The 1,087,865-nt window shown below is 41.2% G+C and overlaps 139 protein-coding genes and 3 long non-coding RNA genes across 245 annotated transcripts in view; 69 read left to right on the top strand and 73 right to left on the bottom strand.

The window, feature by feature from the left end:
* Positions 1–18,098: 18,098 nt before the first annotated feature.
* Positions 18,099–22,387, bottom strand: ergic53 (protein ERGIC-53). Its single transcript, XM_065496687.1, has 9 exons — positions 22,146–22,387; positions 21,367–21,521; positions 21,143–21,315; positions 20,990–21,089; positions 20,662–20,936; positions 20,082–20,278; positions 19,855–20,020; positions 18,740–19,021; positions 18,099–18,683 (listed from the first exon to the last, which is right to left on the bottom strand). The coding sequence occupies exons 1-9, from the start codon at positions 22,312–22,314 to the stop codon at positions 18,647–18,649; spliced, it is 1,554 nt and encodes a 517-aa protein (XP_065352759.1). The 5' UTR covers positions 22,315–22,387; the 3' UTR covers positions 18,099–18,646.
* A 1,678-nt stretch (positions 22,388–24,065) lies between these two features.
* LOC135934808 (uncharacterized) lies at positions 24,066–27,126 on the top strand. Its single transcript, XM_065476801.1, has 6 exons — positions 24,066–24,494; positions 24,726–24,996; positions 25,318–25,784; positions 25,840–26,243; positions 26,302–26,562; positions 26,618–27,126. The coding sequence occupies exons 1-6, from the start codon at positions 24,268–24,270 to the stop codon at positions 26,836–26,838; spliced, it is 1,851 nt and encodes a 616-aa protein (XP_065332873.1). The 5' UTR covers positions 24,066–24,267; the 3' UTR covers positions 26,839–27,126.
* Positions 27,118–28,159, bottom strand: LOC135934826 (uncharacterized). Its single transcript, XM_065476824.1, has 3 exons — positions 27,910–28,159; positions 27,626–27,808; positions 27,118–27,561 (listed from the first exon to the last, which is right to left on the bottom strand). The coding sequence occupies exons 1-3, from the start codon at positions 27,959–27,961 to the stop codon at positions 27,341–27,343; spliced, it is 456 nt and encodes a 151-aa protein (XP_065332896.1). The 5' UTR covers positions 27,962–28,159; the 3' UTR covers positions 27,118–27,340.
* Positions 28,160–28,348: 189 nt separating this feature from the next.
* Rab2 (RAS oncogene family member Rab2) lies at positions 28,349–31,326 on the top strand. Its single transcript, XM_065476812.1, has 6 exons — positions 28,349–28,509; positions 28,681–28,752; positions 28,846–28,913; positions 28,998–29,173; positions 29,224–29,404; positions 29,691–31,326. The coding sequence occupies exons 1-6, from the start codon at positions 28,464–28,466 to the stop codon at positions 29,784–29,786; spliced, it is 639 nt and encodes a 212-aa protein (XP_065332884.1). The 5' UTR covers positions 28,349–28,463; the 3' UTR covers positions 29,787–31,326.
* A 627-nt stretch (positions 31,327–31,953) lies between these two features.
* On the top strand, positions 31,954–34,803 carry LOC135934629 (neuralized-like protein 2). 2 transcript variants are annotated; one of them, XM_065476527.1, is made up of 5 exons: positions 31,954–32,077; positions 32,798–33,091; positions 33,753–33,926; positions 34,005–34,292; positions 34,448–34,803. In XM_065476527.1, exons 2-5 carry the CDS (start codon positions 32,800–32,802, stop codon positions 34,561–34,563), a joined length of 870 nt encoding a protein of 289 aa, XP_065332599.1. In that variant the 5' UTR covers positions 31,954–32,077; positions 32,798–32,799; the 3' UTR covers positions 34,564–34,803. The 2 variants fall into 2 exon arrangements, with proteins under 2 accessions (XP_065332599.1, XP_065332598.1); XM_065476526.1 differs by having other exon boundaries at positions 31,970–32,137.
* Root (ciliary rootlet coiled-coil, rootletin) lies at positions 34,589–44,668 on the bottom strand. The gene is made up of 29 exons (XM_065476522.1): positions 44,289–44,668; positions 42,818–42,919; positions 42,569–42,763; positions 42,101–42,309; positions 41,905–42,049; positions 41,637–41,846; positions 41,439–41,585; positions 41,186–41,376; positions 40,999–41,116; positions 40,709–40,945; positions 40,346–40,643; positions 40,164–40,294; positions 39,946–40,113; positions 39,697–39,891; positions 39,281–39,640; positions 39,038–39,230; positions 38,803–38,986; positions 38,572–38,747; positions 38,334–38,519; positions 38,039–38,283; positions 37,763–37,978; positions 37,382–37,705; positions 37,143–37,319; positions 36,979–37,086; positions 36,746–36,925; positions 36,474–36,686; positions 36,112–36,420; positions 35,745–36,056; positions 34,589–35,687 (listed from the first exon to the last, which is right to left on the bottom strand). The coding sequence occupies exons 1-29, from the start codon at positions 44,493–44,495 to the stop codon at positions 35,442–35,444; spliced, it is 5,982 nt and encodes a 1,993-aa protein (XP_065332594.1). The 5' UTR covers positions 44,496–44,668; the 3' UTR covers positions 34,589–35,441.
* A 3,538-nt stretch (positions 44,669–48,206) lies between these two features.
* Positions 48,207–52,755, top strand: ABCB7 (ATP binding cassette subfamily B member 7). Its single transcript, XM_065476523.1, has 13 exons — positions 48,207–48,506; positions 50,015–50,251; positions 50,309–50,504; positions 50,558–50,724; positions 50,781–50,882; positions 50,935–51,111; positions 51,173–51,347; positions 51,402–51,559; positions 51,609–51,772; positions 51,825–51,954; positions 52,003–52,146; positions 52,205–52,336; positions 52,386–52,755. The coding sequence occupies exons 1-13, from the start codon at positions 48,327–48,329 to the stop codon at positions 52,599–52,601; spliced, it is 2,178 nt and encodes a 725-aa protein (XP_065332595.1). The 5' UTR covers positions 48,207–48,326; the 3' UTR covers positions 52,602–52,755.
* On the top strand, positions 48,513–49,922 carry LOC135934628 (SET domain-containing protein 4). Its single transcript, XM_065476525.1, has 2 exons — positions 48,513–49,342; positions 49,400–49,922. Exons 1-2 carry the CDS (start codon positions 48,647–48,649, stop codon positions 49,889–49,891), a joined length of 1,188 nt encoding a protein of 395 aa, XP_065332597.1. The 5' UTR covers positions 48,513–48,646; the 3' UTR covers positions 49,892–49,922.
* On the bottom strand, positions 52,694–56,786 carry LOC135934626 (uncharacterized). Its single transcript, XM_065476524.1, has 6 exons — positions 56,553–56,786; positions 55,083–55,517; positions 54,814–55,023; positions 54,095–54,608; positions 53,631–54,043; positions 52,694–53,297 (listed from the first exon to the last, which is right to left on the bottom strand). Exons 2-6 carry the CDS (start codon positions 55,437–55,439, stop codon positions 52,716–52,718), a joined length of 2,076 nt encoding a protein of 691 aa, XP_065332596.1. The 5' UTR covers positions 55,440–55,517; positions 56,553–56,786; the 3' UTR covers positions 52,694–52,715.
* Positions 56,787–56,848: 62 nt separating this feature from the next.
* Positions 56,849–60,151, bottom strand: LOC135934069 (cuticle protein 19.8-like). Its single transcript, XM_065475580.1, has 4 exons — positions 60,020–60,151; positions 57,739–57,843; positions 57,507–57,679; positions 56,849–57,327 (listed from the first exon to the last, which is right to left on the bottom strand). Exons 1-4 carry the CDS (start codon positions 60,032–60,034, stop codon positions 57,054–57,056), a joined length of 567 nt encoding a protein of 188 aa, XP_065331652.1. The 5' UTR covers positions 60,035–60,151; the 3' UTR covers positions 56,849–57,053.
* Positions 60,152–61,164: 1,013 nt separating this feature from the next.
* LOC135948053 (uncharacterized) lies at positions 61,165–64,244 on the bottom strand. Its single transcript, XM_065497119.1, has 7 exons — positions 64,108–64,244; positions 63,886–64,035; positions 63,702–63,832; positions 63,446–63,650; positions 62,867–63,199; positions 62,596–62,814; positions 61,165–61,864 (listed from the first exon to the last, which is right to left on the bottom strand). Exons 1-7 carry the CDS (start codon positions 64,177–64,179, stop codon positions 61,508–61,510), a joined length of 1,467 nt encoding a protein of 488 aa, XP_065353191.1. The 5' UTR covers positions 64,180–64,244; the 3' UTR covers positions 61,165–61,507.
* Positions 64,245–64,498: 254 nt separating this feature from the next.
* On the top strand, positions 64,499–68,215 carry LOC135948044 (uncharacterized). Its single transcript, XM_065497107.1, has 8 exons — positions 64,499–64,619; positions 64,678–64,743; positions 64,799–64,924; positions 65,266–65,390; positions 65,461–65,665; positions 66,272–66,655; positions 66,709–67,055; positions 67,492–68,215. Exons 1-8 carry the CDS (start codon positions 64,557–64,559, stop codon positions 67,664–67,666), a joined length of 1,491 nt encoding a protein of 496 aa, XP_065353179.1. The 5' UTR covers positions 64,499–64,556; the 3' UTR covers positions 67,667–68,215.
* On the bottom strand, positions 67,701–132,006 carry NK7.1. Its single transcript, XM_065497131.1, has 6 exons — positions 131,719–132,006; positions 129,352–129,827; positions 119,364–119,659; positions 70,020–70,342; positions 68,736–68,926; positions 67,701–68,673 (listed from the first exon to the last, which is right to left on the bottom strand). The coding sequence occupies exons 2-6, from the start codon at positions 129,815–129,817 to the stop codon at positions 68,558–68,560; spliced, it is 1,392 nt and encodes a 463-aa protein (XP_065353203.1). The 5' UTR covers positions 129,818–129,827; positions 131,719–132,006; the 3' UTR covers positions 67,701–68,557.
* Positions 82,439–84,292, top strand: LOC135948071 (uncharacterized). Its single transcript, XR_010575755.1, has 3 exons — positions 82,439–83,572; positions 83,627–83,704; positions 83,917–84,292. It is a non-coding gene; the product is annotated as an uncharacterized LOC135948071 (long non-coding RNA).
* A 14,597-nt stretch (positions 132,007–146,603) lies between the features above and the next one.
* On the bottom strand, positions 146,604–148,503 carry Mfap1 (Microfibril-associated protein 1). The gene is made up of 7 exons (XM_065492573.1): positions 148,343–148,503; positions 148,138–148,267; positions 147,900–148,040; positions 147,571–147,845; positions 147,358–147,518; positions 146,971–147,303; positions 146,604–146,916 (listed from the first exon to the last, which is right to left on the bottom strand). Exons 1-7 carry the CDS (start codon positions 148,407–148,409, stop codon positions 146,677–146,679), a joined length of 1,347 nt encoding a protein of 448 aa, XP_065348645.1. The 5' UTR covers positions 148,410–148,503; the 3' UTR covers positions 146,604–146,676.
* Positions 148,504–150,218: 1,715 nt separating this feature from the next.
* LOC135945606 (suppressor APC domain-containing protein 2) lies at positions 150,219–154,079 on the top strand. Its single transcript, XM_065493810.1, has 7 exons — positions 150,219–151,108; positions 152,371–152,866; positions 152,922–152,995; positions 153,055–153,152; positions 153,213–153,362; positions 153,424–153,606; positions 153,661–154,079. Exons 1-7 carry the CDS (start codon positions 151,003–151,005, stop codon positions 153,754–153,756), a joined length of 1,203 nt encoding a protein of 400 aa, XP_065349882.1. The 5' UTR covers positions 150,219–151,002; the 3' UTR covers positions 153,757–154,079.
* Positions 154,080–154,224: 145 nt separating this feature from the next.
* Positions 154,225–155,428, bottom strand: LOC135946418 (probable palmitoyltransferase ZDHHC24). Its single transcript, XM_065495022.1, has 2 exons — positions 154,990–155,428; positions 154,225–154,906 (listed from the first exon to the last, which is right to left on the bottom strand). The coding sequence occupies exons 1-2, from the start codon at positions 155,259–155,261 to the stop codon at positions 154,327–154,329; spliced, it is 852 nt and encodes a 283-aa protein (XP_065351094.1). The 5' UTR covers positions 155,262–155,428; the 3' UTR covers positions 154,225–154,326.
* A 74-nt stretch (positions 155,429–155,502) lies between these two features.
* Positions 155,503–158,768, bottom strand: morula (anaphase promoting complex subunit morula). The gene is made up of 10 exons (XM_065491330.1): positions 158,609–158,768; positions 158,029–158,531; positions 157,830–157,965; positions 157,618–157,780; positions 157,326–157,567; positions 156,785–156,950; positions 156,559–156,733; positions 156,391–156,502; positions 156,210–156,338; positions 155,503–156,153 (listed from the first exon to the last, which is right to left on the bottom strand). The coding sequence occupies exons 1-10, from the start codon at positions 158,684–158,686 to the stop codon at positions 155,569–155,571; spliced, it is 2,289 nt and encodes a 762-aa protein (XP_065347402.1). The 5' UTR covers positions 158,687–158,768; the 3' UTR covers positions 155,503–155,568.
* An 804-nt stretch (positions 158,769–159,572) lies between these two features.
* Phyhd1 (Phytanoyl-CoA dioxygenase domain containing 1) lies at positions 159,573–162,848 on the top strand. Its single transcript, XM_065476116.1, has 6 exons — positions 159,573–159,752; positions 161,628–161,774; positions 161,832–161,945; positions 162,000–162,150; positions 162,284–162,529; positions 162,581–162,848. Exons 1-6 carry the CDS (start codon positions 159,573–159,575, stop codon positions 162,754–162,756), a joined length of 1,014 nt encoding a protein of 337 aa, XP_065332188.1. The 3' UTR covers positions 162,757–162,848.
* Positions 159,584–170,638, bottom strand: LOC135934394 (transcriptional protein SWT1-like). 2 transcript variants are annotated; one of them, XM_065476106.1, is made up of 15 exons: positions 170,481–170,638; positions 168,799–169,238; positions 165,882–166,041; positions 165,653–165,750; positions 165,486–165,603; positions 165,277–165,435; positions 165,116–165,216; positions 164,943–165,063; positions 164,788–164,891; positions 164,535–164,736; positions 164,364–164,482; positions 164,166–164,314; positions 163,999–164,115; positions 163,797–163,943; positions 159,584–163,744 (listed from the first exon to the last, which is right to left on the bottom strand). In XM_065476106.1, the coding sequence occupies exons 2-15, from the start codon at positions 169,216–169,218 to the stop codon at positions 163,639–163,641; spliced, it is 2,121 nt and encodes a 706-aa protein (XP_065332178.1). In that variant the 5' UTR covers positions 169,219–169,238; positions 170,481–170,638; the 3' UTR covers positions 159,584–163,638. The 2 variants fall into 2 exon arrangements, with proteins under 2 accessions (XP_065332178.1, XP_065332179.1); XM_065476107.1 differs by having other exon boundaries at positions 170,490–170,600.
* A 127-nt stretch (positions 170,639–170,765) lies between these two features.
* LOC135934403 (deoxynucleoside kinase-like) lies at positions 170,766–172,223 on the top strand. Its single transcript, XM_065476117.1, has 6 exons — positions 170,766–170,936; positions 171,021–171,202; positions 171,318–171,451; positions 171,512–171,630; positions 171,689–171,846; positions 171,901–172,223. Exons 1-6 carry the CDS (start codon positions 170,897–170,899, stop codon positions 172,027–172,029), a joined length of 762 nt encoding a protein of 253 aa, XP_065332189.1. The 5' UTR covers positions 170,766–170,896; the 3' UTR covers positions 172,030–172,223.
* On the bottom strand, positions 172,148–218,646 carry imd (immune deficiency). Of its 2 annotated transcripts, XM_065476119.1 has the most exons (6): positions 218,636–218,646; positions 173,538–173,575; positions 173,098–173,274; positions 172,906–173,037; positions 172,425–172,582; positions 172,148–172,371 (listed from the first exon to the last, which is right to left on the bottom strand). In XM_065476119.1, exons 3-6 carry the CDS (start codon positions 173,267–173,269, stop codon positions 172,225–172,227), a joined length of 609 nt encoding a protein of 202 aa, XP_065332191.1. In that variant the 5' UTR covers positions 173,270–173,274; positions 173,538–173,575; positions 218,636–218,646; the 3' UTR covers positions 172,148–172,224. The 2 variants fall into 2 exon arrangements, with proteins under 2 accessions (XP_065332191.1, XP_065332190.1); XM_065476118.1 differs by lacking the exons at positions 173,538–173,575; positions 218,636–218,646 and adding an exon at positions 173,590–173,741.
* On the top strand, positions 173,848–181,783 carry LOC135934391 (uncharacterized). 3 transcript variants are annotated; one of them, XM_065476103.1, is made up of 13 exons: positions 173,848–173,997; positions 174,191–174,447; positions 174,505–174,711; positions 174,995–176,970; positions 177,025–177,687; positions 177,742–177,985; positions 178,044–178,221; positions 178,282–178,473; positions 178,530–178,693; positions 178,752–178,917; positions 178,974–179,165; positions 179,218–179,544; positions 179,655–181,783. In XM_065476103.1, exons 2-13 carry the CDS (start codon positions 174,236–174,238, stop codon positions 180,462–180,464), a joined length of 5,331 nt encoding a protein of 1,776 aa, XP_065332175.1. In that variant the 5' UTR covers positions 173,848–173,997; positions 174,191–174,235; the 3' UTR covers positions 180,465–181,783. The 3 variants fall into 3 exon arrangements, with proteins under 3 accessions (XP_065332175.1, XP_065332173.1, XP_065332174.1); XM_065476101.1 differs by having other exon boundaries at positions 178,743–178,917; XM_065476102.1 differs by lacking the exon at positions 173,848–173,997 and adding an exon at positions 174,099–174,122 and having other exon boundaries at positions 178,743–178,917.
* On the top strand, positions 181,962–184,566 carry LOC135934397 (myosin heavy chain, clone 203-like). 2 transcript variants are annotated; one of them, XM_065476110.1, is made up of 10 exons: positions 181,962–182,100; positions 182,172–182,571; positions 182,639–182,732; positions 182,790–182,985; positions 183,037–183,161; positions 183,219–183,533; positions 183,587–183,718; positions 183,782–184,006; positions 184,060–184,361; positions 184,428–184,566. In XM_065476110.1, the coding sequence occupies exons 1-10, from the start codon at positions 182,061–182,063 to the stop codon at positions 184,564–184,566; spliced, it is 1,968 nt and encodes a 655-aa protein (XP_065332182.1). In that variant the 5' UTR covers positions 181,962–182,060. The 2 variants fall into 2 exon arrangements, with proteins under 2 accessions (XP_065332182.1, XP_065332181.1); XM_065476109.1 differs by having other exon boundaries at positions 182,624–182,732.
* On the bottom strand, positions 184,601–187,890 carry LOC135934399 (myotubularin-related protein 9). Its single transcript, XM_065476113.1, has 11 exons — positions 187,747–187,890; positions 187,486–187,657; positions 187,257–187,422; positions 187,044–187,201; positions 186,864–186,989; positions 186,662–186,811; positions 186,495–186,606; positions 186,216–186,444; positions 185,632–185,894; positions 185,258–185,567; positions 184,601–185,202 (listed from the first exon to the last, which is right to left on the bottom strand). Exons 2-11 carry the CDS (start codon positions 187,630–187,632, stop codon positions 185,064–185,066), a joined length of 1,800 nt encoding a protein of 599 aa, XP_065332185.1. The 5' UTR covers positions 187,633–187,657; positions 187,747–187,890; the 3' UTR covers positions 184,601–185,063.
* LOC135934392 (pyruvate dehydrogenase phosphatase regulatory subunit, mitochondrial) lies at positions 188,205–192,130 on the top strand. The gene is made up of 12 exons (XM_065476104.1): positions 188,205–188,557; positions 188,623–188,835; positions 188,895–189,058; positions 189,111–189,347; positions 189,401–189,511; positions 189,565–189,933; positions 190,210–190,386; positions 190,442–190,608; positions 190,662–190,810; positions 190,939–191,416; positions 191,476–191,676; positions 191,729–192,130. The coding sequence occupies exons 1-12, from the start codon at positions 188,322–188,324 to the stop codon at positions 191,939–191,941; spliced, it is 2,715 nt and encodes a 904-aa protein (XP_065332176.1). The 5' UTR covers positions 188,205–188,321; the 3' UTR covers positions 191,942–192,130.
* Positions 192,126–193,792, bottom strand: LOC135934401 (mannan endo-1,4-beta-mannosidase-like). The gene is made up of 8 exons (XM_065476115.1): positions 193,659–193,792; positions 193,381–193,539; positions 193,080–193,321; positions 192,857–193,023; positions 192,684–192,796; positions 192,513–192,634; positions 192,338–192,457; positions 192,126–192,283 (listed from the first exon to the last, which is right to left on the bottom strand). The coding sequence occupies exons 1-8, from the start codon at positions 193,732–193,734 to the stop codon at positions 192,152–192,154; spliced, it is 1,131 nt and encodes a 376-aa protein (XP_065332187.1). The 5' UTR covers positions 193,735–193,792; the 3' UTR covers positions 192,126–192,151.
* On the top strand, positions 194,513–212,637 carry LOC135934395 (sodium-dependent proline transporter-like). The gene is made up of 12 exons (XM_065476108.1): positions 194,513–194,746; positions 202,206–202,541; positions 206,595–206,726; positions 206,783–207,026; positions 207,844–207,976; positions 208,061–208,195; positions 208,271–208,374; positions 208,928–209,165; positions 209,219–209,347; positions 209,640–209,840; positions 209,902–210,196; positions 210,260–212,637. The coding sequence occupies exons 1-12, from the start codon at positions 194,650–194,652 to the stop codon at positions 210,313–210,315; spliced, it is 2,100 nt and encodes a 699-aa protein (XP_065332180.1). The 5' UTR covers positions 194,513–194,649; the 3' UTR covers positions 210,316–212,637.
* LOC135934398 (uncharacterized) lies at positions 213,380–218,626 on the bottom strand. Its single transcript, XM_065476111.1, has 7 exons — positions 218,514–218,626; positions 217,589–217,638; positions 215,713–216,296; positions 215,502–215,670; positions 214,402–214,660; positions 214,032–214,200; positions 213,380–213,906 (listed from the first exon to the last, which is right to left on the bottom strand). Exons 1-7 carry the CDS (start codon positions 218,556–218,558, stop codon positions 213,563–213,565), a joined length of 1,620 nt encoding a protein of 539 aa, XP_065332183.1. The 5' UTR covers positions 218,559–218,626; the 3' UTR covers positions 213,380–213,562.
* A 4,498-nt stretch (positions 218,647–223,144) lies between the features above and the next one.
* On the bottom strand, positions 223,145–228,418 carry LOC135934400 (golgin subfamily A member 6-like protein 6). The gene is made up of 4 exons (XM_065476114.1): positions 228,250–228,418; positions 227,404–227,507; positions 224,702–225,200; positions 223,145–224,603 (listed from the first exon to the last, which is right to left on the bottom strand). The coding sequence occupies exons 1-4, from the start codon at positions 228,265–228,267 to the stop codon at positions 223,551–223,553; spliced, it is 1,674 nt and encodes a 557-aa protein (XP_065332186.1). The 5' UTR covers positions 228,268–228,418; the 3' UTR covers positions 223,145–223,550.
* A 33,047-nt stretch (positions 228,419–261,465) lies between these two features.
* On the bottom strand, positions 261,466–262,807 carry LOC135948320 (uncharacterized). Its single transcript, XM_065497535.1, has one exon. It carries the CDS (start codon positions 262,755–262,757, stop codon positions 261,489–261,491), a length of 1,269 nt encoding a protein of 422 aa, XP_065353607.1. The 5' UTR covers positions 262,758–262,807; the 3' UTR covers positions 261,466–261,488.
* Positions 262,808–266,545: 3,738 nt separating this feature from the next.
* Not10 (CCR4-NOT transcription complex subunit 10) lies at positions 266,546–270,915 on the bottom strand. Its single transcript, XM_065476105.1, has 14 exons — positions 270,691–270,915; positions 270,452–270,634; positions 270,261–270,390; positions 270,017–270,204; positions 269,791–269,970; positions 269,630–269,730; positions 269,433–269,572; positions 269,163–269,341; positions 268,992–269,107; positions 268,759–268,933; positions 267,369–267,589; positions 267,149–267,315; positions 266,916–267,028; positions 266,546–266,852 (listed from the first exon to the last, which is right to left on the bottom strand). Exons 1-14 carry the CDS (start codon positions 270,811–270,813, stop codon positions 266,715–266,717), a joined length of 2,154 nt encoding a protein of 717 aa, XP_065332177.1. The 5' UTR covers positions 270,814–270,915; the 3' UTR covers positions 266,546–266,714.
* A 17,848-nt stretch (positions 270,916–288,763) lies between these two features.
* Positions 288,764–297,893, bottom strand: LOC135948159 (doublesex- and mab-3-related transcription factor A2-like). 2 transcript variants are annotated; one of them, XM_065497277.1, is made up of 4 exons: positions 297,364–297,893; positions 291,295–291,456; positions 290,639–290,898; positions 288,764–289,714 (listed from the first exon to the last, which is right to left on the bottom strand). In XM_065497277.1, the coding sequence occupies exons 1-4, from the start codon at positions 297,845–297,847 to the stop codon at positions 289,148–289,150; spliced, it is 1,473 nt and encodes a 490-aa protein (XP_065353349.1). In that variant the 5' UTR covers positions 297,848–297,893; the 3' UTR covers positions 288,764–289,147. The 2 variants fall into 2 exon arrangements, with proteins under 2 accessions (XP_065353349.1, XP_065353350.1); XM_065497278.1 differs by having other exon boundaries at positions 288,764–289,687.
* A 14,438-nt stretch (positions 297,894–312,331) lies between these two features.
* Positions 312,332–313,739, top strand: LOC135944671 (histidine-rich glycoprotein-like). The gene is made up of 3 exons (XM_065491777.1): positions 312,332–312,480; positions 312,552–312,678; positions 312,984–313,739. The coding sequence occupies exons 1-3, from the start codon at positions 312,442–312,444 to the stop codon at positions 313,592–313,594; spliced, it is 777 nt and encodes a 258-aa protein (XP_065347849.1). The 5' UTR covers positions 312,332–312,441; the 3' UTR covers positions 313,595–313,739.
* Positions 313,740–313,860: 121 nt separating this feature from the next.
* LOC135944116 (glycoprotein-N-acetylgalactosamine 3-beta-galactosyltransferase 1-like) lies at positions 313,861–316,517 on the bottom strand. Its single transcript, XM_065490863.1, has 8 exons — positions 316,262–316,517; positions 316,115–316,212; positions 315,907–316,062; positions 315,718–315,856; positions 315,547–315,662; positions 315,389–315,490; positions 315,167–315,330; positions 313,861–314,824 (listed from the first exon to the last, which is right to left on the bottom strand). Exons 1-8 carry the CDS (start codon positions 316,462–316,464, stop codon positions 314,357–314,359), a joined length of 1,446 nt encoding a protein of 481 aa, XP_065346935.1. The 5' UTR covers positions 316,465–316,517; the 3' UTR covers positions 313,861–314,356.
* A 391-nt stretch (positions 316,518–316,908) lies between these two features.
* On the bottom strand, positions 316,909–318,531 carry LOC135947644 (glycoprotein-N-acetylgalactosamine 3-beta-galactosyltransferase 1-like). The gene is made up of 8 exons (XM_065496523.1): positions 318,243–318,531; positions 318,099–318,193; positions 317,896–318,048; positions 317,712–317,844; positions 317,543–317,661; positions 317,384–317,494; positions 317,181–317,335; positions 316,909–317,130 (listed from the first exon to the last, which is right to left on the bottom strand). Exons 1-8 carry the CDS (start codon positions 318,395–318,397, stop codon positions 316,945–316,947), a joined length of 1,107 nt encoding a protein of 368 aa, XP_065352595.1. The 5' UTR covers positions 318,398–318,531; the 3' UTR covers positions 316,909–316,944.
* A 143-nt stretch (positions 318,532–318,674) lies between these two features.
* Positions 318,675–324,067, bottom strand: LOC135944108 (uncharacterized). Its single transcript, XM_065490896.1, has 17 exons — positions 323,745–324,067; positions 323,609–323,694; positions 323,373–323,528; positions 323,161–323,302; positions 322,986–323,104; positions 322,813–322,926; positions 322,600–322,757; positions 322,290–322,494; positions 320,401–320,622; positions 320,187–320,346; positions 320,021–320,121; positions 319,816–319,971; positions 319,591–319,729; positions 319,418–319,536; positions 319,250–319,360; positions 318,977–319,134; positions 318,675–318,927 (listed from the first exon to the last, which is right to left on the bottom strand). Exons 1-17 carry the CDS (start codon positions 323,945–323,947, stop codon positions 318,748–318,750), a joined length of 2,529 nt encoding a protein of 842 aa, XP_065346968.1. The 5' UTR covers positions 323,948–324,067; the 3' UTR covers positions 318,675–318,747.
* Positions 324,068–324,196: 129 nt separating this feature from the next.
* Positions 324,197–326,143, bottom strand: LOC135947652 (carbonyl reductase [NADPH] 3-like). Its single transcript, XM_065496529.1, has 7 exons — positions 326,029–326,143; positions 325,709–325,767; positions 325,520–325,648; positions 325,305–325,436; positions 324,835–325,088; positions 324,539–324,747; positions 324,197–324,480 (listed from the first exon to the last, which is right to left on the bottom strand). Exons 2-7 carry the CDS (start codon positions 325,730–325,732, stop codon positions 324,356–324,358), a joined length of 873 nt encoding a protein of 290 aa, XP_065352601.1. The 5' UTR covers positions 325,733–325,767; positions 326,029–326,143; the 3' UTR covers positions 324,197–324,355.
* A 58-nt stretch (positions 326,144–326,201) lies between these two features.
* Sgf11 (SAGA associated factor 11kDa) lies at positions 326,202–331,678 on the bottom strand. 4 transcript variants are annotated; one of them, XM_065497013.1, is made up of 6 exons: positions 329,849–330,005; positions 329,027–329,334; positions 328,360–328,559; positions 328,091–328,305; positions 327,937–328,031; positions 326,202–326,940 (listed from the first exon to the last, which is right to left on the bottom strand). In XM_065497013.1, the coding sequence occupies exons 2-6, from the start codon at positions 329,325–329,327 to the stop codon at positions 326,651–326,653; spliced, it is 1,101 nt and encodes a 366-aa protein (XP_065353085.1). In that variant the 5' UTR covers positions 329,328–329,334; positions 329,849–330,005; the 3' UTR covers positions 326,202–326,650. The 4 variants fall into 4 exon arrangements, with proteins under 4 accessions (XP_065353085.1, XP_065353083.1, XP_065353082.1 ...); XM_065497011.1 differs by lacking the exon at positions 329,849–330,005 and adding an exon at positions 331,653–331,678 and having other exon boundaries at positions 328,091–328,559; XM_065497010.1 differs by having other exon boundaries at positions 328,091–328,559.
* Positions 331,679–336,111: 4,433 nt separating this feature from the next.
* LOC135934823 (calcium/calmodulin-dependent protein kinase type II subunit beta-like) lies at positions 336,112–376,617 on the top strand. The gene is made up of 7 exons (XM_065476814.1): positions 336,112–336,453; positions 360,995–361,207; positions 361,666–361,804; positions 373,249–373,375; positions 373,935–373,983; positions 374,078–374,257; positions 374,549–376,617. Exons 1-7 carry the CDS (start codon positions 336,230–336,232, stop codon positions 376,164–376,166), a joined length of 2,550 nt encoding a protein of 849 aa, XP_065332886.1. The 5' UTR covers positions 336,112–336,229; the 3' UTR covers positions 376,167–376,617.
* Positions 338,566–340,905, top strand: LOC135934825 (heparan sulfate 2-O-sulfotransferase pipe-like). The gene is made up of 6 exons (XM_065476820.1): positions 338,566–339,072; positions 339,130–339,244; positions 339,306–339,476; positions 339,562–339,849; positions 339,912–340,066; positions 340,129–340,905. Exons 1-6 carry the CDS (start codon positions 338,856–338,858, stop codon positions 340,269–340,271), a joined length of 1,089 nt encoding a protein of 362 aa, XP_065332892.1. The 5' UTR covers positions 338,566–338,855; the 3' UTR covers positions 340,272–340,905.
* On the bottom strand, positions 375,097–378,229 carry LOC135934827 (coenzyme Q-binding protein COQ10 homolog A, mitochondrial). The gene is made up of 3 exons (XM_065476821.1): positions 377,969–378,229; positions 377,333–377,482; positions 375,097–377,264 (listed from the first exon to the last, which is right to left on the bottom strand). The coding sequence occupies exons 1-3, from the start codon at positions 378,046–378,048 to the stop codon at positions 376,796–376,798; spliced, it is 699 nt and encodes a 232-aa protein (XP_065332893.1). The 5' UTR covers positions 378,049–378,229; the 3' UTR covers positions 375,097–376,795.
* Positions 378,230–378,457: 228 nt separating this feature from the next.
* ATPsynE (ATP synthase, subunit E) lies at positions 378,458–378,870 on the top strand. Its single transcript, XM_065476825.1, has one exon. The coding sequence runs from the start codon at positions 378,506–378,508 to the stop codon at positions 378,764–378,766; it is 261 nt and encodes an 86-aa protein (XP_065332897.1). The 5' UTR covers positions 378,458–378,505; the 3' UTR covers positions 378,767–378,870.
* A 930-nt stretch (positions 378,871–379,800) lies between these two features.
* On the top strand, positions 379,801–384,964 carry LOC135934824 (interferon-inducible double-stranded RNA-dependent protein kinase activator A homolog). Of its 5 annotated transcripts, none has more exons than XM_065476815.1 (8): positions 379,801–380,050; positions 380,598–380,887; positions 380,940–381,114; positions 382,881–383,198; positions 383,253–383,371; positions 383,633–383,782; positions 383,835–383,949; positions 384,218–384,964. In XM_065476815.1, coding segments are annotated over exons 1-8 (1,305 nt in total). In that variant the 5' UTR covers positions 379,801–380,049; the 3' UTR covers positions 384,355–384,964. The 5 variants fall into 5 exon arrangements, with proteins under 5 accessions (XP_065332887.1, XP_065332891.1, XP_065332890.1 ...); XM_065476818.1 differs by having other exon boundaries at positions 379,803–379,964; XM_065476817.1 differs by having other exon boundaries at positions 379,804–380,050; positions 380,598–380,881.
* On the bottom strand, positions 384,956–393,663 carry asp (abnormal spindle). The gene is made up of 22 exons (XM_065476813.1): positions 393,544–393,663; positions 393,297–393,468; positions 392,914–393,099; positions 392,650–392,853; positions 392,388–392,591; positions 391,154–392,333; positions 390,669–391,105; positions 390,463–390,604; positions 390,268–390,409; positions 390,031–390,214; positions 389,799–389,974; positions 389,533–389,749; positions 388,485–389,475; positions 388,079–388,435; positions 387,841–388,026; positions 387,606–387,782; positions 386,205–387,556; positions 386,065–386,148; positions 385,713–385,977; positions 385,482–385,660; positions 385,302–385,424; positions 384,956–385,250 (listed from the first exon to the last, which is right to left on the bottom strand). Exons 2-22 carry the CDS (start codon positions 393,339–393,341, stop codon positions 385,059–385,061), a joined length of 7,023 nt encoding a protein of 2,340 aa, XP_065332885.1. The 5' UTR covers positions 393,342–393,468; positions 393,544–393,663; the 3' UTR covers positions 384,956–385,058.
* A 118-nt stretch (positions 393,664–393,781) lies between these two features.
* RpL27A (ribosomal protein L27A) lies at positions 393,782–395,570 on the top strand. Its single transcript, XM_065476822.1, has 4 exons — positions 393,782–393,893; positions 394,389–394,550; positions 395,182–395,334; positions 395,392–395,570. The coding sequence occupies exons 1-4, from the start codon at positions 393,891–393,893 to the stop codon at positions 395,518–395,520; spliced, it is 447 nt and encodes a 148-aa protein (XP_065332894.1). The 5' UTR covers positions 393,782–393,890; the 3' UTR covers positions 395,521–395,570.
* A 457-nt stretch (positions 395,571–396,027) lies between these two features.
* Positions 396,028–397,259, top strand: LOC135934829 (histone H2A-like). The gene is made up of 3 exons (XM_065476823.1): positions 396,028–396,177; positions 396,412–396,619; positions 396,788–397,259. Exons 1-3 carry the CDS (start codon positions 396,156–396,158, stop codon positions 396,972–396,974), a joined length of 417 nt encoding a protein of 138 aa, XP_065332895.1. The 5' UTR covers positions 396,028–396,155; the 3' UTR covers positions 396,975–397,259.
* Positions 397,260–397,439: 180 nt separating this feature from the next.
* RyR (Ryanodine receptor) lies at positions 397,440–430,210 on the bottom strand. Its single transcript, XM_065476826.1, is given in 92 exon segments — positions 397,440–397,867; positions 397,924–398,089; positions 398,154–398,310; positions 398,365–398,496; positions 398,550–398,696; positions 398,755–398,815; positions 398,867–399,025; positions 399,073–399,203; positions 399,258–399,518; positions 399,672–399,791; positions 399,847–399,973; positions 400,027–400,164; positions 400,219–400,401; positions 400,458–400,658; positions 400,716–400,915; positions 400,972–401,128; positions 401,184–401,345; positions 401,399–401,478; positions 401,533–401,598; positions 401,655–401,725; positions 401,779–401,924; positions 401,983–402,473; positions 402,533–402,712; positions 402,782–402,802; positions 402,866–403,105; positions 403,169–403,262; positions 403,807–403,919; positions 404,060–404,299; positions 404,359–404,517; positions 404,573–404,704; positions 404,754–404,933; positions 404,995–405,152; positions 405,215–405,330; positions 405,391–405,747; positions 405,801–405,882; positions 405,937–406,072; positions 406,125–406,227; positions 406,286–406,396; positions 406,460–406,578; positions 406,637–406,841; positions 406,900–407,023; positions 407,082–407,367; positions 407,423–407,591; positions 407,646–407,956; positions 408,017–408,107; positions 408,163–408,383; positions 408,804–409,082; positions 409,134–409,334; positions 409,386–409,510; positions 409,564–409,718; positions 409,779–409,993; positions 410,093–410,270; positions 410,373–410,555; positions 410,617–410,707; positions 410,770–410,890; positions 410,943–411,092; positions 411,149–411,247; positions 411,302–411,465; positions 411,524–411,686; positions 411,743–411,986; positions 412,041–412,238; positions 412,294–412,505; positions 412,561–412,707; positions 412,854–413,028; positions 413,087–413,575; positions 413,674–413,755; positions 413,815–414,077; positions 414,132–414,356; positions 414,417–414,615; positions 415,311–415,410; positions 416,055–416,175; positions 416,228–416,315; positions 416,367–416,446; positions 416,506–416,729; positions 416,838–416,928; positions 416,986–417,194; positions 417,247–417,457; positions 417,644–418,078; positions 418,134–418,324; positions 418,380–418,549; positions 418,606–418,806; positions 418,863–418,987; positions 419,041–419,210; positions 419,267–419,438; positions 419,493–419,675; positions 419,733–419,932; positions 420,072–420,184; positions 420,236–420,311; positions 420,399–420,476; positions 421,468–421,566; positions 424,781–424,885; positions 429,927–430,210. Coding segments are annotated over 92 exon segments (15,318 nt in total). The 5' UTR covers positions 429,981–430,210; the 3' UTR covers positions 397,440–397,707.
* A 1,321-nt stretch (positions 430,211–431,531) lies between these two features.
* TpnT (Troponin T, skeletal muscle) lies at positions 431,532–437,578 on the bottom strand. 2 transcript variants are annotated; one of them, XM_065479343.1, is made up of 13 exons: positions 437,419–437,578; positions 436,356–436,402; positions 436,082–436,090; positions 434,354–434,387; positions 434,166–434,291; positions 433,899–434,114; positions 433,623–433,841; positions 433,491–433,561; positions 433,418–433,439; positions 433,279–433,359; positions 432,909–432,987; positions 431,795–432,025; positions 431,532–431,737 (listed from the first exon to the last, which is right to left on the bottom strand). In XM_065479343.1, the coding sequence occupies exons 2-12, from the start codon at positions 436,379–436,381 to the stop codon at positions 431,796–431,798; spliced, it is 1,113 nt and encodes a 370-aa protein (XP_065335415.1). In that variant the 5' UTR covers positions 436,382–436,402; positions 437,419–437,578; the 3' UTR covers positions 431,532–431,737; position 431,795. The 2 variants fall into 2 exon arrangements, with proteins under 2 accessions (XP_065335415.1, XP_065335425.1); XM_065479353.1 differs by lacking the exon at positions 432,909–432,987 and adding an exon at positions 432,566–432,644.
* Positions 437,579–440,111: 2,533 nt separating this feature from the next.
* Positions 440,112–443,573, bottom strand: Kr-h2 (Krueppel homolog 2). Its single transcript, XM_065489015.1, has 6 exons — positions 443,427–443,573; positions 442,941–443,160; positions 442,699–442,880; positions 442,402–442,469; positions 442,209–442,342; positions 440,112–440,907 (listed from the first exon to the last, which is right to left on the bottom strand). Exons 2-6 carry the CDS (start codon positions 443,123–443,125, stop codon positions 440,676–440,678), a joined length of 801 nt encoding a protein of 266 aa, XP_065345087.1. The 5' UTR covers positions 443,126–443,160; positions 443,427–443,573; the 3' UTR covers positions 440,112–440,675.
* A 147-nt stretch (positions 443,574–443,720) lies between these two features.
* Syx7 (syntaxin 7) lies at positions 443,721–446,490 on the top strand. 2 transcript variants are annotated; one of them, XM_065489004.1, is made up of 7 exons: positions 443,721–443,861; positions 444,055–444,190; positions 444,247–444,316; positions 444,376–444,623; positions 445,572–445,714; positions 445,770–445,925; positions 445,985–446,490. In XM_065489004.1, the coding sequence occupies exons 2-7, from the start codon at positions 444,079–444,081 to the stop codon at positions 446,078–446,080; spliced, it is 825 nt and encodes a 274-aa protein (XP_065345076.1). In that variant the 5' UTR covers positions 443,721–443,861; positions 444,055–444,078; the 3' UTR covers positions 446,081–446,490. The 2 variants fall into 2 exon arrangements, with proteins under 2 accessions (XP_065345076.1, XP_065345068.1); XM_065488996.1 differs by lacking the exon at positions 443,721–443,861 and adding an exon at positions 443,890–443,979.
* A 981-nt stretch (positions 446,491–447,471) lies between these two features.
* RpS3 (ribosomal protein S3) lies at positions 447,472–448,836 on the bottom strand. The gene is made up of 4 exons (XM_065476159.1): positions 448,695–448,836; positions 447,976–448,295; positions 447,734–447,921; positions 447,472–447,676 (listed from the first exon to the last, which is right to left on the bottom strand). The coding sequence occupies exons 1-4, from the start codon at positions 448,722–448,724 to the stop codon at positions 447,504–447,506; spliced, it is 711 nt and encodes a 236-aa protein (XP_065332231.1). The 5' UTR covers positions 448,725–448,836; the 3' UTR covers positions 447,472–447,503.
* Positions 448,837–448,930: 94 nt separating this feature from the next.
* LOC135934418 (asparagine synthetase domain-containing protein 1) lies at positions 448,931–451,682 on the top strand. Its single transcript, XM_065476140.1, has 7 exons — positions 448,931–449,173; positions 449,487–449,690; positions 449,744–450,373; positions 450,430–450,777; positions 450,837–451,019; positions 451,085–451,256; positions 451,317–451,682. The coding sequence occupies exons 1-7, from the start codon at positions 449,105–449,107 to the stop codon at positions 451,589–451,591; spliced, it is 1,881 nt and encodes a 626-aa protein (XP_065332212.1). The 5' UTR covers positions 448,931–449,104; the 3' UTR covers positions 451,592–451,682.
* Positions 451,683–452,070: 388 nt separating this feature from the next.
* On the top strand, positions 452,071–480,440 carry mbl (muscleblind). 10 transcript variants are annotated; one of them, XM_065476149.1, is made up of 10 exons: positions 452,071–452,432; positions 461,790–462,687; positions 464,524–464,700; positions 464,838–465,035; positions 465,811–465,993; positions 466,642–466,677; positions 466,741–466,882; positions 474,063–474,208; positions 475,120–475,204; positions 477,308–480,440. In XM_065476149.1, exons 2-10 carry the CDS (start codon positions 462,502–462,504, stop codon positions 477,622–477,624), a joined length of 1,470 nt encoding a protein of 489 aa, XP_065332221.1. In that variant the 5' UTR covers positions 452,071–452,432; positions 461,790–462,501; the 3' UTR covers positions 477,625–480,440. The 10 variants fall into 10 exon arrangements, 9 of the variants coding, with proteins under 9 accessions (XP_065332221.1, XP_065332213.1, XP_065332222.1 ...); XR_010574115.1 differs by lacking the exon at positions 474,063–474,208 and having other exon boundaries at positions 452,073–452,432; positions 477,308–477,451; XM_065476141.1 differs by lacking the exons at positions 474,063–474,208; positions 475,120–475,204; positions 477,308–480,440 and having other exon boundaries at positions 466,741–471,972.
* Positions 480,038–509,485, bottom strand: Dh31-R (Diuretic hormone 31 Receptor). Of its 7 annotated transcripts, XM_065476158.1 has the most exons (12): positions 501,553–501,860; positions 499,338–499,615; positions 495,177–495,302; positions 493,537–493,643; positions 493,367–493,458; positions 487,550–487,676; positions 486,651–486,877; positions 485,286–485,583; positions 485,176–485,217; positions 482,948–483,037; positions 482,809–482,828; positions 480,038–481,231 (listed from the first exon to the last, which is right to left on the bottom strand). In XM_065476158.1, the coding sequence occupies exons 2-11, from the start codon at positions 499,429–499,431 to the stop codon at positions 482,814–482,816; spliced, it is 1,218 nt and encodes a 405-aa protein (XP_065332230.1). In that variant the 5' UTR covers positions 499,432–499,615; positions 501,553–501,860; the 3' UTR covers positions 480,038–481,231; positions 482,809–482,813. The 7 variants fall into 7 exon arrangements, with proteins under 7 accessions (XP_065332230.1, XP_065332225.1, XP_065332228.1 ...); XM_065476153.1 differs by lacking the exons at positions 482,809–482,828; positions 501,553–501,860 and adding an exon at positions 509,362–509,485; XM_065476156.1 differs by lacking the exons at positions 482,809–482,828; positions 501,553–501,860 and adding an exon at positions 509,362–509,426 and having other exon boundaries at positions 499,338–499,609.
* Positions 509,486–509,552: 67 nt separating this feature from the next.
* LOC135934421 (uncharacterized) lies at positions 509,553–513,739 on the top strand. Its single transcript, XM_065476151.1, has 9 exons — positions 509,553–509,693; positions 509,747–509,908; positions 509,968–510,028; positions 510,099–510,236; positions 510,292–510,519; positions 510,571–510,876; positions 510,932–511,048; positions 511,111–511,256; positions 512,345–513,739. The coding sequence occupies exons 2-9, from the start codon at positions 509,780–509,782 to the stop codon at positions 512,963–512,965; spliced, it is 1,746 nt and encodes a 581-aa protein (XP_065332223.1). The 5' UTR covers positions 509,553–509,693; positions 509,747–509,779; the 3' UTR covers positions 512,966–513,739.
* Ret (Ret oncogene) lies at positions 513,735–531,268 on the bottom strand. 2 transcript variants are annotated; one of them, XM_065476138.1, is made up of 11 exons: positions 531,049–531,268; positions 522,519–523,157; positions 519,048–519,224; positions 518,608–518,704; positions 516,841–517,015; positions 516,645–516,759; positions 515,293–515,482; positions 515,105–515,231; positions 514,904–515,033; positions 514,005–514,209; positions 513,735–513,953 (listed from the first exon to the last, which is right to left on the bottom strand). In XM_065476138.1, the coding sequence occupies exons 1-11, from the start codon at positions 531,104–531,106 to the stop codon at positions 513,770–513,772; spliced, it is 2,097 nt and encodes a 698-aa protein (XP_065332210.1). In that variant the 5' UTR covers positions 531,107–531,268; the 3' UTR covers positions 513,735–513,769. The 2 variants fall into 2 exon arrangements, with proteins under 2 accessions (XP_065332210.1, XP_065332211.1); XM_065476139.1 differs by lacking the exons at positions 516,645–516,759; positions 516,841–517,015; positions 518,608–518,704 and having other exon boundaries at positions 531,049–531,267.
* Positions 531,269–553,986: 22,718 nt separating this feature from the next.
* Positions 553,987–565,167, top strand: Notum (palmitoleoyl-protein carboxylesterase notum). The gene is made up of 13 exons (XM_065496777.1): positions 553,987–554,342; positions 561,013–561,162; positions 561,371–561,459; positions 561,769–561,821; positions 561,893–561,988; positions 562,220–562,280; positions 562,498–562,710; positions 562,777–563,081; positions 563,200–563,338; positions 563,396–563,596; positions 563,651–563,904; positions 563,955–564,119; positions 564,177–565,167. The coding sequence occupies exons 1-13, from the start codon at positions 554,340–554,342 to the stop codon at positions 564,320–564,322; spliced, it is 1,875 nt and encodes a 624-aa protein (XP_065352849.1). The 5' UTR covers positions 553,987–554,339; the 3' UTR covers positions 564,323–565,167.
* Positions 565,168–565,588: 421 nt separating this feature from the next.
* On the top strand, positions 565,589–568,491 carry bora (aurora kinase A activator-like protein bora). Its single transcript, XM_065497472.1, has 8 exons — positions 565,589–565,746; positions 566,398–566,818; positions 566,875–567,005; positions 567,053–567,150; positions 567,201–567,280; positions 567,331–567,483; positions 567,546–567,657; positions 567,995–568,491. Exons 2-8 carry the CDS (start codon positions 566,408–566,410, stop codon positions 568,282–568,284), a joined length of 1,275 nt encoding a protein of 424 aa, XP_065353544.1. The 5' UTR covers positions 565,589–565,746; positions 566,398–566,407; the 3' UTR covers positions 568,285–568,491.
* Positions 568,492–568,944: 453 nt separating this feature from the next.
* On the bottom strand, positions 568,945–570,066 carry Sod1 (Superoxide dismutase 1). The gene is made up of 3 exons (XM_065497475.1): positions 569,901–570,066; positions 569,526–569,622; positions 568,945–569,458 (listed from the first exon to the last, which is right to left on the bottom strand). Exons 1-3 carry the CDS (start codon positions 569,967–569,969, stop codon positions 569,160–569,162), a joined length of 465 nt encoding a protein of 154 aa, XP_065353547.1. The 5' UTR covers positions 569,970–570,066; the 3' UTR covers positions 568,945–569,159.
* A 61-nt stretch (positions 570,067–570,127) lies between these two features.
* Positions 570,128–571,624, top strand: AIMP1 (aaRS-interacting multifunctional protein 1). Its single transcript, XM_065497473.1, has 4 exons — positions 570,128–570,369; positions 570,486–570,641; positions 570,832–571,042; positions 571,104–571,624. The coding sequence occupies exons 1-4, from the start codon at positions 570,283–570,285 to the stop codon at positions 571,598–571,600; spliced, it is 951 nt and encodes a 316-aa protein (XP_065353545.1). The 5' UTR covers positions 570,128–570,282; the 3' UTR covers positions 571,601–571,624.
* IscU (Iron-sulfur cluster assembly enzyme) lies at positions 571,612–572,716 on the bottom strand. The gene is made up of 4 exons (XM_065497476.1): positions 572,557–572,716; positions 572,148–572,372; positions 572,009–572,087; positions 571,612–571,943 (listed from the first exon to the last, which is right to left on the bottom strand). The coding sequence occupies exons 1-4, from the start codon at positions 572,647–572,649 to the stop codon at positions 571,879–571,881; spliced, it is 462 nt and encodes a 153-aa protein (XP_065353548.1). The 5' UTR covers positions 572,650–572,716; the 3' UTR covers positions 571,612–571,878.
* Positions 572,717–572,792: 76 nt separating this feature from the next.
* Positions 572,793–585,440, top strand: Dmtn (transmembrane and coiled-coil domain 2 protein Dmtn). Of its 4 annotated transcripts, XM_065497467.1 has the most exons (13): positions 572,793–572,945; positions 572,998–573,247; positions 575,448–575,695; positions 579,545–579,758; positions 579,824–580,007; positions 580,066–580,342; positions 580,626–580,670; positions 580,942–581,042; positions 581,105–581,394; positions 581,450–581,545; positions 582,524–582,745; positions 582,803–582,984; positions 583,194–585,440. In XM_065497467.1, the coding sequence occupies exons 3-13, from the start codon at positions 575,484–575,486 to the stop codon at positions 583,318–583,320; spliced, it is 1,950 nt and encodes a 649-aa protein (XP_065353539.1). In that variant the 5' UTR covers positions 572,793–572,945; positions 572,998–573,247; positions 575,448–575,483; the 3' UTR covers positions 583,321–585,440. The 4 variants fall into 4 exon arrangements, with proteins under 4 accessions (XP_065353539.1, XP_065353540.1, XP_065353543.1 ...); XM_065497468.1 differs by lacking the exon at positions 580,626–580,670 and having other exon boundaries at positions 572,793–573,247; XM_065497471.1 differs by lacking the exon at positions 575,448–575,695 and having other exon boundaries at positions 572,795–573,247.
* Positions 585,425–589,225, bottom strand: P5cr-2 (Pyrroline-5-carboxylate reductase-like 2). Its single transcript, XM_065497474.1, has 6 exons — positions 589,069–589,225; positions 588,557–588,627; positions 588,315–588,494; positions 587,796–588,008; positions 585,801–585,966; positions 585,425–585,733 (listed from the first exon to the last, which is right to left on the bottom strand). Exons 1-6 carry the CDS (start codon positions 589,136–589,138, stop codon positions 585,621–585,623), a joined length of 813 nt encoding a protein of 270 aa, XP_065353546.1. The 5' UTR covers positions 589,139–589,225; the 3' UTR covers positions 585,425–585,620.
* A 78-nt stretch (positions 589,226–589,303) lies between these two features.
* DNAlig1 (DNA ligase 1) lies at positions 589,304–594,551 on the top strand. Its single transcript, XM_065497466.1, has 19 exons — positions 589,304–589,419; positions 589,668–589,760; positions 589,886–590,035; positions 590,091–590,173; positions 590,229–590,486; positions 590,536–590,670; positions 590,729–590,890; positions 590,944–591,091; positions 591,909–592,305; positions 592,361–592,489; positions 592,627–592,769; positions 592,826–593,027; positions 593,084–593,293; positions 593,345–593,464; positions 593,517–593,613; positions 593,662–593,897; positions 593,951–594,151; positions 594,206–594,298; positions 594,351–594,551. Exons 1-19 carry the CDS (start codon positions 589,400–589,402, stop codon positions 594,432–594,434), a joined length of 2,961 nt encoding a protein of 986 aa, XP_065353538.1. The 5' UTR covers positions 589,304–589,399; the 3' UTR covers positions 594,435–594,551.
* Positions 594,552–597,160: 2,609 nt separating this feature from the next.
* Positions 597,161–607,568, top strand: P5CS (Delta[1]-pyrroline-5-carboxylate synthase). Of its 4 annotated transcripts, none has more exons than XM_065476591.1 (15): positions 597,161–597,435; positions 603,369–603,575; positions 603,679–603,852; positions 604,357–604,629; positions 604,687–604,905; positions 605,182–605,344; positions 605,407–605,616; positions 605,841–605,929; positions 606,158–606,220; positions 606,341–606,478; positions 606,534–606,729; positions 606,784–606,908; positions 606,961–607,147; positions 607,198–607,293; positions 607,348–607,568. In XM_065476591.1, the coding sequence occupies exons 1-15, from the start codon at positions 597,319–597,321 to the stop codon at positions 607,509–607,511; spliced, it is 2,421 nt and encodes an 806-aa protein (XP_065332663.1). In that variant the 5' UTR covers positions 597,161–597,318; the 3' UTR covers positions 607,512–607,568. The 4 variants fall into 4 exon arrangements, with proteins under 4 accessions (XP_065332663.1, XP_065332662.1, XP_065332665.1 ...); XM_065476590.1 differs by having other exon boundaries at positions 604,684–604,905; XM_065476593.1 differs by having other exon boundaries at positions 597,162–597,435; positions 603,679–603,822.
* Positions 600,112–602,054, bottom strand: LOC135934676 (lactosylceramide 1,3-N-acetyl-beta-D-glucosaminyltransferase-like). The gene is made up of 3 exons (XM_065476594.1): positions 601,868–602,054; positions 600,837–601,165; positions 600,112–600,768 (listed from the first exon to the last, which is right to left on the bottom strand). The coding sequence occupies exons 1-3, from the start codon at positions 601,989–601,991 to the stop codon at positions 600,250–600,252; spliced, it is 972 nt and encodes a 323-aa protein (XP_065332666.1). The 5' UTR covers positions 601,992–602,054; the 3' UTR covers positions 600,112–600,249.
* A 34-nt stretch (positions 607,569–607,602) lies between the features above and the next one.
* LOC135934672 (proteasome adapter and scaffold protein ECM29) lies at positions 607,603–616,368 on the bottom strand. Its single transcript, XM_065476589.1, has 25 exons — positions 616,158–616,368; positions 615,551–615,681; positions 615,378–615,494; positions 615,195–615,313; positions 615,007–615,141; positions 614,538–614,949; positions 614,206–614,475; positions 613,010–613,356; positions 612,842–612,950; positions 612,702–612,788; positions 612,445–612,640; positions 612,166–612,392; positions 611,808–611,946; positions 611,148–611,750; positions 610,910–611,093; positions 610,740–610,857; positions 610,283–610,687; positions 610,113–610,222; positions 609,821–610,055; positions 609,253–609,568; positions 608,756–609,197; positions 608,494–608,695; positions 608,101–608,437; positions 607,969–608,040; positions 607,603–607,911 (listed from the first exon to the last, which is right to left on the bottom strand). Exons 1-25 carry the CDS (start codon positions 616,177–616,179, stop codon positions 607,778–607,780), a joined length of 5,469 nt encoding a protein of 1,822 aa, XP_065332661.1. The 5' UTR covers positions 616,180–616,368; the 3' UTR covers positions 607,603–607,777.
* Positions 616,369–617,284: 916 nt separating this feature from the next.
* Positions 617,285–618,586, bottom strand: LOC135948356 (holocytochrome c-type synthase). Its single transcript, XM_065497580.1, has 4 exons — positions 618,351–618,586; positions 618,229–618,288; positions 617,706–618,061; positions 617,285–617,650 (listed from the first exon to the last, which is right to left on the bottom strand). The coding sequence occupies exons 1-4, from the start codon at positions 618,495–618,497 to the stop codon at positions 617,407–617,409; spliced, it is 807 nt and encodes a 268-aa protein (XP_065353652.1). The 5' UTR covers positions 618,498–618,586; the 3' UTR covers positions 617,285–617,406.
* A 351-nt stretch (positions 618,587–618,937) lies between these two features.
* Positions 618,938–620,521, top strand: MED28 (mediator complex subunit 28). Its single transcript, XM_065482126.1, has 5 exons — positions 618,938–619,097; positions 619,530–619,706; positions 619,763–619,975; positions 620,033–620,137; positions 620,197–620,521. Exons 1-5 carry the CDS (start codon positions 619,038–619,040, stop codon positions 620,380–620,382), a joined length of 741 nt encoding a protein of 246 aa, XP_065338198.1. The 5' UTR covers positions 618,938–619,037; the 3' UTR covers positions 620,383–620,521.
* Positions 620,522–621,483: 962 nt separating this feature from the next.
* On the top strand, positions 621,484–631,839 carry loco (locomotion defects). 10 transcript variants are annotated; one of them, XM_065481516.1, is made up of 17 exons: positions 621,514–621,709; positions 622,914–623,203; positions 623,262–623,441; positions 623,956–624,502; positions 624,703–624,948; positions 628,147–628,308; positions 628,867–629,016; positions 629,160–629,525; positions 629,580–629,798; positions 629,852–630,034; positions 630,086–630,283; positions 630,345–630,432; positions 630,491–630,609; positions 630,670–630,753; positions 630,857–630,965; positions 631,023–631,114; positions 631,306–631,839. In XM_065481516.1, the coding sequence occupies exons 2-17, from the start codon at positions 622,917–622,919 to the stop codon at positions 631,591–631,593; spliced, it is 3,318 nt and encodes a 1,105-aa protein (XP_065337588.1). In that variant the 5' UTR covers positions 621,514–621,709; positions 622,914–622,916; the 3' UTR covers positions 631,594–631,839. The 10 variants fall into 10 exon arrangements, 8 of the variants coding, with proteins under 8 accessions (XP_065337831.1, XP_065337754.1, XP_065337668.1 ...); XR_010574652.1 differs by having other exon boundaries at positions 621,485–621,709; positions 629,160–629,798; positions 630,857–630,947; positions 631,023–631,196; positions 631,306–631,445; XR_010574648.1 differs by having other exon boundaries at positions 621,490–621,709; positions 629,160–629,798; positions 631,023–631,196; positions 631,306–631,445.
* Positions 631,840–632,603: 764 nt separating this feature from the next.
* Gem2 (Gemin 2) lies at positions 632,604–633,927 on the top strand. Its single transcript, XM_065482013.1, has 6 exons — positions 632,604–632,883; positions 632,937–633,036; positions 633,164–633,307; positions 633,371–633,517; positions 633,573–633,752; positions 633,804–633,927. Exons 1-6 carry the CDS (start codon positions 632,759–632,761, stop codon positions 633,897–633,899), a joined length of 792 nt encoding a protein of 263 aa, XP_065338085.1. The 5' UTR covers positions 632,604–632,758; the 3' UTR covers positions 633,900–633,927.
* Positions 633,928–634,979: 1,052 nt separating this feature from the next.
* Positions 634,980–637,451, bottom strand: LOC135945036 (zinc finger protein 501-like). The gene is made up of 10 exons (XM_065492397.1): positions 637,300–637,451; positions 636,589–636,744; positions 636,460–636,526; positions 636,273–636,407; positions 636,138–636,215; positions 635,915–636,081; positions 635,618–635,858; positions 635,405–635,557; positions 635,228–635,353; positions 634,980–635,168 (listed from the first exon to the last, which is right to left on the bottom strand). The coding sequence occupies exons 1-10, from the start codon at positions 637,336–637,338 to the stop codon at positions 635,110–635,112; spliced, it is 1,221 nt and encodes a 406-aa protein (XP_065348469.1). The 5' UTR covers positions 637,339–637,451; the 3' UTR covers positions 634,980–635,109.
* LOC135945058 (uncharacterized) lies at positions 637,154–638,342 on the top strand. Of its 3 annotated transcripts, XR_010575397.1 has the most exons (4): positions 637,154–637,256; positions 637,549–637,693; positions 637,815–637,959; positions 638,085–638,342. It is a non-coding gene; the product is annotated as an uncharacterized LOC135945058 (long non-coding RNA). The 3 variants fall into 3 exon arrangements; XR_010575398.1 differs by lacking the exon at positions 637,154–637,256 and having other exon boundaries at positions 637,439–637,693; positions 637,818–637,959; XR_010575396.1 differs by lacking the exon at positions 637,154–637,256 and having other exon boundaries at positions 637,439–637,693.
* On the bottom strand, positions 638,336–641,763 carry Gp93 (heat shock protein 90 Gp93). Its single transcript, XM_065492375.1, has 11 exons — positions 641,604–641,763; positions 641,148–641,234; positions 640,928–641,088; positions 640,549–640,867; positions 640,056–640,485; positions 639,811–640,000; positions 639,519–639,757; positions 639,247–639,463; positions 638,834–639,190; positions 638,569–638,781; positions 638,336–638,509 (listed from the first exon to the last, which is right to left on the bottom strand). The coding sequence occupies exons 1-11, from the start codon at positions 641,647–641,649 to the stop codon at positions 638,423–638,425; spliced, it is 2,346 nt and encodes a 781-aa protein (XP_065348447.1). The 5' UTR covers positions 641,650–641,763; the 3' UTR covers positions 638,336–638,422.
* Positions 641,764–642,206: 443 nt separating this feature from the next.
* LOC135945029 (sorting nexin-7-like) lies at positions 642,207–644,924 on the bottom strand. The gene is made up of 10 exons (XM_065492387.1): positions 644,784–644,924; positions 644,203–644,342; positions 643,984–644,142; positions 643,817–643,927; positions 643,594–643,758; positions 643,339–643,534; positions 642,994–643,280; positions 642,809–642,940; positions 642,621–642,755; positions 642,207–642,563 (listed from the first exon to the last, which is right to left on the bottom strand). The coding sequence occupies exons 2-10, from the start codon at positions 644,326–644,328 to the stop codon at positions 642,498–642,500; spliced, it is 1,377 nt and encodes a 458-aa protein (XP_065348459.1). The 5' UTR covers positions 644,329–644,342; positions 644,784–644,924; the 3' UTR covers positions 642,207–642,497.
* Positions 644,925–644,980: 56 nt separating this feature from the next.
* Positions 644,981–651,315, top strand: LOC135945013 (constitutive coactivator of PPAR-gamma-like protein 1). Its single transcript, XM_065492363.1, has 15 exons — positions 644,981–645,122; positions 645,352–645,559; positions 645,704–645,990; positions 646,052–646,198; positions 646,249–646,416; positions 646,471–646,672; positions 646,722–646,895; positions 646,949–647,235; positions 647,293–647,501; positions 647,562–647,687; positions 647,740–647,854; positions 648,064–648,252; positions 648,308–648,640; positions 649,234–649,391; positions 649,450–651,315. Exons 2-15 carry the CDS (start codon positions 645,382–645,384, stop codon positions 649,580–649,582), a joined length of 2,706 nt encoding a protein of 901 aa, XP_065348435.1. The 5' UTR covers positions 644,981–645,122; positions 645,352–645,381; the 3' UTR covers positions 649,583–651,315.
* A 22-nt stretch (positions 651,316–651,337) lies between these two features.
* On the bottom strand, positions 651,338–652,482 carry LOC135945051 (protein MANBAL). The gene is made up of 3 exons (XM_065492440.1): positions 652,151–652,482; positions 651,950–652,091; positions 651,338–651,769 (listed from the first exon to the last, which is right to left on the bottom strand). Exons 1-3 carry the CDS (start codon positions 652,159–652,161, stop codon positions 651,665–651,667), a joined length of 258 nt encoding a protein of 85 aa, XP_065348512.1. The 5' UTR covers positions 652,162–652,482; the 3' UTR covers positions 651,338–651,664.
* A 2,722-nt stretch (positions 652,483–655,204) lies between these two features.
* On the top strand, positions 655,205–661,027 carry upSET. Its single transcript, XM_065492350.1, has 14 exons — positions 655,205–655,348; positions 655,636–655,705; positions 655,770–655,922; positions 655,982–656,154; positions 656,214–656,261; positions 656,319–656,522; positions 656,579–656,783; positions 656,853–657,508; positions 657,631–658,131; positions 658,181–658,355; positions 658,656–659,342; positions 659,401–659,530; positions 660,307–660,429; positions 660,483–661,027. The coding sequence occupies exons 1-14, from the start codon at positions 655,338–655,340 to the stop codon at positions 660,758–660,760; spliced, it is 3,414 nt and encodes a 1,137-aa protein (XP_065348422.1). The 5' UTR covers positions 655,205–655,337; the 3' UTR covers positions 660,761–661,027.
* Positions 660,872–662,952, bottom strand: mRpL39 (mitochondrial ribosomal protein L39). The gene is made up of 8 exons (XM_065492414.1): positions 662,759–662,952; positions 662,129–662,317; positions 661,826–662,065; positions 661,710–661,771; positions 661,498–661,657; positions 661,269–661,441; positions 661,164–661,211; positions 660,872–661,108 (listed from the first exon to the last, which is right to left on the bottom strand). The coding sequence occupies exons 1-8, from the start codon at positions 662,847–662,849 to the stop codon at positions 661,073–661,075; spliced, it is 999 nt and encodes a 332-aa protein (XP_065348486.1). The 5' UTR covers positions 662,850–662,952; the 3' UTR covers positions 660,872–661,072.
* A 295-nt stretch (positions 662,953–663,247) lies between these two features.
* On the bottom strand, positions 663,248–668,186 carry LOC135945043 (protein shisa-5-like). The gene is made up of 5 exons (XM_065492428.1): positions 668,007–668,186; positions 667,441–667,627; positions 666,116–666,243; positions 665,826–666,053; positions 663,248–664,585 (listed from the first exon to the last, which is right to left on the bottom strand). Exons 1-5 carry the CDS (start codon positions 668,065–668,067, stop codon positions 664,506–664,508), a joined length of 684 nt encoding a protein of 227 aa, XP_065348500.1. The 5' UTR covers positions 668,068–668,186; the 3' UTR covers positions 663,248–664,505.
* Positions 668,187–671,343: 3,157 nt separating this feature from the next.
* ClpP (Caseinolytic protease proteolytic subunit) lies at positions 671,344–673,558 on the top strand. Its single transcript, XM_065475683.1, has 5 exons — positions 671,344–671,584; positions 671,708–671,799; positions 672,158–672,350; positions 673,156–673,261; positions 673,344–673,558. Exons 1-5 carry the CDS (start codon positions 671,381–671,383, stop codon positions 673,472–673,474), a joined length of 726 nt encoding a protein of 241 aa, XP_065331755.1. The 5' UTR covers positions 671,344–671,380; the 3' UTR covers positions 673,475–673,558.
* Positions 673,559–673,621: 63 nt separating this feature from the next.
* Positions 673,622–696,901, bottom strand: lft (lowfat). Of its 2 annotated transcripts, XM_065475682.1 has the most exons (5): positions 696,680–696,812; positions 683,010–683,118; positions 678,791–678,954; positions 677,787–677,927; positions 673,622–676,516 (listed from the first exon to the last, which is right to left on the bottom strand). In XM_065475682.1, the coding sequence occupies exons 2-5, from the start codon at positions 683,092–683,094 to the stop codon at positions 676,112–676,114; spliced, it is 795 nt and encodes a 264-aa protein (XP_065331754.1). In that variant the 5' UTR covers positions 683,095–683,118; positions 696,680–696,812; the 3' UTR covers positions 673,622–676,111. The 2 variants fall into 2 exon arrangements, with proteins under 2 accessions (XP_065331754.1, XP_065331753.1); XM_065475681.1 differs by lacking the exon at positions 683,010–683,118 and having other exon boundaries at positions 696,680–696,901.
* A 1,734-nt stretch (positions 696,902–698,635) lies between these two features.
* On the bottom strand, positions 698,636–701,525 carry LOC135934140 (trafficking protein particle complex subunit 13). The gene is made up of 10 exons (XM_065475680.1): positions 701,357–701,525; positions 701,131–701,299; positions 700,989–701,073; positions 700,807–700,931; positions 700,594–700,711; positions 699,925–700,021; positions 699,367–699,569; positions 699,217–699,317; positions 699,013–699,166; positions 698,636–698,902 (listed from the first exon to the last, which is right to left on the bottom strand). Exons 1-10 carry the CDS (start codon positions 701,397–701,399, stop codon positions 698,801–698,803), a joined length of 1,197 nt encoding a protein of 398 aa, XP_065331752.1. The 5' UTR covers positions 701,400–701,525; the 3' UTR covers positions 698,636–698,800.
* An 86-nt stretch (positions 701,526–701,611) lies between these two features.
* LOC135934143 (GATA zinc finger domain-containing protein 1-like) lies at positions 701,612–703,417 on the top strand. The gene is made up of 4 exons (XM_065475684.1): positions 701,612–701,963; positions 702,041–702,249; positions 702,309–702,549; positions 703,041–703,417. Exons 1-4 carry the CDS (start codon positions 701,864–701,866, stop codon positions 703,214–703,216), a joined length of 726 nt encoding a protein of 241 aa, XP_065331756.1. The 5' UTR covers positions 701,612–701,863; the 3' UTR covers positions 703,217–703,417.
* On the bottom strand, positions 702,570–706,882 carry casp (Fas associated factor casp). Its single transcript, XM_065475679.1, has 12 exons — positions 706,678–706,882; positions 706,169–706,237; positions 705,894–706,107; positions 705,653–705,836; positions 705,409–705,601; positions 705,128–705,350; positions 704,927–705,072; positions 704,721–704,875; positions 704,400–704,577; positions 703,992–704,348; positions 703,858–703,935; positions 702,570–703,382 (listed from the first exon to the last, which is right to left on the bottom strand). Exons 1-12 carry the CDS (start codon positions 706,714–706,716, stop codon positions 703,302–703,304), a joined length of 1,917 nt encoding a protein of 638 aa, XP_065331751.1. The 5' UTR covers positions 706,717–706,882; the 3' UTR covers positions 702,570–703,301.
* Positions 706,883–707,872: 990 nt separating this feature from the next.
* Positions 707,873–709,225, bottom strand: Prosalpha2 (proteasome alpha2 subunit). Its single transcript, XM_065475556.1, has 5 exons — positions 709,086–709,225; positions 708,830–708,906; positions 708,652–708,765; positions 708,249–708,546; positions 707,873–708,191 (listed from the first exon to the last, which is right to left on the bottom strand). Exons 1-5 carry the CDS (start codon positions 709,124–709,126, stop codon positions 708,017–708,019), a joined length of 705 nt encoding a protein of 234 aa, XP_065331628.1. The 5' UTR covers positions 709,127–709,225; the 3' UTR covers positions 707,873–708,016.
* A 299-nt stretch (positions 709,226–709,524) lies between these two features.
* msi (musashi) lies at positions 709,525–780,999 on the top strand. 6 transcript variants are annotated; one of them, XM_065475551.1, is made up of 6 exons: positions 709,525–709,634; positions 726,772–726,829; positions 773,184–773,465; positions 774,869–775,177; positions 775,247–775,495; positions 775,828–780,999. In XM_065475551.1, exons 2-6 carry the CDS (start codon positions 726,794–726,796, stop codon positions 776,146–776,148), a joined length of 1,197 nt encoding a protein of 398 aa, XP_065331623.1. In that variant the 5' UTR covers positions 709,525–709,634; positions 726,772–726,793; the 3' UTR covers positions 776,149–780,999. The 6 variants fall into 6 exon arrangements, with proteins under 6 accessions (XP_065331623.1, XP_065331624.1, XP_065331627.1 ...); XM_065475552.1 differs by lacking the exons at positions 709,525–709,634; positions 726,772–726,829 and adding an exon at positions 743,564–743,696; XM_065475555.1 differs by lacking the exons at positions 709,525–709,634; positions 726,772–726,829 and adding an exon at positions 757,419–757,446.
* A 3,851-nt stretch (positions 781,000–784,850) lies between these two features.
* Positions 784,851–790,176, bottom strand: LOC135948234 (zinc finger protein 808-like). Its single transcript, XM_065497412.1, has 4 exons — positions 790,078–790,176; positions 787,693–787,749; positions 787,566–787,629; positions 784,851–787,468 (listed from the first exon to the last, which is right to left on the bottom strand). The coding sequence occupies exon 4, from the start codon at positions 787,431–787,433 to the stop codon at positions 784,932–784,934; it is 2,502 nt and encodes an 833-aa protein (XP_065353484.1). The 5' UTR covers positions 787,434–787,468; positions 787,566–787,629; positions 787,693–787,749; positions 790,078–790,176; the 3' UTR covers positions 784,851–784,931.
* A 970-nt stretch (positions 790,177–791,146) lies between these two features.
* On the bottom strand, positions 791,147–831,493 carry Myo10A (Myosin 10A). Of its 7 annotated transcripts, XM_065479087.1 has the most exons (54): positions 831,160–831,493; positions 826,471–826,540; positions 822,084–822,194; positions 820,059–820,147; positions 819,925–819,988; positions 819,438–819,547; positions 819,097–819,372; positions 818,797–819,043; positions 818,529–818,738; positions 818,274–818,465; positions 818,077–818,211; positions 817,737–818,024; positions 817,522–817,679; positions 817,218–817,466; positions 816,860–817,160; positions 816,236–816,395; positions 815,875–816,008; positions 815,643–815,816; positions 815,426–815,586; positions 815,082–815,324; positions 814,829–815,015; positions 814,672–814,770; positions 814,432–814,614; positions 814,131–814,375; positions 813,882–814,067; positions 813,416–813,538; positions 812,977–813,104; positions 812,549–812,786; positions 812,309–812,492; positions 812,119–812,257; positions 811,677–811,841; positions 811,347–811,534; positions 811,036–811,140; positions 810,665–810,811; positions 810,331–810,582; positions 810,126–810,271; positions 809,857–810,071; positions 809,599–809,797; positions 809,398–809,540; positions 809,170–809,339; positions 808,855–809,112; positions 808,654–808,769; positions 808,451–808,595; positions 808,276–808,393; positions 807,890–807,978; positions 797,804–798,027; positions 795,559–795,688; positions 793,946–794,119; positions 793,557–793,770; positions 793,312–793,493; positions 792,932–793,249; positions 792,470–792,674; positions 792,272–792,405; positions 791,147–791,965 (listed from the first exon to the last, which is right to left on the bottom strand). In XM_065479087.1, the coding sequence occupies exons 2-54, from the start codon at positions 826,501–826,503 to the stop codon at positions 791,717–791,719; spliced, it is 9,333 nt and encodes a 3,110-aa protein (XP_065335159.1). In that variant the 5' UTR covers positions 826,504–826,540; positions 831,160–831,493; the 3' UTR covers positions 791,147–791,716. The 7 variants fall into 7 exon arrangements, with proteins under 7 accessions (XP_065335159.1, XP_065335125.1, XP_065335137.1 ...); XM_065479053.1 differs by lacking the exons at positions 822,084–822,194; positions 826,471–826,540; positions 831,160–831,493 and adding an exon at positions 820,854–821,147; XM_065479065.1 differs by lacking the exons at positions 822,084–822,194; positions 826,471–826,540; positions 831,160–831,493 and adding an exon at positions 820,854–821,147 and having other exon boundaries at positions 810,331–810,558.
* mRpL45 (mitochondrial ribosomal protein L45) lies at positions 820,864–850,122 on the top strand. 2 transcript variants are annotated; one of them, XM_065479171.1, is made up of 6 exons: positions 820,864–821,004; positions 848,827–848,952; positions 849,046–849,252; positions 849,310–849,461; positions 849,510–849,714; positions 849,772–850,122. In XM_065479171.1, the coding sequence occupies exons 2-6, from the start codon at positions 848,842–848,844 to the stop codon at positions 850,051–850,053; spliced, it is 957 nt and encodes a 318-aa protein (XP_065335243.1). In that variant the 5' UTR covers positions 820,864–821,004; positions 848,827–848,841; the 3' UTR covers positions 850,054–850,122. The 2 variants fall into 2 exon arrangements, with proteins under 2 accessions (XP_065335243.1, XP_065335235.1); XM_065479163.1 differs by lacking the exon at positions 820,864–821,004 and adding an exon at positions 848,538–848,730.
* Positions 822,250–824,934, bottom strand: LOC135936406 (uncharacterized). Its single transcript, XM_065479208.1, has 2 exons — positions 824,259–824,934; positions 822,250–824,128 (listed from the first exon to the last, which is right to left on the bottom strand). Exons 1-2 carry the CDS (start codon positions 824,407–824,409, stop codon positions 823,551–823,553), a joined length of 729 nt encoding a protein of 242 aa, XP_065335280.1. The 5' UTR covers positions 824,410–824,934; the 3' UTR covers positions 822,250–823,550.
* On the bottom strand, positions 831,945–838,458 carry spd-2 (spindle defective 2). The gene is made up of 24 exons (XM_065486120.1): positions 838,063–838,458; positions 837,725–837,993; positions 837,566–837,648; positions 837,405–837,508; positions 837,297–837,349; positions 837,110–837,230; positions 836,940–837,060; positions 836,752–836,827; positions 836,644–836,697; positions 836,423–836,585; positions 836,044–836,371; positions 835,866–835,985; positions 835,675–835,812; positions 835,403–835,571; positions 834,953–835,346; positions 834,660–834,735; positions 834,446–834,610; positions 834,228–834,386; positions 833,999–834,176; positions 833,756–833,951; positions 833,365–833,679; positions 832,985–833,231; positions 832,604–832,924; positions 831,945–832,552 (listed from the first exon to the last, which is right to left on the bottom strand). The coding sequence occupies exons 1-24, from the start codon at positions 838,215–838,217 to the stop codon at positions 832,355–832,357; spliced, it is 4,203 nt and encodes a 1,400-aa protein (XP_065342192.1). The 5' UTR covers positions 838,218–838,458; the 3' UTR covers positions 831,945–832,354.
* On the top strand, positions 838,855–841,961 carry LOC135936393 (protein FRA10AC1). 2 transcript variants are annotated; one of them, XM_065479197.1, is made up of 5 exons: positions 838,855–838,976; positions 841,030–841,154; positions 841,211–841,379; positions 841,430–841,589; positions 841,638–841,961. In XM_065479197.1, exons 2-5 carry the CDS (start codon positions 841,042–841,044, stop codon positions 841,916–841,918), a joined length of 723 nt encoding a protein of 240 aa, XP_065335269.1. In that variant the 5' UTR covers positions 838,855–838,976; positions 841,030–841,041; the 3' UTR covers positions 841,919–841,961. The 2 variants fall into 2 exon arrangements, with proteins under 2 accessions (XP_065335269.1, XP_065335262.1); XM_065479190.1 differs by lacking the exon at positions 838,855–838,976 and having other exon boundaries at positions 840,914–841,154.
* LOC135936340 (BUD13 homolog) lies at positions 838,899–841,155 on the top strand. Its single transcript, XM_065479118.1, has 2 exons — positions 838,899–840,454; positions 840,514–841,155. The coding sequence occupies exons 1-2, from the start codon at positions 839,018–839,020 to the stop codon at positions 840,916–840,918; spliced, it is 1,842 nt and encodes a 613-aa protein (XP_065335190.1). The 5' UTR covers positions 838,899–839,017; the 3' UTR covers positions 840,919–841,155.
* On the bottom strand, positions 841,964–845,039 carry GlyRS (glycine--tRNA ligase). Its single transcript, XM_065479106.1, has 14 exons — positions 844,809–845,039; positions 844,532–844,736; positions 844,322–844,463; positions 844,096–844,261; positions 843,901–844,046; positions 843,698–843,847; positions 843,478–843,640; positions 843,260–843,424; positions 843,080–843,206; positions 842,889–843,015; positions 842,632–842,827; positions 842,483–842,576; positions 842,241–842,428; positions 841,964–842,182 (listed from the first exon to the last, which is right to left on the bottom strand). The coding sequence occupies exons 1-14, from the start codon at positions 845,022–845,024 to the stop codon at positions 842,069–842,071; spliced, it is 2,199 nt and encodes a 732-aa protein (XP_065335178.1). The 5' UTR covers positions 845,025–845,039; the 3' UTR covers positions 841,964–842,068.
* Positions 845,327–848,433, bottom strand: kra (basic leucine zipper and W2 domain-containing protein kra). Its single transcript, XM_065479150.1, has 9 exons — positions 848,302–848,433; positions 847,843–847,913; positions 847,171–847,347; positions 846,824–847,110; positions 846,616–846,737; positions 846,313–846,556; positions 846,039–846,258; positions 845,800–845,981; positions 845,327–845,740 (listed from the first exon to the last, which is right to left on the bottom strand). The coding sequence occupies exons 2-8, from the start codon at positions 847,901–847,903 to the stop codon at positions 845,830–845,832; spliced, it is 1,263 nt and encodes a 420-aa protein (XP_065335222.1). The 5' UTR covers positions 847,904–847,913; positions 848,302–848,433; the 3' UTR covers positions 845,327–845,740; positions 845,800–845,829.
* grp (serine/threonine-protein kinase grp) lies at positions 850,118–855,041 on the bottom strand. 2 transcript variants are annotated; one of them, XM_065479129.1, is made up of 9 exons: positions 854,894–855,041; positions 853,855–853,943; positions 853,572–853,792; positions 853,455–853,519; positions 853,136–853,391; positions 852,883–853,083; positions 851,025–851,245; positions 850,479–850,610; positions 850,118–850,423 (listed from the first exon to the last, which is right to left on the bottom strand). In XM_065479129.1, the coding sequence occupies exons 2-9, from the start codon at positions 853,917–853,919 to the stop codon at positions 850,205–850,207; spliced, it is 1,380 nt and encodes a 459-aa protein (XP_065335201.1). In that variant the 5' UTR covers positions 853,920–853,943; positions 854,894–855,041; the 3' UTR covers positions 850,118–850,204. The 2 variants fall into 2 exon arrangements, with proteins under 2 accessions (XP_065335201.1, XP_065335210.1); XM_065479138.1 differs by lacking the exon at positions 854,894–855,041 and adding an exon at positions 854,516–854,664.
* Positions 855,042–855,652: 611 nt separating this feature from the next.
* On the top strand, positions 855,653–857,173 carry mRpL4 (mitochondrial ribosomal protein L4). Its single transcript, XM_065479180.1, has 6 exons — positions 855,653–855,992; positions 856,056–856,104; positions 856,168–856,394; positions 856,451–856,785; positions 856,836–856,909; positions 856,963–857,173. Exons 1-6 carry the CDS (start codon positions 855,933–855,935, stop codon positions 857,106–857,108), a joined length of 891 nt encoding a protein of 296 aa, XP_065335252.1. The 5' UTR covers positions 855,653–855,932; the 3' UTR covers positions 857,109–857,173.
* Hyls1 (Hyls1 centriolar and ciliogenesis associated) lies at positions 857,128–858,648 on the bottom strand. The gene is made up of 6 exons (XM_065479221.1): positions 858,493–858,648; positions 858,290–858,435; positions 857,940–858,105; positions 857,594–857,676; positions 857,376–857,530; positions 857,128–857,316 (listed from the first exon to the last, which is right to left on the bottom strand). The coding sequence occupies exons 1-6, from the start codon at positions 858,495–858,497 to the stop codon at positions 857,305–857,307; spliced, it is 567 nt and encodes a 188-aa protein (XP_065335293.1). The 5' UTR covers positions 858,498–858,648; the 3' UTR covers positions 857,128–857,304.
* A 288-nt stretch (positions 858,649–858,936) lies between these two features.
* Positions 858,937–864,114, bottom strand: mor (SWI/SNF- related protein mor). 3 transcript variants are annotated; one of them, XM_065488283.1, is made up of 12 exons: positions 863,887–864,112; positions 862,992–863,111; positions 862,829–862,933; positions 862,171–862,751; positions 861,635–861,935; positions 861,282–861,581; positions 861,045–861,225; positions 860,826–860,989; positions 860,512–860,769; positions 860,274–860,450; positions 859,848–860,195; positions 858,937–859,782 (listed from the first exon to the last, which is right to left on the bottom strand). In XM_065488283.1, exons 1-12 carry the CDS (start codon positions 864,001–864,003, stop codon positions 859,315–859,317), a joined length of 3,120 nt encoding a protein of 1,039 aa, XP_065344355.1. In that variant the 5' UTR covers positions 864,004–864,112; the 3' UTR covers positions 858,937–859,314. The 3 variants fall into 3 exon arrangements, with proteins under 3 accessions (XP_065344355.1, XP_065344362.1, XP_065344347.1); XM_065488290.1 differs by having other exon boundaries at positions 860,826–860,986; XM_065488275.1 differs by having other exon boundaries at positions 859,848–860,450; positions 863,887–864,114.
* A 401-nt stretch (positions 864,115–864,515) lies between these two features.
* Ent1 (Equilibrative nucleoside transporter 1) lies at positions 864,516–867,139 on the top strand. The gene is made up of 12 exons (XM_065477894.1): positions 864,516–864,659; positions 864,768–865,004; positions 865,094–865,175; positions 865,227–865,375; positions 865,432–865,526; positions 865,581–865,631; positions 865,688–865,920; positions 865,980–866,096; positions 866,155–866,269; positions 866,322–866,407; positions 866,459–866,658; positions 866,719–867,139. Exons 2-12 carry the CDS (start codon positions 864,832–864,834, stop codon positions 866,828–866,830), a joined length of 1,413 nt encoding a protein of 470 aa, XP_065333966.1. The 5' UTR covers positions 864,516–864,659; positions 864,768–864,831; the 3' UTR covers positions 866,831–867,139.
* A 454-nt stretch (positions 867,140–867,593) lies between these two features.
* On the bottom strand, positions 867,594–872,339 carry LOC135935517 (uncharacterized). Its single transcript, XR_010574226.1, has 3 exons — positions 872,184–872,339; positions 868,979–869,109; positions 867,594–868,874 (listed from the first exon to the last, which is right to left on the bottom strand). It is a non-coding gene; the product is annotated as an uncharacterized LOC135935517 (long non-coding RNA).
* A 1,375-nt stretch (positions 872,340–873,714) lies between these two features.
* Positions 873,715–877,579, top strand: LOC135935482 (protein arginine N-methyltransferase 9-like). 3 transcript variants are annotated; one of them, XM_065477868.1, is made up of 10 exons: positions 873,715–873,866; positions 873,960–874,141; positions 874,212–874,338; positions 875,331–875,567; positions 875,617–875,784; positions 875,846–876,266; positions 876,318–876,563; positions 876,615–876,955; positions 877,010–877,163; positions 877,219–877,579. In XM_065477868.1, the coding sequence occupies exons 2-10, from the start codon at positions 873,973–873,975 to the stop codon at positions 877,552–877,554; spliced, it is 2,199 nt and encodes a 732-aa protein (XP_065333940.1). In that variant the 5' UTR covers positions 873,715–873,866; positions 873,960–873,972; the 3' UTR covers positions 877,555–877,579. The 3 variants fall into 3 exon arrangements, with proteins under 3 accessions (XP_065333940.1, XP_065333955.1, XP_065333946.1); XM_065477874.1 differs by lacking the exons at positions 873,715–873,866; positions 873,960–874,141; positions 874,212–874,338 and adding exons at positions 874,416–874,648; positions 874,713–875,093; positions 875,152–875,275; XM_065477883.1 differs by lacking the exon at positions 873,715–873,866 and having other exon boundaries at positions 874,024–874,160.
* Positions 877,569–878,297, bottom strand: ND-B14.5B (NADH dehydrogenase (ubiquinone) B14.5 B subunit). The gene is made up of 3 exons (XM_065477907.1): positions 878,086–878,297; positions 877,745–877,888; positions 877,569–877,693 (listed from the first exon to the last, which is right to left on the bottom strand). The coding sequence occupies exons 1-3, from the start codon at positions 878,237–878,239 to the stop codon at positions 877,644–877,646; spliced, it is 348 nt and encodes a 115-aa protein (XP_065333979.1). The 5' UTR covers positions 878,240–878,297; the 3' UTR covers positions 877,569–877,643.
* Positions 878,298–878,649: 352 nt separating this feature from the next.
* On the bottom strand, positions 878,650–880,742 carry Amnionless (amnionless). The gene is made up of 8 exons (XM_065475486.1): positions 880,622–880,742; positions 880,303–880,569; positions 879,886–880,106; positions 879,583–879,826; positions 879,307–879,525; positions 879,094–879,250; positions 878,903–879,035; positions 878,650–878,845 (listed from the first exon to the last, which is right to left on the bottom strand). The coding sequence occupies exons 1-8, from the start codon at positions 880,665–880,667 to the stop codon at positions 878,732–878,734; spliced, it is 1,401 nt and encodes a 466-aa protein (XP_065331558.1). The 5' UTR covers positions 880,668–880,742; the 3' UTR covers positions 878,650–878,731.
* Positions 880,743–881,129: 387 nt separating this feature from the next.
* LOC135946605 (solute carrier family 35 member F3) lies at positions 881,130–886,337 on the top strand. 6 transcript variants are annotated; one of them, XR_010575527.1, is made up of 13 exons: positions 881,130–881,263; positions 881,622–881,853; positions 881,997–882,103; positions 882,162–882,356; positions 882,503–882,674; positions 882,742–882,920; positions 882,979–883,107; positions 883,166–883,358; positions 883,426–883,515; positions 883,578–883,707; positions 883,890–883,919; positions 884,243–884,353; positions 885,196–886,337. XR_010575527.1 is itself a non-coding variant. In XM_065494897.1 (12 exons), exons 2-12 carry the CDS (start codon positions 881,679–881,681, stop codon positions 885,308–885,310), a joined length of 1,515 nt encoding a protein of 504 aa, XP_065350969.1. In that variant the 5' UTR covers positions 881,130–881,263; positions 881,622–881,678; the 3' UTR covers positions 885,311–886,337. The 6 variants fall into 6 exon arrangements, 4 of the variants coding, with proteins under 4 accessions (XP_065350969.1, XP_065350985.1, XP_065350977.1 ...); XR_010575530.1 differs by lacking the exon at positions 883,890–883,919; XM_065494897.1 differs by lacking the exon at positions 884,243–884,353.
* An 885-nt stretch (positions 886,338–887,222) lies between these two features.
* Positions 887,223–888,518, top strand: LOC135943464 (uncharacterized). The gene is made up of 4 exons (XM_065490041.1): positions 887,223–887,509; positions 887,572–887,959; positions 888,212–888,350; positions 888,410–888,518. The coding sequence occupies exons 1-4, from the start codon at positions 887,315–887,317 to the stop codon at positions 888,516–888,518; spliced, it is 831 nt and encodes a 276-aa protein (XP_065346113.1). The 5' UTR covers positions 887,223–887,314.
* A 51-nt stretch (positions 888,519–888,569) lies between these two features.
* Ir92a (Ionotropic receptor 92a) lies at positions 888,570–890,420 on the top strand. Its single transcript, XM_065497351.1, has 3 exons — positions 888,570–888,998; positions 889,044–889,174; positions 889,979–890,420. Exons 1-3 carry the CDS (start codon positions 888,941–888,943, stop codon positions 890,372–890,374), a joined length of 585 nt encoding a protein of 194 aa, XP_065353423.1. The 5' UTR covers positions 888,570–888,940; the 3' UTR covers positions 890,375–890,420.
* Positions 890,421–890,489: 69 nt separating this feature from the next.
* On the bottom strand, positions 890,490–893,517 carry LOC135948204 (dnaJ homolog subfamily B member 12). The gene is made up of 5 exons (XM_065497348.1): positions 893,352–893,517; positions 892,060–892,310; positions 891,594–891,897; positions 891,087–891,539; positions 890,490–891,031 (listed from the first exon to the last, which is right to left on the bottom strand). The coding sequence occupies exons 2-5, from the start codon at positions 892,304–892,306 to the stop codon at positions 890,914–890,916; spliced, it is 1,122 nt and encodes a 373-aa protein (XP_065353420.1). The 5' UTR covers positions 892,307–892,310; positions 893,352–893,517; the 3' UTR covers positions 890,490–890,913.
* A 213-nt stretch (positions 893,518–893,730) lies between these two features.
* On the top strand, positions 893,731–896,150 carry LOC135948205 (ribosome biogenesis protein BRX1 homolog). The gene is made up of 8 exons (XM_065497349.1): positions 893,731–893,949; positions 894,023–894,178; positions 894,237–894,357; positions 894,411–894,671; positions 894,945–895,039; positions 895,099–895,582; positions 895,641–895,738; positions 895,792–896,150. Exons 1-6 carry the CDS (start codon positions 893,800–893,802, stop codon positions 895,411–895,413), a joined length of 1,098 nt encoding a protein of 365 aa, XP_065353421.1. The 5' UTR covers positions 893,731–893,799; the 3' UTR covers positions 895,414–895,582; positions 895,641–895,738; positions 895,792–896,150.
* On the bottom strand, positions 896,148–904,794 carry LOC135948202 (remodeling and spacing factor 1-like). Of its 3 annotated transcripts, none has more exons than XM_065497343.1 (19): positions 904,606–904,794; positions 903,804–903,988; positions 903,553–903,749; positions 903,255–903,498; positions 902,795–903,205; positions 901,066–902,737; positions 900,924–901,010; positions 900,523–900,707; positions 900,284–900,340; positions 900,090–900,199; positions 899,863–900,032; positions 899,480–899,811; positions 898,302–898,565; positions 898,029–898,245; positions 897,711–897,973; positions 897,444–897,655; positions 897,161–897,389; positions 896,968–897,103; positions 896,148–896,911 (listed from the first exon to the last, which is right to left on the bottom strand). In XM_065497343.1, the coding sequence occupies exons 1-19, from the start codon at positions 904,748–904,750 to the stop codon at positions 896,316–896,318; spliced, it is 5,712 nt and encodes a 1,903-aa protein (XP_065353415.1). In that variant the 5' UTR covers positions 904,751–904,794; the 3' UTR covers positions 896,148–896,315. The 3 variants fall into 3 exon arrangements, with proteins under 3 accessions (XP_065353415.1, XP_065353416.1, XP_065353417.1); XM_065497344.1 differs by having other exon boundaries at positions 899,480–899,796; XM_065497345.1 differs by lacking the exon at positions 900,284–900,340.
* Positions 904,795–905,454: 660 nt separating this feature from the next.
* LOC135948203 (exportin-4-like) lies at positions 905,455–911,429 on the top strand. 2 transcript variants are annotated; one of them, XM_065497346.1, is made up of 20 exons: positions 905,455–905,594; positions 905,813–905,918; positions 906,317–906,600; positions 906,659–906,775; positions 906,828–906,987; positions 907,144–907,268; positions 907,317–907,474; positions 907,530–907,704; positions 907,757–907,933; positions 907,982–908,246; positions 908,305–908,485; positions 908,555–908,714; positions 908,831–909,048; positions 909,105–909,219; positions 909,320–909,437; positions 909,491–909,666; positions 909,717–909,906; positions 909,961–910,301; positions 910,364–910,456; positions 910,511–911,429. In XM_065497346.1, the coding sequence occupies exons 1-20, from the start codon at positions 905,541–905,543 to the stop codon at positions 910,703–910,705; spliced, it is 3,408 nt and encodes a 1,135-aa protein (XP_065353418.1). In that variant the 5' UTR covers positions 905,455–905,540; the 3' UTR covers positions 910,706–911,429. The 2 variants fall into 2 exon arrangements, with proteins under 2 accessions (XP_065353418.1, XP_065353419.1); XM_065497347.1 differs by lacking the exon at positions 905,455–905,594 and adding an exon at positions 905,718–905,736.
* A 213-nt stretch (positions 911,430–911,642) lies between these two features.
* LOC135948207 (galectin-8-like) lies at positions 911,643–913,770 on the bottom strand. Its single transcript, XM_065497350.1, has 6 exons — positions 913,583–913,770; positions 913,020–913,108; positions 912,716–912,959; positions 912,429–912,620; positions 912,291–912,379; positions 911,643–912,240 (listed from the first exon to the last, which is right to left on the bottom strand). The coding sequence occupies exons 1-6, from the start codon at positions 913,685–913,687 to the stop codon at positions 911,916–911,918; spliced, it is 1,044 nt and encodes a 347-aa protein (XP_065353422.1). The 5' UTR covers positions 913,688–913,770; the 3' UTR covers positions 911,643–911,915.
* A 1,497-nt stretch (positions 913,771–915,267) lies between these two features.
* Positions 915,268–922,772, top strand: LOC135935984 (PR domain zinc finger protein 10-like). Of its 5 annotated transcripts, none has more exons than XM_065478652.1 (19): positions 915,268–915,398; positions 915,837–915,935; positions 915,993–916,241; positions 916,296–916,530; positions 916,580–916,690; positions 916,743–916,901; positions 916,962–917,153; positions 917,209–917,369; positions 917,417–917,520; positions 917,577–917,639; positions 917,688–917,976; positions 918,031–918,264; positions 919,353–919,477; positions 919,709–919,865; positions 919,924–920,112; positions 920,170–920,424; positions 920,479–920,647; positions 920,700–920,785; positions 921,346–922,772. In XM_065478652.1, the coding sequence occupies exons 2-19, from the start codon at positions 915,858–915,860 to the stop codon at positions 921,571–921,573; spliced, it is 3,084 nt and encodes a 1,027-aa protein (XP_065334724.1). In that variant the 5' UTR covers positions 915,268–915,398; positions 915,837–915,857; the 3' UTR covers positions 921,574–922,772. The 5 variants fall into 5 exon arrangements, with proteins under 5 accessions (XP_065334724.1, XP_065334732.1, XP_065334748.1 ...); XM_065478660.1 differs by lacking the exons at positions 915,268–915,398; positions 919,353–919,477 and adding exons at positions 915,576–915,749; positions 918,974–919,098; XM_065478676.1 differs by lacking the exon at positions 915,268–915,398 and adding an exon at positions 915,577–915,749 and having other exon boundaries at positions 917,212–917,369.
* A 167-nt stretch (positions 922,773–922,939) lies between these two features.
* On the top strand, positions 922,940–923,913 carry LOC135936013 (trehalose-phosphate phosphatase-like). The gene is made up of 2 exons (XM_065478685.1): positions 922,940–923,409; positions 923,473–923,913. Exons 1-2 carry the CDS (start codon positions 923,006–923,008, stop codon positions 923,846–923,848), a joined length of 780 nt encoding a protein of 259 aa, XP_065334757.1. The 5' UTR covers positions 922,940–923,005; the 3' UTR covers positions 923,849–923,913.
* Positions 923,914–924,611: 698 nt separating this feature from the next.
* Positions 924,612–926,913, top strand: PNKP (Polynucleotide kinase 3'-phosphatase). Its single transcript, XM_065476258.1, has 7 exons — positions 924,612–924,935; positions 925,172–925,734; positions 925,795–925,905; positions 925,958–926,122; positions 926,173–926,565; positions 926,622–926,683; positions 926,749–926,913. The coding sequence occupies exons 1-7, from the start codon at positions 924,803–924,805 to the stop codon at positions 926,864–926,866; spliced, it is 1,545 nt and encodes a 514-aa protein (XP_065332330.1). The 5' UTR covers positions 924,612–924,802; the 3' UTR covers positions 926,867–926,913.
* LOC135934484 (HMG box-containing protein 1-like) lies at positions 926,906–932,570 on the bottom strand. Its single transcript, XM_065476259.1, has 6 exons — positions 932,176–932,570; positions 931,111–931,666; positions 928,788–928,920; positions 928,598–928,733; positions 928,329–928,541; positions 926,906–928,266 (listed from the first exon to the last, which is right to left on the bottom strand). The coding sequence occupies exons 2-6, from the start codon at positions 931,654–931,656 to the stop codon at positions 928,113–928,115; spliced, it is 1,182 nt and encodes a 393-aa protein (XP_065332331.1). The 5' UTR covers positions 931,657–931,666; positions 932,176–932,570; the 3' UTR covers positions 926,906–928,112.
* A 250-nt stretch (positions 932,571–932,820) lies between these two features.
* fzy (cell division cycle 20 protein fzy) lies at positions 932,821–935,845 on the top strand. Its single transcript, XM_065476257.1, has 10 exons — positions 932,821–932,969; positions 933,035–933,160; positions 933,237–933,418; positions 933,470–933,546; positions 933,602–933,745; positions 933,795–933,924; positions 933,975–934,198; positions 934,486–934,766; positions 935,143–935,392; positions 935,451–935,845. Exons 1-10 carry the CDS (start codon positions 932,959–932,961, stop codon positions 935,643–935,645), a joined length of 1,620 nt encoding a protein of 539 aa, XP_065332329.1. The 5' UTR covers positions 932,821–932,958; the 3' UTR covers positions 935,646–935,845.
* On the bottom strand, positions 935,788–939,654 carry in (protein inturned). 2 transcript variants are annotated; one of them, XM_065476255.1, is made up of 19 exons: positions 939,485–939,654; positions 939,064–939,225; positions 938,804–938,964; positions 938,611–938,744; positions 938,381–938,555; positions 938,241–938,326; positions 938,113–938,181; positions 937,865–938,061; positions 937,724–937,813; positions 937,592–937,669; positions 937,360–937,537; positions 937,259–937,306; positions 936,999–937,208; positions 936,893–936,942; positions 936,733–936,837; positions 936,574–936,674; positions 936,373–936,523; positions 936,068–936,316; positions 935,788–936,011 (listed from the first exon to the last, which is right to left on the bottom strand). In XM_065476255.1, exons 1-19 carry the CDS (start codon positions 939,490–939,492, stop codon positions 935,897–935,899), a joined length of 2,367 nt encoding a protein of 788 aa, XP_065332327.1. In that variant the 5' UTR covers positions 939,493–939,654; the 3' UTR covers positions 935,788–935,896. The 2 variants fall into 2 exon arrangements, with proteins under 2 accessions (XP_065332327.1, XP_065332326.1); XM_065476254.1 differs by having other exon boundaries at positions 938,804–938,967; positions 939,485–939,651.
* A 131-nt stretch (positions 939,655–939,785) lies between these two features.
* Der-1 (derlin-1) lies at positions 939,786–941,269 on the top strand. The gene is made up of 5 exons (XM_065476260.1): positions 939,786–940,053; positions 940,108–940,219; positions 940,495–940,586; positions 940,651–940,799; positions 940,856–941,269. Exons 1-5 carry the CDS (start codon positions 939,901–939,903, stop codon positions 941,112–941,114), a joined length of 765 nt encoding a protein of 254 aa, XP_065332332.1. The 5' UTR covers positions 939,786–939,900; the 3' UTR covers positions 941,115–941,269.
* Positions 941,270–941,329: 60 nt separating this feature from the next.
* Positions 941,330–947,720, bottom strand: LOC135934480 (organic cation transporter protein). The gene is made up of 8 exons (XM_065476256.1): positions 947,507–947,720; positions 943,979–944,277; positions 943,752–943,855; positions 943,453–943,610; positions 943,163–943,331; positions 942,647–943,107; positions 941,719–941,894; positions 941,330–941,663 (listed from the first exon to the last, which is right to left on the bottom strand). Exons 1-8 carry the CDS (start codon positions 947,541–947,543, stop codon positions 941,412–941,414), a joined length of 1,656 nt encoding a protein of 551 aa, XP_065332328.1. The 5' UTR covers positions 947,544–947,720; the 3' UTR covers positions 941,330–941,411.
* Positions 947,721–950,402: 2,682 nt separating this feature from the next.
* LOC135947740 (ubiquitin-like protein 4A) lies at positions 950,403–951,221 on the top strand. The gene is made up of 4 exons (XM_065496670.1): positions 950,403–950,569; positions 950,628–950,733; positions 950,806–950,987; positions 951,047–951,221. Exons 1-4 carry the CDS (start codon positions 950,522–950,524, stop codon positions 951,137–951,139), a joined length of 429 nt encoding a protein of 142 aa, XP_065352742.1. The 5' UTR covers positions 950,403–950,521; the 3' UTR covers positions 951,140–951,221.
* A 53-nt stretch (positions 951,222–951,274) lies between these two features.
* LOC135947738 (organic cation transporter protein) lies at positions 951,275–955,679 on the bottom strand. The gene is made up of 8 exons (XM_065496669.1): positions 955,542–955,679; positions 955,147–955,454; positions 954,242–954,614; positions 954,086–954,192; positions 952,899–953,222; positions 952,584–952,838; positions 951,732–951,984; positions 951,275–951,678 (listed from the first exon to the last, which is right to left on the bottom strand). Exons 3-8 carry the CDS (start codon positions 954,611–954,613, stop codon positions 951,391–951,393), a joined length of 1,599 nt encoding a protein of 532 aa, XP_065352741.1. The 5' UTR covers position 954,614; positions 955,147–955,454; positions 955,542–955,679; the 3' UTR covers positions 951,275–951,390.
* A 781-nt stretch (positions 955,680–956,460) lies between these two features.
* On the bottom strand, positions 956,461–987,601 carry Tomosyn (syntaxin-binding protein tomosyn). Of its 9 annotated transcripts, none has more exons than XM_065476203.1 (23): positions 987,329–987,601; positions 976,517–976,614; positions 975,821–976,003; positions 974,251–974,385; positions 973,760–974,034; positions 973,585–973,663; positions 973,369–973,523; positions 973,022–973,313; positions 972,714–972,966; positions 972,543–972,656; positions 972,350–972,492; positions 971,718–971,901; positions 971,060–971,540; positions 966,527–966,643; positions 966,336–966,458; positions 966,082–966,207; positions 965,573–965,599; positions 964,928–965,137; positions 963,860–963,968; positions 962,773–962,865; positions 961,479–961,574; positions 961,286–961,410; positions 956,461–960,855 (listed from the first exon to the last, which is right to left on the bottom strand). In XM_065476203.1, the coding sequence occupies exons 1-23, from the start codon at positions 987,446–987,448 to the stop codon at positions 960,599–960,601; spliced, it is 3,795 nt and encodes a 1,264-aa protein (XP_065332275.1). In that variant the 5' UTR covers positions 987,449–987,601; the 3' UTR covers positions 956,461–960,598. The 9 variants fall into 9 exon arrangements, with proteins under 9 accessions (XP_065332275.1, XP_065332282.1, XP_065332277.1 ...); XM_065476210.1 differs by lacking the exon at positions 971,060–971,540 and adding an exon at positions 969,720–970,068; XM_065476205.1 differs by having other exon boundaries at positions 964,928–965,122; positions 987,329–987,600.
* Positions 987,602–989,239: 1,638 nt separating this feature from the next.
* Positions 989,240–991,579, bottom strand: Coprox (oxygen-dependent coproporphyrinogen-III oxidase). Of its 3 annotated transcripts, none has more exons than XM_065476224.1 (7): positions 991,442–991,579; positions 990,715–991,144; positions 990,412–990,659; positions 990,157–990,356; positions 989,979–990,098; positions 989,754–989,923; positions 989,240–989,701 (listed from the first exon to the last, which is right to left on the bottom strand). In XM_065476224.1, exons 2-7 carry the CDS (start codon positions 991,051–991,053, stop codon positions 989,615–989,617), a joined length of 1,164 nt encoding a protein of 387 aa, XP_065332296.1. In that variant the 5' UTR covers positions 991,054–991,144; positions 991,442–991,579; the 3' UTR covers positions 989,240–989,614. The 3 variants fall into 3 exon arrangements, with proteins under 3 accessions (XP_065332296.1, XP_065332298.1, XP_065332297.1); XM_065476226.1 differs by having other exon boundaries at positions 990,715–991,064; positions 991,442–991,457; XM_065476225.1 differs by lacking the exon at positions 991,442–991,579 and having other exon boundaries at positions 990,715–991,324.
* On the top strand, positions 991,453–993,055 carry Coq3 (ubiquinone biosynthesis protein COQ3, mitochondrial). Of its 2 annotated transcripts, none has more exons than XM_065476228.1 (5): positions 991,453–991,544; positions 992,000–992,140; positions 992,199–992,565; positions 992,616–992,775; positions 992,828–993,055. In XM_065476228.1, exons 1-5 carry the CDS (start codon positions 991,504–991,506, stop codon positions 992,974–992,976), a joined length of 858 nt encoding a protein of 285 aa, XP_065332300.1. In that variant the 5' UTR covers positions 991,453–991,503; the 3' UTR covers positions 992,977–993,055. The 2 variants fall into 2 exon arrangements, with proteins under 2 accessions (XP_065332300.1, XP_065332301.1); XM_065476229.1 differs by lacking the exon at positions 991,453–991,544 and adding an exon at positions 991,610–991,786.
* A 36-nt stretch (positions 993,056–993,091) lies between these two features.
* On the bottom strand, positions 993,092–997,163 carry cdm (importin-13-like protein cdm). Its single transcript, XM_065476213.1, has 17 exons — positions 997,084–997,163; positions 996,818–997,023; positions 996,645–996,764; positions 996,439–996,591; positions 996,310–996,382; positions 996,121–996,258; positions 995,895–996,061; positions 995,606–995,839; positions 995,323–995,505; positions 995,018–995,270; positions 994,798–994,934; positions 994,336–994,740; positions 994,140–994,277; positions 993,877–994,087; positions 993,660–993,815; positions 993,428–993,602; positions 993,092–993,371 (listed from the first exon to the last, which is right to left on the bottom strand). Exons 2-17 carry the CDS (start codon positions 997,013–997,015, stop codon positions 993,266–993,268), a joined length of 2,847 nt encoding a protein of 948 aa, XP_065332285.1. The 5' UTR covers positions 997,016–997,023; positions 997,084–997,163; the 3' UTR covers positions 993,092–993,265.
* A 177-nt stretch (positions 997,164–997,340) lies between these two features.
* SdhA (succinate dehydrogenase, subunit A (flavoprotein)) lies at positions 997,341–1,001,065 on the top strand. Its single transcript, XM_065476214.1, has 10 exons — positions 997,341–997,541; positions 997,827–997,925; positions 998,073–998,485; positions 998,784–999,084; positions 999,424–999,623; positions 999,681–999,876; positions 999,931–1,000,128; positions 1,000,269–1,000,460; positions 1,000,523–1,000,780; positions 1,000,834–1,001,065. Exons 1-10 carry the CDS (start codon positions 997,503–997,505, stop codon positions 1,000,918–1,000,920), a joined length of 1,983 nt encoding a protein of 660 aa, XP_065332286.1. The 5' UTR covers positions 997,341–997,502; the 3' UTR covers positions 1,000,921–1,001,065.
* Positions 1,001,066–1,001,203: 138 nt separating this feature from the next.
* LOC135934459 (uncharacterized) lies at positions 1,001,204–1,003,808 on the top strand. 2 transcript variants are annotated; one of them, XM_065476216.1, is made up of 11 exons: positions 1,001,204–1,001,286; positions 1,001,485–1,001,623; positions 1,001,678–1,001,885; positions 1,001,951–1,002,133; positions 1,002,221–1,002,353; positions 1,002,413–1,002,572; positions 1,002,630–1,002,800; positions 1,002,873–1,002,975; positions 1,003,040–1,003,197; positions 1,003,259–1,003,384; positions 1,003,436–1,003,808. In XM_065476216.1, exons 2-11 carry the CDS (start codon positions 1,001,489–1,001,491, stop codon positions 1,003,721–1,003,723), a joined length of 1,665 nt encoding a protein of 554 aa, XP_065332288.1. In that variant the 5' UTR covers positions 1,001,204–1,001,286; positions 1,001,485–1,001,488; the 3' UTR covers positions 1,003,724–1,003,808. The 2 variants fall into 2 exon arrangements, with proteins under 2 accessions (XP_065332288.1, XP_065332287.1); XM_065476215.1 differs by having other exon boundaries at positions 1,001,244–1,001,357.
* Positions 1,003,809–1,003,891: 83 nt separating this feature from the next.
* LOC135934460 (uncharacterized) lies at positions 1,003,892–1,006,895 on the top strand. The gene is made up of 11 exons (XM_065476217.1): positions 1,003,892–1,004,027; positions 1,004,260–1,004,399; positions 1,004,463–1,004,670; positions 1,004,758–1,004,940; positions 1,005,071–1,005,203; positions 1,005,264–1,005,423; positions 1,005,477–1,005,647; positions 1,005,698–1,005,797; positions 1,005,858–1,006,015; positions 1,006,067–1,006,192; positions 1,006,261–1,006,895. Exons 2-11 carry the CDS (start codon positions 1,004,265–1,004,267, stop codon positions 1,006,552–1,006,554), a joined length of 1,668 nt encoding a protein of 555 aa, XP_065332289.1. The 5' UTR covers positions 1,003,892–1,004,027; positions 1,004,260–1,004,264; the 3' UTR covers positions 1,006,555–1,006,895.
* A 449-nt stretch (positions 1,006,896–1,007,344) lies between these two features.
* Positions 1,007,345–1,012,592, bottom strand: LOC135943381 (uncharacterized). Its single transcript, XM_065489920.1, has 21 exons — positions 1,012,254–1,012,592; positions 1,011,748–1,011,994; positions 1,011,574–1,011,690; positions 1,011,441–1,011,517; positions 1,011,175–1,011,376; positions 1,010,960–1,011,122; positions 1,010,717–1,010,889; positions 1,010,574–1,010,652; positions 1,010,294–1,010,524; positions 1,010,130–1,010,235; positions 1,009,947–1,010,023; positions 1,009,592–1,009,790; positions 1,009,053–1,009,299; positions 1,008,874–1,009,008; positions 1,008,740–1,008,816; positions 1,008,471–1,008,672; positions 1,008,245–1,008,407; positions 1,008,005–1,008,177; positions 1,007,875–1,007,953; positions 1,007,588–1,007,818; positions 1,007,345–1,007,528 (listed from the first exon to the last, which is right to left on the bottom strand). Exons 1-21 carry the CDS (start codon positions 1,012,441–1,012,443, stop codon positions 1,007,418–1,007,420), a joined length of 3,279 nt encoding a protein of 1,092 aa, XP_065345992.1. The 5' UTR covers positions 1,012,444–1,012,592; the 3' UTR covers positions 1,007,345–1,007,417.
* Positions 1,012,593–1,012,718: 126 nt separating this feature from the next.
* Positions 1,012,719–1,015,243, bottom strand: LOC135934463 (probable cytochrome P450 49a1). The gene is made up of 10 exons (XM_065476223.1): positions 1,014,910–1,015,243; positions 1,014,390–1,014,636; positions 1,014,215–1,014,331; positions 1,014,081–1,014,157; positions 1,013,822–1,014,023; positions 1,013,599–1,013,761; positions 1,013,351–1,013,523; positions 1,013,223–1,013,301; positions 1,012,945–1,013,169; positions 1,012,719–1,012,894 (listed from the first exon to the last, which is right to left on the bottom strand). The coding sequence occupies exons 1-10, from the start codon at positions 1,015,094–1,015,096 to the stop codon at positions 1,012,781–1,012,783; spliced, it is 1,584 nt and encodes a 527-aa protein (XP_065332295.1). The 5' UTR covers positions 1,015,097–1,015,243; the 3' UTR covers positions 1,012,719–1,012,780.
* Positions 1,015,244–1,015,322: 79 nt separating this feature from the next.
* Positions 1,015,323–1,018,243, top strand: LOC135934461 (uncharacterized). 2 transcript variants are annotated; one of them, XM_065476219.1, is made up of 12 exons: positions 1,015,324–1,015,455; positions 1,015,846–1,015,961; positions 1,016,014–1,016,221; positions 1,016,291–1,016,476; positions 1,016,529–1,016,658; positions 1,016,715–1,016,871; positions 1,016,925–1,017,098; positions 1,017,154–1,017,244; positions 1,017,440–1,017,489; positions 1,017,548–1,017,652; positions 1,017,721–1,017,846; positions 1,017,902–1,018,243. In XM_065476219.1, the coding sequence occupies exons 1-12, from the start codon at positions 1,015,446–1,015,448 to the stop codon at positions 1,018,202–1,018,204; spliced, it is 1,656 nt and encodes a 551-aa protein (XP_065332291.1). In that variant the 5' UTR covers positions 1,015,324–1,015,445; the 3' UTR covers positions 1,018,205–1,018,243. The 2 variants fall into 2 exon arrangements, with proteins under 2 accessions (XP_065332292.1, XP_065332291.1); XM_065476220.1 differs by lacking the exon at positions 1,016,291–1,016,476 and having other exon boundaries at positions 1,015,323–1,015,455.
* Positions 1,018,244–1,019,540: 1,297 nt separating this feature from the next.
* Positions 1,019,541–1,022,067, top strand: LOC135933958 (luciferin 4-monooxygenase-like). Its single transcript, XM_065475440.1, has 12 exons — positions 1,019,541–1,019,599; positions 1,019,656–1,019,738; positions 1,019,873–1,020,080; positions 1,020,138–1,020,320; positions 1,020,442–1,020,574; positions 1,020,632–1,020,788; positions 1,020,855–1,021,031; positions 1,021,082–1,021,169; positions 1,021,229–1,021,278; positions 1,021,343–1,021,447; positions 1,021,503–1,021,625; positions 1,021,683–1,022,067. Exons 1-12 carry the CDS (start codon positions 1,019,590–1,019,592, stop codon positions 1,021,968–1,021,970), a joined length of 1,605 nt encoding a protein of 534 aa, XP_065331512.1. The 5' UTR covers positions 1,019,541–1,019,589; the 3' UTR covers positions 1,021,971–1,022,067.
* Positions 1,022,068–1,024,497: 2,430 nt separating this feature from the next.
* LOC135934462 (uncharacterized) lies at positions 1,024,498–1,027,437 on the top strand. Of its 2 annotated transcripts, XM_065476221.1 has the most exons (12): positions 1,024,498–1,024,648; positions 1,025,028–1,025,143; positions 1,025,196–1,025,403; positions 1,025,470–1,025,658; positions 1,025,711–1,025,840; positions 1,025,897–1,026,053; positions 1,026,107–1,026,280; positions 1,026,336–1,026,426; positions 1,026,627–1,026,676; positions 1,026,736–1,026,840; positions 1,026,906–1,027,031; positions 1,027,087–1,027,437. In XM_065476221.1, exons 1-12 carry the CDS (start codon positions 1,024,639–1,024,641, stop codon positions 1,027,372–1,027,374), a joined length of 1,644 nt encoding a protein of 547 aa, XP_065332293.1. In that variant the 5' UTR covers positions 1,024,498–1,024,638; the 3' UTR covers positions 1,027,375–1,027,437. The 2 variants fall into 2 exon arrangements, with proteins under 2 accessions (XP_065332293.1, XP_065332294.1); XM_065476222.1 differs by lacking the exon at positions 1,025,470–1,025,658.
* A 1,253-nt stretch (positions 1,027,438–1,028,690) lies between these two features.
* LOC135943298 (uncharacterized) lies at positions 1,028,691–1,035,507 on the top strand. Its single transcript, XM_065489800.1, has 24 exons — positions 1,028,691–1,028,736; positions 1,028,795–1,028,889; positions 1,029,023–1,029,230; positions 1,029,289–1,029,471; positions 1,029,593–1,029,725; positions 1,029,783–1,029,939; positions 1,030,007–1,030,183; positions 1,030,231–1,030,318; positions 1,030,378–1,030,427; positions 1,030,492–1,030,596; positions 1,030,652–1,030,774; positions 1,030,833–1,031,117; positions 1,031,868–1,031,904; positions 1,031,966–1,032,063; positions 1,032,124–1,032,331; positions 1,032,387–1,032,566; positions 1,033,892–1,034,027; positions 1,034,102–1,034,261; positions 1,034,318–1,034,494; positions 1,034,545–1,034,629; positions 1,034,688–1,034,737; positions 1,034,803–1,034,913; positions 1,034,974–1,035,099; positions 1,035,158–1,035,507. The coding sequence occupies exons 1-24, from the start codon at positions 1,028,727–1,028,729 to the stop codon at positions 1,035,446–1,035,448; spliced, it is 3,273 nt and encodes a 1,090-aa protein (XP_065345872.1). The 5' UTR covers positions 1,028,691–1,028,726; the 3' UTR covers positions 1,035,449–1,035,507.
* A 606-nt stretch (positions 1,035,508–1,036,113) lies between these two features.
* On the top strand, positions 1,036,114–1,040,696 carry LOC135938982 (traB domain-containing protein-like). Of its 7 annotated transcripts, none has more exons than XM_065483126.1 (7): positions 1,036,114–1,036,311; positions 1,037,585–1,037,787; positions 1,038,171–1,038,422; positions 1,038,482–1,038,740; positions 1,039,057–1,039,195; positions 1,039,253–1,039,376; positions 1,039,443–1,039,562. In XM_065483126.1, the coding sequence occupies exons 1-7, from the start codon at positions 1,036,170–1,036,172 to the stop codon at positions 1,039,515–1,039,517; spliced, it is 1,194 nt and encodes a 397-aa protein (XP_065339198.1). In that variant the 5' UTR covers positions 1,036,114–1,036,169; the 3' UTR covers positions 1,039,518–1,039,562. The 7 variants fall into 7 exon arrangements, with proteins under 7 accessions (XP_065339198.1, XP_065339183.1, XP_065339190.1 ...); XM_065483111.1 differs by having other exon boundaries at positions 1,036,114–1,036,527; XM_065483118.1 differs by lacking the exon at positions 1,039,443–1,039,562 and adding an exon at positions 1,039,738–1,039,878 and having other exon boundaries at positions 1,036,115–1,036,527.
* Positions 1,040,697–1,040,821: 125 nt separating this feature from the next.
* Positions 1,040,822–1,044,079, top strand: LOC135938977 (uncharacterized). The gene is made up of 11 exons (XM_065483074.1): positions 1,040,822–1,041,186; positions 1,041,421–1,041,553; positions 1,041,616–1,041,761; positions 1,041,818–1,042,087; positions 1,042,276–1,042,364; positions 1,042,421–1,042,583; positions 1,042,637–1,042,940; positions 1,042,999–1,043,150; positions 1,043,209–1,043,441; positions 1,043,502–1,043,751; positions 1,043,802–1,044,079. The coding sequence occupies exons 1-11, from the start codon at positions 1,041,120–1,041,122 to the stop codon at positions 1,044,005–1,044,007; spliced, it is 2,013 nt and encodes a 670-aa protein (XP_065339146.1). The 5' UTR covers positions 1,040,822–1,041,119; the 3' UTR covers positions 1,044,008–1,044,079.
* A 1,242-nt stretch (positions 1,044,080–1,045,321) lies between these two features.
* Positions 1,045,322–1,056,901, top strand: LOC135936843 (terminal nucleotidyltransferase 4B-like). 2 transcript variants are annotated; one of them, XM_065479834.1, is made up of 9 exons: positions 1,045,322–1,045,874; positions 1,051,813–1,051,983; positions 1,054,434–1,054,554; positions 1,054,613–1,054,849; positions 1,054,908–1,055,054; positions 1,055,184–1,055,447; positions 1,055,506–1,055,673; positions 1,055,728–1,055,836; positions 1,056,013–1,056,901. In XM_065479834.1, the coding sequence occupies exons 1-9, from the start codon at positions 1,045,522–1,045,524 to the stop codon at positions 1,056,339–1,056,341; spliced, it is 1,899 nt and encodes a 632-aa protein (XP_065335906.1). In that variant the 5' UTR covers positions 1,045,322–1,045,521; the 3' UTR covers positions 1,056,342–1,056,901. The 2 variants fall into 2 exon arrangements, with proteins under 2 accessions (XP_065335906.1, XP_065335897.1); XM_065479825.1 differs by having other exon boundaries at positions 1,055,184–1,055,456; positions 1,055,509–1,055,673.
* Positions 1,056,902–1,057,555: 654 nt separating this feature from the next.
* Positions 1,057,556–1,059,095, bottom strand: MED4 (mediator complex subunit 4). Of its 2 annotated transcripts, none has more exons than XM_065479844.1 (6): positions 1,059,006–1,059,095; positions 1,058,500–1,058,614; positions 1,058,318–1,058,437; positions 1,058,087–1,058,258; positions 1,057,883–1,058,020; positions 1,057,556–1,057,823 (listed from the first exon to the last, which is right to left on the bottom strand). In XM_065479844.1, exons 1-6 carry the CDS (start codon positions 1,059,074–1,059,076, stop codon positions 1,057,618–1,057,620), a joined length of 822 nt encoding a protein of 273 aa, XP_065335916.1. In that variant the 5' UTR covers positions 1,059,077–1,059,095; the 3' UTR covers positions 1,057,556–1,057,617. The 2 variants fall into 2 exon arrangements, with proteins under 2 accessions (XP_065335916.1, XP_065335923.1); XM_065479851.1 differs by lacking the exon at positions 1,059,006–1,059,095 and adding an exon at positions 1,058,890–1,058,995.
* Positions 1,059,096–1,087,269: 28,174 nt separating this feature from the next.
* Positions 1,087,270–1,087,865, top strand: part of LOC135948467 (fork head domain transcription factor slp2-like) — a 1,742-nt gene continuing 1,146 nt past the window's right edge. Inside the window, exon 1 of the mRNA XM_065497764.1 lies at positions 1,087,270–1,087,865. This exon is cut by the window's right edge and continues 221 nt beyond it. Within this exon, the coding sequence (XP_065353836.1) occupies positions 1,087,386–1,087,865 (480 nt within the window). The 5' untranslated portion in view covers positions 1,087,270–1,087,385.

The following is a 1,087,865-nucleotide window of genomic DNA, read 5'->3' as shown; positions in this document are numbered from 1 at the left end:
AAAATTCGATCGATACGCCGACAGTCGAAGCCGACTTTTGAATAGTGGACATAGCGGATGGTATAAAAAGATCTTATGTCAAAAAGCTGGCTCGCTGTATGTGTCTGCCCACAGAGCGAGTACGGTTTGACCCCGTTCAGTGCTCCTTTTATGGTTACACTCGCCGCACCGCAGAGAGGAAAACTGCTTTATTGTGTCTTGCACGACGGCACCATTATAAATATACAAACACACATTATTTAATCCGATGCGTAATCAGCCAGCAAAGTTATAGTAAATTAATTAATCATTCTGAACTTGAATGTTTAAGGCAATATATATAATTTATGGAAAGAGGCTAGAGAGGAGTGAAAGTTGAATCGTGACTTCTTCATATTTGGACCATTTAAATCTCAAAACGACCTTCAAAAGAATTTAAATCAACAGTCAAAAGGGACAAATTTTAATTGAAAATAAAGCAAAGGATGCAAGTCAGCCGGTTAATTTGCAAGATGTCGACGAGCAACAATAAAAGCGAAATGGAACGGGTGTGCGAGCTCATCAAGCTGCAAGTCGGAATTACATCTGGCAGCTGGAGACACTCGCTTGTCTCTCGTCGTGTGCGTATTTTATTTATGTGTCGTCGGTCGGTTGGTCGGCCGGCCGAGGCACCAATAAAGGGCCACTCTAAAATAACAATTGCTGTGTGCGTGTCTTGGGTGTGACGTCACGCTCTCTTGCTCCAGCGGCAGTAGTTAAAAAAGCGAGTCAAGTGGGATGCTGAGTGCTGGCTGGACCAGTTGACATGCGGTCCTGCTCTCATGACCATCTGAGGAAAGGCAACTCGGTGCTCTCTCTTTATTGGTCCCTCCCTGCTCCTTTGCATGGATCTGTATTCGGCTCGCCACTCTTTTGGAATAAACATGCGAGGACAACATTTTTTTCCTGCCGTCTGCTGGATAATTTACTCAAATGTGCAGGCCAGCACCAAGCTCTTGCCTTCTCTGCAATATTCCCCCACTGCATTCCTTTGTCTCATTTCAACATAAGAAAATAAAAATGCCCCAAATGTTGAATGAAATTGTTTGTTTTTATAAAATTTAAACTTGATGTTTATATTGACAGAATACTACATAACCACGTAAAAATAAAAATTGAATACAATTTTTGAACGCTAAAAGGCAAAGTAACATCCGTTTTTATTTAAAAAAAATCAGTTTGGTAATAGTTAATATATATAAACCAGTGACTGTTCCAAATATAGTTTGCAACATAATTGATTTTTTTACACATTAATAAAAAATGCAATTCATCTGATCACTTGCTCTCTATTTGCAAACACGCTTGAAAGATATTGCTAATCCACGGCAACTTCAAACCTTTAATCTTAATTTCATCAATTTGATAAAACGTGAAACATTTTACTAGTTTCAAACCAAATGCAATTATTAGAATTAGTAAAATATGCAAAAAGGAAAATAACGTAATCTTTTAAATCATTTTAACTGATGTGTTTTGTATGCATTTTAAGATCAAATTTTACGTAAAACCAACGAGCAGTTTTCATCTCGTTAAAGTGCATCAAATTCTTACTCTGTAAATAAAATCTCGAATAAATCTGACTTATTATTCGAAATGAGAACCATAGAGAGTTCAACAGGAAAAAGTATCCCAGTAACTCTTGTTAATAAATTATTTCAAATTCGTCAGTTTTTACTTGTGACATTTATCGTATTCCCAACAAAAACTTCTGGATTCAGAATTTGAGGTTTAGTCAAGAAGTAACATTACCACAAGCGTGGTTTTCCTCGCTTGTGACCTGAGAGACACGTGATTTACGTTGCGTAGTGGCGTACGCTTGTCACTCTGCTTGGCTTATGCGGTATCTTATCACGAGCATGTTATCACACAGGGGAGCGAAGGATACCCACCGAGTAAATAATTAATTCCATAACAAAAGTGCCACTCTCACTTTACGACAGCAAGAAATTCATGCCACATTTTTTGTAGAGAATGTTATATTTTAAAGAGGAAACAGAATTGTCTCTCAAAATGGATTCAAATGATTAAGCTAGATTTTATTGAACATGCATTGTTGAATTCCTTAGAGACACATAAGGAATTTCTCTGGTATTGGCACAAAAACTATATGTGTATCTAATAGTTTTTCTAGGGCATTGAATTATGAAATGTGAAAAAAACATCAAACCATTTTCAAATGCATAATAACGTTTCGCATTTTTGTCATCCTGAATTTCGCACAATATGAGTCGTCTAGCTGGGTTAGTGAATTAATAACTTGATTATTTTTAGCTCCAGGAAGTAGAGGATCAATTATTCAGAGTTCTATCTTATATTTTCATTCCTTCAGGAATTCCAATTTGAGAAATTATTATTTTGGCACCAAACTTGTAAAATTCGTCAAATGAAATTCAATCAATTAAACGCGATTTAAATTTGACAACAATAAAATCATTTAGCTTAAACATTAATTTAAAATTCTGAAGGCAATCGTGCAGAAATCTGCGCCGAACTGGCTCAGCGAAAATAATACTTTAGATGTCAGGAAAAATTTGAGGATATCCCTTTCAAGTCCGTTTTAACAAGTCTTTTATAGCCGTCAAGAATAACACCTCATTTCCATTTTTGCCATAAAATTTTCTATCCTAGCTATCATGTGAATAATATTTTATTTCTTAGTTGATGGCTCCACAAAAAGCCATAACTTCCAGAATAGAATTTGTTGTCAAAATAACGTTCTCATTTAGAATATAGGTTCCTTATAATCCCCTAAAGCATCAAAAGCTTCACTTTGCACTTGTGACCGTTCAATTCCTGCTCAATAAGAAGAGGGACCTCTTCTTTTGTTGTCCTGACCTTTTGATCTGCTGTCCATTTAGATTGTATGCGTAACCGTATACGCTAACGAGCTTAGCACAAAATAGACTTTGTTTGCACTCGTGTGTGGTCTGTTTGTCGCGCGAAAAATGGGAATCGCTATAAGGAGAATCTCCCTTGACCAAACCGCACATATAACAGGATTGCTTCTGCAATCTTATCAATTCCCTCTTCCCATTTTATGACATAAAGAGAAAGAATACATTTTCCCATTCGCCGCATGCCGCCGGGACACACACACACACAAAATAAATAAATAAATAGATGCACATAATTTTGGTCCCCGAAAATGCTGGCAGCAGACTTCTTTCATCAGGGGGGAGCACTGGCATGAATGCACACACTCTCATGCGTGCAGGACGCCGGCAATAAATCTTTGCTCTCAATAACTAGATTAGATCGCCTCATCGCCCGCTGACTTTCTAGCCTGTCGCCGAATTTTATGCTGCTCCACCCAAATAACGATCAATGCATGCTTACTCAATTTGCTTCACAAATCTCGACGTTTTTCATCGTGCGAGAGCCGAACGCCACACAATTTTTCTGGACGCGTTGGGGGGTAATGATAAACTAATATTTATGGAACACTTTCTTAAATTTTGAACAAATTCTCTCGGAAAGCTTTTAAACATATCCAATAGCAAATACGCAAAAATTTCCATAAGAATTCGAAACGCATCAGCAGAATACTATCTATTGTGTACTTACCTCAATTTTAAGGGATCACATGGTAATATATGATGCATCTAAAGGCATTTTTAGATGCTTAAAACTCAAATTTTAACCGCGAGGGAGTTTATGGACTAGACTGGTATGTTTAGATAAATATTTGACGAAAACTCTTTTTTGTAGGTTTGATCTTGTTTTTTCTATGTTAAAGAGCAATGTTTAAGCGCAATCTTTGTTCTTCGTTAAGAAAAATACAAGATCAAACCTAGAAATATAAAAACAAGTGTTTTCATCTTAATGCATCGTCGCATCTTGTAAAATCATGAACATGACTTTCTAAAAATGTTGAACTTTTTAAAAGGAAAATATATTTCTCTGTATAATTTTTTTAATTATATGCTGGCTGAACACCCTCGTGGAAAAATTCTCAATCTATCAATAATTTATTTCCTAGTTATTATACTAAAACATTTTATTAATGTTTTACACGCAGAGAGTGCATATGGAGAAACAAAATAGTCTATCTTGAGACATGAAATAGTGAGGTTCTTTCTTTCATAGGTATAGCCACCCTGCAAAAAGTACATTTTTGATTGACAAACAACACCAAACAAGATCTAAATATAGCTTAATGAAATAAAAATTCTCCGATGACATAATTTAATTTAAATGTAAAACACTAACGGGAATGGAATCAAGGCAGCTGAATAATCGTTAAAGCCAGTGCATCTCTTAGCGATTTGTTTTTCGCGACAGCAAAACAAAATTTTTTTAACTAATAATAAAGAAGTAAAAATATGAAAATATCTGGGCTCACTTCGGCTTTCTCCGCCAGGGTCTTAGTCAATTGTTTTCCTGAAGAGTCGTCCATTCTCACATGATTTTAATTTGTAATTGACTTGTGATAAAACATTAATTTATTATGACAAAGTGTCTGAATAAATAATAATTAAAATCAGTGTTGGCCAGATGGGCGTTAAAATTGGTTCCTTCTATGGCAAGATCCGAGATGGCATCGAAATATGGGGAATTTCGTGTTCCTTTTTGCTTTATGTTCAACTGTCACGAGTGTAATATTCCGATCCAAAAAAATATGGAAAGCCATAGCAAAACTGTGTTTTTTTTCAATAGCATAAAAATATATAGCAGTAAAACTGTATAAAAAAAGCACATTGTAAAAGTGCACTCTCAACATGCAATAATGCATAAAAAATATCGTTGCTAGACATTGCGCTCGCAAATATTTATTTTACAAAAAGGCAGGGTAAAAGCCAATCTCCAAAAAAATCTCTGCCAAAATATTTGTCCTGGGAAAGCTGGAGGAGGAAAGACGAATGGCAGCAATCAGACAGTTTGCGGAGATTGGATCTGAAGGCGAAGAAATGGCAGGGCGGCATTGTGTGCGTTGCGGATGAGTTTTGATTCGCTGATACAATCAATCAGAATGGGGTGTGCGAATGTGCCGCGCGCGCTGTTTGACATGCCGGGCGCCTCTAATAGAGCGGAACGCGCGCGCGACATAAAAAGTTTTCATGTTCCTGCAGGGATGTGTCAGCAAGTTAGTTTTGCTCCCCCGCCGTTCTCTTTTGTTGCAACTTTCCTATTTTTCCCTATTCCAGCCCGGCCATCTCGCTCTTCCGCCGCACTGTCGCTCTTCTTTCTTCTTCAGACGACGCTTGCAATATTCTGACTAGTCATCTTTTTTAGTGCCTCGAAATGCTGAGGGGCCGCTAAAATTACTCTTAACGCACAGTCGGTGGGTATTTCTTTTGAAAATGATTTAAAATATGATGTATCATCAGAATTTCTCTTGAAACATAACAGCAATCTAATAAAACAAAAATTCGTAAATTAATTTAATTCAGTTTTTGCTCAATGGGTCCGAGGACGATAAATTAAATTGGGTCCCATAATTTGCTGCGCCACTGTGAAATGGAAACACTGCAGTGCGGGGTTTTCTGCGGCGGCTCTGCCGTCGCGATGTGCGAAATTATTCATTGTTCTTTTGCTACTCTACATTGTATCCAGCAGTTGGAGCCTGAGATGGGAGCAAGAATAGAGCAAGGAAAAACACGAGTAGGCTTTTTGTCCGCCTGCTTTCCTCGGCTCCAGCCTACATGGCACTCGACCAACTTTGCATTGATGTATCATGGAGCGTAAAAAAGACGCATTGGAGCTAGGCAACCTGCACGACTCGTGTGCCCAACAATTTGCCTGATTGGCTACGGCCAGGCGCTCAGCAGTGAAGCTCAATTTGCCACGCCGACTTGCTCATGGTTATTGCGGAACGTGATGATAGATGTGAAGCAATTTAATCGCGAATAATTGTCGAATTCATGTAGTAACTATAAATATGGATCGTAGCCATTTCTATAACATATCTCATCTGGGCTAGGCAAAATTACACTCTGCCGATCTAGAGAAGCGTTTCCATTGATCTAAACAGTTCGATTGAACTATAAGAATGCATTTTTTAATTCGTAACGGATCACTTTTAATTTGCAATTTTGCTTGCAAGAGTATGATTTTAATCACGTCAAATATAAAAAGAGAAAGGAAAACAAGAATAAATTTTAATAAAACATTTGGCTGAATAAAAGTACATAATAGCTGGACTCATATCTTTATACTTCACTAACAACTTCAATTAAATAATATAATATCTATTCCATTGTTTAAGAAAGTAATTTATCGTTTTTGCAATACATATTTTGCTAGATATGTTGCAATTCCCTTTTGAATTTTATTTACTTCATGTATTCACTTTGCAAGAGTAAACAAATATTATAGCAGAGCTTGTTAAATTTCCTAAATTAACCTCATATCATCTGGCACTGTTTCACTTTGTTTTGTCTTTTGATTAAATGTGAGTTTATACATAGAAAAATTTTATATATATTTAACAGAAAAGAAAAAGAAAAAATATATTTTCCCGAATACCCAGGATAGTTTTCAAGAGGCATTGTGTCGTGTCTCACTTCTGGTCGAGACGAAAAAATGAAAGGAAGCAAGCTGCTCCATCTCGAGCACCAATTTTTGCGAGCGAAAACAAAGAGTCGCCATCGAGACTTGGGAATTACTCTCAAGAAGAAGCAATATTTTCAGCGGCGTCCGGGCCGCGCCAGTAAATTCTTCGACAACGCGTGGAGACAAAAACGCTCGCCATGTTCGAGGCTGGCACGGGCGTAGGGCGGCCGGATGCTGTTGGCTTTTTGCATCAACCGTGGGCCCGGCGCAGGGGGGACGGATGAGCGGCACCTGCCCCGGCTCAGCCAGCGGCGGCTTCTTGGGCAAGGGCGGCGCCTCCGGTGGACCGGCAGGGCGCACACTCGGCGCCTCAGGTGCTGGCACTTGTTCATTGGAGCCGCGGATTTGGCAGAGGCGCACCGCACCCAATGGCGCCGATCCATTCATCACTTCCACGCCCTTGGGGCCAACAAGGTAGGCATGTTTACCGCCATGTTTACCCACGGCCCCTTGGCAATTAATCGCGGGGCCATTTTTCATGCGCCCTCCTATCTGCCTGCCCGTCTCTACGCCTGAATTAATTTCATATTTCATGCCGCCTGTCAGCCGTATTTTTTACTTCTCTGCGATTTGCATGAAAAAATAAAATGGAACGGCGTCTTTTTTTATTTCCGCATGATTGCTTCTACGTGTTTCGGTCGATTTGCGATAGGGGATTTTGCTAACCTCAACTGGACATTGAATGCAGTTGGTGGTTAAAATAGAAATTGAACGTTTGCAAAAAGCTGCACAGTGCTTTCGATATACAAACAATAATAAATGAATTTTTCACGCCGGGATTACTCAAAGAATCCACCGAAGAATATTTGTTTTATTGCAGAGCTTAAATTCAGACATTTTCCCTCATTGATTGATAGACAATTTTCAGCAGTACACCATTTGTGCTCAATAAGGTTTCTAATTATTTCGACTAGTTTTGGCTGACACGCTGAAAGACTGATTAAAAAGACATGTGTTTTTGCCAGATCATAAAACCTTAAGCAACATTTGTGGAATGAATTTTACACTTATTGTGATGGTAAAACTTTTAAAATGATTTTTTAAAGGCGCATTGCGATGCCTTCGGTAAAATCAGCTTTGTAGCCTTAACTCATCTCTTGTAACTTAATGACGTGGATGGGAATAAAAAATAATAATATACTTTAAAAATTAAAAAAGGTAAACCTAAATGGGGTGAATTTAATTTATGAAATTGATTTTATAATGGATACTCCCGTAGGAGAACAAAAAGGAATGGATCGTAGGAAAAATAAATTGAAACTCGAAGTTTACATTCAAGAAGGTACGTGCAATTTCTAATGTCCTTTCTAAAATATTTTCGTATTATTAGGAACAGTTTTTCAATCTGTGTAAATATAACTCAAAAAAGAAAGGATCAAATTGTTGGCTTATTTGAATCATATCAAGATGTTTTTCAATCACACGGAGATTTAAATTTCGGGGATCTCAATTTCGTTGCTCATTTCTCTTTTAATTTGCACTCAAGAGATGAGTTTAGGTGGATGTTTTCAACAATCACTGATTCATAATTCTCTTTTAGCAAGTTGATGCTCATTAAGGGAAATGCTAGGATCTCTATTTTTAGAAGTAAGCAATGTTCAATATAAAGAAACGTCACAGGTTTTTGACGGTTGCCACAGTATCAACCTAATAAAATGAACATGCATAACTCCAACAACTTGACTCTTTATTTTGACTAAACAAAGACGAGAACTCAATTGAGTGCGGCTACATCTTGATGCAGTATCAATGTGCAATAAAACACGCGACGCTCTTAATGTATTGTGTACACTCACATCTATAATTCCCCCTTCTGTGGTGCTTTTCTCTCTCGCTATTTATAAGCTCCTCTGTGACAATAACTCCAGACAAGCACCCTCTCCATTCAGCATACAATAACAAAATTGATAACAATAGCACTCAAATAGATGTGGAAGCAATTCACGTTTTTGTACATTTCCACTGCCTCGTAGATCTCATAGATGAATCAAAAGTTGATATCTTCCTTATCTTTTTTTCATCTTTGTGTGCAGCAAACTGACTATTGTTTGTGAGCAATATTTATAATTTTAACTATATAGTTCATATTCAACACAATGAAGAAATTTGATGAAAGGCAAGAGGGGGAGGCGCTTTCTCGTTCTTGTTGGAATTGTCAAAAACCCATCAGCGACTTCAGAATCATAAATATTTGAGCCTGATGTCAAGTTCTCACGACTAATGCTGTGTCACTGCTAATGCACTCGTGCCGGCACTCCAAAGATAAAATATGAAAAGCAAATATTTTCCCGCATCTGTAAGGGTCGGAAAAAGAAGCTAAACGGCGCGACACGCAATTTGAATTAGACGCAGTTATGTTTCTAAAAATATCTGTTCATCAAAATCAATATTGTTGAGGCGAGTTGAGAGTTTTCACAGAATTTGATGAGATAAACAGATCTCTTAACTTTGAATGTACTTTCAGGTAATGTGAACGCGCGAGAAAACTTTCTCCGCCGTTATTTTACGCCATTTTAGTGCGAGTCTTTCGGATAAGTAAGACAAAATCAAAGTTTTTAGTGCACAACGAAGTGTGTTTCTCCCAACTGAAGTGATGTTATATGCATTTAGCTGAAAAGAAGTGGTTTGAATACTACAAAGGATGGCGCACCCACGCTGAAATGTTTCAAGCGGTTGATTTATGAGCGCATGCATACATGACCATAAATTTCCCTGCATCTCCCTATCGCCTGAATTCCCTTTTAAAATACGCAGAAAAACTTGAATTAATGTATATTTCCAGTACGTATACTCAAGTGATTTATTCCTACAGATCAGCGAGACAGATGAAAATGTGTGCTCGTGGACGAGACTAGTTTTCATTTCCGTTTGCGAGTTGTGCCATGTTATATAACGGAATGAAATTTCTGCGCTTGAAATATTTTTGTTAGTAGCGAGAGTGCGTTTCCTATTGTTGATTGAAGTGATGTCGGTCCGCAAATTTAATTGTCGCACTCAGAGAGTGAAACTCTTAATTACAGCACTGCGAGCAAATGTTGTTTGAAATTAATTAATGCCCAGGGGTGTTGATCACTCAGCTGGAAGTGAATGAGTGATATTGCTCTCTCTTGTCGAGGCACTCCCCGAAAATTAAGACATCAGCTATACCACTGAAAAGCTACAATTCATTTAAATTATGACGATGACAATAAAATATTGCGCCAAAGCGCCATAGCTCTAGGGGAGGCATTAATAGCTTTTGTCTCTCAGTTGGCTGTATAATTTCTCACAAAAGCGATTATGTTTTCAGCATTGTGCAGCTCACATGCAATACGGTAGTTCTCCTTTCTATTTATATTAATCAGATGAAAAACGGAAAGTTTAGTTGCCAACTATTTTGGCCATTTTGTAGTTCAAATTTTTGACAAGGTTAATCACTTGAATAATTACAAGTAATTTTAAAATTGTTTCTTTAAGATGATCACTCCGATTATATTAAAAAGTTAAAAGGAAAATTATGAAATGCGTGGAAAGAGGAGAAAAAGAAATAGAAGAAGATATGATACAAAAGAAGAAGTGTGCAGGAAGGCAAAAATAAAACTGGCAAAAGAATATATAATAAAGCATATCGTCATTATAAGGATCGTAGAATAATTATCTATTTCCTTGTCTCACTTTAAAACAAAAATTTAGCTTGAAATTACAAGGAAACGTGTTAATTCAATCTTCATGAAAAACTGCAAAGCTATTAATGGTGCAAAATTATTTAATTTTTTATATTTTAAATCAAAATTTTCTGTGTTAAATTTTGTATTGAATATATATTTATACCCTTTGCGACCGTCTACAAAATCTCTCTCTCTCTCTCTCCCGGGTCTGTCCGAACCATTAATCTTGATGCAGTGAAGATGCAATGCTAGAGTACACATGCATTGCCGACACGCCTCGCTGCCTCGCGCCCGCCACCCCTTCACTCATCCCTCAGCCACCCTCCCTCCCAGCCCGGCCTGACGCGATGGTAATGCAGCCCGGCCGGGACCAGCGCTTTGCTCAGACTATAGCTGCAAAGTGGAGTCATGCACCAAGGGTTTCGCTTCTCTGATTTACTAATTGATTTCTCCATCCTGACGCACGCACCCAGACCTCGCAGCGGTAACAAATGACTCTTTTTGCGAGAAACAGATTCACCAGGAAAACTTTGTCATCGCTGTTTGATATTCCAACGGGGGAGAGTTTCAAGACAAATTTGCATCAATTTCACATTAGGAGCGGTTGGTCGAGGCAAAGGATAAAGTTTCCAATTGAATGCAAATAATGAATGAGATTTTATTTTCATGCTAACAAAATAACTTTTTAAATATAGATATTGCATATGTATTTAAAATTTTTTGATTTATATAGTGACAATGATAATTTTAAAACGTTTTGCAAATAAAAGTAGGTTATCAAAAATCTAACAGCTTGCTAATTTTGGTTTTCATGTAGACTACGAAAAATGCTTACTCTAATTGAACTATCTTTTTCCAATTTTGTTGTTTCATATAGGATATCATTTTTATTCCACCCATCAGCTAATCTCATGTCGGTCTTGTAGCGTGTTAGCGAACATCACTTCAAAAATCAGAAAATGATAAAAGACTCGCCCTAATGGCAAATAAAAAACGGGGCTGAACTTTTACAACTTGGTTCCCTGTGAGTATTTTTTGCCCGTCATTCGGAATAAGACCCATATCGCAGCGAGATAATGTTCGCCGCGCGCGTGCATTTTTATTTCCAGCAGTTTCGCCGGGCGAAAACACTTCCTCTATGCTTTCATTTAGCATTTTACGAGAATTTTTAGAGCCCCACGGCGGAAACTCGTTAGTAATAAAGGCAAGCAATAAACAAGCCGGCCGATTTGCATTGGCTCATAAAGGCGAAACTTTGGGCTGCGCCGCCGTGGCTGCGTGTGTGTGATTATTGCGGCGATATCGCGTTTCATTGCACACAGAGTTCCGCACTCGCCGATGTGCAAACGACAGGCCGCTGGGGACACTTGTGATTTTAGCTAATTCGCCAGCCATTCCATTACTCACCGAATTACCAGCTCCCGCTCCCCAGAGTGGCGTTAGCGCGCCCTTAACTTGCGGGGGTGATCCTCGCCATCCACTTCCAGCGCCGCTCTCGCACGATGAGTTGCGGCCGCGTCGTGACCACGCAAATAAAATCAAGCTATTCACGCTGCGACAAGTTAATCCCTTGTGCCTTCAAACTTTCAACATATTTCACTGCTATATAGAACTACACGAGTGATTCTACCCATTTAAAAATTTGCTTCAAATGACTAAGAAATGTAACCGATATTTCATGTGATGATAATTAGAGATGTAAAATTTAGACCATAGACTATATTTTTTCTGCGCTTCCAATCGTTGCGGGACCTTCAGCCATTTGATGTATGTATTGTATAAGTCTATCGATCAAATCTAAGTCCCATGCAATCCCTCTTCCTCAAGCAGACCGAATCCCCTCGATTCCCGACAAATGAGAACATGCTTTTCAATCTAGCAGATAGATCTGCCGAAGTTATCGTCGGTGTTATTAACTTTTGAAAAATTGCCACGTGACGTAATTTATTGCAAAACTTTCTTCCGAGGGTTTTCACCGGCGAGACGAAAATAATTTCCTCTCCCGAGAACATCCCGGGACTACTACACGCGATTCTGAATCAGACACTCTCTTGCAGAGATTCTTATCTCTCCAACATTTATTTATATCTGGCTGCAAGCATCCATAAAGAGGAAAGAAAACTGTGTAGCTGCTGATATGCATGCAGCAACTTTTGTGTTCGCGCTGCTGGAGGAACGAATTTGAAATTCAATTTTTATTGCCGTCTGCATGAAAAACGGAAAGAAAAAGAGGGAAAGTTTTTGATTTTATTGAGCAGAAACATTATTTTCTCCTTGACAAAATAGAGAGCGAGGGGCAGGGAACGAGCGACAATATCTCTCTTTCTCTGCGCTGCGAAACTTTATATTGCCACCACTACAACAAGACGAGATTACAAAAGAAGAGAAGACGCGGAGGAGTGGAGTAGCACTGTGATTACTTGCGCACTATCATAATGGTGCAGAGGGGAAAATCATTTGGGCAGTCACAGAATGGGCAATGCGAGCGAGCTTCATTCATTCAACCCGCTTTAATATGCTTCGTCTGCAAAAAACGTCAATTGCTTGAAAGGCAGAAGCGAAACTTTCTCAAATAGGGGCTGAATTCTAAAAGGAGAATTATTTTCTTGATATGCTAACTGCGAAAAGAGCTGAAAATATTTAAGTGTTTATTCCCATTGTACATTTTGCTCGTGATATTTGTACTATCACTATTAACTGTTACAAAATTCCTACTATATTTAGGTAACTTGAAAAAATAAAAACTCTCTTACATTTTCAGGTATTTTTTTTAGTTCATAATGTTTTCCATGCCTAAAAATCTGTTCTATGTACGGCTCCAAGAGAAAGAGCCCTGCTTCCACCAGATCTCACGCTATGCCTGCTGTGGTGCCTTTATTTGAAACGATAGCTACATTCTGCGCTTGCCAGCAGAAATTGTTTCTTTGCAGCGAAATAAATAGGCTTCCTTCCGCCCTGTGTCAAAAAAGGAAAAGAGCATCAGTCGCTGCCGCCAACTAAAGAGAGAGTGAGCAAGTGAATCCAAAGAGACGCGCGCGACCAAAAGCACCCTCGCTCCCTTATGCCATTTACAAGGAAAACAGTCGAGGGTGCACAAACAGCTCAGTGTGTTTTGTCTTTTTCCGTAAAAGCGATAGCTAGACTGCTTTGTGCTTCGCCGCTTTTGTTACTCTCTTCGGCAGCGGTATATTTCCAAGATGAAAAACAGTACATAATAAAATACATACAAAATATTCTCAGCTCAGGATATAACAAAAATACCACAATTTTTACTTTGGTTAGCTTGCGCAAATGTCCAAGCAATTTTTTTATCTTTTTGAGCCAGATTTGTTGTTTCATTAAATTAAATCAAAATGCTCTGTTTGCAATATACTGGTATTTCATATAAAATTCAAGATAAGAATAAAATTATTGTTCACGGAAAAACAGCAACTGAGTTTAAGTTGATTTTCACCACATAAAAGTTTATTGGTGCATGCGATATTTATCCAATGTGTTCTTACTAGAGAAATCAAATTGGATTTAAAATTTAAACATACTGTGATTTCTTCCAGCCTATACCCACTGAATATATAAGACTTATTTGATAATTTGCTGCAATTTTTCTCTTCACTAGTCTTCTTTTGTTATAAAATTAAAGTTGGTTAACAGGTGAAACAAAACATCAAAATTACCGGTCTTTGATCCTAAGGGCACGATATGAGACAAAGCGTACGTGACAAAATTGGCTAAGATGTAAAAATCTCATTGAAAAATTGGCACGGACATCGTAGAAAAAGCTAGGCAAAACGACACTTTCCGCTTTCGAGCAACGTAATTACACCCACGGAAAGGCAGCTGCGGAATCTGCTGGAGGAAGAGGAAGCAAACTCGATTTTTCTGCGTGCTGCCGGAGCGGAGATGGGAGGGGGCGGGGGTGGAACAAAACAAACGACTTGCAACATTCGGGGCTGATGAAGTGATTAAACGTAAAATTACAGGTCACAGAGCAGCGTGGAGAGAGAGAGAGAGAGAGAGAGAGAGAGAGAGAGAGAGAGAGAGAGAGAGAGACGTGCCGCGATAAAAAATTCTGCAAGAAAAGGCAATTTGTTTGCCGCTGCCGCTGGTGCAAACGGGGAAGGGAAACATTTCCTCGAGTTAATTTGCAGACCGTGTATATGCGAGCTGCGGGAAAGAGAGAAAGAGAGAGAGAGAGAGAGAGAGAGCTGGCTGGCTGGTGGTGGTGGTGGTGCGCGGCGCAACGCACGGAACAGAAGCTAATCCTTATCTGGCAGGACGGGCTGCCGCTGCAGAAGGCGCCACGGTGGCGCCCAAAGTTTCGCGGAGCAGCGTCATTTATCTCGCACAAAAAGTACGGGCGGTGCACACTCACACACACACACACTCACTCACTTGGACTTTATGGAGCCCCATCCCCCTTGGGTTGGCGCCACCGTGGCGGGCGCCTCCGCCAGCTTCCATGGCCCGGGATTTTGGGCTGCAACGCCAGCCAGCCAGCAGCGGTCGTTCCCTCTCTGTTCGCTCTCCTCCTGCAGAACTACACTCTCACTATTTTTTATTATCCGCCAGCAGTTTGCTTGCTTGCTAGCTCTCTGCTTGGCTTGCTGCTCGGCCCGAATCAATACATGAATTACAACCACCAGCCCCCGCAGCTCCATTGTACGAGCTGATGCCAAAGAATAAATCTCGGTAGATTTTTATACTACTTGCAGATCTGTTTGGGCTAAATTGCTGGATATTTGGCAACCGAGGTGCTGCTTTGGAATGTTTAAGAGTTGATTGGATTTTCTTGCCAACTGCACAAGCTGGTCAAGTGCCTTGAAACAAAACCATGTTAGCAATGTGCCAATCATGCTCATTTTGTTTTCTCTTTTACTTCAATTAAATCTCTCTTGCCAACTCATTTCATTTAAAGCAGATTTAAATTTTTTATAAATGTTTATTCTATGATATCTGGTATTATTATAAGGTAGACAAATGTTTCGTATTTTTCTGCATTTAAGAATGCAAAATTAGCTGTTTATTTTCCCTCCATTTCGTATATCATTGTTTATTATTGCATAGCCGCAATACCTAAAATTCATATAATTGAAAGAAAACGGGTAAACAAAACTTGCAAAATACTGAAAAAATGATTTATTTATCGGCAAACTGAGTCGTAGTTTTAATTTGTAAGTTAATATTTATATTGCATTCTTACTATAAAACTTCAACTTTCTAAATCGCAGAAGCAGATTTTTTTACATCAATATTCTACTATTTTACAATTACATCACGCTATTTTTTACATGAATTTGTAACCAAGGTAAATTAAAACGGACTTCATCTCCATTCATAATCGTTTCAATTCACCTTATTTACTATGGAATTTTCTCCTTGTTTGACTGCACACACCAACAATGAAAGAATATTCTATAGCTGCGAAATCATACAGTATTATGCTAACAATAAGTAGGTGTGCAATCTAAACCGCCTTTTAAAATTTAAAATAAATCCATTGCAATGAGTTTTTAAAAGTCATTTCATTTTATCACAAATTTATCATTTTTAAGTCTAGCAATTTTTAGCTGCAATGTTTTAAAAAATTTAGTTGTGATATTCAGCTAAATGATTATGTTTAATTAACTATGAAAAGTTTGTAAAAATAACTACTTTTGCTTTATTAAACCTAATCTTGCTAGATTGGCTTATATAGAGATTGTCTAGTAGCGTTATTGCTTTCATAGATTATAAAGTGGTAGAATCTAATATTCTTATCACAAAATTGGCAAATTTTGTTGATTATCGCTTCTTAAAGACACTTCTTATTTTCAAACAGTATAGAGTATATGTGAAATGTGTATCTTTGTAAAAATATGTAAACTATCAAACTGAACGCCTTTTTTCAATTTTGGTCGATCTCATGAAACGCCAGGTATTCAGCCAAATAACTATAAGCTGAAAGTTGTAATCAAGTCTAACAGTCTGAAATAAATGCAGTTTATTTATTTTAAATTGCTTTTCTTTATCATTAAAGGTACATGTATTATAAAACACATCAAATAATGCAGCCCGAATTCAAGGCGCGGTCGATGCCGCGATAGCTCAGCCTTGCAAGTCTCAGCTGGAGCAAACGCAGCCCCCGGGGAAAATCTCAGCTTTTTCACCTGCATTGATGTCTCCACCGGTGTAGCAACGGGATCGAACAAGCCGTCGCCCAACTAGAAAATTTGCTCTGGAGAGAGAACGAGAAGCGGTGACCATAACTCACGCGTCTCGGCGAGGTTTGTTAGTTTTGGCTTGCGTTTCTCATGGAATTGATTCGGCATAGCAGTCCCCAGCGCTGGCCTCATCAGCCGAAGAGGTTTTCACTGTTTGCCACTCGATCCGCAGTGCAGTGCAGAGTACTGCCGCCGCCGCACGCGTGTAATTGGATTAAACTGTCATCAGCTAAAGCGCGTGCAGTCGCTGTTAGCCTCCCTAATCAAATTAGCATGGATCACGCAAGCTGCACCCTCGACGCACACAACCAAACCATGCGCCGAATAATGCAATATTTCCATTTATGAGATGAGAGTGAAAGTGCATTTCATTATGCTGCGTGCTGAAATTCCCTCCTCGCCGCACTCTTTTGATAAATATATTATTTCCATCCCTTTCACAATCGAGACGCAACGCAGAAACGAAGGTAGGCAATCCGTTTGGCGTTTGAGTCGAGCAGATTGCATAATTTGATTTGTATTCTTGGCCACTGTTGAAACTACAATTTATAATAAAAAGTCGAGATTTAATTTAAGGTTGTATTGCATTATTTGCATTGGACAAGGTTTTTTATTTTAACATTTTTATTTCTCATATGGTAACTGATTTTTCCTTTTAAATACTTTTTTAAAATCTTAATCAACTTCCTGATTTAGTTTTAATTCCATTCATTCCTTTTCGGGAAAATTTGGAAATTAAACATCATTATTTAAAAAAGTAGTTAGTACTGCCAAAATCACGGAGAGCTAAAAAATTGTAGATTAAGTTAGGTGTGGCTTTTGAGAAATGTAAAAATAATGTACATCGTTTAAAATCAGTTATTTTGTATAATGAAAATTGATCGCGTGGCTTTCGTTTTGATAAGTCTGTGAAGAAAAAGCACGATCAAACTCACACTTCTTAACTCCTGATCGTTAATAAATTGATTGGAAGAATCAATCAAGTAAAATCTGTTTACAGGTTTTAATGACTGTTAAAATATGATTACTTTCTTGATAAAGATTGAAAATAAAACGGAAATGTCTATAATTTTACAACTTTCTAAGTTTAGCCTTCCGTTTCTTGTTGCTCACCCATGAGAGTAGTCATTGCAAAATAAATTATATCAACTAAAAAACTTGGGGCTCTCTGCAAATGGACACGAACTAAAAAGTCTAGGAGAGTCTGATAAAAAACCTGGTTCTAATTACTGGACTATCTTCGACTGAATTAGAGAATTATCTTGGAATCAAGTAAATACAATTAGATGCAAACTTATCATATTTTGAATGTGTACTTAGGCCAAGAAAAATTATATCTTTTACTAAAACCACCAGATTCGCGCGACGCGCAGGTATGGCGTCGGGTGGGGTACAGCACCTAGAAATGGGCACATAGAAATGTGGTTAAAAGAAGCGAGTTTTCAACACAATTATGATATAACTAATTGCATTACATCAATTTATTACGCTTATTGGATCAGAAAAAACACGGGCAAAACTCGCACTGAAAGCAAATGAAGTGCTCAATGTTTCCCACATTCTACATTATCTTGGATCTGACCAGCGGCAACCTATTTCCCCACGTACCTGGTCCTCGGTGACCAAAACTAAAACTGAAGGCTATACATTCTCCATTATTATTAATAAGACCAAAATGTGTATTGAATATATTTATTTTGTTATCCCAAAAGCATATTCACTGAAAACATAATTTTAACCGTTCAAAATCTCATTTATTCAGCAGCTGACATACAAAATCATTTAATACTTAATTGTGTTACACACATACGCCATAGATAAAAAATGACATCAGCACTTTCACACAATAACAACAATACACAATTTACCCATTTCTTTTGTAAAAGTGCACCATAAATAACTTGCTCCCTCCTATAAAGAAGGAATAACTGGCGGCAATGTTATTATGAAAAGAAAAGACTAACTCTCCGTCAGCTTTGATCTCATTTGATGTAAAAACATTGAAATGAAATAGAAAAAATATTTTATGCCAGATGATAGTAGAAAAACGAATAACACAAGTGAAATTTAAAAAAGAAAAAGAAAGAACAACCCTACATGAGAGTATTGAGAGCGGATCGGAATTGACGCAAAGCTAGTGCCATCTCTTCAGCCGGGCAGGAAACTTTCGCAACATGTTCATTCGAGTGGGAATGTTCGAGTTTGCAGGTTTTCATCACTGGTTTATTAGTAAAACTTCTTCGCTTGCGACTCTTTGCTGTCCCTGAGAAAGTTATTTAATCAGATCCTACCGTGAGGTTTTAAATATATATGTCCTACCTGTACAAAGAGTAACCAAGGAGGACGAACAATTGGACAACAGCGACAGTGATGAAAACTGTCGTTGAAACACAGCCTGAGACCGTCGGACAGGGGGGTGGCGGCGCAGAGAGCCTTTGAGCGGCTGCAGCCATGTCCCGCTTGACACTGTTGAGGCCGTCCCTCAACTCAGCAGCCAGCTGCTGCTGGTCGTAGGCGCCACCGACAACGTGCGCCGTACCCTGCTTTTCTTGTGCTTGCTGAATGGCAGATGTTCTTTGATGCAGCTCAACTAAGTACGTTCTGAAATTAAAATAGCATTTTGATAAGGTTGACATAACTTGAGTGTCTTTCCTGAACAAGAAAAAGTTTAAAACATGATTTTCGCGAAGTTACTCTTCCTTCCTGAAAGCCACCACCTTGTTTCATTATTTTTTTTTTCCAAAATTCTTTACGTAATTTTCGAAACACATTTAAAAAGAATTCAATTTTATAAATAATTGATGTGACAAAGTCTTGTGAGGGACTAAAATCGGGTTTAATCTGTTGGAAACTAAGGAAAGCCGTCTTTCAGGTTAACTAGGTTAAAAAACTACTGGAAAAATGATTTTCTTTTTGACAACTTTTTGACTACAACAACAAAAAACATTGATTTTTTTTCCAAAAAATACCAAACAGTATTTTTTATCATTAAAGTTCCAGAAACAATTCCAGGAGAAGACAAACATTTCAGGAAAAATATTATACATTACTGTAGAGGATGCAGAGTTGAGCTACTATTCCTTTTTCATTTTTGGTTCAGGGTATTGCTTTTGTTTGTTGATAAATTGTTATTATGCGCCATTTGTAGGAAAATCGTAGTGCAACAGAGAGATTTTTAATTTGAATTAGTTTTCATCGGACTTCTGACTAGTAAAGTCGCAGTTCTCACAAGTGCCGAGCGATTAATAGCAACAGGCCCGGATCAAGCGGGTCCAAGTGTCCTAGTGTTCCACTTCAATTATAAAAGAAGTTAGGCAGACGTTGTGGAGCAATATTTTAAATTTCTTTCATCAAGCGTATTCTAAGTCACAAGCTTTTTCTATGCCAAGGCTTGAATCAAATTTTCTAGTTGGGAAAAAGTTTAAAACGCTTACTTAAGTTCTCTAGCAGTGTTGACCAGTTCTCTCTGTTGAGTGAGCAGAGCGTCAACTTCATGCCTTGCCATCACAGGTTGTGCGCCTACTTGAGGCGGAACTTGCGCATGCTGGGGTGGCACCGCTTGCCCATTCTGGCCTATTACAGGAATGCCTCCTCCAGACACTGTTTTCATCATGAGTTAATAAATTAACCTTCGCAGCAACAATCTAGACTGAAGACTTACCGACAGTGTGCACCTGGGAGAGCAGGCTGATGGTGCTTTCTTGCCTCCCAACAATTTCACTCAGTTTTCTTCCCATATCACGCAACTCAGCAAACATCTGACTCTGTCCAGAGAAAATCTGGCGAAGTTCACGATCTTGCTCTGTCTCATACTCTTCGCCTTCTCCTTGATGGTCCTCAGGATGCTCGCGTCGGTAGCTGTTGATATTAATTTGGGATGCGTGTTTAGAAAAGCGGGATTTTTTCCCATCAAAATGAAATGGGGCTACATTTAATTTCTTTCACTTCTAAATTGTTTCCAATGATCTGCAATAATATTATGTGCATGAAAAGAAATAGCGAGAAAAATAACAGAAAAAATGAAATTTTTAATAAGGCTCTCTTTCACCGCAAAACAGAATTTGCAATTTACATCAAAGAATACAATGTTAACTTTCTTGCTATTTCTTTTCATGCACATAATATTACTGCAGATCAATGGAAACAATTTAGAAGTGTAAGAAATATTTATCGATCAAGAGAACAAAAATAAAGTTACAATTAGTCGCTATTTAAATTTAATAAATAATAATAATAATTACTCTTCACGTTGCTTATCCAGCTTTTTCTGGTACTCTTCATATTCGTGCGCCAGCTTTTCCTGATCTGCATCGATTGGAAGAGGGATAGTTGGAGGAGATTGGCCAGGCACATGCAGACTGGTAGTGAGGAAAGACAGGGCATCATGGTCATCAGCTAAGCCTCCAGTGGCAGCAGTCAGACCAAAATGGCCGTATTTGGGCAGGACTACATTTTCCGCACGGATGCAAACTTCATAATCCTCATCATTGTTAGTCATGCCACTGTGGAAGTGCACCTGTGAGAGGCTATTAGGATCCTACTTGTAATCATAAGGCATGAACAACTCACAGTGAGAACATGTTGGTAATATTCGATCTTGGCCTTTGTCGGGAACGGCTTGTTACGGAAATCTCGCAGACATCCAGCAAGAAGCTGCGTGGATCCATCACTGAAATTTATTTTCACTGTAGTCCACACTAATTTCTAAACGACGGAACTCACTTCTGGTGGTCAAAGACTTTAGTGCCGTCGTTGTGTATGGCCATGATGTAGGGGTTATTGTGCTTGTTGTCATTGTCAAACGAGTCGAAAATAACGCCAAGACCGTTCCACTGGTCTGCACTGCCGAATACAGGACCGTCATGGCCTCCTGGGGTCTCCGAGTACCAGAAGGCCTGAATAATTTATAGGTAAGCTATGGCTAACGTGGCATTTAAAATAAATACCAATCCATCAGCTCCAACGCGGCCTCTGCCAGTTACCCTAAAAGTAACTTCAGCTTCCCACCAATCAAATGAGGTTTTTTCTTTTGACCATATTCCACCTTTCTGACTTCTTAGGGAAGGTGCTATCCGGACATTCTCTTCACTGGCAATAGCATCTGTGGATGGTAAATAATTTAATTTGATCTGATGACAAAGTAATTCAATTTTAAGTTTTGAGGGCCCAAACATAACGAGAATAACGATAATTTTGGAAGCAATATGAAGTGGATGGAATAACGATTTTTAGCTATCAATTGATTGCACTGATTATAACATGAAGTCTAAGGTCTTATCATATTTGACGAACATCACTCGTCTAAAAGAACACAAAGAACATTTTTTTTTGTTTGACATTAATGATACCAAGTAACAGACAAGGAAATAAAGCAAAACTGACCTAATTTTTCAAGTTACATATTTTTACATATTAGTGTAGCAAAAAATTGTCTTTTAAACACCACTTTCATTGTAATAATTTAATTTAAATATTAGCATAGTCAATTTTTTTATCTCCGTCATTCCTTGGCAATCGTGACAGAAAGTGAATGGTTTTTTGATAAAATTTAATCGCATTGTTTACCCCCTTGTAGAAAGCACGTGGATATTCTAAATAAAAAATGAACTTCCTGAACAAATAATGGTAGATGATGTATCAATTTTTCATTCAAGGCATTGTGGCAAAAACGTGAATTTGAGGGACTGGTCGAAAAGCAGCTGGAGACCGGCTTGACTGGACTTACTTCCTCCGTATTGCCAGAAAGGCACACTGCCGTCCTTCTGCGCCAGATAGGGTGGCTTGAAGCTGTACTTGTACTCGAATCGGCGGTGAGGTGCCGAGCCATCGTTACCGCGAGCAATCGCCAAAATTATTGCCGAAACCAGCAAGAGCCACCTCACCTCCGCTGCCATTTTCAATCCTTGTCCACCTGTGAGTTGGAATTTTACTATTGGCTGACGTGGAACGCCGTCTTTTGTTTTCGATGAAAGTGCGCGATCAAGAAGTGTTTATCGACACTAATGCAAAGCCTGTAAACTGTAAAGCATGGTGTTTGTGTGTTATCTTGCTTTAAACTTGCACTTCGATTATACGGATTATACGACTGGTATTGGTACCATCTTATCTTTAAAGATTTTTCTGCTTATGAATAGCATTCGTATTTGCAGTTAATAATATGTATTATATTTCAAAAGAGTAATACAACACTACAGGAAAACATGACAAAAAATATATCCACACAGCGCAGTTAATAAATTTTCCACCTCACTGTTTACGATAAAAATCTCAGCATTATGAGACCAGGATACTCATTGTAAAAAACGTGCATATTTGATATTTAGCTATGTGAATTATTATGTGTCTAAACATTTTTAGGGGGATATAACACACAATACATGATAATATTTTTTAACTAACAGCGCAGAATTAAAAACGATGAAGCCGATGATGCGTTTTTGGTGTGGGCCCTTTATCGCTCCTACCCATTTTTCGCATATTTCCCCCTGAATGTTATCTCTGCAGGTTGTCATAAATTAATTCTGTTTCCACAATATGTGTGGTTAATCAAATTTGTTTTTTATTTTGTTTGTGGCTTTGTGTGCGCTTCAAAATTTAGCAACTTTTCAATAAATTCATGACGTGAGAACTATATGTACGTGGAAAATTTGTCGAGTACAAGTACATGTAATAAAATACATTTTCATGACGCATATGAACGTATTTAAAATTAATTGAAGTAAAATAACGACGCTGATTAAAAATCACTTTTGAACTAGCGTAACTGAAATAGAGCGTAACCCAAGACAGGAAACCAAAACTGGAAACCGGAATCCGGTCCTTTTCCGGTTTTTCACACGGAACCGGAAATATTTTAACCGGAACAGGACCGGACAGGATTTTCTCCAAATAGTTGAAACAATTAAGAACTGGAAACAACCGGAATAATTTTTTCCGGAACTGGAAAGACAGGATGGGAAAATCTGTTCTTGTATACGCTCTAAACTGAAAACCGGAAACTGGAAATCTGAATTGTTCCTAAAAATCTGCGGGGCGAGACAGGAATTTTTATTTTGTGTTTCCAATCACCTCCAAACGTGATTAATAATAATTTTACAATTGTAAATTTTGATATTGGAACAGTAAAATGCAGGCTTTTTTTCAGAATAAGGCAGTACATCATATAGTAATGGAAAAATATTCCGGAATACTCTCTACTAAAAAAAAGAAGCTTTAAAGTAGTTAAAATAAAAGAAATAAAAAAAATACTTCGTCTTAATTATACAAAGAAGAAAAAAACACCACAACATCCCACATTGCATCTAGACATTTTTCTTCTTAAATTTAAAATATGATCATTAAAGAGTCACCGTTGTGATTATTTATTTTTTCAATTTTAATAATTAATCATTCGCAATCATGCAAATATTTTAGCATTACAGCGCGTATTAAAAATCTTACAAGCAAAAATTCTCAAATTAATTGGTAATACAAAATAACATAATTTTGACAGTTTTATAATTTCATCGGCGCGATGAAACAGTGGTGCATTATTATTTTTTCTTGCTCTTCGCCGTCTTGGGTCTTGGATCTCACCAGATCTCACTCCGGTCGTTTTTAGTGTGCTATCATGCGCAGATCATTCTGCGCACCTGCACATCGAATGGGTTTGGTACTGATGGTATGGTTTCAATATGGCGGAATGTCAACATTAGAGCGTGTTGTTTCTCATTTTCCAGAGGCTATCGTTCGAAATCTTCTGGACAAAAGCGTGTGACCTCGTGTCGGACAGCCGTGGTGAATATTGTCCGTTGATATGAAGCGATTGTCGTTTTCGCTTTAGAGCTAGGAACGACGCCAGGAACATCATGAATGGATCGTTTGAGGGTGCAACGCAAAAGGGTGCCATACCCAAGGCGAAGGTCGCCGCAAACAGGGTTGTAGACCCAAGTACCGACAACAACAACTCGAGGAATTCGCTCTACAGCGAGGATATTGAAGATGAAGAGACAGCGGGCAGGTCTCGGCGGTCGTCGTCACCGCGTCCTTCAACTTCAGCACCCATCCGCCCAGTGACCTTGAACTGCACACCGCGGTATTAAAAGCGATTTACAACGAATTAAAAAATAGACATAATTAAACAGATTCATCCGCGCCGCAGGATTTGAAACCTTAAATATTATTGCTATTAATTATGTACTGCCACAAAATTAACAGTCCAATTTTATCTATATATAGAAATTCATTTGTAAAGTAAATTATCAATACATATACCATTTTGAAAACTTCATGATTGTGGATTTTTTATATTATATTTGCGTTTCAGATGGAGGTTGGAGGAGACGTCTAGTCAAGGGAAGAAGGAAGAGGCGGGGCTCTTGGATTGTGATATGGACTTGAACGTGCTGCCGAAGCAGATGCTGCAAGACTTGTGTACTTTAAATGGTGACTGTGATATTTGTGGGAGAACCACCAATGGCAAGTACAAAACGTGTCATTCAAATGGCGATGAAAGGACTGACGGAGAAGAATCTGACGATGAAGATGAAGGTGACGAGGAAGATGGGGCTGTAGGAGGTGAAGAACTCCTCTTAGAGGTTGGTACTATCCAAAGAGCCAATAAGTAGTTTATATTTTTATTTATGTTTTCAAAAGCAAAAATATAACAGTCGAATGTTTAGAATGAAATCATTAAATTTTGCAGGTTTTCTGCTTTCATCTCTCATCTCATTCACACACTTCCATTATTTTGTTTCACATTGTATTATCTTGAAGCTACTATATTGCCGCATGAAAAGAGCACTGTGTATTTTTCTCACTGAGTTACATGATAATTCAAATTTATGTGAGGAAGTCCTGTGTGCTGTTATAAAACTTTTTTTCAAAATCTTCAAAAGTTATTTTGTTGTTTTTCGTAGGTACTCCCCATTCGTAGCAGCCCTGACTCTGGCGAGGGTGAAATGGAAACCCACAAATCGCGATCTCCTTCATGTTCCTGGGACCAGCAGAGTATTTCGTCAGGTGACGAATGCTTCTACAGGTACCGGGGCGAAGACGACGAGCCGAGATTGGCACCTCCAATTGAAAACTTGCCTCCGAACAATGATGAAAGGCGCCGGTCTTCGTCTCCGGAAATGGACTACCTGGAAATGGACTTTGACCCCAGCTCTGATTGGGGCGGAGACGAAGCATGCCCTGATGAAGATGGGCGACAGCCACAGCAAGAGCAGCAGCATCCACAACAACAACAACCGCCACAGGAAGCAGCTCCACCTGATTTACAAAGACCGACCCCAGAACCAGTTGCCATGCAGCTTGTCCAAGAGGCGCCCCCCACGCCGCCACCCCCAGCACCTATAATAAGACCGGCAGCCAGGGTACCAAGGTAATATTTTTGTCCTGGTTGTAGACTGAGGCACATCTCATATTTCAATATTCAGGGAGGAAAGCTGCAGAGAAATGCTGATCTGGTCACAAATGCAAGCGGCGGAATTGATGCAACCGGCCTCGACGCCACTGTATGCGGCAGCCAACTCAATTTTCTACGCCTTGCACGCCCTTGGATCAAGTACCACTAGGGAAAACATCGTCAGCTATTTGAACGAAGCACACCCGATGCAGTCTGTGCCGCAAACCATAGTCGGTTACCTTAAATACAGAGCCTCTCACACATACCTTCTCCCATTTGCGCAAGCTTATCCGATTTTCACTGGAAACGATTTGGCAAGAGCATTTGGAACCATATCGCAGGATCACATTAAGGCTAGATTTTTCCCGATTCTCTCGAGAAACCTGCTCCATTCTGGCAGGCTTTGCAGACTGATTACACTTTGGTTAAGTAGAGGTGCGTTTTAATTTTAATTTACATCTGGATTCAACACTAATTAAGTTATTTGAATCAGGTGTTATTCCAATTGTCACATTCTCTCTGGCATTGACGGACAATCATCGGCATGAAATGATTTTTGGTGCAAATGGCAACGGTGTGTACACAATGGCAGATCCTAACAATCTGCTGACAGAGCAGGCTCTGAAATCAAGACTGGCTGAGCAAGGCACCACAAGTGTATCTCATTCGGACGTGCTGTCCAGGTATAGCAGAGACCAGAATCTTCAGCCTCTCTTGGATATGTGCTTGCCATGGGTGACCAACAATGTCTTAGGTAAAGAGTGTATGTCTAACAAAATGATCGTGTAAGCCATTTTCTTATTTTCCAGGCACCGTTGTTGGCATTTTGAGATCTAAATCTTTTCACAACCAGTCACCCTCCCCGACGTCTCCAGGTAGCAGTCATCATCATCACCACCACCATCAGCAACCCCCACTGACTTTTCCCCTGCCGCTGCTTAGCGTGTCAGGAGTGACTTTGGTATATCTTGGCTCAGGCATAAACTGCAGCATTATTGAATCCATGCAAAATATGGATGCAACCGAATAGACTTTTTCACACACGCGCGGAAAGCTCTTGATTCAATGAGTGCCTGAATAGTATGCCAATAATGATTTCATCAAATTACGCTTTTATCTTTTCTAGCAGAGTCAATGTCAACTTGTTAACTGATCTTTACATTTGATGTAAACTTTCCTGAGCGTATAATAACTGATTGACTGCGTAATCATTTAAACTTTTTTGTAGATAAATATTTTTGAACTTGACTCTTTCTTTAAGTATATTATACAGTAAAAATTCCATGTAACATCAGAAATAAATCAAAAGTTACTTATATGATGCTCTTTTATTGTTTGTATAAAAATTTATTTTGCGATTGGACGGAATCGTTTCGTTGTGAATCTTGAGTTGCTCAAAGAGATCTTCACTTTAAAGGAAATGTATAATGTATATCAATTTCTAAGAGGTAAAGCTTCAAGTATCATTTGATGTGAATGATATCAATTTAACAGCAACATGTGTCTTATGTCTTGTCTTAACGTCTCTAAAACTACAACCTATGCCAAGCAAAAAATGCAACTAGGGAAATCGACAAAGCAATAATTGCACTTGTGGGGCGAATGTGAGTTGAGCTGTTACAACCATCCTCAGAGCAGTAGCATTCCTCCCAATAAACACCGTTTTCGTGAACGCCCCAGTTGCAGACTCCGGTAACTCCCGTGTCAGAGACAGAAGCGCAGCGCCTAATAACTTGCCGCCACCTGCCATCCCCTGGAAATTGCAAGCGAAATTAAAGAAATCTGAATTGCACGTAATGTAATGTATTTTTGCTTACAAATAAATCCTATTGGTCCCTGCTGAGTAATTTTCATGCAGAAAGTTCCTGGGGTGTGCGACTCATCACTGATGCAGTCAACAGCAATGTGGTTTTCTGGATTGAACTCATCATATGCGCCACAATTATCCACACCTTTTTCTTCTTGAGCAGAAGAACACTGGTAGCATCGGATGGCGTTTCCTAAAATGCGATCAATTATAAAATTCAATTTTTAACTTTTATCAGAGCAAGCGATGTCAAATCAATCATATCAGCAAAAGATTTTTTATATTTATCCTTACCAAATGCAACTGCGCCAAAAAGGATAAAAACGTGCATCAACATCTTTGTCATTTTGCAGTGGGATACAAAATAAGAGCCTCAAAAATAGCAAATAATTTGAGAGCGGTCGGTTTGTTTAGGGCAACGCCTAGATTTCAGTTGTAAACAGGTGTGGGACTGCTGACAATGAGTGCGGAGTGTTCCATGCATTCTCTCCTCCCTCCTTCAATCTTCCTCAGGGCCCCACTTGCAAATCCCAGGGTGATGAAGAGGGGAGTGGTATGAAAACGATTCAAACTGGAACAAAATAACCGGTTACAAACAACTTGTTAAAAATTAGGGTATTATTAAAACCACAAAACCGGTTTTTAACAGTTAGTTAAAAAATCTGATGGGCGCTTTCGTTTCCTCATGCATTGAAATATTAATTGGTTTAACATACGCATGCGCGGAAAAAAGGAGTGGGGTTCTCGAACAGTTCCTACTTGCGCAAGCCGTCACCACGATTGAAATCAGAGAAAAACATTTTACGTCAGGGTTTAGGCGAATATCCAACGAAAACTTTCAGCTCATCATGTCTTACGCATACTTGTTTAAGTACATCATTATTGGAGACACAGGTTAGTGCTGCTTAAATGTTTGGGGGTCATAGACAAACCTGGAAAGGCGTAAATGCCAAGTGCGTCCAATTATTGATTATGTAGGCTGGCTGTTGTCATCGGCCATATGATACAGTCATAGTCGTATGACTGTCTAAATGCGAATTAATTTTTTTTCTTGTCCCTTTTTAGGCGTGGGCAAGTCCTGTCTTCTTTTGCAGTTCACAGACAAACGCTTCCAACCCGTACATGATCTCACAATTGGTATGTAAGCAATTATTCCGTTGAAAAATTAGATACATTATACCTCTAGAGTGTTTTGCTGATATTGCTTTCCTTGTTATCTTTACTACGTAGGCGTTGAGTTCGGTGCCCGCATGATCACCATTGATGGAAAACAAATCAAACTTCAAATATGGGATACCGTAAGTTTAGCAACTTGGCAAAATACATACTCGTGCTATGTTGTCTGCAATGAGATATATTAATTTTTTTTAATTTTCCGGCAGGCTGGTCAGGAGGCCTTCCGCTCAATCACAAGATCGTACTACAGAGGTGCAGCTGGAGCGCTTCTTGTGTATGACATCACCCGCCGAGACACTTTCAACCACCTAACCACTTGGCTAGAGGATGCACGTCAACATTCCAACTCAAACATGGTTATAATGTTGATTGGCAACAAAAGGTAGAAGTTCACTTCCGGGAGTTATGGTCCGCTTATAACTTTAATTTCAGTGATCTCGAAGGCCGCAGAGAGGTAAAACGCGAAGAAGGCGAAGCCTTTGCCAGGGAGCATGGCCTAATTTTCATGGAAACCTCTGCCAAAACCGCCGCCAACGTTGAGGAGGCTTTCATCAACACAGCAAAGGAGGTTTATGAGAAAATTCAGGAGGGTGTTTTTGACATCAATAATGAGGTTTGGAAAAAATTTAATACACCTAGTTACTGTTCCCAATTCATTAAAAAAACATTAGTAATGCCAAAGATGTTTACGATGACATAATTGTTTAATATCAACCACTGGGTCTTCTTTGTTGATATTATTTCAATGGCTATATTAAAAATAATATTGGTGAAAGTATAACATGACTGTGTACAAAGTCAACATAAAAAGTTTATTACACATCACTGAAAGATAAAATTTGACAAAAAATATAAGTTTTTGATAAAATGGCACTCATATGTGAAATATTTTATTCCAGGCGAACGGAATCAAGATTGGACCCCAGCACTCGCCAACAAACCCCTCATTACCTTCTGGGGGTCAAGGGGGCATGCAGGGCGGCGGATGCTGTTAAAAGGCGCGCTCTCCATCTGAGACTGGCGATAATTTTAGTTAATTCTTCAATACCTTTCTATGACATGATTTGTGCAGTTCTCAAGACAGGGCAGGCTGGGTGATAGGTTGCTTAGCACACGTTTTGTTAAACCCATCACAGTGTACCAGGCCGTAGTTAATTCCCTCATTTTTCTTTTCATATGTTGCACTCTTTGTTTATTCCCACAAACCTCCCGGTCACATTTAAAATGCTAGATCCATTTTATCTTTCTTAAATACATGATTGAAGAATTGTTTTCTGAAAAAGGAATTAATCGTAGCATCTTCAGTTGAATTTTATTTAATCTGGCACCATTGAGTGAATTTTAAGTTGTGGGAAGACTATGGTTAAAAGCTGAACTTTTTCAGTGTTGTATTGCTGAATACGTTAACAACTATGAAGGAAGAATGTGAAAATGACAAACTGGGAAAGATGGACGAAAATTTAATGTATTGTAACCCTTATAACATAATTAATTATCTAGACATTGTATTTATTACCCTGCAGGGAACAATGCAGATCCAAAATGCGCACCTTTTAGTTTGATTCATTTTCACGTTCGGAAGAGTCAAAATGAATACCTGGAAATTGTCTAAAGGCTCCTTTTGTTGACAAAACCTTCCGCTGTATGCAAAACGGCTGGATGAGGAACAATTTTTGTACAGCAACCCTGCCTCCACTATTGCTGTTTCTTTATTTCGCCTATGATTCAAATTTATTTCAATGAAACGCCCATGACCCGGAATTGGCAAGTTACTGGCTGGCAGGGTTTGATATAAATAAGGCTGGTGTTTATAATCTAATCTCGCAAATGAAAGTGATTCTGTTCTTGACAATTGCTTGCAGTAGTTGCGTCAGGTGACCATTTAAACACGACAACTCTTTGAAGCCTTTTTTAGCGTAGCATCGTTTTCCCGTGTAGCGCTTAAAATAAACAAAAAAGAAGAAATGTATAATTAAACTATTTCAGACTTTTTATAAACATAATGAAGTACTTCACCAGCATTGATTAGATTGTGCAATCCACCTTTATTGTCAATGTAGAAGAGTGCAAAATGAGTCTATAGGCATTGTGGAGCTCATTACTAGTCTTTGCATTGCGACGAATCGAGATTTTGTGTTGAATTAAAATGGGATTTCTATCAACTGTTTTAACCCCTCACAAACACTCCCTAAAACTGCACCCTTGGTCAGTGGATATACCAATTAATTAATATTTTAAGTAAATCTATGTAATTTTCTTACAGCACTTTTGAAATTGCGTGCAATCTCTTCGTCGCGTTCATGAAGTGTCTGAAAAATGCTTGTGTGCTGTATGATTTAGCGGATCATGACTGTTTTAAATTGTGCTGCATTTTCGTAATCTGATTTTTTTACCAGCGCAGCAGCATCAATTTCAAAATTATATATATTTTCTGTATGTTGTAAACTATTCATCAAATTGTGGAATACAATAACATATTATATTCTCGCGATTATTAAATCAGTACAGCACTGTACACTCATTGTCTGCATCTAATTTTCCTTTTTCATTACTTATTAACCCACTCAACCTCTGATGACTATATCGAAATTATGATAAAACAGTAACATTTTTATTATTATAATATAATATTAATTTAATTTATTTATTTTTTGCTGCAACAAGAGGTATATATTTTTCATAACATGATCTTGTATAGTTTCACTAAACTCCGCGTCAGTTTTACTAATGTCACTTAAGAATGATGTCTTCCTTGGTAAGTGCCAGTTTTTAGATTCGTAAATAATTATATTGATTCAAATTTTCTTAAAATTCAATTTTCAATTATTAATATTTGTTTAATCTTGAATGAATTGGAATAAAAGTTATACATAGCAAAATTTGATTCTTCAAATGTTGAAACAATTTTTGTAAAATCACGAATTAAAAAAGGAAAGGGGTTTTCTCTCTCATTAGTTATAATTATTTCATATCAGATTATTATAAAGATTAATGTGAATAATGTTATTTCTGTGTATTATTAATTTACCAAGTTACTGTATTATCCATGTTTTTGATTAACAACAAACAATAAAATAAATTTTTCCAGCGCGCTGAAAAATATTAAAACGAGCGATCGAAGCCCTCGCACCGTCTAGTGGTGCCTCTCGCGGAATAATCAAACGTTGAAAATATAAACAAGAGCAAGAGCAACATTGCAGTAGTTGCACTACAATCCTTCGTTACAGTCGCAATCAAAGATTATTACATTTTCATTGCAATTCGCTGATTTGGCTGCCGAAATCTTGTGAGTGCTATGGGCTGGATTTGCAAACGTTATCGTTGAAATTGTGAAAAATTACAACAGGTTTGTATAAAATGCTTCTTTTGCAGGCCTTGACAGATGAAAGCAGCATAGCAACCTAGATTATAATATTATACATTTCAGCTTGCTTTGTGCCCCTGCCCAGATATTGAACACAAAGCATTTTTGGTGGTCCGTTTTTCTTTTCATCAATGAGCTTTTTGTGTACGAAAATTGGGACAAACGATTTAAATGTTATTACGATCCCTCTCACTAATTGTTCGACGTTGAACGTGATTGCTCTTTGCCAATTTAAGTTTATTTTTTCATTTTTGGTGAACAAACTAAAATGTTTGTTCACAGTCCTTTATTAATAGAATTTGGGCTCGCAAAATTTTGGACCCAAAAATTTTCTTTGCTTTTCCTAATGGGTGGTTCTGACAATGAGATAGGCTTGCCACCTCATGTGTGTCACCTCAATTTTAATCTGGAACACAAGAAGTATGAGAGTGAGGGTTAGGTGACAAGTAGTCTATCTGAGACCCACCCAATATGATACACGAAGTGGTGGTAAAAATATGTATTCTTTAAATGTCGAGAATTTTGAAAAAATCTTAAATAATTTAATAATATCTCTTTTGACATATATATTCATTAAATGATAAATCAATTAAGTTTTAACTACATTAAAGTGAAAAAATTAATTAATTTTTTCTGTTGCAGAAATGTCTGGAGAAAGCAGCAGTAGCAGCAGCAGTAATAGTGGCAGTGCAGAAGCGCCAAGTTATCAATCCTTGGGCGTGCAGCACAATTGCCGCTTCCACCCAAATCACGGGGAAAATGTGAATCTCATTGAGGATGGAGTGGTCGCGAGGCGGGACAGCAGCTTTGCTAATGCCCTCACCTTCAGCGCTTCTCCCATTCTCCCTGGAGAGCTGTTTCTCGTAGAAATCGAATGCAACGAACAGGGATGGAGTGGATTTCTCAGACTTGGACTCACGCAACTTAATCCAGAGAGTGAGTCAACTGATTGTTACGTTTTATGTTTTTAAACGCTTTTGTATTCATGTCAATTTATTTCTGATTCAGAAATAAAATTGATCTCCAGAGAAAAGTGTTGTGCTTTTTAAAAGAGTTATATTTTTTATCTCTTCATATGGCATTAATTTAAAAATTTATCTTTCATGCTTACGAGGGAAAGGGAAGTTATTCTAAGCAACAAATAATTTTTGAGAAACCTAACATAGATTAGTTTAGGGTTGAGGGACCCAAAATCATAAGGCCGAAGATAGTTTTTTTCAGAAGACCAGGTTTGCAAATTCAAAAGGCCAAATGGTATAAATGGCCCACCTTTGCAGAAGTACAATTTTTTACTATATTTTGCATAAGTCTGAAAATCGATGAGTTACATGTGTTTAATATGTTCAATTATAATTTCAAAATTCAACACATCTTTTAGCCTAAAATGGAGGCTTAACATACAACTTACTCTGGTCTTCTGAATTCAGGAATCTAAAGACGATTCGGGCGTCTGCAAAAAATACTTTCGGCCTTACGATTACGATTTCAGGTACCTTAGACACTCCTTATTTTTTTATTCGTGTACCAACAAAAGTTCAACAATTTTTTCGATTTTGGCTGCCCAAAAAATGACATGGAATATTTCCAAATTTTTCAGCAATCCACCCGCTGCCACAGTATGCACTACCAGATTTGACAAAGATGGGGCAAACTTGGGTATATGGAATCACTAAATATAGAAATTACGTTTATCAGGGTGAGGACGCGCACGCTGAAAACCGAGAAAACGAGAATGACGACAGACAGGAATACTCGCAGTCCTCAGTTTTAGGTATTTATTGGTTTTGATTGCTGTCTCCCTTTTTGAATGAGAATTGAGATCAAAATTTGAATTTCAATATCCTTTTAGGCGTTCGGGGTGACACAGTATTCACCGCCAAAGGCCCTGTTAAGATGAGTATGTTGTTGCCATCGCCAGTGATGTCCCGCGGCCCTTGTCCCACTGACGAGGGCTCCAGAGTTGGTCTGATCTATGTTCCTCGAACCCCTGAATACGCTGACATGCACTTCATCATAAACGGTGAAGACCAGGGGCCTTGCTGCCGGACAATCCCCTACCGGTCAGGGCCGCTCTATGCTGTCATCGACATCTATGGCTCAACCAAACAAGTCCGACTACTACAACTCTATCAAGGAGGTAAGCTCTATTTTGAACTTTATGGTTAATGGAAATTAAAAATATATATTTGAGATGAAGAAATAAAAGTTTGAATGGATTTCAAGGAATGGACAGTTAGAATTGAAATGCAACAAAAATATTTGGTCTGATAAACTTTTGCGTACTTGTTGCAGTGCCAAGTTTGCTGAACATCTGCCGGGAAGTTATATTACAAACTATTTCGAACGTAGCCGTCAACAGGTTGCCGATTCCTCCTGCATTAAAGGATTTCCTCCGCTACAGGATATAATAAGCTAGAAAGGAAAATCTTTACCTGATTTAATCATTGCATTTATTTTTCATTATCTTAAAAACTATTATGCTTCAATGCAATCTGATATGATTTAATATTGTTAATTACCGCCAAGAACAAGGATCGCTGCACGATTTTTATAATTTTAAATTATTTTAAGTATACTATTTTTATAATTGGGTCTGATGGAACGGCCAAACGAAATATATTTGAATAATACCTGAAGTAGCTATGAAATCTTTTGGCGTAATTTTATTACTCAACCTTTATACTTGAAACATCAAAGATTTTTTCATCACAAAACGGAAACTTACAGATCTTTGATATAAACTATGAACCTCTGATTAACATGGACGGCCAGGGGATTTGGTTATGAATTCCAAGTCAGAAGGAGCTGGACATAAGATTGTCATCAAAATGTAATTTCAATCGGCATTGCTCCTTCTTTCCTTACAATAGTTATGACTAGTGTTTGTTCAGAAAGTAGTCTAAAATTGACACAAAGCTCTCTGAAGTGACAAAAAGGCTGTCTGGACATCTGAAAATGATTCTTGTAGCACAAGAATTGATGCAGACTTCTTACAAGTACCAATCAATATCTAAATTAAATTTCTATCGTCTAAACAGATCTTAACATTAAGTTTCAAAATGTCTTAAAAATCAATAGGAATTCACAGTGGTTCCAGTTTCTCAGCACATAATAATTGCAATTCTGCACAAATGAAAATGGAATAAATGCACTTTTGTTCTTAACTAAGAGTTTGGTCTTGAAAAACAAGACCTAACCCAGCTGTAGCAATTGATCAGGAATGTGCGTTTCTATTCTCAGTGAGCTTAGCAACAACCATTAACTCGAACAACAACTATTTTTTGCTCTACTTGTGCGGGGTGGCCGAACGACCTCGGCCCAAATCTGGCACCAGACTTGTGGCCGAGTCTAGCTTCCGTGCTTCGTGCTCAAGCAGCATAGAGTCCAAGCTCGGGTCGTGCGCCACCGTGTGCAGCGAGTCCCCGAGCGCTTGCCGCAGCTGCTGCATCTCCCGCCCGGCCCTAGAGCTGCGCAAAACATACAGCTGCCTCCTCTTCACCTCCTGGCTGAGTTGTTCGCGTAGCAGCTGGATCTGCGCATCGGATTAAAGTATTATTTTTTGCATAGGGGAATCGGTGCAAGGTTTTACCTGATTCTCCAGCTTGATGACCTGCTGCCTGTGCGATTGCTCTCTGTTGTCCAGCATTCGCTCCGCTTGCTGCTGAGAGCTCCTTAGTCGCTCCAATTCCGACGAGTGGTCGAGCATCGAAGCTTGGTGCACTCTACTTCGTGAGAACTCAGCGTCTTTGTCTGAAAGCTGATTCTCTAGGTGCCGAATTCGCATTTTTAGCTCTCTAATTTCGTGCTCGTGCTCCAGATCTGACGATTCATGGCCAGCGGTCCCTTCAAATGTTCTGGACGTTGTTTTTGACCGATCTAGACTCCTCTCCAGTTGACGCACCTGAAACGCACCGAAATTTGAATCTAGTGACAATTTGGACGAGATGGCCACTCACCTTGTCAATCAGAGCATCAGCTTTGGCTTTGTATTCCATCTTTTCCCTCTGCGCGGTCTGCAACTGCCGTAGCGCCTCCTCGTCCCGCTCCGCCACCTCTTTGTTATTTGGCCAGCTGGACAGTCTAAGTTGTGTTTCCAAACTTGAGCGCTTTAACTCGCTGTTCGAGAGCTCAGACTGCAGCCTCTGGATCTGCTCATTAAGCTGTGATTGAGCACGCCGCAAGTCGGTGGCCGCACCCTGCGAGGATTCCAGCTTTTCTACCAGAACTCGCTTTTCATTTTCACTGTTCTGCAAGCTTTTCTGAATCTGGAAATAAAAATAATTTAATTCCAGAGTGATTTTCCGCCATTTATTGTAACCTGTTTAAGCTTTTCGCCGGCGTTTTGAGATGAGCTGGCTGTGTCCATCAACGTCCTCTGCAAATCTTTGATTTCTGTTCTCAAGTCCCTGTCAGTTGTCGCAGCTTGCTCCAAGGAAATATTGAGCTGGTCGATAGTTGTTTTCAGAGAAGCGCATCGCTCTTCAAGACTGGCTATAGTCCTGGATTGCGCTTCTGCTTTATCTTGTAATTTCTGAAGGGGAAAGGTTCAGGTAAATATTTGAATCCCAACCTAACGTGCTGTCTTATTACTTGGCAGTGATTATCCTTCTCTTGGATCATCATTTGCAACCTCTGCAAGTCTCCTTCCATGGACATTCTTTGGAGCTCAAGTTTGGTGCCTCGCGATTCACTTCTGGCCAACTCCTCTTGCAAATTCCGCTTATCCTGATCGAGTCTATTTATAGCTTGACGGAACCTCTCAATTTTTTCCTGATGCCAACAATTTCAGTACTTTTTTCATAATAAAACTAGATAAATATTACATCTGTTTGATTTTTATCCTCCTGTCCACTTTGCAAGTTCAGTTCTAGGGACGTAATTCGCTCCCTCATAACCAACAGCTCTTCTGACTTTTGTTGAAGAGCGTCAGTCTAGTTATTAAAATGTTCATAGATTATTTCCCTCATCACTAATAGCAAAAAAATACCTGGGCTGCGATGGAAATGTCTTTCTGGCCTAGTTTTGACACCAGTTTACTCTTCTCATCCTGGAGACTTCTGATGGTCTGCATTGCGTTTGTAAGCCGAGAGTCGCCCTTACCTTGGGCATCAATTGCGTCCTTCAACTGCTTTTGAGCAGCACTTACCTGCCCCTTGAAGTCATCCTGTAGAGCCCCAAAAAATGTATGATATCCCAGCTACCAAGATGTATCATATGTATGATTACCCTTTCTCTTTCAATTTGGGCGACCTGTTGCATGAGCGAGCGAACTCCTTTCCGCACCACTTCTGGGTCCACGTCGATCATTTCGGTGGCTCCCTTTTCCTCAGCCTCCCTCGACCTGTGGTAACGAGCAGGACTCCATCTTCTGGATGGGCTTGAGAGGCGGTAAGGAAGCGTCACACTTCCATCTAGCTGGATTCCAGCAATCCTTCTCAGTGTAGATCCAACGCTGCTAAGCCTTTGCTCTGTTTCTTTTTTCACAGCTTCCAAGTTGCTTAGTTGCCCTTCCAAAGCCTTCACCCTGCCCTCCGAACCACCAAGCTTGGCCTAATACGTAGACAATAAGTATTAGTTGTATTTATATCAAGAATTATTTCAATTTACCTTGAGCTCCTGAATTTGCTGGGTCGCGTCAGCAAGACAGACCTCAATGTTGTGCTTCTGATCTTCTAGTTTCCGTTCACGCACCCTTCCATCTTCAATTCTGGCCAACAAAGCCTGTTCGTTTCCACGCCACCTCTCTTCCTCCTCTGCTGCTCTGGAACGAATCCTAGACAATTCCTGCCTGCTCATTTCCAGGCCGTTGCCCAGCTCCATCATCTAGATAGTTTTTTAAATTGGATTTTTAGGTCTATATTTTATTTTTAAAGAGTAACTTGCCTGCTTTCGAAGCTGGTGCATTTCTTGCTGGGCTCGCTCCTTTTCTTCAGACTCGTTTGCCAGCCTGGAGGTGAGCTCATTGTGCTCTTGCGTCAATTGTGAATGAGCTGACTCCAACTTTTGTTTTTCTTCTTTAATTGTGGATAACTGTTGACCAGTGAGGAGAGCAGCATTTTCAACGTCTCGCAATTGCAACTGGAGTCTAGTTCTCTCAGTGTCCAAGCCAGTTTTCGAGTCCTCCAAAACTGCAGCAAGTTAAAAATTAAATGATCCCTGAACGTGAAGTTAAACTTACTACTTATCTTCTGGAAGGAATCCTCCAACGCCCTGAGTTGCTCCCGCTTTTCAGTCTCAACGCGTTTCACTTGCTCGCGAAGATCTTTGTTTGTCATACCGTACTTGTCCTTTTCACAATTACTCTCGGCCAATTGACGCCTCACATCATTTAGATCCTTCTTTAAGGAATCGTTCAAGTTTTCCACTGCGTTCAAATGAGAAATTGGTACCTGCTGCGCACATACAATAATTCTTACATTCTTTCAGTTTGAAATTAGTTTCTTGAAGTTCAGATTGCAAATTTTCGGATCGGTCCTCCACCAGGTGCAGTTGAACTCTGATTTCATCGCACTCACTTTGAGCAGAGTCTCTTTCTTTTTTAGTTTCAGAGATGCGTGCCTCCATGTGGTTCTTTTCATCCTCTGTCCGTTGTCTGAGAAAATAATATTTTCACATTTGGCGATTTATGTTTTGTATTTGACTCTCACTTTAAATCTTCAAACTTTGCCTTGATTTTGGCGAGCTCATCCCTCAGCTGGTTCATCACGGCCCTGTCTTGCTCAGCCTTGGAAACTGCTTCTCGTTTGGTCCTTTCCAGAATGCCTGACTCCTCCTCAAGTTCTTTTTTCATGTGGACAAGTCGCTCCTGCAGGGCTTGGATATCATGGTGAGCTAAAATCTAATATGCTAAATCTGCCGATTTAAACAAATGTGGGCTCAAACCAAGCAGTAAAGCTTGCTGCTTGTCGTTCTCAGCCCGCAGGAGACTCTCTTCGTGCTGCTGAATGAGTGCCTCCATGTGCGCCTGCAGCTCTTCAATTCTATTTATCAGCTGGCTTGTTTCGTGCTCCTTCTCGCTCTCCAATTGTTGAATCGCCTGCTGCATTCTCTTCTCTAAAGACTGTTTGACTTGCTCCTGAAATATCCAATTTAGAGGAAAGTGATGGTAGAGAAAAAATCCAGTACCCGCTCCTCTGTGAGCTTTCTTGCAGTTTCTTCGCTGTGCTTCTTGAGATTGGCCATTGTCTCCTTGTACTCGGCGTCTTTTCCACCCATTTGCTGCAGGAGGTTTGACTTGGTTTCACGCAAGTTCCGTTGTGTGTTTTCCAGCTCAGACTGTAGCCTTGCCACCTGCCCTTTGAGACTCTCTTGCGTCACCAGCAGTGCTTGTATTTCTTTCTCCAAAGTCACGCCTCTGACTTCTGAAGCCTCCAGACTGCTTTGAGCGTCGAAAAGCACTGCTTCCAAAGCCTCTTTCTCGCTCCTGAGTGCTGCGTGTTGTTCGTGTAATCTTTGGAGCTCCTTTTCTGTCGCCTCAAGCAATACCTAAAATTTTCAATGTTGAGTTTTGTTGCTTAAAATTAGATAATATTGGAATTAACCTGTGTTTCTTCCTTATCTTTCACCAGCACATTCATTTCTCTGTTCAGCCTAGCATTAGTTTCATTTGCTTGCTCCAGTCGTTGCCTAACTCTCTGAACCTCCTCATTCAGTTCTTCTTTTTGTCGTGCGAGGATTGGTATTTGCTTGGAAAGTTCTGTGCGTTCTCGCGCCACTTGTAAAAGCTCAATGTTTATCTAATAATAAAAGGGAATGAGGAATGCCAGCTGCAATAAGCAAGAATAATCAACCTTTTCTTTCTCCATTTCTCCGTACTTGATTTTCTCGTGCAATGACAATTTTTCTGATTCCAAATCAAGTCGAGTTTGCTCTGCCTGAAGGAGCTCCTTTCGCAGCGACTCAATATCATTTTGATGGTCAGTGCATTGAGTTTTCAGGTTACTGTTCTCGTCCAAAAGCTAAGAAAAGTCTCATGAATTTCGAACATTCCCATTTAATGAAAACCAACCTTTCTGATGTCATCTTGCTGACGTGTCTTGTCCTGCACGTGACTTTTATTTATGTTGTCCAATTTAACAAGGGCTTCGTGAGCATCTGATCTTTCAAGGAGAGCTTGATCCAGTTCCATTTCAAGGGCGCCTGTGGATTGAACGATCAGAAAGTAAAACACTCAGTATTCATAAAAATTACTTTTGCTCTTTTCGAGAAGAGATATGTCACTCTCAGAGTCTAACTTCTGCTGCTCCAGGACATCCTTGGCAAGGTAGAGTTTGTTGAGCTCCTCTCTGGCGTTGATAAGATCCTCGCGTATTCTCCCGCACCTTTCAACCTCTGCTTTCAAGTTTGCCTCCCTGATTTCTGAATCTCGATTCATGCGCTCGACGTCATCCCTCAGGATCATTTTGTCGTTTTCTAGCCTCTCAGCCCACTTTTGTAATTTGGCATTTGCTTTTTGAGCTTTTTCCAGATCTGAATTCAAACTATCCATCTATAATTCAGATTAGTGTGAGGTACAATAATTGTCAATGCGTTTTAGCATTTAAAAATTTGTACCTTCCCCTTGAGCTCAATGAGATTCCGTTCCAGCTTGTTTTTGTCACTTCTGAGATTTTCAACATTCTTTTGAAGCGATTCCTTCTCCTGACCAAGCTGATTAGCTAAAGCCTTTGTCGAGTCCAGCTGCTGAGTCAAATCCATGATGTGGTTCTCCAAAGCTTGTCCATTCTCATCTGAAACTTCACACTGGCGTCGGAACAGGAGCAACTGATCTTGAGCAGATTTTAGCTTATTCTGAAAATAAAAATCCTTTATAACAACCCTCTTTAGTTTATGATTGTAAATACATGTAATTCATGGGCCAGAAGTTGGTGTTTGTGCAAAGCTGCTTGGACTGCTGAAATGGTGCTCTCGGCAAAGGCAGGAGATGTTGGGGCTCGCAAAATTTGACCTTTTGGAGAGGTGCTGGAAATTCCAATAGATATATATTTATATTTGTGCCAAAATTAATTTTATTTATGTAACAAATCTTACCGAGGCGGCATATGCGATACAGAAAGGTGCAGGTGACTTGCTGGTTGAACATTCGCATCTGCATTTTTGTTTTCGGCATCTTGCAAAACAGCATGTGCGATATCTCGCAGAGCGTTTTGCAAAAGAGCAAGCTCCTCTTGAGCCCTTTGGACCAGAGCAGCGCCTTGCTCAGCATTGTCACATTTTTCCTCCTAAAATTCATATATTTTAGATAATCCTAGTAAAATTTTCCTAGCCTTCATTCAATAATTACCAAAATTTTCATGTCGTGTAAAAGTGCCTGGATTTGATCATCCTTACTACAGATTTCTGCTTGCGCTGAATCATACATTGACTGCATTTTCATGATTTCACCACGCAAATGAGCAATTTCCTGCTCTTGCTGACGCTGGGTGCTCTCCTACGAAAATTTTTTAAAATAACTTCAGCGTTTCATAAATAATGTTATTACATCTGAACGAGAGCTCCGGTCGTAGTAATTGGCCAAATTTTGACAAGCAGAGCTCATCTCATGGGTTGAGTTAGTCAGTTCGGCGCGCAATTTTGTCAGATCTTGCTCTGTGGTTGATCTAACTTCAACAAAAGCTCGTTTCATCGACATAACATCACGCCACAAATTCAGAAGTCGGTTATGCTCTGCAGAGTAGTACTCATTGAAAGTCTAAAATATGGAGCCAGAGAGGAAATAAAACATTTTTAGGGAAAAATGGTTTGTTGACCTGTTCCTCTTCTTTCCACTCGTCCTCTTTGATGATTAACTCATCCCTCAAATGCTCCCAATCAGTTGTTAATTTTTGCAGATCAGAAGATAATGTGTCATTTGACAAGTAGCTTTCCTCTAGTTGTTCCCTCAGACGCATATTTCTACGCAAATTCAATTGAAGTTACAGATAGATAATAAAATAAAAAACATACTTTCTCTTCTCTTCCTCCAAACGGCGCAACGCCGAGTCAAGATCGTGGATTGTCTCATCCCTGACATCGCCAGTGCTTGCTGACAAGTAATGCTGTGACGAGTCAAGTGATTTTGGACCTGAATATCCTCTTAGTCCTAGATCGGAATCAGGAACGTTCTCGAGAGCTTGAGTTTCGAGATCCGAGCATTTTTGTTTGTATTGAAGGACCTAAAATAATGGCAACGGTAGGGCACATTAAAATATTATGAATGAAATGTTTGAAAGAAATTAAACTGCGTGAAACTTTTTTAAGAGTAAAAAATGCGCAAAATATTTCAAATAAAAATCTCCCACTCTATTTTCCGAGAGTCATTTATTTATTATATTATTTTTTCTGAATGGAGGGAATTATTTAACCATAGGGTAGATTGTTTTTACTAGCTGTAAACTGATTCTAAGTTGGAATGCTGTCCAAAAGAAGAGTTACCTTAGCTTGGAGCCTGCTGACAAGAGCAGCTTGGTGCTGTTGCGCCTGTTTGTAGGTGTCGAGGCGGCGGCGATAGTTGGCAGACTCTTCGTCAAGTCGTCTCTTCAGGCTTTGATTTTCCCTGTGCAGGGTGTCCACCCCGCCATCCACGCCTTCAGGGTCGGCCCCACCTCTTGGCGGTGGTCTCATAGCGCCCTGCAAAGAGCGGAGATGCAGGCATTCAAATCCCTCGTGTAGATTTACACGCACCTTAGTGGCAGGCCTCAGAGGGTATGAACCGCCTGGTCTGCGCTGATCCATCGTTGGACGATACTGCGAACTCAAATCATGAGGCTCCCGAATCGATACTTGCTGAAAATAGGAGCAACTTTTAACAACCAACCATATTTTAGAGGGCGTCTTATTAGCAAAGTTTTAAAAGCCAATTTGCCGCCAGCGTCAAAGTTCTATTTTTGTTTTCTCAGGTCAACTCTGCGTCGAGCGTACTTTGTGAGAAATGCCAGCCTGTGTTTATAATGAACCCCTTTCCCGTTTCAAAGTTTCATATTTTTCTCACGATCAACCGAAGTCACGAAATTCCGGAATTCGAAAAGCGAGGGCGCAATTAGAGGGTGAGTCGGCAGCGAGGCGAGTTCAATTCGAGGAGGGCAGCGCGAAAACGAGTTCCAGCACGAGAGGAAAATCAAATGGAGCAGAAAACTGATCAGCAAAACTAATCAGCAATTTGCACAATCGAAAAGAAATTGCACTCGGCCGAATTGCCCGGGTGTCGGCGATATACTTCGAAACTATTTTTTGGAGCCTTACCCGGACTGGCACAATCAATAGAAATGCTGAGCGAAATCACTCGTTGGGTTTACTCAGCGGCGGTGAACACGCACAAATACTCCGCACTTCTCGCCCGCCGCTCACTGATGCACCCCGGCCGACCTGGAGCCAGCACATTCCATCCCCCAACTTTATCAGGCAATTTCATCTAAACGATTATGGCTCGGTAACGACGAGCCCGCGCGCAGCCCGGCCATTCGCTGGAGGAACTCGCGAAACGTCGGCGGGCAATAAATTTCAAAATTTAGAACCGTTTGTGTGTGTGTACGCGAGCGCTGTAAAAATATGAAAAATATCGCCGGCGCAGCACGCAATACGCGCGCAGGATGGCCTTTTGACATGCATATTTAATGCTGGAAATTCAGTCATGTATTCACTCCCTTTAGCATCTGAATTTCGGTCCTCTCTTTGCGCACACGCCAACTTTTTTTCAGCAGCGCTTAGCAAATGATGATTGTTAAGTATAACAACTGGAATGAAGTCTGCTCCTCGTTTTTATTTAATATTCTAGACAGGCGGCATGACTCGAAATGAGACTTTTTGCTCGAGTGTATTTTCTCGAGGAGAAACGCGATGTGAAAATAGCGCTTTGGTCACGACACACACTACACCGTTTGCCATTCCTTGACAGCTCACACTGCCTCGTTTAATTTTTGCACAGCTACAAACAGACAGCTCCAACTAATTAAATTCAAGAAAATTGTTTTCACACCTAAAAATTCAATTATTGTGGAACTAAACGAAATAAACAATTAGAAACATTTTCAGCCCAAAGCATTTCATGAAAATAATTTTTTAAATTATTAAATTTATAAATTATTTAAATTTCAATCTTGTATGAAAGCGATATCTGATATGAAGCTAATTAACGCGTTTAACAAGAAGAGCTCACCCTGGCCATTTCCGAGGGCTGGTCAGCGGGGTGGACAAGCGGTTCGTTGTGCAGCTCGAAGATCGGGTTGTGCCCAGCTCGGGGCTCAGCCTGCTTGTGCAGCAGCCAGAGCAGATTCGCGTCGGAACGGGGCGGTTCGCAGAGGGGCGCACGCGACCGGGCGGCCACCCCTGCCAGCAAAACGGACCACTCGCCATGGCAACCCATTTTTGTCAATCCCTTTGTTTTTCAATTTATAGCGTAGTCAACTTTTCCAGCCGAGCAACGTCAACCGACTTTCAAAATTATTATTTTACAACTTTGCCGAGCCAAAACTTTCAAGGACTGTTTATGCTTCTCTCCAAGTCTCGTGCTGTGTGCAGCACAGTTGTAAAAAAGTTGCGAAATTATTTGAAATGATTCCGTTGGATGTAGCACTACTTTCTCGCACGAATTCCGAACACCGACTGACGCTAAAAAGCTTTTCGGACCTCATCCCTGAGGTCCGTTTGAATAGGTGCCAGTTTGGCCGATAGTACAGGAATTTCATTCACGACCCGAACAATGGCTTAGCACACAATGGTCGCGAGTAGTAATGTTGACAGCACGCGCTGCGCCCTCATAGCCCATACTGATTAATTCGGCCGAGTAAAAACTTTGCAGTAATTATGCAAATTGGTTCTTAACTTTGTTAATTTTCATAGATACCGCGGGTTAAAATGTAAATAAAAAGTGATAGCAACATAATATCTCTTGAATTGTTAATGATACCTATATGCAACCCGCATGATCCAAATGTTTAGCACATTGCATAAGCCATTAAAGCATAATTTGGAAATATCCTTATCAAAAGTATGCAACCCGCTTGCTGTTACCGTTTAACACATTGCATACATAAATAACGCCTTAATTGTGAGACATTATTATTTGAGTCTACTCTACGTGGAACATAAAATCAGGATGGTCAACTAATAGCGAAAAAATTTAATAACACATATTCGCACTGTACAGCAGCTATTTCGGTCCCGCAGCCTCATCAGCAGCACTTAACCTCCAAAACAAAATTCATGAACGCAGAATTAGCTGCAGAGAATTCTGCATCAGTGATCGGCAAACATGCTTGGCTTTACTAAATGCTGAATAAAATCGAAAACAGAATTCGAGTGGCGAAATTTCGTCAACCCCACCACTCGCCCTCCTTGTTATTTAACCTTCCCTCACAAAAATTCAAAGCTAGTACTGCGGCTGTGAATTTTGTTTTGGACGCTAATTACCCTCTGTTATCAGAAAAAAGGTTTTGTATTTTTATCTGTTGTGTTCTGAATGTGGGGAGATGTGTAGCATAGTTGCTCTGCTGATCCGCAATAAAATCACTTTGAATTTAATTACTGCTGATGAGGCCTGCGGGGCCGAAACAACTGCTGCTTAGTACCAAAACGTGATATATTAAAAAAAAATTCTCAGAATATTCACTAATAGCAGGCCATCTCGATTTAACTTTCCACGCAGATCCGAGTAGAACCATTCAGTTTACTTAATTCAACGATTAACCTGCGTATTTATTTATTTTTCTTAAACCAGTACATAGATATTTCCGATTTTTCCATTTATAATATTCCCTCATGTCGAAATTCATGTTGTACAACAACAACGACAACTGCAGGTGAGCTAACAAAAAACGAATCAAGACGTGCACGTATTCCTGACGTTTTTATTCCCTTTGCATACATTGCTTAAGCAAGTAAGCAACGGCGGCCCGTCCGAACTAATTTAATGCAGCACGCACTCGTGCACGTTCACATTATTTTCTTCCCTTTAGTTGTTTTATATCACTGATGGATTAAGCCCTGGTTGTTGTTTTATTCGGCCGGCGCGATGCATGTCTCCAGGTTTCACCGTGCCAGCTACGAAAATGAGGCTCGATCACAAAATTTAGCCCGCTCTGCCTCTCCGCAGCTTGTGACAAGCGTTGGAATTTTTGCTTCACTTTCATCGGCGGATGCGTGGATGAGTTATGATGGGAAATTTGACATCAGTAAAGTTGTGGTATTAATCACAATATCTTATTATTTTCTTTTAAGAAAAAACGAGCTTTCACGATCTGTAATAAATTGAATTTTGAAATGTGCGTCGCTGGGTAAAAAACATTAAAGGGAAATTAATTAAAATGTAAATCTACTAACAAAGTAAAATCATAATAATTATGCCTCTCGTAGTATTAAATAGTTTATGGCTCCTCAAATTAAGACTTATTATTCAATTAAGAGTGGTGCATCTCCATTCCAGCCACTATGATGATATTACTATGGTGCAGCATAATTATTTATTTACATACTCACTATTATTTACTTTATTGTAAAAATCGAACGAAACAAAATTGAATTGTTTAATTTTAAAAACTTTAACATTTGTAAGAACAGCTAAATTTTTAATTTTGGCAACCATATAACAATGCCAGTTAGTTTCATCCTCTTTAAAAGCTGCAGGAAATCACGGCAGGTACCAATAAAAGCAGGGAACAGGCCAATTACAAGGAACTCAATTAGGCCGCAATAAAGTGTCGCGAATATTCATCTGGAGCATTGAAGGAAAAAGAAGACGGCAGGGGCCGGTGCTGAGCATTAGTTTATGGCTATGTAGCAGTTCGTGCGGTGATAAATGGGCTGGGTATTTATCCATCAGCACACGGACATTGGTATCGCATGCAGAAGGGCGTTTTTTGACTCGCTCCGTACCAGGCACCGCGCGCAGGACGAGCCTATATTATTTTATACACGGGGTGGATTAGATAACGGAGAGAAAGCGCGCACGGGGGTAGCAATCGGCATCACATGCCTACACACACTTCGCCGCCGAAAAACTGACCACACAAGCAAGCCGGGTGTGAACACAAAAAGTGCACACATTTCCTTTTTTCGCGTCTGCACAAATTTAATATATTTTCAGCACGCAAACCTGATTGAGAGCTCATTCTGTTTCTCTATTTTGGAGTATGCTTTCTGTAATTTGTGCTTGTCTGTTTTGAATATAATTTTTAATACTTTCATCGATTTCAGCAAACAATATCCTAGCCATAAATTATCAAATTCGTGACTCTTTTAATTAAAAACCAAAATGATAACATTATTGTAATTTATACTTTCAGAAAATCCCATTGTATTTTTAGCATAGATAAACAACGGATATTGGATAATTTTTTAAGCAATAGTGCTCGCAAGAAAATCAAGATTTCTCTTTGAGCTTTAACATATGTGTAAATAAATGAATTAAAAAAAATCAATTTAGGCACGTTGTTAAGTCATAATGAATGAGTATACTTAAAGAATGGTATAAATTTTCCGATTTATTTTATCATGTAACGATAATTGCATTAACTCAGAAAGATAAAGGCATGAATGAAATAAAATAAAAGTTTTTCGGGGAAAAGCATTATAATTATTAGTAAAATTCTTCCATTGAATGTATGTTATGTCCTCTACATTTAAATTAAATAATTATATTTCTATGACAAAATGTAAGCCCCTAGCAGCTAAGATTACTTACCAGACGATACATTATAATAATAAGACCCAAAATCAACAGATTTACTTAAAAAATGATTTTTCGGCAGAGTTAAGTAGGGCATAAAATGCTCATCAGAGAAAAATAAAAGCATAAAAATATAAAATTTTTCTTTTTACGATTAATAAATGAAACACTGTATTACCTGCGATAATTCTCAAATAAAGCGTTGTATCTCGACGAAGCAATCACAGTTAAATCAATAAAATTCCTAGAATGGCACGTAATTCCGAGAAGATCAATTAAATCAGTCTGATGGGATCGGCATGCACCTGTTTTGTTTACACTGTTCAAAATTGGCGCTTTTCTATTTCCACATCGACCAATGACGTTACGTTTTGAAACATTTACATACGCCCCTTTTTCACCACCATCTGTCCCGAGGTCGTTTCCGAATCCCGAGGCCCGATCCAGGAGGATAGCTCGTCAAATTTTCGACTTCGACCTAACCATCTTCCAGTTTGGACGGAGTATTGACACCTGGCAAGACATGACATAATGGCTTCTGTCCTCAAGTGCAGTCGACTCCTTTTGTCGACCCAGAATGCCAAATTTCGACCCCTTGGAATTGTTGCCTTGCAGTGTGACAACCAAAGAAGACGGTCTTCGCCTGTCAATCGGGACACTAAACATTTTGCAACGAAACTCCCGACGAATTCCGCATATTTACAATCTCTGGTAATAACCCAACCCACTGTTTAAACTGTACTTTATTATTTTATTGAACTTACATAATATTTTTGCGCAAAATTTATTTAATTTTTCAGTCTTAACAGAAAGTAGATAACAAAAGAGTTAATTTCTTATTATTCATAATTATGAGTATGGGACGAACGTTTCGTGCAAGGAAACGGAGGGACTTGTCTAAAAAATCAAGTGAAACTCGCAATTGTGATATTGAAGAACTGTGTCAATGGATGTCCCGTGAAAACTGGAAAAACACTAGCTCGCTTCGACCGTTTAATTTTGCTGCAACAGGTCGAGGTCTGCAAGCTATGCGTTCCATATCCATTGGAGACGTCTTAGTCAGTATTCCAAGTAACTTGGTTGTTACTTGCAAGAGAGCCCTCCACTTCACAGCGTTATCAAAGCTTTTTGAAGACTTGACAAATCCTCTTTATCCAACGGCACAGCAAATTCTCTCCGCTTTTCTGCTCTTAGAAAAGCGGAATCAAGATTCTCTCTGGAAAACGTACATTCAGGGTTTGCCAAAGTCATTTTCAACCCCACATTTTGTGCTGGACTTAAACCGACTTCCTTGTTATATCAGGGAAAAAGTCATTTCTGAAATAGCTGCATTGAGAAAATCTCTCTGTTGGATCAACGCTCAAATGAAACGGAGCAAGTTGGAAGAATTCTCCTGGAGCGATTTCTTGTGGGCCTGGTTTGCTGTCAACACGAGAGCAGTCTACGTAGAACCGAGCCAGGACAAAATATGCAAGGACAAAGACAACATAGCTTTGGCACCGTTCTTGGACCTGCTCAACCATTCGCCCCACATTGAACCTAACAAGGTAATGAACCTTTGTGAAATAGTGTTTCAAAAGCTAAAAAATACCCTTTGTTTGTAGGTTGGCTGGAATGGCGATTTTTACCAAATCAAAGCTTCCGAGTCATTTAAGAAGCATGACCAGGTTTTCATCAGCTACGGTGCGCATGACAATCTCACTCTCTGCCTGGAGTATGGATTCATCGTGGCAAAGAACCCTCATGATCGTGTAATATTTAGCAGAGAAGAAATTCTGAAAGTGCTGCAACCTGATCGAAAAGTTGACGAGTGTGATGGAATCATTTGGTGCACTAGAGAAGGACTGAATTGGACAGGATTAGTTTATATGGCAAAGTGCCTGAAAATAAGTGCCAGCAATTTTGCTGAGGATGTTATTTTGCGCGAAGCAGCAGAAAAAGTTATCAGAAATAAGATTGAAACGCTTAATTGTGAGGTTGCTAAAATGGCTGGAACATTAGAAGATAGTTTAGCAGTTACGAAGGACCTAATTCAGGAGCATTTGGATCTATTATCCGTTGCTTCAGAAATACATTGCAATTTTACTAATTTGTGAAAGTTTCACAATAAAAATATTTTTTCCAGAATATTTGTCTCTATAATCAATTTGTTTAACATTACTCAATATTTAAAGGAAGCAGCACACATAATTTAAAATTCTTAATACTTTTAATTGCAGAAGTACAGCAGTACAGCCATTTCAAGGGGTGGTATCAAAGCCTGCAAATGCACAACCAGCAGCACCCTCCTCCCTTTGCCAAAGAGAATTGGCTTTCTGAACAAGCCATGCAACGCTCGAAACTGTTTCCACCCTGGTGCCTCACAGCTAGCGTCCATTGCCGGTGAACTCAACATCAACAGGGAAGTGACGGCCCAGGAAATGATCAAGGGGCTCTTTAGCTACATTTGGCCTAAAGTAAATTTCGAAGCTGAAATCTGGTTTAACGTAATTTAACGGTGATTTGAATTCTAGGAAGACTCCTCCATCAGAAAGCGAGTCGTACTGGCTCTGTCAATTCTGGCTGGTGCAAAATCAATTGCTGTTTGCGTTCCGTTTCTCTTCAAATGCGGTCTCGACACCCTAAACAACAACCCTCCAGACATTGTTCTCTCCTTGGCTGGAGGAGCCGAATCGATGGCTTCGGTTGCTGCCACCTTGCTAGTGTGCTGTAAGGTTTAAAACAGAAAGTGAAACGCCTTTTTCAGATCTATGTTTTATTAGATGGTCTGGCTGGTGCCACTGCTGCTGGTTTTAACGAATTGCGCAACGCGGTCTTTGCAAGGGTCGCTCAGCATTCCATCAGGAAAATTGCCAGAAATGTGTTCCTGCATCTCCACAATCTTGACTTGTCGTTTCACTTGGACAGACAAACAGGTGCCTTGTCCAAGGTGGGAAATGCCGTTCTTGAAAAATTTTCGCAAGTATTAATTAATCTTTTTCCCAGACGATCGATAGAGGTAGTCGAGGCATCAACTTTGTGCTAACTGCTATGATTTTCAACATTTTCCCGACTATCTTTGAGTTAACGCTAGTCAGCTCAATTCTGGTAAACTGAACCAATTATTATTTGAAATACAGTCTTAACGGTAACTTTGCAGGGATCAAAATTCGGGTGGCCTTTCGCTAGTGTTGCGCTTGGCTATGTTGGCATTTACGCAACATACACATTGCTGGTCACCCAGTGGCGAACAAAATTCAGAGTTCACATGAACCAGGCCGAGAATGAAGCAGGCAACAAAGCGATTGACTCGCTTATTAACTATGAAACTGTGAAAGTAAGGGGTTCACATTTTTTGTGGTGTCGTTTAGTATATTTTGTATAATATTATATTTCAGTATTTTAATAATGAGAAACACGAGGCTGATAGATATGATGAGGCTCTTAAGAGGTTCCAAACCGCATCTCTGAAAACAAGCACCAGTCTGGCACTGCTGAACTTTGGCCAAAGTGCGATTTTTCAAGCTTCAGTAGCAACCATGATGCTTCTCTCAGCACGTCAAATTTCGCAGGGTACCCAATTTAATATTTGAAAAGACTTGTTATTAATTTATAGCTTTTCTGAAGGAAATATGACGGTCGGTGATCTTGTGCTGGTCAATGGTCTTCTTTTCCAACTCTCAGTACCCCTCGGATTCCTTGGTTCGGTCTACAGAGAAGTGCGGCAAGCCCTCATTGACATGAGGACAATGTTCTCTATAATGGCGACTGATGCCAATATCAAAGTCTGAAATTAGGTGATTGCACTGTTTGATTTTAACTGTTTTCTTTTAGAATAACCCAGGCGCAGCTTTGCTTGCGCTGACTCACAGTTCCGCAAGCATCAAATTCAATAATGTGTCTTTCCAATATGTACCTGGCAAGTCTGTTTTGAGAGATTTGAGCTTTGATATCACACCAGGCAAGAAGTATGCGATTGTGGGCGGCTCAGGCTCTGGGTAAGACTTCAAAATTGTTTCTAACATTTTAGAGAAAAAATTGTGCTTGCAGGAAATCTACAATTATTAGGCTACTTTTCCGCTTTTTTGACCCTAACACTGGGAACATTCAGATAGGAGGACAGGATGTCAGAAATGTTGACTTAGAATCGCTAAGAAAAAGCATTGCTATTGTGCCACAGGTAAGTTCATTTAAAAAATTAATATTATATTAAAGAACCTATTTCCAGGACTCCGTGCTTTTCAATGAAACAATATTTTACAACCTGCAATACGGAAATTTGTCTCGAACTAAGGACGAAGTGATTGCTGCGTCTAAAATGGCTGACCTGCACGATTCAGTCATAAGGTGGCCGCAAGGATATGAAACAAGGGTAAGGTTCTTTATTTTCAGTCTTTATTCCGTGAAACCCAAAAATCAAATTTTCACAGGTTGGTGAGCGTGGTCTGAAATTATCAGGCGGTGAGAAACAAAGAGTGGCAATCGCCAGGGCTATTCTCAAAGACGCGCCGATTTTGGTTTTTGACGAGGCTACTTCATCCTTGGATTCAATCACAGAACACGTAAATAGACAATAATTTCCATGAGTCAAACTTATCATAATTTATCCAGAATATTCTTGAGGCGCTGAGGCGAGCTACAACGGGGAGAACGTCAATTTGCATTGCCCACAGACTGTCGACCATACTTGACGCGGACGAGATTCTAGTTTTGGAAGCTGGCCGCGTTGCAGAGCGAGGTTCGCACCAAGAGCTCCTCCGCAACGCGGACAGCACTTACAGCCGTCTGTGGAAAGCTCAGAGAGGTGGCAGCTTGTCGGGGGCCTGAACGCAATCAAGGGATTAACTTTTAATGTTTTATGAAAAGTGATATTTACTCTTGTTAAACCCTCATGATTGTAGATTAAAGTTCCAATAAAGTCCAGGGAGTTACCAATACAATTTATTCATCATGCAAAGCTACTCCAAGGCCAGAAACATGATCGTTGACCATTTTGCTCCAATCTTTCCAAATCTTGTACAGCTTTCCTGTTCCCTTCCCACTCTCAAACTCTTTCAACTTTTTAGCAGGCACGAATGAACAGAAGAAGTTGAATCCTCCGACAAGTGCTTGTTCGTCAACTTGACGGACTTGGTTTAGCTGCTCATCAACTTCTATTTCTAATGCCAGGTCAGCCAAAGTACACGGAATTTTCTGGGTGGCTGCAGCCTCATCTAAGCTAAAAGGCACGATCCCACATTCTTTGAATGATGTTTTCATCACTGCAGGAGACCTGGTCAGCTTTTCTAACGCTTCCTTGCACACGTTTGAAAATTGCAAAGAGGACAGGTTGTTAGGGTCAAGGTAGTGTCGATTCAACACTTGTGGCCATTCATTCCGGATGACCTCGACAACACGATCAGCAGGCAGTTTGATTGTTTTGTATTTTGGCAGTAGACTCCACAAGATGATCCCTGCATCCTCACAAAACTTGAAGTATTTGTAAGTGATAGAACTGGCTTGTCCATCCAGGAAGAGGAGAACCTAAAACCACAACTGAAATTAATTCAACTAGAAAAAATTCAGTAATTGTAGTTTTGCAAAAAAAGACACCTGAAAAAATTATTCGGTGCTTTCTTTTTGGAAATTTCCATTGTTAACCGACTTTTTCAACCATAGTATTTAATACGATTGAAAATAAGATTCCCCCACTATTCTTCTGTGATGTAAAATACAATGAAAATTTTTTTAATTTGATAAGTACCCGAGTTAACAATTCAGAGAACTCAAATTATCTGCAAAATCAGGACTCCCCTCACTCTGTAAATCTGGCTGCGGTAAAAACCATCCAAGTGTGCAAACCCTGTAAATAAGTACCTTCTGATGGTTGTCATGTGGGTTCAGCAGTTTCATGTCAACCAAGTACTTCCTCAGCTGCTGAATATGGTCAAATTTAGTGTCGGCACTGAACCAGCCAATGGGAGCCACTGTGGTCCACACCCCTTGAGCACCACGGAACCCCTTGTTGCGTTCAGGGAAGGTGATGAACGGAGGAGTCATTTTACCAGCAGCGTTGAAGCAAATGCACGCATGTCGAACAGCTTGTTTGTCTGTGCAATAGTACCATTTGCACTCGTTTCTGCGGTAAATCTTTTTCTCTGTAATTGGCAAGGCGATTTCTTCTATGGTGAACACGCGTTCAGGTTGGGCTAGCAGGGATTCGATGCCCATCCCTTGCAGACGGTTCCAAAGATTTGTGTACCAAGCATGAATGGCCTCATCAGAATTTTCTGAGCAATAAATAGTTAGCAAAATTATAGACTTAAAAAATGATGGTGTACCTTTTTTGTTTTCATCAAGAATTTCTTTGAGCCCTTGGTGCCTGCCAATGAAGCGGTGGCGCCAAGCACCGCTTGGCTTCTTCAAACCTTCAACTTCGCCCAATTCGACGGCAATATCCACAATTGAATCACGCATGCAGCTCTCAGGGACAGAAAAACTGCGATCGAACATGCTAAAGATGAATTCCTTCAAAGAGTTTTCAGCTGCGATTGAGAACTGAGGCTTTGGACCACGGGCCTGGTTTAAAGTTTCAGCGTCTGGCACGTAGCCGAGGTCCCGCGCAATCCTCAATTTTTTGGTCAGAGTCGACCTTGGCACATTGTACAACTTGGCCGCGGCGTTCTGCGTGTACTCATTGTTGAAAATCGCCACAACTGCTTTGTGCACATCTTCGATGGAGTATTCATTGGGAGGGTACTCCATTCGCTTTGTGTTGGAATGAACAAAGACGCTGCTTTGGCCATTTGATGTATTCTTCTTGTTAGAGCCCATAGTGTAGTAGGAGGTTGATGGCTGTCAAAGGAGATAAACATAACATAATATCGTCCTGGTCCCGGCAAAATTGCGCAACGTTCAACAAACACCCAAATTTTCATTGTCGAATTGATTGTTGACCTTTTGTTGCAACAAGGAAATTCGCGTTTGGTTGTTGAAAGTTACGCAATTTTGCCGGGACCAGGACGATATATTTTAAATGTAAATCCTGAATAGGCACTACCTTTGGGGCAACCTCTGGCTCTTTCACATGCCTTGCTGTCAATGGTTTGCTGGGAATTTTCTCTGGCTTCTCTTCTGCACTATTTTCTGTACTTAATTTCCTCTTTTTACGGGGCACCTGCTTCTTTACAGATGCGATTGGTTTTGATATTAACTTTGCCTCCACAGAATTGGTGATAGTGTTAATCAGGTTTCCAAGTTGAGATCCAAGCTGAAAAACAAAAACATATTAGCTCTAAGTATTTATAAGATTTAATTGTAATTGTTTACCGATTCCGAAATCAGCTTCCTCAGTTCGTCTTTATCAAGCACAGGAGTTGCAGCAGGAGCTGCAGTTTCAGGCTTCTGTTTGTCAGCTGCCACACTGGATGCCCCATCAGCACTGGCACCAGCTGGGGATGCAATCGTAGAAAAATCCGCAGTGGAGTCAGCACGACCAGGGTCAGGGACAGTAGGAGTGACGGCACTAGTGACGGTGGTAGTGCCAACAGCATCACTAGTATTGAGGTTCTTGATCATTTTAACTGGGTAGATTTTGATCATGTCCTTCAGTTGTTTATTTGAACTTGATGGTGCAGGGGACACTTTGGCCTTTGGTGATACTCGAATATTAGTATCGGAAGACATGTTGAGATCCTTAACTGCTAGATGTCACAGTTAGGTCCGGTTTCCGCCTATTGCCCTCTAGCTTTTCAGTTTGACACCCTGAAAGTAAAATTTAATTAAATATATTTTTTTGCAAAATTGGATACTTATATGTTTAGAAGTTTTTGAACGATTAGCAACTGACACAGAAAAATATTGGTTGAAGCCCTATGACAATTCACGTGCTTAACTTTTTTGCGATGTTATTTTAATTCCAGCTTAACATATTTGTGTAATAATTTTCACTTGTAAAAATGGTATTTTAAATATTCAACAAATTTGAATGTAAAATTGTAGCCAAAAATTTTCATGTTAAAAAGTTTGTAACATTATGTATTTTAAAAGTTCAACAAAATTGCAGAAAAAAAGAAAATCGTGCCGCGGAAAAATGGCCTATCTCCTACTGTCGCATTTCTAAGATATATGACCTAAGACTGATTTATACCGACGTTAAAATTGGCTCGTCTCAGTTTTCTGTGTGATTTTTTTTCTTGTTGATACTGGATACTGGTAGATGGAGAGAGAGGAAACTGTCGAAAAACAAACGGGCAAATTTTACCGACGGCAAAAATGGCCCTGAGCCATTTCATATAGATGTGACGGTAAGAGATGGACCATTTTCCGCTGCACAAACGAATTTATGTATGTTATTAATTATTAAATAAATGCATTACCCATTATGCAAATGATCAGAAAACTGAGAGAACTCATATTATCATTAATATTCCGTTTCGTAAAATTAAACGATTTAATAATGTACATACATAATTATCATAACTATTATCATATTAATGGTTTTTAAATTACATTCTAGATAGCGACCATAATCTAGAAAATGAGAAGATTTAATATACAAAAACACGCCACTCGAGGAGGAGGCTGAAGAACATAATTACATAATGTAGAAAAATCGAACCTACATTATCAGCCTTCAGGTATCTATAATGTATTGTCAATATTTTTGGCTTCGATGTACGTATAACAGTGATACAAGAAAGTGTACGTACTCCTTTATCGGCTCAAAAAATGATACGGAACCAAATTCGTAAACAGGAGCCCGTTCCATGAAACAAATGGGAAAGGTGAGGAACGTACCGAACTTGTCCAGTATTCTTTCAGCCAACGTCAGAGAAATACAAAAATGTCAGAAATAAAGAAAACACAGCATAAAGTTCTGAAGAGTGCTCTTCTAAGAACAACAAATATGGTCGACGCACAGTTGTGAGCAAGTTCAGATACCAGTCAGGGCTAACAATTTGTGCGCAGTGCGCTTGCGCCCGGGAATGAACGGCGCGAAGCTAAGAGGGGGAATAATTTTGCAGCGTTGTTTCCTATGGTTTCAGTGGGTTGTGGGTTCAGTGCTGCTTAATAACAAATTTAAATTAATCATAGACAGGGCTTGTCAAACATTCAACTATTTATTGGCATATTTAACAAAAAGGATAGACATTGAGTTGAAAATAAGGGTTTTTGGTCATTTTATAAAAATATCATAATTCATGAATGACAAGTTTGGTATTCAGAGGTTGATGCTTCTTGTGTACATGTGCTGTGAACTATTTACAATATCGCTAAAAAAATTCATTACAGTGAATGTCATTTGGATTGGAAATAAGACGGTTGGATGTAATGGTAGTATTGCGTGTGCAAATTCTCCGGGATCACAGTGTAGACAGTCTGGGGTGCAGCTACCGGAGCAGGGGCTGCTACAGTTTCAGGGGCGGTGGGGGCCACTGGTCCAACGACGATCGGCTGTCTCAGCAGTCTTCTGCCGTACTGTCCAACGACAGAATGGTGCACAGATGCCTCGTTGATACTCCTCTGGACAGGGTGGAATTCGTCGGGTTTGGCCGAGTTTTCGATGTGAACTCTGCGAATCAATCAGAGAATTGTTTTTCCACCCACAGTAATAATCATTATTGTAGTTAAAACATCTTATTGCCGTATCTTTTCAATATATTTAAAAAAATTTATGCGCAAGAATGAAAGACGACGATAACAAATAATATATTTTTAAAAGAAAATCAAATAAGGAGATTGGTTTTGCACCTGAAGCCTTTGTCATCAGCAACATAGTGGACAATCTTGACGTTTCCATCGGGCTCAACGAGTCCGTAGCTGCCGCGGACAGTTCCGTCCGGCTTCCGCGTTTCTTCCTTGAACTGGACGTTTCCCGTCAATGGGTCTTGGACGTCGTATCCGTACGCATAGCTGCCTGGACCCTGCGTGAAAAAATCCCGATTAATTTCCCATTTGTTAAATTTGGCAAAATCTTGCTTGCCTTTGGCTCGCGTTCATTGTAAGACTCCCATTCGACCGTGGTGAGGCGGTTGGTCAGCTCCTGAGCGGCGACGCACGCGAAGGCGGCAAAAAGAAAAACCAGCTTCTGTAAAGAGGCGAATTTGGGTTTTGAGACACGCATAATAATTCGTTTGGTCAAGGCATAATGTCAATGTGGTTGAAAAAGAAATATAGCGCCAACGAGTTTGTTCGCCTCGACTTAATTGCACTTGATATTGGTGAGTCCCACACGCGTTCGAGTTTGCCAATTAGAAAATAGTGTAGTGGAACGAAACGAGTGATTTATTGCCACAAGAATGTTGTGTGAAGATTTATTATGTAATAAACCACATTTTTTTCTACTTCTAAATTAGGATTGACTGGAAAATCCTTTTTCTAATTTTTTAGGGTCAATTATCTCGTTGTTTGTGCAGTAAACATTTAAATTCTGGATAATAATGATACAAATGCCATCTTTTGAATTAAAACAATTTTACCAATTTTATTTTTATAGGTTAGTTTGATAATTGTAGGTTCATATTAATTTAAATTTAAGCATGAATAATATCGAAGAAGTCTTTGAAGATTTAGATTATTGTAAATAATAAAAGGAGTTAAATGCTCAAAAAGAGTTCAAGAGGTTTATTATTCTCCTTTTAGGAAGATTTACGTCTGCATGTCGTAATTAGATCAGCTGCCGACAGTGAAGAGCATAATTCAATAAAAATCCTTTTGCCGAACGACTATAAAGCTTTTCGTATCAAATAGAATTCAAAAAATTCACCTGAGTTGCGTAGAACACCTTCTCGCATTTGATAGGTACGAAACGGACGAATAATATAGTAAGATTAAATAAGCAGTCTGCCCACACCAAGCCGCAAAAGCAGAGTAAAAGAGTGAGGATGCAACGCTCTTGCCTTCATCAAAATCGTTAATTGCTTGTCTCGGGTGACAGGTTATCAGACAGCGCAGCAGCTTTTTGCATTTCGGCGCAGCACGCACGCGGACACGAGAGATAAATATCGCGCGTTCGCAACACTTTATGCTAATACGCTGCGGCAAAAGGAATTTTAATTTGCCAGCGTGCAATTGATTTCCCAGCTCTATTCCAACAATGATTGATTGTTGCAGCCCACCGACGCGATTTGCGCGAACAAATTCGTTTTGCGTGGTGGCGGAGGCGAGAAATAAAGTGTGCACACCGATCGCGTCAAGTGGATCCTCGCTCGGAAAAATATGAGAAATAAAACGTGAGGCTTGCGTGCGCTGCTTGTTCTTTCAATTTCATTGCTGTCACTGTAAATAATTCAAGTTACCGTAGAAGGCATTTCTTCCCACAGGGGACATCAAAAAGAGCAGAGCTCAAATGAACGCCAAACATTTGAGCTGCGAAACCAGAATAAATGAGGGGAAATCAAGACTTATATATAACGATTAGCTTTTACGACCACATCATTTAAACACGATCCAGAAAAAAAACACAACACACAGAGATGGTTTCTGGCATTTTAATTGGCGCTGGAACCTAAATGAGTGCCACGAGAGCAGCAGCACTAAAGCAAAATTGCGCTTTTATTGCTTTTGGTGTTTTGCATGCGGGATTGATAAGAAGCAAATTGCTGGATTTGCATCATAATTTGAGCAATGTTAATTAATGTCAATACTAATCATGTGTGTTCGAACAATTTTTAAACTCTATCGTTTAGCCTAAAGGATGAACATCATTTATTTTTTCTCCAAAATATTGTTACTAAAGGCAATTGTAATCCAAAATCGATCAGCATTACTCAGTACTGCAAATTATGAAAATAGTCGATATCTAAAATTGCTTTCGGTTAAAATTAATTTTTTCATCTATAAAAGAGAGGAAGCTCAATTCATTTGTATACTCAAACAAATTTTATAACATGAATGAATTTCTAAATTATAAATGTGATGATAAGATTAATATTTGAATCGTGTATCTTTTTTGACATATTTTGCAAATTTTCGGACAACTCTGGGCGATATTAAAATACGCAAATAAAGAACTTTTCCAATTCCAATATAATCAAGTTTAACAGAGGACTTATTAACCAACGAAAGACGATTCGTGAAATTAAATTTTTATGTAGATTAACACTTGTTATAAGCAGAGCAAAAATGTTGTATTTAAAAACAAAATTTTAAAATACTGATATTTTTCTTTACTAAATATTCAAACCACAATAGTGAAATAACCAGTAATTGAAAATTGAAAGTGTTCAAATGTCAAATAATATAGATGAAGCGGCACACAGTACCTGTGAGGTGAGCATCTCCTCTGCTATGATAGTTGTAGTAATGAGCGTGAGGATGGACGGGCACCGGCACTTATAGCATGCAGAAAACGAGACCACTCCCCTGCAGCTCTCGGCGGCCGAAGCGCCGTGCGGGCCGCTGCTCTTGCAAAATGCGTGCTGCTTGCGTGTGTAAATTGTGTTTTGCGCCCGCCGCCGCCGCCACCGCCGCCGCTGCTTCCACACCCGCGCCGAGTGCAGTGCATCGCATCTTCGCTGCAATCGAGACGCGTGTGAGACGCGAAAACCGACACCTGTGCTTTATTCATTTCCTACATTTGTGCGGTCGCGATTATTATTCAATCGGCACCTTTCTCGCGCCGCGGCGGTTCACCCACGCCTTGCTATTATTCTGCATTTCACTATGCAATATTTTGCTCAACATGATTGTATAACGACGTTCATTAACCTCTATAATGAGCTTGACAGCTTCCAGGACTCAGGCCTTTTTGGTAGCTCGATATTCAGGTTCTATTTCTGGTTTTAGAGTTCTTGACTAATCATTTTCAAATGAAAACCACGGGTTAGGCAATTTTTTTAGTTAGATTGAAATTAAGAAATAAAGAGTGCAGAACAAAATGTTTGTGACCATTTTAACTAATAAACATTTTTGTAAAAATTTGAGTGTTTTTGTGGATAATCCTTAAATCCTGGTTCCGATTCGTTTGATTTGCAATTCAATTCTGGATGAAACGCGCTTTTAATAAGAGAGACTTTAATGACTGCAGGTTGTTGCAGCAGTAAATTATTTGTTACCGCCCTCGCAATTATTATTGTTGTAATCGGTTTCGTTTATAGATTGAACCGTTGCAGCTGCCAGGACGAGCTGCCCTTTTTACTTTATAAATTGCCGCGAAGCGCTGCCTTGATAGAGATTAATTTACACCGATATGCGACGTCGCCAAAGGAAAACTTGTCTTTGCCATTTTTACCTGAGTGCTGCCTGCGAGAAATCATTGTCAAGATCAGTACACATTTATTGAACACGTTTGCACAAACGTAGAGCCGCAAGATAAGAGAGGAGGACGAAATGGTCGGTGTTTTCAGGATTTTGCAACTTGCCTGCGCGGCAAATATGCAAGACGCGAGTTGTCAGAAAATAAAACTGCAGCTCTTCCCCTTTTTACAATAAAAAGACGAGCGTTGCGTACTTCTCTCTTTCCATTTTCTGATATCATCGCCAAAGGAGGATCTTAATAACAATGTTTGAAGACACGGGTTCATAACGCTCTTTTGTTGCAAAAATGTGAGCGATCATGAAAAGAACGGTTGATTTTTAAGTCAATTTACATAAAAAAGTACCTCGGGTACAGTTATGTTTGTGTTGTTCGTCCGCCTCCGCAAGCAACAACTTGCAATTAACGTCCACTGCGTTTGATGTGAGTCAAGGTAGCGGAAAAATTGAATTTTTTTAGGTATGATATTAATAAGTTTTAATTATTATTTCATAGTTTAGCTGCCTCTCGGTTTTGTCGTGACGATCGACGTGATTATTCCACTTCCTTTGGGCGTTCTCAAATTGACCATGGTGTTGCCGTTGAAGAATTTTGGCACGTCCACCTGACTCGAGTGGTCGTAGGCAGGGTACTCTCCGGACCTGTGGAAGACTACTTGCACCTTGAACTGCGAAGAATCACCCTCCAAAGGAACCTCCCTGGGCAGTTTGACCTCCACTTTCGGGGAAATTTTCTTGCACTCGCCCGTCTCAGTAATGGTCACACGTGCGCCGTAAATGATCTTGTTGTCCCTCAATCGGACCACCAAAACCGTGAATTCATCCTTGGGCTGGCAACCGTCCTTCCTTAACACCTGGAGAACATAAATTAAATACATATTTTCAATAAGATGGGCAGAAAAAGAGAAACATTTCAAGAAAATGAAATAAATTAACTAAACTTTTCTATTGCTTTTTTCCTTAGCTTCAGACTTAAAAATAATGCATTTTGCTGAGCGTAATTTTTTTATATCTTATTATATTATTATTTAAAATTATTTAAAATATTCCAAGTATATGGCGATCTAACAAAAATCAATCAATCAATCAGTTTATTAAACACCAGTTTGTGTGCAACAGATTCTATTATGTGACAAAATATTAAGTCAGTCACTTGGCTGGAAATTTTGCAGCCTGGGTCAGACTGATCTGATTTTTCTCACAGCTCAAAAAGTGATAGAATTCCATGCTAACAAAAATGGAATGCAAAATCGAATAGGAGGATCCAAGCATATATATGGGCTCATTCGTATGAAATTTATTAATTTCTTGCGCTTGATAGTTCTCTTCTAAAAATGTTTTGGATGGTGCATCTTGATAAAAAAAAATATGTAGTAATGCAGAACGTAGACGAACAAATTGAGAGTTCGTCGTGATGAGTCAAAAAGGCTGATTTAAATTAAAATGTGACATTTGAACCTTCACTTAAACTAATGCAAATTGACGCATGTACACGTTGAAGGCCCTTGACAGAGATCCCGCCAGGGTTAGTCTGAACAGCGCGCATTGCAATTAAATAGGCGTTATTTTCGCCAAAGTCGGATACCTGCAGGCCGACGAGGCGCGGGTCCCGCATGTTGAGGAAACCAAGTTGCGCCGAGCTGACCAACCAATAAGTCGAGTTCTGTCCGGTGAAGTGGTGCAGCGGCCCGCAGAACTCAGCACCCAACACCTTGCGGATTTGCTGGGCCTCGCTGACCAGGCGGGGGCCCTTGAACTGGCCCACGTCCCCTTCATCCTCCAAGCTGAACACCAAAGACATGATCTGAAAAAATATACAGTGAATATCTGCTCCGTTTAATTGAATAAATCTTCACCTTTCCATAATCAAACTTCTGAGACCCGAACTCGAGCGAGTTGTGGTCCTCAGGGGTGAGGAACAGACCTCTTAGGGGCATTAGCAGCTCAGGACCCAGCACCGTCCGGTAGGAAACCGGGGTCAGCGGCAAACTCTGCCTCTTGGCTTCCGCTTTTGCCCATCTGATCACCGCCTTGAGCAGTTTTAGTTCGAGGTAATGTCGGTGCGCAGATTTGTCTGATAGCGGCACGAAGGACAGTTGCTTTGCGTGCAGGAAATCAGACAGTACGCTTTTCGGCACTGAGGCGAAATCAGATTCTTGCAGTGCTTGTGCCGTGTCTTGTTTTGCCAACTGGAATGAAATATATTTCTAAATATTATAAATAATATCAGCTCAATAATATAATTACTGCGAAGATACTGATAACAATTTTTCTTTTTTTTTAAATAAATGCAAACATATCTCTAAACGAAAGGGAAGCAATGTTATTACTAATCATGTTTCTTTCTCTTCTACAATAATTTTGTATCCATTTTTTATATAATTAATTTCAATTATTGCGTGTTGAAAAAGCCTTAAATTGAAATTTATATTTGCCTCAATTGCAGCTTGAGCGAGTTGTTCGTCGTTGGCGGCGATCGCGCATTGATAAGTGCTCCATATCCTGCCAGGGTACATGGAAGCCCAGAGGAAAGCGCGGCTCTTTTCCGCAACACCGTCAAACTGAAACTTTTCGGCGTATTTCAGCAGGGCGCAAGCTTCATCCACGGACCTAATGCAGTTGCTTCCAGAGTAAATGAATCTGAAAAAAATAAATCAGCACATATAATATAGCTTCCAATTAACTCATTACCTTAGAATGGCTAAGAAATCGTTGTAGTCGACGCTGTTGATGAATACTTTAGAAGGTGCGTCTTCTCTTGAAAAAAGCTTTTCAAAAATCCCGGAGTTCCGAATTAAAATAATCTTGTGCGCTTTGATGATCTTAAATTTATAACCAAATTAAAAATAAATAACGGTCTTTTAAATTAACCAACCCTCTTGTCAGGCCCAACAACGAACATGCAGTCTGAAAAAATTCCGCTTTTCAGCAAGTCCAAGTTGCTATTTATTTCAGCAGTTTCCGCCGCGCCCATCATTGACAGCGGGTTTATCAACTCTTGGACAGACTCCTCAGCAATTCCGATCTAAGAAATAATTAAAAATTCGAACTAAAACACTTGAGCAATAACTGCACTAGCTGTTGCAAAAATACTGACCGTCGTGAATGCGTTTGCTAGAGCGCATTGCACAAGAATGCCAACAAGCAGTCGTGTAATTTTCCCCTTCATTCTTCAGATGCAGAGAGAGTGAAAATAATAATACTCTTCTCCCAAGCTACTCTCGGAGAATGAGAGATATATGGGCGCGACGCGGTGGTCACAAGATAAAATAATAAAGCTCAAAGTCCTTGGACGCATCAATATCCTTTTTGTGTGTCTGGAGCAAATTAAAAGATTTATCACGTGAGAAATTAGACAAAGCGTGTCGAGAGTCACTTAATCTCCCTTTCGACGCGCTGCGCTCTATGATAAGGGAGTGGCTGCGCTTCGGTGACCTATCCGAACGCGACGCTGCGGGTCAAAGAATGAAAATTTTATCAATGTGACACAACACTCAAAGTCTTGTGTCGTGCGGCCAGAATGTGTGTGAGCTGCACGCTAAAGAGATGGGTTTCAAAGTAGTGCTCGCGCTGTGCCTCGTTTTCGGCTGGACCACCACCACTTGCCAGGTAAACGTATAAACGTTTTGCTCGTGCTCCTTCTGAAAAATTCAGTTTTACCTCTCAGGCGAACAGGCGGTCGAGAAATGAAGTTAATTTCGACAAGTTTCTGGCATCCCTCAAAGGAGACGGGGTAATAAGTGCCCGCACGCTGGCCTTATTTTTTAAATTCTTACACGTGTGTTTAGAACTCTTCGGCCAGAATTGAATTAGAAGACTGGAGGTCGGGATTGAGTCTGGTCAAGAAGAATAAATATTTAATGGAAAACGATCTCATGACTGACTGCACTATACTGGTTGGACCTGACAGAGAGGTAAGTTTTTGGTTTCTAAACAATTGAAACTCATCTTTAAAAAAATAATATTATTCATGATTTGTTGCAACACTTAAGCCTCGTTGCCTTTAAAGATATTTTTTTATTTCTCCCTTCAGTTCAAGGTTTGTTTTCAATTTTTCTATACAGGAATAAAACTAATTTCTTCTCCAACGTGCTATTTATTTTACTTTTTGCTTTATATTTTAACTAATCGATTCAATTTTTGTTATACCTTTTTTACCTTTTGCCACATTGTTCTCATTTTTCATCACGCATTCTCTTGTTATTTTTAATCACGTGTGTGTATTATTACCAATTTGAATTTTTATTTGAATAAGCCAATGAAGGCGCATAGGCTGTTCATGTCGCGCGCCAGTCCGATTTTCGCCGCGTATCTGAGGAACAACACCAACACCATCCACCTGGACGACTTGTCTCCTGACGAATTCCACGCCATTCAGAGGTGAGACCTAGCTTATACCGCACGCTCAGCGCTGGTGCTCCGACGGTTGCATAAAACTGCTTTTCCGCAGGTACCTGTACCAAGGATCGTTCTGCACCACGGATGAAGAAGAGGCGTGCCGGCTGCTGAGACACGCGAAAAGGTACCAGATCGGCGCCTTCGAGGAGAAGCTCAAGAGCAGTCTGTGGGTCAACATGTACCCTGACCAGGTGTGGACAACGTACAAGTGCGCAGTCGAGACCAACGATAACTTTTTAATTCAAGCTGCTTTAAATGTGAGTCTTTGTGTTCATTCTCTAATTTTATTTATTATCAAAAGTCTCAATCTACAGACATCATCATAATTAATAAAACTATTTTTAGATGGACCTATCCCAAAAAAGTTAGTTGTTCAAAGACAGAGTTATATCTAGGAGAAAAAATTATATAAATAATATGGCAGAGAAAGAACATTTTTACCAGTTGCATAAAATTTAATTTCTTCTCTAATTGGGGAAATTTTTCTCACAAGAAGATCGTTTTTATTACAAGCAAAAAACTTAAATGAATGCTACATTTTTTACTAATTAACACCATAATAAGAAAATTTACGGAGGACTAGGCTAGTAATACAATTTTAAGACGTCAAAGAGAAAAATGTCTCTACAGTTAGGAATTATAAATTTGTCCATTCCTGTACCATTATTTAATTATGAGTATACTGGCCGTAAAATGATTATTTTTAATTCCTACTAATTGACCTATTTTTCTCTTTAAATATAAAAGAATAGTAATGAATATTGCAACAATGAAGGAAAATAATATTTTCTGTTTACTTTTAAATGGGCTCTTTTATTCCTAGCTGAGATCCTTCTCTTAATTTTGTTAATTATAACATCAAGGTTATATCCTGGCGAACGGAAGAGCTGATATCCGATCCGGAGTTCCTGCAACTTCCACACTCCGCGCTGGCCCAGATCCTGCAGATGCGCACCATGAACCTGACGACGCGCTACGTGGCCCCGATTCCCTCTTCGGGCATTCTGCCCCCGGTGGCCGTGGCTGCGGAGATGAAATTGTTCGACTCGCTCCTGCGCTGGGCCGTGACGGCCGCCGAGAAAAAGGGGCTCGAGCCTTCCAACCCAGAGTCGATACGGGGCGTTTTGGGCCCAGTCTTCAAAAATCTGCAGGCGGTCATGCTCAATTACAACAATTTTAACGCGGGAAGCTCAACGGGCGATCCCACTTACAACGAGGCCCTCGACGTTCTTTACAACACTAATTCTGTAAGAGCAGCAAAAAAATATTGTTCTTTTAACTATCTAAATAAAATTTGCAGGTGTATCAGCCATCGGTTCTGCACAGCCCCACACTGAGCTCGCGGAAACCCGACATTTTGGAGATCCGAGGGACGGGATCGGACTACTTGATGTGCAACCAAACGTCTCAGAGGAATATTTTCGACATCATGACGGCATCGCACATGTCGAAAGGACTGAAGCGACTGGTAGGAGTGCAGATTCCGGCCAGGGTGACCAAAGGAGATGACTGCGTGGCAACCGAGGACATGTCTTTTGTCGTTTATGGAGAGAATAAGTCGGTATTACGCAGCCAGAGAATTGTTATTCCTCAAAATAACGCGTGTGCCATGGACGCGCCAAAAGTGTTGAACTTCAAATTTGACAGGTAATTGAGAATTTCCCTCCTTCTATTTTTAATAAAATTTAAATATTTGTCAGTAAAAATTCCCTTCGTTATCGAAAGTTTTTTTGGAGCCAGGAATTGTAAAGTAAGAGTAAAAATATTTGGGCAGTTCTGCACAGACCCAAATAATATATTTTAAGCAAATTTAAGAGTAAATAATAAAAACCCTTTATATAACTGATCGCTTCTACAGTATATAGCAATTTCTGTTCGCCCATTCTTTACTATAAACTCACTTTTAATATATACTTTTTTATTGTATTTTCCGTTAAAAGTAATAAAAAAACACCAGTTTTTATAAAGAGAAATCAAAAATAAAAATAAATAGCAAGTTTTGTGAGGCCAAGCAAGCGACCACCTGTTTGTGGCGTTTACGAAAATTGCATGTAACCAATACGCTTTTCATTTATGATTTCAGTCCTGTGCCGATTCCGCCAAGTAGCTGGTCAGTAAAAGTGCTATTCCATGCTCCAGGAAAGTATCCAAGCACGTGCTCAATATCAGAAACGCCCTCGTTTTTTGAAGAGCGATCACATGAGTTGGTGAGAAGAACGACGGACTCGTTTATCTGTTCTTTTGTTGTAGAGAAGTAGTAGGCAGTCTTTTAAGAAACGAAAACACCGTCAATTGAATACCAGTTAACTTTTATTTACAAAGTTACTTTTCATTTTAAAGCTCAGCCAGTGTATTTTGATCAGACGCCTTTTTGACAAGAAAAACAACAAATGACTCGTGGTTTTCAACTTAACAAACTATTTTGTAATGCTTTCCCATATGATTAGATTTAAGTAGTGTAATAAGAGACTTTCAATGCACCGTGTAGAAATTCTCTGTCTTGAAGGAATAACATGCAACACTCAAATTAGGTACAAATTTGGCGCCTGACAGAAAACTTTGGATTCGTATAGCATTTGTGGGACAATCATTTCTACTCATGTAGTACAGTTTGCTGTGTGTAGTAATTATGTTAACCATCTTATAATGTACATACTCACATTTGAAAATCTGAACCGGAGAGATTCTCATCGCCATTGACTCAACCACATCAAGAAGATACAAACAGTCAATCGAAGCACACTACCGAAACATTGTCATCTTTTCACAAAAATTTAAATAAAACAATTTCCAATTGGTAACAAAGATCGTCATTGTTTCAGTAGTGCGTAAAACCTGCTTTAAAATACACAAAGTTTTTTCCAATACAGAAATTTCACTTTTTGTTTTACATAAAAATACATTGTATGGATATTGTTTCTCAGATAACCTGTGAGGGTAAACTCGTAAAATCGCCACCGAGTCGCTTCCTCTCGTCGAGAGTCAAATGAATGTCACACACGTTGTAATTGGCACTGCATAAAAACTTTGATCGGTAACACGCGCGCGTAAAAGCAGAGATGCGATCAGCGCCTGGGAGATCTCGTGATTTTGACGATCAGCCTTCCCGACTTGGCCTTGCTCTTCGCCGGCCGGGAGCCGGCCGCTTGTTAGCTGTTGTGATGGCCGCCTGGGGACGCGACCGGGGGCACCCGGGCAACCTCGGCCGCCCGCTCCGCCACCCGGTCCACTTTGATCTTCAAACTGCGCACAGCCTCTCCGTCGCCTGCAACGAAATGCGCTCGTGAGTATTGCGACTGCTGCCCTGGGACTTGAGGTACACGCTACCTGGCGAGCCGGAAATGGGGCCGACTGCCGAGACGGAGGTGATCATGGGCAACGAGGGCGCCACCGGAGTCTTTCCCGGCGCCGGAGATGGCACTGTGGCAGCGCGGTCGCCGCCCAGCTTGCCAGCACCGCCGGCAGTCACGGCCTCCATTTGGCCAACAGGGATGTCCGATGGTCCATCTGCGTCCATCCTGAAAATTTATTTTATTTTAAAACCCTTTCTGACAAAACAACAATGGAAATAACAGTTATTTGTTTTAAAAATTTTTGCTAAAAGACCCGAACAAAAGCAACTCTAAAAGCTTTAATTAAAAAATATCAGTTGAAATGAAGTTTTTTAGAACGAGGAAATGTCGATCCTCCAATTACGCGATTAATTTACATTCGTACAAAACGTTAAATCATTGTTTGTTTACTATATAGGCAGTTTAAATTTCCTCCTAAAACAGGTAATAACTTTCCGTGGCCATTTTTTAATTCATTTTGTGTAAATCTGTTTGAATTTTGCAAAATTAATATAGAACTTGTATTCTGTCTGAACCCTTCTTTCAATCATAGATGAAACAAATATTTCACACAAAAAATATAGAACAAATGGAAAAAAGTTATCCGGTGGTCTCATAAATTGAGTAGCATAATATGTGAGTGTAGAAAATTTTTCCCTATTTATTTTTTAAAAGTTTTATAATTCTAGGAGATAGTTTAATTTCAAAATTTCTTATCGAGTTCCATTATTATTGAATTGATGCGATTGATGTTATTACAATTTTGGGAAATTGGCCTAGGCCGGAAATAAATTTTTAAAATAATGAATAAAAGGAAAAATTAATCTCAAGATGGAATCAAGTATTTCCCGAGATTGGACGTCCAGGAATTTGATATATAATTAGAAAAATTCATTAGAAACGAGCCAAAAAAATTAATCCTGCACTGCAATGTCGGCCAATCCCAGACCTCATTGGCATTATATTCAGCAGCAAATTTAATATGTTAAACGGAGAGCAAAGATTTATAACTTAAGGTCAAAGACTGTAAAAATGATGGGGCCAATTCATTTTAGGCAACGCAAATGCCGTATAGGCTGTAGAAAACATCAACTGTTGATAATATCCGACACATATTTTAAAAATCAGTTTCCAAAACAGTCAATGTTAAATGGTTTCAATTTAAATAAACTGTAAATAAACATATGTTGACATTTGTAGATTTAGGTAAAAAAAACTAATTCATTTAGGGGCATTTTTCAGATGACAAAGATAAAAAGCGGTAAGAAAATCTTCTCACATGTCAGTGTCGATGATGAGTTTGCCAGAAGGACTGCTAGGGTCGTCCATATCGTCATCCTCGCCGTCACCCTCGCGGCCATTGGTGGCCGCGTGGTCAGCCGCGCGCGAACTCTCGCTGTGTCCGGCTACGCTGCGGCTCTCGTGCTCGGAGCTGCTCGAGATGCGCGACAGATCCTCGCCGGCGTCGTTCTTCGGCTTCGACTTCTGCTTGCTCTTCTCCTTGCCGCCCGAGTGCAGGTTTTTGTGCTCGGCAGCTTCGGCGTTGCTGATGTTGTCCTGCTTCTTCCACTTGGTGCGTCGATTTTGGAACCAGATCTTCACCTGCAACAGCATAAAAGAGTGACACTCGTTAAAAAAAGGGGCAAAGAATGCTGGCGGTTCTTTCTTTCCACTCATAACGCTCGGGGTAGACAAAACAAAAGGGGCGGAAAATGAATTTTGTGCGCGAATCGGCATTTAAACGCGCGCGACTCGCGGAAAGGAGCTCTTGCAGCGAGCCAATTAGCAATTTGCTAGCGCGGCCGGGCGGCCGGGCAGATTCAATTAGGCTAAGCACATTGCGCTTAATGACGTGGCACCCCATTAGGGGTTGGCCGGGGTTAATTCCACCCTCGCTTAAGCGCCGAGTGCCATTAAGGATGCTTTGATTGCCTGCTTGCTCGGTCGCTCGCTCACTGCCGGCCTGGCTGCCTGCTCGGCTGGCACATAATTATGTAACTCTCGGCCGCCGACAAACAACACACGCACACATTTTACATTGTTATCTCGTCAGCGTGCTCTCAATGGAATTTGCGTCCAGCCGAGAGGAATTACTTTTATTAGACGGATTAAATTGCAGGCAAAATCGAAACTGGATGTGTGCAGCGCTGCAGCGGCGGGATTTGCGGTCGAATTAGAGCGAGTGCGGTGTCAAAGATCTGCGCCAACGCGAGGGCAAAATACATCACTGCGAGTTTGACGGATAATTAAGTGCGCTGTGATGGCGCTAAACGGATCGCGTGAGTTAATGAACTCTGGCTATTACGGCTGCCTTATCAGGAATATTATATTATATAGTCCTTTCCAAGCTCCATCACCATTTCAGATATGAATCATAAAAATGTCTCGAGTCATAACTGCTGGGTTGTGTGGGTGGAAAATTTCCAAATTTGTGTTAGATTCCAAATTAATGAGCTTTTTGTTCAGTCGAATGATTTATCATTATTAATTATTAAGCGGTGGCAAGAATGATGGTCGGCCGAGTAATGCGAAATTCGGACGGCGAGCGTCAGCTCAATTCCACCAAGAGCGCGCACCGACCTCGGCACTCACTCATACTCGTTTTGAATAGTGCAACAGTGGAATCCCCTCCCGCCCTCCCAGAAAATTAAGGCTGTAATGTGGCGAGTGGTCGGGGTAGAAGCAATATTTTTTTTGTAATTATCGTGTCCAAGAGTTTCAGTGACTTGCTCACTAACACTACCAAAGCCTTTTCTCCTTTATGTAATATACTTGACATTTATATTAAAATGTGATTTGGACTGTTATTGGAGAAATGTTATTACTTTGAAAGAAAAATGAGTTTTTGGAGCTCAATTTTGTTCAAGAATAGAATTAACAATATCTCGAAATTCGCTTCGAAACAAACACATTTGCATCTTTTAATAAAATCATGGAATAAAGTTAGTCAAAATTTAATAAGGCAAGATGAATAACATTTGCATTCAAATTCAAGAACAGATCAAAATAAATATGATGCGCAAGTCACACTAATAGTTGTTAACAACAGTAAGATAAAAATTTTAACATTGAAAGGTGACAATTTTCCCTAATTGTCGCATAAAATTTTTTGTTCGTGTTAATTAATCAGAATTCAGCAACCTGCTGTTTTAAATGTAAACGCTTTTTTCGCGGTAAAAACATTCTTTTTAATACCCCATTTATAGAAGAGCAGATCAATGCAAATTTTAATCCTTTTATAAATTTAAAATTAAATAAGGTTACTGTCAAAAACAAATATCACTTTCTTTGAAGCATAACATGATAAAAGAAACGCTGCTAAGGGTCCAAACGAATAAAAATTATACAATCTTTTCAAATCCCCCATAGCCAAAATCCTGTCAATCGAAACAATTTTCATTGAGTTGAACTAATTTCGCGGTAGACGCCCATTTCCATTTTACTGTCGTTTTTTTGTGCGAACGATCGAGCGAGTGAGCTTGCCAAAGTAAATAAGCGCGCTAAACCGCTGTGCAAAACGAACGACCCGCGCTTTCACCCCTTTTTTAAAAAGCGAGTAATAACCGAGCTCGTCGTGCGAATCAAAATGTAATAATAAGTGGCACAGCAGCAGCAACAGCAGTGGTGGTGGCGGCGGCGCTGAACGCAGCGTTCATCGACATGAAGCCGGTCGGTCGGGCGCGGTTTTTGGCAGCATTTGTCTGCGTTTGGCAAAATGGGTGCATTTTGTATCTGCGCGCGTGTGTTTGTGCAGGCCGTTATTTACATTTTTATCATCGACGGGTGGCGCTGCTCGTAAATTGTCGGTGCGGCGAGAGTCGTAATAGCCGAGAAGCGCGCGGGCACACACACACACACACACACAGTATAATATTGTTACAGCAATAAAGCCATATTATGGGAGTATGTGTGTGTGTGCGCGCGCGAGTGAGTGAGAGAGAGTATAAAGTGGTCGGGTCGATATAATGCCTCTAACTCACAGCCTGCTGCGAATAAGGAAGCAGTAAACAGCACGTATACACCGAAGCAGCGCAGCCCCGTGTGCAGATCAAGGTATTCAGCTCGCCTGCCCGCTTTTGCCCGCTGAATGCTACCGACAAACTCCAACTCAGCAGGTAGCTCCGGCTGGGGTGATGATAATTGCCTCCCCAGGCTAACAACTCCATTTAATCTTGCGCAGCAGCAGCAACAAAGAGCGATTAAAACTCGCACACACACTGCTTGCTGGCAACGACCGACTTGCTGACGCTGCTCGCTGCTTTTTCCGCTAATTTGAATGCGAGCCGAGCGAGGTTCGTAACATGGCTTTCAATTAAAGAGTCAACACGTCCGTAGCTCCGTGTCTTCTCTAATGGTTTCTTCAGACACTCGGCAACGATCCCGATTTCCACCCTCGTGAGCCCAATCGAGTGGCTTACGCGAGCAAGTGTTCCAGTTACTAGATTTCCGAGAGATTATATTCTCTCACCGCCTGGCTGGCTGGCTGGCTCACTCGCTCGCTCGCTCGCTCGCAGCCCGGCCGGCCGCTTTATTTACAGGCTGCGCCGATTTACCGCAGCGGGAATCGGACTTCTTTTCCTTTGCTTGCACTTTTCGATTGATGGAGCGTACGCCAGAGATTGCCCGCGGCGAAAAGGGGGACGCGGCACGGGGACGAGAACAAATAAAATGTTCCGCCGCCTCCGCCGCTGGTGCTGGCCGCTCCTTTTTATCTGCGCACTCTTTTTTGCGGAGGAGGAGGAGGAAAGAGGAAAGGCGCAGGGAGAGTGGCCACACAGTGCATTAGCGCAACTTTTATTGCCTCTTAAAATGTTGCTGGAGACATTTCAAAAAATTAAATAACCCAGAGCGTGTGACCGAATTTAAAGCTCGTAAAACGCAGCCTGCAGTATAAACTTGAAGGAGCCGGCCGTTATTTACGCTATTTCGGGCTCTGCCAGGGACGTAAATCCACTCGAGCGAGACCTCTGATTTCGAGATCAATATTGAGTGAATATTTCATTTCTCTCAGAGCCACTGAAAATGTACCCTTTAAAAAAACACCGACAAACCGAAATACAAATTTTGAGCGCGTGAAAAAGCAAAAACATCAATTAAGTGCCGTGATGCGTGGCTGTTAAACGGCACGTCAGTTCAAACCCCGAGGACGTTTTAGCGGCCCCAACCCCGATGTCAGCAGCTCCTGCTGTTATGGCTCTCCACAGGCAAATTAGCCGAGAGCAGCGCGTGTACGTGCGATCGAGATGCTACGGCCGGAAATTCGGAGCGGAGAGGCCCGAACAACTGTAAGGCTTGGCCGCTTTTATTATTGAAATGACCGTAAAAAGTGGCTGATTTGTATGCGGTGCCTCATGCGCCTGCGAGTTTACATCAGCAACTTCACGTCATTCCGGCTGCCACAAACTGCGAACAGACCCACAAACAAGCAGCGAACCGGGCGAGCGAGCGAGCAAGCCGAGCGGCCGGAGAGAGAGAGAGAGAGAGAGAGAGGAAGAAGAAAAAGGAGCGTGTTCAGCAAAGAGAAAGAAAATCGCCAGCCTCGGGATAAATCGAACGGCAGGCGCGCAGCGGAAAAACGGGAAAATATCTTTGCTGCCTGCCGACGTCAACGTGTGGCTCTCTCTCTCTCTCTCTCTCTCTTGCAGTAGCAGCAGCAGCAGCGGTAGCAAGACTTTGAACAGTTGTAAAGTTAAAGGAGGGTGAGCGTCTCTCCGCTTCGCTTTCAGGCAGCGAGCGATTTTCCTGCTGCATCGTGAAAGGAGAAACGTGGCTTGCGAGACAAATCGCGTTTCAGATTTGCCTACGCATAATATCTTTACAGGCAGTGCACAAGGGGTTTCTTTAACAGGGCTGAAATAAATTTTTTATTGCTAAACGTTTTCAATCTTTAAAATAGCTTATGTTGGCTAGCTATTTATTCTAACTTTTCTTGTGATTTGATTTTTATTTCTAGATACGATTTTGCAAAGGAATTTTTGTAAAATAAAACGTAAAGAACGGTATATTTCTTCAAACAGACCTTCTGAAAATTTTGAGCAGCCCCCACCTCCCCCATTTCAAATTCAATCATTGCCGGAACATATAATTTACGCGACTCAGAATGGACGTTTTGCTGTTCAAGCCCATAGAGCTAACGGTATGCAACCGGTCGGACACTCGCGCAGTGCAGGCTGCATACCACTTTTGACGTGCGAGAGACGGCCGGTGGCGTGGCGTGGCGGGCTCGAAGCGAGCAAGAGACTTTTGATAAGGGATTTGCTAAGTTGTCATGAAAGAGGGTTTATCGGAAATGTGTATAAGCAGTTCAAATGTGAGTGGGTATGTTGTGTGCTGCGCAGCATCCGCTCATGTAAGCGTGTTCTTTCTTCTTCGGCTAGGTTGGCGCGGGCGGGCGAGGGGCGAACAGATTAGAGAGCAAAAGAGAAAGAGAACCTTAATCTTGCGCGTTGCAATCATGTTTTGATTCCGCCGCGCCCGTTCCGCTCTTTTTCTATTTCGTCCAAACCGAGATCACAGAAGAAGTTTTTTTCGTTCGCCGATTTTATTTCTGCGAGCAGAGCTGGATAGGAAGGAGAATGAGGAGGAAGAAAGCCTCGATCCTCGATCAAAGAGCGCGGCGGCAGATATTGTGTTTTCTGCGCTGGATGTCTGCGGTAAATAAAAATTGGCTTTGTTGCCGCGGCCGGCAGATAGATGGTGGATTGCGCGAAATGGGAAAAATGACTGATGATATTTTTCGGCTTCTTCTGCGGATTAAAACGATCCGTATCCTTTCGAGAATATAAATAAATAGATACAGTCCTCCTTTTCCTCTTTTTTTGGCGAACGCCTTTGAGTCGATGAACTCAAGAAAAGAAGTTGGCAGCCGGGCCGAAAACAAATTTCGTATAATCCTCTCACCGAGGTGGAAACATTTTCCTGCCTCCATTTTCCTCGTGCGGAGCACAAATCGGCGTCAAACTGGTCTCGATCATGCTTGTTTGCATAATCCCACCAGAGCCGCCAACTTCTTCGCTTTGGCTGGCGGAAGAGGCGGAATTTGTTTTTGCGGGCTCGAAATCGCGAGAGCCGAGCCGCACCTGGCGCACAAAAATTCAAATGGCTCTCGGCTTTAATTCGCGCAACTTATTTACTATTCATTGCGCTGGGCGTGCTGGGGCGGCAGAGAGGGGCTGCTCGCTCGCCTCTCCTAATGTGGCGCCTAATGGTAATTTAATCACCGCACAGCAATGCAAATACATTAATCTTCATCACTTAATTCAGCCGAGGCAGTAATAATGGAAATAATGATGCAACATGTTCCTCTTTTCTTTCCAGCAGCCCGCCCTGCAGCTCGATATTCATTAGCGCTGCTCGCGTGTTGCAAGCAATTTTGAAATGTTAATTGCAATTTATCAGAGCCACGCAGACGTGGACGTAATGTGCCGGCCTTCTCGGAACTTCTTCGACAACCATGGAGGTGATTCATCTCGCAGCAGCGAAGAGAAATTGCGCCAGGGATTTGAGCGAAAAATTGTCTCAACTCAACAACGCCACATTACGTCCACTTAGCAACTGCACGTTTCTGTTGGGAAAATAAAGTTTCCCATCAACAGAGTAAATAGTTTGTTTTTTGTTTAGTAAACAAACTCGATTCGTATCTCCCGGGACGCGGCGAACATTAAATGACGAGTTGGAAGACGCGATGGTAAACATTTTCATTGAATGAAAGCATTGTTTTATTAATACATTCAACAATGATTGAATTCATAAGTGATTCGCGGACGGCTTGTTTTTGACAGGCTATAAAAATGCAAATCCCGTGTGCTGGCGACCCATATTTTATAGATTAAAATGCGCGCGGTCTCTCGTTGGGTGGTCGGCTAGAGCATCTCTCTTTCTCTCAGTTCCCAGCTTGCAGAGCGATTGATTTTTTCGCCTCTTGTGGAAGTGCGCTGGTGAAAAATTAATTTGATGCACTCTCGCTAAAAGTTCCGGCTTCATTCGTGACCATATTTGACGACTGGAAAAGCTTTTGACACGAGAAGGCGCGCGTGGGTAGAATAATGTGATTCGAAAAATTATAATAATTCGGTGCGCGCTCTCGCCGCTGGGTGGTATTGACTGGCAATGACTCGGCAAGAGCAATAAATAAATAATATATTGTATTCGGCTCGCGGTCCGCCCTGCCGGCACGACGTATTTGTTTTTAATGCGAACTCTTGACTCCCAGCGCCATAAATTACCGGCCAAAATTATGACGAATTCCAGCACGCATACACGCAAGTCGAGCAAGCCGAGAATTAAATTTCACTCCGTAGCTCCTTTACGTCGGGAAAGCACTTTTTTTATTTAAATATGGAGTGGTATTTCCGACCAAAACCCAAATTTAAATAAAAATAACTTTGAAATTCAAATGAATGTGGGTAGAAATTGAGATATTCGCTGTTATATTTTAAGAAGCTAGTGAAACAGTTATAAAAGTTAAAATAAACATTTTTTAAAGTTGTACACCTGTAGAAATTTATCAATATTGAGGATTTGTTGTTATATCCTTTTCGAAACTATGCAACTAGCTTTGTTCACCCATTATTGAGATGAATTTCTTTTTAAAACTTACTGTAAGACTTGCATGGTTAAGGATCAAGAAGTTTTTACATAAATTATCCTTCCGATTAGCTCTTTTATTTTAGACAGCCCAGCATCGATAAAATATTTGTCTCTGAAAATGTATATCAAAAGAGATAACGATTAGCAGCACCGATGTTACAAAATACCAATCCCATATATTGTTATTTATTTCAGGGCTTAGGTACTAATTGCAGCGTCAGTTTTGAAAACCCTTAATCTCCTCTCACAATTCAGAGAAGGGTTAAGCGGCAAACTCAGCAAATCGAAGTGTTAATCACGCCCCTAACAAGCGAATCAAAGCTGCGAGAGGCAATGGCAAAGTCGCGCCGCGCTCGAGTTATGCTATTTTGTGCGTGTGGCAAGTGCGCGCGGCGCAATTACTTGGCAAAAGTTTAAATGGCATGAAAATGCCTCGACGCCGCCGTCGTCGCCACCGCCGCCTCCACATCACTAGCGTGTAAAGTGCTTTTCCTTTATGTGTACAAAAAGTGGCAGCAGCAGCAGCGGCGGCAGAGCGACTGCTGAGGGTGTTATTCGGTGTACATAAAACGCTGCTTGCTGCCTGGCTGGCTCTCCCGCCCGCCCGCCCGCTCGGGGATGATGCGAGAGGGCACATAAATCATGGCGGCGCAGCGAAATTTAGCCCTCTCTCTCTCTCTCTCTCTCTCTCTCTTATACGACCTTACAAATTGTAAAATCGATAGCAAACGTGTCATGATGATGATAACCTTCCTGTGCGAGTGTAGCGAGCTAGCTAGCGGCCCGAGAGTGGAGCGAGAGAGCTAAAACGTTTAACTTCTCCTTTCGCCCCTGAATCGGCTCGTAAAGGGGGATCATTACGCGGAGCGGCGACACAAACGCTGCCGACTACACCGAACGCTTGCTTGAGGGGGATCCAACTTTGGGAAAAGCGTTCCATTATGCAAATTCGTCAAAGGATTTGTGTGTGCCAAGGTGCAGCGCGCGAGCCGCGGTTGTGTTTGAGCTTCTTGTTGGCTAAACATTTTTCCGCAACGTTTAAAAGAATCAATTAAAAACTCACTTTGCGGAAAAAAGAACTTGCACGAGGAAGGGAAAACAAATTTAGGAGGGCTTTGTGAGAACGATTTTTTTTCCTGGAATTTACAGATGGGAGAATTTTTTCTTAAACGTCCATGCAGTAAGCAAATTACTGAAGCTCATTTACAGTAAAAAGTTGGAGCATTAACAGAATTAAAAAAAATCAGACGACAACAACAAACACAATTTTTGCATGAACCACATAATTTTCTTGTAAATGAGAACTACAAATATGTATAAGCGTTTGTTAGATTCAACAGTCAATTGATTGCCACAATAAACGATATTTTAAATCTAGACTTGCAAATGACCTTGCAGACACAGATTAATTTGTCAGCAAACTAATATGATTTTCCTTGCCCAAAAGAGGGAGCCAGTTTAAATTAAGTCACATATAAACAGCTCATTAGTTTCTCTCAGAATATGCCTGAAATTTATAAAACGCCTGCGATTCGCGATGGTCAACCAAACTTTCTGCTATTTATATATAATAATAGACGTATTTTTACAAGATACGCTTGTAACGGCTTCCATCATTATTTTTTTCTGTGTACGAATAAGAAAAAAAGCTTCTGACACTTTTTTATGTATTAAGAACATTATTAGAATTTCTCAAGCCAGAAATATAAATCAGAAATTAAGTTTTACACATTTTTTAAACAATCATCAATTTGAAAAATTAGCGTAGTGGTTTGCCCTGCCGGCGTTTAACTCTTCTCTGCTCGCTTGGCTCTCTCTCTTACTGAATCTCAAGTCGCAGCTCAGCGCAGCCATTGTTTCGATCTCTCGGTCAATTAATTAATTAATCAGGGGAGTGAGGGGCGCGGCTGATAGATGGCATTGGCGCCCATCCATCCACGTAATCGCGCGCCCGCGTCTACTGCCGCGGGGTTAATTCCGCACGGCGTTCGTTCTCTCTGCGCCGCTTAATAAAATTATTGACGTTCAAACAACACTCGGTGGCGATGATATCGGGCCTCTAATGTTTAAATCGATACAGCACATAGCAATAAAACGTTCTTTATGACGGCGGGCAGATGCTGCCTCTCGCTCGCAGCATCGCAGCAGCAGCAGCCGCACCGCCCGCTCTCTCGCCGGCTCGGCGGCGCATCGGCACCGCAAGTCAAATGCTGCGGATGCGGCGTCTGACCCTGCTCAATTAAAATTGAAACGTCCAAAACAGCGCCGCCGACTGCCGGCCGACTGGCTGGCGCGATTTCATTGGATGAGCGACAATCAACCGAAATTAATAAACTGTGCGCCTCGCCGGCTATTGATTTTATTAATAATTGAGAACGCGCTCTCTGCTTCTGCCTCTCTCTTTCTCTTTCTGCTACAACGAATATTCAGGGACGAGGGCGCCCAGAGTCGAATTGTTTTCTCCGCCACTGGTGGAGAGTCGCGTTTGTTTGCGGAGAATGAAGTAGCCCTTCTTTTTGCCGCAAACGGCGTCGAGAAAATTGCTATAGCTGTGACAAGGGGCAAGGAAAAGATTTCACATTAAAAAACTCATTTCTGCTTCGGGTCAAAAGTTCTTTATCTGCGAGAAGACCGCACACACGGAAGAGATTGCTGGCAAACCTCTCGAAGGAAGTGCTGACGTTTAGGGTGATTATTCTCCCCCAATTAGGGGGAGGAGATTGGTCGATGATGCAGTAACGGGGCTCGAGAGTCAGTCTAGCATCAAATCCACGCGAGGCTATTAGTCGAGAGAGCGGGCGATGAGAGAGCAGAGAATGAAATTCCCACGTCCTCGGCTAATTTGAAAGCGTCTCAAGCGCAATAAATCTTTTCGCTAAATGCACCGAGGATAGCTCAAACATCACGTATGGAGCGGCGACGGCGCTTAATCCAGCCCGGCAGAAAGCACCTCTCTCTCTCTCTCTCTTCTCTCGCTTATGTCGTGCGCTATTAGTTTTAGCAGCGAGCGAGCGGCAGCGAGAGGAAATCCCCACTGGAAAGCATTAGGGTTCCATTTCCCCTCGCAGTATTTGTTGTTAATTTGTAAAGTCCCTCGTCCGGCTGATGAGGTGCGCGCCGTCAGCACTTGCAGACATTTCGCATTATTATGCCGACAATGCCCATTATGCGTATTAGAGGGCGTGCAGGAAGTGAGCGCAAAGAGTGTTTGCCTGGGCCTGGCGCCGTGTTTTCGGTGCCACCACCCGAAAGATTTAGCGGGTTTTAAACGAACGTTGTGGAAGGGGACACAACCCTTGTAACAGCTGTATTTATAGAGGCGCGCACGGCGGGCTTTGTCTCGCCCTCTCTCTACACATTTTTGCTGCCCGCAAATTGCGTGCGAGGCAATAAACGAGTTTTCTTTGAAATAATTGTTTCTCGGGGAAATCCAACAGAACGCGTGACAATGTATGAAAACCATTTTTGCTTTCATATTCTTAAAAAATTCGCATATATGTAACAGCTATTTTTATTTCTTTTTATTTTTTCTCTTCGTGCGTATTTTTCCATTTTAATGATTGAATTGTAAAATTTTTCAATAGCGAACTCTGCAGAGTGAATTTTGTGACTGTCCAGTAAGAGCGAAAAAGTAAAAAAAATCACTCTTATCCATCTGTGCAGAGAAAAGAGAGCTATTTTTTCAATTTAGCGCTCATTTGCCTAAATCAACGGCTTTGTCTCACTGCCGCTGTTGACATTTACTTGTTGAAACGGCACAATATATTAATGTTCACACGTTGCAGGTAATAAAGTTTTGACATTTAATTTGTCGCACCGGCACCAAATTCAATTTAAAGTTTGGCCAGGCGTCGATGGAAATGAGACGCATATATACACGCGGTTCATAAAATAAAAGCGGCAGGCGTCGATGTATAAAATTTTGTGCGCCGTGGCAACACCTGTTTTACAAAATACATCGAGACGAGAGCACACTCTGCGGACGTGCTGTCGCTGGCGTAATTGTATCACCTCTGGCTCCATTGTACCCAGCTGAAAAGCGTGATTTTACACTCTCGCTCCGCGTCAGCACTCACTCGTCGTTTATTCAAAGGAGCAGCGTCTGATGGACGTGAATAAATCAACACGATGCGGCGGAATTGAGTTGCGCCTTTTAATTATGTACGCGCCCTCCAGTATTTCCAAACACCGGCAAAAAGCTATTGGTGCCTGCTGCTGCTGCTGTTGGGGATTTATGTGTTGCACACTCACACTCTCTCGTCGCGCACGTGAGTGTTGCGCAAGAAAGTCCGTCGTTTTAGCGAGCAAAGAATGAAACAGCAGACATCTCAATATTGGATCTCGACGCTCGGGCGTTTCAGATTCAGATAAAATTGCGCAATCACGCTGCTCAAATTCGTCCTGGGAGGAGTGCTCGCGAGTCGTTTTGCAACCTCAGTTAAAATAATCTTCGATGTAATCGTGCTTCGTGATTTTATCTTCTAATTTAAATTACATTCGAAATTTCAAAGGCGCAGTTTCGTGTCATCTCCATTTACCACCCGTTCAGTGTATACCGATATGGTAAGTGCAATAATCGTCTATCATGGTGGAGAATAAGGGGGGAAAGAAATCCGAAATGCGCGGCCGAATGAGAGAGCGATTTGGCACCAGGTTACCGAAAAATTCTGTGCCAATTAAAACTGTTTTCGCAAGAGGCTAGATTGGCTGATGAAACGAAAACTTTGCTCCCCCATCCGCCCACCCGCCCGCCCGCCCGTCCATACTAATTAGCAGACGGAAAAAACAGCTGCAGCGTGTTTTCATTCGAGACGACGAGCTGCTCTCTCGCCGAGGCAGCTAGCGACGGGGGTATGGCGATGTATACGCGCAGCAGGCTTGGGGTTGTCTGTCACCCACCCGCATGGCCCCCATTCGAGTGTGCGAGAGAGCGGAGGCAGTTTCGTCGTCTGAGTGAGCTGCTGCCGCTTTTATTGTTTCACACCCAGCCAGTGATTCAGCACGCCGAGATCAATAAATCGAGACACCATCCCTCTCCGCTCGGCTCACGCACTCGGTCCAAAATTTGTGATGCTTGCTCTCAGGCCGCGCGACCGTGCCGTGCAGCCGCTAATGATCTCTGCCTCCTCCTGCTTTCTTTTCTTTTGATGGATCATAATAAATATAATATCCGAACGCAGTTTTAGAGCTGCGCCCGCTATAAATTCCGACCTGCTGTAAAAAACTTGCTCGTCGCGGCGCACTCTTTGGGGGGAGCGTTTTCACTTTTAATTGGATTTTTACAATTGCTGCTCGGCGCGCTCCTCGCTCGCAAAGTGCAGTAGCAGCAGCTCGGCGACCGGCTGCTGATGATGGAGGAAACGAGTCGAGCGGGGAGAAGAATTATCGATCCTTAATTGCGGATTGCTGCCGCGCTGATTGAGTGTTTCTCTTCATTGGATTGAAAGACGCCCGCCGCCGCCACCGCCGCCTCCGCTCTCGGCTCGCCAAGTCAGAGGGGAAATCCGGGAAACAGTTTGCTTTCTGATCACATTTTTCAGCCGTTCAAATGGTATATTACGTGGAAAAGAGGCTGAATTGCAAAAATGTTAAATCGCGTTTCACGCACGAAGGCGAGCAAGCGCGTGCTTTGAGCTCGGCGCAGATGTGTGTTTGCGGCCAATTTCGGCAGCGCGGCTGACTTCCCACTCGAGCTCATGCGCCGGCAAAAGTGGATTTGCGAATAACGAACAATTTGGAGAGACCTCTCCGTTTGTCTCCGTGCCGCAACACCGCAATTCCGTATTTGGTGGCCTCTTTATTACCGCCAAATATTTGGCATATATGTCTTAATCAAAGCACACACAAATTATTGCGGATTGTAATCACGTACGTCAAGAGTTTCCTCATTCCTGCGACCGTTTATCTCGAGTGCCTCCGCTTGTTTTTTTTATAATGCAGCAATCGCAATTTGCCATATCTGTGGTCTTTACGAGCTGCCTGCTTTTCTACTTATTTACCAGCGGTGCTCGTTTGGAAACAAGCGTCTGCTCCCCACCACACACATACACAATCCTGCTCTCCGAGGAAGGAAAAACTATTTTTAAAGCCCCCCATAGAGTTTGCGGTAGGTAAAGAGTTTAGTAATTTGTGTCTGCCTGCGCATTATTCGTCGTCTCTCTTGCCTTTCTCCGCGCTGGCTGCCGGCGGCGCAAAGCACACTCGTCGCGTCGTTTCGTTTGTGCTCTGTGATGATGATATTAAGTAATTTTCTAACGAGGTTCGTGACTGCTAGTTTAGCTTCTTAATGGATTGCAGAGCGACTGACTGAGTGCGAGAAAGAGCCAGGGAACGGCTTGTTATTATTGCCAGTGTTAAAAGCCCCATGACTCGGATGTGAGTGCGCTCTCTGCATACATTACTTCACGTTTTATGTGTGCATGTGTGTGTGTGCGCGCGAGCGTTCTCTCCTCTCTCTTGCTTGCTCGCTCTCGCTCGCCGGCTATTTTATTCGTTTTAGTCGGCGAAATAAACGAGTTGCATTACGCCTCATAAAACAATAACATAAAACACTCTAATGCTCACTTTATAATTTCTTAATTCAACAGCACATGTGTGATGGGTGCGCAAATGCAGGCTAAATGAAACACGGCCGCGATGATACCTACCGAGCCAGTGAGTCACGCGAGCCGCTTGCTTTTTCGTGTTATTTATTCTGCGCTCGCACATAGAGCGAGAGAGGCAGGTAGGCGGTTTGATTTATTATGCTGGCTGCTTAATAGCGAATTTTGTATTTTACGGCAGCCTAATAAAATGAGCGACGATAATCGGCCTGTTTATTCCTGCTGGCTCACGGCATTTATTTATTGTTTGATCAGCATTTTTAATTTATGTCCAGCTCGGCCTAGATCTATCAGAGGCTGAAAGCTCTTGAAATTGATCTTTTAGCGGGGTCGTCCTCCCTTCAATTTATTTGACAGCGTTTTAAAAATGGGATGAAAATTTTGTAAAAATCGAATAGATTGTTATGAACTGGAACATAATTTTAAATTTGGAAAAAAGGGTTGCTGTCTTTAATGGATTCCTTTGATAAAAAAAACAAACATAAAAATGGATGCTGAAATCAAAGCTTTAATTTTATTTTACCAATAATGTGTTGGCAAATACAATAAAATTACTAAATAAAATGAATTTTTGATTCTATGATAGTAGTAATGGACGAATAGAAGAAATAAACTCTAATTACTTATGCTCTGTTTAAATCTCTGCACGTTTATTTTCATAATTATTTCAATACCAGCCGACACTTAAAACTAAATTTTATTTGCGTTTATATTCGATACAACTGTTGCCATTACTTAAATATAGATAAAATTTCCAATATACCATCCAGAAATTTCTTGTCTTTGTTTTACATCTTTAAATGAGAATATACAAATATTATCTTAAAATTTAACAAATGACAGGGAAAAGTGACCAATTTTTGCTCTCAATCATACACAAAGGAAAAGCCATAGTTTTAAAGCATCTATATTACAATAAGATTAAAATATTGTAAGAATATTTATATACCCCTCCCCCTGATCTACTTGAATAAAATAAAACTTCTAGAACTTTTTATATTTTGGCGGTGTCTTTGTCCTCTACTTTAACGATCGAAATTGCGAAACGTCCGGCGAAAGAAGACCTTAATTGCGACACAGCAGAATAGGACTGCTGCCAGTCGCCTTTGTCTCTCACACCTCGCCAATTTTTGACGCTGCGACGCTGGTTGCATACAAATCGAACAACACCTGACTGATTCACCAACTGACATCATCTTTCGGGCGTCACGTAAGCACGAGTCATAGAAAACTGCGCACTTGCTTGACAAATTGAAGGCGCATCGACAGCAATTATCGCTCATCACAGCCGCGGATTTACCAATTAAGCATCACCGAGAGCTTCTGGCTGCGGTTAAACAAACAATCTACATAAATTAGCTCGGCTGGAGCAGAGGGTGTCTATTTCAGTCGTTCTCCTGTGTGGCAGGCATCTCGTGGAGCGGCCACAAAATAAATAAATGTGTTGTCTGCTGGCTCAATTGAATTGAATTAAGGCCTGTTTGTTGTGCCGAGCAAGCATAAAAGCTGCTGGCGGAGAGACGAGAGAGCGAGAGAGAGAGAGCCTGGTCGACGGCGGCGTCTCACTCGCCAAGCCAGCACATAAACCATTCGCTCTTTCTCTCTCACTCAGCTCGAGTTCCGAGATTGATGCGCCGTGGTGGCTGAAAGGGCTTAACTATTGCCCCACATGATGATCTTAAGTGCTTCATCAGAGGCGTGGCCGTCGCTTATATTTTATTCGCCGCACTTTATAGCGCGCGTGAGGCGGAGTCATTTCAATAATGCCCGAGCTGATCTAAGCGAGCTTGTTTGTAAAAGCAGACGCGCTTCAAATTGAAAAAATATATACACTCACGTTCTGATAGCTCGAGTTGGTTCGTCGATCGAGCAGAAATCGCAAATCGACGCGGCTGCGAGAGCGTGTTTACGAATACTTTTGTGCTCCAAGCGGGAGGATGCATTCTGCTTGCTTTCTCGACCAATTCTTTTTTTCCCTACACCGCTATGTTACGACTTTTCGGAAGAGAGAATCGTTTCTGCCAAATTTGTGCGCCCTTTTTATTTCCCGCCGGAGCGCTTTTCCACTCAGCGCTTTTTGTACATCAATTATAAAAGTCAATTTAAAAGGTTTTGTGTGCTGGAACGAAAGCGTGTTTTGGCTCATTCATTTGACCAGCATCCCCGCTGGTATTTTGGTCCAGCACAAAAGGGACGGGTTTCCGCAACAGCCCGTCGAGAAAAAAGAGGAAATAAAACGAAATGCCAGTTTTTTTATGTAATATAATTCTTCGTGAGCACTTTCGGATAAACAAAATGCGCAGGAAAATTTCTTTTTCACCCAGAGGTGCGCGTGTATAGCCGAACGAGCACGTCAAGCGCAGAGAGAGAAGAGAGACCAATTTTCATCTTAATTCACACGCACACAAGCCGACAGATTCCAAAACAAACAATCAGGATTGCATTAAGGAGCCAACATGAAACAGCAGACGTGGAGCGCTTGGTCGTGAACTCGAACCATTAATAAAAGTTCCCTGGGTGGATCAGCGAGGAAGGGTTTCGTTCGAATGAGGCAGGCTCAATTAAGAAGCTTTGGGAAAATTCTGTTGGATTAAGAGCCGCGGAGAGAGAATTCCAGCGCGTAAAAAATTAATAAAAATGTTGAGGTTGACATTAATGTGCGTGTGTGAGGCAGCGAGAGGTGTTCCTCTCTATCTCTGGTTATTTTTTGTTCAATTTCCAACCATCGACTGGCAGCCCCCACCGCGGCGGCGAGAGTCGATAATTACCGGTAACTTTATAAGCCGCGCTGCAACAGAACAAATCCATTAGCGATGAGCCTCGTCGTCAACCTGTGTTATTTAATGCGCTGCTGTTGGCGATGGAATTGGATGGACCGAGCAGCACAGGACGGACGGACGGACGGATGGATGGATGGCGGATCGACCGCACGCCAGAATGGACCCATTTATTATTGATCACCTGGGTAATTAAAATGCCATCCACCCTGGCCGCGCTGCAACCGGGGCGTATTGTGCTCCACTGACTTTGTACGTGTGTATGTGTGTTGTGTATCATTGCTGGCATAAATGCTGCGCTCAATGCTGCGATGGGTATTGTCTTTTTCCAAATGGGAAACAACACCCGAGTGGCGCATAGTGTGTTATTCTGCCTTTCATTTTTTCCCTGTTTGCAATTTATATAGCATGCTGGTAAAACACGAGAGGTACATTATAAATGAAGGTTTTAAAAAAAATTGATGTTAAATTAAGCTCAAACCCGTATTAAAAACTCTGAGATTCTTCTACATTCTTAAGTGATGTGAAACTCATGTTAAAACAGGAAGGTAAGTATATTTTTTTTCAGTTGGTTAAATATCTTTTTGCTCCACTGAGGTCCTTTTTTTCATCAGAGGCTTTTTCGTCTCCTTTAAAGCCGGACAAAGTGTGATAAGAGGTTTGAAATCATCACTAGAAAAAAGCCTGACAATAAACACTGCAGACGAAAAAGAATTGAGATATCGAGGGGTGAGGGGTCAAAGGACAATTTTAGGCCATAATGATGCTTTTACTTTTACAATCATATGAACCAACTTTAAATTTCTTAATAGATATACTAAATAATTTCAAAAAACTGATTTTGCGTAGTTTTGCTTCATGATAATTTCAGTAATGAATTTTGTTTAAGTTTAAAGATATTTTCAAATTTAAATCAATTTGAACAGTTCCTTTCTCTAGGACATAAACCAAGTTTTTTTCTAGAAAAACATTTAAAATATTATTTAATGATTTCATCATCTTGTGTTCCTCGTGCGGTTTGTTTCTTCGCCTTGCAAATTGATTATGCTTCAATAAAATATTTTTCATTTGAGAAAATACCAAAAACTTACAATAAAAATGTTTAACCCAAGCTCTGAAGCAAATTTGCTCTCAAGAATTAATTTAGGCACTTGACACACCGCATCAAGCGTATTATCATTGCTTTTACAAGCCACCGCAGACTGCAATGAAAATTCCCACTCATTCGCTCTCAAAGGCAGGGATATAGTCTGCATGTAAAGCCTAACTGTGTCGAGTGTAAATAGCTGGTGCATCGGGTTCCGCGCGCGCGATCTCTGCAGTGATTGCAGCAGCAAAGCGCATTGATTAATGCAAAACGGGCCGTGTGTTGAGAGAGTGGTTGTTATTGAATCGCTGGGCGCAGCGCAGGCTGCATTGGCTCCGCCGGCAGCAGCAGCAGCAGCAGACAACCAGCCAGCCAGCCAGGGTGGTATAATATAATAGCACACACACAAACACGGACTGTGCTGGAACTGGCTGTAGGTGTGCTGCCGCTTGAGTTACAGTAGCATTGCAATACGTCACAACACAATGCCGCTGCGCTGATCAATAACATACACACACAGTCATCTCAAAGAGCCGCTTCCAATCGGTGCTGCGCTGCTGCATTGCTTGTTGCCGAGCAGAAGCTGCTGGATTTGTAAGGCGCCTTTGCAAACTTTCGCGTGGAAGGTCAATATTGTGGTAAAAGGAGATGACACGCTGTGTGGTTGTGCTTTAATATTTCATATAACGGTGAAAGGGTGAATGCTGAATTGCTCTTTAAGTTAAAAATTAAATACATATTGATCTTGAAGATAGACATTTGTTTTGATGACTTTTAATTGAAAATCTTTCTCAAATAGAAATTAATGAGACCCAATTAAGAATTCAAAGGGTTTTTCTTTGCTGGATTCACGTTCTTATTAACTTATTATTTTGCTTCTTTTACACACAAATTATTTACAGATTTTTGTCTACAGGCACGTCCATTTACAATTAATTATTTGATAAAAATTAAAATATTTCAAAAAAATTGAGAATTCGCCTAATTTCTGAAAACAAGTTTGGCAATTGTCCACTTATATCAGACGATTTTAAGGAGAAGCAGCGAAAATTGGCCTGTTCCTCGATTTAGTACTGTTCACACTTAGCTTGTGTAATAAATGAAAATAGGCATATATTCTGCTTTTGGAGAAACTTCAGCAAATATTGAAACCCTCCCACTTCGTCACGTTGTCTCATCTGCAAATATAGTGCTTCAAGAGCAAAAACAGAAAAGGGAACAGTTTTTGTCGTTTGCGTGAGAAAGAGATCAATTTTGACTTAATGACTGGCGAGAAGATTGTCTCTCGGCACTCGATGCGACTCGCTGACTGACTAACCGCCCGCCTGACTCATCTCTCACTCGAATAATAACAATTAGAGACGAACGCGTCCCGTCGAGCCAGGGGGCTGTTTTAGTAATCAGCATCTGCAGCCGAAAAGCTGCTGAGAAGCGAGACGACGAGGACCTCCTACCAAGAGACGCAATTAATTAATAAAACACACACACACGAGCGCGCGCGAGAAAGCTGCTAGGTGCCTGTAAAGCGCTGCTCTTAGCCGAATCGCTCGCTTCGCTCTGCTCTTAATTCTCCGCCGTTTGATCTGCGAAATTTAGGTGGCATTTCGAGCATTCGGTAAACTTTTTCATCCGCCCTCGGCGCTCGTTATTCACGCTGAAAATCTGGTGCCAACTTTTAAATAATCGCGTGTGCTGTCGGTGCGTCTGCCTCTTTTCTTGCTCGTTTCCCTCCATTCTCAGCTGTGCGGGCGCTTAAACGAATCGCGCCCGGCACTCGTTTAAATTTCGAGAGCTTTTTTTAAACTGCCGTTAAACGACGAGTAGAAATAATTTCCGCCAAATTCCAGCCCTTCAGCAGCCGCACCGCGCGGGCAAGAACAGATTGATAGTTTTTATTTGCAGCACGTGTACGTCTCCCCCGCTGGAAATAATATATTTTATGTGTTTAATCTACGCTATCGTCAGAGGAAACGACTTCGCGTACAGACCAATTAAAATAAATGTCTCTCTCCTCAGCGGTGGCGGCGACGGCGGCGGCAGCAGTGGCCTATCTGCATTGTTTGCTCATACCGAAACAGCGTGGTGGTCATCTTTTTATGTAACATCTGCTGGCCATACTTGGTCCTTTCCGCTGGAGCTGGTCCCCGAAACGTTTAACAAAGCGAAAAGACACAAGAAGCAGCGGGGAACCCCGCTGCAACGCACCATGTGTTTCACCAAGATGGTTTTTTCTCGGCAATTTTCCTAATTTACGAGTGGATTAATCCCCGTGCGGACAATTCCCTGGAATGAATCTCGCGTGCTGCGCCGCGAGGCGGATATTGTGGAACAAAACATGTGCACGCTTGTGTAATGCAAAGCTTATTACACTGCAAATATCGGGTCAGTGCTCCTTCAGCAGGGGCACAGGCAGCGCTAAAGGTGATTGATGAGCAAAAAGAATGTTACTGCCATGCGGCTGGCTATCAACCTCTTTGCTTTGACCAGCTTATCCAACGAGCGCAGCACAAAGTGCTTTGATTGATTTTTAAATAGCTGCTTGCATGTAAAACTGGAATTTTCCCAATGTGTTCACGGCACTAATGCTTTGGAGACTTTTCAACATTCAACTTTTCACGATAACTAGTGGAAAATGAAGAATTGCCACATTTAAATCTACTGGCTAATTTTCTGGTCGGAAAACCATTTCGCCGAGCGTGTTATTGCGACATGTTCGAACATGCCACATTTCAGCCGCGCAAAAAGCCACGAGGTCGTTGAAAAGCGATTATCTGCTCGCTTGCATGATGCTGCGCCGCGAGTTTGATGTATTGTATATACGGCGATGTAGTGCGAACGCCGCTTTGCCTGCGCGCCCACCCGCTGTATCACGAGAGAATCAATTTGGCTGATGAGATGTCTTTTGCGGCGCACGCAAAACTTTTGAAGCGCCACGTACACAGTATGTGGATGTACAGAGCAGCCGAGAGAGGAAATGATGATGAACCTGTTGCGCGGCGAGCACGGCGTGAATTATAATATAATGTGTGCCGTGCGAGTGGAAAACTTGCATGCCATTAGCATAATGCAGGCAGAATGGCCCATCAAACGCGCGCGCCGCATTCCTTTTCCGGCAAGCACCAAAGTACACACTTTAACTCAGTCTGCACACACACTAGTTATTGACACTTAAGAGTCTCTGAAAGAGATTTGCTGTGAAAGCAAGTAAAACAAATGATGTTTGTGCTACTGTAACTAAAGTGCTGTACTAATTGAAACTGGTGAGCGGAAATGTTTTCTTCATTTTAAAGAATAAATTATTGACAAATTGAATCAATTCAATTAGCTTTGTGTTGCCTTTTCTTTGCCTCTGCTTTGTATTTCCTTCTTGGCTGAGAAACAAATGCATGAAGTAAAACACTCGCTTGTGATTCATGTGAAGAGAAAAATGTTGCAAACTGTGTATGCGTGTATAGTTGCCCAAATAATGTGCATGAAGTTAAATAACACTGATTGAGTACTATAATCCACGGATTTTTGTGTTTTTAATTATCTAATTTGTACATTTAAATTTGCTTCAAAACTCGTTGCGTTACTTAAATATCGGTTGATAAAATATACATTTATGAATTAGAATTGAAAATGAATTGTAAAAATTTTTATTCACAATCCATTAAAACCAATATATACTGTATATACACACATATATTGTTGCTCACAATATATTAACTTTTGATATCAAAATATAGTCTTCAATAAAATATGCCTGCTCACGCCTGCTCAATATTTTCATGAATCCTCCCTCTTTCGTGATTTACTAATTGTGAGATGCAGCTATAGAACCAATAGCTTGATTAAAAAAATCAACGACTCTTATAGAACGAACTTGTCAGATTGGCTAGGCAACAAGGTTCGCAAATACTCACATTATTCTGGAAACAACAAATGCGTTGTCAAAAGTTGTTAATTACGAGTTTTTCCGACAAAAATGCATTTTGTGCAGTAGATAATTAATATTTAACTTAAGACGACCAAAAAATGAATTAAAAAAAAAATCAATTCTAGTAACTCTGATTTCACATATTAATGGATTTTTGAATTTTTTTACTATCTTTCTCTCGTTTAACGTAATTTATGATCTTTTCAACACTCAAATTCAGAGAAAGATGGAGATATTGGTGCGTTTTTCGGCTAATTTTTGTACACAAAAAACAGAGGTGCAATTTTGCGCATTGATAAATTAGCGAACTCTGCTCTGCAATCTCGTGATTTGTCCTTTTGACACCAAGAAGCTTGTTGGATCGATGGGAGGGTGGGTATTCGCGAAATCTCCCTCCACCTCAATCGGGTCTGCATTGGACCCCTATTTAGTGGAAATCATTTTATGGAAGCGGCGAGAGGGCATGTACCGCACCTCTGGTCACGTCGATGGAGCTGCTTGCTGCCTTCTAAAACGAGGGGACAGGTAGGCAGAAGCAGGCAGGCGTGTTTCGGAAGCGAGAGAGCAACATCTCGTCGTCTCTAATGCGGATTAGATGGAGTCCAGGGGCACTCCATCATGCATGCGTCCAGCGTTTGAGGCGACTGAGCAGCAATAATCGGAAACCGATATGTAACGAGACGGCGAGGCTGCGCTGCAGCGACGACGACGCCGAGAGAACCAGGGAGATCCACCGCACTGTGTGGCCCATTTATTTCCACCCGGCTGATGGCAAATCGTCGCTCTATTTCATTTTATTACAATATCATCGTAGCTGCACGGCACACTCTGGCGTGGCTCAAGCAGAGAAACTGCCGGGCGATATCGATTATTGGACTCGCCATCGCCGCTAACTCACTTTGTCAGATCAATACACTTTTTGCAGTTTAAATTGAGCGCATTCCTCTAAAGCACCGCGACGAATGTGCCGATCGTCGAAATTACGCGACCTGGCCATACTTGCGTGCAAATTTATTCCTGCTCTCTCCTCGACGCTGCCGGAGCCATACTCGAAAGTGTAATAGCCGTTTCAAAGGCGGCTGTGTGTTAAGGTCCTTCGGCGAAAAGTCATTCTCAAAATTCTCAGAAGTGCTTGAAAATAAGCCATCAAAAAAGTCTCTGCTTAATTTGTCTGCTCGCTTGCGGAGGCTCGTTTCGACGTTAATTATCGCACCCATCAGGTGGTTTTCTGCAAATTCCCGCAGCCCACTCAATTTCTGCTCACGTTCCTCATATCGCCGTAAATGAAGTGAGCGAGTGTGTATTTTGAAATGCTCGTCTATCTGGTGTTGCGGGGTCGATCGTTAATGCTTTCGAATTCAACACGCGCAAATCGTTGATGCAAAAGCTGTGCCGCCACCGCCGCTGCCGCCACCGCTGCTAATTGAAATTGTAATTACGTGGCCGGGGCTAATGCGTCGGTCGCGGTGGACGCACCATTTTTAATGCATGAGTCCTAATCGTGGCGTCCGAGCGCAGAGTAATACGTCGATAGGCAAAAGTCGGAAAACAGACGTTCGGGCTAAATTAATTTATTCGGGTTGGACATTTGACGGTCACAGCTTGACTTCCTGATCAGCTTAATGACGCCAACGAAAACGTTTGCTCGTTAGCAGGCGTTCCTTCCATCTCGGACTCTTTCCGCTTCGAAATTTCTTTTGAAGAGCGACGCAAACCAATCCACTTTTGTGGGGAGGCGACGACAAGAGAGGAGCTGCTGGCAGCTTAACTGGCGTGTGTGTGTGCATGCATTCGTCCGACTGGCTGCTGAAGCGTCCGTCCAAACCGACTACACAGGAGAACGCAGGATGAGCTCTAAAAATAATGCTCCTTTATGCATGTAAATAGATGAATGGTTTGGTGAGTAGTTATTGAAGTGTGCTCATCTCTTTGTGTGGGCTCATTCCGCCCTGCGCCTTCTAAACGGGAGCGGAAAAAACGGCGTGGGCCACACTGGCCGACTCATTCAGCGCGCCGGCAAAAAATCGTCAGCACAGGGCGAACGAACGAGCGAGCGAGAGGCAGGCGCCTTCTTGGACGCTTTTCAAAAATACGTGTCGCGCGAGATTTATCCCAACACCCTCTCCCTTGAAAAATGGTTTTGACAAATTTAGACCATCAGCACGCCGAGGGTCGAATTAATACGCGCGCCGTGTGCTCCAACAAATTGGCTGCTTGCTGCTTTGAAGTGATATTATTTATCTCAATCGAGCCGGTGGTCCCTCTTACATAATGTGTGCACGCCACTGGCTCGTTTAAAAGAAATTTATTTGGCCGCTCGTCTGCGCGGGGACACCGTCGTCGTCGCCTCGCCGATGAATAAAACATGCTTGTCCGAGCCCGAAATTAAAAAGCCGACGGAATTTCATCGCCGCACCAACAACAAGGCCCTCTTTATTTTTAATTAATCTGATTAGATTAATCTGATCGATTATGTGGGGATTGAGAGGCAAGAAGCTGTTTTTCGGACGGCTCGCCTTCAATTAAGTAAAGTCAGCTTCAATTTTTTTTGTGTGCACGACTGCGCGAAGACGCTTAATTAAAACTCGCCTCCGCAGCGCAGCGTGGTGGACCAAATTGCCACATTAATTTCGCGCAAAGAAAATACTTACTGGCCTCATTAAGGCATAATTAACACTTAAATCGCCGGGCTGCTTGCTTTTTGCAGAATTTCTCTGGTGGTCTCAAGCAAACTTGATCGATGCAAAAGATAAGCGAGCTCGGTCCCGAAACAAACTCTCTAACGACCGATACATATACTTGAATCGCGTTGATCAAACTCTCGGCCGCAGACTGCTGGGACGAATAAACAGTATAAACACACTTTCGGTGTGGAAACTTCATAGGAGGCCAATTTAATAACACACGAGAGAGCGTAAAACGCACACGCTCTCGTCATAATTTGAGTTTCAAAATGATGAGACCGGCGAGTGTGTGTGTATTTCGGTGCCTATTTAATGCCTTTCGGTTTCCGCCAATTAAGAGGGGCACACATTCTCTCTCTCTCTCTCTCTCTCTCTCTCTCTCGCTCTCTATATCTCTCTAGTTTGTTGCTTCCATGAATGAGCCGAGAAAAGCAGCAGCGGCGGCGGCGGCGTCATCGTCGCAGGCAGATGGATGAGATTGGCTGAATGTGCGCGTGTTGTGTATATATATGCGCGCACACACACTCATCTTCCTCCAGCAGATGAAGCTCATTTTAAACGCGCAGCAGCCGCAGACAGAGCGAACGCGCTTTATAAAAAATGTTATTTTAATGGGAGGAAATAATATTTGAGTAAACAAGCGCGAGAGAGCGAGAGCGCGGTCGAGGCGTCGGCGATAATATAAATGGCCGACACTTTGCAGCAGTTAATGCGCCGAACCGAGCGGGAAAATGGATTTTAAGCCTCACCCTAAATTTAGGGGCACAAATGGAACTCCGCAATTTAATCCTTCAACGTTCGTTTAATGTTGGGTTTGATTTTGTGTGATACGAGAAACAGGTGATCATGGTTTGTAGTGAATTCCAAATTTTATTTCAGGATAAACCGATACGTCGATGGTTTCATCGAAAATGTAACACGGAATATTAAAGAAAAATATGTCGAAAAATAACCGTTTGATTTGGTCAGCAAACAATGCAGAAATTGCCATTTATAATCGGCAATCGCATCATCCACCAAACGCTGGAAAAAAAGAGCGGCCAATATGTATTTATTGCATCATCATTGTTCAGGGGGACAGAATATTTATAGGAAAAGTCATTTCTTACAGTGATTGCTGTGCTGCTTGTTGGACTTTCTTTGTTTGTCTACGTTATTGCAGTAAGGATCAACAATTAGCCTTGATGGAAGTTGAGATTACAAATTGACATTCTCACTTTTCTTACTGTCGATTGTTATGCATATTCCATTACTTGATTTAAATGCAGAAAAACCCACAAGCAACCTAAAAGTAGCCCAACGATCAAAGGTAAAAATTCCTCTGTATATCAATTATTTTTATTCGAATCTCAACTATCCTTATTCGGAACAGCAATGAAATTCACAATGCATTGTTGGTTGTAGCATGTTGTTGATTCAATTTCTTATTTTTTTAATTGTGCGTAATAAATAAAAGTAGGCTAACTAGGTAAAAACCTAGATTTTCGAATATTTCCCTTTTATCTTGGAAAAAATTGTTTGAGCATTTATAGTTCGATTCCTCTTGTTGCGATTGTGAGCACATGCAATATCCTTTAAATTAAATAAAGATTTCAAGTAGAGGAACGGCTCACCATTTGAAATAATCTTAGAAACCTGTTTTTTTCACACAGCATTACACTGCTTTTTGCCTCAATTTTTAGTGACTAATTAATGAAAAGGCTGCATCTAATCCATTTAAAATATCTGTTACTAGCTCTCTTTGTACACAGCTTATCTGCTAACGCGGTGGCCGGTTCCAAAAATTCCAACGGTACTCTGATTTCCATAATATTTTTTTACTGGCCATTAAATGACTTTTATTTTGGACGTCCTTACTACCTTGAAAGAACAGAAATTAATGTGCTAAAAAAGTTCAACTGCTAAAATCCATTTTCCCGTTTACGCAGAAGCTCGGCCAAATTACAGACACATAAAACTCAGATGAATTTATTCAGAGATGAGGAGAGAGGGCGCTCGGTTAGCATGAAAAGCGGCGTGACACAAGTTAAACATTCATGAATCTCTCTGGCGAGAGGCTATAAAGAAGTCGGGGAGACAACCGCTAAGGGGTTATGCGCGGCGAGAGGTAAAACCCGGCCAGCAAGAGCGAAAGAGAGAGAGAGAGGGTGGAGTGTGTTGAAAATAATTTTGGCCTCGGAAAAAAGGCAGCAGCCGCAGCAGTGCCGGGCGATGAAAACAGCCATTATGAATTATTATCGCGCCACTCATCTCCCTCCAGCGCGCCAACGGCAGCAGCATCAAGATATCACACTTTAATTGCCGCCCGTTTTATTTTCACACTAATGGCTTCATTAATGACGAGTCAGCAGCCCTGGCGCGCGTGTCTGAATTTTTGGCGCGTCTCCTCCCACCGAATTATTAAAATGATTTTTTTCGCTCGGTTAGTTAGTTCGGTCGGTGCGTCAGGTGAGCCTGCGATCCGTCTCTGTCGCCATTTGCGCCGCAGTGCCGCACTCTTTTCGCGAGTCGAATCGAGTAAATCACCCCGCGCAGATTGTTATTTCGAAAAAATGCCGCGTTTCGCCCGACGGATTTACTGCTCTTGCGAATGTTGATGCTGCTCGCACGCCAGCCCCTAGACACTGCTTCCAACTGTGATACTTTATTGCCTGCTAATTGCAGATTAGCGAGTCAGCGCTCAAGGAGGAAAAGTCTGCTTAACAGACGCGTCGATGATGAAGCATCCACGTCATAAAAAAACTAGATGGTAAAAAAAGTTCGCATGACATTCAGACTTGGCTGGAAAGCGTTTGAAGGGTGTCACAAGACATTATCCATGGTAAATTTAATGGTACTTACATATATATTCATTTTATTATTAGAACAGCTGTAAGTTGCAAATAGCTGACTTTCTGTGAGCGGATAAATGAGCAAGGACGCGAAATGAAGCCAACAGATTTATAGCTATTTTTAAAATGTCTTTTTATTGGCCACAGTTTTAATAATTTTTTATGTAAGCGAATTTTGGTTACTTTTGATAGGTTGAAGAAATTTATTCGCAAGAAAGCAGCAGAGCCGACCTGAGCTCAGAATTCTAATGTATTTTTGCTCACGGGATTTTTTTCTTACTTTGGCTCAATTGAAAATATAGCTTGCAATTATAGCAAGTTGTTCAAGCCCCTTTAGTTGTTTTCTTTTTCCATGTCACCATTTTTTATCCCTCTATAAATAGGAATTTCCGTCTGAGTGAGCCATTCCAGGGCTTTTAATGAGAATCACGATCAGAAATTGTTAATAATGAACAAAAAGTAATATTAAATTCAACCGGCAAAATAACTTTTTACGTTTAAAATGATAAGTAGTGTGTTTTCGGAAAATTGGGAAATTGAATTATTGTGTTGCCCAATTAGTGCCATACTTGTTAAAGCCCGTGGATCATTACCAAATTAAAATTAACACACTGAAAATCCACAACATTTCGTTTAAAAACAGTAAAGGTTAGAAAATTCCAGAAAATTCTTAATTTGAACAAAGCTTTTATGGAAAAGTCCAGGTAAAAAAAGCATTATCAGTCCTACCGTTATTGCACCTTAAAGTCCTAAGCCTGCAGCTTGGAAAAAATCCAACTAACCTGAAACAATCAAAAAATTTAAATGAGATTAACCGGGTGAAGTTGTGCGAAGGCAAGCGGAATTCAAGTTTTTGCCTGATGGTGGCAGCAACCATATTTTTGCGCAGAGAATCGAATAAACGTTTTTGCAGCGCGCGCCGGCGAGCTGATTATTATTCTGGCCATTAAACCGGCGCAAAATAAATCTCGGCGTGGTGGGCCGTTTTATTTTATGAATTGGCCTCCACTCTATTTATTCAGCGGCCGGCCGTCGAGAGTTGCTGCCGGGAAATCAAGGAACGAACACACAGAGTGGCCGCAATCTTGTGTTTTACGATTATGGACGCGCAGGCAGGACCCACAAGACGAAGAGAAGAAGAGAAGCAGAGCAGCGAGCCACAGTCTCTCTCACTCTATTAACGCTGGCGGAAACTTTTTCACTTGAGATTCTGAAAGACGACGACGTTATTAGCCGCGGCTATAAACTTCTTCTTTATCGTCGCACCGTGTTTAATTGAATGCTTCTGCTCCTTTTAAACGGCGGCTTCTGCGCGGCTTTTAAGCGGCGGCCGTCATCAAAAAATAATAATTAGGCCCGTTTGTCCATTTGGAGGAATAAGCGAGTGAGCGATCGGCCCCGATCACCTTTCGGCGCGGCGGCAAAGGGACAAGCCGCTGGAATGCACACCTTGATTTCGATCCTTCTTCACTTGGCCGGCCGGCTTTTTCGTCCGGTAGCGGTCTCCGCATCACAGAGTGGTTTCGCCGCGCTTAATTAGCTCGACTTTTTGCCCAGTTTGGCCGCCGAGACTCGCAGGAATTGCCGTTTAAAAGACCCGCCGGCCGTTAATAGACGCGCAAATGTGATAAAAGTTTACGCGTTCTTCTGAATCATCTAAAATTGAGATGTTCTTACCGGGAAAATGCTGAGCGGAATGGTTGGCTGGCGTAAACACGTCTTCTAAATTCACATTTTTTCCTCGAGAATGAAACATTCTTTTACTTAAGCATACATTATGAATACGAATCATGAATAAAAATGTAACCTGCGCACGAAATGGGAATAAAGTTTATTTTTCCACCTTAAAGTACGTTTAAGAAATTCATTAGAATTCTTTTAGCTTTTTATGAGCTGCCAATAAAATTTTCATTCTTCTGCAAACCATAATTCAAACAGCAAAATGTTGTAATTTTGCAGTAGTCATGTGTGTTTATTTCCTAATTTAAAACGCGCAGCAGGATAAAAAGCAATGCTTAATTGGTTTAAGGGTCGTTTTCATCTGTCTAATAGAACGCTCAATCAACAGTCAATCACGAATTCTTGAACGGAATCAGTCGGCCTTTTTGCAACTGCTCGTCAAATAGAAAAGTCGGACCGATTTAATTAGATTCATTCCGGCCTCCCTCTCTTACACTCGGCAGTGCCGGCGAGCAGCGCAGTTATTTGAATAAGAGGTAGAGCAGTGCCCCTCTTACATTTTAATTACCTTGCATGCTGCTCCGGCGAGAAACGACTCTGCTGGCGAGCGTCAAACATCGTCGCCGAGCCACATAGTAGCTAGAGATATTCGTCCTGACTCACTGCTGACACTAAATTCGCGATATCGCGTCTCACTTGCCTGACGCGGCGGGTGAATTAAAATGAACCGGCTTTCCCATCCTCATCGCCGTTAACCTTTTCGCTCTCGGGGTGCAATAAGTAGAGCAGGTTTCCGCTCCACTATGCGGTTCATTCCGCGGAAATTTAAACTGACAGGATTGATTGGAGTTGGAAACATTCAGAAAATCATACAATTATATTGATGTTCGGAAAACTCTACACTGAAAATTATTGAGATATATATCTGCTCGCCGCAACAACTGTATTCGGTGAGCAATTGAAATCCACAAACTTCAAAGATATATTATATATTTAAAACATTTTCAGAAAGAACATAAATAGATATATCTAAATTCAATAACTTTAACGGACGGACTGGTTTCTATGAGCAGGGAATGTTGTGTGACATGAGACTCAATGAACTTCAAAAGTCGATAATACAGCAACATCGGTTATTTCATGGATATAGCAAATACATCACAGCTTTGATTGATGAAACACAAACCTCTAGGGATTGCAACTTTTAGAGCTCGGAAAAATACAAAAATTTAAATTAACATGTTAATTTAAAATATTACGTTTTTAGAAAGTGGTTGAAATTTTCAAGAACTCCGAGACTGACCGGAGATTTTCGCCATCGCTGCTAAAGTCAACAAAAATTTGAAGGGAGCCTATTTTGTTGATAAGACATGTTCATGAGGCACGCTTGTCATTGTTTTCTACACTTTATTAGTAAATAAGTGACTTATCACTCCTACGCAAGTGAGGACTATGAATGCAAATTCTGCGATAAACCAGTTAATTTCAACCATGTCCTAGACTGTGATAAGAATAACAATTTAACTGTGCCTCAAGCTACCAACGCAAAAACGAGTGGTGAACACTGTTCTCTATTTTTATTTGTCTGTTCTACATATTTTGTGACTAACAACTACTTTATTCAGAAAGTTTAGTGGTTCGAATTTACTTGAAAAAGTAATTCACAACTTTACAGCTCAATAACACACTTCCTGAAATTATTATTATTTTTAACTTATTTTCTTTGCTTGTATGAATGTACATTTTGTTGGAAGTGCATGTTTGAATGAATGGATTTGCTGCGGTTGGCAACAGCATTAATACTTTCATGAGTTTTAAAAATATGTGTAGTATAATTGGTATAAAACGTTTGTTTTCACTTAAAACAATTATAGCGTGGTTACTTTTTATGGGAGGCTCTTATCGCATTTGCGCTTCCAATTGTAAACAAGAGCGATTTGATATGCAAACTGGCTAGCTGGCGTGAGACTCAATCATGCATTTTACAAGAGGAAAGCAGTGTGCCGGATTGCAACAACGAAAATTACATCAGCAGTAGAGCCCCTGCCTGCTTTTTTCCGCACTGTGCAACGCTCACTTTATACGCAGACACAGGAAATTTGAATTCGCAGCGAGCGAACGAACGAACGAGAGAGAGAGAAGTGGTTGGTTGGTTGTGAGCCGGCTGCCGGGCGCGTATATGCATGCGAAGTGTGTGCTGTGGGAGCCAATTAATTAATGAATGCCCATCAGTGTGTGTGTGTATATGTATGTACGTGCATTATACGCACGGCACTTGTAAACTCTGTTTTTAGCGCTGCCTGCTCAAGGGGAGAAGAGCGGGCCGCGCGCGCTGTTTGTTCTTTGATCTCGCAATTTGAAGCATGCAATCAAGCCATGAAAGTGCAGATGACTCATGTGCATGGAATAAATGCTACTCATCAAGTTGGCCTGCCACGCCGGCCGGCAAACTGTTTCAGCTTTCCTGCGCGCGTCTTACATGGCTAAATTTACCGCGCGCAAGCGTTTATTCGCAAACGCACATACGCACACACATCACAATTCATAAAAGCCTCTCAAGTCCGGCCGTTCGAGCGGCTAATTGACTCACTCGCTCGCTCGCTGCTTTTGCGACCCTGGCGGCCGCGTTCAATGGGCCTATAAATAATGCTGCTGCTGGCCAGCGGATAAATTGAAGCGACGCCCACGCAATCAGCGAGACAATCAAAAAAGCTTCCATGCGAATTAAACTTTACGACGAGCCGACCTGCAGTTTTATTGCCGTGTGCGCCGAATTCGCCGCGTTCATGCAAATAAGCTGAAATCGATCTCTGGTGCTCCCGATTTTTGGCATTAGCATTGGCGTCGGCGAAAGTTCACTCATGAAATATGTATTTGACTCACGCCGAAAAACTGATCAGAGCTCGCAAAGTCAAGATTAGCATAAAGGTCTGAAATCGCATAAAGTGCTCGTAAAATGCTTTCTTGCCTGTTGAAACTCCCAAACTTTGTGATATGGCTCAAAAGATAATTAAACCAATCCGATGGTTGCTAAAAATAAAAAAAAAAATATCCAACAAGGGATGAAAATTTTCACTATTGTGGCGCCTTCTTGCCACTAATAACTGCTTTGCATTTAACCTGTATCGCCAGGTGGCAGTACAAAGGTGTGCAACAATCAGTGCACCCTTACTGCACCTTCTCCCCCACTGCACCTTAAGCCTCGCACGACAGCAGTCGCAACACAATATATTCTCTCTCCGGCTAGGATGAGTTTTTGTGCGAGAATGTTCTAGAAACTTTGATCTCGAATTAATTAGACCCGAACTACGGGGTAAGTGTCATAATTGTTTGTATTTGAATGTGATGTTTTTATTGTTATAATCATTTATTGTGAATGTGATTTTTGATTATTTATGTAATTTCACAGTCTCAGTCTCGGTCTTGCTTCTGATCTCGGTCTTGATCTTAATTACTAAACCACGAGACATGAATAAAAGACGAATTACTACAATGAGAACGACGCATTTCTGTCACGGCTTCCACGTACCCATACTATGATGGTTTTAGCGAGTTTAATACAAACGAAAAAACCCTTCATCACGGAAATTGTTTCTATATCTAAATTGAAGCCAGTTTTCGTTTAATCATGACTATTCATTTAGGTTGATCAGGTATATTTTAATTGACGAGACGAAACGATTGATGTTTTATTTTTGACCACAAAAACATCCATTTTATATAGCTTTGTAGCAGGCTCGCGAGTATAGCTAAATTGAATAATTTTGGGATAATTCATCCAAATTTTACGAGCTGAATAACAGTAAATCAAGCACCTTATGCTGGGAAAAAACAAAAAGTTTTAATGATATTATATCTTTTACTCAACTCGATTTTAAATTTTAATATTAACTTATTTATTGAAAGAGTAAACACTGCAGGAAAGTTACAATTATTGCTATGAATTAAGTAAACTTTTGTTAGCTTTCTAGTCGATAAAAAGAATATTGAGTCTGGGACAAAGCTAGCCGTATAGCAATCAATTGTTTTTTTTTTAATTGTAAAGATCGACCTATTGATTGCTTCATGCAATCAAAATCTGTTTATTAATATCCATTCATCTAAAATGAACAAAAATTGTGCTTTAAAAACGCTTTTGAATCATAAAACCTAGTAAACCATTTCTTCATTACTTCGTGAATCGCTCAAGATTTCTAACCGAATAACACTAAACTACACAAACTAACTTGCTTCTTGTAAAAAAGTAGAATTCCTCTTAAAAAGTTGTATATAATTCTTCACAGCATCACAAAAATAGTGTTGAAAATGTTTCTTTTGCAAGAAAGAAAATCGTAAATATTATACTCAACGGCATGAAAAACATGCGATGACGCTGCTAAAAATAAAGCACACACCTCCTATTATAATGCTCAGCAAACACATTTTCGGCACTTGAAATCGATTCAGATCCACTCTCTCCTACTTTCTTTGTCAACTTCAAAACATTTAGCTCCCTTTCCCACAGTGAGTATCAACAAAGGCGCGCACGACACTCGATTTGCATTACCATTCGAATGAGCAGAATGCACCCCTTTCAAGCCGATCGGCCACGTTCGTTTGATGCATCGCTTCCACCCTGCGCGGACAATAAAACATTATTTGTCATGGACGCCACTTATCATACTATTCACAACGACATTTAATAATTTAAATAGCCGCTCGCGCACTCGTCCCCCCGCTTTTATAGTACGATGAGAGAGACAGAGACAGAGCTACGCCGCTTTTATCAATAATGTCCTGAGCAGAGCGCAGTTGGCAATCAAAGGGGATGAGAGAGTATGCGCGGAATCCGAGGAATCTTGTAAATGATTCTCTCTCTCTCTCTCTCTCTCTCTCTCTCGCTCTCTCAGCAAGCCGTTCAGTTTTGATATCACTCAATCGAACCATCACGAGTGTAAAGTATGCACACGAAGGGACTTCAGCTGCTTATTGAATTCTCGTGATGGAAGAGAAATATCAGAATAGCTTAATTTGTCGCACGGCATTCCCCCGAGCTAATATCAAGTGATAGAGACTAATATCACGGCAGCTGGAATTCGGAAGCTCTTTAAAATCATACATTACTAATATTATTATATCATTCTGCGTAACGGTATTTGCATGAAGCCGGCTTAATAAAATGCCGAGGAATTCGTCGTCCTTATCTTCGTCCTGCTTTTAAAGGCAGTTGTATACAGCTTGAAGCGATGATGTGGTAATATGTACGTACATATTTACCCTTTCGGCTTGCAAATCAAAGTTTGAAGCATTAGCATGGTATGCAACAAGCGCGGTGCGAAAGTTGTGCAGGGTGCATCATATTGCAAAGTTAATTCCCCGTTGCGAGAAGCAAATCCGACTGTTGGAACTTGGCTGCGAGCTAGAGCATTGCCGCAGAACAAGCGCGCAATTTTTTTCCGACCTGCGAGCGGATCAGATTGCAGCAATAAATGGCGCACCAAACAACCCTGTATACGCGAGCGAGATTAATAAGCTGAATTAATCTACGTCTCGGCTGGCGCAGAAGCAATTTGCGCTCAGAGTGAGAGAGAGAGAGAGAGAGAGAGAAACGTCGGTCGCAAATAGCCTCTCGTGGGAATGCAGAAGCGTCCATGCGCCGTGAGTGCATCCGAGGATGACGCATGCTGCACTTATCGACTGCATCCTGCTCGCTCATCTCGCTTCGTTTTGACGAGTTATTTTTCCGCATGCATAATAAAAGAGAAGCAGAGGGTTGCAAATGAAACGATAATAGCAGCGGCCGGGTGGGTTGGTGGGCGGCGAGCGGGCGGCGGTGGCTGCCTGATGATGAGAGAGGGCGCATGTCAAATAATTTCGCTTTATGGCCGCCCTGCCGTTACAATCACTTGTTAAGTATCGATCTGTTTGCTCGCTAATCTTCTCCCTCTCTCGTCCGCGTGTATTTATGAACACCTTGTCGGAATAATTACCCTGCGCGCTCCGCATTGTGTGCGAGCGCTCCGCTGACGAGCGGCGAGAGCGAAAGAGAGAGAGAGAGAGAGAGAGAGAGAGAGAGAGAGAGAGAGAGAGAGAGGGTAATTCCATCTAGCATAAGCACTATGTATTTAATTCGCACACTGCAGAGGTGATTAAATTGTTGGCCGCTCGCCTCTCTCTCCCCCGCGCCTCCATTATTTTGCACATGCCTTGGTATTATACTCTCGCTCGCTTACGAAGCACCTTTTGTTGGATCTTCCCCCACCTGCCTATGAAATTAATTAATGCCAGCTGTGTGAATCGCATGGATGAATTGTTTAAAATCAGGACATCATTAGTATTGCTATGTAGTCAGAATTGGATGGGCGGCAAGAGTTAAAAATTTATAACACGTTACTGTACAGGAAGGCACCTGTTTCAGACCCTTTTAGGCCTCATTAGCTCAAAGCTGCAAAAATATATACACACAAGCAATCAACGGATTCTGAATTTTTTAGCCTAAGATGCATAAATCTAAAAAGACAAACCCCCCTTGATGCAGCAAGAACGGGCCCAATTTAAACAGTCTTTCTTTAATCCTGGCCAAACAAAACGTTCTCCGACAAGCCTTGCGATTTATTTGACACATTTTTTTATTAATCATAGCACAAGTATTGAGTATGGCATTTTGATTGATTCTGGAACGGAGATCTGTTGCATATTTTTGGTCCTCCGGGCCGGATCGCTTTCTTTTTCAGTGAGAGTGAAACGAGCCAGAATATATATATACGACAGTTAATAATTATTTTTGCAAAAGGTTCTATGAGTGATAAATAAGGTCAAAAAGCCCACAAATTGAACTGTTAAGTTCTTGGGTGGGGAGCTGATTGTGAGCAAATTTCCAGCTCTCGGTCGGCTGAACGCAAGATGCAAAACGAGAATCAAACTCTTGGGCACTAAAGAAGCGGTTGCATTGCGAGAAATTCTGAGCACAAAGAGGTTGGAGCCGGGAGCATCACTTGAGAGATTAATTTTATAATTCATTCTCGGCAGCGCGCGGTTTGCCTGCTCTGCTCGTTTCTCGCAAAAAGCATCTCTCTCGCATCAGAGAGCGGGAGGAAAATCGAGTCGGCCGCGCGCAAAACCGATCAATTCCCCCGGCACAAGCAGCATTCCGCGGGATTTCTCATCGCCGGCTGCAACAAAAGCTGCACACTACGTACAGAAACACTAAGCAGCAGCGGCAAAAGGGCTGCGCGCGCGTTTTACCAGCATCATGTTTTTATTATTAAAAGCGGCGGAGAAAGAGCAAGAGCGGAGAGGCTTTTCATATATAATAATAAGAGAGGCGCGCACATCCAATTGTGTTTTGCGTGCTCTTTTGAGAAATGCGGCTGTTGACTGCTTTTTTATTTTTCGGTATTTTGATTCGCAGCGCGATATATAGAGAGAGAAAGAACGAAAAGCAAGTTTCCTTTTCGGCACCACGGGCCCAATTTAATAACGCCGGCAAATACTATATAAATCGATTATTGCGCGACGCACACAATGCTTTTTGCGGCAACTTTTGTAATTCATTAAATGGCCAGCAGCGCAACGCTCGCTGCTCTGCCGCTGGAAAATTGATTGATGGCCAAAAAAGCGGCACGTCACATGCAATTTACGTGAAACGGCGCCTGCATTATTAATATTATGTCGGTCCAAATCGCGCGCGCATTAATAAAACACATCAATTGCTGATGGCTGCTGGTTGAATGGGATTACTCCTTATGCGCCGCGGCGGCAATATTGCGCCGCCCCGCCGCTGCTCTCTGCATAATTGATGGCGAAACCGATTAAAAACACGCGTGCCTCGACCCGCGCGCTTCAAATTAATGGCCCATAAACTGTGTTTTTGCACACATTACGTGGTTAAAAATAATTCCAAAATGCGTTTTCTAGTGTTTGCGCAGTGAAAAAAAAATTAACAGGATAAAAACAGAGTATCAGCCTTTTTGCAATCAGTCGATGCAGACACGTCAATTGCATAATTTAGTGCTTCTCTCAGTAAAATCAAATCGAGATAGCTCTCCACTGGCAATGTAACATATGTCTCTCCAGCGCTGATTGAAAAGTAACTAATTGGAGTCGAAGCGTAATTGACTTCAATTAGGACAAACACGCGAGAATGATTCAGTCGGCTGCTTTCGCATGCGCACTAACTTTTGATTTTGCCCCTGTGTCAGAGTGCCGGGGTTAATTAAACGCGGCGGCGGTGGCGGCGGGGCGCAATCTGCAGAGCACGGCTTTCTGGGAGCTATTATTGAGCAGATTTGCACAGTTGGGAGGTCCACTGCGAGCTCTGACGAGTGCCGAGTGGGCGAAGCGAGGGTTTGCTCTCTCGGATGCTTTTTGTTCGCTCACACACTGCATTAGTAAGGCCGCCGTGCTCAATCGCTCTTGTATCGTTTTTCTCTCGGGTTGCTTGTGCGTAGAAAGCGTGCCGGCGCTCTGCCCATTTGCTTGCCTTACTGATTCAAACCGGAACACCATCAAGATTCAATTCTATAAAATCATGAATAAAAAAGGGGGCGTTTGAGGCTTTCAACCTAAAGGAAATCCGGTTAAAAAATATTAAAACATCCTGATCTAATTAGCGACAGTCTTAGGGCATTTTTTGAACGCACTATAGAAAATTTAAATAAAAATTCATGTTCCAAGAACTATAGAACTAAAATCTTAACATGACTATCAAAATCAATAATTTGTATGAAGGGAAAGAGAAACCTATATGCATACAATTAATCGCGTTGATGCAAATTCAAAAGTGTTCTAACAATCGGTTTTCTGCAATGTTGGTTTAATTTTAATATGTTAAGTTCTGTTGATGAGTAGTCATGAGGGGTCAAAAAAGCCTCTGTATAGAACAAGATCACACGGAATTCGTTTTGCTTATCAATTCTAGTTCAAAAACGTGAGTGCGATAGCCATTTTAATTTTGAGTTAATAAAAAATCTGTTGGGGGACAAAACAATTCAAAATTGCATGTAACGTTTCAGCAAATTTCTGTAAAAACGGGAAATTGTTATAAAAATTTCTAATAAAAACGATAATGAGAAATTCTCGTTTACGTAACGCATTTTGTAATTGCCCTTTTTAGAATGTTAACCAAAATTGTGAACAGCACCAGTGGAAATTTTGATTTAATCTCGTAGGCGCAGCAAAACATTCTGCTGGTTCGAGTGATTTGCGCTTGTTTGTGAGCGAGCCCGCAAGTGCATTTGTTTCGAAATTCGTGCGATTTGTCGCGTTGAGCCGGCTCAATGATTTGCCCATTTGTCAAATAGCGAACAATGCGGTCTGCTTTTGCCGTGCGACAAATGCGTTTCTGTTTACATTTCATTCGGTTTGCGCTTACCTGCCTGCATGACACAATGGGGCGCACGCTTTGTTTTTCCGCAGCGGAAAATATGCGGACCCATGCACGCGTGCATTCAAACCGCAGCACGAATTTTTCGCTCAGCAAATCAGTTGAAAAGCGTCATTTTTCGGCGATCAGGCGAAAGGGTGGAATTGCCGCCCTTTGATCAGTCGACACATCGAGTTTAGCGAGTGGCTCCGGCGAATTGCGTGTTTGTTCAGCGCTCTTAAATGGGAACGCGCTTTCGCACAATTCGATAATTTCACGCGCGAGTGAATTTCAATACGCACACGCAGTACACACGATAAATAGATCAGCTTTCCATGTATTATTTAATGTTTTTTTGATCGTTTTGAACTAGCGCATAAATTTGAGGTCACAAAACCGCCTGCAGTCTAGCCCATTGTTGATTCCGTTTTAATTTTCAAGCACATGGCTACTTTTCCGTTTGCTAAGGGCACCTATCAATAGCTGGCCAAATTTGCAATGTTCGCTAAAATGGTTATTTGTTGCCGCACGCCCGATTGGAGTGGCATAGAAACTGACGATCGGATGCGTTAGTATTTATATTGGTCGTGGTGCGACGGAAAATGAAATCATTTGCTCTCATGTATGAAAAGGGCGTGCATATACAAACACATGTCATTTAAAAACCTGGGAATTAGCGCCAGTAAAAATATTAATTATACACCTGCTGCTGTCGTCGGTGAAATCGAAAATAAAATAAAGAGCGAACCGCTGACAGCCGAGACCTTTCCGCCGACACCGATAAAATCGAATTACACGCTTCTCAGATAGTGGATTCCGTCAAAATTCGTGCAAAACTCGATTTGATTTTCGCCTCTTTCCGCAGTGCTGCTCTGTTTTGGGTATTGAAGCAGTGCAGATCGACGCGCGTCGCAGCCCATTTAGAAACCCAACAATGGGTGATTCGAATCAACTTCGCTCGCTCTCTCGGCTGGATGTTTGTTTTAGATGTTTTATGGGGCTCTTTGGCGTTGTTCGCTCTCAATCAGAGGCTGCACGAATGACTATATATACTCACTCGCGCGCGCTGCTTTAGAAACGCTCGTCTGGCGCAGCAGCTCTTTAATAGTACACCACTCTTCTCCTAGTTAATCTGGCAGACTGCATCGACCCGCCAGACCCGGAATAAAAGCCACTTAATGGATATTTTCCTTTCCTAAAACTGCCGTCACCCTCAGCTCCCGCTAGAGACGTTACAGAGGCCATGAGGGCTCCGCGCGTTTCTACCCGAATTCCACAAGGAGCAGTCAATTAATTGCCGCCTGTGTTGAACGTTTGAGCCTTAAGTTTTGAAAGGCTATTGATCACTGCAGCATTAGAAGTTACAATTAGTTACTAGAACAATAATGAGAGAATCGAATCGGTGAGTAAAATTGTTTACCAATCAAACTGTCTTAAAGGCTGTTTTAAACACATTAATTTAATGTTTGCCTGCCATTCATGAGCAAAGTGCTGAGGACCAATAGTTATTTATGCTATTTATGGATTTTAGGTGTCAGAATGGTGATCAGCTTCCAAAGTAGAATGAAACTCCTGAATGCAGAAATTCTTGTTGCCTATTCCTAAATTAGAGCTTATTGCAAAAATTTACCCTTGCAGCATTGCAAAATTCCAAAGGGTTCAGACTTTTCTTGCATTTGCAAATAGCGAGCCCTTATGTCTCCCTACTGATATTTTTTTTTATTTCATTATATCACGATTTGATTGCTCGTCATGAGCCAAACACCGTTGGACCCAACTCGAAAAGAGGAATGCAATTTATACATGGTCAACGAGAGCACCAGTGCCATCAAAAGCAAGCTCAAAGACTCTAGTGTGCGTAACTGATTTTTCTGCCTCTTTCTTATTGTAATTCCTACATTTGTATGTTTGCTCTAAATGTTGGGAAGTTCGGGGCACAATTGCCTTGTTAATCAATAAAGTCAATTTAAAACTATACTGAGACAGGACCAAACAACCTAAAATTAAAATTTTGTCAACGAAAATTTAGTATGTATCTTAATTTTTAAGTTAAGTTTAATCGCAATCTTATTTGCAATCGATAACATTATCAAGATTGCTTAAACATTCAACACAATCGACCGCTTGCGGAAGCTAACTATGCAAAATAAAACAAATCTTGTTGACCTATATCACTTTTAAGTAAATTGAAACCTTAAAAAATTAAATTAAAAATCATGTAACTCTCTGATGGTGCACATGATACTATCAGAATTAGCATTGTCTCTAGATTTCACAAGCGGCTTCACAAGAATTAATGAAACACAACCGCAAAGAGGCAAACGATTGCGTCACGCAGTATTTACGAAGCATCAAATGTCCTACAAGAGGAGTGCGCGGCGGCAATCTGCGGATTCGGACGCTGAGCAACGTTTCGGTCGGCGTTTCAGTCTGTGTGTGTGTGTGCGCGGCGGCTTTATCGTCGGGGGCGAATATTAGTGTGATGATGACATAATTCTGGTGCCACCAACATGCTCCACGCCGCGTTCCGAGTGTGTGTGTGTGCTGTGCTGCACATTACCACCGCTCGGCTGGATATCAAACACATGGCCCTTAATAACTCCGCCTGCACGACATGTTACATAATGGTCCAGCGAGCTAGCGGGCGACGCGCGTGTTTGTCCCATCCTGGCAGCCATAATTCATCCACTCCAAGACCTCTTTAGCGTCCAAGTGAGTGTCTCCCTGCTGCATATAACGTGAATTGCCGCTGCCACCGCCGCCGCTGCTGCTGCTGCTGCTGCGGTCACTGCGGCGCTAAATTGGCAGACTCGCCAATTACTTTGTTGTTTTTTCTGCCTGTCAACGGCCAGTGACTCTTCTTGTGATTTTTACTCGCAATAAAACACGCTTGGAATTTTGATCTCTCTCTCTCTCTCGGTTTATTTTGGATTTGGGCCATGATCCAGAGCGAAATGGATTCGACCGTAATCGCTTTCTCGTCGTTTTACGACGGCAGTCGCGGGGGTTTTGTTGTTTTATGGATCGCTCGCTGCGCCTTTTTAAGACGCGTTTTATATCTGAAATTAATAAACGTCCCAGCGTAAATCATTTTATGCTACGGATATTTTAGTTTCCACAATGTTGTAAACTGTTTAGTGATCCGCACAAGGACGCCCCGCGTTTCACGGTTTAGAAAATTCGAATGCAGCGCTTTCCCAGCATTCAAACAATAAGTAAAATTCCACAATTATTCTGGTCGAAAAATAAAACGAGCATTTTAATTTTCCGGCAGAGGCGAATTATAAAATTGAAGCAGCGTGCACAGAGTGATAAGAGGCTTAATTTTGGGCGTTTCGCAGCGGCGAGCAACATGAAATGTTAAACGCACGCGCACGTTAAATACCGAACCTGCACCACACTCGCACGCATTTCATATTTCACATACACGCATATTAGCAGCAACGTGTGTATGTGTGCTACTTCGTTATTAGTGTATTATATGCGCGCGAATAATCATTTTGGAATAGCTGTGTGGCGCTGGTGTGTGTGCCACACTGCGCTGCGCTGGTTGTAATTTAAGGTTTCACTGAATATAATACGCGCACACACACGCGCGCGGACAAGCGCCGAGATATTACAAAAGCAAACGGAGCGTGCACTATAATATCTACTAATAATATTAAAGGGTCAACAAAAAGAGAGCTTTTTGCCCGCTGCCTCTATTGAAATCGTACAAATGAACTTCTCTTTCTCTGGATAAAATTACACTCGTGCCGGCGCGCGCGTTCTCGTGTGTGTGTTGCGCATATTTCCACGCTTTGAATACGCCTGCAGCTTGGGGTGTGCGAAATGGGAACATCATATTTAGAGAGGTTTCGGGTTGTTGTTGTGAGTGTAACGGTCGGTAATGGCTTCTGATCACAAGGTAAAAAGCTGTTTCGCCACAGCCGCTCGACAATCTGCCTCAGTTTCGGCAGTTATGGAAATGGAGTTACCTCAATGCCTAGTTCGCTTTTTCTGCCAATTTAAAAACCACGAAATATTCCAATTAAATCTCGTCTTATTGTTGGCTTCTTACTTTCAATTGATAGGAGAAAAAGTGTATCTAATATAAATTTATTTAATAAAACGCTCAAACGTAACCGCAAATATGGCTGTACATGTTTCTGCTAAAATAATCAAAGAGAGGAATAATATTTACCCCTTTTTCCGTCAACAATACTTTATCCGAACAACCAAATAAACCTTTACCTACCATTGTTCCCCTTAAAAGCCATCCAGCAGAGCCTTTTGAGAAATTCATTCCCTGTGAATTACGATTTATGGCTTTTTAATCGTTGGTTACGATTTTATTTAATTTTATCTGCCCCTCCAAGTGCGCAACAACTTTATTAAAATTAATTAGAGCATCATTACGGCATCGTTAATTTCACTCATTAAAATTTTCTCACGTCAGCGATTATACTGCAACAATTTAAACGACTTTGATAAGCGTCGAACATTGCAAAGAACCTTTCTTTACCAACCCGTCGAGATTGGCATCACACACGTCTATTGTGAATTCTTCCGCTGCCCCTTTGGCCATCGACCGCACACTCCCTGGATTTTTACGGCCGCGCTTGGGCTGGGATTTCTCAATCGGCAGGGCGGTCCATCAATTAATAATCCCCTCGTCTGCAGCGGCGCCCATTACTCCGGTAAAAAACCAGCTGAACACACGCAACCTTAAAATCAGGAAGTCGCTCTTTAAATTCGAACGACGCCATCGATTTTCGGCAGAGACGCTGATTAATTAATCGGAACGAGCGAAGGAAGGTCAGAATAGTGATTTCTCGGTAGTACGATTTCATATGTGGACGCGGTGGATGAATGAATGCGCACGATTCGGTGTTTGTGCTCAGTGATTAATAGGTGCCGGGCTGGGCGAGTGAGTGGATTGCTGCCGCCGCTGCACAGCATGCTAATTCGTACCAACAATAACGATAATAGGCCACGTGAGATTTTTATTCCGTGATGTGTGCAGTTGGAACCACACCCGACGAGACCGGGCAGGCAGGCATCGTTCCGTGCCTGCCTGCCGAGTAAATGGATCTTCGTTTTATTTATTTCTGTTTAAAAGCTTCCCTCTAATAAAGAGATAAATGTGTTTATTTTCCTGCTCGGCGCGAGCCTGTCGGCCACAATTATTTTTCTATTAAGTTGCGTTCCGCTTTTGCAGAGGGAGCGAAGCAGGAAGTTTTGCGATTTACAGGATTTTAAATGCCTCTAGGCGGAAGGAAAATTATATTGTGCCTCGTTGCTGATTTTTTGCGATGCTTTAACCCCTGATTGACTTGCTATTTCGTCGTGAGATTAGGTCTGCTCTTTATTTTATCGCTCCAGGAAAAATCAGCTTCTGCTATTAATGGACCGTAAAAGATTTCGATCAGCGGGCATTTTTAGGATGGGGAAATTTAGTGGCATCGTAACGATTTATCCTCGTGTTCGACGCATATACAAAGAAATTCGCCGGATGACAACATAAAGCCGGCCGGCGTTGGCCGGCGTTCTCGGTCTTATTTTCTCAACATCGCATGCAATTTTACATCTTTATCAATCAAAGCAGCTTTTTGCTTAGCAAGCGTTAAAAATTCCAGGCGTAATAACTGGCGAGTGCATGATAAAAAATGAAATAAATTCGAATTGTCTGTCGCCGCACGATAAGGCACCATAAATTCAGGTTATTTATCACCGCACACGGCGTGCTTTTCCTCTTCCTCCTGCCACCGCGTCTCGGCAGCTAGACCTAAAAATAAGCAGGTTCCGATATATACTCCCCGCGCGTTGGCCGGGGAATAAATGAATTCGTCATTTTTGTCGGCGGAGCGAGCAATAAATGGTCGGGCGATGTGCTCTTATTGACACTTTTCCTTCCATCTCGTCGGTCAACAGTCAACACACACTGCTGCTATCTTATCTCAGCAGGGCTGGGGATCGACGCCGAACACCGAACGAAACCCAGCCTGCTCTCTCATTTCCTCCCAGCATCATCCCGTCGTCGTCGCCGCCGCCGCCGCGCGCGCGAACACTCGAACCGATCAATTAATATTATCCTGACTCATACGGAGCGAGCGTTTATTGCGATAATGCCGCCGGGCGGCCCCCTTTTGTTTAATCGCGCCCGCTTATCGCCTTAATTAACTTTCACCGCTTTGCTGCACTACGTATATCTCTGCAAATAATTAATGGCTCGCTAATTGCGCGCCCGTCCCTGTTAATTATTGCCAGTACTCGATGTTTCTCGTGTTCGATTTCGAGCGAGCGATTAATTACCAATCGACGCGTGCGTTTTTCGCAATTCTTTTATTATTATGGGTGGGAATAAAAAGGCACTCAAAAGCATTTTATGATGACTCGATGAAACGGCGGAAAATATCAATTGCGGTCAGAAACCTCTTTCCATCAATTAATTTTACAACTTTTATCACTAATCCTCTTGTAATGATAAACGTTTAGTTTTGGGATGGTGAGGCAGGCTGTTCAAAATGTTTTAAAAGCAATTTTCGCAATATTTATTATCTCTAGTGCAACATTCAATGAGCTTTCCCCGCCTTCAGGTACATATTGATTTCACGATCGATAAATAACATTGTATGAAATTAAATTACTTAGGAATGCATCACGCTATCAAACTGACAATCGCCACCCTTGCTCACTCAGCGAAATAACTCCATTAAAATTTCGGTTGTATCGAGCGGTTTGGCCGAAAATTCTCATGCATAAAATAGATCACGAGACATTTTTCTCTGCGGACCGGGATATTTAATCCTTCGGATTGATCATAAATGACTTCAACCCTCAACGGGGGTTGGATTAGGGGTGAGGTCTGCTAAATTATTGTTGAGGGTTGAAGATATTTGACGGTGAAATTAGAACATATCAGCAGAAACAGACTCACAGTCAGAAGAGACGTCTGGGGGTTGAAAATAGGGGTTGGGTTTGGTCAAAATAGCTCCAATGGGTTGGCCATTGCAAAATTCATGGTTAATTATGTCTAAAAAAATTAGTTAAAAGAACAAATATTCTACTGATCGTCATTCGGGAGCCATATTTTTGTAATAATAATAAAACACTTCTTTTTTTAAACGAGCACTGTTTTTATTTTAAAATAAAGTAAGGGTTATTTTAGGGCTAAAAAATATACCCATTAATGAGATTAATTTTAATTGCCTTTAGTAGGTTTTTTTAATTAAATACATAGAGTTGCTTCAAAGAGAAGATTATTAAAATTATTGAAAATTCAGGTGCTGAAGCCAACATGCCGGTATTGTGGATAAAACTGTAATTGTACCGAGAACTGTGCGTTTGCGCACGATTTTTATGCAAATTGCAATTAGCTGTGCATTTACGCCTTGCGGTAAGTGTGAAAATGCGCCGACTAAAACATTGACACAATTTACACTCGAGCGGCGCTGCATGTAATTATAATTCGCGGGTAATTGCTTTTTGATCTCTGTCGGGTTGGCGCGCGGGCGTGTTTTGCAATTCGAGGCGAGCAACGAGACCTCCTCTTCGGCGAGTATCGCTCGTGCTATGGCTGTGTGGCTTTTTGCCCTGCTCTCTCTCTGTGTATGTGTGCATACGTTTGCTGGATGTATAAATAAATGTATTCGTTTGACTGCACGAAGAGCGCGCGAGGTGATTAACGATAATTGCTTATTATTATAATTGAGCAACGCGCTCTCTTCTGCAACGGTGACGACGGTGGGAATTTATGCGCCAGATGATGATAACAATAATGGAGAGCGCGCCGTGCGCATGCTGTGAATTTATTTTACGCGATGAAATTTTAATCAAGCGGCTAAGCGCTTTTTACACAGCCACCCTAATTAAATGTTGCAGCGAACACCAACCTTTCACACCCAACGACAGGCTGCAGAGCGCTCTGGTGGCGCAATGGACGACAATCCCTAATTTCATAAAGCTATAAACAGGGAGAAAACGACCAAACAAAACGATTTTAACTTCGATCATATTCTTTTCATCACTGTGATTGGAATAAGGGCACTAACAATGAAGTTGGTTCTCGAATAAATGCTCAGAAAAGATGCTGAACGAAATATTCTAGATGGAGTATAGATTTTCAGTGCAGTTTTGAAGAATTCAATGCATTGGTAACAGATATTAAAAACAGAATTGATGTATCACTGCTTTTGGAAGTGTATTTCACACAAACAATAGCCATGAAATAAAAATTTCAACCCCAAACTCTTTAATAAACCTTTGCTCTGAAAAAATCTTGTATTTTCTCATGCTTAACAATCTAGCGAATGAAAATGAATTTTTAGCTTCAGCAAAAAGTCCGAGGGAAAGAAAATTCGAATTTTGGCTTAAGAAATTTTATTTGCTGCGTGATGATTATAAGTTTCGCGGGTGAAGCCACTTTTCAGCGACTTTTGAAGCCTTTTCGTTGCACCATAATTTGTTTCCAGAGAGAAGCGGCGAAATGGTTTTTCGTTTTCACCCAGCGTCTCAGCGGCGTTATGTTTGTAATTAACGAGTGGAGGGAAAAAATGAATGCGTCGCTCTCGGCGAGCCTTGCGAAGGGCAATTAAAAGAACAGGCGACAACAATGGCATAATGAGAAGACGAAGCGGGGCCTGCCCATCGAGCGCGCATTGTTTGCTAATCGAAACACGCCTCAAAGGCGAGAAAGCGCGGGGCGAACTTTGAATAATTCCAGCTGCCGCGCTGCAGCACAATCCGAAAATCCATTGCGAACTCTTTTCGATTTCATTGTTAGGTGGAAGAAATGTTCGGTCCCGACGTTTTGTGTCACTCACGAGAGGTGCCCGAAATTAAATTTGAGAGCGAAAGCGATTGGCATCACGCACGGCGTGACAAAGTGAGCACAGAATCACGAACGGCCCTGCTTTTTGAATGAGATGTCTTTGACAAAGCTCATTTATAAATAACTCTTTTGGTGCTGCTGTCACTTTTTGGATGCGAAGAGCGCGCCCACACCGCACCGCGCACGGCAGACGACGCGCGAGCAACACATTATGCGGGCCGCAGAACTAAAGAGATGAGCGAGGAAAAGAGATATAGAATGTATACGTAACGTACTCACTCTCCCTGGGCGAGCCGGATGCGTATCTCTATGGTACATACACACGCAATTTTATACGTGTAGCCAACAGGTACCACCATCTCTGAATAATCGTTTCATTCGGGCTCGCTCTTGCTTATTAACGGAAGCAAAACGCGGAAAATGGCAAGGGGCCACGTAATTTCTACCTTTTCATTTTAGAGCCTGCATGACGAACCTCAGAGCAGTAAAAAATACATCACAATCGAGGAGGAGGAGGAGGAAACTGTTAGTTAATCGTTTTAAGTTTTATGGCTTTTGATGTTTTATTTTCTCGCATGAAATCAGTATAACGTATTTTACAACTTAATTAAAAATCGTAAAAGTTAAAACTGCAATTAAAACATTTTTGGTGCAGTAAGGTTCCACGTAATTATATTTCTTTGCTTTAATCAAAATAAGAGTCGTTAATTTCAAGAAGCTTCTAGGTGAACTAAAGATAAATTGTAAATGAACACATACTGCGAAGTTTCTAAATGAATTTTAAGCATGGTTCACGGCAGAATTCACACATATCATTCGATCAGCATTTTCGAGAATGGCAAAGCAGCTGCATTTACAAACGAAGGACGATCATCGTTGTTTCGCCGGCCACGCAGAATTTGAAAGTGTGCGAGCAATGGAATCGCCGCCCAAACCTCTCTATTTACAGGCTGTAAGCGCCGATTAAGTGTTGATTTATTGACTTGGGACATAATGCAGTGTGTGCGTGGCTGATGGATCGTAAGTTGGTTTTATAGGGCCCGAAGATCAGAAAGGGTCGGCGGCGGCGGCGGCGGCGGTGACGAAAAAGGCCGGTCGAAAAGTAATCCGCGCAGCGACACCTGCATGCATTCCTGGCGATGGCACTCGCGCGCGGGTTTGTTAAACGGCCGGAGCGCTGTCAAGCCCACTTAAATAATGGGCGCGGCACCCAATCGCTCATATTCCAACACCTCTTCAATTCAATAAGCCGCGCGCATTTATGAGCACAAATTGACTGCGGGCCTAAATGGCTTGGCAGGCGTTGATTGAAAATTTATTATTCACTCAGCTCAGGCCGGACGGCGGACAGACTCGAAGCTCACCGCCGCCGCTGCCGCAACGCAGTTGCCCGATGCCAATCTTGAAATTCAATTAATGAAAACTGACCGACGAGCCGTCCGGCGTCACTTTGACTGATGGTTTCGCAGGTGTGCAAAAGCAATGCTGAACCACTAGCTGTGTCTATCGCCAAAGTCGCGGTTCCAACTTATGCAACCGGCTCGACGCCACTTCGTTTTAGAAACAACACGTTTCCTGCCGAAATTTCCTTTGGGCACGGTGCGAGTCGAGCCAGCCGCGCTAATTAAGACGTAGAAGAGACGCCAGACATTGAATTGGACTGCTCGCCTTTAATCCCGTTTCGTCCCAGGATCAGAGTGTGCAAATAGTCAGATTTTTTCGTCAATCCTATCTAATTTCTTAAAAATGCAAATGGAACATTTGGAATGGAAGGCAAAGAGGGAAATGGAGGATATAAAATTTTCCACAAAGATACGTAATAATGGAAGACAAAAATGGCAAATTGATAGACGATTATGGGTCGCATATATATAGGCTATTCAGCATTTATGAGAAATATCAAGGCTCCTGAATTTTTTATGTGCAGTAGAGCCAACTCATCCCGTTGCACGAAATATAAATATTTTTCACCAGCTATTGCTATGTGTCTCGATTTCGGGCTCATTCCCTTTCCTGATATTCCTCTGATTTTTTTGAATTAGAGATTAGATATTGCCCGTATCTTTTAAAATCTACCTATTGAAACGTGAGCTTACTTTTAAATTTATTTTGTGAAAATTTTGGGTTTTAACATTCGGAAAAATATGGCAACCGGAAAAAGAGAGTCATTATAGGGCTTTAAACCCTGATCAGGATGATTTTTCGTCGAAAAATCCTCTTCGCAAATCGAATATCGTCTACTTTGACGAAATAAACGCTCCTGGGAATGAAAAAGGAAAAGCAAGCGCATGCCTCCTACCTGTGTTTCAGTGACGTTGAGTAGTTTGGCCATTTCAGCCCTCTCACTGGAGCTCAAGTACTTCTTCAGCTCAAACTGCTTTTCCAGCTCGAAAATTTGTCTGCCGGTGAAAGTGGTGCGCGCCTTTTTCTTCTTGGCCCCCGGGCCCCCAGAGCCGCTATCCTCGCTGGCGCTGCCCCCGTCCTCGCTGTGCACCCCGTCGGGGGTGGTTGCGGGCGCCGGAGGCAGTGCGGGCGGCACCACTCCGTTCGCGGCGGCCACCACCACCTCCTTCTTGCGTTTTTTGTTTGGAACGTCTGCAAAGAGAATGAAAAGGAGAGGAATCAGAGCAGCACATTGTTGAGAAGAGACTTGCTACACCGCGAGTGGAATTTCATGTCACAGAGATATACTCAACAGCACTTTCTCGCTCGACGATTTTTAAATACCGCAGTCGGCTTATTACATACTTTTCGGCATGAATAACGGAATCGATTTGCATAATTACTTCAATTAAATATTCAATTTGGTTGGCTCCAGTCGACGAGAGGCAATTAAAGCGAAGGCGCTTTTCAACTTTTCACGTTATCGCGAATGCGCTCGCTCTTTTGACTCGCGGTGCTCGAGCTTTTAAATCAGGTGCCCACGCAGAAATCAAGTTAGTCTTCTTTGAAATAATGATACATAATATTATTTCAAGAAGGCGCGCTCATAAAAAGTAGGAGCGACAGATTACCGTGAGGGGAATACATATTCAAGAGACGCTTTATAAAACACTGGCTGAGCTACTCGAAAAGCTCGCCAGGTTATAAGTTGTGGTTCAGCTCGTTAACGCTCATAAAAGCTGTCTTAAGTGGTCTCAATAAAAAATACACGTTTATAATTTCACTAATGGATTATATGCCCGCGGGCTTGACTCGAGTTATCATTACTAAATTATTATTATTTTTGAAACCCAATACAGCAGCACAACCAGCAAAGTCGCATTCGCCTTAAAACGCTTCAATTTCTGCTGCTTTTTTATCTTCCTTCCCACCGACACAACATGATTTATGAGGCACTCGAGAAAAGCGATCGCATAAATTTTGCCAATGAACCTTACCGATCTTTTCAAATTAGCGTCGCAGTCAGCGGGAGAAGTGTTTTCTTAATCAATCCGCGCTCGCTGACTAATGAAAAGGTACGGTGCGATTTTATTACAAATTTCCGCAGCGCTGGCTTTCACAATTCGGTCGTTGTTATGGCAACCCGTGCGGTATGGCTCCGTCGAACAGCATCTCCTTATTAGAAGCACGTGACTAGTAAACAAGCGGCTTCCGGGCCCCTTTAACCCTTTGATAATTCAATATTGGAGCAGCCAGCATCACACACACACACACACGAGAGAGGAGCAGCACGCGGCGGCTTGCTTCTAGTTTTATATTGGATACACTGCTCAGTCAGTCGCAGTCAGTATATGTAGGTACCTGCCGCCTCCCCAGAGAGCAGTCGTCAGAAAGTAAAAGAGTTGGTCCAAGAAGCCAGTTCAGAACTGATCGATATAAATGCACCGCGCCTGTTATAATTGTGAAAACGGTTTCGACTTTGTTGGGAAGGAAGCAGCAAATTGATGATATTTGATATTTAATTGCGACTATGCAGCGGCGCGGATGGAAATGTGAGCGATTGGATGGGTTAAAATGAGCTCCGTAGAGAAAAGTGACTCCCTTCATTTTTATCTCTGACATTTCTCAGCACGCAATAGTCTGTGTTAGCGCTTTACTATTCTGCCCCGACCTTTGTTATATAAATTGGAAAAGGAAGAAGATTCCGCTCTACTTTTCTATAGCGTTGTAAATAAGAAGAAGGTTATGAGAAAAAATTCTTTGCTTTGACACTCATAAATTAGAATTTAGCAGCGAGATTTCTCCGCAAGTCTCATCTTGTGCACTTTTGAAGAGCGCATTTCCATACTGCTGCTGGAGTGTGAGAGAGTTTGACTTACACGAGATCATTTACAAGCGCAGAAGAGCGAAGGAAGGCGAGTATTGCAAGTCGTTCTGGCGGTGCGCTAATGAGACAGCGAAATAACAAGCCTGATCGGATAACTCTTGCCGAGTCATTATTCACCGTAATGCCAGCTCCCATGTAAATGAATACAAATTAACTTCAAATACGAAAAGTCAACAATTTTAACAGCCCAGCTTCTCGCTGCGCCATTAACGAGACGACACAGATGGAATTTTCATGCCCTCGGTTATAAATGTATGCATGCGAGTTTGTATTAAAACTCGCGGTGCCTGCTCTCACACGTTGACTGGCTTCACGTGCGAGTGCGTTAACAATATACCCGAGTTTACAAGCTCTTGTGAGTTGGAACTCACAGTCAAAGAGAGTAAGAGAGAACCAATTGCGCCCGCGTTTCCGCGCAATTGCGGCTTGGAGATTGTGAAACCTCGGCATTTTGAAACACTCAAGAGTTTAACGCATTTTCAGCGAACGAACGATAAATTGAATGAAACGCAAACATAAATATCTAGAGTAATTTTGGGAATTACATTAGCAGAAGTAGTAAAACGCAACAACGATTTGTTTGCCGAGCACAAATGGGTCATTTTAGTGGGCCACTCTACGCACAGTGTGCTAAAACGACGTGTTTAAGTCTTTCGGCAGTCTCGCCGCTTGGCAAACACGCAATAAAAGCGAGCTCGCAGAGCCTCAAAAGAGATTATTATTAAATTGTGCCATCAATTGTGACAGCGCCACTTGCGCCGTTTTATTGTTTGCTGCCGAGAGAGAGCGAGAGCGGCGGGCGAGCGAGTGTGTGTTTTTTGATGTGTCCCCCTAATCGCCAAGTTGCCATTAGAAACACGACCCAAAGTGACAAAAGTGTGCGCGCAATGGCATGGGGGTTGCCTTGGTTACTAGGGCCGCGCGGCTGATGGATGCTGGCTGGTTTTGTGTTGTATCTCGAGGATCAAACACATCCATCATTGCCAGCCAGTAGCAGCAGTCTTCGCGCTTGCCTGAGAAATTCGTCCCATTCCGTCTCGGAGACGCCGGCCCCTACAAGTGGCAAAATTTGAGCCTCTCATCCCTTCTAATATGACTGCGACGCTCTCCTTGCAAGAGACGGAAAACTAACTGACTGATGTCTTCTTCCAACCGAGAGCACGCACAAAAAGCAGTTGTTGTTTGCATCTCGCACGCTAGCTCCGTCGCCGCCTATATATCTGCATTATGACGATTTTCGCGCGCTCCGCGGTGTTGCGCCGCGGGCTCAAATCAGTCAAAAGTGAGACGCTCGAGTTTTTTGAACGCAAAATTAATTACTTAGTGGAAATGTGTCAGGCACAGACACCTATAGATATCGCTTCAGAGTGTAATTGAATAGAAATTTCCACGAAATGTAATGGATTTTGCATTATTGGGCTCTATTTGCTTAACTGAATCAATGGAATTTAACGAAACTGCCAAAATGTTCAGTTTTCGCTCTTTAAATTCGCATTTGCTGTGCGATTATGCATGCAAATTATTATAAAATATTAGTTGGTTTATGAATGAAAACGTATTATACAAGTACTTTATAATTTTACAAAAGTTTTATGTAAATGAAACCTACCAACTAAAATCTTTCCTCTTGTGATATTTTCCGGGGAAAAAAGGGTTGGGAATGTTAGGAAATTTTCCTTTTTTTCTGTTCGTCGTCTGAATCGGTCTATGACACTAAATGAGCATGAATTGATTCATGCAATTTGAAATCTGTCGAACAACTCTGTAAATTGTTTATAAATTCGAATTTTTTTCAAGTATTTTACGCGAAATTCACTAAAATTGGCCTGTACATCACAATTATTTTATCGTTGCGTGCTAACGTTTCTAATTTTTTTATCAAGTGGAAACAGATGATTTAGGCGAGTTTAATTGTTAAATTTTGAGCTGCAATTGTGTTTTTTCAGCTGCTCATCCTGTTGAGCTGTGTCATCAGATGCTGACTTCTACAGAGCTTGAGGAAAGATTCGGGCCAGGTATATTTCCAAATATCAGACTTTTCACTGAAACACTGCGAGTGAAATTGACTGGATTTGATGTTAAAAATTCTTTTGGACGCGAAATCCAACTTATTAGATTCGGAAACCCTGGAAAATGATATTATTGGAAAAAGGTGAAGAAAAAAATGGGTCTAATTTAAACTAAAATTTGTCAAAAAATAATTTGTATAAATGGTGATCAAATGGCACTCTAATTTTTTTGTCAAAAAATCGCAACCCTCAATAGGAAGATCTCTGCTATAATATCATCATGAAGCAGTATATTAAATAAATGAGAAAATGAACAATAGAATTTACTGGAACGCACTTATATGGTTTAATAATTGCGTCAAGTCTGTTTAACAAGAAAAAAGAGCCACTTTGGCGCAATGGTTTATGATGCGCGTTGAGTACAGAATGTGCACGCATTTATTGCCTTCCACATAACCCAGTTCGCGGCGGCTTAGCATTAGCACGACACTACTTCATTCCACGAGGAAATGCCGAGCCAATGACTTTGCCCGGCCGGGCCGCGGCAGAAGAGAAATAACGCACGCCACGTCTGCTCAATTATTCAGCAGATTGAGCCTCGTTTATATGATAGTTTGTATCACAGCTGACGTCACCGTGCGCGGCTCTGCGAAAGGCAGCGCGCGTTAATAGACACGAGAGGTTGCTGCTACATTATTATTTGTATTTCTTATGCGGCGCGCGGACAACGCTTACGCTCTTGCAGTGTATTGCTTTGAACACTGCTGGACACTGTTCCGTGCAATTTCGTGTGTAATGGCCTTGCGTGACCGGCTCTCTGATTGCTCACTTCAATTTCGTGTCGTGCCGCTCGCTCTTCGCTGCACCTCCCTTGAATTATTCAATCGCCTTTTTGCGCATCTCGCGACCGCACTCTTATTCTTGATTGTTACCATAATTAATTGAATATTCTTTTCAAAGTGGAATGATAATGCGAAAGCTGGAAAAATCCTTTTGGCCACTGCATAAACTGGAAGATTGAAAAGTTTGCACTGTATATTTTTAAGAATAGATTGCATAGTTAAATTATCTAATCGAGAGGAATCCAAATCTGCCACCATGTATTATTGTTTAGTGTTGCTTCAATTTTTAAAAATAAGAACAAATCTGAAAATTTATTGCAATTTTTTCGTTTTGGAGCCTAAATTTTCAAAAAATCGTCTCTCTTTCCAAACCAATCCTTTTTTATTATTGTCCTAAATGAATCCATTTTATAAGGCCCCTTTAACAGCTATCGAAGCATTACGCAACAGTCAGAGGAAAATCAATTACTTTCAAGGACACGGTCCGGATTTTTACTGTGCATTCCACGTCATTGCGGTATAGAGGAGGAACCAACGCGGTATCAAATTATAGGTTGCACGGAAAGGAGCATCAATTAGCCGTTTTATCACATGCTCATTAAAAATTTTGAGCCATCAGCACTTTGTCCCGTCTCGGGGAGTGACTAAACGAGCAGGTTAGGAAACGGCAGATTTGCAAAGTGAGTTAGTTCATCCACGAGTCGGTTAGTCAGTCACTCAGCGCGGGCAGGGAATTTGGACGCGGCCCAAATCTCTTCTCTCTTTCTCGCCGGTTTTATTTATCTGCCTATGAATGGATCTGGCTTACAATAGAGAGCGAAGCGAGCACGAGAGAAAAAGAGACAGAGAGGCGATCTTAACCGTTTGTTGGCACCGCCAGCGTTGATAATTGAAGACACACCAATAACTCAATTACCATTTGGACGCTCGACGAGAACCAATTAATTTCAGACACTCGAGCCGGAGACCACAAATCATGCACATTGGAACCAACGTGTACAAATAGTTATGCCTGATCAGTCCCTTTTGAAATGCGCGAATTAATCTTGTTCGGAGCTATGGTGAGGTGTGTTGTGCGAAATTGATGCAAAAGCGAGGGGAGGTCATGTTATATTTGACGGCAATCAGCCGGCACGATAGTCATCTGCAATTCAATTAAAGTCTTTGTCTGAGTCACACCACCCAGCAGCAGTCGCGGCAGCAGAGAGCTCCACTCTGCATACACAAAATAACAACTTTGTTATTCCCAGAGCCCTTCAGCCAACCAACCAAGCGAGCGACCAACTGTGTAGCATGCAATCCAATACATCAGTTTGGTTCACAGCCGCAGCGCAGAGCAACAAAGCTTCATGCCAGCGAGCATCACTCTAGTGAGCTTGCACTGCATTTCATTATTATTTATTTTCGCCGGTGCACAGCGCGCACACACAAACTCACGGGTTGTTAGCGACGCGTCGTGAAATTGTATGTGTGTGTTCGTTCACTCCCGCGCTGCTCTTTAGCGTAATTGAGATCTTGTCATTAGATTTCGACTTCACGAGTGGAATTCTCGCGAGATTCGTTACACCGATACCGGCAGGCTAGGTGTCGTGTAGCTTTTTTAGCTTAATTAACTCGTTCTCTAGCGCGAAAACCTTCAAGGAAAGAGCCATGAGCAATTATTGCAGCAACAGCATTGTTTATGAAAGCTAATTTCCAAGAGATTTATTCTAAATATATTATTTTCTTACTGATTGATTAGGAAAATTTTTGGCTCGTGCAATTTTTCGGTGCATTAAATTTCCAGAGCATATATCATTAAAAAAAATGGGTGAAATTCAGAATTATTGCTGACTAGTGCGCTTAATTTTTACAACTATTCTTGCATTAAAAAATGCAGAGAAAATAAAAAATTAAACAGGCATTGAGAGTGTGAAATTTTATCCTTATAATTTAAAGAACTGTACCGCAATCAGCAATTAAATATCAATTAAGACCTCAACTAGCTAATTGCACTTGTAGTTTAGAGCTAACTTAATTTTTATCTTTCCATTCCAAAAAACCAACAAAGCATATATTTAGAATGAGCACGCGGTGAGAGTGTCATCAAGTGCTCGAAATCGTACATATTCCGCATCTGATAGTTGAGCGAAGTGTGAGGTTGACATACAGATTAGTGGCAAAAAAAAGCGGAAATGAGCAACGATCGTAGCGGCAAACACGCTATTTCTGCAGCAATATTCACGCGGCGCAGCAGCTGCATTATTTTCACACACAACAAACAGCATTTTTTGTACTCAGGCAAGGATCGTGTGCACGTTCCGTGCTGTTAGAAGAGCTGTTCTTTACGCCACGAAAACGAGCGCAAAGTATGGAAATTGTATTCACTCATCAGGTATATAAAGTGAGCGTGCTTTGAGATTGTCAAGAAGCAATTTGTTGAGAATTTAAATACTTAGACTCTCAGTAGTTGACGATTTTTCCAGAATAATGCATGTTGCTCAAGACATTCGACAAAAAGCGTAATGAAATTTAGCCATAGAAGATTTTTAAGTTTCATCTTAATTTTTCTTGTGTATTTTTTATACTCTAATACTTTTGTCTGATAGATTTTAAATGAATTATCTACTGTTTATAAAAATTGTCGACCGATTTTTCTGTTCTAATAAGAATATCAAAAATAATAATATTTAGCATCCCACCAATCATGCTCATACTCTTAATCATTAAGTAAACTCTCTACTTTAGGTATATCCTGTAATCAATCATTATCGATATGTATCCTCAATAAAATATCCTGGAACCTATCTGCATTACAGAGAAAATAGAAGCAATTTAACGAAAAGCTTGTTTGCAAATTTTCCAATGAATTTCCCTTTCGTGAAAAAAGAATTTTGTTTTCCTGGTGGAAGGCAACACTTCTTGCGAAACGTTTTAACTGCGGAGTGTGCGTCGCGTCGAGGGAAAACTTGAAAAATTATGTAAATATAAAAAGAGCGAGGCGTTATCCATTAAGTGTGTATAATACAGCGAGCACATCGAAATGCAGAGCCATGCGCGCAGCGAACAATGAAAAACCACCGCCCACCAGCCGAGCCAACTTCCTCAGATTAAATATTTACAAACCAATTTGGTGAATCGGCGCGTCGGTGGGAAATTTTTAAATGCCTTTTAGTGTAACACGAGCAGCGTTTTTAAGCCGCCGCCGCTGGAGGCCGTGATGCGCGAACGAGAGCCGCTTTTTTATTTAATGAAATCAGGTGAAAGGCGTTGATTGCAGCTGTAACTTCGTGGGTGGGACTGTTTTCGGCCTGTCCAAAATAGCATTTAATTGGACAGGTAAATTCCAAGCTATAAATATGGAATATTTTTTCAGAAAAGAGACTTGACTCGACAAAATCGACTTCCCGCCGCATTCGACACGAGACATTATGCATGTGTGCACTTTTCATATTCACTTTGCGTCAATAAAAGCATTGAATCAGCTCATTGGGCGGATATCACAACACCGAGCTAATACGCTGTTCATTAAGTAGGAATGCGCGTCTTGAGCTGGGAGCGCGCGTATCAAATTGCACGCAGGATATGAGAGGTGCAAAACCGCCTCCTCTTACCGGCAACTCCTATTCGCTCAATTATACACTGCTCGCGCGAGCGACTTCCAATGCTCGCGAGTCAGCGAATTTTTTCAAAAGCTCTTTCGATTCTGGCAAGATCAAAAATAATGTGCGAGCTGAATAATAAGCCGAGCGTGAGGCGAATTTCCCTCCGACTCAAAGTACGCGGATTTTAAAATTGCGTGCGGCTTTTTTATTGAAAAATTCCTGTTCTTTATACGGTTAGTGTGTTCGCCCCTCTTTATGATTTTAGTCGTCTGGCATATCGTGCGAGCAGAATATTCACGGAAAGTATTTTATAAGCAGTTAAATTGCGAGAGATCTTTTACATATTTCTTAATGCCCCTGCAGCTAATTTTTATTGGCGGAGTTTTAATTGGCTGCCGGAGTTATTCAATTCATGCAGATTGTTGCGTTTTGCACGTACCATTTAAACCGAAAAAAACTGCGTTCTTTGAACTTCAGCTAATATATTTCAAAAGGAGCTTTGAATTCTTGAATATGAAAAAAATTCCGAATATCGAGCTTAATTGCAATCGTTTTACTCTTTCTAAAAAAAAGATACAAATTTCGTCGAGGACAAGAAGCCAAACAACGGGACCCCTCTGTGGGCCGAGCTCTCACCTTTCGTTATCAATTCTTAGCTTTCAATGGATCAAGCAGCGTGGAAATTTTTTGATACAAAATTTCTATGGGTCTGTTTAAAAAAAAGACCGAAATTAAAAGATTTTTTTGGATCAGACGTGTGTAGGCTTTCATGAAATTGGTAGAAAATGACCAATAAAAGTTTATATCTAGCACCATAGGTGACGAGCTATGGAGCCAACAAACCTTCTATAGCTACTATCAGGCCTTGTGGGTAACAAAAAATGGTTAATTTTTAACCAATCATTGTGAAATTATTTGTTATGCAGACTTTCCTTGACGAATCGATCGAAATGTAATTTTTGTAATTTTGGCTATTTCTCTTGTTTTTTGCGAAGTTAAACAATATTTTACATGTTTGCTTATTAAAAAAGGTATTTTCTATATAGCCAACGGATTGAAATATTAAAATAGAACTGCTGCTAGTAGTTTTTAAGAGATTAGGGTAAATTTCATTATCTGGCTAAAATAGAAAAATAAAATTTTAAATTATTTTGTACTTAAATTAAATTTTCTATGTTACTTTTTAAAATATTTGCAACACCAAAAAATTCAGATGACTACAACATAGAATTTTATGAGCTTTTAAAAATGTTTAACGGTTTCATGAGCCCAAAGTGATAATGAAAAAATTAAGTGGTTTTTCAGAGAGTAAAAAAATGACTCCTAACAGTTTGTCTCACCAATAAGAATTTTTATAAAACCCAAAAATTATCGTGAATGAACAATAATTGCAATTTTAAATCGATTTTTAAGGTATTCTATAAAAATGTCCTGTCCGTAACTCAAAAGCTATGCTAGATACAAAATTTTTGCCTGGTTCATGTCTGCAACAATAATGTGAACAATTGATGCAAAAAAGATATAAGGGGCAGTCGGACCGCGATGTTTACTTGTAAGAAAAAAATCGTAAAAAGCACAGTACCTTTTGTAGGAGTTGCAGACTTAGACTCAAATCTGTGGGCTCCATTGAGCAAGGGTGGCTCTCGGAAGGGGCGAGCGGGCGCTGGAGGCGTCACCTTGGGGGCCGCCGCGTCCCTCGGCTTGGTGGTAAGGTTGAGGGGCTGTTCATCGGTGGCGGCCCCTTCCGCCGCCTTGCCCAAAATGTTGTCGATGAAGTGCGGCGTGGGCCGCTTCGGGGGCCGCGCGTACACGTGAGGATGCCACCAAGTGGGGCAACTGTTGGGCGCGCTGGTCACGCTGACCGTCGTGGCCAGCGAGACGGTTGTGTGCGGCGACGGCGAGGACGACGTCTCGCTGGGCGGCTGCAGGGGCGAGTCTTCGGCGCAGCCCTCAGGGCTGAGGGGCGAGTTGTGGCCCGGACTGGGGGTCGCCAGGGGCAAACGGTGCTCCACCATATGCGCTTGTTGCTGCATCGCCGATGAGTTCATCAACCAGGGGCTGAAACATCACAAGTTCACTTTTTTTCATTTCAAAATAAAAGAAAGGGATCCATTTTCTCAATGGATAAGATGCAATTAAAAAGAGAAATAATTGTTTGGACAATTCCCAATTTCTTGATTATGAAGAAAAAAATGTTTGCATAAAAATTAAGTTACAAATGTTTACAAAAAAATGGTTTTAACAAATTGACATGATGGAAGACACATTTTTCCATTTGCTTGTTCCGTTAGAAGGGAAATTTAAGCATCGTGCAAGGAAGCAGAATCAATAGGACTAACAAAATATTTTAACATCCTTTTTTTATTCTTAATCATAGTGTTGTGACACTCTTTGGCCTGTTACTCGCCTAAGAGGCGCCATGACCAGGCGCCCGTACCAACAAGTCAAGAACCGTTTTGAATTGTGCAAAGGAAAAGAGACAATTAATAGAATCAACTGTAGCACTAGTTTCACCTTCATTAAATTTATTTTCTAAATTTTGATTTTTAAAACCATTATTAATCGGTCCAGGCATCAATCCATTAATTCCCACGCGAACCGGTAAAATTGGATAATTAATTAAACTACGCATTTTTAACTATTTTTTATGAGATAGCGAAATTTTTAAGCCTTTTGAACAAGTCACGTTAAATGCTACAAGTGAGCTAATCGATTAGTCATACATGGAAAAATTTCTCTCACAATCAGAGCAATAATTAATAAATCACACATTTGCGCATATGTAGAAAGCATTGCATAATTTAGCTCAAATACTGCCGATGAGTTAAAACGACTTACGCATGTTTCGAATAAAATGTGGATGATATTAACTTTTACAACCCGCATGCACTCGCTGGCAATTAATTAGACGTAAGCAGGCGCTTAAATCACTCTTTCTTTATAGCACAAATTTCATTCTTGGTGAGGCAGATGACTATCAGTGCTGTTATTATTACTACACGAGAAGGAACAAATGAGTTTATTGCTAACGACTCCATTGATCACTAAAGGGGAAAACAAGGATGTTCTCATATCGGGAGTTTTTATTTTTGTATTGTATGTATGGACATTCAAAATTGACTATTTTCAGCTATATAATTGCTCTCGTACACACAAATATATATTTATTAAAAGGAATCAACCGTATAAGTTACTCCATAAAATCAAGATTTGGCAAAAGAGAAGACTTAATTTAGGTACCGCTTGCTGATATTTTTCTGTGATTATGTATTTTTATCAAATTAAAATATATCCTTGTCAGAAGAAATTGTATGCACCTTCCTCGGTGTGTAGCGGGCAGTTTTTTTCGATATTTCTTCGGAAAGGTCCTGCTCTACTATTGTTTTAAGCCCTAATTCATCAACTTTTGTTTCCCCAATCATACATTTAGCGGTCGAAACACAACTGTACTCTCTCATGGCCTAGAAATTTTCCTAATTTATGATTAATTTTTTTCCTACATAATGGAGAGAGAATGAAGACCTCAACGTCCTGGTCGCGGCAAAATTGCGCAACGTTCAACAAACACCCAAATTTTCATTGTCGAATTGATTGTTGACCTTTTCTTGCAACAAGGAAATTCGCGTTTGGTTGTTGAAAGTTGCGCAATTTTGCCGGGACCAGGACGTCAATTTGTTGATCTCATATCTCAAATGTCACCCTATTTAATTTTTATTATTTTACTAAAGAAAATTGAGCCAAGAAGCCACGCATTTATCGTTTACATAACTGCTTTTTGAAGTATAAATTTACTTTCTCAATTCATAACACACAAAAATCTGAAAAAGGTATCAGTTCCTTGCAAGATTTTTTTTTACCGTAGAGAAAACATTTTTAAAATCAGACCAATCCTAAGTTAAGATAAGCCAGAAGTTTATAATTTCTTTAATATATAAAAATGTGGAGTTACCTCTCAGCAGTGGAAAACCATCGAACCGGGGTCCCGCAATTGGCAATTTGGCGAGGAAGGAAAATCCGAAGCACGCGGGACGAGTGTGCGCGCGCTGCGTTGTGTGCAGAGTGCACGTGCGATCAGCGAGCGAGCGAGGAGCGCGGTGGAGGAGATTCCGCTCGGCTTGCGGGTCCGACACTGACTGCGCCTCTCTCGGCAGCCAGCTATTAGTTGATAGGCGCACTTTGTGATGCTGGCTGGCGCGCCGGGCGGCGCAGTCTCCTCCCAGGCTGATTGCCCAATTATCGGCCACACTCATTTGCCAGCCCCTGAAACCGGCTGTGCCGCCACCACCGCGATGATTTATATCTTTCAGTTTGCCCAGCCGAACGCGGCTCTCAGTTCCGAACGCCTGCCTGGTCGAATCCGCTCTCGCCGATTCGACAAATCCAAGCGCCCCGCCGCACTAGAGCGCTGCATGCGCCCATAATTTCACGCGCTCTCAGAATATGCTTGATTTGTATCATTTACCTGCAATAATTTATAATTATAATTTTATGGTCTGTTAGCAAATTTGAAAGCATAGATTTATATTTAAACATATTAATAAAATATCCATAACAAAGGTTGTTTGCACAAACTTACGTTTAATTTTATTACACACAAAAAAATGTTTTTATTTATGGATAATATTTTTAAAAATTAATTTTTTACAATTGCTGAAACAGATATATGTTTGTGACCAATTACAAAACCACATATTTGGTTTTTTACTTTGTATGTTAAAAATAAGAACAAAATATAAATTTAATATATATATTTTTGTCCTTAACGAAGTTTTTGTAATTGTAGTTGCGGAACAAAGCAGTTTCCCACACTATTAGATTACCTGTTTGTAAAAAAGCATATATCTTTCTGTTCATTTGGTCTTGTGGAGCCGCGATCGTGGCATACTCTTGAAATATTCATCGTGTGTTTTATTTTTGTGACATTGAACATTGGTAAAATTTAATTATTTATATTTTTTTACCTCATGAAATAGGGCCGCCGAAACTGGTCGAGTTAAAAGAAATAACTCTGAAATCAACGAGGATTAAGTCTAATTGTTAATAATTTACCCCATTAAGACGTTAAGAATGACAATTTTTTCTCAAAATAGAAGCAGCTGTGTTTGGAAGATCTGTTCCTACTGGCTGCCCATTGTCAGAGATGGCAAATCTCTGTGGGAGCGGTGATTGCTCGTAACTTCTTTCAATTATGAAATGCAAATTTTAGTGTTGAAAAAGTCGATCAATCAATTAAATAATTAAAATTGAACCCTTTGTCGGAGGTTGCGTGCAATCACCGCTGTCGCAGCGAAATGGTAGTTAGCGGCTATTTGACTCAAAGTTTCTGAGAAAGTTATCAGTGAGACTTGAAAGCGCACCGGCGACGACTCGCCAATTGCTGGTTTGCCACCTTTCCAGTAAATTCAGGACAAATGTCTGGCGTTTCAATCGGTGGTTCAAAGATGGCCCAAGAAGGGGCCCAAGCTCCTCTGCGGCCAATCGGACCCCATGTTATTGGGTACCCCGGTGAGCTCAAAGCCCTCGGGAAGTGATAAGCAGAGGTTCCAGAAAAGTGTTGCCTAAATGTCAAATATTATAAAATAAATATCATTTTCGTTATATAAAAAATTTGAAGAATATTATGCAAATTTTATTCCTCAACTGCACTCGAATGCTGAAAATTGGCCCTAAATTAAAAAGTGATATTTTACTCATTTTTGCCATTTTTTAAGTTTAATTTTGTGTCTATTTTGAAAAAAATGGAATGAGTTAACGCAAGCAAAAAGCTATAATTATGATCAAACAAAAAATCTCTCAGCGTCAACAAACAAAAAATCGCCATTAAATTTAGAACTTTGCTTCGGTTCCTCCACAAGGAAAAAGTACGATGCTGTCGTTGTATCTTAAAATCTCAAGTTTTGCAACATCAAATACCAAAAACTGCCACAAAGGGACAAAGGAAGGATGTTGGGGGTGAATTTGCTCCGTCGCAGACCTCTAACCCGGTGAGCTGCGACGCTGGCCGAAACGCTTGCTGAATTAACATGGGAAGGGAGAAAAGCTCTCAACACATTTAAACTGCACTCAAACGCTTCTGGGGGCTCGTTTAGAAGATCAATGATCCTCCCCCTCATCCGCCAACTACTACACACTGCTGCTGTGTGATGATGAGCAGAAGTAACCGTGTGCGCCGCCGCCGCCGTCGTCGTCGTCGTTGCTCTCTGCTATTTGCGTTCCGCCTCATTTATTGTGCGAGCGGAACGGATTTTATCACATTATCTGCGTCTAATGTGTTTAATTCCAGTGGGCGGATGATTGCTCGGCGCAATTCGCGCGCGGGCGCGCGGCATTTTATGGTGTGGCCCCGTGGAGATTGTCCCGAACACCATTAAGCCCCTGAATCAAACGGAATTGCTCTTGGCAACAGCCTCGGCCTCGGCCACTCTCTGCGCGCACAAAAGCCGAGCATTGAGACGTGCAATTCACTTCTTAAAGAAAATAGCCGCCGGCGTTGGGAAATCAAAGAAAGTGGTGCGCCGCCTCTCGACGCAACGCACCGTTTTGCATTTCTGCCCCGCGTTTCAAATTAATTCATTACCAAAACTGTTCTTCCCAGCCGGATCCCCTTTTGTGCGGCGTGACAAGCACACACTTATTCATTCTCCCTCTTGCGGTGCCGCCGTCGGGTTTTCGCAATTTGCATTTTGTTTTTGAATTTTTAATTTCGCTACAGCAAACCTTGGAAACTTTGGATTAATTCCCGTTTTTCACGCTAATTAATCTCTCATTGCGAGAGTTTCGAATGCAGAAATAATAAAACGGCAGGGAAATTAGCTGCCCCTCTCAAGCTGCAGGCTGCAGAGGTAATTAAGCGAAGAACTTCTTAGTTTTCAGCCCGTTTTGTTTTTGGAGAATTGTGCTGTGCCAAAGTGCAGTTTACGGCTTGCGTATCGGGGCGCCGGGAAATAAAACGAGCAAACCAGAAGTAGCAGGCACGGAGGAAGCCAGCAGTTTAGTGTTTCAAGCCGGCTAATGAGCTTTTTAAAAAGGCCATTAACATTTCACAGAAGGGCACGGCAACTGGGGGCGGCACGTCTCAAAGTGCACACTACCTAGGGGTCTGTCAAAAGTTTCACATCGTTCTTATACACTCATCCGAGCTGTCAGACCTTCTTCTATCTTTTATACACACACCAGCTGGTGCAGACTTCTTCGCCAACAACACCGAGAAATATGGTTTATGTATGTGCCAAGCCAACAAGCATCTCTTCCTGCAGCGTGTTAAAGATCTACTTACCAGATTTTAGCGTGCTGTTCATTTTGGCGGTGTCTTTTTGAGCTGCCGCACAGGGAATTTCGTGCAGGAAGCATGTGTGACTATTAAGTCAGCCGGGATTAAATATTTCTCACCAAATGTGTATTTTCCGAAGTCCTTAAACCCCCCACCTTGGGTTAAAACTATAATTAGACTTTACAAACTCATGTTGTCCTGTCATCCCACTTCGCAAAACTGAAAAATTAAATGGAAGATAAACCCATGCACTCTCTATCAAACATTGTTTGCTTTTTTTGCCCAGCCTAACAAAGTGGTTGACAGTGGAGAGGGATATGGGCCCGTTTTTATGGATTTGTTGATATAAAATATTAATTGGAATTCAAACATCACTCATTTATTTTTATATATAGAAACGAGTGTTGATGTTCCCAAATTTCGAATGGAAATGTCACCTGTGAAAGTAGAAATTATTTTAAAATCAATTTAATAATCATAATACTTGTTACATCATCTTCCGTGTCATTGACTGACTAATCTAAAGTTCTTTGAATCAGCTTACTGTGCTCCCAAATCGCCAACTCGATGCTGAAATAATTGCAATATTAACTAATTTGAGTATAGTTCATTTTTTGCTTTCCTGCTCCAACAATCGTTTCGCCTATCTCTTTATTTTATCTCTTATGCAAAAACACTTGTTTGCTATCAATTCCCGCATATTAATATTCCTGAAATGTTCAAGCCAGTTGCTCGCTAGTAATCTAGATCTACATACGTAAAACAAAAAAAATCCACTTCGGTCTCATGAAAGATAATAGCGTGTCTGGAGTCCATAAGTATAAACATTTTCATCCTGTGACAAATTGGGTCTCATCCATATAACAGGACAGCATGGCAAGCCAAGCCGAGCACCAACTAAATTGCCGTATGTTTTTGCACCCTCTCGTTGGCAAAAGTGGCATTAAAACAAATAAATAGCATCCGACCCGCCTATACCGTGTCGGCGGCGAGCGACGTCAGTTAATTCAGCAGCCACTTTAAACCTTTTCGCGCAAAAGCTGCTGCTGCTGACTGCGATGCCAAAATGAGATCATCACGCTATTTGAGTTTCAGCACACAATAAATTAACAACTTTGCAATCGAGCTGCGCGTGCGGCTGGCTGAATATAAAATCTATTATATCACTCTGAACAGCAACCGTGCGCGCACTATGCAACTAAATGTGTTTGATTGATGATGGCGATCGCGGAAAGTTACGAGAGCCCCTGTTGGAGAGCTAATTGCGCGTTGGTGGAGCTGGAGAGGAGAAACAACTGCGCCGCTGTTGCGAAATAACAAACCGATGAAAAAGTGGAAGAGCAATTTGTTTAGCCGTAAAATGCACTTCCACTTCCAACCATAGCACAATCGCGAGCGACGCGAGCTGTGGATTCATTTTCCACCAACTCAAGAGTGCAGCGAGCTATTTCTTCCAACATGCGGTTGTATTAACTCTACACAGAGATAAATCTAAATCGAGGGCAACTAATCATATAGGAAATCGCAAAACCCCTCATAGCTACCCATTCAACTATTATTTAACGTATTAAACAGAGTCGATTTTCCCGATAGGAACAAAAAATATTTGTAGTTATATTCCGGAAAAAAGGGGAAACACTGTAATCTATAGTATTTACTAGGCAAATAGCTGGTACAACCGTCTCAAATGATCTAAAAAGGTTAATTGTGCTGATATCGTGTGGCTCTCTTCAACAACAGCAGTGTAAAGCAAAAAGCATTTGACTGTTAGAGAGAGTCACATTACATCACAAATTGACTTCCGTTCCTTTTTTATATCATTTTTTACATTTATACCAGGAGTTGCTTTTATAAGAATATACGTTCCATGATGAAAAGTGCAATCACCGAAATGAATGCATTTTCAGCAAATAAATTTTTAAATAGGGAATTCTTTCAAAATTGTATTTCCAGTTGCCAACGACACCGACGACGTTTTCTCGGGTTTGTCGTGTTATAATTACATCTAGTGCTGGGCCGAGTGCATCTCTTTTGGGGTGGCAGTGTGGTTGTTTTCAGTGCCAAGTCGAGATAAATGCCGGCAAGTGTGTTTTTAACGACTGCGTTGCGCCCGCAATAATACGAGGAATTTTTTAAATGCCCGCCGCTGCCGCCGCCACTTCGAGATCAGCAGCCATAATTAGGAGTGTCACAATCACAGCCTGGTGGTTTTACTCAAAGCTCCGAGGTTAGACAACTGTCGACCTTAACATCCCTTCATATTTCAAACGGCACTGCAGCGCCTTAAGATCTGACAGCGTTTCCGAAACACTCGCTAGCTCGTTTGCTCGATGAGCGGGGCAGTGAGAGATCAAAACGGGAGAAAAGAAACCGCGAATTCACTTGGGACTCGAGGCAGAGTGAAGAGCTTTGCCGGCTGTTTCCAAGAGCGCTATATGGAGGTTTAAAAACGAATCCATTGCATTTATCTTTTGCCAGAATTTCCTGTGGAATGGGAAGGCCTTTTTATACTAAAGAATCGTTAAATTCAAGTCCTTTCGTTCCAACAAGGAAATTCTACCCTTAAATTGACAAGTAGTGACCTCATTAAATTCGGGCAGCCTGTCGTAATGTAAACCAAATTTAGTGGTCGAATGTTTTTCGATTTGACTAATTTAGCAATTTACGGAGCTTATTAAAATGCGATTTTTGTTAAAAAAAATATTCTAAAAAGAGCTAATTCAAATTTTTATAACATTATTCCTGAAGAAAAATATGGAGCTAGGTGACTTATTGACAATGAGAATAATTATAGCTATCATCTTTAACTATTATTGAGCTTTTCGCGATTTTCCAGCCAATATCGAAATTGAATAATAATATATTATTTTCTGGAAAGTAAAAAAAGAGTCATCGATCGATTTGTCTCGTCTCATAAAGTTATCCCTTTATAAATCATGTTCACTTAAAAAGTACACCTCACTTGTCAAAACTGACCTCAAGTAATAAGAGCATAAAACATAATTTTGGCCGTATTCAATAAAGGCACATTTGTTTCCCGCTGCTGCATTCGTGCAAGTAATCAGAGTATTGCGATAATAATGCACGGAGAAATGAGCAATCTTAAGTTGAATATTTCATTTTGACAGTCTGAGTACTGGTATCAATTGAGTGCTCGCTCACGACACAGCAGCGAATAATGCCATGGCGTGCTCAGACAGGCTAATTAATGGGGCGCATAATCAGAGAGGGGTTAATTACTTAGAATACTTGCTACCACGTCTCCAATCGCTAGCCACGGAGGGGTTGCGTCGAAAGGGGGTGGGAAGAAGGAGGCAGTGCCCTTGTTTTAGTACCATTTAACAAAAATCCCAGCTGTAGTTATTCTTCCAGGGAGTGAGAGTGTGCATAAATAACAAATTTTAGCCATAAAAAATCCCAATTGAAAGTAATAATATATATATATATATATATATATATATATATATATATATATATAATTCTATTTTTCACTTCTGGTGATTAATTTACACCACGGACGCCTAGAGTCTTGGTGCATAGGCAACCGGGACGGTACACAGAATACACAGGTTGCCTAACTTCAGTCATGATCAAAGGGGATCCCTTCCTCGCTGCAGCAAATTTAATATTCATGGAATAAAATCTGGGCGCATTAAAAAGGAAAAGATTTGCCGGTCGGATGTAAAAATTTTTGAGAGAGAGCAAGTGGCATTTAATAAAGGGCCGAGAAAACGCGTTCAGCTTGAAATATAAGCGGCGCTCTCGCGGAGAAGAGAAAAGAAAGAATCAAAGCCTCGAGGGAGACAGTCGCTAGGAGGGAGGGAACATCATCGCACGCGCAGAATTACAGCTCAACTTTTATAATTTAGCAGAGCTATTGTGACGCAGGAGGAAATTTTCATGCTGCGCGACGAATTATGGATCGCGCTTGCCATAAGACCAGCTCATTCATTGAGCGCGACGCAATTTCCCTGCACACTCAAACGACAACAAATGGCCACGCGAGATAAGCAGACCGCATGAACTCGGCCAACTTTTAATTGGCACTAAACGCTACCCTGGCTTACCTTTCCTCGCAGCTCTCTAAGACTGTAATTTCGAGCTCAAATTTTTTGAGTAATTTTCCACTGCGAGAGTAAAGCTAATTTCTTTCTGGCAATTTTGGAAATAAAGAATATTTCTTAACTATGGGTTTGCAGAGAGAATTTGGATCTTCATTCAACATTTTTCTGTAAATCAAATTATTTCGCCATCTGAACGTGTGGATGAGAAATATTTGTGACTTGTCTTCGTGAATTTGAGAATGTGTGTAAGCAGGCACTTACATTTGCTCAGCCCGGTAGGAAAAATAAAAGATTTCGTTGCTCATCAAGAGCGGGCACGTCTAGTTTGAGGTGGTTTGACCACGATGATTAATTTGCCAAGAAGTCGTTTTATACTAAAATATATCAATTTTAATAGTTATTTTAAATTATGATCATGCCATAAACATTTTCTGATCCAAATCCAGGAGCAAAGACAAAGGTAAGATTTACATTTACTCCAACCCAGATGAGAACAAGTAGTATTCTTTATAGTATATTAATAATAAATTACCCCTTTATCAAAAAGTTAAATGATTTTTACTATACCTCAACAGCGCAGATTTGTTAACCGCAGTCAGTTATTATTATTCCCTCAGCGTCAAGTGCTCAAAGAGCCTGGTAAATCTGCACTTTTCATTCTAGCATCCCACTTTCTAATTAGAAGCATCAGTAAATCCAAAATTGCGCTCTCGTCGGCACCACTTGCTGTTTGCACAGACTGGGAACGCAATTAACACCATCAGTGGTGCGGTGGAAATCACTCTTGGGATTATTCACATGGCGCGAGAGCCTATAGTATGAAAACGCGCCGCCTGTGCTGAAGTCGTATAAATTTGCGCTTGCGTTTGGTTTTTAATAATAACAGCACATCTATATTTTGTCCACTATAATACCGTTCTAAAAAATTTGTTTCGTTTTTATCTATTTTTCTACCGAGCTGACTGGCCCAATGCCCGGTTTTCTGTGAATTCGCCCGCTGCATCGGTCGTTATAAAATTCGCTGTGCGGTCGTTTGTCAGTTGAGTACGGGTACAAAGTTGAGCAGATGAAGCACGAAGTGATGCACAAGGCATGCCAGTAATTACATCGCTGTGGACGAGAGGCAAATATTAAATGCAGCGCACATCCACAGTGCTGCGCAGAGTATTATACTCGCTGTGCCAGCCAGCACAAACATGCACAAAGGTCGTTAATTCATCACTAAAGCCATTATGGGATTGAGTAATTCAGTGTGTTGCAGCCTGCTCATGACAGCCTTCCATGTTGGCCTCAAACAGAAACACAAACTCCAAAGGTACCATAATTATCGCCATACCTACTCGCATTCCGCAGCTTTGGAAACATCACCTACACACCTACTAACATTTGACAATAAGCGAGAAATAAATAATATGTTCTTGTTCGTAAACCCACAAAGACAAGAAATATGGTCAAAGATAAATTAAACCAGGTTGTCAACACTCAAAGAATGCATTTTGTTTGAACAAGATTTAATCTCATTTCCACCAAATTTTGTCACTTATATTAATTTTCCCCAATTTGTTGAGCTGATTCCTCCAGTCGATTAATTCTGCGTATAAGTGATGAATTACGGTGAGATAATATTGTTCTAACTTCAAAAAGAGTGGTGAATAATAAACAAGTCCTGTTAAGTTCCGCGAAATATCCACAACTGTGGCCTGAGCTCTCGTTGTATGAATGTTGATCCGTGCGCTTTGCGGAGGCATATATATAATTGTAATTCATTGTAATTAGCTGCAGCCAATTACACACGTACGTCAAAGCGAGTCAAAATATGAAATGATTTAATTGATTCTGCAGTCAAAGTGACATCGCTTTGAACAAAAGCCAGTCGAGCAAACGCAAGAGAGAGCAGATTGTAATTATATGCGCTGGAGCGGTCGTCAGCGGCTAATTGAAAGATCCGCAAACTAATCAAATTAAATGTGCGCGTATATTCTCGCCTGCGGCGTTGGCGCGACACACACGCACACTTTATGCGCGCAATTCTGATGAATAAATAACGTGCGCGCAACATTTGTGCCGAAAATAAACTCGCCATGGCAGTTTATGCAAATAACGAAACAACAAAAATAAAAGTGACCAGAACGCAGTGCGCGGAATGGTTCTGCCGAATTTGTTATTTCGATCATATTATTTCAATCATTCGTCGCGTTTGTTGTTTTTGCAAGCGGATGTTACTTTTTTAGATCGAACGTGATGGGAAACGTATTTTAATTAAAATCAACCGCGCATTCGTGACAGCAGTTTAATTTTATAATCCATTCTGCCTCAGGTGAGTTTCGATAAAATAATTTTAATCATGCGCTTTTGTTATTGGTGCATTTTTATCGGAAAATATCCAACAAAACTAATTATGATGAATCCCCACGTAGGTCAAGCAGGGAATTTCCGTTAAAACGTTTCCAACTTGCAGCTTCCTAGAAATGATCTCGCGGAGGTGTGTGTTTGCGCAGCTGGTCCACAGTAAATTATTTACCTCACACGTAATTGGTTTCTCGCGAATAATGGCTGATACGTGCTCACTCACTATTGCTCATTTGCTCGGAGCTGTGTGTGTATTCAACAGTGCTGGATTATGCAGCATAATGAATCAATTAATTTATGTGCGTGACAATTGCTAATACCAAAAGGTAATTAATTTCCTCTGGCAACATCAATCAAAACGCTCTAGGATTAAAATATGAATATTAATTGAAATGCATATACGTCTGCGATCTCTGTCCTCTGTCGCTATATTATAGTTTATCGCAACCAAAACACAAAGCGTGCGGATCAGCACTCGCTTCTTGTCGCACGTTAATTACCTCCCGAGCACTGCGCATAATTAATTATTGGCGCGCTTACCTATTCATTTACTGGTCATTGACTTGAAATAATGATCATTGTGTTGTGAGTTAACCTCAGTCCACTGGATGTTAATTGAAATCATTAACAAATATAATTATAATTCACTTTACATACGTTACATTTGGATAAAACGTCCGCGTTATTTAAAAAAATTATGCATATTTGAAGGGAACTAATCAACATCCTTTGTGTTGCTAATCCCTTTGATAGTTGTGCTAATTTAATTCTGGCCAAATACATACTCATTTAGTCTTTGACAAAAGAAAGACAAAAGCTAATTAAAATTTTTAAATTTGGGCAATATTTTGTTTTAAAGCCAATTATGATAGCTTGTTTTAGGAAGAAAACTATTGTTAGTTTCAGACGGTTTCTTTGCTGATTATGGTGTACAGAGAACACATAACAATAATACCAGAATGTTATTATCTGCTACCGTTTGCTAACTAATATTAGATAATAAATATTTCAACAGAACAAATTTAATGTATGTATTTAGTCGAGACTATGGGACGTGTAAACAAGTGAACTTAGAGACCTTATTGATATTGTTAAACAAAAAACCACGAAGTGATTAATGGACAGAGACTGATCTTCATCGCACACCTCAATTTTTCTGTTTAATGTAAATTGCAAATTATATTTCAATAATAAGAGCTGCCTTGTTGCATATAAGTAGCATTATCAGCCTACAATTCTTCGGAATTGGCTATACTTTTAATGTTTTTCAATATTTTTCCCCTAAAAAAGACTGTTTGTCAGTGCAACGTTCAAAGCCTGCTTAACAAGTTAATGTTTCAATTGGCTTAAATAGAGGTCTTTCATTTCATACCATCTTATTTAGAACGGTTTAATTTTCTTGAAGAAAATCGCGTAAGAAGCTACAAAATACTAATAATATGCGGTGAAACCGGGCTATCTGTGTCTTAAGTTCATTTTTTCACGAAAATCGATAATTCAAAATTAGAGACATGAGCAAAATTAATTCCCTATAATGTCTGGCCCTATTTATATTTATACAAAGTGCAGTTTTTATAATCATGAATAGCTGACGTTTTTTCCAAATAGAATATGTGGCAAAGCAAACCCGTGCTCTCTGAAACCAAGGAAATTGTATAGTTGAAACCTTCGTATATATTTCTCTGTATGCGATCTATTTCTGCCGGCTAACTTATATTACAAAGTGTATTTACTCTTTGTTCCAACCACCAATCATTGACATTGAGTCTGTTATTGAAGACAGTATACAAAGCCGCAGGCTAAACTCAGCTCCGTTCATGAAATCAATAAACCCGAGAGTAATTACATTTAACTTGGAATCTAGTTCGGTTTAGCAACCTTTCTCAGAGGCTACGCACGCATCCATTTAAGATTTAAGTATGAGTTTAGGGGCATACATGCATAATTATGATACACGAAGTGCGCGAGTCGGTCTGGGTGGCTTATCAGCAGCTCAGCTCGGCATGATTGGTGCCTACTTAGCTGTGCACAGAGAGCGAGAGCTAACTGCTGGCGCGCCGCCGCCGCTACCGCTGCTTTTAGCTGCAGTGCCGTGTCTAATTAACATGGGGGTATTAATTAAATAGCTTTGTCCTCATCCATCCAATCTGGCTGAAATCTCAGGAGGATGAACGAGCGGCGGTTCCGTGTGCTGCGCTCTGCTCTCTCTGTACACGGCGCGCGGCGGTCTCACTGCAGGATGTAATCAAAATTGCCTCACTCGCATGCACGGGACCTACACACACGTTAATTTGCTTCGATCTGCAAAGCAAACATCTCGCGGGACTTCATTTATACATGTGCGTATGTGTGCTGATTACGCCGACACACACTCTCATCGCTCTAATGTTTGATTAACACCCGCGCGCACGCCGGCGTGTGTGCCTCAATGTGCCGTGTGTTTGAAGTTCGCACCCGCAACAGCGATATTTCTATTTTGATTCGTGTGTCGTACTCCTCGAATCGTGCAAATATTTTTAGCGTGCGGTATTACTGCCATGATTTAATGGTGCGTGAAATCGGTGTGCGGGAACAGCAAGAAAGGCGCATAAATAGCACGTGAATGTGACTGCTCCGTGCATCAACACCTCTTGTGAATTCTATTGCGAAATGCAGACTATTCTAGCGCCGGGAATTTCTCATTTTATATGCATAAAATATTTTTAAAAAGAGGAATTTCTATATATAAGTGATATATTGAGAACTATACCATTTGATTTGCAACCATTCACATTATTTTCTAAATATAGATATTGAATGAATAATGAATATTGTGATCGTGATCCCTATTTTAACGAGAGGTATACTGGAAAAAACCAGCAAGGTCTGAATAACTTTATGACAAATATAGAAATACAAGTCAAAATCACAGAGATGAAAAATTGATTGATATAGACGACACAAAATGGCAAACAAGTTGTACGGCTAGACGAAGAAAATGGGAAGCCTCGGGTGTGTTGAATTATATTATGCCAATTGTGAAAAAAATGGCTTGAGTTTTTGTAGTTATAAAAGTAGATAAAAAATCTGCTTCAAAATTAAAATTTTTTGTTTCTTCCATCGCAGGTTGCATAGCCGACAGGCGGCAACTACAAAATTTATGTTCAAATGGGATTAAAAATATTGATTTTAGGATATTTGAATGTTCAACATGACTTTTGTCCCAACAATCGGTGAACCAAAAACATGACATACAAACGCATTTTAAAAAATCACTTATTCCTCAATAATTTTTGTATTGTAGGTTGCTGTATCGATTATTTACTTTTCCACTATTTGGTAGCATCTCACATGTGAAAAATATATTTTATAATCCAATCGTAGCATGTTATAGTCTTAAAGATAAATGTTACAACAAAAGGGCTGCTATATATATTTCAAGAATGAAACTGACAGAAATAAATTTGAATCATTACGCTCGTCTTATCTTGCTGGGAATTTTTTTGTAAATTTTTCACTCTTTTGTCCTTCTCTGTTCTCGACACACCAACAAAACTTCTGTTCTGCAAAAACATAGCAAGAATTAAGCCAGACACTCTCCATTGATGTGGTGGGTAAACCTTAATAAAATTGGAGTCAATGAATAATCATTTTTATTTTATATTCCAACCTGCAGAGAAATAAAATATTTTAAATCCAGAGATGAGCTCATTTTAGCGTTTTTAGAGATAGTGAGACCCTTTCCCTTTTTTCTGCTCTCGTGACAAATAGTCAGGCGCGGTGGTTTCCCCTCCTCGGCAGAGCTTTCATTATTTGACTTGTTCTCTCACGGTCTCGGAGGTAAATTGAAAATTCTGCAGTAATAATGGTAATTGGTGCTGTCAGACGACCACAGCGGGATATATGTATTTAGTGACTTTTTGCTCCTCTTCAATTCCAGAAGCTGTTTTGTTTGCAGAATGTAAAATGAGCCTGCATGTTTTCTGCTTTTTAATCGCTCGGCTGAGATGCTTATCTAAGTCAGGCAGACCTCACTGCTGGCTGCCCAGCTCAATTAATTGAATATTAATTATCTCCTTGGCGAGCGGTAGCACTCGGAGAAAAGTTGTGGAGATCAAATTTTCGTCCTCTCTCTCTCTCTCTCTCTCTCTCTCTCTCTCTCTCTCTCTCTCTCTCTCTCTTCGCAATTAATGCCATCGCGCGATATATAGCAAAGTTAAGCTTTCGATATTTTCAAAGGCGGTCTCAGCACCAAGTAATTTTATTGGATTGAGTTGGCAGCCCACGCGTGAATAATATTTTAATAAAGCGGCAGCCTCTGAATTTCTTGCTACATTTCTTATTTTTGCCTGTTCCCGTCCGTGCGGTTTATCTGAAGCTGCGATCTCGGGCGAGCCAAATATATGCGGAGGGTCTTGAAAACCTGTTCCCTTACAAGACTCGCACTTTAATAGGATTTATATATTATTTCAAGAGACCACACGGTGAAGAAATTAAGCACCACAAGAGCAGGGTTATTTATTTTGCCGGCTAAATTTATTTTCAAAATCCTGGCATTTATCAAACAAGCGTCAGCGAATATGTATATTTAACAGGAGGAAGTGAATGATTTTAAGCAAAGATCTGAACAGGCTGATAGTTACAACATTCTGCATTATCGGTCCTAGCAATTGGTAAATTGAAACAGTTTTTTAGATGGAATTACTGAGCTAAGATAATTAACCTCTTCAGAGTGGAATTAATAACAAAATAAAACCAAAAGATTATTATTAAATTTCAGATTTGACCAAATTTAACTGTCCATATTTTTTCACTTGATTTGATTTCAATTCATGTCATCGCATTGTATCCAAAGGAAGGACGATGGACAGGTGAGAGGGGGCAAACTGCGCAATAGATTTGAGTGCTGAATGTGGTTAAGAAAATGAATTTTGTTGCCGTGATTTCAAGGAATTTCAGCAAAGAAGGCATTTTCATCAACATTCAAGACAAAAACCACACAGTTGGGATTTTAGATATTATATAACTGCAGCAAGCGCGATTTCACACAAATCTTTGATGATTTTTTAGGTTTGATCTAGATAAAGTCTTGTTAGTTCGTGCCCTTAGCACTTTAGCAGTGCTCGAATGATGTGGTGAATGTTTTGTTGAACTAAAATGATTGCATAAAAATCTGCTGATATTTTAGCAAATTCCTTTATTTTACAAAGATGAACTATTCTATTAATTACACCTGAATTATGAACTAATTTCTGCTAGAACTGCTTCCAGCAGTGGATTTCAATGATCCGAGCCTTGCAGTTGTTTCCTGAGACCAGGGGCTGTCAAATGCAGTGGTATCTTGATCCACAAGATGAGTGTACTTGGTGCGACCGGAGCGACCAAAGTTCTTAACTTGCATGACTTTGGGCAGAACTGATTTGTCAAAGTGATCTTCCAAAGTTGCTCCAGAGAAATCTCGTTTGTACACCTCGTCGTCTTCGTCCTATTGAGGTTTAATTCAGCGAGTGTCTATTTAATTTTAAAAAAGGCATCTTACCAAGTAGAAAACACCACGATGGAAGTACTTCTGCAAGAACTTGTATTTGCCCTTGATGGCTTTGTTGGTGATGAGCTTTGGCCTGTTCCTCAGCTCCTGTCTCCTCTGTTCTTCAGTCATATTTCTCAGTCGCTCGATTTCAATTCGTTCCTTCTCCAACTGTTCCTTTTCATCCTTGTCTCGCTTCACTCTCTTCAGCTCGCGGATCTTCCACGCCTCATACTCCAGCTCGTCATTTTCGTCGTCAGTGCAGACGTCATCAATTTTAGCACCTTCAGTGGCTCCAGTAGACTTTTTGGTGGCGTTTTCTTTTCGAATTTCTTCTTCTACCATCTGAAATTCAAAACATCGCACACTTGTTGGAGCATTTTACTGTTTTATCCATACCTTGATGGACTGGCGCTTTCTCTCCTCAGCTGCTCTCTTGGCTTCAATCTCAGCCAGCCGTTCTTTTTCTTCCATTTTTTCCTTCTCGGCCACGGTAAGTCTGTCTCTTTTCCGCACAAAAACTGGCTTCAAGCGAGGTCCCAAGTCCTCTTCCTCAGAATCTGGCAATGAACAAGTTGGATGGATTTTCTCTCGTAGTCTTGAGCAAATTACCTGTGTACTCTTCATACTCCGAAGTGTCTTCTGACGATTCTTCCTGCTTAATTTCGTCAACGTCCATTATGATTTCAGTTTCCTCTTCCTGTGTCCGCTTGTTCAGCAGCTTCTGTCGAATCAGCGCCCTCCTCCTCTCCATGTCCTCTTCATTGACCTCATCGTCTTCGTCACTCTCCATCGCGTCCCCAGGTATGACAACCTTCCCCATCGACGTCTCCATTTTTTCATCTTCTGACGACGAACCCTCCAATATTTCTGGTTCCACCATGGCTCTACAGATAAATTATGAATCAATCTACAAATATGACAAAGGTTAAATAGCACACCTCCTCCTAAGTCTTCTGGCGGCAATGTCAGCTTCATCGTCCTCTTCATCTTCAGACTTCTCCTGCTCATTCCTCTTCAAACGCTCCAATCTTCTATCCTGGACCACTTCAACAATCTTCTCACTCTCTTCCTCTCTAGACCTAACACAGAAATCAATAAATTGAATTTGACTGCCTCTTAACAAAATACGAAAAGCCCTTTTAAGTTTAAAAATTAAATTAAATTATGCTTGTGCACCTTTTGCCTTTTTGTGTTTGAATGAAATCTTCGTGATCTGATTCCTCTTCAGAACTCGAATCTGGAGCATAGTCGGGTCTTTTTCCAGAAATATAGCGATGGACTTTCACCTTTTGCATAGTCAATTCGCCTGAAATTGACAAAGTTAAAATGAAATAATTATTGAGACATTGGAAGAGTGAAATTTAAAATTTGAGATCCTTACCTTTTTTATTTCGGACAGGGATGGCTCCCGCCGTACTCTGAATACCCCCAATTGCTGGTTCCGTCATTTTGACTAAATTATTTGCAGCGTTTACGAGACAAATTTCTAAATTTCTTCCAATTTTACTAGTAAGACACACTTTGTTTACGTATCTGTGTGCACTGCTGTTTCGAGCAAGAGAGTCAAGAGACAAGAGATCAACACCGCAACAGAGCCGCCATCAAGTGACCGTCGTCGGAACTCTTGGTGAAATTGTTCAAAGATTGTGATTTTAAATTTTTTTCATATTAGTGCAATAAAATGTTTAAAGGAATCCTTAATTGTGGAAAGTTGTGTGTCTCTTATATTTTAAGTTAGTATTGTATTGATTACAAATAATATAATTATATTATTCATTAAATTTCTTTTTTGAAGAGCAGCCATTCCTGTCTTTTGATTGAATGAACAGAAAAGCGGTAATAACGAATACACCAATCAGAAAGAAGCATACACTTAGCATGTGTAACAAAGCACGTGACTTTATCATTCCATAACAAAAACAAATCCAATGGGTCCTGAACTGTCCTGAAGTCGCAGTTTGATTTCTAGTCTCCTTTCAGTTTGGTAAATTTGATATTTTTTCAAGAATTTTATTAATAATTTAGATCATATTTAACCATTTGACATGTGTATTGTATTGTGTCGTTTGACGATGACTCAATTAGATATCTACATGCATATATAATGTAAACGATTTTTTTTATTACTTAGTTTACTGCTTCATAAGTGCTGCTGTATCTGCTGTATGCAGTTACTGTCTTAAATGTTAAAAGTTTCACGCATTATATAATTTCGCTAATTTTGCTACCCATAAATCACGTAAATTCCTGCTATTTAATAAAAAATTTCATTTTTCCAGTTCAAAAAATGGAATCTCGATTCATTTGGGTTCTGCTGACCCTGCTGGCCATAAGTCAGGGCGCGTATGCAATGACCTTTGCCGACTCCCTCGCCCTGGTTTTGATTTTGGGCATCTGTGTGATTGCCATCTTTGCGTGCCTTGGTTACTATGCTAGGAGAAGAGACGAATCTTTCAATACCTTGTAGAATCTCAAGTATCAGCAATTAATTAATTGTTATGTTAAATTTTTCCAAAAAACAATTATTCTAAAAGTTTATTTTGCAACCACATGACATAGGTTAGTTCTTGGATTTCCTAATTAACCATCTTCTGAAAAAAAATACTTGGGAATGAGACTGATTGTGAGCTACTATGTATTAACACATATTTTACTAGCAACTGCTACAGAAGCCTTAAAATAAAAAAAGAATTATTAATTTCCTTTAACTTTTGTTTATAATTATCTGTATTTTTCAACCCACAACCAAGCTCCTAATCAATTGGTTAACAACAATAATTTTGTTTTTAACTTTTAAAAACACCTGTTTTAAGTCCACTTAAATCAATTATTAACTCAAAATATCAGATGATAAAGTTCAAAATTTCTTTAGCAGCCGTTGCATACACATGCCTAGGTTAATTATCGGAACACACACCATAAATATTTTTATTTGTTTAAGTTAAATCAATAGCATATTTTTCAAATTTGACCTTTGGAACAAAAAATAATAGTTTTTTGTCCTGGTCATGGCGGTGAAATTGCGCATCGCTCAACTAACACTCAAATTTTCATTGTTGAAATTATTTTTGCCCTTTTCTTGAAAATAGGAAAATTGAGTTTGGTTGTTGAGTTATGCGCAATTTTACCGCCACCAGGACGTTTTGTTAATTTAAATGCCTTGCAGAAATTCGTTTTAAAATTTGGATTTCATTTTAAAAATACGTTAAACTCGCGCAACATCAAAATCCGTCGTGAGCTTGACCTAGTGCGAGACTGTCGCATATATACGCAGTCATATAATTATTAAATGAATTGTGTGTAGTGAACTTTCAGCTAAATTGCATTTTAATAGCGGAAAGAGGCGTGAGAAACGGTTTTACGAGTGGAATGCGACTGTTCTCATTATCAAGTTAACGAGTGACAAAATTTATGTAAAGAAAGTCGAATTTCCTGGAGATTCAAACGCCAGCAATGGAATGTGGGACAGTCTGTGAATGAGGATAAACAGAAGCTCGCATGATTGCGTGAGGTGAAAAGATCCGACTTCTGGCTTGTGGGTTCATTTTCCCGCGGGTCAAAACAACCTCGCAGTAAAATTGTTCTTAAATGTACTACGTGAGCACGAATAATCAGTTTCGTTTCTGGAGCGGCGTTGTTCGTTTTTCGTAAATTGATAGACGAACAAAAAAAGGTCGGGAGCACAGAGAATTCGGTTAGGCCCGTTCAAGGTGGGAGGGTTCACGGTACGGTTGGCAGCGAAGCCGGAGGTTGTCGTGCCGACAGGTGGTACTACTATCTACACAGCGTTCTCCGGACCCAACCTTGGGAGGCTGTCATCTGCTAAAAACGTTGAGCATCTTATCGACGTAACGGCCAGGGACAGGAAGGAACCGCCGCAACGGGCTCAGGGTGAACTGGAGCAGAGAAATAGCCGGGTGAGCAGCCCTCGAGCGCCCTGAGAGCGCTTGTGGCTCGCCAGACCTGACCTGGGCTCCGTCGGGTGACGACAGGTGTTTGTCGTTGGACTAGAAAACAACCCTTTGGTAGCGGCCGACGACGATGTCTGGGGGACCTTTGGAAGGGTTGCCCAAGCAGTTCGTTCACGCGATGCGCACTCTTTTCGACATTATGGACGACAAGAGAACTGGATTTGTGCGATTCTCGGGTGAGTTTTCTGTTCACCGTTTATTTCATTTTATTGCGGTTTCCTTCTATCGTCAGGTATGTATATTGCCCTAACACGCGCTTGTGGCCTATTGCCCTGTTTTCCGAAAGTTAATAGGATTCACGCGGCTTAAAACAGGATTTTCTAAATACGCTAAATATTTTACATTTTATTCGACCAGAAAAGGATGCAATGGCATGCTTGATATGTGAACCTGTGCCTGAATAAAAATGTTTCGCACACTAGACTGCTTCTTCTTCATTATTCTAAAATTTACGGCCGGAAATGAAGCAAACTCGCAATTAAAACTCTTTGAAACCATGCGTTCAATCGTGCAATTGAGTGCACAAAGAACAACATAGCATCTTCTATCACGAAAAAATATTGTGCTGCAGTGAAGCATCACATTTTGATGGCTCTCAACAACACCGCTAGATTTAAAAAAGCGAATGAAGAAAAATATAAATCGTTTTTATCCCTTTTGTTTTCACATTATTTATACTTTTACGCTGCTCGAACTTGCCACTTGAAGTTATTAAAGGCAGGAAATATTACTATAATTTTTTTAAGATTAACGTTCGCTGAAATTGATTTTGTATTGCGACAATTGTGGCGTTAGATGTTTTTAGAGCTTTAGAGTTTATTCACTCATGACATTGGTACAATTTTGCTAGAATAATCTTTCAGGTCCGATCTAGTGCTTCAAAATTTGAGTCAAGCTTTCATTGAAACACATAACAACTTAAATTAATGGAGCTGGATACAAACTAATTAATTTATTAAATATTTTTATTTTTCATCATTTTCAAATCATTTTTGTTATTTTTACATGTTAACATTTTATGAAATAAAATGCTGACTAATGGCAGTGTCCTTTGCCTTCTTAATTTATAAAGAACAACGTTTCAACCACACAATGAAAAATGAAATTAATAGTTTTTAAAATGAGAAAAATTATTTATTTCATGCATCAGGATTTTTTTAATTTCTGCAGATATTTTTGTTCTTTTATACAATGAATTTATCATGATTTACTGATAGAATAAAGTCTCGCATTGACATGCTTACGATTTCGTAAGATACTAATCGCAGATTGCGTGCATCAAAAATGAATTACAGTTGTTGGTTCGTCATCATATAAATTTTTAATTCAATTCTCTTGTCTTTAAATGCACCGCACCCAAGAAACTGAAGCCACAATGCCTTGTTAAAATTCCAACCTTGAGAAGTAAGCCAATGACACGAATTATTGTTACCAACAGAAATCGAAAACCGTTGGCGCGACGATGGCACCAAGGGATTGCCGAAAGGTGTCATTGAGAGCCTCCGCAAAGTGACTCCGCCTAATGGCCTGCTCTCGTTCGAGCGCTTCTGCACCGGCCTCAAAATATGCCTGCTCAAAAACCAGAAGGTGGAGGGAAAATTGGGCGAGGAGCAGTCGACGCGGCCCTCGAGGCCGCCCTCGGCGCCGTTGCTGGACGTCGAGCCAAAAAGCCCGAAGAAGTCAACGCCGCCGTGGCACCAGCGGCAAAACTACGCCCAACGCACGGTCAGCATGCCCCAACTCGTGCCGAAGGACAACAAAGATGAGCCGCCCGCGCCCAAGCCGGTCACCCAGGGGCCGCCGAAGCCGCCCCGGCTCAGTCTGGGCACAAACCCCGCACCTGGCGCCATTGAGAGGGGCATAGACAAACTGGAGATCAGGACAGCACTGCAGAATTGGCAAATGGGAATTATGCAAGCGGACAACAACAAAAAGTTTGTATTTAAAATACATTTTTCGTCATTTTAATCGAGTTTTTTTACTTTTTAGAAATACGATTATAAATGGTTACTCGTCGCTGGGTAGAAATGTTGGCAGGAGTTTGGGCGATGGAAAACCTTCAGGTAAATTTTAATAGTTTTATGGTTCACGTACAGAAATAAAAATAAGTATGAATCCTCAGGCCAAGTGGAAACCGCATTGCAAACGCACAAAAAACCCGGTGGCAGAAGACGAGACCCAAGGAGACACACCTTACAAAGTGGCATCGATTACAATATGGTATAGTTATAAAATGCATATTATTGGCCTTCATTACAGTAAAATTACAATTTTTTTTAGTTGCGTCGGATGAAACAATTGGAGCAAGAAAAAGAGGTGCTGTTGCAAGGACTGCAGGCAGTCGAGAGGGCGCGAGATTGGTACGTGACACAACTAGCCACTCTCAACGAAAAAATGCACTTCCTTGGTCGAGATTCTACTTATCATTCGGTAAGCCCTTGATGATGAGGACCAAACATGTATACATTTTCATGCATTGGAATCGCAACAGGATCAGTGGTCAGAGGCGCAAATGGAAAGGCTTGGAATGCAAAGGGCCAGGGTGCAAGAAGTGAACCGGCAGCTCGCCGCCCTTACCGACCCTTCGGTGCCGCTGCACATGAACCTGGCAGTCGGAACCGCCACTGAAAGTTACATTTCGCGGCTGAAGCAGCAAAACCATCTTTTGACTGATGTAAGTTTGGAAATTTGTGCTGCCCATTTGAAATTAATTGTTTGATTTTTTCAGGAGGTGCATAAGAAGAGCGAACACATCACTGCGTTGGAACGAGAGAAGGCATCCCTTATTCGGGAACTTTTCCAGGCTCGGGCGCAACAAGAGTAAGGAAGTACTTATCAAAGTAGTTTGATCTCTTTTTCGAGCTTATGCTGCTTTCATTAAGATTAAAAACAATGGAATAAGTGCTGCCACCATTTATGATCTCTCACGCATAAAAGGTATCTTGTCCAAATTTTCCAGTCATCGAGATATTTGTGTGACAAAAATGTTTCGTTTTTATTTGCTCCAATTTTTGTTTTTATGGAATATGACAATATTATTATCTTGGTGCTAACCACAATTAATTATCAAGACGCTTTGTTGTTTGTGAAATTTGCTTTTATTCGAGACATGTTTAACGCTAAATAAAACAAGACTAACTATGCAAACAGCGCATTATCATTCACTCAATCCTCATCAGCAAACATCTTTGGTGCATCCATACAAGTTTCCAGTCTTATTGCAAGTGTGTACAGCTAAGCGCTGCATGACTAAACACCGGTTACACCGCAGTAATCATGATGGTTGTGGCGCAACACAGAATTGGACAGCGGTATTTTGAACTAATACGTTCAACGCAAGGAGTTGGGAAATCCACTCCCAAAACACTTTGTTCTGTCGTTTACTATATTAACCCTATCGGTGTTTTTGTGCTTCGGCCATCCACTGCTCTCTCGTGTGCCACACAATACCGTTGTGTGGAAGTTTTGATTCCAATGTGGGGAAAATCCACGTCAAATACCACCTCTCACCGAGGATCTCTTTCAAGTTCTGTTTCCAGCCGTAGTCGTAAATTCTAACATTGTTAGCACTCTCGTAGGTTACCTGGCCCTTGTACATCATCATCAAATGGTAACCGAGGAGGGCGCCGGCGAACGCTATTCCAGCGATGTTTATGGCATACAGAGTGAGATAAAATTGGTTGATCGAACTGTCAAAGAGGAATACGGCCATGGGGAAAATGAGCTTAAGCAGCGAGTACCACGAGAAAGATTCCCATGAGCGCCACACAAACGAGCCATTAAAGTACGTCGCGTATGAGGTGGCGATGAACAAGTGCGTCAGAAACACCAGAAAATAGCGGTGGTTGTGGTGGCCGATGCAGCACGCTGTGAACAGGCAGTGATGGTCCCTCTTCAGTACGCAAGTGCCGCAGTCTTCGCAGTGCCACGATCGAGGAGGAACAAAAGATTCGCACACAGCACAAAGATGCCATCTGGAACATTAATATTCATGAAAAATAAATAATGCATGGTACACAGATCAAATCAAGCGATTTTAAAGGAATATTTGATCTACCTGTCTGGGGGATTAGGAACTTCAAGCATGCGTCCGCGGATGCTAGGGTCCACTAACACAGCTGCAAGTAAATTGCTAGTAATGTTGACAAGAAGGAAGGTTCCCATAATTGTGTGGAATAAATAGCCGAAAGACCATGGCTCGTGAATTGTGGGAAGGACGATGAATATTTCAAACCAGAAAATGATAGGAATGACTAAGAAGAGAAACCAGAAAGCAACCAAATTGGACAGCTTTCGTGGGAAAATTTTGTTCCGAATCCGGATTTCCATCTTCAAATTTTGTCACTCTCAGAAAAACGTTATCTCAACTCTTGTCATACTGCTTTTGTTATCAGCGCGCACCTTAAAACGAACATGAATAACAACACTAAACACCCATGCAGTAATTTTAAAGCGCCTCTTGTGGGCATCTAGTAAACTAATAACCAGACCACATGGATAAGGTCATTGACTCTGCAGTCTGCAGATTTGTAAATAGCAAAATAATATTTTTGCATATTATGCTTTCGTCTCTTGTTTTGAGTTTTGTATTTTATTTATTTGAAATATAAGCGCATTTATAAGCAAAAATTAAAGGTTAGGGTTTAGGCAACTTGTAAAGACCTCCGCTAAAGAGCAGTTGGTGCTCTCTCACTTTTCTGTCTAAAAAGTGCCTCAGTTCCTGCTGGCTGCACTCGACAGCCGTCGGGCCCTGAGAGGCGAACATTCTGAGCATTTGGTGAATCCTCTCCAAGGGCATTGAGTCCAGATTGGTCAACATACCAACAATGTACGACCAAAACACTTGAAGTTCACCTTCCCGCTGCTCGTGAGCCGAGGCAAGCGCACTCTCCATTTCCTCATCTTCGCAGGCGACATGGTCCGCGGAGCGACCGGTCGACCCAGCCCTGGCCGCGCCTTCTTCCATCAGAACGAACACATCGGGACTCTGCTCCCTCAAAATACCCTGGCTTTGCCAATATGAGATTTTGCGCCGCAGCAGAGTGCCAGAAATCTGCATCACCTGGCTGAGATCCTCTATAGTCCACTGCGGTTTTTCCTGGAAGTGCCAAATAATAGTTGCGTGTATGGGAGACACAGTTAGGTTCAATGTTCTGTCCTTCAGCTCGATATCAAGGTTTACATATCCCAGGTGCGGCTTCCAGGACAAAGTTCGATTACCCTTGAAAAAACAAAGTTAGCAGTTGGCAACAGTCGGTAGAAATCTCAAATCTTTACCTTGAGAGCTTCAAACGCTTTGGTGTAATCATCTAAATGCTCCTTCACAATTGGTGGCACCTCCAAATTTTCCTCTTTGAATGGCGGCCAGAATTGTGCAGACAGTATTATGGCGGTGCAAGGAAAATCCTATGATTTCTATTATAATTCCCAAATCAAAGAAATATTTAATCCCTATTACTTTTGAACACATTGTCACGTCAGGACAGGAATGTAGATGGGAGTTCATTCGTTTTGAATCCTGCACGTCTTTCAGCATCACCTCACAATAATGCAACTGAGAATCTCCAAACCTGAAGCAATTATAGTCTTTAATTAAGGGAGCATTTTCAAGCTTTTAAAATTGTACCTCCGCTTCAACAGTTCCAGATATCTGATTTCTTTGTCAGTGTTGCAATTAAATTGAGAGAGCAAACGATCAGCAAGAAGGATCCTGTACTCGTTAACAAACAACTCTTTGCTGCCGTAAACACTGACCAACATGGAAATGATATCAGATGACCGTTTGCTTTGTCCAGAATCAGCTAAGAGGGACAAGAGTAAAAATGACTTCTATTTAAGTAACATTGATTTACTTGGATCAGCATCAACTGGAGGCGGCTGCCAATATGTCCAGTCCTCCATGTCGTCATCGGAATCGACTGCTTCATCCAATGCATTTCCTTTGGCTAGCTCTTCAGCGAGTTCACTAGGACCCTCCTCAGTTAAATTTGTAACAACGCATCGAACTGTGTCTTCCCTCTGAAATATTGTAATTTATTACTAAGCGCGTATTATTAATTCTAGTCCAAGGAAAAAAATGAATGCCATTTAGACACAAATTATAATAATACAAACATGAAGTTAATGCAGATTGTATCAAAGCTTTCATGTGACAGGCGCTTCTTAGCTAGTAGAAGTATTATGTTGATTAATTATAAAATATAATAGTAATTTTTTGTAGAAAAACGCCAATGTTATTTAAAAAAAGTAATATTTTACATTGTTTGAATTTGGAAAAATTTAACTAGCACTCTTTTCAAAGATTGAAAATTCCTGAAATTGGTACAGAAACAAACCATAAAACACTAAAATGGTTTTGACAAGTGTGAGAGGAAAAAGGAACCTTAACTATACCTGACGCAAGTATTGTCGAATGGGGGTGGTGACTGTGTCAAGCAGAACCCCAGATGGGTCCAAAAGCCGCAGAGCTCGGATAGCAGCCACATAGGTTATCAAAATGTCGACAGTATTGGCGCCTGGATGAAGAAGACGAACCTCTAATGAGTTCTGCAACTTTGTTGTGAGGTACAAGCGCATGTCAGTCTTCTGCAGGCAAATCCGTAAATCAACCAGCGCGGGTTGAGACTCAGGAAATTCTGCACACTTTTGTTAATTAACTTTTAATCTCAGTGCCTCCATGACTTACCAATGATAATGTTGAAGAACTCTTCCACTCTGATTTTTGTGTAGGTTTCATACAGAAAGTGTCGCAGTTTGACAATCGACAATTCCAGAACTAAAGAATGAGCAACATCATCCTGCTCTTCATACACGCTATTCAGCCAAGCCATCACAACAGTTTCCAACCACTGATTTTTTTTTATATAATTGATGGTAAGTATTTTGAAATTATATTACCGATTCTAGCTCTGCCAGGTGAGAGGAAAAGCTTCCTTTGCACAGTTCTTGCACATAACTTTTGATTCGCATTTGCAGGAGTTCTCTGAGCTGTTCCCCAGCAAGCCTTTCCATCAGACCGAGTCTCACCAAATGGCTGCAAATTAAATACATATTTATTACATCAATTATAACTCAATGCACTCATTCAAAAGCATACTTGTTTGCCTCCGAGAATTTCTTCAATATCTCCTTGCACATACACTGCTCGGACTCCTGGCTGCAACCCTGGCATATGAACTCTTCCAATGAATCATCGTGCGTGTTTTCAGAATGACAGAAGACTTTGAAGGACAAGCCAAAGAACATTTTAACTACTCTCTGATGGTTATACGGCGCTTTTGCCAGCAACACTCCTTGGACAATCGATTCAAATTTCCCCCCAGAGTTAGGCTCCAGCAGACTCAGCGTCTTGACTGTGCTCTCAAAAAGCATCAACTTTTTGAACAGGAGTGTGATCGCTGAGTGGAATGCATCGAACGCAGCTTTTTCGCTCTCTGGCACTGCTGTGAATATTTCCCAGAATCTCGGCGCAATCTGGTGAAGGATGATCGCTTCAATTTCAGCCCACACGAGCTTGCAGCACTGGTTGGTTTGTCCGACGGCCTTAAAATAACTCACTGCTTCTGCCACCTCTTCCTCGCTTGCAAGCGTCTTAGGTTTCTATACGAGCAGAAAAAAGCAAGGTTTAAGAAACGCAATTAAAATAAAATTTGGTTTGACTTCTGAATGACACGCACCTCTCCCATCAAAATAGGGAACAACCGGCACAATTTAGTCCATGTCACAAAGCTGGGGTCTTTTTCTTCGGTGTTCATCTTGTTTTGCAACAAAAAAGATTGTCTTTGGAAGACACCGACAGCAAAGTTTAGCTTTATGTATCTACTGTGAAGTTGTAACCTGGTCGGAACACAGCGAGCGACCGCGAGTTAGAAGAAAAAACAAAATAAACAAATAAATTCGCGCTCTCATTGGCCCCTCGGCCTCATAAAAAACTCTCTCACACGATTGGCTCTTTAGAGTTATTCAAACTCATAACCCGCGAAATCAGCAATCGGGACGAACTTGAGTTCTGTTATTAGCTATGGCCATAACTCAAGGCCGAACGACTTTTTAAATATCTTATTATATGTATGTATACATACACAGACAAAATAAGTTTGTTTGTTGAAACACGACATTGTATTTGAACAATATTTTCTTGTTTAACGATTTACAACTGTGAATTAAGTTAATAAAGAGCCTTGGTTTGTATAGCTATTACTCCTATAGTGACTATATTTTATTACCTCACGCAGAACGCAGAATATGAGTGTTGTATGTATTATACGATAAGTTGCTATATAATTTTTGGGTTCATTCCAGCATGCGCTTGCGAATATTTGGTACACTCTCGGAAATAGCACTAATTGTAATGATGACGATGACAAAAGATACATGAAAAATTATAAATTATTATTTTCAATTACCTTGGTGAATTTCTCACAGCGTTTGTCCCTTAACAAATATTTTTCTGTGTTTCATAATGCCGGTTTTTTCTCAAAAGCAAAGCATTAATTTTTTCACAATAATTATATTTCTTTTGATTCCGCGTGAGGCAGATACCAGTTTTTGTTTGGCCTTGCCATAAAAGGCCAGACGCGGCGCATTTTTCAAGTTAGGTGGCGTCTCCTATACAAGAGTCTCTCTCTGTTGAGAAAATATATGTACATGTATTTGTTGCCAAGAGCAGAGAGCGCTAAGGACGGTGGGAGCACCAGCGTAGCACCACCAACAGCTCAGTCGAAAGACAGCGGCCGCGGATCTCATTCGATCGAAACATTTAAATTTGATTTTGCGCAGGACACGCTGGACAGCATGAAAGGATCATCAATTCTTGATCAGGTTTATATACTGTTACTAAAACTCATATTTTTTCTGTTTTTATTATTCTGGTTTATTCTTGCCCTAGTCAAATACAAATTTTTGATTGCATTTTTAAGAAAGTGTTATACACTTATAGTAAAACTATAAATATGGTGTGCTCTAATATCTCCAAACTCGGCAAAAACAATTAAAAAATATAATTTCCACCGAGGAATCAAGAAGTTTTGCAATTTAACATTCCACTTTAGTTATCTCGGTAGCATTTAGCAAGTTTCTGGTCCAGAGTGGAATCATTTTCTAAAAATAAGAGCGGTGGTTCATGCAGTGAATGTTAAATCTTTTGGGCGGGAGCGTGGGAAGTAGTGAAGAATATTGTGTGACGCGTGCAACGCTCTTTAGAACCTTCTACAACGCAACATTCGAGCTTCCCTCTGTTGCACCATTATTGCTTCCACTGACATCTTTGGTCATTATAAGTGATAAAACGCGACAAAAAATTGGGTTCATTATTTTCATTAGGTTATAAAAAAATGAAAAAAAAATCGCGCTTTCCCCCCAGATTTGCAATTAGATTGACGTGTTATATATATCCCTATGCCTTCTAAACAGCTTTTCATTTTTAAACCATTTTATCACAAATCAAGTTCATTGCTCAAGGCGGCTTTGCTTGTAAAGAAAGGCGCTGCACTACAGTTAATCTTCTAAGATATTCCGTTAAGTGGATCAGTTCAGTGATCACAACATCAATTTTAATAAAAAAGAGCAACAATTACAAGGACTATTATGCTATTAAATTTGCCTGCGATGAACATGAGCAGGTTCCAGACTTTGCGATTATTCATTTCGCAGCATTAATTATCGTGGCTTTCTGCTTCCCCATCAAAATATCGCGTCTGCAGCTTCTCGCGGACTCAGTTTTATCGTGCAGTGACCGCGAACTCAAAAGGCTAAAGCGTAAACGGGAAGCCAAGGCCGCAGATGATCGCTCCATAACCGCTCAATTATGAACTCGCAACTATAATTCCTTGATGTTAACTACGATTTTTTTACGCAGCGAATTTTTTAATTTTTTTGGTTAATTTTAAATCCGGAAATTGGATCTAAAGTCCGCTCTCTTGCACTTGGTCTGTACTTTCCTGACAATCGCGTGTATTTTCAAAAGATCTTAAGATCTAATTTAGAAATATTAAGTTCCATTCCTACACCAGCTAGTTTTTCACAATATTAAAAGATATTGCACAATTTTCGGTACTTTAGACGTAGAATTATAAAAATCGCTCTTTTAAGAATTTCCAAGGAACTAGGGAAGTGACAATTTTTATCAAATGCTTTGATCGGGCCTAAACTTTGCATAATATGAATAAAGGGGTACGATTTTTAAGACTAAATTACCTTTAAATCTGTATAGTTATGTTCATTGTTTGTTCTTGATCAACTAAAAAATTGAAGAGTGATTTGAAGGGACAGATTACATTCCGACCTTGAAAACGGCATCCCCTTAAAGATTAACCGTTATATACAGGATCTCTCCCCCATTTAACAGAATTTTATACCTGCGTCTGCAAGAAATAACAGCCATACAAATGTATCACGGTCCTTTTAAAAGAGACACCATTTAAAAATAAAAATATTAATGATTTTCATTCCTAACGTTTCAAAATAACATAACAAAATTGATGCTATTTTTCTAGTTGTACATGAACTAGTTCTTAATCATGCCTTTTACTCAAGCATTCGCCATAATATTTGCTCCTCATTTTATTCAATTTTATTAATATAATTATAATAATTAACACCCATAATAATTAACAAGGGCGATAAATAAAAATGTAGTTGTCTCTTTGATGAATTTTATTCAGGAATTTTTTATATTGCTTTCAATTATTTTCACAGTTTCAAAAGGACGGCTTTGTGGTCTTGGAAAATTTTTTGACAGAAGATGAAGTTAAGGAACTTCGGCAAGCAGGGGAAGCCTTGGCTACTGACATGCCAGACTCTGTGCCCATAGGTCAATTCAGCACTGTGGACAACCTACCGCAGGTTAATGAAATTGAACTTGGTTGTCTCGTCACGAGTTAATTATTTCCACTCCAGTAGAACAAGGATCGTTATTTCCTTGAAAGCGGAGACAAAATAAGGTACTTTCTAGAGACTGGTGCTGTCGGAACCGACGGGAAATTAACCATCGAAAAAAGAAGAGCCTTAAATAAAGTAACTATTAGCTAGATTCGAGGGTATCGTAATTAATTTTCGACTTTATTTAAGGTTGGCCACGCTCTTCATTGGCTTCACCCCAAGTTCAAGGAAATCACGTTTAGCAACAAAATCAAAGAAGTCTGCTTCAAACTGGGCATGGAAGAGCCGGCAATTGCACAGAGCATGTATATTTACAAAAACCCGGGCGTAGGAAGCGAAGGTGAACACTGCTAATTAAGAATCAATTGAAACAATACTATCATATTCAATAAAAAATAAGTTTTCGAGAATTAATTAGAATGATATAAAGTCTACTTAATCGCGGCATAGTAATTTACAAACAAATGTTTCAGTTTGTGCTCATCAAGACGCAACATTCCTGTACACCGAGCCCATGAAACTTGTCGGTTTATGGTTTCCGCTTGACGACGCTACCCTGCAAAATGGGTGCCTGAAATTTGCACCTGGATCGCATGGCAGCGGCGTTCACAGGAGATACGTAAGGAAAAACGATCCCAACTCTGAGGAGCTTGTGGGCTACACATCACCGGCACCCATGTACCCTCAGTCCAACTTTGTGCCAGTTCCGGTAGCGAAAGGCAATTATCCAAATATCGTAAACCGAGTTTTCACTAATCCTTAAAAAACAGGTAGCTGCGTTCTCATCCACGGACAGGTTGTGCATCAGAGCGACCCAAACAGGAGTTCAGAGCCACGTCACGCATACACTTTTCATGTGATTGATAAGAAAAATTCAGTTTACTCTCCAGAAAATTGGTTACAGCCGACAGAGGAGCTTCCATTTCCGTTACTTTTCGACAATTAAAGTTTCTTAAAGGTAACATACAATAAATTTTACTCTCTTGTTCTTTAAACACACTATGCATTTTCAGCTAAATAAAATGTATATTAAGATTTCGTAAGCAGTTATTATTGTGTCAATGAAATGTTTGTTATGAATGTTTCTAACATCAGCCTTTGCCCGAGTTGAGATTAAACCAATAAGAACAGGTAGATTACATAAATAAGTTTTTATTGAATTGATGAACCCACTTAAACTTGCCAAAATTTACAAATTATTGAAATGTTGAAACTGCATGAAAATCTTAACATCAGTTTTTTAAAGGAATAAACTTTAAATCATTATGAATAGAATTGACTAGGTTTCGCTTTCCCATTAGCTAGCAATTGCATCAATCGCGACTTGCACATTGTTTCACACATCCTAGATTATTTGTGTGCCTTTGAAGATGTTAAAAGACCGCAGGTACAAACATGTATGTATTGAGTGCGTGGCTGAATGATGGTACGCCACCAGGCTGTTAAGTACCAATCGCCTTAAAATTTGCTTTAATTACGCACTTTCTTAATACAAAAATAGCTTTCCCCCTTTTAACATTGGTCAATATGGTTCCAAAGCCAATCCAGACCAAGGGTTGCGCAATTTTCTGTCAGTGAAAATATATATTTTAAAAAAAATGAATCGAAAATAATTAATATCTCAAGAGAATTAGTTCAGAAAAATAATTTTAATCTAGAATCCTAAATTTATGTTTTCATCTTCAAAATTCTGCTGCTTGTTTGAAAAACATTGAAAAATTCGTGATACATGAATTATTTATGTATTTTAACCTATCAGTGTTGTACTTTCACTATTTTAGTTTCTTTGAGTTTGAGCTGACTATAAGGCACTCATTGTCAGTTACCTTCAAAAAGAGGTAGAGTCCTGAGAAAATGACATCAGCCTCTTCATTCCTCTTGATACAATGTCGGAAGACTGCAATAATACATCTTGAGCTCGAGTCAGAATTTCCCTGCACAAGATAGTTATTCAGTTTCGATTAAAAATTTAAATCTGATATCTACCTGTTTGACATGTAAAATTCTCTGAGTGCAGTAATGCTAATAGAATCAATGTTTGAATTATGATCTTTAAGCAGGTTCGTTCTTAAGAGCAGTGCTGACATTTCCGTGAGATCCTTGACATCACACTTCTCTTTTGATGAAAGCAATCTATTGGGGAAATTGTTTTTAGGATATATCTAACACACTAGCTACTGCAGCTTACTTTTCATTCAACTGAATCAGGGATTTGATCATCCGGTGGTAAGTCATGATGCTCTGGTCAACTGCATTTACCAGTTGTTTTTCATAAGGGCCGTCGACAAGGCGATTCACTTCACAGCTAATACGGATTCTAAGGTCAATTTGTATTAAATAAAATCGAAGTATTACCAGAATGAATTGATGCTTTCAAAGGTAGAATTGAGGCAGTGATTGATTTTATCATTCTCTATCGATTCGCTCAACCTGCTGCTACTCGGACACAAATCTTCGGTAGGAGATGCGACCACCTTTCCACTTTTAAGTTGTTCCTTCAGAGGCTGAAAAGAAAAAAGATGTAAAGAAACATCAATTTGAGGGGAAACGCACCTTTAACTGTTCTATGGCTTGAAGGCTGTGGGGCGTGTACTTGACTGACTTCAGGGACGAGCATAATTCAATACACATGTCCAAAGCCTCCAGAACTTCTGCTTTCCTGATGAGCTCCCCTATAATTTGATACTTAGGCAAAGCAACAAAGAGATGGATTTCCATATTTACATGTTTGGCTGTATTTGAACGCAGGGGCTTTGATCATCTTTTTGACAACGTCCAGAGCAGGCTTTTGAAACAGACTTGAAAGAGCGGCAATCCAGTGCTTCTCATAACACTTCAAAACGTCTTCAAATGACCAAGGAGGTTTTTTGAGTACAACTTTGGACCACATTTCGTTGTAAATGGACTTCATTTCAGTCTCCAGCACCTGCAATAATTGCATAAACACCACTTGGAAACGATCAATAGATTTACATACCTTTCCAAGAAACTTGACCATTGTCTTTTTGGCACATTTGATAACTACACCCACAGGAACATCATCAGGGAGTTCAGCATCATCATTTTTCACGGCAGCCTCGTCTAGATCACATTAGTTTGAATAATTGTACAATGAAATTTGGTATTATGAACCTTTTTCAACAGCACCATTCAACGCAAAAGTAATCCACTCCTTCAAGCCATTCACAGAATGACATTCCAATTGAGCAGTTGTAGCTTTGTTGCACAGATTTTTATCTTCAGTCAAGAGTATCTACTAAAGAGATTAGTTTGAACTGCATAATGCACTTAGTTCTTTAACTTACCACATTTTTGCCTTCACATTTTAAAGTGAGAGAATACTTGATTATGGAGTCGTCATACGTGATTCTGATTGGCTTGATGTCCTCGTCCAGGGAAAACTGGCCTGCAAATATTTCGTCATTATTAGTAAAAATGCTTATTTTGTAATAAATTACCAAAATACCTATCAATCTTGGGTGGCTCATGGAAAAACTCTTATGTATAAAAGCAATAGCTCTCTTAGCTGGTTCTCGCAGCTTTGGGTTTCTACTCTTCTCTGATTTAAACCTATCCAGTTCTTGCAGTGCAGCCCATGGAATTGCAATCACAATCAGCCTAAATTCTGACACAAATTTCTTAAAATGCGAACAATTCAAAGGCTATGCTAATTACTCTTGTTTTGAAGGTCTCGCAACTGATGAACAAACTCCAGGCTATCTAGCAGAACGTTAGTGTCTACCACGATGTGCCAAGAAAATGACGCCTCAGAGACTTCCATAAATGGAAGAACCTAGTTCTAAGCTATAAAAGTCATAGTAGAGAATTATTTATCAGCTTACGTTAACGTCTGAGGACTCCCAATCCATGCTTTCAACTTGCGCATCCTCCAAGTGGGAATGAAGCCAACTGTTTAGGTTTTCCGGAATTGAGGTGCCAGCTTTATAAAATTTTAGTTGTTTATTGAATTTAAAACTTTAAATATGTTTGATGTCGCAGTTAATATGTAATTTTGTGCGGAATGAAGCAATAGGAACAACACAGCTGAGAATATGGTATCAATTAAATTACCTTCTTCATCTAGAGGTGGCACGTTCTGATACTGAGTGGCGGTTGGTTCTTCAAGCATGGGTTGGTCAAGACACATTTTCTTGAAATGGCCTGACTCTACTGATTCTGTACTCTTTCGCTTTCGCCCAGCTTCCAAGCTCGGAGTCACTTCTTGCTTAACCTGAATCCAAATAGAAATTCAATACAAATGATGAGCTTGCATGATAAATGCTTGAACTGAGACAAGCTGACTAAATAAAAATTTGCAGCGCTAAGCTCTTTTAAAGACACTCAATAAATATGTGCCTAAAAAGGCAGATGCACTCAAAGTTTTCACTATTTTCCAGTTGAAATTAAAAGCAGCTTTCTTGCCGTATTTTTATCTAACCATTATTCTATGGAGACCAAACCTAGCATAGCAAGTTATTTCTTTAGAAACGCGGAAAAAGCTTTATATAACACTGAGGAATTAACTTCTAATTTCAACTATAACATTTGAGGCAACGAGTCTTTATTATCTTATCCTTATTTAAATTTTATATTATTTTGTGTTACTGCTAAAACACGCACCAATCGAAATTGTTATTCAATATAGGTGCGATAAGCTGCGATTATGGAGCTTAAAATAGAAAACACTTATTCCCTATATTGTCTTAAGTATTTTCTGTAGTAATTGAACTTTCACTGATCTGAACAAAATCAAATCAGTTAATTGCACGTTGAACCCAGTGCAAAATGAAATCTGGTGGGCGATTTTGAATTTGTGAGCTATTTAAATTTTGATGTTGACAAGATATGAAAAGATTTAAAAATATGGGGAGCTTCTTCACAACATCGAAAATTACAAATGAATAATTGATAAAATATAGCGACTAATTTTGAAAAGTTTTGGTATTAAAAATAGATGAGGCAGATATTTGACAAAGTTATTCCCCAAAAAGTATTAATAAAAGGTTTAATAAAAAGGTTGCGAGTTGAGTCAACAAACCAACAGTAAATTCCACAAAAGAATAATTCAGAAACTTACATAATATATAAAGTATTAAAAATGTTGTTCCTACTTCTGAGTAATTCCGGTAAGTTTTGCGGCCAACTTAAAATAATTTAAGCAGCATAAAAAATACGGTTATTATTTTTACTAAAAGTTACTTCGCGTGACTTGTGTGAGAGGGGAAACACGTGTGTTGCACACAGCTGATCAGGGTGCCAAGGGGATTTATCCTTGAGCGCATGCGTAATTATTGTGAATGAAAAAGGAGGGTAAAAAACCCACCTGATTTACCTGTCTTTTTAAGTATTTTTTTTTTCTTTCGATCAAACTTTTCTTTTCAGTAAAATTGTTGACAGCAACGAATTGAATTTTTATGAATTAAATTTACTTGCAGAAAACGCTTGACTTTTTGCAAATTAATTATGGGTTTTCTGTATCTAACTAAATTATTCAGAGTAACGGGGTTAAACAGGGTGGTTGTACCCCCCTTTTTGTTTAACTATGCTATTAATGATTTCAATAATTTACTTCTAAACTACCCTGGAGTAAAATGTATCCGCCGGCGATGACAGTGTTCTTTCAAGTGAAAATTTATCCGTAGTCCAGATGTAAAAAGTTATCTAGCAAAAAGGTAACAGCTCAATTGGAACAAATGTCAGATCATTAAATTCAGAAATATGGGTCGAGATCGATTCAGTTAAGCTGAATTAAAATGGGAATCTGAAAATGATTTAAAATTTTGCGCTCAGTTAACTCCATTTCTCAGGTATTTGCTTCACAAACCATGTTGACAAGAGAGTTAAAACCTCACTTTTTGCAACTTCTAAAATAAAAAAAGTTGTCAAAATTTTCTATTAATACAACTATTAAATTATTTAATATAGCTATTTCTCCCATCGCTTCATATGGCATTGAGGCTATCTGGCCATTTTTATCTTTAAATGATCTGAATTCGCTTGAAAGTGCGGAGTCCCGATTTTTCAAACGTGCCCTTTGTGTTGACAAACGGACAAAGTCCAGGTTGGTGTATGAGTTAATTCAGTCAAATTTCTTGATTGGGCGAAGAGCAATTATTTCAAGGACCGTGCTATGTTAATAAGATACTATTTCATGGATACCACTTTCTAATCTGCTCCAACCAATGTTTTCATCTAGAACCTTGTGATAAATGTAAATGTACATACTGCAATTCGAAATTATCTAGCATGTATGTATCACCTATTAGACTGTGACAAAAAACCTATGACTCTTTCCAAGGCCACCGCCTATAAAAAGTTGTAATTTTTCCATGTTTATGCATATTTTTTGCTCTTTTTATCCCTGTCCGAGGACCGGGAATGGCGCGCACTGCACTAACACGAATGCTGAAACCTGGGTCCCAATAACACCGCGAACGGATAACATGGGCGCACCAGGCCGCACAGGGACCCAGTCCACTGAAGGGCCACTTGCCTCCGCACCGAGGACTGCATTGAAACGCTAGACATTCGTCCCGTGAAGCCATATCACGCATGCTGGAAAGGTGCAAACCAGCAAGTAGCGAGTCGGCGACGGTGCGCCTCCCAGCCCGTTGAGCATTTCATCGAGTAACTAAACTAACCACTTTCTGCCATCTCTGACATTGGGTAGCCAGTATTAGATCTCCGAACTGCTCAAATACCTCCCATTGCTTTGACACTCCTGAGAATGCCTTAACAATGCGAGCCAACGGGCATATAGTTGGCGTTTAATAAATAAATCAATCAATAAGTTAAAAGTTTAGATGAATTTAAAATTAGTTACGAATTATTTCCAATTTAAGATGGTATTGCTTGCAGTGTATGTTAAAGATCAGGCAATAAGATTTGGTTAAAATTCAGGGTACATGTAAAATGCTTTAATTGTGAGAATTTTTTTTAAATAGGATATACTTATATGTTAAAAGTTTCACAACTGGTTTAAAAATACCTTAGGGACTGCATGTCGGGCTATTGGAATTTGTTTGTTGAGCTCTTGCTTCACCAAAGGTTTCTCTCGTTTTATGTGCTTGTGCTTCTCCACGATATTCTCTTGTTTGATCTTGTGCCCTCGACTTTCCACGGTTTTATCAGGTTTGATGTGCTCTTGTTTGACTTTTTGGTGACTTGGCCTAGTAGTTAGCTCAGCATTGCTTGAAGTTGGCAGAAACCAGGACTTGACCCCAGATTTTGCATTGAAATAGTACATTTTCCCAGGTTTGCAAGTTTTTGAAACGTAGGCTTTCCAACCAGTAGGCAGCTCATCATCCAGAATAACAACTTCTTGCACGCGATCTTTTCCGCGTTTTACTGGATTTTGCAGCTGGGAGTCAGCCTCTTCCATTTTGATTTTGGGCTTTCTCTCTTCCATTATCTATAGTAATCGACTGCCTGCAAAACAAATCGAGAAATCTTGGATTAACATTGTATTGCTTCAAAATGATTTATGAAGGTTGTGTAAAATATTATATTTGTATTACACGCCTTTTTGCCTGTCGAAATTTTTGGAGGTTCTTAAAGGAAGATTTCTTTCATTGTTTCTAAGAAAAACTATTCACAATCTTTTATTGAATATTGTTTTTTGTACAGTAGTTGTAACAACTACTCTGTTTCTTTTTGAATGAATGGGACTGTATGATTGTATTTTTTTGCAATTGGATGTAATTCTGTACAATTATTGCGATGAGTTATGTGCATGCCGAAAGTCAAATAAAAGATTTTGGGGGTTAGGAGGTGAAAAATAAATCTTTCGGGATCTTGAACAATTCTTCTCTTTAATAAGACACTCTCTTGTCGACTATTGCGACTAACAGAATACAAGGACCTTTAAACACAATTCATAATCGACTTTAGAATTAACAATTTAAGAGAATTGACTTGAAGAATAATTTAAAATTAGAAAATAATTTACCCAAAAGATCTGGGTCCTTCTCAATTAAACTCTCCGAACTCTTTGAGATGCGACTTGTTTGCTCGTGTTTCCGGCAAAAACTAATTTAAATTCAAAACTACTCTGTTGCTTTAACGAATTTCTAACAAATATCGTCTATAACAATCATTAATAACAATACCCTAGACCAAAAGTGAAAAGGGAGTGGGGCCTTGGCTCCGCAACCACTACCGATTATTATTATTAATTAATTGATGATATTTTATAAGACTAACTGCGCCTAAAATTGATGCGAATTTCGAATAAGAGGACAAAAAAACACCTTGCAGCTGCTTGCAACCCCTAATTTCGCACGAAATTCAATAGCTGTCTAAGATGAAATTTTTTATTGTTGCTTATCAATTAAAATTGTCCAAATTAGACATGTCTCCAGCTCCAGCCCCCTGATTCACACCTAATGTAGATGCGTTTCAGCCATTACTTGCACCTAAAGTCAAAATTTCTAACGCCTTAAAATCCCGACCATTTTCCTTATCCATAATCTCACGTGGAATTCCTCACCTTATTTAGGTGCGAATAGATACACATATGAGAATCCCATGTAAAAGTAGGGGTGGCAAAAACTGTAACTCGACGGCGGAAACTGTAATTTTTCCATATATGTATCTACAAAATCAAAAAATCTGATTCATCTTCTGAAACGTATTGTGATAACTTAAAACTCGTCAAAACTATACACAAACCTTGCAAACCTAGTGAAACACCTTCACAATCTCCTTAGGTGACATTCAGACAGGTATGCTGACAATGACAAGGATGGAGAGGAATGTGAAGTTTGCAAACTTGTACTCATGCTACACTGAGCTCAAATCATCAAAGCTGTAGCTGCATTATCAGCTGATGGGGTATGGGGTAAACTCGCTGCACTATGCAGGCAGAAGCTGATCAGCACTACGCAGACGCAGAGTCGCAGACAGACGGGGGGCGTAGACGAGAAAGAGTTAAGATCAAAACAAACACAAACGCCACAAGGCACAAACCGTAGCAGCATGGGGGAGCCAGTGGGCCACTAAAATCATGAACGGTGATGTACCAATTTTGAGCGGCAAACCCGTTGATAATACAGATGTGATAGGGTTTTGGCGGGTTCACTGAAACTATGCAGTCGCTACGAAGATACGGACGCGACGCTGCTATAAGTACGTGCCATTGACACGCTTTGTTCACTAAACTCGCGATTTTCACGGAGACGAGACACAAAATCAATTTTAATTCATTAACAGAACTTGTTGGAGCAGTACGCAGCATGACTTCGAAACCTTCTCGACCTTTTACTGTCATCGTCGAGGGAAATATTGGCAGTGGCAAAACCACCTTCCTCAATCAGTTCAAGAGGATGCCAGAAGTGATTGCCTTGTCTGAGCCGGTGGAAATGTGGCGAAATGCCAATGGACACAATCTCCTGGTACCTATTTAAAATATGTTCATTTCACTCAGTTACAGTACAATATATTAATTATTATTAATATTTTTCGCTTATATTTAACCATTATTGGTATCTAATGTATTTTGTCCTGAAGGACTTGATGTATGAAGACCCGTCCAAGTATTCCATGGCATTCCAGAGCTACGTACAATTGACAATGCTGGAAATGCACCAAGCTAATTTTGACCCACCGATTAAAGTGATGGAACGTTCAATCCACAGTGCCAGGTATACATTGAGTGAAAGGATATTTATGTGATTTTTTTATTAATTAACGCTTGTTTGCAGACATTGCTTTGTTGAAAATTTGTTCAATGCAGGCTTTCTGGCTGGCGTGAACCGTGCTGTGCTTGACGAGTGGTACAAATGGATCTGCGAAACGCAGGATGTCAATGCTGATCTTATAGGTTTGTGTGCTAGATTTAAAACCTAAAACTTACTACAGTTTCCAATTTTTTTTCGCAGTCTATCTATACACTACACCTGAGACTGCTTACGAGAGAATCAAAGAGAGGAACAGAAATGAAGAAAAAAAGATCTCAATGGACTACATTCGGACTTTGCATGATCTGCATGAGAAGTTCATCAGATCCGGACTAACTAAAAGATTCTGCAAAGCTCCGGTACAGAGTTCTATCTTAATAATTCCGTCAAAGACTTAACTGCCATTCTTGTAGGTCATCGAGATTGATGCTAACAAGGACCTGAGCGAACTTGTGCCCAAATTTGATGAGTGCAAGGACATGATCATGAAGAGCTCTACTCACCATGACAACCAGTTGCTGGAGCTTGAGACATTGCAGTGAGGGAGACAACAGATTTAATTAATCTTAATTTTCCTTGAAGTATTTAACTAGACTTCAAGTTCGTAAGGTAATATTCCACTGTGTTTTGTGTTCAATTTGTGTATGTAGTTAGCAATAATGATTTTATGACTGTTTACGAATGTAAAATTTATTAGAAAAATATCTGTACAATATAAGTCATCTTATGGCAAAAATTTAATGAGATTCATTTAGAAAGTACACTTGGCCAAGTCTCTCCAAAGCATCATGTTGGTTCTCCATATACAGTGCTCTGCTGAGCTTATCTAATGTTGCATCAGAACCATTTTTTTCTACCCATGTGCGCAAAAGTTGGTAAATCACCTGCAACGCCACCACTGTTAATCAAATGAATATTATCTATCACATGTTCTTACCTCTTCAATGCCCCCTTTTATGATAAACTCTTCATATTTGTTTTCAATCTCGGGGTTGCTCAGTCCCAAATGTCTCATCACAAAACGCCACGGCTCGCCTATTCTAATGTCTTTGATTTTGCCAGTCGTCACTCGTAAATCTGGCCTTTGCAGTATCGCTGAAAATTTCAAGATTATCTTATTAGTCAACAAATAGCCATTTTTCAAGTTTTTATTTAATTATTACCCTTACAGTTCTACAGATAGTTCATTTTGAATTATTTAACCTAGATTTAAAATTCAAAGCTTAAAAGGTTAATTGTACTGCTTGCAATTCGGAAACACGCAAAATGGTTTTAACTTAATTTAAACAATAACAGTTTTTACTCGTGATATTAATTTTATAAGGGTATTGACAATCCGAAATTCATAGTGAATAAAGAAAAAAAATTTGAATAAGTGCACTTTGATCGTTTGGGGCCAAGAGGGTGGAATTATTTACCTGGTAATCTGGAATTTTCAATTTTCTGCAGTGATTTGATTTTTTGCTTCTTTTTGCCAGGCTTCACGAAGTTGAATGAGAAATTGTTGCCCATTTGAAAATTGGAGGCGTGTTGAATATTGACATAAGAACCTGAAATTAATTTTTTAAGTTAATTTTTGCTGTTGCTATCTCACAGGAGCGGTTTATTACTCTCGGCATTGTTTACAAAGCTAGTTATCACAGATGAATTGCCAGGCGTATTTTCAGACTGATTTTCCAAGAAATTGTTAGGCTGGTTTGTTCTCGCGCCAACCAGGGTTGATAATGTTTCTGGTGTGGGGCCAGCATCGGTAACAATATCACGGTTGAAGTCGTCTGTCATGACCTCTATTGATTAAAAAGCAATTAACCCAATTAAAAACTAATTGAATATATAATCTTGAAATTAAAATTCCAGAGTAAATAGTTATTCGGAATTTTCAAACAGTATTAATTTTATCGAGCAAGATAATTTACGCAGTAATTCAAATAACATCTAGTTGGAAAAATTATAAGTAGGGGGAATAATTGAAATCAGATCTTAATAACGAAGATTAGCTCAATCGTAAAAATATCATGTGGTTATACACTTTTGAAATAAAGACACCCACCGCAAAACCAATGCAATGGCACCGCAGAGGCAGTCACTATAAAATATTATACCTTTTATTCTCTTTCCTGGTGTGCTGCCCAGCAGTGTGCGTCTGACACTTTTTTGTGTCGGCGAACGGGGTTATTTAGGGCGTGGGCGTGAAGAGCACCTGTCTCACTCGGCTGGCGGTGACCTTGCGGCGCTGGAGAGATCGCATTCGAATTGATGACTCACAATCGACCACATCCATTGGTTGCGCTCAGCAAGTGCGTGCTTTGTGCGAAAGCGCTGCGCCTTCGCGATTCGTCCGGTCTGCGCAGGCAGACCATCCCATCGGTGTCGGATGCTCCCCTGCGGTTGCGATTTGCACTTCTGCAATCGGGGATCCTGCAGTCCTGCCGCATTGATGTCAGTGAAAATATTGATGCTATGTAGAGCATGAATGCGAGCGTCGTCTTTGATTTCCGCTTGCAATAGAGGTGAGCCTTTGGTCCTCCGCCGAATTTCTCTCGGCCCACTCTAGAATAGAGCGAGAGTGTGTGTGTGTATGTGCTGGCCATCGAGCAGTTTATTGATCTTTTGAGTGGCTGCCTGTATTATAACTGTATCGCGTTGCTCATTCACAAAAGGACAGGCACTGTTATGTTTGTGTTATTTTTTGCCCAAATGCAGGTGCCGTTTTCAGCAAGCTATGGCTGAGTGATGGCAAAATGACTCATGGCAGGGCGGCCTGGGCCCAAGATTAAGTATCGAGACAGCATTTCACTCCCTCATAATCACACCAAGAAGCAAACGCAGCAAACTCGCACTCTCACACCAACTTTAAAAAACAACGAGGGCCAGCCAGCTACATTCGGTACTCGTTGCGATTCTGAACGTGGAAAACTACGACGTCAATTGGCCAGTCGACTCAAGGATGACTTAAAGAAGTGAGTTTATATTTCAAATTGTTCTTGGGCTTTAGTAATTTGTTTATGCTTGCATAGGGCTTCACTGGATGGTATCTTCTGCGATTTGGAACTGGAAATAAATCACTCAAATACAATCACAACTCATAACTGCATCGTTGAAGCAAGGGCACGCCGATTTTACTTAAGATTTTGCGCAGGGAAAAAGGCCAAGACAGACAAGAACACTTGGAGAGTCACTTTGCCATTTGGAGTGTCGGAAAATCTGATTAGCAAATTTCTTAGGTAAGAGAGTGCAAATGCAGCAAATTAAATGCTGAGGTCGTTTTAAATTGAGTTTCATATATAAACCATGGCAAGTGTTGAAGTGTTTAGTGTCTCAGTGTAACAGTATCCCTCCTCGCAATCAGAGTATCTTCAGCTCCAATTATTTGATTGTATTTTAATTTCTTGTCATTTGTATGTGATCAAGAAGAACGAGTTTGCTTTTTAAGTTAATTCGTTTGACATGTAACAGGCCTCAATTTTTAATTCCATAAATCATAACTATTCAACGATTTTATTTCAGGAATTTGTACAGTGAGGAAGACACTTTCAATGAGGAGAGCTCAATAATCAGCCACATAGACGAATGTTTGGCCACAAGTCCAGAATATGAAGCGTACATCACGCCCCAATTGACGCCAGGAGACATCCGTGACATTTGCCAGGAACAACAAGTGAGTGAGAGCCTACGAAGAAGCAGATCCTACTACTACTCGCTTGTGCCACTTGATGACTTTGACCAGAAGGACCTTTTAGATCAGGAGCTTGAAGAGCAAGACGAACTCATCCGCTCATTTCGGCAAATTAAAGCTGCCAATAAGCCAAACTTTCTCAACCTTGCACCATCTAGTCAGCGAGCCAAAAAAACCAAACAGCTTGAAGCATTTTTGGTGGAGGAAATACCTTTGCCAAAACCAACCAAACCAGCTCAAATCGAGTCCAATTCATCCTCGCCTTGCTCACTATACACGCCAGAGGAAATGGAATCGAGTCGGACTCAGGACTCGGGAATGGAGAGTGGAATGTACACTGCAAACGAGGATAATACGTGCAAGAGTCTGGTTCCAAGTGACACCTCTGGAGTGTCAGATGATCACAAGCTGAACAATTGTGCCACAATGGCCAGTATATCAGACGCGGAGTCGGATAGGGAAGACCTACCTTTGGAAGAGCTTAAGGCTGACGACAAAAAGGGAAAGCCAGTAATGCACGTGGAGCCACTGATAAGTTTGGATTCTCTGCATTCAGTAAAAGTGGAAGAAGCCGACGAACTCCTCATTGACCTTAGTGACAGTCCTGTCAAGAAACCAAATCCCGGCGCCATCTCCAAAATTAAGAATTCTAAATCGAGTGAACGCATATCCAAGTCTCTGTTGGAGATGCAAGACTTGATTTTCTTACCCAACACCAATTCTTCGCTTGAAGCTGGATCCAAAAAAGATGAACCGTTTTGTCTGATAACAAGCATAGAACAAGATTACCTAGAGTTGGGCAGCATGGCCACTCCCAGCAAAAATAGTCACTCCACAATTCCGCAATTTGCAACTTACGACGTGAACAAGTCGTCAAACAGGAGCAGCGGTAATTTCTTCATTGATGCCTCATCCCTCTTGGACGAAACAGAAATCCCTTCGTCCGACTGGTTGCAGAGCAAGAGCGAAGAAAAAATATCGATCACTGGCGTCACCACTACATGCAGCGATGACGCACCTGCCCCAGCTGCTAAAAATCTGGTTACCTTCGCCGCGGCTAACATGGAGAGCCCAATCTTGATAACTCAGGTGCAGCGCGCTCATGACAAAAGAGATCTATCCGAACAAGAGTTAGTTTTGAAAAGCAAACTGGAAGTGATGGCAAAGTACAAGAACGATTCAACGGATACGCCGGCGCGTAAGGATATAGAGAAAAAGCAGGGTGAACTGCTATTTAAAAACTCTATACCGGCGTTTTCAAAACACGTTACAGGCTCCGAGGGACAAATTAGCGGAAACAAGCTGGATGATGCAACTTACCCCAGCTTTGAGTTTCCAACAGTCAATACTGCTCAGGACGTCCAGACGCCGGATTCTCTAAATGGCATTGCGGATGACGACTTTGAAAGCCAAGAAACAATGAATGAGAAGAAAAGCAATACTCAGGCAGCTGAAAGTAATAAATCATCAGAAATCAGACCGCCGACAGAAACACCTACGTCAAGCCCATACTTTGCTAGGAAGTTGGACGCAACTGCGTGGGTCGTTGACATGGGTGAGCCTGTGAATGCTGTCAAGAAACCGAAGAAAAACTTTTTAGCGACGCAGCTAGCTACTATGAAAATAGCTGATGATCAGGAACCAGAAAATATTAAGAGGAAGAACTCAGGCCTTGGATTTTTTGTTGACTTGTCAGATAGCGAATCAACGCAGACCACGCCTCGGCAGCAAAAGGAGACTGACAGTGAAAAAGAAAGTGAGACATCTGAGGAGAAGAAGAAGTCCTCCTTTTTTTACATTGATATTGGTAGGTGATCTAAGAATTTCATGACATTTTGTTATTAAATTTTTCATTTTTCAGGTAACGGCAAATCTAAATCTGAAATTCCAAAGAAGTTAGCCGAGCGAAGAGTATTTTCTAGAGAAGTGTCACGAGAGGATGAAAAGAAAGAAGATGAGACTGTGGTAAGACGGAAACCAGGCTCAAATAGAAACAGTGCCAACCGTCTTTCTTGGCACGAGGCGAAGCAAGCCGAAGAACACAAAAAGCACAAAAGAACACAGAGTTTGTGTGGCGAATTCAAACCAGATGTTTTGCAGAAGTCTGAGTCAATGTCTAAAATCAAGTCGGGATCTCCTCCAGATTCTCTGATTGAGGAAGATAAATCTGAGAAAATGACAAGAAGCTTGGATGAGACTTTCTCTGCCGAGAAAGTGCTTGGAAAGCCTGATTTAGAGCCTGTTGTGGAAGATGCGAAGGCGACCAGAACCTTTGTCAAACTGTCTGACATGGACAATAGACCAACAGTTCGGTCAGAAAGCAAGTTTTCTGATGGAAAGTCGTCCAGCAAGAAGGTTGAAGAAAGCTCTTGGATTGAAAACAAACTGATGGTGAGAGGAGCGAGGAGTGGAATCCGAAGTAAGAGCCCAGGCAAAGGCCTCTTGATGTGCCACAGTCCTAATCAGGACACAGATGACTCTGAAATGAGCAGCATGCAGAGCAGCGTAGACAGATCAGGATTAGGTAAGGATTTGAGTTATGATATTAGATCAAGCTAGGAAAATTTTTATTTGACAGATGCCAGCACAGAGGAAACTGACATTTCCTCGTCATTTCCTCAAAGAGGAGGCCCATGTTCCAGACTAGGGGAAGACTTGTTGCGGATGTTTATTGAAGAAATTAACACTGATGTTGTGGTTGAAATCGCGGGACGCAGGATTAAAGCACACAAGTGCATTTTGGCATCCCGTTGTCAGTACTTTGCTGCCATGTTGAGCGGTGGCTGGGTCGAGAGCGCTGGAAACGTCATTGCTCTACAAGGGTAAATAATACCTCTTACTTATTAGCACAGAGTTAACTCAATCCTCTGAAAATATTAGGTTCAGCTTCCATGCTGTGCACTTTGCATTGAGCCACATATATTCTGGAACAAATAACATCCCTGACAGCTTGAGCATAGTGGAGTTGGCAACATTAACTGACATGTTGGGCCTTGAAGGTCTAAAGGAGGTGATCATGTACACCTTAAAGGTCAAATATTGCCACTTTTTCCACAAGGTTAGTCAGTGTAATCCATTTTGGGGTTGATTCAAATCCAAATATTCGAATTATTTCCAGCCTTGTTCCGTGTGTGCCGTGGGTGTATTGGAATGCCTGCCCCTTGCTGCTGCTTACGGGTTGGATGAAATTTACCACAAAAGCCTGAAGTGGATCACCAAGTACTTTGTGCGCATCTGGCCGAGTAAAGCGTTTGCTAATCTGCCCAGGGAGTTGGTCGACAAATGCTACCTACAGCATGTGGTGCACATGGTAACTAGAGCCTCACTTCCGCACTTAAAATATCAAACTAAAATTGGCAAAAATAGAGCGTAGACAATGTGCTTGATACTGTTATGAGCTGTGATCGCCTGCTAGCCACTTTGCCTAGTGTGCGGTGGGCCGAAGCTGTTTACGCTCTGACCTCGCAATTACTGGACGCTTGCGTTACTTACATGGCAGACCACTTCAGCAGTGTATTGACGAGCGACAGGTTTGACCAATTCAGCTTGTATAATTGCGACTTTTAACAATTTACGCAGATTTGTTAGCTTGGGCAAAGAACTCAGTTGGAATATCAGCAGATTGGAAGACAGTATCATGAGTGCCGTAGACTGTCTTCCGCCTGAGCAGGCTTGCCAAAGTCACACAAAACTGAGCAGAATTTTGACCGTTGCAGCTGCTCCAGATCCTCCACCTGAGATGCAATGGAGTGCGGTATGTTGCAAATTGCAATCAAGGGAGTTAAGCAATCAACAAGGGACACTTTGCAGAGTTTTGTAGAGCTGCTGGAAAGAATCAAGGTTCGTGTTGAGGCTGGACTGATCCGTATGGGCTCCAGAGCTATGAGATGCAAATCATGGGCCATGCTTGCTTCAACCATAAGAACAAAAGTGCAAGAATCCGCTTGTCTTGGACATGACGTCGATGAGTCCAGGAGATCGCGCTCGCTTAGCTTATCAAAGGTACAGGACTCAAGTTTACAGCCTGAACATAGAATAATGTTGATTCATACAGAGTGGTAAACGGTCGAGAGGGGGCAGTGGAGGTAGTGCGTATGGCTCGGCTCCCAGATATCAAGGTGGCAGGTTGATTGGAGCGGCTCCTCCAAACCTGGATCTTCGACAAGTCACCCTGGCGATGACTCGAGGACAGCCGGTGGCAACTGTGCAGCCTATGCCTGTCAGGAAAGCGCCTGAGGCACCAGCCAATCAGCCAGAAGTGATACTACGACACAGGCAAACCAGAGGACGCCCCACAGCCACCTCCAAACTAGAAAGCAGATTGACCAAATCTGACATCAGTTCATCTAGACCCAAATCATGGCCACATAAAATCCTAGAGGCAAGTACATATTTTAGCGAAATGTTTTTTGCTCTCCACTCTTAGAAAATATTCATTACTTAAATAAATTATAAAAAAACCTGTTATATGTTTGTGTTAATTTGTTACAGAACCAAACAAAGTCTACGCAGAAAGGTGGTGCAGCTGCCAGCAACAGTTCTAGCGCTACAGGAACCAGAACCGCTACTCCAGAGAAATCCTCAGTGCCTGCTCGAGTGAAGCAGTCTAGCTCAGAGTCTTCCAGGACATCATCGCCCGCGTTCAAAGAAAAGCAACGCCCGCAGGCAACAGTCAGCCGCAAGCCCATAGAGCCCATGAAGTCCGCATCATCCTCACACATCCCCGTTGCCAAACCGTTCCTCTCTCCTGTGCTTCGCGGCTCGCGGATTGTCGACTCTTCAGCCAGCAAGTCAGTGTCGGAGACGCGAACCAAAAACTCGCCCATCCCAGCACTAAGGTCTCGCATCATGAATCGCTCCTCGCAGCCATGTTTGTCTGACAGGCGGCTCTCCAATGGTTCCTTAGGAGGCAAAAGTTCAACGGCTTCGTCACCAGCCAAGCAGGCCAGCAACCCGTCGATTCCCTCCTCTCCAGCTAGGAAGAAGCCACCAACAATGAAGGATGAGCAGGCAAGACCTCCATTCCGACTTGGTGGTACTTCAGCAGAGCGCAGGCCCAACACATTGATGGAGAAGGCCAAGGCGGCCGCGCCAAAGCGACCCCTCAAAGGACAAGAGAACAAAGTTGTTGTCAAGAAGGCCGAGCCTTTAAAGCGGCGTCAACCGGTGCCTTTGTCGCAGTCGAGCTCGGCGCCTGCGATCAACAAAGGGTTCAAACCGAAGCTGCTGAGCAATTCGTCAAGGTCGGGCACCTTTTTAAAGGATGAACCGACTGTCCTCAAAAAACCAGTCATCAAGTAGGTCACCTAATTGCTGTGTAGCAAAAATTTATTGATTCCAACGTTCTTGTTCCTTCTGGTCCCTAGTCAGCCATGCAAAGGCTATTGTTATTTTTTGTTATTGAGGTTGACCATTCACATTTTAATTCAGATTGATATATTTTTGTTTGTGCAGCACAAACTTCTTATTATTCCTGCTTCACTGCATTTATTCAATGCTAAAGGGTTGGTTGTATTTTGAGCCTTGTACTATTAGAATCTCTAAATTTTAACTTGAGCTTCAATCGTAGCTACTTAACACTTTTCGTTTATTTAAATGGCTGAAAATTCAACTTTTTCTTTGCATCGTGAGCAAATATTCTTAACCGACTACTATGATAAATTATTGGTGATTTTGTTGCATTTCATCATTCTGTGATAGACAATTCTATGATGTGTAGTGTTTCTAATAGATTTTCTTGGTTTGTGTGGCTGACAAGAATGATATGTCTACGGAACCAATCCTCTGATTTGAAAGCCTCTGAGCCGTTCAAGGCGTCATCGCATATAATTATGTTTCTCCTATTACAAATGTATGACAAATTATCGTATATCATAAGATATATAGATTCAAATAATATTACCTATGACAAACACTATTCACCAACAAACAAAAAGTAATATTATCTATCATGCTCTAGTGTATAATACAGAAGCCGGATACAAATTTTGTAGTTTTTAAATAGCGTGGCAATAATTATTTGTGGATTTCTTTACCGTTTCGATAGCCAATATATTAGTAACACCACAAAACACTGCAATCATTGTTGTATGTTCAATTAAATAATTTTTTCCTCACCAAGTTTGAGTCACAAACAAGTTAACTAGAAAATGATGTTATATTTTGCTGCTCGACGTACTTACAATGCTTGTCATTTTGTCTATTGAAATATGCATTTTCTAAACTGCATGACGTGGTTGTGTTTTCTACAACTTTCAAAATGTGACTCGTTGCATTTTCCTTCGCTTAATTCATTCCCGCCGATACTTAAGCTAAATGTATTCCACACGATAAACATGAATATATTATGTAAAGGCACGGTGGATGCAAACATAAAAGTGATAAAATTTATGCAATGGCCAAAACACAACCTTCCACATGATGAGATTGACAAAAAAATTTATTTTGTGAACTGGGCTAAGTGCAAAGTTGTATGAAAATAAGAAATTTAAAAAATAATTTCTTTCCACTTAAATCAATCGGCCTTGCGTATTATATTTTATGTTAAATTGTCTCATAATATCTACTTATGGGCTTAATGTTTATTTAACAAAAATAAAGCACTTAAATGGACTAAATAATTTGAATTTCATTTGCGATGATATCCACACGAGAGAAATTATGTTACGTTATAAAGAGTTGAGGGTGAGGGGTCACACCAAAAACTATTCACGCGTCGGTGATTTCAGCATTAGCACAGGTTATAGTAAAGGTAGCTATGGCAACGGCGTTGTGCACCAACAAAAAACACATGCCTTCAAAGACAGTCATAATATATGGTTTTACAACCCGACAATGAATTTTGCTTGTTATCATTTTTCTAATTGTTACCAAAGAACAAAAGCTTTTTAGAAAAAAATGCTACATTCCGGTAGGCGGCCAAATCAAAAGCAGAGAGGTAAGAATTCATTGAATTCATTTCCATGGGCACCACGCACCATAAATTTTAATGATAAAATGTACGTTCAGTCCTGAGCGCACAAACAAGGAGTGTTTCGGCCAGTCGCCTGTCTGTCCTGGAAAGACCCGAACTTGAGGAAAAATTTGCCAAAGCTCTGGACCAGAATAAGGAGCTCAAAACCAGGAACAACGAACTGCAGGAAGCTTTGAAGCAACTCAAGGCGCGTCTCCGTTGGCCACCCCATATTCAGGAAGCAGTGCTGGGCAAGGAGTCTCAACAGCAGGAACAGAACCTGAAAGTGCTGGAGTCGAGAAATTTACAACTTGCAGAGCAGTGTCAACTTTACGAGCGAACAATAAGACAACTTGAGGGCCGTCTAGAAGTTAACAAAGCCTTTGCGGAAGAAACCAGCAGGAGCTACAAAATGCAGGATGAACATTTTGATCCACAGATGCTGACCAGCAAGAAGTATAGTTTTATTTTAAAGCAAAAGGTATTAAGAATATAATACAAAATTTAGCTCGGCTCGATCAAGTCGGTGTGCGGAAAAACCAAGTCATGGCGCTCAATTTGAAGCAGTCAAGAAGGCTATGGAGGAGTGGAAAAGTCACGCTATAGCTTATAAACAAGTAGGAATTATAAATCACTCGCAAAAATCCATTTGACTATTTAAATTTCAATAACAGCAAGCAGCAGAGGCGGTTTCGAGGCTGAAAGACACAGAAGAGCGACTTGCTCAAATGCTTAGACTGCACACCTTAGACTCTGCGGAGCTGATTCGCACCTCAAGGACCTCAAAGCATGCCGTAGCTCAACTCACGTCAGTCCAAGAGGAAAACAGACAAATGAAGGCAGCAATCGAAAAATTTCAAGAAAAAATTGGTACGTTCAAAATAACATTCACTTTAGTTAAAATTAATTTCAATCTATTAGATGAAATGGTCGGACAGCTTGAAGCTGAAAAATTGAGAAATATTGAGCTCCAAGAAAATGTTTCCCAAGTGCAGCAATTGAGAAGAGCCAATATAGAGCTACTTCAAGAGATTGACGACGTCAAAGTAAAAATTTTCTACTTTTGAATTAACGGAATGTTTTAAAAATACGCTTAAATTCAGAAGGAAAAATCAGCCATTCAAGGACAATTGCAAAATTTGGTGCACGAGGCAGCACAAATTCCTGAGGCACTGGAGACGGAAACTAAGCATCTGAGGAAACAGATTGATGCTTTGCGGAAGGAACATGCCGGAGATATAAAAAAGCTGCACCAGGTCCTTGAGGACAAGGGACAGCAAGTAAAAGATCTGGAAGCACAAGCAGAAGAGCTTAAGTCCCAACTGAGCAATCTCAAGTCGCAACAGGAAGTAAAACCTAAGAAAATTCACATGGATCACAAGAATACGCAGACTATCAGCCTGGAGATCGACCTTAAGGTGAATGGTTTTAACATTTGCCTGGCATAGATTTAACATGCTATATTTTCTAGCCTCCCGAAGCAACGGTTGAGCTTAGCAATGAAGAAAGCGACCAAATGCTGTCACAGATGAATGATGAAGTGGAAATGCACAAGCAAACAATGAGGTCCTTGCAAAGTATGTGTGAGTCATACAAAAAAGAGGTAACATTAATTTTCCTGAAATGTGTCTTGTAAAAATTAATTTCATGTCTAACTCGCTGATAGTTGGAAAGTCTTCACGAGCAATTGCAAACAGAACGGAAAAACTATGCTCGACAGCTGAGCCTTGAAATGGCCCAGTTCAAAGCTCTACAGGAACAGTTAAAGAATTGTTCCAACAATCAGATTGTCGTGCAAGCAGAGATCGAGGCTCCCAAAAAAGCACCTAAACCCAAACCCAGAAAGATAATCAGGCAGGTCAAGGCAGCAAGTGAAAATGAAGAAATAAAAGTAACAATGGCTTGAATTGTTACAAGAAAGTCGTATTGATTTTCATTTTGTAGGAGTTAGTTCTAGAAATTGAAAGCTTGCTCGTGCCAGAGAAGAGCCTTCTGCTAGGAATGAAAGACAATTTCTTCATTGATTTCAAAATCACCCTGCCAAGCGGGGAGGAATCTGAATCCTATGAAACGCCAGCGAATTACCCACTTCCAACTTCGCCCTCGAGCCCTGCTCACATCGGACACAAACACAAGTGGCAAGAACAGAAGATCAAAGCGCTCTTTAGGCAGCCCGACTGCATCATCCAGTTTGATCTCGTCTCCGACAATGACAAGAATCCAGATATGGACTGCACGGAAATTGGGTAATTTACTGATTCACGCATAACGTGCTTAAAATAGTTTTACTTAAACAAACAACTAACTTTCAGGATTGGAAAGTTGCCTTTAACTGAATTACTACGCGTTGCTGAAGCCAACAACACAGTCAACTTGGACGTGCCTATTAGCATTGAGGGAAACAGCACAGCCGTCGCAAGCTTGAAAGTCGCGCTGACTAAAGTTTCTTAGGGTAGAAAGGTTTAAAAATAGAAAGTTTCGTACATTTTTACTGGTTGATTAAATGCATTGCTGCTAAATTTAATGAATCGTTGAATATAATTATTGTTTCTTAAGGATTTACAAAATTTCCACCTCTCCCAACAATTTTTGTGTAAAATGATGCAAACTCTTTTGTTTCAAATTCCCAGACACACAATTATAGCTGTATTATAAAAAGTACTCTGACTCTCAAATAAACTCGCAGTCATAAATTATAATAAAATCTGAACCTGGTACCTTAGATAGATGGAAAAAACACCAAACAAGTGAAAATGTAGAACACTATAGTGCAAGGATATTTAAAGGTCCTTTCCTTGACTATTTGTACAAGAAGCATCTTTGTTTCTTTACTTTGTAATAATTTTAAATTTAAGTATAGTTCCTGTGCAGATCCCACTAGCAAAAGTGTTTACATTCATACTTATCTGTGATATAGGCGTAACAATATAACTAACGCAGGAAATTGACTAGGGATATGAATTATTTTTTGCCACTTCTTCGGTCCCTCCAGTAGTTGCGTCCGCAGATTCAGCTAGCAGTGCTGACGTTGGAGATTCTAGAACACCAATTTCTATTGCTTCTTTCTCGAGCTCCATCAGCTGGCGTCTAAATTAAAAAGTTGGAAAATCGTAAAGGATAAATAGGGGAAAGCGATGATTACCTAAGCTTGGCAGCCTTGCTTCTCAGCTCCTTGTCTTTGACATTAAGGTGAATGGTGTTTTCGGAGGCAGCCTTTAATCTCGTGCTTACTCCATCTGCCAATGCTGACGAGTACCGCAAGAATAGCTCCCTCCATAAGATAAGACTCATCGGCGCCACGGAAGGCCAGATCACTTTTGAGTTTGGCTCATACATTGGGTTCATCAGGGAAGGCAGCACCTCAGGTCGGTTCAGATGTGACCACAAACTAACCGTCTTTTTGGACAGCTCCAACCGCTCCCTGTCAGCTTCACAGTTGCCCAGAAAAGTGCCTTTGGGATTTGAAAGGGAAATGTTTGTCAAGATTTTGAACAAAATTAACCAGTAACTTCATACCAAATTGCGAGCTGTAGGAATGTTCAAACAACAAAATCAGCAAATGCGTGTTGAATTCGAAGGAGCAAGGGAACTGGCAGTGGATTTGGAACACGCAGTCCAAAAAGAGCAGGAATGTACAAGCTTGTTGGCCTTTAATAACACCACTTTTGTTTCCTCCAGGGACAACACTGCTTCCTCCCACTGAATAGCAGCTCTTCTTGTGGCGTAACGAAAACGGATGACCAGCTTGTAGCCACTCCCGCTCCACCAAAGCCTCCAAACTAAATATTCATATTCAAATTAATATTTAATTTTTTGCAGATAGAATTAACATTGAAAATAATTGTTTTTATGACGAAATGGAGTCCTGAGTTGCTCTCCCACGTCTTTTGAAGTCAAAATAAAAACGCACCTAAATTTGAGGCTCCAAGACTAAAAATCGCTGTTGCGTGTGAAACGTATGATTAATATTTTCTATTTTTTGCGAAAAATACGTTACTTAGACTATTGATAGCTTGTTTCACGCATGTCAGAAAATATCTCAACGTTTATTAGCAGTTTGGATTCCATAATGTTGAGAATAATTATGTTGTTTCACTTACCCTCGCACTGTTCGGCAATCAGGGTTAAGAATTATCTGGCAAAGTGAAGTAACCAAAAGCGTCGAGTCAAGACCTTCCGACCCGTGAAGCAAAACTGAAGCGCCTTCTTGGTCGATGCACTGAGCAACAACGCAGGCACAGTTCAGCGAGTCTTTCACGTGGCTCAGCCAGCTGGAGCTCTCAAGACGGGACATCCACTTGTCAATGGAGCAGCTTACGTCATTGCAGGCTGTGCAAGAAATCGGTTTAATGAGATATTAAAGAAAAAAGCGTTTTCACCATCAACTAGCTTGGATAGACTGTCCAAATACACAGCTTGCCGATCAATCGGCCTTTGAACCCTTTTCCACAGCGGATAATGCGCCTCAGGTTCAACTCCTCCACCTCTAGCCTTAAATTAAAAAAACATTAATCCCTGCAAATTTATTTATTTATTAAATACCTACTTTTGCACTTTGTGCGAGGCTCTGAGATCTGGTATCCACAATGTATCCCTTCTTTCCGGGTCCTAGCACCGAGTTCACAAGTTTTTCATCTTCCTTGCACCTTTTAACACCAGGGCCTGCAAGAGGCTGGCTTGCTCTCAGAAGCACAGACTGATTTACAAAGTTAAATTCAATAAATTCTGCCAACGAAAATAAAGCTTACTCCTCCTTCATGCTTGTAGCTCAACACAGGAAATCTTCCACCATGTCTAAATTTGGACGCTGCTATCAAGGTTTCGTCGTCAATATTTTTAGGAACCACAACAGCACTGGGGTAGCTACGACAAATCTATGGAAGTAATTAGGTAAACAAGATGGACACATTTAAATAATGGTAAGTTACAGTAAAATTTTTGTTGACGTAGCTGATTCTCCACTCTTCATTACTTCCAGGTACCAATAACTTTGAAAATTCACTTTCTGTTTTGAATGCACTCCATCCATCTTCGAGCATATTGTAGACAGGACGATAAAAAAATGGGTAGAGCAGAGTCATGTTGTCTAATCATACATATTGCATGTTATGGATTGCTATAAAATATTGTACTATTTTAACCTAGTGTTGAAAGCCACTCAAGCGAGTTAGCGACATTGACAAATTTTTCGTAGCCGCTGTTCAAGTCCAGCTGAATTATTCTGAAGTCTTTGCATTTGACAACGATTGTTCCACCAACCATTCCATTAGGTTTCCTTTCCACTGCATCAATATTTTGGTGTAAAATCTTCCAACATAATAGTTTGAACGTTATTTTCATTGTACTTATAATTTGTTCATGTATACTGACCCAAAGCTCTTCAACTCCTTCTTTCCGAGCAGAGAGAATCAAGTGATGGGAACTAACGCAGAGTGACACCTCCACCGGTTTCCCAATGTGAGTGTGTAAAGTAACATTGTCAACTCTCGAAGTTTTAATGAGCTCGACAAACTCCATTTTTCAAGCGACCACAAATCAACACCTATGGAATGCAATCAAAAGTTAATTATGTACGAGATTTTTCAAGAGTATCTAGGTACATAGAGAGATAAGATGTAGAGCAATATTTACCACATTTGCTTAGTATTAAAAATTCCCTCAGACCCACGCGTCCCTGAAATTGTTTGTTGTTTAAGTCCCCGGTGATTAGCAACCTGTTCTGTGCGTGTTTCCTATGTTAAACTCAGTTAGACTTGGTTAGACTAGACTATTGTTGTCTGTCAGGTGTCAAACATTAAACATATGATTCGATCCATGCTCGTGAGAAGCGTGAGAAGAAGGGGCTGAAGAAGGGGCGTGCCGCAACAGCGGTGAAAACAAAAAGGTCAAAGACGATTCCGAGCTTGGATTGTACGCACACAAATAATCGCACAATTTATTCATATCCATAACAACGCTATTTGTGTTTACTGCCAATTGAACTGTGACTTTTAATTTGTTCGTCAATTACACGTAATGAATGCAATGGAGACCTGGAAAGATCGCACGATTCTGCAAGCCCGCAACTTCTAATTTTGTATTTCACTCTATAAACTTACTGGGCCATTTTATCTTGAACCTTTGCATTCTGAGATTCTAAAAATAGCATTCTGGCTGCGCTTGCTACTATGATATAAAAAGAATACTATAATACATCTAAACACACAATGTCCGCGGCGGGTCCTGTCCGGATATTTGGCGCCATCAGAAAAAGATCACCCCTGATTCACCAGCAGATACGCCTGATCAACCAGAGCCAGGTTGAGTTGACCCTGAGTGATGATTCGTTGCCATCCAAGGCGCGAGTGGTAATTTGCGGAGGAGGTGTCCAAGGAGCAGCTGTTGCCTATGAACTCGCAAAGTTAGGCCTTGGCAATGAGACTGTCCTGCTGGAACAGGGGCGGTATGTTGCACCTTTGTTACTGTTGACTTAAATTTCAATTTACTAAACCCTTAACAAAATTTCAGGTTGGGCGGAGGAAGCACCTGGCACTCAACAGGGCTGGTTACCCACCTGAGGAACACTTACACTGAAACAAGACTGGCAAGAGACAGTGTAGCCCTTTACAAAGAACTCGACTCTCAGGGCCTGAAAACCGGCTGGAGACAATGTGGGAGTCTGTCAGTGGCCAGAACCAAGGATCGTATGACCATGTTCAGGAGAATCAAAGCCAGAGCTCAGTAATAATAGTTACTGGGTAAATTGCGAAAAAGTAATTTTGACAGCAATTTCATTGCAGAGCGTGGAAGATTCCTTGTGAAGTTTTTACCGTCAATGAAGTGGCAGCCAAGTGTCCCATTATTTTGACCTCTGATGTCCTTGGTGGTCTATGGGTTCCAGGAGACGGAGTAGGTGACCCATATGAGATTTGTGTTTCACTGATTTCAGCAGCTAGAAAGAAGGGTACACGAAACAATGCAAAGGAGAAATACATATTTATTATTTTCTCTACTAGGCGTCAAGATTATTGAGAGCTGCTCTATCTATAAAGTCATGGAGGACAAAGGCAAAGTTTCTGCCGTGGAGACCAGCAAGGGAAATATCCAATGTGATATATTTGTTAATTGTGGTGGTCTATGGGCCCGCAAGGTTGGAAAACTAAGTCAAACACCAATCAAAGTTCCTCTTCACCCTTGTGAGCATTATTGCTTGCACACTAAACCCATACCTGGCTTGGACCCAAACACTCCAGGTATTTTTGATAAACCTTCATACCAAGACGCAAAATTATAAGATAAATCGCAGTGGTGAAAGACGAAGATGGCCAGATTTACTTGAGAGAAAATGAAGGCAAGCTTTTAATTGGTGGCTTTGAACTGATCGCAAAACCTGCTTTTGAAGATGGCAAGGTTCCTGGTAATTCTTAAATCAGACTTAAAAATTTTTAGTCTTAAAAAGTTTTTCCTCAGATAACTTTTCCCACCAAAGTCTGATTCCTGACTGGGATCATTTCCACGTGCTGCTTGAGCAAATGCTGCACCGAATCCCAAAATTGACCGATGTAGTCATTGAAAGACTGTGCAATGGACCTGAGGCGTTTTCTCCTGATGGAAAATGGCTTCTTGGAGAAGCTCCAGAAGTCCAGAACTACTTTGTGGCAGCTGGAGCTAATACCATGGGATTGTCTGCAGCTGGTGGTCTAGCAAAAGCAACAGCGGGGCTCATCTTGGGTCGAGGAGGGGGATTGCCTGCTGACTCTTACGAGCTGGAGCTGAGCAGATTTTTGGGGTTGCACAACAACAGAAGATATCTAAGAGACCGTGTCAAGGAAGTTCCTGGTAAGTTATTTGATAAAAATGAAATCCTCAGACATTGGCATAAAAATGTGATTAGAGTTAATTTTCTTATCAGCGATGAGGCATTGATATAGTAATGGTCAAAGCCATCTCTTAGTATTAAATACAAACTTACCAACATGTTGATTTTGTGACTTATTAAACTGCTAGGCACAATTGAGCTGTAAAAACGCAAATAAAGAGATGAAAGCGCTTTTAAGTGCCAAAAGTTAGTTATTAGATTTTTCGAGATATCTAACGCAGCCTTTGTTTCCTCAGGAATGCACTTCAAATTGCCCTACCCTTTCCAAGAATTTACAACTGGAAGGAATTTGCGAATGTCACCGATTTACCCCAGACTCCGTCAAGCTGGAGCTGTTTTTGGCCAAGTTATGGGGTACGAAAGACCCTCATATTTTGATACGTCGATTGACAGTGAAGCAGCGAGTTCTGCTGGTAAGAATATTTTACAATAAATGGGTAAGCAAAATCATCCTTTGTTTTTATACAGACTCTCAAGATTATGAGGAACATTATGGGTTGCGCCCATATAGAATTGCAACCACAAACACGTTTGGGAAACCGCCATGGTTTGATATTGTTGAGTCTGAGTATACGGCTTGTCGAGAAACAGTAGGAATCAGCGACTATTCTTCGTTTACCAAAATGGATCTTTGGGTACACTTTGAGAATTTTGCTTTGCTTCTTGGTACTAGATACAGCTTTTTTAGTCTAAGGGTTCGCAAGTTGTGGATTTTTTGCAAAGAGTCTGTTCAAATGACGTTGACATCCCAATTGGCGGCATCATTCATACTGGAATGCAGAATGAGAAAGGAGGGTATGAAAACGATTGCAGCTTTGCTCGTCTTGCTGAAAATAGGTTGGCAAATATTTTCCTCTTTTCATCTGTCAGAACTGAAATTAAAAACATCCATTCGCGTCACTGCTCACATATTCCATTGATATATTGTAGTAAATCAATTGAATTCTGATTGAAATGTTGAACAGGTACATGATGGTGGCACCCACAATTCAGCAGACCCGCTGCAAGACCTGGATGCAGCGTCACATGCCTTCAGATGGATCAGTCGCAATTTCAGATGTCACTTCCATGTACACAGCGATCTGCGTCATGGGACCACATGCCATTCCCCTGCTCTCGGAGTTGGCCGACGTTGACCTCAATCCATCCTTTTTCCCATTTTTCACCTTCAAAGAACTTGATGTCGGGCTTGCCAGTGGCATTAGAGCCATGAATTTGACCCACACCGGAGAGTTAGGATGCGTCCTCTACATTCCCAATGAGTTTGCCCTCCATGTGTACTCTGGCCTAGTTGAGTTCGGGAAAAAGTACGGCATGCAGCACTGCGGCTACTATGCAATGCGAGCGCTGCGGATTGAAAAGTTCTACGCCTTCTGGGGCCAAGATTTGGACACCAGCACGACCCCTCTGGAGTGCGGAAGGTCTTTCAGAGTCAAATTTGATGTGAGAATTGAGCGAGGTCAGGCATAATTTTTGTTCCTGAATGTGGGATAATTTTACAGAAAAAAGCAAACTTCATTGGAAAAGACGCTTTGCTCAAGCAACGCGAAGAGGGCATTAAAAGGATGTACGTGCAGCTGATCCTGCAGGATCACGATTCTGAGGTTGACCTGTGGCCGTGGGGAGGAGAGCCTATTTTGAAAGACGGCCGCTACGTGGGTGCCACAACCACCACTGGATATGGCTTCACCCTTGGAAGACAGGTTTGATTAAACACAATTAGCCTCAAACAACTCACTTATATCTATGTATCAGGTGTGCCTTGGCTTTGTTGAAAACCGAGATGAGAAAGGCAACACAGGCCTCGTGACGAATGATTTCGTTCTGAGCGGTGACTACCAGGTGGACATTGCTGGCGTACGGTATGAGGCAAAAGTAAATTTGAACTCGCCTGTTCTCCCCACCAAATACACGCCAATTGATCCTGAGAGACTGCGTTACCAAGCGACGCGCCCTCACATTAAATAACCAAATGCATTGAAATACTTACAAACTCACAATAAGACTATTCTTTTAGCTAGATCAATATCATACGTTCAATATTCAATTGTGCCACTATTTACAAGTAGTCAATCCAGAAGTCACGCTTTTGGTTTCTTGATATGTTAAAGCATGATCTGTGATCTGAATGTTGAAATAATACTATCAAAAATTTAACTGCGGAGCTATTTCATTTTATTAGTAGTCAAATTCCACAAGACCTCCATTGTTAGGGTCATTGTAGTTCCTAATGTGCTGGTAGCCATCATTCTGAACCTGCTGGGAATCTCCACAGTCAGTCACAGCAGAGTACATCCAAGTCAGACCCCCCTGTTTGATTTAAGTTAATTTTGACTGAAAAAGGGATCCCTATCTAGTTCTTACGTTGTATCCGTTGTAGTATAGGTGATCAAACAAGTCTGCCATGCTCCAGTTCTCACCACAGATTGACGAGAACTCTCCAATCAGCAATGGTTTATTCAATCCAAATTCTGATCCGGAGTGCTAATTATTTAAAATTATAATATTAAAAAAAAATTAAAATCAGAGAAGTCCTAACCTTGAAAGGGGAAGTGGGGTTGAAGGCTCCATTGTGAGAATAGGTGTGAATTTGGTAAAAATCAACAGTTCCTCCTGGTTTCCCTCCAATCCTCTCAAGACACTCATCAGTATAGTAGTTCTCTGCAATTTATCATGTAATTTCAATTTCGTGGCAAAATGTTTGCCATACTCCTTCCTAGAGTGTCAGAGCCAGAAAGTTCAGACCAAGTGCTGACAGACCTTAAAGCGCTAGGGTCACTATCGCGAATCGCCGCCAGTTGCCAGTTCAAAAATCTCAGCATTCTGTTTATTGAATTATAAGGCGTCAAGTTGTTAACCAGAGAGTTATGCGATGCGATTCACCTCTCCATCGGGATATTAGCGCCTGACCAGCCAGGTCCGTCACCTGCGAGAGCCGAGGTGTCTGCACATGGATCAGGGTGTGAGCCTGGGATGATGGATCCTTCTGGTTCATTCATTACTTCCCAGGCGCCGATCGCAGGGTGGCCAGCCAAGCCGGACACCATCGGCTGTTAGAAACGAGTTTTATTTTCAATTCACAATTTCACGCCACGTAATCACCTACAATGAGAGCATTATCGATGTATGACTGCAGTTTGGCATCGTCCCAGGCCAAATTAATGACGTTTTGATTTCTCATAAGTGCCGCGTTCCACAGCACAGGAATCACCACTATATCGCGCGCTTGGGCCGCATCCAAAAAGCGCTTTAGGTCATTGATCATAGTGCCTGTGTTATCCAGGCCAGTGACGAACCCATCGGAATTCCACTGTGGAGTGTTGTCGCCTTCGACGTGAATCCAGATGCCTTGTTACGCAATGGAAATAGATTTGCAATTTTTCTTATTTGATTTTTATTTCACTCACGGACAGCATTTCCTCCGCTGTCACTGACTGACTGGAGAAGGCTTTCCAAAGTTCCACCGTTCACGTCATACATGCCATTTCCAAAATCATATCCGTACGACTGCCACGCGATGTTAGGTCCAGAGAGGAACACTTTCTGGCCATTTATGCTAAAGTAACCTTAAGAAACGGAATATTATTAGAAAATATATATTGTTAAATGATCATTAATTGAGATTGAGTTGAGACAAAAGTAATTTATTTTACAGCGAAACTTAAATTATTGGTGACTGTTATACCTGAGGTTACTTTTAGAACTCCAGCACTGGAGAACGCGGCGAGGAAGACGAGTCCTGCGATCGGCAGAAGGCGCATTTTGAGTGTCTGTGAAGCTTCGCTGCCAACCACCTTTATCTTGTTATTCAACAGAAGCTCTTGTCGTGCGGTCCGATTATATCACTCATTCTTGATGAGAGCATCTAATCCAGAAAAATCTTGAGAGCTCCACTTTTAGAGCAAATAACAAAAGGAGTGTTATATTTATCTCTATTGGATCAAAAGTTCAATTGCCTACTATTTTAAACAAGTCGTCATTTTTATTGCAGCAATTCAAATTACATTTTATTGACGTATTAATGGGCATTTTTCACAGCGCCTTGAATCTCGACTGTTTATTTTTAAACCTAAACCGTCCGCGTTTCCTTCTTCGCTTGGCTAATATTCAAAGGGATTCGTCTTTGGTTTTGTCGCACATCATTTATGCAGTTCTCTCTGCACAACTTCCAACTCAATTAGCCTTGTCAAAAGCAGAGCCACGTGTGAGCATTCCGCGTGATTCATGTTGCTGGTTTCTTTTTTCTCGTCGTTTTCCTTTCCAGATCCGTGGCTAAAATTGAGCAACTTGCCGGCGTGATTGTTTCCTCAGCAATTTGCTAGTGGAAACGGCTCGAAAGAGATCGCAGATTAGGCAATAACAGTGGCGTCGCGCACCGAGCGGTCCATTTGCGCCGCCGGAGAAAACGAAGGCAGGACAGGAATGAGGAAAGTCAAGAGCAGCTAGGGGCAGTTTGGCCACGCGCGGAGGGAGAGAAAACGGGCTCGAAGTGGGATATATGGTGGTGCCCTCGGCGGCGGCAAAAGCATCGTTTTCTGGCAAGCCGCGCGCTCAGCCGCCAGGCCCTACACAGTTTTCCCGGGACGCTGAGAGGGTGCAGCTCACCCCTTTGTGTGCCGCTCTTTTATCACTCTCTTCGACCAGCTAAATGGAGTGGTAAGGCGGACGGACTGGATATGAAATCGAAGGAAGAGCCCACCACGGCCGTCGGCATGGCCAAAGAGCAGGAGGATGGCCTCAGGGACAAGGTGCCGCCACTCAGGGGAAAGTTAGGTGAGTTGTACAGCATCGTGGTTAGTCACTCTTCCATTCGTTCTAGAGGACAATCGACGATTAATTAACAAACCTTGTTTATATAATGTTTTGATTTTATTCTTGTAATATTTTTGTTTTTGATGTGGGCAGGTGGCAGGTATGGGGTACAGATGCTCTGCTGACCCATAACAATGAACAAAGTTGGACCTAAAAGAACTATCGTTACTTATAGGAGTTAAATAATAAATATAGGTGCTCGTTGCGCTGTCAAATACAAAATAAAAGGGGGCAAGTTTGCTTTGCTGTCATTTCACCTCGACAAGAAGTTGCTCTGTGTCATTTTTTCCTTTCCATTGTTCTATAAATGCCAAGACCCCTTTGTTTCTCGCCTTCAAAAAAACTCACATCTGACTCTCGCGTTCAACCTACTCGAATGATTTCGAGCTTCTGCATTTCAGAACCCGCCGTATTTTACTCAACAGAGAAATGTGGAATTTTTATTTCTTAAATTGCAATACCGCGGAAAATTCTTGTCAACTCTTGTAAACGTCTCATAAATATCATATTGTTGTGCATGAGGAATTTATCCTTTTGTGCAAATATTTATATAAAATAATGGGAAAGAATAAAGGCACTGGCCTATTTTTGTATCCACGTTCTCCACATGCAGACTGTTGAGGATGGAATCAGTAATATTGGAAATTCCTGAAAGACGTGCGTGCCCGCATCCAAATCAACTCTGAGGAAACATCAACAAATAGCGCTTGCTTGCTATATATATTGGAATTCTCTCCTTCCTTGCGTGCGAGCTGGGCGCAGAAATCTTTTCAGCCGGCGAAAACTGCTGGAACAACATCACAGATCTGTCGATACAAAGCTCACTGACGATTTCTGTTTCTTCAAGCAAACGGACAGACTCTTCCCCCTTAACAGGTCTCAAAATAAGTCCCGTGAAATAAATAGCGCAGGCAAACTTTCAGCACGCAATCTCCACTTGGTGATTTAACATATATCCAATAGGATCGAGCTATGAATCGATGCTCGCTGATGACAAAAAGATCCGTATAATATGCGAATGGGGAAAACAATCTGCCTTGTGTGGACGTAACGCAGAAAAAATTGCGCACATATGTTCCAAATTACATATTGCGATTTTTGTCATTCGCCCCTGTGCGGCACGCAACCTGGTATATGTCCTATGTCCAGTCCGTTTTTCCGTTTTTTTTAATTAGATGCGAGAGAAATTAACAATATCAACAATCTCTTCTCACAAGAAATCCATTGCTGGAGTTATATAACGAAAACATTAAAAAGTATTTATAATTATTAAGTCCTTTTTGACATTGATATGATAAAATATTGTTTGCTGATTTAAAAGATAAGAAAACAACAGAGTTCATGGAGTCTGTGACCTTTGGATTTAAGAGAGAATGCGAGGTGTACTCTGATTTTGGGAGTGAACTGATAAGTAGCAGTCGATTGTAATGCGTTATTTTATAACTTAACGAACCTCAACTGGTGTACTCAAATCTGAAGAGAACTTGACAATAATTGCTCCTAAAATAAATATTTAATTGTATCATATTTTACGTAATTCAATCAATAAGTCGGTGGCTCTACAAGTATTTTTTTTATCATAAACTGAGGACCAAGTTTTCTTACTTCTTGAAGTGATCGTTTCATTTAATACTCATTTTAAGAAAATTGGCTACCCCCATAATAGTGTAATCTTTAAAATATCCCGTGAACAAGTATCAAAAATTTATAATTATCACCAATTTTTATTTAGGTTGATTATTTAATAGGCTTGCCTACAATTTTTAACTAATCTCTTTGATGTTGTCTCAACTTGCTTAAAACGGTTAAAAATAAATCAGAGTTAAATATTTCACAGTAAAAAAGTTGAATGTATTAGTGATGATAAACATTGAAATTCCAGTGGACACATTAATTCGTAATCAAAAGGATTCATAATTTCTATTATGTCTTGCTTACAATAAATAAGCGAAATCTGGTGGGGTTTTGTAAATAAACTGCGAGAAAGTGAGGGCTTTTTGCGGTTGCAGCGATATAGCGTGCTCGGGCAGTTTTCAAGTTGTTTGCGTTGAGAAGTCACGCATTCTCCAACCCCACATGGTTAAACACAATGATTACGAAGCTTGTTAAAGCGATTACAGCGAGAGAGCGGCGTGATAACGGCGGACAATAACTGATCGGGTTAATAGTGTGTCTCGCGGTTTGTGCGAGCTCTAATTGACGCAGCCGGCCACACAGCCCAAAATCACTCATTCGGCGGAAAAGCGTGCTCAGCATGTTCTAGAGTCGCGAATATCTGCCCGCCCTCCACCCGCCGCCTCCGCCGCCTCCATACAGTTGCACACATAGGCAAACGGCTGCACGTCGCGCGCGCGGCTATCGATTTTCAATCTCTGCCTGCTGGAAGCTGCTGAATTCAAGACTTTAAGAGGCGAACGGCCAGAAGGCGCATCTCACGCACCCCCATTGTTCGTCGCGATCATCGCACTTGCTGCCGCCCTCGCGCGCTTTTCTTTTGACACACTGACCCGATCGCAATGAGAGCCACTTGCCGCGTTGGCTCCTCCTCGCTTGCTTCACGTGCACGTCCTACTTACTTGCGATCGCTCTTTTTTTGCTCAATGGTTGCAAAAAGTCTGTTGCAGAGAAGAGAGGTAATTAGGAGGCGAAATGTGGCTTTTCTCAACCTTCATCAGTGCAAATTTCAACGAACAAAAACTTGTGCCGAATTAAAAAATAATTTCATTATGTAACGACCCAAAGCAAAGGAAATTAATTTTAATGTTGTCATAACCAAATCAACACTTTATTCACGTGAAGAAAAAATAAATGAAATCTTGGTGATTTATAGGGACTCGAAATCACTTTACTGAAAAGTTTGGAAATTTGGGCACATGATTTTTTAAAGATAAAGTTGTGCAGCAGGGAAGGTTAGTGGCAGAGTTTCTAAAAATTCCAGTGTGGCCCTCTTTTTTATTGTACTCGGCAATCGTTTTCAGCAGCCTTCTGTAATTAATTCAGTGGTATGTATTTACAGTTAAAGTACTGCTGAATGAGCCCTCAGTGGCTGCTTACCAATGCGGATGCGAGTGAAATTAAGTTTATCTTCAGTTTTTAACTTTTACTGCCAGTTCGCGTAAGGATTAGCTATTTCTAATTAATCTAAAGATAACAAATCTTGCCGATTTTATATTTGCTAAAATGACGTCATGGTTGCTTCTATTTTTTTCTTACTGTCAGTTCCTAAATCACATTGTTTAACTTATTTAAAATCGTACAATACAAGCTTTGTAGCATCTAAAATTCAAAACCTGTCAAAATCGTCTATTAGCACTGCTAAAAAGCTATTTAACCTGGCAATTTCTCCTGTAGCTTCGTATTGGAATAGAAGAAATTTGGTCCCATTTATCTCTGAATGATCTCAACAAGTTGGAATGCGCTAAATCTAGATTCTTTAAAAAAGCCCTTAGCGTAGACAAGATAATGAAGTCTAGATTTGTCTATGAATTGATTCAGACTGAATTTTTTGTTAATGACCTTAAATCCAAATACTCTCTTCCCTCTACAACTGCATATGAAAAGTTTTTAAACAATATGAATAGATATTCTTTTCATGGCTATCATTTCCTCGTATGTTCACATAAATGTTTTCATCTCGATGTCACCGCTAATTGTAAATTTAATGTTTTTATTGTGATTCTTTGCTTACTAGTATGTATCATTTACTAGACTGTGTAAAAAATCATTAAACATTATCTCAATAAGCATTCCGTTATAATAAATAAAATTGTAATTGACTGTAGTTGTACACCGATGGTGTCCAATAAAATAAATAATAATAATAAAAGTTTTGTAATACTTTTGAAAGCCAATAATGTATGTCAGATACGTAAGGCACTGTTTGAAATGGAGACATGTTGCAAATTTTATAATCATGTCGTGATGTCAAGCAATGAATTTCGATTCAACACGTTTTACATGCAAGAGAGGCCACTAAATGTGAGGGGAGCCTCTTGTCTGTCGTATTTACCTCGCTTGAGGCCGCGTGCCGCTACCGCCGTCAATTAATTTTGCGGGCCATTCATGGCATGACGAAAAGGTTATATAGAGTTGAGCGCACACGCCTTGAATAAGCAAACTGCTGGTGTGCGTTTCCCATAGTCTGGGTAGCTCCCAAAGGGCACATCGTAATACCCACACAGGGAAGAACAAAAGATATTATAAAACGCTCAGAGCAAACATATTAGAAACCTTTTTACAGGGAACTCTTTCAAGATAATTGCACGCCGTGTTCAAATAGAGTTAAAATAAAACAAAGCTCTTCTTTCCAAGTTGAAGATGTGACTCGCACAACTAGAAAAATTCGTATTGTAACACAAACAGTTTCAATTCAATCGCAAAACTTAATTTTTATTTTTGACAAAGCTTTCAAAAACGTGTCCTAATTAGAAAAAAATTGTGGTGCCATATTCATTGCCAAAAGGGTACAATTCTTCTGCGCTTTTTCCTCGTCAGGAATGAAAAAAAGAAGATTTATTCTAACGTACGTGTGTTGGTTGTGTACTAAAAAATTGCAGGACAAAAACAACTGCTGATTCATATTCATTCCTTTTTCCTCGATCACATCCCCGTCTGAAAAGATACGAGAGCGTAGGCGTTCGCTCATGTTTAGAATGCAGCGAAATTGATAAAATCGGCGGTGCTGCCGCGCTGAAACGCTCGATGACGCGAGAGATAAATTCTCATCATTGGAGAGAGCGGGGAATGTGGCGCAGCAAAAATTGTTAGTGCAGAGATCGTTTTGTATCCATCCAGCCGGGTAGATAAAGCGGCACGGGGGTGCAAAATGTACATGCACGGCATCTGGCGAGGGTGGCACCGAGAGAGGCAGCTCCAGTGACCCACTTTGTCTCGATTATTTGGCCAGCGTCCCGTATATATACATATATGTGTGAATGCATAATGTGGAGCAACGCCTTTGTTATTGCTGCCTGCATTCAGCCCTTTTTGCTTCCCTCACACTTGGTGCCTGCCTTTTCAGGGGCCCTCAACAGCGGCACAATCTCGTTTCAATATTTGCCGAGGAGATGGAGAGAGAGCTGGTACCTTACCGCCGCCGCCGACAAGCGAGAAAAGCGCCGCGCATATCATATTGGTTTTTGTCGCTGCCGACCGGAAAAGTAGTACGAGAGCGGCAGTCCACGCGAATTAACCTGCAAACTTCGCATCCATATGATTTTTGCACCTCGAGGACACGTGCGGCGTCCGTTGATGTGTGCAAATACCCGTCAGTCGCAGCTCGAAGCATTGATTCAATGCCGTCCACTTTTGTGTGCCAGATGCGCATGCAAGCACATATTCGCTGCTTTATTTATTCAAAAATTATATCACCGCGGCGCAGCAATTCCGAACTCAATGCACATGGTCTGTTTGTATGCATCAAGTACGGACGAATAAATTTTTTCCTCCTCTCGCCATTGCAACTTTTCTACTCGCTTTGATGCAAAGTTGCAGGGCACCCGACGATTCAACGGCTGAAATTTCGTCCTCTTTCTTGCGACTGACTTTTTTAATCCAGCGTAAAATGCAACTCTTGCCATGTCGTCATGTAGTCTCGCTAACAAAAGAACCGCCCCCCAGGCGTATGCTGACAAATTATGCAACCTGCTCGTCAAGTCTGCCCCGCGGCACAGCATATTTGCCTCTCCCATTGTGAAAGAGCGGAGGCACAAAGGCGAATTATTATTATTGCGCCCTGTGCAACGAGATGCTCGTCTTTAGGCGAGCAAATCGGAAATAAATGCGCTGCTCAAGCACGAGTTTTTGCACTGAGCAGAAGTGCGCTCGTCTTTAAGCTGGAAACTGGCCAAGTTGGACAGGAAGGAATTCACAGGCGATTTAGCTGGCAAGTGCTTCCACGAGATAAGATCTTATTAGCTTCCTCAAAGTGTTAAACACGTTTTGAAGAAGTCAGCATAAAAAATGCTAAATCGAGCATAAAGTCCCCCTTCATTTCTTCGTGCAATAGCAACTCTAATTGAATGCTAAATTGAGGAGCTTAATAAGGGTGGCGCACCACATGGTTAATAAAACTGCGACACCATAGAGCTTGAAGTTGATTTTGTTTTAAATTGCATGCATAGTAAGCGTCAAATTTAGTCCAATGTGGCCTACTTATTAAAAAAAACTCATTAAACAGTCAGTATTTTTGCCAAAAAAAATGCTTTTCAGCCTCCTCTTTTATAAAATATTAACAAAAAATCAGGACCAGAAGGTTTGTAATTTAATATTTAATTTTACGTGTTCGCATATAAATCTTTCAAGCTGCCGAGATTGTGAAAATTCACTCTACATTTGTATTAATTGTAGGAATTGTAGATTTCCTGGGCCATTATCTATAAAATTCACATTTAACCAGTTTTAACCAGCCCGTTGGCTCGCATTGTTAAGGCATTCTCAGGAGTGTCAAAGCATTGGGAGGTATTTGAGCAGTTCGGAGATCTAATACTGGCTACGCAATGTCAGAGATGGCAAAACAGTGGTTAGTTTAGTGACTCGAAATGCTCAGATTGCTCAACGGGCTGGGAGGCGCACCGGCGCCGACTCGCTACTTGCTGGTTTGCGCACCTTTCCAGCGGCTTTATGGACAAATGTCTGGCGTTTCAATTAAAAGACCTCGGTGCGTGGAGGCGAAAAGATGGCCACATTGGTCCCAAGTTCCTTTGCGGCCACTTGGGCCACTCAAGCATAATGTTATCCGCTCGGCGGTGTTATTGGAGCCTGCTGGGATCCAGTACGCTTAGCCCACGGGAAGTGCTGTGCAGAGGTTCTAAAAAAAAACATAGGGCAAATTTCGATTGCAGGTTAGGTTACAACAATCCACACTGCTACAGAAAATCTCTAGGATATTTTGATGAAATTTACCGGATGGCTCTTGATTCAATATTTAACGATAAAATAAAATGAATCGCACAGAAATGAATGAAGTAGCAAAAATATAATTTCTTTAAATTGAAAACTCGTTCAGAATCAACAGTTTGGTACATGGGAAAAGTTTAAACATGTTTCAATCAAATTTTTAAAGTACACTGGAAATTTTTCGAGATTTAAAAAAAAAACTCAAATTACACTTCTTTATTACCTCCTATAATCATATGGTTTGTACTTTCAGGAAAGTCTGTTTCAGTTTTTAAATCCAAAACGTAACCAATTGGTAACCAATCTCACATGAAATTGCTCTAATTCATTACATTATTAAAATTTTCAATTTTCAACCGAAAAATAAAATCAATAATTTTACATATAAACATATTTGATTTCATGTTTTTGAGAAAAAAAATAGTGGTCCTGTCTTTTTTGACTCCCATGTTAAAAATTATTGAAAATTAAACATCTTGGCCTGAACGCTAACATAATTGGTTCTTGTTAATTTTGTTTTCAGGGCGAAGCAACACCATGTCGCCACCTCCGTCCACGTCCAATGTCCCGCGGGTGCCGAGGGGAGGCTCGTTGCGGGAGCGACATCGCTCCATGGACAGGGACCACCCGGCCCACAGCAGACACCGGCGCTTCTCAGCGCACATCGTGGCGCGACGCGAGTCCATGTTCGAACGGGGCGCCTCTTTGGACGCCTCCATCCGAAGACCCTCATTGGCGTCCGTCGCCGAGCGGGGAAACTGGGGCAACCGGTGGGAGTTTCTGCTCTCCTGCGTCGGCCTCTCCGTCGGCATCGGAAACGTCTGGCGCTTTCCTTACCTCGCCTATCAGAACGGTGGCGGTAAGTTACCTTCTTTTCTTTTCCGGTATTGTTTTGGTATATTCCTGAAGCAAAAGAAATTCACGCTTTTTGCTTTTGTTAAATATTTTTTTTTTATAATATTGCATTATTAATTTTTACAGCCCCGTTTTGATTATATTTTTGAACTGTTCTCTGGATAAATCCTAGAAAACGATTGTAGGAAAGTCTTTTTGTTTATAAGACCGAGACTTTGTCTTGTTGGCCGGTGCCCTTTATTGGAAATGCAGAAGGCACTACCCAAAAATATTTTTAAGTTTTATTCAGTCTTTAATAAAACTTATTAATCAAACCATATTTATATTAGTAATTTTAAAAATCCTCAATCGTGCGTTTGAACACATGAGATCAATACTGTGATAAATTACTTTGAATCTGAATACTATTTTTTTATTTATGCATAAAAAATTAATTAAAAATTTTTTTGAATACGAATACTTTTCATAGAAATATATATAAAATGCTGTTGGTACAGAAAATTATTGGAGTAAGTGGCAAAACATTTTCACTTTTGAGTAAAGTGCTCGAAAGTGCAGAAAAATATCTTCTTTAACTTGGATATATGAGACACCAAAGAATCTTTAGCAGCTGCTGATCGATCGTTTTTCACCCTTAGCTAATTTATTTTTTTTTCGCCTTACTCAGCGTCAGTAATCTGTCATGCCAGAGGCGATAACCTCTCTTAATCTGAGCGAGAAAAGCCTTTTCCTCGCCGAGAAGCTAATTAACAACGCCTGTGATGAAGGGAAATCTCGAGCCAAGATCTTGCGAAGTCAAAAATATAATAAAACATCTTGACTTTGAGAAAGTAAGTGACATTTAATACTTTCTCCGTCTGAAAGGGATATCAATCAGGTCCTTTCATGCTTGATTCCCGCATCCAATGACAAGGTAAACAACCATTTCGGCACGTGCGATAACAGGCGCTCTCGAGCACGATCGTTTGTATATTTGTTTTGCAGCTCTTGAGCTTCCGAAACGCTGTTCTGTCACAATGGGCGATTGAGCACTGTTCGATCGTCGTGTTTATTGCTCGCGGTTGCCGCGGCCGTTTTCAATTTGGTCGATACTAGATCATGCAAATGATACAGTGTGTCTATAAATAATAATAACGAAGCTCCGCATATAGCCTGCAGACGCGCCGTCGGTCCCAACGTGACGTTAAGCCTCTCGAGGGATAGTGTGTACACCCTTTCCCCCATACGTGCGTGATAAAAAAGAAGCAAAAACGTGGCAGAGAGGCGCAAAATGTATCTGCACGAGTCTTTTTATACAATATAATAATGTCCCCATTGCAGAACCAAAATAAAAATAATTTAAGCGAGAAAAAACAGTTTAAAAACATGTTCATGTTTTAAAAGGATTAACAACAATTGAAAATTACTTTTTGCATTGGTTGCTTCAGTAAGTAGTAATTTGATTTGATTGCTTGAACAATTGGGCTTTTCAAATAGTGTAAAGAGGACCAAAGCTGCTATAAAAATGTTGATTTTGAAACTTAACAAAGCTTGCCTGATACACATTTTTTTATGGCTAACTTTGATTTCTCTTCTCGATATGTATCCAACGATATATTCTTTGTGGCGGGGTGCTTCTGATACAAAAACACACATACACAAACTTTGCAGCCACTTAAAAAATAGTTAAAATAATAATAAGGATCAGTTTATAACAAAAACGAGGATTTTTATAAAGGGGTTATTACCTTTAATAAAAATAATAAAGAAAGCTTCTAATATTTATCTGTGCTAAATTTAGCTAATTAGTGCTTTTCTGCACCTCTGGAATGACATCATCAATTATATCCCAGAAGCTTACCTTTATTTTTTGCAATGATTTTAGAGTGGGAAAGTTCGTGTCGTGCATTGCAACGTTAAATGACAAAAGAAAAACAAATGATTTAATTGAAAACATATTATATTAAAATTGCTTCTGCTATTTGCGGAAAATGAGAAATAGGTGCGGCTCTTATACCGTTAATATGGTATTATGTTACTACACCGTGCCAATAATAACTCTTTGCTAATCATACTGACCAACAATGCCACAAAGCATGGAAAATGGTACGGATTGAAGGCTGATTGAAATACACAAATGATGAAATTTAATTTGAATCCTGTCAAGTGCTACTGTGAAAAATTAACCAAATTATATAATCAATTCGTCATCCAGAGCGTGCATGTGACACGATTGTGTCAGATACGAAATAATATAACGAGAGAAAGCTACTAACAATCATCACTGTCATTTTTGAAAAGCAGTTTTTGTGAATTGGAATATATTGTTGAAACGAGACAGAAATAGTCTTTTTTGAAAATTCATGCCTTCAGAATTGAATTATGTCACATAAACAGGCAGCGGACGGCGGATCAAAGCGGCGGCGCGTTGCGAGTCGGTGTAAATCAGTACACACGCGCCGTAGTGCAGGGTATTACGAAATGCATGAATGAAAATGCGGCAGCGGCAGGCAAGGGAGCAGCGGCGGTGCGGGGGCGGCCTTTGCGCCTCTCTCCGTCCGGCACCTCCATGATGATACACATACACACACACACACACACACACACGCATCCACCCCCGCATCCATACAGCGGGCCGCTGACGTAAGCAGCGGCGGAGGCAGCAGCGCGGCGGCGGCACGGGGAAAGAGCCCGTCCGCCCGGGATCAATATTGAGGGATGCGGAGGGCGACAAAGGGACCCCCTTAATGTGTTCCCCAGTGACGTAAGCCTCATAACCCGATTTTTATTTCACTACAATGAGCTAATGATCTTTCGCTCGCGAGCCGGCGTGCTTGGCTGGCTGCGATGCGCGCAGAAGGAGTGACTCAAAGAGGCTCGTGCACTTGTGAAAAGGCAAAAAGCGCGCGGCTCGGGGCCAAATGGGCTTTACTCTCACAATGACCGCGCGCGGATCGAGTCAGTAAGCGCCGGCGCTTGCTTCTTCAATGGGCCACTGCTTTGGATTTTTCCTCTGCCCCCTTCCTCCCAGCCGCAGCCGAATGCGGCGCTGATTGCCAAGAAGGACGTTGGCTATTTTTGCTCACTCGCATTTGGCTGGCGGAAATTCGCATTTGATTAAGCACCTTCAACGCTGTTCTTGCCTCCGCATCTCATTTGCATATTTTTACGCAGCATTTGCGTAAGAAATGTTTTGAAAGGAAACATTTCATTCATTCAAATGAATAACTTTGAATTGCGAAATAAAAATGAATGCGCGGGCCACGTGCTGTCGACTCATTAAGGGAATAAAGACACAAAGCAATTTAAAGCTTCCTCCTTGCACAACTAAATTTGGTTGAGCTGTTGACTAACTAGATTTTACGCTTAGAAAATAAGATGATTAAAAAATAGACGATAACACAGATTCGACTATTAAATTCAACTAAGTACTTTTAATCTCCCCAGAGAAATTCCATTATTTATTTATAAGAAACGAGAGATGTCTGCGACGATAGATAAGGGCAAATTTATATGGCTTGATCACCAAATAAAAGACAGAACTTGGGAAAATAGGCAAAAATCTTGCACTTAAAAACTAAAATACGATCAAAATCTATTATAAATTTAACGTCTTAATAAAAGTGTTTAAAAGCGTCCTCAAGCAGACCATAAATACAGAAAATTCGTGTTAAAAACGATTCCCCGTTTATAGACTAACTGTTATTTTGCACCAACATAGGTTTAAAAACTGACTGTCATACTCTGAAAAATTTATAGTTCACAGCCCTAGGCTGAACTAATTAATCCCTTGAAATGTATCATTAATATTTTAGTAATCCTTTCTCTTCTGCAGTAAAACATTGATTGAGTGTCATAAAATAGATGTTCGCCAAATAAATCTGCTTTGTTCATCCTTTTCGTCTCTTTCTGTGTTTTTTGAGGCGCGAAACATCAGCCGGATATTGTACAGATTAATCTTCCATGAGAAAGCGAACAAAAAATAAGACGTTTCGGCTATCTGTTATGTTTTTATTGTCTCCTCTGGTCTTGGTTACGCAAGAGCACAGCTGACGCGGTCGTGATTTTTTTGTTGCAGGCGCTTTCCTGATCCCTTATATTATAATGCTGGCGCTGGCTGGCAAGCCCATGTACTTTCTCGAGCTGGCCATCGGGCAGTTTGGCGGCGTCGGACCGATCGCCCTCTGGAACTGCTGCCCCGTCATGAAAGGTGCGTTTATTTATGTTGAAAATTCGCCTGCATCGCGTTTTGCAATTTTTGCTCAGGTGTCGGCTGCGCGATGGTGACCGTGTCGCTGATTGTGTGCATCTACTACAACGTGATTATGTCCTACACCCTCCACTATATGGGCGCCTCACTGGCCGCCGAGGTGCCATGGGCAAAGTGCGACCCCGAGTGGGCTAACATGGATACGTGCTATGTGCGCGGCGCCACCAACGTCAACCACTCGGACCCAGAATCTGCACACACGACCGTACACAGGGAAACTGCCAGTCTGCAGTATTGGGAGTGAGTATTCAGCGCATTTTCGGAGGGTTTAACAAAGTGCGGACAACGAATAAAAGACTATATTATAGTGATTTTTTTCTCACAACTTTCAATAACATTACTGCATATATTTATTTCTTTATTGTAGTTATTGCATATCAAATTATGAGCTCATAAATCCTCTTAAATATTAGACTACTAAAAAACGTAAAAATATCGTTTATAAAATGGTATACTATAATTTGCTCCAACATTGCGGTATTTCTAATGAATTCAAAATTGCATAATTAGTTATTGTAATAGCTCTGTGCCATTTCTCACTGCATATGAAAGTAATTTTACAGATTATTTCTGTCAAGATTAACTCAAAATTTTAAATCTACGAGTTCGCAAAATTTGAAATCTTTAAATTATTCACTAAATTCTACATTTTTCTTATTATTGAATATTTGTTGACTTTAATAAGTGTTATTGCCTAACTGTTAATTTAAATCAATTTTAAAGTCTATTTTAAATTTTTTCTCATCAGTCCACTTTTTGATATTCTGTCGCAAATTGGGAACACATTTTATAAAAATCTCTGGAGTGAAACGGACGAAAATTGTGAAAAACCGTGATTTATATGATTTATTATTTGACGTGTAATCGGTTCCGTGGCGCACTAAATGTTCAGAACAGCACGATCTGTCAACGGCAGTTGTAGGAAATTAACGATCACTTTTCGCAAGCCCCTTTGCAATGCCTGATTATGCAACCCCACGACAGCCGTGCTGCGCGTGTTGCCAGTCCGCCTGCTATTTTCGCGCTGAATAATGTGTTGTTAATTTTCATTTCGCAGACGAAAAGTGCTAGCTTTATCTAGCGGAATCGAAGACTTGGGACCCATTAAATGGGACCTAGCGTTGTGCCTATTCATCTCTTGGTGCATTGTGGTGCTGTGTCTCGTGAAAGGCATCAAAACCTCTGGCAAGGTGAGCAGAGTATCGATTTTACGCCTCCGCGCGCCGCCTGCTTTTCTAATCTCCGGAAATGGAAATTCTTTCTCACGCCGACAGGTTGTGTATTTTGCGGCGACTTTCCCGTACGTCATTCTTCTGACTCTGCTGGTGACAGGTCTCATGCAACCTGGTGCCATTGATGGAGTGCTCTTTTTCATCCTGCCCACTTGGAGCAAACTCTTGGACATCCAGGTGAGTGGCAATTAGCCCTGTCTGCCTTGCCGACTCACACACACCCACGTTCACCCCTCGTTTTCTTTCTGGCAGGTCTGGCGTGCAGCGGCCGGCCAAATGTTTTTCTCCCTCAGCGTCTCCATGGGCGGACTCATCATGTACAGCAGCTACAATGACTTCAGGAACAATGTCTACAGGTATTAAAATAGTTTTAAATACACTACCACTGACAAAAAATCATTACCTAGAATATGCGGGGGTCGTAAGTATGGTAGACACCACAATCTTCCTTGGGATGGCAAAACAAACGATTAAATTTCGTCTGTTTACGAATTTTCTTATACCCATGCGTATTAGTTAAAGTAAACAATCGGCAAAGCCAAACATAGGGGTCGTGAACTAAGATTTTACCAGCTATAACACTGAGAACGTCTGATATCACGACGTTTTGGCCACCTCTTTACCAAACGCTTTTTCCCTATTGCTATATAGGGCTGATTAAAAAGTTCCTATGACACTCTAATTTGCAGATTTCTCCCCAAAAAATATAGCGTCATTTTATTTTCAAAGTCCGTTTCCTTTAAGGAAGAAATCGGGTCGCATCGTTAGCATAAATTTTACGACGACTTCTGTTTAGGGGGTGCGGAAAGCGGAAAAGGTTTTTCGATACTTTTTTTAGCCTCTGGGGAAATTTCTTTTTTTATGTTTCTGCGGTTATTACAATCTATAAAATGGAGCGCAATTCCCCAGGGATGCCTTGGTTGTGAGTGTGCTGGACACCGTCACGTCGATCATCTCCGGGATGGTGACCTTTTCGATTTTGGGAGCAATGGCCACGGACCTCGGCGTGCCGATCGACCAGGTGGTGAAAGAAGGCCCTGGCTTGGCGTTTGTTGCTTACCCCGAGGCGCTGTTGCGGCTTCCGTGTCCGCAGTTCTGGTCTGTCCTCTTCTTCCTGATGCTCTTCGTTCTCGGGCTGGACAGCGAGGTAATTTAATCAAAGTTTTGTGCGCAACCGATACTAAATCTATTTGTTCAAAGTTTGCGCTGTTGGAAAACGTGCTAACCAGCATCTCGGATGAGTTCACCTGGCTGCGAAACCACAAGCTCATATTCTGCGTCGTGACTGCCTGCTTCTGCTACCTTGTGGGACTTCCCTGTGTTACCCATGTAAGTACACACGCTCCGTTTTGACTCGCGTTGAGGACAAGGAAACTGGAGACGAATTCTAATTAGGGGGTGCTGCTATTAATTCGGTTGGAAATAAATTTCGCCGCTCGACTTCGTTTCGATGTTTGTCATGCGAACCTCTACCTTACCAGCATATTAATTGCAAACGAGACCAAAATAGCCTGCAAAAAGCAAAATAGCAGAAGAGAGAGCAACCGCTCTTTCAACAAGTAGTAGTCTTTTTGCCGGCAAGAAACTGAGTGCTTTTCTTTAACTAACCGCACTTTTGCAGGGTGGCAACTACGTGCTCACTCTGATGGACGTGTACGGTGGCGGAGTTGGAGTGGTGTTTATCGCGATTGCTGAGTGCATCGGCTTGTTGTGGATCTACGGCCTCGGGCGGATCTCGTCCGATCTCGAGTTTATGCTCGGTAATAGACCAAACGCCTATTGGAGGATCACTTGGTCTTTCCTCGCACCTGTCATCCTAATGGTAAAACGGTCCGTCTATTGCGATTTGAACACTTTTACGCAACAAACCCCATCGTTTCTAGATGATTTTCCTCTACTCACTAGTATTCCACGTTCCTCTGCGGTACGAAGAATATTTGTACCCCAACTGGGCCAACATGATTGGCTGGGCTCTCGCCTGCGTCTCAATGCTCCAAATCCCTATCTGGGCCGTCCTGATGATTTGGAAGCAGCCAGCCGGTTCCTTGAAGGAAAAGTTGCAGATGTCTGCTAGGTCCACAGCCGAGTGGGGCCCCTCTGACACAAGTCTCCGCTCAGAATGGATCGCCTTCACCCAAAAAAATGTGCCGGGAACTTTGCTCTCAGAACAGAGGAAAGGTGAGAAACTGCAGAAAACTGCAGAAAGCGAACCTAAAATAAATATGGTAATTTTTGTTCTAGACTGTAATAATTCAACGCCGATCAACGTTGGTGACAAGCTTGGTGAGGCGTTATGATGCCAGGAAAAAGCCAACGGGGTTACCTCAGTATGAAAGAAGATCAATCAAATGTGATCTGACGAATTTGCGAAAAGGGAATTATATCTGTTGGCTGCGGCTATGTTAATTATTCAATGATCCCAGCTTTGGAGAGTGTGGCTAGTCAAAAAGTGCGGGGATTATTTTGCTAACACGCTGTAAAATGCAAATTAATGTTGATTTCTGTTGTCGTGAATACAAGCAGTTTTATGATTTGTGAAACGGGGTCACGTACATTGGGTTGCAAAGATGCGCAGACGCACTGTAACAAGCACCGCGTATATTTTTGTAAATTTGACACTGGTCGATGTTCTATGTTAACGAAAATGGTGAAGAGCACTTATTCGCAAGCTCCCTGACGCTCATTTCCTTTCTAACTGTGACGAGCGTGAAAGCCCGTTTTAGTCCGTGAAAGTTTCAACGATGCGACTGAATGTAATTTATGCGATCGAGGATTTTAATTGCCATTTTATTGAACAGATTTAGTCAATAGTAATCAAAGCGTTTTAACATCAGAGTCCATATTGACAGATATTAAGTGAGCCCATTTCTATAGGAGGACCAATGCCAAACCGTTTCAATTACTGGTACGAAAGCCTCGAGAAGGCGCGCAAAAGTTGATACATATTACATCATATCAGAATACAGTCAAGTATTTGAACGGAAAAAATGGTTGTTAGTCAGTTTCATCTGCAGGGAGTAAAATCTGAAGAAATTAGACTTTCAAGAGTCAAATTATGTTTCCAGTGAACGGTTGTAATAAGGCAACGTAATGGCCTTGTAATGACTGCTATAGAGACAAAATTATTTATTTAAAATTTTAAAGTTCATCTTTTCAAACTGACTGGGGATAGCATAACAAAAAAATTAGGGCCGTCGGGGGACTTCAATTGTTGCATTATGAATTTAGAAAGGAATGGAATATATTAAGAGAAAAATTATTATACATAAATACGAAACGTGAGAAACTGAGGAACCTAAAATATAGTTGTTGTTAACGCATATTGTAACGTGCTATAGAAGTTGCAATAATGTGTCGCGGAATAGGCGTAGTAAAATTAATTAATGTTGTATGGTTAATAAAAGCAGAAAGTTTAGAGGTAGTGGCATAAAATGTTGCGCGCATTAAAGAAAAAACACACATAAATGCAGGGTTTCCAAATTTAGCGATATATAGCTGTTGATAACTGAATTAAAACTAATATGAAGTTAATTAAATTTGTTACAAGCAATAACAGATCAAGCCGTATATTTATACTGATGTTGTTACTGACGATATACATATATAATTATAGCTATATACAATATACACAATGTATGCCGAAATACGTGGAGGGCGGGAAGTTAATGTTCAATGTATACCTAGCTGAAAATCCGTGAGTGATGGAGCCGGCGAACCGACAACGACCTCACTCACGCGCAAAAGATTCATGTGGCCGATAATAAGTGTTCTTGATGTGTTCGGGCGAATCAATAATTTTATCATAGAATATTGTGTAGCATACATAGTTGCAGAATACTCAAGGCTGCAGACCAAATCTAGGCTCGTTTGTTGATGCGCAATATACAGAATGGAACACGCAGTCGAAAATTTATTTTATACGAGAAAATTTAATCGAAATTGCCAAAGTGTTGCTTTTTTAGATGGGAAAACAGTGAAGCTGACGAGTGCCTTTGAGCTGACAGCAGTCGCAGTTCACGCGCACGTGAACGAATGACGAATTCATTGATTTCCTCGCCTAGATCTGGTTTGGCCTGGCACCGTGCTACGTTAATTATGTGCTGTGCGCACGTTTCTGTACCAAACAACAATATATCCAGACGTCTTGTGAGTGTTCATTGTAAATATCCACTGTGATGTTCCTCTTGGTGGTAACAGGCAAAGCACTCACCAGCTTGTGTATTTAAATACGAATATCAATTCTTTGGAACAATCACAGTAGGAGCGTCGATCCAACAGCAGCTTCGCCCTTTCCAGCGCGAGATCGAAGATGTTCTAGCATTATATGTTTCCGTGAGTTAGCGAATATTTGGCGAAATTCCAATAAATGAGATCACTGTAGGCCATCACAAAGAACACGCAAAATTAGTGATAACTGCTCAAAATGTTCCAGAACAATAAAATGTAGCAATTAAGGACGCGCGCGGCGGTGTGTGTTAAAAAGCATTGAAATTGAACGAATAGAGTATCATAGACACTGATTTGAGAGTCGGTTAGAGATTAAAGTACTGTTGTACGTTGTTATCGCAGCAGAGTAGACTAAATTTTATCATCGGCATCTAGAGGATTAAAAATATACATATACGTTGCGCGGTGTTTAAATCCGAGTTGGTATGCAATAACATGCAGGCGTAGGCGAGCGTGAAACGTGCATATAAAATATCTGTGAAATTTTTGCTCATAGACGAAATTTTACTCGATTTGGTTTACAAGTCTGTTTTGGGGACGGATATGCTCAAGAAAGCGGCGAGCAGAGAAGTTTCCCAGCACTGGGAAAGTACAAATGAAAGCAAGAAGTTGGCGCGCAGGAGATGTCTGTGTCAAATTATAATATGCTACTCTCGTTTTGTCCCTTCCAATGCGCGTTGGAGAACACCAATAATAAGTTGTTGTTGTTGTTGTGCGTGTAATATTGTTAATATGTATGTGTTCGATGTGCCAGCAAATTTGAATTATTACGCAGCGCACACGGGCGGAGGAATTAATTAGCACGTCCTATTTACACAGCGAATTGAATCAGTTTATAGTTGGGCAAACGTTTTAATTAATTGACGTTAAAAATAGTCACTTGAGTGATTATAATTGAAAGTATGATGCGAGAGCGTTTCAAATTAAGGAACATGATTCGCGTGAAATGTATATAAATATTGTGTATCTACAATATGGGGATGAGAGATCACCAGCAACGCGTATATAAATGATAAATAAGTTAGAATCTATTTTAGGTCTGTTATTTTTGATGTGATATAAATAGAGATGGTAAAATATGTCACGTTTCAATTTGAAGAAATAAAGAACGACAGACAACCAGTAAAGAGACCGTTTTCATTTGAGACAATCAGCAATATTTTTATTTGAAAAACCCGTTTTATTCTCGCACAGTATTTACATTTTTCCAGGTTGTTGTCCCGCAAGACAGCTAATAAATTAATAAACACATTCCTCTACAAGACTAATGTTAGTGTTTATAAGTCTTTTGCACTCAAAACCCACTTTCCTGGCAATTCACTGCCAAGACCATGTGGAGATTTTAGGGTCGATCCGCTTGCCCGCTGCGGCAGAGGCTGCGACTTGAGGGAATTTGAATCCCGTCGTCGCTGCTTCTTTGTCGGAGGTGTCTCTCGTCGTACGGTCCTCCGGCCCGGCCAAATCCTCCTGCTGCTGCTGCTGCCCTGATTCAGCGGTCGCCGACGCAGACTTGCGGTCCCAAACCTCCTCGTGTTTTGGGAAAGGCACCCACTCTGATATCCAAACAGGCGTCCAGATTTTCTTCCAGGCGGGCACCTTGATTGGTTTCCAACCGGACACCCACTTCTTGCGCCATGCCGGCTGCCATATCAACTTCTTGCCTGAAATTTTATTTGGTTTAACAATCAGGTAGCCGAGGAAAATTCAATGAAGTCAAAGAGACATTTACTATTAGCCGAAACAGCGTGTATATTTCAATTTTTCTTATATTTTATATTTATGTTACCTTTAATCCAAATTTGCTTCTGGCCTGGTTTCCAGTACTTTTTCCAATAAGGCTTCCAAATCAGCTTCTTCCTCCACAGCTCGTGCGACGTGTATTCCCATCCTTCGTAATCAGTTCCGTGCGTTTTTTCTCCTGGCACCAACTGTTTTACGAGCACTGGCTTGTAAATCTGCAAAATAATTTTACAATAAATTAAAGCAAACCTCATCTTCGCTGTTTAAAATTCGTATAAAAATAGCCTTCACCAAAACGTATTTTTACAAAAGATTTATTGGTAATTTTTGCGACGCTAAATTTTTTAAAAGCTAATCGAATTTTTTTATTTGTCAAATAAATTGTGCAAAAATATGAAACACAACATAAACATTACCTGTTTCCACGCAGGAATCCAAATTTGCTTCCAGTCCGGTTTCCAAGTGGTTTTCCACAATGGCTTGTATGTTTTCTTCCAATGTGGCGTCCAGATCTGCTTCTTGGCATGCTTCCACACCTTCTTCCAGCGGGGCTTCCAAATCAGCCTCTTTTTCCACTTGCCGTCGGCTTTGTGGTTGTGCGGCACTTCGTGGTCGTGCTCTTCGTGCCCGTATCCGTGGGACACGTGGCTGGCAGCTTCTTCGTCGCCGTAGCCTCTGCAAATACGCGTCACGTCATTGCAAACCGTGGTCTAATTTTTGATTTTGGTAATTTGCGGCTTCAAATGAAAGGCACACATGGCCCACTGCTACTTTGAGCTTCAGCGGGTACATTCTGCGCAAATGAACATTTACAATGCGCATCGCGCGTTTTCTCCTAATAGCGAATGACCTACTCACGAGATGATATTAATGCACTCACTCGCTCATCAAAGATTATCTCCCGAGACGAAAAAATTGGATTTGCGGCCAGCATAATTTCGTGAAATCACTCACTATGAAATTTAATTCCCGTTTTGTAGCATTTATGTCAAAACATTTTATAGAAGTTGCACTCAATGAATTAGTCTCGCAAGAATCTTTGGAGAAAGTATAGGAATGTATATTAATTTTTGCTGAAAATCAGCCAGAGCGGTTAACTACAAAAATACTAAAATAGAAATTAAATTCCTTTTTTCAAATGGATTATATTGTTATTTTGGCTGATTTTTGTTAATATAAAAGTTACTATGAACCGATTATTGACACATCAATTCCCTAATTTGCCAAATTTTGCGTACAAACTTTCATTTCATGCTTATATATACCCCAACTTATTGAAATGATTCAACGTTTTAAATATAGCGTATTATGGCTGTAAAATTCATTGGCTACGAAAATGTTTTTAAATGCTAATCTAAGAATTTGGAAACTAAAAATATCAAAGCTTTCAAGAAAAGTTGTGATAAACTGAACGTTAAAATATATTTTGTGAAGTGTGGTTGATCAAAATTTTAAAAACGAATATAAGAAAACCGAATGTGTGCTAAATTTTGGGAAAATGTTGATAATTCCTTACCCCTCATCGTAGCCTCCAACATCATCTTCGTATCCATATCCATGTGGTCCAGCCGAGTAGCCCTCATCGCCATAGTCTTCAGCTCCATCACCTTCACCGCCAAAGCTGCTGCTTCCTCCATAGCCACCATCGCCTCCGAAGCTGCTGCTTCCTCCATAGCCACCAGCACCTCCGCCTCCGAAGCTGCTGCTTCCTCCATAGCCACCAGCACCTCCGCCTCCGAAGCTGCCACCAGCGCCTCCGAAGCTGCTGCTTCCTCCGTAGCCACCAGCACCTCCGCCTCCGAAGCTGCTGGCACCCCCGTAGCTGCTTCCGCCAGCAAAGCTACTGCCGCCTCCATTGCCACCGCCCCCGTAGTAGCCGCCCCCGGAGGTGGAAGCGGCGTCCTCAAATCCGTGGCCGCCGTGGCCACCGTAGCCGCCTTCGTCGAAGTCGTAGCCAAAGTTGACGTTTCTCGTCTCCTTTTTCTCTGAGGCGGCGGCGGCACCATCGTCACCTTTGCCGGGGAACTTCAGGCCCCGCTGCGACCTGAAGGGCTGCGGATCCGCTAGTTTGGACGCCGACGATTCCGTGGGGAAGGTCAGGCTCTTCGACTGGCGCGTGCTGTCGCTCTGCGCCGAGGAGGGAAAGGCGAATCCGCCTGATGACTGGCCTGGCAAGATGGACCTGACAACCTTCACACCCGAGTCGCCGTCTCGTGACGAGTCTTTGGGAAAGGTGAGACTGGAGCCGAGACCACGGCTCGTTCTGGTTACTGACACACCACCATCATTTGGAAAGGAAACGGCTCCGGGGCTGAAACGAATAAAAGTGATGATTTGTCAGACTTGAGAAGGATAATTTTGTATCTGAGCCAAGCCGAGCACGCGACAAGGCGATAATTTTTTGACCTCGGGGGATGGAATCTCCTAGATAAGTGGGATGGACAGAGAAACTTTGTCTGCCTTTAAAATGCGCTGCGTACTCGAGAGAAAAAATTAGGACTCGCTCATAAAATTCGTGCATCTCTCCTTTTTACTCATTCAAAGGCAATTATTTTTGATACAATTTAAATACCGGCCTCTCCGTCTCCGGTGCTCCAAAAATGGAATTTCACTCTTCGCGTGGCTGGTTTTGAGAGGACGGCAGGGAAAAGAAAGCTGTTTGCACCGCTAAATTCTTGAAACAAGATTCCTGTTTGTCCTAAACTATTCGCATTATTTAATTATTTCTATTCGCGGCCGGTAATTATATAATGAGATCTAGCGTGTGGTTGCGAAAAAGAATAATCCGCGACTGGGTTTTAAACAAACACGGATTGGAAAGCAATATGTTAAAAAGAGACGTCTTTGTGTTAACGAGTTGAAACACTTTTACTTGAACTCGTTCTTTCACCGCCCGAAAGGTAGATAAAAGCATAAAACCATTAATTATTAATGCTGTCAAGTCGGCGCGCTCTCGTTTAAAACGCGCATTATTATTGCCATCTGCTTCTATCACACAATCAAAGAAAAATGAACATGAAATGCAGAGAATTTTTGGAGAAATCGACGCGCGTTTCACTCGTGTAATAAATTAAAATGATACTAACCAATTGATATGAAAAGCTTTAAAGAAAATTTCGCTTCCTGCGAGGCTAGTGAAACTAAACCTCACAGATCCAAGAGGATAATATAGACTCTAATCTCTACCAAGGTCACGCAAGGTGTGCGCCAAAACAAAAATAGAAAAATAAATGTATTGGAAAGTCTCAGGGCCAAATTTGTTTACAGAAGAAAACCGAAATGATCAAAATATATTATCGCCAAAAAAAGAGAGAAAAATGTGTGAAGCAACAGTGCAAGTTATAAACATGTAAAAAGTTTCAGGTTGTTTCCTTTTATTGCAAAATTTATTGTCGCTTCCACCGGAACACGAGTGTTTTGTCACTAGACTTCAATAGAGGAAAGAACGAAGTTGCATAATGCACGGATCAGACACTAAGGAAGGATCAAGTTTCGTGCCGCATTCTTCGCGACCCAGTGCCCCTTTTACTTCCTCACGGAGCAACGTCGTTTCCCGGAGATCACATACACGCAATCTCTCAAAGATTGACAAAGCACGCTCACCTGGGTTCGGCCGTCGCTGCCAACGAGAAAAGCGCCAACACCAGCAGAGCCTGTGGAAAAACCGAATGCCAAATTTAGAATCTCGTCGAGACACGGCGAAAGTGCGATGAAATAACCGGCGTTGAAATTCGCGTGGATGCAAAATGAAAGTGTTCAACGGCCAAATACGGACAATTATTCAAGATATGGGCGCCTACGCTGGCAAGTGTTTGTGTGTATATGCTGAACTTTCTTCGCCGGCTGGAAAGTGCGCACACAAGATTATTTAACCTCCGGACGGAGATAGGCCGCGCAGCATCCAGCAACGGTGTCATTTTTGTTAGCACCCAAAGAGAAATGCAAGTGCACGCACCGGGCAAAACGCACGTGGAAAGGTGCGACTCGGACACAGTGTTTGCTCGGCCACACTGACCCACTGCACGCGTAATGAACTCCACAAGAATAGAAATTGGGTCTGATTCTCGGTAAACAACTTTTAGTGGCGCGGACCGCCAAGCAAGTGCGCACTTTGAGGAGTCAACTGCAATTTGGAACCAGTTTTTCATCTTTACAATCACGGCGCGCAGCTCAATTTTGATTTTATGACGATGATCGAGTTATATTTTAAGGAACTGTGTCAGGAGGATGCTAATTTTACTTTCTGCTTCCATGCATAACCTGCGAATTAGTTAAATTTGTATGACGAGCAAGTGGATCAGAAAGATTAGTCTAGAGCGAAATTTAATTGTATATTAAATTAATTGCTTAGTTAATAGGCGTGCGCATTTAGAACGTCAATAATTAAATATTTTCACAAAACTGAAAATAATTAGATTTCAATTTGTATGAAACGTCTTCAATTCAGTTCATGAAAGTTGACATCTTAATCCAAACGAGCGATGCTAGAATTGAAAAACGAGAAGACAAGAATGAGATGTATACGCACCGGTAGGAGAGGAGGGCGTCGGGGCCTCCGCTGTGCTCGCCGCATGATGCCGGAATGAACACCGCTAAGGAGTTCCACTCCGTTATATAGATGTGCATCACCTGGCTGGACTTTCCCTAAGACAATACCTTTTTACGTGGGGTGCGCGAATGTATCTCAACCCTTCCCGTTTTCCTATTGGAAAGCCAGTCCATCTATTTAAGGTGTTTTTTAATTTATTTTGATTGTAAGAACAAACATTAATGACGTTTGATATTTTTTACTATCCATATATAAATTGTGTCATAGGAATTGACTTAACTTGTTTGATTTGGTTAAAAAAATAAAAGAGGCATTGATTGAAAATTCAAACAATGATTAAATATCGTCCACTTTACAATTTTATTTGATTTTCAAACTGCGTAATACTTGTAGGAAGAGAAATAAGTTTTATAAACCAAAAATGCTTTTTTTCTGGGGAAATAAATGATTTTGGGTTTGCGTCATTTTTAAAATAACTCTTTTTGTTGTTGAATTGACGGTATTTTACCGGCGAAAAAATTATGGGCAAGTTTTAATACTTCCTATAGCATCAAGTAAATTAACTTTTAGCAATTTTATTCAAACGTCTTAAGCACGAATAAAACAATTAAACCACAGCTGGAGGGAAATCCAACTATCAGACTGAATAGAAATTTTAAAACAAAGTCAATTTCAATAAAATGTGGTACTTGCAGCAATTAAGAAGCAAAAACATTCAACGAAAGCGAATGCACCGGTGAGTTATTTATTGTTGCCTGACATTGCCAAGGTCCAGAAAGTGTAAATAAACCGGCTGCAGAGTTGTTGCAAGTTCAATGCCTTTTCCGCGTGTCTCATCTCTCTATTGCTTTGAGGCTAGTACTCAGCTGCATTGATTGATTTGTTCGCGGCATAAATGCGTGCAATAAAAACAAACCACACACACACACACACACACACACACACTTCGTAATGCCAATGCGCGGTTTTGATGTTATGCGTGTGAGTGTGCGCGATTACAATTTAATGGATCAATAGCAAATCCAACGCTTTTTGCGTGCACGTAGACCACGAGAATCGCCGTAAGCAGAGAAGTAGGTCCACTGAGTTCTTCTCTCAAATACACTCAGCACAATCGCACAAACTTATCTTCTCTTTGTTGTCCGATGCAAATGTGTGCTGCTTGGAAACTCTCGGTCATGAAAATGCAATCTTCCCGTCACTCTCATGCTGCTTTGTACTTTGTACTGTAGGCGAAAATCATTTGCCGCAGGTCTCCGTGCACCGACCTTTAGCTCTGCATGAGTTGAACTCATCACTCTGCCGGCTCCTTTTCACTTCTCTCTAATTAGAAATGTTTACTTGTTAGAGGTCGTGAGGATAATGGAACTGACGTTTGCCTGAAATAATAGGGCAGTAGTTTTGCCGTGAATTAAATGAAACAGGCACCGCGTATTCCATTTATGGTTCATATAGCACGATGCTTAAAATGAACCTTGCAGGAAGCATCTTACTAATTTGAATATTTTTTTTCTTTAATGGCGTCCTGGCAATTAGTGTTTTTTTAACTATTGTACAAATGAATTGCAACATCGGTTTGCCATAAATTGAATTGAAGATTTAATAATATACAGGACTGTTCGTAGTGCATGATAATATTTTTGCTTTATAGCTGTGTCCCTGATTAAAATTGGCGTTTATATCCAGAAACAGAAATATTATACCTTTCCATATTTTGAGATATCATATAGTTTTTGAAAGTGTGTTGAAATCACATCATGGTGGCGCTGCGCCATTATCAATGCAATAGCCATCTTAATTACCACAAGAACAAATAAAAAAATCGCAACTTTCACAACTGAATAACTGATTAATCTAAACAGCAATCAAAACAGTAATAACTAGACTCATTTTCAGAATTCTAAGATCTTAGAATTAGAGCTTAGAATTAGATTCAAGCCAATGAAATATTCTGAACGAACATTTTTTGTTTAAATAATCACCAAAATCAAATTTAATGCTATTTATACCAAGATAACCACGCTACTTGCTGGTTTGAACCTTTCCAGCATGCGTGATTTGGCTTCACGGGACGAATGTCTAGCGTTTCAATGCAGTCCTCGGTGCGGAGGCAAGTGGCCCTTCAGTGGGCTGGGTCCCTGTGCGGCCTGGTGCGCCCATGTTATCCGTTCGCGGTGTTATTGGGATCCGGGTTTCAGCATTCGTGCCAGTACAGTGCGCGCCCTTCCCGGTCCTTGGACAGGGATAAAAAGAGCAAAAAAAAATATAAAAAACTGATGTAATTTTTTGTCAAATTTATAATTGCCTTCATATGCTTATACCAACAATTTAAACAACTTTTGATGAAAAGGTTTTTGTAAAACAAAATAACTTCAAATTAGCATAAACCCTACTGAAAATACCAACAACTCCAAGTGTAATTCTTTTAGTGATTGTAAAACAAAGTCTCGTTTTAATTGCATCAACAATCCGCCTGAGAGTAAAAATGGCGCTTAGCATAAATCCATATAAGAGGTGATAAGTTGGTGTCGGTTGCTTTGCTTTCCAGGAATACAGATTTCTTTATTAACTTGAGTCTTTATACCTCCATGTATAACTTAATGTATGAATAACATGACTTGGACTCGGACCGGCAATATAAGCATAATCAAGAAATTTCGAAGCAATCCACGCAACCTTAATACATATAATTCAAGTTCGCCATCTCAAATTATTTTGAACTTAAGACCCGGAATTTTTAATGCATGATTAAATTTCATTATGTTCATTTATTGGGTCACATATAGAATCATTTAAGAGATTGGGTATTTAATTACCTTTTTAAAATATTTTAATTAGCAAGGTTTAGAAAGTTTTTCAAAATTAAATGCACTGTTTATGATAAATAAAAAATGCTTTGTTATATTTTTGTTAAGTTCTGGATGTGGATGTATGGGGCACAGTTGCCCTGCTGATCCGTAATAAACCAAAATTTGAATCTAAATACACTCTCGCAGTTTGAACGTAATTCAGGTTACAATTGTTCACATGACATTGAACTTCGAATTGGAGGTAATAGCACAATTCATGGTAGAAAGTGCATTCAGGCATCAATTTTAATATTACCTCCATGATCCGTGACTTTAGGCTTAGGCGAGATGACTATCGCGAACGCATTCATTTTATTGACAATTAATATCCACTGCCAGCGACCTTCATAGCTCAAGAAACGATTATACCGTTCTTATTTAGATTTCTCACGACTAATTCGCTTATAATTTACGTCAGAATAAAGAGTTCTAGAAAAGCATCGTCCAGTAGATATCAGACTTTCAATTTTCTTACGCCTTTGACGCTTGTTTACGTATGCACACGAGAGATTAAAATGATACGATTGTGTATCCGAGCCGAGGAGAAATTGTGTCTCTCTTTTGTGTGTTAACGAATCAAAACTGAAAGGGCAAGCGTAAGCTTAGCTTATACGTTTGGTGAATAATAATTAGGCACGCGCTCTCTATTAAAATGAATCGTCAAAACAGTGCTATTTATGATGTTTTTTTACAATTTTATTCAGAGAGAAACGCCTTTAACCATAAAATATTTCACGTAAATTGCAGAAAAAATGGTTGGCAGTAAAAGGCAGCGACGCGAAAATAAAGAATAACCGCTGGACAGATGCGTGAAAAGTGGGCTGCGATTTTCGCTTGTCAGTGCTCGCATTGTTCCATTCAATTATCTAGCCAAAATTAAAATTGTTATTCATTGTTCAATTTATTTTGAATTTTATACAGAATCCTCTACAACGCTCATCACACAATCCCGGGTGTTAAATGACTTTCCTTTTAATGCTGCACTTGAACGAGTTGTCACAGCGGACAAGTAAATAAACCGCCCTAATTGAACCGGCGTCATGAACTTGGTACATAACCTCCCGTGAAAAGCTGCAGGGCGCGCTGACCGTGGGCATGATCCTGGAGAAAGTAAGTGATGCATAAAATGAAAAGTAGTGAAAGTCCAGGGGGGCGACATTTACTCGCATCTCGTGTGTGAGTCAGATTCTTCTTGCACTTTTATTCTCGCCTCCGATGCCCTTTGAGCTCCAACTCTCTTAACAAGCAACATTCAGTTTTACTTTTCATTGGCAGCGACTGAGAATAAATAAGTTGGCAACTGGAATGTATAGCTGCGCTGACACCGAATAATATTTGATTTAATTGGCGTGGTATTCTCTAGAAGACGAAAGTTAGCGCATCGCATAGGTTTTGGTAAAGGCTAATAAACTCGCATGTGTGTGGTTGTGCGCGGCGACCAAGCTAATTTTTCCTCAACACTGGCCTAATTTTTACGAGTGTGTGTGTAAAAGATGAGCGCGTGCTGGAGGCACTGGATACTTTCACCAGCTCATGGTGCGTGTTTCCTTCGCCAGGTGATGCGTACAGTAAGGAACTGGAGAACCAATTTTGGTAGCAGATTGGAAGAAAGCGCCTCTTTCGGCCGCCAAATTAACTTTCACAAAATATTAACATTTTGCCACTGTTTGGCGGATTAAGCTTTATTGGTTTACGTTTTTCAAGAGCATTATTGAAGAATTATTTCTGTATTTTATAGGGTATTGGTTTAAATAAACAAAATTATTTTTATAAAAAATGTGTTTCACTTTTACTGTACAAGTTATAATACAACTTGACACATACAAATATTTCGTAGAAACAAGTTGCATAAAGGCGTGATTTTAAATGAAAAATATGTTTTACAATAAGTTGGATCAACAGACAACAGGAGTAAAACCCTGAATGCTCGACACACTTCACTTCTCCACTGACACAAACTTTTTGACTTGCTTCAAGCCACGTATCAAGAGCGCCCGGTTATCTTAACATAGCACGTTGAGGTGGATGATAATTCACTTGGAAGAAAGGTTTGTACTCGGAGAAGAAAAAGGAGGAAAATTATTTTTACTAAACTCGTTCGGGGACTGGAATTATTTACAAGGGGTCAGTCAACTGGATTATTTGAAAACTAATTCAGCTGATTGGCTCACCACCAGCCAGACTTGACTGGTTCTGGGTGGTGCACGGGCTCAGGGTGATGGATGGGGATCCAGACCTTCTCCCAAACTGGCTTTGAGACCTTCTTCCAGTCAGGAACCTGAATTTCTTTCCAGATAGGTACCCAGATCTGTTTCCAGTCATCCTTCCACTCCAGCTTCTTTTCCGTCTTCCACTCCTCCTTCTTTTCGGTCTTCCATTCCAGTTTCTTGTCAGTCTTCCACTCCAGTTTCTTCTCTGGCTTCCATACGAGTTTCTTGTCCTGCTTCCAGATGAGCTGCTTGTCGGTCTTCCACTCGAGCTTCTTCTCCAGCTTCCAGATGAGCTGCTTGTCGGTCTTCCATTCCTGCTTCTTCTCCAGTTTCCAGATCAGTTCCTTGTCGGTCTTCCACTCCTGCTTCTTCTCAGTCTTCCATTCCAGCTTCTTCTCGGTCCTCCAGACCAGTTTCTTGTCCACCTTCCAGATCAACTCCTTGTCATGCTTGTACTCGAGTTTCTTCTCGGTCTTGAATTCCTGGACCTTGTCAACCTTCCAGATGAGCTGCTTGTCGACCTTCCATTCCAGTTTCTTCTCGGTCCTCCAGATTTTCTTCCATACGGGCTTCCAGACCAACTTCTTCTTCCAGACGCCCTCGGGTTCGTGGTGCTCATCCCAGCCGTGTCCGGAGCGGTCCCAACCGTGGCCGTGGTGATCATCGTGAACAACTTCGTGGTGTTTGGGCAGAGGCACCCAAACCTTCTGCCACTCAGGAACCCAGATCTTCTTCCAGTCCTCAACCTGAACCTCCTTCCAGATGGGAACCTTGATTTCCTTCCAGATGGGAGTCTTCACCTCCTTCCAGATGGGCACTTGAATCTCCTTCCAGACGGGAGTTTGGATTTCTTTCCACACGGGGACCTTGATCTCCTTCCAATCAGGAACTTGGATCTCCTTCCAAACAGGAACTTGAATTTCTTTCCAGACGGGGACTTGGATTTCCTTCCAAACTGGCACCTTGATCTCCTTCCAAACTGGCACTTGAATTTCCTTCCAGACGGGGACCTGCGAAGCAAGAATGAATTTTAGTTTGCTTACAAAATTAATATAAATAAATAGCACAAAAAAAATATTTTTAAATTTAATAGCCAATGTTTATTTACCTTGATTTCCTTCCAGACGGGGATCTGGATTTCTTTCCAAACTGGGACCTTGATTTCCTTCCAGACAGGAACTTGAATCTCCTTCCAGACGGGGACTTGAATCTCCTTCCAGACTGGAACTTGGATTTCCTTCCAGACAGGGACCTGGACCTCCTTCCAGACTTCCTTCTGGACCTTCTTCCAGTCTGGTTTCCAGATGAGCTTCTTCTCAGTACGCCAAACCTTCACCCATTCGTCCTTCCACACGAGTTTCTTTTTCCAGATGCCTTGGGGCTCTGGCTCGTGGTGGTGATGCTCAACTTCGGGTTTCCATCCACCAGCATCACCACCGCCATAACCACCAACTGCACCACCGCCATAGCCGCCAGCTGCACCATCGCCATAGCCGCCAGCTGCACCATCGCCATAGCCGCCAGCTGCACCATCGCCATAGCCGCCAACCGCTCCGGCACCTAAATCTGCAGCGCCACCTCCATATCCGCCAAAGTCGAGCGATGCGCTGGAAAAGGGAATAAAGTGTGAAAATGGGCGCGTTAAGGCTGTAATTGTTTCCTTTGTTGAGAAAAATATAAAAGAATAGCTACATTGCCCGTGATTATCGCGTAAACAATTAAAACAATGAGCTGCCGTGCTTTCTGATGCAGTTGCCGCGGAGAAAGTTGCACATCAGCGAATAAGACAGAATGCATGAAATGTGTGCAGCTTATCACTCTTTTTCCATTAAACAAAACTAAGCTGCCGTGTCGTTGCTGAGTGTTTGTGTATTTGTGCGCAGTGAAATGTAAATACGCAGGCGAGCAATTACTCATTAATCTCCTTCGCATGATGCCAAAGTAAGAGAAGACGGATGAGTGTGTGCCACTTTTGAAAGAAGTGAAAGAAAAATCGCTAAAAAGCGCAATTAGCGTGCTCTGCAAAATTCGAGCGGGATATGATATTTTGAATGAAATTCTTTTATTAATGCGCTTTCAAATTCCCGCGGTATTGAAAGGCTAACGGTGGAGCGAAACGGGCATAAACAATGGAGGTGATTGTGCGTGTTCGAATTGGCTGCTAAAATGTGAGTTAACATAAAAAATTACAGCGTGCGCGCACGATTAGCCTCTTTGTTTCGTCAAGACCTATGACACACGCGTGTCATGTCGGGAATCCCGCGGCGCTGAGAACTAGATGCCGGCCTTAATGAAGCTTTGTCTAGCTCGGAAGGAAGTGGACTGAGAGTAAAAGGAGACATTTCCGTAGAAAAAATCGCACGTTACTTTCGCACATCCTATATGTGTTACGCTTAATAGAGATATTTAAATTCATAGTTAAATTACTTCTTCCTCTGTCTCACAGCGGCAAATAATTTAGTCGCCACTTTCGCCGCGAAATGCCAAGCTTGGGAAAATATTTGCTAATTATTTTAAGTTTATTGCCTTTCCGTTTTGAGCAATATTCAATTTCACAGTGTGCTCCATCCGTGCAAAAAGAGGTTTACGTGCGTCCGCGAGAGAACGAGACGATCCAGGAGAGTGGCTCGTGATTATGCTAATTTGAAAATTGGAATTCGTATTGAGCGCGCGCGCACACGGCCAATTTGCGGAGATTGCATCTCGGGGAGAAATGCAAGACGAGCGGGGAAAAGGGAGAAAGTGAATTCAATAAAACGATCTGCGCCGGATAATAGATCACCCAACATCTGCGGTGCAAGCGCGACGAGTGTGCTGCGGCAAAAGCATGTGGAAAAGGCGTTTTCTAGAGCACGTTAATGACCTTCAAATCATATCACGCTTTTTAGGCACGCGCCGCCGGCGATTCCAGATTAGCCAAAAGAGAGAAGATCCTTTCCCGCGTAATAAGGATGCGTGAGCACTCGAAATTCGCCGGCCGACCGGCCGGCCACATCCTCGAACCGGAGAGCGATTGTAGGGCAAGGCGGCCACTGCCTTAATTAACACACTTCCTTCCGATGCCGCCAGATTAGAGGCGAATAATGAGAAATCGCTAATTGCGCCGGTGTAACCGCTTCACTTGATATTTAGGGAATGCTGCGTGCGCCTAATTGCGAAAAAATCGCGTGTGCCAGACGGGTGAAAATTTTATTGTTGTTGTCATCGTGACGCGAGTGTGTGTGAGAGACGGTTTTACTTGAGTCGCACCGTCACAGTTGAAAGTTGTTTATTTTTTATGACAACCCAAAGAGCGTGATCTGCTTAAAACAGCAGCCTGTTTCTCACACCGAGGTGTAAAGGTTAGAAAAAGCAAACATTAAACTGGAAAATATGAGTGGTAATTTATGCGGGATTCTTTTACCATACTTGAGTCATTTACACCTATGGAAGCTGGCTGGTAACACTGTGCGTGTTGTTTTAGCTAAATGCGCGCACGCTTGATGGACGAGCATAAAAACATCGCGAGCCTAATCGGATTTAGAGTGTGAAGTTTTTTCTACGTTATTTTTATTCTTCTTAACCGCAAAGCGATTATCAAACAAGAAATAATTTTATCTTGAGCACGAGCGGACCTAGGGCTTTGTATGAAATTTATTTCCGCGTTGTGTAGGAAAAAATATTTTGTAGGTTAAAACGAGGTGAGCGTTTAAAGTACAGTACGCCGCACCTTCTTTGTAAGGTAATTTTGGCATTTTAGGCCAATTAAGAATTAATTACACAAAGCGTCTTTCGGGTCAGAACGGTAATTGCGGACACGATGATACTTACTCTCGCTTGACTTGCTGATTTTCTTTTTCTTTATTTTCTTTAGGTTGTGGGATGGGGTCTGCTGCGGCGATATTTGCCCAGAGCAGTAAGGCGCCTATGGGCACCTGCAACACAAATCAATATTTTAAATAAGCTGCAAAATTGTGCGATCCCGACAGCAGTCGATAAAGCGGCAATATATTTTCATTACTTAGATGGCAAGCTGAGTTAAAAAGAATTGATCCTTCCAGCTATACTCGGGGGTGTTCATAATTAGAAATCGGATGCCAAATCCGGCATCAAAATGTGTCAGTCATTGAATAATTTTTTTTCCGTATTCTCTGGGTGATCACGGAATTTCAATACCGTCAAGTCATGAAAGAAAGTTCCAAATGCAAATGATATAGCAACAACTTTACTGGAAGGCGCAAATATTGCGTGCCACTGAGTAATAAAACGTCCAAGATGAGAAAATTTTGCTCGCTTTGAGAATACTTATCGACTGGTCGTGCGTCAAGATCTCCTCTGCAGAAGCACCGTCGTGAGTTGAATGAGTGAGTCTGGCGTACACTCGACCGACAACGGTTTTCCATCACATGGTCTCAAGGCTGTTTTGAGCGTTTTCGCAGCGAAAATGTGCAACTGGGTGAACTCCGAGGAGTTCAAATTGAAAATGGTTTGTTTTGAAAAGCAAAAGGTGCTTTTCGCGAATAGAATAAAAAATGCATCACTTCGTTGTGGAAAAGCACCGAAAACAGCGAAGATTTGACAGTCCTGTCCGTGGGATGGAGAACACGCGGTCGGTACACCAAATTCACTTCACTAATCACTTGGGCTTGAGTAAATTGCGTAATCCACAGGGCTAACCAAGAACAGGGTCTTCATGTTGCGCGGCGACTACCCTCTGTTCGCCACAGCTCGGAGATGGCTGCTGTTGGGGTGGAAACTCTGCTGGTCGGTTGGCTGGTAGGCTGCAGGCTCTGTGGACCTACACCTACTTTTCTTGACAGACTGATATCAAAATGCGGTATCCGGAGTGCTTTATATACCACAGGTATATCTACAATGCGTATCCCCACTTAGCCGCCGCCGCACAGGGCTGATACTCTCTAATATTTTAGAGAGAGAAAGAAGAAAGAAGCAATCCCCGCCACACATTCGCTCGTTTTTTTTCTCTACCGCCACACGGCCATCACCACTCGCGCGTCCTTCCAATGCTCACACCGTAAAATCGTCCCTCCTGTGTCTTAATGTATAGCAACGTGTGTGTTTTAGTCCCACAAAAGGCGGCGTCGCTTCACTTTCTCTACTTGCCGCGCACCGCTTCGAGAGGGTGGGATCTCTCTCTCCTTCCCGCTGCTCGAATTCGAGCCGTCATTTCACTTGTTCCCGACTGAGTATTGCACGCAACTTTTCTTCGCCGACCCTCATTAGTTGCACAAGCACCCAGCTGATGAACTTGTTGTGTCCCACATGTTTATAAAAAAAATTAATAGACAAATTTACGAAATTTAAACCTCTTTTTAATTGGATGGTGTCTCTGGCTGAGATAGGAAAGCAGCCCTGCTTTGGCCTCAGTTGGCAACGAAGCATTTGCACCCAATAAAATCGCGAACAAATAATATAGGTCAACAGGAACTGAAAGGGTTGAACTTAATTTTTTTAAACAAAACTATTTTTAAAATTTTTTTAATAAAAATTGTATTAACACGTTAAAAAATTAGGAAATATTTTATAAAATTGAGTTTATTAAAATTTTTAAATTAATTAAAAAAATAATTTAAATTTTTTTACTATTTAAAATTATTTTGTTTAATCAATTAATTTATTTTTGTATAAATTTGCATTATATATCATATTTTTTAAAAAAAGTATAAATACTTGAGAGATATACCTAATTATTTACAATGTTTAAAACAACAATAAGGATTTTTTTTCTAAGTCATTACAAATTATTTGACTTATTTGTATCCATTGCAGATGACTTTGCCCTACAAAATTCTTGATTAAATGACTAATGGCGAGAGTCGTTGTTTTCTGGTCCATTTCCGGACTATGGACTTCCTCCAATGAGGCCCGCGCGCCCATGTTATTCGCTCGCGATGTCATTAGGACGCGGAGATTACGCGAGTTGTTCGCAATCAGGGGGACGCCCATCTCGAAATATGTGCACCGATAAAACAATCTCAGAAAACAAATGGAAGATTCTGATGTATGATGAGTGAAAAAAATCGGAGTGTGGAAGATTTATTTATTGAGCGTGTTTTTATCAAAATTGTGCTGTCCTTAAAATTAGCGAACTGATTAATGGTGATGGTTTTAATTTTCACAATGAAGAAACTAACTTTATTTTTCTCCATCCAGCCTTATGTAGAAACTTTTGGTGAATGTAAATATATCTTTTGGTCCATTTAAAATATAGCACGTTACTGAACTGTGGAAAAATTATTGCAATCATATTCCTGATAGCCATTAGCATACTTAAGCAATTATCCGAAACAACCAATACTGCGAGCTTGTATACTTTTGATTATTCCATGAATTGCGTACCGCATACAAATTCGCGTGCGCACGGGGAATCAGGACGTACTTCTTTTATAGGTTTTTGCATTTACACGTCCGCATTTATTTGTTGTGCCTGATAAGCAGTTGCATAACTGGCCGCGCAGATGCGTGCGGAATACGTTTGCCGAAAATCACGCCTGTCGAGTGTTGAACAGCTTTGCCAATACAAACACTCGCCGCCAAGAGCAAAATTTATTGCTAGTCGCGCAAATAATGCACAATTTCGAGTCAATTTTCTTTTATGGTACCGCGTTGAGAATTGACTCGAGCTAGTCATGAAAGCAATTGCGAAGTGAAATTATCGCGCAAAAGCTCATTCGCGCGAATTATCCAGGCGATTATTTCCACGTTCGGGACGTCCAAGGTGCAAATTGGTCCGTCGAAAGTGCGGCACGAATGCGCGTCCGTCGATTTTGAGCATCGCAGACGCTGCCAAATTCTGACACCGGTGTACTTTCGACCAGTTTTGCAATTAGCATAAAAAGAGGAAAGATCGCATGTGTGTGCCCAAAAGTCGACGGATGTTACACAAACACACATTCTTTTGTCACGAGTTGGCCCCTGGACACGGGCGGCTGGCACGTCACTGCGGCGAAAAATGCCGCGGGGCGCTCGCGAATCCATAATCCGCTCTTTAATTTTAGCCGACGTGTCCGATTGGGAGCATTTCGCAACCACCACGGGCCAAATTTTAATATTTCGGTGGACAAAAAAGATCGAACAGATCTATAATTTAACGTAATGACGAGCAAACTCTCTCAGCGTGCATTAATATGAAGAGCCAATTTTTCACCTCAATGAGCAGCACGCTGGTCGCTTTTTTGCGCTACACTCACAATAACCAAAGCAAATGCGCACAGCATGAATGAAGCCCGAACTTCTCGAATATTTTTTTTTAAATCGCCAACGCCGTGGTGGGCTTGATAATTGTTGCAAGTGAACAGCGCGATTTCACTGCACCGCGGAGAATTAAAATTAAATGTCCTCATTACTGCTAATGATGCTCTCCTGCGAAGAAAGTGAATCTAGCATATATCTGCGCAGTCATGGACGCCCGACTATTACGCGCCGCGATGCATAATGCAATTCTCGCCTGCGTGCCGAATGAAACGCGAACATACAATTCGCTTGTCGATCCTTTTGACGAGTCCTTTGTGAGCCGTCAGGCACGAGGAAGTCGCCCACTAGAAGACGCGGGCCAAATCGCCCCGAGGAACATTTTGTGCAAGTGAACGTCATCCACGTTGGTACAGAACATCATAAGTCACCGGTGTCGCTCTCAGAAACAAAAAAAGTATGCCTCGCGCACTTGCGTAATTCTCACTATACAAAGTTAGGTCCCAGCCATGTACATGACATGAGCCGATGAGCCGGCAGGTTTAATGCAAGTTATCAATTGAGCTTAATCAAGTGAGCTTTCGACATATTTGTTCATTCCGCCAGATGTTGGAAAAAATTACATACATTTATCAGTCGAAAGGGCATTATTTTTTTTAAATTCAACTGCTTGAGACATGAACAGTTTTTGTCGGTATTTATTTATTTATTCATTTATTTCACTGATATCAACATTTACAAAAAAGTGAAAAGGCACATGTACAAAGCGAACATGTCGCTGAAACGTCGGCAAATCAAAAGATAGTCGCGCTGGACAGTGCCTATATACTAAACACATCAACAACACGCTAAAATACATTCATCATAACACGCTAAAATTTCTGCCACAAGTGAACTTTGAGATCTGATGGGAAAAATTCATACTGTGTGTCTTATATTGTTGTTTATTCTCACACTACGTCAATACATTCATGTTATTAAAAAAGTCGTCAAAATTATATAAACCACGTGAGAAAAGGCAGCATACCTGGCAAACATGTCTTGGAGGGATTTAAATAAAATAGCAACACTCGCACAGTCATTTCTACTGGAAAATAACTATTCAAAAAATAAGATTTTAAAGCAAAATCATCCAAGATATATGGCCTGTCCATTGTCTTACAAAGTGTCAAAGGATTATAAGAAAATAAGAAAGGTCGAGTAAAAAAGGGGAAACACCTGTTTTAAGTGTTGATTCGGCTTTGCCCTCCTTGTCAGTTATTTAATCCATCCTCTAAACCCTATTTTCCTTTTCCTACTTTCCTGTGTGTGAGTACCAATAAATTGCTTTGCTAATTATTTTCTCTGTACTCCTCGGTTAGTAAATTACATAATACTGACTTTTTAATTCTGAAAAGCAAACTCTTTTTAACCAAAAATGTTGAAAGCAATCCCAAAAACTAATTAAATTTAATTTTAATTATTGAGCGCGATGATATGTGCTTTAGATACATTTTCCCATTATGCGAGATATTTGAAAGGTGTTTATTCATCAGTCATGAGAGTAATAAGGCGAAACGAGTGAATGCAAGCCAAGCGATGTGTACGACGAAGAAGAATGAACAATCAGTGGGGAAAAATAGAAGTCGGGTAAAAAAAAAATGCATGTATGTGATTCTCCTAGGTGCACTTGACGGACACAATATCGAGCCAATTCGCTTTCTCCAAAATATCCATTTCCATGAATTATATTTCTGCAAGTCACCGCATACTCGAAGAAGCGAACCAACACTTATCAGTTTAAGCCGAACCGGAACATCAAAACACTCTGGAGCTGCAGTAAAGCGTGTTAGTAATCTGGCAGCTTTTGAAGGCGAGTTTCAATTAACCGCAGGCACAAAGAGTCAAGCTGGTGTCCGTCCGCGTCTCACTCGATTTCAATAATGCGCGCACTGAGCGTATTCACGTAGAGAGTGAAGCTAGTTATTTATAGATTGGATATATGGAACGCGCGATATCGCTGCAGATGTTACTGCATTTCTTTTCCCTTGAGAAAAGAGGCGCGATGCAGAAATTATAAATCGCCGCCACATCTTGCAGCAACCATTGAAGAAGAGGTATTCTCGCATCTTAGAATTCCACACAATCGCTGATTTCCCGTCGCTCCATATCGGGATGGGCAATTAAACGCTCCTATTTTTCCTTCTTTTAACTGTACGATTTTTGGCGTCCAGAAAGTTGCTACCTTGCCTGCCGGATTTAATTAACAGGCCAAAATTAATTAAGCTAGATGGAGAAATGCATGTCGTCTGCCATTTGAAGAGCTGAAGCGCACCAATAGACCTTTCGCTATTTTTTATAATTTCATTCCGACGCAACTGACAGACAAGAGAAATCATATTCCTCTCATTTAAAAACTAAACGCGCTTGATGCGCTTCATAGCTGAACATCTATCATGACATGACATGGTCAGTGATTTATTTATTGTCTTTAGCAAGACGACGCGGCATTTATGCAAGTGACATCAATGAGATGCACCTGCAGGCCTATTATAAGACGATCAAGAAGCAAAATATTTTCCAAACTGTCAGAATTTCGAGATTGATACGGCGTGTCAAAATGATGATAGCTATAGTTGCATTTCACTGCTCTCACACTCATCTTTCATCGAGATTTGTGGGAAATTTTTGGCCCAATTAAACTTGAAAATCAGCTCTTGGTGAGCACGGATATTATTGACTTTTCTTTATTATGCAGAGGAAGAAGCACTTGCTGCATATCAAGTGAAAGTTGCGTCCACTCGCATCTTGAATTGTAATTTAGCCGAGGAAATTGACGTCCGAGCGCTACACTCACATGCGTGTGCGAGAGAATAGAAGCGGCCGCTCTCCGTCATCATCCAAGCCAACGCATATTCCGCTTTTTGTCCGCGCCGCATTCTCCTTATTACGCACACACACTTTCGATTTTCAACTTTGGTAATAATGACTTCATAATTGAACTGTTGATCGTTGCGTTTTATGTTTTGCTTGGCAACTATGTGAAACGGGCGTGTTTGACTTGGCAATCGCATTGTTTGTTTATCAGAAATAATGTTTGGTTATGCAGTCCAATAAGGGAAAATCTAGCTCTTTTTCTCTCTCCAACCTGTGGTTACATTTAAATCGCTTTCATTTCGGATCTGCCTGACTTAGAAAATTTTCAATTTGTTCCCGATATAAAGAAGCAATTCAATGGTTTTTGCTTTCTAATTTGGATGAGCGTGAAAAGTCTCGCGATGATTTGTAGTATTTTCAACATTGGAATCAATTGCGATTTCCTCGCTAGGCACTTTGCCAGGAATGCAAGAGCCGGAATTCGAGATGCAATTAAGAGATGCTAATAAGCAAAAGTACAGAGATTCCAGCGCACGCTCGTTTCTTGGTGTGTTGCACTGCCCGTTGGTGATTTTTTTTGCAATTTTAATCTTGGGTATTAGCACTTTCGTTGAGCTAAAGTGTCGAGCAATTAAACCCGTTCTTGATTCCGGCTCGTAAAAAGCAAAATTGCGCTGCACGCCGGTTTTTATCGGAGCTGGTGCGCGCGAAGATGATCACCCAAGTACACGAGATAAAAGTTTCTATATTGTAAATTGCTGGTGTGCAATCTGTGCAAGAACAGCGGCTATGCGTTTTACAATTCGGCGGCAGTTGTGGTGTGTGTGTGTTTCTCCTTGCTCTTTCTCCGAACGATTTTATCGGGAGCTGATGCTAAAAGGCGCGTTTTTTGCTCCACATTTCTCTCCAAAACATATACGAGGCCGGACTTTTATGACGCGCAACTTTCAATTTCATAGCATTTATCTGCCTGCTCCTTCGACATAATAATAAACTTTTGAGATGACTTGTCACAAAAGCTTGACCACCGTGCAACTCTAAATTTTGTTTTGCAACGCACTGCAAAGTTTAAAAGGTGATGTCAAGGGAAAGGCAGGTGCAAAAAATTGGCCGACAGTAATCAGATTAAAGACAGCAACAGTTGCATTGTCGTCGGATCTTATAGAAAAGGGTAAAAGTAGCCTGTGCAACCTCAAGGAGAAAATACTTTGCAGTTATTTTTCATGAAGGCCCGTCCAGAATATTCAAATGTATTTTGTAATTCAACGTTGCTCTGTTGGCAGTTTTTGGCGACTTTGATAGAGCAAAAAATCGACGCTGACCGTACAAATAGTTACGTTAGATGTTTAAAAAGCGGCAGGTCTATGGTGCTGATGGAAAGTGACGCGAACTTTCTTCGGAGCAGAATCCAGTGTCCCAGCCAGTGAATTAATAGAGGCCAATTAACAAGAACAGCCGCTCGCATAGGTGGTCGTAAGACGTGCGGTTGTGCAAGGAAGAGGCATTTTTGCCTGCGAACGCATTATAGAGAGCGAAATCTAATAGCTCAAGCTGCCGTGGGCGCTAAACAGGCAATCCTCTCGGCCCGACCGGGCTATCCGGCAAGGATCCGCAGCACCACTTGCCGTGTTTTTCAACTTTCCACCTCATCGCATAAAACGAGAATTGGATCCCAAACATAACCTGGCATGAAGGTGAAATCAGAAATTCCTGATGCTGCTTCATCTACTTTTTAACGTGGTCGGTCCGGTGGCTGTGCCTCTGCTGCTGGCTGCGATGTTGAAGCAATAACTTTTAACACTCATCTCTCACTCTCTCGGCCACTCGGTCTAGGTTGGCTAGTGGTCAAGCCGATGCTAATACGCAAATGTAAAAAAACACACACACACAAATGGGAGTTTCTCCTCTGCGTACCAGTTTTTTTTCAGTAGATAGAAACGAGTTACGCCAAAGGTTTTGGAGAAACGAGATTTTTGCACCTTCGTGACATCATCCTTCCCTACAAATCCCACCTGTGCCTCGTACAGGATTGGCAATAATGCGCGCTTATGAGTTTTATGCGTACGTATAATTGAAGCTACACACGCGAAAGAGGAAGGGAGTGATATTGAAGCCAAATAAATTTGTTTGCGCGTACCATACCCACCGGCTCTGAAGCGACTATTGAAATAAACGGTAACCAGTTTTATAATGCGGCGCTTTCCTGCTGCGAAATTTATTTGTATACGATTTTAAAGCTATCAAGATTGTCCACCTTATTATTAACACTTTGGTGCTAACTGAACGTCGAACTGGGTTATTTGAAAGTGAAATGTTCTGAAGGGTAAAGGTCATCGATGCAGCGAGGATTCCACGCGTAAAATTCAAAAACAAATTATTAATTATGTCTTAGCCAACGCCACGCCATGCCATGCAGGTGTAAAACGCTGAATGTGCGCATTGTGACAAGAAGATGCACGCGAGAAATTAACACACGCTAATCACATTATCTGCTGCGATGACACTAAACAAGCTCATATCTTGCACATGCTCGGAATTCAAACCTTCAAGCTTTCTTTTTTCGGTGATCACCAAACGGTTGTTAAATTCAGAAGCGTGAACCACCGCGCAGCTATTAAACTTTTGCAACTATATTTGCCGACAAGTTGCAGAAGTTAAATGATATCGCGTAGGCGTGTTTCACGTCCTTGTCACTTTCATCCCATATAAACGCAGTGTGATAACGCTTAAGTATGCAAAACAGTCGGTGCGAGCAACAACAACTACTAAGTAATAGAGAGCGATACGTGTGGAATGTGCCGCAGACGCGAACACCTCGAGAGACAACATTAAAGCGTTGGGCGTCACACCTTCTAACGGCGGCCAAGATGCCTAACAATGCCAGTGATTAGCATAACAAGCGCCGCGCGAGCAGATAGATAACCCACCAAGAGAGGTATTATCCTTACAAATGAAATTAAACGTGCAAATTTTGCTGCTGTGTGTGGGCAGTGCGGGCGTGCCATTCGCAGCAATCACGGTGACTCGCCGTTTCGAAAGCCTGATGCATCACATTACGTTCAGAATAAGTACATTAATAATAATAATCTCTTTCGCGCAACTTTTTACAAAAAAGCAGAGGAGGAATGAAGTCAAGAGTTATATAATTTCTGTCTTTCAATGATATGGGAAATATGTATTTCAACTAGGAGAATGTTCAGTAAAATTATATTTAAAAAGTGCAGAAAACCTTGACCAGGAAAAGCTCTTTAAAACTTTTAGGTTTATTTTAGTTTGCAGCGAGAAATAATTGATTATTGAATGAGGCCCAAATCATTGCTAAAATATTTTGGGTTTTAAGATTGTTTATCTCTTATACATAAGACAAAATTTCAAAATACCTCCCTGAATGGCACTATTGTGGAACAAAAAGTTATAAAATTTTTAAATGCCTCTATTTATAACGTGCTGAAGTGCAGAGAAAAACATGCATATATCAAAATGTGCAAGGTGGTCGTTCTTTTATCACATACATTAGCATTTTTGCTGACTCAAAAATTAATTAACCTCAATCTGGATGTTATCAAAAAATTATTTAATTAAAGTTTTGTTTTCAGAGAAACTACCAAAAGGTGTTGGTCTATTTTTTAATTAAAAATAATCCTCTGTGCCAACAAGCAGTTATGCAACTTGCGTTTTAGAAATTCAAACCATCTCATCTAGTCGAACATAATTAATAATTTTCTCTCGGGCGAAATGAGATGGAGACTGACAAACCATCTTTGCCACGGCAGATGGACGTCGAGAGTTTGCTTGCTTTGTTCTCAATTATGCTTTCTGAAGCGCTTTTAATATTATTGTTTTGGTGCCGATTAATTAGCAGATTGTGTTTGTGCAACGATGGAAAGTGCTCTTTAGCTCCGCTCAATTTGCCTATCAACGGAACAATGCGTGGCATCTGATTGGTGATCATTATCTCCCATTTAAATATTGAACTTTTGCCATTAGAAATTCCGCTGCTCGTGCGAATTAATCGAAAGGCGAACCGGCTCGCACACTGATTGTGTATCTCCGCTATAGCTGACACCGTATATATGACGCGGGAATAGCAAACGATAGATTGTTCTTCATGCCATGCTGCTTTAACCTGCGCGGCTCACTAATTCACGCTAGTAAAACCACGCAGCGTGAAATTATGGCAACAAAAGCCACAGATCAACATATTGTACCCTTCCGACGTACTGCGATGTGCATTCAGAGAGAAACTTAAGGCATTTCCACTTTGCTTTGGTCACTTCCTATTTTAGTTTTGTCCCCTGGCAGTTGCTCACAAAAAAGGGAATCGGCACCGCGAGGCGTGAAAAGAATTTGGCGGTCACAAGTATGCTTGGAAATATTACGCCAAATTGCCCTGTGGAAAGTTTTATTTGGGTGTTTGTTATTCGAACAGCACGCATAATGTATGCCGACAATAAAAACACCGCGACCGTGCTTTCCTGCTTGAAAGAGCTGCACACATCATGGTAAAAATGAGCACCTGATTTTTGCCCACGGATCTTTATTTGCGCTGATAGCGTGTGAGACGGCATCTTGTGTGAGAAATTATTCTAAGAAAGCACGAAGTTTGTGTTTTGAGTGAACGACTGGTCGGATCTCTGCTGCGATCAATTTGTGACCTCTTGTGAAAAGAGAGATGACTAGCCCTAAGGCTGGAAGCAACCTTAATCTGTTCGTGATAAAGACCTCTTCACGTTGCAACTAATCTAGTGTTTATGTCCCATTTCAAATCAATTAATATTTCTCTGGAGAAACAACAAAAATGGTGAAACTTGTCAACTCACGCAGAAACTTTTGCAAAATTCCCAAACACGAGAGTCAATAATACCTACAAAGAGCTTAAATGATTAACGCTTGTTAGCACTAGAGGTTGCGGCTAAAACTGAAAGTGAGAGTGAATTGTAATTAACACAATGATCACTGGCTTATCTAAGTGAGCCTGAAACTTTGGCGCAATGCTAAAAGCTTTGGCATTCAAGCAATTGCATACACACACACTCCCCAAAAGAAATGAAAGAAGCCAAAGTTACAGTCGGTGGTCTTGTGGAGCAATTAGCGTGCAGCCTTGAAGACGCTCCACACCGCACTTATACTCTAACAATAAATATATTTTTTGGGGAAAATTAGAGCAAACGAGTTAGTGCAGATTTTCGGTCATTGCACCAATTAAAGAGCCGATCATTACGTTTTATTGTGAGAAAATATAAATTTTGTAAATTAATTCACCGCACCAAACTAAGCCGCTATTTATGTCAATTTTTCTCGAGGTGCTGTGACGAAACTGTTGAGTTTCTAATCCTCATGCTCGAGAAAAGTTAATCTCGAAATTTAGTGCTAAATCGGCATGTGTCCTTTTCTCGCGGCGCTGTCAGAACCGGTGACTCTGAAAATCGAGAGTGACAGACAAAACGAAACGCGAGCACGCACGAATTCAGATTCATAAACTACATCCAGCAGCCGTATGAATGTGAAAAACTTTCCCTCGCACTCTGCGCGTGTGCTCCGCATCTGCTCTCCATCTCCTGGAATCCAGTGCACACGAGTGTTCCTGGTCAATTGAAAAACTGGACGCGTTTATTGACTTTTATGCACTTCCTGCATTCTGTTACAAAAGTGCAGCATTCCCCGAGATCAAATTATATTGTGCGTGGTACTCTGGAGCTTTCTTTTCGACAACTAAACCCTTTTTGATTAGTTAATTACACGGCTTGCTCTGGTTTTAGCCGCGCACATAATGCAATCATACGCAGATGGCCCGCTAAGCACTCCGTGTGTAAAATGTGTGTAGTGCCTGTTTGCACGCATGCAGCTTTATTATTTTGAAACCCGTCTAACAGCCATGAATCGGCGACACATCAGACGTTGCTCAATTCCTGAAACAAACATGAAGGGCGTATCTTGTTACTCGCAGCATCTCCTTATATCTCCTGGTTTTGTTTGCCTAGGTTTTCCCGCTGTCCAAAAATATCCAATGAATCGTAATTTTGTTTCAATGTGGGAGTATGATATATTTAACAGGTCACCCAGCTGTGATGAAAATTTCCTTTTTTCTTTGCCTAAAATGCAGCTGGTCTTTTTAAGCAATCTCAAATTTAATGTTGCTATTAGGAGTTGTTTGTCTGATTGATGAGGGTTTCATTCCTCTGCTTTACTTTTAAATAAACATAACGATTTCTATTGATGAGTAAACGGTTTAGAGGAAGTTAACTTTCAAGCTATATTATGGATTTGCAAGTGTGATATTATTATGTAAACATTATAGCAATAATGTATAAAAAAAATCAAATTTACGTTTGATTTTCCTGAGCTAAGACTGATAATTGAAAATAACGAGTCCAGAGGGAAGGATGTACAGCTATTCGTCCTTGTTCGTTGAATGAAGGTGACAGAAAATTAAAAATAAGATGGGCTTCTCCATCAAGAGAGGCAATAACTAACTCAAAGGAGAAGAGTAAAAAATATAATAGTTCTTTCTTCCAAGGAGTAAAGGCACGTTGGAATTCAAAAGAGGAAAATCAAAGAAGACCAGCGTAATATGTTAGCCCTCACTTTCAACTGATCAATAATGAGAATTAACTTTTTGTGCTGTTTTCAATGGTAAGGTAATGTATTGCTTAGTTTATTCAGATCAGCAAGAGAAAAATACAAATTAACATTTTACAAATCGATGTCATTTTTCTATTTCTTATAGGCAGCTCATTGTTTGAGTCAAGAGCTTGATAGTGGAGAGATTCAATGCCAAATACCAATGTCAATGGTGGGCCCGGTCAGAACATCACTGGAGTGCGTGCACATCTGAGACAGCAGATGATGCGTAGATATTTTCTTCGATTTGCTAACAAACAGTGTGTATTTAGGCTTAAAGCGTATATTATCACAGTGCACGTGCTGCGACCGGTGACCATACAGATTCTGAGTATATTAACCATTCTCCTAGCGCAGATTGCCTGCGGCTGCAGAATAAACCTTTCATTTTAAAGTAAAATAATAATGTTATTATAAATGTGATTTAATTTTTTAACCCAGCAGTATAATAAAAATTTTAAACATAAGTTTTTATAAAAATTAATTAGAACAATTATTTTTTGTTAAAATATTTATAGACATTAAATGACTCTTATTTTATTACATTTAGTGAATGAATCTTTCAGAAATTTAAACGGTGTAGGGATACCTTCATTATGTCAAATAATGACAACCACAACAACCAAACATGCAACAGTCACATCAAAAGCAAAATTTGCGAGCTTTTAGCTAGAAGTAAGCATGGTTAATTTCTTTAGAGCAAAAAGTTTAATTTTTGTATTGCGATGAAATGAAGATGTCTTGTTGTTTAATATTTGTCTGTTAGAAATCTAACCAAAGGTCATAAAATGTTTTTATTATGGACAATAAATCCAATAGTGATTTTATGCAGAAGCCACACGCTAATCAAACGAATTCCTTTAATTCTATTACCTTGTTAACGCCGCAGCAATCGGGAGAGAGCTCATCCAATAAAGTACAATCACTTAGCTTGCGGATTCCAGAGGCAAAAATTTCTCTAGAAACAATTTACTGCCCATAACAGCACTCCTGAGCGGCGCCTGGCTTTAAATTATAATAATATGTATTCAATTCTAGCGCCCACAATAACTATCAACAGTTAAGTCTTTAAGTGTAAAAGAGATTCAGTTGTTGCCGGCACGAGGTGTTGAATGTGTGCATACATATTCATTCGAGAGTTATGACCAAGTTACTCCTCGCAGCTATACAGATTTGAATTATTTGAAGCATGCCATCTAACGCGTGAGTATACGATGTGAAATAAAGCACGCACGCACAATGGCCTAGCAGGTAGCAGTCTAAATGTGCAATAAATAAAGGCAATAGAATCCAGACATGACAGATTAAAGGCCTGGAGCCGGGTGTTTAGAACGCCCGCACCGTCTTGCTCATGCATGCACCTGCTTATTATGCGAGCACAAATTTGTGCGTTTGAACTCCCGATTTATTGGCCTTTCGCGAGTAATTGCAGTATTAGTGTCTCTTTAAAAAGCATTTTTACTCCTTTCAATACAATCGCTATCGCTAACTCAATTTTGTTGCGAATGCGGCGCGGGTCGCCCACGGTTTTACTATAAATGGAAGGTCACGAGCACACACAACGACAGAGGAAAATTATATCACGAAGACTCTTACTTTTGCGCGCTGGCCTTTGCATATCAATTGAGCAGAGCTCGCTTCTTTCTAGCTAACACTTTCTTCGCAGACGTACGGTGAAATTTGCGTCGCGCCAGTCACTAGCAAGCAAGGTGAATCGTATGACTGCAACAGGAAAACCACGCGTATATATACGTATGATGTGAATGAATGTGCTGCAGCTTAATTTCTCGTCTTTCGCAGCTCCTTTTAAGTGACAGACCCAGGTTTCGTAATCCACTCGACATTCCACTAGAGGTGCTGCTTTTCAGCAAATTTCTTTTCCCTTCATCTCTGATATATTACTCATTCATATAGCAGTTACAATAATTATGTTTCTTAACTTATGTTATGTAATACGTAATTTCAAAATTTTCTAATTAGAATTTCCCAATCTTGAGGAAGTATTTTTAGTTACGTTCATAGATCGATTAATCGAAAACGAAAGTTTCCAAAATCGAGATCAAAGCAGCAAAGCAATAGATTATGTTATTATATTCCTCACCAAAACAAATTGTCTGCAGTTTAAGTCATGCGATATCGTGTTTCAACGTTGCAAAAGGAGATAAACTGTTTGCACAGTGACAATCCATCATTTGAGCTGAGAGCAAAAGCAATTTCGCGAGTGCAGCATATAATTTCCGACTCTGAGTGGATAGCAACGCGCAGATACCTGGCGGCTTGTGAGAATGAAATTCACAATCACTCTCGTCAGTTAGTTGCTTGCCGCCTGGATACGTTTTAATCTCGTGCGCGCGCTTTTTAAACTCTTACTTGTCACTTTTGACAAATTTATTTCACTCGACTAGCAATTTTGCTGCTCATAGACGCGCGATTTCTCTCCCCATAGGCTAATTGTCTGCGATAGAGTAAAAACATATTATGGAAAGCAAATAATAATTGCCGCTTAGGCCTAAGCACGAGCGCAAAATTAATTTTCTATTCCAATATTTCCCACCAAACACATAATTCTCTTGCAAACAAGCGGATCTCATCCATAAAATTTAATAGGCTCCTTAACACAAAAAACCAAGCATGGGACCATATTTTAGGAAAAGAAACGTTTTGGTTGATTGCATACTACTCCAAACGGGTTTGATTATTAGTTCTCCAGGATGAGCTAATCTTCGCAGAAATTTTGTTGTGTCCACTGCGACATTGCAACCATCAAACCGTTCGCCTTGACCTCCTTATATGTGGCTTTACGAAGATGAAACGAGTGTCAGTATAAACGCTTTTTTATGACGAAAGATATTTATTGTTTCTTACCTCGCCTTACCTGGTCGAATATGAAAATTTCATCTAATCCTCGGTTGACTGACAGGTTTTAGCTTGTTGGATTACATTTTACGCTTTACTTTAGCATCTAAACACAAATATATGTGGCTCCTCTCGATGAGGTAACGTCATTAAACAGGCATAAAATGCTTGGAACCTTTTGATTTAATTAGCCTAGAGCAAGGCTCAATTTGATCCCAAACCTGCTTGAAGCACAATAATAAAAATAGTGATCTGCTAATGAGCATGTCGAAGAAATTCTCATCTCACGAGCTGGACCGTTTTTGCAAAATGAGACAGTTATTCGACGTGAATTTCGCAATTTTTACTAGGCAATAAAAGCTCGCTAAAATTTCGAAATATACCTGTTTATCAAATCTGCAAGATTTTCATCTAAAAAAAAGCGAATTAGCGTGCCCTGGTCAAACCGGCTCGTCTTCATTTTAATTAATTCAAACGGAACATAAACTAGATTAGTTATCGGTAATATTAGACTTTCGATTTCTAAATAACCACAACAGGGTGAAAGCCAACACATATATTTGCCGAATTTTGTTGACTCCACTCTGCGTCTCAGCAGTTTTCTGTAACAACGCATGTGAGTAACGAAAAGCAGCGTGCAGGTGATAATAATAAATAACCCATATATAGAGAATAAACTTTCCCTACGAGATAAAAAAAATATTACTACAATGAAGACGTAATCCGTCTTTTCCACACATTCCAATTTTCATTTCAACGTGCTACCACTTACGCATTATAATTACCCGGAGGAAGGAAAAGTTCACGCATTTCATTTCAATTTCCCCAGGTGCCGGGCTTTTCACTTTCGTAATGCAACACCACGCGCTCATGATGTGGGTTCCTTTGCCTAATTACATCAAAGAGAGTGACCGCCAACTATTTGAGCATTCATCACAACAGAGCGAGAGAAAAAAGCATCGTGTTCTCCGCAACAAAAGAGGAGATGAACCGACCCTGTCAAGGCCGCGGCCCTCTGGAAGCCTGTGGTTGAGTCCTCGAGGAGAAAGTACGCGCCGAGTACCTGCTGCCGCTGCTCAATTAGATTCGCTCTTGCTCTTTGCGGTCTCTCGCCAGGCACATCCAAAATATGTAGCATCTCGTCCAACAAATCACCTGGCAGGGCGTTTGCTGCTCTCCGAAAAGCGCGTAGGCTTGATTCACCTCTATTTCTATTATAAGTTTTCACTCTTTCGCATTCATCACTGTTGAGTTTATTTTGTTCCTGACGAGATTGTGATTTCTTTCTTTCTTCAAATTGACAAATTGCAGCGAAAGCAAGATCTGATTTTGCTTCTGTTTTGATCGAAAAGCAATAATTGCAGGGCACGGCGCGACAAGTCTTTCCTTTTCCGAACACGTCCGTTCGCGATGGATCCTATCCTCCTTTTGCTAATGCATCTCACTCATTTTAATTACGGAGAGTTATTTTCTATCTTCGAGTCCCGGTCCGTTTCATTACCGCGGCGAATCTCTCTAATGCGGTCACAAAATGAAATAACCATTAAAATAAAGCAGAATAAAATTGGATCCTTTGAGCGGAAAGGAGGTGCGTCTCGAAGCGGATCCTGCGCGCCGTCGTTTGATGGATGTGACAACATCCAATTGGGTTAAAAGCATCATGTTCGCGGAGACACTTGTAACTCACACCTCACAATAATTATATTGACTTCAAATGTGCATTTTTTGCCGACGGTCCAGAAAGTATGAAAGCCAGTTCAAGAGCTTAACTAGTTCATTAATTTCTGTTTATGCTAATGTGTCTAACGCGCAAATCAGAAAGTAAAAATCAGAGCTGCGAGGGACCAAAGAACTTTCTAAATTAAAAAATGATGACCGCACCGGACTCGATCGTTTAGTAGCAGCAGGTGAAATCTCTCAGCGCGTATTGCATGAATGCTGCTAATTGTAAGTACCTCATTTTCGATTAGCTACTAGAAAATGCAAATTAGAAAAAGACCATAACGCTAGGTTAAAAATTAACATTTCGTGTGTATTGGAGGAAACCGTAAATCACCCTATTCGCGTGTTACTTATTATCTGACAGGTGAAACTTCCATAATATGGAAAACACGCTAATTTATCTCCGAAACTAAATGATTTTTGAAAAAAGCAAATTGGCACGGCCGCATCTTCAGACCATTATTTTCTTCGGCCGTCTCGATAATGACACTAATGGAATAAAAACAAGCGTCCAAACATCCAAATATTGTGCGCCAGGGTATATTTATTTGCTGTCGCCCTGCTGAGAGAGTTTTCCATTAGAGTGTCAACACTCTCGGCCGCACACACTGCTTGCTGTGTTAGCTTTTAACGCATTGGCAACGAAACGAGTGCGGACGCTGCGACATGATGTAACTTAATTTCGTTGCAAAAGCAACAAACTTGTCCAATTTATTGCCACCGATTGCAATTTTGATAAAACGAAATCACGTGTGAAAGAAGACCTCTATCTAAATTTTCAGGAAGGGTAATGTGCATTTGCTCATAGTAGAGGCTTATCTCCAGCTTCTCGGAATGAGGAATCTTGACTCGTTTTGAATAACAAGGAGTTATGCAAAAAAAGGTCGTTACTTAACAAAATGTGCGCCGCGTTGTTGGAAGAAATCTTTACACGAATCTTGACATGCCCGAGTCAGAGAGCTATATGAAACAGTTTATTTAAATTTAGCTTTCTTCTTTGTTAATGAATGCAAATTAAAGCGAGCAGCTGTAGCTTCCTCGTTTTCATGCACGAGCGTGTCTAGCCTCCGCTACTTCCATGCACAAGCCGCCTGCCTATTAATTACGCGTGCTGCCTTTGTATGTATTGCGCGCTGCTTCTTTTCAGCATCTCTCTCAACTGTTGCATCCTAGAGAAATTTCGGCGAGATTAAATTGTTTGGAACAATTAAAACGTCCTGTTAGATTTATGATACTTTAATTCCCATCACTTTGCATAATTAGGCAACCGAATTAGCATACTTTTAATTATTCCAGACCTTGCAAATTATCACACGTAGAAAACTCAACACCTCACTCAGTCAAATATTTACTACGCTTTTATGAATTATTTCCCAGTAGTAAACTGAGTGATAAAACAAGCTGCGGCTGGTTTAAGACCAGCTTTTGAACTAAAACTTTTAAATAAAAGTGTGTTAGGGTTTCCTTCTAGGTCTTTTGAGTAGATTATGGGTTACGATACGGTACATTCGGAAGCAGTAAAGCTTTATGGCAACATGCAACTCTCTTAGCCTGTCCAAATTTGCGACTTTCAACTTGACCAAGCGATATAGCAAATATAAAGCTGTAAAAGCAAAACAAAATTAATGTTGCTGTTTTCAATAGAGTTAATTCTGAACGCAAGACATTGACCGTTGAACAAAAGGAGGGGCAGTAACAGGACTTTTTGCAAGCTAAATTTTTTGTACCCAAGGAGGCTGGGCCATTTGTTTCTCGTTTCGAATCGCGGACCTTCTCAAAATTCAGCCCACGGGCAGAGAAGGTTCTGACGCGCAGTGGCTGGCTGATCTGGTTTGAGTGAAAATCGCTGCGGTCCGTGCAGATTTCTTCTCTTGCAAAAGGCTGCTTTTTATCGCAAACGGAATTGTTCGGTTTCTTTTTTTATAACAAGTTCTTTTCGGAGGCTGATGGAGGATACGAGAAGACCCTGCATTAAGCCTCTGTTCAGATTTTAACTGCCACATGAGATCTTTTATAATATTATGCGCAACAATTTGAAAGTGAAAATTCTCCGCGGCGGTGCAGTCCAAAATTTGCAAAATGCTACAAAGTTACTTAATTATCACGGGGTCAGTGGGATTTCTTGTGGGAATGATAAATGTGTTGACGAAAATGAGCTAGTGGCGTGCTGCGGCGTGGTTGCGCGAGAAGAACACTGCTAATTTTATGCATTGTTAACTGAGAAGGTAATTATGTTGTACCTAGCGCGTAATTTCGATTATTGCAATTAAGTGAACTGACTGAACTTTTAGTCTAGCTGAACTTCCGAACTCGATTTGAAAGCTGCGAGTTAATTTCTTTTTTATTAGTTTGTTATTTGGAGAGATTTCTTCCGACCGCATAAAGGCCATAAAGTTGACCCTGCCTGGATACGAAGTGACGAGAGGTTTCGCATCGCGGACGCGCAATTTCGCGAGTTGAGTACTCTCGGGAAATAAATTGCATGGTGGTGATGTCAGGGACAGGAAACCTGATCGAAATTACTTTCAGTACGGCGCACATCATTATTTTAAATTTATAGACAACAATTGAAACGAACACATTATCAGCTCATTGTTATCTGTAATTAAAATTTTATTTTATATTTGATGCCGAAAGTAAAATTATTACCCTACAATATGCGTGCAGAATAATTGGTAGACTTTATAGACTGGCTCACTCTATTTAATTTAATTTACATTGAGATTTTTTTATCAAAATGAAAGTAAACTCACATTTACCTGGAGCTTAAAATAATTTGTAATCTTCTTTTTCCTGATTAAACAGCTTAAAATAGTTATATAATAGAATTTACGAGCCAGAATTCTTTAAAATAACAAGAATGATATACAGGAGACAGGAAAAGATGTCTGTATTTAGGGTTTTATGAGAAATGAAATTAACCTTTCTCTCAAATTGGATGATATGAACTCGCACTTATGCATGCATTTCCGCACAGGCGTGACACATTATGGTGGGCGCACGATAAGAGTGATCGTGGCTTAATTTATCAAAAAAAAAAAAAAAAAATGTTTACATGCTGGCAGAAGGAAAGGCACTCAGTGCACGACGCACGTTTTATTAAACAAGCAAAAGCTTGTCATCCGCGCTCAGGGTGGACACCAGCACGCAATTAGGATGAAAGTGAAAACGCAGCAGCGAGCGACACTCGCAAATGCTGCAAAAGTCTCGCACGTGAAATATTTTCCATGTTTTTAATAATGGCCCGGCTGGAGAAAAAGAGATAGATTGGGGCTAGCTGCCGTCATTTATGAAATATATGCTCGGATTATTTTCACTTTCTGCTGGTTCGCCGACCGACACATAATGAAACGATTTCTAATGGGCAGCGAGAACCGAAAAGAATCTACTGATGTGCAGTGGCCGCCGAAAATCAGCTAACCGGCTCTCGCGGCGTGTTATTAAAAATCTCTCTCGCGGCCAGCAGCTGATAAATTGCACATGCGATGGATGCTTTGCCTCGTTTGAGGTGTTTTCTACTGGGCCGACCACAGCAAGAAGCAAAAAAGTAAATGAAAAGAAGTGTCTGCTGAGCAAATGACGTGGATTTTGAAGATTAAGCACAGCCTCACAGCGAATAAAAAGATGCGACGAGTGCGACGACAAGACAGAATTTGTCACCGCGAATAACGCCACTTATCATTTTTCGCACATGATGGTGCTGCCGACCGTCAAAGCTGTCTCTTGAAACTTTTATTTGGCCACCAGCGTGCGATATAGGCGTAGGAAGGTTCCAAACGTGCCACTCTTTGAATGGAGCTTTCTTTAATGGTTTGTATAGCCGGATTGTGTTATAGATCACGAGCGACGGCAAAAGAGCTTTGAATTGATTCGTCCTGGGAGGGGCTGCTGAATTCACGTCTAGGGAAAAGTTATTCACAGACTTTCAATTCGGCTGACATAAGATCGGTGCACGATTTTGGGAATAACTTCAAGGTAGGGAGTGTGAGAATAGTAAAAGTACACAAATGCGTGCGACTTCCTAGTGAAAAGATGCGCAAGTGAATTTGTCATTAATCACCTGACATGGAAGAAAGACTTTTGTTTGTAGTAATCTAATCCACATTGTGAATTGAGTCTCACGAGAAAATGATGAGCACCTCATGCATGAATGTTTGATTTGAGGATAACAAACGCGCAGCTCCGTTTTTTTTAATTGAGTAGAAATTTGCAACTATTTTCTATTCATGTAAATCAAAGAGCCGTAAATGAGGATAATATTTATGTTGAGACACCCAATACACATTTTAAATAACACCGCAAACTTTATATTATATGAATTCTACATATTCAATTTATTGCTGCTCACCAAAGTTAGTTAACAATGAGTTATCATCAGCCCCTCAATCTAGGAATTGCCAACAAAATGGTTAAATTGATTTAGATTGAAGAGTCAGCCATTTACACCAAGATGGGATCAGGTTAAATGAGAATTTCAAATACTTTGCAATATCTTCACAAATTATATTCCATGCGCAGCAGCTAATTATTGTCACACTCTAAACCGCTATTTCAATAAAATGTACAGACATGATTATATCTTATATACATATATTTCAATTTTTATAGATATAAGCCGCAGTTTTCTTTGGTGTGCTAATCTTCTTTGCGATGAAAAAAGAATTGGTGATACTTTTGCTGAGGGCTGGAAGAGGTCATTCGTGTTCATAAAAAACGACTTGTGAATTTATGGCCACCGAACCTTCAGTAATGGTTTGTACACACAATATTGTTCAATTGAACCCACACACTATACAAAAACCTGTTTGGTTTGGATGCGATCTCTTTGACCTGTGGAAATGTTCAAGTAAATTTCATCCATGCCACCAGAAAATTGCACAAAATTCACATCTTAAAACGTTCGCAATCGAAAGTTGCAAAAGACACACAATGAATATGTTGGGGGTTTTCCCTGCAGAAAAAACCACAAGCAGTTATTTCGACGTCCACTCTTTTCAATTATCAAGCAATGCTCTAACAATAAGATATGTATTGGGAATAAATGAAAACACACTTCATCCTCGTTGTTTTGTTAAATTCGTCGTTTTAATTCTCGTCCATATATTCTTGGCTATTTGGTTTTTGAAGCTAGCCTCAACTGCCTCATGAGTAGGACGTACTGGTTGCCGTCGAAACTGTAGTCGAGAATTAAAACGACGAATTTAATAGAACAACGAGGATGAAGTCTGTTTTCATTTATTCCCAATATGAACACAACCTCGAGTGGTCGCCTATTTTTAAATAAGACATGTTAGTGCGCCAACACTGAATAATAATGCGCCAGCAAGGCAAGTTCAAGTTCTGCGAATTTCCCAGGCAACTCTCTCAATATCGCATTCTTAACTCTCGTCAGGAGGAAAAATGGCCGTTTTTCACACTGACGGAGAATACGTTTTACCGATCGACTCTCGACGGGATTGTTCTAATGGTATGCAAATATTTCTCTCCACTTGCTACTGGAGCATGAAATTTGAGCCACTGTGTAACATAACCTAGGCCTTGACTCGAGCGAGTGAGAGAAAGAGCATTGGAGTGCGAGCGATATCAGAAATAAAATACACTTTCTTCTTCGTCTAACGACTTGCATCTTTACACCATATATAAGCGAGAGCAAGCCAGACATGCAAGGTGCAGCGAGAGGTGAGATAAAAAAAACAGCAACGCTTGGAATTCACTCTCTTCGCTGTTTTATTTTGAGCTCGCGTGTGTCACACTTTTTGTCTGCCACGCTTTGTTGAATTATTTTGTAAGACGCAAAAAGCAGGCTGAATTTTTTTAACTTAATTTCATCAACTGCTCCTGACATGCTGAAACAAATACAATTTAATGTAATTACATTTTTGTGTGTTTTATATTTCTAGTTGATGGAAGTGTTTAATTTGGGGGAGTAAGAGATAAAAGTGCAGATTTTAATCCCTGGGGAGATCAACAGCTGTCAAACAAATATATTTTAAAGACGAGAAAAATCCTCAAAGCTCACAGATAATTTATCCGATTAAGATGCTTCAGCTTATTGTAATCAACTGAATAGAATTTTAGAAATTTCCGCCCTTGAAGCGTTTCACTGATGTAGATATTTATATAGTTAAAATAACTGGTAACCACACATGCAATGAATACAAATGAAATTCTAATAACCCCTTTAATGAAGACAATAATTCAGACAGGAAATTCGAGGTGAAGGTCTTGTAATCGATTGAAAGAGTTACGACTAAACGAAGTAAAAATAAAAGAGAGAATCATCCTCAATCTCAAACCGCTTATTACTTATCGCTCAAGCGTGTGAGGAGACAAAAAGTAAATCGTTATTTTCTTCCATTTTCGAAGGTCGTCATTGAATCTAATTACGGAGCAATTTGACTGTCCGGCCTGGAGAAACTTGCATGGAATTAAAATTAGCCACACTGCCGTGCACCGAGAGTGCATTCGCCCCCTGGGCTATATGCAACTGTCCGGATGCAAGAGATGCGGATGGAGCTAGAGATAGGAACGCCTGCAGCGAGCGTGCATGAGAAAAGTGCACTCTTGTTTTCGAATTGCAGACGCTTGAATGGAACACTCGCTCACTCGGGGAAAATATATACAAACAAAACTAATTGTAAGAGTACATAACGCTCGGTTCACTCTCTCCTGCATTTCCATCCGCGTGCATTGCAGCTCTATTTATATACTGCATAATGTAATTAACATTTAGAACCTGTTTTGCGCTCTTTTGATCTTGGTAATAGTCTTCTACGGTAGAGAGATGCGAGATGCGGCTAGAAGGAAGAGTTGTTTTATTTGTTGATAAAAATCAAGAGTGTTACCGAAAGCAATTAGGCTGCAGAATGGCGAGGATCTTCTTCCGGGAATCATAACGTGTTTTCTAAGAATAAAGTATTGTTTCTCACAGTCGCAGGATGTGTGCTTTAGGCATAATTGTATTTAATGCTCGTCTACCTTCCTAACATCTGCTAAATGAACAATTTTCTCGGTGTGGCAAGGCTTTTACAGGAAAAAAATTCATATAAAAAAGTGTAACAAAAAAAAAACACTATGACCAAAAAGAAGAGTCTGCCCTTTATTTGTTTCAATTAAAAAGCTGCTCAATTCTACAAAAATGCTATCGCATCAGCTGAGGAGGTAACAAAAAATTAACTACTATCGCATTCACAAGCTTTCAACCTTAAATTAACACCTGCAGCATCGTATTCCAGCTCAAGAATGTGGAGTTACGATGTAGACGTTTTCTAATTTGCATACAGATCAGTCCAAAACGTGCCGAATCAGTTATTTAAAGATCCTCGTCAACATCAATTAATTAGTGGCCACTTTTATTAAGTAGGATTCGCTCTCATAAAAAAATTAATTCCCCATCGACGAGTAATCATGGACAGCAGAATAACAAAAAGCAGTTTGAACTCTACAGTTGGCGCTACTTTCATTTTGGAGATCCGCTTTCAAAAGAGCAGATGCAAATCAGTGTTAAAGGCCGTCGATATAGACCTTGCGTATCAAAGAGTTGAGCCGAGTCGCATTCTCCTCTGTACACACAAACACAAAGCTGTCGAGTGACTTTGTTTGCGTATCCAAGCCAAGCGCCACGTAACTCGCAAATTAAAAGGAGGCTGACAGAAATTTCCCTTCGCAGAGATCCGCGTGAAAGAGAAGGTGGAAGGTGGTACATTCTTTTTCCGACGGCGCCATGGGAATAGGACGCGCATCTAGAAATTGTTTGATTATTTATAGTGCATTATTCACGGCTGCTAGGGTTGTAATTACCGAGTCGCCGATGGCCGTTCTCGGGTCCTCGCCTTGTTTTTGCGGCCGCCTGTCTCTCCTACCGGTCATTTGCATATGCATACATCACCACAGTTAACGTTTCATCTCCCAGTCCCAACAGCAGAGAAACCAACGCTCGGCAGAGTGTATAAAAATCGGATTTTGATTTCTCCTTCGGGTTTATTGCTCTCCGTGGCGAAAAGAGGAGTAAGCAGGGCCGCAATTCAATTAAAATATTGCGCGCACTGAAACTCGCGTGCCATCATATTCGCACTTTCTTCGCTATGGGTATCGAGGTGAGTGTCGGTTTTGTGCCTTCTCTTTTGGTTTCGGGCGCCCAAATGCATGTATAAATCCGCGTGCGCGCCGCTGTGCACGCCCTAATTGCTGCAGACGCTCCTCCTAGGCGAGCAAAAGGAAGGCCGTGCGCGCGTTAATTGATGCTCTTTAGATGTCAAAAGGGTTTTTTCTGCTCTTTATTGCGCACCGATAACACGCTGTATCGCTCCAGCCATCGAACACGGGCAATTCCATAGCTTTCATTTTTGCTCCTTTCCAGAGGTGCGTCTTTTTGGAATGAGCAATGAATTTGCAGTTTTCGTGCAGATTCGAAAATCATCTAATTAATCACTGTCCCTCGGCCTCATTTGCGTTGAGCAGGATCCGTGGAGAGAAACTATAGTTTTAATTTTCTATTGCTTGCCTTCTTAATTAATTACACCATTATTAGAGTTATAGATCAAATCCGCTGAGCAGATGTTTATTTTTTGCGAAGGAAAATTTCCTCATTTGAAGAATGGCTGGCCTTAATTTTCGGTGAAATAATTGGTCCTGAGCTTTTCATCGCACACGGCGCGGACAAAAAATGACATCCTCAGGCAAATCGTGATTGCAACTCGCTTCTGATGATTATGTGAGGCAAGCCCCTGAAACCATTGCAATGCAGACTAGAAAATCATATAAAACTCTGTCTCTGTATAGTGAAGATCACCGTGTGTTGCCCGTCATGTAATCCCCGTTTTCACACGTGGGTGCGAGCCGAGCGAGCCAAAGATTGCTCAATTATGCAGGTCGGTGCGAGGCAATAAACACCACTTTCGACGACGCAATGTTTATTCTGATTATTAGATGTGGTGCAGTGCGGCAGCGGCACATACACACACGCTAACCCAATTCATTCGCATAATACACAAACCGCTGGCAACCGCGGTGGTCGTGTGCGCGAGGGTTAACCCTGCTCTGTATGCAGTCTGCGGTCGTGCCGTGGGTATCTATTCGCGACTTTACTGTGCGGTGGATCGGCGGCTAGACGCATCAGCTTTTCTAGGTCTGACGTGGTACTATCTGCTCAAGTTTGATGTTGAGAGAAATTTTTAAGAAGTGAGTCTATTTCTGATTGGAACATTTTAACTTTAGGAGTTTACAAGATGTTTTTTAATAAATAAAATAACGTGTTACAAGTTGAAAAAATTTGACTTAAGAAACAACAAAATAATATAGCTACACAAAATTCTCTACGATAAATTTTAATCTTAAAATCTAAGGGTGGTGAGTATTAAATAGAGCAAAATTTAAAAAGTAGTTACCTTAGTTTAACCTCAAAATAAAAATACTTATAGCAAAGCAATCAAGCAATTTTCATAAAGTTTTTGGTAAAACAAAATATCTAGAGCAAATAGTTGAAATTCCCCAAAAAATTTGTAAAATAATGACGGCAGCTAATAGAAAATGGTAAAAACCAAAGACGCAGGACACCGACTATGAAATTAATGCAGTCCTGGAGGAGTTTAAATCACTAACCGTCAATTCACGTCTATCCGCACTTTGTTTGCTTTTTTCAAATTAATATGAAAACAAGGGGAAAAATATCCCTAACACTCTGCACTTTCTTTAAAAATTCACAAAAAGTATTCCACGTACGTATATGTGGCTTTCTTAGTTTTTGGAGAAAAACATACCTTGAATATTAATGTGAAAAGCGCTGTTTTAAAACACAGGCTCTTAACCTGCCTTCCGCTTGTAAAAATCACGGCATAACCACAGGGATGCCAGATGAAACAGGCCTGTAGATTTCAATGCATGATGTCAGGATCACCCAACGAGTCCTCTTGGAAGCAGTGAAGCACAAAAGAAAACGCTGACCCAATCCGCGTGTGTTTATTCAATCCTCAAATGAAATTTACTCATACGTGCATGCAATACTCATAATTAATTGGATGACAAGCCGATGTTCCATTTGACGCAACGCACTCAGCAGCTTCCTTCATTGCTTAGATAATGACCAGTCGTAAAGAAAACCGCTCAGTGTGTGCATCTCTCGCAGCGTTTCTCTCTGCTGCATCATATACCAGCATGGAGGTCGGCGGGAGGTCACTTTAATAACGAGGGATGGTCACTTACGCGTTCCGTACTTTCTCTGCAGCCAACTGGGTTCATTTTGACAGGGATTGCAAAGCCATAAAAAATTGCGGTCGTTAATGCCGCACGGACACCTCGCCGAGTACGAAAAAATGTTCCGTACTGGATTTCGCGACTTGATTCTAATTGCAGATTGGGAGAGAGGCGGTATATATCATATATATCAATCCATGGATTTTCACCTAGCTCATGCAGATATTTCTGTATTAATACGACTTTCCCTTTGGAACAAATTGTCAGTATCGATCTTGAAGGGCAATCACGTCTAATTCTTCGTGAGCATTTATTTCTTCAGCAGGTTAAACAGAGCTCCTTTTTCTTACAAGAAACATTGAGAGATAAAATTTTATCTCCGTATAGCGCACGTCGTTAAATTCCGAACAAGAAAACTGTAGCATTTTTCCACCTTTTTGCCCAGACAATGAGTGTGGTGGCAGCAACGCAAAGAAAGCGAGCAGGTTAATTAGCAAAAATTTCTATCGCGGTGTAAAAGCAATGCGATGTGCGGGCGTCATGAGAAGCTTACCAATTACCTTGCTCTATTGCATTGTCACCGCTGAAAGAAAGAAGAAACTGATTGTAATAAGAGGGGGGCCGGCAACGCTCACAAAAGCGTAATTAGCATACATATTAATAATGTATGCCCCACGTCCAATGAGGCTGGTGAGTGCTGAGAAGCCGCGACTAACTTTCAATTGCATACGGCGAAAATAATAGCAATAAAATAAAAAGTAACTGCGCTGAGGCGCGGAGAAATTTTCAAACGCACACCTCCATATACTGCGGGTACGTTGCGGAGAACAATTGCAGTAAAAATTCGATCATGACTTCATTAGCCGATTGTTTTACAGCGTAAGAGAGCATTTCGTTGATGAAGAGAAAGAAAACCACCGTCGCTAGAATTTCGCCGGTCAGGGCGGCGGTAGAGCTAATCAGGACGCGGAAATCTCGCCTCGTTTGCTCATCGCGCCACTGCCGCCGAGTAAAATTGCATCGAAAATGGTTTTTTTATGCGCCTTGCCCCGGTGTGCGAAACTAAAACTGTTCAGTGGAAAGTGCTATAAATTTTGTAATATCCCGAGAGTTCTAAAAGGAAAATTTGTGTCAGATTTTATTATAAAAGGATGGCGGCTCAGAAGTGTTGAGATGAAGTTCTGTACAACATGTTTCAAGCACAGCCGCCGGTATTGTTTCATACTTTCATAGCTACCCGCCTCAGGGAAAAGCGCTCGAGGTGAGGTTAAAAGTTCACGCAGGTGCATCAGGCCAGTGAAAAGCAAATGGTTTTTAAGCAATATTTAATAATTAATATTTTACATCCTTTACGTTTATCCCAACACATATCCTTAAAGTAATGCTGCACAGAAAAATTACAAAAAATCCTTCTTACCTTTAATTGAAATGCTTTCTGAAATGTGGGGAAGGAGCTTAAAAAAATTTAGTTTGCCGTTTAAATTTGCGAAAAAGTTGGCACCAAGGTTTGCATGCTAATCAAGTGGCGAGCTCTGTCTCCCTTTTGAATATCAGGATTTATTTCACCATAATTCCACACTGTTGGATTAATCGCGACGAGAGAAATCGGAATCAAGCAAAAAATCATTGAAAAACTAATGAGAGTAAAGATTCTTTTTATCCTTTTGAATTTAACCGTTTAATATTTCAAGAAATTTGGCGAAATCTGAAATTTAACTGTTACTTTGTCCTGATTTAAGTATTGCACATTGTATTGAGATAAACTTTGCTTAGCTATACAAACAATAGAACTTGCTATATAGCCAATAATACAAAATTTTCTGTAAAATGTGACTGTAAAGCTCTACTTTAATCAAATTAAAATGCACATTAAATTTTATTTTTAATTTGAACAATATTTCATTCTTAAATAAATTACAATGCTGCTTCCAAATTTGCAACTAACATTTATTTTTTAAATGTCATCAAGTATCTCTATTTAGTACGACAGTGTGTCGATTTCTACCGTATAATCCAATGTCAGCATTAATTATATGGTAGTATGAAAGATGAAGCAAAGAAGTGTCAAGACAAATTCTACATTATGAAGAAATAAAAAGTGATAACGATCATTATATTGCCTGTTAAACTGGCGTGGTTTGACTGCAAAGCAGTAAATTTCAGTGATTGTTAAAGCAGAATCGACAACCCTACAAAATCATTTTAAGGCTCATTTCTAAATAAAATTTAATCTAAAACCAATTAAAATCCTCCACTCCATACACTGTTTGTATTTCTGCAGGCACTTAAGAGTGCTTGAACAGTCCCACTCATTTAATAGTCAATGCAGTGCTTGCTTCGCGACGCAGCAGTATGTATGTAATATTTCCAAACTGGTTGCCTCTGCCAAGAAGGGCATAAATCAAACCAAGTGCGTCAGTGTTGCAAACAAAAGTGTATAGGTCGGCTGTGTATGATGTAATTCCGTCAGTTCGTACGAGTCGGTCATTGTGCCAGCAACACTTTGAATTCGCGACTGCGGCGGTGTTCTTCTCGCGCAAGGTGTGGTCATTGGCACCACGCATCGCACCCGCCGTGTGTAAATTAATGCTTCCTCCTCCTCCCCCTCACGCACGCACACACAGACGGCCTTGCCATTGCTTCGAGCAAATTCATAACTAACACATGAATATGTTTATAGTTTGGCTTGTAGGTGAATAGAAATTAGCTCTTTGGCCTATTAGCCACTTGGTTACACTATAATTAAGAGCGTGCCAAAAACTTTCGCTCTTACAGAAACGCACTTCGTATGCATGTCCCTTATGCACGCTGCTCAGTGCGTTTAATTGGCGTAAGTGTGTTTTCTGCGTTGCCCAATCATTTGCGTTGCGCTGCTCTGGAAGATTCACGGCGTGCTCGTGTAGTAATGCAACTTTTCTCGCATTTATTGTTGTTGTAAATCTTCCCAAATAGATGAAAACGTTTTGTACAGGTCAATTACAACGTGGGATTTTGTTGTTTTGGTCACAATTATTAAAAGGGATGTTGCAAATCTCGAGGTGACATCTTTTGCATGTTTTCGCACCCCTTGTCACTTAGCCTTATGTTTAACTTGTGTTTTTTGTGCGGCACCAGCCAACCATGGTAAAGAGGCGAAAATTTTCTCACTGAGTCCGAGTGAATCTCACACCATCTGCTCATTACTTTCTCTGCCAAGCAGCTTGGCAATTCGTTATTTGAGCCATTTGCCTCAATTGCAAACAAACACTCCAAAGCCTCGTGTGCGAATTATTCGCGTGATGCTGGGTACGCTTCCAGGAACAATTTAAAATTTTTGCAAATCCGTTGAAAACTAGATTGATATCGTGTCTCTTGACAACATTAATTAAATGAACTTTCCTCTTCGATTGTGAACGCGGTTCCAGTATGTGCATCTCCTTCCGAGAGATGCATGTTTCCTGTCTGTTACTTGTTACGCTCGTTGTCGGCCAGAGGAACTCTTTGAAAGCTTTACACAAATGCGGAAGAGCGTGAATTTACTCAAGTTGCCGTATTTTTTACTAATTGTAAGATGCGTCCGCCTAGAGAAAATTGTACGTATATGTCCTTTCTAGTTGAAATAAGTACTTAATAAGTTTTTAAAATATGTGTTACATGGATCTGCAGGGCAGCTTTACCCCAAACACTCCCACATTCGAGAATTCAATTTATTGAAACAAAATGGTCTTCTATTAAGTAAAAATTTGTGTTGTATTAGTTCTTTATTTTATTATATACTAAACTTCAACACCAAATTGAGCGTTAATTACATAAATTCCATAAATTAAGAGTCAAAATTAAAAGCTTGGCATCGTTTGAGAACGAATGGGACCTTTGTATTAAGCTCATCATAATAAAAAGTACTTGACTGGGATAGTTTATGTTTCATTGACAATGCATTCCGGGACTGGACTTTCGAAAATCTCAGACAATAAATAGCACTGTATTGCGATACGATAAATCGTCCCCAGTGGAAAGGTCAGTGTATTTGCGCAAGAAGACCGAAATAAATGTACAATGCAGTGGTATTTAATAAAAATACCCACGTAGCTGACTCAGACAAAAAAACAGCTCTTGCACGCAGCAAAAGAAAAATAGCGAGCAATCTTTCATTGTGTGGTAATCCAAAGGACCACAATTTTCACGTGCTGCGTAATTAGTAAAAAAACAAGTTCTCTTCCTCACTTCGTGCCTCGTAATTCAAGCTGCGCGCATGAAAAAAACCAGACAAAGTGCAGTGGATTACCTAAGACTGCGTGTGTTTATTTTATTAGAGGCGCGCGCACAATAAAAATGTGAGGCATCATCGTGAACGGAAAAGCACGGTGAATAAATAATTTACGGCGTCGTCATTTTGCTCTGCACACGTTTATTGCGCGAGAAAGTGAATCTTTTACGATAGAGAGGCCTAATAACCCTCTGAGACGAAAAAGAAAACATCTATATCATCGTTTCACAATCGAGGCCAAAGCGACCCCGAGCCGACGCACGAGCCGCCGTCGCGGGGTGCAATTACCCGAATTTATGGACCGATCCATTTCCAGCTACCCCGAAATTACAATCGGGAACGAAGCGTGAGGAGCAATTTGATTCTCACACGCGGTGAAATAATGAGGTGATGGAAGTCGAGATGCTGGTCACTTGAGGTCAGCGATGCGAGGAGAAAGTCGGGCTCCGAATGCTTTTCTTTCACGCCGGGATCGAGTTTTGTGTTATGACCATAGCCTCGTTTATTCTTCTCGGTTTCGAGTGTCTTTTTTTGCGACGCACCGCAACGAGCTTGATAATTACCGCGAGTTGCATCTTTAAGATTGTTTAAGCACGCGGAAATTTCTCTCTGCTTGATTGTACGACCGTGATTCGGAGAAAACGAGAACCAGCAGCGTAATCGCCACGTGCATTTTTCATACGGGCTTTTGGTGCGCTCGGGTACGAAATGTATGTGAACTTCCTCTTCCTTGCAGCCGTTAGCTACCTCCGGAACAAATAAACACCACACGCGCCTGATGCATCTCTCGCTTATCACCGAGTGTGCAATATTTTGTACAAATATATTTTTAACAAGCGCGATGAAAGGGCGATAAAAATCGGCGGGAAAAGCACGTAGTTCTATTGCAAGTGCTAAAATAACTTCTGCGCGCGTCAATGCGATGTGTGCTGTAGAATTAGTCATAAAAATGTAAATTTCAGTGGGTTATAGGTCAGCATCTGCGAGAGGCAATAACTGCTCTCACAATAGCCGTGAGATTCGCTATCACACACTCCGCTGAATTTTTAAACTCCCGTAGCAGAAGGGAAAGGTTGAATGAATAAACTCGGCCGTAAACAGAACCAATATGGCATGAATTAATTAAATCTATTATTATTATTTTGTAACACATAGTGCCGGCTAGAGGATTTCCTTTTTTGTTTACATCATGAATCTCAAATATATCATCAGTATACAAAGCAGTGCATAATGCTTTCTTCTCCGCGGTAGCGATCTTCCCACGCTTAGCGTTGAATGCAATTTTATTATCTGATGAAAATAGCTGCGAATTAAGAGATAATTCACCGTAGCGGCGAGTGTGTGCGGAGAAACCTATATTGAAAGTGCGAGTCAGCAAATAATGCACTCCACGCTGTAAGTGCGAGTACGTATTATTACATTCTCAATAATGAAACGAGATAATATGCATTTTGCTTTCCAAAACAAGCGCTGCGTGTACGACTAAAAGCACATGCAAATGCGTCGCCACCGAGGAGACCCAGGAAGACCTTTCTTATTCCTCTGCTCGCGGGCAGAAAAAATTTGGCAGCTGCTCTTTGTTTATTGGACAAGATTATGCGATGCAGTCCACGCAACCGCCATAATAATAGTGAGACGAGAAAGAAAGTTCGCGCGTCGCCTGTCCATTGTGTATTGTGATTTAGGAAGAGGCCAGAGCGTCTCAATGAAAAATTACCGCTCCAGACTTCTATTACGAAACTAAAATTGTTATTTTATCTTGCACTCGTTTTTGTCACTTGGAATTGACACCTTGAGAAATGTTTTTCTAATATGGTTTTTACCTATTGGCATTTTCTCAATTTATGGTCGGTTTAAGGCTTCTTCTTTGAAATCAAGATTTCAACGATTTGTCAGTATCTAAGTTGTTTCACAGTTCAAATGAAAGTAATCGATATTTGGCTAAAATTTTTAGAAATCTATAACCTTATCGCATTAAACAGAATAGAAACATGTATTTTCATCTCTTATACGCTATCATAACAATGATAAGATTAAGAATCAACTCTATCTTGCAACCGCTCGCAACCTTGCCTTGCCAATTGCTCATTTTTTCAGTGCTCTCAAGTGACAAAAATTTAATTGCTTTTGTGATCAAGCACATAATCTACACGATTTCATTGAGACCATTAAAGAAACACTATAAAACATAACACTTCAATGGCGATTTTTATTACAAGAAGACATACTTGTTCAACACTGACAAAGTATGAGAAATAATATCAGTCACTTCGCGTTTGAATTCTTCGTCAGTTTCAAACGCAGCCATTGCAGTCGCTGCAAATAGGTCGAGCTGATCCGCCTGCGCAAAGAACTCGTCGGTGAGCTCACCCTTGTTGCTCGCTGGCTCGAACGCCGGCATGAACTGCAAAGGTCTGATGGCCATGGCGATGACGACGCCGTAGTACCGCGCCCTTTCGTAGCTCTTCCAGAACTTGTCAAAGTCGATGATGTCCGGGGTGGTGCACACCTCGGCGTTGAAGGCCTCTACGTATGCGCGAACAATGTCCATTTCGTGGTTCTCCCTGAACTCCTTCGTCGCGTTGACGTACAAGAAGTAAATCAAGTCAGTGCAGGCCGGCCCGTGGCGGATGATTTGGAAGTCGATGAAGCGTATGTCGCACGCATTGCCGTCTTTGTCCATTTTGAACATCATGTTGTTCAAGTGGCAGTCGCCGTGCAGAATCACATTAGGTCCGTTTTCCTCGTCGTACTTGAAAAATTGGAGGACGTTGTTGAAGAATTCCGGACTGCCGATGAACTCGACAAACGAGCCGACAGACGGAGTGTCCAAATATATTTTCTTCATGATGGGAATTATCACAGACTGGACCGTTAAATTAAAGAACGCCTTGAACTGCTCCGAACCTTTGCCCTCCAGAAGTGGGTCGGTGTCAAAGAAGTCGGCTGGCATGACCTTTCTCCACTTGATGTTGACCGATGATGCGTGGATTTTCGCCAGCTTCCGTACGCACATTCTCGCGAGCGGAAACGTCAGCTTTTTATTCCTCCCAATGTCCTGCAATGACTTGGCGATGGTGGCGAACCCTGATGCTCGCAGGTCCTCCATGATGATCGCATCCTCGTGAGCCACCAGGGCGCGGACGATGGGCAAATCGGGGCAGTTCTTCTTCATCAGCGGAAAAATGGTGTTGAAAAAGGCACTCTCGCGGGCCATGACATTATTGCCCATGGCCTCGATCATGGCCACGTGGGCAGCCAACACCGGACGCCGCTTGACCATCACCTGGAGTTCTTTCAAGTCACCCAGGTGGGTCTTCACTTTGACCTTCACACTCAGCATCAACGACAAGAACCCTTGCACGGTTTCGGTGCCGTGCGTTACCTCCAGGTCGATTATTCGGCATTGCGGTCCGTAGACTGTCCTCACGGCTGCCAGAAGATCACCCGGATGCACGAGGCTTTTCTTGTCATCGCCCATGACTGCGGCGGATTGAACGCAGCCTCTGATTGTGAGTGCGAGCCAGTTGTGGTGCGTATTTGTTCACCTTATCTGAACGATGAAAAAAATTAATCGCTGTGTAGGAAATGTAGCGGAGCTAAAAATAATTATTATTATTTAACAAATTTTCATCCGTCTTTCAACTTACATGAACTGATAAATGTTTAATAATCAAATGATATTTCTACGTAAATTGAATCTGAAATATACAATTTCCATTTACTTTTACTTTTTTGGTGTGTTTAGTTGTAATTTCTTGGAAAATCATTGATTAAAATGATTTGTAATTGATTAAATAAAGACGATTAGGGAAACTATTTATTAAGTAGAATTCAAGACTTTAAGTTTAATTTGGGTAGAAGCAATGACAAAAAATATTTTCCTGTTTCACAAAGCTCTTTATTTTGTAAGTAATTCCCGTAATTCCTAGGATAGTTTCGATTTTTGATCTCAATTAAATATAATTATAATTTAAGGACTGCTTGTGTGAGAGGTAAAACAAATCAAACAAGAAATAAATGGTAGCACTGTTTTTAAATAAACTGGAGTGAATGAGGAATAAGCCAAAGTACCGAGGTGAGACCAGACAAAATTGCAATTTAAATAGAACCATATATGAAAAAAACATTTTACCATTTCGTACGCCTTGCAGAGGGAAGGAAACTGCGCCGCCGAGCAGTCTTTCAGTGCGGGTGGCATAACGTTCTACTCTTTCCAGACACGATCAAAACTCTGAAAGTCCTTTATTTGTAAATTTATTATTAAAACGTGATCTCATCAACTGTTTTCGGCTCCTCAGACTTGCCTCGACCGCTGAGATCGAAAACTGTGGAGATTAGAATAGCAGCTGCTTGACCATATGAGTGTTGCACGTTTTAGTGAAACTAAAATTGCAGAATCATATGGGCAACAAATGACTCATTCTTTTGTAAATATTCGCTAAAAATTCTATCTTACTTGGGTACTCAAGTTTTTGCCATTCCTCTCTCCTACTAAATAAAGTGTTTTTTAAATATCCCTCATAGTATTGTGAAATCGCTCTCAAGGCTGTGAGCTCTAACAGTGATGTGTAATCTTACAAGAATTAACGTGCAGGAGGCTATGAATTGTTTAATATTTATGTCTAAATAAGGCAATAATATACAGATGTTCTATATCTTATCTGCCACTCTGTTTATCAAACACAAGTTAATCTTCTTGTGCAAAGGTGTAAGCACTTAATAGTGGATAAGCTAAACTGGTCAGTGTCGCTCCACTATTAAATAGGCGCAATCATTGCTTTTATGAATGATGACGGAAAAAATGAGTTCTACAGGCAAATGCATTCTTTCAATTTAATTAATTATTTTAATGTATAAATAAAAATTATTGTGTATACATTCAAATAAGTAAATTTTTAATGAGGGCAAGCATGGGGCAAAAGTTATTTTTCTGGAAGCTCATATATAATTTTGAACCTAAACAACAGAAGATTAGGTGGGCTAAAATTGGAAAGGTGTAATTTTGAGATAAATAATTTAAAAATGCACTCTCTTTAAGTTCGAGTTTTCAGATCTAGTCGAACGATCACCTGCAGCTTGAAACAAAATCGTGCGTTCTTAAAAATTTCATTATGAGGAAGTACAAATTTGGACTGATTTTAATGCTCACGCGCGGAGTCGAGCATAATACTGCACAGGGAATTTATGGCACTCGAACGAACATACTCCATTATATACTCGATGAATATTCAATAAAAATTTACTTTCATTCTGAGCCAATTTATTTTGCGGCAATGCACGCCGCTCTGACATAAATCGCTCGCATCACACTCACAGAAATCATGCACATTCACAGTGATTTGCTAGTCATGAACTTCCTCGATAAGTGTTAGTGCGTCAGGCACAATTGCGCGGCGATGAGCGCGAGCAGCAAACTTTCTTCTCGCTGCGTCTGCCAGAATCGTAGCCGGACAATCGCAGTAAAAAGTTAAAAATCCAGAGTCGCTCGAATGAATAAGTAAATAAACATGTGGACTGCTACTGCGGGCAACTCTTACTTTTATCTATGCTACGTGCTTGGTGGATCAATTCAAACGACTTGCATATGTGTCGTCGCCTACTTGAATTTCCAGAGGCGCTTGGTGGATCGGCAAAAACTCAGCCGAGAGTCTGCGGTTGAAGCCGCTCTCGTATATACGTCCATTGTAAAATCATTGTTGGTGTATTATTTTATGTGTGTGTATACAGTGAGCAAGTTTGTATTTTTTGTTTCAGTTTTTCGCTTCTCGCGACCGGGATCATTGTCATTAACGCCTTGAGGCACAAGTTCAGAGACGAGTGAAAAGCGTCTCTAGAAAGTGATCTCTCGGGTGCCGCGTTATTAATATAGAAACACCTTTTTATGCGGCGTTCCAAGCTATTCAAAATCACGGCGGCGCCAATCAGCGGAAAGAAATCGATTCAGTGGACGATGTTTGCGGGGATTTTTATTTTTCATATTTGGTTAGAAATTTTCTTTCGCAGCACTCTAGGCAATATCCTATTTGTGTAACACTCTTCGAAAACTTCGGAGTGAAACATTAGAGGCAAAAAATTAAAACAAATCTTTTAAAAGATGAATACCAGTCTTTTATAAACAAGGTAAATTTTATTCGAAAAACATTCAATTAGTTCACTCTTTAGGTTTGAAGCTTTTTTGATAAATCATTATTGCCGTGAAATCAACATTTATTTCTAGACTTAATTATTCATTCTGCCAACGATTATAAAGACTCTGCGATTACGCATCAAAATTCCCCTCAGTGTGTGAGAAGATCTTGTGGTGTAATTTTTAAGGTGTTTTTTGTGTTACGTAATTAATTTATTAATCCAGTGCTGCACGTGACTACATTGACTCAATATTTTTGTTTCTGCTTGTCATTTTTCGCCTCTTTCATGTTACTTTCCATAATATTTTTATTTTAATATTTTAAATCACAATTAAAAAAACATATTATATAATTCCTATTATCAGATGAGCACAATTAATCTTACTAACTCTCATTAATCATCATAAAAAAGCCAAAACTATATCTGAATCAGTCGATAGAATCCATTTTTTGCAATGGAATCTCTATTCATTTAGGTAAATCTTATTTGAGGCTGACTTTTTAAGATTTTTAATTCTTGTTTCTTTCAAATCCAATGAGTTTTTCTAATATTTTCAAGTTGATTTTGCTGAAATATGTGGACCATCATGTATTATTTTTAATCAATCTGATAGTTTCAAATTGAATTATATATCTGGTTCAAGATTATGGCCGTACGTGTAAAGCAAGTTTAAGGGCAACAGTATTTTTGCGGTTAAGTTTTGAGGGTGGGAGAAAAGCTCACCATCATCAACTGCGGCTGTGTATGCTTCCTTTCATTTGTTTTCGCTGAACAGTTTAGTCCCCTCTCCATGTGTAATTAACCTGACCCAAGATCAATCATCAGAGCGCATGGTGGCAGCGAACACAAGTTATTTTAATGTGTGCATGTGTGTGGTGCGAGCAGAGAAAGTGTTCTCTGAATTGTCAAGAATGAAAGTAGTAGCCCTATTATTTGACTGCGTAAGTTGACTACCCAGAGAGCGATGGACGCTGCCTGTTGCGCGGCTTCTCTGACTCTAGTTGACTCGTTAGACTGGTTGCAATTTGAAGTAAAAGTAGCAACATCTTTCGCACATCGTTATAAGCCTTTTTACAACTGTAACAGATTAATTTCTTTATTTGTACAAGGTGTTCACAAAAGCATAACACAGAGAAGTAGTGATAATTGTCATCTCTTTTAATGGCCAATACGTAGTGGAAATCAATTTTGCTTCTTTGCAACAGACTCCTCGAGAAGAGAAAAATGAACAGTAAAATTTGGTAGCGGGAATTTAGAAAATCAAATTGATAGGTTATGTTGACAGAGTTCTTCCAGGTAATACATTTCACACCCTCTGAGGAATTCCAAGCAAATTCAAAAGGTTTCTGGCGTTCAGCATGTGGCCCTGTTGCAGTTCGACATAGATGGAGAGCATCATCAGATGAACAGGAACTTTTCCATTTTCACTCTTGCACTTCCAAACCTGAATGGAATATTTTTATTATAAAATATCTAAGGACAGATGAAAGAAATAATGAATACTAACCAAAGAAATTGTGTCTGCAGCCTTGTCAAAGTTCCCTCTAATTGCGTAAGCGACGGCCAAATTATACAAAATTGTTGCCTTTGCAGTTTGCTCCGATGCAGGCTCGAATGGAGCTGTGAATTCAACATTACAATTATATACTATATTGTAACTGACGTCAAGATCAAAAGGGACTCAATCAAAATGCTACATAACAGGATATTTGAGGCCTTTCAAAAACTTGGGTAATTTACCTGTCGGCCTCTTTTCAGGGCTTGGCGACTCCTTATCATGTTCAACCACCTCAGGAATTTCCCAAATCAAGTCTCCCAGCACCGTTTCCGGCTGTAGCAAGTCAATGGCCTCGGAAATCTGATCTAGCTGGATTAATCCCTCGGCCGCGTACAACTGCGCCAGGAATCTAATTTATAAACAACATTGAGGCATGGCTTGAGAGTAAATAGTGAGGCGTACCGCATTCCTTCCGGCACTGTTGGCAACGTGAGCAGTTTCCTGGCGTATTCCACTGCCAGAACGGGCTCGCCCAAACACAGGCTGGTGTACGCGCTCGCAGCCAGAATGGAAATCCTCAAACTGTCGGCTTCCAACTCTGTCAGTGGAATTGAAGGAACGCTCTGTGGAAGATTGGATGGGCCGCTTAGTGTTTCCAGCAGAGTTGACACTCCAGAAACCGTCTGTAAATTTAATGAATTTGATATTATAAAATAAAATATACAGCGTTTGTTTTCTTCTTCAATCTTTGTTTCAAATTCTGATCTGATAAGTAATTTGAATCAACCAATTAATAAAAAAGCTACCAATGCAAGCAATTAATGCAAGGTTGTAAGAGATCAAATAACTGGATAATAACAATGAGAAGGAATATGAATGAACTGTAATAACTTGTAATTAAAATATTACTTTTGGCTTGCTTTGAAGCAATGAATGCATGAGGTTTGCTTCTAAATTTAAAGCTTTTTTATGGGCCCACTTCTGCTTTGCTCTTCACAGAGTAAAGTTTTAACATGGTGTGTGCCAGAAGTGGTGCCCTTTCTCACTTTTTAATCTCTTTTGACAAGTCATTTTTTGTATGTTTTATTTAAGTGAGAATAAACAAACATGAAAATATGACTCAAATTCTTTAACATGATTTACAAAAAATCTTTGAATGATCATGTCAAAATCGCATCATTTCTATAGCAAGCTTACATTTCATGTTTCATATCAATTTTGAAATTCAGCCAGAAATATTCATAAAATCGAGAGTGTGGTGATTATTCCCACTACATAGTGCTAGAAACGTCCAGACGTTTCCCAAGTAAGTTCCACACCATTCCAATTTACTCGTTTCAAATTAAATATTATAATATTAGTATGGTAGAATTAAGTGACAAATCACTTAATTCAATCAATAATTATTCAATGTAATAAAATACTGTAAACTCTGACAACAAAGATTAACCCAATTTCATCCCGATTAATAGCACACAACAGTACATACAGCAATAAAATACAATTAAAATAAACTCCAAATTGTGACAGGAAGGTCCAAAACCAGATTTAAAGTTTCATGTCCCCTTTGTTGATTTTGTAAAATAGCGTTAAGAAGTATTATAGTTGAGTTACTTGTCGTGTTTCAACACCTATTCTACAGGAGTGTTACAGGGAGCCAAAATCACGAGGTCAAATGTGTTTTTATCTTTTTCAGAAGCCCAAATAGTTTTTGGGTTATTATAATAGTTTCATAGACACATTTTGTGAACAGTTAAGGTATGTATTTTGGTCACCCAATATCCTTTAGATAATAATTATTTGTTAAACATTTCTTCCTGAGCATTTAGGAGCAACAAACAAGTGAACTGACCTGATTTTGCTGTGTTGAGGGGCTATCGGATATATCAGAAAGTTTCAGGAAGCCAAAATTGCTAGCTCCGACAAGACCATTTTGGTTTGAGTCGAGTAGAACGAGTGCGTTTTTCAAGCACATGTTCGCAAACTCTAGGCTCAAGCTGGGCTGGCTACTGCTACATTTTTCAACGCTGGAAATGCACAGAAAAATAATCATGCCTTTAATCATCTGGAGGTCTAAAAACCTACCCGACTTTTGGTCCAACCCTGCTGTTAAGTATGATTTTTGTGCTTGATGCCGACGGGATTGTGTTCGCAACAATTTTGTCTGCAGGATTTCTTCGGTCATAGAAATCAGCGTTATTCTGGAAGCAATTGGCATTTTACTCTTCTGCTAATTTCTTGATAAAATTTGTATACCGTGCCAAAATTTTGAATGCAACACTCTGCAATTCGAAGCCACAGTCTTGGGTTTGAATGGAAAACACGCACTGCTTTTAACAAGTGTGGGAACGCTGATTCTGGTTTGTTTGATTGCAAAAGCACTATTCCTAGGTTCATTAGCATCTGGGCATTTGCTATCTTTGCCGAAACTTCAGCTATAAATTAAAATGAGAGAAATATTTATTTTTTAATTCCTATAAAATATTTGCACGCTCGCATTCACAACCATGGGCTTAAAAATAATACCTGCTGGGGTTGTGTGCTTCTTGTTTGATTCCTCTATTGCTCTAGAAATGTAATTTGTGGCCAAAAGATTCCTGCCTCCCATGAAATGGCAGCAACCAAGATTGTTGAACCACATCATTTGAATGTTATCCCCGGATTCTCTGAAAAAGCACCATTTTAATAGCATTTAAAATTTTGTGTCAATTTCAAACACATACAGTCCTTCTGGTGGCGTCACAGAAGACAAAACACGAGCTGCTTTGTTGTACTGTCCTCTGAGAAAATCCAAATAGGACTTTGCCATTAAGGCCGTTGAATTCTGAAAGGAAATTTATCTTTTTGGATCTATCTATAGCTTTGAATTCTGCGCACGACTTACAAACTGCTGCTTGTTAATGGCAAGCAGAGCTTTCACGTCTTTTTTATTTGTCCTCCACAAGCGAGCCTGCAAACTCGCTCTTGCCCTCAGAGCTGCCAGTTTGGCCTTCAACCATTCGGTTTCGAACGCAGGCGGGAGAGGTGGAGTTGTTGGCTCCACAGGCAGCTTAGTGGTTGGTTCCTAAAGGATTTGTTACACCAAGCATTTTGAATTAATTGTTGCTAACCTTTTTATGCTTGATTAAGCTGGCGGTAATGACAGGCGACTTTTCCGATCCGGCACCAGTTTGCGAGAAGTACGAGCTGAGCAGTTGATTTTCCGTGTATGAAAGCAGAGCCAGTGCTTTTTGCGCTTGATTCAAGTTAAGAAAAACTTCGACAAGCAGGATGCACACTCTTTGGGCCAGCCCTTCGTCTGCAGACACAAATTTAAGCACAAATAACTCCCATTGCTAACTTTTTACTGCTCACCTAATGATTCAATACACTGAAATACTTTCAGCAAGTGTTTCTGAGCTTCACTGATTTGGCCTGAATTAAATAGACCAAGGGCAAGGTTGTAGTGGATGTAGCTGGACACATCTTGCTCTTCCTCTTTTACCTGGATTTGAGACAATTTATCAAATTGTCAATTTGAAATTACATAATAGCATTATCCTTACTTGTTCCTCCACAGCCTTCAGAGCCTTTGTGAAGGCATCACATTCTTTTAAATTGGAATTGCAGAAATTCACAATTGCTTTGTCGACGTGCAGTTTCATGTCCTTGGGCCGTATTTGCTCCAGTTTAACGAGGTGATCCGAGCAGCCTGAGAAATTGCCCTTAATGAAATCCTGGAGAGCGGCCTGAAACGAAAGATTTTAAGTCAGACGGAGTACATTTAAATTGTACGGTAGCAAACCTGGGCAATCTCACGTTCTTGCGGCGAAATTGAAGGCAAGTTTACCGTTTCTGGTTTGCTTGTCGTGCCGGCACCCAAAGTCCCAAACGCCTCCAGTTTTTCAGAAAAATTTTTTTCGTTCATTTTTTATTATGTGGCCGTTTTTTAGTGGGTTAAACTTCTCTTGACAGCTCAAACTCTTACAAACAAACAGCGGTTCGAGTCACTTTACACTCATCAGCTTCAGCGCCCATATGATATTATTATTTACGTTTGAATTTTATATTTTGGCATGGCATGGGTAAGACCGTGGCGCCACGTACGGCAGATGGCAAACTAGCGAGACGGTTTTATCCTGTAAAATAGGCAACAAATCCAACCGGGTCCAATTTTCACATTTTTATTGTATTTTATTTTTATGATAAATATAATAAATAATAATTATTATGTTGTGTAAATAATGTTTTACAATTTATTTGTGTAGTTTTCTTCTACGAAATCAATTTAAGTTTCATTTTCATCGGATAAGTAGGAAAATTCTGTTAAATTAGTAAAAACTTTCATATTTTGTAAATATATATATTATATAATTTTTTTGCGCATCCATTCTCTAATAAATGTCTCAAAATAGGATATGTATTGTTTTGAATTTCACGTTGATGATTAAGAGTGAAATAACCATTGAAAAGTTGTTAATAGGCTTCCTTTTGCTCTGTGAAAATGCTAACAAAAAATACTTTAAAATGCCGCTTGTTCATATAGGTAAAAATGCTATATGTATTACAATTAAAAAAAAAACTTTTGACCCTACCTAACTGTTTACCATTGTTTACCAAATACCTCAACCAAAACCCAATAAATTTCAATTTTTGTTGCGAATTTTCTTTGGCTTTTAAAATTTGAAAAATCAGGCAATTTGATTCGTGTATGCCTGCGGACGAAATTTGATCATACTTATTTATGCATATAATTCTACAATTTGTTGGCAGCCTAAATTACAACAGCTCACTCAGATTTATGAGAAGTAATAAATATTAAATTCGAAAACCAACCAACTTTTGTCAGGCATGTTGAATTTAAACCATCCATTATAAATATAATTTTTTGGATCAATTTAAGGTAATTAATTGGCCTTTGCCGCAACCCGGCGAGTGCCTTTTTAAGCCTGATGCACACTTCAGGAATCCCAGTCACTTTAAAAACTTCACGAGGCAAATTGGAAGAATTAAAATGAGCGACACAAACAATTTCTCAACACCGGTTAAATTCGGGGCTCGCAGTCGATTTTGAAGCAAACATAAAAGAGTATGGAAAGTGGTATATCGGTCTCGAACAGGCGCTCACACTGAATAGAGCACTCGATCCGCAATTACCGAAAATTGGAACAGAAATAAAACTGTAGACGATGATGCTTGATTGGATTAAATCCAGCGTCACACGCACGCCGCTGGTGAAATGGATTTGGTGTTGGCCTCACTCGGATTTGCCCGTCGCCGCGGCTTTATTATCTCTGCATCTGCACCGAGGAGAGAGAGGGCGAGGGTGAAATAATATAAATCCGACCCGTTCTCACTCTATTGGCACTCTTCTCACAAATTAAACTGTCACAAACACATTCGGAAGTTGTTGGAATTTCAATTTGGAACGCTGACCTCTTGAAAGCAACACGCTTTTACACAACTCGTGCGCGCACACAACGATAAATGTAATATAGACACTCGCACAAAAACTAATGCTGCGCCCTGTTCAAGTGGCTTCATCACATTACTTTTCTAAACAACGCTCGACACTCGTTTCCCTTTGCTGCACGGCAGACAATATGAGTGACAGCCAGCTAATTGTCTTTTTATAATAGACTCGCGGTGCTGTATACGTTTCCAACGAGACGCCGCGGGTCTTAAATGTTTGATTTCACGCGCAAGTGCGGCCAAATTTCATTTCTACATTTTGCGCCAAATGTCGTCATCATGCACGTGCGCTTTTAAAATTCTTGTTCATTTCCTTCAAAATCAGCCTTTCATTGCACTGCACAGTCATACCGTTTCGCTCCTTTTCAAAATTCCCGAGCGCCGGGAACGACATTATGCATCTTGGTTAATTAGTCATGCTAAATGTCCGCATTGAGAAACTCACTGCTCGCATTTGATAAACAATATATATCAGCAGCGATTTTGTTGCTGAGCTCCGTCATGCATGCACGCTCATGAAATACCTTCAAGTACTTTGATCAAACCACACATATTCACGTGTGTTTCTTAGCACTTTTCGTCTTTCCGATCCACAATATTTAGAGGGAGCAGCGAGTGGCTTTTTGAATTTCTCGAAGCACACCGCTCTTGTTGGCATAATTATTGTATGTATTTTCTTTTCCGCAGATTTTCCACCAGCGATGCGTATATTCAAATGTGTTGTGGAGGAAAATCTCTCTCGCGTTTTTCAACCTTATTTGTTCTTCTGCGCAAATGCACGTGTGCCACACGCATTAAAATTCGAGAGAAAATAATATCGCTTTGTTTGTCGGTGAATAATTGCTCGTTGCTGGATTAACTTGCTATGTGCTGGCAGAGCGAGCCGAGAATTTTGCGTTGCTCGACACAATGAAAACGATTGTGAAGTACTCTGCTGCTGCTACGCTGGGGCGAGTGCGAATTTCAAGGGCTGCAAAGGCGAAACGTGTGCTGCTAATTGGTAACCTAAGGAAACCATTGTTCAAAAGCCACCCCCTGAAATCCTAAGGATCCCATCGCGTGGAGCTTTTCAAGCCGCTAAAATCGTTTTATTTTATACCTGGGAAGCCTCTCAATGATTCAATAAAATCTGCACTTTTATTTACTAGCTTTCACTTTTGTATTGAAGTGTCTAATTAAGTTTGAAATCATTCGGAATATTGAATTTAGTATAGACAAAGATAAAATATTGAAAACAGCTGAAGTGATTTAATCATTCGCGCTGTTAATATAAGGGTTGGGAATAAAACGACTGACTGCATATTTGCTGTGAATCTGATAAACATATTATTTAAACTAAATCTCCACGACCATCCAAGACTTTTAAAGACAACTGCAACAGTCTTAATATCTGGCAAAAATTACTATTGACTTGGGAAGCTCTCAAAATGGTGTTAATTGACAGAGTCAAAATAACTTTTTGCTATCAAAATTTAAACTTTTTTAGGTGGTGTAGGAACATTGTAACTCACTTTTGGTTTTAGAAAGATCAAAATTTTAAGATATAACAATTTGTTATATAGTTTTCATTTCTCAAAGCGAACATACCATTGTAATTTTATACAAGTCCTTTTTCAGATTCGTGATTCATGACTTTCCAGTCTTTATATAATACTCTTAATCATTGGAAATAGATTGTCAAGAAGGGTTTGTGGGAACAAGTCTATCTGCCGCTGAGCAGTTATTCCGTTGAATCCGTTGGCTTCAGCTTGGTTAAATTTTTAACAAATAATGTAATTTAATTTCTCTGCAACCTCTAATTTATATTATTCGTTTACATTATAATTCAAATTGGAGGAAAAATAATCTCGATTGATCTAATTTTGACCTAAGTTTATAATATTACATAAAAAATAATAAAATGCAAAACATGCCTTGAAATTTGGTTTTATTTTGTTAAAGTATAGCTCGGAAAAATTGGGGAAGAAACATCGTAAACTGGTCTCAAAATAGAGTTCAAACAAACCATCCCAAAGTCATTTTTGTGGGGTTAAAATGCGTTCAACACTAAACCTACAATCGCTGTATCAATTTTTACAATAACAAAAAATATATATTGATTAATTTTTTCTTCAAAAAGGCTTAGCTGACATTATGTGTTTTTACGTAGTAATATTTACTGTGATTATTTGTATCATGATTAATTCTATACAGGAGTTGCCAAAGCCTGATCAAGATGAAATTAATTCGACTTTTTGAAAACACAATGAGGCGATGAGTCCAATTCGTCCAGGTCGTGGTAAAATTGCGCATCGTCCAACAAACACCCAAATTTTCACTGTCGAATGTTGGGCAATTTTTCCACGACCAGGACGATTTATTTTCTTCAATATTTGTTTCAACTCAAGAACTCAATTGAGGAAGCTATGCTAGACATTTTTCTTGAAAAAAAAACAAGCAACATTAGTCAGTCCGCTCAGTCCTTTGCGAAAAATCTAACACGTTTGGCACAAATTAAACATAAATAGTTTTTTCTCTGGATAGTAATTTATATTTACAGACCAATCTCATAAAAATTAATTAATTACTGTTCTTTTCATAGAAACATCGGGCTTGAGTGTGTACGCACGTCAACGCAGTCAAAATGAAGTGGGACATTATAAAGTGATTTGCGCAAATCAGTCTGCACGATGCACACAGACAGTAAAAAGGGGCGTGCAGAACGCATAATTTATAATGCGTCTGTGTGACCGTGGGCTGGCGAGCCGCCTCAATGGAGATGAAGCAATAATAATCGTGCAGTATGTGTGTGTACGTAGGACATGAAATGTCAAAAATGGGTACATGCACGCGATTGAGAGAGCAGACAGGCAGCCAGCGTTGGCTCTCATGCTGCTTTTGCTGTGTGTTCGCGCGGCGCGCATAATGTGGGACACAAACGCAGCTTTCCGCTCCGCGCGCGGGCCTTTGTTCGCGCGCAGACAATGCGGCAGAGAATGCTGCTTATCTGGTTCATTTCATTCAATATTTCTTCAAATGACACGTTGACACGTTTCAAGTAAGTTTTAGAATAATTGTTTCATCCCCTGCTTTGTTTCCACTCTTTGTTCGCCGCGCGCTTAATTATTTTCTCTCCCGCCGACGCCGGCCGCCGCCGCCGTGCGCGCACTTTTCACAAAGACAAAAAAGCACGCCAGCTTTTTATCATATTATTTCTTCCATTTAATTTTTCTCTGTTCGCAGCAGTGCGTCGTCTATTTTTCGCTTTTTGTGCGCTGCTGGGAAGCCGAGGGGACAATGATCAAATTACCCCAAGCCGCTCTTTCTTTCTCTCGATCATGATAAATTGGCGAGAAAAATTCGCATTCACATTACAGTTTTTTCTTCCACACTTCCTTTCGAACGGCAAGCTTCCCCATTGTCCCACTTAGAAACCCTCTTTGTCTTTCCTCTTTCGTGTTTAAAGTGTCTTCTGCGGAGTGCACAAAAGGGGTTTCACGCTTTTCGTTCTAGCCACATGCCAAGGAACGCATTGAAGTAGTATATATATATAGGCAAAATTTAATTTTAAAATATTGTCTAAGCCAAAAGGCTAGTTAAATTAAAGATCGGTTGACAAAAAACATCGATAAATTTATCTCTTCTATTATTCCCATTCGAGACGGCTTCTCTTGATTGGATGTGAATGTTTGGAGCGTTTGGAGTGTAAAGATAAGAAATTTAAGAAACAGGAATAATCATTTTGAGGACAATTTGATGATTTTACGTTACTCAATAATTTCCATAGAGCTTTCCCAATTTTTTGTGACAATTTTGTGCTGCCCATTAAATAAAAAAAATAATTGATGGTCCTAATTTTGAATAAATTTAAATCTTGCATACACTATAGTTTTTGCTGATTGAGATGGGAAAATAATTTCCGAGTCTCTAGTAAATAAAAATTTGTGAAGCAAATTGAGAAGCAACCACCTTTTGCCCTGTATATAGGCGATAGGGTGAGAGTTAGAGCGAGTTGTGCACCACCTAAGTGTCACAAAATTACTTTGCGACAAATAATTAGGGGCAAGTATGCGAGAAAATCTTAACCATGTTGTTTTATTATAAAAATTGTTTACTTGTTAAAACTGTGAGGAAACCCTGAAAATTTAAAATTTTCTGAAATTAATGAAAGATCAGAAGTTGAGTAAATTGACGTTAATACAAATATATTTAATGGTTAAAATATATGTGTAAATTTTTCTTTTAAATAAGAGTACAATAATAAGACGCATAATAAAACAAAGTTTAACATTATAATAGCAGATTTTAATTTTTAATTAAAAATATAAATTTTTCAATAATTTCAGTTAATGTAACCATATTAAGTTAGTCATTTTTATCCGGTAATTTAATTTATTACTTATATTATTTACAAAACTTTAAACAACGTACAGGAAACGGATACAATTTAAATTTCGTTCACTGTCATTGACACACACTATTCACAACACTTAATCCTCCTATTGCCCCGCGGCTCGAAATGCTAAACGCCGCGCTTTAATCACCGACGGGGTGCGTCTGTCGCCTGCTAATACGAACACATTCTTGGCGTATATCGCCGCTCCAATTCATTTATTTCATTATCATCTCGCGTGCGTTCAAAGGCCATTAGAAACAGTTTAAGCGCGCGCGCGCGGGGTGAGGAGAGTATAATATAATAAGCGAGGTAATATCGCCCGCCCCAGCTTCCGAGGAGGAAATATTTTTATAGCCGCAAGGAATGTAACCCCTTTTTTAAATTGTCACTCGCACATTAACCGCAGCTAGGCCGGCGCACAGTCACTACGTAATATTGTTCTCACAGCCGTGTTGGGGGATGAATTTCGGTGCGGGGATGAATATTGTGTGCGGTGCTGCGGCGAGGCAATAGAATGCAGACGGGCAATCATAAAATTACACTATTAAACTGGCGCACTTTTAATAATCACACACTATAACCAACCGACTGCGCGGCGGATATTTTTATCGTCTCTGCTTCCAACATAAAATGAAAAATATTTGCACGCCCCCTCTCTGACTTCTGTGTGTTCATCGCGTTTCTTTTTCTCTTTCTCTCTCCGCTGCATCAGATCAGACACTATTGTCCACATTATTATTTGTTAAACGGCCTTATTTGCAATTCCAAACTGCGCGGCCATCATCAGCAGCTGGAAACGCAATATTTATGCGCGAGATAGCGCACCCCATTCTTATTTGATCCACTTTTAATTTTTGAAGATCTTTTCTTTTTTATTGAAGCACGAATAATTGATCTGAAAATTAGATAGCTCCTGTTTAAAATGTACATTTGCATGCAAGCCATATTTTAGCAGTTGACATGTACATGCGGGGGAAATGTGCGCAACTCGTGATGTGCATTGCACGCATGTCGCATACATACATCCTACAATTTCAATATTTTTGCTTCAAATCAATCTTGATCAAATTACTTTGAATCTAAATATTTAACATAGGTCGATTTGTCTCCAATAAAGCTATCAACTACTATCATGATTAAGCGAATACTGCCTTAAATCCGATTTTAAAACGATATCCATGGTAAACCACACATAATAAAATTTCAATTCTTCTCGAGCCTTCAAAACTCGCAAAAACTGCTGTCAATTAAAAAAATCCAATGAAGATAGTTTACTATATCAATTATTTCCATTACTCAAATTTGATAAATTCACCACCAACTAAAACCTCATTGAGGAAATTGAATAAAATTATTATTATTTCTAATTGTATTTAAGCCACTCAAATATTTCACTTTCATTTCTGATATTCCTAATTCACAATCCACAAAATATGAAAGAAAATTCTCCAGCATCCATGGAATGCACTTGACTAGCCCATCTTAAATATCTACTGAGCTGCAGAAAATGCGATTTCCTTACAAATTGGAAAGGATGATTCACTCTCGTGAGTTTGTTTCCTCCTCCCCGTTTGAGTGAAATTACCGCGCGCAGCAAGCCCTTATCAGCGTGGCATGAAATTAAAGGCAGATGCTTGATCGCAGTTCAAAAGTGGAGGGCAGCCGCGTTTAATGGCGGTTTAATTGAAATGCAACATAATAGTCTGTGAGAGAAGTGGCTACAGTTTGGAATGTTGCAACGACAAGACATCTTTTTCCCATTTGAATGAGCGCGGAACGGACTCTCTTTTTTAGCCGCGCGCTCTGCACCCCGCGCACTCGCCCTCTCCTCTGCACACGCATTATGCAGAGAGTTTATATGTGTATGTGTGCATTTATTTTGATGTCCCTGCGGCTGCAAACGATGGGTTCGTTTCGAGTGGCCTCTCATGCCCGTGTAGAACCACAATTATCATTCCGTTTCGCCGCACTTCTACATTTTACTATTCATTTATCTGCACCCGCTATTATCAACTGTATATATGGCCGGCCGGTCCCACGCTTAAATCATGAAATATCAAATGATTAAATTTCCCACGTGGCGAGCCATTCATGAAATTATCACTTGCAAATTCTCTTCTATTACTGATTTTTCTATGGCTACTCCCACAAGCAAAAAAAATCAGGCATGGAAGGCAAACAAGTCGAAAAATGGCTAACGTGTGATATTAATTTTGTTTTACAAATTTTCGACCTTGCCCGATTGTTTGGATGTGTAGCCATTGTAAAATCAGTACATAATTAAATTCATATTTTTCTTTTTAGTTAAGTGTAATCAAATTATTTGTTACTCCTTTTGAATTTGGAGATGTATGGGGTGCCGATCCACATTAAAATTTGAAAAAAGCCTCTTAGAGAAACAAATTAAAAAAATTGTAAACAACTAACCTTCTGCACCATCTGAGCTTTTGCAGTAACGAGCAATGAAAAATATTTTTGTTTAATTGCTTGTGCCTGAAATGTTCTCTATAGATCAAATATTTTCTTCTGTCTTATTAAAAACAAATTCATTTTAATTTCTTTGCTAACAACACACCTGTTCGGTTTTCCCCCAAATAAAATACAGCTAGCTATAAATCCCTTTAAGAATTAATGTAGCGCAAGTAACCCTGTTCCAAACATTTATAAAAGAGCAGTATCATTATCAACGCCACTAGTGAAAATCTACCTGTCCTCGTAGCAAAACTATATAATACACTTTCTGTAACGTGCGGGGGTTTCAATTGGAAACATATACGTATCTAACAGCAGCGATCTCAAACGCAACCCCACCGCAGAGACATGTGGGTACAAAGTGCCGGCCACTTGAGGATAAATCCAACGATCAAGATAACGAGAAGATCGCTTTGGCCCCGCGCCGGGAGTGAATAAAACACTTTGGTAATTGTTGCACTGGCTGAAAACCGCCGCCGACGTCGTCGCAAACATCTCGTTCTGTACGTATTTCTTTGGAAAAAGAGATGTCGGTGCATCGCAATTTAAAAGATCCGCAGAATGTGATCGCGTGGGGGATGCGAGGAGAAAAGACGCTGAAAGGGAGAGCTGGTCTTTTTGACAAGAATATTTTATTATTTGCGACTCAAGTGCACACTCTTGCAAAACCCTCACAGTCCGACTCGCGCAGAGATACACCTCTCAACTTTCCTCTTTCCTCATCATGATCATCCTTCTTTCTTGCAAAAGGCATTCAATGCGAGAAAGAAAGAAAAAAGGAGAGATCGCATTTAAAAATAAAAAATATATATAGTTTTGTGCAATCAACCTGATCGCCGCTTGATGTTTTATTTAAAATATTAGTTGAACGATTATATATCCATTTAAATTGCAAATCCCTCGTTCCACAAGTGACAGTTAATTTTGGATTTATAATTTTTCCAGTTAATGATTGAACTCTCCGTATCAAGAGCAAACTGAATAAGTTAAGTAACACACGATAAAACCTCTGTAACGAGGATAGATGAATATTATTTTTAATTTCCCTTCAAGAAAGCAAACTTTTTTCCCAATTATATATAATGCATGCGAAGAGTATATTAATAAGTTGATTTTTGTTGCTGGGATGATTTCGACGCTTAAATCAAGAATGTATTCATCCTCTCAGTATAACAGCCTAGACGAGAGGAAGTTGCATGTTCAAACATTCGTGTTTTTTACACGCAGACTGTGATTTGACAAATTTAATGATCAAGGCCAGACCGAATGGCATGAAAAGCAGCAGCAGCAGCAGGCAGGCAGGGGATGCTGATCGAATTTCATTGGAGCGAGTACACCACCACCATGTCTGTCTTATTCAAAGCGGACAAAGGACGAGAGAAAGACTCGGTTGTGAGCTATTTAAAATTACTGTTGAAATAATATCGTCAAAACCACACAATAATATCCGTGAGATGTATCTGGTGAAAATAAAGAGTTGCTTTTGGCCTTCGCCGAATTTCCCTCCTCCTGGTTGCTTCAATGGTAACCTTATATTTGTAACTAGCAAATCCAATAAAGTGGAAATTTAATATTATTTATAGCTGCGCGCTGACTGCATTATTCCTAGCACTGCATGCAGGGGATGCGAGCGCAGGTATTAGACCGTGACGCTTTTCTTTCCTGCCGTCGATTGAAAGCAGCTTTGCTGAATCAAATAAAACTGCTCACAAAGAAACACTTATATTAAATTACACACGCTGCAATTGATTTTCCTGGCCGCTTGCGCCCATATTACACAGCACGAACACAAAAAGCAGCGTTACCAGCCCGGGATGTTTGCTTCGCTAGTTTGGATAGGCTTTCTCTCCCGTGTTTTGACAATCGGTGGCTAAACGGTATTTGGCAGCACAACATTATTTTGGCAGGGCACACCGTTAAATAAATCTTTGAGTTTTTACAAGGTATTCGCGTATTTCTCAGCAAGTCTAAATTATTGGCGCTATTTACGGGCATAACTAGAACGATTTCGGCACTCGCAGCATTGAGTAATTTTTAAATAAATTTTTCGCTGGAGGGTTCTTTTCGTGCAAGTAATATTCGTTATTTATTTTTAAATTTAATTCTTGATTATTCTACGAAATTGACCTTATTAGTGAAGTTGTCTATATTTGCTAACGTTCTAGTGACAAACACGGCGATTTCTTTAATTTCCTCAACAACTGTTTCCCCAAATACGCCTCAAGCAGCGAAAGTGAAAACTCTCTGTATAGCCTGCTGGACACTTCTTGTGCTTAATTTTATGCTCTTCAGAAAATTACAGCAGAAAATAATTAGCATCCGCAAGAAGCTCGCGCTTTTTTTCTAGAAAAATCCCACTGCCGCAATTTTTCTTCACTTTTTCGCATTCTTTCTTAAATACACATGCAATTATAGTACAACCATTAACTAATTAGTAATGAGATATTGGACAACCAATAATGGACTTCACAGAATTAATATTGCTTCATCTGATTTCAAAATTTGATATTTTGTTTGAACACTGTCTAATTAGAATGCAAAATATGTATTTTGTAGGGTCAAAGTTTGAAAAACGCTGTTATAGAAAGCAATTTTTTCCACCTGTTGTTTTTGTATTGGCAAATTAGCAAACTCTGCTTTGAACCGTATTAAATTTGTACACATTAAGTAACAGAAGAAATTGTTCAACTTTTGATAGACGAAATTCATTCAGTGAAATTGCGTATCGCCACGCAGCTGTAATTGGCCTTGAAGATCAATCACACTCGCTTCTTTTTGTAGTGACTCTTGAAAACGCACAGTGAATCATCGAGAAACCACGTGAGTTGTCAGTGCTTAATGAAATTGTGATCAGTTGGACAAAAGTATGAAGGATTCCCGGTTGAGTTGCTGCAGGAGAGGCTGCAGATAAATAAAAATTATTTGTATGATGTATACGTGTGTGTGCAGTGCTGCCGCTCGAAGAGTTTCCTCAAGAAGTGTGTGCACGATGCCCTCGATTCAAATGCAAATTCGGGCAAGAGAAACCAACGCGGAGAATTGAAGCCGCGCTCTTTTTCTTTCTGAATCAACTCTTCCGCGCAACAAAAACTTCCATTTCGCTGCTGTGTATAAAAATAATACAGACAAAACGCGGCCATTGTCGGGCTTGACAGCCAAGTGATACGTTTTTTATTCCTGCCTCGAAACAAACATTTACAAAGGCGCGGATGATGGGATGAACAAATAAATAGTTTCAGCAGCATCCGAGAGCGCTCCATTTTTATTTTATTGGTTCGATTGTCGAGCGTCAAAGTGGCGTGAAATATTTTATTTATATCGCCTGGCCTATTCAGTCTCATCTCTCGACAAAAACGAATCATTCCTGCTTGGATGCTATATGATGGACATGTCAGACGAGCTCGGATAAATTAAATTACGCCGTTTTTGTCAGTAATAAATCCGTTTGTTCCTCTGAACCCGGCACATCTGTTTCTCATATATTTCAACTGGCAATAAGGCCGCATGAATATAATATGTTATGCTGTGCAGTTTCGGCACAAAATTTGGAATTAAACTAAATTTATATGTATATAAAGATCTTTTATGATTTTTACTTGAATAAAGCAAAAGCGCAAATAGGTCTTTTGAGATTTTAGAAAAATGAAGGCCTTCTCTATTCCCCATTCCTAGATATTTGGTTAGTTTTTGCGTATAGTGATAAAATCGAATGACTATTTATACATATCTAAATCTATAGTTCTCACAAAATGAAAATCAATTAAAATTTTCACTTACAAATACATAAGTTTATTAAATATAACCATAAACGAATGTTTTCAAAAATTTATTCAATAACCAATGTTCAAATATTAATATACTTTTTCATAACAAAATTTTTTACAGTCGGAGAAATTCCTGATGGAAGGGGAAATTTCTCATTTGCTTTTACGGTCAAACATAAAATTTAAAAATTTTGCAAGGAGAACAATCACAGAATCAATTGAAATACCTTCGGCTAATCCCTAGTCAGCAAATCTGGCTTTTTGAAATACCCACCAGTCGCCTGGCACATGCACACACAGACTGACCTAACAATATTTTCTAAAGGGTGAGTGCGGTTCGGGATTAGCCAAAAATAGCTATTATACAATCCAGGGTGCATCAATTGATTATCTGCATGATTGTTCTCCTTGAGCAAATTCTAAACATCTCTTTCTGGCCGTACAAGCATCAAATGAGAAATTTCCACTTCCATGATGGGATTTTTCAACTTCAAAACAGGTAAAATTGGAATATTGCATTTAATTTTGATCTTAAATCAGTTTCAACTAACAAAAAATAATATACGGGTTATTATAAAAGAAATAGTTAAAAATTTAGAAAGTACAATTAATAGCATTTAATTTCAACTTTAAAGCAATGCAATTTTATTTTTATTTGTATATAAAAATTAAATTACATAGATAAACAGAAGCAATTAAATTAAAAGATGCTGTTTTAATAACTTTAAACTGTTACAATTAAGTATATATATACTCTCCCTGTTAGAAGATTTTGTGCTTGTGGAGAACATGAATTTTTCTTGTAAGTAGAAGATAAACATTTTTTTAAATATTTTTAGTATTGAGGAATCGACTGACACTGACCCAGAAGAATCAAAAATGCTTAATGAACTAGTATAAAAAGTAGTCCCGCGATTTCTCAAATTCGAATCGTCTAGGATCAAAGTCGTGTAGCTGCAAGCTGTAGAGCGATCCGCATGCGAGGTGCCGACGGGGATATATATCGCAGAGGGTGTCTCCGTGTGTGCAATAAGTTTCTATGCTGGCAGAGCATTGTCATGCAAAAGCGTTCTCGAATCGAATGCACGCGCTGCCAGCGTCGCGGCGCAATAATAACACGCCCGACGCGAGCTAGCGAGAGAGCAGAGCAATATCGGCTGCGGGAAGTGCTCCGCTCCGCTCTGCTCGATTCCAGCAACACAATGGCGCACACCATTCCACTCGGCTATTTGTTATCAAGTCTGCGGACGACATGCCAACTTGTTGAGAAGTTATCCACCCAGAGAAGCAATTAACAAACGATGAAGCAACTTTTGCAATAGCAATATCCTTCCCCAGCCCGGCCTCGCGTGCGCGCTCCTCTGCTTTTGCTTTTGCTTCTGCCCTCTCAACCGCCCTCGTGCCGACCTCACAAACAAACTAATTTCGCACACTGATGCTAATTTCCACTTCAGAATGACTTGAAGCCAGAATCAATTTTGTCAGCGCGTCTGAGAAACTTCCGCGTTGTTCGTCAGTTCAATTCAAATGCCGGAATTGAGCTTTTTATATTGTTGAGCAATGCTGTATTTTTTAATTTCTATATCAAGAAGAAATCTTACCCAGATGCCAGAGCATTGTCCCACTCTTTCGAATAAGAAGATTGCAGGTTTTTTCACCAGTCTTTCATTTTAGGTTCAAAATTCGTTTATTTTTTAGCTTAACCCATACATCCCCACATCTAAAAGAGATATCATTTGGAAACTAACTTTTGAACACATACGCATTTATTTGTTTGGTTCAAATTTACATTTATCCCTGTCAGGAAAATATATCATTGAACTCTGCCGGTTGCTATATTAATTAAAATGAGCTATAACAAGTGAATTATTATCGGTTTGACCAAAGACTCTTGATTTTTTGTGCTCAAGGTGCTTGATCACTCTTGTTTGATGAGTAAAACAATGCCTAATGTGACAAAGCGGGGACTGTGAGAAAAAACAGAAACGACCGAGACACTCACGCATGGAACCGAAAATGCTTTTAACTTTGAAACAGTCGTGGCGGACGTCTTCCTTTCAACTGCGTCACGTTTTTTGCCCTCAGAACAAATAGTGCATAAGAGTAAAACACATAGAAATATAAAATCCAAAAAACGCGTCGACTAGTGACGACTTTTGTATTTTATCGATGCGTCGCTCTGCGGGCACGTCTCGGATTTCGGCCAGAGCAAACATAAAATTTCAGATGACGGAACACAAGGTAAATTAAACGGGCTTAATGATGGTGCAACTTTTTTGGATACAGGACAATATCAATATTGAAGCAGATGGGCCATTTCTCGAGTGCCTTGTGAGAGAGGCAAATAAATATCATTTGTGCATCGCCGCGCGGCCGCGCTGCCGATTCTCTCTCCTCAATCCCCGAGCGATATAGCGCTTTGTAGGCTCTCTTGACAAATTTTGGTCCGCTCGAAATCGCTCATTAGTGTGAGCCGACTAACGTGTGTGCGGTATTATTTGCACGAGAAATTTATTCTTCGGTTTCGGCAAACAGCTGAGTCACACACAAATAAAATATACACATTACCTCGTCGGCGCGCAGAAGAAATACTTGGAACATACTTACCCAGGCTCGCATTCCCTCTCTATTATTTTAATCAAATAATCCGACAAGCTGCAAATTTTACTCTTCCCCGATGAGACTGATGCTTTCAAGTCAAATATTTGCCTTTCTTTCAGGTCACTCGCGGCGCGCATTGTCCAAATCCTCTCAAGAGAAGCGGTCATTTTTTTCTCGCGAATCATCCGAAAATCCTTTATTGCTAAACTCATGCTCTCGTCGAAGCAAAGGAAATTAAGTTTCTGTGAAAGTGAGCTCGCGCAGTAGTTAATCAAGGCTGGCTGAGCAAAGATGTTTGTCTCGAAAGAAGTTAATTAAGTGGATATACAGACGCAAGTTATTTGCCGGGAATTTAAGCACAAGAGACGAGACGACGACAGAACAAAACAGAGCCCGCTTTTGCTCTCCTGCGCGCGTCTTATCTAATTGCAGAGATGTGTTCATTGTATAAATGTTCACGGAGACACAGAAATGTCAAGACAATAAAACAATTTTGTATACTGTAGAGATGATGCCGCGCCGACAATGGAATGAATGATGCTCGAGACAAAACTCATCCCTGCGCTAAAAGCTGCTCTTTGATCTTTTCTCTCCTCCAACCCTTGGGCGAAGGGAAGAAGAAGAGCAACCTGCATTGTTAACCGCTCACAACTTCATTTCCTCGAAGCTCAATTAAGCCCAAGGTGAAAACATTTAACCGTTTATTTCTTACTCGCAAAAAGAGCGCTTCAAAACACTAATTTGGGAATTCAAAATATAATTTGAGATTTTCAAAAATGTAATAAAATTTCACTCTTTTTAATAGATTAAAGTCACACACCACACTATAGTGCCAAATCAAATTTTATCTTCCAAATTGCTCGAAAGTAAAAAGGACGGAATTTTGCTGATTGTGAATTTTTAGGAGGGGAAAATGTGTCTCAAAGAGGGCGAGGAACGGCGTTTTACAAAAATTTATTATCTTTAATTAATTTAAGTACTGCTGATGTGGCCTCTAAAAACCTGTCTATGAGAGAAGTACAACAGTTGTATAGAACAACATTGTTAGAATTAATTTTCGCTTAAATTTACAACTTTTTTTTCTTCTCCTGCCAACACATCGAGTAGAGAGCGCATTTAATATTTTTGATTTAACCAAATCGAATCGGTTCAACGAATTTGTTTTTAATAGATCGAAGAGGAAAACAGCGGATATATCTGAATTTGTTTGCTACGATATAATTGCAAAATGAGGGATATAGTTGATCACCAAATTCTCGCCTTAAAACTGACAATTTTGAGTAAATATTCTGTCTTTTTTAATGAGCAAGGAATATTTCTGCATGAATAGTTCTCAACTATACTATAGAAGCTTGAAAATGGATTTGAAAAGAAAAACTAGATTCTTTTTAAATCCAACAAACATTAAAAACCTTCTAATTAGAGAAATTTGTGAAATACAACATAGGAGTTCGTGCCAACGCTAGAAGGTCTGCACAGGTCAGTCGTATACCCTTTGTGCGTTTCTCTATGCGAAAGGAGCATAACGAGCGCAGCATTTTTCATCCCTGGCTTGTTGCCATGTCGTTAGATGCGTTTGTGCTGCAAAAGGTCGAGTGTTAAAAGAGCAGAGATATATTGTTAGATTGTGAAACGCGCGCGCTGCTCTGTGTGCACGTATGCAAAAGTACAAAACATTTCACACAGTGAGCAAAATTAGAGGCGGAGAGAAACTGGCAAAGCAGAAAACGGCCGCGCGCAGTGGAAGCAAGGGTTGGAGCACAACAAAAACATCATACACATTTTGTTGCTCACAGTCAAGTTAGCAACATCATTAAATGTTTCTGGTTTAGTTGCGATTAAAAAACGCGAAAGAGAGCAGCGAGTGATGCCGGGAGAGCGCCGCTCGCCCTTTTAGCCGCCACCCGCGCGGCGCCCACCGCCGTTTACTTCCTCCCTGCTGATACAAAGGCGGCTCTTGCGAAATGTGAAAAATAATAACTCGCCGCCGCACACGCAACCCCTTTTCCACGATCTTTGTTATTTTACCATTTTGTAACGCACAACATTTTCCAGGCCGAGAGATTTCCACTTTTAAGAATTTAAATTCATATATATGGAACGCTAAATTCAAGCCTTATTTGAGCTTCAATTGAAAATTGAAATAATAAAATCCTGTCTTAAGCCACCCATAAAGTTCAAATTCGGAAAAAAACTATATATAATAAACATTTGTTTCAATTTCGGTCATCTCATAATTTCAACTGACGTTAAATTTGAAAACAAAGCAATTTTCGTTGCATCCCATTTCTTTCTCTCCGTTCCTTTGCAGATGTTTCCATTGCAAACTAGTTGTGCAAAATTTGACTTACATTTTTATTAGATTGTTTCTACAACATTCTTAACCAAATTTTCAAAAATTAATTGAACAAACACACAGCGTTTTAAAATGATTAAAAAACGGATGCAGCCACAGCAAAAACATGCTACCGAAAAATACGAACAGAAAACAAACGCCTGCAAAGTGTTTCCCTCATCAGTGTCCAATCTATCTGAAATTTCGAAAGAATGACTATAAATGGCAGGACCATCTCGCTCTGCAGTGACAAACAACAGAGTCACAATGGCTGCGAGTCAGCATTTATATATCTCAATTTGTGTCCTGCAGACACTTTCCAGTGTGCGCGCAAAGGCCTCTTTGAATAGAGTACAGTCAGTGAGTCAGAAGTAATATTCAGCATCAATTGGTCTCCTGCTGGCACGCGAATAAAAATGTCTTTAACCGCGAACAAAGGCCAAGCTGCTTTTTATTGGTAAAGAAGTACTTTTTTATGACATTATATACTTGATTTCGAGTTCACTTATTGGCTTTTGTGCAGTCTGCGAGTGCATTGTGCGGTGGCGATGAATGCTAAATGCTACCCCATTATCCCCAGCCGCCAGGGTACACTTGGTCGTGTGCTAGCGGGGGGCGCATTCTTCCTCGATATCTGGCAATTGTTGAAACACAGCGGCGTGCATCGGAAATTCAAAAGTACACATACTCCATTTGTTATGATGTTTTATTCTGCGTGGACGTTTGAGTGTCAGAATAAATAAAAGTCTGTTTGCACGGCGCAATTGTAAAATTGTGTTGGCCGTTTTTGATATGCGCGCATAATGGTGCAGGAGGGGAGGTTTTCGAGAACACTCTCGTCAAAATAAAACTGCTGCAGTCTCCATTTTGATGTACACTTTATATAGACTTTTTATTTACACAAGTACATAATCGTTCGCTACGCCATTTTTATCATACTAGCAAAAATGACTTCTATAATTCAGCAACTGCGGCTGCGAAATTGAATAATTGGCGAGATTTCATCTCTTTTAAAGACATACATTTTCACATTCACTGATTTTCTGAACATTTATTTTATACATTTAATAATTGTTCATCTAGGACTGCAATTGCTACTCCTAAATGCGAGAAAGGATATTGAGGCCCAAGAAAAACTCACGAGAGTAAATAAATATTTGTGTGTATAAATTAAAGTAAAAAAGACTTGGGCGCTGGCATAATTATCTGTATGGTACACATGCAAAAAATGTTAAAAATGTGCCTAGTCTGAGTAGGAGGTCTTGTCCGAGCCAGCGTTTGAGGCGGGCGAGGCGGCCGCCTTGACGCCGATGGCGTCGACGCCGAAGTAATCGATGACAGAGTGCTGCGGCGAGGGAGCGCTGTTGCTCAGCCCGATGCTGGCCGCGTAGGCCGAAAAGTCGGGCGGCGGCCGGATGATGGTGGGCAGGTAGCCGGTGCCCGAGTAGGGCGCGGCCAGAAAGCGCCGGCCGCCCGAGTTGGCCGCCCCGTACCGGTGGTGGCCGCCGGGCGAGCCGGAGGCCGCGGCCGCGATCGCCGCCAGGCCGGCCGGGAACGCGAGCGGCGAGAAGGCCGACTTGAGGTCCTCGTGGAAGGGCGACGTCGGCGCCACCGCCGGGTGCAGCAGCTCGGCGGCCGTGGCCGCCGGACTGGCGGCGGCGGCGCTGTTGGTCAGCATCTCGATGGCCTGCAGGATGTCACCCTTGCACCGCTGCAGCACCACTTCCACCTCCGAGCGCCTGCGGTTGGGAAACACGCGCAGCAGGATGTCGATCGGCGAGCGCTGCAAGTTGTGCAGAAAAAAAGCAGACTGTTAAAATAATGGCATCTGTTGCGGCCCGAGATGCTTGCAGATTTCACGCGAGTACCATAACATATGTGTGTGGTATGAGGAAAAATGAAATCAACGTGTACCGTATTGATATTAATTTTAAAAATAAGTATAAATTGAAAAAACTCGATATTTGTTTATATTTGCTAAATTAAAAAATAAAGAACTAGTAATTTTTGTAATTTAACTTATATTTATGTAAATGGATTTTTATTTTTTTAAATATAATAATATGATATTTTATATATTGAAAAATATTTTCAAATATAAAATATTTTGTTAAGTATTTTGCAATTTATATTTTAAATAGTTTTATTTAACATTTAAAGCGTTTTTAAATTATTAAAATTTATATTAAGCTTATAAAGTTTCACATTTTAAAAAAAAATTAACTCATGATCAAATTTTTTAAGATATAATTAGTAATAAATTTGATGTAACGACATTTTCTTATCATGGCTCATCCGTTTCATTATGTAATTTACACTACTCTTGAGTTACATAATATCCCAAAATGATTTTATTACTTGCTCCATATGAGCGTTAGAGATTCGTTTAAGTAATTAACCATATAAATCAATCAATATCAGTCTAAACAGTGCGAATTAATATCAAAGTTTGGTTCAACCTAATAAAAAATAGCATCCAGATTTAGCAGTTTGTAATTAATTGTATTGTATCAAATCTAAAAATTGAATGAATTAAATATGCTATTTCTCCACGGAAAGTGCGATCAATCCATTCATTTCATTCTCGTCTCAGTTAATAACAAATTTTTATTTTCATACATCGGTACGCATATTAGCATGTATTTTGCTTTTTTAGGATAAATTTCTCATTCTATATTAGGTACTCGGCAGTTAGTTAGACATAACATAATTGTGTTTTCGTTAACAAACTAACCTGATACTGCTGCTGGTGTTGATGAAACATGGCCGTGAGATGCTGATGCTGGATGGCAGAGGGCGATGGAAAACCTGTGGTTTGAGGGGCGACAGCCTTGCCTGGCGACGAAGGATACTGAGGACTGGCCCCTGGCCCACCGTTTTTAGGCAGACAAAGGTTTTCTGGAGAAGGACTTCTCGATTCCCGGCCGCTCAAGTTGCGCACAGGTGAGGCGCGGTCGACACCGCCTGAGGAGTCCTCTGATTCTCCTCCACTAACTACGCAAAATCCAAACAAACAGAGGTGATCAGTAAAAACGTTTCCTGCAGCTGTTTGGGGGAAGAAGGAACACACTACTGCTCATATTTAAAAATTGCTTTAGATTTTTTTTGTAATTTTCTTGTTTAGACAAGCAAGCAGCAGGGGTATACTCAGCCAGAGAGCTTTAATTCGAGACAAATTACATTTAGTTTCCTACGTATTTCATTTTTGCAATATTATTTGCGGGAAATTAAAATAAAATAAGCCATTCTCCCAAGCAATCAGTGCCATTACAGCGTGTATCGTGAGTTAGCATATGGGATCCGAGTTTTTTTATGCAAAATTTATTTGTGTCTTGGATATTGAAATGATTTGCAGATAATTAACGATTATTAAATTGTCAAAACACTGACCTGGCAGCAATTTGGTCGATTTGCTGCATGGCAAAGGTGACTCGCGGTCACTGGCTGACTTAAGGTTGACGCCGTGCTCCTCGTCCGACTCGTTCTCTTCGAATTTCACCCTTTCAGAGGTGTTCCCTTCGCTTGAGCTTCGCGCCCTTTTCTTTGATCCTCCTGAAAGCAAAATGTTTTGTTTTCAATTCCCAATAAGAAGCAACGGCATAGACGCCGCACGCAGCCAGCAGCAGCTCTAGGTTGCCAAATTAATAAAATTCTGTCAAAGGGATCTTGACAGAAAACATCCGTAAAGAGAGCGCTGAAATAAAATAAAGCTCAAAAGAGTGTGGCGAAAATTTAATAAAATATCTACAAGCGAGCCAACCTTGCACGCAGTCGGAAGCGGCGGCACCTTTATTGCCAAAATATCACTTTACTCCCCGCATTGTCTGAGCTTTATTTGGCGAAAGAATTTTTAATCATGCGACACAAACAATTTGTTATTGCCTCCTTTTGTGTCGCCATCATCATTTTACAGCAGGTTACAATGGAGAGAAAGACGGCGAGGGGTATGAGGGTGGCAGAGTAGACACTCGCACAACGCTCCATTCTCACTCTTTTTATCTCTTCTCGCTCCTATCACTCTCACATTCTTCGGCCCCTGCACATCGCACTTCTTTCATTCGCAAGGAGACTTTTGACACGAACAAAAGGTTTCCTTTTTTTAATAAAAAAACCTCTGCCCTGTGTTTTCAAACAAATAAACAAAAATTAAAAACGCATGCATCGCGGATGAAGTTAGTATCCAAGGTTCACGGCACAAAAGAGAGATATTTATGATTTGCAACTGCGTGAGCCGGCAATTAAACCGAGATTAAGGCCAAAGAAAGGCCGCCAGCGCGGGGGTGGAATCTCTCTCTCTCTCTCATCTCAATGAAGCGCGCCAGCTCTCGTCGTGGGGTTGAGAAAGAGAGCGAGCGTAATAATGAATAGCAAGAGAGCATATCACATGCCCGCGCCGCGTATAATAAGCGGGATAATAAACGGGATTCAAGTATCACGGCGATATGAACAAATAGTCGCAAGTCTGTCAAGAATACGGCACACTGCGTTCAAACAAAGGAATAAATGGTGCGAACGTGAATTAATGACGCAGCCAGCAGACGACAGCAGACATCGTTTTCCCACCCCATTATGCAACCTGCAATGCTCCTCGTCCGCAAACGCTTCCTAATGAAACCAATAATCTTTGCATTTTTCAACAAGACCTGAAAGTTGGAATGAAATTTTTTCTTCAACGCAAAGATTGAATCAAATCGGAGCCGACGAGCGGTCTGAAAACAATTCTACGCGCTGGCGATCTCGGGAACTTTTTAATGGGAAGTGAGGAGTGTGCATGTGAGAGATGAAAAGGAAAGAAAACTATTGTCCCCACTTTTGTCTGGAATTGTCTTTCCTCTTTCATCAGGTTACAATAGTCTGTTCCAGCAGCAGTGGGGGCAGAAACACAGAGAACGAACGAAAGAGAGGAAAAAGGAATATCAAGTTTTTCTTTTCATATATACTTGAAAAAGTTTGTCAAAGAGTTCCTAATGGTTCGTCGAGGATTAATCCTTTCCATTGTTTTTAAACTCATTTTCCAAACACGCACCATGCGCAGATGAAAATTATATCAATAATTCAGCGCTCGTCGGCATCCGCTCTCGCTTGCTCTCGCTCGCGCGGATAAAGTTTGAAATTATTGCTCCGGCGTGAATTATTAAGCAATTTAAAGATTTGGAGACAAAAGAGGGGCCGCACCGGCGCCGAACACTGCGCGTGAGAGATATTATTTTATACAGTGTTGAAAGGCGCGCAAATCGCCGTATTTCATTCGGTGGCCCGCCCATCCCTGCTGCTAACGCCATGCACAGCAGTTAGAACGAAATTCATAGCGCGATTTCATATTGTGTTAATTTTATTTGTGCCAGAGCCCTCCTGCTCGCCCGAATTAAATTATATATTGCAGCACCGCACGTTTCAATAGACACACAGACAAATTATACGGTCTCAACTCACGATCAAAAGCTTCAACATTTTGCATTAATTAATTATTTTTTAGATGAGGTTTTAAATTTATTTTGGTGATGCACTTTTAATTATTATTTAAATAATGATGTGGCATAGAATTAAATGAAAAGTTCCAGTGGACAAATTTATTTGTGGAAGAGACGAAGGATGTAGAAATCATTAATTTGTATTTCATTTTTGAAATTTCTTCCTAGCCCTTTATTTGCACAAATAGACGACGTGCTTTTCGATTTTTACCTTGTAATTTTCTGTTTGAAAGCAAGTTAGTCCATCTTCCCAGCCGCCAAATCAACTCTAATGAATCAACTAGACCTAAAAATCCTTTAGTTTTACCCCCATTTTCAAGTTAAATAGAAAATTTAGTTTTGGGTCCATTCTTCTCCTTTTTCCGAAAACACGCAAACAAATAAATTGATTCTTCCTCCATAGAGTGTTTTTGAGTGTGTAATTGTCAAAGCGACGAGCGGTTTCGCTTCAGGCCACGATTTACTCTGCGACTGAAGTCAAAGCAGCAACAATTATTGCTAAGCAAGGCGTGAGTGAAGGAAATTGAAGTGCAGCTAGCGAAACACACGGGTCGCAGTCGAATAAACAAAGTGTGTCCCACGAGCGAAAACCCTTCAAGCTCAGCAGTGGCAGGGAAATACAAATCCTTTGTAATCCGCGCGCGCAAAACTTTCCAACGTTGCATCAGGCACGCGTGTCTGCGCTTCGCCATGCCATTTATTCGGCATCCTCGTCGATTGGCATTTGTATAATATTTGTATAGATCGAAAGCAGCCTTTAATTGCACACTTGACATGGATACCAACAATATTGCAATTACGAGCCATTAATAGTATTTAAAAAAGCAACGGCGGCGGCGGAGCACTCGAACTTGGGAGAGAGAGAGTGAGCAGAAAAAAAAACAGATTTAATTTGCTGACCACGAGCAGAGAGAGAGAGAGAGAGAGAGAGAGAGAGAGAGAGAGAGAGAGAGAGAGAGAGAGAGAGAGAGAGAGAGAGAGAGTAACCTCCACTTAACTGGCCTTTTACCTCGAGAGCACGCAGGGGTCTCAAATGAAATCATTTTATTCAACAAATATCGCTGCATTGAAAAGAATATTCCGGCGAGTTTCAAACTTGTTCGCTGATTTAATTAAGCCCCTGCCTGCTTTTGCTCTCTCGCTGCCCGTGCACGCAGCTCCCCTTGTTATTTTGTGCGTTTTGAAAAAGCCACCGGTGTTTGGCCAAGATGAATTAAACGAAATTGATGCGCGGATGATTGCGAAGCCTCATAAATTCTGATTTGATAGATGCTGACTTTTTTCCACTGCCGCAACTCTGTTGAAACTTTGCAATCGATTTGTTTTTTCCGAATATGCAAATAAATGGCTTCCATTCAGGGGTATCAGATTTGCTTTTCTGGAAACGGAAAATTATATCAGAGTAAAAGAAGGGCATGGAAAGAAGAAATTTTGTTTTCAGTTACTTTCCGTTTTGATAGCTGAGTGTTCTGAGAAATAATTAAATAAATAATCTCAATACATTTTGCACTTAACAAATCGCTCAGAAATAAAACTAACTATGCAAGATAACGAGAAATTATCACTTCCCACCAATATAATTCAAAAATAAATTTTAAAACACTTGCAACTATAATACGTATTTAAGTTTTGTAACAGTTACTCAAACCATTTTAAGCCATAAATTTCTGGAACATTATTTATTTTTAAAAAAGGTTATTGTTACTTTTAATACTTTAATTTCTTCGTAAATTTAATAAAAAAAAAACAATTAACAAACTGTAACAAATGGAATGAATTGCCACCACATTCGTCATACTTTAGATTTAGTTAGAGTCAGAGGATTATCAGACAGTTTAGCAACCATGCATGTGAGGAGGGAAAAGATTATAATATAGTCGTTAGTTGGCGCGTTCAAAGTCATTAACAAATACTTTTTGAGCCGCAAATGTCAATTAATAACGGGGCGATGGAAAGGATCAAGCGGAGAATTCTGCCTCGATGAATCATTTTCACGGACGAGGGGATCGACTGGTGCAGGCGTGTGTATTATAATTACGAGAATATATGTATAGTGCATTATTGCGCCGGCGAGGCCTCGTCGCATAGTTTGGCTGACTGGCTCGCAAATTATAACACTCGGCGGTAACTGTGGCTGCGGGGTTGGCAAAAGCATTCGTTTGAATGTTCTCTCTCTCTCTCTCTTCTCACTCGAGAATTAATGAAGTGCGCGCGGGTGAAATTGAGAGAAAAACAGCCCTCGTCGGCATCCCTCTCACAGCCACCACCACACACAGTAAGCGGCGTGAGCTTTTTTAATAAAAAAGGCGCGCATTATTTTCACCATAAATATAATTTGCACCGAAAGTGCACGCAAAAGTTAAACTTATTCCACCGCGCACAGAATAAGTGAGTGAGTGAGAGCGCGCGCGCTTTGATCTCATTAAAAACTCTCAAAAAAGTAAACCAACTATACAAAACGCGCACCGGCTTACTTTTGCCGGGCTCGGCACACGCAAATATGTACAAAGAGTTTTTGAAAAGTGCTGGACAAACGTGTACCAGGTTTTTATGCTTTCTCTCGCAAAAGTCACAGCGCAGTCACGTTGTATAATTTATAATTTATCGCGGCAGGAAAGGCAGTTTCACGCAAAAGAGCAAATTACGATGCCATTGAACGCACCGCAGCTCTGCCGTAATTAATGTTTTAATTAATCCAATTCGGACAGCATTTCAGCACGCGTTTCACTTACATGCAGCGCGCAAACACGCATTTTTCAATTCGGCGGGTCGAGGGGAGCGTTGCTGTCAAGTGCCGCGAGGTCAGCCGAGATAAAATGTGGGTGAAAAGAGATCTGTTACAGCAAGATTCAAGGGAGGAATATGTTATCTTTCTTCCGCGAGGGAATGTAGCGATTCTGCTGGTGCAATAGAGCGTGCGTAATTTCAGGGGGAGCCGCTCGTTTTCAATGAACTCGCCCCCGCGAGTAATCAGAGACTGTGTATCAAAAACGTTGGAGCTGTGTGTGAGTCACATCACTCTCGCGCGTCTTTAAATGGATTCAGCGATGACTCGGATTTCGCTTTTTTTAGGTTTTGCCAAGCTGCGATTCATTGTTTGCTTTATCAGCGCTTCGGAAATAAATCAATTTTCTACTCTATAGAGCGCAGTGAATGACATATTACAACATTTCTTTTTACAGTGGAAAGTAAAGAAATATTCACCGTGAGTCTACGACTTTTAAAATTGTATCATTCCCTGTTAGGTAATACAAAATAATCATAAAATTTTGCTTGCCTCAAGAATCTAGTCTCTTAATACTGAAAAATCTGGTTGTATATATACGCACAATTATTTTGTGTTTGAAGAATTTGGTTTTGGCATGAAGGATTCATTATTTTATTTTTGTTTTTATTCTTTTTAGGTAAACAATTTTGCCTTCTGCAGTTTATTTTTTTGTGCGGCTGCATACAGTTGCTTTTTACTATACATTTTTACCTTTCCTCAATATCTACTATTTTTTTTAAAACATTGACATAAAAATATTTAATCACTTGGACCGTAACCAAAGATTTTGTCTTCGCTTTGAAAGAAAATAGAAAAAAGTTTTTACAAAAATTAACACTATGTATGATAATAATAAAAAAACTTATAAATAACAAGGACACGTAGTTCGTGAAAGTGACAAAGAAGACGAAGCAAAAAAATGGCAAGCTCTTGTACGAACTAAAAATGTTCTAAAGGTGGAACGAAAAAGGGCATATAACTCGTCTCCTGTCCAGCAGGCACACGAGGAACGAGAAGAGACACAAAGAAGGAGACACAACGACAGGGAGCCAGCAAAAAGGGGGTGAACCTTTTTCGTCTGGGGGGTGAGAGTGTCTACTTACAAGAGCGAGTACCACTGGGACGGGAGAATGCGAGCGCCGAATGCACGCTGGTTGGAGAACGCCAGCGCGGACGACGGTGCGCAAATCGGTCTCGGCTAAACAGGTGCAAGATACTCACCACTGGAGGAAGAGGCCGGCGGCGAGGGTGGCGAGCGTCTCAGGTCGCCGGGGAACGCGTTGCCGGAGGCGGCGGGGGCGGCCGCTGATGGCTCGCCGGGGCTGGGGGTGCTCGGCGGCTGCGGCTGCTGAGGGTAGAGGAGGCCGAGCTCGCGAGCCTCGTTTTCCTCCTGCGCCTGCTGCCTACGGAGGGCCACCTGGGCCGCCATCACGCGCTGCCGTTCCGCAATCAGCGTGCATTTGGCGCAGACACAGTCCCGCCAGCGGCAGTAGCGCTTGTGGCCCTTGAGGGCCGACACGACCCCGTGGTTGCGGCACCGGGCGCACTTGGGCGTGCGTTGGTACCGCTCGGTCGCCCTGAGGAAGAAGGCGGCCGGCGGCAGCCCGCCCAGCACCGGGTGCTGCGACATCAGGGCCAGGGCGTCACGGTTCGAGTTGAGCTGCTCCATCGTTGCGGAGGCTGTCGTCGTCGTCGGCAGACTCATCTCCGTCCGCACCTCCGTCCGTCGCGTCGGCAACGTGCGGCGTGTGCGAGTGTGTGCCCTTCCGAGGTCGCCTCCCGAGCCAGCCGCACGAGGCGCACCCCACCCCCACCCCCAACCCCGACGACGGCTAGTGTACCTTATTGCGACCTGCGAACCTATGGCGGCCCGCGGTTTGACACATAGTTTAATTTTCAGCCCGTGGATTGGTCGCAATAGGCGGGGCCTCAGTTTCGATTGGGTTTTACGCCGAGTGTCAGAAGAGCAAGCGGGAGAGAGAGAGAGAGAGAGAGAGAGAGCCGCGCAGAGGGCTCCAGCAAGAGAGAGAGACACACAGAATTATAAGTGAATGTTTCTCTCTCTCTCTCTCTCTCTCTCCGCGCGCGAGCGAACGAGCGAGCCGGCTCTTTTCACCGCGCGCTTTCCACACTGACATCTCAATTATCCGGGCAAATTGAATTGCTTGCTTGCGCTCGCTATTCACGGAGCGCGGTTCCCTCTATTATATACTGTTCATAAAGTAATCACTGATATATTTATAAATGCGCGTTTTTATGCTTCTCCAGCGGAATATCGAGCTTTTCCACTGATCCAATGTGAACGCCCTCTTTGATAAAATGAATCTGTATTTCAATTTATCCTATCGACGATGGTCTGGCGGTGCGCCTGAAGCGTCTGCAATCTGTAGCGTGCCATGCACCGACGTCTAGCCGGTTGCATACCTCGTGACTCGTGCAATCAATCCTTTCAGCCGGAACGCATATTGCTTTCCATCGTCTCGACTGCGGGGAAATTTCTTCAATGGAATGAATATCATTTCATAGAAAGAAAAAGCTAATGATTTTAAATTTCCATTTTTTATTCTTGTATCCTTTCAATTTTGATCTAACTGTTTAGTTCAAAACTAAGACTAAATTATATTCCTTTAAGATTATGCCTTGAACAGTTTTAATTGTTTTGGGAGATTGAACTCGTGGTCAATATTTTTCATAGCACAATTTGCACACACACAACCACTCATTTCAGAAAATGATGGTGCTACCTGTCACTAAGTTTCAAATTTTGGTGAAATCCGTGAATTGCAAAGTGTCAGACATGTTTCCGCTGTACATATTAATTCTTTGTTCTAATGGCAGGTGTGTTTCTAATGCTCGTATTTTATTAAGCAACTTATGCATTAATAGAATAACCTAGCTCGGGAGAACCATTTGAGTATGACAGATGATTTAACGATTCTTGAGTATATATCAGGAAGATCAGAAATTTTAGTTTTTCACAATACGCGAGCGGCATTATTTGCATATCATGTGTTTGCCATCCTGTGGGGGAGAAACGCACTCTTTATTTCACGGCAACTCTAGCGTGCTCTGTTCGCATCGATTGCGCTCTAGATTTGCGTTGCTCAAGACACAAATAAAAATGCGCGCCGAGTGTGTTATTATCATTTCTGTTGAGTCGGATATATTATCTTGCGCGTTCGATATTATAATATTGTAGAAAAAGCGCGCGCGGCAGGCAGACTCTCGCCGCTTTTTGTTCCCAGTCTCGCACGCATAAAAGGCTTACAGATGCGTATAATTCAACAGTTATGCAGCAGCACGGAGGTGGGATATTCTCGTTTTTTTGCGCGGCTGGCTCTCCGATCTATTCCCTGCCTAATGTGGCTGCTCAAAATTCACTCACATCGGCAAATCGCCCTTCTGGCCACAGATATTTATGCTGATAAAGCGCACATTCAAATATCGTTATCTCTCGCGCTCGCTCACATTTTGGCGCGGCCGACTGCTTTCATTTTTTACGCCATCATCTGTCTTTTACTGACACGATGACCGCTTGAGAACGATTTCCTATTTTCATACAGTTTTTTCAGTACACCAAACCTATAACTGAATTTTTCGCGATTTTTATCTTAAAAAGGGTGCATGTTGAATTATTGACGGCAGTTTTGCAGGTATTATAGGCAGTAATGAAAGGGATAACTTGATTGAGAGATGGTCGCACCCTTTTCATTAAAAGGTTGTCAAGAATATTTTTAAATTAAACTTTAATCCCTAGAAATTTAATAAGCCTATTCAAATCGTATGCTGAGAAATTAAAATTTTATCACAGCGATTTGGAGTTGTTATATTGACAAAATGTATCTCAAAATCCCTTTATTTTTTGCTTTATCTGTATATATTCAACTATAGAAACTAACCATACACGCCTGTAACTGGATAAAATTTATCTGTTTAAACGCTCAACGTGAAAATAAGTAACGGCGAAATTGCAAAAATTAATTTATTAATCTATTTTAATTTCCACAGGTGTGGAGTGGAGCATAAGTTGTTTGTGCAGCTCTTTTAATTTGAGTTATAATATTAAACATTAAAGATGGGATTCACGGATGAATCCATATGGCTCTTCTTCACCTCTGCTATCCTAATTTTCCATTGATTTTGTTTATAAGTGAGAAATGCCATCACAACCATCTGGAATATCGTTACGAAAATATTCCAATTGTTTTTTTTCTCAACGGAATGGTATATATGTTATATATTCTTACAACATTTAAAACGGAAAGGAATTATTTTATTAGCGGATCTCTAGAATTTAACTTTTCTCTCTCATTTTGCTCTCGTCCAATAAACAGAATATCCAGTTTAAAATTAAAACCTAATCGTTTCACAATGAAAGGGCTTCGGATGCACCAATAGGGCTTCAGCTCGTCTCGGAAAACGCGCTCACGCGTGGTGCTCACTCTGGCGAATGGCGAATTTATTGCTACTCTTGAGCGACGCAGCCAATGGAGAAATTGTTGCAATCGGCGGCGGCTGCGCCGCGCATGTTACAGCCGAAAATGTATCCAATCCTTTGAGCGGCCAGGGCGGGGTTAGAAACTGTGTTTCCATCCTCTGAGTGATGCAGGCGGCCTATCCGGCGGGCGCTCGGCAGCGCGACACAGACACACGGCGCTCGCAGCTACAGTTCCAGCAGAGAGGCACCGGCGCCGATCAATAATGTTACTACATAGCAGGCAGATGAAACACATTCATGCAACTGTGCTCCGGCGCCCAGGCCACCCGAACAGCCCCCACCCCGGTCGCCCTAGCCCCTGGATTTCTGCACTACATACAAGAAGAGCCGAGTTTCGATTGGTATCACGTTTCCCTGTTGAATACAACATTTCCTCCCTCAAATTTTCCTGGAAAGCAGGAAAAAAACGATCACATTCTTGTTCGCAGGAAAAGAGAGAAATAAAGCCATTTTTGACGGAAAATCAAATAATAAGTTAAAAATGAAACAAATATGTTTTGAAAGCATTTTGTAGAATAGATTTTGCTAAAAATTAATCTAAACCAGGAAAGGGTTAGGATTAGGCTTTTTGTTTGTGTGTTCTCATTGTGGTTTTGAGAAACATTAGAAAATAAACTTAATTTTACTTTCTGAGTAATTAACTGAACAGTTTTAGCTAGCGGAAAAGTGCTGGAAAAATGGACTTTATCACTCGTTGCAATCAGGGTGGCAAAGAGTAGAGAGTTATAGCGATTGTTGGATTATGCTTTTTGAATTCTCCTTGGCTGTCCATTTCATTCACGTTATCCATATAAAACAATGAGCAAAAAATCCACCATCAGGACTTATGCACTTGGGACGCCGACCCTCTTTATAATAACGGGAATAAAGTTTGTGAAGAATGCAACACAACACCCCGAGTGCTATATTTTTAAATGCTTCTATCAATTTTGGAATTTTTGGAATCTGCACTTACAGCATCCCTGATTTATTCTGAATATTACGTAAAATCCTTTTTAATGCGTCTTTTAATAATCAATGAAATAGCATTGGTTGATGTAAAAAATGAGGCCTCTTTCACGGCCCTGATCTCCTTTTGCTCTCCCTTTACAGCTAATACGGATAAATAGCACCTTCCAAACAAATCCCTTTTCAGCCATGCAGGGGTCATTGTCGCAAAAGCGTGTATTCCTGTGACACTATATTACCATTATGTATCACTTAAGCACCTAATATCACACTACTCATGCTCCCTTTGTATGCGAGCAGTTGTTTGAAATATGAATCGTGCGCGCTCAAAAGGAATAGAGTATCATAATATGTAATTCTCAGCGATAACAAAGTATACAATAATTCATTTTTGTGAAATGATATGTTGTAACACGAGAAAATATTTCCGCACTTCGCCAGAGGGGCTACTCGTTGTTATTGTTATAGAGGAAATTTTAAAATACGGTTCCCATTTCTTATTCAAACGAGAATAGCCATTCTCACATACATATAAAACTGCAAATAATTTGAACCAAAAACTAGCAGCCGATTTGTTAATATAAAAAACAAGAGCATTAAATTTCAAACTTTTGTATACCATTTGTTATTTTGGAAGCGTTTCCAAATTTATACCTCCGAGAAATTGATGATTTTAATCAAGCACTCTTCAATTTAAAACATCATATGAATAGATCTGAGGGTAAAATTGACTCGAGTTTCACTAACTGAACTTCAATTGCAATTATCCATCCGTTTAAAAAGACCTTTTTTCCCTTTGTGACTTCACTTTTTAAACAGCTCAAACAGATCGGACGGGGCGGTTTCACTGAATAAATGAAATAATAAAAATAAAAGCAAACAGGGTGGAAACACATCCACCCCCTGACGACTGGTTGTGTCGGTCGGTCGGTTGGCTCAGCAGGCATTTGATCTGTGAATGCTCGCGTCAAATATGAATACAATGCGGCAAAACTAGAGAGCGCGCTCAATATCGAACCAGTTGCCAGCGTTCGCTCGCTCGCTCACTAATATACAATAAATAACGCGGAGACACAGCTAAGCTATTGCACAATGGTACATAATATAAATTACACACAATGCTGCTCATAGAAAACTAAGCCACCGAGTCCCACCCCCGTCATCCCCCTCTGGCTGCGCCACGGCTGCTATTGACAGACGGCCGGAGAGAGAGAGAGGCAGAGAGCCCTATTTGGCCGTCTGCAAGTATAATACGTGTGTAATATATTGTTGTGAGCACGTATCGTGCATAGACACCAGTGAGTGTGTTGTCGCTATACCGATTCTATTATTTATCATGCGATTAATTGCGCGCCGCACTCTTTGTCTGCAATTAGAACGAGTCAGTGCGACCGAGGGATGAAAGAGTCATTGCAGCCAACGCCGCAAAAAATTTAGGCCAATCCAGCCGGACAAGGTTTCATGCATTGGCACTTAAAGCTAATCGGCTTCCTTTTTATCACTAATTAGGTCTCATTCACTCCTTCACTTTTTTATACTGCGGCATATAAATTATACAATATATCTCTCATAGAAAAATTACGTGTTTGAGTTTGTTTTAAATGGTTCAATGTTGTGAATGAGATAAAAATTAATAAATAATTTATAGAATTATATTTGATAAAATCTTTGAATATATCATGTTAAATAAGGAATTGTAAACATTATTTAAATTTTGAAATTCAACATTGTCAATGTATAAAAAGCTTTTGCGACATTTTTTTAATATGCGTTAAATAATAAAAGCATTGACAGAAATAGAAGTTGACATGCTTGTACTTACACATAATGAAATGACTAAAATTTTATTTTAAAGTTTGTTATTAGGAAAATTACCTGACATGATTTGGAATGTAGCTTCAACCCTGATTTTTCCATCTTTGAAAGTAAATAAAACAGATTGAAGTGCACAGCTAATGCTATAGTGTGCTAGTTTTTTGTGCGTAATTATGATTGATAAATTTCGATTGTCAGTCAGTTAACTGCTTCCTTCTCTCCATTAATGCAGCCATCCGCCTCTTTTTATCTCGAAATGGTGCGAAATTCTCGGCTGCTTGTATTGAAGGAAAGTTAATAAAGTGAAAGAAGCGTTCGCTCGCCAGCGCCAAATTCGCTCGCCCGCTCTCTATCGTCGTTCGTCCCCAATTCTCACCCTCACTGCGAAGCAACCCTTGTGCCGGCGGCGAGGGCGAGAGGGTGTATTATAGCAGTGTGACATTCCAATCACCCTCAAGATATTTTCACCCTTGCCTGCGGATATTTTCAACAGGGTTACAATAAATTGATCCACATACCAAAGAGGATTCAATTTGCATACACTCGGCAGAGACAGTTTATTAAATTTTCTCTTTCGTCGCCTTTTGTGCGGCGCGGAGCGAGCGCATTTATTGTGAGCGAGAGCGTTCCGCCTCTGAAAAGCCATTTTCGCCGAGAGCTGGCTGAGGCAACGTCTTCCTCTTTCTCGCGCGCGCGTTTCCTCTGCCACACGATTAAATTTTTAATGCCTCCGTGTTAAATATGCACGGCAAACCACGAGCGGAGAGGCTCCGCGGTTGCGAAAATTTCGCTGGTTGCATGACACCTCTGAGTAAGGCAATTCATTTCATTATGGTTGAATATGTAGTTCACGAAAGTCTTTGATGTTCTTATAAACAAAGCATTTTTAGGCATTAAAATTGAGAATCTGGATAAATTGGGAAAACGTAATTTAATTAAGGTTTTGAAATACGATTTTAAACTGAATATAAGATGTTCACAACACTAACTAACGTGCATTAATAATGCTCATATTATCTTCCCTATCATATAACCAGACTTCTAAGAAGGAAATCCTGAGGAGTTTAGGTAAATACAAACTATGAAAAATGGCAACCGGATCGGCAAATAAAATAACAACGTTCGAAGAGGAAAACAACTTAAAAATGCAAGCTCAAAACATATTTAGAGTTTTGTTGCTTTCTTTTTGAAAAAAAGCACTTCTAAACCCTTCAGTAGGTAGCGACGAGTCTGTTTTGCAAATTTTGATTGCTATAACCTGCGATGCTTTTTCGATTTTTGAAGTATATATAGTTTATCGAAATTAAAAAAGAATACCAGCGCTCTGAAATGTTCCCAAATTAACACATGTCATTGTACAACGTTTTTTGTGAATCTTATTCATTATGTCTTAAATCCATCTTTAAATTAAAATCATTCCTTTGGAATTGTGAGCTGATCTTTTCTTTCAAATCAAAATTCAACACAATAAAATCTAAAATAACTGGTAAAAGATACGCCATCTGGAAAGCCGTCATTGAAAATCTTTTAACTGCAATTTATTTTCTCCTCGTCGAACGCGTAGTGGTGAATTCGGACCAGCTGCGAGCGTGATCTGTTATAGGCTCTCTTGAAATACGCGGCGACAGATTAATCGTTGGAGCGGAGCCATTAGCGAGAAAACACGGCAAACTGTTCTTTCGAGAGTGCATGCGGTGTGTCTCGCACCTCTTTACCAAACGGCGCGAAGAATATTTCGCCCTGCCTCCTCAAGGTGTTCTCATTTGGAGACATCATTATTGTGATAACGCCTCTTGATCGCCGCCGCACACGTCGATTATTATTTCAATATTGTGCCAAGAGCACGCGGAAAAACCGAGCCACGCGTTGTTTACCTGCTGCTGTTTTCCAAAGGGTTCTGCCGCTTGTACATGTTCCCAATGGCAATCATTATTTCCTGCTGCCTTTTTAATGAGAGAGATAAAAGTTAGCAGCGCAAGACGCGATCGAGCACGCACATTTCCAAGGAATTTTAGTTCACCTCCGATACGAAGAAAATAATTTAATATTCACTGCGTGCGTTTGTGAAAAGAGGGGTGCTTTTAAAGCTTTCGCTCTTTTCCGCGGAAAATTATGAAATTCTGGCAAACGGGTATAGTAAAAATCAAAGAGGACCATTAAATACGCATGATTTTTAATTTCTACATGCTATAAACACTCTAAAACTACAATTTAAGTTAAACACTCATGAATCAACATTACATTTGTTTTTTCAAGGTTTCGAAGATCATTTTGGAATTGCATTCCGATACACCGTTTCACTTAAAAATTAACAGGCAAAGGCACGGCCGTCTTCTCGGTTGGGAGTTTTCCAGAGCTCTCGACGCATTTCGGCAAGGGCTGTGGGCAAGGGGCGATTAGGCAGTAGCGCGTTTCTTGCTGGCATTCCTGCCCTTCCTGGCACTTCAGGGTGGAGCAATCACGGGCCACCTTGTGGTCACTGCATTGCCGGGTAGACGTCGAGTTTTCTAAACGAAAAATCCGGATGTAAGTAATCAGAGAGCAGGAGACAGGAATATATGCAACCGGCTTGACACGAACGCCAAGAAGTTGCATAACGTACACGATGCATGGTTTGTAACTGATTTTTTTGGTTTCAATTTCACCATAATGACCGCCAGTTTTATAAAAACTCATTGAAATTACAATTTGTTTTTTACATTGCTCTCTTACAGGTTAACTGTTTTCTTTAAATATTATTTTATGAAATTAAACTAGCGGAAAAAATATTTTTACCCACCCAGTGTGATGCACTGATTATCCTCACAACACCCACTGCAGCAATCTGTTGAGTGGTAGCACTAAAAAGGCGATTTATGCGTGTGTAGAAGGGGGCATTTACGCCATAAATTTTGTTCCTACCAGACTTCTTTCTACGCAGTCACCTCGCGGCAGTGTGGAGGCCAAGATTGAGCTCGACACAGCTGCCAAAATCACGACGAGTGCCAAAAAATAAAGTCTTAAAGCCATCGCCTGCAATAAGGAAATGTTTTGTAGATAAACTCCATCGATTCCATTTACTGTCATGCAACACGTGAGCTACATAAATTAATTTCAAAAGTAAGAAAAAAACTCATCACATTTTGCTTTATTATAAAGGAGAAGTAATTTCGATTTCTCTGCAAATTCTGAAAAATCATTGCCTTCAGTTCCTGGGATTAGTTTTGTCCATTTAATAAAGAACATTTTTAATGGTTCATTGCATTATAACAATTCCCTTAGTATCTCAGTCACTAACATCTGTTATTAGACGAGCGAGCCTTATTCAGAAAAACAGAAAAAATTATGAATGCGTTGTTTAGGATTTTTTCTCTGCATCGTTAAGGAGCTTCCAAAGATGTGCTAAAATGCAAAAATATTTTGGCAAGAATGATAATCAACATAATTTCGTCAATAATATGAACATAATTTTATTTGATTGGTTTCTTTAAACACTAGAATTAACTGTTATTTAAAATGAATAAAAATAGAAAGTTTACTCTTGTAGTCAACCTTTCTTGCGGACTTTCCTTAATTTTTTTTTAATATTTTATGCACTTAACCCAATGTATTAATTAATCTTGATAGAAATAAAAAAGCACTAGGATGCACCAGAGTTGCAAATATCAAATATAATGCACGCTTTATGGATAAACACACATATTTACTATTGAAAAGGATCTGTTAAAAACAACACTATGCTTTTCCAAGCTTTGAATATCGTTCCTATAATCTTATAAAAAAATGTGAAGTCTGTGATTAGTAAATTATTAGCTACGTGTAAAACATTTGTGAAGCTCAACAACCTAAATCAAAGGCTGTAATTACAAAATTAATTGTGCGGGCAGGAAAAGTTAAAATTGCTGGAAAGAGCCGGCCATGAACGATTGCTGTGATAATCTGCATGCTGGAGCTCGTGCATGCCTTGACTGAAGCGCGTTTAATGAGGCTGGCGTCACCGCGGCACCTCACGTAATTGCACACTCACACACGCTAATAAAATAATGTGTGCGCGCCGGCCGCCGCTGACTGCGGATACATGCACATGAAAATGAAATATTTATATTTATACACGTCTGTCGAGTAGTAGCTGTGAATTGAGTGAATTTCGCCGCAGGCAATTGCGTGAAATAGGGTCTGCATTCCGTGAATTCCTCCCGCTATACATTATATTGAACGCCTCTCTGTGTACCTGCTGGACACAGAACATGTAAGTGGGAACGCAAGACACTTGAACTGATTTTCGTTTTTATTTTCTGCGCACGGCAGATGAATCCTGACTTAGTTTGATGCTGATGCAGAAAGAAACTGGAGTCCAATTTGCATAAAATAAAAGGGAGAAAAAATTAATTTGATGGATTGAAATTTATCACTAGGAATCTTTTGTTACTCAGAATTATCTAAATGATTGTTGAGTTTATTTTCAAAAATTGCCCTAATTTCGCAAAGGCCTAGTAAAAATTTAATTGAAAATTATCTCAGAAAAAACAAGGGATTGCATTTTTTTAACCCTTGAGTACATGACACTTAAACAATTTGAAATAATTGTTGCGAAACACGGCAGTTTGTCAAAATTGTCAGCTGAAGTAAAAAGCTTGCTACTCAACGAAGCAGCAACTTTTAATGTAAATTGAAAAATAAAAATAAAATAAATTTGAGTATAAAAATTAACTTTTGTACTAATTTAATATTTTTACAATGAGAGAGGGCTTCAGACGTTAAGACGAGACCAGTCAGAAAATAAAAATCCTGCTCTTGACAACGAGGAAACACAATGTCCGGTTTTTATGTCAACAATGGAACATTCGTCGAGTGACTTCTTTGATAGAAAGTTCAAAATAAATTTAACACATCCTCAAAGGTTGATTTTGCACAATAATTAAATTTAAGCAGGTTCAGAATGCAACGAAACAATGGTCTGTAAGCGGGATTTGTACCTTTGTTGTCAGGTTGCGAGTGAGCGCGGCGCAGGAATGCTGCAGGGAGGCTGGGGGACCCTGAGTGGAGTGAGTACGCGCGAGAGAGATGCCTCCTCGGTGCTGTTGCTGGAGCTGGTGTGGGAGCCTGCGGTGACTCACTGCCGCCTTTATATAGCGAGATGGGCTCTAAATAAAAGTGGTGGCCGTCGTCCTTGTGATGTAATCCACTCACACGCTGCTCAAAATCTTTTTGCAAGCATTAAAATTCCACAGGTGAGTGCAACTTTTCTTCTTCACCACTCTGTCCAGTTGCGGAGCGTGTATATTCAGGGCAGAAAACGCAATCGCTGCAATTGCCTTCTCGCTTCTTCTTCTTCTCTCTGTCAGCGAGATTTTTTTTATTTTCGACAGCCGGCTGAGAGATATTCGTTTAAAAGTAGCAAGTTGTGCATTAAAAGCTCTGTACAGCGAGATAATCCGAGGAATGCAGTCTTGATTGATTGTATAACTGTTCATCACCCGCAGAGTGGGTGCCCATGCATCTTGCACTGCGGCTTAAATCATCGTGTATTTCCAGTGCGCTCACTGCTGCTCACAAGATCGCAATTGCGAGAAGAAAAGCTGCTCGCTGACGTTATGATGTTTCTTCCTAAAAATAAATCTGAGATAATAATCTATTATTTCTGATGATTCTCTTGAATTCACATTCCACGTTGCTGCATCAGTGTAAATTATATTGTGTATTATTTTTCGCTTACAGTATTATTCAGGGGCAGTTGAGCAGCGATGCAGTCATGCAGTGCAACAGCCTTACGAAAATGTAAAATTCGAATCAAAGAAAAATTGAGAAAATTCGTTTTTCTCTTTACACATGCAGATAAAAAGGTGGCTCAAATTGAAAATTGATCAATTTTACATTCACCTCATTGTCAAGAGCAGAGAATTCACATCATGCATCCTTTTATGCCATGAAATTTTTTATTTAAATTTTAATTTTTACCAAATGTGCAGATAGACTTAGCAGACCCAAAATAATGTCTTGCCTATAATTGGGAATGAAATATGCAGGCTAATATGTTTCAAACTTAAAATTTTATATCCCTATTTACTAACGGTCTCGATTTTTTTAATGGTGTGCCAAAACTCTTATAGTTTGCAGCTGAATACCTTCACATGTGTTTGCCTATGCTAAAAAAAATAAAGTGCTATTTCTATTTACGATGTTTACTTTTGGTTTTTATTATTACACTTTAAATGAAATACAATATTTTCAAATTTGCATCCATTTAAAGTTAATAAAAGCTATAATTTCTTATACATGTATTTGTATATGTGATACGTAAAAAACATCACAAATATTAAAAAAATCGTTTTTAAACAAACCAAATAGCTCATATTTTATAAAATAATTTTTCTTCCTCATAAATATTAAAATTAGCATATTTTGTTCCGCAAAGAAAATATTTCATCAATGATATCGGTTATACTTAGACAGTTGCATCATATTGTGCTCTACCGGCGGCTGCTTTTGTAAATTTTTTAACCAATCCTATGTGATAAATATAATATATTTAAAATTGGATCGAAACTGAAAATAATTTGTATTGTTTGCTTTTGCAACCGGTTAACTGGGTTGATTTTTCAATTAATCGTTAATTGAAAAATTAATTGAAAAAATTAATCGTTAATTGAAACATTGAAACAATAAATTGCAGAAGAATGTTAGAAGTGGACTTATGCTGTAGGAAAAAAAACGCAAAGCTAATTTTCTCTGACATTGACTGTGCTTTTATCCATATTTCTAAAGATGATTGCAATTCGTCGGCGTCTATCCAGTAGTGTTTGCCTCAACGTTAACGAAATAAAATCTCAAGAAGGGAGACAAAGCATGCAAAATACACCAATGCTAAATTTTGGATTAAAAGCAATAATTCAGGTTTAAGCAATGGTAACAAGGATTCACGGGGCCTCTAGCATCATTGATCTTCTTTTAACAAATGTATTTTAATTTTTCACAATCCGAGTTTTACTGTTTTATGATAAATACCCCTTGTTTGCGGTAAATGCCAATAATTGCCTTACTTAATTACACGCACACGGAAGTTAGCTTGAATAATTTTTCGTCATCCGCATGAGCTGCGTGATGAATATGTTCAATATACGTAAATAATCCGCGCACCTGAATACAAAGTAAGAAACATTTGTCAGGAATATTATCTCGCCTTTCGAGGAGAGTCTTAAATCCAGTGTGATGATGTGCTTGATTGATTTATTGGCGCGGTCCGACGATGGATCCGCGCTGTCGCCTGTAATACGGGAAATTTAAAATATATTAAGGCACAAATTTCGCCGCTTGCGACGTGACCCAACTCGACAATTCATTTTTATGTATTACATATGTGCACGAGTGCCGCTCTGAAAATACTTTATGCGTGGGAACCCGCGAGGGCTTCGCGCGCTGAAAATATTTTTATTTCCATGCACCAAAGAGGCTGCGATTTTTATTGCTGGCTATTGGCCATCAACCCCATCCTGCTACTTGATTTTATCGGAAACCGTCGCTCGTCACTTGCCAAAACGCCTCTCAAACTCGCGGCGACTTTTGATTTATTGACGCCCTCCGGAATTTCGTCCCTTTGACACACAATTCGTTTTTCTCAAACACACCTCTTTTTCTCTTTTTTCTCCTTTTTGGCCATTTTCTGTGCGTGTGTGAATTCGTCCCGTAATCTTGGTGCGCATGCAAAACGCTGCGTTCAATGAATAGCGACTATTAATGTGCAATTCGCGATGCAGATCACGTGCCGAGCGTGGCTTCTTCTCCCGCGCGGTTCTCTCGCACTCTCTGTATGTTTTCTTTTATTCCAATGCACGGACGACCTTGTGAATTATTTTGAGAAATTCCCAATAAAATGTTAAGCGGATCGATGATAGAACGAGATAGTGACTTAGATTCCCATAGGAAAGTTGCATTTCGACTTGGCAAGTGCGAGATGTTTGCACGTCCGCACTTAACGTCAAAGAAAATCTCACACTCAAGCAACAAGGAAACAACTTCAGAAAATAAACCTGTTAATATGCATATAATCTAAATAATATCTTGTTTTTTTCGAATGATATTTGCAAACTTTTTTAAATATGGGATATTCTTCTTTCATTATCCAACCCTTACAGGATGGGTTAAGGTTTGCCTCGTTCTCCTCAGGCCTGATCCCCGCGGATATATATAAATGACTGAAAAGAAAACAAGTCATTTGCTTTGATAATATCAAGACATGTTAACATGACAAATGACTCCCTGCCTTTTAGGTGAATTCATCTTAAGCAATCAAATCAATCAATGTTATCTTTATTAGCTACAATGATGAACATGAACGCGCGCAATCAGAATTGTTATCTTTTGAATTTCGGCCAAACATCAAGAACAGATGAATCACACCTGGAAACTATCAAATAAAAGTCAATGTGGCAAGAATGTAATTAGTGCTTTGTTTTTGTTAGGAAGGTATTCTAAAAACATCCTCTCCATTACTCAAAAGTTCCTCTTTTTCACCCTGAATCATTTTTACCATAGTTTAATTTGTGATTATTTCAGTCGTAATAAATCACATGAATGAATAAGGACATATATCACCAAACAAGATAAGTCTTGGTCTTTTCCTAAAAATTTAAATAGTCAAATAAACCCATTAAAAAAAGCACCAATAATTCTATTAATTTATCTAACTATCTTATCTAGTCATAAAAAAGCATCAATCATCCAAAATGAGAAAAAGAGTTAGTCTGTTAATATTTCAATGAATAAATCAGGTTCAAAAAGCGGAGAGTTAAACATATATTTATGTTCTATATTTATATTTATAAAAAATACTTTATTATTTTCAACATTTTGTAAAAGCTGTCAAGGATTTTCTGTTTAGGTGGCTGTAGGATAGCATTGCACAAACATGACAGCTCTTGGCCCCACACAGAGCAGCCCCTTCCCATAAAAAATATCCCCTCTTTGAACCTATGATCCCCTGAGTGCAGTCTCCTGTCGCATAATTATTCAGTACCCAGCAGGAGAGTCCTGACCAAGACTCTAAAAGCTTCACTGCCACGATGGATCGTCTGGAATTTGTTTTCCTCGCTCTCACAATTGTAATTTTTAATTGATTAACTTGCTGTATGATTTAATTAGATTGATTGGATTTTTGTTTCATTGTTCGTAGGTGAATTACGGCTTTGTCGTCAATGCCTTTCACTTAGGGTTGAATTTTGAACAAGTCCACAGACCGTTTCTAGACCACCCAAGTGATGCCCTGAAAGATACGCTCCTCATGGCAAACGCTCCTCAAGGTAAAGAAAATTAAACCAAGTAAAAACTTTTCTCCTCTAGAGAATCTTTACTTTTAACTGAAATTTGTGGAATTCTGTATATTTTTTCATATCTTACGTGCCTAAAATTTTATGAGAATCTTTCATCAATAAATTCCAGCCTGTGAGTTCTTCAAATTCTCTTATATTTCTTGGTGTTCCAAATATTTTTGCCTATTCTGCCGTAACATGCTAACATTTTTTGTACCTCCATCTACTTTTTAACATATATATCAAGTCCATTTTTCAAGTTTATATTTTTCAAATGCAATTCACTCTACTTTCAGACTTGGATGGCACTTTGTTCTTGGCCACATTAAGGAAAGACTCAATCGAAAAACTAGACCAACTAAATGATCTTGAAGCTACTGGTCAGCCCAAAACGAAAACACCTGAAGCAGGAAATGTGCGTTCGAAAAGGCTGTTGTTGCCAATGATGTACCACGATTTCATCGAGAGCCTCTCCCATGAATTGATGGACCAACACCACGTTCCCGTCGACCCTCATCACGACGTCCACTACCCTCATCACGACGTCCACAACCCTCATCACGGTGTCCACAACCCTCATCACGGCGTCCATGAGAATCCCCACCACTTGGTTCACCGGCGCGAAGCATCGCCGCACTTGGGGGGCCTCCACGTTGACATTCACGACAGATACCCCCACGGTGGGCACCACTACGGAGGACACCATCTCGGCGGAGGACACCACTACGGCGGATACAACTACGGAGGGTATCACGCGGGGAGCCACCACCACGGCCATTACGACCACTACGACCATCATGCTGGCCACTACCCACACGGCCACATGCACCGCCGGGAAGCCCTGCACGCACCGGCGCTGGCCAAACAAACAAAAGAAGCTTTGGCGCTTACGAAACCGCAGGACTAAAGGCCTCATTCTATGTGCAGAGGGACCATTGGGAAATTGGAGTATTTTACCTTCTGTACATTTGCACAAACTTGGTGAATTGTGGGTGACTTGATTTAATTTTATCTTTATGTCTCGGAGACAATAAAACCAACATGCAATGAAATAATAATTTCTCTTTTTGTTTCCAGTTTTTTAAGTTTGGGAAAATATTTACAGCATATAATTTCTTTTAAAATTGTCAGTCAGAATCAGGCACTAATTTGATAATGCAGTTTATTTTATTAACTTCTATTATATGTATCTGCGCTTTGTTTTATACTGACGAAACATTTTATATTTATTGATAAGTGCGACAGCAAAGGCTGAGTGATTTTACAACCTGAAAAAAGGCTCTATAGAATTTGGAGAGAAGTTTTCTAATGTGTAGTTTCTGTTGTGGCCCGTCTAGATAAATATCTTTTCTTTTGAGAGGATATTTTCCAAAGTCTGAAAACGAATAGGGCTAGTAATAATTTTACGTGTGAGGTAGTTTTATCATAAAATAAAAGGGGAAATTGTGATTTAAATTGAGTAAAATTGCTGGAGAAAAACATAATTGGAATAATAGAAGAAGAATTAATAACTGAAGTCTGTTTTTAGTTGCGCTTCTTTTCCAAGCATCAAACACAACACGTCATAATGATAAATAAAAATATCACAAAATATAAATCGCATACATGAACAAAACCTAACAATGAAACGTAGTTTAAAAATTAACTACTTCATATCTGCGCATTTTTCTTATTTTGATTTAGCTGTTGCTGCTACAGAAGAAGTAGCTGAAGTAACATTCGCAACAGACGACGCGCTACTCCCAGTCATGCTCGTATTAGCCGCAGTGGAAGTTGCGGAAGTTGCTGTTCCTTGGTCACTCTTGGGAGTAGTGGGGGCCGGGCTGGAGCCTGCAGGACCAGCTGACGACGGCGGGCTGCTCGCTTTAATAGTGGTTGTTGTTGTTGATGATGGTGGTGAAGAACTAGTTGGTTTTGGGGTAGTTTCAGACGTAGGCTTGACGGTCGACTGTGTTGACGAGCTCTTTGCTGCAGGGGTGGATGCGGAGTCCTTGATCTTTTCTTCCGGCAGCTTGATATTCGTGTGTCTCATCACACTGTTTGGACGGACGTGGTATATCATGTACTCCAGCATGTAGAGGGCGGACACTTGGGTTGGGTGAAATGAAATCGGCTCTGAGGAACAGCAGTTCAGACCCTGTAAAGGTAATATAACATAAGTACGTTTTAACCTACTTTCAAAGTGCGTTTCATAGGACTGATTTGAAGTAAGTAGTGTTTTTCCTATTTTCTACTTTATCCCTTTTTTGTTTTAAAATATAAAAATTGAGTTTCAAATATAGGACTTGCTTTTTATCTTCGTTAATTTACTTAAAACAAAATACGAATCAAATTAAAAAATAATCATGTCAGTTATTCTGATAAAATCGTCCCAATGCTGCTCGTCCTTTTCGTATTTTAGCATAGAAACAAAAACTTCGGAAACATTATAGTTCGTCTCATTAACTAAAAATATGGACCCCGTAAAAACGCACTGTACCGCATTCATGGGCCAGTAGACATAATCATTCTTCCACCATTCGTCACCCTCAAGATTTTGAATATCCTTGAGATCCTCGGCCTGGTGAAATGGGAGGCACCTTCTTCTGTTCAGCTCGTCTCGCGTGCTTTCTTGCTTGAGTTTAAGTGCCTTGAAACAACTGCCTAGAGTTCAAAACATACTCGAATCTAGAATTGAGTCAGATATTTAATGCAGTTTTACCAAGCTGAGTCTTTATATCTTTCCCGCTGCAGTCGGCATGCTTCGACCCATTGTATCCTTCAATCACCAGACGAATAACCGATTCTCTGCTTAGTACGTAGGCTAAAAATTTACGAATTAACGAATTTTTAGCTGCACTACATTATTCTAAATCATACAGGCAGTGTTTGAGCCGGTGGTATTGTCGTTGACACCGTAGCTCAATTCGAAATAAATCGGATCATCTGGCGAGTAGCTAGTCAGCATTGTTCTCAGGTTTTCCACAACGATAAAACTATTAAATTACATATGTGAAAATTTTGGAAATAAATCCACAAGAAAGAAATTACGATTCATGGTCGGTTTTCACGACCCAGTCAAAGTCCTTCAGTCTTGTTTCGTGCAAGTAGTTAAATGCGCCCTCCATTTTTGCCCACTCCAAATTCTTGCCTTCCGCAATTTTAACATTCGTTGTCGGCAGTGCAGCGTCTTTAATTAATTTTATTTTAATTCTTTATTTTGCAAGTACGCGCAATCACCATATTTGGTGCTGATGAAATGAATATTGTTGCAGTGCCTTCCCCAAGTCTCTCGCACGTGTTCAGCTCTGTCCTTGTGGTTCTTAGGCACGGTGATCACAATGCACAAGATGCGCACCTGTTGGGCCAACTTTCGGGCGGCCACCTCCTCGGCACCTACAGCATTTGTTAAAGGTAGGATAATTTCAACTTTCCGTCTTGAACATACTTCTCAGGAGCTCGTGCACAAACGTTGAATTCAGGTCCAAATCCATTTCAAATTTCGCCTGAACACTCTTAAACAAGAATTCAGGGCTGACGTAAGACCTGATAATTCATCTGTTAAATAATTTCGGTTCACTTTTAAAACGCTTACGTTTCCTGCTGGACGAACGCAACTTTGGAAAAAGGGCCTAGGCTTGGGCCACTGCGTGAAGAGTAGGGGGACAATATTAAAGTCGATAAGGTAAAGCCGAACGAGAGGCCGAGGGAAAAGGTGAACACAATCCGCGGCAGACTTGCCCTCTTTGATGGCATCTTGGTTGTTAGCGGCAAAATCATCTTTTTATCCTCGTACATGGTCCGTGGCGATGAGAGCGTGTCGCGATTTAAAATTTAATTTTTTAGCGTGTGTGCCGACTCACATCCTGACAACAGCCAGCTCAGCTGACAGACGTCCCACTTTTCATTTTTACCGACATTGGTGTCATGCGTGACACCGTTCTAACTTGTATTCACTGATTTTCAAATTAATAGAAAAAGTATAAACTGAGCTTCTCGAAGATGTCAGGCAATATTTGTTATTAATATTTTAAAAGGGAAATCAGCAAAATGCTCTCTGAAATGTGACCTAGATGATTAAGAAAAGTGTATTTGAAAGCTTTCCAATACGAAGTATTATATACGCAAAGGTGGTAATTACATATTATGTGACCTTTGCCAGTCTAAAAATCATTCAAAAGTAAAGTCATTGGGCACAACTTGAAACCCCCTAAATTGTAAAAAAAAATCATAAAATTTATTCAAAAAATTGTCTTTATTACAAACAAATAAACAATTTTATTTTTTAGTAGTACTTGACGAGGTCACATTCGGCGGGGGCATGATTGTTGGTGCTGGAGTATTGATTTCTAAAGAGTTGACCACAAACGGCCGCACGTAATAGGCCAAATACTCAAACATGTACATGGCTGCCGGCTTTATGTAATGAAAAGAGACTGGCTTATCTGCGCAGCCTTCGATTCCCTGTGAAAAATAAATTAAATTCTGAATCGCATTTCAAGATATTAGCTCACTATGAAAACCGGCCAGAATGTGTACGACCAAAACCACTTGTACTTAGTTGGCTCCGCGAAGGTGTGCGCCGCGACGTCAAGAGGGAAAAATCGGTGTCTGCCTTCCCAATCTCTAGAGTCGCCGGCCTCCACTTTAACGGCAGCCAAACACAAAGCTAAAATTTAAATTGTCAATTTAGACTACTAAGTTGCCGCACACGAACCTAAATCAACATCGGGTGGAAAATTATCGTCCGATTTCGGACATTCTTTGCTGGCTCCGTCAAAAGCGGATTTAACCAGCCGTTTCACACTCTCTCTGCTGAGGACAGTTCCTGTTTTAAAATATTATAACTTTTTTCGTGTTTAAATCGCCTCACAACCTGCATTTTCGCTCATGTAGCCTTGAGGGAGAACTGGATTGAGTCTGAAGCCGAAATACAAGGGCTCTTTTGGTGAATATGGTAGAAGCATCTCCTGCAAATCCTCTACGAACACAAAACTTTTTAAAGCGTTGAGCCTGTGATTAAAACTGACATTGGAATGCGTTACTTTGAGTCGTCCACTTTGATAACCCAGTCAAAGTGATGGTTTTTGTAAGCGTACTTCAATGCGTTGATAGTTTTTGCCCACCTGCCTTCTCTCTTTGCCTTGTCGACAACTTTTACACTTGGCAGTGATTTGTCTTAACAAAAGTTACAAAAAGTTTCTAATATTGTTAATTTTATTTTAATACCATCTATATCACTCATGAAGATTAAATTGTTACAATGCCGGCCCCAAGTGCGTTTTACATGCTCAGATGCTGCTCTTTGCGTCGCGTTCGTCATCACCATGCACAAAATATTGACTTCCTTTGCTATTAATTTTGCCAGATCCTCCTCGGCTCCTGAAATTTCAGTTTCACCACCCCAGAAAAGCCAAGAATTTCGCACAAACTTTGAAGCAGATCCCGAGGAATGGTCGATTCTGGCCGTAGCTGGTAATTGGCGACCATTGAAAGTGATTTCTGAATTTTATCGCTCTCCGCATATCTGCAAATTTACTAAAATCCAGCCGAATATTCAAAACAACGCATTTTACTTATCATATTCCGATGGCAAAACGAAATTTTTTGACATTGGATTTATCCTGAGGACTGCTGCAACAAAGCCAGCGATAATTCCGGTAAAGAGGCCGACAGTAAAGATGTATTGATAGCTAAATGACGGCGAGTCAAACCGCAATCGCCGCTCCATGATACAATTTCGACTCGCGCTCTGTGCTCTGTATGGTTGGCGCGACGAAAGCAGACTGGGGAAAATGACACTGACACGTCTCCCGGATTTAAATCACACAGCCAATTTGTGTCGTCCACCGCGTTAAGCATTTATTTCAGTCAGCTGTGTGAATTTTTTTTGAAAATTGAATTTTTTCATGGTTATAAGAAACATTGAATAAACCATATTTAATATTAATTTGAACATTGATAAAGAACTTGTAAAGCAAAAACATAATATGTACATAAAATTAATGAAAATGAAATTCTTGTGTCTTGTGGTGCTCTGAGACTTTTATTAGAAAAATTAATTTCGAATTTTTTTCTATTTCAATCACCACTCTCCGTAGTATTTGCCCGTGACGTAGGGGGAATGGTTGGATTTACCCATTTTTGCAAATTATTAACGCTGAATGGTCTCACTTTGTAGGCTAAGAATTCAATCATATACATTTGCGTCGGGGTCACGTAATGAAATGAGACCGGTTGATTGGAGCAGCAATCCAATCCCTAAAATCAACAGTTAATCAAGTAATTTTTTATATGAAATGACGGTTACCCCTTCTATTGGCCAGTAAATGTAGTCCCAATACCACCAGTCCTTAGGCTCTTGGTTTGGATTCACGTGATTGTCCACAGCAAATGGGAAAAATCTGCCCCTTCCATTTGAGTCTCTTGAATCTCCAGGTATAACACCAACTGAATGAAGACATTTGGCTGAAATTTAACATTTTTTTATTACCTTGATAGGACACTTCAGTAAAATCATTTTTCAACTGATAAGGCGCGTCTAATTGTCAATCAAACTTCCTCTTGATAATGCGTTTATTACCAATCAAAATATCTTCAGGCCCGTCATCGCTTGATAAAGGACAATCTGATTGTTTGCCATCAAATGCTTCATTAACCACCTTTTCCACAGCGTCTCTGCTAACCGCATAACCTAATAAATATTTAAAATCAATGAAATATGTAATTTAGTAATTATTATCGAACGAACCTCCACCACCACTCATGTATCCTAGTGGAGTCCCTATTTTAAACCGAGATCCAAAGTAAATCAACTCTTTTGGCGAGTAGGGAATGAGCATCGTCCTCAGATTCTCCACGAAGACGTATCTGTACTCGCCTACATTTCAAATTATCGTCGTATACGTCAAATTAACTCCTCACGTGTCATCATCGGCCTTCATTACCCAGTCGTATTCATCCCTATAATGCTCATAAACATGCTGGAATGCGCCCACAGTTTTGGCCCAAAGAGCTGCACGATTAGCAGCCACGTCCAGTTTTACGGCCGGCAACGAGTGATCTGTTGGAAAAAAATTATTTTATTGCGTTAGCTGGTTCTCTGTCTGTCAAATTAATATACTTTGCACTGTTAACAATTGCCCGTACCTTCAGCGTCACTGATAAAAATCAATCGATTGCAGTGCCGGCCCCAAGTGGATTTGACGTGGAACGCCTTTTCCTTATGGTTTGATTCCGTCGTCATCACCCAGCACAAAATTCTGATTTGTTCGGCAAGCTTCCTCGCGTGCATTTCCTCAGCCTCTTAAAAATACTCGTTGTCAATCAATCATTATTTGTTGAATTTACTTACTATGAAGTAGTTCTAACGTGTACGAATGATTCAATTCCATGTCACGATGTAGCTGTACTATGGATTTAAATGGTTTTTGAAACACACTCTCTGATTCAACCCTAATGAATAAGAGAGAATATTATACAATTAATTGCGGTTTCGTTTTAAAAGTCCGCACACTTACTTAGAATCATTTTGAGAATTTACAAATTTGACGAAGTAATTTTCTTCCAAAAATCGATGGGAAACAAAAAGTGAGGACGCTGCAAAGCCGACTGCGATGCCAACAGCGAAAACGCACAAAGTCTTGGCATTGGAACCTCTATTCCTCAAACCAAGTGCTCCTGCATGAATCCAAATTTTAAAGTTGTAAAATGTATATATTCTTTCACACTAACCTGCATCTAGTTTGATCATCTTTTGCTGCAAAACATGAAGGAGGCGAAATATTTTTGCCGGCAAGAGGTCCGCAGCACGTACTATTGCTAAAAAGAATAACTGAGCTAGGTGATAACAGCGAGACACACCGCGCCATAACCTGCTAATCAGAAGGCAAATACCGGCCGCTTTTTTATCTTGGAAATGAGAGCGCATGATACTGAATTGGCGGAGAGAAAAGACTTAATTTAAATTGAAGCGTCTTTACTGGACACCGCGCACCAGAAATATGCATGCAAAATTTTGAAGCGGCGGTGATTTTATATCATCTTCTATTGATCATTAAGACAAGTGGTTTTGTGATAAGCGTACAACTTAAATAACTTTGTATGATCTTGATATGCGTTAGTAATAAAAAACCTTTCTTGCGGCGTTTCACTTAAAACAATCAATTAAGTATCCACAAAAATCATTCATCAAATACATTCACTTATAAACTTCTTATTGCATAAAATTAGTTAGCCAAGATTGAGTGTACAGTAGTAGGTGCTGATGGAATAATGAATTGCTCCACGGTTTGACACGTGTGGTACACTAAAAAGTCCATCATGGTACATCTTTCTTTTGTCCAAATAGTGAAACGAAACTGGCTCGTCATAGCAGCAATTGATTCACTTAAGACAACTTTGAAGTAATTTGATCAAATAATATCATGGAACTTACAGATCCTTGAGGTCAGTAAATGTGGTTCCACCAGCACTAACTATTTTCTTGAGTTGCGTCCGGGTTTGAGTGTTTCCGCATCAGATGGGAAAAAATCTGTTTCAACCCTTGGCGTCCCGTGAGTGCAGATAAAATCATCGAGTCTTAAAAGTAATAAATATATACACTAATTTTAAAATGTTTTTTGCGCAACATTCTAAAGACCGTTTGTGTTGCTAGTGAAGTGATTGGTTGCAGTGCCTACTGCCTCAAGTGGCTCTCATCTCACATGGATTGCCGTGCGCAGTCTGGTGTTTAGTTCCAGTCGTAATCACAAAAGGCACAAAATTTTAATTATTTCGGCAAGTTTCCTCGCATTCATTTCATTTGTCCCCGAACAATTGTTTAGTAATCGCTAAAAATTAAAAATCTTAATCCACTTTACATCTGAGTAAATCATATGTATACATATGATGAATTTAATTCTAATTGTAAGCGGTCTGTATAGATTCAGAATTGTTTTTATGACTTTGAATCATTAGTGTTACAAGCACGAATCAAGATCAACTGAGCGGTACGTAATAGCAATAGCTGAAATAAAATTATTGTTGTCTATATGATAATTGTGTTACCAGTAAAGTGCACATCACAAAACCAACTGTGACTCCAGGAAAAAACGTACACGCAGGGACCGTGTGGGGGATAAATTGCCTACAATATTTTATACACATATTAATTTTTCTGTCTCTGTAACAATTTGAAGCAACTTAACTTGCTATTTAAATGGACCGTGCTAAATTTAAAGTCTCTCCAATTCAGTCCTCTAGTTATGACCAGAGCTTGTCACACCCAATGATACCCAAAAAATAAAATATTTTTTTAAACGCAATTATAACCTTTTATTATCATAAAACGTGTGTCTCTTGATAACAAACCTGCTTTCAACTAAGTAGCGCATCGCGAAAAGAAGTAAATATCCTGAGAAAACTGGGAATAGGATTTTTTTATTCACTTAACATATATGCTTTGAAACCTTAAAAATCAAAGCGCCTTTATTGATTTGTATGATATAATGCGTAATTATTGTGATTATTAAATTTACTCTCCAGACTTTTTTTTAAGGAAGATGACAAAATCTCTATTATTTTTTACATTATTTAACTAATACTTCTGTATGTCAGAGTACATAAATTATTTAATCGTTTTCATCGAGCAATTTCAATTGGATATCCGATTGGTTCATAAGTGGTTCTCTCCGTTGTTTTTGGAATGCCTCCTTCGGGAACAGTCGCCTTCGCCACGAAAATTACGCTCTCCGGTTGCACATGATAAGAAAGGTAATGCAGCATGTACTGTTTTTCCGGTGAGATATAGTGCCACGCAATTCCATTTTCACCGCAACATGCCAGTCCCTGTAAGGAGGTATTTATATAAAACGCACTACCACTTAATTAAAAAATGTTTGTTTGACATTCTTTTCGCAACACAGACTCAATACGATATATAAATCTCTTTACCCCCTTGACAGGCCACCAAAGGTATTGCCAATACCACCAGTCTCTATTGACAACATTTGGGTTTATGTGCGCCTGATCATCAAAGCAGTGCATTCGGCTGCGACCCAGAAAGTCTCGCGAGTCATCTGGCTCGACCCCAACAGCATACAAGCACTGGGCTTTTATTTTCGGGGTTTTAGAGATGCCAAACCTTTTTATTATTGATAATTTTACCAATCTTCACATCGTCGTCTGTAATAGGTTTCGATGTGTTGGCGCAGTCTCGATTTTTATCATCAAATGCCCTCGTCACCACCCTTTCAACCGCTTCTCTGCTCGTAAGCACACCTAAATTTCATTTTAAACTCTTAGTTTTGATCAAAAATAATAAAACGGTGAAGTCACACCGCCGCCCCCGCTGAAGTACCCGCGCGGAGAATGGGGAATGAATCTGTAGCCGAAAAATCCAGGTTGATCTGGACTGTAAGGTAAAAGCATTTCCCGCATGTTTTCAACTATGGCGAATCTGATTCAAGTATAATTAGAAATCGTTTGAATTTCGTTTAAAATAGAATTGGTTACGTATCGTCATCGGCCCGCAGGACCCAATCATATTCATCTCGGTGGTAATTGTAGACGTGTTTGTAAGCGCCGACCACTTTCGTCCATAGACCGCTCCGATTAGGCGGTACATTTTCTATCTGGATCGTTGGAACTTCGGTGTCTGTGAATTTATTTGCGCACATTCAGTGTAATAATTACTTTACAGATTTTTATTTATTTTAAATCAATACCCTCTGATTCACTAAAGAATAGAATTTTGTCGCAATGACGTCCCCACGTTCTTTTGATTGCCAAAGACCTTGTTTTGTGCGTGTGCTTCGCCGTCATCACCCAACAGAGGATTCGCATTTTCTTTGCCATTGCAATGCCTTGGATTCTGCGTGCGGCTGGTAAAGAAAATTATAATATTCACTTTTAATAAATTCATAAAAGACATTGTGTTTTTTGCTGTCGTAAAAATACATACTGTTCTTTAACTGCCTTGCAAGCGTCAGATTTGAACTGGAGACCTCTCGAATAAATTTTGCGTCAATTTTTAATTTTAGTTCCTCCCTGTTTTTGAAGGAATTAAAGCAAATTTTAGAATGGTAATCCAACCTTACTTGAGATGCTCCTGTTTTTCATTTCCGTGCACTTTTGGAGGCATGTAGTTTTTCAGCATGCTAGATGCCCCAAAAGAAGTTATCATTACCATGGACATACATAACCCAAGCAGAAAACCCAAAAAGAACACGATATAAAAGTTGCACAGACATCGTTCAATCACATTCACACTATTGTTGCTCGTTTTCTTATATTTTGCCATCTCTCCTAATCAACCAAATTAGAGTAATGGTTGGCACTGCACTGTTAAAAAATTAAACATCATCGTGCGCCTCATTCCTGCACTGAGAATACATTTTAAATGAATTCCCACATGGCGCTCTGCGTGGATCCTGTAACGTGGTATATGTGAGGTGATGTCAAACAGAGCGTGACTGTTAGTATTTTTTGCTCTTTGTTGCTAGGCAGTTCAGAGTAAAACTATATAATGTTGAGAATTAAACACAGGATCAATATTTGTGCTTTCATGTTTATTTCACTTTAACGGTTACTTCTAAGAGCCCGTCACAAGAGCTTAAGTGAAAAAATTTTAAAGAATATATTTTTTTAAATTATATGAAAATAATTTGTATGCACTCATTGAAGTATGAATTCCCTGGAATGATTTCTATTAAACTGAAGATGGTGTAGGGCCGTTGACCCAGTCCACGATGGAGCAATCTTTCCAGATGAACTGTCCTCTTGGTTCTTTGACATCGGGAGGCAGAAGCGCGCAATACAGTGGACCAACAGCCCCTGGAAGAAAGATAAATTATTATTTTTTCAAACTTCAAATTTTCTTTGCAACTTGTACCTTCTTCAATGGTCAAAGGCCCTTTGTGGCTGGTCATGTCGGTGTCCACGTAGCCAGGGTGAACGTGGTTTACCACCATATCAACCCTTGAGGTGTCATTATCAAACGTGCGCTGCTGAATTTGCGAGAGGGCGCTGACACCCACCTTGGAAACCACATAGCAGCTGTTGGGGTAGCCCAGCTCGTAGTGGTTGCCAGCATTAGCAGCCCTATTGAAACAAAAAAAACAACATCAAATTCGTTCGTGGAATTAATTTGGTTGTAGAGACATCGATATTTTAAATTCAAAAACGTACTTGACAAAGTTCCTCATGATATCGCAGAGTTCCTCTTCAGTTAAACTGGGTGATGACAGCTTGGTCCGGAGCTCTGCAGCCTGAGGCTCTTGGCCGTTGATCCTAAGAAGATGACCACATGAGCTGGAGACGTTGACCACACGCCCGTGAGAACGCATAAGGGGTAAGAGGGCGCGACAGGTGTTCAAAACACCGAAGAAGTTGATCCTGATTGTGTCCTCTGCTTGCTTGCCAAATGGATCTATGGCATCATTCTGGAAATAGTTATTCAATAATAATTCATTATTCATAAAAAAATTGTTGATTTAAAAAAGCTGCCGTACACGGGAAATTCCAGAAAGAAATATCCCTTAATGTTCAGAATTGTTAACTAGACAAAATCAATTATGTCAAATTATAAGGATCTATAGCCAATAATTATAGACAGTTGTCAAAAAAAATATTTTCTGATGATATCAAGAAAGAATTACCTTGTAGGCAATGGCAGCATTGTTCACCAGAACATCAAGACCTCCATGAGTTTCTTCGATGAACCTTTTAAATCTGTTGATGCTTCCCTGGTCCTCGATGTCCAACTGGTGAAAAAGGGGCTTGAATCCCAGCTGAAATTAATGATGTCATCAGTATTTTGCAACTGTTATGCGTTTAGTAAGAAAGTGCCAAACTGAGAAGATTTAAAACGGACCTTGTTTAACTTGGCAACAGCCTCCCTTCCTCGATTTTCATCCCTCGCTGTCAGATAGACAGTTCCGTTGTACCTGTCACACAAGCCCTGAGTAATAGCATAGCCAATGCCCTTGTTTCCGCCGGTCACCTACAAAATATCGATTAAAATTAGAATGGATTATGTGGTGTCGAACAAATTAACACTCACCACAGCTACTTTAACTGCTGCCATTATTTCTCACTTGAAGTGTAGAATGCTACGCCTGACTAAAGGAAAAATAAATTTAATTTAAGTTTAAAAAGGTGAATTAAAATAAGTTTCATAATCATAAGCTATTGGCATCTTAAGAGATAAAACGCTGTATCAAATTTAAAAACTATTTTAGGAGCAAAAAGCCGGTTGCGCTTTTAACTTGAACGCTGACCACCACTTAAACACTCCAGTCATTTTTCAAGGGTTAATTTGACTTCTGATAAATTTATTCATTATTTTCCTAGCAATAATCTTAATTTGGCTCTGATACTTACTTAAAATTTGTTTACAAATAGTGGCTTGGGGGCTCGATGCTCAATGGCTCTCATCAGCAAAGCTCTCAAATAATGGCCTTGAGCTTGTTGACACAGCTTACCAGTTCTACCACCATAAGCTCGACACTAACAAAGCAAAAAGGAGTTTCAACAATGAATAATTGGCTATGTGATTTTAAATTACACTTGAATTTTATTTTCATACGCACGGACAAAATTATATCTTATTCCTGTCAATTTAAACATTATAGGAGACATCAGTCGCAATGATGAGCATTGTTTTGCTGAATATTCAGACGGCGTGCTCTATAGTAATCATATTTTTTTACACATTTGGAGAGGAAACTGGACATGTTTTCAAAGTATATCACACAATTTAAAAATCCGCGATAAATTATCATTCATTGTATGCACATATTACAATTATTGCCACACTTAAAAGATTCTGAGTCTAGTCGGTAGATTTACATTGTATTTCTTTGTAACAATTAATCAATTGTTGGTTTCGCTTTACACAATAAGTACAAATCGGAGCAGACGTCGGACTTACATGGCTACTATTCACAATGAGCTTTGGCTTAACAGATAATTAAGTACGGAATACTGCTTAACAAAAAAAAAATTAGTGGGAATACAAATCCTCAAGCGCAGCACTACCAGCAATGCTGCTCGGAGGTGTGCTATTTTTAGAGCCTTTTTTCCCTTTCTTGCCACCCTTGGAAGTGGTTGGCTTTTTTGATGAGGAGCTGGTGGTGGACGTTGAGTCTGCTGGCGAGGATGTGCTCGAGTGCTCAGTCGCTTGGTCCCAACTGGCGCCTCTGGTCAGCGCTTCCCTCACCGCTTGACTATCCCCGTCTTCGTACGAATCTACATCAACGTTGCCTACGTTATCACTATCCATCGGCTCAGACTCTGCAATTACAAACAAAACGTAAAATGGTTGAGTAAAGCTAAATTCAAAATTAGAACACACAGTGATTCATTAAATGCGAAAATGTGGTTTTCTTTCTGGCAAACAAGCACTTCAATTGTGTATTTAAAAATGTAGGCCTTTGTGACCAGACCTAATTTCGTTAAAATCATGATCCCAATCAGCTACCAAAAATAACTGAATTTTATTAAATAAATGTAGTTGGGTTAGATTAACTTGAACGTCTTGATAAATCAAATGATTTATTAAAAAAAATAGAAAAAAATATCTTCAAACGAGAAATGCATTGAAATTTATTATATCTTTGGTCAATGCCGTTTTTGCGACAGAAGGTTGCAAAATTAACGACTAGATGAATCCTCAGTAAGAGATTCTGAGTGAGAATAACTTGTGCTGTGTAAATTTATATAGCACTTTGTTTAGGCCTTTGCGTGATGTTTAAAAAAGACAGCTTTATAAAACATGTGTTTCATTTGTACTGGAAACCTCTCACTGTTGCCAATTTTTAATGACCTTTTAATCGCCATTTTGCTTGGGAATTTATGAATTTACGGACTAATTAAGAATGACATTAAAATAAGGTAATTCATAAGATATGCCATCTTATGAATTTCGACTTCCAGGGGGCAAAATTTCCAATTTGTTTGTACGGTTATGAGTTGAAACTGGCTCTGAAAACACTGTCTCACACACTGGCGTTTGGAATGACTTAAAAAAATTTCTAGAGAAAAGCGAAAGTCACAGAAAAACCGCCAGCAGTCTCCTAATTAGTGCCTATTGCCTCTTGGTTATGTTTTCTCTCCGTGTGCAGCAAATTTATTTAAATTTTTTACTCTTGAATGTAATAGAAAAAATATAACTTCCTCAATTTGTTCATTACTTAAGGAAAAAAATTGAATTTTTATCGAATATTTAATCCTAGAATAACAAAAGACGTCCTCTATCCTTTATGTTCATAAGTTGGATTAAATACTTACTAATATAAGTCCCTATAACTTGATTATGCTCATAGTTTTGGCCTAGTAGAGCCAACCTGATGTTCCTCCTTTGCTCTTCAGAGTGTTGAGGGCACCTGTTAGAATAACGACTCATATTAGTCAGATTTAAGGCAGAAAATTAAAGTTGCCATACCTTAAAGTCCTGGTGCACAATTTCCCAGTATGTTCCGAAACTACTCCACAGATTTGCAAAAGAAGCGTCTTTTTTTCTGCTGCTCCAAGGCTATCAAAAGTAGGAGCACCATTGACCACGGGAGCAGCTTGCTCTCCAGAATTGATGTTACCTTCTAAAGAGTTATATGTTGAATCTGAAACCGCAGTTGAAGCGGCAGCACCACCATTCTTGACCTGGACAACACAAAAATTGCAAATTATGAAGAAGGCTGAAAGCAGGATTCTTACTCTAGAGTTTTTCTTCTTTGTGCTGTGTTTGTCCTTCCGCTTCCTTTTCTTCTCACTGCCACCAAACGTCCAGTCAGCGTCATCATCGTCGTCACTCACCCCCGTTCCGGACGCGATGTTGCCATTGCCGTTGCCTTCCTTGCTGCTGTTAGCAATCCTGCGGCTCGCGATGCGAGAGCTATTTCTGCCCATGCCCATGCCTGTCAAGCAGATGGTCAGTTCACATTAGGCAAGCTAAAACTGGAAAAGTGGCAAAAGTTGTTCTGCCACTCCACTTTGGTACAGAGCGAATTAAGGTGGGTGAGCTGTTAATTGATGCGAAATGAGTAGTTTTCGGTTTTTGTTTCCATCATTGTGGTTTCAAATTGAATCACTTATTAATTTATGAGCGCTAAATTCCGTTTTCAAGCATCTATTATCTACATGTATTGTGTGTTGTGCGTCGTAGACACTTTGGTCGAAAATATAATTGGCAGTTTTCCCACCAGCTTTAAATTTGAATTAGGCACACAATCAACAAATAAGCGAATAGTGAATATGTTTTATGCAGTGCCTTCGCCACTAAAAAAGGGCACAGGCAAATAATCCTTCATCTCGGCTGTCCAATTAAATTCTTATCACTGCTTTTTTCCTTTATGTTAATCAAGACGTGCAATGAAAATCTCACATTTCTCAAGATGCGGAGCGAATCTGGACGCAGCAAGGCTCCTGTTGCAGCTAGGACAGACGCACTCGTGCTGCTTGTTCTTCATGGCTACCTGTCCAAAGACGTCCATGTTGGGAGCAATTACGATAGGGTGGCCTTCACTATGCTCGCCATTGTTGCCCTTAAATCCATCCTCGATGGCCAGGTAGCCCAGTTTGTTGGCCCGGTGAACGCCAAAGATGACTCCCAGCGAGGCATCGTCGATCAAATCGTCAAGGATGGTCGCAGACAACTTGTTTATTAACTCGTCCATGTTGATCATCGGGCCCCTGAAATTGTTGTCATTATGTCATCCGTTCATTGTGAAATCAAAATATCACAAGCGATTACAGCGAGCGAAAGTTGCTTACAGACGCGGCAATAATGTCGATCCGTTGGAGGTTTAAAACTTTTGGTGACGTTTTTTTAGACATCTACGCAACTTAAAATAAATTATCTCCGCGCCGGTTGTGTTATTAGACGTGCCCGAGCTCAATCGCGATTCAAAGCTTGTTCACGGCCCTCAACATCCGATTACTGCCGAAATGGGAAATTTCCCACTGCTCGTGCCGACAGGCAAGCACAAGATGGCGAGTTTTTCACCACTTCAATTGGAAAAACTGCAAACGAGCGAGGGTCCCGGTCGAAAAGCAGCCGAAACCCGAAAAATTTTGCGCTTCAGGGGGCCGAGCAAGCGGTCGAAATGACAGCTGGCCGGGTCAATGCTCCGCCAATGCCGTTAGAACGCCGACTTTGTGGGCCCGATATCGGCGCCGCGGCGGCCCCGAGCGTGGTACAAGGTACCTGCGTCTGCTAGAAGGGCGGCGAGCGCGTCCGGCTCGTGTCCATTTCGTCGAGGGCTTCGTCCCGAGCAGTCGCCGTCCACCGTCCGTGCCGCAAACAACCCAACAGCTGACAGTGAGAACGGCTCTTGAGTAGCGGTGACGTCACGCGCCTGTGAAGCAGGCAGCAGCCGAGCCAATCTGATCGTCGCTCTGCGGGCCAGCGTGCCTAGCAGGGGCCAGCTTCACAACCATAGCAACCATATATTATAGCAACAGGCTCTGTGCGTGTGTGAGATAGAGATTTCTCTCACGGCGGCCAGACTTACTGTCAGGCAGTGCCGGGGTAAAATAATAATTAAAGATCTGCCACGGCTGAGAAATGTCTTTTGATCACGGCATAAATGATTTCTGTTTGTGCGTAAAAAATGACCGGGCTGAAATTTTTCGTTCGATGACTTAATTGTTTTGCTCGAGCAAAATTACAAATTCTTCCCAAAGTTTTGAGTTTGCAACCCGTAATTCAGCTCTGAAACTTTGAAAAGAAAATCAATAGGTGTCAAATCGTCGTATTATATATGAATAATTTACTAAACGCAATTATTCGTGCAACACTAATTGAGGGCCTACAATTATCCGTATCAATTTTTACAATTCTTTGCTGCTTCTATTAATTATTTTTGTTGAACATTTCAAAATATGATACTTTTTACACAGCGCACCACAAAATCTACATTACTTACAAATTGTTACATATTCAGCAATTAAAACAATTAAACAATTTCCGCACTGACCAGAGATGGTGTGATCTTGGGGTTCGTAACGATACATTTGATTGACACAGAACAAAATTGTCAGCAGGGCATATTCCTCACGAGTCTGAGCTTTATTCTCTTAGCCATTACTACGGAAAAGGTTCGACTGCGTATTTAGCCAGTCGATAAAGGAAAGAAGGGTCGGTGGTTTGAAATCCATACCTATGGCGGTTTATTGGGATGAGCCAAGGGAGAGCTAGAGCACGTGGCCCGACTTGACCGGTCTGCCGCCAGCAGGAGAAAGACCGAGAGAGCCGTCGCGGGTGTGTGTGCGAGCGCTCCCCTCCGTGAGGGGTGATTGTATAACCTGAGACTCTCCCTCCACGCTCCCCTTTGGGCGCCCGAATATTTTACATTGATTGCCTCGTTACAAATAATATTGATCGTAATATCGTCAGGTAAACCCCTGACAAAAATCTATGGCATGCAAACCGAGTAAATAATTGTTGTTTTATTAAAATTTGCTACTTTTTTCCTACATCGTAATCAAAATTAACTGAGAGCGCTCCATTATGAACAGCTTGCTTCTGAATGATGCAGACGGTTAGCTACAACCTTTTCCAACGGTCATTTTTTAATTTAATATTTTTGCTTTTTGATTTTTTTCCTACCAACATGGTAAGTCTTACAATCAATTTGTCCCTTTCAAGGTATCGTCCCTTCCCCCTTCTCTCAAAATAAGAGCTAAAAAGAAGAGTTTGCCCAACATTGTAACATTGGATAGACACAATACTCTGCTGTTGCTTATTTGTTGCAGCTTAGCTGGATTTTTTGGTTATAAGCAGTTATAAGCTTGCTGTTGCAAATCCACGGCAAAACGCCCATAAAAGTGATTAATCAAGGGCAAAAATATCATATTACGCTCCAAATAAACCATTGTGAAATCTAAAATAATTTAATAATTATTTTGCCTATAGATGAAACGATTGTTTAAAATATCTCAACTGATTTGATATGTTCGCATAAGGCACCCATCCACCAATCAAGCATAAGTAATAAAGAAAAACTAACCGTCAAATAGTAGCAAAATACATCATCAATTCATATAGCGCGCAGCAGTTGTTATGACTGGTACGGTTGGAGTTTCACGTGCGACAGAGACGGTTTTGTAGTAAAAATGTTGCACCACAAAAAATAAATCTGGCAATGACGCACTGAATATAATGCAGGGCAAATTTAAGGGGTGAAGACTAACTTTGGGAGACAGAAAAATGTAAAGCAACGCAGAGCAACAAAAGGATACTGCTGTGGGTACGTGGAGCCTTGACAGAAATGCGTCTTTTATTCAAGTGTCGTGGTTGAAGTATTAGTAAAATCAAGACCGTGAAATTGCATGAATAATCAAAAATCACAAATACAATAAATGATTATAACAATGAAAACATAACATTCGAATATAAACAATTATGACACTTAACCCCGTAGTGCGGGTCTGATTAATTTGAGATCAGGTTTCTAGAATATTCTCGCACCAAATCTCATCCTAGCCGGAGAGAGAACTTATTGTTGTGACTGCTTCCGTGCGAGTCTGATTGTGCAGTGGGGGAGAAGGTGCAGTAAGGGTTCACTGATTGTTGCACACCACCTGGCGATACAGGCTAATCCCTTTGTTGTTCCCTGCGTCTGAGATCTACCTGAGTGTCAAATAGATCGAGGGTAAGAGACACAAGTTAATACAAATATTGTATTTTTGCTTTGAAAAAATAAATATCCACATTTCAAGCTGAGGATCTAACTCACCACGTGGCAGAGATTTGTTGCGCTATGTTGCTCTGCTTGTGGAGGAAAACAATTGACTGCATTCTAATGAATGCACTTAAAGGGAACAAGTAGCTATCAATATATGGAATTAAATATTTGTAATTTAGCAACAGAATTTTCCATGGCAATTTTTCCTTCTATTGTCAGCATTTATTGCACCTGTTCAGCAACATTTAACACATGTTCAACAAGATCACAGAGAATGCACTTTGACACATTTTTAGGGAAATGTAAATAATCAGAAAAATTAGAATGGTTTAGTTGAAGTACTAACAGATTTAATAAATTTGATACTGTAGATAAGTTGAGTTCCAGCGACAATTTTAAGCAGGATAATGTCAGAGATTGTCACTTTTGGGTCAAGTCTGATTATTCATCATCGAAAATAGTCGAAAATTTTCCAGTGAAATCATAATAACGAACTAAAAAAATCAAAGAAGTCGCGCAAATGAATTGAAATTCCTAAAAATATGGCAATATATGCTAAATAATGCGCCTGTAAAAATTCACTTTTGAAAAAAAACAGACTATGAAACAATCATGGGGTTAATTAAATTGCAATTAATTATCTTTATGAATAATTTGTTCAACCTATTTGTGAGCCCGACGATGAAACGTCATAAAAAGCTGGTAAAGCCCAATTTGTTGTCTTATAAATGCGATTTATGTTAAATTTAAAATTTGATAAGGGTTACAAAACAGGAGGAAGTAAAAATGTGAGTGAAAACATCAATGAACCAAACACGCGGTAGTGTTCCGCTTGTCCACTTTGTCATGAAAACAGCGTTGTCTTTGCGATTGCATAATTACGGGAAGTAATGCCGCTTTTTAATGCACAGGTTCCAGCGGTCAAAGTCAGCATAATGACATCGCGGTGCACGAGCACTCATGTGCGCCGCAACATTTTCAACGCGCCGCGCCAAGCGTCGTTGTATCCCGTGCGCAATGACAACATTTTAAATATGTATTATGGGAAAATCAGTCGTTTATGTACACAATGAGTAATTAATTAGTCTGCTGATACACGCGCGTGCACGGTTCTCATTGCAAAAATGGAAAAAATGCGCGCGCGGAAAAGCGGCGCCAGTAAAGAAAACAAGCCTAGCTTTTAGCGACGAGAGAGTGGAATAATTATTTCAAAGTGTCGGCAACACGCACAACCTGCGGTAGGGATAGTTTGTCTGCGATTTTCTTTCTATTAACGCTGACGGCGAGCCTCAAAGGAATGCAACCATTTTAATATTTGATTTGCGTGCTCTTAGCGAGGTGCGTTAGCAATTTATGCTTTATTGACAAGGCCACCCGTGTATGTTCACACATTTGCACACTCCAAGCGCAACAATAAAACATTTATTTGTTTTGCAAAATTCTGGCTTCGGCTGTGTTTGCGAAATACCTGTTTAGCGCTAAGCAGCAACTGTATATTATATTGCGTTGCGAAACTCATAATGAAGCCTTTAACATAAATCAATTCGAATATAGTTTTATGATTTTTTTCATTTACATTCGCCAAAATATCAGTTTCAGAAACATTAATTGAAATCTAGGTAAAAACTTGTGTATTCTCCAGCTCTACATTTATAATTTCCCATTGCATTCTTTATGAATATATGCTTGTACAATTATCCATAAGGTAAAGTTTAATTTGTATTCAACATCACACATACATATATTTTCAAAATACTTTTTAGCAGTAAAATTTTCAAACTGAAGATTTTCTTTGATTGCGGTTGCTTATTGCTAGTTAAAACCTTTGAATATATAATTTTGATCTTTTAGCCAGGTGGCTATCAAACATTATTAAAATTTATGTTATAATCACTGTAAGCTCTTTACTCTTTTACACAGGACATCTTCCAACTTACGTTGAAATAAAAACAGCCAATGCAGATATAGGTCTTATCAAATGCGCCAAAATTTGGATTATTATACACAATTTTGTAGGTTGATTCAAATACTGGAGTGCGTAAAACTTGAGCAATTGAACGAATCGTGTGAATTGATGTTCTTTGAGATTCTGATGATGACATTCGTCTCCGTGGCAGTGGTGATGAGGATACTGGTACTTCACGTGATTCAAATAATTTTGAACAGAGTATTCATGTTGACCCCAGCAAGAGAATGTCTAAAAACAAAATGTTTTTTATATGAATCAATCATTGATTTAAGAATAAATAAAACTATATTATAGTGACATATTAGCTTGTGGCAATCAGGCTATATTCTTACCCTTGTTATTGGAACTTTCAATTTTCTTAAATAATAATTCGGCGGTTAACATCTAGTTAATATTATAATCGAGCATTGTTTGATGTATGCATATAATCTTTCATGTATAATATTATAATTACTCAATACTCTCTTTTCATGCATGAAAAAACACCGAGAGAAAAACCACATAACATGCAGAGCAAAAAAATTAATCTCACCAATAGAGTCAACACTAATAATATGATTTTGAACATGCTGTACATCAAGAATTGCTGTCGAGCGCACTGCTTTAGGTATTCTTCTAAATCTCTTTTTGGTAACGCAGTTAACAGCTACTACTTAATGTTCTTTGCCGCTTCCCCATTTTAGACGCACACATTTCCTGCCTCTCCTGATGCAGGTGCCCCTCTCAAAGGATCTTTATCACCTTCATTGACCCAGCAAGGACGAATAGCTGTAATCCTTTTCACCCTACCATTCCCAGGCCTACCTCAAATGAATGAAATAATAGGTCAACGCTCGGTATGGTTCCTGACACGAAGAGTGCCATTGTAGAAAACAAATCAAAAGAATGCATTTATTTAATTTAAGTAGATTTTAGCCTCTATATTGTTTACAAAAATATACAATACATGTAAATTAGCTATTTTTCTAATAAAATATTTTAAAAGTTGAGAAACTTAAAAATACGCCTAAATTTTATTTTTCAAAGTAAGGCAAAACATTTTTTTAATTTTAAGCGCTTTCTTCCTGAATTGGTACTTATATAAAAATAAATTGGAAATTTTCAATTATAATTTAGAAATAATTTATACGTCTAACAATAAGTCTTATTAAATATGCATTTTGATTTATTCGTTCACCTTTTTTACGAATAAATGAAAGCTTTATTAAATACCAAAGGTTGATCCCGAGTGACTCAAAATGCTCAAATAACTCAACGGGCTGGGAAGCGCACCGACCTGCTATTTTTCGCACCTTTCCAGCGGTTTTAGGGACAAATGTCTGTCGTTTCAATAAGAGACCTCGGTGCGGGGATGCGAAAAGATAGCCACATTGTGCCAAGGTACCCGGTGAGCCCACGGAATGTGCTGACAATGAGCAGAGGTTCTGAGGAAAAATAAACAACAGACGAGATAAATCATTTTTTTTTTGTCATTGTGAATGTTTCAATTAAAATGATATATTTTACAATTAAATAGAGAGCAAGAAAGTATGAAATACAAGTATCATTAAATTTTCAAAGATTATTTTGCCGTATTCAATTCCTGGATTATTAAAAACAAATTAAAGTGATTTTTCTTGTGGGACGAATTAATTAGCAAAATATTGCTTAAGACGGTGGATTTGAGTCGTCTGAATGAAAAGCGCAGCAATTTTGCGTCTGGCTGTGCGCGGCAGGAGCGATTAGGCGGAGCCTGAGTGTGCCACAATATGAAAAAGGCAACAAACAAATCGCGCACGGAGCAAGGTGGGGGCCGTGCGGCTGCCGCGGTGCGTTGGGCCGGCAACTCGGCACTCGCGCTCGAGACCTGAAGCTCCGAGGTTACCCAGGCTAACAGTCGGAGCGTCTTGCTGTCCTTGGTCCGGTGGATGCTGGTCTGCAGGTGCTGACCATGATCTTCCCAACTGGTGGATCCGCCGCCGCCGTCGACGGCCCCGGCCCCTCCGGGGGTGGCAGGGTGCGACGCATGCGGGGCGGCAGCAAGAAGGTGGTGCAGTGGCGGCAGCAGAATGTGCAGCAGGGGTTGGTGATCGTGGACGAAACGCAACTCGCCAAACTCATCAAAAGGGAGCCGATCGAGAAGTACTACGACATGGACCCAGCGCCGTTCGCAACGTGAGTTTTAGTTATTCTTATTTAGCCTCTGAATTCGTCACACGTCGAACCAGGAGACAAAACTATCGTGGGTTTGAGCCGAGCAACTTTCGAAAATCCAGCCGTTCTGAATAATTTCCGTCCGTTAGCTCCAGATTTTACGTACACTGTACTGTGTGCTCTGCTGGGTAATCTGAATTTCTGATAAGATCTTTCCGCCGCTCGCCGAGCGTTTATGTGCGAGTGACTTGAATGATGGGCGCATCGCTTTATACAGAAACGAGCTCTGGAATCTGCGTGTGAAACGTAAATGGAAACACGGCATTATTCATCAATCTGTCACCCTTTTGAACGCGCGGCCGGCAATTTCACTGCACTCTCTCTGCCGTTTAATCAACAGGTGCTTTATGTGCGACCAATGTGGAAGAGTTATAGCTCACAATCGGAGAGCGCCCGCCCTTTATTGAATTATGATTGGTGCGCCTGTTAAATAATATAAATCTCGCACGCGGCGGGGAGTGTTTGTTACAAATAAATTTAGCACTGCCATTACGGGAGAGAAAGAGCCGCGCGCCGCGATTTCAGTTTATCGAGATTTCCACGGGTGTCACTCGGCGGCGTTTCTTATTAATTAGCTCGTCGATTTTGCGCGCAATGTGCGGTCACTGCAATTAATTCCAGGAGCGAAAAATTGCCCGAGCGAGCGGTTCGTAGGCGACCCACACGCGCTCGCGCTTTATTATTTTCGTGAGTCGCTGGCTGGCTGGCTGCTTTTGTGAGTCATGCGTGCCTCCCACATGCCTCTAATCACATAATCCGCACCAGCTATGCTCACGATCACCTTCCTCTCTATCCCAGCATCGCTGCTTTTTATGTATCGCGCCCGTTAAAAAAATATCCTCCGCAAGAACTCCACGAAGGCGCCCCGAATTGGTCACTCTATCTTCACGGGCGTAGTTTGTATACTCACGCATTTCACTCTATTGCTGAGCAGCACGCGGTGATATTTAAAGACATAAAACGCTCTGCAGGTCGGATGTTGCAGAAAAGTCTGGCGCCAAATAAACCCGTCTTTATGTTTCTTGTTTATCTTGGTTGTTGCCATTTTCGGACGCTGATGCGAATCAAAATATTCGCGCTTCTGCTTTTACAGACGTCCCCGCGGCGCTTTCTTTCACGTTTTCTCTGAAAGCGGCCGCGTCTTTTTGCTATATTTGGAAGCTGATAATGCAGCGGTCCGAGCGCTTACGACTTGTTAATCGCTGTTTTAATAATGCTGCCGCCGCGCCGTAGACACACGCTAATACTCGGCTGTGCACACTGAAGAGAATTTTGTCGCCACTTTTATGATAAATGGCGTCAACCACACAGGCGCTTTTTTCATCCAAGCGCTGAATTATGTTTTCACGTGCGTTTGAAAGCAAACGTGTTTGATCCAGAAATCTCGGATTTCAACACCGCGCCAGTGCAGAGGAGTGCGCGAAATGCAAATGCTATACACAGTATCTACTAAGCACTTTTGATTTATCGCCGGACGACGTAATAAATAATGCACAGATGAATAAATAAATACAGCATAAAATCTACGACTCGCTGTTTTTTATTCGTTCTGTGTAATCTACATCATAATAAAGAGTATATTTAAAATGCTTGTGAAGATCAAGTTGTCTGGAAACAGCCAAAATCGTGTTTGAAGCCCACGCGTTTAATAGTGCCCAATAATTAATTTTGAATATTTATGTTTTAACTCGCGTGTTTAAAGGCAGAGGAAATTTGACTCTCAAATGTGTTAATATTTTTTATTAATACCTTGTTCAAACCGACAAATTGGAATAGAGAGCTTATATGGATAATCTAGATTTATTAGTTTGTGCCAAAAATTGACTTTAAGCTCATATTACAATTTTTAGGAATTGTGGAGTGGGAGAGAAGGAAAGAGAGCTTTTTAAATTTATAGTTTGAAATTTAAACAATTAGAATTGATTGAAGCAGAGAATCTTCAAAAACAATGTATACAAAACTAATTTCTTCGCTTTTTCGATTTTATGTGTTCGTTTAACTTTTAGAATTACCTGCTACAGTTAAATAGATGGAATCCGTTGTTGTAAATCTTTTTTAATATCCTTAAATCAATTCAGTCGAAAAAAGAGAAGATAAAAATTCCAATAACGCATAATGGAAACTATGCAATTCTCTATAGTGTGCCACGGAAAATCATATTTGTAACCAACCTTCTTATACCTCTATGTACTTAATCTTCAAAGCCCGATGTGGCTCAAAGATGCCAAAAATGCTTGGCGCCAGCCGCCAGTGGGAACAAAGCAATATGGACTGCGTGTCAGATGACGTTGTAAACAGCCACCAAATCTGCTACACACACATCATAAATAAATTCAATTCGAACGTCACGTGCCTCGACCAGGATGGCGAAACGGAAGGGTTCGGCAGTGCACTCACTCCAAAGCGGAAGCAGCTGTGGAGAGTGCAGGCCGCGCGCGATGAGATGGCCAACGTGGTTCTGGCCGACGACCATAACAATTGCCGTTTACGTCGGCATTCACTTCGGCCTGCGCCCCCGCGTCAATCAACACTTCATCATTTCGGACGACAACGAGGCTTCCACTCAGGACCTCTCGGCCGGTGGGTGTCGCGAAAATAGCGATTTTCGTCTCGCTCATAAATTAATTCTCAAAACAGAATTGGCGGAGCGTGCTCTCGCCCGAAACAGAACGCCCGATTACACGTGGACCCTGATATTTACTTCGGTCCCTCACGGACCCAGAGAAGACAGCGTGAGAGCTCTTCTCAAGCGGTATACGGATTATTTAATTTTGCAGGCGAAAATTAAGAAATGGCATATTTATATTATGCAGCATGTCTGCATTGAATAATTTCACGCTCAAAACGTCGCCAACAACCGAGACTGATGCAATTTTGAACGAGGAAAAAGGCAAGGTTTACGCAGAAGAGATCTCTAAAATAGCCGAGAGGCTAAAAACGCCGCTTGTGCATGACACGTACAAGCCGTTCATTGATTTCGAAAGGCAAGTTTGTAAATACCCAACCAAATTTATTTTAATTGCTTTACGACGGTGTTAAAGTTATAAAATAATTTACATATTCGCATAGAGTGGCATTGATCCCTCGTCCAGCGTATGCCTCTTTTGTCTCCGATCCAATTAATAGATTCGTGAACGAATTCAAAGAAGTACGCACTGTCAAATATTGGCAAGTGCGCGTGGCAAAGATCCCCGAGAAGGACCGGCTGCGGCACATGGAGAAAATCCTGGACGTCAAGTGGGAAAAAAAGGTCTTTAACGACTGCGTCATGACGGACGACCCAGAATGCGTGCCGCTGCGAGGAACTAACAGAACGTCTATGGTATCTCATTTTTGCGGCATTGCTCCCGAGTGCAGGCGAGTTTATTTTTTTACTCCGTGTGCCGAGAAAAATAAGCTTCTCCAATCGCAATCGTCAGGGTCCACCATAGCAGAGTGGCGCTCGAGCAAGCGAAACGCAACATGGAGTCGTTCTTCTCCGTGGTCGGGGTGGTCGGCATGGAAATCGACACGTTGCGCGCCCTTCAGGCGTATCTGCCTCTCTTCATGCAAGGCGCCGTGCACCACAAATCAAGCAAGTTGACTTTTTGGTTTCCCCTGCCAACAATGACATTCTGCTATTCCGCAATCGCGTAGATCTAGGCCTGGATGTGGAGGCGGTGCTTCCACCTAGGGTGCGCAAGAAGCTGATGAAAGTCCTCGCAATGGATATCGAACTCTTCAGATTCACGCAGCAAAGACTCGCAATGCAGATAAACAAATTGAATTCGCAACTGTAGATCGCACACGCCATTTTTACGCTTTTTTAATTCTTTCCCGTTAAAAAAATTACCCGGGTCAATGGTATTAACTTAATTTCACGCCAAATGCGAGCTGCACTGTTAAAGGGATGCAAGAAATGTCAAGTTATATTAATTTACGGTTGCTCTTTTGTCAGATTAGATAATGGTTGGTCAGGTTTGGATTTTTTTGGATTAAAAGTCAATGTTAAATTCTTTGAATTTAATTTTAATATCCTATAGCATTGAGTTTTTAAAACATGGTCATAAGATGCTTTTTAATATAAATAGTTTTTTCTTACAAATGAAAATTGGAAGCCATTACAGGCGAGTGAATACATGTCTGCTGTGAAAAGGCCAATTTCCAGTTTCATAGTCAATCCCTGCTGGGATTTGAAAAAAAACTGAGCAAATTTATCACAGTATCAAATATCAAAAGTCAAAATAATGAAATTTATCAGTTTCTGTGACCTGAAAGGAAAATGAAGAACAAAGATCAATTTATGCAGCTAATTTCCATGTATATCTTAATCTTGCAAAAATTAAACGTGTACTTTTCAAAAATCTTTGATTTTTTTTTTCAATCCCGCACACAGTATTAAAAAAATATATTCTTTGAATTGGCTTGTCAGTCCTTGACCCCTAATTTGGTTTTGGGAGGCTCATATAGAACGAGGTCATCTGAAATTAATATTTTTTTTCATTTTACAGAATGTGGATTTAAACAAAACTTTATCAGAAAATTGGATATAAAACGAGTTTTGCAATCCAGTCGGACGAGAAGCATCTTTCGGAGCTAATCTCTCGCGATCACACGCAGGCAGTAATGAGAGAGAGGAGCTAGTTGTTGTAAAATAATATAAAAGTTGCCATGCATTAGCCCACACTAATTATTATGCGCGAGAGCATGCACTATAGAGGCAGGCGCAGTCGGTGCGCGCCGCGCGCACGAGAGAGAAAGAGCGCGACTCTTTCTAGTTGCATGCACACGGACCGTCAATACCGTGTACATACACGGTGATCGAACGGTGAAAAAATAAAAGAGTGCTGTTCGACACGGGCATAATGAGCTGCACGATAAACAAACAACGAATAATGGCTTTTATTATTTACTCTCTAATGGAAATCCAGTGTGTCGTGTGGGTTGCCGGCGAGCTGTAAAATAATGCCGCCGCGCCATATTCTCTCGAGCCGACGGGTGATTGTGCATTTCTCAGCATGTATCGCAATAATGAGATTAATTGTCTTGAGCCGAATCCCAGCTGTCCGCCGCGGCACGTCTCGCGAATTCAAACAAGAGATGCACCCTCTCGAGTTTGCGTAATGCGCGAAAATCGGCCAATGCGACTTGTCATGCACGCGGCGAGCGGGACAATTGCGTGTATATTATCCCGGCAGCGTAACCTTTTTCAAGCCCCCAACGTCGGCATTGTGCATGCATGCTCTCCACTTTTAATATTCACCACTTCACCTCTGCTCTTGTGAAACAAAAAGTAAAAATTACGCTTGGCACTCGTTACAAAGAGATAAAGAAAGTCTTTTGTGACGCGTCGCTTTTTGAAACCATCCAAGCGGCGGCGGGCACGTCGATTGTGCCAGCCAAGCGCCATTAAGCCGGAATATTTTTCCGATAATCAAGTCATATTCGCGTGCACGTCTCGCGGAGTGGCGATCAATCGATCGGACGTCGTTCAGCAAGCCGCGCGTGGATTACTGTAATTAAAATTAATCATGGCGGGCGGTCCCCGGGATAGTTCAATCGAAGCAGGAAAATCGTTTAATTATCGGTCTCGCACGAGGAAAGTAATTAACTTTTTATGATGCCAGAAGGAATAAAATTCAGCAACCAACGCGCTTACTGCGTATATATGCGCCGATTAATTATTCACATTAATTCATACTGGGTCACGGCGTTTTGTTTGAACTGCGTGGTGCGTTTGTTTGTGGTCACGTATCGAACCATGGTGGTTTCTGAAACCACAGAAGGAAAACGGTACAAATAAAAAGTCGCTTTAAACCAAGATTTGCCTTAATCTGGATTTCGCGAAATCGGCGACCATAATTGCTCATATGAGAAGCACAAGCGACTTTTCCTGTTACCAATTAAGGACAAGGTTCATTTTTAATTCACTCGACAAATTTTTAAAATCTCCCTTTCTTAATTAGATTAGAGATTTTCTCAAACGAAAAAAATTGTTCTGCCTCGACAAAATCCGAATTTTCGCAGATTGAGAAATGACGCGGCACACTTTACGGGCTCTCCCATTTTTTACTGCCATCGCAAAATGACAAATCGCTATTTTTAAAAGAGTGCCGTTTCAACTGTGTACATACATTTCACTTCTCACTCAGGCACTTAATTCGTATTCATCCTGTTTCTTAAAAGTATGGTCATGTTGAAACAATAAGCCGAGCAAGATAACCTGCGCTGCCTGGCAAAATTTGATCCCATTTCAGAAACGAAACGCCGTTAATACGTTGGCTAATCTGACCGTAAATTTGCATCCACTTTATGATTGTGTCCGGCTCTCGCTAATGCACCTTGTTATGTTCGTATATCGGCGAGCAAGAAGCAGTGGAAAAGCAATAAATCGGCGCGTAGAGGCGCGAAAAAGTCGCCCTAAAAGGTGTAGCGGCAATAAAAGCCCTGCTGATTAGCGCATGATTTATGGCTCTTGCTCGCCAAACAAATACTACAAGCCGCTTAATTAAAACATTGAACGCGCCGTAAATCTATTACACATCGCCGCATAAGCCGGGACCAGATTAAAATCGAACAGTTTTTGCGTTCTGAGCCGTAAATCACTCACCGTCTGATACAAACGCGCATTTTTTCCCTCTTAAAAGGCTCAGTGTCCTACATACAAATCAAATCAGCAGCGTGTTTGCATTTTTATATTGCGCTTAATCTGTGAACAAGGATTCAGTTGGTGATTTGTGTGAGTGCACGGTGCAGATAAAATAGTACGCGGCGGCGGATCGATTTACAAAATTACAAAGCGGCGTGCCGTGGGCTCGCCACTTTTTATTATTTTACAATAAGGAACTGGGTGAAGTTCCTGATCATTGCGCAAATTTGCATGTTTGTCCGCAGGCAGTGTATGTTTTACAGAAAAATTTACAACGCCAATTTGCTAATGATGACAAATGGGAAATGACTCCACTGGCATTGAAATGCTAAATTTTGAATCAAAGTTGAACCACTCTTTTCATAAACTTAATAATAAATTTCTCTGTTGTGTGCCATGCACGTTATGGGCTGTCTGACCTTTAAATATTCAAATGAGCCATAAAAGGTATTATTAACAAAAACAGAACAATCCTCTCAAGTTCAAGCGTTGCCCTTTGTAATTTATCGCTGAAACCTGCCGAGCGAAACGCCGCGAATGATAAAGGTCGCACGAGTAATAGAGCGACTACGTTATGTATTTCAGGAATTTTTATTTCCGCTTTCGCCTCTATTCATTTGCATAATTTATTGGCGCACTTGTCACTCCAATTCCGCTAAAACCGCTTTGTTTTAAATTTGCGAGACAAGGAGATCTTGATCTCTTCATGCTGCATACAAATCAGAGGAAGATAAACGCGCGCATGGTGAAAATCGAGAAATTTCTTTGTCGTGTCTGCTGAGTAAACATCAACACATACACACTCGCGCATGTTCACTTTTATTAACAACCGCATTGTCTGTATCGGACGCAGGATGATGATGATGATAATAATAAGCGACCTTTCGCGTTTCCAACAAGCTAAATCGCCAGAGGACGTGTTTGACAGCTTATTAATGAACAATTTAAAAGGCGGCGTAAATTACACGGGAATGAAGCCTAGACGCGCCGCGAGATAACAAGACGCGCGATCGAGATCGAAACCCTATGCCATATCGTTTCCTCTGTCGCAGAAATACATTGTGTAAACAACTTGTTGTCTCCGTGTTGAAAGAGACCTTTAATACAGCAAAGCGCGCCTATGGATCAAATTACTTTTACCCCATAAATTACCAGTGGTGCGCGGCGCAAGACACTTCTTCTAATTAATTGTGCGATAAGTTTCTTTTCTATGTGTACGCTGACTGTTTGTGTTGGCTGCCTGCTCATGAGCTTAATTGCGAATTAATGCAACTCGCGCCCGCTGCCGCGAGGTTAATTTATTGCACGCTCGCATCCCTCGCTATTGCCGATCGGCTATTTGCATAGAGGAAACAAAATGCACTCAGTAAGAGATGGCTCATTATAGCAATCAGCTGCAGAAAGAATCACTTAATCTGTCGCACCGCGCTACTGCTTCCGGGAGTAGATTTTGATCGCACTAAACGAAAGTTGCGCTGATTAATTTTTCAAGACCAATTATTTTTATAACGCCCACTTATAGATAGCAATTCTAAAAAGGAACACGTTAAGGTGACATAATTATACTGAATTAGTACACATTTCAAAGATGTAAACTATGGTGGCTGCCACGCCCGATGTTGAAATTTGAAGCACGTAGAGGGATCACCACAAAACTAAAAGAAAAAAGGTCGAAAATTTTTTAATTTGCTGATCTTTGTGAGTTTTAAAGTTTGATGTATCAAACGAGAAAAATCCTAGCGGGTTTTAATATGAGCAATGTCTTAAGGTTGGATTTTGAGGCCGCAGTTTTCGTGAACTAAGATGTTACTTGATTGGATAATTCTACAGATCAATGCTTACTTTTCCTTTCCAGAAAAAGAGTCACTCTAGCGATTTAAACATTTGACCGAAAATATTCAAAAAAATCTTCGGTTTGATATTTTTTCTGCAATTTTTCTAAGCTGAACATTTGGTATTATAGCTCCATTTTTCACATAAGAATATAAAGATACCTTAATAAATATAATATTTAAAATAACCATATTTCCGAATGAATGCATTTTTGTTTTTCGTTAGGATGAATGATGAAGGAAAATAATTCTTGTTAGCTTTGAGAACAATGAACAGGGTTTTTGCTCTACGTTAAAGTGTAACTAAAACCGAGTTCAGAACAATGGCGAAAGGAAATATTTTTAATTTTCAAAATGTAAAAAAATGAATAGTTGATCGCTTCGTCAAATTTTTCATAAATTGATTTTTCATTTTGCAAAAAAAAAATGATCAACACGATTTAATTTTTTGTAACATGAACACCGAAAAAAAATATTGTTTCCATCTTTCACTGGATAACTGAGGAATCAACAAACCGGTGAAATTTCAGCTTTACAGCAGCATCACCACAAAATGTTTCACAATCTGTACGACAGCCTATATTATTGTTTATGTTTGTGTTGCTGCTTAATTCATGTAGGAATTAACACTCAGGAACAAAATTCCATGCTGGTTTTACGATCTGCGTTCCAAATTTGCGAGTCTTGAAAGTTTTCGCCTCAATTAAGCCGTAATTTCAGTGGCAAAGTAAGCACTTTCAGCCGCTTTAATGTTTCGCCGCCACAGTGGAAATTCTGCGCACGCTGTCATTTTGGAACCTGGCGAGCGAACACAGTTAATGCGAGTCCCTTCTATTTGACGTCGTGCCCGAACGAGGAAGGACAGGGGGCCCCGCACGCGCACTTTATGGCTCCGTGGCGCTTTATAAATATAATTGAGAGAAAACAAAGCAATGAGCACCCCGCGCACGTTGCGAATTCTTGTTGGCCTGGCAGGCAGGCGAAGAATCTCGGCTCTCAAGGTCTGCCCGCGCCTGCCGTGCTCTTTAATTCGCAGAAAAGCAAATAGGAAAATTTCGTATGCCGCGCGTCAACAGCCCGTCTGAAGATGCTGTGCGAGACCGCTGAATGAGAAAGAAAGAAAAATGTTTATGCAGGCAGACCGCAAGAAACGCAACGCCCTGGGCTTTAATAGCTGCAAATTGAACAGAAAATGGTAAATTACTGTCGCGAGACATTGTGTGTGGCAATTGGCGTGGCCGCGGAGAGGTGGCAAAGACGTCACTCAAAATGACTTCTTTTTATTGTTTTCAAATAATGTGCGACAAACACTCGATCATAATTGTGCTCGAGCTCTGTTTTCGTCAGGGCATCCGGGCGTCGGTCTGCACAGCGCACGCGGCCAACCTGCCAATCAGCAGATGGATTTTCATTGTGCATTCTCGCTGACGGCGGCAATTAAAACCTTACAAATTGGAATAAGCCATGAATGGACACTGCGCGCTGTAAAATGTATTATCGCGCCTTTCGCGTGAAGACCGAGTGGGCGAATCTTCGACCAACGCGTGATTAAACAATTAGCAATTACTCTTTTTATTGGCAGGCACCTGATACGCCTTTCTACACTGATTTATCTGCTTTTGCACAGAACAATGCTGAAACTTTAAAGTAGAAAGTACGTAGGCATAGATTATCAAATGCTGATTCAATTTGTCTTGTTATTTTTCTTCAATCAGAACAGATATCTATCTAGAATGTAGTACTCGGTTTTATTTTTAATTTATATTCAACTTCGTTCTTTGTTATGGGCCAGCAGAGCAACTTTGTCCCATAACCTGCTGCCCACATCCTAAACAAAAATATTACAAATAAAATCAAAGCAAGACACTAATTTAGTTTGGTTTCAAATCATGTTTTAGGTCAAGGGAAATTAGGCTGTTAACTTGGATCATTTAAAATGGCTTTCGTTTAAATTATCCAAAAAATTTCAGATTAATGTTTAGCATGACCAACACCGGTTTGTTTGAAACATGAATCAGATGCCATGGTGCAAACCGTGCTAACATGAGTGCATTTCTGTCATCACAATGCAAGAAACAATCTGGCTCTGAGAGTTAGAGGAGCGTGGGCAGCGCACCAAAGCGTAATAATATGCACCTGACCCTTTTGACCAGCACAGCCAGCAAGATTTTATCGTTTCACCATTGTGTCTCGAAACAATTTTATTTTACGAGAGCGCAGCTATAGCTAGCAAAAACGGTTTGGAAACGAAGTCGAACACGCCGCAAGAAGACAAGAGTTTGAAACGATATGAATTTTATAGAAAACGAGAGCGTGCAGGCCGGACCTTTTTCTTTATGATCTCAGAGGACGTGTCACTTCGCGGCAAGTCACAGGGCGTTGTTGCCTCTCAAGAAATTATGTAACTGACCAGTCCTTGTGTAAACAATAAAAAATATTGAGGGAGGAATAATATATACATGTACACACGGTGCGAAGCAACAAGGGGCAACACAGTGGTCTTGATTGAGATCTTATTTGCTTTTAACGAGATGTGAAAACAGGTTAATTGTGGGTGAAAAGGTCAATCTCTGTCTTCTTCGGTCGCTTGTCCATAGCGTGATTAATTTGCGTCGATTAGGTCTGCATATTCAGGAATATAAATTTAAAGAAAAAAACCATGACCTTCGTGAAAAGGAGAAAAAAAGCATTTTTGTGTATATTTGAAATTATAAAATACCATTTTATGAAAGAGTGTTTCCTGGACTCATAAAAATCCAGCATTTTGAGGTAGTGTGTAGAGAATATAAACGAAAGGAAATCCTAACAATGTTTTAATTCCCACCATATTTGGTCAGCGTGTTCCAGCCTACGGATTAATAAAAAAAAACTAGCGCGTATGCTCATAGATTATAATACCGAGAATTTCGGCGCCAACGACTGGTGTTTACAAGCAGGCTCGTCTCATTAGCCATTAATAAAGCCCTACTCCGGCCGGCCGAGCGCATAATTTACGGAAAAAATTACACCGCAGGGGCATTTGAATAATTTTATAAACAATGGAGAGACGCGTATTCATTATCAACTCGTCGCGGTGATTTCAACGCCCGACATTTGCGACTCGCTGCTTTTCTCATGTAACAACAGAAAAAGAAGAGATTGCTGCAGACGTAAAATGCTGAACAAACAAGAAAAGAGCGCGCGGCGTCTTAAGAGAGAAATAAAAAATGCGTTTGCGTTTTCGTAACTTGCATACACGCTAATTTATATCTCGCTGCACGCACTCTCTATTTATAGCTCGAAAATTTATATTTATTATCATTGCGAGAATCCAGACCTTACCTTTTTCGGCAGGTGAACACGAGCTGATATTATGCTCAGCGCGTGCAATTACAATCGTAATGTTGCATTTGTTTTTCATTCGACCGAGCTGGAGGGAAAGAGAAGCGGTGGGTGCAGTGATAACTCCTATTTTAGCCGTCTAATGAGTTTTTTATTCATCGTCACGCTGCAATCTAGTTAATAATTTAATTAATCTGTTTTTCTACACATTGATTGGAAAATGCAACACTTGTAAATTGTGTCTCACTCCTTATGTAACGCATTTTCTCTATTGCAAATTAATACTCACCATTTTAAATCGTTGGCAAGTAACATTAGCAACTTGAATGATTTAAATTGTCTGTCATAGTGGCTCAGTGCCGCGAGATATTACATTTGTAATAAATAATTTTTACAGTGTTTTGCTAGTTCACTATGCCCATATTTGCATTATTTTCTTTTAATTATAATGCATTTAAACTATGCAGGAGGAAGCTTAAAGGCAGATTGGAAAATAATACAACGATTGGAAGTATTGAAAGCTCATCGTAAATTAGCCTCAAGGAAAACGAACGTCTGGCCCGAAATCCGGGCATGTTTCCGTGTGACAGGACGCGTCTCTTTATTTGGCTTGTAGGCTGCCACAAGAGCGAAGTGCGATGCCCACAGAGGAGTGTAAAACTTTGATAAATGGAAGGTAAGCCGGAGGACAGGGGACACCGCACGAGTTTTATTAAATGAGACCATTAGACACACTCTCGTCGGGCTGCAGCACGCCCTCACTAAATAAAAGGAGACAGCAAGAAAAGGGTCGCGCGCGCGCCGAGCCAAAAGCGAGCGAACGACACCTTTTTTTTCGAAAAGTCCTCAACTGGAGGAGCCTTGAGCGATTTGGCGATAAATTAACACTTTTTATGTCTCCGTGAATGACAAAAGTATGGAAAGGTCATTGCTTGCGAGGCGTTCGCGTTTGTTCCTTTTCTTTAATGGAGTGAATATATAATCTTGTTCAAAGAAGACGACGCACCGTTTCAGCTCTCTTGGCAGAGGACGAGTGTGGGTGAACAATATCCACTTACGACAGCGTACGCTGCGGTGACAATTCTGTAATTTCTATTATTGTATTGGTTGGAAACTTTTCCCAGCAACGAAATGAAGTCATAAAATTCTCAGACGACTCTCTTAAGAGAGCCTTCCGAGATGAGGCACAAACAAAGAGAAATGTTGTCAACCGGCAGCAGTGTTTCGAACAACGACACTTAATTACCGCGAGACCGTTTATAGCCTTTAAATGTCAACAGTTTTGAAACGATGGAAAATTAACCTGTTGCATCCGTGAAATTTCAAAAGGAAAGGCGTAAGGCCTAGAATTTAGAAATTTGTTCGTTCCGATTCGGAATCAGAACGACGTATTAGGAACCACGAAACTGATCAAAAAATCTTCGATTTCATAGTTAAGCGACCGCGGTGGCACTCGATTCAACAAGCTCCTTCCTTGTAGGGTCTAATCTGATTTCATATCCTGCTAGTGCCTAAAAATGGCATCGGGTTTTCGCAAAAGGTGAATGAGTTCAGCGAACAGGAAATATGAAAATAATGTGTGCGTACGCGCGCGACGCAAGCGTTTTATCGCATTTTAATTAAAAGCAAAGTGTGGGTCTGCTTCTTTCTCTGTGACTCGAATGCCGTGCACACTTCTCTCCTAGAGACCTGCTTTCCACAAATAGAGCCACTGACCTGTAAGCAAAAAGACGGTCCAAATAAGGCACCCTTTCAGTGCCATTTGGCTCTAGAGCTGCTGATATAACATGCATTCGGACAACGAGCCAAATAACGCCTGTGTAAAACATTTTCAGTCAAATGCTCACGTGCCAAAGCAGTAATGTTCTTCAGGCTACTCGATTCCTCTTAAGCGGTGCGATATAATTTATCGCGGAACGAATAAAATTTTACGAGGCTTCCGAGAATATCGAATCACATACGTTAATGCTGCATTTCTACCGTTCCTGATTCATAAAATACGCCGTGAATACCCTTGACGAGTGCCATTATTTTTACGTGATCTGACGGGCTGATCAGCCGGCCCTGCGAATGAAAATATTTCGTACAAAAAATTGCCGCGCTGCTCACTTTTGGTGGAACAAATCACACGCAGCGGCGAAGTAAGTCACGTCGCTCGTTACTCTGCCTGCAATTTAAGGTGCCTGCAAGACTGCAATTTTAATGACAACCTTACTCGGCGCGACTTATTATTTCTTGCTAAATCGCTTTCGGGGCTGCTTCCTCCGATTGTGAGACGCACACAACGATTATCTCTCTAAACTTGGCCTCTCGTAAATCAGAAATTTCATATTCGGACTTAATATTTCTCAAAACCCACAAATTTTTACGTCAAAGTTCATTGTGTACGAAGACGCCAGTTTCGCAACGATCACCATATACGAGTTTTATTAATTACGTTAGCCACCAAAAGAGACGTGAATATTTTGCGAGAATTATAAATATACAACTTTTTGCAGAGGTCGTCATTTCTGTCGACGGTTCTCGCTTCCCTTGTGAATATTTCATATTTTTGCTCTCACGGAAACATTACTTGCAGAAATGAGGATTTGCCAATCCTCTAATTAGTAGACAAACAATGTGCCGGCGTCGGTTTTAATCCCTTTTCGCAACCTTGAGAGCAAAAACTGCGTTTTAAGGCGTCATAGAAGAGAGGGAGAAAAACAAGCGACCACACCGACTCGTTGATTAATTGCGCTTGTAGTGTTTCCTTGCTTAAACGCGATTAAGTTGGTTATTTAATGTCGCTACACGGGTGTCAGGAAGGGCTGGCGCGACATAAATTTGCGGAGTCGCGCGCATATCTAGCTGGCTAATCGTGCGCGTTTTCGGAGAGTGACACGGGAAAACACCTTGAAGTGTCTGGGGCGAGTGAGCAACGGATGCCGCGAGAATTAAGGCAAATGCCCAGTAATTAAAAACAGTTCTAATTAAATTACCATGAAAATGACTCACCCATGCTAATTCCAATATCAATTCCGCCAAGGAACATCCTTGGCCGCAGGAGAGCCGCGGGGGAAGGGAGCGCGGCTGGAAATTAATGGCGGGTCGGTTTTATTGATTCTTGTCTCTCTTTATTTCATCCATATTAGGCCTCGTGTTGAGCAAATAATGCCAAGTGTAGCGGAATAAGGCGTACAGGCTGCCTACAATTTGCTCAATTTGATCATGATAATTAGGAATGGTAAATAATGATGGACCGTGCTTGCTCCATTACGAACGGTTTGACAAGCAGTTGAATTATCGCTGATGTTTCTTAGTAAAAAGCAATCGCTGTGCTGACTGTAGTGAACGAAAGCAAAAGTTTTTGCTTCTTATACTGATGCAGAGAGAGATTAATTTTGTTTGTCCATTGAAGAAAACCAAATGGAAAAAAAATAAAATTTTCAGCTAAGGTCGTTGGAAGGGATTATCGCACGTGCCAGTAATAATTTTTCAAAAGCCTGTAAATGTCCTACTTGACATTATCAGCTAGAGGCTTTCAAAAGCGGCAATAATAATTTCTCTCTCCTCTTTAGGCTTAACGCGGCGAAATTCACGTTCGCCCCATAAAATCGCTTGCTTTAAGCCGCGCCAACAGCGTAAATTAACTCGCAAATTAATTGTCGTTATCCAGAGATGAAGTTTATTAAGGTTCTTGGTGTGCTTCTGCTGTTGCCGCCGCCGCCGCATTTATCGAGAGCCGCGCTTACAGAGATATGCCTTCCAAATAAGGCAAACGCATTAAAAAATGTGTATTATTGCGCTAAGCCCAAGTGGGTGGCAGGTCGCGGAGAGTAATGAATGTTTGTTGTTCGCGTAAAGTGAGCATTACTGGTCGGTTAGGGCAGGTGCAGCGATTTGTAATAGATTTTCCAGAGAAATAACCGAGAGTGTATTGAAACATCCGTCCCTTTTCAATGTCATCCACCGCGTGAGCACGTAATTCGCTCTGCAAGCGGAGCACTTAAAATGGCACTTAATATGAACGCTCCCCGTCTCATACTTTTTTGTTTTCATTCGCATACGCAATGGGGTAATTTATTAGCTCCGCTGTCGAATCCGTAGCTGAACCTAATGGTGGGACAGTGAAGGGAAAGATAACCGATTCCGCTCAAGGATTCGCTAGTTTTGTATGCAAAATTGGTGAAGGCACGAATCGAAACCGTGCCACTCTCTCCTTTTCGCAAAATTACATAAAACCAAATTCTAAGCACTATGACCGCTTTCTCGTTACGGATTCTGAATTCAAAATCGTCCTTTTGTAATCCCGCTTTGGTCTTTACCTTCTATGGTATCAATTAACGAGCCAATAAAAATGCAGACATTTCAGACACCGTATTTGCCGACCCAAGTTTGGGCTTTTAGGCAATAAGGAAACCGCAAACGACTTAATATATAAAAGTAAATTCACATAAAATCGTGCGCATCCATTAAAATGTTATCAGAAATTAGCGCCACCAATCAGCGGCACACTCCTAATGGAAGATTCCACTACTGATGCCGCTGCTAAAAATAAAAATAAAAAACTCGACGGCGTGGATTTTCGCCCGATCTGCATAATCGATGAAGCCATTACTCTGCGTGTGGCGTGTCAAATTCAGCCAATTTCGAGCTCTGCCGCCATTGAGGGATCGCCGTAATTATATTTCAGCCCACATTGAGAACGGCAGTCAGACTCACTTTGCTTTATAATTGATACAAAAAAACAGTGCGCGGCGGCGTTCTCGCAGCCTGTTTGCGCCGCAGCATGCATGCGCGCACATAAAATCACGCATTACTCACTTCGCCGCAGCAATTACGGCGCGAAGTCTAGTTTACATTCGCTGCACCTGACACAATGATGAGTTAGTTAATAGAATCAAGCCAGCTAATTGCACATTTTTACACCGACTTGGTAGACTTGAGGCCATTTGCACCTTGGTGTACGCGTCGATATGGAAATAATGCGTTTTCCGCACAGTCTTCCTGCTCTTTGTTGTTCCACGTCACTCCGATATGGCAGACGAGCAGTGATGATGGCACTTGAAGTTTATTGAACGACTTGGCGGAGCATAAATTCAATTTTACTAATCCACTCTCAGCAGGCGGCCGTCAGGCTCTCAAGTGCGCGCTGGTTTTTATAATTTGGATTCGCGAGCAGACCGCACAAAGAGGCTGTGTGGTAGGGCTTTGTCACTAGAGTATGAGTTTAATGCGGCTGTAGTGCAAATGCAAAATTCCATTAATGTCCTTCGTCTTCAAGGATAACACAATAACTTTGTTAATTCAACTGTAAATGGTCAAGATTTAAACACTTTTGACGACTGTGCTCGTTGCTGTTATGATTTACGGTGAAGTTTGGAACTCTGAATGACGAGATAAACATGTAAGAAATGAGTCGACAAAAGTAGCCTTCAAGTCGTAATGAAATTAAAGTGTTGCCGCAACTCCTTGTCGAAAATGTTAGCTTTTCCTGAAGCAAAAAAAATAAAAATAATACACCAAAGTGGACAGCACCTGACATAAAGTAATGCCAACATTCTCCACAAAAAAAAATGTATTTTCTTAACCTCTATAAGAGAAAGGGATTACCACACTCAAAAACTAAATAATTGCCCTATCAAAATGTTTTTGTATTCACGTGGCATATCAATATAATTTATTCAAGGATAGGATTTGCGCAATTACTACGATAATATTTAGCAAATTAAGGAATGGGTTGCTTTGAGTAAAATACTTTAATAGAAAATAATGCCATTTATTAATAGTACTGTGTACTTTAAATGTGTTATATTACTGATCCTTTTACACTCACAAAGATTTGGAAAGTACATAATATCAATAGTATTGGACGGAATTTGAGGAAAAATTAGAACTGGAAATGATATTGAAAACAAAAGTTTGAGAAATTATCTCTCACATTTTTTCTCTCTTCAAATGGTAAAATATTTCAAGGTAATTTGTCACGTAAATTTTCCTCCTAATCTTCATTCGATACATGAAGCAGAATTTTACTCTCTGACATAGCATCAAATTAGGGACGGGAATTTTGGGCTAGCAATAAGGAGAAGTTTGATCGCAGGGAGTGGTGAGGTTTCAAAAGAGTTATGCTTCATTTGCCGACTGGTTCAGATCCACATAGATTAGAGCCATTTGTAGTTTTGATTGCTTAGTTTGATTTTCAAAAATTGAAAACACTGATCCAAGAGACCAAGTTGACTTGAGGGAACAAATTAAAAGCTACCAAAATTATTGTAGCTATCCAGTCAGATATTCAATAAATTTATTCTCCTAGCTGTTTTTGTTATCAACAAAAAATATTCCTTTATTGAAATTTAAGCTGGATTGACTCTGTAAGTTCATTCCGTTTTGTCTAACAACAAGATTGTGTCTTGTATAGCACTTTTTTTCTCGCATTGGCCACAGCCAAAAACACAGAAGCAAGTATTGTTTTTCCGCACACCCGACAGATTTTTTACAAGGCAGATTCGTCAGGCGCTATCTGGTTGCAATTCAACAAGACAGGGACAAATATGGATCGGAGATTATCACACACGCGCCAGGCCCGTGCGTGTTTCCTCAATAGTGTTCGTTCGAAAAAGGCCTTTTAGAAATCTCGCGGGACTTTCCTGCGAGCAGAGATGAATAATCAGCCGCGGCAGCGCAGGCCTCTCTTCCTCCAGAGCCATGATACGTACAAGGTTCGCAGGCTGCGAGATCTGGTCGCGGTCGGCGTAGGCCGTCACCTCTCAGCTCCGCAGCGCTGATGACCGAGCCAGCGCGAACGTGGGAGAGCCCAATCTACCTGTTGACGCCCTAAAGCCGCTCATTCTTCACGCAGAATCACAATAATGACGATGGACCGAGAATGAATTACCAGCCTATTTGGATATCGCAAATCGATCGCCGTTGAGAAAGGCTGCGTCCTTGCCTAGTGATTCTGCACCACACGCAAAACAAGGTTGATTCATTTTGGGCCCTTTCCCCCCGCGCGGGAAACCAAGGCGCGGCGGCGATCGTCTAATATTTTCGGATGATTGAGCGTGTCTAATCTCCATTGTTAAGAGCAACATATAGTTAGATTTGGACATCGCAATGGATTTTGAGGGCGCCGCGTGTGCATAACAGTGGAGGCGTTCCGCGAACTGTTCTTTTTATGCATGACGCACAATTCTGCAGAATTTCTATTCTTTTGTGCAATGTTGCGTAATCCTGCAATTCAGACATTCAATTAGCTGGAAATGGACGACCGATGCTTTGGATCAATTAAGGCCTATTTCATTAGGGCAATAAAAACTGGCTCTCCGCGCAACTCCAGAAGCTGCGGTGTATAACGTCTAAATAAACAGGCCTCCAATTTATTCCACACAAACCGGCAGATTATTGCTTGCCAATCCAATAATAAAAGCAAAGTGGACGCGCGGCGCAACGTTAAATGGCTGCGTGTGAGTCGAGCAGAAAATTGCTGACAACCTCGCCGCGCGCTGCTTGCTCTTTTCTAAGTTGCTGCTTCATAAATCGTCAAGAGAGTCAGTCAGTCAGCCAGTCAGTCAGAGAGCAGAAAACGGGTGGAATTGGTGATAAATGAGAAAGGGCTTGGGTTACGTGATTTGAATTGAATCGCTTGCTCTCGGCGCTCGGCTCGCTCCGAGCGTAACATTACTGACTCACTTGCATGTACGTACATAGCGGAGTACACACAGGCGGCCGCGGATAAAGTTTCGTTGTGTGGCGCAGAGCAGCACAACCTTTTTTTAATCTAATCTTCTTTCGACTCCGATTTCACGCGAAAATCCGAGACGAGGCTCCTGTTGCGCAAGTGAAAAAATGAATCGCACTTCACCAGCTGCTGAGAATAAAATTCAGCTGCCCGAAGTGGACTGCTGTAGGTTATATTTTTAGCGATTCGTGAAATAAGGACGGATTTGGTCATCTGAAGTGTCAGTTTGATTTTTATTGCGTTTGATCAGGGAAACACGAACTAACAGGTGTATAAATGCGGATTATACGGTTAGCTGTTCAGTCCAATTAGCAAGAAACTATGGACGTTTCTAGTTTGCTTCGCTCACCGCTTGACCATTACATTTCTGTCCCGAGCGGCACACATATAGACAACGCGAGAGTGGACGTAGTTGTTTGTTAATTAAGGAAATGATGCATGTGTGTTGTCAGCGTATAAATGCGATCGTGTTTAAAGGATTCCAATACAAGTAGATTGGAAAATTGAAATAAAAAAAATCAATAAAGAAAATAATAATGGTTACCACGAAGTCTTAAGTAAAGAAAAATAAATCCCGCAATTTTATTAATTCGAGTTAAAAAAACAAGTCGAAAATGAGATGCCAACTCAAAGGACCAAACATGGTTTTAAATCTTAATTTAACAAGCCTTTTCTTACATAAATCTATTTTATGATCTCCCAGTTTACTTTAAAAAAACCTCTTAAATACAGCAAATACTAAAGAATTACTCAATTAGCTAGCAATTTCATCATAATTTTCGCAAACATTTCCATGCTCTCATTACTTCCTCATTATAATAAAGTTCACTACGCTAATTAACATTTTATTCAGCCGACCATCTTTTCATAGTGCGTGAGGTCAACACTCGGACAGAAGCAAGGAGAGGATTATATGAAGCATTCACGTGATATTGTACAACACGCGTTTTCTGTTCGACCCGCATGCATGACAGTCGCTTTTCAATTAAATCAAGAGAAAGAACGACGAACCCGCGCGCGGCTTGATATATTAATGAAAACATTTCTCTGTGATGTTGATAAATGGGTAAACACACACAAGGAACCAACCTTCTTCTCTTCCAAGCTAGTCGTAAAATGCGTGTTTCAAAGAATACGTTCGCACCTTCCTCGGATTTCAAAATTGTTTCAAGGAAGGCATCGTCACTCTGGACGTAGTCGCAGTCAAGCAGCTTTTATGCTCGTGCGGTTTTAGCATCATGTGCGCGTATGTAGCATAAAATGTCCACTGTGAATCAATACGAGTCTTTTTCCAATGGCAAACATGGAGACGCGCACAGAGCAAAAGCGTCTCTGTTGGCAAATATCAGGTTCACGGCCGTGCTAGCAATTGTCAACTCTGCATGTTTATTGCGCACTTAAACGCGAATACAGCAATTTCTTTTACCGCATTTAAATGCTGTCGCTGGGAGATATTAATTTATTTGCATCTTTTACTCCGGTTGAGAGATTGCATTGTTCGATACACCTGCGGCTCGACAAACACGATTCGCCATCGCTCGAAAATTTCCCACTAGCGGCGTCTCTACAAAGACACAGATCAAATTGTAATGAGTTGCAAAATTGAAGAAGCAGACTACCTGCGAACACGACAGTTTTTGCACTACGGCTTTTATATTATTCACACTCGAGATGATAATTTTCAAATCTGCTTCTCTGGTTTCAACTCGGCGGCTCGGAAATTTGCATACGCCGGGTTTTCTTGCTCCTTCGGCGAATAAGTACAAAACTGGCTGCCGCTGCCTTTTACGCCGGCCTTGCCGAAAAGCTAGTTTCTTTTCTATCGGAACGCATTTCCATATTCATAAGCGTGGATGTTTAAGGCTGAAAGAGATACACACAACACTCGGCCTGCCTGCTGCGAGAGTGCGTGCCTGACTTTAATTGGTTCTGATGTTGAACTAACCAAGCACACTCGCGACAATTTTCGTGTAACGCGGCCGCAAACATTTTGTGCTTACATTCACCGATTGAATATGCTAATGCTATTTGTTTGGCGCTTTAGGGGCCACTGAGCTGTCCTTCTTGCAACCATTATTTGATTAATATTCTCTACTTCTTGTGTGCCCTCGATCCGACTTTTTTTCGAATGATTCATTATTTCGGCTAAGAGAGTCATAATATTTCCTCAAGTTTTGATTTTTTGCTGATTGATATGTCACTGATTGTTACTACGAGCATCATTCAAAGGGTTCCGCGTTGATATGAAAATTGCGCTCAAATCAAGGTTGAATATTTACTCGATCGCTGAAATGGATAGACAGCACTTGATCGAATGTAACAACATATATTATGATGAAATAAATAAGTGCGTTGGAAATATAGAACAGAATTGCATTGGACAAACAAATCACAACGTCACTTTAATGGGGGTAAGAATATTAGATATGGCATCTCTTTCTGCCCTCTAACCTCCCTAAAAAATAAAAAGGTTTTTGGAGATACCAATGAAGGAAAATGCATTCGACAGAGCACTTTTTCGTTACAGATTTGATTAGCAGCTATCCAGACAGATTTCTGCATTTAAATTTAACCGGAAACATTATCAAACAGTTTGTAAAAGATGTTTTTTGCAATTGTTTTTTGTGCGATTTCGGCTATTTTCATCAGCAAACGGGGCTCAAAATGTATACCTATTAGTTCACTCGCCGAATGGGCCTTCATATAATTTATCTCCATAAAATATTTTCAAGAGATTAGAGACCGACAACGCGGCAAGTGAGCGACTGGGGAGGAAATTTCAGCGAGTTTTGCTATTTAGGTTTGGGGTTGGGATTAGCCTAAATTACGTTAAGAAGATTAAGAACCATATTGCTATTGCAAATTATACTGTCAGTCAGGAATTCATTACATACACTTCCTAACGAGAAAATTTGAATTTTGAAATAATTTAACAAATCAGAGAGTTCATTTATGATATTCTCACAGTTAGTCAATAATAATGAATCACGGTTTGATTTCCTTTCACATTTATTTAGTATCTAAAAACGTTAATATTAGTTTTGATCTTAATAGAGTGAAGAAAAATCTTAGTAATAGGAGAGAGATGAAAACTGCCTTGAGCAAATTTCGAAATGATTTTTATAGCCTACTCATTAAGGGATAGTAAATTTAATTTATTAGAACCTGCGAGCTTGTGAATGAACTTGTCCCAATACTTCAAGAAACCCGATTTACTCGCCATATAATTAAATGAATCGCATACATAGCGGTGATTTATGCAGGCGTCTCGCTCGTCAATTTCACACCGTTTGCTGCAAGAGGCGTGCATGCAATGCGTGCATTAATTTTTCCGCTGGCGCACAGAGCTCATCAAAAGTGCGTTCTGGCGCTCGACGTAATATGGGACAGATGCTAATCGCGAGAGGCGTCACGAGTACCAGCCGCCGCCACCGTGCATAGAGTAAAAGTGCAATAAATAAATAAATTATGGCGGCCGAGTCATCGATATTGCTGGGGAAATAAATGCAGCGCAGCCTATAATGATTGATTGGCGCGAGAGCGAGCGCCTCCTTCACCGTGCAAAAGGGGATCAAGGTGGCAAGGACGGCGCCAAGACGGCGCCGCACCACCTTTTCTGCGAGCCCGGCCGAAGGGCCGAGGAAGACGCTGCTGCTGCGCGCGACAATCTAACTCGCGCAGCCATGCCTTTTCGGTCGAGTAAACAAGCAAGCACGCTTTCCAAATTTAGCATCATTTAGCCGATGTTGTGATATTTTCGCGTCGCATCTGTGACGTCTGCATACTGCTACTTGTAATTAATTAGTCAGTCTGACGAGATGCAGGATTAGCGAGACCGCAAAGTGCGTTTTTCTTTCCTCCTCAGCCCGCGTGATTGAAATGTTTTCGCTGCACGGTACGATTATGATTGGACACCAACGTGGAAAATACCTCTAATAAGACGCACATGTCAATCACGCAACCGGAGCGCGTAATGAGCTTTCCCGCAAACCCTCTGTTCTAGACTTTTTTTTATTTCATTGTTTTACAAAGATGTAACATTTGCTTTATCGGGACAATAAATAGTATTGCTGGAAAAAAGTTTTCAAAGTTTCAGCATTTCTTGAATGTCCTAAAAATCTAAAACAACAAACAAAAACAAGCGTAAGCAGGAACATGCTCATCTCGGTCCCTAAATCATCTTAAATTGTTGTGATATTTACTTCGATATGCGGAAGTGTCTGTGCAACTTAAATAAAAGAAACATCTTTCTGCTAATGCAATACTATGTTTGGTTGTATCACAAACCAGATACTGATATAGAAATATAATACATTAAAGACATAAAAATAGCAACTATATTTTATTGTTTTGTAATCGACGCACATGTTGCTTTGAAGCAAAGAGTCCGCGCCTCCTGAGTGTTGCAAAAGTGCCATTAAAGCATCATTACAGACGATCAAATACAGCAATCTGGAATGTTGTACATTGTGCTATTGCATTATTAAGGCATTTCCTCAGCACCAGCACGCGGCCAATGATGAGTTGATAGGTATTATTGTTTCGAAAAGGAGCGAGGATTAATATTCAGCAAGGTCGGCGAGCAATGCATACTTAATTAATCACTCTGTTTCTCTGCGGAGCCGCACGCGTTCCTCCCAGCCTCTCCAACTATCAATTTCAATCATGCGGCAAACGGAGTTGGCACTTCTTAATAAAGCACGCGCCTTGAAACGGCCAGCTAGTTGATTTAATTTGATGGTAAATCTCGAAAAATAGGAAGCGAGCGCGCGACGCTGATTTATTGATCCCACACACTCGACCAACAAGGCGAATTGGTTAACATATATCGCGATGTTCTTGAAAAATAATTGTTTTCACAGACGTGGAGCAAAAAACAGCGTAGTGCAATACAGCGAATTTTTTTTTAGCGGAAGAACATATTCAATTTGCTCTCTTAATTGCAAAAGTTTATTTGTATAGGAATCATGTATAGTCTAATTTATTATTCTTGTGTTTCAGTGGAATGTTTGCGTCAGTCAGACGTTGCCGGTCGAAAGAGACAGGGCATCTGTTTGCTGCCAAATTTTGCTCGAGGGTTCGATATGGAGATGACTGCAGCGCTGAAATCTATCACGAGCTCACCCTGCTCTCTCTATGCGCGCCGTCGCCACGGATAATCAGGCTCCACGACGTTTTTGAAACGGCAAAAGAAGTCATCATTGTCTCTGAATAGTAAGTTCCCGCTGGAGAAAACTACTTCATAGGTCAATTTTCGTATCTTTGGCGAAGATAGTATTTTAATTGTCATTATACAATAAAATAAATTCCGTTGGAAGAACTATGATAGCCAGAGTTATCGAATATCAGTTTAAGTCTTAATGTTACAAATAATACTCTTTGTGTTGCTCCTGGATCAAAACTATTTAAAGTATTCCGTTAAAAACGAACTGTGCTGTGAGTGTTCCTAAAACGGGCACAGACACAAAAATTTTCCTTTGACAAAAAAGTCAAAATAATGATTTGAGAATGTAGAAAATGTTACTTTGTAATACCAAAACGTAAATTTTCGATAGAACTTCTATTAATTTTATTATTATTCCTAGAATAGTTTAAGAGAAGATTATCAATTAAAAACAGAGGGGATTTAATGATATCTATCGAAAGCCTACATCATAAATCATAATTTACAGTGCGCCTGGAGGAGATTTGCAGACAATCATAGATGAAAACATGGTGCCGTTCGAGTCAGATGTACAGCATTTTGTGCGCCAGCTGGTGGAAGGACTCGCCTACATCCACGACCGAAAAATTGTGCACCTCGACATAAAGGTAAGAGCAGTAAAAAATAATTCTTGCCAATTAGTATCGGTGCGCATTGTCTCGGAATGAGCGCCTTGAGGCTTTAGCTCAAAATTTGGTGATCTGATTCGGAAATTAGGAGGCCTTGACTGCAGGGCCAGGAAGAACGAGTTCTCGTCGTTTAATTTATAACGTATCAAAGTGTCTAACCTTGCCTGATTGGTGCGTGCGGGGGTGTGATGAAATATATATGTTTGTAAAAGGCTCGTTTCGTGAATAAAGGTTGTGCGCCGCGCCGTGGCATAGGTTGTCAGATTCGCTGCGAGAGACGCCTGCTCCTTTCTTTCCTCGTTCGGCACGCCGCCGCGCGGAATACAAAAAGCGGGAATAAATTATAAGCGCTCCAGCTCGGCACTTTCCATTTCGAGCATTGCCTGAAAAAAGCCGTTACTTATTTCCTCGGCCCTCTTCATTGTTCTGCACTTTATTAAAATAAAGCCTTGTCCGCGATGACCAGACGATCGAGTTATTCGGCAGTGCCGATGCTGCTTTTTGTCTTACTGTCAAGGTCCGCGGGTCCGGTTTCCTTTTGTGCCTGCGCGCACTCGCGGGCAATTTCAGCGGTAATTAAAAGGAAAAGCACAGCCGGCAGGCCGCGTCCTTGGATGAATCACGGAAACCTGCTGTATTGTGACGATGCTTTTGCTCGGACACGTCGATCAACAATGAAATTTCATCCTGCGCGCTCTCGCAGTTGCAATAAAATTTAATCCAACGGCCGTTTTCGTGGAATGATCGGGCAGTTTTCAGGGCTAATGGCTTTTCTCTGTTTACATTGATAAAATATGCGCAAGCACGCAACTAACGAGCGCGTGTTATATAGAAACACGGCCTGATCGCATTCGCCAGTGTCATCTAATTGGATCGGTCGCGCTTTTCGAACGCGCAGACAAACACACCAACGCCCGGCGACGATACATAACTTACCGGCCGAATTAAATTACTTGGCTTCCCTCTGTTGATGGTCGGTGGAGCAAAATGTTATTTCTGCCGCGTCCGACGCCTTCCCGCTGCTTCGCAGCATCGGAATGACAAATTTTGAGGCAGCGAACAACCTTTAGCCGCGGGTTCATTTCTCACAATGAGTTTGAGACATGGCTAAAAAATGCGGACCCGACGACAACAACGAGTTTTCTAAAAAAGGCACCACAAGGGGATTTTTGACATGCCCATCGGTGCAATTACTTTTTACATCGTGAATGGAACGACATTCGTCCATTATTTTTGCTGAACGCGCACCAATCTAAAAATAGCGGTTCTCAGAATTCTGCTCGGTTGGCGGGCAAAAAACGCACACTCAAAGCATTTTTCATTGATATTATTCCCGTCTGCCCACCTGCACAGCGAGTAGCCGTTGCTGGTGTCGCGCTAAAAAAATTGCACCGAAGCCAAAAGCCGCGTTAATTTTCCGCTTTGTTTTCACTCGCCGGCGAAATCTATTTGGTAGATTTACGTACGTGACTTCTCCGGGCCGCAGGTGGTCGATTATTGGAAAAACTAAACAAACGGTGCTTGCCTGCTTTTTGCCCGACTGCAAAGCACAAAACATAAATCAAACGCGCAGAATTCATAATGCATTATAGAACACGGACCCACGCAAAATGAGTTTGTTTTTTGATATTGAACGAACAGTAACGCCCATCGGTGGACTGATGAGAAAAATCGCATTCGCGTTTTTAATGGGCTACGGACGAAAAAGGAGATGCGAAATCAGCATATTTTGTGCCGCGCGGTATTTGCTAATAGCGACACATTTGGCCGATTCATCATCTTCTCTCCGAAACAAACGCCTCTGCAAAATATATTTAATTTATTCTTGCTTTCGTTTTAATACGAATGGCCCACTTCATTGAAAAATTCTTTATGTGATTTAAATATTAGAACCTGTCACAAGATCTAATTCAAAATGAAGACTTAATAATTAGGGAACAATTGAAAATGATTTGCATTGTTGGCTTCAGGAAGCGGTAGATTCGATGGATTGTTTTAAAAAATATTCCATTTGCACCAGGAAAAATACAAATAAGTCCATTTCATCGTAAATTAAACCACTTTTATTGGTACATTTTGAAGAGAGAAAGTAGATTGCAGGGTATTTTTACCATTGTCATATCCTGGTCTCTAAAATTAATATAAATCTAAATGATTGATTTTTTTTCAACTCCCAATGACGGGGAAACTCCTTGATTTTATGAAAAATGCTATTAAAAGCTTTGAGACAGCGCTCACTTTTTGAACAGCACACCTTCTTTTTGCAGCCTTTTCACAACAATTTTATTTTAGAGTTTACTATTGGATTATGAAACACCAAAATATGGTTTTCCATCTCATCGACAAATATATATGTGGAAAAAGTAAAGAATTTTCAGTGAAACATTTTGTTTCATCCCAGTTGAAATTGTCGATTGTATGTTTGACTACTTGCAACTTTAAGCAACAGAGTTGCACACCGGAAAATCAACATAAAGTTAGAAATCTCGCCATGTTCTGCACGATTGTTTAGTAAAAATCAAAGCATGCCGTGCCAAGTATAAGTTATATCTCTCTCCTGCATCTCTTATTCAGATCAGAATCGCTCAATAAAATTCAACACTCGAGCCAGATTTCTCACCGAAACCAAGATTTATCTCGCCCCGTGGCGTTTCGCTGGCACCGAAAGCACACACAGAATGGTAATTTCCGCGCCTTTTGCCAGGAGCCGTGTTGCACGGATTTCCACGCTCGACGCCGCAGCAGCGGCAGCCACCATCGATGATTTTACATGTTCCATTTTATCACTCCATCAAATCAATTAAGCTGTTAGCGACTAGGGATTTATCTGCGCCGAGACCAAACAATGGCGAGTTGCGTTGCACGCGAAAAATGCCGAGAAATCAGATAGGATCGGCGAGCGTAAAGGTGATGGCCGGCTTCGCAAAAGGCAGCCCATTTTCGGCCGACAAAACGAAAATTCGAGCCGCATAGTGAGAGTGACATTGAGGAAATAATAAAAGTGCACTTTAATCGCATACCGCCGCGGCGTACGCGAGTGGGAAATCGCATCGCCGCTGCTTTTATGGGGCGGAATTCCTCTCGCCGAGCGATGGAGTTGTAAAGCGAGAGCTGTAAGAAGTGATTTTTATGAGCGGTTGTTGCGAACGCAAAACGATTCCTGATTGCCTTAATTGACCATTTGAGTGCGTCGAGCGGGCTTTTTTATGTGCACACTTGCTATTTTTCTATTGCGCACGTGGGTCGACGTACAGCCGGACATGTTGTGTGTAGCACATATAAATGTTTCAGCCCGGCCGGGGAGCGGACGCGTGCAATCTGTATTTGCTGCTTTTTATGCTCCCCGCGCGTACGTATGCAAATCAGACAGAGCACATTCTGCGCTCGCAGCTCTATCTTCCTCGCGAATGGCAGAAGCAGAAAGAAATGTACAGCGCACGGGCAAAGTGTGTTTTTCTCGCAGACGCGTTTCGTACTTTGCGCTGAGTCAACAACAAATGACTCGTGTTTATGTCACAGGAAATGGAAATTGATTAATGCCTTGCCGAGCCGACGGCGTTCAGGTTCAGAGCAACAGAGTCGTTCATTGAAAACTGGAACAACTTTTGAGCCTCTCCTCAAGGGAACAACCGGCCAGATTTTGCATATTTTCATGATTTATTAAATTTTCAATGGATGGTTAATAGGATAATTATTATAATTCATACCTCATATTTTTCCCCGTTGCCAAGTAATAATTAAGGAACAAACCTTAATGCATGGTAAAAGATATGGTTTCTATTAACCTTTTTAGTTTTCTTTTGGGCTTTAAACTTTTATGAACTTCGGATCTCTAGACCGTTGTTTACATACAAATCCAATATAGAGGCGATTATTAAAAATCGGACAATTAAAATAATAAAACGTTATTACTAGAAATGTTCCTTCAATCTGTTTTTATTTTCACGGGTAAAAATAATTATTAAAACGTATGTCTAATTACTTTAACATGTTAAAAAGAAAATATTATTGAAGACCAAAAGTGAAATTAGGTGTACCAAAGAAAATCTGTTTAAAAAAATTATATTAGAGCGGATTTTTTCTATATTATTTTACATTTTTAGTCCGCCGAGGACCTCGTTTCAATACTTTTTTACTCTTGGAGAAAGCTACAATACGAAAAATATCAGTTTTGCGATTAAATTCAACTGGAGTTTCTTACAGCAATAAGTCCAAACCATTTAGATTTTACGTGCGTCCATTATTGCTCTTATTGAATTCCGCAATTTTGCAACCGCGTTTGTCATCAGCAAGCGCGCCGTCAGATTTATGCGTCGCGAAGAGGAAAATGTGTAATACACCCGCAGATCAAAACAGCAGAGAACATTATGCATATTTTATGGAAATATACACAGAGTCATAAAGCATGCACACCCAACTGCTCTCTTTCAGAAAGTACATAAGATCATACATTTATTTATGAATAAACCACAGCAGGCAGCAGCACAATCAGAACGTTAAGAAAAACTCTTTTTTGCATCGCGCGCGTGTGTGTGCTGCGTTGCTCGCGAGAATATGGGAGAAAAAAGTGTTGGAGTCAGCTACTTTATGTGCTCCGATACGCCATAAATACGCAAAGTGCACTTTCTTGTGCTGCGTGTGTGCAAAGTAGGAATAACAACTCAATTATTTTCACAGCCAACCAGTCAAAGAACGTGAAATTTACAACAATGACTGAAATATGTACTTGAGAAATGGAGCGTTTTCGATATGCCGTCGGAAAGACGTGTGTGTGTAATGAGATTAAAGAGAGTCAGCTATTTGAAGCTGCGCCCACGTGGCCCGCAGCGGTTAATTACTTTTTCGTTGGGCAACACCAACTCATTACGGGCGTCTTGTCAAAAGCAGGGCACCTGCGAGAGCACGGGGGCGGTCGAAATTCGCGCCTCGAGATCGCGTTTGCTGATTAAAAAGTGCTGAGAGCAGAGCGGCTCCAATTGTAGAAAGCTGCCAATTGAATTGCTACAATTTGTAGAAAGCTCATGTTTTGTGTTCTCATAATTTTAAAATGGTTAATTAGGACGAATATCCATCATTCCGCCGCTGTGGGTTGGCTTGGTAGGCATATTTCGTGTCTGCTCTACTTATTAAATATCTGTCGTTCGGAATTTATTGAGCAGCAATATACCACGGGGGCGATTCGCTCTGCTCTAACCATGAGCTCGTTTGAATTTGTACCCTTCATCCAGGCACGACGTGGAACAAATTGCTAAATTTACGATCTTTTCTTTAACACACAGCTTTATTGAAATTCAGTGATTCATCATTATTTATGATGATTTCCTTTTTTCAGTCTCAAGGACTAAGAATTTTGACTGAATTTCCAACTCATATAGATAGTGTTATAAAATTAAATTTGCAACTCATTGAAATCAAAGATCATTATTTGGTATTCAATCGTGTTAACAGCCTACCAGCTATAGTTTTGATTGCATTTTATTGTCGTACTCTGTTAGCTCGAGCATAATAAATAATTACGGAATCACAAAAATATGAGAATAAATACACGTGAAAGCAAAATGTCTGAACAAAAGCTTTACTCGGGGCGGATTCTAAAAAAAAAAAAAAAAAAAAAAAATTGAAGGGCACTCTGCTTTATTGAATCCTCTTAACTGGGCCTTCAGTGAGGTACACTCTGAATTTTCCTTCGTTTAATTTCATGATAACAAGAACATTTCTCTTTAAAATTAAGCTTTAAGAGTTTGAATTATGGGCTTGTGAATTTTGAGAGAAGGAATTTCGTCGTAGGGAAAACGAGAGGCAGGTTTTCTAAAGATTTCGTTTTTATAACTCGTACTCCGCAATTGTATTCATCGGTACGATTGGTAATTTAAAACTTTCTTCGGCTATACTGCAGCGTTGCATTTTGTTTTGCTGTGGTGCCTGAAGGGCCGAAACAGCTGGTCCATCCTGGTTTCGATTCCGCGTGGAGAAGAGCCTTTTTTAATTTTCTTTCTTTTAATAACCATTAATGTAAAGCAATAAGATTCAAAGAAAATCTTCCAATGATTAAAATCAGCTATTTTAGAATTTAGAAGTTACCCACAGATATATTTTATGACAGGCTAGGGAAAACCTCCCCGGTAGCACATGGGTTTTATCTACAATCTCGCAATCTGTGAGCAAGTGATAAAAAGCTCTACAAAAATTAAGGATCCAAACGAGCAGAGGCGTTAGAAATTCCCTAAGCAGCAATTTTTCCGCAATTGCCACGCGCGGATAAAATCTGCGCGGATGCGTGCAATAAATTAGCGCAAATGAGCCGAGCATTTTGGCGAGCATCAATAGGTGAGTGGCTAGCAAGACCAAAATGAGAATCCCGAGGGATGTGCCGCGGCGATTAGCATCGGCTTGCATGCCCAAACTTGGTGTCGCCCCCGATTAAATCTCTTTCTCAGCGCGCTAATAAAAATAAATACGCCGGCGTGCCCATAATCAGATTATTGTGCAAAACAAATTAAAAGTTGCAGAGAGCCAAAGAGCGCCGCACGCTGGAGAGACAAAGAAGTAGATTGAGCTTTGATTATCAGTCCTAATAAAGCAGCCGAATGATTTGCATATAAATGGCACCTCTCGTTTAATTTGCTGTAATTTAACGAGAGCCGTCTTTCGCGATTCGACGGCGGATGCGTGCCTATTCCGATCCATCCGCGAGACACCTGTTTGGCTGGGTCGGCGGATTCTGCGTGAGTCACGCGCAAACGCGGCTGCAATCCGTGCGGCCAGAAATTAAAACATAACACCTTTCTCGGACTGGGTGGGTCTCGAGTTTTAATAACATACTAGTGCGGATGTACACATTTTTTACGAGTGTGACGCTTTTTTCCATCGAGCTTCTGCGCTGGTGGGTGTCGGACGGACGTGAAGGGTCGGAGGTCAGCGGCTATGAAATTTATATTTCATTGCTTAATTTACGAGCTTGTTAGCTTTTCGTGTGTCCAAATAATGGCCGAATGCTTTAAAAGCCCGTCACTGATTCGGTCCATTGTGCGCGACTTTTATTTATTTATACTATCAGCAGGAATTCAATTCGCTCGCTTTTATGTGAAAATGGACTTCCTTTGAATCAATCTTTCTTAACATCATAAACCTCAAGGCTGTGGGTTTTAGCTCTCGCACTCTCATATATAAATTTGATATTTTATATAATAAAACGCTCAAAATGTTTCCTCTCTGATGGAATTATAGAATAACACGCCCTCGTGTTTCAAACACGTTTTACAATTAAAACATCACTCGGTCGTTTAGCGAATGCACGCGAACTAGCGTAAGTGCCCGCTTTGCTCATTCATGACCGCATAAACTTCAATATCTCCATCTCGTGTCTGCAAATCGACGTATTTCTTCTGTCGCGGTTGGCGCGACACTTCTGATTGCACTTAATGGTGCCCAGAAATGCACGTGTTAATAAACATAAATCAAGCGTGCAGCGCTAAAAGCGAGACGACTAGTATAAATCTTTCGGAAAGCTTTCGCCGCGTAAAATAATTTAATGTGTGCATGCGTGCCTTTGAAAAGGCGCAAGTTCGGAGTGCGCCTGCAACGCATTATACAGAAGCGTTTGCATGAAATATATGCAAATGGCGTTTCTCAATAATAAAGCCGTAATGTGATTTTATCGTGGCTGGCATTTGATTTAAAATTATACACACGTCTCCCGTGCGTCTGCACCCATTTTATCCGCAGACGTAAAATTTTGCATACTAATGCAGTTGTACGTGCATGTTTTAAAAGAGTAAAAAACTGCGCCGTCCGTCTCACGTGGAGTGAAAAAAAATATTTGTTAACATCTTCGCATTGTTGGCTGGGAAATAAGAGGCGGCGAATTTTCGGTCCAACCGACCTCGATGTGGGAAGTTCATTAATAATTTTCCACCCACCGCGAGACGTGAGAACATATTTTAAAGGCTAACCTCATGTCACTTAATGCTCACTGTGGCGTTATTTTCTCAAATGGGGGAAGTTTTTATGTCTCTCTTTCTGTAAATGGAAAACACGGCGCGCGCTGCTTTCAAGAAACTTGACCACACCTCACTTAATTTGAGGTTTGCCGTTTGCATAAAGAGCACGCCGCTTGTTTTGTTACTACGTTCGTCTCTACCTGCTGTCGATTTCGTCTTTTCTGTTCGCGCGCACACTTTCACATTTCCAAAGCTCAAGGCTGTAGAAATTTGGCCGAGACTTTGAGAATTGCGAAATATTTTTGCTGCTCCAAAGTTTTGCTGGCCGCGTGAGTGAAAAGTGAATGTGCCTCGTCCCCAGGTCACACTAAAAAATGCCTCGCGAATTAACGTGTAATCCCCGATCCGCGTGTGTGGGCGCCTGTGCGGCCTGTGTGTCACCAAAAACATCAATCGGGCCAAGCGGGAATTCTGCTTGTCAGACTGTCTCATTGACTTTTCTGCACAGCTAGGTCACCGAACTCATTAAACGTATGATTGATTTGGTGCTCGCGCATAAATTAATATTTTATGAAACGCCGGCTGACACACTTCTTTCGTATTCCGGTGTGCGCCGAAGAACTCGCAGGCAGCCGAGAGAAGAAGCCTACGCAATTAAAAATAACACTATTGGATTACCAAAGCTCCGTTTGAGAGGTTGAAGCGTGTGGGCCCCGGAGAATATTATCATATTTTCTCGTCAGGCAGCTCGCGGGTGCGACGATATTACAATATGTGCAACGAATTGGAAAGAAACCGCTCGCGTGAGCTGCTTGAAAATGGTGGTACTTGGAAGCAAAAGGAATTTTCCGACTGCAAATCTTAGTTTTAATGTAGCTCGAGAGCAATTTTGGATTTTTTTAAAGGTAAATCGCCAACCGACGGGTAAACAAATCCAACAAAATATATTAATTAGATATGTAAAAATTGGATTGAACGAGTTTTAGAGCAATTTTAATTGCACGATTTACACCTTGACACTGTTACATAGAAGTGTATAGTATAATATGCAATTTTAAACTTTCATACCCGCAATTTTTATTTAAAGTCATGCTTAAATTTGAGTTTCCAGATATTTTTAAAAGAAACACGGGGAATAAACTCTACTAAATTTGTGCAATATCGCCAGCGGGTATTTCTCGGCGAGAGAATCAATAACAGTCTCGTCTCGAAGCAAATCACCGTGTGAATCATGCAATTTAGTTCAGTACTCAATATAATTACATGCATTGTAATAAGCAAGCGATGGCGTCTTTAGCAGGCCATAATGACGTCTAATCCCATCGTTCAAATCACCTAGCAGACACTAATCTCCCGTGAAAAGGGCCCAGCGCCTGCCGGCTGGCCGGCCGGCTTTGTCGTCCCTTTGGTCGAGGGGAATGCGCCGCGCGTACCGCATGAAATAATTGATTCGCGTGTTGCTATTCACGCACGGCGACTTTCATTTGTCTTGAAGGAAAGCCGAAATCCTTTAATGTGACAAGTCTTATATAAGGAGGGAAAATAATACCGACTGAATTGATGGGCACGTTTGACCTCGAGGCTCGCGCGAAGAAGAAAGATCGCACCGCTTGCTTGATACCTGTGTTAGATGGGCTTTAATAATAATCGTGATTGCGTCCGACGAGCAATGATAAATATCGAGAGTGCGGTAGTGAGCCGCTCGAAATTGCGTGTGGGCTGGCGAAACTGGCTTTTATTGTATGTAGTACGCATGCATCATCTCGTAAATTCAGCTTCGACAAATTCGGCCGGCCGCTCGTAAATTTTCCAATTCGCGCTGCGCTCGCTGTTGCATATTGTGTCATTTTTTATTAGCCAACGCCACCGGTCTATCATTATTTCATCTGCGGTTTTTTTAATGGACGCCGGGCCGAAGTTAGACGCGCACTTGGCGCACGACACCCACGCTGTTTGCTTTTATTTTCGTTTTATTTTTAAGCCCGCGTGTATTATTTTTAATGCTCGGCAACTCCTCCCAGCAACATTTCCAAGCCGGTGTGAGTCATTCATTCAGAAACGCGCGTGCAGACGCGGGCAGACCACTGTTTGCATGCGCGCCCAAAAGATCTGGTCCCCGCGATTGGGAGCCGTGTGTTATCCCGCCTAATCGGTTCACCGCACAGACAATGCTGCTTTGCTTTCTCGTCGTGATAATTTTTAATCGCTTTATCCGACGTGCTTGCCCACACCAAAACAAATTGTGGACGAAAACTGTGCGAAAAGGCCGCGCACAGTGCGTTTCACGCAGGGGCGTGTCGGGCCGGTTGCCTAACCTTGGTGATCGGCAGGCGCTCTCTGCATCAAAATTATGAACGGTGAAAGGGCAGCAAAATAAATTTATTGCTTGTCACACTTTATGAATGAATTTATACCGGGATAATATGCAAGGCACACACGCTTATTGCTCGGTCTTTGCGACACGGCGGCCGTGATTTACAAGCGCCGCACAATTGGTTCGTAATAATATTTCGAGACGAGCAGCAGGGGTGCTTTAATTACGTGTCCGTCGGTGGCATAACAGCGATCGCACGCCGGCAGCAAGGTTGGCAGTGAAATTTCTGTTTTCTTTTCCCCGGCCGGCTGACGTCTACACAAAATCGCGACGTGCATGATAAACAAAGGAAACCAGTTCCCGATAAAAATTCTGATCGCCGACTCTGGTCATGTACATTTTGAGCGAGAGCGAAAAGCTGCTTCTTCGCAGCGCGAAAGAGAGAAAGAGAGAGACCAAAAGTACGCTCACATACTTATACACAGCGTCTAATTTTAGAACCTGCACCAGCAACAAACATGGGCACCAGACTCGAAGGAAAATCGCGCGTGTCCGTTATCGCAACTCTGCGTTAGCCTCGTTATTCAATTACTCGCCCATCGCTGGCGTATTTTCAAATTGGAAAATGTGCTGAGTTACGTGAGCGCACGAGCGATGCGTCGTCGCGATAAGCTCAAAAGAGCAAAGTAGGGCGACATTTATAATTTTATTATATGGTCTTGAAGGGAGACGAATTAATGAAGCCGCAATCACAATCTGACACTCAGTGGCTTTAGGTTAAATAAAGATAATTACAATGAGGCGCGCGGCGAATAAAATTAATGGTCATTACTCATTCCGTGCGCCCAACATGGAATAATCAACGCGCGCGCGTGCTAGTTATTGATATTATTTGTCTCGCCTCTCTCAGCTCTCAGTCCAAGGCGATATATGCTCTATTATAATTTTGTAACAGAATTCCATTATTCAAAACAGGTTTCCAAAGTGCAACATAATTATTACGTGTGTGTGTACATATGTGTGCGCCGATTATGATCAGTCTTGCCTGCCCATCCGAGCAAAATGCACCGCTTTAATCAAGCGAAGCGTGTCGCTTTATTGAAATTGAACTGCGTTAGCCAACAACCGCGGGTCATTTGATCTCATTCGTCTCTTTTTTCTCGTTGCAGCCGCAAAACATCGTGATGATGGGCCCGTTTCCCGAGTGCGACATCAAGCTGTGCGACTTTGAGATCTCCAGGGTCCTGCTGGAGGGCGTGGAAGTTCGAGAAATCCTTGGAACTCCGGACTATGTCGGTGAGTTGAGCGCTGGTTTCAATTAAAATTCTCTATTCTAGGGATGACGCAAGTGCGCCGAATTAGCCGCCGTAATGATGACCACCAGCGTGAATCGCCTTATTTGCATGCGGGAATTCGCGTGGTCCTCTGATCGATGCGAGTCCGAGCGCGCGCGAAGCACCTGCGCCAGGGACATTAAATCATCGCAGCTCTCTCGGCACTCAATTATTTCCAAACGGAATGACACGTTCCGCTGTTGTTTCTTGCTTTTCAATTTATGATGTGAATACAAAAGCTGTGGGTGCGATTCCCATTGAGACTTGATACTCTCCTGGGGTCGCTAGTTTCATCACACAAGCTAATCGTTTCCACCCGCCCACTGCGGAAAACGATACTTTTTCTTCAAAATTGATTGTTGCATTGTGTGACTTTTATAATGGCATGTAGCTCTTTTTACGACTGGGAAAAATTGTCCCGTCGCGCCGGTAGCCTTTTTCAGACTCTCTCGAGCGAATGTCAAAATATCAGTCATAAAATTACCTGATGCACATACTAAAAAGGTGGTTTAATGTTGCAGCTCCTGAAATAATTCACTACGAGCCAATCACTTTTGGAGCCGACATGTGGTAAGTCGCCGCGTTTATTATCTATCCTGACCTTACGACGTGTCACAATAAAATTTTGGAAATCGTATCTTGAATCTCGTTCTCGAAATTACAGGTCACTTGGAGTGACGGTCTACGTCCTTCTCACCGGATTCTCGCCGTTTGGTGGTGAAACAGATCAAGAAACATTTACCAATATCTCCCGCTGTGATCTTGACTTCCCCGCGGAGCTTTTCGAGGACGTATCTGCAGAAGCACAAGATTTTGTTGCCCGTCTTTTGGTGCGACAACCAAAGTGAGTTTCAAAGCTTTTTTTAATTAGGCAATTATTTCAATCGCCTGTAAACGCAGCTTTTAAAATGCGCAATGTAGAGGTTTTACAACTCGTTCTTATTTCCTCATTTTACAATTTTTTTTTCTGTAAAATTGTCTTTCTACCCGTATAATAAAATTAGCGCTATCTGCTAATACGCATGAGGTTTTTAGTCAACTTAAAGTTTTTATTTCTCTAAAATTGATGCTAATTAGAGACAAAATTACAATTTTATTGAGTAGGAAATATTTTTACATATATTGTATTTTTCAGCAAGCGGATGACGTCAAAAGAATGCCTGCGACACCCATGGTTGGCCAAGAAGTCGAGGACCCCATTGGGCGGCTCAGTGAAGAATATAGCGACCCGCTCAGAATCGCCAATTACCCCGCAAATTTCGAGTCACGCCTCGCAAAAGAACCTGCGCAAGTACATGTCCAAATCTCGAGAGGCACTGTTCGAGCGCGTCTCCGGCAGCAACCTGCGCAAAAACCTGTCCAAGTCGCGAGAGAGGTTGTGTGAAAGCCAGTTCTCCTTGGTTTCCAAGTCGAGGGAGAAGCTGCTGATGCTAGAGCCGTCATCGCGCTCCATCGAGAAACTGTACGGGCTGCGCAGCCTGTCAAAGTCGCAGGACGCGCTGACAATGAGTGCGAGGGAGCTGTTCGCGCTGAGCCCGGCGCTGGCCAAGCAACACCGGCTGCGCTACCAGAGCGAGTGCGTGGCCCTGAGCCCGCGGGACGCCGAGGCGCCCACCCCAACGCCCGAGATCGTCAGCACGCCTGAGATCACCATCACGACGATCGAGGACGCCGAGCCCAAGGCAGAGTCCGATCAGAGCCCCAAAAAAGGTAGCAAGACGGCGTGCATCGCTCCGGCAAAATTCAACAGCCCCAAGAAGGAGCCGGTTATTGACAGCAGCCTGTTGCTGCAGGAGGAGGACAAGGAGAACAAGCAAATGCCGCATGCGTGTCAGCCGGAGGAGCAAGAGCCTGAGGCGGAGCAGGCACCGAAAGATGAGACTGACAAGGCTCCCGGCAACAAGCCGGCGAGGCGCAAGAGCTACAGTCCGACCAGCAGCGAGGAGGAGGAGCCCAGGTACTCGGTGGCCCAGTTGGTCACCGCTTTCAACACCAACGATCAAATGGCCGCCAACTCAGCCAAAACCTTCGACAAAAGTCTGCCGAGCAAGCTCAAGTTCGTGTCGAGCTTCCCAACGGGACCGAACGCGCTGCGCCTTTTCATCCCTGACATCGTGTTCGAGGACAGCAAGCGGAAACGCAGTCCCATGCCCAGGGTAGCGGGCAGCAACCTGGACCCGCTGGCTGAAATCAAGGAGCAGAGCGCCACCTCACCAGAGAACAGCGTGTCGCCGGTGCCGAGTGTCGACGACGGCAAGGTGTTGCTCGACGACAGGAACAACAACTCGCACGGCCAGTTTCTCAAGGTAGGCAGCAGCGAGGAGGTGCGGCCCAAGGAGGCCAACCGCCTTTTCAACCGCTCTGGCTCCCTGTCCAGCGAGGCCAGCGGCTACGACACGCTCAGCGGCGCGTCTAGTCTTGTGTCCCTAGAGGAGCCGTCTCCGCCCAGCAGTCTCAATCCGGTGGTCGAAATCATTAGCGAGGCCAAGAGTGAGGAGAAGGTCACTCATGAGGAAGAGGAGGAGGAGGAGGAGGACAAGTCGTCCCCAGAGCCGCCGGACTTCAAGCCCAAGACGCCGAGACAGAGGTCCTCCAGTCTGCAGGTGGACTCGCTGCGGCCGCCATGGGGCACTGTCTGCATTGGCTCGTACAGCAGGGCGATGGAGAGGTTCAACAATAAGAGTAACCAGCCGAAAAGCGAACGGCAAAGACGGAAATCCAGCCCTTTAATTAAAACGACAGCAAGAAATTGAGTTTAGCGGACGCTCTCTCTGTAAAATACACACAAAGAAATACTAGTCAGTGAATTCAGTTGACGTAAGAATTCAAAACGCTCACTTGCAAGGTTGATATTTCTGTCTTTGACGGTTTGCTCAAAGAATTTTACCCCAAAACAGCTGTCGGGAATCACGTAATTGAATTTAAATCGCATTCAATTTCAAAGATTTCACCGATGCTCGCAATAAAATGCATTTTTTTCGATTCGGCGAGTCTTTTTGACATTATCCTCGAGATTCTCTTGAGGAAGCCTCTGTTGGCCCACCAATCTATATTTATTTCGAAAAACCTAAAATTACTAATTTTGCCACTAACTTCAATCAAGATCGCAACTTTATCTTTTAACTTAGCGTAAGATAGTATACTAAGCATTAAGGACACGTCTGTAAGTGAAAAATGTTGAATAAAGATTCTTAAACCCTAAAATATGAATTTTCGTTTGTGCCAAAAAAGTCTGAACTAAAACAAATTATGTGATATGACATCTGGTCATAATGTACATTTTATTACAAATACCCGTCAACACGGAGAACAAAAATCTCCATGTCTAATAAAATCTACATTTGATTTAAATAAGCGTATAACAAGTGAACACATAACAGGATCAAGAACCAGCTTGAATAGCATTACTTGTTGATAAAAGCTTTGTCTTTACAGACGCTTTACCAAACCGCCTTTCAGCTTCCTCAACAAACGCCTTTTCCATTTGTCTTACTAGCTCATTGAAAAACAAATGGGCCAATTGCGAGTGCAAAAGCGATCTGAATTCAAAGGAAACGGAAAAGTCGATCACGCACGATCTTTCATTGCCTTTCAACCCAGGGTAAAAGCGCCAGAAGTTTACGAGGTGGTTGAATAGTTTTCCTTCGGTGCACACAGCCCTGACCATAGTAGGCTTTACCAATTTTACATTTGACACGTAGCTCTCACGAACAGGAGGGAAGCCAATGACAAGTTCTGCCCGCAGATTGTCAGGTGTCCTCAAGGTAACCAGGGATCTTTGGCAAAATGGCACGAAATCACGGTAGTGTTCTACGTCAGACACAACTTCAAACATTTGATCCATGGAATAGCTGTAAAGATAAACATATATGCGAAGCAGTCGAGTTATTTTTTCGAGATATAATTCAATTTATTTTACCCAACGAGCTTTTTTCCTTGATATTCTTTCTTTTTGCTTGTGCCTGGAAAGGTAAATAACGTCCTTTGTCCATCTCTTTCTTGGTGGGTTTGCAAACCTGTCCGCAGGCGTCGGGACGTGCAAGAGGAACAAATGAGGCGAATGGAAGGCCTAAAATAATGAACAAGTGTAATATAATAACAAGTTTTAATTAAGATATGAGTCAACGAGGAACGAATTGTTTGATTATAAAAAGTTCAATGGTTTGAAAAGTAAAACGGAACTTTGGATAGAAGCCAAGTTCTTTTGACATTGAACTATAAATCGATCTAACGTTGTCTTATTATCTGGGTCACAAACACAAAAACAAAAGTGGTTTATGGTAATTGAAGAAATGTGGGGTGGGTCTTCTGCGATAGGCTTGTCACCTCAATTGTAAGCTGGAACTTAATTTGAGAGTGAGGGGACAAATGAGGTGACTTTTATTGTTGGTAAGGGGACACAAATGAAGTGGCAAGCCTATCTCAGACCCACCCTTGTAGCTAATCCTAATTGGAGCGTAATTACGTAAATATTAGCACCCAATTATTGTGAAAAGGGGATAAATTAATTTTACAATAGTGCCAATAAATGTCAAATTAGAGCACGTCGTCATACCTGTCATAGCTGTTTGCGTTGAGGGTTGAAATCGATGAACGAAGCAAGTTTGCGTTTTTGCAAATGCCCCATGACGCCATAGGCCCTAAATTACAGATTTACGAGTTGAGAAGAAACTCAGCTGACGTGAAATGCAGAGCGCTCAACTTGTTGGAAGCTTCTCAAGAATACTGACTGTCAAAATCAAAGTCTCTTGAGGGAACCGAAACTTCTCTTCTCCACTCGCCTCGCCTGTTATGAAGGCCCAGCTGATTCAGCTGATGTGCCACCATTTAATATTCGCGCCACACGTGCTTTGCTCAATCACAGACTTTATTTTATTGAAAAATTCGAAAAAAAGATTAATTTCGCATTTTATATGTATTTAATTAATAATCTATCTTAATTAAAATAACATTTAATTCGTAATTAAAATGGAGAAAAATTGCGAGGTTAAATTTTTATTCTTTTTATTCAAATCCGAGTCTCTCCATCTGGTCGTCTGATCCGCCATCTTTTTTCTCAGACAGGCTTAGGCAGACAACAGCAAAAGCAAACATGTCGACCGCTGTGGAACTTCCAGCACCAGTGCGAGTCTCGCCCCTCATCAAATTCGGACGCTGGAGTCTGCTGACCGTGGGCATCCTCTATGGCATGAGCAGACACCGTTCGCTGGCCAAGAAAGAGGCCGCGCTCAGGGAAGTGGAGGCCAAGAGGCAGGCTGAACTCGCCCCCAAGTTGGCTGCCGAGAAGGCCCGTTTGTCCAAACAAGAGCTGGATGACCTGGCTAGAGCTGCTGGAGTCACCGTCACCAACTGAGATGGATGGCTGACCTTTCATTCTGTGTAGATGGAGATCGAGTCCTTGATTCTGTGTATATAAAAGAGTTAATTAATACATAATATTCGTTTAAAATCTAAAAACTGATCACTCACGAGTTGTGGTGGATTTTCTTGATTTTTTATTGATCAAGCGAAAAGAAACCAGGCTCTGACCGTTTCATTTAACAAAGCCTTTCATTGAAACTATGTCAACTTATTTTTATTCTTTTTATTATTCATTTAGTTGACGCTATCGGTGTAAATTCGACTTAATTACGATTTTGTTTCTTACCATAAAAGGCAGTTTGGGATAATAATGTTAAAGGTTTTTGATACAGTCAAGTCATTGACTCACCATAAATACATTAACAGTTTATTTTTCAAATTTGAATGATGATAGGAAAAATAATATATTGAGCAATAATTGTATAAAAATTATAATTATTATTACTTAGCTGACTTCAATCTACAGAAGTGCATGAATATTATTTAAGATATTTAATTATTTCAAAGCGGGTTATTTTCCTTATTTTTCTGTCAACTGTTTTGAAAATCAATCGGATAAATAATTTTCATCCGCGCTTTCTAAATATAAAAAAACTTAAGACACTACTTCAAAAATATAAATACATAATTGAAAAAATGAATGTAGTGCCAGTAAAGCAGTTAAGTTCCAGGTAAAAAAGGAAAGGAAATAAGGAAAAAACTACAATACATATAAAAGCATTATGTCTGAGTTAATGTGTTTGCCTTTATTTGATATAATATGAGGAAGGAAATTGGTGTTCAATCGGTTCAATCGTATTAATTGTCTTGCATTATTGAAATGGAATAACACCAAGAAATGGAAAAATACATACTAGAGAATAATATTTTTCAAATAATTTAATGCAGAGAGTTCTGCTCCCGCTACGATTCTGGTAAGTTGGCATAGCTTTTCCGTTCTGTTTAAAGTTTGCAAATTCACTCAATCAGTGACACCTTGCGGCGAAAACATTTACTAGGTAGAGGACGATAAGAGAAGAAACGAGAGAGGGAGAAGGAAACTGCAGCACGACTCCGACCGGTTGGAGTTGGCAAAATGAGGTGCAAATAGCAGCACCAGCCGCTAGAAACTCGAGCAGCTGACTGAGCTGACAGAGCAGCAAGTTGGAACATTTTATTGATTTAATAGAATTGGTTCCTTTTTTGAAGCGGTAATTTTCTTTTTTAATACTTCTATTCGCAGCCAGGTCCAGGCAGAACAAATATTCGATTATTGATCTTCACCGTTGGAGAACTAGTTAGTAAAGCAAAACTCGTTTTGATTCAGTTCCCTTAGGCGCGTTTAATATGTTTTTTTTCACTCGAGCGCTGAACTGTTTTACTTTTTATAGATTTTGCTCCACTGGTTATGCTCCCGTGTGTGTTATCATTTATTATCTTAAACTCTAGGTCTTTGTGTACACGTAGATTTCTTATTTATCATACAATTTAATTGGACATGATTATGCATCATAATTATGCTTATAGATAGTGACGTTTACATAAGATTCATATAAAAGTTTGATTTCTAACTTGATCATTTTGTTACATACATACATATTATGTAGTATGATTATTTTTCTTAAGTTTGTTTAAATTGTAGCATGCTTGCCTGGTTTTTATTTAATTCTGTGAAGAAATCACCAACCCTCCGTGCTATTTTGTCATTTGAAATCTATCCATTTCTAAAAATTTGTTATTGCAGGTGAACAAAATTAATTATGATTTTACCTTAATGTTATATTAATGTAACCTTATATATGTAGTTACTTTTACTAAGATTTGTACTTCCATGATGTATGTAGTGAAACCGCAACAATCGCGAGGACGAAGCAAAGTCGGCCAGCAACAATTCGTCCATTCTGGCCCGGTCAGTGATGGTGACGTTGGTTCCATTTACCCGCAACCTGGATTAGAGACTTACGCCATGGCCGCTGGTTCTCCAGTCTTAGGCTCCCAGCCACCCATGATGGGGATGAACAATGGAACTCCTCTAGCCTACCAGACCTCTCATATCAGCGCAGATGGAGGAGCACCTTCCCAGCCTATCCAACCTTCGCAGCCACGCCAACCAGTGGGGGCCGTTTCTGTTAGTGTAAAGACACCCTCAAAAGTGTACATCTTGATAAACCTCTGATGTTCCACAGAGACCCCAGAACGGTGCAGGAGCCCTTCCAGCCCTTCCGTCGAAAACGCCTGTGTCTGTCCTGCAGGAGCTCTTGAGCCGTCGTGGAACTACCCCCAAGTATGAGCTGGTGCAGATCGAGGGTGCCATTCATGAGCCAACCTTCCGCTACCGTGTCACTGTTGGAGAAATCATTGGTAAGTTCCGCTTTTTTATTTTACTTATCATTTTACTATGTTTAAATTGAAATTAGAGTTCTAGATAGAAAAATGAATAACAAGAAAAAGACTTCATCCTTGTTGATATGGGATTTTTTATTATGAAATCAAAGAGTTTCATGAGATAAAAAAATCTATACGGCATTAAAAATTTAGTCACAAAAATAAAAAATTCAATAAACACCCATTTCATGAGCTAAATTCCACTGCTACGTCCAGCTCTTAAAGACTCAATGAATATTAAAAAATATGTTTAGTTTACAAACAGGCGCTTAAAGAATATAGCGGACTGCTTTTTCCCAAGAAACAATTTTTACTTTTCAGCGTCTATTTTTTTTCTAAACCCCACTAAGTTACTGAAAATTTGGAGTGAGTTAAAACACGTTATTTAAAGAAATTACTTGGTATTTCAAAGTATAAAAGATGTGTGTATGGACTAGTTGTCAAAGGCTCAAATCTATTATGCTCAACCTATGTAAAAATTTAAATTAAACTCCCTAAGACTGATACTTAGTATGAAAAATTTTTAACTCTAAGATATTGAATTGACAACTAGTTTGTACTGTTATTTATTAGACTGAAACAACGTATAATGTGAATTGGTGATAACCTCATTTTCAAGATTGTTATGTCTTCACTTGATATGCTTGCGTAAAAAGCTTTCTTAAAGAATCTCGCCTTGGCACGTTTGATTATTGTTTAAGTCTTTTAAAGTTAAGTATTTCCAAACAGCTTCAATGCAATTTGAGGCAACAGGAGAAATGGCTAAGTCAAACAATTTTTTGGTCTATCAAATTTTTAAATTTGCTCGTAGCAAAAAATATTGATGCTTTCACTCTTTTATCAATATTATGTTAACTGAAACATAGGCCTGACGCTTGAAAAGTGACCCCAAGATAATTAATACAAGTAGAGAAAGCAATTTTATTGTTTTCCCAGCTTAACACTAATTTACTGTAACAACCGTGACCACCGGCCCTGAATTTCATGACTTGACATTTCTTCTCATTTAATTTGAAACATCTCATAGCTAAGTAGTCTGTGACTCTGGGCAGTAACAAAGTATTATCGTTTAAGTTTTCACTTAAAAGTACATATAATATGTATTGTCTGCATACAAAATACATTTAACTCCAGGGAAATCTTTCAAAATTTTGTTAAAATCACTGATAGCAAAAATGAAGAGGAAGGGTGGTATGCACCCTCCTTGCTTAACCCCATTTGATTGTTAGATTACTTCAGAAACAGAAATACCATCATTATTAATTAATAGAAAATTTACATCTAGAATTTCCGCAAGCAGGTTTAGCACTTCTAAAGAAAAGATTTTCGTGACTATGATATTCTTAAAAATAAATGTTCTACTTATAGAATCGAAAGCCCTAAAAATGTGGCATGCAGGGTTTTTTGTTTACAATTACTGTTGAGGGGATATGTTGAAAAAGTAAATTCACGACTTGCATTTTGTTTAAATCAAATGTTTCGTTTTGAACCAAACACAAAATAAAAAACAAAAAACCATTGTCATTGAGGCGATGGAGTCTCTGCAATACACAAATTTGTTATACCCCAAGTATTCACATAGGTATTTAATTAATGTGTGCACTCAGAGAGTGCGGAGTGTGAAATAAAATTAGTCTATCTCTAGCAGTAAAACAGGCAGTGCTTTCCTTTTCCTATCCGACCATCCCGCAACTATACTACATTTCAAATTTGAAGTAAAATGTTTCACTCTTCTGATTCAGCTGTTGGCACTGGCCGCTCCAAGAAAGAAGCCAAACATGCTGCTGCCAAGGCTATTCTGGACAAACTGGTCGGCATCAGTGACAATCCTCTTCCTGGTGGAGGCCCAGTCCCCAGCAACAACAACATTCCTGACGTCACGAGCCAGATGGTGTCTCCGTTTGACGACACAATCCCAGGAAACCCAATCGGCACTTTGCAGGAAATGTGCATGTCTCGTCGCTGGCCTCCGCCAGTGTACGATCTCAAGTCTGAAAAAGGACTTCCTCATGAGCGCCTCTTCACCATAGCGTGCAGTGTCTTCAAAAACATTGAAACTGGTATTTCCTCTGACACAATTAATATTTTTAAGACTGTGTTAACTTTTCTTTCAGGAACTGGCAAGTCAAAGAAGTTAGCCAAGCGTCAGGCAGCCCACAAGATGTGGCTCAAGTTGAAGGACTTGCCAGTTGAGCAGCCAAATGCAAATCTTGGCTTGGAAGATGATGACGAGGTAGTTAAGATTGTAAAAAGATTTAAATCGTGTGAATAAACCCCAAGAAACCCTGTTATCTTGCCAACATGACAATCATGCTCTGTAGCCCATTAATGAATAAATTACGTGTCTGAAATCTCTGTAAATTAAACAAGCGCTATCTCTTAGTTCAAATTTATGTGGTTCTGGGGAAGAGAATTGGTGGTCTACCCTCTTATTTATTTGTTTTTGGAGTGCTTGCTTTTACGCGTCTTAAAAGTGGTGTGTTGTGTGTTTTAGATTGCCCAAAGATCCTCTTCAGGCTCCCACTATGCTGAACTAAAAGATAGTAAAATTGCCACTTTGACTCCGCCTCATAGTCAAAAGGTGTCCATGTTTCACAAATCTCTCAAATCATCTTCAGGCGCAAAACTGAATGAACTTCAGGTTGTTAGTTGTTTTGAGGCACTCAGTGAATAATGATTTATCCTTTTTCATCCAGAGCACACCTCTTGCCAGCGATGCAAACTTTAACTACGTTAAGTTTCTCCAAGAGATATCCCACGAGCAACAGTTTGAAGTCACCTTTGTGGACGTAGAGGAGAAGGCCAAATCAGGTAAGCCATTGAACACTACACTTGGGTCATTCAGTTTTTTATTCTATTATTGCCAATATTTCTATTTTCAAGATTGAGACATTTTCCCATTTAATCAGTCGTAAAAGAAACGACAATCTTTTAATGAGGAACGCTCAAATATTTCATCCATAAATTAATCCCCTAGTTTGACCTCCAATAAAATAGTGAAAGTTCGCTTTTGCTGAAATTTTAACTTGTATACTCTATGTAAAATTAACCTGTTAATATTTGGTGTTGTTCTTATCAGGAGCAGTCCAGTGCTTGGTTCAACTGTCAACCCTGCCTGTCGCTGTCTGCTATGGATCAGGACCAACTCAGAAGGATGCACAGGCTGCTGCTGCCCGCAATGCGCTCGAATATCTGAAGATCATGACTAAAAAATGAATATTTTACATATTGTTTTTGTGTGTACACTAATGAACAGCAAGCTGTTGACTTGACTTATTGGTCAATTGACACATCGCTGCAATCATGCCAAGTTTGCCACTTCGGCTTAGGTCACTTTTTGACTAATTATTTTCAAAAGATCCCTCTATCTGAGCATAGGGTCTTTTGGAGGAGTCATGGGTGGCCTGGACATAAGTTTTCCTACAAACTATACTTTGCATGGAATTAGTGAATTTTTTCCCTGTTTACTGAAATGTCATAATCTCACACCTAAAAATTCCAAAACAGTTTTACCCTGCAGAAAAACTAATAGATGTTGCTGTGAAAAATTCTATCTTGTCATTGTAACAGCATTTTGGGCATTCTAGAGAAAATCATGTACCACATTAATCAAATGAGTTTCAAGCCATTTTTCTGATGCATTGACAATTCTGCTGGGTTGCCAGTAGGAAAATTAGCATTATTTTAATGCAAAGTATAGATGTTGTAATTTTTAACCTTAAAATATCAAGCTTAAATAGCACGCACTACGCAATATTTAGAGGAAAAAATAGGTTGTTATTTACTAGGACTAGGAATCATGAATAAAATCCTTTTGACTGAATAATCTATTGTGTTATTATATATCTGAGCATTTAAAAAACATTATCATTAAAGACACAGGTCTAGCAGTAATATTCAAAGAGTTGATTAGTATTAGATTAAAGCTTCAACTGTAATTTCTTCAGCACGGATTGAAAAGCGTGCTGCTTGTTTGTGAAACTTCTTGGGTTCTTGTGCATTTTCAAGCTGGGCATCTGCATGTCCTTCACAGCATGCCTGGTTGCAGCCTTTACAACCTTAGGCTTGATTGAAGTCAGCTTGAAGGCAAGATTGGGCAGCGCAAGGATTGCCTGCAGAATTTTATTTAGACAAGATGAAATGACATAGAACAAAATTATTACCTGCTTCATTTCATGGTTGTGTGCAAGAACCCATAGAATGGTACAGCAATTCAAGAATAACTTCTCATTGGCAGAGGCCGAAATATGCAAATTAAACAGGACAGCAGGGATGAACTTGGGAATCTGAATGATCAACCAGATTGAATTATAAATTCATTTTTGCTAGCAACATGCACAAACCTGTTGTAAGTGGGTCAAAGCTTCTGGGTGCTTGGCAACACTAAGTAGAATTTCGGACGCTTGGATGGCCAAATTCATGGCAGGCACAGAGCGATTGTTGCATTGGAATCCATCTACAATGATTGGAATTCCAGGAAGAATCGGCAGGACTAATGCTTCTGACGCATCAAGGCACCGGTCTGCAAGATTAATCATAAAAATGTTGCACATCGGAAATGGATAATAGCTTACTGAAGAGAGTGTAAGCCCCAATTTCAAAATCAAATGTTTTCTGCCAGTTTTTAAGGGCGTGCAAGATTTTGTAGCCCACAGTCTGCTCCTCGGTCACATTCTTGCTGGCCTCCTTGATTTGGTCACACTTTATTACAAGCTTTGACGCAACATTTTTGTCAAGCTTGATATCTTGATTTGCCTGATGATCAGTAATGACCACAGCTTTCTTTGTTGTAGCAGCTTGTCTAATATTTTTGCGACATTTGTATCCTCGCCAAAGAGCCTGAAATTTTAGTTTCAAAATCAAAACATTATGTTCGCATAGATAAAGCGATGCGTAGTATTTTTTGATATATATATTATAAACTACCTGGATTTTAGTGGCAGAACTCAGTTTCATGTTGAAGTACTGCCTCCACTTCTGCTGTATAAACCTGGCGCTGATGTGGTGTTTCTGAAATAAAGGTAAAAATTAACTTTAAGCAAGTTAATAGTTCCAAACTGCCTCACCATTCTGAGCGCATGTTGGCTTCGAAGGACAGAGAGAAGAATCTTGAAACTCAGCAGGGAAGCGTTATCACTCAAGAGAATTCTGCGCCACAGCTGCAACTCAGTCTCGACGCCAAGCAACTCAGTTTGCACGAATCGCATGGTTGCAACAGCTTTTCGCCACAACAGCATGCGGAAGAATGTCTGCAGCCTTAGCGCAGCCTTGTTCTGCAACTCAAAAGTCTGCTTTCTGATGATATTCTCTTTCATTTGAGCGACACGCCGACGAGCCAACTGTCCTCTGAAAATCTTCTGAATGACAACAGCAGCGTGTGTTCTTCTTGCAAAACGATCTTGGCGGAGTTGACGCAAGAGACGCACAGACCTCAGTCGCCTCACTAGACATTGAATTTTTATGACTGCTGCCTCAAGTTTCTGGAAGTTCTGTTGCTTGAGCATGACCAGTGTCTTCCTGGCAGAGTAGCAGCGGAAGGCACACTGAATTCTAATGGCAGCAGCGTTCTTCTTTTCTTCCAACTTCTGCTTCAAATCCAACAACACCAGCTTTGCCATGTGGCACCGCCAATTGCACTGAATGATGATTGCCGCCCTGTTCTCCCTACGGATTTGGTCCTCTTTCAGTTGAGCCAGGGTCCTTCTAGCAAGGAAACACCGCCAGGCACATTGAATGGTAGTTGCAGACTTGTTGGTTAGCGCTATTTTCTCTTCCCTCAGTTGTTTGAGTGCATTTCTTGCAAGGTAGCTTCTCCAGCAGAGCTGGATTCTCAGAGCTGCTGAGTTGTCCCTGTGGAGTTTCAATGAGTGCAGCTGTCGCTGGGCCGCAAACCTCCTCCAGCTGCGCTGAATCGTGTTTGCAGCATGCGTTCTATGCTGGAATCGTTCCTCCCTCAAATGAGCCAGCTGATTCCGAGCAGAATAACTCCTCCAAGCCATTTGAATTCTGAGGGCAGCGTTTGATTGCTTTTCATGCTGCTGCTGTCTGATGATTTTTCTTGTTGCATGTCCTCTCCAGAGTTTTTGAATCACAAGAGCTGCTTTGTTGATTTTAACCACGCGACGTGCTCTCAAATCAGAAAGTGTTCTCTTGGCCAAAGTGCGCCTCCAGAAACACTGGATTCGAAGGGCGGCCCTTTTCCTTCTGTCATTCTCTTCTTTTCGAAGACGACAGAGCTCTTGCCTGGCCATGAAGCATCTCCACGTGGTCTGGATGTGAGTTGCTGCCGCGTTTTTCCTTTCTTCCCAGTCAGCTTTCAAATGTTGAAGCTGAGCGCGGGCAACTTTTCCTCTCCAAGCAGTCTGAATTAAAGTCGCAGCCCTGTTTCGCTGCTTGGTGTTTTCTTCAATCAGATGAGCTAGAGTGGACAGTAAGTTAGAGGCATAATGATTTCTTTTATGACATACCCAACAGTTTTCTGGCCACATAACATCTCCAAGCACACTGAATGGTAGAAGCTGCGTGAAATCTCTTATTTTCCTTCAATCTCCAAAGCAGAGTTCTGGCAACTTTTGACCTCCACGCAGTCTGGATAACAGTTGCAGCTCTATATTTCTTCTTGCGATCCTCCTCCATCAATAGAACTATGGATGTAAAAATATCGAAACACTGCCCAAGGTCAAAAATATGTTTGTGAATTACCCAGCAATCTCTTAGCAATGTAGCTCCTCCAGGCACATTGTATGGTTATCGCTGCAGAGTTTCTCTTCAATTCCAGTTCTTGTTTCAGTGAAGCAAGTTGCTTCCTGGCAACCTTTCCTCTCCAGGCTGTCTGAATCACAGTTGCAGATCTATTCCTTCTCATTTGCTCCTCCTCTACCAGGTGTGCTGAAAATTAGAATGAGCTATTATGGAGATTAAAATAATCCAATTAAAATACCAAGCATTTGCCGTGCTAAGCAACATCTCCAAGCAGACTGGATTTTTATAGCGGCAGCGTTAGCTCTTTCCAATGCAGCGGCTTCCTTTAACTTCTGCAAGGTTTTCCGTGCTTCGTAACATCTCCACGAGCACTGAATTTTGACTGCAGCCGCCTCTTTCTTCAACTGGAGCAAAATCCTGCGCGCAACGAGCACTCTCCAAGCGCATTGCAGAACCAGGCATGCTGCTTCTCTTCTTTGATGGTGGGCCAACTTCAGTTTGTCTAATTCCTTGCGAGCCACCCAGCTTCTCCACAAGCACTGAATTTTAATGGCAGACCAATTTTTCTTAGCAAGATCTTTCTCCAGCAGGTGAGCTGAAATTAATCAATATTGTAGCGGTCAATCCCAATGAGAAAAACTTACCCAGCACTTGCTTAGATTTGAAGCATCTCCAAGCACATTGGATCGTGACGCTGGCTTCATACCTCTTTCGATTCAACTCCTGGATTTTCAGAAATTCCAGCTTTCGCATGGCCAATTGCTGTCTCCAAGCACATTGAATCACGATTGCGGCTTGTTTTCGCTCAGCCAGAAGGCGCAATGTTTTCCTGGCGACAAACCCTTTCCATGCCATCTGAATCAATGTTGCAGCCTGATTTCGTTTCTGCTCGTTTTCCTCGCGCAGCAATTGAAGCTGCTTCCGAGCTAAGAAGCAGCGCCAAGCCCTCTGCACGGTGCACGCTGCCAGGGTCAACTTATGGAGCCGCGCTGTTCTCAAAGCGCCAAGCACCTCTCTAGCCCTCTTCATACGCCAATAATTTTGCAAGACTGTTGCTGCATGATTTCGCTGCATTAGCTGCTCCTTTAGCAACTCAGTCGTCCGCTGAGCAGTACAGCGCCTCCAGAAACACTGGATCTTGGTAGCTGCTACAACTCGTTTCATATGGTCGGCCCTCAGCAGCTTAAGTTGTCTCTGGGCAAGGTATCTTCTAAAGTGGGATTGAATATTGAGGGCAGCAATTTCTCGCAGTGCAGCTTGCTTGATGGCGGCCTCGGTTCTTAACTGTTGCAACAGTGCTTTTGCTTGACAAACTCTGATCCAAGATTGGATGGTGCGGGCAGCCTCATTTTCTCTGTAGTGCTGAGCAAAGGCGGCTACCCGCCGCTTCAGAAAAAACCGCCGGCAAGCTCGCTGTATGACCACAGCACTTGCGGTCTGCAGCTTTTCTTCCTTCAGTTGAGCAGCCAGTTTGGCAATGTTTTTGCGGCAGAGGAAACCTCTTGTGTACTTCTGGAAAACAATCGTGGCTTTAAGGATTTTCTTTTTGTTGATCCTGCGCTCCACGACAGTCCTCAAAGAAGGACGGATCCACCAACTTTGAATCACTCTGGCCGCCTTGTTGAATCTTGGAACCTTGAAGAAAATATAATTTCGCTTAAAACATTTAATATAAATATAGCAAACTTATACCTGGAAGTTGTGAATGATTTGCCAAATTAGCGACAGTGTCTTCTCTCTGTGTCCCATGACAATGTCAGTAGCTGTCAAGTTCTTTACTGTGAAACCTTTGTCTTCAAGGCACTTCAAAGCAACACCAACATTGTGAATCTTTTGAAGGCGAGATATTGCGGGTACTCTCAAATGCACACTCAAACCAGTGGATCCGGTGACCAATTCCACCACTCGTCTGATGGGGAAGTAAGCATGAACTGCCAAAGAGCGAATAAACAACTTACGTAATACGGACACCATCTCTCAAATCAACACCCATGTGTTTTACTGAGTAGTTGAATTCATCCAGGTAGCCTTGGTCATAGGACACTTTGTATCCCATGTAACCCAGATGCTTGGTAATATCTCCCTCACCAGCTAGCACCATACGTGAGAAAGTGATGAGCATCTCCTTGCTGGTCTGGATTCCAGAGGTAAAATTAATATGAAATTGAGACAATGCTGTTGAATGGTTACCTTGATTTTTGAATTTTTCAGAAAGAGACAAGGGTCATGTCGAATCATCTTGCTCATTTTGGCACAGTCCAAGAAATACACAAGCATCAGGAATTTCTTGGCGACAAACTTGTTGTATTTTTCTTTGCACTCTTTATTAAGCAAGAGATGAGACTTTCCCACCACAGCCTCTGGAGCAAGAATCCTACAAATAAAAATTCAATTTAACTATTTATCCTGCAAAAAATTCATTCAGACCTTGAGATAATATAATAGGAAAGGGTTTGTACATCAGTGTTGTTTCTCATTGGAATCAATGTTCCGCAAACGGTTTCCAAACCAATTCTCAGCCATAGTGGATTGTAGCTCATGAAGAGTCCAAGAATTCCATGCTTCAAACCTAAGAACAACGATTTTAATCTTTATTGTAGCATATTTAACTTTCAAAGCAACCTTGATCTATGTGTAGAGCTTTATCTGTTCGAATTTTAAGTTTTCCATTATCAACTCTGGAATTTACACAGCAAAGTACTGTCTTCATTGCTTCTTTGTTGAAAAGGTTGCTCGCAGCATGCCTCAACTGATCTAAACGTGACTGCAAATCGCAAAATGAATTAATTTAATGCTAAAATAAATTAAAATCTTGCTGAAAACTTTACCTTGACAGAGAGGTATTTAGATGAGACCATTTCCTTTGTAGGCGCTAGATTGGTTTCCAAAGATTTGGTGCTGCGGTTCCAGAGTTCAGCAGCATTCACCTGAATGGCATCAGACGACTCAAGCTCCTCAGGTGGAGTCAGAACCGAGTTGAGCCATTTTTTAAAGTCCATGTCATACTTTTCTATAATGGCGTCATTTAGGAGAGGATTCATGAAAAAGGGATCTTCTTGGAGGCCTGGAGTCGACATTTTTGCCATCGCAAATTCCATGAGGATATCATCTACTTTGTTGTTTATTGGAAAATCAAGTTTCTCGTCTTGCTCCTCAGGGACTTCTGCGGCTGGCCTCTGCAAAGTGAGTTTCTTTGTTCCATAGGGCACAAATACTCCACTCTGGGTGGGCATGAGGACATAGGTTTTGTCCACCTTTTCCATTTCTGAAACAAAATATTAGTAGAAAGTATTAGTATGACGAAAAAGCTTACTTTTAGTGTACGTCTCATTGATGAATTTCTCACTTGGCATTGGAGCCGGCAGTTTAAACTTCTTGGGAGGAGAAATATCAATGGAAACTGGGGCCAAGGTTTGAGTCTCCTCTAGCAGCTTGTATTTCTTTGGTGGTGACATGTCCGTAGTGACTGCTACCAAAGTTTGGGTTTCTTCAGCAGTCACTATCTTCCCAGCTGAACGCAAGTTGTATCTGCGGCCGCTTTCGCTTTCATCTTTGCGAAGTGGAGTAAACTGAATGGAATCGAAGTCGAATCCACTAAACTTTCTCTTTTTCTTTGCAGAAAAAGTCTGTGATGGATCTGGATCATCTCTTTCCTTGGCTACAGGAGTTCTGGGGAGAGCTTCGACTGAAATTGTGTCATCCAAGAAATTTTGCAATACAATGCCAGATATTTCCTCTTGAGGCAGAATATCAATAATGGGCTTTTCCACGCATTCAGACCTTTGGGTTGTTTCCTCAGTAATATCTTCCAGCACATCAGGTAAAACCGGAGTAAAAGTTCTGTGGCCCGGAGAACTAATCGCGTTCTGGAGTACAGTTGAATCTCCTGAGGCAGCTTCAAAGCTATGTGAGTTGGAAAGGACGTATGTGTCAGAGCTGAGCCTCTTTTCAGCCACGTAAGTCTCATTGCTGGCTCGTCTATCGGCAATGTAGGTCTCGTTGCTGTCTCTGCGGTCAGCGATGTAAGTAGCACTGCTCAGGCGATCATCTGACACATCAGGATGCATGTCAGCATGAAACAGTTCCCTTGGTGAGACTCCTCTGGGCTTCCTAATAGGATTGTCTGTAAGTTCCTTGAATGCGGTGGAACAGCGCCTGGCATCAAAGGAAGGAGTTTCGATTTCGCAAATGGAAGTCAGGTTTGTCGCAAAGGCAGTTTGAGTCTCCAAGACGGAGTTGTCCTGCGCAACAACCGCATTGGTTACTAGAGGGCTCAGTGTGAATTCCTTGAGGATGTCGTTCAATCTAGCAGGTGTATTGTTGAATGTTCTTTGTCTTCTTGCAGACTGTTTTGTTAATTTGGGTGTTGGCTCTAAGCTGTCAGCAGATATATCTCCTTTACCAGCAGTTTTGGGCAAGGCAGGAGAGCCATCATTTTCTTTACCACACACGATGAAGGTTTCTCTGCGCAGTGGAGTGTCATCATCAATTTTCTGAAATAGCGAAAACAATTAATCACAGCTCCTAGCTAGGAGGAAACAACTTACCAAGGGCACTTCATCTTTACAAGTAGACCATGATGGTTGGATAGATTGGGTTGGAACTGGTTTCAGCACTTGTCTTGGTGACCTGGGAGGCACTGGATCATGCCAAGCTGGCTTTGCTTTTGCTGTAGGTGCGGTTTTGGTAAGTCTTGACTTCACCATTGGAGCTGCTTTGACAGCCACTCGAGCAGCTGCCTTTTTTGGTCCCTTTACAAAGTAATACAAAGTTAATGGTATGGTAGCAAGATACAAATTTAACAACTACTCTCAAAGGCTTCGCAACGATGGCTTCCAAAGACAATGAGACAGTGCCACGCCGACCCTTGCTATCTTTGATCTGGATTGATTCTGAAAAGGTCCCCTGCTCCTGGGGACACCATGTAAGGTCGACATCCACTGAGCTCTTGGCAGGAACAACAAATCGGCATGACGCTGTTTGTAAATTGCATTTTGGTAGAACAATATCGACCTGAGAATTTCATTCATTTAATTAGTCATTATTAGTGACTTAAAAATAATCAAAGTTTACGTAAACATCAGCAGGATCAGGGTTGGTGATTAGAAGGTTTTGAGAGCATGTGTTGCCAACTTTAACGCCCTTGAACACAAGTCTTGGTTTTGCAGCAAATGGCTTTAAAACTAGCTCTGCCTTCTCTTCTTTCTCATCATTGATTAACTTTGCTGGTCCAGATCGTATTTTGTGAACAGGACTTATCTGAGAAAAACAAATACATAAAGATAAAAATAAGTATATCTATATCATGAAAATGTATAAAAAGTGGTATTAAATTCATTTTTTTAAATTTACACGAAAAATATAAATCTGTTTTTCCGCTGACAACATTTTTCACACAAATTTAATTAAAAATTTATATAAATAAATTCCATTCGACAATTTACATGCATTGTTACCTCAAAATAATCTTCTTGGGATGAAATGCGATTCAGTTGGGCCATGGTTTTCCGTTAATTGGTGGACTGACCGTTGAATTGAAAATTTAAATCATGTTTAGGCCATGATATGTATGATACACTTATAACACAGATGACAGTATTAGTGGTTTCTTAACAGCTCCAGGCAGATCTGCATAACATAGAGAGGAATTCGAATTATTTCACGCTAAATTATTCGAATAATGTAACTACATAAAACACATACACACTACACTTCATGCAGGCTGATGTAGGCAAACCTCAATGATATTATGGGTTGCGGAGAGTCCGATATTATGCCGTTGATTTAGAAGTTTGGAAGTATCACACAGGTAACTGATTGTAAGACAGGCAGCAGAGCAGAGAGAACTGTCACATTTTTATAAAAAGGCGCCGATTTACTTTGAGTTTAGTAAATATTCACGTAGCTTCCACGATTGGCCAGCTTATTTTCAAAGGCGGAGCTACTATTTAACTTCCGAGCCTCTTTGGAAACCAGTGCTGCTAGTGCCAGGCGTGCCAGTGGCGTATCTCTGAACTCAGTGTTCTTCATTCTAATCGTAGAGGAACACCATGGTAAGCATTTATAGACTATATTTTATATTCGCTAACATCGACGTAGAAATTGTTGTTAACGCACATTAATTATACAGATTTTCGATCTAAGTGATTGAACTTTGCAATGTTATAAATAATTCTCTTCCACCTACATCATTAGTGTACATTTCTTTAAAAATCGGCATGCGCCGACACGTTCACACATGTCCAGCACTTTAGTCAACATGCCACATTAAATAAACTGTACAACAAAGTTCTTGATTGAATGTGACCAGTTGACATAAAATTATGAGATTTATTATTCAAATATAGAAAAACAAATTTAAATTTTATTTAAAAAAATATTCCTTTAATAGTTCTAGTTAATAACTGAGTTGTATGTAAACATAAGACCTCCGGCTTTGTTATGTTGGGTTGAATACCATACATAAGAGATGTTAATGTTAGTGGATATTTAATTAATTAAGCAGGCAATGAAACGCACGTTTTAATTCGCAAATTAAACCTTTCCAGTCCACACAAAAGAAGAAGACTAGAAAGTTGCGTGGCCATGTCAGCCACGGTCACGGCCGTATCGGCAAGCACAGGAAGCATCCTGGTGGTCGTGGTAATGCTGGTGGCATGCATCACCACAGAATCAACTACGACAAGTACCATCCTGGATACTTTGGAAAGGTTTGTATTGAATTTAGCGTTAAGCCTTCACTTGCATGCGAATTGCGGTACATTTGGAGACTCGCACTTGAGAATGAACAGTTTGTTGTTATGTTAAGGGGAGTACATTGTGGGGGTGAGATGTTAGGCAAATCGTACATCATTATAAATTAAAAAGATGACTTCCATAGTTCAATATCTTGAAAGAGCTTGAACATCATACTCCAAAAGATATAATTATGTGTTATGTGGTGAGCGGTAGTTTCAAGCGAGTCCATAAGTATACGGCGTAAAATATCATAAACTTCCCCCAAAAAATGGTGGATCTTTGGCGTGTATGCGTCAGAGCAACTTTTTTAGTGAAATTTTCTCCAATGTTTAACTGATTCTTAATAATTTATAATGTGAAGTTATCTATATTCACCAATCATTGTCAATCTTTGCATGAACTTCTCTGAAGACAATTATTTATGGTCGATGTTTCGTGAAGTTATTTAAAATGAGATAAATTAGCACCTACACTTCAAAAATGTATCTCAGCAGTTAAATTGTGTGATAAGTTTATTTTCCTCAAAAAACCTCTTTCATCTTTATGTTCACAGTTTAAACATGAATTTAAATATTTTCATTTTAACGTTATGTGTTTCTTTAGGTTGGTATGAGAAACTTCCACGAGAGGAAGAACCAGAAGTTCTGCCCCGCAATCAATCTGGACAAGCTGTGGACACTTGTCAGTGAAGACACCAGGTTGGCATACAAGGACAGCAAAAACAACAAGGCACCAGTTATTGATGTTGTTGGAGCTGTAAGTTGAATTGATATCTGAATTGTGCCAACATGTCTAATAAACTAATTATTGCAGGGCTACTACAAGGTTTTGGGCAAGGGCCGTCTCCCCAAGCAGCCTGTTATTGTCAGAGCCAAGTTCTTCTCCAAAGTGGCTGAAGAAAAAATTAAATCTGTGGGTGGATGCTGTGTCCTTCAGGCGTAATGTGTCACGAATATTTGTATGCATTAAAAATTGGAATTAAGTTCCGTAAATATAGTGTCTATCTTTTACGCTACCAAATGAAACAAAACATTTTTTGTTAATCACCACTGTAAATCCACTTGAAATAATTTTAACTAAATAACTAGTTTTCAAATGTGCAATAATGTCTGTTAAACTGGTAATAGTGGTAACATAATTCTCATCAGCAATGCAGGAAATTAGTTACAATTGGTAACAAATTTAGCTGAAGTTTTTATGAAGAAATTTATTAATTTAAAGTACTGATCTAGTGAGTGCGGATGATCATCTAAAGCTCCATGCTCCAATTAAATACAAATTCGACTTCTCTATTAAAATTCGGTTGTAAACTTCAACTACTCTGTAAGAAGGGGGTTTAACATCTTCGATAAAGGTGATTGAGCATAACCTCCTTGATCGGCGCTCGAGTGTCAACGTTAAACCGCAGTCGGCGCAGTCCGCAGCTGTTCTCTCATTGGTTAATCTTCCCGCCTTTCTTCGCTCCGTTAAAATTTCAACTCTCCGTTTTCTGTTAAGACTGCATTGTTCATCGTTCGTCACAGGCACTTCGTTTCTCTTAATTGCCTTGCATTTTCACTTTTCTGCCCTTATCAATCATGTCTGGACGTGGTAAAGGAGGTGAGTAATTTTGATTCATTCGAATCCTTGGAAGAAATTATTTTGTGCGTATGTACATATTCACATAATTAATATAACTTTTAATAGCAATTTTTTTGACATTATGTTCTTGTTCCTATGATACCGCATGACTCAAACGTATGGAAAATCATTTTTATTAACATGCACTGCACACACTCATTAATTATAATTATACATAACAATTAATCCTCATTTCTACTCTATTCAATTTAGGAAAAGCTCGCTCAAAGGGAAAGACCCGCTCTAGCCGTGCTGGCCTGCAGTTCCCAGTCGGCAGAATCCACAGGTTGCTCCGCAAGGGCAACTATGCTGAACGTGTTGGTGCAGGCGCACCAGTATACCTGGCTGCAGTCATGGAATATTTGGCGGCTGAAGTGCTTGAGTTGGCAGGAAATGCCGCGCGTGACAACAAGAAGAGCAGGTGCGTTTTCAGAATTTTCGACATATATATGTACCAACAATTTTGCTACCTCAGCGCACAGAAATATATCAAATTTCTAACAATCTTTGACTCCTATTAAATCTTTTATTTTAACTCTGTGTTTCTCTAAAACTCTATGAAATAATGTAATTTTCGCGATTGTTTCAGGATCATTCCACGACACTTGCAGTTGGCTATTAGAAACGACGAGGAACTGAACAAGCTGCTCTCTGGTGTAACCATTGCTCAAGGTGGTGTCCTGCCAAACATTCAGGCAGTGCTGTTGCCCAAGAAGACCACCACAGGGCCAGGCACTGGCAAGGTTGGAGGAAAACAGGCATCTCAGGACTTCTAAGAGCAGTGTGTGTTACTAATTTAATTTTATCATAATTCCACACAATTTTCCCCGCCATGGTGTGGCTTTAAATATTTTTATATGTGCGTAGTTGTGGTATTGTCTCCAAGACTAGTTTTATCATGATTCCACTTTCATGTGTATGTTGATCATAATAGCATAATAAGTTTGTTCATTTCAATTTCAAGGATTGCGTTTCTTTTTGTTTCTACTTCTAAAGCCTCATTACATATATGTATCATTATACCTTAAATACAAACAACTGACTACTTGCTAAATCTTGAACACAGATTGTCTCATTTAAATTTATCAGCCTTTACTTAAAAAGCCATGCTAATTAAATTTTTAAAGGTTGAATTTGCACTTCTGGTCAGTGACTGTGAAGCAGGAAATGTTGTAAGTACAGCCCTTTTTAGTGTTTATGCATGCCAATCTTTAGGGAACGTGTATGAAAAAAGTCATGGGTTAAAAGGCTTGTTAATTTATTATCAAGAAGCACAAGAAAACCAGCAACCATTTCCTGCACTGCTTTTGAAGTCGCTTTTATATCAAACGTGATATACTTAACAAGTAAACAAATACCTAATTAGATAGGTTCAAGAGCCACTCGAGATGGACGGGAAGTACTCTAAGGATTAAACATTACAAGGAAAACATGTTTTCAATCAGAACATTTGATTTGAGAAATTTATACAAAAACACAAGGTGACTTGAGTTCTGCTGGGCCCATCAATTATCCTCCGCCTCCGCCCAACTCGTCCTCATACTGCTTCCTGAAGCAGTCACCAACTGGGAAGAAGTCCCAGCACCTTTGTTGGTACATGTTCCACACGTATGTCTCCTGACCTGTGTACTCAGTGTCTGGTTTGTTGATCAAGTGCATCAGGAAGAACCTGGAAGAGGGGAATTTCAATTAAATATAGTGTTAAAATTCGGAAGGTCGTCTCACATGTAATTTGCTAGATTATGCTCTTGAGCAACGTGGGTGTCGAATCCGTGCGGTACTTTATCAAAGTAGTCTTTCCCTATGCCGCAGATGAAGCAGTTGGACTCCATGTCCTCCTTCACGCTCTCAAGCTGGTCACGGAGCTCACCAAAGGCGTCAATGATCAAACCTGTGACAGGGAGGGGGTTAACTTAGATTAGATAACTTAAATTTTTCACGGGAAACAGCTATACCCTGAATGATAGCCAGCAGGATGACAATGACGAAGAAGAAGAAAGTGATGTCGAAAAGGATGCGATAAACCTCGTACTCGTCGCCATCGGGAGATCCGATTTCATCACCAATGCCGCCACCAGCTCGAACTCCTTTGTACAAGTGGAAGACGAAGCACTGAAAAATAATTTATTTTTAAGTTGGGGTAGGAAAACTCAATCAGTAGCTCACAGTAGCCATGTCGTGGCATTTTTTGTCCACCACGTCATCCTCATCTTGGATGTAGAATTTGCGGAAGAAGTTGAACGCGATGACGGTGTAAATGTACACAATGATCGTCAGCAGCATGACAGTAAGGACGAGCTGTTTTAAATTTGGTGGTCACTTGTTAGAGGAATTAAAATTTGGTACCTTACCTGTTTTCCGTTGTGCGTTACTGACTGCAGAATTGTCCTCAGAGTCTTAAAACCAACAGCCACGTCAAGCAAGTGGGCAGCAAAGAAGAAATTGTTGAAGTTGCCGAGAATAGAGAAGGTGAAGTACCACAAGCTGTACAGGAAAGCCTAGAGGGTTGCAAATAGTTTTTCATTGTGTTAGCAAAGGTTTTTTATTTTGTCATACGTTATCTGTGATGGTGACTCCCGCTTTCCAAACCTGGTAGCGCCAGTCAATATTGAGAATCCTAGTGATACGGTATTTTAGTGATTGAACCTTTCCTCACACCAAGTATTACATGTTAAGAATTCCAGTTGGCTTTTCTTCATCAGCCGCAGTAAACGAGGTCTTTTCCATTCCAAGCATGTTGCTAATGGCGTCAAAATCGTATGTCTCGCTGTACTTTGTGCGCACCTTCTTCTTAACAAACTTATCCCAATAGTTGACAGGGAACGACCTAATATTCTTGTTAATGACACATTTCCTTTTAAAAATCGTTATTACTTTGCTGAAATGACGAGCTTGTCCCAGTGTGATTTGATGTCATCGTCCTCGGGCTGTTCAGCAATGTACAATCCGTCAAATTCAAGTCGTCGAGCAATTTCCTTTTCGCGCTTGAAGATGGCCAGAGGAACCTGTTAGAACAGAAGTTAGTTATGAAAAGTAAGGCTTTCATTTTTTGCTCGTGCCTTGAGGTGGTAGTATGCAATGAGCATCGCCAAAGAAACCATGGAGTGAATGAAGGCCATCAGACGCAGCACATGTTCCATGTAGAAGAAGTCCTCATCCACATGCACCAATTCAATCGGGTCTTCTTCGTCCTCGTCGTCGCCATCGTCAAGACCCTCAGTCGAATTCACCGCCTCGCCTGACAATTCATCAAGCAGGTCGTCCATCTGTTGAGAAGCTCCACCGTCGTCGTCTTCATCATCTTCGCCCAGAGTCGTCACCTATAAAGAGGATAGCGTAATCGCCTGGGTACTCAGCAGTTATGCAACCGGCGCCACATGAGCGTCTAGCAGGTTGCGTACTCATTTTTTTAATAAATCAGTTCAATTTTGAATTACTCTAGCGGGATGTCGATCTTATTTTTGTGGTTATACCTTGTAGAAGAGAAGCATGAAGTTGATGCTGAACGCCAAAACGAGAGCAACGTATTTCATGGTGTAGAAGTTCCTGGCCAGGTAGCTAACGAAGCGCTTGGTGTACTCGCCAAAGTTGATCTAATGCAGTTTAGAATTTGTATTGCGATATTTATTTTCACTAATTGGCCTTTACCTGCGAGACAGGAGAAGTTTCTTTGACAGTTTCCTGCTTATGCTCGGCTTCGATAGCTGCCATTGCTGCCTGTTGTTGGGCAGCTGCGTCTGCTGCTGCAGCGGCCGCCAGCTTGGCTTGCTCTCCGCTAAACAAATTTTATAAATCTCAGAGGAATTAACCAAATATATTTCAAAATACCCTAGGAGGTCAGAAATTGAAATAGCGCCGCCTTCACCACCTTCCGCCTTGAGCTCTTCGCCTCCTTCTCCGACAGGGGCCTCGCCTTGTCCCTCCGCAGCTGCCTTTGGAGCAGCGGCATCTCCTTCGCCTCCATCCCTGTATTTTCGACATTCTTTTAAATGCGCCTAAAAGTTAAAATTTAATCCTTACGCAGCATCCTTCTGAGCTTCCGGAAGTGCAAGTTGACCAGGTGGTGGTTCTTCTGCCGCTGGAACCGCAGGTGCTGGCAGCGCGTGTCTTCTCATACCGATCTTTTCTTCCTCCTTAACTTCTGCAACTGGTTCCTCGACCTGTGGTCCTCGCATCAATGACATTAGCATGCCAGTAAAGTACCTGATTAGAGTATATTTTAAAAATTTCATTTTGACTGCGGTGACTTGAAAGTTTACTTAATAATAGTCGCAACGCCAAATCCGAAGTAGTAGAATATATAGAAGAACATCTTGAAGAAGCCAACCACAAGTTCAGGGCCACTCATTTGCTGAATTTCGGCCAACTTAAGTTTCAAATTGGCAGGCGACAGCATGGCAAGACAAGTGTGGATAGCACCCTTTGCGGACTGAACGCCCTTCTGGAGAGGACTTGCTTGCCTGCAAATAATAATAATTTGATCAGTTCAGATTATTTAACATTTAATCAAGAGCTACTTTTCTTCGTCCTCTTCAGAAAGGTAGCTGTAGGAGGTTTCACGTGACTTTCCTGCGCCTCCAGATTCGTCAGTGGACATGAGCCCACTTGCGTGCTGCATTTCAAAGATGGCATCCTCGCAGAAGTTTACAAAGGCCTCCAGTTTTTCTTTATCACCACCTTCGGTGACAATGGAATAGAAGAACGCACGTTTGGATTCCTAAAGTGCAATTTGATGGTGGAACATTAATACACTACACTGTTTTGGTATTTTACCTTAATCTGGGGTTTCTCCCATTGCTCGATATTTGTGTCTTTGATTTCAAAGTAGACACGCTCGATTTTTTTGCTACCACCCAGAATTTCAATCCTTCCAAGGAAAGGCTCAAAATAGTTAAGTACACTGCCAGCAGTCTCCAAGAATCGTGCCAAACTATTAAAATAAGCTGCGTGCTTATCCGGTATTTCAGATAAAATTTTAATTTTACCGAGGTTCGTTTGGCATATGTTCAGAAAGGTTCGTCAACAGCACAGCCAAGTTAAAGCCGATTTCAGTCGCAGGCTCATGGAAGCTCTCGGTAAAGGTAACGTAGTCGATTTTTCCATCATGGTTGGTCTCGCAACAGGCCAGAAGGAAACTGATTTCCTCTCTAAAATCGTTGAAATTTGTTAGTTCAGGAAAACTCAAGTTGAATAAGCTTACTCTGTGTAGTTTTTAGATTGTTCCATTTTTTCCTTAAAGTCTTTGGGGAACACCCATCCGTCTTTGTTCAAATCCACTTCCTAAAATTACGATAAGGTTGGTTAAAAAATAAAAACTTTCCTCTTGATCTTTACCTTGAAACTGGCAGATTCAGTCAGGTCTTTCAGTTTAAGGAACATATCGAAGTATTTCAAAATCAGCTATAAATAAGTTCAGTTGTTATTCATCTGTATCTTTATCTTCTCTTTGATCTTACCTCAACATTGGACGCACTTTCGACTAAAGTGTCCACCATCTGTTTACCAATGGTACCATTCACAACGTTACCTTTAAATATTTGCATTTTAGTTAGTTTTACGATTTTAAAAATGGATCCAAACCTTCAAGCATGGAAAGCATCATTGTAATCATGTCTTTTTGCAAGTTTAGCAGTTCCTTGAGAAGGTCCACTTGACTTGAATGCTTTGATAATTTATCTTGCATATGCGAAAAGAGGAAGAGGAAGCCACCAACAGCATCCCACAATCTAAAATGCACATGATAACCATTTTATTATAAAAAAATTATCAATAAATTGTCATTGCCTTGAATGAGCAAGTGCCTGCTGGTTCTGTGTGCAAGGACCCTGAATAACTTCAGTCAGTGTGTTGAAAACTTGACTAGCGACCCCGATGGCTTTGAAGAAGTTTGCCTTTCCTGCCGGATCGATGAGCTCTTTGCTCGAGTAGTGCCAGTAAAAGTCCATGATTGACTCCTGCAGACGCAGCAGATAATCGACCGTGCAAATAACCACGTTGACAGTAGTAGTGTTGCCGGCCTGCGTCCTCAAGTAGTTCTGCCACTCTAGGTTGTGACCCTCGCAGGTCAGCTGAATGAATCTGAACAGGGCGCAGGTGAATTCAGCGTCGTGCATGTTCTTTTCACCAGCGGCACCGTCGGCACCACAGCCCAGTCCTTCGGCCTTTGTGTTTCGCTCAAAGGCATCCAAGTCTAGCACACTGCAAGAGTTCATCAAGCCGGCGATGGAAGTGAAGAAGCCGACGTCCTTCTTTTCCTTCAGATGGTTCAGCATGCCCTGAATTTGGTTATTTTTAGTTATATCTCCTTCTGCATTTAAATTAAATGGCTTTTTACCATCTGGATGTCCAGATTACCGCCTCGTAGGACTGAAATGCCCAGCTGCAGGGTCTTCATCACCATTTCGCTCTGCTGACCTTTGCTGGCGGAAATGTGAAGGAGCACCATCTCTGCCACTCCTCGGTTGGCGAGGCGCGCTTGGTGGAAGAGCAGCTTTTGCTTTTCCATCTCTTGCTCCTGTAATTATTTTTTTCGAATTAGGCCTCGCTGATCAAATAAGTGAAATAACTTTTAAGCTAGGGTTACCATTAGTTTGTCCATAGCCCTCTTAATTAAAATTAGTACTGTTAGTAGAGGAATAATAATTGTTCGCTCTTAATTCGCTCTTACGTGGATGGATGCTCCTCCCTCTTCTCCTTCGCCGCCCTCATCTCCACCTTCCTCTTCCTCTTCGCCGCAGGACTTGGCCATGATTTCGGCGTAGCTCATATAAAGAGGATCTTCCTGCAGGGCGCCGCTTCGCTCAGTCATAGCTCCTCTACAGAAGTTGGTGACCAACTGGTTCAGAGGATCTGGTTTTCCCTCTTCTTCCTCCTCGCCCTTATTGAGCTCAGAATCTTCAAATGATTGCTAGGAAATTTTAAAATGTTTCAATTTACGTGAATTCTCATCGCAGAGTGAGAACTGTCTTACTGTCAAATCTTCGATCATAATTTCAGTTCCAACATTTTCATCCTCCAACCAGAGCTCGTGATATGAGCGCAGGAAGAAATTGATAGCCCGGTGCCTATTACAGTGTTACATTTAATACATATTTTTTCACTAGAAACGTCGATTGGTACTGCCAGTATTAACGTTATTTGTTAGTAATCTCTACCTGGGAATTGCATACAGAGGTTGTGTTCGCAGACATGCTATCGCTGCCCGTTTCCTGTAGGCTGAAATCGCTCTCCTCCAGCAATTCTTTTTGGGCGCGGGTGGTCTCTGCGCCTGTCGTCAATTAGTTGGGTTATTTTGCCTAAGTGGTTAGTGTCAAGGCGCACGACACATATCATCAACTGAGTGTTAGTGAGTGGGTGCCAAAAGTCTTAATTTTTCACAGTAATAAATGAGTTCATTATTGTGTTAATTATAAAGATATTTTGTTACACAGCAGCACAAGATCTAGAAAACAAGAGTCTGTCAGTCAGAGCTATAGGCCATCAAAAAGCAAGAGAGGGAACCACAGGTTAGAAATGGCAAAATATTTCAAAAGTTGCTACAACACCATGTTTATGAAAACGACAAATAGAGCAAAATCAGTAAACACGTTTTTGGGTCTCATCCTGTACCTGGGAAGTGAATGGAGTGTTGCCTGTCTGAAGCAGGCAATGACGGCTCGTTTGCGTTGTATCGAAACAACAGAGCGATAGACGCCTTTCTGTTGTTGTTGTGGGTGGTCGATCTGAATACCAATTGAGAGAGAACCAAATTATAAATAAACCAAAATCAAGCAGAGAAAGAGAGTGATTTGTGACCAAGAGCGGAAAATGGCACTCTGAGAATAGCTTGGAGAATTATATAAGTGCTCTTTAGAAAACTCACCATGTGCAGACCGTAGAGTACTTTGGCCATCGCCACGATGCGCTCAACCACTTCGTCAATAATTTTGGTCTTTTCGCTCAGGTTTGGTGGTGTTCCAGCAATTTCGCCTTCTGGCTCCTTCTTGTTTCCCAGCTTCGAGTACAGATAGTGCTGCCAAGACATTTCATCCGCAGGGTCGATTTTGTCAGGCAGAGTTAATTGGGTCTTTGCAAAATCAACGATTTCATACTCTGGCAGTTTCTGTAAAACAAGTGGAAATATCAATTTTAAATAATAGCGTCTAATGTTTTAATATGAACCTTCAAATATCTGTCCTTGCAGTGCTGAACTAGCTCCTGCTCTCTTCCAGCAAACAGATTTAACCCAACAGGCAAAAGACGTTTTAAGCACGCCACCATCAGCGACGCCTGCAGCTCTTTGTCTTTGTTTTTCTTCTTTTCGCGGTTCTTTTTCTTTTTCTGAGAATGCGTTACAAAAATCAGTCACCATTTATTTATTTATTTAGAATTTCACCTTTCCACCGCCCTGAACTGCTCCTCCGTCACTCACAACTGCTGACCTTCTTGACGTGGACGTCGGCATTATCAGCACCATGTTGTCAATTTCATTGGCGGAAATAAAGTTTTGCTCTTCTTTCAAGAAGTACTAAATATGGGTGATCAGATTAATCAATTCTAAAAAAATTATTATTTACCTGAGACTTGGACCAAATATTGAAAATTTCTCCAACGTGGTTGTATAAATCCTCAGCCTCGGAAATGTTATTCCTGAGCCAGTGATTTCTTTGCAAGTCGACATACTTGATGAGAAGAGGATAAAATGCATAAATATCACGGACAAGCAGTTGCCAATCTTCCTGGATCTGTGACTCCAGCTGGAAATAGCAATGAATCGATTTATACATATTTTTTAATTTGTCAGCACTCCTTTCAAACCTGAGAGGTATCGTCCGCAGATGATTTGAGGAATCCTCTCATGGACTCCTCTTTGTGGAACATGTTGTCCGTCCTCTTGCGCACCCTTTCAGCCAAAGGCAAGAACACGTCCTTCAGCAACTCTTCGGAAGAGTTGATAATAATCTGCTGTGTGTACGCTAAAACATTTGAACAAGTTCGGCATAAAATTATTATTTTTTTAATCTGATAAAAAATTTACCAGCAATCCTTGTCATCCATGGTGCATTTTCATTGCCTATGTTCTTCTTGATCATTTTCAAAACGTTCTTCAGCAGCTGGTTCATCTGCTCACTCGTCACCATGGTAACATAAGTTCTGCAGAGATTAATTTTATTAGCTTTTGAGGTGTAAAACAAGTCGATAATTTTAACTAACCCTCCAGGGTTGGCACCAACATTATCTGGGCCTTGCGACCACCAGAAGGGAAGATAAGAGCAGAGCATTGGCAAAATTACGTCAATGATGTGAGGGGCTTCAGAGTGCGCGCTCTCAGACTCGACGTACGATTCCACTTGGCCCAACACTGTCTCCAATGTTGGCATTATCTGGTCCATTCTGGCCATCACGTCTTGAGCTTCGAGCGAATGATCAGCCATTCTGAAGTGGATGGAGAAGTGATTCTGTTTGTTGAGATGAGGCTCCAAGAAAGCCACAGGGAAACAAGATGAAAAGGCGCCGAGGCAGCTTCCAAGTGCGGGCCTGTGCCTGCCCAACTCGACTTTCAGGAATTTCCTGTAACGATTCAAATATGAAGTAAACGTTGGGCACCTTTTTTCCATTTTAACCTATCATTTGTTAGCGAGCCGTCAGTTCCGAGCGTGTATAAGCTGGCCAGAATCTTGTAGGCTGCGCACTGAATTTCATCAACTGAAATATTATAAACAGTCGAATCAGCATTCACGTGGCTAAATATATACTAACGCAACAGATCGCAGCCGTATTCACATGCCGCCAAGTGATCAAACATTTCTGTTAGAACTGGCAAAATGACTCCGTCAACGTATTGCAGAGAAGTGGAGGTCTTCAGGTGGGTTCCTCTTAAGTAGCTGTATTTGCCCTTTTACGAAAGATGTTTAGTTTTTACTTAACACGACTTTAAAAACGTTTACCTCCTGCAAGTTGAGAACTGTGTGGCCAAGATCCTCAGCTGTGTTGTTGAAGAAAGTCAACATGGAGGTGCGAATAAACTCAGGGCAGTTCTTCACCAAGGACCTATTCAATTTCAGTGATAAGATAACGTTAAAAATATATCTGATGTACAATTCCTCACTTGGCATCGATGGATTTTACAAGTACTTGCAAGCAGCGCACAGTGATCCTCACGTCAGCGCCAAAGGCAGCTAGTTTGGTTCTTAACAAGTTGGCCAGTTTGCAGAACAGACTTAAAAAGTGAGAAAGTCAAATTGTCAAAATTCAAAAATTCAATTTTTTCATGTTGTTCTACCTTGCGACCATTTCTTTTTCCTTGAGCGACGCTGCGCCTTCAGTGTGAGTAGCGGTTGCTACAGCGATGAAATAGCTTCTGTTAGCGCTGAAATACTTTTCCACCAATGGAAGCACAACCTTGAAAGAAAAAAGTAGTGTTATTTTGAAATGAAAATTTATATTTTAGCTATTAAACCTTTGAGAAAAATTTGATATCTCTCGTGCAGGTTTTGAAACTGTTCCTCCTGCTGAATGTTGTGGAGGGTTTGTACAGTTTCATGCTGATGGAGGCAGTATCCGTGTACTGGATAAGCTTCTCCAGCAGGCTGTAGGCAAAGCGCAACTCAATCGCAGCGTTTGCAGCTCCACCCTCGCTTTCAACCGATCCACCTCGAGTAGGCCTTTAAATGACATGAGTTAAAGCACTTCCAAATTGTATAAATAAAGAAAAATACACACTTGTGCAACTTGAAACCTTGGTATTGTAGGTACTTGAGGAACTCTTGGCAACGTTCGCGGTCCTTCCTCTTCTCCTTGTCGGTCAGGAGGTCGTAAGGCACAAGTTGAGGATGCACAGCACCACCTGGATCAAAATTATTTAATAAAAATTTGTCTACCCATTAGCCATATTATTTAATTACCGCACGCAATGAGCTCCTCCTTCTTCTTCTTGGCCCAGATATCGTGGGCATTTTCGGCCAGGCGCTCAGCCATGTTCTGCATTTCTCTGCTAAGGGTCAAGTTGGTCATGTCCACCGGGCGAGGGTGGTAGTCGAATGGATTGTTCGAGTCCCCAGGACCCTTGGAGGCTCTTCGTCCCGAGTTGCGGCTTGACTCGTCTTCCACCTCAGCGTGCTCTACGCTCCAATTAATTGCCAGCAATGCCTTCATGGACTCCCTGACTGGGTCACGGTAGCGTTCCCGTTCCTAGAGAAAATGGAAAATTGATGGTACGAAATTCATAAAATTTAACTCTTCTTACATATTCAGCCAGCATATTGTACGGCTTGAGCCTTGGGTGTGTCTTTGATGAGTCCGACCATTGTTCTCCATACTGCCAGCTGCTCTCCAGCTTTCTGCTAGCCCACGCATCGTGGTAGTGCTCGCTGAACTTCTGGATGATGTTAGACAGGTCGTTATTCAGTTGGACACTGCAAAATTAATAACGTGTATTGCACTGCCAAAACCTTAACAATATAACTTACACGCTAGTATCGATTGGTTGAGGGTCGTAGGGGCCGTCGGGACTGCAAGACTTGATTCCGTAGCACTCCTCGTCGTTGTTCTTGGACAAGGTGTAGTCAGGGGGCAGGGCGCAGCCAATGGCTGTCAGACAGGGCAGGGCTTTTCCAAACAATTCAGGGTCGTACTCCATCCTAGACAAAGAGTCGAAAATGTTGCTGAACAAAACCATAGTGAGGCGCTTTTCCTCGTCGCTCGAAGCTCCGTAGATGCTCTGAGAAACAGAGGTGGAGCCGTAGTATTTGGCACAGCGCTCGTAATGCAGAGTCAAGAGCTGCAAACAAAAATAATTCATTTAACTTTTGATAAATATATTTATGATAATTTGACTTACTCTGAGGGCAACAGTGGTGTACTCGGACAGCTTTGAAACGTCCACAGTAAGCTTCCGCAGCAGTTTCAGAAGCATGCTTGGCTGCATTTGACTAGAAGCGCAGAAATATGTGAGAAAATATTTTTCTATTTCCAATAGAATTTTACCTGGTCAGTGCTACTAAAAAGTCCGAGACAGATTCTCTCTGTCCCTTGGTGAGCATCCTGTTCTTGGAGAGCCTATACACAGTGTGCAGAGTGGCGTCCAACAGACTGGCATAATTGTCGGCTTCGTTGTAAAAAGCAGAGTGCTGGATCAGCAGCGGCAAAATCGAGTTGCCGATGTAGCGGTTCATCGCGAGACCCATGCTAGATTCGTGGCCGTCATTCTGAGCAGTAATTGGCTAAGTGATTGGTGAACAAGAGAATCAAGTTAGCACAGAGACATCCAAAGCGAGAGCAGCAACGGGGTTATGTGTCTGAGTGAGGCAGCGCCAGAGTCCAAGATCGATGATTTTTTGAAGAGGTTTATTTTCATAGAAAGAAATATTTCCAAAAAATTCTTGACAGCGATAAGTTAAGCCAGACATTGCAGAAAAGTGCGAGAAAATGCATGAGATTCAAATCAGCTTTTAATTTGGAAGTCAGCCATATTTATTAATTTGAGAAATATAGAAGCGTGAATTTCAAATTTCGTTTGAAAACGTTCTAAGTACTACTGAAAATCTGCACTAAAAGGCAGCTAATAACTTAATCTACGAAGCTCTAAAAATGCCTCAAATTTTGGCGGTAGTAGTTTACTGTCTCACCTTGTCCAGCATTGTCGCCGTCCTCAAATCGGGCAGATAAGCATCTTCGAGTAGTCTATAGAAGAGTTCTTGCGTTTCAATACCGTACACACGTTCCAAGAACAGAACCACGCTCTGCTTGTGCCCGGGAATCAATCCGGATGGGATATCGCTCTTCGGTGGCTCCTCGCCGGCAGCAGGCACCTGGAGGGTGAACCTGAGGCTCAACACGCCCTGAAGATCCTCCAAGGGCACCAGGGAACGCAGAATGGCACGAGCTCGCAATGAGTCGTTCTTGCCCTAAATTCATATTTTTAAATTTGCTGCAATTATAATCGAATTTTCGTTTACCTGAGCAATCACAGACGCGTCAGGTGCGCACCTTCCAAGCAGGTCGACCAGTGTGCAGTAGAAGTTGAGGATCGCTGCGCCTGTGTCGATGTAGTCTTCGTCGTCCTCACCCTCCGGTAAGGGGTGGTCGAATTGGCCAGCGGCAATCGTGCCCTCTGCTTCATCCATTAGTTTCCTCTGAATGGTGATCCTCTCCGACATCTGTTTTTCAAATTCAAGCTACTATGGTCCGTTTTGTTCACTTTATTGTACCTTGTTGGCGTCAATGATGGCATTAAGCAAACCTTCTCCCTCGCCTCGAAGGGCAAGACCCAGGCACTCTGGCCGTCTAATCAGCAGACGAATAACCAAATTGGCATTTTCTTCAACGCTCTCGCCTGATGAATACAAATAATGAGATGTGAGACAGATCAAATTTAATAGTTGTTACCGTTGACCCAAACGCAGAAACGCAGGAAGTCGAGGTAACGCTCGCCCTCGACTGGATCCCAGCCAAGGTCAGGGTAGCCCTTCTCAACTAATTCAGAGTTGGACTGCAGACCGCAACGGGAAAGATAAATTGCAATTTTTTCCAAGTAGTGCTCTCTGCAAATGAAAATAAATTTTAGAGTCAGTTGTAAGTAAAATTAAGTATATCTTTTTTACCGGAGAGCGAGTGCAAGCTGCGTGTTCTCCATTAGAGAGGAAATAGCAACGTCCAAAGGCGTGCTGCCTCGCAAAGAAGGTCTAGAGAGCAGGATGTTGCTGTTCTCCAGCAAGAATGCAAGGTGGTCAAACATTGCTTTCTGGTTCTGCCTAGACGTTCGGCAGAAATAGCAGAGGAACCTGCAGCAAGCCACCACCATCTCGTGAGAAGTATCCTGTTGGAACATAAATTTTTGCATGTTAACTTGTTTGTAATGAGGCTAGTAGGAATTCGAATGAGTTAAACATGCGTGTGAAATTAGAAAATAAATTGCCTTCTCTTTGGGTGCAGCCACTTCTCCTTCGCCACCAGCAGCCTGAGCCTGTTGGTCGGACTGGCCCTGAGCACGTCTGGCGAGAGTGTTCATCATCACGGCCATGACGTTTTCGTGGTTTCTGAGGACCCTGATAAGGTCAGGGTGTTGGAAGAAGGTGCGGTTGTTCACCATTTTCCTGTCGGGGAAATTTAAGTGTTAGCGCCTGCATAAATAGGAAGTATGCAATGTGCGTGACACGTGTGCCGCGCGTGCTGCATAACTCTTGTAGCACACGTACCACAGCCTTGTGCGCATGAGGGCCTCTTCTTCCTGGGACATTTGCACAGGCAAAAGGGCTCTAATCTGGCTCAGTCCAACCCACATTTGCTCCACGTCTGACTTTGTTTTCGAAGCAATAACGTAGGTTTTTTGAAGAGCCCTGATCAACTGGCCAACTGTGTCGTACTGTCGCACAAGCAGACTTAAAAGTGGAAATTATCGTTTTAATTTAGGTCCAACTTAAATATACAATTATTGCGTACTCGAACATCTCTGACACGAGTTTTGGAGTCTCGATCATGGCTTCTTCCGCCCACCTTACCATGGTTTTTATTAAGACCTTGCGGAATATTTCTGTAGATGTGATATTTTCGAAATATTACTACAACTCATATAATTTTCATTATTAATAATACCCTCAGGTGTCTTTTTGACAGGCTCAGGCTCCTCCTTCGGTTCCTCCTCAAGCTCTTTCACGGCATTGATCAAGTTGTAAAGTCGCTGGACCGGTCCTGGCTTTACTTTGTCCGCATCACTCTAAACACGTATCACATTGTAAAATGTTATATTTTTTACATACAGATTTTACCTCTTCTTCAGGCTCTTTCAAAGCCTCAAGGGAAACGATAGACATGAGACCCTCATGCTGGCCTTGCAATTTCTCTCGCAGGTCATCGCCAAGAGGGCAATTTTCCTTTTCCTCCTCCTCCAAGTTCTTAAAGCCAAGAATGGCGTTCATCTGTATTTTTTACAAAAGTTAGGAACTGTACGAAAAGCAAATGAATTTTTGGTTGCCTGGTCTCTAGGTGGACAACGGAACTCTTTGGTCTTTTTCGCAGCAATGGCTGATGGCAGATCAGAAGCTTTAATTTCAATGTAGCGTCTCAGTTGATCCTAAAAATTTCATAATTAATTCCTATTCTGTAGCAAAAATTAGAGCGATATTACGGTTTGAATTTCTCCCATGTAGTCGTGGCTGAAAGCAACGATCGATTCTACACGGTGCCTCAGCTGAATGTCGCACAAGTGGTGCAGCAAGTAGCACATTTGCAGCTTGGCTCCTTCAGCCATTTTCATGCTGAGCAAACCTTTACGGTGTTCGTCCTTGCCCTCTGTAAAACAATTAACACATTTTACTCTCGTCGTGTTGCGATCATGTTTCATACATGCCTTTATCATAAGAAGGGTCCCAAGTCTCTGGATCTATCATGATCAGCAGCTTTTCAACGTCTTCGTCGCACAGTGTACCAACAAGCAAAAGCCTGTCAGTGAGTTTCAGCAAGGGCAGGAAAAGATTTTCATTGCTGCCGCCCACTGGATCTCGGTTGTGAACCTTAAAATTTAATTTCATAAATTATTCGTCCAAGAAAAATTATTTTCAATATTTACTTGGTTGATTTTGACGGCCTCTTGCAGTGCAGTCATGGCGAAATCTCTTAGTTCTTCCAGCGGGAAGTAAGGGCTGTACAGATTCATGATATTGTCTATTGTTTCATTGATGTCGGTCATTTTCATCGTAGGCTGCACCGATTCAGCCTTGAGCGAATGCAAGCTGTGGCACATGTCAGAGTCGCTGTAGATTTCTTTCAGATCAGCACTGAGTGGCACAATATATTCGTTCTTGCAAGCGTCCCTAGGTTAAAAAGAGTCAATTCAGTTCTGTATAGGATTCGTGATAAATTATTACATGGTTGTCGCGTGAGATTCAAGATGTAGTGCAATAAGTAGGTCATAAAATCCTCTACGTAACGGTCCGGACATGTACTCAGATCTGATTGCGTACAGAAGCTGATTTTGTCCAACGTGCTGGCACAGTGTGTGTGCAGCGCGGTAGTTAGATTGGAAGCACAAAGCCGCGTACAAAGTCAAACTGTGCGAATGGAAGCTGGAAAGATACAAAATTAGCAATAATTATGAAGAGTCGCAGGATAAGTCTTTACCTGAGAAGACGTTCCATTTCAATGAGCTCGAGAATGTCAATGCATCTGTCTTCTTCAGGAATGTGCAAGGCCAGCATTGAAATGGCATCTTCGCACAACATACTCCAGCCTCTGATGTCGGACAGCTTGAGAGCGTGCACTTGGAGGCTCTGATTTGGCACTCTAGCCCATTGGTGTGGCTTCAGGCACTGCACTTTGAGTCTGGGCGGGAACTACGTCAAAATAAATCATTATGTTGTAGAAATCCAAATCAATTTAATTTTATACCTGAGGGATGACGTGCTTCTCAGAGTTCTGAAGAACAGCAGCCGACAAAGGCAGTGTGGTGGAAGTTCTGCCGAGCTCGATTTGCATAATGTCTTTGCTTGTGGCTTCTACAAAAATGGCAGGGAACAGTTTCGTTCCTGGCTCCATCTGACAAAGGGTAAATGTAATTTAGTCTGCTTTAACAGTTGAATTGAAAACAATATAATATCAAGCACGGATGATTTATATAATGTGAATTTTCTTTCCAAAATTATTTATTTATCATATAAAATATCCGTTTCTGAAATTTTTACCTTGTACTTGTGCTTGGTTTCTTTTCCTTCGCACTGGAAGGTCATGTATCCAGTGGCAGTATCCAAGCAACAGCCAACAAACATGCCCTGGCTGGCTCCTTTGCCTGAGGCGTCGTTCGTAACCTCGTTATAGAGCTCGTCGGCTCTCAACATGTAGCAGCTCTGACGCTCGACGCTGCAAATTATTTTTACAGTTAGGCAAACCACTAGGCTAAATAGAAATAAGGAACTACCTCTCAGCGATTTCTTCATAGTCGTTCACGATATAGACCCCAGCAGTCCTCACTTTGTCCTGATTGAACTCGGTACTGTGCAGGTGGTACTGGGTGGTCACCCAGCCGACATAAACGTGAGTTGGATCTTGACCAGGGAAAATCCGCACTCCATAGAAGTATTCGTTGATCAACTTGAGGCACTCAGCATCATACATCTCGTTGCCGACTGTCTCGATCTTTGATGTAGAAAGTGATCCACTCAGAGCTTTAGGTTGCTGCCTGTCTGGCACTGCTGGTGGTACTAGCTTCAAGTCGGTCTTAAATTAAAATTAAATATAATATTAGTTTTTTAAAATATTGGCTTTGAGCATTACTGATGAAAGCGAAACAGCGGTATTTTTATTCTTCATGTCAATCGGCTTGCTGCGGTCAGAAGGCACTTCTAAGGTGTGTCCTACTTTCTTGCTGCGTTCGTTGCTAGCGTCTCGATTTTTCTTTGAGAAGAACCTGAAAAATTTATCATTAAAGAGAAAAATGAAAAAATAAAATGTATAGTTTTTTGGTTTTTGGTAATTTTTAATTTATAAAAATACATATTATAATACCTAAACGGAGATCTTCCTCTCTTTTTCTTGTCATCTCCTTCTTCCACACCATTTGTTGGATTTTCACTCAAAGCTCTTTTGCCTGCATAAATATCATGTATGATAAGTCTGATCATCATCATTTTTTTCATTATTTTTTACCAGGATCGGCGCTGTCATATCCATTGACTTTGGATACTGATGCCCTACGCGGTGGCCTGTTAGGGAACCCAGGTCTTCCTATCTCATCGGATTCAGGGCCGTCCTCCGACATTCCCCTCTGGAGGCTCTTGATATCATTCATGTTGAAACCTCCAGTTTTCATGATATGCTCGATGTGTCCAGGGTTCACCTGATCTGCCTCTGACAGCAGTCTGTGCTGTCTGATTTTAATTTCCTGCCACCTCATCATCTTCTCATGCTCGCTATAATCAAAAGTTTAATAGGAATCGCGCTAGCGGAAAAATCTTCCACGTTACTCAATGAAAGAAGATTGGCAAATAACTGGGAGAGACAGTCGTAAAAACTCCCAGTTGGCCTTTTCCATGGTCTCGAAAGTATTGTGGCTGATCTTGAGACAAGGCGGCGTGTCAGAGCCAGCGGGGATACGAGTCACGTCGATACGCGTGTCAGCCATGTCGTCAGTGTTCTCGAAGATCGGCTGGTCCTTTGTGTACCAGTATGTAACAGGTCGCATCATATTCCTGTCGCAAAAATTTTAGCTTTATTGCACAATCTGATCTTTTAACGGCCGGCCAACATACACGCAGAACGGTTCGTAGCCCTCCTGCAGACCACACATTGTGAAGAACTTGAGGGCATTGACGTCCTGGCCGTAAGTCAGTTTCGCTCTTTGGCCAACGCCGAGAGTGAAAGCGGGCACGAAGGAGTCGCCCTGCACGTCGGCGAAAGAGGTTTCTCCGCCCAAAGCATCCATCAAGAGCTCGCCATTCAGCGAGAAACCTTATTGGAATTTTAGTTTTAAAAATTGATTCGCACACCTTAAATTTGATTAAACGGATATTGGCTGGGTAGCTTACATGCAGGTCCTCTTTAAAAAGCAACAAAAGGAAGCATTCTGGTTATACAAAAAAGCAAGCAAGGTGGAAGCACAAACATTACAAGTCCATTGGGGGTTCTCCGAGTAAACAAATAAACAAAAGGAAATTATTTGGGGTTGGATGAACACAAATGAAAGTTATGTAGTCTCTTGATGGGTATATAACTTAGGAAACAAATAATAGAGGTGTGAGAGGAAGATATTATCTAAATTTTCTGGAATTGACTGACGTGAACATTTTACTTTATTTTCTGGTGCTTGGATGTTGGCTGTGAGATCTGCGAGCAGCAAGCACTATAAAAAGCACTAAAAATCTGAATAAATAATGAAAGATAAAAAGTGCATTAATGAAGTTTCATCTCCGGGCCTGCTGGTTTCGTAGCTGGAACCAGTGTTAATGCGGGCGGGTGTGCAGGCGGGCGAGCGTTTTACTACTTCTACGTGATTGGCAAATGCTACCATAATTATATCGATTCTCTCCACTACAAAGCTGGTCATGCATGCTGCAGCGGCAATAAAGTGCGAACTTTTCTCCCAGAAGAGTAATAATATGCTGAGCTGGCCATGCGAATTAGCTCTTTTTTCTTTTTTGACTTACTGATCGTGCGATCAATTAGATCGAGGCAGACGCCAACAACATCGCCCACTACCCACTGTTTGCCAAATGTCTCTGCGGCGCCGCCGTGACATTTTTCTTCCTTTAAAACAAAATTTCAAACATATTCAAGCCAGTCTTGCTAGATGTAAAACCAACATCCCTATCAGCCGTTTGCAGAAAGAAAAAAAACTATTCGCCAGTCTACCTAGGCTCTTCTAATGGAGCGTGGTGTGACACAGAAACGGCAGGGATTAACAGAGTATGTACTTGATCTGTTTGCATGGAGGAGCAGTGTTTGATGTTTTATTTACAAATTGGTGGCACGGAAAAACCCCACATCAGGCAAGTAGTCACGTGTGAATTCAAGGGGATGAGATCGAGGTCGACAAAAATCACTTTTAGAACCAAGAGAGTAGATTACGGAGTGGGCACTCAAGACTAAAGTAATTAATTGTGTGTTGCTTGGGATGGGTTCACATTTTATTTAGCCGTCGACGCGTCTCCTTTTTACTTACTGATGGTTCTATCGTGCAAATCTAACATTACGCCAACTACATCGCCCACTTGGTACTTTTTGCCAAAAGATTCATGCGTGCCAAGATGAGCCTTAGTGACCTGTGTGTGTTTTAAATCAACTTGTAGAATATATTATTGCACTAAAATTTCAATTTTCGTGGGTGTTTCCCTCGATCGATTGGTAAAATAAGCGCCCTAGAAATAATTACTCCAATAATTGACACTCACGTTGTAGCCGTCAAACGCCCACGAGTACTCGTCGCTGCCTAATTGGCAGCCAGGGGGACAGTCAGCTCTGGCCCAGCCGACGCGCATGGGACCAGTAGTCAGAACCTCAAACTCAAAATACCTGTAATTTTCTGTTAATAGGTCAATTGTGCTATAGCATAATTGCTGCAAACCATTTTCCACTCGTAACGGCGTAGTTCTTCTCCACTCTGTACGTTCTGAATTCGATCCTCCTAGATCTGGCAGCTTCAGCAAGCAAAGCTAAAGAGAAAATAGTTAGCTATGAGTAAATTTTAAAGTAAAAAAGTCCACCGTCGTTAGCCTCTCCGGTCGGGGGCTCCAGATTGTAGCCGTAAACGAGCAAGGTGCGCACAGTTTCACTGGCAGTGTCCCTAAAATTGCAAATTTTCTTTATTCTAGATGATTTTTATATTAAAATAATTTGTTGGACCTATTGGCCTTCTTGATCAGGTCATCGACCTTGCTGTAAGGTACCAAGTGCGGGCTGCGGCGCATGTCTGGATCCTCGTTCAGGCCATAGGTCCATCCCTGATTGATTCGCTCTTTGGCCCACAGATTGTGCGTATTTTCGGCCAGCGAATCGACCAGTTCCTCCATTTTGGTGGTCAATGTTACTGCACTCAGGTCCAAAGGTGCTGGTTTGTAACTGTTGCTCTGGAAAGGAAATTTCAAAGTTTTATTATTATAAAGTTAGTTTGTTTGTATATTACATCAAAAATTTCAATTGCATAGCATTGTTTTAAACCATTTTAATGCGCTTACTTGCATGAAAGGATCGTTAGGCAGGCGAACATTTTTGATGCGAGATGGAGGTTTATCCATAGTAATGTAATAGCCAAGCGCCAGGATGGTCCTGAAAAATATTCACATTTTATTAGTACCAAAGCGCCGGCTTTTATGTTGAGCTTACTTTAGCGTTTGCACAGCAAGCTGCGAGTCGTATCTTTTCTCGGCGGGCGGCAGATTCGCGAACTGTGTGAGGCAAGGGTGGATGTGGCGAATGTCGTCTCTGCGCTCGCCGTAAGACCAGCCGGCCTCGATTTTGTTCATAGCCCACATCTCGTGAATGTTTTCCGCCAACTTGTCACGAATGCTTTCGATGTAAGAGGGAAGGGTGATCTATATATCGAGAAATCTTGTGGTTTTGTTTAAAATATCATATCTCTCTTACGGTGGTCGTGTCCACTGGCACGGGGACAAAGGCGGTGTCATCCTCGACAGGCCAGGGTCCCGACATTATTCCTTTGACGAGGTTGCCAAAGTAGAAACACGGATCGATTGATAGAATCTGGTTTGGCAGAAGGCTCTCCACCAAAGGAGAGAATTCCTCAGGAGGAGGGTATTTCAGCCTGCCGTGGTCTCCACCAAACAGGAAGCGGCAGCTATATTTTGGAACAGATAATTACTAACCATAAAAGGAAATGATTTTTCAATAACCCTCACTCGATCAAAAATAATTAGCTTCTAAAAAAGATTTAGTTTAAAAATTGATCGTAAAATTTCATTCGTAATTTGTTTTTCCTAACTTCACCATTAAGACAGCTCTGGTTGTACCCTGACTTACGTACCTCAGCTTTGAGGAGCAACTGATCGCAGGGAAGAACATGCCATCAAGGTTGAAATGGCGGAAGGTGCCCTTGACCTTAACGCCGTTGAAGGTGAAAGAAATGCAGGGAATGGTGAGGTCCATGGCGACGCCGATCACGTCGCCCTTTCTGATGAAGGGTTCAGTCATACCGGGGATGGCGGAGGTGCAGCGGCCGCCGGTCCACAGGTTGGCGCCGTCGAAGCTGAACGAGTAAAGGTCATCGCCAACTCCGTTACCGCCCCATTTTTCGCCGCCGCCAGGGTACGGGATGTAGCCGGCCGTGTTGGCCCAGCCGATGCGCAGGTGGGGCATCATGTGGGTCGTCTGCTCCATGTGGTCCAGGGTCACCTCAAAGTACCACTTCTGGTACTGGGCAGAACCCTGGACTCGGCCGAGGAAGATGTTCGGTCGCACGCTGGAAGAATTGCAATTTCAGCACTGAAAATAACGTGTTTTGAAATTTTCTTTACCTGGCCACGTGGTCGACCAGCATTGTTTGAAGAAGAAGATTTTTGCCGGGAAGCAAGAAGTCGCAAATGTTGTTTTGCGAGGAGCGCACAGCCACTCCGTTACCAACACACAGTGAGCACAGAACGTCTAGAACCTTTGGATCACGGCCATGCTTTTCCAGCAGGGAAATAATAACCTTGATGTGCTCATCCTGAAAGGCAAAAAATTGAAAAATACCGGAAATGCGTTGGATATTTTATTGTTACCCTCATCATGTTCAGAGCTTCCGGAGAATCGTGCAGAACGCAATGGAGTACGTCCAGCATTCCTGTTCCTTCTCCAGATGCTTGGGAACCCAGCCTGCTAAAAAGCCAATTTAACCTGTTTGAGTTGGCAAACTGAGCGCAGTTGGTGTGGTTGCCCATGATGATGGCGGCTGCAGATGGACAAATATTTGCATATTAAATTGTATTTTTAGTAAACAGACGTTACCAAGCAGCTGGTAGAGATATCCAGAAATCTTCTCCCAGTTTTGGCCAGACTCATCTCCAGCCAAGGAAACTAGGAAACCCTGTGAGGTGATGACGTTGATTTTGTCAATCGCCTCCAGGATCAGATTCAGGATACCCTCCTCTTGGAACAGATCCTGCCTGTTTCTCAGCGCCCTAAGTTTGTTCTGCTTTTCCTCGTGTTCTGTATAGTTAGATTAGTCACTTTTGTCACTTAGCGTTTTCTTTTAAAATAAATACCCATGTCTTCTTCTGGCTGGGCAAAGTAATTGATCAAGTCCTCCAAGCACATGACCATTTCGCCAAGATTGACACTTTGGAAGAAGAGTGAGGGCCTTCTCTCAACTTGCAAAGTTTCCAACCCACTTAAAACAATGCGTTACTTCTATTTCATCTAAATTTGAAAATTTTCACATACGTAATGAATTTGGTGAAAAGGGAGCTGCATTTCCTGATAACTCGTGCGGTTCTCGATTCCTCTTCCTGGCTCCTGCTGAAATCCAAGCCGTCGTCCATTTTTCCTTCCTCGTGCAGGATCGCCTGCTTCTCTTCCACTTTACCTACACCTTTTTTCTTGGTCTCGTATGACTGCAAAATATTCGATTTTAAGAAATTTTATTTATTATTTATATTTTTTAAAATACCTTGTAAGAGACCCACAGCCCTGATTCAGCGTGCTGCATGATGACTGTGCTGTCACCATACTTGATAATTGGTGCGCCAATAATCTCAAGATCCTTGTCCTCAAGCACCACTTTTTGGTCGTCTTTTTCTTGACGCAGACAGAACGTTGAAGTTGCAATGGTAGCATCCTCCCTTTCAATTTATTTCAACTTTTAAATGAATTCAAATTTAAATTTTTAGAATTACCTCTTCACCAAATACAGTTCGTTGTTTTCGTTAACGCACAGATATCGTCCTGTGGTAATGTGGCGGATTCTCATCGGGTGGTACCAGTTGATGAATCCACCGGACCACTTAGTGCGGGCCAACTCAAGGCGCCAAAGCGAGCGCGCCTGACTCATTACGCTGCCGCCCTCGTAAACCACAATGCTGCAATTTAAAATAGATTAGCAGGCGCTTTGTGTTGCATTTGGTTCGCTCGCTCACTTTTGACCCGACTGGTCGTTCCACGTCGAAGGTATCGTGAGACATTCGTCGCCGCCGTGGAAAAACCTCAACACGTCGCCTCCAAAGACGTAGCCGACGTACTTCATGCGGCTGATGCCAGTGCCGTAAGGCTGCACTGACCAGTGTGTCACGTGGAATGAAGCGTTCACCACAGAGACGTCGTTCTCCTTGGCCGTGTGCTGTTGAAAATGATTTCAAACTTAATCTCTCGTCGTTCTGCTGACTGATTGATAAAATGACAAATCTCATAAAAGAAAATGTCAAAATTAAATTGAAATAAATTTTTTTATTGCTCTAAAAATGAGATTGAAAGCTTACCAAGTATCTCTCAGTGGCGACGGACACCAGGATGAGGTCATCACCGACTCTCACCTTTTCACCCTCAGATCTCTGCTTTGAGGCAGGGTGCACTGTCCACCAGCAAGCCTCACCTGATTGGGGACGATATTTTAATAAAAAAAGAGATAAAAAATGTTGCAAACCTTGTGAGTGTTCTTGCAGACCAACGTCGAAAGAAAGCTTATCGTTCGAAGAGCTTGTCGACAGGCAGGCCAAATACTGGAAGCAAATTGTAATTCGTATAGAGATAAAATTTGGTTGCCGTGCTCAACTGGTTGCATACTAAAGAAAAATACAGGCGCTTACCATATTGCTGTTCTGGTGTCTCAGAAGAATGGCGTTGCCATAGAGTAAAGTTCTGTGACCAGATCCAGTGCCTTTTCCCTAGAAAATTTAAAATTTGAAGCACTCCCACACTCATGAAGAAAATTCGGTTTAGCTTCTAGGTCTAAATTCTATCTTTTGTAATTAATGCCTTGTATATAATGCATTTCAGTAACAAACTGTAGGGTCAGTTGCCTATTTTTAACTTTCATTTACCTCTAAAATAGCATAAAGAGTGCACAGAGATACTTCACGAAGTTTGAATTAAATTTTGAAAATTATGCCAATTAGACGAGATGCAACATAAAATGTTTTATTGAATATACAACGAAAGCACTCTCAAAAATGTCATGAATCGATCTTTGTCCGTATTATTTATATAAGTCAATTAGTTATATAAGTCAATTAGACTTGGATTTTGATTCAAACGCCATGCATTCGAATCCCGAAACCGATTTTTAAAACGAATTTTCCAACACGAGCATTTCCGATTCATGATGCAGGAGAGTTAATAAATGAGTGTTGATCAAGTGAATGATTAAAGCAGCGATGGGGGAAGAAGCCACTTGGATTAATGTTGTTCTCGTTATCCAATGGACCTCTTCCCCGTTTTGATTAATATTTCCAGTACCACAAAGTGAAGAAACAGATGTTGTTTTTGATTAGCGAAGAGCCAAAGAGAAAGCACAAAACTGCAATAATTAGTCGGTTCCAAATTTCGAGCCTGGTCCAAAAGACCGAGGTTATATCAAGAATAATTTCGAAATAAAGCATTCACCGTTGGTACTTACAAGGGCATTACTACTGTGCTGAAAGAGAACAAAATTCAAATGGTAAAAACAGGTTTACACGGCGATAGGCAAATTATTCCCTCCAATGAAAAAGCACATTCGTGAGTCAGAAAAACGTCACGTTTAATTGTATATATAAATTATTTTTAAGGTAAATTTTTATTTACAGCGGACATGTGTGATAGTTGATTAATTTGTTTCGGAGATTAGCAAAAAAATTTAATTGGTGGGAGTTTCGCAAACTAACTTAGATTACTCACTGTTTCAGATCCAGCTGCGGTGACCAGCTCTTGAAGAGCTCTCACGGAAAGAGCTTGCTCAATCACGAACACGCATTGAGACAAGTCAGGAGGGATGTTCTAAAAAAAATTAAAGCAACAGGTAAGACGACATCGCCATTTGATCTATTTTTTCTCTTGTCAAGTATGGGAAATGTACTCATTTCAAATGTCTGAATGACGTCGATTGAGTGTATTTTCCTAAATCGAAAATAAAAATTTGAATTTTACAAAACGTTGTAAGTATTGATTTGAGAAATATTCCAGACACTCTGGCCGACTATAAAACTTTGTTTTTATGCTTGGCAGCGCTTGGCTCTTTTGCAGTTTACATTTTGCGCGAGCCTCTGCGCAATTTCGCGTTGTACCGCGTACTTGCCATCGGTATAGCGTGTAAGGCTGGCTATATCACGGAGAAGAGTTTAAGCCCATCTATACATGTGTATTCTAGTGGAAGTTTGCCAAATACTCCCAACTAGTGCCGTGCGAATTGAATATGCAGACTTGAGCCGTGGATTCAGAGTACGGAGCATGCAATAGAGATCGAGTTAAAAGGTCAAATGTAAGGACAGAATAGCCCTTAAAACTTTTGCAGGCAGTGCTGTTTTGCGGTTTTAAAAGTACAAAACAACCACATGCTTTACGTTCAGAGTTCAGAAGCAACAAATGAATATTATCGCACCTAATTCTCAAGCACGGAGACCATTCTCGAACCGAAATGTAATGAATTATTTCTTCTATAGCTCAAGTTTCTTTGCAAACGTGCGAAATTTATCGTGCAGATAAAAGGCCGTAAATAAACCGTGTTGCCATATACGCAGAGTGAAGGATAGGAAAATAATGTTGATTTTATGCGAAGACGTGGCGTATTTCATGCTGGTTGTATTTACGGGTTGTTACGGCACACGGCTATTATGACAAACAGGATAGATGGTTAGGCCGTTGCTGGCGAGGGTAATGTTCGCCGATGAGAAACATACACACCACCCTATGAAACGCAAAATCGATGGCTCTGTACTCAATAGAAGGCATATCGCGGATGTCGTTTTAACAGACTGCTGTAAAACCTATCAATTTTTGTTCTTGTAAAGGACAAGATGATCGGTACTGTACTACAAAGTTTAACGTCACCTTAGTGTCTATTTTAAAAAAAGGTCACGTCCAAGTTACTGTCTTATAGAGAGTTTTATCAGTCTCCGTCTGTTCTTTCCCAGGAAGCTTTTCGAAATAAAATATTCAACGGCTTTTGTCACAGGAATACTTGATTTTGAGCTTTTAAAGCACATTCGTTATTCCAAATTCTGACGGGAAATGCAAGTTGCAATAAATTAGATTTTTCATATTTCAAACTGCATTGCTTTGAAATCTCATTCGTTTCAATGCAAACGAGAGTGTGGAGGCTAGCTTGAAAGGGGAGGCACCTCTGTGGCAATCCATTTCCAGCGGCATCAATGATTCATGCAAGCAACCCACTTTCTGAAGCGCGCGCTCTAAACAAGGTTTTTCGCACAGGGTAGATTTTGCACCGCACGGCATCTATTTTTCATCCGTTCTATTCGCTTGCAGAGGTATGCATCAATACATTTTCCCGAGACAAAGTTCGACTGAATTCATTAGCTCGAGTGTTAAAAACTCGGCTACGTGGCGCAGCAATTTTCTCCGCGCTCCATCTCTGGTGGCTCTCCAATTGATAATTTATGCAGACCAATTTTGTGCCCTAGCAAATTGGATACCCGCAATAGCGATCCCCTTTGAACGCACTGGAGACGTCAAAACTGAACACCGGCTTAAATACAACAATCTCAGCAGTATCGATTTTAAACTGCCGGCGGACTAAACTCCCCAGCTGCTCATTTTATCAGTGAAAGTTTGCTGATTACACGAACCATAGCACTTACTTTTTCATGACACTGAAATAAAAATCCCGCATAATGTAAAAAGGCGACAACAAATTACCTCGCCACACGCATTTACCAGCCAAAAATTCAATTCACGCGTCTCTTGCTATGCCGAGCAAAACAAACCGAGAGCTGTGTAATAAGCGGCTCATTCCAATGATAATCATGTCTGCGCCAAAATTTCACGGGTCTCGGCAATTTCGGCTCCACGTGTCGGAGACAAAGACGTTGGAGCGCGATAAATCCGGCTGTCAACGCGACCACAAATATTACGCCCAACACGCATTAAGGTGGAGGTGCGCTTTTCCCAGAGGTATCGGGTTGCGGAACTGAGGCAAAGGGCAGGAATTTCTTTGTTCAGCTGTGTGATATGTCTCACACAAAACAAAACAATCATTCGTTCAAATTAACGATTTCCTTAGAATTTGCTGGAGCCAAAAAAATCGAGCTGTAAGTAATTTGCCATCAATTGCCTCTTGATATCAGAAGACTCAACGGAAAATAGTTATTTAATTTAATTCTGATGGGCCAAACATTCATTAATTTCATTTTCAGCAAAAATAAAGCTTTAAATTTTTATTAAAATTTATATATATATATATATCAAATACTGACTAACGGTTCTGACCTTACATATTTTTAAATATTTAGGGTGAAAGCAAACCAGAAATATGAACTTCGATCCAGTTCTTAAATTTATCCAATAAATCATATTTTTTAACGTTGTTCTAAATATTTCAAATTCTAATGGTAAAAAAACTGATTATGACTGCACTCTGCGATGGTTTTTACTGTTCTTAAATTTTAAAATAGAAGAAATAAATGCAATGGATTGATACTGAGCAACTATCATAAGGGGCCATGCTATGCTAATAAAAACTAGAATTTTGCCACATTTCGAGAAAATTTAAAGTGTTTGACCATTTCATCATTGCTGAATTTGATTCGTTTTGTCAACATCTATCAAACGGTGTATGTTTTTTTGCTGGGAAAAACTCCTTGTTGTGATTTAATGAGATAGAAGAGAGACGGTATATATGTACTCGCCATTGCCACTGGAAAGCATTAAAATTGATTCCAATTCCCCTAAAATTTATAGTGCTCCCGAGGTAAATTTTGGCCATAGTCTTCTAGAATATTTCTTGGTAGGATTATTCCTATCTCTAAAATTTCGTTACACTTCGCAAACTCTAACAAGCTTGCCTGGGACTTTGATAAATAAATAAAAAGATCGTAAAAAACAGAGTACAGAAACAAAAACATAGCAATCGGATTAACTCTTAGCGAGCGGCGGAGTAATTGGTCACTCCCCTCGCTTGCGGTTGAAGAGTGCTGTGCCGCACTGCCGGGGGCACGTCGGGGTTGAAAGCAGAGCGGGATGATAAATTGACACTCACCTTGTCTGCGATGTTCTCCAAGAAGCAGTGCCTGTTACCGAAGCCCTCGGCCGCCAGACAAACCCTCTCGCCGGTGGCTGTGCACGAAAGACACACCATGTCTTCCTGAAATATTAATCAAAAGCTCAATTAGCAAACCGCACACCGCCGCCCTTGCATGCCGCCGCGACGACACTTTCCGCGAGCAAAAAATAATCTGTCGTCCGCCTGCGTGCTGCTGCATGTTTTCTCTTTGTTGCGGCAGAAAAGCAAGCCGCATATAAAAGTGCGCAATAAACTGGGTGAGCTCGTAAAATCCTCGCCAATGCTCTTCCTCGTGCATTTCGCTGGATTCAAGGGAAAAAAGGTTGCGCGCCCGCAGAGCTCTAATTTCGGGACTTTTTGTTTGCCCTTGTGGCTTGTGCGACACATAAATTACAGATCGTAGGCTTAGCTGTTAGCTGCCACTTCTTGCCCCAGCTGGTTTTTCGTGAGAAAGAGAAAACGTTTAACTACTTCATGAACCGTAACGATAAATTTTTTATCTGACCTTATTCGTACTTTTTAAATTTATAGCTTCTATTATGTGCCCCATTTTTATTATTAAAAGTTTCAGTTTAGCATAACTTCTAATATTCTACTCGCAGTCCCGTTTATTTTGACCCAAAAAACGTTGAATCAGATCTCTCTTTTTCCGATGAATTTTAAATTTATTCTACAGTTATTAATTATTTTAAGGCTCTTTGCTGAATCATAATGCCTTTGCAGAAAGTGATTTCTGACGCCTTTAACTAATTGTTTTGCCCGCTCTAACAAAACACGAGATCATCCAATTAAGCTTTTTCGAATCCATTCTGTTGGATGGTCGCAGCCTGCGCGTTTATTGTCTAGGGGTGCTCATAGGCGTGACACCACCTTGAAGAGGACCAAAGAATCCCGGCTGACTGTGTGTGTACAGCTTTCATGATCTATTTTAAACCAGACTCACTGCTGTGCGTGTGTGAGTGGTGGCCGCTCCGTGCACTTGGGTCCACGCCGAGAGCATCAAAACGCTCGCCAGTGTCCGTCTCGACACGCGACTTTTCTCGAACTTTGCTCACACCGTGCAATCTGATTTTCCAGGCCTTATCGCAAAATCATTGTAGCCTCATGTACAAGTACGTTTTAACTGCGTGCAGGAAGTAATTGTGACCCCCCCCCCCCCTACTTCTTGTGCGAGTTACTCTGAAATTTAATTTTTGAGTGATGTTTATGGTAATGAAGAGGCCGTGGACACCTATTATTTGAAGAGTTAGCTAAGAATTGAGCATTATTGTAGTCGAATTTACAGTAGAATTTTGAAATACCTTCAAATAGAGGCTGGAGTCTAAAATACAAACATTTGAGGTTCAAAGAACTGGTCGCTCATGACTAACAGAAGCCGAAACTAATGCAAACCAATAATAAAGACCAGGAAAATGTCCGGAATATAATAAATATTCATTAGAAAAGGACCTCGTTAGGATTATTCAATCAAAAGGATGAAATTTTAGGGCTTTAGGGATTTTGTTTCAGGGATTATTCAGTGGCGTGGTTTCGCAAGATTTCGTCACATGTCTTGCTGCTCTACTTTTTAATCATGCGTTATGCTCAGTCAGCTGCGAGTGCTGTCAGTGGTTACAACTATCAGATATTGAAAATTCCCTGAGATGACATTGCAGCGTGATTTTTTGGTTTTGCAGGTATTGCTGATGGCTGATAATTTGCCCTTGTGATTCCAATTTTAAAACATATATGGCAGTAGTTATTTAAAATATAGCTTATTACTAAAGGGAAATATACTCATCCAATTAGGAAGGATTGTACTGAAATTAAAAACTGCAAATTAAAAGAAAAATGGCAATCTCTTTCTTGTATTCAATTCGAAAAATATTTTTTAAATCAAACTTTCGCCCGGTTTTAAATGTTAGCCAATGTTTCTTTTAAAATAACTCTGAAAATTCTAGAAGTTAACTGTGAATAAATTAACAATAAGAGGTAGATAAAACGTGGGGTATTTAATTTGGCTATCGATTGCAAATGACAAAATATTCTAATATTAATTTCATCCCTTGGAAGCAATAACCATTAACTATTCTGAAGTTGTCTAAAAGAGCACTGCGTGAATTTAAGAATTCAGTTTACACATTCTTACAGTCCTCTTAATCCGCAATTCACATTTAGGAGGATTGCGGAAGCTTATAGAGCTTTGTTCTATCACAATGAGAATTTGTGTGCGTTAATATCATAAAACGATTGATCGGAAATTAGGAGTTGAACGCTGATATTTAGCTCCTCTATATATGTAAGCAGAAAAGGAAAAAATTAGTTTTGCATTTTGACTCGCATTTATAGGATGTATTTATTTTCCCCTCCACACGTTCAATATCTTTGAATACAAGTACCTACAAATAAAATAAATGGCCCGAAACGAGCGGTTACAATCCCTGTAAACCTTTCTGTGGTACCGGTTGAACTCACAACAAAACGGCTTTGCAATCAGCTATGTCAGCATGTTCTCTTGTTTGAAAAGAGCGGAAAAGTGGATGCGGTGAGTTTGTGAGTTTGTTAACTCGGAACAAAGCTATTGAGCGCGACTAAATGGCGGGCTAAGCGGCGACAAAAGTGCATTTTAGCCTTGTTTGCGAAAACAACGGCGTGCCGCCTGCGGGTATTTGCATTGCAGATCTGGCGGTGTGAGCCACGAAAGTATGAATACTGCATGATTATCATACACGTTGGCCGATCGATACTGAAATGTGCACGGAAGCAGTCTCGCGGCTAGGCATTTTTCCGCCCGCACGAATGCGGCAAAATGAATTCAGCGTGCCTAATGTAGGGTGCGTTGCGTAATTAGAGCGGCCCAACGCGCATCAGGGAGCAGGCAGGCACGCATGTGTGCGCGGTTATTAATTCGCGTCTTGACCTACCCCATAAAATGCGTGCACCCCGGTGCCTGCCTGCTCTCACCGCTCGTTATTTTTCCGCTCTGATCACGCTTATTTTGGGTGAGCGGCCGCGTTAATGGGATTAGCTAGCTGGCCGTGCGAAGAGAGAAAGCAAGCTGCTCATTAAAGTGCGGAGTGCATGCCGTCAGCCTTCTTGTCGATCTGATCACGCTTCAACTCGCTTGCTTTGTGCTACCTGTGACCCAGCCGCTCATGCTCTTTGTTGATTTTTACCCTTTCATTGGGTGGAGAGGAAATAATTTTAAGATCTTGCTCAGCTATTGCAAGTGACTATAGGTTTTATTCTCTTTGTGCTGTACAAACAAATCGAATTCAGCCAATATATTTAAGAACTGACAAAGTTGCAAGAATTTTAGTAGCCAGGGGTGTGCGTGGAAATGAGAGCATAATTGAAAGCATTTTAAAAATTGATTCAACAACAGATTAGCAGATATTTACAAGCCTTGTCTGCTGGAATTAGAGACAATCTCCATTTTTGTTACAATCAAAGATGTGGTACAGTACCCATCACGAACTAAACAATTAAAATGTGCAAAGGGTTCTTGATTAATTACGATTATTTAAAAAATAATGCCTATCAATTTAAATTCCCAAATAATTTTAATAGTTTATTCATTAGCCGATTTTACCACACGAACCAAAGTTTAATTTTGAATTTATTATATTGCATTGACACAAATATTTACAGTTTTCAGGCTATATTAGTACAATAATTGGCACTCGTCCGCTGCGAACCGTCATATTTGCCGCAGTGCTTGTTTTGGAATTAAAAAGACCAGGCGGCGTCTGTTTCTTTTACGTCAACCGCAAACACATTAAAACGCAGCACTATAATATAACAAGTATTGTGCTCTTTTGCGCCACACACCACCCTTTCACTTATTCTGTCCAGTATTATTATTTTCCTTGTCCACGTGCCAGCCGACCGTGTTTCCCCCCTTTTATAAAAGCGAGCCGTTGTGACGCAAAAATGGGCACATTATTTATTATTAAAATCCAGCGTCATTAATTTCAACAGCTGGCCTGCAAATAATAACGAATCGGATTTGATTTGCGAGCAAAGACAGTCGAGCGAGATCGATTCCGGCGCAAATGTGTTATTGCTTCTCGCGTTTGAAGTGGAAATAAGCGTTGTTAGTGCTGCAAAAAGGAGCGCGACCCGTTGCTGCGCCTGGAATTGCCGCATCCTGCATCGCCTCGGAACGAAACAGCAGCAGCGCCGGGCACGCCAGCCGGCAGGGTGAAATGAAAGCGAGCGAGAGAGGGAGAGTACCCATTCGTCCGTTTGTTCGGCCGCAATAAAAACAAAACCTCTCGAGAACCGGCAGCAACAGATCAACAACTGGTAGCTCTTTATCGGCCAAACTGGCATAGCCGAAATAGAAAAAGCGCGCGCGTCATGCATAATGGGTCAAGCCTTTCCCCAACAGACAAACAGACAGGTCAAACGCCCGCAAATTCGTTCCAAGCGAAACCTTCGCAGATTCATAGGGAAATCCGCATGCGAGAGGCTTGATTTTGAGCTGAGTGATTCCATAATTGAATTGATATGGCTATTCCTGTGCTTTTGTTTCACAGCATTTCTGCTCGAGTCGAACACTGTACCTGCCATTGTTTGTTTATTTTTATCCTGCTATACAGGCAATTTAAATTTTCAAACGATTGTTACATAATAGAAGTTTTATGGAGCAGTTTTTCATTTATTTTATTAAGCAATTGTGTTGCTGCATTAAGTAATGAAAATCGCTCAAAAGTTGAATCGGAATGCAAAGGGAGGAGAAACAAAAAATGTTAAACTGTGACCAATGTTTTTTACGGTCTAAAAGCGCAACTCGCCCGACCGCTTATCTGTATTTTTAGACGGTGGAATTATATATGTATAATTAAATCGGGGAATACACTTACAGCGTTTGTAACGCAATTAAAGGTTTTCCATGAAGATCATGTAGCTGCGTCTATTTACTGTTCGCTTTTTAATGGACCATTTAACCAGCTGGAGGCAAAGTTTACGTTCCTCACATTGCTTCTTCGGGTTTGCATTTACAGAAAAATTGCCTAACAGTTACACGCATTTTAATTTCGATCGCGACTGACTCGTATGTCTATTTTGCTCGCTTACACAATTCGTCCACCCGAAGGGTTTTGGGTATAAATTTTAAAAATAGCCCTTAAGCACTCACCGTCCTAAGGAATGAAACATCATCCTGCTCGGACCCTCCTTCGCTGTCCGCCATGGTGCAGCCGGAGTGTCTTGCTTAATCCTCTGCGGAACTCGCGAAACCCAGGTGCCCTAGCGCGCCTGCAGAATTGACATAGCGAAAAAAGTAGTGGTGCTGAGAAGCGCAAGCAGTGCGGTTGCTGGCTTCAGTGCGCTCCTCGGCAAGCACCTCTTCTTCGAGCTTGCTCTCGGCACCAGGAGCACACTGGTCAAAAATAGTGCCTTCCTCCCGGCCTGTGTTGACTGAGTGAGTGCGAGTGAGCGCCACGATCGCACGTTTTCCGCACGACCCACGCCAAGAGCAGCAGCGGCGGTGGCGGCGGCGGCACAGGCTGGACGCACACCAGCAAAACACCCTCCGTGATAATGATAACTCGCCTCGCTGCCATGCTACCGCCGCGGGCCACGCGGAATTTGCATTCGCCGCCAGCTTTGCGCCAAATTGCCACGTTTCTGTGCCTTGAATTTTAATTAACGGCCCACCCGCCTCAATTGACTTTCTTCTTTATTCCACTTGTTATTCGTTTTCTGACGACACGATGGCTTTTTGCGTTTGTTTCAAAGTTTCTCAATTTTTCTTTAAGCTTTTAGGTACAACTTTGTTTATTATTATGGACCAGCAGAGAAACTTTTCCCGACTTTGAGCTTACTACAAAATTATTATTTACATATTATTTGGCTCAATATTTTACAATGCATTTTATCAACACATCAAACTTTATTCCACCCCTTTTTGTGTGCAGTGAATTACTTAACTGTTGTGTGTAGTATATCGTTTAGCTAGTCACGCAATGGACTAATTTAAAAGAGATTTTGATGGGGGTTGTAGCTAATATATATTATGAAAACAAGTGTAATATTCATATCGTAAAAAGTTCAAGGTTTTTTTCAACGACTTTCAATTTCTTTCTGGAGCTTAATTAATTTTTGTACTAAGAAAAATCATACTTTGGAATATTTTTGGTAAAATTACAGGTTTTTAATCCATCAAAAGAAATTTATTAAGTCCTCTATTGACCACAAGCTACAAAACTGCAACTCTCTTGTGGGAAACCCATATTTTCTTTGAATCAGAAGGGAGAAATAAATCCAGCCAGCATCGATCACTGCTTGCGCACCTGCTCTCACTGTACGCTCTTTTTTCGCCGCAGTTTTATCGCTCAGCCCGGTTAGGAGAGCTTCGCCACCCCCTAGGAGCCCGATAATACTTTGAGCCACCGGACAACATGCAAATGGATTTTGACTCGCACAATCGATAGAGTGCTTACTGCATTGTTCAGCTAAGTCGAATCGAATTGCGAGGGTCGTGCGAGAGAGCAAACTGTGCCGCTGCGTCAAGCTGAATCTCCTTTATTAACGCACCAAAATGCGCTGTACAGTTAGAAAAACCCTCACAGCTGCGTGAGAGCGCAAAAGGAGTTAGTAAACTTTTATGCGGGATTGTTGCACGCGAGCTTGAAATTTAATTAAAACTTTCTACTTTTAATCGCACAGTCTAGCTATTTACATCATTACAGTCACAATATCTCGAGACGGTTGTCAGCTGGAAAAAAGAGAAATGCAAAGATGAATCAAAACTCCTTCGCAATTTTTTATTTGTGTGTTAAATTTATTTGCAGATGATAAATACAGTGAATTTTTGCAGCTGATATCGCAAATCCTAACTGATACTTGAAAGAAACAGAAAGAGATTTGGGTTGCGGACTTAAAAAGTTGTGTTTTTATGTTGTTGGCATTTTCATGTTTGGTGCAGATGAGTTCAGATTCCAGGCGCTGCAACAAGACGCGAAAATTAGCATTTTGGAAGCAGCCACGCCACAAAATGCTTGCCTTATTCCTCTTCCTCCTCCTCTTCTTCCTCTTCCTCTTCCTCCTCCTCTTCCTCTTCTTCTTCTTCCTCTTCTTCCTCCTCAGCTATTTCCTCCTCAGGTTCAGGCTCGAAGGTAGGCTCCTCCAGAATGTCGTCGTCAGCGGCTCCCTTGCCACCTTCCTCCTCCTCAGGGGTTTCGGGGTCACCCTTCTTCTTGCCAGGTCGCTCACCGAACCACTTGGGCAGCTTGGCTGAAATGTGTCCAAGGTTATTCAACCACACCGAAAATTTTAAGTTACAATAACAACAACAACTTTTCAGTCACATAACATATGTGATTTATGTATCTTGTATTAACTGAGTGACTGTGAAAATACAAAATGGAAAGGGTTGCAGCATGCCTATTTGGTGAAGATTTGTAGTTCCTTAAAATTCATGCACGTGCATAATTCAGGACATTTTATTTTATTTTATGGTACAAGGGGTTTGCTTTACAGTGCCAACTCACTCTAAGTTTTACACCGAACGTTGGTTTTAACGACTGCAAAAAACTAATTACACATAATTATGTTTGTTCCATTGATATGATTTTATTGAGTAACATTAGTTTGGAATGTGAAAACTGCTACATTATAAACATACATCACATTAAGAATGTGCTTTGAACTGAACACAAAAATTTACATCTAAACGAATATAAGAAATTGAACGAAACTGATTTGCCAGTAGTTTAATGTATTGTATCTTATTTTTAAAATCTGTTTGACTTTTTTGCGAATCATAAAACTTACCTCTTTGACGTTGGTCAAACTGTTCAGTTCTATCTGTCCATTGACGCTCCATAGTTTCTTTAGTTAGAAGTTCTAAACCCTGCGCAGGTGAATAAAAAATTTGTAACCACACTTGGAAAAACAAGCCACACTCGAATTTTGCATGTGTTTGCCGCTTGATGATTAGTCAGTTTTATGGGGGTCAGCTGGTTGTCGTCCCGTGGCTTTGCAAAAGTTAGTGTAAAAATAATTGATTAGTTGCAGTTGCTCAAATGGGGGGTGGTCGTTGAATGCATCAGCTCATGACAATACCAAAACCAACACCTCTGGCAGCAAGCTGAAATTCGGGTCACGAAATACTTACCCTTGCTTCTCTTATTGAAATTCTCGTACTTTGTTTTCCAAAGTTTCTCAACAGTTTCGCTAGATAGAGTGTTGAAACCCTACAAGATTAATGATGGGGTTAACATAAATGTGAATTTTGCAGCCGCTAGTAAAACTCCATTTATCCTTTGTTAAAATACCATTTAAATTTAGATTTGGAGAAGTTTTACTAGCGGTGCATCATACTGATTAGGCTGCAGCAGCCTGAGCACCTTAAGAGATACACAAGTCGATGGTTAATTCAAATTAGACTAAATATCTAAACAAAAAATATAATCTGTATCGTCTGGACATAATCAGCTGAAATGAGGAAGTGATCATCAAAACACTGATATAGATATTAAACTTACGCCTTCAAAGAGCTTCTTTTTGTCGCTGTACGACCTCGTGTCCACACGACGCTCGTATTTGGAGGCTACTTGAATCATGGGCTGTGAAACAATAAGGATTGTTACGAAAAATCTCGAGAGCAGTGTATTTCCAACGCACAGGGTACTTGCCGGTAAGAGCCCTGAAATAGTCGGAAATTAGATTTTCTCTAGGTTTTACCAAGTATACTTACTCAGGGTCGAGACCCTTCTTCTGGGCTTTGTGTCTCAGCTGCTGCTTTTGACGTTCCTTCAGCTCTTTCAACTAGATGGAAAGAATTTTCATTAATTTCTCATTTCTTTATAAAAGCAAAAAGTTAACTCACGTCGTAGTCCTGTCTCTTCATTCTCTCCTCCAAGTCGTATTTCTCGGTTTCAAGCTTGACAATGGCGTCCCAGAGCTCTCTAGCCTTGTTTTTGAGCTTGATGGAGTTGAGACCGTCCAGCTCCAGAGGCTTGATACGGAAGCTGAGAGAAATCTTCTTCTCCTCCTCGAGCTGCTCCTTGGTCTTGCTGCGCTCGATCTGGGCGTTGGACAGGTTGAACTGGAAATTCAATTGCTTAGGACCACGACTCGTTCAGCCTAATTTCGTTTGGCTTACGGTGTTGTCCTTCTTGGTGATGGTGAAGTTGGGTCCCTTCTGGGCCTGGTTCTTCATGGACTGCATCATGGCCTGCCTCTTGCGCTCAGCCTCTTCCAGACGCTTCCTCTTCTCATCGATCTCACGCTGCTTCTTCTCCTCAGCCTCGCGGACACGACGTTCCTCCTCTTCCTTCTTCTTCAGAGCCAACCTCTTTTCCTCATCAGCGCGAGCGACCTGAAATTCTGCCGTCAGTTAAATATTCTTTTCGCCTTGAATTCGACTTACCTTGCGCTTGGCCTGTTTCTCCTTCAGCCTCTTGAGGTCATCCTCCTCCTTTGAGCGCTGTTTGCGCCATTCAGCGATGTACTCCTTGAGCTGTTCATCAAGGTTAGAGCTCTTCTGCTGCTGGTTCTGCAAGTTCAGGTCGATTTTTTACTCGCACAAATCTAGGTTAAATACGCTCAGATGCGTACCTTGATGAATTCGGGATCTCCTCCCTTCTCCTCCCTGCGGAATTCGTAAGGAATAAGTAAGGGTCCTTACAGTTGGAAAACGGTAAACCGACATTGATGATTAAATTATTATTTTTACTCTTTATTACAAGCTAAACAAAAAATAAAGCACATGGATTGTGTAGCAGTTTTGTGTTCAGTGTGACTGCTAAAATTAATTAGTTTTGGTGTAAATTGCTGTGAGCTGTGTAAAACTGAACGCGAGATTACTATCATCGAGCACAGTGCAACAAAGATGGGCATGCTAACTCTACAGGGAAAAGCTGTATCAAGAAAGATGTTAGACAGTTTTATTTTTTTTTTTTTCGAAGAGATTGGCCTGCTTTTGGCACTCTGGGATTCGATGGGTGAAAACAATGATTGGATTGAACCAGTTCCCCTACAGCCTACAGCCGATGCTACTTGTTGAGAGGAGGGAGGAAAAATGAAAATGTAAAACAAACGATTCGGATCACAGGGAGTGCGCCTGCAGAGAATCATGTATATGCAACCCCAATGCAGATGTACTTAACTTGTTGCCTATAATATATGCAAGTGCTGCACAAAAGAGAAATGTGAAGTAAAAAGCAAAAAGCACAGTACGAAAAATTGCTTCGTGACAAAAACGGACATAATATTAGAATTATTGACAAAAAGCTTATTTTTTCAGAATACGTCATTATTTAGCCAATTTTACGGACGAAGTGTACATGACCAAATAAGATTTGCGACAGTTCAAAAAATCCGAATTATGGAACGAAAAAATACGTTTTAAGTTACTATAAAGCGTGAGAGAGATTTTTGCATGACGATTATATTATTCTTTTTGGTTCTCCTGGGCAGACTTACTCATCAGCTACGCTTTTGTTGGCATGGTGTTCAACTTCAACTTCATCCCTTTTTGGGTCCGAAATCAGATCAGAGGCAGGGCAGGACAGGAAAGAGGGCACACACGTATGGACATTAATAATCGAATGAAAATCTACTGCAATATGAAGGGCTTGGGCATCTACGGTTACTAAAGCATAGAATTATGATTTATCTTTTTATATTTACACAGGGGACCACTATCAGTAATGCGTATTATTTTTTCGGAATTTTCTGGGAACCATATTTACACGGAGGAGGACACTGTGCCAATTTTGTTCTCGCATTATTGCATTCTGTTTTATAAATGTTTATAGGATTTATGGGATTTATGGTTTGTGTTCTTAATGGTTCTGGCAGTCAAGGAAGTCCAGAGAATTTTGAGCGCCATCCAAATGCAACGATATCGACCCCTCAAAATGCTCAGTCTCCCGAGAGCCAAACCTGGCTGCGTTCACGTTTATGAGTTTAATTTATCTGTGTTACCGATTTACTGGTTTGCACACTGTAGAAGCATTTAAATGTATTATTTGTCAAATGTATACAGAGGTGCTTCCAACTTACCAGGGTGCTACTACAACTATTATAATTTGTACAAAAAACCCACACCCATTACTTGTGTCCCAGTGGTCAAACTTGTATTGATAAGTGGGTTGAGAGCCGTATTTACTTACTTTCTGTAAAAAGATAAAATTAAGGTTTTGGAGGCTATCTAGGCAAAACATTGTCATATCAATGTAGTTCTCTAAATTTTGCGCTAAGCACTATTTAAAAATTTTGTGAGATTATATCTCAGTCAAAATGTTCAATTAGAATGTTGGGGCGTCGGTTGCTGATACTCACTCCTCGTCGCTGAAACACAAAGAAAGTTTTTGTTTTAGTATGTGTTTCGATTTTTGGAAATCTGGACCGGATGACGCGGCGCAGGTGATTATGTTAAAAGTGACGTGAGCTTTATTTTTAAACCGAAGCCAGAGTTGGTTGGCGGCCAACCAGACACTGTGGTACACAAATTCGGGGCAGTCAGCAATGAATTTAAATAGCAAAATAAAATGAAACAAACGTTTCAACTCCGGGCTTTCAAAATGATTTAACATGAGAAAGTAAAAATACTTACGAGTACACGCTCTCTTCGTCCGACATGGCTTTGACTCCTCAGGAGGGCTGAAAGAGAAATTGATGAATTTATCGTTTAAATAATCCTTTTGATTTAATTCTTCTTGATCCCTTCTCCAATACTTTGATTGAAAAAATAACATTTTGACAATTGCACACAACCTGCAATTGCGAGTGATTGCGTACAATGCGAAAATAGCGATTAGCAAATAATGCTGATTGGATCTTGTCATGGTTTGGCAGTCGCTCCTAATTGTCCTGTTTTATGGCTATAGTTCCTAATTAATTCAAGGTCTTTCGAAATAGAGCGCTCAAAATTTCAAAACGAGCTTTGGTCCTCTAAAAATATGAACATTTTTTGGGTGATATTTTTTAAATGTGAATTTCGTCTGGACGTGTGTGCGTGGGCTTTGCTTCCAGGGCTATTTTTATGCGCGTCTTGCCAGCGTGAGAAACACATTTGAGAGAAGCGTAAAGCGAGAAGCATAAAGGACCAAAGAGTGCACGATCTATTTTCAGCCAGCAGTTCAAATATAGGAGGGCGGACGGGCGTGCAAGCGGCCTGTTTTCTACTATTGTTTCTTCCTCTCTAAAATCATTTGAAAATTCTTCTTCCAAATTACACAAGCAAATATTTAGTTCAATCACCTAACAAGCGAAATTTGATATCTCCATGCGAAAGAATTCAAAATAAAAAATATTATAAAATTTCGCAGAGTACAAAACTTGTGTGAGAATGGTTGATTAATTACGGTGGCATAAAATGAATTTAACTAATTTATCCTCAACTATCTAAGCACAAATTAGTAAATATAACATATTTAAAAAAAATGTTAATATTTTGTTTGGTAATTTGGAAGTGTTGTGTTTGTGTTAAGGGGCATATGACAATTAATGCTGCCTATAAGAGTTCGTTAAATACTAAAAAAGTCACCAAAAATGTTGTAAAAATCAAATTATCCGGCAAAGTCACAAAAAGAAGCGCACTGATTATCCGGCCGATCACGATTTTCGCACCAAATCACTCACAACTGCGGAGGAACTGAGCGAACGCAGCAACTCACTTGGCTAGGAATAAAAAGGTCTCGCAGTGGACGTGCAAGACCAGAGAACCAAACAGAAAAGCAGCCTGGAATGTGAGTGTCTCGTTTTGGCGCTTCCTTCAGAGCCGTCTCGGCCGAGAACGCCTTTGCGCAGGACACGCGCCGCTCTCGCTCCGTCCACCAGCAAATCGGTCGGTCGGGACCGACGAGAGCGACCGTCCCACCAACCCACCGACATGACGGCTGAATTCCTCGACCAAAGGATTCTCAAACTCACGATTTTATTTCAGAGTGCTTCGCCGTGTTGGCCTCTGATTAAAAAATAATCACAATGTGCTCAATGAATCACTGAGATTTCTTAATTTTTGCTACGACCGTTGCTCCAATCAAGACCAGGGTTTTAATAAAGAGTACACAATGCTTTTTAGCCCACGAAAATTACTATTTTCTTACACTCTCTCTTAAACAGTTAGGTGATTTTTTTCCTTTTTTTAATATTATTTTTAGAATGTTTTAAGTGTTGCTCGTTGTTTCTTTTATGTGTATTTTGAATGGAGAATAAATAAATTACAACCTTCCCGTCTCATAAGATCGAGTAAACGCACAACAGGAAGAGAAATAAAATTAAAAAAATATCCATCTGTTTGAATAATTTATATATGATATATGTATTTCCACTCTGAAAGCAATGCACCATTTTAAGATAATTAGCAAAAAAAAATCCTTTGGCACTCAGTTATAAAATTACGGGATTAGATCTGCACAAAGCCTTGTCGGTCTTTTTGCAATTCAATTTTTCACACTCAGTTTTTTTTAGAGTTTTTATCTTACAAATTTTATTTGGGGCAATCTAAAAGAATTGATTTAAAATTTAAGCTAGTTCAGTTTTCAAGAATTACGAAATCTGTTTAGAAAACTAAAAATAGGGTATAGAATTACTATCCCCGTCAAAAGACAAATTTAAACTTCCTAAAAATGCAGGCACAGCATCTCGGGCATGTGGCTAAGGTCAAGAGCCCCCTAATTTTGTACTTGTAACCTATTAAAAACTATTTATTCAAAATAGTAATATCATTGTAGTACGTTTAATGGCATTACAAAAAGAAGCAATGAATATGAAGAAATTTCTTTCATCTTGGCAATTTGCTGAGTTATTTGAAAAAAAACAGATGCTATAAATTTTATAACATGAAAATTAAATTAAAATGTAACCAATACAATTGGAAAATTATGCTTTAAGCGACGATAAAAATTTAATTAAATTATATTTTCCATACTAAATTATAATAATTTTGGGGGTGTTGTATTAGTTTTTGTGACTCCTCTTAATTAAAAATAATAAACAACATAAAACTTTCACTGTTCTATTTGCGAAAGTCTCATTTTACGCGACACTTGTTTGGAAATGATATCCCAAATCCGATCCGCTTGTGCAGCAGCCGCAGTTGCGCAAGCTGTTAGTTGTGCAATCGAGTGCGCTAATGCGTCTAGCTGGCACGTTTCCCTTTCCCTTCCGTCGCAAAGCACAAACATTTATTTTCCCCATTTTTTCATCTCGCTTCTTCGCAACTTAAGGCTTCCATAATAGTCTCGCTGTGCCCGATTTATCATGTTTAAATGCTTCTTAGGAGAAATTCTTCAATTATTCAAATCGATTTATGAAAACATGATGATGCGTTTTCTCTCGTCTGCTAGTATGTTCTTCAAGTGCTCTGAGAAACGTCTGATGAAATTAGCGCAATTTGGGTCAATACAAATTAAACACCGCCGTCCGCAGCTTTCACACCTCGACGCATGATTTTCAAGCTTTGTGGAACCTGAGCTGCCTCTCCAATAATAGTTTTCTAGACCGGACTCAATTTTTCCCCGATGCGCTAGCAAAGCTCTTTAATTTTTTACATCAACCAGACCCTCACAAAAGCAGCTGGATTTGCACGTCAGTGTCGTACATGTCCACCGATATTTACGATCATTTGGTAATTTGACATTGAACATAACAGGCCGATCGTTTTAGTCTTGTTCAGGGATGCTAACAATAGCAGTCGAAAATATTCTGACTGACGAGTGAAAGAAGCCAGCATTGCCAACAGATTAGTCACTTGAGACAATCGCTTTGGGACGATCCGATCGTCAGGACGGCCTGTCCTGTCGTACTCGCGCCTCGAGATGTTATCTGACGTTTCAAGTCCTCCAGTGCAATTAGCGGCCATTCATCCCGACACTTGCCAAAAATTAAGTGCGCCCGCGACCGAGGCTATCTTAAGCGGGTGGTGAAAATAATTTGTGTGATTGCTGATAATTTCTCGCCCAAGCGGCTGTTCACGCGAGTTTTAATCAGCCTGCTGAGATTTTTAATTTTCATCCGTGGGCACCAACAGTCTTAAAATTCTGCTCTCTATTTTTAGCCGGGGTGGCAGGTAGAGAAAGGAGATTCAAAATCACTCCGCTGCGCGATAAAATGTTTCTCTCCTCCCACGGCGCGAGCGGCGCAGAGTGCGGGTTTAAAACGAACCTGGCAGGCATCCCTTTTAAGGAGGACACTTTCGTAACGCGAGAAGGGCTGGTCTGCGGGTTAAAAATACTTTGCTTGAGCCTCAAAACTTCGCTACTAGAGGCTAGATGTCAGCTTTGGCCGATGCTACCTTGTTAGTTCGCTTGCGTGGTGCAATTTGACTCCAACTTGCGAAAATATCAGCGGAATAATGATATGGAAATATTTGTATTTTGGTCAATTTTATTAATACAAAAGAATACAATTGGACAAACAACATTTTGATGCAGTACACAATCAAGAGAACAACAGTTGATCTATTCTATCGAAAACATGATGGGAACTTAAATTTTCTGTGATGACAATCCAACAATGCTTAGTTTTTTGAGTCAGTATCCATCCCTGCAGGAGTATTAAGGCAGAGGTGTGTCAGCCGAAATATTTAAAGGCTCCAAAATTTGAAAGACGGCTGCAGCTAGCTGTTAAAGTCTTGTGGTCGATTTAAAAGCTTCTTAATTCAAATAATAGACTGAGGACTGCTCAAAAGTTTGACCAGATGTTATAAAACAAGCAAAAGTACCAACAACTGAACTTGATTAAAAGCACGCACGTTAAATCGCAGGAAATAAATAAATAGCAACAAGTTCTACCAAATCGGCAAAACACTTAATTTTGTACGGACACGTCCAAAACATTGAAAATACTCCCTTACGACGGGTTCTGTTCTGATGTGGACTGTAAAAAGTGGAATGTGCATTTACAAGTAGTGGAGAGTCTTGTGGATACGTTAGTTTTGGGCCTGAGCTTCCATCATTCTGGGGGCCAATCGGCTGACCAAGGCGATACCGTTTTGCACCGGGCCCTTGAGGAATGCTGGGAAGCTGGGCTTGTTGGCAGTGGCTTCCAGGTGCACTCTGATTTCGTGGAACATGTTTCTTGTGTATGGATTGCGTCTTGATGCGTAACGGAGCGTGAGGAAGTTGTAGTAGATGAGGGGAGTTAGAAGTCCAGCCTTTCCCCTGAAAAATTCAATTAAAATTTAAAATTTGAAGTCAACATAATATGACCACAAATACTCAAACAGCAGTAAAGTCAATATGGAAAAATCAACCCTATTTACCTTTATATGCAAGTATATTCTTATATTTTGCCGGAATTTTGGCGATATTGGTCAACAATTTTCAGCATTTTTTTAACTTTATCGTAAAATAATTTGAATGGGGAAGAAGTTGAATTGGGTTTGTTAAGTCAAAACAGTAGCTTTTCTTTCTTATCTACTAAATAAATTGCAAAAAAATTAGGATCACAGCAATTGTGCGATTTTTTTCAGAATTTCGCCTTTTATATGTAAGCGTGATTGAGAACTATTTTTAGTATGTCTCTGCCAATTTGTGAATTTGTAATTCATGTAAGCCGGCAGGAGCTTGTGCTCAGCTCGGCAGAAGGAGAATGTGGCTGGCCATGTGAGGCACGTCTCGTCCACTTGAAGGTGGCTTGGGCACGTTGGGCCAAACCACAAAAATGGTCTGCGGATTTAAACCATGGAACTGATTGTCATTCAAATTGAATTTTTAGAAACCTGGCCAAACCGGCTGTAGTCTGCCCATATGACAACTACCTAACTGATAATATAACCGGCGGAAGATTGGAATTTGGATTTAGTATAGACGGACCTGAGCGTTCCAAAACTCCATTCGAAGATAAACGCCTTGATGTATGATTGGATGAGCATGAATGTTGTGTAACTGAGCTAAATTACCATATTTTGATTTATCGTCGTCTTTCAAAATTAATAGACGGATTTTTTTCATATTTTAATTTGAAGCAAGATATTTAATTTATGATTTCATCTCAACGATTAAGAACATTTTAAGAATACTCTCAAATATCTGAGCCAACCTGCAAAGGAAGTTATTCCTGTACTCGCATCTCACCTACTTGTAACATCAAAATTTTCCAAGCAAACTTATAAAATTTAATGATATATCCATAAAATGGTGAAAATATTGAAAAAATTAAGAGCATGTATGTTGCAATAGTTGTAAATTAAGCAATAATTATTATTAATACTTGCTTAAAAAATTTGCACTAATTTTACTATTGTCTTTTGCACCAAAATACCAACTAAAATTCGCAATACTGGAAATAATTTTTCACGATTGTTAGAATTTAAAAAAACCTCATGTACTTTTGGTACAATTAAATAATGCAAATTAAAATTTCCAAAAACATACTAAAACAGTTGATACCAATGGAAAAGTAGATATTGATAATGTTTAGTTCTGCAAATTTCAAGATGGAAAAGATGCAAACAACTTACAAGAAAATCATGATGATAACGAATGGCATGAGGAAAATTTCGGTGAAAGCCACCATTCGCAAGATGTTAACCGACTGGAACTCAACCAAAGAAATAAGCATCCTAGCGCCCCACCACGAGTTCTGACCAAGTTGCTGTTGTAAAAGAATAAATTATTAACTGGTGTAAAACATATTAATAAAACTGAACTCACATCAAGAAGAGTCAGCGAGTAGCTAGCAGAATGCAGAAGTGCGAACAAAAAGACAGGCAGCAGCACAACTGAGAAAAAGTTAAGGAATCCCTTACAAAACAAAAGACAATTCAAGTCAAATAAAAGTGCCGCGAAAATCAACATTAAGCTTTAAAAAATATTTCCTGTTTTGTTAATGAGTTGTTGCTCATGTAAAGCATAATAACTACAATATCAACAACATTGTTTTATGTTGTGTTTCACGGTTAGTTAAGCACTATTATCAAGAATTTTCATATTTTTCAATAAAAAGGATACGGGCCACAGGCGAGACGTAGAGGAAGATGAGCGAGAAAAAGAGGTAGTGGCAGCTGTCCTCAGCGATGAGCTGCGCGAAAAACTGCTGCGAGAGCTGCACTTGCGGTAGTCGGAGGTGCAGACGCAGGGCACTTGTGGCTGCATTCGCCATTAGAGCTTTGTAATAAGAGTTGTACGCGTTCCTGCAGGAAATTCCCAATTTAGTTATAACAGCTTAAAAAACTATACTGACGTTTAATTACCCAGTGAGCGGAATGAAATACATCAACGTGAAGAAAATGGTGCCAACTCGTGTGCACCATAAAGCAAAATCAAGCTTGTGGGATTTGATGTGCTCGACGAATCCGTTCCAGTTCAAGGGATTTCCAGCAGGTCGTTGTTGCTCCTGTTGCGGGCTGTCCTGGCCCGAATTAGCGTCAGAACTCATGTTTGATCCTTTTCCTTCCTGGTACTTGGTCTAGTCTGGAATGCAAGTGTCTTGGAAATTACAAGAGCCGATTTTCTTTACGTGTTTACAAAGTCTAGAAAGTGTGGCAATGATGAGACAGCTGCAGCAAACACCTTTGTGGGGGAGCGATGTGTGAAACGTGTGTGGGTCTGACCGTGGCCAATTTATGGCCGGGCTTTATGACTTGAAATCGAGTGTGCCACTCCCAGTATATGGATTTCTATGAAATATTCAAAACCCACCGATCGATCGGCTTACCCTTTTTAATCACGAAAATTACCTGAGAAAATGAAATGGGGCACGGGGTCGAGCAGCGCAGGACTTTCTCGATTCCGTTCCTTCGGTCTGGACTAGGTGTGCACTGACTTGCTCAAAAACAACGAATAATGTAGTTATTGGCAGTGCTGGCAGCACATGAGAACAAAATATTTACACCTAGGTGCTATGAAAAGATATAAAAAATAACAATCAAATAAAAAATATTTTTGAATTTGAATATTATTTGAACCTGTTAGTTTATTTTACTCTAGATCACAACAGTTTTTAGGAATAATTTGTTGAGTATTTGCTCAAGTTGGCCAGAGTGTAAATCAGATGACCTGCGCTGCAGTTGACAGTTCTTTACTTTGGACTTGCCTATTTCACGTCGCTAATTTAGCTTCTTTCCTTCTTTATCTTATTTGCTCTAGAAGATTGGGATTATTCCGATAATTTGGTAAGATCATCTTGATTCAACACAAATGATGCATGTACATTTTCCGATATGATTTATGATACCTAAATGTTGACAAATTTAGAAACACAAACCTTCGTAACTCACGATGTGGCCCTCGGTATTGTTTGATAAATAATCCGATTAATGTGCCAGTGACGCACTAACTAAGACGACTCTGCTTGTGTTTTCTTAGGCCAGTTACACTCCTCTAGCCACTATGGACGGTGGATACTCACTTTATCAAAACAGCAGCGGCGGCAGAGGCGAACGAGACTTTCATCAGTTGGCCCACTCGATAGGAAGCAGCATCCAGAAAATCTCGAAAAATGGTATGGACGTAAAACAATTATTTCTTGCCGTTATAACATTATCTCGTTCCCTACAGTCACTTCTATGCAGCGAATGGTTCACCAACTGGGCACACCTCAGGAGAGTTCTGACTTGAAGTCTCAACTGTAATTAAAATTGTTTCCTCTGGTTCAACAAAATTGAATCTGTTTAACCAAATTTTTAGGCGACAACTCCAACACTACACCCAGCAGCTGGTGAAAGATACGAACGACAACATCAAGGAACTCTCCAAAATCAACACATCTGTTCCTTCAGAAAAGCAGCAATGGAAAATGCAAAAAGAGCGACTCACAGAGGAGTTTACCACGGCGCTGACGTCCTTCCAAGAGGTCCAGAGGCTAGAGGCCCAAAAAGAAAAGGAGGACATCAAAAGAGCTAAGCAGGCTTCTGGCAGGGTGGCCTTGTCCATGGGTTAGTAAAAAATAAAATTTCCTTTCCATGTTACTTTTATCATGCTTACTTCTCGTCATTTCTTCCTGCTTCTCCTGATTCTATATTATTTATAAAGATTTTTTTTATATTAAGGGAGTTTTAGGTAGTTCTGTTGTTCCTTTGTTAAGGTTTGGCCAGTTGAGTCGTAGTTTTCTCGCTCAAAAACTCAAAATATTTTTGTATTCTATTAAGTCTTCAATTTCTTAAAAATTGTGGCAAGGAATGAAATTAAATTTGAGCTATTCTACCTACTGCAGCTAAGAATTGTCGCCTTTTTAGCATTTTGAATTTAGTATGTTAGGCCCCTGTTTTATTATTTTAGGATAAATGTTAACACTAGGGGTTTGTTGTGTCATATTACATTTCAAACCACCGGGGGCTAGATTCACGCGACGCGCAGGTATGGCGCTAGCTGGGGTAAGGCGCTTTGAAACGGGTAAATAAACAATGCAGTAGAGAGGCGAGTTCCCGACAATACTGTTATATAATTTGTATTACAAAAATAAAGTACGCCTAAAAAATCAGAAAAACACTCGTGACTCTCGTACAGGAAGCAAAAAATGATAGCTCGTGGAATCCAATATTTTGACGCTATGTTAGATCTGATCGGTGGGAACCAATAATTACTACGCACATCCTGCCACTGCTGATTAAAAAAAGACACAGTCCTCGTTTCTTTTAAAACTTCCTTAAAGTATATGAAAATAGTCAATTGGTCAATATTAAAGAAGTACATATGTTTTTACAGCGACAAGAGTGAAGATCTTTTAATTTTCTATACTTATCTAAAACAAAATATAGCGGAACAGGTACACAGCACAAACGTAATGACCAATAGCACAAAGTATAAAGCCTTTTGATAATATCTTATTTGGCAATAATATAACTTAAAACTTAAAAGCCTTCATAACTAAAACATTTTTTTAGATGGATTTGGAGGAGCGAGTACGAGACAGTCCGAGCAGCTGATAGAGCTGAAAGATCAGCAGGAAATGAAGCAGGCCCAGCTGCAAGAAGAGCAAGAGCTGAGAGAACTGGAAGAGCGGGAGCAGGCGATCAGACAATTGGAGGTATTAATTAAATTTTCGTATTTGAAAAGAAAAAATAATCTTAGCAAATCCACAGAGTGACATTGGCGATGTAAACCAGATTTTCAAAGATCTGGGACAAATGGTGTATGAGCAGGGGGAGGTGATCGACAGCATAGAAGCCCATGTTGAGAAAACAGAAATATTTGTGTCTGAAGGTACGGGCCAGTTGAGACAGGCCAGTAACTATCAGGTGAGATTTTAATTCAGCAAACTATGATGCAAAGTAACACTTCCCTTTTTACCCTACAGTCCAAGGCGCGAATGAAGAAGTTCATATTCTTCACCTGTTTGGGTCTTGTTTTGGCTGTGATTCTTGCGTACATCATTTATGAACTATCAAATTAATATTTAAACTGGAAATGATTGATGAGTAACCATGCAAAGTATTTAACTGAAATCTACTGACTAGTTAATTTATGATTCTAATACTCATTAATTTTGTCATTCCAAGTGTTAGAAAATTATATTAATTCAAATCCTATTTTGCCATTAGTCACTGTGACAATATAAATCTATACCATCTTATGTAGGATAAGTTTTATGTTTGTCAACTTAAAATATCACTATAATTTATGAGACTCCTGTGAATTACTGATCATAATTTGGCCCAAAAACCTGAGTCATTTAAAATATAATCTTATTATGCTCTGGGCCATGAAATTGTCAAGTTTTAAAATTGAGTATGTGGTAAGCTGGTTTCAGAGTCATTGTTTAATAAATTTATTTAATAAAGCACTACTTCTTTCTAAGCAAAACTTGTTACCAATTTTCTCAACAAAACCCGCCATTCATGCTAGTTGTTTCTCCAGTAGACAACAGTCGTCAACAGATGTGCCGTAATTTGAGCAGCAATTAATTTATGCTTACGATAAATTTATTTACATAAGAGGTCTTAGCCTTGTAGTTTTAGGCCGCAGCTGACTAAACCCACTTCAGCCAAATTTTTACCCAGCAGCGACGGTTGAGTATTTAGGCCGAGGGCAGGCGCGGCTGTTGAAATTTTAGAAGTGAAGTTAGTGCTTAATGGCCAAAACAAAGTTTGTCCTGCAATATTTTAATTTTTACCGGCTTTTTACAAATTTACGTAAACAGATTCAATCAAAAGCTTGACTCCTCCTAATCTCTATAACGTCAGTAGAATTCAAACCTCAAGAAATTGTTTATTGAAAGAAACCACTCATGCTGTAAAATATTACTCGGTTTAAATGAAGTGCTACTTCTTGGTGAATATCAAACTGTTTGTTTTCCCATAGATATGTCCTGCTCATACACCAGGGAGGCAAAATTGAATAATTTCAAAGAATTATGATGAGCCGATTACCTAGCTTGCTTCTGTCTTCGTTGGCATCAATCTATCAAAAATAAGTAACTATTTATTTCCAATTATTTTGACGCCAATAAAGAGAAAAATTTAATTATGAGTCCTAGAAAGCTGTATCTCTGTGAGCTGACTCTAGGGCTTTGCACTCAATTGGTCAATTAAGTTAACACCGAGTGCTTGAATAGTTCTTAAGTCCTGGTTTAGTGTGAAAACAGAGCAATATCAGAAATAAGACTGAAGAATTATCTTAGATCTTCTAATGCTGATCAATAAAAATATATTATATTATGCGGTTCAATTGAAGACCACTGAAACCAATAAGACTGGGTTATGGCATTTTACACCACACAGCTTTCAGGATCCAAATTCAATAACTTCTAATATATTTACATATGTTGGAAAATAACATGCAAAGCTTTTTAAGTTTTTATATTTAATGTTGCAAACTTATGACATGATAGGACCATCCTTAGCGGGTTTGTGGTCGCTCATTGGTCCTGTGGGCAAAACCTCTTCCTTGGGCTCCACAACGGAAACATTGTCTGGAAGGGGCTTCTTGGGTCCAATCTTGCCATGAGGATCCCATGGCAACATGATTTTCACCTTGATGCCAAGCACACCTGCGTTTGAAAGAATAAATGAATGAATTGGGTTTTGATATATTGTTTAGGCCATACCTTGGCGCAATAACACGTGACGGGTAGCACAGTCAACATACTCGTTGGTGGGCTCTCCAGAGTGGATCATGAGACCGTCGACGAACTTCATGGACTTGGCACGCTGACCACGCAGCTTTCCAGAGACAACGACCTCACAGCCCTTGGCTCCAGACTCCATGATGTACCTCAAAACACCATAGCACGCCCTACATAACAAAGAGTCAGCATCAAAAAGCTTAGGCCAGTAAACAGTTGCCTACCTTCGGACAGCCAAACCACCGATGAGTTTGTAACGAAGAGACTCAGCCTGAGCGATGGCGCACAGACCCCTGGTGGCGACCTTCTCGGCATACAGCTCAAGGGACTGGTCGGCAAAGTTAAATCTCTTCTGCACAACGGAGGTCAATTCACGGATCCTCCTTCCCTTCTCTCCAAGAACGCTCTGTGTTCTTGTGGCCATGATGATGATTTCAGTGCGGGTTGGTGTAACACGCACTTCCACACCTGAGTAGCCATCCTCGGCGAGCTCACGAGTCAGGAACTCGTTGAGTTCAGCCTTGAAGACACCGTCAGCGACGAACTGAAATTTGAATTCGCGTTAGATCAAGTCTTAAGACTTCTCAACAAAAGTGCCGGATTGACATGTGTTGTTTGTTTACATGGAAAGTGACTGAGGCTTCACAATATTCCAAGACTATTGACAACTATTTATGTTTTGGAGACGCCTGATTGAGCTAGAAGTGCAAAACAAAGCGGAATCGACTAAAAATTGGATGAACCGATCTCTCTGACAACGACAAAAGACACAGCATGACTTTATTTCAGGCGGCGTATTTTAGAGGCCAAAATGAAAGTAAACAATCCAATGGAGAGACGATTGGATCATCTACCACGAACAACCATTAATTAAACTACAGTCACATTCCACCAAGACTCAATTAAAGGGTAGGATCACACAAATAAAGACGGATAAACTCACCTTTCGCTTTTTGGATATTTGTGCCGCCATTCTCCAACGTGTTAAGGGTTACTTCCACGGGCTGCAAGAGATCTATGTAAAAGTTCCACGAAGCAGCGTTGTCAGCCAGATGGCAGCACGGTACTGACAAAATAAAGCCTCTGATTGGTCCTTTTTTGTTCAAAGAGGTTGTGTTAAAAATAATGCTCTTTGGTCTTTGGCTCTCTGAAACATGTGATCTTTAAAAACATAAACAAACGAACACGCCGAGTTTACGAAATTTGTTTCTTATTACCGTCCGTTACTGTCATTTTAAAAATATATCTTACATACTATAATCGCAAGATATTTTAAAAGATATTGTGGCAAAAAACACGGACAGGCAAAAATTATACATTAAACAGTTTAATACTAACTTATTAACAGCGAAAATGTGTGGAATATTTTGCCTGTTTTCCAGCGAGAAATGTTGTGAAAAAAATAATAAACTGCAGAGCTTGGTGAGAAAATCATTCTAACATTACAAAAATATGCAAGTTTCTCCATTCTGTCAATATTATGTATCTATCTACATAAATTTACGAAATTTACGTCATGCATATCTCACTTGTGGTAACATTATTTTTTGTCATTTACTTCAAAACAAATCCAAGAGGGGCTGGTCTTTTGAGAGTAATTAAATTTAAAAACTCGAACAGTACTCGAAATTGAAATTTAAAAAAAATGCAAATTGAATTTTTTGTCCTCGAAATAACGTGTCAAAAGAATAAGCTAACTTAAATGCAAATACTATTTTAATTTTTGCTGTTTCAGAAAAGTCATTTTAAAAGTTCCATACTGGAACGCGGCCCGGATTGCAGCAGTGAGCTTGAATTTAATTTAGAGGGGTGGAATGCTTACTTTTTCGCATCTGTGCTGGGACTTCAAGGAGCAGAAATTACAAGTCAGCCAGCAACCGATGAAGAAGGAAATCTGTTGCTATGGAATGGAGACGTCTTTGGAGGACCCACAATTCCTGTAATGATGTTGCCATGCCAAAATGCCATTTCTGACTCAAAATTATTTAACAGCCAGCAACAAGTGACACTACATTTCTGTCTCAGTCTCTACAGTCTACGCAAGGTTCTCAAAAGGATATTGTCAATATCCTGAGCTCTGTGGAAGGTCCCTGGAGCTTTGTCTATTGGAATAGAGCCACTAAGGAGCTTTGGTTTGGCAGAGATCCACTTGGTAGACATAGTCTTTTATGGAATGCCAAGTGCTCAAGCAATTTGGTGCTATCTTCAATTGGGCATCGTCTAACTGAATTTGAAGAGGTTCCCGCTATTGGGATTTTCCTAGCAAAGTTCTCTGAAGAAGCATACTCAGTGACATTGTTTCCATGGCACAACTTAGACATAAATTGTGCAATTGAAAACTTTCAACTCAACAAGATTTTCAACTTTGAAGTTTCCCCCGACATTATGGCCAAATCAAATTACTGCTCAAACAGTCTTCTGCTACCTGAAAGCTGTGATAGTTTCATTCAACTAGTCAAGGATGGAGCCGATGAGCAAGCAGAGACATTTAATATTGAATCCTTCTATGAAAAACTTCTAAGTGATCCTGAGGTCCTTGCAAGGGTTGATAATCTTATTTTAGAGCTGAAGACTGCAGTCGATGTTAGGTGCAAATTGCAACCAGCCAAATGCAAATCTTGTGTAAGTTTAAAGGCAACTTTTGCCAGTTGATTCTTAAATTTTATTTTTTTTTATAGAAAAACGCTGCGGAAGCATTGGCGTGCAGGCACTCTAGGGTAGCTGTGCTTTTTTCTGGAGGGTTGGACTCCACGATCATTGCTCTTCTTGCACATTTTTGTGTCCCTCCAGGATCTAGTATTGACCTCATAAATGTTGCCTTTCCCTGCTCACAAGCTCAAGTTCCACGCACAAAGGGCAAGAAGAAAGGATCAAAATTTGCAGAGGAGCCCGCAATAGTTGACACGATGGAGCAGCAGTTAATACAGAGTGATCCAAGCTACGAAACTCCTGACAGAATAACTGGGAAAGCCTCTTTTTCTGAGCTTGTGAAAATCGCTCCAGATCGTGAATTTAATTTTGTTGAGGTGAGTTCAGGTCATTGTAATATTTTAATCTGATTATTGAATTCACTAAATTTTTGTAGGTGAATGTCACCAAAGACGAGCTGAAGCTGAAGAGAAATGAGTGCATAGCAGATTTGATATTCCCTTTAAATTCGATTTTGGACGATAGTTTAGGTTGTGCACTTTGGTTTGCTGCTAGAGGCCAGGGAATCAAGCACAATACAGCTGGAACCACTGAAAAGGGCTATGAGTCACCAGCAAACGTAGGGTTTCCAGATCAAATTTTGAAGTATTCAAGTTATAATAAATAATGCTTTATTACTTTCAGGTGCTGCTGCTTGGAATGGGAGCTGATGAGCTGCTAGGTGGATATTCCAAATATAGGAAACAGTTCAGTAAAAATGAAGACTGGTCATCAGTAGCGAAATTATTGGCTCACGATTTGGCTGTGATACCTTACAGGAATTTGGGAAGAGATGACAGGGTAGTGAGTAATTCAGGTTGGTTTCATTCAACTTTTTGATAACTTTCATTGTTTAAATTGTTATCCCGCTAAATAGGTCGCCAGCCACGATTCCCGTTTCTAGCAGAAAACTTTGTGCAATTTATTGTCAATCTGCCTGCGCACTTAAGGACTGCACCATTTGGCTTCTTGCCCTCTGGAGCTGGAGAAAAATTGCTTTTGCGGTTGGCTGCATTCCGTTTGGGTCTCAAAGTGGCCTCAACGGCTCCTAAGAGGGCTCTGCAGTTCGGTTCCAAGATAGCCAATCTGGAGTGTAAAAACGAGATAGGCCACAATGTGTGTTCAAGACTGTTACTATCAGAGGATAATTAATTGTCGCTTTTAGAGCTTAAAATAAATGCGACGCAGAAATTAAAAGTTGTCCTGCGTTTGGACGCTGTGATTTCGCGAAGAGCAAAGATGAGAGGCTAATGTGTTTTATTATAAATCGTTCAAAGAGGCATTAAAGTGCTGTTTCCATGCTAATCTACAGGTGGCTGAAACAGCAGCACATAAAACGATAGCGCAACTTGGCTCTGACGCCATGGCGGCAAGGAGGTCACAAGTTAATTGCTTTTCATCTGCAGTGCCCCCGTCATGTTGGCAATGTCCGTCTGAAACGCGGGTGATTAACCCTGCAGGCTGTGTCGCGCCACACGGACGGCCACCCCCACGGGGCGCCGTGAATTCCGGGAATGCTGCGTGCATGTCGGATCGGAAATCGGTGCTCGCCGCCGATTAATCATGAATGCACGTGCCGCCACAAAGTCTGCCACGCGAACGTTGGCAGCACTGCATTCTGCGATGTCACGCCCTATTTTTTACCCCTCTGCATCTTGCGTTCATTTCTTCTGTCGCCTGTCGCGCCCAGCTTTATCCCGGCCCCACCCAATATAACATATTGTTGAAAAACATCTTGAACTGTCTTGTCCACAACCCGCACGCTTTTCTTAATCAGCAGTTCTCCTCCGCCACCTGCCGAAACAACCGCTGTGAGTCGAACCGAGTGCATTCAGTGTCCTCCAGCCGCCCCCGGAAACATAGACCATACCGTCGTAGTGTGCACCCCAAGAGACACCAAGCAGCCACCGCCGCAGACACCCACCCCGAAACGCGTCACCCAGCAGCCCTTGGGCCGAGCAGAGCGAACAACCATGAGTGAATTTGACTGGCAGTAAGTGAGTGCATTTTATAATCCCACTTTAGTTGGCCAACAACCGCCTGCCTGCCCGCCCGTCCGCCTGCCATTACGCAAATTCGCCTCCAGTCCGCTGCAGGCTGGTGTTCGCGCGCGCCCACCGCATTCGATCCCGACTGCCGACGGCCCTAACGCGCACCACGCAGCGTCGAAATCGGCGTGCTAGCGTTTCGCACGTTCGTCATTCCGCAATTCTCGTCCAACGCGGCCCAGCAAGGTAAGGCCCGAATCGCGTTTCTGTTCGCCAGACCGTCTACTGCAGGTATTGATTTGTCGTGCTCAATGGCGTACGTACACACACTCGCTAACTTGCGTACCATAAACAACGCCCTTCTATCGTGTCGGGCCGAATCGCCCCCCGACGGGCCCCCCGAGCGATTGCAGAAGTTCGCGAAACACTTTCCCTGATTTTATTCCGCAGCAGGGAAAGGGGCGAGCGGTCGCTAAGCAAATCGTTCGGCGCGGTTACCAAAATGGCTTGCTCTCGAAGATTCGCCTCGCGCGCGATCTGACCTTTTAACTGGCAAAGTTCAGAGCGTGTTTCCGAAGCAAAATCGGCCGCCAAGCCAAAGCTTATCGGCGGTGTGAGCGCGCTTATCGAGGCGGCTCTCATTATCACGAAATTAATTTAGCGGCGCACCGTGAGAGAGCGAGACGACCGCAAACCGCGCGCGCGTTATGAATTAATTAAATTATTAATTAGGCGTCATCAGGGGCAGGGGCAATTAGCAGCAAGTGCAGGCAGGCATCATCCGAATGCACCTGGGCTGGCGATTCGCGCGAACGGGGAAATTAGTCGGCGCGCGGAAAGTAGGCCAGTGCATTCACCAACTCGGTCGGAGCGGAGAGCAAGAAGCAATAGCACCTTGAGGCGAGCGAGAGCGTTTGTTCGCGGTGCTCATTCTAATCCGCGCTCGCTGGCGTCTTTGTGAAAAAGTCAGTGGAGGTCGGAGGATGCCGTCGTGTATCAAGTGTCGCCGCTTTCAGCACAGCCGAACCCAACCCCTTGCATTTCTCACCGACTGGCTGCTTCCCACGTAATTCAATCTAACACACAGCTTAAGAAAATCAGCGGGCAGCACAGATTTTTCGCGTAGCGCACGACACACGCCGCGTGTCATGCATTATTTTTATTGTGTCTTTCGCGTTGCTCCGCCAGCGTGTACTTTTCCTTCTCCGCCGACCCACCGACCGACCATTGTGGCGCAGTGCAGACTTTTGAATGTGCGATGCCGTGTTTAGTTAGTTGGTCGCCGCCGCCGGCCAGAGACACACACACACACACAGCTAGCCAGCCAGCCAGCCAGCCGCTTCTTGCTTCGCTGCTGCAAATGTCGCGCGCACCGGCACCGCCAGTGCAGCAGTCGCCCGCCGTCCTCACTTCTTGTGAGTTTCTCGCCCTTTTTGCCGCCCCGTAATTAATGGCATGCAAGTGGTCCTTTCGCGACGTGTGCATTTAAAGAGCGCTGCATCCACTAGGGCACGTTCGCTGCCACTCGCTGCACGGTCGGGTAATTGCCAACCACTGCCACGAGCCGAGGGGTGCACCCGACGCCTTTCGGGGGAGCACCCACACCCACGCGCAGACATACGTCGGGGATTTCCTAATTGTTTTCGCACACGCCGCTTTTCCCTCTTATCATGTCGCCTTGCGACGTAACCTTCAATTTGCTCATCGATTTCATTCGAGTTTGCTTCTTTAGATTGCCATTGGAATTGGAATTTTGAATTCGTAAAAAGTGTAAGACAATTATTTTTATTGCAGCACGAATTTGTTTTCGCTCCATGGCGTATTTAACCGCTTTTACTTTCTACGACTATTCGATCGTGAAAATATCTCACCACTTCCGCAACTTTTGGTCGGGATAAAAATTCCGAAAAAATGGCCACACCGCTTTCTTCCTTGTAATATTTTATACATTTCGTTCTGAAATAGTGTCACGCTTTTCTCTCACTCAAACATTTTTCTGAAACGCGCAATTGATTATTATTTAAGCCCCATCAGCTGGAAAATTTTAGGTCGCACGGTTTCAGCTTTCTCCAACTGTGGAAATGACGGACTAGCCGTCAGCCGCGCAGCCGTAAAAGTAAAGCTGTTCGGCATTGGTTTCCAATGAAGGCGGAGAAACGGATGCGTTGATGTTGCAACTGACTGATTGCTCTTGAGGTCTGATGTTTATCACTTAGTTGCAATTTTGAAGTGTCGTTTCTTTTATATAATTCCAAAAATGTTGTACAATTCACGCTCGTTAAAATTACCGCATGAGCCATGAAATAATTTTAAACTCTTCGGGCTTCAGGTGTTCATAATTTATGTGCAGTGGCAGTGGCGTGCAATTCTGAATATTTGCCAAGCTCAAAATGGAGACGTAACCTCCCAATTACAATAAATAACTGGATGACACTTCCAAGCTAACCAACGATCAGGAAAACAACATTTTTCTTCGCAACGTATCGCGCACTCATCGGGTTGCGGTTTCCCCCTGGAAATTCCGCCCTCGGCCGCGACCCTCAGAAAAATTCTGCCGAGTGCATTAAAAGCTGCCGCCACTCTCTTTATATGACTCCAATTTTGCTGCCGCGTGTTTTTGATGTCGGTGCAAGCGCTTATGCGTGACGCAATTATTTTAATGCCAACGACGACGAATGAATTTGTACACCACACACACAGCCTGCTGTATGAGTCGTGTGTGCATTCGTAAATACACACACACGCACACATAAATGTACATTCCGTCCTGCCTCAGCGGCCTGTGGGGTTTGAATTATTTACTCAAATTTCAGGGCGGGTGAGCGCATTTTTATTGCTCACCCGGGTAATGGAAGTTTGTTTTCAGTGTGCGTTCATTGGTTAGTGCTGCCTCCTTATCAGCCGAGGTGGAAAGGTCAAGTGTGCGCTCATTTTCGCAATTTATCTTGCGCTCTTTATTTCTCTAGAAGCAAGCGACAGAGTGCCGTGTCGCCGCAGCCGTAAATTATTAACTCTGGAATTTTTAATGCGCTTTATCATTCCGGCCAGCGATAGGGCGAGCTTAGCATGTGCTCCCTCCTTTGGGACTGATTTTCGAAGATGATTAATTTATATGACCTCGTTTCCTCGCAGACTCGAACAGGAAATTTGACTCAGTGTGCGTGGTACTGCCTTCCAAACGCTAAATGAAAAACGATCACAAGTTATTTCGTATGAACGTCGAGTTTCGAGAAATTTTCGCTCGGACCCACGGTTGCTATGGTCGCAGTAAATTTTTGTTTAGTGAAGATGATAATGCGTCTTGTAAATAAACAGCAAAATAATGACGAGAGCTTTCACGGCTCGCGACTTAATACCATGCTGATTTTCTAACACAAAAATGCTTTAAGTAGGCTACCCAGGGAGCAAGTGGCACGAATATTTCCACACAAAAAACATCAAAAGTTGAAATCCTTTTATAGCTAGTACTGCAGCAGTTGTAAACCTTATCAATAATAAATACAAAACTTTTTATGAGCGCAGTCTCTTGGCTATCTTTTTTGTCATTCTTAATGCTAATTTTGTAGGTTTTGTGTTGTATCCCCTCCTACTATTCGGAATTTGAATTAGTAAACATTTCACTAGCGATCAACTAAACCATGCCGGGATTAACTCATATGTATTTTTCCAGTTTGTTTGCTGGTTAGAATCCATGACGGAAGCTGATTGTTTTTTTATCAAAAGTGCCAGCTGTAGCATTTACGCCCAGATGAAATTGATCGTTTTCCTTTTCAAGATTATGTCATTGGCCACCGAACGAAACAACGTGAACTTATCGCTCTAAAAATACTCCATTTTTCTGTTCGGAAAACCATACGAACCACCACTGATAGTGTGCAAGTTATCGCTTTGTTAGGAAACGGCGCGATTGCCCTTTCCTGTTTCCACTGCCGACGGTGTGGCGGTTAACCAGAAAATTTCGGCGACGTTTGCGCAATCAGAAGCTCGCTAACTCGCTTCATTATACAACAGCGAACATGAGGACGCAGCTCCAAAAGTGCTGTCGTTTGGTTTTATTAATGCAATAAAAAACACGACGTGCTCTTTAACACCTCTGCGGCACATGAGGAATGTTCTGCGTGCACAAATTATAAAGCACGCATGTCTTGATATATATAAAATGGATCAATTTTCCCACAGATTCATTGTCCATTGGCTTCGTTCCGCGGGCATCGAGTACTCGCGGCATTGCGGCATTGCAGGCAACGGATTTCTGCATTATTAATCGTTTAATCCAGATTTTTTGAGAGTGGCATTGTGCTCTGCGTCGAAGAAAAGGCAGCACCACTAGTAGAACACACACATAATGTAGGCGAGCAAAACAGCAACGCGGCGACGACGGTGGATGGAGAGAAAGAAAGAAAGAAAGGAGTCGCGCGCGCATTGTGTATTCTGGCGTCTGAACAAACTATTATGGCTTCCAAGCCGTATTTTTATGCACTGCACACAGGCCGGCCAGCGAGTGAGCGAGCAAGACGAGCGAATATAAAAGTTGTGTAGTATAATTTGAAAAGTTTATGGCGTTTTTGAGCTAGCGACCTGGTGCATGAATGTAAATATCGCGGCTCACACGTCCTCCCTCGCCGCTTCCAGTCCCTGCTCCCTCAAGCCTCAAGCTGGCTGCCACTCGGAATAAAAATAATATTTATGGCTTCATCCCGAGAAAGGGACACGTTTTTGACGCGTCCCCTGAAAGATGATACAATATTTGAGCGCCGCGCCGTCTAATTAGTTAATGGCCGCGCCGCCTGCCGCCCGGAGAGAAATTGAGCGTCGCGCATAACACAATCTGCCAATTAAGTCTCTTAATCTAATCGCGCCCGCTCCCAGGACAGTGTTTGAACGGTTCATATATATGCAGATGCAGATGGGCGCAAGAAGAGGTGCTTGAGTGCGATTGTCGCCTCCTTAAATCAATGGCAATCTGCCTGATCTCGTCGACAGGAAAAACGATCACCACTCGAGAACCTACCCTCCTCTTCTTGCCACGAGGACGGGGCAAAAACTGTTTCGGTCGCGCCAAGAGGGCATTGCGCGAATATGCACGAGGAGCCGTAATTCTTCCCGGTAGAGGGAAAGTAATTGGGTGAAAGCCTTTTTGCCTCCATTTGCTTTTTGCGTTGCTCTAAATGAGAGTTGGCGCTTAGCTTCTTCAGGGATTGTTTATTTTTTGCATGACAGTAAGCTGCTCAAATGGCAATCCTCATTTAGGGGCATCTCTTTGTTTAGCTCCAGAGCTTATTGGCACGTTGATATTTTCACGGGGTTTTTCATCTTGTTCTTGGTAAATGTCCACAGCCATTTTTTCAATAAATTGGAAAATAACGATTATCCAAACCTGCTTCGATCGGAGATTTAAGGCGACCACAAATATCAGGTTTACACTCTTTGTTCGACCGCAAAAGAAAAATAAAAGCAGTAAATTTGACCTGCATTTTTAGCCGTCCATTTACAGAGACACTTCTCCATAGAAAAGGAACTCATTTAAAAAATATCTCTGCTAAACATAACAGCAGACAAATATAGTTCCTGTCCTTGGCGAGCTTTAAGAACTCTTGAAAGTGGCTTGCTTCTCTTATCCCAAAAAGGCGTTTAAAATAAAGAGCAAAATGTCACAAGATAGTAAACGAGCCATCGGTTCTTTCTAATTAAACTGACCGCAACTTTGTCCGAAAATAACCAGCGGAGAGCGTGTATGGTGGGTAAATCAAACATTTCGAGCGGAAATTCACGCCGACAAAAAACGCTGTCAAAACCGCACGCCGTCGGCAATGCGCCGCCGTAAATAGAGGCGAACACGGCCGGAGCAAGTGACAGGCTAGCATGCACGCTTTTACCGCGTCTCGCTTTTTAATTGGATCGGCTTGGTTTTGCTTGGGCCGAAAAATAAGTGTTATCGTCCGTCAAAGCAAGCCGTTCGACACTACAGCCGTTGCTGGTAAACACACTGACAAGCGACGACCCGAAACTTCCGGCGATAATGTGCTAGAAGCTCGGCAGCGCCACTTTGGCGCGCATTGCTTTCCTCGCTCGCCTGCCTAATTCGACCGGAAAAATTATCTACGAGTCTAGCCATAGCCAGCCAGCGCTGCCGGTTGGCCGACAGTCAGCCAGCCAGCCAGCCAGCAGGGTTGGTTCGTAGTTCGCTCTCTCACACATGCACGAGAGCGTCTTGCCAGCCATATTTCCTCGTGTGCTCGGCGCCAGGCTGGCCCCCGCAGTCGGCACCCGGATCGATCGCGTTTTATTGCTTTGAAATCAAATTAATTATTTCGTGTTGTTCGCCGACGGACGAGGACAAAAGGGGGCTGCAGCTCTTTCTCCATTGCGGGTAATTAGAAAAATTGATTTTGCTCTCGTCACGCTGGCTGCTGGCTCGGAAGTCTGCCAGTAAAGTTTTGCGTTCTCCAGCAGCCAACCGGCTTGCGCGCAATCCATCGACACTTTTCGCCGCCGCCGCTGCCGCGCCTCGTGGTTTATTTAACCAGCAGACTCGCGGAGGGGCGTTTTCGGCCGCAGCGGTGCTCACTCACTCGCCCGGTTCGAGTTACTGGCTGACTCTCCCATTTCCTTGCTCGGTTTGCTCGTTACAACTGAAATTGTCCGGTTATTATACAATTTCTGTTTCACGACCCTTTCCTCTATTTTCTATTCTCGGATTGCCTTTTTTATTATTCATTCCCACTGGCTGCCACCATTTTCTACGACGAACACAGTAGAAAATTTCGCCGCAAAACGCGTCACGTAGTTTGGAGATTAAGGGTCGTGGCCGCACCGTACAGAGAACGAATTTAGGGCCACGCGGTTAGCCGCCACCCATCGTTTTGGAAGTGAGATTGAGGCAAATTATTAAATGCGCCGTTGGCCCCAAAAGTGACTCTAAAAACGCTTTTACCGCACTCAGGTTAACAATTCACTTAAATTTTCAACCACTAAAATGTAGCAGTTTATATCGTTTGGAGGAAAAACGAAAAACACCTCAGGGTAAACTTTTTACGTCAAAAATGATATATCTCACAACATAAATACAATTAAACTTTCAATTTGGGAGTTTACAAAATGATATTTGCATTGCAATAGGAAACATTGGCCCGCCTTTAAAGTGGTCTACAAAATAAACAATGACACAAGGCAACGCAAACAATTAGCACTTATTGTTAGCTGTTATTGTGTAATAAAGATCGGCTGCAGGTAAATCCTAAATTTACTGTGGCTGATTTCGATATTCAATTGTCCATTGCTCTTATCACTGCTATCTAAAGAGATGCTTTCTCAATTAATCATTGCCGCACGGGTTGAGTAAAGCAGTGGCGCAATGCATGTCCGCGCACCCAGAATAATGCAGGTGCGCCAAATTTGAATAAGCATTGCCTCGTTAAGACTGCAGTAAAGATGATTATTCAAAAGATTGCGCATGCAAAGTGGAGCACGGTAATGAAGGGAAAATTTAATAACTTGTAATTACTCGTCCATAGAGCTAGCTGTTACCTAACTGCACGAGCTAGAAATGATTCGCAGCGCTCATAAAGCAACCCTGTGAAATTTGTAAAGCAATCTTTCGCGTGACACTTCCATGTTTGGTGTCAAGTGGCCTGACGGGATGGTATCTGATTTTGCCACATCGTGTCTGGTGAATCGATTACCTTTCAGCACTCGCTAATTATTCAGAGCATCTCGCCGCTTTGCTTGCGACTCTTTTGCTCGAGCGAGGAATCCGTGGCATAAATAAATAAATAAAGAATCGCAGCCAATGTTTTTCTGGCGCGACAGCAACAATTTCTCCTCATTTCAATACGAAATCGGATCGACAGAATTTTGAGTGGATTGATTCGCATCGATTGTCCGGCGCCAGTCTGACTGGCGAGCTAACAAACCGAAAAGGGAAATAGGAAGAGAGCTCACGTAACATATGTACTTTTATTAGATATATACATATATATACATGTGCATGTATATGAACACACGTATAGCGTGTACATGAAGTGCGCATATCGATTTGACAGCCAGCCATGGAGGCAAATTGACCATATTCGGGCGAGCACGCCAATACAAATTATTCTGAAAAACCGGCTATTCCGGTGGGCGGAGATTTCGGTCGGGTGCTTTTAGAATCTGCGGCATTAGAGACCCAATTTCGCAGGAAACTTCACATTATCTCACGGAAAGCATGCCCTTCAAACGCTAATTCTTCCCTTGGCCCTTTCGGAATTTGCATCTTAGCATTCATTGAGATTTTTTCTAATCCGTGGTGTTTACATTTAAGAGCAGCTCCCTGCGTTGAATTGTTTTTGCTAGAAAAAACATTGTATTTTAAATAGAGATCTCTTGCTCAGTTCTGAGAGTGATAAATATTCCAGACTACCAGGATGGCGTTGCCCATGCAGCGTCTCTGATGTGCACGAGAATTAAAAATTAATTATGATTCAAAATTATTTTTGATTTTGCATCAAATGATATTTTGAGCAAATTAAATCTCTGAAGAAGCTGAGCAATCACCCACAATTGAAATTTCGAATTCTCTTTTTGCAAAAGTAATGTTTTTGTAACTCAGCGACAAATAAATCCGCCGTGCGTTTAGAAATGTTTCTTACAATTCAGTAGCCATGAATAAAAATCATGAAATAAGACCTCAATGTTTATTTTCCACATGTCAAAACATCCGCTGAGGCGAATCCAAGTGATATTTATCGCCAATTACTAGATTTGCGGCCGAGTGTGCGATCCCACAGTGTCTATTTGCGAGACCATTTTGAAGAAGTCTTCATCGGTATCGCGATGAGTAAGCCGCACGGAGATCTGATGTCAAGTCGCTCATTGAACGCAGGGCGGCCGTTTAAAATTGGGATGAATATTTTTGAAAGTATTAAAAATACGCTCGTGTGCCAAAGATTCCCGACGTAACGTTATGGAAATAGAATATTAATACGCATGAGTCGAAAATAGCGCGCGCCGCTCTCTCACTCTCTCGCGGCGTCTTCCTCGTCTCATTGCTGCCTCGGTCCCGTCGCTCGTTAGGCGGCTCGCGAGCAAAAATTTCACGCCACGCGCCGCACGCCGCGCGCAATTTGTCCCGATCGCGGATCCGCGTGATTTATCGCCCGAGACTCATTTCAATTTGCGCCTTACGACGGGATGCACCGTTTTTATTGTGTCGTTGCCGCTTTATTGGCCGTAAATCGGTGACGAGAGCCGGTGTTGTGACACGCAGGTATATCGTTCGCTCGAAGCGCGGGGCCATCGGTGCGGCAGCCAACGGCCCGTCGCCACCGAAATAACTCAAAACAAACGACGCAGGACCTAATGGAGTGTGGTTTTTGTTTCAGGAAACTTTGGTTGCCGTGCCATGCCACAAATCTGGGTTTGCCCAAGAAGGTCCACAACCACTGAAGAAGCTTCGCCCGCCAGCCAGAAAGCCATCTCAGCGAAATTGCCAGCAGCAGCAGCAGCACCTGTTTTTTGTGATAAGGAAAGGTTGGCCAAATCTTTCTTGTGAGAAGCCATGATTTTTCTTATAAACACATGAAAACTAGTCAATGTCCTCTATGAGGTGGATTTGTGCCTGAATTTGAGCTCCATAAATGGTCAGCGAAAAAGAATGCCCATTCTAAACACTACAGCAATCAGCATCTCGTTTAAATAATAATCGCCAACTACAAGAAGAAGAGAAGAAGTAAAGAAAAGAAGAAAGAAAACCAAGGACACTCACACAACTCAAACCAACTCTGAAACAAGGCGGGAATGTATTTCCACTAGTATTGTGATAATCTTAGTTTTCCCGATATCTATTTTGCATATACAAACAACAATTTTTGTATTGTGATGACTTTTCTGTATAAGCTGCATTTTTTAAATTTTTAAGCAAGCCATGCGAGTTTTTATAAGTATTTGTTACAAACGCTGCAACTCCGAGTCCTAAAAAGCCGGAGCGCGAACCTCAAGAAGACGAACACAATCAGCCGCGCGTGACGAAACTGCTCTGTGCGCGAGAACTCAGTTGTTGTTTGTGTCAAGACAACTTGGACAACCCGAACAAACATGGCGATGGTCAACATGAACAATCTCCTCAACGGTAAAGACTCGAGGTGGCTGCAGCTGGAAGTGTGCCGTGAGTTCCAGCGGAACAAGTGTTCAAGGCCGGACACCGAATGCAAGTTCGCACACCCCCCTGCCAACGTCGAGGTCCAGAACGGGCGCGTCACCGCTTGCTACGATTCAATCAAGGTGAGTCATCCGCCCGCCCGCCCGCGCTCATTAGAGTCATCTCTTTATTGCCGGCCTCCCGCCATCCTCCTCTCTGCAGTCGAACCGTGGAGAGGCCGAGACCACCGCGCGACCGCATAGGTTGCTGATGCTCTTCGGGCGGCCAGAGCAGTAAAACAAAACCAAGCGAGCGCAAGAAACAGGTTGGCTGGACGGCCCGCGAGAACCGGTTCCACTCTCTCACTCTTTTTGTCTCGCGCGCGATGCAAACTCGTACGTGTTCGTTATGGCAGCACCGACGCCGGCCGGTGCATTGCAATTTTGTAGAAAAAAGCCGATTGCCTTACTCGCGGACAACTTTCCTTTTATGTACTCAATACGCCGGGCGGAGGAGAAGTGTCTCTCGCTCTCGTGCACCAGCAGCGGCAGGCAGCTCGCGAGCATTGTCTACTGCCTTGTCGCGGTTTTCGCTCGGCCGCAAAAATTTGTATGCGTACGGTGGAAGGAGCGAGAAAGAGCCGGGGCGGTTTTTCGGGGCCGACTCGTCGTTCCCATCGCGCAAAAATTGCAAAATCGGTTTCCAAGCCATCGACTGCCTGCGATCGCTCCGCTGGATTTTGGCACAAGGAGAGGGACCGCTAACCGCTTTTTGAGGTCGAGTAGCGAAACCTTCGTGACCACAGAGTCGTGTAATCACGTACCAAGAGTGCTTCCATCATTGTTCAAAATCGGAATGAGCTGAAATTGTGTATAGTCGTTCTCACGTCAGCAGCTTTTCTCCTTCAAACTTCCAATCTGGTTTATGCACTCTGGAAGCTAAATTAAATTAGAGGTCGCCGGGGTTGGTCCTAAAACATGCCTAAATTGCCTTCGTACCTTTCTGCGAAAATAAACTGCTCGTTTCGCGACTTTGAAAATAAATGGCGTCGGAAACGTTGAGGAGATAAATTGACTAGCTGGAAAAATTCCTCGAGCCGTTAGCATTCGTTTCCGTAAAATCGGCTCCGGCGTCATCACTGCTGCTATTCCGAGCTCGCATATTAATTTTAACAATGACTTAAGAGCCGTCGCTGTCAAAGGTTTTATCCGCGGTGACACGTGCTGCGAAAAAATTACGCGTTAATCACTGTGTCGGAGCGAGGGCCAAGTCGAAAGTTTGAATGGACCAGTCGGTCGGGAGGAAGCGGACGCCGGCCCCTTAGCGGGCTAAAATTAATTTAGATGTGCGCGGTGGTGGCGGTGTTAGTAAGCTTTTTATTTAATTCACCGGCCACGCACGCACTCTTTCACACATCTCTGGCAGGCAGTCGGTTGCAAAGGACAAGACGAACGGCCTTTTGAAGTGCCTCGGCCTCCTAGAAATGCTGTTTTATTAATTCGCCTTCCACATTCATTACTGCCGAGTACACCTGGCAGGCGAGCGTCGAGCCAGCGGTGGCAGCAGCGAGCTACATTTTATTAAAATACATAAGCCCTCTCTCTCATGTCTAAGGCTTCGCGGCGTACAAAGTTATTCTTGGTGGGACCCTTAGAAATGACACACGGCCATATCGGGAGGCCCGAATAAATACAAAACCCCGTGCGAGAGGAGAGCGGAGCGAAACCCGCTGCGAGGAAAAGTGGGCAAAAGTTGTGCGCCGCGCGTGGGGGAGGGGGCGGCCGCTGTTTGATTTGCGCTATCAGCAGCGATTGCGTTTACACAGCAAACAGAATACGCGGCGTTATTGTTTTGAAAGACTCGAAAGATCGTGGCCCAGTAGCAATCAATAAAATGGTTTTTTCTGTACCCGTTTTACAACAAGCTGATCGATTTTCAACCGCCAGACCTTGTGACCGAACTTGTTCTCTTTGCCGCAGGGCCGATGCAACCGAGAAAAGCCTCCCTGCAAGTATTTCCACCCTCCGCAGCACCTGAAGGACCAACTGCTGATAAACGGGCGCAATCACCTGGCGCTGAAGAACGCCTTGATGCAGCAAATGGGGCTGGCCCCAGGACAGACCCTGGTGCCGGGGCAAATGCCTGCCTCAGCCGTGGTAAGAATCGTTTTGCACTCTCCCTCTCTCAGTACCGACGCTGACATGCTGTTTTTTCATTCTCCTTTTTTCAATTCACCGGAATGGTTTGTGTAGTGCTGACTTTTAATTGAATGTTTTCTTTTTTACTTGTGTAGGCTGGTAATGCTCCCTTCCTGGGTATCCCTGCTCAGGTGGCTGCTGCAGGTTCCTTCTCCCCTTTTTATACACCAGGTTCCTCAGTCCCCACTGGACTACTTCCCGTAATACCTGCTGATAACTCTGCCTCACAGTTGGCAGTCATGCCTCAGGGCGTCACTGGTCATCAAAAAATAGCTCGATCAGATCGTCTTGAGGTAAGATTTTTGCATTCTTCACCGACTAATCGAACGACTAACGCAATCAATGACTAACTTACTTATCAACAAAAGTGAATGCCTGTCTAATGGGATGAGAATATCTTATACTTCTTTTGCATGCGACTTGAACCAACCGTACATATTTAAGTAGGGAAGGGGTCTCTTACATTTGTATGGTTTCCTTATGGTTTCAGTTTGCTCTGACTACTTTATCTGATGATTTCACTTCACAGATGAGCATTTTCTTGGCCCTGATCGCCAGATTTAAATGAGACCCACGTGACAAAATTATGACTTTGCTGGTGCTGGTAAAACGCCCGCCGCATGAAAAATTGAAACGGACTTTATAAACACTCGAATCTAAAAACCAGAATCGCCCTCACCGAATCCGCTGAATGTATTATGTTGTAGCAAGTTTTTCGCAGTCGACGCAAAAACAACAAGCTCAGCACAAAAAGTATCCATTTTACATGCAAAGTAATTCAGGCTCAATGACAAATCGCCCTCCCGCGCCGGAGTGAAAAGTGTGCGTCAGCATCAGAATTTTGGCCGACGGTCTCATTTGAATCGCAGGGCTCTCTCTATTTCTGACCCCGCCGAAATAATAAAGCTTTCTACACCGAGTTCTCTTGTGTTTGTTTGCTTGCGCTGCTTTGTCTGCTGGATGGCTACGGAATGGGACGCTGCTTGAACAAAAAATTGGTGTGCCGCTTGGCTGTGTCGAAAAACTCTGCATGTAACACTCACTCACTCTCACCCCGCCAATTAAAAGACTGCATCAGCTGCTGACATTGCATTGCCCAACTCTGAATCCACCCCAGTAATCCACCAGAGCTCAGATAACGCATTCCAAATGTTGTCTGCTGAAACTAAAGCAAATAGAAAGCGACCTGCACCGCCGTCCGCACCACTCGCAGTTCTTAACGCTGGATTGCCAGAGGATACCCTGCAAATGGTACACAGTCACATTGAGCGATAACGCTGCCTTGCGTGGGGACAGGTCTGGGGCCGGCTCCTGGGGGTGCTGCAAATCACACACGATGGACACCCTCTGGATCCAATCAAACGCCCCCCGTTGGGGATCGGCTCCGAGCTGCCGCCACTCAATATAACTTAATGAGAGCCAGCCTTTCGTGCTAGCACCTCTGTGCTCGCGTATTTTTCTTCCTCTTTTTTTTCGGCTCCGTCACACATTTTGCCATAAAGAATCGAGTCGAGACTTTTTCTCCCTCCAACGCCCCGATTCGATATTCCTGCATAATGAGCGAGCGTTGTCTGCAAAGTTACGTTTCCCCCCTTCCGTGACTCTGTGGTGTTGGGACTGAAATTTTTGCATGGCACTTTTTGCAGTGGTCTAATGCCTCATTATTTTCTTTGCACTCATTTTTCTTTCTCGGAATGAAATTATCGGGTCGCCTGCTCTACTTTCCGGCATTTCGTTTTGCGACTGGCGATAAAAGCCAAGAGTCGTTACAAAATTGAAGTTTTGCCTTTGGGCGGTTCCAAATTTTCACGGAGCATGCAATCGCGCGCGACCCGCCCCTGTGCAAAAATGACGTGTTCACGCAATTTTGATCTAATCCATGCTGTTGACGATTTGTAGGTGGACGTGAAGTCACTGGGCAATTTTTACTACGACGTAAGTAATGCGGTAGCAGGAGAGTGCGTTGAAAACAAAACCAAGTTTGTGCTCTATCCGCAGGCATTTACTGGAATGGCAGTTCCCTACAAGAGAGCAGCCACTGACAAGTCAGGTGTGCCTGTGTACCCGCAACCAAGTGGAAATACACTCCAACAATTGATGACCCTGCAACAGCAACCCGCTTCGTATATTCCTGTAACGTGTGAGTATTCGAGCAGTACCGGTGGTACGACCAACCCGCAGGCCTCTTCCTCCCATGTTACTACAACAAGCACCACTGCTTCTGCCTTGATGATCACAAACTCTATGGCCTCTGTTTCCTCCTCCGCATCCTTAACCCCTTCCGCAAGCACACCTACTACGTTGGCTACTAATTTCCCTCTGGTCAACAATACCGAAGGACCCGAAGAGAGTAAAAACCCCTCACCCTCACTGTTGCCACAGTCTTTCATTGAAAACAGTCTGCAACAACAGCAGTCGCAACAGCAGAAGCCAACGGAGAACGGAAACGACGACGAAAACGAAAAAAACAATAATGTAACCGAGACGCTTGACGTCTCGGCCTACTACCAACAGCCCAAAGTGTCGCAGGCGAGCGCCATCACGAGTGTCGCGCCTTCCATAAGCCCTATGACCGCGTTGAACTATACCGGAGTTGCCCTTAACAAGCAGATGATCAATCAGACTGCCCGACTGCCGTATCAGTCGGTGGCCGCGGCCAATCAGGCCTCTGCGCAGAACGCCTTCTCGCAGCAGCTGCTGATGCGGGCCAACCTAAACGCGGCGGCTGCGGCCGCCGCCGCGGCCGCCCCGTCGGCGGCGGCTAACTCTCAAATGATGCAGTCGGCCATGAACATGTCCTACATGAACCCGTTCATGGCGGCCCAGCAGCAGCCGCGCCTGCTGCTATCGCCGCAGATGCTGAACCAGTTCGGGATGATGCAGCAGATGTCGCAGCCGCACGCGCACCACAGCTTCATGCAGTCGGCCCAGCTGCACCACTACCACCCGTACGCGTTGCCGCTGGCCACCGCCAGCGGCCAGCAGGCGGTCGGCTCTACCCCGCAGAGCGTGGCCGCCGCCGCGCTCTCCTACAAAAAGATGAAGTCCATCTAATGCAGATGCCGACTGACGCTTTCTGTAGTAGTAGTAGTCTCGCATTTTGTGCCATACACGAAACCGGGGGAGGCGGTGCAGGTGGGCCGGCCGCTTTCGCTGCATGCGGCCTTGCAAAATAGCCAGCAATTTCGAAGCCGACCGCACAGTCGCATCAAATTGTATTTTCGTAATTTTACTGACTCGCAAAAAAGTACAAGGGACGCAGTTTTATAAATTTGCCACGGATGCCATATTTTTCCCGACGAAACTCACTCGTTCGTTCGTTATTTCATTCATTCACTTATTGCTTTACAATTAATTAGCCTAATTTTGTGTAGTTTGTTGAGTTCCTGCCACTGGCTTGAATCTACCTACCCCCTTCCCTCCCCCCCAAACTGAATCGAAGAGAACTTGTAGATTTTAGAGAGATGCTTTGAATGTGCGTACGACGACGTTTAACAACTTAACCACTAGCAGTTAGTTGAATTGCGATTCTCTCGTGTACCCTCGCTCTATCCTACTCGTGAAAAATCCTATTGAGATGATCGTCTGCTTCAATTGTAATCCTGCCCGTTTTTGCGCGCGCCCCTCTCATGATCGTCTTATCTTCCTACAGACGCGTAGTTCACAAAATTTAGGTCTCAATATTATCAATTCTCCTTCCCCTTTAGTTCCTCCTACTACTAGTCTATTTAGGGAAGTAATTTAATATTGTGTTTGTTTTTTTAATCATTTTAAATTGTCAATGCGCGCTGGATGACCATCATTCGTTATCCTCCCCTCACCCTTTTGGTAATCGAAACGACCATCAACTAAATTTAACGCGAAAACTTATACCTTGCACAGGGTAGCTGTGATAATAAAATGATTCTACAACAAACTGCAGTCTCAGTTCGTGGAAAAAGAACCTTGGGCGAGAAGCTGTTGTTTAGACTCTCATCATCTGCTTTCAAAACCAGCCGGCTTTAATTGATTTCTGGGCACTCCTGTTCCATCCGTTGATCCTTAACAAGGAAATTAATCATGCAAACGTTCTCAAGTGCTTGTGGAAGGTGGCTTTTGTTGGAGACACACAAACTTGCTTGATCGCTTGATTCCATAGACGGGCAGACATACTTTGTCAAATCGAAATAGTTGTACAAATAATACTGCGGGCATGAAAAACTTGGCTTTCACATTATACTCGGATAAAATGAATGATTAACCCAAGATGCATTTATTGTGACAAATTCCACTGCGCCTTGGCACCGTACACACTACTTTGTTAATATTTTTATCACAAACGCTAATGCTTTTACTGATGGTGTTTGACTCCGCATAATTCACTCTGTTTGATTCATTAATTGCCACGAGAGCGCAGAGCTGCAGAGCTTTTGACCCAATTCACAAATCTCACAAAGAGAGGAACTGCAGACGAAAAAAGCGAAAGCAAAAACAAAAAACCAAACGCAAAGGCAGATCTCGCATATTTTGCCTTGAATGCCAAGTTTGAGCGTTGATGTGAAGTTTTAAGAGACGGTGAAAATTTTATGTACGAATTATTATAATATAATTATTACTGTTGTGTAGTCATTAAAAATTATGTGATAAATTGCGTGAGAAGAAATGATGCCGACGGCGGCATGCTAAAATTATTGATAGCCGAGTTTAACTTTCAAAATTTGTTGTTGGTATAAAGTAATTCTTCAGTTCAATTGTAACGAGTTTGAATTACTTTCCTCTTGAATTTATTCGTGGATAGATTTGTTGCATTTGTTGGTGTTAACATTTACTGATAACTGATTTGTTTTTGATCTGGACGAGTTTTATATAACGAGGAAAAAGTGATTGAACTTAACAATTATATAAGTCACAGCACCGCAAATATATTTTCTAATACTGAAACACACGAAGTAAAAAATAATAATCCATTTTGATACATTAAAAGCGAAAAAAAATTGGTCCGAGAGATGAAAGTATTTCCATACAATGTAGGCCTGAAGCTTTGATTTGTACTGTTCCTACGCGAACTATATTGTATTGTTAAAACATGTCTCCTAGGATTTTAAGTATTTCACTTTACTAGTTTGTAACGAAATGAGTTTCACACTCGCGTCGAGGCTGGTGGACACGCATGTCACTCGGAAATGGGAGCGGCTCGATCGGCAGACTCCAAAATTCGCCTTATATTTTGTGACGTGACAGTTATTTTTGAAGACAATAATGATATCCGAAAATCTGTGAAAGTAAACGCCGTGTCAGCCTGAGGAAGCGGATCGTCCTCGAAAGGGCACCTGTCGCCAGTCTCGCGCGTCCAAGTAGCCATTATCTCTAAACAATCTACACAAAGCGCGGGGTCCTGGAGAGCCCGCGCGATACTCTATGTTCAACAAACAATGATGTGTGTGTATATAATATTGCCGCAGTTAACTAGCGAAAAATGCTGTAGTTTAACGTAGAGCCAGAAAGGGAGAAAAGAAAGTTCGTTAAGTCCGTAGATGAATTATTGCATTGAAGCAACAACATTCGAGTTTAAGAGTAAAGGAATCATGTGCCTCTTGCCTTTTTTCATATTAGTTTTATTTTCACGTGCGTAACATAACACTACCGCATTATATACAGATACGAAATGATGACGACATGATGGTGTAATATTAATATCGTTTTATTTTTAATCGTGTAAGGTAGTACGTAATGGAAATAACCCTAAGGCCGAGTGGCTGTCGTATGGGGCTATCTTGAAAGAATCGATGTGATGCAAGAGGATTTCAATAATTGCGATTTAAATTTTTCAGTTGCTTTCAAACGTTTTTAAGAAAGTTGAACAAAGTCGTATCATTGAGGCACCACGAACGGTTTTTTCGTGTTTGGTCAAGGAATTATTCGTGATTAAAACTTAAAATTGTCCCCCGTTTTCGCCAGGGACGCAAAAAACGCGAACGGTTTGTGTTAAAAATTCGGGCTATAATATATTTATAATTTTGTGACAGTGCCTTTTATTTTTGTGATTGTTGATTCGAATAGGCTGCAAAAGAAAACTTTTGGGTGTGGAAAACAGAACGATTTCTGAAAATTTTGAGGAGAGCAAAGTTCCTCTCGAATTACACACCACACACATCATTTCGTACAACGCAAAGAAACCCAAATTTTTGTGTGAAGATTCGGATTGTGCGGCCGCCCAGAGCCTCTTTTAGGCAAAATTGGACGCGTGCGAAAGCACTCCGGGCGGCCAGTTCAGGACTGTGATATCAGAATGAAATTTTCAAACACTTCTTTTTCATTCCAAGAGGCGGTGCCCGCCGCTGAAACTTAACGTGTGTTTGTTAGTCGTATCGTAACTTATGATTTTTGTCTGACGAAAAGTGGCAACCAATTGTCCCCTCTAGACCTCTCACTACTCGAAAGAAATGAAAAAATTTCCAATACTTATTGTTGATCAATGTACTGCGACATGATTTTATTGATTGATTGATTGATTGATGCTACACTCTGCTACAGCTACCATAGGCCACATAATTACAGTTGTTCATGTATTTGTAGATCACGCTTTGCTAAAAATTGGCACGAGTTCCACTCCTTGAATTAGCTTTTCCCTATTTATATATGATTGCTCTCACTTTGCCCTGATTAATTGCATTCTGACGCACACCAAGGACAGAAAGACTCCTTGTTTGTACAAGACCAAGCTAGACAGTCTCAAGCTTCTTCTGCTCTACCATACATTTATATAAAATCCACGCAACCATCCTGCTGCATTATTATAATTATTATATAGAGAGAGGGAGAAATCAACGTGTTTGTAAAAGCAGATATAAAAATTTATTATACAAGTGCCTATCTTTAATAATTGTGAGAGATCGTACCCGATGCAATTAAGTTGTTGAGGCAAAGTGTTTGATTTGTTTTATTTTCTGAGCTATTGCGTGTTGTTCCTGGTGCTTTAAGCTTTGTTGCAAGTGCATGGGTGAGCCAAAAGGTTCGAGAGAACTGCTTCCTTAGTCGAGAGACAGACAGACAGACGAGAGTCGGCACACAATTTCACACGATGCATTCATAGCAGAGCCGCCGCTTTTCTATGACGCGAAAGCAAGCAAAAGCTAGAGGGCTGCAGGCGCGCGCGACTTTTTGGCTCGTCCGCACTTGACCATGTCTTGTATCTCGTTTTTCCTTTTGGATGGCCCCAGTATTTTGGAAATAATAATTGCCTGATATGCATGAATATTTGTTTTATTAATGCTTCAAACTCCTAGCTCCAATCTCCTTTTTATGACACACAAACCAAGCCGCCCTTGAATTCAAATTTTCAACGTTTTGCCATGCCAACGCCTGGTTGCCAGCCAAAATTGCATGCCACTCTTTCTCTCTTCATAATCCGGCACCTGGCCGGAATTTCTCCCGTCTACTTCACGGCAATTTCATTGGCGTCCTCATTTGTTTTTCACTGTCATACATGCGTACATTCTATATATTAAACAATTTACTCTTAATTAGCAGTAGCTTCGTGTCCAGACGAGACTATGTCTTTGTGTTCGCTGTAAATATGGCGAGTTATGGCGGTGGCATGGCTGAATTTTGAGAACGGCGCACCTTGTTGTTGGACCTTAGCGTGCTAAAACAGTGGCATTGATTTTTAATTAGACTAAACCTCATTGCATAGAAATGAAGCATAATCAGCCACGAGTCTAGTTCTCAGTCCGCTTCTGACGCTTCTTCAAAAGGACAGGCACGGTCGAAAGGGCTCTCATGCGCTTTTATTCTTTCAACTACATTTTAGTCTAGACAAAAACGCTGCTTCGAACTGGTGAAATTAACGCCGCGCAGGCACGCTACAATGTGTTTTGTCTCTCTCCACTCTATTTTAACCGCCGGTGGAAGGAAAGCTTTGTTAAATAAATATATAAATAAAAAAAATCGAACTTTGCGCGATGAATAACCAACCAGTAACATAAAAGACCGCTTTCCGTTCGCCATTGGGCCGGGGTTTCGCCATTTTTCCTGCTGCACAGACCTTAATTTCACCAAACAAAAGCTGTCGCTGGTGCTGCCGCTGATCTTGTCAATGGGTCGATTTAATCGCACACCAACCACACGCTCTCTTTCGCTCACACTCTCAGAACTATGAAACATGCGAGCAAACGCAGCGCTCCCTTTTATTTTTTGCTCAGTCAGAAGGAAAACGGAACAGGAAGGTCCTTGGTGCGCCGCCCTTCGTTGCCAAATTACAATCGAAGAAAAGAGAAAAAGAATGGAAAAGTGAAAAGAGGAAATACACTCAAACTGTCTCTCTCGCTCTCTGGGGAGCAAAGTGCGCAAACTGCCACGAGATCATATATATACTATAGACTATTATTCTGCTGCTGTTGTTGCTGCTGCCGCCGCCGCCGGTGATAATTGCAAGAGCCAATCGTCCCTGGCGAGAGCCGCGGAGTAGCGAAATGCGCTGCCGCCGAGAAAGAAGAGGAAAGACTGCAACGCACCCCTGCAGACTGCTGGCACCCCTCAACCCCTGTCTCTGCGCAAAATCTCATTGCATGCTTTTGATTGTCCCGCTGCTGAATTATTATCTCTAGTTTTTCGTACCACTCGCCACTGGGAGTTTTGCGATCGTCCCTTCTGCTGCTGTTGAGCCTTTTTGCCCCCACGTTTTAACGAGACCCTCTCTCGCTTGTTTGGCCCCCGGGGGCCGACTCTTGAATGCGACAAGTTCTAATTAGAGTCGGCTGGCTTTCCGGTTGGAAACGCACTGAGGCTTGCCCTTCGCACAATTATCCGTTTCCTTTGCCTTTTTTAGTTTTCGTTTACTTTCCAGCAAGATTCAAATTAGGTTCTTGGATTTTAATCTAAGCAGTTGCAAGAGATTTGGTACAATTATCCTAATTTACCCGTTTTTTCTCGGAGATTTGCATAGCTCTTGAAAGAAAGTTACGCCTTTTGGTAGAACATTATTTCCTTCTCCCCCTGCTCGCATTTACAAGTATGAATTTTTATCTCACGCACCCTCTTCTCACACTCATTTGCATAGCAGATTGGCGCACACCGTAGTTAAGCTCAAGTAAAAGTCTCATTTGCCATAGCCGACCTGTTTCGAGGGCCGAAAATCGATTACCCGCGGCACTCGCAGACAAACAGGCCGGCTTGATATATATACATCCATTTTAACAAATCACAAATCACGATTTATTTCTGTTCTCTATGTTTCTGCATGCGAATGCTAAATCTCTCTCATCGTGGACGACGGAATCTGCATGCCGCCTTGCGTTTCTTTGCCTTTTGCCTTGGTTTCGGGCTGCATTTGTCTCGCACAGTGCTTCCAACGGTCACGCAGCAGGCGACCAGCGGGCCCGCGCAGGGTCTCATGGTCCAGTCGGCCCTTAACCAGGCCGAAAAGATCTCCTTCACGCCGCTAATTAGCAATGCCCACTCGGTCGTGTACACAGACGCGGAAGGACAGGTACAAAAACAAACGAGCGTAACTAGAGAGCTGCTTTCTGCCCCTGCAGCCAGAGCCGGCCAACAATAATTATTACATACATATTGCAGTAGTAGAGCCGTCGAGGCCGCGTTCCCCGCATCGCACCCACACACACACGTGTTGCACATACTTCTTGCCAGCAGTACAAACTTGGTTGGAGTTCTCGGCGTGAAAAAGCCGAGGCAAAGTTGCTTTCCGCAGTTCAACAGCTGCTTGTTTTGTTTGGCCATTTTTGAAAAAAAAAAATAACACCGACGTGCCTACCAGCAAAATTTCGATTGCGAAAATTCAAAAGAGTTTCATTTCTGAACATTCGATTGGAAGAAAACAGAAAACGAGAAAAAAACATAAGCGTAGTGTGTAGTAGTGTTTGGCTTGAATCCCAGTTTCGCCACTGCTTTGGGTGCTTTCAACGGGCAATATATCGGCAGCTAATAAAAGTAGGAGTTTGAAGAAGTTTACGTTCTTTCTGTACATACACACACCAACAACAAGAATAAAACAAACCGGACACGGAAAGCGGGCCACACACGAGACACACAAAATTACTCTCTTTTTTTGCCAGACAGACACGATAAATTATATTGCAACGTTTTCCCGCAGTTTTCGCTTCTCAGTGTTAGAAAAGAGTTGCTGACTGTTTGTTATTCATTATCTACAACTTTCCATCTGCATGCGCGTGTTATTCTGCAGCAGTTTTTTAACACCACCACCTCCATTATGAGCTCACTCTAATTGGAAACGCAGTGAATATTAATTAATTTTTGGTTGGAGTGTGTTTGCCGCACTGATCTTGTGTTTGATGCTCTTCTGTCTCTCAGTGGTTCCAAAACCAATGTGCTGCGGCTTGCAAGGGTATTGATGAGGGGGTTTTCATGTTTTGATTGTAGTTGCTGGACACCCTCCCGGTTTGCCAAGATTTTAGTCGAAATTGTTGCAAGAGACCGGCCTGCAAGTTTGTTCATCTCACAGAGAGTAAGTTTAGCGCGAACAACGTTAACAGCAATCAGTGCCCGGCGAAGCGTTCGCCCTCTCTCTTTGTCAATTGTTCGCTCCGATCAGCGTCGCGGGCCGCAAACCGATCCCTTTGATTCGGAGGTATGCAACCCGCACGGTGTTGGTGCTCAACTGGTTGCCTATAATATCGAACCGTCTACAAGTTTGAGCGCCGCATGAAATATTCACCTGGCGTGGGCGTCGTTTTTGCGTTCTCCGCCCGCGTAATCCGTCCAGCTTCTGCTGCTCGTTTTTCCCTCTCGGAACGTTCTCCCTTTCACTCACTTAGTGCCGTTCTAATCCGCTTGGCCCGGGGTCACTTTCAAACTGCCCATGAAAACTTAATTGCCGCTCGAGACAAACTTGAGGCCTCACACACTCTCGCAAAAGACACAGTTTTCTTTGCGGGCTAATTGCCTGGCGCATACGTGTCTCGTTAAAGCTCAAGTGGCAGGTCGCGGAGAGTGAAAAAACAATAAACGCGAAATAAAAAGTTTTCCACCTCACAATCAGCTGACAAATTTACGACCAACGGGACTTCCTCGCCTTAGGCCCCGTTATATGCTTAGATGCTTTACGAACAATCAATATCTTAAATTAAAATTTCATGATTTTTTTTATAATTTAGAATCGACATTCTGATATTAATAAAAAAATGAACAAGAATTTTATCGCATCCTTAAAGTAACGCATTCAGCGACACCTTGGTTAATTTCGATACATGAAAAAATCTGGGATCATAATGTTTCTTTCATTTACCGCAAACAAAGAAAATCCTAAAATAAAAGGAAATATGAATTCAATCTTTTCTGGCCGTTGGCTCGCATTGCAAAAGGTGGTGAGTTTAGTTACTCGAAATGCTTAAAACAGTTCAACGGGCTGGAAGGCGCACCGGTACTGACTCGCCAGTAGCTGGTTTTTGCCCCTTTTCAGCACATTTAGGAATGATTTTCTGACGTTTCAATAAAAGTCACCGGTGTGGGGAGGCGAATAGAAGGCCAAACTCGGGCCCCATGTTATCATCTTGGCGGTGTTATTGGGACCTGGTGAGTTTAGCTTACGGGATGTACTGAGCATAGGTTAGTAAAAGCTCAACCTGAAAGTAATTTTTCTTCTAGAAAAAAATGAAATTTAATTTTATAGGGAGCTTCGTATTTTTTGATAGCCAGATATTAATTTAAGACCTTTCCTAGAAGTTCTCGATTTATATATTTTTTTAGAGATGATCATGCGGTTAGAGAGAAAACTCCAGGAAAACCTTGTTATTGCAGAAACCAATAATCCTCAAAGATTGACTTCGTCCCAAAATTTATCCATGGAACTGCGAAATTTTTTATACAGTAGTTGCAAAGTTAAGATGCATTCCAAATGTCTCCCTACTGGAATTATAATTATATTTTACCAAAAATAATTTCCTTGCGATAAAAAGGTTAGATAGACCTCGTTGAGATCTGCAATGAAAAAATTGCCAAATTGAAGTAAATATTTGGGAAAATCAGCAAAATCTTTTAATAATTATTTGTTGCTTCTTGTTAATTTTGTTTTATGTATTTAAAAAATATAACTGCTCACTTAAGCCAGCATCGTAATCATTTTCAGCAGTCGGCCTGTATTATTCCACTCAAAGTAATGACAGGGGGAGACTTATTTTTCTTTATCATCTGAAAAAACAAAATTCAACCTTATTCTTCTATAAACCGTAAAAGTTAATTAAATAAATTTGGCAGCAAAAGGTTGGAGAGATATTTTAAGACATTCTCCAGAGATTTGAGAAATGAAATCGATTATGTTTTAAATCATTTCTCTGTATATTGATCTGATTATTTCTAGTTCAAACAGAGAGAAACAAACACAGAAAGTTATTTCAGCCTTGTCCGCGCGAGTGCAGGAACGTTACTGAAGGCAATAGAGCAATAACTGGCCTTTGACAGCGAGCGCGGTGCAGGAAAAGCGATATCTAGGTTATCGAGGGCAAAAGGCAAACATATTGACCGAGAGAGTGCGGCGAACGGGAGTCGCGCGGCGCCTTTAACGTATGTCGAGCGGTGACGCGTGCGACTAAGCTTGGCGGTTGGCTTGCAGGTAATGTGGAGGTGGTGGACAACCACGTTACTGTCTGTCGCGATGACGTGAGCGGCCGGTGCACGCGCGCCCTTTGCAAATACTACCACATACCGGTGGAACTGCCGCCGGCGCCGCAAATGGCCCGCCTGCACAGCCTCGTCAGCAAACATTCGGCGGCCAAGTTGGATTCCTCGCAGCAGCTTGAAGCGGCGGTGGTGCACCAGCAGGCCGCCCCCGTCGTCTACGCCGCCGCCCCCGACGCGTGGCCAGCCAACGACAACGACCAGCAGCAGCAGCAGCCGCCCAGCAGCAGCAACAACAACAACAACAACTGACCCCTCCACCGGGGCGAGGCAGGAGTTGGCGCTGGGACGACGGCACCAAACCTTTCATTTTCGAATTCGGTTCCGTTTGACGAGTGAAAACCTGTGCCCAGGGTCGATAGCTTTACTTGAACCGATCGTTTTTGTTTCCAATTTCCCCACCCACACACCTACGAGTTGATCCGGCGCGGAGTTGAGCGGGTTTTGGTGCCGTTTTGCCAGCGGCGGCTCGGAAAGCCTTCTGGGCGGATTATAAAAAAAGCCTTTCGGCTGCGAGCAAAAGTGAGTTGGCGCTCGAAGAGCAAAAAGCACTGTCGCTTCATGTCACTTGATTCAAAAGGGTCTTTCGTCCTGATGCCATTTAATTTTGTACTGTGAACGATTATAGGAGATCAAACAGAAAACAAGTATTAACTAACTTAGGCGCGGAGGCTGAAAGCCTCACACTACACACACTACTACTACTACTAATACTACGATGACAACAACACACACACACTCACACACTTTTTCCCGTCGAGGAAATGAAACTCTTTCAACATGAAATGGATGTAAATTTAATTAATCAATACTGAAACGGTGATGAAAAAGATGTCTGGGCTATAAAGTGCGATTTCTTTTGTACTGCATACACACTAATTTTATAGAAGAAAGAGATTGAACAGAAAAACTTAATGGTCAAATCAACATGAATATTATAAAGTAAAGCTAAATGTTAATATTTCCATCAAATGTAACTATAAATGGAAAAAAGATGAGAAACTTAAACTATGTAGGTAGTTCGTATATATTATATATTTTGTTGACAGCATAGAGATCGTTGCGTGTTTTTGAACATTTTATTTTGCCAGCATTCTTTTTTCGGTCGTCCTCAGAGGAGGCTATTTATATTACTAAATATTACAATTATTATTCTTGCTGCGTATTTCTAATCTCATTTTTAAGAACTAATCACATTAATCCATTGATTTTGCCATTGAAAATTGGTTCCTTTAATTAATTAATTAATAGCATAAGTAGATACTGCGTTTGCGTTTTATAGATCTTAATTAAAACAAACAAGCATCGACTGTTGAGACAAAATCCTCTTAATTTTGAAAGGTTCAATATAAATATACTTTGGGCAGTGTTAATGATAGATTTTAAGTATAATCTTAAAACACAGAGTTGAATTACAATTGTACATGTGATTTCTCTTCATCTCTCAGCATACATATATATCTATTTTGTTTTAAACGAGAAACTGCGTTTTTTAATTAAGAGACAATGAAGATAACTGTCATAAATATATTACATGTGTTACTTTTCTGTGAATCTGTGATAGAAATTTGATGTTATCTGGCATTTATTTGCGAAAATGACCCTAAAGTGATACAAGATAATTATTTTTAGAATAAGTTTATATAATATCGAGGTGTAATAATACTCTTGCTCTTAATTGTTCTCATGCATGTGTCACACACAACTCACACACACACACACTCTCTCACACGACGTCGACGAGGAATAATGTACTAGCAGCATCCGATTCGCAGACGACCTTTCCGTGTAGAAATCATTTCGAAAGTGTAGAACTAATTAACGAGAAACAACTCACTTACACACCGGACTCGAAGGATTGTATAAATTTCTGAACGAAATCATCTCAACATCACAAGCAGCAAGCAGTACTTTAAAGTAAAATAATAGCACACCGTACCTCTTCAAATATGAATAATGGATGTAGAATCTAAAAACACACACACTCACGTACGATGTTTAAAAAAACCTCTTCAGTAAAAGTAGAGTTAACACACAACTCACACAAACACACACACACAAAACACAAAAAGCCAAGCGAGAGGATTCTGTTTTTTATTATCATTTCCAAGATGGAAGGGTGCCTGTTTTACTACGCAGTACTGACTGTCGATTTTGTTTCCTCATTTTTCGTCATTTATTTCGTTCCAAAACCTACAGACGAGTATTATCTCCTATAGTTATACTATATATTTATACCGTGTAAGATGATTGACGAACAGAACGTGACTCACTCAGATCACCGAAATATCTCTATCGTTTCTTTTTCGTAAACACACACAAGACGTTCTCTCAAAGAAAAATCAATGATGATTCTATTGTTGAATGAAATCTCATTTAGTTTTTAAGGTTACGAACTTGTAATGATAATAAAAGAGAAACACTGATGAGAAACACGTTTGCAACTGCAAAGAGAAAATCGAAGCGACGAGAGTGAAACAAAGTTGCCAATGTGCTTCGATTGAGCCTTAAATCAAATTACAAAACTTTAGATCGCGAAGATACCTATATCTCTTGGGCAATTTACTTAGGCATCTTTGAGAACTAAAGTGAAGACACAATGTCAAAATCGCATATGATAATTTTTCTAATTTTTAATATAAATGGCGGATTTTTGTGAAGCAGCAGATTTTTCTAAATGTGAATGACAAGATGACAGAAAAAAATATATTAATAAAACGGTTTAAGTATAAAATAGAGGAAAAAATCAAATAGGGCAGCTCTTTCACACACCACATTAATAATTGTAAGAAGTGCACTAGACGAAAAATTAAGTGAATTAACTAAAAAAAGGAACAAATCGAGACGGGAGGAAAGTAACTAAACCTTATATTCAAGAGTAATTACTTATTACGTATAATTTCAAGTATAGGTGAACACACACACACATGTTAAATTAATAAGGATATTACATTAATTACGACTATTATAACTATAATTTTGCAATGTAGCGAATTACCATACTCTATATTTATGTCACTTGGAAAAACAATAAATAAAAAGAAAATGACGAGTTTTTGTGTTTTCCACTCGAGCTGTTTCATTCTCTCGATTTTTATTTCATCTCTCTGTTTTCCGTTTACACAACACAACATGGCTCTTTTATATTTATTTTTTACAATAATAGTAATACTGTTCGTCATGTATCGGAGATATAGATGCGTGCCGTGTATACAGATAAATACATAAATTATTCTTTCCTGCGGCTCAGCCTGTTGATTTTTGGTACATGGAATAGGAGGAGAGCAGACACATCCATGACACTTAATAGACTCTAAGCACACAACATTCGACCTGGCGCAGGAGCGCGCCTCGTCGCTTTATTTCCGTGTATACATATACTTATTTATTTTACGCGAGCACAACAGCAGCAGCAGCAGTAATCTTGCGTGTATATGGGTTTTGTGCCACACATTTACATGTAATATATATTCATTCTTTTTGCGACAAAAATATACAACGTCGAAAGAGAGTGCTCGCTTGGGGGACGAGAGAGACGTGGAATTCCCGTCAATTCCAGAGGCAGCGAATCTAAACACTACACAATAAGGGTATGCAATATATGCACAACGAAACAAGAACGAGACGAGTGTCTCCTTTGGACTGACAAACGGTCAAATACTTTGTTTGGTCCACTCTCTCCCCGTGTGATTTGTGCATGATGCGGTTTATATATTATATTTAAGGGTACGTTTAGTCTTCTTTTCTTGCTTCCCTGCGTTGTCGCCCTCGCGCTAATTGGCCACCCGATCGCGGCTATTGAGCTTCACGTCTACACCTTTTCCTCGCCAGGCAGCGGTGCGGCGGTCGACCGGATGAACTGCGGGAAAAGTTTTGCCAGCTATACTTCAGCAATAAAAGCAGGCGACGGTGTTTGTGTTTGTGTCATTTTTACAGAGCGGTTTGCTGTGTTGGCATTGTGAGTGTATGTTAGGACAAAAAAAGGAATTGAAATAAAGAACTAAGGGGCTGTTTTGGTTACTTAATTTAGGGATGGAAAAATTATCAACTCCGAAATTTGGAATAATGAAAAAACTCCAAAGGTTTCAATAAAAACTAAAAAAATAACAATCAGCCTTTCTCAATTTATTTATTTTTGAAATCAGAGTGGGCGGCAAAAGTAAATTATTAAAGAGAATTAATATTATAGCACACATAGAGAACAGCAGCTGTTTCAGCCTCTATAGCCTCACCAGCAGTACAGTATAAACAGGCAAGGCACGTACACGATAAATTTTCCCATCTTAAGTTCCACTCTTTGAAATTGCTACTTCAAATAATGGAAGTAGTGAATTTTTAAGGATGAGGTTTTTCGTCTCACGGAGGGTGAAGCGGTAATATTAAAAAAATTCGAAGCTTAAGTTTCCTTGCTCAGCAATATATAATTGCATTTAATATTAGTAAATCATTTTCAGTAACAGGTCTGGGCCCACTTCGGCTTTGTCCTCCTGGACAGGGTCTTAGCTAACTTGTTTGCCTGAAGTGTCGCCCTTTCTCGTTTCTCCTATGTATTTTTATTGACTTTAACAGTGATACATTAATAAAATTACTAATTGTGAGAATATACAATCATACAAAGATTCAGGGTCCTTTGAAGCTAATTTTACGGTTTTGTTTCACAGAAAAGTGGATAATGTGTTAAAATAATCTTTCTCTTATATTTTTCCCTTCTGCCACCCATGCTGATATCAAACCTGGTAGAGTTTAGCTAGCTTAATATATAATTTTGTGAGTTTATAAAAACATTTTCCTTACTTTAGTTAAAAGCCTTGAGATTTGATTAAACGAATTATTGCAAGCAGAACTAATTTACTTCTACGGCTATTGGTTAAAAGCAAATATTTTTCCAATCCCGAATTTTTAATACGTCTGCAGAAAACTGGCAAGCAAGAAGCAAAACGACGATCAGCGCTCGAGACGTCCACTGCTATCTAATACAAAAATTATATATTATCTTGACGTCGCACAAGCGGTGACTGCTTCTTCGAGATTGCTCCTTTCACCACCACTCGCCGCTTTTAATACGGCAAAGGAAAAGTGGAAAGGTATAGAATATATACACAGTGAATGCGTTAGATCTTCGTCTTCAAAGAAAAGCTTTCAAAAGTGCTGCCTCGCAGGAATTTGATTAAAGGAACGAGTGGCAAATCAAAGAAAAGCTTTTTAAAAAAGAAAAATTACGAGTGAAACATGCAAACAGTCTGGTGGTGAAATTAAGAAAAATGTAAGACTCTTCTATCAATGGTATACAAGTTCGAAAGAAAGCTTGCTAAATATAAATGTCATAAAATGAATATGGCAAGGCGGGGGTCGTACTTTTTGGACCGTCCGCCATGAAATGCCTAGTAAATTTCGAGCACACAAAAACTGGTAGAGTTTGTTCATGGAGACACTCACATTTTTCAGAATGTTCTTTCCTTTTATGTTAGTGAACAGTCGGAAGGAGGCGATTAGAGTTTTGTTTTGGACAATTTAGCAGGAGTAGTTGCTGTCCGATAGGATAGAAGAGGAAGAAGTCGGCAGGAAATCGGCTTACCGTGACTGTGGTGGCCGCCGTGAAAGAACTCGCCCTCGGCCTGAACTGCGCCATGTGCAGGTTCCATTTGCGCTTGATTTGGGTGATTACCTGACATTCGGAATCGAATTAGTGGCTGCCGAGGGAGACGCAACGGGTGCGGAAGAAAACAAAGAGTGACAGCGGACAGGAGGCTAGATTGAAGGACCCGGAGCGCTTGATCGGCCAAATTGCGTCGGCGGCAAGTGATTGGCGCCAGGTCAGAGGACGAATGAACGGATGGACGGCCGATTCCCACGTTTATTGTTTGGCAAATTGCACGGCCCACCAGGTTCACGGACTCGTCCGAGATTACTTTGCTTCGGCAAAAGATGCTATCGCTGCTGCTCGGATCGGCCACGTTCCACCGCCCGCAGCCGCGTTTTTTTTCCACAAACATACACACTCGACGCACTCGCGGCGTCGGTAAACTTTGCTACTTGCTCTTTCTCTTTCGTATCGATTGTCTATCGTTCCACGGATGATACGAGCACTGCCTTTTTGAGACATTTTCCATCTCAAGATTATGCAGCAAGACAATGAATTCGGCTCGTATCGATTCAAAGGCGCGCGCGTTTGCTTTTTAACGGCTGCCGCCTGATGGATTTTTGTGTAATTGAAGTGCAGAAAGTAATTGGTTTGCCGGCTTCTTGGTATTCAAAGGATAATCAAACTCGTGACCTGGGAGCAAAGATCAATAAATATCGCAGAAGGCCGACTAATTGGATGTGACCTATTTAAATAGTTAGGTGGGAAAACATTTAAATGTATTTTATCAGAGTTGCAATTTAAGTGGTAGATGGTTTCCATAGTTTAATCGTAGGCAAAGCATTGAATTGCATTGTTTATTTTAGCTCATTCGTATTCCATTTAGCATTTTATTCACGGTTTGATTAGAATTTGATTGGAAATCCGATCAACTGGAAAATTGTAACTTCTCCAAAGCTGAATCAATCGGACAACAGCTTCAAATTTGCCTTTTGCTCAATTTAGGCTCGGCACTATTAATAGATAAAACGGCCTCAACATTTATGATTTATTTCTGGTGTCCGATAGAGACGAGAGAAGCAGACAACGTGCTCATAAACAATGTCTAATGGTGCGTGAAGCTGGGTTTATTTACGAACCCGCATATGCAGGGTGGAATATCGGCAAAATTTAAATTCAGTTAAGAAAAATTAGAATAACAATCTTTCAGGCGCGGCTAACCCCTTGATCATTCTTGACGCGGCTCCCTGGTTTGAAATTATTCATGCGCGTTCGACCGACCACACGCGAGTCCTGAATTTAGATCGAGTTGTTAAAGTTCTTTATTTAATTGCGGAAAGCGAAAGAGGCTATATAATGTTGTCCAGCGCAGACGCTCGTTAATCAAGCGTGGGTTCGCCGCCGCACGACAAGCATTCGGCCCAATGAGGAATTTTGCGCCATAAAAACGGGATAAAACGCCGCACTCTTGCAACTTAAAGGACATGAACGTTGAAAAATAACCTCGCTTTCAAGCCGGGGGGAAAATATGAATAAAAAATGCGTCTCAAGCAACCAAATCGGATCTCGCACGTTGCTGAGTAATTTATTAACGGAGAAAGACAATCTCACCTTGAAAATACATCTTCATAGTGACGTCATCAGTGCGTTAATTCGTATTTTAATCAGATTTTCTTGTGAATACATTTTTATCATCCCCTTCGCAAATCGCAAATCAAAATTTAAATAATTTTTTATGTGTACTTTGGTATCATTGTGCTCGGTCATTTTTAGATTTTTAAATGCTTATTTATTTCAAGCATTTTTAATTAATTTGGCTTTAGCCGGAAAATAAGGGGGAAAACCTAATCACCTCATAAAAATCGTAGTTTTCCAGCCTCTATTTGGTCATCTTCAGATTTTTGTTATGGTGCCTCGTATTTGTCACTAATTGTTAAAGGCAAATAATGCGATCAGCAATAATGACGTCACTAATTGTAAGGTCAAGCGACTGCCCTGTTCCTAATTTAACCTATCAACGTTGAGAAATTGGAATTCAACAATGCTGTTATCTTCTTTCATAATGTGCATGAGAGGGTTACAAGAGGTCTGAGGCCGTTGTCAAACTAAAAGGGCTGGTGTTCGCTCGGTTGGAACGCCTTTTTTCGATTCAGACTTTTGCTCGGCCAATTTTTCACCGTCCATTTCCCCCAAGAGCCACGCTAAACGCCGATTTCCCTTACCTCGCCGTTGCAGAAGCAGAAGAGGAAAGCCACGCAAAGGCCCTGCAACAAAAAAAGGCAAACGGAGTGTGAGGGTTGGGTGGTCATGAATTTGGCGGGGCGCGGCTGACCTGGAAAGAGGTGAAGATAGCAGAGAGAGCTTCGTAGGTCTTAAGCAGTGGGTGCGAAGCGCTTTCCGGACGGAAGGGCGTGATCAGGTAGTGCAGCCCAAGCAGCGGCAGCAGCAGCAGGGTGGCCCTGACGGCCTGCAGGGCTGACGGCGACGGGCCGCTGCCGACGTGCGGCCCGGCGCGCAGTTTCACGATCAGCACGCGCACTATGTTGCACAGAAAGGTGAAGCTGGCGGCCAGCGACAGACACACGGGCACCACCAGCACCCAGTTGAACTTGCTCTCGTGGATCCAGCACCTGGGCATAACGGGTAAAAGCCTCTTAATTCGAAAGTTTTCACACTTCTGCTGAAAGTTACGTTTTTTATATATAGAAAGTGAACGTAAAAAGTTGATCACTACTAAAAATGCAATTTTGTAACTGACTGATAAAATTGTATGCTAAAAACTTTCAAAATAAGTGAAAGTGAATTTTTGAATGTACTTTTATTTGTTATTTAAGTCACGGAAAATTGATTTGAATTTGAAATATTTTTGAACTCTGAAAATCCGCTCAACAAAATATAGATCATTGGCAATGAACGTAGACAGTTGTGCAAAATATAAATAATTTATGTTATTTCGACTATTGATATTTTGGATATTCTTTAACCGTCTGTTATTTTAATTTTATGCGATATGATTATTCGGTCTCTGTGATGTGGAAATGTTTAAAGTGATTTGGGTGGAGATATGTTCGGGGACAGTGAAAATTCAGTCAAATAAGGGGTTATGTTCGTGTGCTTTGATTGTAACGTCGTTAGCTTTACATCATATATTGACTTTAATGTAAAATACGGAGGAAATGAGAAAATTTTAATCTGGAATGTAGGCCCGCCCGGCAGCAGTCGAGTTATAAGTCTTATATCAAGAAAGATATATCTAAGAGACTCGCGACGTGACAAGAAAAATTATGAACAAGCTCCTCCCTCCATCCAACGAGAGCGAAAAGTTCCGGTCTTTGTCTGAGCGCGAGCCCACATGACGGAGCACACCCTGTGGTGCTAAATAAATACGAAAACGCAATTTTTTTGCGAAAGTGGCGCAAGCCGCGCTGAGATATTCGTTTACTGTAATTTCTCGCACAAGATCAAAGGCGGACGGAAAAACGCTCCTTTGTTTGCGAAAAATGGTCTGAAATTGGCGCCAAAGGGACGAAGCACATGAAAAGGGAAATCTGGCATTGATGTTTGCCCTCAAGAAACGCGTCTGGGGAAGAGGGAGCGTTTGGGATAATGTTTTAAACAGAATTGATGCGTTCGAGGAGGGCCTGGAGTGTATATTTCACGGGCGAGTGACGCCAACTTTTCCTATCGATTCTCGTACTCTGAGGTTTCTTGGGGGTCGTTGTCGGTCAGCCGGAGGATGGTGTAGAGGACCACGACGATTGCCGGCAGGCCCCAGCCGCATAGGTAGAGCCACTTTTTGAGCTTGTCCTCGGAGGTGAAAGTGGCGACCAGCAGGATGTGCAAGTAGAAGCCCTCGCAGAACATCCAGAAGTAGTTGGAGAGCAGGAAGTAGTGCAGGCTGACGTGCAGAAGGGCACATCCGACCTGCCAACCAGATTCATGGAGAGCGGCGTCAACGGGATCAATATAACATCAGCGAACAAATTTGAATGCGTGAAAAAAATGGGCTGCGAGGATGTGGAGCGGCTGGGAGAAATTTTGCGGCGCCGAGTGCCGCGGAAGGAAGACAGATTGTGAGGGGTATTCTATCAAAATGCAATTCCGAGGGAGAGAAGAGATGGACGGGGGCTCGGAGCCGTGGGAATAGTGGGAATGCTTCAGCCTTGACAAAGTTGATGGCTTTTTTGCATGATTCGAGGGAGGAAAAAAAGTTTCGACACCAAAGCTCGAATGAAAGCACTCTCACAGCCCAATCTAAAACAATTCGCGAGTGGCAATAGGCATCGGGCGTAACTGCGTGAAATGCTGGCAAATGCATCCCCTTTAACCGAGGGCGAAAAATTTGGTGCTTCTGGGCAAGCGAGAGGACGTGCGCATTAAAGAGATTACACAACTCCAACGCTGCATGGGAGAATCAACGAGAGAGCATGATAATTTACGACTGGTTATAAAATCTTATTTTCCATTTACAAAATGCCAGCGTTTAATTTAGTGTTGTTTGCCTTTGTTTGTGAGAGTTGGCGGGCGAAAACGAGAAGACGCGTCGTCGGTGTGTTTGTACTGCTGCAATAAAAGTATCAATCTCGCGACACTAACCTCATTATCTGATAACACGGATGGTTGCTCGACTACCAGTCGGTACCACAGGATCCACAGCGCGTTGTTGGTTGCGAACGAGACGAACAGATTTATGTGCAGCATGATGCGTGTACATCGCAGCGACCTAGCAAATTAATTGACGAGAAAGAACACAATGTCAGCACTCTTTATTTCATTTTACGGTCGGAACATTAAAAGCGCTCGTTAATTACAATGTCAAGATGCCAGGTGTGTGAGTTTGCATTGCGGCTGACGAGTCGGAGCCCCAAATATCGCTTTTCCCATTTTTAATTAAAAATAATGGCGTGTCTGACGACATCATCATTATATTGCGCCGAGAGCTCGACGGGATTTTGTTTGCTCGCAGGAGGAGCAGGAGATTATTGAGATATTGGTTTTTTCCCTGATATTGCTCGCAGAATTGCGAAAATTCTTTTGTCAAATGACGCATTGGTGTTAACTTGCAGCGCAACCTCGGGTCACTTTTTCAGCGCGTTCGTGTTTCAAACAAAAAATAATTGCCCCTTATCCGGCACTCATCTCTCGAAAGAGAAACGCAAACCCCAGAGGAAGGTAAACATTTTCAAACGCGTGAACTGTGCGAATTGCGAAAATGGCTTCCATTTTCATCAACAATATGCGAGGTAGAAAAGCCGACGGAGAGAATGCCGTCGAGGCAGATGCGTAAATAGAGCTTTTTCGCATGAGCTGCGTAGATTTGCTCACGTCAGGTGTCAGTCAAGCCAGTGCAAAGACGAAATCACCCGGAGCAAGCGCTGGCGCGTACTCCATCAACGCGTGCGGCTTGCAAACAACCGCGCGCGGCTGTCACGCTGGAATACGAGAAAATAACCCTTGGTGGTCGCGAACCAACACGCAGGCAAAAAAACTTTTCATCATTTGCTGCAGCGGGGTGGCGTTGTTTCCGCGGATGTGCAAAAAGGCTGCGCGGCTCATTAACTTGCGCCGTGAAAGGCTTATAAAAGTCGACGAGCGGGCAAACGAGTTCCGAGCCCGCTCTTTTGTCGGCGGCACAGATTATGCACGATGCCGCTGGAAGCCGGGCGGATTTTTAAGGGAAGACCCCCGGCAGGCAATTTCGCAACTTTGACCACTCTTTATGTCATGATGCGAGCTATCAGCGCCCTGCCGCTTCCTTGATATCCGAGATTTATTGAAAAAGCGAATTTTATACGCTTACATCGTTAAACTTGGCCAAAATAAACAGCCAGCAGCACCCTGCGGAGCGTTAAATTTAACTTTACGACGTCTAAAAGGACGTTAGAAATGCTTTATAGTTTTGAGCTGAAGTGAACTGTCAAAGCTCGCCGACGACATTTGACTTTTTACGACGCCCGAGTCTGCTACTCTCTTCAATTTCGCAACGTTTATCAAAATTAAACACACAATTTTCCTTTGTCGTGCCGCAAATAGGTCTTTGAGGCGCATCAAACGATCTTAATTGGCACATAATTAATTCAGCAACTTTGGAAACTTACTTAGAGCGCTCGCTCCCTATTTCGAAGAAGCGGCGGATTAATTGTCGGCGTGCCTCAGAGGCGATCGGAAAATAACGAGGCAGGTTTCGCGCAGTTTTACAAGCGCGAGTGGCCATATCAAAATGATGAAGAGGCTGCCGCGATTTGTTTTTATTGGCTCAGTGGGAGCTGCTCTTTTGTGAGCCGACGTAGCGGCGGCTAATGAAATAATTCCATCGAGCAGCCGGCTGCTGCCGAGCCGACGGCGAAACCCCAGTAGACACTCTCTGAGAGCTTGCTGAACCTTTTAATTACGCACCACTACTACGCGATGCAGAAACAACAGCCAGCCTGCCAGCCAGCCTCATGGTGGCTGTCGAAAGTCTCCAAACTCGCAGAGCACGGACTAATTGGGCTCCGCCTGGCCCGGAATAAAGAGCCAGACACTGTGAAACATGCGCTGACGTGCGTGAGCTTGCACACTTGAGATTTTCAGTCAATTTTTCACTCGTGTTTGCGCCTGAAAAGCTTAATTCCGCCAAAGAGGGACGCTTTCATTACTCCCGTGAGCGAAGAGTAGTCAAAAGAATTAACATCAAAGTGTTTCGGGGGGTTTTGAAAGGGCGGATAATTACGATTTTGTAGAAATAGGCCCTTTTCATACGCGCGGAGCTTTATTTAGCAACGAGCTGGTAAAAATTAGTTTTTGAAACGCAAAATTGGTTTTTGTTTGCTCGGTGGTAGATTAAAAACGGGAAAGCAAGCAAACAAGCATGAGCAAAGTAATAATATTTTTAGTTTTTCCCAATTTATTTAACAGTGTATACAAGAGCGGCGAGAGTTTTTATTGGTTCGAATCTCCTTATTTGATCTAGACTGCCAAAAGCAAAGAGCAACAACAACAAATCCATTGCAGCCCAACGAACCGGTTTCAGCCTATTAAATTGTAATTTTTCGGAGAAGTGCAAAAGCAGATTGGAATCGAGCATGACGGGCATGCACAAACGAAGGCTGGAATCGCTGACAAAGCCTTGTGATTCGCACCCTAAAGGCCAGAGCAAACGACTTTGTCGCAACGGCGGAGCTCATTATGGTAATGAACCTGTAGCCACGGCGAAATCAGTTTAGTAATCAGAATAGCACCGGCGCTCGACACTAAAAAGAGAAAATAACGCGCTCAACTCATGCATAATGTGCGATATTTAGTAATAATGCAACACGATAACGCGACGTGACGACGCTCCATCCTCTCGAAACACCGCGGCGGCTGATATCAATAAGTAACAGGCCCGTGGAGAGATGAAAGCGCGCCTTCTCAGCAATTTGCCAAGGAGCCCGGCTAACAAGCGGCTCGAATCTCATCGCTGAGCGAGCAAGGCTGACAATGAGTGTGAGGCTAATTACTAAATGTGTTCGCGTTCTTGAAGCCTTATTTAGTTTAATTACACGGCCTTGATCTGCCCCGGTCGTAATTATATGTCAACACCAGCGCACACCCTTCAGCCGCTACCCTTGTGTTCAACGAGTCGGCCTGCAGCGTTCTCCGCGCGCGCAAAAGCAGAGGCCGGTCGGCCGGCCGGGCAGGCGGGCGGGCACCGCAAACGAAGCTGTCGGCTCGCTTTCTGGCTGACCTACCCGATTTGTGTGTGAATACCTATCCGCCGCATAAACACGCACCGGCCACCGACCAGATTTTATCAATGAGAGTGCTGCCAGCCAGCCGGCCGGCCGCGCGTACCACTGAGTTATCCGTAGCGGAGTAAAAGTTTTTGATTGCCGTGCTCGAGTTGATACGCAGTCTCATTCAGCGCGGCATAAAACGCCGTCCTTTTCGACGGAATCCAAGTGCGTCGAAAGTCGATTAAAAGGGATTGCTTTATGGCGTGGCACTAAATGTGCGCGCGCGGTAGCTATTTTTTCTAGTGCGTCCGGCGAAATGTCATATCCGATGATTGCAGCGCCGGAATTAGCGTCGCCTGCTTTTCCACTCGTGTGTAGTTCAAAAGTCAGCAGCTTCGCGGAGGTGAATATCAAATATTTACGCGTTAAATTTAGTGCGTTTCAAAATAAGCACTTGCTCCGGTGAGTGCCTCCCTTCATAATATTCTCCACAGATTTTCACACAGCGCCGAAAATAACAGCCTCAATTTCCACGGCTCGGGATTGTGATGAATACTTGATTTTCACTTAGTAGGCCTGTTATACGTGTGTGACGTAAAATCATGAACTTCCTTTGAATTAGTTAAAAAGTTGAGCTAACTACATTGAAAACTAATTTGTTAATCAAGATTTTAATTATATTTTCCCTCAAAAAAATTGGTTATAAAATTAATCAGTACTATTAAAAAATGAAAATTTACGAATAATAATTCTGCGGTGATTAAATTAGATTCATTTAAAAGATTTTAATTAGTTGATAAATTCACCAGCCTTGCAGTGTGAATTCTATTTTGTTCTTGCATTATTTCACCAGCATGATCAAACAAATATTTTTAATTTTAATAGAAGGATACAAAATAATAATAAAAAGATGCAATCAAAACAGGAGAACATATGAGGAAAAGGAACTCTTCAACAAAGCTAAAATGTTGGTTGGTTTAATAATGAAAATCTAAGCAATGTTGTCAAATCTTGCTGTGGGGAAAATACTACCACATTTTTACGTTCGAATAGTACAGCATCATCTTGGACTTGAGCGATTTCTTTAAATTTTTATAATTTATAGCTCTCTACTTTAGCTTTCGCGATTATTCAACGTTTCATCTTGTCAACGGCTTTATATTAAATGCCAATTATGCAATTTATAATGAGCAGAATTCATTATCGTGCCAAGAAACATAATTGAATTCTAATCACATGCATATTCCTCCTGAGAAAACGACACAGATACTTTCGAACAGCACGAAGCTTGTTGGAGTAGCATGAGCATGATAGCGGAAAGGAGGCGAAACAAACTTGAGTATTAAGTACGAAATTTAAATTTCAAAAGGCTGAACCATGGCCTGGAGCCACGCAAGTTTTGCAGTCGCGCTACCTATTAGAAGCCTACTTGCGTATTCTCGCCGGTAGCGAAAAAAATAACCCATTAGCAAGTCATGAGAAGGCATTGTTCGGCGCACTTCTCCATTCCGCACATGTACCTACAATTTTTGTACGTACTCCCATAACTCATTGGTTGTCCATTTTCGGCCCTGAAAATTGACCGGAGTCCAAAAGTGCAGCGCCGCGCGACCACCACTGTGCGCGAGCAACGACGAAGGCGAACGCGGATATTTTGTAAGTTCTGTAGACACGGACCCACACACGCTGTCGCTTTCAACGCTCTAGCCTGTAATTACGATGATGCTCATTATTCAGCTAGCGCAGGTGAAAAGCCGTCGTCTAATTAGGATTCAGCCTCGCGTACATTAGAATGCGCAGCGTGCGCGAGTAATCAAGTACACGGCCGCCGCGTCACTGGCATGCATATCGTTCAGAGAGATCCCCGCGTACACATACTTTAGCAGCGCAGTCAAGTCAGACACACTTTGTTCCACTTAAACTATCGCAACGGCTAACTTATATGTTATAAGAGCGACTCGTGCATTCGGTAATTATTGCCGCATCACAAACTCGCCATTGGCCGCCGGGAGTGCATTAACAGCGTGCTTGCGGATGGAATAATAGTGCGCGAGCACGGCACATTGGCCAACTGGGGCGGCGGCGTCCTGGCGAGGGCACACGTTTCATGGGGTGCCATTATAATGTCCCTAGGATATTTTCCTTACTTTGAAAACAATATTTCTACTTTTTTAACATCTTAAAGTGCATGAACAAAATGTCTACTAAGAATAAGCATTAAATTTGAAAACTCCCTAAACTTAAAAAAAATTACGTAATTTTCGAAGAAAAAAAATAAACTCATTTTAAACAATTTGCTAATACACCTCATGAATCTCACTTCGTTCAAAATTTTCCGAGAGGGCAAGTGCTACAGTATGGCCTGCACGTTTTGTTCTAGTAATTATTATTCTAGTACATATGCCACATAGCCCAATAAAAATAATTGTTTCATTGTTCATGAAATTACAATCTAAATTAGTCAACAGATCGTTAAATACGATCATGCAACCGTCAGAAATTTGAATGAAACCTCTAAAATATAAAAATATGCCAATCTAGAACTAGGAAAATTTATGATTTAGAACAGGAAAATCAGATAAGCTCAAGATATTGTACTTATTGCAATGTATTATAAGAAGGATATTAATTTATGCTATTTCACTGCAAGGTCACTGTATGGCACCCCAATTTTATAAAAACGACACGAAAAAATTTAATAATCGTATTTACTTACTTGAAATAGATAAAAATGAAAAGCGATGCTATTATAGCCGCCAATGACACTGCATAGCCAGTTTCGTAAATTTTAGTAACCTGGCGGCGCCACTGCAAGAAAGAAAACAGAAAAGACATGCGTCACAAATCAGTATAACGCTGCACACAAACGTTAAGGACTGAACTCACCTCGAGGTCTTCTAAATTTATACAAGTGGTGTAATTCGACCACGGTTTGCCCGAGTCTGGATGTATAAACCACGAGCCGTTGGAATTGCAGACTCTGTGCGCGATTCCTGCAACATGGAAGATATACGAGTTGTACAGTGCAATACAGAGGACACTTGTTAGGCACGATCGCAATTCATATACGTCAATGGCGTGTCCTTCTCGCGTGTCACACACACCGCAACGCACTTCTTTGTATCATAAAAGTAATGATCACCCGCTCGCTAGCTATTTCAGTGCTTCACGCGCATAAAGCAAGAGTTGTAAATTATAGAGAGTTGCAATATCTTACAAGATTGTCAATATTCTTTGTGGCTACAGAGCGAATCTCTTTCATCCATGCTGAAACCCTATGTTTGTGCATATTTCAATGAGTTAACTATATTTTATCTTCTAGATGAAAACTTTTAATTTGACGGTGTTAGTGAGCTATAGAGCTTTAAAGGAGAGAAATATCTCCCTGATATTTGATTTGGGAATCGTTCTAAAATTAATTTTGAAAGACCGGTTTTGTTTAATTGTGATGAATTTGCAAGTTTTTATGTGACACTCAATTTTACAAGATATGTCTCATTTTTTGGGAACGCATCCTTAGATTTAAGTTTTTTTCCCGGAAAAAAATATTAATGTTTATGCATTTTCTGGGCTGACTTGCATGTACAGTCTAGCGCAACCATTTCAACCGGTGAGAAAATTTGTAGAATATATTGTTCATTAATACATTTTCTCTTTTAATGATTATTTTAGATTTTAGCGATGGTCAAATAAAAGAGCGCTGCTTGAAAAATTAGATAAAAAAAAATATTAAAATAGGCATTTCCACAGCTTTTTTAATATTTGCATATTGTACTCTATCTTTTATCGAGTTATAAAATTTGCAGAGCCTAGATACTTTTGGGAACAATTTTTCATGACGTCAAATATGGCCTACCAATCAATTCGTCTCGTCAGAAATGGTGCGTGAACCAAATTTCACGGATTGGAAAGAAACCATATTTTTAAATCTTTTTTGGAATGTTTAACCATTTTTCGTAAGCTCTGGAACTTTAAAATACAGCCGAATTGGAAATATTTTAGCACTGAACTTGGTTCACAACACAACAGGCTATACGAATCTAATGCTAACGTAACAGTTAAAAACTTGAAATCCTAGAAGCTTCCTTGTTAGAGACTTTTTGAATGTTTAACGGCTTGCTTACCTCTTGGATGACTGAGTTATGCAAATAAAATTAAAATATTTGCTTAAGACAAACTTTGTGAGTTATATTTCCTCCTCCTTGTTGATAAATATAAAGAATTTAACGTGGAGCTGGTGGAATTCTTGCGTAATCTCATAAATATCGTAACTCTCAATGCTGGCTCATATATTTTTTGAACGAGGAAAACTCTCCGCGCGACGTGTTTATAGGAAACTCGAAGAAATTATGAAAAATGGTAAACTCGTTAGAAGCCCGCGTACGTATTGCGTAAAACGTCAGGCCATAAATCTATATTGTGGCAAATTTTGGCCGGCGGGAACATATTTTTCACAGCGCCGACTGACTTTTAGAACGACACTTTAATTAATATTTGCGGTAAGTTATAGCTTGGCGTAAACTCACTGGAAGGGTCGAATCCTGTTATGAAGTCAGGGCAGGCCAATTCGGCCACGCTGCCGGCCGGCGTGCGCGCCCAGCACGACCAGCCATCGAAAACTTGCGGGCAGAACAGACCTTCTTCATTATCACCTGGAACAAAACAAAGCAAGCGAGACGTGAAAAACAACAAGCACAATAACGCCGTAAGATCTGTCTCCACGCGCGCACATGCACACACGGCGTTCATTCATCCGAGTTTGCTCTAGCAAATACGAAACTTTCGAGTTGACAGGCTATTACAATATTTTGCGGCCTACGCGCAACACCTGCCGGCCCGTAAGCAACACGGCGACTGTTGTAAAAACAGGGAAAATAATGTGGAGCATTCATGCCCGAGTGTGAGTGTGTGCTCGCCGTCGAGGTCGAGTTTAAGCCGCTTTTGTCAGCAAGCGGTCTCTCTCTCTCTCGTTGTTTTCCGCTGGGTTTTTTGTGCACCCATTCTCGCTTTTTTCAGGGGCCATGCATAATGAAGAGCAATCCAGAGAGGTGAGTGCCTGAACCCCAATGCTAAAGCGAACATTGCATCGGCGCCCCCGCAAATTGGACTGGTTTGCGATTTTCTAAAAGAAGGCGAAGCGCCTTCGGGCAACTCTTGATTCAATATCCGCTTCAGCAAAAAGAGCACCAGCCGATTGGAAAAAGAGGCAGGCTACATCGAGGAAGTGGTTGATTTTAAATGTCGTTTGCAGCCTGTAGCTAACAGGTGGTTTTTACTCTGAAAGGGAAATTGTGTGGCCATATCAGCAAAATATTGACTTGATAGCTTTTAATGAAAAAGTCTCGAATCGAAGGGAAAATTATGTATATGGCAGGAAAAGTAGAACGAGCAAAATTAAATTGCTGCAAACAACAAAAGAACAAGTATGCAAATTTAGCGATTTTATTAATTAAAAAACGGTTGCTGCACTGATTCTGATTTAAAAGCTGAAATTATAATGTCTCATCACACTAGTAATAATTACAAACGATTTTACTCTTTAAGTGGTTTTGATTTGCCTGAAAGAAGACAATTGACGTGAGAAATTATCTAGCGCGTACTAAAACTAAATAATAGCTCTTTTGGCATTAGAAGTTCTTAACCAGCAAAACAAAATTCATAACCACATAATTACCTTCAGTGAATTCTGAACAACCGGCAAAAAAATGGACTCATCGCTGGTTAAAAAAAAACAAGAAAAAAACATCGTAGCACCTCTACTCACCCACCCTGCAACACAAATCCTCTTTCAAAAATTCAAAAAAAATCCTTTTTTTTGCTTGAAGCAGTGCCAAAAAGTTAAATTTTACTTTTACACTAGCAAAAATCTGGAAGGAAAACTAACTACGTTAAAATGAACTTTTTGGTGCAGTGTAATTAGAAATATTTTCCTAGTTGAGAATTCAGAAAAAAAACAGAAACATAAATTTCACCTAAGAAAATTCACACAATGACTCACTATCTGATTTTCTGATTGCTACCCATAGGATATTCACTTGATGGCACAAGTAGAAAATCAGCCATCTGGATGCTTTTAATTTTAAAAGGATGAATTTTCGATGATCACTTCCACTCAGTGAATTTGGCAAAAATCGATGACAGCTGTAATTGCGTCATTACCCGAAGGAGAATCTCTTTGTACGTCCCTGACAAAAAGCCGGGCTGGCTTGTTAAAAATGGGGAAAGAGAGGGATTTGCTGCATTAGCTAAAAGGCTCGTCCCAACATAATGGCATCGGCACTGGAGTCAACAAAAAACCGTGCGTTGGCAAATGTCGAGCGCCGAGTCAGCAGCAAAAATAATGTCGAATATATAATTATTGGTGTATGTGTGTTCCAGTCGTGCGCGATTGGATAGCCGAGTAATGATAGCGCGACTCTTTGAAGTCGACCTCGCTAATTTGAATGTCGAAAGTCGGGGGCGCGCGTTCGTGTATAATGAAGTCAACCGTGCGCGCCTGTATGGCGAGCCTCCCGCACAGCACACACACACACTCACATATAGGCAGGCCAGCACGGGACACGCACAAAGGGTCGATACATCATAGCACATGCATGTATTTATTTACACATGGCCGGCCATGTACAAACGGGTACAGCACACAGTGAACGAGAGATAGCCGATCTACATCACATCGGCACTTCATTAGCCATACAGTGCATACACACAACATTGTAGTCAGTTGGGCACAATGCCGCGCGCGTCGTCAAAGGAGTCGCGGAAATTATCAATTTCCTCTCAATCCGTCGGCGTCGGCAGTGCTGATGCTGCTGCTGATTTCTACCGCCCGAAGGAGTCGTTCGTTCGTTCTTTCAAACTCGGTTGGTGCTCATGCAAATTTGAGTGTCTCTCGAAGCACGGAGAACCCTTGCGAAACATCCAGCTGCTGACTGCGAGAGAGAGAGAGAGCGAGAGATATACGGCGGAAGGGAGGTGGGGCAGTGAGGGATGACATTGCACCCGAGGGGATCCCCATTGTTTTGACACAGAAAACTGACGTTAAGTGGAATTTTAAAGAGGCTCAGCTTGAATGAGAGGAGCTGCTGGATGCAGACGGGGCACCTCCGTAGAGATGCTACGGAATAGCACTTGACTCTAGATAGCAAACCGCATTTTTTTTCCTTTTCCTTTCAGACGATGCTCCATAAAAGCACAAAGACTATGGTTTTTACCAGGATATTTATCTTTTGAAGTTAAGTCCGGTGAACCCCTTGATTAAGACAGAAATAACTCTGGGCTTTTGTAGCAGCAGTGTCTAGATGAATGCTTTGAAGCCTTTGGATATACGATTTAATCAACTTGCGCCAGAGATTGTTGCGGCTTCGAAATTAGCTTTGCTCCACGAAGATTTTCAAAACAGAGAGACCACGGTCGCGATACACCAAAATAACAGCCACGAAATTAGTTATGCTCGACCTCAAGCATGCCCATCTAACTCGGCAGCAGCCGCGTTTGTAATTGACACAATAATCAACATCAAAACAACAGTCGCGTCCGCTTATCTGCGGCCGCTCTACGCGGAAACACAGAAACTCTCAGTCCGACGCGCGCGCGCGTGTGTTAAGCGATGGATAGATAATTGGATGCGACATCAAACTAGTGCGTTCGCCGGGACGGGAATGTATCAGGACTCCCGGAATCTCCCGGGAATTCCCGGCGCCAGGCGCCAAATTTTTAGATGGGAACCACGGTCGGGACGGGAGCGGGAAAGTTTTGCCGGGAGCGGGAATTCCCGGTAACCTAGTCAAAATTCAAATTTCACAACTAGCTTTAAATTTTCCTAGAATGTTTAAAAAAAATTGTTAGGAATGTTTTGTATATTAGATATTTTTCACGGTTTGATAACTTTATTAACTGTCCTAATTACATTTTGCGGAGTTCAAGCTGTAATATTTCTTTTCAGTCATCCGATATTACTAAAAATGTTACAGAATTTTCTTTCATTGACGTGTGATGATTCTCGCAACTTAAAAGAGTCGAAAGAGTAGTTCTTGATCAATATAAATTGCATTTTTTAGGTTTTGTTTGAGTAATCTCTGCATTTTTACAAAAATTGAATTTTATTTGCAACGTAGTATTTAACGTGGCCCAGTAAAAATTGCCTCAGTGAATTTTTATATCAACCCAAAGTATAATTTTCAACTTCAACATGGAAAAATAAAAGATCATATGTAGTAAGTTTGTATTTGTAAATATGCGAGCTAAGAATTAAGTTATCAACGCACATGGTGTCTACTTTCGATATTTAAATTTTTGGCGGGAAATCGGGAGCGGGAAAAATCGGGAAATAAGATTCGGGAGCGGGAATTCCCGGGAAAAATATTTGGTAAGGGCACCAGGGAATTCCGGTCACAGGAAACATTTTTTCGGGAGCGGGACTCCCAGGGAGAAAAATTTGCTCCCGAAGAACGCACTACATCAAACACTGATCCAAATTAACTTATTGCGTCTCTCACTGCCCTGCCGTGCCTCCACGTGCGGCGCGGGCCACACAATAGAGCGCACTAATTATTCGCCGAGCGCGCGCGCGTATATTTCGCACCATGCATGCCGGAGTGCGTAGACAAACACGGACGGGCGGGAGCAGAAGGGTTAAAAGGGCCGCGTGCGCGCAGCGTTAATTAATTTCACACGTCTTTTAGCATTACCTGCTCGCACTGATGCTGCTTCTGATGAATTTTTTACGATGCCGAGATGCTCGGTGGCGCACTGCTTCGCCCGCTCCTCGACAATGAGCGCCATAATGGAAAATCAATTTGCGTGCTCGCCGGAGGAGTCGGTCGTCGGCATGAGCGTGCTCGCTGGCCGCGCGCCGCCGATTCAGCAACAACAACAGCGACGGCGGCAGCAGCACAACAGGTGAGGAGATCTAATTTTAGGAGCCGGCCGCCTCATGGTTCCGTTGCCGCCCAGGTTGATGCTGAAACTTTTAAAACAAAACTCATCTCATCGTGCGAGAGCAAGAGAGGAGGATGAATGCGCCGGATAAAAAAGCGCGTGGAAAAGTTGCTCGAGAGCGGAAGAGTAATGATACTGTTATGTTCGACCTGGAGCAATATTAAATAAAAACTCTACTCTCTTGCGTTTATATACTGCTCTATCAGATCGTGCTTGATGAAGGAGATTCACAGACGCACACACACAACAAACCGCGCCTCGCTCTTTCCGTGTGTGTCTACATATTCTGCTTGTCTGCGCTAATCGTGCCGAGGAACCCGATTTTGAACTTGATTGTTCGTAATTGGTTGGCGTGCATTCCTGCCGGCCGGCCGGCAATTTTTTGATATAGCAATTACAGGCTGAATGCTGCGAGATGTAATGGTGCTTGGAATGGTTTTCGGCGATTGCTCTAACACTCCTCGACTCATTTTAGAAGGAGGCCTCGTGGTAGGTGATGGATATGCGAATTTCTAATTTGCCAAGAACAGTATTAATCGAAACGACTTTCCGAACTAATAAAACGTATAACCGAAGGCAGAACTTTAGCGAAGCCTGACATATTACATCAGCTTTCTTCACGTACTCGGGAGGAAATCCCTATTAATCCTCTTCCTCCCTTTGCCTCAATTTTTGTCTCGATCGACGCAGACAAGCGACTGACAGATAGATCTCTTTGCTCCACTCGCCGCCGCAAGAGGCACGGCTAGACTGCATTATTAAATGTCCTTTCAACGCGCGGCAACTTCTTGACGTGGTGCGGCGGTGCGGCGGTGGCCAATTTCTAGGGACAAGACGGTGTTTGCGAAAAATGAAATATCGGCCGAGAAGTACGAAGAAGTAATTTATGCGTTCAGTACCCTCCTTTGTGCGTCGTAAATCATACGCCCCGTGCGTTTCGCTGAACCAACTGGGGTCCTTTCATATACAGTGCACACAAGGCGCGCCCGGCGGGCCGAGATCGAGCGCTGGGCTGCAACATTAGTGATGCTGCGCCTCGGTATACACTGATAAAAACAATCGGATCGTAAAACTTTGGCCAGTCAAATAAAAAAATGCGGTGGTGCGTGTTTTATAGCAGGTCGTACTAAATAAAATTGGCAGCCTAATGTCTGCGAGTAACTTTATACATACGTATACCCGACGAGCAAGGGCGCGCGCGAGATGAGTTAGCGTGGCGCGTTTTCCACCCGCTTTAGAAGCGCAAATTAAATTATAGCCACCTAAGGAATTTTTAATGGCTGGATATTTAGAAGCCATGCGTCTTGTGTGTAATTTATTCATGATATTCGACGAGATGGACGCGCAAAGTTAGTTTCCCCGAAGCGCAGCGAGTGATTTTCGAGAGGCTTGATGGGCTACGCTGCCGCACTTCCATACTCGACGACGCCGCTATTCGAGTGGTTTTGCACAAAGGAATTTTGATTGAATTAATTTCGGGGAGGAAAGTTTTCTTTTTCAATCAGCCGACACCACTGCTCGCAGCAGCACTCGGGCTGTTTTCGAAAGGCCCCTTTTGTGTCGCAGTGTCAATACGGTAACGAACAATGGAAAGTAATTTAATTGTGCGTTGCAATTCTCACGGGAACGGATTAGAATGAGTCTTTCTTGTAAGACAGATTGTGTAACACGCGACGAACGCGCTTTTCAGATAAATTGCGGCACCAATAACGGCTGAGAAATGACTCGACACAGCACCAACTTATTTTCTTTCACCTTGGAAATGACACAGTGTAATGGTATTACTTTTTCCCATTAGCAAGTTTTAAAGCTCACCGAGTCCGGTACTCAGTCGGTTGTACTCGGACTTCAATAACATTTCCTTCGCCGGCACCGGCACCGTGAGCAGCAATCAGCAAATGAAAATTTCGCTGCACGTTCGTTCCTCCGCCGAGGAGATAATCAAAACGAAGAAGAAAAACGTACCCTCTCGGCTGTCGGCACAATGGAAGAGGCGATGAGTGGCTGTCAAACAAACTTTGTTCCACACAAACACACTGGCGGTGGAGGCGAAGAGTTTCCGCGAGCGAATCCTTCAGCACCAGAAAAAGGGAAAACAGATCGAGCAGCCTTGGCGTTGCACTCGACGAATGCAATTCACCGCACACTCCGCTCAACGCGGCGGTCTGCCTGCCTTTCAGGACAACTGTTACACGCAGTACCGGCACCGACTGAGGTGTTCGATGGTATAAAAGTTTGTGTACAGATCACGAGCGTGTGGAAGGGGGGCCTGTGTGTGTGTGTGTGTGTGTGTGTGCGTCCACCGCCGCCACCGCCACCGCCGCCACTCGCCGAGGATCTCTCATAAACAAAAGTGGTGCTTTATTCATTGTGTATCTATGCACACGCGGACAATGGTGCGCATGAAAGCGCCATGAGCGCCATAGCAATGAAGTTGCCGCATGCACTCTCGGCTGCTTTGGTGCGTGCGTGGTGATGTGAAGAGGTCGTGTGCAGATAAAAGCGGTGCGCGTACATATACACACACGCTAACTCATCTTTTAACTTTAGGCGACTCCCCCGGGGTTGAAGCGTTGTTCATCCAAGCACATTAAGCCTTTATGAGAGAGAGCAACGAGAGAGAGAAAGAGAGAGACCGACACAAGAGCGGGGGCTCTTTTTCTTTCCGCCTGACTATTTTGCCTGCCGCTCCAACGCGCGTCCAATTTATCTCCGGCCGGATTTTTGAGTAAATTCATCAGAGCCGCCGCGCATGCATTCGATTTTCGCTCTGGGCCCGGTCTCTCTGTGCGCTTTTCCGGCCCGCCGGCTGACCTCTGCTCTGGCAAAATTCCCGGCTCCTTTCGCGAAACAAAGCGAGACAGACGGCGGTGCGCCCGATTTATCGCGCCAGATAAGCCACGAGGGCCGGGCCGGCCTAGCTCTTTTCGACCGCAACTTTCTTCCTTTTTCCCTGCAGTAAATATCCGCAGATAAACGGAGAACATTACCGAGAGTTGAAGGCATCAACCCCGCAGAGCATGCGAGCCGGGATCAATAGAGGAGCGTGCGTGCGGCGGAAGGACCAACGGTGGCGAGCTGAAAAAACAAACCGATATATGACTGACGGCCGCGGTCATTCGGCGACGACCCTGAGCACCGTCTTCAAATCGCCACCCGACATGACAAAATGGGGTGTGTACGTTTGTGTGTGTGTGTGCGCGAGCAGCCGGCAGTAAAAATTGCAATTTGGAAACACGACGGGCCGCCGCGGTGGCGATGAGCCGAGCCAGATGTAAAATTTTATTTTTGCGGACGCGCTGGCACGCGGGGGTTGAGAACGCGTCTATGATAAATGGTTTAGGGCCGGCTGCGTTACTGACCTTTATAGTGCCGAGTTTATTACACGCAAGACCTGCTGCTCGCAATTTGTCACACGGCACTTTTATCCATCACGCCCGTGAATATAATTTGCGCCGCGGCCGCTTCATTTAATTATTCAGGTGGAAAGTCACATTTTATAGGCCACTTCATTCAGCATTCAGCACCAAAAGGTGAATAAATTATAAGCCAGGCAGCAACCGTAACTTATTTCGCACATAAAAAAGCACTCCGTGAAGCCGAGGATGAGGAAACCCCAGCAGATTTCCCGCCTGCTCCTGTCTTGGCAGCCGGGCGCCTTGGGCGAGAAACTCTCGCGTGCAGTTTGCGATTCTCCTTTTTTTAATACCAAAACACTTGCCTGATGAGAAACCGAATATTCAGCCTCGATGTCGTGGGCATCTCTGAGTGCAGGCAACGGTGACGTCACCGCACCTTCGAACTTTATAATTAAATTCATAGAAGCTAACCCGCTGCGAGCTATTATTTAGACAAGACTTTTCGCAAGCACCGCTTAGTACGAAGATAATTTCCCGCCATCGTTAATTATAATTACTTAATAAACACGTGTTTGAACGTAATCTCAAGTTGGGCAAGAATTTCGCCCGGAGACGCAAATTTCGTGTGTTGCTGTGAAGCCACAATCTCGCCAACACGCTCACGCACAACTCACACTTTCGGCGCGCTCAGGGAAATGCCGCGCGTTATTCTATATTAAGAAAAATTTCACGTCTTATTCTGCTCGGTTATTCCCTTTCCTTTCCTCCCCACAAAGTTGTCATAAACGGAGCGAGACGCAGAAAATAAAAATATAAATCCCCATGCATGTTGCGCGTTAAGAAAAAGTGTAGTGGCGCAATGGCAGCGAGAAAACCGCCCCACGCGATTCACTTCTTTTGTTTTTCTTCTCTGAAGCCGCCGTTGTAAAATACTGACTTTTATTGCTTTCAACGGCGAATATAGATTCTCTCACCATCACCAAGTATAAATTCGAAAGGGGCGGGAAAGCGGAAGAATTCTTCTGGCTCAACAGGCGAGATTGATATCGTCAAATTCTTGCCGATTTTCGCTCAATGGCCTCGGGTGCAGGAGTTCTCCGTGGAATTAGTTGTATGCAAATTTTATTGGCTTTCGACGAAACGTTAACGTTAAACAGCAATATGTCTTCTTCAATCGTGAATGAAGTAATCTAGAGTGTAGGAATTTGGAGCTCAGCCCATTCATATGATGCTTGCAAACACGCCTCAACGAAGAGAACTGCTGTAAAAACGCTTGGCACCGTGCCTTCACCCAGAGAATTATGAAAGCCGAAGGAAAAAATTGGATGGAATTTATTGATCGCGCAAAACAATTAACTTTCCTTGTTTTTGTTTAAAAAGGGTGTAGGGCGGGCTGAAGAACACAGTGTAGTCATTGTTGCAAAGTTTAAAAAGGTCAATTTGCCTCGCTACTGTGTTTATTTTTAGCAGGCACAAAGGAAATCTTTGCGAATTTTATAGGCTCTTACACAAGCGAAAAAAAGCGTTTTTTTTTCGCCTTTGTCATTCTTCCTTTTGTTCAAGTTTATTTTGGACTGCCAAATTCTTTTCTTGGAAAATATTGTTGTTTGAAATTTAGTATAAAATCCTCTGACAATGAGGGCCATGAATTATTCAGTATTCAATGTGAAAGAGAATCTGGTGTTTTTTACCTTCATAAATTCGCTCGACGCGTCTTTTAAAATTGGGTTTCATTGAAATATGGGGAAAGAAGCATCTGGTCTACCAAGCAGCATTGAGGCAATTTGGCACGATGCTGTGAAAGAAGCGCTCGTTTGAAACTTGAAATTAGTATCGATGCCATAGTGCAGAAGAGTCTAGCGAGAAGTGCGTGTGTTTTCCTAGAGCAAAGAGTTTTCAAATAGCAATAGCTTTTTATAAACAAACCACTGCGGTGATTTTATGCAACCCGCAGAGTCTGACTAGATCGATTCGTATTTTCTATGTTTAAACTCGTCGCTCACCCATGCTGACATTCACACTATATTCATTCACTCGGAGGTATCGAGTTCCAGCTGAGTAGTTGTCAGTTCCAATGCATAATTAGATCTGGCATTCATTGTTCAATAGACAAAAATAAAAGTATTTGTTTCCCAGCTCCGAAAATAGGTCGGCTGCCTGTTATAATTGTTATTGACGTATTTAGCAGCATTAGGCGCTTTTGCCACAACAATAATTATTGTACAACGTCAGAGTTACCAGCGCGCATGCTGAAATCTGGACGAATAAAAATTCCATAAAGCCGTGTAGTTTCATCAATATTCAAGTAGCCGTGGGATTGCTCAAAAAGGAGTTTTGCCGCAAACAAGGCACGAACTCAAATGGATAAAACAAAGCCCGGCGAACATGGTCATTAAATAAGCGCGGCCTACATTCAGTGACATTTAAACCGACAATTATAACCCTCGCGGCCAGACTAAATTATTCAACGGCGGCGTCATCAGCGGAAAAGCGGCAGAAAAAATACCATGCGACAAAAATGTGGCTCTCCTGTTGCAGCGTGTGGCTGCGGCGGCGGCGGGATGAAAGTGTGCGCGCGCGATAAATCGGGCCATTCATGTGAAAGAGAGCGCGCCGCGATTCTATTTTAGCGAGCGAGCGAGCACTAGAGGTGCCTGGATACGGGACTAATGGAGCCGACAACAAGTTGTACTCGCGCGCGAGGGTGCGGGGCGAGGGTTATTGCCGTGCGCCTACATCCATACAAATAGTTGGAAATGAACAAACGCCTGGCAAATCGAATGATTCGATCCCGCCGACTGCTGCTCGATAATGCATGTTCTGAGCCGTATGCCGACGTGCTGCTGCTGACAAATAATAAACCACTTACACAACACCCTTCCCGGCCGAGCGAGGTACAACACCCTGCCTCCTCATGACTGTCGGCGCCGATGCCGAGTGGTGCTCGAAAATTAATTCTGCAAGCAGCGCTGAGTGTCACGCAGCAGCGAATCATCTTCGATCTCTTGAAATTTGATGAGCCTCTTTGAGAGAACGCATCAATCATTTCTCTCGCCAAAACCGATTCTTCTTCGTCAGCGTTGCGCGCGTGTCGGATAGACGTGTGTGTGTGTGTGTGTGTGTGTGTGTATGAGCGCTGCGGTACAGTGTGTTTGTTAGCGACTTGATACTTTTAATAAGTGCCAATTAACGCGTTCTTCCCGGAGCGCAGCAAGTGCGAGTGTGAATTAATGATCGGCAAACGAGAGCGAGAGAGGTAATGAATTCACGGGCGGTTTGCTTTGATAATCGTGCTCTATAGCGAATGTTTGCGAACGCTGATTCGCTTTTAATGGTGCGTGCTGGATCATATATCCACACACATATCGAAATTTGTGCCTGCCTGGATCAGGAGTTCGCTGAGAATTTTTGTGCCGTATAATATTCAGTGAGCTTTGCGCACACTCTCGCGAAATGTTGGTTTTCATGTTCCGTGTTTAATGGGGTCTACGGATGCCAATAATAAGTAGGAATCATCAGTGAAAAGAAAACGAATGTTTTCACACACCACACATTGTTAATGCAACTGTATAAATTTCTGAGTTTTGTTGGTCGGTTGTATCATAATTTCAAATTAAAACTTATTAGATTGTATTTTCTATGGTGTGTCTATAACATATTTTAGAAACTCAAAGGAAACTGTAGAAAGGAAGAAAAAATAATATTTGCCACAAGGATTAGGTTAATGGAAGACGAAAAAAATGATAAATACTGCCGAAATGGTTGGGTTGAACATTTGGAAAAAAACGGGAATTACTCTTGGCTTCTCGATTATTGCCACCAAAATTGCTACCACAAAATTTGCTTCACAATAAGCAGCGTACAAAAATTGAATCAATTCAAACTTCTGTAGTTCCTGATTAAAAAAACATTTTGACGTTTTACTGCGTTGCATTGGTTGATCCAACGCGTGTGTGAAAGATAGTTGGTATTTGCACCTGATTCAAAATGTGCAAAAGAATCTGCAGAAATAAGATTTTAGTTAAAAATCTCATATTTTATATTTCGGGGAAATAACATTGGTATAATTAGCAAGCAGTTTAAGAACCAGCGAGCTACTTCAAGTGATAGGTTATACAACCTGTGAGACATCTGTGTCGATTGGTTGCATAGTTACTAATTGGGGGTGACGACCGCGCAACTGTCCAAATTAATTCTCCTTTCGTCGTTTGGTGAGACTAATTAAAACGTGTTTTTGTTCACCCAATATGTATTTTAAATAAATAACCTGTGACGACTTAAGGTGTTTTAAGTACATATTTTAATTACTATAGTATCACTGTCACTGTGACTAGTTTTTTTTAAATCTCCATCGATCATAAGCTCCTAGTTGTAACTCTTTTTCGTGCTTATAATATGGAATATATTAAAAAATATAAACTTATCAAATTAAATAATTTTTGAAAATGAGTAAGTTGCAAGAGAAGGAAATCAATTCGACAGTGAAAATTTGGGTGTTTGTTGAAAGTTGCGCAATTTTGCCGGGACCAGGACGAAAAGTAGTCTTAGTTTAGTAAGTAAAAACAAATCGATTTACTATCGATATTATTTTCTTGAAAACTCTGCAAATCTCATCAAAATCAGTTTAATCGACTGCGCATAAGATTTAGAATGCATTCATAGCATAGTTTCCCAGGAGCCGTTACAATTTAAGATTGCATCGCATTTCACTTCACGGATGTGGGATTTGGTTTGTGCGATAAGCACAGATTAAGAACGAAAATAGACTAAAAATAGTTAAATTTTTCAAATTGCTAGAGGGAGAAGCTCACCTCAATTCAAACTGTTCCAAAATTGCTTGAAACTAAACAAAATAAGAGTTGACTGTCTCTGCGCAGAACCTTCTAAGGGATGGGAAACTTTTTGTGAAAATTTGAGAAGGAAAAATCTCATGCTGTCTCGACCTAACCTCATCAGCAGTGCTTGATCTACAAAACAAAATTCATATATATATATATATAATATTAGCTGCAACAATTTCTGTTCCAAACGGTGGCAGCAGAATAAAAACCATTTTTTAGTGAATTTTCTTCCGCGTGTATTTCTTTCATTTTTCTGTTTTAAGAGAGGACAGTCATCGCTCACAATCGGCCCAGGAAAACCCTACTATGGAAGCAAGCAGCTGGCAATAAAATACAGAATAACAATTATTAATATTACTTCGCACGTTAGCACCAAAAGAAACTTCTCGCTGCGTCATTGTCGTTTAATCCTTTATTCAGAGGAACACGTCACAGGAGGACGTTTTCTGCTTTTTCGCACATCTTTATCTTGGTGCTGGTGAAATTTTCGAACGAGCATACACAATGAGAGGCCCTTCGCGAGTGCCCATCCTGCACGCCCAAGAGGCTTGATTTATGAACGGGATGAGACACAATAATCAATATTAGGCTCTTACTTATGAGGGATGACATCTCGCTGCGTGTGCCCGTGCGTTCACGCAGCCAGCCGCCGCGCGGCTGAGGTCAAACACGCCCACGCTTAAATTTGAAGTATTATATTTATTTGGAAAAAGGATTGATTCAGTTCAGCTGCATGGTGGTTCGAAAGTCAGCAATGAACACAGCCGTTTTCAATGCAATTAGCGGTATGAAAAAAGCCAACAAGCACCGTGGGCGCTTTTGCCTCAAATTGCCCGCCTGCTCTTGCTCCGCGTGTATAGTGTTTGTTTGCCGAAGCAATTAACTGCGCGTGAAAGTGCGGGGGAACACTCGAAACTTGCGATCTGGCTGAATTTTTGCGTTCGCTTGCAATCAGCACAGCATCAAATAATTGAATTGCTCCAGCGGCCCGCGTGCGTCCCGCTATGGCCAACGCGCGCTCATTACGCCACCGGCAATTTTGTATGGTAATCAAGATGTAGAATTTGCACACAATTCGAAGGATGCGGCCAGCCTTACCATGAATTAATCATGAAAAATGCGATTACATCTCCTAGCAGCATTTTTTCTAAATTAATTAATTAATTTTTTATGAGTGAAAACAGAAGGGAAAAATCTTTTCGTCAATAAAATTAGTTGTTGTCTATCAAATGTTGACAAAAATTATAATTATTGACTCTGTGGTTTACAATTATGGAAAAAATGCAGTATCTTTCCTAGTAAATTTATAAACATACATTATTAACTTTTTTTAATTTTCAATTTAAAGCTTTTTACAGTGCTTGAACTTCTTAACGCTGTTATAAATATTACAGTTTAGTAAGCAAATGAGATAAAGTCGATAAAGTCATTTTATTCTGTGTTCAATTCGAAAAGTGCCGAAATGTCACCGTATAGCGTTGAATGTTCACAGTTAAATTGCCTCAATTCAACCGTAAAATAGCTTTGTGCTGAGGAACAAAGCGAGAAAGGTCAACTTGAACTGTTTTGCTCACCTTTGACGTCTATTTTCCAGCGCAGGAGCGAGACCGCTTTTCCTTTTAGCCAGTGTGAAGTGGAATGGTAGATGGTAGTTCAGTCCTGGCATGGCTGGGTATTTCTTTCAACGCGCCTTCCCACTGAGCTTTACGCTGGTTGGTCGCCAGCGCTATCAGCGGCCAATAAGCGCGGTCTGCGCGCACACATGTATGTTGGCTCGTTTGTTGTTGACGCAACGCAGAACAGACGAACACCACTATCACGAACAAGGAAAAGTTGATGAAGGAAGGCGAAAGTCTTACTACTTGGTGGAAATTATGTTGTGACCTGCACCCCGCTTGACCTATAGGTGAGAAACCGTTAATAGTGTTTCAAAATAATATTAAAAAGACTTAATTTTAGCGTGAAATCAAACAGAGAGTTCGCTTCGTGAAGATGGACTTCAAAGTTGTTTGGAAAATCGTGTTGATTTTCTTTCACTACTTCCTTCTTGCACGATCCCATTCGGACAAATACTGCCAAGGACTGACAGAGTACGACTGTACAGAAGAACTATTCGACACAGTAATATTACCCATTCTTTTTACTGGCTATGTTTCATTAACTGATTTATTTTTTGCAAGGAAAACAAAGGGAATTGCATTTTGAAAAAAGTTAACGAATCGGGCGCAACAGATAATAGAGGTAATATTATTCTGATGCTTAATTTCATCTGTTAATTTTGAAAAAAATCTTAATCCATTGTAATTTCCAGATTGTAAAACACTGTCTCTAAGAGGAAACTCCAACGATGCTTTGGGAACCATTAATTTAAAACCATACCATCATGGAACTCAAGATACTTCTCATTTGACTGCATACAACTTAACATTTTCAAACATCAAATGGACCAGTAAGAGGCCATCCATTATTTGCTGCGTTGAGGTTTAAATTGCAAATTACCACAGGCGCAGTCTTACGATTCACCTGGGAATCTAATGGTATAGAAGGGAAGTTTTGTCGAAAGTTTGAGATAGTTGGAGATGTATTGCCGGGCAAGGAGCTCTTCTATGACTGCAACTTTTTTGGAGAACCCATGCAGAATAAAGTTGTGAAATTAGAGGTGATGATGGAGCGAGGCAAACAGCGAAGCTTAAAGAAGTTGACTTTTAAAGTTCAGCCCTATGAAAGTCTAGGTAAGACATAACCAGACATTTACGAAGTAAAATAACCAAAATATCTTGTAGAGCAAGAAATGAGGAGAGACGCTGACACTGCATCGTGGCAAGTTTTCGCATACGTTGACATTTCATCAGAGAAAACCAAAATTGTGAATATTGGCTACAACAATAAGTTTGGTCCATTGCAGTTCAAAGTGACAGCCAATGGATCAAGTGACAACGTTGTAAAAATGAGCGATAACGTCACTGGCTCTACATCGGTCTCGTTTCAATCGTCTGAACTCTATTTGCCAGTCAATTTTATCATCCAACCCATGAATGGCAAATGTAAGGGTGAGTGCCAAAGCGTCACAACACCCATCATTGATAATGGTAAAAGATAATTGGACTATAAAGAAATGTTTGATGAGTCTAAAACAACTTTTAGAGCCACCCTCATATTCGTTTGTGATTTTCTCCGTCATTCCATTCCTCCTGGTTCTTGCGCTGCTTGCTTTCTTGGTGCTTGTGTTCTTGCCAACCAAACGGAAATATCAGCTGATTGGTAATTGCTATTCAGGTCTCATGATGTTTTGAGTCTTTATCTCGTTTTGTGTTGTGAAACAGGTATTCCAAGGCCGACCGTCTTGATCATGTACAAAGCAAACCACGACTTTCACTCTGCACTGGTTGAACAACTAGCCAACTTTTTGACGAAAAAGAATATGGATGTGCTCCTAGATACCCAAGAAATAGCTAAACTCAGTGATCCTGTAAGTAGTGTTAAACTCTGCAAGCATGCTACATAGAAGGTAGATAGAATGTCAAATATTTCACGCACAATGAAGCAAGGAGGTGCACTTGTCTTTAGCAACCACCTTAGAGAAATTGCTGTCATTGCATCCTGTTGGTTAATAATAACAATTGGAGCTGATGGAAGCCCTTAATTTTTATTCAGCTTGCCATCTTCTAATATCGTGTCATTTATTTGCTTTGTGCAATAATAGCAATGTAGAAAACCATTTGGAAATTCAAACCCTGACACAAATAAGATAAAAAAGCTCCTTCTGCACTGCTAAAAGGTGTGGACAAATTAGGCTCCATATTGGTCCGACTAAAAACATTATTTTCTAATTCACCTTCATATATGAATTTTTGGATTTTGCTGACTCTGATGAAAATATTTCATTTCAATAGTACACATATTTGTTTTTACATTAAAAAATTCAATAATTTAACAGTAAATTTTATTTGGTTCATTTTTAGAGCTTTGTTCTTTGCATGGGTGAAACTATCTCATTTTCTCCCAAAAACTCAATTTAAATTTAAATATTATAATCAGCCCGTTGGCTTGCATTGTTAAGGCATTCTCAGGAGTGTCAAAGCAATGGGAGGTATTTGAGCAGTTCGGAGATCTAATGTCAGAGATGGCAAAAAGTGGTTATTTTAGTGACTCGAAATGCTCAAATTGCTCAACGGGCTGAGAGGCGCACCGGCGCCGACTCGCTACTTGCTGGTTTGCACCTTTCCAGCATGCGTGATTTGGCTTCACAGGATGAATGTCTAGCGTCTCAAAAAAAGTCCTCGGTGCGGAAGCAAGTGGCCCTTCAGTGGGCTGGGTCCCTGTGCGACCTGGTCGCCCATGTTATCCGTTCGCGGTGTTATTGGGACCCGGGTTTCAGCATTCGTGCTAGTGCAGTGCGCTCCCTTCCCGGTCCTCGGACAGGGATAAAAAGAGCAAAAAACGAATTAAAATATAGGAAATGCCCCTCTTCAAAAATAGTTTTTCTGCTTTCTTAACAATGATTTACTAGATATTTATCCAATCAATAACAATTTATATATGAATTTTGCTGGCCAGGATCCCTCAAGATGGGCGTCTAATGCAATCGAAGGAGCCGACGTGATTCTCATCGTTAGCAGTCCGTCCTGCTGTCCGAATCGGAAGGATGGTATTTACGGCCGACAAGTGTATGACCTCATGGAAAGAGAAATCCGGAATAATACAACCAAGGAGGGGTGTCGCTTGGCCAGAATACTCTTGCCTTACTGCTCGAAAAATGACTTCTCTGCCGCGATGAATTACCCCATCTTCAGCGTTCCCAATGAAATGACTAAACTCATCAACTTTGTGCACAAACTCAATGACTCGGTGTGCAGGATTGTTCTGCCGTTCACAGCCAGGGAAAATCAAGATTTAATTGATCTGAGCAGAAAAATCTACCTGTGCCAGCAACGCATGGAGGCGCATGAGGTGCTGGATGATGACAAGGGAAGCATGTTCACACTAGATCTGACCCACGATCTATCGCCCGACAAATGTTCGGTGGGAGATAAGTCTGTGGAAACTGTTTGCACTGATGTAAAAGAAGACAGCCTGTATCCTAATATGAGGCTGCTTAATCTGGAAGGAAGACAAGATGATGAGGAAACAACTCGTCTTACTAGCAGACCTGATATTGAAAAACTGCAGCATTTGTAAGAAGGATATTGTGGTTTTTGTTATTGTGGTCTCCTGGCTTTGAAGTGATTTGAGCCTAAATTTCAGTAGCCATGCAAACGCCATGCCAAAAGTACTTATATGTATTTTGTCGAACAATATGATTTTGTAACTACTATTTCGTCTTAAGTAAAAAATTATTAAATATTATTTCAAAGCGTCTCAGCTGAAATGCGTGCTATAATTCATAAAAAAACTTTGAAAAAATCATCAGATCACATTCAATTTACGTGTATTAGCTAATACTTGTTTTATTAAATCTCAAACACTAAAATTATGGAAATGAAACCAATGAATTGTTTTTAAAATAGAGAAAAGTGTTCTTATTTTTTGTGATTTTACACATGACTATTTGCAATATCAGCGCCTAATTTAAACATCCCGCAACCAACTCAATTAAAAATGTCCACGGTTATTGGCAAAGCTATCTGTCCCTTAAAATTATTACACGAAATAAAAAAATGAATAAATATTCATTATATTTTCTCATTTTACATGTATACGCCAATATCCATTCTACAAATCAACAATTCCTCGTTATTATGTGCAATGCTTAGTTGTAAATAAATCTTTTTGTAATGTGAAATGAATATTTTTGTGAATGCTCACAGTCTGTGTCGCATCCTAACTTTTTCAGTGGATCAAACTTATGTGTTGGAGGTACTTTTAAACTGTTTTTATGTTGTCAGTGAGATGTGTCTAATGTTTGAATAATTTGTGTACAGGCAAGAACTAAATATGTATCGAGGTCTTTAAGATTGAGTTTTTTATTACGAGTATATCCATTTAACATTCAATATCAAGACTAGGTGTGTGGACGTGCATATATTCCTGGTTCATCACAATGTCAGAAGTGATGTCCAAATAGTCTGAACCCTCTTGCAATATCCGATTTAAGATTGACGTTATTTGCATAAAACTTGGCCGATCGGTCGGATACGTGGCCCAACAAGCTTGCATCAAGTGATACCTACAATTTAGAAAAATTATTATTCTGTTAATTTGGTTAATCATTTATTACAATTTGCACTGAGAATTTGGCACTGGGTTCTCCATTCTGTACCCTGACAACAGCAAATCATAAAGGTTTTGAATCGCAATGCCTGGGTATGGGGCTAGTCCAAGGGTTAGCAACTCCCAAATTAGAACGCCATAGCTCCAAACGTCTGACTTGCTTGTGTACACTTGGTCGGAGAGCGATTCCAAGGCCATCCATTTTACTGGAACTGGAAAAATAAACACATACTTTCAATTATTTTTAATTTACCTTTTTGCATTTTTTTATTATTTTATTGGGTTTACTATAATTATCTTTTGAAGTGAAAAGTATATATATAGGATTTTAATTTTGTTTCAATAAATTTGGTCCATATTTATTGCCAAAATTCACATTGATTTATGCAAGTGCTATGCGTTTTCTTTTTTGTGGGTGAAGAGAAGCAAAAAGATGGCCAAATTGGGCTCAAGCTCCTCTGCGGCTGTTTGGGCCCCCTTTTTATCCGCTTGACGGTGCTCTTTTGCTACCCAGTGAGCTCACACTCAGCCCACGGGATTCGCTGAGCAGAGATTAAAAAATCTAGATTTTACATGATACTTAAACGATTAGTTGTATTTTCTAAAAATAAAAAAAGCAAATTTTTGAACAAAAAATATAACTAATAACAAATAAATTTAGAATAAACCCGTAATTTAACGTACAACTTTCATCAGTTTTGTCATCTCCTTGTCTAGATTTGATCAAGCACTTAGCGCCGTTTTATTAACAACTATTTTATAAAATATAAAAGATTTACAATAGAACATGCGGTGAGTTATTCCTGAAGTATACATTTTTGTAAACTTTGTTTTAAGATATTTTTATGGATTGATTTTCCAGCAAAAATGTTGATAGAAAAGTTTTTGGGGCGCGCGTATTTATACCTTTGCCTCTGCTCTGTTTCAGGTAAGTATCATCTTCATATACATCCCTCGAGAGACCAAAGTCGGACACTTTACAAACACCTTTAGAAGTGAGCAGGATATTTCTGGCTGCCAAATCCCTGTGCACCATCTGCGGAAAACAAATCATCCAACAACAAAATCATGCAATCCTCTTTTATGTGAACGTCAAGGTGTGCGCACTTTCATTTCGCTGAGATATTCCATGCCTTTGCTGATTTGCCATGCGTATGAGATCAGAGTTTTCAAACTGAGTCGTTCCCTCTCCAATGCCTGCCTGCCGCCTCTCCTGCAGCCTCTCAAGTAACCCCTGCGTGCGAATATAATTTTCAGCTTGGATGGAAAAAGGGAAAACACGCAAGTTTAATCACCTGAGCGACCCTTTGTCTGCGTACTCAATGATGATGAAAATCTGGCCGTCGGAGCAGGTGCACGCGCCCAGCAGACGGATGATGTTTGGGTGCGACACTTCTTTCAGGAGTTCGTACTCGGTGAGCAGGTCGTTGAGTTCTGTGTTGCCGGCGCCGGCCTTCAGTGCCTTCACAGCTACCGTCGTTCGACCTGCCACGAGAGACGCGCAATATATGCCTTTGTTTGTTTTGAATTTTCCAGAGCACACGCAAGTAAAAAACAATTTTCCTAACGACACAAACCCACAGCAAAAGTGAACAGTGATACACTTTGGCGGTGCCCAGATTGATATATGGCCGCCTAGGTATGGGCAAACATCGTGTGTTTGTTCAGGAGCAAACGCAGCTGATTAGCTGGCAAAAATGCGTAGGTGTTGAACCAAACGTAAACGGGGAAATCAATATCTGTCCCTGCGGCACGCTGCGAGTAGTTTAAAAGCTTATGCATCTCGCTCATCCGATGTGACGCGCCGGCTGCATAACTTTCGTAAATTCAAACCTTTTATTGAGAACTCTGATTTTAAAATTTATTTATATTTCTTGTTCATACAATTGGCAAAGCTCTCCTAAAAATGACGAACATGATAGATGTTACAGTGAAAATTCCAGATTTTAACTAGAAATACGTGCGATACGCTAAAACAGTTGTCTAAAACCAAATTAATTTGGCTAGAAAAATATGAGCCCAGAAACAGAAATTAAAATTTATTCAGTTGGAGTTTCATTTGCATTTTTATAATTTGGTTAAGAAAATGTAATTTCGAAAATTCTTGAATGTTTTCAATGCTCCCTGCTTGTTGATTTTCAAGGCCTCAAGTGATTTTTTAATTTTGTTTTGAAATTGATCAGTTTAATATCACTAAAAATACAATTTTCAAGAAGCAATTTATTTAATATTGTTTCGGAAGCTTTTATTTCTCTTTAGAATCCTGTGAAAACCAAAATGAACCACTCAGACAGCATTTAACTTTTAATTGAGTATTTCCATTTACATAAACTCTCCTAGCTGTTAATTGATTTTGTCTCAGTAAATGAACTTCCAGTTTAAAGGTCGTGCGTGGGTGTAACATAGCCAAATAAATTACAGCAAATTACGACTCGCGTGGCAAGTTTTACATTTGCATAAACACATTCTCCACGTTATTTCGCTCACATCACTACTTCAACCCTCTCGGCACATAGTTTAGAATGGCAAAATTTCCGTAGCAGGAGAGCAGTGTGCATAAGCAGGACTTACATACGCGTCGCCCACGCGAGAAGCGCAGTAAGAGACATAAATTGCTTTTTATGTGCTCTGTCGGCTTTGAAATTACCTGGAACACCTGGCAGGTCGATAGCAGACGCTTGCAGAACTTGGCCGAATTCACCCTCACCGAGTACCTTTTCAATGTTGAGCCTCTCCCTCGGGAACTCCCACTTGGGGTCGAGCTGCGTGAAATATTCATAGGGTTTAACTCGCTCTCTTGCAGCGCACGTCACTTGACGTTGTTGTGAATGTAAAAAACGTACCGGCAGGTACTTCAAATTGGGCACGCAGTACAGTTTTGTTTCCTGATCGTCGCGAGAGGATCCGGCCGCCGCGGCTTCCGACGCTTGAGCGGCGCCCCATTCGAACAGAGAAGTTTCCTTCGGCTCCAGCAAAGCTTCTCTCCTCGAGAGAATAATCCGCGCGAAGTGGATGAGTCTGCAATGTAGACGGTTTAAGCGCCGAGCCCAAGTTAAATATTTGCACGGCCTGATTGCAGGCACGGCAGACAGTGGAGGAGTGCAAAGTTGGAGCTCAAACGATTTGTAATTTATTTTAGTCACGTGACATGTGTGGGTTTGCCAAATGTCACTTATTTGTAAAATGTTCTCGAGGAAGAGCGATTTGAAGGTAAAATAATTCACATTTGATCAATTATATGAATGAAGACTGATGAAAATATTATTTAATTTGATTTAAATTGCGTAATTGATTATTTTCCAAATAAATAACTTTTTGAGATGCTACGTTTTATAAGTGAATGTCATTTATTGCTGTAATATTTATGTGTTCTTAAATTGTATGACTTTGGCAAGAATAAAAGAATAATAGTGGAATTCGTAAACCATTCAACAAGTGTTTCGGAACAATTGTTCCTTTTTCTGTTGTGCTGAGGATCACATAATAGCTCACAATTAGTTTCCGCTTGTAATGTACCTATGCTATTTCAGCAAGTATGAAATAAATTTCCGCTATAAATAGGGGAGTGAAATAGTTAATTAAATCGATGAAAAATGAATAATAAACGAAATTCAATAATTGTGCTATGGTAAATGATCCGTGGTAACAAAGGATTTTAAAAAAACACGGCTTTGACAGCTGGTGAGAAGTGGACACTCTCTGTATGATGTGCCAGTGCATCCCTTAAGGGGAAATATTTATTTAGTAAGGTCCATATTTGAGTGAATATTTTGAATTCGAGCTGGGACTAGGACCATCCTAAATAAATATTCTCCCTTAAGGGATGGACTGGCACATCATACAGATAGTGACCGCTTCTCACTAGCTGTCAAAGCTGTATTTTTTATATCTCTGGTTGCCAAGGATAATTTATCATTGCAAAAGTATTGAGTTTCGTTTATTATTCGTTTTCCATCGATTTAATTACCTATTTTATAGCGGAAATTTATTGCTATGCTGAATTAGCATAGGTATATATTACGGGCTGCTTTAATTAAAAATCTTTATAAATGAACATAACTTGATTGTTTTTAATAAACTTCATCCTTTTTTAAGAAAAGGCTGTAAAAAATTTGGTAAGAAAAGCATAGATAATGAAATAACGTAATTCAATTGAAAATTAATAAAATTGATTTTACAATGGTTACTCTTATGGGCGCTCAACAAGAAATGGCAGGATAAAAATTTGTAAAAAGAGCATGTCATTTTATTTATCTTTTTCCATTATTTCAACTTTTTAGCCCACATTACTTGACGTTTGCCAATGGGAGAAGTCAGTGCGAAATCAATTGTCGTAATGTAACTCACCCCATACAGTATTTACTTTTATCGTTAAGTTTCTGATACAAAAAATGTACTAAAATTGTGAGACTAAACAAACAATGCATTTAAAATTGGTATTTTCATGAGAACTGTTTGTGCAGAATGAATAAAATATCAAATTGTTAGCAGAAGGAGAATATTACAAAATGTACTTTGAAACAATTCACATCATGCTTTGCAAGAAAGGGATTAATTTTAAATTGGAAATAATTAATTATGCACGTTTCAATTGAAAGAGAAGTGCTTACCTTTTAATGTAAACGGTGGTTGCAAGCAGGACAACGAGAAGGAGAGCTACGCAACCACTTAAGAAAACCATGCAAGTACTGTCACACCTGCTACTCGCTGTATGACACAAACATGAGAGAATAAAATGTCTGTGTTACCAAGAGAGTTCATGCCGTAAATGATCGAAAGGAGGCAGGAGAGGAAAGGAAAAGGCGCGCCTCGGATTACAGAGTCAAATGTGTTTATGCTCAGAATCGTGGAAAAAGAGATGCGGCGATTGGGAGGGAAGAAAAACAGGAGAATTTGCTCATGCCGCCGAAAGGGTCATTAGTCAGAAGCGATAAAACTCTCTGAGAGTATTTCTGTGAAGGGGTGAACCAACTTCCCGGGGCTGAAAACTTTATCCCAGTCGGCAAAATGTCCCAATTTGGGAAGTTTGCGGCAAAGTGATAATACTCACAATTCGGGTCTTGGGAATCGCGCTTCGAACCGCCGTTCTTGTTCGGGCTGCGCAGCGGATCGGCAGAACTTTTCTCATTAGAGCAAGTGCATTTGAATAATTCGTTGCAGATGCAGACTCCTGATGCAGCGCTGATGCCCTTCTCGCCATTTGGCAGGCCTGAGCCGAAAACGTGTGCTGCGAAGGTAATCGTTTCATCAGCAAAGTTCTACGTATCAGTCTATAAAAGCTGTGCTCATAAACCATCTTTCGCTCAACCTGCTGAACGCTTTCAATTTCATCATCATCTGATAATGCAGATTTACAACCAAGTTAAGAAAGCTATTATGAAGTTTTTTAATTATTGTGAAAGAAAAGAGGGCAGCGCAATTAAATCAAGAGTTAATTTAAAAATAAAAATGCCAATCCATAAAAAAGAACATGGTTCCTATTTTTGCTTTGGGTATTATGTTTTTGTCAGGGTTAGGGAGAAGGCGCGCCGGCAGGGCCGATTGCACCCATTCGGCGGCCCCTGCCCCGCGTCGCTGACAGTTTTGAAGCACGGAAACAGCGCGAGAGAACACTTTTGAAATTTATATTTTTTCGGAAAATAGTCTGGCATTTTCATACCTTTTCTAAAGCAAATTAGTAGGTTTTAGATTGTTTATAAAGCGTCAGAGATTTTTTCAAATTAGAAGCATATATATATATATATATATATATATATATATATATATATATATATAATATTTCGGACTTAACAAAAAGATATTTTAGGGCTGATAATCCACCTTAAAGGGTTGTAAATATTTGAAATTTCCTCAAATTTTGCCAGTTTTAGATTATTTTAAATACAATTGCGTGAATCGTGCTCGTTTATTGTTCACATCACTAGTGGATTTAAAAAAATCGAAAGTTAACTTTTTTTAATATGACCTTGATATTACATGAACCGAAAATTTAATTTGATATACATTATTTGCTTGATTAATCGGTTCACCTCTTTTTGAGATAAGCGACCCCCCTGATAGCGAGCAACTCACGAAAATTCCGCGTCCCAATAACATCGCGAACGAATAACATATAGGCGCAGAAAAGGACCAGCTCGAGTTCTTGCCCGGGGTCTTTTTATTGAAACGCTAGACATTCGTTCCTTAAAATTGATTCGTGAGCATTCTGGAAAGGTGCAAACCAGCAAAGAAATCTATATAAATTCTCCAAAATTCGAATGGACTCGACTGCTATTGCAATGCAAAGGAAGTCAAACACAGGCACAAATTAGCCCGCACTCGACCTCAAAACATCGCTCGAATTCTCACATTGCAATTGTACAGAAAGCATGCGCTCAACAATATTGTCGTAGGCTTGGTTACGGAAGCGGAAAAGTGAAAAATAATTTATTTGGAGGCGATCTGTAAACAAAGTTTTCGTTGAATGTGATAACTTGTAACTGTTTTATTTTTATTTGCATATATTTGCAATGCAAATTTCCAATATCAAATTGCTGTGTTTGTGTTAGAGTTTAAAAGTTCCGTTTTAAATAAACGATGATTATTTTCAATTTAATCAGAATCGATTTCCACTCACAGCTCAGTGGTGCAAATATTTGCACTTCAATTCGCGTTTCAATTAACACGCACTCTCCCCGCGAATTAAAGCAGCTTGAGCATCAACGCGCATCAAGCGCAGACGAGCGAGTAGAATTCCGCCCCTGGGCCGGATTGTGTATATATACGTTACATAGTATATTATGTATCAAGTGCGCTGTGGCACCAGGAGAACCTCACGCGCACCTAATTCCACCGGATGGGGATCTCGTTAGTATCGCTTCGTCGTTATTATGCCATAATTTGCGCTTCCTTTGAGCAGTACGCAATAAAAATTTAATCCCGACACGTCCCGAGCGGGACCATTAGGCATGCTTTGACGCGCAATAAGCCAATAAGATTTTACCTCTCGCAACGAGAGTTATTAGGCACGGCGAGCGTGCCTGGTGCGGTGCGGTGTGTCTGCGTATCATGCAGCGCACGCGGCCCACCAGGCTTGAATCACTCATCCAACTCCTTGCTTTTGCGGTCGAGCAAATAAGCACAATGCAGCGGCTAATTACAAAGGCGTCGAACGATCCAATTCAATCCAGCGCACGTGCTTTTATGGTAATTTCTGGCTGCAGGCGTAATTTGCCCCACTCGCTCTACGAAAAACACACAAAGTAATTGGCTCCCCGGCTGGTATTGAATGTAGTGGTTAAGTCAGGAGCTGCAAGTCAGCTCGCTAAATTTATGCTCGAAATAGTTTCGCCGAAGTTGACGTGATTAGTCCCTGGGTTGCCGCCATCGTCTTGACAAAATAGAAAGTATGCAACCTGCGTGACTCTTGTGTTTAGCGGGCATATCTAACAGGAACCAGGAACTCAGGGTATAAAGAACACCTAAATGCAGCTATACACTTGCAGTTATTTCTCAACTTGACATTCAAATAGCAACTGGGACTGTTTGCAGACTCTCTCCGGCAGTAAATAAATAAAAAGTTAAAGGCACGAATTATATAACCATTTTTTAAACCTCTGCCCAGCACATTCCGTGAGCTCACCAGGTCCCAATAACACCAGCGAGCTGATATCATGGAGCCCGAGCGGCCACAGAGGAGTTTGGGCCCAATGTGGCCATCTTTTCGCCTCCCCGCACCGAGTTATTTTATTGAAACGCAAGAAATTCGTACCAAATGCCTCTGGAAAGGTGCGAAAACTAGCAAGTGGCGAGTCTGTGCCGGTGCGCATCCCAACCCGTGTAGCTATTTGAGCGTTTTGGGTCTCTTATTGTTAGCTAACCACCTTTTGCCATCTCCTAACGTTGAACAGCATGTATTATATCCCTGAAATGTTCAAATATCTTCCATTGCTATGACACTCCTAAGAATGCCTTAACTATATTATTATGCGAGTCAACAGGCTGGTTCTTTGACTTTCGCTTTGTGTGGCATTTTCAAAGCCAAAATTAATTTAAATTTTCTACATCTCAAAATTTGAAATTCATTCTAAGAAAAAACTTATCCTGAAGTCAAAGGTTTGAAAAACTCCACATTTCTCCGGAAATAATCAACATTGCGAATAGCTATTGTTTTTTCAGATTTTACTGGTTTTCCCAGCCAAATCAGTCAATCTAATCGATGAAAAATTACTGTTTTACTACCCTTCTGGTGGCTAAATATTTCTAGGAACAAAAATTCATGGATATCGAATATCTATTTAAAATTTACAATATTTATTTTGGCACCGCTGATTTTTTAATGATAAAGGAAATAGTAAAATAAACATACAAATGCAACAGCCCTATTTTTAGTTTTCTATTCCAGTTTTTGATGTAAAATAATTAATTTTGCATTGAAAATTGATAAGCCCTGTTTGCAAGATGCCTGAAAGCGTCCAATCAAATTGTTTTAAGACTTGTCTGGTTTTGTTTTCATTGTAAAGTTCTGGTTGAAAATATTTACTTGTGCAGTCCTGGGGACAAATGCGGTAATCCTTTTCTTCCAGTTCGTCGCACTTCATGTTTGGACAGTGTGAGGTGTTGGGGGTGCAAGTGGCGTAGTCGTGCGACAGCCTCGATGGGTTGTTCGACAATGGGGCGCGCCACAAGCAAAACGCGTTGGACGCCACGCCGCAGCTTCGTTTGCATTTGCCCTCGGATGCGTACCTAGAGCAATGAGTATCGTTTTCCTCCAGGTAGCCGCAATCGCTCTTGTCGTCGACCAGCTCGACGGCCAGCTGGTGCGAGAAGCTCTCCGACTTGTTGGCCCCGTTGTAAATCTCAATTTTCAGCAGGTCCGCGTGCGGCTCGTGGGACTGCAGCTCTTTTGGGTTGCCCACGTACACGATACCCCAGTTCGGGGTGACCTCCAAGCCCTGCACACCGCCGGCCACCCGGAACATCCACCCTTTGACCGGTTTGAAGCCGATCCGCGGCTCCGTCAGCCGCAGATAAAGCGACGAGTTCCTCGAGACGATCAAGTTATCGGGCGGATAGACCGATTCCTTGAGCCGCTCCTTTGATCTGTTGCTGCGGCCGGCCAATTTCGCTTTGACGGTGGGCTGCGATTCCGACGACGCTTCCTCCGCCGGCTCGCCATAACCTGCGAACAACAAACAACTTTTCTGTTTCATTTGAGCCGCAAACTCGTATTTTATCGATCAAATGGCTAGCCAGTTGTGCCTGGGGCTGGCTGAGGAATGAAAGAATGATGAGTTACAGGTGTCACCTTGCCCGTTTCGTTCTATACTCAGTCGTGTTTTCCCTGGGGCCGCGCGCCGCGTAAAAAAGAGCCGCCGCAAGAGAAGCCAAGTTTTTTAATCACCCACACCAAAAGTTTTACCAGGGAAAATTGCGGATAAATCTCGGGAGGCAAACGAGTGGAATTATTTATGCTGTACAAGTTGGTCGTGCGAAGGAGCCATTAATGCACCGTTCCAGCTTGCTGCCTATCAATCAGCCGCGGTGAAAAAGTTCACCTGTAATTTTTCCTGCGGGCCACAATGATGCGGAAAAGTGCTTAACGAGTCCGCCGTTTATGTAAATGAGCGCGACGGGCGGAGAGTAATTTCAAACTTCTTTGCATAAATCCGGTGTCTTTCTCGGAAAAGAATGAATTCTTGTCTTAATTTGATTATGCAAACCATTGCCGAGAAACTCTTGTCTTTGGCCGCGTTTACAAATAACGACAAAACTCTTCCATGTGTCCATCTGCTAATTTTTTGTTTTAACGGCTGTCATAGCAAAATAAAAGTTTATTGCACTCACCCTACTTGTGGCATAAGAAATGAAATTATTGTAATATTTCTCAGTTTAAATGTTGCTCTCGCTGAATAGATCTTATTAAGGATATTACTGTCAATGAAAATGAAAGAATTTTCTTTATTTACCTGGCTCGCCATAAAATTAATCTTTGGTAGATACCAAAATGAAGACAGAAGCACGCGAACTTGTCATAATTGTCAGAAGAAATTAAAAGGAACTTCCTCGGTGTGTTGCGAGCTGTTTATTTTCCGTATTTCTTTGTAAATGGCCTTACTCTACAAGTTTCGGCTACTAGTTGCAGCCCTAGTCATAAGCTTCCTGTCCCGTCTGGGGGAAGAGCTATCCTAGAGATGACATATCTCTGTAGAAATACAGCTCATCAGCACACACCGAGGAAGTTGCTTTTAATTTCTTCTGAAATCAATTATATTGGAAAACATTGTTATCGCTTAACTAGCGGAATTTTGAAGCCTCAAATCTTTCTGTCAATCAAGATTAATCATTTAATATTTCCGAGAAGTACAAAATCAGCAAATAAATTAATAAATAAAACTTATTGACAATGTTGTCAAATGGATATTTGAAACCTGCCAACGCCAACCGGCACTTTTGACAAATTGTTATCAGCTCTCACAAAACGATTTTTTTTTCAAAATAAAATTGAACTTGTCCGTCGCGCAAGGGTGTCACTCGTGGCTGCTCGTAAAGCGTGATCGAAAGGCTTACAGAGGATTGATAGAGCGCCAAACTGCGCAAAAAACAAACGGCAGGCGTCAGGGGCGGCTGGAGAGTATAGGGAATTCGTCGGTCGGCCAGGCGCGTGCACACATACATTCAGAGCTTTAGCGAATCGCGCGACAAGTAATCAAATTATCCAGAGCGACACAACAAAAAGCGGCGCCAATCCGCGCAGAAAGCAGCGGCCAATTTCATTTCTAGGAAATTGATTTATTTAAATCGGCGCGCACAGCACATTGCATAATGCATGAGCGAGCAAGAGAGTCGGCCGTGGCGAAAAAGGCAGGCCATTGAATTATAATTTGCGAGCGCAGCGCGATAAAAAATATACGACGCGTGTGCTGCCCGGCCAGAAGGCGCGCGGGGGAAACGAGCGGAGTAAAACAATTTTATTTGCGAGCTTGCCAGCAGCGAGAATTAGCGGCCACCGGCGGCGATGGCGATAGCGCCGACGACGACGACGACGGACGGGGGCTGCTATCTCGACCGGCGTGGGCACTTCATCAAGCCGGGCGTGAAAAATGGAGCTCCGAATTCGGGCAACTCATCTCGGCCGCGGCTGGTTAATGGAGAGATTATTTCCCGAGAGCCTGTTGGGAAAGACAAAACAAGCTATATCCGCATGTCGCAATTTGCCTCCTCGCCGGCACATGCACCCACCGCACGCAAAATAATAGCATCAACCGCTATAAATATTAATGCACCCGCGTCTGCTGCGGATTATCTTGTCACCGGGATTTATGCCTCCCTATGACCCCGCCCCGGTGGCGGGCCGACCTTGCCTCGCAAAAGGTGCTCTCTTTCGCCAAAGTCGCGCCCGCCCGCCCGTCTGCCTGCTGGCTCGATCGCCCGCTTATGACTGCGCCCACGCAAACAAACTCTATAAAAACAAAGTGTTGCTGGTGGTTGATCAAGCAGCTCTCGCTGCCGATGACCCTGCCAAATTAATTAACAACACCGCACGGCCGATGTAACGAGGTAGTTTATGTTGCACACTGCGCATTTCGCGCACGTTGCACAGCGCACGAGGCCGGGATTAATATTGCTTTAATTTGAGCACTCCATGCAACGGTTCTTACGGTTTATTTCAATAACTAAGAATTTTATTCTCGCTCCGCTAAATAATACTTCAGGCAACAGTCATTATGCTGCAAATCAACTGGCTAGCAAATCTACAAACGTGAAGCAAAATTTTTAAAATAAAGGCCGAGAGATTGAGAAAGAGAGATAAAGATCAGCAACAGGGGAAATGTTTCTCGAACTTTCTGATGTTATATTTTTTATTAAAAATAAACAGTCTAGCATGCATATACGAATTAAAATAAACGAACATATCCCATGATAGTTCTGCGCATCGTTTGGGGAAATTCTGATTTCGTTTGGGTAAAAAGTCATTTGAGAATTTTCCGGTCAAGATTTGATTCGGGCAAAATTAATTTGGGGGCCACTCCATTTTAAACTAACTAGCACCCCATTCAGTCAGAATAGTTTGAAAACTCCTAATCGTAAATGGAAAAATTGAAATTTAAAATGAGAAAAAAACCAAGTGGTGATTGCAGAGTTTTGATAAAATCAAGAATAAAGTTCGTTTATCCAATTTTAAATATGTTCAAATTTTAAATTGAAAACATAATTCAAGTAAATAATTGTGCAGTTTCTTAAGAGGAAAATGTACTTAGAAAAAACTCCCCTTACCTTAATTCTCAAGTCCAAAATACCATCCTTAAATAATGCTTAATTCAATGAGCAAAAGTCTGCTTCCGATTAAATTTTTGACAGCTTAACCTGCTGTTTTTTATAAAATATGATGTTTATACTGGACCTAGATTTAGCTAACAAAATTCCAACGATTCGTCAAAATAAATTTTAAATTACCATTTTCTTCAACAGGCCTTTAGCACAAGGCTTATTTATAATATTATTAAAAACAGTTATATTTTCTTGCATTTTCACTGTATATTCAATTTCACATGACATTTAACGTTGCGGGTTTTGGAGCTTAATGGCCGCGAGGGGGTATTAACTTTTGAACTGTGCGTGGGCCTGGAATCATGGAAATGACGCTATATGACTGCTAGGGGATGAAGACTAAAAAAGATTCACGCTCGTTCCCCGTTAACTTTCCTGCGGATCTCTTGCGGGAATTCTCTAGCTAATAAAGTCCACGATTAAGGATTTGCAGGAGTTTCTTGGTGATCTAATTTAAATATTTGAGCGGGGACGAAGCCTGCAGCAGCGCAGAATTATGAACTTGTGCCGATTGAAAATCTTCCCTCCTCTTCTCGGAATCACAAAGTTATCTCGCAACTGAAAATTTTATCAAATGCCCCTTCTTGGCACGGATGAAAGTGGGAAAAAGATCTCTCGCGAAAACTTGGATGGAGTTTTCGTAAGCATTTTGCCTCCTCACAAATGCTCTGAAAATTTCTAACAAATTAATGATTTGGCAATTTCCTGAGCATAAACTTCGTTCATCAATGCGATATTTAATATCCCTATGCTGGTAAACATACTATTTCCAAAGGGTAATCTGCGAAGCGAGAACTCCTTAGCTAGAACCTTCAACGCCAGATTTAATATGAAATTCCGGACTGACATGCGTGAAATTACAATTTTGCCCAATGGCATATCGGGGAACTGACAGATCCCCGAGGAACCAAAGTTTCTTGAACTTGAATAAATTAAATTGTGCAATGACAATGATTCACAACACACTTCACTTGCATGTGCTGCTCTGCCTGTTTGAATTACGCTTGAGTTGGCAAATTCGTGCTTGTAGTTATCATCGCACGGTGCAAAACAAATACATAAATAAATCCGCGCTTGCTCCAGTATCTGGGAATTAATGTGCAAACTTCTTTCCACGCTCATTCATCAAACAAAGTGCGCGCTACTGAATCAATACGGGTACGTGTCTGTTTCATCTTCGCCGCGCCATTTAATCCGGCTGGACGTGATTTCTCAGAATGGGACAATAGGCTTGCGTGGTTTGAGATTTGCGGCGGCTAATTGGACGATAATTGGCGGGGGCGGAGGTGGCGCGCCAGCTGCACTAACGATTATACATATTTACCCTCGCCTGGCTCGCGATGACAAAGGGCGGCGTGCGCGTTAATTCCACGTTCGTGGCTCTGTCGTTTTGCGTCAAAACTGAAACAATGCTTCTCTCTGTCCCTTTTGATGCTGCTCCTCCAGCCGTGGATAAAGAGAGGAAATGCGCGCTGAAAATTAGCTCGCTTGCGCGCTGCATTAATCAACCTGACAAAAGCGAAAAAGTTATTTGAAGGCAAAATGGGGCCGCGCGAGTTGAAATAAATGATTTCAGCTCGCCGGCGACGACGTCGTTTCGCTACAGACTTCTTTTCTACCCAGTTTATTATTTTGTAGGATCGTTTCCTTTTGTTCTTTCCAAACTTTTCTTCTTTTATGAATGCAAAATTTTTAACTTGGTCTTTACAGTCGTGCCTCATAACGAGCCGAGAAGAAAATAACAATGTTTACACTAAAGTCTATTGTAAAATCACATTTATGATAGGGTTTGGAATGAATATTTTTCTCTCCGCTTCCCATTAACTTTCTGATTCCCAATTAGCATGCATCACGCAAATTTCCGACTTTTGAGCCACAATTAAAATCGTTTATAACCATCTTTAGAGTCCAAAACTGTCTGCAAATTTAATATAATACACTGGCGGAGCCTCCATAAATATATAAAATCGTTTCTTTCAGAGAAGTTTATAGCCTTAGTTTGACCTGCCACCAACACTCATAGATTGCAGCATGTAAGTTTTTCTTTCACTTTGCAGAGAGCATTCAGGCATGAATATGTTAAGTTATAGAGTAAGTTATATAGTAATTAAGAATTAGAGCGGCGTGAAATGACATTTGCTATCAATCGTGTTTGCCGTAAACTGTCTACTCTGTCCTACGTAGTTAATGTGAAAAGTCCTCAGTCATGAGAAAACATCTTTTATTTTAAAGTGTTGTAATATTTCATTAATGTTTCACTTTATAAAAGAAGAAGAATAAAAAACAAAATATGCATGTATCCTATATAAAAACACTTGTAATCGTATTCTTGATTGTATACTCTGCTTTTTCACGCATTTTTGAGACATTTCAAATTTGCTTTTCAAGAAAATTGATTTCATGCGGAACTAATAATAAAAGTTTTCAGTGAGATATTAAAACGGGTTTTTAGCACAATCTTCTCAAAAGATTTTGAAGAAGATTTAGCCGACCCTGTTCAGCAATGTAGTCAGTTCTCAACTACTAATATCTTGCCAGGAAGATTCCCAAATTTTTCCCATTCTTATATAGAGCTTACCATTCCAATAAAAATATTTGAATTTCACCTAGGAGCTCTTAATTGAAGCAAAAATAAAAAAACGGGGAAGAATTTCAGCCATTGGAAATTTTGGTAGGAAAATCGCATTGAAAAAATGGTAAAAAGAATTTTGAGAACCCATCTATACGAATAAAAAACCATCTGAATATGCTAAAATAATTATGCACAAAATATAGCAATATTCATCCCTGTAAAAACAGCACTTTTGATTGGCAATTAAATTTGTTTGTTGCGGCTGCGGTTCCATGCCAGTGCGGTGAGAGATTTTTCTGTAAACCCATTCTTGCTAGTAAATTTTATTAAAACATATTGGCATACACTTGAGTTCATTAGTATATGAACAATTCTGTTTGACGTTACAGCTCGGCTCTCATAAAATAAAAGCAGGCGAAGGAACTTTGAAATCCCCCAGCGTGCTCATGATACACAAAACTAATCCTCTTTGCTCTCAAAATAATAATCCTTTCAAAGCAAGACAGCTCTTAAAAAGCTGCATTTCGCACGACGGGCCAACGTTTAAGCGTTGGAGGAATACATAATTTCCATCTGGTAAAACGTCCAATCGTGGCAGGCGGCCGGCCGATTTATAATGCGTCGTTTTGGCAATTTTAATTAGCGCGGCGGCGTGCTATTTCGGTCCTCGCAGCAAAAGCTGAAGGGGCTTTTATTGCAGAACAAATGGCGATCCATTGGGGCACAGCAGGTGGATAACCGAAATCCATTCTATCAGAGAGGTCATAAATCGTTCGAAATGCGTTCGCAGAGAAGCGAGCGGGACAGTAACAGCGCGCATCCAGCTTATTTCCTTTACGCCCGATCCCTCCAGAAAATATCCCTTAATAGAACTTCGAGCGCGCGGCGTTTGTTGATATTGCGCCTGTCATTTCCTATGCAGCCAATTGTGTGAAGTGCGCGTGGGCGGCTCGCAAAAGCATATTTGCCGGATGCCTGAATAATTCATTTAAGAATTCGTCTACCGCAGTCTGGCCACCTTTGAATAATTTAATTCTGATCTCCTTCAGCAGATTGTCCACTTGCCTATCACTATCAGCGGATCTCTGCCTGAATAATAAAAAAGAGCAGAAGGGATGATTGAACGCCCGCTAAGCCGAGCCAATTTTGTTTTCGGAGGGAAAGGTCAAAGGCGCAAAGCCAAGACAAAACTGCGCCTTTCGGAACCAAATTGGATTAATTTCATGACGGCTGACTGAATAGAGGCCAGGGCGGATCGCAAAACTGACGAGTGTGTGTGTGTGTGTGTGTGTGTTTTATATCACCGTGCGATAAAAGCAAAGGGCTTGTTGGTTCGCGCTCGTTTGCCGTGCTGCTTGCAGGAATCGATAATTTAGGCGCACCACACTCACCTGCTGTGTGCACTTTTTAAACAATGCACGCGAGCCGTTCTAATAACGATATTTTAAGGCGCAGAAATGAAAAGTTAGTGCCGCACGAACGGCGCCAGCTAATGTAATGAGACGTGGAGTAATGCCTCTGCGTTTTTCCTAAGATAAGAGGCGAAACATGCATGACTATTTCTCGATTGCGTCGATACCTGCTTCGAATGCAAGAAAATGTTTTTGTTTGGATTTTTTCGAGGTTTGTTTACTTTTTGTTGACGTGACACTGAAAATTTTATGATGCCCTGTGGAATAAATCCTGGCAACTATTTGTTTTTAAAGCACTAAATGCTATCAAGATGACGGAGCAATAAAAATTAAAAAAAAGCATTAGCAGCATTTTATTCAATATTTCGCCTTAATCTAGCTCGTTTTACAAATTACTAGATAACAATGAACGTACATTCAGTCAAAAACTCATCAATGAACTGTCTAATTTTTCCCTCTCTCTCCAGTAATTGATATTTTATAATTTTTTGGATATTTTTTTAATGTGTGTTGTAAAATACCCAGCTAACCCACAACAGAAATATTTTGATTCTGATATACAACAAACCGCGGATGGACCTCTAAAAAACCATTTAAAGATTACCATAATCTGAAAATTTCATGAAAATGTCCATAGCACCATTATTGGCTTATGTTAAAAATGACAGTGAAAGGGATAATTTTCCAACAATCATGACAAATTTTGCTATTCAAGTGATTAAATATGCTCCAATTTTGGAGGGAAAATTAGATCTCACCAGTTTGAAACGCTAAGATGAGCGTTAAGCAGATTAGTGACAACCTGAGGATGGACATCAGGCTAGGGTTGAAGTCACTGGTGGGGGCAGAAGTCAACTCGAGGCATGACAGGCAAGCCACCCTCGCTCGAGCCGCCTCCAAAGGCAGCGGCAGCTACAATAGCGGAGAACGAGGCGAGCACACCGCGCTCGCGGACGTACAAAGGAGAGACTGACTGCTAATATCAGAGGCTTAGACGCACGCGTCGTCTAGTTCGCAGCGGAGAGAGAGCGAGAGAGAGAGAGAGAGAGAGAGAGAGAGAGAGAGAGAGCCGGTGGGCCGGGCGTGTTATCAATATTTGAAAAAAGCTCCGACTAAAAGTGCAGGTCAAGCAGAGCTTGTCTGCCTGTAACCGCGCGCAGGGCATCGGACCGACGGTTGTCCTGCGTTCGGGAAGTTTTTCGCGGAATTGAAAACGTGCCGTCGTTCTTTTTCGCAAGAGCAGTAAAAGCCATTCTGGTGACAGCTTGTGCTCCCCTTAAAGGGGGCTTAAGTAGTAAAATCTTTAAACCGCTCTTCTCGGAAGAAAAATAAATTTCCTGGGAGATTGGCGGTGTGACAAAAGGCAGTAAAAAGAGCAACGAGCGGAAAACCAAGAAATTTTGCCGCTGTTCAACTGTCAAACGCTTTTTCTCTCCCTATTTTCACGCACTAAAAGCAAAGTCTAACTTCTTAATGCAAACTGGCGTCGTTAAATTTTTCGCGGTGAGCAGTGCACACAGAAGTGTTAACCATCTCCTTGCTCAACTTCACCAAGGGGCTCGCCTTACAAAGCCAAACAAGCCTTCGCGTCGTCCCATCCCCTATACGCCCGCCACCACAATATGTATAAGTACTGTACACAGCGCACGTTTTCACCTTGATGTGTGGGTTGGGCCCATTTTATTAATTACGCCGCGAGTAGGAAATGCCGCATGTGTTATATTAACGTGGCGCCGCAGGCAAACTTTTCCTCATCCCACGGCCAATTTTCTTTCAATGCGTGTAACCGGCGGGCGGGCGGTAAATTGCAAGCGTTTTCCTTTTCCCAAGATATCCGAGTCTAACCGAGTTAAGGAACGATCCCGTTTGCTGAATCAGAGTCAATAAAGAGGATGAATAGAACGCGCGCGGGCCGCAGTTTTTCGCCGACTGAACGAAACGAAACTTTGCCCTGCTGTGAACATGACCTGAATGAGAGTGCACAATTTGAATGGGAAAGAGACGCGCAGCTCAATTTTTAAGAACGCGACATGTATTATTTATTGTGCTAAACATGTTTGGGGTAAACCAAGTCTGTTCTCAATGTCAGTTGCAATAATTCGTGCCTGATAAATAAACATTACGTAAATTTAATGGTCTTATATTTTAGGTTTTGACAAAGAAAAAAAATGAAGTACAAGTGAAAAAGAATAAATATAGACTTTCAACTTAATTAAAACAATTGCACATGGATGCCAATGTAGGCAGAAACACGCGAGGTACTTTGTCATTATTTTTCAGCCGCAATTAAAGTTCATCTGTGGCAAAAATTTTAAAGTGTTTTTGACAGTATTTTAGCATAGGCCTTGTTTGGCTCGGCTATCTCTTGATTGCCGGGTTTTAACGACCTGATCACTTTTTCAAGTGCATTTTCACTCTTTTTTTAATGTATATTTTGATGTATAATTTGGTGTAAGAGGAATAAATATAAATATAATATCATATAAATGCAGCTTCATCGGTGTATTGCGAGCTGTTTATTTTTCTGATTATCTATAGCAGGGCGTTTCTTTGGAAATAAGGAAAAATAAACAGCTTTATGCACCGAGGAAGCTGCATACGATTTCAACTGAGAAATTATGAAATTTTTGTACTTTTAAATTTTGGGACAAAAAGTCTTTTCATTAGCAAAAAGCGAAGATTGCAAATTTGTTTTTAATCAATAGTTCAAATGTGCTACTTTCATATTTTAAATAATTATTTTAAGCTTATAACACATTTGATATTTTTGATAGATGTTGAAAATTGTTTGAAGTCCTGACTGAGAGTTAAATAATTGAAGTTTAACAAATATTAAGTATTATTTTGCTCGTTGGAATGAAACGACTAATGAATATCATTTAAGACTAACTTTTTTCTTTATAAAAACGACTAATATGTGGGAAAATATAAACCAACTAAACTTCTCAAGTGTGGTACATTTTCCATTTCTTTTACAGTCAATTTAAATAAAACCATTATTTAAATAATAAAATATATCAATTAAATTATAAATTCCTCTAATGTTTCCAATGCATTTTTGTTTAGAGAAAACTTCCCGATGGTGGTTTACCCCCATAATGGCCGATCAATTTATTTTGAAAAGAAATCATGGAGCCGCGCTACGCTCACGCTATAGCAAACACGATTTCTATTGCCATTCATCCCAGGGATCCAATTTTATCAGCTCTTTCAGCTCGAAGGCTCAATTTAGGCGACGTGGGTGAAATTTTTGAATAGTAATTTATATATTTCGCCACTTTGCTTTGCATCAGTCTTATTTGTTGAAAGGTGATTGATGGTCGCGATCTGTTGAATGACGGGATATTAATGTTTTCCTGTGTCACCTTTGTGTCGAGATAACTCCGGTGCTAAAAAAATCCTGCATATGCACAACAGAGGCAGCAACTCGCTATGTTATTTCATCCCAGCGAGCAGCCACATATTTTTCCATTCCTCTTCCGTTGATGACACAATGCGTCGCCGATGAAAATAGAATGAATAAATGAACGATGTTTTATTTTGCATTTAGAGCGATCTGCTCCTTTTGAATTTTATCGCTCCGTTTATTTTTCCGTTTCGAAGAACAACTAATCAATGCCGATGGCCGCGTTTTATGCAGCGAGTTGTCTTCTACAATCACGATTTCCGCGTTTAGTGAGGTAAATAATTAAATATCCACTCGATATGACATTTGCAAAAATTACGCATTCTGCAGGCATTGTTATGCGCAGTTCTTTCTCCGACTGCTGTATTATTAGAACAACGTCCTTGAGTGTAATTGGCTATCTTTTAAAAGCAAACAAACAAAGAACAAAGCACCGATGGCAATCGAGAATCATCTGCCAGACGGCATAGCAATAATGTATTCCAACTGGCAGAGGAGCTTCGCAGCTGCAGCTGGGAAAATCTTGAACTGGCTCTGGAGCGCTGCCGAGGAGATGATTAAATAAATTTCCCTAGAGGCACTCCATGCTGGAAAATTTCTCGTCCACTTCTACATTCATATAATGATCGCTTTTAGTGATCTACCGTGATTTTTGTTCCGTCATTCTCTTAAATTGAAGTTGGCTAGAGGAGGCCGGAATTTCATTACGAAACTCTGGTGCTCACGCTAAAAACTTAATGCATGCGATGCTGTTCATCCATCGCAAAGATCAAAGTTTACGGCGCTCCTCTAGAGAGGGTGGAGGTGTGGGTGGAACACCTTTTCTAAGAAAACATTTTTATGAACTGCTACTTATTTTTCAGTAAGTTATTAAATATGTTTTTCTTATGCATGATTGAAAGCAAAAGTCGCAATTATTGTTTAACATGAACCCTCATGCTGTAAAGAATAGCCAGACAGTAAAGTTAATGCCTGATTTTTGCTTCTGGTAGTATAGCCATTGTAAAATAGGTTTTGGGAACTAAATTGCATGCCCTGAATAAATATTTCCTACTTTAAAAGGTAGCTCAGTCAAGACATATAACACAAATAATAGATGTTGATTCTCTATTAGATACAATATAAATCAAATAAATAAAAGAAATAATTGCGATAAATGAATATAAATTGCTATTAAAACACTACAAAACGATTAATTAGTCTCTCTTGGCGCACTGACAATGAGCCACCGCAATACCACTAGAAAAAACTATATAAACATTTTCTTTATAGGGCTTCGTGATGAAGGTTTATATTTTAGCTGATAATTTCAGAGTATTTGGCTAAGGGTGGCTACTTTTTTGTGTAATCTAACGATTTTTTTAATATTTTTATTGTTTTAGCCACTGCTCAGATTTTATCAGTTTTAAATGTCAGTGATCGTCACAATCGCAGAGGCGTAAAAGGGAGTTCCCTCGCTATAAAGTAATAAATTGATTGAATGATTTGTTTTCGGTGATATTTATGTGTATGGTAATATTTAAAGTGAATTTGATTGCCGCTCAAAATATATTGGTATTTATCGTTCATTTTATTATGAATTTTGATTTTACTGTTATTGTTTCATTTTCCTTGCTGTTCCATTTCTCATTATGATATTTTTTAAAGATTTTTTGTATTCTAACTAGGTCTTTCTTGGTTTTGTGTGATCTGAAAAGTTTATAAAGCAAGGGAGAAATTACGGTCACAAGTATAGCCACAAATAAATCCAATTCCAATGGTAAAAGTTGTTCTGGAACGCTTTCCCACTAAACGAGTGTTTTCAGTTTTTATATATAACTGATTTTCTTTTGCTGAGAAACATCTGGCAACAGGAAAATGAGGATAAAAAATTATCCAATTAATAAAGCCGTAACAGAGATTAAAACTCAATTATCAAAAGCACGTAAGAAATTGTGAATTGAGGGGGTTGATCAAGATTACGCAATTCTTGGAATTACGCCGTCAACTTCCTCGTTCCGCCAATCGCACCGCAAGGAAATAACTCTGCTTGAGAGAGATGAGAAAATCATGTATTGCATCAGTTAAGACGAAAAACCGTAGGCAAGTGCAATTTGACAAATCGCGCAAGGTGATCCGGCCACTTGAGCACAGACACTTGATTGATTGCAAACGCAGGCGGCGGCAGCAGTGACGCGACCGAGAAAATGAATCTCTGCATGCGCGCACGAAGGAGGAAAGCCGAGAAGGGTTGGCCAAAGTGATAAATTAACGCACCTTTCCGCTAATTTAGTGTCCGGTAGAGCGTAAAGGAAGCAAATTCTTACTCGGTGGCTGGACGGTAATTAATTTTTTAGCCCGTCAACTAAATTACACTTGCATGCACGCGGTGGACAAGTATGCAACCCGCTCGACTGCATCGATTTTCTTCGGTGCGGCACGCTATGGCGAAATAAAAAGGCAGCAGTGCTTGCTTTTTACTTTAATGCGCGAAAGAGTTCGTGCGTGTTTTCGTGCATCCATGGCCCCGCGGTGACTAATTTAAGTGCCTTTTCGCTGTTAACATGCGGCATGCAAATTTGATAACGTCCTCTGCCGCCCTTATTTATTTGCCATCACAAGCACAAAGGGTTCTTTTGTTACCATCAGCAATTACGCGATTTGTTCACTTGCACGGTGAGCAAAACAAAACAAAAAAATCCATAAATTGGGATGGACTCGAAAATACGGGCGGTGTTGACGCACGCGGAAAGAGCAATGTGCGCTGCTTTACTTCTGCAACATTGGCGCCGAAGATGTTTTTGTCTGTTCCGGCGAATAGCTGCGTGGAAGAGCATCGAACGCCGATTTTTATGCAGAGAACATAAAATTTCGCATTACTCTCGTCGTTATTTGACTATATATCGCCTGCCCGCAACTGCTTATGGCACGTGGTGCGCGCTAGGACGTCTCCTCTGCGCCTCGGCCAGACAATAAACGATCTGATTAAGATATAAAAAGTTTGAGCTCAGCTCAAGAGTAAAATCAAGCCGAGTAGAAATTCCGCACGCAAACGAAGACGTATAATATGCAGGGCAATTTCCAACGCCGGCTTTATGGAGCGTGATGACGCAAGTATATTAAAAATTGGGCATCCGCAAAGACAATAACTGCTGAGCCACCCCGTTTGGATGTTTGGCTGAATTGTGCTTTTGCGGTAAAAAGTGGATGCGTCTTTCAATACAAAAGACGCCCGGCCCTCCCTTTTCACAGAGGCCCTGCTTTTTGTGTGCCGAATGAAAATATGAAACAATCTCGGCGCGGCGGTGCATAGCCGGCAGAATAGCAGGGAAGATAGCGCGCGCGTTGTCTGTGTGCCATTTTTGGCTCCACTCCAGACCATCTCGACTGAGATTTACGAGCGAAACGTTTCTCTTCAAACAAGGGGTTGCGATCGTGATCTGATTCAATATTAGTGCATTTATACCTCAAATTTAATTTTCGCCGCAGACCACCCATCCATATACCCGTCAAATCCACGCGCGCGAACAGCGCTATTGAGTTATTCGCCGTTGTAATTGCTTTTCGCTGACACGATTTAAATGACATATTGCTAATGGTCCACGTTATCGCGCACGACAGATGAGAGAAACGCACGCACGCTCACGTGTTAATTTATAATCACGACATATTGCAAAGGTTTTAATAATAATTAATTTCTTTCGAAAGAGTCGTTTTAAGTAAACAACCAATTATTGAAACTGGATATTATTATTTAAATCAAAACATTTGTAGTCTAATAGAGACTTCATTTTATATATGGTACACAGTGAGTTTATATCGAATATATTTTATAGTCATAGCAAGGTGGAATAAGAAAAAATTCATTTGGTCAAGCAAGTGGCGAGAGGTGCGCTCTTTCGTAAAATACTGGCAGCTCGTCAGCGCAATGAAACTCCTTGTGTCGGCGAAAGATGTCTCCCTTTCCCAGCTCTGGAAAAAACGATCTGCTTTTTTCGGCCGTGAATTCTAGACTGCTCTATATTGCGCTGCCCCAATATAGCACCTCCGAATTTGAATTGATAACACTAGACAGTTAACTCGGATGTTATTATAATTTTAGATTTTTTATTTATCAACAAAAAAAAAATATGATCGAAAATGCGCTATCAAAAATTAAAAATAGAGTTATTAAACATTTAACTACTACCGTCTTTTATATATGCCCACGAATGTAAAAAACTCAATAATTATTTTGTTATAAAAACCCCTCTTCGCATGACATATGTGTCTTCAGATCTTTAAAAAATTTTGTGGAGGTGTTGCTCTAGTGGATCAATGTTGAACCCTAAATTATTAGGTTGAAATTCCAAGAGATGCCTATTTTACAGGGGTTCAAAAGTTAGCGATTTTTCGGGATTTTTTGAAAAATCAAGTTTTTATCAGACGGTCGTAACTCCAGTTTTGGTTAAAATAAATTGAAACTTTGGTGTCTAAGTTTCATGATATGCAAAGCAATTTGTGATCTTTACCAACTATGAGGTCAAAGTCACGATGATTTTAAAGTAAAAAATCACTACATATCGAAGGAAAAATCTTTTTCATGATTTTATAAATATTAAGTATCAAAATATACCCCATTTTAAGATCAAAAATTATTGTAATATATTTTTTTCTTTTTCGAGTAATTGGACTTAAAGTTGAAAACCTGGGTTTTTCAGTTTTTTGCATCCCGACGAAACATGAAGTACCCGGAAATTTGGATATTGTTCAACAGATTTCGAGAAGATTTGATGTTTTATCACGACTAATTTTGATTTCTCTGAGGTTAGCGGTTATTTAGGGGTTGGATCTTATCTCGTCATGTCTCCGGGGGTTAGTTTTCGGGCCTAAATTAACGTGTTAATACACGTGTTTTTCACCATCCGAAATTCAAATCTGGATTTAGTCATGCTGTGTCTTACATAGTTGTCCCCAAAGCAAATGTTTACAGTAGTAATTCATTTTATTTGGGGTTCTCGGAGCACTATCTTAAGAGTAAAATATATTTGCAATGCAAAGGTTGACGAGCGAGGAAAACGTGACAAAATCGCAAATCATGCACACAAAGCGAAGAAAAAAAATTGAACAATTGTTAAATGTAGAATAGAGGAAATTGCGAATGTTAACAATTTTCTCATATATAATTCCCTGTTTTCTTTCGCCTATGGAGAGTTGTGCATTACATTTTGTAAATTCGGTAAATTTTATCAAAGTTAGGATAGATGCAGATCACCAAACATAAAATTGCGCACAGTGTGTTGACACTTTGCAGTAAAAAATACTTGTGAAAAAAGCTGGTATCTGCACGTTTAATACAAATATAAAAAATGCTAATCACTTATTGCTAGATTTAAATGTTTAATTAGAAAGCAAATAAATGTATGCTAGCAAAGCGCGGTACGCAACGATCGAAATTAAAATAGCTTGATTTCTAAGGGCAGAAATATATTAAAAAAATATACGCAAGGCAAGGATCGCAAGCCCTTGGGGATACGCACTTAAATTTAAGTGCTCACGCTTCAGAGGTAAAAGATTAGACTCGATGATAAAATGAAAATGCGTCTTTTGTGTTGTCAACCCACAAAATGGGGCTCTCTGGGGGATGTGACATTCTGGGGTGGCGAGCGGCAAGATCAAAGGCTCACCACACCAGCGCAGATATAATCTAAACCACAATCCAAGTGCAGTCATTTTTAAACCACACATCACGCGCGCATCGCTCCTCCATCTCCTCCTTCCCTCTATAATAACTGATTTCTGTGACATTTTTCTGACTAACGCCTTGACATGCGGCAAGAAAAAAAATATATTAAAAAAGTGTCATGCTCCGCTGAAATCGATGTATTTCCCTCGCGAGAAAAGCTCCACGCTTCCTTTTTCGGGTCGGATGAGAAACCGCGAGGAAAATAATTCCTGCGTTTGTTTCTAAGAATGGCCGAATAAAAGAAATTGAGGGAAAGCCGCAGACCAGTGTCAACGGTTTTTTCCTTGCCAAACTATCCCGTTCAATTGTGATTTTGAGATTTGTTATTATTATTCTTGTTTATTCTTGCTCTAGTCATGTACAATAAAATACAAAATTGTCGGAATATCACGTCCCCGAAAATCACGCTGGGCGGGAAAAAGAATGCATACTGCGCGCAGTATTTTCTGGACAAAAGGCTTGCCAGCTTTCATTTTTGGGCCGCTTTAGATGAAAGGCGCGCGGATCTTTTTGTAGACACTTTATGAATATTCGAAGGTGTGACACGCTGTGCGCTCGAGGTTGATTGATGACTGTCTGTGACAATATTATGTGCATTAGATGGGACTCTATGATACAGAATAGACAGGCTATTGTGAGATGCTGTGCGCGGCCACACCGCTTGCCTGCTTTCACGAATAATGCTTTTTACCTGCCCGCCAAGGCTTATGAATAAATTTTCACTGGAAACTGCCCTGCTGCTTGTTTTATTTCGTTTTCCGTTTTCAAACGAAGCCGCGTGCATAATCAGCTCGAAACAAACTGGCACGGCCGCGCATTGTCCTTTATACGTTTTCCGGCTCAAAAGCTTTTGAAAATTTGTTTGTTTATTTATGGAGGCGGGCGTTTTCAGACACAAATGAGACCATAAAAGTTGCGCAAAAGAACTCCTGAATGAAAATGTGGTAGAGGAAAAGCAGCTTATCTTAAAATTTGTTTTACTCAGACCTTTTTCATTTTCTTTGACATCTAACTAATGACAAATACAATTATTTCTTACCCCGTATTGGGTTCAGTGATTTTATATAAATCCTTTTGGATTGATTTCGCACTGTCTCTCCAATTCAGGTTGCAGAGACAACATTTAGATGCGACTGCTTCTGTGCGAGTCTAATTATGTAGTGGGGCTGAAGGTGCAGTAAAGGTGAGATTTACCTTTGCATACTGCCACCTATTACAATCACGGGAATTATCCCAACAATGATATTTCAGTTTGTAGTGGCGGAAGCGCCGACAAGTGAATTTTTGTGAGGGAGGGCAAATGGCAGGGTTGACAAGATATCGTTACTCGTTTCCTCTTTTAGATTTTTAATAATGCAAGACGTTTTCAACGGTCGCTATATACTGCGGTATGAATTTTATTTTGGAGATAGAGAACTGCTGATGAGGCCTAAAGGGGCTAAAACAACCGCTGTACAGTGCTATTTAATTTTCCCTAATATCTTATAGCATCCTGAATGGAACCACGCAAAGCTATACCAACCGATAATTTAGAGAATTCAACAGCACGTATACACAAACTTATTGTTATATAGCCGGAATTGTCTTTTCCATATCAAATCAAAATTGTGAAACTAGTTTTGCTCCCCTTTTTTAATTTATCTGAAGTTAATCTTCCACATAGCCTCCTCCTCTAAATACAGATATGCACTGATTGAGTGTGCTGGTTCTTTGGATTACTCTGCAGCCTTGCTGCGGTTCGACTCCTTAGAGAGTTGACAGTGATTTGCTGCCAGCGATGATTTACGTTTGGAGTGTGAAAACAACTTCCGCTACAACTTGGAAATTTAAGGTGTGTCGCAAGCTGGCAGAACCCTTGTACTCAGCCTCTCGCGCAGAGAATATAGAGAGTAAGCAGATCAGAGAAAAATTGGAGCTGCTTGCTACAGGCAGGCCGCGAGAGCGGCTCCCTTTTGAAATTTGAGCTGCCCGCACATTGCAGCCGCAGCACCGTGTATTATTTTTTGAGCCCAGCCACAAAAATGTATTTCTCCTGTCGTTCCTGCTAAAATCGCATTTCTTCGCCGCCGCTTGCGTCTTGCGTGCCGCCACTCACGAGAGCAGTAGCAGCAGCAGCAGCGGAGGCAGATTTTCCCCGCAGCTTCCCTCCTCCCAACATAGTGTGCAAATTGATGCTCCGCCGCATTATCTTATTATCCTGTGTGAAAAGGCTGGCGGAGCGGTGGCGGGGCGCAGGGGCATCAAAGAAACGACGCTGGTAGCTGCTGGAAATTCGGCGGCGGCGATAATTTCTTATAAAACAGGTGTTGCTTGATGTGCGGTGGTAATCAGTTATACGTTCGTTCCTCGCGCACATATACGCGCGGCCTACAAATGCGTTATAGGCGTCTCAAAGTCAGTCAGGGGAGAGGGCCTGCCTCATTTGGCCACAAAATTTATGGCTCCAATGCAGCCTTCACAAAAATTATCTCTCCCTGCAAAGATGATGATGGATTCGGCTTGGAGGAAAGGAAACCTGTTGGCTTCATCAAAGCATCAAATCACTGTCCGACAGAGCAGCAGATGAAGCCTTTTTTAATGCTTTAAACTAATATGCAAAGTGTAATACACGCCGATGGGTTTTCTGGTTTAAAAGGCTTTTTGTTAACGTTGTGCTTCTTTTAGGTATGAATAATTAAAAACTTCTCGCTCTTACAATGAAACAAATATTATTGTAGATACATTTTTTGACGTTACGACTCAAATTTTTATTTGAGATAAATTAATTTTTTTATTCAACCTTATTTGATAGTTTTAAAAAGGTTGATAATTTGGTTAACAATGGTAAAATTGATGAATCAAACATAACCTATCACGAGACAATTTTAAGAAACTTCATTTTGCAAGTATTTTGAAACATGATGGGAGGCCAGAAGTTACAATTTGAAAATATAAATTATTTTGCTCGCTCTCATACAGAACAACATCTGTTTTGGCCTCCCAGGGCTCATCAGCAGCAGGTGCTCCACGACCAAAACAAAATCTTTTCTTCAATATTCAGATTCACGGCATGATGAAAATGAGTTTTTAGAATTAAGAATTGTTGTAAGAGGTAGGGCGAGTGCTGCAGGTTTAATTAAATTCAGTCACTCATCGTCTTTACGGTTTTTGCTCAGAAATGTTTGCTGTCAATCTTTTATAGGACCGGTGAGTCAAACTATCTCCATCTGCATATGGTTTTGAATTTTTATTTAGCCAGTAAAGTATACTGGTCCGAAGCAGTTTCCAGTATACAATAACGTTTAATATTTAGTTATAATTATGCTCTTCAAATTTTCACTTAGAGCTAAACTATCCTTATTACAACACACATTTAGTACTGTTTCGAATAAAAGGAAATCAATAATCAATATTTTTACTTTCTGTAAAAATAGCAATTATATTTTCGTGCTTGTTTTCTCTCATTCATAAAATATCATTCAGCATTAAGGGAACTTTAAAAATAGCACTTGCGAGTGAGTCACATTTTAGGAGCGCCTGATTAAATAAATTATACGTTACTTCGTCACTCGCCCCTGCCCCATGGAGACGAGTGAAATTTTAAAATAGTTCCTAAAATAGAAATACAAGTTCGAGAGTGAGGAAAATTAAACAATAAACATTATGTTTGAATATGAAAATTATTTCTTGCTCTGGCACGTCAAGAGCGGCTTGACTTATCAAGTTGTAAAAAGGGGCACTTCGTCAGCTTTTTCACTGCACAGAATGTGATTCACAGGCACATTCCTATGTGACTCTGAAATATTTAGATACGCCGCCACTCTTCTCCTTTCTCATTATTTCCATTGTCACACAAGGAAGGACCACTACATGCCAAAGGGAGAGAGAAAGAGAAAAAAGGAACACACACACGGCACACAAAGTTTTTTTAAAGAGCCAATTATCCTTTCTTCCTCGCATAGTAAGAAGTGTTACAGACGGCATATTTTCGTTACTTTTAATGAAAAAAAAAAACAAATTGTTTCTCTGCTTCATCTAAAATGGACCTAAAATCTTGCGATATATTGGTTTCGGTTTGTTTGGACATTGTGATTTTCCACGCTTTCTTAGTGCAATATAGAGAGAACAGCTTGGGTCTCTTTTGAAAAAAAGAACAAACAAACAATGAGAGCATAGTGAATGACTTGAAAAGAAATCCATGCGTGCAATGTGCAATACCAGGTTTCCTTTCCAGAATTCCTTTAACTAGAGATTAATGGTGGAATGAACCTTAATTTCATCAATCTGTTGCAATGCGGGAGGGAATAGTGGAGTCAAGAGATATGAGAAGAATATCAAAGGCAGTGCTTACAACAAACGAGGATTATTGTAACCAGCAGAAGAATGGAAAATGCCCTCGAGGGGAATAAAAATAACCTGTGCCTTTGAAGAGTTCCGTTCGTGATGCAAATCGTCGCTCTAGAAAAGAAAACAAACTTATTGATGTTTAGTGCGAGCTCAAAGCACTAGGAGTCAAAAGCTTCATGCAAATATATTTGAAACTCGAAAATCACTGGAGGGAAAAGGCATGCTGATTGTGAGCAATATACAAACCGTTTTGAGAAATAAAGCAAATGAGCTAAATTTTCAATAAAAATGTTAGCAAACGAGAAAATGAACTGAAGAGTAATAAAATCATTCTTTCGCTGCTTGCACTGTTTAGGGTATTATTTGAAACCTAAAATTTAGTATTCAAAGCAACGAGGAAGTTTTGAGTGTGGTCACCTGGGCTGACTATCGAGGAAATCTGGACGTTGCGTTTTTTATGATGGCGCATTAAAAAAGGAAGTTTTCAGTTTTGATCAGCATAAACATAAATGATTACTTCAAAGGGCAGCCAAGATTGTGAACGGTGCGCTCTCGTGTCGGTACCTTTTCTTTTACTAACAAGGTGGATGGGTGGGGAGGCGCGCGGAGTAAAAAACGCTTCATCCAAATTACCCACCGAAATGCGCGCGGCCTCCGCTCGTAAGAAGTTGGCCGCCGCCGCGACTGCAGCGGCGAATTACCATAAAGCGGCGTGCCTTCATTCAAATCTCCAGCGTCTCATCAGCACTCCCCCGACCCGGCAGGCGCGTCATAAATTTTCCTCCAAATCAGCCGCAATAAAACTCGGCCGGCCGGTCGGCACGCCGGAGAATACGATCTTTTAATTAAATTACATGCAGGTATAATAAAAACATTTTAATTCTAACAAGGCGGCCCATTCGGCTTGTGGTACCTGAGCCGGTTAACAAGCCTACACTGTTTCGGCCCAAAAATCGGACCACACACATCGGCTCGGGCGCAAGTCTGTCTTTTATCTCCGTGTTAACAGTGCCAATGAAAAGCGTTCCACGCTTTAATTAAACAGCATTTTCGGCACCCTTCAGTCGCTGCTTTTTCAAAGACAACATAAGTAATATTATGTCAGGTGAGTCCAATGAATTAGTGCACCAAAAAGTTTTCCCAAGATATGACTTCTTCTTTTGTCGGTATTCCGTAAAGGAGGCACACCCAAAGCCCTTCCAATTGTAAAAATACTACTTTGACCCCTGTTGTCTCCTTTTGCTGGAACCCATGGGGATGAAAAATCTCTACATAAAAAAATCAATGGTGGAAACTAGGCAAAGCCGCCGTCACATTCATAAACATAAACACACAACCTATACCACTGAGACAAATGTTTTGCTTTTTTTAAATTTTAGAAGTTATAAAAGTTTCCACTCCGCTTTTTTCTTTTATCATGGTAAATACCGTCGTTTATCATGGAAAATAATGGTCACATCTTTTTCTGGTCGTTTCTCCTGTAGAAAACAGATTTTTTATTGAAAATTTTACGCGCTCAAATTTTACGAGACTCATACATCGCAGTATTGCTGTAATTTTTAACCTCCAGCTAGACCTCTATAGAGTGGCATACAAGCAAGGTGAGTCCCGCTGAGTAGACTTAAAACCTAGCCGAAATCTATAGAAACTAAAAAATTTCTTATTTAACAAAACCATTTAGATAAAGAAGTGTAGTGGTACAGGAGCTGCTCTTTTTTGGGAGCCAACAAATGTCGGCGGTTTTTAAGGATACAATTGTGGCTGTTGCGAGTAAGGCCACCGCAGCAGCCACCATAAAATCTTCTTTTTTGAGGAAGATTTGTTCTGTTTTTCTAACAGAACAGTATTCAATGCCACAAAATTTATGATTTTCACTCGAGACTATCCAAATTTTAAGATCTTTTGTGCAAAATAATTTACACAAATAAGACCAAAACTGATTTAAAATATCCACGTATAACACAATTAAGGTTTTGCCACTTACTTAATCATTCAAACTCACAATTCCTAACAAGAACACAATATTTTTTGTAGAGATCGAATTTATTTATATCGAAATATGTTGCCTGCCACCACCAAAAGAGGATAGAGTTAGCTGTATTTCTTTTTCTTCTATACTTTTCGTGAATTTAATAAGCGTGTGTTCTGCTTTTTTCTCTTCACATAACATCACTCGCTGCTGCTGTCAGAATAAATTGGCACTCACACACACAAAAGACACGGGGAAATATTATAGTAAATTAGTATCGGTTTTTTGTGACACGATTTAGTAATTTTCCTGACCACAAACTAGCGAATTCAAATAGCTTTAAGCAACGCTGCAATTCCAGCTTTGACCAAATTAAGAAAGGTTTGCGAGTTAGGATTACCTGATTATTAAAAAATATGGGGGACATTGTTTCTATTAAGATGTGGATGATACGAGACTGAAACAATTTCAATATTAAATATGAACTGGCGAGAATATATTTTCAAGATCAACATGTCTTCACTCGACGTGCCTGTATTTTCTGCGTATATCAGATATTTCATTATGAACCAAACGATGGTTACAAACGGTATAATTCTGCGGCGAAAAGTATCACATTTAAATCAGTCATGCAAGCAAAATATGACTGTGCAAAACTTAAACTGTATTAATTTTAGTGTTGCCCGCCTATTGCGTTCTATTTCAATTTTTTTCTACATTATTATGAAATAATTGCTCAGGAACATAGATCATCTCAGTCCAGAAAGGTGCCGACCAGACAGAGAGACAAAAGAAAGCGCATTTCGTTATGAGAGCGGCGCACATTTCAAAGGCGGCATCTTTTTCCTCATTCTCCTTAATTGCGGCATTAGAGCGAGTGACATAAACTTTTAGTGCGCTTTTTCGGAAAAGAAATCCCTTTTAAAGTGTGTGTGTGTGGTGTGCCGTCCGCTTGCATCAGTCACAATCAGAGCAGGAAAAACGTGAAGAGCGAGCGCCGATATTGCGTCGTTTAAATCAGTGCATTGTGCGGCGGCGCGCACGAGTAGTAAAATAAATAATACAATAATGCAGCGCGCGAGGGAGTGAAGATACGGCGAAATACAAAATGTGTGCGTGAGTGTATATACCGTGTGCTGTACCACCGGCCATTGTCAGCGCGCAGAAGAGGTTTTCAAAAAGCAAGAGAGCTGCTGTCAAATCCAGCCAAGAAGAAAGGCGCCAAAAGAATGGGGAGCAGCATTATGTAAACATTCCATCTCGGCTGCCGCCCCGCAACAGGAAAAGAGTCCTTTGCAGAATAAAAACTGAGAGGCGACTGGCTTTCCCTCTTTTCCAGACGTTGCTGTGGCTAAAACAGCCTTACGCCAGCTATCTGCCAAAAATGCAAAACGTCGCGCGTTTTACAACTTTGATGTCAGTTCTGCTTTTCTCATTCATATATTCCTTTCGAGGCGAATTTGCTTCAGAGCCCTCGAGAAAAGAAAAGATTACAACTGCCGAATGGCTTGTTTACAATTTTTAATTATAGGCTTTGATCTTAAGAGTTTGAAATGTAAGGGGATTAATGCATGGAAATGAGTAGAATAATTTGCAATCTTGGCTTGAGTGTTCGCACGTTTGGGTTGGTTGTTTTGAATATTTAAAAATTAAAAAGTGCAATAATGAAAAGAGAGTAAGCTTAAATACAATAAAATTTAAGATTTCGGCAATTTTCTCTGTATAAAGTTTTTCATGCCAGTTTTCAATTACTTTCAACGAGATTTCCCTAAATGAGTAACTTCTCTCTGTGAAGTATTATACAATAAGATTTCTATGGTAAAAAATTATTGTTCCGTATTTGAAAAAGCTCAAAAACTTGCAGCGGCTAATATAATTGCCAATGAAATGGATTAGAGTTAATAGATTTAGAGGCTTCCATTTAATATCCTGCTGAATGATCGATTTATTCTCAGATAATAAGTTTTTGTTCTGGGAATTCTTAGCATGCGTTTTCTTTAATGTTGCAACATTTTTCCTATAAGATTGGCATTTAAATGAAGCTGAATTTTTTATCATATTTCACAACAATAAGTAGATTTCGTTGCATATAACAACATTGTGTCAATAGCTGGGCACAAAGAGTTTGTGGAAAGTTTCAGAGAAAAATCGGGACATTGAGAAGCAGAGAAAATTAATGTGTTTTGCGTCCCGAGGGTTAGATCAATGAGGATAAAAAATGAATCCTTGAGAGCGGCGGCTGTCCTTTTGTGTCTTCGTTATCTTGATCACTCTCGCTGTGACCATGATTAATAGCGCAAAAATGTAAAAGAATCTCGATTATTTGTTTCATATTTTCCGCGGCGAAATATTTTGATGACCTGACTTTGGTTTAATTAATGCCCCAGAAGCCCCATAAAATAAATCACACGTGACTTCAGTGCTTTTTCAGGAAATTAATTCCAGCGTCGACGAAAGTGCCTTTTAATATTTATACAGGGAAACTATTTCCTCGCTGCGTCCGGCGGGGGCTTTTGTGGCGTATTATAAATTACGGTGGCTTTGATTGTTTTTATCTATCATCAGCTTAATTTTATGGGGTGATGTAAAAACAGCATTTTTGGGTAGGCGGCACACACAAAGTGCCTTGACAAACGAGGAAATTTTTGATGGACTTGATTTTTGTTGTGCTGCGCCAGATAAAATTTATGCCTCTGTCGTTAAATAAAGCCCCGTCTCCAATTTTCAGAGATTTTTTTCCCAGATAAATGACAGGAACATTTTCGGAGTTTTAGCGCAATACTCGCCATTTTCAATTCAAGGAGCACCAAAGGATGCCAGAAATAAAATAATTTTCAGTTGCCTTTAAATAATTTTCAGTTGCCTTAAAAGGTTGTTGACCGTTGGACAAACCGCGCGGCCCACTAGGGTGCACTTTCATGTTATTTCTCCACACCCTGACTGAGTGACAAATGATATTTGAAGAAATTAAAGGGCATCCATTGCCGTAAATCTTGTACGTTTTCCCCTCAAAGAATCGTTAACCTAAAAAAGAAATGTTCATTTTCACAATTGAGCTACATCCCTATATAGATACTGGCTGTGTTGGGGTACATGCTTCCTCTGTGGTCCGGCTCATTTGTTGTTAGGGGAAACACAGAAAAAACTGGATGGCCAAGGGTTCCCACAGTGTAGGTTCAATATTTTGTAAGTCGGAGATTTAACTCTTCTTTCGATGTCCATTTTTGAAACTCAGTTATAATCTCAGCATCATTGAACAATAGAGCTTATATAAACTAAAATTTCAACAATATTTGAAATCTAAACACAAAAAACCTATCCTTTACCCCTCAAAGATCTGACAACTAGCCGATACCTCAAGTTATTGCACAAAAATATTTTTACGTCTACCAATTTAGAAAATTGTGCAATTTCTTCCGAAATAGGCATTTGAACGAATAAAACTTATTTATTTTAAAAATGAAACGAATAATGTTTTATAATGAATTTTCTGCTTATAATTTTTGCCCCCTCTACAATATGATAAAAAACAACAAATGATTTAATTTCTGTCCATGCTCGGACACGGCTTCCCAGGCAGCAGTCATTTAGAAATTAGATAAAAAAGGAAACTCTTTTTAATTGGACGAGTTTTCTATAACAGTTGGCTCTGCAATTTTTAAATATAGCTTTAACGCATGATGAATGGAAAAAGACGAAAGAAGTGGTCTTTTGAAACGCTGATCCTCCCTCAAGGCGCACGGGTTAAATATCCAAGCGGCGCGACTGCAGTAGAATATCCCTCGCCAGTCAAATATAATGAGAGCCTAGTGGTTGCAATTACATCCAATTCAACAGCAGACCATCAGTCTGTCACAGTGCACGCAGGAAGCAGTTTTATTTTTAGCTAGCAGTCGGAGAAGTGTCGCGTGAATGGCACGGACTGCGTTCAATACGACGACACAATCCTCTTTACAACTCTGCGGTGTAGAAATAGTTTGACAACAAGTACTCTGCAATTTGAATTTCAATTTGGCCCCAATTGCGCGGTTTTGTTGATGCAGGATAGCGAAAATGTGCGGCAACTCGCGAGCTTTTTCTGCTGAAGTGTCGAACGAAAGCATGTGTTTATTTATAATATCTGGTCCAGACGAGGTGTGCAATTTTATTCGACCAGCCCGTGGGTCAACTAGCTGGTCCATGCAGTGTGCGAAAGCGGACGGTCCGCCGTTGTTGCGCCTGAATACATGTATTTAGAGTGAGCACACACGCGGAGTGAGCCAAGAGGCAAATGCCATATCCATCACGATATGACGCCTGCATGGCGCCAAAGCGAAACTTTTCTTGTTAGGAGAAAATTAGGCACACTGAGCTCATTTATTTTTAACGAGATCGCGGCCGCGACTATAAATTTATGCGCTCGGCTCCGGGAGATTTATTGTTGCTATCGCATGAATGTATAATTACCGCGGCGACGGCACTTTTATTCTTTCACTACTCATGTATGCGCCGCCGAGCTAATCAGACACGTGGTTGCTTTGCTCTCTCGCAGCTTTCAGATCGTTTGCTGCTGCATGTTTAATGTATACACGTGAGCATGGAAATGTCTACCCTTCGTCCTTGCTTCAATCAAGAGCAGCGCTCAACTTTCGCACTCTGTGCTCTTTTTCAAGCAAAAATTAAGCGCCGCCAAATCTGTTAATTTTTGTTAAACTTTATTAAAAGAATTACATTTTTCAGCAAATTACATTATTCTTAGATGCAAATTTGTAATATTTGTATTTAATTTTTGTTAATTCGAAACGATCCTCATAAATGACTATAGCTAAAACTTGCTTTGAAACTGCATGACTGTTCGGAAAGTAAAATCGTTTGTTCAGGAAAATGGACTAAAAGATATTTTTTGGCTGAAAAATCAAACTTAAAAAGAATCTCTTGGTTTAAAGGTTTCTAATTTCCTCAATTGAGTAGTTCTCTATACATTTTAAATAGGCAAGATATTTGAAGGTTAGACGACTATATTTATATAGTATGATTTGTGCTCTTTGGATATCTTCACGAGGGTTTGAAGATCAGGTTAGAGTTTTGGCACCTGTTCTATTGCTGCTGGATATAATTTGTACTGTTTAAATTATGATAAAATCACAATTCACCCGCAAGGGAATTGACGGAATAAAAACTAAACCGGAAGCATAATTGCTTTGGAAAAAATATTTGTTCTCTTTTTGAATACAGGTTTTTTTCTAGTGAACTCTGCGACAGTCAAAGGCCATTCAGAAAAGTTTCATCAAAACATCGTTCCAAGTAAAGTCACGGCAAGTTAGCGACATAACACCATTGTTTGATAAAATTCCATTGAAGCCATTCAAGCTGTTTTGATAATATTGGGGGCGCATGCCAGTTACTTTCAAAAAGAAAAACACGACCTCGCATAATAAAGCGTCTTTTATCCTCTTCATTGGGGATTATAATTAGTCTGAAAAACAACTAGAAATTTTTATGACTGCAGTTTTTGAAAGTTTTTCCTAGAAATTCTCTTTATCTTGAGAATTCAAAAGAGGCATTGCAAATTCTCTTTACTTTTTGTCATTTTTTCCTGAACAAACATTGCCGACCATTGTATTGAACAGCTTCGACAAAAATATTATGCACAGAATGCACGCCCCCCAATTTTCCACTTGTAAATTAACGCGCAGCAGCTCCCACATTCTCATTTTTGATCAGCGCGCACACACACACTTGTACATTTTCCTGATGGCGAAGCGAAAGAGCTGTTTTGTATTTTCTTTTTTGTTGTTCATAACCACACTGTGATATCCACAATGCATGATATCAGAATTCAGGACTTCAGAGGAGCCGCCGCCTCCCTATTCTCATTCTCTCCATATAATACATCTCGCTCCTATTCTTTGATGGTTTTATTTTTATTAGCATCACAATGCTGCCGCGCTGCCTGTATTACAACCGCTCGGAATTCAGAACCAAATTTATTCAGAATATGTGTTTAGTTTTAAATTCAGATCCACGCTGCGCATACTTGAATGAACATCACGCGTTCGAGTGTAAAAATGAAAATGCGCGCCGCATGTGCACACGAAATTTTTCAGGAGACCGCCCTCAACCGCCACACGCCACCACAAAAGCGGAGAAAACTTTTTCCTTTCTGCCTGGTAGACGCTTTGCCGCCGAGTACCACTCTTGTTCGCTCTTTGTCGAATGCAGAGTTGGAAAAAAGCAACTAGGAAAATCTGCTGAGCGAAAATACGACGGAAAGGGAGCCACTAAACTTGCCATAATTGTATATATATGGACTGTTGAGTGCGCTTTTGGGGGAAGCAAGAAGTTTTTTAGCCTCTCGCATTTTGACAATTTTTAGCTCTCCCAACAACCAGCAGCAATACTTAATTTTAAAATATTTCTTAAACGTCCTTGCTGCTTGAAATTAAATGACTTTAAAAACTTTAAACTTTGTTTATTGTTACGGGCCAGCAGGGCAACAGAATTTCTCAATTGAATTCGATATGCCAGATGATCTCGAAATTATTATTATTATTTAAATAATTACAGATAAATGAGGCAAATATTTACTTTTGACAGCGAAACCAGAAATTTATTGAAAGCTAATAAATTATTATTTAAAGAGCTCGAAGGATATCAACTTCCGAGAAAACATAATCCATATTGTAATAATGCCGTATGACACTAAACTTAAGATTCTATTCACAATTTTAACGTTCTTTTTTGCTTTGTTATTAATTTGAAAGCCATAACAAACAACACTATAATAAATGTATACTCATAAGTCGTATATCTTTGAGGAATTTGTCTGCGGTGCGTTTAAAAAGGATTTACAAGCCCTGCCGTAATTTGATATGGAAAGACGTAAATTAATTGAGAAATATTAATAGGGTTATATGCTTTTGATGGAGCGGATAGCATTTTTCACGAGAGTGCGTTGGAGTCGGCGGCGCGCAGGTATAGGGTTACAAACGGAACGCACTGAAACACACCGGGAAATATATATATAATATCGTACAAAATCTAGATAAGAGTTTACAAACACAAAGATTCACAAAGCCTGAACATAAATTCAACAGTAATATAGCACGGTTTTTGATGTCACAAAATGTAAAATAAATAAAACACTGCTTTCGGGCTGTTTAAAGGCTTACTAGAATTAATGTATTAAAATGAAAGGACACCGCCGCCAAAGGAAAATCGAAACGATAGTAAAAATATATAATTCATACGAGACGAGTGGCAGGAATGAAATTTAGAGGTGGGTCTTTTGTTTTTCAGGCATGCCGGTGGAGCCGCCGCCTGCGTTGAAACTTGTGCATTCGTTTTGGGATAACTTTTAATTAAATTCCAAATGAGATTTCCACTCCTGCTGCTGTGCACGCTGCAAATGATGAATTATTTATGATGCACGCGCGCAACGAGTTATACACGACGACGCATAGAATGGATTTGCATTCATAAATTCAGGGGATTTGAATGCAAAGTCATTTAATTCGACGGATGCAAATGAACTAATTGATTTGATTCAGGCCAGAAGGATAAAAAAGGCAGGGCGATTTGCTGGCTGAAAAAGCACTTCAAGCGCAGTCCAAACCAAATAAAGCAGTCTTGTGATATTATTATTATTGCATTTTGCCGGTGAAAAGGTCTTTTGATACGAAATTTGCCGCCCGAGCCCTTTGGATGTAAAAGCTTCTGAGGCACATGCTTTCTAAAAGCCATTTACATTTCCAATTCAATTTGGCTCAAAATATAATTCCACAGCAGTAAAATCAATCTCCGTCACAGCAGACGCTGCCTGCCGGCGCCTCTCCTGCCTCCGCCGCCGCCCAAACGCGCCAGCTTGCTCCTTCAACTTGACTTTTTGTCAACAATTTTCCATTTAATGGCGCTCTCGGCAAATTGCTCGTAACACATATTGCAAGTTTCCCTGCCGTGATTCAATTGAGGTGAAAAATCTGTCAAGGGAATGAACCAACTCTTCCTGACGTGGACTGCAGGTACAAGGGGTTTAAGGAGTCACTAGATAGAATAAGGGATGAGCGTTATTGTAAGGACGGAGGATTACAAGACATAAGACACCTTTTCATCCTGTGAGAGCACAAAAGAGAAACCATGCAGCAACCTTTGAGCCACGGCAGCAGCGGCGGCAATAACAAGAGAGCGAGAGAGCGAGAGAGAGAGAGAGAGAGAGAGAGAGAGAGAGAGAGAGAGAGAGAGAGAGAGAGAGAGAGAGAGAGAGAGAGAGAGAGAGAGAAGGGATGCGTGTAGTAGAGTGGCAGGAGCTGCCGTAGTGAAGGAAGGAACGAAGAGGGAATCAGTCAGTCGGTAGTAGAGTTGCGCCGCGCTCGCACGTTGCCCCAGCGAGCGCCTTAGCTAGACAGCCAGCCTGCGTGCGTGAGTTGCGAAGTTCAAATTCGGTCAAATGAGTGTGACACCCTCGGCCCGCGCATGGACACCTGCGAAATGCACAAATAGCGGCCTCGGGACCACTCTACCGGACGATCGCGAGTGAAATTTCGTCTCAACCGCCCTCCAATTGATCGTAATCAGCGCGGTACCACCACAGGTCGCCAACATTTCCCCATCCAGGAGGATCGTGTTTTTTTCGTCCGCGTGCTTGTGTGTGTTGATTTTTGTAATAATGGTGAGTATCTCTCTTAATTCTCTTTCATCTTGACCCGCGATCGCTATTTTGTTTTGTTTTATTTTTGGACGCGCGCGCGGTGACACATGTGGCGAAAACGCAGTTGCTCTCGTCGTTATTCTTCATACTTGTGCAGCATCGCTTGCGTGACTCGCATGCCTTATCCATTTTTGTTGGCCACCACCTTTTAATAAAATCATAAAAAAATCTATGCGGAGAGCTGCTTTTTATCGTGCGCGCACACCACGAGCATATTGCGCGAGCGGGGACATTTTCCAAATTCCGCGGGTGACAACTCATTTAAAATATTTCGACGGCGCGCTAGAATTTTAATCGGCGGTGATTCTGCACGGATGTAAACAAGCGAAGATTCCTAAGATGTCACGTGTGCGCGCGCGAGAGCCGAGCGAAAGAAGAAAGAAAGGAAGAGACGAGAGCGCGAGATAAAGCCGCCGAAAGTCGTGTCGGACGCGTCGTGCACGTACGTGCGTGGCTGCGGCTGTTCCTCGTCGAAATCAAACAAAATTAAAAGGGAGGCCCAATCAAATCTAGTAAAAAGCTATTAGCCGAGGACGATAATGGGCCAAAGTGGCCGTTTATGCGCGCATATTATACACTCGCGCGCCGCCGCCGCAGCCGCGTTTGTGTGTATGATAATACTCGCGCGCGCAGTCAGCGAGGAAAGAATAAAAAAGAATGCCCAGAAATCTGGCCTAGCATATCTGACATTTAGAATAATTTTTATTTTGGAGCTGATCTGACTGAGGGTATCCTTTTGAACTATATAATGTTGCCGTGGGGATAATAAACATATGTCGGCAAACTTCAAACGCACCCAACCACACCTAGCCTCAGGCGATCTGAGATTTTTCCTTTGATCCCTGCCGCCAAGAATAAGAAACGAAAAGAAAGAAAAGGATCTCTTTAGTATGGCTGTGGATGCCGCGCGCGATGCCTCTTCCCTCTCTCACTCGCTCTCTCGCAGGCTCTCTCTCTCTCCTCCTCGATTAGTCACTTGGCACCCCCTGTTTAACCCCAAAACGCAGCCCAATGACACTTATATGGACCCGTGCTGATTGAGCCAAATTTATTGCTCCTCTTCTCGATAAATAGCCGCCTGCCTGCTGCTGGTCGCTCTCGCTGTTCTTTTTTATTTCTTCCTGTGTGCTCCTCGCGCGCTGTAGTTTGTTTTTGTGCGACTGCTGTTAAATAAATAGACTCTTCGTTCCTCCTACCTTTCCAGCAGCGGCAGCAGCAAAGCCGCCACCGCCGTCGCTGCCGCAATTGTACACAATTAGATGAGTTTTGAATAAAATGCGGAGAGCGAGCCAAGGAGTCGCGCTCACCGCAGTGTTTTATGCCCGTCCGAAAGTGGAGCACTCAGCTGCATTTTTTGTTTACCTTGTAAACACTCACGTACACCGGCTTTAAAAGTTTTAAGCTGCTGGAGAACCGTCGCCTTTTGTCGAGGTTTTTTGCCCGCGCTGAGCCTTTGCCACGCCGCAGTGAATTTCGGTTTTGACCGACTCGAGAAAAATAGAAACGGCCGATACTTTTCCGCTCCCGCTCCGAGTGCGGACTACTTTGAGCCAATTATAATTTTTGAAATATCACGGCCCTTAGCAGTTTTATATCTCGACTAAATCCGACGCATTGTTCTGCTCCGCGAGGAATGCCCATTGTGTCTTTGCTGTCGGGGCAGATTTGAGGAAGGCGCCAGCAAGATCGGCCGAGATATTTCCAAAACAATGATTACACCCACGGACCGCGCGGGCACATCATCTGCTGCATGCGTGTCCGGTCGGCGCCAATTCCGGCCGTCGAGCCAATCATATTAGCACGCCATCAGCGGGACACAGTTTTGGCTCATTAAAGTGCAATCAGTCACGTGATCAAAAGGCAATTACGCACAGCACACGGAGCGGGTCAATGGCGCGCAAATAATAACGCGCGCCAGCCCGGCGTGGGCACGCACACATTGATCAACGCCGCCGCCTCTCATCAGAGCGCAAGATTTATGACCATCACTTGCATTCAGCAGATTTCTCTTGTCAACAGTTATCCTCATTTGCATAACAGCCCGGCCTGTGCTGCTGGCCGGCCGGCAGGGAGATGGCTAATTTTGAAATCCACGACCCGCGTGCCTAATGACTTAACAGCCAATTAATAACACACTCTTCGCGCCTCGGTTTCATTTTGCCGTCACGTTGATACGCATTATTTTTTAATGGGCAAAAATTGGGACACTCTGCATTTAAGCCGCGCGTTTAATACTATATTATATGTACGTTACCTGTGGGTTGCAGCCATAAACGCCGTCCTAAATATGAGCGACAAATAGATTAGCGCTCGAACCATGTTTGGAGAATCCAGAAATTGTTATACATCATGCGCTGCACTGCTTGGTGTACTCCCTCGGGTTCAGCATTTCGTGGGCGTTAAGGCGTTCATCAGAAGGAATAACTTAAATGAAAATTAGAAAGTTCAGTGATCCTCAAACAAAGGCAAAGGCGCGGGTTATTCAATCAATCATTTCTGAAGAATAAATTTCATCCGCGATATTGTGTCGCTTGGGAGCGCTCAACAAAATTTGGCTGTGTTTAATTATTTGCTGAATTTTCATAATATTTTGAATATTTTAAAGTAATATAAAAATCGAATTTTACCCGCATGTATATATATGTTGCTGGGAGGTAATAAGGGGCATTAGAAAATGTAAGGCCAGAAAAAGAAGAATTAAAAATTGAGCCAAGATATTATTCTACACAATCAATCTAGCAAACCTTTTTGCTCTTTATTATATTCTTTCATTGATTGTCATACATTATGGCAATTGAATGGGAACAATTCAGATATATCTAAAAAATTTGTTTTTATTTATTAATTATTAATATTTACTCTCACACTTTGTTATAAACACATTAATTTTATTATCACAAGTCAAATACAAATAAAAATCATGTGAGGAAGGGTGACACTTCAGGAAAGCAGGCGAGTTAAGACCCTGCCCTGGAGGACAAAGCCAAAGTGAGCCCAGACTAATAAAAATTTAACATTTTAAAATAAATATTTGTTTAGGCCACCTGTATACTTAAAAAATGAAATAGCCCATGGAAGTGAACACCTGCTGTCAGTATATAAGGTATTGGGCAGCTCGATAAAATCAAATACGGCCAAACTAAACGTAGTGCTCTAAAAAAATTTCATCAGAACTCCTGACAGAAATGCTATAAACACACTTTTGCGGCTGCTGTTGGGATTGTGAGCTCTGCGGTTCCACAGAAGCGCAGCAATCAAAATTATTTCCCAACAACGCCTAGCTCGATCTCGCATTAGAATCAATTTAGGCTTCGCTGCCACGCACACTCACACACATAAATCCGGCGGCGGCAGCCCAGGCCATATAAATAAGAGTATATAATTGGCATCAAGGGTGAGATCGAGAGAATTTGTTAAAAAAATATAAAGCGGATTCGGTCGCGCTCCTTAATTGGAGGGATGCTGTATCAATTGCCTGCGTGAAAAAAAAGTCAGGCGCGCGGCTAGTTTTTTTTCCAAAAAAAAACAATTCAGGTAGCTTTTGGGAGCTGGATGATTATTTTTGAATTATGCATTTTACCTGCAGCGGCGGCAAAAGTAGCGGCGGGCGAGATTCCCATGATTTAACACCTGCATTGGTCATTAGACCCCTCCACCGCGCGCGGTTCTCGCTCTTTCGTGTGTGTGTCATAGTATTATACATATAAATATATGAATGGTGCGCGCGTTAAGACACATTCGAGGCGGCCTTTCTTCAAAGACCGGTAGCCCAAGAGCGAGTGAGCGGTTCGTGGCGCTGCTCCGTGTTCGTGACACAGCCCCTCTCCTTTGCGCTATATTTCATTTCAATTATGGATTACGTCACCTTTTGATCATTACACACACACTCGCCGTACGAAATGCGTGTTCCTCCCATCGCGCCGATTAATTAATTTGGCCCATTGTGCTTTTCGAATGAGGAAACAAAACACGTCGTAGTGGGTCTGGCCGGCTGCTGCCGCTTTTGTCTCGTTCCGCACATTTTTTAACCGAGATGCTTTTCATTGTGATTCGCGCTGCCGCTGCCACCGGCCCAAATTTTGAAGCGTAGCGGCTGCTGCTGACACTTTTCCAACTCCGATGCCTCTCGCCCGCGAATATTGGCCCATTGTCCGCGCGGCTTGTGCGTGCGGGAAATTAATTACGAGCGCGAAAAAATCAAAGGCACCGCACGCCAAATCGTCCTCGAGCGTGTATTCCCTGGTTCTCGTCGATAATTGGAAGCCTCTCCTGCCTTGTTAGGAAGTTTTTTATATTTGATTTTGTTTTTTGAGAAAATTACTTTCGGCGAGAAATTCTAAAATATATGAATTTTGGAAGAGAAGTGCTTATTATTAAACGGCCGATTGTATAGCTTTGTCGTCGAGCGGGACGCATTTCCAATTTCACAGCAATTTCATTTCCTCTCGCCTCCTTTTGCCAAAATAATACCCGCGCAGTGCAAAGGCCTTATTCCTTATTTCTCTCTTGACTGAGCAGAAATCAGTTGAGAGCGAAAGGTAACTCGAGCATCGCGCCTTTAATTAATTTCCATCGCAACAACAAACTTTCCGCTATACCAGAGGAGAGCCGGATTAGATATATATAGCAAAACTTATCAACGCTGCTTTTCCAGCGGAAATGTTGCCCATTAATAAACTCAGAAACGTGCTTTCCAATTTGTTTTGCTCTTCGTCGGCTTGCACTGGCACCGCCGAAGTTTAATTAATTCCGGTGAAGTGGAATGATTGGCCTCGTGCTACACAGCAGCTCTTTACTTACGAGAACATTTAGTTACCAGATTTATTGAAAAGTGCTTTTTAGAATGACTCAGATTCAATATCAATACAGAGGTATTTTCATCTTTAAAAAGGCAAATATGATTGGATAGAAAATTGATTTTCTCGTTCGCAGAGCGAAAATGGTCAAAATGTTGTAGAAACTATTTAGAGCGCTGCAGCGCCCGGCCTGCTGCCGTTGCCGTTGCCGCTGGAAATTGTGTTGCGGCGTGTTTTTATTATGATTGTGGCAATAATTGAGTTCAATGCCATCGAGGTGTCGTACAGGCCATATTAACCAAGAATGTCCTTGATGCCGGCAAAGAACAAAGGCTCTGGTCAAATCAGCTGTCGACCCGCTGCCCACCTAGAGTGAGATCGTGAAATCGCTGATTGCCAACAACATTTCGCGAGTAACTCAAGACGACGACTGATGAAGCAGCGCGTAGGAAAAAATCGCTGCGGCGGCGGCGGCGGAGGCTGCGAAGCAACGGGCAAGCGAGAGAATTTCATGTGTGTAGCACACAAGCCTCTGGTTTCTTTTGAGGCGCCGCACTCCAATCACTCACTTAAATAGCTTTCTTATTACATAAAAACGAGTCCGCGCGCGGCCTGTGCCACGCTGCTCTTGTATAAATATCTGCGCGCTGCGCTCTCGCCGAGAAAAGTTGCTACGCAGTCGGCACCACGTGACCAATTTGTATTCCCCATTAATTGATTTTCTCTTGCCAATTTTATTGCGCTTTTAGTGGCAGCCCGCAATACATACATATCCGTGTATCGGGCGGCGTGCGGGAATGTTTTACATTAGTTTTTATTGGCGGTTTTTGCTATCTGTTTACCATCGCGAGGAAGCTTTTGCGGAAATCGCGTGGTAGCGGCAGCGGATAAAAATGTTGCCGCTTAAACGGCCGTGTCACTGCGCGGCTACGCTATTTTGTATTCACACTTCTGTCGGGCGGCGTTTTTGATCTTTGTGGCACACTTTCTGCTTGATGGAAAATGTTCGTTCGCCTTCGTTCTCCGCGATAAAAGTGCGTGCCTCGGATTTGCTGCTGCTGGAAAATGGCGATTTTACCTGCTGTTAAAATCATAAATGGAATTTGTACCGGCACCTGAAACATTTTTAACTGCGCGCCGGCTCTAGAAGTCGCACTAATGCTTTTTTATCTGCGCGGGCACCGTCGAAATTAAACTCGCTGTGACTCCTTTTACATTCCAGCAGCCGCCTGCTAAGAGCCAAATTGAAATCTAGTTGGCGCACCGTTTGAAAGACCACTGCTTATTTTCTCTTGCACGTGATTTATTATAACGCTCCGTATTTGTCTTAAGCTTTTCTCGGCCGGAACCAACGTCGAGAAGCGCGGTGCGGCACGGATATACATATAAAAGGGTTCATCTTAAGCGGAATTCAATTTACTAATTTTTGGAACAGTATTATCTCAGAGCGGTGCTCGATTTCGAAAAAGGAACCTGTTGTGCCGATCATTATTTTTGTGAGCTATATTAAAAAGATATTATACCCATCATCATTATCTTTTACGTCTTCCTTAATGATCTTCCGCGTATGAGAGTGAGAGACGACTACGTCGAGAGCTTTTTCATTGTAAAAGCTATTAAAAACACAAAAGGATGCGCCTCTCGCGTTTCTCGGTAAAATATAACACTTTCTGAAGGATTTACACGCATGTACGTGCCTATTAATCCCCACCGCTCGTACATATTTGCATCAACGCCTGCGTGTATTGTATGCTCGAAAATTAGCTCATTAGTATTCCGCTCGCTAGTAATTTTCAGTACATGCTCGCAACACCTGTATCTTTTCTATGTTGCAGTGCGTTCGGTTCTATTCCTGGCTGATGGTGGCGTTGGCACTCATGATGTCTTCAGGACAGGCTGAAGACGTATCTGGGTTGAGTACTAACAAGGTGGTCACGGATCCTCTCGACTTTAGTCCCGTTTTCAATGAAAACACATTGCTAAGGGTAAGTGTATAATAAAAATCCATTTGCTTGCATAAGTAAATTTACAAAAATTCTCAGTCAATAGGCTGATTGATGATAAATGAACAAGTATAGTAATGAATCTCTAAAGTTTCCATTGTTTCACTTGACGATAACGAGCACTTCTTTAATGCGAATGAATTCCTTCCTCGCGGCAGGTGCTTTGAAAAGGTCTATGTTTGTTTTTCAGAGCCAGTTCGATCCTGATTATAGTCTAGGAATGCGCCGTGTTAATCTGACTGACCGGAGAGTAACCTGCAATGACGGGTCGCCTGCAGGGTGAGTTAATGCTTTTTGTTATTAATGACAGCGGCGGTAAAAAATAAAGAAACACCCTCTCTGGAGATATTTGTCCTCTTGGTGATAAATATTGTGAAACGCATGAAATTTTTATTGAAAGAGCGGTTTTTCAAAGGGCAGTTGCAGGGTGGTCTTCAAAGGCAAACAAACGAGCTGCCTCCACAAAAAAAATAAATAAAATAAAACGCGTGCGATGATGAAGCAATCAGAAATTGCCACTCTCACGCTATTTTTGGGAAGTTCATTCAAAAGAAGATTGATGACAACGCTCTTTGTTGGTTTTTCTAGCTACTACATCAGAAAAACTCCAGGGAGCAGAAGATGGATCATATTCCTGGAAGGTAATATCAAGACAAATTTTAAATATTAAGATTTCTTTTTCAATAGGGATGTTTGTTCATTTCCTCTTCAGGTGGCTATTATTGCTCCGATTATGCCTCTTGTGTTTACCGGTGGGAGAAGTCACCATACCTCATGAGCTCGAAAAATTGGACTGATATTCGGCATGGTAAAGATATAAATTTTATTGGTACACACACACGCCACATCACGCTCATACATAATATTCATTTCCAAGTGCCGCGTGTCAATATTGACTTGAGCCAGCTACTGAATTTAAATACTCTCCTTGTTTAAAAAGCTGCGCGCGCGGCACTTTGATGTTGGCTCCGCTCTCTTATAGCTGAGAGAGCAGGGATCTGAATTAATGTGGTTCACTTGATCCCTTTTTTTATTGCAGTTGGAGGAATATTGTCGCCAAACTCGGACGAGAATCCCTACTGGTGGAATTCCAATCACGTGTAAGTTCCTGCATCGCTCGTTAATAATAAATCTTTTTCCGTGCATGAACGCTCACAATGTTTTGATTGAAGTTTCCTGCTATGTTCAAAGACCCTTTAAGTCGCTCACGTGCATTGTAATTCAGCAAGAGTTTTTCCTAGTAATTTTTTGCTCGTGAAAATATGCACCTGATAGATGTGTCGTGGCGTAAATAAAATCCACGCTCAAATTTTTTAGGTTGGTTCCCTACTGCTCAAGTGATTCGTGGAGTGGCGCTACAGGTCCTGATCCTGGCGCTTCGGGTTATCCTTGGAAGTTGCGCTTTAACTTCACTTCAGATAACTTCTCCAGATTATCCTTCATGGGTTCCTACATAGTCAGTCAGGTGGTCAGCGACCTCCTTCCTCGGGGGCTCACTAGCGGAACCAAACTCATTTTGGCAGGCAGCAGGTAAAGACACTTTTGATGCTTTTTTTTCTTACAGCGTTATTAATGGTTATTGTGATGTGTGGACAGTGCCGGCGGGATTGGAGTCATGCTTAATTTGGACAGAGTGGCAGATTTTCTGCGCGAATCCGCTCCAAGACTGGATGTGAGGGGCCTGTCTGACTCAGGATGGTTCATCGACAGGGCCCCCTTCCCCAACTCACCCGATTCAGAGTGCAGGGAACAGGGAACATGCAAGGCCGGCCCAGCCACAATGGTCATTCAAAGAGCGATGAACTTCTGGGATGCCCAAGTGCCAGAAAACTGTGCCCTTCAACACCCACACGAAAAATGGAGGTGCTTCTTTGGCCAGTCTGTCTACCCATCGATAAAAAGTAAGTTTCTCAAAGTAATATGATTATTACCAACTGACGTTGGTGATAATAATAAATAACCTGATTTAAAGCAGGAACTTCCCATGAATTGGTGTTAATTGTGCTATTTTGGCGTCAGCGCCACTATTTATTTTCCAGTGGCTCTTTGACGAGGTTCAAATTGCTGCTGATAATGTCGGACCTCCTACCACAAGGAAGCAATGGAATTACATCTATGCGATGGGGCAAAGCCTCCGCAAATCGATGCAAAATGTCACGTAAGCCCATACAGAAAACGTTAATCTGCGACACTTCCTAACTCAAAATCATAACAGGTCTTTCTTTGTGCCACCGTGCATTTCTCACACTGTTCTCACATCCAAAGATTGGAGACACGTGCAAATCAACATGCACAGTCTGCCAGAGGTTCTAGCTTGTTGGGAATTGCAACTGACGGATAAGGTCGCCAACAAGCACTTATTCAGCCCCCTGAAAAACAAGCATCAACCCAGGCACAGACATGGCGTCCCCCGCAAGTAATTTATTTATTTGTGTAAAACCAGCGTGAGCTGCAATATTTCTAATTCCAGCTCAACCTTGCTGTCGTACATGTTGGCTGACCAACCAGCGGAAACTAGGAAGATTGTGACTAGGACCAACGTAGATCTTTCCAATAGGCGTATCAAGGGAAAAAAGAATCGGTGCAAGCGGAATCGAAAAAACAAGGAAAAAGATGAGCAGGACGGAAACGGGAACGGTCGAAAAGGCGAAAGACGGTGTCAAAACAAGAATAAGAAAAATAGGGACAATAAACGTGACAAGCTCAATCAACGAAATAATGGAGGTTTGTGCTAGTCCTATGCATCTGAACGTGTTATTAAATTCAAAATTTAGGAAAAAAGAGAAAGGACCAAGGCAAGAATAGCAAGCGAGACCTTAACTACAATAACAGACGAGGACACAGGTCGCTGAATGGTCAATGCAAGTTTCGAGATTTCCAGAGCTGCAGCTGGCCCCAGTGCAGTCTCACATGTCCAAAGTTGTACAACCCGTACACAGGTAACATTTTATATTGGAGTGGGGAAAATAGATAATCATTTCCACCTGATTTTCTAGGAGAAGGGATTGATTTTCTCGATCTGCTAAAGTCATTCGGCATGAGTATGGACACCATGCTCAATGCGTTTGGAGTCGACGAGGACACCCTTCATAATATGGAACACAAAGACCTTCTCAACATGTTGACCCAAAAGGAAAAATGAGATGCCATAGTTGATTGTTGTCCACCAAATTAAATGAAGTACTTAAAAGTCGTCGAAAAAAACTGGTAAATTAGTCATACGAAATTTAGGATATTTCATTGTATACTCAAAATTACATTAAAAATACTCACTAGGCAATGCGCATATCTAGGCCAGGACATTAGGTATAATTTTTGTAGAAATGAGAAACATCTTGTTCTCTGCAGTCGTAAACATTAGGGCAGCTGTTTCAGTTTTATATTATTTAAACAACCAAAGGTGTGATTATTATTTATTCATCTTCTATTCTCTAGAAATATGGAATTTCATTTATTTTTGTATAAAATTCAATCTTTTTAATTTTAGAAGCGAGTCCCTGAAAAATGTGATACATCAACTCGAGGAAAATTATGGCAGGGCTCTCATTTTTATATCGCAGATATCTGGTGTAGTTTTAAACAACAGCGCTAATTTATGTCCAATGATTGAAGCTGTAAGCCGTATTTAACATAATTTTAAGAATTTCATCACCTACCTCCATGTGTAATCTTTGAGGGATTATGCATCTCAGAGAAGTACAAAAGCTGTTGCAACCCACACATTTAATTTGTAATGTATATGTAAAGTGTGTCTGTAACACAGTGCGAGTTACAATTTCGATACTGTGCGTGTGTGCATTGTTTAGTTTCAAGTTAAAAATAACTTACGACGATGAAAAAATATATATTTGAAAATCACAAGATGTTCAATTATTTCCAAATTCCATTCTATATATCAATTGATCAATAATTGAAGATACTAGCTGTCACCAATTCTTAACTGAGAAGAGATCAAAATCAAAGATGTAATGAATCAGCACACCACAAGAATAAAGAAATGGAAGAAAAAAATGAACTTGTATTGGAAAACCTTAGTTTTAATTTTTCCTAGTTTTTAAAAAACAAAATATTATATTGAAATTATCGAAAGAAATTAAAAAATAAAAATCAAGCTCTTATTTGTTGTCATGATAATCGCTAGGTGAAAGTAATCATTCATTAAATTTTGAAGGTATTTCTTGTGCTTTAAAGATCATTAAATTGAGCCAGAGAACTTGCAAAAAATGGACAAATTGTCCAATTTGATGCCGCACGTCCTTCCAACCATGTAAATTCCATGAATCAACACAAAGCACGAGATGTGATCTTTTCGCGGGCTGTCGAGCCAAAATTGAGTTCGTTACAGGTCTCATCTCCACTCCGCCAATCAGTGATTCGTATCCAGAAACGACCAACAGAACTACTCGCGACTGGGAGTAGTGGGAGGTGTGCTGTGCTGCCTGCTGGTAATGTCAATGTGCCTGCTACTCTGCTAAAGCTATAAAAGCTAAACCGACTCCCAACTGACTGACTAGAACTAAGATAATTTGGTTTTTCGTTTCAGATTTGTGCTTGGCAGTCGTAACGGTAAGAAATGAAAGATTCATGACAGTTCGCAACTTTTGAGGCCCAATTTAAGCCTCCTCCTTTCATGATATCTTCGCAAATTCCTGAATGATCGCCAGATATTATATATTATGTAAACAAACAGCTTCAGTGCTCGGCGCCCAAAGTCAACGGCTATCCGCCGATTTTAAAATTGAAATATGCAATATTTTCTTTCGTCACTTGACTTACTTTTCAAATAATGCATCGTTTTAGTTTGTGAAACTCATTGTTGCATTTTAAACAATCGCTCTCTTTCAAATGCAAGGCTGGAAAAGTTTGGGTTTGATTGGCATTTGAAATATTTTTGGACCAGTTTATTCCACACTACACTCGAATATTTGGAATTTTCTTTCTCTTTCTTGTTAACTTCATTCCATTTCATGCAGGCCCATATATTTTTGCTGTACAAAAGCTTTACATTTTACAATATTATATATTAAAAAGCTAAAAGCATCAAAGCTAAATAAAATAAAGCAATTAATATATATTTAAACAGCGCATTAAGCCTTTTTAATATAAAAAAATATACATAATATCATGAGTGTAAGGTGAAAAATATAAGCGTTATCATTCAATTAATTTTTTGAAAAAATTTGTTCACTTAATTTAAGTGAATAAAAAAAATTTCAGAGGGACAAAGATGCTTAGCTCAGCCTTAGTGAAGAGGACAATGAGTCCTAACAAGCCTGTTGGCATAGTTCGACAGCATAGGGCCTTAGAAGATATAAGCAACTTTGAATGTGTGCTGCCAAAGATTCAAGAGGAAAATGGTTGTGATGAGATGGGAACAAGAGGACGTGCAATGGAAACCACACCTAGCAGTAGAACAACGTATTGTCAGACGCCTACTTCTAAAAACACCAAAACCTCTGATGCTCACAAACCTACCAGTTCAACACCCTTATCATCTCGACGACAGCCCACACCAAAAACCCCCAAGGTCATCCCGCGCAATCCATTTTGCACTGATGCTGATGTATCTAGGTTGCAATTGCCGATCTGGAGTCCTAATGTGTTCAATACCGTTGTAAGTCCAACCAAGAGCCTTGATGTAAGTTCATATTAATAGTGAGAAAGAAAACAAGCCTCACAACTACTCTTTTTAAGGGTGATAATTTTGACTGGCCCATTGAAGATATTTCTCGGATGAAGCCAGTATTAATAGATGAAGACCCTGAGCACCTAATCCCTCGTGAAGACCCAGAAACTGAGTCTAAAATTGAGAATGCTCTGGCCACGTAATTTTCATCTATTCAACCTTTAAGTTTTTACGCTTCAAATTTAGGTTTTGGAACGGAGAGACGCAAATCGTGCCCAGTCCTTGGCAAGAGAATGGGAAAGTAGTCAAATACGCAAAAACTTTCTCTGCTGCATGCAAGGATGGTAAATAGGTGAATAATTTGTTTTGACGTTTCCTAATCATTTTCATTCAGCGGCATCTCAAACAATGCTCACTCTGCCTCCAATTTTGCCTCCTGATTTGGAAAACGCACTGATGCCATATCTTAACAGAGTAAGTGATTTTCTTGATATGACAGAATATTTTCTAATTGCCTCTTCCAGGATTCAGGGATTCTTGTTAGTCCAGAGTCTATGCTGGAAGTACATAATGAGAGTAATGAATCATTTTCTTCGTCTCTTTCTCAATGTGGACTCAGGAGAAAGCTCTCATTCATGATGGAGGATAATACAAATTGCCCCTCAAGCCCGATTGTGGTAAATACATTTTCTGGGATCTTGCGTATTGCCAAAAATGCAACAATCTCTCAAAATTTCAGAGCATGGCAACCTCTAAAGGGCTATTATCTAGAACTGACAAGGACTCCAGTGTCCTTCGATCTCCAACAATGTCTCCAATCAAAAGCTTGTCTGCCAGTCAGGAAGAGAGAGGTATGTTTTTTGTGGCACCTGAGCTGAATGAAATGAAAGTCACTAGTTCACTAAGAAAGCGCCTGAAAAAATGTGGTTGAAAATTTTTTAAATAATATTCTAAACAGCCTCGAAAGTTCTCACAATCATAAAGTTAAGTTTATAATTTGCTTTAAATTGAGAATCTAGAAACTCACTTTCTTTGAAAGGTAACTAGTTGAAAAAAATTGAAGAAAAACGCCTTCAAAATAGAGGCAAACGATGTGCAATCTATTCAGTTTTTGGTACTTTCCAATTGATATTATTACGGCAAAATGCTATTTTTGTGTGGTATCAACTTAGAACTTTAATTTTTTAGATGGTAACATGAGCCTTGATCTCGGCGAACAAGTTGCCAACCATCAGTCATATGGAGTTTCGCATTCTGGAGCGTCATTCCAGCCTCTTGTTGCGTTTGATGACCAAACAATGGATAGTCTCGCGCCAGGGCATCTAGGTTTCCAAGGCCAGTCAACAGACCACGGCTACCTTACAGAGACGAGCAGCATCAACTTTGCCCACCACTTCCATAGCCGTCTGCCTGATTACACTCTGCCTTCAGAGCCATGGGTGCCGCACTTGGGTTCATCAACTCCAAGCAGTCACTGATTTTTGCTTTTTGACCACTGCCGTTTTAAGGTAGAGTTTTCTTGTTTCATATCATTTTGATGCTCAATGCTGGGAAAATTAAGCCCTCTAAAAACAAGAGATATATATTGAGCCCTGATGGTTCAAGTGATTCAACTCTTGTTGGAAATGCAATCGACAACATGTCTGTTTAAGAAATGAAAATTATACACATATAATAATCATGAATGGTTTGTGTTTGAGATCACAGCATCAAATCCACCTAAAATAGAATTCTTCATCTCTCAAGTACCTCTTTGATCTAACCAGAAAATGTGTGCCATGTCATATTAACTAATCTGACTTCCTCAATTTATAAATGCTCAGTTGTCCACAAGCTCAGTCACTTCTAAAGAAGTTTGTGGTAGCCATTGGCATAAGTTTGCCATCAGAGAAAATTTTACCTTTAATTGAATTTTGGCATCATTTTTATGCTTTCAACTCAATTTAAGTTACAGGTAAATTGAAACTGAAAAGCAAATCTGTATCAAGGTTTCTCCTAACCATCATCAAAGTGCAATAAAATATCACAGCTCCTGATAAGTGTCATGCTTTGCTTTATGCCATTAACATATTGTATGAACCTAGTTAAACTGTTGGTAACCCTCATGGCCTCCAAAAAGGAATCATCAAAACAAATAGTTTCCTTTTCATCTTTATTTCAGCACAAGAATAATTTTATGTTCCAGTATGATATAAATGATAAAGAAATGAAAAGGCATTAACTGCCAGAGCCTAAGCACTTGGGAATGGTACAGAGATAAAATCATCAAATTTTACTTGGGCCCAATGTTGCTCTGCAACAGATAAAAACCTTGTATCATTGCCGGTTACACAGGGCATCATTGGCAAGAAATTTACACTTTAGCAATGCCAATGACGCCGCAAGCAACTCGGGCGCCCGCATTGCCGGTGGTTGGGCTGAGCTCGTGGCCTCCCTTGCCGAGGTCATCAGGATCGGCGTGAACAACAACAGTTCTGCCAATGATGCTGTGGGCTCCAGAGAGAGAAATCAGACTGTCTGTCAGGTTAATGGCAGCCTTGCCATCATCACCAGCATCCAGGTTTCCCAGGTCACCAACATGACGCTCTTCGTCAGTCGGTCCACCATGCGTTTTGCCGTGAGGGTTGAAATGAGGTCCAGCACTGATGCACCCTTCATAAGTATAGGATAAGCTTTATTTAGAGACATTTTCCTAAAATATTAGTTAAAATGTGCTGACCATTGGTATTGTCTCCAAATTCATGGACATGGAATCCATGCAATCCCTTTGTTAGTCCTGTGACCTCACCAGAAACTTTAACCGGCGCACCTTCACCCTGAAACAAAAAATACGATTACACAATCGAAAAAGTCATTATTGAATAATTTATGAACCGAAAGCTTCAGTGTAAAATTAGAAAACGATTATGTTGCACGTTGTGTTGACACAATACATGTGAAATGTTTTACAATATATTAAATCATAAATTAATCTATCATACAGCACATTGTGCTTCTGGGCACTTCTTACTCAGGTTTTTGAGTCATTGATTATTTGGGGAGTGACGGCCGGACAACCACTTTGTCGAAGTGATTTTCAACAAAAATGACTTACTGTCTGCTCAAAGAAGACCGTCCCCTTCACAACTTCTCCATTCAGCACACATACAGCCTTTGCAGCCATTTTCGGATGATATCTGGAAGAATTTTTTCTGAAAATATCAATAACGAAGAGACCCGGTAGAGTACAAAAGAGAACGAGAGGATTCTATTCTTTTGCACCCGGCACCCGGCACCGACGAGTGCATGCGCAGGATGAGGTCACGTGATCTTTTCCACATGTTCCCAGTACAATACTCTCGCAAAGCAAAAACAAAGCAAAAGCACTGCGGAATTAACTGCATAAATTATTTGCCCCGAATAATAGTTTTAACCAGTTTAACAAATTACTTCTCAAAATTTTTCCCTCGACTTTTCGTTTGCTTAGTATCCTTAGGATGGCATCTCCATCAGCTAGTGTGGTCCAACTATTGGAAAATCGTGCCATCGCTGCAGAGGGCATGATTGCTCATCTACTTCAGCAGGTTTTTTCTCCATTCTTTTTTTTTAATGAAACAATAAACTTTGTGACTTTTTAATTTTTACTTGGTTTTGTATCAATTCTAGGGGTAAATTGATGACGCAAAATTTATTTTTATAGATTGATGAAATCAAGAGACACTGCTCTAATAACGTTAACAACAAAGGAAACACCCAAGCAGCTGAACTTGAAGCGGAAAACATCGCGCTTGCGAAAAAAATTGAGATCTGCAGGAAATCGCTCATTGATTTAGAAGTAAAAAATGGAAAAAAGCAGGTAAATTAAAATGAATAATGAGTGTAATATATGGTAAAGTTACGGTTTCTGCTGGGTTACACATTTCGCCAGTTCTAATGAGAATCCCATGTAAAAGTAGGAGTGGCGAAAACTGTAACTCTGCGGCGAAAACTGTGACTTTTCCATAGGCATCAAAAGCTCAGCACTTTTTTGTACTCATATTTTTAAGGTCCCAATTCCAACTGTTGGCAACACCTCGATTCTGAAGGTTGAAGCTAAAGACCCTCCAGCTTTGCCTAAAGAAAATGCGCAGGAAACCAAGCAGAAGCCTGAGAAGAAGGAGAAAGGCCCCTCTAATGAGCTAAATGCAGCAGATAAACCAAAAGCACCGAAAAAGGAAAAGGCAAAGAAGCCACAGGCACCAAAACAACCTGAAAAAGGTTGATACCCTATCAGCTATATTGTTGATTAGTTACTAATAAAATTTGATTTGCAATTTAGCTGACGACGATGTAACAAGGCTTGATCTGCGGGTTGGCTTGATCACGAAAGCTGAACGGCACCCTGATGCAGATTCTCTTTACCTGGAGACGATTGATGTTGGTACAGGCACTCCGTTAACTGTCGTCAGTGGCCTCGCTGGAAAAGTACCTCTAGAAGACATGCAAAACCGGCTGGTCATTCTGCTTTGCAACCTAAAGCCAGCAAAGATGAGAGGCATCGTGTCCCAGGCCATGGTCATGTGTGCCAGTGAACCTGGAGGCAAAGTGGAAGTGCTGATCCCTCCAGCAGGCGCCGCACCAGGTGACCAAGTTTCCCTGGAAGGAGAGGAGGCTGGGCAACCAGACACCCAGCTCAAGTCCAAAGTGTGGGAGGCAGTGGCTGCTAAGCTGAGAACCAGGCCAGACTTGGTTGCTGGTTTTGATGGAAAGAAGCTGATCGTTCCTGGAAAAGGGGACATCACAACATCCAGTCTAGCTGGCGTGCCCATAAAATAAAATGCTCTGCATTATGGTTTTCAACAGATATTATTTTATTTTTGTTAACATTTAAGATGCGCAGCTTGCCGCGCGGAGATTTCTACTATATTTACAATTTCTCAGAGTCAAATATAGCTCTGTCTCTCTTAATAATAAACGGATACAAAGTTCTTCTCACTTGCAGATGATAATAGTGTAATGCAGGTTGTTAACTTTGCAATTATTCAAACAGGCTCAGTAGAATTCCCTTCTGAATGGACCGTGTTCGTTTAGTCGATGATGAGATTGAGTTATCTTTAAGCTTTCTTCTGTTTAACCTTGTAATCTGACAAAGCCGCCTTGATAGCATCCTCTGCCAGCACTGGAAAAACAATATTAAATTAGCTTCAATTAAGAGGGCAAAGATTGCAATAATTAAATCATTACTTGAGCAATGCAGCTTAACTGGAGGCAGGCATAATTCCCTTGCGATGTCAGTATTCTTCAATTTGGCAGCCTCTTCGACCTAAAACGCAAAATGAATTAATTGCGAAACTAAATTTCCTCATTTAGCCAATTTGATTACCGATTTCCCTTTCACCCACTCTGTTGCCAAGGAACTAGAAGCGATTGCTGAACCGCAGCCAAATGTTTTGAATTTAGCGTCAATGATTTTGCCATTTTCGTCAACTCTAATCTGCAGCTTCATGACATCACCACAGGCTGGTGCTCCAACTAAGCCGGTGCCCACTTGAGAATCGCTCTTGTCCAGCGAGCCAACGTTCCTCGGATTCTCATAGTGATCAATCACCTGGCAGAAGAGACATATGTATATGCATAAAGTCAGAACGTATTAATTTAAAATATCTAAAATATCTGCAATGCGCAATTACGACGTGTTATGTAACCTATTATGCACTTTGTTGAATTCACGTGACAAAAGCGCTCGCATTATTTGCGGTCATAGACAGCGAAAAATTGTTAAATTATCTTACATTCGGATGGTAGAACAGTTGAGGAGCACTGAACGAGGGATTCTTGGTCAAATTAGCCGACAGAGACCGGGAAACCACACGAACCAAAGCCATTGTTCTGCACGTCTGTTTTCTTGTTGTGATTGAGATCGGTCTAGAATGAATGACTAGAAGCGCAGTATAGTAGAGAAGAGAGCAGAGAGATTGTTGTGAACAAAAATTTGCTAAATCGGCGTATAGGAGGCGTTGCCGTCGAGGCTTGTGGATAGATGCGGCAGCGTTGCCAAAGTGACCGTCTGTGCGTGCAGAAATGCAACTTTATATATCGAATTTCACAGCAATTCAGCCTGGATCAGCCCTAAGCCGTGTGGTTTAAGTCCCCAATTTAGCGTCCGAGCCCTTCTCGACTGGTGCCGAGTGTTTCTTTTAGTGGCTCCGAAATTTTCGAAATTTCGATTGCAGCAGGGCTCCGTGGGCGTGTTTGGCTGGTCGCACACCTACTGAACGAGAATCATGACGTTCCGTGTCACTGAGACCTAAAATGTACAAAAAGTTGTTCTCGCCGGATCGCTAGACGAACAGTAACATGTTAATTCTCTTAATTTGACTTGTTGCGGCGCCGACTTGACGAAATCTGCAGCTTTCCTCGATGATGTGCTTTCCGCAACGACGAGTTTGATGTGTCCCACAGGATTGATTGAACCAGATTCGGGTGAGTTAACAATACGATGATGGTGCAGCGCTATTCGCAACAATTGGTTCCGTCCAATTTCGCCGTACTTGAACACAAATATATTCGTCGATAGGCGCGCGTTGAGCCTTCATTAATTTTTAACCAGCCTCCCCGTACGCCCATTCATCGATTTATTTGTGTGTACAGTATTCAGTCAATAACACAAAGAGACCCATGGCTGTGCATGATTTTTGCGGTTACATACATATCTGTTTTTGGAACCCTGCACAACAATTGAGTAACCATCTCGATCGGGGTTTTGGCTGGTACCTTTGGTAGTTGCACGCTTGGATTTGTTTGAAGCTGTGATTCACGAGTTTATTCTTATCTCACTTTCACACTCATTTAATATTAGTGGATGATATTGAAAGGTGCGACAAATCTTCACGGCAAAAACACTGCTTTTTATCGCCCTTAGCTGATAATAATTGTTAGTGCCCACCTGGTGAATACTTTTCTTGCCTTGATTGGCACCTGACAAATCTTTGCCATTCATCCCAGAAAGAGATACCGCGCACTTCATAGATTACGGATTCACGCGTAACACTTGGAACGTATTATAACTCTCTGCTGTATGTTTCGATTTACCTGGATTAATCATACACATTTTTTAGGTTTGTTATTATTTCCCACCCACTTAAATTACGGCCACACAAGTATACAATTTGTCGATCATGTCTCGGTTTGTGAGTGGAATTTTTTAAACAGTTTGGAATCTAGTTTCATTTTGTTCTAGGCTACGTTTCTGATTCTTTGAAATTTGGGGTTTTCTATTAATATTAAAACAAAGGGTGCACGAGAAGTTCAGCTGTACTCAGAGTAAAGTCTTGTACGGCCTTCATTAATTGTGTTTCGACATTCAAACTCGAGTTTCACCCTCAACGGTGTTGTATTTTATATTTATTTGCGAAAGTAATGTGACACGATTAGCATCATCATTCAAGCGATAACTTTATGTAAGATTCGGAAGGCAAATATTGTAATGCAATTGGATGTTGACGCAGCAATGACATTGCCATTGTAATTCTCTTTTCAAAAGTTTTCTCCCTCCCGCCGTCTTATCAAAATGACAACTTGCGTCTGGTCTTAACAAATTCACAATTCAACCTCGTTCTCGACAAAAACGCCATTTTTATAAGCAGTATTATAATTATATTTTCATGACTTACCGAAGAAGACTTTGGATGGGGTTCTCAGGTAAAAAATCATTTGTAAACAAACTTAATTTATTTGCAATCATTGCAACTGCTTCAAGAATGGTATAACTTACTGATTGTGAGTCATTAGTCAATAAGTCGCAACTCGCATAATAATTATAGAGCCAATAAATCCTATGCTTTGGCGTCTTCATTCTCCTTTCTAAAATTTATCAATCCGTACAAGGAATACCACAAGACATTGTTGTATTTGGTTGTCTCACTGACACACGATGTGACACATACGATGTCAAGATTATTGTATTGTTCTCTCAAGCGAAAGAAAACGATGTTTGTATTTTATTCCTATAACGTTTGGCAGCTATTAAACGGTGGATGTTACTTTTGCTGAGACGCAGTTCGTAAATTAGAATGAATCAGAACATTTAATTTTGAAGTTTTTCTCGCGTGTCGCGGCTGTTGACTCTTTCGAAATCGTGAGTAATTCGATCAAAATTAAATGGAAGTGCTGCTTATATAATAAGGCAATGGGCCAAGCAGCGAATATTTTTTCGCTTAGCGGGTCAGCTTTATTCGTGATGACCAGCCGCAGACTAGGCTTTTTCAATGAGCGTCGTGTCAGATTTTTGCTAATCCCATAAACAGTACACCTAACATTGCTGCAGACGTCATCATCATCATATATCAAACCTGCTTGAGCGTTTCTCGCTAATATTGGATTACTCACTGCTTTTAGAAAAGATTGTGCCTCTGCCGAGATAAGCGCGGGTTAACAGCTCTGTTGCCATGGAATCTAGAGCAACAGGAACAAAGAATCGACTTAACAGTGTTCCTTATACGTTTTCAGCCAGCCGTGTTTTAGAGGCTGAAAAACAGATGCGCCTAAAGAATTTTAAAATTAACCTTGCGGCCGTTTGTTTACACAGTGCAAGGGTCGATGGACAAATTCCACTCACAAATCGGGCGCCCCCTCGCCGGTCGCACGGAAAACGCAAATTGAGATCATGTTTCTCTGTGAACAGCCAGTTTGGCGATGAGGACTTGATTGCGGCGGGACGATGGACACCTTGCAAGTCGCCTCCACTCACTCGAGTTCCAAATCTTCGAGCCGGAGCGCGTCCCCGTCCCGACCCCTCTTGTCCCCCGTGCAGCCCCAGCACTCCTCCAGCTCCGTCTCACCCTCGATATCGCCCTCACCCACCGTCCTCGCCGTCTCACCGTCTCTAAATAAACCGTTTGTGCGTCCCAATCAGCCGCACACGACGGTTCAGTAAGTTCTTCTCATCATCTCTCATTAGCTATACTTCCTCCTCTCTCCTTTGGTTTTGTTTTGCGTTCTTCTCTCGTGTTGTTTTCGTTCCGTTCGCCCCGTTGACTTTCTCTCTCTCTCCATGCAGCGTGTCTGTTTTCTCTTATTTTCTGTCTGCCAGGTTCACTCCATCAGCGCCAATTGATTTCCCTTTTCTTTTTCCTATCTTCATTCCGTAGTCTACTCAAGTACACGTACTAGCTAGCAAGTAGGCTCGTGAAAAGATTTCAATCGAGGCTTTTCGCCTTCTTTTGACTTTGTCAAGTGCAAGGAAAATAGCTAAGGGCCGCAGAGGTTTTTGATCCACCACTTAATAAGAATTACATAATTGATATTTCCACTTTTAAAATTTGAAACCAACTAGTTAACGAAAGTTAAAGTAAAACTGTTGATGAAAACCATGGGAAGGTCTGATTAGCCAACACTTGTTTAAAGGGTTGTCTGTTGTTACTAGGGAATGCCTTTCTTCTTTAAGTTACTTTGTATTTTGTAGAATTACAATCGCTGTGTCTTTCTTTAATCGTAACTTAAAAGTAAATTGGGAGTTAAGTTGATTTAAAATACTATTAAATTTAGATTTTTAACCGTCCAAATTAAAATTGAGTGGCTATATTGATATTCTGATCAGCAATGGCGAATTTATAGCCTCCCTTTAATTAGACTGGCACTAGTAATTAGCGTTTTGCTTGTCCTGTGTTTTTCGACTCGCGTAAGCCCATTTTTAAACCCAAGGGTAAGTGGCCATTTTTGCGCAGCGAATATTGCACGGCCATTTTTCACGAGCCTGTGGCGGTGTTTATGATTTTACCGATGATACTCGTTCGCATTTTGTGCCAGTGCCGCACCGCTCCCTTTATTGTAGCTTTTTGTCCGTCCTGCCGAGTATGCACGCAAATCGATCATTTGTCATGTTATTGTGCTATAGAGAAATTCCCAAGCTGCCACTTAATTCCGAATAATCCTCAGCAGCGACATAAGCTGGAGGTCTTGGCATTCTCATTGAAGCTTCCACGGCATTTCAGAACAGATCAAGTGCATTGAATGAAATGAATATTTGTCTTATAAATTGACAATATTTATATTATTCTCTTGTGCGTCTAGTGTGAGTACACCATGCATTTGTTAACTCATAAGTGTATTTTAACTTTTATCAAAAACGTAAATTATTGTAAAACTTTCAATATGCCACATGCAAGTGGCCATACCATTGGGCAAAATATTAAAAAAAATGTTCTTGCAATTCTAGTGACGCAAATTCGAGCGACGTGTGCTCATGGTGTTGCCTGCGGGCTTTCAATTCCAGCACAAAAGCGGCGTGAATCGCTGAAAAATTTAGCTCACAACAATGCCAGCCCCTTTAAAGGGAGGAAAAATGCTGCGGCAAACGCCAAAAACAGCGATCGCGATAAAAACGCAGAGTGCGCAAAGCGGACGAAACGGAATAAAAACAATGGGTGCGCTTGAATAATCAGTGCCTTTTCTCAATGCCACATTCCGCAGCCGGCCTCCTGCGGTTCTCGCTGGCCCAAAGGGTTGCATAAGTCGGGAAGACGTCTGATTGAGCGAGAGAGGCTCGCTTTTGCTCGCTTGCACCGTGACGAATGCAAACAACAAATCGCAGACCTGCTCGACGGCATTGACTCGGCGCGCGGAGCGAGCAGCGTCGCGTGCGATTATTTGCAGTCGAGTAGTGCACCCATTGTCAGAGTCAACTGTGCATTGGCGGCGCCCGTATCCGTTGCAATCAAAGGACTCAACAGTTTCTGCACTCCCTGTTCGTTTTCCTCGCCGCCTCCCAGTAAAGCACGCTTATTTTCTTTATTCGCATTTCTATAGCGGTTCTTGTCACTCAAGGATTTTGCTTATTTCAAAACTATTAATAATTTGTTTACAATTTGCAGAATTGATTTTTTTAAATAGATTTTAAATTAGGATTGGGATTACAATTATTTTACTTTTTTATCCCGAGTAAATATAAACTGTCAATGTTTTAAAGCATTGTCATTTTCACACTTTCATGGCTTAGGATATAGTAGAGATAGGATCCGACAATATCCTTACCTATATGACCGCAATGAAATGAAGTGAATTCTCCTTTTTGTTGAGTAACAACAATAACATTTCTTTTCCGCCCGATAAACCACCTTGTCAATCAAACTATTACGATGAAGCAACGTGCAGAAATCTGCCGCCAACCTATTTGGCGAATTAAAGAAGTCTTACAAGCAATCAATTCATGCAACCAATCACTAGTGCAAGATCTCGCGTCGTCGGGGTCAAAACTCTAGTGCTACGCCTATTTACGAAAATATTATTTGTTGCTCATCTGTGCATGCGATCGGTGCACTAAGAGGCTGTGTGCATATGCCTCGAGCTGGGATTAAATCGGAACACTGGAGGAGCATCGACTTGAGATTATTTCAATGGTGTCGTTTTCCTGGTTTCCAATGATTATGGTTGCTGTGTAAGTGACTCGTCCGACTCGTTTCTTGGCACACTCTCACTCCTATAATTCGCTCGCTTGCCTCCTCTTATTTTTTATTCCTCTCTGCTCTGTTATTTGGAATCGCACTTGAATAGTACACTTCTTTGTTGTCCTTCAGTCGGTTACTCTGAGCGCAGCCCTTAAACATCTCATCTTCTGTTCAGTAGTTCGCAACAAAGAGCCTGCTTTTTGCGTGATGAGTGTGCTAGCTGCGTTTATTTGTTCTGGCGCGGCTTGCTTTTTATCTGGAAATGATCTAGATTACTCATGTCATTTAATACGCACTGTGCTCTTGTGATTAAATGAATAATAGCACACAGGGTGTCTTAACATTTTACCAATCTACTCGCCCTATATATTTTTTGCACTAAATTTCCTTATTTGTTTGCTATCTTAAACTTAAATGAAATCAAGCTTTTCATTGACTTACTTGGATTAATGAAAAGTCTGCTAATTTCTTGATGAGATGAAAAATATGAGGTTACAGACCGTAAAAAACGGCATAAACGAAAAACGTCTGTATTTTCTGATTTTTCTATATCATAAGAAATAAAAAAGAAATGCCGACTACAAAAGATCCTGGAAGCGAACAATAGTTAAGGAGCCGTTGGAAAAATATAATTATGCCCTTGAATATTTGCGTCTTGTTCACGTTCCTCTCCAAAGCTCGTCCAAAGCAAAAGAACGGAGGACAATTCAAAATCTATAAAATTCACGGCAAATTCATGCAAAGTTTCTGGAATCATGTCTTCGTAATGCTGATATTAAGGTTTCATAATTTTAATTCTTTTTTTCTTGAAGTCGTATGCTTGCATTTGAAAGTATTATTTGCCATGCTATAGTTACATAAAAGTCGATATTAAAAATAGGCTTAATTTGTGTGCTTGTTAAATTGCTTTCAGAAAGTTCAGAATATTTATAATATGTTCTCCTGCTGCGGAAAAATACTTAAAAGTACTTAGGCACTATCGTTTTGGCTGCTAGCGTGTGAGAATACGAGCACCCACATTCCTTGGAGCGGCATTCCGCCTGCTCTAATGGCACGCACCCGTCAGACGATGGAACTCTGTTCGCTGGTTCAAACAATGGGGTACACGCCAGGTCAAAAGGGTTAACTCGCGACTGCCATTATTGCCTCGGACATATATATGTGCATGCATATAATACTAAATGTATAAGCATTTGTGTGCGTCCTCCTAGTATTATTTGGTCAATGTCTGCTTAGATGCGAAAGCTAGATAGCGGGCCATTCAGTCCACCCAACCAACCTCTGTCCTTCCGCTCCACATTTATTTCACAATGGTGAAACTGCTCTTTTGCCACAGGAAACACAGCACTGACTCGAAAATGCATGCCGCTTCTACGCCCAGCAGCAAGGATGCCGGCCACAAGTCAGCCAGTCAGACTCCTCAGACGGGACCGCCTCGCAGGGACACGGCGTCCAACATCATCTACTCCACACCGTCGGCCCGCACGGTCGCCCTGCATGCCACCAGCGTCGGCTCGCAAGAAGCCATTGGTCTGGGCGATGACGAAGTCGTGAGTAGCATTTTTAAACGCCTCAGGTTGCATTTATCAACAATTAAACACGTGTTCTTTGGCAGGATTCTCAGTTGACTCCTGTAGCTGGCGCCGCCAACGGGTCAGCGGAAATATTGGGCACCGGTGGCAGCGACGAAATTAGTGCAACGCCTGATCTTCAGAAGGCAAAGAACGCCATTACCAGGTTAACAGACAAAATCATGCGCATCAAAGATCAAATTACAGAGGAGCAAAATACTAGAGATGGTACTTGATCATTGTCATTGTTTTATCGAGAAGGTCTAACTCTCCCATTTTCACCTAGATAACGTAAACGAGTACCTGAGATTATCTATGAGTGCAGACAAACAGCAGCTAAATAGAATCAAAGGCATGTTTGAGAAAAAGAACCAAAAATCGGCGCAAGTGATAGCTGTGCTGCAGCGCAAATTGGAGGGATACAACCGAAAACTGCGAGACACGGAGAACATGGTGGCCATGGCGAGCCAAGCAGGCTCCAGTCGAGGCTCAGACAGTTCATCTTCTCATCACCACCACCGACAACCTAGGGAAGTCCTCAGAGACATGGGGCAAGGACTGAAGTGAGTTTCTGCCGCATGTCGCATTCATTGAGCACTATTAGAGTCAGCCCCTTGCAATGTTTGAGAATGCTTTTCCTCGTGTGCTTTAAGTGTACCGCTTGTCGATGGAAAAATCAATCAGATGTGCCTGCTGGCTAAATTTTAAACTCTTTAGGCCAGAGAAAACCCGTTTTCCTTCATATGTACCAATTATCCATCAGCATTCTAATTGCTCCAGCCAGTGCATGAAAAACAGATCCCTCTCTCTTTGCTAAAAAGAAAATGTCTGCTTCATTCATTGCAGAAATGTTGGTGGCAACATTAGAGATGGAATTACAGGTTTTTCAGGGTAAGTTTCATTTAGTTGCATTGCATATCATGACAAGCTTTTTTCCTGTGGCTCCTAATGGTGTACTAACTATAGGCTGGCCCCTCGATGTCGCTGCTAAACCACTTCTTCCCTTCTCAAGACGTTTTTAAAAACGCATGTCCTCCCTCGCCTTTGCTAACCTCCAACTATCTAAACAAATTTCAGATAACTTAACGTTGAACAAATCATTCCCCACTAATATTTTTCACTTGAATCGTTCAGTGCTACATCAGATAACCACGTTTTTCAGAACTGTCATGTCCAAACCACGGGAGTTCGCACACCTGATAAAAAACAAATTTGGTAGTGCCGACAACATAAACTCCATAGGGAAATCAGCGTTTTACACAGGTAAGCTGGCACGTTGACGTGCTCTGTGTGCCGATTTTTATTTACACTGAATGTGTGCTCAGGCATCGACGAGTCTGGGGGGAGCGAAGAAGACCAAAACTCACAGCAGAGCCAGCGCATCCACCACGGGTCTGCCACGCTGCCGCCGAACGCTTCATCGCACCAACACTCGAGTGGCTCTGCTGGAGCGCGGTTTCCTCACGGCTCTGAAGAAGGAGCCTCTGAATGTTCCTCAGCCACAAGTGAATCTCTGCCTCCACCACCTCACCAAAATGCATCCAACGTGGGAGACGCTGGACCGACTCCTCAACAGACGCACCATGTAACTAGTCCGAGACACCAGCATTCCGAAGTAAATTTCCCGTTGCTGTTTTAATCGCTAGTTATTAACAAACATTGGTTCGCAGTCTGCCGGATCTATAGATTTAGGAAGAATTTTAGAAGAAGTTCACGCCCTCAGAGATGAACTTGGCACACTACGAGCAGACTTTGATGCACTTAAGGTGAATATTTGACTTAGATTGTGTTAATCCTTCTCTTATTTAATCTAACGTGTAATTAATTAATTTTGTCGTTTCTATGCACACTAAAAGATGTTAGTGCCAAATTACTCAATATATGGGGTGCTTAAGTACAGCAATACTTTTTTGACCAAGGTTCGTACAACATCACTTCTAAGGCTGGAAGCACTATTAGCTTACAACCACATATGGTGATTTCAAACTCCGCAAAGCCTTGTATCATTGTATTGTGCTGATTTGCTAAATATTAAGTTTTCTGAAGGCAACTTTTCTGTCTTTGTATTTTCTCCACTGTGTTCAAAGCAAAATGGTTGCAACCACTGATTCACTTCTTACTCTCACAGTTATTTTGCTATCAAGACACTTATCTGTGTTTTAGATATTTAGCAACGTTATGACCAAGCTATTTTTGCAAATTTTCAGAGCAGGCAAATCATGATTGATTTTTACAAGTTAGCAGGTGCCAAAAGTTTTCATTCTGTATTTTGTTTGAATAGTTTAATATTGGAGTAATTTCAGTAAATCTAGAATGTTATTTAAATCATACTCAAATTGATTTCACTGTTGGTAAAATTTGGTACTTGTGTCATTTTGTAGCTCGTTATGGCAAGTCAAAGCTTTTTCAATTCCAATTGAAAGAGCAGTTGGTTATTTGAGAAAATAATTTCTTAATGTAAGCTCTGTCGCCAAGTAGTATTCACGAGCTTCTGATTTGAGTTCTGTGGCAAAATATTAGTTGAGATTTTCAAAGTCATTACATGAAACTGTTGCTGACGACTTGGGGGAACTAATGATATAGGTGGGATGTTCGGTTCGTTACTAATTAAATTTTGTAACTGGCTAATAATTTTCTTGAATATTGTGCAACGACAATGAATGATTACTTTACTAAGGCCTTTAAATTCTGCTTCAAAAATATTTGTAATTGAAATTGATAACAATTATTTTTACTCATTTCAGAGTAACGTCCTTGCTGAACAGCAGTTTACAAGCCAATCTTTATTAGATGAACGGTTTCGAGTGGAGCGTCTTGAAGAGCAGCTCAACGACCTGACTGAGCTCCACCAGACTGAGGTGGAGAACCTCAAAACGCAGGTGGCAGATTCAGAGGAGAAGGTGCAGTACCAAAGTGAAGAGAGACTAAGAGATATTCACGAGATACTCGAGGCTTGTCAAACCAAGGTAATCAACTGCGCGAAACGCCTGATAATAGGTTCCTAATTATTTTCCTTTTTGCAGATATCAAAAATGGAGCATCAACAGCACCAGCACCAACAGTATGTCACCCTGGAGGGCATCAACAATTCCAACGCGCGGGCTGTTGTCGTCAAATTGATCAACGTTGTCCTCACGGTTCTGCAGGTTGTGCTGTTACTTGTAGCTACAACGGCAGGAATCGTCATGCCATTCCTCAAAACAAGGTAAGCTTTTGAAGACAGTTTTTTTGTACATTTACTTGTGACTACCCGCATTGTAATTTTGCGCAAACTCAATTTCCTATTTTTTGTTTGGAAATCTTTCAATCATATGCTGCGTAAAATTGCATTTTTTTAAGGCTCGGATAGCATTGGGTATTCACAGTTCTAATGTTTGACAAAATTTTAAAAACTAAATGCCATTCTTTTTGCAGGCTCCGTGTCCTTTCAACAGTTTTACTCATCGGAGGGGTGGTGTTTGTAATTAAACAGTGGCCAGAAGTGAGAGACGTTGGCGATCACATTATGCGACACATTAAGCATGCTGTTACTGGAAAATAGGAAAGCAAAAGTGATAATTCAACACTCAGTGAGTGATCGAATATATTATACTTAGTAACTACAGATTCCTGCAAGCTAGCAAAACTTAAACAAACAGGGCTGCAATGATTGGAAACAAATTTTATTTGTGTGGCCTCAAATTAGTTATTCGAATGTCCGGAAATTCTACTAATGGTCGATCATTTTGCTTTTGTCTTCTTGCAGCGTCATTTAACTTTACAAATTGGAATAATGATTCCAAAAATTTTTATCACTCATTGAGGCATTTTTAGATTTATTAGTTTTGATTTCACTTGTTAATTGATTGCATTTTAAACATTCATTTTAAATTTCAATATCAACAGGCTACATACTCAGAAATTTAAAGTTTCTTTTTTGTTAATAATTTATTGAACTAACTATTAGTTTTTTTAAACGGCAACATCACAGAAGCTTACGTTTGAAATGAATGCAAAATGTTACTTGATGGTGATCCACAGCATTCCAGGTTTACATGAGTGGCGCGACTTGAAGTATTTTTATTTAATCTCACAGTATCGAGCTGCTTCATTGCTATCAACACCATCATCTGTTTTTACTTTGGCTAGAAAATGGACAAAAAGAAGTGTTTCATGTGTCATCAAAAATACATTCAACACTTTCACGAATACTACCAATACTGTAAGTGACGCAGTCCCCCGTAAAATATTTTTGTTCCCAAGAGTTTGAAAGAATGTACAATGAAGTGATTTGCTTTGCACAATGTGATTTGATTCGCATAAATTTTTAGAGAAGCTTCAGCTTGCGTATTTAACCTACCAGACACACATGAAAACTTATATCCATCCTCATGTATTGAAAATATAACTGGAGTCTGAAAATGAGCAAATTAGTGTGATAATTTTAGGATTACATTGAAAAAAGTTACAATTATTATGTGCAGTGCTCTAGAAATGGCAGTAGAGAAACACAAGTTTTATCTGGTTATAGCCTTACGACGCTTTTAAAATGGATAATTAAACCAAGCTCTCTATAAACGAATATGTAGTGTCAATTAATCCCGAAAGAAGGAGGAACATGACAGTGCGGCTTTGAACGACCATTCGTAATAGTGTATATTATTTTACGAATTTCAGCTTTGTACATATTTTGGGTGAGGTTAGCACACACGTGGCAGGACATGTCAAGGCACCTAAAGTTCGTTCGGTACGCTTGATCTGAACAAATGAAAATCCCGCAGAAAATTATCATGTAATTTTTGATGTTAGAATTTTGAAGGAAGCTATGCTTTTCACTGTATCGGGCTCTAGTTGGCAGAACACATTTTCTACCACAATCTCGTAATCCCTCTTTCAACTATCTACCTTAAGAATTTCCAGTGTAATATTTCAAGTCGAATGAATAAAAAAATTGTGTTTTTATTACATAGATTGTGCTCACTCTTGCCTCTTGCTGCCATTTTTGGATGGAATTTTAACTATTATGTGATTCTTATATTATATACCGCATGTGTGTAAATAATTGCAAAGCTATTATTGTAATGGAGAAGGGAGAACCCTAGTGCACATTCGAACGAAAGAAAAAAGTCTGCACTGTGGCACCGGCGTCACGTACATATGTCAAATTTATTTATTTTCGACAGCCAAAAAACAAGTGAAGCTGCTGCCACAGTGCGAATACACCTTGGAAGGCGTGAACCTTGTGTGTTCCTTTACGTTTGCTCACTTTTTTGGATTTCATTCTGCTGAAACGCGCCCCCAGAAGTTGTGAATGATTTTTATAGTGCTGTTCTGCAACTAGAGATATATTCAACGACTGAAAAACCAATAATATTGTATTTAAAAGTAAGTGAGAATCGAGATGACGGTGGATTGGTGATTTCACAAAGGCCAGATAGACGAGAAAGAATTGTGGAGAATAGAAATCCATAACTGTCCTACTTAGCCAAAGGTTTTGCAAGTGCGAGTTTCTGTTTTATGCAGTGTTTGACCCACACTCGGAAAATAATATGTCGAATCAGATGAACCGCTGGGTGTGATCACCAAATTGGTGAAAATCTCAGTCGTTACTTAAATACATACATAGCGTTCCCATCATTAAATGAAAATATGTAAATACACTTCGATTTGTCGTTAAGAAAACTAGTTTGTTTTAATCATCCTTGCACCTCTCTAGCTTTATAAAAAGTTATCATCAAGATCTATTTTCAATTAGAACCAAAATCGTTCTTAAATATCATTACTCAATATTTTCAGATTTCTCGCATTAGAGAAGGTAAAAAATATAACATTTTTGCGAATAACATTAACCGTAAAGAATTTTCAGTATTTTGAGCTGACTTGAATGCACCTCTCGGTGGCTGCCTCCACGGCCGAAGCAATGCAGCCTTTAATTCCGCCCTTTTCCAACACGTGCAATCCCGCTGCGGTTGAACCTGTTTGGACAACAACACGCTTCATTACTAAAAATCTGCAAACGAAAAATCAGTGAATTCGTTTCACCTGCAGGGGACGTGACTGCCTCTCGCAGAACAGCCAAGTGCTCTGCCGACGATTTGGCCATAGTCGCCGCCCCTAAAGTTGTTTGAATCGCTAGCTGGGTGGCCAGGTCTCTGGGTAGACCCATTTTTACGCCCCCGTCTGATAAGGCTTCTATCATAGCCAGTATCTACGAAAATTGCATTTTTTTAAGTGTGTGATAAATAATAAAGTAAAACTCTTTGGTTTTTTATCCAGCAGTGAGTGTTATCAATAGTCAAAAAATATTAGTCTACGCCTGTACGTAGACATCTGAGCCGCCCGCATTTTGATCGGCGGCTGGCTTTCCGGCTCCGAGCCGTCAATACAGACATCGGCGGCTGGCTGGCAAAATTTCATCGGCTCGGCTGGCGGCTGGCTTGCAGCCGGCTCATGTGCTTTTTAAGACTGCATAACTCAAAAATCGGAACTAACAACTTACGCGATGCGTGTAACACGCTGTAAACTGCAGCGATCGCAAAAACCCGCATTTACCGGAAAAAAAAACAAACTGCATTGCTAAAAAATATTTTAGAGTTTTTTTTTATGAAATTTTGCGATTTTTTTCTGAATCACATGCATTTTTATAGAACTTCAAAAATGTTCATGATGCTGGATGACCAAAAGTAGGGATACTTAAAAAATCGGTGGGTTAATTCCTCTGAAAGACCGAAAATTTTAACACTCAAGTCATCGTAATTTTCCAAAATTTCTGACTTTTGACACGAAATGTGACCATTTTTGGGTTTTTCGAAAAAATGCAGAAAAACCTAAATCTGGAGGATTTTACCGCTGGTATTATACGCAAAAAATAGTGGTTAATTTTTGCACATTGCAAAATTGGGGAACCCTGGTAAGCTATAAGTATGCTATAAAATGGACGACAAAGTAATGTTAAAATTAAGTTTTTTGAATTACATTTTTGTTTTTCCTTTCAAATGGCCATAATTTAAGTTTATATTTTTTAGGAATGAAGAAGCAATGAAATTTTAAGATGAAAGAAGCGAATTAGGTGGGAATCGGTTTTCATATTGGAAAAACACGTTGCGAACAGGGTTCGCCAATTTCACAATGTGCAAAAAATCAGCTGGCAACAAACCCCCAGTTTTGGGGTCTCGCGTATTTTTCAGATTTTAACCCCTAAAAAGTCATATTTCGCGCCGTAAAAAGCTGAAATTTTGGAAATTTGCGATGATCGAAGAGTTAAAATGTTCAGACTCTTAGTGAAACCATCAGTGGCTTTTATACTGATTTTGTAAAAATCCCTGTTTTTTATTATCCATCATGAGAATTTTCCATAAAAATGCATGTGTTATTTAAAAAATGCTCTAAATTGCAGAAAAAACGCTTAAAACAGTTTTTTGCACATTGGGGGTTTTTCCGAAAAAAATGCGGTTTTGCGGAGGAAAAATGCGGTTGCAAGTTACATAAATTTGCAACTCACAAGAAAAACAGCGTTTTTTAAGACAGTCGACTTACTGAGTACGAACTACTTCGAAAAAAATTCCATGAAACAGAGAACGGTGCAAAGTTTTTTTTTAACTTTGGGGCACGTGAAATGAAAAAATGGAAAAGATAAAAATTATGGGTGGCTGGCTGGCTGGCGCGGCTCAGCTGGCTGAGCCGATTAAAAAGGTCGGCGGCTGGCGGCTCGAGAAAAGGACCGGCTGAGTCGGCTGGCGCGGCGCGGCGCGGCTGGCTCTGATGTCTACCTGTACGGGGTCGTTTTAAATTACCAAATACAAATATTTAGTTTTCAATCTTTTGGAAATTTAATGACTAATATTTTTGAATCACGATTACCCATAGGAAATGAGACAAAAAATAATACATCCGAATGACGATAAGCTGATGACTCTGTTTTCCTTTCACTTAAAAATGTTTATTTTAAGTAAGATGACGCAATAAATTTATTCCATTTATTCTTTAGGTGCAACGAATTTGTAAAAAAATCTAAATGCAAATTTAAGTAATATTTACGTATGCGGGTCCAGAGCCGCTAAGCGCCGTGACTGCATCAAAACTGGACTCGGGCGCTGTTCTACACGTGCCCACGGCAGTCATGAGTCTTTCTGTGACCATCACATCTTCTGGCCTGGCGTGCGAACCTCCGCAAATGACACTGGCGCCCGCTCCAACGGCTGCTGGGGTGTTCGGCATTGCCCGCATAACCCGTGACTTACCAGGAAGACACTAAGAAGATCAAGTTTTGAAATTTTATTTAAAAGGGACTGCACATTTTATAGGATCTCGTTTGCATCAGCGTTCATTTGGATAATCTGAGTGTTAAGTGTGATAAACATAAGCTTAAAAAGAAGGCACTGGAGCTACTGCTGCTGTTGACGCACCGCAACTGGTCTTGAAGGACAAATTAATTAACGCAGTGCTTCTGCTCCGGGAGAGCAAAGCCCTCCTTCCATTTAGCGTGCATCGTTCATTTACGAATTCTATTCTCTATAATATACAATTTAAATCCTTTGTCGTAAATGAGATTATTACTTTTTCCATCGTGTCGATTTTAATTCCCATGGCGATTGAAATCAGCAAATGCGAGTTGCTAAAATTGCTTTTAATGCTGTCCAAAACGGAAGTCACTGCAAACGGTTTCACAGCCAGAATCAATATCTCGGAATTTTCAGCAACTTCTTTGTTGTCGTGGGTAGTTTTTCCACCAAAACTCTGCAATCGAAATCACGCAATTTATTTACAAACCATTTGATCGCTAAAATTAGAAAAATTACCTTAAATTCATTTAGAAATTTTTGGTCCGCTGGCGGAGAGCTAGCAATCAAATGCTCTCCTTTTGTAAGACCTGTGTGATTTTGTTTAATAATTTGAGATTTGTTTATAGTGTGAGATCTTTCACATTTTTTTCTTGTTATCTTAAAAGCACACTATTCCGTGTCATAGGTCGCAACAAAAGCGCGAGGTCATTAGGCAAGACAAAAATAAATGGTGCACAGCTAAGTGCGTGGGTTCAAGAAGAAACGAATTTATGGAATTTATCGAAAATTAATAATGCGACTTTTGCGGGTTATTTTCGAAAAAGTGGATTATTTAGAGCTCATGGCATTCCCTTTACAGTTGGAACTTTTCAATTGTCAAAATGTTTTGTTTTTCATAATTTTAGTGAAGAAAAATGAAGCTGTATTAATTGATTTTGAATAATTTTAGTCAACCCATATTATTGATGTTATTGATCACTAAATGAAACAGTCCCACTAAAATGATGCAATAAATTGAAATCTCTCACCTGATGCAATAAACCCTTTTGCCAAGGCCTGAGCCATTTTTCCAGAGCCTAGAAATCCAATTTTCAGCATGATCGAAAGGACTATATAGACTCCCGCACCACACTAAACTTAAAATTTATCCCTTTGGGAAGCGAGTAGTGTGCTGTGACAGTGAGCACCGCGCCAGCCACAGGCATACCGAGTTAGCGCCACTTCATTTCCAATGGACCAGCGCTAATCTGACACGCCTGCGCAGACAGCTTTATTTACGCGGGCAATTCTCCAGCTGCAGAGCTACTATAGCCTTAGCCTGCTTGGACTGGTGAACTTTGTGATTTTGTGATTGTGAAAATGTCACAGCGCAGTATTACGTGAGTATTTTTTCAAATTTATCGTGTCTTTATGGTATTGCGAGTTTTTCTACTATCAAGGATTATCATTTAAGTGCGTAGTATATCTTAATACATATTAATAACTTCTTTCAAAATTTCCTGATAGTATACGAAGATATCATATTGACAACACATTAACTTTGATCTATTTGTGTTCTCTTTCTGCAAAAAGTATTTTATATATTATTGTTTATCTAATTAATAGAATCTTCTTATTATGCCAATAGGAGTTTCTTCTCTGTCCAAAAAAAGAAGGTCGAAGAGGAAAAGAATGACACCGAAACTACAAAAGTCGACAATGAGCCGAAGAGCAAACAGCGGTGAGAATGATTGGTTTGCCCTTTTTCCGAGGCCTCTTGTCTTCCATCAGCAAGACCTCGCCAGCATTGGCAAAACAAGTCATCAATGCCAAACTGACTATACCAAATTGCTACTTGTTGTTTAGCACAAAATCACCTCTCTCGACCACGCCGGTCAAAAAAGGGAAAAAATCTGCTTGCGTCGACGATGGCTCACCCATAGGAAAAAAGCGAAAGCAAACCAAAAAGCTTGTTTTGAGTTCTGATGAGGATGACTATGAGAACATTACTCCAAAGTATGTTTGTTTTACTTTGGTCACTGAATCTGACATGAAGGTTTCAATCTAACAGGTCAAGCAAATCAGGAGGCTCTGAGGAATCAAGCGGAAACTCTGCAAGTTCTTCATCTGAGGAGGAAGCAGTTAAAGTCTTATGTAAATATATAACTGCATAACAACAACATCATACTTAAAAAAGCTTGATATTTAGCCACAGGAAGAAAGAAACGGGTCAAGGGAGCGACAGCTTTGAAAGAACTGGAGGCAAAGCGAGCGGCTAAACGGGCTCGAGTTGATAATGGACCAGCGCCTGAAAAACCAGCCAAAAAGGAAGAAAACTCTGAGGAAAAGGTTAAAGAAGAATGCAGTGAGGTTGCTGAGGAGAAGGGGGAAAGCAGTGAAGTGTCTGTGGGGAAGGCAGGGGCCAGTGAAGTTGCAGTAGAAAAAGAAGAGGCCATGGAGGTTGAAGGTGATACAAATTTTTTTAGAAAATGGGTTATAAATCCTTTTTAAATTAGAACCTGAAATGAAAAATGAGGCAGTCGAGGACAAAAAGGGAGAAAGCAAAGAAACAGCTGCTGTTGATCCCGATGACAGCGAAACTAAAGAAGTCTTAGAAACCAGTGATTTCAGTGACACTGAAAAGGAAACTGGTTTGTTTTGCATTTTGATTTTCCCGTTCTTGCGAAAATCAGTGATTTAAATTTACAGTTGACATAAATCCTCCCAGTAAAAAGACAAATGCAAAGAAACCCGCCGCCAAAGGCAAGAAAGGCAAATCTGCAGCAAAGAAGAAAAGCCCTGTTGCAGAAAAGAAGAAAAACACCGCACCAGTCGTTGCGCCTGCTAAGAAAACAATGTCAAATTTCTTTGGTGCGTTGAAAATATTAAGAGCTGGAATGACAGTCAATAATTTCTAAAATCAGGCCGCAAAGAGGAATCAAAGGATTCTCCGTCTGATGACAACAAATCCACCTTGGTTAAGCCTAGCGGGTCGTCTAACAGTGCTGAGTACAACCCACTCGCGTCCAAGTACCATCCCATTGATAATGCCAGCTGGCAAAAGGGAAAACCGTAAGTTTCATTTTTAACAAAATCTTTGGTGATATTGTTTTCTAAATAAGCAAGGTTTGCACAGTTGTCCATCGGGTTTTTTCAGGAGAGGGGTAGCAGAAATAAATATTTGTGTTTTCCAGCGATTTTTTTTCTGATATTCTTTACTCTTCTAAGAACTATCGGTCAAAGGCTCAGAGAGAAACAACTCTTTTCAAACTACAATGTTTTTTATTCCATTTCTAGACATGATAATGACTCGTTGAGACCATTGATTGAGTTTTAAAGTGATACTTTTTAAGAGTAATTTTTATCTTGTTAATTAGCTACTTTAAAAACTGAACATGTGCAACAAGACAACAGGAAAATATTGAGCTTAAAAATAAATAAAAAAACAATACACATCTGATTACGCCAAAGTTTTCCTAGGATTTTTGTTAGAGGTAGATTTATTAATATTATACCGTATCATTTGATTAGAGGGTTTCTCAATTATGTCTTTAAAGCAAATGTAGAAAGAGCGTTTTTTTGGAAAAATTTTGAAAACCCCCAGGAGTTTTACCAACTGCTCGCCCTTTTTTCAAACCCTGAGAATGAAAGATCTAACTTAATTGCCACTTACAATCACAGCCTGTGAAATATCTTGTAAAGTTAATGTAGCTTTACAAACACTAGTATTGTTTTTCGATTTGCACTACATAGTTGGGAAAATTAAAAGAAGAAAAATATTAAGATGTTAATTCATTCGCGCGGGAGGTTATGGAATTTTGCCTTGACCGATTAATAATTTATTCCAATTTTTAAATCTTTCATAAAAATATTGTGTCTCTATGCTCAGGGTCCCATATCTGGCACTCGCCCGCACTCTGGAAGCAATTGAAAACACAAGTGCGCGTCTCAAGATTACAGAGATCCTCTCCAACTTCTACCGCTCGGTGATTGTTATGAGTCCTGAAAATCTAATTCAGTGCGTCTACCTGTGCCTCAACAAACTCGCTCCTGCTTTCGAAGGACTAGAGCTGGGCTTGGCAGAGAAGTCTCTGATGAAAGCAGTTTCGCAGAGCTCGGGACGCAGCGACAAGCAGGTTTTGGAGGAGCTTGACAGCACTGGCGACCTCGGCATTGTTGCTCAAAACTCGTGCGGACGACAAACCAAACTCTTCAAACCACCTCCTTTGAATGTGCCTAAAGTTTTCAGCCAGCTTAAAGAAATTGCCGCCATGAAAGGCAGAGATGTAAGAATCATATTTAACCTTAAAGGTTTGAAATTTATGAGATATTTTTGTTAAGTCAATGACCAGGAAACTGGAAAAGGTGTCTGCCATGTACAACGCATGCCAACCCATTGAGGCTCGTTATCTGCTGCGCTCACTGAGTGGAAAACTCCGAATTGGGTTAGCTGAACAAACTGTTCTCCAGGTAAGTGTGTTTTTACACTATAATCTGCTTAGTTGAATTTAATCTTAATGGGATGGAAACTTCCATTCAGATCTATTTTCCCATAAAAAAACAATTTTATTTTATTATATTTATAATAATATATTTTTGTGTTATAGGCGCTTGCTCTTGCTTGTGTGACGACTCCCCCAGAGCAGAAAGAATATCCGCCAGCTGTGCTGAATGCTTCCCAGGGTATTTCTGCTGAAAGTTTCAAATCAAAGCTTGATGAACATGCGCTAATCCTGAAAACTACTTATTGGTAATTTGGTTGGCGACCTCAGCTCAGACGGAAACATAATTTTTGTTTGAAAATAGCGAATGCCCTGTGTATGAAAAAATCATCCCCATCATGCTGGAGCATGGCTTGAAAAAACTACCTGAGAAGTGTCAGATTTCACCTGGCATCCCTCTCCGACCAATGTTGGCCCAGCCAACCAAGGGCGTGGCTGACGTTTTGGCTCGCTTCGACGGCCGCAAGTTCACTTGCGAATTCAAATACGATGGTGAAAGAGCTCAGGTTAGTCAGTATAATTGATGGTTATAAGCTTGTTAATAAAAAAAAGGTGTTGACAGGTCCACATAAGTGACAAAGGCAAAACGGTCAGGATTTTTAGTCGAAACCAAGAGGACAATACTAGCAAATACCCCGACCTTGTGTCCAGAATTGGCTCGCAAATCGAATCTTATGTCGAAGACTGTATCTTGGACTGTGAGGCGGTCGCGTGGGACAGAGAATCGGAGAAGATTCTGCCTTTCCAAGTCTTATCAACTCGCAAGAAGAAGGTATAAAAATCAAATTTCACTTCGGAAATTTACTAAATAATTTTTTTTCAGGATGCGAATGAGTCTGAAATTAAGATTCAAGTGTGCTTGTTTGTTTTCGACTTGCTTTATATTAACGGCGAGCCGTTAGTTCGATCCCCACTGAATGAAAGAAGAAACAAGCTAAAAGAGGTAATTGAGAAATTTCTCGTAGCAACAGCGTAATAATTTCTATTTTGTTCAGATTATCAAAGAAGTGCCAGGGCAACTGAAGCTTGCTGACGGCCTGGACACTGACTCATTGGAGGAAGTTCAAGCATACCTCGAGCTGTCCATCAAAGGTATTCCTTTGTGGTGGGTGCAACATTTTTGCTAATTAAATCCTATAGGTAATTGCGAGGGCTTGATGGTAAAGACCCTAGAGGAAGAAGCCACTTACGAAATTGCTAAACGCTCTCGCAACTGGCTCAAACTGAAGAAGGATTACCTGGATGGCGTTGGCGACACCCTGGACTTGGTTGTGTTGGGTGGCTATTTGGGTCGTGGCAAGAGGACTGGCGTGTACGGAGGATTTTTGCTTGGTTGCTACGACCCTGAGGCTGAGGAGTATCAGTCCATTTGCAAAGTAACTTACTGACTTTTAACTCTCTGGATGAATGTTTTATATCTATTGTCTAGATTGGAACTGGCTTCAGCGACGAAGATTTGCATAAGCATTCCGAATTTTTCAAAGAACACATTCTCTCTGGGGGTGCCCGGCCCTATTACCGATACGATCCCTCGCTTGAACCTGATCACTGGTTTGATGCAGTTCAAGTTTGGGAAGTAAAGTGCGCCGACCTTTCGCTCTCGCCGATCCACAAAGCAGCGATTGGCATTGTAAGCTCTCTAAACTCTCATGTAGAACAGTTCAATAATTTAATTGTTGGACAGGTTGATCCAGAAAAAGGAATTTCCCTTCGTTTCCCTCGTTTCTTGAGGATCAGGGACGACAAGAAGGTCGAAGAGGCTACTGCAGCATCACAGGTAAAAATATGCATGGTTGTTGAGCTTATGTTATTTCACTATATGTTTACAGGTGGCTGAGTTTTACCAGAATCAAGAACAAGTGAAAAATCAAGCAGACAACAACAAGCCCATGAACGAAGAGGACTTTTACTAAAAAGTAAAGCCCGAACGTAGATATTTTCTAATGTGTAATTTTACTCTACAGTAAATATTAATGTGTTTATGAAAAATTAAAAAAAATAAACCGATTTTAGTGGTTTGTTATATAATACACTTCTATTTAAATCAGAAAATTTCCCACCTTCACATGTGCGGTCCATAGTGCAATAGCGAGAAGGATCTGTGTAGGGCAATGATCCCTCAATTCATATTTTGATAGCGCACACCAGACGTGATATCGCACAATCGCGCTGTTGTGTATCAAAACAACCTTCACCAGTTCAAAAAAATTCCCAGAAACCCTGTTTGAACTGCACGCACTTGCCAAAAAGAGAAAAAACGAAAATGCCTTGCTCAGTCATTCGCGTGCTCAATGACGGGCTGCATCATGTTGTCTGTGCAACTGCTGCTCAGTCTTTTTGCCGTGCTGGACGCATACTCGGTAAATTCCATCAGCGCAGAAAAGGTGCAATACGTCTTCCCCGAGAACGACTCCAAGCACATATCGCCGCTGAGGACGTCGCACAAACTGCACAATGTACCGAGCGAACACAAAAAGGTGCTCAAGAAGTTCGACTACCCCCCGATGGCGAGTGTTAACCTTAACCCTCCGGAAAGTTTCGAGGAGGTCGGCTCTGAGGAGGAAGAAGACTCGGACAGTAGCAGCCACCCGCCAATCAAGCATCATGTACAAATTGAGACCCACCCGCAAATCGAGACCTATGCAACTTCGCTTGACCAGAGTGACCAAGTCAAACCTTCCGTCAACGCCATGGATTTTTCGCCGCAGATACATCTACACATGAGCCGCGATGACGACGATGACGATGACGACGATGGTGATGATGATGACGATATCTGCGACGACGACGACTGTGACGATGACGACGTTGACATCGTCCAGATCAACGACGGCTACCGGCGAGCGCCGGCTTTCTTGCAGCTGCGCCGCATCTTGAGGTTTGTCGGCCGCATCATCTACTTTAAGATTTTCTTGAAGATGGCGATCCTGTCCTTCGCCATGCTGTTCCTGCCCAGGATGAACTTGTACCACATATTCCACGCGTTCAGCAGCTACGAAACCGACGCCCAGCGGGAAGAAGACTACGATGAACTACTAAACGAGGACGACGACGGGGATGACGATGATGATGATGATGATGACGATGATGATGATGACAACGACAACGGAGGCGACGTCAATTTAGAGTTGAGCCCAGAGCTTGATGTAAGCGATATTATTGATATCAATTACAACGCTGACGACGACGACGACGATGACGATGACGACGACGGAAACGATTCTGACGACGGCCGCCGACTGGTTGTGCGACGCAGAAGGGTGAGAAACAGGAACCAAATTAGAGGGGTGCGTCGAAGACGTAGACGTCGGAGAAGGAGGAGGAATGGCAACAGGCGCAACGGTGGCCATCAGAACCGGAGGAAGGCGGTTGTGAAAGCAGGGAAAGTGAAACGGAGGAAGTATAAAAGGATTGTTAGAGGTACAATGGTTGCAAAATAAATTTAAATAGTAAAAGACATAAGAGTGAAACAATTTAACTGGAATTGTTATAAAATTTCGACAGCAATTAAATCCCTAATAATCTCACCTAATTAAGTCCTGAACTTTCAATGCTATATGTTCCTGGTTTAAATTGTTTCAAACTTATGTCACGTATAGATCAGTTTCAAATTGGAAACTAATTTCACAACATTGAGAGTGCCATTTGAAACTGATCCAAAATCTATTTCTTAGTATCTGCCGTTTCATTCATATTTGAAAAGGACTCACCGTGTTTTAAAGCAAAATCGTGACAAAATCAGGACATCACCAAAATTATATATATTTTACCGCGCTAAAAATAAATTAACCTTTCAGGAAAATAAATTGCTTCTAATATTATTTACGCTTTAATTTCTTTTTCTGTCCCCTTTTCTTAACTAAAAATGGTATTGTATTCGTTAAACCATTTTTATTGCTGTCGGTTGATTATGTTGTGTAAAGGGGCATAGATCAATATAGCAAGGTCAGCTGTTTGCAAATTGCCTGCAATAATATAGTGATGTGCTCAATGAATGAAGATTACTAGCAGCACAAAGCGTGCGAGTGAATAATGAGCAGGGAGGATGCACGATAGTAGACAATTATTTATGCAGCTGTAGTATTTACTTTGGTTGGAAACTGCGCATATATTTCATTTTATTTTCTTGCTATGAGTTTATAATTGCATAATAAAAAGCGTAAACTAAAACATTCAGCAGAGATTTTAATTTTTCATCGTTTGAACATTTATATTTGAAAACAAGGAAACTCGACGGTCCCATCCCATCACCCCTAAAATACATTTTTTGGCATCAAACGTGTCCTTTTTTGTGAACTAAACATAATGAGGTTTTACTTTGGCTTCATAGCTAGATTGCTTCTAATTTTATGAAAGTCTGCCTGTCTCGGATGCAAAATATTACTTTTAATTTTGGTCGGTATGCGAGGTTTCCTTGTAAATTCTTTGTTTGGCTGGGGACCGACCACGAGTAAATTTATCATCATAAAGATCAACACGAAGGCCAATGACCGAATTGGGCGGCATGACCCTTGGCTTGCAAAGGGTGGCGGCGCGCAGGAGTGACGTAAGCGCCGCTGGGTCGGCCGCGAGCGAGAAAGAGAGGCGGTCACTCGGCCGGCCGGCCGGCCGCGGCTCCTTCGAACACTACTGCGGTGGTGAGGACGCGCGGATCACGGTGCAAGGGTCTGATCCACATTACCACCGATCACGTGTGCCTCTTGTGGCCGCTTAAATAATCGAAATGACACTAGTCCAAGCAGCAGTTCAATTTCACCGCTCAACTCGCCCGCTCGTTGCAGCAGCAGAAGCAGAGCCATGCTCGTGTGCTGCAGGTTGCCTGCCTCGGTCGTCCGCAGGGGCCTCCACCAACCCCTCCTGCTCAGCGCGAGCAAAGCGACCACCTCCCTCAGCTGCAGATACATTACCAGCATAGTAAGTGATCGTTTAGATTTTTTAGCAATTGGAGAAGTAACATTTTTAACCTAACTTATGGCTTGATTTTTCTTGTATTTTCGACGCGAGAGATAACCATAAAGCAATTTTTTGTGGTTAACATTGTCAGTCCATTTGGATTGGAATGAGATGCTGCTTGCTGTCTTGCATATTTCTCGCTCGAATGGATTAATATTTCACAGGATAAATAATTACAGTGTGGGGGAATTTTCGCGAGCTGCCCGCTGTATATCTCATTGTCAGAAGAGAGAAATAAATCATAAACTTCTGGTCTGTTTTCAAAAACCATTAAGCAATAAATACCAATCGTTGGAAACAACTATAAAGGGTCAGCATGGGGTCATTTTTAGACACATGGATGATTATTAAACTCTGCAAAACAAGAAATGGATTTTTATCTGATCTAAACCTCTCGATCAATGTCCATGTTTTTTTATTTTTACTCGGTATAATATGTATTTTCAAATACGTCATTATCTCTATCACATTATGCGCTTTTATTGTGCATCAGTAAATTTAAGTTAAAAACATTTTCAGAGCAATTAAATACATTTTACATGACGAAATCCTTTATCTGAGAGCTAGCACGTGTTAGAAACGAGTCATTGCACCAAAGATAGCAAAGTGACGAAGGGATGCTAATTTGCCTGTCATGCGTGTTGTCGTTATGAATCGTTATGGAGCGCTCGTCGTAATTTCCGTTCGCAGTGGACATAACGATATTGCACCCAGTCTTGCAGTAAACAGGAAAGCGAGAATAAGTAACAGGTGCTCGCTAAATGAGCTTTTTCTGGACGAATGCGCGCGCGACACAAACACAAATAGCGTGATGTTATTCATTCCTTATTCTTGTTACGTCATTGCTTTTAATAAATAAATAAGTAAAATATGTGCTAAAAGGCGAGACGATTCTCCTCTCCTGCTTACTGGAGTGTTTCATTCCTGAGCCTTTTGTGAGATCGGAATGAAAAGCCATATAGGCGCGGAGGAGTAAGCAGAGTCAGACAGAATTTCCAAGTCCAAATTGGATCGAGTAATTTCTTTTACGCTGCGTGAGCTGAATACATTTTTGAGGAATTTTCGAGAAGCGACCACAAATAGTCATTTCACAAGACCGAAAAGACACAAAAATCATGTCATTCCTGATTTATTTTAATTTTATTAAAATTTGATCGAACCAGTTTAAAATTATTCTAATGTTAAGGAAAATTACACTGAATTGAGCCTACAATAGAGCCGAATTCACATTTTTATCTTAAGCTTTAAAACGAAACTAAATAGGAAATGGCTATACTGTGTGTGCTGTAAGTAGGACAGGCGGCGTAGCGTAAACAAATTTAAGAGAAAAAATCTCTTCACTCGCGTTCTCATACTGTGGGTTTTCAGCAGTAGTTAACCTGCAAAACAAGATCTTTGCCACATACAGCATGGGATTTCTAATTTAACTTGTTGTCACTTATCTAGAATAAAAATATACCGGGCAAGAAGAAACAAACGATAGATCGTCAGATTTGTGGATTTTGTGGCTGTACTATTTTTTCTGAGCTTCTAATAATCGTTCTGGGACCATCAAAAAAGCATGAAATACACAATTTCAAGCAATTTGAACCGTACTTAATATCATTTTAAGCAACCAAAACCGTCTAAACTGCTTCTAAAAGCAGTCTAAATCGGCAAATAATATTTCACACGGGGGCAAGTCCACATTTTTGCTGCAAAGGTTTCTCACGGTTTCAACTCAAGCAACTTGAGTCAGAAAATTATTTTTGAACTGTTTTAGTCAAAACACTATTTTTTACCCGGTATAAGAATGAACATTTTAGGTTTATTTTGTTTTTTAGACCTTGTTAAAAACAGGCAAACTGTTGCAATTTTGGGTAAAACAGTAATTTACACCTATGTTAAGACGGGTTTCATTTCCATTTTGATAAATTTCAGCAATGAAAATGTTTTTAAGGTTTTCATACATCTCCCAAATATGAAACATTCACGCCTTTGATCGTTTTTGCTTGAAGCAAGAAGTATCAAAACAGCTAAATTAAGGTTCAGGCATGATTTTTAGTAGTCCTTGAGATAAAAACCGTTCCAAACAAACTAAAAAGACAAGGAAATAAATAAATCATACCACATTTCCTTTAATACTATTTTTTCAGTTTATTGTTGGAAAATTACTAATGATTTGTATTATTTTATAAAACAATATTGTTCATGATTATCCCTTTCCATTCCTAACCGTCATAATATAAATAACTCTAGAGAGTTTTTTTTATATTTTCTGCTAAATCTTAACAGCAAAAACGTGTCAATTGGGGGGTCAGAGCATATTTAAAAAAAAAACAGTCTAAATCGGCTCAGAAACCGTCTAAAGCCGTCTATTTAGCAAGGAAAAATAGTCTTAAAATATTCAAATATTTTCCTAAAAAAACATCTACAGTTCACAGCCCTATTGATTTCATATGATCTCCTGATTTTCGTTCTACTTTTTATTTCACCCTCGTTAAAAGCATTTTTAGGATTTTTCGATGTGGTCCATTTTAAAGATTGAACTCTGAACTGTCACATACTTTTTGAATCTTATAAAATCTGAAGCAACTATAGCCATGTGTTAATTCTCCCTTCTTTTTTAATCCTTTAAGAATTCTTTAGAAAATAAAGCTTCTCTTAAAATGTATTCTAGCTGTTGCAGCTAAAAGGCAATTTTTTCTCAGTAAAAATATTTGGTCCTGTGTTTTTTCGGTCTTATGGGGGAAATTAAATCTTAGCTCTGCAATGCTCCTCGCTGGAGTCGCTGAGTCACCTCCAAAAATAATCGCAAAATTTGGCCAAGATGCTGTTGGACTTCCTGTAGTATTCCAGCAGGATCTGCTCCTCGGGCTGCACGTAATGCAGGGAAACGTAATTCTTTGCCGCGCATAGTCCCGGTTCCTTTCTCATGCTGAAGAACTCCTTCCACTCGAGCAGCGGCACGTTTAATCTCCAGTTGGCCACGATTCCTGTGACGAGAATGTCCTCCATGGCGAGGAACTGCTCTTTGAGGAGGGCTTGGAACAGTGGGGCCAACACGTCGCCCGTTATCAAGTAGGCCGGTCCGGTGGCATAGTCGGGGTACACCTCGGCAGGGAACTCGTTCAGGCCCACGTAGTACTTTTCGCTCTTGTCCCGGAAGGGTTGCCATTCTCGACCGATCTGGCCCGCGATGAAGGGCCACGACTCGCGCGTCACGCCGCGAATCTTCTCCATCAGCAGCGGCACGTTGATGTACGTGTCATCGTCGCACTTAAGCAAATACTTGGGTTTGCAGTGATGCGACACCTGCGAATTAATTTTTTTTTATATAATATATCACAGTTATCTGCGTTAGTCCAAAATTAAACTCTCACCCAATCGAGCATGGCAGTGCTTTTAATAGATAAGTTGCGATAAGAGTCTTTGAAGTTGGCTACTATAATATCGTCCTCCTCCCAGTCGAGGTGCTTGGCGTACTGCCGCCCAACGATGAACAGGACGCGCACCCCGGGCGGCAGGTATGCCTTGGAAGCCCACGACGCCCTGACAGCCTGCCTCAGGGCGATGTGCGAAGGCGCCGAGTGCACCATGATGAGCACCTCCACTTCATTCGTGCAGTCTTCGACCAGCGGCTGTACGAATCCGCCCGGGTACAGTTCCTGTATGGTCTTGGTCGATGGCTTGTGTTGCGATATGTGAAACTCTGCAAATGTGCGTTCGACGGTTCATCAATAAAATTTTAAATAACAGCGGCCGTCAATTGATGATCCCGAATTTTGCTATGAGGATAAAAAGCGTTTTTAAGAAAAGCGATTTTAAGAAAAAAGAACTAGTACGACAAGTATTTGTGAATATTAAGAGATACGCGTTGGTGATTCAGAGGAATTAAGAATATTAACTTTATGACCATCTCGTGCGAACGCCGAAAATTGAGAGAAAAAACCTGTTAAAGCAGTTGGTGAACGAGTGCGCCTAACGGAACCGTGACTCGTTAACAGCATTTCAGTTGCGGTAAAGCAACAAAATGTTTAAATGTGCCAATTTAAAATCAACTAATATAATTTTTTCCTTAATTCCAAAATAAAATTCTATGCAAAAATATTTCATTTTAAAATCTCCTAGAAACTAGAAAAAAGTGAAACTTATTATCTAACAAAAAATAAACTAGAAACTATTGAAAATCCTGTTAAACAATGCTGAAATTTTAAAATCACCATAGGAAAATATTCATAAGTATAATAATTGTTACTTAATTGAAACTCAATAATTGAAAATATCCGTATTTGCTTGAAGCCTCTATAATCTAATTGGCGGCATCGTACTCGGGCTGGTTAAATTCGAGTCAGTTAATTATTCTTCGTCATAATAATGAACAAAATCGTGTTATCATGGGTAATCAACTCACTAGCAGATTTTTCACCCAAACTCTCCATTCCTACTAGGCACAGGAACACGATGGAGCAGCAGACTACGAGTAATAAAAAACGCTTCCATCTCTGGAGGAAGCGTTTGCAGGGAACGTCTCGCATGAAAGGTGGCCTTAAACTGCCCGTCTTTCGCCGGTGCAATTGACTAACTATTGATTCAGGACCCGTCAGCGCGCGGTGTTTGTACTTTTATATATCTTATCTCGATTTCCGACCCACTCTCGCGATTGCGGGATTTTTAATAGAAACAACTGAGAGCTGTACAAATTATTGATTTTATAAAGCAATTTTGGTAAAAAAGAAAAGAGCAATTAAAATATCAACGATATCTTTTGTATTTATTAAACCTTTTTGATATATTATGCAGCGCGCATGACTGTTAGCCTCATCCTATTATTACAACCTTGGCATTTTAATGATAACCGTAATATGAATCCAATAAATTCGAATCTTATTGAGGCAATGTAATATTCGTCGCCGCGCTGAGAAGATTAGCAAACACTATCAAAACATCAAAACACAATCAAAATTTTTGCCACATGTGTTTCTTGAGCAACTCCAGATATAATTTCAAGTGGCAGTGATTTCGAGGTCCTGAAATATCAAAGCCTAACCACTGCGACAGTGATAAAAAACTCATATTTTCTAAGTTTCTCATCATTCAAGTCTTGCAATTTTTCTTAGTCCCTATTTGAAATGAATAGGAATCTTTGTGAAATGAGCGAAATAAAAGAGCGCGCGTGGACCTTATCGGCGAAAGAAAATAAAAGTAGTAAAACTTGACACGCTTTCTTTTGAGGAAAAAACGTTTTCATTTCAAGAAGAGATAAGCTGATAGGTAATAAAATTTCTAGAGCTAGACTTAATGCATTTTATCATGTTTCGGAAAACTATGAAAATTAGTCGATAACATTAGCAACAAACTTTTTAACTTTTCTTGCGAGATTAATCTTTCAACGAGCAAACAGCACTCCATTCATAGAATAGTGATTGTTTAAACATTTTATCAAGTGCTAAATGTATATGCTTTGGAAGGGTAATTTCGAAGCATTGACGGAGAGAGAACAATGGAAACCAAAAATCAATGATAATAGACCATACCACAATAAACGAAGATAATAAGAAATACGAAAGTTTACTCTTGATGATGAACGTCAGAAGTTGAGGAGCTTTTTTGTGTAATCCCAAAAATATGATAAGTGCGGATACTTGGAAAGTTTTAAGACCATATGTTTCAATTTAATTGCATTTGCGTAGCTGTACTAAAGTCCAACTAGTTGTACGATTAGGGTAATCATACAATACTCCGCTCTTAGATTGAATATTGAGATAAATATAAAAATATGAAACATACACTGACAGAGGGTCTATATAAATATATATCCTAAAAAAATTCCTAATGAATTAATGAACTCGTAAAAAAATCTGATTCATCGTTTGCGTAAAGAGTGCTTAAATTTTAAAATTGATCTGTTTTAGAATGAAATCGATGCTAATAATTCGAGTCAATACGAAATTCGTCGGTCTCTGGCCCATTCGATGGAGAGACAGGGTCGAGGCGTCTTTACTGACCGCAGCCAGCTGAAGAAGGCGAAAAGGATTGTTGTGAAAATGGGCAGCGCAGTCATAACCAGAGCTGATGAATGCGGGCTTGCCCTTGGTCGCCTCGCCTCCATCGTTGAACAGGTTATGCATATATATTCCATTTAAAAATTTAAGCAAAATGAAGATTTTATTACTCCTTGCGAATATGCGAATTGCGTCATAATGAAATCAAATTTTGAAACAGGTTGCAGAGTGCCAAATTGAGGGCCGCGAATGCCTCATGGTCACCAGCGGCGCCGTGGCGTTCGGCAAGCAAAAACTTACCCAAGAGCTGCTCATGTCACTTAGCATGAGGGAAACCCTCTCGCCAAAAGATCACACCAGAGACGTGAGCAAAATCTCCAAATTTTTTGGACATGTAGGGAATAAATACATTTTTTGGAATGCGTGGTGGTGGTACAGTATAATTCTTTTAAAGCTTTGTTTGTTCTTCACACGACGAAATCTTTTCATAATTATCAATAAATTTTTAACTAAAAACACTTTGGCTTTGTGTTGATCTTAACCATGACGGTCGGAACAAAAATTTGTCCATTTTTTCATACTAAATAATTTTTATCTTAATAAATTGAATTTAATTGAATCTCAAGCGACAATCGCTTGACAGATTTGCTTGAATTTTGGTGACATGTAACCACATGTCTTGAGGCACCGAAACGACCAATAAAACGTTCCAACCCCCACCCCCATCGGATCTGCTGGGTGGTTTTTGAAAAATGTCACGATTTTTTATAGCGATTAACTTCGTCCCAAAAATTCAGGCAAATCTGCTAACCCCTGCGAAGCAATAGTACACTTGAGAAAATATTTTTCAGTGTGTGATTTTAGTTAAAATAAATACTGGCTTTGATAAACTTTATAGGAAGCAGGCACGTTGCTTGAACCGCGCGCGGCGGCTGCTGTGGGCCAGTCGGGCCTCATGTCGCTGTACGACGCAATGTTCGCACAGTACGGGGTCAAGCTGGCCCAAATTCTTGTCACTACTGCCGACTTCCGCAACGAGGAAACTCGGCGGAACTTGTTCAGCACCCTCACTGAGCTGATCAGCCTCAATGTGGTGCCCATCATCAACACCAACGACGCTGTCACCCCGCCGCCAAAGGATGACGACGATCAACATGGATTAAATAAAAGAGTTTGAAATTGATGAATAATTTACCTTTCTTTTCTTTTCATTTATAATCTGTAGCAGGTTATTCGGATTAAAGACAACGACAGTTTGGCCGCGCGCTTGGCAGCCGAAGTCCAGGCGGACTTGTTGATTCTGATGTCTGACGTGGACGGGATTTATACTTGTCCTCCGTCGCAGGAGGGCGCAAGGCTGATTCGAACGTTTGCTCCGGACATGTCGAGCCACGTCGAGTTCGGCGGAATCAAGTCCAAAGTGGGCACCGGGGGAATGGACTCAAAGGTGTGACGTTCATCGCATTTTATAAGATTATATTTTTTATTTTTCTAAAATATCTTAACGAGGTCCTTTTTCTTCATGTTGAATCGAAAATCCGGACGGAAGTTCTTTATTAAGATAATTTATATTTGGCGTCTACCCGAAGCTCTCATGAGGGTCTATCGTGAGAAAGGCTTCAGATAGAAGCCGAAACTGGTTGAGCTTAATAAAGAACAGCTTCGAGGAAAATTTCCGGAATTTCAATTCATATCACGTATTTTTTATCTTCGAAATTTCAAGGTCGAGGCTGCAACCTGGGCCCTGAATCACGGCGTCGCGGTCGTGATCTGCAACGGCATGCAAGACAACGCGATCAAAACTATACTAGATGGCAGGAAAATCGGTACATTTTTCACTGAGGTCAAAAGCAGCCACTTACCCATAGAAACACTCGCGGAAAATGGTATATTAAAATTAAATTAAGTTACCAAAGGGCTAAACAAAAATATATTCACTACATTTCAGCCAGGGAGGGTGGTCGCCGTCTGTTCCATTTGTCCCCTGAGGAACGAGCTGGTGCTATCAACCTGTTGGCCGACTTGCTTATCTCCAAGCAGTCTACTATTCTTGAGGCAAATTCTGCGGACATCGCTGAAGCAAATAGAAGGGGAACAGAAAAGCCATTAGTCGACAGACTATCGCTCAACCCCTCCAAATTAAAGAGTCTCAGCTCTGGTAAGAATAAAAAATAATTGAAATGTTTGTGGTCTTCTTCAGACCCCCGCCTTGTTAAGTGTAAACTTTCAACTTTATTTTCATTAAGATTTTCCCTGAAGTGCTTTCCAATCTCAAGACCATATCATAAATAAAAATTCGGGGTCCCACATGCTTGTTCTAAATATTCCGATTTTTATAGCGATGATTTGTTAAACAGAGGTTATCTTTATTTTTATTCCCAGGTTTACGTCAAATCGCAGAAACGAGTCACTCCAACCTCGGCAGGGTATTAAAGAAGACCAAGATCGCTGACAGCCTCGAACTTAGACAAGTGCGTACAAAATGAAATTAGTTAGCCGCAAGCGCAGTGGGTTGCGCGCCTGTATTTCGTCAGCAGTATGCAACGTGCTTGACTTGCGTGTCGAGCAGGTTGCATAACGTGCTACTTGCAGGCGGTTGCAAAAGGTAGCTAATTTGAATCGATTCCTATGAGCAAGTTTACAATTAAATTCAAATATTGCTCAATTCAGTTCAATAAATATATCCTATTTGTTTGCAGATAACTGTTCCCATTGGAGTTTTACTGGTGATATTCGAGTCAAGGCCAGACTGCCTGCCGCAGGTAATTAAAATCAACGAACTCAGCTTCTTTATTGCAGCCCGCATATATTATCCTTTCATTGTTATTTATAATCGCACCTGCACTATAAGTGGATAATTAATAATCGTACTTCACCTATAGGTTGCTGCTCTTGCAATGAGTTCTGCCAATGGCCTCTTGCTGAAAGGCGGCAAAGAAGCGTCTTACTCCAATAAAGCCTTGATGAATTTGGTCAGCGAAGCGCTGGACTCGGTCGGCGCAGGCAACGCGATAAATTTGGTAAATGAATTTATTTAGAACTGTCTTGAGCTGATTAACTCATACCATAACAAAGATTTCAACGCGCGAAGAAATTAGCGAGTTGTTGGCGATGGAGCGTCACATCGATCTGATCATCCCGAGAGGGTCAAACGAATTAGTCCGGTCGATACAGGAGCAGAGCCAGAACATTCCTGTCCTGGGCCACGCCGAGGGAGTGTGCCACGTGTACGTGGACAGGCAGGCAGACCTCACGAAAGCACTGAGAATAGGTAACAAGTTTTGCTAACGCGGCCAACACGGGGATCAAAATTTGTTGACTTCAGTTCGGGACTCAAAATGTGACTATCCTGCTGCATGCAACGCAATGGAGACACTCCTGCTCCACGAGGACTTGGTCAAGAACGGGTCATTTTTCCTGGACGTTTGCAACATGCTACGAAGGGAAGGAGTGAGTGGAACTGTTACGTAAAATCACAGTGTTTATTTTAAATTTCCACCAGGTCATCGTTCACGCTGGACCAAATCTATCGAAGTTGCTCACTTTTGGACCAACACCGGCGAAGTCAATGAAAACCGAATACGGCACGCTGGAGTGTGCAATCGAAAGTGTGCCAGACGTCGAAGGTGCCATTGAGCACATCCTCCAGAATGGCAGCGGCCACACAGACGTGATCATCACTGAGGATGGTTAGTTTGAAAATTTTATGAGACATAATTAATGTCGGCCGGCATTCTAGAAACAACGGCAAAATCCTTTTTGAGCCAAGTGGACAGCGCGTGTGTATTCCACAACGCGAGCTCTCGATTTGCTGATGGCTACCGTTTCGGACTGGGTAAGAACAATCAAATTTTTAAAATTTTCCGGGATCACTGAATGTCCAATAAAGGTGCTGAGGTTGGTATCAGCACGGCTAGGATTCACGCACGAGGTCCGGTTGGAGTGGAAGGTCTCATGACAACCAAGTGGGTTTTGGTTGGAAACGGCCACGTTGCGTCTGACTTTGCAGAGGGAGGACCGTGCCAGTATATCCACCAGAATATTCCTGTATGACTAAAGGCATTGAAACATATGCTAAATATTATCAATAAAAATATTTGAAAAACTGGATGCAAAGTGTTTAAAAAGAAGAAAAAACCATTGGTTACGGTTATGTAAATTGAGCTTAGTTTTATTAGACTGCCTAAAAGTTGTGAAACTTAAGTCAAAAAGAAAGGCGGAAAGTCCTCTCTCGATATCAGGACACTGCTGGGCTTGCAAATAGCGTAGAAATTAATGTTAAAATACAGGAGAAAGACAACGTGAAAAATGAATCACATTTACAACCCTTTGAAGAGTTCTCTGATGTCTGCAACTTTAGACTTGATTTCTGGCAAGCTGTCTCGACTTGCCTCCTCCAGGTTTTTCTTCAACTTTTTCTCAATATTTGCAATCTGGCTTTTGCGATCCTCATCTGCAAATATATTTGAATTAAATAAGCCTCCTTGAAATAGTGAAACGTTCATTATACCTTTCAGTCTCTTGACCAACAAGAATAAAACACCGAGAGCCTCTTTCCGGAGCTTTGGATGCTTTGGAACACCTAAAGAGAATAAATAAATAATTTGAAGTCGAGCTACATTATAACAGCGCAAAAACTCACTCAATGCGCAGGAAAGAGCCTTTATGAGTTGTGCTAGGATGGTTTCAAGTTCGTCAGGTTCATCTTCTGACATCGGCTCCTGGGGAAGGTGCAGGTGCTCCATGTACTGCTTCAGGGCAGCCATGATGGCCACCTGGAGGGAGCGGGGGCTCGAAGGAAGCTGCTCAACGCACTCCTGCAGCACCTGAAGCCGAAACTTGGTCTGCGTCTCCACGGTCTTGGGCCAAGCTTTGCCGAGACACTCATAGCACGACTCCTTCAGTCGGATGCGTATTTCTCCACCCTTGTTACCAGGCTTGTCGTCCTCACTATCGGAACTATCTTTCTCATTCAGGCCCTGAATAATTTACAGAATGAGTTTATTCAATAAAAAAAATGAAGCAACGGCATTACCTTTTTCAGGATCGGAGTGACCATCGTGTACACTTCTTCAAAGGAATCAACCTCCAGGGCTTGCAGTGTGTCTCCGAGGGCTACCAGCGCGTGAATTCTGTACTGCGGAGACTCTTTTCTTGCCTCTCTCATCATCGCTTTCAAAATATCATTAGCCTGATTATCATCTACTATTTGGTTAAGCTCTTCTTTCAAGGCAACACTGCAACAGGAATGAATTTAAATCGTTCAGAAGGAAATTGGAAGCTTTTTTGAGGCGCACCTGCAGCTCTTAGTGAAACTCGCGGTTGCTTCCAAAATGGCTTCTTTTCCCGCGAATGTCCTGCCAGTGAGAGCGGCGAGGAGTAGAGTGGCCAGCTCCTTACGCGTCTCGGCCGGAAGGTCACCCTTGAGCTTTGCCGCCACGGCGCAAATCGCTTCGGCCGACTGGGCCTTGAGACTCCAGCTGCGCGACTCGATCGCGTCTTTCAGCATGAGCGTGACGGCGGGCAAGTGCGCTCGGAGGCCGGCCTCGGTCCACGTCACCGACTCGGTCCAAACTTCTGTCCACAATTCCCTCAGGTTGTTTTCTGGACTTGCAGCTGTGTGCATCCCGAGGAAGGCCAGAGGAATGATTTGACTGCGAATGTGATCCTTGATTGCGTCAGAGTAGTTCTGCCCGAGAGTGAGCAGCACTTGTGCTATTGCACCACTCGTCGCATCGTCTGAATCAAGAGAAAATTTACAACCATCCAAAGGCCAGGTCAAAGCCCGCATTACCTTGTTTGTCAAAGTACAGTTTCTGCAGTTTGGCCAGCACTTTCTGTGCGATGTTTTGCTCCGCAATGTGCAGCAAGTGACCTAGAGTCTGTGCGAAAATTGTGCGCACCGCCGCATTGCGGTCCTCCAGTCCTTTCACCATGGCCCAGATCAGCTTGCTCATGTGCGGGCTTAAATCCGCGCCCAACTGCCGAAGAATTAACTCCAGGAAGTGGGCCACTCCCACCCTTGTGCCCAGATGCACCTGCGTTCCGCACAGATCAGCCAAATCGGACACGCAAGTGGACACAACGTCAACGGTCACGTGAAGCATCAGCTAAATCGAAACCAAATTTTAATTTTAATTAAAAAAGTATAAAAACTCCGACTTAAAAAAATTTAAAAAATAAAAAGCTTGCCATTCGATCAAGACAGTTGATTACAGGTAAATTTGATCATTTTTTTATTTTATGATGGATAAAAAAACACTTAAATAATTTGAAAAGGAAGAGTTTGTAAATTTCTTTTGTAAACTGAAAAAAACGCAGTCTAAATTGATAAAAATGCACCAAGGAAAAATATGACTCACTCTATTGATCGTTTGCATGGCTGGATGGCCGCGAATAGAGTGAGCTCTAGCGTGATCTAGGATTTCCTGCTGCTTTTGGGCGCTCGTGCCACCGCCAGAAAGTTGGAGACTTAGCGTGTTCAAAGAGGCTGGATCAGCCTCGCCAACTGCTTGCAAGAGAGCAACGAGAATAACTCGTAGATGCGGTACTAGGAGATCTCCAGAAGTTTTAACCAAGTCACTAATGGTCGACAAACTGGGCACATGGAAGCAGAGATTAGAATGCGAACGAGTCTTAGTTTAAAACACTAACCAAACAGCTCGGATTTCGGATACCTTGCTGTGAAGACCATTGAGAACTGACTCAAGGACCTCGGCAACTACAGCCTTGGCCTGGTCCTCACCACATATCTTGATTAGCGACTGCAACACAGAGAATCAAAATGAAGTAATGCTCATGTGACCCCAAACGAATGTAATTACCTTTGACAGAGTTTCAGCAGCGTGAGTGGCTGCCTGCCTGGTACCTTCATGAACGTCATCCATCACTAACATCAGTGTATCCCAAAGTCTAGAAACCTGGCGCACAAAAGGATACAAGTTTCTGCTACGCAAGAGATCGGAAACAGCGTTGCAGCAGGAAAGACGAACTCGCCACTGGCCGGACGTTAGGTTCGTCAACAGATCTTCCATAATCTCACACTCATAGCGGTCAACTGTTTCTTTCTGCTCTTTTACCAATGCTTGCCAAATGGATGCCATCGAGGCTTGAATTCGTGGATTTGGGTCAAAGCGATAGCGGTAAAGCCTTGGCACCAACTTGGGCATATACGGTTCCAAGTGCTCTCCAGCTTTGGCCATGATGCTTGAGAATCCAAAGGCAGCTCCCTGAAATGGCCCATTCTAATTCTGTTACACTGAAACTATTAATTCAACTCACTAATTTGGAGTTCCAGGCGTTGTTGTGGTTGGCCAAGTGCATGAATTTGTAAATCAAGTCTGGCTGATTGAGCTCTGAAGCCAAGGAACACAGCTCTTTGTAAGTGGACAGATTTCCTCTGTGAAACACGAATTAAAATTTTTACAGTGACAGCTTGATTGTTACAATACCCTGATGGATTTTGTCCCAGCTGTCCTTCTGCAAATACTTTGGTGTCTGCAGTTACTTTTTGGACTGCTTTTTTCCCAGATGAAAGCTGTTCAAGCAAGTTTTGGACAAGCTCTTTCTGCTCTTGCTCGCTGCTAGCTTCATATACAAATCCTAATCCTTTGGAAGCAAGGTCCTGGACCAAATCTGACAAAAAATAAGAAGTTAGAATGAGATGCTCAATTTCCATTGAAAAAATACCATTATTATCAGATAAGAGGTCCATGAAAGCAGATTGGATTTTAGTTCTCTTCAAAGCCACCGGGGTCAAACTGTGGCAGTGCTTGACAATGGCCAGTAGCCAGATACAAGAGGCTTGCCGAGAGGCTGGATGGAGGTCAGGAACCATGCGGCCCAAAAGTTGCTCAAGCAGCCACTCCAGGTGAGTCAGATCAGTCTCAGGCGGCACTCTGAACTCCTCTTCTGTGACACTCCACAAGTCTCTTGAGTTGGGTCCACCTGGTCCAAGTGCACAGGTGACAAGTGTTTCGCTGACCATCAGGTGAGCATCCACCTCTCGACTCTCCTTGGCAGAGTCGAGCAAGCTCTGCATGATCTCGCGCCGGTGCGGGAAGTTCTCCCCGACGCAGAGGAGGCCAGCAGCCTTAGCAGCCTCCTCTTTCACCTTAATCGGCAGTTTGTTGTTGCGCACGATTCCCAATAGCTGATTTGCCACGTCAAGTTTGCCAGGCTCCTCCTTCAAGGATCCCTTTTCTAGGGGTAAACTGGCACGGCGACCAACTTCTCCAAGGGCAAAGCACGCTGAAGACTTCAACATCTGTTGATTGTCATTAACAAGTCCAACTGTTGGGAACGATTTTTTAGTGATTTATGCTGCGATTTAAACAAACAATTTCATACTTATGGATAAAACAGCTTGTTTTAAATTAGGCCAGGATGCCAGCTTTCCAGAAAGCTTGTTCTGTTGTTGCAGGAGAAACAACCTTCTTTCCAGTCCAAAGCCCAAAGTCAGTAAGGCTCCATGTTTGGTCTCAAAATTCTAAAAATAAATTGAAATCAATCAGACATTTCTTACCTTCCTGGTGATGAACTAATCGGACTTGTCCTCGTTGATTGAAAGTTGAGATTTTAACTATCCCACCCTGTTGGAGCCAAAACTTGTCAAGAAAAATCTTAACTTTCAATTAACGAGGACAAGACCGATTATCTCATCACCAAGAATACCTTCGTAGAGTGAAAGCTTCAAGTCATTTCTCACCTTGCTTGATAGAGCTTTGTTGAGCTCACACAAGGAGGATTCAAACTTTGGATCATCTTCGGTGTATGCCAGCATTATTCCATATAATTGAGATCCCATCTCCCTGAGGCCTCTCTTTGTAGATACCGACAGGCCAGTGACCATTTTCAAGCTGGAGCAGAGAGATGGAGCGAATTCTTCAGGTGCACAACCAACAAGCTCCACCAAAAAACACAACGGGTTCACAACTGTCAACACAAAGAATTAATCCTCATACTTGATGAGATTAACAAAATGTACCTGGAGAGGCTGTAAGCAAATCAAGCAACAGCGTAAAGTATTCCTTGAGGCACGCAGCAGTGGATTCATTAGCCAAAACCTGATGAATGTGGTGTCGGAGTGTCGGGGTAGCAGCTAGAGGCTGCGGCCGAGCGACATGGGCAGCCATTTTTGCTCCTGCTTCAGAAGCCAAGCAAAGCCTTGTGAACGTCAACATCTGTGGGTAAATGCAGGGTTGATAAATCCAAATGACTATTTGTGTCTCTCAACTCGCTTACCTGGGTGAAAACCTCTGGAGAAAAGGGTAGAGTGTTCAAGCTTCCAGGCGCTGCGGATTCGGCCCTAAATTCAATTTTCTGTTTGATCTGCGAGACAAATCTCATTATTATTTACTTTAAAAATCAATTAAAAATTCAACCTGAGTGACCATGTCAAAGAATGTGGGCATTTCAGGTCGACCCTCATCAGTCTCCCCCTTATCAATGCCATAAAGTGCTTTTTGCGCTTCATTGGACACCTCGTCCTTGCTGTAAGTATGCACAATTATTAATCAATATTAAAGATCAGGGCTAGAATATCAATTTACACATCGGTGGTTGCGAGAAGCAGCATCAATCTTGACAGTGCATCCTTCGAATCAAACACAGAAATAATGTAGCGCACAGCAACAAATCTGACCATGGACTCTGGCGACTCAACAGATTTTGCCAGCATAGCTGCCAGCATGGTTTTCTTTGCTTGGTCCAACGAGTTAAAGGCAGTGGAAAAATTAAGAAGTGCCTCTCTGACAGATTCTTTCACTCCAGGGTCTTCTTGAGCTAGAGCGTCAAAGAAAGTCTGGACGAGTGTCAAATCCTTGCTGACCAATATAGGCATTTTGTGTCCCAAGCGGCCAACAGTGCTGTACGCAAGAATTTTCAACTGTTTGTCTTGCTGAAATTAAATACAATATTTTTAATAAGACTGTGAAAGTCGATTGATCCAGACAACTATCATTTTTGAGCATTGAAATGTCATGGTCAAATGACCACAAATCATATGATTTATAACCACGTGAAACGTAATTAACTGCTATCAATTTCTCGATCGATAAAATATCTGCGGAAATCCACATTATGGGCCTCATTTTTAGTTTTATTTTTCCCAAAGTTTAACTTTTTTACTGCATTTGTAAGAATAAAAATGCTTCAGTAGTTTTTCAGACCAAAATCTGTTTTTCTAATTTGAAAAATGGGATTGATATGCTGTTGTAATCAATTCTGTAGCATGCCAGCATATGAAATGTTGAAATTTAATTAATTTGGTTAGACAAAACTCTTTAAAAAAACTTCTTCATTTAATAGTTAGCAAATTAAAGCCCTAAATTATTTTTTAATCATAATTTGTATCTAGCTTTTTAACTTACTACATAGTAAGTTGCATTTGTGATGTTGTTCTTACTGTCGCTTGATTTCTAAGTTATCAATACTAAAAAATATTTGAATGGAGAATAAATCATAAAAATTGCTTGAGTAGTTTTGCAATTGTAATCAAATGGAAAGGGAAATCAAACGGTTTCCTTGGTTCCCAATTGGAAAAAATGAGAGAAAAATTAGAATTCTTTGTATAAGTAATGTACTAGTCCCCAAACAAACTCAATGTTCTGCAGATTCAAGAATAACTAACAAGTAAGATTCTCCAGATTTTCTTGGTGAAAAATGCCACTCAAAATAATAACCCAAATATATTCCGCTAAAAGGCAAAGTTTTCCACAAATAGTATGCTTCACAGATTGTAAATTACCTCTTCGGCAATGAGTTTCAGCATGCCTGATAAGAGGACTCCAGCTACAGGACTGAGTCGAGAAGCAGGCGCCGCATGGATGATTATAGTCGTGTATTGAAGCGCCGTAAGCTTGAGGCGCAGATTGGTGTTGTGGCCGTAAAGACAATCAAAGACAACTTGAATACAAGCCGGAAACTGGAGAGCTGCGCCTCTTGCTCTGCACAACAGGGGAAGCAGTTTCAGACGAATCCTTGTGTTTGCCGGGTAACGTTTCAGTTCCTGTTTAACCTGTAAAAAATTATCATCATGTGATTATTTATTTCAAAACATCTGTTTTGAGTTGGAACTACCTGCTTGGCCGGAATATTTCCGAGGAAAATGAGAAAAACGAGCTGCATGAGCGATGGACTACTCCAGTCCAAATTATGCGCAATCTTTTTTAGCTCAGAGTCTGCGGCTTCGGCCACAGCAAACCTTGTATCAGCTGCGGCAACAGAGAGGGGGCACAGCTTATCAGCGTCTGGTATATCAGATCCAGACAGAAACTTAATTATCCCCAATTTAATTTGCTCCAGCTGCTCCGCCTTCAACTCGTTTTCACCGCACACTCGCTTAAAGCCATACTCGGACATTCCCGGAGGCACTTGGCATTGATTCGCTGCTTGCTGGCCACCCTGTTGGGCACCTGGTTGTGGCATTTGACTCTGCTGCTGGTTTTGCTGTTGGCGAGCGACTGCAACTGGAGCTTTGCTAGGCCGAGCACTGCAGCATTATTAAATTAATATCTTAGTCATTCCTCAAGAGCAAATTTAATTATACCCATAAGGTAGAAGGAGCATGTCAAGCATGAACTCTAGGAGCAACTTTGCCAGGTTTGGCTTCTCACTGAGCCTGAAGAAATTTGAACCCTCAAATTTGACCTCGCCCATAATTGGCATCAGTAGCAAGAGCAAGCTGAGATTTTTGATTAATCAGGAGGGCGCAGATAAACTAAGGGGAAATTCAACCTGTCTTGGTGAGACTGTGGTTTGTCGACCAAGGCATTCAGTAAGCATGGAGCAAGTTCTGCCTGTTTCGCTGTTGGCATTCGAGGATATCCTAATTTGATGTAGATGATCGTGAAGTTCTGTGACCAAATATCAATAAAGTATTGAGCCTCTCACAATACTCAGAATATTTATCATTCTTACAGTCACGAAAGTGCTGGCAGTCGGATCCTGATATTGCAGGAGCAGAGCATCAACGGGAAGCTGAACTACGGGTCGGTTCTTAATTCGCTTGTTGACATGAACGAGCAGCTCCAGCACCTATCATTACGGTTAAAATTGAATGGACTTGAACCACGAGATAAATAAGCATTGACCTTTTTCCGAACACCATCCTGCTGGCTGGAGAGCTTCAGGAGAACAGGCGGTAAAAATTTGGAGACGACACTCTGAAGTTGTTCATCAGTGGCAGCTGAACCAATACGCAAAACAACTTTTTCAAGAAGCGCTGGAATTTTAATAACTAGAATTAAAACCAAACTAATAGAGTATCGTAAAAACATGTTGGGTGTGAGTTTAAATAATAAATACTAACTGTCACATTTTTCGACATTTTATTTAATTGTTAATTATCACGAAGCGTAAAGAAAAGTTAAAAAGATAAATTTAGGAAATTCACAGTAGGTATTTGACTGAATTTTTAGGGTAGAAAATAAATGTTAAATGATCGGATGAAATCATAACCTCGTGGTGACAAAAAATATGTATTTCAGAGCAGAAATTGCAGGGATGTCAGAAAACGAAAGTGCCCTGTCATCTAGACACATTTCTCACTCTGAAAGAATTCTCATTTTTAACATGCTTCATTTGATTAAATTAAAAAGCAAGTTTCAGTTTCAGCAAGCATTTCAACAGCATCTCAAGGTGTCGACACCCTTGACATGGGGTGGAAATGAGGGGATGAAAAACATTCGTGATACTGACACAACTCGTCGGTAGCTGCCATTTTCGATAAGAGAAAAGTCCAGACAAGGACGCAAAGTACAGTTGCTGAACTAATCCACCATCAGGCAATTCCTGGTTACGAGTTCGGCTCGATGGTCACCACAAGAGCGTAGTAAAGTCGGGCCGAAATCCAGAGCCTCACGTGCAAATTGCCTGCCTGCTGAGTGTTGACGACGACAGCGCCAAAATTGCATCGCAGAGCACCGCAGCTTGTTTGGATTTTAAGTGGCGGTAAAAAGCTCCGCCGCATAATTTCCAATCCTGGGCTGGGAGCTCTAACCAGACAGGAAGTGGATGTTGTCTTTTTCTTTTCCTTTGTTCTCTTATCACCACATATAATATTTAACCAATATGCTTGGACTTAATGTAGCATCCAATTTCTATTTTCCTCTTAATTTTTGTCTGGGTAAAATGAAAAAAAATGGGGCTTTTTAAGGAGAAAAATCGCAAGGCATTCAACTAGTCAGAATTCTGCAAGAAATTTAAACAAAAAATCTGCACTGGAAGAAACAAGTTCTGACCAGTCTTGGTTAATTTAACTGGGACTATCTGTAATTTTTTAAAATTAAAGCCAGGAAGTAAAAATAGATCACAACTTCCTTTTAACAAACAATGTTCTCCCAAAACAGTTTTATTCAGATAATATTAATTTTTGTATTTTGTACACTAAACTTGAAATCTTGATTAACAATAGCATTTATGTTCCGGTTGATGTTTTAAATTAAAACCTGCTTATATATTATGCAATCTTATTCCTTTGTTAATTAATCACCCTTTGCCATCTCAGACATATAGGACAGGCAGTAACAGGTCCTCGATATGCTTTTATATCTCCCATTGCTTAGATACTCTTTTGAATGCCTTTACAATGCCAACCAATGAACTTAATGCACATGTGAAAAATCATGGTTTGACCTCAGAGATTAAAGTTAGACATCTACAGATATGGCAGCCTTTTTGTACTTGCAGTTATTTTCAACTAAATAATTATTGACAAATTTTGAGCTTTTAACTAAATTGCTTTATCATATATTATCTCCATTTCCTTTCCCTCCATTGCCGCTAATTTAATTAATACAAATTTAGTTTAAATGAAAGAGAAAGAGTTCTTAACAATCTCACTGAAATAAACTACAATCTTTGAGCTATTGCAGTGAGACCTCTTTAATTTTACTCACAAGCTATAAATTATTAATGAAATTAGATGACCTCCCTACACAATGAGCACTTAATTACTAGACTGCTGCTGCTGCTGCTGTTTCTCCTCTCTTTCATATTTCCAGCGCCAGTACGCAACCTTCATGCGGTCCCAAACGTTGTCAAAGGAATCCATAGCTGGCCGGACATCCAGTAATGCGAATTGGTAGGTATTGCCATCGATTACACCTCCATCATAGTAGTCGATCACATAGCGCACATCCTTACCGCAGCGATCAATGATCCAGTCGTGGCGATCAAAAGGCAGTTCATAGCTGATTCCAAAATTTATTTTTGTATTTTTGTACGTGATTTTAAATATGTTCTTACCCTAGAAGTTGTCTGATCCTTGCTCTAGGCGAATATTGTGTGGCTTTGCCTCCAAAACTCTTGAGCCTTGGGTCACCGCACTCCTTTGCATGAAGAGCTTCCCACTTGAGTACCTCTTGCCACGCCTGTTCGTTGTTGGCATTGTGAATCTTAATGATGTTATTCATATCCTCTTTCTTGATGTCCTCAGCTTTCCATACCCATCCCTTACGCAGCATAGCGTTCCAAAACATTTGTGGCGAAGGGTATACCCAGTATTCCTTTTTGTCGCCCACTTTAGGGATTGAAGATATCTGGCGATCAGTTTGAAGGGGGAAGGGTTGTCCAGGTGACGGTTGTTGATTTGGTGGAGGCATCTGCAAATGATTTAATAAAATTAAAAACAATGACAATTAGTGACGCGAGATTTAAGGACAAATTGAATCTTTGCTTCTCCACTGATAATATGTCTTGCATAATAATCTATTACTACAATAATTTATGTGATCCTAATCCAAAGTTTTATTAACAAACTAAATCATACCATGTTAGTCGGGTCGATATCGCCTCCGCCCCCAACTGGACACTCTCCGATTAAGACGGCCTGAAAATAACCAAATTTTTTATTAGTATTTATAATATAAAAAAATTGAGCATAGGTATTACTTCTGCTTTGGGTGCCTCCGCTTTCCTGTGCATGGGACATTCCGGAGGAGGTTCGAGGCTGCTCAAATTCACAGTCGGGTGACCTTTAGGCAATGAACCTGTCACGTGCGCAGCCACAGTCTCAGCAGCAGACACCGTGTTACCCATTTTTCAGAGTTTCAAGAAAACCTATTTAACAATGTTCAAGAATCGCGAGTTTTAACTTCACTACGAATTCACCGTTCAGTTCCTAGTCACCTACCTCATGCTTTCAAAGTTAGCATCAGCTGTTGAAATGATGAAAATATTGATTGATAAAGTTTTACCAACGTAATAGGAATCAACATAATGTATTGTGTCAAATAATATAACCTGGCTCGTGACTATTATCTGCGTTTTCAGAATTTTATCATGATATTAAATTTGATGATATGATTGTGAAGGTAAATATTAATATTTTGAACGTTTTTCGTAGCTGAAAATAATCAGATTGATTTTCGTATTTTTTCTTCTTTCAGAGTTTTAATATTATTTAGTTGGCAAGTCTCAAGTCAGTGGAAGTGGAACTGAAGCTGATGCCCGGTGAAAACGAACTATGTTAACACATTATAAATATGGCGGTTGCTGTGTCTGATCAACGCTATAGCTGCTGAAATTAAATTGAAATAGGTTTCTACCGCTGTCAATTTCGTACTTTTGACAGCGAAGATGGCTACAACAACGAATGAGAATGGCAACATCGTTGATGAATTTGAAGAAGCTTTTCAGGTACATAGATATACATACATACATACATAGACATAATGTTTTTGCATACAAATATTTTATGTAGATATGTATTATTACATACATAATTATTGTGAAGGGAAATTTTTTCCTACTCCTGGTGGCTCTAATGCGCTGTTTTTTAGTCTCAGTTCACCTAAAATCAAAGTAGATAAATAACAATGTATGCATGTGTGTACATTATGAATGCTCCATGGTTCTGACGCAAACATGCACGTCGTGGTAGCCACAAGGCTAAAAATTATTACTCTTTGGTGCGTATTAATAGGGGCTGGAGGACACAGCCCCACACCTAAATTGTGTGCTGGTAGGGGCTGGTAGGTTATATTGTCCTATTCGAATCAAATTTAGGTGCGAAAAATTATACAGAATTTTACAGAACAAAACGAAATTAATACTCCATTTGAATTGCAGGCATGCTTAGGTGTACTGACTAAAGACGATGCACAAAAAGTTGAAGTGGATGAACTAAGGTCGGAAGTTGACCAAGTCAACGTGCGATTCGTAGATTTGGCTCGTCAGATGGAAGCGTTCTTTTTGCAGAAAAGATTTCTCCTCTCAGCCTTGAAACCTGAGCTCATTGTGAAAGAAGTATGTACTTCGTAATGCTTTTCCACTAATAAAATTTAAACATAAATTTCGTCAAGGACATCCAAGAACTGAAAGTGGAGCTGGCTCGCAAAGACGAGCTCCTGATGAGGCATTATGAAAAAATAGCTCAATGGCAACACCTTTTGGCTGATCTGCAAAGTTGGGCTAAGTCGCCAGCGCATGGCCAACCTCCTCCTGGTCAGGTGCCTCCTGGACAACAGACTCCACAACCATCACCAATCATTCAGCCTGGAATAATGCCTAATCAAGTAATGTTATTTATTTTTATCTTAAAAGAGCGCCATAAAAATTCGGCTTTGCCCCAGGTTCCAGGTATGGCACCAGGTCCCCCAAATCCTGTGGTCTTGCAGCAGCAACAAATGCAACAGCAGCACCTCATGCAACAACAACAGCAGCAACAAATGCAACAAGTACAGTAAAATTTGCTAACTGACTGAGCTCCAGCTATCAACACTATATTTCACCTCAGGGTCCCCCGATGTCACCGGCTGCAGGTCATCCTGTCCAGCAGCAGATGATGTTCATGCAAGGTCCTCCAAGAGGCCCAATGGGCTTTCCAGGTCCAGGTGGTGCCATGCAAGCTGGCTTGCAGGGTCCCTTGGCCTACCTGGAGAAGACCACGTCCAACATAGGCATGCCGGACACAAGAAGGTGACGGGGAAGGGGCAGGGGGCGCGGAAGAGGCCGAGGAAGGGGCCGCGGTGCCAACCAGCCGGGCATCGAGTACAGCCCGCCGCAATAGGCCCTTTCCATTGCATGCACGCACACGTATCACGGGGATGGGACCGCAAAAATATCAGTCCCTCCCCTATTGAAGCACTACTTGCCTCACAAAGTCATGCCTGGGACCAGATTTCGTTTCGTTCTAATTCTCTCCATTGGTCTTTCTTTGTTTCTTAAGTTTCGCTCTGCAAGTAAATGAAGTAAAACATCTGCCGAAATACTTATGATACAAGTTTTATTTAATGCTGTAAAGCTTTAGTTACAGAAGATATTATTCCGTTAGTAAAGTTTTCAGTTGGGAAAAATATTTAAAATATTAAACTCGCCCAATTGTCTCTGTGTCCAAACGCTAGTGTCCTGCAGTGTGTTCACGCATGTCAGTCGCCTTGCGCCTTCTGCCCATAAACTGTTACCGACAGTCCAAATGCGGACTCCGGATTTGTTGTTATGCCTCTAATTTGTAGATGTGTCTTCTGCTTCATTGACCTGCTTGGAAATTCAAGCCATGTAAAGTTCCTGTGTATCTATGCTTCCAGTCAATGTCTATGAAATTAACTGTAAATACCCGTGTGTAAACTTACTCATATTGTGCCGCCTTTTGTATTTTTGTATATACCCAGAGCATTTGCACCACTGTCCTTAAGATTACGAAAAATATACTCATAATAAACAAGCGGAGGGTGAAAGGTAAATGAGATGAATTATAGTGTTGAAATAGTTGGCGCATTCCCTAAAATTAATCTATAACCATGTTATATTTTAGACTTAAAATTCCATTGCTTAGTTAAAAAATATTAAATCAATTCAATTATGTATGTATTATGAAACAATAATGATAGAGCGAAAGAGTTAAAATTTGTAGTTGTAAATAAAAACGTTCCTCTAACACGACGATTTTTATTTCAGGAGAATTAATCTTTGACCTTGTAAAAAAATCTGAAGGAATTTATGAACTCAATCTCTGCTGCAGATGTTGATGATTTGCTTGAGTAAAATATCAGTGTGCAGAAAGAAATGAGATTCCAATCAGTGCTCGCGGTAGTAGGAGGAAGCACGGCGAGTGCACTAGAGCGTGCACGTTTGTAATGAGTTGAATGCTTGCGCACAGGTGGCTCTGGTAGCGATGCGCCCCAGGCTCACTTCAGTTCAGTCCAGTTGTCCGTTTGTTGCTGTTTTCATTTCACCCTTCGTCGTGTTATCGCTGCCTTTTAAAGAGGTCATGAGATCGATTTGACCCCAACTTCGCTTTCCATCGAAAGGTGAGACATTTTTACTTTCAACGTAGCCGCTGAAAGACAGTCTAGGGAATCAAAACACTCGAATGCGGCAAAGAAAAGCTGGCCGTTAGCCTTTGGGAATTTGAACGAACGAGTTTAATGTTTATTTAGCACAATTTAAAATCCGCTTTTGGGAATTTTGTAGAGAATTTTTAGAGAAGTTGGTCTTTGTACTGTCAAATAAGTCCTAATTTCGAACCCTTGGTTTCAAGAAAATGTAGGAGTTTCGAGAATAAGATGTTCCAAATAAGGAAAACACTTTCTATTTTTCTTCAACCTTTTGCGTCTATGGGAACACATCATCTGTTGATGCATAATAACACATAATGACCCTCGCACAACCGTAATTTTACTAACTCATTCAATGAATGCGAAACGAGCTTGTTGGAATCCTGTTGTAAGAATACGATATTTTTATCCTTGATATTTCTTCAAAGGGGATTGAAAGAGGGCGACAATAATTGAAAATTATTTGAATAATTGTTGGATGTAATAAGCAGCTGATCGATAGTCAATTAGTTCTACAATTTGCAATAAAACTATAAAATACATACAGAAAAATTTCAAATTTTCCCCTAAATTTACATCATCTTGGCAGATTTTGATTCCTCTCGTCAAAAATGTACAGTGTTTGACACTTTTAGGGGAACTCTTCGTTTGGAAATACAATCAGATTTCAAGTTGGGAGACAATCCTCACCATTTGAAAACCAAGCTAACTTTGCAGCCATTTTTCTAATAAAATTCCAGTGCAACTTAGTTAGGTTAATTTTGGCTTCAAATTAATCCTAAGGGATGAGTTCATGCATTGGTATCAAGGATTTTCCAGTATCAATCCTCTTTAAATACAATCATTTTTTTATTTTCAATGATGAATAAATAAAACCTTCAACATCTCTGAACTGAGAGGTCTGTTATTCAATTTCCACTATACAGCAAACCTCAAGTGAAAATTGCTCTCAAGAATCTCTGATATCTTTTAATGTTTAATAATTGTTCTCCATGCTGTTAAAACAAAACAAAAATAAACAAAAAAATGTTTAAATTAAGGTCACAGTATAATAGGGTGAAGATATGAAATTCCAAACTGAAATTCAACACTCATTTTATATTTGAATGCAGATACAAGCCAATGAATTAGACATTATGTTATTAAAAAAATATAATCGACTTTTCTTTCTCTACAGCAAATGCATCAAGTGCGAAGGCGGAAGCGGCGTTCGTCGCAAGGTGTCATTACGACTCCTTTACTTCGGAACATGCGTTGCGTTGACGTGAATCGCGGCGCATATGGCTTTGGCTTCACGATCTCGGGGCAAAAGCCGTGCCTGCTCAGCTGCATAGTTGCTGGCAGTCCAGCGGAGATCGCAGGGCTGCAACCTGGGCATGCACTCATGGCCGTCAACGGCCGAAATGTTGATCGACTTCCGCACGACACCGTGGTTCGTCTGATCGGCTCAAGTTGCGGCCGCCTGCGGTAAGAAAGATATTCTTGGAATGGCAGAGCGTGAAATTTTAAAATTCATCAATTCCAGTCTGCACGTTTCACCGCACTGGCATGAGCAATCCAGCAGCAGCGACTCGGATGGAGAGACAGCTGTGAGAAATCCTGTGCGACTGTCACCACGAAGTGCTGCACCTCCTGCAGAACTTAGAGCTGTCGTTGGTTACCTCGGCACTATTGAGCTTCCTAGACACCTTACACCTGGCTCGAGGTAATATTGCTTCTTCATTTCCTTCAGTCATAGTAAATTCGCATTAATAGGACATAGGACACTGATTAGTTAATAAAATGCGTGCTTCCTCATGTATGTGACCGTATTTGTCTCAGACACTCAGACTATAACACTAGATATTACTGGAAAAATATGCTTAGGCTTGTGCTGCTTGCAAAGGCACCTCTCTCAAGTTGAATCAGTATGTGAGTAATCGAAATTATGTAATATGTGTCAGACAAAATATATTATAATGTAACACACGAATTATTTTGGTTGTAAATACTCCTCAAAACACACTCAATCCTTTTTTTTAAAGTTAACTTTGTGTTAATATTTCTTGTTTAATGATGAATTAAGTCAAATATGCAATCAAACTTTTCTTTCCCCACAGTCAATATTTATTCTAAATATCAATTAAAACACAACTCATGAAACTGTATCATGCATTATTTTTTGTCTTTGACGGTTTTAATTTTGTTATTAAAAAAATCCTTTTTTGTTTACTTTGTAGGCTTGCAGTAATTCGGAGCTGCGTCCGTCGGATGCGTTCAGAACGCAGGGTGCACACAGTAGTAGCCTTGTCAGTTCGCCGTCGACACTCTGTGGTTCTCAGTGATGCGAGTGGTGGCACCATCGCTGAATTTGGTGCTGAACGAGTTGCCTTTTGCGGCGCTTGTGCAGACGACAGACGTTTTTTCGGTCTTGTGACTAATTCTGAGGTCGGCTCCGCGTGCCATGTGTTCATGATTGACCCCTCGTTGCACCCTCACCTCGCGCATTTGCAGCGAGCCGCCGCGTTTCGAGTGGCGTGCACTCCTAATGGGGTCGGCTGTGCTGAATTTCCATCGCACGCCGACCCCATCCTGAGGGCCATCGCATCCCTCACTGCGGCTGCTTCACCTCCGCCCCCTCCTCCACGCAGTAATGCCAGCAGTTGTCCGTCAAGTAATTCGGACTCTGGCATAGGTTTCCGCGATGAAGACTCTCTGCAGGACAGACTCACAGTGCGGGCGATGCCTGACCCGCCTGTTGAACAAATGCGAAAACTAAGTCCCAAGGTAAGCAATGCCAGCAACAACTTGTTAATCTTTAAAATCACTACTTTTTTGTGACGTTGAGACACCTTTCTTTAAGCTTGCCTCGATCCTTCCTTGTATTTATATGATTAACTCAAGTCAACTATCTCTATTTATTCATTAAATTAAAACTTTGTATTACGGCAAAATTTATGGGAGCGTTTTTTTATTTGTGTTTTTAGGTTTATGGTAACGTTGCGCATAGTCTGGAAGACTTGCCTGCGGCTAGTCCTGCTCTGCCATCAGGTGATGACGAGTCAATGACCTCAATAGACCACTGGGGCAGTCTGCAGGACTTGGCTAGACTTGATCAGGGACGGCAGCGGCGGCGTCGGAAGCATCCCACGCACCACCAACACCCCATGCAACCCCCTAGCCAACCGCCTCAGAGCCAGTCGCCGCCACCAACGCTGGACGACGAGTCGGACGTAAGTGACTAGATAACTTATATTTTGCTACGATTTTTAATTAATTTCAATGAAAGTGGGTGTGAAGTTGAGCGTATTTTAATATCAAGTGCGTGGAATGTGTGCAAAAAAATATAATGAACAAATACGCCATTTTCGCGAACGTGTCCTCTTGACAAAGGGAATAAAATCGACCGTGAATACTAGACAAGGCCGTTAGCACCTCTCAGCTCTTCATCTTTTCTCTCTGGAGGTAGCAGTGGGGGCCTGCTAGAGGTCGACTTTCACAGATGTCGCTCGGCGAACATTCTGCAGATCGGAAATTTCGAGCCATGATATTTATTTTGCCGGACATCAAAGCGTTCCTTTTAATCTCCGCGATGAGTCTTTTCTACAAAAGGTGCCTCAAAAAAGAAAGCCGAATTGCCCCAACGAGGGTGGACGGGGGTGGGGCGGCGGCAGCTGCCGCTCGAGTGGGGCGGCAATTTGGGTCAGGGGCAGACGACTGGCCACTTGCTTGTATTGAAAGTAGAAATGCAATCACTGATGGGTGATGAAAAAGCGTGTTTAACGATGTCTGCGCGCGGTGTAGTAGTAAAATGATTCTAAAGCGCTCACACCAGTGTGTGTGTGCGTGTTGCGTTTCAAAAGCGATTTTCTTCTCTCTAGTTTTACTACGCACGCCATGGGATCGGGCGTCGTAAATCATCATTTATTTTCGACACGAGCGCGCATTTTAATTAAAGCGCGGCCCGCTTCCTCGAAGCTGTAAATAATCTCCAGCTGCATCACATCACTTTCCATTCAAATATTCTAGTAAATAGCCAGGAATAGCCGTTTTCCTCCTTTGGGCTCCTCTTTTGCACTCAAAGGGACATTTTAATTAAACTCGTCATGCGGCGCTGTGGACGAAACGTGTTTTGCACAATTTTACGTGCACGCCAGCCGAGAACGAGCTAATTAGCGTTCGGCGGCTAACCGGGCAAAAAGTAGAGAAAAACAATCCGGCTGATTGAGCGAGCACCGAATGCAAAGTACAGTAAAGTACGGCCGAGGAGCGGAGGAGTGGAGGTAGGCCGAGGGAACGAGCGGCGGGGCTGGCTGGAATCAGTCAGTCAGTCAATCAGTCGGAGCTGGCATGAGCGGCGAGCAGGAGGCCGCCGCGGCCCTCAAGCCCCCCAAGTCCCAGGCCAGCCCTCGAGCCTTCACCCTGCCTGCCAGACTGTACTTTGTGAGTAGCCGCTGCGCAACGCATAATCGAGCTCGACCTTAACAGCCCGCTTTCCCGTTTGCGATTGATTATTGTTACGTGTGTGCATTTATGTATTGTATGCGAGCGGGGACGCAAATTGCCAATTAGCGCCGCGAGGGATTGTACTTGTGTGCGTGCGGTGTGCTTTGTCGCCAGGAGTCTTTTGCGTCTGACTCGATCTGCTTTTGGTGCGATGTGCGCTCTGACAATGGGGGCCTTTGTTACTTGACTGTCTTTTTACTAAGCAGTCCGACTGAGTGAGTGAGCACCGCGCGCGGCTTATCATTCAACGCTCAGCACCCTTTTTATTTATTCACTAATGTCAGTCTATTAATATAAAATTTCCTCTGCTGGCACGTTTCGTTTCGTCACAGTAACCTTAAAAAGTGTCGACGCAGCTTGCTTTTTCAACTCGTTGCTGAATTCGCTGGGTTTTAAAGTGCGTTTTCTCGCACATTGGCGGAGCTTACGGCCTAATCGTCTCCCGAGTGCGTCCAAGGGCTTTCGAATGTACTAAATTGCTTCTTTGGTACTCATAGTGCACACAGGTGCGAGGCCTCCTAAGGAACACTGACTGCTCGCAGCTTTGCGGACGCATGCGCCCGCGAGCCGAGCATGACACACCTGAGGAATATAATAAATCCAGTCAGCAACCTTCTGCGGGCAAAACCAGAATTTCTTTGCGTTGTCGAAGAGCATCGAAAGCACCTTACAGGGCTGGACAAAATCCACAGGAAGTCAAAAATTTGTTGGATGCCGCGCGGAGTGGGTTTCCATTTCACTTGGCAACGCGTTGCACATTCTTCACTTTGAATTAGGACGTGATGCTTTTTTTAATTTACATAGTTGTCACTGTCTCTTGCTCTCACCGCCGTCAGTGCCTGCCTTGAATATTTACTCCCGTGAGATTTTTTCTTTATCGATGGCAACGATCCCGTCATTTTAATCTCTCAAGCTAGCTGAACTGTTTGACACGAAATTTTAAAGCAGACTTGCCACATTATTCAACACTGTTATATTAAAAATTGTAATTGTCAAGTTACGTAGCTTACTTTTTTACCTTTATAGATTGATATAAGCTCACGTGGAGTGTAAAATATACTCCTTCTCAGTCGAGATTAAAGAGCGGTCGTCGGCGGCGGCGCGGTCTACTTAAAATGCTATACATCATAATTCATCGCGCTCTACCTTGAGATACTTCGTGCATGTATATTTAGGAAACGAGGAAAGTGCGTCACCGCGCCTCGCCAAAAATCGGCTGAAAATCCCATTCACCTTAACCTGGTGGCTGTGAACCTACGTCAATGTACATCTGCTATCTACCGGATGATCAATGAAAAAGGTCCTTTCCAGCACTTTGATAATATGTGATGTGGCTCCACCGGGAACTCAACAGTGTTGGTAAACACAAATGACGTCAGAAGTAGAAGCATTGAAGTGATTCAGTGGTCAGTCTGGCGGTGGTTTTCCTGCCGCCGCGCACCAGGGCGTAGTTCTCTCTTGAAGTCGTCCTCGTGAGCACCGCAATGCTCCTCAGAAAGAGTCTGCGTAGAAAAACCGTGGGGCTGGATAGGGATCTGCTCAAAGCGGACGGCAAGGATTCCAGGCGCAATTCTGCAGGCTTGTGCATCAAATTCTTCGCCTTTGATCCACGGGTAGGAAGTGGTGTTGTGTTTATCTGATTCGTTTCCTTCGAATCGTCTTCTCATGTACAAAATCCCCCAGGGTTAGAAAATTTCTCTTGATCGAGGAGAGTCACCATCAGTTTAAAAACCAAATATGTATATATTTATGGATACATCAACGTAAAAATAACAGCACTACTTGACCAGTTACATTCCTTATCAGTAGATAAAATATTTTAAAATTATCAACAGCCGCGCCGCAAGAACTCGCACTTGTGAATAATTTTTAAACTTAAGCTCCACTGCTCTCTGATCCACTTTTTCTTAATTGATCAACTGCAGTGCGAACAACCTTTCAAAAAGTGGTGCAGTGGCGGCTCGTACCTGGGATTTTTACACCGTGTCACGCACGACGAGGAAGACGACAAGCCGCCGCCGCCTAAAATGCTGCCTCCACTAACCCCCCTTTGGGGCGCGAGCGGTAGATACATTGTGGACAATGAGGTAACCCTGTGTGGTAGCAATCGTAGCGTTGCGTGTGTGCACTGATGTGAGAGCGAGGCCCTCACTCAACTCCTTCCTCGCACTGTTATCTGATCACAGTTTTTTTCGCCTCTTTCTTTTTCAGCCTGATTTATTGTTATTTATGATTTCCGGTAGAGTTTTATTTCCTATATTTGTATGTGTGTGCGCGTGTGTGTGTTCCTCTCGCCGTGAATGCCTTATTGCACCAGCATAATTTATTTCTCGTGTGTTATGGCTTGTTGTTGAAGAGTTGTATACTTTCCAGTGTCGTCAGTTGTGGTTTACGCCGTCGCTTAGATTTTAGCAAACACTTTTTGAACGCGGAATATCCTATGATAATATAAATACATATGCTTTTTAGCAGCGTGCGTTTTGGTAAATCCATTCACATGAAGCCGTTGTGCGTCATTTAGAATTTCTGCACCCGAAATTTTATTTTTAGTTTTCTCTCTGCATCCATCGAGCGTGATAGTTTAGAAAACGAAACTTGAGTTTAGTCGCGAATTGAAGCTAATTGTTTCTGGTGCCGTGTTTCAGAGCCACAAGGAGAGCTCAGAGGCCAAAGGAGCTCTGGGGGCCCACGGCAGGAACCACAGCGATGTTGGCGAAGTCGACCCATCCAAACCGAACTGCTTTGACTCTTTCGAGAAATTGCTTGATGACCCCAATGGGATGCACGCCTTCTCGGTTAGTTGAGAGTGCCTCAAATACGCTGTTTGCATGCTAATAAGACCTCCTATTATTTGCCGACCCTTTGTCGTTGCTCAAATCTTTTACTCGCGCACACTTAAGCTCCTCGATTCATTATTTCTTTATGTATCACTGTACAGGAGTTTCTAAAGAAAGAATTCAGCCACGAGAACATCTACTTTTGGGTGGCATGTGAAAAGTACCGCCGGTTAAAGGATCACGCGGCGCGGAAAGCCTTGGCCAAGAACATTTTTCAGAAGCACCTTTGCTCTGGTGCCCCTGAACCAGTCAATGTCGACTCTCAGGCTAGGCAAGCGACGAAAGATGGGCTGGAGGAAGCCAAAGAAAACCTATTTGTCGCCACTCAAAAGCAAATCTTCAACCTGATGAAATTTGACAGTTATCCTCGGTTCCTTAAGTCAGATTCCTACAAGGACTCGTCAGAGCATTTCAATCTAGACCCTGATCTCATTTTGCACGCTAAGGATGAGCCAAACCCTGGAAAAGTATGCATTGAGTCAATTTTTGCTTCCGCGCGAGCTATAAATTTCCCCATGCAGCTAAAGAAGAGCCAAAGTGACGCGGAAGACAGGAGGCGGAAATCTCTCTTACCCTGGGGGCGAAAAAACTCGGGACAGTCAAGGTCCAAATCGAGGGACAGAGGTGAGGAAAAAGGGCACGACGACTCTAGCTCAATTAGGTCAGAGCTGACCAGCAGCAGATCGTCTCTGGCCTCATCGGACCTGGCTCTGATCCAACGAAACACAAGCAGCAGACAAGTGAGAGGATGGCGACCTGAAATTTATATGAAAGTAATGTCGTTGTGTCTCAGTCGGTTTCGCTGGGCGACGTCAGCCAATCTGGCGAACTCTGCAGAGTAATTCTTCCTGATGGTGCCACAACAGTAATTTCAACTGTCCGCGGAGACACAGTCAAGCAACTCATAGCTCGGCTGTTAGAAAAAAGGGGTCTGCAATACAGCACATTTGAAATTTACGCCTCTGGACAGTCAAACGTGAGTAGTTTGCACAAAAATAAACCAACCGCTCAATCATGAATATTTTAGAGCGTCAATTTGTCGGACGAAAGCAGTGTGCTCAGCGGGAAAGAAGTGCGTGTTGAGCAACGAGTAGTTTTTAGACTTGATCTCCCAAGCAAGAAAACCCTAGGTGTCAGAGCAAAGGCCTCAAAAACATTGGCGGAAGTTTTAAAGCCCATTCTGAACAAGCACAATTTAAAATTGGAGAATGCCATTGTAACACTGGTAATAGAGATATCAATGCTCAACCACTTCCTACGATAACTAATTTTAAATTCATGGTTAGATTTGCGATACAACCCCGCTTGATGTGAACAAGCCAATCACTTTTGTCGAAAATGAGAGATTGCAAGTTTGCATTAGCGGCAACTCGGGTTTGTTTACAAAGAAATAATATTGTAATCAAAGAGCTTACTTACAAACAAATTATAGCAGGCCAAGCAAAAGGAAACAAATCTACATTGGACGAAATCACAAACAGGGTTTTTGAGGAACTACTGCAGGGCAAACCCACTGAGAGTGCTCAAGGCTCCGACCAAGGTTCTGTAAAGGTGAGAGTTGCTTTGCCTTTGCTTTTGGCTTCAGCTTGTAAATAAAATGCGGCTTTACAGTCTGAGGACTGGAGTTCTGACCACGGCTCAGGAATATTTGGACGATTTCTGAGGAGAGACTCTGCATTCACGGACAAAACCAGGGTCAGTAGGCCATACCAAGATGCTTGCTTTTGCCGACTCTTGATCCTGTCATGACCAGGCGACATAGGTTTAAACTTTAAACAACCGATTTTCTCTTTCACAGGAGTCCAAAAGCAAAAAAGGAGCTGTGCCAAGGTTCATTGACGTGCATGACAATACTCTAAGAGTGCCTGGACTAAGAGTGAACCCTAAAGGTCAGTCTGAAAGTGAAGGTGAGTTGACAAGCTGAAGAGGCGTGCGTATCAACAAAATCCTGTCTCATTTTATAGAGCTTTACGAAGGTCTGAAAAGAGCACAGCGCGGCCGTTTAGAAGACCAGCGAGGCACTGATATTAACTTTGAACTTCCTGACTTCTTGAAGGTGAGCCAGCCAGCGAGCTGAGCTATCGGTGTTGCATGTGGTTTTTAGACTTCCAAAATCTTCCTTCAGTGCATGTGTCCAGGTTAACAAAATAGAAAATTATTCGCTTTTTATATTGAAATCATAATTATAGATTTGGCGCTAAGCTCAATTGAAGAGACAGTGTTATAAAGCATTTTTTGTACTGTTAGGATAAAGAAAACTCGCCAAGGTGGCTCCAAAAAGGACGCCTCTCTGAAGGGGACTGCCTGCCATTGATGTCAACAGAGGGAATCGATCTGTCTTCAGGGTTGTTGCCAACGGTGGAACAGGCTGAGGCTTACTTTGGCAGCAGAATGCCACCTCTGTCGCCTCCCATTCGACATCCTATGGACCCACCACCTTTACCTCCCAAGCCGAAAACATACCCAAAGCATGTTTCCAAGTGGGCACCATCTACGTCCTCTGACGATGATAGAAATTCCACAACAATAGTGTGAAAAGGAAACTTAAAGCCAATCAAATTATTTATTGGATGATTTGTGTGAGTGGTTTCATTTTGTTTTGTAAGTTTTAAATACTTCTTGTACACTGTCATAAATTTATTGTGGTTTGTAAATTAAAAATTTTATAGAGCTGTCCTTCAACTACCTATATTTTAAATATTTTCTGTAAATTAATGTGAATACAAATACTATAAATATTAATTCATGCACAATTCAGAATAAAATTTCTTTGGAAAACTATCATATTTCTTTATCATCATATCCAGGTGAATAATCATATCTCATCAAATTCTTTAGTTTTAAAAAATGATACACAAAGTATTATTGATGTTTAAGATATTTGATAAAGAATGATTTATTAGACACTAGGGTGAACAACATAAATATATCAAATAGTTATTAAAGCAGACTGTTCCAGTTTGATATTATCGGCTTCACAAAGAATAACAACGTTCAATTGAAACAATTAAAGCTGATTGATCGTCACAGTTACATGGTACTCTTTTTTTACTATTAATATTATTTGGATGATTTATTTGCTACACGTAGATGAATACCAAACTCCCAAAATATAACTTTGAATCAAAGAAATAAAATTTAAGGGAAAGTGCTAATTTTATTTCAGTAATGAAGGTTATGAAATCATTTAACTCAACAGTGCTCTTCGCACTTCAAGGAAAAAATTGTAGTGACAGACGATATTAAGAAAGAATAAAATGAATGAAATTATTGTTTTCATAAATCTACGAAATTAACCCTTAAATTTTAAATAAGTAATGATGACCTATTTTTACAAAAAAAAATTGTAAAAGTTTACGGATCAATGACAAAGATTAACCTTGGTTCGAACCAAAAACACATAAAATAAATTAAAAAAGTTCTCACGCTCCGTGGTTTACAAGTTGATGGAAAATGGATTTCGCGCCTTTTGTTAACATGCGACAGACGCGCCCATTTTTGTTAAGAGAACTCAGAACAGGCCAGGCCGGTCAATGCCGTCAAATCAAAGCTACAAGTAAGGAGAAGGAGAGTAGATGATACACTCTAGCCAAGGCCAAACATTACGCACATGTTTGGCTGTTAAAAGTTATTTTTGTTTCTTTTTTCGAATTTTCGTTTGTTTTGTCACACTTGGCACACTCAAGATAATATCTGGATCATGTCTGACGAGGACGAGTATCAGGCGAAGAAGGCTTTTCCTGTGGATGGTCTTTTAAAGACAAAGGTTACTTTAAAACCTGGCGAGGCGCCTTCAGATGCCATTGAATACTTGAGATTTGTGGCGTAAGTAATATTATGGTGTCACGTGTGAAATGTTTTTATTCCGTGATCTGCAGACACGAAGCGTCACAGTGCGAGGATGTGGTTGTGGCTGTCATAGATGAAAAGAAGCTGCGCAAACAAACCGTGGTTTACAGCAGTGGTTTTGAGAAAAAAGTAATTTGATATTTTTTTCTTCATCAATACATATAAGTATCTATATACGTCAAACAATCAGCATTTCTTTCGTGCTGAATGATCTCGTGAATAGTATTGATTTTTAATTGAAAACTCATACTTGCAGGATGAAAATCCGTTGTCCTTGCAATTGGTTCCTCGAGAGTGGAAAATTTGCCAAGTTTCTGATTTCTCCAATGTCCGCACCCAACTGGCAAAAATGAAGGCGAGCAGCTCAATAACAGCAATTAATGTGCAGAGAAAAGAACTGGTATATTTTTAAGCATAAGTCAAAATGTAAGTGATCCTTCGTAAATTGTTTTTGTAATTTTAGCCACTAAAAGGGGATCAGCGATCTTGGTGCCGATTCTGTCTTGGGTCTGAAATTAGTGCCAAAATTTATGAAACAACATCTCCAACGATGAAAGACAGTGAGGAATTCCATCCTCCTCTAGCCAGCATTATTTTTTCCTTGGACCAGGTAGTTTTTTTAATATCCAATATCCATAGATAATTTGAATTGATAAATATTTCAGCCGTTGATAGAAAAGTTACTGGAGTACCATACAAGGTGGATGCAATCCACAAGTTTCACTGTAGAGCAAGGCAGGTGGATTTATTCATTACTGGCAGGACTGGAGCTGCCACTCACGCCTGATGTATGCAGCGTTATTAGAGCGCTTGCGAGGACATGCGCAAACGTGAGAGATAAATTGGTAAGTAATGTCGCTTTTTTGATTGTGTTCGATATTAATTTATAATCATAGCAGGTTGATTGTGATGCGCAATTAGTGACAGCTCTCAACCTCATAATTTGTCTTGTCTCCAAATACTTCCGTCAACTTGATCTCGAAGAATTGTAAAAATAAAAACAATGATAATTTTTCTATTCTATCTCCATTTCTCTTTATATATTCAATCTCCGATATAAATGCACTCTTACAGACCTTCCCAAATGTCAAATTAATCATGTTCGCCGATGATCTTGTTCTGCTCTCAAACTGCTTGGAGGAATTAAAAAATTTCATGGCCAATTTAATCGACTATTTAGCGGATAAAGAGCTCAAATTAAATTTTTCAAAATGCAGCATACTCAAGTTTAGAAACAAGGGAAGAGGGAGGCTGAAGCAAACCGACAAATTAGTAGTGAGAAATGAGGTCGTCGATTTCGTCACCGAATTTACCTATTTAGGAGTAACGTTTCAGTCTTCCGGAATTTCTTTTTCTAAACATATTGAGAAAAAAGTGAGAGCATCAATTTTAGCCACCTCCAAACTGAACTCTCTCCCTAGATCATCAGTCAGCACTGCTTTGAAACTTTTCAATCTTGCAATAGCTCCAATCGCAAGCTACGGAATAGAGGCAATTTGGCCATTTTTAAGTCTCAAAGACTTTAATAAATTAGAATCCTCCAAATCAAGATTCCTAAAAAGAGCTCTATCTGTATCTAAGTTAACTAAATCCAGGCTGACATATAAATTAGCAGACACTGAATTTTTTGTAAAAGAGTTGTTAACAAGATATTCACTGCCGGAGACTGACTCATTTAAAAAGTTCATAGCTAACCAGGACTTTAAGGCCTCCGAAATCGACCCGGGGTTTTTCGTCACCCCCGCCATGGTCAACCAAAGTTGGAAGGGAGCCCTTTTTAATAACAGACACATGTTCACGAGACACGCTTGTCACGGTTTTCACTATTTTATTTGTAAAAAATTGACCTACCACTCCTGCGCGAGTGAGGACTGTGAGTGCAAATTCTGTGATAAACCAATCAGTTTCTACCATTTCCTCCAATGTGATAAGAACACTTTGACACTGTGCCAAGCCGCCAAAGCAAAGACTAGCAATGAACCTGTGATTTAATTATTGTATATGCCTGTTGTTGTACACCCGTGGTGTCTAATAAATATTTCATTCATAATTTTTCTATTAATTATATACTGATATTTTTATTCTTTGGAATTGTACCAATTTGCGTAAATTGTCGGTACCACTGTTCTCACATCTCATGCATCGTCCAAACGTATGTATAATTTTTTTTTACAGTCGCGCTGAAAGATCTCAAATGAGATGTCACAACATTGATTCAATACCCTGTTGAATGACGCCTTCGATTTCCACGCCAATGTCAGCTGGAACCCAACATTTTCAAATTTCAGTTAGCAATAAAATTATCAAAAGTTTCACTCACCGTTGCTGATGATATATATCGACTCCTTGTCACCCTCCATTTCTGCAGTCTGTGGCACGGTCAAATCCTTATCATTCTTTTCGTGCTTCTTATTGTGCTTGTAGCTAGCAGACATTTCTGTAAAACCTTTAAACCAGACTAATCAGCACTTGGCTAGAAACAGGATCAATCTCGTACTCTTTGGACAGTATTTGCACTTGTAAGGGCGCAGGCCATAGTGGCGGTTCATGTGTTCAGTCAGGGTCTGTTGTCTGGTGAACGTCTTCTTGCAAAGCTGACACAAATATGGCTTTTCACCAGTGTGCGTCCTCTCGTGTCGAAGCAAATCGCCTTAGAAATAAATTAAATGCATTTTAGTATCCAAGTTTAGTAGATTCGTGAAAAATCTACCTCTGGTTAAAAATTGTGATGGGCACTTTGTGCAACTGTATCGCTTGATATTATTGTGGCGCATTTTGTGGCTCCTGAGCTGCGCCTTTTGCCGAAACGATTTGCCGCACAGTTCGCAGAGGTGCGCTTTTTGGTTGAGATGCATGGCCATGTGAGACTGGAGCACAGATTTTTGCGTAAACGACTTTTGACACTCCGAACACTGGAAGGGTCGTTCACCAGTGTGAAGTCTTTGATGCACCTGATAAAGAAGTTTTTTTCCAGTGAACTAGTTGATTGAAAAGGATTTAATTTCACCTTCAATGACTTCTTTTCAGTGAAATGGGAACCGCACTCGTCACACTTCCAAGGTTTGTCGCCCGAGTGGATTTTTTCATGTCTTGCCAAATTTCCACTGGTTGTGAAAGCATTGCCGCACGCCTTGCACGTGTATGGTTTTTCCCCAGTGTGGCATCGCCTGTGGACTACGGAGGGATTTTAATTTTAATATTTTTTATTAGGAGTTCAGTGAAATTATTACCCATTAAATTATTCTTTGTGGAAAATTTGAAACCACACTCTTCACATTCAAAAGGTTTAGCGTGGCAAGATTTATGAGCTGCAAACACATAGTTGTTACAAATTTATCCATAGATTTGATTAAATTCAATTTTACCACTCAGTGCTGAATTAGAGCCAAACTTCTTTCCGCATATTTCACAAATGACCGAGGAGTCACTGTTTTCTATGGAGTTAGAGCATTTCAGGGTAACAATATTCAATTGATCCCTTGCTATGTCATCTGTTTTCTCTAGATAGAAATGTTTTAATAAATATTGCTAGCACTGAAAGAAACAACAAACCAAGTTTTGGTTTAGTTAAATACTCTTTGTAAGTTTCTTGATATGATGCGGCGCATTCAGTCGCTTCCTAGAAATTGAAAACTGAAATGAAGTGACAAAACATAAGCAAAAGTGATTGTTATTTTCAACCTTCTCTTTTTCAATGGCCAAACTGAGAGCGCTGATATCTGCAGCTGAATGATTCACTATTTCCTGCAGTTTTTCAGACATGGTGTTCCAAAACTGGACAGCCTCCAATTTTTGCTCTGCTGCCATAGTGGCAACCATAGAGACTGCATTTTCAACCTGAAAGTTAATTTAATTTATTGTTATTGCGGTTTATTGCACAAAATTAAAACTAAAGTATAGCAGAAAGCAGAAAATTATGGAGAAAAATTAATTCAATGAAAATTAATAAACTTAACAAAAACGAATTCTCCTTCATAAGAAAAAAACAATAGAAGGTAATAGGTATAAATAGATAATTATCATATTATACATATATGGGGATCTCAACCTCAATGAGTCAATTGCTAATTTTTAGCGGAGAACAGAGAAATTAAAATTTTGTTGTCATTATTTGAGATTTAAAGGTTTATTTAAATCAATATGGTAAGATTGATATTCACTTATTTTAAATTTTATCAATATCTAGTGTCAAAGCATTATGACAAGTTGCGCCGTATGCATTTATGCATAGCGGTGTCGGCCAAATAGTATTGTATGATGTGATTTGTGTCCTGGAGCGCCTGGTTTTCTGATTGAGAGGTTACGCCAGGTGGTCGGCGATGCAGCGACGGGGATAGCACGTGTTCCCGGTAAGCAACTCTTTCGATGTTTTGTTTGAACTGAAAATCTCACCTTTTGTTTAAAAATTTGCAACGATTTACCAGAAGACATGGTAAATTTATTCCAGTTTTACGCTGCCGACGGCAATGCGTCCATTTTGCTCTTTCTCTGCTAGTATGCCTAAGAAAAATAATAACAGTAATAGAATCCTGTGTTGACAACAGAGGGCTCTGCATTTACGTGGGATGTGGGATGTGGCATGAACTAAACTACTAAACAAGACCACGCTGGTGCAGTTATGTATTATCGGGATTTTTCCAGCTGCTGGAGGGTGGCAGGCAGTAGGAATAGGAATCAATAATTTATCTTGGCACGTCAAATTTAAAGAGCTAGGAAAATGACTAAGAAACAAAAAAGAAGTGTAGCAGCCGTTGCTCATGAAATATCTGACGAAGAGATAGTTGAGGTAAGTGAAAAAGATACATTATTATACGTATGTACATATACATACATTATTTAACTAAGGTATGTATTCTCTTATTTTGTTATTTGAAACGTATTATAGTTTTCACGATCCTATTTTTCAGCAGCCTATTCCGCAGAAGAAATCAAAGAAGAAAGTCAAAGTGGACATTCCAATATTTTCAACAGATGATATCGATGACTTAATTGTTTCTGAAAGATCGGTCTTTCCGACTGATTTGAAGCAACGACACCCTCTCTTTGGAGCAGGTACATAATTTGACAATTTTTTAAATTGAGGACAACATAAAATATTCCTTTATTTTTACACATTACTGTGTAAATAGAGGAAATGGGTCGTCTTTAGATAGCGTCTATTTTTGCTTCTATTTCAGATTACAAAAAGAGGTGTAGTCTTTCTGGGTTATGTCGCTATCCGCAAAGGGATACTAGTGTTATTGCTACCAAGGAACGCAAGAAAAAGCGTGTCAAAGATGAGTCAATGGATTGCGAGGAAGTTAGCGACTGTGAACAAAATATAGGTCTTGACACCACATCCACACACTTGACGGATTTACCATCAAAGAAGAGAAAGAAAAAATGGACTGTTTCTTGAATTTAAGTTGTGAGTAAAACGCATAAATGATAATTTTTTTGCAAAATGTTTTATTTACATACAAAACAAAAATTGATGGATAAATGACCACGATTAATGGAATGGAGAAAACAATAATTATAATTCATCATGCTCTTCTGTGTTGATCTCTTCAACATCGTCAGTCTTATCTTCTTCACTCACTTCCTCACTATCTTCATCGGGCTGAAATATAATAGTTGATTAATTTAAAATATCAATAACTCAAACGTGGCAATCATTACCTTCTCATCAGGGGAAATGCCCAAAGTTTTTCGCATCATCGACTCAATGCTGGTGGCAAACTCTGACGTATCCTTGAGCATGTACCCTGACCTGAGGGTTGCTGTTCTGAACATCATGAGAGCCATGTCTTTAGCAGTGGGGTCAGCAGGGTCATCCTCAACCCTTCTCAACAATTCCTTGATCAGAGGGTGTCCAGGATTCACTTCAAGAACCTGAACAGCATTATATGTAAGGTCTATCAGATCCAATATCTGTGAACACTACCTTCTTCTGGTTGAGGTAATAGCTTCTCTGAGGGTCTTCAGACTTTTGGTGAGCGTTCGACACGGCCAGTCGTTCCATGTTGCCAGTCCAGCCAAACATGCTGGCCACAAGTGCACAGGGCGAGTCGGTCAACCTCTCGGATAGGGTAGCCTTTGAAATGTGGCCCTTGAGCGCGTCATCATTCAACCATTTGACCAGAGGCTCAAATCGAGTCTTCAGGGCCTCCTTCTTTTCCTTAGACGATTCAGACTCATCCAAGGTGAAGCCCTCCTTGGCAACGTTCTGGAACTTCTTGCCCTCAAATTCGGGCAGAGCTGAGATGCAGTATTCATCGACGGCTTCCACTAGGTACAGAACCTATAAATGATTTTGATTTTTAAGTTTGTGACAGAATTGGGAATTACAAGTTTTACCTCGTAGCCCTTCTTCAGCAGCTTTTCGACAAAAGGCGACCTCATGACTTCCTCCCTGTTAGATCCAGCAATATAATAGATGTGCTCCTGCTTTGGCTTCATCCTTTCAACGTATTCCGCAAGGGAGGTCAGGTCAGTGCCGTTAGACGAAAGGAACATCAGCAACTTGGCCAGGCGGGTGCGGTTGGCAGAGTCTTCGATAACTCCAAGCTTAATGCTGCAAATTGATTAATTTCAGGTTTGAACTCAAAATAATTAAGGATTGAGCTCACTTGGTGGAGTATTCCTTCCAAAACTTCTCGTATTCATCCTTGTCCATTTTCTTGAGCATGTCAAGAGCCTTGCGAACCAGCTTTTTCTTGATAATTTTGATAAGTTTGTGCTGCTGGAGAGTTTCACGGGAGACATTCAGGGGCAGATCATCAGAGTCAACAACTCCTTGGATGAACGATAGATAGCTGGGCATCATGTCTTGCAGATCATCGCTGATAAAAACACGTCGCACAAAGAGCTAAAAAAGAAACGGTTGAATTGGTAATCAAATTCATTAATAAAGAAAATTACCTTGATGTGATCGGTCTTAGTACCGTATCTGTTGAAACCTTCTCCCGGTTGGTTTTCTGGGACATACAGAAGAGACTTGAACGTTACTTCTCCCTCAGCGACAAAGTGGACCTTGGTGAGAGGGTCCTTGGTGTCTTTAGTCAGACTTTTGTAGAATTCGTTATAGTCTTCTTCTGAGATGTCGGCAGGCCTAGGGACGCAAAATTAATTTATTTACAGTTTAACTTAATATTTGTTATGCATACTTTCTGGTCCAAATGGGCTTGGCTTCATTCAGCTTTTCCCAGTCCCAGACGGTCTTCTCGACCTTCTTTGTCTTGGGCTTGTCATCCTTTGCCTCTTCATCCTCAACTTTACCATCTTCTTCATCAACAATGTCCTTGTCCTCCTCCTTGGTGGCTTCTTCCTCGATTGGCTCTTCCTCAGTAACCGTTTTGCTGGTCCACAGGTAAATAGGGAAGTTGATGAACTGAGAGTACTTCTTGACAAGGTTCTTGATGTTTTCTGGCTGAAGATAATCGCCAGCTTCTGGCTTCAACTTCAAGCTGATCTGGGTTCCACGCGGCAAAGTGTTTCCTCTCGGGTCTTTGGCGATATTGAAGCTGCTCGTGTCACTTTCCCAAATGTACTGCTCATCCTCATTGTTCTTGCTTGTGACAACAACTGTGTCGGCCACTGTGAAGATAAAACTTGTTATTATTGTACAATACATTAAGATTAATTAAATCTCAAACTCACCAAGGAATGCCGAGTAGAAACCAACTCCAAACTGCCCAATCATGTCATTGGTGTCCTGAGATCCCTGAGAAGCATCTTGCATTTTGGTGAGGAACTCGGCAGTGCCAGACTTAGCAATGGTGCCAAGGTTGTTGATCAAATCGCTCTTCGTCATTCCAATACCAGTGTCTGTTATGTGCAGCATTTTCGTGTCTGGGTCCAGCCTGATCTTTATCGCTAAGTCAGACGTGGCAGAGAGGGCGGACGGATCAGTCAGCGAGAGCAATCTGATTTTATCCAAAGCGTCTGATGCGTTGGAAATCAATTCTCTCAAGAAAATCTAAGAGAAGCGTTTAAAATTATTACATAATTATTTTTCTACTTTAAAAATATAGCATACCTCCTTATTTTTGTACAGTGAATTGATGATAAGTTTCATCATTCTATTGACTTCAGCCTGGAAAGTGAATTTCTCCGCTTTGTCCCGCAACTCTTTTATCTGTGCAACATTGAGACCATCCAACTTAATAGCTTCCTCTTCTCTTTTGACTGCTTCATCGTCTGAAGTTCAACACATTAATTAGCTGATAATTATTTCCTTCGAACAAAGATTATCATACCTGTTCTTAAGGCTTCTCGACTGCTTCCCAAATCAGGTTCCACGGTGACTGTTTGTGGTTCTTCATCAGCAGCTGCTCCCGACAGCCCTAAAAAATTAAACTTGTCAAGAAGTGTCAAGTGACAATTCCACTGATCCAGCCTGAGCCGACTCTTTAAATAACGAGATAAAGCATGCCTGTGCGCTTTCAGTCTCCCTCTATTATTTCCTCACATTCGAATCGTGTCGAATGAGTATTATCATGAATTAACTTGAAATATACTTGTTTTTAACAATTTAATTTACTGTTCAAATTCAAAGAAATTTCTGGAGTCCCCTATGTTTGACACGAACTTTGGACACGGCGTCAATTTTAGGGAACAGCAAATTTGCCGGTTCAACGACCCCCTCAAATCTGTTTTAAAGTCCCCCTTGAATGTGGAACTATGTACATTCACGCGATTTCTTTGAAACAAACCTGATAAAAGCAAGATCCCCAGAGAGAGGAATATTAGGTGCTTCATTCTAGCTGATCCCGAGTTTACTCTTGACAGGACAATTCTCTCTAAACCGCTGCTGAAAGACTGCTGACGGACGGTGCGGCGCCTCGCCTCCAAACTTTGCTTAGCGTGAGCAAAGTTTAAAGGGACTACGTGCACCAATGACGTTGGACCACGCAGAAAAATTGAACCAATCAACGAATGCTATCTGGCAGCCAGCTGCACCAATATGATTTTGTATTGGCTTCCTTTAAGCGCGGTAAACGTAATACCATTGAATTCACACAAATCCTTGCTGACACGCGTCAAAATTACAAAAATTAATACGCGATTTGACTTTTAACCTTGAAATATAGTAGTGATACTCGATCGGGATCTGCTCAATTTTATGGCTTCTATTACAGATTTAGATAAGTTATTTTTTTATTAGTTTTTTTATTCTCTTAAAATATTTAAATTTGAAGCAGTCATTTTATAGTTTCAGATATCAGTTTCAGTAATTATCGTAATTATAAAACGGTAAAACAGTAGAAATCTAATAGGGATTATGACAATGACGTCGCAAAATTAAAAAAGGCAAATTGCTCTACGCAGTATATTTTCAATCAATCAAATTACCCAGAGGCAACAACATTAATTATTCTTCAATTATTATATTAACACGATACAATAATTTACTCGAAACATTTTAATTATTTAATATACAATTTTATATATAATTATTATTGGAGCATGGTGTGTGTGTGCTTCATATTATTTTGAATATTTAGACATGTAACTCAAATGCTGTACTAAAATTGTAAGCACAAATTAACAGAGATCACATTATGGGAATCAGTTTTAACAAGGCAGGGTATCAGTCTGCTTTTTCATCAGTTTGTCTGCTGACGACCTTCTTTATTGACGTCTTGAAGGACTTGCTCCCAGGCCGCAAGGGACTGCAAAAAAATACGAGCAAAATTTTTCACAGTCTGATTTTAAGTACAACATTGTACCTTCTCATGGAATTTTATTTGTGCATCAGCCATACTCAAGAAGAGCTGCTTCAGGTCTCTTCTTTTTTCCAAGTGCCACCTTTCAAAATCCGATCGAAGAGTCTCATTGGCACACTCAGTTTGATCTTGCTTCTCCTTTGATTCAAAATTTATCAGAAAAGAAAATTAGATTTAAAATAATATCAAACCTCGGCTAGCTTAATAAGATCTCCAATGCTTGCACTCAACTTTTGCAACCGCTCTTCCTTGTTTTCTGGACTTTTCCAAAATGCGTAACTCTGACTATTGGTCTCCTGATTTTGACCAAGTTCGCTCTGGAGCTAAACGACACAATGTAATATTTTTAAATTAAAACACCCAGCATTTGAACTACCTGCTCTTTTTCAGCACGCTTCTTTCCTAGTTCCTCTAGAACCAGTTCATACTCAATCTGTGAGGCGTCTCGCCTCTCTAATGACTCTTTCACAGCATCAATGTAAAGCAGAAACTCTTTCAGGGGCTGACTGGTTATGTGAGGGAACTCATTGACCAAGGTTTGCTCCTCTGTGGATATTGACTCAAATGCCTGGCCTATTGTGGCCAGGAGATTCCCAAGCTCAGGCTCCACTGATGACCAGAGGTTAAAAACCGGGTGCAGCTGCTGCAGTTCACCCAAATGTTCTAGATAAACAATGTTTCAGCACACAATCGCTTCAACTTTTTTGTTTGAAGTGCGCACCTTGTTGTTCCTTGTTGATTCGGTGACTTATCTTCTCAATGCTTGTTAGTTTATCAGTGAGGCTCTGCGAGTAATTCAGCATCAGATCAAAATCATGAGGTCGTCCTTTTGCGAGATAGATCCCGGATATGTTTTGAATAGAATCAGTCCATCTGCTTATCAGACCTTGTTTGCTCTTCCTCAAAACTGTAAAGTCCTGAAGCAATTTTTTTTAATAAAGAGGAAAACTTGTCTTTAAATTTGCATGGTACTAACTGAGGGTTTTGCAGTGATAAAACCTTTAAAGTTTGCATCAAAGCTGAGGAATGGGTGATCAGCCAATCGATTCATGAACTTGTGGAGCATAGCCATGCGGTGAAGAATAAACTCTTTGGAATATCTGTCCAGCTGACCCATGAGAGTGTGTTTCTCTGGCAGTGGCTATTTACATAAATTAACTATAGTAATACAAAATATATTAGGACAATCTTGCAACTACCGGAATAAGATTGTTAGGATGATTTTGAACAAGCTTCTCACGAAGCCACAGAAAGTCATTAAATCTTCTGCGGACAACATACTCAGTCTCTTCAAAATCTGACCGTGACGTCTGTGGAAAAGAGACTTAATAGCAGTGCCAAATGAAAAATACTGTTGACAATTTACCTTCGTAGTAACTCTAAATGTTATATAAGTTTCAAGTGTGCTGAGGAGCTTTTGGGGATTATCTACTCGAATCTGCAACTCTCTTCCATCATACTGAAGATCAGCAACATCATCTTGGTCTTGCAGTGTCGAGAAACTTTCGATGGAAGGCGACGCAGCCTAGGTGAAAATTATTTTGTTTTATTTTGTGACGTGCATGTACCGCTTTATATAACTTACAACCGATCCCTCGAAAGAGGCACTGCAAGTGGAAAATGGATCATCAAAGTCTCGGCTCTCATCTCGCCGAGCAACACCTTTGCATTCTGTGGACACTTCAATCACAGCACCTGGAGGGCTCTCCATTTTTTAACCCACTCCTGAAAATAAAAGAAAATTTTTAATAATTTGTAATGATACAAAAATATCATTATCACTCGTTGATAGCCTTAAGTGTAATTATAGCTTATTTTTCAGTAATTCTCTTGGAATATACAGTTATATAATACTGGCGAGGCTTTAGGGAAATGTGATTTTAAATTTGGTTTGGTGCCGTTGTTAGTATCTACAATAGTATATCTCTCAATATTAAGTCAGTTTATTGGATAAATAAGTGCCTGAAGCAAGGAAAGGAGACTGAAACAAAGTGATTTCTTGTACAAAATCCCTTACTACTTTCAAGGAACAAAAATTTGAACAACATTTTTATATAATTATTATTCTATCTGCTGCAATATGTACATAATTATTATGCTATGTTCGAACTTTCTATGGGATGTTATCATAAGAAATGAAATGTCGAGTTATTTCTATAGGCTAACCTATGCTTGAAGATTCTGTGTCGTCGAATGTTATTTAGAATTATAATAACTTGCAAAAATACAAATCCAGATGTTGATTCAGGTGACACTTCTTCGAGGATTTGATTTTCGTGCAGGCTTGTGTCCTAAAAAGAAGGCCAATCACAACAACAGCTGTAAGGGCGTGGATTCTGAAGAAGAGAGCGCACTTGGGTGACTCCTGGGGGCAGACAACGGAACTAACAACTTTAGAGTGGAGGTGTGGACTGTCTAGACCGATAAGTGACCGACCACCATGGCCAAAAATTGACCTTTTTTTCGAACTCATACTCTGCTATGTTCACTGCCTAACCTTTTTCGGTGAGTACCCTAGTTACAGATAATCCTTTTTATCAATTTGAAACGAGACTACGACTTCTTTCTCGTTAGATACACGCAAATTGATGAGACCGGGTGCGCCGTCCATTTGCTTCGTGATATACTTAATTCGCCATGTGATTTTGTAATTCATTTAAATATTTGACAGTATTTTAAGATTTAATGTCAAGTTTTTTGTCATCGTTTTAAAGATAAATCATGTATGTTTCAGGACCATTGTAAATTTAAATCTCTTTATACGATGGGGATTCAAGATTTGCAGACTTTTATCCAGTCCTACGCCCCGGGCGGCTGCGTGTCCATAGACCTGCTGAAAATTGCAGCAAGGAACAGAAAACCACAGCCGCTTGGACGGAGACTTCGTCTTGTTCTGGATGCAGAATGTTGTCTCGACAGACTTTATGGAGGATACTTCTCAGGTAATTTGTAATGCTTAAACTCTTCTTTATTTCAGCACATGCGATATCAAATTCAATCATAAATTTATTAATCGTCACCGTAAAATAATAATTGAATTGCTTTAGCAATAATTTGAAAAAATAGAAAAAATTTCTGTTTTTCAGACTGGGCCAGTGGTGGACAGTGGAACAGAATGGTGCAATTCTTGTCCACTTTGATTCAAAATATGCAAGCACATGGCATAGAGCTTGTCGTATTTTTCAATGGGTGCTTGGAGCCTGATAGAGCCGAGCAGTGGCAACAAGCACAGCAGAGCGTACGCCACAGGGCGACGTCTATTCTTCGTCATCTTGCCTCTAAAGGCACTCCTCCACCAAAGGTTTGGTGGATTGCTCCTGAGTGTCTCCGCACATGCCTCAGGATGGCTCTGAGGCATCTCAATGTCTCTGTGGTATTTTTGCAGATTTCACATCAAAGAATGTCCTTGGTAATGGGCTACATTTTTGTTTCAGATGTGTAGCATGTACGACCACAGACAGGAGGTGATTGCCTTCTGCAGAGAAAATAACTACAATGGCTTGCTAGTCGAGGACCCAGAATATGCAGCATTTGATCCTCCAAGGTATTTTTCGTCACAGCAGCTCAAGCTCACTTACAAAGTAAGCATTAAACGACATCAGCAACTACCATTGATGGTCTATTTTCGCAGGGTGCTCTTGAAACAAAAGAATACTTGATGGGCAAAGTTGCTGAAGCGCTGGAGTTGTCAAACAATAAGCTGCCTGCAGTTGCTGCTCTTTTGGGCAACCACCTGATCTCTGAGGAAAGTCTTGACCCGTTTCACAGAAAAATTTGCCCTGGGCACCAAACTGGAAAGGTTCAAATCACTTGCTCTCTGAGGCTCATTTGCTGAAAAGTCTATTTTCTGCAGATCCCATCTGATGTTCTTGTGAAAGCTGTTGCTTCATTTGTGAAAGGACTGGGATCTGCCATGGACGATGTTGATGAAATCGTTGCACAAGTTTTTCCTGGCTCAGGCTCCTCTCACTTAAGGAGCAAACTTCAAGCTGCATTCAAATATTACATGAATGGTACGAAGGAAGGATTCCTCAGCTATAAGAGCGGTGCCAGAGGTTTGTCGTTTTCCCTGTTCTGTACTTTGATTCAAATTAAAAATTTCAGGGCGCAATGGCAAAAGCAGGACCAAGTCAAAGTCTGAAAATGATAAAAAGCCTTCTCAGTCTGAGCCCCAAGCCTTGAAATTCGCATCTGACGCTGCTGATTCCCTTGAGGCCCTTCAACCAACACCCTCTATTAAAGTTGACCCTCCTAGCACAGAAGACTGTTCCAACGAAAGTGAGGATTTTACTAATTTACTACGTTCCCAGACCTATGAAATTTAAATTCAGTTACAGTAACCAATGGACTTGCAAGTCTGCAACTCAGCTCTTCAAGTTCCAGCAGCACAAGCAGTGCTCCATCACCCAATCCGGCAAGCCACGATGCTGAGCTCAACCTGGCAGGCTTGGTTTCTGCCGAGGTATTGCGCACAGCCAGTGAGAGACACTCAAAAGGCATGATGGCGCCGCAAATCCACCAAATCCTGAGCCTGGGACAAATTAGACTGTCAGCTGTTCTTGAAGATGAAACAGAATTGCCATTGGCCCATCTGTTCTTCCGACCTGTGCGACAAATGGTATGAAACACCCCTGACACCTCAGTATGTCAAATTTAACGCTGAGCTCTTTCTAAGGTTTACGGAATTTTGTTCAATCTGCATCACCTGAGTTTCCTGCAAAGTCACAAGGCAGCCAAAGACAAGGCAACTCAAATTGCTCACATTAACCTGGACTCGATTGCCGTTCAAGAAATTGTGTGGCTGAAGGATTCATCCCGAGTTGACAGAGTCAAGCCTGAGAGAGTTGGTTGGGGAGTGCCAACTGTCCAGCGTCTTTGGTTTGGGTACGTCTGGAATAATTTTGCACTCAATTTTTCAGTTGTAAACGTGTTTGACTATTGCAGCTCCACTGTTGACGACAAACGAAGACGACTGAGAGCTTTTTTATCGTGCATGAGATCTGACACAACTATGATTCTCAATCCTCATTATGTGCCCCAACCAATGCTGCTATTTGCTTGTGTCATCAGGTATGTTATTTTGCATAAGGAATTCATATCAACTCTACTGTTTTTTCCCCAGATACATCATGTCACACACGGATCAACCCATCCTAAGAAAGCAGGAATTAGACGCACTGATTGCACAGGCTTTCTCCCCTGAACTGATAAACGCTAATTTCCTGCAAGATCTCCAAGTAATTTGTCCTGCATAACAATTCTGGCACCTTTTATTCAGAGGCTAACCTTTGTGGTTTAGTTCTTCTGCACACGGGTGCAAAATAAAACTCAAAAGTTAATTTGCGTCTCTTGGTGAACTGCCACTAGATGCACATGCTTTTGAAACAATTTACTATTTTCCCCTCAGCAGGGCAGACCTTCACATGGTATGCTTTCTCTGTTTCAGTTACCTAGACTGAATGTGCGAGGTGTCCAATTGGCTGCACTGGTGATGAATGGCATTGAAAATGCCCTGCTGGCCAATGACGCCTGCGGAGCACCCATTCCGTGGCTGATGTGCTGCCCATGGCTTTATTTTGATGGCAAACTGTTTCAATATAAACTGTTGAAAGCTGAGAACGTCAGGGGACTCCCTGTAATTAGAAAAACTTCTGAACTTTTGCGGATTACGTGAATTTTTAAAACCCCAGGAATTATGTGATCACCGTATGGATGACGTGCTCAAAATTGAACGCATGAAGGAGGCCATCTTGGAGGGCATTAGCCCTCACTTTGCCAGGGTTCCACCCCCGCAACCGATGCCACTGCCGCTGCGAGTGCCTCCACCGGTCAATCTCATGCCCACCCCGCTCATGCCAGTGTTTCCGCACAACGGCAGGGGTGGTGGCGCCCGGGGCCGAAACATGGTTGCTGAAGGAGGACGTCTCCGGGTTGCGGGGATCGTGGTTGGACAGTGGGGAGACAATTACGGCAGTTCCGCCAACGGACGCTCCCAACCCAACAGGAATGTTCCTTTCCAGCAAGTATGGCTCATTTTTATTGATTTTTTAATAGTGGTTTGATTTCAAATTTAAATGATTTAGTTAACGAATAAAAATTTATCTTGTACGAATATCGCTGGTTAATTAATCGGTATAAATTATTGTTACCAGTTTGCAGGACACGCAGTTATGAAAGTCATTAATTATTGTGATTTGCTTACAAATGAATGTTTGTCAGTAAAACACAGACTTAAGGGGACATGCTATTATTAAAATTTGATTTTAATTTGCACATCATCTTAAGCGATATAAGCTCAACAAATATTTAAAAAGATCAGGAGCATAAATAATTTTAACTCCCTTAATTATAAATCTACACTAACGCTTTTTGATGATTTCCTTTGCAATAATGCTCTACAATGTAAAAAATCTAGCTTTAATTATCTTAATTTTTTTTTTGGTAAGCAGAGGTATCCTATACATACTTTAAAATGATCATAAGTTTTGGACAGCAATATCTTTTTATAGCCAATAACGCTTAATATAATTATGTTATTAAAATGGTTTCTTCATATGGGCAAGAAGTCCACACAAACAGGCGAATTAATTTATCATTACATTTGTTTGATTTTTAGGCTGGTGGAAAAGGTTACATGAACTCTGGAATGCCAAATTTGTATCAGAACTACAACGCACGCGGTGATCCAAAATCGGTCCGACTGGCCGTCCGAGGTCGCGGAGCTGTGCAGAACGGCCGTCGCGGTCGTGCGACTAAGAAACTAACCCCAAATGGGTAAGGTCCTCCACTAAAAAATACTGTGCAGCCTAAACTGTTTAGCGGAACATTTCAGGACCATCAGCAAGGGTGGCAAAGTCGGTCCGGAATCAAAGTCGGCCAGCGCGCTTAAGACTGAATCGGGATCGCAGCCGAACGGACACCCCGAGGAGAAGACTGCTAGTCTGCAAGAGCCGTCTTGCCAGTGAGTTGGTCTGCTGACACGCTTAACTAAGACTTAAAATGTGGGCCACAAGGCCTGCTCAACTGATATTTTTCTATGTTTGTTATTTTGTTATACTAAAGAGCGATTTTCGGGATTTTTATCTCGAGTTCGCCACCGATGATGCCAACAGGTAGGAATGGTTGTGAGTGTTCAATCCAAAAGAAATTGTGATGACTCTTGTGATAAAATCGAAGATATTTTGACACAAACAAAACTCTTGTTAGGCACGCTGCGTAGATTTCTTTGCATTGAATACTTTGAGCCAGCCGGACGGTGCCTAACCACTTAGGCTGAAACTTCGGTATTTTTTTACATGCTGCTGTTTCTACCAACAAATGGCAAGTGGCTGTTCAAAACCTTGTCAACGACCACTACAAGGCCCACTCACTACCAAATCACAGTCTAAAATTTGGCTCAATCGGCCATCGAACCACAACACTGAATCTAATGTCACTAAAATGCCTGGACATTGTCCTGCAGTGCGAGCACCGCAGGATTCACTTAGTCGCCACCAATTATTTATTATGCAGTTGCTGATTAATTCTAATTTCTGCGCAATTTTCTTATTTTTCAGTTATTTGTCTTTTTTAAATTTTTAGTTGAAGTAAAGTAATATTTCAGTAGTTAATTCTATACTTCTCTGTTGCTGAAACGGTTTTTGCTTGGTATACATTAATTTTTTCAAGAGGAGCTGTACACAGCTCCGCAAACTTGTCCAGTGCTCCGAACAGAGAACGAAATACATAAAAGCTTTTCACGCTGCCAGGGTCCACTGATTAAATCATTGATGCTTTGTTTGAATCTAGAATTAAGAAATGAGAATCTACCTTCACACTGTCACAAAACTGTGTCGTATGATGCAACCATGTAAACTAATAAAATAACCTTTGCAGTTTTTGAGGCCCTGCATTCCGGTGGAGGCAGAAGTCGCGCCTCATAATTACACTAGTAGTAAGCTTGGTTCTGATGAAACATGGAAAGCTATCACATAAGAATTGATAAATTGAATGCTCTTAACGAGCAATGGCTGTCCCGTGCCAATTAGCATTAAAAGTATTGTTTATCTTTCCCAAATGAAGATCTCCTTTGGAGAAATTTACTGTATTTGTTAATGTGAAACTAGCACACGATCAGGATAATGTTTTGTAGCAGCGAAAGTATTTATCGTTAAATGGAGAAAATTTGCAGTCTAATAAAAATAGGCATTATAGGTTAATATGTGTAGCTCATCTGACTGTTGCTTTCTGTTGTTGCTCTTATCACAGTGGACCCTTGGTCAAAAGCTTCCCTGCCCTTTTCAACGCTAAAAGGGAGAGGACTATCTGTACTATACAAATAGAAGAACACAATACTCGGTTTAAGTTTTTATGCGACAAATTACGCCAATTTAGTTTACTCTGCCCCGTGTATTGCTAAAACAATTATTATCTCACTTCTTAAGAATACGAAATGTCTTGAATATAATGAGTAATACAGCATGGATAATGTGCTTTTGATGTTGGATTTAAGGGCAGACAAAACACAAACTGAAAACGGTTGGCATTATTTCACTCCACAAGATTGTCTTCACTGCCGTTTCGATATCAGAAGGACATCTTGGATATCTGAACCTTGAACTGTTTTTTGGTTGTTTATTTGAGATCTGCAATGGAGTGGTAATTTTTGCAGTTGGATAGTTGTGCAGATAAACCAAATAAAGAAACAAAATTAAATCAATTTTGAATTAAAATCTCAATCATTTCCACCATATCATGCATTTCCTTTATTGTTGACTCATTTGGATTCAATTAAAATTGAACATTTCTTTTCATTTAAAATATGAATGACTAGTAGTGTAATACTTAACTATGGAAAGCTAACAATGTAGTCAATTTCCAACAGCTTACGTTTGCCGATTCAGGCGGTAGTATCGCATTTTACATTCAGACTGTTGTCTGATCCATACATCAGTGCATAAATAATTGTAAATAATTATCATTTAGGACAAGCTGCCATACATTACATTTTCCACAGCATTCTTGAAGCAATATTTTATGAAAATCTTTAGCCCGTTAAGCTCATCATTTCATCGTCTTTTCTTCTTGTCGCCTTTTCTCCGATGATGACCATGCGGCCGTCTGGGTGTGTTGTGAGGACTGCTGTGGTTAGAATCTTCATCTGTACCTTCATCCTGCAAAATTGGAAATGAATAAACAGAGTTTTTATGTAATTAATCAAAGCAAAGTATGGTTTAATCAAATTACATATTACTAGCAGCTTGGGAGGGTTAATAACCTTCAAGATTACACAGCGTTGGAAATGGGGATTGAAAATCAATACAGCACACAAACATTCTTAATCAGGGTCTTACTTTGGATGTGTCCAAATATTTTTCAGGAATGACAATAATAGCTGCTATGCAGAATAATTGAAACACTGCGCCTATGTACAGTCCATATTTCAGCAAAGTCTCCATAAATGTGTCCGGAGCAATAATTCCGTTAAAATCCTCCCTAAAAATCAAAGAAAATATTTTAAGGTTGAACGTTAAAACTCTTGCAGCCATGCTTACGACTCAGCCATTGTATCTAAGGTCCTGGAAGATTTTGTTTGGGTGTTTCCTTGCTGGTCGATGTTAAATCGCACCGAGGACCCACGTTGATATAAGAGCCGGGTTTCCAACTAGGGTTATTTTGACCAGCTGGAAACCTTAATAATTCACACAAATGTCGGTGTCTATCGAATAAATCGGCCCGGTTAGTGTATCACACGCATTTTACAGAAATTACGGATCGCCGGACCACGAAAGTGACACAGTGAGTGTTGTCAACTTCTAAATTGCCGCCTTCATCATAGTCTTCACGTTGTTCTCAAATCCACCGCCTAAAAATTTCGTCAATGTAACTTGGCGCTCTTGTACATGAGCAGGAATGGTGCACGAGACTCCCGGATTCATTGTGTTCTGCATTGTGAACCCCGTGGTGCGTAAAGCAAAACCGCCATGTTTATCGAGAGTTTGCAAACGATGTTTGTGTCTGCAGGCAACATCAACAGTGTCCCTACGCGACCAGCGCCCGTTTTGAGTCCAACCTCGAAATCCAGGCCCTATACCTGTGTCCGCAAGGACTAGCCAAAGTCATTTCCAGTCATTGCAGTCACTGTCGGCGTGAAATTAATCCAATTTCAAGCCGAAACACACGCTAAAAGCTTCGCTCCCAAGTTGACAACTCAAAAAGGTACGGAAATCACCGCTGTCCCCCTTTGCCCCCGAGGGTCAAAACCCAATCTTGAGTGCCCATGATCCGGTCTAATATGTTTTTCATTTCCCAACGTGGTCCTCCACTTCAGGATTTATCTGGAAAGCGTCTTATTTTTCATTAATGAGTTTGCGAGGAGGCGTTCCCTTCAGGTTTCACCGGGGGTTTGCCGCCCCCGTATCGGCCCTTCCTATGTTTTTGCCCTACGAATTCTGAGGGCTCAAGTGTGCGAACATGGCGAATATTTTTGAGAAGGACACGTTAGCTTCAGCATTTTCTATTAAATTTTGTCTTAAGATTTCGTATCCCCATTTAGATTGTTCACGCTTCTCAAACAGAACAAACAAAATAATATACTTACATAGAAATTTATAGAAGCATGGTTTGAATTTTGTCTCTCTGAATTCCTGAAGATCTTTTGAAACCGTAAGAAGTATTTTGAGCTTCCCCATCAATTGGCGGACTATGCATCTTTCGTCATTGTTGCTATGTAGTTTTTGTTCGTTTGAACGACTCCTTTTTTTCTCTACGGGACCCAAAATTAGCTGTCTTCTTTCAAATGAGCTTTAATCACTTATTAAGTTTCTTTAATTGTTTGTAAACTGGTAATTTTCTGACAATGCGGGTCAATTTTTTGAATTTTTTTTGTTGGTCTTTCAAAGGTGCAATTAAATATTTTTCTTGAAGTTGTAATGAACGTCTTATTACTGAAGTTTGGAATCTCGAATGTTTTGCCGGCTTAATTTCTCGTAGCCTGTGCTTTATTATTATTATTTTATATTTTTCTTGAAGCTTGTGCCGAGTGTTCCGCATTGTTTATCCGACCTAAGTGCAACGCCAATATAATTCAGTTCGTGTTGACTATTTTTTAGCTTATTCTTTTCCCCTGAAGTAGCATTGATCGATTTCGCGCCTCCCTTCCCAGGTCAAAATAACACCGCAACAACTTCTGTCAATTACAGTTTTAGTTTTGTTATTATAGAGCCGACGAGTCGAAAATCAATAGAAACACTAAAACAGCAACAGCCGGGAACGCATCCACGGCGCTCAAATTTGGTCAAAAATGGGTCGGAAGCTTCCCGGACGCGAGGTGGACCGGCCGGGGTGTCCATGATTGGTTCGGTCACCAAACACGAGTCCCGTGTGTCCACGAAAATAGTCGCCTTGGCCACCGGCGGCAGCGGTACGCAGCAAGAGAAGGAGCAAAGCTATTGCGCATCGCCCCCCGTGCCCCTCTCAAGCATCCCAAGAGTAGACATCTTGGGATCCGTCCTACCGGTTGTCGTCGCTCAGCCCAACGACGGCCGTACCGGTAGTTGGGCGATATTGATCAGGGTTCATGTGACGTCACTCGGGGGTAACCATGACGACCCCTGACAGCCCCAGGCCGGTGCGCCACTGAAATCGATACGCGGCTCCACGAACCGGTTGGCCCATCCGTAGAAGGGAACCGGTTCGCCGAAACGCCTGTCCGAGAGCCGCAAATTATGGACAAGCGATAGATTTGGCCGAAATAATGTTAAAATGCTTGACATTTGATTTCAATAATATTTTTGTTTTTGGGGGGTGTAACCACGGTTGGCGGCGTCGGAATGCGCGTTCGCACGCCGAGCAGCCTGGATTCCCAAACGGGGCCCCTCGAAATTGATTGAGCGGCAACGCCGCTGCTTGCTGGCCACTTGGGCTAATTTTGTCCCATGACCCTTCCTTGCCAGAGAGGAAGGAGAGTGAGAGTGATTCTTCTGGTCGGAATCTCTGGCTCGGGAAGATAGATCAAGCGCCTGTTCCGGCCACGCCCCTCGCGGGCAGGCTGGTGAAAGCAATCCTTTCGGCCCCGACTAAAACACGGCGTGATTATTTTGTTGTTAACGAGAGAAGGCCTTGACCAAGCGGCGGTGTTGCCGCGCCTTCAAACAAACCTTGGCTCATTACATGCTGCCGCTGCCGCATTATTGTGTGAGAGAAAGAGGAAGGGTTTATGCTGCTCGCGTAACTTCGTGCTGGCGAGGAGAGGCCCCTTTGTTTGCTGAATTGCTGGAGCCAATAAAAACGAGCGTAGGAATCATGTACTCGCACTTCTGGACCTCGAATCAGGCTATAAAGTGAGAGGATCGTAAATCCGGCTAAATCACGACCTTTGTTTTTATTTTTTTTTTGCCCTTTCTGCTGGAACTCTGCTTTTGGAAAATAATTAACTATTGCTCGCTCTTGTGCTTTCAGTTGTTCGCTTCGATCAAGACGTCTGTGCCATCGGTCATACAGTGCTCGGAGGGTTCGGGGGCGCGCCAAGAGCACTCCGCTGCACTCAACCTGCCCCCGACACTCAGCAATGCTGCCCCCACCGTCCTCGAGAGAGAGCTACTCTCACCTCAGAGGCCACCACCCCAGAATAGTGCCCCTGGCCATGAAGAAGCTGACTTGATCCTGCAGTTGGGCACTGTAGTCACTTCTTCCCTTAGCAGACAGGACAACCCTCCTAAGGAACCACTGATCACTTTCAAAATGAACCAACAGTAAGCTAAACACCTATGTGAACATTTTTTCAATTTTTTCTTTCTTGATGGAGATGGTCTCAGCCATCACTTCAGCTTCTGTAGTTGACTGAAAATTTCTACGTTGTTCAGCAAAAGATAGCATTAATGAGTGGAGATTGACTTGACTTTCTTGTTTATTTTTTCTGTTGCTAATAGTAAAATTACACCCTCTCTTATCATTTAACAGATTTAAATGAGACCTTTCCCCGATTTTCATAGTAGTTCTAACTTCCTGAGACACAAACTGATCGCAAACTTTTTCTCAGGCCCTGTAGGACCGATGCTCAAAACCACATGGAGCAAAAGTACAAAGCCAACAGCCACCCCTGTTATCATGTGAGTTATCTTGACTGTTTGATCTTAGAGCGTGTGGCTAATAACGGGCCAGTTTGTCCTACAGGACCACAACTATGGAGCACCACCTCCTCCAACCCCTCCCCTCTCTCCAACACTCACCATGCCACCCCAGATACGTCAAAACCCCCTGATTCCCCCTCCTTTGACTGCCCATGATCTCTCGGGAATCAGGGCTTTGGCAACAGTTGCAGATCAAGTAAGTTTCTTCGTGCTAATTTTCTTGGTTGATTCTCATTTGATAAAATTCAATTGCAGGTGAGGTCAAGGGGTAATTCCTTGTCGAGCATTCTGATGAAGCAAGACGACGACTCTCGCGATTCTTTGATAAGCTCTGGAGAGGAAGACAATGATCAAGGCTTGGAAGGCGAAGAAACCGAGACAGCAGCAGAAGGAGAAGGGGACGAGGACAGCGTAACAAGGTGCATCTGGTAAGTTTTGGCATTCTCAACTGTTAAAAAGTTGTATTCACGAATCTCAAATTTTTCAGCGATTTTGAGCATGATGATGGCTACATGATTTGCTGCGACAAGTGCTTGTAAATTAACATCAATGAACTCAAAGGAAAACACTAAATTAATTAATTGTTTTTCAGAGTTTGGCAACATGTAGATTGCATGGGAATTGACAGAGACAATATTCCTGAGGAGTATCTCTGCGAGAAGTGCCAACCAAGAAGAGTTGACCGGACAAGAGCTCGAAATCTTCAGCTGCGAAAGCAAATGCATAATGACACGAGTTCTTCAGACGATGACAATGCTCAAGCCCGCAAAGCAGCAGCTGCTAACCAAGTGAAAAAGTATAAAATCTTAATCATAATTTTGTTCTATAGTTAAAACTTTTGATTTTTTTCAGAATAAATAACAATACTGGCAGCAAAAAGAGGCCGGTTAAAAAAGAAATGAAAAAGGTTGTGAAACGCCAAAAGCGAGACTCTGCTGCTGTCGCTGCCAGGGAGCAGAGGGCAAACGAAAGGCGAAACAACAAGAAAAAGGAGTCGCAGAACTCTAACCCTGTGAAGACTGATTCAAAGAAAATTACTGGTCGAAGAAGAATGAGTGTATGCTAATATAACTGTTTTAGGAGCCTTTTGATCCTCATATATATATATATATTTTGCCCTTCACAGAGTAAAGGCAAACCAGAATCTGTGGACGAGGATACCCAGGACAGCTGGACGTCGACAGTTCCATTAGCAAGCCAACCGCAGCAAGTGCGGCAGTGGATAGAGCAGTACGAGGAGGCAGTTACAAATCACTATTCTCCTGAATTGAGAGCCCGCATCCAGGCCATCAAGGTTAACGGCATTCATTCTGACTACAGAGTCGGATCTGTCGTGGTTCAAAAATGCCGCACAACCCTGGGTGACGCTGGGGTTAAAGTGCTGCTCGCTTCATCTAACCTGCAGCCCAATCAGGCGATCATGGAAGTGAGAGGCAAATTCATGCTCTCCTCGCAGCACACATTCAAGAAGGCGCAGCTCGCTTCGCCATACCTGCTCTTCTATCCCCTCCCAAAGGAGAACACTGAGGTATGCGTGGATGCAAGAACCTATGGCAATGATGCACGGTTTGTGCGAAGATCTTGCCAGCCAAACGCAGAAGTGCGGCACTGCATCGAAAAGGGCGCACTGCATTTGTACCTGGTGGCTGCAAGCTTAATTGAAAAAAACCAAGAGATAACTATCAAGCATGATGATCCTGTGCGAATACCTTGCAAACACTGTCCACCCATGACGCCTAATCCAGACAACAAGAAAAACGGCCACATCGAAAATCATATTGAGTAAGTTGAAAATTATTTTTGATTAAAGTACTATGATAGTTTATGCGAATTATATTTTCTGATTGCTACGTTTTACTTACTATTGATAAACTGCTACATGATTGTTGGTTATATTTTTACAGAAAAGGAGAGAGGAGAAGGCGAGCGAGCCGCCGAAACACTGAGGAAAGCGTACCTGAAGTTTCGCCAGCACCGCCCGTGCTGCAGGTGAACACACCGACACCAACAACACTGACCCCTGCGGCAACCCCTACCCCGCCAGCAATAATTCCTGCAGTTCCATCTGTTCCTCCGACCTTGGTTGTTCAGCATCCGCAAACAACGCCCAAAAAAGCCCCGAAATCTCCTGTCAAGCAAGCTCCCACTCCGGATAAGAGCCAAGGGGAGGACAGCAATGACGAGGATGCCCTGAGCAACTCTCCAGACAAGAAGATGACGCGCGAAGAGCGCAAGATCGAGGCCATCATGAAGGCGTTTGAGAGGATGGAAAAGCTGGAGCAGAGGAAGCAAGCTCAGCAGCAGCATCGCCGTTCTGAACGGGACTCCAAAGATTCCGATTCTTCAGGCAGGTGCAGGGATGAAGCAGAGAACGATTTGGACGCGCCTCTGCCCAAAAAGAAAGGGTAAGTTATCAATCACGCGTGTTGTCTGTCAATATAACTGCTCTATCAGAAGACGGACGAGGGGAAGGAGTAGCAGTGGCGCATCTAGTCAAGTGCTCTCTGTAGACGAGAACTCAAGTGGGAGCCACTTGGTTCTTTCTCCAGGGAGTGCATCAGCCAGTGCTTCGCCGAGAGTTGTCTCTTCACCACCTCCTTTGGGCTTCAAATTCCCCAAAACTAAAAAGGTATTGTAAAGTTGAAATATTTAGAGGATGGCCATCTGTACTTTGAGTGAAATCGGATTTGTTTTGATGCTAATTGCTTAAATACATTTTTACTGGCGTTTCAAGCTAGATTGATTGTAAAAACCTCCTGAAATGTGAATTTTTTATTTTGGATCATTTCCGTTTCATTACAATAAAAATCGAGTGTTTTCTCTTCTGGTACTTTGATGTTTTCTTTTGTTAGTCGTTGGCTAGAAAGGGATGTCGCCCATCTCAGAAGAGAATGATGAAAAAATGAGCATCGGAACTCGTTACTTACAGGTTCTAATGAACGAATGGCTGAACAAACCCGAGCAGCCGCCTCTGAGTCCACTGAAACTGGAGGATGGCGACGGGTGCATTGGTGGAGCAGCAGCTGCCAAGAAGCGGTGGCTGCGTCAGGCCATCAGCGAAGAAAGTGAGCCGCCGCCAAGCAGCAGCCCCCGTTCGGCCTCGCCAGACTACCTGACGCCGCTAAAGAAGCGGCGTCTGGCCCGCGAGTCGGTCGAGCAGCACTCTTGCACTCCCCCTGCGACAGCCGCCTCCCCCGAGCAGGAGGCGGAGGTGCCCAAGCCGACGCCCAGCCTGCCCCTGCGCTGCGTCGAGGAGGCTGTGCTGGTGCTCTCGGGCCAAATGGGCATCAAGCTTGAGGTCAAGGATTCCTTGCCGCCCGTTTTGACTCCCCCACCCGCGATCCCGGCGCCCTCAGCCCAACCGGCGTTAGCACCAGAGCTCCCAGTCGCCCTGGAGCTTCCGTTGCCGCCACCGCCTCCAGTCCCTCTTGCCCCTCCCCTCATACCCTTGTCCTTACTTGCAAACCCTGTGCCGCCACCACCCCCTCCCTTGCCGCCGGTTGCCATTCCCGTGGACGTGAAAGAGATCAAGGAGGAAAATCTGCCCGCTGCACCCACCCCGCCACCCCCGGCACCGGCGGTCGCTGCCCCCTCGCCTGCCGCTGTCAAGCGAAAGGTTTGAGCTCGTAGACGATCGCTTTGCTGTATCTCATGTTCACTGTCACTTTTGACAGCTTTCGATATCTGAGTACAGACAACGGAACAAGCAAAAGGTGGAGAAAACGGAACCTCAAGGAGTGGACAACTCTCCTGTCAGTGTAGATGAAGAGGGGAAGTCAGTAGACGGCCTTGATTCTAAAGGAGGTTTGTGCATCACTTTCAAATCGTCCTGGTACCGGTAAAATTGCGTAACGTTCAACAAACACCCAAATTTTCATTGTCGAATTGATTGTTTCCTTTTCTTGCAACAAGGAAATTCGCGTTTGGTTGTTAAAAGTTGCGCAATTTTACCGGGACCAGGACGAAATCATTTTACTTGAGATGTCGTCAAAACCCCAATATTTTTCAGAATTACGCTGGTCTACCGCCTGATATTTTTCTGTCAGAATTTTCTGCTACAGTGAACAAGCACTATCATGCCTTGATCGGTTAAGAGTAATTATTATTTGTATCTTCAAAATTGGAAGAAACTCGTCAGTTTATTAGGGAACAATATCTTACTGACTTATTTGTTCGTGCCGCGGCAAAAAGTCCGATCTCGAACTTGCCACTTCGTAGCTAAAGTCCGACGGACTTTTCCGCCAACGGAAAAATTGTCCAATCGCACTATTGTGGCAACACTCGATCCTGACCACAGACACGTGATTAGCGTGACGTCAGCTTCAATTTGAGACCCATGATAAAAAATAGATGGGACAATTTTACCGTTGGAGGAAAAGTCCGTCGGACTTATGCCACAAAGTGGCAAGTTTGAGATCGCACTAATTTCCACTGCACGAATGATATGATCTTTTCAAATTATTCAAATACTCGAACTTTTCGTTTAATTAAATACAATTTATTTGAAGTTTCATCAGCTGAACCTTTAATGTTTAGTTGCTCAAAATTTCTGCAAACTAAACATCACATCTTGCCCACAGAAATTCCTCGTTGGAACTCAGAACCGACCAGTTCCGAGAAGCAGCGAGAGAATCTGACTGAGAGACTAAGGCGCGAGTTTGGCCTGTTCATTGACGAGCAAGAGAAATTCGAAAAGGAAAAAGGTGCGGTTGTAATGCAAAATTAAAGCTTTGTTCTTGAATGTATGGCTTTGCAGTGGAAGAGGTGTTGGAGCAAGGCCCAGCGCTACCGCCGTTACCACCTTTGGAACCACCGCAGCTCAAAGTGCATGATTCCCTTAACATTCCCCTGCCGTCTGCGCCGCCCCCAATTTTAGATCTACTTGTGGTGGAGCCGCATCCACCTCCCAGTCTTGAGTTCCCCGAGTCCCGCGAAGAAGCAGATGAATTTGTACTACGCAACGGTCCTTCTCCGCTGTTGATTAAAAGTCAAACACCAGCGAAAATGAAGGCGTCGACCAAGAAAACGACTTAATAGTGGTCAGAAACTCATGATGTGATTGTACCGATTGTGGTGCATTGCGAACCCTGTGTGGGGATCCTGTGTGTATAGCATGCTATAAAATATAATATATGTAAAGAAAACTTTCTATCTATTCCGCGCAACGGATGAATTTATTGTAAATATTTAACAGATGATTTATTTGTTTCGAGTGCCTATCTTGAGGATTCAGTTCCTCGTAAGGTACGAAAGTAACAAGTTAATAAAAAATTAAACGAGGACCTTGTTCTCGATTCTTAATTCCTTTGTTTTATTAAATTTCTACGACATCAACATCTTGTCAGCCTACAACGACTGCTTGCCAGGAATCCACGCTTTGTTCTGAAAGTAAACTGTTAGATAGAGAAGGACTCCAGTTCATCCAAGGAAATATTACCAGTTTAGCAGCCCTGCTTTCCAGTATGCTGTATGCAAAGTGGTTCAGCTGAAATTAAATCAACTTTATTAGTAAAGCTGTTCAGCTGTTTGAATTTCTTCTCACAATAAATCCCTTTGGTAGAGCAACACCCTGGAATCTGTAAAGATTTTTTATATCCGAATCCAACTTGTGTACAGACGCGACTGTAGCTCTTCCAATGAAGCCAGTGTCACCTAACATAGGTCCTCTGCTGATATCAATGTGGGAGCCGATCCGATACAAAGTAATTTTGTTGTCTGGAAATAATAGGTAATATTATAATGCGAGTGGCATATTAAGAAAAGTTAGTCACCATCAGCCAGCTGGGTTGCAATCTGAGGAATTTGCTCCAACTTGTGGGGGTTTTGAAATAATACATCCTCAGCAACTTCAGCGTCCACGGCAAGTCTCTCAAACTTAAATTCTTCCCTAGCTAGATTTACAAATTGGGCAGAAAGCACCTTTAGCTCATCCTAAAAAAACAATCGTAAACGTGAATTTCAATTGAATAACTTTTTATCTTACTGGCGTAGGATTCCACTCATCCAGGTCCAGTTGCACATCATAGACGAAACTGCCTGATTTAACTAAACAAAAACTTCAATTTAAACGTGTTTTTAAAACCATACTGAAACTCTGACCATTGGGAGATGGAAAACTGTGCAAATCCACCCTGACTTTATCCTTAAATGCAATCTGGACAACTGCTCCAAGCATCATGGAACAACTTCTCCAGAAGGCTTTATTCGCGTGAAAGGGGTCTGAATCTTTCATGGTAAGCAAGTTGAGTTCACAGTCTGCATCAAGAGGCCGATGCATGTCCCACAATTTGCCGTTTACCCGGGCCAAAGCAGATGTTCCAGCAAGGGTTTCAGACATATCTGTATTATTTTAGTAAAGAAAATATTTAAATTTAACATTCCATGAATTAAGTAAGACCTTACGTCTTGCACACTCATAAGGCGTGGAAATATTTTTGTTCATCAACAAGGTGACTTCTTCAGGGACACCTCGATACTGAACTTCAATTTTCTCGATACGACCCACAGCCTCTCTTTGCCGTTTTTGCTCAGCAGTGAAAATTCCATTCCGTTTTCTCTCCAATATCTGCTTTTCAGTAAGGGGCTTCGGTTCTGCAAATTTCAATTATTGTTACAATAATTTTTGAAGAGTCATGAACATGATTTATAATGCATTAATATTATTTCCAGTTATTTATTCTGATTTCACTCTTTTTTTAAGGGATTTCATTCTTTAATTTAAAGTTTTCAAATCCACTCGACTAGAAAATTTGATTAAAAATAGCATTTTACAGCATGTGGTATGGAAATTGAATTTTTAAGAGCTGGTGAGCTGTTTTAGTAACCCAGCAGAAACTGTAACTTTACATAATAATTATTATGTATTTTTCGCTTATTCAAAATAATTGTGAATGTAAAATGAACGAACTTATTGCAGAGTGAACCCTCTGTAATAACCCTGTAACAATGGAGTTTTTCATTTTTTGTTGTTTTCAATCATAGCAATTCACTAAATTTTCAGTACGACATATGTATGTATTATGTATTAGATACCTTCTTCAACTCGCGTTATCCTTGAGGCTAAAGAGGCGCCAGGCAGGTTTGAAAGCTTCCGAAGTTGCACAATATTTCTTAAGCTATTCATTTTAAATATTTTGATTAAATAGATTCAGTTGCAGCTTTGGAGAAGAGGCCGCAAAATAATTTAGGAGAGCCGGCCTGCACCTGTAAACAAAGCCAACATGTGATTCTCGATCCTCGATCTCGATTCTAGTTTCCATTCTCGCCGTGATTGCCTTGCGCATGCGTGGTGTCCATGCACTTCATAATTAGTGGCGCAAAAAATATGATCCAATATAAGGGGATGAATATACGTTTCAAATAATTTGTGTCAGCATAAATTAAAAAAAAAATTATGACAATAAATAAAGCAAGGTTTAGTAGAGTTAAGTTTCTTTTGTACATTTCTTACTTTTAGCATTACGCATAAGCAATGAGCACAGAATTTAAAAAGGAATCAAAATTGATGGGAGAGCAATATCATTCTGATTAAGAGAAAATGATATTTATTAATTAATTTATCTGCTGAGATTATACAGTATGAATCTTCGTGGTCTATTGCATTACAACTCGTGACTGAACAACTTGTTATCAGTTAACAAAAAAATTATCATTAGAAATTTATTTTGCTACGACATTATATATCTCTCTTTCATACGCACACACACTTTCTCCCTTTGTATCCCATCATCTAATATTTTTACTGCCCATATTTATTTGGAACAGCGAAATTCATCCACTGTTCTCTATGTTGTTACATACCTTTCTTAAATTTATAATAAGGACTGTGGATAATTCGATTCCTCAACACACCAGAACTGATACCAAGAAGGCAGTTAAAAAGTGCTCTAAATGGTTTAATACACATTACGGGCGATACAAAATTTCAGCTCGCTGACACATGGCCACTTTTTAAGTACAAAAGGTTTACAAAATGCAGTCTTTTGCTTAACTATCCACAGACCTTCAAGCCGTAATCGATAAAGGCATGGCACGCCTTACCAAACATCTAAGAAGAATACAGTGAGATGAGTTTTCTATCAATAGGTTTCCTTTCCAAACTAAAAATACACAAGTTTAATCCTTCTTGCCTTATAAAATTTGATAAGTTGCACCAGAGGAAACAAAGTGACCATTATACATCACATTAGATAGAATACTGCTGTATTTTCATGAAACAAAAATATAACTTGATGTCTGAAAATTGATTAAATCTTAAATTAACATGGGATCTTACAGCAAAAATTAAATTCAATATGCATGTGTGAAATCCAGTGTTTTGAAAACTGGGCCAGTCTCATTGAAAGATGAGTAGGTTTTGGCCAAAATGAAAACTGAGACCCCCCCCCCCCCCTTAATTGTAGTACTTATTTAAGATTAGAATACTCCACAAATGTGTGCAGCCAAGTTGAAAACATAATTTATTCAATACTTAGAGAGAACTCTCGTCAAAATAACAGCTATTTGAATAAGTTGCAGAGTGACTGCAGATCTATAGCTTTCCCTGCGAGATAAACAACACGTAAGAAGTGTAATCAAGACTCTTTGGTGCATTACAACACATCATCATGTACACAACATCTAAGATTCTCGAAAATTTAACTGATTTAATCGTTAGATAGTAATTGATCAAATTAGGCACGTTGAAATCATTGTTACACAGCTAGCTAGGTTGCCAGCCTTAGTATCACACATGAAGCAAGCATGATTGAAAATGTTGCTTAAAGTGAAGAATGCATAATTAAAAGTTTGGGTTGTATGGTGCCTGGCGGGAGTATGAAGCGTCCTTCTCTTCAGAGTATGGTGGTGGCATTGGTTGGGCTGAAAACAAAAAACAAACTCCCTAAAGTTAAGAAGTGGCAATTATAAGAGGATTAAATTTTATATAACACAAAATAAGCATAGTAACATATTTAAACTAGTATGCTGGAAAATCGACTATATCATAGAGCTATTAAAATATTTATTTTGATACTTGTCAGAGGTCTCAGCCGCGAGATTTAACGCGGTGACTGGTGGGAAAGGATAAGCAGATTTTTTTTGCCCGGCGGTGGTTGGCGCGGCTGACAATATTTAAAACGAGAAAATTTAGTGTTTAACACTAATTTTTTTCTCCTGCAATTTTTAAATTTTGACCCCTTTTCACCGACAGCTGGTGTAGCATACAATTAGCCAGATTCACGGCGGCTGCCCTTGTGACCCAAAATATGCCGGGTGGCGCGGCGCAGAGCGGCTGGCTGAGACCTCTAGTACTTGTTGAGGTTTGCGAACCAAATTCTCAAAATTTGTATCTCTATAACTTCGTCCTCGTTGATTTTGTAGATATCGGAGTTTTCTAAGTAAAAATATCGCGGAAAACTGCGAAACCTACAGACCGTCGCAGCGTCGGTCTCAGTGGGCCAATCCCAACGAAATCTCGGTGAGCGCTTTCCGACATATCCTTTTCATTCGTGACGGGTAAAATTGAACTTTTAATGTCAATTTTATTACTAATTAAATCCAGTGCGCCATACACGAGATAAAATAGTACAAAACAAAAATATGTCAAAATAATAAAAATTCAATATAATATTATGTTATTCTAATAACAATTCAAAAGAAACCCTTGAAATCAACAAGCTCAAAGTCATGCTTTAATTTTACAATCGAGAACGCAAAAGTTTTAATAAGAGGAAAAACAGCGTAATTGAACACGGTGTCGTCAAATTTCATCTATTTACGCTTCTGGAAATCAAATTATTTCTAGCAGAAAAGGGGTTGCGTTTCATCTATTTGACACGTGAAAGCTCAATGTATGGTCACAATTGACTCATATAACATAAAGTCATGTCTCAAAATAGCATGCTGATATTTTTTTAAGTCTCAGGCAAATTTAGTTTCTATAGTAATTTATGTGCTGAAAGGCAACATTTTTCAGTGAAGGTTATTTTTTGGTTTAGAGAATAAAATAAGTAAAACCTCCAATCGAGTAAAAAAATACCAAAATTGGATAAAAATTGAAAATAAAACTAATACCAATAATAATTTCTGCAAACATTTAAACATTCAAAAGGCAACTCACCGTGAGGAGGAACTGCTGGAGGATATTGGTTTCCATGCGGAGGAACGGCGGGCGCGTAACCACCCTGAGGGTTCAACAATGGCACGCTTTGCTGAGGCAACATTGGGTACTGCTGCGGATAGCCTTGTGGAGGATATATTGGGTATGGTTGCTGCTGTTGGAAGACGCCCGACTGTGGAGCGTGCAGGGGGACGGGGGGCGCTGCCGCCTGCGGCCCACCTACGACGGCTGGAGCATTGCAAAGCACGTGAGTATTTAACTGTTCAAAAGTGCGTCGAAAAATAACTCACTGTTGTACACAGCTCCCTGATTTCGCCTCTTGTACCAGCAGCAACAAGGACAGCACAGGCAGCACACGCAGCACATGATCATCCCCGCCACAATCAGTGCAATCAGCAAGCACAGCATGAATCCGATTCTTGGGCACAAGAGTTGACATCAATATAAAAATGCAAATCTATAAAATTTTTGAAACAATAAAGGGAAAATTTTATTGATGAATTTAGACTTGCTATTAATTTTAATAAAGAACCTAAAATATTTATTGTGACTATACATTGTTGAGGCGTTAATGACCGGTATGAGATAATATATGTATATATTTGAGCATTTCTAGAATCTATGTTAGAGATCCCAAAAGGTGGTTAGTGTTTAGATGATAAAAAATGCTCGAATAGCTCAACGGGCTGGGAGGCATACTGACGCCGACTTGCCACCTTTCTAGTAGCTTAAGGGGACACATTTCTGCGGCGTTTCAATTAAAGGTCTCGGTGCGGAAAGACGAAATGATGGCCCCAATGGGTCCAAGCTCCTCTGTGGCCACTTGGGACAAATTATTGCGGCCCAGTGAGCTCACAGCATGTTCTTAGTAGAGATTAAAAAATTAACTAACAAAATAATAAATTTGAGAAAAATTCATTATATCCAAGTTTTTAACGCCTTCAGTGAACCAATTCATGCATATATCTGGTGACAAAATACTCCGACAAATGATGGTATATTATTATTATGAATCAAATTTATCCTTCATAAACTAATTCTAAAAGTTTTTATTTCTTAAAACGGAAAATTAAATGAATAATTACGATTCATTTTAAATTCTCTATCAAGGAAATCATATTTTAATTACGTTTTCGCTGCGGTTGATGACTTCAGAGAGTGGTCAAATATTTCCTTGTACTAAAGTTCAAATTTGCTGACTTTTAAAAGTTCGTAAGCATCGTGTTTGAAGCCAAGCACCACTTTGGCTGGCCGTCACTTGGCAACAAACCATAGATGCGCCCAAATAATAAGGACAACTCACGCCGCAAGGATTAACCCCAAGCCCCCTGAATGACCTGCCGTTACCCCCGCACCACATATTTTTACCTAAACGCTTGACAATAATTGTCCTGCGAGGATGCTCACGCATGTTGGAAGGCAAACCAGCAAGGGACAAGTTACTAGTGGATTCGCACGCCTTCCAAATAAAATAAAAACTGACAGTGTGTAGTAGGCATCCAGCCGGTAATCGGCCCAGTATTGATGCATTTTTCGATCGGCTGTATTTTTGCCGCCGACCACGCATTCTTTGAATTCTCACAAAAAGATTGAAATTAGGAATGGCAAAAGTTACCCAGTTTGTTCCACGTATTCCTGCGCGTCGCAGCAATAATAGGATGGATAGTTTTCTGATGGTCTGATGCAGCAGTATCTTTCATCGTCATCTATCAGAGGTGGACAGGTCAGCGTGTTTGGGTCAAGAAACTTGATGATTTTGCGTGAGGTCCCTGTATCAGCCTCGCAATTCATCTTGCCGGACACTGAAATGTTTAAAAATATTTAGGTGATTACATTATTGCAGGGAGAAGGGATCGAGTTCATATAATGTATGTATATAATAGTGGTATCTGAATACAATTTTCTAAATTTCTAAGAAATTGCAATAATGATAAATTATGTGCGTTGATTAATTAAACATAACTTGAAAAGAAAATATAATTTTTCAAAAGTGTATGTATAGTTTTCAACATTGATCTCTAAACGTTACACGTATGGTTGCTTCAAAGAAAAATGATAATTCTGGCCATACATATACATAATTTCCTCCCAACATTTACCGCAGTTTTGTCGCCGAAGTACAGTAAAAATAACATTATGGCGCAAGACAATATTTGCTATCGTTTTCCTCGTTAAACTCACCTCCGATCTGGATAGCCTGAAGGACCACCAGGACCAGCGTCAGGTAAAGGAAACGTTGCATCCTAACTGCCGAGTCTCTTTTCCAGGGTGTAGAAGTAGTTAGTACAGTTAGTAGAAAAGCCGAGGGGTGAATCACTGCCTCGAGTTTCAAGGTCTCCGCCCTGTATTATTTACTCCGCTTCCCCTGCTGTTGCTGTTTGCTGTCTTATGTTTTTCTCCCTCTATTAGTCTTCGATTAGTTTGCGCAGACGCGAACTGAACGCGCCCGATATTTGAAAAGAGAGGGAGGGACGGGAAATTCAGATAAATCTGCCTCCCTCTTCAAACATCAATATCACAATAATAAATTTAATTGTAAATTCACTTACATTTCCCTATCAGACAAGCGTGTCGGGTTTGGTGCAAAAAATGCAGTGGTAGTTGTATTGTATAAAACGGAAATATATATAATTATTATAATGTTCGTCAGCGGACACGTCTCCCACTCTTGCCCGTATTGTAAAGTTGTGGGGAAAGAAACTCTCAAGTGCCCGTGGGCTCTCGCTCCGCTGGTTTTATAGGGACCAGTGGGGGTCGGTCCTACTGCAAATATTGGCGCTGATAAGTGTTGGGTGACCAATGGTTCACTATAATATGTATATGCTTGTACAGAGTACTCACAATCAGAGACTGTGTGTTTTTGTCTATTGAACAATAATTTAGCACAAAAGTAAACATATTTTGGTACATAGAGACTTTGCTCAGTGTGTGCGAAGCAATGCTTCTCCCATGTAAATCGTTCCACAATTTCAGATGCAATCCGTATTTAAGGCATAAGAGATTCACATTAACTGCTCCTAGAAAAAATTTATTTGATTGAAAATTTCTCGCATTGTTTTACTTTTCTATTTCTGTTATATTTGAAAGAGTGCAATATCTTTAATTGTTGAGTTATATGTTAGCTCACCGTCATTGACTGAACTCATTTTTTTTCTTTTAAAGAAGACAGCAAAAGGACAGGACGTGCAGAAAACTAAGCAAGCGTAGATAAAACTATCGAAGTCAACATCAATCGGCAACAAAATAAAATAAAATCAACTGTAATAAATTATATATTATATATGATTGGTAAATGGAATTAAGATTTTTATGAATCTTGAAAACCCTGATGCATGAGTATAATTTTTCCAAGCGCTCTAATGGAGTCCACCCGCGTGGGAAATGGAATACCTAGAACATTCTTTGCCTTTACTTGAAGTTTCCTTTGTACATCACAGCATTAATACGGCAACAAAATAACTCATTCCTTTTTTGTTTTCATTATCAAAGGGCGGAAAAATCAGAATACCATCGATGTCATGACGTAAGATCATGTATTTCTTATACTTGTGTAGCAGTACAACAACGCGGTCCTGTTTTTTGTTGGAAGCCAACAATTGTGGGCGGTTTGAATTATTGTAATTTTGCATTATTGTTTAACAGCAGAAAGATGATTTTAAAATAAGAATTCAGTTTTCGTCCGTCAGCCACAGGGTGCTGACGTGATTCGTTTAATTGTGCACAATTGTGCAGAACCCGATTCATCCGTCAGCCACACGGTGCTGACGTGATTCATTTAATTGTGCAGAACCCGATTCAAAGGGTTCTTGTACTTGATTTAAGTATCCGATCGGATTTGCAACTGTAACCAATCCACCAACAAATTCGTCAATCTGAATTCATCGGTCTTCATCATTTTCAAACCCTCTTCATTCCTCCAAACTTGCATTGAGTAATTTTAGAGAAACAACGCGTGTTTAACAGTGGGAGTAAGCAATTAAACGACACTGAAAAGCAAATTTTAAAATCAAACAATTGATTAATTAATCAATTAAATTAAAGATAAATATAATGTGACATACGGCATGAATTCAAAGAGAATATAATGGATTTAAAATATATCTCTAAAATTTAACTTTATTGATAAGTTTTATTTTGAAGAAATTTGACCATGTTGGATTATACATTCGAGTTTGAAGCAGAAACAATTAATTGGTATATTAGTATCTTCAAATTGAAGCGAAAATTCCTCTTCTCATTCATTGTATGAATAGCTGCATTTTCCCCAGTTTCCAGAGACCAATATACTGTCGGGGAAAATAATTTTCAAATGTTCGCCCGTGCTCACCGCTCTCCTCAACTTTCTGATCTTAACTGACTTCATCTTACTGTGCGTGTGCATAGCAGTCTACGCGTGCTCTAAAATCATGTTGAAGCTGAATAAGCAAAAAATAATAAATCATAATAACTAGTTAAACCTTAAAATAAAAATAAGAATACTAATTTAAATTATTTGAAAAGCTGAAAAGCGTAGGCTTTCCTTTATAAGAGTATTCTCCATTGCATTAATAAAAATATTAAATAGTAACTGATTCAAAAATAAATATTTAGCCTCACTTGTATGCACGCGCAAAAATAAAATTCGACTAGTGCTACGCGAAAACTATTGCCAGGGTTAAGCAATCAAATTCACTGCATAGCAGAGCAGCAACTAAATCATCTGATCTGACTACACTCGGAAACATCCTTTTTAAATTATCTCGAAGTCTCATTTATGTTGCATCAAATGCTTTTAAGAAGCATTTTGTTTGTTGAGACATGAAGCACTTTGGAAAATATTTTAATAACTGGTCCTCTCTAACCATTTGTTTCGATCCCAGCAGTAAATTGATAAAATCCAAATACTTATTTTCTTTTGTGACTTCTCCTCAATCCCTGTGGAAATTGTTACCTCATTTCTTTTGTTTATTTGATTTTCCATTTTAAATGTTATTAATTTTCTTCCTCTTTACCAATTATTGAACTTAATAAATATGGAATGTTATTAATCAATAAAATTGTTTATTAATATCCCAATAGGGGCAGCAAATTACTTGCTTTGAAAAACAATAATTCAAATCCAAATAAACTCTTAAACACTTTTAGCTTGTGCATTTGACTCTTGAGTAATAAAGGGAATTAACGATTGATGTCCGTGTAGGACCCTCGACAAAATAATTTTTATAATTGTTTTCGATTGAGCATATATTATTATAATGTTCTGCCACCATTTATTCATATTCATCACCGCATCATCTTTTATGAAAATGCTACTTCTCCCATTTATTTCACACTTTTTCCACTATTCCCTACCCCTCCTTTTCCCTGCTCTTTCTTTCCGCGCCTGGACCTCTTAGACGAACTTCTTCCAAAAAATCGTCCTGGACCCGGCTAACTAAGTTCGCGGTTGTAGCATCGCCTCTGCAGCAAAAACTGTGTGATTGGACGGCCACTCGACCAATCACATTTCTACGTGAGCTTCGCCACAAGGTGTCCTGGGCGCTAAAGTTAAAAAAGAAAACACAGGAGAGGAGAACATGAGTTTGCCTGGCAAAATTGCATTCGGATTGACGCGTGGCCGCTGGCCGCTCAGTGGCCTCTTGGTGGCCGCCGGCTTGCACACGAGCTCGAGCAGCAGAATGCTCGTACCAATTGTGATCGAGCAGACGGGACGAGGAGAAAGGGCTTATGACATTTACTCCCGGCTTCTCAAGGAACGAATTATTTGTGTCATGGGTCCAGTGAGTGGATTTTTTTAATTTGTTAATTTAATTTATAACATCGATGATTTGGCACTTCAATTATATTTTTATTGATTGCACTGTATTATTTTCTTAAAACTTCATTTTTACCTCCCTTTGCAGATTCATGATGAGATGTCCTCATTAGTTGTGGCACAGCTCCTCTTTCTTCAGTCGGAAAGCAGCAAGAAACCAGTGCATATGTATATCAACAGGTAAAAACCATGATATCATAAATATGCCAACTTTTACTGTCTCAACAATATTAATTTTTTAAACTATGTACGTAATTAAAATAGACCAAAGGTACGAAATTGAAGTTAATTTTTGTGTACTAATTATGTAAGTGGACTCATCACTTTTCCGCTAAACTGCGAAAATTGTTTGTTTCAATTCTAATGCAAAATGTGTTTAATTGATATATTATGCTAAACTCGAGAGATTCATGTAAATTGATTCATCTAAATTTTCCGCTGCGCTCTGAATGTGACGCGTTTATGACATTATTTATCTGTATTTATTTATGTGATAATAAATAATCAAAAACTAACTTTCTCTATCAAACTTGTGCAGCCCTGGAGGAAGTGTGACTGCAGGACTTGGAATTTACGACACAATGCAATACGTTCTTCCACCAATTGCGACTTGGTGTGTCGGGCAAGCCTGCAGCATGGCTAGTTTGCTTCTTGCTTCTGGCTCCCCTGGCATGCGACACTCTCTTCCCAATGCCAGAATTATGATTCATCAACCATCTGGTGGTGCTCAGGTAATTTGTGTCGTGTGAGCTCAACTCGAGGCATATTACAGTTAGCATTTTATTATTGCTATTTTTTTAAGATTTCAATTAGGAAAATTACATCTTAAGATATTTTTCTTCCAAGATTTTACTTACAGGAAATTGAAATATAATTCGAATATTTAATGCAAATGAGAGAAACTTTGCAATTTTAGCGAATCCCGTATTTGATTTTAATATTTTAATTTCATTTTTTGGTTGTAATTCTTGGGGAAATATCTCATTCCAGTTTTATATTTAATATTCCTATTTTAATATTTTGAAAATTATGTTGATGGCTTTGACTTTTATAAAAATTGCCTTGCGGGTAAAATTGGAATTTTAAAATTATTTATTTGTGAAAATTTGGAGGTAATAATAATAGTAGCTTATGGTGTGATGATTTAAAAAAAAATTGACAACATTTCCTTAGTTGGAGGTGGAAATTTCCTATTTGCTCTGATGGTCAGAGAATTGAGACTAAAATAAATTTCCCAAATGTGGAATAATACAGTTGATTCTGTTGTTCTGCTCTTTGTACAATTTAATTTAATTTTTAATTCCTGCCCGTCCAAGCATAAACAGGCAACTTCCACCCCAAACTAAGAATATTTCTCAATTTTGTTTTTTTAAATCGACATTATGAATTGGTTTTGAAATTTATAAAACAGAAACCAACACTTCATGGATTTTTTTACATCTATTTACTAATATTTTTACATTAATCAAAATATTTTTTTTATATTTTACTATTTGGAATGCGTGTCAGACTCTCAACAATATACCTTTATTACAGGGGCAAGCCACTGATATTCAAATTCAAGCTGAAGAGATCATCAAAATTAAGAAGCAGATCAATGGTCTCTATGTGAAGCACACTGGACTCTCTTTACAAACGATTGGTGAGTAAATGCTTTTCATCAAACAATGTGTTAATAAGTTTGTTCGCAATTGAATGATTTTCAATATTTTAACCATCCACAGAGGCGAGCATGGAAAGAGACAAATTCATGTCTCCTGTAGAAGCAAAAGAATTTGGAATCCTTGATACAATCTTAAACCACCCCCCAAAAATGGGCGTCGGGCTGCCAGAGGGCGGCGAGGGTAAAAACTGAAGTCGCAGAACCCAGCAATTAAGGTGATAGGTTTGTTATATACTACATATTGTTTTCAACAAATAAATATTCAAATTTTCTTTACCTCTTATGTTTAAATCTTGACCGGGGAATATGATTGAGGGTACAAAGTAAGACAACAGCGACTGAAGTTTATTTAGCTTTATTTCAAATTTACAATGGACAGAGGTGAACAAAGCATACAATAGTTGAACAGGCTATCGGTTACAAGGCTGCACTGAAATGGATAATAAAGTGAGAAATGCGGAATTATCTGTCTGGCAACATGTTAATGAGTGAGTGTTGGGCTCTCCTCAACAAACGCTGTAATTCTATGCCCACCACCACTAATCTCCATTAAAACAGGATATTCGTCTACGTAAAAACACGAGCTACGTCGCCTAGCTATATGCACATAATAACAAATTACATCAATCCTCCTTGATTTTCTCTCTCTTAAAATTAAAATACTTTTTACACAAGATTAAAAAGTAATCGTGTGCGCCCGACAAAAATAATTTAATGCTGGATCGAATTGCTTCATTTTTACACAAAACAGTTCACCCTATCACAGACACAATGTCTCTTTTAACAGATGACAGATTTTGTTTTCAGTTGAGTCGATTTCCTAGCGTTTTCAGTAAAAATATATAAAATATCTTGTGCTCGTCCGATCGATCGATCGATTAACAACTTTTCGTTCTGGGCGTAATTTCAATCTGCCCAACAGCAAAGACGCCTGCCTTTCACATCAATCCGCGATCGGATATAATTACGAAGGATAATTTTGGAGCGAGAATCGCGCTTGGCTGGCATTTTCCGAGTCGTCTTGCGCGGCGCGCGCTGGCTTCATAAAAAATGACAACTTTAATAAGCGATGTGAGCAAAATTGCGAGCGTCGGCCGAGACGACGAGGAATGTATTGGCTGCGTTTTGGGGCAGGACCAGAGCTAGGCGATGAGTGATTTTCGGGCGCTGGGCGACCCCTCGGCTGTACTGGCTCGGCGGCGGCGGCGTGCGAGAGAGAGAGAGAGAGAGATAGAGACAGGCCAAGCATGAAATAATCGCGAAAACTGGTTTTGCCTTGATGCGTATCGTTACTCTCGATTTGTCAATAATTATGCGTCGCAGCCCGCAGGCCTGGATGATATTTTGGCCCGTTATTACTCTTCTCCTCCGCGTGCACACAAACATATTCGCTCGTGAGTAATTGCAGGGCAATCAGGCTAATTGCGCTTGCACCGAGCCTGCACAATTTGCATCTATTACCGCGCGTGTGTGTGTGTGTGTGCATCGGCGGTGGCGGCCGCCGTCGAGCCGTGTTCTCGGAATTAACACGCGCTTGCTGCATTCTCAAGCCGGGCAACAATTGAAGCCTTGGGCCAGACGACAATCATTCCATCATTTTTATGGATAGGTCTGCACACGGTGCGCCAGGAAGAGAGGAGAGGGACGAATTTAAGCTCTTTTTCGTTTCGCTCGGTCGCCCTTCCTTTTTTAGACAACTTCTCGCCGAAGGTTCGCGTATGTAAATCGTCGAGAAATTTGTGACGCCCATTTTCCGCAGAATTTTCTCAACCACGACGGCACAAATAAAAATGAAAATTTCTAATTTCTTCGATGATCGCATTTTCATAGTTATTTGAGAAGCAGGTTTTGGATCGAGAGTACGGCAGCAAGGAGTTCAAGTCGCGATTCAAGTAACTAAAACAAGTATGTATATGAGCATTTTTAATAATTCGTTCAGAATTACGCTGCCAGTGCTCCGTCGCGAATTTCGACTGGCCTTTTTTACACACTCCAGGCTCGACTCCGGCCAAATCTTGTACCAGTAGTGCCAAAAATACTAATATTCTTGAACTAAATTTTTACGCGGATTTTCACTTACGCATGTCTGAGCAAACAATTTCGTACGCAATCTCCTCCATCTCAGCTCCTTTTCATACGCGGCAAGACAGAGGCTAACGCTTCGCATTAGTTATCGATAAAATAAAATTTGAGAATATTGTCAAGTCTTGAGCGTTGTACGGACAAGGTATGTGACTTGTTTGTCGCTTACATCACCGTGCAACGATAAGTAAGACGTGGAGAGACGCACAATTTATAGTAATCATGCTAATTTGAATCCAGGTGTCATGCCTCAAGAATTCCGCATGCATGAAAAGCGCTCCTGCCTTTTGGCGAAAGTTAATCCGTGGAATGACATACGGCTTGAGTCGGAACACACCTGTGCCCAGGGTTGCATTGTCGAAAACCACCCGGTTTAATTTTACCAAAATTTGATAAGCCAAAAGAAGCGTTTTATTTTAGAAATTTGTGCTTTCAAATTTTTTTTATTTACCTTGCCAAAAATAGCTAATCCATGCACTACATTTTATTTTAAAATTGCGGGTCCTATATGCAACCCTGGCCATGCCCGTCCTTATCCTACCAGTCCTTGAAGGCGTCAACGCTGCAATTTTGATTATCAGCCAGAAGAGACATCAAACAAAAACCGTCATTGCGATCACCGCGGGCGTGCGCGGCCGCGGCGAATGGCTGGTGGCGGCAGTCTTTTCAGCACACTAACTGGGGGCTAAGCGCGAGATCGGGGGCGGGCGGGGGCCCGACTGGGGGTGAGTGGGCGGCGGCGGCGGGCTAGGTGCCGCCGCTGAGCTGGCTGTGCGCGAGCATCAGGATGTCCTTCTTCTCCTTGGGGAAGCGCAGCTCGCGTCCGGCCAGTCTGGCCGCCTGCAGTTCGCGCTCGGCCAGGCCCAGTTCGCGGCTCAGGGCGCCCTGGTTCTCGTGTTCGCGCGCCAGCCAGTCGAGGGCCATCTGAGAGCGCATGTCGTCGTCGAGGGCGCGGTTCGAGTAGTGGGCCACCACCTCTTGCCGCGAACACTGCCGCTCGCGCATCGCCTTCAGGCTGCCGTTCCAGTGCAGCAGCTGGAACACGGTCATCAGTTCCTGGAACTCGAGCATCGTGCGGCCCTTGTTCGCCTCTAGCATGAAGCGAAACGCGCCGATGCCAGTGTTCGGGTTGTCCGCCTCCTCCGGGTCGCCCTGCCGATCAAAAAACAGTTGGCGTTATTGCCTGATACGAGTGCTTTGAACCTTTTTAATACTATCTGATTATAGTAATTCCTTCTTGTTATTTAAGCCGCGTGCTTAAAATTTTTTAAAGAAAAAAGGGTTCAGGAGGTATGCCAATATAGCTAAGTAAATATATACAAGGAAATCGTCCCTAAAGTATAGCAAAAACCTCCGTTCCTACTGAAAATCGTAATTTTTAACCTCTATGAGAATTTTCCCTACAAGTCGCACATCATTGGATAGATCATGACGATAGAAATCAAAATCAAGCGTAAACGCATTGGTACGTACCGTTGAATTTTTCGATAAGTTTGGCAAATTCTTGATTTTAAATCAATTCCCCCTTTTCGTTTTCAATACTAAAAAACAGCAGAGATAAATTTTTCTTCAAACAATTGATTCAACAAACCTTTGCCAAAGTAAAAATGCAATATTTATGTTTTAACTTGCCAAACGTTTTAAATATTCACGTTAAATGGAATTCATGAAGAAAAATGTGTGAGTGCATGAGATTTGGTTTCTTAGCATAATATCGATAGCTATATATACAAATAAAATTTACGCACAAGATATTACGAGGCTTTGTTTGTAAGGAATGCCGCGACGAGCGCCTGAGGCTAACGTTGAATAAAAATTATTAAAAACTAAAAAAGGCTATAAAATTAAGATATTTGCAGCAAGAAGTCATCTTTGTTTTTTCAAGACGATTTCACGGAGCTTAAAATAAACGATTTGTGCTCTCTTATGATGCTACCATAAATCCATAGTTGGAAAATATCTGTCTGAATGCCACAATCTTCAGGTAATTAGTTTATCTTTTAATTTCGGTCAAGAAGCCCGAACTGCTGTAGGATAACTCTGAAGTTAGAGTAGAAATTAAACATAATTGATAAATAATTGTAGAACAATTAAGCAGCACAGTTTTTGTTCTCGATTCCGGGCGTTTTCTCGATTAATTTGGAGCGTTTCAAATGTTTACACGAAGCCAATTTTGTTGCGTGTCCTTGCGCGCGGACGATGAGAGGAAAACAACGGGAAACGACAAGGAAAAAAGAAATCGTGTCTACCCGGGCGGTAATTAAATTCAGCGTATTCGGATAATTGCGTTCGGAGCGGTGCGTCGTTAAATTTGCATTATTTGCGTGAATGTGACCGCCGGCGGATGCGTTTTAGCGCGCGTGGAAGATGCCGGTGAATCTCGTTTTCTCGTGAGAACCGCCCGTCAGTAATTAGTTCATACCTTGAAGGACGCCCTCGCTTCGGCCACCGCCTTCTCGATGAAGTCATCCGAGATTCGTCGTGACGGGTGTTCGTTGAACACAGAGTTCATTAGCGCGATTTTGGCCGCACTTCTGCGCGCCTCAGCCTTCGTTGGACAGTTCTGCAAAATAAGTGTCAGCATTGAGAATTCATCGTCCTCTAAACATGCATTAAAGAAAAACTTTATTTCGCTCTATTCTCCTTCTTTTGTGTTTGGTGAATCTATATAGAATTGCAATGCGAAAATGTCTCTCTAATTTCAGTTACATTACTTCAATTTACATGTTTTATATTATTCAGCTCTTAGATCTGGATACTTTTTGGTTAGGTTGGGAAATAATTTTCAAATCAAATATTCAAGCTGATCTAATTACTTTGAAAATTAACGTAGGAAACCAAAAACAAGGAATTATTTTCAAGGATGACAAGAAGAGACAATAAATTATTATTATGATTGAGTTAGCTTTCCTACCGTCACCCTAAAGACAGATAAAATTACCATTAAAAATTATATGCAGTTTTTCTTTCTCTCCGTTTTAATCACACATTTCACAAATTTGTTTCCTTATCTTCCAATCTTATTTAAAATTTAAATAATAATTTTAAAAGTTTAGAGGAGAGTAATTGGTAGTGCCTATATCTTTACTATAAAAGCTCTAAACAACATAATTAAACGCAACGATTTGGAAAATGATTCTGCACGCCGATTAGGACAGGCGGAAGGAGACTTGAACGGCCGCAATTGTTGCAATTGCAGGGGGTTACTGTATGCAACCGTGGCAGCCGCTTCGCACAGCGGGTTGCCTATTCACAAAAAAGCTGCCGTTTCGTGCAAGAGTCGGTTCGTACAAAAAACATCCATTGGACAGGAACGCGGCGCACTTCCACCTCCTTTCGTGCCGTGCGATTTGACTGATTCCGATTCAAACCGCGAGCGATTCGTGCTGGGCCAGGTGATGCCCTGAGCCAGGTGGACCAACTCACCTGGAAGCTGCCAAAGCACGAGCCTCCTGGCAGGGTGACGTAGCACACGTAGGGCGGACTCGATGCTGGCACCGATTCGTAAATGACAAGAGCGCCGTTCCGCAATTCGGCGCCCCGCGCATGCTTCATTTGCCAAAATTCCTGCAGAGCCTCTACCACGTTCACTGCAACACGAAACAAAGAATTTTATTACTGCCAAGGGGGTTTTATATAGGGAATTCACAAAACAACAATAGATTCCACTCAGTTTAGCGCAAAGGAGAATTTAAATACGTGCTGATTTCACCTTGAAATTTTAGCTCCCTTTCTATTTATTTAAATATAAACATTTAATTTTTAATGCCGGATTCTTGACTTCGAAATTTTCATTATTTTCCGTTGAATCAACTTTTAAACTAAAAGCTTTAAAAATTCAACATTGAAAACAACACGACGCATCCGGAAATTAACTTATACAGGATTCAATCCGAAAGCAAAGCCATTTTAAAGTGAAGCACGAATTTTCAGGTAGCAAAATATAACAAAACTTTTGAGATCCGAACACGAAACATTGCATTATTAAGTAACTGACACGCTCGAATCTCATTCGACGGTCAAAAACAGCATATTTCCGAATTAGCCGCGCAATAAAGACTTGAGACCAGCAATGCGTGACTCATATTGTATCAATTTGATCAGACAGCACTCGCAATAAAGACGTGGAAAAGATTGCCCAAGAATAAAAAGCGTTGCTCGCGTCGAGTGTGGTTCAGACTCTCATCTGAATGTCTGAATGACACCCGATCCATCCACTCAAGACGTTTTTATGCGGCACCACACAACTGCATTGGCCGGCAGTGAGGCGTGATGCAACACTCAATGCACTGCTCGTATCGCTTTTATTCCTAAGGTCACACCAATAAAAAGACGAGTATATATAATGAGGAAAAAGCGTTTGTGTACGCCATGTGCGGCGGCTGACAATCATTGCGAGCACTCCGCTGGAAAATATTGCTCTCGAGAGATGAAGTGGAATTCGATTGCTTGACGCAGCGTGAGAGGAATAGAGTGTTAACACTCAAGATTGAACTTGCAGCTCGTTACTTTGTCTGGCCGGCCAGAGTGTTATTTTATTTTGTAACAAAATTTTGGCGTCTGGCTGTAAATTCATCCGAGCTTTTTTATCATTTCAAGTATATAGCAAAATTCGAGGAACGAGAGAAAGAGAGAGAGAGGTGCGGACCAATTTTGATACATTTTGGTTGTGTGCCGGGAGCTAATTATTTGAGCACTCTGAAGAAATGCGGTGCTAATTAGTGGCCGATGAGATGGTAGGGGCAGAGATGATGTGTTGTTTGGTAAGTTTATGGCTGTGATTTCTGGAAATGCAAGAGTCGAGTGGTCGTCGCGTGTGAGTCAATAAAAGTGTTGCCCGTCCCAGAAATTTTAACGGAGAGACGCATTGCGTGATTGCGTGGAGGTCGATCTGAAGGAAGCTGCTGCGTCCGCTCATATTGTAATAGCAGCGACCGAGCGAATGATATTATCCATCCAAGCTGGAATTAATTTTTTCTATCTTTGTTTCGAGATCGGCAGCAACAGCAGTTTTGTTTCTCACACTGGCGGTGAATTAAACCTCCGAGCGGACGATCACGCGAATCTCTCATTCAGATTGCTGCTTCTTGTGCGTTTTTTGTCACTTTTCTTCTTCTCTCGCAGAGCGATGCGGTCAGGTTTGCCCCTTGTGGCGTGAAGTGTTTTACTTTTTCGAGCGTTTCTGCGAATTGCTAAAAACGGGTATTCCATTTTTAAACAGGAAAGTCGGATGGCTTTACGCGCGAAATGACAGCGCGCAGCATCGTGTTTGATGTGCACGAATGTTCCATAAAAGCTGCTTTCCTAAGCATGCTTTATCGGCTCGTGGTACCAACCACGTCGCATTTTGCGCAAATTAAAATTTCTCAACGCGATTAACCTTGAGGGTCCTAAATTTGTCAAGCTGTAATTAAACGTATTTGAACATTTCCAGTGGCGACGTAAAATAAGACACGTGTACGCCGCCGGGAATATTATATATATATATTATGAAATTTGTAAATTGCACTTGTGATTTCCTGTCTGGAAGCTGCGAGGGACAGGATCTAACGAAAGAATAGAGTGTCTGGCATGCAGCTCATTTGAAGGGAAACCTTTTGTTTCGAGCACTGAATGAATTAGAGGCCTCTCGCTCGTCGCTGGGATGCGAGCGTGAGTCAAAGAAGCCGCTGCGCGCGAGCAAACAATCGCGGGCGCAGACAAGGCAGGGGTGATGGATGCTCCTCCCCTGGCTGCATGCATGCACACTCCGTGATAATTGACCGCGGCGACCAACTATATTTCCTCAGCTGTGCTTCTGTCAACAGGCTCCTCCGCATAACTCACGAATATTTAATGAGCTTTTGTGATGCCACCGCCGCCGCCGCCGCCGCCGCTCCAAGGCGATTTACATAATTTTTCTCCTTTCGAGAAAGTCACATTTTCGTGCGTGTACTGCGGTGGCGGCGAGAGAGAGAGAGAGAGAGAGAGAGAGAACTGTTTGAGCGAAAAAATTGCACGCCCCTACTTTGGTCCGCAGCGTGTAGGTGTATCCGTGAGAAAAAAATTTGCGTGGGAAGGTGTGCCGTGATGTAACAAAGATGACAAAGATGCGGCGGCGATACACATTCCGGCTTGCAAAATTATTTCCAGCTGAACTGCTCGATAATAAATTTGTCGAGTGTAAAGTAATACCGGCCAGCAAGGACAACAAGCGCACACAAGGGGTGCACGCATTTCGCATACGCCTATGTGAATGTTTAATTCGGAGCCTGGGAAAAAAGAAAGGGTATCACTGGCCGCGCAAACGGAGGCGATTAAAATTGAGTGGCTCGCATTTTTGCGTTTGACCCTGCCGGAACATGTCGTTCCCAGAAAGATGAGCGATAAAATTCGCTCCTCGGCAGGTATAGCGGCGGGCAGACACGCGAGTTGTTGAGCGTCTCCGCCGCCGCCGCCGTCGCTGCGGCGACCGGAGAGACAATTGACCCAATTTGCAAATGGGCCGAAATGCGGCCAAGCGATTTTGGGCCGGCGCGCAACGACGACGGCCACCGCGGTGCTCGCCCAGTAAGTGATATTGCGCGCTGTACATAATACCCGTACATCAGGTAGTGCATGAGCCGTGTGGAGTATGTGCGAGTGAGTGTGTGAGTGTGTGTACCTGCGATCGAGTGAGTAGTCTGGCCGGCTGGCAACGCCGCAGTAAAAAAAGCTAAAAAACCGTCAGCGGCGCAAACAGGTATGCAAGAAAGAGCACCGACTGCGATTATGCACGCCACAAAAAGCACTCGCAGGCCACTCCGCGGCCCACTCACTCACACGACCTGCCAAAATGCCGCGGCCCGAATTCGAAAGCTCTGCCAAATTCGTGGCTGCAAACGCTCGGGGCGAGTTGAAGAGTAAAAAAAGCGCGTCTCGCTCGCTTCCCCGTCTCGGCCCGGATTTTGCAAATCATCTGGTGGAATCGCGGCGGGCGTGATTTTTCGTTTGCGCCGTCTCGGCAAAAATTATTGGCTGCGGAATTCGGCGATTCCGACGACAGCTGCACGGGACAATTTTCGCGCATTCCTCGGCGCGCACACACAACGCCGCCCTCATTAATTCGAGCAGCTTCGCCAAAGAGATTACAACAAAATTCCAGCGTGCAAATTTTTATTGGATCGCAATAAAATGTTTGCTCGTTTTATTAAAATATTAAAGCTGCTTCTGATGTATAATTTAAAAAGCAATTTATCACGCAGGTAATTGCTAAAATATGCAAAAATGCAAATGTAAGAAGGATGTGAGTGAGTGCGAGTATGTAGATTTTCCACCCAGATACAGGCTTGCGAGTATAATATCGGCGAAACCAAAATCGCACTGAAAAAACTTCTGTGCAAAATTGAAACTCTCGGTTCTTGGAACCGGATGAAGCCAATTATTTATATTTTTTGCCCATCCACGGTGCTCAGAAAAAAAATCCGATGCTTTATAGCCGGTCAAGTTTGCAGGGAATAAATTTCTCCTTTTCTTAATGTTCTTCATAAGCGAAATATTTCCTCGAACGCGAATAAATTCAAAATTATTACAAGCACTCAGCGAACATTCGAGCATTCCGCACGGCAGCCGACAGAAAATAATGAACCAATATTTTTTCGCTCGGAGGTCCCTTTGGAAGACTCACCCCTGTCCTGGTGGAAGTTGTCAAGACGGTGGTGCTTAGGGGTGGACCAAGGGGCCGGCAGAAAGGGCTGCGTGTCGCACGACATTTCGCGCTCGGCTCGGAAAGCCAACTGGAGAGAAAGAAGACGAGTTTCTCAGAGTCTGGCCAGAAGAGAGGGAGATCAAATGCTGGACCAGGGGGGCGGTGCTGCCGGCCAGCAGCCTCCCAAGCGCGCTCCTCGCTTCAGCAACCCTCAATTTTGTGCTCTTTTTTTCAAATCCCATCAGTTCATTGTATCAAAAATATTTTCTCACATACATTAATGAGTTGCTTTTATTAATTGTATGAACCAGGAGTAAAATGCGAGGTATTTAATTTTTAAACATTGTATTGCAAAATAAATCGAAGTGGGCTTAATGGTGTTAATTTGCAGCAAAGGCCATAGGTGCAGCTCTCTCAAGAAGATCACGCAAAATGACGCAACTCATCATTCGGAAAAGCCAATTAGCCGGATAATTAAGCAATGATCGCTAATCCCCCCTGGTGAAAGCTGCTCTCTGAAATCGTGATGAGAAACGTTCACAAAATATTGCCCAGGTGCCGGTGCTGCGCCATTTATTATATTTCGCGGCTGCATCATCTGGCAAAGCACGAAGCGGAGGAGCAGAAGCAGCGAAAACTATTAAATGGTCACTTGGCAAGTTCAAAGACCTTAAACGACATATAGATCTGAAGCAATTCTCGCAATTTGCTGCAAGCTGGCATGAAGAGGAAAATATCGCGAGATGATTTTGAACGCAGCGTCGGACTCCTCACTGTGATGCGCGAAAGCTGCTGTGGGAAAGGGTCGCTGGGAAAGGCGTGTTTCGGTTTTTGTGGATTCCGTAAAAAGCTAAGTGAATCAGCCTCGGGCCAAACCCTTTACTCTTGTCTATCCTATGATTGTGTGTGCGTTTTCATTTTATTGTTGCCTGCTGTCTCTCTCTCTTTCTCTCAGCACGCACGCACCACGTTGTAAATATGATACACACACGTCAGCAGCCCGTGGAACTTTTCCCAGCCTTTGAATGACTTGTGATCCGCCCTAATCAACCACCCTCGCCCCTTGCCCAAGGCCCCTCGTATTCGGTTCTCGTGAGACTGTTAATTTCCATGAATTTTTTATTTTCATTTAGTCTGCTTTTTTCCGGTGCCTTGAAATTTTCCTATGATTTGTTTCAATTTTTATTTCCGATCAAATTGCAATGTCGATGAATGAATTGCTGAGAGGCTTATTTATTTGGCTTGCCATTCGAGTCCAGTTGTTTATGGGCTTAAGAGATGCTTATCTTTATTATCTCTGTATTGACTTGACTCTCGGCACGGTGGCGTCCACACATTCAAATATCAACACCATGCATTACAACAGGATATTTGCAACTATCACGCGTGTGATTCGCGGTGTGATCGGCACACGCTTTAGGAAATAGTTTGCTCCTTTTCGAGGCTGCAAGAATTATTAAACATGTACGCAGGCACGTGATAAGCCATAAGCGAGAACAGTCACACATTAAAGCAGCAGAGCGCGGCTCGTAATATATATAATAATATCCATCCGCATGATATGTGGATGTGTGTCTTTTGTGTTTGCTTCGTTCCCACGCTCTGAGGCCTTGATAAATAAAAGTAATATGTCCGATGTACGCGAACATACCCCAGCAGCAGCAGCAGCCGAGAGAGTACGTAATGCAAAAAATGTACGCGCGTAAATAAAATCTCGCCTCCCAGGTGCGATTAAAATTTTCAAATCCGGCTGGCAAAATTCAATTCTCCGCTCGAGTGATTTCCAGATAATTGTGCGGAATTATGTTTGCTCGGTTGCAACGCGTGTTTTATTTTTATTTTTGCCCGCGCCGAAGACGAGAGGCGTTCGTTTTTTATGGCCTCTCTTTCACTTTTGCGACTACACCTTGCGAGTGCGCGTATTTGGGCAATACTTATTATTACGTGTGCACAAAAATTTTAAGGGCCGCCATAAAAGCCCGGCAAAACCAATGGCAACGCGACCAGATGATGAGAATCGGGCACGCGATTTGCCATGATGTACGCTGCTTCAGTAGGAAAATGAGTGAATGGCGTGAACCAACCAGTTGGAAACACAAATAAACAGCTCGGTGCGCGCACGACCTGGCGAACAGGAGGCGCGACCTTTGACCCTTTCCTCCCCGCACGCGCCCAACGCTATTTTTACGCCCAAAGCACGCGCGGACTAACACAAAAAATTCGAGCCTGTAAATCAAACCAATTAACAGAAAACGATCAATAAAATTGCATTTTTTTTCACGTTTACTTGGCGAAATTTGTTTTAAATTTTGAGCAATTTCAACCTGAGGAATGTGCCAGCGATTTTATTTCTTTTTTGATGCAGTGCTATACATTAAAAATTATATCGTATTTGAATGCCGTTTAAATTCAGCGCCGTCTGAGCCTGAGCCATTGTGAGAGCAGACGGTGGCGGAAAATTCGTTTTTGAAATACGGCTGCATTTATAATGTTTATACTTGCTCAATATTTCTTCTCTCTACGCGCATAATAAGGCGGATAATTTGAGTTCTGGCCAAAATTTCGCTAAGGTGGACATTAAAATTAATGTCAAGAGCAATAATTTTTCATTTTAACCGCGAAGCAGCCACACATTATCATGTGTAAGCTGCGTCTTCAGCGCGCACCATTCAAGGCGGGTTATTTGTTTGACGTTTACGATTACGTCTCATTCAGATTTTCGTTTTTATATTTTCAGCGATGCTGCGATGAGAGGCGGGTCATTTTTTAGCAAGCCTGCCTCTTTACAGCTCAATTTGTTTAATTAAATTTTAACACCTGCGCAATTAAAAAGAGGCAGCGTGGCTCAAAATTTATGCTCCCTCTCTTTCTCGCGGCTCTCGCTGTTTCCCTGCGTGCGACGAAATATTCATTCGCTCTGCCGGTGTGAGCTTAAATGACCCAATTTAATTTCCAGTTTGTCAGCACTTCTGTGTAAGAAGGAAGGTGCGGAGAAAGAGAGAGAGGGTCGCTCTTTATTTGAGGCAATTTTCCTTGAGTGCATCTCGTTTGCTATGTGATCTGCGGTTTTCCTCTCCAGACCCTCGGGTCAGATAAATACTTCAAAGAAGATATGACAATTACCAGCTTGTTTTACTTGGTGCTCACTTACTTACAAACTATCCGAACATTAAAACAGCAGCAGAACAAATTAATAGACGGCCCCGGGTGGTTTCCCTCTGAAAAAAGCAAAGAATTCGCCAGCGCGGATGCGAATTCCGATCGTTTGGCTCATCAATTTTGCGAAATCGCGGCGGGAGTAAAACCCGTCGGTCGGGTTTCGGCATGCAGCTGAGTCGGGGGTGTTTCGGAGGCAGCGGGGGCGGACCAGTGCCGCCCCCGGTCGTGCCCTGGTGCTGCTGCGGCGGCGGTCGCGATGCGAAGGTGTAACGGAAGTCTGTGCATGAGCTGATTTAAAGCAGGAGCCAGGTCATTGGCTCTGGTACTCGCGCATATCTTGCAAAGTACCGCTCATTACTGCTTTTTGTATATCGCATGACTCTTTTTTGTCCAAGCGCCATTTGCAAATTCACACACTCACTCACTCACTCAGCGTCGAATCAGAATAAGAAAATAATGCTGTCGAATGCGGCGGCGGCGGCATTATCATTTCGGGGCTAATGACAGATTTAACGGGGCTGATGGATCTGTTTCATTGCTCTGCGCGTTCTGGTTTTGTTTGATGGATGCGTCGTCGCGAAACAGCGCGTCTCCCAGTTAACTTTCTGGTCGCGCAAAGACGTCATACACATTTTTTCCCTACACCAGGACTCGATCTTGATGAAAACGCGTTTGCCGAATTACTGGGCTTAATGTGCGCACGAATTGGCGAGCGGACGCACACAATTGGAACACGAGAAGTGGTCCTGACTCGCTTGCTCGGCTCGTCCACTCGTTCGTTCGTTCGTTCGGCCGCCAAATGGGTGCCAGCAGAGCCGAGTGGTGGGTTCCATATCTGCGTGCAAGCAAGTGAATAATATTATTCGGTGCGAGTGAGTGAGCTGGCGAGATTGATCGCGGCAGCATCTCAGTGGATCAGCTGGTTTTTATTAGTGACACACAATGGGTCGGTGACCTGAGTACCATCCAGACACACCGCCCCCGGCCATCCGAGGCCATGCGCGACCACAGCGCCGCCCGTGCCACCTCCGGAGCACTACGAACCCTGGCGAGTCTGCAAAATTAATTTGCACTGCCCATTTTGCTCACACCAGAGCACTTTGTCAACGCTGCACCGCTCGTCCATTTTTTATGTTGCAAAAATTGAATTGAAACGCCTAAATTTAAAAATTTAGTTCATGGATTAAGTGCGTTTAGAGTGTCTTCCGGTAAAAAATGGATTTTAGGGCCTTGCAAAATTTGTGCGAAAAGTAAATTTGCAAATCTAATTGGTGGTTTTTAACTTTATCGATCGAACTTCTCCCCGTGCATATTGCGGAGAAAACAAACAAGTTTAGTGCGGTAGTTCAGGGTGGGGCCGAGTTTTTGAATGAATGATGAGTGAGTGAATGAATAAATGGTTGTCATCCTCGTCCCCCGCTGAGCACCAAAAATATACTTCTTCTCGCCTCCATTGAAGTGCCGTATGAAATAATAGATTCATCGCGCCGAGCAGATCTGATCGGCGCTTTTTTCGCCAGTTGAATGCGTAATCAAAAATTATTAACCCGTCTCGGGCTTTTTTCGCCAGTTGAATCAATTAAGCCCGGCGTGTGCTAAAGATGATTTCGACGGCGGCTGCGGCGGCAGCCCGCGAAAATCAGTATATTTATGTACCTGCTGGGATAAATCAGCAAAGCACCGATTAATTACGCCCATCAGTGTTCAGAACGCAAACAACAATTAATTAGAATGTGGCCAGGCGGTAATTCAGTTTTCACACCTGGTGGGTGTTCAACTGAGCTTCACATTTATCAGATAACCCGAGACTGCTTTATTGCACTCGAGCTTGTCCGAGAAGCAGCAGTCGCGGTGTGTTTTTGTACACGAGAGAGATAAAACTGCCACGAGGCGACCAACCATTACATCAATTATCACGTCAATTTTTTAAGACGAACTTGAGCGAATTTTTTCCTCCCGTGCGCTCATGGTTTGAGAATTTTAACCGCCGCCCCACGCAGAATTTGGGTTTAAACTCGAGTCGTAATTTATCGCGCCCAAGGAAGAAATATGTCACACGCGCTCCATAATTTTCGGACATTCTTAAGCTGAAAAATGCGCGCGGCAAAAGAGGTTAATTCAAAGTTGAGCCGTCGCAACTTGTTGAATAAATTTGAATGCACTCGAGGCGCGGCTCAATTATAAATTATAAATACAAGAGTGACGATTAAATTTTACGACATGGTAGTTATTGGAATAATTAAAGCCCGCAGCCAGCTAGCGGCGACCGAGAATTCCCGTAGCAGCACCCATGGCAAGAAAATCCAAACATTTCGCCTCGGATTACTATCAGCTGCGGCGGCATACCTGTCGCCGATTTCGGATTTGAAGAAAAAAGTGGCAGCCGCTTGTGCTGCAGCAGCCGCAAACTTAGCCGCAAACCTCTGCCTCGAGACCACAGCGCAGCAGTCGAGAAACTGAGATCAGCACTATTTTATCTACACTGCTTCTCACCCACCTTAACAGAAATCATGAATAAACCCGGCTTGCAAACTCTTCAACACAGCTAGCCGAGTCCGACAGGGTTATAAAATTTAATTTGTTCAAAAATGATTCGAGTTTTTTGTTTCACCTGGAGCCTTGAATTGAGAGAGCCAGTTATTTCGGATAAATCCAATCAACTCACTGACTTCAGGGAATGAATTAAAAAAACAACCTAAGACTAAAAGAGAAAAATGTTTCTGGTATTGGTTTTTAATAATTACCTCGTTCTGAAGTATTTAAAAAAATTTAGAATTTGTTATTGATAATTTACTTTCTATTATTAATTATGTCGCAAGCAGTTAATTTTTCAACTTGATGAATTGAAAAATTCCTCGCGTGTTTCCTTTTTCCGCGTGAATCTAATCAAGCATGCTAATGTGGCGTGAAATATCATAAGCGTGCCTTGGAAATTCCGATGCCACCTTTAATTAGTGGAAGAATCACATCGAATACTGCAGCGAAGTTTGGAGCGCGTGCATCACCCAAATAACTCCAAATAATATTTCGCTATACCTGAGTGTGCAAAGCCTTGCTAGTAAAATTGTCACCTGCAAGAGGACATGGGAGGAAAAAAGGAAGTAGTTTCGTCCCAGGTTGGCGGGAACAAGCGCCACCGCCGCGCCACGTTACAAAAAGGCGAGATTTTCCCAAAGTGTGATACTGAGAAGAGAAGCAAAAGACAATGATATGCAATTAAGAGCAGGCTGGCGGAATGTGTGCCCGAGTGCAAGTCGTGAGAAATAAGGCGAGCACCATCAAAGTAACAACGGGAGAGCGGACGAACAATCACCGGAGAATAAGGCTTCCTGATAATGATAGTGTTTTGCACGTTTACGGCCACCGCTGGTGTCGGGTCAAAGGTCGCGCTGCAACGTGTTATTAGATCGCAATTAGCCTTGGCAACAGAGCTGGAAGGCGCACGACCTCTCGCCGAAATTGCCGCTGCAGAATTCTCGGGTTCGCGAACAACACCCCACTCCACACTGCTGTGCCGAATCGCTTAATTAATTTTGTCCGCCAGCCTTATTATTTTTCCACCGTGGAAATTTTTAGAAGGCAGATTCATTCTGAAAGAACTCAGATTTCCAAAGATGGGACGAAATTTCACTTTGAAGCTATTAAAAAACTTAAAAGAATTCACATTCCAAACAATGAATTTCCTTAAAGTAAAGCTGTACAGAAAAATTGTGAAATATCCTTTTTGCCTAAAGGAAAATCTTTTAAAAGAGCTCTAATATTTTTCCAGTTCGAAATCGACTCCAAAATTCGCATGCAAATCAAGCGGCGAGCACTGAATCCCTATTGAAAACTAGGATTCTGGGGAAGATAGGAAATTTACCTCATAATTCACGTTCGTTGGCAAGATTGCAACGAGACGAATCAAACTGAAGCGAAAAATTATTTCAGAAATTTGGTAAAATCTTAAATGTGACTCAGTCTTGGTTTCATTATTGCACATTTAAGAGATAATATGTATATTGTGGCTTAATTCCACTATCAATAGACGTAATTAACTGCTACTTGCTAGAGTCAACAATATAAAAATTTCTTAATTGTTGGCGTGTAAAGCTCATACATTCTTTCACTGCTGGTTTTTAGCGTTAACCATTTCTTGTGTGATATTTTAATTATAATTTGGATGGGTAAGTTAGGAAAATTACTAGCACTCTCCTGGTCTTAAATTTTTTCTCATGTTTCGGGAGAAATCAAGTGAACAGAAAAAAAACCCAGTCCACCGCATTTTTTAAATTGAGAATATTGTGCAGACTATAGTGACAAAAATCTCATTTAAGGGCATTTTTTAAGAAATAAAAATTAAAAACCTGTTAATCACAACTAATGTTACGATTGATGCGTATGGTTACCCAGGTTTACCCATTTCGATTTGGAATTATGATCATGGCTGCGACTGTGGAGAAGGAGAGTTGCAAAAAGTGCGACGAGAGATTTAATTGGCGCCGGCGAACATGAGTGCGAGTGCGGGCGCGGAAAAGAATTTAAGCGAGAGTGACGAGTGGGTGGCTCTGACGGCGGGGCGGCAGGAATTTTTTAATGGCTCGAGGTGATTGTCCTGCTGTGCCCCCAGTGCTTAATGTATTCAGCCACTTGGTATGAATAATGTGTGTCGTACGCAATTATTATGTTTTATGTACAAAAATTACCCAGCAGAATGTAATTGAGAGCCGATCGGGCTGCTCGCATGCAAATTAGCCGGCAAATTAGTCTGGGCAGCGAGAGAGAGCGCGGCTAGCCGTCGGGTCATGCCGGGACACTCGTCCCACCCGCCCGACGGCTGGCAAAGTGCACTCGTTGTCTCGATGCACCGCGCGCTGGATGCACGCAATGCAGCCAAATTGGTCGTAATTGCCGCTGCACCTGCGGAAAAACGATTTATTGCCGCGCTTTTACGACTTCATTTGCATTCAGGCCGTTTTTCCGGTCGAAAATAAGCTGGCTCGTTTCGCTTAAGTTGCGTTCCCAAGGCGCTGCGCGAGAAATTGAATAATTGCGTCAATGATGCTTTTCTCCGAGTCGCGCAAACACGCCGGACGGCAGCTGCTTGGGCTATTCGAGAATTGTGATACCGTTTAGATGGCTCTTTAATACACGCTAATTTTTAGGGAGGACTACATTTTCTCGTGCAAATAGCTGATTGTTAAGCACTTTTGCTGGTCGAATTTAACGGATCAAAATAACAGGTTTCCTTGGCTGGTTGTCATTATTTGTGCGAGTGTTAAAATAGGTAAAATCGCATATTATTATTTAGTCTACAGAAAGATCACCACTTGCCCCCTTTGAGATTAATTTGATTTGAACTAGAAAATGTGAAATTACTATTAACCAAACTGAGCTCTGCTCTTCGTGGATTTCTAACCAAATTGGATGGCTCAAAGTTAATAAATGAAAATAAATAACATCTTGCACGTTTTCGTACTGAGAAGCGGCAGTGTCAGCCCCCCAGAAGAGAAAGGAAGCTCACGAATTAGTACTGTAACCGCAGTAGCCGAAAATAGTAAAGCAGGACCTTAATGTAGGAATGTGGATAAATAAACAGCTCCCTATACACCAAGGTAATGCATCTAATTCCGACAGTATATTTTACGTTTTAAAATAATTTTGTATCTGAAGAAATCACAATTAGAATCACGCTTACAAAATACGACAAAAAACTGATTCTATATAAGAAACCATATTCTCTCGCAAAATCTAATACCAATGGAGCGCTCTAAAAAAGTTAAATGTAAAAACTAATTTTTCTTTTTTCTTGGGGAGCTTACACAGGGCAGCTAGGTGTTGACATAACTCAGGGTGACGGTTTATGTATAAAGGTAAGCTAGAAATTGCGACTTCGCAGAAATAAACTGTACGAGTTTCTCCCTGGAGAGAATGACAAAACTTCTCTTCTTTCAACCTAGAAACACGCCTTAGATTCAGCTGCTTGATTAGGAAACAACCTCTCTCGCTCCCTACCGTACATAATTACATGATCATTTGTGAGAGGATTTCGGTTAAAATTACGCGTGTAGATGGCAACAAACAAAACAAATCGGATCGATGATAAGAGATGATTGAAACGAGTTGGCTCTTCGGTTAATTGTTTGGTCGGCATGCAGGCGGAGAGCTGATTGCGTGCTAATAATTGGCAGAGGCCGGAGATAATCGGTCTCATTATTCATTCGTGACAGGCTCTGTGACAATTCGTACTTAGACTAATTAGATTCGCATCGAGGCGACTGTGAAGGTGACTTTTTTATTCCGCGCTGCCCACTCAAAGATCACAGCGGAGATGATGACTTTACACACGCGGAGACACGTCTTTTCGCTCTGCCACACACTTTTCTGCCGAGCGTGGTGCAGAAGTCGCAGGCGTGTTGTCAACTCCCGGCCGCTTGGCTGTCAAACTATGAAAAATGGTCCGTGAAAATCGAAGTGTTTCTCACAAGGCTGAATCTGGTCCGCCGCTGAGCAATAGAAAAGTCCGTCTCTTTTAAATTCGGCAGCAAGAACAAAGTTGGGCTGCCCTTTGAAAGGTATCCCTTTTTTCTTGCACCCTCAGGAATGCCGAAACCACCAAGCAATAAAGCGATGCACCCTCCGCATCGATGCGGCCAATTTGGCGCACTAACTCATTCCAGCCCCGTGGGAAACGAGATTTACGAGCTATTTTCCGACGCGAAGCCTCACTTTTCGGCCCTAATTGAATGTTATTCGCGCGCGGCGCAAAAAATGAATTTCTGAAAAAGCGAGCAAGAGGAGTTGCCGCCGCGCGCATCCGTGCCTGCATTCTTATCCTCTCTCTCGGTGCTCTGGAAAAGCCGCAGGCGGAGAGAATTATTAAATTACCCTCCGAGATCGATGCCATGTTCTACCCGACCAGCTCTTTACGTATATTTATTTTGCCTATTACGCGCCGCGCGCTATTTGTTTACTCGGTGATTTATTTTGGCACGAATAAAGGCACTCTTATCGCGCGCGAGCGCGCGCGTAAGGATGAAATTGTTTCGCAATTGCAGCTATCGAGCCAACTCGTAAATTCACGTTCGTGCCGCAGTAAAACGTTGTTATTCCGCATGCAGAGAAAATAAAAGAAAAGGCGTTAGGGTCTTAAAAAGCACGGCGCTTATTAAAAAATGAAATTTGTGTTGGTGGGCGAAGGGGCGCGCGGCGCCGAACCGTTGCCAAATGACTTATGAGCGTGTGCATGCGTGCAGACGCTAAAGCGTGTATATCATCTTTTTGGTCGAGCAACTTTGTATGACTTATTGACATCCGACGTACCCAACCACTCGGGTGTACTGCACGTACGGAGCACTCCGGCAATAACTCTCTTTAAGGATCCGCGCGAGCGAGCGTAAAATAGAATTACATTAACAGCTTTGTTTTCGAGCATCTCTCCATTTGTCTGCGTCCGATTTTGATTTGCAGACGATTTATGATCGCGCCCAACGATAAATTATTCATTTCGCGCTAAATCTTTGCAGAGCAATATTTTCACGATCGGAATTGCGATTGCGGCGCTTCGCAAAAAATGTCAGTTCAGCGGAATCGGCGGGCCGGCCGTTTTCTGGGAGCAGAACACCGGTCGGTCGGTCTAGACTGGGCGCAAAAAAGGTTTTTGGGACGTTTGCGACAAATTTGGCACGTCGTAAAGCATATGTCGGGTGATCCGCTCGATTCCTCGAACCGCAACGCAGCCCGACCGGCCAAACAGGCCTTGCGCAATCCACCATTAAGCATATCTCTCTCTCTCTCTCTCTCTCTCTCTCTCTCTCTCTCTCTCTCTCTCTCTCTCTCTCTCTCTCTTCGCTCTCTGCTTATAGGTGTACACTCGCAATTTGTTCCGCGAAAAATGCCAACTTTTTTGGCCCTCTGGATTACCGAGAAAAATGTCTTACTCGATGCTGCTGCCGCAAAATTAATCGCAAAAAAAATTGTCACCGATGCAAGCCGCTCGGCCACTGTGCTCCCCGCCCTTTGCGCGAGACAATAAAGCCGCAGTCCGAGTTTAATTAGTGCTAATTGCGCCGACGTTAATTATATGTCGGCTATTACCGCTCACACACGTCACAATTCTTTAAGTCCGCCGACTGGAATTTTGTCAGCAGCGAGACATCCACGGCATTCGAGAACGGAAGCATTTTCGCTGAATTTCAGGCCTGCGACGCTGCAAGATTTTCCCTTTTTCGTGTTTTCGAATAAAGTGGACAGGTAATAAATCCTGCTTTGAAAAGCTTTACTGACGCAGGGATAAATTTTCACCTTAGAATAAGGATGGTATCGAATGCAACAAAAGGCTCTACGCAACATCGCAGGCTCTGGCGTACCAGGAGAAACTGTGAAATGGTTCAATGGGGGATGAGGTAGATCAGGGGTTTCTCCCAAAGACGCTCCGAGTGATTTCGGGAGCAATTATGTTCGCCTCCAATAAAGAAGACTATCTGGAGGGTCTGCGCCTCTCATTTTACATTTACGGGCTTTTCAACTGCTATAATATCTGGGCTTGATGCCACCGAACCAACAAAGGGGTGCCGAAAATAACATCCGCACGGCTGGTTTAATAGCGAGAAAGACCGTATTCCTCAATATTTGCGGACAGACCACACTTATTAACTTTAAATATGGATTGCCGAATATTCCCTTCTTACACGCGCGTTAAGGTATTTGCCCGAACAAGCGAGAGATAAGCCTGAGCCACTATAAATAAGTCTGTAGCACGAATTTCACGGAGAAAACGTGATATCAAACGACGACGATGATGGACGCTGAGAGCAGCCCGCGTGCCGTTGTCATCTCGAGGTAAATTCCACGTGCAATTATATCGGTTAATGATCGCTGCAAGTTGACCCAGAGTAAAGGCCGTTCGATGGAAAAGTTAGTCGTGCGCACGGTAATAAACAGCAAGTGCGGCGGCGAAGGAAGAATTGTTCTGAACCAGATCCTGCTGCACAAACCGAGAAAACAATAAAAGGGCAAAACTTAATCCCGCGCGCGTCTTAATAAATATGCATCGGCCGTATATGCCATTGTACGTGACGATCGTGGAACTGGGTTAGACGCATAGTGTAAAAGTACACTAACACACACCGCAGTGACACCACGTGCATTGTGAAATAAAAAAGTGTGAGTGCTGCATCTCGGATCGGCGTCGAGCGAGAGAGAGAGCACAAATGCGTAGGCCGCGCAACCTATGTAAATAGCTTGCCGAGAAGAAGTTTGTGCCTTTCCGTACCACACACACGCACACATTTACCAGCTCGGCTCTCCGCTTTATTATTTATTGTCGCGATCGCTGCCACAATTACCGAGGTTAACTATATATACACTTCTTGGTTAAGTAGAAAGTTTCTTTATTATGTTATTAGATGGAAAATTGCGCTCAATAACAAGATTATACGTCTTGCAGAAGCGTGAAGGTTTAGTTTTCTGCTGCTTTAATTTAATAATTTGGAGGTCAACCCATAAAATCAAATTGCCAAAATGAAAGGAAAATGTATAGTTAATTGAAAAGAAACTATCCAGTAACATTTAATTTTAATTTCAGAGTTTCGCAGTCAAAGCCGATGTTTTTAGTATCCCATACAATATATTCAGTGTCATTTTCTGCTGCTCTTGACTCTTATTAGAGGAGCTTTTGAAACATCAAAGAGGAAGAATTAGAGACACGAAGGACTCACAGTCAGCGCTCTCTTTCAGATCAACAGGTGCAGGTCATAATTATCGACGGAAAAACAAAGGAGCAAAAAACAGTCGTTGAAAAAGCGCCTTTAGTGCTGTTTGTTCCTTTCCAGTCCTCCGCGTTCATTTATAAGTTATGGGGCATTTTTTATTGAGGAAGACGAATGTTTGAGGAGCATATGGAAGGAGAGAATTTTCATAATATATTTCGTGCAAGTGAAAAAAGACAGCTGCTCATAATAATAGCGCGAAGCGAGGCAGTAGGAGCCGCTGCGAGCTCGCGCATTGAAGTCTCCCTGGTGATTTCGACGCCTAGCTTCTTTTATGACTCGATCCGCGCCTGTGCATTTTATTCACGTAAATTGCAGAATACATATCTTTTAAGATCGGATTCAGCAAATTTTGCAGCTACAAAAAGGAAATTCCACGCGTTGGTCTGTGGGTTTGGCTGTACAAGTAACTCGACACTTCAAAATGTGATTTCTCTCTCATGAGAAACTTTCGACGCGTTAATTCTTATGTAAAACCTTCAGCATGTTGCTTAAATGACCATGTACTCAATGTAAGAGAAATAGACATTTGCATCGCCTATTCACGTCCTGCAGCCTGCTTCTGTGCAAAAATAACGAAGTGTCTTCGTATAATTCGACACTTTCGTTGCTGATGAAGCAATGATACTTCGAAACAATGACACCGAGCCAAGTAGAATTTCATTAAGTGACGCAAACGTGCAAAAAAGCCGGCAAGTGCGAAAAGTTAGAAAGGTAAACAGTGTGGATCGATCGATTTACCTCTGCCGTAGCCCTGCGTATGCTTGGCAAAGCTGTTGACAACCGCCTCCACGGCCTCCTTCAGCACCTGCTTGGCTCTGGCGTCGGGGGCCGGCCTGGGGGCTGGCGGCGGCGGCCCCTTGCACCCGGGCTGCATGTCGGACACCGGCGGACGACTCGCCGGGGCCCGCATTGGACACTGACTGCACTGATTGCAGCGCCGCCACGCGCCCATCCCCTCCACCGCCCCCTACCCCCTCCAGCATCTGAAGGTATAGACCTACCGAGGATGAAAGTACCTACCAAAGCAAAACGCGCATGAATCGTCGAAGGTATGCCCGCCCTTTGTTGGACTTTTCCCATGTGTGTGAAAACTGAAACCAAGATTTTAAGAGCCAACGGCCGGCATGCCAAGGGAAAATTCGACCTTTCGCGCGGTGATTCACGCTAATGAAATGCATCCTTCGTGGCGTAAGCGTGAAGGTATGCAAATTTTTACTGCTTAGCATTTCTAAAAATGCAATAACAATCGTAATTTTGAGTGGAAGTGTAAAATAAGAGTCCGATTATAAAGAGTTAGTTTTCAAAACCGCGATATTGAAAATAATATAAAATAAAGCGTTTTAATTGTGATTAATATCGTAGCAAGAATTACAATATCCAAAAATTGATATTTTTACAGAGTACAAGATGAGGAAAATCTTGATGGAATAAATCGAACAATTTGCTATTTGACTGTGCAATATGCAAACTGCAAGTTGTAAAGAATTAAAAAAAATGTTCATTAATTGTAAAAGCGCTAATTCACTTCTGCACTAACTTATTGTTAGTGCCTTGGCACAATCCTTTGAAGTCGTACGAACTATCCAACGATCATAAAGTAAATTTTTAATAACTTCTGTTTTCGCGTGTTAAAATAACCATTTCGTCTTTTAACGAGTATTTGGATACTCGTTTATGTCAAACTCCTTTTGTGTATCGATAAGTATGCATGTTGTTTTTATTGTCTAACCCCCAAAGCCAATGATTTGCCAAAATGTCTTTTTATAATGAAACGGACGTATTTCATCAGCTTTTATTATAAATTCTGATGTTTGATTGATTATTGACACCTCAAGGTGTGTGAGAATGTTTGAAGATTTCCAAATACTTGAGCTACTCCAAAGAATCTTATTCTCCTGTGCTGGCATTGCACCTTATATCAGGATAAATTCAACGAGTATCCAAATACTCTTTGTAGTCTTTTCATAATCAGAAGGCCAAAGCAAATTGACGACGAGAGAGCAGTTGTGCAAAAAATAGTACCGTCTGCAAAAATCTCGTTGAACTCACTCTTAACCCACCACAATTGGCCTCATAGGAACATGATACGTATAGCCGGTATCAAAATTTAGGCCAACAAAAGGGGAGATTTAAAGCGCGTATAGAATAGCTCGAGCCCAAAAAGTAAACTACAAGAGGGGCTGCTGCTGCTGCATCATGTTTCACGTGTATGACTGTGCTATTGTACGTGCTATCAAGCTCTTTTTCTGAGGCAGCGGCCGGAAGCCAGTCATTTCGGCGGAGACGGCAAAAAGGAGAGGTGTGCGCCGAGCACTCTACTCTCGCGCCGCGCTCGCCAGCTCAGGCTCGGCCAGGCATCCTGAGGTGGCCCCAGCCCGCAGTGATACCCGGCTGTGTGTGCGAACTGCACCAATAAATCCACTCCCGGACAGGAAATTCTACACTGTTCCCACAACCAAGATAGATAATCAACACACCCGGTGCTCCTTTTGACGGCCACCGACAATTAACTTTTATAACCTCAACCAACTTGTCGACTGGAAAACAAAGCACGCCGTTATAATTTTCTATCCAAAATTAGGCGTATCATATTAATTTTGTTACATTAAATTTGTCCGCGACCGAGTGTTATTTTATTGCTGTTTTCCGCTGAAAGAGAGGTGGGAAAAATAGCGAAAGAAGTAAAACAAGGAATTTAAAACGAGGAAAATAATATATTTGTTGAAAAAGTATAGGTTTCCTGTAAGAAATTGTCATACAGCGCCTTTCGTTCTAAAGAGCGTGACATGATTCCAATGCCTCGGTTACATTAATTTTCTGAGGAGATCCGCTTACATAACAATAAATTTAAAAGAAAGGTTACTGCGCGACTGGTTTTTGAACCACAAATACTTGAGCAAGCTCATCGTAGTCGTATGTCTTTTTGTTTAGGCTGTCTTTGAGCTGGATTCCAGAAATATTCTGCAACAAACGTTTAATTTCTGCAATTATATTCACTCACTCGACCGATACATCTTTAAATTTCTTCATCAAGACAATTCAAAAGAAATAACATAACAGGTTGTACTCACATGTAAACCAGTAGCCAATGGGACCGCAGTGAGAGTCAGTTCTTTTGATGCAGCAGCCTCAAGAGTTCCGAGCAGCTTGCCAGAAATGTCTGCCCAAACAAGGTTACAAGGCGTTGTCGTGTGGAGATTCAAAGTAAGCTCCATTTTCCTCCCGCTAAAAATCTTTATTACTTTTCAACTCATTAAATTTTTCTGGTGACACACCTTGTGTTGAAAAGTTTGCACGTAAATGTGAACGGCTCTTCAATATAAACCATATTCGGCAGTTCGATCACAGTAATTCTCACATCTCTATATTCAGGAATCTGTGACACAGTTTTGGAGGAGATTTTCAGCAGTGAAGCTTGAACATACCATTCTTTGTAGCTGACTAGTCTGCAGCCGGCCCCTCTCACCTAGGTTGGACCGCCACACAATGTCCAGTTTGCCGATGTTTGTTGCGCTTGCCAATGATGGTTTGGGACTGAGGCAATAAAGAAACTGGCGGCATGCTTGCGGCTGAACAACATTCACAGATCCGAAAACTGACCGACCGTTTACTTGATTAAGTGATCGAACTGAAACAAAGAACCGCAGATATTTTAATAAAACTGTGTTTACCTCAATCTTGCAAAACCTGCTCCATTTACACAAAACCACAAACTGCCTTCCATTGACCCCAAGAAAATAAAAATGCATTTCTTTAGGGAAAACTCGTTTCTCCCATCACTAATGAAAATTGCTCACGCTATATTATATACAAATGAGCAGCAGTTTTATCTGAGACGTGGGCGCCATTAATGCCAAACTGTGCAAATGAAGATTACAATTTTTCATCATGGTATGAATAGTATAAATATACAAAAGTGCATTGAAATACGCAAACAATGAATTTTGAAAAATCTCTAGTGAAAGAGAATTTTAATTTTATACCAGTAAAAGCTGTTGAAGATTCAAGTTGCACTTTCTCCAAGCAAATTGGTCCCGCAGTCATGTTTTGGACTTGTGCTTCTAAGTATACATCATCAGACTGAAATAAAATAGTCAATATGAGAAAATTACTTAGTAACAACATTGGGTGATGCAGAAGAGATGCAGAGAAGGTAAATTATAAAACTGATAGGACAACTAAATAGGCTGAAAATCAACAAACCTGCACCAAACTAAATAGAACACAAGTTCAAATCACACTAAAGAAACCAGCAAAAAGATTTAAGTGAAGTAGTGTTTGTCCAGGAGATTACAGTAAAACAACAGCGATGTATAGTTTGATTTGGTACAGACCGAGAAGTTGACTTACAATCACATCCTGTCCATGCAGCAAGCAGGTCACCAAAAAATTTCAGTCAGCACCATCAAAATTATTTGCATGAATGTATAATATAAATAGATACTTTATATTCGCAAACTTGTGCTATTGACACATCATGAACCATTTTATTTGCATATAACTTCATACTGTTTTGAAGAAGGTTTGTTAGTTACAGGAATGCAAATAAAATACTCATTCAACCCACCAATGACCACTCTCAAAATCATGCTGTAGATTTTTGTTAAGTCTGTACAGTCATCGTAATAATAAAAGAGAAGTTTTAAGTTTACCTCTGCATTGTAGAAATTGGTTTTGACGTTCAGTGGGTTTAGCACTTGTATTTTGAAGAATTTTCGGAATGATTTTGCCAGACCTGCAGTGCTTGTGTAGCTCACTTCACAGACAAGACTGAAAATTGATTTTTGTTTTTTAAATAATTATATAGATAATGGAAAATGTGTATTAACATATTAAAAGCTTGGTTTATTTATTATTTTCCTTACATGTGAGTTCCTAATTCCGTAACTTCATGATGAATCACTTCATCAACAGTGTGTCTTGGCTGAAGTTCTTGAGGAGCGCGAATAGCTGATAAAGATACCTTTTGAGAGCTTGTTTGTAGGTCAGACTAAAAAAGAAACAATCAAATTTTTAAGAACACCTCATACAGAATTTCTGCATTGACCTTGACTGCAACATCCTTGACAGTGACAGAGCTGTTGTTCTGGACACAAACATAGCTTGAAAATGTCTCACCCAAATAAAGATTCCTTAAATATAATTATAAAATTACTAAAATTGTTTTCAATAAACACCCGCGTACATACCCGAAACTCTGCGGCAGCAGTAAAAATTGTCCTACAGCGAGTGTTTCCGAGCCTGTGACAGCTGTCAGGTCCTTTTTAAGATCATTTGTGAACAAATTTCCTGGAACGTCTCCTTGCTCACAAGTCACGACCATAGAACTAAACAAACTTGGCCGAGTCAACCTCATCACTGTTAGAGAAAGAGTTTACATTTTCAATCTTAGGAGCGGATAGGGCAAATTCAAACCTTTCAAGGAAAGTGGATGCTCATTTTTTTCTCTAGCCTCCATCTGTAAGTTTAGATTTGGCAGCTTCTAATTTAAATCGTGTAAGGAATCAATGAAATCAACAGTAGAGTGAATTTGCTGTGTGTATTGTTTTCTTGATTTGCTTCAGATGGTTGAGGGCGGTTGAGGGTGTGGGCGTGGGCGTGGAAGTTGGAATATTATTTGCACTTCACCCATGGTTCCATCCAATGACAACAGAGAGCGCACAAGTGTTGAGACCAGTTGAGACTTGGGCCGCTTGGCTGGACAGAAGATTGGACTCTTCGAAAGGATGAAATACTTAATCCGAAATAAACAAAGAGTGATCTTAGGCGCAAACGCTTAGCGTTACCCATTACCAAAAAACATAGCAAGAAAGTAGCCCTGGGGAAAGTGGTTGTTGTTGGCGGAAGCTCAGCGTTTATCCGCTATTATAAAAGGTAGACTTAGCAGAGTCAAAAAATTAAAAACTTTCGAGTTGTCATAAAATGGAATCTCCATCTGAACTGACCGAGGACAACGATATTGTTCCTCTTGAACCACGAAGATCTGCAAGGACCAAGTCGACCGACTCTCAAGGCCCAAAATGTTAGTATGATAATATAAATTTAGCCCTCTCCAGCGACCGTCTGTATTAATAATTATTACTGCATTCTTTGATTCAGGGTGTCCAAGGTGCAGCAGGAAAATGAGAAAAAGCGATGCTGGGCAACAAGTGTGTGGAAGGTGTTTGGATTCGTCCAGTGATGGGTTTAAGAACCAATCAGTTAGAAACACAAGAAGCAATTTAATAAAGCCACTAATGAGTGGTATTCCTTCCACGCGTCCAATATTGCCAAAAGGCAGAGGCAGACGGACACTTCTAAAACGACCAGTATAATTGCATGATCATACAACTTAGACAGTTATTGCTCAAACTATTTTCAATTTCAGCCTCAAAGGCTCGGAAACTTGATTCGAGAAAGCAGCACAAAGCCATTCGTTTTCGTCAAAGGACAGTACATCCAAATTGGCGATGTCGTCAGCTTGGTAGATGAAAACGATGACATGTACTTTGCTCAAATAACTGGACTGATGCAAGATCATAACTATGAAAAAAGTGCTACTGTAGCGTGGTTGATTCCAACACAAGAAACAGGCGATGCCGACTTCGACCCTACTCAATACACTTTAGGTGAGTTGATAAAATCACAATTTGGTTCGGTTTTGAGTTATTTTATTAGCAAAACACTATGTCTTTTCGAAAAAAAAAATCTGGAACATAATTCCAGCAGATTTGCAGTGCTATGTTGTTACTCATTTACTTCACCAACTCTTGACATAAAATGGGATTTAAAATTCAGATAGATCATTCTGCAATGCAAAAAGATATGTTCCCACAAATCAATGCAGTTAATGAAGATGTCGCACTTCTAAGAGACGTCCAAATGGTCATACTGATAAGGCACCCAATCAGGCTCAGCACAAGGCCTGAGCACTTTTGACGTTTTGGAACAATACCCATTTAGTGAGAATTTCACAGAACACAAATTAAAATACAATTGAGTTCTGCGTCTGGTCACGTTAACGACAAATCAAAGCTGTTACAAATAGAATCTGATGCAGCCATTGCAGAACAAACTATTACCTCCATGTAGTAATGGAGAGAAATGTGTATGGTTTCAGGCATCAAAGAGACTGTGCCACGGAAGCTGGAATGCATGCAGCTTGTGATGCACTTGTCTCCCGAGTATTTCAAGCCGCTCAACGCTCCTTACAGAACCCCTCGCTGTCCGACTGATACTGGTTTCATCTGGACCAGAGTTGGTGGGAATTGTGACGACTCAACAGTCAAGAGTTAGTTGCAAAATAAATTACAGTCAGATGAATAAATAGCGACGGAAAGAGAGGAAAGTTGAGAGATACGGGTGCAGGATTGAGTACTTCTTATCGCTCTTCTAAGATCACAGTTTCTTGAGGGCACAACCTCGCCTGCTGTAAGGTTTGGCTGCTCTCTAATAATGTCAGCTGAAAAATAAAATTACACATCTATAGATTTGTAACACCTGATGCATAATTTTAATATATTTATCAAATAACCCTTTGAATAATTTTGATGGAATCGCTCCTTGAAATGACAGTCAACTCAAAACGACAATTTATAAATAAAGAAACTAGAGTTTTGTATGATAGCACAGCGTTTAAGACTCCAGTATCTGGAGATATGAAACAAATTCTACTTAATAAATATTTATGGCATTTGATAACAAGTCTATTGACCTGAAGTTCTCATGTTCCATAGTAACTTTAACGTGGAAAATGTTATAAATATTGGTGTTACGCCTGTATGCGATATTATCAAGTAAAATATTTGTAAACTTGCGTGCACAGCGATATTTCATAACCTTATAAAAAGCCTTTCACCAGGGTTAGTAAGTTTGATGTTCAAATTTTGTGGCAATTAGCAAGCATAATATCAAGAAAAAGAAAATAATGTGCTTACGTCTCTCCTAGGCCAGCTTGAGAGGACTTTGTAATCTTCTGAAGGATAGCCTTCTACGAGCAAGAAGTCAAACACCACCTAAAACACATGTAAAATTATAAAAAATAGTCCTCCTAATGAACCAATTGTATTACTTGTAATGGAGAGTGAGCATCAAAACGTCTGTTGCGGAACTCTCCTGATGGCATTCTAAACCGGATTCTGGCAATGTTGTCGCCTGGAATGTCAGGTGGCTCCAGCGGCAGTCTTAAGCTGGCCTCGGCCTTGCGCGCCTCCATTTTGGCTGCTTCCTGCCGTTGCTGTGATTGTAGCATCTGTTCCTCCTTTTCCTTGGCAACCTCTTGCGCCCGCTTCGCCTCCTCTTTGGCGCGGTCAATTTCCAACGAAGCCTGGTACGCTTCGTCCTGCTCCCTGAGGACTCGCTCGCGTGCCATGCGTTCATTCTCCTCCATTATCTCTTGTTGCTGGCTCTCAAGGAATCTGTCACGAACCTACAATGACGCAACATTAATCTTTCTCACTAGAAATGCATCTTGACCTACCTGCATCAGGTTGCTTATAAGCTCATTGACCACTAGGTGTCCGTGCATAACAGAAACAATTTCAATTGAAGACCGAATTTTGTTAGCGACCACAAGCGCTGGCATGTGCTCTAGATCGATGCTTCGAACTAGATTTGCTGCCATGGGTCCTAAACTTTGAGAAGCTGCACGTAGCATCCTGCAAAATAATTCCCTGTTAAATATCTTCAAATATGATTTGATTGAATACTTTGGTTTAAAACAAAATTATTGACTACCATGAGCATCATACGTGTACAAAAAATGTGAATGTGGAGGAAAATTGATCAATTTCACACTTACATCTGTTTGTTCTGCTCGTGGGTGAAATCCCATCCCCAAATTACAAAGTGCTCACTCAGGTAGGATATAACTGGTTCCGAATTCAACACTTGCGTGCAGAACACATTGGAAAGGACACTTCCGTCGTGGTGAATGTAAATCACCAGAGGTCGCCGCTACAACAAACCACTTAATACCAGTTCCAAGAGAAGCGGAAACCTTTTTACCTCGCGGGCTGATTTGTTAAATGCTTCCTTGACGGCCTCTCCAAGGGTGTCTTGCAGAAACAGTGGGTGAGCTTCACCATACCGATGAACATATTCCTCCATAAAGGAAATTGACCCAGCTATTTCATCGTGTACCTCTTCAGGGACTGCATCAAACAAAAATTGAAACAACCAATCCATAGCGTACACTTATAGTCTTACTGAGGTTTCTAACTTTTCTGGAGGTCTCTACGCTCCCCATGTAAAGCATATCATCATCGCCATTGAAAGACTCAGAAGCATCCTCATAATCGCCAACAGAACTGTCACTGTCGTCGATACACACAACTTGTTGCTTCTGCTTCTTGCTTTCTTTTACGGGAGGCTGCCTGCAAAGGGTCAGATTGTGTTCAGGGTAAACGACCCCAGAGCAAGCCAACGTGACCTGTAAAAGGTATCAACCATGAAAGGATTAAGGGAATGCGAAATTAACTACCCCATACCCGATCTGTAACTGAGGATGGCCACCCACTCCACTTTTGATATCTGACTGGAATGTCTGTCACCTCAAAGATGTCGTGCTTCACTTCACCAATAGTTCTGCTTCCAGGAAATTTAAGATTGTAGCTTTTCTTTGTAGTCTCGCAAGTAATGTTCAGTGTAAAGGTTTGCGTGAGCCGCTCAATTAGATTTGTTCTGAAAGAGTCAACCGTTAATATTTGTTTTCATCAAGGGAAAAATACATACTCTTCAGACGCTGAGGCTGTATCTGGAGAGGGGTCGAGCACAACTACAACTAGCGGCACAAACACTGGGCACCGCAGGTCCCCGAAGGTTATTTTGTCTGATGCTGGAGGTCGCCTCCATCCCTGAAGATCAATTCTGCACCACGGCAAACTGAATTTAGACCCCACTAGTTTCTTCAAACATTCTAAGAAGAATAAATCTTTTGTTAAACACGAGATACAAAGGTTAATTAAAATATTACCAATTTGGTCCTTCTTAGATAGAACAAAATCAACTTCCTCTTCCCCGTGAGTGATGTGAAACGTTATTTTATCTGAGCTTGAAGATGTTGAAGGGCCTGGAACATTGGGAGCTGTTGATGCTGACGGTAACGCTGGCTCAATCATTTCAATATCATCCGTTGCCTCTGAAGGCAGAGTCTGCGAGTCTTGAGGCATTACTCTTTGAATAGCTTTCTGCAAATTAAAAACAATATAATAATCAATGAACAAATTAAAAACAGCTCAAAACTCGTACTAAGAGGTCCCATTGTACTGCTTCCAAATGTGAAAAAGCTTCACCAATGTCTTCAATACCAGTACATGCCTAAAAAATTGAAGGAGTTGTTGTATTACTAGTTAACATATAATTATGTAATAATTTACTCATTGCCCGCAATCTAATCAATTAAATAGTAGACGAAAGTTTGTTGCTATCAGAATAATCTATTAGAGCTCTAATACAGCATTGCGTAAACATAAATTGCGTGGTTGTGTTGTGTAAAAATATGGGTAAACATCAACTGCGTGAGAGAAAGTTCAACAAACAACACTAGTTCCAAATGAATAATGAAACCCTGATAAAATTTGGAGTTTGTAGCCCCTGAATTTAACTCAAAATATTCACACGTGTGGAGGATATAAAGTTTGAGTGGCATGTGCAACATTTGAGGTGACTCAGGAAAAGTTTAAAGAGCAAAATCACAGGAGATTCCAAACGCTCTTTGCTTGCTCACAGGGAAAAATAAACATGGTTGAAATGCTCACCTGAAAGTCCAGAAGAATTTCGTCCCTATTTTCGGACATTTTGGAGGTATTTGTTTAGACGTAATCAATAAAAGCGCGTGATCCTCGGGTAGTCATGTAGCAGTATAATCGTGATCTTGCATTCGCTTGCTAGCTAGACTGCCATTGTCCGTCGCGTCCAATACCAACGTCGATTCGCTTTTGTTCAAATCCAGCTGGCTTTTTGCTCGGTAGAAATAGAAATAAATGGCGCGAAACCTTTTTCTATGTCTTCATGCAGATTACGGGTGTCTTTTGCCTCTTAACACTCTTGGCCTCTTGACTGAACGACAGACTTGTGCACTATACTAAATTCGCTCTAATGGCGTGCGCTTTATTATAAAAATGAGTGCAACGATAAGAGAGAAATAATAAAGTTAACTAAACATATTTTTCAACAATATTCATAATAATATATGTAATATTATCGAAAATTAATAATGCAACAATAAATTTCACAGTACATATATTATAGTATTGAAAAAATGTAGAAAATTCAATTTCAATATTTTTCTGATTGTTCTAAAAATACTAACAAATAATAATAATATATTTTATCCATCTGACATCTGGCCATATTTACTCACATATATAGTTGTCATAATTCCTCGTTTAAAAAGAGAAAATAATATTACTGACATGAGACGCAAATTTTTATGATTTATCTGCTCTATATTCAAGGGGGGTCGCTCATATATCAAAAGAGTTGAACTATTCAATATTAAAAATTTAAATCCCGCAGTTAATATGCATAATAGATTTAAAGGGGGGTTAATAAGAGGGCCAGCAAAATTTGCAATGCCCGGCATTTGTTTCATGCCTGTCAAGTTAGCATCATGATACTCAAGTGGATCAAGCATGACTATGCACACACAAGTAGTGTCTCATTGTCAGTTGTAACACTATGAGGCAGCTGAATCAACTAGATGAGCTTTTGCTGTTTTCTAATCTTGTTCACTCTACTAATAACTGTTTTTAAGCATTTAATTCAATATCAGCTTTTGAAAGGTAAAATTACACTAAAGTGTTTTCTTTTTTGGTAAAAATACAAAAGAGCATAGATATCAAGTTATTAGGGTCGTCAGTTTGACATTTTAAAGGGATTATTTCAAACAAACTAAAGAAAATTATAGATGACTTAAACAATTAAATTCAACCTGTTGAGTAAAAGGTACTGTTAAGGGAGTCGAGACTTTATTTAACCAAATTCCTTATAACGTTGATGAAAGTTTTCAAATAATTCAAGCGCTAACATAGAAAGAGTTGCACACAAACATTTTATAATGAAGGCATAGTCTTTTACATCACAAAACCCCAGCGTTTAGGGGATGTTGGCCAGGTAGTCCTTAACGCTGTTAGGGTCCAGCCTGCGGAAGCCAGAGGCATCGCAAATTCCCACCTCAATGTTGTCAGCGGTGATCTGACCTTCAAATCCTTCCTTCAGAGTGAGAATGGCTGTGTGAACAGCATCTTCCAATTCCAAGTCTTCATTGTATCTGCAAAGAGAGTAAAAATAGATCTATAGGGACGCCACATTAGAGTCAGTTATTCACCTCTTTTCCAGGAAAGTCTTTCCGTTGATGTAATTTTTGCCCATGGCAGTGGCTTTCCAGGCAAAGTAGGCTCCTGAAGGGTCGCACTGGAAAAGGTATGGTCGGTTGTTGTCCCAGCCGCAGATGAGCAGAGACACTCCGAATGGTCGCACCCCACCAGACTGCGTGTACTCCTGCATGACGGATGCTACCCTCTGCACTAGCTGGGCCGTGGGGATTTCTTCCTGGTAAACAAGCGAATACTGCTGTGCCTTTTTGCGGGCAGTTTTCACCAGCAAACGGTAGTCAGGTCCCATGCCTGAAAAATTTAGTTAAAAGTCAGTGGACATATTAACAACGATCTTGACTCTTTATGAAAGTTATGATCATGCTGATAACAAATTTAAGCTAGTTTCAAACTTACCACTGTAGACCATTCCAATGTGCTTGGAAACTTCCTCAACTCTGTGAACGCTATGCTCGTCAACAAGGATGGATTTGGGCACTTTCTCAGTGGCAATGACGACTCCATTGGAAGCTTGGTAATAAAAGTGATAGTTGGGATTTCAATATTAATTTAAGATTGTTTAATCAAACTTTACCTTTGATGCCAACAGAACGGGCTCCAGCTTCAACTGCTGCCAGAGCATACTCAATTTGGACAAGTTTGCCCGAAGGGCTGGAATCAAAACAACCATGTCATCACTGGGGAACCGATTTTAGTTTTTAAATATTTCTGCAACTACGTAGAGCGGAGACAAACTATATTCCTAAATCGTTGCCTTAATTAGTCAAAAAATGAAGCTTACTGCCAGTCAGTTAGTGTTTAGGCATATTTTTTAGAATATTTCGATTTACCTGAATGTTGTCAACGAAAAGCTGTACCGCTCTGACGCCATGATTACACACAGCTTTTGGAGCTGGCTGGTGTTTGACGATTTTGCCGACGAACAAAATATGACGGTTTTTTTACAATTTTAACCGGTAGTTCATTGGCATTGATATGTTTTGATGTTCATTTTGAATTGAAAACAATAAAGTTTTTAGGAACCTTACATGGGGGTTGTAAATTAAAAATATTTAAATGCCTAGTTCATGCTTTATGCAGCAGGAAATAGGTAGTGCAGTATTCTACTTACCGGTTAAAAAACCGGTTAATCTACTTGAAACTTTTGATCCCCAAAGATGGCAGCACTACGCACGTTTCAAGAGATTACCTCCAAAAGAAATGAAGTAACTATTGCTGAACAAGTGCACACCAAAAGCGGCTTTAACATTTTAGCTACATAGTGAAATCACAGTATGGAAAATTTTTAGTCGCCTTTGTGAAGATATCGACAAGTGACAGTAAAGATCAATTTTTTAATTCGATCAACATCTGATTGGTGACTACTTTTACACAGTAAGGTAACGTAGAACATGTTCAATAAGACGGATTTATTAATTTCGCGCTGTATCTATGTGCCGCTTGTTTATGTAGTATGAAGTTTGAATCGGTTGCGCTACCGGCGGCCTTTACTCCGCAATGAAGGCATGCCATCACGGAATTTGATGGCGTTACATTTTGCCTGAATTTATACAATTTTTGCGTGAAACACGCATATTCGAGAATCATGTTGTCATCCTGGTAGCGCGGAAATTGCGCATCGAACAGCAAACACCCAATTTTTCATTGCCGAATTGATTGTTGCCCTTTTCTTGCAACAAGGAAATTAGCGTTTTGTTGTTGAGCTATGCGCAATTTTTCCGCTACCAACTAACAAGACGAATGTACACATCAAGAATGCCTACAAAAGCAAAAAGTCAACTGACTAACACGGGGGCCTTGACGAGATTTGGTAACCGCATCACATGCCTACAGGGATTGTCTGTGAATTCGGCAGTGGGCGTCTGATTTCCCTTATTCGGATTACGTTAATTAGCTAGACTGCCAAGAAACAAGGACAGCTCTCATGCGTGCTTATTTACATAATTTTGTGGAACTATTATGCTAATTTTGCTCGAATTGGCGAATTGTGATAATGCATCCCTGAAAATAAGAGACCTCTCTAATTTATTTTTATTCACCTTCTTATGTAACGCAATGTGCGATTAAAAATTAAATTGTAATTTGCGACTTTTTTATTTTCAATTTAACTAATCAGAAAAAATACATATGGGAAAACATCGCAAATCACAGTTGACGGTTATAATCACGCGCTTAATTAGAAAAAATATTGCTTTAAGTGTCGTAATGAATTAATCGGCCATAAAAGCCTGAGCTAATTATTACCCACAGCCGAGAAGTTTATTCTTCGTGAGCAATTCAGCGTTTCAGCGCGAAAATGTGTTAGGCGTAAATTGCGAGCTGTGCCCGCGTTTCAGCGGCTCACTCTCTCCTCTAATTCAGCCCCGTGTATAAATTCCCTTCCGTAAAGAAGTCGTAAAATTCGCGACTTGTAATTAAAACGCGCCCGGCTGCTTAATAAACAGCGGAGCGAGAGAGCGCGCGCTGAATGTGTGCAATCGTCAGCGCGACCAAACGCATGCACATAGCGTCTCGAGTCTTGAATTCTAGTTTATTGTTGGCGGGGTGCTTTCGCTGCAAAGTCAGGTGCGCTGCCAGCTTGTCCCTATACTCCCTGTCATTTACATCTTGTCATACCCGTGCAAACAACCTGACGCTTTTAATAGAATTCCCACTTTATCGTTCGTAGCAGGGCTGCAATACGAACGACATTTTGCGCCTCCTTGGAAATGAATTTATTCGCAGTCGAGGAGCACTCGCACTCGCTTCTATTATATAATAATGGAGGGAAGGAGGAAATAACAATCCTTTTATATCATTTATCAAGTGATTTCTAAATATACATATCACTGCCACTACCATTAGTATTATACCGAATTTTATAGAAAATTATTTAAATTCAAACCCTTTTTACACAATGATTTTGTATTTTCACAGTTTTTAATTAAATACACTCATCAATTAACCATTTATTTGCTGGATGAAAAATAATTAGATCCTTTTCAAATTTCTTAGCCATCGGCATTCCAGCATTTTGCAATTATCTCTTTTGTATAAACAAATTAATTTCCTCTGAACAATAATTCGCACATTTAGTATGTTACTGAGAAGTAGATTCTTCTACTTTTTTTCAAATCTGAACCATCTATTTTCTCTAAAATAAATTTTAATTTTACGTAATGATTTCTTCTGGCCAGAATAATAATTTTAATGTAGAAAATGTATGGTATTGGAAAGATTTTTTATGTTATATTTTATATTAAAATTTAAAATAATTTGTAAGTTTTGTGAAGAGAAATCACCCAACTATTTGAGGCCACTGTAAATACATTTAATTATTTCAACCCGTCGAAGGAACTGTTTACCTACAACCTTATCATAAAGGAAGAAAATCAAGAGTTCAAAAAATGAAACATTCAAAGATCTGTCTCGACGCAAAGACAGTTAAAAAATTCGGTGTGACCCGCGTGTTTGCCAAAAACTAATGTTTCATTAGAGATATTTTTAAGGCTTATTTACAAAGAAAAATGTATTTTATCTTAATTAAAAAACTATAATTGACAAGTGACATTTTAACTTTTAACGCTAATCTAGCTGAAAAAGAACTAGCAAGAAATGGATCTGCGCACTTCATAATAACTACAAGAGCTCGATTTTTTTCTTTTTTTGGCTCTTTTGGCAGGACCACCCTTTTTGTGTCCGATTCTTCTTTTTCCATCAAATGGTCGTTGAGCTGCATCGGAGACAATGGAGTCGGCCGCACCAGTCCCCAAATCGTCAAACTCGGCGATCATTTGGCAACGCGAGTGCGCGCCTTTTTGTCGCTGGGGAGCCGCAGAGCGACACGCGCCGAACAGCAGCCCTCGCTCGAATTTCGCAATTTTTTTCCATTCCAGTGTTCATCATCTCTCGGGCGCTGTGCTAATGACGCTGGTTTTTGACGGATTGCCCCGCCCCATTGGTGTATTCTTTGCACATAATTTATTATTATGCGAGCTTCGAGTCCCCTCTCGTTTTCTGCCACCGCATATACTCTCTGCTCGATTTGCTCCCATTGTCGGCAGCCAACGATCAAAATTCTGCGCTCGCCATAACTGAGCCCATTTGCAGTTTCACTTAAGTAAATGACAGCTCTCGACAGATTAAATTTTTGGATCAAAATAATGCTAATGGTGACGAAAGTGGGGTACCGCCAATGATTAAAAACTGCATTTTTGTGATTTTATTGTTTTATATTCTCATCCAAGTCACAAGTACATTAATGGTACTAAATTAGTCCTACTTTTAAACGAAGCTGATAAAAGGCTAAAAACCAATAAATTGGACCATTCATCGTAATGCACCCGTTGTAAAGCAAGTATGAATAATCTTGACGTTTGCAAACATTAAATCTTGCCACAATACTGCTCTAGGAGAGTGGGAAATAGCGCGGCGGTGCAGTCTTTGAGCGACGTTGGCAAGCCGTTCCTTGGTTTGACGACCCTGAATGACAACGCTCGCTGACCAAAAACACTTCGTGTCGGGGGGCGGCTGGAGGCAGGGGGTGCTGGCTGCTATCGCCTCTCAGTACTCGGTATTCGACCTTCAATGATTCTCGCGCGGGCGTGTTGAAATCAGTTTAAAAGATAGAAAAATGTTATTTGTGGTTTTTTCCACTATAAACTTGCAGTTTCATTATTTATCATCACTTTCCTAAAAAAAAGTAGATTTCTGTACCCATTTATATCAATTTTAGTAGAACTCTAAAATTTACTGAAAATGAAAAAAAAAACGATCTGACCTTTAAATGGTTAATGGCGACACAAAAAATAAGGAAAAAGTGGCATGTTTTATGGAAGGAGTATCAATAAAAACATCTAAGAGCATGTAATACTAAATCACGCTCGACTTTCATTTGACTTAATGCACCAAATATAGGGGGTCGAATTAGTAGAGCTATAAAAAAGTAGAACCTCGCAATCGCAGAGACCGTAGTCTATATACATTGCCTGCAATCCCAATTCCAGCGCTGACAGCGATCTTTTGTCGTGAAACGAAGCTAGCAGCCCAAAGTCGTCGCACTTTTTCGGGTGCTTGCGTGTAACAATGGCCCACGGTGGTGCCGGTGACAGGTGACCCGAGGGTCACGCGAAAGGAATTGAACCGACCTATGTCTCGCTGTGTGTCTGCTGGAGAAAGGAGAGCAGAGACTCAATCAGCACCCCTGGCGGGCTCATTTGGCCAAGATGTATGGCGCAAAAAGCGAGACTCCGCTCGTCCAAATTAATGATGCGGCCAATCAAGCGAAGCCAAATTAATTTCCAGCACGGCCTGAAAGAGAGATTCTGCACAAAAACACGTCGGGAGCGGTCCAAGGGGCGGTTCACCGCCGCTGATTGAATTTGCGGGGCCGCCGCTGTTCGGGGCTGTTATTTATTAGCTTGCACTTCTTTGTGCCTGCTTGTCTTTTAGTTCAGTCTTTTTGACAAAAGTGCTTTCACTGAAGATGGCTTTGAAGTGAAGGTATAGGGGAGCTTTATTAAATCACCGCTAAAGCTTGAATGGGCGAAATTTTTGATCACTCCAAGGAATGTTTTGCTGTTTGCTTTCCAGATAGGCAGCATACTTGGTGTTTAGAGCGAGAAGAATGGATTTAAGATAAGTTGGTTGCGCGCGAGGTTTGGGGCGGCAGACTGTGCTGTATCTTAATTTGGCCCGAATGCATCTCGACACAATATAATTCCCGAGCCGAAAGCGGCGAGTGCTGTTACACGCTGGAAAAAAAGATAAGCCAGCAGCAGCAGCAGCACTCTCACTCTGTTGAATCGTCGAGTGGAATCTTGTTCGCGGCATCTGCCTCGAAATCACGTCCAACACCCGCTGATTTGCATTTCGCCCTCATCGCAGCCACTCAGACATGAAATTGACAGAGAGTCGACGACAAAACGCTCATTTCGCTCACTCGAGCCTCTTTGCTGCGCGAGCATTCCGCCCTGCTTCGTCGATAAAAGACAGACAGACGCGCGAGATAAGAAACAAAAAAAGAGCCTATACAGCGTAGATCTTAATTCAAGAGCCGTAAAAAATCAATGCTTCTCGCCGGAAGCCTTTTATTTATTTTATACTATACATGCCACGCGCAATTTAGCGCCGTGGAGGGTGTGTTTTATTGTCCGGCTGGCGAGCAGAGATCTCACCCCTGGCGACGAGGGTGCTTTTGAAAGAGGCCCGCGCCGAGCGAGCGACCACGGCCAGGCTGCCAACGCGGTATATCTGTAAATCTGCCGCACAGCACACAATTAGGGCCGCCTCGCTGCTTTGTTTCGGATTTCGAGTGTCTTCCGTTTGTTTGTGACACCTCGAAACTTTACAAATTAATTACAAAAGAGACCGTGTTGCCGAGAGCCTCGACGTATCATATATGCGCTCGCTCGGTGTTCTGCCCTGTAATTAATGGCCCGGCTTGAACCACCCCCAATAACTCTTGTATCCCTTCCCCGGGAGCACAATCATTTATTCACAAGACTTAGAGCGGCTGGAATTTCGGATGTTCGCTCTTTTGTCTCGCAAGTGCGACCAGCCCATTCCTGTCATAACACTTTGGCAAGGGACCGAAATTCTTTAGAGATTGGCCGGATGGAATTCTCTCGATTCTCCGGCCCACTTCAGCCACTGCCCTTTAGTGCCGTAATTTAATGTGGGGAGGTATTACAATACGAATTTTCCTCCGCCTCAAAACTAAACTCTGCCATATATTCAGCGTACATCGACTTATGAGTTTAGTTTTGGGCTTTACCTTAAAGAGCTCCTGAAGTATAAGATTGTCGCCATTCGAAAATAATTGTTGGGTTTAAATTGTTAGGAAGACCTTTTAAATGTTGTATCCTCAATGAGGATGGTGGACACTGGATAAGACAATCGACTTGGATCCTAGTTACTTTGCTATTGTTCGCAAATAATGGCGAGTATAACTAGGATCTAAGTCGACTGTCGTATTCTGTGTCTACCATCCTTAATCCTCAATTGTTAATTCAAAACGGTGATAATCGTGCTCTTCAGGGGACTTTTTAAGTACTCCTGAATTTAAAGAAATAATTTATGCCTCTTCTCTTCAAATATTATCTAAAAAAATGTGTCAAGCCTAAATTCTCCCCAGCGTGACAAAGTCGGTTCCAAATATTTGATGCTAAGCGTGCGGCGAGCAATGTTTCCCCAATGGACGTTGTATTTTATTTTAGCAAGTAGGAGCTTCACACCTTTGGATATATCAATCCACGTTCTACAGATAATTTGTTGCTATAAATTCTTAACTCGTTGAACAACAAATATGTATCATTTAAGGAAGGCGAAATCATGCAATGGACAGTAAACTATAAAATGTGGATCCATTTACTCGTTACGCTATTTAAATGTTGTTCATTGCTATCTAGTAAACCAAAGTTGCTTTGCTTTGGTTTCTGATGAATACAAAAAAATCGATATGCTCGTTCACAGAATCAAACGTGTTTTCTCACTGGCAAAAAACCACATTAACATTCTAGGGAGCATCTTTTTACGAAGGGTTTAAAGAGGGCACGTGATGAGTGTGTGGGCGGCGAGGGCGGTTTAATTGCCTGCATATTATGCGCCAGGCGGGCGGCTAGGTGTGTGTTAGGGTCAAATAATTAAAACCGGGCGTAGGTTCGCGCCGGGAAAATGCAGTTTACGAGAGTCCGCGGCCGTAACTCTGCTGCAGGTGTGTCGCCTCATTTTCAATTAGGCAGTGCACTCACGTTCGGTGTCACCGACTCCGCCGTGCTGCGTGCTCCACATCGCGCCTCCCTCATTACGGAGGCGCCCAGGCAGCCAGCCAGCAAGCCACCCCTCTGTTGAAAATCACGCCCTTGCCCTGCCTGTTAAAAATTGCAATTCGTTTGGCCTGGAATAGAGAATGAAATGAGCGCCAGCAGAGCTCGTGCTCAGCAATCTAGTTAAAACTTAAAATGGGCTGCACACCTGAACGCATTGAAGTTTTCGCACTTAAATTTCCTTATCATTAATGAGGAAAAACTTGGAAAAATCTTGACTGATATAAAAAAGTATTCAATCGGGGAGAAAAAAATTTGAAGTATGCAACCTGCGCATCTCAGGTGCACAGATAGTTGCATAGTTGTGTTATAGTCTGGTTTTTATATCGCAGACTAACTTTTGTTGTGTCTAGTGGTAGTGCGATTTAAAAGATGTATCTGCGAGTTCACAAAATTTGTTTTCGTGTCAAATTCAATTGAATTCTCCCCCTCTATATTGCATTTGTTCCGCTGTAATTATTTAAAACCATGGAAAGTGGTTAATAAATGCTCCCGTGAGTATCAGATTTTGTCGGAGAGTTTTCCTTAATAATGTACGCTTGCCTAAAGCTGGGTCATCGATTCTGTTCCAGATTGGCAACTTATTCAACCCCCTCGGCGCGTATACGGTGATATCACCGACAGAGCTAAAATATGGCACATTTGGTGCTAGCCTCTTTGGCTCGAAAAGTTTAAAGGCCTTCTAACGAAACGAGCTTGGCCAGCTTTAAAAAATATCTACTTTTGAGCACTTTTGAGAAGGACGTACGGACGTGCCCCACAACAGAAAAGCGTTGTTTGGCCAGTTGTTTTCACCTTCCTCGAGCTGCTACTATTATACCACCGCCGCTCGCGTGCGCCTCTATGTTTATTCCTGAAAAGCGACCTGGCATTCATTATTTTGCAGTCTCCACTTTGGCAAGCGCTGAATTTGGAACAATATGGTTGCGTTTCCCAAGAGAAAAATCGCAGCAGCGGCAGCCATTCGACATTTAGAGTCGCAAGTTTCATCCGCCGGTGGCCGACCGGGTCGTTTCATTTCATCGCGATGACTCTCGAGGGTAATTTTCGACTTTTCGCTGCTCATGAATGAATGATCGGCTTTGTCATTCATTTAGAGTGCGAACTTGAATAAACATTAATACCGTCCGGAAGGAGGCCGCCACGTGCGCCTTTGTTTCTTGGATCGTCCGCACCGGTCGAGGGGGACGCCGTGAATATTTCACGGGCCTTTTGCTTTTATAAAAATTACCCGCCCACCCTGCAAGTGACGTGCCTCGAATAATTCGCAGTCAACCCCCGTCCCAGCCATTTGCCGTTCCTGCAGCCTATTAATGCAGCTGCCGAGCCCACCAGAAAGAAAAGTTGCTTGCAAAGCACAAGCCAGCCGACCCTTCACTCAAACGCTTGTTTCGCATCTACTCTCGTCCCAATTATTACATCTTGCGCGGCTATATTACAACGTCCAATTACAACGCAGCTGATGGCTTCAACAACCGTAGGCAAACTTTATCTAGCTATAAATCCATGCAGCAGATTACTCAAGATTTTGGTTTCTTTATTCCAACTTGATTTATGAGAGTAATACTACATTATTCATCTTTATTATGATGCACTTTATTTATTCAACGAAAATTTAAAGAAAGCGTTGGAAACCTGTAAACTAATGTTAACTCCACCTGACAGTGAAAATAATGTATTTTTCCATGAACTGCGCTTTGAATTTAAGTCAAGCAAAACCCAACCCGGTTAGATATTTTTGCGGTAATCTTGCCAGCGAATTAATTAAACTGCCTTGGAATTAAGTTTGCATGCTCTAAATTCACAAACGTTGCTTTATGTGCTATGTTTGTGTGTTCGTTAAGTCGCAAGAGAGCTTCTTGAACAGCTGCTGCACACTGCTTCTGCAGTAGCAAAAGCATTTTTTGCGACGGTATATTTTTGTTTCTTCGCTCCACGTCGCCGATCCAAGGCAGAAATTTTGTTTTATATTATCATCATGCAGCCGTGGCGCTAATTAACCCGTCGTCACTTTCCAGGCTTCGTGACTCCTCTCTTCTGAGCTGGCGCGAACTCTCCTTGATATTCTGAAAATACTCTTTCTTGACATACATTTTTCAACTTCTTCACAATGGCCTGAAACGACCATGCAGTGTGTGCTATAAGTATTTCTCCTTTTCTGGCTCTTTCAATGCCCGCTGGGGAAATCGACAGAAATAATTTCATTAATTAAAATCGATGTATATTATATATTTTTACTGTCAGAGTTTTTAGATCTTTGGTTCTTATGTGATATATATTTTGCAGAAATTAATTAGATTAAAAAATGGCCCCTCACAGCCTAAAATCAAATTCCTCGCCCACACAAGTTTCCATTTAAAAAGATTTGAGCTTCCGCTCTTATCAATCTCCGTATGCGGAGGTGGAGCTAGATATTTAAAGAGAGAGGTGAAAGGCCGAGCATAATTATAATTAATTTGCCAGATTGCGCGTTTAGACACCAATTAATAACTCCAGCGCGGCTGCAGGGGCGGCAAATTTTTCTTTAGCGGCTCCAATTAAGACTGAAGGTGTGAGCTGGCCGCCGGAGACTTTCTGCATAGAGACCCAATTTAAATGTGTCAGTTTGCGCGCCGAGAGCCAATTGTGTTGTGAAAGCGGCACCGAAGTTTTGCGCGCGAACAAATTAATTTGCACAATTAAGGCCTCTGGATCAAAGCAAGGGCGGTGAAGGGTTCTTGGCTGGCTGGCTGGCGTGCTGCCGACGTCCAACACAGGTCGCCGCCTCGAGTGTGTTTGCATAGGCTCTTGTTTTCTTATTTGAGCCTGCACGTCTTTTCTCATTTCACCGGGCTGCCTGCAAAAAGCGGCAAAAAGTCGAGCGCACGCACGCACACGTCTAGAAAGGGTGGAGACGCATCATCTCGTAAAAAATAATAGAAATTTTCGCCGGCCGCTCGCTTGTTTTCTCTCTCGTTATTAAAAATTCCTCACGACCGACAATTAATAAAAAAGGGGTAAAACAACGCGGTTGTTGCGATTAAAAAAGTTGTTCATTGCGCTCGGCTGATTAATTAGAAAATTCCGACGGACATCACTGGTTGCCCGGACACACAAAGTAGAGGATCAATTAATTAGCGTCAGCTGGCCGCTCCATCCATCTTGCATCACCACAGCCCGCTTGCTCTTTCCACCTGACACAGGCAGCGCAAAACGGCCCAGAATACCATTGACATGCACCAACATTATTCATTTATCAGTCACGCGAGCAACGCTAATTATTTTTACATCAATCAAACGTTATATGCGTTTGGATAAAGTTGTTTTAATCAAAACGCAAAAAAATTGGCTAGAATAGATAGTCCCTGTAGCACGTTGCAATTTGATAACAAAAAAATGTGTATGTGTCTTTCAAACCGAACGATAGATGCAGTATTGCATGACATGTTTTTACTGATAACGAGCAGCGAACAGATTTACCTAATAAAATCAAAGTTCCAGCAAATTTAAATATATTATGATTAAAAAATTGTGTTTGTAACTTTTTTGAGATTGAATTCAACCTTTCCGTTACCCATGCTCTAAGTAAAAAAGTTTCATAATTTTTTTGCATAGAAAAAATGGAATTTGGGTTTTCCAGGGGTTTTCTGAATTTTTGGTCTTAACAGTTTTGCCGAATTTTTGTATATTAGTATTGTCTGTATGTCATTTTTTTTTGAAGTTGCTACTTTACTCTGAAAGCGCATTAAAAATTCTTTAAAATGGCAATGTCTTTTTTTGCAGGACCATTGCTTCAAATCATTCTAATTCCGAGTCTTGTTTTATTTATTTTCACAACGTTATTGTCAAATATTGCGCAGCTCTAAATGAATTTTATTTATTAAATTGGTTAATCAATTTGTTTAAAGTGTTGAATTGTGAGTGCTTTCCATGCATCCTTGATCAATAATAATTATTTTCATTTCACAGTTTTCGGGAAGCAAAAGTCTATTTGCGAGCTCAAATATTCATCGAGGAAAACTTCATTTCCTGTGTTTCATTATTTTCTAGCATATTACTGCGATTATGCCATATTTAGTACGATTCTCGCTCTATTGAAATCACTCAGTATTCTGCACAACTGTGTGCAGTCGAAAGACATAACTTGCCAGCACGTATTTAATTTTAATGTTCACATAAACACAGAGTGGGGCGTGCGGATTGTAACTGGCCGCGCGAGCTATGTTCATAGAGCGAGGTGCTGTGATTATTTATTTAGCGGCCAGAACTCTTTTCACGCGCGCGCGCGCGTGTATTTGCGCAATAAACACAAATATATTCTCGGTCGGCCACATTACCATAAGGACATAAATATGCTTATGAATGCTCTGTGTGATACGCTGTTTTGATGTGCACTATTAAAGGTACAGACTAACTCGGCTCGCGACACCCACGTCGGTGGCACTATTGGAAATAATAACGCGCGCCCGCGCGGATGTTAATTTATGGCTGCGAGCTGGTGATATCAACACAAAAAAGCCGACTGGAATTGACTTTTCCATTTTTATTCATAATGCACACATGCATGTATTGATTGATAAGGAATTGGCACGCCATGTGTCGGACGCTGGAAATGGCTGCCAAGGGCGAACGTTCGGAAAAATTGAGCCAAAACATCCGAGATGAAATCGTGCGTGCAGTGCTGTTGTGTACATTTGAATATTTATGAGTGGAATCAAATAGTAAATTACGCAGTTTTGCCGTATTGTTTTCGGACCGGCGAAAGTATGTACACAATAGCTATTTTGGCAAGCGGTTGCCTATTTTTTTCCAGCGGAGTCGCGATTGAGCCGCCCGCGTGTTGAATTCACAGCAAGCTAGGTCGATAAAGAGGATATTTATTCGCATGACCCAGACAGGTGCGGCCTGAATGGTGCCAGGACGAGGGTGGCACCAAACCAAGGGTGGAACTACAACCCTCGCTCTAAAAATTGGCCACTGACTCACTAAGGCCGTCGGAGAAACTGCGAAACACGTGAAAATGTGCCAAAGCCGATATTCAGAGTCACGACGGATTATCTCCACGTCATAATTTCTCGTTTTTTCCTTCCTCCAGGGGATTGGGCGTTTATGCTTTCAATATCTGGAATCTGCACAACTTTTCCTCGATAAAGTGCAGATTACTCATCGAGTTTACAACGGAGGCAGAATCGGAATGACGCATCAAAATCTCCAGTCTCCGCGGGGAGGTTTCGCAAGTGGGTGGGGGGCGGCTCGAGCGGTTTGCATATGCACTTGAGGGGTGGCTGGTCTGATCAAACAGTGATTATTTGCAAGTCAGATACAAATACTCGTGCGCGCGTGTATGCCGATCGCGGGAAAGCGCCGACGCCAGCAGTAATAATGCTCAAGAATGTTTACACGCGGATTTTCGAGATGCAAAAGCAGCGAAAAGCAAAAAGAAGCGCGCCGCTCTCACCCGCCGCCGCAACCATTGAAAACAGATTTTGCTGTTGAGCCGCTCACTCGTCAACCAAAACAGCGATCCTGCAGAATCACGCACAATAAATAATCCCCGCAGGAGACTGACTGCGACAATCGTTGTGCCTCATTGTCCGCGACAAGCAGCCTCTTGATGCAAACAAGGCAACTCGCTCTCTGCTGTCGATTCTCGCTGCTCGATTTATGGCAATTGCGGGAGAGAGAAACCTTTTTTAGGTATGAAATATTAAGCTGATTGTACAGGGGGAAATTGCGATAGTTACAGTCACACTTCATTCACAATCAGTGTACTATCCTTTTTGCAGTGAAGTGTCGCACGCCTCACGCCCGAGATGGATCACAAATAATGTGTTGTTATTTTGGCTCTTTTGATAATACTAATTTTTTAATCAATAAATTCGATCATTGAAGTTTTTATTGCTTTTACTTCATTACTTATGATATTGTGTGAATATGATGAATTTTAAAATACTCAGTTCACTAGAGTCATAATTAATTATTCAGTTTTATTTTATTCCCCTCCTAAATATTACTAATTATTTTCCCTCTGTTATAAAAAAGGTATTTTTATTTTATTTTTGTTGTTGTTGTTTTGAATGTGTGGATATGGGGGATAGTTGCCCTGCTGATCCGCAATAAAAATGACTTTTGAATCTAAATACTTGTAAATGATTACAAAATATTATATTGTCATTATCTCTAATTTCATCTCAAAATCACGGTGAACAAGATTTTTTTTAATTATGTGACTTTGAAACTGCTGAGTACTTCAGCTAGAGAAGCTGTTTTCTCCAGGGCTACACGCTGATTTTGATGAAGCTTGCTTTGCATGTTATCAGACTGCAGAACAACGCCCTAAGTATCTTGGAGCGCGTAATAACTTTGGTCCAAACCCTTGGGGTTCCATAGAGAGAGCAAAGTTGTAAAGTAGGCAACCTGCTCGACGTTGTTGTTTCGCTGTTGCATTAACTTCATTAATGCAATGGAATGGCAGCTTCAGCAACAGTGCTGCTAACATCTTACCGCTTAACTCTCATGTCCGATTTACACACTGTACGTGGTATGAGTCAGAGTCGGGAAAGGAGGATTGGATTTATCTGGATTAATTTCGCCTTTCGCTCTGCTTTTATCGAGAGCTTTTAAAAGGCCGATGCTTTTATTATCTCCGCATAATGAAAAATTCATCAGACCGAGAAAAGTTGCGTTGTGAATTTTGCTCGGAAATAGTTAAAAGCGCGCAAAACTGGGGTGGCGCGCTAATTAATTTTTTAAGCGGTCTCCAATTTTGGTGGGAAGGAAATTTGTGCCTGTTTAGCGTTTTGATATTAATTACCCAAACACGCCTAGCAGCGAGAACCAGGGTGGGCAGGCTGGCGGGCGACGGAACGTATACGAAACACAATAGTGTAGGCGTGACGTCAGCAGCGGTGCCCAGCAGCAGCAGCGGCAGCAGCTTCTTTCGGGCCCCATGTGCGCCAATCTTTTTATTCCGCCCTCCATCCACGCGACTAAATTAATTATCTGGGCACGATAAATCTCGAAAAACTCTCAGGCCAATATTGATCGGCATTAAAAAGTTTGTGTACACAAGACAAGATAATCCACATTTGTTGCTTCACCTGCCGCAAATTAAACTTTTAATGCCTTCAATTTGCGGATGAATATAACTTAAGAGGCCGCATTACGCGTACGCCGCCTTCTCTTGCTTGTTTACCGCATACCCTGTTGCGCTAATAAGCCGCAAAAACGCGTAACAAATGAACGTTTTAATTTAAACAATTAATCTCGCTCACTCAAATCATTTTTCCTGAATCTTTTCGTCCGGGAAACTTCGTGTAACGTTGAAAGCATCGTTTCTGCAAACGACGAATAATCAAAGTTTCCGGCTTTGCATTTTGTAAATTTTCGCCTGGCAGCTTTTTCGCACCTTTTCCATTTACGTGCAGGAAATCAAGTCGACTCTGTTACGCTGCTCGTCTTACAGTCGCGAATTTATTACCGTGTCAGGTCTGACAATAAAATAAGCCAACTGCAAAACTTTTTACTCCGCGCGAAGTTTCTCCATAAAAACAACAACCATAACGTGGTTTGGAAAGCCCCAATTATCATATCCCGAAATGCAAACTCGCCTCCTCTCCCACGCGCACTTATTTCCCCTACTTCCACACATGGGACTCGCACCGCCGATGAAACTTTTCGGCCCGGGAAACACTATACACTTGCGTAATGCCTTCCGTGGAAAAAGCGTCTATTAAGGCTCCATTAGCATTTGAAAACCATTCTGAGTACGCTGGAGAAGGGCTAGATGCCGCGGAATGGTACGAGAACTGGGTTCATTCTGCGTAATGACATTAGAAATTCTATGATATGCCCGTGTTTAAATAATCCTTCCCCGTCATTTCCCCTTGCATTTTGGCAAACCGCCGCTTTGTCAAACAAACTGCCTGGCACCGGCGGAAAATAATATTTAAAAATATGTAGCTATATAAAGTAACAAGATAAAACAACCTCTTCTGGAACTGGTGAATATAAGTTATACAATTAATCAAATGAATAATTGCCCTGTGTGCACACTGAAGTAAATAAGAATATATATGTTCTATTTTTAATTTTATAGACTTTTGGGAATAAAATTATTCCTGTTACAAGTGGAGTGATACAGGGCAACAATTGAAAATTATTATATATTGTTGGTCGATTACTGATCGCTTCAAAAATTCACCACACTTGACCATTTTTCTATGTCAGATTTCGACTCATTCCAACGAAATCTATCCTACGGCACATTCCTAATGCCTTTAATAGTATAGCACCTTGTCGGGGAAGAAAATTAGAGACTTGTACTCGTTATTGAAAAACTTTGCAACTACTTTCTCAAACATTTACAGTTCTATGTGGCAAAAAGTTTGACTCTAACTTTATTCTAAAAGATTGGTTTGTGTAATGTCAACAAGGATTCTTCTGGGTTTTGTATTATTTTTCCTCTTTTACTTATAGTTCTGTGCTTATTCCTTTGGACTAAAGTTTCAGGAACAATTAAATTGAGACTATCCTTTTTTCTTTGACATTAATTAACACTCCAAAGCATTTTACTTATTCTTTGGCACTATATATTGTAGTCCTACAGACGCTCTACAAGATCAAAGCTCATATTCTCATGTTCATCCTCTTTAAAGCAGGATCCGTTGTTTGGAACTAATGAACGTATATACCATCAGTTGGTCAACAAACTAAACATGTGCATCCTTCACCCTTAGCGATGAAGTGTCCTGCTGGTACTCTCGGGTTTGCATGATGGTGGTGCACGTGTGATCGAGGCTGAAACAGATCCCGAGATACAAGACGAAGGCCACTCGTGAAACGAAAGATGAGAGGTTGTGTGTCTCTGGCGTGTGCATGGTGGCGGCCGTGCTTAAATATTTGTAGTAGTGATGCTCAATTTACGGTGTCGCTTTTTAATTTGATCGATCCCCGCGGGCGCTCTCAAAAGTGTATGTGATGCGCAATTCATGGGGATATACGGCGCTCTTGTCCCACGTTCTACCTGTGTGCCTTTTTGCGCCGTTTACTCTGTGGGCCACTCATTCAATTACAACCGGCGCTCGTAGAACATGTGGAGCGAGCCGACGTCAAAACTCGTCAAACGCAAAACTAACACGAGCCAGGGAGGAATAACACTGGCCCCGATGAGCTCGCGCGGCCATTAATTACTCAATTCCCGGCGAAAACTGCTGCGAAAAGTTGAGCCGGGCAGAGCCAAGAGTATTTTATACGTGTTTTCGACCCTTTGGGCTCGGCCGTAAAAATTATGATCACGCCTTTCGCCAGCGGTTAGCCGCAACTGCTGGGAATTTCTGTTCACTTGTCCGTTTGATATGCTAAACGTGTCGCCCAGCTTGTTTTTAAAAGCCGCCGGCCACAGCGTTTAAATGTTGGAACTGGACCGATAGACATGATATGCAATACAATATCACTGTCGGTAATTGTATCAAGTTCAGAGAAAAATCTGATGACGGTATCGTGAATCTGTGATGTCCTCGGCAGGTCAAAAGAGATTTAAAAGCATTTGTGCGCGCCAGCCAGTAAAAGCCTCAGAAAAGCGGTGGTCCGCCTTCAGAAAAAGCGTATTCACCGCGCTCGCAGACTTTTGTTTGCAGTCGAGCATATTGACAAGAAGTGGAATGGAAAAATGGACTGCATTGTTCTGTTGTCTGCAAATGGTTCGGCGTTTGAGTCGCTTTTCTCTTTCGCTGAGCATTTGCGAAACAAACATGCACGGCGTCTTTTATTTCAACGAGAGTTGGCCATTAGCGTGATTGACTGCACGGCCATGCAGAAACGTTCGTTCGCCTCGAGTGCACCCCGTCCGCTCACTCACTCGCCCGCCTGCACGCCCACTCGCACGACCGAGTCAGCGAGCAAGAGCACCGAAACAGCATTTCCTGATCGCACCATTAGTAGGCGCGCGACTCGAGACGCAATCTGCTGCGAACACCTGCGAGTAATGGACCCGAGGCGGCCACTCTTTCCTCCAACTCGCGCGCGCTACCCTTTGACACGAGAAATAATGCGTTTTCGAATCACACTGAAACGTGCGTGACCCGATCGTCGAGTGGCTCTCCAAACGATTCCTGCGCCGGTGTCCCTCCTCTTGCTAAAGGCAAGTCAGTGATTGAGCCTGCTCCACTACTTGTAAATTTGGAGCAAGGGTGGATGAAAAGAGGAAAGCCTGTGCGTGCTTCTATCGAATACTTAAATTTATGGGGATTTTGTTTGGATTAAATCGTAAATCATAATTCGCTTGAATTAATTAAAACCGTTTTAATGTCATCAGCAGAATCATTATTTTAATTATTCCTGTTTTAAAGCATACGTTTTACGTTCATTTTTCCATTGCGCAAACAGAACTCGCGGTTTTGATGGTTTGAACGACTGTAAAAGCACTCAACCTGATTCATAAGCCTTTTCATTATGTCACGCGAAACTATTATCTCTCCATACAAATTTCAGTACGATTAAACACCCGCACTCACATGGCAGTGTTTACAATCGGTGTTTCACGCACGCACGGCGGCGCGAGCATTTTAATTAATGGTACTTTCTCAATAAAAGCTGCTCGGTGAAAACGACACGGCCATGAATTTAAATTCCTTTTCGAGCCCACCACGCGAAATGCCTGCAGCCATAAATTTTGCGAGAACGCATTGGTAAATGAAATGTTTAATTTTGCAGTTCGCGGTGATTGTTTCAGGTGCTGACACGGACGGCTCAATATGAAGATTAGGGTGGAGCCACGTTATCTCGTCAGGGTGAGTTATTAATCATTCGCATTCGCTCTCGCTCCAGCCTCGCCTCACCTCACCCACCCTCATGTGCACACGTCGGGTTTGAATTAAAGTGACGATTCTCGACGGCACGCACTTTATCTGCTGGTTTATTTGCACGGGGCCCTCTTTAACGAGGCGGGCCGTCGTCTGCTATATGGGCAATAAGTCAGCGCATTCCTTGCGTGTAATTTACGCTGCTCCTCTGGGTGGGTGGGTGAGGAGGGGGCGAAAACCCCGGAATGACATGCACGACACCCTCGCCTTCTCCGTCGCAGCCTTCTGCCGAAATTAAGTTTACCCACACCAAGAGAGCAAAGTGACTTCGTTTAACGATGAAACTTTTGTTGTCGATCAAACTCAAGTTGTGCGGCTTATTTGCCGCCGGAATTTGTTAAGGGAGTAGCGAATTTTTTACAACTCTCCACGCCATGTTTACCAAAATAGACTGTGGCAGCGGACTGTGGGACTGTGCCACGATCTAACTTATTTAATTCGATTGTTCTCTGTTGTTGACTTGATTTGGGTTAATAGGCTTTTCCCTCTTGTCATCTCATGTAGTCTAGAAGCTTTAAAAATAACCAGCTTGTTTTAATTCACATTGAGTAGAAAATTAAAATCAACGTTGTTTAATGTAATCAGCACCTTGTTAAAAGCCAAGCACAGTTAAATGCATATAATCTTGAAACCTTTGCTAACAAAACATAAATGGCAATAAAAATTAATGCATCAGAAAGAAGTTTAGAATTTATCGTCTGCCGCCTCTAGTTGGCGGCAAAGACATTCACATAACAATCCTGAACTGGTTTGATTCCATTTCGCTGGCTGCTCAAGTGCACAGATTTTAGTGGCGATGATTGGTGCTGTTGGTTGGGTGGCGTTTGTCGAGGGCAGATTAAAGGGCACTCGCGCGGGAGCTTGTTGATTTGTCGTTCGTTCGCTCACTCGCCTTGTTAAATGTGTCGTGAGCGATGGAAAGAGCATCCATAAGCATAGAACGACGGTGCGACTGACAGACACATTCGAATCTGCGCGCTCTCCGGCACATTACTCATGCCCAGCAGGCCTGCAACTGACACCCGCGGCCAGAACAGTCATATTTGTGCATCGGCGTTTTATTCCCTCTGTTTTGTTTTATTATTTCCGCCCGCTGCGCGCAAATTGAATCAAAAGAAGGAGCAAAAAGCGGAGCCACTCGCTCGCTCTCTCTGCAAATGTGAAACAAAGCCCGCTCCAAAGTGCGCTTGCCAAGGCAGAATTCTGCGGTATTGTTTGGCCAAATGACTTTTATTGTGGCCGCAGCAGAAACAATCAAACGAGCCGCCCGACTAATGGCCATTAATTTTCTGGGCGAAACTCACTTAATACCCCGTTTTATTCATCGTTGGTTTTAGGAAATTGTGAGATTTTTTTCACGCCGATTAGGACGTCGCCGACGAGATGAGAGAAACTATATAAACTCTAACCAGCAACGCTCGCTTGTTTTAGAAATTTTTATAATATTTTTAGTTGTAAAAGTCAGAGATTGATTTGGTTTTAATGAAAATCTCATGCTTTAAATCTAGGAAAAAATAAAACGTCAGCACTCGTGTTTTTAAATCTGTGGATTAAATCCTAAATCGCTGGAAAGAGGCAGTGACGACCCTTTCCTCGATGAATGAATGATAATAATGGCAGTTTTCGCTCCAGCGTATCGACTAGTTGAAAGAGACATTTGTGTGTCACCGGCTGGCGTGGAAGGAAAACGTCTTTGCAGGGAAAAAAGGACCCTCTTTTACGTCAAGCTGGAAGAGGAAAGAGACCTCTATTTTCTGGGAGGAGACCCTTTGGGCTGGCGATAAAAATCGGGTTCGTCATATTTAGTGCCGGGGCCGCGCGTATCTGGTTATCGTCCACCTGTCCGACAGCTGCCAGGAACACTTTATCGGCGCCCAGTCGTATTTCTGCACGCGCGCTCTTTCATTTCTCTTGCTCCCCATGGCTGATAACACGCAAATGAAAATATTTTCATAATCGATCTCGGGTGAGCGGGATCGCCAAGGAGACCGTCCCGGCACAAAATTTCGAAACCCGCTGGCGTGTACGGCGCTCGATCGTGGAAAAGGCAAAATCTGCCTATCGCAGGATCAGCCGTCCACTGGATTATTGCTTCCCATTTCGCAGGCAAAACAAAACGATGCCTTTCCGGCCTGATGGGGAAATACCGAAGCCTTGCAAACACGGTACAAGAGGAAGCTGACTCCTTTTTTATTCAAAAGTCGACCCGCTGCACACTTGCAAGGTTTCGATTGAGTCATTGTAATACCACGAGCCCTTCCGATGTATGCATTACATTCACTTCGCACCAAGCATTGGTTTTGAAGGTGACATGCCACACAAATGCTTGCATAATATGGTTCAAGCTAGAAGGGGAACAACGACTATTATCTTCTAAGCAAAGTTTTGAGTTTCTGCGAAATGCATTTATATGGGATTCTGAAGTTTTTATGTTTTTGATGCTTTGAAATTTCAGTAAAATAATAGAAAAGCGTGCTTATTAAAATTACGTGCAAAAATCCCAAGGCATTTTAATCATAAACTTGCGTTTCATAATTATATCTACATAGCCATTATAGCACCATGCCCCCATTTTCACTCCTTTTCTCCACCTTAACCGACATTACCATGAATAGAACAGGTTTTCACAGAATATATCTTTAGAATATTTGTATTGCGGAACGTGGCGCTTAATTAAAAGCTCGGAAACCATCTTCAACCGCCTGAAAAATATGGAAATGCCCGAAGCACAAGGGCCATTTGTGCCGACCGTTGTAAAATATGCCAGGTTGAGTTCGGCCGTTCTCTAATTTGGCCCAAGCGCTAATTTGCATTTTCCTCGCATTGATTTTTCAATTAAGAGTAGCAAATTTTTTTAAATGGACGCCTTTGTTTTGCCTAATTCCGAATGAAATGCTTACGTAATTAAAGACGGTCGTGTGCGCGATTTCTCTGGCCGTGCACAGTTGAAAAGTTAAGCTCGTTAGTGAATGGGGCACATTATGAAAAGAAGAGGAGTCTCTTTCTCATCGTTGGTTGCCGGCTTTCAAAGCACCGCTTTTGGCGAAAAGTAATTAAAGAGCGGCCGCAATCAGTGGCTCAAAGTCGGTGGTTATTAATTTCGCGCCTGTTTTTGTCCGGTGTATGCTACCCGCTGGTCTCTGGTGTCGTGCGGGCCTGCACGCCAGACTAATAAGTTACGGTGCCAGCCCCGGCAGAGAGCAAATTATCCAATTTCAAAGCCGCAAAAATGCAAAGGGCGTCAGCTGGGCCAATTTGCACCACTTTCTCCCATTGTTCTTTTTCTGCAACTTGAATTAGCACAATGCTCCCATCATTTTGAGTCTATATTTTCCTTTTTGCTGTTGTTGTTGCCAACATATCGTCTGATTTAGTCACAGGGTTTTTACCGCGTTCGTTTATCTCGGAGAGAGAGATTCCTCTGCGGCGACAATCGGTGTGGCTGAGTGCGTGTGCGGTTGACACCTCCCGTGACTGATAGTTGAATGGATGGATGGCTCTCATTGCATATAATGATGCATCGCAAAAAGTCGAACGCGAACAGTAATTTGTCAGCCCGTGCCTGGAGCACATCGCCAAATTGCTCCCTTTTTCAGCTGGGACCGTTTCCATCGTCCTGCCATACAATTTGGCGCAAATTACTTTTCCTCCGTCCGAGGGAATTTCTGATTGCATCCGAGAGTGAATCGACCGGAATGTCACCAAATGGAATGGTGGGATTTAAGCTGAATGCGGTTTTCATTAGTATATTTGCTCAGTGCGAATTGATTCAAGTCAGGTGTCGATGCTCTCGTTTCATGGGCAGTCACGGCAACGAGAGCGGCTAAACGTTGCAATTCCGAGTTTCGGCCGACCCTCCTCTGATCACGATCAGCTGGTAATGAAATCACTCTCGATTATGAATCGGTCGAGAAGCAAATTGGTGTTTGTCAGTGCGGACCGAGCTTCTCATTTTCGTTGTACAAACAAATTAATGGAAAACGCGATTCGCAGGTACTAGTTAACAGAATAATGGTTGCCCGTTCCGTTAGAGCACCGTTGTTTTGCAGCACAATCTGTTCGCAAGATAATGGTGCGGGCGCGCTCAAACACACTCGGACTGGCATATAAAACAGCTCGAACGGCGTTTCGGGCGGCTACCGCATGCATGTCCACAGCTCGCCGTGTGTTGTGCTATAATTTGATTACGTCTCGAGTATCGATTGTCGAGCGGCCAGAGTGCCGAGCGAGGATAATGTGGTGGTCTCACTGCCCCGGTGAAATGTCGCCCGCATGCGAACGACTCCGTAATTTGATATACGCGCGTCCAATTATGCAAATCTGCTGCTGCTGTCGCCGCCAAGAGCCTGGCTGCACCGTCTTTGCATTTTAATTTGGCTAAAATGCAACCAGCCTCTTTCGTTGCGATGAATTTCCCGAATATTGCCTTTCTCGTGCTGCGTCCGATGGCGATATTCCCCTCAAAAGTGACGCCGCCGAGTGTATGCTAATTTTGAGCCTCGTCTGAGCATTTAATTGAGAAAATCCGCTTAAACCCTTGACTTGCAGAATGTATTCCAGTTGGCTTGGTTTATGCACTAGGATTTAGTAAAGTTGAAGTTCCCTTGAAATGGCTGGGACTAATCTCTGGCTTTCATTTTTTTCTTACCCCTATTTCAGACCAATTCTTGAAATTAATAACGCTGTTGGTCTTTAGGGAGAAAGAAAGTGGTATCGTGCAAAAATTAAAAATGGTATTAATTATTGGCTTCAATAATCGGCTGACTGAGTTGAGGACCTAGCCACTGTTAAAATTCAATTGCTGATTTTTCGAAAACCTGTTTTGCGTGAATAATTTCGTTTTGTCTCGTGTGTAACAGGGAATCTAGCAACGAAGTAAAATAAGATTTCCTGTAGGTTGATAAGTACTCACCATTTTAATATACACAAACTTTGCATCCAAATTGAATTGTGTAATTTCCTGTTGTGTCAAAAAATTTGCTTTAATACTACCCTCTATATCAATTGTAACAAGGATTTTTTGCATTTGGGAGTCTCATTCATTCCTCATTCAATGTAAACAATTATACGTAATTATTTTTATCTATTTAGTGGAGCAGATTCTCAACAAATTTAGTCTCAACAGAGGGTATCCAGATTTTGCTCAAGGGTGCCTCGTTCACTAATTAAACTCGAAACAGGAAATCAACAAGCTCGATCACGCTCGTTTCCACGGTAATTCAAACTCTCTGGCAACGAAATGCATTTCCACCCCGTGCTTGCCTTATCGTAAAATCGAATGTTATGGAACTGCAAAGCCAGCAGCGAACGGGGAGAGAACGACTGCCGTATATTCCCAGGACGCATAACTCATAATGCCAAACGCACATTCACGCACATTTATATTTGCGGTGTGTGCGTACGAGCAGTCTCCTCCCCGCATGAAGTGCGTGTGCGCCACGAAATACTAGACACATGGGCGCCGAGAATTCTCTGGTTGATGCAGCAGACTCTGAGATCGTGATCCATCATCCGCTGCTCTGCGAACGCGTTCTCTCTATGTGCCATAATATATTATTTATCGTGCAATAGATGTGCCTCCAGCGGAATTATACATTTTACGTCTTTTAGCAGCGCAAAAGCTAGAGTATGTGCTTTCTTCGTACTCCATCTATCCGTTCTGCTACAGTTGTTTTTTCCTATACGTTTTGCGCAATTTGCCTATAGCAGGGAGTGTTGTGCTGCTCGGATTTTGCTCGGAAATACTAGCAAGGCTCAAATGACAATATGAGAGCAGCAGGGACAACAGCACCGTCTGCTTGGAAAATGGGAATGAGAAGGCAGCAGTGTTCATTGTTTCCCGCTCAAGAATCTGTAAACCGCTGGCGAAAGAGGTTTTTTCAAACGTTTTTGCTTGCGATCGATTATTGCTGCCATTTTTATTATTTACTCGGCGTGAAATGTAGCCTCCCTCTGATACTTTAAAAATAATTTGCAAAATGTAGGATTCAATGCTGTTGTGTTTTCATTTGAATAATTGAAAACTGTTGGGGAGGTTTTGTTGCCATTCCAATCAATATATTATGTGACGTGACTTTATTTTATCTAGATTAGGTCACACAAAATCAGCGTTTGGAAACCTTCCGTATTTTTATTTATCCGTGAGACATTTGAATAGGAAAGACATTCTCCTCATTTCGGGCGCAAACAAAAGCTCTGCGAATAATGGCGATTGAGTTATTTCCAGCGTCATGCAGATCAAGAGCGCAAAAAGTCGAGTGTATGTGTTTGCTCCCAGCTCATTGCGTGCGCGCCGCCGCTGTGTTTTCGGTGAATGCTGATGAGGACTTCGGCGCCCGAGGTGTTTTTTATATTCAGAAAACCCACAGGGAGCGTGGCATGGGAATAAAGTACACATACAAAGCCGCGCATTCGCGTACATTTGCGCGTCGGCCGGGGCGTATAGGGAAAAAAAGGGTGCATCACGCAACACGGGTGGCGAGGAAAGCGCATCGCTGCTGTGGCTCGGCGTGTTTCAATAAGTGATGCCTTTTTATGGTTTGTTGGTGTCATATTTTGTCTCATTTGGCCCGGGGTGAGCCGCCAAATCCAGGTGCGCGCCTCAAATCCAGCCCTTTTTATGGCTGCCTGCAAATCCGGTGGCGCGACTCATCACTAAATCACCATCTACTGCTCAATATCACATGATCTACTTCCGTCCAACAACATCACATCGGCAAGCAGGAAAAAGGAAGGCAAACACGCTTGCGGATGGATAATGGTACGTCAGCAAAAAACCGCACCGCGAATCTGCCGAGGAAACGAGCAGGAATTTCACTCCGCACCCACTTGACTGGCAGCTAGGAACCGTGCAAAAGTCAAGTGTGCTCAACCCTTTGTTGTTGTCACGCAGATAAGAGATAATGAACAAAAACACGGTATGCCCATCCAGCACTCTTATCGTGCGTGCGCGCGTTTTTTCGCGTCGCGTGATCTGGTAATCGAGCCAATTATAAACATTTATTCGATTGTGTCTGTGTGTGAGTGTAATTAATTCGCAGCGGACTCGCTGACTCTTTCGGCCGCGCTCACCGCGTTTAATCGTGCCACATTTGAATATCGCGTTACATTAAACCGCAAAAACATTTGGCACGCTCCACCATAAACACATGGTTCTCTCTTGACAAAGTGAGCGAGACGCTCGCTTTTTGTGTCCCATGTGTGCATGTGTGGAAACACACTCAAACGTATCCACGTACATGGACGATAATGCGACTTGTCCAACCGCCTCTCAGCATCTGATCTAATCTAGAAGTTGGCTCTATTTTTAGATTTATCCTCTCTGCACTGACGAGGAATTCACTTGAGTAACTTTTTGTCCCGGGGCAAAAGGGCACCGAGGGCGAAAAATGAGACCGAATTTATCTGTGGCCTTTGCCGCGCGCTGCAGCCAGAATGGAATGCAAAATTCATTGTGATTTTTCTATTATTCGGAGACTACTCCCGAGGATAAGACAGCGTGCCTCGGAATTCCACTCTATTCGGCCGTTGCATAAAGGCAGGAAGAGAGATGTGTGTGTGTCTCGGTTTATTCAAAACATTCGCCAACCATGCAGATGGGATGAATGCACGAACGAAAGAAAAATACCCCCGCCGCCTGATAGTTTGACCGAGAAGAGAGAAGACTCCTTTTACAAAGTTTCGCTCTTGTATTTATTTATTCAATACTTCGCAAGACGAGGAGTACGTACTCTCTTTCATTGTATGCTACGTCCGGCTATGACTTTTTATTATTATTTTTTGTTGCATGCAGTATCAGGCCGCTCGCACACAGCTAAGCGTGATGGATTTTCGCCGAACTGACTGCAGACACGCAAGAATTTATCTTTTTACTATTTCGTGAATCAACCCCAGTTGGTAAATATTGTGCTGAATGCCCACACAGACTGCGTGTATAAGAATGAATGGGCGAACAGCATAATGCGGCATTGTGGCAATTTATCTCCCTCCTCCTCTCGTGTATCTTTTCGCTTATATGGCGTTTGCCTCCGAGTCCGTCTCCATGCGAGAGAAGCGTTTTGCGGAGTGTTCTGTACGCCGAAAATCGGCGCTTGGATTTCTGCAAAACAAAGTGGGCTATAAATTTGTTTCAGCAGACTGTATGCTCAATTTTTCCGCCGTCGCCGAAAGTAACGACGTTTATGGTGATTGCACAGCGTGTTTAAAAGTATGACAAACTACGCACAGAACGCACGAGTAGCTGCTTCTTTTGTCAAGCAGATTTTCTTTATGTGTGTGCAGTACATTGCCCGCCAGTCTGTGAATGTGAAGTAATTTGCGACTGATTTGAACACACCACATTTGACTCCCATCCACTTTGAATAGGACGTGCGTATTTTGCTGTTACAAAAACGAGCTATTTCAATAATGTAAGCACCATTTCATGATTAAAAATTGATGGACGTTGCCACGTGTCACGCGCAGTGTCGAAAATGATGTCGATAGATCGCAAAGCATAGCGCATGACTTCGGTTGGAATTTCAGACGGATCTATTTGACTATTTTGGGACGGGTTTAATGCCAATTTAGTCGGGGTTTTACCCATTTTCGTGGATTCTTACCAATTAGTCCCAATTTCAAGATTTGCAATGATCTGGGTCGTATTTTGTTTTAAAAGAGACGTAGCTTGGTTCGTACTTATTTGTTGCCAAAACGTAAATCGGACGCACATAAAACAATGTAGATCTTCTTGAATTACTTACCCTATTTACAAATGATGGGTTTTCTTTGTGCATTATTATGTGGCAATTGAATGCGGGCGGTATGTAGTTCTCCACACGAAGAGCAGGTTCAAAATTGGAACCTTATCTGAAAAGTCTTTTACTTTTCTTTTTTAATAAAGAAAGCAAAATGTTGTTTTCTCTCGTGTCCTAGAATCAGCAAAGACGCCATACTCGTTGTTCAAACTTGCCAACTGATCGCGTAATGTGAGGCACTTTATTTCCTCTGCGGAAGGAACGACAGTGTGTTATTATCCAAATACCATGCAACTATTGGAAAAGTCTCCTTTGTTATATATTTGTTTGGTCTGTGCCTTTTTCTGCTCGACGTCTTTTTTCGTGGAGAGGCATAAAAGCCAATATCGCGAGCCGTATTTGTCATTTGCATTTATGAGCCCGTCAAAAGTAAGCAAATGGCCTGATATACTGCGCGCGGCCCTAAATATACATTTTATTATTCCCCGTGTGCCGGCGTCTCCCGTTCTGTAGGAAAAGCAGCTCATTCAGGTGAGTTTTCCCGCGGCTGTTTGTTTCCGTCCGACTCAATGACTGATTCAGACGTTGGAGCACGTATATTAAACGCTCACAATGTGGCAGTACGCGCGCGTTCATTATGTAAAATATCATCACGAGCGCTCCACCACAGTGAGGCGTGTGCAGCAATGAGCTGCCCGGCACATTAATAAGCCAATAAATCATCAGACTGGTACATTGCGAAATCCGAAATGATGATAATGGCGAAGTGATAAAATGCAGAGCGTGTACGGCGCCGAGCAATTATCTGCGGACGAAAAAAGCCATTATGCGAGTGACAATCACTTTGCCAAATGAACAGGTCCCATGTGCTTCTGCATACAAGTTAGTGGAAATTGCAGCGCTTTTAAATATTAAAAATCGCAGCCACGCGTATGTGAAATTGCTCGTTAATTTGTACTTTTCATTGTAAAATAGCACAGTGGATATTTTTCAGCCTTTTTTTAAACGCAGAAGGATTTAATTACAGGGATATTCGGTTGTGGTACTTATTATCATACTCGCTCATTTACAAAATGTTGTATCTCCGTGACCATCGATTTTACGCTTTTGCGAGAGAGTTCAAAATATAAATGATACTTTTAATGTAAATGCTTGATAAAAAGCTAATTTAATGAATTTGAACTATAAAATCATTTATCAACAAGTGTGACTAGCAATTAGCAACGAACCAATTAACCATACATCTCCAGTTATTTTTCTAACCGAATCCGCCGTAGCTCTAAAGCGTGTTCGTATTCATCGATCCAAATACATGCAGTAATAATTTGCAAATAGAGTTGATTTTCTGCATAATTACTCGAGGCTGTGCATGTCGGCGAGTACGCCGCGCGCTGCTGCCCTTGGTTTTACAAACTCATTATAGGCCGTCGAGCGACTGTACAAACGCGAGCTCCAATTTCCATACAGTTCAATTATATTGGCTGTATGCATGCACTTGTTGCAAGTCATTATTGCGCACTCTATCTCAACAGCCGAGTCCGAGTTCATTTCGCCAACTGACTGACAACTGGCTGGTGCTCCATCAACCGCGTTAATATACGCCCGACCCACTTATTTGGTATACGCTCACCAACGCGAAGTTTTATTTGTTTGGTGCTAAAATCAATCTAGCTCCTATTTTCGGCAGGACACAAAGGAGCAGGATTATAAAATGACCAGCTACCTTTAACGAGACATGTAAAATTAGTGATTCTGTGTCGCAGCGAGTGGGAGTTTTCGCCATGTCTGAGTGGCCGATTTCGAATGCATGATGGTGCTTTCAATTCCGAGTTCGCTGTTTATGTTTACATGGATTTTTTGCAGCTCTGATGTGGTCGTCCGTTTATTTGTCTCGTAATGCTTTCTCCTTTGAACCAGCCAGACTAATTAGAAAAAAGACACAAGCAAACAACGAGACTCAATTCAACTGATGGACTCTTTTGCTCGTTCAGTCTTCTCTCTTCTATTCGCTCGAAATGACGCCGAAAATCGAGCAGCGACGACTCTCCCGCTCTTCCGACTGACAAGAATTACTCTTTAATGCCTCTCTGCCTCGCTATGTATATTATACTGTCGTTGGAAATTAGTGTTCGTGGTTCGTTAGTTTTTAAAAATGCGTTCACAAAGTGACAACTAATTTAATGACCCATTTAAATGTTCACTCGTATTTTGACGTACCTCTCTCTTGATAATCAGATGTCAGATATAATCTCCGTTTGTTTTCCATGATGCAGTAATTAAATTATGCGGCAAAAATGATTCCTTTTATCAACTTTCAAAGTGAATTGAACAAATTACACTTTGTTCTTACTTAAAAAGTACAAATTTGTATGATATCGTATGTCTTCACACTGTTGCTGGCAACCATATATTTTTAGGTATTCGAACAACTCATTGTTTAAGTTTCAACATTTTCAGATGACAAATGATAGTAAATTCTCACATTTTAAAATGCCGTTTCTTCCTCGCAATCACATGACATGATTTTTGTTTTTATCTTAAAATTGGACAGACTCGAGTTCTCTAGACATGGTGGCGAGTGTATATTTATTTTTCACATCATGAAAACTTTCGCAGTCTCGTTTCCTCAAATATCGTGAGCAAATAAACAACAGCTTGACTGCAGATTTGTCTTTTATATCGGACCGGCTTACATACACATAGTTAAATTTTATTCTCGGAGGCCGACTACTCTACTGCTTGTTATATAAACCACACATAAAGTGGGCAAAATTGGATTTCTGGTCAGTGCTTTCCTTTCTGTGCGCAGCGTTTTGCGCTAGGCGCGGTCTCCCTCCCAGCAAAGCGTTCTTGGCTTGGACTTTTAACTGCAATAATCATAATGTATGCCATTTGATCAGCAGAAGGAGGAAAAAGAAAGGAGGAGGAAGAGGACACACGCACACGCTGCGTTTGAATATTATTGAGCAGAAAAAGTGCTGCAGCAAGTCGGGCGGCGAGTGAGGCGCCAAACTTTGGCGCGAGCTCGCTAGCTCTCTCGCCGGCTGTCGGTTCTGCAATGCAGTCGGATGACCTCGCTGGCAATTACAACGCAAATCCCGTGCCGAAGCGTGTCCCCACCAAGCGGCCGGCGTAACTCGTTCGCTAGCTGCAATCACACTCGAAATCATGCCACATTATGCCGCGGTCATAAACACACGCCCACCAAATTGCACGATCTACTTCTGGTTTGTGTGCGTGCCTTAAGTAACTGTGGGCCACGAAGAAACCCGGACCTCTGGCCTCTCTCGCACACCCGGCTGGAATCCAATTTCGTCCTCAGTGAAGGTTTTGCCAATCTTTCGGGCTTTGCTGCTGCTTAATGCTTGCTTTCTGCTCCAGCAGCAACGCCTGTGCCCACGATTATCAATCTGACCGACTACGAGCCTCATCCTTATCTTTCTTATTATTGGGTAGCTAGTTCTTCCACCAACGTTGATCCCTATGGTGTAATGCAGTAAATTCTGTTACGCTCGACTCACTCTGTTATTTCTTCTTTGATGGTTTCTCAACAAGTTAGGACGACAGAGGCTCTGCGGTAACGACTGATATTGCGGTGCAAAATCGCAATTTTCTGCATCATACGCGTGGTAGCACTCGTATTTCGCTGTACTACGCCGGCTTGGTTCTTAATGCTAGTACTTAATTACCTTTTGCCATAATTTAATTAACATCTGGTGGGCTCTTGCAGAGGAAAATTCTTTCTGACATTTAATTATTAATGTTATGACAGTAGAAAATGTCTCAAATTAATGGCGTTTCTGTAGGAAAATATTAAAAGTAAAAATTGTAATTAAAATGGTTTTTAAAACTTGAGAAAAATTGAGAATGAAAGGAAAAATTGTGAAAGGAAGGGAAAATTGCAACAAGTATTATAGGTAATGTGGGACAAAATCAAGCAAATTTTACCGAAGAGGCGTTGAGTCAGCTATGCAGCACACATTTTAATTTCGGGTGTAACATCGGCCAATTTCAAAATCCTCATCAGTAGTACTGGAAAATATAGTAATATTTGAATACCAAATTTTGTATGTAAAAAAGTCTTTTGCATTTTTCTTTTGCCTTCATTCGTTAAACAAGGCAAACATTTATTTTCTTTTTAATTTAGCTGGGCCCATTTCGGTTTTGCTCTCCAGAGAAGTGGTGAAATTGTCACTGTTCCGCTTGACAAGATCTTTTTTGTGTGATGAATATGTGATTTTTTTAATTTTTAATTTCAACATGATTTATGTATAATTTGGATTAAAAGTAGTTAATACCACAGAGGTTTGACAATGGGGATATAGTCCAGTAGGTGTGAACAGAAAAAAATGGGAGATCCATATCCTGGAGATAAATCACGTCGCAGAATTCGCCACTATTTTCGCTCTTTTAGCAGAGGCGTCAAGAAATAATTTGTGGCATTTTGCTCTGGAGGTGAAAAGGGGCGGGCGTGAGCTTTCGTTGCTCTATATCGGCGCGAGGCGCGTATTGAGTGAGAGTGCGGCGGTGGCGGCGAGAACGAGAGGACCAGGAGTGAAATATGGACGCAGGAAATTAAACGCGGATCACGTGACCCGCTGCAGGAATGCACCCTCGCATTCTCCTTTTTGCACGTGCATAGTGGCCGCCGACTCCTGAGTTATTCCTGGGCCACATTCCTGATCATTGTTCCGCGAGTCGGAGATGGTTTCGCCACCGACCTTTTGTCGCACCCCCGCAAGATTTCCAGCCTAATTTTTTCCCCAGGAATGCGGTGCTCTCGTCCACCTTTATTAAAAAAGCTAAAGGAAAACATAAACGTCTGGGGACATTGTGATTAATATCTTTAATTGTTTCGGCAGAAAGAAAAGAAAGTGTTGTATTTTTGCTGAACACCGCTCCGTGGGGGATATTGTTTGATTCGCTGTTAGAGAACAGCACCGTGCTGTGTATAGTTCTCCTTGGAGTGGATGGAGCGAAACTAAATCAATCGAAAGTTAATCGGAGTGTGCAAGAAAAAAAGCCAATTCCTTCAGCCCACTTTCGCGCCACCCGCAATCACCTGGAAAACCTCTGCTGCTAGCGCGATACCGCGCACTGTAGTTGAGCGTCCCAGAAAGTTGGCTCACGGAGAATTATGTTTCAAAATTGTGGCATCAAGCGAGTTATTTCGGTTTAGGAACATTGCGTGGGCCGACAGCGAGAGGCCTGGCCGGTGATAATCAAGCAGAATGCCGCACCGAAAATAAATACTGTATTAATGCACGACTCTCCGCATGCCCCTGCCGTGCTTGTCGTTAGGCAATTTGGCGAGCACCTGCGGCACACGCGTTGCATAGCTGCAGGCGCATTTCTCGCACTGATATCATATAAATGACCGCTGGTACTTGTAAGCTGGACTGAAACTGGGCTCACTGTGGTCAAACCACTGCGGATGGAACATTAATTAATTAACTGACATAAACATGCAAATGGAATCATATCACACTGGTAAATAAAGTCGATCAACACTGCGCAACTGAAAGATCGCTAAACAAATTACATAGAGTTTACTGCAAGGAAAGAATTTGATGAATAATGGTGGTTTGATTTTAATTTCTCCAAGATATATCTTACTATGGTTATTATTATTGCTTAAAAAAATACTGGACAGGCCACTGAAGACCTCATCAGCATGCAATATAGCCAAATTTCGCCACAATATTTAGTTTAAGAAAACTTTGAATCACTGGTTGGCTGCACTCATTACTGAGCTTATTGACGGAATATTATGTGAAACCCCGCAGCCATTCATCCTCCCAATGACAAGATTCCCTCTTTCAATAATACAATTAATTGCTTTCACATATTTTAAAAAGTGAAATTCTGCTCCTTATTTTCTTCAAACTTCTTCAATAATTAATTTCCGTACACATACTTCATAATTTGAGAGCTGCAGCCCAATCAGAGTGCAGGGAAACTCAATTTTCCTATATCTTAATAATTTTCTTAAACTTAATAGCACTTAAAACCGAGTAAAAGAGAGAACTGCGAGGGAGAAATCAGTTGACTCTAGGATTACAGAGTATTTTTCTTGCAAAATAGTAAAAAAATCGAACATTACTTTTGACCAAAAATTATTTTTGTAATGCTGGAAAATGAATTTCTCTTATATGAAATTACTCCTTAAAAATCAATGGTCTGAGAAAGGGTTGCGTAGCATAAATTTGTGAAATTCTTATTTAGTTTCTCTTTATTATATTTTATTTAAATGAGTATGCTGGCTATAGTGTGTTACGCACTTTTATGCTTTAAAATTTTATAAAAGTTCAACTCTACAAAGATTTAATCATATTGAAGATATTATATAACATGACTAGCTTGAATTCAATGTGTCATCATCTTTCAGCAGGCAATGAACGAAAGCTTTTACCGTTTATTAATACAAGCATGTGATATTTCTGACGTTTTTGGAACAACAAACCACGCAGTCTTGAGTCCTCATAAAATTAGACACCGCTTATATAAGAAAAAGTAATATGCAAAACGAGCTAGAACGTGTTGTGCGTGTGCCGCGGGCGTGATCCACACTATTTTGAGTTTCATTCATCGGACGGGATGAACGGGACGATGAGACCCTTGGTGTGGCCGGCGCCGAGTCAACAAACACCTCGCCTAATGGGCCGCAGCGCACACTCGATTTTAAAGTAATAAACCCGTCGGCGCGGTTGTCAGCGCCAAACCCATTTTTATCCCGCTCAATGGGCCACCTGCGAACCCACCTAGTCGGCAGTCGAGCGCGAATGAAAACAATGAGTGAAGGCCAATTCTTAATTTAGACTTTGACGATGCGCCGGGCACGCGAATGGAAAGATTGATCTCATCAGCATTCCGATCGACTTTGTGATAAACCCAGTGGTGCAACCGCAAGTACTATTTTGAGGGGGATGCTCTCTCTCTTGCTCTACACCACAATTTCGCAATTCAGAAACAAGCAAACGATTACAAAATAACAAACTGTTACTATTGACAAATCAAAACATGAAATAAATTTTACGCTCCGAAAAATTCAAGAAAAATTCAGCAGATAGAATTGCCGGAAAATATTTTAGTTCTTTTTCCACTACGCTTTTCATTTGAGTAACCCAAAGGCTCAAGCTTGAGTAAGCTTTCAATTAATTTCCCTGTAAGTGCACTTGCTACACTGCGAAGAAGCCCACTCTAAAATTTCGAGCTCAAGTTTTGCAAACAAATTGGCTTAATCTACGCCATTCATTTCGCTAGATGGGACGGTGGCGGCAACGGCGGCGGCAATATCAGCCGCTCTTATATTTCGCGACGCCGCGCTGATACAATATTTTGCTGAAACGAAAAGACGCAGTAGACGTAATTGGATCAAGCTCTCGAGTGTCTGTATAATATTGAAAAGTGAAACCCTGCAAGAATAGCAGCCGCAAAGTTCGGAAACGCCGTCATCTGCTCACAGGCTGGCTCGCTCGCACCCCTTTGCATAACTTGCTAAACCGGTAAAAAGTGGGCGGAAGTAACAGAAAGGAACACTGTCCCGGCCAGACTCGCGTTTTGAGAAATTGCCGAGCGTTATTTGGGGCAAAAAATCAGATCATTTGCTCGTACAGATAAAACAACATGTTTCTGCTGTGAATCTATCAGTCGCGGCACGTGCCGGCTTCGCCTCAACACAATTCATTATCGATTCCTGCCTATCTCGTCGGATTGCGGTAGCGCGTATGTGAGCATTTTTTGCGAAAAACAAGCCGAGAGCGAGAGAGAGAAAGGTCGCGCGCGCCACGAACCGGTAGAGCCAGCCAGCGAGAGAGAGAGAGAAAGAGGAGCCGATAGTTTTGCGAGCGGTCGTGAGCGCTCGCGCTTACTCGGGCAGGGTCGGGGGTGCCAACCTCGGCGAGCGTCTCGTCTGGCGCTTCCGAAAGCGCTCGCTCAGTTAGTTCAGTTCGCCTTGGACCAGCGCTTAGTCAGGACGAGTCTGTGAGTGCGCCGCCAACAATCGAACCACACGTGAGCTCCCAGATTATGCTGTAGTCGAGATGATGCCCATGCACATGGTGAGTCTGCCCTCCGACCGAACCCCGTCCTCAAACGCGGCCCACCCCAAGGGTGAAAACCACCCCGGCATCGGGGGTGGTCGCTAGAGGCGTGAGACGCACTTTTCCATTGTTGGGTGTTATGTTGGTCGACTGCTTCCCTCGCTTTTGGGCTGTCTTGGGTGCACGCTGGTTTTGTTGGAATGCTGCGGAGGGTTTGTTTTGATGCCAGCCCAAGGGACAAACATTCCAAACGCGTTATTGTGATTTTGGTAGGCACTGTCACCCCCGGTTGCTGCATTTTTTGTTCGGTGTCTTTTGTGTCAAACTTTGCCTGAATGAAAATTAGCCCGAGGTGCTGTCCACTTTTTACTTTGACAGCTGCTACGCGAGCTGGTATTTTAAACAAAACATGATTTTTTGTGGATCTGCAATGCTCTGAGAGCAGTTTAATATTTTTTTTAGTGGCGATCATAAACTTTAAAAGCTCACTTCTCGACTGAGCAGCAGATTTTCCACTTCGAAAACTCCTCTGCTTGAGGCTAACAGCTATAAATCAAAATAATAATAATTGCATCATTGTACAGGAAAAAGAAACAGAGGATTTAAAGTAGTACTCTTTGGAGCCGGCCGTAAATTGCGCTTTACGATCGAATGGTGAAGTTTCGAGGCAGTCTATCACTGCGTCCAGTTTTTCTATTGAAACAGAGAGCACTATAAACCACCAGTCCTTTCCTCCTGAATATAAACAATGTTCCTCCGCTTTATTTTTATTTAGCAGCTAACTTCATTAGCCCGATTTCGGCTGGCATTGTTGTTGTGTCGCGGTGCGATTGTTGGCACTTGGCCGTGCAACAACGGGGGAAGCAATGGGCTGAGGGGCGCGTGCTTGGGGAGGCATTCGGCGCGACGGCGGAGCCAGAACAACCCTCCTCGGTCGTACATATGTGAGTGATTGTTGTCAGGCCGGCTCTCGAAAACGCAGCCAGCACGCACGCCAGCCAGCAGACGGCCGAACTGCAGCTTTTGCGTTTTATTTTGATTTCGCAGCTGCACTCGCTGCGTGTGCATTTATGTGCCCGCTCGACAATCGTGTTGCTGCCAGCAGGGGTTGAAACCGACTCGCACATAATTAGCTCAAATGAAACGCTCTCCAGGGAACGGGAAATTATTATTATTACTGTCGGAACTGGGGTACTACGTTTTGTGGTGGAAATAACGGAGAGCGAACAAGTTCCATCTCGTGTTTTACTCTGTTACGAGAGTTTTACAAAAGTTCCAGATTTTTCGGTGAATTCCAAGAAGTACGCCAAGAAACAACCCTGTTGTTTGACATTTAAGCTGACTGTTTCTCTCTTTCAGCACTGAATTTACAAGTTGTCCAGATTTAAGCGGGTCCGCTGGGAGGGAAATTCAATTCCGAGCACGACAAGTGGCGAAGGAGTCGACTCGCCTTATTTTCCCAGTCGTTTGTGTTTAAGTACACTTATCGATCGGGCCGGTCAGTCGGTGGTGGCGAATAAGTGTGCACCGAGCGAGCGGCGAGCGTAACGTAGAACGGCATTTCAACGTGTTATACGTGGGTGAATAATGACAGGCAAGCGCGCGGATACCGACTTGCACGGCCGGCCACTCGCTCCGTGGAAAAGCGCGTAAGTGCGATGCAAATGGGGGCCTCTTAGCCGCACCAAGTCAGTCGGAGCAACCCAGTTTTGTTTCCTCCCTCGCGATCATCCTCATTTACAGCATCGCCATGGAAACCGGCACACTTGTTTTCCAATATTCATCACTCGCCCCGTCGTTCGCACCGCGCGCTCGTGTATGTGTATGTGCGTGCAAATCCGCCCAGAGGTTTAATCTTTGTGCGAGTCTGTTGCACACATCATCTAGTCGGTCCTTTCGGGCAACGCAAATCCCTAATCGCGCTCGTCTCAGGAGATGTGCCGTTTCCGAAAAGACGCCAAAAATCGACGTCGCTGTTTATGTGCGACTCGCTTATATAGGGTTGCCACTGGCGCTGGCAGCGATAAAGAGGCGTCAATCGAGTTCTGTAAGACGGAATGACTATTTACTGCTCCATAAGCGTCCGTAACTGTTTACATTTTCCATAGAAGGGTAAACAAATCGAGTTGGCTGAAACGCGTCTCCGAAATAAATTATGTCTACCATATTAAAGGTCAAAGTTGTATTGTTCTATTTGAGGGCTTATGCATGGCTAATGTCACTAGACAATAATACAATTACGCTAATTAATTGGTATTCTGATGATATTAATTCGTAAACACACGCTACCCAATTCAAATTTTAATTCAATAGCACCACCCTCAGTTAAGCTATGAGCAACAAAATAGCTTGGTTAGACCTTTGTCATTTTTAAATCAGTAATTCTGATTGGTTTTACTCCCACGCATCACAGAAACAAATAAATTTTAATCAGTTTTGAGTTTTAAATTGCACCCCCATCACTAATACGGTATCTCTTGGGTCGTCGCGGTTGCTATGGCAAAAAAATTAATGTCACCCCTCCCTAGTCGCACGCGTTTGTCATCATCCGACCTGGCAACCCTAGATTGCGTCCGTCCCGTCTCTTGAATGATTTTTTTCCTAGCTGGCGGATCAATTCTTTCCTCGAGCCGCTCTCCCGAGTCTCCGGTCGGCGATGACTTCGCCTCGCCAGCCTAACTGGCGCAAGGGACGACCACCGAGGAGAGCGCCAATTTTTTCTTGTCCCCGGCATGATTGATGAACACAAATAAGTAGCGTCTTTGGTTCGTTCCTCCGCCGAAATAACTACTTCAAGTAGAACCCCGTTCATTTTTCGCGTTCCACGTACAAAAACCGCTTTGTTCTGACGCTGCTGCGGCGAAAATCACGCGGGGGCCGTCGCGGGATCGAGAGAGCGTGTCTGTGTGTGTATTTCGCTTATCCCGAGCAAAATGAATTCTGCCCAAGCAGCCTCCCATCCATCCATCTATCAGTCACTTTCTGACTCGTCTGCCGCTCCGCCAGCCAAACTCTCTCGCTCTCGCTCTCTCGCCGCCCTGCGAGTATCAGTTTGTATTTATATGAATTTTCACGCCCACGCCATGTGCGCACCACTCGCACACACCCAAAGGCACCGACGGCTGCTTTTGGGCGAACGCAGCCAGCCGCCTCCACGAACTTTCGTGCGCCAATAAAACCGGGGTGTATGTGTGTGTGCATGCTGCGACTACATTAATTTTGAAACTTGCTAATTCGCCCTATTTAATTATGCACCGAGCGACGACGACGCAGTGCAAGACCTCCGCGCGCGTCTCGGCCAGAAATGCGCCAATTATTTATTAATTAAGAAATACAGAGCGGTGCCGGCGTCGACGCCTGGTGATCAAAACAGTTGTCAATTATTCAAAGGCTGCGTGCCGCGATATATATAGTCATACGCTGTTTGTACGCACGGGCGTTGCGTTCCCTCTGATATAATGAAGGTGTTTCCAAACTTAAATTGAAAATTATGCACCACCCGACATCGCTTTTATGACAGGAGGAATCGCTTAACTTTTCATTTTGTTGTGTTTGTGACGCAACTTGTTATATCCAACGCAAATTGATGCGGTCGTTCTCAGCAATTGGTGATTTTGGGGCACTCGGGAAGTGTGTGTTGATGGATAGTTTAGTGCATGCTGAGAACAAGGTCGTGCTTCACAATCAGCCATCCAGCTCGTTATTTTTTTCTGATTTGCACGTAGTTGAGAAATTTCTCTTGAGGGCGGAAGACGCTTTGAAGTCTTGAAACGTTGAAACCCCAATCAATAATCCCATTAAATAAAGATTAAAACTGGCCACCGCACGGACTCTTTTTGCGGTCAATTATTTCACGGTGTCTGTTGTATGTAAATCTTCTGATCAGCTCTTGTCTGTGAACCGCCAGGAAGCACGGGACATTCAAGTTTGCACTCATTTCGCAGGAGTGCGTTAAAATGTCGCCTGACAACTTTCAATTGCATTCAATGAACCTGCGCACACGTTCGCCCCCACCACTACAAGCCGGCCGTTAGCCTCAAATAAAAAATATGATTCACTTATAAGCAGCGTAAAAATAACACCACATGCACGGCGCTTGCGAGCTGAAATACTCGCATGCAAGAAACGTAAAACGAGCGCGCGCGGCTGTAGAAAAATCGCGCTCTTGCGAACTGAAACAACAATAGAGAGAGGCGTATTAATTATGCAGTCGGCATTGCAAATCAGCAATTAGCGGTGGATCTACTATCTGTGTTGGGAGCGAGAATTCTCCCAGGAAGGCGATCAGACAGCGCACGTTTGTACACATAATAATTTAAACACTCGGAGTCAGCTGGGATAGAGAGCCTATCTGACATCCAATCTCGGGCTGGGTTGGATCGTCGGCGGCGACGTTAGAGGAGTAGGAGGAGGATGGATCACGGTATGCGCTGCTTCTGATTGTTTAACCCCGTTTTCACGGTTCACCTTCCTCGCATCAGTTATATGATTAGAATTAACTCGTGCGCGAATCACGACAATCTCTCTCGCTCGCTCGTCGAAGACAAACTCACCGTTGGTTGCTAGGCCGCCAGCGCTTTTTACCAAGCAGTCCGACGTGTTAGACTTTGTATTTATTATGAGGATTAGCCAGCCGAGTCCTCCCACGCGGAACTTGCTGCTCTTTATACTGCGCGAAACGCGACGGGCGTGTCTCTCTCGCTCTTTCTCTCTCTTCTCCTGATTCCAGAGCTCGCGGCGTTTAAATTCTGCTTGTTTCCCAGACATTTCATCGAGCGCCGATTATCAAATCCCTTTTGAAGCCGGCTGGCTTTAAACGCAAAGGGCGCCATGCACGATAATGACTATCTGCGGATTCATAACTGTTCGGAGGCGGCGGGCGATATTCTTCGCCTCATAGGTTTTGGCAACACTGTTCCGCTCGCTCGGAATAAATTCATTAATGCGAAGTCGATATCCGTGCACGATGCAGAATCAATTACACCGAGTACTGTACCAGTCTCGGGCTGGGCGTCGCCACCGGCGCAAAATTAATTAATTAACAAATTTCTCCGAAATAATAATTTCCTTCAGTTCCTCATGAATTGCTCTCGAAGAGGAGCAGTAATGATCAGCGCTGCGCTGATTGCGTTTCGCCTTTATTGCGCTCTCTTATCTCCGCGGCGAATTTTCAATATGATTGACTTTGCGGCGACGTGCGCGAAATAAATTAGCGCCGATCGCGCGTGTGATAGATCAAGAGCAGATGTATAGGCGCAGACGGAACGTGTCTCGAATGCACAAACTGAAAACCTGCGGAGCACCTGAAAGCGTCGTTTTGAAATTACACCGCGGCGGAAAACAGAAAGCTTGGAGTGTGTCGATTAATGTAGCCGACAGACCGTGCTCCGTTCCGCGATTTGCATGCAGCGCCGCTCAGCCGATGATGTATAAAAATATGACGGATTTTGCACGGCGGTGCAAAAATGAGGCCAGCAGGATGGATCTCCTGCTCCGGCAGCATGCACGCGAAAAGCCATTGTTGCCGCACACGAAAGCATTGTGTTCCTTCTTTCTTTCTTTCTCTCTCGCTCTTCGTATTCTGCATGGCACGGGCATTTATTTCACTGTTTATTTGCACTACTGGCGGTGGGAAAAGGTGGTCTCGCCCCAGGAAGTTTGCAAACTATCAACACCAATAACACTAAAATGGTGGCTAAATTTTCTCGTACGGAGGTGGCAGGTGAGCAAGTTTTCTCACAATGCTCCGCAACGTGATATGGGCTTGAATTTCCACCAACAAACTTCACCCGAGAAAATTTCAATTTTTCGCTTTCAACAACGTCAACATCAACTAGTGATGTTACATATTGACTCTCTTCCAAACCAAAGATCCCAATTTATATATTGTACAGTACATTCACCTAAAGTTAACTGAACATTCAAAAGGAAAAATCGTGCGTCGTGCAAAACTTAAACTTTTTAATTACCCCAGGCACCATGGAGTGCCCCAAAAAGAAAGTGCCTGTGGAGTTTATGTGTGTGAATATGTTGATACACAAGTTTGTCATCAAAGGACCGCAACACTTCCTGTTGCAAGAAACAAACAGCCAGCTAGCAGGTCAGCGGCAGCTCCGCGACATGACACGAAATTTGCATGCACGTGTGCCAAATTTGCCACTGCATTTCTCTCGCTCTCGTCGCTCCAAATTAAATGGCGCGATCAAAGCCTCCTTGTAATAACTAGGTGCAGGACGTACCACCGCCCGGCGTCAAATTATTAAGAGTAGGTACCTCCAAAGAGACTTGAGCCGAGCGGAGAGAGGAGTAACGGTGAATACATTCGGCTGTGTGAAATAACCAACCTCGATTGGCAGACCCCTGACTGTCGCTTTCTTTGCACTTTTTTCGCGCTCCGACCCCAGTCAGTTCAGTAGGCCATCCGACTATTTTTACCGACCGATTGTTCAGTCTGATATTCACTTTTTGTCCGCGGTCCGCGATCGCCCCCCATCGCATGATCTCTTTCATCTCGGCTCCATTATTTAGCTGCTGCTGCCGGCTGCTGCACACATAGTTCTGTTTTTGTGTCGCGCCTGATTCCCAGCAGCGGCTCACGTTCTCAGCGGCGTGTGGCTCTTAATTAACAACGCCTGCACTCGTTTTGGCACCGATTCTCCGCAAAAAGGATGGGAATGTGCCGGCTGCATAAGTTGGATTTTTCGTGCGCCCGACGACGGCTCCACGCGCACAAGTTTTCTCGGTACGTGCGGGCGAAGCAGCGAACGGACTCCGCCTGGCAACTGGAGCAAGCACCTCAACCCGTTTGGCCACTATAAATCGCTTGTCATGCACAAAATTCGGACAATCGGCCCTTTAAGCGGCACAAAAGCGACCAAGCACGGCGGCACAAGTAACGGCGACATTCGAGACAGACGTTAATCCGTTCTATTGGATTTCGCTTTTAATTGCAATCACGGCGCTCCGCGCGATTTGACGTGCTGACGACAAAAGGCTGTTGTAACTGGATCCCACCAACACTTTCTAGCAGGAGAAATGCGGTAGCATGTTTAAAATTCTCACTATCTTTGTTTGTTTGAGAACAGAAGTAGTACAAACAAAATCGGCAAACATCCAATCGTGATTTGTTTCTTGTACCAATCAGTGAAATATTTTAGCTTCTTCGCATGGTTGGCTCCTCTGCGCTGTATGAGCAGAAAAAATCATTAATCTTTCGGATGACACTAATCGTAAATTGATCTGTATTGATGAGTAGCCTATTTCTCTCGCTTAAAGAAAAAAGAGGAAATGTTCTCAAAACCAACCATGGTGCGAAACTAAAAATTAAGTATCTTGTCTCGGGAAGCAAAAAATGGAATTTTTCGAGCAGGTAAAAAGAAGTCGATCCTTTTTTCTTTCAAATTGTCACTAAACAGTGGCATGAGTTTAAACATATTCCTGCCAGCTTCCTATGACCCCTAAACAAACAAAATGGAAAACAATAGAAATTTTTCGTGCGTCTTTTAAGCTGACTGAAGCCATAACAGCTGGAGAGCGACGCATTTCGCTAAAGGGAACAAAAAAATCGTCCCGCCTCAAGTGAAATGCCTGACGGCAGTTTTTGCTTTGTTCAGTTAGTATTTATTCAATATTAAGAGGGATAAATCAAATAATGAAAAGGAAGCTCAACAGCAGTAGCGCACCGCGCATAAAAAAGAAAAGGAAGAGACGCTGGTTCACATGTGAGAAGAAAAACTCCCCCTCGAAAAGAAGCCCAAAAGTGCCATGGATGGCTGGCTAAATTCAGGATAAAAGCAGCGAGGGCTGTTTTGTTGGGAAAAAATCTCGTCCCGCTTCCCGACTAAATCGCTGTGAGAAACGCTTTGCAAAAGAAGGCTCGTTGTGTTGCTTGGTCAGAATAAAACGTGGGAGGGGATGCGGGTGGATCACCTTGAATGGCGGCCAGGTCACAGGTAAACACCCTGAGCCCAGGTATAGCACTCGGCAATTGTGCTCACGACCCATCTGGAGCAATCGCTCAGGTTCCTCTTTTCTTTTCTCCTCGTCGCTATGGCGCAGGTAACATCAGTTTGTTGGCAGGAAAACCTTGAGAGAGCGCTTTTATTGTACCTCCTTATATTGAAGGCCCCGCCGCTTTTAGGCTTCTAATTAAATTTCTTTTCAAACAGTCCATATCTCACGGTAGTGTTTTATTTACTCGATTTAATCACGCCGTATGGCAGCGTTCATGGGCTTTTAAATTTACAGGACCGTCGCGTGTTTGTTCTAATTTTTCAATCAAAGTAGGCCAATAACATGGAAATAAACAGACGGAACTAGGTACAGAAATTCCGCAGCGTAATCTCCTACGGGGAAGGGTTGATTACGAAATTACAGATCTTGCTTATCTCCTGCGATGTAATTTATTGAGTGATTATCCGGCCTGGATTAATATTGTTCGCTAGATTCATGGAATCGTAAATTCGCGCCGGCTCGGCCCGGACGGACGGCAGAAAACTGGTTTGCCACTTCTGGAGCAAACCGATAACATCGGAAGCGGCCGCAGCGTTTTCGAATCCAGCAGACTCTGCAGAATACGCTAATGGGGAGCACGCCGCACACTGCCGCACCATTACGGGCGAAATTAATTTCGAGTGCAGCTAAACACACACACGCAGACACTATAAGAGCCGCTCGAGTGGAAGTTGATTATTTGCTGCACATATACGCGCGGCAAATAAATGGATATTACGCGAGCGTCATTGTGTCAAAATTCGGTTTCCGTTCTCTGTCGAGGCAGCTGGATGTGCGCCCAGGTGGGTCAATTAGTGCGGCAGCTAGACAATGAGGGACAAACAATGCCCCGAAATAACAAATTTTCGACGGCCGCAGCAAGCGTCGCCCACTAGCGCTCACCTTTGCGTGCCCTTTTAATTTCCAACTTGGGCTGCGATGGGCACACGCATGAATTGCCACATCACGTAACTCTCAGCATTTGTGATAATTTTGGTGCGGGGGTCGCCTGCTCTCGGGCATCGTCGTCGTTCTTTGTTCCGTGTAATACTCAATACAATAACACCGTGTGAATGAATACAATACAGAAAAGAGAAATGGGTCGTCCATCTTGCAACAAACACTCTGTCTGTTCACTAATTTCTCAACACCTCTGAGTGGATTTACGAGATCCAAACAGTCATTTCTCATAAAATTGCGTGGGCCGAAAGTGTCCTTTTTGAATATTTATTAGTTACTCTAGACACCAAGGTCAAGTTGCTCCAGAGATGAGTTTACAGCGCCACCTAAATTGAGACAGTACACTTTCTCTAGTCCGCTGATGTTCGCCTTGACTCATACAGATTTAAAATTCAAATTACAGGTTATGGTTTTCTTGCATATTTTGAAAAGGTAAACAAATATAAAACTCGAAAAAAATTACTTCAGTGTCTTTTCTTATTATTTAAACTGCTAAATTTTGATTTAAAGCAAAGACAGAAAACGTTGTCATTTTCTCGCTCGTGTGGTAATTTCGTCCTAGTGAGTGCAGTTAACCCGATTGTCGCCCTCTCGGTGAAGACGCTTCTTCCCGCACAATTTTCTGCTCATTAGAATTTGCCGGCAGTGCCAACGTTGTTATCTTTCGAGTTTTCCGTAAGTAGCTAGAGAAAACCTAGACGGGCATTAATAAAATGTGAGCGAGAGAACGCAGGGAAGATTTTTTCGCGGCCGGCTGTGTTTCATCCGACTCGGCAGGAGACGGATAATAAAACCGCACCAGCATTGTAATACATAACAGAGCGAAGAACACGATGTGAAGCAAAAGAGGCCAGCCAGCATGCCCGTGAACGTATATCGTGTGTGTATGATGTTCTCCACCCACCCACCCAGCTACCCCCGAGATAAAATCACGGAGAGTAGCCACCAGCATGCAGGCAGGCACTTAGCACCGTGGCGAGTGATGGATCGTCGGCCGTTCGGACCGAGCCGTGTGCCGCCTAATTACGCTGGAATTATTAATATAAATAGTCGAGCTGCAGCGAGGCACGCCCAGCGAAGCTCGAGAATAAATAATGCCCATCGCACGTGGTGTGTGCCCAATCAGGTCGAAGACATAAAATCGCGCGATATTGCAAGTATAAAATCAGGCCCATTTATCTTTATTTCCCGAACTCACGTGCGCTTCGAGGTGCAATAAGTAAAAACTCGTAGACCCCTGTTGCAGCAGCAGCGGGACGGGTTCTTTTCAAATGCAAATCATGGGAACACCGTCGCACACGTACTCGCGATTGGATGCACGCCGGCTGTGAAAAGGAATTACTACGCGTTAAAACGGGCCAATCGCACGTCAGAGTCGCAAACTTTGGCCAGCTGCACGCGGTCGGACTCGAAAGAAAACTGTCTTTTTGTCCTCTTTCCATAATGTTATTCCTCCATGCGAAGTTTCTCCTCTTGTTTGTGCAAAAAGTGCACGACGAGGAAGATTCGTACTCTGCTGTGCCACTCGGCAAAAAGCAGTCGAGTTACTGCTCCAACTGCTCTTCACAATAAACAGTGCTGCAAAAATCGTTCCGTTCAGACGGATTTTCAATTGACAAAAGCGGAGAAAGTGAGGTTTTGATTGTCGGGTCTCGTTTTGCTTTCTTTCCCTTCGTTCGTGTTATGACATTTTGTAGAATTTAGTTTTATTTGTTTGCAACTGAAAGTTAATGAAAATAAAACGGTCCAATCTCACGCTCGAAACCGCCCGTCGGAAAAAGCGGAATTATTACACTTTAGGAGCTTGAAAGTACTATGAAATGTCGCTCAAAGAGTCCAATTATAAGTTCGCAGAACCATTCCGCACTCTAATTTGATAAGAGCATTCCACTTTGGTGCACTTTTCCCTCGCAAAGTTTTGCGCAGGGATTAAATAACAGTTAGAAAAAGCAACAGTACAGCGAAAGAAACCACAGTTTACTCCAGAGCAGCGGCGGCGGCGGTGGTGGCTGTGAATCCGTGCAAGAATCTGCTCACAACAGCAAGCGCGCTGCAGCGCTGTGATTATATTAATGTGGGCAAGTTTTAATTTAGAAGTTGTTTAACATGCACAACGCAATAAATATACACGGCCAGGAACAAAGTGGCTGGCTGCGAGAAGCGAGAGACGGCGCGAAAGGGAGCGAGAGAGAGAGAGAGATGACACCATGGTGGGCGCTCCTGGTCGATAGGCAGCCAGAGAGCACCGCAATGCAAACACCACCGCACGAGAGAGGCCCTACACACACCAATGCTCTTCTTTGTCTCTCGCTCTCACTTCAAACGGGCCCTCGAGTGCCAAATAATGCCGCCGCTAATTCAGACCCAAAGTGAACTTTTTCACCACCACTCACTCTCACCCCTACAATATTGTGTTTCGTCTTCGATCAAACACGAAGCCGCCGAATGAGCTGATAAACTTAGTTCAGGGACATGCCTACATTTTACAACAACGAGTCATGCAAACTTGTGCAAAGGAAATTGGGTTACAGTCCTTCAACTGGGTTTGTTTTGTCAAACGAAAAAATTTGCATTTGGAATGGATCGTTCTAAATTTACAAAAATCCACTATCAGCATTTTTATAATTTGTGCAGTAAAAATCAGCGAATTATTTTGAATTTTTAAATAATCGGATAGGTTTTATTTTAACTACATACGCAGATTATGAATAAATTCAGGATTTTTTATTTTGTAAATTCATCCACAGTTCTTGTTCAGTTTTATTTATTTATTCCACCATGGAATATTTTACTGTAACGTTTTGGGAACTAGCTTTTAAACTTACGTTCATTGACACTTTGAATGGATGTAATTCATAAGACGGTTCACGAAACCTTGAAACGTTTAGTTTGAACGTCAATGGAAATATTAATAGAATTATGATCATTATGTTGGGTCGCGTGCCTGCTGAGTTGGTTGAGGTTGTCGTGCGTTAATTTGGGGCCGGAGGGGCTGGCTGCTGGTGGGTTTTATGATTGATGCCGGTATTTTTAGAAGTAGCAACGTGTGACCAATCGGGTGACTTGAAAGATGCCGATTTCTAGTGCTCACGGTGCCAATCGCCTACATGCCGGCACCGAACGAATGAAGCAGCCGCTCTGATTGCTTCCAATTAGACGCACACTCACTCAATCGACCGACAAATCGGCTGCTTTCCTCTCCGAAATTGTCAGCGGAAAATCGTCCCGGTTGTCGAGAAAGAAGTGCTGTTGGAATTCTCTCAGCAAATAATTGGCGAATAAAGCCAGTTGTTTACTTTTTGCTGTGTTTGTATAGTGGCGCAGGATCAATTCGTGCCTCATAAATTTGTCGGCTGGCATATTGCGTCGCTGGGCGAGTAATTTTGATGTCTCAGCTTGGCCAAATTCCTCGCTGGATGTTTTCCTGTTTTTGGTGCAACGCCTGCTCAGTTGGCGCACGTCCAAGCGCGGCGCACACACTGCACTTGGCCCCTTTCGGGCCGTGCTGCAGCCCTCTCTCGCTCGCTCTCTTTATCAGCCCTCCAGACGAAATAAAATATGCCCGAAATACATAATATCATAAAGCCTGGCGCTCGTTTTTGGCCTCTCTCTGCTCTTTCGTCCGACGAGAATGTAAAAACCGTAAAATTAAATCGCCCCGCGCGCGCCCACAGCAGCGGCGGTGGTGGCTTTCGCAAAATGAAATTAGGTCCGGCAGTTGAAACAGAATTATACCCGGCAGAAGGCCATTCCGAGTGTACGAATATCGATTCGACCACTTGGCCAGTCAAATCCACGACACGAGGGACATTTTTGTCGGTCGTTCGCTGTAATACACACGTTGCTCTAGCTTCGGTGGTGTTTGTGCCGCACGCGGCCGCGTGTCTGTTTGCAACTTTGCCTCTTGTGCCGCACAATCGGCTCACTGCTGCCGTTTCGCCGCTATTTGCACACTGCTCGCAAACATCAATTCGCAAACAATTCAATTCGGGTCTTACAGGGAAAAAGTTGCACTCGACCAGCGTTTGACATTCGATATCAGCCGTCCGCTACGCGCAATCCATAATTCATTAGCCAAGCGGCTTTTTAATCTTTTGATCGGCTTTTATCCTCAGTTTTAATTTGCCTGTCAAAGTCGCGCAATTCGGATCGTGCATCGGCGCGTGGCGTGCAGAGGAGCAGACTCTGGATTATCAAGCAATATGTGCCTCCGCACCGAGGAGTTCTGGAAGAGTTCGAAAATAGCCGCCGAGCTTTTCGGCTCAAAGATATCATTTACGCCGAAAACCACTTTCGCGCATTAAGCTAATTAGGATGATCCAAAGGGCTAGTCGAGATATATCGCGTGACATTTCCTGTCCTGAGAGCAAATTCATCAAAACGACCCGCAAGCAGTAACCATTTCCTCGTCGTCGCCTTCCCCGTGTCCAGCGCATTTATTTTTACCTGTCCCATTTCCAGCACCAGATCAAATTTATGCGGACAATTTTAAAGCAAAATTACACACCCAAGGCCGGCCGGCGCTCCAAGTTTTGGCATGAGAGTCGGCAGGCGCGAAAATATTCTCGCATAGATTTATTTAAACAGCTGCTGCAACTCGCGCTATGATTTACGCCGCGCAGGGGTGCCTCTTCGGTGTCACCAGAAACCGCATTCCGGTTGGAATAAAATTTGCCACACGCCTCACTTAGAGTAATGATTGATTCCCTCGCCCTCCCTCCCCTCACCCGTCAAATTCAGGCCCTAATGCGTTTCTCTTATTCTGTTCCAGGTGAGTTCGATGCTACGCGGAATTTTGCTCCGAGTAACTGGAAAAGTGAGTCGCGCTGCTGCAGAGACGCTGCTCGGCTCCGTCGCCGAGGAGGATGTACGATTCTAAAAATATTCCCGCGCTCCGGAGTATTTTCGGTGATTCATTCATGCGGACATGAAATCGAGATAATTCATTTATTTCTGGCCACCGGCGGAACAGCCTTATTATATACCCACTGGCCGCGGCGCACGGAGCAATAATCACGCAGATGAATCGCCTTCTTCCTTACTCTCTTGGCGCTCGATTTATTTTGCGTCTCTCGTCGGACGACTCAACAAATGGCCAATTAATTTTTCACGGGAAAAAACCCGTGGAGCCGTTGACCTTTCTTCGGCTAGACAAACATCGGGATTATTATCGCGTCGTAAATCAATTTGCCAGGGATTCGCGAGACACAGCGCCACCGGATTTGCTGAACTAGCTGTTTGCTTTTACGAGAAAGAACTTGTAGAGCAAGGGGCTATGATAATTATTCTCCTCATTCGCCGACGAGACGTGCCTTGCAAGAGCGAACCCCAAAAATTTCAACGTTGAATCCAAGAAAAAGAAAAACCGATAAGAATGGCTTGTTTTCGTTAAAGGAAATGTTGGGCTTTATGGGGTAATCTTCGATCACGGATTCTAATCGTGATCCAACACGAATTCTTTGAATTTGTCGTAACACTAAATTTTATGACGCGAATGGTCAATTAAATAACTGAATATAAAATTTGGTCGAATTTAGTTTTAAATTTCTGGAATATTTCGTATTTAAAGCAGCTTTTCAAAAATGAAGTCCTCTATTATGGAAATGTAAACTGCTAAGTCTTATTATCTAGCAATTCTTCCTCAACAAAATTCAGCAGGCCAATATATGTCCCGCCCATCAAAAAGACGGACGCGCCTATAGAGAGTCGATTAAATCACGATCAGGAACTCAAGAACTGGCAAAAACGCCAGAATCCAAATTTATTCCACAAGCACGGACTAATTTAACAGCATTCGAGCTTCGACAAGCGTGTCGTGTGGCATTTTACCGCTTGGGACTGCGAGTTGGCGAGTGGATTAATTAATTAAAAGTCTAATTGAGGGGACATGAGAGGGCGCGATGGTCATCGCCGACACCTCGCCATGGCGGCGGCGGCTGCCGAAGAGGTCGCGTGCCGCGGAAAACATACCCATGAATACGTGGATATTCAAATCTGATTGCTTGGGATCGCGTGCATGCAAATCGCGCACCTGCACCCTCCCTGCACACCACTCGGTGAGCAACGGCGGACTGGGACCGCCTAGATTGGAGGCCCGGCCGCCGTAAAAACTCAAGTTGACATGACTTCACTTCCGGCTGGAAAACTCGTCCATCCGCTGAAACGCTGATTGGAGGTGTGGAAAATTTCACGACCGACAGTCAGTTGCTCGGTGTATTTTATCTCGTAAATTTGAGAGCGCCGGCTGGAAGAAAAAACTGATGCCTAAATGGAAACAGCTGCTTCTCCCCCCAGAACTGCAAGGCACAGCCCGCGCACAGTCGTCCCGTGGCCGTTGTTTCGGGAGCGATCGTCGCGGGCCAATCGATACTCGCACCCTAAATAGCGAAATAATACTTAACTGCACATTAACATATAAAAACAGCTCCGCGCGCGGCATATTAACCACCCCTGTTCCGGTCCATTTTTTATGCACGCGCGCCCAATGGGATCGTAGGCGGGCGGAAGCGGAGGCGAAGGGTGAAAAAATCGTATTTTCGTGCCGCCCGCACCGCGGTCGTCTAATTAATGCGCGCGGGGGAGACGAGCGAGACAAAGATCCAGCCAAGACGGATTGCACGCTTAATTGCCGCGAGGGATGTGGAAATTATTCTCTGTGCGCGCTCTCGGTGCTCTCGCGGCTATTTTTGCTTCGAAAAAATGCCTCGGCCAAGATAACACGCGGCTTCATCTCCGGCCGGGCTCGCTCGCCGAGCAAGTAAAAAGCGCGAATTTTGACGTATTCGCTGAGAAAAATGGCTAATGCAGCCAGTCGGTATGGTGGTGGTGGCGAGAAATTTCGCGCGGCGCCGAGCGTTGCTTCGAAAATTCACCACGCCACTCACTCTTTCACTGCGTGCGACGCGTGTATTTTTAAAGATGTCAAAATGCCGGGCGCACCATTAATCTACCAAAAATAGTTCATTATTTCAGCGTTGACGGACCGTTCGCTGGCAGAATGAAAACCGGGCGCAAAATATTGTTGCACACGCGAGAGATGAGCTGCGCTGGAAATCCGTTCGACGGGAAAATCGCTGAAGGCCTAATGGCAAAAGTTGGCCCTTCAGCGCGCTCGGCAGAAAGAGAGCTGCTTTTTGTTTGTCCGTTCGATTTTCTTTCGCGGGTTCGTGTATGATGCAGTCCGCCAGACGCGCGTTCAATATCGGGTGTGCACCGCAAGATGTGAATCTTGTGGCAAGATAAGAGCTTGAAAGCCTGAAATCAAAGGCTCACTTCGCCACAACACATACACGAAAGGCACTGCATTCTCTCTTGCGGCGGCATGAACGAGCAGAAGTGCCGACGCTCGCGAGCGTGTGTGTGCGACTCTATGCAAAATTACACCATTCCGCAGTAACCATTTAATCAGAGTGGAATAAATTATTGCAAAGGAGAGTAGTGCGAGCGTAAAAATAGTCCCGGAAGTACATGTGGTGCGCGAAAGCTCTTTGAAATTTATCCAAAGTGCTACGAAATGAGCAAATTGCCAACTGGCCGAGTTAGAAATAGGCGAAATTTTTATTCTTGGAACTGTTTATTCCTGGAGATTCACTTTTTAACTATTCCTCCGTGCCTCTTACTAGTTTTATTTCTGATTCGGCGCCGGAAATGCAAAGCAGCTGCTGCGTGGGCGGAGAGCAGGCGGCCTCTCGATTTCGTCCAGGTGTGCCTTAATGAGACCTGGATTCAGAGGAATTTATGCTCGGCTGTACAAATTGCTCGCGAGGGCTTTTCGCCGTATTTTCAATAACGCCAAAGTGGGTTTCCGCCGCTCGGCATCCTGCTGTTTGACTCAGTTAAAGTTCAGTCTAACTTTTAAACAGCGTAGGGCTCGTGAATTATTAATTTTTCTTAGTGTGGACTCACAGCTCCCGCTGATGTCCTCTTTTAATTTTCACACGCTATTCGTGTCAAGGTGGCAGCACTGACGCGGAAAGATTCGCAAAAATAAATCAATGTTCAGCCAGCCAAGTCCTTTTATCAATATTTTATCTATAAAATATTTTACTCCTTCTTTTTAATGTCTGTCGTTGCTTTAATGAAGACTCGCCCAGAGAAAGCGTATTATTCACGTTCATGCGCTCCGCTGGGAAAGTAAATGTATTTAATGACTTTTCATAAATATGGATATTTTGAATGCTTGCAACAAACCGTTCCCGAGTCGCTCTGACGTCAAGCAAGCTTCTTTGTTACGATTTCGCCCTTCTTTTATTCAGACAAAAAGAGAGGAGAGCGTCCTCGCGGCTTTGCCGTAAAACGGAATACGCGAAAATCGCCAATTGCACCCGAGATGCGACATGAAAAACATGACACGTTTATCAGGCCAGGAACATGAAATTGAATATTTGCACGGCAAGTGACTGAGCCCGATATCGGCGATATCGCTGCTTTGCGGCGAAACATCCGGACGGATCAGGCAATGAAGAGGTCAAGCCAGCATTGGCTCCCTAATAAATAAATAAATAAGTGAGTGAGTAAACAAGTACGCCCGCGCCGTTCGCTCGCACTTTCCTCTCGTGTCCATTCCACCTCGTCTTCGCTCAGCAAGCCGGCCTTACTGTATTCGAAATCAATTTTTATGGCGCAATAAAATATGGCGCCCGTATATATGATACGTTTTCAGGCGGGCAGAGAAGAAAAGCCGACGCAGAGCATTATGCGTGTCGACTGCAAGAGTTATCGGCCCAAATTCGCAATCAGCGCGCGAGCTCATTCAAATTCGTGGCCCGCGGGCCTTGCAGGACAAAGGAGGATATAAATCTCGCCAAATCTCGCACGTATGCACCTTTATTACGCCGCCTTCAACACAAAAGTCCGACTGCTGGGGGTTGGGTGGGGGTGGATTCGAGCGGGTGGGCTGGCTGGCGGGGGTTGCTTGTGTGTATGCGGTATTATATCCATTTTGCGCCTCACTTTTTATCACTTGGCGCTCGCGGATCGTGATGTGAATTATCATTTTCCATTCAACCGCGCGCTTAGCCCTCTCTCTCTTTCTCACAAAAACGAAAATGGAAGCCGCTGTACATTGTACATAAACAGCAGAGTGAGCTTTACATACATGTACAAGTACCCCATGAAAGATTCCGCTCGCGCTCTGACTGTTGCAAAAAATATTTGCTCGAAGTTATTCACAAATAAATCCTTCAACTTCTGCCAACGCAATTGACGCGAAAGTTGCGGCGTGTGCTTGCTTGCTGCCTTTTTCAATCACGAAATGACATTTTTTGCACTTTGACGTGCAAACCCGCCACTTGCAATGTACATTGCAAACTCATAGATAGACGTAAAAGAAAAATGATCGTGCGCAATATTTCTAGAGTGTGTTGAAAATTCTTTTAATCGATAAAACAATTAAGATGAAGCTGGTGATTTTTCCATATTACTTTTATAGAAGAGGATTCCCTAGTATTAGTCCATCACAAAAGGGACTATCGTCAAGTTATTGCACTTTTGAAACAACAACCTTGCAAATTTTTGTCTTACTGGAAATCTAAACATGGAAAAAAATCCCTGAAAAATCTTGGAGATTATTAAAGCAAACTTGGTGCGAGGATTTTGGGCTGGAAAGTTCTCTCCTCCCCTAACAAGAAAACATAAATGTATGTATCGCTGTGGCTTGTAAATTGAATGCTCAACGAATATATGTATCTGGCTAGTTCGCTTTTAGTTTCAAAGCTAGTTACATGCAAAACAAACTTTGGCTTCAGACCAGCAGCTAACTGGTGGATAGGGAAACTTTTGAATGATCATTGTTGATCTGAATCGGCTTTTTGTCAAACTTTTTGCACTATGCAAGCCAGGCAAAGCACACAAAAAGGTTTTCGCTCGTGGAAAAAGGCAATAATGAAAGTCTACTTGGTGACGCAAAAGCACAAAACCGTTGCCGACAATGGGCCAGCAGCGGCTGCTGCTGTCTCGAGGTGAATTGTGACGCGTGCGAGCACACAAATTCACAAGCTGCTTAAAGAATAAACGGACGACCTACACAAAACACACAGCAATTGCGAGTTTCCCCGCATCGAGCAGTCACGCCGCGGTGCATTTTTTGCGGCCCACCCGCCCGCTCTCCTGTCTTTTGATGAGCGAGGATCTTCATTTGATATGCGTTTGAAAAAGTGCGCCAGCTGGCGAGTTGGTCGCGTGCCCGGCTGACCCTTTCCAGGTGCCCAACAGCTGCCAGCGCCAGGTGAGCGCCTAATCGCCATCGCATTAGTGGCCCATCTGCCCTAGCGCAACTTCCTCGTCGGTTGGGCGCGCGGAATTAATTTCCAGTCATGCCTCGCCGCTCGAAAATCGTTTGTTACGACATTATGTGCGAGAGAGCACCGAGCTGCTGCTGCTGCTCTATTCAAATATCAGCCACACAACGGCTGAGACAACAAAGGTTCGCTTTATGTGGGAAAATTGGAAATGCCGACGCGGCGGAATTGCGCGCGATATGTGAAGATTGTTTTCTGGCTCAGTGACTGCTTTGCATTTAGTTGCGTCGGTTAACTCAGAACCTCGCACTCCACCGACAGCTAATTTTGATGACTGTCGTCTGTTGCATGTGTGTGTTGGCGTTGGAATACATTGAGCTAAATATTGTGAGGCAAAACTAGTTAAAATTTGCATGAAAGTAATTGGGAGGAAGGAGCCGAGTCTATTGCAAACAGTTTCAAATTATTATCATTGTGCTTGATTCTACAATGATTTTTGCTTTATTCAACTCGATTTCTATCAAAATCTTGCGTGCCGTTTGCTGCATTATTATTATTAATTAATAACCATTTAAAAGCTAAAAACGTCTTAACAGCTTGAATTTTTTCATATTATTCTTCTCCTTTTCGTAGCATCAAAATGTCTTTCTTTTGCTTGATGAGCTTTTAGAAATCTTTGGCATTTGGAGTGCAGTTGCATACCTGTACAAGGTCCGTGATTTCCCTTGAATCTCGTGTATGTGTATTTATTTACGTACCAAAATATGCCATTTGAGAAATAGTTGGAATTTCTTACCAAGCGCGTTTTTATCAACTGCTACCTGCCGGCTCAATACCCGGCAGTGTGTAGTGCTGGAGGTTGTCCTCAGAAATGCGTGCTCCGTAGGTGAGTGCTTATTTCCATCTAGCTGAAGAGACTTGAATTAACCAAAACAGCTCTTCTAGTCGAGGTTTGTGGTCTAAAAACTTATAGTTAATTTTTCAAACTTTATTGAAAATTTGAAAAGCAGAATTTTTTTATTTCAAAGTTGCACCATTTTTATGATTTTGTGCTTGAGATGTACTTTTTAGAAATATTCAATCTACTTGGGTATCCGTTTCCAACTTACTAAATTAATTAGATATTTGAATTTCACTCTATAATTTTGTGCGATTTGTTTTGCAGTTAGGAAGACTAATAACATTTTTATGATTTTTTTACCTCGTTTTTATTTCATCTGGTTAAACAAAACAATGTCCACCAGAAGAAATGAAAATACTGATGAAGACGCTATATTAAGTAACATTGAAGGACAAGGTAATGATTTATTCAGATGAGGGTTATTCGTGGATTTTATATTTTTCGCAGTTAGAGGGAACAAATAAACGATTTTGCAAAGCAAACATCTTCGGCGGCGACATGCAAACATTTCAATTTCAACTCTAAAGTAGACTTCATGCCACTCTCGCGGCAATACGTTTTCAATTCGTTCCAGTCACAGAGGCGATAAATAATTTCCTCGCTTCGCTATTCCGCCTGACGGAATTAAGAATAAGGAAAGAAAAGCTATTTCCTGGCATATCCTGCTGGGAATAATTCCAGCGCTCGCCCTCTCTCGCTCTCTCGCACGTCACAAAATTTACTCGCGTTTTATTCGGATCGCAGCGATCCGAATGGAATTTGATAATGTATGAATTACAATTTCCTGCGTCTTTGGATAGCAACTGCGAATGCGAAGGAAGCCGTCCGGCGATGAGTTGGGCCTTCCTGTGCGAGCGAGCATGCAAGCGAGCGCTTACAATCAGGCACAAAAAGCTTTGAAAACCCACCTGGGCGCGGACAAAAGGACAGCGTCGACTAGCAGAGAGCCCAACTCTCTCAGCATGTGTGTATGTACCCCTAAGTAAATGGCCATACATGTACCCGTCGGCGAGCATATATAAATATATATGTACCCATATTATTCGAGTGTAATGGTCCGACTGGCATTTGCAACAATGACACTCGCGGGGTTTCTCTCCCCTGGATAGTTGTGTGCGACACAAACTGAATTTACTCATTCTGCCATGCTCGCTCTCGCACTGTTCGTTTGTGTATATAACACTGAATGCCAGTGACGGTTTCATGCATATTGCAATTGCTCTCGACTACTGCAGCGCCAGACCTGCGGTTTTACCTCTGCATTTTGACCTTTCTGCGAGGTAACGCGTGTTTTCTTGATTGATATTTCCCCCGAGCGACTACAAACAGAGCATCTCTGCTCTCACCCTAGTCACTCAGATTAATGGCCGCAGCCGAGTGAAAAATGTGCCGAGCCGCCGAGGAATGAGTTTCTGCCTCCACCGCCGTCTGAGGAACGCGCCGATTTTTTCCGGGAAAATGAAATCGCGGCTCGCTCGGATAATGCCTCCTGGAGGAAATATCCGGCAGTCTGAAAATTCCAAGTGGTGTGCCGGCAGGTGAGCTGGATGGCGTGGGTGCTTGGGAATTTTCCACGCCACGACATGACTCTTTGTCTCTTTTTTCATGCTTTGTGTGTGTTTTGTGGCCTAAGTAGAAATCGTCCTTCAAAGTGAAGGCAAAGCCAAGGGGTCGTCTCTTCTCTCGGACTCTCGCTCGGCCCAACGGGCCGGACCTACCTCAATGTTTATCTGCCTTGTGCCCGCACACAAGCAGCAAAATAGAATAGAAGAAGCGACGGAAGGGGCCAAAAGGCCAGCTGGAGCTGGGAGACAACAACCCCATTTTATTTTCACCCTGTTCCTCTTGTCATTTCGGCGTCTGAATCATCATCGCCACGAGAGCGTCCCTCGTTGTGTACGTACGCATTTTCATCAGAAATTTAATCAGGCAACCCGCATCTGATATCGGTTGCATTCGGATTAAGCTGGTTAAAAATTTCCCGTGGGCAAAGGGCGGCAAGGAAACCACCGCGTGAAAGAGGTAAAGCAACTTATTTATATATTCACACTCGACCGAATTTAATTAGCAAGGTTAATTTGACTGCAAAAAGCGAGACCACCACACGCTGTAATTATTTACGCAGCGTAGCACTCGCACGGATGCGAATTCCGAATTTCTCGATCCACTTTGAGGTGGCTTTTGAAGTTCAGCCGCGCGAGACACGGCAATATTTGATGGTGATTAAAACAGTGCTTCGTCGCTCGTCGTCCTCAATGCCGCCCGAGTAATTTGCGTGCATACCCATTAAATAGGAATAATATATATAAGCGCACGCAGTCGTCAGTCTCCTCGAGGGGGTGAAATCGTTGCCGGCTTCCCTGTCCGTTATGCTTATATGCAACCACCATTTTGAAGGCCTTGAATGAAAAAAGCTTTTCTTTGCGCGGAGGCGATTCCCAAGCACTTCTCGAGGATATGCTATTGACGAATTTCGTCCTTTTCCCCCTTTGATGTACATGGATGTACTCACGCGCGCGCGCTGACTCACCTGATCGCATGCAAATGCAAATGCTTGTTTTTTCTTTATCAAATCACGCATATTCTAGTTTCCACTTTGTCATGCAAGATGGCAAAATAGCATTATTTAATTTTCAAATTTGAATATTCAATCGAAGAGCGCAAATTCAATCCAAGGGAGTAATAAAATTGTTCGTCCCATTTCATTCAATCGCAAAACGCAGAGGACTGAACGGATCGCTCGCTCGCTCGCTCGACCACCCAGGTGGAAGGCTGATTATTCTAGGGCCGTTGTCGCCGTGTTCGGGGTTAATTGTGAGCCGATCTGATTGGCTAATTAATTTTTAAACCTCTGCCTAAAACCAGCGGGTGCAAAATGGCGGGGTCGTAGTTTGCGGATCGATCGCACGGATCGAAGGCGCTGCTGCAGAGCTGGCCATGTGACACGAGGGTGTAATGTGTACCGGTTTTTGCAACGCATGCACTCGCCAATACCGCCGAAACTGACTGACTCACTCGCTCGCTGGCTGCCAGCCACCCCTTGTGCGATTGGACACCCTCCTTTTCGCCTAACTGGCAGCCAATGAGTCGGCTGAAAAATTAATGCAAAGTACTGCATGCCAACCACCACAATCGCATTAGCGGCGGACGCGTGTTTTCAGCAAACGACACTGCCTTTGTGACGTCGAGTCGAACTAATCGGACTGTTTTGCATGCGAATTATGAAGCCCACTGCCGCTGCCCTTTGATTATTTCCGGGAGGATAATTTATTTCGTTTAGAAACGCGACTATAACAACACTTTCATTCGCTCGGCATTAATGCATAAATGAGTCGCGCGCGACTATCCCTGCGAGAGCAATTTCTTAAAACCCCGCCGAGAACGGAAGAAGGAAAATGAGATGGGCTGCGAGCAGCAGGCTAGTGAATAAAATATACTGCTTTGCGCCGGGTTGGCGAGAAATGTGAGAAAGCCCGATTCTCCATTGCAGCCGGCAGACACTTAGGGGGATTTTCTTTGTCAGAGAATATATTTGATATTTGAATGGCCTCCCGTCCGCCTCGTCGTGCATGTTTGCTACGAAAATTATTTCCGTCTCGCGAGTCCACGTGCTCAGTCAGCCTACCGGCTTGAAAGTCTTCTTCCTCGCGCGTGTCGCAGGGGCTTCGGAGGACCCGCAAGCGCCCCCAAGCCCCGCGTCAACGCTAATTGGGTGTGAACGAGCGTGATAAGCAGGCCATCAATCACCCGGCGCCGGCCCGATAGGCACGCTCCACCGGGCCCCAATGGGCCGCGGGGCCAATTTGCTGGCGCGCGCGCAAAATTATCTGCCGTCACATTAGCGCACTTTTCACGCTCCGCCGCTCACCGCGTGTGCCCTGTTTATCTAAATATCTTTTATCTGTAAATTTCTAATGAATCCCTTCCGTCCCGATCGATGCCTGCCCGAGCCATTATACTCGGCGTCCGCCGCTGTCCACCGACTAATAATTGTCTTGAGTAAAAAGTTGGCGCTCGTCTATGTAATTTGTCGGTGGAGCAGATGTGCGAACTTTTTGCGGCAACTTCCCACCGAGTTGGCTGCCGTCGTGTTTTCGCCACTTTGCGCGCGTGTACCATTTTATATTCCAATACCAACTTTTCCATCTTTCCGCTGCAGACAATGTGCGTGGGCGCTGCACTATGCCAAAATGCCAGCTGGTTTTTTACTCAAAGTTCTTGAGTTTTCAGCATTTTTTGGCTCTTCCATCACGGATGATAAAATTCTCGTAATTCATTTCACTTGATTTGTATTCTAAGAATCTTATACCTCTGATCAATCCAAATGATTCTCTTGAACTTGCTAGAGTTCTACTTGCTCTGTTTTCAAGGGTAAACATTTCTGTGCAGAAATAGGAACTAAAGACATATCTAGCATACCTTGCCACATTCTACAGCACTGTTTTCCCTTTACAAATTTTTTCATACCGTTTGGCTGTTTTGTGTGTTAATTAAAATCATACTAACACTCTGATTATTTTAACTAGTTTTTTGAAATTTAAATAGATTGTTCATTTTTACTAAAACGTTCCACACAAAATTCGCCTTTTTTATTTCATCTCTTCTAAAAAACAAAATTAATATTTTTATGTTTCTTCCGGGTCTAGTCAACCATGAGACGTGCTCCACCCTATTAAAAGGGAGAATCTGGCTTCTATATCTTAAAAGAAAAAAAGGTTCAAGACGTTTCTTCCGCGGTTTTTGCTCTTATTAATTTACTAGGGTTCTTCTCATAATAACAAAGCAAGTTTTTTCTGCAGCTCTTCAGCGGCCGCAAACACCACTTTTTATCTGCATAGTCAATTAACTCTTTGCGGCTTGCGTACCTGTCCCTTTTAATTTTCTACCAACAATTCGGTTGACTCGCAGGCTTAGTGTTGTAAACTGAAACTTTAGTGGCAGCAGAAGGTAAATTAAGCGGTCTTCCGGCGCTGAACATACTCGTAAATCCACGCCAAAGTGGCTTCTTCTTCTGAAAACACGCGGGTACTTTGTCCCAATTTTTAGTAATTAACCCACTCCCCCCGCAAACAAGCGGCGACGAGCGAGAAATTACTTGTCGCGGCTAGCAGCGAGGTGTTTTGTTTGTTTGTAAGCGCGCGTTTTATCAGATTCGCCCGGCACGCCAGTAAATTACATTTTAATTGTGCATTACGCGAGGCTCTCGGACCGACCGGGGCGCGGAAGAGAATTTCTGACCGCCAAAAGGGCAAGTTTGTGGCGGCATTATTGCTACAACAATGGCAGCGGAGAGTGTGCGGTATCGGGCTCAAAAGTATCGGAAACAGAGAGAAAGAGAGAGAGAGAGAGAGAGAGAGAGCTTGGGACCGCCGGGGGTGTTCGGGGAGGATGGGAGGAGGGGTTGGATCGATGTATGCAAGCCCGCCGGTGGCGCCCCACCTCGGCGCGATGCCGTCTTCCTGATTTAATTAGATTGCCAATCGCTAAATGGCTCCGGATAATCGCCACTCATTTATTCAGCAAAAATTAACAAACACGGCTGAGGAGGGAAAGTCCGTCGCGGGCCTCCGCCGTCCCCGAGACCGACCCCCCACCCTGCGGATTTCCTTTGTCCTTGCGAATCTCGTGCGATCAATTTTGCTCGCATTTTACGCCCCTGCTTTGCACCGAAATTTAATATCTCAACGCACGGCCGGGAGACTGGAATTCCCTTGTATAGTAGTTAAATTTGTACGGCTGACTACATTTGTGATAAGAAAAGCACACGAAACTATTGCATTAGTAATCTATATTTTATTCAAATTACATCTCTACATTTCTATAAGCTGACTTTTCCGTGCGTACTCGCGCGGCGTTCCTTAAATTAGAGTAAAACACGAGACACACTTGGCCTCGAACATTGTTATCGACTATTTTCTACATCAATTCTCGAAATTGCGTCTAAGCTAAACAAACACGCTATGCAAGACTAACAATAAGGTACTGAACAAACAGCCAAGTAACATCAATAAATACACAACCTTTCGCGAGTGTGTGTGTGTGTACGTGTGCTGCCTGCACCTCGTGGCCAGATCAATAGTCTAAGAGATACAAAACGGCGACCAAAACTGCTAAAAACGCTAACAAAAGGAAACAAAAATACGGAAAAAGCAGCTCTGCAAAAGTGTGTACAAATAGATAGATAGAAAGAGTGGAGCAATAATTGTCGGTACATTGCGGCGAGGCGAGGCGAAGCTGGTGGCTGGGGCCTGTCGCGCGGATCCCGGGGCCGGCGGGGCCCGCAGCTGCGCCAGGGACGTCCGGGGGCCCGGGGGCAGGCAAGATGGCGGCGGCCGATCGATGCCCGGTCGACGACGAAGGCCAAGATGGCGGCGGGCCCGCTCAGTGGCTGGGTCCTGGGCCAGCGGATGCGGCGGGTCCGCGGCCGCGGCGGCCGCGTGCCGTCCGCCGAAAGGGTTGCGGGCGCAGGGGCGGAGGCGGCCGGCCGGTCGGCTGGGAGCGAGTTGAAGCAATTGGAGCGAGGTTATGTCCCGTCCCACCAGTATCCTGAGTACAGTACTGCTGTGACAGGACAATATCTCGTCCAACCAGGGGTCGGCCCAGGGCCGGGGGCCGCGGCGGCCGCCGCCGCCTCCGCTGACACTGCCTTCGCCTGCGCGTCCTGACAGCGACTGACGGGTGTGCGCTCTGACGGGGGGTTGCTGAAGCACCGCCCCACCCTATTGATCGCGCATCCCCCACCCCGCTATTGTTGCGATCGATGCCAACAATGGGCGCAGCTGCCCCCTCCGTGCGGTGGCCCCCGGCTGCCCCTCCTGCCCGTGCCGCGCCGTTGAAGAAGGGAGGATGCAACCGACACTCTTTTCTTCTGCTCCCTGCGCGTGCACCCCTCGCGAGATTCGCGGCGCGCGGATTTGTGTGCTATGCGGCTGCCGCCACCTGGTCTGTCGGGGATGCACGCACGCACTCACGGCCGCGCTTTTATTTCTATTTTCCTCTCTATTCCCTCGTCTTCCCGCCGCTTTTTCTTCTTTTCTTCTACTCTCGCTCGCTCGCGCCGTCAAACTCGCGAAGCAGCAGCCGGAGTAGAAGAGCAGGAAGTATTATGTAAATCGGGCCGGATCAAACGGCGCAGCGTGTGAGTGCGTTGCGCGCGGAAATCGAGAGAGCACATGCCCTTATTTACCTGGTCGCCAAGCAGCGGCAGCTGAAACCCGGCCCGCCGCCTGATCCCGGCTCAAAGACCGACCATGAAACGATTTCCTTCAACTGATTTTGTTCTCAACCAACGAGGCAGCTCCATTAAATAAACGTGTGCTCGCGCCGGATCGTTTTTTTTTGCAGATTGGCGCTGTAAAGATTCTTACATAGTAACTTTTTCCTGGACTGTAAAAAGAAATGTCTCTATTACATAGTTTTAAATTTACTCTTGAATAGGCAAAATTATCTTGCTTCTATCTAGATGTTCAATTGAATTATTTTTTTATTTCTTTCAATATGAAAATAAAATAGATTCCTATATATTTTATTGCGTTTGATTAGGGACAAACAATATACAATATTAATAAACTAACAAAATTCAATGAAATACCGAGGGATAAGTCATAATTATATTTTCTTAATTGAATCCACGCGAATCCTCTTTTAGTCACAATTAATTTCATTTGTCTTTTCCACAAAGAAATGTATGTATCTGACAAATGAGTTTTTCTTTCCTTTTTTGCGCAGAGCCATCTGAATCTTTAGTAGTTCAACAATTGCCATTTCAACGCGAATAAATACTTTTTGTGCCAATTTAAGTTTTTTGCTTTGTCTCAGTGGGAAATAATTCAGTCGAGTCTGGCCCTGGCATGGCCTTAAAACGCTCGCTGCAGATTTAATTCCAACTCATGCGCCCGCGTTGTTTGCTGTTTTCCGTGGCACAAAAACGTCGACAGGATTTTTATATAAATCACGAGGACGCAAGGGCCAGATGATAATCGCGCGCAGAACCCGTTGGCGAGCGTGCACACACATGTTTGCGCATTTGTACGCATGATCCAGTGACGCATTGCGATGCACACCGCTTTCGAAAAGTGATTATCTTCTCGGGCCGCCCCATACATCATCTGCGCGTTTAAATCACATACACGCTCAAGGGAAGAAGAATGGTATCTGCCAACAATTGGTGTACGATGCACATCGATGTGAAACGAAACAATTTCCCTGAAGAAACAACCGCCAAAAAGATTGCGAGGGGAGCAAGCAGACTACTTTTTTTCTATTGTGTCCCTCGTCTTGCGCCACAATGCAGTATGAAAGAGCGGCGATGAGAACGCAAGAGCCCTTTCTGCCGCAGCTGAATAAATGAAGAGAACAACACCTGGACTCGCTGCAAACTCGCTCGCTCTGTGTGAATATTATAGGAAATTGCCAGAGGCATCTGGAGAGGAAGCAGTTTTTACTCGTGCCCGTTTGAAATGATGAGAACTTTTCATTTTCGGATTTTGATTTAATTGATATTCGTCGCTTACAGCGGTTTACAATTTAATGGAATTGCGAGGCAGATATATTATATATTTCTTTTAAATGCTATATAACCTACATATAATATGTATATGTTCGACTAAGTTACTTAAATAGAGAGCTTCACTTCTCGTTGATCTCTTGCAACAACTTTTGCAGTTCAGGGTTCGGCTTGACCTCCTGTTTGAACCGGAATACCTGAAACGAAATATTCACGATAACTTGTTGAACTTTGGTCCTGTTTTATTTATCAGTTACCTTGGCATAATGCGGTTTACTCAGATCCATCTTATCGCTGCGTGACTCGCCTGCGATTCTGCGAAAAGAAATATGCGTCAGAATAATTGCAATTATCTGTAACATGCGATGTAGCGATAAGTGAAATAGCGATCAGTGAAATAGCGATCTCGAGATTCGCGAGTCGGAATACCCTCTTTTGACAGAAGCCAAAGAGCGGAATCAAAAATTGCGACTCTGCAATCAATAAAATTAGGATCAAAGCACGAGTAAAAATTAGATTTTGGCGGGTGCGTGCGAATCGACACGACCAATAAACGTCAATTTGCGTGCGACAGACAGACTCGGTGGCGAAAGAGACGGGGCGGAAGCTCATTCCGAGCGCGAGGTGTGACGAGATCAAAGCGGCTAATTGAGCTAACGGCAAACTCACTGCACGTCTAGCTTCTTGGTGGCGAAGTAGATGCATGCCGACGAGACGAATACGACGACGCCGCTGACGATCGCCACCATCGGCACAATCTGCGAACAAAAGCGAGCAGTTAATTCACTTTTCCAGTGTCTGCAACAATAAGTCTTAAATCGTTTGCGTGAAATGAAATAAAAGTGTCCAGCCGCTACTCGCTACTGTCATGAAATGCTTAATTAAATTTTCTCTCTCGCTTGTTTCAGCTTCAAATGGAGACAATGGTGAACGGCGTGGTCGGCACCAGCCCCATGATCGTGAACGGAGGCGACGGTACCGCCCTGAACGGAGGAGGCGGCGGCGGAGGCAGCCAGGGCGACTCGTCGGGTCGCTCGACCCCGAGCGGGGGCAGCTCGAGCGAGCCGGCCCCCGGCAAGCTGTTCGTCGGCGGGCTCAGCTGGCAGACGTCGGCCGAGAAGCTGCGCGAGTATTTCGGCCAGTTCGGCAAGGTGACCGACGTGCTGGTCATGAAGGACCCCGTCACCCAGGTGATTACCCGCCGTTCCTCCTCAACGCCACTGCCGCCAACAATCAGAACAAACGATCGAACGGGCCGGTTAGGTAAAACAGAGCGCGGCCAGCCAGCGCGTGAGTGTGCTCGGTTGGACTTGGTTGGCACCTAGGTTGGAAGTAGCAGTGGGCATCTTCTTTGGTTGATTGATTGATTGATTGATTACTATTATTATCAGACCATCAGTACTTGATTAACACCCTTTCCAACGCACGCGGCGCGTCGGCTTGGCCACACGGCTGGTTGCCCTCTATTTAGATGGCTTTTTTCGCCATGCCATTGATCCGATATATAGAGAATGAAACGAAAGAACACGATTGCAACCAGCGGCTGGTGTCGCCAACTGAAAAGCGCCCTCTGCAAGCTCGAGTTAATTATATATACATATATCTGAGTATTTTGCGTAACTACCCCCGTCTTAAAAACTCTCTTATTAAAATTGGAATATAATTAATTGTCACATATAATAGGCTGTTTTTGATTAAAATTTGGACGACTATTCACTGGTTGAGTTGCATGTTGTCGAGCTCAAGAGCAGACTGTAAATATTTTCTATCCATACTCTACTCTGAACTAGGACCAGACTTAAAATTGTGCAGCAGTCAGGCCAGGCTAATTTCTTGTTAATTTGTTCTTTTGGAGCTGTAATTAATTACATGCCTAGGCGGCGCATCGGGTATTTATTATATTGCTGTTGTATTTATGGGCATATATTTACTACTATTATTTTAACTAATGCGTTGTATCATTTCCTTTCGCGTAATTTCCTTGCGTTTGGTGCGTTTGAACATATTAATTCAATTTTGTTCGTTCAATTTGTGGTTGGTAGAGCTATTTGTTCATTTAATTACACACAGATTTTTTGGGGCATTTTTTAGGCCGATGCCGTTACTTTTTTCCCATCTTGACACACGCAAAACACTTCTGAGCCACCGGCATCGCAGCCTCGAAAGTAGCAGTAATTTGATTGGCGGGGTTTGTTTTTGATTCCTTTGTGTCACACACGCATACACGCATTATTTACTATTTGATTAGAGCAAATATACTTAATTTTATATATATTATACATTGTCAATAATCGACTTGATTATTTACTGGTATTCTTAGTTTGTAATTCTTGGTGTTTTAAATTTCATAAAACAATTCCGCATGGCAACAGCACGCAAAGTTGAATTAGAAACTTAACTAACAAATTATCACTCGGTGCTGTTGCCATGCACTGGAAAATTTTTCCTCAGAGCCACGTACCTGCGCCTCAAAAGTATTTTGTGATAGAGCAGTTACGTGGCTCACAAACTTCACTCCCATAGATTATTATATGTTGTGCAATGTTGTAGTTTTTGAGAAAATTTTGCAAAGAAGCCTTTAATGTTATTGCAGCGGAGCCGCGGCTTCGGTTTCATCACATTCAGTGAGCCCTCGACGGTGCAAAAGGTTCTCAAGGAGCCCGAGCACAACCTGGACGGAAAGAAAATCGACCCCAAACACGCGACGCCCAAGAGCAAGGGTGGACGGCCCAACAAGACGAAGAAGATTTTCGTGGGCGGCGTGAGTCAGGAGACGTCCGCAGAGGAGGTCAAAGCCTACTTCAGTCAGTACGGCAAGGTGGAGGAGGCGGTCATGCTGATGGATCAGCAAACCAAGAGACACCGCGGCTTCGGCTTCGTCACGTTCGAGTGCGAGGAAGTGGTGAGCACCGCGAAAACGACACCCTTTCCGAATTTCGCCCCTAAATCCTCTTCTCTTATCGCGTCGCAGGTGGACCGCGTGTGTGACATTCACTTCCACACGATCAAAAACAAAAAGGTGGAGTGCAAGAAGGCCCAGCCGAAGGAGGCTGCCGCCGCAGCCGCGGCCGCAGCAGCCGTGGCCGCCGCACCCCTGGTGATCCCGACGGGCGCAGGCCTGACCTCAGTTGGCGCCGGCCTGCAGGCCCCTGTCGCAGCTGCATTCAAGCGTGCCCAGGTGCTTACCGCCACACAGTTCCAGCAGCAGCAAGCAGCGCAGGTAAGCTTGCCACCAAATTCATTGACTGTTGATACTTGATTTAACTTACTTAGCACAACTGTGTAAAAATCCTAATTTTTCATTAGATGCAAAGGATAGCTTGCCATTTTTATTATTTACCAATTTCTCGCTAAAACAATTTAATTAAAATCCCCATTTTTCCTTCTGAATTATTAAAGATTTATTTAAAAATATTAACTTTTTAAAAAATTTGCAGTCCTGATTTTATTAATCCCATTATTTCTGGATATTTTCCAAGGAAAAATTGGGTTTATTCACAGTTGGTAATAAGTTTTTTTTGCAATGGACTTATTGATGTGTAATTTTCGCAGGTTCAGGCAGCTATGGCAGCGGCCGCGTACAACAAGTTCCTGGGCCCAGCCTATCACCTGGGCTACCACCACCGGTATGCCCCGTACCCGCTGCCTGTGGCCTCGATCGCGGCCGCCGCCGCGGCCCAGCAGTCGCCGACACCGCCGGCAGCCGCCCTGGCGCCCAACCCAGCCCAGGTGCAGCAGTCACAGCAGCAGGCGGCCGCAGCGGCCGCGGCCGCCGGCAACCCGTATCAGGGCTACTCGCTGACCAACGTGGACATGTCGAGCTTCCAGGGCGTCGACTGGGGCTCCATGTACGGCATGGGCATGTACGTGTAGACTGAAGCGTTGCTCACCCACTCTGCAGTTATGTCTGTGTAACAAATTCTCGCAATCTCAATTCTCTCTCTCACACACACATACAAACATACACCCCCGAGGCACCAAAAAATAAACTCATTTGTTTCTCATGAAACCGCGAGACTGATCGGAAAGTGAGACAAACATAAACCGCGCGCGCAGAGATGTTAATTTTTGTACAACACCAAAGTGGAACTTTAGTATAATGTGTGTGCTTCTCTAAAGGAGGCAACACGAGCGGATAGACTCGTTGAAAAGAAAACGCGTACCGCTTGAGATGCAATTTATTTATTTTTTGAAAGCTGGAGCAATTTGTTTGTGCCTTGGTTTTTTCCAGAAAACCAACCAGCTCGCTTCTATTCCTAGCATAGTTGTGCTTTGATTCTAAATCTGATCCGTTTTCTTTTTCGCCTCGCGCTTGCATCTCAAGCGCGTTCTGCGTCAAGATCTTTGTAAAGTATTTTGCGAAGTTGTGGCTTCGATCAATAAACCTGACCTGGACTCGATACTCAAACGTAACGTTTAAAGCAGTTGAATTGCTCAAAATCCTTGAATCACGACTTTGCAAAATATTGAACGCAATACTCACTCTCGGCTCTCTCACATGAAGTTGACGCGAAAAGTGAAACGAAGGCGGCTTGTTCGTTTAAATATGAATTGAAAACAAAAAATGATGTCTAGTGTTTTAAGGAAAGTGAAGTGTGAAGGCCGGGGAGGCCGACCGACGAACATTTTGACCACACTTGCTCACCGACCGGCGATTCCTCAAGCGTTCCACTGCTTTTGTACATATAATAGGACTGCGGAGCGCCGGGGCGGCTCTTTTGGCTCGCTCCCCTGTACATACATGTGCTAATGAGATTACCGAATTTTACGAATAGCCAGCGGCGGGCCTCCCCTGGGGCTGGAGAGTCGCGCTAACAAGGTGTCTCGGGCGGGCAGCTAACATGATTTGAAATGAAAAATAAGAGGCGATTGAGAATCGCCGCAAAGGACCACGAAACAAACTCACTTGTCACTCAGAGGGCCAAATTAGCTAGCAATAACCTAGGCTAGGTCCTAGCGCGATCTCTTCGATTGAATACATAATAATTGTAAATGAACGTGTTTTCCTCCACCGCTCTAGTCCGACGATTGCCAACCACCCCCCTGTTCACCCCCGCCCTTCGACAAAACACTACACGCCACCACATTCCTAGCTCATCGCTCGGAGGAGTTGCAGTGCAGATCAGCTGACTGCTCGTGATGCGACATGACCAACGATCATTACTAGCATTGTAATTGTAAAGTTTTAAATGAATAGAGAGCGATTAACTCGTCTAATGTGTAAGATCAACTAATTTATTTATTACGCTAGCACGTAAGGACTTATCATATAAGTAAAAAAAACAAGCAGTCGAAGGAGGAGGAGGAGTTGGAGGCATTTTTGCCGAGAAAAGTGGGTCGTCTGCTCTCGCGGCTCGGCTCTGGTGGACCCCTAGTAGAACTCTCAGCACTCAGGACCTTTGGCTTTGCTTCCGCCGGTGCCCGAGCCGACGACGCCGGCGACCCTTTTGTGTGCTTTTCTCGACCACCTGTCTGTATAAATAGCCTTTAAGTGTGGAACGAGTCTCCCATTTTACCTACTCAAGTTGCATAAAAACAAGTCGAGTTTCAGCAGCACCGCCGCTAGGGTACTTAAAACTGACTCGAATAAGCTGAGATAGCAAGAAAACAATAACGAACAACACTAGCAATAACCACTCGATTGATTGATTGATTGATACTTAACCGCAAAATACTCTTAGCGCTAGCAGGATGACGAAAAATACTTAATTACGAAAATAATGATGATGATGTTATATATTATTATACACGCGAGAGGAAGCTAAGAAAACAAACAAACAAACACACACACACACTCATGCATATGACGATGATATATTGAATATTGAAATCTATATATATTTACATGATGCAAAAAATGGTTGATTGTCAAGAAGAGAGTGAGAGAGCAAAAAAAGAACATTATGATAAAAATAATAAAATCTGTCTCGAGATGAAACAAAAAGAAGAAGAAGAATTAATGATAGAGTATATTATACATTACGAACCCTCTATTTTTGTAAGTCGCCATTCTAAATTATACAAAGTGACTACAAAACTGACAAAGCAAACAAAACAAAATTAATATCACAACAATAATAATGAAAAACAAACGACTGTGGTTTGATTATTTTGTATGTACATCTTTCCTTTGAGCAATACAGGGACGAGGGTCCCGTGCCTTGGGCCAACTCCCGCCCGAAAACTCACCACTGTACTTAATATCTCTTTCTCGCACTGTATGTCGGCTGAACTAGCTGTGTACTCGATTGGTTACACTTTCCTACGTTGTGCTCTCTTTCCATTTTGCTTTTTTGTTTCTGCAATCTCTCTTATCTACATAATATGTCTGTCTGATCGATTGGTCGATCGATTGAGCCGAGAAGCGAAGCAAATTGTACCAAAGTCAGTGTCGCACCCGTTTAGTTGATTATTGCATGCCTCGAGTAGTGCGTCGAGAGCGGTTTTATCTCGGCGCGTTTGTCGAAATTTTGGAGAACAAAGAGCAAATAAAAAGCGGCGGCAGCAGGCGCGCGCGCGCGGCGGTGACACGAGGCGATGCATACTTTCGCCGCGTCGTCCCCCGCGCCGCCCCTTGGCCGGCCGCACTTTTACATACTCATTAAACGAATGCATACAAGTATTATTACCAGTTAGCATCATAGTATATATATTTACTCACACGAGAGACTAAAATTAACTAACGAGCAAAAAACAGAGGGTTTAACTATCGCATTATTGTATCAAGCAGCAGTGTCATTGTTGTTGTGGTATTGTTGTGTACTCTGTTAGCGTACCACGTGCCTCCCTCGTTGGCCGGGGGCCCACTGGGCCCGCCCCACGCTCCGCACGTGCCCCCATTGGACCAAAAATAAAATTCACTGGCGAAAGTGATCTTTTTGATTTCTCCAGATACATTTTTTCACGCGTAGCATTGTGCCATTGAAAAGAAACATGATCTCGCAGCTGAGTGGCAGCTCGAAATAATAAATCGCAAGGAATCGAAATTTTTGCTGTGATTCTTGCCTCGAAGCAGTGATATCGAGGAGAATTAAAAATATTTAATAATCCGAAGCCGGCCACTCTGCTGATTAAAAAAAGCAAATTTGCGGTCGGAGCGAGCGTGGGTCGGGGCTGCGGCCCCCGCGTTGGACTTCCTTGCTTGCGCGTGCCGGGCCGTTGGAGGCCCGGAGCGTGCCTCCTGACTTTTGATTTGTGCAGAGACCCCAGGCGCCCGGCGTCCCCTGGCGGCCCGCCCCTTGCTCACTTGTCGACCGCGGGCCGCCGGTGGGGCCGGGCCCTTGTGGGCCGCCGGCAATAACCGAAAACAATTACTCGTAGTGGACGTTGCACTGTAGATTGATTGCAATACTCAATAAAAATAAAGTAGATGCGTTCTTTTCTTATATATCAGCGTAGTTTCGTTTTGTACTTTTCATCTCTGGTTGGTTGACTGATTGGTTGGTTGGTTGATTAACAAACTCATTAATATTATCTCGATTGTATGTTTTTTTTATTATTACTATGGAGACGATTTGCGTATCACATTTTGGACTCATTGTGCAGACCTTGAACGTACGGTTGGCGCCGTAAACTCATCTCCATCATGGTCACCGTAGCAGAATTGGATTTGGAATTACCATAATTAATTATCTAGTAGTAGGTCCGCCTTGCATGATTAACATTAACACTTTAGTTTTATAATTTCGACTCTTTTGACTTTAATTTTGGTGCAGCCGTTGTTGAGTATCTAAATATACTTTTGGAAGTTGTCTCATCTTGTTGTTTGGCAAAGCGGCCGCGGCTAATTTGGTGTCTGTTGGCCACTTTTTCTCATTATCTCGATGTGCATTTTGACGCTTTCGTTCGTGGCTCGTTAATTGAAACCGCGCAGCAGAGCGCTTTTGCGGCCTCTCATTGATTTTGGATCGTCAAATTACAATACATGGCCTATATATTGCACCCCGTTTTGAGCAGAGCAGTTGCAAAGCAATCAGCCTTTTTGGACAAATAGCCTCTTCACGTCAAGTACATTTTTATTCGCAAGTAGGCTCAAAATCAACTTTCTTTCTCGACCCCCAGAGGCCTTGCGAATTAGCGAACAGGAATTTTGACGTCGCTGTTAGTTAACGATTTTAGTGGGCTTACACTTCAAATAATATCAGCTCAGGCATATCACTTTGCAATATTTCCTCTATAAACTTTTTGGACATTCGAATTAAAACAGAAATCAAGCATTCAAAGAGTCACGAGAGTTCCGATCAAAGTTTATTCGGCTGATTAGCAGCTTTTCGTGTCCTAGGTAGAGAGCATGCCGCCGAGAGTAATGAAATAGCCTTGACTGTCGGAGGTGGGTATTCATTGTTGTCGATCTGATTGTTGTCGGTGTGTCAGTTTTAGGTGCCCTCTATAAACCGCAGCTTTTAACACGCAAACCGACTTACACACAAACGCGGAAACGAAGTAGAGCCAATGTATCAACAGGAAATAAAATAAAATGTGTTCAGTATCACGATTTTGGCGGAAAAAGCGAAGATGGGTGAAATTTTTCGAATGCCAGGGCGAAGGGACTTGATGTAAATTGAAAAAAAAAAGAAGGAAGCCCGTCGCCCTGGCCAAGGTGGGTCTTCCTCTCATGACAATAGCAAAAGCAGTGCTGGACTGAGACCAACAACTCGAGTTTGTATAGCCTCTGTGATAAATAAAAACCAATAAATAAACTCACTCGACTCACTTGAAAAGCAATTGCCGACTTCTTTCTTTTTTCTCACACAAATTGACACACTCGGTGCGAACTCACCTCAGGGTACTTGCGCAGGGCCGAGAGGCCGAAGCCAAAGCTCTTTCCGTGCTGATAGCGCCAGGAGGACATGGTCGAGACTACGTGACACTCGGCGGTGTGCAGGAGGACGAGAGTAGAGAGACAGCGACGATAATCACTCTGGTGCGCACCTATCGCCAAAAACAACGAGATAAAAACGGCCAGATTCTATCTGCGCGCACCACGTGAACGCGCTTGCTGATATTTTTACAACATGGAATGATTCGGTTTGTCATCTTGCCATTTGGAGCAGGGACGAAAGAAAAAAAATGCATTCACACGACGTGAATGAAAATACGTGCATGAATAAATTTGATAAGCGCGATTAACTCATGAATGGATGTCTTAATTTTACGGTCTCGTGTGTTTCATCGGGAACTTTTTTTTATTTTCGATTTGTACTGAATTTTTAAACCATTTTTACTGCTATTTTTTCTTATTCAGGTCGATTTTTTTTTTTGAGAAATTGATGCGCTGAGCTAGTTAAGTTTTATTTATGTTTAGTATTAAAATTGCGTTTGCTACAAAAGTCATTAGTGTAATTAAAAAATAACTGGATTAAATTTATATGAATTAAAAAATTTATAGATTTTTCTTTCTAACTTAAAATTAACCCTAAATCGGCCGATCTAATTTTATGATTTAAAACTTGATTTATTCTTGTTTATTCTCATGATGTCATAATATAAGTACAGTACAAATATAGTACATATCAAAGTTACAAATTAACGATGAATTATTTGAATTTTAACAAGGACAAATTTTTTGAAATTACGAGATAAAAATTTCGCTGTCCCGTTTTGGTTTAAATGATTTTTTTAATTTCGTAACATAAATAAATGAATAAAAAATTTGTAAATTACTAGATTTTTTTATTAAAATGTGCCTCGTAGAAACCTCTTTTGTGGAATTTTTGTTAACGTTGATTCTGATTTTTTTTCAAAATTAATCATTTTTATTAAGTTATTTGTCAATTTGATAAATTGAAATTCAGCAGAATAATTTATAATAATTCACAGCCACTCGTGAATAAAAGAATAAAACACACACTCAACTCATCGATCAGCGGGGATTCCCGAGACTCTATTTGCACGTGACATTATCACAGAATTGCCAAATGATATTCGCGGAGTTTGCCGTCCGCGACTACGTTTTCAGCTGCACGTACGCTTCGACCGCGATAAAAAAGCAAATGACCTGCTCTAGTCTAATGCCAATGAGGCAGGCAGGTGGGCAGAGGAGCGCGCGACGAGAGCGAAAACACCCCATTACGCCATCGAGCGCCTGCGAAGCTTCAAGAGCGCAACCCGCTCGACAGGCAAATCAATCCGGTTGCCTAATCCAGGCGCTTAGTCACGTAGAGCACGTATAACGGGGCAATTAGTTAGGATATTAATAGCACTCAAAAAGCTGCCAAAGGAGCCTAATGGGGTGCTTAACGTCGCGTTGACAAAATATTGAATTATTGATATCTGCCGAAAAATAATTAATTAGAGATGATTAATTTGTTAATTAATTTTTTTAACCATTTTTAAAATGAAAGTGCAACAGTTTTGTTCTTGGCCGAGGTTCCTTGCAAATTCTGATTGCAAAAATCAGCTGTTAGATCGAGGGTGAGAGTGCTGAAAGTGAAAGTGTTTTGCGGATGGATGACGTATGCGCAGAGGAAACAGCAAAATCATGAGAGAAAAACAACTCGAGGGCACCGGAAAATCGAATTGGGTGGCAGGTCCGGCTTTAAGCATAAATTTGCAAACTTACTAAGGGTCTTCCTGGTCAGGAACGGCGGTCAGCGTCTGTGATGTGCTCGGTGGGAAGGTTGGCGGTGTTCTGACTTTTCGGGGAGGAACGCTGCTCGGTAGAGGTGACGATCAAGGTCAGTCGAGGGCGGGCAACAGCTCCCTCTAACGCGCGCGCCGCCCTATGCAACCTGTTGCACCCCGCGTACTGACGATCTTTTTGGTGCACAAGCGACCGCACGTACGCCCGCCTGCATTGACGTAAGCAGGAAAAGGGAAGGGAACACGGGGACGGACGGATGTGTGTGTGTGTGCGCGAGAGCGCGTGTTTTTTCCTATTTTTAGAAAAATATTAAATTAACCCTCTCCAAAACATGTGGATTTGGCAAGATGATGCGTAATCCACGCCACACAATCAGGCGCCGCCGCGGCACTAAATAATTTTCGCCGATGCGTATTAGAATTTCACCAGGCGTCATCTCTACTTGGAATAACCTTCAGCCGGGCTTTTCGGTATAGTGCTTATTTAACAAACCAAATAACCGTATATATAAGGAGTTGGCCGGTTTGAGTCACGAAGATAAGAGATATAAAGTTTCAGATAGATAGTTTTTCGCAGTTCGTTAAAAAAAGTGATGATTCAGCCGGTTCAGTGTCAGCACGTCCAGGCAGGTTCCATTTTATTCATTCTTGAGAAGGAATTAAAATTTTTATTCACTTTCCTTGTATATGCGGCCGCTTGAATCCAGATAGACAAAACCACGAGGAAAAGGAAACAGAATCATTTCATTTTGCTACCGAACAAGGATACAAAACTTCAGTGCCTGTGCCAGTAGTTAATGGGGACCTTGACTCCTGGCCGACGTAAAGCATTTAATTTAACAAGACATTTGAACCGCTTTAGCCTGGATTACGAACTAGATGAATGGCCCTGAACCTGAACTGGCAAAAGCTCGCTGTTGAAAGACTGCGGTGTATTGCAGTTGTTTTGCGTGTGGTGATATTTATTATTAAATTGCAGAGCTCGCGACCAAATAGCAACGGCGCCGTCGTTTAGACTACTTCAGCTTCATCACGCAGCTTTTAACGTACAATCTAAAAAGCGATCGCTTTTTACATACACCGTCTGACGAGTGACAAGCTCAATTATGCAGTGTGACAACGACTAACTTTAGTTCTAAACTAGTATAGCTAGAAGCGCAACAATTAAATTCTTAGATCGATTCATAACTTTATATGGCATTATAATGTGCTGGAGAGGTGGCGTGTGCCTTATAATTTTCCATTTACGCCTAAAAATAACTTGCAAAAACTTAAAAATAACTTATCAAACCACGAAAAAAACTCCAATTAGGAGTACAAACTTAGTCATTATGAGTGGATTTTTTATTGTTTAATGATGTACAGCTTCTTCCAATTATTTAAAGTCTATATTTTAATTTTTTTTTAATTGGGTTAAAAGACAATATCTTATGAGATGAATCGATCAATTGGTTGCTTTCAACATTGAAAAAATATTTTTTTTATTTTCAGGTTTGTTTTAGGCTCTATAGTTTTAAGCAATAAAAACGAAAAAAATATTTTGAAACCCTATTAAAATACAATTTTTGAGTTGCTTAATTTTCTTTATGACTTAGTTGCTGCTGCCGTCAGCTCTCTCGTGTGCGTCTCTGGTGCGCGTGATTTTTGAGTGTGTGGGAAGCAGCTTGGCTCTATTGAAGTTTTATCTAGTTAAGGGATGTTTCAACCATTTATTTCTGTAGATTCAAAATTTTTAAAATGTAACCCCTTTTATGACAAATGCCAGCTTTGTTTGAAAAATTCCTCTATTGGCCGAATTCAAAATGTTACCTATTTAAAAAGATAAAGCAAGAGATAATTTTAGATTTACGAATACATTTTTAAGCTAGTTGAAGTTTTAATAAATTTAAAATTTGAAACATAATTTTGTTGTGGATGCTGACCAGCGCTTTATATTTATAACTTAATTATTTTGTTAACGGGTTTGAGAAAGAATAGAACTAACTTATCAACTTATTTATTTATGTTCTTTTATTTTGAGCAACATCAGACAAAATTTGTTTAATGAATATTTGCAGAGGCAATTCAAAATGCGCTCACTTATTAACTACTTTGATGACTTCCAAATCACTATCTTCGTCATCTGCGGTGAGATCAACTAATTTTTGGTTAGGTAAATCAGGTGCTCTCTCCTTTTTTATCTCGCATACAGTCAAGACCTCGGCGGGCTCAGGTTCAGGTACAGCGGCAACAGAAGTCGATTCCTCGTCAACAACGCTCCTGGGACTTGGCGTGTCCTGCGAACTGGTCCTGCGAACCAATATCAAGCGGCAGCCGGTGGACTGCTTGACGGCATAGTCATCGTGGGACGTGCTCGTGTCAACTGAGTGCCACCTGGCCACGTGCGACAGAAGCCGCTGCACGGAGTCGTACGCCTTGCCGCAGTGTTGGCACTCCTTGACAGAGTGCTGCTTCTCGACGTGCATGCCAAGCTGGGTGGCGCTGAGGAACTGCTGCTTGCAGATGGGACAACGGACTGAACGGACAGTGCAGTGGATCTTGTGGTCGCGCAGCTGCGTGGCACATGGCTGCGAGATGCCGCAGTTGTCGCAATGGGTCTCCTGCTTGTGCTTCTCCAGTGCCTTCATGGTTGTGTAGTACCCATGGCAGTATTTGCACCGGAGCATCCAGTTCGTAGTAGGCAGAGTGTCCTCGCAGGTGTGCTTTGCAAACAGGGTAGCGCACTTTTCACTAATTTGGCACTTGGGACATGTTGTGTTGCACGTGTGCTTGATGAACGCCATCGAATCGGTGAATTTGAGCTTGCAGTGCGTGCAGGTTTTGCTTCTCATGCCATCAAGACACTGGAAGCGGTGCATCGTCCAGAGGCCGTCGCAGCCCAGCTGCTCCTTGCAGTTCTCGCAGGTGACCGTCTTCTGGTGCGTCCGCAGGTGGACAGCGCGCTGCTTGCACAGGTCGCACACTTTGCAGATGGTCCGGTGCTGCGACAGCTGCTGTTCGCAGCCGAGCACCAGCCGGCACGCGTCGCACTGCTGCTTGGATTGGTGTCTCTTCAGCTCGACAGCGCTGTCCACCACGCTACTGCAGTGCTTGCACGCGAACTCGAAGGCAGCAGCAACCTCCTCTTCTTCCTCCTCCTCCTCGGACGCGTCGTTGTATTGCAGCGCGATAGAACAATTGGGGTTGTTGGCCTGGTGGCGCCGCAGGATGGAGACGCAGCTGAACTGCGCCTCGCACACGAGGCACATAGCGATCTTGTGCGCTTCCAGCGCCGTCTTGCTGGCCAGCACCGTGCCGCACGAGCACTCATTGGACGCGTGTGCCCGCTCGCAGTGCTGCTCAAGCGACATGTCGCACTTGAATAGCTTGTTGCAGTCGTCGCAGCGATAGTTGGTCTGGTGCTGTGCCAGCAGTGCTTTGGAGTCACACAATTGGCTGCAGTACATGCAGATCAAATGCATGTCCTGGCAGTGCTGCATCATCTGCGCTGCGCACGCCACCGGCGCCTGACACAGCACACAAATGTCCCGCTTGTGGTTGTCCAACGTTTTGCGGTCTTTGAACTTGCGATCACAGCCTGGACATCCATACTCTTTGTCTGACGACTGCGGTGGGATTTCAGTCTTGGCTTTCTCTTCAGACAAGTGTCCTTTTTGTAGATGCCACTCAAGCAGATTTCGGCATTTAAACCAATTCGTCTCTTTGCACTTGAAGCACTGCCTCGTGACCTGATGAGAGACGAATTCCATTTTGGGCACAGCCTCGTTGCAATGGCCACACACGGTGGTCCTTTTGGTAGATTTCTTCTTGGGGGACGCGCACCACGCGCACCCTTCACGATGCATCTGCTGGCTGATCTCGCAGGGGAGGATTTCCAGAGTCTTGCGGCAGTGCGTGGCGGAAAGCAGGTGCAGCGTCAACGCCCTTCTCTTGTTCTCCGGCACCTTCAGTCCGCACGCGTCGCAGGTCAGGGTTTTGGGAGCAGCTTTCTTCTCACTCAGCACCCTCTTGTCCTTCTTCTTTGGCGAGCTTCCCTTCCCTTTCTTTCTTGTCAGCCGCCGCCGCTTTTTCGGAAAGAGTGGCCTCTGGAACCACTCGTTGAAAACTCTGTCCAGGATGGGAGGGTAGTCACCAGTCGCTTTCCACCTCATAAGGTAACGGCATTCAGGTTTCCGGTGGATGCGAAAAAAGTTGATGCACGAGTAGCATGTATCGCATTCTGGGCAGTATTTACTGATGCTGTGAATGTTGAGCGAACCTCGGTATCCGCAGTAGGTGCAGCATTTATCCTGCCGCACTTTTATATTCATGGATACGTTGGACGGGCCTGCTTTGGCTGCTGCACTCTCCTGAGGTTCCAGAATGTTTGACAGGCGCGCCAATTTGACTTGCCAGTCAGCGAGATCATCAGCATGCATGTCTGAGGGACGTTTTAGCAACGTTGGTCGGGCTTCTGATTCATTGTTTTCTAGGTTCTCGCTTTTGGCATCTGGGCTTTTCAAATTTTTAGAGTTTATTGACAGGTTGGCTTCAGTGGAATCACCTTCGTCATTCGGAGGAGAAACTATTTCTTGCATCTCTGGTGTTGGGTTGCTTATATGGCGGGGTCGAGCTGAAAATTACATTCCATGAGTGTTTATGTCATACAAGGTTGCAATTAGACTTAAATCATCTAAACTTTAAAATATTTTTAAAATTAAAATTAATACCAGAGTTATGTTCACATATATATCCACGAGAAAATTTCTTGATGCAGGCTCCCAGCAGATCAATCTATAAACAGAGAATTTTGAATTCAAACATTTCAAACATTTCGCAATTATAGTTGATACGTACAATCAGCAAATAGCGAGCATGGGTCTTCGTGCTAGTCAAACTAATCACCGAAATCGTCTGGAAAAAAAAGAATACGCTTCTTAATATTTTTAGTCCACGGTCTGGAGCTAATTCAAATAAGTGTTAAAAATGACTTTGCTTGAAAACTATTTATTAACCTTGATTTGAAAAATTGTCAGAGAAAATTTTTGGAGAAATTGAGGCAGCAAAATGGCAATTTAAAAGAAATCATCTGCACAATGGAGGAAATTTTGAGCACTTCGACCGCAAATTTTAGATTTTCTTAGGTGAAAAATTGAATAAATTCATTTCTTGCAATCTAATCACTACTGCGATGCGTGTGGCAATGAATTGTATATATTATTTAAACAACCGGCCAAATTTAAGTAGCAAAATTTTGGTAGAGATTCCTTTAGAACGAATATACACCTTTATCACGATTTATTATATTTGAGACAAAATGTTGGTGTAGTTGGATTTTGGTACTTGTAGTTTTTAAAAAGGAATTCGATCATTTCTCAAATAGCACAAATTTTTGGCATTATGGCATTTCTCCCATCACCTAAAATCTTTGAACCCGTGGAGCGGACTTCAACAAACCATTTAACCATTTTATAACCATATGAATTAAAATATAAAACGCGAACCAACTTTGATAGTAAGAACTAACGGAGGCAATCAGTTAATACTATTATTGGAAAGAAATTTCAAACACGCGACAAAGTGAAGAGAGAAAACCGAGAGCAAAATATTTCTTGTGTCCATAATGATAAATCAAAACTTCTCTTATCAAGCAGATGTTTGGCAACAGTGGCTAGATTTTAAATTCGAAAAAAATCTCAAGATGGAAATGGAAATATCCCATTTATTTACTAGTACAGTCTGGAGAAATTTAAAAAAAAATTGCAAGGATAAATTACGGAATCAATTGAAGCTCTGGTTTGTGTAGCTATTTCGGCTAATTCCAAGCTTCGTCAGCAAACCAGGTCGTTGAATGACCCACCACATGTGCACACAGACTGACCGGAAATATTTTCTAATGGACAAGCATGACTCATTCACAGCCACTACATACCGATTTACTTGGCAGCGGTTTATCAAAATCTCTCTTTTTGACAGAAAGTTAAGTTGCCTTCCGTTAAGAAAAACATTTTTTGTCGGCTTTTAGGTCTTGGCTAGATGTATGCTCTGTCAGTTTTGACCTTTAACAACCCTGTTCACGCAGGATTATGAATGAGTCAAGCTCGCCCTGTAGAAAATACTAACGGCGAATCTGACAATGAGTGCACATGTGCCAGGCGACTGCAGGGTATTTCCGGTATTTCAATGTCAATGGTCAGGTTTGCTGACGAGGTTTGGCGTTAGCCGAAATAGCTAAACAAAACAGTGCTCCAATTGATTTTGTAGTCGATCTTATAGCGATTTTTAAATTTCTCGTCCTAAACGTAAAATCAAATGAGAAATTTCCATTTTCATAATGGGAATTTGACCAACTCAATATCTTTTTCATGCTTAATCGGTCCAGGCAAAATTCCACAACCTCCCGGGTAAAATTTGAATCAGAAGGGGCCAGATGTGCGATAAAATTGGTTCGCACTGCGCAGATCCAAGATGGCGTCTGAATGAGGGAAATAAAATGCTCTCTTTGGATTGCCGTACGGGTGTCAAAAGTCTTTTCGCGCATTTTCACGTGACCATTTTATCGCGCCATAATTTACCAGACGCCATATCTGCGCGTCGCACGAATCTGGCCCCCGCTGATTGGAATATAACATTATAAATTCAACAATTCTTGTGGCCCGAGTTTGAATTTGAGTATTTTTTTTGGTCGGTGCTGTGTGCACTGCTCGAGCATTAAATTGAAGTTAAAATAATAAGTGAATATATGAATGTCACGACCATCAGCAGTATTGAAATTAGTTAATTGCTATTTCGTTTCTTTTTCTGAAGTAAAAATGGCGCAGCAAAACATCAAGTTGGCGTTGGCACTGTATGTTATCAACTTAAATGAGTCACCATTTGAAACACTTGTATGTACAAAATTATGTACATACACTTTTAGTGTTTTGTCAGATCTTTCAAGCAACTGAAATTTAGAATTCAGATGTTTGTCAGCGGCTCTATGTAGATATGAATGTACGCGCCGAACTCTCATTTTGTAGCCATGTTTTAAACAAGTACTCATATAAATATGTAAATATATGTAGGATATGTATGATACTGCATTTTTCTTGAATTTCACCACATGCACCATAAACATCTCGTTAATGCCCTATAATCCTACCGAGATTTAATGACCCATAAGATGCATACCAAGTTCTACACTTTTCACTGATTTATAAATATACATAATGCATCAATCAATCTTAAATTAGATACACTTACCAAAGCTAAAATAATCAGTAAATTTCCACCATTGTTTACTAAGCGAAACGCGAAACGCCAAGGAATGCTAATGCACTGTGGTGCACAGGTGCATAATGAGCAAGTGGCAATTGTAGGAACTAACTGATATCACAAGTTGTAGATAAACATGGACTATGATAAATCAAACTAAGCGTCGAGGCGTGCGCTGTTGCACTTCTAGTTTTTACCCATTAACAACAGCTGGTGGCGCTGTTTGCTCCGATGGAGGGGGGACGATGGCTCCGCGGGAAACCGCTACAGCACGCACCATATACCCTTTCATGAGCGATAATTAAATCTATGAAAGCTAGTAATAAACCGTGCAAGAAGAAGAATTAAAAAAAATTTGTTTCCTCTAATTTCGTATTATGTAATATAAGGATCATAAGTGTTTTTCTTTCGTACAAAATATAGCCGCTCTGAAAATAATTTCTTTGGCTTCTTTTACGCTTATCTCAATTTTATTGACTCTGGCAAGTGGCACGACAGTTTGTATCTCACAATCAGTTCCAGAGGCGAAATTCGTGAAGCGGCAAGTGGCCTCATATTCAAGCGTGATGCGGGGGATCGGAGATTTTAAACCATTCTTGATAACCTCAGAAATAAATATATTTGAGGAGCTCTTTTGTGTTGTTTTGTTGTATTATATTATTTTTTGTTGGTTTGTATCTTCAGAGATGGGCAACTTTGCGTTCCATTTTCGTAGCAAACGAATAACATAATATATGGTCTGACGAGCTTCATTGAGAAAAATGCCCAGTACACATAGAAGAACCACTTTAAAAGCCTCCAAACAGCGGTCTTATATTGAAATTTATTCACACATACTGGAAAGGTGCAAACCAGCGAGTTAGTTGATTATAAAAAGACAATGTTTGGGAGGTGGCCTATCCAAGAAAATCCACCCCATCTAAGCCAGAGATCAATCAAGTGTGCTATGAATGATCAAAATAGTTTTGCTTAATCTTTATTAAGTGGCATTTTTTATAAATTTTTATTTTATAAACACAAACGCAAGGCACTTAAACCATTAAAATAAAATCACAAATTTTTGTAAATAATATTTTATTTTAAATTTCAACTATTTACAATCCAACAAAACGACTGCTTGTTACATTGACAGTTTAATTATTGATATAATTATCTGCAAAAATAATATATACGTATGCGCCCAAGTCAGTAGTGGAAGCAGGCAACTTTGCATCACATAAAAATATTTGCTTGCGGCGATATTCACACGTGAATGCGTAATACCTTGTTTAGATTTTCACGCCATAAACTCAACTGAAATATATGTACTCCATATAACTTTTCTCAAAAATAAATTTGCGTGTATCTACTCAACTGAATAATTGACCCAAGATATTCACCATTTTTGTACAAAGTATAGATAGGTGTGATATACTGTACTGCGTGTAGTGTGTGTCCACCGATACATTTGAATTGAGCAGTTATTCGAATTTGGCCAGCACAATAAGTTTTTCCTATAACGAATAAAAAGTCCTTAAAAAGTTTATTGATTCAGCAGGCACTTTCAATAACCATCCATCGGAATGTGCTGAAGCAGTTCCACGCGCGATAATAAGTTTAAAATTACTGATGAGATGATGTGTCAGAGTTATCTAGAATTGAGGCTAATATCTGCAGGAAGGTCGTGAGGCTGGTCAAGGCCGCCTCGCAGCCTCTGCTCCATGCTAATGTACTGCCTGATGAGCCGTGAGATTTCGTGCGCCTGGTCTGTCTGCAAGCGGGTGATGCGTTGCTGCATGAGGTTGCCGCACTTCATGTCCAAGTACAGGATTCCATCCTCAGACTTAACTTTCCTGGTTGATATCACCTCGCTGAACGGATAATGCATCAGAGTCTCCTGAAAATTAAATTTCATTTGGTCAGCAGTGCAATATAAATCATCTCAATCAAAAATGTCTTAATTAGCATAAAAAATGCAAATAGAGTGATTTTGAAAGAAAAACTAATTTAACTACTTGTTTTTAAACGCTGTAGTTCGCAAAATAGAACTTTAAAATGTATTATCTGCAGTTCAGAAATGAAACCTCCAGCCATCTCTTGTTTTGTTCAAAACACACATGAATAATTTGATTAAATTAAAATCCAAACGAATCTTTTATTTTGGGTCAATTTGTTCAAAATCAGACAGAATAAAAATACTTACATGAGTCATGAGGTCCAAAAAGTGGACACCATGTCGGTTCAGAGCCAGAATGTGGTCAGATCTTTCCTTTGGATCAGACACCCTCTTTACAGCAAAGAAGCTAGATCCAAACAGTGGCCACTTAGAGAGGAGCTCTGAAAATAGACACCATAGAAATTAAATCAAACGCCTTTTTTGCAGTTCAATAGAAATACATACCCAAGACTTGAGCCTTGGCCTGGGAAACGGTGAGCGGCTCGACTTCATGCCAGCTCGCCTGCACCATGTTGACCCACTGTGCGGGCTTCAAGTCTCTGACGCCGAGGGCCGGTCTAGGAAGCAGGAATTTTGTCTCTTTCATCGTCGGTAAGTGGCTCAGATCGGCAGCTCTGTGCAAAAGGGCAGCCACCTTTGCAATGTCGTACTGAAAAATACAGAAATAATTAGAAGAGGAAACATAGAATATGTATGTTTTTTAAATAGAGATTAATACTATACTTGAATCATTCAACAAAGATTTTATACTTTTTGAAGCAATATCAAAATTTAAACAACTAAGCCCAATTTCTTGAGGATCACATTCCCAATTTTTCAGTCTAATTGAGTTAATATTTGATGTTTCATTTAAAGCATAGAGTGTAACAAGTAGTTTTGCAGAAAGAATAAAAAATGATCACTTACGACAAGTTCCTGGTCGAGCTGTTCTCCTGGCATGACCAAAAGCAGTCCTTCCAAGTAGTCTGGTGCCACTTGGTTGAAGACAACTTCGACATAGAGTGCGCTCTCAAGTCTCATTTGGTAGAACCACACCGAGCGGCAGAAGATGAGGTAAAAGACCTGCTGGTTTTTGTGCAGCTCCGTCGTCACGTCCAACACGTACTCTTCCCTGGCCAGAGGCATGGTGAATGAGTCGCCCTCGACGATGCAGTAGAGTGAGAACTCCTCAGTCTCGGGACCAGAGGCGACACCAATCACGGTGCAGATCTCTTCAATGATGTCCTGCGAGCCGCGTGGCATTAGTTACTTTATTTCTTAAACTTAAATTAGCGAGTGGGCATTACCTGCACGACGGTGGTTGACTTTGTGTTGATGACACGCTCAGTGCCACCAGGCAGTCTGTAAATCTGGCGCTTAGAGTTCCTGCCAGCGCTAATGGCAGTTATTTCTTCCACGCTCGGCACGTTTTTCCGGCCGCCATACTTGAACGTCTTGCGCAGGTTTTGCAGACAAACGGTGGCGGTTCCTATTTTTATTTATTCGAAAATAATTAGAAACTTTAACTTAAAAAATCAAGTTGATAACTTGCCATGATAAGCTCTTCTTTTGTCGTACGCAGAGGTTTCAAGGTATTTGAAAAGGTATTGTTTGAGTGTCGGCGAGCAAGTGAAATAGGCTGCGATGATGCTGAAGAGCCGCCATCCCCGTTGACATGAGTCGGGATTGGGCGATTTGTTGTTAGTGGTCTGCTTCATTATTTGGCAGTAAACCTCATCTCGCAAGCTCTCGTGTTTGTGACAGTGCTGAGGGGAAATCATTTCAAAATGGTTTATCACTTGGCTGAGCAATAATCGCAACAAAATTGTGTGGTGTGTGCGCATTCTCTATTCAACATGGTCGAAGCGACCTAAATGTGGTTTGGAAACTGTGGTCCGGTCGTTTTTCATTATTTAACTGGCAAACTAGTTTTCTGCTCACCATGAGAATAGTGTAGACGCATTTGACCTCGGTGACCTCGGGAGGCATGGGCAGGTCGCCCATGTAGCACATGATACTGGAGAAACACTCGACGGCCAGGTCGCTCAGCTCTGCAGACTCCAAACGCAGAAGAGACTGTTTTGGCGGCTCGGCCGAGAATTTCACCATGTCAACCTGGAATTTGAAGAGCAAAATTTATTTAATTATCCTGCGCCTGCCAAACTACAAATTTTTTGTCTAATTAATGGAAAACTGTGCAAATTACTGCTGTTTCATAATCGCTGTAATTTTCGTGCCTTGCATGGATTTAATTTCCTTCAAAGCTGTTAAAAATGCGCATATATTTTTGTTTTCACCGCCTATTGCCTAAAATGTGGAAAAAAGCAACAAACACAAATGTGGAAACGCACGTGAGTGTGTCTGACGCCGCGGTGATCGTGATTTACACGCCGTGTATTAACAGCAGACTTGCACACACACGAGCGTTACTTTCTAAAATATCAGTGATAAAGCTTAGTGTCTGGCGCGCGATTGTTTCGCACAAAAGCTGACCCCGTTGCAGCCACCGGTGCGATCAAAACACAATTACCACCGACTGTGTTTCCTTCCATCGCGAGTTATAATGATTGATCCAAGTGAAATCAACGACAGTGATAATTGCACATGACTGTGCCAACGGAATGCTGATTTAGAAGCTCGGTTGAGTCTCGCATAGAACGACAGCTTTAAATTCTTTGAGTTCAAAGCATCTTTGGTTCACATCGTTTAGAAGGTTTTTACAATTTTAAGGAGTCAAAAAGATTTTCGTGCTGACGTTTTATTACCCTAGTAACAATCGTTGTTTGGTAAGGCAGTTGGAATAAAATAGAGATGAATTATTTATCGCTGACAGAATAAGGCTGACGCCCAGTCACGCCCCGAATTTCGGTAATTCCCGCGCAGAGGGTACCAAGCTTTTGTTCACTCAAGGGCAGTCTGGTCAAAAATCCATCTTGCATCCGCAGAATCGTGTGATCTTTTGAAAAATTCAGTCGGAAAAGAGAAAATGATTGTTCTTCTGAGGACGTTTGCATACAATGGGCGCAACAAATGACGACGAAGGCTCCGAACACAATCAAATAACAGCAGTGCCAATAACGAAGCGCGTTAATGAGGTTGCAGCCGAAGAGTCATTGAGCGCTTGATTTTCAGCATAGATTGTTGTCGTGCTCGATGAATGTGAGCACCGAAAATATCAGATCCCGGCTGTTGCTTTCTCCGGGCTACAATGGTTCCCATAGCGCTCCATATATGACCTACTTCACTCTCCAGAATTTGTTTCATAACGCCAAATATGCGGGAGATTAAATCCGAATTACTCTCGCTCTCTCAGGTTATCAATGATTCGGCCAATTTGATAATTTAATGCTTTTAAGAGCGCGCAATTACTTAGCCTGCAGCCTCGTGACCGGCGCGTGTTACGCAAGGCACGTTTTTTATTCAATAAATAGCAGTCATCGCGTTAAAATGCATAATAAAAGTGAAAGAAAAATGTTTGATTGCTCAGCGCTTTGGTGCAGATAAAAAAAAAGTATTTCTCAGTTGCATAAATCCTCGGAAAGGCATATATTTACCTGTTCCTTCCAGGTCCAGTCGCTCGTGTTGTCTTTGCTCTTCTTCTTGCTCTTTTTGTTGTTTTTGATGCTCTCGATGACCTTGAGGGAGCCACTGATGGAGCCATCTGCGGTTTTCAGCATTTCGAATCTGCAACAAAGGATCACAAATTAAAAACGAGGCTCTCGGGTATCAACTCAAAAGGGAAAGAGCTCTCTGCTTCTAATTGCTCTGATTCACCACTTCCCTTCAATTTGATGCATGATTTTGCATTTTTGTTGACAATGAAAACTCTGGCTATCAACTTTCCCATTCACAAGAAACGCCAGCTTTTTACGATGGGGAAAAATGGTTAAAAATACGAAAAGAATTGTTTCTAAGAAATAATTTGTAATTAAAACCATAAATGCAGCAGGGAAAGCATTTATTAAAAATATATCGTTTAAAAAAATACAATCCTCGTGCTGTTGATTATCAAGATGAGATCAAAACCACGAGATGAATATGTGGTGTCGACCGCAATCAGCATCGCCGAGGTGTTATCTTTCGCGGATGTGCCGATGGAGAAACTAGTCGCTCTCTGTATTTGGCCGATTGTGCTTGGGTGCCGATCACAAAAAACGTAGCAAATTGAATCAGTGCATTACGCGTCCGATTTCGCCGGCGTGGGTACAAAAACGCGCTTTGACGGTGCTCAATCACCGCGAAACTGGATTAATCTTGGCAAAAAGGTGCAGCGTACACATTCATGCAACTCGAAAGTACCAAGTGGCAATTACGGCCATATTTTTAACTCGCCGGGAGAAATATTGAGGCGTTTTTTCACCCGATTAATTATTTTCAGTGTGGTTGGTTACACGCAAATTATGACGCTTTCTCCGCACGTAATTTCATTGCGACAAGTATAACCAACAATGTGACATCAAGCGGATCATGACGAGATCAAGCACTTCGCTTCCTTCTCAACAATCTTTCAGATCCAACTGACAGGAAATTAATCTTGTCTCGAGAAAGTTATGAAGATGACACTGCATGAATGGCAAAAAAAACTCAACTATGCGAAGGAAGTAAAACTCCCATGTAAGATCAAACGAGTAGAATATTTTACCGTACTGTCAATTATTTGCAAAACAAATTATACGTCATTTAAAAAGATAATTTTAATTAGTTTTGTAAGAGAGTAATACTATTTACTCTTTTTCTACTCATGGAGTGTTTGTTGTTGTTGTCATCAAATATCTAATTGTGGCAATGGAAATTAAATTTCAAAACAAATTTAAAAAAAGGACATCGCATTTAGAATATTTTTAATTTTAAATTAACTAATTAGAAAATTATAAATACTGGTTAGTGCTTTCTGCTTTGTAATAAGCGCATAATGTAACAAGATTCCACTGTAAACCTGATTAAAAAAATTTAAGGGATATCTCAAACTGATGAGATCACAATATATTTTCTTTGCATGAAAAAGATAAATACGGTAATGTAGATAAGAAACTATAAAAATTTCTACTCTATTTTCAAATCTAAACAAGTCCAGATAAAGTAAATATAATCGTTCAGAAAATAACAGAACTGAAACCTTTGGTTGGGCCAAGGGTCGGAAAGGAGGTGCTTCCGCCATGAGGTGGACCGCTTCAGCGGCGGGGCTTCAGGGTAAAGCACCAGAGGCTGGAGGCCGCTGCGGTACGGGCTCCACGAGAGCATTTTCGAGGCCAGACACAAACTGGCAGGCCCTATTCTCACTCATTGTCTAGCATGCACCTTCCCACCCACTCCTTTGCCTCAGGACGCCGATTCCGTATGGTTGCAGTTGTGCCGAGTCGCCGTCAGGAGGCGCTCCGGACCATGAGACCGGCCGACGCGTTTCTCACATTTCACCGTCTTACATTCGAAGCGGCTTTTTTTCGCACGAACCAGTTCATCTCATGCATTTTCATTTGATGCATTTTAATTGCAGTACAGCCATCGCACACCATACAGGTTAAAGCTTTTCACGCCTGTGCCTTGCTCCTGAAGAAATCTCACAGTGCCGCGGTGAGAAAGTATGTTTTCTTGTTTGCGCATTTGAAATTTAGCTCTTTAACATAAATTTGGCCCCAAGAAACTTTTACTCGTGATTTATGCCACCTTCAAAGAGAAAAGTGAAAATTTGAAATGTTAATATCTTGCGTTGGAGCCACTTTCGATGGTAATCTGCCATGAATTCAATATTACGTAAAATGAACCGATTTTTCGCAAGATTCCGAAATATTTGGTACTTACTTTTCGGGGCTGTTCCTGAAGTGCAGCATGGCAAATTGCAGCAGCGAGTGTTTGCCGTCGTGGACCACGCTGTTGGATCTACCCTCGCGGCTCATGCGCCCTGAGGGGGGAGCGGAATACTCCTTGTTGGCCACCGGCACCTGGACCTGCGGGTGCATGCCCCTCGTCCAGCCATCGTGCTCGCCCTGCGGAATCGACTCCACCTGCTTCTGCTGCTGTCGTTGCTAAAACATCGCACAAAGAAAAAGTTAGAGAAAAATTGAAGAATATATTCAATGAATTAAATTTACAAAAGGATTTTAAACAATGGATAGGATAGAAGTGAAATTTAATAAGATGGATAAATATTGAATAAAAAAATAATAAGTATCGATCAAATTTCATTGCAACTGATGATTGCGAGGTCCATATAATTTAATTATGGAACGTTTTCATGTAGAAGCGATATCAAATATTTTGAGTAGCATGAGATAGACAGACATCGCATGTGGCAGATAATAAAGTATGCAATCTGTTGGACGCGCACGTCCACCAAGTTGCCTATCTAGCAGTAGATATTTCTGTTGATCTGCATCAGTGCTTTCATGTGAAGAGAATCGCACAAACTCTCACAACAACGAGAGCTGCGAGAAAACGCACCAACTTTTTATATAATAGCTGCCCCATTTCGTTTCACTAGAAAGATTTTTTACGAAATAGCTTCATTCTTTAAAACCGCAACCAAATGCAGCTATCACTGTACATTCGCCATTCAGCTGATGAGGGTTTAAAATACCCAAAGCAGACTTGCCTTGTCAGATTTCTAGCGGAAAATAATTATTATGCATCGTTCCAGATAATATTCGCGCTTGTTGGAAATGATCCTGATATATGATAGGTTTATTAATCATGAAAGGCATAATAAAGCTTAATCTTGCTAGCTTTGAGACAGGCTAATATTCTTCACAGCTCAAAAAAGGTAGTAGAAAATGTTTCAGAAATAAATGTACATTTTTTAACATGAAAGGAACAACTTAATGAGGATTAAAAATCGAAACAACCATATGCTGTAAGTTATTCCTAGCTTTCCAGATTTTCTAACCGCTCGCGTCAGAATGGGTTGTATAGCTTGATCCCTAGTGAATGTGAGCATTTTTTATTATTATTATATAGAACAGGGAAGTGACAGTTTCCAAATTATTGTAAAAGATTCTCCCTTCACACCTCAGTGAATGGTAACTGTGAAATGACTGCTAATCATAATTACGGAAAAAAGAAAAATTAAACAACGAACTGTAAATCAAAAACAAATTTTGAGCTCGTAATGGAATAGCCACCCTAAAAGTCTTTTGTAAATTTCTGATAAGTTTAAAAAAACGATAAATATAAAAAGGTGAATATAATTTGACGATAAAACGACAATGAACCTCGTTTGAATGTTCCTACTGAGCTGCTAAATCATATCCACGTTACTCAATTTTAGATCAGTTACAACATCAATCTAGTCCTCGCGCTGCGATGCTTTTTAACCAAACCATCATTTCGTTATAAACAAAGGAGCATTAGTAAAACAACTAGAGCTGAATGAATCAATTTTGCCAATTAATGTTGATTGGCCTGCTGGCAATGCAAGGAGGAATAATTTGCCACTGAATGCTGATAGGCGCGTGTTTGGGTCTGGTGCGCGTCTAATTTTGACTGTGCGGTCGACTTTCTGCCAGCAAATCATTCAGCGTGACGACAGATGCGCGCACTTGATAATAAGCAATAATGCGAACGAGTGTGTGTGTGTATGCCTATCTGCGAATCTATTTTATATAATAATACAATAACTGGGTCTGCTGCCTAAGGGGCACAAATAATCTGCCTTTGCTTTACTGCCGCTGCACCCACTTTGGCGAAAAGTGTTGTTTCCGACGCTTGCGAAATTGTGTACTGCACTTACAATTACGTGTCGCAACTCGTTTGAATTGCAAGTTTATGACTAAAACACTCTCATAACATGCTCGTTTTCTTCAAAGTAGTTAACTTGATCTCTCATACAGGTCATAGCTACAATTTTCTTTCTTTTCGCTTTTCCATTACAGAGAGAAATAACTATGTGATGCAAGTGTACAGCTTTTTATTTATCATTTTCCTAACTTGACTTGACAGAAATTTACAAAAGGCTAAAAAATAATTGTGTGTCTATAAGTTTTCAGGGTGGCTTTTCCATTACTTTCGTTTTGATTTTCAGTGTAATTTGATTCTCGTCTGTAATTTTGTTTCAAAACTGTTTCACAGTTAGCCACTAACTAAAATGGGAATCTTTTACACTATTTTGTTTTCGGACCAGTGAGAAAGAGCGATATCAAATTTATAGCGTCTATGATATGTTAGCCAAGCTTTGTTCTAATTCTCTATTTTCGTTTTCTGGTGCCATAAAAAAGAAAGTCGGATTCTTCTTTGACGCTCCTCAATCAACACTCACAATCAGCCACGAATTATTCTTTTATTTCAAATGCTCGTTTACGAAATTAAGCAATCTTCAAGCTATTGAAACGAATAGTATTAATACTATTGTTCGTGTTTTATATTTTCCTTTTGTCTCGCCTGCCTTTCTGAGGAGCCTTGAATACAATGCAAACAATTTCGCAGCGTGAAGCGTCCATAAAAACCGACAATGACTTTGGCTCTTCCGCCTTAAGGCGAATGAATTTTTCACTTTTATCAAGTGGGTTAAGAGCAATTAGCGTTGCATGCAATCAGATAGTGTTTGCGTTGCGCTGTTGCGCAACGACCGACCGAGGTGTCAAAAATTATTTAAACCATCACACAAGGCAGAGAAAAATACCCACGACAGCTGCCAGAGAAATATAGAATATGCATCAGAGTGTGACACACAAAGAGCGTTGGCGCAATTGCAGTGTTGTGAGTGATCGGTCAATTGAAATTCGGGCGGCTTTGGTTTTGCAACTATGATCGACAAACGGTTACGGGACAAAGGACGACGACGTGACTTTATTACACGATCGCGATCGTCGCAATCAGCTACGCTGACTAGGTGAATGAATGAATAGTAAAAGTGGTTTTCTCTCACCCATGCATCGGGTGCCGCAGTTGCTGCTGCTCCAGCGACTGGCTCAAATTACCCGCGACTGACTTTCAGTCTGGAGTCTGCCGATGATAATTTATTAATCTTTCACTCGCAGAGCCATTGAGACAAATCATTCACGCTCATACGCAGGTATTCCTGCGGTTTCTACCCGTCGGCTAGCTTCTGTGTGTGCGATTTTAAAGGGGCGGGCTACTACTCGTTCGGAAGCGGATTCAGTTTTGAAAGCGCTGACCACAATTTGGTTGATCGCCTCTCGTGGCGTTTCCCTGCCCAGAGCGTCGGCAGCGGTGGTTTTATTGGCCCCTTTATAGCAACGGCCTTGCATGTAGGTAAATTTTTTTACAAACTCCGGCTTACGCAGGTTAAAAAATATGCAAATACAACAATAATAATGTTAATCGAACTTGCTGAGTGCGCTGCGGGCAAGGATGTGTTCCCTTCGTGGCGCGACAGGTCTTTTTAAATTTCACGCCACACCGCTTTCATCGCCATCGACACGCATTTAGGAAGCGAAATATGAGTTGTAATTGCACGGTGCGCGCCGTGCCGATAATTATGTTGCATGCAAAGCAAACGAGCTGCATTTCGTCATTTGCATTTCACACCAGAAAATGCATTCCAACCTTATCATCGGTGTCGTGTTCAGGATGCTCGACGGCCAATCTCGTCTCGTACATGCGCACCTTCTCCTCCAGCATTTGCAGCGTTTGCTGAATGTCCTTCAGCGTGTCCGAGGTGCCGGCCTGCTCGTCGTCGGCCGCCTCGGCAGCCTCTATTTTTTCCTCAGTCAGCAGCCTGATGGCCAATTCACCCGACTTGACGGACGCGTTGTCCGAGGGTTGTTTCAGTTTGATCTTGATCACCTGCGAGTACGCCGCCTCGGGGGCCGGCGGAGGCGTGCTCGCTTGTCTTTTGGGCGCCTCGACGTCCTCGTATGCGCCTTCCGAGACGATCACGTCTAGCCGAACGCACTCTTCGACCACTCGGTTTTGCTGCTCGTCGTCGGAGCTGGCGATGGAGGCCGGTGCGTGGCCGTCGGTGCCCGAGTCGGCCGACTCTTCGTCGGCAGGGGGTGGCAGGGATGCGGCCTCGCTGCCGCCCGAACTGCTGCTCAGCAGGCTGTCCGTCGAGATCGTTCGGCCGCGCATTTGGCCCTCGTCGTCCGCGTGAAACTCGGCCAGGATGGACTCCCGGTGTTTCAGCTTACGCCTTTGATAACAGCACCGCCGATTATGACTTAATTGTTCGCACACGTTCGCGTTATTAAGTGGCCAAAATTTGAGCGTAATGAAAAATTATATATAAAATAGGTTAAAATCCCACTAAGAGCTATTAATTTTTTAAATGAACAATAAAAATGGAGAACAGTTAACAATAAAGAATCTAAAATATCATTGATTGTGAGCGAATTTTTTAAAAACAACTTCTGTTGCAGCTTTTCTTTTATTTAAAATTATCAACGTCCTTTCTGATAGCTGCTAAACGCTTCCAACATTAGAAATTCCAGATAATTTTTCAATGTTGAATCTGGAAGCATGCTCTGATTCTTTGTGAGTCTATTCATATTGAGAGCTTGCCGCTAGTTCTGTTTACGTTTTCTTGCCATAGACGTTTAAGAACTGCGTTTTAATAACAGAATGTAAAACCCTTTCATGAAGACATTTTTCTTGTTAATAATTAAAAAAATCAAATCCTTATATTTTTGGTATGCAATAAAAATTATCGAATGACCATTTCCTTTAATGGTCTTAAATTGAATAGTAATAAAAAGCTATTTTTCCTACCCAGATAATTGGCTGTTTTCCCCCGTAAAATTATAAGAACCCTTTAAATAAAAAATAAATGAAGATGTTTTGAAGCTTTGTTTTAAAAAGCAAATCAAACTTTTTCAGCTACAAATTTTACCAGTTTATCGATGCAAATTCTCAATCTGCTTGTCAAGAAGTAAATTTTTTTTTAAAAAAAGTCAAATTTTGGCCACTGTTCACGCGTCGCAGCAGCGATCGCTACCTGAGAGTGTCGGGCAAGTGCTTCCAGTTGCTCTGCATGTTATCCTGCATTTGCTGGCGGGTGTCCGCCTCGTCGCGCTCCTCCATGAGCTCGCGATTCGTTTCTTCCGCGATCAGCTTGAGGCCTCGTAGGCCGTTGCTGGCGTGGATGAGTCGAAAGAGGGTGGATAGCCGCTTGGACGGCGGCGCAACCCTCCGCACCACACTCTCGTCCGTCGGCATCACATCACACTCGAACCACCAGACGCACAGGTGTTCGCGACACTCGCTTTCCAACGACGGCACGCCACTGACTAACCGACCGATCGTCAGCCGAGCCGCAACGGCTGCGATTCCGCCGGGCTGGAGGGGCGGCCGAGAGCGCGCGGAGGCGGCTCTCCTGACTCATAATAATTTTCGTTTTGCGCCTCCTTTTTTGCAGATTTTTGTAACTTGAAGCTGCTATTTATTTATCGCATGTCACGCGGAGGAGTAATTTGTTGTTTTTGCATTTTCTCATATTTCGTCTGCGAGGCGCACGCATGGTTTTTTTCCTCGGCTCTCTCGACCACTACACCCATTTGAGAATACTTTTCACTCGCATACGTTTCACAATGATTTTTGTCACACCAATGCATGCTCAGCAATTTGATATGCAAATGCATCTGGTTTTCAAATCGCTGCTTTCCAGGCACGTGCGTTAAAAGCTACAATTGCAGCAATCACGCTTTTATTTAAAGCACCTTGGGCAAATGTTGGTGCTTCTGGTCAGTGACTTGATAACTGGACATAATAAAGCAAACAGCTACCCGGGCAATTTTTGTCAATGAAATCATTTTTGATTGGGAACTGCTGTTTTAAACAGATGTTGGTTTTTCGAACGCCGTCTGTTCTAGCTTCCTAGTATTTTCCAAATAGCAATAATGCGTGGCGACTTAATGAGCGCTGCATATGCCTTCGCATAAACACATGACCGCGAAAAGACGACGATGATAATAAAAGCAAGCAGACTGCCAGTTTCAAAAAGAGGTATAGAAATCTGGCTGTGAAGAGTTCCAGGTGACCGGCTGACTGAATTATTACACATTTAAACTGGAGATAGTGAATGAGAAAGCCTGCTATGGCCGTGAAAGATCAGAGCGCAGAGCTATAAAATCCGATTTTACAAAGTTTGTCACACTACCTATTTATTCAGGAATTAGCGGCGGCGATAAAAATAATTGTAATAGAAACCGAACTACGCCACAAAGGCTCTGTCAGAGAAAATTAGCAATTTAAGTTAGGTTGGACAAAACTCGCCTCCAGCTGAGCGGAACAATTCACCTTCAATTCGCGTATAATAAAGGCAATTGCTTATAAGACATCGTTTTGGGGAGCTAAGAGAAATTTCCAACCGACCGAAATGCAGGAGAGGAAATTGGCACTCGTTTTTTGCTCTGGCATATATGACACATCCTAAATTTTCCCCGTTCATGGCCGGCGTGTATTGTGCGCGCATCTGGCGCGGCTGAATTAGACAAAATACAAGCGCCTCCGTATCATCCTGGACATCTGCATCAACCAATTTACGTATGTGTGCAGTGACGAGGCAAAACGGTGGCAGACAGTTGGTGAAGTAAAAATGGAATAATTTTCAACCGACAGTTATAAATCGCGTGAGCTGTAAATAAGTCGTTCACAAAATGCTGCCGGAAGTTGAACCACATGGAATTTTATTCAATGTTCAAAACTAATTTGAGCGATGTTAAATTAAGAGCCCTAAAAAACGAGCGTGTATGGGACTTAGGCCGAGGAATGGTCCATAAAACAATTAAAATTTCGACAGTTTGACGAAGAGTGTGGGAAACTCAGCTTTTCTTTTGAATGAGCAATACAAGATCTCAAACTTTCCACAGCGAATATATACACCACATGTGTGAGGTTTCCAGAAATGTCATGAGTTGACGCGAAATATGATGGAAGAAACTAGTAGGTGAAACACACACACATGTCCTTCCGTTTCTTCCCAACGGCGTTTTCTCTCGCAATTAGAGAACGCAGTATGTTATTCTGCTGCGAGCGGAGACCGAGCAAAATTAAATCATTTAAATCTGTGCGATTTCGCAACTAACGAGCATAATTGCCTTGGACGACGCAAGTTTCACAAAAGTCGGAAGTGTATAGCACACGGCACCCACCAGAAATATCTCGATTTGGACAAATCGGCGGTCTACCCAGAACTAATTGCTCTTCCTGCTCTTAATAAGTCGCGAGTTGGCGGATGAAAATTTGCAACATCAAAGCGTTTCCACAAATGGAAAGGTCAAGGATGCGTGGCTCATTCGTTTGTAAGGCGTAAATGTGGCAGGTTTAATAAATTAAAATTTCATCCTTGGCAATGGCAGCGGAAAATTTCTCTTTTTCAGAGTGAAACTGCGACAAACCGAGTGTACATTCCTCGGGCCACGCAGACCAGTCCGGCGAGCGACGACTGGTCTCGGGGCACAATACACTGACCTGGCCCAAGGTAATTGGATAATTAGGCCAACTACTGGCTGCTGCATCTCGACTGCAGTTCGGCAGACCGAGTGCTCGATAAACGCAATACCGTTTAATGTGGCCGTAACGGAACTAGTTGTCGCGCACTTGCATCTCAATCACTTTGGATTTTCAGGAAAGAGCAAACCTATAAAGATCTCTCCTCCACAAATCTGTGCAAAACTCTTTCAAACAAGTAGTGCTGAGAATTTTAATGAGTGATCGTTACTACAGTTCAACAATTTTTAATGCCAAAATTCAGTTTTTCAAGCGCATTGGAGGTAATTTAACGAATTTAACAGTAATTAGAACAAAAGAGTTAACATGATCATAGACCAAATAACTCTTGAGATGAATCCAGACGAATCGCAAAAAATAAGAATTTTCCACAAAATAATGAAGAGCAGCATTTTAGTCATGATTATAAGCATTATTTGAAACATCTAAAATAATTATCACTGTGTTGTATGCGCGATGCGAATCTGGAGCAAAAGCGTCCGATTATAAAATCAACTTCACAAGTGGGTTATTTTATTTATTAAAGCGTTGCTGTACTGTATATTCTTCCATAATGTACGGCCCGCGTAATGAATAAGTGCGCGCATCGAGCAAAACAGCTTCTCTCCATACAACGAATCTCGTCTCGGCCGGCGCAGTCCGCGTGTGCCACATATTTACGTGATGCAGCAGAACTCTTGTTTGGCCGGCTGGCTAGCTGATTTATTTATTAATTCCTGCGTCATCTACTAAATAACAGTAATGCACTCCGCGAGAGATGTGGCCGCTCGGCAATTTCTCAGAAATATCTGGACTGCATTCTCGGCCAATTTGTGTAAGAATCACTCGAAAGTTGATCAAGAGATCAATTAATCACAAACATCGATCATATAGCCGGTGAAGAAATAAAAGCGTTCAACCGGTTAGGATTTTATTCCAACTGAAATCCCTGATTCCGAAAAAAATAAATCCTGATTTTAAATCTTTCATAAGCTTCAGTGAAATTGTTCGCGGGATTGCTTCTCTAGCTGTTCTATTGTTTTCCAAGAACTGAAATTTATACTATCTGCAGCATGGTATGAATTCATATTTTGGCCAAGAAATTAAATTCCTAATAATTTCCATTGAGAGACTTCGAAGTTAAATTTTTGAGCAATTTTTGGATGACCGATTGTATTTTTTCTTGTTATCCCTATGAACGAAGTATTGGACTTTGTTATTGCTAAAAAAATCAAGGTCTGAACGTAAAGACAAAAGCGTCACCATAAAAAGAAACGTTTTGAAATAAGGCGTGGATTAAACAGGAAAAAGATAGAAAGTGTCAGATGACAGCAAATATTTATGCACAGCCGAGTCAAATATTTGAAGATTGCATCAGTACCGAGTGCCGGTATATTGAGTCACGCAATCCCGCACCTATTGTGCATAAATCAACAGTAGCGTCAGTAGCGTTTCATTTTTTAAGTGTGCACAGCAGGAAAACGGAGATTTTCCGGACGAAAGCGAGAAAATTTGAATACAATAATCCGTCTCCCAAATGAAACCAAAAGTTACATAAATTAAATCACAAAGGGTTCGCAAAAGTGCTCGTGCCGAGTGAGATAAGCCAAAAAGAAAGCGCGAGTGAGCCCGGCGCCGAATATAAACACACGAGAGCTGCATGGCATGCGAGTGAGTGATATATTATTAATACGCAAGTAGTAATTTTAATCTGAATTCTGGCTGTAGTAGTGTGGTCGGTGAAAGCATCTTGGCTGCGCATTTGGCTGTTCTGCCGCATTTCTTCTTCAAAAAGCCAGGCTCCGCTTTCACCTGCCGCGAGAAATAAATCTCTGTCCGACACTTTGTTTTAAGCCCGCTTATATGGCCAAATTTTATTTTTACAGCATGTGAGAATGGTCATTCAACTCGCTATCAATTATCTCGTTAGTTGGCGTGGTCAGGAAATTTAGAATGGAGTTAGTCGGCACATTTTGCAAATTGCACGCAATTAATTTGAAGGTTTAGAGAGTGCGCCTGCGGCATGTACTCGATTGGAATGTATCTATTTGTGGTTTCACGATAGCGTTCAATTCATTATCGCCGTGTGAGTTTCTACTTGTTTTCAGATTATGGTAAAAGTCTCTTTTTAACTCTCATTGTCAGGAAAGTTTCGCCCTTCAATAATTTTTATTTTTATACAATGCATGTACGTAATTTTACGATGATATTCGACTTTTTTGCATTTCCGAGACACGCGCTAATGAGCATGCTGAATGCGCATATCAGCACAAGGTCATTTTTTATACTCATCTGACCCTATATTGTGTTTGATGGTTTTCACTGTGCCTGCCATTCTTTACTACGGTCATCACTTCCAAACCATAATTAATAATTGAATACGGAGCAGATGGCTGACACAGAAAATATTGAATACAAAATTCTGTGCTGATGGAAATTTCATTTTCCCTAATTATAATTTCTGTGGAATAATAACGTCTGCAAAATGACAAAGCAGTTTGTACTCACCACTATCATGGCTTCATTACGGCCGAGCACTTCAACGAGATCGCAAGGGAAGACTCCACTTCGACCATTCATGGAGCCGTACAGCCACCCTGTAAGCAGAATGTCGCAATTGTAATGGTGATAAATTTGGACCAGGCAAAAAGATACTAAGTATATTTACTCAAGTTTTAAAGTAATTAAAAGTATTATTTTTTAAATGTTTTACCATAATAATTTATTTCAAAGCACCTAAATTAAATGGAAATAGAAAATAAAAATGTATATGAATGTGTTGCAAGCCTCGCCTTCAAGATGAAAAACAGTGCGCGTTTTCCAGGCAACAAAACATTATTGAAACTTCACTTTTGAGCATTAGTACATATATATGAAATAAATATTCAACATACCTTTTTGAATATATTGGTCTTTATTGACAACCTTTATGAGGTCGCCTTTCTTGAAAGCCAGCAGAGAAGAGTCTCTGGTTGGGTGGTCATTCACTGCTCGAACGAATTCATGCTGTTCCTAAAATGAAATGGTCAAACCTGTTTAATGCAATTGCATTAAGCAGCAATAACGTACTTTGTCAATTTCCACCATATAACGCTCAATCATGTTTCTGATTTGGATGGCTCTGTGGGTGTAGAAGACAAATCTGGTGCCAGAGGTCAAGATTATTTGCAGCGCATTGCCCTTAACAGTTGAGGTTTCCGCAACCTCATCAAAGCTAAAATTGAAGAAAAATTTAGAGGTTCTGATATTTAAAGCTAGAGAAGGGGAATTACTTGAACGTATCCAAAACTTGAAGATAGTCATTAGGAATGCTCTTTTCCCTTCTGATCAATCGAATGCCAGAGTGAGAAACGGCAAGGTGTTTCACATCAGGATTTTGATGGCTTCCCTGAAATTAAATAAATATTTATTTAATTTATTGAGACCAATTGTTGGAATTGTCAATTGAGGAAAAAGCTAGAGTTTAAATTTACTGTAATTGGGAAGATCCTGGCAAAGTATGTGGGCCAATCCTTGGCGATGTCAACAATGTTCTTCTTGATGGTCACTTTATGGTGGGGCGAGTGCAAGTTGCTTAGGGTAATACCGTAGCTGTCTAGCATTTTACGCATTTTGTTGCGTTCCTCTCTGCTGATCCTGATGCAAGCCAGACTCAAAGCGTCCTGCACCACCTGGCAAAATATCAAGTGCAACGCCAGAGGGTTGCTCAAAACCTCGTTGGGAGAAAACACCTACCGAGCAATATATATGAAGTGTGTCTGTTGAAGAAGCACAAATTTCCTTCTTACCTCTTTCCTGATGTGTAGCTTCCAGTTGACTCTGTTGTAGGTGAAGTGGTTAGCACTGTTTGCTGAGTAGAGCTTTGTTTTGATGTTTTCCAAGCTTCTGGCAAACTCTCTGTCAATTGAGACTGGAGTGGACGAGTCGACAGGCTGCAAGAACTCAGACGACTCCTCAACTGCAGCAAGAACTCCTGGTTAGCAGAGTGATTATTTTGGAATTTTGCTAAAGCTTACTTTCAATCCTGTCGGCTTTGTCAGTGTGGTGCGTGGAAACAGATGACCTTCTTTCCTGCACCCTCTGCTGCATTTGATAGGAATCAGACTTTATTGGCTGAATTGGTGGCGGTGGTGATTTTGGCTCCGGAACTTGGTTGGTGCTGCAAGCATTTGTGGAGTCAGATAATCGAGTTACCATGGAGGCTGGTAGAGCAATACTTTGACGAGTAGAAACTGCTCGACCTCGATGGAGGATGGTGCTGGGGAATTGATTGTTCCATGAAGTGAGGGGTAACTGGAGGGGGTGGAGGCGCAGGCCGCCTGTTGTCTTCAAAGCGGCCTGTTGGCGTTTTGTCCTGACCCCTCGACATGTCTTTCGTGACAGCTTCCACTGAGTCAACAGTGTCCCATCGGCCAGCTGAAGCAATAAATTATGTTTGAGCGCTTCAAAGTGAAAATACTATGGCGTGCACCGACCTAGTTGCTGTTCAAGCAGCAATTTCCTATTATCCTCTAGCTTTTTTACTGCCCTCTGCTCCTTCATGGGCAGCAAGGAAGGCTTTTCAGGCTTGGTGGTGGACCTCATGCTGTGGTTAGCAGTGACCATCTCCAGTTTTTGCCGCATCTCACTGCTAATGCGCAGCTTGCCGATACTTCCTGGAGTAGTTTTCCTTGGTCCAATTTCAAAAGCCCTTCAAAAAATTTATTAGATGTATCACAAATTTAAAATCAATTAGATCACTCACTTAAATCCAGACACGTCAGTTTTGTGCTCCACAGAATTCTTTTTCACAGGAGTAGTTTCTTTGGGAGTAGGTTGACCTTCAACCTCAAACTCTTCCCACTCCACAGAGTCATTTCTGTCGTAACCCATTCCATTATCGCCCAGATCCTGTGGATAATATTGAAATTTAGCTGTTATAATGACAATTACTGCAATATAATTTATACAATTGGATGCTGGTGCTGCGCGGATTTGCGGTGATGTTGTCTGATTTTGAATTCCATAAAGCTGTCGGGATTCTGATCAACGCTTTCCTTTGGCGGTGGCCACCTCCACTTGCCAATTCTCACAGTCTTGGCTCTGCCATAAACATCGACGAAAGGTCGTGACCCTGACGGGTCGCAATTTTCAGGAGCTGGAGGCATTGGTGGAGGGGGAGGGATTGCTTGGTTTTGCTGAAAGGAATGGTCCATAAAATTCTATGATGAACCAGAGCATTTGTTTAGTTTGTGATTGGCAATACAATTAAGTAGGAAGACAAATTTAAGCATAATATAGTACCTTTCCCACAGAGTCTTGAGAAACTTTGCGGTTTTTAAGTTCAGTGAGCACATTGCCGAAGGCAGCATGCTGAGAGGTACCCTTCGCGCTGCTTTTTCTGGGCGCTCCTGACTCCTTGCTGCTCACTGGCGTGAACAAATTGGAGCTCTGCAAGCATTCAACTCGCTTGAAACTCAAACCTCCACACAAAAGTTTAATTGAAAAAAAATCACAACAATTATTATGCTCCCATACGTGATTGAAAAGCGTGAAACACACATTTAAACTAATTTTGCTACTGTGATGTATTTTATTTAAATTGAGAAAAATTCGTTTTGTGATATTTAAAGCATATTTTATAAGTGAATAGTGTCATGTGCGATAGTGATTACCTGCTGGGGGGCACTTCGTTGTGGTTGAGCAGCACCACTTGAAAGTGGTGGCGGAAACTGGGGTGGGGGTGGAGGTGGTGTCATCTCTGGCGCACCACCCTGAACCTAGGGAGGGCAGTGTGCACAATGAAGACAGAAAAGTGAGAAACCAGGGACCACAAAACATATAATATTCGCTTCATATGATTTGCAGTGGTGCAGCTATATGAGCACAACAATTATAATACAAAATGTTTTGTGAGACACAATACTGTGAGTTAAAAAGAAAAAAGCAAAACAAGGATAGGAATTGTAAAAATATTTCTACTTACAGGACCACTTGATGTTGACGGCGACGCTTGCACTTGCAGCATCTGTTGCAGAGCTTGGTTTTGCGCCATTAGCTGATGCTGGATTTGCATGTTCTGAGCCATGGCTGACTGCAAGAACGCTCTCTGGAGGTTTTGCTGGTACGCAGCAACTTGTCCTGGGTCCATTTGGTTGAACGGCAGATTAAGTCCTGAGAAGTTTAGATTATTGCAATTCAAAAATCACGACTATGATAGCAAATTAAAAAGGAGACTTTGCAAATTTTACAAGACAGGAGATAATTTACATAAGTTCTAAGAAAACTGAAAGAAGAGATGCTAAGGCAATCAAACCTTGCATGTTGTAGATTGGCACAGGCACAAAGGGCTGCTGCTGGCCTGGGGTAGCTGAGAAAGGTGTGGGGATGCTAGCTTGCTCGCCACCCATTGGGGTGGAAAAGAATGTGGGCGAGCCGGCAGAGGTACTGAGGCCTCCTGGGGTCATGAAAGCAGCTTGTGCTGAACAACACACGCACACAAGGACAAAGATCAGTGTCAGGACAAAACTTTTTAAGTGCGAAACACCTCTACTAAAAGCCAAAATAATTTACATCTGATATGCACTAAAAAGCAAAGCAAATAACTAACATTGCCGAAAAAGAATAAGATGAGAAAATAACACTTTTAAGACCATTAATAAATATAATCAAACGACAAAATTAATTCTGAAAGAATATCTACAAAGAATGATCCAACCAATAGCACTACGTCGATTGAATATTAAAATTTTAAGTACCTGTCGGCGTGTAAACTGGAATAGTTGGCATCATCATCTGAGTTGGTGACATCATGCCAGACATCATTCCCATTGGAGTAGGGGAGGTCATGCCGGGGATTGGAGTGAAACCAAATCCTTTGGCTTGGCTCTGGGAGGACTACGGATAGTTAACACCTCATTTATTTAAAAAAATCCAAAATATGCTCACAGAGGTTTCCAGTCCACCGATGCTGTCGCCTCCGCCTTTGATTGTGTCAGCGAGAGTCGTGGCCGAGCTGAGTTTCTTAAGGCTGCCGTTGAGCGAAACTGGGGCCAACAGCCCCTGGATGTAGTCATCGACGCTCTCGGAGTTCACGGCCTCCGCTTGACTCGAGGCAGCGCAAAAGCCGCGTCTACGATTATTAGAACAGTTACAACCTAAGCATGAGCCTGATTCAAAGAGAAATACCGAGTTCTGGAGAGGGACTGTGTGATGGAGGCCACCTCGTGGTCAACCTCCTCTTCATGTCCGCACTCCACCTGGCCGCCCTGCCCCTTTTGGCCACCGCCCTTGAGCGACGCAGCCAACGAGCGAGCGTCCGACAGCTCATCAAGATTGCCGTCCAGCACTGGCATAAACAGGTCGTCCAGGAACTGGTCCACGTCTGAGGCCTGCGAAGGCACCCGCACTCGGCGAACGTGGGACGCTGATTAAGAAAGGGAATATAAATATATTATATTTATATCCAGTCATTTAAGGGTATATCACTATTAGAAAATCAGGAAAAAAAATCCTAATTAAACATCTATTTTTATAATCTGGTTCTGTGATAACTGTAAACTGTTTAATTGGACCATGACGCAAATGACGCTTATTAAGTAAATTAATGTACTTACCGAGGGATGGTGCTTCGCTGGTATCTGAGAGCGCAGACGACTTGACGCTGTACTCGGATTTCTCGAGATAATTCCTACTCGAGTGGCTGCCAGGGGTTCTCTTGGCAGCGTTGTGCGACTTAATGAATCTGCAACAGTCGAGGACACTTGTCTGAGTACCCTGAATAGCTACGTTCCCACGAACAGCACATTTTCAAATTCAAGCGATATTTTTACAGGCAAGGTAACATTTGTATTTCTTTATGAAATATGTGATGCGAAAAGTGTGCTTTTAGTCACAAGACCAAATAAAGAGGAAGAAGAGTTCAACAGGCGCAAATACTCAAATGCAGATTCTTTCTTTACAAATATGGAAAAAAACAATAAGGAATGTGAATGGGCGTCAGAGGTTCAAATCTGAATTTGAGTGGTGCAGGTGTGAGTTAGAGTGGGAACCGACCTGGGGTGGCCTCTGCCCAGGCGGCCATGGCCAAAGTCGAAGTCGTCGTGGCCGTTAGAAGGCAGCTGGCTGGTGGAGGAGCCGTCGTGACGAGCGAGCTGGCCGTCGTGCGTGCTGCCAGTGCTGAGAGTTGACACAGAAGGGTGCTAGGGTCAGTTGCGTGCCATCAGTCTGTCGACTTGGGGCCCTCATGGGGCCCCTTGGCACTACCTTTTCTCACGAGTGCGCCTTATTTACAAGTTACGGGATTGGGTGCTGATTTGTTAGAAATTTACAATAACAAGAATTGCTCTTCTCACATCACAGAAAGTGTGCCTGAGTTCACTTGTGATTGAACAGCCGGGTTACAACAGAAACTTTTCAGCATGCTTTTTAAAGAAATATATAGGCTTTGCGTAATTCCAAAGATTGTGACAAGGGAACAGGGTTGAAGGTGCAGGTGCGTCGTAAGAGTTAAGAGACTCACTTGAAATTGTTCTTGTCTCTGTAGTTGTCAAAGTCAGAGGCAGAAACGCGTCTTTTGTTGACAGAGTTGTCAACCGAAGGAGGTCGTCTAGGTCTACCACGATCAAGGAATTCTGGCTGGATGTTCGGTGTACTGAATTCACTGTCTAGCTCACTTTGAGCATCAGCGTGGTTTTCTTTGAAGTATCTATGGATAATTTATTATTGGCATTTTAAGTAAATAATCATTTTGAAGTTTTCTCTATATTACCTGTCGTTAAGGTTGCTGCCACTCAGTCCAAATTTGGACCACTGACTCTTCGGCACATCATCATTCATTTTGCTAACGCCTCGCTGGGAAATCGACTCTAAAGCCTCTTCAACTTCATTGCGAGTCATGTATTCCTGGTTGTGCACCATGACAGGCACTTCCAGTTTTTCAATTGACCGATATCGGTCATTCAGTTTGCTCTGAGACAGGCCCAAATTTTGCAGCTTCCGGGCAGGCACAGCCTCCTTTATTATCACAGAAGAGAACATGATAAACTCACTCTACAAACTTCGCAACTTACGTCTCCTAGGAGATTGTCTAGACTTCTGCTGCGAGTTTTCTCCTCAAAGTATCTGTCGTTCAAGGCCGATTTCCTGGAAAGGCCAATGTCGTTGGTGTGATCGCGAGACTGCGAGCGAGTGCGACCAGGTTGCTGCGAATCGGCCCACTTTTCCGATATGACCTCATGAGACATTTTACGAGACTGCAAAATTTAACATAAGTGCCCAACTGTCCTGTGGAAAGTGTAAAGAAAACTCACAATTTGCTTCGTCACTGGAGGCTCAGGCGGAGGGTTTGCTGGCCGTCTTGGGGAATGATCGTCGATATCCACCGTAAGTGCACCCATAGAAGAGAATTGCTGAAAAAAATATTTTTTTCAATAGAAATATTAACATTAAAAAATATTTCCCGCGTACCGGCATTCGCTTTCCTTTCTTTCCAGAGACAAGGAAGTAGTTTTTCACTACAGGGAATGCAGGTGCCAATTCCATTTCAGACACCAAGTCAAGCACATAGTCGAATCCACACATTTCTCGAACTTCCCCTTCATTGTCATCTTCGCTGTGGCAGGAAACTGTCCAGCCATGACACTCCGCAATACCCCTTTAAAAAATGTGAGCATATATAAGTACCACAATTACCATATAGATGTTATTTATTAATTATTACCTGTCTCGAATGACCAGTCCAGCCAGCTCCTCACCAGTTGTCCACGACTCAACTGGAGTGTTTCTGACCTCTCCATCGGGGAACTGGCATTCAAGGGACATGTTTACCCTCTTCCGGTTCGCCCTCCACTCGAGTAAGCAAGGAGGATACGCGCGGGCCAACTGGCACTCTGCTCTGGCTGACTGCAGAAGCTTGCGCTGGCACGCGGCCTTGTAGCCGTTGTAAGCGCTGTCAGACACGTACCTGAACAAAGCATTGTTAAAAAAGAGGGAAAGCAAAAAAATAAAGCTTCAATTTTCTTTGTTTTAATTGCATTTGTAAGCGAAAATCTGCAAGTCACTTACTTGAGCAGATACTTATAGAAGGTCTTTGAAGGAGGGAAGCAGCTGAGGCAGTTGGCCATCAGAAGCCAACCGCGCTCGTTATTCGCTTCGTTTTCGTTTTTCCACGTCTGGTTGCACAGTTGACAGAGAATCTCGTCTCTCATTTTATCGCTTATCAATCCCTAATAACGAAGGTTGCATCTGAGTGGCTAAATAAAAATGCTTTACGGAAGCTTACCTTGTTCACAATATAGTCGCCCAAAGCCTGCTCCTTCTTGGGACTCAGGTTATTATCATTCATAAATCTCAGAATGAGTTTGAAGATCGCCAACGAGTCTTGGTAATCAATGTCCTTGTTTTTAGCCAAGAAAGGAGTCTTGATTGGCTCCCGTTTCATGCCCCAGACGTGAGACTGGGTTTAGAATTTTTTGGTTTAAAAAAGATGAGGGCACGTAATTTATTAATATTACTTTGAAATAGATGTTTGTGAACTTGGTGAAGGCATGTTGATCAATGTCATGGGGCAGGTAATAACGGTCAGACCGACTTGGCAGGGCGCCCACCACCTTTACCAGGTTGCGCTCCGAGTGAATTGGCTGCCAATCTGTTGGGCGGATTCAGTAGGTCACATTAAATTTTGGCCCAGATTGACGTAAAAGAGGAAGAAGTGTATTTCTTTGTTATATTCGATGTGAAATGCACACAGGGCGAGTTTTGATTTTTAAATTGCACATCATTTTCATTAGGAAAAAATAACAGAAGGGAATACACGCGCTGTTGACATTATCTGCTGACCTGAATAAATTGCACTGCTATCAAAATGAAACTTACCGTCCAACTTGCTGAAGATAAAAGCCAATTCCGCAGGAATTTCCAGGTGGTTGACCCCAGCAACAGCCCTGGAGGTGCGTTCCTGTTCCTCCTTGTGGGCTTTGCTTTTGGCCCTCTCCCGGGCCATCTTCTCCACCTCGGCCCTCCTCTTCAGCTCAGCCTGCGGACACAATAAAATGTGCATGTGTGTTACACCAGATATGAAAACAAACTGCGTGCAGGCAGGCAAAGCAATAAAAAAGAAAAGCGGAATGAGAATTCGTCGGGGAAGGGCAAACAGGTGACAAGGATGGGTTTCTTGGATGTCCGCCAGATAGTTTAAGACTTTGAGAGAATAAATTTGCAACTAAGAGGTCTGCCGAGTGCCAATAATTTTAAAAATTGTACCAAATAGTTTACAACCAAATCTTGCCACCCTTTGTAGGACATGAATAATTATTATACAGCCTACGGCAAATGATAGTGTATAACTGAAAGGCGGACAGCAAGTTCAGAATCGGTTGAGATAAAGAACGCAGGCAGCACATGAAACAGGAAGTGTATGTGCTTGTAGTTATGGGACTTGCAGATTTTGCATGTTACATTAGAATAAACAAACAAGATTATACCATTATAAACACATACCTTCATTTCTGTGAATCGCTTCCTCTCTTTCTTCATTTTGTAATTTGCTTGAGCTTTCAGGGCAACTTTGCGCTTCAGTCTGAAATTTTTCCTCGCAGCATAGCCTCGGTAAGCTGTTTGCACAGTCACAGCGGCCCTCTTTTGCTGCTGGAATTTGCGTCTTGCGAGATAGGATCTCACATTTTTCTGGATTTTCAGTACAGCAGTGCCAAGAACACGCGCTCTCTCTTCCTCCAAACGCCTCTCAAGAGTTTCGCGTAAGAACACTCTGTGAGTGCCTAGCTGATAGTTCTCTGGCTCTCTGGCAATTAAAAAAAAATCAGAACCAATTCAAGAGGAGCTCAAGTTCATAACTCACCTGTCCAAAATAGCTCTGCACACTTCCCGCAAAGGCGTGCCCTTTGGAAGGGCGGTCGGGCCAAGAAGGTACCTGTATCTCTCAACAAACTGACCAAACCTAAGCCGAACTGGATAACCAGTCTTCCTGATTCGGATAGTCTCCAACATGCCAGTGTATCGCAGTTGTTCCAGCACAACCGGCATATCAAACTTCATAGCGGCTTTTTCGTTGTTTGGTTTGATGCAGCGCACAAACCAAGGGTTGCACCTGCGAAAAACCGTATTAATTAAAACATAAATACTAAATAAATGCGATTACTCACTTGGACATAGATTCCAAAAGTTGCTGCAAGGAATCGTGGAATCGCGCAGCCACTGTCGGAGTTCGAGGCTTCATGGTGACAAATCTACCGTTCGCTTTGTTCAAAGTTTTTGTAGTCTCTTGGTAGTTTCTCAGGGATTGGAACATTTTGCTCACCATCTACACACAAGTTCAAATAAAGGAAAAAATATGGTTTTGTTCTACGAGGCAAATTACCGGGATTTTGCTTCCAATGAGCAGTTCGACCACATCTTGCCTCAGGGTGTCCCTGTTTTTATCCAAAAAGCCTTCAACGTTGTACCAAACCTGTCCAGCATAGTGCCTGATGCCAAATTCCATGCTAGACATTCTTGGTCTTGAATACAACTCATTCAGTGCGTGGTTGTAGTGACATTTTTCAAGGAAAGATATATCAGTGGCCTTTGGGAAATTTGACTCGTCATCAAGAAGATGCAAAATGCCAACTGGTTTTTTGGCGATGAGATGGATGACCGGCAAATTGTCCTATACTTCAGATATTAATATACAGAACTAGACAAAGTTGAGTGTTAATTACCGTATATGTAATCGTCTGCCACTCGATTTTCTCTTTTGCGTATTCTTGTTGTTCCAATTTGAAAATGTGTTTGTTGAAGTAAAATTGAAGGTTTTCATTGGCATAATTAATGCACAACTGCTCAAAGCTGTTTTCCTATTTAACAATAATGATACAAAATTAAGAAAACGCATTTAAATCAATTTGATGTTTTTTACCTTGAAATCTTCGAATCCAAAGATGTCGAGAATGGAAATGGCGGTTCTTTTCCCACCTTTGCAGACAATCTGATTGATTCGCGCCACAAGCCACGAGAAAAGAGTGCTGTAGAGCGACTTGGCGAAGGCATCACGTGCGTCCAAGGCCTGGTCAATGCTCAGTGGCGTGAAAAGGCGCTCATTTCGAGCTTCCTGTTTATTAATATTAATTACAGTTTCAGTCAGACAATAAAATCTGCCAAAATTCAAGCTTACAGTAATTTTCATGGTGAGAGACCTCTTGATTCCATCAACGTTGAGCTGAAGCAAGTGCCCTGCCCATCTGATTTCAGCGTCTGACCCAATTTCAACGCCCTCCTGGCCATGCTTCAGCTGCTTCCGATGGAAGTACACATTGCCCAAGTGCAAAACGGAAGCTAATATTCTGAAAATCGTGTCTTGCTCATCAGAATTCAGCCCCAAGACCTAAGATGCAGAACCAGCGGTAAAATTGGATTGCCGACAGTCATAGTTGCGCTTTTACCTGCATGGCTGACAAGAGGGATTGGAAATCCTCAAGATCGTTTTTGCCGTCAATTTCACAGCTTCCACCCTGATTAAGGTAAAAATATTTCTCTGCAGTCAAGAGTCCGTATTTTTCCTTCTCTTCAGCATTGAGTCCTTTGAGCATCTCGTAGAAAATATGGTAATTGCGCTCATCTTGAGCTTGAGTCACTATTCTTGACTTTTCTAGCAAGTACTCAGTAATTTTGGCACCAACTATCACACCCCTGAAAATTTTAAATTAAAATGAAAAACAAAAAAGTATTTTCCAGTAAATTACTGTTTGAAGTGGACGTCCAGGTATTTCCCAAACCGACTGGAATTGTCGTTTTTAACCGTTTTCGCATTGCCAAAACTTTCGAGCAGGGGAGAAGCTTCCAGGATTTGCTCGGTTATGAGGTTGGAAGTGGCTTTGTTGACAGCGGCCAGATACTGCATAACCAGCTTGGTGCTTTCGGTCTTGCCTGAGCCACTCTCTCCAGAAATGACAACCACCTGACTCTCCGAGTCTTTGCTCATTCGGCTGTACGCGCACGAACCGACCGCAAACAAGTGGCTAGAAGATATTTAAATTGAAATCACATCTGCCAGCACTACCTCAAAGTCACGACAAAAACTTACGGTGGCAAAGTGCCCATGATCTGGCCTTCATATTTCTTGACCATGTCCAAGCCATAAATGTCAAACATTTTGTAGGGATTCACAGCCACGAGGATGCTTCCAGTGTAGGTCTAGAGCAATATTAATTGTTTTCACTTGTCAGTTGAGAAATGGAATTAGCAGGGAAAAACCAAATGAAGTGTTTTCTACGCTCACAAAGGGATTTAACAACATTCTGGCATGATTATCATTTCAAATTTATGTTGACAAAAGATTATTATGTAAAAGGAAATGTAGCACTGCAGTGATAATGCCGTTGCTTTGCAGCTGGCGCATGAGAAGCTCCAATTATAGCTGCCGCATATGTAAAACGTGCGTATATATTCAATATGTAGTAATGCAGGATGAATGAGTTGAGGTCACACCGTGTGAGCAGCGCCCGCATAGGCTTGCTAATATAAATAGCGACGAGGTGTGTGTGTAAAATGTATCAGCCAACAGTACTTACATAAATCAGTTCCTTGTCGTAGCGAATTTTCAAATTCCATAGCAGCGAAGCCTCATTCAAATCCCTGGTAAAATTTTAGAAGAAAAAATAATTGAGGGATATTCTAGAAGGACTGCGAATGAGAAGCAACTTACGATAGCTGTATCATGTCATCTAGGCCGGTTAGGCCTAGGTCTTGTCTCTTTTTCACCCCATTTAAGCTGGTGAGAGTGAAAACTTGAGGCTGAAAATATGACAAAACACAACGAAAATCAATAAGAGAAAAGCGATAAACTAGCTGCATCAGTGAAATTTTGCATGTAATTCTAGCTATAATCAAACACAATGTGCACGTAAAAGTGTTTTAAAGGGAAGTAGTAAAATCCAGTCTCGGCATCTGTCACAAAAAGAAGTTTTCTCGGCACACCATTATTTATTTGTCCTACTTGCTGCCGCACATACTCGCCGGCTAGCTCTCAATAAAAAGTAAACCTGGCTAACTTTGTCTTCTTGGAATCTGTCCACTTTTAAGATGCACTTGATGTTACTTGTGGGTCAATAAAACAATAACGACCGGATCTGCTCTGCTCACTCAATGTCACTTATACACAAGGCAGTTTGTTCCAAATTGTTTTTTTCCCTCCTGAATCAACTCGCATATTAATAATGTGTGATATTCATCCCATAAAGAATTGGACCATTCTCAGCAAATCATTGCCCAATTGACAGAAATGATCATAAAAATTCCTTATGAATCAGAATCAATTGTTGGAAGTGATTGTTAGAGCTCAAATCAGACTCAAATAACCAATGTTGCGCAACCGTTTTCTTCAACAATGAATTTCTTTAATTTCAAGTTTAAATTCGAAATTCGACTGCACGTTTAAAAGTTATTCAGTGCCTAGACGGAATTCGCCTACACGCGATTGGGAAATTCGTGACAAACTCACGTTGTCGATCAACACTCTGAGACTGTAGTCGGCTAGGCTGCCAGGGCAGCTGTTGCGTCGCCATCGGGACGGCCGATCGTCCTGCTCGGTGGTCTGAACACCTCTGCTGAGGAGCATCAGCAGCTTGGGCACGTCACGGACACTGCACGAGGTAAGCACTTTGTTCTTGGACACATCGCTTGGCTTGCCGGTGACGATGAGAGACTTTTGTTCCGCGTCGAAGAAGGTGATATTGTCCAGGTAGCGACCCCGGTCCTCGGACGGTGGCGTTCCGTCCATCGTACCGGCTCTCGGACACGCGGATGTTGTGTCCGCGACGAGGCACACTGTTTGGAGCGACTGACTCGCACAAACTCCAGTCCTCCCACCTTTGACTCAGGGTAGGGGTACTGACCAAGTGCAACACGGATTCCAAAGCAGCGCATCGCGTTCGTTTTAAGTAGATCAGCACTTTGTTCCGCTTTATGTAGTGGACTTCTAACGTGAGCATTGAACTGAGATTACATAATGCAACTTAGCGAGCCGATCCAAATTTTAATTTAATTTTACTACTTAAAAATACTGTTAATTCTTTTATACTGGCACATTCTTTTTGGTAAATTTACAACAGAGCCTTGAAGATCTTTGCTATTATATGTATCGCAAAAATTTTAAGCAAGTTGTATATATTTAATCTTTACAAGAAGCAACACATAATTTTATATTTTGTAACAGCCTTTTATCATGCTATGATACAAAAGACTATGTTGTTCCTTCCGCTACCAATTTTAGCGCCGGTTATTGCATAAAGTGTAGCGAATGTTGACTTCCTCGTGAGATGCAGATCGTAAAAATAACAATCACGAAACACGTTTAACTCGAGCAAAAAAGCTGGGCGGGGTACAATACGCCGGTTGTCAGTTATCCAACCACAAGTGCATGTGAGGAGGCACGCGAGTGGAAATGAAATTAACGGTATGGCACACATATTTCCTGTTAATAGCTCGAATTATGTCTCGCGCTTGCTGCTTACTCCATCAGCATTCTTACGCGCGGCACGACAGGAGACACGAACTTAGGCACTCAAACACCACGACTTGGCAGCCGCGTTACGCAACTCGAAAGGAGGATGAGTTTTGCGTGTTGGGAAAATTTCACAGATCGGCACAAAGTCGTGAAATTGATTTTAATAATTCATGCAAAGTTTCACTGCATGCGAAAAACACTTTTATTGCTGTGGTTGTTGCTTACCTTTCCGGCGATGAGGGCCTGGACAGTAACCACCTGCCCTGCCCGGTGATACTCGAGCACCTCGCCTGGTAATACATATCCGATACCAGGGTCAAACCACACAAGGTCTCCCTGCAAGAAGTATATTTAAATTAGCGATTAATAAATTTAGAGCAAACAACACGGCTTGTCGGCCATCTGGATGTTGGAACACAGAAAGGTATTAAGTCGAGTAAAATGAATAATAAATTTAATGCAAGTTTTAAATGGAAATGTCAGTTGCGAAATTTGTCGCTGATAAATTGCTTCAGATTCGCATTGGTGAATATCCTGTCATTTCGACACTCCTCGTTCCTCGCGACTCTCGTACGAGTGAGACAATAATTATCCGAATCACAAGAAACGGAACCTTTCGTTTTCGCTGAGAAACTTTAAAGCTTCTCGCGATCTGTTATCAGGTGAGTTGTTACAGTTATTCTTTTATCGCCCAGCAAAACAACCGAAGAATAACCAAAATGCAGAGCCCATCGGAACGTGAAAATGCTGATATTTATATAACAATCGGGAGAAACATTCAAACTAAATATTGGAATAATCATTTGAAAGCACTTTGATGGCTATTGTTAGAAACGTGGCGAGTTTTGACCAAAGCAGTGTGGAATTTGCTCCATTTCGCAATTGCACACGCGAGAGTACAAAGAGAAACAGCCAAACCGCATGGCACGGCATAGCGTTAGTTTTTAATTGGCTCAGGTGGACGGACGGATGGATAGCTTCGCGCGCGCAGAGCAATCGGCCACACTCACAGGGGTGCAGCAGCCGTGACGCAATATAATAATCGAATTAATAATAGGCAACAACTGCGTTGCGTCGAAAAATAAAATGTGCCGTGTGCATGATGACCGTATCGCAGCAGTTACTCACAGGATTGTATTATTTTAAAAGCACCGACTCCTGTAGTTGAAGAGACGTATACCAAATCTCCTGAGAGGCTCTTAATGCTTACAAATTTCGCTACTTAAATTTGAAGGTACAATTTTTACGCATTTCTCTGGGAGAAGAATCCGTTCAAGGAAACAAATTTATCTTTTCCAATTAAATATTTTAAGGGCACAATACAATTTAGCAAAATACACATATTGCCACTGTGTAGAGCCACATAAAAACTTTGCAAGGCTTGGGTATTATATCAAAATAATCGTCTCTGGAAACGTAATTTTCATTGTGTCTTTTTCTCACAAGCCAGTGCTGGGAACCGTAGTGCATGCGTTTGTGAAAATTCCACGGATGTGGCACATACATTTACATTATCCTCATGTTATCCACACACGATTCATCATAAATTGTATTATTATACTTTATAACAATTTTGCCACAACAGAAGGAAAACAGCGAGCAGAATATTTTTGCAAGCTTTTTAATGCACCATTTGAGCGTCCCAGAAACAGGGCCATTTGCCGACCACTGAAGTAGATCGATTAATTAATTTTATAGCGCATACGAGCTTTCGATTTTAGAAATCGATTTCAACGCAACATATTTGTGGCTCGGCAATACCTTCTCCAAGAGCAGCGTCGACTCGACGTCGGCCGAGCCCTCACTGCTGCCCAAGTCGGACGTATTGGGCTCGTCGTGGACGCGCTCCGTGTGCCTCGGCACCAGCTGCAGCAGGCCGTGGCCTCTGCACGGCGAGGTGGAGGCCGCCCGCCTCCGGACCTCCAGCCACTGCCACTCGTCCTCTAGCCAGCTATCCAACACGCTGTCCTGCGGGCTGTCCAGGCGGGACAGCCGCCGCGCCGCCTCATGCCGCTTGACGAAGGCCCGGGGGCGGCGCGGCGGCGACATGTTGCCCCCGCCGACCTCCTCCAGCCGCCTCCGCTCCATGCTGCGTCGGCAGAGGGCTTCCACGGAGCGGGGCCGCACGAGGGCGCGGCCCCGTGCCCGGCATGGAGGCAGCGGGGGCGGCACTACGTCGTGGTGATGCAGGTTGGGCAGCGACGTGGGCTGATCAGGGCTGTCGTACGCCGTCAGAAGGGGGTAGTGGGGCTCCAGGCTTTGAGCTCGAACTGATTTAAGGGGCGTTTTTAGTTGAAACGAAAGAAAAAAAAATAATCTAGGGGTTTATGGAACAAACCCATCGAGCAGAACCCTTGAAATAAAATAATTTCCTTGCTAGGGCAAAAAATAAAATCACACCTTTCGTGTCATGACTCCTCTTGAGTCTACGAAATGCCCAGCCCAGCTCCTCCAATTCCAGCCAGCGTCTTCGGAACTTGAATCCAAATCCAGAGATTTCGACGCTGGCCGTGCACTTTGACGGGCTCCACTCATAGACTCGCGAACACATGATTCTTGCGTGCACCAAACTATCCGGATGCACCCTCAAAATCGATTAGGGGCGCCCAGTACACTCGCACCACACTGACTCGCATCTCCACCGCCACTGTTTCCATAAACGTTGCTAGCACGAGTGAGCCGTGCTTTACGCATCCTTGCAGTCTCACGAGGTGGGAATTCGCTGAGAAAAATTGGCCAACCAGTAGTCGAGTGGGTGCACTTGCACACTTAGTTCGGCAGCGCTCAGCTCACTTCCTCTCACACATCCTCGCAGCTAATTAGTCTTTCTCTCGTTTTTGTTAAGAAGCGAAAAAAACGCCGGGCAGAATAAAAGAACAAGATTTTTGTCGGATGAAATACCCTTGGGCATAACAATATCACTTAAGCGAGTCAGTCATACAAGTTCAATCTCTCTTTTAGAGCTGAAACATTGGATTGGATTATCCTCGAAATTAGACTGAACGAAAACGGAATATTTTTTAGCATTAATAGTATTATTTGTTTATTTAATTTACGATTAAATGTTAGAAGGATATCTAGCCGACATACTATATGATCAACCAAGACAGAGAATTTAAAGTGACTTTGTGAACTTGTGACGGTCTGCGAGTTTTCAACGATCAGCAGGTCATGGAAATATAATCACTCTTTTTCACTTATTGTAATTTTGGAGCCTCAATAACTTTTACACACAGATCACAAAAGCTGTAAATTGCAATAACTATTCAATGTTATTAACACACGGTGGTAAGGCGATCGAGCAATTGCAAAACAAACCACAATCGCTGCAGGTGGGAGGAAGAGAAAAATCATTTGTATCATTACTAGCAGCGATAAACTTTGCCACAAGTAATTGATCGTTTCGCGTACATTTGTGACAAAAGAAGGAACATTTTATTTGATTCCATAAGTGACTCGAGCGCGATAAATGCGCGTTCCAAAGCTCTTTTGTGTGCTACGGAAGAGTGAAAATGGGAATTTGAAAGAAGCCATTTGACGTGGGCACTAATTATAATCCCAGCGGCGATAGTGTGGCCGTGCGCGCAACAATTATATTTCGACTGCTGCCAGGGTGCACCAGGGTCAATGACAGGCCCGGTGTCTGTTCTCCGAAGGTAAACAGCGAGCGCCATCTGTAGCTTCGCGTAGGCAACCGGATATCGACTGCCTGCGCTCCCTGGTGCAAAGTATGAGCAAAAAAACAAGCGTGGTAGCCGCTTTTACAACTCCTTTCTTGAAGAGAGGAAAAACTGGTTTCGGTTCCAAATAGTTTATTTATTTATCTCCACCTTGCACGGCTCCACTAATTACTGGTACAATCCACGTATCGCTTCAAGCATATTTCCATGCCGGAAAAGTTGGAAGTTATGATAGGTACGCAGAAGCAAAGACGGTTTTAATTTTAATTTATTGTGGAGTTAAAACAATTAAATTCACCTTTCTCTCCGAACCGAAAAGGCAAGAAGAGACTTTCATTACTAATCTCAATCAATTAGTTCGACAAAGAAAAAGCAGAGAGCTCCAAATTTTAGACTCGTCACTTTCAGCGTTTAAACCGTGAACGAGCACAAATCCGCTGAACTCCAGTCACTTTTCCTTTTGCACACTTAAAACAATAATAACGCCAGCAGACTTCCTCGCCACGAATATTGCACAATGCTCCTTTTGATGCGAATGTGCTGGTAAAATAATCATGTCACCTGAGCCATTGAAACCGTATATCGCAATGAGTGTCACGCACGCATCAGGTAATAATCATCCCGCTTGCGCGAGCCGGCATATCAAAATCCATATTTTCATCGACTTGGCCTCAAACCCGGTGCCATGCAGAACTCGGCGATGGGGGTTTGGCAAACTATACGAGACGCCGGTTTACACTCGTGCATTCCTAAATGCATATGCATGGGAATGCAGTGTCGAGCGCAATTAAATAAATTATTGCACTGCGTATCTGCAGACAGTCTGTCAGCAATAAAACGCGTAGATTTATTAGCATTGGGCATTTCCTCTCTCCGACCAACATCCATTCAATGACCGATTCGCTAAAAGCAGAAAGCGACGTGTATGTTACCTTTTCGAACTCCATTGGCTGGGCTGTTGGCATTTGGGATTCCGAGTTCAAATCAGCAGCTCCATTTCGCCTGCGAACAAAATAAATTGAATTGTGAAATGCTCTTTTTCGACAAGCGCGTGTGGGACGTGCAATAATTCGGCGGGAGACAAAAAGAGAGACAGATAAACCGAGTTAAAATGTAAACGCGTGTTAAGTTTCTCCACAAAAAAGAAACGGCGCTGACCTAAATCCGGTCAGCATCCTCCGCACAAACTAGTCTTGTTTCGAGGAAAATTGACCATTCCTGCCGAGTGACAAATCTCGAGAACGTTTAAACTTGGCTTGGGAATTTTCAGCGTGGCGGCACCGCAGACGAGTCGGCTAATTAATTAAGAATGTCAATGTGGCCGAGGGAGTGGCCGTGCGAGCGGACCCTGCGGCCGAGCTGCCTGCCCCGAGACCCCAAGGCTCCGCCTGACCTACACACACGTGTGTGTTCTCCAACCTCTCGTTTTCTAATCCCGTCTTTTGAGCATCTCTCTATTCGACTTCTAGTGAAATTGTTGGTCTCTATCCAAGAGACGGGACCACATATTCTTTAAGAAAATGAAATCTTGTTTAATAAAAAGCCTAGGATAGGAGATTTAGATTTTCTTGTGATCAGATCCTCTTTGTTGGACTGAAAAAATGATGGGTCGATCGTTCTCCTAGAAATTTCGCAGCCTACTTGGAATTTGGACAATGCATCTGAAAAGTTAGGAGCTAACGCGAAGATATCCAATTTCACGGTGTGCCCCTCAGAATCTTGGACAAAAAGCATTTTTCTCGAGGAGAAGACAAGTCGGAGAGCAGCTATTTTTCCTGCTCACTCGATTCTTCGCTGCTGCAGCCTTTTCTGTGCAAAACACGCTGAATGAGAACGGTTAACGCAAATTATCCTCTCCCGTCATAACCGAGAATAAAGCATTCTTTCTCACCCATTGTACGGCAGCGCAAATCCATCCCGATGGAACTGATGCATGTTACAAGATCGTTAATTTTCGGTGGCCACTCGAGTGTTCATTGCGCATAATGTTTTTAATTACGGTGCCGCCGGCGGTTAAAATTTAACGCCTCAGAAATTTGCTTGCCGGCCAGTGTGACCGATGTTAGTGTTTTGAAAAAGAGATGTCATATGACGAGAACAAAATAAATCAGAGCAAAGCAAACGAATTAATTGAGCCGCATACATTCCAATTACTTTCGTCTTTAGCTTTTATAAATCATTGCGAACAGCGCGAGGTTGACTGTTTTTAATTGCCTGCAAACTGGTAGGCTGCGACTGCTGTGTGCGAAAAAAGTGAACTTCTTGACGTCGAAGAAGTCTTGATCCGTGCCGCTCGAGTCGTGCGCATTTTATGATTTTTGCCGACCTCAGGCGCTTTTTTAGCCAAGCAACAAGTGCAAGAAGCATGATTGTGACGCCGCGGCCGTGCATCGACTTGGTGGCCTTTTGCAATGGCGGAAATAATCTCCTAATCTCGCCGGTGAGAATACAAATTTGGCCCGACAAGACAACGAGGCTCTCCTAGTCGCCCCTTGCAAAGGTTATCTCTCCCGAGACAATGAGCAATCGAAATAACGAACTTAACAGTGCAATGCGAGAAATGGAAAAGAAAGTGATGAGCCTTTCAACGTTATTATTCCACCAGGTCGAATAATTCGATTTCGGTATAATTGGGATTCGTTCTTCATGCGGTTACGTAAGCGTTTGGAAACATTCCTGAGGAAAAATGATGGTTGTGACAACGGGGAAATGCTTGATTGGCAAAAGTTGCGTTGGATGTGCATTCGATTTTTAGTTGATATCTCTCTTGACGAGTAATGGAAAAGGTTTCAACTAATGAAGCATTTGACAAGATCACTGAACTTATTTAAATGAACACTAGGATGTCACGGGTGTGAGTGCGCTTTCCAGTTGTGCCACCGAAAAGTAAAGCTTGAAATCATTAATTAGGCGAGCTTGGCAGCCGATCTACGCACAGTTGGCTTCGGATACAAAGAAAAATTATGCACGTGGCAAGGGCTATGGGCCGAGAAAATAGACAAAAAAGGAAGCTGTAACTTGTCTGCGGCAAAGCCGGCAAAAATGAATGCAGTTAGCTGGGTATTGTGGCGTTTGCTCATTCATCGGTGAATGCTAAAAAGAGTGCTGAGCTGGACACGGAGGAAGGATACCTTCAAAGGTATCCACGCGGCATTCCTCAGATCCCGTTAGCACCATCATGCCCACCTATGCTCACTTAAGTGTGTACCTGACTGGCTGCCGGCTGCCTTGTTCACCTATCTCCCAGGGTGCACCTCTCGCCTTTGCGCGCGGACCTTAGCGAAAAGTACACACAGCAGCAATGTATAATAAAGCGCGCAGGCATATTGCACCAAATAATAAAGCCCGCCCGACGCTCTCAGTCCACGAAACGTAAAATAAATGTTGTTATTTTTGTGACGCCCTTGTTACTCGCAATCTTGCCTGATAAATATTTGGCAATGCCGCTTTTTGTAAATGGAACAAGCCTCGAGTTGTCTTCTGAAATATTGGGTGTGTTGTGAAAATGCAGAAAAAACCTGAAGTATTATAGTTGGACGAATTCCAAGTAAAAGTGCCATGCAAAGTAAATGAATTCAATATATAAAATACAATCTGTGTTAGATAAGCTTGGGTTTAAACTACTCCCATAACAAAAGGTTGAATTGAAAGTGTTATTTTCTTTTAATTTTTTCAGCGCGAGTGTGACATTTCGTCTAGACAATAAAAAAAATGATGCAGAGTGATGACTCTTTCACTATTTTATATTTTACATGTAAAAATTTTTAACAACGAATTGGGTTAAATCGGTAATAATAAGCTGAAAAAATGTTTAACTATAAAAAACGATTTAATTTATTCTATTCAGGAAATAATCACGCCATTGTCGACTGCCGTTGGCAATATTTTAATTTCGCAAAAAAGATGAAAATCCGTGACAGTCAAAGCGTGAATTAATAATAATTACTCTAGTCAGCAGAGATTTCAATGAATGAACACATCGAGTTTGATTTTCATCAGGATCGCGCTGCCGGCTGGCATGAGCTAGCTTGTATTAACAGACGTTTGCCTCTGGACACACAATGGCGGTCCACTTTCTTCTTTCCTCCCATTCTTTCCACGCACACAAATTCCTGAACAACCCGTTCCACCTATAGCCGCGTGTATAAATAAATAAATAAATGTAGACGGACGGGAGCGTCAAACAAATTTAACGCGCGGCACTACTTAACTTTCTCTTCATCTCCGGCCTGATCATACATGTTATTTATTTTGGAGCTGCACACCGCAGGAGAAACCTCAAAATTCAATTTCGGTCGACACTATTTTCACCCTTGGATGCGCGTGCTCACTAAATTGTGTGATTTTGCCTTCATTTTCGCGCTTGACACGATTGAAACATTCAATATTTTGACAGAATTGTAAAAACCAACTTCACGTGATAGTGGAGAGTAGGACTGCTTAAAATCATAGAATTTCTAGACAATTAATGGCATCAAATTTGTTTTATTGATTATTTGAGAAAGTTTGACTCAGGACAGTTTATTTAATGTTTAAAAGGACAATATCTTATTGTGGAGCATGAATTTGCCAAAGTCAAAAGGTGGGCATTCTATCTGCAACGTTGTCACAACAAGAATTTAATTCGTGTTCACAATGTATAGATTAATTATACTCATCGATTTTCTGCTCTGCCGCAAGTTTTGGATCGCGAAGAAGTCGTGCAAGAAAAAGTGATCTGTCAGATCGAAACGTGCAATTAATCAAAGGCGCGGTGTGTCGCCCACAAATCAGTGTGCGCGAGATTAAACGAAGTGATGCAGGAGAAATTTAATAAAAATTTCATCACCCGCGGCAAATAACATGGCCTATTAAAAGGTGCAAAATAGAGATGAAACACACCCAACTAAACCTCTGCATTTCCAGAGAATAGTGCTAGACATTTTTAATATTCTTACTTTTTGTGTATCCAATGTCTTAACCTTATAGCCAGCAGGAAATAAATATCTAATTGAAGTGTTGGGTATTTCACACACCCAACACCTACCTTAGCTACTTTTTAAGATATAGCAGCTACAATGAATATAATTATATATCAAACTATTTTAATTTAATTAATTCTTATAAATTTAATTTATTAATTAAAACTTTGCATTAAACATGCATTTTGAATTCTTTTATGTTAGCCGTTTAAAAACACATTGTTTTTAGAAGAAATGCGATTAATTTATATTTCAAAATCTGGTTACTGGTGCGAAACGAACAAATTGCAGTTTAAAAGCCTGCAACGTGCGATTTATTCAGACACTCTCACAATACTTTATAACAAAATACGAAACCGCAATGTTCAACGCTTCCTTTTTGATGCCCAAACCAGTATATTCGGAGTCTCTCAAGCTTCCCCTCTATCTCGAAAATTAATTAAGCGCCTCAGGGTGCAAACTGACAAACGAAGAAAAAGGCACCCCTCGCACGCAACAAAACAAAATCTCCGCGAAGCCAGCGAATACGATTCACGGACCGGACTCTGCGGTGCAATTACAGCGGATCGCACGAACAAAAATCACCACTCCTCATCTCTCCATTGGGCGTGATTTGCATCAGGGTATACGTGAGCCTTTTGCCTGGTTCTCCGTACTTACCCTCATGTCTGGAGATGAGGTCCAACCGCAAATTTAGTTAGTCCTTGACGTCACTCACATCACTCGGACACAGCCACACTCGACCAGGTGGTCGCACTGCACCCAAAAGATCCGGAAGGAATCAGTCGATAGGTCGCGATATGGCTGGCGTATTCAGGCACACACACGGATCTGCAGTCAGGGTACAGACTGGCGGCACAGGTATGCCGTGCAGGCGATGTTTTCTTCGCCGAGCGCTTCCCAACGGTTACCGATTATTGTTTCCGACTCGTCGATGTGCTTGGACCTGAAAGCAAGCACCAGCGACAGCGCGACTGCGGCTTTTCGCTCACCGACTGGGCCTTCCGAAGGAGTACCGTTTGCGTTCATGCCTTTCAGGGCGAGGTAGCAATGTCAAATTCCACCAGCTGATGGCGCACCTGCATGCAGTGAGCTCATGGGTTGGCAGCACGGCTGATACCAGCGGTATAGTACAATGCTAACCACTTTTCTTGTCTAATTCATTGATATGTATTGCGCACATTTTCGTAATTTATTAATTAATTTTACTTCGTAATATTATTTAATTTCGAAGAGGTACAGAATTTTTGCAGCAGCCAATTATTTCAGTTTGTACAAAGTCCTAGAGTCTTTTGCTCAATGCTGCGGGTATAAAAAGGAAAATAAGCACCTGTTTCGCGGCACCTGTAGGTGAGTCTATTAATGCCTGGACTCATGCACGCACCTGTTCATTCATTTACATTGAACAAAAAACAGGAAATAAGAGAAATGCCCTTTTCATTAAATTTACTGAATTTTATTATAATAGCGAAAATTTCGTAGAATATTGTTGCCATTTAACAGTTTTCACTTGAAGATCTCCTAAACAAGGGAGAGTAAATGCATGTGATGTAAATTAATACTAGCATAAGCCCACAGGGAATCTTCAGTTCTACAGTCAGGTCAAGAGTAGCAACGGTGATATAAAATCTTACAATGTGTTAATTAAAATACCAAGCTGTTTTATCTTAATTGCAGCTACTTTGGTGACTGTTCATTAATACTAGATTGTGCATCCTTGCATTCTATCACATACAACAATGTAAGTATTGCAAGCAGTCAGGCGACAACATTGTCAATCAAAATTAAAACAGCATGTAGAAAAGCAACAAAATATTTCAATCAAAATCACGTTCAGACGTATCCTTTATAGGTATCAATGGTTGTCAGTAAGTCCTTGCAGTTCAATGACGATCTTCTCCTCTTGCCCGTCAACCTTGATCTTCAACGAGCCTGCTACATCTCTGGCAATGGTTGGTCTAAAGTATACTCTGATGTACTTGTGCCACTTGGCTGGAATCACAAAAGGGCCTTGTTGAATCCAGAATGGCTCACCAGGTGGAAGAATCTTGACCTGGAACGCAAATTGTCAGCAACCTTAAGATTTCGGTTGAGCAAATAGTACCGTTTTGTCAATGGCAAAGCTGTTGAAGAGAGTCACCGTGATAATAGACTCGAGTCCTTTTGGAGTGTATGGGAAAATGATGTTGTCGGTGTCTGCATAAACACGATAGAAATCAATGGGCCTGTATTCATCAGCTGAGCCACTGCCGCCATTCATGTCAGCATCTGATGCCATGCTTTTGGAAGGGGACGGCGGAATCCCAGAAGAAGCACTGCTGGCTACAGATGACTCTGAGGGTTTCCTGTATGAGTCAACGACACGATGTCTCGGCTTTGGAAGCACTCTCACGTAGATAGGAACTCTGTCATTCTTTGAATAGACCTGTGGATTTATCATTCATTTGAATTTGATGACTGGCACATGTATAATAGTAATACTTACAGTAACCTGACTGTCCATTAACACGTGAAAATGTGTTTCTTGGTTGTATGATATGAATATGAGGGCGGTTTTGTAGCCTGCCAAAGTAGGATGGGTTGGCTCAACTTCCAATCCTTCACCACAAACAATTTCAAGGCTCTGCGGCTTGTCTGTGAAGTTAGTCACTTGGACTGCTGCTTTATAGTTGTTGTCTGCCTGCAGAGTTATTTCCTTAAGGTCCACATCCCATCCACGAATATTCAGATCACTGCAAAAGTAAGACACGTTATTTCATTTGGAACAACATGATTTAAAAGGACATTGTACTATTATTATATTTTGTGTATAAACATTTAACAAAATTGAGTGCTACTCAATTAACCATAGAGAAATTAGCATACCTGTCAGACGATGAAGCCTCATTGTCGTCAACTGCCTTGTCGATCATGCTGACGAACGAGCTGATAGTATCCAACTCTTGCAACGTTCTAGCAGCGCCTATTCCCTCAGCACGAAGCTCAATGTTTTCAACGTCCAAATCTTGGGTAAGGAAGGAGGCACTGGCTCCCGAAAAGTCGTTCAGCTCATCCAGAGTTTCCTCTTTCAGCAAATCCTTTTCGTTGGTTAACTTGTGGGTCACCAAGCGGTTCATTCCAGCTCCATGCTCAGTCTTTAGAAAATTAATCAGGTCCTTGTTGCTCAAAGTGGGAATAACCCTGCGACAATCATTTCAAAATTAACATAGAGTCCTGGTTGTCAAAGCTTGTCCAATTTAGAAATGGTATTATTTACCTCCTAAGTCGCCTCCTGGTCACCTCGTTAATGGAAGAAATGTGAAGTGCTGCCAAAGTTTTGATTTCGCTTGCAGGAGTCCTACCCAAGACATTCTTGACACCACCCAGCTTGACAGAAATGTTAACGATTTCCTTTGGTGGCACAAACAGTAGGTCAGGTGAGCATACCAGAGTCATGCTTTCTGTTGAGGGAACTGTTCATTGCGTTAATTTAGTAAATTTTAAATCCACGACTTCATACTTGATAGTGATCCAGTGATTTTGACGAATGCAGTGATTGTGCCCTCGTTGTATAGATTAAAGTTACCAACAACTGCATCGCCAAAGTCTGGCTTAAGAGTGATCCATTTGTTGCCTTTGGAGGTTGAAACTTGCCTGAGGGCAATTTTGCTGTGGCCACCAAATCCCGACAGTGGAATCTAATTGGTACAAAATTATCACTAGTTTATAATTGCAAACTCAAATCGTACCACTTTGTGCTGGAAAATTTGTGATTTAGCCAACATCTGAATGTCAGCAACAGCTGGGCCAAATCTCGTCGGGCTGAACATAACTGTAATATTCCTTTTCTGTTGCGGTGCAAAGTGCACTTCCAAATCTGTTGTCACCTCATCCTTTTCGCTCAAAATCTGTGCAAATATTCATTTAAATATTGTGGATCTGTTAATAACTCTTAAATCGATCATACTTTGAAAGGTTCATCATGATCATTTCTGGTGGTCCTAAATGCAATGTCTAGGGCTTCAGAGCCAGTGTTTTGGAAACTCACTATCTGCTTGCAAGTGTCACCAGGCCTAATAGAGCCCCACGCAACATGAGGTCTTGTTGTTCTCAACGGGAGGCGCTCTCGGACCTAACAGATTAAGTCAAAAGTTGACCATAGTGAGAGAGAAAATCCTTACAACTGGTAGCTTCTCTTTGCATTCGATAGTCACCACGTGATCAGCAACATCGTTTGCATAAACCAAATGCAAATAGCTGTAGTAAAAACATTATTAGTTTGCAAAGTAAGTTCTATTCATATGCAAAATATTGGGATTATGGAAAGAGCACTATGAACGAAGTTTCCCCTCATTAGACTCAAGGAAAATATTTGATGGAAAATTTAGATGTTAAATTTAGATTTATGATGATTCTTAATGGCAAAATTTGTTAATGGGATTAATAATTAATTATGCAAAATTTTTTAATTTACCATGAAAAGTTGATGGCATTCACAGGATCAGCTAACCACAAAACATTCACAGGCTTGTCCTCCTCAGGTAGAAGAAAAACGCTTGGTGGATCAACTTGAACGGAATTTTCAATTTGAGATCCTTCTTCCTCTCTTCGCATTGGGACAATTTTCAATGCCAGTGGTACTACACCAGCATTCTTGACAGCCAGTTTTTGCATTAGGCCAGGATTAAGCGTGATAACATTTTTGGACACCAAGAGCTGAGTTAAGCCAACTGTCCCTTCAATAGGACGACGCGCCAACACAGTTTTTTCATGGGACACATGGCCTTGCACTTCGCCATGTTTCTCAACCTCGACCACGAGATGAGCCCTGAGAGTGGCACAGTTTCCCTCATTTTCTACCATGTGAGCTGGGAATAAGACAATTGTTAGGTTATATCTCACATAGGTCGCATAAGATTCTTACCAGGAATTTTGATCAGGCTCGGAGCCATGAATATGACTCCAATTTCAATGGTTGCATTGCTTCTTTCTTCTGATCCAGGGAGGGTAAATGCAAGAGAAGTAGAGTATCGAATGCTCCCTCCGTGCTCCTCAGGAGGCACAATTAGGAAGAACGTTGGGTCAACAATATCCTAAAAAAATCAATCAGCTGAGCGGTGACAATTTTACAATTATTTAAAACAAAATTCTTTTTAAACATGGGAAATTATTTCAAAACCTTATTTTTATTATTACCTGTTCTATTGAAATGCAGATTGGAACATCACAGGGTGAAAGGTTAACAATTTCAAAAGTAGATGTGGCTTTAGATTCTTCAGCTTGCAATCCAAAACTAATTCCATCCTTATATAGGGTTTTCAGGTATATTTGGGGCTGAGATTGAAATTTTAGTCGATGAGCAAATGACATTCAAAATTAAATCATACTTCAATGAAAAGCTTCAAAGGCTCAGCTGCAGTTGTACTTTTCCTCTTGCTTCTAATTTCCATGGATTTCACTCCAATGTTGACTTCCACAGCACCAGCCTGGTGGAAAGTAATCGTTGCCTGAAACAGTTTGTCATAAAAAAAACTCTTTAAAGGCAGAGTATTAAACTAATCAAACCTGCAGTGTTGATTTCCTCCTCGAAAGGAGCATGACAGGTGTCTGGTTTGTGATGCTGTAGCTTGAACAGTCGGCCAAATCAATCAGGTCACATTGTAGCGTGTCAGCACTTTCGTTCATGGCGGTGACTGTAACAGTGCATGGATTGGCCACGACCTTTGAACCCCGAATCTTGATATCGCAGCAGACTAAGTGACCAGTTCCTCTGGAATTTTGTTGAATAGTTGGTGTTTTTATTGACAGAGGTAGCTTAGATTGAGGTCGTGGCAGACGAGATGCAGCCTTTCTTGGGGATACATTGACTGCTTCTGATATTGTCTGCACTGGCCTGGTAACAAATTTTTAATTTAAAATGAAATCAACTTAATAAGCTCCTTACTTTTTGGGGCTAGTATTCTTATTGGCCAAATCTAGCAATTCCCGCACAACAGTGTCACTTCCCTTCTTGTCATCCATCAATGTAGCAATGGTAGAAATGCTCAAAGCTTGAATGCAAGGAAGAGTTGTGTTGTCCAGAGTTATTGTATTTTTAAAACTTTCATCTGCAAATATTGTGAAATGAAATTTAACAGTCAAGGTCCAAGTTGAATAAAGATATACCTATGGTATCATTCAACGCAACAGTGCATCTAGTTTTGTTAGCATCTGTAAGATCTAAAAACCATTGAAAATTAGTAATATTCCAAGCTATTATAAGATATAGAATACCAATTGTTTCATTGAAACCTTGAAATTTAGCTCCTGTGGGAAGCACTTGAGTTGTGGGTGTTTTTTCAGGGCTCTCCTACATTTATTGCAACCGTTAATCACAAAAAGACAAGGTACAACAGATATGAATTGCATATGATTGCATTTTTATGCTCCGCAAATTCTTTAAAGAATTTAGCAACACTTACCGATTTTCCAAAACTGTGGCTAAGTTCCTTTAAATCAGAAGACTTTAGCTTAAAGTATTGTCCAATGGTTAGCCGCTTGCCAGCCATCTCAGCTCTTTTCTCAGGACTGACCCAAGACTCTCTGGGAAAAGAGATTAAAGGAAATCAACGCATAATTGGCCAACACTTACCTCACGTCAACACAAGGCGAAGAAAAGGCCAAACTAGGTTCCATCTCACTTTCAAAAGGCATCATCAACTTTTTGAACTCTTCCTCATCTCTTTTGAACATGTTTTGAACAACTGAAGAATCTGAAAAATATAAATGATGGTTTAATTTATTTATTATTTTTCCGTCATGATATTGTCATGACTTACCTGCTGGTTGAAACTCAGAATTATCGAACTTAGTAGCTGGTAAACTGTTTGGCCTGGAGGAAGGGCAGCAGTAATTCTCAAGAAAACCTTTGTAATTAATAGCATTACCTCATAGGAGAACACCTTTGAGACGAGGAGAGGAAGTGACTTAGATCAAAACTGGAGTTAACATCTGCATTTTTAAAAGATGAAGCCATTTCTCTTGAAGGTTGCTAATGGAATAATCAGATATTAACGCCAAATGGTTATGTAAATGTATGTAAACGTACATTTGTAAAAATATTGTTTAGTGGCTTGTTCTCTACATCATCTTTACATTTGTCCCCTGATCTTCCAAAAGCAGAAATCATTTCTAAACATAAAAATAAATTAGCAATAAACACGAGCATTATCAGACGATAAACCTAGCTAGATCTCATGACCAATACCTGATTGTCTCAGGATTCCAAGGGAAGAGAGGTCGTTTGATTCCAAATTTGAAAAATCTAGTTTGGAATGACGATTTTGGCTCATAGCGAGTTCCAAATTTGGTGTTTGGTTGAGACCGTTCAATTTGCCATCGATTTGATCAGCTTCTTGTGCAATGATCCTTTGACACGTTGACTTTGGTCCAGTCTGTAAGAATGAGTCGAGTTCCCTGGAAATCCTGATTGGATGGCTTGGAGAGTTTATTGCCGAAATATCTGTGTCATTGAGGCTGAAAACGAAAACAAAAGATTCAGAAACTTGAAAAAGATTACTATCTCAGGAGCTCAATATAATTTACCCAAGTCCAGCGTGACTAACAGCGCGAGGACGAAGAGCCGTGGAGGTTAGAATGTTGCGTCGAAGAATATTCAGGGAATTTTTGTTCAGACTTTCTGACTTTACGGGCGTGTGCATGCCATCCTTGTTGGGACTTGATGAAGCTCGTAATGCCATTTTGAGTCGATCACGCTCTACTTGCTGAATATTATTTTCAGGTATTGAAACTATTTGAGCGCATGCTGCCTCAATTTTGAAGGAATCACAGGCGAAATCGAACGAGAATCTAGCAACTTTTCCAGGCCGATTAATTCTAGCTGCAAGCGTCAGGGGAAATTTTTCAAACCAATGACTTAATTTTCCCGCAAACAAACTCAGCTGGGCGGGCGCCTGGACGGTTAAGTGTTACTCAACAGGCTTGTCCATGGCTTGTCGCTGATTGCTTCGTTAGAAATAATATTTAATTCCAATTGGTCCAAACTTGAAAATAGCTACCAATAAAAAAGAACTAACATAAAAATTTATTATATTATCGTGCCAGTTCTACCAACTAAAACAGTTGCATTCTTTTTTGTTATTTAATTTGTTAGTGGTGGGACAATGGTGTATTCAGAGTATTTAGTGATACAAATATATTGAGAAGATATCATGAGGAAAAGACTTCAGCGCCATAATGTGTATTAAATTTAATGCAAACTTTTAATAGTTTACCACTTCTGTTGTTTCGGATTTTGAGCTTCTACTTTATACTTCCCGCTCTAAAGTTTAAACATTTCATCACGGTTTGTTAACTCTTCCTCTGCAAGGCAAAAAATATGATAAAACAAAAGACAGTCTACAATGCTGAAGTGCTGTTGTTTTGACTTCAGACCAGATCAGATTGTGGTTATTGAGGCAACAGAAACAAACTTAGTTTTTTGTGAAAATTCATAGAAGGTTAGATTATCACTCATAATTTTACAGATTGAAGGTACAGAATGGCAACCACTGCTATAAACCAGAAAGAATATCTAAAACGGTATCTGTCTGGTGGTGGAAAGGATGGAAAGAAGAAAAAACGCAAGAAGACCAAAATAGTGACGGGACGTGGTCTCAACATTGTGGATGACAACTTAGAGCACATTATCACAGTAGACGACGATGAAGATGAAACGGACCTTTATGAGCTGGCTGAAAATGCACCTCAAGTCGCTGGAGTTTTTGACGATCGCCCCATTCACATTCAACAAGCGCAGGACAAAATCTTTGGTGCCAAGTGGAAATCACTTGCAGCTGACGAAGAAGCTCCCAAAGTGTTGGACAAGAAGACAGACCGATCCGCACACACAGACTCTGACTGTTCTCTGCCAAGGGCAAGCAAGCACAGAGACAGTGATGGCGATGTTTCCCCTCCAAGAAACAAAGAGAAGAAAAGGCACAATTCGCCACCTAGAAGAGGAAGTCGTGATAGAAGCAGTCCTTCAAAGAACCAAAGACATGATTCAAGACGCAAGGACAGGAATATCAGAAGAAGAGGACGATCCTCCAGTTCTGATGACTCTCAGCCAAGGAAACGATCGGTTTCCTCCCACTCTGATGAGTCCCCTCTTCAGTCAAAAAATAAACACCGCAGAAGATCACTGTCCCCTTCCAGGAAGGACAAAAGCAGAAGAGACATGTCTCCTGTACGATCCAATAAAGAAAAGAGACGTGACAGATCGCATGATCGGGACAAGAGGTATTTGCACAGAAGAGACCAAGGCCGCCGTTCTAGAACTCCAAACAAGAAAGAGAGATCAAACAACTATAAGAGGAAAACCAATTCAGATTCAGATTTTTCTCCTCACAGGAAGACAGATAGGAGTCGCAAAAACGCTAGAAGAGATGGTTTGACTTCCCCTAGCCGCAGGAGGAAAGACTCAGATTCTGATCAGTCTCCTCCCAGGAGCAAGGGCGATAGAAGATCCAAAGATTTTGATAGGTCGCAGAGCAGAAAAGGCTTCAACGCTGGGAAAAATTCCGATTCTGACTTTTCGCCCCCCAGACGGCAGCAATCAAGTAGCTCCAAAAGTGGAAAAAACGTGCCAATAACAATTCGCGGGGACTCTGACTCTGACCTTTCTCCTCCAAGACTCAAAATAGAGCCACCAAGCCCAAGCAGCTCATCTCGAAGACAGCGAGCCCTCCCTGTGAAAATAAAACAAGAACCTGCAGATCCTGAAGCTCCAAAAACGTTAGAAGGCAAAAGAGCTGGACTTCAAGATGCTAGAACGCTGAAGGCAGAGATGGAATTGTTGCGGAAGCAAGAAAAAGAGCAGTTCCAAAACATGGCTGACCACATCTCTGGACGAGGAGCGACAGCAGTGATTCGAGACAGGAAAACAGGAAGAAAGAGAAATTTGGAGGAAGAGGAAAAGGAAACAGAGCAGGAAAAGGTAGTTATTGTTATAGTTTTTCAAGTCATGTGTTAATTAATCTAATATTATAATTCAAGGAGGCAGAGAAGAAGCGTAAAGAAGAGTTTGACAGAATCGGGCGCGGCGTTGTTCAAGAGGAGCGTCGAGCTCAAGCCTTAGAAGAAACACTACATGAAATGTCAAAGCCTGTCGCCAGATATGCAGGAGATGAAGACTTGGAACGGCATCTCAAAGCCCAAGAGCGAGAGGGAGACCCAATGTTGGATTACTTACGTGCCAAGCGGCTTAAAGAGAACCCGGAATTGAGCAAACCTGCCTACAAAGGGCCAGATGGACCTCCCAATCGGTTTAACATTCTTCCTGGGCACCGATGGGACGGTGTAGATAGATCAAACGGTTATGAGAAAAAATTGTTCATCAGCAGGAACGCGAAAGAAGCGCAAAGAGAAGAGTCATACAAGTGGAGTGTGGCGGATATGTAGACTTGGAGAGAAGAACTGTTTATTTTTAAATCACAGACTATGTATTTTTTTTTAATTTCTGACGATCTAGCAGTTGCACTTTGGTTTAAAAGAGACTTTTGTCTCATGCAGGGGCAACCAGCCATGAAAAGAAGTGCTAATTTCTTCGGACTGAATCCTTTCGAGCGACACAAAATCCTGATAAATGAATACCTATTAACCAATCCGGACGCATTCAAGCTCCTCCAGCGCGATAGGTAAGTTAAGCCATTGTTCGAAGATAAATCATGCTGAATTGTTGTTTTTGTTGCAGGACAAGAGATAAACGTGACATAGACGTCATCCGAGAAAATCACAGATTTCTTTGGTCTGAAGAGGAGGGGGAAGGATCCACTTGGGGAGAAAAATTAGCCAAGAAATACTATGACAAACTTTTTAAGGAGTACTGCATTTGTGACTTGAGTAGATACAAGGAGAACAAGGTAGAATATCTTAAGAAAACTTGATATTTTGAAACAGCTCCTGAGTTCAGGTTGCATTGCGGTGGCGTGTAGAGCAAGAAGTTGTTGTCGGGAAGGGACAATTTGAGTGTGGAAACAAAGAGTGCAAGGAGAGGGAGCAATTAACATCATGGGAAGTGAATTTTGCCTACAAAGAACACGGAGAAAAGAAAAATGCTCTCGTGAAATTAAGTAAGATCTATTCTTTAATCAGGGACAATTGACTATTAGGTTTTTTAGGGCTATGTTCAGCATGTTCCAAAAAGTTGAACTATCACCACAAAAAGAAGGAAGCTCGCCCAAGAGTAGACCTTAGACAAGAGACTGAAGATGGAAGTGCGCCTAAGAGAAGGAAAACTGAAGAGGACGTCGAAGTCCCTGAGAAAGTCAATAGTAAAGAAACCACTGAAAGCAGTAAGGTTGTTGACGAAAGTAAGGTCTGGAAAGAAGCTGGTGCCCCAGTGCAGGGAAAATCAAGAGATGTTGAGTTTCAAGAATACTTTGACGATCTTTTCATGTGACTCAGCTGGCTATTTGTCAGAAAATAAAAAAAAACTCATGGCACCTTGGTTTTTTTACTCTTAAAATCAGTAATTTAAAGCAATAATTTATTGAGGAAGTGCATAGCAGAAAATGCCGTTGGCGTAAACAAGCTTATTATTTGGCATAATTCAAGCCTCTTTTGTGGCGTCTTGCTGCTCGAATTTGGGATACTTGTCGGCAACTGCAGCCCAGTTAATTCTCTCAAAACTCAAATCACTCACGACTTTTGGCAACTCGTCCAGCTAAACAGAAATTATACATAAAATACTGATCTCATCTGTTTTTAAAATCTTGACTCACAGGAATTCGGACTTGACTCATTGAGTCTCTGTCTCTTAGTGTGGCTGAATGAGGCTCTTTCAAGGAGTCAAAATCGATGGTAATGCCAAATGGAATTGCAATTTCATCAGTGCGAGCATAACGGCGGCCAATGGATCCAGAAGAATCGTCAACGCGATTGGAAACATCAAATGATGTTAGTTCTTGTGCTGGAAAAGATTTTAATTAGCACGTCAAATCAATAATTATTATGAAAGTCTTACATAATTTTCTCACAAACACATTGAACTCAGGCTTGTTGCTGAGAGGCAAAACAGAGCATTTAATTGGCGCAACTGGGGGTGGAAGGGAGAAATACTGTAGAAAATTCTTGGTTAGTAGATGTCTAAATTACGGAAAAACAACTACAAACCGTTCTCTGCTCGTCTCCTTCACGCATGCGGAAATTGTGCTCAAAAACGGAGTACATGACTCGTCCAACGCCAAAGGATGGCTCGATCACGTTGGGCACAACTTCAGCAGTGTGCACTGTCTTTTGCCCTTTCTTGATGCTCACCATGCCCTTCGTGAGTTTGAAAGAGTTGCCGTCGACTTTAAGTTCATACTCGCTGCCAATACAACATTATACTTCTTGCTATTGTGCTAACTCTATTGCTTATATGTATTTACCCAGATGAGCCAAGCGTTTCCTCTAGCTGCTGCAAGTCATTTGGCTCGAGACCGTTCAAGGCCTCAACAATTTTTTTGGCGTCCTTCTTGAATGTCTTGCCGACAACTCCCTGGTTGATGATAGGTTCTGCAAAACCCAACATTTCTTGTCCAGGAAAAATCGTTTTATACAGCACATGATATTCTCATACCTATGACATCAACAACCACGGGTTCTTTCAACTTCTTCTCAGCAACAAGTTTCACTCCAGTAGCCTTGGTATGTTGAGTGAGGTCATATGCTGAGCGATCAGCACAGCCAACACATTCAATCCAGCCCTGATATAATAGCTCGTAAACATTTAAATATTGAAGTAGTAGGACATTCTTACATAGGAGGTAAGGCACTCAGCATCCCAGCAGTCGCAAGCATAATGAGCCATCTCGTTGCCCATGTGTTGTCTGAAACGCAACTTTGCATTATCCACTCCAACCTTGACAAGGAAGAGATGGATCCTGGCCATAAAGTAGCCCAGAGTCTCGTTAGCCACCAAGCCCTATAGTTAAGAAAGTGATTAATATTGATAGAAATTAATTACAAATCATGTACAGTTTTCACCGCATCGCCGATAGTGTGATGCTCTGCAGGTTTTCCGTCCATTTGGCAACAAGCAGAGTAGAACAGCATTTTAGTGTCTGCGACGTTCTCGAATTTCGGATGGCTCTTGTTGTTGGGGTCACAGAAGTGCTCAATCTCAGCCATTGTAAACTCCCTTAAAACACGCAATCACAAAATTACCACAAGAGATAAAATTTTAATTGAAGCATACCGAACTCTGATGAGTCCAGAACGAGGCGAAATCTCATTTCTGAAAGAATTGCCGATTTGGGCAGCAGCAAATGGCAAGTGTCCTTGGTTGAACTCCAGAAGTCGCTTGAAATTGACGAAGATTCCCTGCGCGGTTTCTGGTCTCAAGAATCTGTTTTAAGGAAATTTAAAAAATGCTGGTGACTAATAATCTCTTCAATTCACCCCTTGATCAAACCGGATGGACCGATTTGAGTGCCAAACATCAAGTTGAACTCAATGGGCTCAGTCAGGTCATTTCCAGTGAGTGGTGATTTGATGTTGAATTTTTGAAGCACGCCGTTCATCTCATCTTTGGTCATACCGTCCAGCTAATTTTATTTATTATTAGACATGAAAAGACATGGATAGAATTTATACTTTGACAACTATGTCTTCACATTCTGCTTTCGTCTCAGCAGAGGTCTTCTTGTCTGCAGCTACCTTTTCCAAATGGGCTTTAATAAGATGGTCAAGTCTGAAGCATTCGCCAGATTTCAAGTCTTTCACCATGAGGTCAGCAAATCGATCCACGTGTCCAGAAGCTCTACAGAAGGATTAAAGTTTTAAAATTTACAAGTTCCACTGTGCTGAGAACTATAATCACTTGAGAACAGGTTCTGGGGTGAGGATGGAGCAATCAACTTCCAACATCTGTTCCTCAAGTACAAAGAATTTTCTCCACAAGTTGAGGACATTGGTCTTGAAAGCACAACCCATAGGACCAAAGTCAAACTGTCCAGTGATACCTTTAAATCAAAACACAACGTTCCATAAATTTAGAAAATTGCTTAAAACTGAGGTAGTGTAAGTATACCTCCATAAATGGCAAAGGACTGGTCGTAGAAAAACCTCCTTTTTAAAAGATCTTCCATCTTTGCTCGATCAAAGGTTGCTGCAGCAGGTGCAAGGGCCAATTCCTTGTCTTCCAACTTCTTTTTCCTCAATTTTAATTCCGCCACGGCTTTTTTAACGTCCAATTCAGGAGCACCACTCTCTTTCAGAGAACGTACGATGTCACCCTGATTAGAATCATGAAATATTTTGTAATTAAAAATAGAAGGTGCGCTTCCTCTCAACCCTGTTATAATTACCTGCTCCTTAACAGACGCCCTAAAAGGTGCAAGGACCTCCTCAATCTTAGGGTCGGACATGATAGACAAAGGAAAGTTCAACTTGACGGAACGGTTCTTTTTCTTCGAACCCCACGCGGGCTGACTGGGTGGTTTAGAGCAAAAACAAGATTTCCTCAATGCTAAATTTGCCGGCCTAGCTAAGCTCACGAACAGCAGTCGTGTCAATACTCGCATGCCTACTTTTTTCAATGCGGTTCTCTTTTGTACTTGACGATTGGCCTGTGACTGGGGGGAAGGCGTTAATTGGTAAACAGAGGATCGGAACGAATTGTGATTGGCTATCGAGGTAAAAGGATGAAGGCGCCCATTTTGACTGCATGGATCGAGCACGTGTCTCAAATACAATGATGCAAAGAACACAATTACTTCCATCATTCCTTGCAACAGAATTTGAGAAAAGTGAAAGGTTTTGACACGGTTGCGCAAACTGCACTAATTCGTGCATGAAAGGAGGATGAGTTATGAATGAAAGACGATTTTTATCGGGAATTATTTGACATCACCATGTTCGTTTTATATCCAAAACACATAAGAAATTAAATTACCATGTCATCATGTACCTATATTAAAGTTATTCTAGAGCACAGTAATATACCCTCTCCATACATGATATTCAATCATTCATGTGTATTTATTAAATTTATAGTATTAATATTACTTTTAGCTGTGAGTTGTTTAAATGGTTGTCTGTTCAATCAATCGATATCTTTCTTCACCAATATTAAAAATGCACCTGCAACCAAAGCTAAAGAAAAGGTATGTTTGAGCTGCACTGGCAAACTTCTTTGTCTTGGGGATTGCAAAACTTTATTTTTATGATGAGGCGGGATTAAATGGTCCTTTCGGCCAGAATATTGGCAGGCGTCGTCTGTGTTTGTCAGTGCAGTAATCTGTAATTCAAGACAAAAAGTTCAAGTCACACTATCCAAATAGAACTGATAGAGGCTACCTTAGAAAACCTGAGCATGGTCGATAATTATTAGTCTTCATCCTCGCCAGACTCCGACTCCTCCTCTGCATTTTGCAGCCACTCGATGAACTTCTTCATCTGGTCAAGGAACATCATTTTACCCTTGCCAGAATGGGTCTCCTTGTACCACCGGAGAATCGCTTCTTCAGAAAGTACATCAGCTGAAAAATGATTCCATTTAGCACCAATCAATTTCAGTGTACTTGTGCTCAACTTACTTCTGTAGAAGAGCATGATGATCTTGGAGAAAACCTTCATGAAATTCATGTTGCCGTAGCAATACTCTTGGACTCTGAGCATCAGGCACAGCTCAGCTTTGGCTGTAGTGGTAAAGGCGGCGAACAAGGGTGCATAAATCTTCAGATGCTTCAGGGCTTGCTCACCAACAAGCTCTTCCTTCTTGTTCCATTCAGCCTGTGCCATGACACTAGACCAAATCTAAACAAACAACACGTCAAAATAATGTCAATGAGTATTGCATAGACAACTCACAAGTGAAATGACATCACTATCTGGTATGTCGCTCTTGGTGGCAGACTCTTTGATTTCAGCGACCACATCTTTGATTGGGCGTCCTTCAGAGAGAAGATCTTCCAGCTGCACTTGCAGGTCTCTCTTAGCTTCCTGGCTGGCCTGCGCCCGATGAAGCTTGACAACCTCGCTCAATCCCTTTTCATCATACACGGCTTTGAAGTTCTCCTCACCACGTTTGTTCAATGGAAAGAATTCCATTAATCTGCAAGAACAACGATGAAATGCAAGAGGAGGTACAGGTTGAGTTGATTAAAGACTAACCTTCCTTCAAGGCCACCTTTCTTCAGAGCCATCATGAGCGAAGGCAAGCCCTTTTCATTCTTCCAGGTTACAAAGACCTCAAGCAGAAAATCCAATGCAAGTCCATCTTTTACTTGATGTTCCTGAAATAAGCAGCAAAGCAATGAGCACATGAAGCATGTCGTGCACACCAAGATATGCATGGCTTATGGTCTGGCTTGATGCTTACATTGATCATCACAAGCAGAGTGGAAGGGGGAACGGACCCGTTGACCATCCAGAGGGCGGTCATTCGAGCAAGCTTGATGCGCTGGGACTCACTGAATCCTTTGAGATAAACCAAGATCTTGTTCATCTCGTCCAGAAACATCTTCTCCAGATACTTGTAACGACGCATCAGCTTGACAAAGACTTGCTCGTAGCTGTGCATGGTGTCCATGTCTTCTGAAGCGTCAAAGATGCATGATCCCCACTTGCACACTTTGTCGCCCTCCAGCTGGATGCTGCCTCCGGGAACTGAGCAAACAAATTGACACATAATTAGGACAAAAAAGGCAAGGCGATGGGAGTACACACCGAGCAGCCCGCCAGCAATGAGGATGTCAAAGAGGGCTTCGCCATAGCGGCGGTAGTCCAACTTTGAACCGGCTGTGTCAAGGAACTTGTAGATCGCTTCTAGGTCGTTGCCAGCCTTGTTGAGCCCCACCAGGACCGCGTCGCGGAACCCGGCGGGATCATATTTCTCCTTTTCATCTGAAAATAATTCCAACGACCAATTAAACGGTGTGTATATGTATAGCAAAAACGTCATAATAACAATTTACTGGTGTCACTTTCATAAATGCAAATTAATGTTTGTCAGCTCATGATCTCAATGTTTTTGTATGATTATTTGCAAAACTGTAAAAAGCATCATTGTTGAACTGTCAACCCTTGTAAAAATAGAAGCTCTTCGGTTGTCGTTGAAAACATGAATGATTCCAAAATTTAAATTTAAATTGTGTACAAACGGAGAGTAATTTTTCTCAAATTTGTTAGGGCATTGTTAAGAGTTGAACATCATTCCAGTTAATTGGTCAGCACGTGCTAGGAATGAGGAAAGAACGAGCGGAGCAATGAAAAGAGTTTCATAACAAGGTCATTCAACCAATGCATTTCTTGAGCATTATAACCACTGAAGCTCTTGAGTCTTGAGTGTTGTGAGTATTATACGTGCAGAAACGTCAATAATGAGTAACATAATATTACCTCTTTTTCTGGTCTTGATGCGTTGACCCGATAACACTGGCTTTTCTGTTTTTTGACTCATACAATTCCGGCTGCAACAAGGAACACAACTTGAAGTTTGCAATGAGCGACCTCCATTATGTATTATGTCTGGACTGGAGGGAGCTTAACACACGGCCGCAAATTAAAATGAAGAAGTTTACTTAATGAATATTTGAAGATAAGCAGAGGAAAGACGGCAAAACTTCAGTGAAAAATGACTTTCACAAATCTCTTGACTTCATGTACTAATCAAATTAGCGGCGTAAATAAAATCGTGCCCCACAAGCCAAACTTCTTACTCAACACGCGAGGCAGGGAAGTCGGTTATTAAGGATGTTAAGACCAATCTCACTACTGCGGGTCATGCTGAATAATTAATTTGGACAAAGGGCGACTAAAATGCAATTTTGTGCACTCTTTTCCTTGAAAAATACTTACGGATTGCCTTACGGTGTGCAGCAGCTTACAGCAAATGACGAGCAGTAAAGCGGGCAAGCGCTAAAGAGCGGACGGGCAACGTGTGACGGAACTTCCGGCTGCCAGAGAAAATGGTCTTCCTTGAGCGCTAAATTCTAATACGTCGAATCACAGGAGGGCTGTGGACTGAATCTTTCTTTGTGGCAATTTGATTGGTGCAAAGAGGGGCGTGATCGTCTTTAACGGCGTCTGATTGGCTACCTGCCGGCTCATGTCTCATTCTGGTCCGTGTGAAAACACTGGCACATGGAAAATTAGATTGATTTTTCAATCCAATCTCTCGAGTTGATATTTTCTTCTAGCTTGTATTTTATAATTGATATTTGAAAGGCTAACATGCTGAGCAGGACAGTGTCGGGATTTTGCAAATATGGGAATCCTCTTTACAAGGTCTCAATTTTAAGTCTCTAATTAATCTGAAATTTTCACGCAATGAAAGCGCTTTTAAAGGCGAGATTTTAAAAATTAATGTTGGAAATTTTTCAGAACCTTACTCCAAACATGTGTGTCTTGATGCCAGCTGTAGTGTCATCGAATGTGCAGCAACAGCAAATCCGCACCACCATCAACAAGCATTACAATCCACAATATCGAAGGCACCGTGGTGCAAAGGTACATTACAAAATTAATGCTTCTTGTCTTCGTGAAACAATCATAGTTGGCATTTTCAGTTATAGCATATTTATGGTCTTTTAAATTCCACAGATAATCAAGATTGATCTTCCGGACTTGACCAAAGAAAAAGACGATGAAATGAGCCCTGAGAGAATGAGGTCCAAAATGAAGGAAAAGGGATTGCAGCCACCTCGACCATGGAATGAGAGAAACTTCTACATTTCAAACTCTGGTGGAGTTTTTGAGCCTTATGTGCCACCTGAGGGTGATGGGAAGCTGTCAGCAGTTACAGTAGAGGTAAACAAAAATGCTGAGAACGTTGTTAGCCAAATTCTATAATGCTTTAATTCGTAGGGAGCTAAGCAAAAGTTAGAGTTTGTTGAAAAGAAAGGCAAATCAATGATGGCTGTTAGAAAAATCAAGAGCTATGACGATGACTTCACTCTTCAAGATTTCGTCCAGGACGCAACTGAGATATACAAAAATGCCCATGAAGCTTTAATGAAGTAAATTTATAGTTTTTCTCTCTTTTCTACTAACTAAAAATAACTCAGCTTTAGGACCAACAAGGAGAAGCTAGAAGAGTTTGTCACTGAAAAAGCGTATGTGGAGATGACCGAAAATGCGAAATACAAAACCGTATCTTGGAAATTTCACCAATCCCTCAGTCCTCCAAAAGTGGTCCATGCAAGAACTAACAGCGTTGTGTCGAAAGATAATCTCTTTGCCCAAGTTACCGTCAGGTTTCATACCCAACAGGTTGGTTGAATTAGTTTAAATGTTACCTCTTTAATTTTGACCTCATTTTGGTTACAGTCTCTATGCATATACGACAGATTCGGCAGAAAGATATATGGAGATGAGAATTTGGTGAAGGATGTCTTAGAATACGTTGTCTTTGAAAAACACATCACGGAACAATATGGAAAATGGAGAGTGCACCACAAAATTATACCTGATTGGATGCCTGCATCAGAGCCAATTCCTAGAACGTATAGAAAGCCCGAACCATTACCTGATCTTCCTGACACACCTGAAGAGGAAGACAAGAGCTCAGATTCAAGTACCAAGCCAGATGTTGCCATAGCCACAGCTTAATTTATAATTATTTGTATCATCATCGCACCAATTGCTGTAGGTAACAATAATAAAGCCAAATAGATCATATTTAAATTTCTTTTAATAAACTTTGTAAATTCATGTTCACAAAATACAGCATTTTTCTTATCTTATTAAGTGGAAGAATTGTTTATGGCACAGAGTTTGTGGCTATTGCGATTGGCCACGTGACAGGTCCCTTCATGATAATACTGGATAAACTATTTTTAATCTGAACAAAAATTCGTTTAAATTCCAGCCCACAGCCTCTGGACAATCTGAAGTCAAGAAGGATTTTTCCATCCATTTCAAAAGGACAAGCTTTGAAAACTAAATGCATCTTCCTTTTGTCAACAGTAGTAACAGTCACCTGAAAATTAACAGAGCTTAGTTTTTGATTCAGTGATGTTCATTAAATCTATTACCTCGCTCATCAGGTTCACTTTAAAGCTGTATCCTTTGTTCTCCAACAATTCTTTCAAGGCAGTCAATGTTTCGTCAAAGCTTGTCTTCACAAAAAACCTTGTCATCCTCTTCACCAATTTTTGATAGGAAGTCTGAAATTAAATTCAAGTTAAGTATCTCACAAAAGAGTGTTAAAAATAAATATCTACACGAGTAGTGGCAAAAAAAAACCCCCAATAAAATAGTAATTGCTATGCGCCGTAAGGAAATTCACAACATATGGTAGAAAGTTCACAGAAGATTTAAAATTCGCTCCACTAACTATCTATTATTTGGAAAGCACTGTACACAAAACCCAATGAGCCTACAAAGTACAAAGAATCCAAGTCAGGCAATGTGGAATCGGGAATTAGTTAGTATATGAAATTAGTTAATCCCCTCTCCAATAAATGACAGTATTATACTTAAGAGCGACAATACCAATCATAAATTATGCAACACAAGTTATGATTGAAAAAATATAGCATGGCTTTATAAAATTTATTAGTTCAGTTCAGTCTAATTACCTGACTACAAGTTGACTGAGTGCTGTGTAGCTGAGTGCTTAACAGCAGGTCATCCAAGACGGGCGGTTGAGAAAAGCAGTATCCACCTGTTTCTGGGGGTAGATTGCCCGTCTGTGTGGCGCTTGTTCCTACCGGAGCTGGTTGCGAGAGACACAGCCTCAAGTCATCATCAGAGTCCAGGCACAACCGCTTGGGAAGGCGAGATTGCGCTGAGGGATCAACTGCAACAATCAACCAAAACAAAAACTTTTTAGAAGGTTGAGCTTTGACTAAGTTCTTTTATTAAGGACATTCAGGAAACAAAAACTCATTGAAGGTGGACCAAGAAGGCTCACCAACGATAACAATGTAGCAGTGATCAGTATAAAATATTGTGTCCTGAGGAACATGGAACATACCACTTCCAATGGCTTAAAGATCAATGTTTTCTAATATGATGTTTCAAGGAGCTTTGACTCAACAAATCGAAACGAACTGCGACTTGACAAATTTTTCTGTGGATAATAGCGAGCAACGATTTAAGATTGTCTAGCCCTTGAATAATTTTGATGGTTGCAGGAAATCTCATCTTAAGATCCTCACGTCATAGTATTTGTTAAAGAAGGAAACCTTATACTTTCCTTACTCTTTGATACGGATAGTAGAGATTAGGATACATAAAACATGATACCCTTGATAGTTGGGATGATACCCTTTGTTAAAAAAATTGCACTACAGCACCGACAAATGGAGGTCTCCTAATCTCTACCATCCTTAGGTTAGTAGATCTTGAGATAAGACAATAGGCCGAAATTCTAGTCTGTACTGTCTTTCAGTGTCCCTACAGTGATAACTGGATACAAAAATCAAAGTTGAATTCCAGCAAACCACTGGGAATCCCAAATTACTACGATTTCTGATGAGGGAAGTGTACATTTCATATTTACTTATCTCTTAGCTTGGATTCTATTTTCATCTATAACTTGTGAATATTTGTGTACCCAAGAAGATGGGAAATTGTGTAATATATCGATAAAATTAAATTTACAGGTTGAAATTTGCAATAACAACATTACAGACTTCACGTATAAGCAATATGACGTTTTGAGTTTTAGAGCCTGATAAATAAATAAATGGTGATTAACTAAACTACTATTCTGTGTTACCAATGCAATCCCTGAAGGTGCGAGTTGATTCATAACATTCCTGTATCTAGAGCTGTAGAACCCAGAGATGTATAAGGACTGTTCCTTTATGTCAATGGTTGAACCAACAAAAATTATTAATACACAATATTTTCCCCACTCATAAAAATGACCACAACCACAACAACTACCAAGTGAGTACCATAGAGGCTTGCCAAAAATAACACACTTTATAATTTTGATTGAATGAAGAAGTACAGTGAGTGCTTAGAAGATAACTTGGAGTGCAACAACTTGCTTCCTTGCTTTGGTTATCTAAGCTTTATGAACCAGTATTCGTCATACAGCTAGATTACCAAAGAAAGGACTCAAATCAACAGTGCAGCAAACAGTGGTCTTGAAAAGTGTCCATTCAATTAAGACATAGCTACACAAGTCAAAGGTTCCTGACAATCGTCATTGATGAGAATATCTGCAGCAGTGCTTTGGTAATCTAGCTTTATGAGCACAAGAGTCATGCAAGCCCGAGTACCAAAGCAATGACACAGACTGCAGGAATTTGATGTCAGCAGTCGACTTCCTCCCGACCCCAGGAGAGGTACTCACGTACTGAGATTGAGTAGAATACAAGCTCAGAGTCACGCAGTACCTGACCAGGGATTGCAGGCGCGCAGATTCACTTGTTCAAGCCTGTAAAGATTTGGCACCGCTTTCAAGTAAAATAGAGAACTCACCCTCAGGAAGAGTTTTCTGCATCCACCTGTGCTCCTTGATCTTCTCGATTGTGATTCTGGTTGATGGCAAAGGTGCCAAAATTTTCCTTAACAGGCTCAGCGCCATATTGTCAATCTTCGTCCAAGGACTGAGAGAATTATTCCCATTCTTCCAGGCCACATACTCTGGGCACTCAATGTTAGGCATATCCCAAGGCAGCTCTAGAATGTCGAATATTGAGTTTTGCTCTAAAAAAGAACAAGAGCTTTTTACCTCCAGTGAGCATGGCTACGAGAACAATCCCGCAAGACCAAACGTCAGCCGGCTGTGCGTTGTATGGCTTCAAAAGGACTTCTGGCGCAACATAGGATTGCGTGCCACACTTCTTGTCCAAACACCTCTCTTTACCATTCAGCCGGTAAATAGTGGCCAGACCGAAGTCACAAATTTTTAAACGGTCATTTCCATCCAATAACAAATTTTCAGGTTTGAGATCACGGTGGGCTACGCCAACGCTGTGCAGGTACTCCTGAACAGAAAATAAGGCAGGATGAGCGATTTGTTATTTTCTACATAACACCAACAAACTTACAACTCCAGAAATCAATTCCGTGAAAAATTTTTGCGCTATTCTTGCAGGCATCCCACGGTCAGGGTCTAAAATCGTTGGTGAGATTTTTTGGAACAACAAATTATTTAGATCGATTACCGATTCTGTCAAACAGTTCCCCTCCTGGGGCAAATTCAAGGAAGATGTAGTCACACATCTTTTCCTTCCTGTGTCCATAGAATTGAATAATATTGGGGTGCTTTGTCATCCTGTGGATGGCCACCTCTTTCCTCACATTGCTCTTAGCATCAGGGTGTTTCTCTAAGTCCACAATTTTGACTGCGACCGCCTCGCCATTATTGTTTGTGATTAATTTCACCCTGCAGGAATCGATACGTTATATCTACGAAACCAATAAGATAAAAACTTCATCGCTACTTACTCTCCATAGGCACCCTCTCCAAGAACTCGGATGACGGTCCAACCGTCGACGAATTCTGAGGCCATCTTCCAAATCTAACATTTAAATATCTGCAACAAACGACAGAAAAAATTAAAATATTATCATGCATCCTTGGTGTTACGCGAGCTGTTGATTTTTCTGTATTGCAACTGAAATTTCTAGCTTGCAATTCATGGAGCACGAAAAACATTTTGAGGAAGTTATCTACACTGAAACATCCTCCCTCAAGTACATCCGCTTTAATTGAAAACTTAGACAAAAAATTGAATAAAATATTATACATAATAATACTTAAGTTGGGAATGTACATGAAAGGGAGAACATTTTTTGAAGCCACCCATGGGGCAAACTGACGCAAAATGTTGGTATGCAAAGTATGCAGCAACGCGAAGCCGTGTATGCATGTGAAAAATTCTAATCATCTCAAGCCTCACACCAGCAAAGTTCGTGATTGAACGCATGCAATGCGCTTTCAAGCGGTTAAGTGTCATGTCCATGTTCAGATCCGAAAAAGAGCGTGCTCATCCAAATAATGCTGAATTACGCCTCGTCTCCTCGAGAAAAGATAAGAGGAAAACGCGACTGAGCATTGCGTCCACAACCACAGCGTTCAGGATGCACGCTACTCGAATTACGGTACCTTGCTACCCCCCGAGACTTCGAGGCCCGGGATGCATACACTCGGTGTCTCCAGAATGGCGGTCGTGGGTCGATCGATATGCCCACCGAACAGCCTCCGCCGCCCCCGCCCGTTCCCTTGTCATCGCCGACCAAAAATTATCGGCCGAAAGTATTATCTCAAGCAAATTAGAGCATGCGGTGCAGCATTTGGACGCGTTTGGACAGGTAGAAGCCGTCGAGTTATTCCAACACGTGGTTGCAGACTTCACTCTACCCAAAAACATACACGACCGCATTTATGCACTTATTTCCAAGTCATTCAGGGCATTTCCTTGCGGTTATACGCACAAAGTATTTCAAAAATAAGGATAATGCAGAATTACCAGAGGTTTCTTACCTTTGAAGCTGAAAATAAAGCTCAGGAGCTGGTTAAAGATGAGTGCACAGCGACTCGGTGGGTCGCAACTTGCTAGCCGCTTAGAGATTGTCGTAACAGAGACCGGGGAGTACGCCATGTTGTATTAATCTAAATGTTGGCATTCCCGACACGCCCCTAGATGTTATGCTTGCTTTTATTCAACAATGACTACCGAGAGGCGTGTCTAGAACCAGCATGGCGTATTCACCGGTTCTGGTTGTAATGTCTGTAGGTCGTTCTTCGCCCGTATCGACTTTCATGGCGGACCAATCCCTTTCGCGCCGGTCTCGTGGGGGAAACTTGTGATTGGTGACTACTCCCTAAAAATCGATACCGGCAACGTCGGGCGCCAATTTCAAATTAAAAAACACGTGTTTGCTCTTGCTCTCTTGAACCTAGAAAATTAAAAATAGTTTCTGCATTATTTCGACATCACTATCAAGTTTTTTAATCTGGATTTTTAATTACGAAATATCGGTCCTAGTCTATTTCTATCTAAATTTAAAAATAACTCATTCTCCCATGTCTTTAATTTTTCACAATGACGAAACTCTTGAGCTGGCCTTGTGCTTACTAGCTGCTAAGAGGAGAGTAAGAAGAGTACGACATAGGACATAGAGATACTCTCCTTACTCCCTGCTGAGTCTCTTAGTGCTGTGTCTGCCGCTTCCAGCGCCACCAACATTTTTCTAAGTTCAAAACCCGAACAATTTCTTCAAAACAGGTTACACCCACCATCCCCTGCACCAGCACCAGCACCAACCGTATGACCCACGAGACACGAGAGAAAAAGAATCGGACTCAAGAACAAAACCAAGTGTGCTTCAACTTGCAAGCTTCCGCGTCCATCCATCGAGTTTTGGCAAAATTGTCTCTCTTCTAGATGATTGGAATAATTTTAAAGCAACACTTCATTTTCACATAGTAGAATTATCAGTTTCAAGATTTAGATACACCCTTGGACATTTTGAATTTCAAAATACGATAATTCGCTTTTTAAGTCCTGACTACAAGAAACATGTTGCAGAATATATCTAAATTATTTAGAAACTGCGGACACAGATTTCTGCTTCCCAAGGCAAGCTCCTAAGTGAACTAGACTGAAAAGTTTGCATACAATGTGATTGTTTACATTTTTCAGTTCCCTATGTCAACTTTGGAAAGCATTGAATCCAACCCACTAGATTCAGGTAAACATTTTACATAAATCTCTAAATGAAAATAAAAATGTTGCTTTTTTTGGTCTCGCTTAGAACTTGTCCCTCCCTCATCAAGCTTGGCAAAAAGTCAGAACTTCAAAAGGAAGTTGGAATTCATGCCACCAAACATGGAGCCAAAGCAAGCTTGGCTGGAAAATTTGAACACGACTGACGAAGAGAAAATTTCCATATTAGAACTCCACCCTCAAGTTTTTGGATCAATGCCTAGGATTGATGTCATTCATAAAAATGTGAGATGGCAGACATTATATGGACGAATGGTAAATATGATCTTGAGTTTATACAAGATATATTTTAACATAATTCATAACACTAGGACTTGCGTCAAGCAGCCTCACGAGCGGAGCTTCCGGGAGGTGGAAGAAAGCCCTGGCCTCAAAAAGGTCTTGGCAGAGCTCGACATGGGAGCAATAGATCGCCTCTTTTCTATAATGGAGGAAAGGCACATGGACCAAGAGCTCCAAAGTCCTATTTCTATATGCTGCCATACGACCTACGAGTGTTGGGGTTGACCACAACTCTCTCAGTTAAACTCGCTCAAGATGATTTGCATATTGTCGAATCTCTAGATATTCCCACGGACGACCAGCAGTATATTGAAGAACTTGTGCAGGCCCGAATGTGGGGCCCATCTGTGCTCTTTGTTGACGAGTATGTAATTTTAATCTAGGCTGTGCTCTTAACAATCTTGTGATTTGCAGGCAAGATGTGATGCCAGAAAATATAACCAAGGCAACAGAAAACACACGCCACTTCAATTTGATGCCAGCATATGGTAATTAAGCATTGCAATAATTTAAGTTTAATGTAATTTAACCTTTACTTCAGGTCTCAATGTGTTCAGCATGTTGAAGCACGACACTCTGGTACTGACCCTAGCTGCTCTCAATAGGATCGAGCATCAGCTTCTCCTTAACATTCATCGCAATAAGAATGGAAAACATCAGTTCAGATATATGCCATCACATCATTGAAACAAGTTGTTTTACAGCATTTTGTCATACAAATTAGTAAATTCATTTATTGATAAACTATATAATTCATTTTCTTAAGTCATCAATCGCTTGGTCATTTTGCATCCAATAATTTCTATGAGATCTACTACTGTTTGGATTCTTGAATTTTCACAGCACATAAATGCCACGTCTTAAGTTTTCGTACTGAATACATTTAAAAACACAGCTGCAAATAGAAAAATACAATTCAGATTTAAAGGAAAGATATCAGGCAAAGCTCATTACCCTGTCACCTGCAGACCTCTTTGTTTGCTCACGGACGTCCCAATTGAGTGGTTTATTTTCATTAGGAATATTAAACTGCTTCCAAAATTTGTTGTAGTAATGATAGAGCGCCACTGGGTCGTGTCTGGGTGGTTCTGGCAATGTCTTTTTGGGAACTGTAAAAGGGTTAATTTTCAACGTTTATGAGTCTTCTCACAAAAGTATAAGTATAGTGCAACCTCTTGTCTTCTTGTGTGTACTTTCTTCCTTGAGTTCACTTCTGGAGGATCCTGAGCTACTTCCACCACAATAATCAATCATGCTGAAGATGGTTAAAAACATAATAAATATTAAAAATATCATTTGGGAGGATGCTGAAGAACTGAGTGGGAGTTAACCACTCCTGGCTCATTAGGGTAGATATGGTTGTGACTCAGTTAGCATCCACCCCTGTACCAAAATTTCGTTCAAGACTACATAACAACTTTTGTTAACTCTGTTAAGAAGCCATGCACTTAAAATTTAGCCCCAAAAGGTACGCGGACGCTATCATTGAGTCTTGACTCTAGACCACATTAATTATACCTGTTTCCTGTGTCAAGCTGGCATAATGGGCCCCTCGAACGTTTCGAAGGAGTAGTGTCAGTTGAATCTTTTGAAACAGATGACGACTCTATGCTCCTTGATTGGTGGGTAGAATCAGAAGTTGAATGTTTCTTTCTCAAATCATGCTTAATCAATTTCTTCAAATCTGAAAGTTAAGAAAATGAATAAAATTACATAAATATAAATATTATATGTATTATAACTTAATTGTAAATTTAATGATACATAATTCATATATCTAATTATGTATTACTTTAATAATTTGATTAATTTAATTTCTTTGTGTATAGAGAAATAATGAATTATCCGAATTCTCAATAAAATTATACCTTTCATAAACTCTTTCAATTGATCTGGTGAAACGTTGTTGTAACCTCTATTTTTGAGCTTCTGTAGAACGTCGTCAGGGTCTAGATGTATTTTGAAGTGATGTTTGTCATTGATCTTATAATGCTCATAAGTGGAACGTCTAGAACTATCATATCAAAGAAAATTAAAACGATACGCTCCTAACCAACATCGTAAAACCTACTTCATTTTTAGTGAAATGTTGTGATCTTGATCCACTTGCTGTCAGTCAAAGTCAAGAAACCCAACAACGTGCAATGGATATTATGTACAACATACGTATGGAAAAACGGATCGGCACTTAATACTTCTTAAAATTCCCGCTTAAAAGCTCACATCATCCCTCCCAGCTGTAGATTGGCCGCCGCCAACGATCCTAGATCACGCCGACCTGAGCGCCTCTCATGGATATTTTATTTCTAATTTTTAGATTCATGGCGCCATCTCTTGGGAGTTATTAAGGCTCTTTAAATTCCTCACCTTATTTTAATCATTAATATATTTATGATTTACTGCAAAATCGCGGCAGGATTATCATAATTCATATTGAGAAAATAATTCACCTCCTCTTTTTAACAATTTTGTGAGCAGCTCGTCTTCTGGGATAAAATTGAAGAATATGCCTAAATTTTTCTTCCTTAAGCACATGATCTTTATTTAAATTTAGGTTACATACATAAATATTGAGTACGGCCATAGAAGAAAACTAATAATGCCTTGCCAGTGGCTATTACTCGCAAGCAGCCCAAAGCCTATCTACCCAAGAAGAATGTGCATAATATTGTGAGAAACTCAGATTTCAATTCGTACAATATAATATTCATTAGAATAGTTAGTTCAAAAACTGCATGTGACCAAGTGTCTCTCAGAGAAAATAAAAACAACTTTTCAAAATTTAAAAAGTATATAAGCCAGCTGGCTTGCGTGAATGATTGAGACCTCTGTCCCCATAGAAATCAAGATTTTAAAAAATACATTTTACAAAAAAGAGCGGGCAAATTTGTGCTCAAGCATCAGACGCAACAGGGGCGACTTGAGCTTGAGCTGGCGGGGGAGAGCCTCCAGGCAGTATGCCTCCTCCGACAGGAATGGGAGCTCCAGGGGCGGCCACAACAGGGGCAGCAACGGCCGTTGGCTGCGCCGCTTGGTTAACTGGCGGCGGCAGCGTTGGTGGAGGGATGGCCGCACCCGGAATTACCGCTACTGCCTGAGGCGATCCGGGAGTGTCTTGGCTAACCTGGGGGCCGGCCGAGGGGGCAGCTGGAACGCCCGGGGGTTGCTGGGCCTGCTGCTGAGCCCACAAGTGTTGCTCGGCGGCGGCTCGCTGATGCGCTTGTTGACGCGCACGGAATTCGGCTGCCTTCAGCTGTTCCAAATGGAACTGCTGCCGCTCAGCGATTAATTGCTGTCGCTGGTATTCCAAACCTTCACGCTCTCGTTCCATGGTTGTTTCGAGCTCTTCAAAGTGACGCAGCTAAAATGAAATGAAGTTAAAGTTGGATTATAAAAATCGTGTAATTATGGCAAAAAGATGGGTACCTTTATTTCAAGTTTCTTCATTTGCGTCTCGACAAGAAGTGCAACCAAAGATTTTATTTTGCGTTCCTCGACAGCGGCCAGGTGCTTGGCTTTGACAGCGGCAGCGGCTAATGCGGCAGCCGCAGCTGACTGGAGCTGCGCGTCCTTGATGATGCGCTCCTTAGCAACCACAGCAGGGTCTTTCTCCTTAGCCTCTTCCTCTGATTCCTTGGCTTCAGTATCCAAATCTTCAGCATCTTTTGGCTCTTCATCCTCTTCTTTTGGCTTATCCTCTTTATCGACTTCCATAGATTCCTCCTTCTTATCTGTTTCTTTCTTTTCTGCGTCCTCTTTGTCCTCACTCTTCTCCTGAAAGAAACCAAGCATGAACAACCCGTACATGTGACTAATGTGTAATGATAAATGAGAAATCACAAGACTTGGTACCTTTTCCTCTCCCTCCTTATCATCTTCCTTCTTTTCATCGCCGTCACCTTTCTCATCACCAGGAGCAGCTGTTCCAGCAATACCACTTTGAAGCAATCCCGCACTTGGATCATATTCACCATCCTTGCCAGACGCTGCGACCCTCTGAAGGTGGGCATCCAGCAACGCTGCTGGTACCTGCAATAGAAAATCAATGATCAGAGTCCATTTTCTGGAAACCTAACTCAGGTTGTCGTACTTCGTCTCTTATATTGGAGAACTCTTGCATGGCAGCCTTGGCTGCGCTTGAGGCGATGCGTGGATCAACAACAGACGCCAAAAACGCCACGGTTGACATGATTGGGTTTCCAGCTTGGCTGAATGGAATTGGTTGGAAAGCGAGCGGCCCCAGCCATCCATTGTCCTCGGCGCCTTCTAGGTATGGATCCTCAATGGGCAGGCGGAGGAAATGCAAAATGCACTCATCTTGGGTGCGACTTCCAACATGTTCGCACACCTTTATGAAACAAAACACGTAAAACCACTTCATTGTTGTGCTTTTTGCTTTGTTACCTTGTTCCAATCATCCTTATAAAGCTCTAAACCCTCCAAGAGCATCAGCGTCTCTTGCTCTGTCCAATCTCGAGCCATGTTTGCCGCAGTTTTGTTTCTCATTGCAGCTGGCTTTTTGGTGTACTGATCCAGTTTGAGACCAAAGTTTGTGCCAATCGCTTCTGCTGAAACAGATGGACGGTATAAAACCCAACAAGCTGATTTTCAGATGGTGCGAACCTTCGCCTTCTGTTTTAATCTTTGGATCCTTTTTATCCAAATCTAACAGAGTTTTAGCAGCAGATGGCTGCGGGGTCTTCGGAGGATTCACTGGAGCCAAGCCACTTGGAGTGTCTGCTAGGACATGGAAGTGAGAAGTGGGTGGAGGACCCATGGGTGTTGGACGACTTTCAGCATCAACCTGTTTATCATTTCAGCTTAAAATGATTTAAATCCAAGGCGGATAGATAATCTTACTTGGTAGTTGACAAGACCCCACTGTTCAAGAAAAGCATGTACGCGCATGATGGCGCAAACATCGCCAGCAAGGTTTCTTCTGCATGCCGTGCTGGTGAGATACTCGGTTGGATTTAGCCGATAAGTGTCCACCATGAAATTCCTGTAAGCCAGATAGATTTCTGGCGTCTTGGAGCGATTCTTCCCATTAAAGAACTCGTAAACGGCTCGCCGTTCGACCGTGTGAATCGAGTTGTAGTCAAACCAGGCTGCGTAGCTTGGTATGACGATGTGATGGGTCTGCTCAGTGACATTATCCTCCTAGAATATAATCAATTTAGTGATGCGATTAAGAAATTTAACTGCCAAATTACTTGGCCATCATCCTTGGGGGCATCTTGTCCTTCCTGACCGCGGCCTGTTTGAGAATCCTCTCCTTTCTCGGCATCCTCGTCGAGGTCTAGCACAACGCCACCCTTAATTGGCTGCATTTCAGAGTCCTTGGCGCGCGACGCATTTGACGGGTTGGAAGTGTTGTTGGAGCCGGTGCCTGTTTTAAGATTAACCTCCTGAATGATGCTGTGGTCCTGCGAGCTTTCTTCGGCGTCTTTGCTAGCTTCATCATCGTCTTCTTCCCCACGATGCTTCTTTCCGCCCACGCCTGGAGCACGCCCGCTGAAAATCGAAATGTTCATTATTATTTCTATCAATAGCATAGTTTTTTTCTATAGCAAAAACTAACTACTTCAACTTGGGACTACGATCGAAAGAAGGGACAAATAAATGAGAGCACGCTATGATTATTTCCCATTTTTGAAAGGATGAAATACAGGATTCCAATTCATTTTAAATAGGAGTACATGTAAATTCAAGTTAAGAGATAAATAAAAAAATTAATAAAGAGGCAGACCTCTTGCGTTTTCCTGGCTTTGGAGGAGGAGACGGCGACCTCTTTCTCTTGGGCTTTTTCTTTGTTCGCTCTGGATCTCCCAGGCTCATCATGTCCTCCACAGACAATCGCAGCTTGTGCACTTTCTTTTTGCCGCTTTCATCCACCTCATAGTCTTCTTCGGTCAACCATTCGTTGTACTCATCCAGTTCGTTGATCCACGACGCGTTAACCCTCCAGGGACCACTTTTGCTCTGTGGCGAGTCAGGCGGTTCAACAGGAAGTTCAGCAGAAACCCAGGAGTCGTAGCTATCAGGGAAGTAGTACCAATGAAGCAAAACCATTCTGTCACGATGGAAGAGTGGCCGTGCGTATTCCTCGTCAAGAGGGTCGCATGCTGGATAAACTATGTGCGTCGCTTGGTCCTCGTTCTCTGTGATTGTTCCCTGGTGACGTTTCACTGTTTCACGGATCTTGGACTGCGTCGCTTTGTCAAGATCAGGCCGCAAGAATACAACAGGAAGAATGATGCACTTGTTCTGGACAAGCGTTTTTTCCATGCTTGCGAAAAGTTCCAAGTTGCGCTCTAATCGAGAGGGCGACTGAAACACAAAATCAAATTTAACTCTTGCAAAAATTTAACAAAAACGACATGTGTTTTGTTTTTGTGACTACTGACCTGGAAATCGAACCGCCTCCATCCTTGGTCGGTTCTGAATTTAAATGCTGCCGCGAAAATATGACACAGTGCACCTCCAGGTTTGAAGTCAAGGAAACATCTCGCCTATCGACATTACACAAATCAAATTTCGCACTTGATATTATCATGTAAAATCACTCACAGGCAATCTAGTCATCGGTGGTTTGGTAGAATTTTTTCCTAAGTTATCTTCCTGGAACTGTATCAGCTGAATGATCAATGATGACAGGGATTTATTTGAAGGTGGTTCCGTTTGCACATGCTGAAATTTCAATTATTGATAGTTTGCAACCAAGTAGGAAGAACAGAGTGTAAAAACGTAAATAGCTACAAAAAAGAGGCCAGTGTATAATTTTGAAAAGGGGAAGTTGTTTCTATTTCTAACTAAATATATGGTTTGCCTAAATAACAAAATAAAAATTTGGTTTGTTAGTCATTGCAAATTGCAATATTAGTTAGAAACATCATAAAATGTATGACACTGTTTTTGCCCAAGTTATGAAAATGAGTATGACAATATGGTTCTAAATTTTATACCCTTAATGAATATGTATGTGAATAAATTGTACATAAGTTAAAAAAGTTACTTTCATGCACATATTTTGGTTGCGAATAGCAGTCTGTAGCGTACAGACAACGTAGTGTGGGCAGAAAAAAGGAAAAAAACTGCTAAAAAAGTGACTCAGAGACACGCAATGCATCCGATATTGGCAATTTTTAGCAAAATTATTCAGATTGTTAAAAGAGTGGGTGAAATTAAGTTAAAATAATAGCATTTCAAGCTTCAAGCTCTTTTGATTCAATGCAATACATAATCATAGATGCAGAGCAAACCAGTGGAAATGCAACATTAAGTGTTTAAGGTGATTAATCTACTAGACCATTGAGAGATTTTGATTTGTATTAAACATTTTTTTTTAATTTTTCAAATCGCTTTGAATTAAGTACGAGTTAAAATGCATGAAAATGGGAATTTCTTGGAATTAGGTTTGCAATGAGAGACGCAAGGCGTTTCACAAGAGTCAAATTGCGCTCACCTTTTTGCAGTTTTTCATTAACCAGCTACGCACTCCGTCCAACTGAGTTAGCGTTTCTGGACTTTCAAAATATTTGGTATTCGGACCACCGTCCTTCTTTGGCGCAAAGGCCAACATTGTAAAGAAACTTTAGCTCAAAAGTGCCGGTCAACGAAACGAGAAAGCTGCTGTAATGGAGGATCAGTCGACAACAACACCAATGCCGGCAGAGGGAGGAACACAAACAACAGCGAAGCGATGCTTGCGTCTGCAAGCGACCCCTTCAATGAACCGGTTAGTCTGATTCCCTATAATAAGTGTGTTTTTTGAGCAGGAAATAAAAGATAATGCAATGAATTAGTAAATATTGAATAAAAATCCTATAATTGAAAGAAGGAAATTATTTGAAAAATAAATTAAGGAATTCGAGGCATTCTTGATAACTGATATCAGCTGTTTATTTTACTAAAGAAACCGGTCAAAGTATCCATGGGAAACTAGGGAGAGGGGTTTGCCCGGTTTGCCATTGATTTACACGGCATTATTTTTTCAGGCTCCTGCTGCTCTTTGCTTTTTTAACGATATCGGTTTTTTATTTCATCTCATAAAATTTCCTTTCCTTTGTCCGGTCGTCACGTGAGCTTGTGTCACCTGTTTGTTGTTTGTTATTTTTAAATTCCGGGAACCGCAAATCGTCAAAGATTATTAATAATTAATATAAAAGGAGATTTCATTCTACATTATTGAACTTTTAACGAGGAATGCAATAATTTCTGCTCAAATGACATCCAAAGGTAAAATTATTTGTACATCATGTGATGTGAAAACATACATTGTATTATGTACATAATAAATTATTTATATATGTAATTAAATTTGTTTGTTAATTTGGGTCTGTACAGCCCAGAGGCAAACAGTGCTGTAAAAATTAACATAAACTTCGTCTGGATCGGTTGCTGAATTAAAATGGATTTATCAGTCAACTGCCAGCCACTGTTGCAAAAGAACGACAGCGACGACTCTGACACTGAGCAAAGTGGATCATCGGATATTCAAAATGCTGATATCATTAATGATACGGAAAACGAAGGCCCCAAAAGTTCTGAAGGGCTCGTAAAATTCGGAAACCCAGGGGATAGGTATCTACATACATACATATTATATCATTAATATTAATCTTCAAGATTGTGATGAATGACATGGTTTCTGATTATGGTGTAATTTTCAGATTCAACATAGCCTTTTTAATATTTTACCTACTGGGAATGACAACATTACTACCCTGGAACTTTTTCATCACTGCAGACAATGTAACCTTAATTTAAGTGTGTAATCCTTGATTGCTAACTTCTATTTTTTAGTACTGGATGTATAAATTTCGGGATGTTCCATCTAACACATCTCTTCATGGTAGATCAGTTCTACAAGCCGAGTTTACATCTTACTTGAGTCTGGCATCCAACGTCCCTAACACCCTCTTTATGATACTGGGCGCCCTTTATGGACACCGGTAATAAAGTTATGAATTAGCAAAATTACCAATAAGCAATTCTCTGATCATCTTAGCATCCCTCTGAAACTCAGAATGATCGGTAGTCTGCTTTTTATCTTGGCACTCTTTATCCTGACCACATCTTTAGTGCATGTCGACACAGATTCATGTGAGCTGCTCTTTTACTTTTCTGTATTCAAGTCTAATTCTGTTGGTATTCCAGGGCAGCAAGATTTCTTCATCTTAACCCTCACAACAGTCGTTGTTCTCAACGGTATGGCTTGATTGGTTCTGAGATTTCTCTTCTAATTCCGGTTTTTTACTCTTAAGTGGGCACTGCGGTAATGAATCTTGGTCTCTACGGGATTGTTGGCTGCTTCCCCCACAGATACATAACAGCGGTTGTTGGTGGCCAAGCCCTCGGAGGCGTTTTTGCAGCTTTGGCCAACATTGGATCAATTTGGCTTGGTGCCTCACCCCAGTCGAGCGCGTTGGTGTATTTTCTTGTTGCTGACGTAGTGCTCCTGGCATCTCTTGTGGCGTATATTGCACTAGCCTCAACTGTATGCTGTTCATGTTTTTTTAAAACATTTCCTTGAAATTTAATTTGCATTTTTTTTAGTCTTTCTTCAAATTTTACATGGGACTTAGGTTACGGCCAGCACCCTACAGTCCTTCAGATGATGATGACTCCGGTTTAGTTGCTCAAAATATCTCCTTTGTTAGCATATTTAAGAGGGTAAGTATTTTTTGTTTTAGATGATTCAGTTGAATCTTAATTTGTTAAAAAAAATCAGATATGGGTTCACTGCATAAGCATTTTGATGGTCTTTGTGGTCACAATTGGCGCCTTTCCTGCAGTAACCGTGCTGATAAATTCTGTGAATAAATCAAACAAGACTCCGTGGAATGGTACACAAATTTTCCCATTTTGATCCATAGTTATAATCTGTAATCATTTCAGATGTTTATTTCGTTCCTGTTGTTGGGTACCTGCTTTTCAGTATCTGCGACTACTCGGGACGGTTGCTCGCAGGCTGGTGGCGTAGGGTAAGTTTAGTTTACTTACACTATTTGCTTTTTTTATTTGTCATTCATCAGCCAAGGAACAGCAAGTGGATTCTGTTTACAATGAGCATCCTGAGGATTGTGTTTATCCCGTTGTTCATATTTTGCAACGCCCAGCCCCGGAAATCTCTTCCCGTGCTGATCGACAGTGATGCTTATTATATATTGATTATGATAGCGTTTGCTGTATCAAATGGTTATCTGGCCAACATCACGTTCATCAATGTGCCAAGGTAGGAGTGAATTGGTGTGAAATATAATTATTATCATATAGTAACTAATGAATTTTGTAGCCTGATGAGCCACGCTGAAATTGAATCAGCCTCTCAAATTATGACTGCGTGGCTAAGCTTGGGCACGTCTATTGGATCTGGCTTGAGTTTGCTGCTGATTCGACTCTTATAATGGCTGTGAAATGAAAAGTAATTCTCCACTTTACCCGAAGCCCAATATTGAGATTGCTAATTTGATTTAATTACTTACAATTATAATTCAAATTAAATGACTATAAGACTGGTAGTAAAAAAATCTTACTGACTAGCGTTACAAGAAAATGACAAGTTGACAAAATAGTATATTTCTTTTACACTCTATCAATTTTTTATTGTCGTACTCAATTAACAAAATTATTATGCATTTTACTTTTATGGAACGAACTGCCTGAAATGTATTGTTTTGCAATTCAATAAAATAGCCCTTACCCTTACTAACTCATTTCCAAGCATTTTAGTTAGAAAAAAGTTGCCACATTACAGCTCCAAATTGCAATTATTGATGCAAATCATCTTAGTGCCGTAAAAATTGCGCATAGCTCAACAACCAAACGTGATTTTTCTTGTTGCAAGAAATGGACATCAATTATTTCAACAATTAAAATTTGACTGTTTGTTGAGCTATGCGCAATTCTACCGACACCAGGACGATACCTGCTTGTTTATTTCCACTTTAAAATAATATTCTGCGTTTCCAACTTTTGATAACGACCAATGAGCTAATAAAACTAAGTTTTGGAGTCCATATAAAGATTCTGAACACAACCAAATTTACTAAATAAATATAAGCCCAATTTTTACCAAAAAGGCATTCATTAAATTAAAACACAGTGATTTGTCAATTCTAAGTAATTTTAATTCAGCAGAGGGAATAAGAATATGAAAACAAGACATAGTTTAAACAGCAATGAATTTTACTAAATCCGCAAAAATGATAATTTATCATCAAAACTCTTATTTGGATCCGACGAAATTAAATTAATTCAGTAAAACAAATTGACAAAAATTGAAGGCTATACACGTTGATCTAGTTCGACCAGTCTCTTTGTATTAATGTGTGTATGCATGCACCATGCTGTGTTTTGTGTTAAAAGAATTGAACACGAGGAAGAGTTACTTTCTGCTTTCATTCCGTTGTTAATGAACATGCTCGCATGCAACATGGTTTCTGTGCTGAGAGTGCATAGCACAAAAATAACGATCACGGCATGCTATGGGAAAAGGGAAAGTGAAAGTATCATGGAAGCATGCAAAAAAGGAGGTAAAAGAACGGATCATGCGAAGGGAGGAACAATCGTGCAGTCAAGCTAAATATAATTTTATTTTATCTTCACTTAACTGTTCATATAATATAGTGAAAAGTTGCATGCGGGAAAATTTAGATATGAACTCATGCTTCATTCCGCATTCTTTTATCGTGCAAAATCAGCGCATTATAAAAACAACAGAGTTTTATACACTCTATTTGACCATTATTTCTATACATCATGCCACATGCGATTTTCCATGCAATGATTTAGAAAATGAACTTTTCCTTTCCATGCATTTGTCTTCATGCTAGAGGATGCATGCATTGAATTTTATCTTCATAAATATAAAAATAGATTCTTGAATTTTAAAATTAAGACTCGATTTTGGATCGTGTATGAACAGCATTCTTCATGCAGGTTAGATTCATGCTTTTATGCATGCTTATATTTTCATGCCAATATCATAATATATAGAAATATAACACATACTGTAAGTAAATAAGGGAATAATATATGGAAGAGATTGATGGAAGTAAAAAAGTGACGGATTTTCATGCAGGCGGAAGGAAGAAAAATGAAGTCATGCAGAGTCGTGCGGAAAGATAACAATGGTGCAGCATTCTCTCGTTAAAACGCATTGCAATATTTGAAAGAGACAGTGCGTCACAAGAGTAGAGGTGTCAAAAGTTTTCTGGATTCATTCGTGGGCGATGCACTTATTTTCGAGGAGAGGGTTCATGCATGTTTTATTTCAAATGCAAACATGCAATTTAAGTGCTGTTAACTGTTATGTTAGCCACAAAGTTTCGTGAGAATGCATGCACATTTTATTTGTGGTGTACTGGTCGGCCACACATTCTTCTCTTCATTCAAGATGCGCCGCGCCGCTGCTATCCTCTTCAAACCCGCCGCTCCTCTCGCGTGATTCTGTGCATAATTTACAGAAATACAAATATTTGAATATTTTATTCAGAAAATGATTCGTCGATTTAAAAAATCCTCTCAGTGCAAAAAGTTAAATGCAAACTTGCCTGCGCTTTTCAAGCCAACATCGCACTAAAAGCAGCAGAACTGCAGCATATTTTTCCGCTCCAGTGTCTTCCACGTCACTTCAAGGTATTTTACCTTTGCTTGATGATATTGTGATGTTAGTATCCGCCATCTAAAACAGTCGTATTTGTATGTTTAATAGAGATAAAAATTAACACTGAAAAACTATTTTTGCGCCTGGATAGTTACAGGGTATTTACAAATAAAAAAACGTTTCAAACGATATACTTTCACTATCAAGAACTACTCTCGTGTGACTACAAAGCAGGATCTTGGCATTTGCTTATTATTTTTAAATAAAAAGCAGCATTAATGTGTTTTGCTTTAAAACATGCGGCGCTTGCGTGTATCGCATAATTTACACCTTTCTACTATTCTACTAGAAGTTGAGTGCACTCTCTTTGTAATTCCTACAAGTTTAATGAGAATTGCCTCCTTATAAGGAGTGACCCAGTTGGATGAATGTAATGTCAAATCGGGCGTGCTCTCGTGTCTAAAATCAAAAGCACACTCGTTGTTGGTATAAAGTGGAATGAACTCGCCGGCTCCCTTTGTTAACAATCTTCGCCATTGTTGATATAGAGAAAGTGAAATATAACAGGAGAGCTATATATACACGTGAAATCAGATTGCGGACAGATAAAAAATATTATATATGTAGCCACGCGAGAGCGGTTGAAAATAAATATGATATATATATATATATATATGGGCCTCATTTAACAGATGAAGAAAATAGAGCAATTGCTGCGGGCGCATTTGCCATAATTTTTGGTCAATTAACGGAATTATCAAACTTTAAAGTTAATCTGCAACAATGGTCGATAAAAAAGGCGTTTGCGAAAATCCGCCCTTCACTAACATGCCAGAAAGGTAAACTGCAAATTGGTCTTTCCGCCTTCTATTATTATTCACGAATTCAATGTAGTAACACAGCACGTCCATCGTGTCCGAAAAGGCAATACTTAAGCTGGGTTCCTCCCGAAAATGATGAATCAGGAGTGCGGATCGAGCGTGCGTTAATAAATAGCATAAACAGAAGTTCATCTTCCTCCATGCAAGTGCCCACTCAGGACCTTCACCTTTTGGCTGAACCAGCGCTCATTCCGAGTGTGGGCAGCCGCGCACTAGCTGCGTAGGCCTATTATAATCGCGCGCGCGACCTTTTTCACGTGTGTGCTACGACGAAACATCCCTGGCTGTGCATACAAACGAGAGTCCGATCGCCGCGAGTGTTCGAGTGAAAAGCGACACTGTTATTTGTTCACTCAGAAAAGTGTGTGTTTCACTTGAAAAGGCGACTCGAAAGTGCGATGAACTCCCACATACGATAAATATTTGAAGCAATATCACTTATGTGCGGCAAAATAAATACACTTAAAAATAATTGCTTCGCGGACGCATATGAACTTCACCTCTAACGGCGAGAAAAGAGCAAGAGCGTCGTTGGTTTAGAGATCCTATAATAGCATCATAAAACTTCTCCAAATGAATTTTTTACACTATATTTTTGGCGATTCACCAGATCATTTCCGGTTTTCTGATTTGGATTTTACAATTTTATTCTGTTGATATTGAGCAAATGAGTATATAAAGATAGAGGAATAGTTATGAAAATAGAAATATCATGATTGAAAATTAGCATATTATGTGCCTCGACAGTTTGACAAATGCTCGCAGATGCGTTTTAGGTCATGAAACTCGCTGCATCAAGTATGTAACCTGGAAAAAACCATATGGTGCGAAAGATAAAATATATGTCGGTCGCGAATTGCCTTTCGACAGGATCGGCATTATTGAGATTTTCCACGAGCATACTCATTGATTATCTTGTAATAAAAACCAAGTGTGCTGACTTTTATTACAAGTAACATTCGCGGTGAGATTATCAATAATGGCAAAATCGCGCACGGTTTCGGATCAATTGCCGGCTGCGCTGCAGTCATTAGAAAGTGAATGGTGTGCCGCTCAATTTACCAGCGACCGGCGCAGTTGAATTGATTTCGATAATAATTATTTTTGGCCTTTCTCCAGCGCACGACATGACGACTCACTCGAGCAGAAAATATCGCCACATGAAAAGATGTGAGTCATTCGCCTGTAAAACGGTTTTTTATACCTGTATTGAATTTTTGTCAACTGACAACCATATAGGGTAAAACATTTATGGCGTTTCGTATTTTCTTTCTCTTAAGGGGATAGACATACCTTGATAAGCATTTCATATAAGCTTACAGTTTTTTTAATATTGTAATAAAATAAATGTAAATTTGTTTTTATTGAAAGGAAAGTGAAAACAAGAACTTTATTCTGTCAACTGATAGCAAGTGGTAATTGCTCCATAAAATGAGCTGCTGGTACCAGCTTTTTAGAATGACGGCATTATACATTATCATTTAATTATGTGCCGCATTTTCAGTGCGTTTAAGTACGAGAAAGTTGTCTGTTTTGCTTGTAATGACATTTAAAAATTCTGGTATCGGAGCCGCGGGTTCAATTAAAAGCATTAGTGTTAAAATGCTAAGTAGCAGCCGGTAAAAGTAGAAAAGGCAATCAAAACTCGCTCCTTTTCTCACGGCTAAATCGCTCATCTCTGATTCTTATCCGTGCATGTATCGTGTGCACTTTCGTCTTACAGTGAAAGTTGCGTATAAGGCGCCAAATTTCTTTGCTACAAAAATTACGATAGAGTGAATCTTTTTAAAAAAAATAAGAATCTACAAAATATCGTCATGTCTCAAATAAAAATAATAAAATCATAACATGAATTTGAGAAATTTTGTTGAATTTTGTTATTATTATAGCCTCGTTTTACCAATATTTTTATGCTCTTCAAAGCACGTGATACGCGTTGATCATTCATGATTATTATTTATTTATTATGACATGATGAGAATAAACAAGAATAAATTATTTGATGACCATCTTTTAACTTAAAATTTTTCCTAAATTATTCATCTTATTTATAATACAAGTATTAAAAACAAGCAATCGGTAAAATTGCACATAGCTCAACACTCGAATTTTTAATTTTTGAAATTATTGTTGCCCTTTTCTTGCAACAAGTAAAATTGATTTTGATTTTTTGAGCTATGCGCAATTTTACCGGCACCAGGATGCAATTATCGTTTATCGCTTTAACATGCTAATATAGAATACTGAACATGGGAAAATTATATTACTGACCTGTATCGTGCAACTGAAGTCTCGGTTGGTCGTGGCGTTCAAAACCTCAGGTCGTGCTTATGTCGGAATAAAGAGAGATGCCAGGCAGGGCACAACAGCTTTTTATACCTGATCTCCTTCCATAGCAGAAAAAGTTCACTGGCTGACTCCCACTCTGGCAAATGAGTGGAAGTTCTCTCATATATATTTATTACTATGCGCGCCGCTCTTTTCCAGCGAGCCAGAAGTTTTCTCGCTTCGATCTTCCGAGTTCCAATCACTAATTTATCAACAACTGGAATATTGAAGCAATACACTAAATAATAATAAAGAAAGAGGAATAACCTTTTCCGCCTTTGCACAAAACTAAGCATGTAATCAATCTTAAATGCCATTTACCAGGCACGCAGAGATCCTGTTTAAAACTTGAAATTATACGCATTAGTCATCGAGTCGTTTAGTAATTAAGCAAATAATGTGTATTATAAGATATGTCATCGCCAAAGAGCAAAAACGAATTTAAATGCATTTCAGTGGAGATTAATTTGAAATGTTGATATAATTAGCAGTGATTTATTGAATCGTTTTAAAAGCCATCAGAAAACCAGAAGGTTAAATACTCTTGACCTTATATGCACAAAAAGAGATGAGAACAAAAAGCACCGATGCGATTGTACAAAAAAGGTACTAATCCTGTTTTCTTGGTCGAATTAAACTAATTTTCCATTTTACAGGCAAATAGTGTTACGCGTGTGGGTTACGAGCTGGTCTGAAAAAGGAGAAACAAGTACTCAGCATGTACGTGTTGGATGATAGATATAGAGACACTTGCATTGTAATTAATTTAAAAGCATAATATGCTGAGAAGCTTATAGATAGAGCAGCAAAAGCTTTAAAGCAAAATAGGAAATCTACAGATTAATAGGCAAAGAAACATTCTTTAAGGAATTTAATTAATATCCTTTGCCTTTTTTCAGCTCGTTGACATTCAACTTATTAAACGCTCCATTCATGCAAGCTGATCAAATTGGCTGTTTGTATAAGTACAAAAATGGATAGGGACATAGAAAGACCCTGATGGTTTTCCCATTATTCTCACAATGTTGTCAGTTGATGTAAATTCATTGACAAATTGAATTGCCCAATTAAAAAAATTAGTTTTTATCAAATTGCTAGGGGTAAAAAGGTGCTCGCATAGATTAAACTTTTCCCTTTTATTTCATGTAAAAAAGCATTTAAATTTTAGCAATTTTAGAAGCAAATAAATATATTTTTAAGCATTTTTCCCAACTCAATGGACATTCTTGTTTGCTGATATACATATATTGATCATAGAAATAAAGAAATAAACGACGGTTCGTTAGTGAAATGGTTTTCAGTGTTTTCTTTGTTTGAAATAATCCACAAAATAAATACTTCCTGAGCCGTTTTCTCTCGCAAGTAGAAAAAGCAGTATCACTGCACCGCCCGCGCCAAAGAGAATTATACGACGACCTCTTCTGAGCATTCATATAACGACTCTCTACGAACTGCTACGAGTGCTGCGTGTTGCGAGCCCGGTGGCAGGCACACCGGCAGGAGATCAGACGATCTGAGTTGTAAACAGAAACGTTGTGCTGCGATGATAATAACTTATTATATTATTACAATGCAACACAGTACTCGTGGCTAGAAAATTTGAGATTTTCTGATTAGACTGACGAGGTAAAACTCAGAGGGAATCCAAATTTCACTTATTGTTAGATTACGGCATAATATAATATATCTGACAAATAAAAATATTATAATATTCAACAGATCGTCTTCGCTCATGAGTAACAATGATGCGATTCGAGAAGTGGCCCTGAACTCCAGGGCCCAAGCGCTATCATATCTAGGCCAAGAAAATTGGGGGAGAGCCTTCGCTCACCTTACCTTATGCTTGAAGCTCGAACAATCGTGGCAAGAGGAGCTGCAGGAGCAGTTATCTGACTGTTTGTGTAAGAAAAAAAGACGAAAGTGTGTTTTGTTTCAATGATTAAAAATAAAGTAAAAAATTTAATATTCCAGGCTCTTGGGGAAAGCAACTTGAAGAGGAAAGTAGGTACAAAGACCTGCTGCATTGCTACCAACAAGCACTAGAAATTTACCCAAACAACCATGAAGTGCTCAACAACCTTGGCGCCCACCTTTTCAGGTAAAAAATATCTTAAAATGTGGTGAACAATTGTGATGGTACCAAATTTGCATTGTTTGAAGTGCGATTTCTCATAGATAAATATGACAAGTGGCTGTCAGTTCTGACTCAAATTTGGCCTTTGAGAAAGCTTCGGAGGCACATGCACAACATAATTTTGGGGTTTGAGATCCTGACGGCAGGTCTCAAGCCAGCGTTCGTGTGGGACTTTTTCGTCCCGAAAAGATCCGACCTTGAGGAGGCAGTGGCGTCGCTGGTCGCCATAGGCTTGGTACCCCCCAAGACGGTAGTGCTCACCTTGCAAAAAGGAGTGCGTCTCAAAAACAAATTTGAAGCAACGCATCCTTCACTAAAAGTCTGTTTCCTCTGTGAAGGATTGCCTGGTGGCCTGCACGGAAACACTTTTGCTTACCGTGAAACAACAACTCTTGGTGGTTGACATCAGCTCAAGCCTGGCGATCCCTGCACTCACAGACAAGGCAGAGGAAATCGCTGAAATGATCACGTCCATTTTGTGTGCTCTGAGCTCGGGATCAGGTTCGTTGGAGGCCAAACCTGGCTGGAGCGGGCCGACCCTTACAGGCCTGTTGCTCGGTTACCCAGTGCTGTTCTGGCTTAATCCAGACGATTCTGAACACTGCCTGACGGGACTCTCCTTGACTAATTTCAAAGCCGAGGGCTGTCACAAGGGAACTGGAAAGAGCCATTTAATAACATCGTTCAGCATTCCCACGTCTCTCGTTGAACAACTTGCAGTCAGTGATTTGGCTCTGCCAAAGCAAGGGTGCAAAGAATAATTTGTGCTTTTTCTAGTGTCTCGTGCATCAGTGGTTTCGGTTCAACTTTAAAAGCGTTTCGCAATCAACTTTCACGCATTTAAAGCTAGTTAGTCGGATCCACTTAGATTCTAATATAGTCTTGTAAAAGTTTCCAATCGGTAATTCGATCGGTTTGCTTTGGCAGAAGAGTACAGTGTTTTGTTTTGTTTTCAGGATGGGTCACTTGGAGGAGGCGAAATCTTTTTTTGAAAAAGCGCTGGCCATCAAGAAGGACTTTCTGCCAGCTGCGCACAACATGGAAAATTTGACTTCCACCCTGGTGGAGCGGTGGCACTTCCGAATGCTGAATGATTCCATCAGAAATGAATCGTACCGCGAGGCAATTCTCAAGAAGATAAGACAGGGGTTCTCCAAAGTCCTCGACATTGGTACTGGCACTTCGTTGTTGAGGTACTTTTCCTTGTGATTCGTCTTAACTCGACTAATCATGAAAATTTAGTTTGTATGCAGTGCAAGGAGGAGCAAAAAGGGTGTTTGCCTGCGAGTGTTCGGCGGCTATGATAGAGATTGCAAAAGAGGTCATATTAGATAATAACGTTGAGAGTAAAATCGAGCTTCTTCAAAAAATGTCAACTGATTTGAGCATTCCTGCTGATATTCCGTCAAGGTATATATAAATTTAAAATTATGCTGCCAATAGCTCCTAAAAATTGTTGATATAAATACAGAGTGTCACTTGTAGTGACAGAAACGTTGGACGCCGGCGTCTTCGGAGAGAACGTGCTGCAAACCCTGATTGACGCATGGGATCGTCTCCTTCTACCCCAGAGCAGGAATTTAGTTTCTCCCAGGGCAGGCTCCAGGAATGGCATTGTAGTTCCGTTTGGGGTGAAAATCTATGCTGCGGGCGTGCAGTGCGCCGCAATCTCCAGGATGAATACTCTGGAGCCCAGTGTGTGGGATGCTTTGGGATTAGGGCTGGAAGGGACTCGTTTAGCTGCTGCTCAAAATGAAGCTTACAACTCTGAGAAACTTGAGTATGTGGCTGGCGGATATACATTCATCACTTCGCCTGTAGCTGTACTTGAAGTTAACTTTAACGACCCGCAAGACCTTCAAAAGCACTTGGCTGGGGAGCATGATAAAAAGGTATTTTTTAACATGCTTCCCAGCCTGTTTAAATTTTAATCTTGTGACCAGATGGAGGTGTCGTGTTGCGATGCGGGACAAATTGACGCCTTCGTTTCATGGTTTGTTCTTCAAGTGGACGAAGACCTGAAGCTGTCTTCAGAGCCAGGCAAAAAATCCTGTTGGGAACAAGCTGTTTTTGCTCTAAGCGTGCCACTTGAATTGCAATCTGGCCAAACTGTCAACATCGCCGTCTCCTCGTCACACGGACTTTTAAAGATCCAACCAGACTCGCAAGAACTGACACCAGAAATTATGGTATCTATCTACTTAAACTATTTTCCTATTATTATTAATTCATTTTTTTAGCTAACTGAATGTGTAGCAATTGAGATGTTGAATGACAGCACTTGGACGAGATCCATGCAGATGGTGGCAAACTCCTTTAAGGGCAAAGCTGGCCTGAAAGTGCTTGACTTAAGCCCATTTCCATACTTGGGTCTATTGTTGTTGAAAATGGGAGTGTGCGATAAATTGAGGTGCTCAGGTCGTTGCATGAGCCTAGCAAGGAAGGTAGCTGGCGATAACTGCGATTTGGATGACTTTAACAAAGCAGACAAACTGGATTGCTTTGACTTGATCATCCTCTACCCATGCACCCCTGAAGGAGAGCTTGACCAAGAAACCATCCTTTACGTTTCACAATTACGGTAAAGTTCTAACCACTTAAATCAAAATTCAAGTTAAGCTCCTTGTATTTTTAGAAAACGCCTTTCTCCTCAAGGAGTGATGCTTCCAAAATGTCTTTCAATCATTGGTCAGATTTGGAATTCAGATTGGTTGGAATCTGTTTCGCAACTTCAAACAGATGAGCATGTCAGTGGATTTAAAATCGCTTCGCATGTCAACAAGTACAAGGTAAATTTCTCATTGATGCAGCATTTTGAATTTAAATCGCCACTTTGCGTTGCAGCTAAAACGACATTTAGATTTGCGACTTCAGAGTACACCACACGCTGTTCTTAGTGAACCGAAAGAGATTTTTTCAGTGAAATTGTGCGAACATTTAACAGAAGAGCCAGCCAAAAGCGAGCTGCCTCTAATTAGCACAGGCAAAGTGACTGCTGTTGCACATTGGTTTCAGTTTGACTATGGACAAGGAGTTGAATTTCAAACAAACCAGATAGACTCATACCCACGCCAAGCAGCTGTGCTTTTAGAGGACAACATGACAGTGCATGAAGGGCAAAAACTTAAAATCGAATCTTGCTTACAAGCAGGAGTTGTGAACATAAAAGTTTCCTTGTAGGGCAATTAAATCTCTTTTCTTAACAGCCATTTAACTTTATTTAATAACTACCATTGAAGAATTTACAAGTTGATTCGTGAAGTAAGATATTAGCGAACTGGAATCCAACTTCCGAACACCTCGCTGTATTTCACTCGGGCTGGTAAAATAATTATTTAGAATAAATTCAAAGTAAAACTTATTAACTTACGAGGCAGTTCAAAATCTTCAGGGTGCAACGAAATGTAATGTCTCAACACTGCATCTCGTTGGGCCAATCTCTTGTCTCTATAATCTTGCAGAAGTTTTCCTGCCCCAGCCAAGCTAGCCACAATGATCAAAGATCTTGGTAGTCCTGCACCAAATCATATTGTTCATGACATTTGAATGGTAAAGTTACAGTTTCTGCCGCGTTACACATCTCGCCAGTTCTTATTAGAATCCCATGCTAAAGTAGGGGTGGCGAAAACTGTAACTCGGCGGCGAAAACTGTAGCTTTTCCATATATTATGGTAGTTTTTGACATTCAAAAAAGAAGAAAAATAAAATTACCGCTTAGGGTTGGTCGTCTGTTAGCCCAGTTGTACCACAACGCTCCAATAGATCCGACGATGGATCCGGAAATAATGCCCCAATTCTTGTAAAGAACACTGACATCGTCAGTGTGAGAAGGGTCCAGCAGTTCCAGCGCGGTTTTCCTCTCCATTTTTACCAGAAAATTTGGCTGAATGAAGGCAGATCTGTCTTTCTGCCGAAAAGCAACAAAAGATGGCCATAAGACACGCCCCTTTTTACTCGCCTGCTGATCGGTCTTACGCATCATTTTGATACCGTTTGGCGCGGTGGGAATAATGTAGACGTAGACCAGAACCCATAAACGCACGGAGAGACGACAATATTTATATAATACAAGTACAGACAAGATTGTTTATTTGGTTATTAATTAATCGAAGTAATAAAAATGCGTAAGAAATAAATATAAATTGTAGTCACATACTCAGGACATTATTTTGATTCAATTTTTAAACTAGCAATTATTTAAGATGAGGCGGAAGAGAGGTAAAATAATTGTAAAAATGTATTTGTTGTTTTTATTTGATATTCTAAACAATTATTGCGTAACATATTTTTATTTGGTGTAAATGAGTTTACCATGTCTCAAATATTTTGGCTAGATATCAAAGATTTAGATCTCAACCTATTCCTCTAAGCTGAAAGTACCATCAGTGGTCTGCGAAGACATTTCGTCTGAAAGATTATCTAATTCTTCAAGCTCTCTCAAAGTGACCTTTTCAAGTGATCTTGTTGAGTCCTACAAATTACAGGGATAAATTTGGTATTCTATGATTTCATATTAATTTTTGCATACCTGTCCAACTAAACTGAACAAAGGATTTTGAAACGATGATTTCTGAGCGATTTCCACTTCTCCGTCAGCGGCTGTGTTTTCAAATCTCGCAAAAAGAAACGAGGGTTGAATCAATTCTACAGGAATCCCCCTACTAAAATTATTTTGATACAATTCAATTACACATAAATTTAATTATAATTATTTTTTACCCTGACTGGTTTGCAACGCAGTTGACTGTGAGAGCGGTTACCACGAAAATTGCAGAAATGAAGAGTATTTTGAACACGATGGATCCAGCGGAGCCCCACGACGTTATGGGATCGCCTGAATATGTGGCTTTCGCGTAAGGAGTACTTTCAAAGCTCACTATATAGCAAGAAGGGGTTTAAAAAATGATTTAATTTGTAATTAAATATATTTACCAGTTTCAAACTGCTCCTGTAGAGCCTGCGCCAAAACCACGCTCGAACTGACGTACGTTTGAGAATCTCTCAAGACGATTTGCAACTCGTTTTTGTCGATTCTGCTAATGTGATAGAGAACAGGATATTCGCCCTGCTTCTGATTATACTCGACCATACTCTCGATCATCTGCTTCATTCTCGACCAGCTGCCCTTAAACAAGACACGGATGGCGGCACCTTCACACATAAAATAAGCTACACTGTTCAGCAAAATGTCAAATTTATTTCTCAAACCACAAATCGGGCAGCAAAACCCTTTTGGCGTAATCGGATCTTCGCAGGGTGCGGTGGTGCAGCGCATTTTTTCAAAGGAGCAGATGCGTTCTAAGGTCAAAGGGTCTAGATCTGCATTACAGATACATCCTTTAGGGTCTTGGCACAGCTCGTGTGTGATTTCCAACTGGGAAGCGTCGCCTTTGAAAACGTGGTAGCCGGTGTCGTCCAAAATCATGTTTCGAAGCCGCTCTTGGGAAACGTCCTGAACTCAGAAACTATATAATATTTCTGTTCTGACTTTGATATTAATTATTTACGCACCTGTCCCTCAATGTTTAATTCGCCAACCTTGATGGGCACTTCCGGCAACTGAATTTGAAACAGTCCGCCGTTCATGAGCACGACCTGATCAGTTTCGCATGGGACCCTCTCGCTGTGAGGAATAGGAGAATTTTCGCCACCTTTGAGTGGTTCTCCACTAGGTCCATTCCAGTTTGCTGGATCGAGCCAGTAACGTGTTTCGCCACCGGTAAATTCAACTTCTGAATCAATAAATTAACACAGATAGAGTATTAGGAGATTGCAACATAAAATTTTTTAATTATGATCAATCTGAGCCCTGCCACAGAACATAAATTTCATTTATTTAGAGTCTCTGAAAATTGTAATGCAACTATATAGCATTGATTTCTCGTGGAAAATTCGGTGGAATTAATAAATTGATTCAACATATCGAACCTTCTCCTTCGCAACCCCCAAGATTGTCCTGCTGTCCGACAACATTGAGGTCTCCATTTGACGCCAAAAGAACTTCTCCTGTGAGCGGAAGCACCATCTCCCTGAGGTTGGTGGCGCCGGGATGGAGTGCAACCGCAGCAGCAGAGTCCTGAGGGAAAATCACGCGGTCGTTCCTGCATGGAATGCGCTTTACATCCCAGTTCTTCACATCCCAATAGTTAGTGCTGGGCATCCAGGTTTTGATCGCACCATTTGATTCTTGGATTACTGTTGGGTTAAATTTTCAAAGTTAAATAAAACTAAACTGCAAAGCTATTACCCAAACTGTAAAGAATAGCAACCATGATTGTTAATAAACGATGCATTTTTGCCGACTGAATCCTCTTATGTGCGGAGAGGATTCTGACAGTGGGCGTAAATAATATGAAGAGCGCTATCAGATTGTCAGCATCTGTAAAAAATAAACGTGACCAGACCAGCTTGATTTTTTTTTCATTTTTTTACATTTCGATGGAATTGAAGAATATTTAATTTGAGCAAGGTTGCAAAAAATTAAAAGTTAAATTAATAATTATATCCCAAAGTGTTCTAGGGTTTAATTTTGAGTTAAGTATCCTGTAATAATAAAATCACTGTCGTTTATAAGGCCATTTTTACTAAATATCATTTAGATGGCATTAATGCGCGGTTTATTGGCGAAGGTCGAGAATGCGAGATAGCGAACACAGGACAAAACAAAGCGAGCCAATGCCCTGTTCTACTTCTGACAACTCGGGGGTTGTGCTGCAGATCGACCGGCGCCGAGTCCACATAAATTTTGCGCCCACGCACGCGCCGTGCTCGGTGGTGCTCGTTTCGCAACATTCTCTGGTCATCTTTCATCGACTTCGCCGCTCGCCCTTCGCCCCCAGCGCTGCCCCCGTCGGGGAGTTTATCGCGCCGGACGCTCAGGGCGACTTAGGTGAGTTAGTTGCCCCAAAACTATCAGCTCGGAGTGTCTGCCAGGGTACTCAATTTATCGTCTGCCTGGGGGATGTGCGTGTCGCGAATAATATCGAGGAAATTTGCATTAACTTAATGCGGCACATTGAAGTACGCTCATTTGTTTACTAATCCACCCATTTGCTCTTGATGAAACCCGCAACTATTAAGCGGACACAAGGTCGTGACAATGACACATATTTCGTCCCTTGCGACGACACACGCATTATATTTGCCCTGTATAACGGCGAATTAGTGGCTGTTGTGGTACAGAGATTGTGTTGCTGTCAAAACAGAGGCGACAATCGATAAATCAATTCCATCAATTTTCATTCCAGAGCTGCGTTTTACATTATAACGAAAAAAACTCCGCACGAAATCGAGATCCGTTTAGAATGCGAGAGGGAGACTCCATCCCTTCGATTTTCAACCCCCGTCGACCCCGAACCCCTAGCGTGGTGGTCACTACCGAGGATGGGGAAGCTGCCCCGGTGCCATCAACACCGGTGACCAACGGCCCCTTCACCAGCATTCAAAAACATCCGCGGCAGCAAGACTCGACTGAACAAGGTCTTTTTCTTAGTTTCACATAATTTTGTGTAGTTTTTTCTTGTAGCTTAATGATTTAAATGGATTAAAATTTACATTAATTGAAGAAATGTTGAATTTTTAAAAGGCATTTATGATTGATTCCCTTTAATTTTTATTTGCAGCACCTTCGGAACCAGACACAAGTGCTCTACAGCCGATAAAACACTCTTCCATTTGGAGCAAGTGCAAAAAACTCAGTGATTCGTGCATTTCGCTCGCAGCAAGAAAGGTGATGAATATCTCATTATTTCGACTACAGCGAACCGAATTGAACTGTTCGTTTACAGGTTTACTGCGGAATTTTTATCACAGTCGTCGTAACCTGCTGCTGGGTGGGCACAACGCACTCGCTGAAGCTGCTCTACAGACACCGCAGTGCCGCTAACTCTTCCTCGCCCCCGCAGCCCCTCTTTTACAACCTCACCACCCTGAGCAGCATTCAAAATAGCACGTCCCTTAAATCTGGTGAAGCCGTCAGTTTGGTAAATTGGATTTTAGTAAATGTTAGGGCTCATAGTTACCTGATCTGCTCCGCCGATAATTTTTCGGACACGGTCGTGGAGTAAAAACGGCGGTTGTTGAGACCTCTTTCTTTGGTAAAATTTTTAACGGCGGATCACATCTACAGAGAACGATGCATTACGACGCGCCATTCTGCACAGCTTGGTTTTTGACCAACTGGAACATCCTATTTTTACCTTTCTACCTGATCTTCCGAATGCCTGGATCAAGGTGTTCAAACCCGTCAAAGATCATCGCAGAGGCAATCAGGCCGTTCAGAGAAAAGGGATTCACTTTCGGTAGAGTAACACATTTTTTTAGACTCGCCATAAAATAATAATAAAAAATTTAATATTTCCATTCCAGCCCGTTTTTTCGTTCGCCTGATGTTTGTGACCGGTCTTTGGCTGTCGACCTTTTACTGTTTGGTGCTTTCCATGCGCACCCTCTACGCGACTGACTCAATAGCACTTTTTGCCACCACTGTGTCTTTCGCCTATCTATTGTACTGGGTCATCCTCCACGAGCAATTTGTTGGCATACGAGTGAGTATAAATTTCTCAACTGTCCCTAACTGAGTGGTTTTACGCAATTTTCGTGCAGATTGTAGCTGTCATCTTATGTGACACGGGAATCGCCTTGCTCGCGTATATGGATGGAATAACCGACAGTCCCACGCTTGGGGGAGTTGTACTGGCTGTGACCGCTGCGACTTCATTTGCAGTTTTCAAGGTGCAGTACTGTTTGAAAAAAAGAGGCTGAACGCCGACTCTAGCTAAACCTCCCACAGGTTATGTTTAGGAAGTTAGTCGGTCCCAACGCGACTAAGGGCCAAATTGCGTTGTGCCACTCGGCGCTCGGCCTCATGAACGCGATGCTTTTGTGGCCGGTTGCGCTTGGACTTTTCCTGTCCGGTTCTGAATCGGTTCCCTGGCCGGATTTGCCTTGGATAACCCTCCTCGCGGCTTCTGTTCTCCTGCTTGGTGAGAGAAAACTTGTGAAAGCTACGGAATCAATGTGATGTTATATTTTCGTATTGAATATTTCCAGCTACAAATCTGATAAACAATTTCGGAATAGCGTACACGTACGAGATTTTCATCACCATGGGTTTGATAACAGCAGTTCCTCTCTCTGGTGGTGAGACACTATTTATTATTTTTACTCCATTTTATTTTCAAATGCATCCTCATACTGTGCAGCTGTGGACATTTTGCTATACCACGCGACATTCGCTGGAATGAAGTTGTCAGGCATGATTTTGATAGCTATTGGCTTCTTTCTGGTATTCTTCCCGGACAACTGGCCCGATTACATCACCAGACTACTCAGGTACCTAAGATGATAACATCACCTCTGCTATTCTTTGGTTCCCCGCAGTGGCGGAATTTCTCTTGCAAAAATTTCATCCCTATCTTCTCATCAAATATAAATAATAAATGTTCATAATATACTATACCGTCACTGGTGGGGTGTTGCGATTTAATGCTAATCATCACAAATGCTTCTTACAGAAATGTAATTCTGCTAAGTCATAGCGCTAGGTAAGCTGCTAGTTTTTCTACAGTAAAATAAAGTGAAAAAAGTGTCAGCATGTGTGTAAATACCGAAAACTTATATATTACATTCTCGCAGAGGAATACTGAAAATCCTTAAATTCCTCTCTGCCCACATGTGAAACCATCTCTCTCATCCAAATCTCTATACTCTCTTCTACCATATATATTTCTTTGCAGACTGCATATGTGTCCAAAATGAATATCTATATTCTCCTCCTCCACATATGTGTGTGTGTGTTTGATACCCTTGATCCTGACCCACGTGACCCAACTTGGAACTCTGCAGGGTTTGTTTCGCTATTTTGTAGGGCTAAGGCTGGAGGGAGGCGAAAAGATGCCAGCATCTCGCAAAATTTGAACCATTACTGATGAGCTATCGGGCTTGCGAGGCTGCTTTCCTCTCTAAAAATAATTCCAAAGTAACTACTATAGTGCCTTATTTTTGTTTTTTGTTCACATTTCCAGTAGGATGATTGCTATTTGGTCCACTTGACGAAAGTTTCGTTGGATAATCTCACCCTTTACTGACTGTGAATCACAAAGTATATTTATTTTTGCAATAAAAACATAATATTAACATATGGAGACTTAGAAGTCAATATTTAACAAAAGTGCACATAATTTATTAATAGCAGTTTAATATTATGCAGATCATAACAATATATAGTCTTTAGAAAATTAACTAACAGATGAGTAATGTAGAATAATTAACTGATTCACGAATAGCCAGTTGAATTATATTTTCCGGGGATTACTTTACACACCCTATTGTCGATTTCCTTTACAACCCTTGGCAACCTATCGACTAATTTCTTCACCTGTCCCCCAGCACAGCAAACATTGTTCTGTATAAAATCATTCTCACACCAAATAGCTCTTACATTAGGGTAGACGACGCATGTAAACTGTATTGTCCGTGTTACTCAGCGACGTACATTTGCATACAAATACAGATGGCCTGAATAAATTAAACAAAGTAAGTTTCTTTTGCGGAGAAAAACGCTGATAGAAACTTAGCATGCACGCTATTTGCTATTTGTTTACGTATGATATTGATTCTTTTGACCGCAACTATATGGTTGACGAAAAATATTTTGTTCGTGTTAGCTTTTATTGATCGCTTTCTGCTTCCCGAAAAAAATAACAAGTCAAAGAGGAAAAACAACGCATGATACTCAAAGCTACAGAGCTGCATAAACGCATGCTGAACGTTGTTTGTCAAACGAAATGTCTCATATGTGAAAATATGATTTTTGCAAAGGTGGAGCCGACGCCACCGCAACGGCGCCTTAACCGGACAGCGGCGCGACATTGTCGACTACCGCACCGGATACATTCGGTCGCACTTGCGGTCGCCCTCGGGCCGAGTGCGGTGACCCACGCTTGACGGGGGCAGCATAAGTGGCAACGAGGCATGGGACTCTGACCATGACCAGTAGGCCCGACTAGGCCCCCTGGACGCGATTGGTCGGCTTTGAGCGAGACAAGTTACAATATACAACGAAAACCTTTATCATTTGTATCAACTCCAATGATGATCGACGATCCCTGATTGCGATTAGCCTGAAAATATTCCCTGGATTGATTTTCCATTATTATTTGCTATATTACTGTGACCTGTAAGTAGCCCGCTATTTTACCTGTAAAAATGAAACCCTCGTGTTTGTCTCAGAAGAGCGCTCCAATCAGTGCCCAGGTTCCTTGTAGCCCCCGTCGTATTCAAACAACCCGATGTTTAGAGACTAAATCTGCGCTACCAGATCTCTGAAACTTTTAGGTGGTCCTGATCAAGTAGGATAAATGTGATTGTTGGCCAAACATAATTGTATATGTTTTAGCTGAGCTGAACGGAACTAAATAGTATATTTTCATACTGGAACTTTAAGCTGAATTGGCTTTACAAAATAATAATTGGCTTTTGTAAGAGACAGCTAAGTATTCGAGTTTCGGATAGAGTAAGCTTTTACTCTGAAATATTATATTTTTTGCATGCGGTGGACTTCAAATTACAGGGCCATGCCGATTGGTCGCAGCATAGCCCAATTTATAAATTGTTGAACGTTTGGAAAGATAGCTTCCATTAATCTCGCTGTCGCGACTTTGCACCGACAAATGGGAATAAACTCTTCCATTGATAAGCTATTTTTTATTGCTCTAAGTGCACCGCAAAAATATCTCGTCTAAACTAAAGCTACACTAATGTTTGTCCTCTCATGAGAGTAAAAAGATCCTTTCCTACTGGAATGCGTCATAAATTGGTGGCGAGTCCTTGTGAATCCCTTGTATATTACAATAGGATATAAGTACGTATATATTGTCTCTGATGTAGAGATCCTCTGGCTGTAATGTGATTCCTTTGATGTAAAATACACTAACCAATAAACAAAAGTTAGGAGATATTAACATCGATTTTTCATTTGCAAGTAATGATAGGAAAAGCTATAAATCGCTTTGCCTCTGCAATTTTTTGACACTCAGCAGTGAAGCTCAGAGAGGAAAATAATGGTCAACCTGATGCATGATATTGTGCACAGCCAACTCGCAACTTCGATTTGCGTGTGCTTCATCATGAGAGACCCGAATCATTTGGAATTAAACAACATCACTGCAGGAAGTATTCCGATCGTTATTGCGGGAGTAAACAACAGGTTTGAGAAACAGTTTTGGGATCTATTGCTCCACCGGCTTCACATTTCACATCCTGTCTATAAATTGAAAGTAGGCAGTCCGCTTTTCATTTATGCTTCGCGGATTGCATACTCGAATTCTTGCAGGCGCTTTCTTACCAATACCGTTGATGAGAAAACGTTTTACAGCCCAAATTGTTAGAATTAATTAATGGTTTTAAATAATAACACTTTCCACACCCTGTTGCCATGGGTCCTCAGATTTGGACGTTTTTCTCAAAAAAGTGAAAAAACATGCCACCCATTTTTATATGTTAATAGTCGCTACGTAAATGGGCAACATTTTGGATAATTTGGATTTTCAAAATTTTATGTACTAGTAGGGTATGCCAGATTTATTTGAAACATTCGATTAGATTTTTGTGACCTTGTCCTTTTACCTACGAAGTTGTTCACCGAGGGCAACTTGTTTGGCGTTAAATTTAGAGCATTTTTGACAACAATTTTTAACCACCATAATTCAGCCAAGAAAGTTATTATTCTCTGAAAAAATTGTTTTCTTTAAACCCCTGTAGAACAGGCAATTTTTGGAATTTTGGCCGAATAATATTATTAAGGGTGTGACATAATAGGACAACACCTTGTTGCAGCCAAATTCGTCCAATCTATAAATTACTTCTAATAATAATAATTATAAAGGACTCATGCCAACAGGGATCGTTGACATTCTGTTTATTTCAAACCTGTATTAGAATGAAACAAGTTTATTTCTCGATTTATTTTAGAGCAACGATCGTTGAAGCTTTTAATTTGGGATGCAACAGCGCGATTGTCACAACAAATGATGCTGAGCAAGCAATAAAAAATTTACTAGTCGCAACCAAAAGGTCCACGCAGAGAAAAAACAGGAATATTGTAATGATAACTTCGACTAAAGAACCATCAGAGGTAAATATTTTTAATTTCTAAAATATTACCTCTAACCCGTTTGAATTGTGACTGCACGCCAGATATTAAATTTGGACGAACTCGACAACTTTGCAAATTTCGTGGTTGGCCTGATAAGCCAGAGTGAAGTGACGTTTTGGCGGCAAAACTTTGTCGGAGCCACCAGGACCGAGCAGAGGACGCCGGTTTTTGTTGATGTTTGGAGAAATGAAGGTTTTTTGCTAGGAACCAATTTCTTCCCGGAAGATTGGGGGAATTTGAGGGAAAGGAAATTGCGAATGGCTACCTTCAACTATCCGCCATATTCTATTATTGGTATAAAGGCTACATCGACCTTGATCCCGAATACTCAAATCAAATATATAATATTATTTTATAAAAAATACCTGAAAGATTTTCTTGTACAAATTCTTGCTTTCCTAGAACTCGGGTTTGACCTAATAATATACTGTCCCAAAAGATACGTTGAAGTTTTTATATACTTTATTGTTGAATTCAGATATTAAAATGATTTTCTGGAATCCCAGCCCGGAACTACATAAAAACCACCCGTACGATCGATACAGATATATTTAAAAATTATTCCCACGACCACAATAAATATCAATTAAGCATTTCAATTAGGGCATATTAAAATATAGCTCCATTATGATTTTGTTCCGCATTTGAATTCCCCACGTATTAATTTTTAAATCTAACTAGATGGGAACAGATTGGATGGAACGGAAATGAAATTTGCTTTGGAACTGGCTAAAAAACTGAATTTCACATGGGAACTGGTCACCGATTCTGCTCAGTGGGGCCAAATTTTCGAAAACTCAACAGGCGACGGAATCCTGGGGTTTAATAATTTAAGTTAAAAGAAGAGTTAAATTTAATTAAAAAATTGTATCTCATTAGGAATGTTGCAAGTGACAAGGCAGACTTTGGGTTTGGTGCGCTGTATCTGTGGTACAACGAGTATCAGTACTTGGACTTTACGATCCCATACATTCGCACAGGCACGTGATGCTTGCTGTTTGAAAATTCTAAAATTTGATTCACTCCCAAAATTCAGGCATAACGTGCTTGGCCCCGCGGCCAGCGCGCCTCTCGGGACTAATGGTGCCCGCCTTGCCTTTTTCCAGCGGCGTGTGGGCTCTCTTGGTGGCAACGCTGACAGCCGGTTGCATTTTGGCGTGGTTTGCAGCAAAACTACACAACGAATTGAGAACGAGCAGATTCATGGAATGCTTTTTGTTGGTACTGGGGTTTATGGTAATGGTACCTGCTCCAAGGTTGCCGCCAGGATACATACGAGTCTGCCTCAATTTTTTCCTTCTGATGGTTGATATCCATAATGTGCATAATTGTATTTTAATTGAATTGCGATGTTGACTTGCATAGGGGCTGCTGCTCGCAACAAGCTACTCAAGTTCGTTGGTTTCATTTATGACCGTGCCCAGGTACGACCAGCCCCTCGACACTCCACGTCAGATGGCCAAAAGAGGTATTATAAGATTTGTGGTATATTGAAAATAAAAAAAAATCGTAGGTTTCAAGTGGGCTGCGAGTCACGACGCGTGGGCATTCTCGTTGAGGGAGGCTAGTGACGATGTATTTGGAAAGGTGTACAGGCTTTTCACGCCCATGACCGAAGAGCAGCTACAGTTGGCTGCTTTGAAGGTGCGATATATATATATATATATATATATATATATATATATATATATATTAAGTTTAAATAATATTTTGAACTATGTTTTATATATATTATCCGATAACTTTACTATATTGTTGTTTATTCTCAAAGTTTGTCAGTCATGTTATTTTAGGAAATTATCACTTTCTTGTCAATATACACTATCAAAATAAATTTAAATTTACCAATGTGATGAATAATAAAATCTGGAATATAAATATAGAGTTTATGAGGGTTAATAATTATTCAATTTTATTTTGTGATAATTATAAAATATATTTCCGCTCTTGACATATAATCTATACTTGATTGAATGTATTATTAAACTACACCTTACAGCGAGAGCTACCACACTGAAAGTTGTTTTTATTGGTCATTCCTAATATCAAATAATATCATTCGGTTTAATATCCTGCGCAAAAGATGTTTTTACAAAAAAAAAAATACGAATTATTTTATTTTACTATATCATATCTTTGAAATTATGCTTCCGACAAATAGTATCATATTTTTAACATCATTTTAAAAAAGATTATCAGATTCTCATTAACTCACCAGTCTCTCGTGTTTAAGAAAAAGATAAATTTTCAGGACAATTCATACGAGAAAGTGAATATTTTGGCTGTGGTAATCCCAAATAAAAGAGAAATATTATAAAATATCAATTATAATTAGTTCATTAAATTTTTGAATTAATACACATGTCATACTTAAGCGGTGCAATTTTTTTATTATAAATCCGTTTGCTATGATTTTAATTAAACTAACCCTTTTTTGTTTGACATCAGGGCCATAGGGTTGCATTTGCTGTCGAGCGATTGCCATCAGGCCAGCTAGCTGTAAACCCTTTGCTGGCGCCTGCCAAGGATAAATTGCGATTGATGCGAGAAGATCTTTATTGGGAAATGGTGGTGAGTGTAGTGGGCAAGGGATCGTTCCTCACCACGCCAGCGAACAGATTGGCGCGACAGCTTCAAGAATCAGGCCTGTTGCTGGTCTGGGAAGAGCGAGCGGCCCACAAATGGGATCTGGCTGCCATTGGTCACACTTTCCAAACGAAAGGCCCCACCAGCTTAACAACTCTTCACTTGATAGGCGTTTTCGTCCTTTGGCTCATAGGGATTTTTATATCTTGCGTTATATTCGCTTACGAGGTGTTACATCGCAGGCAGTTTCCACCTTAAGCGTTCTCTTTTGACTCAATTTAATTTCTACCAGGTTAAAAGGAGCATATGATTGCGGCTGAACAAATAGTATTTTGTAGTTCAAATGTGAAAACGTAATAAAACCACATCTAGATTGTCTGTGTTCAGTGTAATTAAACATGTTAACAAATTTGCAAATTACATGAACTTGACATTATCGGTAATATAACAAATGATTGCGACTAGCATTATAATTAAATTATATTATACAAGGTTCAATTGATAACAAGATCATCTCGGTTCACAGAGGAAATTTTCTGAGCATTTATTTGACAGAGCATCTTAAACGCACTTTACATTCAAATCAGCTCAAAGCAAATAATTGCTAACCAAAATATTTCCTACGCAAGCTGTCCAACAGGTGGGTCTAAGTCAATTTTCCAACTGCATCACAACATATCTTTAAAATTGCCAAACATTTTTCTATGATCAGCAAGCAAGCAGAAAGATGAAAATCCAGGATTAAAGTGAACAGCAAATCTTTTTACGCATGAAATATATAGCCAACAAGTAGCTTCTCAGGCAGCCTGAGCATGCAGTTGTTGCAAGGTTTCGCAGGATGGCGTCCGAATATTCTGCGCTTTTTGGAATAGCTGGTGGTCACCAAAATTTCGCGCTTTCCATAACATAGACTCCCTGCAATCAACAAAAACATGAGCACTTGTGTATTATTTTCAATCAGACAAATCACCTGTAGTGTTTTTCTCGGTGACATGCGTGTCGTAAGCCGTTTACGTAATCCTCTTCTACCGAAGATTCCAGCCTCCGTAGACTGCCCTGATACTCAGTGTGGAAATTTTCCTTGACATAGTACTGGATCTTCAGATTCATTGTTTTCCTGCCGACAGGGAACTTGTGGCTTTGGTGCAAAGAGTAGACTGGATCAGAGATGAAAAAACTGCTCATCATCGACAGGAAAATCAGCAGCAATATGGGCAGCATCTGCAAGAAGACAGTGTAGCCGCCCTGGCCAACCTGACTGTTACCGGCTCCAGTGCCAGCTCCAGCTTGAGCCCGCTGCCACCGACCACCGCGGCGAACGTAAACGTTTTGGTTGGGAAATCCTCCCCCGAAGAACATGTTGAACAATTCCTCTGCAGTCACGTCAGCCTCAAAGCCACGGCTGTAATTGTAGTCATAGTGTCTGGATAGTATTTTTATAATTAACTGGTGACAAATTAAAAGTGCAGAAATTTACCCCTGGTGTCTGTGATGCAGCCTATCTTCGTCCGACCCAAACTGGTCATAACGTTTCCTCTTTTCAGCGTCAGTCAGCACTGCGACGGCGTTTCCCACAGCTTTGAAGGCTTCAGCAGCTCCCGGCACCTTGTTCTTGTCAGGATGAAGCTGCAGAGCCAGTTTCTTATATGACTTTTTTATGTCGGAATCAGTCGCTTCCTTCGTGACGCCAAGCACTTCATAATAATCTTTACACTTCTTTATCCTCTTCACTGCCTCCAATTGATCACTCGTGTAGTCAGCCTCATCTGCACCACTGGAGCCTATAAAAGCAGCGTTTTCCTAATTAAATCATGCAGATTTCCGTTTTTGAAAACTCTGTTTGCCATTTTTTCCATTATTTTCGTTTTTATAAGTATGCATCATAATATTTATGGAACATGCAAGAATAAAAAAATAAATTGTGGAAAAATAATTGTTATTACTTGGAGCTGTGTTTTCCTTGCTTGCTGAGGTTCTTTGGCGGACAAATGATGGCTCATCTTCAGCATTCCTTTGTCCCTGGTTGTCCTGCATATTTTGCAACTTGGCCAACAGCTCCTTCGCTTTCGGTGTTGGGTACAGTTTCTCAGCTTTCGCTATAAATTTTTCGGCTTTCTCCCGCAGTCCCTGCTCTGCGAATCTCTCTGCGTATTCCAAACACCTCTCAGCTTCGTCTTTATTGCCGTCCATGTTTCTGTGCAAAGCCATAATATTGTAAATATTTTTGCCAAGTAGATTTCTGTCATGCAGTAATTTATTTAAAAGCAAAATATAAAAAAAATATATTTATTATCTACAAACAATATATTTATATGGAAAAATTACAGAATCTACCGGGTTTCACTTCCCGCTGGTTCTTATGAGAATCCCAAGAGTAAGGGTGGTGAAAACAAAACTGTCAGTAATTTTCCCCAAACATTTTTAACGCTTATTGTAGAAAAAAACATGATTCCAAAATCAATACGCGTGTGGAATATTTTTTCATTTGATGCGTCAGAAGGATTTTTTCGATTTGTTGGCATTGTTCCTTCCCTGTCACAAAATTAGAGAATTAGATCGTTACCTCAACAAACCCCTCAACTTTTCATTAAAATTTAAGTATTAACGCTTGGGGTGACGTACCTTATTCAGTCCCCCCCTCCCCCCCCCCCCAGGGTGGGTCTGAGATTGACAGGATAGGCTTTTCGACTCGTGTACTCCCAATGACCTAATGTCCCATCTTAAGATTGAGGTGACAAGCCTATCACAGACCCACCCCTAAAGTAGGAATAAAAAGTACAATTTTGTAGCAATATGTATTTCCTCATGAGCAAGTTATGTTCAAATTAAATTAAAAAATAGTTCATTTCTCATGATAACTTCAATTATATGATAATATAAAAAGTGTTTTCACAATGAATCTCAGAAAATTCAAAATTATTAAAATATAATAAATTGACATGTTAATCTGGTTATGTATGTATTATGGAATGATTCCAACCTTCTGTATGTATGTACTCGCTATTGCTCTGTTTCTGTCATATTACGAGTGTTCACGAATAAAATGAATACATACAAATGCTACATAAATAACTCCCGTATTTCCATTATCGATTTGCCCAATAGAATTGTAAACAGAGAAAGTCCACTGCCATCAGCTGCACACATTATAATAATATACACAAAAATAAAAAAAATATATTTGTGAGCCTATGTGGGCTCTGCAAAGAACCAGAAAAATACTTAAAATACTCACTAGCTATGATCGGATCTTGAAGTTTATAAAAATAGAGATTAAAATGGAAATCCAAAGAGACGCAGCTCGAATTACAGGTAAATTAACAGGAAATTTCGTCTAATACGTTGTAGCCGTCCATGATGACATGAACGGGTTGTTCTGGGTCTGGGGACTGGGTCGACACGGATAAAGACTGTAAAGATAAAGAGCCACCTGTCGGCAAAGGCCAAAACTTAGAACTTCAGACATTTCTTTCACGTGAGTGGTTCACACAAATCACGTGACAACAACGCGAACAAATCAAAGCCTTAAACGTTTGATGTTTGATCCATTATGTGTCCAATGGCGAAGCTCTCTGACTCGAAGTAAAATCATCGTCATTTCGTCATCAATCATCAATATTTCCCCAGCCGCTGCATCGTGCTCGTGGTAAGTGTTAAGCAGTAAGGATCTTCAAAACACAACCATGCCACCAACAGTGATGAAACTTCTTGCTGAAAACAAAAAGAAAAATCCCAAGAGAAAAGCTTCAGACAAAGAAAAAGCTGTCCCAGATGATGCTCAACAAGAGCTGCCACCGGCGACTAGAATTTCTGTAGAAACTCCTGCGAAAAAGGTAAGATTCCTTACTTAAGCTATATTTCAGTGTTGTCTGCTTCTTGTTACTGAAAAGGTGGTTTCCTTTACAGGTGAAGTGGACCAATAGACAGAGGCTCCTTGTTTTTGCGTCCAGGGGGATCACATTCCAGCAGAGACACTTGCTTGAAAACTTGAGGAGCATGCTGCCGCATTCCAGAGCTGAGAGTAAAATGTCAAAACAAGACCACGTTTCTGTTATTAATGAGGTGAAAATTGCATTCCCTCAAGCTCTAAGCTTATTTTTCTCATTTTAAATATTTTAAGATTTGTGAAATGAAAAATTGCAACAAGTGCATTTACATGACCAATGCTAAGAAGTCTGACCTCTACTTGTGGATCAGCAATGTTGCTGCAGGCCCCTCTGCTAAATTTCTCATCCAAAATGGTATGATTATTGCAGCCATACATCGCAGTTTTGATTAACAAAAAATTCTCTAGTGTACACGATGGGTGAATTGAAAATGACAGGAAACTGTTTGAGGGGCTCACGCCCTTTCTTGTCATTTGACAAAACCTTTGATCAGCACCCTCATTATCAGTTGCTGAAGGAATTGTTTGTCCAAGTATTTGGCACACCGAATCACCATCCCAAGAGTCAGCCCTTTTTCGACCATGTGCTCTCATTCACTGTATTGGACAACAGAATTTGGTTCAGGAACTACCAGATTGTATCTGAAGATGGATCATTGGCAGAAATCGGTAATTTACTATCTAGTGACTATTAACGTAATTTACAATGCTACGCACTGCCCATTGATCATCATAATAAATTATTACAGAATTTTCTGTTCTGTAAGCTGGCATTGCAAGACAGTGCTACTGGGCTAAAAAAATACGCAGAACCAGGTGCAGCTGGTATTAAGTATGGCCAGGCTGCGTATATGTCTGCATACATTATGAATATCATATTTTGTTTACTTAGAAAGTATGGCAAATTTCAGATTTTTTACGTGTACGATTTTAATTTTCCAGGACCAAGGTTTGTGCTGAATCCAATCAAGATTTTTGATGGAAGCTTTGGAGGAAATACTCTGTGGGAGAACCCAACATACACTTCGCCAAATGAGGTTAGTAATTTGATATTTAACGTTGGTTAGCGTGAATTAATTATATGAATGTATTGCAGTATCGAAAGCAGATCAAAAGTGAACTTGGAAGCAAGTATGCGTCTCGAATCAGCGCCAAGGTCGAATATGAGCAGCGGCGCCCTGAGAAAACCCACGAGGATCGGCCCTTGGAGGAGCTGTTTGAAGGTGACCCATTAGAAAAGGCCTTGGAAATAAGTGCAAAGCGGGCCAAGGGAATTGAATACAAGACAGGCGTAACTGAGGCTGAAGAGAAGGAGCCAAGAAAGTTAAAGAAAAAGAAAACTCCCATGGGGAAAAAGAGTGGCAAAGTAGCTAAGAGGTCTTTGAAGGTCAAGAAGAACAAGAGACGTTAAATTGTAAAACAAAATAATCAATCCATTAAATGTTGTTTTGCTCTCAAATGAACATTGATAGTTTTAATCATAGCCATCCTTCAATATTATCTCCTAATGAATGTCAGGCGAATCTTATCAACATATTCATTGCAATCTATCAGTCCAGCGTCAGTAATCTAGCACTATGGTAATGTAGAGTCTTTCGTCTCTAAACATTTGCACCAAATATTTCTTTAATCCATCAGGAAATCGAAACCCAGCTCTACATAGTCGCAGGTGTGCTCTCAGGAGCCATCGTCATCCTCTTTGCTCTAGTCATCGCCCTGATAGTCCGTCTTGAAAAGTAAGTTTCAAAGTAAGATCTCAAGTCAACGCGTAATAACGCAATTTTACAAGGGAGCGAAAGGAGCGCAAGACCAACGAAGCTAGGTTTCTCTCGAATGCTGATCCTAACATCAGGAAAGGGGAGGAAATTGAAAAGAGAGGCTACTCCTTGTACAAAGGCGTCCCTGGTCAGCCGCAAGTACCCCCAACACGCACCTCATCGTTAGTCCACGAGCAGAGAGACTATCAGCGTGACTCACACCGTGACAGCAGACCCACATCTGCTTCAGGCCACTATGGCAGGGACCACAGGCGCCACTGAAACAGCTTTCTTCGAGAATGTTATATTTTATTTATTTCAATTACTCCGCAATCAATACGATTTGTGTGCAACACAATTCACATTAAAATAAAATTATATATCAAAATGAGTTCAACATAATTTATTCACATCTCCAGATATGGTCTATTTTTATTTACACATGAGAGGCCAGTCCACATAATGTTTCCAGAAATATAACTATTGTGGCAGCTCAAAATAAAAACGGCATAATCATAAATTATTATGTACATTCGAGTGAATACAAAATGACAGTCTACGACTCGAGGTCGTCTTCGCGCTGACTTGAGAAGTAAGACACGAGGCCTCCAAACTCTCCAACCTCGTCTTCCCCTGTTGAGCCTTGTGGGGGTGCAGTTGTTGGTGTTTCAAAGGTGGTAGGCGTTTCCTGAGGATACGAATCGTAGTAGTCTTCCGGCCCATAGTAAAACGGCTGCGGGGGGCCTTGGTACGCAGAGGGAGGTTGGTACTGTCCCCGCACCATGGGCAACTCTTTGCCTTCGAACCGCGGCCGCAACGGCACGTTAGGCCCCCTGAATGCGGCGGGTGGCAGAGGCTGTTGAGGCGTCAGCGGCGGTGCCGAGGTTGGATAGCGGACAGGAGGGCGCACTTGAAACTCCTGTGGAGAAGGGGTAGCAGGCAGCTGGTACTTGTTTGGTGAGTACTGCGCAGCAGCAGGAATCGATGCAGGCGTCGTTGCCTCAAGAGGAACGCCAACAACCTTGACAGGAGGATTCAGGGTGGTGGGAATAAGCAGCTCATCTGCTTCATCAGTCACTGGTACCTTCGTTATGACTGTCGGTTTATCATTTTTGGAGGGCCCTGAGAGTTGGATTGGAGGTGGAACGTGTGCTGCGAAAAGAAAGAATTGAAGTGACGCACATGGTAGACAAAGCAGATTAACATACCTTTGACTGGTGATGAAACTTTAGCAGCAAGCACTGTGCCGTTGCGATTTGGGGTTGTCTCTACCTCTTCAGGCTTGAAATCCTCTTCGTCACTAACAAAATGCTGCTTCTTTGCTTTCACCCGACTAGGTTTTGCCTGTTAATCAAAGATATTGAAATATTTCTCTTCCAGACCATACTTATTTATAAATACATCATCACTGTCTGATCCAACTATTTCTTGATAGTTGATTTTCTTCCCCCTTGTTGTTCGTTTTTCTATAACCACTGGACTCTTTGGTCTATCTGCTTTAGGTGGACGAGGTTTCTTTACAACAGGCTTGTCAGAGTCAGAATCTTTAGGAGGGGGCCTTTTTCTGGCCGGTGCTTTTGAATTTTTCTTTTTACCACCTCTCTTCTTACTTCTTGCGGGAGCCCTGGCCCTAATTGAATCAACGATTTAATATGTAAAAAAAATTAATTGTTAATAATTATACCTCGCAGGTGTTCTTCTTTTCTTCTTCTTTTTACCTCTCCAGTCTGAATCATCACTCTCAGAGTCTTCACTTTCAGAAAAATCTGAACCTAGCCAGCCTTTGCTCCTTCCTCCCTTGCTTTTTTTCGCTTTGACACTCTCGTCAGATGCCTCAGAGTCATCAATGAACTCCTTGTCATAACGAGATTGCCTGGCCCTGTTAGACCTCCTCACCTAAAATACATGGGTTGATTAAATCGCAAGTTACTTTAACTTAATTTCAGCTTACTGGACCAGAGCCTTTCTTCCCCCTGCGTCGAACAACATCGGAATCACCACTATCCATGGACACCTCTTCCTCCTCATCTTCATCAAAGTCACTGTCATAGCCAACAAAATCTTCATCAGATGCGTGGTCATCATCGCCACTTGAGATATCTAGACAGGCAATGCTCTTCTTCTTCTGCTTCTTCTTAGTCATGTTAGCGTTTGCGATAATTTCTAAGCGTTCTCTTTCCCTAGCTGCACGCTTCATGGCTGTTTTGTTTAAATCTGAAATTGTTCCTAAATGAAAAGTATGATCCAGTAAATAATCAACTCTTTTTACCATCGTCATCGTCGTCATCATCATCATCCTCTTCTTCTGGCTCAGATTCTGACTCTTTCACCGCTTCTTTTTCCTCAACTTTCTTTTCAACCTTTTCTGGTTCAAAAGTTTTGTCTTTCCCTTCAACCTCCTCCTCCTCCTCATTAGCATTAACAATAGTATCAATATCCTTCCCCTTTCCTTGGTTCCCAGCACCCTTGGCGAGATCTACCTCATCCTAAACAAATCACCAAAGGTAAGCACAAGCTTAAGATGACTTGATTTCATGATTACTTGAATTGCAGAGTTGATCATTTCATCATATTCTTGGAAATCGTATTTAACAGTTGCAGCTGCCCTTCGTTGACGCAGTGGGTACATTTCTTCATCTTCCTCAGACTTTTCCTCTTCAGATGCACTGCTTTCTGTGGTAGGACTACCTGAGCTGGCATTATCTTCCTCCTCGTCAACAGCTTTCAGAGCTTCTTTTAGTTCTGAACCTGCTTCAGACACAACTGAATCGTCCTGTTCCTCTTCACTCTCTTCAGTTTCCTCATCCTAGACGAATAGGAAATATAGTCATTTGTAAATATTTAGACTAACATACGTAAAAATATTTTATGGCTTATAAAATTCATCTCTGGAAAAAATGGCAACACTGGCAACACCCTCATTTTAAACAAAGGATAAGGTAAAGACTTACATTGGAACAATTATTGCGTGAAATTACCATTTCATTAGGGTCCCGAATATGAAGTGGTTCAGTGAATTTGCAGAAATACCATGTAATAGACGAAAATTCTAAAATGCATCAAATTAATAAATGAAGAAAAACCGAATTCTTTGAATGTTTAGCATTCAAGTCGCGTAATATGACTAGTATGCTAGTTCGGCATAGTTATATAAAAAAATATAATTTAGCAAACTAGGAAATCTCTCAGGGATCATACTAAACTAGCAGTTCACCGATTTAATATGGTTTAAGCAATGTTCATATAGGAGTTGAAAAGCATGCAGTTAGCTCATATTGTTGTTGGATTTAGGAGGATTGCGAAATAATTTCAGACTTGCTCGTTTGCACCTTTACAGCAAGCGGGAATGAATTTCTCAGGAAGAATAACTAGCGTTTCATTAAAACACCCTAGTGGGGAAGTCAAAAATTCTTTTCTGGACATTTTCTGACCTCGCCTTCTCCAGTGAGGCTCATGAACCCATGCTATTAGTTTAAGATTTTATTGAGAAATGAATTTTCGATAGTTGCTCACTATCAGGGAGTCGTTCGTCTCAGACAAGATAAACCAATCAATACAAAAAATTATTTTTACTTGTAAAAAAAAAACTACCAGATAAAATTTCTATTGAATCGCAATTTTATAAATTGCAGAAAATCTCCTCCTTCCCTTGTACAGACTTAGAAGTCTGATTAGCAAATGACTTTGTTAGAATGAAATTTGAGATTGAATACGACTCACCTTTTGAGGAAGGATATTGGAGAGAGAAATGCCGACATATGCAAGCCGCTGCTTTCTGAGCTCAGCATTTGACTTCTTCCGTGACGCCTTGTCCAGTTCTCTCAAGGTTGACGTGAGCTTTTCGATGAGACGATTTTGCCCGCATGGAGGACAATACCAGTCTCCTTCAGGTACCAAGTGCAGTTCTGGCTTAAGACATGTTGTGTGACAGCCGAGGTCACACGAGTCACAGAGAAGAATCATTTCAGGACGGTCTCCACTTTGACACTTCTGACATCTGTATTCATCCTCCTCCTCCTCCTCTTCTTCAGCTTTGGCTTTTTGAGATTTTTCTACATATTACCACTTAACTTATCAAGTGTGTGAGAAAGACTAAGCTTTACCTTTCTTGGCTGTCGCAGTCCTGGCTCTTCTGGCAGGTTGGTGCTCCTCTCCTGGTCCCAATTCCAAATCAGACTCTGGAGAGAATTCATGATCAGATTTTAACTCTGGGACCGCATCATAGTCATCCTCTTCTTCTGGTTCTAGGCCGTCACTTTCTTCAGATGAGTCACTGAAAAATGAGTAAACGACAGCTATTAATTATACAAATAGAAAAAAGAATAACTACCTTGAGTCTGAGGATTCCCAGGGATTTCCCGCACCACCCTTCCTCCTCCTATGTTTCTTCTTTTTCTTTTTCTTCTTTTTCAGTTGTTCATCAGCCCCATAGTCTCCATCCTAAAATGAGTTAAATTTTATTGTAACAATAATTAAATACGGTTGCAGACATTGAAAGCCGCTTCCAACACGATAAATACATACTTTTTTCTTTCTCCTTGTGTATTTCCTTTTAGTTCTAACTTCAGCATTACTAGATGCCTGGAACAATTATATGGAGGATGCAAAAACATTAAGCCATGCTTGATGGTGAGATGCAGACATACACATTTTAATTGCATTCCAAGCAATTGAAAAGCAAATTAAGGGAATAAACAATTATATGTATATAATGCACGTTTATCAGTTAGTGCCAAAAAGCAGATTATAGTTGGATTAACTACCTCCGATTCAGGTTCGGAAGATGATTCAGGGGAACTCTGCTCATCTACTTGCTGCTTACGCAGCAAATCCAGCTCTCTTTTCCTCTGCATTTCCGCCAATGCTTCGGCTTCCTTTTTCTTTCTTTCCTCCTCTTCTTTTTGACGTATTAGAGCTATTCTTCGGCTGACTCTTTTGCCCAGAAAGCCTGTAAGAATCATGATTTAAATCAAAATTATAACTTTTTGCTAGTTTAGCCACTGTGTTTGACCAGGCTGAATATCACTGACCTTCTGTGTCGTTTTTTTTGCTTAGCAGTGAACAAATCTTATTTGAATTTAAAAGACACATTCATGTCATTGATGAAGCCAATTTAAAATAAAAGTCAAAGTTAAAATTAAATATTGACAAAGTCGCAACATACCTTCGTCCAACTTCTCAGCTGCGACATCAGGACTTCCACTGTCTTTGCTATCGTCACTTTCACCAGCAAGTGCATCAAGTCTCCCACCTAAAAATAAATTTAAATTAAAACAATCAGTTAGAAGTGTTAGTTCTACTATTACTTTTGGGTCTTCCGGGTGGGCGGCCCCTTCCCCGGCCTCTGCCTCTCCTGGGAGCGGTAGTGGATTTTGCTGGAGGAGATTCAGCTATATTTTTGTCAGGAGATGGAGTTGTGTTGCCCAAAATCTTTCGTCTGGCCGGTCGACCTCTGCCTCTCATGGCCCGTTGTGGTGCTTCAATGACCAGCTGATCCTCTGGACTTGCTGGTGGATCGTAATCAAATGTAAGTGCAGATGCAACAGTCAACGGCTCCTTTTTTACGACTTCTTCCACCTTAGCTTCGTTGAGTTCGAGAGTTTTAACCATGGAATCTTCAGGTACATCATTCATTGTTTTTTCAACCTTCTCTAGGTCTGCTCGATCGTTTTCAGGTTTATCATCATTTAATGCTACCTTTGAATCGTTATCATTGTGTTTCTCATTACTTTTAGCTGCCTTTTCATCATCTTTTTTCCTGTCCAGTGAACCTGAAATGGTTTCTTTAGCTGCACAGTCCTCCAATTCTTTGGTTGCATCACATTGTTCTTCACTTGGCTCTAAAGGGAGTGATACTTCCATAGGTTCTTCGTCTTTGACAACTGGTTTTTGTTGAGCATTTGCCTTTGACCTGGCAGTTTCAATTTTATCAGTGGTATTATTTTCTATTTTCTCATCAACATCCGTTGGCTCATCTTCATTCAAAGGGGCAACTGGTATGGGTGCAAGCTCCACAGGAGGAGTGGGCCTAACTGGAGGAGCAGGCTCTTCTGGAGGAGTAGCCTCCATCGGGGATGGGGTAGGCTTTTCTGGCGGTGGAGTAGACTTCAATGACAGAGAGGGACCTTCAAGTGGTGGAATAGACTCTACTGGTTGCGTAGACCCAGCAACTTCAGTTTTCTCACAATCTTTAACTTTGCTGTCTGGACTTGGGACTTTCTCGCTTTCACCCTTCTTCTTAAGTGGTGACTCACATGTTTCAGCATCAACCTCCATGCTAGTTTCGTCCTCTAGTGAGCTTGGTGTCGGTTCTGGTGCTTTTTCTTCTTTAATTGTGTTCTCAGTTGAGGTGTCGTGGGGAAGAGATTCTATACAGGAATTATCTTTTGCGTCAGCCGCATTTGCAGACTCAGAGGAATTTACAGAATCTTGCAATGGAATTGAAGTTTCTTCGCTTTTCGGCTTGGCAACTATATTTTCCGAGATTGGAGCATCAACACAATTATTATTCTTCTGATCAGGATCAGATACACACGTGGATGGTTGGTCAGGAACAACTTCTGCACTCTCAACAAGGGGATTTGATTCCTCTGTGGTCTGTGCTGGACTTTCAACTTTCGCATCAGTCAAGTCATTTACTACTCTCTCAGACACTGGTTCCACTTCCTCATTTTTAACTTCACTAGATTCTTCTTTGCACTGAGATTGTTCTTGGGCCTGGCTAGTCACATCCGCAACACTTTCATGCTCACATTGCGCTATTTCCCCAGAATTTTGCGCATCCTCAGTCTTAGTAGTTTGGTTTGACTCGGGAGCGTAAGCAGATTTAGCATTTGCTGCGAAGTTAACATTGAAAAATGAAGGCTTCTCAGGGCTGGACACAAAAGTTGGCTTAGCCAAATTACCAAACATCATGCCCATTGAAAATGACGACTGACTTGGTTTGCTGGTACCGCAAATTTGATCAATGCTCCACACCTATTGGGAAAGTACTCATTAAATCAGCCATCCTCACATGATTTTATTGACACTTACTGCAGACTTGGATGGAGAATTGTCATTTTTGTTTTCTTGAGCTGCATCTTTCCTCGGCTCCTTTTCTTCATCTTTTCCTTCACCTGGATTCCCAGTGTCACACTCTCTACCAGATCCAACACCACAAAAGAACATCACAGGCTCTTCAATGGCTTCCCCAAACACAGCATCACAGTCTGCTCCATTGCCTTCACCCTGAACTAGCATGAGAGGCTCCTCTATTGCTTCGCCAACCTCCACTTTCGACTTTTTGGCATCAGGTGTGTCGTCTTCTGCCTTGCGTTTTAAATCAGTGGATTCAGCAGCAGCTTCATTCTGTACTGGTGCAACTTCTTTCTTTTCTTGCTCTAGCCCATCTTTTTCCTCCTCCTCCTCCTCCTTTTCCTCTTCCTCGCAGTTATTAGCATCAGCCTGATCAATTTGGCAAGTTTAAAAAATATTGAAAAATTAAATAGTCTACCTCATTTATAGGTTTTTCGTGGTGTTTCTTCTTTTTCTTCTTATGTGAGCCGTTGGTTAAACCAGGGGGTTTGGCGTCTTCAGGCTGTCCTGTGTCCAGCAAAATGTCATCTGGCTGGATTTCTTCATCCTCATCATCTTGGCTCTGGGCACTGTCATCATCCAAGACAGCTCTGTCAAGCTCTGCAGGCCCCAGCTTCCCACCTGACAACTTTGTGATGAGCTGTGCAAGAGACTCCCTGTCACTGTAAAGAAACTCAAAACGATTAAATGCACTTTTACGGTAGTCATTTTCTTACTTCACAACAAGTTTCCAAGATTGTTCATCCTCATCTTCTTGATAAACCCTGATGTTGAGGCTGTCATCTTGCTGGACCCAATAGACTTGACCATCAGTGTCACGACCTAAAGGTGCCAATCGAAGTTCAGAAGCAGTCAATTTGTTGATTGCCGCTTTAAACTTCATGTTCATATCAAATTGGGATTCTAAGAGTGTCTGAAAAGGAAAACTCAGTGTGTGATCAACACCACCTTTGAATTTAAATTCTACCTTTAAGATCCTAACTTTGTTTGACAGAGGCACCTTCAAGTAACCACTAGTTTCAATGTGTGTCGCATCTTCCTGGTTGTGGATGTGACAAAACTTTACTAGGGCTTTTTCCCATTTCTCGGAAGTGAATGACTTCCTGGCCTTTCTTAGCAGCTTGATGTGTAAATCTATCAGCTGAGTGTCAACTGAAAAGTGGTTCAAATTAGATAGAAGTCGAAGTAATTCAGTGATGCTTAAATTGGAGGATTAATTTGACCGATTATTTATTAGTGGTTAACTGTGTAGAATGTACATATTAAACCAAAGCACGTGGATTTTTTAAACTAAATATTGTTAACGTCAAATAAAAAAATTGAGTATACATTATGTACGACGCATATTAACATTTCATTGGATACAACGACTCAAGGTTTTGAGTTATTATAATAATGATGTATTATTATTATTACGTTGTGTTAATAAACGATAACCCTTATTTAATTGCAAAATTTCATTCCTAAGAAATCATAGTTGCATTTATTGAATCAATTTATAGTTTTTGTATGTTTTAAACTTAACATTTTTCGGCTTTGTACAAATGACAACTTTGAAATATTGATTACAAATGGTTCAAATTACTTTAGAGTTCAATAATCTCTGTAATATCATAAAACTTACTATCATTTGCTAGCCAAAATTTGCAAATAAAAGCTTAAATTTCAGGCATAAGCTGCGGCGAAGTGCAATCAAAACAAAAAAAGCGGCCGCCCATTCACCTTTAATGACAAGCAATCGGAGCCATATTATACAATAAATAACGCACCTTGCTCACAGTTTTCTAACATTTGCTGCAGATCTTTAAAGTCTGGATGTGCAATACCACATGTTTCAGCAAACCGCTCTAAAAAAGAGCAGATAACCGCGAAATTAGGGTCACTTATACATGAAGCCTCCGCTTCCGACGCCATTTCGCTGGCGAACGCGCAACCGCGCAATGAAACGCTTTGAGTTTGAGATGAGTCCTTTGAGAAGCCGCCTTGCGGGGCAGTAGATGATCATGTAATGCGCAAGTGCGGCGTGCCTTGCTCTCTCCCCTCCACTATTATTTGCATTATTTTTTCATTTTACGCTTTTTCCATTCCATGCAACTTAAGGAATTAAATAATTCTGTTTTCATCCATTCTTGATTTGTTATGAATGAAATTATTAAAATTATGGGATGTGAATGGAAAGTATTTTCAACACGACCTTGTAAAATGATAAATTTGGGATATTTTAATTCATTCAGGCTACATTAGAAAAAGGTCACGCAGAGCCAGCGCTGACTGAGCCCACACATATGAGGAGAATGAGTAGTTATACATTCGAGATTTTGCTGAATTTTACATTACATAATGTTATCAAATTTTTAATGTCGATAATATAATATGTTATGATTAAAATAATCATTGAAAAAGTTTCAAGTTAAAATTTTATTTAATTAGCATTATATAAATTTTTATTTATCCGTAGAATAACTTATTTCTGGATGTTTACATCTCATAATTTCATATATGTATGTAATACTAATGAACATTATAATGTATTTAGCGTATTATTTTTAGTATACACGATTATTTACTATTAGCATTGCGATCGTGAACTTACAGCTTACAGGCCAGTGCTGCAAGTCTGGTCATTGTGATTGAGTGCTTAATGTGCGCATGATCAAGCTTTTTACGAATACTTCGAAAAAGAGCGCTCTCGTCAGATTTCATCATGGCGGAACAACAAATGTTGAGAGAATTGGAAGTAGCATCAGAAATTCTTCTAGTTAGTACACTGCTGACTTTTATTTTCCTTCCTTTAAGCAACTAATGAGTTTCTTATCTGTACTGGACTCTGTATGCTTAAAATATCATGTTGTTATTGCACAATGGGAAAGATTCACCGCTTTTAAGTTTTACTGTCGGAGGTTTCGTTGGCCCACATTTTCTTGCGTTTAAGAAATATTGGATAAGTTGTGTAAAATGTTTCTCTTTTTTTTACAGGCACCACCAAATATTGTTACCAAGGAGCAAAGGCAGTCTGCAGAGCAAATATTTCTTAACTTTAGGAAAACAAAGGCGCCTTACGTATTGTGTCGACATATATTGGGTAATTTTGTGTTTACAATATGTCCTACGTTTTATTGACATTTGAAGATTTGATTACCATGTAGTTTGCCTAGTAAAGACAGGTTATGATTTGAGCCCATCTATCCTGTTGAAAATTTAACGAAACTAATGCAATTAAACTTCTAGCATGCTTGTATATCGCACTATTATTAATCCAAATTAAAAGGCTGAATACATGCTGTCAAATCTATTGTTAAATTGTAATTTTACTTTATTTGCGTATAATTTTGGCCCAACTTTTCTTACATTTCCTGTTTCAAACGAAAATACCACCCCTTTCAATTTGTGTGTAGACTACAAAGGCACTCTAATTAGTTTTCTTCCCTCCAGTTATTAAAGAAAATTCAACCATGCTATCCTAACTTATGAACATTGCAGACACTTCGCGAGTAGACTATGTCTTGTTTGAAGCAGCAGGTCTCATCAAAGAGACCCTCATTCGGGACTGGAGCATGCTTCAGGAGTCTGATGTGCTGTCTCTTCGGCAATACTTGCTCCAGTACGTCCTTAATCACCTGTCATTGGCTCCATTTGTCAGAGAGCGAATACTGCAAGTTATTGCAGTTATGGTCAAAAGAGGAAGTGTAGATGACTTTGGGCTTGAGAGAAGCAGCATTGTTGCTGAAATTGAAAGTTTGATATTACATGGAGATACGGTTAAGGTAGCAGTGTTTATCTTTATTTCTTTCTTTGCTAACTCTAACGTTTATTCAATATTAGAAAAGTCTGGGCTGCAGCATCATCACAGCGTTGATGCAGGAGTATGCAACAACAGTTAAGTCTAGTGATGCTGGTCTCACTTGGGAAACGCATTTCAAAGTAAAAAAACAATTTGAGGTGAGTTTTAGTGCAAATTTCTGTGTGTGGTTACAATTTTTTTATCTTGCAGGCGTCAGACCTGAAGAGAATTTTCAAATTTTGCATCACGGCCTTTTCAGAATTGATTAAGGCCGAATCAGTTCTCAATGATCCACAAACAGTGAACCTACTGAGGAGTCTTTTGGCCATTACAAGTTCCGTGCTCTGTTGGGGATTCATTTCTGCTAGTCATATCCTTTTCATTTTGTTTTAGTCGTTGCTATTTGATTATTTGTACCATGTGTGTATCTAGTTAAAAATACCTGTTAAATTATTGTTCTTTCTGAATTTAATGTGAACTTTTGCTGCAATTATCGGAAAGTTCATTGTCCTTAACTATACAATACTTCCTAAAAGATTAATTGGTATCTTTGAAACGGTATACGAATCGGATCAAACTCCTGCTCTACGCCTGATTTCATCATGGAAGGATATCATTGTTGATGAGAAACTGATTAGCTGCTTCTTTCAGGTAATTTAAAGTTAAAGTACCTGGAATGGAAATACAAAAAAAATTTAGGTCCACTGGAAAGTAAGGGAAAACACTGACCTGAGTCACTACTCTCTCATGTGTTTGGCACAACTCGCATCGTTAACTGGTCCTGTGGTCAGTGACATGCAAGTCAAGTCCAGGTTCATCTCCTGTTACATATCAAATCTCATCACATTTCTGAAGAGGTAATGCTTATTTTTTTACGCTTTCCATGCTACAAAAACAACTTTCTATATTCAGCATCAAAGTTTTGAATACCGAGGCTTTAGGGTTTGCTCAAGTGTTCAGAAAGTTGCTTACTTTCTACTCGCCAACTCTTTTGGTCACTTTGCCAAATGAACTATTTCCTCAGCTTGTACAAGAGTTGCAAAGGCTGACGTGTCATTTTGCTGAAGGTGCCGCCTATGAAGAAACAGTAAGCTTATGATCACCAAATAAGTCAGTTCTACATATTGTTATTTGTACAGATCTGCTCTGAAGATTGCCGATTTATCGAAGCATTTGAGCATTTGCTGGAAGCATGGGTGTCTGTTTTGCAGTGCTCTCCCATTTACCCACCAGGCTTCATCAAAGAACCAGCTGTTCAAATTTTTAACACTTATCTCAAGTGTCATTTGGCTCCTCCTGACGGTTCCAGGGGACAAGTATGCTCAATATTTTTCAAGCGCGTTTTCTTCAATGTTTGTCTTCAGGGTGGTGCCGATCACAATGAAGAGGAGATCTATGAAACTGAGGAACCTGACCGCGTCCGCTTCAAAGAGCAGCTAATAATCATTGGTATTTTCGGCAGACAAGTCTTGGAGCATAGTCTACCATTGGTCGCCAAACTTATTGAGGAAAGAACTGAACGCTTACAAAGCCAGCTGCAAAGAGTGTTTGCACAAACTTACTCCATATCAGACTCAACTCAAACTGTTAACCTCTTTGAAGACCTGCACTGGCTGCTACTTGTGACTGGTATTTGATTGATCTTTTTGCTCTTAGGAAATTGCTTATGGTTGGTTTACTCTTACAGGTCACTTAGTTGCTCAGGAGAGTGAAGGCGAACAAGCTCTAATCCCATCTGATTTGATGACTTACACGGTGCAGCAGTCTCAACACATAGATGTGCAAGCCAATATCAAATTGCTAACTACCAAAGGCATGACACCATCTCAATTGCAAGTTCCTCTCTCCTCTCTCGATGGAATGATCAGGTAAATCTTTTTTTATTTTCCTTTGGTAAGGTTGTGAATATTTACTATTCATTATTGTGGTGTTCCTAGAATTTTGTCTGCCATTTTGCGCTTGTGTGAGGTTGAATCTCAAGCACTGGAGGCCAAATTGGTGTCTGTAATGAGTCCCGAGCTTGGTTCAACCATTGTTTGGTTCTTATCGCACTGGGCCAAGTCCTACTTACTACCTATTGACACGCTTTATACTGAGGTATGTAAATTAGTTGTGTTACTGGTTTTGTTCCTTTGCCAGGTGAGGGTGGGCTTACAATTTTCATTTCCTGCATGCTGTCTTGTCGGAATTTTTAAAATTTTAATCTCTTTCAGGTTAGTCCAGCCCTTGATGCAGCTTTCATATCAAATGAGTCTACTGTGCCCAACTGGGTGATGAACCAGCTGCTAGAAAAAGTGGAGGCTAATCTACGATTGTGCCCAAATGAAACTGCACTGGCGAAAGATTCCGCCAACTTGTTACTCACGCTTGTCGATAAACCCAAAAAGGCGGCCAAAATTTTGAACTGTTCAGGAATTCTGACTGTGGCTAGGTACTATCTCTAAATATTAATATGCATTCAAGCTTACGTGGCTTTGGAACTTACAGGTTCCTGCACAATGCACCAAGGTGCCAACCAGCCAGGAGAGAACTTACCAGAGGAGTAACATTGGCTGCAGCTGGAGAACCAAATCAGACAAAGCGGCTTGAGTACCTTCAGCAGGTATTCTAAACTTGTGTAAACAAGTTGCTCTGCTGATCCGCAATAAAATCACTTTGAATCTAAACTGATTCACTTCATTAAATGAGTGTAATAATTCCAGGTTTTGTCTCCGTTCGTTGACAGAGCCACTGAAATCATGTCCAGTACAAATTTCAAGAAAGAGTGCCATGAGGAATCAGTCAGACTCGAGTTGATCGACCTTCTTGAGTGTTTTACTGGTTTGTCGCATTATAATGTGAAATTTCTTATTAAGTTTCAAATATTTTTTCAGGTTCTATCCAAGCCAGTAGCAGTTCCTCAGCTGGGTGCATTTTACAGATTTTAAATCCTGTCATTGGAAGATTGCCTGAGTTGTTGAGCTGCTACAGCAATTACAGTTTACTTGTGGAGCTGATACTTGAATTCCTCACAGAATCAGCCAAGCGAACACTGTGGTGCTTGGAAGAAGTAAATATTCCCTCTTGTTCAATTTCAAAATGCTAATGCTTCTGACGCAGGACAGCCAAAATGTTCAATTTCTCTACAAGGTGTTTTTAAATGTGATGCAAGCTTATGCAAGAGAAAATATTGGAAGGAAGAGTGCCAGCAGCATAATTAGCGAAGAAGATTCCTGCAGAGATTTACTCTTGATACTGGAGCTCCTTACTTCCATCGCTTCTAAAAATTTCCTTGAAAAAATCAGCCTTGGTAATTAACAACTTATAAGTAACTTGGTTCGGAAAAACCAAAACTATTTTGCAGACGAAAGTGTTGAAACTGTGAAAGCAGTCGACATCTGCATCTTTGGCACTGAAGTCATTGCGCCATTGCTTACAACTGAATTACTTCAGTTCCCGCAATTTTGCTTGAAATTCTACGCAATGGTGACTTTCACCGCAGAAGCTTACCCTGAGAGAATGTCAACTGTTCCTGACAGCTTGTTAGTGCCCATCATGACGGCCATCAACCTTGGTCTTACCGCCTATGGACCAGAAGTGTGTTCACAATGTTGTGACTTCATTGGGTCTATGTCACTGCACCTATCATCTCACCCAGAACTTGTTAACACTAGCTTTGGCAACTATATGCACGACTTCCTCAAGGTATATTCTTAATTATTCCGAATTTGTTCAGAAGCTAATTGTTATTTCTTCTGGAATCGCAGCGTATGTTCCACCTCATTATCACATGCCAGATGAACTCGGATTGCCTTATGAATGCCAGCAAAAGCCTGTTTCACTTGATTTGCTGTTTCCAGGTTAGTTAAAAGGTTATGATAACTAAGTCAACTCATTATTTACTCCCATAATAGCAATCTTACCATCAACTGGTGAGCGAAATCCTGTCTGTGCAAACAGAGGATGTTGCGAGAGAGCGATTGACCAATGCATTTGGAGAGCTCACCACAGAGTTAAATCTCACACCAGACAGAGCAAACTTACTCAAATTCCGTGACAACTTTGAAAAGTTTGTGGCGAACGTGCATGGATTCCTTCTGGTCAAGTAGCTAAATTTTACCTTGTTTCTACCAGAGAGTCCACTATTTTTGCAGTTTGCTATATATGCACACTTTGACTTTTGACTGATGGAAACACTACCTGATATATCTTCCTTGTTGAGCCAGGCATTTTTATTATTGACAAAATTCATTTTATTTGCCTCTTACATTACTTATGAAATCTGGGCTTGCGGTTGGTTAAATTTTTGCTTTTTTGTGACGTGTAATACTAAAAAATTTGATCACTTAATTGTGAGCTTGAGCTTTTTAACGGATTGTCTGAACGCAAGTTGAACTATTTTTCTGGCTCTTATTTCACCTAAAATCAGATGCACCCATTGCTGTTGGTCTCCATAAAGTAGAGGTGCTTACTCTTCACTGCAATTAAAAAGTTAAACGTTTACAGCCCACTTTTAATTGTTTGGTTACTCAGCAATATGTTACAAATGTGGGCATTAACTATGACATGACAATAATGATGGTGGAATTGTATGTTTCTGTTTTGAATTAAATTAAATTAAAAGAAAAAAAATAAGAACCAGTAAGGAAGATAAATCTTTGAATATCAGTTTTGGTCTGTTAATATTTGAGAGTGGCATGGACAAGATGACAAGATATTCTTTTAATTTACATGCTTAATTGGCCAAATCCACGCTGATGTTTGTGCTAACATTTTGCTGTGTTGTTGTCATTGTGTGACAAACTATTTTTCAAATACAGTACTGAAAGATAATTCAAGAGCCTTATCAACATAATTAATAGTAACCTAAAGAAACCATAACAATTCGCAAACAAATTTAGTCTGTTGTTCAGTTAAACATCCTTTTTGTTTTTCAATGCTGTTTTATTCTATCGCTGTTCAGTTCACAGCATTTTGCAGTGCTACCACATAACAGCCGTCTTTAATCAATAAAAGAAAGACTAGTGTAGCAAAATAAGCAGAAGCAAGAGTTTTAGATGGCTTTATTAAAAAAGAAATTGTGTTCAGTGGCTGATGGTTTGACCTTAAGCAAAGTATATCGAGTTTCACAGCCATTTGTTTATTTTATAATGTTGGAAAGTATTAGATAAATTATTGGAAATATTTCTCACTTTGATAAAGTTCAAGTATTCTGATATGCTTCTAAAGACAATAAAAAGGATTTAGAGTCTGATTTCAGAATTAAAAAGCTCAAAATTGTTAGGATTAAAATAGTAAATGACAGCTGTAAATTCGCGATCACCTAATGTAAATATCAGTTATTTTGACATCACCTTGCACTGAAATTGTGTCTATTTCCTCAAGCGGATAGCGGTACTTAAAGGTTGCAAACGTTGTACCATTGATAAGAATATTAAATTGCTTTGGTTCACAGCTTATCACGACATGGAACGAGTGTCCCGGCTTCAGTGGACAACCTCCACTTTTCTCCTCATGGCCCCACGCTCCTTTTAGCAAGGAATTGCGCACTATGACATGTCCTTCTCTAAACCGTGGGTTCACGTGAAGAATAATTGGAGGCTGCGGCCAAACAGTCTTGCCTTTTTGAAGGTTAATAGCAAACCTATAACAAAAAACGGCTGAAAAATCGACGGAAAAATATTTTTAACGTACGAATGCGGTAAAAGTTTTACTCGGCCTTTAACCTCCACATGGTGGCCAACAGCAAGTCCTTGCGGAATGTCACCCAAAAATGGTGTGTCCTATACAGGCAATAAATATTACGATTAAAAAAATAGCGTCTTAACATACCGGTCCAACGATGTGGCTGCAGAATGAACTTAAGTTTGCTGGGCAGGATCTAGTGGGAATGGGCAAAGAGGCGGCCGCAATGGCACAGGAAGGCATAGGATACTCGCTCACGTTCTGGCGATGTTCCAGCTGGAACAGTTTCACGTCTCCCTCTACGTGCACGGCATTGACTCGCGACAAGGGCAAACGAAACTGAAATTTTTAGACGGATGTCTGCTAAGTACACAGTCATTATTTTTAATTTAATATATTTTTGAGCGCTAGATCCATTAACAAAATAAACGTACTTGAAACGTGCAAATGTGTCGCCCGTCGATAGCAACGAGGAATTTCGACTCTGCCACAAAAATGTACATATAGAATGGCTCGCCTTTGCGGAGTGGCAACTTAAAAGGCACCAACGACTCCTCTTCGCCCCACCGTTCATTGGTTCTCGTGTTGCGGACCAAGCGCATTTCATCAAAGCGTGGATTCACGTGCAATGCGACATCACACTTGATTGACAGACCACAAATTAAGTCAACGTGGAATCTGAAACAGTTTGTTATTAGAGTGGCTGACCCAAAATTTTAACTTGAATCTGCAACATACCTCTCAGCGCCCTGTTTTACTTCGCCGTCCAGGACTATCATGTGGCCGCAGGCGAGAGGCGCATTTAGGGCGCTCGTGTATGGCACCGACTGGTGGAAATGAGAAAATGCACGCATTTTAGCTCGGATAAACGCAATAGATTTTTCGGTTAAACCTTCATTTAGAGAAGTGTGTTATCTCTGTGAAATATCGTCATGCAGTGTAAAAATATTGTGACTGTGTGTTCCCGCTCCCCCTCTTAAAAACGGCAGTGTAAGCTCCAAGCCATCAATACTGCTCATATAAGCGGCAGTCACGTGCCTTCTATCTGATTTTCTGTACACGTTTACTGAAAGTCCAGCTCGATTTCTCTCAAACTTTTTCTCTTTAGAATCAATTTAAATATCTCTGTGCCACTTTGTGATTGTTCTGAAGGTGCAAAATGTATAACAAAATTATATCGTACACACATTCAATATTAAAAATATGTATTTTATTTGCCAGTTTAAAATGATTTTTTGTAAAATTCCCAACGAAATTATAGAATGGAACACAAATAAATGAATGACAAAATACATAATCACCGGAGAAATTATTTGTCCTTCTGACGGGTATGGTGAAACGTGGACCCAATATTCATCTTCCTTTGAGTCTCTGCCGCTGTCCTTTTCGTCCTGCTGACTCATCATGTCACTCTATAACAACTACTACGGAAAAAGAGAGCGCGGACTGGGCCTGGGCTCGACTCTCTCCTGAGGTAGACTGTTGACTGTTATGGTTCCGTGTGCGTGCTCCGCTTGCCGCTGCCCTAATCGCTACCCAAACAGTGTGCGTCGTGCGAGCGCCGCGACGGAGTAAAATAAAATAGTTATTTATTTGATGACGTAGCGCTCCGCTGTGCTGTAAACATTGCTGGATTATTATGTTTAGCAGCTCTACAACCAACATGCCGTGCGCCGCTTTATTCAATTTTTATCAGCTGCTCAAAGAGCGTATAAATTATTTGCATTAAGCATTATAAATCTATTGACCTCTTAAATCCCACGAAACAATATCATATAAATCACGAAAGAAATATAAAGGACAATCATTTTAAATCGATTATTTTGCCTAAGCTTATTCGATTCTTTGATTTTGTTGTTTTAGTTCTGAGTTTTGATGAAATAACACGTAATTTCAATTTTATAAATAATTTTATAAATAAAATTGAAACTCAAAATATTATTTAACTTTATTCGAATAAACAGAAGAAAAGACATAATATATAAAAAAACAATTAATTAAAAATTTTGAAAAAAAAATCAGTATTAGCGAAACAGTTTGCACAAATCAAAACCGCTATTCTTGGCCTGAAAGTATTTTAATGTAATCCGTACACGCATTATGTCGGGTTTATTCCAAAGTGTGCGCTTATTTCAGTCATTTTGGCTGTTGCTTTCAGTAGACAAACTTGAAGTATTAAGAGATCGCGCATGTAAAAAAATAAAATGAGAGTTCAGTGAGTTCACCAGCCAGTGGATAGTATTGCCGCAATATGATAAGCGCATGCGTTTTTACCTCAACACTCAGTCAGAGTATACATGCTTTAAGGTTCAAGCTGGCCTACTGGTAGCGCTTATTCGCAGTTAGTCAAACCGCGGTAGCTGAAGATAATTTATAATTTATAAAAGTAATTCAGGCAGAAAAATATACGGATTGGAATTTTTTCTGTGCTATCAAGAAAAACGCTTTCATTGATAATTTGTATCCTCGACTTTTCTTATTCTTCCAAGGGACAAAAAAAGGAGTGAGCTCGCCCCAAAATTCACAACTACATAATAATATAATCCTCTCTTTTTTAAGATCTTCAAACATTAATTAAAATCATGAGGAATCTAGAAACAATAAAACTAAAACGCTAAAATCAAACTAAAAAGGCTAAAGAGATAAAATTTAATGCATTAAACGCATTGATTAGCAATATATTTATTATGATTATTATGTAACCTTTCAGGCATATATGTACACATCTTTCAGAAAAAAAAAATATTAAACGAATACACACAGAAAAACTAATTATTGTTGTCAATAATATTCAGGATAGAATAGGAACTTAGGAACAGTAGCTGTGTCTAAAAATGCGTCAGAATTCATCGCCTCATTAGAGAACAGCATTTTGCGTCTACGCTAGTCTGTCTGCATCCTGCACTTATTTAAAGTCGCGCCCTTTTTTATTGCAGAAAGTTGTGTTTCGAGCTCCTTGCATGCGGGGATTGGTGGCGCAGCGATCATCATACTCGACGTAAAATCTCGTCATTTGCGTTAAAATGCGAGATTCTTGTTTTTATTTGTCAATTCCTCATCAAATCGATGTTATGTACAATCGAATCCGCTAATTACCGCTGAATGAGTTTTATTAAGGTACTATGCATGTGCAAATTAAATTGTTTTGTGTTCAGTCATCTACGGATATCAAAGCGACAGGCGACACTTTTTTGTTTTCTCTTCGCTTCTTTCGAAATACATAATAGGTTGATAGTTGGTGTCATCGCCCACAAGCGATTGCCAGCAGTTTTACGTTTGTCGTCAATCTGTGCGGCCATATGAAAATCATTTATCATACACATGGAATTGTCTTGTTTTTTTGGAGAAAACTGACAATGGCCTCTCAAAAAGACTTGTTCTTCCATGGTGTAGATTTCCAGGTTCTTCTGATTTGAATCTGCCAATTGCCGTTTAAATTATTGAATGTTTATGATTGTAGCTCTTAACGTGAGTCCTATTATTTTGTTGTGAACTATTGAAATGATTTTGGCTGGACTATCGGAACAGGAAATTATCAAGCCTCTTCTATTTCAGCATCGGACCTGAGCAGTGACAATGGAGACAGGTAGAGAACCGCCTGATGGTCTAAAAGTTGAGGATTGGGCTGCTGCAACTTCTTGTCAGTTGGGACAGGTAACAAGTTATTTTTGACCTTTTTGGAATCAAAGTTTCATCTATTTTCCTTCTCAGGTTGCTTTCGTGGAAGGAGAAGGACAGTTTGTTACTTTCACGGAGCAGCCAACCGGGGACTTTGAGGATGAAGTCAGTCCCTTGGATCCCAACATGAGCTCAGTTGCTTGTTACTCTCCTGTGTACTCAAAGAACATGCAATTTTATCCTCAAACTTCAGACATTTGTGTATCATCATCCACCGGTCCTGTTGATGAGCAGGCAACAATTGAATTTTTGGACGAGAAAAAGCTTGTGATGGATGGCAAGGTAGTTAGCACACATGTAATTTTTCTCATTGGTAAAAATTGTTTCCAACTCAAGGTTGACTCGTCTGGTGATGAAGAACTTAGAGAAGTCCAAAGGTTTATAGCAACGAGTGCTGCACAATCATTTTTGGTCAATAATGGAGGAGGCATGGTACCAGAACAGCTTCTCGGTGCAATAAGAAATCGGTCTGATCGTGGCATGGAGGAAAAGGAAAGAGGTTTGGCAATCGCCCTATATGATGAAATGCTCAAGGAAATGGCTGAAGAAGAGGATAAACATCAAGAATGTAGTTCGTATATGATATAAGTTGTAAGCCGTAATTCATGGTGAAATTACAGGGCTGGAAAAAGAAGAAAACAAAGTGATAAGTGATGAGCCGGTTCAATCAAGAGCATGGGCCACTCTACCAAGCACATTCTTGTCCATCGGAAAATTAAATAAAATACCAGGTATGTTATAGAATAAATATAATGCTGCGATAGCTAAAATATATTATTCCAGGATATGGAATCTTTGCTCGTAAACCTATACCAAAGAAAACTCAGTTTGGACCCTTAGAAGGAGATATATTAAAGCAACCCAATGCCACATGTCAAGGACTGGAGCTGAGTTTAGAGCTGGAAGATGGTACTTTAGTGTACTACGACACATCTAACGAGAGTAAGTTCCCATTCCTTGTGGATTTCCTTCCATTAACAACTGTCTGTCAATAATGCTTAGATTTGTCGAATTGGATGAAATTTGTGCGTCCGGCAAAGTTATATGAGGAAATGAATGTTGTTGTGGTTCAAATTAAGGACAGCCTTCACTTCATTACTACTAAGGCTATTCAGCCCAAACAAGAGCTGCTTGTTGGTTATAGTGAGCAATATGCTTCGTCTAGGAATTTATCCTTGTTGCAGCCACTTAATGGTTTGTTTTAATGATTTCCAAGTTGATGAAAAATGTGTGTCATGCTGTGTTGTAGCAGAGAATTCTGAGAATGTACATAGTCATTGTGACAAAACGTTTCTATCATCTGAAGCAATGGAAGAGCACATGGTAGATCAACAGGAGAAAGCAGTACCTGTCAAACGCAAAGTACTCTCACATCTTCCCATCAAGAAGTGCAAATCTGAAGACAACTCGGTAAGCAGTAATTCAATATCTGGAAACAAAATCTAATATTTTAATAGTCTGGAGAAGAGACTGCAGAATTTAGATGCAATACTTGTTCAAGGAACTTTCCTCGAAGCTACAGTTTGAAGAGGCACTTGCTGCTCCACTCAGCTGATAAAAAGTGAGGCTCATTTCAGTTTCATAATGCTTATAAGATTCTTTAATGTATTCCAACAGCATTAAAAAGAGCAGCGGCAAAGACAAGTCTGACAGGAATGTTCTCAAACAGAAAAATCAAAGGTACATAGTAATTCTCATCACCTCCATCTTATCTGAAAGTTTAATTAGCAAGGAGAGTTTGTGGGCTTGCAACTATTGCCAGCTGTCTTTTGAGACCGCTTCAATGCTCAACCTTCACACATTGGCTCACGCCGCCGAAAATGTGGAGGAGCAGGATGCTGCGGAAGCGGAGAAGCAGCAATGTCCCCAGTGCAGCCAGCAGTATGAAACTAAGCGGGAGCTTGTCGAGCACACAGCAGCGCATGGCAAAAGCCTCAGGCGAAGAACAGTTAATCCGGAGAAACCGCACAAATGTGAGCTGTGCTACAAGTCATTTGCTACTGATGACCGACTGCAGGTAAAGGGTTTGTGGCTTAAAATATAAATATATTAAAATTAATTAAATTTCCAGAAACATATGCTTGTGCATGGAGCAGAGGAAACAAAACCACTACAATGCGAAATCTGTTTCAAACGATTCCTGAACAATTCCGCCCTAGCTTGTCACGTCAAAGTCCACACAGAGGAGAAAAAAGTTTTTGAATGTCCAATATGCAGGGAAGTGTTTGAGCAAGTGATAACCTTGAAGGATCATGTGCAAACGCATTGCAACAACGGAGTTTATACTTGCCCGCATTGCTCAAAGGTAAAGCAAGTCAAATATAATAAATTTCCGCAATACACTTAAATTAATATTTAATTAAATAAGAGTGCAGTGATACCATGTTAACCAGCTCAGATTAATTAAGGATATTTAATCAATTTGAGGAGAGATGCTCAAGAAATAGAAAAGCGTAAAAATACATACATTAATTCAACAAAACACTCCTAATCCTATCATACTAAAGGCTAATTAAATCAAAATACCGTCTTAGTACATTTTGTTTGTTGCTTTTAAAAAGTGACGCAGTGTCTTTACGATTTAACACCCAACACTGAATTAAAAGCTGGATACATCACGCGATAAATCATCATAAGCTGTTGGTTAAGAGTCTACTAGAACAATCAAAAATGAATTGTTCGTTCTACTGATAATATTCATTACACACAACACTATAATCACACAACAAAATTTTGAATAAAAGTCAAACACTTGTGGCTTATAAAGTGCATTTAAACTTAAATTATATGTCATCCAGAGGTGTTGAAAGAGATGAGAAACAAAGTTAATAAAAGTTTAAATTTAATATGATTTTTAAAATAGATCCGCAATATCAATTACTGCTGCATTTTAAAAAGTAGGCATTTAAATAACTATCGTAAATTTTTTGTTAGTTTGCGTTAAAGACAAATATAGAGATGAAATATTTTAGTCTTTTGATTACCTTTGCAATTAATGCTGACATACTGGACAGACGTTTGACGAGTACAATCACATACGGAAGCACATCCGCGCCTTCCACAGTGAAAAACGGTTTCCCTGTAGTCTCTGCGACAAAGTGTTTCCCAGACCAGACAAACTCAAACTACATATGCTCAGGTCAGCCATTTTGGCAGTAATTCTGTGCTCATTCTTGATTGTCTCACATGGCTTAGCATGGTTATTCATTGTCCTCTAGAGCTCTTTGATTTTGTTGCACTGCCAGAAAATGGATTTTGGTTCATTCAATCTAACTTGATGAAGGTAACACTTACGTTAAAACTCAAGAGTCAAAATCCTTGCGAGTTTCTGGAGATGCACGAATTTCTGATTAGTTTGTATGTCCTATGTTTTATTTTTGTTTGTCCGGCTAGGCATTTATTGGCTACAGTTTGGTGCGCAAGCACATCCGAACGTTCCACAGTGAACGGAAGCACACTTGCTCTTCTTGTGGAAAGTTGTTCCACACCCTCGACAAGTTGAGAATGCACATGCTCAGGTAAATGGTTAAACACAGCATCTTGGTGGGAGGATACCACTCCTGTAGCTAAACTTTCAGCAGCCAATCTCCAAAGTTTTTTGCATGTAATGTTTTTAATACATGTCTTTTATCCAAATTATTTGAACGAGTACAAGCTCCAGATGTTTCCCTCAAATCTGTTTTCTTTTGAACCTGCTGGAATTTTGCTATAATCATTTTCTTGTTTGTGGTAAAATTTTGGTATTGTAGACACTCGGACCATCGAGAATTCCTATGTGCAAATTGCGGCAAGCAATTCAAGAGGAAAGATAAACTGAAAGAGCACATGAAACGAATGCACTCAAATGAACGAGAGGCTAAGCAAAAGCCAAGCAGACAATCACTTAGCAGGAAATTTATCCCGAAGGCAAGCATTCACTATTTTCTCTTGAAATTGTTCTATTTAGATTTGAACGCCTAAGCAGGTTTCTCCCACTGACTATCATCGTTTCACATACAAGTGCCATCAATGCATGCTGGGCTTCAAGAGGAGGGGAATGTTGGTGAATCACTTGGCCAAAAGGCACCCAAGCATCAACCCAGACACAGTTCCTGAACTCAACTTGCCGATAATGAAAACAACCAGGGACTATTTTTGCCAGTATTGCGAGAAAGTGAGAGCGTCATGCAGCTTGTCTAGTTTCTTTTGCTAACGTAGTTTGTTGCCCTAGGTTTACAAAAGCAGCTCCAAACGAAAGGCACACATCCTGAAGAACCACCCTGGTTCGGAACTGCCAATGAGCAACCGCCGCAAAGGTGGAGTGCCGGAGATTCCTGGCGTGCCGAACCCTACCTTCTCACAGACGGTGGGCAGCATCTCAACTCACCCACACGGATGTCCATGGTGTCATAAGCAATATGCATCCAAGGCCAAGCTGCTGCAGCACCAACGAAAAAAGCACTCGGATCTTGTTGCCGCCAATATGGTAAGAAAATTTTGACCCAACAAATACATCTGTTTCATTACAAACTTTTTCCAGGCTCATGCTTCTCAGAGCAGCTGTGTCAATTCTGAGAGCTCATCAGATTCTGATCCAAAATCAAGCAGCAAATTTTTGGTCAATGGAGAATGTCTCGACGTCATTCAGATCCAGGAAGCGTCGGGCAATCTTATTTCGGCTGTTGGTCTTTTGCCTGCTGGAGCTAGAAGTACTTGATTTAATTTTTTTGTGCAATATTCTAAAGTACTGTTAAATTTTAGTTGAATACCAAGTCACTGGTGACCAGGAAACTATCCCTGATGGCAGGATTTACATTGATACATCCGTTTTGAAACAACCACTGAAGGTTAGTGTATATTCCACTTAAACAATCAATCTACTTTTGAATTTGAGTGATTTTTTATATGTTTAGTGTGGTTGAATTCCAATTCCATGGTGAGAATTGGCTAATTTATGTTTTAAGTAGCGATGTATCTAATTGGATCCTTGTTTCCTGTTGCGATGTAAAATAAATTCGATGGGCCCATTAACAATTAAAAAAAATGAAAATAATAATAATGAAAAAGAAGTTCTAAACTGGTAAAACAGGAGAAAATATACATTAATACATTGGGATCTATGAAATTACATTCAACAAAACCCCAAATATAAGATGTCGTAATTCGAGATTGATATGTGCATCAATAAATTAAAAATAGAATCCTTTATCAATCCTTATTTGAACTTAGAACTCCATTTTATCAATAACAACGCGATGCAATGTTTTCTGATCATGTATATCAGATAAAATTATGGCCGCATTTTTACCAATTAAGCCAAAATTTATTTTTTCGAATATATTGTCGTCAATGAGCACTCGCTCCACTAATGCTCATTTAGTAAAACCTAATAACTTTGTTGCTTCAGGCATCTGGCACAGACATGCTGTCGCAAGCGCTCCTATCATCCGACCTGCTGACTGACGACTATGTGAAGGTGTACCACGCGGGCAACGTGGTCACCGAGGGAGCAAGCGAAGAAGAGCAACTGGTGGCGGTGACCAGCACACAGATCGAATCGTCACAACTACGCCAGCTGTTGCAGCTCGGGGGCGGCGAGGGTGGGCGCGAGTGGGCTGCCTACCCGGCACGCTGACTACCCCTTGATATTGGTGCTGAGCGATGATTTGCAACCCCTATTTCCTGTGGGAAGGGGCCTTTGTCTGGCCGCGTGGCCGATGGCAGCCATGGGCTGCCAAGTTGTTGCTGCCTGTTGGCGGCAGCGCCTGCGAATGAACAGCGTGGGCGCTTTTAAAATCAGTCATTTGGATCGGCCGAGTGCCGTTTTTGTTAATAAGAAAGCTTTAATGCGAAGGCTCGGTTTCAGAACCTATTAAGTGACAACAGCCACTCCAAGTGTTGGTAATCCACTCTCTGATCATATAAGTTGTATTTGTCAAAGTTTTATTTTTTGGTTTTCTCTGACTGAGAAAATGGTAATATACCGATAGTGTGCATTTTGTGCTTTGAGAAACTTGTAAGAGACTCGATGACTCAGAAATCTTTGGTGTGTATGGCTCTATTTAGATTAATCTTAGTTCATTTCCAATTCTGGTAGGCTTCTTTAAGTGCTTTTAGAAATTGATCTCTGCGTCTTCAATCTAACAAATGAAAGAAGTTGAATTCTTCTTTGCTCCCGGCTCTCAAAGAAATCATTGAATTTTTACATTCACAATTTTGGTGGATATCATTTCATTTGTGCCTTGTGACCTAAGAAGTCTTGTATTGCAAACTTTTAATTGAAGATTTTTACTTATTTTTGTAACGCTCACGTCTCCTTTTGATTCGCAACTCTTGGGTACTAGTGATTCGGAACACATGCATTTAATACTCTGTAGACAAATTATTTTGATTTGGACGAGTTGTTGTCAGTTGTGGGTCCCGGAAAGCGAGGCCCTTCAGGCCAATTTGTGATAGTTGTTGCGAGGGGACCGCCCTTTTGTCCGCCCCTTCTGGGGGCTTGTGCCTCATTGTTTGCCCCAATTTTCGGCGGCTCCCACCCCTCTCCCTTGTCTGGTCTGACCATTGTTCCTAGCACATTGTTGGGCCAACCCATTGTTGCTTTGTTAGTGGGATTGTGCTTTTAATAGCAGAGGATGCGGTGTTTCCCTAAGAAGTTGGGCCCTACAGGACAAGAGAATCTTATTTTGGGAGTTGACGGGCCCAGCGGAATCTGTTGTCCAGCGGCACGTAATCTCACGATACAGTGTATTTTGGAAGGTCTGTGTTAGATTTAATCGTTTAACGAGAGAATAAACAATAAAACTTGGCTAATTGTGTGTCCAGACTAGAAAATTCTAAGCCTTTTTTGTCAACTTCAACCTCACCATACGCAATTAATTAAAGTATTATTGCCGCTGTTTTTCATATCTCTTCTGGAGGAGCCGCAAGCGCGTTAAGTCACATTTATTTATCTTGTTTATCACGCTGCACACGCGTGACATATTTGTTTGTGGCCGCCTGCGCACTGTACTGACCTTGCCCGTCCTCGCACCGGAGTTGATAAAAAGAAACAATCTGGAGAAGAAATGAATCCGATGGACGCAGCGGTAGCAGCCGTGGCTGGCCGATCTAGGGTGGCCATCCTTCTCGACTTTGACGGTACCCTGGCCCCACTGGAATTGCACCCGGACCTTTCCACCCTGCCCAAAGCCACGGCAGCCGTACTGAAAAGATTGGCTGCTCGGGCGCTGGTTGGCATCGTGTCTGGCCGCCCTTTGCCGAACATCCGTCGCATGGTGAGCATCGAAGGCTTGGCATACGCAGGCTGTCACGGGCTCAACATTTTGCACCGGGACGGCACCACATATGACTACCCGCTGCCTGACGGCGCTGTGGAGACAATTCAAGCGTTGAAACAAAAACTGCAAAGGCTGTGTCGAGACGGAGCGTGGATCGAGGACAAGGGAGGTGAACTGACATTCCACTACAGGTGAATCGCAATCTACTTTTATTTGAATCGGGGTTGATAAATGTTATCTTTTTTCGTGATTAGAGAGGTGCCTTCTGATCTTCACGAGTACTTCGCGTCAGAGGCGATTGCCGTGGTCCAGGCGTCTGGCTTGAAGGTTGGCCTGGCCCATAGTGCGATTGAAGCCAAGCCAGTGGTCAAGTGGCACAAGGGGGCAGCCTGTTTGAAGATTCTGGGGCACGAGTGGGGGGAAAATTGGTCCTCTGATGACTCTGCCGTCATTTACGCGGGGGACGACACCACTGATGAAGATGCCTTTAAATCGCTCAACGACTCGGGTTTGACCATCCGGGTCACCTCCTCGGGAAACGTACCGACGGCAGCTCAGCTGAAGGTGCCGAGTATAGGCGCGGTTCTTCAGGTCTTAGAGGCCGTGGCTAATCATCTTGAAAGTGAATAGCAGGACTCAACATGAATAATTTCTAAAAAGAGCTGATATTAAATGGGGAATACTGTTTTGTTAAACATGGGTTTTATTATCATCGTCAACCGTCAATATCCTCTATTATTTTAATGTACTCCGTTGCAAAGCTCCAATACATCAAAACTTTCCTATCTATCAATCCTTTTTTCCTGGTCTCGATCGCTTTAAAAAAATGAATGATAATGAAATTTATTGGACACCCAATGTGAAAATATTTTATGGAAAACGTGTTTTACCTTTAATTTTTATCACATTTTTCACGATAATTATATCAGGATTGTATTAAATCTATTTAATAATTTTATAAACAGAATTATATGAGGTTATATTAAATTATTATTTGATTAATTGTTAATGGATAATATAAATTAATTTAGTTTAATGGCAAATTTCGTGATTTAAATGCGTGAGTTATTATACCATGAGATTAATATATATGGAAAAGTCACAGTTTTCGCCACCGAGATACAGTTTTCGCCACCCCAACTTTAACATGGGATTCTCATAAGAACTGGCGAGATGTGTAGCTTGGCAGAAACTGTAACTTTATACCATATATCACATGCACACACTCAACGTCCCATTCCAAATAAAATTCAAGGAATTACAGCAAGGTACGGCAAGCGCCGTCTCACGTGGGTTTTGCGCTTCACCGAATTTAAAATTTGCAACACAAACACACCTCCTTTTTTTCATTCTTGCCTTTAACAGTTTAACAGGCCGTCAAGAAAATATGAAAACAAACAATGGGCAAACGTCACGCCCAGATAAAGCCGCCTGTTCAACTGTATTGTTAATCTCTTATATCTGAAGATCTGAGAACTACAATGACATACTTACTTACTTGTCGATCGTAAAAATAGCTCTTCAAGGTATTAACTAGGTATTAACTTGATAAAAGAAAAAGTATTTATTTCGGTCGACTCGGAAATGGGTAAGAAATGTTATATCAAGTGCGTCGAAGACTCGCACGATCCAATACTTTTGCCGGATGGAAAAGAGGTTCCTATTGGCAGAGCTCCTGAAACCAAAATACAGAATAAAAGATGCTCCAGGAAACAAGGTAACAGTGGATTAAAATCTCAAATTGGACTGAATCTTTTCAATCTTGTATTAATTAAATGTTTATAGATCAAAGAAAAAATTATTAAAAATCATATTGAAAATAAAAAATCATATATGTATGATAATTGATATTTTATAATACATATTATGAATTGTGTATTTAATTCTTCATTCAAGAAATTTTACAAGAAATAATAATATGTGCTTAAACTAAACAGTTCATTCATTGCTTAGTGTCCTTTACTGCAAACTACAAAGAGAACACGGTCCTCGCGAAGCAACTTGGTGATAATCCAAGTATCCTGGAAGGAGGGATCCAACTCTTCAAAGGGGAAACTAGATTATTGTGTCACGAGGACTCGATCGAATTAATAGAAGGATTCTTCAAGCACAGAATTGTCTTTGAACCACCCCCTATGAAAAGAGCTGCAGCCCAAGGAGCAACACCGGATGAAGTTGATGCTACCCAACCAAAAAAAGCAAGAATGGAATCTTTGATGAGAAACGGCTTATCTGGCGGAAAATGGGAAACCGTGGATCAGGGAAAAATGTTGGTCTTCTCTCCTCACGGCATGAATCATTCAAGCAAAGTGGCCAGCTACGATTTGGATTGGACTTTAATTGGAACAAAGTCCGGCCGAGTGTATCCAAGAGACGCTGATGACTGGCAGATTCTCTTGCCTGAAATTCCTGGCAAGCTGAAGAAATTCCATGCTGATGGGTACAAGCTCGTTATTTTTTCAAATCAGGCTGGAATTGGGACCCATAGAATAGTTATCTCTGAATTCCAACGAAAGGTATTATTGTAGAAAATACCTGTAATATTTACAAAACTAATTTTTGTCTTTATTTCATAGGTGGAAAATATTGCAAGGAAATTGGGTGTGCCAATACAAGCATTCATTTCAACTGGCACCAGCATCTATCGCAAGCCACTTACTGGAATGTGGAAGTACTTGTCTGAGCAGGTATGATTAGAGGACGAAATATTTCACAATTTCCTGATTTATTATTTTTAAGAATGATGGAGTCCCCATCAGTATATCTGATAGCTTTTATTGCGGCGATGCAGCTGGCAGACCTGAAAAATGGGCTCCCAAGAAAAAGAAGGACTTCTCATGCTCCGACAGACTGTTTGCGATGAACATTGGAATTGAATTTTTCACTCCCGAGGAGCATTTTCAAGTAGGCCAATGGTCACAATGTCACTCTCGCAAACTAAAATATTTTTATAGGGCCAAACAGCGGCGCCTTTTTCGCTCCCAAACTTCCAGCCGTTGCAATTATCTGCGAACGATCCCCTCGTGGATCCACCAACAGCAAAGCTAGAAGTGTCCGAGCCTGAACTAGTAGTCATGGTTGGTGGCCCGGGATCTGGAAAAAGCACTTTTGCTCGTCAGCATCTGTCGTCATACACCTATGTGAATATGGACCAGCTCAAGTCGGTGCAAAAGTGTATCCAGGAAGTTAAAAAGACATTGGACAGAAGGGCAAGCGTTGTAGTCGACAACACGAATCCAGACAAAAAGGCGAGAGCAAGGTTTTTAGCCATCGCTAAGCAAACTGGAGTTAAGAGCCGATGCTTCAAAATGCTCACATCCAAGGAGCATTGCAGGCATAACATCAGGGTGCGTACCATTTCACTTTACCCTTTGAAAACACCACGTCATTTTTTCACTTCCAGTTTCGAGAGTTAACTGATTCCAGCCACGCGCCCATCAGTGAAATGATCGTCAGACAGTACGAGTAAGAAAAACGATGCAGAATACCAAAATATATATCGAGATTGATACATCTTGCAATGCTTGCAGGAAAAACTATGAAGAGCCAGCCTTGGACGAAGGATTTGTGGAAATCATTGGCGTCAACTTTGTCCCGAGATTTGAAATCAAGGAGCACGAAAAGTTGTACAACCAGTTCCTGCCCTAATGAATTCTGGATAGTTGACCGTGGAAATTAAACATTACGTTTTATTGAATTATCGACTTTATTTGGTAAAAACATGAAGTTGCTTTGTTTGCAGCCATATGAAAAAATGGTGAAGTATTCATACAAGAACATTACATTCGATGCATTATGCTAAATTTTACTGTAAACTGACAGTTAAAATACATTACTTAAAAAGCTAAACTATGCAATAGCAATCATCAGAGCTACAATTATTCATAGTGTTGTGGTAGTAATCTCTGCCCAAATGAATAACTGACTCTGGATTCAACTTCGAATTTCGCTCATTTGGCCGGTCGCAAAATGAGATCAGATTCAAATCATGCGTTTGTTTCGAATTCAGCTGCCCTGGTGGGCGCGAGTGTGATTTTGGGTGAGATCGTCCATGAAGATCCATCTGGTATTGAGTGAGAGGCACATATCACAGTCAGTCCTCAAATGCCACATTCTATTGTCTTGTGCGCCGAGCCAGCCGTTTCATAAAAAAATGGTCAATATTGCACTCGGCTGGCTGATCTAAATAGGGCTAATTAGCTAAATTCAACAGTAGTTTTCTTTCTCTTTCCATTGCAACTTCAATAAATTTATGATAACGTGTTCCGTCAACATTTTGAAAAATAGATTTCTGAAGTTCAGGTAGAAACAGGGAAGACATCTTTCCAAATTATCACGATTGCAAACGGAATATACTCGCTGGCAAGTTTCGCGCCGCTAATCATTATTCTGTAACATTGGAGTAGGGTGATGAGCTGTCCAAACGGTCAGGCTTTGCACTTGCAACATAGTTCTTAGTTCTAATCGTTAACTGGCAACGAAACGACCAGAAACCTGATACGTGGAAAAGCGGTTGTGATCAATCATGCAAGGACTGGAATCCAACATCATAGAAAAACCTTAAATAGAATTCCGTCCAAGCGATACGATAACAACCGCTGAATCCACGCTTAACTGGCAGTGCTTTAGTGGATCAATTCAAAACTTTGCAAGTGCTCTCTTGGCTAAAACGCAAAACAATAAGTCAACCAACAATTCTTACAGTCGCTTATATCATAAACAGTACCATTCTAACTCCGCGTGATTTAGTTTCCGCGGGCAACTTAACCCAAACCTTAATAATTATTTTGAACTGAGTCCTAAACAAAGTTGGAAGAAAGAGACGGCCAGTGGCTGTTGATTGTTGTCTTTGGTCGAGCGAGGCTGACAATTGAGAGATCTTTGGTCGTGAGATCTAGCTGGGGGTCGAGTGCGACCTCTTGCGCTTCCAGCAGTCAGGGTGCAACCGTTTTTGTTCCGTGGCGAGCGAACGCGCCTCCTGCACGAACACGTCTCGCTCCTCTTGCGGCAGACTGCGCCACGACTCCCCCAACAGCACGCTTATGGCCCTACGAACAGTGAGGATTGCATTTTTGAAATTCGTAATTTAGCATATGTTTTAGAAGTTCACCTGTTGTCCTTCCCTGGGTGCTTCTGGATGAGTTCCAGTCTGTGTTTCTTTGCGAAGAGCATGAATGCATTCATTGGCCGCTTTGGCCGGTTTGGGTCTACGATTTTCTTTACTGGAGACACGGGTGGCGACAGGAGACCGTCCGAGGTTGAGCCAACCTGAGGAGACATGGTAGACAGAACAACGTGCTGCTCTTCAGGGGTGAACGAGAACCTGCGAAATTTAGGTTATCGTGTGCACTGAAATACCGCGTTTTAAAAAACAATCACCTCTTGAATCTGTCACAAATGTCGGGAGAGTTTATCGGCAGCTTGGTCGGGGCCAACAAGACGTCTCCTTTGTCAAGTGGCTGACAGATCATGCCATACTTCTGCATGGTCAGCTCAGGATACGCAGCGCACCAGCCTAGGGGAACATTAAATTTATTACAAGCCTTTATAAAAACGTTGAATAATTCACCTTTATCCTGGACGAAGAAAGGATGCTCAAGCTCACATTCGGCCGTAACTCCACTTTCCCAAGGTCTACAGATTTCAGCGGGTTGGTGCATTTGGAGAATCATCCGCTGACCATATAGATGAATGTTTTCGACCTGCGCAGGTTAAAAATCTGATTATTTATTGTGTTGCCACAATGATTCACTGCATTAGAAGGAGTGAAAAAATATAAATCATTTTTTTCTTCCAACCGACAACAACAAAACTGATCTGAATTCAATATTTTAATTGGAATTAAAATAGAGACATTATAAGGTGATTCATAAATATTGAATATTTTTAGTAAATAGAGGTGGGTGTTCCTTAAGTTCACGTTTTATTGCTTTTGATAACGTACAAACGATAAACGTACTAAAAATAGTTCCAATTTCACTTATCTAACAGGAAGCTCTTCACCAAAACTTTGAACAAGGGAAGGAGCCATTATAAGGTTGAGAGGCCTTAACAAATAAAACAAATGGGAATAGGAGGTATGTTAGCGGTGAGGGTATTCAAGGGCATGGAACGAATGAGGAACGGGCACGCTATTTTCTACCAACATAAACAGATAAAAGAAAGATAACCACAAAAAGGGGAAAAATGGAAATTGTCTGAAAAAGAATGAAGAAAAATTTTCGGGATTTAGGTAAGTCATGGATAATACGTCAAAATAGAAAAGTTTTAATTACATTAAAACAAATATGAATTACTGAATGAACAATAAAATGGCAACATTTGACAATTTATTAGGCTACTTCAACATTTATCTTTTGTTCAAGTACAACATCTGCCAAGAGTAGTTTTCTCCAATAGCATTATTTTTAGACTTAAAAATCCTATTTTAACCAATTAGTGAAAAGAATCAGAAATCAAATCATGAAAATAATAATCAATAAGCAATCGCATGCCCATGTTTTGTGATTGATTTAATTTTGCATGTATGGTACACCTGTAATGTCAAATCAAAACTAATTTTTTTTGTTGAAAACTAAAATTGTACAATTTGATTCAATAGAGCCATAGGTTGAACAGTGTCCTTGAAAATACCATTGGATATAAGCCCATAGTGTAACAGGAAGTCACCATATATTTGACATTGAAACCAAAAATAATTTTATCAAAAAAAAAATGATGGCGTGTCCGTTGAATTTGCAAAAAAAGTATATTCATTGGCATTAGCAAAATTTACGTTTGGGATTATCATTTCAAAGAGAAGCGAAATAAACAAACAAGTTTTTCGAATTAGTAATTAAGTTCAGTGGTCGTAAATTTTCCTTTCGGTAATTTTAGACATAACAATAGAGTTTTACAATTTGCAAATATTTTTAAACTAGTTTAACACCAAGCATTTGTTTGATCTAGTTAAAATGTAGTTTCTGCAATTGACTGATAAGATATTATTAAATATGATATATACTTCATTCGTCTTGAATGTCTTTACATAAAATAATTTCAAGAAAATACTGCATGAAAAAGCAAAATATTACAAAAACGATTAATTACAAGGTAATCTCTCGCCATACTGAGCAATTTTTGAAACTTAATATTAAATTAATTTTGAAGTTTTCCGTGAGGTTTTATTATGGGTCCAGGATTTATTTACTAATTATTAACTGTGGAATAAAACTGCGCAGTTTGTGAAATGACAAACCTTTTTTCATGATAAAAACTCTTGCAGTTGCCGAAATACTTAATTGATTGATAAATAACTTTGATAAATAAACAATGTTTTTCTGATGATAAAAATGGAGCTAGGTTAGTCAGAAATTTGAAATGACTCTTGAATCACTAAAGACCTGGCTATAATTTTCGTTTTCCAAGTCAAAAGCTGTTAAATTTTTACGTGACGACAGAAATAACTAAAATCGATTAAATTTCCTCGTCCACGCGGTCAATGAAAGTAATTATTTTGCTTCAATGAAAACAGGCTTCAAAATCTGATTAAATTAGAAGAACCAAGGCGATTCCTTGAAACAATTTTTATCTTTCCATAAGCAGAATTCACCAATGCAATAGATTTCAAATGTTTGAAAAAAAGAAAAAATTAATTGAGTTGAACACTACTTCATAGTAATGTAACAAGTTATAGTTAATTTGAGGAATAGATGTTGGCCCGTTGCGTGATATTCAGTCAAATTAACTATAACTTGTCACAGCAAAAATGTCCAATTTGATTTGTAGCGGTACGACTAAAAAAATTAGCTCTCAAGCAAAGCGTCAGAATGATCGCTATGATTCATTTTTCATAATATAGCATCTGAGATAAGAGTTTTGAGAGAAAGGTCGTAACCAAAGTTAAAGCTCACCTGCAAGGGCCACTCAGGACTCCGCGAGGGTGCCAGTTCCTCCACCATCTGCCAGGTTGCCCCGAACCTGACCTTGGAGCCGGCCGCAAAGCAGTGCCAGACCGGTCTAGGGCCGCGAGGCTGCTGAGGCGGCCAAAGGGGAGAGCACAACTCCTCCTGGCTCGAACCCAGCGAGGACGGGCTGAGCAGGGCGGACGGGGGCGCCAAGAGACGCTCCACGCTGAAGGGTCCCCTGACGACGCCGCACGGGGCTTCCTCCTTGATGCCGGCCGAGGCGGGGACGTACGGCGCCGGCGAGGTGGTCGTGGTGGCAACCTCCTGGCTCGATAGGCTGTGCGCCCGCTTGCGGAAGGGCAGCGACTTCTGCCCGGTCGGGCTCAGGGGGGATGGCGGCGGCGCTTGCAGCCGGTACGACTCTGCCACCGCACCAAGTCGAAGGTCCAACGGGGGTGGCACGGGCTTTGGACGCCGCACCTTCACACTCAGGTCCTTGGGGGCCTCCTGCTCGGGCACGAGCGCCTCCAATTCTTTTCGAAGCCCTTCCATTTTGCTTGGGCTGCAATTATTGCACAAAAATGCTTTTCAAAACCCACGTGATGTCAGAAATTTACGAAATTTAATAACAATGGAAAAGTAAAAATAGAAAATATTCCGACTTTGCCATTGGAAAAAGGAGCAACAGTCGAAAATACAATCGAAAGGAAGCGCACGAGGCTGAAAGCAACCTAACACTAAAAGACGCGGCTCAGCATTAACATCGAGTCGGCACAAATCTGAGCGCAAAGACTGTGTAATGCGATTCTTGGAACGCGCATCACTCGTGTTTCACTGCAATCTCAGCGAGTGAATCACTCAAACATTCGTTTCTGCCCATGTCCCCTGCCATGATTCGTACCCCCACACTACACTGTTGGTACTGGTAGATGGTTGAATGTAAATAAAGCATGCACCAAGCAACAGGTTCATTCGCATTTTGTGCCCCTGCATAGACCCCCCGCGCTTCCGCGCCCAGACCAAAAATGAACTGTCTTTGATGGAATAATAAATTTGCGCTGCTGCACGTACCTTGTACTAATAAGGACGACCGCCAACTGATGGATTTACCATTCCTGGCTCATAGAATTTAGGCCCGCGATGAGAGACAATAACAATGGACGGGATTCAAGGACGAATCCAAGGACAGAGCTGCCAAAACATAACAAGGGTCTTCGAATTCCTGTGCTGCCCGTGGCACTACTGCGGATTTGGACCACTGCAAAAAAGTTAATAGCTGGGAATTGCTGGGAGAAGTTTCAAGTAAGCAGTGCCCGAAAAGAAATTTAGAAATCAAATATGTATTCGTTAAGCGAGTTAGCGTGCCCCTAAATTGTTGGTGCAACTGTGCGTTTTGCCTCAAGCAATTTTGACCGTCAGCCTCCTTCTTCCGACTCCTTCCTCCTGTTGGCTGGTTGCAGATGATCAAAATCGGTGATTGGCTATATGAATTCTCTGCTAGGAAAGTAGGAAACATCTAGTGACCTCTTCAGTCTTTACATCACACTACTATCGTTTCAGCTTTCCTCAACAGGTGACGTCAACTTGATGCTCGATTCTCAATTTGATTGGATGATTTTGCCGGCGGTTCGTGGCTGCGGGTTAAACTGCGTCTGAATAGTTCGTTATTCGTTATATTTAAAAGCACCAAGCACCTCTGAGACTGAACGTGTAGATATTACATTTTACTATTTTCGTTGGTGAATTGTCTAGATTTATAACACAATTTTTAAATATAAATTGATTTTGCGTATATGCAATACGTTTTCCTTCATTAATCGAGGCTATTATTCAAAAGACTTGTACATTTCCTGCATGAAAAACGCGTAAGAATTTCTGCTTACCATCTCATATTCTTCACATATATTTATAACCAGAGAACATATTTCAGAATCATGCTGGGCTCGTTGAATTCGGCAAGCATGCCTACCGGTTTAAATGATCTCATAGGAACGCTGTCATTGGATGAACCTATTCGAAAGCGAAGCAAGTCTCAGCAGCGACCTGGAAAAGAGCAGTAAGGATTTCAAATTGGCCTCCATCAATATCGCAAAAAACAATGATTTCATTCCATTAAATTTTATCTATTTCAGAAGCTACAGTAACACTTCGAGCTCGATTTTGAATCAATCGATCCTGGGACAGTCCATGAGCAAGTCCTTCAATAAATCATTGAATGGATCAATATCTGCTAAAGGGAGCAAAACACCTGGAAGAAGTTCCAATGGAAACAACAGAAAAACTCCATCTAAAGGGATCGCTAAATCTCCCTCGAGTATAACATTTCAAACTGCTGCAACATAAAAATTAACGCTCAAGTTTTTAGGAAGCAAGACGCCTACTTGGGGTGACAGATTTATTCCTAATAGGAGTGCAACTGACTTTGATCTAGCCAATTTCTTAGTAAGTTAATATTTTTACATGAATTTTTAATAAGATTTTTTTTTTATAAAAACAGGTAACAAAAAAAGATGAAGATGAAGAAAATGAGTCAAATTCTCAAAACCAGAGAGACAGGAAGGTGATGAGTGATAATCTTTTTGGAGGCGACTTGTCTAATCGAAGAGTCATGCAGTTTGGTCAAAAAGCTCCCACATCTCTTGTATGCTAATATTGGCAGTTATTAAAATATTAATTTATTTTATATACAGGGTGCAAACAATATGAGAATGATCTACGACAGTGGAAGAACTCCATCCCTCAAGTCAAAAGCTACAACTAGAGTGATCCCTTCAATGCCAGAAAAGATTTTGGATGCTCCTGATATCATGGATGACTACTGTAATCTTACCAAATATATTGCTGACATGCATCTAATGTTGAACGCACAGATCTCAATCTAGTTGACTGGGGAAAAAACAATATTCTAGCTGTTGCGCTCCGCAATGCTGTTTACTTGTGGAATGAGGCGACCGGAAATATCACCCAGCTGATGGAACTGACAGGAGCAGAGGATTATGTTACATCAGTCTCATGGATTCAGGAGGGTCAAATTTTGGCCGTGGCAAATACAACTGGTCAAGTGCAATTGTGGGATTGTAACCAAATTAAACAGGTTGGACTTTATTTCTGTTTAAGCTGCACCGCGCTTTGTTACAAATTCATTTAGGCAACATATATTAAAAAATTGTTTTTTGCATTCTCTTAACAAATTTGTTGATTAGTCAAAATTGCTCTTTTGAAAAATCCACTAGGAGCTGTGCGCAGGATAGGTGTCTTAAATTATGTCTCAAACCAAACTTGGTGAGAAATGAAAAATAGATTAAAGCAAATGTCACCATCGATTTCGTTGGTTCTATTGTGCAGTTAATTTGTTAACAGCGTAAATTAACAATGTTCTAGGTGCGCACAATGTGGAGCCACACAAGCAGGGTTGCATCCATGTCTTGGAACATGTTTGTCCTGAGCAGTGGGTCCCGCATTGGTGCCATTCACCACCACGACGTGCGAGCAGCTAACTACCTTGTTGCCGAATCAAATCATCACACTCAGGAGGTGTGTGGTCTGAAGTGGTCTCCAGACGGCAGCTACCTTGCCTCAGGTTCCAATGACAATTTGCTCTACATTTGGCCTCGGTCTCCATCAGACATGCATGCAGATGCCACGCCGATTCACACTTTCAAGTGAGTGATTGGATATTGTTTACGTACATTTTCTTGGGACCTGCATGCACTATAACCGCCAGCTTCCAGAGCCTACCCGTGGTCTCAAAATTAAAAAAAAAATAAATTTGTTTAAATTTTACTATTGATTTTTATTAGCCTAATCTGATGAAATTCCTTAATTTCTTAAATTATTTTTTGTTTCTTATTTTCTTTAAAATCTAAAAATGTCTTAATTTTTCTAATTGTTGGTTTGTTTATGGTAAATTTTTGAATTGCCTAATAAAAAATCACACTTATATCGTTTGTTAGATTTCATATTGTAATGTAACCATGCTAACCTTTAATTTTACACAGGGATAGCAGCCAGTTAATAATTTATTTGGTAATTTTGTAGCGCGCACCAAGCGGCTGTCAAGGCCCTCGCCTGGTGTCCATGGCAAAGTGGAGTGCTTGCCTCGGGAGGCGGCACTGCAGACAGACACATTCGATTTTGGAATGTCCGCACCGGCACCAATATGAGCGCAATTGACACCAAGTCTCAAGTTTGCTCGCTCGCCTGGTCCACGGAGTACAAGGAAATAGTTTCTGGGCATGGATACTCCAACCACGAAATCAACGTCTGGAAATTCCCATCATTGGATAAGGTTTGCACGTCAAGCGTTTTGTATTAAACTGATTCATTTATCACCGGTTTAATTCCAGATTGCTGAGCTGATTGGACACAGCCAGAGAGTTCTCACTTTGTGCCTGTCTCCCGATGGACAAGTGGTTTTGTCTGCTGGAGCAGATGAAACGATTCGCCTGTGGCAGGTATTCCCAAAGGACCAGAAGAAGAAGACTGCAACAAGCACCACCGCCAAGCCAGCCAGCAGTGCCCTGGTGGCCCACTTCCGCTGAATTTTGTGCCCATAACATCCACCCCGTGACTTTGCCTCAAGGTGAGGTTCTTAACATTTGAATTTAAAAATCACATTTTCCGCATATTCAAATTTTTTAATAAAGATATTAGTAGTATTAACAAATGAAAGTGATGCAGAAATACTTGAATGTCATTGCTGATCTTTATTGAACATTAAAATCTCGTATTTTCACTTCAAGTTGTCTCTTTTAATTATTACAAATCGATATCAATTCCAAATCCATGAAATTTAAACTGATAAGAAAGACAGCCTATTTGACAACTCATTGAAATTGATTGCTATATCATCGCTCCAGACAAAAACTAGCTTGAGTTTCGCGCTGCCGTCCATTGATAGCCTCTTACTGAAAGATTTTTAATTATGCTATGGCAGTTAAGAATTTAAGTGAATTTTTCGTACCAAGCGACAAGACAGACTTCATCCGATTTACGCCCTCTGCTCGCAAGTACAAATCCGCACTCAATAATCGCCTCCATAACTCCGTTCCTGCTTTTCCTTTCGCTCATAGTGCTCATCAAAGATATCCTGATCAAGTCAATTTGCCTGTCCAAACTGTCTTTGGACGCATTATTGGCCAAAATGACACTTTCTCTTCCATTCAAAACCAGCACAGCATTCAAATTACGCTCAAAAGGCTCCATCAAAAGCCTGAAAAACAATTAACCTATAAGTCTAATGTCAAACACTCTTAAGTAATTATTGACCTGCTGGGAGATTTGTATCTGTTCAAACGCCCGTATGAAAAAACTTCACTGCTGTTCCAACTTGCCTCTGAGCTAGTCTCACTGATCGTCTCTCCTTCAGAATTTATGCTAAGGCGACTGCTATTTCTCTTTGGAGAATATCTTTTGATCCCTATAATATATTTTAGTCCTCTTTATCTTTTGCCTGATTTGAATTTTTACCTTCAACACTGCCGCTGCGATGCGAAAAATTATGGTCTGATGAGTTGCTTTGCTGATCTGAAACGGACACTTTTTCTGCACTTTCTCCTCCCTTATCGTCCCTAGAAAACATTAATGCGATTTAGTTGGTTACGTCACCAAATTACTGCCATCTATTACAAGTAAGAGTCAAGCACGTTGGCCAGGCCCACGAGTTGTAAATTGTCGAGAGTTTCTTGCACTTGTTCAATGAAGGCGACGCTGGGCTTCATCACATCGCTGTTGCTGTGTTATAAATATTTTTAAACTCTTTCCTATTTCGCGTGAACGTCTGCGTTACCTTTCATTCAAAAAATCGCACTTTATCAAAACTGCAAGGATAAGTTGGTTCTGAAATTCCAATCATTCATAAGAACTACATGACTAGAACACGCGTTATTTGTTACTTGGCCAAGAAGTAGGATGAAGTATCTGCCAGGCGTTTCGTCGTATGCATCATGTGGCACTTGTTGGTCTGGTGGGAAAACTTCCTTCCAAGCCAGCAATCGTTGCAAAGGCAAGCCAGAGTGCTCCAAAGACAAAATATTGTGGATCCACAAAAGACAGGTCAGAGGGCTTAACAGATCGTCAGGCAAGTGGTTGCGCACACAAACGTTCTAGGGATGTAATTAAAATTCATTCAAGGACTTACAGTTTGCTTTTTTACCTTGTAATAAAGACAAGATCCAATGACGAGAAACAAATCTGAAGAAAACTGTTAAGGTAGAGGAAATTATGCGGTGTCGATTTTTGGAATGGTTTAAATACTTTGGTTATTGTTGGAGCTGCTTCTACAAGAGAGAGAGCGCTGTCCACCTCAATTTGTATTTTGATTGGAAGGGTTGCTGAATGCGTATGGAACAGCAGTTGCTGTTCCTCGTTGCAAACTTGTTTGAGCAGGGAATCTACTAAAAGGTCTAAGCGAAGCTTGTAATCCTCCGCGCACCTATATCATTAAATCGTTAAATAAATTCGCTTAATGACTCATTGTCAGTCTTACCTGACAAAGGAGTGGTATGTGAAGTGAATAGCATCAACAAACTTTCTGAATACCTCTACGGCCAAAGATTCACATATCCTAGGAAACCACAATAATTTAATAATAATAATATGCCTAAAAATATGAACTTGCTTGTCAGCAGGCAATGCAAGCAGCAAAACGTGGTTATCATCGCTTAAATATAGCACGGTGAAGGGTCGGTCTTCAAACAGGATTCGAGTACTAAAAATTAAAGATTAACTAACGAGCTTGGTTCAGCAAAACGCTCCAAACCTTTGAGGCTTCACTATGAAGGTATCTTCAAGAAAATGGCAAAGAGTAATGAAGATTCCTCTGTTTGCAACCAAATCCCCTCCTTGCGGATAGTTGTAAATTATTTTATCTGATTTCTCCAGTAGCAACAAGGAGCCTTTTGCAGCGGCAGCAGAGCCTTTGCACAATATTTGCAGCAAGTGGTCGATTTCTAAACCCTAGAAAGCAATCGTATTATTTTATAAAAATTTATTTCTCTCACATTTTACTTTTGACAACAAGTAGGGCGCAGCGTGAATATTGGTACCATCCTCAATTCTGCGGAGGCGCAAAGTGACCTGATGATTAATTCATATTTTAGATAAAATATTAAAACAAAAGCGTCTTTATAATTCACTGTGGCATTTGGGCAGATCCGCAAAAGTACACTGTCGATGTTAGAGTGAAATACTTGCTGTCCATCGATGCACTGCAACCAGTCCCCTAGAATTTATCAGATAATTGATTTTTGTGCCCCTCTCGTTCTGGTAGACGTACCCAGTTTCATCTTCTTGCTCATCGATGCCGGCATGTCGGGGATGAAGCCGGCAACCAAAATTCGGTCATCTTCGCTACCTGGTTTCAGTCGGCCCGGCACGATGCCCAGCATCATTTCGCACAAGGTGGCCCGACGACCAAGATTGGGCCTCCGAGGCTCCACCAGGAGTCTTACCTTGTAAATTAAAAAACGGATTTCTAGCTCACTAAAGCATCGCTTTAAATTCTACTTCAATAATTTCTCCAGGGCTGGAATTTGGACTATTTGTACTCTGAGTTGAATGAGCACTCTTTTCTTCCACTTCTGTCGAGTTCTGAGAGTTTTTGCTCTTGCGATTTCTGTTCATCATTTGAGCTAAAGTCCCTAAAAATAAGATGAAAATCTGTTCAATTTTTGTCCTTTTAATAACTTCTGCATATTACCATGGGCGCCTTTTTTCCATCCCTTGTTTGGTTTTGAAACTGAACTTGCGCTTCCCTGCAATGTTTTCTTTTTCATCTTCTGTGCAATATTCCAGTTCTGAGTTTTGCACTCGATGTAAAACAGCTCTCCTCCAGACATTGCCTCAGAAGCAAATTTCCACCTGCTGCAAAGAATCGTATAATATATAATTTTAATTGGAATATATCTTGAAAGTGATCTGGGATCTCTAATTTAAAGTTTTAAGGAACTCTTGGAGTACCCTTCATCTTCAGATGAACAAGTGCTGCAACTGGAATCGTCACTCCACCATTCGTCGTCGGAATCAGACAAGTCTCCTTCACTTTCAGCTGCCCGCCGCCACTCTACAGGTTGTTGCGAGTGCACTAATTGAGACGATCTTGTTCTCTTCATGGCTTTATATCTGAAAAAGCAAACTTAGTTTGTACTGCATAAAAACTTACAAATATATGTATTGAAACTATATAAATTTCATGTAGAAAAAAGGAAACTGATAAATATATTATAACATGTTATTTTTAATTAATTTGGCACTAAAATATGACTAGAATAAAAACTTAATAATTCTAGATTATGTTATGAAAAACATTAGAAATAAGAATACATAATTGCAAAATAATAGTCAAAAACGTTTTTCGTAATCCTCTCATACGGATATTTACCTTGACATTGGCGACTACACCTGATTCTCGGTCAGGTTGACTCGCCAACACCTATTCACATTCCACTAGGTGCAGTTTCAGCGTCTACAGTTTCCGCTAAATTACACTTCTCGCCAGTTCTAATGAGAACCTCACACAATAGTATGGTTGGCGTAAACTAAAAGTCGCGGCGAAAAGTGTAATCTTTCCATACGACTCGCGCCCAAAATGTAGGCAACCATCCTGGCCTCCTCTGATTGGCTGCTATTCTCTTAGAGTAGGGAGCAGTTCCCCTCCGTTGTTTCTGCTTGAACACAACCTCTTTGGCCAATTCTGACAACAAATAACAGCTCAACCCGTGTGTTCGTGTTGTTTCTGTAGTATCATCGTTCTTTCTGTCCACGGTCCAATTTTCTCATAGAAGTTAGTGAAAGACTATGGCCGATATCGGCGAATGGTTTAAGAACTTACCCCGATTCACGAGGTGGTGGCTTGGCCTAACAGTTGGGTTCACCCTTCTGGGCCGTTTCGGTCTCCTCAGCCCTCAACTCCTGTACCTCCACTATGAATCATTCGTTCACAAGTTTCAGGTTTGTTTGTATAAACGTTTTTTTACTGGATTTACAATTTCAATTCTTTTTCAGATTTGGAGAGCGGCAACTGCGCTCTTCTTCTACCCCCTGTCTCCAGGCACAGGCTTTCATTTCCTCATAAATTTGTACTTTTTGTACAATTATTCACTGAGACTCGAGACAGGTAAATTTAAATCTCGTGTGTATATTAGTTACTGCTCAGGCGTGGAAGATTTTATTTTAAGTGTTTTATTTTGAGAAAATGTTGCAACATACATAGTTTAAGGGTTTGGTGATAGTATAATAATATGATATATGATACTATGAAACACAATAATATCATATTATGCTGGTAATTTAGCAAAACATTTAATATAGTTTTGGACTGTTTGCTTCTAAGTTGTTTTCAATCAATTCATCCATATGGCGTGCGCATTAATACTTCTTATTTATTTTCAGGCTTTTTCGATGGCCATCCTGCAGACTACTTTTTCATGCTGATATTCAACTGGCTGGCATGTCTCATCATCTCGTTGATGGCTGGAATGCCAGTAAGTTGAAGAGCGAATCCTACCATCTCGGCTCAACGTACAAATTGTCTTATTCTATTTACAGTTCCTGATGGACCCTATGGTGCTTAGCGTCCTCTATGTATGGTGCCAACTCAACAAAGATGTAATCGTCAACTTTTGGTTTGGCACTCAGTTCAAGGCCATGTATCTGCCGTGGGTGCTGTTCGCATTTAATCTCATCATATCAGGAGGGTCAGTTAAATTTAATTTCAAAGCCAGCAAAATATTGATTGTTTTCGTGTTCACAGTGGTTTTTCGGAGCTGATCGGCATTCTGGTTGGCCATCTCTACTATTTCCTGACATTCACCTATCCTATTGATTTTGGCGGAGCGAATCTGCTCAACACGCCAGCAATCCTGTACCAATACTTCCCCAACACTCGAAGCGTCCGTGGTGTCGCGGCACAGGCCGGGGCTGCCAGAGCAGACTTCAACCAACGACCACCACCTCCAGAGCGTCCTCGCGGTCACGACTGGGGCCAGGGCCAAGTGCTTGGTGGACGCTGAATTACGGTATTTGTGTGATTCTGTGGACTGCCTTTTTGTTTCATAAATGTTTAAGCGTTGTTTGCAGTCACTTAAGATTAAGCTATTCATTTTTATCAAGGAATATTCTACGTGCACTAATTTGTGAATAAATAGTGCAATGCCAAAAACCAAAATACATTTTTTTCCATTGATGCATCTCTTTCCCTGAGTGTTTAAAGGAAATTGTTTGCAAATTTAGTTTCACATGGACAAAATATTTATTTTTTTAAGAACGATGAGACACAGTTAACACAGAAACATTCAGGAGGCACTTGCTCAGTCTCTAATGTTTAGAGCGATGTCATTCCTCGGCGTACTTTGTTCTGGCACAGCCAATGACGCTGTCCGCCTTCTCGCACCACCAAAGCAACTGCTGAACGCAGTGTCGCCTTTACCGAACTCTTCTCCCTCTTCCAGAGTCTGTGGCATAGGTTTCCCTGCCGTTTCTGGCAAAAACAAAGCCAAGGCTCCAGCCAACAGCGCCAAAGAGGCAAATATCACGGTTGGCAGTGTTTTGTCAAGCGAATCCTGAAATTGCGTTGCTTATTTAATATTATTTCAAGGGTCAGTAACTTAATTTTACCAAAAGACCAATCATTGGTGTGAGAGCCCCGCTCAGACGGGCACACATGCTTCCCACTCCTAAAGCTGTATTTCTCACAACTGTCGGGAACATTTCAGCTGTATAGTTGTAGATGATGGCGAAAGAGGCCGCGATGAAAAACTTTCCAACCATCACAATTACCGTGACAACCGTGCCTTAAAAAATGAATATAATATTGGTTAAAATTTGAGTATTTGGGAAGTAAAAATTATAATACTTTGCCCTTTTCACAGGATTCCATGTTTCATGCAATTTCAGTGTTAGTAACAGACATGCAACATTTAACGGTTATTGTTATTGCTCAATTTATTCATAAAAACTAAACGGCAATTAGTAGAGATCATGGGATTTTGGTGCTAGGATTTTAATTTTCGAACAATATCATGGTGTTAACTGAGCATGATAAAAAGGTTGGGTTTAACAGACTTAAACTAGATGTGGATGTTAAACTAAAACGAACGGTCTATGCCAATGAAGACAGAAGCATGCGGGATTATCATAATTGTGAGGAGAGGTTAAATGCAGCTTTTGACTGTTGAAAAACAAGGCAATGGTTGCCTTTTCATTATAGGTTGTTGAAAATTGAAAAAATTCAAATGAAGTTAAATTTTTAAAAACGGAAGACCCAGTATAGTAATTTTTTTGGCGCAGCACTATGCTTAACAAAATAGTGTAATTTTTGCATGCCTAATAGGAAAATTTATCATCTACTTTATTGTTAAAAAAAGTATTTTTTTAAAAACACTAAAATTTCAAAAAGAGTTGCGAAAACCCCCCCTGATATTGTGTGTCTATTTAGCCTTTCTTCAATTCAGTTTAGTTGTGAATTTAAGAGCCTAATACTCAGGATAGTTATTGTTAACAGTGTCTGTTTAACTCTTTGAATGTCACCAACAAAAAAACTTACCATTAGGAATGAAAACGGCAAGGAGGCAAGCAAATCCTCCGAGCAGCATGGTAGAGCTGATCAGGGACCGGCGTCCCGTCCTGTCCATCAGCAGCACGGTGGCTATGTAGGACGGCCACTCGACGAGCCCGACGATGAAGAGCATGAGGTACGGGTTGCCGAGCAGCTTGCCCGTGTTGAGGGACAAGCCATAGTAGACGATGCTGTTGGCGAACCAGTTCAGAGCGCAGTTGAGGGTCTTGGCGCGCAGGTTCGGCGTCCGCACCAAGTCAATGATGCCTGCCTTGGGTGCGTTGAGCTCCATCTCCTCCTTAGTCCGCATTCCGGACATGCCTCTCGATACGTAGAAGGCTCTGTCCGGCGCATCCTGTCCGTTCATTTTGGCGGCTTTCTCCACAATACTGACAGCTTCGTGGATTCTGCCCTGAGACCACAGCCACCGGGGAGATTCGTCCATTATCCTGGGGAGGATAGAGTTTTGTTAAAAGGGAACGATTCGAGAGGGGGCAGCCAAACCAGTAGTGCGGAATGATCAGCAAAGAGTGGAGGCCGTAGACGACCTGCAGCATGACGCGGTCACCTATTAACGCACCCCAAAGTGCCACCAGCATCACTCCCAGGGCGAATGACGCCTGGAACGATATTCCACATATTGTTCGTTTTGATGGCCCGACCAGCTCCATTGCTGAAATTATCTGTGATTATTTTTGTACTAAATTTTCGTCACTCTAAGCCCCTTTTATTATTTTAACATTAGATAGTTCGAAATAAAAGTGCTTAAAATTTAACTGGGCATATAGACTCACTCAGCACGAATCCTGTGATGTAAGCGCCGGCGGAGCCAAAGATGCCGAGAAGATAGCGCATAAATAGGAAAGAATAGTATTCACTGAAGAAAGCCACACTAACTCCCAAAATCAGTTGCAACAGTCCCGATAAACAGAAAATGGTCTTTCGGCCGAATCTGAAATTTTAATTGGTACTTTCAATTGGCTAAGCAAAATAAAAACGTCAAACTATTGTGGTTCAGTTGCGCAATGAAGATACACTTCACGGTTAAGATCACATTAAAAAATAAAACGTATTAAATTTCAAAGCTCCGTACCTGTCAGCAAGACTGCCGAGAACAACTGCGCCTGTGAATACGCCAAACATGAACACTGACTGAGATACCGCTGCCATCCACCTATGGTCGCAGATCATATTCCACTGCGTTGGCAAAGAAAACGAGTAAAACACTTTCATTATTACTTTAAATAATTCAGTTGCAAAATAACACTTATTATTAATTTTGTGAGTTTAAAATTTTGTATAAGTCGGTTGTAAGCTTACATCTATTACTCTGGAAGACCTGTAGTACTGGTTGTCGTACACCCACTGGTTGCAGGTGATGGTATCGTTGTTACTGTCGTACAGGTGGCACGAGTCAAATTCTCCATCGACCACGGGGATATACTGCCTCATGTCTGGGTCGTTGTACGTGGCGTTGAACGCACTTTCAACTCCATCGACCAGACACCTGTGGTCGGGGGTGGCGGCAACGGTGACCAAGGACAGCATGTGTACTCCAGCCGTGCCGCCGGCTAGGATGTGCAGCAGGAACTGCCGCATCTGATATTTGCCAAATTCGCCTGCAACATTTTTTTGTTCATAGCAAATTTTCAATTCAATAAAATTGAGTGGGGAAGTGCATTCTGCACAGTCAGAAAGGGCATAGAAATTATAATAGGTCTAAAGTCATAAGAGCCTATCAATTTTGAGCAGAGGTTATGAAGGATCATTTTAATCAATATATTATCCCATTCAACTATAGCGAAAATATGTTTTTGGTTATGTTTTAATTAACTTTTTTCTAATTCTTTTTGGAAATATATATATTTTGAGCAACGCTAGCGTGGTTCCTTTCCTCCCAACTTGGATGTCATCATATAGTCAAATCGAATATTTTAATTTATTTTTAAATATGCTTGTCACACTTTTCCGCTCTCTTGTTTATGCACAAAATTATTATTATCACGGTGCTAATTTTTAACAGCATATCCAGTAAATTTGTTTTGAAGTTATACTTAAGCACAAGCACAGCACGTGGACCTAGAAACATCCAGACGATGTTCATTAGCACAATAAGAAAAGTATCATCTCGTATAGTTTTAACTCTTTCATTGGCAACCCTATATTTGCAGCATGATAAACACGTCATAGAGTTCATTTGCATATACCTGATATTAATAGAAGCGAAAACTGTTATATATCCCAAGAATTCACTCAGATATTTCATGTATGTGAGCACGCAGAGATTGCGGAGTGTGAAATATATTTAGTCAATCTCTAGCAGCCAAACTGAGCAGTTCATTCCTTTTCCTACCCGTACGGCCACCCCGCAACTATACTACATTTCAAAAATGTCGCAAGAAAACCGGAAAATATTGATTCATAAATTAAACACGGCACTCAGCTGCATCCCATAATAAGGGGTGAAGCACTGGAAGGGAAATTTCAATTCATATTATTCGTAGAATTCCATGGTGCATGGGTTGCAGTTATGGGATTCATATTGAGTAAAAGGGGTTTTAAATGCGCGCTTTTTACACCAGTTGGATAACTTGGCCAAGAGCAAAGCAAGCGCAACAAACGTCCACGGCTACGGGCACTCCTAAGGGTTCGCACCCGAGTCGACTGGCACAAACAAAATAGACTCCCACGATATCCTCGCAAAACAGGCGAAAATCAATACATCCCCCGTGCATAGCAAAATTTAGCTTAATTGAGGCATTATTCCAGATTGCTTGTAGAAGAATAATATGGCCTTTCAATTACTTAAATCGAATATTAAATATGTATTTGTACATGTTCAAGAAAAATACACAACCGCGTTGTCTGAGTAAACACAACTATTAGACTGGTTATCATTAATCGGTGTTAAATGCTTTTAGTGATGAGCTCGTATATTAAGACCATTATCACATTTTACTATCAAGTAAAAATATATTTTTCATGGATTAAAAATTAAAACGAAGAATTTTGTTTTTTTCGTATTTCTGATTTGATATAAGTGAGACGAAAACATTTGATTAAATAGCAGAAGTATAGTCTTTAATTTTTTTTAAAAATTGTAATTCCAAAATATAAATGAAGTTTGAAATTTCTAGGTAAGGCACTCAAACCATTCTGAGAAATTATAATATTATGCTAAATGCGTACTTCTCAGAATGGTTTGTGTTGCTTAAAAATGCTCCCGGAAAGTACTTTGTGTTTCAAATTTAGTTAAAATTAGAAATGCTAGAGAAGGAATGATTTCAATATAATCATAGATAAATTAACAGTCGTTTAACATAGCTGCTGCGTGTTAATTATGTGATTACCTTCTGATTAAGTCAGAAAAATATTACAAATACTACCGATGAAATTCGAAACTGTCCAAAAATATATGTCAGTGCTGCGCATTTCTTATCTTGACGAACTTGAAATGAAAGTTTTCAGCTGGCCTTTTGACACTTCTTGTGTGTACATATCAGCCGATGAGTGAAATGCTCCACTGCCGGCTGTATTTTATTATCCCCCATGATGAGATCTCACACAAATTTTGCAATCTCGTCGCGCACTTTGATTCGTGACCCCCATATATGTATATCTTATTAATTTCCAACATTTCCGCGCGCCTCAGTTAACAATGCGTGTGATGCATGCGCGATCTGGTTCCCTCTCTCAAGATGCTTGCACCTTGGACCAACTGGTTTCAATCTCGCCAGACAAAAAGGCTCGAGAGCGAATCAACACTTGTGTCTGTGATTGCGGTTCACCTCAACTTGCTCACTCAATTTTATCAACTTTGGCTCAACTAAACACTAAACCACTCGCAATAAACACGATTTCTCTCATATAACATTTCGAATCGTTTAGTATGACACTCTCTGCCATAAAGCAGCGAAAAGTAATTTCTCTATACTGCTCTCGCAAGTTTATTTTAATATCGCCCTCATTTCCCACATTTATTTTGCCTCAATAATATTTTCGGCTAACGAACAATCTGGCAAATTTAAATTTCAGTCAAAAATTCCAGACGAGTTTATGGAAAATTTCTTATCACTTTCTGTAGTTCAATCTTAATCGATAGAAATCAAAATTAAATAAATATGCGAAGGGAATTATCGCTATTTGCAAAGCAAAGATAGCAAAATATTTGATAGTAATATTATTCTCGAGCCCAATTTGCAGTAAATTTAGTCGATTTCCGGCAATATTATAGCTCTGCAGGTTGAACTACCGAGATATCTGATTTAACCCATTTTAAGGGTCCAACTTCTGAAAACCAAAAATGAGAACACAACAAGATCTCAGCATGCTAACACGCTCGGCGCGGCTTATATTGCTTCACACTTGCTCGCGCTTCTGGTAGTTTAGAAGTAAAAATAACCCGCTCTGCTCTATCGTGTGTCCATATGCACGCCCGCTTTCAACCTTTTGCAAATCTCGAGGCAAAACAAACACAGCTTATTCGCCGGACAGATAAAGTTAGAGGTTGGAGCGAACGTGAAAATTCAGATTATTCCGGTTATTCATTAATTCAAATGAGATATATCTAACTAATTTGTTGCTGAAGTTTTTTAGATAAAAACATTTCGTTATTTGAAAATTGAAAACGTATTCTTAACTAAAAATACAGTCCAATATTCTTAAAAACGTGATCAAGAACAGAAAAACACCAAAAACTGACGAAACCTTACTTAAAATCTCATTTCCTCTCAAAATCCCTTCATGGGAAAGCAAATTTTAGCACTTTGCGCAAACAAGGCAGGTCAGGTCAGATGGTAAATTATCTCAATATGCCAAGCACTAAGTGGTTGCGCCGGGCCCCCTTACCTATATGGCCCATCAGGTTGTCGATGTCCGAGTCCATGGCTGCCTGTGGCTGAGGGCCGCTCTACGGTCGAATTGGTGAAAAAAGGCGGCCAAATGGTGGCCGCTCGCCGACTGCCCTGGCTCGACTGAACCAAGTGGCTCGACTGCTTGCACTGACTGAAGCACCCACGAGGACACACGGGCAGGACTTGAGCACCGCGCACGCAGGCGTCGACTTCGCAGCAGTGGCTAAAGGAAACCCCACTGCCTTTTTGCCTTTTGCCTCTATATCGCGCCGCGTGTACGTGTTTTCATTTCAGCCACTTTTGCGCGCCCTGCCCGACTGACGAATCACAAGACTAAAATCGATACACATGCACTTTTACTCTCTCGCGACTTTTTGCTAATATCGCTCCACTGATAAAACGTTCGTAGTGGAACAGAAGTGCCTATTGTGTGATGTAATATTATTTTTTCAAGTTTGTTTTGCGCAGATCGCACGGTTCCGTTTGCGGCCTGGCCGGGATTGATATATATTTCAACAGATGATAGTCGCGCTTGGTATTTCCGTTTTATTTTTTGACGAAAGTGCCTGATAAAATTAGATCTGCTCTAAAATTTTGCTATTTTTTGACCAGTGCGGGGAGGCAGTTATAGACTTTCACGAGAACCACTTTTTTATATATATTTTATATAAAATTGTTAAATAGTTGTTTAACTGAGAACTAGAAAAAACATGTTTTGTATATTTTGCTAGCTATTATTTTGGTCAGCGTGCTTATTTTAACCACTCGCCTTGATAGCTTGTTTAATTTTTAGCTAAGCGTGGTAATATTCTAGTTTAAATAAACCCTGATTTTATTTGTTTAGCTAATTTAATTCCTCTCCATCAGTAGCGAATATTATTTTTTGCTGATTCTAATCTTTTCAACGTGTGTTCAGTAGAGGTTAATTTAAAAAAATGTCTTTCTGTTACAATTATTTTTAGATTCAATTCGGGCTTTTCTTGGCTATGTTTTGATAGGAACGTTTTCCAATTAACAACACCTATTCAATTTCAATTGTAAACATTTTTCGAGATCCAATAACTCACGTCTTTACTTTGATCTTATACATCGTGTGTCTTTCCATTGATATTTTTCTTGTTTGTTTTTCGCAATGTGCTTTTTTAGCACACTTGAGAAGATTTGTCGCTGAAATGCGGGTTCCCCGTAGGAGCAAAAAATCCAGCGACTCTTGTGGCGTCATGCGGGGTCAGGGTCGGCCAGGGTTTCCTCTCAGGGCCACTGTTGTGTATTAAATTGCATGGGCTGGAGCTAGACGCCAAATAAAATCGCTCTTGGCATCTCTCTTGTGTTATCGACGCGCGCGCTGCCGAAATCTTTTCTGTTTTATTTATCGCGCATCGTTTAACGGCCAAAAGGAGCGGTTTCGCTCGACATACATCGTCAAATGAATGGAACGTGGTTCTTTCGCTTTCGCGCTTGTTGACGCTTGCAACGTTGCAACGACTGCAGATTTAGCTATAATGTGAAGCAGTAATCTGCCTCCCTGGCTATACAATCAAATATGAAATACTCAAATCGTCAAGAAATTTTCATTCTTTTCCAATAACGATTGAAAATTTTAAAGCCATATTATTTTCAAAATGCCACTTAACTAGTTATTTTTGATTAAAATAATGTGTTTGCTGTAATAGTTCGACTTTCTATGAAATACTGAAGTTTTGGTGTGTTTTAGTTAATATGCGCTTCTTATTTACTTTATATACTTTGGCTATGTTTATTGGGTATGCAATTTTAGTATAATATGACATCACTTATTGTTAGCATATGCTATCAAAAAAGTTAATGCTCCCCTTCTGTGTAATTATTGTATATAAAATATGTGCGTAAGTTTTTCTTATCTTTGAATACATTAGAGCGGATGTGTAAACAAAACGCACACACAAAAGCGATTTTTTGCCAACTTTTCAGGCATTTGCAGAAAAAATATGCTCTTTTTTATCAACATTTTAATTAGATAAAAACAACAAAATGTTTTAAAACAATATATTATCTAATGGCTCCACTGGGCAGCACACCCTCTCGAGGTTATTGCTGTACTTTCGTGGGTTGTCCGCTGACGAAGAGCCAAAGTCTCTATTCATATGCCCTATTTTTTTTTGCTAAGTTCCATATTTTATGATATTGACTTTTAATACTGTGTAATATTATAATTTTTTCATTATGATATCATTATAATTTTGTTTGATCTTTGTAAATTTAAGTGTATATATCTTGTATATATATGAAGAGAATAAAGAAATATACCCCTTAAACATTTGAGCATATTAATTTTGATAGCCGCAGAAGAAAATGCTGTGATGTTAGTCATTATAAAAGTGAAGTGAAACACAAAAAATACCTCATTAATAAAACGAAAATAATTCATGGTCAAAGAAAAAAGATGTTAGAAATTAGGACACATTCTTCGTGTTGAGAATTGTTTTTTCAGTCTCATTTCAATATCATTATTTCTATTCTTAATCGGCGAATGCGATGTTTCCTCAATCACCCGCGCGAAAAGGAAGGTAAAATCGTAATAATATAATTATCACTTTAACATGAATTTTTTGTGATTCCTAAAAATATAATAGTGAGCCAGAAAGCTAGTAAAAAGACAAACAACTTTAATTTGCCCCCTTTAAATTTGCCAATGTTTTGAAAATTCAGGCAATTGACCCCACAGTCCGATTATGGCGTTTTAAATAGTAATAATTTAATAGATTTGATCACGCACCCGCACCGTGTATATTGAAAAGTGCAAAAACAATTTCCCGCCTCACTATCATTGAAATTGCTGAGAGCTCTCGTTGGAAACTTCTTTCCCCTTGCTTCTCCCCACCATGACAATCATATGGTACAGGGTTTGTTTTCATTCTGACCCGTATTCGTATTGTAATTGTACTCTCACTACCTTTCTGTCTGTTGGGGCCTTTTAAAGAAACTGGACACCCTACGAATTTTGTAATAAATTCGCTAGGAAGCAGGCAAAATGAAAGTCACAATCAAAATGCTTCAGGGCCGAGAGTGCTTACTTGAGGTAAGTGATTCGAACTGCACGCCCACTATTTTATGTTAAGACTGCTCTTTTGCTGCAGGTATCTCCAGACTTGTCTGTCATTGATCTGAAAAAACTCATCAGCCCACAGCTATGCGTGCCCGTCGCAGAACAGAAGCTCCTCTTCCTTGGAAAACCCATGCAGGGTATAATAAAATTATTTAAATCAACACAACCGCGTTAATTATGTATATATATTATTTTGCTTTTCTTTTCAGATGACAAGAAACTCGGCGAGTATGCGGTGAAGGAAGGCTGCAAAATTAACCTGATTCGACGAGTGTGTGATTCAACAAGTCAAGCAGCAGACAAGCCAGGATTGCGAGACACCATGCTTGCATTCCTGCTGAAGCACATGCCGCCAGACAAGGCCCTCAAGGTCTTAGATGAGTTTATGAAGGTTAATTTTTCATTCAAATATCTCTCCAACTTGTACTATAGCAAACATATTTTTCGCAGGACTTCAACAAATCCATTAACAGTTTAAGCATTGATGACATGGAGCGAATTGCCAAGACTAGACTTCAAGAGGAAAATGTGGATGTGATGTAAATTTGTTGTATTTTTTCTTGATTACTGACTTAATTTTAGACTATGGTATAAGATTGAAATACATAACTTGATTCCTAATGAACTTCTGCCTTTTCAATTGACACATGAAACTAAAGGATAGGGAAAAACTTGAACTCTTCTAATAGAAATATATTTTAATGTGGCAGGTATAGAAAGTACAAAATTATAAGTTGTAAATAATAAAGTATCTAATAACGGGGAAACTAACAATTCACACATGATCAGTCGGCTCAGCTTGCGTCACACAGTGCTTCGGCTTGGTTGACGTTGTCGGGCAGAAGTGTGCCCACTGTCTCCGGAAGCAGCAAACCCAGCAGGGCGGCTACCAACGACACCGATCCGAAAAGCAGCAGCGGCAGAGGAGCCGAGTAAATGGAGAGGAGCGGCGCGAACGGGGCAACCATGGCGCCGAACCGCGCCATCATCGAACACGCGCCCACCGATGCGGACCTCATCGGCGTCGGATACAGCTCGGCAGTGTAAACGTAAATTATTCCAAAACTCGCAGTGATCCCCACCTACAGAGGAGAAAAAATGAAGTAGAGAATATTACTGCGTGTGCCATTCTTACTTTTCCTGTGAGGAAGAGGATGAGAATGCCGGTCTGGCTGTCCTGAGGAATGAAGGCGGCTGCCAGGCAGGTCACGGCGCACAGAAGCATGAAGCCGCAGAGCGACGGACGGCGGCCCTTGTGCAGACACAGCCACGCCAATGAGTAGCCTGGGATTTCGGCCAGGCAGACCATGGAGAAGTTTAAATACTTGTCGCCGCCGAGGCTGGTCGAATTCACTGACAGACCGTAATAGACAAATGCGTTTGCAGCCCTGAACAAAAATTATTATATTTCTTAGCTTGAATCAGTCTATAGCCTTTAAATTGAAATAAATAATGATTTTAAATAGTGTGGGATTCTATCTATTTCCTGGTGTCAGTTTTATTATTAAATCCAATAGTAGGAAAGATCAACCGATCAAAAAATGACATTTCGCTTTCAGATATTTTTCCATTGGCTCACATTGTTGAGCGCATATGCTTTTTTAATGTCGATATGTGAGAATATGAGTGATTTTTGGGGGTCGAGTGTGGGCTACATTTGACTCTCTTGCACATTATGACCAGTCCATTTGGATTAGGAAGATTGCGAAAGCTTTCCGACTCGCTACTTGCTGGTTTGCACCTTTCCAACACGCATAAATTAAATTCACGGGATGAATGTCTTGGCGTTGCAATAAAAAAAGGTCCCGGAGCCGGTCCTTTTCTGGACTGTTTCCTCCCATGAGGCCCATGTCATTCATTCACGATGTATTGGGGCGGGAATTGCTCGCTATCTGGGGGACACCCATCTCAAAAAAGATAAATCATAAAAATATATAATTTGATTTTGCAGAATAGAGAAAAAATAGATGGTAAAAAAGCAGCGTACCAAATAAAGAAGAGGTATAGCGAACGGAAGATGAGGCGCTTAGATCGAAAGAGCGCCCTGGCTGATTGCATCAGGCCTTGTGCATGCTCCTTTTTCTCCTCCGAGTCCGAATCCGACTGTGATCCTTCATCGAAAGAATTCAAAATATCTTGCGAAAGGTGGACACCATTTGTGCGTGCCGCTTTCTGAACGATTTTCTTGGCTTGCAAGTTTTGCTTTTGTGTCAGCAGCCACCTGACTGATTCTGGCACCACCCTGAAAAAGAAGAAAAGCCAATTATAATCCGCACGTATTTTCAATTCTTGGACCTAATACCAATAGTATGCTATGAAAAAAATTGGCGGAACAGAGACGATCAGTTGCAGACTCTGCCACTCGTCAAACAGCCAAGCAAAGAGCCCGACGCTTGCTTCTCCCACGGCATAAAAGTAATTTATCACCATGGAGGACATTTCTCTCTTAGTTGGCCCCACCAGCTCGACTCCAAGGATAAATGCGAGCGGATAAACGCCTGACGTACCGATCGCATTAAGCAACACGAAGAATTGAAAAACCAGGTACGAAGGCGACACGGCTTGCGCGATGCCAGTCACGGACATCAGCACCAAAGATCCAACTAGGACCAGCTTGCGTCCAAATCTGAAATTCAAATATTGATCTCTTGATTAAGAAATGTGACTGCTAGGATTGCTACATTTGAACAAAAATCGACTTTTCGTGATCAGGTTAAAATTTTAAATTTGTGCAACTGGAAAAAAACCAGACATTGCTTAATTGTTACTTTGACGCCAATTTTGATTTAAATAAGTCGTGCTATTTTTTCTCCTACTAGCTGTCTTCTGATTAATAGGAAAAAATTACCATCGTTTACGAGACGAAGCAATATTGATGTTTTTACTCTGGAAAAGCCTCTTGATTTTCGATTTAGGCTGCAAAGATCGCAAATGGCTCAGAAATGATAAGCAGTTCAGTTATATTTGTTTGATGATTGTTTCAAAAATTTCCAAGCAACTATGTTAGTTAAAATCGTAAAATTTTGAAATATTATGTATTAATGTTGCAAGATTGTGTTTTTGATTTTTTTTATATTGGTAGTAATTGCGAGAATTATTGTTTTGTCCATGAAATAAACCTATATTATTGTGAAGCAGAAACGAAAGATAAAAGGGAGAAAGTTTTAAAGCAATGAGGATGAAGTCCGTTTGAATTGTAATATGAAACAACCAACTTCGAGTGTCGACATTTTAACAAAGATAAAATTAATTGTTATTTTTAATAGATTCTCAACATACAGTAATTTTTTCTTATATTTAAAATTTAATAAATTTTTGAAAAATTTACGACTTTTGTCGAAATATTTTGACCATTGAACGCAAGTTAAAAAACACTTCAAGCTATTTATGATTGAATCCAATGAGAACGTTTCCAGTGTTTTAGTGGAAAAATCAGATTTGCAACGCATTATTCCGCCAGAAAAAAAATATAATTCTTGGTGTCCTTACCTGTCAGCAAGATAACCGCACAGTAGACTTCCAATCAAAATGCCAGCAAAATGTAGCGTACCGACTAACGAGAGCTTCCATTGATTGTCCAAGCATGTTATTCCCCACTAAAAATTCAAGTTAATTTTCATATCTAAAAAATATAAGGCACAAAACCTCATTGACAATGGTTTTTTCTCCAGGGTAGAAAACCCACTTATCACAGGCCTCCTGTCTATTCGTGTCGAAGGCACTTGGCACGCACCCTGTGCCATTTCTGACGAAGCGCTGGCACTGGGCCGGCTGATAGGGCCCTGTGGGGGCCGCTGGGGGGATGGCCACGGCCAGCCAGGGTTGCGAAAAGTCAGAGTTTTCGTCGTCATCGCAGCCCGGCACGAAGCATCGGTAGGGCGGCACCCCTGCCGTGAACACGTAGGTCAAACTGTTTGCCGCCGAGAAAAATACGGGCAGGCAGATGAGAAGGTAGGTGAACGCCTGGAAGCGGCCGAATTCGCCCAGCTCAGTCAGCACTGTGTCGAGCTCCACCATTCTACCGAAGGAATATCATGTTATAAACAGTTGATCGCTTTGAAAACTGAGACTGTTCAAGCAAGGCTCTAGACCAGATAAGAATATATAATTCCCGCGTGACATAACCACAAAAATGAGAGCATTTTTAATTCCGCTTACGCCTGACAAAGAGTCAAGTATTTTGCTGTTTCATGTCCGCTTTTGGCACAATAACAAGCTTCATATTAAGTTTTTCCTTTGTGTTTGCACGCGCAGTCAAGCATTATTCATGTTAAGGTTACAAAAGAACAAGCAAAAATTGCCGTGAGAATTGAATTAATATTATTATATTTAAAAGCCTTTTTTATGGTTCTGCAGGGACATATTGCCCTACACATTGCCATATCCAGACAAAATAAATTCAGTTTGAAGATTTCACAAATAACTCAAAAAAAGCAAAAATAAATCGAGAAAATTTGTTCGGCAAATTTTTAATTTAAAAGCTTATATAACTGTTTCAAGACACCCTTCTAAATGGAAACCAGAATATATTAATTAAAATAATTTCATACCTGAATTTTTTGTATGTAGAAGGAAGATGTATAATATATTTCCAATATTATTGTCCCAGTATTGAGCCGCTGCTGCGCCTTTTAAATATATTGCTTCATGACAGTCTCCTCAAATAAGCACTCTTAATAGACGTATTCCGTGATCATTTCAAAGCCCCCGTCAGCATGAACGTGCCGCACTAATCAGCCGGAAGATAAAAATCTCCAAATACTAAACAGAACGATTGTATTCAATAATCGCACTCAAACAAAAATTGCGAGACAAGTAGGTGGAGCAGTCCTATCTCTTCTACTCTTTTCTGCTGAAACTGAAACATAAAAAGCCCGTTTTAGTTCCATTAATTCGTAACACACGTCACATTTGCGTGACTCTGCACTGATTGCTGTGTTCTCACCCTTCATTGACGTTTCGCTGCACGAAGCAAGGCCGACGTCCAACTTTTATCGACTTCGTCCAGGACTCGCCAAACTTTGATTGTGGTTGGCTCGGCTTGTTGGTCTCGCGTTATCATCTGCGGTTACACTACACACAACCAAGTTAAGGAGAGTAAAGGTAGGAGATGCGAATAAACAGCCAGAGTCACCAAAAGAGGGGAAGGGTGGGGGCGAACAACCAGCGAACAAGCGACGTTCACCCCCACCCCTTCCCCTCTTATGGTGACTCTGGCTGTTTATTCGCATCTCCTACCTTTACTCTCCTTAAACCAAGTAGCAGTGCATTTAGTGCCAATATCAACAATCTCGAGTCTGCAAGTGGGAAAGAAAGGTTGCCAACGTAAATGGGAGATGGCAATGCTGCCAAACGACGGCAGAAAACTTCCTCCAGCTCCATCATTCGTTCAGTTAGTTGAGAAATCATTGCTTTTTAAAGCAGAATTATTGCACAAAATTATAGTGTGTCTGTGTAGATGTTTAAATACCCCTTTAGCATAAGTGGTATGCAACCCGCTCTGAAAAACTGCACAGCGGCACAGTTTCCACTTCTCTTCAAGGAGCGCTCTTCCTTCATAAGTGGCTTTTTTCGCTCTTTTCATAAAGAAGGAGAGCAGCTCTTGTACCAGAGCTAAAATATATTATATTTAATAGCCACTTTTGCCTGTAATTAAAAGCTAGCTTGTCGAAAAACAACCCAAGTTGTAAAGTATTAACTGATAACGATATAAAAATTAGAACGCTTCCATTTTTTTAAACCACTGAGGCGGATAACTGTACACCGATCATAAAATTTAATAAAATATATTGGAATGGGTGAGTGACCTTTTAATTTCACTGACAAGGAGTGTTTATCTCAAATCAAAATGAAACACAGATGTGTTCGGTTGAGTTCTACTAGTACAATATATAGATTTATTTTTATCCTTTGTTTCATAATTTGTCGTAGTATACAATAACAATTTATCATCGCATCAATAGACAATTCAAACTGCATGTTGTTCATCGTGTTGCACAAAAAAGTTTAGTGTCTCTGTCCGAGGGGCGTTGGGACCCGCGAGCGGCCCAACAGCAGGCCGGGCCCCGACGCCAGCAGAGGCGCACTTCACAATAATTTCACATAATAATGGGGGTAATTACTCTTGTCAACAATGAGTGAGTGTCTGTTGCATCTTTTCCATCTTACGTTCTCGCAGTTTTAATTCTTCTCCTCGATTTTTTTTCTCACAAAAATCGCAACAATCTATTTCCTTTTCAACGTGGTCTCCGCGTGCTTAATACATTATACATTCTGCCTCCACCTTCTCTGCGACTTTGTTTTCGGCTGGTACATAGTTGTGTATGTTTTTCGTGTAGGTTGTTTGTGTCTGTGTGTGAGTGTGTCTGTCTGTTTGCAGGTGAGGTGTGTGTTTGTGTCTGTGAGTGTGTGTATTTGTTCACGCGCGATAAACTCATCTTCGTCATCTTTTCCCATCTTTCTATTTAGCTATGCTTATTTAAGTGTTTTTAAATGCGATAGTTAACTCTCGTATTAGATTAGCTTGATACTTTGAGTATTTCCTCGCATACTGGCCGAGTCGGTCCAAACATTCATCTCATTTTTTTTACAGAGACGGTCGCGGCGGCGTTCGAACGTCGCTAAAGCAACCCGCGTGCGATTCTTGCACATTGTATGCGTTCGAAAGCGGCCCGAGCGAGTTATTTTGAGAGAGAATTTGAAGTAGGTCGTGCTATAGTGAATACAGTCGCCGCGTTAGACAAAGTGTGCAATGGAACGCAATTCGAAAAGGCTAAAACCGAGAACGACACTGATATAAAAGCGGACCTATTATTGACTTGAATTGAATTGACGTCAATTTTTGCAGCCCCGGCGCCGCTCCCGCGGAGCGAGTGCGACCGCGAGCCGCGACCGCCCGGCAAGAAAGTGTTACAATTAACATTTTTCTCGTCAGGGAACAACGCATTCGGAGATACAACGATAGTCTATGTAAGTAACTGCAATAATATGTCAATGAAAAGTTTCTCTGCCATTTAGCTTAAGAATGGGTATGTACAGTACAAGAGTAGCGCAGGCCGACGGCCAATTGATCCGGGTCCGGAGAGTGTTGCCGTCAAAGTATTTTGAGTTTGTGCGGCGCAACAGAGGTGTGACAATCAAGAGGTGCTCAACACAGCAACATTTTGTTTTCAAACTCACCATATATATTGAATTTTCGCGTCCCTTTCGTACGTTCTCTCGCTTCCGTCGATAAATATATATAATATATAATTACTTTATTACTTCATTATAGCAATATTTTCACTGCCAACAATGCCATCGCACCGTGCAAGTAAAACAAGTAACAATTACAAAAAATATATCAGTGTGTGTGTGTGTGCGCGCGCGAGTTTGTCTAAAAATACCACCAGGGACACTCGGGGGGAGAACAAGGAAGAATCGCTGAACAGATGGGACCGCGAAGACGTCGGCCGGCCGGCCGGCGTCGGCCAGAGCGCACCTCCGACTCAATTTGCGGCCACTCGCTCTCTCGAGGAATGGCCGCCCGACATTGAGGCGAAAGGCGATGCTTGGCGCCGCGGCGGCCGACAAACCCATCCCACTGAGAGGCTACACAATTGTCGAACTTACGATACAAGAGAGTGCTGCTGTCTATAATTCGTTATTATTGGTTTATTTTTCAACAATGAATCTTGTCACACTGCTGGATTGAATTAAATAATTTACATGCTAATGTCGAATATCGCGCGGTTGATTATCACAGTAAACAACTTTCATACAGGCAGCAGACACGTGTATGAAAAGGTGGTTTTATTTTCGCATTCTCCGATTTATTATTTCATTAGTTTATTTTATAATTGCGTGTGTGTGTAAAGTGTGTGTGTGTGTGTGTTTTAGTTGTTCCACTAAAATGCGCCTCACGCGTGAATCTTCCAGATATGCGCCTATCCCTCTACGGTGTGTGTGTGTATGTGTGTGTGTTTGGCTTTTCACCTTGTTACACTCTCTTTTAGCGACTCGATTATTTACTTGTATGACTGGCAGTGAATCTAAAGATATATCTTCATCCGTTCAAAATATTGCAACTGAGAGTCTCCCTCGATAAGAAAGGGGAGCAGACAGAATAAAAATATCCTACCAAGTATAAAATGAGCCGACCCGTTCCGCAAGTGTCAAACAGCACAACATGATGTCGCATATGTGTCAGGTTTTTTCTTTTTCTATTCTTGCTAATTATACACACTTTGTTGTGGGCTATTGACTAGGTAAATGATCCGCCGTCGTGATCGGAAAGTACTTGTCTTGCTACTCGAACCGAGTTTTATGTACGAAAAACGTCGCGTTACAGTATGAGAGAAGAGGTTACATTGCAGCAGTTTTTTTGTGTTTTGTTATCAGTTAGCAGGAAAAGTAAGTGGCCAAGCCGATTTTCCGATTTTCCTGGTTCATTGTGTTGTTGCAAAAGCGCTATAAGTGGGTCGGCCGTGAAAATGCTCTGATGAGAGTGACTGTTGGTAACTGGAGCTAGATATGTGTGTCATACGGAGAATAAAAAAATATCAAGTCACACACGGTCTCATTGAAATATGACGTGGGGTTCGCCCAGGTCGGCGAACTCTGTCGCGTGTATGTTTCTTTTCCCGAGTCCAGTAACTAAGACAGAGTTTTGCCTTTTGAAATATGTACAGGGAGTTAATAGTGATTAATTCCATAGCTATCATTATGCTGTTGCAATCAGTAACAATGTGCATAGTTTCAATATTTTTTCTTTGACTTCAAATCTCGTCTACTCGCTGCTGGAATGTAGCTTCAAAAGAGTGACTACCTGGTAAGTTAAAGCATTTTTATGCACTCCTCTCACTCCTGCTAAATGTTTCAAAAGGGCTCCTACATTTACAACGCGTCGCGCCGACAAAGCCGAAGCAGTCCCACAATAATAAGCCACGATTAAAGATTCATCACCCTATGCCAGCGCCACTGGTCCGAACGTGAAAATTACATTAATTATTTGCAGCGTTTAAGTAATATCTCCACTGACTCGAATAAAATGCTTCCAGCGCTCGTCTATCAATTATTGTATGGCAAGACTAAATCATGTATGCATATCAGCGATAGCACAAGTTAGCAGATACTCTGTTTTCGCAAGTTACAAAGATTGCTTGGTCACTGCGGTATGTATATAAGTACTCAACAACACAGAGTAGGTAACATCAGATCAATAGGGTATAACCTTAAGATTTATCAGTCGGCGATTCGTTAGGTAAAACCACGTTTTTTCTGTGACTGCGGCAAGAAATCTAAGACAACCAAGCCTGGTAAGTATCACACATTAAGTAACAACGAAAACTATGGAATGGCTCAACCATCGCGCAACCTGGATCAGTGGCGCCCTAATTGAATTTGGAAACTGGATTCGAATCGGCTGTCGGCGTGCGCGGACAAAACACCAACGACTAGACAGGTCCGACTAATACGGTGAGAATTCTGACTAGCGGGTGCAGTCCTCGGCGGGTGACCAGCCAAGGCCCGGGATATGCTGCAGCCCTGCTTACAAAAATAGGTGGCCATCAGCGGATTGGGCCGGATACACCTTTGGCTCAGCAAGGCCGACTCCAGCACAAATCGTTTCAACAAAGGGGTTTAAAAATCTTTCAATTTCAATTATCTTCTTCAAAAATATAAGCGCGGAGATCAAGATTCGTATAAGTAAAAAATATATATCCTTATCAAAAGAGGATCAGAATTCCAATCAATAAAAGTTCGAGAAAGTGATCGATCCGACTTGCAGTTTAACCAAATAATTAAATTAAGAAAAAAGTATGAACGCGGGTGCATTGGAGTGGAGGCCTTTTGCTCAGACTCAAAGGCAGCCGGAGCGAATGCCGAGAGTGGCCGGGAGCAGCACGCCAGGACCGAGCGTGGCACGTGGGCCGCCGGTTAAAGCTAACCGCGCGAGATTAAAATGAACGCCCGTATATCACAAAAAGCCAGCCCTCCCGATGAACAGCCTATGGTGGCGCCTCACAGCTGGTACCACTTCTTGTCCTTGTACTTGAGCATTAGCTGGTGCGCCGATGTTGAGAACGACTCGGCCTCATTGCGCATCCGCTCGGCCCGCTCCTCCAGCACGCCCAGCTTCTCGCCGCGCTCCACCATCATCTGGTGAGCTCTCGACACTTCCGACGAGGCTGACGTCGCCCTTTGGTTCATCCCTTCCAGGGTCGGGCCTGGAATGTGCTTGGCCACGCTGCGAGACGCCTTCCCGCTTGACTCACCAACTGAAATGGAGCACGTGAAAAAAATTGTAGCGCACGTGCAAAGTACAAAATTTTGCAAATCTAAGTATTTATATAATTTTCGTTAAAATTTAATACAGCTTTCTCAGTGCATAGCGAGATGTTTATTTTTCCGTTTCGCTAAAGAATAATTGCCAAAAAATGAAACGGCTCGCTTTTAATCATTACTTTCACCTGAAAAATTGTTGGTACCCTCCTATGCTTCTGCCTTCAATAGCTTTTACAAAAAAATTTGTATAATTTAATTTAATGCGCAACAACCATTTAAGTATTACAACTGACAATGATTAAAACATTCCTTTTAATTTTTTATTGCTGAAATCTGGAATTTAAATTGCATTCCTATTTCAGTTGAGTTGAATAAAATGGATGAAAAATTTGACACAGAAGAACAGAAATCGAGACTACTTACAGAGTTCCTCGCGATCTAGGGGCCGCGAACCACCCCCAAAGAGGCCTCGGAAGAAGCTCTCCTTTGGGGGCTCAGGCATTTCACGGGTGAGAAACATTTCACCAACCATCTCGTTCAGACTTTGACTGCAATTAGTGTTATTTTTTTTTAATTAGAGAGGGCTGCAAAACGTTCAAGTTTGAAAGTGGCTCACCAGAATTCTGCAGAGACTGTGAACTTCTGCATTTCTGTGGGTGAACACAGGTAAAGGCCATGTCCTCGGTTGCTGAAGCAGAAGGTGCGCGCTATCCTAGAATATTGAAAAAGGGGCATTAGTGTGACGATTGCGAGGATTGCAGCTTGCGAGTTTAATCAAGGTTAAAAGGTATTTAGCTTTTTTAATTTAAGGATACACCAAAAATGTCTGAAACATTGATGAAAAATGCCAGATCGCCAAAACTGATTGCGTTTCTCTGCCTTACAAAATGCGACATACACAGTACGTATTTGCGTTGTTAACACATTCGCGTTGCAGTAAAAGATTTTTATTTATAGGGCGTAAGGTAAAAAAGAGTTCTTTCTATCGATGCTTGTTGATGGACATGAAAAGGGAGTGAAATTCACCATTGAGCACGAGGAATCGACTAATTTTCTCGGGAAGGGGAAAAACGGCAGTTTGAATTTTTGTGTTTGAAAGATGTCAGCTCCTCAGCAAGTTCGCATGTATGTACATGTTAGTGGGCAATGCCGTTTGCCAGCAGGTCGCGTGGTTCCGATCCGTTAAGTTTATTTAGCAGGAGACAAATTAGTGATTAAAATCAGTATGCCAGCAATTCAATCAACCACCGGTGCAGAACAGCGAGTGAGTCCCGACACCAAGAGAGTACACACGATTAAAGTCAATTGCAGCATGCATTAATGCAGTCACGGTGGTGGAGGTTGTGCACTCGGGACTTCTCCAGGGCGGGGGCGGCTCATTTACAAGGAAAGGGGCAGTGCATGTCAAACACCAATATCTCTTATGGTTGTGGAACATTAAAATCGCATATTATGGCGCACTATTCCACTCATATCATCGGGTTTATCAGATCGCAAAACACCTAGAGACACAAAATTCTATCCAAAGTTTGAGGTTTTGAAATGGAAAAGACTCTGAAACGGATATCGGGGCAAGTCCCACACTGAGATTGGTACATCGGGAAACACATATAGACATGTCATTTTTGCTATATATCTGTGTCAATTGATATGTAAATGTAATTTTGGAAAATGAATTATGTAGAAGAAAAAAATGGTCACTGAAAGGACAACCAGTTTGGAAACTACCGGGCAGTCGATGTGGGACTGCGTATTTGTCTGTTCTAAAAGTAATATGTTTTGAATGTGTCAAGAGTGGGCGTCTTCGATTTATTGCACCAAAGCGCGACGAAGTTATTCCCAAAGTGGTTGCGACCATTTATTGACTGAACGAAACAAAAGGTAGTTGGTGGTTTCAGGTGTCAACTTACTGATCTGTGTCTTCGTTTACAAACATCTGTTGGCCCCAAATGGACAACATTGGGTCTACTATGCCTTGTATGCCTTGTTTGGATGTCTGAAAACTGTGCAAGCAGAAGAGAGAAAGAACACGTGGTGTATCTTCATGTTTTCACACTTTGGATGTCTAATTGAAAATAATCATTCGATCGAAAGAGATACCAAAATCAAAGCAAAAGAGTGTATCTATCAAAAAACAAGGAAGTTAAAAAAAACAGAGCCGCAATCGCCAAATGTACTGCAATAGAAATAAGAAAACTGTCTGCTCACAAAACAACCCTCAGTTTGTTACAAACGAAGCGATACAGAGCCAAATTCAATCAGAGCGCTGTTTCCAAAAGAAAAGTCATGTGCAACTCAATTGTCCAACCCATATGTAACGGGAATTCAGGAGTTTTGACCGTGTGCTAATGTTTTATCACAGAAACTGCTATTTATGGTGTAGCCTATTTTTGTCAAGGACTGTTCACGAAGAAAAGAGATCATGCTCCATGCACACGCTTAATTGCTCAAAGTACTCACTCGTATCGAGAGAACGTGTGTTAAGAGCAACAAATTCAAGATCGCAGGCGCTTACAAATGGATAGAAAACTGTGGTTGCTCTCAAAAACTGAATAGAGTGAAATCGGGCGAATAATGCATAAGTGTTCCAATGACACGAGCCGTGAGATCAATTCTTTATCCCACCAAGTAACTGACAATAACTCAAACCGAAAGAGAAAAGTTGGAGGTTGTTTGCAGTTGAAGTCAGAGAAAATTGCTGCTTGATTGTATGCAAAAACAAGACCCAGTCAGACCCTGGCTGGAAATGTGTAGCGAAACCATGTCCTGTGTGGATTGTTGAAGAAACTGCCATAGAAAAGGTTCAGAATTCAGTATTCTGTCTAGATTGTTAGCAATTAAAAGTGGTGTGAGAGAAATTTGGAAAATTAGTTGTGGTAAGACACTATGTAAAGGACGCCACGACTACTTCCAAGCCAGTAGTGAGTGTTGCTGTCTGCCCAGGCGCTGCCTGGCCCAACGCCATGCAACATGCCTGTCTAATACGGATATACTCACCTCAGGTCAGCCAATGGCAAAAAGTCCATGTAAATGAGTGGCCGAAGGCTGGGCAGCGTGTAGGCTGAGAGCTGGCCGCTGCTCAAATAGCACACTAGGCATATGCTGTCTGGAATCACAAGGAAGCAAAAATTACTGTCAAAACTAAAGAATATACAAATTACTCTCAATTGTAAACCATCCAGTCAATTAAATTATAACATTTTTAATATCCAATCGTGATCACGACGTGCTAGAGTTTAAAATCAAGGAATTATGTTTGACATATTTCTTTCCTGGGAACTCTGAGAAGGGCAAGTCTCGCAAATCTTTCAGAAAGTTTAATAGCGTTTTAAATCTTTTTGAGAAATTCAGGAGCATGACCCCAGAAAAAAATGATCAAATATTGATTAAAGCTTCGATTTTGCCTCAAGCCATGAGCAACCGTCTGTGTAACTATCTGTAACCGAATCTGTGTATGAACGACAACTCTGGTGCATTCATAAAAAAGACAGCCAAATATTTTTCCCCGAATACTGAACCGACAGACTGATTTTTCCTTTGTTTCCAAATAATGATGTTTTGTGTTATTTCGTTTTCTTTTTTGATGTGGGGATGTATGGGGTAAAGTTTCCCTGCTGATACGCAATATCTAAAATCTAAAATAAGATTTGCAACCGGTGCGACCGAAAAAACAAGCGGGTTGCATAGCGTCGAATCCGCGACTGCTTGCCAAGCGAGACAATTTGATTTAAAATCTGCACTTTTGTTAAGCATGCTTTACATTTGCATCCGAATGTACTGGTTATTTCAAGTAAAGATAGTCAAACGCAGGCGCAATCAGCACGCACTGAAGCCCCCAGACATCGCTCAGACTCTCACATATATTGACATTGCAAGTGCACACAGAGCATGCACTCAACAATGCGAGCCAACGGCTTCATACCTTCCATTTTAAGTAAAATCCTATTTTAACGTTATATTTCAGGAGAGAAAAACTTTTACAATATCTTTTCAAACACCACTTAAATATTTATTTGCGCAGGCTTTACAATAAACCTAGGAAGAGGAAAACTTTGTATTTCTTACCTCTGAGGGAGATTATTTCGGACTTGACGACGAAGTTGGTCTCGGCCAGCTGTTGGCGGTAGACACAGTTCTGCGAAGGCAGGGCCACGACGCGCGCATGCTTTTCGGAAACCAGCACCGCGAACTGTCTGTCCCCAAATTGCTCGGCGGCCGACGTGGAGGCCGTTGTAGTGGGCGAAATGCTCGGTCTGGCTTCTACAGAACAGGTCTCTAATGAGGGGCGGCAGAGAGATCAGAGTGAATTCATTTTAGTGGCGAAATCAAACTCGAGATATAAGTTCAATATACAAAGGAGAATGGTCGACAACCAGATTTTGTCAAGCCAAAGTTTCGCAAGCGTGAAGCAAAGAGGCGTTCACTTGCCAAATGGACATTCGAACTCAAAAATGATCGTCGTCGGGGGATGGATAGCAAAACGACAATGAGAAGGGGTGTCACGACATCGACCACAATCCTCTGAGCAAGTGAATGACTGGGAGTAAAAGTAGTTAGTCTAACAGGGTGAAAGAGAGAGATAGAGAGATTGTGTGAGGTGCGAGTGTCCTTAGGGCCAAATCAGGTCGGATTTTGCCACTATACAAAAGTTTTGTTGTTCACAGAATGACATATTATGACGAATAAGTAAAGATGTGAATGTGTGTTTACCTATGTAGTTTTGCAGCACTTTCCACCCTAGAAAGAGCATTGCAGTGGTAAAATAATGACAGGTTGCAAACGACAGAAGTGGGCAGAATAGGAGGTTTACAGTCTTTGCCAAAGAGCGCCCGCAGTAAAACAGAGTCCAGACTTAAGCCCACTTTTCTAGATCGTGGCAAAGTCTATTTATTTTTGTCTTCCAAGTATATATTTCGCCATGAACAGAGTGATGTCTACATACGTTTAGCGACTGGATTGATCAAAATGAATCACTGAATAGCGGCAGCAGCAGCGTTACGACTCGCTTACTTATTTACTCAAGATTGTACAAGAGAAGAGAGGCGGTTGGGCAGCAAACCAGAACTCTGGAGTGAAAAAGAGACTCGGGGTGGCATGCTGTTAGCTACTGGGGCGAATAGGCAAAGAGAGAAAGAGAGATAGAGAGGAGCACACGATAGGACCCGGTGCGCCAACAAGGAAAAGGGCAACACCGGGACACAAGAGGGAAACAAGCGTACTGCTGCGTTCCTTGCTGGCCTCCTGCTTCTCGTCCTTCCACGTCTCGTACGAGTACGGAATTAGGGCGCCGTTGCAGTCCAAGAAGGACATGGTCAAGATAGTGCCCTTCAACCGGAAAATGGTACCTGTTAAAAATGCGAACGTTGAATTAGCGTCGCGGGACGAATTCGGCACCCTAAATCTATACTCCAAGGGCGGAAATTGAATTTTATGACGGTGGCGATAAATTTTCATGAAAAAGAAGTCGACTCACCGCACGGCTGCAGCACCACAGGCGTGGTCAGACGAGCCTCCACCGACACCGGCTGCGTGATCATTACCGTCAGTACCGATCCCAGACTGGTGCCTACCCAAAGGGTCGGACAGGGAGAAGAATCTGCGATACAATGAAAATACAAAATCAAGGATCGAGGGCGTATAATATGCTGGTGTCCAAGGTCTCACCTGATTTCCTCGTGTACGAATCGACAAAGGCGAGACATTGCACCGACTCGTTGCTGATGTTCTCCAGGCTGGACATGGACGAGCTGCGGGAGCGCGAGAACGACGAGTCCAGTTTATCTAGAGAAAGGAGCCGAGAGTTAGACGCTTTGCACTAGACACAACCAACGAGCCTGAGGCTCTAGGCATAGCTCGGATTTTGTTCACGGCATCAACTACATGAAATACGAACGAATATCGAAAACACTGAAATTATTTAGAGTGAGCTTTAACAGGGAATGTTTATTGGTCAGCTTTTAAATGTGGAAATAGCGACTCATACAGTTTATATATGCATTTGACAGCTCTTATTTTTATCACGGAGTCCGTGATAATATGCATTTAGCTGGCAGGGCGGGTTACAACGAATGTTATTGTTTATCACATGTTATTGGCATTAGCGCCGACACCCTCAAGAAATCACGTTACGTGTACATAATATATGGCAAAAAACGCGCGAACCAACAGGTTGAAATGTGGCCAAGTATTTTATTTATTCGCGTGTTAAGTCTTAATAAATATGTAGTCCGACAACAAGCATAAAAACAATGCTTGGCAAGTAAGAGAGTAGTACTGCAGAAACAAATCCGAGCTGAACGAGAATGAAACGATAAAAACAAGAAATGCATAAAAACAAGTTCCAAAGCTACATACACAGAGATAAAAGGTTAATGAACAAACGTCACAAACAGTGCAGTATATATATATTAGTAATTAAGTCGAGTACGTGTAATAGAGTAGTTGAGAATATAATTTAAGAACACAGAGCGTCAGAATCGATGTGCGGTTTGCAAGCAGAGACTGTCGGCCTTATGCAACCATTGCCTAGGACGAGAAACTGTGTGTGGGTGTAATGTTGTTTGCTCATTATTGCAGTGCAGTCAGTAACAGCACTGCGGCTATAACTTTTCGAATTTCAGCTCTTAGCTAACTCGAAAGCCATGCAAGCCGGAGCGCGCAAACAAACATGGAGCGAGAGAAAACGCAACTGGCACAAAAGTAGCAAACGGGGATGGACACGAGAGGAAGAGAAAAATACTAAGTAAGCGGCACACTGGAGTAAGAGAGAGAAATAGATAGAGAGAGAGAGAGAGAGAGAGAGGTCACAAATTAATCAGAATGAGCGGCGCATGGCGAGATGGGAGACTGAAATCTGGTTCGAATGCGCGGTGGGTGATTTGTATTTATATCTGTTTGTGGTAATGTCGGGTGCAGTCGGGACGGAGAGGGGAGAATTTACACACTCCATATATATGCACACACGGAAGGGATGTATAAATGAACACAGTAACAGAGCGGCAGAAAATCATCAGTGTAACAGAAATCAGCGAGCGGGTGCACAGCAGCACACGTGGAAATTACAAGGGCGAGCGGGTGGTGGTGTGGTGGGTCGGCTGAGCACGCCGACATTGACAAAGGGTTGCGGCGTGGCGCCTGTTTGAGTGAGAATAGGGAATGGGTCAGATATACAATGCAGAGAGCAAAGAGAAAGAGCAAAAGAGAGAACCAGTCGAGATTGGGGAAAAAGAGAAAGAGAAAAGGAGAGCAGGGCGGCAGGCTGGAGCAGTCCGTCATGCCAGGGCGGTCGCATTGCATGCTGTCCCAACGTGGTCTGTTTATTTTTGCCAGGTGGTGCCGACGATCAGCGAAAAGGTAAAATTTGTGGCCAAGAGTTACAGAGCGAGAGGAGAAAGAGAGAAGTAGAAAAACAGATTAGCACGGGACTTTGCCACATTTCACACGCAGTCCCAACGAAAGGGTCAACCGCCAAGGGCGCTCGCGCGTCGACAACTCTCTCTGCGCCGGCTCCGAAGACGAGTCGACGCGCGTGCGCAGCTGGCGATTGCACGGAAGAGGAGATCATATAGAGTTTTGGATAGAGACCTTCACCATTGATATCTCAACTACAATATTCATCTACAGGTGAGAGATATTTTACACCATTCCTGCAGCAATGGCTAAAGAGAGTCAGGGCCGATTTCCACCGAGGTGCCGGTTCAATTTTCAACAATTTCTCCGGACCTGGCGAATGCAATCTATGTGTTTCTGTGTGTTGTCAAATGCGGGTCGTGTCAATGTGTTTCTGAAATAGTTTTCCTTGTGTGGTCGCGTCGGGGCTAACTTTTTGTTCTGCGTGTATGGGTGTGTATGAGTGTTCTTTGTAGCTCATTTGCGTTCTTTTGTGTGTGGAAAATTACGAAAAACAATAATAAATTATGTGACCTACAAAATGAACAATGGCAAATCATAAACGAGACTCTTATCTGAAGTGCTGTGGGCGAAGAAATGGACGGCACAAAAGAGGACGTCACAGAGTGCTGTTGTTACGTGCAACTCTCACTCAAATATTCACCCCGGCGGCGGTTAAATGCAACGTCCCCCCTTTTTGCACAATTTGTAAGAAAGTGTTGCTTTCGAGCCGACGGCGGCGACAGTTGTTAAGAAGAAGAAAAGGTTTTTTGTTGCAAAAAAGTCAACGGTTTTTGCGCGTGTGCGACACGTTCTGTGTTGCGCCAAGTCATTAAAACGTGAGTGAGAAAGTTGCTTTTCTGATTGACGTGCCTTTGGTGATGAAGAACTGATTAGTATGAAATCTAGAGGGGGCCTAGGCTGAAAGTAGAGACTTGTCGCAAACTTCTTTACACAGCATCTTTGTGCCAGAGAGATTATTGATTTTTAGCGCACATCTATAATTCAGCAGCTAAGCACTGCTTGCTTGCATAGCAAAAGCAGAGCGCCGCCAACACGAGAGGAAAACAGCACGCCGACCAAGTCTCTACTTCGCGCCTGGCGAAGATGTGTGTGAGTGTGAACCAGTTCGGCTCCACCAAAAACATCAAAACGTGTGAGAGTGAATAAATCAGAGATGCAATGACGGATGCGAGACGACTCGATCGAGAGAGAGAGAGAGAGAAAAGAAAAAAATAATGTAACGTGAGCTATAGAGAGAGCAGTCTGATGGACTGACTGCGCGCGATCCAATCAAATAAAAAAGTTGTTAAAACGCAATGTGGCGGAGGAAGAGAGAGAAAAAGAGAAAACTGGAGGGTCGGATATTGCATTTCTGACCGAGAGACAGCCAACTATGAGAGAAATATATATAGAGACTTGACAGAAAAAGAGCAGAGTGGTGTGTACAGCGGGTGGAGGTCTGTACCAAAACTGCAATATTGCCGGCTGTTGGTGAGGGCGTGGTGCGGCACCCTCGGTGACGTGGCCGGACTCGGCGATGCCGACGACGACGAGGCTTCCGGCGCCCGCAGGAATGCCGACGACAACGTCAGGTGGGTCGGCGTACCTAGGGAGGTGGCGCTTTTTGTCGGGGAATTGATGGGGGAGGGGGCGTCGACTGTCGCCTCCGACGAGTACGAGGCAGTACTGAAACATTTCTGGAGTCGTCTAGTACCTTGAGACTGCGACCGCTTCACGGGCCCTGGCTTGCGGGGCGAGCCTGCACCCTGGCCTGACGCTTTGGCAGTGGTGGGAGACACGCACACACCATTCACCTGGTGGTGGCAAGCGGCGCAAGGACACACATGAAAGCAACGGGTTAGTGCTCTTCTAGTCGGCCTGATTGTGGAGGTGGGAGTGGGATTCTCGCAGTTACGGATTTTGAGAGATATTGTATACGTGTGTTATGCAGTTTCAAGCGCTAGTCCGTCTCGGGAAATTAAGGGATAAAGTACACGTGTGGCAAACCAAACGAAAGGCAACTCAAATTTCAACTCAAATAAGAAAACAAGCGGCCGGCTGCAGTCTACGCGCGGCGGCGGTGGCGAAACCTGCCTGCTGCTGACGCTACTGGGTTTTTACCGAATATGTGAACGCGGAACAAGTATTTCAGGCAGTTGTCGTCAGAGTCGTCGGACAGATCCTTGAACAGCACACGATTACTCTTGCGCACCTGACGATAGAGAGCCCGCGGTCTCCGCCAGCCGCGCCAACCTCATCTCTGCGGCAACGTCATCTGCTCAGAAAAGCCGAGCCACCCGTGACTTATTTGATTTTTCGGGGGATCAATGCAAACTCAAAAGTGAGTGATAACGAGTTATGTGTGTCGATATTCAATTTCTATTGCATGTTCCAGGCGCAATTCTCTTTTCCGTTTGGCTCTCTGGACGACTGTGCGCGGTGCACAGTGCTCGCTCAGCTACTTCTTGCTAACACAGACAATTAAGGAGATCACATTGACGAAAGACGACTCTTATGATGCAGAAATGTGCACATGAATAATGTCGACATGTCAAAAAACTTTCATCAGACTAAAAGCCACAAGAGAGAAGCCGTAATTGCGCCTGCTTTTGTGTGAGTTTGGCAGCAGGCCAGCAGTGTCCGCGGGCGCGAGATGGACTGTTTGATTATGGTGCGAAGTGAGAAAAATAACAAAAAAAGTGAAACAGAAATGGAAACCAAAAGCCAGTTAGTCGGAGAAAAGGCCACCGCAGAAGCCCAACACCAGAGTTAGATTTTGCTCAGATCAGTTCAAGCGTCTCTTACTCAGTTTCTTCATCACCCTGCCAACGGCGTCCCAGCTAGAAGCGTCCTCCTCGACCCGCCGCAAATCCCGCACCTTCATGTTCAGCGCTGGAGAGGAGACTTTCCTTGTAAGCATTTCAGGCTGGTTGTTTTCGAGCGACAAGGTTTGCGGCCGCTGTTTGCGTTTGGTCCGGGGTGGGGCTACCGGCGAGGGAGAGTCGGCTTCAAGTACTTCTTCTGTCGGGGATTCGCGCAGCAGCACCTCTTCCACCGCTTCAAACGCTTCTTCAAAGGATGCTGACTCAGCAGGCGAAGGCTGCTCTGGCGTTGGTGTTGGTGCGTTTGGGGCTTCCTCGAAATTGAGCATTTCTTTGTTTGGAGCTTTAACGTTGGACAGCCTCATTTTTCGAAAACTGAACTTCTTCTTCCGCCACGGAACCGAGTGTCTACGCGACTTCTCTTGCTGCTGGTCTTCCTTAGCGTCTACCTCCTCTAAACTGGCCTGATCGCCCAAAAATGGTCAACAAAAAATAATAAAACCAAAAGAACTAAAATGTGAGGAATAAAGGAGGTTATCCCTTAATTTCGCTTCTATTTCTGCAAGGACACACAGACACATGTGCGTCACCAACAGACACATCTCTGTGAGGGATTTTGAGGGGTTTCGGGTGCCTCCTACCTGGTCCGACGTTGGCGACCGACATCGGTCCTCATTGCTGGTTTCATTAAGCCGCTTTGGTGAGCGTGGCACCCGCTGATATGGGTCCGCCGAACCATACAGATCAGGGGTCATCATGTTGAGCACACATACTCTCTGCTCAGTGTCCACCACTACAATGCTGCACTCGGTGCCGTACGCCACTCTGAAATCAACAAGACGTACACATTGACAGTAAAATCAAGAGATTTTATTTAGTTGGAAATTTATTGTAACTGTTTCTTTAATGCCAAGTAATTTCAATAACCACAAAATCTTTTTAATCATGGACGAAACATAAACTTTCTATTCAATTATGTTTTTATTTCTCCCCCAAATTAAAAGCTTTCATTTGACAATATTTTATCACTATGTCCAGCAATGGGTACTTAATGGGTGTAATGACCTGATAAATTTGTAATGATCGTCAGCACATCAAACGTGCGGCAGTTAATTACGCTAGTACCGTATGCACAATTATTATGGATTATCATAGCATCAGAATTTGATTCATAGCGCAAGCGCCACGAGCAATAGGAATTTACTTGGCGAGTTTTGAGGTCCCAATACAACCACTTGCGTCATCACCGCAAAGGAATTAATTAGCTACTCACAGTCTGTAAGAAGAGTTGATGCAAAGAGCTGTGATCTGGCTAGATGGTTCTCCGTGCAGCCCGATTGAGATGCAAACCAGGTACGCTTGGAAGCCTGGAGGCTTCTTCTGCAAGCCTGTCCGCACCCGAAGAGGCCCGACCTCCTGATTAATTTTCAACTTTAAAACCTCATCAAGTGGAAAAGTAAACTTACTTTTGCTTCGCTGGCCACTTCTGTCTTTATTGTTTGCCTCGGAGGATACTCGTAGTCTGGCGAGTATTCGCCTCCCTCTTCTAAGTGCTCGTAATTAACAGGAATTTCCAATTTCTGCGTAGGAAGTACGTAATGATATACAGACTCTGAGTCATATAAAAAACTACTCACCCAAGTCTCATTGGTTGCTTCTTGTTTCCTGAATTTGAATAGAATAATGTGGCTACTAGCACCCGCTATACACAATTTTCTCGACTCTGGACACAGCGAAATTAGTTGGATAGCAAAGGGGTCGTCGTCCATGCCGGAGCACTCGGTGCTCTTTGTGCGAGGCTTTTCAAAGACCTTAGCCGTCTTCATTTTGTACAGCACCTGAAGGGTCCCTGCCGACGCGTCCCAGAATTTAACACTCCCGTCAGCGTGCCTGCACAGAGTCAAATTTGACAATCAAAGATTCTGTTCGGCGCGCAGGAAAATACCCTGTGATGATGATTTCATTGTAACTGCACGAAGTGGGACTCCACTCTCCTCCGTCCACAGGCCATTCGCGCTCGCTGAAGCCAGTCCTTTTTTGAGTCCTTGAGCCAACAGAGTAAAAGGCCGGTATCAGGTCTGAGGGGCAATCAGCGAAGTACGTGCAGCAGGTCACTGGACTCTCGTGTATGTCCATGGGGTAAGGGTTTTCAAAGCACGGGAAACCTGGCGTCAGCAAGTCGATGACCACCAGGTCGTTTTGAAGAAGAACTACAATAGCGTAAGGATCCTGGAAGTCTGCGCAACAAAAAATTCAGACATAGTGTCCAATTTTCAATTTCAAGGAACTCACCGCTGACCCAGGGGCTCTCGCAAAGCGTTATAAAATCCACCACGTTGTGCTCCATCTCGAGCACGGTGGTTGTCTTTCCATGAATTACGGTAATACTAGGTGCTCTACCAGCCGTGTCGTGGGGCAAACCGCCGCTAAATATCAAATAGGCCTCTCTGAAATCGAACCGCAATAAATCAGTTGGAAAGCGGTGGGCACGCGTCTGGTGCAGCATACCCAGTAGTGCGAAGACCTTTCCACTCTACTTTCTGGATGGGCTTGCAGGGGTCCAGCTTGCCGTCTTTATTCGGTTTCGCTGGAATTACACAGAGCACAAATATTCAGCAACGCGGAGGAAGCGATAAAAATTTATTTTTCGAAAACAAAAACAGTAAAAGCTAAGTGTTATTACCGTGCGGCGTGGAAATGGAGAACGGCTTGGCAGACTGCTGTCTAGCCTGCCAAGTTGAGAGGGAGCCGTCGGAGTGGGAGCAGACGAACTGCTTGCCCTCGTGGTGCCAGGCTACGCTGAGCAGCCCTTCGGTGGCCTGCCACCTGATTTCGGCGCACCGAGACCTCAGGTCCCACAGCACCAGTTGACCGCAATTGAACCCGATCAGCAATTTCGACGAGTCTGCCGGGTTGTCGCTCAGGTGAACGATAGCACCAGGGTGTGTCTTGCGTGTCCTGGGGCAGAGAGGCGCGAGTTGAAAATTCGAAACTGGGACGATGGAATGCGGGCGCAACGGATGCATTGATTTGCATGAGGTTGGATGTATATTTTTCTCTAGGAACGAGGGCAGGAAGGCTCTTTATATAATTTTTGACTGATGAACACGAGCTCGTCGTTGAGAGGAAATTTGACGGGGCGATAAGGGTTAATTGGGTGCCTCCACTACTCACGGGTCTATCGTTTTGTTCCAGTTGATCACGTAGCCAGAGAGCTGAAAATTCTCGATGTTGACCACGTGGATGTTGCCTTTGTCCGTGCCCACGTACAGCCATTTGCTCTGCAGAGGCAAGTGGATGTATGTAATTCTGTGAACAAAATGCAAAACGCTTGTACAATGATGCAAGCAAGTTCTGGGAAATTTGTAATTCAGCCGCGCTCTCTTTTTTCTATCTATGGAAATGCCGGAGCGCAAAAACATTTTCCTAGATGCCGCAAAGCTGCCGGCTGCAACTTTAATCAGGAAAAATCAAAACATACCAGTGCGCGGCGCAGAGATAAACGGCGGCAACAATAAAAGCGAGCGTGGTGTCGAGACGCGTGCGATTTGCAGAAAATCTTTTTATTTGTTGAAAATTTGGACCGCACGCGCGTTTGATTTACGCTACGATTTTATTGAGTCGGATATCCATTGTGCGAGCTCGGACGCGGTGGGAGGCCAAATTCACCCCCTTAAATTAGCCGCGAATTCCTCGGAGGACATATATTGTCGTGCTCGCCTCGGCAAAAACTCACAACGCACACACTTTATAAAAAGAATAAGGAGGCCACGTGAGCTTATTGCGTGTTCGTTCTCGGAGTAAAAGCCTGCGGAGCGAAAGTGGATAATCAATTCTGCCTGACAAGCAATTTTTGCTAATGCGATCTGATTTAATTTGAACAAAAAATAGAAGCTCCAACGCGGTGGCCCCACGGCGGACGGAATATCGTGTGCGCAGTGAGTCGGGCGAAATTCACCGAGACAAGTGAGCACACAGCGGCAGATATTGACGAGCGCGCCCGAGAGGACGAAAGTGCAAGAACACAGAGCGAGCAGCGTGTTTTCCGCCCGGTCTGGTCGATGGAATCGGATATGAAAGCTAACATGGTGACCCTGAGCCGAGTGAGTCAGGGTATTTGGGTCGTCCTCATACATAAATGAGAGAGATGCTTTGGTACATCTGGCTGGATGTAGGCGAGTCGATTATATTCAGCAGTCTTTTCACTCCGACCGCAAGACAAAACTGCCGGTGGATGAGCCTTGTGATTAAAACGACAGCGCAGCAAATTAAAGACGAACCGACTCTTTAAAACACAGCAGCTCGCGCTCGCGGGCGCGAATTAACCCTCACCGCCCTCAATATAATTAGCACACCACCCTCTCTCCCCACCCAGCTGCGACTTAATTTCCTTATCGGCCGATCTGCTTGGTTCGCCCGCCAGTATTTCGGTGTCTTCTTTACGAGCTGCCGTCGAGCTCGTTGAATTTCTGCTTCGGGGCGGATGCTGCATGATAAGTTCGGAAAGATTCAAAGCCGCAAAGGCAATCTGAGAAAGCTGGTCTGCAAATAGAGCTAATGCCGCTCCACTGTTTAGTTCCAACAGAGACTGGCGAATAATTCATTTCCACCAACTTTTTGCTGCGCTTCTTACTTTGTGTTTGTTTTGGAGGCGCGGGCAACAAAATGCAAAGTGTGGTGGCAGGCAGGCGGGCAGACCGACCGACTAAATGAGATATCGATTAAAGAGAACGGTGCTACTCACTTTTCCCTCTGGAATTTGAGGCTGTGCACCACCTCGGGCTTCTTCTGTCGGAAGTTCCATAGGTGGATGGAGTCGTCTGAGGTGGCGGTGACCAGGGCGCCTTCGTTCGTTAGGAACTGGATCTGGATGACCGCCGCGTCCGTCTCGTGCTGCATGTGCGAGTCCACCCCTGGCCGACCCAGCCTGCATCCTTCGGTTAAGGAAAAAACGACTCTCTCGCAGGCGGACCGAAACTTTGCAACTTTGCAAAGAGCTCTTTCTAGGTTTTGTTGCGTAATGACCGCCGAGCAAACAAGAACTTTTAATACTTGGCTAAAGTAGATTATTATTTCTAGATTGTTTTGCGACAACTTTTAGTGAAAAGCCAACTTCGAGATTAAAACCAATTTCCTTTTGATTATTAAACACGTACATTTTTTATACACGCATTCGACTGTGAATAGTCGCAAGAAATAAGAGGGGCTGCGAGTTCGCTCTCTCGCAGCACGATCCGCTGAAAAAATAAACAGCCGCACTGATTGCACAGATTGCACGTTTGCGGCGCCATTACTGCTGGTGCGAATTTTTGCTGCTGTTATTATTATTATTCCCCTTCGCCGTTGGCACCAGCGGCAACAGCAACGGCCGTGGCAGCAGAAAGAGTCTTGTGTTGGCTGAATTTGTATTCAGCCTGCTTTGTTGCGTTGAAAAGGATACAGCCGAAGGGATCCTGACTTAGTGCCGAGGGCCAGCAAATGCTGGATTGGGTCGAAAGCCACCGCCGTCGGCTGGAAAGGGAACCCATGGCGGAAAGTCTGTAACAGAAAACACAACGGAACATTAAACAACAAAGCCTGCCATGCAACAACTCGATGCTTTGATCGAAGCATAAAAGCGAATTTGCATAATGGACGTAAAAATTTTATCCCGAAGAATGACCGAATTTGTAGGCGACCCGCTCACAGAATCGGAATTTAACTTGGGTCGGATAAAGTTTAGGGTTTATTGTTCGGAGTTTGCTCGAAAAATTCCGGTTCAAAACTTTTCAAATTAGCGCTATTTATCAAAATGCTAATCGGCGCGGACGAGCGTGAAAGTTGAGCTTATCGGCAACCGGCCTGTCTTTGGCGTCGGGCGGGTTGCATAGCTCGCGCCCCGTGTGATTTAATCCCCAGCTCGGAGGTAAATTTGACTTTAGGCTCGGCATTCGAATCAATACGTCTGCGGCGCACCGAGAAAGAGCAGGGAAATAATTTATCGAGATGGTGAAATGGATAAAAGCCGAATCGCTCGTCGCACATAATCCCGAGATGGGGTTAGCGGAAGGAAGAGAGCCAGCCGCAATGTGATGACTTTCTTTTCACGCACGAGAGAAATCGCCCCCCGCCCGCTTTTTGTGCATCACAAGATTTTCCAGCGGCTCACTCAAAGGGCTGCTGATCCGCCTCTGGGCGCCGCGGTGCTTATCAAATTGTCAAAACTCTAAAATAAGGAGCAGAGAGACTTCCTCGCAGCTGTTATGGAAAAGTTTAAATCAGCTCGTGTCTGACGAGTAAGAAGGAACGACAAAGGCTCCTTCAAGTCGGCTGGATTAATTTTTTACGGGTTGTCCGGCAAAGCCCCCGAGGATTACTAGGGTAAAATATTTACACCGTCTTCACGAAGCACCAGAATTCCCACATAATGCACTCCTTCGGGGCGGCTCACCATAAAAGTTTCAGCCGTGCCGCAACAGAAAAAAAACACGGCGCATAAAAATGAACAAGTTTCGCTTATAACATCGAGTCCGTTTCCGCGACCGCATGCTGCGAGGGGGCGGCGCATCTGTTCTGGTACACCGAAAGAAAAACCATGTCAAGAAGTTTATTTTTTTCGGCATGACGGCACCCAATCATTTGCTCATAAATGGCGGGCCTACAGCATTCAACTGTCCGGTCGGCCCAGCCCGACTGTCATCCGCATAAAAATACAGCGTAAATCTCGGGACTTTTACGTCGCAGCGGGAGGGATGATAATGCTGCTGGCCAATATTTAGCCTGGCAGTTCGCAAGCGCCGCGGGGGCGAATAATACGATTTCATTAATTTGGGAACTGCTGAGAGGGTCGGTGCGGGCGGCGGGATGAGCCGACCATAAAATCGGCTCGTTTACGACAGAATTCCTCGAGATTACCGAGGGTGGTTTGGTTCGCTTGCCGCCATATTATTGCCGACGGCGCTCGATGGCCAGTCCGGCCCGGCTTGATTGTTGCCCCAGTCCACTTGCCGTTCCAACAAAGGCACGTCCAAATTATGCAAGCAGCCGCGATGCTTCGGCGGAATATATATATCGATTCGCCCGCCGCCGCCGCGAGGGCCGTTCGCTCCTATGCCTGTACGTGTGTAAAAGTCGACGCAAACATACGCTATTAGTATGCACGTCAGTGCTGTTGAATCAGCCTGCGAAAACATCGCGCCAAGATTAAATAAATCGCGCGCCCGAGGCGCAATAAAACCGACGTCGCACCTTGTTTGCCCGAAATAATGTGCAGCTAGGAGATTTACGTTCGACGCGTCTTGGTTTCTTGCGGCGCGATATAAAATTTTCCGCCAACCTTGAGGCATCACATGTTTCACTCACTTTTCTTCGCACCGAGACACGTGTTGATATGTGCGGTGTGGTGAGAAAGCAATATTTATGCATTGCTACAACTTCCACTTAAAATGCACGCGTCGATTTTTTTTTTGCTCAATCCTCTAGTCGACACGAGTCTTGCAAATAATCTCCAATTTAGCAGTGGCAAACAGGACACGTTCTGTCAGTTTTGCTAACAAGCTCTTTCGTTAGATTGCACGTCACTTTCTACAACTCAAACTCACTCTCTGACAACTACTGCAAATGAATTTTCCGCATCATTTTCAAATTACCCGAAGTTAACATGAAAATAAATTTGAATATCGGATTCCCCTTAAGCAAAAAAATCAACCTAAACTAACAGGGAATACTGATAATGATGGAATTGTGAAAATCTCAAGTCAAAATATTTTTACTCCGGCTTCGTCAAAATTTGATTGGGCTAATAAAAACTGTAAAGATAGGGCTAAGTTAACAAGATATTTCATTCACGGCTATCATTTATTCGTCTTATCTGTTCCTATAAATGTTTTGATTTCTAAGTTTCTAAAATTTGTAAAAGTAATTAAAATGATTCTTCGCTTATTGACTTATTCGACTTAATCAAAATACCTTTATCACTGTCCCAAGCCACCTCTTACATATAAGAAACAAATTAATTAAGTCGTGCGTCGATGGTATCCAATATAATCAATAATAAATTTTTTCATCCATTGAAAAATCTCAGAGGAAACATTTCCCTGATTCCTTTAAACAACTTGACTGGTGCAGTTTTGTAATAATACTCTGCAAATTAAAAAAAAATAATAAACAAAATCATTAGTTCACTTTTCTCTAAAATTTTAGTCGCAGTTAAATAAGCGCTTTTAGAGTACGCTGTAGAGCGGAGAAACTAAAATTTGTGTGTTGAGCTTTAACTTTAATTATAAAATAGCTGACTTTGCTTGAAGCTGAACATAAATTGAATGTGCGCCGATTAAATTAATAATAATTAATTTTCCTATCAAAATTAAGTTAATGAAAATGTCAACCGGAGCTGTTGTCGATATAAACAGCGACGTGACACAACATGAGGCTCTAAAAACCGAAAGAACAGGTATTGCTCGCGTAAGCACGCGCCGCTTTAACGATGAGAAATGACTGTCGGCGAAAACAAATCGGGAGCCACAAAGGGCGTTCGTCGCTGCAAACAATGGGCAGAAGTGGGCCAGCGGCGTTCAAGGGCTCCGCGCACGAAACACGCCCATATCTGCGATAATTTTTGTAAAAGCTCTCTCCAGAATACATTAAAATACTGTGCTATATACATTTAACTCGCGCGCGTACAACCATTTCCACTCAAGGGCCATTTTCACGCTCAACAACACAAAAATTCGCAGCTCCAGATGAGAAATCCGCCGCGGAGAGCGCGTGCTGGTTCATTTTCCGCCCCGGCCGTGAAAGCGGCGTTCATAAAAGTTTCCTGCCTCACATCACAATCAGACCAACAACCATTTTATGTACTTTTTGTCAATGTGTATGTCTCTGCGAGCGATACGTTGTAGCGCACACCCGCTCGAAAGTAATGGCTTGCTTTTACGAGCAAAAGCCAAGGTGCGTGTAGCGGAAGGCGTATACAATAATTATTACAGCTTCAAATCACGGTGCTCAAAATATCGTTTCCCAGAATAAATGGGATTTAAATGGATAAAAATGTGATATCTAATACGAAACATAAATAATATATATGCCACTTCAATACACATTTCAGGTTTGGGAGTTGCGAGTTTTAACTGTTAAAATTACTAACAATGATTAGCACAGTAAAAAATTTTACGCCTCAATGATTCCCACCATTCACAATGAAGCAATTAACAGTAATTGATTTGATAACATTTAACTGCATGAGGACCAGGAAAATATGGAAAATATTAAAAAATATTGCAGCCTTTCTTAAGTTGGTTCGCGCGATAAGAAAATTAGCGTAAAGATAAGCACGTCACTAAACTACGAGGTTAAACATATTTTATGAATCTTTCTTTGTTAAATGCTTAGTGAGTGGGCAAATTGAAATAGGATTTTAATTTGTTTGTCTCCACTTTGTCCTTGCTCCTTGAAGGATATCTAGCAAACTTATTATGATTTGCATACATATTAAAATAAATAAGGTCAGAAGATTTAGCAGAAGACTGCAAAGAAAAGAGTTATTAAAAACTAAACAAATGTTCCATAACACTGAGTTTTTTTTAAATGAAAACGTATAGCATAGTTTTCTTATCACAGTAATTATCATTACTGTACCACTGACACATTCAACTCTCGATTTGAAACTTTCCCATTGCGCTGTTTCTTTCCTTGATAGTCTTTTCACAAGGCCAGTGGTTGCTGATTGCAAATGCCGACTGGCATTTCTCGAAAAAAAAAAAAAATCAATTTAATAAAGAATCGTGGAAGATAATGTTTTAGCACTAAAGGGCCGTGTTAAAAAGGACTATATGGTTAGATTATCAGCATACTCGAAACTGCGCACCGGTGACCGCAGCGAGCGTAAGTTCAAAACACTCTGGTGATTTTTAATCAGCAGTGTGAGCCCAATTGGCTGTACTTTCCGATCCTGAGTAGAAATTGCAGCGACTCTCGAGCTATCTTAACGATGCACCAGAGTCTCGTGAGAGTCCCAACAGCACTTAGCTAACAAATTTCTATGTTTCTTTTACCAGGGCAACTCCGAAATCGCTGCTCCCCGCCATCGGCTGCATAATATTTCGCGAACGCGGCCGCCGCTAGACTGGAAACGACTCGGCCTGTCCCGCGAGAGGTGATAAACTCGGCGCGTTTGCAGCGATAGAGGCACGCATTTCGCCCCTCACTCAGTGCATAAGAATGCTGTCGTGATAATGGGCGTGCTTAATTATCCTGGCTGCCGTGGCACCAGCGATATTGACAAGCCGGCCAGTCGGGGCCAAACAAACACCACGATAGCTGTTGGGCAATTCCGGGCCAGCCAGGGGTGCCACCCTCCGACATTCATATTCAATTACCCGGCGGGCCGCTCTCCAGGCGCCTTCTGCAATTGCAAATACGTCCGCGATCGACTGCTGGCTGGCTGGTGCACGGAGTCGAAAAGTAGGTCGCACCCCGAAATTCGCTTAATTGAAACGTGTTCAGCACAGCAACATGCAAATGCACCGAGATTCGAAACGAATGCACTCGATCCCGATTTTCTGGCCGCGCGTGCTGTTGGTGAATTTCAATTTGAGAGGCGCATCGCTCAAAATAATCAATCGATTAATGGCACGGAACGCCGACACTGACACACCGCAAGAGATTCCAGGCATATATACAGCACGGCACATCATGCCATTAGTTTTGGATCAGTCATAATCGCCGTCCGTGCTGAATAATTTACACCGCCATGTACACAGTTTGAAGTGATGTAACGCGGGGGAGCGGCCGCCGGCACTACAACATTATCAGGCCGAAATTCGAATGCATTTGAAATAGATTTACGTTTAATAATGCCTATCACTCTCACCCTTTTGAGGACCTTGTTGCCGCTGGCTGGCTTTGAACGGAAGTCAAACTCGCATTTAAGGTTATTTATCGCTTTGGAATTGCTGGAAACAAATTGATCGGTTTGAGGAAAATTGTCCCTCAGGGCCAACCAAATCACGCAAGCGGTGCGCAAGATCTGAAAATTTTGCTTTTGCTGCATAAATGCATTTTCTCAAGCGAGTGAAGCAAGGAGTAAAAGTGCAACGAAAGAGAGCTTAAAATGCAATTAAAGAGGGGCACTTTTCTGGTTTCATTTCAGGTAAAAAGTTATTCAAGTGAGAAAATATATGTTTCATTATCATCTTTTAAAATGCCCAAAATTAAAGCATTAAAATTAAATAAATTAATTAAAACAAGCCAAACTCCTAGAGTCAATTTTTAATTGTTTTCCTCATAAATCTGGAAGCTATAAACTCTATGTGCGTTTATTGATTGGATTCAAACCCTGGAAAGCTGCAAGGTCTTCTGAAATGTGAGCCTCTGCCTTATTGATTTGCCTTAAATATTGTCCTGAAACTTTCCGACGCCCTCGTTGCAGCTTGCGTGGGCCATGATAAACACAGGCTATCGGCGGAAAATCCCCCGGTCAAAGTATAAATATGTGCACCGCGTTTCCTACAGCGGCCTAGCTTTAATTGCAAAGAATAATAAAAGTGCGGTGGCAGGAGCTGCTCGGGCAGCAATTATTTACGGCGTCGCATGAAGCAATTTCTAGAGGCGGCGCGTGCATTTTCGCAAAGAGAGCGTAGTGTACCATTAAGAAAAATGCCGTGTCACCGTATATCACTGGAGCTTACGCCTTTTCGGATCTCTCGTCCCCCGTGTTTAATTAATCAAATCAAGCGCCAGCCGGGCGGCGCGGCAAAAAAGCTAAAAGGCGTGTTTCTGAATAATAATCATCATACTCATTACGGAACACTGCCGGCTCGTACGTTTTGTGTAAACGCCGCTGCTTTTTCGCTCGCTCTGCCGAGAATACACATGCATTTATCACCCGAGGTGGGGCTGGCTGCTGCTGCTGCTGCAGCTACGATGCCGGCACACTCTGTTGCACATCCCTCTCAGCGATTTGCATTTTCTTCGCCACTGCCCCTTTGACCCCGCCCGGCTGACAATTACGAGCCACTCACCCGCTTGCCAACAACCGGCAAATGACGCGCCTACCTGTGTGCGCTAAACGCCGCCGGCTGCATCTTGCGCCAATTAAAACGACAGCGCACCAGAGACGACAAACAAACAATCGCAAGAGCCGAACCAGCAGCAACGCCGCGGACGAGCGTTCCGTTCTCGCAGCTTAGCATGTCTGTCTGAATGATGCTTTTGACGGGGACAATAGGCGAGCAATATCAGCGTGATTGAAGACTCCTCCGTGGAGAAGAGCATTGACAAGCACTCGCTTGGTGGTAATCGGATTGAGGCCGTGTTTGTGCGACAAAAGTGGTGCGTAACACAATCCGCTGTTTTTGGCACAGCTTATTGCCGCGTGAATTAAGTCCATGATCAAAGGAGCATTTTTTACCGAACGTATTAAAATATGCTCTATAATATGCTCAGTCAAAAGTCAAAGCGTTATCGTGGTTTCCAGATACTAAAACAAGAAACCGCGTCAAAATAACAAGGCACTCGCCACCAAAGCGTAAATTATGAATCGAACCCCAAAGCGGCAATTCCCCAAAGAATATCTCATGATTATGTTCTTGCAATCACGCGAGATTTGATATGATCAATACTCTCCAAACTGTGGATTGCTTTTGCCCAAAATTTTCACGAACAAATATTGACGTTAATTTCTTCTAGCAACACTGGCAGTCTTGTAAGGTGCGTAAAAAGACTATTTTACATAGTCTTTTTTAGATCTATTTTCCTGTTTACAAATAACCGAAATAATCAAATTCACCTTTTAACAAAGTAACATAAGAAATAGTTTATGATAAAAGTGAACTGTATATTCTGGTTTCACGAAAAGATGAAAAACCAACTTGAACTTACACTGAGGAGCAAAAAATGATTATTTTTAGAGACCACGCTGATTTCCATTTCCGCAGTATAAATTGAGAATTGGACTTTTTCTTCAATCCTTGAACTAAAGCAAGAGTCGGCTATTAAGGGCTTGAGTACTCAAAGAAAGTTTCAAGTAAAAAAGTTTCTTGGCTGTGCAAAATTTCACAAGAGCTCCAAGAGAGTGTGCAGCCACGTAATAATCAGAAATTTGACCTGCCTTAAAACCAGCTCCTAAAACCGCAGCGGTGTGGAAAGGGGTTGCTGCTAGAAGCAAGTCCTCCAAGATTTCGGCTTTTAAATTTAATTAAACGAGGCCAAACCATTTTTCACCATGTAGCATAATACTGTGCAAAGAGGGGAAACTTTCCCACTGACGTTCGGGTGGTGAAATGGCAGGAGTGAGCCAAAAAGATCTGCAGACTCGGCAAATGATTCATTTGCGAGTCGAAATCATAAGAGACCGCAACTCCCGCAGGACGCGAGTGGCTCAATTGATTGCACTAATTGCGCGAGAGGTGATAAATTCAGCGACGTCCGGCTCGCGCTTGAAATAATTAAAAAAAGGGCGAAGAGAAGCACTAGGAGAGGCAAAAAAAGTGAGAAAAAAAACGAGTACGCCAGCCAGCACGGAGCGCGTGCTAAAATATTAACGGTGGCGAACGAGGAGGCGCCAACGGCCCTTTTGGCGCTTCTCATTTCGCGCTTGCAAGACGTGCGCTAAAAGCCAAAATAATAACTCTTGCCTATTATCTCGACTGATCAATTCCGCCGCCGCCACCACCAAATTGGGCCACGAGCATAGATTTTTTCCCATTCGCCGGAGCCCACTGTCCACAATATCGAGGCACCCCGTTGCTGCCGGCGTTTTCGCGTCCGGCACGTAGAGCGTTGATAATGAATTTGTCGTTTCATGACGCCTTCTCTCAGTCAGTTTAACTCTTGACTTTCTTTCTAATTGAGAAAGCACAAATATATATAATTTTAAAATGACACAATTATTAATTTTTTAAATAGGCGATTACTCGAGGTTGTGTTCATATTGGAAATAAATGAAAATAAGCTTCATCCTCGTTGCTTTACAATTGTCGTTTTAATTTCTCGACTAAAGTTTCGACGTCATCCAGTACGTCCTATTCATGAGGCAGTTGAGGCTAGCTCCAAAGACCAAATTTAAATGTAAAGCAACGAGGATGAAGCCTGGTTTCATTTATTTCCAATACAATTATTAGTCTACATCAAGTTTTTTCTTCGAGAAGAATGAAAATAAGGACAAAATTTGAAATTATAATAGGGAATACTGTTAAAGTATTGGAGCTTTCATCTTATCTTAAGTTCCCAAATGAAATCAAAAATACTGTTCAATAACCAAAAACCAAACTCTTCATATCTTCATAGAGAAAATAGCTTGCCTTTTATAATAATATGTTACCAATTTAAAACGTTAAAAATATCTCTGGTTTTATTTCTGGCAATTAATTTGACGTTTTGAGAGAATATAATAATATAGCATTGAAATAGATATTTGTAACAAAGTTCATCGAGGGATCAGAAATTTACTCTTGGTAAATATTTTTTATATATTTGCTTAACTAATCCATACATAAACATATATGTATAAATTAATTAAACCATAATAATAATAAAAGTATGTACATCAATCGTAACCAGGCCTGTTTACCAATATGAAGAAATTGATAGCATCATATATACTTGTTTGAGCATATGTGTGTAAATTAGGCATAGATTGGAATTTACCCAAGCATAACATTCAAATAGTTAGAAAGGAATTTGGGTGGTTTGCGAAACACATACATACAACGGTTTGCTAATTTGACGGTTAGCAGCTCTCTAGAAATTATTGATTTCATAGGTCATAGCGTTTCTGTTTCGTGAAAATGCCTTTGATGCGCAGTCAAAGTGGTTTCTGGCGCAATCCTGGTACCGATGTTGGAACGAGATGTAGAAATTGGGAAACTCTGAAGCGGAAAAAAAGATTTTTCATTAACTTTGTGGGTGTTCGATACAAAAACTCATAATTAGTATTGTTATAAACACAATGTTAAATTTTCTAAAACGAAAGAAAGTATATATCCGATCAAGTGCGTTTGAGGAAATTGAATAAAAAACAATAGCGATAAGAAAACCTATTTTTCAAAAGTTGTCGCCTGGTGACAAAATATTAAAATTTTCAAGCAATTTCTCGAGCAACAATAAGTCTCGTGGAATTAAATAGCTTTGATCAGGCGGTTACTACAGCTGATGGCAAGCCGGAAGTATTCGAGCAGGCGGCGACCAAAGTCTGCTGGTCTGTTCTCACTGTTGTAGCTATCAGGCCGAGCAATAAAAGCTTAATTTCGGTGGCAATCTATTAAAGCCAAGAGCTTTTTGTTCAAAATGTTCATTACCATTCGTATCTAAGTTACACAGCTTTGGGCAGAAAAAATTCGCCCGTGTGCAAGAAGCCCGTGATTGATAAATGAAAAGGGAACAATAAGCAAAAAGCGGGCCGAGATTTGCTTCCCCTTCACAGATGTCAGAACCCATAAATTGATGTGGGTCACCGGGGGAAGCGCAAAAAACAGACGGGCCCTCTTTCAGCGCGCAAAGCCCACAGTCATACTCTCGGTCACATGTGTGTGCGCACTGGTGAGTGTAAAAGTATGATATCGGCCGCGATTGCGGCGTAAAAAGCAACGAGGCGTTGGAAAACGAGTCGGAAATTAATAAAGCGGTCCATTTAGCGGAGCCCTTTGTTTTCGTTTGGCCGTGGGAATTAATGCTCAGCATGGTGCCGTGCGTCGCGGCGCCGTGGACCAAGCCCGCTGTGCTGTGCTGGTGCCGCGGTGCACTCCGTTAAAACGTGTCCGCTAAATGTCACAACAGCAGAGCCGACGGACGAGAGAACAGCCCATCGGCATTTAAAAAGTTGCGAAACTCGCGAGTGTCGCATCGCACAGACACACACACACAAACCGGGCTCATTTCGGCTGCGGCGCGAGGGAGGAAGCACTCTGCGTGCTAATTGCGCCAAGATTGTCGGCCGAAATAAAAGACGCAGCTTGTCATCGCAAATGATGTGTGCGGACGGACGGCAGGCACGAGCCAACTACGCAACACACGGGCCGACCCTTGGAGGGTCCTCGAGAGTGCTGCTCTCTCGCTCTCGACACGGGCTCAAAAGGCACGGCCCCGCCGATCCGTGGAGAACACGGTGCCGCGGAGGGCCCGCGGGAGGGGTCGACGGTCCAGGCCCACCGACGGGGTCCCCGCGGAAGGAGGGGGCTGCGGCACGAGGGGTGTCTCTCGGGGCGCGAGTTAGAGAGAGCGGCACGGGGTTATGTCTGACTGAGTGTGTGGTGTGTGTTATAGAGTGTATACTGGCCTTGGCGACGGTGAAGTGGTCTGGCCGAAGGGTCTCGACGATCTCCTGGTCGACGCGCGGCGGCTGCGGCGCCGACGAGCGGAAGCCGTCGAGCACCCCCTTGAAGGTGAACTTCTTCATTGCTGGATGGTGCTCATCGCTGGCTGGGTCCGTCCGTACGTACGTCGGATGGATGCGGAACTTTGCTCGCTCGCTCCTCACCCCCAGATCAATACCAATGAGCACCCCTCAGCTGGCCGCCTCGCTCGCCACAGGTGGCAGCACCCGCCGCCCGGGACCTGCCAGCAGCCGCGGCCGCGAGCGTGGCGCCGCTGTCACACTCGCGCACTCCCACTTCTCCCCGCCCGCCCGGCCTGCCTGCCTGGAGAACAAACTGGCGAACGCCGCTTTCGCGCCTTCCGGCCTGCTGATTGGCCCTCGCGGAGACACGGCTCGATAGCTGCCACTCTGTTGGCTGCACAAATTTGCGCTAATCGTCTACTTTAACTTTACCTTGCTTTTACGCTCTCTACCGAATTAAGGACGACCGTCCTAGCTCACGGAGCTCCGAATATTCCGAATTCACTTCAGGTCCTTCCATGCATCCAATAGATAGCCCCATTGCTAATTCATTGTTTGCTGCTGCTGCGACTAACTGATGTTAAATTTCACAGAATAGTCACAGCGAGCGACTGTAGGCATTAAATTTAATGCCGCACACAGATTTAAAATAATAATAGTGACGTGAAATCAATAGGAGAGTTCAGGTTGTCTAATCAACAAGAGGCGACATAATTGATTTTTCTCAAAAATAGGCGGTGTGTGAATATAATTATATATAAATGAAAAATTGTCGATTTTAATTTTAATGCTTTCAATAGGAAAGCAAATAGGAAAAATATTCTTATAGCAAATTAAAGGTGTTTTTAAGTTTCTTCAAAATTAAGGCTCTCAAAACAATAAAAAGTTATCAATTTTGTGTTGAATTTAATGTTCATAGTTACTAATTTAATTTTTATAATATAGTGGATCCAAAGCACCTTTCCACACATATCATTTTCCATGGAGCGCCCTATCTGGCCAGGCTCATAATATGAAGTGGTGGTGAATGAAAAGTGGATTCCTCCTATTCTAACACTCATATTATTATAAGCTCATTAAATTGAAATAATTTACTTTTTATTTTTAAATTTTATTTTTCTTGTCCTTTTTCATATCTTTATAACAGGAATATTTTTTTCTGAGAATCAGATACGCATAAAGAGAAACAAAGACAAACTGTTAACGTTGGCGTAAATTCATTGTAGCACACAGAGTGGCAAAAACCGCGCAGAACACACATTTATCTTTCCCACACATTGTCCTAAATCATCTTCCATTGCAGCTGCACAAGGTAATAACTCATGTAGTGCTATCAGTAAAAACTTGAAAAGCAATTAAACGTGGAAAAGCTATTTAACTTTCTTTGAGTAAAATTTATACAGAAAAAACAGCCGAGGGCTAATGAAAGACGAGAACACATTGCTGCTCAGCCTGTATTTCCCGATCATTATCGCGTGAAACTATTCCACGCGGGCTCTTTAGCTCGTCCTTTATTTATAATAAATCTTGTGCGCTGATGAAATTTCGCGCTATGGGGAGACCTAATGAAGTATCATATTGCAGCCAGCCTTCAAATTTGGCACGCACAAATATATTGATTATTTAATGATTAACTGAGAACGCGGGAGCTCCATGTCGCTTTTACTCATTCAATCCATAAAGCTCACCCACTGAAAAAAAATGGAATGAATGGCTATAGATGGGGCGCTGCGTCATGCGATATCGCTCCAAACATCACGATAGGGGCGGTCGGACCAAAAGATTTATTATTTCATATCTTTCGAACGTGTCGCGCGCGCTCTTGGTTTTGCCAAAATCAATTACAGACAATACTTTTTTAAACAAACTTTATTATTTATAAAAATAGGAAGAAACAAGGATAAACAGGATAGTGCCACCTAATTTCATCCCTCTCTATGATGGAAATATATAAGATTTAAAATGATACATTCCTTTTCTGACGTTACTAAATGTATTAAGTTAAACAATAAAAGGTGCAAATATGTAATTTGCAAATGAATTTAATGAAAGGTGGATGAAACGATGAAACAGTTCTAATGATTTTTCGTAAAGTACATTGCGCAGAGGAAGTAAAATCATCAGAATAAGTAACAAAAATTTGTTCTCAATGCCAGTTTACGGTACGCAAGCCTTTTAAAAAGACAAAAATTTGTATCACAATTTGTTTCAAAGTTTACCATTTTGTTAGACCCAGTCCTTGGGATTCTTCAGGATTTCAGTCAGCTTTGCCTCCTTTGAGCCAGGTTCTGGCGCATGCATGTATTCCCACCTCTGAAAATTTCCCGTTACGCAAGGATCCTTGAACAGAAACCATTATACATACGGCAGTGAGAGGAAGAGACATCAAAATGCTTTCGTATCGGGCTCCAGGAGTATAGAGACCAAACTTTGTTCCTCGATCGTAAATCAGGTTGAATTCAACGTAACGACCTCTTCTAAGAAGCTGCCACTGTCGCTCAGCGTATCCATAGCCGTCCTTTTTGTGCTTTTTCACTATGGATAAGTTTTTCATTTATTTTTATTCTTGACATAATCTCCTTAATAATACCTAGTGGAACGTATGAAGGAACCACAGAATTGGCGCAACTCGTGACAAACTCGAACGCTTTTTCTTGGTTGGGCTCATCAAAGTCATCAAAAAAGATCCCTCCAACTCCTCTTCTTTCTCCTGAATCGAAAATGAATAAAAGAAAAATTTGACTTAGTAATAAAATAACTTTTAGTACCTCTATGGGTGACGTTGAAATAGTCATCACACCACGCCTTGAATTTCGGGTACAGTTTTGCATTGTGTCTGTCACAAGCTTTCTTTAAAGTTCCATGGAAGTGGCGGACGTCATTCTCGTCCAAGTAGTAGGGGGTGAGATCTGTGCCTCCACCAAACCACCACTGGCAATCACCATTTGGTTCTTGCACCTCAAAATATCTAAAAAAAATATATAAAATATTTCTGCAAAGGACTAGAAATATGTTTTACTTACCGGTAGTTGAAATGGATCGTGGGGATCATCGGGTTTCTCGGGTGAATGACAGAGCTGATGCCAAGGGCTGTAAAAGGCAACGCGCCTTCGCCCATTTGCTTCCCTCTGGCCCTCATCTGGGCCACAGCTGCGGGAGGAAGATGCCCGTGGACAACAGAAATGTTGACCCCAGCTTTTTCAAATACTTCTCCCTCTTGCATTACACAGGTAATTCCACCTCCGCCCTCTTTACGAATCCATCTGTCCACCTGCAAAGATTGTTGTAAAATTATAGATTCCAAGAGCGGTCATTTTAAAAAGGACCTTAAATTTGGTTGGCTCAGAACCGACAGAGCCGTCAGCCTCCTCCTGCTCAAGGGCTCGGCAAAAGTCAGCTTGCACTTGCATGATCATCGCCTCCATTCGAGCCTTGATATCATTGCCCTTAACGCCTTCATAGCCGCTGATCGGCTCTGCCATCCAGTCAGGCTTAGAGGCAGCTAACACGGAAGGGAAGGCAAGGGTGGCCGCTAGTCCTCCACCAGCTAAGAGAGCCAGGCGGCGGTGGAGCTGCAGTTGGCCTGGTCGAAGGTAGCGGCTACCGATAACTGCAGCAGCAGCCCGCACCAAACGGCTGAGACGGAGAGCTTGCCCGCCAGACATCGTTTGTTTATCTTTCAAAAACGTGGAATTAGATGATAACAGTGTCGTCAGATAGAGTAAAAAATAAAGACAGCTGGTCGGTGGGATCTACCTGAAAATGGTTGGTTATAATTAATAATATGGAAAAATTACAGTTTCCACTGGGTTTCGCATCTCGCCAGTTTTAATGAGAATCTCATAAAATAAAAGTATAGGTAGCGAAGACTAAATAAATATACATTATATGAAGTCGCGGCGATAATTAGTTTTTAAAACTCAATTTATAATTTAATACAAAGAAGTAGTAGTAGATATATGTGTGAGAGATTGTTGTTGTGTAAATTTAAATACATACTTCGTGTTAATATCTACCCAAATTGTTAAGATTCGTTTGAGGTGATGAATTTACCTTCGTTGTTTCATGAGATGAAAATGTATGAGCTATGAGTCGAGCAAGACCTGCATGACTTCATGCACGCAAGCCGCACGTCGAAAACGCGAAAGTGGGCGAGGTATTTACAGGGTGGGAGAGCCTAGAGGAATCAGCTGGCTGCATCCAATCTCATTGTCAGGCACTTTAAAAACGCTGCTACGGGCTGGCTACAAGAAAATAAACACTCAAATCGCTACCAGCCTTGCATCCGTTTCGCCCATTAAATTTTCCGAATTCTTTTTGTCCACACGTTAAAATCAAAAGAATAATTGTTTAACTTAAAGAAATGGCTACTAAGTTCTTAAGTAAAATTTTATATCGGTAAGATAAACCTTAATCTCAAATATATAATTATTATGGTATCTTAAGCTGTCATGCTGTCATTACACCCAGTTAGTGTTTTTTGTGTTGATTAAGTTGAAAATACAATTAAATAGTTTTTTTAAATTTTTATTTTATGGTTCAACAAAACAACCCATCTCTTTCCATATTATGTAACGGAATTTTTTAACCATCTCACAATTTCCTTCACAGTTCAACACTACGAAATTTCAGTACTGCGCCAAAGTTCAGCTCTGTTGATCCTGAGGAGCTAAAAAAATTTAGCAATTTATCCGGCCTATGGTGGGATGAAGGGGGTGAATTCAAGCCCCTTCATTCAATGAATGCTTTAAGGTTTTACTTTCTACTGATATGGTTGACCAATATTATTTTAATAAATCATATTTTTTAGGATCCCGTTTATTCGAAATGGACTAGTTAACTCCAGGGTAGTATCGACTAAAAAAGCGAACACACCCAGTTCCCTTGAAGGACTGAACATTCTTGATGTTGGTTGTGGAGGAGGAATTCTCGCAGAACCGCTTGCGCGAATAGGCGCCAACGTTGTGGGCCTTGACGCATCTGAAGAGGCAGTTCAAGTTGCCGAACAACACGCTAAATTGGATACAACCCTATCTGACCGATTGAAATACCGTCACGGCACCTTGGAAGAACTGGCTGAGGAAGGCCAAGTCTATGATGCAGTTGTCATGTCTGAAGTCCTCGAGCACATGAACAATCCTAAGCATTGTCTTCAACTGGCGTCTAATTTGGTTAAGGTATATATTCCTGTCTGCTTATTAAATCAAAAGATTGATTTTTTTCTCAGCCAGGAGGTTCGATATTTTTGACCACACTCAACAGATCATGCGTTTCATGGTTAGGAGGAATTATAGCAGCAGAGTATTTGCTCAGGCTAGTCCCACCTGGTACACATGACTGGAATAAATTTTTATCTCCTTTGGAAGTTGAAAATATGCTGAGCGACAGTGAGAAAGAAGCAATTTTTAGCTGTTTGTTTCCTCATAGCATATTTAACAGGTGACTGTACTACCCGAAGCATTCATGGGATGTCATACAATATCCTGACAAATTCTTGGCACTGGTCATCAAATGTTTCCATCAACTATGCTCTGCACGCACTTAAGCTGAGTGAACAACGGGTTGAAGAGCCCAAACAGACTGAATAAATTTGTTGTTGACGTTTGATAAATAAAAATCTGCAAATAGCTTGTCTGGATATCATGATTAAACGATTATTTTTGCGCATAGTAGAGTATTCCTAATAAAATAAAATACGTGGAAGAGAAGACATTATGTTGAGTCTAATATATTAAATCATGGAATTTTGTTCACAGAATAGTGTCATTTTGATGATTATGATTTAAAATTAGCTGCTATCCACAGCCTAGATAAAATGGTTAAATTTGTCTTTTTGGTAGGCGCTACTTAATTGTTTTTCTTTTGAATCGAGGAATCTTAGAAATAGCAAGAAATTGAAACGTTGTCACCTCCAAACATTCCTCGGCAGGCTAGACTAAATTCCCTCACATTTTCTTGCATCTTCCTCTTGTTTGCTCTTTCCCTGAATCACATAATAAATTAAGAGAAATAGCAGTAACTAGATTGGCATTAGCTTACTTGAGTATTGATTTCACAAAATTTTGCTTCACTTCTTGGCTGACTTTGGCAGATGGAAATCCTTCGATTGACATAAGCTGCTGCAGCCACCGCGTTTGATAATCAAAATATTTCTTGTTTAAAGCCAGAAGCAAATCTGACATCATATCCGCAATCGATCTAGGGCTTTCGCCTCCTATGACATGACCGACCATCAATGTTTTTCGTCATCATGGCAGAAAAACTAATTTACCAATGCAAGCCAAAATTTTCCGAACAAGCTCCTCTCCCTGGGAATGAACCACGTTTTGCAATGGCTGCATTTCTCTGCTTTGCGCTATGAAACTACTGAGGAATGAAACAGCTGCTTTCACAGTTGAACTCTCAGCCATCCCAAGAGACAGAATAGCTGCAAACGAAAATGAGTGAAAAATTGTGAATCAATTCTAGACTCTGATAATCAAAATTACCAAAATGAAACAAGACTGGCAGTCCTAGGCTTGAGTTAAGGAACAATTGCGGCGACTTTTTTAGCACTTGTGCCAGTACGTGCATCAATGACTCGACAAGGTCTGTGTGTTCTGCGGCATTTCCAGAACAAAATTGCAGTGTGAGAAGAACCATTTCGCTCAGCAAAGTTTGCATCAGCTGACACTCGCTCGCGCCAAATAAAATGAGGAACTGTGTAAAATCGTTAAGTTTGTGCACGTAAAATGTAAAACAAGGCAATAACCTGCTGGGCCAGATCCAGCGCAGATGGCTGTGGATTTTTCTTAAACATCTGCAGCAGCAAATTCAGCATCGCTGGCAAGAGCGGTTGGCAATTGTCTAGTAAATTTTGCACGGAGCATTTTATGGCCGAACAAATTGCCTGCAATAGGAAAAATGGATAATTATCACTTCAGTCCCTTGTTAGTATGCAAACATACGTCAATAACAATAGGATCATCGCCCCATATCACAGTCACTCTTTCAAATACGGGCAGAAGCATGTGCAAAACTAGCACCACGGGTTGTTGCTCTCCTTCTCCCAGCGCACCTTCCGGCATTGGCTCCAATGTTGCAAAGAGCATGGAGAACATCTTGATGCGCAAAACGATCTTGGTTTTGACTTCTGGAAGGGTGCTCTGCTCCCCAAGCAGACGCTGCAATTCCTCCAGGTACGGGCCAATTATTTGCTGAAGATGCCGAAATATCGCCTGGGGAGGCAAGCATGAAAGAACTTTTCCAAGCGGATACATAAGCCGGATGTTTTCATTGTGTAGAAGCCGGCCAGAGTCGAGGGCTTCTTTGGCAGCCTGAATGATCATCTCCGCAAATGGCTCCATGCTCACCTGCAAACTTCCAAGCTGATCATGTGTGCTTAAATAAAGGGGATTTTTTATTTCAACCTGACAGTCACGTGTGAGGTCCTTGAGTGCCATGGTGGCAGATGTAGCGTACTCTTGGGCTTTTAAACCCATGACCAGAATTGGCACCACTTGACGCAGAACATCGGTGTGTTTATTGATCCATTCTGCATAAGCACCTAAAATAAATGAATTGCATTATTTAATTACAGTTTGGAAATTCAAATTTTTGAATGAATAAAATTTCAATGTGATAACCTACCTATCAGATCAAGTGCGGAGGATATGAGTTTAGGATGACATCCAGATGGTATTCTATGAAGAGAGTTGAACAGCTGCGGCAAGTAGACGTTTTCATCATAGCTAACTGTTTCTGATACGGAATAAAATGAATGAAAGCAGGCTTCAAGAGGCCGCCACTGAGTCTTGTCTGCGGCACATTTGTCCAGAGCCTGGCACAAGTGGCCGTGCAGTAGGTGAAGCATATTTTCTTCTAACACATTGTAGCAGTATATCTAAAATTAAAGCTCTTGAAGAAACTAGCTTCGTATTTCTTGAATTCCATACCATAGTGTCTGCTACGTCTTGTCGGTAGCACCGGAATCTTTCTTTGTTCTCAGAACTCCAGGAATCCAGATTTTCCGGAAGCATAGATTTCATCAGCAAAGTTTCTGTCAGACTTGAGTAAACCGGCAGAAGTTCTTGCTTAACAATTGGATATGCCTCAACTGTCAGAGATGACATATTGTCCTGAAAATTAACGTTTTGATAAAAATTAATTTTCCACAAAGATAGATAGGAAAATGTTATGTTGTGGTAAGGATAGTAAAATCAATAATTCCATCAATACCTGGAGCAAGTACCAAAAGCTGAACGGTAGTTCACTGGAAGTTTCGTGAATTGGAAAATATCCAGACGTAGCGCTGCAATCAAGAGCTACTTTGACCAGCTGCACAGCAGCATCTTTGCAAGTTTTATCGACAGAGAGGCCGCCCATTTCTGGTGCCACCAAAGCCTTTAAAATCAGGTTTGCGTGGGTTTCAGCCACCATCACTAGCAAGCGATCAACAGAAGCCTCCACTTCCTAGAAAATATTTATGTAACATAGTTGAAATCACAGGGCGGGTGGGATTTCTTACAATGTCTCTTTCCTGATGTTGTCTGGCCAAGTGATGCAACCGCAGCCACTTGTCAGTCATATTGAGTAATATTGAAGGATACTTTCCGCATTCTGGATGTGAACTTACAGCTAACAAAGCATCAACCGAAGCGTCTGGCAGTTCGGGGTCAACAAACAGGCTTTTTTCTGCAGTGAAAGGAACAAAAGGTGATGGGTGAGAATTAGGGAAATTCTGTCTAACTCACCAGCCACCTGACAGATGATGTCGGCAATTTTAACAAGATCTGGTAAGTGCGTCCCAAACTGCACCCATGATTTAAAACAGTTTACTGCTCTCAAGCAAAGGATATCCGATTTTAAACACTCCTCCAAGGTAATAAATACTGCAAAATTAAAGCAATTAGGACAAAAAATATTATGATTTCACCATTTACCCTTTGGGATGCTGGTTTGCAGTTTGTGTCTTACTTCCCCTTTTCTACCTTGGGCTAAATGCATTGTTTGGAACTGCAAATTTATCAAATAAGAGTTCTAGAAGATTTTATATTACATGTTATAGATACCTCTTCAGGAAGCACCGTCAGTATTTCTAAAACTATGGTAGCCAAGTTTTCAGGTGGTATATTTGGTATACTAGCTGGTTGGAAAGTGACCAAAATGTCAGTGATGGGATCTTCCCAGTTTGATGGCATTGACTGAAGAGCACACATTGCCATCTGCAAACGAATCACTTGAATCTGACACTTTCAAACAAAACCAAACTACTCACTGATATGCAGAGTCGACTGAGCACAAGCTTGTTTGCTTGATGCATTAAAATCACTTCCAGTAGCCTCTTCCTCAAACCCTCCATATCCGCAAGTGGGACTTCAGCCCAAAATTTTGAAACCTGAAAGGTTCGTTTAGATGCACTGATGACATCGAATTTAAGTTTACTCTCACTTTTGCTTGAAGGGTGGAAGCTCCAAAAAACTGAACTTCTGAAGCTTTATCAAGCGCAAGAAGGGGCCAGACAAAAGACCAGGCCTCCTTTGAAGTCTGGGCTGACACGAGCCATTGATGGGTTTGGGCCTGCAACGTGCTGCTTGACAAGTAAAATTGGCGCACGGCAACCTCCACATTTTCAGCGGTAAAATCCATTTCTGCCACTAAAAAAGCCGAAATTTAATTATAAAATATCAATTAATAAAAGTTAATTTTAACTGTACCCTCAGACAGAACCGCTTCAGTCTGCTTCAGCCCTCGAATGCCAAACAAAAACAATAATAAAATATAAAACCTCCTTGAATTTTGAGACTTACTTGCTTTCCAAACAAAAACATAGCTTCAAAGGAGCCAATAGGGAGCGAAGCCAAAAGAAGACTGGCAAGAGAGAGGCAGTTCGGAATCACGTGATTCGCAGTAACCAATGCAATCACACCATAGTATATTGGGAAAGGTCACTAGAGCCATAGGGAGGTGTTCTACCTGGTACAACTATGAAAGGCGTACTCGCAGTTGTGCCATCAAGTTAGTCCTCTTTGAAATTTATATTTTCGGACCGGATCGGCTGGTGAGAAAATTCGTCCTGCCTTTTTTCCCTTCGACTGCGAATTTTTCTAGCCAAATTCGACATTGAAACCCGAAAATGAGCGGCGTGCTGTCCGTCGTCCAGAGGGCTTCAATGGTGAGAAAAAATAAATTTTCAATACATTGTAATGCCCATTCAGCTGTTATGTAACTCTTCCAAAAAACTACCTGAAATTACGTTTCACAGCTGCATAGCCGATTAGTCGATTAAATTAAGAAAATTGGTTAAGGTATAATTTCTTTCAAGAAATAGATTATTTTACTTTAATAGGTTTGTGTGATCCGTGTGATCAAGCTTTCTAAAGCTCGTCAGCTGGAATATGGATTTCTTTCAATTCTAGAAAAAATACTAATAATTACCGCGGGATTGACTAATTTTCAGATGAAGGCCCTCAGCAGACCATGGCTCGTTACTGCAAGCAGGAATTTGCACTACACAATTAATGGTAGCAACAGATCCCAGGCTAAAGTTTCAGACTCGGTATGTATTGCAAGTTTCATAACCGTGTGTGTAAATAAGATAACTGTAAAAAATGCTCAGCTTAATTTAAAAAAAAAAAACAGCACAAACTTCTTCAAAACTGCTCGCAAAGTTCAGTTTATGAACAGGATATATAATGCATTATAGGTTTCCCGTGATTACCCAGTGGTGGATCACACATACGATGCAGTCGTTGTTGGTGCTGGGGGTGCTGGCCTGAGAGCGGCCTTCGGACTGGTTGCTGAAGGTTTTAAAACCGCTGTCGTCACCAAACTTTTCCCCACACGCTCACACACGGTCGCTGCTCAGGGTGGAATTAACGCCGCCCTCGGCAACATGGAAGAGGACAACTGGCAGTGGCACATGTACGACACAGTCAAGGGCTCCGATTGGCTGGGGGACCAAGACGCCATCCACTACATGACCCGCGAGGCGCCCAAGGCCGTCATTGAGTTGGAGAACTACGGCATGCCCTTCAGCCGAACCAACGAGGGAAAAATCTATCAGCGCGCCTTTGGTGGTCAATCTCTCAAGTTTGGCAAGGGTGGCCAAGCTCACAGGCAAGGAGGAGGATTATTTAACTAAAGTATTATCATAAAAAAATCCAAACATGTTCTGCTGAAAATGGAAGTTTTCATTTCTATTGAATCATTAATTCATATTATGTCAAAATCTTTTTTGAGAAATATTACAAAAAATGTTTACAACTTGAAAAAAATACAAATCTGTAGGTATTGAATACAACTTAATTGCGTCATTAGAACTACTTAAAATTATCTGGAAATACCAAAGAACGATACTTTAAGACACGCGAGGAAAGTTGGCTAGGTTGCGTTCTGACTTGATATCGATTCACAGGTGCTGTTGTGTTGCTGACCGAACAGGCCACTCGCTGCTTCACACACTTTATGGGCAGTCGCTCAGCTACGATTGCAATTATTTTGTTGAGTATTTCGCAATGGATCTACTGATGGAAGATGGTGAATGCCGAGGTGTGCTTGCACTCAATATGGAAGATGGATCTCTGCACAGGATCAGAGCCAAAAACACCGTTTTGGCCACAGGAGGCTACGGCCGTGCTTACTTCTCATGCACCTCCGCCCACACCTGCACTGGAGATGGAACTGCCATGGTTTCTAGGGCCGGACTCGCTAATCAGGTGTGTGTCATTCTTTGCGAAAATGCAGGCATGTTTGCATTTTTTTGTCGCTTTTTACCAATATATATTTCTATTACTTCATACAATTTATTTGATCAGGAATAATTCATTGATTTTAATGCGTGGAGTTCAAAAATTGTGTTTTTATGTGCTTACAAGAGTGTCAGCCATAATGGTAACCACATTTTGTTATTTAAAACTAATTTTTGCTCTCTATTATAAATGAGTTTTAAGATAAGAGCCGCCACATTAACAAAAATAGATCGCTATAGAAATTAGTAAAAATTGTAAAATCGCAGCGTTCCTGAATAATTACGTAATTGTTCTCTGTTTTGTTAGGATTTGGAGTTTGTGCAGTTCCATCCTACTGGTATTTATGGTGCAGGATGCTTGATCACCGAGGGTTGCCGTGGTGAGGGCGGATACCTTATTAACTCGGAAGGTGAACGGTTCATGGAGAGGTACGCGCCTGTCGCAAAGGATCTTGCCAGCCGTGATGTCGTCTCAAGGTCGATGACGATTGAAATCAGAGAGGGCCGGTGAGTGTAGAAAAATATTAACAAGTCATGCAAAATGACGAATCAATGCGCAAACAGTGGCTGTGGACCCGAAAAGGATCACGTTTACCTGCAGCTGCACCACTTGCCTCCTGAGCAGCTAGCCACCCGTCTGCCCGGCATCTCAGAAACCGCGATGATTTTTGCTGGTGTTGACGTGACCCGAGAGCCAATTCCCGTGCTGCCCACCGTGCACTACAACATGGGAGGCATTCCCACCAACTACAAGGGCCAGGTTCGATTCGTTATAGAGGTCCAATTTGCTGAATCAAGGTGTGTGGTCCATTAGGTCCTGACCCACTCGAATGGCCAAGATAAAATCGTGCCTGGCCTGTACGCAGCTGGCGAGTCTGGATGCTCGTCGGTGCACGGAGCCAACCGGCTTGGTGCCAACTCACTCCTTGATCTGGTTGTATTTGGCAGAGCCTGCGCTCTTACCATTGCTAGCGAGCATAAACCTGGAGAGAAAATTGGAGAACTCAGTGCGGTAAGTCTCTCAAAAACTTAAGTATAAATGAAAGCTAAAATCACTTGAAAAAACCTGTTCTCGATATCAAATTTGCTGTGTTTATTTTACTGTCCTTTGAAAAACAAGCTTAGCCTTGATAAGGTTTTTTAATTATGCAGAATGCTGGCGAAGAGTCTGTTGCGAATCTGGACAAAATTAGATTTGCTGACGGTGACATTCCGACTGCCCAATTGAGACTTGAAATGCAGAAGACCATGCAGAATCACGCTGCTGTCTTCAGGACTGGATCTGTACTTCAAGAGGGATGCGTCAAGATGGACAAAATTTATGGAGACCTGAAACACCTTAAGGTAAGCGGGCATCGCTCAAAATATACAGTCACAATTAATATAGTAAATTTATTGTACACTAGGTTCACGACCGAAGCATGGTGTGGAACTCTGATCTAGTGGAGTCGTTGGAGCTGCAGAACTTGATGCTTAATGCGATGCAGACCATTTACGGAGCAGAAGCCAGGAAGGAGTCCAGAGGTGCACACGCCAGAGAAGACTTCAAAGACCGCGTTGACGAATTAGATTACGCCAAGCCCCTTGAAGGCCAGCAGAAGAAACCAGTTGAACAGCACTGGCGCAAACACACGCTTAGCAAAATTAACCCTGACACTGGAAAGGTAATTCCTTGTACCAACTTGACAATTGCAACTCATGACACCCCACTTTCCAGGTATCGCTGTCCTATAGGCCGGTCATTGACGAAACTTTGGACCAGAAGGAGTGCTCAACAGTGCCTCCTGCAATCCGGTCATACTAAGATCTAACAATAGAAGTCCTGCATTTGAATTAGCCAGCAAGAAAATGTATAATTTATTATAATTGCTGTATATAAAATACAAAGAAATCAGTAATTGTACGTGCAATTGCTTGATACAATAAATTGTTAAGAAACTAACAGTAAACGAGTTTTTTATATTTACTAAAATTTTAATTTTGCGACATGATAACAAGATCAAGTTATGACAAATTCTTATCTTGAAAAACTTATCTTTTGTTTGGTTTCTGTCTAGTTGTACTTATCTATCCGATTAGAAATACCCACATTATTTGCAGGCGGCAATTAGATTGGTGTTATTACGCTGAAAGAACTTGCAAAAACAGCCTCCTCATTTATCAGTTGATGGTGAGCTCGGACCATTTTTTTTTTGCTTTCGGAATATTTTCAGGTATTTTCATTTATTGGAAAAAATATAGGTAAGAAGAGTATATAACATAAGAAATTTTGACCGCTGGAACAGCTAACATTAATTATTTTCAATGCAACTAGAAACCATGTATCTTTTTGTGTTCGCCTTTTTTAAATATTAATATATAAATGTAGAAAAATGCTGCCACTAAATGGAATTTATACTTCACCGACTCCGTTTGATCCAAGTACAGTGGAAGAGAGCTCTTTGTCCGACTTCATCTTCAAGACTATTCGTACTAATTTTGATAAACTCAAGGACAAGGAATGGATAGTAAAACCTTAAAATATTTAACGAAAATATATTTAAATGACAGTAACATTTTAGATCGATGGAAATACAGGTGTCAAAGTGTATTTTCGGGACGTAGAGGACGACTCAAAAAAGATTGCGAGTGGTCTAACGAGGCTGGGGTTTAAAAACCGAGACGTTCTTTACTACGTGACTTATGAGACAGCGGTTTTGTATCTACTGCATGTTGGCGTTTGGAGATTGAACGGAGCTGTCAGAGGATGCTACCAAAAGGAAGCTGTTAGTAAGTTGAAAAACTAGTTTTCGCATAACAGGGTTGCATCATAAAGTTTATCTTTGTTACGAAAGAGGAATACGCACGACAAATAATTGAGACAAAAGCGAAATTTGTCCTGGTTGACAAGCAGACAGCAGATTTGCTCACCCAAGCCATCAAGCTTGTGGACTGGCCGATTAAATTGATCACGTTTGGTGAATTAGATTTGCCAGGATCAACGTCTGTGGAAAAATTGCTCAAAGATGATTGCTCTGGTAAGAAATATCATATTTTGCTTATATTTTGTTCTCAAATTAATTAAAAACATTAAATTATTAATTTTTAACGAGCTATATGTATAGCATATCCTGAGAAAGTGGAGGTAAATTGGAAGGATGATTTTGTGATTGTACCAAACACAAGCGGCAGTACTGGTCTACCAAAAGGCGTCATGCACACTCATTTCAACTTGATTTACTCCAACCACATTTTAAAGTATTTTTAATTATAAAATTAGTTTAAAATTGATGGTAATAATTGTACTAAATTTACAGCGGCATATCAGAATTTTCCTGGACATATATGACACCAATGTCTAATTATGCGATGGGCTGTCTGATTTTTGCCGTTCACAGCATTTATCACAGTTGCACTTTAATCCATTTGGGTACTTTTGAAAAAGAAAAGTACTTTGCCTACATCGATAAGTATAGGGTACACACACGTGTTCATAATAACAAAGTACTATTAATGATCGAAAATCCACTGTAGCCAGAAAATGTTCTGATGTATCCATTTGTGGCCACCTGGTTCGCAAAAAGCGACAAACTGGACTCGAGCAACCTGAGCTGCATAAAGGCCATTAGCATCGCTGGCTCTGTGCTAGATCCGACCACTGCTGAATTGCTGGCGAAAAAATTGCCAAGTATTAAAATTATCCAGGTGTGCAGATTAAATTTAAGTTAATACAATAATATGTAGTATATCAATTCATTTTTATAATTAATGAAAAAGGTTTATGGCATGACGGAAGCATTAAACATTTCCTGCTCTTTGATTGGAGCTGATACTCATGGAGAGTATAAAGACAAGAAGATAATTACTATCGAAAATCAAGGTAAATTTCGCATGCAATAAAATATTCAATGGAATAATGGAACGTCACATTCGTGTCAAAAAAGGGGAAATTTGTGTCTCGACCGGGAAATTAGTCCCTACAGTTCAGGCGAAAGTGATCGACATCGCCACTGGAAAGTGCCTGGGTTCAAACAAGAGGGGTCATGTTCTTGTCAAAACTCCAGCTATAATGAAGGGATATTTAGCACACAATCCTGAATCGGTAACTGTGATGCACTCATATGGTGAAATTCTTTATATCATTAATCGAGTATATTATATAGCCCTCTAGTTCTGACATTGACAATGATGGCTGGCTGCACACTGGCGATATCGGCTTCTTTGACGATCTGGGAAACCTTTATATCAAAGAAAGAGTCGACATAATGTTCAAATATTACATGTTCGTCGTGAGTAAATCAGAATAAATTGATAACCATGATTTTTAAATATTAATGAAGGTATCACCGACTGAGATCGAAGTCGTCTTGCAAGAGCACCCTGGCGTGTTACAAGTGGGGGTGGTCGGCTTGCCGCACCCTGAGAGCACCAGTGTCGCGAAGGCCTTTGTGGTGCGCAAGCCAGGGCGCAATTGCACCGAGCAAGACCTCTGCAAGTTCGTGGCAGACCGTTTGCCCAACTACAAGCATTTGCACGGTGGCGTCGAGTTTGTCGATCGACTACCTGAAAGCAGGGGCAACAAACTCGACAGGGTCGCTCTTAAGAAGTACGCGATTGAGAGAATGTGATGCCGTTTACTTGTGCCAATAATAAAAGTTAGGTAAATACTTGTTTTGATATTTAAATAAAAATTCATTTCAAAAGTACAATGTCTTGCGTTGGGTTTTTGGTATATCATGATACAAAATCCTTATCATTTGTTTGGATACTGTTTCGTTGCAAAGTACAATTCTGATAAGAACGCAAACCCACACATCATTTGGAATAGGTACGTGTTTGACAGTGTTTGAGACATTTCGTGGAAGCAAGCTAAACGGAGTATACCTATTTGATTGTTTAGCTACCGAACAAACCAGCAGGAATTTAGTTATGGTAAGATTGAAATCATTACTATATAGAATAGAATATAAAAATAATAAGATATGTGGTGCATTCAAATACTCTATGACATATAAATTTTCGTGTATAAAAAATACACAGGCTTCTTAAATTTAATAATTATTTTATCTTAAGAAATAGACTATATATGCTCAATATTTTACATTTTACTCGACAAATTTACGGCACTAAGTAAGATCCTATAAAAATTCTTATGAAAATTTAGTGAAAATGCTGCCACCAAATGGAATATACACATCTCCAACGCCCTTTGATCTAAGCTCTGTGGAAGAGAGCTCCGTGACCGACTTTCTCTTCAAGACCATCCGCAAAAATTTCGACAAACTTAAAGAAAAGGAATGGATGGTGAATTTTCCCCTTATTTTTATTTTCTGACGGTATATATATAAATTGACTGGAAATTTTCAGATCGATACAAATACAGGTACCAAGGTGTATTTCAGGGATGTGGAGGACGGTTCGAAAAAAATTGCCAGTGGTCTAGCGAGGCTGGGATTTAAAAACAGGGACATTCTTTACTATGTTACCTACGAGACGGCGGTATTGTACCTGGTGCACGTAGGTGTTTGGAGATTGAATGGAGCTGTTAGAGGATGCTACCAAATGGAGTCGGTTGGTTAGTTTAAAAATATTACTAATTTAACAGGGAAAAATATATAAATCATTAATAAGTTGATTATATAACTATTTGACTCGTTTATAGAGGAGTATGCGCGTCAGATAATAGAGACAAAAGCTACCTTTGTCTTGGTTGACGATGAAACTGCAGATTTACTTGTTCAAGCTATCAAGCTTGTGCCATGGCCGATTACACTGATTAATTTTGGAGGTTTGGACTTGCCAGGGTCTACATCTGTGGAAAAATTGCTTCAAGATGATTGCTCTGGTGAGTTCAATTTTTATGAAAGTTCTCCAAACAGCTAATATATGATTTGGTTGGCTATTTTATCTCATTTGCGTTAATTTTGGTTATGCACAGCAATTTTGATAGTTATTAAATTTTGATGTCACAATAGCTTATCCTGATAAAGTGGAAGTAAACTGGAAGGACGATTTTGTGATTGTTCCAAACACGAGCGGCAGTACTGGTCTACCAAAGGGCGTCATGCACACTCACTTCAACTTGATTTTCTACAACTGTCTCCTATTGTATTATTTGCGATAAAACAAAAAAAAACTAGTTTGTGTCTCTCGTCGCATTTATTACAGAGGCAAAGAAGAACTTTCTTGGACATTCATGACACCAATGTCAAATTACGCAATTGGTTGCTTAGTTTTTGCAGTCCAAAGCGTCGTGCACGGATGCACCATCATTCATTTGGGCAAATTCGAGAAGGAAAAATACTTTGACTATATGGAAAGGTTCAAGGTATAAGAGTGTTTAAATAAAACTTTAACTACAAGACTGTCGCAAATTTGCAGCCAGAACACGTTTTGATGTACCCGTTTGTGGCTACCTGGTTCGCAAGAAATGAAAAGTTGGATTCATGCGACTTGAGCTTTTTAAAAGGGATAAGCATCGGCGGCTCAGTGCTTGATCCGACCACAGTCGATTTATTGACAAAGAAATTGCCACAGATAAAAATTATTCAGGTAAGAAAATACACAAAATTAGAGTTTCCTTTCTATCATTTCTATTAAAGATCTACGGAATGACTGAAACATTAAATATCACCTGCACCTTAGTGGGTGATGAAAGTGGCAAATCTGATGACAAGAAAGTCATTGCCATCGAAAATCAAGGTACGTTCAAGTTAAAATTTCGAGGTTAACAAATCTAGAGCTTAAATCCTCTTTATTTAGGCGAAATTTGCATCTCGTGTGGAAAAATTCTTCCCACAATACAGGTCAAAGTGGTAGATATCGCAACTGGAGACTGTCTGGGGCCACACAAGAGGGGACACGTCCTTGTCAAAACACCCATAATGATGAAAGGCTATTTGTCTCTCAACCCTGATTCCGTAAAGCACACACAACCATTAAAAATCAAATTTAAGTTTTCAATTAATTAGCCGTCTCAATCGGACATTGATGAGGATGGCTGGCTGCATACTGGCGATGTTGGCTTTTTTGACGACATGGGAAACCTTTATATCAAGGATAGAGTCGGCATAATGTTCAAATATTTCATGTTTATCGTGAGTTAAAAACAGCTAAAGCAGTGTTTATGATACCAATCGCATGTCTTTTTAATAATTTGTAACAGGTGTCACCGGCTGAAATCGAAGTCGTCTTGCAAGAGCACCCTGACGTGTTACAAGTGGGGGTGGTCGGCTTGCCGCACCCTGAGAGCACCAGTGTCGCGAAGGCCTTTGTGGTGCGCAAGCCAGGGCGCAATTGCACCGAGCAAGACCTCTGCAAGTTCGTGGCAGACCGTTTGCCCAACTACAAGCATTTGCACGGTGGCGTCGAGTTTGTCGATCGACTACCTGAAAGCAGGGGCAACAAACTCGACAGGGTCGCTCTTAAGAAGTACGCAGTAGAGAGAATGGAGATGTGAAGAAATATGTACTTTCATGCGAGAAGTGCTTCAAATACTACTTCCGGTTAAACGGCGTTTCATAAAAAAAACATGTTTTGATTCAAATGAAATGCATCTCTACCTTTTGGTGTTTAGTTAATTTTACTGTGCTGGATTGTGCCACAGAAATTTCTTACTTGATTATTATTCATTGATATGTCTGTTGTACCAGAAGAGGGCCGGACTGCCATTGGCTGGCCCAACAATGAATCAATGGTTGGCAGCCGAAATCCTGGTTGAATTTTTCACGCCAGTCCTGGCCTGTGCGTTGTTCACTCTCGTGTCTCGTGTTTAATAAATTATTCGTCAATTCATTTTCATTATTTTTGGCTTGATTATTTGCAGTTGGACGTTGATATAATGTAAAATAAAATTTTGTAATGTCCAGATCACGAAAAATTTTAGATTAATAATATTCAACATACAATTAGTTTAGCTTATTTTGTTCTTCTCCATGTTAAGTTACTGAAGGTTTAGATTTGCAATCCATAGCTAAATGATGCAGCTGGTTTTACAGCAGAGTTCGGCAGGTTGCATAAAACTATCTCTCTTCATCAAGGCCACAGAGTATGCCAGATATCTGAAATCCTCTTGTCATGCATTTTCGTTTAAATGATGTTAAGGATCCGAGACTTATAGATAAGATTGTTAAGAGTGCACCATACAAGTAGTCTGTTGCAAGACTTTGATGTTTTTGTACCCTACCCAAGTTAAATAAATATTTTGCGTTCTTCAGGATTGGGATCGGTTTCTTGCGTCAAAAACAACATTTTGATCAAAAAAGATTTCATTTTTGCATAAAATATGAAACAAAATATGAAGATGAAACTGATTTGCGAAGTTTAATTTCTATCGATCAGCGTGTACCTAAGAGGCGACTCTGGGCCTTGAACTGCCTTGCTCACCAGTTTAACATCAGGTTGATGCCACTCTATTTTGAAATCAAGCAGCATCTATATTGAATATCATAAATTGAGTTTAAAACGAACCAGTCAGTAACATTAATTTTTACCCGTGCAACAAGTGACGCCATCTCCATGGTTGCAAATCTCATTCCTGGGCACTGTCGAACTCCATGCCCAAAAGGCTGGTAAACGTACGGATTGATTTCATACGCTTTCCTGCTCACGGGACATTTGGTACTCTCAGACCTGATCCAACGTTCAGGAACAAACTGCTTCGCTTCAGGGAAATACTCATCTTGCAAATACAAAGTACTATTGAACATAAAAAAGTCAGCTTTCTGTAAAAATAAAAATTAATAGAATAACTCTACATATAAATTAAATCGGAGCTAACATTTTTAGGTATCAGGTAGTTCCCGAGCACCATGTCCTTATTAATGAGTCTGGCATTGCCAACTGCGACCGGAGCCAACCTAATTATATGTTTTTACACAATAAATCTAGCATATCTATATCGCACATACCTCATCGACTCTTTCAAGCAAGCCTTCATGTAATTCATTTTTTCCATGTGAGCTGCAGTAATGCAATCATTTGGATCCTCTGGGACAACCGACTTCACCTCTTGGTACAATTTTTCCTGCACATCTGGATTTTTGCCGAGATAGTACAGGATCATTGCCGCTGAATTTGATGTCTATAATTATGAAATATTCGTTTGGAGACTTATCAATAGTTGGGGGTAAATTTATAAATTCAATTACAGTGTCAACGCCAGCAAGAATTATGTCCATGCCAGTAATGACAGCTCTCTTTGCGTTTGGGCTACGTTTCAACATTCTTTGAAGGACACTCATTTCAGGCGTTTCCGGTGCGTTTAAGTCCCCCATTTTATTCATTGCTCGTTCAACATACTTGTGGGATATTCTGCATTGTTAAAATTTCACGGCAAAATTTACAAGATTTCATAGATGCAAAATTATATCTTACTCGAGAATTTCTTCTTCACACTTTACGAATTTTTTCCAGGTTGGCGTATTCATGAATTTCCAAAACGGGATTTTGAATTCCAGGTCAAACATGAGGTCGAATCCAGCCACCACAGCATCAATCATTCGCTGTGCTTCTGAGCCTTTTGCAAGATTTGGCTCTAAACAACCCAAACGCGTGTCCAATGCAATCAGTGCAATTGCTAGTAAAATCATTAAGAAATACGATCAATGTTTTCCCCGTTGTGATAAGTTTTAAATTTATGTTACATTCAAGTGCCCACTTGCTAAATTCGTTTTTGAAATCTGGAGGCGTTTCCAACTTGTCGTTTCGTAGCATTTTCACCCTACATTTCAAAGAAGAATGTGCGTCTTATTTTTGTGTGATTAAAAGAAACTATTACAATTTGACAAAGTCCTTTGCGACTTCATCAGACTTTGGAATGTACTGATTAGAAACTTCAATTTTCATCATGGGCTGGTTGACGACCGTTCGAGCTTCCTGCCATTTCGGGCCGTTTCTAAAATTAAAGAAAAAACTTTCCATATATTTTAACAAGATGTGCCAATAATAAACACAAACTCATTAATAAGACCCTGGAAACCTTCAAAGAAATCTGGTCTGACTTTTTCTCGGAAGTAAGTAATACTCTGCATGGCGAAGCGCTCAGGCCACTGTCCCTCGTTTTTGTAAACCTCAGCAATCATGTCCGGATCAAATAGAAGAACCATATCTCTTCGCCCAGGAAGATTTGAAATCCTCACAATTTTTCCGTATTCATTTAAGAGAGAGTTGCTCCACTTAAAGAAATTCGACATGTCGAAGGTACCTGCATAAAATTATGAGGCAAAATAAGCAGAAGTTTATAATTTCGATAATTTAATAGTGAATAAGCATCTCAGTATAGGGTGCAGCTTATTGCTATAGTTGGCTAGAGTCAACTGCAGTTTATTTATTGTATAATACAATAAGTCAAGATCGGGTCAAATCCTTATCACGCGCAATAAAGTATTGATACACGTGCAATAATCACTTTGATGGTACAATTTTAGGCTGTTTAAAATAACTAAACGGTCATACTAGCTTAGCAACTTTTGAACAAAGCAAATGGTAATAATTACCTATTAATGGGAGGAACCTCCACGCATTGCCTATCAAGGGCAACGATTTTGGACCAGGAATCTCATCGTATAACCTGATGGAAGAGGAGACATTTGGATAAGAGGCAATTCCTGTTGAATGAATCCTTTGTGCCGCTGAAAGGATCCTCCAAATCCCGAGATTGGGTAGAAACCTTTTGGCGAGCATATCGCTTTGAAACTAATAGCACCAATTTGTGCTTTTTGACGGGCGCTGAATCAAGCGCATCAGTGCTGAGCGCGATGAGTTAACTGAATGAGAGTAGTCCTTGAAATGTTGTTGGTAGCCCCTGTTCCAGCAATTTGCAAACTGCGCTTATATTATCAGCTGCCTGACGTTAGAGTCGCAGCAAGGTCTTTCCATTTTAACCTCTTGCTTTATCATTATTTTTTTGTATTTGGTCCATCGCCATGCTAAATTATGTTTAGTTTTCAAAACACAAATAAAAATAGCAAATGACAGGTAAAAATTAAGAATATTAGATTTAATTCAATTTTCGATTCAATTAATACATTTAGCTTCTGTCGATGAGAGTGTACTTTAAAGGCGAATCTGGGCCTTGAATTGATTTGCTCACAAGTTTCACATCAGGTTGGTGCCACTCGAGTTTGAAACTGAGCAGCATCTGTGGAGTTAAAAAGTAATTAATTTTGAAAGATTTTGACAGCCTGGGAAAATTTTACCCTTGCAACAAGCGATTCCATTTCCATGTTGGCAAATCTCATTCCTGGGCACTGTCGAACTCCATGTCCAAAAGGCTTGTAAACGTAGGGATGAGTTTCAAACGCTTTCTTGCTCACTGGGCACTGGGCACTTTCCGACCGGATCCATCGCTCAGGGATAAACCGCTTCGCATCAGGGAAGTGCTCGTCTTGCAAATACAAAGTACTGTTGAACATGAACAGGTCGGCTTTCTGCAAGATATACATTAAACTTTTGCATTAATTAAATCACACGCCTAACATTTTTTGGGATCAGGTAGTTGCCAAGTGTAATATCCTTATCGATGAGTCTGACGTTGCCAACTGTCACTGGAGCCAATCTGTACGATCATATAGGGTTTGAAGTTTGAAAATAAAGTTTAACTTATTTTTCCACATATATACCTCATTGACTCTTTCAAGCAAGCCCTCATGTAATTCATTTTGTTCATGTGAGCTGCAGTAATGCACTCATTTGGATCCTCAGGGACAATCGACTTCACCTCTTGGTACAGTTTTTCTTGCGCGCCCGGATTTTTTGCAAGATAGTACAGGATCATTGCCGCTGAATTGGACGTCTATAAACAGATTCATATTTATTTGCGAGCTCTATAAATTAATTGTGTACTTGTAAACAAAATAAATTACCGTGTCAACGCCAGCAAGAATGATATCCATGCCTGTAATGACAGCTCTCTTCACATGTGGGTCGCGTTTCAATATTCTTTGTAGGACACTCATGTTAGGCGTTTCTGGAGCGTTTAAGTCCCCCATTTTGCTCATTGCTTGTTTGACGTACTTGTAGGAAATTCTACATTTTTAAAATTCTGTGGTATAGGTAAATTACTGAGATGACATCTTACTGCAAAACTTCTTCCTCGTATTTCACAAAGTTTTTCCAAGCTGGGGTATTAATGAACTTCCAAAACGGGATTTTGAAGTCTAGGTCAAAGCTAAGGCTGAAAACATTTATTACAGCATCTATCATTCGCTGTGCTTCAGAGTCTGGTGCTAAGTTGGGCTCTAAACAACCCAAACGAGTGTCCAATGCAATCAATGATATCGCTAAAATTAACAAATGATACAATTAAAGCTTCCTGTGTGTGTATATGTATTAAATTAATTTTACATTCAAGTGCCCACTTGTTGATTTCATTTTTGAAATCTGCAGGCATCTCCATCTTGTCGTTTCGAATCAACTTCACCCTAAATATTTAAGATGATTAAAAATTTGTTATGATTATTTTAAGTGTTTTTTTCACAATTTGACAAAGTCCTTTGCTACTTCATCCGACTTAGGAATGTACTGGTTAGAAACGTCGATTTTCATCATTGGCTGGTTGACGACCGTTCGAGCTTGCTGCCATTTCTCGCCGTTTCTAAAAAAATAAATTAAATTTGGTCTAGCAAAGCAAAAATATTTCAGAGAAACACACTCATTGACAAGACCCTGGAATCCTTCAAAGAAGTCAGGCCTGACTTTTTCTCGGAATTGCTTCACACTTTGCAAGACAAAGCGCTCAGGCCATTGTCCTTCGTTTTTGTAAACCTCAGCAATCATGTCCGGATCAAATAGAAGAACCATATCTCTTCGCCCAGGAAGATTTGAAATTCTCACAATTTTCCCATATTCATTCAAGAGAGAGTTGCTCCACTTGAAGAAATTGGTCATGTCGAAGGTACCTGCGAAAATTATATGCAAAAATAAAATAAAAAGTGACCATTAATAGTGGGATGCAGCCGGCCACACTTTGGTGTTTCGCAGGTTGCATAAAAAAATTCAAGGTCAGATCAGATCTGTGTGTCTCACACAATATCTGTATGTCCCGCTGTTATCACAATCACAAAGATAACTATTGTTTCAAAGTAAGAAATACTTTTAAAGAGTATAAAAATTAGTATATAAATTGATTTGAAAATAAAGTTAAATGAGGATTTTTACCGACAAATGGAAGGAACCTCCAAGCATTGCCAATGAGGGGCAACGATTTTGGACCAGGAATCTCATCATACGACCTGACGGGGGAGGAGATATTCGGAGAAAAGGCAGTTGCTACGGTTGAACGGTTCCTTTTTGCCAACGAAAGGCTCCTCCAAATCCAGGGATTGGGCAGCACATTTTTGGGAAACATTGCTCGGAGATCCGAGTAATGTCAAAAATTAGCGCTTTTTGATGGACGCTGGACCGAGCGTGAGTCAACAAAATGAAAGTTGCGATTGCAATTTTATCGTTAGCCCCTCCACCAAATTAAGAAGCTGATGTTTTTTATCATCTACCAAGCACTATAGAGGTATGTAGCAAGGCCATTTCTTTAAACGATAATTGCTATAATTATTATTGTTGATAAAGTTTTTATTGCTTAATCCTTCAAAAACGCTGTTTTCAAAACTAAAAAAATGACATACGTTTTAATTTAGATAATCTTTTATTAAAAATTAAATATGTTAACTGAGTGATACAAAAGGAAGTCACTTGTTGCGGTCAAGAATAGTAAATTGGAGGGGAGAGAGTGGAGTCTGCAGCGCTTTACTTATGAAGGTTAGAGGAGGCTGGTGCCATTCAACTTTGAACTCAAGCAGCATCTGAAGCAAAAATTAATATTCATGCCTGAAACCAAGGGATGCGACCTTACTCTCGCAATGAACGTTTCCATTTCCATGTTGGCGAATCGCATGCCCGGACATTGCCTCACGCCGTGCCCGAACGGCAGGAAAACGAACGGGTGTGCTTTGTTCGCTTTTCTCACTGGGCAACTTTTGTCCTCGCGCATCCAGCGCTCAGGTATGAATTTTTTAGCGTCGGGATAGTGCTCTTCTTGCCGATACAGAGTGCTGTTGAACATGAATATATCGGCTTTCTAAAAGCACGAGTCAAAATTGGAAGCGAAATTTGATTGGAATTGAGCCCGACCTGTTTTGGAATAAGGTAGTTATGAAGAACAACATCCTTTGGCAGTGCCCGAGCAGTTCCATTGACGACAGGTGCCAATCTGACAATGATTTAAGAAAAAATAAATTTTAAATTGATGGAAAATGTACCGCGTAGCTTCTTTGATGCACGCTTTTAAGTACTTCATTTTGTTCAAGTGTTCTGCAGTCAAATTCTCACATGGGTTTGCCAGGACGACGGATTTAATTTCTTGATAAAGTTTCTCTTGTTTGTCAGGATTGCATGCTAAATAATAAAGTGTGCACGCTGCAGTGTTGGATGTCTAGAACAATTAATTTAGAAATAAATTCTTCAATATAACGATATTGTGCCTAAAAAATCATTATTATTGTATTACTGTATCGACTCCAGCAAAAATCATATCCATGCACATGATAACTGCGCGTTTTGAGCTCTGGTCGCGCTTCAAAATCCTTTGCAACACGCTCATTTCAGGCGTTTCAGTTGCACTCAGATCTCCGAATTTGCTTCTCGCTTGGTCCACGTATTTCAGCGAGATTCTGTAAAGTGTCATTTCAATATTTTTAAAACCAATAAATAAGCTTTGAAGAGAATTATACTCAAGGACATTGTCTGAATATCCAATCAACGCTTCCATAGTTTTGGACGGAAACAATTTCCAGAAGGGAACTTTGAAGTCCAGCTCGTATGTAAGCTCAAATATTTGAACTACAGCATCAATCATCTTCTGTGCGTCAGAGTCTTTGGCCAAATGTTGTTGCAGGCAACCAAGGCGCGTATCCAAGGCTATTAAAGCAATTGCTAAACAAGTAATTCTTGTCAATACCGATCATCATGTTATAATATAAATATTTTCACATTCTAGCGCCCACTTGTGGATTTCGTTCTTGAAATCGGCAGCCATCTCCATGTTACTGCCCCTTAGAGCTTTCACCCTTGAAAATTAAGATTAATCAAATAACTTCCCAAAACCAATCTATAAATTGGCTCACAGTTTGACGAAATCTTTAGAGACTTGATCTGATTTTGGAACGTAGAGATTCGCAACTTCGATTTTCATCATCGGCTGGTTAATAATAGAGCGTGCTTGAAGCCACCTCTCACCATTCCTTCAAATTTAAAACAATTATCATTGTTACAGTTAAAATCAACTATGCAGTGTCTCACTCATTTACGATCCCTTGAAATCCCTCATAGAAATCAGGTCTGATCTTTTCCCTGTAATACTTCACGCTTTCAAATTTCATTCGTTCGGGATAAGGGCCTTCGTTTTTAAACACATCGGCTATTGTGTCTGGATCAAATATCATAATCATGTCTTTCCGGCCAGGCAAGTTGCCGATTTTGACAATTTTTCCGTATTCGTCTAGAAGAGATTTGGTCCATTTAGCAAAATCCGTTGTATCCCATGAACCTGTTATAATATAAATCATGAAATTAGTGGGAAATTAACTAACCCAGTGGCTAATTTTCCTTATTGTATACTAATGATAACGCAGACAACACAAAAAATATTTTATATCAATTAATTAATTGTCACTGGCTGCGTCTCTGAAATATTTTGCGCTAAGCTTACACTCGAGATTATGAAGAGCACCAAGGCCAAAGTTATCTTAACAACGTGATAATGAAGAAGTCAATTTGCAACGCAGAATTATATTTCAACTGAAAAGTTTTTCGTATATACCTATGTACGGCAAAAATCTCCAGGCGTTCCCAATAAGCGGAAGCGGTTTTGGTCCAGGAATTTCATCATATGACTTTACAGGTGCTGAGGCAGTAGCAGCAGCAGAGGTTGCTCGCCTTTTCAAAGCAATCAAAAACACCCTTTTCGCCAAAGGTGGCCGGTATATGGCCGGATTCGCAAGGAACATTGCGAGACTGTATTTTCAGAGGAATCCACAGGTGGACTACTAATATACACAGCAAAAATTGCAAATCAGCTGGATGATGACTTTCCTTTTTGGTGTATTATCCTTCGCAGGAGCCCCTCCACAACCATTCTGATTATCACACGGAGTGGGTTGTCCTTAAAAAAACCCATCGCTATTGACTCGAGCGCGCGCGATTATTTTGGACCACAAGGTCGAGTTCTCAATGAAGCCGGCGCACAAAAGACTAATTCGCGCATGCGACTCGCAACTATTCTAGCATTCTAGATTGAAGTAGGCTTTCCTTCATTCACTTTGTAACTAGCTACTCAGCTAGGAAAGTGCGGCCGCAATGGAATCTGGTGCGTATTTTAATATTTTTCAGTATAAATTGATGGGTTTTTTTCCTTAAAATCTAATATTGAAGATTGAAGACACTTTATTAAGAATATCCCTTTTGCTTTAATTATCTATTTTTAAGCATTTTTGAGTTACAAAAACGTTGAAGCCCTAAAAAGATTATACAGAGCTGCTGAAATTAATTTAAATCCACGGTAATTGGATTTCAGCACATTTGTAATGGTTTTAATTTCAGTGAAAGACATCTATAATCTTTCCCTGTGATACAAATGACTCTTTTAATTTCAAACAAATGAGTTTAAGTGCTAATTATATTTATATAATTAAACAATTGTCTATTGTAGCCTAAATTATATGTACACAATATTTCATTTACCAAACAACTATTTCAGCCCATATTGTTTACTCGTCCTACCCAAAAGTGCATATCCCAGAGGTGAATCTGCTTGACTTTGTCTTTGAAAGTCAAAAGAACTTCAGCCAGGAGGAACTAAACCGGCCATGGATCGTAGAACAAGAGAAGATTTTACTCGAAACCGATTTCAATTCTAGTTTTGTAGGTTGACGTGCCATCTGGGAAAAGTGTGACATTCCGACAGGCAAAGTATGACGCACAAAAAATAGCGAGCGGATTGGTCAAACTCGGGTTCAAAAAGGGCGACCTTTTGTTTTTCGTGACGACAGCTATGACGGAGCTATACCTCTTCAAGTTGGCCGTATGGATGCTTGGCGGCGGGGTCAAAGGGACCAGTGCAGTCGAGAGTCATGGTAATATAGTTATTTTGACATTTATTGTTAATCAGATAAGGGATGTTTTAATTCCCTATCATTTTCTAGAACACTATTTGCACCAGATAAACGAAATGCAAATCAAATATGTACTAACTGACTGTGAAACGCATGAATTTATCAAAAAAGCGATCGATGACTCAAACTGTCGCGGCGTCAAATTTTTCTCTTGCGGCGAAGTTGCCGTTCAAGGAACTGTCCACATTTCTAAACTCTTATCAGAGGACGCAATTGGTAATTTAAAATTCAAAATTTCATCCATCTACATCGATTGCATTTCTTCCAGTACTTCCTGAAGTCAATGTGGACGTGCGTAACGATACCCTAGTGATCTGCAACACGAGCGGAAGCACTGGAATGCCCAAAGGCGTTGTTCACACGCATTACTCATTCACAGCGAATTTGATCATGATGGAGTAAAATATTAAGAAATATTAAAACATGAGACTCATCACACAAAGCAATCTTTCAGAGCTCTGAAAATGCGACACTCTATTATGGAGTTTGTGATCAATTACGGGGTCGTGAATGTTTGCCTCGCAATGTACTCTTTGAAGTACGGTCTCACAGTATATCACCTAAATAAATTCGACAAGAATACCTATCTATCTGCACTCCTCTCTTTTAAAGTAAAATTTCACTATACTTTATTTATTTACAAATAGCCAAATCTACTTTTCAGCCTCGCTCAATAGTGTTGTATCCATATCTTGCCGCTTCATTTGCGAGAGATCCTATACTAAGCGATGTGCGGCAGCAAGGTTTCCTAAAGCATGTGATGATAGCAGGTTGGGTATTGGACTCGACAACTGCGGCTCTTCTCTCAAAAAACCTACCTGACACTCACATCCAGCAGGCAAGTTTTCTAAAGCTACACACGTTCAAAAGTTAGAATTTATGACCTGATATAGGTGTATGGCATGTCCGAAATTTTGTATGCCACTGCCACAGAAATACAAGATTCAGGAGAAGCAGCCAAAGTGCCAACTATCAAAATTGAAGGTATCAAACCACTGATATTCATGTTTTCAGTGATTTCATTTATATTGCTTCAGAAAAACTGACACCCGAAGTAATCTTTTTTTAAAAGAAGGTTACAAATTATTTACTTTAAAATAGAAAAAAGCAAATAGATATTCTGAAATAATTCAAATAATTAGTCACCATCGAGGCAACAATCAAAAGCTAATATTTTAGGACAAACCTTCACTTCTTCTGGCTCTATTCTGGCCAATATAGAGGCAAAGGTGAGTCAAAAGTTAAAATGTTTGGTGTTTTTATCTTAAATTTCCCCACTATGTGTAGATACTGGACTTGGAAACGAAGGAGCTGAAACCACCTTTGAAGGAAGGTGTGCTTTATATTCGCACTCCCGGAATGATGCGAGGATATTTTCGATCAAGCAATGGGGTAAGAAAACGTGGAGAGCAATAAACTTTGTCTTTCACTGATAATGATAAATGATGTCCTTCTCAAAGACTATCAAGTCTGATATTGACCAAGATGGCTGGATTTGCACAGGAGATGTTGCATTTTTTGACACTCATGGGCGAATTTACTTGAAGGAACGTGCCAATTTCATGTATAAATATTTGAGTCACATCGTATGTATAACAAGTTAAAAATCGTCATAAAAAATATATAAAATGAACTACGCAGATTGCGCCGAGCGAAATAGAGTGCCTTCTACAAGAGCATCCGGCGGTGATGGCTGCAGGTGTGGTCGGATTGCCAAATCTTGAAACAAACAACGTGACCAAGGCCTACGTTGTTCTGAAAGCAGGCCAGCACTGCACTCCTGAGGAACTGTGTGCGTTTGTCGCTAATAAAATGCCGGTGCACAAACAACTGCATGCAGGAGCAAAAATCGTTGAAAAACTGCCAGCCAATAGGGGAGGAAAGCTTGACAGGAGAGCTCTCAAGGACATGGCATTAAAAAAATGTGAAAAAATATGTTGCTAATTGAGGGATTACGAAATTTATTCAAATAAAAAAATGTGTTGGGGAAAATGGTGCTTTATTTTTACGTAGAACCTATTCTCCACCAATATCTCAATTAGAAACCATCGTTCAGCTCAATACACAGGTTTTATTTACTGGTGTGATAAACATTTTTTAAATACCTAAAAAAAATATAAATTCGATCGTGTTTCAAACGCTCATTTATATTGTGTCTTGCTCATTTTATTTAAAAATGGTGCTTTCGGAGTTGCAGAAAATTGAGAATCGTTATGAAATGTTGCATGGAGCAACTTTCATATTTTGGTATACCATCTTCTTCTTCAGTTGTTTGTCAATTAAAATTAACGATGAATAACGAAATAAATGCACATTTAGATCCTAATTAAAATGAAGTGCTAATGTAAAAGTGTGATCAAATTGTTTCGCTGTCTCAAAATTTAAAACGGGGGGCTTATGGAAATTAATTCTCAACGTTCTCATACTATGTTGCCTGCCAAAATAAATTAATAATTAGCCTCCTTGTATTGTGCAAATAAATTTTAATAATATACTGACAACAAGGTGCGTGCTCAATAGATAAATGTAATATGATTTACAAATTACAATTCATGAGTATGAAAGCAGCGCACGAGTGCAAGTTTGTTGCTGATCGATCTTATCGATCTTACTGTTTAACATAATATATTATCTGCACGGAAGTGACGCGCTTTGATAAAAATCTACTAATGGACAAAGGCGGCAAAGTGGACACGAGAGCACTTCTTCATCAATTTGCGATTTAAAATATTTGAAAGTAAACCGTATCAAATTTGAGTGTGTGTGCGTGTGTGTAGTATGGATTGCAAGATGTATAAGTATTCTATTACTACCAATAATTAAAAAATAATTCAATTGAGAACATACATACTGGCATGAGGTTTAAAACAGTTTTACATGTTGAGTTATGGAAGTCTATCATTTATAAAATGTTGTGATTGTTGAAATTTTATTATGTTGTCTTAGATAGCCAATTTTCACAAGTCATGCAACTTGCAGCTACGTCTTGAAAATTCTGGGAAGAAAAAACTGTAATATTATTAAAATAATTCGTATTTTATGAGAAAAAAAATGCAAATAGGAATTTTATGTTATTCTGATATTGCAATGACGATTGTTGAGACTAATAGGAATTGTGGGAAATTAAAATTTAATGAGACATTGAAACATGACACCAAGAGGTACGAATTTTCGAGAAACGTTATCTTTGAAAGAAATATACGGCCGCAAATATTGAACTTCTTTAAGACAGCTTAGTTTCTCGCATATAAAATGTAGAGAATAAAGCAAGAAATAAATGATCTCATTGAGACAGTTGCACGTCGCAAGAGTCGCCTCTAACAAGTACCATGCAGCAAGGTATGTGAAAATTTCCAGTCAACAAAAATTATAATTAAATTCAAATGAATTTTAAGGAGAAGTCCCTGAGACATCCTTCATGGACTTCCTATTTGGTGGTTTCGAGGAATCATCTAGCTACAAGGACCGACCGTGGATTGTAATGTTTTTAAGCTCTGAATCAATTAATTTGCAAAATTTATTACAATTCCATGACCAGAAAAAATTATTAATAATAGCTATAAAAGTATTAATCTTGTTCGGAAATTTCTAATTTGAAAATTTGATCTGCAGGTTGATATCCCATCCGGAAGATCAGTCACGTTTGGCCAAGTAAAGGAAGACGCTGTTAAAATCGCGAGCGGTCTAGTCAGACTGGGCTTTCGGCCAGGAGATGTTCTTTATTTTGTAACTTACGAAGCTGCACGTTTGTTCCTGGTCAAGATTGGAGTTTGGATGCTGGGTGGAGCTGTTCGAGGCTGCAGCCAAAATGAGCCTCCAGGTGATATTTTTCATTTTAACCACTCTCTAGCAAAGTATCTAATTGTAATTTTTTTAGATGACTATGCAAGGCAAATCAAAGAGAGCGCCGTTAATTTTGTACTAGTTGACTCAGAAACCATCCAAGTCATCCAACCTGCTCTGGATATCTTGAAGTATGATGGCTGTATCATTAGTTTGGGTGATGAGCCTATTCCAGGGACAACTCATATTTCTAAACTGTTAGCAGATGATGGCTCTGGTTTGTAGGATTTTTAGATTTCATAACATTTTAAAACTAAATCATTCTGCTGGCGTGCATTTAATTTGTTTCAAGATGTACATGTGTTACGGTTTTATAATATATTGCATCATCTCCTCAGCATTGAAACAGCCAACTAAAATTAATCCTAAGGAGGATCCTCTGGTGATTTTAAACACAAGCGGTTCAACTGGATATCCAAAGGGAGTGGTTCATACACACTACTCTATTGCTGAGAATATGAAATCAATGAGGTGTTTTGCAGAACTAATTTCATTGCAATTTCCTAAATAGAAATTATATTTGTTTAGAAATGTTCCACTTGAGGACTCAGTACTTGAATTTATGATCAACTACGGAGTGGGTTTTTTTACTCTCGCAATGCATTACCTGAATACTGGCCGCACCATCTACCATATCAACAAATTTGAAAGGGGAACCTATTTTGACTATTTAACAACATACAAGGTAAGAACGCCTCCGTCTGCAAAAACAAAAAATATACATTTTCTTTTAATAAATTGGATTTTGCAGCCTCGATCCATTCTGTTCTATCCTCATGTTGCTAACTGGTTTGCAAGATGCGATGACCAGCTTGAAACTCTGCGTGATGCAAACATCATAAAACTGATGTTAGTAGGAGGTTGGGTGCTGGATCCAACCACAGCAGATTTGCTCTGCGAAAAGCTATCCAACACTCATTTGATGCAGGTTCAAATACTTTTTGAATAAAATTCACATTTTTAATGCAACTGCACTAGGTGTATGGCATGACCGAGATTGGGAATTGCACTAGAACGAAAATAGGGCAAATAAAGCCATTAAAGCTGGATAGATGCACGAGCGAGGGTACAAACTTAAACTTACGCAAATTGGACAGTCTAATTTTACTAATATATGTGTTTTAGGACAGGTGGTTACTTCTTCTGGAATGTTTCTACCCTCATACGAAGGAAAAGTAAATTTTTATTTCTGATACTTTTTTTGAGCAGCATTTAACACGCTAAATTTATTAACATCAGATACTCGGTGTTGATGACAAGAAGAGAGTTGGTCCACACGAACTTGGGGAGCTATACGTGAGATCGCCCTGTATTGCGAAAGGTTACTTGATGCCAGGCAATAAGGTATTTGAAAACAATATGGCTAAATATGAAATATAGTTGACAATTAATTTATAAGGTGCAAAAATTAACTGACGAAGAAGGTTGGTTCCAAACTGGCGACCTCGGGATCCAGGACGAAAAGGGCAACATATTTATTAAAGAGAGGGCAAGGTTCATGTACAAGCATCGTGGGGATTTCGTATGTCTCTCCGTCCTACTTCTTTTTCTGTGACTATTTATATTTTCTTCCAAACAGGTGTTGCCCTCAGAAATCGAGGCTGTGCTTCTAGAGCACCCTGATGTCCAAGAAGCTGGGGTAGTTGGAATGCCTCATCCTACCACTAATAATACCTCAAGGGCTTTTGTGGTAATAAAAAAAGGCGGAAAGCGCAACGAGGAAGAGTTATGCAAATTCATTTCGGACCGGTTGCATTATAGCAAGCATCTTCACAGCGGGGTGCGATTCGTTGAAAAACTGCCCGTGAATAGAGGCGGCAAGTTGGACAGGAAAGCTCTTCGACAATTTGCACTTGACAACAATTAAATGTCTCCATCTTTAAATTCGTGTTAGTTGCTAACAGAAAAAGATGAGGAGAAATAGTGTAGAGATGATACAAATAAATAGAGTATTTTGAAAGTTTCTTAGCGCATTTCTATTTAAATTATCAAAATTTAAATTTCACTTAAAAATTAATACTTTACATTTGAAAGATTTTTTAATCACGTTACGCTCGCATTCACCAATAAGAGCAATTCCTTGCTGTAAAAAATTGTGAATTTTGCTCGTTGCTTTTTTTGACGTACTTGTAGGAAATTCTACATTTTGAAAATTTTTGTGGTATAGGTAAATTACTGAGATGACATCTTACTGCAAAACCTATTCCTCGCATTTCACAAAGTTTTTACCAACTGGGGTTTTAATATACTTCCAAAATGGGATTTTGAAGTCTAGGTCAAAGCTAAGGGTGATAACATTTATTACAGCATAGATCTATCATTCACTGTGCTTCGGAGTCTGGTGCCAAGTTAGGCTCTAAATCGTCCATGACCAGCTGATTACGTACTTAAATATACATAACGTGATAGACGAGTTCCAGTCCGGCTTCCGCAGGCAGCATAGCACGACCACAGCGCTTTTGAAAATCTCTGAGGACTTGCGGATTTCTAATTTCCGTGGTGAGGTAACCCTTATGGTTTTCCTTGATTTTTCAAAGGCGTTTGATTTGGTCGATCACGCTCTGCTGCTCAGGAAGCTGACGCAGCTAAATTTTTCTGATTCAGTTTTAAATTTTTTTAAAAACTTTCTAAGTGAGAGAGAACACGCGATTCGTGACAAGGACGGAAAATTCTCAAGGTGGGTCCGCATTGAGGCCGGAGTTCCTCAAGGGTCGGTGCTCGGTCCGCTTTTGTTTTCCGTCTATACCCACGACGTAGTGTATCTCTTTCAAAATCGGTGTAAGTACCATATGTACGCAGATGATATTCAATTGTATATTAATTGCAAGCCTGAGGAGTTGGAGCACGCTATTGCGGTTATGAACAGTATTTTGTGCGACGTGGTCGCCTGGTCGGAAAAGCACGGTTTAAAGCTCAATCCGCGCAAGACGCAGGTGCTAGTTGTTGGCTCTGAGAGATCGCACTCAAAGCTAAACTTGGCGCAGTTAAGTAAAGTTAAAATGAACGACACTGAAATTCAATTCAGTGATGAAGTGGAAACTGGCTGTGTTGAATTTGACTATAGTGACAAAGTAAAAAATTTAGGAGTTGTTTTTGACAAGCATCTGAAGTGGGTGGGTCAAATTTCTAAAATATTTCAAAAAGTTTATGGTTCACTTAAAAATGTAGAAAAATTTCGAAATGTCACGCCAGAAAAAATAAGAATTAAACTAGTAAAAACTCTAATGCTACCCCATTTTGATTATGGTGATATCGTGTTCTGTAACCTTAGCGCGGAGCAGCTGAATAAGCTGCAAGTTTTACAGAACAACCTCATGAGGTATATATTTGACGTCAAACGCGGGCAAAACTTGTCATCTTTGTATAAAAAGTGTCGTATCTTAAAGATTACAGACAGACGTCAATTGCATGTATTAACACAAACACATAAGATTTTGTACAATAATTGCCCTGAATATTTAAAATGTTATGTTACCCCCATGCGCGATGTTGACTTGATAGGCAGGTCCAGAGCTCATCGATTGAGGCTTCTGGCTCCGCGTGTAAATGTTACTGTGCCTGAACAGTGCTTCCAAGTGCAGTGCTATCGTCATTGGAATAGTCTTTCACCAAATTTGTGTATGAACGAGAATTCAAGTGCATTTAAGAAGAAAATTGAAGAAGCAATATTCTCAAGCTACCATTAATTATTACTTCCTTCCAAATGTTGTTCCTACATAATTGTATCATTACTTTATGGATGTGTGCTGATTTGGGGCAGAGTTGCCCTGTCAGCCCATAATAAAAAAAAACTTAATTTTGAAACTAAACAACCCAAACGAGTGTCCAATGCAATCAATGATATCGCTATAATTAACAAATAATGCGATTAAAGCTTCCTGTGTGTGTGTGTATATATGTATTAAATTAATTTTACATTCAAGTGCCCACTTGTTGATTTCATTTTTTAAATCTGCATGCATCTCTATCTTGTCGTTTCGAAGCAACTTCACTCTAGATATTTAAGATGATTAACTTTTTGCCATGATTAATTAAAGTGTTTTTTTCACAATTTGACAAAGTCCTTTGCTACTTCATCCGACTTTGGAATGTACTGGTTAGAAACGTCGATTTTCATCATTGGCTGGTTGAGACGACCATTCGAGCTTGCTGCCATTTCTCGCCGTTTCTAAAAATTTAAATTAAAATTGCGTTTAGCAAAGCAAAAGTATTTATGAGAATACTTTCACTGACAAGACCCTGGAATCCTTCAAAGTCGGGCCTGATTTTTTCTCGGAATTGCTTCACACTTTGCAAGACAAAGCGCTCAGGCCACTGTAATTCGTTTTTGTGAACCTCATTCGCAGGTGCCCCTCCACAACAATTTTGGACCACAGGATCGAGTTCTCAATGAAGCCGGCGCATAAAATATTAATTCGCGCATGCGACTCGCAACTCTTCTAGCATTCTAACAATAAGTTGAAGTAGGCATTTCTTCATTCACTTTGTAGATAGCTACTCAGCTAGGAAAGTGCGAAGAAAGCAGTGAGGCCACAATGGAATCTGGTGCGTAATTTAACATTTTACAGCATAAAATTAATGATGATGGTTTTTATAAAAATCAAGTAGATCAATTATTCAAATGTTCCTTTGCTTTTTTGAGCTAGTACTTTTTGAAGCATTTTGCTGAATGGCAAAATTTTTGAAGCCCTACAGCATAAACAGCAGCTGCTGAAAATACTATAAATCCATGTTAAATGGATTTCGGCACATTTGTAATGGTTTAATTTTCAATGATAGACAATATTTATAATTTTATACTTTGATACAAATTACTCTTCAATTTCTAACAATTCAGTTTAAATGCTAATAAAACTTAAAAAACAATTATCTAATCGTAGCCCTAACTTTGTTTAACATTTTATTTACAATAAACCTATTTCAGCCCACATTGTTCACTCATCCCATCCAAAAGTGCATATCCCAGAGGTGAATCTGCTTGACTTTGTCTTTGAAAGTCATAAGAACTTCAGCCAGGAGGAACTAAACCGGCAATGGATCGTAGAACAAGAGAAGATTTTACTCGAAACCGATTTCAATTCTAGTGTTGTAGGTTGATGTGCCATCTGGGAAAAGTGTGACATTCCGACAGGCAAAGTATGACGCACAAAAAATAGCGAGCGGATTGGTCAAACTCGGGTTCAAAAAGGGCGACCTTTTGTTTTTCGTGACGACAGCTATGGCGGAGCTATACCTCTTCGAGTTGGCCGTGTGGATGCTTGGCGGTGGGGTCAAGGGGGTCGGTGCAGTCGAGAGTCATGGTATTGTAGTTATTTATATTTATTGTTATAAGATAAGGGATGATGAAATTCCCTATCATTTTCTAGAACACTTCTATTTGCACCAAGTTAACGAAATGCAAATTAAATATGTACTGACTGACTGTGAAACGTACGACTGTATGAAAAAAGCAGTCGATGACTCAAACTGTCGCGGCGTCAAATTTTTCTCTTGCGGTGAAGTTGCCGTTCAAGGAACTATCCATATTTCTAATCTCTTATCAGAGGACGCAATTGGTAATTTAAAATTCAAAATTTATTCCGTCTACATCGATTGCATTTCTTCCAGTACTTCCTGAAGTCAATGTGGACGTGCGTAACGATACCCTAGTGATCTGCAACACGAGCGGAAGCACTGGAATGCCCAAAGGCGTTGTTCACACGCATTACTCATTCACAGCGAATTTGATCATGATGGAGTAAAATATTAAGAAATATTAAAACATGAGACTCATCACACAAAGCAATCTTTCAGAGCTCTGAAAATGCGACACTCTATTATGGAGTTTGTGATCAATTACGGGGTCGTGAATGTTTGCCTCGCAATGTACTCTTTGAAGTACGGTCTCACAGTATATCACCTAAATAAATTCGACAAGAATACCTATCTATCTGCACTCCTCTCTTTTAAAGTAAAATTTCACTATACTTTATTTATTTACAAATAGCCAAATCTACTTTTCAGCCTCGCTCAATAGTGTTGTATCCATATCTTGCCGCTTCATTTGCGAGAGATCCTATACTAAGCGATGTGCGGCAGCAAGGTTTCCTAAAGCATGTGATGATAGCAGGTTGGGTATTGGACTCGACAACTGCGGCTCTTCTCTCAAAAAACCTACCTGACACTCACATCCAGCAGGCAAGTTTTCTAAAGCTACACACGTTCAAAAGTTAGAATTTATGACCTGATATAGGTGTATGGCATGTCCGAAATTTTGTATGCCACTGCCACAGAAATACAAGATTCAGGAGAAGCAGCCAAAGTGCCAACTATCAAAATTGAAGGTATCAAACCACTGATATTCATTTTTTCAGGGATTTTATTTGTAAATGCATCATTTAAACTGACACCCGGTATAATCCATTTTTTAAAAAAAAGGTCACAAAATATTTGCTTTAAAATAGAAAAAATAACATTAAGATATTCTGAAATAATTCAAAATGTAATATACCAACAAGGCAAAAATCAAAAGCTGATATTTTAGGACAAACCTTCACTTGTTCTGGCTCAATTCTTGCCAATATGGAGGCAAAGGTGAATCAAAATTTACTTTATTTGTTGTTTTTGTTATGAAATTTCACCGTTTTGTTTAGATACTGGACTCAGAAACTAAGGAGCTGAAACCACCTTTGGAGGAAGGTGTGCTTTATGTTCGCACTCCCGGAATGATGCGAGGTTACTTTAGCTCAAGCAATGTGGTATGAAATCGTGGAGAGCAATAAACTTTGTATTTCATTGAAAATCATTCCTGTCTTCCTCGAAGACTATCAAGTCAGATATTGACCAAGATGGCTGGATTTGCACAGGAGATGTTGCATTTTTTGACACTCATGGGCGAATTTACTTGAAGGAACGTGCCAATTTCATGTATAAATATTTGAGTCACATCGTATGTATAACAAGTTAAAAATCGTCATAAAAAATATATAAAATGAACTACGCAGATTGCGCCGAGCGAAATAGAGTGCCTTCTACAAGAGCATCCGGCGGTGATGGCTGCAGGTGTGGTCGGATTGCCCAATCCAGAAACAAGCAACGTGACCAAGGCCTACGTTGTTCTGAAAGCAGGCCAGCACTGCACTCCTGAGGAACTGTGTGCGTTTGTCGCTAATAAAATGCCGGTGCGAAAACAACTGCACGCAGGAGCAAAAATCGTTGAAAAACTGCCAGCCAATAGGGGAGGAAAGCTTGACAGAAGAGCTCTTAAGGAGATGGCATTAAAGGATATGTGAAAAACGTTGTTTATAATTGAAGGATAGCGAAATTTATTTAAATAGAAAATGTTTTGGGGGAAATGGTGCTGTGTATTTTACGTAGAGCCTATTTTCTACCAATATCCCAATTAAAAATCATTGCGTTTAGCTCGAGAAACAGGTTTTCTCTACTGTATGGTGATAAACTTTTTTAAATACCTCTAATAGAATAAATAATTTGCTTATAACTCGTGTTACATTGCTCATTTATATAGTATCTTATTCAATTTAATTTTAAATGGCGCTTGCTGAGTTATTGAATCTTGAGAATATTGAGAACCTTTATGAAATGTTGTAGTGTAACTTTCATATTTTCACCCAGTGACATTTTTCAATTTGAGTATCTATGAATGACGAGATGCTCATCAGATCCTAATTAAAATGAAGTGCAAATGTAAAAGTGTGATCAAATTGTTTCACTGTCTCAAAATTTACAATAGTGGGCTTATGGAAATTAATTCTCATACTATGTAGCCTGCCATAGTAAATTAATTAGTATTTGTAATGCAAATAAATTTAACTAATATATTGACAACAAGTTGCGCGCTAAATAAATAAATGAAATATGATTGCAAATAAGGAGTGTGAAAACAGCGCCATTATGCAGCGGTGCAAGTTTGTTGCTGACCGACTTTTTTACTACTTAACAAATCTGCATGGAGACACGCGCTTTGTTGAAAATCTAATGGACAGCTAGGTGGAGAGGAGAGCACTTTAGCAATTTGGGCTTCAATTTTTTATAGAAGCCGTATCAAATTTGAGTGGTGTGTATTGAATGCAAGATGACAGTACAATTTACCCTATTTACTACCAATAATTAAAAATCAATTCAATTGTGAACATACTGCCTTGATGTTTGAATAAGATTTACATATGGTAAGATGGTGAGCTATGGAAATCGATCGTTTAAATGTGATATTTGAAAATTTTCTCTGCTGCCTGGAACAGGCAATCTTTACATGGAAGTCATGCAACTTGTGGCCACATCTTGAAAACTTTGAGAATAAAAAATGTAATATTACATTACGCGTTTGATTAAAAATTTCAAATAAGGTTTATTTAACTATTCTGATATTGCAATGACGTTTGTTGAGGCTAATAGGAGATTTAAGAATTTTAAATTTAGTGAGACTTAAAAATATTTGACTCCAAGGTAATAAATTTTATAGAGACGTTATCTTTGAAAGAAATTTACGGCCGCCACGGCCGCAAATATTGAACTTTCATTAGCCAGCTTAGTTTATGGCATATCAAATATAGAGAACAAAGCATGAAATAAATGACCTCATTGAGACAGTTCCACTTCGCCAGAGTTGCCTCTAACAAGTACCATGCAGCAAGGTATTGTGTAAATTTCCAGTTAACCAAAATTATAACTCAATTCAAATCAATTTTTAAGGATTACCTTTCGAAAAAGTCCCTGAGATTTCCTTCATGGACTTCATATTTGGTGGTTTCGAGGAAACATCTAGCTACAAGGACCGACCGTGGATTGTAATGTTTTTATGCACTGAATCAATTAATTTGCAAAATTTATTACAATTCCATGACCAGGAAAATTATTATTAATAGCTATAAAAGTATTAATCATGTTCGGAAATTTCTAATTTGAAAATTTGATCTGCAGGTTGATATCCCATCCGGAAGATCAGTCACGTTTGGCCAAGTAAAGGAAGACGCTGTTAAAATCGCGAGCGGTCTAGTCAGACTGGGCTTTCGGCCAGGAGATGTTCTTTATTTTGTAACTTACGAAGCTGCACGTTTGTTCCTGGTCAAGATTGGAGTTTGGATGCTGGGTGGAGCTGTTCGAGGCTGCAGCCAAAATGAGCTTTCAGGTGATATTTTTCATTTTAACCACTCTCTAGCAATATATCTAATAGTAATTTTTTTTAGATGACTATGCAAGGCAAATCAAAGAGAGCGCCGTTAATTTTGTACTAGTTGACTCAGAAACCATCCAAGTCATCCAACCTGCTCTGGATATCTTGAAGTATGATGGCTGTATCATTAGTTTGGGTGATGAGCCTATTCCAGGGACAACTAATATTTCTAAACTGTTAGCAGATGATGGCTCTGGTTTGTAGGATTTTTAGATTTCATAACATTTTAAAACTAAATCATTCTGCTGGCGTGCATTTAATTTATATCAAGATGTACATATGTTACGGTTTTATAATATATTGCATCATCTCCTCAGCATTGAAACAGCCAACTAAAATTAATCCTAAGGAGGATCCTCTGGTGATTTTAAACACAAGCGGTTCAACTGGAAATCCAAAGGGAGTAGTTCATACACACTACTCTATTGTTGAGAATATGAAATCGTTGAGGTGTTTTACAGAACTAATTTCATTGCAATTTCCTAAATAGAAATTATATTTGTTTAGAAATGTTCCACTTGAGGATTCACTACTTGAATTTATGATCAACTACGGATTGGGTATATTTATTCTCGCAATGCATTATCTGAATACTGGCCGCACCATCTACCATATCAACAAATTTGAAAGGGGAACTTACTTTGAATATTTAACAACATACCAGGTATGAATACCTCCGTGTGCAATAACAAAAAAATATACATTTTGTTTTAATAAATTGGATATTGCAGCCTCGATCCATTCTGTTCTATCCTCATGTTGCTAATTGGTTTGCAAGATGCGATGACCAGCTTGAAACTCTGCGTGATGCAAACATCATAAAACTGATGTTAGTAGGAGGTTGGGTGCTGGATCCAACCACAGCAGATTTGCTCTGCGAAAAGCTATCCAACACTCATTTGATGCAGGTTCAAATACCTTTTGAATAAAATTCACATTAATGCAATTGTAACAGATTTATGGCATGACCGAGATTGGGTTTAGCACAAGCACGAAAAAAGGGCAAATAAAGCCATTAAAGCTGGATAGATGCACGAGCGAGGGTACAAACCTAAACTTACGCAAATTGGACAGTCTAATTTTACTAATATATGTGTTTTAGGACAGGTGGTTACTTCTTCTGGAATGTTTCTACCCTCATACGAAGGAAAAGTAAATTTTTATTTCTGATTCTTTTTTAGAACAGCATTTAACACGCTAAATTTATTAACATCAGATACTCGGTGTGGATGACAAGAAGAGAGTTGGTCCACACGAACTTGGGGAGCTATACGTGAGATCGCCCTGTATTGCGAAAGGTTACTTGATGCCAGGCAATAAGGTTTTTGAAAACATTATGGCTAAATATGAAATATAGTTGGCAATTAATTTATAAGGTGCAAAAATTAACTGACGAAGAAGGTTGGTTCCAAACTGGCGACCTCGGGATCCAGGATGAAAAGGGCAACATATTTATAAAAGAGAGGGCAAGGTTCATGTACAAGTATCGTATGGATTTCGTATGTCTCGCCGTCCATACTACTTTATTTGTACTTTTTTATATTTTCTTCAAAACAGGTGTTGCCCTCAGAAATCGAGGCTGTGCTTCTAGAGCACCCTGATGTCCAAGAAGCTGGGGTAGTTGGAATGCCTCATCCTACCACTAATAATACCTCAAGGGCTTTTGTAGTTATTAAAAAAGGCGGAAAACGCAACGAGGAAGAGTTATGCAAATTTATTTCGGACCGTTTGCATTATAGCAAGCATCTTCACAGCGGGGTGCGATTCGTTGAAAAACTGCCCGTGAATAAAGGCGGCAAGTTGGACAGGAAAGCGCTTCAACAATTTGCATTTGACAACAATTAAATTTCTCCATCTAGTAAAAATTTGTGTTAGTTGGCTAACGGACAAAGATGAGAAATGGTGTAGATTATACAAATAAATAGAGTATTTTGAAAATTTCTAAGCGCATTTTTAGTTTAAAATCGGAGACAAATTTCTTGAAAAACTAATGCTATTGATTCGAAAGATTTTTCAACCACGTGTTACGCTCGCATTCACCAATAAGAGCAATTCTTTTTGCTGTGAAAAATTGTGCAAGTAGTGCAGTTGACTATGTGCTTAATTTTACCCATTTAACCAATTTTTTCTATTCGTGCCATGGCAGTCACATCTAATTAAAATGGAAACTATAAATGAAAGCTAAATCTGTGGCTAACCACATCCCCAATAAAATAGCATCTTAAAAACATTGTTTTAGTGTGTCTACAAGTATATGTCAATATATATACATAGTTTCACATGACACACAATTTTCCACGACCCAAACAAGGTTAAAATTTTCAAGTCACATGACGATAGAGTGACAGCAAAATAATATTATAAAGTCCTGGTGAGCAGGGGCACGAAATTGTTCGAACGACTGTCACTTTTATGTTTTAAAAAGTTTAACGGAAAGATTTATTTCAGTAAAAATTGGATACGATTTCTTGGACCTTAAACTTTATCATACTTATATTTGCCAAACAAGTTCAAAATATTAACCAGTATCTAGTAATCAACACAGATAAGGCAGCTCAACTTGTATATTTTGTAGCAGTGCGCAGTTGACTTTCTGAGAGGAAAACCACTAAAACTATGGCTGGAAAAGGTACAAAATATTTCTATCGTTTATGTCATTTTCACACTTTCGTTCTAATTTTTATTCACAGGATGGAAGTATGAAGACGTACCAGATGTGTCGTTTACGGATTTTATATTCAATGACCACGATAAAAGAATTGAGTCTTACAAAGACCGTCCATGGATCGTACTAAAATTGGAAAGGAGTCATCAGCATTTTTTATCGTCTTATATAATTTGATTGTAGGTGGATATTCCGTCGAACAAAACCGTGACCTTTGGACAGGTTAAACGAGACGCGACAAACATAGCAATCGCTCTAGCCGAGCTAGGTTTCAAAAAGGGTGACTCGCTTTTCTTCGTTACCCACGGATTTGCTAATCTCATTTTGGTCGAAATCGGCGTTTGGATGCTGGGTGGAGTAACCAGGGGTTGCGACCAGCAAGAAACAATCGGTTGGTACACGGTTTCATAATTTGAATTTCGATTTTAACTGATAACTTGGAGTAGAGGTGTATGCACAACAGATAAAAGAGATGGAAGCCAGATTCATTGTGATCGACGAGGACACGATGGACATCGTCCAAAAAACAATAGAGGCGTTCGAATTAGAAGTAAATTTAATCAGTATTGGGGACCAAGATCTACCGGGAACTGTGCACATTTCCAAGTTGCTTGACAATCGGAAAGGTATGCATTTCTACCGTCTAATTTGAGCTAATGTCCAGTAAAAAAATTATCATTATAGATAACATTGAGTTCATATAATTATGATAATTACATATGTGTGACAGAGTATATCTAATATTATTTTTGATATAATTTTCCTTGTTCCGTCGACGCCAAGACCGGTCCTCTATTGCAATAATTAATACTTTAATTGCCTTTTCCGTAAGAGGATCCGAGACATGAAGTTTATTATAAATGTATGTAATGTACATAGTGCAAACACAAGCACTTTTTTAAAAAAAATATGTATCATTTCGAACCGCGCGTTTCCTTGATGATTTTACATAAACATAATAACATCGCAGCCTGTTCATGCAAAAGCATGCAAGAAAAATTCAGCTACATACCTTTTGCCCTTAAGACGTGTGTAAAATCCTCCTCGTTCCATTATATCTATTCCAAATTGGTAACACCCCATATCACCATAATCTTCTTGATTTTCTGCTGGTTACATATCTCTTCTGGTATTGTATCAACACACACCACACACACTACACACAATGATTCACTGAAAAACAACGCGTAGCACAAGCACAATGAATAGTTTGGAGCAAACAACTGAAATTGCGAGCGAAATGAACCACACTCATGCATTCCGATCATCAGCTGGGACTGAAGCGAGAAGCGACTGAAGTTCAATTTTTTTACACCAATAAGCATGGATGCTAAGAATATGTATTGCCGAATCTTGGATCAGTCACAGCCTCAGCTAGCTGCTCCTGCTTGCTGGTTCGTTGAACAATGTATGATCATTACGAAGACTGCATGGCGTTTACGTTATGCTCTATTCTAGCAATATTGCGCTGCAGGGAGTGCAGGGTGAAAGAAACCGACGAAACTTAAAATCAGATATAAACACGACAAACGCTTAAAAATGCCTAACAAATTTGTGATGCTGCTCCTATCTATCTGTCTCTGCATTTTATTACAAAAAATATTAAGCGGATTAAGCGTTACCGTTACCGCTGCCACACTATAATATTTATATTTACTCCAAAGCTTCACATTATTTTTAATCGAATCCCCATTGCAACTTTCACTTCTAATTTTTTCCTTTAACCATCTAGTGATCTAGGACCTATAGTACATGAAATCTTAAGATTTGTCCGATTTTTCCTGGGTGCGTGTGTCCTTTAAATTGCTCTTACACAGTATCATTGTTTTTAATTAATAATGAGGTTTCCAGAGTAAAATTCCTAGAAAAATTAGTTAAAATATAATGTTATTATATCTTTATTGTCTTTTGGTATATATGCTAACTATGTATTATATTTATGGTCCTGCAGACTCTCAGTTGAAACCAGTCAAAATAAACCCAGCAGAAGATCCGATGATCATTTTTAACACGAGCGGCTCCACTGGCTTCCCAAAAGGCGTGTTGCACTCTCACCGCTCGAGCACCGCTTTTGTACTAACATTGAAGTAAGTGTTTCATAATGAAAAAATTTACTGATTCCGTAATAAGACTGATTCAAAAATAAATTTTTTTTATTTAGAGGCTTAAAAATGGAAGAAACATTGCTACAGTTTTCCATAAATTATGGAGTTGGAATCTTTGGCATAGCCTTTGATTTTTGGAGATCGGGGCACACAGTTTATCACATTAACAAATTTGAGAAAGACTCGTCATACTTCCAGCATATAATGAAACACAAGGTGCGTCCAACAAATATCTCAATATAGTGTGATAAATCTAAGTTTTCTCGATACAGCCGCGCAGCCTTTTGATGTACCCTTTCATTGCGAACTGGTTCGCTAGATGTGAGAAAGAAGTTGCAAGATTGCGCTCTGAAAACTTTCTAAAACTGATTATGATAGGCGCATGGGTCCTAGACCCAACTACTGCAGATCTTTTATTTGATCTTCTTCCAAACACACACCTAGAACATGTGAAATGGATTAAACTTGAGATTACAGAGTTTCATCTTTCATTTTCTAGATTTATGGAATGTCAGAAGCTGGATTTGTTGCAGCAAGTTTCCCGCCTGGAAAACCTCAAGAGTTGATGAGATTCGTGAAAGATAGTGCGATGATACTTTTTTATAATTAACAAAAATTTATTTATTATGACTTTTTAATCAGGTCATGTTTACATTTCAACTGGTCTGCCTTTGCCAAGAGTGGAGATTAAGGTTTTTATTTTACCATTAAATCATTTTACGCCGAATTAAAACTTCCAGTATATTTTTGCCGTTAGGTTATTGACATGTCCACTTCTGAAACATTGCAAAGGGACCTGGAAGAGGGTGAAGTTTGCGTCAGATCACCCGCTATCGCAAAAGGCTATATTGTGGGTCCTGGATACCAAGTAATGATAATTGCACTACATTATTTAAATTAAAAATATCATTTACGACACAAATTCCAGGTTGATTCATTCGCACTTGATGATTATGGCTGGTTCAAAACAGGAGATGTCGGTTTCCTGGACGCAAAAGGTCGCTTGTACATAAAGGACAGAGTCAAGTTCATATACAGAGTTGAAGTTTCGTTTGTAATAGCGTCAATTTAAAATGAGGGTACGGTTTTTAATTTCTATTTGGCCTTTTTAGGTATCAGCGATTGAAATAGAGTCGGTGTTGCTGCAACACCCTGATGTGCAAGAAGCAGGTGTTGTGGCTATACCTGAACCTGTAGTGGTCAACATTTCGAGGGCGTTTGTTGTTCTTAAGCCTGGCCGCACTTGTTCAGAAGCGGATCTATGCAACTTTGTGGCAGACCGCATGCCCGATTGTAAACGGCTACATGGTGGTGTCCGGTTCATCGAGAAACTCCCTGCAAATAAAGGTGGAAAGCTGGACCGAAAATCCCTCAAAGAATTCGCTTTGGCTGACAATGAGTAATAGCATTGATTGTTCGATCACAAAATGTACATAATAAATTTGGAATATTGGTTGTTATACTGAGAGCCCTTTCATTGCTCTTCGGCCCGTTTTGTAACATTGAGTCAATCATTAATAATATACAGTTATAAATTAAGTAAGTGCGCATCACTTAAAAAAGCTGAAACGTTTTCTTTGCTTTATTATTTAAAAAAGGCAAAAAACAAGTTCTGAATGAATTAACGAAATTAACCACCTGTAGCCACATATTAAAACATTTTAATGCATAAGAACTGTGGCACAGCGCGGCGAGAGATTGCACCATGTAATTAAACGTTTTGGCTCTATTTAGCCAGCACTGTTTGCTAATTCTGTCCAAAAACGTTTTGTGATTTTATATCCAATTATTTATTTATGTATTTTTAATGACAAGGCAGAAGAATCAAGAATATATATAAATACATGTATAAGAAATTAAAAAAAAGGAATTTAGCAATACAATAGTGATAATTTTATCAATTCAAACTCCGTTTTATTTTGTAATAAGAATTATAGGAGAGTAATGCACTAGCATTATCAGGCAGGGCTCATTAGATGGTAAAAAAGTTTTCGCGCTCAGTCAGGCAAAGTGCGACAGCAGCGCCGCGCCCACTTTCGGTACTGGAACGGGCAACGTAAGTAAACGTAGATTGCTAGCAAACATCAAAAAGGCAGATTATACGGGCGTAAACAAGGAGAAGCCATGGCGTCCAACCTCCAAGAGAAAGGATCCAGCAACAAGTCGGCGGAATTGGACCTAAGTTCGGTGTCGACCATCGACATATCGTCGGACACGGAGGAGCGGCTGCTCGAGAACTCGACGGTCACAATTTCCGACGACGAAGGTAATTTGACCAACGGTTCGCGGGCGGGCGAATTCTCTTGGTCCGATAGTCCGCGTCCCGAAGTGTTCGAGTTCTCAGCGCACAGCCCGACCAGAACCAACGGTTTTGGCCATCCAAGCCTGGAAACGCCAACAAAGCGTCCGCACTCGCCGGAAATCGTAAGAGCCGAAAGCGTAAAGCGTAAATTTGACATCAACGAGGAAAATGAGCCCAAAGGTTAGTCTCTGCGCCCAGCTGCATTCTTCACACAAATATTTCTGGCTGACATGGAGCGGACGAGGGAGCGAGAGTTTTTGCAGATAGAGTGAGCGCATGATGTGGGGTTTGCACAAAAAATGTATCTTTTGTTATTTGATGAGCCATTATATGTATCTAACTAATTCTCCTCTACGTTTACACAACCTGTCAATCTTGCTACGTGGCCCCGATATTCCAATAAAAGTGTAATAAAAAGAGTCAAATATGGAAATGGCAATTCAAGCAGTTCAAGCTTTAACTTGATTTCTTGTTTTGCTGTCAATCTTTGCGTCACGCAGAATAACAATAAATATAATGTATGTATGTTGCAGTGCAAGTAAGTACATGAGTCCGCTTATCGTAGTGACGGATATCAATTAAATCTATTTTGAACACTCACAAAAGTAAATTTAATAATCATTATAGTGTTTTGAACAGTTCGATCGTTTATAATAATAATAATATTTAAAATGGAATTAAAATTTTAAAAAATTGTAATTATCAAAGTTCTGTGCAATCCCCATGGAGCTGCTCTCGATAGTTGTAGGGTTTCATTGCCTGTTGCGTCCTTGAACTCAATTCACTCTAACTTGATTTGGTTGTGGTTTAGCTTTTGGAACGACTGAGAGTGTAGAACATGTCTCCTGTGAAATCGAATCGTGTTAAGTACAGGAAAAGGTTTGAGGATGCGAGGATTTGCAGTGGCGAGAATGTTGGTATGCAGAATAACTGTCGTTTAATTTCTGCCCCGGAGACTCTTATCGACGGGATATCTTCCTCTTCTTTCACAACGCTCTGTATCATATAAATATGCTGTGCCCGCACCCCCCACGCATTTCGCCCGCCAGGAGTCCAAAATGGATATAATCTGTTGTAAAAAGTGAACGTGTTATTTATGTTGAAACGCAAGTAGCAAGTTCACTGCCCTCTCATTACAGCCATAAGTGTTCTGAATGGAGAGAAAAAAGTGGATGGACGACAAATTGCATCAATTTAACCCACTTTCTGCAGTCCAATTGTATTTTTCGTTCTGCAGAAACTGAAGCTGATGAAACACAAACAGCAATATCCATCGCTGAGACTGCAATCCTGAATTCAAGCGTCAATTCGACTGCTATCACTGATAAAGGATGGGATCTACCTCACACGGTGACCAAACTGGAGAGCCCCTCGGGAGGGGAGGTTTACCTGGTAGGCACAGCTCACTTCAGCAAGGAGAGTCAGGAGGATGTTGCCAAGGTAATTAGACTAGACTTGAACTTGTGCTCAAAGATTCTTAGCCAAGAAAGTAGAAGATAAAACATTTTCAATGATGCCTAAATTTATTTCATTTTGAGTTTTTGTAGCTTTTGATCTAGAAAATTGTACAAAAAACAGCTAGAAATATGTTACAATGTCAAATAAAGTTTTTTATGCGTCATTATCTCAACTAGGACAATCTGATTGATGTTGATTCTATTTAATGGCATCACTCGGTTCCTTTTAGACCTTATCCTATTTTAAAATATTTAACCAAAATTTTATCAGTTATATTAAATTTTTAATGATTGATTTTTGGATCGTTAATGATAGTTCAATGTTTAATTGCCATGGAAGTGACTAAATTATTCTCGCTTTGCTAGGTCATTCAACGAGTTCAGCCGCACATAGTAACTGTGGAGCTGTGCAAGTCGAGGATAAATATCTTGCAGTTGGACGAGCAGACTATCCTGGAGGAAGCCTCAAATATAGACTTTGCGAAGATCAGAGCCACAGTCCAACAAAACGGGGCGTTCAACGGCATGATGTATCTGTTACTCCTCTCCATGAGTGCCCATCTCACGAAGGAGCTGGGAATGGCTCCAGGAGGAGAATTCCGCAGAGCTTTCCAAGAAGTGAGTGTGATGCGTTTATTTTATAAATCAGGTCAGGATGCTGAAAGCAATTGTTGCAGGCGAAGAGAGTGCCTCAATGCCAGATTCACCTTGGGGACCGTCCGATCAATGTGACTCTGCAGAGAGCCCTGTCGTCCCTGTCGTGGTGGCAGACCATCAAGCTGACCTGGCATATCTTGACCTCGCGAGATCACATCAGCAAGGAGGAGGTCGAAAAGTGCAAGCAGAAGGATCTTCTCGAGGAGATGCTGGAAGAAATGACTGGAGAGTTCCCTGCCCTGAGCAAAGTTTTTGTTCACGAAAGAGATCTTTTCTTAGGTGAGTGAGTCAAGCATGACTGCACAGAAAATGAGAACTAGTCATAGCATGTCAATTTCATTTGATTTTTTATTTCAATTTCCAGTTAGACAAAGGTCTTTAGAGGTACACACAAAACAAATTTAAATTATTTATTCTTTTATAGCTATCTGCTTCTTGGTACTGAAATTTAATGTTGAAAAAATTTCTGAAAAATAAGAAAAATTGATTCTAATTAAAATATGTTTTGAAATTTTGTAGTTGAAGCGAAAAAATAAATAGATTCTTACTATTGCAATTTCATAAATTTTAATTTGAAACCTTTATACATTTTCAGCGCACTCTCTTGCTCTGGCAGCGCAGCCAAATGGGAATATTCCGTCTCGGGTAGTCGGCGTTGTGGGAATCGGCCATGTCCAGGGAATAAAAGACAACTGGGGCAAAGTAGACGAAGCAACCATTCAGAGCATCATGGCGTAAGCTGGTCATTTGAAAATCGTCTTGCCAAATTTACATGTATTGTCTCCTTACAGACTTCCTCAACCATCGAGGACAAGCAAGGTCATCAAATTCACCATGAAAGTGTCTGCAATTGGTCTGGTTGTGTGGGGAGCGTACAAACTCCTTCCTGTTCCCAGGATCACAGCTTTAGTGAAGGTAACACAAACACATTTACCAATTTGGAATGTTCGATTTCTGTTTTTTTTTCTGCGTCAATTTCAGAATTTTTGGGCTACAAACGGACCCAAAAGGTTTTATCTCATTTCCACACCCTATGCCAGAAACCCTTACTATTAACTTAGTTTTCTGTTTTTTGAATTTTAATAAAAATGGCGTTTTCAACCTTTTTGTCTTATTGTTCCAATTGAAACTTAAAACTTGTATGAATTTAATACTCCCATCAAGACAATATGGTTGAATCAGTTTAAATTATCGCGGTTCTCTGAGGTCAAGGGTTAAACTAACAGTGTCTTGTGATCAGCTGTTAGATTTTAAAAATTTCTTTACAATGTTTCAGTAATCAACAGTGACACAAAAGATGACTACGTCCACGAAGACATTAGGCTCGTTTACACGCCCGTGAATGTACCTGGACCTGGTTGTCCCCCTGACATCTTTGATGAAGTCATTGCATGTGGTTGTCTATGCCAGGACACTTGTTCCTCGTTAAATTCACAATGTTTGTGTGTGTCCAGGCATGGACCCAACTACTCTAACGATGGAGCAATCCTGAACTATCAAGACCCTATATTTGAGTGTAATTTAAGTTGTAAGTGCAAGTCGAGTGAGTGCAAGAACAGAGTGGTGCAGTCAGGCCCAGCGTACGGCCTTCAAGTTTTTGAGACCGGCTTCAAAGGGCGTGGTCTCAGAACGAGTCGTCATATTCCAAAAGATCACTTCATATGTGAGTACGCAGGCGAAATTTTAGGACCTGCCGAAGCGTCTCGAAGAGCTATCGCACAGGGGCCTGGCAGCAATTATATCTTGGTCGTCCGAGAGCACTCGGAGGGAGCCTCAACAGTAATCACCACCATCGTGGACCCTACCTGCGTAGGGAATATTGGCCGATATGCAAATCACTCGTGCGACCCATCCGCAGTGATGGTTCCTGTCAGGTCGTCCAGCCTGGTGCCTCACCTCGCCCTTTTCGCTGCTAGAGATTTAGACGCGGGCGAAGAAGTCACGTTTGACTACGCCGGTGGCGATAAAATGCCTTCTCTGTCCACAACGCCATGCCAATGTGCTTCTGGTAAGTGCAGAAGCTTCCTGCCCTGGGATCCGTGCTTGTTGTAGTGTTTTCCATGGTGCTGGTTTTGATTCTTAAAATTTGACTTAACGCTCCCTCTATTTAATTGTGTAATACATTTTTGCAAGCCTGCCAAATTTATAAGACACTGACAAACACGTGTTATTTTGTGCACACATGCTAACTTATGATAAGTGAATTAATAAATCTTATTTTTGCCTTTGAAGCAATTTTTTGAACATTTTATTTAGCATTCCTTCAACCTCGTAACGGCATTTTTGTTACTTTCCTCATGACTGGTGAAAGTAAATATTTTTAACAGCAGGGGCGCAGAACAGTGGGACACAGATAATTTTCTCCTGTCGCAGATAAGGGCGGCAGATAATGCACAGAAAGTTAATGCAAGTAGTGCAAGTTTCCCGTATACCCATAGTGGGTCAGGCTAAGGGAGCGCACGCCAGCATTATAGTTAGTGTATGCGCAATTTACCCAGCCAAGTCAGTCCTTCCGTCACCACAGTTGAGATAGGAAGTCAGCGTTCCTGCTCAACCTTTTGTCACGGATTAATGATGGGTTCTAAAGTGGCGATGAAGACGTCTATATGGGTTGACTGAATTCTTGGATTGCTGCTAAGGGGTTAAAAACCGCAAAATATGACCTCCCCAGTGGCACGAGCTGTCAGCCTATGTTTGGTGCTCTTCTCGCTTCAACTTTCTGCAGGTATGATTTTACCACGAAATATAGTGGCATAATATTTTTTGTAATTTTTACTCTTCAACTCTTGTCAAAATTAGAATTGTGTGTAGGTATTACTTTCAATTATGCAGATGCGCTTTTTATGCGGGCGTACGCATCACACATTTATTTATCTTCGTTACCAATCATTGAGTTAATTAAAAGAAATAGCATTGTGGAACATGTGAGCATAATACATTTATTTTATCTTTATTACAGGGCTCGATTGCATGCCTGGCGAAAACATCACTTTCGAAAAAGTGACAGGGCACGTTCCAATAATCTTCCTTCAAAAAACATTACTCCATTTAGAGCCAGGTCCAGTAGCACTTGTAAATGAGTGCATCAAGAGGTAACGTAAACGTTATCGTTTTTGTTGAATAACTGATCAAAGGATTGCTTTTCTCCTAAAAGGTGCCTGAGAGAAGGCGAAAATTGTGTTGCTTTTATCCTGGATTACAACCAGAATAGTTGTTTTAGCGTCAACGCAAGCCGCTCAGATAGCCCAGCACTTTTCACACCACAAACAGCTGACTATTTTGAGAAGATTTGCTTCAAAGGTAAGTAGTCTATTTAAAATTGATCATTTTTTCCTCCAATATTTGTTATCACGCAGGGCCACAGTGTGGAGCTGTTGGGGCTATGGTTGAAAGAGTTCCAGGCTTTGAACTAAGGGCTCTCCAGTCCCTGATAGTCGTTGAAAACACGCTGCGGAGAAGCGATTGCGCCGCTGCTTGTTTAACTTCCCACTTGGGCTGCAGATCAGCACTATATGACAAGGAGTGGGCAAAGTGCATCCTTATTGGACAAGACAGGCGCTCATTGCCTTCTGCTTTTGTTCCATCAGTCATGAACGTTGACTACCTAGAAAACCTCTGCTTTGATTGTGAGTGCAGAAATTTTGTATTTCTCCTCATAGGGATCAACTAAATATAAGCATATAATTTGGCTTATGGACACTTACATTTGTTTATTCTTCTCAGTTTAACATTTAAATCATACAGATAACACTTAGAGGCTTTTGTGGAGAGTGAATAATATTTTAATTTTTCTGCATTTGACCAATTTTTACAGCGTCCCAGCCAAGTTATTCCTTTGAGGAATTTCACGCAATTTTGCTAAATGCTGCTGATATAACGCTAACCAATTTGAGCTTCTCTGAGGTAGAAAATTTTGTTTATTTTGAAAACTTCCAATCTATTAATATTGTGCATGACAGTGCCAAAGGAAATGCAATCAAGAAACCACGTTCATCTGCAGAGGTTTCACATTAAATGACAACTTCTGCCGTTTGCACAGTAGCGATTTAACGAGTCGAGGTCCAGAAGCGCTTGTTTCGAATCCTAGTGGGGTCTATTATGAAAAAACGAAGAGCCTGGATTGTAATTAAATTTATTAATTATTTAGCCGTGAATAATGACTTAATGTTTTCAAGTGTTGATAAGGTGCTCAAAGACAAATATTATTGCCAGACTGCGAACGGATGAGCCATTCTTTGGAAGAATATTTGTTCAGGGCTATTCAGACGTATGCGACACGACCGGCCATGGCAAAAAGGACACAACTCTGAGCATTGACTCGCATTGCGCCAATTTTCTGGAAAATGGAGTCAATGTGTCGGTGATTGTGCAATACAATCCAATACTTCAGCGCCGTGGAGATAGAGCTTTGAATATAGCTTGCAGGTATGGTGACTCGCTGCTGAATGCTGTAAATGGTTCAATTGTAGTACAAGGAGAGTAAGTTTGAGTCATATATAATATGCCCACGGCTGCAAAAATAGCACGATACTTTCAGCCCGTTTTTTGGTGGAGCAGTCAGTATCAACTCTTCTTCCGTTCACTCGACGTCGAATATCAAAATTTTAATAACCAACAGAGAGGGTCAGGAAACTAGTGTCACTGAAGTGGGCAAGGAACTGGAAATGAGGATTGTAGCAATTCAAACAGGTAAATGTTTTTGTTTTACTAATAAATATTTTTAAACTAAAATATAATACGTTTTCAGATCCATTTGATATATCTGTTGGGAGACTTGTTGCCAGTAATGTTGGTGGCACAGAGAGTGTGTTGCTTTTGGATGAACGTGGCTGTCCACCTGATCCAGCAACTTTCCCAGCCCTGACAAAAGAGCCTGACTCTGGGAATTTGATTGCCCACTTCCGTGCTTTTCGCTTCACCAATACAACTGTTGTGAGATTCCACGTCAGAGTTCATTTTTGTCCTGGAACATGCAAACCCGTGAGATTACAAAAATGCCACTAACTAAAGCGCGAGAGTAGCAATGTCAAACCTTTTCAGGTTGATTGTGGCAACAAAGGCCTTTCTTATGGAAGGCGACGAAGAGATGCAATGAAAAGTTCCAGCGACTTTGCAGATTTTACAGGCACCCAAAGCCGTGCTTATTCATGGGCTGACAATGAGAAGCTAGTAATCAACCCAAGGGAAAATTATCCTCATGATTTGGAAGCAGATATTCTTGTGTTGGGTCCAGAACCAGTAGTGCAGCCAATTAATCTAACTTCCACAGAAAACAATTTCTGGACCACAGGTATAAATATTTTTTCGTTTTTAATTTAATTTTTAATTATTTTTGCACAGACGCAGTTACTGAGTCAGCACATCTAGGTGCGTCTGAGGGGTGGTGGTGCATTAGCATGGGTGCGTTTATTGGAGTATTAGTTGGCTGGATATTGCTGCAAATTCTACTGGCAGTCGCTGTCTGGACAGCAGCAACGCTTTATATGCAACATGTAAGCAATGTAAAACTTAGGAGGATTCGTTGGAATGATTCTGCATTTGATTAAAGAGGCGTATATTCACCAATAATTCCTCACAATTTTTTGAAAAATAAACTGAACAAATTTTTAATTTTTAAAGATTTTTTATTAGATCCATTCTAGAGTGTTTGTATCCCTGACTTGGAGAATGTATATAAGTTAATATAAGTGCGTGTTATTTATGTTTCAAAGAAAAAAGGCAATTTATTTAATAGCTCTTAACTCATCCTTTTCAAATCTAGAATCATATTAATGACTCATCCATGATTCCTTAAGCAGTGAAATATTCAATATTCTTCCTCTTCTCTTGTAATTTAATTATTGTTCTTGGAAATTGTAAAGATACAAATGAATATGTGCAATCTTAACTCTTCATTTTTATTTTTCACTTGCACGCATTTAAATAAGATAAAACATTGTGTACGTTAATATACTTTCAAAATTTATACTGAAGTTCCTTTGTATTAATTCAACTTTCTCACCTCTACTAAAACTTGAATATAAATTGGCGCAAGATATTAATGTGGACCAAAAGATGCGAACAAAATATATTTGGTATATATTATATGTTACTCTTTTGGCTTTTAGGAAAGGATTAGAAGATTTATCAAATTTTTTTCCAAAAGCTCAAAGAAAAAGAAATTTTAAATTATGAAAATGAAGCAAAACATCAAGCAATGTAAGAAACCCTTAAATAAATTATGATTTTTTTCCCCACGCGTTATCTATCTCCATTCATTGCCAGAATTATTCAAAAAAATCAATAAAAATGCAATCTCTCCACTAATATGGGTTGGTTTTCACGACCATAGCATAAATAAGGAAACATTATTATTTTGGAATCCATTACATATTGAAATTATTTGAGTTAGAAGCGGTATTCGAATCGCGCCTTTTTCCTCTGCAATACGTAATTACATAACACGAAACACGATTGTGTATCGTGTTGCCTGTCCATCCAGTGGCTCCGCACAACGTGAATTAGTGGAACACACTGGTAAAAGAATGGTCGCCATTTGTGGCTTGTTGCTTTTAAACCAGCCAATTGCATTGGGAGTAGAAAAAGGAGTTGCAAAAATGTCGACAGGTTCTGTAGATATGCATCTATTGGACACATTATCTTATCTTGATTGATGCCCAAATCACGAATTCGACTAATTAAAATATTATGAAATCAAAAGTTTGACGATTCCACGCACTTTTTCCGCAAGTCACATATAAACACTCAATTTAAGTTAGCGGGGTATCTTTGGTCGCCCCCCACCAACTTATTCGCAGCTCCTATCAACACACCCCAAACCCTACCACACGAGCCGAGTGTGGAGTGCGCTGGGATAGCACTCATCTCGTCGTACGAAGTTACGAACTCTGTGTTTGGACGGCAGCGAACTTGCTAGAGAGAGTGAGCGACAGTGACGATCTGCGAAAAGTGACCGAATCGACGGAATAACGGTCGTGAAAGAGTTCCGGCCAGTTGGACGATTAGCACAAGGGCTGCCAGTCAGCCTGCAGCCGGGTGGACGGACAAAGGCGAGGTGTGAATGGATCCAACCATCGGCTGGTACCAACCTGAGCAAGAGGGGCCCGCCAAGGTGCTGTGGAGCCGCATTTGGGACGACGCGAGCAAAAGACTGAACAACCTGAATCTCAACAACATTATGGAGTCGCGCGACTTCATCCCCCTGGATTTGCGCGACGACGTCAACGTTCATCAGCAGCAGCTAGGCGGCGGACGCACCAACAACCACCTTTACAGCCGCACCCGCAGGAAAGGCAATGAGAACCGGGCCGCCACTATCGGCATGAACTCCAACCCCCGAGAATTGATCGGCAACTACGGCGGTTGTCCGTGGCGGGCGTTGCGTCAGGACCAGTACAGCCGGGGCGTTCTAGGGTGAGTGTGGTGCAGCCACCTTCGAGAAAAGTCCTCGCGATCGATAATGTGTGTTTTCATGAATGCACACTTGCGAACCGACCGCACGTGCCCCGACCTGTTCACGCGAGTTCCGGCTGGCAGACGGCGAATCCGGTCGAAAACCCCATTTCGGGCCAACTTTCGTTCATTGTCATTCGCATCACGCTGCCTGTGGGCTGCGGAAGGCCCTCGAGGACGGCCATTTGGGTGCCCGAGCGAGCCACTCGGTGCTCTGCTCACTCGCGCTAGGACACACCCACCTCCTCTCTCGGTTATGTAATGCTGCTGCTGCATCTCTCTCGATCCCATCCATGTACATTATATTACGCGGTGCACAGCACAGCAGCCAGCCAATGCTGCTGCTGCCTAGTGTTATGCAGAAATAGAGCGAGGAAGTCGCTATGCACACCATACATTCCGCGAGCCGCTCCCTTTTTGCTCGGCTACTTTTCAGTTTTGTTTCACGACGTACATACTTCTTCTCCCTTTCTTGTCCATCGCACTACGCACGCTGTGGTTATTTTGGCCAAAACAGCTGTTCCTTAAGGGCGATTTTCAGCCCGGCACTACGCATTCCTGCTGGTCCAACCGCATTCGAACACGCATATCTGTCATAGCGCTTTCGCTGGAAAATTCTGATGACCATGAACACATAAAATAACAGCCAATAATTCCTGCTTCACCCATTTTAACATGCATTGAAATTCCAGTAATTCTAAAATATGATATATCAGTATATTGTACAAATTATAATAAATTTTTCTTTAACAAAATCCTAACAATTGGTTGATGGTTCCTCACAATCAATTTCCCAATTTCAATACTCGCAATATATGCTTTCTAATGTTTTGTTATTTTTTCCGAACATTGTGACAGTGAATTGTTTATTTGTACGATTGGCAAGTTGGTAAAACGGAATTGTGTAAAATATTTCCTTTTATTACTTTTTTTAAATACAAATTTGGCAGCAATCGACATAGTTCTAAAAGGGATTACTGGTAAAACCCCTCTAATTTTGAAAGTCGTTTATTGACTCATCTCATTGTAAACAAATATTTAAATTCAAACCGCGACGGTGTTTACAAAGATTAAAAAAAGTGTTGAGGAAGTGGACTAAGAATGGTTAACAGAACGTGCCAACGCCGCCACTTCCTGTACTAGAATTATCGAATTAATATACATGCTTGGCCGTTATAGCTGTTAGCATGGATGTGCTATAAATAATTCTAGTATTGAATTGATTGATTTTGGACTTTTTGCATTCACTAGTATCGTCTAAAATTATAATACTTCGAGAGCAACTGAGAAAGTGCTCTAGTTATTTTCTGCACATAAGATTAAAAAAAATATACAAGTTATGTGATATTTATTTGTTTCACGGGAAAACGTATTATCTGATTTTATACATTAAATACCAGCAACTTTGAAGTACAGCTAGGTAGAAAATTACTTCAAATCAAATTGGTCATCTGTTTGCAGTGTGTCCTCTGGTTTTTAAGTAATGAATTTTGTAATTTGTAACAGCGATTATTCGTACTGCTTCCTGATGGTTGGGAAGTCCTGTCCTTGACAGCACAATTTTTTATTTGCGAATTTCGCAGCAACTTGTCCAGAACTCATGTATGTCTATTAGAATCTAGCATTACATCAAACCTCCCAAATTTCAAACAAAGTGAGCTCAATTCCGAACACAAGGACAAAATAACAACTGTGCCCAAGAACATAACTTAGCGCTTTTAACTTAAATTAACAACAAATTAAAAAAATTATGAAAGTGTGTCTGACTATGGGTGTGTTTTAGTAGCGTAGACGTTCTTTGAGCCTCCGCCGCAGCAAATCGCAAGGCTCAAAACTTGACCTTCCAAGAGAGATTCTTTCGGATAGAATGTCCAGTGAGTGGTTTCGTTGCAATCAGTGTGTGTTTGAGGCCTTGCTACATTATTTATCATCATTCTTTTCTTGTGAAAACTCACTTTTTTAAAGCGGTCTAGTGTTTAAAAGTTATTGGCAAGCCGTTAATTCGGGAACCACCAGATTGATGGTTTCTGGTTTCCTGTTAAATGCTTGATCAATTGCTATTCGGGCTTTTATTGCTAGCTTTGCTGACGTAAGTTTAAAGCAATAAAAATTGATAATTTTACTTTGCATATCGTCAAACATTTGGTTTGGTATGAGCGTTCGCGCGCGCGCGTGCAGCAGAAAACGTAAGGCACAGATAGCTGGAAGTCGTACTTCCGCCCGAGTGGTCGCTTCCAACACTCGCCCGCTCGCGCCGATATCATTCCGTCGTTGTTTCGTTTTATATTTCCACTGGGGCTCGATGTTATCTCGGGTAGCGTCAATGGACGGGGAAAAGACACAGTTGTTGTTCCTTCTCTCGCTCTACAAATTTGCCGCTTCTATATTGCTTGCATAAATCTCTGTTTCGCAGTCCTACTTGAATTGGTGCAGTGGCATAATATATCCACCATTGTTTTTATAACACCAACTTAATGCATGAAAATTCAGTAAAAAAATAATGATTTCGTTATTAAAGTGCAAGATTGTTGCCATTAAAAAAATGTCAGCAGGCCCTTCTTTTATTCTTCTAATTGTTGTGCCCTTACAACAATGAACTCAATTTGCACTTAAAATGAAAACAGTTAAACAATCCTGAAGGGGCCGTTCAATTAATAATTTACATGCGCTGCAAATTCATTTTGATAAAATTACTGTGCTGAAAATGTTGGGCACGTTGTGTTTTCAAGTTGCTTGACGCAAAATCGCATGAATTGTTGAAGGTTGAAATTTACTCAAATTAGTTGCTTTTGCTATCGTAGCTCTCCGCTTTTCCTTATATATGAAATGTATAATTTGCGTTCTAAAAATGTTTTCTCGTCTCGAAAGGGGAAATTTGTCAAGGCCAGATTTAAACGACAAAAGTTTGCAATGCGAATGAAATTAAATTTTACTTGCAAGCGTAATTTAACAAATTGATCATCTACTGTGCTACTTGCAAGCATCTAAATTAATTCGAATTTTGTTAGCTGCTCTTACTATACGTTCATCCACACGCCCATCTAACTTAACGCGGTTCTAATTAGTTTCGTTAAAACTTAACAGGCAGCAATAAAAGCGCAGGATAGAGGCGGCAACTTCTGTATGCGAGGGCAAGGCGTTTACGAGCAAAAAACGCGATCTCCACGAGCAAAAATGATGTCACCGACTTGAGTCCTAGTCGCTCAAGATCTCAATCATGTTTTTTTCTCTTCAACTCATCATACCGCCGGTTTTTGCCTTCGCCCACTCAAACCCATAAGCCAGACGCATTCTCGAATGTTGACCTAATAATTTTCAAATTATCTCAACTGGTTTCAATTCATATCTCGGGATGCTAATTATAACGCAAAGAATGCAAAATATCAAGAGCTCTGCTTGTGCTATACCAACGGGGGCAATTTGCCATAGTTTTCTCGTAAATATCGTGTTCTAGCAAATCCAGACCGATTTTAATTGACTAGGCTACTGAAGGACAAACCGCAATTAACTCTTGTTATAAAGGTTTCTGGTTTGCGCATCAAATTGCAGGCGGTTGTTTTTCACGCCTCGCATTGCTAGGTAATTTCAAACTGCTTCTACGAATGAAACGCATATATAAAGCTTTTTTCCCCCAATTACCCTGGTTTCCTATTTTGAATAGCTATAAACCAGGTATAGATTCAAGGCAACAAACAAGAAAATTATTATGTTCATGAGAGCGAAACCCAAAATAACCCTATTAGTTTGCAAATGCGACGGTCGTGTGACTATTTCTGAAGCCCTCCGCTTTATTTTGGTCTGGAGCAAGTGCCAAAATCTGTTGATTATTTCATTGTTATCCAACTCTGGGAGAGAGAAGCAACCGAATCGCTAAACGAAAGGCGGACTCGTGCAATTACGCCCGGGCCGACCTTGTCCTTGCCTCAATTATCGTCACGCCCGCCGCTTTCATGATCGCATTGATTAATTATTGTTTCAGTAGACGCCCCCGTCCGGCCCCATCTCTTTACAATTCGAGCCCCTCAGCGTGAGCCCCAACTTAATTACTGTTATCATTTGGTGCTCCACCTGAAGCCGAATTTGCAACCAATTCACATGTTAATTATCAGTGTAAATATGTCATTATCTAGATCGTCTAAATCAGTTCAGCCTAATCTGAAACAAACAAAAAATATCAACATGTGATTCGGTGAAAACGAAATACCCGAGCTATAATTATTTCTTTTCACAACGGTTCTGACTACGAATTCACACAGGATTGCAAAGAATTACTAATTTTACTGCTTTTATGGTGTGAAAATCAGGATAGAAAAAAATACGGAAAAACGTTAACTTTTTACAACCTACTATAATTGAAGTGAAATCAAAAAATATTTATCTTTTAAAAATGTGACTTGATTGTTGGCGTTGGCACTTCATCATAAGCAAGCAGCTGCTTGAAGGATCGCCATTGTTCTCACTTCACGCTAAAGAAACTTCAACGATTTTAACCATCAATCTCGTTAAATGGGAAACCTTTGAAACCACATGATTCGCTGCAGAGGAGGCTTGAATTCTTTGAATTGTTGTTGCCTCTAGTGTTTCCTACGCATTGTAAATATTTTTAGGTCCCAGGACTAAAGCAAACAAATTCTCTATTTAAAGTATTGCGAAATTTCAAAAGCTGATAAATCTAGAGGTGCCAATGACAAAGACGAAAATCGTGCAAATTTAGCCAGATGTTGTGCTATAAGCTTAAAAGAAAAAATGTTAAGGTCAGTTGTGATTCCCCATCACAGCCTGCACTGCATGCCGTATGCCTACCATCTATTTTGTACACGTGGAGATTTTACTTGAAACTGACACTGCCGCTCATTCGTCTGGCCAACTGAAAAGAAAAGGCGGTGGAAAGAAATCTGCAACAAAGCAGAAATGCTCCGTCGCTCAGCCCTGACGAAATCGGCGTACTCTCTCTGCCGATTGTGTTACAATCCGCCTCGTCAAGTGCGGCTCTTGATATAGAGTGGGTTTACCGCGCGCGCACCCACAATTAAAGTAAAGTGGCAGCAGGTACTACTTGTCTTGCTAGACCAAACGAATTAGCAATGGCAAGAAAGTGTCGGCAGTTGTTGTTGGATGAAAAATAGCCTGCGCATTGTCCCACATTGTAACGCAGCTGGACGATAACGAAGCAATTAGTTGGTAGCCGCAAAAGTAGCTTGTGGAAATTTCCATTTTAGATTCGTTTCGTGCATTCCTTCAAAATTTTAAACGAGTTTGATTATGCCTTACACGTGATTGCATTCTGGAACAAATCTCGGCTTGCTGTTAGACGGTCTGTCGGCTGCAGAGAAAGGAGACTTGACCTCAGTTACTTAATAGCAGTCATATCTCCAGCTGTGCATTTTCAGTCGCGAGTCATAAAGAGGTTGGACAAGTATTCGCCTCTGCTCGCGTCTAATTAAACGACTTTCAATTTAATTTTATTGCATGCATTGTGTTGACCTATGAATATGCGATCGTTGACGTCGAAGTCTGTTCGATTTCGAAATCAAGGAATTAATTTTACTCTTCTTTTGAAAAACTGCGATGGTTTTTAATTCGCCTCGACTGCAAGGTCGACTATGGCGGCGCACAATCAAGTGCAGGTAGCGGAAGCTGACCAGCACGAAACTGATTATAAGTCTAATTAAACCGTACAAAAGCCACAACAGGTATCAAATTTATGTACAGTGAAAGTCAGAAACGCTCTTTTGATTTCAAAATTAAAGCTTTTTCCCCGATTCTTGGAATTAGTTCGCAATCGACACGTATATCTCGGCCGTTTGGGCGAGAACGCAAACAATACTGGCATTTTTGTCGTTATACCGTCGCACATTTGGCTCGACCGGAAATTGATGTTTCTTGTTGAATGTTTCAGACTGCACGAGGAGGTTAAAGACTTCTATACGTACATGTCTCCAACCAAGGAGGAGCAGAAGATGCGCGAAACTGTGGTGGAGCAAATCAAAAAGGTGATCCTCGGCCTGTACCCGAAGGCGAACGTCGAGGTGTTTGGCAGTTTTCGCACCGGCCTCTATTTACCAACCAGGTGATTGCGTGTTACATTATTTATATGTGTTTGATTTAGTTATTGTGAAGGACGCCAAGCTTGGTACGCTCAGATTCCGGTGCCGAGATTGCACTGGTGAAAAATTCGCCGCTCGCGAGAGCGAACGGAATGCGTATGATTTAATTAGGGCGTCACCTTCAACATCACCACCGCGTCTGTTTGCTGCACTCGCGCGGGAGTAATTTCTTCGTACGGCGGCTAAGTGAGAGCGAAGGTTCAAACCGTTCTTATTCGCACATTTGCGCTCAAAATAGGCTGGCCGCCGACTGGACGTATTTGCGAAGACGCACATATAGTCGCAGGATATTATTTTACAATGCTAATTAAACTTAGTGATGATGATGACTGCCTTTGAGAGTATTTTGCTGTTTTAATGTCTCTCCTGGATGCAATGTGGTCTTTGAAAAATGTGAACCAGTAAGGCCTCTTTAATTGTTATTATTCAAGATAGGCAACGTGACTGGCAAGCTGCTCGGTAAGGTGCTTATGATAATACAGACAAGACAAACAGGCTTTTGGTTAGATTTCAGACGCAAGGTTAATTGTTGGCAGTTCATTTTTACTGTGAATAAAAGGAAAGTCAGTATTTCAACGAGAAGCCGTAAATCTAGTTTTAATTCGTGATTCACTCAGTTGCCACTTCTACAATTGGCCTCTTCGTGATTTGATTATTTAATATTCTATTTTTGAAGTGCGAAAGTCTAAAAATAGGTAATGCTTAGAGGTTTCAGCCAGCCGATAAATGTTTTGATCATGTGGTTAAGCGCTAAGCGGAGTGAGAGAAATATATTCAGCTACAGGATTTATTCGTTTCTCCATCACTACTCAAACTGCGCTCAGATCCTTATTTTAAATTCAAAAAAAATCTCCGTCGTCCGTTGTTTTTATTGCCGTCTTATCATGGCACCAAGCATAAAATCAACAATCGAGAAGCGCCTTTCGTTTGCTGCAATCAAAACTTTAAGTGCGCATAGACGATTGAACCGCGCCGGGGAGCGGAACATTGCTTGACAAACTTGTAGGTGTTCGGCAGCTCTTATTTACTCGCGAGTTCAACCCCATTCGCTTTTTATGTGGTCGTTTGCCCGCCTGTGTCGAAGTGAGCGCGCCGAACAAACGTACGAGCGAACCAACGAACGGTCGCGGCCGCTCCGATTTGCCAAAAGCGAGCGAGACTGCTACCTGCATTAGTGCTGCGCTGGCTCAACGGCTGGCTGGCAGCGTGCCGATTTTAACCCCCTGCAAAGTGGGTCAACACCACCGAGCGCGCAGACCCTATACCAATTGCTCACTCACTGGGCCGGCCGACTCTCGAAAAAATAAACAGAAAGACGCGCCGGGCCGTGTCGCAACCGCCTCCGCCGCCTCCTCTCACTTTCCATCGTTTCGCACTTTCGGATTAATGGCCGGCCCGTTTGTCCATCTAATTGAATTTTTATTGAATTCGTGCGACCTCCACTGGATTGTCGATCATCTCTTTCACTCCTTAAACGCATTCTATGCGCGTAAATAAAAATAATACGCTCTGCCCATTCAGAGCCGTAACAGTGTCAATGGAATACCGTCCTGAGAACCTCAATGAGGACTCGCGTAAGCGAATAAATTAGCCAGCAATATTTTCTCTGAAATGAATGTGCAACGAGGAGGTCTGATCAGTTAATTGGCCCTAACTTCAAATATTGGACGAAAACTTCAAACAAAAATTGTCCAATCCAAAGAATCCTACTTGAACGGAAAAAGTGTGATGGGCTGATAGCATTATCTATTATAAAATAAAATTTATTTCTAACATTTTGCCTTCACCCAAACCACTATACTCTCTCTTCGCATTTTCCATGTTGCGCACCAGGATGTTATTCTGCACGTCCTTGTTGCTAGCGAACATAGGCGAATATATATATAATAGAATAGAGTGACCCCATTAAATTTTCGCTGTTGCATTCACACAACGCAGTTTGATGTTTTGATTTTGTTTTTTTATCCCACCACATCTGGGCGTCAGGCCTAACAATTAATTTTTGGCCTTGAGCCTATCTAGCTCGCGGGTATCATCTTCTAGAAAAGATGTCCGTCATTGCTTGCTTTGGCGAAATTAAATGCGTCCTGCAATAAAATTCGTAAATAAAAGGGAATTTTGGATCATAGCCTGGGTCGGGAATACAATTTTTAAGGTTGTGGGAAGTTATATTTCAGTAGTGCCTATTTAAATAAGTTAATGGCTGTTATGAAATTAACAAATTCATGGTTTGAATATTTAATTTACAAGATTCCATTGTTCAGTCCATCCCTCAGATTGATTTTAACTTTGTCTTGCAATTATTCATGCCAGATGGAGAGTTCAAGATGTCGTCTCGTTTATTTCTTTACAACAGTTTTTGTTACCATCGCAGTCGCATGCAAATCGCTTATTGCTATCTTCCTTGTTACAGTGATATAGATCTAGTGGTCATGGGCGACTGGGACGAACTCCCCTTGCACGAGCTGAAAGATGCGCTGATCAAGAGCAATGTCTCAGATGAGTGCGACATCAAAGTTCTTGACAAAGCATCTGTAAGTGACCAAAACGAAATATGGGAATATATTAGAATGTAAATCACTCTGTCAATAGGTTCCCATTGTGAAACTTACAGAAAAGAAGTCGGAAGTAAAGGTGGACATCAGCTTCAACATGCAAAACGGGGTGAGATCTGCTAACCTGATCACTGACTTCAAAGAGAAATTTCCCGTACTGGCTCCACTAGTTATGGTTTTGAAGCATTTCCTCCTGGAGCGAGATCTTAATGAAGTTTTCACTGGTGGCATTAGTTCCTACAGCTTAATTCTTCTCACCATCAGTTTTCTTCAGGTGACTAGAGTGGTTTAACTTAAAATGCCCGCTGTGCTAATATAAAACTCTATTTTAGCTCCATGAACGTGACATGACCATAGAGAGAGACTATAATCTTGGAGTTCTACTTATTGAATTCTTTGAACTGTATGGACGCAGATTCAATTATCTGAAAACAGGCATTCGAATCAAAGGAGAAGGTTGCTACATTTCTAAGGAAGAGGTGAGCATTATCAACGTTTTCAGACTGCATGCATTTCTTAAGCTCTGCGTCATTTTCTTTTTATCAGCTTAACCTTTCATCTCATGTGCTAAGTTTTTTTCCATTAACTGATCTAATTTTTACACTCAGATACAACGTGACATGGTTGACGGATACAGACCGTCTATGCTGTGCATTGAAGACCCCCTGACCCCTGGCAATGACATTGGACGCAGCTCATATGGGGCCCTCAAAGTGAAACAGGCATTTGAATTTGCGTACACAACCCTTCTGCTCGCCCTGTCCAAGACGTGTCCCGAATTTGTAAGCCAGCACAGCTTACTGGGAAGAATCGTGAGGATTACTGACGACGTCATTGAATACAGACAACAAATAAAGGCTAGATACGCGGTCAAGATCCAGGTAACACTCTGCCGAATTTCTCTAAGCGAAAGGCTAAAACCTAATGCCGCAGACCGTACCTGTGGTCATCGAGCTGAAGCACGAGTTGAACCCTTTATACAGACACCAGAACCAACTGAAGCGTGTCTCTCAGGATTCGGAGGAGTCCTCTTCAGGCTCACTCTATTGCACAAGTGAGGGCAGCTCAGCGACTGGGTCAGCAGCCTCAGGGGATTCCGTATGTTTTACATATTTTTATTCTGTATGCATTCTCTGAATTGAGATGGTTTAGGATTCGGAAACAAATAATATGTCATCCAAAAATGGCCTCAAACAAAACTTTGCATCCACCATGAACTCGAAGAGAACAAACACTACCCCTCCACAGCGGAGGCCTCATGGTTAGTATATTTTCTATTTTATTAGGGAAAGATTTGCTCAAAATATATGGAAAATTGATCCAAAAGCTCTTTTAAAACTGCAAAATTTTGATAAAATCACATGCAAGATGGAATTTATGGTATTTCTTTGAATGCTGCTGGAAGTGATTGCATCTATTTAATTGTTTCAATTGCAGGGATGGCAATAAATCGATGCGGTGGAAACCGGCCGCAGTTCCGAATGAGGGAAGAGAAGGAAGTAGGCTGTGTGGAAGTGAAAAACCTGCAGCCGCTGGTTACGCTGTGCCCCAAAGAAAACAAGCCTGAGAAGAAGCAGCCCATGTCGCAGTCTTCGTCGTCGTCTTCGGCTAACTCGAGTGGAAGTGAACAGAGGCAAAAGAACCAGTATCCCCCCATTACAAGAAACCCTTCCTTCAATCATGGCAATATCCGCAACAACAACTTCAAGAGCAAACGAAAAAAGCATAACAATGGGCAGAGGCGGTCTGACTCTCCCCCTCCTTAAAAGACTTTCAAACTTCTACTTTCTAAGTCGAAAAGAGATAACTTTTAGGTTGTGACTCTATGAAGTAAGTGATTATAACACTGTTTTATGTGTGTTTTCTAAAGAGAATGTTTCAACATTTGCATTGCATCTCTTCAAGAATATAAAGATATCTTTACTTTGGATAATTTCTTGAGTTTTATCTTTAAATGTGTAAACATTTTTGCCTTTTTCATTGTAATAATAAAACACTGTTGTCAATAAAAGAAGTTGACGGAGAAAACGAACCGTTTTGGCGAGGATGTTATTTTTAAAGAGTCCTGCGTCAGAATCCAATCTGCTTTTCTGCTAGTTTTCCTGTACATGATGATAATAATAATAATTGCTGTGCAATGTCTTTGTTTTGTGTTAATTATAATTAATGATTATCTCTGTAAATTATGCAATAATGTGCCTAAGTTTTATGTACAAACTTTGGTCAATGAACCAGTTAAATATTCCAGTGTTCTTGCGTCTTTTTCAATGAGGACACTTAACTTATTTTTGTAGCAGAATGTTCAATAAAGTAGCTATTGACAACATCTATTGAGTATTATCATCTCTACTACCTGAAACTGCAATACATGGAGTTGGTGGTCGTGAATTGTAATTTACTGACCATGGAAAGAGTAAAGAACTATCTAAACAAGGATGGGGCCAATTTGCATTACTAACTGAAAATTGTGAGATAATGTATCGGAGATAAATAAATGGATTGTTACTGTGAATTGGAGGCTATCTTTTGTTGGGTTTTCAGGAGAAAGTCAGATTTGGAGCATAATGAATAAAGTTGTATAATATCCGCAAGAAATGAGTGCAATATTAAACTAATAAACAATTATTCTTTTCTTGAACCTCTGCTCAGTACATCCCGTAGGCTATGAGCTCACTGGGTGCATTATAACACCATCAGGAGGATAACATGGGGTCTAAAGCGGCCATCTTTTTGCCTCTCATTTTCAGATATGGTGTTCCTCATTAACTAAGTCACTTCAGTCAGCTTCAAATCATTGCTGTTTAAACCAAATTTACTGCTCTGAGCAATATCGTTTTAAAACGTTGTCCAACTCTTAAATCTTTTGGCTAGCCTTCTGTTACATTAAATTTCCTTATTACTAATTCGTATAAAAAACGTCTATGTACATAATTAGGTACAAGACATTCATAATGGAAGCCAGGAAATGAAACATGGAAAATACAGAAAACATGATAAATGCACAAATTTATAAGTTAAATGTTTAGTAGCGCTGTAGAAAGCTCATTGTGAATCGCTGGATGAGGAAGAAGAGCTGTCTGTACTCATCACCTCCACCGTGTCTTGGCTTGTGTCCTTGCCCTGGTAATTACCCCTTCCCCCTGTTTCCATGGGTACAGATGCACTAGCGCCTCCGGGACCTCCTAACAGCATGTGCAGTTCACCTGACTGCCAAGAAAACTGGTGTGGATGAGATGCCATAATGGGTTCTGCAAATAAGTTCGAATAAGTGTACTCCAAACTAAATCAAGCGAGAAAAAATTTTTACCTTGCTGGCCTGACCCTCTATAACTGGGGCCTTCAGGTATTGCTCCCCCAAGGTGAGCAGGGCTGCCCATTATGATGTGACTGGCGCCGACTGGAACATCACCCAATCTTCCAAGGAATCCCATTCGCATCTCAATATCTGTGGGTTAAAAATTGAATAAGTTTTCCGCTATTTTGTTAGTGATTTGGCCACAAAGTACTTTACCTGTAGGATAAGGTCTTCTAGGATCTCCAGGTACCCATGTGGTTGGAGCGGAAATTGCATTAGTGGAGCTAATTCTGTGTGCGAACTTAATTAACTCTTCCGATTGCACCGGTCTTTTGGCTGCCTTTGCGATTGATTGCAATTTTTGCTTCGCCTGGAAGATCGCAGTCGCCTAAAATGAAGTTAGTTAGCATTGACTTGGCACCGGCAATTTGCGTTTTAATTCATTACCAGAATATGCTCTGCTTCTTTAAGTTGCTTCTGAAGTGACTGGATGTCTTGATCTTGTTTCTCTACTTGCACCCGAAGTGCTGTTATTTTAGATTCAACTCCTGCTTGGGCTGCAGCCACCTGAACATTATGAAATTCGTATCTATTGGCTATTTAGCATAATATATTATAATGTGGCAAACCTTGAGTGTTTCTTTAATCTCGTTATCCTTCGATACCAGAAGATCAGTCAAAACATCATATTCAGACGATGACATCTTTTGTGGTTTCTGTGTCAAAACATTTTCCAGCATTTCCCTACAAAAAGATTATTGTTTCACTTAAAAATGTAAAAGAACACAGCGGCTAATTGTAAGTAAAAGCAATTTTCTATTGTAGATCAAGCAAAATTGGAAGCTTTTTAAAGGAAGAGATTTATTTTTAACTACATGAAAGTCCAGCCAATTCTGGAGATTTATCAGCTTGTTCAGCTGCACAGGGTAGCTATTAATACATCCAAGAGCAAATTATCATAACACGAGACAGAAATTTAATTAATATTAATGCAGGTAAACGGAGTATGGGGAACTCACGCTTTCCGCTCATTCACACTTCTCGCTCTGATGGGAAGAATCAGTGTTAATGCTTTATCTTACCGAGAAGTGTGAGTTGGGCAAAAAGTGTGGGTCTTCCATAAATGATAACTCACTTGGAAATAAGCTCAACATCGTCGATTAAAGACAATAATTTTTCCCGGGTACCAACGTTAGTAGAGGCCATGATTGTATTTGTTTTGCTGGGGGTTTGGATATTAGTCACGTGATTCACCGCTAGATGGTATAAATACGCGCGAATTGTTTGAAAGTTGCTCCCTCATTTAACAATTAATATCTATCATCAACGCGTTCATAAAAGTAAAACAAGTATCTATGGGAGAAACATGATAACGTATTCAGATATCATTCTTAATATAAATTGAAGGTGGTACTCTATGTCAGTCCCCCTTAAAATATTTTTTGGTTTAAACGGTTTGAACAAACAAATATGTAATTTAATAGAAACAAGTTATATAAAAATAGAACATTGATATTTTTTCGGTTATATTATTTTTATTAATACCAATCACAAGAAAAAATATTTTAAAAAATCGGTGAGCAAACATATTCTTAATTAAAATGAATTTGAAATGTGCCTACAGCTCTGTCCTATTTCTGGTTAAATTTTTAGATTTTTTTCTCTTTGGCCAGCGCGCTTATACCTTTAAGATTGCCGAGCAGTGGAATAATTTGCCCCAGCCCCTTTAAGTCCGTCCGTATAGATTTTTCCCGTATAAACTTAAAAATCATCTGTGGCAATAATTTTAGCGTGTGAGTGAATGTGTTTTAGCATAGGCTGCGTACGACTTGAAACTTGACTTATATTTTGATTTGCCGACTTGATCGCTTGTGCATTGTGCCATTTTCATTTTTTATGTTCAATAAAGTTTGTGATTCGGTGAAATAAAATAATTAATAACTTCAGGCATTTTTAATTGGCAATTATTTTTTCGATTTTTTTTCACAACGAAAACTTGAGCAGAGTCATTGCAGCGGAAAGGGGCAGCACGCGTACGGTCTCTGCAGAGCGTGCGAGTAATTATGACGCAAATCAAGTGCGACAAAATAACGACAATAAGGGGTTGATGCTTGGACGAGAGGGTGGCTCGAGCGGGGAGGACGTAACGACCCCGTGTTTTGTCCCAGTCACGTTCGCCACCCAAAGTAAGTGGCGTCGTCCAACAAAATCGGCACACGATCGTCATCAATATTAAAGCAAGTGGCGGCGATAAGCTGAAGAAGATAATCTGCTCCCTCTCGTAGCCGCTCTGCTCTGCAGCAGATCGCTCAATTAGATAGCCGACTATGAATAAAGGCGCGGCGGCGCTCTCTTGTAAATATAACGAGCTGCGCGAGGGTGCGAAAAACAACCTTCCGGCCACGGACGTGTTTAGGAATATTTCCGCTTTTGTTATTCTCGATAAACAGCCCTCACGTCCTCTTTCTCTATCTCTTTCGCCTAGCCACAACTGCAACTATAACCGTATTAGAAAAGAAAATCACAAATAAATCGTATAAACATATAGAGAAGAAGTTACCATACACGTACATAGAGAGGTTGTTGTCACTGTCAAGGAACTTTCTGTAGAAAATAGCAACTATTGCGATTGATCTTAATCTTTCGTAATATATCTGTTATCATTCAGAAATCTTTACTAATTTTATTTATTTTTAAAACAAGGATCAGAAATCTAAACTAACTACACCGAGCTCCCATTCGCACATATTGGCACATTTTTGGCGTAGTTGGATTTTAGTAAAGACATCATTAAATTTTTTAGCTTAATTTGTGTGCAAATTTAGAGGTTATTGATTTTAAAAGGGCATTAAATTTTTTATTTTTTTTCTTCCACCGAAGGACGGGAAAATGTAATTGCTGAATATTTATAATGTATTTCAAACTTTGAGAAGAAGCAAAAAAAGCAACGTAGTTGTGAATTTGATTTAGTAAAATTGATTTAGCCATTGTAGAACCAATTGTTTTAATAATTTAATTATTAATTTTCTATTAATGTTGCAAGATTTAATTTCCATGTTGCGATTTAATTATGTTAATAGTACCGTATGTTTCCTATACATCTATGAATTTAAATTATATTACGCTTGACACCTTACATAATATTCAAATTTTCCGGCTTTTTCATTTAATTATTTTTGAAATCGCTATTTTTGACACTAAAACGGGCGTTGAACTCAAAATAGACATAATTAACGAATTGCAGTGAATAGCAATTTAAATTGATAAAAACCGTTGCGTGTAGATCACGTCAAAACTGGCAATAATGTATTTTTTGCGCGAAGGGGTCGAAGGGAAGTGGATGGTGCGATAGAGAAGAGCATATGGATGACGAGCGTGAATTTCCGAATGACCCGCATGCTGCAGCACGAGCGCACATGAGTGTAATTTGAAATTAATGAGCTATTCATGCTGAAGCGTGCAATATTTGTAAACATTGTGAGGAGGGCATCATTATTCAATATTTATGGCCTTGTTGTAGATGCATTGAGCATTGAGCAGATCAATAAAATCGTAAAAAGTTTATCTGGTCAAGTGAAAATTAATTTAAGAGAAGAATCTTTGGTCGTTGCAGGTTCAAGAAAATATTTAAGTTGATTTTTTTCTGCAACGTTGTTAATTTCTGCAAAAGGAAATATGAATGGAAAGGTATAATATCATAATCAGTTGAATGGTAAATTACTACATAGCCGCTCACTTCGGCTATGTCCTCCTGGACAAAGTCTTAGAAACTTGTTTTCCAGAAGTGTCGCCCTTTCTCACATGCTTTTTTCCTATTTGTAAACTGACCTGTGATAACATGAATGTACTCACAAATTGTGAGAGTTAACAGCTATAATAATAATAAAATTACATTTTAGAATGAATATTAACAATAAATTTTAACTCAAGTGATCTACAAATTAATTTACATTTAATATTCATGCTGTAATTTTATTATCACTTGTTTGATTATGACTTTTTCCAGTTCTATTGCCAATTAATGCCGAAATAAACATCGTTATGAAATACAATAAAATTTAATTTGGTCCTATGAACGTGACGACCAGAATCAATCCACAAGCAGCGTGTGAAACAAAGGACATCAATGGAATTTTAAGTGCTATAGTCAAATGCTTGGCATGGCTGTCGTGCAAGTTGCATACGCACGGCAGCAGCACCAACGATCTAGACCTGAGGCGAGCAACTTTACTCCATTTTTATCAGCTCACACCGCAAATTTCTTGTATGCAAATAAATTCGGTGTATTCAGCAGGCGCGAGGCGGAATAATGGAGTCTCTCGTGCGCGGAGATCATAAAAGTGGCATGTGGCTCGTGTTTGGCAAAAAGGAACTGGCGGAGCTGCTGACACGGGTAAAGTTGTCTCCTCGAGGAAGCAGCAACTTCTGCATTGTGAATCCCTATTCAGCGGCTCGGTGTATCAACATCGAGTGCTTCCTTTTGTTTTGTGCACCGGCCTCTCAGCCGGCCTGCCTGCCGTCTCTTGTGGGCTGTGTTCGCCGCGAAGAAAGGAAATATTGTCTTTTGTTCAGGAGAAACAGTGCCAGTGAAGAAGCAAACAATGCAAATCGTATCACCAATATGTGGCGTCCCTCGATTCAAGCCATCGCATCGACCTATGCAAAACTGCGGGAGTGTTTAATAAATATTTCCTCGGAGAAAGCCTCCTCAAATTGGCCTTTTCCTGCGCGTTGAAATCCAACGCCTAGGCTATGCGAACGGACTGGGAAATTTGATACGCACGCGTCGCGTGAGTCCAGAGAAAAAGTGCTCCGAGACTTTGCCAATTACGCCACGCGCGCGCGGAGCAACGACTAACGAGCTGGCCCGCACCCTTACGTCGATGGCAACTCTAGAGGTCAAATTATGGCTGTTTGGAGATTTGCTCCTGCAATATTTGATATCGGATTCTCAGCTGCGTCCCCTGCAAAGACATCCGAGATTTCTGCAGCAAGTCCTGCGTTCATAGAATCACCAAACGAGCATTGAAAAAAAATTAAACAAAAAAAATCCAAGTTCCCAGGTTGCAAAATAAAAATTGGAATTTACGAAGGCGGAAAGGATTCAATAAAAATGAATCCAAGCCAAAGAATAATAGGTTCATAGGAATTGTATTTACTCACTTCTTTGTTATTACAAATGTAGATAAATACGCAGATTTATAACATGTTTTTTTTAAATTCTGCTTAACATTTTGCGTTCCTCAGCTTAGGGTCTCCAGGAGAATTAGAAAGATTCAAAACTATCTGGATGAATATTCAAACAAATCCTGAAGACCAAAGGAAAAATAAAAACGTTTCGGACTTTTTTCGGTTCTCATTAATTTGTCTCTGAGCTTTCACGAGTGGTACAAAACGCCAAATTCTATTGTTCACCGCTTTTGTCGCGGATTAAGGCGACCAGACTGCGCACGCGGTCTGTTTTTTTACTAATCCAGCGTCCGAATGGACCAGCAGAAAGTCGCACTAATGATGTTTGCTAATGGAGTGCATTGAGCGACGCCGTGTGATATCACACTTTGAGATTTCGTTTCATTGTCACGCTCCGGCTGAAAAGGGAACAAACTGCTCGCCCAGCTGCGAATCAAACACACACACACACACACACACAGACACGATTGTTATTTTATGTTTTGATGGGCGGATTGCTGCAAATGCGACTTATTTATAAATATACATATGTATGAAAGAGACTCGTGTGTGCGCGCTGCGCGCACTGTAGCAACAGTTACTCACTTTTACATGCAATTTAACATCGGGGGGAGCCTGCGAATAACCAGCAGCCGCTGCGCGGAGGGTGCCGCCGCCAGCAAAAAATAAAATGTACACGATAATAGTACACGAGCACGTAAACTAAAAAGAGAGCGAGAGAAACAAGAATGAAAATGAATTTTGCTCCTTAAAAGCGCAGCAGGGTGTCTTCGTTTTGCGCGTCGAGTGCAGCGCGTTGTTTAGGGTGCCGCACAGGGGATGATGCTTAATAAGGGGAGGAGATATTTTCATTTGGGGATGCATGCGTGATTTGAATGTTATTTGTCAACCATATTAAAACACTCGCTAAAACATGATGTAAATGGCTGTTGTGAAACTGAATATTGTTCGCTCCACACAATGCCTGAACGCGCTAAAAGGGGTAAATGGTTTGTTTCGCACGGCAGTCAATTTGATTTTAACAGCATGTTGCAACTCGGCTGGAGGTTAAAGAGCAGGGTACGGTCCGGGCAAGGTGGCGAGGCATTAAATTAAGTCAGATATCTCGTTCGGCACCTTAGATGTCGACAAGATAAAACGGTTTTTTGGATCCCCTGCTGTCGATGAGGGGCAACAATTGAAAATGCTAAAATGGAGTTAAAATAACAATTATTGCACCCATTGAAGTGCATTTTTAGTATGAACCCTGACCAGCAGTTGATACAATTTAAAAAAAAAAAAGAAAACTCTGTACAACTTCTTATGAAAGAAGTAATAGAAGTGTTCAACGAGGTTAAAAAACCAGTGCTAGATCATCAAATTACAGGCTTTCCAGGTTTTAGTGGGAAAATTTTGCTTGGCTGTTGAGCTCTTAACACAATTTATTTTTAATTCTTTCATCACTCAAGTAAAATATAAGGAGTGCTCCTTACTCCTGGACTTTTTAACAAAAGAAGCCTACAATTTAAGTTTTGGACTCGTGAGAAAGACTGTAACGCAATTGAAAATTTTCAATGCTTTATAACTAAATAAACACACAACACACTATAAATACTGAAGAAAATGATACTGTGTCAGATTATCCCTTTTGAGCAACTCGCCGATGCTCGACGGGGTGTCCAATTATTTATCTCTTTCAACTCTATCTCCCAGCGTAAACTCGCAAAAAAGCAGCTTGCAGAAATTGCGGTCGATTCAGATGCAAATCCGCGCGAGTAGCAAAGTAAGCACGTGCTAGGCAATCACGTGCGTGAGCGTTAATCCTCAAGGGACGCGCACACTGGACGGCGGATTCCCGGCGGTTCTCGCGGTTTGCACCAATTAGCCGGAAAATGGCACAAGCGTTCGACCAAGAGCAGCGGCGCAGCGTTTTTACGTGTTGTGTCCAAAACGAATTCGGACCGTTAACGCTTGGCACGCATGCTGATTTAAAAAGCATAACTCTTTCGGCGATCAAAAAGTTTATGATCGCGCGAGGCCGCCGATCGAGCGAGCAACTTAAAAGTCTGTGCGCAGCTCGTGTGTTGTGTGAATAAAAAGATAGATCTCGGCTGGCCGCGCGGGCTGCAGAGGGCTGCGTGATTGTGGGCACATCGCTTCCTGCAATTGTTCGTGTCACCCAGCCAGACACAACAGCTATAAATATTGACGAGAGTACTGGTTGGTCTCCTCTGTTTTGGCATCGCAGACACCGCGCTGTGACGCAAGTTATTAAAATTCTTACTAGATGTCGGGGAAAATTCCTTCGGCGTATGCCCAATGTGCGGTATGGCCATGTGAACGGAAATCGATAATAATGAGTAGGATCAACACTTGCTTCAAAGAGGGAGGACGAGCCTCCTGCTCGCTCATACGGAATTTCCAGGGCGTTGTGGTTCCCCATTTCCTTGAAAGAAAGAACTATTGGTGAATCGATTGACGTCATTAAAATATTTACAACGTGCAAACAGCAACCCGAGAGCCTCTATCTGGTGCCTATATAATATATAGGTTAAAACCTATACGGTTGATATTTATTAATGCATTTTAAATAAATATTTTGATTACCTGAGTTCTAAAATGGAGAGGGATGAGCCCAATGGAATGAATTTTCTTTGAGCCTCATGTAGAATTATCGTGTTCAGAGCAACCTGCTGAGTATACAAAAATATTCAATAATTTACATTTAAACGAAAAATTGACAACAAGGACAGGTTCTTTTCGCGCCCCGCAACGGATCGAGGGTCTCTTTTTGAAACGACAGACACTTATGTCCCTCAGGCAGCTTGGTAAAAGGTACGCGTTAAACCAGCCCGTTTAACTATTTGATCATTTTGACTCACTAAATTAACTACATTTTGCCATCTCTGACTTGAGGCTGTAACAGATCCCGGAAATGCTCAAATATCTACCATAGCCTCTAATTATGATGGATCACCCTTTCTTGCTTTGAATGTATTTTACCATAGAGCAAGAATAAACAAGTATAATTGACACTGCGAAGAATGCCTTTGCAATGCGAGCCAACTGGCTGGATTTAGACGATATTATCGAATTTGGCTCAGTGGTTTTTAAATTGTGTGAATTAAATAAATTCATCTAATTGTTTGTTAATTTATCATGTAGCGGTCAGGTTCGAGGAGCATCAATTAAAGTCAAGGCAGCTTAACGTCTTCAATATTCATCTAATTTATTTGGACAAGTCGTGGTAAATATCGCAGAATTGGAAGTGGTATTTGAAGTAGTTTAGAACCCGTTTTGGGTTCAGTCAAATAATAATTCCTATCTCGCTCGCATTCTCCATCAAGATCGGGGAGACAACATTTGATGCGACTGAGTCTGATTATGCGGTGGGGGTGAAGGTACAGTAAGGGTGCACTGCTGCTTATCGCACACCTTTACGCTGCCACCTGGCGATACAGATTTAATGCAAACTATTAGGACACAGTATAGGGGCGAGAAGGCGCCACAATCAAAAACTGGTCATCATATATTCTGTAACAATTTGAAAATACTTGGCGAAAATTAGGCATTTGAATATACAATAATAGGCATGGATACTTCAGTTGCGGGATTCCTACATGGAGTCAAAATGTTGACAAGACGCATAGGAAAGGAACGTCAAGTCTTAATGCTCCACCCCTTTATAGATATATCCCTAGCGAAAATCAACTAAATGGTCAAGAATTTAATAGAAAGGATAAAATAACCGATTATTTACCAGCATCCAATGCACGACGTCAAAATTTTGGTTCGCTCCGTTTTTATTTACTGGCGAATTGCTGTTGAACCGTGTCGTTGTTGAAATTACAGATCCCGGCAGAGAGAGCTGCGCGAGTGTGCCCTCAGTCAGTGCTGGTATAATTGTGACACTTGACACGTTACCCATCATAAATATACAATGTAAGATCTGGGCGGACGGGCTCGTGTCAATTAACGGCCGAGTATTCTGTGATTCCTACGTGCTCGCCTGACGCTGCATTATTTGAATGTGATTTTCACTACTTGTCACAGTTGGTTCAATATCTCCACCCACAAACCGTGGCGCGGATCCTGACACTGATACTGCGCGCTGAGCCGCTTCTCTCTTCATAGCTTGTGCTCAACGGAGCGAGTTTTGCACTCGGGATACGCCACACAATTGGTCCTGATCATCCCTTGTTCGTGCAAGGGCCGTTCAAAACTGCTGAAGTGCCAGAATTGCAAACAAAACAAGCTGGAAATTAGAAAATGGAGATAGGTGCCAAATAACCATTTCTCTGTTAGTCTTTGCGCATTTTAAAGTTTGAGAAACCCCCTATGTCACCCGAAACAGAGACTGTCCTAGAGCAAGGGTGCTTATTGTCAGAATATGCATTGCGCTGTGCCAGGAGGCTGATGATTTTGGGTCATGTGGTCAGCCGCCCATATATACCACCGTCACTCTGCGGCTAACTGTAAGCTGCGCTAGCAACGCCAGCCGCCGTTCAAAAGTGTAAAAATTTTTGAGTTAAAATTTGAGTCTAAACATATATATTTAAAGAATTTTCGGGTCAAGATCAAATAGAAAATATATTATTCAGATTTACTAAATAATCAATTTACGAAGATTTTAAGGGATTATTAAGAGAGAAACTGCACAAGATTTATATTTGCACCTGATTCGCACACAAATCCAGTAGCTGATAATTTCTTCGTTTTTTTTTAAATTTATTTCATTGCAATACGTTTTTAAATTCATCAACATTAAAAAAGTGCAAGTATTAAGTAATTAGTTTTTTGTTACATTTCTTTTGAGATGGGTGCATGACCTCCTAATATCGAGTTACTCGCGAAAAAGGCCCAGTACAGGAAAGGGCTGTGGTGATTCAACAAGTAGTGCGGGGAATACATCATGTTCTTATGTTAATTGTTTCCACACTGGGGGCTTTTTATCCAAACGCTAGACATTTATCCCAATTCGCAAAAAACATACGCATTGTTTTTTAAATTGAAAAATGACAAAATCAAACCATAGATTTTCACTCTCATTAATTGTATAAATCACTGGCATGAGCGCACATACCAGAAAAAAAATAGAAAATAGTAATGTCGTACTTAAACACATTTTTACATCATTGGTTCAATCTTGGAGTCAAGGCAAGAGGTCTTTGAGTACAATAATAACAGCGAAGAAACCGCTGGCGGCGCAGTTCCTTTTTGCGTCCTCGTTTTCCTTCCGCTCGTGAAACTACTACAGTTTAATGACGTGCTTATGTGTATTGGTATATTTGTGTTGGAGTTGCACGTTTGTTTGAGCCACACAAATGATGGTACTGTGCTTGAGGCGCCGAACTTTGCGGCTGCCGATTACAGTTTGCTGCTCAAGAGAGGCGCGCTGGTGAAACAAGCGCGCAGAACAGCAACTTTGTTTTTCGTAATTACATCCCTCGAGCAGCACTAGACACCAGAGGACCCGATTTCAACCCTTCCTCCGTGGAGGTGCGAAGAATTATCTGTATACGGTGTTTCGGGGATTTCAATTCTGGGAGAGATGGCGTGGATTTTCCGCGTTGCAGCCTCCTTGGTCTGGAGCACCGCCGAGTGTTGGCGAACAAACAACAATAATTGCGGCGCCCTCGTACCTTGTTGTTGTGAGACGTGCCCATTGGATGCTGGCTTGGTTGTTCGGCGCGTCTCCATACACCCCCAAACACATACACACACACACAGAGTAATCATGTCGCTGCCGCCGCCGACGTGCAGCCAGCACGAAGCAATAATGTTACATATCGCGCGTCGTCGTCTTTTTCCAGCACGCCGTTCCGCCCGCGAGCTCGCCCGTTTTGCTTTTCCTATGCCAGCACTTCGCTTTATTGCTCCATTGTAATTGATTCAATCAGAGAAAAACACGTTTCTTGTGTGGCTGCCATGCCCGGCTCTCTCTCTCGCTCGCTCTCTCTCGTTTTCCATTTGCCGACTGTGGGCCCGCCGCCGCTGCCGGGTGTACGCAAACCTATCCATCCTGCAGCACGCTTTTCCTTCTCTCTCTCTCTCTCTCTCTCTCTCTCTCTCTCTCTCTCTCTCTCTCTCTCTCTCTCTCTCTCTCTCTCTCTCTCTCTCTCTCTCTCTCTCTCTCTCTCTCTCTCTCTCTCTCTCTCTCTCTCTCTCTCTCTCTGTAGCTGCGCAAAATATTTGTGAGGAAACTCGGTTCATATTTATGTCATTACTCGTTGTCTTTTTCCAGCCCGGGGCCAGCGGGGCCGAGAAAGAGGCCGTTTCGCGAAACAATTGATTTGGAAGGCTGGCCGACTGTATGAATTCGTCTTTTATGTTATCGAAGCTCTGCAGACTATTTGCAAACGAGGGTCGAGCCGCAGGCTGAAAGAAATGGGATGGAGAAAAGTTTGTGTTGACCCCAAGATGTGATAGTTATGATTTAAACGTTATTGTGTGTTTTTTAATGATTTTTTAAATAGTAGCTAAAGCGGATATGAAATGATTTACAAATCTGAAGGTTATTACCTAAAACTTGAGCTAAATTTTAATAACGAACTTTCATACTCACTTTTTATTTTGCCTCTTGTATACATGCACAAATTGGTATCGTCCAAGGCTCGTTACTTTATTATGGAAAGTATAGTAAGATTTAAATATTACAAACACTCAAATCTCATTGAACAATGAATACAATGATTGCTCTAATTTGATTGATCTAGTTTCAATAAAAAAGTCCCTAATAACATTATTAGTTATTTGTGTTTGCATAAGACATTTAATAATAGGGACACAAGTTTAAAAAAAATAAAAAATTTTAATTACTTTTTTAATTTAATAAAACATTTAGACGTTTAATTATTTGGTATGAATTAAATTTTTTAAAGTTTTAAATTTACTTCACAATTATATCGTGTTTAGTTTTTTTAAATTTTAAATAAAAATATATGTTTTTTATATAAATTCCAAAGGACATTCAAGGACATTAATTGACTGAAAATATATTTGTCAAGTCTGTTGTTGCTCCAACATATTTGTTTATTATCGACTCAATACACCATTACAGCTTCAAGACAAAAACTTATAAACAATTTTAAAAAAGCAGATGGGGTGAAATTGGGGTATAGGATTAGTTTGAAAATTGATACCAATTTCTCTGTTGGCTTGTTAGAAAAAGGTTTGAACAATTTTGAAAATCCTTTCCATCCGCTAAAGTCTGCGAATGATGGAGGAGAGCCGCGGCTGTTGTTGAGAAATGGCAGCAGCGTCGTCGTGACTTTGTTTTATTACACGTCATGATTCAATTACCCTGATGAGGTGATGGTAGTGCGGGTCATGTGTGCATGCTGCACGTCGCGCCGCGAGTACGATTTTGCTGCTGAGCGCTGGGCAGCAAGCGGCGAGCGAACAATGGGCGCGATGGATGCGGATCGAGAGCGCGCAGGAGGAAGCTGAGAAGGGCTTTCGTCGGCGGCCGATGTGCATGCGGGCGCCGAGACATTATTATGTGTCATCTTTCAATTGAAATCGCGCCGGTGCTGATGCATATAAATAGAGCTGGAGGACCCTCAGCCGCCGGTCGGCCGCGCGATCATCCCACAACTCGCCTGTGCGATGCGTGAACAAAGCCTCAATTCCGCGTACAATATTGTGTGTTGCGTGAATCAAAGCATCCGCGCGCTCACAACAGCCTAATAAAAACTCATGTGACTCGCGGCGGCGGCGGCCCGAAGATTTGTTCGTGGGATTTATGTGTCGCGCAGCGTTCCGATGGTTTGGGCAGCCCGCACTATCTGTAAATGACTATTGTCGGCAGCGGCGAATTAAACCCTGCTTGTTTATTTTTGGCTCCCACACTTTCATTGATGCTTCGTGCCGGGCAATGAGTTGTATTGACAGCAGGGGCCGCACTGGAGGTCCACTCCATTATGCCAGCTGTTTGCCATATTAAAAGCAACCATTTTTATCCTTTCCGGAAGTCCCGGCTGAGCAGACGTGAAATAAAAAATCACGGAATGTGCAAGAACTTGGAAGCCAAACATTTCCTATTGATTAAGACATCAATCACCGTGCTCTGAAAATGGCTTCTGCTCCATCGACACTGTTAACAAACATAATATATTCTCTTTTTGGTGTCGCTGCACCAGGCGGACTATAAAATGTTTATGAGCGTCTCCCGATTTTACAGATTTTTATGTTTGCTGTAGACGTTTATGACGTATATCCAACCGGCAGTATATGTGTACAATACTTCACGTCAGTAATAATTCATTTCCACCTCAAACACGTGAATGATGACTGCACAACCTCCTGCCAAACTAACAAAAGTTATTTCAAAAGCAAGCTGCTTTAAGGGCCTTTATCCGCTGTTCAAAATTAAGAGTGATTCGTTTATTGACAAATTTAACGTCACCAAATAAATAAAAATATTCTGAAAAATCTTGCGGATTTCTTTGTGTATTCTATATAGCATCAAAACAAGGGAAATTATTTTTTGCTTTTGCCAGCATGTATAAAAAAGTATTATTTTATTCTGACCACTATACGATCAAACTTAAATATTTTAAAATTATTTAATTATGAGTAGAAAGGGAACGTGTGTAAATCGATACGGAGACGCTCTTGAGGTTAAAAGACGATTTTATTTCGTTTCAAATTTCTTATCATCGAGAAGTGCTGGCTTGTGCCGGAAAATCAAAAGCGCGCATCTTTTGTTTGCACATTCTGTATCAGAGAGTGCTCCAATCAGGGTCTCTTTATCTTTTGCTGGTACTTGCAGCACGTGCACAACAAAAATGCGGGCACCTCCCTCCTTGATGCATGACACAATATAATTCGTGCCATTGGGGGTGCGCGCTGCATGCGCTTCTTCTGCTGCGACGGATGTGTAATGGAATATGGTCATGTTGTGAAAAGGAAAGGCTGCCGCAGATTGCATCTCCACCGGCATTGTTTTAAGCATTCACCCGGCATATTTACTCAATATTTAAATAGACACAGACAACTCTATTTCGCGCCGATCACCCCGGGATTAAATCACGATGACCTTAATAAAACGATACATACTTTTCTATATGGGTGTGCACCAGGGCTAACTTGGTCATGGAAACTCTCAATAGGGTGATTTAATCGAGAATTGATCTGAAAAACTTCGGAATGCAAAGTGGTCATGACCTTGTTAGGGTCCTGGCAATTAAGCATGTAACGTTTGCAATATATTGAATTTTTATTTTAATCTACAACAGCAACACTCGAAAACTCATTCAACCCATTTCTTTAATAATTGGCTTTTTCCATTATGATAAAAGAGCACCTAAGAGGCTCTATTCTACTTTCAGTCTAAGAAAACTCTGACAGCAAACTCATTGTTTTTTCTTGCATAGTTCGTTTAATTATATTCCTTGCATTTTATTTTATGTTTCATTTAATAAATTTAAATAAATAATTTTAAAATTGACAGTACCCCAGCAGGTGCCGATCCCGGAGGATTCGATGTAAATTCTTTCTTTGCCAAGGTGTTTATTTCGGTGGATCGGCTTAGCGGTATTCAAATTGATGCACATTATTTTATTTAAACTCGATCGGCTGAATATTGCGTCTGTTGACCCTTGTTATTATATTGCAACCGTTCGTATAGGAAAGTGACACATTCTGCGCAGCTTTGAATGCGTGGGGATAATTATTTTTCAATGAAGAGTGACAGAGAGGACGCGAGAATAAATTGATAAAACTGCATGTGTCGCATTACGATTACCCTTGCGGCGGCAGCGCGCAGCTTCCACGCAGCACAAATCAATCCGTCCGGCAGGCATCTTGTTGGCACTTTAATAAACTGTCCCATAAATATTATCCGAGGGCAAGAAACCCCACTCGACGGTATCGAATTCACAGGAGCATACGAGGCCCATCATAAGCAGCAGCAGCGAAAGAAGTAGCGCGCATCTCTTGTTACTCCAAGTCGAGTGAGAGAGAGAGAGGAAAAGAGAGCTGACAAAGTGCGCCAGCAGGGTCCTTTAGGGTGAAAGAGGAAGGCTTATGGGCAGACGTCGTTACGACAGGCCAGCCTCAATTTACACACAGAAACAAGAAACTCGCACCACAGCAACAGCAGTCCACTAATAATCCCATAAATACGAGGATTAGCGCATCTCGAGCTGCTTCTCGCTCCAGTCAGATTGAATTTCCCTTGACTACGCCAGCAACACGCCAGCTGCAAATGTGCAAAAGGAATTTTACTCTCACACAATAAATAAAAACAATATTTGTTTGTTCAATTTAAGATATTACATAAACTTTTACATTTCATCTTATTTTGCATTATATTTGTTAACATTTATACAACAAATAATTGTTTTCCTGTTAATTTAATACGTATTTTAATATAAAATGGAAATATTTTAAGATTATGTTAAAATTTGGTGAATGAGCCACATTCCGTCAAAGCAACAAATTTCTGTCCGGGGGTCGATGGATTTTGATGAATTTTTTTTGCGGTAATTTGGCCCTAATTGTACTACAATACAATTGAGAAAACTCCGACTTTCCAATTTTTGCGGGTTTTGCGGGCGTTAAAGGGACAAAATCTGGGAATTTTGAGTACTTCATAACTTTGCTCAGGGTGGTCCTAGAACAAAAATTAAAAAACCCGCAAACTCGTCTTAACAAGACAAACAACTTTTACATTGACCTCAAAGTGGTAGGTCAAAGGTCAAGGTCATAAAAATTGATTTTTTATTTTGAACTCAAATTTGAAAATGAATGTATCGAAATTTTTTATTTTTTTCATGACCATTTTGTAGAGCATAAAAAATTGAGTTAAAAACGTTAAAAATTAGAATGGCGTTTTGCCTCATTTTTTTAATAAAAAATGAAAACTTCGAAAACCCTTGTTTTTCGAGGTTGGTAAAAAACGATGATTGACCAAATCTCGACTTCTAGTCATCCGAATTTAAAAAACCACATACCGTTAGACTCCTCTCGACGTCCCTAAGTGCATTAAAGGGGTATGAGATCCACCAACCCCCAACCCCCTTTTAACCCCCTAAATAACGTGAAATTTAGAATTTTTCGTCCGTTTCAACACCTTATCATGACGTTGACGAGTAATTGTCTTCTTCAAACCAATTCATTAACTTAGTTCACTCAAAGACGAGTCAAATGGAACTTATTTTTTGTAAATAGGACCACCACAACCTGAGATTCGGGTGCACAAAGATTTTTTTCCAAACGCAAAGCAATAAAATTCTGGATGATCGACCAAATCTCGACTTCTAATCATCTGATTTTGAAAAACTGCATACCGTTAGACTTGTCTTGACATCCCCAAGTGTACTAAAGGGGTATGAGACCCACCAATCCCCAACCCCCATTTAACCCCCTTAATAACGGGAAATTTAGCATTCTTTCGTCCGTTTCAACACCTTAGCACGACGTTGACGAGTAATTGTCTTCTTTAAACCAATTTAGTTACTTAGTTCATTTCAATACGAGTCAAACGGTACTTAATTTTTGTAAATAGGACCACCTTTTTGTGTTTTGTTCGAGATTTGGTGCTCACCGAGCATTTTAATGCATCCGCGTCTTAATAAAAAACTTTGTGCCACACAAATATCCGGTTGTAGTGGTCCTATTTTCAAAAATTAAGTATCGTTTGAATCATTTTGAAGTGAACTAAGTAAATGAATTGGTTTGAAGAAGATAATTACTCGTCAACGTCATGATAAGGTGTTGAAACGACCGAAAAAATGCTAAATTTCACATTATTAAGGGGGCGAAATGGGGGTTGGGGGTTGGTGGGTCTCATATCCCTTTAGTACACTTGGGGATGTCAAGACGAGTCTAACGGTATGCGGTTTTTCAAAATCAGATGATTAGAAGTCGAGATTTGGTCGATCATCCAGAATTTTATTGCTTTGCGTTTGGAAAAAAATCTTTGTGCACCCGAATCTCAGGTTGTGGTGGTCCTATTTACAAAAAAATAAGTTCCATTTGACTCGTATTTGATTGAACTAAGTTAATGAATTGGTTTGAAGAAGACAATTACTCGTCAACGTCGTGTTAAGGTGTTGAAACGGACGAAAAATTCTAAATTTCACGTTATTTAGGGGATTAAAAGGGGGTTGGGGGTTGGTGGGTCTCATACCCCTTTAATGCACTTAGGGACGTCGAGAGGAGTCTAACGGTATGCGGTTTTTTAAATTCGGATGACTAGAAGTCGAGATTTGGTCAATCATCGTTTTTTACCAACCTCGAAAAACAAGGGTTTTCGAAGTTTTCATTTTTTATTAAAAAAATGAGGAAAAACGCCATTCCAAATTTTAACGTTTTTAACTCAATTTTTTATGCTCTACAAAATGGTCATGAAAAAAATAAAAAATTTCGATACATTCATTTTCAAATTTGAGTTCAAAATAAAAAAATAAATTTTTATGACCTTGACCTTTGACCTACCACTTTGAGGTCAATGTAAAAGTTGTTTGTCTTGTTAAGACGAGTTTGCGGGTTTTTTAATTTCGTTCTAGGACCACCCTGAGCAAAGTTATGAAGTACTCAAAATTCCCAGATTTTGACCATTTAACGCCCGCAAAACCCGCAAAAATTGGAAAGTCGGAGTTTTCTCAATTGTATTGTAGTACAATTAGGGCCAAATTACCGCAAAAAAAAAATTCATCAAAATCCATCGACCCCCGGACAGAAATTTGTTGCTTTGACGGAATGTGGCTCAAATATAGAACAAATTAATTTGTTATTTGTTAGTTTTATTTTAAGATTGACAATAAATAAAAATTTAAAGCCTGCTCTGACAAAAAATGCACTCTAGAATTAATATTATACTATATATTATACTTAATTTATAGTTTATATGTATATAAACCTTCCCAGTCCTCGGACAGGGATAAAAATAAAAAAACGAAATTATCCTTTTAAGAAAATTGACTTATCTAAATTATAGGTATGTAACATTAAAAATTAAATTAGAAGTCTCAGTCTCAAAGTTTTGTGACCTCAGAATCAACGGGTCTATAATATTCTAGTAGGTGAAAAAAATGACATAATCCAAATTTTTTCCAATACTTTTTTTCTTAATTTTGGGCGGAGAAAGTGAAACAGTTTTTGGAAGAGAGAAAAATAGGCACGAAACTGATGTCTTAAAAATCAAGCGCAACATGTTTTCCCGGATCAACTTGGCCACCAAGGGCGTAACGGCAGCAGTTGATTTTAAGATGAAATCGAAGAACAAAAACTTTAATGTTGTGTCATCATGGGGGATGCAAACACAGCTTTGTCCTCTCGAATTACTGTGACACAATGATTCACGTTTGAAGCTTTTATGACATACTTGTTCCCAGGAGGTCTTGTTTTACCAATACAACAGCAGGATATCCAGGATATTGGGAACAATAATTCTTGCAACAAAAAGTGACACTTTGCGTGCCTCGGGTGCCTTTTCACTTTTCACTCTGGCTCCTGCAGGGCAAGTAAAAAGGGATTTTGTAAAGAAACGACTTTGAAAGGTGCGACAACCTTTTGAATGAAACCGTAGCGGTTATTTGTTTTCATGCGGCGCTATAGTATGCATTATAGAAGTGGCCACCTTTTCCTCCCCTGCAGCCACACGCCACACGTTGCATACTCACAAAGCTAACGTTTAGCATGTGTTATGCACATTACAAATGTATACCCGAGTAGGCAAGAAAATTTACTTTGCACAAAGAAAAAACAAAATAAATTTATAATATACCAATTTCTCATCTGTAATATAATTACGTGAAGTCAGTTTATTGCAAATGCTGAAATAATGATCCAACCAATGACTAATATCTGCTGTTCACAATTTTGGGTCTAATAAAATTAATGATAATGTTACTTAATTGGAAGATATACTTTATTTATATCCTTTGACTGGGGAATTAAATTCTATTTTTAGTGAAAGTCAAAATTGGTGGTTTGGGCTTAGGTCATACCATGAGAATCCCAGAAAAAAAATCAAATTTAAAGTGTTAATTTCAGTTATTTCGAAAATACACTATCTCATCTCTCATCTATCTGCTTGCATTGCAATTTAAAAAAAGGAGGTGCTCTGAAGATTTGTCTACGAACCTATAGTGAACTGAACATCTTCTAATCCTTCAACTACGGATCTGAAGTAGCTAGGTAATAAATTTTAAAATCATATTTATATTTTCTTCTTTACTCCAGGATAAGAATCTTGTGACACGTAATAAAAATTGCAATTAAAGGCAAATTCTGAAGCTATATAGAAGTGAATATCTTTAAGTAACAAAAACGTCCAACTCTTTGATGAGTTAAATTCATTACAAGAAAGCGTTTTTGTGAGAAATATGAGGAATGAAATATTGCAATCAGTATAGTTTAAAAGAGTTTTGAGCGGGTGAGACCGCATAACTTCAGGATATTTAAGGATGTCAACGCTCACATTACATACCAGGCAGGGATATAAAGCCGAAAATACGAGATGGCTTAAGGAGGGGCGATTGCAGAGAGCATCAAACAGGAATAGGAAAACGGATTTGCTCTAGACAAACATTTGTTTAAGTAGCGCACCTCCTCCTTTTAGACAGCTTTTTTCTGCCGGAACATATAAATCTTGAGCTAATCCGCGGACCAAAGTCACCCAAGTGTCCCCAGCTGGTGTAAACAAATTTATTGCCGCTCAACAGCCAGGCAATAAGGGATTAGGGCACAACAAAGATGAGTCTCAAATATTGAGTGGGATAAATGAAAGTTGGGCCAAACAGACCGTCCCTGTGTGCATAACATTAGGCAGACGCGTTTCTCCGACAGACGAACTTCTTTCTCTCTCTCTCACACTCTTTCTTGTGTGAAAAAATTACACATGTTTCTGAATGGGAATGAAAGTCGAGTTAGAAGGGAAGTGTGAAATTGGTCGCGCTCTGCAAGGAAATGGAACATTATTTTCTGCGTGAGAAAGTTTTACATGTTTTGCTTAAAGGAGGGGTGTGGAATCGAAGTTAGTTAAGGGCTGAAGCACTTTTTCTATAATTTTTACGGAGCTTGATTATTATTTATATAAAATATATTTATATGGAAGATAAAAGACACAAAAATTTTTAGCAATATTTTTGTAAATCATTTTATAATTAAGAATCATTAAAACAAATTAGGTTGAGCTTTAAATTTTTCAATTTGGTAATCACCCGCACATAAGAAAAACCAAGTTTTTTTTTAGGAACAGTTTTTTTAAGGAACAATTGACTGGACAGATAAAATATTTAAAGATATTTTAATAGGAAAATCAGGAAAATGAATAACAAGACTTCATCTTAGTTGGTATCAGAGCTTTTTAATGAATCCGATTAGCTTTGGTATTTTTAGACTTAGAAACACAAACTAAAAACGCCCCAGGCAAATAATATAGAATCGTTTTTTTTTAATTTCCTTATCCTGCCTGTCCCATGAATGTGTTCTAATATGTACATTCAATTGTAAAAATAATACAACTACCTTATTTCAAGCTGCTAAATATAAGAAAGTGCATCTAAATAATATCGTTATATAATGTACTCTGTGCTGTACACCGTTGGTGTCTAATAAATACAATAATAATTATATATGTACATTCATAAAACTCCATACCTAATAGCAAAATTTATTTTATACTACTTGCTAAAATGGCATAGGTACATTACAACCTTAAGTTTGAAGGGGAGTTTTTGGCAACAAAAATAATAAATTTGACATTAAAATGGAAAAAGATGGGTTAGTCATGACGAAAACTTATCCCTTCTTCCCCAATTGTACTTCCGCTTTTCACTTCCCTGGCGCAATTAGCCCTTTTCCTCTGAGTGAGTCTTAAGAGTATCGAGATAATGCGGAGCAAATCATAAATATTATCCGATTTGAAGAGAGAAAGAAAAGAAAGGAGCTGGCCGACTGGCTTCGGAATAAGAGAGGCGAATGGTCGTCTCTTCTTGCATTCCGTTCTCATGGTAATTATCCCTCGCGCTCCCCATTTGAGTAGCTCTGTTTGAGAGAGTTGATGGGCTTGATAATGGGGAATAAAAGCAGCAGCCCCACTCGTTTAACGTCTCTCACTCATTATTTTATTTGTGCGTGTTTAGCTCCTTCAAGATTTTCGAATATGTATATATCAACAGAGAAACCAACCGCCTCCACACATACACACACATCTATAAACCAACAGATTCACATTATATGAGAGCGAAGAAAAAGCTCTATTTAATTTAACCGCGCGTTCTCGGCTTACGATTATTTTATTAGAGACTCGACTGGCTGCCTGCGAGCACAATGAGGCGAAATAAAAACGTGTGTGGTTGAATAAAATATGGTGTGCGCCGAGCCAACGCATTCAATTAACACGTCTGCGATGCAGACATTTTTTTTGTGTTGTAAACGGCAGCATTTATATAACTGTGTTGGGGGTAGTTATTGATTTCCATTTTAATTCTTTTGTTTTAAAAGTTTCCAATCTGTGCATCATTTACAGTTTAAAACAATAATTTTTTTATCAAACTTGTTAATATTTTCAGATTTCAGATTGATATATTTAAACTTTATACCTGGAAACAAACGTTTTCTGTGATAAAAATTAGATTGATCTGAAGTTTGCCAATTTAATCATATGCAAAATTTTAGCTAAAAATCAGAAAAAGAAATTCACTAGTATTTTTGTGCTTATTTATTTTAAACTTTAATATTTTTAAGCTCATTAAAGGTAATTTCGACAAAAGTGGGTAAATAAGAAATCTTTGCAGTGTCGTTTTATTGAACAAGCAAAAATTTGGCTGCTTTAAAAAAAACAATAGTTTATTTTTTATTTTTATGGTCCATATTATGTATATTAAAGCGAATTCAACTTTTGGTCCGTTGTGTCGATTCAATTGGTAAGTTTCACTATTCTAAAAATCAGAAAAAATGATGTTATTAAATGTCAGTAGACATCCTCGAAGCTTAGAAACAATAAGTCGATTGACAAAAAGTATTATGAGCTTCCAACTTTTTTTGTATTTTAACTATCAAATAATTTGTACAGTGAGGATAAACAATTGGATTATAGAAACCTGCTAGCACCAAAAACAGCACCAAAAACTAACCCCCCTGCTAGCACCAAAAACTGACCCTCCTGCTAGCACCAGGTTCAGATTTTCAAATCCAGTATGGCAGATTGCGGGTGCGGGTTGGCGTAGTGCGGTTTGGTGCGGGTGCGGGTTCAAATTTTGAAAAAAGACATGGGTGTGGTTTGGGTGCGGTACGAAATAAGCGGGTTCAGTGCGGGTTTGGGTTGAAAATTTGCACCCGCGCAAAGCACTATAGAAACCACCAGTTATGGGGAGCATGACAAATTTAACGAATAAGAAAAAATAAAAATATCTGCAACACTTTTGTATTTAAAACATAGAGTTAAAGTTGCTACCAGTTTGTAGCATTAAAAAAAGAATTTAATGCCCATTTATAAGTATTACAGCGAATCATTCACCGCGGTGCTTAAGCGGTATTAAGCGAATTTCAAAAGGCACTGGCACAAATCTGTGAAAAGCTCCTCGCGAGAGCTGCTGCCGCTGGGAACATATTTAGATGTTACCTTGGTAATGTACACGTCGGGCGTGTATAATTCAAAAAGGTGCGTTGCCGCGCGGCACACACTGAAAGGACGAAAGAAAGAAGAGGAGCGACGTCGGATTGGACTTTATCCTCGTAAAAGTAACACGAAAATATTTGTGACATAAATTAAGCGATTACACTGGTGGAGACGTAAATAAGCCGTGCGCCAGCGAATACATTTTCCAGCAGCATTGTTATTCATAATACAGACTTGATGACCGTTGGACACGGGATAAGACGCGAGTACAAACAAATTACACTACACGCAGCCGACATAATAATCCCTCCATCTGTCTTATGTCACGGCGATAAAGCCTTTAGAGTGGTGCTGCGCCTGCATTATATTTTATATTAGATAGAGAGAGAGGAGAGAAGGCGGCCAAAAGCACCAGGCCTCTCTACACATACACACACACACACACACACACACACACACACACACACACACACACACACACACACACACACACACACACACACACACACACACACACACACACACACACACACACACACACACACACACACACACACACACACACACACACACACACACACACACACAAACACACTAACACACAGCACACTTCGAAATATTCCCAGTGGCAGGAGCATTGGATCCTAGTCGCATATTCAAATCACGCGCAAAGACTTATAGCCATGCGAAATCAAAACATGAATGCAAATTGCCATATTAGCTACCCTATCTTTCTACACAATCAATTTCTAAATTCAAACTAGAAGGCCCATGCTTGAGTCAATAATGCTTGCTGCCAATAAGCTGATTTTATTACTTTAATATAGCCAACAGTTTTATATCTAGCCTTGCAAATTAATGCCAACAGTGCGAGATATTTACATAAATTTTACACTCGCAAGCCAAACATTTAAATTCTCAAACATAATAAACAGCTTTGAGGTGAAGAAATTCATTTTATGTTGCTCGTAGTATAGGTGTGCATCTAAAACATGTTGATTTTATTTTCTTCCGCAGATTATTTGCAAATCTGAGTTGAATTTTCAGCGTTCATGTTCTTTTAAAATTTTCTTTATAATAAATTTGGAAAGAGTCAAATAACATGAAACTGACACTTATTGAAAAAGAGATTTAATTCCACGACCCCGATTTTTGCCACTCACAATCTGCGCTTTGTAGTATTATAATTTAGGCGCTTTAAAACTTAGCTGTCTGTTGTTTGTTTGTTTTTGCGCTTGCATTGAGAGGAAATAAGAAAAAAAGTTGGCACGCTAAACAAAACTGGTCGCAATCGGCGGCGTGGCACACAATTAGCATTGTTAAAATAATGCCAGACCGCAGAAAGAAGGGAAAATATTTTCATTTGTGCGCAAGTTTGAGGCACACATGACGTTATAAGAGGGGACGCGCAGCAACTTGATCTCTGATTTCTTTAAATGCGCTCTCTCGCGTGTACTCCCGCTCATTCTTTTTTTGCATTTGTACAAAACGGGTGCGGGCTGTGCGCGATTTTCCATTGTCTCTCTAGCGACGAGTAAATCCAATGCAGCGCAAAACGGATTTCCATAACTAATATTTATTACAAGCGCGCGGTGCGTCCCTCCCGCGTTCGAGTAATCACATAGACAACCTCGATTAATTTTGTTGATTCAACACCACACGTCTGCTTCCTGCATTCAGCATTATAGGACACGCTAATAACAGCCACCGAAATAATATACATTAACAATCTCTATGTTATATAATAGGTACATCAGCCGGCAAAATGCACTTCATTTATGCGTTAGCACCAAATAACAAATATGTTGTGCGGTACAAAAGTCAAAATCATGACTGTGTTGCGCTGTATATACTGAAAAGGTAATTCATCTTTTTGAAAGGAAGCAAAAGTGATGTATAAGCGCCAAAGCCGCGTGTTTTTGTACCAAGTGACCCCTCGGACGAAAAAAGAATGCACAACAAACATATAGACGTGAACTAAAAGTCCTCAATCACTTTGATTTCTTTCTTTGTAACGATGACTCTTGTGAACATCAAAAGGTGCTGCGCTCCATCCAATCAGGGACTATTATATCATGCACCTTATAGTAAAATCTCACATATGTGTACGCATAATACAACAAATTTAATCCACACCAAAATACACAAAATCATAAGCGTGGTATTGAAAAATCGGCTTTAACGAAGTGTGGAAAATATAATGTTGATCTGGTCTAAATTATGAATTGATTGAACTCAACAGTGGTATTTTTTCTGTTAACAGCGAATGACCGCAAATAATAGAGTGCAGAGGTAATTTCATAAAATGGGAGCTGCGCGTTTTTAATAAACACTCTGTGATGAGCGAACGAGTGCCCGGTGGTCCAGACCCGGCCGAGAGAGCAGTTCGAGTACGTGGGAAAGCAGCACAAGTATTTCCATTATTTCCACAGTTTTATATTCAAATAAAACAACAACACGCAGTAATAGAAAACCGCGTGCTCAGTGGTTCGTTCAGTGGCGGAGCACAATTGCGCCGCCCCAGCTGTTATTTTCCGAGTTTTAAGTAAAAATTTATTTTATTACGCTTCAGAAACAATAGGCCCGCTGGAGCAAAAACTCACTCGAGTGCGTACACTCGGGGTCTATTGCACAACATATAATAGCCAAAGAGGGCATTTCAGAGGAAAAAACGCGGGGAAGTAATAATAAATATCAACCGACCAGCGTGACTATTATCGCGATGCATCTGTGCGGAAGGAAAATCGCACTATTTTAGGGAGACAAACAAGCAGTTGCGATGTCAATTTGTGAATCAATTTTTTCATTTCAAGTGCACCTACTGCTGCTCCTAGCGCGCACAGCCGTAAGCACAACAAAAGCGTTGTGTGAAGTCAGAAGGAAAAGACAGGCCTTTTAAAATCCAATTTGAGCCGCGCTGCACAGCGCGCACAAGTGCTGCACCGCCGTTTTTTATTTTTCATAATACACGTCGCGCTGACACGCCGCGAATGAGTGATTTTTCGCTGATTTTTATACATGTGAGAAAAATTGAGTCACATTGTATGATAGAACCACTTTTCGCTGATGTTTGATCCGCACGAAGCAAAAAACCAAAACTTGAAAAGCCAGTCACTCACTTCAATCACTGCGATTATTTTATACATTGTTAGCAAAAGAGTCGCTCAACTCCAGCAGTCCGTCAGTTGTTTGAAATTGAACGGGATTTTACAATTTTTATAAAATTGAATACGGCTCTCGAGCAGGATTCGTTTCCGTTTGAGGAATTAAAAATACGGAACATTCCTATACAAGCAGTAAAAGACCAACTTTTATATAGCAAGGAATGTCTGGATTTTAAATACCCCTTGGGTTTTACCAGTACCTGAGGTAAAAAAAAGCGTTTGCACCAACGTTGCCATAAAATTATAGAGAGTTTTTACTAAAAGAATATCTGAGAAAATTCTATTGTGAAAATGTTTACATTTGAATGCCTCTTTAAATGCATCTTACAAGATATTTGGTGTGAAAACGGTTTAGTGTATATGTATATGTCAGGGTTTTACCTGACGATATTACGATCAATATTATTTGTTACGAAGCAATCAATGTAAAATAAGACTCGCATCTCACATCAATAAAGCGCCATAGGCATGGATTTCAAACCACCGACCCTGCTTTCCTTTATCGACTGGCTAAATACGCAGTCAAATCCTTTCCGTAGTTATGGCTGGTGTCGGATGCGAGAGGAATGAAATCTACGAAAAATATGATATTGCTTAAACAGTCAGCTCGCACACAACAACATGCAAGAAATGAAAATCAGTGCCTTCAATTAAAACTTTTTAAGTATTGTAAAGCATAAAATACCTTATTTATTAACTATTTTCCTTTATCAACAATTCTAACAATGCAGATGGAGTATTTGGACAAATTTTTCTTTTTGTCTCGTTAGTCCCCATTTTTTCTTTAAATATTTTCAACAATAGTATTATCAAATTGTGAGTCATGTAAAAAATTGTGTGTGTGCCATAACTCTCAATTTTCATTATGCTGAAAAACATCTGCTCATATTTCTCTCAATTTGCATGAGCAATTTAATTTCTGCTGCAAGTTTGTTGTTCAAGAAAAAAACAAACAAAAATCAGTAAAGTTCCCCGCGTCGCGATTCTCACGATTATTCGGTTGCTCCAGTGCGTGGCGGATTCTGCTATTTTGTCAGATGAAAAATGACTCCATCGAGCGAAAAATCCAGCAAAATCGGGCATCAAAGCTGTTTATTGTGAGAAGAAATTCCCATGCGAGCCGCGTATATGCATCTGCTCCGTGAAATGGAAACCACCGGCACGTTCTTTCTGAAAATCCAGAATGCAGAAAAATGCCTGTGCGCTTAAATTGTCTTGAGCGAAGACATTAACGAAGGGGTTTCTCGTGCTTGTGAGCACATTCTCCCTGATTAGTGAGCTATGCACGCGTGGAGCTGACGGGCCCACATGCGTGCGAGTGGAACCCCGCCAGCATCAAGCGGCGCACAAAACCGCGCGTTTTGACGCACAGGGCGCGACACTTTTATCTGCGCCCCACTTCATTATCCTGCTCAAACAAATGAATGACACAGGTCAAGGCACTTAATGACTAAAGGCCAGGCAGCCAGCAGAGAGACACGTTTGCAGCGTCAGCTCCGCTCTTTAATTTACCGCATTTATATATATAGTCAAGCAAAAATGACAAGGAATGAAATCAATGAAATTAAAACTGCTTTAATCTCTTTGAACAATGAATAAAATGACTGAGAAGGACGATAGTTTCTTTCAAAAAAGATCAAAGGAAAGTTGCGAAAGAAAGGGAATTAGGAAATTTAAAGAATAAATTTTTGGTGCTGTATATATTTTAGGTACTAAAAGGACAGCAACAAAGACAAATTAGAGAAAGAGCGGTTGTCGGGTCGTTCCATGCTGCTGATATAAACTTACGCAAATTAATCACGATTAAAGTTGTAAAATAAATAGCTGTACATTTTGCCAAGTGAAATAATGGTGATATGGTGTTTTATTAATAACAAAATGATTCAAAAATCCTTTTATTGAGACTAATATGTGCATGTCAGCCAATTTTTATCAATCCCGTATTATTGAAACTCTATATTTCTGCATTTTAATTTCTGGAATGGCTTGTCGCGGTCGAAACTTAAAAATAAATTCCAGTCAAAATAGTTTCTCTGAGGCGTATATAATAAAGGATAACTTGAGATGCAACATTGGCGTCAGCTTTGTTATGCAGTTTCAAAGTTAACCTCTTAAACATTAAAAAAATATTAATTTGAGTTTAAACTAAAAAATACAGGATACAACAAAACTCGCATGAACATTTTACTGACTTTGGGTGTTTAAAATTGCACAATACCACAAAATACACAAATTCTAATTTTTACTTTGATACATTTTTTCTTGCGTGTGTTATTATATTAGTGGCTGCAGCAGAAAGGATAAAAATTAAGTGAGCTCACGTGGCGGTGTATCATGCGTATGATATTCTGTTTGCAGCAGCGCTCTTACTTTTCACATATTATTTTGTATAGCGTTCTCCGTTACGGCGTGGGCGCTGTTATGAATTGGAGGTTGAACCCACGTTAAAAGCGAGTGAGGCGGCGCGAAGCGCGAACGTATAACTTCATACCTGTGACACCGTGACGACCGCTTGAGACATCAGTGTGCATGACAAGCGATCTGTCTTATTTTCCTCTTGTCAGCGAGCATTATTATTTTTTTCATAATAATATTCCAATGTCACCATGCACAGAAGAAAAGAGAGTTGTCCCTCTTTATACTCAGCTCCGAAAGCAAGCCAGCCATAATATGCAGTCACAGCAGGCAGTCGGCATTTCTAAAATATTTTTCATACGCTGTAGAGGGACACACCAAAACAATAAATAAAGACACAATGCGAGGTGAGAGCATGAGGATTAAGATGAATGATCGCGTGGTCTCTTGTGTATGCAAATAAATTACAAATTTTACACCCCATCAGCAAACAAAGGTGGCTGGAAAGGGTTTCTTGGAATGCTTTAATCGGAACGCACCTTCAAATTCTCTCTGGCTCATTGTGCATCATATATATATATATATACACAAAACTCTCCATGCACGAATAATATTAATTTAGTGAAATTGTGTACCAAAACATCTGACTCATTAATTCGGACAAACTGCACGCGTGCGGCCAAAACAAAATTGTCCCTCACGGCAGCAGATACTAATTGGCAAATGCGGGCATCAGCTGCCTCCAGAAGCGTCTGTCAAATTTTCGTGCGTACAACAGATTCTATGCGGGTTGCTTTTAATTCCTCCGCAGAAGGGAAAAAAAGATCGTGAAAAGGAGGAGAAGGTTCTTTTATATCAGACGATGCAATGCTTAGCGGTTTGGCTATTTCCACGTCTAGCGGTCGGATTTATGTCACACGCGCACACACAGAATCGGTGGTGTTAGGATCATTCAATTAAATATTTACCTCGGCGGTGATGGCAAAAGCCGACAAAGCGGCGTAGTGGCCGCGCCCCCCTGCGAGGCGGAGCAACCCTGGCGCGCGCTTCAGTGGTGGCTAGGCGGATGCAGGGCGGAGCAACTTATTTCTTTCTGCATCGCGATATTTAAGTCTGTGCGACGCAGAGTGGGAGATCAGTTGAACCTGGACTGTTGATGCGGTCGGACGCGCTCTGTTAGCCTATTTTTTCCAAGTTTAGCGCTGAGGACCCACCGGGCACCCTTGAACACAGCCTCGGGTATGTCACCATCATGGTGAACAGTGTAGTCATGATGCCCGCTAGCAAGCTGATCCCAGAGATGGCTCACACTCCGATCAAGTTTTCGTTTAGCATCAGTTCCCTACTGCCAGAAACTGCCAGCCGGCCGCCGAGTCCCGCCAGGCCGACCTCCGCGGCATCGTCCGTATCCGACTTGGAGCTGGACGTGACCGGGAGCGACTCGCCGCCGCCTCCGCAGACGTCGTCCAGCCCCGGCACCGAGAGGGCCGACGGCAAGGACGAGCCCAGCGGCAAGGAGGGCAAGAAAAACGAAAAGCCGGCTTATAGTTATAACGCTCTTATCATGATGGCCATCAGGCAGTCGCCGGAAAAGAGACTCACGCTCAACGGCATCTACGAGTTCATCATGAAAAACTTCCCTTACTACCGTGATAACAAGCAAGGCTGGCAAAACTCGATCCGACACAACCTCAGCCTCAACAAGTGCTTCGTCAAAGTGCCCAGACACTAC

The sequence above is a fragment of the Cloeon dipterum genome, chromosome 1 (assembly GCF_949628265.1).
Source record: "Cloeon dipterum chromosome 1, ieCloDipt1.1, whole genome shotgun sequence".
Classification (NCBI taxonomy): domain Eukaryota; kingdom Metazoa; phylum Arthropoda; class Insecta; order Ephemeroptera; family Baetidae; genus Cloeon; species Cloeon dipterum.
This window is presented reverse-complemented; position numbering and strand designations above follow the sequence as displayed.

Bases quoted from the DNA above. Each gene is read 5' to 3' on its own strand.
- ergic53 (XM_065496687.1), bottom strand. From the start codon at position 22,314: ATGGCAGCGGAGGTGAGGTGGCTCTTGCTGGTTTCGGCAATAATTTTG. The intron at 21,522-22,145 runs GTAAGTCCAGTC...TACCATCCACAG, and splicing joins TTTCTGGCAATACGGAGGAA to ATGCTATTGCCAGTGAAGAG. The intron at 21,090-21,142 runs GTGAGTTCCGTC...AATAAATTTCAG, and splicing joins AAAGTCTTTGACCACCAGAA to TGATGGATCCACGCAGCTTC.
- LOC135934808 (XM_065476801.1), top strand. From the start codon at position 24,268: ATGAATGGATCGTTTGAGGGTGCAACGCAAAAGGGTGCCATACCCAAG. The intron at 24,495-24,725 runs GTATTAAAAGCG...TTTGCGTTTCAG, and splicing joins ACCTTGAACTGCACACCGCG to ATGGAGGTTGGAGGAGACGT. The intron at 26,563-26,617 runs GTAAAGAGTGTA...CTTATTTTCCAG, and splicing joins GGTGACCAACAATGTCTTAG to GCACCGTTGTTGGCATTTTG.
- LOC135934826 (XM_065476824.1), bottom strand. From the start codon at position 27,961: ATGACAAAGATGTTGATGCACGTTTTTATCCTTTTTGGCGCAGTTGCA. The intron at 27,809-27,909 runs GTAAGGATAAAT...ATCGCATTTTAG, and splicing joins TTTTGGCGCAGTTGCATTTG to GAAACGCCATCCGATGCTAC. The intron at 27,562-27,625 runs GTAAGCAAAAAT...TGCAATTTCCAG, and splicing joins GGGACCAATAGGATTTATTT to GGGATGGCAGGTGGCGGCAA.
- Rab2 (XM_065476812.1), top strand. From the start codon at position 28,464: ATGTCTTACGCATACTTGTTTAAGTACATCATTATTGGAGACACAG. The intron at 29,174-29,223 runs GTAGAAGTTCAC...CTTTAATTTCAG, and splicing joins ATGTTGATTGGCAACAAAAG to TGATCTCGAAGGCCGCAGAG. The intron at 29,405-29,690 runs GTTTGGAAAAAA...ATTTTATTCCAG, and splicing joins TTTTTGACATCAATAATGAG to GCGAACGGAATCAAGATTGG.
- LOC135934629 (XM_065476527.1), top strand. From the start codon at position 32,800: ATGTCTGGAGAAAGCAGCAGTAGCAGCAGCAGTAATAGTGGCAGTGCA. The intron at 33,092-33,752 runs GTGAGTCAACTG...CAAATTTTTCAG, and splicing joins CACGCAACTTAATCCAGAGA to CAATCCACCCGCTGCCACAG. The intron at 34,293-34,447 runs GTAAGCTCTATT...TACTTGTTGCAG, and splicing joins ACTACAACTCTATCAAGGAG to TGCCAAGTTTGCTGAACATC.
- Root (XM_065476522.1), bottom strand. From the start codon at position 44,495: ATGGGTTGCCATGGCGAGTGGTCCGTTTTGCTGGCAGGGGTGGCCGCC. The intron at 40,946-40,998 runs GTATTTACAATC...TTTTATTTTCAG, and splicing joins TTCTGGCCCATGAATTACAT to AATAAGCTAAAATCTGCTCA. The intron at 38,748-38,802 runs GTGAGAGTCAAA...TTATTTTCTCAG, and splicing joins GCAAAGTTTGAAGATTTAAA to ACAACGGACAGAGGATGAAA.
- ABCB7 (XM_065476523.1), top strand. From the start codon at position 48,327: ATGGCTTCTGTCCTCAAGTGCAGTCGACTCCTTTTGTCGACCCAGAAT. The intron at 50,725-50,780 runs GTGGGAAATGCC...TCTTTTTCCCAG, and splicing joins AAACAGGTGCCTTGTCCAAG to ACGATCGATAGAGGTAGTCG. The intron at 51,955-52,002 runs GTAAGTTCATTT...ACCTATTTCCAG, and splicing joins GCATTGCTATTGTGCCACAG to GACTCCGTGCTTTTCAATGA.
- LOC135934628 (XM_065476525.1), top strand. From the start codon at position 48,647: ATGAGTATGGGACGAACGTTTCGTGCAAGGAAACGGAGGGACTTGTCT. The intron at 49,343-49,399 runs GTAATGAACCTT...CTTTGTTTGTAG, and splicing joins CCCACATTGAACCTAACAAG to GTTGGCTGGAATGGCGATTT.
- LOC135934626 (XM_065476524.1), bottom strand. From the start codon at position 55,439: ATGTCTTCCGATACTAATATTCGAGTATCACCAAAGGCCAAAGTGTCC. The intron at 54,609-54,813 runs GTAGTGCCTATT...CTCCTTTGACAG, and splicing joins AGCCAGAGGTTGCCCCAAAG to CCATCAACCTCCTACTACAC. The intron at 54,044-54,094 runs GTACACCATCAT...TTTATTGCTCAG, and splicing joins TCTTGATGAAAACAAAAAAG to AAAATTCTGATGAGGCCATT.
- LOC135934069 (XM_065475580.1), bottom strand. The intron at 57,680-57,738 runs GCAAGCAAGATT...TTTTTCACGCAG, and splicing joins ACAATGAACGCGAGCCAAAG to GGTCCAGGCAGCTATGCGTA. The intron at 57,328-57,506 runs GTGCAAAACCAA...ATTGATTCGCAG, and splicing joins GCTGATGACAAAGGCTTCAG to AGTTCACATCGAAAACTCGG.
- LOC135948053 (XM_065497119.1), bottom strand. From the start codon at position 64,179: ATGAAGGGGAAAATTACACGACTGCTTGTTGGCATTCTTGTGCAATGC. The intron at 63,651-63,701 runs GTAATGAGTTAA...TATTTTTTTCAG, and splicing joins GATTTCTTAGCCATTCTAAG to ATTCATTTACTCTGGAAGCA. The intron at 63,200-63,445 runs GCAAATATAAAT...ATTTCATTCCAG, and splicing joins TCGCTCAAGCTGCAATTGAG to TTGGCAAAACAAGACACGGC.
- LOC135948044 (XM_065497107.1), top strand. From the start codon at position 64,557: ATGGGTTTCAAAGTAGTGCTCGCGCTGTGCCTCGTTTTCGGCTGGACC. The intron at 64,620-64,677 runs GTAAACGTATAA...TTTACCTCTCAG, and splicing joins GGACCACCACCACTTGCCAG to GCGAACAGGCGGTCGAGAAA. The intron at 64,744-64,798 runs GTAATAAGTGCC...ACGTGTGTTTAG, and splicing joins CATCCCTCAAAGGAGACGGG to AACTCTTCGGCCAGAATTGA.
- NK7.1 (XM_065497131.1), bottom strand. From the start codon at position 129,817: ATGAACTCATCGGCGATGCAGCAACAAGCGCATATGGTGGAGCACCGT. The intron at 70,343-119,363 runs GTAGGAGGCATG...ATGCTGTTGCAG, and splicing joins TCAACGTCACTGAAACACAG to GTGAAGATCTGGTTCCAAAA. The intron at 68,927-70,019 runs GTGAGAAGATTT...ATAAATTTTCAG, and splicing joins CTCATCATCGACACTGACAT to GATGGACGCAGATGGACCAT.
- Mfap1 (XM_065492573.1), bottom strand. From the start codon at position 148,409: ATGACGGAACCAGCAATTGGGGGTATTCAGAGTACGGCGGGAGCCATC. The intron at 147,304-147,357 runs GTATGGATAAAA...TTTGAATTTCAG, and splicing joins GAAAGCGCCAGTCCATCAAG to ATGGTAGAAGAAGAAATTCG. The intron at 146,917-146,970 runs GTAAGATGCCTT...AAACCTCAATAG, and splicing joins ATCGTGGTGTTTTCTACTTG to GACGAAGACGACGAGGTGTA.
- LOC135945606 (XM_065493810.1), top strand. From the start codon at position 151,003: ATGTCTGGGGGACCTTTGGAAGGGTTGCCCAAGCAGTTCGTTCACGCG. The intron at 151,109-152,370 runs GTGAGTTTTCTG...TGTTACCAACAG, and splicing joins TGGATTTGTGCGATTCTCGG to AAATCGAAAACCGTTGGCGC. The intron at 153,153-153,212 runs GTATAGTTATAA...AATTTTTTTTAG, and splicing joins GTGGCATCGATTACAATATG to TTGCGTCGGATGAAACAATT.
- LOC135946418 (XM_065495022.1), bottom strand. From the start codon at position 155,261: ATGGAAATCCGGATTCGGAACAAAATTTTCCCACGAAAGCTGTCCAAT. The intron at 154,907-154,989 runs GTAGATCAAATA...TTAATGTTCCAG, and splicing joins GTTCCTAATCCCCCAGACAG to ATGGCATCTTTGTGCTGTGT.
- morula (XM_065491330.1), bottom strand. From the start codon at position 158,686: ATGAACACCGAAGAAAAAGACCCCAGCTTTGTGACATGGACTAAATTG. The intron at 157,966-158,028 runs GTATGCTTTTGA...TTTAATTTGCAG, and splicing joins AAATTCTCGGAGGCAAACAA to CCATTTGGTGAGACTCGGTC. The intron at 156,339-156,390 runs GTAATAGGGATT...TAGAAATCATAG, and splicing joins ACGTGACAATGTGTTCAAAA to GATTTTCCTTGCACCGCCAT.
- Phyhd1 (XM_065476116.1), top strand. From the start codon at position 159,573: ATGTACATGTATTTGTTGCCAAGAGCAGAGAGCGCTAAGGACGGTGGG. The intron at 159,753-161,627 runs GTTTATATACTG...TTATTTTCACAG, and splicing joins GATCATCAATTCTTGATCAG to TTTCAAAAGGACGGCTTTGT. The intron at 162,530-162,580 runs GCAATTATCCAA...CTTAAAAAACAG, and splicing joins GCCAGTTCCGGTAGCGAAAG to GTAGCTGCGTTCTCATCCAC.
- LOC135934394 (XM_065476106.1), bottom strand. From the start codon at position 169,218: ATGGAAGAGAGAAAGCCCAAAATCAAAATGGAAGAGGCTGACTCCCAG. The intron at 164,116-164,165 runs GTAATACTTCGA...AATCCGTATTAG, and splicing joins GAAAGCATCAATTCATTCTG to CTGTGAAGTGAATCGCCTTG. The intron at 163,745-163,796 runs GTAGATATCAGA...TATCTTGTGCAG, and splicing joins GAATTTTACATGTCAAACAG to GGAAATTCTGACTCGAGCTC.
- LOC135934403 (XM_065476117.1), top strand. From the start codon at position 170,897: ATGCAGTCGCTACGAAGATACGGACGCGACGCTGCTATAA. The intron at 170,937-171,020 runs GTACGTGCCATT...ATTCATTAACAG, and splicing joins CGGACGCGACGCTGCTATAA to AACTTGTTGGAGCAGTACGC. The intron at 171,631-171,688 runs GTTTGTGTGCTA...TTTTTTTCGCAG, and splicing joins TGTCAATGCTGATCTTATAG to TCTATCTATACACTACACCT.
- imd (XM_065476119.1), bottom strand. From the start codon at position 173,269: ATGACAGACGACTTCAACCGTGATATTGTTACCGATGCTGGCCCCACA. The intron at 173,038-173,097 runs GTAATAAACCGC...AATTAATTTCAG, and splicing joins CTTTGTAAACAATGCCGAGA to GTTCTTATGTCAATATTCAA. The intron at 172,583-172,905 runs GTAAATAATTCC...TGAAATTTTCAG, and splicing joins TGAAAATTCCAGATTACCAG to CGATACTGCAAAGGCCAGAT.
- LOC135934391 (XM_065476101.1), top strand. From the start codon at position 174,236: ATGGCAGGGCGGCCTGGGCCCAAGATTAAGTATCGAGACAGCATTTCA. The intron at 174,448-174,504 runs GTGAGTTTATAT...ATGCTTGCATAG, and splicing joins CTCAAGGATGACTTAAAGAA to GGCTTCACTGGATGGTATCT. The intron at 178,474-178,529 runs GTAACTAGAGCC...TGGCAAAAATAG, and splicing joins TACAGCATGTGGTGCACATG to AGCGTAGACAATGTGCTTGA.
- LOC135934397 (XM_065476109.1), top strand. From the start codon at position 182,061: ATGCTACATTCCGGTAGGCGGCCAAATCAAAAGCAGAGAG. The intron at 182,733-182,789 runs GTAGGAATTATA...TTTCAATAACAG, and splicing joins ACGCTATAGCTTATAAACAA to CAAGCAGCAGAGGCGGTTTC. The intron at 184,007-184,059 runs GTAACAATGGCT...TTCATTTTGTAG, and splicing joins GTGAAAATGAAGAAATAAAA to GAGTTAGTTCTAGAAATTGA.
- LOC135934399 (XM_065476113.1), bottom strand. From the start codon at position 187,632: ATGGAGTTTGTCGAGCTCATTAAAACTTCGAGAGTTGACAATGTTACT. The intron at 187,423-187,485 runs GTCAGTATACAT...TTATGTTGGAAG, and splicing joins AAGGAGTTGAAGAGCTTTGG to ATTTTACACCAAAATATTGA. The intron at 186,812-186,863 runs GTAAGCTTTATT...TTTGTAAATCAG, and splicing joins GCTACAAGCATGAAGGAGGA to TCTGTGCTTCTGAGAGCAAG.
- LOC135934392 (XM_065476104.1), top strand. From the start codon at position 188,322: ATGTCCGCGGCGGGTCCTGTCCGGATATTTGGCGCCATCAGAAAAAGA. The intron at 189,934-190,209 runs GTAAGTTATTTG...TTGTTTCCTCAG, and splicing joins CCGTGTCAAGGAAGTTCCTG to GAATGCACTTCAAATTGCCC. The intron at 190,609-190,661 runs GTACACTTTGAG...CAGCTTTTTTAG, and splicing joins TTACCAAAATGGATCTTTGG to TCTAAGGGTTCGCAAGTTGT.
- LOC135934401 (XM_065476115.1), bottom strand. From the start codon at position 193,734: ATGCGCCTTCTGCCGATCGCAGGACTCGTCTTCCTCGCCGCGTTCTCC. The intron at 193,024-193,079 runs GTAGGTGATTAC...CGTTTCTAACAG, and splicing joins ACATCGATAATGCTCTCATT to CCGATGGTGTCCGGCTTGGC. The intron at 192,284-192,337 runs GTAAGAACTAGA...TAAATCAAACAG, and splicing joins TATACTACAACGGATACAAC to GGGGGTCTGACTTGGATGTA.
- LOC135934395 (XM_065476108.1), top strand. From the start codon at position 194,650: ATGAAATCGAAGGAAGAGCCCACCACGGCCGTCGGCATGGCCAAAGAG. The intron at 202,542-206,594 runs GTAAGTTACCTT...TTTTTGTTGCAG, and splicing joins CGCCTATCAGAACGGTGGCG to GCGCTTTCCTGATCCCTTAT. The intron at 209,166-209,218 runs GTAATTTAATCA...ATTTGTTCAAAG, and splicing joins TTCTCGGGCTGGACAGCGAG to TTTGCGCTGTTGGAAAACGT.
- LOC135934398 (XM_065476111.1), bottom strand. From the start codon at position 218,558: ATGCGGCGAGCACAGCGGAGGCCCCGACGCCCTCCTCTCCTACCG. The intron at 214,201-214,401 runs GTAATGTTTATG...ATTATTTTGCAG, and splicing joins GGATTCCTGCGTGGAAACAG to ATTTACAAGCCAGTGCTCGT. The intron at 213,907-214,031 runs GTAACATAAATA...ATAAAATTTCAG, and splicing joins GAAGCAAATTTGGATTAAAG to GCAAGAAGTTGATATGGCAG.
- LOC135934400 (XM_065476114.1), bottom strand. The intron at 225,201-227,403 runs GTAAGTATCATC...TCCCTTTTCCAG, and splicing joins AATCAGCAAGTCAAGCGAGA to CGCATCGCTCGACTTTGGCG. The intron at 224,604-224,701 runs GTAAATAAACAT...CTTGCTTCGCAG, and splicing joins CCGTCTGGAAGGAAATCAAG to GTCCCCGTCTGGAAGGAAAT.
- LOC135948320 (XM_065497535.1), bottom strand. From the start codon at position 262,757: ATGGGCGATGACAAGAAAAGCCTCGTGCATCCGGGTGATCTTCTGGCA.
- Not10 (XM_065476105.1), bottom strand. From the start codon at position 270,813: ATGAACGAAAAAAATTTTTCTGAAAAACTGGAGGCGTTTGGGACTTTG. The intron at 269,342-269,432 runs GTATTATTTTTA...TTTAATTTATAG, and splicing joins GAAGCACACAACCCCAGCAG to CTGAAGTTTCGGCAAAGATA. The intron at 267,316-267,368 runs GTACGCCTCACT...TTTATAAATTAG, and splicing joins ACAGTGCCGGAAGGAATGCG to ATTCCTGGCGCAGTTGTACG.
- LOC135948159 (XM_065497277.1), bottom strand. From the start codon at position 297,847: ATGAGTCTGCCGACGACGACGACAGCCTCCGCAACGATGGAGCAGCTC. The intron at 291,457-297,363 runs GTGAGTATCTTG...TTTTGCTTTCAG, and splicing joins GCCGGCCTCTTCCTCCAGTG to GAGGATCAAAGAAAAGGGCG. The intron at 289,715-290,638 runs GTTAGTTTGTTA...TTATTTTAACAG, and splicing joins AACACCAGCAGCAGTATCAG to TCTGCTTTTTTTCTGCACAA.
- LOC135944671 (XM_065491777.1), top strand. From the start codon at position 312,442: ATGGATCGTCTGGAATTTGTTTTCCTCGCTCTCACAATT. The intron at 312,481-312,551 runs GTAATTTTTAAT...CATTGTTCGTAG, and splicing joins TTTTCCTCGCTCTCACAATT to GTGAATTACGGCTTTGTCGT. The intron at 312,679-312,983 runs GTAAAGAAAATT...CTCTACTTTCAG, and splicing joins CATGGCAAACGCTCCTCAAG to ACTTGGATGGCACTTTGTTC.
- LOC135944116 (XM_065490863.1), bottom strand. From the start codon at position 316,464: ATGTACGAGGATAAAAAGATGATTTTGCCGCTAACAACCAAGATGCCA. The intron at 316,063-316,114 runs GTATGTTCAAGA...CAAATGCTGTAG, and splicing joins TGTGCACGAGCTCCTGAGAA to GTGCCGAGGAGGTGGCCGCC. The intron at 314,825-315,166 runs GTACAGTGCGTT...TTACCTTTACAG, and splicing joins TCTACTGGCCCATGAATGCG to GGTCTGAACTGCTGTTCCTC.
- LOC135947644 (XM_065496523.1), bottom strand. From the start codon at position 318,397: ATGGAGCGGCGATTGCGGTTTGACTCGCCGTCATTTAGCTATCAATAC. The intron at 318,049-318,098 runs GTTTGTGCGAAA...CTGAAATTTCAG, and splicing joins TCCTCGGGATCTGCTTCAAA to GAGCCGAGGAGGATCTGGCA. The intron at 317,131-317,180 runs GTGAGCTAATAT...TATTTTTCACAG, and splicing joins CATTCTGGCCGGTTTTCATA to GGAATCGAAGGCTGCGCAGA.
- LOC135944108 (XM_065490896.1), bottom strand. From the start codon at position 323,947: ATGGCAAAATATAAGAAAACGAGCAACAATAGTGTGAATGTGATTGAA. The intron at 323,105-323,160 runs GTAACCAATTCT...TACTTGAATCAG, and splicing joins CTGCGGGCCGATGACGATAC to ATTCGCCATAGTTGAAAACA. The intron at 318,928-318,976 runs GTAACCGTCATT...TGTTGATTTTAG, and splicing joins TTTACTGGCCAATAGAAGGG to GGATTGGATTGCTGCTCCAA.
- LOC135947652 (XM_065496529.1), bottom strand. From the start codon at position 325,732: ATGGCAGCAGTTAAAGTAGCTGTG. The intron at 325,437-325,519 runs GTCCGTTTTAAA...CATTAATTTCAG, and splicing joins CTGTTGCCAAGTTAAACAAG to CTGGGATTCAAGCCCCTTTT. The intron at 324,748-324,834 runs GTACGTTTTTGA...TTGTTTCAATAG, and splicing joins ATCATGAGGAACTTTGTCAA to GGCTGCTAATGCTGGCAACC.
- Sgf11 (XM_065497011.1), bottom strand. From the start codon at position 329,327: ATGATCAACATGGACGAGTTAATAAACAAGTTGTCTGCGACCATCCTT. The intron at 328,560-329,026 runs GTGAGATTTTCA...TCTGCTTGACAG, and splicing joins CGCTCCGCATCTTGAGAAAT to GCATGGGCATGGGCAGAAAT. The intron at 328,032-328,090 runs GTATGGCAACTT...TTATTCTAACAG, and splicing joins TTGTGCACCAGGACTTTAAG to GTGCCCTCAACACTCTGAAG.
- LOC135934823 (XM_065476814.1), top strand. From the start codon at position 336,230: ATGATCTTCCCAACTGGTGGATCCGCCGCCGCCGTCGACGGCCCCGGC. The intron at 361,805-373,248 runs GTAAGAGCAGTA...TTCTCGTTGCAG, and splicing joins TTGTGCACCTCGACATAAAG to CCGCAAAACATCGTGATGAT. The intron at 373,984-374,077 runs GTAAGTCGCCGC...TCGAAATTACAG, and splicing joins ACTTTTGGAGCCGACATGTG to GTCACTTGGAGTGACGGTCT.
- LOC135934825 (XM_065476820.1), top strand. From the start codon at position 338,856: ATGGCGAAACGGAAGGGTTCGGCAGTGCACTCACTCCAAAGCGGAAGC. The intron at 339,477-339,561 runs GCAAGTTTGTAA...ATATTCGCATAG, and splicing joins CCGTTCATTGATTTCGAAAG to AGTGGCATTGATCCCTCGTC. The intron at 340,067-340,128 runs GCAAGTTGACTT...GCAATCGCGTAG, and splicing joins CGCCGTGCACCACAAATCAA to ATCTAGGCCTGGATGTGGAG.
- LOC135934827 (XM_065476821.1), bottom strand. From the start codon at position 378,048: ATGGCGTCATGGGGCATTTGCAAAAACGCAAACTTGCTTCGTTCATCG. The intron at 377,483-377,968 runs GTATGACGACGT...TCATTATTTTAG, and splicing joins AACGCAAACAGCTATGACAG to GCCTTCCATTCGCCTCATTT. The intron at 377,265-377,332 runs GTAAAATAAATT...TTATCTTTACAG, and splicing joins CAAGGAAAAAAGCTCGTTGG to CTATTCCATGGATCAAATGT.
- ATPsynE (XM_065476825.1), top strand. From the start codon at position 378,506: ATGTCGACCGCTGTGGAACTTCCAGCACCAGTGCGAGTCTCGCCCCTC.
- LOC135934824 (XM_065476815.1), top strand. The intron at 380,888-380,939 runs GTAAAGACACCC...GATGTTCCACAG, and splicing joins TGGGGGCCGTTTCTGTTAGT to AGACCCCAGAACGGTGCAGG. The intron at 383,783-383,834 runs GTTAGTTGTTTT...TTTTTCATCCAG, and splicing joins AACTGAATGAACTTCAGGTT to AGCACACCTCTTGCCAGCGA.
- asp (XM_065476813.1), bottom strand. From the start codon at position 393,341: ATGGCCCAACTGAATCGCATTTCATCCCAAGAAGATTATTTTGAG. The intron at 387,557-387,605 runs GTATGTCATAAA...TGTCCACTCTAG, and splicing joins TGTGGCCAGAAAACTGTTGG to CTCATCTGATTGAAGAAAAC. The intron at 385,251-385,301 runs GTAATAATTTTG...AAAATTCTGCAG, and splicing joins ACAACCATGAAATGAAGCAG to GCAATCCTTGCGCTGCCCAA.
- RpL27A (XM_065476822.1), top strand. The intron at 394,551-395,181 runs GTTTGTATTGAA...GTGTTTCTTTAG, and splicing joins ATCCTGGATACTTTGGAAAG to GTTGGTATGAGAAACTTCCA. The intron at 395,335-395,391 runs GTAAGTTGAATT...TAATTATTGCAG, and splicing joins TTATTGATGTTGTTGGAGCT to GGCTACTACAAGGTTTTGGG.
- LOC135934829 (XM_065476823.1), top strand. From the start codon at position 396,156: ATGTCTGGACGTGGTAAAGGAG. The intron at 396,178-396,411 runs GTGAGTAATTTT...TATTCAATTTAG, and splicing joins GTCTGGACGTGGTAAAGGAG to GAAAAGCTCGCTCAAAGGGA. The intron at 396,620-396,787 runs GTGCGTTTTCAG...CGATTGTTTCAG, and splicing joins CGTGACAACAAGAAGAGCAG to GATCATTCCACGACACTTGC.
- TpnT (XM_065479343.1), bottom strand. From the start codon at position 436,381: ATGTCGGACGAAGAGAGCGTGTACTC. The intron at 434,292-434,353 runs GTACGCATCTGA...CTGAACTTGCAG, and splicing joins GAGATCCCGAATTCATCAAG to AACCAGCAGCAGAAGAGCTC. The intron at 434,115-434,165 runs GTAAGTCGAATT...GCAGAATTTCAG, and splicing joins AGAAACAGGCCAAGCGCAAG to GTCGCTCGCGCTGATGAGGA.
- Kr-h2 (XM_065489015.1), bottom strand. From the start codon at position 443,125: ATGAGTTCTGACGCTAATTCGGGCCAGGACAGCCCGCAACAGGAGCAA. The intron at 442,881-442,940 runs GTAATTAAACGT...AATTTCCTGCAG, and splicing joins TATTTCATTCCGCTCACTGG to GAACGCGTACAACTCTTATT. The intron at 442,343-442,401 runs GTGAGTTCAGTT...CTTTTACAACAG, and splicing joins ACTCGCTGACTCTTCTTGAT to CAACTTGGTCAGAACTCGTG.
- Syx7 (XM_065488996.1), top strand. The intron at 444,317-444,375 runs GTAATTAAAATT...CCAAATTTTTAG, and splicing joins TCTGACTTGAAGTCTCAACT to GCGACAACTCCAACACTACA. The intron at 445,715-445,769 runs GTATTAATTAAA...GCAAATCCACAG, and splicing joins AGGCGATCAGACAATTGGAG to AGTGACATTGGCGATGTAAA.
- RpS3 (XM_065476159.1), bottom strand. From the start codon at position 448,724: ATGGCGGCACAAATATCCAAAAAGCGAAAG. The intron at 448,296-448,694 runs GTGAGTTTATCC...TTCAAATTTCAG, and splicing joins AAATATCCAAAAAGCGAAAG to TTCGTCGCTGACGGTGTCTT. The intron at 447,677-447,733 runs GTATGGCCTAAA...TTTCAAACGCAG, and splicing joins TCACGTGTTATTGCGCCAAG to GTGTGCTTGGCATCAAGGTG.
- LOC135934418 (XM_065476140.1), top strand. From the start codon at position 449,105: ATGTGTGGAATATTTTGCCTGTTTTCCAGCGAGAAATGTTGTGAAAAA. The intron at 449,174-449,486 runs GTGAGAAAATCA...TTGCTGTTTCAG, and splicing joins ATAATAAACTGCAGAGCTTG to AAAAGTCATTTTAAAAGTTC. The intron at 451,020-451,084 runs GTAGGGTTTCCA...TATTACTTTCAG, and splicing joins GCTATGAGTCACCAGCAAAC to GTGCTGCTGCTTGGAATGGG.
- mbl (XM_065476141.1), top strand. From the start codon at position 462,502: ATGGCGATGGTCAACATGAACAATCTCCTCAACGGTAAAGACTCGAGG. The intron at 465,036-465,810 runs GTAAGATTTTTG...GCCAATTAAAAG, and splicing joins CTCGATCAGATCGTCTTGAG to ACTGCATCAGCTGCTGACAT. The intron at 465,994-466,641 runs GTACACAGTCAC...GACGATTTGTAG, and splicing joins CAGAGGATACCCTGCAAATG to GTGGACGTGAAGTCACTGGG.
- Dh31-R (XM_065476153.1), bottom strand. From the start codon at position 499,431: ATGGCGCTCATTGTCGAGGAGCGGGCGAAGCAGTGCGCCACCGAGCAT. The intron at 495,303-499,337 runs GTAATGCTAAAA...GTTTTGTTCCAG, and splicing joins AGCAGCATCAGTGCGAGCAG to GTGATAATGAAGAAGGTCTG. The intron at 485,584-486,650 runs GTACGAGAATCG...CGTTATGCCCAG, and splicing joins GACCCCCAAGAAACCTCAGA to GTGCTGGATCCACGAGAGCA.
- LOC135934421 (XM_065476151.1), top strand. From the start codon at position 509,780: ATGGACTTCAAAGTTGTTTGGAAAATCGTGTTGATTTTCTTTCACTAC. The intron at 510,877-510,931 runs GTAAAAGATAAT...AACAACTTTTAG, and splicing joins AACACCCATCATTGATAATG to AGCCACCCTCATATTCGTTT. The intron at 511,049-511,110 runs GTAATTGCTATT...GTTGTGAAACAG, and splicing joins ACGGAAATATCAGCTGATTG to GTATTCCAAGGCCGACCGTC.
- Ret (XM_065476138.1), bottom strand. From the start codon at position 531,106: ATGTCCATCCTCAGGTTGTCACTAATCTGCTTAACGCTCATCTTAGCG. The intron at 517,016-518,607 runs GTAAGCACTTCT...TCTACATTGCAG, and splicing joins ACCACCGTTTACATTAAAAG to ACTCATCCACTTCGCGCGGA. The intron at 514,210-514,903 runs GTATAAATACGC...TTATTTTTCCAG, and splicing joins GAAACAGAGCAGAGGCAAAG to TTCCAGTAAAATGGATGGCC.
- Notum (XM_065496777.1), top strand. The intron at 563,339-563,395 runs GTAAGCCCATAC...AAATCATAACAG, and splicing joins AAATCGATGCAAAATGTCAC to GTCTTTCTTTGTGCCACCGT. The intron at 563,905-563,954 runs GTTTGTGCTAGT...TTCAAAATTTAG, and splicing joins CAATCAACGAAATAATGGAG to GAAAAAAGAGAAAGGACCAA.
- bora (XM_065497472.1), top strand. From the start codon at position 566,408: ATGCTTAGCTCAGCCTTAGTGAAGAGGACAATGAGTCCTAACAAGCCT. The intron at 567,281-567,330 runs GTAAGTGATTTT...TGCCTCTTCCAG, and splicing joins TGATGCCATATCTTAACAGA to GATTCAGGGATTCTTGTTAG. The intron at 567,658-567,994 runs GTATGTTTTTTG...TTAATTTTTTAG, and splicing joins TGCCAGTCAGGAAGAGAGAG to ATGGTAACATGAGCCTTGAT.
- Sod1 (XM_065497475.1), bottom strand. From the start codon at position 569,969: ATGGCTGCAAAGGCTGTATGTGTGCTGAATGGAGAAGTTGTGAAGGGG. The intron at 569,623-569,900 runs GTAAGTCATTTT...TTTTTGTTTCAG, and splicing joins CGGTCTTCTTTGAGCAGACA to GGTGAAGGTGCGCCGGTTAA. The intron at 569,459-569,525 runs GTCAGCACATTT...ATACTTATGAAG, and splicing joins ATTTGGAGACAATACCAATG to GGTGCATCAGTGCTGGACCT.
- AIMP1 (XM_065497473.1), top strand. From the start codon at position 570,283: ATGGCATCTCCATCAGCTAGTGTGGTCCAACTATTGGAAAATCGTGCC. The intron at 570,370-570,485 runs GTTTTTTCTCCA...TTATTTTTATAG, and splicing joins TTGCTCATCTACTTCAGCAG to ATTGATGAAATCAAGAGACA. The intron at 571,043-571,103 runs GTTGATACCCTA...TTTGCAATTTAG, and splicing joins ACCAAAACAACCTGAAAAAG to CTGACGACGATGTAACAAGG.
- IscU (XM_065497476.1), bottom strand. From the start codon at position 572,649: ATGGCTTTGGTTCGTGTGGTTTCCCGGTCTCTGTCGGCTAATTTGACC. The intron at 572,088-572,147 runs GTAATCAAATTG...TTTGCGTTTTAG, and splicing joins AGTGGGTGAAAGGGAAATCG to GTCGAAGAGGCTGCCAAATT. The intron at 571,944-572,008 runs GTAATGATTTAA...TTGTTTTTCCAG, and splicing joins AGTTAAGCTGCATTGCTCAA to TGCTGGCAGAGGATGCTATC.
- Dmtn (XM_065497467.1), top strand. From the start codon at position 575,484: ATGGACACCTTGCAAGTCGCCTCCACTCACTCGAGTTCCAAATCTTCG. The intron at 575,696-579,544 runs GTAAGTTCTTCT...CTTTTGCCACAG, and splicing joins CAGCCGCACACGACGGTTCA to GAAACACAGCACTGACTCGA. The intron at 579,759-579,823 runs GTGAGTAGCATT...GTTCTTTGGCAG, and splicing joins GTCTGGGCGATGACGAAGTC to GATTCTCAGTTGACTCCTGT.
- P5cr-2 (XM_065497474.1), bottom strand. From the start codon at position 589,138: ATGCTGAAAATTGGATTTCTAGGCTCTGGAAAAATGGCTCAGGCCTTG. The intron at 588,495-588,556 runs GTAATTTTTCTA...TTTCGATTGCAG, and splicing joins AATTTCTAAATGAATTTAAG to AGTTTTGGTGGAAAAACTAC. The intron at 585,734-585,800 runs GTGAAACGAATT...TTGTCCAAACAG, and splicing joins GGCAGTCACGTCCCCTGCAG to GTTCAACCGCAGCGGGATTG.
- DNAlig1 (XM_065497466.1), top strand. From the start codon at position 589,400: ATGTCACAGCGCAGTATTAC. The intron at 589,420-589,667 runs GTGAGTATTTTT...TTATGCCAATAG, and splicing joins ATGTCACAGCGCAGTATTAC to GAGTTTCTTCTCTGTCCAAA. The intron at 594,299-594,350 runs GTAAAAATATGC...ATATGTTTACAG, and splicing joins AGGCTACTGCAGCATCACAG to GTGGCTGAGTTTTACCAGAA.
- P5CS (XM_065476590.1), top strand. From the start codon at position 597,319: ATGCTCGTGTGCTGCAGGTTGCCTGCCTCGGTCGTCCGCAGGGGCCTC. The intron at 606,730-606,783 runs GTAACAAGTTTT...TGTTGACTTCAG, and splicing joins CACGAAAGCACTGAGAATAG to TTCGGGACTCAAAATGTGAC. The intron at 606,909-606,960 runs GTGAGTGGAACT...AATTTCCACCAG, and splicing joins ACATGCTACGAAGGGAAGGA to GTCATCGTTCACGCTGGACC.
- LOC135934676 (XM_065476594.1), bottom strand. From the start codon at position 601,991: ATGCGAGACGTTCCCTGCAAACGCTTCCTCCAGAGATGGAAGCGTTTT. The intron at 601,166-601,867 runs GTGAGTTGATTA...GCACATTTGCAG, and splicing joins TTTGGGTGAAAAATCTGCTA to AGTTTCACATATCGCAACAC. The intron at 600,769-600,836 runs GTGAGAGTTTAA...ATTAATTCGCAG, and splicing joins GCACTGCCATGCTCGATTGG to GTGTCGCATCACTGCAAACC.
- LOC135934672 (XM_065476589.1), bottom strand. From the start codon at position 616,179: ATGGCAGCTACCGACGAGTTGT. The intron at 611,947-612,165 runs GTGAGAAATGAC...ATTTATTTTTAG, and splicing joins ACAAAGCTCTATCAAGCAAG to AATTTTGAGACCAAACATGG. The intron at 610,056-610,112 runs GTTAGTGTTTTA...CCATGTGCCCAG, and splicing joins TCCGAAATCCGAGCTGTTTG to TTTGTCGACCATTAGTGACT.
- LOC135948356 (XM_065497580.1), bottom strand. From the start codon at position 618,497: ATGGGTAACACGGTGTCTGCTGCTGAGACTGTGGCTGCGCACGTGACA. The intron at 618,062-618,228 runs GTATGATTTAGT...AATCATTTGCAG, and splicing joins ATATCGACCCGACTAACATG to ATGCCTCCACCAAATCAACA. The intron at 617,651-617,705 runs GTAAGAACATAT...TTTTGGAATCAG, and splicing joins AGGATCAGACAACTTCTAGG to CTATGAACTGCCTTTTGATC.
- MED28 (XM_065482126.1), top strand. From the start codon at position 619,038: ATGGCTACAACAACGAATGAGAATGGCAACATCGTTGATGAATTTGAA. The intron at 619,976-620,032 runs GTAATGTTATTT...GCTTTGCCCCAG, and splicing joins CTGGAATAATGCCTAATCAA to GTTCCAGGTATGGCACCAGG. The intron at 620,138-620,196 runs GTACAGTAAAAT...ATTTCACCTCAG, and splicing joins AGCAGCAACAAATGCAACAA to GGTCCCCCGATGTCACCGGC.
- loco (XM_065481254.1), top strand. From the start codon at position 622,917: ATGCATCAAGTGCGAAGGCGGAAGCGGCGTTCGTCGCAAGGTGTCATT. The intron at 624,503-624,702 runs GTAAGCAATGCC...TTGTGTTTTTAG, and splicing joins TGCGAAAACTAAGTCCCAAG to GTTTATGGTAACGTTGCGCA. The intron at 630,284-630,344 runs GTAATAGAGATA...ATTCATGGTTAG, and splicing joins AGAATGCCATTGTAACACTG to ATTTGCGATACAACCCCGCT.
- Gem2 (XM_065482013.1), top strand. From the start codon at position 632,759: ATGTCTGACGAGGACGAGTATCAGGCGAAGAAGGCTTTTCCTGTGGAT. The intron at 633,308-633,370 runs GTATATTTTTAA...TTGTAATTTTAG, and splicing joins ATGTGCAGAGAAAAGAACTG to CCACTAAAAGGGGATCAGCG. The intron at 633,518-633,572 runs GTAGTTTTTTTA...TAAATATTTCAG, and splicing joins TTATTTTTTCCTTGGACCAG to CCGTTGATAGAAAAGTTACT.
- LOC135945036 (XM_065492397.1), bottom strand. From the start codon at position 637,338: ATGTCTTCTGGTAAATCGTTGCAAATTTTTAAACAAAAG. The intron at 636,082-636,137 runs GTAATAATTTCA...ATCCCTCCGTAG, and splicing joins CACAAAGAATAATTTAATGG to TCCACAGGCGATGCCACACT. The intron at 635,354-635,404 runs GTACGAGATTGA...TCTGGTTTAAAG, and splicing joins GTGCAAATACTGTCCAAAGA to GTTTTACAGAAATGTCTGCT.
- Gp93 (XM_065492375.1), bottom strand. From the start codon at position 641,649: ATGAAGCACCTAATATTCCTCTCTCTGGGGATCTTGCTTTTATCAG. The intron at 641,235-641,603 runs GTTTGTTTCAAA...TTAATTTTTTAG, and splicing joins GGGGATCTTGCTTTTATCAG to GGCTGTCGGGAGCAGCTGCT. The intron at 639,464-639,518 runs GTGAGCTCAATC...ATCAATTTGCAG, and splicing joins TGGAAGGAATACTCCACCAA to CATTAAGCTTGGAGTTATCG.
- LOC135945029 (XM_065492387.1), bottom strand. From the start codon at position 644,328: ATGGAGAGCCCTCCAGGTGCTGTGATTGAAGTGTCCACAGAATGCAAA. The intron at 643,535-643,593 runs GTTAGTACCATG...AAATTGCTTCAG, and splicing joins TTATCACTGCAAAACCCTCA to GACTTTACAGTTTTGAGGAA. The intron at 642,564-642,620 runs GTACAATGTTGT...ATTTTTTTGCAG, and splicing joins AAATAAAATTCCATGAGAAG to TCCCTTGCGGCCTGGGAGCA.
- LOC135945013 (XM_065492363.1), top strand. From the start codon at position 645,382: ATGGGGATTCAAGATTTGCAGACTTTTATCCAGTCCTACGCCCCGGGC. The intron at 645,560-645,703 runs GTAATTTGTAAT...TCTGTTTTTCAG, and splicing joins TTATGGAGGATACTTCTCAG to ACTGGGCCAGTGGTGGACAG. The intron at 649,392-649,449 runs GTAAGGTCCTCC...GGAACATTTCAG, and splicing joins AAGAAACTAACCCCAAATGG to GACCATCAGCAAGGGTGGCA.
- LOC135945051 (XM_065492440.1), bottom strand. The intron at 651,770-651,949 runs GTAAGACCCTGA...CCAATTTTGCAG, and splicing joins AATATTTGGACACATCCAAA to GATGAAGGTACAGATGAAGA.
- upSET (XM_065492350.1), top strand. The intron at 656,523-656,578 runs GTATAAAATCTT...GATTTTTTTCAG, and splicing joins GCTGCTAACCAAGTGAAAAA to AATAAATAACAATACTGGCA. The intron at 656,784-656,852 runs GTATGCTAATAT...TGCCCTTCACAG, and splicing joins CTGGTCGAAGAAGAATGAGT to AGTAAAGGCAAACCAGAATC.
- mRpL39 (XM_065492414.1), bottom strand. From the start codon at position 662,849: ATGAATAGCTTAAGAAATATTGTGCAACTTCGGAAGCTTTCAAACCTG. The intron at 661,772-661,825 runs GTCAGAGTTTCA...GTTTTTGTTTAG, and splicing joins CAGTTTTCCATCTCCCAATG to TTAAATCAGGCAGTTTCGTC. The intron at 661,212-661,268 runs GTGAGAAGAAAT...ATTTAATTTCAG, and splicing joins CTCTACCAAAGGGATTTATT to CTGAACCACTTTGCATACAG.
- LOC135945043 (XM_065492428.1), bottom strand. From the start codon at position 668,067: ATGCAACGTTTCCTTTACCTGACGCTGGTCCTGGTGGTCCTTCAGGCT. The intron at 667,628-668,006 runs GTGAGTTTAACG...TAAACATTTCAG, and splicing joins TCAGGCTATCCAGATCGGAG to TGTCCGGCAAGATGAATTGC. The intron at 664,586-665,825 runs GTGAGTTGCCTT...TTTTGTTTTCAG, and splicing joins TCCAGCAGTTCCTCCTCACG to CCCAACCAATGCCACCACCA.
- ClpP (XM_065475683.1), top strand. From the start codon at position 671,381: ATGAGTTTGCCTGGCAAAATTGCATTCGGATTGACGCGTGGCCGCTGG. The intron at 671,800-672,157 runs GTAAAAACCATG...AAACTTGTGCAG, and splicing joins GTGCATATGTATATCAACAG to CCCTGGAGGAAGTGTGACTG. The intron at 672,351-673,155 runs GTAATTTGTGTC...CCTTTATTACAG, and splicing joins AACCATCTGGTGGTGCTCAG to GGGCAAGCCACTGATATTCA.
- lft (XM_065475681.1), bottom strand. From the start codon at position 696,893: ATGGGCGCGTGGCGGCGCTGCAATCAGTGCAGTCAGTGTCCAATGCGG. The intron at 678,955-696,679 runs GTAAATCGATCG...TTCGTGTTGCAG, and splicing joins TACGCAGGGCTACGGCAGAG to TGAACGTGGTAGAGGCTCTG. The intron at 676,517-677,786 runs GTATGAACTAAT...TTTGATCGGCAG, and splicing joins AAGCGAGGGCGTCCTTCAAG to GGCGACCCGGAGGAGGCGGA.
- LOC135934140 (XM_065475680.1), bottom strand. From the start codon at position 701,399: ATGGAGGCTAGAGAAAAAAATGAGCATCCACTTTCCTTGAAAG. The intron at 701,300-701,356 runs GTTTGAATTTGC...TTTCTCTAACAG, and splicing joins GCATCCACTTTCCTTGAAAG to TGATGAGGTTGACTCGGCCA. The intron at 699,167-699,216 runs GTGTGTCACCAG...AAAGATTTTTAG, and splicing joins TGCAAACTTTTCAACACAAG to CGGGAGGAAAATGGAGCTTA.
- LOC135934143 (XM_065475684.1), top strand. From the start codon at position 701,864: ATGGAATCTCCATCTGAACTGACCGAGGACAACGATATTGTTCCTCTT. The intron at 702,250-702,308 runs GTATAATTGCAT...TTTCAATTTCAG, and splicing joins GGACACTTCTAAAACGACCA to CCTCAAAGGCTCGGAAACTT. The intron at 702,550-703,040 runs GTGAGTTGATAA...GTATGGTTTCAG, and splicing joins CCCTACTCAATACACTTTAG to GCATCAAAGAGACTGTGCCA.
- casp (XM_065475679.1), bottom strand. From the start codon at position 706,716: ATGTCCGAAAATAGGGACGAAATTCTTCTGGACTTTCAG. The intron at 704,578-704,720 runs GTAAGTGTGAAA...ATTATTTTGCAG, and splicing joins CACGAGCAGAACAAACAGAT to GATGCTACGTGCAGCTTCTC. The intron at 704,349-704,399 runs GTAGGTCAAGAT...GCGTCATTGTAG, and splicing joins TTATAAGCAACCTGATGCAG to GTTCGTGACAGATTCCTTGA.
- Prosalpha2 (XM_065475556.1), bottom strand. From the start codon at position 709,126: ATGGCGTCAGAGCGGTACAGCTTTTCGTTGACAACATTCAG. The intron at 708,766-708,829 runs GTAAAGTTTGAT...TTTATTACCAAG, and splicing joins CCGTTCTGTTGGCATCAAAG to CTTCCAATGGAGTCGTCATT. The intron at 708,547-708,651 runs GTAAGTTTGAAA...TAAATTTTTCAG, and splicing joins CATTGGAATGGTCTACAGTG to GCATGGGACCTGACTACCGT.
- msi (XM_065475549.1), top strand. From the start codon at position 765,492: ATGTTTATCTGCCTTGTGCCCGCACACAAGCAGCAAAATAGAATAGAA. The intron at 773,466-774,868 runs GTGATTACCCGC...ATGTTATTGCAG, and splicing joins TGAAGGACCCCGTCACCCAG to CGGAGCCGCGGCTTCGGTTT. The intron at 775,496-775,827 runs GTAAGCTTGCCA...TAATTTTCGCAG, and splicing joins AGCAGCAGCAAGCAGCGCAG to GTTCAGGCAGCTATGGCAGC.
- LOC135948234 (XM_065497412.1), bottom strand. From the start codon at position 787,433: ATGCAAGAAATAGTTTCTCCTCCGAATGACGAAGGTGATTCCACTGAA.
- Myo10A (XM_065479053.1), bottom strand. From the start codon at position 821,132: ATGGACGGAACGCCACCGTCCGAGGACCGGGGTCGCTACCTGGACAAT. The intron at 817,680-817,736 runs GTAATTTGCCTC...ACTTGTGTGTAG, and splicing joins TCATTGGAAGCAAAATCCCG to ATGGTGAGCAAAATGTTCCA. The intron at 814,615-814,671 runs GTGAGTTTTCTT...TAAATTTTGCAG, and splicing joins CTCCAGTGACGAAGCAAATT to TCTCGTAAAATGTCTCATGA.
- LOC135936406 (XM_065479208.1), bottom strand. From the start codon at position 824,409: ATGTGTTCGCGAGTCTATGAGTGGAGCCCGTCAAAGTGCACGGCCAGC. The intron at 824,129-824,258 runs GTGTGATTTTAT...CCCTTAAATCAG, and splicing joins GAGGAGTCATGACACGAAAG to TTCGAGCTCAAAGCCTGGAG.
- spd-2 (XM_065486120.1), bottom strand. From the start codon at position 838,217: ATGGCATTACGAGCTTCATCAAGTCCCAACAAGGATGGCATGCACACG. The intron at 837,509-837,565 runs GTACGTTTACAT...TTATTCCATTAG, and splicing joins TAAACAATATTTTTACAAAT to CAACCTTCAAGAGAAATGGC. The intron at 837,061-837,109 runs GTAAGTGTTGGC...CTCTTTTCCCAG, and splicing joins TCGCCTTGTGTTGACGTGAG to AGAGTCTTGGGTCAGTCCTG.
- LOC135936340 (XM_065479118.1), top strand. From the start codon at position 839,018: ATGGCAACCACTGCTATAAACCAGAAAGAATATCTAAAACGGTATCTG. The intron at 840,455-840,513 runs GTAGTTATTGTT...TTATAATTCAAG, and splicing joins AGGAAACAGAGCAGGAAAAG to GAGGCAGAGAAGAAGCGTAA.
- LOC135936393 (XM_065479190.1), top strand. From the start codon at position 840,958: ATGTATTTTTTTTTAATTTCTGACGATCTAGCAGTTGCACTTTGGTTT. The intron at 841,380-841,429 runs GTAGAATATCTT...TCCTGAGTTCAG, and splicing joins GTAGATACAAGGAGAACAAG to GTTGCATTGCGGTGGCGTGT. The intron at 841,590-841,637 runs GTAAGATCTATT...TAGGTTTTTTAG, and splicing joins AAATGCTCTCGTGAAATTAA to GGCTATGTTCAGCATGTTCC.
- GlyRS (XM_065479106.1), bottom strand. From the start codon at position 845,024: ATGCGAGTATTGACACGACTGCTGTTCGTGAGCTTAGCTAGGCCGGCA. The intron at 844,464-844,531 runs GTATACTTACAC...TTTGATTTAAAG, and splicing joins GTCCTTTGCCATTTATGGAG to GTATCACTGGACAGTTTGAC. The intron at 843,016-843,079 runs GTATGAGAATAT...TGGGTTTTGCAG, and splicing joins CGTGGTTGTTGATGTCATAG to AACCTATCATCAACCAGGGA.
- kra (XM_065479150.1), bottom strand. From the start codon at position 847,903: ATGAGTCAAAAAACAGAAAAGCCAGTGTTATCGGGTCAACGCATCAAG. The intron at 847,348-847,842 runs GTAATATTATGT...AATTATTTTCAG, and splicing joins CATCAAGACCAGAAAAAGAG to ATGAAAAGGAGAAATATGAT. The intron at 846,557-846,615 runs GTTAGTCTTTAA...TTGTTCTTGCAG, and splicing joins AAAGGTGGCCTTGAAGGAAG to ATTAATGGAATTCTTTCCAT.
- mRpL45 (XM_065479163.1), top strand. From the start codon at position 848,677: ATGCTGAGCAGGACAGTGTCGGGATTTTGCAAATATGGGAATCCTCTT. The intron at 848,731-848,826 runs GTCTCAATTTTA...GAAATTTTTCAG, and splicing joins ATGGGAATCCTCTTTACAAG to AACCTTACTCCAAACATGTG. The intron at 849,462-849,509 runs GTAAATTTATAG...AAAATAACTCAG, and splicing joins GCCCATGAAGCTTTAATGAA to CTTTAGGACCAACAAGGAGA.
- grp (XM_065479129.1), bottom strand. From the start codon at position 853,919: ATGGCCTCAGAATTCGTCGACGGTTGGACCGTCATCCGAGTTCTTGGA. The intron at 851,246-852,882 runs GTGAGTTCTCTA...TGATTGTTGCAG, and splicing joins GCAGAAAACTCTTCCTGAGG to TTGATCCCTCAGCGCAATCT. The intron at 850,424-850,478 runs GTAATAGATTTA...GTTAATTTTCAG, and splicing joins AAGTGAACCTGATGAGCGAG to GTGACTGTTACTACTGTTGA.
- mRpL4 (XM_065479180.1), top strand. From the start codon at position 855,933: ATGTTGCAGAATATATCTAAATTATTTAGAAACTGCGGACACAGATTT. The intron at 855,993-856,055 runs GCAAGCTCCTAA...TACATTTTTCAG, and splicing joins ACAGATTTCTGCTTCCCAAG to TTCCCTATGTCAACTTTGGA. The intron at 856,786-856,835 runs GTATGTAATTTT...TGTGATTTGCAG, and splicing joins TCTGTGCTCTTTGTTGACGA to GCAAGATGTGATGCCAGAAA.
- Hyls1 (XM_065479221.1), bottom strand. The intron at 857,677-857,939 runs GTATAATTAATG...AACCATCTTCAG, and splicing joins CAGCTTGACACAGGAAACAG to CATGATTGATTATTGTGGTG. The intron at 857,531-857,593 runs GTTGCACTATAC...ACCCTTTTACAG, and splicing joins TACACACAAGAAGACAAGAG to TTCCCAAAAAGACATTGCCA.
- mor (XM_065488275.1), bottom strand. From the start codon at position 864,003: ATGTTGGCCTTTGCGCCAAAGAAGGACGGTGGTCCGAATACCAAATAT. The intron at 863,112-863,886 runs GTGAGCGCAATT...TTGAAATTTCAG, and splicing joins TAATGAAAAACTGCAAAAAG to CATGTGCAAACGGAACCACC. The intron at 861,582-861,634 runs GTAATTTGGCAG...ATTATATTCTAG, and splicing joins CCCCCAAGGATGATGGCCAA to GAGGATAATGTCACTGAGCA.
- Ent1 (XM_065477894.1), top strand. From the start codon at position 864,832: ATGGATTTATCAGTCAACTGCCAGCCACTGTTGCAAAAGAACGACAGC. The intron at 865,176-865,226 runs GTAACCTTAATT...TCTATTTTTTAG, and splicing joins TTTTCATCACTGCAGACAAT to TACTGGATGTATAAATTTCG. The intron at 865,921-865,979 runs GTATGCTGTTCA...CATTTTTTTTAG, and splicing joins ATATTGCACTAGCCTCAACT to TCTTTCTTCAAATTTTACAT.
- LOC135935482 (XM_065477868.1), top strand. From the start codon at position 873,973: ATGAGTAACAATGATGCGATTCGAGAAGTGGCCCTGAACTCCAGGGCC. The intron at 875,785-875,845 runs GTATATATAAAT...ATATAAATACAG, and splicing joins CCTGCTGATATTCCGTCAAG to AGTGTCACTTGTAGTGACAG. The intron at 877,164-877,218 runs GTAAATTTCTCA...TTTGCGTTGCAG, and splicing joins CGCATGTCAACAAGTACAAG to CTAAAACGACATTTAGATTT.
- ND-B14.5B (XM_065477907.1), bottom strand. From the start codon at position 878,239: ATGGAGAGGAAAACCGCGCTGGAACTGCTGGACCCTTCTCACACTGAC. The intron at 877,889-878,085 runs GTAATTTTATTT...GATTTGGTGCAG, and splicing joins CAGACGACCAACCCTAAGCG to GACTACCAAGATCTTTGATC. The intron at 877,694-877,744 runs GTAAGTTAATAA...TTATTTTACCAG, and splicing joins TGAAGATTTTGAACTGCCTC to CCCGAGTGAAATACAGCGAG.
- Amnionless (XM_065475486.1), bottom strand. From the start codon at position 880,667: ATGCATCGTTTATTAACAATCATGGTTGCTATTCTTTACAGTTTGG. The intron at 879,827-879,885 runs GTGCGTAAATAA...TTCTGAGTTCAG, and splicing joins AATTAAACATTGAGGGACAG to GACGTTTCCCAAGAGCGGCT. The intron at 879,526-879,582 runs GTTTGAGAAATA...TTATGTGTGAAG, and splicing joins GTTTTGCTGCCCGATTTGTG to GTGCCGCCATCCGTGTCTTG.
- LOC135946605 (XM_065494897.1), top strand. From the start codon at position 881,679: ATGCGAGAGGGAGACTCCATCCCTTCGATTTTCAACCCCCGTCGACCC. The intron at 882,357-882,502 runs GTAAATTGGATT...TCACATCTACAG, and splicing joins CTGGTGAAGCCGTCAGTTTG to AGAACGATGCATTACGACGC. The intron at 883,708-883,889 runs GTACCTAAGATG...TGCTTCTTACAG, and splicing joins TACATCACCAGACTACTCAG to AAATGTAATTCTGCTAAGTC.
- LOC135943464 (XM_065490041.1), top strand. From the start codon at position 887,315: ATGAAACAAGTTTATTTCTCGATTTATTTTAGAGCAACGATCGTTGAA. The intron at 887,510-887,571 runs GTAAATATTTTT...ACTGCACGCCAG, and splicing joins CGACTAAAGAACCATCAGAG to ATATTAAATTTGGACGAACT. The intron at 887,960-888,211 runs GTCCCAAAAGAT...AAATCTAACTAG, and splicing joins GTTTGACCTAATAATATACT to ATGGGAACAGATTGGATGGA.
- Ir92a (XM_065497351.1), top strand. From the start codon at position 888,941: ATGACCGTGCCCAGGTACGACCAGCCCCTCGACACTCCACGTCAGATG. The intron at 888,999-889,043 runs GTATTATAAGAT...AAAAAATCGTAG, and splicing joins ACGTCAGATGGCCAAAAGAG to GTTTCAAGTGGGCTGCGAGT. The intron at 889,175-889,978 runs GTGCGATATATA...GTTTGACATCAG, and splicing joins TACAGTTGGCTGCTTTGAAG to GGCCATAGGGTTGCATTTGC.
- LOC135948204 (XM_065497348.1), bottom strand. From the start codon at position 892,306: ATGGACGGCAATAAAGACGAAGCTGAGAGGTGTTTGGAATACGCAGAG. The intron at 891,540-891,593 runs GTAAATTTCTGC...AATACTATCCAG, and splicing joins CTGCATCACAGACACCAGGG to ACACTATGACTACAATTACA. The intron at 891,032-891,086 runs GTGATTTGTCTG...TGTTGATTGCAG, and splicing joins CACCGAGAAAAACACTACAG to GGAGTCTATGTTATGGAAAG.
- LOC135948205 (XM_065497349.1), top strand. From the start codon at position 893,800: ATGCCACCAACAGTGATGAAACTTCTTGCTGAAAACAAAAAGAAAAAT. The intron at 894,179-894,236 runs GTGAAAATTGCA...AAATATTTTAAG, and splicing joins ACGTTTCTGTTATTAATGAG to ATTTGTGAAATGAAAAATTG. The intron at 895,040-895,098 runs GTTAGTAATTTG...AATGTATTGCAG, and splicing joins CATACACTTCGCCAAATGAG to TATCGAAAGCAGATCAAAAG.
- LOC135948202 (XM_065497343.1), bottom strand. From the start codon at position 904,750: ATGGCGTCGGAAGCGGAGGCTTCATGTATAAGTGACCCTAATTTCGCG. The intron at 900,341-900,522 runs GTAGTTAATCCA...TAATTGTTCCAG, and splicing joins CTTCCGAACCTGAATCGGAG to GCATCTAGTAATGCTGAAGT. The intron at 900,033-900,089 runs GTAGTTATTCTT...CTCATTTTTCAG, and splicing joins TGGGAATCCTCAGACTCAAG to TGACTCATCTGAAGAAAGTG.
- LOC135948203 (XM_065497346.1), top strand. From the start codon at position 905,541: ATGGCGGAACAACAAATGTTGAGAGAATTGGAAGTAGCATCAGAAATT. The intron at 907,269-907,316 runs GTAATTTAAAGT...AAAAAAATTTAG, and splicing joins TGATTAGCTGCTTCTTTCAG to GTCCACTGGAAAGTAAGGGA. The intron at 910,457-910,510 runs GTTAGTTAAAAG...CTCCCATAATAG, and splicing joins ACTTGATTTGCTGTTTCCAG to CAATCTTACCATCAACTGGT.
- LOC135948207 (XM_065497350.1), bottom strand. From the start codon at position 913,687: ATGATGAGTCAGCAGGACGAAAAGGACAGCGGCAGAGACTCAAAGGAA. The intron at 912,380-912,428 runs GTATGTTAAGAC...TTGCCTGTATAG, and splicing joins GCAGCCACATCGTTGGACCG to GACACACCATTTTTGGGTGA. The intron at 912,241-912,290 runs GTACGTTAAAAA...TTTTTGTTATAG, and splicing joins GTAAAACTTTTACCGCATTC to GTTTGCTATTAACCTTCAAA.
- LOC135935984 (XM_065478652.1), top strand. From the start codon at position 915,858: ATGGAGACAGGTAGAGAACCGCCTGATGGTCTAAAAGTTGAGGATTGG. The intron at 916,242-916,295 runs GTAGTTAGCACA...TTCCAACTCAAG, and splicing joins AGCTTGTGATGGATGGCAAG to GTTGACTCGTCTGGTGATGA. The intron at 917,370-917,416 runs GTAAGCAGTAAT...ATATTTTAATAG, and splicing joins GCAAATCTGAAGACAACTCG to TCTGGAGAAGAGACTGCAGA.
- LOC135936013 (XM_065478685.1), top strand. From the start codon at position 923,006: ATGAATCCGATGGACGCAGCGGTAGCAGCCGTGGCTGGCCGATCTAGG. The intron at 923,410-923,472 runs GTGAATCGCAAT...TTTCGTGATTAG, and splicing joins GAACTGACATTCCACTACAG to AGAGGTGCCTTCTGATCTTC.
- PNKP (XM_065476258.1), top strand. From the start codon at position 924,803: ATGGGTAAGAAATGTTATATCAAGTGCGTCGAAGACTCGCACGATCCA. The intron at 925,906-925,957 runs GTATGATTAGAG...ATTATTTTTAAG, and splicing joins GGAAGTACTTGTCTGAGCAG to AATGATGGAGTCCCCATCAG. The intron at 926,684-926,748 runs GTAAGAAAAACG...CAATGCTTGCAG, and splicing joins ATGATCGTCAGACAGTACGA to GAAAAACTATGAAGAGCCAG.
- LOC135934484 (XM_065476259.1), bottom strand. From the start codon at position 931,656: ATGGAAGGGCTTCGAAAAGAATTGGAGGCGCTCGTGCCCGAGCAGGAG. The intron at 928,542-928,597 runs GTGATTGTTTTT...TAAATTTCGCAG, and splicing joins ATTTGTGACAGATTCAAGAG to GTTCTCGTTCACCCCTGAAG. The intron at 928,267-928,328 runs GTGAACTTCTAA...CACTGTTCGTAG, and splicing joins CACCCAGGGAAGGACAACAG to GGCCATAAGCGTGCTGTTGG.
- fzy (XM_065476257.1), top strand. The intron at 933,161-933,236 runs GTAAGGATTTCA...TATCTATTTCAG, and splicing joins CAGCGACCTGGAAAAGAGCA to AAGCTACAGTAACACTTCGA. The intron at 933,547-933,601 runs GTAAGTTAATAT...TTATAAAAACAG, and splicing joins TTGATCTAGCCAATTTCTTA to GTAACAAAAAAAGATGAAGA.
- in (XM_065476254.1), bottom strand. The intron at 938,968-939,063 runs GTACTCCAAGAG...GATTCTTTGCAG, and splicing joins TGTTCATCTGAAGATGAAGG to CAGGTGGAAATTTGCTTCTG. The intron at 936,012-936,067 runs GTACGAAAAATT...AAAATCTTTCAG, and splicing joins GAAGTCTGTCTTGTCGCTTG to TAAGAGGCTATCAATGGACG.
- Der-1 (XM_065476260.1), top strand. From the start codon at position 939,901: ATGGCCGATATCGGCGAATGGTTTAAGAACTTACCCCGATTCACGAGG. The intron at 940,054-940,107 runs GTTTGTTTGTAT...ATTCTTTTTCAG, and splicing joins CATTCGTTCACAAGTTTCAG to ATTTGGAGAGCGGCAACTGC. The intron at 940,220-940,494 runs GTAAATTTAAAT...ATTTATTTTCAG, and splicing joins TTCACTGAGACTCGAGACAG to GCTTTTTCGATGGCCATCCT.
- LOC135934480 (XM_065476256.1), bottom strand. From the start codon at position 947,543: ATGGACTCGGACATCGACAACCTGATGGGCCATATAG. The intron at 943,332-943,452 runs GTGAGTCTATAT...AGATAATTTCAG, and splicing joins CATCACAGGATTCGTGCTGA to CAATGGAGCTGGTCGGGCCA. The intron at 941,664-941,718 runs GTAAAATTAAGT...ACGCAATTTCAG, and splicing joins CACCAATGATTGGTCTTTTG to GATTCGCTTGACAAAACACT.
- LOC135947740 (XM_065496670.1), top strand. From the start codon at position 950,522: ATGAAAGTCACAATCAAAATGCTTCAGGGCCGAGAGTGCTTACTTGAG. The intron at 950,570-950,627 runs GTAAGTGATTCG...CTTTTGCTGCAG, and splicing joins GCCGAGAGTGCTTACTTGAG to GTATCTCCAGACTTGTCTGT. The intron at 950,734-950,805 runs GTATAATAAAAT...TTTTCTTTTCAG, and splicing joins CCTTGGAAAACCCATGCAGG to ATGACAAGAAACTCGGCGAG.
- LOC135947738 (XM_065496669.1), bottom strand. From the start codon at position 954,613: ATGGTGGAGCTCGACACAGTGCTGACTGAGCTGGGCGAATTCGGCCGC. The intron at 954,193-954,241 runs GTTTTGTGCCTT...TTGAATTTTTAG, and splicing joins AAAAAACCATTGTCAATGAG to TGGGGAATAACATGCTTGGA. The intron at 953,223-954,085 runs GTAAGGACACCA...TTTGAATTTCAG, and splicing joins TGCGGTTATCTTGCTGACAG to ATTTGGACGCAAGCTGGTCC.
- Tomosyn (XM_065476203.1), bottom strand. From the start codon at position 987,448: ATGAAGAAGTTCACCTTCAAGGGGGTGCTCGACGGCTTCCGCTCGTCG. The intron at 971,902-972,349 runs GTGAGTAGCTAA...TGTTGATTTCAG, and splicing joins ATCAACTCTTCTTACAGACT to AGTGGCGTACGGCACCGAGT. The intron at 961,575-962,772 runs GTAAGTTGACAC...TCAATATTCTAG, and splicing joins GTAAACGAAGACACAGATCA to GATAGCGCGCACCTTCTGCT.
- Coprox (XM_065476224.1), bottom strand. From the start codon at position 991,053: ATGTCTGGCGGGCAAGCTCTCCGTCTCAGCCGTTTGGTGCGGGCTGCT. The intron at 990,357-990,411 runs GTAAGTAAAACA...TATTTTTTTTAG, and splicing joins ACGATCCATTTCAACTACCG to ATATTTTGAGGTGCAAGAAC. The intron at 990,099-990,156 runs GTACTAAAAGTT...TTTTCGATTCAG, and splicing joins TTTCAACGTCACCCATAGAG to GAGAAAGAAGAGGAGTTGGA.
- Coq3 (XM_065476228.1), top strand. From the start codon at position 991,504: ATGCACGCAAGCCGCACGTCGAAAACGCGAAAGTGGGCGAG. The intron at 992,141-992,198 runs GTTTTACTTTCT...CATATTTTTTAG, and splicing joins CATTCAATGAATGCTTTAAG to GATCCCGTTTATTCGAAATG. The intron at 992,776-992,827 runs GTGAGAAAGAAG...CATATTTAACAG, and splicing joins TGAAAATATGCTGAGCGACA to GTGACTGTACTACCCGAAGC.
- cdm (XM_065476213.1), bottom strand. From the start codon at position 997,015: ATGGATTTTACCGCTGAAAATGTGGAGGTTGCCGTGCGCCAATTTTAC. The intron at 996,259-996,309 runs GTAAATGGTGAA...TTAATTTTGCAG, and splicing joins GCAAACCAGCATCCCAAAGG to TATTTATTACCTTGGAGGAG. The intron at 994,935-995,017 runs GTAGGTTATCAC...CATTTATTTTAG, and splicing joins CTCCGCACTTGATCTGATAG to GTGCTTATGCAGAATGGATC.
- SdhA (XM_065476214.1), top strand. From the start codon at position 997,503: ATGAGCGGCGTGCTGTCCGTCGTCCAGAGGGCTTCAATG. The intron at 997,542-997,826 runs GTGAGAAAAAAT...ACTAATTTTCAG, and splicing joins TCGTCCAGAGGGCTTCAATG to ATGAAGGCCCTCAGCAGACC. The intron at 1,000,781-1,000,833 runs GTAATTCCTTGT...CCCACTTTCCAG, and splicing joins TTAACCCTGACACTGGAAAG to GTATCGCTGTCCTATAGGCC.
- LOC135934459 (XM_065476215.1), top strand. From the start codon at position 1,001,284: ATGGTGAGCTCGGACCATTTTTTTTTTGCTTTCGGAATATTTTCAGGT. The intron at 1,003,198-1,003,258 runs GTAACTGTGATG...TATATTATATAG, and splicing joins TAGCACACAATCCTGAATCG to CCCTCTAGTTCTGACATTGA. The intron at 1,003,385-1,003,435 runs GTGAGTAAATCA...ATATTAATGAAG, and splicing joins TCAAATATTACATGTTCGTC to GTATCACCGACTGAGATCGA.
- LOC135934460 (XM_065476217.1), top strand. From the start codon at position 1,004,265: ATGCTGCCACCAAATGGAATATACACATCTCCAACGCCCTTTGATCTA. The intron at 1,004,671-1,004,757 runs GTTAGTTTAAAA...ACTCGTTTATAG, and splicing joins CTACCAAATGGAGTCGGTTG to AGGAGTATGCGCGTCAGATA. The intron at 1,005,204-1,005,263 runs GTATTATTTGCG...CATTTATTACAG, and splicing joins TTCTACAACTGTCTCCTATT to AGGCAAAGAAGAACTTTCTT.
- LOC135943381 (XM_065489920.1), bottom strand. From the start codon at position 1,012,443: ATGTTTCCCAAAAATGTGCTGCCCAATCCCTGGATTTGGAGGAGCCTT. The intron at 1,010,236-1,010,293 runs GTAAAATTTTCC...TTAACTCCACAG, and splicing joins TGGAATCGCTTGTTGCAAGG to ATGCTGCTCAGTTTCAAACT. The intron at 1,007,819-1,007,874 runs GTTAGCTCCGAT...TTATTTTTACAG, and splicing joins ACTACCTGATACCTAAAAAT to AAAGCTGACTTTTTTATGTT.
- LOC135934463 (XM_065476223.1), bottom strand. From the start codon at position 1,015,096: ATGTTCCTTGCGAATCCGGCCATATACCGGCCACCTTTGGCGAAAAGG. The intron at 1,014,332-1,014,389 runs GTGAGACACTGC...TTAAATTTGAAG, and splicing joins TTTCAAGGGATCGTAAATGA to GAATGGTGAGAGGTGGCTTC. The intron at 1,014,158-1,014,214 runs GTGAGCCAATTT...TTAATTTTCAAG, and splicing joins TCTAAAGATTTCGTCAAACT to GGTGAAAGCTCTAAGGGGCA.
- LOC135934461 (XM_065476219.1), top strand. The intron at 1,016,872-1,016,924 runs GTAAAATTTCAC...TCTACTTTTCAG, and splicing joins CTGCACTCCTCTCTTTTAAA to CCTCGCTCAATAGTGTTGTA. The intron at 1,017,490-1,017,547 runs GTGAGTCAAAAG...CACTATGTGTAG, and splicing joins TGGCCAATATAGAGGCAAAG to ATACTGGACTTGGAAACGAA.
- LOC135933958 (XM_065475440.1), top strand. The intron at 1,020,081-1,020,137 runs GTGATATTTTTC...TAATTTTTTTAG, and splicing joins CAGCCAAAATGAGCCTCCAG to ATGACTATGCAAGGCAAATC. The intron at 1,021,279-1,021,342 runs GTAAATTTTTAT...TATTAACATCAG, and splicing joins TACCCTCATACGAAGGAAAA to ATACTCGGTGTTGATGACAA.
- LOC135934462 (XM_065476221.1), top strand. The intron at 1,025,404-1,025,469 runs GTATTGTAGTTA...ATCATTTTCTAG, and splicing joins CGGTGCAGTCGAGAGTCATG to AACACTTCTATTTGCACCAA. The intron at 1,025,659-1,025,710 runs GTAATTTAAAAT...CATTTCTTCCAG, and splicing joins CTTATCAGAGGACGCAATTG to TACTTCCTGAAGTCAATGTG.
- LOC135943298 (XM_065489800.1), top strand. The intron at 1,030,775-1,030,832 runs GTATGTCTCGCC...TCTTCAAAACAG, and splicing joins ACAAGTATCGTATGGATTTC to GTGTTGCCCTCAGAAATCGA. The intron at 1,034,738-1,034,802 runs GTTTTTATTTTA...TTTTGCCGTTAG, and splicing joins TGCCAAGAGTGGAGATTAAG to GTTATTGACATGTCCACTTC.
- LOC135938982 (XM_065483086.1), top strand. From the start codon at position 1,037,679: ATGGGATCTACCTCACACGGTGACCAAACTGGAGAGCCCCTCGGGAGG. The intron at 1,037,788-1,038,170 runs GTAATTAGACTA...TCGCTTTGCTAG, and splicing joins GTCAGGAGGATGTTGCCAAG to GTCATTCAACGAGTTCAGCC. The intron at 1,038,741-1,039,056 runs GTGAGTGAGTCA...ATACATTTTCAG, and splicing joins CGAAAGAGATCTTTTCTTAG to CGCACTCTCTTGCTCTGGCA.
- LOC135938977 (XM_065483074.1), top strand. From the start codon at position 1,041,120: ATGACCTCCCCAGTGGCACGAGCTGTCAGCCTATGTTTGGTGCTCTTC. The intron at 1,042,941-1,042,998 runs GTAAGTTTGAGT...CGATACTTTCAG, and splicing joins TCAATTGTAGTACAAGGAGA to CCCGTTTTTTGGTGGAGCAG. The intron at 1,043,752-1,043,801 runs GTATAAATATTT...ATTTTTGCACAG, and splicing joins AAACAATTTCTGGACCACAG to ACGCAGTTACTGAGTCAGCA.
- LOC135936843 (XM_065479825.1), top strand. From the start codon at position 1,045,522: ATGGATCCAACCATCGGCTGGTACCAACCTGAGCAAGAGGGGCCCGCC. The intron at 1,055,055-1,055,183 runs GTGAGCATTATC...TTTTACACTCAG, and splicing joins GCTACATTTCTAAGGAAGAG to ATACAACGTGACATGGTTGA. The intron at 1,055,837-1,056,012 runs GTTAGTATATTT...TTTCAATTGCAG, and splicing joins TCCACAGCGGAGGCCTCATG to GGATGGCAATAAATCGATGC.
- MED4 (XM_065479844.1), bottom strand. From the start codon at position 1,059,076: ATGGCCTCTACTAACGTTGGTACCCGGGAAAAATTATTGTCTTTAATC. The intron at 1,058,259-1,058,317 runs GTAATGAATTAA...ACTTCATTTTAG, and splicing joins AAGAAGCAGAGCATATTCTG to GCGACTGCGATCTTCCAGGC. The intron at 1,057,824-1,057,882 runs GTAAAAATTTTT...ACTTATTTGCAG, and splicing joins TAGAGGGTCAGGCCAGCAAG to AACCCATTATGGCATCTCAT.